At 42.2% G+C, this 959,886-nt stretch overlaps 43 protein-coding genes and 2 long non-coding RNA genes across 85 annotated transcripts in view; 20 read left to right on the plus strand and 25 right to left on the minus strand.

Annotated features, from left to right (window-relative positions):
* Positions 1-1,225: 1,225 nt before the first annotated feature.
* On the minus strand, positions 1,226-19,363 carry cep43 (centrosomal protein 43). 3 transcript variants are annotated; one of them, XM_057822941.1, is made up of 13 exons: positions 19,143-19,363; positions 17,025-17,078; positions 16,906-16,960; positions 16,748-16,836; positions 16,556-16,681; positions 16,439-16,474; positions 13,469-13,623; positions 13,281-13,399; positions 10,838-10,903; positions 10,732-10,771; positions 10,580-10,667; positions 10,388-10,509; positions 1,226-3,333 (listed from the first exon to the last, which is right to left on the minus strand). In XM_057822941.1, the coding sequence occupies exons 1-13, from the start codon at positions 19,224-19,226 to the stop codon at positions 3,327-3,329; spliced, it is 1,041 nt and encodes a 346-aa protein (XP_057678924.1). In that variant the 5' UTR covers positions 19,227-19,363; the 3' UTR covers positions 1,226-3,326. The 3 variants fall into 3 exon arrangements, with proteins under 3 accessions (XP_057678924.1, XP_057678925.1, XP_057678922.1); XM_057822939.1 differs by lacking the exon at positions 1,226-3,333 and adding an exon at positions 7,180-7,449; XM_057822942.1 differs by lacking the exons at positions 1,226-3,333; positions 16,439-16,474 and adding an exon at positions 7,179-7,449.
* A 3,580-nt stretch (positions 19,364-22,943) lies between these two features.
* Positions 22,944-52,508, plus strand: LOC130907819 (arf-GAP with SH3 domain, ANK repeat and PH domain-containing protein 2-like). 2 transcript variants are annotated; one of them, XM_057823291.1, is made up of 26 exons: positions 22,944-23,273; positions 29,816-29,888; positions 32,565-32,710; positions 32,772-32,846; positions 34,693-34,742; positions 34,805-34,934; positions 34,992-35,077; positions 35,233-35,308; positions 35,405-35,491; positions 35,555-35,658; positions 35,727-35,796; positions 35,969-36,056; positions 39,506-39,554; positions 39,629-39,792; positions 39,862-39,995; positions 40,057-40,151; positions 40,349-40,538; positions 40,602-40,687; positions 40,745-40,860; positions 40,933-41,000; positions 45,435-45,542; positions 45,604-45,898; positions 46,555-46,702; positions 51,579-51,690; positions 51,764-51,883; positions 51,954-52,507. In XM_057823291.1, the coding sequence occupies exons 1-26, from the start codon at positions 22,962-22,964 to the stop codon at positions 52,026-52,028; spliced, it is 3,057 nt and encodes a 1,018-aa protein (XP_057679274.1). In that variant the 5' UTR covers positions 22,944-22,961; the 3' UTR covers positions 52,029-52,507. The 2 variants fall into 2 exon arrangements, with proteins under 2 accessions (XP_057679274.1, XP_057679273.1); XM_057823290.1 differs by having other exon boundaries at positions 35,405-35,658; positions 51,954-52,508.
* Positions 52,509-53,205: 697 nt separating this feature from the next.
* Positions 53,206-54,400, plus strand: LOC130907579 (transcription factor SOX-12-like). Its single transcript, XM_057822836.1, has one exon. The coding sequence runs from the start codon at positions 53,221-53,223 to the stop codon at positions 54,196-54,198; it is 978 nt and encodes a 325-aa protein (XP_057678819.1). The 5' UTR covers positions 53,206-53,220; the 3' UTR covers positions 54,199-54,400.
* kidins220b (kinase D-interacting substrate 220b) lies at positions 54,394-88,780 on the minus strand. 4 transcript variants are annotated; one of them, XM_057822832.1, is made up of 28 exons: positions 88,613-88,780; positions 86,587-86,742; positions 86,323-86,421; positions 84,799-84,897; positions 84,629-84,727; positions 84,443-84,541; positions 84,214-84,312; positions 83,958-84,155; positions 83,782-83,880; positions 83,630-83,728; positions 83,473-83,571; positions 80,268-80,445; positions 79,045-79,209; positions 78,714-78,893; positions 78,486-78,651; positions 75,962-76,113; positions 75,606-75,895; positions 73,624-73,764; positions 71,730-72,050; positions 71,520-71,664; positions 71,229-71,391; positions 70,989-71,167; positions 65,893-66,119; positions 65,664-65,783; positions 63,042-63,179; positions 62,878-62,976; positions 62,604-62,810; positions 54,394-58,999 (listed from the first exon to the last, which is right to left on the minus strand). In XM_057822832.1, exons 2-28 carry the CDS (start codon positions 86,716-86,718, stop codon positions 58,169-58,171), a joined length of 4,824 nt encoding a protein of 1,607 aa, XP_057678815.1. In that variant the 5' UTR covers positions 86,719-86,742; positions 88,613-88,780; the 3' UTR covers positions 54,394-58,168. The 4 variants fall into 4 exon arrangements, with proteins under 4 accessions (XP_057678815.1, XP_057678814.1, XP_057678817.1 ...); XM_057822831.1 differs by having other exon boundaries at positions 84,443-84,544; XM_057822834.1 differs by lacking the exon at positions 65,664-65,783.
* Positions 88,781-89,019: 239 nt separating this feature from the next.
* On the plus strand, positions 89,020-99,655 carry LOC130907578 (leukocyte elastase inhibitor-like). The gene is made up of 7 exons (XM_057822835.1): positions 89,020-89,038; positions 92,001-92,134; positions 94,983-95,281; positions 96,538-96,813; positions 96,878-97,151; positions 97,263-97,410; positions 97,467-99,655. Exons 3-7 carry the CDS (start codon positions 95,005-95,007, stop codon positions 97,644-97,646), a joined length of 1,155 nt encoding a protein of 384 aa, XP_057678818.1. The 5' UTR covers positions 89,020-89,038; positions 92,001-92,134; positions 94,983-95,004; the 3' UTR covers positions 97,647-99,655.
* A 2,596-nt stretch (positions 99,656-102,251) lies between these two features.
* On the plus strand, positions 102,252-113,008 carry LOC130907824 (ankyrin repeat and SOCS box protein 2-like). Its single transcript, XM_057823297.1, has 10 exons — positions 102,252-102,347; positions 102,428-102,679; positions 104,096-104,206; positions 104,292-104,461; positions 104,521-104,676; positions 104,750-104,995; positions 106,742-106,913; positions 107,267-107,852; positions 108,854-109,007; positions 111,991-113,008. The coding sequence occupies exons 2-10, from the start codon at positions 102,465-102,467 to the stop codon at positions 112,125-112,127; spliced, it is 1,947 nt and encodes a 648-aa protein (XP_057679280.1). The 5' UTR covers positions 102,252-102,347; positions 102,428-102,464; the 3' UTR covers positions 112,128-113,008.
* On the minus strand, positions 112,069-122,884 carry xrcc3 (X-ray repair complementing defective repair in Chinese hamster cells 3). Of its 2 annotated transcripts, XM_057823298.1 has the most exons (7): positions 122,528-122,884; positions 118,549-118,686; positions 116,542-116,733; positions 116,325-116,479; positions 116,054-116,266; positions 115,863-115,900; positions 112,069-113,301 (listed from the first exon to the last, which is right to left on the minus strand). In XM_057823298.1, the coding sequence occupies exons 1-7, from the start codon at positions 122,583-122,585 to the stop codon at positions 113,082-113,084; spliced, it is 1,014 nt and encodes a 337-aa protein (XP_057679281.1). In that variant the 5' UTR covers positions 122,586-122,884; the 3' UTR covers positions 112,069-113,081. The 2 variants fall into 2 exon arrangements, with proteins under 2 accessions (XP_057679281.1, XP_057679282.1); XM_057823299.1 differs by lacking the exon at positions 118,549-118,686.
* On the plus strand, positions 122,742-148,707 carry brf1b (BRF1 RNA polymerase III transcription initiation factor subunit b). Its single transcript, XM_057823295.1, has 18 exons — positions 122,742-123,072; positions 126,975-127,199; positions 136,754-136,834; positions 136,911-137,084; positions 137,163-137,194; positions 137,256-137,328; positions 137,411-137,560; positions 137,644-137,737; positions 141,161-141,287; positions 141,356-141,395; positions 141,735-141,830; positions 141,899-142,168; positions 142,256-142,323; positions 142,397-142,478; positions 142,534-142,586; positions 142,648-142,913; positions 143,572-143,753; positions 147,685-148,707. Exons 2-18 carry the CDS (start codon positions 127,016-127,018, stop codon positions 147,723-147,725), a joined length of 2,013 nt encoding a protein of 670 aa, XP_057679278.1. The 5' UTR covers positions 122,742-123,072; positions 126,975-127,015; the 3' UTR covers positions 147,726-148,707.
* A 1,243-nt stretch (positions 148,708-149,950) lies between these two features.
* vipas39 (VPS33B interacting protein, apical-basolateral polarity regulator, spe-39 homolog) lies at positions 149,951-161,562 on the plus strand. The gene is made up of 18 exons (XM_057823661.1): positions 149,951-150,272; positions 152,388-152,490; positions 152,563-152,673; positions 152,735-152,773; positions 155,709-155,773; positions 155,833-155,889; positions 155,963-156,055; positions 156,124-156,157; positions 156,214-156,316; positions 156,375-156,402; positions 156,461-156,534; positions 156,621-156,696; positions 156,769-156,903; positions 160,658-160,699; positions 160,767-160,943; positions 161,014-161,103; positions 161,166-161,270; positions 161,335-161,562. Exons 1-18 carry the CDS (start codon positions 150,189-150,191, stop codon positions 161,353-161,355), a joined length of 1,437 nt encoding a protein of 478 aa, XP_057679644.1. The 5' UTR covers positions 149,951-150,188; the 3' UTR covers positions 161,356-161,562.
* A 3,055-nt stretch (positions 161,563-164,617) lies between these two features.
* On the minus strand, positions 164,618-188,277 carry LOC130907840 (putative E3 ubiquitin-protein ligase UBR7). 5 transcript variants are annotated; one of them, XM_057823321.1, is made up of 13 exons: positions 188,140-188,277; positions 182,494-182,572; positions 179,662-179,808; positions 173,042-173,211; positions 172,844-172,977; positions 169,596-169,656; positions 169,407-169,502; positions 169,293-169,346; positions 165,595-165,700; positions 165,345-165,535; positions 165,115-165,280; positions 164,988-165,049; positions 164,618-164,796 (listed from the first exon to the last, which is right to left on the minus strand). In XM_057823321.1, the coding sequence occupies exons 4-13, from the start codon at positions 173,156-173,158 to the stop codon at positions 164,695-164,697; spliced, it is 1,089 nt and encodes a 362-aa protein (XP_057679304.1). In that variant the 5' UTR covers positions 173,159-173,211; positions 179,662-179,808; positions 182,494-182,572; positions 188,140-188,277; the 3' UTR covers positions 164,618-164,694. The 5 variants fall into 5 exon arrangements, with proteins under 5 accessions (XP_057679304.1, XP_057679305.1, XP_057679303.1 ...); XM_057823322.1 differs by lacking the exon at positions 188,140-188,277 and adding an exon at positions 187,242-187,335; XM_057823320.1 differs by lacking the exons at positions 179,662-179,808; positions 182,494-182,572; positions 188,140-188,277 and adding exons at positions 174,312-174,401; positions 174,542-174,697.
* Positions 174,732-175,696, plus strand: si:dkeyp-55f12.3 (uncharacterized protein LOC568418 homolog). The gene is made up of 2 exons (XM_057823327.1): positions 174,732-175,112; positions 175,516-175,696. Exons 1-2 carry the CDS (start codon positions 174,917-174,919, stop codon positions 175,614-175,616), a joined length of 297 nt encoding a protein of 98 aa, XP_057679310.1. The 5' UTR covers positions 174,732-174,916; the 3' UTR covers positions 175,617-175,696.
* On the plus strand, positions 179,572-181,943 carry LOC130907967 (claudin-20-like). Its single transcript, XM_057823532.1, has 2 exons — positions 179,572-179,814; positions 181,252-181,943. The coding sequence occupies exon 2, from the start codon at positions 181,260-181,262 to the stop codon at positions 181,941-181,943; it is 684 nt and encodes a 227-aa protein (XP_057679515.1). The 5' UTR covers positions 179,572-179,814; positions 181,252-181,259.
* Positions 188,278-188,361: 84 nt separating the features above from the next.
* LOC130907842 (ribonucleoside-diphosphate reductase subunit M2-like) lies at positions 188,362-190,814 on the plus strand. Of its 2 annotated transcripts, XM_057823324.1 has the most exons (10): positions 188,362-188,592; positions 188,675-188,743; positions 189,044-189,193; positions 189,263-189,379; positions 189,442-189,575; positions 189,637-189,731; positions 189,796-189,929; positions 189,991-190,095; positions 190,160-190,273; positions 190,504-190,814. In XM_057823324.1, the coding sequence occupies exons 1-10, from the start codon at positions 188,503-188,505 to the stop codon at positions 190,654-190,656; spliced, it is 1,161 nt and encodes a 386-aa protein (XP_057679307.1). In that variant the 5' UTR covers positions 188,362-188,502; the 3' UTR covers positions 190,657-190,814. The 2 variants fall into 2 exon arrangements, with proteins under 2 accessions (XP_057679307.1, XP_057679308.1); XM_057823325.1 differs by lacking the exons at positions 188,362-188,592; positions 188,675-188,743 and adding an exon at positions 188,758-188,807.
* Positions 190,710-197,634, minus strand: LOC130907843 (galectin-8-like). Its single transcript, XM_057823326.1, has 7 exons — positions 197,554-197,634; positions 193,655-193,743; positions 193,385-193,592; positions 193,125-193,322; positions 192,826-192,914; positions 192,587-192,752; positions 190,710-190,985 (listed from the first exon to the last, which is right to left on the minus strand). Exons 1-7 carry the CDS (start codon positions 197,590-197,592, stop codon positions 190,836-190,838), a joined length of 939 nt encoding a protein of 312 aa, XP_057679309.1. The 5' UTR covers positions 197,593-197,634; the 3' UTR covers positions 190,710-190,835.
* A 1,182-nt stretch (positions 197,635-198,816) lies between these two features.
* Positions 198,817-203,182, minus strand: LOC130907604 (ribonucleoside-diphosphate reductase subunit M2-like). Its single transcript, XM_057822894.1, has 10 exons — positions 202,965-203,182; positions 202,772-202,840; positions 202,290-202,439; positions 202,100-202,216; positions 201,904-202,037; positions 201,744-201,838; positions 199,711-199,844; positions 199,545-199,649; positions 199,362-199,475; positions 198,817-199,131 (listed from the first exon to the last, which is right to left on the minus strand). Exons 1-10 carry the CDS (start codon positions 203,052-203,054, stop codon positions 198,979-198,981), a joined length of 1,161 nt encoding a protein of 386 aa, XP_057678877.1. The 5' UTR covers positions 203,055-203,182; the 3' UTR covers positions 198,817-198,978.
* Positions 199,163-201,485, plus strand: LOC130907605 (uncharacterized). The gene is made up of 3 exons (XR_009061504.1): positions 199,163-200,096; positions 200,529-200,765; positions 200,837-201,485. It is a non-coding gene; the product is annotated as an uncharacterized LOC130907605 (long non-coding RNA).
* Positions 203,183-210,910: 7,728 nt separating the features above from the next.
* Positions 210,911-220,075, minus strand: LOC130907962 (Krueppel-like factor 11). Its single transcript, XM_057823523.1, has 4 exons — positions 219,945-220,075; positions 218,286-218,447; positions 217,939-218,191; positions 210,911-215,621 (listed from the first exon to the last, which is right to left on the minus strand). Exons 1-4 carry the CDS (start codon positions 219,960-219,962, stop codon positions 215,380-215,382), a joined length of 675 nt encoding a protein of 224 aa, XP_057679506.1. The 5' UTR covers positions 219,963-220,075; the 3' UTR covers positions 210,911-215,379.
* taf1b (TATA box binding protein (Tbp)-associated factor, RNA polymerase I, B) lies at positions 219,991-238,805 on the minus strand. Of its 2 annotated transcripts, XR_009061559.1 has the most exons (14): positions 238,684-238,805; positions 236,521-236,619; positions 233,491-233,578; positions 233,228-233,415; positions 229,878-229,959; positions 229,564-229,726; positions 229,402-229,501; positions 229,191-229,338; positions 228,498-228,645; positions 225,605-225,733; positions 224,739-224,806; positions 224,439-224,670; positions 223,984-224,246; positions 219,991-220,281 (listed from the first exon to the last, which is right to left on the minus strand). XR_009061559.1 is itself a non-coding variant. In XM_057823522.1 (13 exons), the coding sequence occupies exons 1-13, from the start codon at positions 238,693-238,695 to the stop codon at positions 224,048-224,050; spliced, it is 1,656 nt and encodes a 551-aa protein (XP_057679505.1). In that variant the 5' UTR covers positions 238,696-238,805; the 3' UTR covers positions 221,310-224,047. The 2 variants fall into 2 exon arrangements, 1 of the variants encoding a protein (XP_057679505.1); XM_057823522.1 differs by lacking the exon at positions 219,991-220,281 and having other exon boundaries at positions 221,310-224,246.
* Positions 238,806-241,310: 2,505 nt separating this feature from the next.
* adam17b (ADAM metallopeptidase domain 17b) lies at positions 241,311-253,880 on the plus strand. The gene is made up of 17 exons (XM_057822859.1): positions 241,311-241,530; positions 245,767-245,896; positions 245,961-246,091; positions 246,615-246,703; positions 246,777-246,945; positions 247,027-247,157; positions 247,225-247,311; positions 247,372-247,482; positions 247,542-247,772; positions 247,844-247,996; positions 251,623-251,822; positions 251,891-251,994; positions 252,060-252,194; positions 252,263-252,393; positions 252,461-252,628; positions 252,708-252,764; positions 252,826-253,880. Exons 1-17 carry the CDS (start codon positions 241,458-241,460, stop codon positions 253,069-253,071), a joined length of 2,346 nt encoding a protein of 781 aa, XP_057678842.1. The 5' UTR covers positions 241,311-241,457; the 3' UTR covers positions 253,072-253,880.
* A 1,909-nt stretch (positions 253,881-255,789) lies between these two features.
* Positions 255,790-272,221, minus strand: cpsf3 (cleavage and polyadenylation specific factor 3). The gene is made up of 18 exons (XM_057823683.1): positions 272,025-272,221; positions 270,955-271,018; positions 269,557-269,654; positions 269,352-269,480; positions 264,388-264,565; positions 264,230-264,319; positions 264,008-264,158; positions 261,723-261,898; positions 261,511-261,669; positions 261,294-261,440; positions 259,210-259,362; positions 259,038-259,146; positions 258,876-258,974; positions 258,717-258,811; positions 258,562-258,649; positions 258,427-258,493; positions 256,164-256,260; positions 255,790-256,068 (listed from the first exon to the last, which is right to left on the minus strand). Exons 1-18 carry the CDS (start codon positions 272,093-272,095, stop codon positions 255,979-255,981), a joined length of 2,061 nt encoding a protein of 686 aa, XP_057679666.1. The 5' UTR covers positions 272,096-272,221; the 3' UTR covers positions 255,790-255,978.
* Positions 272,222-275,814: 3,593 nt separating this feature from the next.
* On the minus strand, positions 275,815-309,854 carry cdc42bpb (CDC42 binding protein kinase beta (DMPK-like)). 4 transcript variants are annotated; one of them, XM_057823204.1, is made up of 37 exons: positions 308,631-309,854; positions 304,708-304,799; positions 300,968-301,051; positions 300,799-300,894; positions 300,579-300,727; positions 296,769-296,862; positions 296,504-296,704; positions 294,871-295,119; positions 293,486-293,675; positions 293,273-293,371; positions 293,069-293,202; positions 292,748-292,990; positions 292,576-292,686; positions 292,293-292,516; positions 292,130-292,235; positions 291,937-292,061; positions 291,772-291,877; positions 291,555-291,703; positions 291,371-291,468; positions 291,232-291,311; positions 290,961-291,029; positions 290,827-290,892; positions 290,663-290,768; positions 290,464-290,600; positions 290,022-290,161; positions 285,383-285,464; positions 285,111-285,324; positions 282,254-282,316; positions 281,949-282,190; positions 281,532-281,886; positions 281,362-281,459; positions 281,215-281,299; positions 281,037-281,154; positions 280,845-280,962; positions 280,480-280,704; positions 276,469-276,577; positions 275,815-276,399 (listed from the first exon to the last, which is right to left on the minus strand). In XM_057823204.1, the coding sequence occupies exons 1-37, from the start codon at positions 308,812-308,814 to the stop codon at positions 276,278-276,280; spliced, it is 5,163 nt and encodes a 1,720-aa protein (XP_057679187.1). In that variant the 5' UTR covers positions 308,815-309,854; the 3' UTR covers positions 275,815-276,277. The 4 variants fall into 4 exon arrangements, with proteins under 4 accessions (XP_057679187.1, XP_057679185.1, XP_057679188.1 ...); XM_057823202.1 differs by having other exon boundaries at positions 276,466-276,577; XM_057823205.1 differs by lacking the exon at positions 280,480-280,704 and having other exon boundaries at positions 276,466-276,577; positions 308,631-309,853.
* Positions 309,855-310,857: 1,003 nt separating this feature from the next.
* LOC130907751 (creatine kinase B-type) lies at positions 310,858-331,825 on the plus strand. 2 transcript variants are annotated; one of them, XM_057823170.1, is made up of 8 exons: positions 310,858-311,020; positions 318,563-318,771; positions 318,924-319,078; positions 330,406-330,538; positions 330,613-330,784; positions 330,862-330,985; positions 331,057-331,246; positions 331,319-331,825. In XM_057823170.1, the coding sequence occupies exons 1-8, from the start codon at positions 310,893-310,895 to the stop codon at positions 331,495-331,497; spliced, it is 1,290 nt and encodes a 429-aa protein (XP_057679153.1). In that variant the 5' UTR covers positions 310,858-310,892; the 3' UTR covers positions 331,498-331,825. The 2 variants fall into 2 exon arrangements, with proteins under 2 accessions (XP_057679153.1, XP_057679154.1); XM_057823171.1 differs by having other exon boundaries at positions 310,868-311,020; positions 318,566-318,771.
* Positions 331,826-333,448: 1,623 nt separating this feature from the next.
* Positions 333,449-341,862, minus strand: LOC130907752 (tumor necrosis factor alpha-induced protein 2-like). The gene is made up of 13 exons (XM_057823172.1): positions 341,831-341,862; positions 339,710-339,816; positions 339,241-339,638; positions 338,960-339,171; positions 338,785-338,899; positions 338,603-338,725; positions 338,350-338,447; positions 335,424-335,516; positions 335,208-335,337; positions 335,021-335,149; positions 334,796-334,945; positions 334,593-334,717; positions 333,449-334,257 (listed from the first exon to the last, which is right to left on the minus strand). Exons 2-13 carry the CDS (start codon positions 339,807-339,809, stop codon positions 334,128-334,130), a joined length of 1,803 nt encoding a protein of 600 aa, XP_057679155.1. The 5' UTR covers positions 339,810-339,816; positions 341,831-341,862; the 3' UTR covers positions 333,449-334,127.
* Positions 341,863-343,323: 1,461 nt separating this feature from the next.
* On the minus strand, positions 343,324-358,228 carry cep170bb (centrosomal protein 170Bb). The gene is made up of 18 exons (XM_057823685.1): positions 357,114-358,228; positions 356,806-356,930; positions 356,645-356,734; positions 356,499-356,579; positions 352,509-352,565; positions 352,340-352,439; positions 352,146-352,262; positions 351,567-352,031; positions 350,674-351,503; positions 350,445-350,612; positions 350,290-350,371; positions 348,852-350,192; positions 346,611-346,824; positions 344,996-345,140; positions 344,379-344,458; positions 344,222-344,309; positions 343,774-343,825; positions 343,324-343,677 (listed from the first exon to the last, which is right to left on the minus strand). The coding sequence occupies exons 2-18, from the start codon at positions 356,908-356,910 to the stop codon at positions 343,556-343,558; spliced, it is 4,137 nt and encodes a 1,378-aa protein (XP_057679668.1). The 5' UTR covers positions 356,911-356,930; positions 357,114-358,228; the 3' UTR covers positions 343,324-343,555.
* Positions 358,229-359,973: 1,745 nt separating this feature from the next.
* On the minus strand, positions 359,974-379,730 carry LOC130907973 (pleckstrin homology domain-containing family G member 3-like). 3 transcript variants are annotated; one of them, XM_057823539.1, is made up of 17 exons: positions 379,635-379,730; positions 374,816-374,951; positions 372,921-373,021; positions 372,786-372,855; positions 372,671-372,717; positions 372,444-372,594; positions 372,248-372,379; positions 368,657-368,839; positions 368,495-368,587; positions 368,340-368,426; positions 366,571-366,598; positions 366,386-366,472; positions 366,278-366,310; positions 366,179-366,204; positions 363,714-363,803; positions 361,224-362,220; positions 359,974-360,836 (listed from the first exon to the last, which is right to left on the minus strand). In XM_057823539.1, exons 2-17 carry the CDS (start codon positions 374,900-374,902, stop codon positions 360,166-360,168), a joined length of 2,883 nt encoding a protein of 960 aa, XP_057679522.1. In that variant the 5' UTR covers positions 374,903-374,951; positions 379,635-379,730; the 3' UTR covers positions 359,974-360,165. The 3 variants fall into 3 exon arrangements, with proteins under 3 accessions (XP_057679522.1, XP_057679523.1, XP_057679524.1); XM_057823540.1 differs by having other exon boundaries at positions 374,816-375,113; positions 379,635-379,699; XM_057823541.1 differs by lacking the exon at positions 379,635-379,730 and having other exon boundaries at positions 366,179-366,201; positions 374,816-375,441.
* A 1,892-nt stretch (positions 379,731-381,622) lies between these two features.
* LOC130907708 (kunitz-type protease inhibitor 1-like) lies at positions 381,623-388,754 on the minus strand. The gene is made up of 10 exons (XM_057823100.1): positions 387,917-388,754; positions 385,442-385,602; positions 385,236-385,377; positions 385,004-385,174; positions 384,891-384,932; positions 384,689-384,817; positions 384,567-384,617; positions 384,266-384,436; positions 382,175-382,243; positions 381,623-382,113 (listed from the first exon to the last, which is right to left on the minus strand). Exons 1-10 carry the CDS (start codon positions 388,263-388,265, stop codon positions 381,935-381,937), a joined length of 1,464 nt encoding a protein of 487 aa, XP_057679083.1. The 5' UTR covers positions 388,266-388,754; the 3' UTR covers positions 381,623-381,934.
* A 2,137-nt stretch (positions 388,755-390,891) lies between these two features.
* On the minus strand, positions 390,892-438,350 carry adgrg6 (adhesion G protein-coupled receptor G6). 4 transcript variants are annotated; one of them, XM_057822709.1, is made up of 30 exons: positions 437,512-438,350; positions 436,848-436,921; positions 428,411-428,758; positions 427,296-427,438; positions 426,847-427,126; positions 426,459-426,632; positions 423,585-423,653; positions 423,381-423,443; positions 419,006-419,206; positions 418,639-418,727; positions 418,501-418,553; positions 418,409-418,432; positions 418,185-418,336; positions 415,874-415,985; positions 413,845-413,933; positions 413,718-413,782; positions 413,510-413,646; positions 409,733-409,898; positions 406,566-406,697; positions 404,319-404,435; positions 404,192-404,237; positions 404,021-404,127; positions 402,070-402,197; positions 401,719-401,987; positions 401,542-401,644; positions 396,837-396,987; positions 396,642-396,774; positions 396,456-396,557; positions 393,328-393,471; positions 390,897-391,523 (listed from the first exon to the last, which is right to left on the minus strand). In XM_057822709.1, coding segments are annotated over exons 1-30 (3,774 nt in total). In that variant the 5' UTR covers positions 437,514-438,350; the 3' UTR covers positions 390,897-391,422. The 4 variants fall into 4 exon arrangements, with proteins under 4 accessions (XP_057678691.1, XP_057678692.1, XP_057678693.1 ...); XM_057822710.1 differs by lacking the exon at positions 419,006-419,206 and having other exon boundaries at positions 390,898-391,523; XM_057822711.1 differs by lacking the exons at positions 419,006-419,206; positions 423,381-423,443 and having other exon boundaries at positions 390,899-391,523.
* Positions 438,351-440,087: 1,737 nt separating this feature from the next.
* vta1 (vesicle (multivesicular body) trafficking 1) lies at positions 440,088-464,963 on the minus strand. Of its 2 annotated transcripts, XM_057822714.1 has the most exons (9): positions 464,908-464,963; positions 459,264-459,425; positions 455,417-455,511; positions 450,757-450,884; positions 450,181-450,256; positions 446,599-446,716; positions 442,872-443,063; positions 442,695-442,805; positions 440,088-440,619 (listed from the first exon to the last, which is right to left on the minus strand). In XM_057822714.1, the coding sequence occupies exons 2-9, from the start codon at positions 459,352-459,354 to the stop codon at positions 440,474-440,476; spliced, it is 957 nt and encodes a 318-aa protein (XP_057678697.1). In that variant the 5' UTR covers positions 459,355-459,425; positions 464,908-464,963; the 3' UTR covers positions 440,088-440,473. The 2 variants fall into 2 exon arrangements, with proteins under 2 accessions (XP_057678697.1, XP_057678695.1); XM_057822712.1 differs by lacking the exon at positions 464,908-464,963 and having other exon boundaries at positions 459,264-459,442.
* Positions 464,964-468,235: 3,272 nt separating this feature from the next.
* On the minus strand, positions 468,236-479,073 carry gje1a (gap junction protein epsilon 1a). Of its 2 annotated transcripts, none has more exons than XM_057823128.1 (4): positions 478,748-479,073; positions 477,581-477,763; positions 477,322-477,519; positions 468,236-469,436 (listed from the first exon to the last, which is right to left on the minus strand). In XM_057823128.1, the coding sequence occupies exons 2-4, from the start codon at positions 477,704-477,706 to the stop codon at positions 469,239-469,241; spliced, it is 522 nt and encodes a 173-aa protein (XP_057679111.1). In that variant the 5' UTR covers positions 477,707-477,763; positions 478,748-479,073; the 3' UTR covers positions 468,236-469,238. The 2 variants fall into 2 exon arrangements, with proteins under 2 accessions (XP_057679111.1, XP_057679110.1); XM_057823127.1 differs by having other exon boundaries at positions 478,744-479,073.
* A 1,285-nt stretch (positions 479,074-480,358) lies between these two features.
* LOC130907857 (beta-taxilin-like) lies at positions 480,359-517,802 on the plus strand. Of its 5 annotated transcripts, none has more exons than XM_057823346.1 (12): positions 503,142-506,120; positions 506,584-506,781; positions 510,942-511,060; positions 511,143-511,188; positions 511,271-511,356; positions 511,420-511,548; positions 511,619-511,813; positions 511,876-511,995; positions 512,062-512,136; positions 512,749-512,841; positions 514,605-514,700; positions 514,769-517,802. In XM_057823346.1, the coding sequence occupies exons 2-12, from the start codon at positions 506,682-506,684 to the stop codon at positions 515,519-515,521; spliced, it is 1,812 nt and encodes a 603-aa protein (XP_057679329.1). In that variant the 5' UTR covers positions 503,142-506,120; positions 506,584-506,681; the 3' UTR covers positions 515,522-517,802. The 5 variants fall into 5 exon arrangements, 2 of the variants coding, with proteins under 2 accessions (XP_057679329.1, XP_057679330.1); XM_057823347.1 differs by lacking the exon at positions 512,062-512,136 and adding an exon at positions 512,172-512,246; XR_009061537.1 differs by lacking the exons at positions 511,271-511,356; positions 511,420-511,548; positions 511,619-511,813; ... (3 more) ...; positions 514,605-514,700; positions 514,769-517,802 and adding exons at positions 480,359-484,750; positions 484,845-485,460; positions 493,425-493,566; positions 493,669-493,884; positions 499,829-500,067 and having other exon boundaries at positions 502,948-506,120.
* Positions 517,803-522,739: 4,937 nt separating this feature from the next.
* slc35d3 (solute carrier family 35 member D3) lies at positions 522,740-533,412 on the minus strand. The gene is made up of 4 exons (XM_057823535.1): positions 532,968-533,412; positions 527,944-528,154; positions 524,567-524,724; positions 522,740-524,507 (listed from the first exon to the last, which is right to left on the minus strand). Exons 1-4 carry the CDS (start codon positions 533,190-533,192, stop codon positions 523,863-523,865), a joined length of 1,239 nt encoding a protein of 412 aa, XP_057679518.1. The 5' UTR covers positions 533,193-533,412; the 3' UTR covers positions 522,740-523,862.
* Positions 533,413-533,559: 147 nt separating this feature from the next.
* Positions 533,560-558,914, minus strand: pex7 (peroxisomal biogenesis factor 7). The gene is made up of 11 exons (XM_057823536.1): positions 558,801-558,914; positions 556,375-556,505; positions 551,701-551,758; positions 551,475-551,628; positions 551,335-551,412; positions 551,162-551,270; positions 546,765-546,871; positions 546,505-546,618; positions 546,372-546,427; positions 539,231-539,330; positions 533,560-534,080 (listed from the first exon to the last, which is right to left on the minus strand). The coding sequence occupies exons 2-11, from the start codon at positions 556,490-556,492 to the stop codon at positions 533,991-533,993; spliced, it is 984 nt and encodes a 327-aa protein (XP_057679519.1). The 5' UTR covers positions 556,493-556,505; positions 558,801-558,914; the 3' UTR covers positions 533,560-533,990.
* Positions 558,915-560,043: 1,129 nt separating this feature from the next.
* Positions 560,044-579,394, minus strand: bub1 (BUB1 mitotic checkpoint serine/threonine kinase). Its single transcript, XM_057822062.1, has 22 exons — positions 579,209-579,394; positions 575,544-575,603; positions 575,319-575,457; positions 569,937-570,133; positions 569,811-569,857; positions 569,685-569,749; positions 569,565-569,608; positions 569,213-569,391; positions 569,065-569,144; positions 568,931-569,006; positions 568,753-568,860; positions 567,217-567,318; positions 566,073-566,136; positions 564,715-564,875; positions 564,566-564,626; positions 564,174-564,481; positions 564,003-564,103; positions 563,784-563,945; positions 563,569-563,726; positions 563,333-563,510; positions 563,126-563,232; positions 560,044-560,948 (listed from the first exon to the last, which is right to left on the minus strand). Exons 1-22 carry the CDS (start codon positions 579,235-579,237, stop codon positions 560,747-560,749), a joined length of 2,628 nt encoding a protein of 875 aa, XP_057678045.1. The 5' UTR covers positions 579,238-579,394; the 3' UTR covers positions 560,044-560,746.
* Positions 579,395-582,283: 2,889 nt separating this feature from the next.
* On the plus strand, positions 582,284-597,786 carry LOC130907512 (heterogeneous nuclear ribonucleoprotein Q-like). Its single transcript, XM_057822683.1, has 10 exons — positions 582,284-582,458; positions 587,451-587,613; positions 588,649-588,767; positions 588,841-589,062; positions 589,125-589,301; positions 593,394-593,529; positions 593,601-593,806; positions 593,859-594,008; positions 596,640-596,758; positions 596,831-597,786. Exons 2-10 carry the CDS (start codon positions 587,463-587,465, stop codon positions 597,420-597,422), a joined length of 1,872 nt encoding a protein of 623 aa, XP_057678666.1. The 5' UTR covers positions 582,284-582,458; positions 587,451-587,462; the 3' UTR covers positions 597,423-597,786.
* Positions 597,787-597,934: 148 nt separating this feature from the next.
* On the plus strand, positions 597,935-621,313 carry LOC130907511 (sorting nexin-14-like). Its single transcript, XM_057822682.1, has 27 exons — positions 597,935-599,215; positions 601,326-601,446; positions 601,524-601,591; positions 601,654-601,732; positions 601,795-601,838; positions 601,905-601,992; positions 602,055-602,139; positions 602,209-602,365; positions 604,011-604,086; positions 604,158-604,202; positions 605,865-605,945; positions 606,012-606,126; positions 606,191-606,346; positions 606,412-606,536; positions 606,598-606,656; positions 606,722-606,848; positions 611,383-611,569; positions 611,666-611,749; positions 611,806-611,906; positions 611,975-612,086; positions 612,171-612,211; positions 612,272-612,391; positions 612,455-612,575; positions 612,650-612,814; positions 619,446-619,541; positions 619,600-619,691; positions 619,756-621,313. The coding sequence occupies exons 1-27, from the start codon at positions 599,079-599,081 to the stop codon at positions 619,810-619,812; spliced, it is 2,739 nt and encodes a 912-aa protein (XP_057678665.1). The 5' UTR covers positions 597,935-599,078; the 3' UTR covers positions 619,813-621,313.
* On the minus strand, positions 620,145-624,136 carry LOC130907513 (uncharacterized). Its single transcript, XM_057822684.1, has 4 exons — positions 623,855-624,136; positions 623,065-623,570; positions 622,881-623,006; positions 620,145-622,805 (listed from the first exon to the last, which is right to left on the minus strand). The coding sequence occupies exons 1-4, from the start codon at positions 623,880-623,882 to the stop codon at positions 622,572-622,574; spliced, it is 894 nt and encodes a 297-aa protein (XP_057678667.1). The 5' UTR covers positions 623,883-624,136; the 3' UTR covers positions 620,145-622,571.
* Positions 624,137-628,225: 4,089 nt separating this feature from the next.
* On the plus strand, positions 628,226-646,317 carry LOC130907215 (interphotoreceptor matrix proteoglycan 1-like). 5 transcript variants are annotated; one of them, XM_057822029.1, is made up of 17 exons: positions 628,226-628,350; positions 628,902-629,114; positions 629,186-629,352; positions 633,023-633,060; positions 633,166-633,206; positions 633,291-633,385; positions 633,484-633,633; positions 635,419-635,477; positions 635,545-635,565; positions 635,637-635,818; positions 635,898-635,950; positions 636,022-637,942; positions 639,484-639,974; positions 642,766-642,985; positions 643,045-643,246; positions 645,009-645,075; positions 645,158-646,317. In XM_057822029.1, exons 1-16 carry the CDS (start codon positions 628,302-628,304, stop codon positions 645,040-645,042), a joined length of 3,936 nt encoding a protein of 1,311 aa, XP_057678012.1. In that variant the 5' UTR covers positions 628,226-628,301; the 3' UTR covers positions 645,043-645,075; positions 645,158-646,317. The 5 variants fall into 5 exon arrangements, with proteins under 5 accessions (XP_057678012.1, XP_057678011.1, XP_057678013.1 ...); XM_057822028.1 differs by having other exon boundaries at positions 645,009-646,317; XM_057822030.1 differs by having other exon boundaries at positions 639,487-639,974; positions 645,009-646,317.
* A 3,325-nt stretch (positions 646,318-649,642) lies between these two features.
* Positions 649,643-681,894, minus strand: LOC130907718 (unconventional myosin-VI-like). Of its 7 annotated transcripts, none has more exons than XM_057823115.1 (36): positions 681,695-681,894; positions 677,669-677,792; positions 675,464-675,533; positions 675,331-675,404; positions 675,124-675,253; positions 674,959-675,064; positions 674,840-674,895; positions 674,665-674,762; positions 674,426-674,590; positions 674,277-674,357; positions 674,003-674,183; positions 673,679-673,823; positions 673,454-673,611; positions 673,303-673,394; positions 671,205-671,277; positions 671,001-671,128; positions 670,845-670,940; positions 670,604-670,774; positions 670,343-670,381; positions 670,167-670,260; positions 669,980-670,110; positions 665,915-665,992; positions 665,708-665,837; positions 663,542-663,632; positions 663,235-663,385; positions 661,513-661,721; positions 661,376-661,454; positions 661,140-661,300; positions 661,023-661,061; positions 660,892-660,927; positions 660,677-660,715; positions 660,278-660,387; positions 657,733-657,864; positions 657,538-657,570; positions 654,081-654,314; positions 649,643-650,418 (listed from the first exon to the last, which is right to left on the minus strand). In XM_057823115.1, the coding sequence occupies exons 2-36, from the start codon at positions 677,783-677,785 to the stop codon at positions 650,219-650,221; spliced, it is 3,927 nt and encodes a 1,308-aa protein (XP_057679098.1). In that variant the 5' UTR covers positions 677,786-677,792; positions 681,695-681,894; the 3' UTR covers positions 649,643-650,218. The 7 variants fall into 7 exon arrangements, with proteins under 7 accessions (XP_057679098.1, XP_057679099.1, XP_057679100.1 ...); XM_057823116.1 differs by lacking the exon at positions 681,695-681,894 and adding an exon at positions 681,285-681,432; XM_057823117.1 differs by lacking the exon at positions 681,695-681,894 and adding an exon at positions 678,301-678,372.
* Positions 681,895-683,144: 1,250 nt separating this feature from the next.
* On the minus strand, positions 683,145-709,329 carry senp6a (SUMO specific peptidase 6a). The gene is made up of 23 exons (XM_057823358.1): positions 709,161-709,329; positions 705,924-706,008; positions 705,789-705,852; positions 704,189-704,277; positions 703,935-704,066; positions 703,799-703,872; positions 703,679-703,725; positions 699,836-700,100; positions 699,558-699,763; positions 692,698-692,829; positions 692,580-692,613; positions 692,331-692,519; positions 692,075-692,268; positions 691,841-691,977; positions 689,862-689,978; positions 689,669-689,794; positions 689,494-689,586; positions 689,315-689,430; positions 689,164-689,237; positions 689,013-689,104; positions 688,889-688,957; positions 685,202-685,352; positions 683,145-685,129 (listed from the first exon to the last, which is right to left on the minus strand). Exons 1-23 carry the CDS (start codon positions 709,189-709,191, stop codon positions 684,932-684,934), a joined length of 2,715 nt encoding a protein of 904 aa, XP_057679341.1. The 5' UTR covers positions 709,192-709,329; the 3' UTR covers positions 683,145-684,931.
* Positions 708,829-717,009, plus strand: LOC130907869 (uncharacterized). Its single transcript, XR_009061540.1, has 3 exons — positions 708,829-708,969; positions 716,661-716,765; positions 716,847-717,009. It is a non-coding gene; the product is annotated as an uncharacterized LOC130907869 (long non-coding RNA).
* Positions 711,308-720,452, minus strand: LOC130907867 (uncharacterized). The gene is made up of 12 exons (XM_057823359.1): positions 720,377-720,452; positions 720,026-720,084; positions 719,679-719,839; positions 716,853-716,994; positions 716,715-716,781; positions 715,195-715,270; positions 714,991-715,107; positions 714,778-714,872; positions 714,562-714,714; positions 714,363-714,499; positions 712,353-712,523; positions 711,308-711,808 (listed from the first exon to the last, which is right to left on the minus strand). Exons 1-12 carry the CDS (start codon positions 720,383-720,385, stop codon positions 711,706-711,708), a joined length of 1,290 nt encoding a protein of 429 aa, XP_057679342.1. The 5' UTR covers positions 720,386-720,452; the 3' UTR covers positions 711,308-711,705.
* Positions 720,453-721,035: 583 nt separating this feature from the next.
* psmb6 (proteasome 20S subunit beta 6) lies at positions 721,036-727,915 on the plus strand. The gene is made up of 7 exons (XM_057822858.1): positions 721,036-721,199; positions 726,938-727,005; positions 727,078-727,143; positions 727,216-727,281; positions 727,346-727,475; positions 727,537-727,681; positions 727,747-727,915. The coding sequence occupies exons 1-7, from the start codon at positions 721,101-721,103 to the stop codon at positions 727,872-727,874; spliced, it is 702 nt and encodes a 233-aa protein (XP_057678841.1). The 5' UTR covers positions 721,036-721,100; the 3' UTR covers positions 727,875-727,915.
* Positions 727,916-736,019: 8,104 nt separating this feature from the next.
* On the plus strand, positions 736,020-740,688 carry LOC130907609 (mitoregulin-like). The gene is made up of 2 exons (XM_057822901.1): positions 736,020-736,246; positions 737,715-740,688. The coding sequence occupies exon 1, from the start codon at positions 736,073-736,075 to the stop codon at positions 736,241-736,243; it is 171 nt and encodes a 56-aa protein (XP_057678884.1). The 5' UTR covers positions 736,020-736,072; the 3' UTR covers positions 736,244-736,246; positions 737,715-740,688.
* Positions 740,689-808,216: 67,528 nt separating this feature from the next.
* On the plus strand, positions 808,217-857,883 carry lratd1 (LRAT domain containing 1). Of its 3 annotated transcripts, none has more exons than XM_057822899.1 (2): positions 808,217-808,441; positions 853,662-857,883. In XM_057822899.1, exon 2 carries the CDS (start codon positions 853,699-853,701, stop codon positions 854,509-854,511), a length of 813 nt encoding a protein of 270 aa, XP_057678882.1. In that variant the 5' UTR covers positions 808,217-808,441; positions 853,662-853,698; the 3' UTR covers positions 854,512-857,883. The 3 variants fall into 3 exon arrangements, with proteins under 3 accessions (XP_057678882.1, XP_057678883.1, XP_057678881.1); XM_057822900.1 differs by lacking the exon at positions 808,217-808,441 and adding an exon at positions 829,310-829,506; XM_057822898.1 differs by lacking the exon at positions 808,217-808,441 and adding an exon at positions 853,374-853,522.
* Positions 857,884-899,323: 41,440 nt separating this feature from the next.
* nbas (NBAS subunit of NRZ tethering complex) overlaps positions 899,324-959,886 on the minus strand; it is a 173,348-nt gene continuing 112,785 nt past the window's right edge. Inside the window, exons 41-51 of the mRNA XM_057822401.1 lie at positions 958,105-958,215; positions 951,783-952,036; positions 945,664-946,004; positions 941,135-941,341; positions 938,866-939,068; positions 938,709-938,798; positions 938,463-938,646; positions 926,164-926,303; positions 919,028-919,175; positions 912,569-912,694; positions 899,324-903,116 (exon numbers count right to left, since the gene is read on the minus strand). Coding sequence (XP_057678384.1) covers positions 902,850-903,116; positions 912,569-912,694; positions 919,028-919,175; positions 926,164-926,303; positions 938,463-938,646; positions 938,709-938,798; positions 938,866-939,068; positions 941,135-941,341; positions 945,664-946,004; positions 951,783-952,036; positions 958,105-958,215 — 2,071 coding nt within the window. The 3' untranslated portion in view covers positions 899,324-902,849. The remainder of the gene's footprint in view (positions 903,117-912,568; positions 912,695-919,027; positions 919,176-926,163; positions 926,304-938,462; positions 938,647-938,708; positions 938,799-938,865; positions 939,069-941,134; positions 941,342-945,663; positions 946,005-951,782; positions 952,037-958,104; positions 958,216-959,886) is intronic.

A 959,886-nucleotide genomic window follows, 5' to 3' on the forward strand; every position in this document is an offset into this window, starting at 1 on the left:
TGAAGGGAATACCATCTTTTCTCGTGTTTACCGATATACTGTTTGTATTACTCTAACACTTAAAATAATCAATCAGGGAATAGTATCTTTTCTCATATTTACTGTTTGTATTACTCTAACCCACCCAATACGAAATAAATAGCACTTATACCATAGTTTAAGGAAAAAAAGAATATAGGGCATAAGAGATACATGACGCCTTCTTATCACAGAAGCCCAACGTATGCATCATGCAACTAAATGACTGAGCAAGATTGACGCTGACACGTCTGCACTACCAACTCTCGCAGTCAGTTCTCCCGGACAGTCCAGAACAAATGGCGGGACGCCCTGTCCCAACACTGTGAACACCGGAGAACGCCCGATATCCAACTGATAACACGAATGATAAGACTTCAAGAGACCCTTTGACGCTGAGGTGCCAAAATCCACAACCCTCGTTGCCCTGACAACAGTAACTCCCAAATCCTCCTGTCCAATCCACAAACAGACAATAATCCTAAGCAATGCCCAAACACACCATTCTTCCTGCCCACAGCCCGCCCCGCGAAAGCCTACAAAAGACAAATGTTTAACTAAGCATTGTCACTTTTTTTTTCTTTCTCCTAAACATTTCATTGACTTGTGATATGGTGACCTTGGATCCTCGCCTGGGTCCCTCTGTACTGTATGATCGCTGTCGACCTGATTAATTGTCAACTTGTGCTTCGATGCCTTTTTCCAGATTTCAAAATGGAGTCAGTACAAGGAGTTAAGACTAAGGTGAACGTGCGGAGTTTGGCCTTTTGGCCGGGTTGTTGAAGTCTCGCCAGCCCGGGTCGCTGGACCTGCGCCAGCGCGGGTGCGTTGGTTCAGCTGGCGTGATTCCGGCAGTCTGGCTAAAAGGTCAGATTGCTTCAACTGCCATTTAGAGGTGCAACAATTAATCGACAACTAATCGAAAAGCAAATTGATCGACAACAATTTGGACAACCAATTAATCGTTTAGGACCTTCTTCAACTTAAACTTGTGTAAATTCTTGAAATTATAACATATATAACTAGGGCTGTAGGCATCAATTATTTTAGTAGTCGATTAATCGATGTATTGGCCCGAATATAAGACGAGCCCTCTTTTTCAAGACTCAAGTTTGAAAAAAATACTTTTTCAACACCAAATTAATTTTTCTACAGAAAATAATTACAGTACATCTGAAACAAATGATTATAACAATATATTTGAGAGAAAAAGCATGTTATTTTGCCTCTTTCAAATCTTAATATCTGAACATTTAAATATGTAAAGTGCAATCACGTTCGTAAATGAATGGTTTCTGGTTTTTGAAATGTAAATAAACCAAACAACAAAACTGCAATACCTGCATTAACCATCAAAGTGAAGTATAACTGTAACTAGTCTTAAACAAATCTGAATAAGGAAAAACATTGCAATAAAATAATGCCAACTGGTTAAACTTGAGAGTAGCTGAGATTTGTCATGACAGAACATCGCTTCAATGATAATCTGGCGCCATCTAGCGTCGTGAATGGGTATCATGTCTAGACTCATGTCTAATATAAGATGACCCCCGCTTTTTCAGTCTTTTTTCAATGCAAAAAACAGCATCTTATATTCGGGCCAATACGGTATTTAGTTCCAATAATCGAGTAATCGGATAAGGGGGGGAAAAAAAATTAAAATCAAAATCCCTCAGCTGATCCTCAAACGGTATAAAAATAAATGAGGATCTAAGTACAACCAAAGAACAATTGGCTAACTTACAAAGCAAAAGTCTGCTGGTTTAATTGCTATAAATTGCTAACTTTTTTTTTTTTTTTTTTTAAACAAGGCTCTAAACACATATTCCCACAAAAAAAAAAAAACACTACATATACCCATGAACTAAATTACGAATGCATTAAAAAAAAAAACTTAGCTTATGTTTTACTTAACAGGGAGCTGCTGGACTCAGCCATGTGAAATGAGTTGTTATATTCACTGTTGCCACTAGAGGGCAGTGTATCCACCCAAATCAATAAAACTAAATGCAAAACCTTTGAAAAAAAAAAAAACATTACAACGCCACTTTAAATTAAACAAATACTCAAAGCAGCAAAATTGAATTTGAATCTTTTTTCAGATCGAATTACTCGAGTAATCGTTTCATGCGCTATATATAACTACTCAGTTGTAAATATAATATTTTTTCATGATATTTTTGTTAAATAAAAGTAGGACATGAACAAAAAATCTGCTGAAAACAACAATTCACTTTTTTGCCAATTTCAGATATCTGTCTAAACTAGCTTCTTAATAAAGCTGCAACAACTAATGGATTCATGAATTAGTTGCCAAAGAATTTGAAGGAAATGGTCATCCATTTTGTCTTCGTTGCTACCTACAAGTTGCTGGAAACAACTTCATTAATTTATTGTGAAGATCATTGAAAGAAGTGACATTTATCAGATTAGGAAAATAATCGTTAGTTGCAGCCCTACTGCCATTGAAATCCATTTCAACATTGAGTGATCGTGTTTCACTGTCACCGACAGCGATTGGACGGTGGACTGGCAGCAATCACAGTCAAAATGGATAGGATGTCTATTGCCGTCAGTGACAATGAGCTTTTAAAAAATATATGAAACGTTGAAAATAAAATACAGCTATAAATCAGATAAAATCCCTAAATAAAAAATCACAATTGTATACAATAGAATTTTTTAACAAGAAATGAGGTATATTTTAGTATTTTAAAATTTGAATGTATTTTTTTTCCTCTTTAAATTAGGATTTTCCCCAATTATAATGATATTTTTCAATTTAAATTTTCAAAAGAGTTTGTATTTATTATGAATACTTTTATGTACTCATGTATTCCACCAATGATTTTTTTCAATTCAGGGGGTTCATTGTGCTTTTTTATCAAATGATTTTATAATGCCTTCTTTACTGTTATCAAATATGTTCATGTCATTCGTGGCTATAGAAATAAACATTCAAAAATAAACTTGACATGAATCAAGACAAGGTTTATTTTCCATGTTACAAAGCATTGACATACAATTCCAATATTTTGCTTTCACTTACAAAAGGAACACAATAAAAAAAGCCCGACTGTGATTGGACACCAACCCCCGTGGGACATCCCGCCCCTCTGGCGCCTGACCTTTTTTTTTGATTGACCTTTGACCTACCTCCACATACACACGCACACCCAGCTCTAGAATGAGGTCAGGTGACATTCTTTGACGGCAAGTAGCGCCGTTGAAGGGGTACTGGCGGTCATGGAATGCGGGCAAACGGGCGGGGCATTTCCTGTCACCTGATGTCTGCCACTGACAGGAAGTCAAGTCCTTTCAAATAAAAAAAAAATAAAAAAAAGTGGGCTTCCAGTTGATTTGATACATTACGCTAGAATAATGGCGTTTAGGGTAGATTGTGTTTAACCATTTGAGGCGATGGCAGCATATGAGAATATGGCGGAAAACACTCAGGTGACCTGAAGCTCCGCTCTGAGAACCCTAATTTGGCCAAATTTCAAAATTGTCCGATATGTATGTGCGATACATAATTGGAAAGCTTAAAATCTCAATTTTCTGGGGAAAGGAAAATTTTGAACAGGAGCGCATTTTTAAAGAATTTTTTTTTTTTTTTTTCTAAATTAAACAGTGAAACCCTAACTGAAGGTGAGAGCACGCGAGAGCAGAATTAAAGACGCCATGATTTTAACGAGATATCATTGCGTAATTACCTCTTTTCGATCCAATTAATGACTAAGCTAAAAATGAGAGACATTTTGAATAATAAATACGATTACTTACCTTTTTTTAATGGCTAGGTTGAAACAAAAGCGATTGCGCGACATCTGTAAATGGGGGTTTCCAGGGTAAAACGGACAAATTAAAAATAGTTCGGGGGCTTAATGAGCCATGAATCTGCTATGGCAGCATATAGACATATTGTTCTATCAAATACGGCAGTTGTTTTGGCTTAAAATACAACAGTTTCTCTGCAAGAGGAGTGCAAGAGCAAAAACTGCTTTTTCAGTCTTGTCTGTGTTTTCCGCCATATACAGGGGGTTGGACATTATAACGGAAAGACCTAAAAAAAATCAACAAAAAGTAATTGAATATGGTGTAGGCACAGTGGGGCAAATAAGTATTTAGTCAACCTCTAATTGTGCAAGTTCTCCCACTTGAAAATATTAGAGATGCCTGTAATTGTCAACATGGGTAAAACCTCAACCATGAGACAGAATGTGGAAAAAAAAACAAAATCACATTGTTTGATTTTTAAAGAATTTCTTTGCAAATCATGGTGGAAAATAAGTATTTGGTCATTATCTCAATACTTTGTTATGTACCATTTGTTGGCAATAACAGAGGCCAAATTTTTTCTGTAACTCTTCACAAGCTTTTCACACATTGTTGCTGGTATTTTGGCCCATTCCTCCATGCAGATCTCCTCTAGAGCAGTGATGTTTTGGGGCTATCGTTGGGCAACACGGACTTTCAACTCCCTCCTCACCCCGTGGCGTCAAAATGATAACAGGAACGGTGAGCAAAAATCCCAGAACCACACGGAGGGACCTAGTGAATGACCTACAGAGAGCTGGGACCACAGTAACAAAGGCTACTATCAGTAACAAAAATGCACCGCCAGGGACTCAAATCCTGCACTGCCAGACGTGTCCCCCTGCTGAAGAAAGTACACGTCCAGGCCCGTCTGCGGTTCGCTAGAGAGCATTTTGATGATCCAGAAGAGGACTGGGAGAATGTGTTATGGTCAGATGAAACCAAAATAGAACTTTTTGGTAGAAACACGGGTTCTCTTGTTTGGAGGAAAAAGAATACTGAATTGCACCATACCCACTGTGAAGCATAGGGGTGGAAACATCATGCTTTGGGGCTGTTTTTCTGCAAAGGACTAGGACAACTGATCTGTGTAAAGGAAAGAATGAATGGGGCCATGCTTCGTGAGATTTTGAGTGAAAATCTCCTTCCGTCAGCAAGGGCATTGAAGATGAGACGGGGCTGGGTCTTTCAGCATGACAATGATCCGAAACACATGGCCAGGGCAACAAAGGAGTGGCTTTGTAAGAAGCATTTCAAAGTCCTAGCCAGTCTTTAGATCGCAACCCCAGAGAAAATCTGTGGAGGGAGTTGAAAGTCCGTGTTGCCCGACGACAGCCCCAAAACATCACTGCTCTAGAGGAGATCTGCATGGAGGAATGGCCAAAATACCAGCAAAAGTATGTGAAAAGCTTGTGAAGACTTACAGAAAACGTTTGGCCGCTGTTAATGCCAACAAAGGGTACATAACAAAGTATTGAGATGAACTTTTGGTATTGACCAAATACTTATTTTCCACCATGATTTGCAAATAAATTATTTAAAAATCAAACAATGTGATTTTTGGTTTTTTTCCACATTCTGTCTCTCATGGTTGAGGTTTACCCATGTTGACAATTACAGGCCTCTCTTGTATTTTCAAGTGGGAGAACTTGCACAATTTGTGGTTGACTAAATACTTATTTGCCCCACTGTAGCACCAGTAAACTTCCAAATACTGTATAATCTAACTTTAGTGCAGTAAAGGTAATATCAAAAAACAAAAAAAAACAATAATCGGACGCCCCCCCACCCCCCAAAAAAAAAAAAAAAAAAAGGTTTCCTTTTTGGGAGGTCGAGCGAAAGAGAAAAAGCAGCAGAGCAAGATAGTCCGGTTGGAAGCCGACGAGCGAGCGCCACCGGTCGTACAGCTTGCGTCCATATAAAAGAGGCTGGATTGCAAGCGGCAGTGTGCCGTTCGGCACATGGGACGACCCTCCCTGGTCCAGTGGTTCTCGACACTTCAACAGTAGTGAGGCTCGTTTGTGAAATGTTTAGGACCACTTGATCCGGGATGGGAACTTTTCTACGGCAGATTTTGTGAGTAGACACCACTCTTCCAAAGCAAGAAATGGAGATCTTGACTTTATAATATTTTACTCTCACTTGGGGGCGGGCCGGGGGGAGTTAACTTTTTATGTCATTTTGTTGCATTATTTTTACCATGAAAGCTTCTTTGTTGTTTTTACTAATTTTGTACCTGTGGATGAGCATGAAAATATCTTTGTTTGAAATGTATTTCATGTTACGTTTAGAATGAATGTATCTTTTTACAAATCAAAATCACATTTCAGTGCCGACGACAGCGATTAAAGTCTAATCCATTTGAGAGGATCGGACGTCTATCGCCGTCACCGAAAGAATTCCGATCATGTTAAGTGCTTTTGGTTAACCTTGCGTCCCTGTTTTCTTGTGAAGAAAAAAAAAAATTTTCTGATGTTATATCATTAAAATCTTTTTTTTTTTTTAACATTTATTCACGAGCTTTTTATCTGGATGTGTCAGAGTTCATATCTTCAGATCGACTACAGGAATTCCGTTGAGGCCGGGGGGCGACTAAAAGAGCCAGTGCTCTGTTTGTCCTGAAGGGGGCCCTGCGGGAACGTTGCCGCAGTGTCAAGTGGAGAACGGTGTCGCGATACGGCCGGAGGTGGGTCGAGTAGCCAAAATTTTGACTCGAGTAAGGTTCATTCAAAATAATAATATTCAAGTCATCCAAAAAAGTGTACTCAAATATATGCAAAAAAGTATTTGGTGAAACGAATACACAAGTTGTGAGTAACTGCACACGATGTTTAAAAAAAAAAAAAAAAAAAAAAAATCAAACAATGGTATTTTTTTCTTAGCATAAAGTTGTCTATACAAACTGTCATTATTTTACTTTGAAGAAGGTGACTAACCCACTACATAACCACATCAAAGCAACAATAGGTAACTTTTGAACTCTCATTGAATATTTTCATAACACTTGTTATGATTAGAGGTGCAACAATTAATCAATTGATCAAAAACTAATCGATTAGCAAATTAATCGACAACTATTTTGATAAATCGTTTAGGACCTTTTTCACGGGAAACTTGTCTAAATTCTTGAAATTATAACATGTATATGGCAGAAAACATAGTCAAGACTGAAAAAGCAGTTTCTGCTCTTGCACTCCTCTTTAAAAGAAACTGCTGTATTTTAAGCCAAAAGAAATGTGTTTGATAGAACAATATGTCTATATGCTGCCATAGCAGGTTGATGGCGCATTTAGCCCCAGAAATATTTTTAATTTGTCTGTTTTACCCTGGAAACCCCCGTTTACAGACGTCGCGCAACCACTTTTGTTTCAACCCAGCCATAAAACGAAGGTAATTAATTATATTTATGATTCAAAAACCTAACTTCACTGTTTTCTGAGAGAATCTCAGATCCATGCGGGCCCCAGTAGGTCTCCCTCAATATTTGTGGCGACTGTGGTGTAATTTAATGGAAGATTCATCTGAAAAATCCACCTTTTGCCGAAAAACAGTGAAGTTTGGTGGAGGCAAAATCATCGTCTGGGGTTACATCCAGTATGGGGGTGTGCGAGAGATCTGCAGGGTGGAAGGCAACATAAATAGTCTGAAATATCAACAAATCTCAGCTGCCTCTTACATTCCTAACCCTTAAAAAGGGACAAATATACGTATATAATGGTACCTGTTGACTTCTGTCGGAGCTTTGACTGTAAAATCCCGTTTGGTTTCGCATCGTTGCGCTGCCGATGATTGTAAACTTTTATAGCAAAGTTTGATTTTTGCCTCAGCTAGCTATCAGTAAGCTAAACGCTAGGCATTATGGGAAACGTAGTTTTCAACTGCTACGTTTGGAGACATGCTGGTTGAATAGTTTTTTTAGTTTATTTCAGTTATTGTTTGTGTGCAATCTAATTCGTACAATTCGTCAAGGACAATTGTGGTGATAGTAATTTATAAAAATGTTTAGTTGGCACATAGCCTAATGTGTGTATGTGTATTGACTGGACTGCATTTCCATGGGTCTGCATTCTACATATATATATATTATCATTATTTTTTTTTTTTTCCCCCAAACTGCATTTTTCCACCCAGAGTGAGAGGGCACATTTTGAATATATTAAAGCTATATAGGCATCTTTGAGTGAACTTCGAGTAAAATTCAAGTATCCTGAGGCCGGGTTGAGTGTCCTCTTTTTTGGAAATCAAAGTATGGTCACCCTAATATATCTTATATATATAAAAAGTAGGGGTGTCAAACGATTAAAATTTTTAATCGAGTTAATTACAGCTTAAAAATTAATTAAACGTAATTAATCGCAATTCAAACCATCTCTAAAGTATACCATATTTTTCTGTAAATTATTGTTGGAATGCAAAGATAGGAAACAAGACGGATATATACATACAACACTGTACATAAGTGCTGTATTTGTTTATTATAACAATAAATCCACAAATGGCATTATTAACATTCTTTCTGTTTAAGTGATCCATGGATAGTAAGACTTGTAGTTCATAAAAGAAATGTTATAGTTACAAATTATAGTAATTTTATATTAAAACCCCTCTTCATATTTTGGTTTTAATAAAATTTGTACAATTTTCAATCAAAAATAGAGTTAATATAATAAGAATAAAAATAACAGGCGGTGTTTTACTATCACCTACATTATAATTTGCCTATCACCATGCCATGTTATTGAGATCAACGTTACCCCGCACTCGTTCCAATAATAGCGCCAACCGTGTTGTTTATCTGAGGGTGATGGTGGATCTACGAGTCCGGTTTATCCATGCTAAGGCTAATGCACCTGCCAGTGCCCCATTGAACATGGCTAACTCTTGAGTTAAAACTACGAAATTCACATTCATTCGAAAGGCAAACCGTGCAGAAATACATTATTTCATCTAACACATTTTAATTGGAGAAATTGGCAACTTACTTTGAAATGTTAAGCAGGTCCACTACCTTCGCATGACCCATAAACTGCGACCCAAAGTATCTGGATGCAACTTGGTTGCCGATCCTATACCTCACATGCTGGTCCAACTGTTTGGACTTGGTGGTCTTGTTGAGGCTTTCGTCAAACATAACAACGAAGCCATCTGAGCACTTCCTTACGTTAGCACACAGTACTGTGCGATTGCCTGCTGTTGTGATATTGATGCTAATGATGCTAACAGCGCGCACGCCCGAGGTGCATTATGATTTGTAGTGCAGTGCATCGTAAAAATTCTACACGTCATCTTCGTTATGGATTAAAAAAAAAAAAAAAAAAAAAACTTTGTCACGGATATAATTTAGGTTGCACTGAGATGTTCTTCAAAATTAATACCACGGTGAAAAAATTCCAGACTTACGACAGCTAATTTAATACTTTTAATACCTTTAATAATGAAAAACTAAATTCAATGCTTTTTTTAAATACTTTTAATTACCCGCGGGTACCCTGGCCATAAGCTGTGTTCATGTTGAAGCTGAATGTGCTAATAAAGAAATAAAGAAACAAAGTGCCGGCACGTTGCGTGTGGTATACCTTTGTTAAGAAAAAGCCCAAAACAAGACATCTTTCTCCAGGGCCGGCCCTGGCCATTTGGGGGCCCTAAGCAAAATAATGCCAAGGGGCCCATATTTTTGGCACACCATTTTGTCACAGTGTACTGTGAAACTCATACATGCAATCCAACCCATACGTCTATATTTTGTATATTAATTAGATTTTGTTGCACTGCATACTTCAAACTTCTCACCCCAAATGATTGTCAGTACTTACAGTAGATAGAGCCAAGCCTTTTTTTAAAAGAGGGAAAAGAAAGAAGTATTTTTTAAGCTTGGCATTAAGTATCAAAACTCACAAAAGTCAAATAAAGCAAACTGTAGTAAACAAAATAGAATATAAATTACACAATTCCCAGATTGGGGGCCTCCTAGTGGTCAGGGGCCCTAAGCAGGTGCATAGTCTGTGTATAGGCTGAGCCGGCCCTGCCTTTCTCTGCCTCTTAGCTCTCATTGTAATCTGTTTGTGGCAATTCATGAGCGGGTCATTCCGCGCATGCGTTAAATATTTTAACGTGATTAATTGAAAAAATTAATTACCGCCCGTTAACGCGTTAAATTTGACAGCCCTAATTTCAAGTACATTTTTTGTTCAATTTTCACACAACTTTCTGTAGGCGACAAAACTTGTCTTGCCAAAATTGGACCTTTATGTCTTCGTTAAATGATAATCAGTGAAACAAATATATTTTTGTACATTCAACATCATTTGGGAGGGTCTCAGCTTTCATATGAGCCATTTCTGAAACCAATGGAATCATTCAAAGTCAGGTTATTAGCAATTGTTTCTACAAAATGGATTAGCAACGAGACTTTTGTCGGGGACTGTAGTATTGGTATCATTACAACACTACTTCTAGTGACTGTGAATTGGAATATAGACTTTTTTTTGGGATCAATCATCTTCTAAAATAAAATCACTTTTCCTGCAGTGCTGGAAAAAAAAAAGTTGCCTACTCATTGCGTGCAAGGGAAGAAGAGGGAGCGGCGTATGGCGGCGAGGTCACTTCCTCCATGTAGTTTGCACCATGTAGTCCGACACTGGGCTGCGAGACGCTCACGTCCAACGTGTCCTCCAGCTACACGCACACGCGGGGCTTTTCAAGTCTACATTACTGGCGGCGGCTCATTGACACACTGAAAGCTAACCTTGTCGCTGCATTCGGGTCCACCGATGGAGCCCTCCTCAAATTCCTCGCTGACGCTCGCCCCGCTCTTGTACAAGTTCGAGGGGTGGCTAAAAAGACCCTCCCGGTTAGCGTCGCCCCTCAGAGTTGGGCCGAAGGAGTCGTCCGGCATACCTGTTGAAGTCGTCGTCGTAGTCTTCGTCGTCATCGACGTCTGCGCGGACACGGGGCATGGTTAGCGGCAAACGTTAGCTCGCGGCGGGCGACGGCCGGGGCCTACCTAAATGGAGCGAGCCGCCGCTCAGGAGCTCCGACTCTCGGGACGCTTTCTCCCTCGAGGTCGACCCTGCGGGCAGGCGGACGTTTGCGTAAGAGCGTGGTTAAAATGAACCCTAATGAACTTGAGGTGAGTCTTAAAAAAATATGGTTACAAAAATGTTGACAACATTGTTGTTTTCGTCAATGATAATGAAAATATTTCATCTATGAACAACTTTTTCATAACGATGACGTGCTAAAAACGTGTCTCGGGAGACAAAAACATAACGAGACCAATGGTCCGCTTGCAAGCGAAAAGAGACCACTTCTCCAAGTCTCGGACCAGTTGTTTGGTCCGCACCAGAGTTCGTTGATTTGAATTCACACCGCGACATTCAAACACATTTTCCCACTAAAAACAGCTAAATACATCTACTGTATAAACTAGATTACAAATACAAAAAAAAAAACGTAAATATTAGCTCAAACAAAAACTTAGCTTACGTTGGTCTTAACAGGGAGCAGCTGGATTCAGCGATGTTAAACGAGTTATGTCATATTCACTGTTCCCACTAGAGGGCAGTGTATCCACCTAAATCAACAAAACTAAATGCAAACACTTTCAAAACAAATCTTTACAACGCCACTCAAATTAAACAAATCCTTAAAGCAGCAAATTTTGATTCAAATAAAATTTATCCAATTTTTGGGTATAATTCTATTTTTTTCTTTTTATGGGATTTGATTGGCACACCGCAAATATCGAAACGACCGGAATTTTCCGGCGACGCAGCGACTTTTTCGAATGACCCACTAATTTTTTTCCGTACAGTACACAATTGCAAATGAGGGCTACGCACGTCCTTGCCATTGACGGCCATGTATGTCGATTCTATTGACGCCAATGTACTTGGGATCCATTGACGCATATGTAAGTCGATGCCATTGACGTCCAAATTTCCCATTTATTACCAATGTACCAAGTACATTGCATTGAGGCATATTTATCGCTATTGTATGTATGATGTCCAAATTTCCCCATTCATTTTCAATGGCAAAAAAACAAATATCCCCAAATCATCAGGAAATGTCCAGATATCAATAGGAAGTGTCCCCCAAATGTCCCCAAATGACCTAATACGTCTAGGAAGCGCCCCCCCCCAAATGACCTGATATGACCAGGACACACGCCCCAAATGTCCCCAAATGACCTGATATGACGAGGACGTGTCCCCCGAATGTCACCAAATGACCTGATATGACCAGAACACGCCCCCCAAATGTCCCCAAATGACCTGATCTGACCAGGACACCCCCCCCAAATGACCTGAAAAGACCAGGACACGCCGCCCAAATGTCCCCAGATGACCTGATCTGACCAGGACACGCCCCCCAAATGACCTGATATGACCAGGACACACGCCCCAAATGTCCCCAAATGACCTGATATGACGAGGACGTGTCCCCCGAATGTCACCAAATGACCTGATATGACCAGGACACGCCCCCCAAATGACCTGATATAACTAGGACACATGCCCCAAATGTCCCCAAATGACCCGACATGACGAGGAGGTATCCCCCGAATGTCCCCAAAATGACCTGATATGACCAGAACACGCCCCCCAAATGACCTGATATGACCAGGACACCCCCCAAATGACCTGACATGACCAGGACGTGTGCCCTAAATGTCCTCAAATGACATGATATGCCCAGGACACGCCCCCCCAACTGTCCCCAAATGACCTGACGTGACCAGGACGTGTCCCCCAAATGTCTCCAAATGACCTGATATGACCAGGACGTGTGCCCCAAACGTCCTCAAATGACATGATATGCCCTGGACACGCCCCCCCCAAATATCCCCAAATGACCTGACAAGACCAGGACGTGTCCCCCACATGTCCCTAAATGACCTGATATGACCAGGACGTGTGCCCCAAATGGTCTCAAATGACCTGATATGCCCAGGACATGCCCCCTCCCCCCCCCCCAAATGACCTGATATGACCAGGACGTGTCTCCAAATGTTCCTAAATCACCTGATATGACCAGGACACGCCCCCCAAATGTCCCCAAACCAACCTGGGCGGGGCTAAGATCTGTATCTCCAAACAGCAAAGCCCCAGAGTAATTTCTCCAGAAATTGCAGTTTCTAGTTTTGTTATCGAATTACTCGAGTTGATCGATTAATCATTGTGGCACTATGTATTATCGTCACAAAGTCCTTGTAGATGCTACAATATGTGCTCGTCTGTCAATGTTCAATCCAAATTGTTGGAAACCTTTATGTATTGTTGGACGAAAACCTTTGAATTTTACAATACGAAAAAAACACTTTGACTAATCGTCGACTAAAACTAGACAAACACATTTTGAAATGACTAAAATACGGCTATTTTCGTCCAAAGGACTAGGACGGAAATTAAAAGGGCTGCCAAACACAACACCGGATGTCCTACCCGCCTGACTGTGGCTCCTTCCCGAGACTTCTCCTCCTCCGACTTCTTCTCCCTCCGCCTTCGAGGCCGCGTCCAACCGTGACCCTGCCGGACTCGGTCCGCTACGGCGAGCAGCCAGCCTGCAACGGTGACATTGCGGATTCCGGCGTACCCGACGTACCCGACGAGCCCGGTCGCGGCGTTCTTACGATCCGTAAGTCTTTTGAGGCTGAGGCGGCGGGTCCTCGAAAAAGGAGTCGTACTCGACCTCCCGCAGTTCCGGTTCGGCGTAGGGAAGAGGGGACCCCGGCTCCTTGTCGAAGGCGCACGTCTGCCGGTCGGGCTCTGCGGCCGCTGCCGGGTCCTGCGACATTTTAAATGCTTCTGATTAGGGCTGCCACAAAACACTATCATAATAGTCACCGATTAATTACATTTCATCGGCTCACGAATAAATCACGTTCATATTTTAGCTGGATATAGCCATTGCAAACAAAACTATTTGCGAAGAAAAGGTGGACCTTTTATGGAATCTGAAACAGTTTTTCCCCCTTTTAAACAAAAAAATATATATATATTTTTTTTTCTGTTTGTACGAACATATGGTATGTAGGCATTTTGTAGACTATTGATGATGTTGTCAATGATTCTTTTGTTTTGTATTGTCTGTGTGTTCAATAAAAACAAAGTTCCAAAAATATAAAAGAGTTAAAAAGAGTACAGTCCCTGACAAAAGTCTTGTGGCTTATCCATTTTGTAGAAACAATTGCTAACAAACCTGACTTTTAATTATTCAATTGGTTTCAGAAATGGCTCATATGAAAGCTAAGACCCTCCCAAATGATGCTGAATGTACAAAAATAGATTTGTTTCACTGAAAAAGGATTGATCATTTAATGAAGACATAAAGGTCCAATTTTGGCAAGACAACAGTTTTGTCGCTACAGAAAGTAGTGTGAAAATTGAACAAAAAACGTACTTCAAATACAAAAATATCTTACATAACATAAGCGAATCAAGTAGTGGTGCTGTGAGATCCAAATTTAATATTTTGTATGACTTCCATGGGCTTCGGCAAGGATTCATACAAAGAAAGCAGTCTCGCATGCCTCCCAGAGTTCATCAACATTCTTGGGTTTCGTCTTCCATGCTTCCTCTTTCATCCTGTTCATGTCTTGTGACTGGGCTGGCCAGTCCTGGGGGATCTTGATCTTCTTTGCGTGACATGAACAGGATGAAAGAGGAAGCATGGAAGACGAAAGCCAAGAACGTTGATGAACTCTGGGGGGCGCGCAAGACTGCTTTCTTTGATGTTCTTGATGACTTCATCAATAAATTGTATGAATCCTTGCCGAAGCCCATGGAAGTCATACAAAATATTATATTTGGATCTCACAACACCACTACTTCATTCGCTTATGTTATGTAACATATTTTTGTATTTGAAGTACATTTTTTGTTCCATTTTCACACTACTTTCTGTAGGCGACAAAGCTTTTGTATTACCAAAATTTGACCTTTATGCTTTCATTAAATAATGAATCTTTTTTCAGTGATATTTTTGTACATTCAACATCATTTTGGAGGGTCTTAGCTTTCATATGAGCCATTTCTGAAACCAATTGAGTCAGGTTATTGGCAATTGTTTCTACAAAATGGATAAGCGACAAGACCTTTGTCAGGGACTGTATAGTTTTTCCTTTGTTTTTCCATTAGAAATACAGTGGTACCTCTACATACGATCGCTTCGACACACCAACTTTTCGACATCCGACGTAAAATTTGACTCGCCATTTGTTTCTACATCCGACGACATGCTCGAAATACGACAACAATGGCAGCACCGCAGACGAATGCACGGCGGATTTTCTTGTGTGACAAATCAACACTGGTTTCAGAAAAGGTTGGTACAGGTGGTGAAACAAGGAAAAAGTTGACGCTTACCTTCTAAATGAAGATGCAAATGACAGAAAAATATGAGCGTAGGATGGGCATCCGTGAAATGGCTCAACAATACATCTCCACGGTCCTCCTCCGAACATCGTTCGCCAGTCTTTATAAGTTAAGCTGACAATTCTTATTGTGGTAACATCTCCAGAGAAATCGCCAACTTCACCACGTTTTTATCATTTATTTCACAACTTATTCAAAACAAAAACACCTTCTGTCTGCCGCAATTGACGGTGTTCTCAAGAAAACATTCAAAGTGAAAGTGAAACTCAAGCTCACTGGTCTGTCTCTGGCACGTCAGCCCCGCGGTGCGTTCAGGGTCAGCAAAAAACGTCCGCCACATTAGAACCCGATTCGTTACATTAATACAGGAATTATTATTATTATTATTATTATTATTATTCCGATTTTGATTTATAATTTATTTGTTTTGCTATGTGTAATTGCCATTTGTAATAGTACCAGCAGTATTTTTTAAGGATTTAGTGAAAGTTTTTGGGCTGTGGAACGAATTAATGGAATTATAATGTATTCCTATGGGAAAATCCTGCTCGACATATGACCATTTCGACTTACAAACAAGGTCCTGGAACAGATTAACTTTGTATGTAGAGGTACCACTGTATGAAAAAAACAATATTTGAAAGAATTTTTAAAAACTAAGAATATTTATGGTTTTATTCTTTCTTTCAAGTGAAGACAAAAAAAACATTCTTACGCAGCTCAAAAAAATAAAAAAATTTAAAATAGGGGCGTAGGTTTGCATAGGGATGGTAGACACATAACACTAGCAACCTTCCAGGATGCTTAAATTGGTTAATAACATGACCCCCCCACACTCACACGCAGCCAGCCCCAACACAGAAATACAACATGTCGACAACAGGCCGCGTTCTCCACCCACTTTGAAGAAGAGAGATATGAGAAGTTCTGTTTTAGCCAGCTGCAGCCAGTGTAAGTCATGTAAAAAGATGTCAATGTTGTGGAGGTGGGGGGAAACACACCACTAATTTTGCTACTGAAAGTCTGACCGGCATCACAGTTATGGAGGTAGAGTTGTGTCTTTATTATTCAATCAATAAAAAAAATTTTAAAAGTCACTTAAATAAAAAAATTTAAAAAAAAAAAAAAAACATTTGAAAACTATTTTTCTTTGATTGAAGTAGTTTTTTTTATTGAAACAACTTTTTTGATTGAAGTAATGTAGTTTTGCTTTTGGGCTCACATACCTTGTGGACGTCGAGCCCATTCTCCTCCGGCGGCCCCTAAAAGACAAAAAGCGCATTCGTAACTATGAACCGGCATTCGCGGTGACGTAAAGAGAGCGGAGAAAGCATCATGGGCACCTCGACGACCTGCCGTCGTCCTCTTCGGATGAACTCCAGCAGCACGGGCGAGTTTGCATTAAGCTCCGCCTCGGAAAGGCCCAGCTCGCCGCACAGCAGTCGCCGACCGTCCAGACCGCTCGGGTGCTAACGTCAAAGACCGACGCGTCACGTCTGGCGGCGGCGTACCCTCGCGTCACGACGCCGTCTTACCGCGTTGATCTCCGGCTGAAAGACGGCGAGGCTGAAGTCCAGGTGAAAGACGCGCATGAAGTCCACGATGAGACCGGCCACCAGACGACCTGCGCACACGCACGCACGCCATCGGGTCAAACGGGCGGTCGCAGATGACGCCCGAGTTTGTGACCGACCTTCTTTGGTGCTGAGACATTTCTTGAGATGGTCGTTGACCAGCGGGGTCTTATTCTGAGGACGCAAAAGCGGCAAAAACGTGAGACGAGACAAGATGATCGCCAGACTCCAGCCTCACCTCCAGTCGGTCCTGCTCCTCCAAGGCCAGAAACACGGCGGCCCTCATTTCTGCCTGCAGAAAAACAAACAAATACCTTCAGTCAATTGCTGCCAGCCTCACCTTTTCAAATGAATTGGACATCTAGTGCTAGTGAGTTCTAGTAAGTTCTGCTAAGTTTAAAAATAATCTTCCTCTGGTTCAAACACACTCTCCCACCAATGAGTTCATCACGAGTAGCGATTATTTTTATAATCGATTAATTAACCAATTAATTAAACGATTAATCAGAAAAATGTTACTTTTTTCAATTGCCTTCACAGTTTAACCCTTTAACACCGAACGTGTCGGCAGCGACGCGTTTACGCATGTCGTCTTTGAAGCTTCGTAACGCTGTAATTACGTCACCCACGTGCCGCTAGTTGGTCTCATTTGAAAGTGCGGAAGTTGATGTCCACACCAGTTTTTATTTGAAGTCAATCGGCCAAGAAAAACGGGAGATAATGTCATTTGCGTTTTATAGTTTTATTGCACTCATAAATATGCATTAAAACGCTGCATGTACCATGTATCTATCTCCATATTTCCATGATTTCTGGTCCTTTTTCAAAACCGAAAGCAACACAAAAGACTAAATATCACCAAGATCCGTTGTGATGTCAAGAAGGACGAACCGAATGTGAACATTTTTAATAAATTGCCGAGCTCGGCGCCAACTAAGGAAAAGGAGGCATGAACACCGGTTGGATTGCGCGAGCGACTTTGAAACGTGCAGAATGAATCGAAAACTAAATTTAGCGCAAGCTAATGCATTTTTTCATTAACTCAAGGAATAGGATGAGCTGTATTTGTCGTTGTTTTCGCCGTCTCGGCGAGTAGAAGTGACAGCAGCGCTCAAATGGCACAAGAGTAGGCTGTGTGACGTTGTATGTGACGCAGCTCAGTGACCTGTTCAAAAACAAACTTTATTGAGTGCGAAGAAAAAAAGGAAAAAAAAAACTTTATCGGGTCGCATGCCTGAAAAAATTGAATTGAACTGAACTACTTGTCAATATTTTGAAAATACTTTTTTTTCCCAATGTCATATTTTTTCCTTCCCTATGAATCTTTTACATTTTTATAAAGATGTGTGTTTGAGAAGCTTGATTGCATGTACGTATACTTTAGATAAGGTGATGGGTATAATACCTAACTTCACAAAGAGATATCCTCCAAACCCTTTTTGTGTTAGATGATATATATATATATAATTTTTTTCTCACTATTTTGCACTGTATATAACCTGTTTTGACCATAGTATGTGTAAAGGCCAAAAACGCCTATGACCATACCCGCTGTTTGTGTTGAATAGTCAAACATAAAACTATTCAATGTTATTTTTTTCTATTAGATTTTTATCCTAACAAGTTGAATAAATAATATCAAGCTTCAAAACGGTTGGTTGAGCATGTTTGGTTGTCAATGGGACACCAACATTACAAATTTTGAAAAAATATTTTGGGATTTTTTTTTGTCTTTTGGGGTCCAAAATGTGGATTATAATTGGCCAGTGAAGAAAACAACAGTTTGGACATGAAGTTCAAGATGTCCTGAAAAAAGGGACCCAACGTGGCCATTGTGAACATTTTTTTCTTTGAAATATAAAGGCAAAATCAAATGAATGCAAATTCGGCCAAAATAGGCTTAGGTGTTAAAGGGTTAACTTAAGATGTTTTAGGCATAATTTAAGTCACAATAAAGACAAAATAAAATTTCAAAGCACACTCTCTAATATGAAAATTTGCAAAATGGAGTTTGTGTTGGGACTCTAAACTGTTATATAATGGGTTTATGTGTGTGGTGGCTTTATAAAGAAATTTACTATCAATTTTACTATTTAACAACAACTTAAGCGCTAATATGCTTCTCCAAAGCACAATACAAACTGACGCTTAGGACACTGATAAGCCTAATTTAGCAGAATCTTTCAGCTAACGTACATAGATAAACAAAGCTAATATCATTTGTAGAAAGTCTGGTTTGGAGGTTAGTTGCGACTACTTGGAGTTGTGTGGTTTTCATCGCTTTCCATCCAACTTTAGCTTCGCGTGCTAACAGCCGGCGGACAAATGAAGGCGAAGAAAAAGCAACTTTTCGCACCTTTAGCTTGTTTAGAACTCCGTTGTTCTCCAGGTTCTGGATGACAAGATCCCTGAGTTCCGTGTCATCATCTGCAGCAGACATTTTGCTTCATGGAGTGGAGAAAAAGTTGTTAGCTGTTAGCAATTAGTTCCGATGAAAACAAACGCCAGTTTTCTTCGACGGCCTTAAATTAGGGTTTTTGCTCTCTTCCGCCACCCGTCGGCGATGTTGAGACAAGTCCTGGGTTAGCTGCGTACGGTCAACTTTTATTCATGTATTTTTAAATGCGGCAAAAATAAACAATAAAACGAATTTGGACTCGTTTTTGATTTCCAAAACTACAAGGTAAAACGAATGGCCGAAATGTAAACGGACCACCCAAATGGTGAAATTCTTTTTTTTATTTTAATGGCGTTTCTTCGGTGCACCGAACAGCCCAAACCGTTAGGGCCGGCCCAGGCCATTTGGGGGCCCTAAGCAAAATAATGCCAAGGGGCCCATATTTTTGGCCAACCATTTCGTCACAGTGTACTGTGAAAGTCATACATGGAATCCAACCCATACGTCCATATTTTGTATATTAATCATATTTTGTTGCACTGCATACTTCAAACTTCTCACCCTAAATGACATGTAATGACAAGAAAATGGATGTTTGCATAGATAAACGGCAATGCGTGCCACAACGGCAATGCGTGCCACATTATTCACCATGCTCTACTAACAACGTATAAAATGAGGTTACCAGATTAGGGGCCCCCTAGTGGTCAGGGGCCTTAAGCAACTGCATAGTCTGTGTATAGGCTGGGCCGCGCTTGCGTTTGACCGACCGTCACCGTTCAAATGTCAACATGACCGGAATTTTCATGGGACGCGGGGAATTTTTCGAATGACCTCTCATAAATTTTCCATTCGCCCGTAAACGTGGATTTAAAAAAAAAAATCAAAATGTATCTAGTCCTACAATTTTGGCCAAATTGCAAAATTTTACACATAAAAAAATCCAGGACGGTAAGGGACATAACAGTTGTATATAGAATTAGACAAAAACTTACGGTTCCCCATAATTCACCAAAAACTGTCCCATTCATTTCAAATGGGATGCCATTGACGGTCGTATACGTCCAAATTTCCCATTCATTTTTAATGGCAGGAAAACATTGGTCCATTTGCTTTTTGACCATTTATCATGACAGCCCATTGTCATTAAATTGATGGCCAAGTAAATCGATGCCATTGACAGCCATGCACGTCCATTCCGCTGACGGTCATGTACGTCCAATTTTCCCCTTCATTTTCAATGGCAGAAAAACCTGTGTGGTTGTGTTTTTAACCAAAACTTACCATTACAGCCCACTGACATTGAAATGTCCCCAAATCAACAGGACGTGTCCCCAAAATGTCCCCAAATCAACAGGAACAGACCCGTTAGATATGTATCTACCACAGCAAAGCCCCATCATAATTTCTCCAGAAATGGCTATTTCTAGTTATTTCGTATCATTTCCGTAAAACTCAAGTAGATCAGTGTTTCTTCCACTTTGTACACTCCTGGCCAAAAGTATTGGCACCTCAGCAGGGCCGGCCCGGCCTATACGCAGACTATGCAGCTGCTTAAGGGCCCCTGACCACTAGGGGGCCCCCAATCTGGCAATTGTTTTATTTTTATTCTATTTTGTTTACTACAGTTTGCTTTATTTGAGTTTTGATACTTGATTACAAGCTTAAAAAAATAAAAATTCTTCCTTAACTTCTTTCTTTCCACTTTTAGAAAAAGGTTTCGCGCTATCTACTGTAACTACTGACAATCATTTGGGGTGAGAAGTTTGGGGGTGAGAAGTTTGAAGTGTGCAGTGCAACAAAATCGGATTAATATACAAAATATGGACGTATGGGTTGTATTGCATGTATGGGTTTCACAGTACACTGTGACGAAATGGTGGGCCAAAAATATGTGCCCCTTGGCATTATTTTGCTTAGGGCCCCCAAATGGCCTGGGCTGGCCCTGCACCTCAGCAATTCTGTCAGATAATGCTCAATTTCTCCCACAAAATAATTGCAATTACAAATGCTTTGGCAGTAATGTCTTCATGGATTTTGCTTACAATTAAAAACACGAAAGAGAATGAAATTTTTTTTAAAAACATTATCATTTTACACAAAACTCCAAAAATGGGGCAGACAAAAGTATTGGTACCCTCAGCCTAATACTTTGTAGCAGAACTTTCAGACAAAATAACTGCGAACAACCGCTTCCTGTATTCATCCATGAGTTTCTTACAATGCTCTGCTGGAATTTTAGACCATTTTTCTTTGGCCAACTGCTCCAGGTCTCTGAGATTTTCAGATCTCTCCACAGGTGTTCTATGGTATTCAGGTTTGGCCACTTTAGAAGTCTCCGGTGCTTTCTCTCAAACCATTTTCTAGTGCTTTTTGAAGTGTGTTTTCGGTCATTGTCCTGCTGAAAGACCCATGACCCCTTAGGAAGACCCAGCTTTCTCACACTGAGCCCTACATTATGCTGCAAAATTTGTTGGTTGTCTTCAGACTTCATAACGCCATGCAAACAGTCAAGCAGGCCAGTGCCAGGGGCAGCAAAGCAACCCCAAAACTTCAGGGGATCGTGTTCTTTTCTGTGAAGACCTCGTTTTTTTCCCCCCTGTAAACTCTATGTTTATGCCTTTTCCCAAAAAGCTCTACTTTTGTCTCATCGGACCATAGGACATTCTTCTAAAACGTTTTTGGCTTTCTCAGGTAAGTTTTGGAAAACTCCAGCCTGGCTTTTTTATGTCTCTGGGTCAGAAGTGGGGTCTTCCTGGGTATCCTACCATAGAGTCTCTTTTCATGGAGATGCCGACGGATAGTACGGGTTTACACTGTTGTACCCTCGGACAGCAGGACAGCTTGAACTTGTTAGTCGAGGTTCTTCATCCATCTTTATTTCTGTCCACAGGTTAGCCACAGTGCCATGGGCTTTACACTTATTGATGACACTGTGCACGGTAGACACAGGAACATTCAGGTCGTTAGAGATGGACTTGTAGCCTTGAGATTGCCCATCCTTACACATAACTTTGCTTCTGAAGTCCTCAGACAGTTCTTTGGTCTTCTTTCTTTTCTCCATGCTCAATGTGGTACACACAAGGACACAGGACAGAGGTTGAGTCAACTTTAATCCATTTTAACTGACTGCAGGTGTGATTTAGTAATTGCCACCACCTGTTAGGCCACAGGTAAGTAACAGGTGTTGTTAATTACACAAATTAGAGAAGCATCTCATGATTTTTCAAAGGGTGCCAATACTTTTGTTCGGCAATTTTTGGAGTTTTGTGTAAAATGACAATGATTGATTTTCTCTTTTGTGTTTTTTCATTGCGGGAAAAAAATCAATGAAGATATTTCTACCAATGCATTTGTAATTGCAATCATTTTCTGGGAGAAATTGAGCTTTATCTGAAAGAATTGCAGGGGTGCCAATACTTTTGGCCAGCAGTGTATTTAAGACGTGAAAACATGGCACTGTTCTATTCTTTTTTTTTTCATAACATTTTAACTTTCTGTAAATTTCGGTAAATCTTTACTTTACTTACATTCTAACGAAATATCCTTGGGATGTGAATGATCAGTGCCATCGGCCGCGAGACGCATCCAATCCATTTGGATGCAAAGCTACCACAAATACATTCTGATCCGTCCGTTACCATCGTTAGTTTGGACGCACAGGTATTTTCAAATCCAGCTGGTGGCGCTAAAGTCATTTTCCAAAACCGCCAATCAACCACACGGAAAAAGAAGAAGAAGAAAGAAAAGAAGAAGTGTGGAAACAAGTGGAAGTAGATGTGTGACAAGTGCAAAGGGTTGAGACGTCTCGCCCGCGGCACGCAGAAAAAAAATTGGACTGAAATTCAGTGTCTGGCGCGCGCGTGTCAGGTGTCAACCAGGTGCGGCCGAGGCCCCGCCCCACACCTGAGGACGCAGGCCCGCGTGAGTCACATCTCCTGGCTTCCGGGTTGGGTTAGCGCCATGGCGGAGGTCCTGAGCGTCCCGGAGTTCATCCGCGAGTGCAACGACGACTATGCGGCGCCCACCACCTCCAGCTTCTCCTCGCGCATGACGCATTGCAGGAACAGCGTGGCCGCCCTGGAGGAGGTAACTCGGACCGGAACCGGGACGCTCTTTGTGTACTGTAGACATAGGGTGTTTACCCTTGAGCAAGGCACAGATGTGTCAAATTAGCTCGCGGTCAAGACTTCTTGCCATTAACTCTTTCAGGGACAGTGGACCAGAGGTGGGTAGAGTAGCCAAAAATTGTACTCAAGTAAAAGTAGTCATCCAAGAAACGTACTTGGGGTGGCGTGGCTCAGTGGTAGAGTAGTTGTCCCCCAACCCAGAGGTTGTGGAAACGATTCTCTGCCCTGATGAACTCGCCTAAATATCCTTCAGCAAGATACTGAACCCCACATTGCTCCTGGTACTGCATGACCAGTTGGTAGATGGCAATGTAGTGTAAGGCGCTTTGAGCACCTTGAAAGGTGGAAAAGCGCTATACAAATATAACACCATTTACCATTTCAAAAAAGTATTTGGTGAAAAAAATGCTCAAGTCACGTGTAACATTGTGAGTAACTGCTTATAATATATATATATTTTTTAAAACCATGGTAGTTTTTTTCATTGCACAAAGTTATTTATAATGTACTATAACATATTAACCCTTTCACACCAAACGTGTCGGCAGCGACGCGTTTACGCTAGGGTTGTTCCGATCATGTTTTTTTGCTCCCGATCCGATCCCGATCGTTTTCGTTTGAGTATCCGCCGATCCCGATATTTCCCGATCCAATTGCTTTTTTTTTGCTCCTGATTCAATTCCAATCATTCCCGATAAATTTTCCCGATCATATACATTTTGGCAATGCATTAAGAAAAAAATGAATAAAACTCGGACGAATATATACATTCAACATACAATACATAAGTACTGTATTTATTATGTCAATAAATCCTCAAGATGGCATTTTCATTATTAACATTCTTTCTGTGAGAGGGGTCCACGGATAGAAAGACTTGTAATTCTTAAAGGATAAACGTGACTTTGTATATTGTGACTAAATATTGCCATCTAGTGTATTTGTTGAGCTTTCAGTAAATGATACTGTAGCCATTTAACTTTTCTGCCCAAATGCATGATGGGAAGTGCAACCATGACTGTGCGTAGTGGCACCAATTGATATATCTTCTCTGCGTTGGGAAATAACACAGGGTGTTAAGAAAAAGATCAACTACTACCTTTCTTCCCCACGTTGCTTCCCACGATATTACTAATTGTTGAGAGAGGGATTGTAAGGCTTTAGCCAATTAAACATGGGCTCCAAAGACTGCCAAAATCCACTCTACTCATTTTATGCTGCCTTTTAGCTCTATATATAGGCAAAACGGCGCCATTATAGATTGCACGCGACAATGCGTGGGTGGGTCATGCAGCGCATGCGTTTCAATATTTTGATTTTTTTTTTTTTTTAAATTACCGCCGTTAACGCGATAAATTTGATACCCCTACTTTAAGCCAAAACTTAAGACTCTGAATGAGTGAAAGACATTTTGTCTGTAACGTTACATACAATTAGAAAACGATTTAATTAAAAAAAATATATATATATATTAACAAAAGGCATGTCAGATATTTTTCTGCCGATTCCGAAACTTTGAAAATGACGTGATCGGACCCGATCGATCGGCATCCCGATCGAATGGACATCTTTAGTTCATATCGTCTTTGAAGCTTCGTCACGTTGTAATTACGTCACCCACGTGCCGCTGGTTGCTCTCATTTGAAAGTGCGGATGTTGATGTCCACACCTATTTTTATTTGAAGTCAATCTACCCAGAAAAACGGGAGATAATGTCATTTGAGTTTTATAGTTGTATTGCACTCATAAGTATGCATTAAAATGCTGCATGGACCATGTATCTATCTCCATATTTCCATCATTTCTTGTCCTTTTTCAAAACCGAAAGCAGCACAAAAGACTACATATCCCAAGAGCCGTTGTGATGTCAAGGAGGACGAACCGAATGTGATCATTTTTAATAAATTTCTGAGCGAGGCGCCAACTAATGAAAGGGAGGCATGCGAAGCAAGCAATGGCCGGTTGGTTTGAGTGAGCGACTTTGAAATGTGCAGAATGAATCTAAATCTACATTTAGCACAAGCTAATGCATTATTTCACTAACTCAAGGAAGAAGATGAGCTGTATTTGTCGTTGTTTTCTTTGGATGAGTCTGCGTCTTGGCGAGTAGAAGTAACAGCAGCGCGCAAACGGCGAAATAGTGGGCTGTGGGACGTTGTGTGTGACGCACCTCGGTGACCTGTTCAAGATTATTGGGTCGCATGCCTGAAAAATTTGAATTGAACTAAACTACTTGACAAGTAAATACTTTTTTTCAATGCTATATATATATTTTTTTCTTCACTATAATCTTTTCAATTTTTATGTAGATATGTGTTCGAGAAGCTTGATTGCATGTACGTGTATATACTTTTGATAAGGTGATGGGTACAACACCTAATTTCACAAAGAGATATCCTCCAAACCCTTTTTGTGTTAGATGATATATATAATTTTTTCTCACTATTTTGCACTGTATATAACCTGTTTTGACCATAGTATGTGTAAAGGCCAAAAACGCCTGTGACCATACCTGCTGTTTGTGTTGAATTCTCAAACATAAAACTATTCAATCTCATTTTTTTCAATTGAATGTTTATCCTAACAAGTTGAATAAATATTATCAAGCTTCAAAACGGTTGGTTGAGCATGTTTGGTTGTCAATGGGACATCAACATTACAAATTTTGAAAAAAGATTTTGGGATTTTTTTGGTCTTTTTGGGTCCAAAATGTGGAGTATAATTGGTAAAAAAATCAACAGAACTAAAGCATCATTCGTCTAAAGAGCATGAGTGCCCTCTAGTGGAGAAAGTAGTTACTAGTTTGAATGGTTCCTTCATAGTTCCTATTACGAAATTAAAAGGATCATAGCTCCGGTTTTCCATGGTTAATTAGTGCCAAATAAAAACTGGGACAGAGGTTAAAATCTGCGCTTTCATGTCATGTTGAGGGCGGCCCCCTATGTCAAATACTTCATTTTTTATACAGTAGTGCTTTAAAGACGCCAAGTGATTGAACAGGCCAGCGTAATAATAGAACGGCAAGCTTGAGTCTGATTGGTATAATGGAGTCACGTGATTATTGTTGCCAAGTCTCATTCATGAAACTGGTAACGCTACAGTTAGCGTGGCTGGCAACATTAAAAGTGAAATTATTACATCAATTACTACTTTAAAAAAAAAAATCATTTTGCTATTTAAATCACTTATTCCCTCCGACCCAAATGGATAATTTTATTAATTAACCCTTTCACTTACAAATTACTGCGACTGACTGGAAACTGGTTCAGGGTGTACCCTGCCTCCTGCCCGTTGTTCGCTAGGATAAGCTCTAGCACCCCCTGCGACCCTCGTCAGGATAAGCGGTTCAGAAGATGAATGAATAAATTTACAACATTTTTTTTTTCTTATTGAACTCATTAGCTGCCATTGACATCTCTAGACCAGTGTTTTTCAACAGATGTACCATGGAACATTAGTATTCCATGAGAGATCATCAGGTGTGCCGCGAGAAATTATCCAATATTGCATTTTTTTTTAAATAAATAATTTATAACAATATTAGGGTGGCCCCTAGCAGTATTTCAAAGGACACTCAGCCTCAGGTGCAGGTGAGCGAGGTATTGCTCATGTCGCATTCAAGAACTGTTCGGATTTCCAGCCCTCAGCCACCTTGCCGTCCACAACAATTTGTTGGAATAAGGATTGACGGTCGTATGGATACAATGGAAAGGATACATTCGTGTACATTGACACTTGACAGGTCTAATCAAATGATGTACAGTAGACGTGCTGGGGTCCACATTGTCGCGGACAGCAAGGTGGCTGATGTCTACAATTCCGAGGAGTTCTTCAACACAAGACGGGCAATTACCACGCTCGCCCGCACGCAACCAAGAATGAATGTGACGCACACAGAAGTCGTGGTGGTACAGTCATGGATAAATGTTTAAAAAGGACAACTTTGAAATCTAAACTGAGCCCCTGGACAAGATTCTAACCCAGATGAAGGCCCGAGTAGGAGTCCTGCTTAATTTAAAAAAAAAAAAAAAAAGTGAAGCCTGAGAGCTCAAACATAGACTTCATAATGTATTGACGGGACTTGGGGCGTGGGGCCGATAAATAGGGGGGCTCCCCGAGTGGAATCACAGACAAAGAACTTTTTTCGTTGAAAATTCTTGTGAATAAATGCTTAAATCCCAGATTTTTTTATAGTAGATATGGACGTAAAACAGTCTTGATTCTTGGTTAAAATAATTTTAAAAAAAAAACGGGCAGTTAGCATTTATTTTACGTAAATATGTCGAAAGTGGTATTTGGTATGTACAAAAACTGATTTTGCCAGATGCCATTTTTTTGCCATCTGGCAAAATGTATTTTGGCATGTGGGATTTTTTTTGGGGTATGTGGCAACATAGATTTCGCCATGTGGCATTGTTTTGCCATGTGGTAAAATGTAATTAGGCATGTGGCATTTTTTTGGCATGTGAGGTTTTTTTTTTTCGTGCCTGGCAAAATGGATTTTGGTATGTGGAATTTTTTGGTATGTGGAAAAATGGATTTTGGTATGTGGCATTTTTTTGCCATGTGGCATTTTTCTGGTATGCGGCAAAATTGATTTTGCCATGTGGCATTTTTTTGCCATGTGGTAAAATGTATTTAGGCATGAGGCATTTTTTTGGCATGTGGGATTTTTTTTTTCGTGCGTGGCAAAATGGATTTTGGTATGTGGAATTTTTTGGTATGTTGAAAAATGGATTTTGGTATGTGGCATTTTTTGCCATGTGGCATTTTTCTAGTATGTGGCAAAATTGATTTTGCCATGTAGCATTTTTTGCCTTGTGGCAAAATGTATTTTGGTATGTGGCACAGTTTTTGCCATGTGGCAAAATGTATTTTGGCATGTGGGATCTTTTTTTTTTAGCATGTGGCATTTTTTTGGGATGTGGCACTTTTTTGCCATGTGGCATTTTTTTGGTATGTGGCAAAATTGATTTTGCCATGTGGCAAAATATATTTTGGCATGTGGCTTTTTTTTTCGTGTGGCAAAATGGATTTTGGTTTGTGGCATATTTTTTTGGAATGTGGCAATATGGATTTTGTTATGTGGATTTTTTTGGTATGTGGAAAAATGGAATTTGGTATGTAGCATTTTTTTGGGGGGGGTATATTGCATTTTTGCAGGCCATGCACATCCATGCCATTGACAGCTAGCCACGTCCAAATTTTCCATTCATCTTAAATGGCATAAAACGTGTGGCTGTGAATTTTGACCATACAATTACCATTACAGAGCATTGACATTCAACTGGCACCCAAAAAACTGCCACATGCCAAAATATATTTTGCCATATGGCAAAAAAATGCTACATGGCAAAATCAATTTCGCTACATACCAAATACCACTTTTCGTAAATATGTCGAAGTACAATGCTAGTCTTATAGTAAATGTAGCTAGCGGCCACCTGATGTAAACTGATTTTTCGGTGAAAATACTTGTGAATAAATGCTTAAATCCCCGAACTATTTATAGATATGGACGTGAAACATTTTCGATTCTTGATTAAAAGCAAAAAAAAAAAAAAAAAACGGCAGTTAGCATATATATTGCATACGTATTGCAAACAATGACGCCAATGCAGTAGCGGCTAATTTCTCCCATTGTTTTTTTTCACAACGTTTCAAAATACATGAATGGTACGAAAAATATAATGACCTTGAATCCTCGAACAAATCACACCTGAGACAATCCTTCCTGTTTGTATGCGGTACAGCTTTCGTACTTTTTCAACAGAAATCCGCCGTTAGAGCGCTGCGTGCGTGTTTGTGAATAGCTCCTCTTGATGTGGGCGGCCCCCTACTTGAATGTGAGGCGCAGTGCATGACCGATCTGACCCGTCAATACATTATGAAGTCTATTAAAAATCTTATATGTATCTCTTTCCAATACTGTTAAATCGAAATTAATACATTGAACACACCGATTTTTTGGGATGATTTGTTTTAATGTAAGTAAGCTCTGCCTTTACTTTGTGGATTTTCGATTTTTGCGGGGGTGTGCGGTCCTCATTATCCGCGAAAAATGAGGGATCACTGTATAGACATCGCCAGTTTTTTTTTTTTTTGAATGAGTAAAAATAGTCACTTGCTCTACAAAAGGTTAAAGGTCAATATTTGAATAGGTGTCCACTCTAATAACCATTTTCCCTGAAAGAGTTCAAATCATTGATGTATATTTTTTTGAACTGTGAAATACGTGCGGCAACACGAATACTACAATTAGATGTCAAACGAGGGCTGCAAATTGGAGACCCCTGTCTTACATGACTGTAACAATAACATTTAAGAAAAAAAAAAAATCACAATTGGTGGATGAAAGGCTTCATGTCCACGTTGACAGGAAGTGACACGTGATGGCCGCTACGGTACATGACAAGGGGAAGTTGGACTTCCCTCTTCTGCTTCTCACTTTGTGACTTTTGCAATTTGAGCATTCATGCTGTGCGTGTGTGTGTGTTTCAGGTTCTGGATGTGGAGCGCTCGGTTCTATCCAAGCTGAAGAAGGCGCTCAAGTCTGTCTACGCGTCGGGCCTAAGTGAGAGTCTTGCCTCTGGTTGTCGTAACAACAACACCCAGATGCGCCGGCTCATTACTCTCTAATACGCAATTACACTTAACTCATTGGCAGCGATAAATCCCCGTCGCTCGCTCAGCTCACAAACACTTGCTGTCACACGCACGGCCGCCTGGGTGTCGGCCCGGCAGACCCGCATTCCGGCTCGTGCCCCGACACGCCGACCGACCGACCGACCGCCGGGGAACAAATCTTCACACTAGTTTCAAATACTCATGTCAAGATTAGGGCTGTCAAACGATTAAAAATTTTAATCGAGTTAATTACAAGTTAAAAATGAATTAATCGTAATTAATCGCAATTCAAACCATGTATAAAATATGCCATAGTTTTCTGTAAATTATTGTTGGAATAGAAAGATAAGACACAAGAGGGATATATACATTCAACATACGGTACATAAGTACTGTATTTGTTTATTATAACAATAAATCAACAAGATGGCATTAACATTATTAACATTCTCCTAAAGCGATCCATGGATAGAAAGACTTATAGTTCTTAAAAGATAAATGTTAGTACAAGTTATAGAAATTTTATATTAAAACCCCCTCTTAATGTTTTTGTTTTATTAAAATTTGTAAAATTTTCAATCAAAAAATAAAATAGTAGCTCGCCATTGTTGATGTCAATAATTAGACCATGCTCACTCATGGTACTAACGCATAAAATCAGTTGGACCCAAGCGCCAGCAGAGGCCGCCAAACACCAAAAATCAAGTAACAAGCGGAGATTACATTGTACTGTCATTTTAATCTGTTTGAGCGGGGCATGTGCGTTAATTGTGTCAAACATTTTAATGTGATTAATTTAAAGAATTAATTACCGCCCGTTAACGCGATAATTTTGACAGCCCTAGTCAAGATACAAAAATCAACTTGATAGTCATACTTCATACTTCCATAAATAATAACATTTACGAAACCACGTACATAAAAAAACTTTTTTTTTTTCATTAACTCTTTAATTCCCTCAAATGAACCCAAAATGAAATTCCCTCAAATGAACCCAAAATGAACAGGAAGCTACCCAAAATATACTGAAACTGACCCAGCAATGCTTTAAAATCATCAGAAAGTCACTTCAAATCAACAGGAAGTGACCAAAAGACAGGAACTGACCTCAGAATGCCCCAAAATGTACCGGAAGTTACCCAGAATCAACAGCAAGCGACCTCTAAGTGCTCTAAAATCAGCAGCAAGTGTCCCAAAATCAGCAAGAAGTGACCAGACATGCTTATTTTCCATTAATATTAGTCAGGCTATGCCATTGACGGCTCTGCACAAATTTCTGTGTTAGTCAGCTTTCTTTCTGCGCTGATGAATCTTGGGTACGCGGTCGCTACGCTCATGGGTGGACCGCCAGGTTATTTCACGAGCCTCGTCAACAATTACAGGAAAGTCGGTCAAAAAATTTGGACGTGCATCACCTTATTTGGGTGCCAGTTGAATGTCAATGTTTTGTAATGCTAAGTGTATGGTCAAAAATGGCAGTCACACATGTTTTTCTGCCATTGCATATGAATGGAAAATCATAGCCTTATTTGGTTGCCAGTTGAATGTCAATGCGCTGTATTGGTTAAAAAAAAAATCACAGCCACACGTTTTTCTGCCATTTAATATGAAGGGAAAATTCGGACGTGGATAGCCGTCAATGGCATAACCTGACTTGGGTGCCAGTTTAATGTCACTGCACTGTAATGTAAAGTGTATGGTCAAAAATCGCAGCTACACATGTTTTTCTGCCATTTAAGATGGATGGAAAATTTGGACGTGCGTAGCCGTCAATGGCATGAGCGTGCATGGCCTGCAAAACTGCCATGTACCCCCCAAAAATGGCACCCCGCCCCAAAAAAATGCGACAAACCAAAATCCATTTTGCCACATACACATAAAAAAATGCCACATGGCAAAAAAATGGCACATGGAAAAAAAATGGCACATGGCAAAATCAATTTTGCCACATGACAAAATAATGCCATATGGCAAAATCCATTTTGCTACATGGCAAAAAAAATGCCACATGGCAAAATCGATTTTGCCACATGGCAAAGAAAAATGCCACACGGCAAAATCCATTTTGCCACATGGCAAAAAAATGTCACATGGCAAAGGAAAAATGCCACGTGGCAAAAAAAATGCCACATGGCAAAATCCATTTTGCCACATGGCAAAAAATGCCCCATGGCATAATCAATTTTGCCACATGGCAAAAAAATGCCATATGGCAAAATCCATTTTGCCACATGGCAAAAAAAAAAAAGTCACATGGCAAAATCCATTTTGCCACATGCCAAAATTGGCAAGTCCCAATTTTGGTTCTCAGCCCTGCTGCAAACTCGGCAAAAACTGACCAAAGAACAGAAAGTGAAGTGCCCAGTAAATAATTGTAAAATTCACAAGAAAGTAACCCAAAACCAACAGGTAGTGATCTAAAATCAACAGAAAGTGGCCCAAAATCAACAGGACGTGACCTGTAAGTACCCTAAGATGAATAAGGAAGTGACCCAAGATGAACTGATTTGCTGCCATTGACAACAATAGACATCCAATTCATTGAACCGTGCTCATGTTGAAGTGCCATTGTTCCATTTCGGTCCGGATACTTTTGATAAGCCTAGCTTGCCACACGTTGCAGCCCACGTGGAGCACGAGGACCAGTACGTGTCGGCCATGGAGAAGTTGGGCGACACGTGCGCTTGCGGGGAGGACGCCGCGGTGGGCGCCGCCTTCCTCAAGTTTGCCGTTTTCAGCAAAGAGCTGACGGCGCTCTTCAAGAACCTGGTGAGCTTAACCCAAACAAGCTAGCGTGTTAGCCTGCCTGATGTCACTTCATGTTTAATAGGTCCAAAATATGAACAACATCATCTCTTTCCCGCTGGAATCGCTGCTCAAGGGAGACCTGCGCGGCGTCAAAGGGGTGCGTACATGCGTCCTTCCATGTCATTATACAGTATGTTAATTTTCTAGGAGGGGAATTTGTAGAGAGCCAACATGGGCAACATGTCTGCGGTTTGTAAAATACTTTCAAATCGCGGACATGTTGGCTGTGTGTCAGTAGTGTTTGCGTGTTGCTCCTCGCCATGTTTTGATGACGCCATCACAAAAGGACTAAAGTTCTTCACACAATTCAGCGGTAAACTTTCGGTCTTTAAAAGCAAATACCAAAAATGCATTTTTAACTAGAAACTGCAATTTTTGGAGAAATTATTCTGGAGCTTTGCTGCGTGGAGATACAGATGTTAGCCCCGCACATGTTGGTTTGGGGACATTTCGGGGACGATATCAGGTCACTTCCTGTTGATTTGGGAACATTTGGGGAACACGTCCTCGTCATATCAGGTCATTTGAGGACATTTGAGGGGCGTGTCCTGTCATATCTGGTCATTTGAGGACATTTGCGGGGCATGTCCTGGTCATATCAGGTCATTTCAGAAGCGTGCCCTGGTCATATTAGATCATTTGGGGACATATGGGGGCGTGTCCTGGTGACATCAGGTCATTTGGGGACATTTGGGGTGCGTGTCCTGGTCATATCAGGTCATTTTGGGGACATCTGGGGTGCGTGTACTGGTCATATCCGGTCATTTTGGAATATTTGGCGGGCATGTCCTGGTCATATCGGGTGATTTGGGAACATTTGGGGGGCGGGTCCTGGTCACATTAGGTCATTTGGGGACATTTCGGAAACATGTCCTGGTCATATCAGGTTATTTGGAGACATTTGGGGGCGTCTCCTGATCACATCAGGTCATTTGGGGGATATTTTGGAAACATGTCCTGGTCATATCAGGTCATTTGGGGGGCGGGTCTTGGTCATATCAGGTCATTTGGGGACATCTGGGTTGCGTGTTCTGGTCATATCCGGTCATTTTGGGATATTTGGCGGGCATGTCCTGGTCATATCGGGTGATTTGGGAACATTTGGGGGGCGGGTCCTGGTCACATTAGGTCATTTGGGGACATTTCGGAAACATGTCCTGGTTATATCAGGTCATTTGGAGACATTTGGGGGGCGTCTCCTGATCACATCAGGTCATTTGGGGGATATTTTGGAAACATGTCCTGGTCATATCAGGTCATTTGGGGACATTTGGGGGGCGGATCTTGGTCATTTGGGGACATTTTGGGGGCATGTCCTGGTCGTATCAGGTCATTTGGGAGTGGCGTGTCCTTGTCATATCGGGTCATTTGGGGACATTTGAGGGGCATGTCCTGGTGACATCAGGTCATTTGGGGACATTTGGGGGGGCGTGTCCTGGTCATATTAGGTCATTTGGGGACATTTGGGGGGCGTGTCCTGGTGACATCAGGTCATTTGGGGACATTTGGGGGGGGTGTCCTGGCCACATCAAGTCATTTGGGGGCATTTGAGGGGGGGGTGTCTTGGTCACATTAAGTCATTTGGGGGGACATTTTGGAAACGTGCTGGTCATATCAGGTCATTTAGGGACCTTTTGGGGACGTGTCCTGGTCATATAAAATCATTTGGGGACATTGGGGGGCGTGTCCTGTTCGTATCAGGTCATTTGGGGGCGGGTCCTGGTCATATCAGGTCATTTGGGAACATTTGGGGGGGGGCGTGTCCTGGTCACATCAGGTCATTTAGGGACATTTCGGAAACATGTCCTGGTCATATCAGGTCATTTGGAGACATTTGGGTGGGGCGTGTCCTTGTCATATTAGGTCATTTGGGGGGGGGGGGCGTGTCCAAGTCATATCAAGTTTACCTATTTTTGGTCACATCCCTTGTGCCACCCTTTCAGGACCTGAAGAAGCCGTTCGACAAGTCCTGGAAGGATTACGAGACCAAACTGTGAGGACCGCTTTCCGCTCCCTGCGTGCGCTCTTTATCGTGAAAGTACGCTTCGCCGACAGCTCCAAGCTGGAAAAGGAGAAGCGCGAGCACGCCAAGCAGCACGGCATGATCCGGACCGAGTTCAGCGGCGGGGAGATCGCCGAGGAGATGGAGAAGGAACGTCGCGCCTTCCAGCTCAACATGTGCGAGGTGGGTGGATCGTCGCCGGGCGCTCGCAACGACCGACTGACTTCTTTCCCTTTTCAGTACTTGCTCAAGGTCAACGACATCAAGGTCAAGAAGGGCGTGGAATTCCTGCACAACCTCATCAAGTATTTCCACGCGCAGTGCAAGTACGACCAAGTTAAGACGTCCAATTGTAGAATTGTGGTGGCAGTTACAAAATCAAATAGCCTCTTTAAACCAAGGAGTTTATCACGAATAGACGTTCAATCCACTTGAAGTCTTACACATACGTATATTCTTTCTGGCTCACACACGCGTTCAGTTTCTTTCAGGACGGACTGACGGCCGTGGAGAGTCTGAAACCGTCGGTGGAGAAAATGGCGGCCGAGCTCGCCGCGGTGAGGTTGCCGACCGGCCAACTCGAACCTTTGACGAAAGCTAAGACTGCTGTTTTTTTTTCCTTTGTCGCTTGTTTTACGTATTTGCGCGTGTAGATCAAGCAGTCTCAGGACAGCGAGAGAAAACAGCTGACCCAGCTCCGCGACGTCCTCAAGTCGTCGTTGCAGTCGGAGGGGAAAGAGGTCAGGCGGACGGGAACCGGCGTTCGGGGGCGCGTCGCTAACCCCGTGGCCTTCGTTCGACAGGAGGCGCCGGCCAAGCCCAAGCAAGGATATAGCTTGCACCAGCTGCAGGGCAACAAGGCGCACGGCACCGAACGCTCCGGCGTTTTGTCCAAGCGGAGCGAGGGGTGAGCGGGCGGCGCTGCCGACCGTCGTCGAGGCGGCGCTAACGTTAAGCACGCTTCTTGTGGCGCAGGCTGAGGAAGGTTTGGCAGAAGAGGAAGTGCTCGGTCAAGAACGGCTTCCTGAGCATCTGCCACGCCACGGTAAGCCCCGCCCCCAATGGCCCATTTATCCTCGGAAATGAATTTATCACTAGTAGATGTCCAACCCATTTAAAGTGGGAGGTGTCGCTGTCAACCCTTCAACTTGTAATGGATTGGACTTTCTAGCGACGTCAATGGCAGCCAATGAGAAAATCAAAATTTTCATTTTCAGGCCAATCGAGCACCAGCCAAACTCAACCTGCTGACGTGCCAAGTCAAGAAGGACGCCGACGACAAAAGGAACTTTGACCTCTTCTCACGTAAGAAAGCCCGTCAGAATGCCATGTGAACTTTGACGGCAATAGATGTCCAATCCATTTGAAATTAGGACTGCCGCAATTAGGGCTGCAGCTATCGATTATTTTAGTAGTCGATTAATAGATGAACTATTTAATTCGAATAATCGAGTAATTAGAAAAGGAACATAAAAAAATTTAAATACCTGAGTTGAGCCTCCAACGGTATAAAAAATAATAAATCAGGATCTAAGTACAACAAAAGAAAAATTGGCTAACTTACATAGCAAAGGTCCGCTAGCTTAAATGCTATAAAATGCTTAAAAAAAAAAAAATTTTTTTTTTTTTTACAATGCTCTTAACCAGTGTTGTTAATCTTACTGAAAAAAAGTAATTAAGTATGGTTACAAATTACTTCTCCCAAAAAGTAATTGCGTTAGTAACTCAATTACCTGAATGTAAGAGTAATTAGTTACTTGGCAAAGTAATTGGTGATAATTACTTTTTTTTTTTTTTTCCTAAAAAAAAAAAAAAAAAACATTGGCCACACTATGTGAAGTTTTTTGTGAAGGTTTTTGGTACAATTGGCCCGAGCCCAATTCTTTACCCTAATTTACTCTTTACCCTGAATCAACTGTTAAAAGTTGTTAAAATTGCTCCCATTATTGCAATAGTTCCCTTCTCTCTACTCTCGACATATGAAAGTTTTAAAACTGTTTCATCATTTAAAAATAGATTCAAGTCAAGATTTTGCCGATTTAGAAGTATTTTAGATAAAAAGTTACTTAGGTTGGCTAGGAAGGTTCTCTACAACAGAACCGTCCTAAAAAGTCTACTGCTTTAAGATGGCGGCTGTCTAGTAACGCATTTAGTGCCATGTCTGTCATTTTGCATCTAGTTATATCTATATACAGTACATGTGATATCTACCATGTCTACCATATCTACCGTAACATGCGGGCGTAGTTTGTAGGCTATCGGCTACAACATGTATTATTGGAGCTACCTAGAATCGCGTTTGCTCGGCGTCACAACTTTCTTGCCTCCTCCCCACTCCTGCTCTGCTCTGCTCTGTCGTCTCGGTGAGTCCGTCTCCCTCTGACTTTTCGACCAATATAGTAACTCATGCCTTTCCGTCCTCAGTAACGGTAACGGCCTTGCCAAGATGAGAAAAGTAATTAATTAGATTACCCACTACTGAAAAAAATAACGCCGTTAGTAACGCAGTTATATTGTAACGCCGTTATTAACAACACTGCTCTGAACAAATGGTTCAAACGCATATTCCTACAAAAAATGGCTGAATATACCTATAAACAAAATTATGAATGCATTAAAAAAAAAAAAAAACATTAGCTCAAACATGAACTCAGCTTATGTTGGTCTTAACAGGGAGTGCCGAGTGTTCAAATTTTCAGCCGTGGAATCTTTTGTTATCAGGCATTTCTTGTGGCAAAACAGGATTTGTTCTGGACTGTCCAGAAGAGCTGATTGCGGGATTTGGTGGTGCAGACGTGGACTTGGAGATGTCTTGCCCATCACCTGCTTGTCAGCATCAATCTCGCTCAGTCAGCTGCAAGTCCGTAATATCAAATATATTTTCCTTGTTTTTCATAAACTATGATATAAAGGCTTTTTATTTTCTATTGAGTGTGTTAGAGTAATACAAACAGTCAAACGGTAAATATGGAGAAGGATGGTATTCCCTTCAAAACTAAATAACGGATGCATGAACAAACATAATTAGTTCAAACAAAAATATACCTTATGTTGATCAGGGAGCAGCTGGATTTTTAACCATGGCAAATGAGTTGTCATATTCACTGTTGCCACTAGAGGGCAGTGCATCCACCCAAATCAATCAAATTGACACCATTACACCGCCACTTTAATTAAACGAATACTCGAAGCAGCAAAATTTAATTCAAAGCTTTTTTAAATCTAATTACTCGAGTTAACTGATCAATAGTTGCAGCTCTAGCCGCAATATATCTTCGTCTTCTTTTTTATTTAAAAAGAAAAAAAAAAAAGAAACTTTTTTCTTTTTTTTTCTGTCTTTCATGTGAATAAATTGTTTGAATTCAAACTAAAAAATGTATTTTTTCACTTGCTGTAATTGTATAATTTTAAATTATAATGATTAATATATTAAAGTAACAACAGTAAATACTCCACCTAATTAATTTGTCAGTCCTCATTTTTGAATTGATAAAAACTACAGGAAATACAGTGGAGCAAATAAGTGTTTATTCAACCACCAATATGTAAATTTACATTAAATCACAAAAGTCCGCTAGCTTAAATGCTACTAATGCTAAAATAAACTAAAATAAAATGAAATCAGTATCATCTTCAATAACAGCAATTCAAATTTGCGTTCACAAGTAGCTGCAGTCCGCGCATTCACCTTAGTCTTAACCCCTTGTACTGACTCCATTTCGAAAGCTGGAAAAAGGCTTCGAAGCACAAGTTGACAATTTATTCAAGTCGACAGCGATCGTACAGGACAGAGGGACCCAGGCCAGGATCCAAGGTCACCATATCACCAGTCAACAAAGGGTTCCCGAGAAATAAATGACCATGCTTATTGCTTAGTTAAATATTCCGTTTTTTTAAGGCTTTCGCGGGGCAAGCCGTGGGCATGAAGAAGGGTGCATTTAGGCATTGTTTAGGATTATTGTGGATTGGATAGGAGGATTCGGGAGTTGATGTTGTCAGGGCAACGAGGGTTGTGGATTTTGCCACCTCAGCATCAAAGGGGCACTTGGAGTCTTATCATTCGTATTATCAGTTGGATATCGGGCATTCTCCGGTGTTCCTTGTGTTGAGACAGGACGTCCCGCCATTTGTTCTGGACTGTCCGAAAGAACTGACGTAGAGACGTGAGCTTGTCGATATCTTGCCTATCACCTGGTAGTCAGCGTCAATCTTGCTCAGTCAGCTGCATGACGCACACGTTGTGATTCAGTGATAAGAAGGCGTCATGTATCTCTTATGCCCTATAGTCGGCTTGTTTTTCTTAAACTATGGTATAAGTGCTATTCATTTTGTATTAAGTGTGTTAGAATAATGCAAACAGTTAGACTGTGCCTACGAGAAAAGGTACTCCTCCACAAGCAACAAACGTGCGCGCAGGCTGTCACTCGGCTGCTCTGCGTGTGCGTGTGTGGGGTGGGCGGGCACGTCTGTACACGTGCTAGCTTCCTGCGCCAAAATAAAAGCATGCATAACTAAACAAAAGTCAAAAATATATTTTTTTAAAAACGGCGAGACGCAGGCGTCGGTAATTCGAAATCGCATAAGTCGGGTCCATCGTAACCTTTGGACTACCCGTAATGTGATTTATATACTGTATGAATCAATTAACAGGGTCGTGTCAAAAAGTCAGTGATGATTAGTCGACAATTAAAACAATTATTTTTCTATCGACGTCAACGGCAGCCCTCAACTGTTGTCTCTACGATTTCCCGCAGATGATCGGACGTACCACTTCCAGGCCGAGGACGAGACGGACTGTCAAATGTAAGCCAACGGCAGCCGGCCCGTCGGGGTCGCTTCGGTTCTCACCGACTGACCGCGGTCGGTGTGGTTCGCAGTTGGGTGTGGGTTCTTCAGAACAGCAAAGAAGAGGCGCTGAACAAAGCCTTCCGGGGCGACCAGGACGAAGGCGACAACATCGTGCAGGAGCTCACCGGGCAAATCGTCGCCGAGGTCAAGAAGATGGCCGGCAACCAAGTCTGCTGCGACTGCGGCGCTCCGGGTGAGTGAGCTGTGCCCGTCCGACGGCGCCCGCCCACTCGCCTGGCTAACCCGCGTTCGGCCGGCGCAGGTCCCTCGTGGCTGTCCACTAACCTGGGCGTGCTGATCTGCATCGAGTGCTCGGGGATCCACCGGGAAATCGGGGTGCACTACTCCCGGATCCAGAGCCTGGACCTGGATGTGCTGGGAACCTCCGAGTTGCTGGTGAGCGTGGCGGGAAGCCAGCACTGGCACAACCGACCGACTAATGACGCTCTACTTTCAGCTGGCCAAGAACATAGGGAACGCCGCTTTCAATCAGATCATGGAGGCGGAGCTTTCTGCGGGAGGCGTGGCTAAGCCTCAGCCCACTAGTGACATGTGAGTACAGATACTTGAAAATAGGGGTGCTTTGGTCACTTCCTATTCATTTTGGGCTCACTTGCTTGCTATCTCATTGAAGTTCGTTCACTCGATGCCAGCCCTCCCGCTTCCAAAGGATTGGACGTCTTGTGGCATCCATGAGTGTTAGGGAGTATTGACAAAAGAGCAATGAGAGATACGATGTGTGTGTGTAGGCAGAGCAGGAAGGACTACATCACGCGCAAGTACGTGGACAAGGCGCTCGTCCACCGCGACTGCACCGACGGCGCCGCCCGCCTGCAGGAGCTCTACCGGGCGGTGCGCAACCGCGACATCCTGGCCCTGCTTCAAGTCTACGGCGAGGGGGCGGACCTCACCGAGGCCTGCCCGCAGCCCAACCAACACGTACGAGCTAATCCCATCCCCCGTTCCTTCCTCCGTGCCGTTTGACGTCGGCGTTTCCTTCAGGAACCGGACGAAACGGTCCTGCATCTCGCCGTCCGCATGGTGGACAGGAACTCTCTGCACATCGTGGACTTCCTGGCGCAGAACAGGTAACGTCCGCCGACGTCAATATGTCCGATCGGCCGTCGTAAAGCGTGCGCCCGTAGCGCCAACCTGGACGCGCGGACGTCTCGGGGGAGCACGGCGCTGCATTACTGCTGCTTGACGGACAACGCCGAGTGTCTCAAGCTTTTGCTGAGAGGAAAAGCTTCCGTGGCCATCGGTAAGTCGTCCGCCGCCGCACGTCAGCCCTAGCTTGGCTCGCGTCAACATTTGCGGGCTCTCTCGCTCGCAGCCGATGACTCCGGAGAGACGCCGCTGGACGTGGCCCGACGACTCGGACACGCTCAGTGTGAAAACCTGGTGAGATTCCGGCTCACGTTTGCTTGACATTTTCCAAAGGTGTCCAGCTATTAGAGGAGTTCCAAAAAATCGATTATTACATGCATCGCAATTTGACACGTGACAATTCCATTACGATTCATAAAGGTTAAAAAACGATGGATTTTCCCTCATAACTTTATGACAGCCACTCGTAGCGGAACAAAATTCAAGTGCCGCACGGACACCGTTAACAGATGCATGCACAACGTTATGATGGATGCTCCTGGCTCCTGGGAGAGAGATTTACTACTTTTTAAAAGACTGGAAAATAAATTTGTGTATGAGACAGGCAGACACAGAAATTGTGCTCAACTTTCGTGCTCAAGTTATTTTTTAGAGCGAGAAGGGAGGAGAGATAGTTCGTTGAACCTTGTCTTGTAGATTTCCAGCAGTAGTTTTAAGGAATTTCAATTGAAAAATGTCCTGAGTGTGTTGCTAAGACCTGTATGCGTCTATAAGAGGTGAGTACACGAACCCTCTTGTACTGTTTAGTCTTTATTGTTGTTGTTTTTGAGATGTTAATAGTTAGCGCCGAGTGCTAAGCAAATGAGCTAATTCGCTAACGTGTATTTCATATTGCAGAACGTGTAAAACCATGATTAAGTACAGCGAGAACACTACAAACATGCGAAATAGTACAGAAATCTGTTGTTGCAAGTGCTGCCTGAGAGCCGACAGGCGTGTGTGAGCGTGGGCGGGCAGGGAGAGAAGAAAGTGCGCGCGATGTACTAAGTGTGTTTGTGGCACTAAAAGTGATCAAGAGCAGTTGTGATTTCCACCTGTCACTCCAAGAGTTACACAAGGGAGGCAACACTGTGAAAACTAAGTATATTGCAGGGGTCATGAGTCATTAAATAGCAACATAAGAGCATGTTCAAGACTTTTTTTTATTGTGGATGCTGACAGGGGGACTTGCTTTATTTTTTGAGAGAGCTCTTCTTTTTGCTTTCCATGAAGCAAAGTTTCAGCAACTGCACTCATACAATCTTTGACAATCGGTGCGTCACTGAAAGACTTTTTGTTTTGACCCAATATCCACGCTATTCTGAGGGAGCATTCATTTGCGCATTGCTGTGCAGTGAATAAATGAACTATGAGCCTTGAGGTGCGATGATATTGAGCCCTTAATTCCGCTACACTCTGTTTTCTGCATCAATCTTGCGTAGTTTTGAGCACGCCATTTACCGTACCTTTTCGCCTCTTCCTCCAACTTCATTCGGCTCAGTTTTTGGCCGTCACTCCGCGGAGGCTGGAAAGCGAGTGTGAAAATAACTTTCACATGCTTCACTCCCATTGGCTGGCTCACGCGCGTCACCGCAAAGGTTTTTGTTTGTTGGCCACCTCCGCTCTGCAAACCCGCAGACAAAAATGATTTTTGTTGTTGCAACGTGTATTAGTCACGACAGCTTGAGATCCGGTCCAGACGGCTTGGGGGTCCGGAACCGGACCGAGGTCCGCGGATCTGTGACCTCTGGTATATTGGGTGAAAGAAGTCTTATATCTAAAGACACTTTGTTTATTTCCAGAAAATGTGAAATTTATTCCACCAGTGTACATTTTATTGCATTGTTGAGAGAAATAAGTACTCCCTTTAAAATGGTTAATGTTTTTGCACTTTCTTGTAAAAAATATATAAAAAAGCAGCTGAAGGGCAGCTTTTTGTTGTATGGGCATGTTTCCATCGTTCCCGTTGAATCATAAGGATATTTTAAATAAATAATGAACATAAATTTGTTTGGCTACTTTATTAATCAGTAATGTACAAAGCATCGATGATCGTGATAACAGTTATCATCGTCAATACCGTGATCATCGTTCCAAAATCAAATGGTAGCACCCTGAATCGTAATCGAATCGAATCGTGGGGTGCCTAAGATGGCACACCCCTACCAGCTATGCGACACTGAAACAAGCTTCGTACAAAACACCAATATCACTATCGCCGATACGATGCTAAAATGACGTCGTTGGAAAGACCGGGAAATAACCTGCCGATGTTCCGCAACATGTACTTTTTGAGATCTGGTTTCCAACTGCCGGTTGCCCTACCCAAAATGGCCAACGGCTATATATGCTGCTATAAAAATTGAGCACTTGTTGTCCTTCCAAAGAGGCATTTGACGTCCAATCATCGTTCTGCTGTGAGTCACTAGTTGCCCCTACCAACATGGCGCCCCTGAGGTGGCGTTCCCATCAAAGTCAATGAAGTCATAACGAGTGTTGTCACGGATTACTTTAAAAAGTAATTTAATTACTGATGACTGATTTCACTTAAAAAAAGTAATCTAGTTACTTTAGTGATTACTTTATTATCAAAGTAACTAAGTTACTATAAAGTAACTTATCAGTTACTTTTTAACATTTTTTTTCCTTTTGCTGCCTCAACATAAAAATAACTGAAAAATGTCATCGCGTGTAATTGAGTTTTTCACATAAGGCTTAATCGTTGAGTTAGCGGGGGTTTAATTAGTCGACCTTGAAAGGTGGAAAAGCGCTATACAAGTATAACACCATTTACCATTTACCAGCCATTCCGGAGCCCTAAAACTAACAAATAACTGACAAATTGCACAAAATTTGTTTAAATCAACTCCAACGACTAATTAAACCCCCGCTAACTCCAAGATAAAGCATAATGTAAAAAAATTCTTAACTTCCCCTTTGAAATAAAGACCTAGCCGTTAAAATGTTGTCTATAAAAGTTGTAAAGCAATAAAACAACAAAAATTAATGAAATGAACAAAAATCCTACAACGTACAGTTTTCATAATGGGGGCAAAATCATTTTTCGAACAGATCATGTGACTAGCACCTTGGAAACTTTGCTTTGCTTAGCCAAAACTACACCAGAGGAGGCAAGATGGATATTTAGAATTTCTTTAAACCAAAGCTTTCAAACGCTGCCAACAACAACTTGAACAGTTGATTGAACTCGAACAGTGTCAAGATGTGTATATAAATATATATACAGTATTGGCCAAAAGTTTGGAGACACCTCAAAGGTGGATACTTTGAAGAATGTAGAACACAAAACCTGTTTTCAGTTATTTCACTTTTTTTTTGCCATTCCGCATGTTTGTTCATAGTTTTGATGTCTTCAGTGAGAATATATAAAATGCAAAAATCATGACGTGTGTCCAAACTTTTGACTTTTGTTTCAGTCTTTAACATGCTTTTCCCCCAGTCCCTCAAATGTAAAACTTCGCCTATGATTACAAACTCTAAGTATAAAATGTACATAATTACACATATTTTAAAGGCTGGTTACAAACTGTAGAAGCGCAGGCTGTCTCGTTACCTGTCGGCTTTGAGTTTTTTGGTGTTGTGCTGTAATTCCGAGTGCTTCCTTGTTGAATTGGAGGTCGAGTTTTTAGCGGTCGACAGTCTTCCTGAGCCTGCGCAGAGTTTGCAACGCACGGAGATATTTTTTGTCATCTTTACTGGACGGATATGTGAAGTAAAGGCTGTATCTCCAGTGAGCAAATGCAGCCGCCTGTTGTATCTCTCCGGCTCCTTTACTGTTAGCATCCTGATAGGTAGCCACTAGCCAGGCTATGTTGTTGACCGCCGTGGCAGACGGCGCGCGCACAGGTAGGATGGTAATAATACACGTGATCCGTTTCTCCCCCCCCCCCCCCCCCCCCCCCCCCCCGATGAGAAAACGTGAGATGTGATGTCACTCCCAAACTCAAGCGCAGTATTTTCTTTTCAAATGCTCTTCGTACATGACTACAATATTCTTCATTCTACATACAGTATGAGGCACCGAGGAAACTAACTTTAATCAGATTACCGGCTTGGAAAAATGAACGCGTTGGATTGCTCGTTACTGAAAGAAAGTAATCAGATTACAGTAACTCGTTACTGACAACACTGGTCATGACTAGCTTAAATCTCAACCGAGATGACTTGGTCAGTGTTAAAGCATCTGCAATTTACTCAGTAGCTGCCAATAGCGGTGCTCGACGTCCAATCCATTTGAAGCGGAATTGGACACCTACCAAGTGATAAATTCACAACAGAAGAATGATTGTATGTATATCATCATCTCGAGAATGGCAACAAGTGCTACTTTTTATATGGCGAGGTGTGTAGTTGGCGGCCATCTTGGGTAGGTCGACTGGCAGTTGAGGAATAGATCTGGACATGCACTTTTTTCACAGCATTGGCAGGTTCTCATCCCGATGATGTCATTTTAGTGTTGTATACTAGTATCTATGCAACACTACCTATTTGAAATCTATGAGCTTTTGCACACATGTTCATTTGCTGCCACCCTCCCACTTCAAGTGGATTGGGCGCCTACTAGCGATGAACTTGAATTCACAGAAGCATGATTGGACACCACAAAAAAGTGGCCTTTAAATCGCTCGAAAAGGACGCTAAACTGGAACTGTGCTCCGTGCGTTTCAGCTGACTCAGGCTCAATCTGGGAAGTTCAACACTCACGTGCACGTGGAGTACGAGTGGCGTCTCCGTAACGACGACCTGGACGAAAGCGAGGACGAGTTGGAGGACAAGGTGAGGCGAGACCTAGGCTGAAGCCAAGAGAGGGTGGACACCCGTCTTTTTGCCCCCATAGCCCATTCCGTCCCGCCGCGAAGAGCGCGACCGTCCCGTGAGTTGCTTCGTGGGCGCTCCGTCACCGCCCGCCCGGCACCGCGGGCAGATTCCCAGCATGATGATCAGCAACGAGACGTACGGCGCCATACTGGAGCGGCGCTTGCCGCCCGGTCCCGATCCCCCGCTGCCTCCCAGGGGCCCGGCCAGAGGGCGGTGCAACAAGCCGGTCGCCATTGAAACCGTAGGAAGACAGAGGTCATCGTCAGACCCACTGACCCTAAACGACGCCGCGGACAGAAACACTTCCGTGTACGGTGAGTGTCGCGCCCATACGGCTTTGCTAAGATTTGAACACGCCGATGCTGCGCAATATGAGATTTAGTTTTAGACTGTAGGTTCGCCCTACCTAAGACGGCCGCCAGCGACCACTATGCCGTAAAGAAAAGAGCGTTATGACAGACGTCCAATCATCCGTCTTCGGTGAACTTCAATGAGGTCATCACTAGTCCACGTCCATTTGAAGCGTGAGGGTGGCAGCGAATTAAAGTTTGCTCATCCGCTGCCAACCCTCCTATTTTAAAATGATTGGACATCTAGCGGCGTCAATAGCAGATGGTGTGACATTGATGATATAGTCTTTTAAAGTAAGATAGTTATAACTTCATTTCAATGCCAATGATTTGAATGGGAACGTTGCCTCAGGGCGGCCATGTTGGTAGGGGCGATAAAAGGCCTTTTCGTGCTTCTGCCTGCTATTCAAATGAGTTTATCACTCGTAGACGTCGATAAGCAGTGTCTGACCGAGCCGGCAAGCTGAGAGCAATGATTTTACATTCAAGTATGCGGCCATTTAGTATTAAAAGAAAGAGGTATAGTTAAAAAAAATAAAAGGTTAGTACAGACTATGTTGCTATCTGTGACTGTCGCTTCCTGTAAATTAGTGAGACTTTCTTGCCGTGACTGCCCTCAGTTCTCCCCGTGGCTCCTCCGCCCCCTCCGGCCAATCACAGGGCCCGGACCGCCCCCTCTCATCCGCCGCCTCTGCCACCGGGTCCTCCTCCTCAACATAAAGCACCTCCCTCAGGCCCCAGACCACCAGGGCCCAAATCGCCTAGCGGGTAAGCATCACTCCATTCTTAATAGAGGTGTAACAATTAATCGACAAATATTTGTATAACCAATTAATCATACCGGACTTTCTTCACGTTAAACTTGTCTAAATTCTTGAAATTTATATATATATATTAGGGGTGTCAAAATTATCGCGTTAACGGGCGGTAATTAATTTTTTAAAAATTAATCACGTTAAAATATTTGACGCAATTAACGCACATGTCCCGCTCAGACAGTATTCTGCCTTTTGGTAAGTTTTACAGCAAGGCTTTTTGTGCTGTCTAACAGCAAACTCTTGTGGTCGCTTTGCGACATGGTTTATTGTTTTCTTGCCAGTTCAATATGGCTGCACGACGTCTCGGGCTGATGCCTACGTTGTAATGTTGTGCTTATATGATCCTTGGACAAGATTTGTCCGTAAGTATGGTTGTTGTAACGAATGTACATATTATGTTAGTAAGCGAAATGTTATATTTTTTGTATGAGACGCTTTTTGTTTATGTTGAGTGAACCTGTATAGCGTGCTAAGCTAACGTTGTTGCTAATGCAATGCTTGTGTACTTTTTTTTTGTAGTTTCACAGCGGTCTAAAGAGAACAATGGTTTGAGGCCATTTTATTAATAAATCAGATGAAAAAGGAAGAAGTCTGATTATTAAGGCGTCGTTCACTAGCTGTCTAGCTTTGGAAAAAGTGGACGCTTCGGAGGGAGGATAGCATAGACAGATTTAAATGACAGTAGAGTGAAATGCCCACTACAGTCCTTATATACCGTATGTTGAATGTATATATCCATCTTGTGTCTTATCTTTCCATTCCAACAATTTATTTTACAGAATATATATAATTTACAGAAAAATATGGCATATTTTATTGATGGTTTGAATTGCAATTAATTGCGATTAATTACGATTAATTAATTTTTAAGCTGTAATTAACTCGATTAAAAATTTTAATCGTTTGACAGCCCTCATGTATATATAACTTCTCTGTTGAAAATACGATCAGATTATATTTTTAAATCAAAGTAGCACATGAAAAAAAAATTTGTGTTTACTTCGGAAAACAACAATTCACATTTTTGCCAACTTTCAGACATCTTTTTATGTAAACTAGCTTCTTAATGAGGCTGCAAAAACTAATCGATTAATAAATTGCCAAAGAATTTGATCATGAATTTTTGCCGGCAGCTATGAGCAGTCCCGTTTGGGTCCTTGTTTGCGTGTCATGTGAGGCTGTGTGCATGCGTGCCAGTGATTAGAGCAAGAGAGAGAGAGAGTTCACTGCTACACTTCAGTTGAGTTGCTGAATTAATATTATCACGAAATATCGACAGTTAGATTGTCTTTTATGTTGTTAGATCGTGAAGCCAATTGCACTCTTTGTTGATAAGACATTACTAATTTTCTCGGAGCACTAAGCTAGTTAGCAATTATGCTAATAGTTTCCTAAGCGTCTGTATTGGTTTTGAGAAGCATATTGGTGCTTGAGTTATTGCTAGATAGTAAAGTTGAAAGTAAATTGAAAGTGAATTTCTTTTTTTAAAGAAACCACACACATACACTTGAGTATTCGATTAGAAAAAAAGATTTGAATTAAATTTTGCTGCTTTGAGTATTTGTTTAATTAATGTGGCGTTGGTTTATTTTTGAAAGTGTTTGCATTTAGTTTTATTGATTTGGGTGGATACACTGCCCTCTTGTCTGCCTCATTTCACATGGCTGAATCCAGCTGCTCCATGTTAAGACCAACATAAGCAGAGTTTTTGTTTGAGCTAATGTTTTTTTTAATGCATTCATAATTTAGTTTATAGGTATATTTTGCCATTTTTTGTGGGAATGTTTCTGAACCATTTGTTAAGAGCAATGTTATTTAAAAAAAAAAAAAACGCTTTATAGAATTTAAGCTGGCGGACTTTTGCTATGCAAGTTAGCCAGTTGTGCTTTTGTTGTCCATAGATCCTTATTTATTTATTTATTTTTATACTGTTTGAGGCTCAGCTCAGGTATTTTTATTTTTCATGTGCCTTATCCAATTACTCGATTATTCGAACTAACTAGTTCAGCGATTAATCGAATACTAAAATAATGGATAACTGCAGCCCTAGTTACTTCCTATTGATTTTGGCGTATTTTATGGGTCACTTCCTGTTCATTTTGTGTTACAGACCTGGGAATCACCCAAATGAATAGGCAGTGACTCAAACTCAACAGGAAATGACCTTTAAATGCCCCGAAAATTGGACAGAATGACTGTGAATGCTCTGGTTTCGAATGAACGAACGTTCCCAGTCTAAATGGATTGTGTGTCGAGCACCGTCAAGGCAGCCTGAGCTTTATCTGAGACACTATTATGGTGGAAGATTTTGGTAGCTTTGGTAGTTTTTTTTTTTTTTTTTTTTAGACATTTGTCACACCCCTAGTTTTTCTTGGTCACACCATGGCTTCTTATATGAAGTTAATGTATCGCCGCTAATTGAAATCAACTTGTCTGAACTGGTTGGCACGAGAGCTGGGAATCTTTGGGCACCTAACGATTCGATTACGATTCAGAGGCTCCGATTCGATTATAAAATGATTATTGATGCACCCCCCTCCTTTTTTTTTTTTAAATGTTTTTTTACATTAGTTCCAAAATTGTTCAAAAATCCTCTCAGGCTGAACCAAACTACTATTTCAGTATCAAGTTAAAATATAACAGTAAACAGATATACAAACATAACAGTAAATTAAAAAAAAAACTCCAGTCCCCATTCTGTATCAGCAGCTTTAAAGAGCATACGACATGAGAAAAAAAGTCTTAAATGGCATTATTATGTGAATTAGAATCATATTTTGAGACTATTCGACTATATACAACAATTTAGCAAAGTGCAGATGACGAGAAATTAAGTTTTTTAATCTGTTTGTTAGCCACGCCTACCATTATAGGGCTTTAGCGTCCCCAACAGGTGGATGACGTCAGCGGTAGACTGGGCTCATCGGTTTTACTATTCAGCCCATTGAGGGGGAATTATTCAGAGCGAGGAAAACGCGACGAAGAGAGCCGCAAAACGTCATTGTTTCAGTCTCTCTACTCCAATACTTTTACAGGATATTCTTTTTATCCAAGTATTTTTCCCCAATAGCTATATAAATGGCTTGAGAAGAACCAGTCAGCCCGTCGAGGGGGAACTATTCACAACGAGGAAAATGCGACGAAGAGAGCTGCAAAATGTCATTGTTTCTGTCTCTTTACTTCAATATTTTTACAAGATGTTCTTTTTATCCAAGCATTTTCCCCAATTGCTAAATAAACGGCATGGTCATGACAAATAAGTCTTGTGCTAAATGGAATATGAAATAATAAAAATACATTTATTCAAGACGACATGGCAAAATGACTCCATAATGGTCAAAACTTTCGACTTCACCTTTACTGTCGCACCTCCCGAACGATATTTTATGACACCTAAATCGGACATATGTCATTTCCCTTCCCCGGCTTCGGAGAATGTAAACAACCCAAAAGGCGTGACAGCTAGCCGACATGCTAACCCGAACCGAGTGATGTTTCAAAGTCTTCGAAGCGGAAAATCACACATAACTCGCCTGGATTATTTGACACGACGACTGGGTTGTCGATTGTCTTCGCGGATCGGTAAACCGCCCGGCGGAGAGCAATTTACAGTTCGTTCCCCGGAGGAGGGCGGCTGCAGTTGTTGTGCAGCTAACGTGCTGCTAATGTGCATGAGGAGAGCTTTTTACATGCCTATCAATGATCAAACGTAAGTAGTCCTTTATTTAAAGAAAGTTTGTAGTGTTTACTTTGTAATAGCTGTATTAATATTTGACATAATACTAAACAAGATGTTTACTCACTTCCTCGTAAGTCCAATGGTCCCACAGTAAATATCCACGGTGAATGGGAACCTTTTGAAACTCCAAAAAGGCGCATACGCCTCTCCCTCATACAGAATGATTTTTCTGCAGCCGTTTGGCTGGCGTGATGCGAAAAATAAACGTATTCATCCGCAAAATCAGCTGAATCCTTCGTCCTCATACACAACAGTACACTGTAGCATGAAGAGGACGTCTTCTACCGTACACGTCACAGCGCCCTCCTCCTCAATGCGAGACTGAAGCCGGAAGTCACTCATTTTCATGGCGCGGGATTCAAAAAACTAAATAAATATAGCGATGGCTTCCACACACATCCAAGCGGTCCATATCATTCAGGAGCATAAAATACCGCGTGTATTATGAAATAAACATGCTTTTTCGTGTCACATGCACTTTAAACTACATTCAATTAATTTAATGTTGTGAATGAACTGTTACAGTTGTTAAAATTGCTCCCGTTATTCCATAATTTCCCTTCTGTCTACTTTTGTCAAAGTTCTAAAACAATTTCATCATTTAAAGATACATTCAAGACAACATTCTGCCGATTTAGGAGTATTTTAGATAAAAAGTTAATTAGGTTCGCTACAACAGAGCCTTCTAGAGAGGTCTACTGCTTTAAGATGGCGGCTGTTTACTTACGCCGGAAAGTGTCATTTCACATCTCTGTTCAATAATACATGTTCTAACACCGACGTCGTCTGTCATTTTGCATCTTGCTCTACATATATATGATATCTACTGTAGCCGTATGTTTGTAGCGGCTGTCAGCCGCAGTCAGGTATGACTGTTTTTTTATCTAGCGGCATGAGTTGAACATGATATTTACTCTTGGTCCGTTCCTCATTGCGTGAATCGTTCTCGAATCTTCCACGGCCGAATCGCGACTAATCTAAGAATCAGAAATTTCGCACGCCTCTAGTTGGCACTGGTTCTAAACTAGTAAACATTTTACTGGCGCGGTCTGAACTGCGTTGCGAGTGTAATTTGTGCTGATTCCAGATCGGACAGACGAGCCCCGCAGAGATCATCACTAAGAACAGACAGACGAGGTCCCGTCCGGTCCCCTGAAACCTTGGAGCCTCCGACGCCCAAACCGAGAACCGCCTTCAGCGTAAGTTTTACGAACCTTTTCAATTTCCTCTAGACACTCGGGAGTAAAATAAGCTATTGTGTCCCGCACACAGGCGTCCAGGCCCAAACGAGTGCGGGCCATCTACAGATGCTCCGCCGACAACCCCGACGAGCTGACGTTCGAGGAAGGCGAGGTCATTGTGGTGGAGGGCGAGGAGGACAGCGAGTGGTGGGTGAGTGAGCGCTTTAGTTTGCCGGGAAACGACGCAACGCCATTTGACTGGTCGCCATGCTCTGCTTCAGGTGGGCCACGTGGAGGCCGAACCCGCCCGGCGAGGAGTCTTTCCGGTCACCTTCGTACATTTCATCACCGAATGACGTCGCCTTCTGCGTCTTGGTCAACAGGCGCTCGCTTCACTCATCGACGGCGCTAGATGTGCAATCCATTTTGACTGGGAGAAGGGCGAATGACGGTTTGTTCACTGGCCCCTCACATTCTAAATGGATTAGACGTCTAAAGCAGTCATTGGCGGCCAAAGTTAAATGCTTTGTTTCCCATGATGTGTTAGCATTAAAGGCTAAACTAGAGCATGTAACAGTTTTAATAATACACAACATGTACTCTCTTAATATTTTGTGAAACCAACCTGAACTAGGAGTGGCTTTAAACTTGCCGAAGCGTCTTTTAAATCAATTATTCAGCAAAACCAATTGACTCCCATGTCATTATTTGGATGTAAGACATCTGTAATCTGTAAATCAAGATGGTTCTCCCAAAGGTTTCTCATTCATCTACTGTATGACTGTATAGCAAAATGACTGTGATATAGGGATATACAAATAAAATTGAATTGAATGTGAAAGCGCATGCCCATTCAAGTCTATTTTCTACTTGGAATTTATTTTGAAACCTGAGTTTTTACCTTTCAAAATGGCAACGAACGAACGAGGAGTTGTGAATGGAAATAACCATTTTTCCCCCCCGACGGTTCATTTTCAATTTCCCAGTTATTTGGACACCCACTTTTCTCCATTTATGGGTGAAACGATATTAGTAGTGCTAATTTATTGAAAATAACAAAAACTTACCATTTGCCTTTTGATGCACCCTCTTCTTGTTGTAGATGAATAGGTCTAAAACAATTTTCCAAACACAACAAACCAAAATAAAGTCCGTGTCTGTCATGTTTTTTGCTACTTTAGCAAAAAAAAAAAAAAAAGCACATGACCAGGATGTGCTCGTAATTACCAATTAGCAAGTGGTAAAGGATCATCTTTCCCAGAGCATGCGAAGGGAACATTACCTAAGAGGACATTACTTTTGTTAGTAAATATATATATATATATATATATATATACATTATTTTTTTTTCAAAAATCGAAACGTTACCTATTTTGAATGAAAACATTTTTGTGTGCATTCTTGATTCAAATGCTTTAAAAACTTTTAAAAGAGGCTGGAAAAAGGGTGGGCGGGCCCTAAGCTACGATTGGCTGTGAAAGCGATAAAGGCGGGAAGAAAAGCAACGTGTTTCTGAGCTGCGATTGGCCGAGTTGTCTTAAAGGCGGGATGGTGTTCGGAAAGCCGAGTGGCGATTGGCCGAAGCGTCTGCGAGGCCGGCGGTCGGCAAGAAAGGCGGTCTACGATTGGCCGACGGCAGCACGGACGCCGGTTACCGCTTCGTTTAACAAAGAGGCCGGTCGTTTCTTCGGCGGCGACTCTCCACAAGCTCTTCGCTTCTCCATTCGACACGTCGAAAGGAGCCGTGTCGGCCGGCCGCTCGATAGGCCAGCAAAGAGGAGAATTACGGGGGCTAGCATGGTCCAACGGCGGCGGCAACAACAGCAGAGACGGCAGCATGGCGGCAAAGAGGCGCCTTCGTCGGTGGCGGCTCACATCAAACGGCCCATGAACGCCTTCATGGTTTGGTCCAAAATGGAGCGCAGGAAGATCATGGAGCAGTCGCCTGAAGTGCACAACGCCGAGATTTCCAAGCGGCTGGGCAAACGCTGGAAGTCTTTGGACAAATCCGAGAAGGTTCCGTTCGTTCGCGAGGCCGAGCGGCTCCGCCTACAGCACATGGCCGACCACCCTGACTACAAGTACCGACCCAAGAAGAAGGGCAAGACGGCCCACACTAGCGTCCGAGGAGGCGCCAAGCAGCAGCGAGCTCGGCCCGAGCCGGGAGGCCGCTTCGTGCTCAAGCGGGACTTTAGTGACTCGGAAGATGAAGAGGAACCCGCACAGGATTCGACCTGGCTCCTCTTCCAGAACACTACGCGCCAGCTGTCCGCCGGAACCTTCTTTCTGGACACGTCTTCTTCGTCGTCGTCGTGCTGCGGGGACGAGCGGGACCTAGAGCCGCTCAGCCCCCCCGCCTCAGAACCGGTCAACATCAGCTTCTCTCTAGTCGACAAGGATTTGGATAAGGACCCGAGCGCCTTCGAGCGGGGCCACGGCTCCCACTTTGACTTCCCGGACTACTTCACGCCCGAACTCAGCCGAATGATAACCGGGGACTTCTCGGACCTTGTGTTCACCTTCTGAACCGGGCCGGGACTTTGTTGTTCCTGAAGCGACCCCTACCAACTGTTTTTGTATGGTTTTTCTTCACGCACTCGTTGCGGTTTGCTGTAGAAGTGCGTGAATGTTTTGAGTTGGTCACGTTACAGCATTAGAGTTCTGCTTCCTGTTTTGTCAAATTTGAAAGGAAACGTTAGACAAATGGCCAATAAATAAGGATGCGACACCATCTGGTTTTTATTTCCATACGGTCACATGGTCATGCAGTTTACACGTCATCACGACAGCTTGACGTCACTGGGGTTTAGCACGACATTGATACGTCACAAGGGGCGGGGCATCAATCACTACCGTTGGTCTACAATTTTTTTTGCCAATACATTTGCACTAAACACGAAAGGAGGTGGTCTCGGTGCTTTTTTTTTTTTTTAAACACTTGCATGCAAAGCGGTATTTTGAAATTTCAAAATAAAAGCGAGCTATGGAAAGCACAAGTCTTAAAAGTTTTAGACGTTTTTTCCAGAACATTTTCAATATTTTTTAAACACTTGCATGCAAAGCAATATTTTGGAATTTCAAAATAAAAGCAAGCTATTGAAAGTACAACTCTTGACATCTAACATCGTTTGGCCTTTGCCACTGATTCTTTTTTTCTTTTCGTGAAAGTCGAACCTTTTCGACTTTTGACAATGAAGAAAATTCTAGTTGCCGTCGCTTGGGGGCGCCCTACTCAAAACAACACCGAGCACAAATCGCACAACGCGGTTTTACTTGACGTCTAACCATGCAAACATTTACGACGAGAAAGCTTGCACAGTGGTACCTCTACATTAGTGCTGCAATGATTAATCGATTAACTCGAGTATTCGATTAGAAAAAATTTAAATTTTGCTGCCTCGAGTATTCGTTTAAAGTGGTGTTGTAATGGTTTGTTTTTTGCATTTGGTTTTATTGATTTGGGTGGATACATTGCCCTCTAGTCTGTCTCATTTCACATGGCTGAATCCAGCTGCTCCCTGTAAAGACCAACATAAGTTTTTGTTTGAGCTAATGTTTTTTTTTTTAATGCATTCGTCATTTAGTTTAAAGGTATATTTAGCTGTTCTTTGTGGGAATATGTGTTTAAACTATTTGTTAAGAGCATTGTAAAACACGTTGGCATTTTATAGCAATTAAACTAGCGACTCCTGTTAGCCAATTGTTCTTTTGTTGCACATATATCTTCATTCTTTTTTTTTTTTTTTTTTATACCGTTTGAATTTTTTATGTTCCTTATCCGATTATTTGATTATTATTCGAACTAACTAGGTCATCGATTAATTGACTACTTAAATAATCGATAGCTGCAGGCCTACTCAACATACGAAGTTAAATCGTTCCAGGACCTTGTTTGTATGTCAACGGGCATATGTCGAGCAGGATTTTCCCATAGGAATACATTATAATGCAATTAATTCGTTCCACAGCCCAAAAACCTCCATTAAATCCTTAATAAATACTGCTGGTACTACTACAAATAGCAATTAAACATAGCAAAACAAATAAATTATTATAAATTGGAATAATATAATGATAATAATTATTCCTGTAAATAATGTAATGAATCGGGATTTTAATGTGGCGGACACTTTTTGCCGTACCTGAACGCACCGCGGACCGTGAAGCTGTATTGTTGAGCCAGTTCACGGATGCGCACCCCACGCTCATATTTTTCTATAATTTGCATCTTCATTTCAAAGGTAAGCATCGCTTTTTTCCTTGTTTCACCAACTGTACCAACTTTTTTGAAACCTGTGTTGATTTCTGACAAGAAAATCTGCCGTGCGTTCGTTTGCGGTGCTGTCATGTCGCCGTATTTCCAGCATGTCGTCGGATGTAGAAACATTGCGAGTCAAATTTTACGTCGGATGTCGAAAATATTGTGTCGGAGCGATTGTATGTCGAGGTACCACTGTATTTCAAATTAGAGAAAGTCCGTTGGAATTGGGGTGACGGAATTTCACAAATGCGCCATTTTTAACTCCTTATTCAGGGGCGTCTAACTCATTTTTGTCACAATGTGTTTTTAAATCAATTGGCTGCCATTGACAGCGCGAGGTGTTCAGTGGTTCATTTTGTAACGTTCGCGCATTTATTTTTCATTTGCATCTTACAATTTTCAAAAAGAAAGGGGAATCTGTAAACAATTATCATTTTTGAGAAGAAATACTCTTGATTTACGCAAAATGGAAATCTGACTAATTTTAGTGAAGAACGTGAAGTTGATGCACCTATGTGAAAGACAAATTTATATAAAAATGTCAATCGTTTGGGCTTGTGTAACGTGGAAAAAAGTTTCGTTTGTGCTACTACCATTTAAGATATTTTACAATTCTTTTATTGGTCAATCTGAGGTCAACCAGCTCCCCATTTTGATTAAAAATGGTGTCAATTGTTTATGCTGTGAAAAGTTTCGTTTGCTATCGTTTTTGAGGGATTCATTTTGAGTGATGACGTCAATCGTAGCCCCTCCGTCGCTGCTGGTGTTGGGGAGAAAGAAAAAGTTATGGTAGATTATTTTTGTCAAAAATAAAAATGGGGAAAAAAACCTACAATGAAACAATAGCACATTTAACATTGGAGATTAAATGTATATGTTGAAAACGTTTTTGTTTGTCAATAACATGGTCGCCAACTGACACCTTGCCTGCTACCAGGTCAAGTTGAGTAAGGCGCTATTGGAACGGAAAAGTTAACTGTTGACAGAAGTGGCGTTAACATGGCGCAAAAAACGATTTTCTTCTTTACAAAAAGTGAAAAATGCTGTCTTTGTAGTGACCTAGTAGTAGTACGTAAACTATCCAGCATGCGTGTGTACTGCCATTGTGCCCGCCCAAGAAAACACGCAAGCAGGACAAATTTGGACCAAAACGGCTGTTTTTGGATGGTAAAAACTAAAAAAGATCCTCAGCACCCCCTGCTGTGAGTGACTTCCAGCACCCCTGCCCATTTGGGTCCATTTTGCAAGAAGTCAGGGGCTGCGAGTCTCAATAGCTCAAAAACAATAACAGCAAAAACGAAGCATAAATCCATTAGCCATTTTTAATCAAAATGGGGGGCTGGTTGACCTCATATTGACCTATAAAAGAATTGTAACGATTGACATAATTTTTATATAGTTTGCGTCTGATGGAGGGCCAACTTCACGCAGGTGGTCGATGCACATGGACTTCTGCAGGCCACACAAAATGTGGCAGGCCGCCAGTTTGACACCCATACATTAACCGAGTTTTTATCTGGTGTAAAATTCAGTGAAATTGGAAATGCCCATTTTTTCAGCAGGGCCGAGAACGAAAAGTGGTATTTGGTATGTGACAAAATGGGATTTTGCCATGTGGCATTTGTTTGCCATGTGAAAAAATGAATTTTGATGTCTGGCATTTTTTTGGGGTATATGGCATTTTGGCAGGTCATGCACATCCATGCCAAAAAATGTCACATGGCAAAATCAATTTTGCCATATGGCAAAAAAAATGCCAAATGGCAAAAAAATGCCACGTGGCAAAATCATTTTTGCCACATGGCAAAAAAAATGTCACATGGCAAAATCATTTTTGCCACATGGCAAGAAAATGCTATATAGCAAAAATAAAATGCCACATGGCAAAATCTCATTTTGCCACATGGCAAGAAAATGCCACATGGCCAAAAAAAAAAAAAAAAAAAGCCACATGGCAAAATCCATTTTGGCACATGGCAAAAAAAAAAGCCACATGGCAAAAAAAAAATGCCACATGGCAAAATCTTTTTTGCCATATAGCAAAAAAAAAATGCCACATGGCAAAATCCATTTTGGCACATGGCAAAAAAATGCCACATGGCAAAATGGATTTTGGTAAATACCACTTTTGGTTCTGGCTGTCTCTCCATTTTTTTGTCAATTGCAATTTTTCGCAGCGTGGAACGTTCCGAACTGGGAAATTTTTCCGACCTTGATCGGGAGCGGCGCCGTCAGTCACAGGATGCTCTCGCGCTCGTCTCCGAAGGCGACGGCGTCGGCCGTCAGGGAGCAGACCTCTGGGGGGTCTCCCGGTTTCAGGCCCCTCTTCAAGTGGACCACGCGCACGTTCTCGTTGTCGGGGCCCGGACGGGTTGCGGGCGGGACGTCGTCGGAGGTGCGCCCGCCCTGCCGGACATTGTTGTTGACGGCGGTGACGATGCCGGGCGCGCGGTTGAGGTTCCAGGCCTCGTCGGGGCTGCAGATGGACATGCGGGTCTCGTCGGCTGGGGCGGGAGGACCCCGCCGGAGGGAGTCGGACCGCGACGGCTCGGCCTCCTCGTCCTGCAGCGAGTGGTTGGGCGAGCTCTCGTTGGAGCGCACGCCCGAGTCGGACGAGTCCTTCTTGTCCAGCGTGGCGTCCGACAGGTAGTCCTTGCCCTTCAGCGGCAGCGAGCGCACGCCCGATTTGGCCTCCTCGGAGTCTTCGTCGTCGTCGGTCAGCTTCTGGTAGCGAGGGCCGCCCGGGAAGAGGCCGCCTCGTTCGGCCGACGTCTTTCGGGCCGGCGGGGACCGAGACGCCTTCTCGTCTTCTTCCCGGATGGGGCCCAGCGCTTCGTCGTCCGTCGCCTTGCCGCCCCGCTTGCGCCCGTCTTGCTCGGCGCCGTCCGAGTGTCCGTGCTGCGGCCGGAGCGCTTTATCGCCGCCCTCCAGTTGGGCCATCTGCGATATGTACTCCTGGTAGGCGCAGCGGTACTCGGCCTGCTGTTTGTCCGTCAGTTTGGCGATGTCATTGCTGGACTCCTGCGAGTTGAGGCTGCTGACGCTGCCGGCGCGCCGGGGGCCGCCCTGCCAGCAGAAAGACAAAACGCGTGGTCACGCAAGGGACTGAAAAGACACCCCGTTTTAGACGTTAACCAGGGTTCCCGTGTGCTCTAAACTACCAATTGACTGTTTGTATTACTCTAACACACTTAACATAATCATTCAGGGAATAGTAACTTTTCTCATATTTACTCTTTGACTGTTTGTATTACTCTAACACACCCTATATAAAATAAATAGCACTCATACCATAGTTCAAGGAAAACAAGCAAAATATATTTGCCATAAGGCATAAGAGATACATGACGCCTTCTTGTCACGGAAGCCCGACATGTGCGTCATGCAACTGACTGAGCAAGATTGACGCTGACAAGCCAACGTCTGAACCACCAATTCTCGCAATCAGTTCTCCCGGACAGCCCAGAACAAATGGCGGGACGTCCCAACACAAGGAACACCGGAGAACATCCGATATCCAAATGGGAACATGACTAATAAGACAATTGACGCTGAGGTGGCAAAATCCACAACCCTTGTTGCCCTGATAACAGTAACCCCCGAATGCTCCTGTCCAATCCACAAACAGAACCAAGACTAATTTCGTCTAGTTTTAGTCAACATTTAATACAAATGTTTTCGTCTGTAAAATGAAATGAAAAAAAAATAAAATATACACACCAGGACCCCACAAACTGTATGTAAAAAAAAAAAAAAAATTGTCAGAGTTTAAAAGGAAGCTCACTGTTAGCAATAACCTGATGCTAACGCGAATGCTATGCTAAAGTTACATTTCATGTGTGATGATCACTCACCACAGAGTTTAAGAGGACGCTCGCCGTTAGCAATAGCCTGATGCTAACGTGAACGTGAATGCTGTTACATGAGTTACATTTAGTGTGTGATGTTCACTCAGCATAGACCTTTAAAAGCTCTCTTCTTCCCAAGAAAAGACCAATCTTAGCGTGTCTATCTCAAAACAGGCAATGGGAAGACTGGAGAGGACACTAGTGGGTGAATTGGGGGGTGCAGCACGTCACATGAGTGACACAACCAGACACACATTGTGAACAGTGTTGTTAATAACGGCGTTACAATATAACGGCGTTATTTTTTTCAGTAGTGGGTAATCTAATTAATTACTTTTCTCATCTTGGCAACGCCGTTACCGTTACTGAGGACGGAAAGGCATGAGTTACTATATTGGCCGAAAAGTCAGAGGGAGACGGACTCACCGAGACGACAGAGCAGAGCAGGAGTGGGGAGGAGGCAAGAAAGTCGTGACGCCGAGCAAACGCGATGCTAGGTAGCTCCAATAATACATGTTGTAGCCGATAGCCTACAAACTACACCCGCATGTTATGGTAGATATGGTAGACATGGTAGATATCACATGTACTGTATATAGATATAACTAGATGCAAAATGACAGACATGGCACTAAATGCGTTACTAGACAGCCGCCATCTTAAAGCAGTAGACTTTTTAGGACGGCTCTGTTGTAGAGAACCTTCCTCGCGAACCTAAGTAACTTTTTATCTAAAATACTTCTAAATTGGCAAAATCTTGACTTGAATCTATCTTTAAATGATGAAACAGTTTTAAAACTTTCATGTCGAAAGTAGAGAGAAGGGAACTAATGCAATAATGGGAGCAATTTTAACAACTTTTAACAGCTGATTCAGGGTAAAGGGTTAAGAATTGGGCTCGGGCCAATTGTACCAAAAACCTTCACAAAAAACTTGTGGCCAATGTTTTTTTTTTTTTTTTTTTTTTTTTTTTTGAGGGAAAAAAAAAAAAAAATTATCACCAATTACTTTGCCAAGTAACTAATTACTCTTACATTCAGGTAGGCATGTGCTGGTATGAGATTTTGACGGTACGATAACCGTGAGCAAAAATACCGCGGTTTCACGGTATTGCAATTATAGCTCCAAAATTTTGAGATGTATGGGTTTTAAAAAAAAAAAAAAAAAGAAAAAAAAAAAAACTTTTTTCCATTGAACAGGATTTTTTTTCAGAACATATTTGCAAATTGGAACATGAATATAATGTGAAAATAAATAAACAAATATTTCATATAAATTAAAATAAAAAGATCCTAGACTATACCCACAGCCAGAGCTCAAGTTGCTCAATATTAGAGCAAGAACAAAATAACTGCTATAAAAAAGTAAAAATTCTAAATAAAATTAAAAATATATACTGTATGACTTTTTTTGAGGGGGGGAAGCTCAAGTGAAGTTTCGCCATTTTCAGCCAGTGTCAACTCTAGTCTACATAATGTCATGCCTTTGTGTTAAAAAGAACAAAGAATTCATAAGTTAATAAGTTAGTTAAAAATGTATAAGTTAGTTTTATAAGTTAGTTAAAATGTAAATACTGTTGAGGAAAGGTTTCATCCACAAAGAAAAAGTGAGGAGTGAGACCTCTTTTCGCAATTAGCGATCTTTGACGCGATCCCCCCCCCCCCCCTTCATTCAAGCTTGTTTCTCACTCAGCGGCTGTGAGACATAAAACCTCGCCGAAGCTGCTCTCCCACTTTAGCCTAGGCTAACATTCGTCTTTGTAAGTTTTAGTTAGTTTGTATATTGAATTTGAAAGGAAAATGTGTGTTTTGTTTTTGGCGAACTTTTTCATGGTGCTACTGCTATCCTGTTGAACCTACTCACACGTGGAAAAATACAGTTGTACAACGTTTTAAATATATTCATTTGTATATTTCACCACGATTTGAGAGCTCAATAAATTGAAGAAAAGTACGCCTTGTGTTTGGAGGGTTCGTTTTTGGGTTTGCTGGCTGTTTAGCAGAATAGCGTCACTGACACTCACGGCAACAAACGGGAAGGGTGAGCGCTGCCGCACCAAGCCACTTCGGCTGCGTTTTGGCACATGAAAAATAGCGAACACCGTACTAAGGTATGACGAAAAATTTTAGTGGTTTTGAAACCGCGACTTTTTCACACCACGGTAAACCGTGAAACCGGTAACCGGCACATGTCTACATTCAGGTAATTGAGTTACTAATGCAATTACTTTTTGGGAGAAGTAATTTGTAACTATAATTAATTACTTTTTTTCAGTAAGATTAACAACACTGATTGTGAACATGTGACAACAACTATGGCATATTTTCGTCTCGTTAGACGAAAACTGGCATTCGTGTCGTTATGTTTTAGTCTCCCAAAAATCGTTTTTAGTTCGTTATCGTCTCGTCATTGTCATGAAAAAATTGTTCGTCGACGTAATAATTTCATTTTAGTCGTCGTTGACAAAAATAACACTTCTTTTAACTCATTTAAAATTTGCCATCCCGGTCCAAATGGATTGGACGTCTATTGCAGCCAGTGGCAGTTAAAGACTTAAATAGGGACGTTTTCACTGTTATTTAAAAAATTTTAGATGTCCTATTTATTTAACGATGACTGGCTGTGAATGCTTGTGTTTGAGTGCTATTGGCGGAACTTTAGTTCATTGGACACTCCCAGTCGAAATGGATTGGACGTCTAACAATGAGTGCCCTGTAACTCTGTAAGGGTTAAAAAAAACATAATTTGTGCTCGAAATAGTTACATTTGTCTCAAATAGCCACGAGAACCCTGGTCAGTGTGAGCTAGGAGGATTTCCTTACCGTCCAGGGGGCGGCGGTGCGCTTAAGCGGCGGCACCGTCTCATCCAGGCCCGTGCCGCTGAGGTCATCGAAGCTCAGAGTGAAGCTGTACATCGGGGACGTGTCGTCGGCCCGCGGCGGCCCCGAAGCCCGTCGGCCGGACTCGCCTCCTTCGTCGGCGGTCTCCTCGTACAGCGTCTGGCTCTCCGTCTGCCGCATTTCCATCACCTGCCCAGAAAGGAAGTCAGTGACAACGCACGCGGCTAGCCGGACGAGCGGGGCGAGGTGCGCTCACGCTAGCTCGGAAGAGCTGCCAGTCTCCAAAGTTCATGTTCATCTCCTTCTTCAGCTCGTCCAGGTTGCACTGCGATAGGACTCGGCCGTTCACGTTGGCCTGAAAAGTTGCAAAGTTGTCAAAACGGACGTCGGGGTGAGGAGGCGCAGCATCGCGTCGCTCACCTTCCTAATGGTCGCCGTGTACGCAGCCAACATGGTGCGGTCAATGCCCTGGATTTGACCCACGCGCTCGCACACGCCGTCCGTTGTCATGGCGCTCAGTACGGTGGGCGGGGTCCCCGAAACCACGGAGGCGGAGCCCTGAGAGCGACGTGACCATTAGTTAGCGGTCTTTTCTAAAGGTATTTGACAGCTAACGTTTAAGTGCCTATGACACCAAAAAGCATGTTTATTTCATATTTCACGCGGTATTTTATGCTCCTGAATGAAATGGACCGCTTGGATGTGTGTGGAAGTGATCGATTTACACATTCAATTTTTTGAATCCCGCGCCATGAAAATGAGTGACTTCCTGGATTGACTAAGAATGCGAATGTGACGTCAGCCGAGTAACCATCTCACAATACAGCCATTACTATATAACATGCAGAACGACTGCGGATTCATCTGATTTTGTGGATTAATTCGTTTATTTTTCGCATCACGCCAGCAAAATGTGCTGCAGGGATTTGTTGCTGCACCGGGGAGGGCGTGTGAGCCTTTTTGGGTTTCAAAAAGTTCCCATTCACCCTCGAAGAATGGTCAAAACAAGTCCGACAAATGTGGGACCATTGGACTTACGAGGAACTGAGTAAACATCGTGTTTTGTATTATGTCAAATACTGGGATCATGCCACACATTTTAATACAGAGGTGTTCTGTCAAATTTTGCAACCCATCAGAAATCGCAACTTTGTGTTAAAAATGGACGCGAATAAACCGATTACCGCGGAAACACTACAAACTTTCTTAAAATTAAGCACTATTTACTTACGTTTGATCATGGACGGACATGTAGAAAAGTTCTCCTCAGACACATCCTGCCATGTTAGCTGCACAACAACTGCACGCCGCTCTCTCACTGTTTACGTCTTCGCGTGTCGTTAAACATTAATTTGAAATGTCACTACGTTCAGGTTAGCGTGTCGGCTAGCTGTCACGGCTCCTGGTTTGTTTACGCTCTCCGAAGCCAGGGCAGGGAAATGGCAAAAGCCGGACTAACTCCAGTGACATAAAGGTGCAAGAAGTCGACAGTTTTGACCATTATGGAGTAATTTTGCCCTGTCGTAATGAATACATGCATTTTGAATATTTCATATCTTCCATTTAGCACAAGACTGTTATTTGTCACGACCATGCCATTTATTTAACAATTGGGGAAAAATATTTGGATAAAAAGAATATCCTGTAAAAACATTGGAGTAGAGAGATTGAAACAATGACATTTTGCGGCTCTCTTCGTCGCATTTTCCTCGTTCTGAATAATTCCCCCTCAATGGGCTGAATTCTAAATCAGATGAAACCATGACCCTGCCGACGTCATCCTCCAGCTGGGTACGCTCGAGCGCTATAATGAAAGGTGTGGCTAAACAGTAGATTAAAAGACTAATTTCTCGTCATCTGCGCTTTGCCAAATTCTTGTATATAGTCGAATCGTCTCAAAATATGATTCTAATTCACATGATAATGCTATTTAAGACTTTTTTATCCTGTCATAGGCACTTTAACTCTTCCATTGACAAAGAAAAGGGATGTCCCGATCGCATATTTTTTCACCCGTGTCCAGGTCACATGATTTTGAGAATCTGCCGATACCGAGTCCCAATCCCACACTGAAAATCAGCCCGAGGGACATCCCTGACAAAGATAGCATCCATTCTAGGGCTGCAGCTATCGATTATTTCAGTAGTCGATTAATTGAGGAACTAGTTAGTTTGAATAATTGAGTAATCGGATAAGGAACATGAAAAATCAAAATACCTGAGCTGAGCCTCAAACAGTATAAAAAATAAATAAGGATCTATGCACAACAAAAGAACAGTTGGCTAACTTACATTGCAAAAGTTTGCTAGCTTAAATGCTATTAAAACGTTAACTTTGTTTTTTTTTCCCCAAAAATGCTCTTAACAAATGGTTCGGACACATATTCCCACAAATAACGGCTGACTATACCGCTAGATTAAATCACGAATGCATTAAAAACATTAGCTAAAACAAAAACTTAACTTATGTTGGTCTTAACATGGAGCAGCTGGATTCTGCCATGTGAAATGAGGCAGACTAGAGGGCAGTGTATCCACCCAAATCAGTAAAACTAAATGCAAACACTTTCAAAATAAACCATTACAACGCCATTTTAATTAAACCAATCCTTGAAGCAGCAACATTTATTTCTTATCTTTTCTTCTAATCGAATACTGGAGTTAATCGATTAATCGTTGCGGCACTAGTTCATTCATCCCTCTGTTATGGGTATCACTCATTGAAATTGACATCAGAAGGATGATGGGTTGTCTATCGTCATCTTGGGAAGAGGTGAAAAGCGCTCCTTTATTCACCTCTGGTGGCCATCTCGGGTAGGGCGATCTCAGTGCAGCCTCGGGACGTTATTTCTCGCTACTCGCTGATACCAATGATGTTATTTTGGTGTTAGTATCAATCGGTGCGACACTATAATAAACTCTCCCCTTCATTATTTTTGCCCTGATTGCAGCATTCACGTTTCAACATTTACCATCCTACAAGAGCCTTTTGGTGTCGGCATGACGGGACAAGAGCGACCGCGCCTAATGTGGCGGTACTCACTCTTCGGTGTGCGGCGCTTCTAACGAGCGTGCAAGGATGGAAGTGTGATGGGTAGACTGCCGCCGGCGCGCGTAGCGGCTGGTGAAGGTGGTGGTGGTGGTAGTGAGGGGGGAAATATGGCTGAGGTAGAAAACAAAAATACAGTCAACAATGCAAATGAAACACCGACTATGGATGGGAAGCGAAAAATTGGCCGAGCGGACAGGAGCGGACGGCGAAGCGGACTCACCCTGTTGTAGAAGGGGTGTCGAGGTCCGGACATGCCGCTGTAGTACCCGCTGTGAGGCGGCGAGACCACACCCCCCGGCGGGGGGTCGAAGGGTCCGCCGAAGGAGGTCGACGGCGAGCACGCCGACGACACCTGACTGTACGCGGACACGGGGCGGGGCCGGCCCTCCCGCGTGATCGGGTAGACCGCCTCGCCCAGTCCCACTTGCTCGCGGGCCGCGCGGACGTCTGCCAAAAGATTCACACACAGAAGGAAGAATGACAACACAGGCGCCAAAGTACATTGCTGGCCAAAAGTATTGGCACCCCTGCAATTCTGTCAGATAATGCTTAATTTCTCTCAGAAAATGACTGCAATTACAAATGCTTTGGTAGTAATATCTTCATTTCAAACACAACAACAACTTCAAACACAGAAGAGAATGAAAAAAAAAATCATGATCGTTTTACACAAAACTCGAAAAATGGGTCAGACAAAAGTATTGGCACCCTCAGCCTAATACTTGGTAGCACAACCTTCACACAAAATAACTGCGAACAACCGCTTCCGGTATCCATCAATGAGTTTCTTACAATGCTCTGCTGGAATTTTACACCAATTTTCTTTGGCCAACTGCTCCAAGATTCTAGGATTTGAAGGGTGCCATTTTCAGATCTTTCCACAGGTATTCTATGGGATTTCAGGTCGAGACTCACTTTAGAAGTCTCCTGTGCTTTCTCTCAAACCATTTTCTAGTGCTTTTTGAAGTGTGTTTTGGGTCATTGTCCAGGTGGGCCCTGCAAAATTCGTTGGTAGTCTTCAGACTTCATTATTCCATGCACACGGTCAAGCAGTCCAGTGCCAGAGGTAGCCAAGCAACCCCAAAACATCAGGGAAGCTTCGCTATGTTTGACTGTGGGGACCGTGTTTTTTTTCTTTGGATGCCTTGGTTTTCTTCCTGTAAACTCTATGTTGATGCCTTTTCCCAAAAAAGCTCTACTTTTGTCTCATCTGATCAGAGAACATTCTTCCAAATCGTTCTCAGGTACAGTGCCTTGCAAAAGTATTCGGCCCCCTTGAATCTTGCAACCTTTCGCCACATTTCAGGCTTCAAACATAAAGATATGAAATTTAATTTTTTTGTCAAGAATCAACAACAAGTGGGACACAATCGTGAAGTGGAACAACATTTATTGGATAATTTCAACTTTTTTAACAAATAAAAAACTGAAAAGTGGGGCGTGCAATATTATTCGGCCCCTTTACTTTCAGTGCAGCAAACTCACTCCAGAAGTTCAGTGAGGATCGCTGAATGATCCAATGTTGTCCTAAATGACCGATGATGATAAATAGAATCCACCTGTGTGTAATCAAGTCTCCGTATAAATGCACCTGCTCTGTGATAGTCTCAGGGTTCTGTTTAAAGTGCAGAGAGCATTATGAAAACCAAGGAACACACCAGGCAGGTCCGAGATACTGTTGTGGAGAAGTTTAAAGCCGGATTTGGATACAAAAAGATTTCCCAAGCTTTAAACATCTCAAGGAGCACTGTGCAAGCCATCATATTGAAATGGAAGGAGCATCAGACCACTGCAAATCTACCAAGACCCGGCCGTCCTTCCAAACTTTCTTCTCAAACAAGGAGAAAACTGATCAGAGATGCAGCTAAGAGGCCCATGATCACTCTGGATGAACTGCAGAGATCTACAGCTGAGGTGGGAGAGTCTGTTCATAGCCTGCACAAATCTGGCCTTTATGGAAGAGTGGCAAGAAGAAAGCCATTTCTCAAAGATATCCATAAAAAGTCTCGTTTAAAGTTTGCCACGAGACACACCAAACATGTGGAAGAAGGTGCTCTGGTCAGATGAAACCAAAATTGAACTTTTTGGCCACAATGCAAAACGATACGTTTGGCGTAAAAGCAACACAGCTCATCACCCTGAACACACCATTCCCACTGTCAAACATGGTGGTGGCAGCATCATGGTTTGGGCCTGCTTTTCTTCAGCTGGGACAGGGAAGATGGTTAAAATTGACGGGAAGATGGATGCAGCCACATACAGGAACATTCTGGAAAAAAACCCGTTGGTATCTGCACAAGACCTGAGACTGGGACGGAGATTTATCGTCCAACAGGACAATGATCCAAAACATAAAGCCAAATCTACAATGGAATGGTTCAAAAATAAACGTATCCAGGTGTTAGAATGGCCAAGTCAAAGTCCAGACCTGAATCCAATGGAGAATCTGTGGAAAGAGCTGAAGACTGCTGTTCACAAACACTCTCCATCCAACCTCACTGAGCTCGAGCTGTTTTGCAAGGAAGAATGGGCAAGAATGTCAGTCTCTCGATGTGCAAAACTGATAGAAACATACCCCAAGCGACTTGCCGCTGTAATTGGAGCAAAAGGTGGCGCTACAAAGTATTAACGCAAGGGGGCCGAATAATATTGCACGCCCCACTTTTCAGTTTTTTATTTGTTAAAAAAGTTTACATTATCCAATAAATTTTGTTCCACTTCACGATTGTGTCCCACTTGTTGTTGATTCTTGACAAAAAATTAAAATTTTATATCTTTATGTTTGAAGCCTGAAATGTGGCGAAAGGTTGCAAGGTTCAAGGGGGCCGAATACTTTTGCAAGGCACTGTAAGTTTTGTGTAACGTATGATGTGCTACCATCTCCCGTAAACCTGCAACAATGGTTTGGAAAGGACCCAGCATGCCTCCTGTGTGCGACCCCAGCAACACTCAAGCACCCGATTCAATGCAACGAACAGCCCGGTCGCACGGCTGGGGCACCGGTGGAAGACGACCGAATGGATGCCAGGCGGCGGACGACCCAGCAGAACAACCGGTAGAACGCCCGGGATGCCAAGCGTTGGATGACCGAGCAGAACGACCAGGACCACCAGTGCAGCGGATGATGCCGTTGAGTCCGTGCTGCTCGCGAGCAGAGCCCGCAGAGACTCAAAAAAACATTCATCTTTATGAGACAGGCAGCAATGAGGGAAAAGTTTATCCGGCTGTCGCGGCCACAACAGCGTCATCTCTCAGTTAGTTATGGGTAAATAAATTGTTACTTTGCTATCAAAAGCTCTATTTGTCTTGTTGTTTATATTATTTTGTAAAAGGGAAAATTATTCAGATGTTTGGGATGTCACTAAAGCAAAAAATAGCTGTGTTAAAGTCAAAGTTATGTTTGAAATGTATACTTTCACAAAAAGCTCAATTTCTCTGTGTTTTCATCAGAAATTGAAAAATTACTCAAACTAAGCTATGTTCTAATGCTGATTTCTAACGAATGGAAAAAGATATGAACTAACTTTTTTTTCCTGCTGAAAGAAGAGAGTCTAATCTTTCTTTTGGTGGGCTCGATGTTTATATAGCAGCAGAACAGAATTTTCTGTGGGCCTTGCAAAATCAGTCAAAATCCAGTAAAATGGCCGGGAGCGAAGGGCCTTGCTACGGTGAAAATGGCTGGGATTGAATGAGTTAATACACTTATTGCATATTGCAACAGGCTTATGTCAAAATAAACGCTCGTGATTTTGTATCCACAGTAGGGATGGGAATTGATAAGATTTTTACGATTCCGATTCCATTATCGATATTGCTTAACGATTCGATTCTTTATCGATTCTCTTATCGATTCTAATTTGGACTAATGGACTGTATGAGGTTCTGGGTTCAATATGTTTTATGGTTCATTCGCCTCGCGGTGTCGTTTAGAACACAAGGAGCGGAGAGTGGAGTTGCACAACTATATACAGGCAAAGGCACTTGATATGAGAATCACTCAATGAGCAGGTGGGAGCATGCGTGGAAAGACGTTGATGTATTTGCATGTGAGTGAAAGACTGGAATGTGTGGATATACTAGTATGTGTGGTTCTGAAAGGAAAGAAAATTAGTGCTGATGCAATAAACAATGCAAATTGACTGTAAAGCAGTTAATAACACACATACATGACTCGCAGTGTAATGAACACAAAGGGGGCGGCGGGCGAGTGCGCGCGCACAAGCCGGAAGCACGCTGCATGCACGTTCGGTCATCTTGGCCATAAAAGTGGCGAAAACGAAGCACTGTACACTCATATGGATGTATAACATCATCTTAAGATGCTAATCTAACACATTCCCTCTTAACACAAATGTGCAACGCGAATGTAATGTAAACAACGCTCTCGTCCACGCAGCGAGGACGAGCGGAGCAACCAACCGACAGTAAAAACACGAAACGGTCACGCTGATAGCGGCTCTAATTCATCATAAGAACTTTATGACATGAAGAGGAAATACTTACATTCGTTCATGGACTCACAAAAATTCATAATTCCACTAACAGGTGGCAGTCTGCTCGAATTGCGCACCTTACACCTATTTTCGGTCCCAGAATACGCTGCGCGCGTGACGTAGGACAATAACAGAAAACTGACTGGCTGCTATTGGAACAAACGCATGCCCATGAAATCTTTCTAATAGGAGTATTAAAATTGCTGATAAAATCGTTTAGGATTATTTTAGATGCATATATGTTATATTTTTCTTATAGAGTATTCGACGAGGACTACGATGGACCCATTAAAACTTTTTGGGAAAAATCACAATTTCTTTAAGTAGTCTCATGAATAATGACTTGGCCTGTGAATACCACTGCATTACTACTCGGCGACACCTCCTGGTACTCTAGGTAGGTGGTTACAATGTGAGTATTCATGTTGTGGCACTTGCTTGCTTTTCAGTGTGTATCATGTGCCAATTCCGTGACATTGATTGTACTGTTAGGAATCTATAAGAGCATTGTTAAATAATCTGCCAAACGATTCTATGGAATTGATACACGTGGAACCGGTTCTCTATAAGAATCAATTCCCATTCCTAATGCACAGTATGAATGCGTTACCACAATCCCCGTCAGGGGGCAGTATTGCCCCCCCTGGCGGGCCACTTTTGGCCCATGGGCCTTGTATTTGACGCTAAAGGTCTAATTGACAACTTATCCAAATGGAATGACATTGTGCAAAGCCTCTCTTTTGAGACTCATATCTGCCATTGACAGCGCTAGGTGTCCAATCCCTTTTGACAAAGACGAAAGATGAAAGGACGCGGCTCTCACCAGCTATGATTTCCCGCAGTTTGGGGTCCAGGTTGACGGTGCAAGGCAGGAAAGTGCGAATGTCCCTGGCGGTCAAGACGGGCGCGCGCGACGACAGGAAGACTTCGAAGGCGCGCACGTCGCCGTCGATCTCCAGCAGAGGTTCCACGTCTTTGGTGCTCGGGATGCTCGCCAGCACCCTGGACCCGGAAGGCGAACGTCAGCCCGAATGCGGGCGAGCGCGCGGGTGACGGGTCTCACCTTTCGTATACGTGTTTGAGCGTGGCCTGGTCAGGAACACCTTCGCTTTCCTCCAGGTAGAGGATCAGCCAGGACGTGCGGTACGGCCACTGTTCCGTCAGGTTGATCCACGACGCCAGGCGGTCCCAATTGAATGAGATCTGATTGGCTCGCAGCAGACGACCTGTTTTGGACACAACCAAAAAAAAAAAAAAAAAAAAAAAGCTCACTTTGATCCATTTTGTCAAACGTTTACCCACTCTTTGATGTGCAATCATCCTTCTGCTGTAAATTTAAATGACGGCGACCGACCCGTGACCGAGACGATGTTGAGGAGTCTCCTCATGCTCTGCGGGCTGATGTCGGCGAACCAGTCTTCGGCCACCATCAGCTTGGTCAAATCGAACGACATCTGACGGGTCGCTGAGCGCTGGACTTGGCGTCGCCGGTACGTGTCCTGTGGATGCCAAAAAGCCATCATTTTCCCAGCCGGTTTTGCATTTTGGCTCGCCAGCGACATACTCGGCGGTTGAGCGTGCTCTTGCTGCCCAATTTGGTGAGTTCTCCCAAGCTGTGCTGCGACAACTTCCTGTCCAGTTCCTCGTGCCACCCCTCGGCGTCACCGTTGGCGGGCGCGCCGGCGGAAGCGCCCATTTTCCTGGCGCAGGACAGACCTCTGCTGTTGAGGAAGACGGGCAAGTGGACGATGTTCCTCATGTAGTCGTGGCCGTTGACAAAGTCGCGCAGGACGCTGTTGAGGTTCTGGTTGATGGCCTTGATGATAATGTGTGGGTCGCTGGCGAAGATGGCGATGAAGGGACCTTTGGAGAACAGGACGCGCACCTGCCGGAGCACCCGCCAGGTGAATATTCATGAAAAATGATCTGAACCTCTTGGAATTTCTCACATTTCTGCAAAAAATAACCTTCAAATGTGATCTGATCTTTGTCAAAATCACACAGATGAAAACACAGTGTCTGCTTTAACTAAAACCACCCAAACATTTAGAGGTTTTCATATTTTAATGAGGATAGTATGCAAACAATGACAGAAGAGGGAAAATAATTAAGTGAACCATCACATTTAATATTTTGTGGACCCCCCATTTGGCAGCAGTAACTTCAACCAGACGCTTTCTGTAGCTGCAGATCAGTCAGGCACATCGATCAGGACTCATCTTGGCCCATTCTTCTCAACAAAACTGCTCTAGTTCAGTCAGATGTCTGCAATGAATTGCTGACTTTAGGTCATGCCACAGCATCTCAATGGGGTTGAAGTCTGGATTTTGACTGGCCACTCCAGAACATGTCTTTTGTTCTTCTGAAGTTGATTTACTTCTGTGTTTTGGATCATTGTCTTGTTGCAGCATCCATCCTCTTTTTAGCTTCAACTGTCTGTCAGACAACCTCGGCTTTTCCTGAAAAACTTTTGAATTCATTCTTCCATTAATGATTGCAAGTAGTCCAGGCCCTGAGTCAGCAAAACAGCCCCAAATCGTGATGCTCCCCCACCATGCTTCACGGTGGAGATGACGTGTTGATGTTGGTAAGCTGTTCCATTTTTCCTCCACACATGAAATTGTGTGTTACTCCCAAACAATTCAACTTTGCTTTCATCAATCCACAAAATAACTTCTGTGGAGTCTCCAAGTGCCTATTTGCAAACATTAAACGAGCAACAATGTTTTTTTTTTTAGACAGCAGTGGCTTCCTCCATGGAGTCCTCCCATCAACACCATTCTTGGCTATAGTTTTACACATAGTTGAGATATTGGACTGTGCCAGTGGTTTCTGTAATTCCTTAGCAGATACTCTAGTGTTCTTTTTTACCTCTCAGAATATTCTGTGCTGAACTCTTGGTGCCACTCTTTGATGGACGGCCACTCCTTGGGAGAGAAGCAACAGTGCCAAACTCTCTCCATTTGTAGACAACTTCTCTGACGATTGATGAATGTCCAGACTTTTAGAGATGGTTTCGTATCCTTTCCCAGCTTTATACAAATCAACAACCCTTGATCGTAGGTCTTCAGAAAAATATTTTGACCGAGCCATGATGCACATCAGAGATCAAACAATGCTTCTAATCAAGACATTTCTTACTAGGTTTGTGTTTTATAGTGGGCAGGGCAGCTTTAAACCACTCGTTGATTGACTTCAATTGTTTGGTAAAAATTGGTTTCAATTGCTCTTTAAGTCTCCTTAGGCAGAGGGTTCACTTACTTATTTTTTCTCCCTTCTGTCATTGTTTGCATGATATCCTCATTAAAACATGAAAACATAGAAATGTATGGGTGTTTTTTGTTAAAGCAGACACTGTATTTTCATCTGTGTGATTCTGACAAAGATCAGATCACATTTGATGGTGATTCTATACAGAAATATAGGGTTAGGGTTTGCTAACCCTTGAGCGTTCTCACCGTATCCAGCATCTGCAGTACTTTATCTTGCTCACACGAGTCCAAGCTGTCGATGACCACAGCCAAGCGGGTCTGCTGTTGAGTGAAGCCGTCAATGGTCTTGGCCATCTTGGCCATTAGCTCCACTTCGCTCTTCAGAACCTGAAACAAACGCCCGCTTCAGTCTTTATCGGGGAAGTGAGTTATTCATAGTTTTGTGCTGATACTCCCGATTCCGCTAACTGTAGCGAGTTTTTCCTGTGGTTTTGAGAAAATATTTACAATTTACAGTGGGGCAAACAAGTATTTAGTCAACCACTAATTGTGCAAGTTCTCCCACTTGAAAGTATTAGAGAGGCCTGTAATTGTCAACATGGGTAAACCTCAACCATGAGCGACAGAATGTGGAAAAATAAAAACAGACAATTACATTTTTTGATTTTTAAAGAATTTATTTGCAAATCATGGTGGAAAATAAGTATTTGGTCAATACCAAAAGTTAATCTCAGTACTTTGGTATGTACCCTTTGTTGGCAATAACGGAGGCCAAACATTTTCTGTAACTCTTCACAAGCTTTTCACACACTGTTGCTGGTATTTTGGCCCATTTCTCTATGCAGATCTCCTCTAGAGCAGTGATGTTTTGGGGCCGTCGTTGGGCAACATGGACTTTCAACTCCCTCTGTCGATTTTCTATGGGGTTGAGACCTGGAGAGTGGCTAGGCCACTCAAGGACCTTGAAATGCTTCTTACGAAGCCACTCCTTTGTTGCCCTGGCTGTGTGTTTGGGATCATTGTCATGCTGAAAGACCCAGCCACGTCTCATCTTCAATGCCATTGTTGATGGAAGGAGATTTTCACTCAAAATCTCTCGATACATGGCCCCATTCATTCTTTCCTTTACACAGATCAGTCGTCCTGGTCAGCCCCAAATCATGATGTTTCATACCCCCTGCTTCACAGAGGGTATGGTGCAATTCAGTATTCTTTATCCTCCAAACAAGGGAACCTGTGTTTCTACCTAAAAGTTATATTTTGGTTTCATCTGACCATAACACATTCTCCCAATCCTCTTCTGAATCATTCAAATGCTCTCTAGCGAACCGCAGACGGGCCTGGATGTGTACTTTCTACATCAGGGGGACACGTCTGGCAGTGCAGGATTTGTGAGTCCCTGGCGGCGCATTGTGTTACTGATAGTAGCCTTTGTTACTTTGGTCCCAGCTCTCTGTAGGTCATTCACTAGGTCGTCCCGTGTGGTTCTGGGATTTTTGCTCCCTGTTCTTGTTGTCATTTTGACGCCACGGGGTGAGGAAGGAGTTGAAAGTCCATGTTGCCCAACGACAGCCCCAAAACATCACTGCTCTAGAGGAGATCTGCATGGAGGAATGGGCCAAAATACCAGCAACGGTGTATGAAAAGGTTGTGAAGAGTTACAGAAAACGTTTGGCCTCCGTTATTGCCAACAAAGGGTACATCTCAAAGTATTGAGATGAACTTTTGGTATAGACCAAATACTTATTTTCCACCATGATTTGCAAATAAATTCTTTAAAAATTAAACAATGTGATTTTCTTTCCACATTCTGTCTCTCATGGTTGAGGTTTACCCATGTTGACAATTACAGGCCTCTCTAATACTTTCAAGTGGGAGAACTTGCACAATTAGTGGTTGACTAAATACTTGTTTGCCCCACTGTATTACTTGCATACTCACTTGACTGTTGTTGACCCTTCTGTTTTACATTTCCTAATATGGATTCCGCAACTCATTAAATGTTCTTATTCGAACTAACTAACTAATAGATTAATCGACTACTAAAATAATTGATAGCTGCAGCCCTACTCTAGACATCCAATCCATTTTATGTATGAGGGTTGGCCGCGAATGAACGCTCCCTCTCATTTCAAACGGATCGGGGCGTTTTTTAGTGAGTACTGATCCGTATTGTATTAGTAATCAAAAAAGAAAATGAAAATAAAAAAAGCAGCTCTTCCGCCGACCTTCATGAAGCCTTCGCTCTTGAGCTTGTGCATCTTGTTGGCGGCGCCGTGCAGCCGCTTCCTCTGCGAGTTGAGCACCGAGTCGGACACCCGCCACCAGGTGCGGCAGTTGAGCAGGAGGGCTGCGCCCACCACGCCGCCCAGCGCCATCAGGACGCCGTCCACCGTGGGGTTGTCGCCGCCCGGCCCGAAGACGGCCATCAGCGCCAGGCCGCTCGCCAGGCAGGCCGACACCAGCGCGAAGAGCGCGAAGGACGGGACGCAGCACGTCTTCTTCCACTTGCTCTTTCCTGCGCGCAAAGCAAAGCGAGCGCTCGCGGCGGGTTTTTGGCATCCCTCACCCCGGGCGGACGTACCTTGCGTCTCGTCCGTTTTGAAGACCCTGAAGAGCCGAGTGGCGAGGAAGCCGAACTCCCTCTCGCAGGCGTCAGACAGCGTGGCGATCATTTCCGCCATGGATGTCTCGCCGCCCACGCTCGACAGTCGGTTGTAATCTGTGAACAGAAACCTGCCGCGCCATGACGGCGCGCTTTCAATGACATCTGATAAAAAGATCTGTTGAAAACTAGAGGCTATCGATAGCATTTTCTGGCTTTCGACAGGAGCGGTTTTGGCCGATAACAATAATTTTCCCTAAATTACTGCATGTTGAGCTATAATTGCAAATGTAAGTCATCACTATCATAGCTTGGTCGTACACTGCTTCAAATGGATTGGACGTGTCACAGACTTCATTACCTATTGACGTGACATTTCGTCATTGCGCAATGCCTTACCGTAGGGGGCTGAGCTTCATTTAGAAATAGCCAGCCAAAGACGGCAGACACTCATGTCAGATTTTAGCTTGGATTTTGGAAGAACTACGAAAGCTGTAGCACATACAAACAGGAAGGATTGTTTTAGGAGTGATTTGTTCGAGGATTCAAATATTATATTTTTCGTACCATGCATGCATTTTGAAACGTTGTGAAAAAAATCAATGGGAGAATGCGAACTGCTAAGGCATTGGCGTCATTCTTCGACATGAATACGTAAAATAGATGTGTAACTGTCCGCTATTTTGCTCTTTAAACAAAGAATGGAGACAGTTTTACGTCCATATCTCCAAAGAATTCAGTGATTTAAGTAGTGCTGCAACGATTAACTCGAGTACTCTATTAGAAAAAAATATTCAAATTAAATTTTGTTGCCTCGAGTATTCGTTTAATTAAAGTGGCGTTGTAATGGTTTATTTTGAAAGTGTTTGCATTTAGTTTTATTGATTAGGGTGGATACACTGCCCTCTGGTCTGTCTCTTTTCACATGGCTGAATCCAACTGCTCCCTGTTAAGACCAACGTAAGTTAAGTTTTTGTTTGAGCTAATGTTTTTTAATGCATTCATAATTTAGTTTATAGTTATATTTAGCCGCTTTTTTGTGGGAATATGTGTCTGAACCATTTGTTTAGAGCATTGTAAAAAAAAAAAACTTTAGCATTTTGTAGCATTTAAGCTAGCAGACTTTTTCTATGTAAGTTAGCCAATTGTTCTTTTGTTTTACATAGAGCCTCATTTTTTAAAATAAACTTATACCGTTTGAGGCTCAGCTCCGTTATTTTAATTTTTCATGTTCCTGATCCGATTACTCGATTATTCGAACTAACTAGTCCATCGATTAATCGACTACTAAAATATTCGATAGCTGCAGCCCTGGATTTAAGCATTTATTCACAAGAATTTTGAATGGAAAAGCCATTGTGGCAGCCCCCTTATAATAACAAGGAGCTAACAGACTAGCATCATTCTTCGAGAGATTTAAGTAAATTCAAACTGCCTGTTTTTTTTTTTTTTTTTTTGCTTTTAACCGAGAATCGAGACTGTTTTACGTGAATATAAAGAATTCAGGGATTTAAGCATTTATTCACAAGAATTTCAATGTGAAAAGCTCTTTGCTGTGGACTTGTTGTAAAGGTGGCGCCACAGTGAACTTAAAGATGAGCCACATACTTACGTAAAATAAATACAGTACAAGTACAAGTCGAGGAAGCTGACCGGCAAACACAAGGCATAGTCCAATATTCATTTATGTGCAATGTTCTATGTGTAATACTTACTCATCTACAATATCCAAAGCCTTAACTGTCAAACTGCTGCTACTTCACTCCAATTATTTGCACTGCCTGAACATAGGGCTATCTCATTCGCATTTCATATTTGTTTATTTAGATTTTATACTTTCAAATCACTTTTAAGATTTTAACTTATCATGCACTGCAAAGGGAAATGCTCCACAATTTCATTGTACAACTGTATAATGACAATAAAGGGCTATTCTATTCTATAAAAAGTTGTGATCTAGAATTTATTAGTAATCTATTCATATATTATAATTTATTCTACATGCTTTCCTCAAGTATTAAGTTTCTGATGTGAAAATTGATTTATTAGCTGTTGAAAAAATTCAGTAAATAAAAGAAAAATAAGTTGGTATTTTGGTCAATAACTTATATGATATGTTAAATATTGCTATTGATCCTCAAAATATAGGTGATTATCTCTGCATTTGGTGATTTTTGTGCATCTAGTTTAAAATCTGATAAGTTTATAGCCATTTTAAGTTTTGCAATACTTAAATAAAAAATAATTAATCAGGATTTTATGAGGGAACGACTTTGAATTGTTGGATGCCGCTGCTCACGGAGACTCATGTATGGCTAAGGTAGGTGCCTGTTTTGGTTCTAGGTCGGTAGCAACTTTGGTTTTGAAAATATTTGAAGTTTTTGAAAATAGGCCTCCTGCGGATCGGCCCCATTTCCTGTGTCATGTCAATAGGTTATAAAGTCTATGCCCTACTATAAAGTGATTTATATAAACTGATGCCCGTCATGGGGAGGGCGAGTACCTGACGGGCAGCGCCCGCGCGCTCTGCTCCGGAAGCTCCGGCGGGTTGACGAAGACGAGCTTAAGGAGGAGCTCCAGGTAGCCCAGGTGACGAGCCAGCCGGTTGCTGAGGATCCAGGCCCAGTTCCAGTTGTCCCCCTCCCGCCGGCCCCCGAAGTACACCACCACTGCGAACGGCGGGCGTTACGGGATAAATCACGACCCCCACCCCCTTTCCGTCGACGCTCACCGAAGAAGACGTAGAGCAGCGCCAGCAGGCTGAGCGAGACGGCGGCGGCCAGCTTGGGGTCCAACGCCGCACCCAGCGCCAGCGCCACCGTGCCGCATGCCAGCAACGACAAGATGGCTGCCAGCCACGACAAACCCAGGAGCGGCTCCATCTGTTGCCCCGCGAATGTCTTCATCTCGTCTGAATGTCAAAAATTGTTAAAAATTCACTTCATTTGAACTGGAAATATGATTTTTTTTTTTTTTTTTTTTTTTTTACTTCCGTCCATCCATGTTCAACCTAAAAATACGATCTTTCTTTATCCACATATGGTGATAGCGGGCACGCTCACCCTCAAGCTTCTTGAGCAGGAAGGACTTTCCGCTGCCCCACTGCGCGTAGAGACCCACGCAGATGGGGGGCCGCATGGTGGGCTCGCTGAGGATGTCGGCCAAGGCCGAGCTATACAGGTCGTAGCCCAGCATGTCGCCGTCTGACTCTGTGGGTGACAGGTGACCTGCGGGAGGGAGGAAAGGTTAGCCATAGGGTTGTTCCGATCATGTTTTTTTGCTCCCAATCCGATCCCGATCGTTTTAGTTTGAGTATCTGCCGATCCCCATATTTCCCGATCCGATTGCTTTTTTTCCCCTCCCGATTCAATTCCAATCATTCCCGATCATATACATTTTGGCAATGCATTAAGAAAAAAATGAATAAAACTCGGACGAATATATACATTCAACATACAGTACATAAGTACTGTATTTGTTTATTATGACAATTAATCCTCAAGATGGCATTTACATTATTAACATTCTTTCTGTGAGAGGGATCCACGGATAGAAAGACTTGTAATTCTTAAGGGATAAATGTGACTTTGTATATTGTGACTAAATATTGCCATCTACTGTATTTGTTGAGCTTTCAGTAAATGATGCTGTAGCCATGTCCAAATGCATGATGGGAAGTGCAACCATGACTGTGCGTATTGGCACCAATTGATATATCTTCTCTGTGTTGGGAAATAACATAGAGCGTTGAGAAAAAGATCAATTACTAGCTTTCTTCCCCACATTGCTTCAAGTGATATTTCTAATCATAGGGAGAGGGATTGTAAGGCTTTAGCCAATTAAAAAAAGGCTCCCAAAATTCACTCTACTCATTTTACACTGCCTTTTATCTCTATATATAGGCAAAACGGCGCCATTATAGATTGCACGCGACAATGCGTGAGTGGGTCGTGCAGCGCATGCATTAATTGCGTTAAATATTTTAACGTGATACATTTTTTTAAAAATGAATTACCGCCATTATCGGGATAAATTTGATAACCCTACCTTAAGCCTAAACTAAAGACTCTGGATGAGTGTAACATATTATGTCTGTAACGTCAAATACAATTAGAAAACAATTTAATTAAAAAATATATATGTATATACATTAAAAAAAGGCATGTCCGATATTTTTTTGCCGATTCCAATACTTTGAAAATGATGTGATCGGACCCGATCGACATCTCTAGTTAGCCACTAAGCAAAGGAGCCATCGTCAGCAGGCGGGCAAACGCTCACGTACGCGCGCCAAAGATCTGCGTGAGGATGCTCTTCTGGTGGCTGCAGTCGATGTTGTAGGGCGTCTCGCCCGCCTTGTTGGGCCGATAAAGCAGGCGGCCGTCTTTGGGGTTCCTCAGGAGCAGCTCGGCCAATCGCCGGCTCCGCCCCCGGATGGCGATGTGCAGTGGCGTGTCTCCTCTCTGGCCAAATCAAAACAGGCACTGTTGTCACAATGCTAACATTTACCGATACTCCAAAAAAACGGGCTTGATAGCATTACATCAATAAAATTAAATGTTAAAACTCTTTCAGTGGCGGTCATTATTTTTTACAACAACAAAACAATTACTCAAAAATCAACAGGAAATGTGACCACAGAATTTCCCAAAATGTACATGGAAGTGACGCGTGAGTACCTAAAATGAAATTATTACAATTCATTGAATCTGGCCGTGAATGCTCATCTTTCAGTGCCATTGACGGCACCAGACGTCCAATTCATTTTGACCGGGAGGGGCAAACGAACGACTTTTGACCTACCAGACATAATGAATTGGACGTTTAGTGCTGTCAATGGCAGGGTTAACAAAGAAAAATGCATCGAATTTCCCACATGACAACAATTTTCTGGTGACCAAAACTACCTCAGTGAAGTTAGCCCCCGCCAATCAGACAAAAATTTACATAAAAATGATGTCAATCATATGTGCTGCTTTCATTTTTAAGATATTTACAATCTATTATTGGTCAATCTGAGGTCAATCAGCCCCCTATTTTTATCTTTAAAAAATGGCGTCAATCGTTTATGCTTCGTTTGTGCTGTCTTAAATTTTGTTTGTGCAGCTATCGTCTGGTAAGATTTTTTTTTTTTTTAACAATAGAACATACATACGGCAAATAACAACCATACAGAAAAAATAGTTCACATAGAACATAACTTTATCAACATTTTTTCTTTCACATATTAAGACATTCAAAAATAAAAATAAATTGAAAAATAAATTAAATTTTTAAAAAAAGGGGAAAAAAACACGTTATATGCTAAACAATTTTTCATGAGCTTCAAGAACAGACTTGCATTTATTGTTTTGTATCAAATTAAGTGATGTGAAATATAATTTAAATTCAACCAAAAATAATTTAAAATTGGAATTTTATCATTTGATAGACATTGAGATATTAATTTCAAGTGATGACATCACTCGAGCTTTTACGTGTCCTACTCCCGCGGCTATAGGAGCGTACCAACTCTTCTAATAATAGAGGGGTGTCCCAACAACTAGCGCAAACGTAGCACAAATTGCACCCCTTCGGATCCATTTTGCAGTAACTAGGGGCTTGGGATATAAATTTCGAGTGATGACGGGACTCGAAACCCCCCATTTACAGCAAAATGGACCCAAACGGATGCCATTCGTTTATGCTACGTTTCTGCTGTAAAAAACACCGTCACACGCAGATTTTCCGTAATTCCTGCGGCTAAACGAGCATACTAACTCTCTTAATAACAGAGGGTTGACCCAACAACTAACGCAGACGTAGCACAAACAAATGTTCCCCCTTCGGATCGATTTTGCAGTAAATGAGGGGCTAGAGATATTAATTTCGAGTGATGATGTGACCGCAGCCAAATATTTCCTACAAAATGGACCCAAACGTGTGCCATTCGTCTGTGCTACATTTGCGCTTGTTGTTCAGACACCCCTGTTATTGAGAGAGTTGGTACGCTCCTTCAGCCGCGATGGAGGGGCTGTGATTGACTTCATCACTCAAAATTAACATCTCAATATTAGGGCTGTCAAAATTATCGCGTTAACAGGCGGTAATTAATTTTTTAAATTAATCACGGTAAAATTAGGGCTGTCAAACGATTAAAATTTTTAATCGAGTTAATTACAGCTTCAAAATTAATTAATCGCAATTCAAACCATCTATAAAATTTGCCATATTTTTCTGTAAATTATTGTTGGAATGGAAAGATAAGACACGAGACGGATATATACATTCAACATACGGTACATAAGTACTGTATTTGTTTATTATAATAATAAATCAACAAGATGGCATTAACATTATCAACATTCTCTTAAAGTCATCCATGGATAGAAAGACTTGTAGTTCTTAATAGATAAATATTAGCACAAGTTATAGAAATCTTATATTAAAGCCCCTCTTAATGTTTTCGTTTTATTAAAATTTGTAAAATTTTCAATCAAAAACTAAACTAGTAGCTCGCTATTGTTGATGTCAATAATTACACCATGCTCACTCATGGTACTAACCCATAAAATGAGTTGGACCCAAGCGCCAGCAGAGGGCGCCAAACACCAAAAAAACAAGTAACAAGTGGACATTACACTGCACTATCATTTTAATATGTTTGAGTGGGGCATCTGTTTTGTCGCCCTCTGCTGGCGCTTAGGTGCGACTGATTTTATGGGTTTCAGCACCATGAGCATTATCGACATCAACAATGGCGAGCTACTAGTTCATTTTTTGTTTGAAAATTTTACAAATTTTATTAAAACAAAAACATTAAGAGGGGTTTTAATATAAAATTTCTATAACTTGTACTAACATTTATCTTTTAAGAACTACAAGTCTTTCTATCCATGGATGACTTTAAGAGAATGTTGATAATGTTAATGCCATCTTGTTGATTTATTGTTATAATAAACAAATACAGTACTTATGTACCGTATGTTGAATGTATATATCCGTCTTGTGTCAAATCTTTCCATTCCAACAATAATTTACAGAAAAATATGGCATATTTTATAGATGGTTTGAATTGCGATTAATTACGATTAATTAATTTTTCAGCTGTGATTAACTCGATTAAAAATTTTAAGCGTTTGACAGCCCTACTCAATCTATAAAACGATAGCAGCACAAACGTAGCATAAACTCATTTCTGTTCCATTTTTGCAATAAATGAGTGGCTGTGTGACGTAATCACTCAAAATGATAGCTGCACAAACAAAACGTTTTACAGCACAAACGATTGAGACCATTTTTAATCAAAATGGGGGGCTTGTTGACCTCAGATTGACCTCTAAAAGAATTGTAAATATATTAAAAAGGATAGCAGCACAAAGGTAGCACAATCGAATGACATCATATTCATTTAAATGTGCGTCTGATGGGGGAATGAATTCTTTTGATGTCAAATATCGACACTTCAATTTCGATACGTTTGACGAGCCAATGTCCGACCGTTTCCCGACCTTGTCGACGGCCGACACTTTGGCGCCCTTGTCCAGCAGCATCTCCACGATTTCGATGCTCCTCATCTTGGTGGCTTTGATCAGAGGCGTCTCGCCGTCCTGAAACAGACTTTGTCAACTTTCCGTCGAGCCCGGCGGATTGGCTGACGCGTCTCACCTTGGTGCACGTCTCTGTGTCGGGGTTACACTGCAGGATGTCGCGCACCGTGGAGGCGTTGCCTTTCTCCACCGCCCAGTACAGCGCCGTCTTGCTCTCCTAAAGACACAGTCGTCATCGTCGAAAGTTGGCCGAGCTCGCTCGTCACTCACCTGTCCTCTAATGTCGATGTCGGCGTACTTGTGCAGCAGCGCTCTGACGATCTCCACGTGACCGCCCCTCACCGCCCCGATCAAGACCGTGTCGCCGCTCTGCGGGCGCCGTCGGACAGGTGAGTTCAGGCGGGTCGGTCCGGGGAGGCGACCCTGCTGCGCGAGGTAGCGCTCACCCTGTCGGGAATGTTGACGTAGGTCCCGGCGTCCAGGAGGTCCTGCACGATTTCAGTGTAGCCTTCCTTGGCGGCGATCATCAGCGCCGTGTTGCCGTCTTTGTCTGTCATGTTGACGTTGGGGTTCCTCTTGAGGAGTTCCTTCACCACCTCGGTGAAGCCGCCCTTCACCGCCACGATCAGCGCCGTCATGGAGTTCTGCCGGTAGGCGGGGGCGTCAGCCGCTCGCTCAGTCGTCAGCCGAGCTCGTGCTTACCGCTCCATCCTGGTCCACGTCGGCGCCGTTCTCCAGAAGGTGCATAACGCAATCCAAGTGGCCTTTTCTCGCCGCCCAGATCAGAGACGTCGTCCCGTACTGACAACAATCAAACGTATTTCAAGTCGGGAAAATAAAATATTTCGCTCTTTTTCTGTTGAGTTTTGTCACTGCAGGTCATCGTGAAATCTACACACAGAGCGACACGGCGTTTGCGCGGCTTTGTCACCTTATCAGAACAGTTGACTTTGGCGCCGCCGTCCAACAAGAGCTTCACCACCTCGGCGTGTCCTCGTCCAGACGCCCAGATAATGGGGTACACGCTGTACTGCTGAGGGCCAGGGGGAAGAAAGGGAGGGAGAGGTCACGTCGACGATCTCGCGACGGCGACCGATGTCCGTTCCCTGATCCGTACCTGACCGGTGGTGTTGGGGTTGGCGCCGTGCTCCAGCAAAACCCTGGCCACTTCCACGCGACCCTTGTACGAAGCCCACATGAGCGCCGTCCAGCCTCCCTGACGGGCAAAAGGCACGTCAGAGCCTCACTCCGCAGGCGACACGAGCGGGCGGGGCGACTGAGACGTACCACGTCGCGGTGCTCGATGTAGGCGCTGTTCTCCAGAAGCTCCTTCACCACCTCCACGTGACCTTCTTTAGCGGCCGAGATCAGCGCCGACCAGCAGTCCTGACCGGAACGAGCAATTTAACGTTCATGCAGTACTGTATATTACAAAAGCATAAATACATTAAAAAAAGAACAAAATGTTGAAAATTGACTTGAAAAATAACAATAAAAATGGGAAAATCCGGAAAAAAATAAATATACAGTTAGCCCGCGGGTTACGAACAAGTTCTGTTCCTACACTGGCAACGTAACTCGAATTTCCGTAAGTCGGAATTGACCCTTTAATTACCCCTACAAAATACCTACCCAAAAAGTCCAAAAGTACAGGTCGTCCACGAGTTACGACGGACCCGACTTACGCAATTTTGACTTTACGAAGCCTGCGTCTCGTCATTTCTTTTTTTTTTTAAATCGTCCTGCTCAGCTGCTTGACACAGAGAATGGAGATCTGAGTGTCCGATTGATCTGAACACTTTTAATATATCACATAGGAGTATGACATACATCCAATGTGATCATTCAACATACCTCGTTTATTAGGAGAAAGCAGCGAACAGGAAGGGGTTATGGAGGAACAAAAGAAAAGAGGGAGAAAGAGAAAAAGTACAAACAGCGACAAGAAATACATTAATCGCCTGCTATTAATATGTTGGAGCTATCATTAGCTAGTTGTATTTCCAGTTGACACCATGTGTGGGGCCTGATAACCAAGGAAGGAGGGGGGGTCTGAGAGATAAGTGATTGAAAGGGTTAAGTGTACCTAAATCATCCGTGTGGTCTAGAACCCAGTATTTGTGTGAATCCCTTGGGAGTGTGAGTATGTTGGCATCCTATTCTATGCTGTCTCTTCGCTAATCCTGACACCGAGGTTTCCTACTTGAGTGTGCCTAATTTCACCTAGTCATGCATGAGTCCCATCTAACATGTGATCGTCCCGCAGGCGATTGGAGATGCTGCGTGGGCCAGTGCAGGCCATCCCTCCTCCCTCAGCCCAGCAATGTGGCCATCGCCACCACCCAGGGATCCAGGGTGGGCCCTCGGGCCCCATCAACCAGGGCCGGCCCAGGCCATTTGTGGGCCCTAAGCAAAAGAATGCAAAGGGGCCCATATTTTTGGCCCACCATTTGTCACAGTGTACTGTGAAACCCATACATGCAATCCAAGCCATACGTCCATATTTTGTATATTAACTCATTCACTCGCAGCCATTTTCACCGGAGCAAGGCCCTTCGCTCCCGGCCATTTTAACCGATTTTGCAAGGCCCACAGAATTTTTTTTTTTTTAAAGTTTCATTTTTTGATTTTTCTACATATATATGGTATGTTTGTACCATGATTGGCTGGCAACCAGTTCAGAGTTTACCTCGCCCACCGTTAGCTGGTATAGGCTCCGGCACCCCCACGACTTTTGTGAGAATCTTTTGTATTAACACTACTCGTATATTCCTCTCAATAAGGTTAACGCGCCGCCGGTGTTTCACTCACCACGTCATCGAGGTTGACATTAGCGCCGCGCCGGATGAGCTCCTGTACGATGTCCAAGCTGCCCTGCTCGGCCGCCAGCATCAGAGGCGTCTGCCCGTTCTAGTTGGCAAAAAAAACACTTTAACCCTACTAATCTGATCACATTCAATAATTCAACAAATCAAGCTAAACTATATCACAATGTTTTTACATTCGACACACATTGAAATCGAATTTATCACATCAAAATGTCAACTTAGTAGGGTCAGCTCGGCGGTAGCGTACGTCGCTGCGTCCGTCCACTTCCTTGAAGCGGTCCAGGTGGTCTCTGAGCGCGGTCAGGTTCTCGTCCTCCACGTGGCCAAAGAGCTTCTGGATGGCCAAAGTGGTCATCTTGATGGATGTGGTGGTATCCATGATGGCGGCTTATCACTGCGCCCTCTGCGGGCAGACAAGCAAAACGCGGCGTCAACCGTCAACCTGAACCTACAGGTGCACAATAATTATCGGACCGATAATAAGAATTATGACATCATCCCAATAAATCCGATAACATTATTAATAGCCCAGTTAATATACAGTATAATATTTTTGGCACGGTGTTGGTGGATTGGGATGTGTTTGTTCGTTTCGACACCTGTTTTGCCAGTATGCAAAGTTTTGTTACTGTTCTAGAGGCCGTATTTTTCCATCACTGAGTGATGAACATTACTATGGCAACTGGCAAATGTTTGTATTTTACAGTGTTATGTTTACAAGTAATTGAGAGGCATTTTGGTTATTGATAGGCTTGCTGTCCTATAATTGCCAGGTTAAGAAAGTTGTTTCTGACCATGACCACAAGTCTCCTCTCCTGTTGCACCAAATGTTTTATCAGCTGACAAAGCACCATTCGGTTTGTTTTAGTTCCGTGCTCATTGTTCAGGGGAACACATCTTCAATGATACTGACTGATTGATTGTGATTGACTCAAATTTATTTGAAAATATAAACTTGGGCACTTTATTTGAAGTCAGAACTGTTCTTGTCTTTGTTTTGTTCATTATAATAAAGTTCATGTAATCATTTAAAATCTGGTTAGGTCAAAGTCAAACCTATGCTGAATCCACCACTAGTATTTTTGACCTCCAGGTGTTCAAAAACTCAGGTAAATGTACATTGAAAAATTATATTTATATTGTCGGTTATCGTGTCGGTCTTGGTTTAGAAAAATGGATATCGTGCACTGGACGAACCAGGGGGTATCATCACGAGAGAGTTTCCCACCTAACCCTAAGTGATGATGAAGACAAATGTATCACTATTTACTTAAAAAATAATATTTTATTACAGCTTCCTGACTCAACTGTACTCTATACCTGTATCGATAATCACATTTGTTGGGAACTAATTTATTAATTGATTTTAATCCATTCGTTGTTGCGGCCTTATTAAGCTAGTTTAGACTGCAAGATGTCTGAAAATTGGCCAAAATGTGAATTGTTATTTTCCAACTTAAAATCAGATTTTCGCTCATGACCTAATTTGATCTGATCATATTTACAACTGAAAAGTTATATGTATAATTTATATGTATGTTATAATTAACTTTACGGTAAATAGGGTCCTAAACAATTACTTGGTTATCAAAATAGTTGTCGAATAAATTAATTTCCTAATGGATTAGTTGTCGAATTGTTGCACCTCTAAACTTTTACATATACCCGAAATAAAAAACGGGTCAATTCTGACAACAACACAATACAAGGGCTACACTCTTTCTCATCTGCCAGCAGGGGGCGTGTGAGTGCTGCCGTCATGCACCCGTTTTCCCGCCGCCGGGGAGCAAAATCTGATAGAACACCTAATCCCGGCCACATCTTTTTTTTCCCGTGTTCTTTTTTTTTTTTTTTTTTTTAAGGGGGGGTATCAAATGGATATTAATCAATGTCATCGATGTACGTTTGGTTTTGAACGACTGTCATCTTGTTACCATGGCAACAGCGCTATCATGTCAACGTCATCGCCATGTCAAGTGTTCAATGGTCATGATAAGGAGCGAAATGTTAACAGCTTTCAGCGAGGAATTAGCTATATTTTTTGCGTCGTCGTCAAGTGACAGCTGGAAGGTTATTATCAACCTTCGAGGTGTCACTACATGACATTGGAAAAGGACGACAGTAACGTTTGCACATTTGAGCATATTAACAAAGCTGCAACATCGCAGTCTAGCTATTTTAAAGCCCGTTTTAGAGGGTAACGAAGGGGTTTTGGCGGGTGAAAGCGTTCACGGATGCTAGCCGCCCGTTCGGAGGCCACGACAAACGTTTACCGGGAGAATGACGTCCTTGGCTTCCGGGAGTTTCGAGGTTGAGGGCTTTTGACGTGTTTTCGTCGGACGTCAGTCGCAGCTCGTTCTTCATCCGCAAACAACAGCAGAAGCAGCCATTTTGATGAAGACCCTAAGCCGCCCGCCGCATGTCAAAAGCGGCGTCGTAAACGCGCGCGTATTTCCGCTGAAGCCTGACAAAATAAGAGCGCGCGAGGCTATTCGGCGATCAGAAATGTTTCCATAGAAATATTTTCCTTAGTATTTTAATATCTCATACGGTTTTTTATAAGCCGGTCTCTATTGGGAACGTATTTTGATGATCTTGTGCTCCCTGGTCGCGGAACGTTTGACTTTGATAGGGCGTTACGGTGTTTTTTTCAAAGTATCATCATACACTTGACTAAAGACGCCAACGATGGAATGCAGGTGAAGACTAGAAAGCTTAATTCCCTCTGTCAGAGTCGGAGTAATAACGGTCCACGCTACTTTCGTCTGCTTTGATTTGGTTATGTTAGATTAGCCAAATATGCTAAACAAAACGTTCTCAAATCAACTTTGAACATTTGACGAGTTTGACGTGTCTTTATGGCCAACCTTTGCTCAGGATTTTCAGGGCATGTCAAGTGAAAAATCTCTCGTTTGGTGGAAAAAAAAACATGTTATGTTAGCTACTATTCTTCTTGTATGTTGCAAACAAATTCAGTTGTATTAGGCCTGACATGACAACTTTTTGGGTGCTGATCTCAGTTTGTTTGTTTTTTCCCCCTCCTAATTATGTTATTACAACATGCGCACAACTGATGTTGCCCCGTAGCGATTTATAAACATTTTTTTTCTATTCTGACACCCAGCTGTGTGGTATTGGCCAATTCCGATATGGTACTGATACCACAAAAAAAGGAATATATATGTATACCGTAATTTTTGGACTATAAGGCGCACCTGACTATAAGCCGCCACCCACCATTTGACATGAAGACGGCATTTGTTCATAGATAAGCCACACTGGACTGTGTCCTCAAAGTATTATGGGATATTTACACCATGGGCATACACTGCTGGCCAAAAGTATTGGAACCCCTTCAATTCTGTCAGATAATGCTCAATTTCTCCCAGAGAATGATTGCAATTACAAATGCTTTGATAGTAATCGATTCAATTATTTTGCTTGCAATGAAAAAACACAAAAGAGAATGAAAAAAAAATATCATTATCATTTTACACAAAACTCCAAAAATGGGCAGGACAAAAGTATTGGCACCCTCAGCCTGATACTTGGTAGCAAAACCGTTAGACAAAATAACTGCGAACAACCGCTTCCGGTATCCATCAATGAGATTCTTACAATCCTCTCCTGGAATTTTCGACCATTCTTCTTTGGCCAACTGCTCCAGGTCTCTGAGATTTGAAGGCTGCCATTTTCAGATCTCTCCAAAGGTGTTCTACGGGATTCAGGTCTGGCCACTTTAGAAGTCTCCAGTGCTTTTTCTCAAACCATTTTCTAGTGTGTTTTGGGTCATTGTCCTGGTGGAAGACCCATGACCTCTGAGGGAGACCCAGTTTTCTCACACTTGGCCCTACATTATGCTGCAAATTTTGTTGGTAGTCTTCATAATGCCATGCACACGGTCAAGCAGTCCAGTGCCAGAAGTAGCAAAGCAACCCCAAAACATCAGGGGACCTCCAACATGTTTGACTGTGGGGACCGTGTTCTTTTCTTTGAAGGCGTGTTTTTCTTCCCTGTAAACTCTATGTTGAAGCCTTTTCCCAGAAAGCTAGACTTTTGTCTCATCTGACCAGAGAAAATTCTTCCAAAACATTTTCTCAGGTAAGTTTTGTCAAACTCCAGCCTGGCTTTATTTTATCTCTGGGTCAGAGGTGGGGTCTTCTTAGGTATCCTACCATTGAGTCCCTTTTCATTCAGACGCCGACTGATAGTACGGGTTGACACTGTTGTACCTTCGGACTGCTAGCCGAGGTTCTTTATCCTCCATCCGCACAATCTTTCATTGAAATCTCTTGTCAATTTTTCTTTTCAGTCCACATGTAGGGAGGTTAGCCACAGAGCCGTGGGCTTTACACTTATTGATGACACTGCGCACGGTAGACACAGGAACATTCAGGTCTTTGGAGATGGACTTTGTAGTCTTGAGATTGCCCATGCTTCCTCTCAATTTTGCTTCTCAAGTCCTCAGACCGTTCTTTGGTCTTTCTTTTCTCCATGCTCAAGGACACAGGACAGAAATTGAGTCAACTTTAATCCATTTTAACTGGATGCAATTGTGATTTAGGTTTTGCCACCTCCTGTTATGTGCCACAGGTAAGTAACAGGTTCTGTTATTTACACAAATTAGAGTAGCATCCCGTGATTTTTCAAAGGGTGCGAATATTTTTGTCCGGCCCATTTTTGGAGTTTTGTGCAAAATGATCTTTTTTTTTTTTTTTCCCCATTCTCTTTTGTGTTTTTTTCATTGCAAGCAAAATAAATGAAGATATTACTACCGAAGCTTTTGTAATTGCATTCATTTCATGGGAGAAATTGAGTGCTATCTGGCAGAATTCCAGGGGTGCTAATACTTTTTGCCAGCACTGTACGCCCTTGATTTACACAAAAAGATATTAACCGATAACACTTTATTTGACTGTGGCATCATAAGACCAAATGAACGACCATGAATTGCTTCAAGAAGCTTCATTTGGCCATCACTGCTCCCTTGGGGAAGACAGTCAACCTCTGCTGCCACCTGCTGTCAACACTGTTGTCATCCAGCATGCCTCTTAGCATGCATTGCAGCGCTACAGATGTAAATAACAATCCAAATGTATGTTCTGTGCTAATTATTTCTTTAGTTACTGTTCCAGTTGTTTCATTAATTTCTAATTATGGTATTTGGTAACACTTTATTTGACAGTGGCGCCATAAGACCATCATAATAATGACATGACACTGCCATGAGCATTAATAAATGCTTATGACGGATATCATTTTGTGTCATCCGGCAAATAATCTTACTTTTGAATGGATGTAAAAGATCCGAGCTAGGTATAAAGAGACAGTCAACCCCTTCTGCTACCTATTGTCAAGACTTTTGTTGTCCAACATGCCTCCTAGCATGCATTGCAGCACTACAGATGTAAATAAAAATCGAAATTAATGTTCTGTGCGAATTATTTCTACAAACCAGCACAAATGATTGACACCATTTTTAATCAAAATGAGCGACTGGCTGACCTGATCTACAAGATCTGTACATTTTTTTCCAGTACAAACGAGCACAAACGGATCATTTTTCTATAAATTTGCATCTGATGTGGCGCCAACTTTAGCGAGGTTCCATTTGGATGAAATCAACTCAACTCCTTGTATTAATGTGCTCTTATTTTGGAGAACCCACAGGAAACAGGCGACTATTTCCGGCCGGCGGGGGCTCGCTTGATGATGATACGCAGTTTGTACTGAACAAGCGGACAAACAAACACTGAAAGACTGCCAGCCGACGACGCAGAAGAAGCGTTTCGCAGGTGCGTTGTGTTGTTTCTGATTTGCTTAACGGTAGCTGGAAGAAAGGATTATTACTCAAACTGTCCAACGATGGCTTGATCAATCTGGTCCGTTCTAATTACGTCATCGATTTTACGCACACAACGACGCCCCGACCATTGCAGCGCGGTGATGTCACTACAATCGAACAATTTATCGAACGTGACAATCGCCGCGCATCGGGGCGATCCGCTCAGTGGGGAACGTCTGCTAACGGTTTGATGACATCATCCGAAATACAAAATATGGGCAGGGTCATCTTTCCTGCCACTGTAATAATACCTTAGATTTTAATATTAGGGCCACACAAAGAAAGAAAAAACATGGAGTCCTAATATTACCAGATTCAAATCATCACGCTGCAATAAAGTCGTAATATTATACATTACGAGATTAAAGCCGTCATAGGTCACTTTTAGTACTCTGATTTGTGAAATATGGTATCTCGTAACATGACCTCAAGTTATGCAATGTAATATTATGACACGAGCATCCTTACATCAAGTAACATCAAGTCAACTAGCTATCGATTATTTAAGTAACCGATTATCTATCAATTAGTTAGTTCGAATAATCTGATTAGGAACATTTAATGCGAATGCGAATAAATTTTAGGAGATGTTAAACAAAGACTTGCTCTGATTGCATTTTTAAAAGAGCATTAAATGCGAATGCAAATAAACTTCCCAAGTGTTTTTTTTTTTCAAACTACAGAGAGTTGCACTTTCATTTCACAAGCGCAATAATTAAACTACTTTACCTGATTTTCGCCTCAAATGGTATAAAAAAGATCATGAATGAGGATGCAAGTACAACACAAGAACTATTGGCTAACTTGCATAGCAAAAATCCGCTAACTTAAATGCTATAAAATGATGGATGGATGGATGCATTTTGAAACGTGAAAAAATCAAGCATCGTACTTTGACATATTTATGTAGAATAAATGCTGCCAGTTTTTGTTGTTGTTGCTTTTAACCAAGAATCGAGACTGTTTCACGTCCGTATCGATAAAGATTTCAGGGATTTATTCACAAGAATTTTCAACGGAAAAAAGCTCTTTGTTTACATATGGCGGCCGCTAGTTTGCTCACTGACTAGCATCATAGTTCGCAATATTTACGTAAAATAAATGCTAACTGCACATTTTTTTGCTTTTAACAAAGAATCGACAGTTTTACGTCCACATCTATAAAGAATTCTGGGATTTAAGCATTTATTCACAAGAATTTTCAACAAAAAAAGCTCTTTGTTTACATATGGCGGCCGCTAATTTCCTTACTGACTAGCATCATAGTTTGCAATAATTATGTAAAATAAATGCTAACTGTCCGTTTTTTGTTTTGTTTTGCTTTTAACCAACAATCGAGACTGTTTTAGGTCCATATCTAAAAAGAATTCTGGGATTTAAGCATTTATTCACAAGAATTTTCAACGGAAAAAGCTCTTTGTCTGTGTTTCCACTCGGTCAGCTTTAACGGAGAAAGGGCCCGTATGAATCGGCCCATTCACAGACATTTTGAAGTCTGTGATAGATAGATATATAGATATATAGATAGATAGATATTTTTTTACAATGATCTTAACAAATCGTTTACCCACAAATTACCACAAAAACATGCTAAATATACATCCAAACAAAATTACGAATGCAAAAAACAATCACATTAGCTCAAACAAAAACTTCCTTTGTGTTGGTCTTAACAGGGAGCAGCTGGATTCAGCCGTATTAAATAAATTGTCATATTCACTGTTGCCACTCAAGGACAGTGTATCTACACAAACCAATAAAACTAAACGCAAACACTTTCAAAACAAACCCCTATGACAAACCATTACAACGCCACTCTGATTAAACCAGGGGTGCCCAATCCCAGTCCTCGAGAGCCCCTATCCAGCTTGTTTTCCATGTCTCCCTCCTCTAACACACCTGATACAACTAATCAGGATCGTTATCAGGCTGCTGCAGAGCTTGCTGATGAGCTGATCATTTGATTCAGGTGTGTTAAAGGAGGGAGACACGGAAAACAAGATGGATAAGGGCTCTCGAGGACTGGGATTGGGCAGCCCTGGATTAAACGAATCATCAAAGAAGTATAATTTGATTCGATGATTTTTTTTCTAATCGAATTACCGTATTGGCCCGAATATAAAACGGTGTTTTTTGCATTGAAATTAGACTGAAAAAGAGGGGGTCGTCTTATATTCACGATCTAGACGTTATACCCATTCATGACACTAGATGGCGCCCGATATCATTGAAGCGATGTTCTTTCATGACAGATCTCAGCTACTCTCAAGTTTAACATGTTTGCATTATTTTATTGCAATGTTTGTTCCTTATTCAGATTTGTTTCAAGACTACAGTTACACTTCACTTTGATGGTTAATCCAGTTATTGCACTTTTGTTGTTTTATCACAATAGATTGGTTTATTTACATTTCAAAAACCAGAAGCCAGTCATTTACGAATGTGATTGCACTTTAGTTTACATATTTAAATGTTCAGATATTAAGATTTGAATGAGGCAAAATAACATGCTTTTTCTCTCAAATATATTGTTATAATCATTGGTTTTGTATGTACTGTAATTATTTTCTGTATAAAAATGAATTTGGGCTTCAAAAAGTCTTTTTTCAAACTTACGCCAATACGGTACTCAAGTTAATCGATTAATCATTGCAGCTTACAATGTTATCTGATTGGCTGCCATTGACGGCGCTAGACGCCCAATCCATTTTTTTATTTGACGTCTAGCGCCGTCAAAGGCGCTGAAAGATGAGCATTCGCCGGCGGACCTCCAAGAATTTTTTTTTTTTATGTTGCAGTTGGAGTTTCCTGTCCACCAAGATGTCCGCTGTCCCCTGGGCCACCCTGTTGGTCCTGGGCCTGGGCCTCACCATCCCGCCCGTCAACGGGGCCGATCGGGAAATGATCGACAGGAACTCGGACTTTTCCACGCGCTTATTTCGGACGCTGGCGAGCCGCACCGACGACAATGTAGTCCTGGCTACGACCGCGGTGTCGCGCGGCATGGCGGCGCTGCTCGCAGGCACCGTCGGCACCACGCGGGACCAGCTGCAAGCGGTGCTCAGACTGGCCGGATTGGACCCTGAAAACATCACGGGTAGGTCTCGCTAAGATGATGCTGCGCAATTTCTACTCTTTGAGATTGACATTCCAAATGCTGGTTGACCTACCCAAGATGGCTGCCGGCTACACAAAGTGGCAGTGGTAACAAGAGTTTATTGACGGTAAGAGGTCGTGGCAGATAGTGTCCGAAGAATCCGGTGGGCAGTTTGGTGATAGAACAGGTAAACGGCAAGGCAGGCATTCTGGCAGGCAAGCAGTACAGGAGCTGGGAGAAAAGCAAAAATGAGCTCAGTATCAAGATTACAAGATTCTTTGTTAGCTGAAAGCTGGACTCACAAACTTGTGTAGTTGAGTTGTTGATCTGCCGTGATGTGAGGCCAAGGACCGGTCAAATTCTGCTTCTGGTCAGATTTTGTTTTGTTACAGAGCCGGTTGTAGGAGCGATCCTGACATCGCACATGCAGCCAGTTCCAGATCATCAACATTCGTATATGAACGCAGGCGATCCAAGCGAAGGGTGCCGAGATATTGACCCACGTCAACCTATTGTCAGAGACCCATTTTGTTATTTCTCCATTCTCAGCGATCTCATGTATTTTTTGTTTTATTGATATAAATCTGGCCCAGATTGTCTAACATGTTGCCATATCCAGGCCATACACTAATATGGTTTCTGCGACTTTGGACCAGTTCTGGGCCAAACTGTTTGCGGATCCCTTAAGTGAATTTGGCCCATTGTTCAAAAAGACTGTCCGTTTTATGAAATTGAGCCGAAATTTGCAGTACATCTGGCCCATGTCTGCTCCAGTTATATTTTGCCATCTGGGTAACGTTAAAGCTTGATTGAACAACTTGTTTAATAGTCAAGCAGTGACTTCAAAACCCGATTATGACTTTGAAGTACTTACCATAAAAATTTGCCGTCCGCCTAGATGTTGTGTCCTGACTCCTGCGTGTTCTCCTGTTTAGTGTCGTAGTGCGGATGCCCGCCTTCAGGGTGCGCACTGCTGTGATGTCACACCTCGTTTGTTTAAATTTGTTTTTGAGCGCGTCTGGTCTGCACAGTCCGCCCCGGAACAGTCCGTAAACTATCATTTGGACTGTCAGATTGATGATTTTGACCGCATCTGACGCACTGACGTTCAGCGTGATTGCTACATGAATCTGGCGAGTTGAGGCTAGTCATCTATCTGGGACATGAGTCGTTACTTGTAATTTCTGTAAACATTTATTTTTTTTGGGTTGTAAAATTGATGCACTCGGATAAATTTTGCATCCCTCCCCATGCAGACCCGCTGTCGGTGATGGGAGCCGGCGCCCTGAACCTGAAGCAAGGCGTGGCCTTCTTCAGCACCGCAGACACACAGGTGTCGGCTAAATATGCGGCCGATCTTCAGAGCAAATACGAGGGTGATGTCAAGACCCTGGACATGAGTGCGCCGCAGGACGCCGTCGACGCCGTCAACGCCTGGGTCCGCCAGCAGATCGGCGATCAGGCGCGGGACCAGCTGACCGCGCTGGACCCCCAGACGCGGCTGCTCCTGGCGACCGCGGCTTTCTACCGAGGTTAGCGCCGACCCGCTTGGGCACCCGTGTTTTCATTTCAAGGTTTCTGTCGTCCGTCCGTCAGGTCGCTTCAGGTTGGCGTTCAACGCCAGCGTCACTCAAGACGAGCGCTTCTACGTGGACAAGTACCACGTAGTGACGGCGCCCATGATGTACCGAGCCGACAAGTACTTCCTGGCGTACGACCGCGCGCTTAAAACGGGCGTGCTCAAACTGCCCATGACGGACGGGGCGGCCATGTTGGTGGTGCTGCCCGATGACAACGTGGACATCGGCAGCGTGGAAGAAGAAGTCAACACGGAAAAGATCCGCGCATGGATCGGGCAGCTCAAGAAGACGTCAGTTACCGCTTTAAATTGTCGTTTCAGTCCAAATGGATTGGACGTCTATTGCTGTCAATGGCAGAGAATTGAAGGTTTTCTTTTTTTTTTTTGTTTCGGTCCAAACAGGAAGCTGGAGGTGCAGTTGCCGCGATTTACGTTTGAGGCTTCCTACTCTCTGGGTGACGTCCTGAAAACGCTGGGTGCCGTCCAAGTCTTCCAGGATGACGCCGACCTCGGCAACATGGGCGCCGCTCAGGGCTCCAAAGTGTGGCAGGTGAGCAAAACGGATCCTGCCCGTCGCGGCCTGGCACTGACCCTGTCCGTCCACAGGTTCTTCACAAAGCCGCGGTGTCGATGGACGAGAGTGGCGGAGGTGACGGCCCGGCCGGCGGCTTCTCCGGCCCTCAGCCTCGACTGACCGTCAACCGGCCGTTCCTCTTTGTGGTTTACCACGAGAGCAGCGGCGGCCTGCTCCTCATGGGACGGCTTCGCGACCCCACCAAGACTTAATGTCCTGCCCGCCCGTCAACCGCCAAGATCCAATACATGCAATCGGACAGCGTGAAATCCTCGGGCAAAACGTCCAATCCATTTGAAGTTTCTCACTTTAAATGGATTGAACGTCTCAGAAGGACGCCTATCGTTGTCAGTGGCACTGAAAGAGCGACCACACAAGTTAAAGTCAAGTTGCCTCCGTTCAACCTTCGCGGTTACCGAGAAATCAGCCACTATTTAGCCAATGCACTACCTAAAGTAACCTGAAGGGCGGCGCCATATGCATCTGTGCCAGCTTGGACATAGTAACCACTTTAATAGTAACGCCTACTGTAGCTGTTATATGTGAAGCCTTGTGCACGGTCGCTATTGTTAAACGTTTCTGATGTTTTGGCTCTCACTTTTTAACCTCTTCTAAAATGTACACGAACATGGATGCTAACAAGTCAATAAAGTTACAGAAGTTGAACAAGAAAAAGGTGGGCTCCACATTTTCAATCTGGGGGAAAATGGCGCATGTACAGTCTCGTTGTCCGGACTCTCCGGATTAGAGTTGTCCGCTAATGACTTTTTAACCGATATCCCAATATTTTCCATTGTTTTTTGCAACACACCAAATTCAGTAAATGACCAATCACTCCCTGATCCAAGTTTCAGTCTTTTTTCATATTTGGCATGTATGAGAGGTATCCCAGCCTGAACACGACTGCATTGAAATATTACCTGTTAGTTCTGGCACCCCTTGCTGGGAAATGGAAATGCCCTTTTTTATTAGACAGGCTTCTCTTCCTTTCATTGAAGCAGAGGGGTCTAAACAGGAAAGTGAAAATAACCGTCCCCACTTTGTCTCACCACAAATTTAAAAAATGTATAACTTGGCAGATGTACAACATCAGTGCCTAACTTCCCATTGAAGGAATCTGACCTTTTAGCCAGATTGCCAGAATCATGCCAGCCGAACCACCGGACCTGCGCTGGCGCAGCTCCAACATCCCGGGCCGGCGAAACCCGACATTCCGGCCAAAAGGCCAAACTCTGCGCGTTCACCTCAGTCGTAACCCCTTGTACTGACTCCATTTTGAAAGCTGGAAAAAGGCTTCGAAGCACAAGTTGACCATTTACTCAGGTCCACAGCGATCAAATGGCAAGGTGAAACAGACTCAGGCGAGGAGGCAGACTTGTTCCAAGGTCACCATATGACAAGTCAACAAAAGGTTCCCGAGAAAAAATGACAACAATTAGTTAAACATTCAGTCTTTTTTAAGGCTCTCGCGGGGCGGGCTGTGGGCAGAAGAAGGGTGTGCTTGGGCGTTGTTAAGGATTGTTGTCTGTTTGTGGATTGGACAGGAGGATTCGGGAGTTACTATTGTCAGGGCAACGAGGGTTGTGGATTTTGCCGCCACAGCATCAACGGTGATCTTGGAGTCTTATTAGTAGGGTTGGGCATCGTTTGAAATTTAACGATTCCGGTTCCAATTCCGATTCCACTTTTCGATTCCGGTTCCGAACGATTCCCGATTCCGATTCTTTTAAGAGGCAGGGTCATACAAAAAAAATTCAGGGCCCAAAAAATAGCATAGTTTATATTAGTCTTCACATCTCGACGTTTTTTTTAAATTAAATGAACTTCCCACAGGGCTAAGTATAACTTGTATATAAATATCAGTCTTTAAACTCGAGCAATTTTTTCCGCTCGGTGGTCAGGGCATCGAAACAAGGAATCTAAATTTTAAAATTCGAACAATTCCGGAGGCAGCAGAGTGTTAGAACCGGTTCCCATCGATGCCCGATGCCCAACTCTACTTATCAGTCATGTTGGATATCGGGCGTTCTCCGGAGTTCCTTGTGTTGGGTCAGGACGTCCCGCAATTTTTCTGGACTGTCCGGGAAAACTGAGTACGGTAGTTGGTGGTGCAGACGTGGACTTGTAGATGTCTTGCCTCGTCAATCAATATTGGTAAGTCCGTTGCATGACTCACGCTTTGGGCTTCCGTGATAAAGAAGGCGTGAATCTCTTTATGCCCTATGTCAAATGTTTTCTGCTTGTTTTCCTTAAACTATGATGTAAATGTTATTATGCTGCCACTGTCAAATAAAGTGTTAAAAAATACCATAACTAGCAATTAATGAGACAACCAGAACAGTAACTGAAGAAATAATTAGCACAGAACATGAACTTTGATTGTTATTTACACCTGTAGCGCTGCAATGCATGCTAGGAGGCATGTTGGACGACAACAGTGTTGACAGCAGGTGGCAGCAGAGGTTTACTGTCTACCCCAAGGGCGCAGTGATGGCCAAATGAAGCAATGAAGCTTTGCTTTGGTTCAACACTTCATTGTGGTTCATTTGGTTTTATGACATTCTTACAATGCCGCTGTTAAATAAAGCATTACTAGTTAATATATTTTGGTGTAAATATCCCATAATACAGTGAGGACGGCTGCTGCGTACAGTTCAGCGTGGCTTATCTTTGAACAAATGCCGTTTTCGTGTCAAATTTGGTGGGTGGCAGCTTATAGTCAGGTGCTCCTTATAGCTTCGAAAATTACGGTAGTTACAAGTTACATTTTAAAGAGCATACGACATGAGAAAAAAAGTCTTAAATAGCATTATTATGTGAATTGGAATCATATTTTGAGACGATTCGACTATATACAACAATTTAGCAAATCGCAGATGACGAGAAATTAGTCTTTTAATCTGCCGGTTAGCCACGCCTACCATTATAGGGCTCTGGCGTCCCCAACAGGTGGATGACGTCAGTGGGAGACCGGGCTCATCGGTTTTACTATTCAGCCCATTGAGGGGGAATTATTCAGAACGAGGAAAACGCGACGAAGAGAGCTGCAAAATGTCATTGTTTCTGTCTCTTTACTTTGATATTTTTACAGGATATTCTTTTTATCCAAGTATTTTCCCCAATTGCTAAATAAATGGCATGGTCATGACAAATAACAGTCTTGTGCTAAATGGAATATGAAATCATAAAAATGCAATTATTCAGGACGACATGACTCCATAATGGTCAAAACTGTCGACTTCACCTTTACTGTCGCATCCCCCGAACGATATTTTATGACACCTAAACCGAACATATGTCATTTCCCTTCCCCGGCTTCGGAGAATGTAAACAAACCAAGAGGCGTGACAGCTAGACGACACGCTAACCCGAACCGAGTGATGTTTCAAAGTCTTCGGAGCGGAAAATCACACATAACTAGCCCGGATTATTTGACACGACGACTGGGTTGTCGATTGTCTTCGCGGATCAGCAAACCGCTCGGCAGAGAGCAATTTACAGTTCTTTCCCCGGAGGAGGGCAGCTGCAGTTGTTGTGCAGCTAACGTGCTTGAGGAGAGCTTCTTATATGCCTATCAATGATCAAACGTAAGTAGTCCTTTATTTAAAGAAACTTTGTAATGTTTACTTTGTAATCGCTGTATTAATATTTGACATAATACTAAAGTTTACTCACTTCCTCGTAAGTCCAGTGGTCCCACAGTAGTAGGGCTTGTTTTGGCCGATATCGACGGTGAATGGGAACCTTTTGAAACTCCAAAAAGGCGCACACGCCTCTCCCTCATAAAGCAAGATTTTTCTGCAGCCGTTTGGCTGGCGTGATGCGAAAAATAAACTTATTAATCCGCAAAATCAGCTGAATCCTTCGTCCTCATACACAACAGTACACTGTATAGTGAAGAGGACGTCGTCTACCGTACACGTCGCAGCGCCCTCCTCCTCAATGCAAGACCGAAGCCGGAAGTCACTCATTTTCCTGGTGCGGGGTTCAAAAAACTAAATCAATATAGCGATCGCTTCCACACACATCCAAGCGGTCCATATCATTCAGGAGCATAAAATATCGCGTGTGTTATGAAATAAACATGGTTTTTCGTGTCACATGCACTTTAAGGCCCATGTCCACAAGTCTCCATCAGTTGACATGGCAACCCTTTGTTCGCCATTAAAAGGAAGTAGATTTCTTCAGAGACTTAGGAAGCATATACAAGTAGATCCACGAAATTTGGCACACTCGGTCGAAGTGGCTCAATTAGAAGAATCATTTAGGTTCAGAATAAAGGTGTGGCTGCACAGCTCAGTAGCACCTCCTTTTTTCGTAGGACCCTCTTCAATAGGGTTTTTTTCACTGAGGGGTGTTAATGTAGTTCTCATCTCAAGATATACAAAAACATCTCTGTCAGCCATGCCCACAACACAAGAGATTCTACAAAAAAAAGGGGGCGAGTTTTGAGCTCGTAAATTTCTCATGAGAGGGGGACGATCTGCCACCACCCTGAGCTGCGTAACGTCCGAGTTCAGTTAAGTAAACCTCATTGGCAAATGAGCTGATTTGATACCAACACATACTAGTCCAAATGGATTTGATGTCTTTCGCCTTCAATGGCAGCTGATAAGTTCATTTATGACATCAAATAAAAGCCATGTTCCCCGAGTTTGAGTTTTGTAAGTGATAAAAATGCTGAGTAGTCAAACAAAAAACAGCTGTTTTGAAAGCAACTCTATGGACAACTAGCCATGACAGTGAAATGTCTCATTTTCGGTGTTTTCTGACGACACTCTTTCTAAATGTCGAATGTTGTTGAAGCGGGGCCAAAGGTCACGTGGCGTAAGCTGAGAGGCAGCGGCTAAAAAAAGAAAGGAGCCGCTCGCTAGCAGTCACACACCGAGCTCGTCGCCACGTCGGACGCATGGGTGAGAACTGTTCTGTTTTTGTGTGTTCCCTTTTTTTAGAGCCTTAGAACAAGCAAAATTTTATGCGTTTTGTCCTAAAGACGTTTGAAAGACTTGTCTTCGCCATCTCGGCACAACATGGCAAACACGCCGGAATTGGACGATTATTCGGCATACGCTAGCCTGACCGACGAGGAGCTGCTCCAGCTCGCTGTAGAGCGCAGTCTGGCGGAGGCCTGCCTCCGGCCCCTCGCGCGGGCTCCTGACCCCAAGGTCGACAAAAGTCAACAAGTTGAGCAAGGCCCCGCCCACTACAGCTCGCCCAACCCACCTGCACCAAAGCCTCCTGACCTGTAGGTACCCACGCAAAAACACGCACTCATTAAAACAGATAGATAGAATTGCAAGAGTTCTGAATTTGGGTGATTTCGACGGCAATACGCGTCCATTTCATTTGGACTGGGAGGGGCTGGCGGTAGGGTTTTCAACAGTCCTTGGGCGGGACTGTTGGCAACCGTATCTGGCGGTGATCTTTGGAACAAGTACCAGAATGATGCCTTACTAGTACCTGTGCTAGTATGTCATCATAGGGAGTACTAAAAAATAATGACGCTGCAAAGTAAGAGATCGTTTCCAACCGCTGGTCAACCTACCCAAGATGGCCACCAGTTACGCAAGCCGACATCTGGATGCGGTCTGCAAAATGCGGGCGTGTCTGGGAATGGGGGGCGTCTAGGAATGCGGAGGTCGCGGGTCATGCGTCACCAGCGCGTGGTCTATAGATAAACTTATTCATAACCATAACCCCAACCACGATCCGTCAGCGCTAGCTAGCGGAGGCTAATTAGCTAATGATTTTTAAGCAAAAGAACAGAAACGTCCCCCAATTCCAGACCGTTTGTTTTCTGAAATTTCCAGGTTCGCGGTGAATCAGTAACAGGCACACTTTTGCTCAATAGACGATGTTTATTGATTAGAAAATGCAGAATAATTAAGATTTATTGATTACAGTCACACAAAAGCAAGCAAACAGATATTAAAAACAAGCAAACAAATGGTAACGTGATGCTAGATCTGAGTTTGTCAATCTCAGAATCCCTGCGTTACGTTACAGCACAACTAGTTGTCTCTTAGAAATGAAAATCGCTTACCGTGACAAACAAGTGGGAAGCCAACAACACTCTTAATCCGTACTTAATCCACCAGCGGACTTCGCGGGCCGCCCGGAAATGTCCGGTTTTGTAAGGACGCACCCCTCAGGAGCAGAAGTTCGAAAAGAGTTTCCGGGCGACCAGTGAAGTCCGCTGGTGGATTAAGTACGGATCGCCCAGCTTTTGTCCTTTTGACGCTTTGCTGGAGTGTTGTTGGCTTCCCACTCGTTTGTCACGGTAAGCGATTTTCATTTCTAAGGGACAACTAGTTGTGCTGTAACGTAACGCGGGGATTCTGAGATTGACAAAGTCAAATCTAGCATCACGTTACCATTTGTTTGCTAGTTTTTGATAAGTTTGCTTGCCTTTGTGGGATTGTAATCAATAAATCTAATTTATTCTGCATTTTCTAATCAATAAACATTGTCTATTGAGCAAAAGTGTGCCTGTTACTGATTAACCGCGAACCTGGAAATTTCGGAAAACACCGTTTCACGAGCCGCAGATGGATAGATGGATACGATTACAAATTGAAGTGGCGGGGCGAGGCGTCCGACGGGTCGCTCGGAAGAGTCCGCCCGCCTCTAATCGGCCACCCGCCCGCCGTGTGAGTTGCAGAGGGACTTTCGAAGGCACCGTCAGCCGCTTCACCACAGGCGCCGGGATGAAGATGTTGGCTTATCGCAAATTGGACGGCACCTTGGTCCACGTGGTGCCGGAACCTGAGGAGTACGTCTACTCCTCCGCCTTAACCTTTGCGCCATCGCGAGGTCAGGGTCGCATCACGTGCGCGTCGGTTTGCTGTGTCGCCTAGGGAGGAGGAGCCCATATTCCGAGCGATCCGGGCGGGCGACACGGTACGTTTGAAGGCGCTGATCACGGCCTCCGGAGGAAACCCGATGCTGCCCGCCAAGCCCGGCTGGCTCGCCATTCATCAGGCGGCGTGGCTGAACCGGGAGGCCTGCCTCAGAGTCCTCCTGACGGGTAAGTCCACAGTCGACGAGAGGAGCGCATCCGAAAGTTCCAATGCTGAAATCGCACAGCCCAGCCGGGGATGGTGAACGAGCGCAGCGAGCGCGGCGAGACCCCGCTGCTGGTGGCCGTCAGCGGAGAGCACTCGGGCTGTGCCGGACTCCTGTTGGAAAACGGCGCCGACCCCAACGTGGCCGACCGAGAGCACGAGACGCCTCTGTACAAAGGTAGCGAAGGCCGATCAGAGCCACGTCCCGCTCACGGCTGAGTCGCCCGCCGGTGCGCCGTCTTCCCCCGCAGCTTGCGAGAAGGACAACCCAGCGCTGGTGGCGCTCCTGCTCAATCACGGCGCGGCGGTGGACGCGAAGTGCTTCCAGGGTTGGACGGCCCTGCACGAGGCGGCGTGCCGCGACAACGTGGAGATCTGCCAGATGCTCCTGAAGGCCGGGGGAAAGCACAGCCCCAGGGACAACTACGGCATCACGCCCTTGTTCACCGCCGCGCAGGGCGGACGGCTGGCTTCTCTTCGCCTCCTGGTCAAACACGGTAAGCGGTTGCCACGACCTCCAGAGAAGGGTCTGTCTGCGGCCCACCAGACAGGGTGTTGTCCTCGCGTGGCAGTGTTGTTTTTGGCAGCCCTTTATAATTTTCGTCCTAGTGTTTTGGACGACAACACTTATTGGTCTTAGTCATATTTTAGTCCTCTCAAAATGTGTTTGTTTTCGTCTAGTTTTTGTTGACTAAAACGCAAGACTAATTTTGTCTAGTTTTAGTCGACGTTCAATAACAATGTTTTCATCTGTGAAATGAAAAAAAATTATTAAACCCACCAGGACGCCACGAACTGTATGTAGAAAAAGTTGTCAGAGTTTAAGAGGACGCTCGCTGTTAGCATTAGCCTAACTCTAACGTGAATGCTATGTTAACGCGACGAGTTACATTCAGTGTGTGATGATCACTTAGCACAGAGTTTAAGAGGACGTGCACCATTAGCAATAGCCTGATGCTAACACGAACGTAAACGCTAAGCTAACGCACTAGTTACGTGTAGTGTGTGAAGATCACTCAGCTCAGAGAGTTTAAGAGGACACTCGCCGTTAGCAATAGCCTGATGCTAACATGAATGTTATGCTAACGCTACGAGTAACATTCAGAGTCTGATGATCACTCAGCACAGAGAGTTTAAGAGGACGCTCGCCGTTAGCAATAGCCTGATGGTAACGTGAATGCTATGCTAACGCTATGAGTTATATTTAGTGTGTGATGATCACTCAGCACAAAGAATTTAAGAGGACGCTCGCTGTTAGCATTAGCCTGACGCTAACGTGAATGCTATGGTAACGCTACTAGTTACATTCAGTGTGTGATGATCACTCAGCACAGAGAGTTTAAGACATAGGTGTCCAAACCTCTCCTCAAGGGCCGCTGTGGGTCCTGGTTTTTGTTCCTACCAATCGAGCACAGAGAGTTTAACCAATGAAGTTTGTGCTAAAACAAGCAGCACCTGACTGCAATCAACTGATTAAACTTGTGAGACACCAGATTGGTGAAAGGTTGTCCTCATGATGGGTTTGAACAAAAACCCGCACCCACTGCGGCCCTATGTGGAAAGGTTTGGACACCACTGGTTTAAGAGGACGCTCGCCATTAGCAATAGCCTGATGCTAACGTGAATGCTATGCTATCGCTACGAGTTACATTGAGTGTGTGATGATCACTCAGCACAGACCTTTCAAGGCTCAAGCAACATTGCATATTCTCTCTTCTTGCAAAGAAAAGAAGACAAATCTTAGCGTGTGTATCTCAAAACAGGCAATGGGAAGACTGGAGAGGACACTAGCGGCACGTCACGTGAGTGACACAACCAGACACACATTGTGAACATGTGACAAAAACTATGGCGTATTTTTGTCTTGTTCCCGTCTCGCCAGACGAAAACTGGAATTCGTGTTATGTTTTAGCCTCCCAAGACACGTTTTTAGTTCGTTATCGTTTCGACATCGTCATGTGAAAATTGTTCGTTGATGAAATATTTTCGTTATACTCATCGTTGACGAAAACAACACTAACCCTAAACCCTAATCCTAACCCTGTCAGTAAACCGTAACCTAAATCGCGCCACGCCCTAACCTCAACAGCACCCCAATTGAAAGACACGTCCCTGCCCTAACCTTGACGGCACTCCATCTTGCAAGACACACCCTCGTACTGCGGGCCGCAGACAGGTACAATTGGATCCCTGCCGTCTCTCTGCTTTAGGTACGCTTTGACATCCTTTTGACCCCGCCACAGGCGCGGACATTAACAGCCAAGCTGAGGACGGAGCTGCGCCGCTTCACGAAGCGGCTAAAAACGGCCACGCCGACATCGTGGAGTTTCTCCTTTCCCAGAAAGCGGACGCCAACATCGCGGGAAAAGCGGGACTGTTGCCGCTTCACATCGCCGCACGTAAAGGAAGCGAAACGTAAGCGCCGATGTGACGGTCCGCGCAGAACGGGCGGAGGTGTCCAAACTTTGCTGTCCAGACAATCAAATGGTAGTTTAACATTACTTGGGAAAGGAAGAGGCAACAACTGCACTTGCTTAACGCTAATGCTAAATTTGTTTCAAGTTCTTTGAAGGAGATCAGAGTGTCAAAACTAAAACTATCACATCAGATTAGGGTTACAGATACAGCGCTAAAATGGATCTGGATCAGAGTACCAAGAAAAACCAATATCTTTGCAATATGTACTCTTCGAGAATAGAGAAAAATACTACGAGTGCAATGTTAGCTTTCAATTGGCTGCTAAGAAACCGCGGTTTGGACATCCCCAGCATCGTGTCCATGTTGATCCCGGCCACCTCCAAGGCCAGAGTCCGGCGCACCGGCATCAGCCCGCTGCACGTGGCCGCCGAGCACAACCGCGACGAAGTCCTGGAGCTCCTGATCCGGGCCGGTTTCGACGTCAACGCCCGGCTGTCCGAAGAGCGCTCCCGACTGTACGAGGACCGGCGCGGCACGGCGCTTTACCTGGCCGTGGACAACTACAACGTGGACAACGTACGCTCTTTGCTGGAAGCCGGCGCCGATCCCAACCTGGACGTCTTCGGGCCGCTGCTGGTGGCGGCGAGGCAAGGATGCGCGGAGAACGTGGCGCTGCTGGTGGAGCACGGCGCCGACGTCAACGCCCGTATAGCCACCCGCCCCACTGACTTCCCCGCTGTCTTTTTGTTCACCATGAAGTATCTCCCCATGTTCAAGTACCTGCTGGACAACGGCGGCGACGCGCTCTCCTGCTTCCGTTGCGCGTACGGGAGCGGGCCCCACCCGCCGCTCCAAACCGGGAGGTCACACCCGGGTCACCTGGGCTACCCTGAAACGCGGCGGCCGCTTGGTGGCGGCGGTGCGCGAAGCGTTCAGGTGAGTCCTGCGCCAAAACTTTAGAAGTGGGATGTCAGCCAGATTTTGCCACCAAAATTTGACAAATAGGGAGGGGCTAAGAACGTTCACTGGTCCCTCCCATGCAATCCAAATGGATGCATGGCAGCCAGTGAGTTAAGAACATAAGTGGGTAGTAACACGTTACACACGCTTGATCATTTTTTGAAAAAAATCAGCCATACTTTTTACTTTTACTTGAGTATATTTGTGAAGAAACACTACTCTTATTCCGCTACTTTGGACTACACTAGTCGTTACATTTTTCCTGTTTATTCTATATATTAGATGCCAATAGTAGCATTACCAGTTTCACCAATGAGATGTCGCAACAATAATCACATGACTATTATACTAATCAGACTCAAGCTTGCCGTTCTATGATCACGCCGGCCTGTTCAATCACACAGTGTCTGTAAAGCACCATAAAAAAGAAAAATTTGACATAGAGTGCTGCCCTCAAAATGATTTCAAAGAGCAGATTTTAACCTCTCTCCTTGTTTTTCTTTGGCACCGATTGACCACAGAAAACCGGGGATGTGATCCTTTTAAATTCCTAATATGAAATTTGAAGGAACAATTCACTACTCAACAATTCAAACTAGGAAGTATTTTCTCTGCTGGAGGACACCCATGCTAATTGGACGAATTATGCTACAGTTCTACTGATTTTGTTGTTGTTGTATTTCTATGACTTAATGTGATTATGTAATAGGTAATTATGTCTGTATAATGATAGATAACTTTTGTGCTGAGAGAAAAAAAAAATCAAACCTCGTAAGCAGTTACTGACAATGTTACTCATGACTTAATTTTCACCAAGTACTTTTGTAGTTTTTGGATTACTTTTACTTTAGTAATATTATTTTGAAGTAACGCTAGTCTTACTGGACTACATTTTTCTCTGGTTAAAAAGGAGTGACCCGAAAGTGAGAGACATATTTTCCACGCAGTTACAAAGTATTTCTCCTTTCTCGGGGCAGTTCTGCGAGGTGATCTCGGCCCCCAGCATCAGCCGCTGGGCGGGGCCCATCTTGGACGTGCTGCTGGACTACGTGGGTCACGTGAAGCTCTGCTCGCGACTGGTGGAACACTTGGACAGTTACGACGACTGGAGCGTTATCAAAGAAAAAGCCGGTGAGTGCTCCTATTTGAAATTTTTACTATCTATTCATGTTTGAAAACATGCTTTTAAAAAAAGATCTTTAAATATTTTTGATTAAAAAAAAAACAGTAAATATTGTTTTTATTTATTTTTCTATTTTAAAATAACACTAAATATGATTTTCTAAAAAAAAAAAATTTAACTTATTTTTTAAGGTCAAAATAAAAGAATTAAAAAAAAAACAACAATAAACTATTATTTCAATTTTTAACTATTAATTTTTTAGATTAAAAAAATCAAAAAGGGGGAAAATAGTAAATACCATTTTTTACTTATTTTTAAACTTGAATTAGAAAACTCTGTTTTAAAATCAAAATAGGAAAAATACTTTTAATATTTTAAAAATATATTTTTAAAAATATGTTATTAAATTTACTATTATTTGAGTAACAACCAAAAGGAAAAGTATTCCCTTTGTTATTGTTCTTTTAAAAATGTTGAATTTTTTATTTTATTAAAATCAATGAAAAATCCATCAAATATTCCATAATGTAATATTCGATGAGTTGACTTATAGGAGGAAAATGTACATACATAAAAGCGTTAGAAGGCATAGAAAAGTGGAAAATAGAATTTCAAAATCGTGACCACAAACCCAACTTTTTGGGAAACAAAAGTGTTTTTATATGTCAATGCGACGACCAAACTAGGAAATACCACTTAGGACAGTGGTTCTTAACCTCGCCAAAGGTACCGAACCCCACAGGTTTCACAGGTGCATTCACCGAACCCTTCAGAATTTCACGATAAAGCCATTTTTTTCTTTACAAATTCAAAATCTAGCAAGCTAACATCCAAGTGAATTCCTTTCTTCCAGATTTCTAATTTACTACAAATAATTTTGCCTTTTGCCGTTGTTTTCACATTGGTAAAATAAATAAAACTCATTTCATTTGACACTGTTCCTTTTCTTTTCATGTCTAGATTCTCATATTATTGTTGCACTCTTGCATCACAAAATACCGTAATTTTTGGAGAATAAACCGCTACTTTTTCCCTTCATTTTGAATCCTATGACTTATAGTCCAGTGCGGCTTATTTGTTGATTTATTTGTGTTAATAGGTAACACTTTATTTGACAGCGGCGTCATAAGACTGTCACAATTATGACATGACACCATCATAGGCATTACTGAATGCTTATGACAGATGTCATTAAGTGACAACCGGCAAATTATGTCACGAACTCCATTTATTTCCAGCTTGGATCTTTTACATCCATTTAAAAGTGAGATAATTTGCCAATTAACACTAAATGACATCTGTTATAGGCATTCATTAATGCTCATGACAGTGTCATGTCATAATTATGACAGTCGTATGGCGCCACTGTCGTATAAAGTGTTACTAAATACCATAACTAGCAATTAATGAAACAACTGGAACAGTAACTGAAGCAATACAGTGGAGCAAATAAGTATTTAGTCATCCACTAATTGTGCTAGTTCTCACTTGAAAATATTGTAATTGTCAACATGGGTAAACCTCAACCATGAGAGACAGAATGTGGGGAAAAAAAAAAACAGAAAATCACATTGTTTGATTTTTAAAGAATTTATTTGCAACTCATGGTGGAAAATAAGTATTTGGTCAATACCAAAAGTTCATTTCAATACTTTGTTATGTACCCTTTGTTGACAATAACGGAGGCCAAACGTTTTCTGTAACTCTTCACAAGCTTTTCACACACTGTTGCTGGTATTTTGGCCCATTCTTCCATGCAGATCTCCTCTAAGAGCAGTGATGTTTTGGGGCTGTCGTTGGGCAACACGGACTTTCAACTCCCTCCGCAGATTTTCTATGGGGTCGAGACCTGGAGACTGGCTACGCCACTTCAGGACCTTGAAATGCTTCTTACGAAGCCACTCCTTTGTTGTCCCGGCTGTGTGTTTGGGATCATTGTCATGCTGAAAGACCCAGCCACGTCTCATCTTCAATGCCCTTGCTGACGGAAGGAGATTTTCGCTTAAAATCTCACGATACATCGCCCCATTCATTCTTTCCTTTACACAGATCAGTCGTCCTTGTCCCTTTGCAGAAAAACAGCCCCAAAGCATGATGTTTCCACCCCCATGCTTCACAGTGAGTATGGTGTTCTTCGGTTGCAATTCAGTATTCTTTCTCCTCCAAACACGAGAACCTGTGTTTCTACCAAAAATTTATATTTTGGTTTCATCTGACCATAACACATTCTCCCAGTCCTCTTCTGGATCATCCAAATGCTCTCTAGCGAACCGAAGACAGGCCCGGATGTGTACTTTCTTAGCAGGGGGACACGTCTGGCCGTGCAGGATTTGAGTCCCTGGCGGCGCATTGTATTACTGATAGTAGCCTTTGTTGCTGTGGTCTCAGGTCATTCACTGGGTCCCCCCGTGTGGTTCAGGGATTTTTGTTATCATTTTGACACCAAGGGGTGAGGAGGGAGTTGAAAGTCCGTGTTGCCCAACGAGAGCCCCAAAACATCACCGCTCTGGAGGAGATCTGCATGGAGGAATGGGCCAAAATACCAGCAACAGTGTGTGATAAGCTTGTGAAGAGTTACAGAAAACGTTCGGCCTCCGTTATTGCCAACAAAGAGTACATAACAAAGTATTGAGATGAACTTTTGGTATGACCAAATACTTATTTTCCACCATGATTTGCAAATAAATTCTTTATAAATCAAACAATGTGATTTTCTGGGTTTTTTCCCCACATTCTGTCTCTCATGGTTGAGGTTTACCCATGTTGACAATTACAGGCCTCTTATATTTTCAAATGGGAGAACTTGCACAAATAGTGGTTGACTAAATACTTGTTTGCCCCACTGTATATGAAAGTCTAATGTTTATCAGCACATTACAGAAAATAATGAACGTTATCACAATATTCTAGTATGTTGTAAACATGGTGTAATCTGCGATTATCAGAATCTTGTTTTGACTTTTGGCTTCTCCGTTTTCTATTTCTACGCAGCTCTGCCGAGGCGGCTGCTGCAGCTGTGCCGCGTGCGCGTGGTGCAGCTGGCGGGCCGGCACCGCTTGAAGAGCTTGCCGCTTCCCGGAACGCTCATCCGATTCCTGCTGCACCGGGAAGCTTCCGTCACCTTGTGAACGCACGCGACGCAAAACAGGCTTTAGTCAACGTGTTTGCGGCCCAAAAACTAACTTGCAAAACGCCGTGTGTTTAGCGAGTCGATCGGGCGCCGGCCCGACTCCTCGTATTCGGGACTCCTAGGTCCCGGTACGCCGCCCTCCGGTCCAGATCCGGAGGAATTAGGAGTGCGTGAGAGGAACGTCCTCCAAATTGGAATGGCCTTTTCGCAAGCTTGTGACGGAACTGGCCTCTGAGTGGGACAAAACATAGCTACTGTGTTCAAGAAGGGTCAGTTTAGCGCTCAAAGAGTTACGGCTAGCCTCGGCCACAGCAGTCACCAACTTTGAATGTAAAAATTTGACTCAAGGAATGAGTAAATACAACGTAGATGACCTTCAAATTTAAGTCGAAAAAGAAGAATCGAGTCAGATTTCATCGCACCGCAAAGTCCAGGGAATTCTTTTCTTTTCATGGAACTTTATTGGGCTAAAGCAGGGTTTCAGCCAGCGCTTTATAAACCTGGAAGACCTCCCGCTAATCTTTTTTTACATGGCTAATAAGAGTGCTACAAAAGAAAGTATCCATATTTTAACCAGCCCTTGCAAGAGGGTTGAAAGTGCAACGGTGACATCTTGTGGTTGATACGTAAACAAACCTGTCCTTGCTCTCTGCTATTGCACTGAATTGCATTGTATTTTTGTTTTCAAGACTTTTTGTAAGACTGTTTAAGTATTGTTAACTCATTGGCAGCCAATAAAGGTCCCATTCAACCCTCCCGCTTCAAACGATTTGGACATCTCGCAGCGTCAACAGCAGCTGATGAGTTAAAAAAATAAAATTCATTTAAATTGGTGCGCTCTCCTTACTATGAGTTTATCACTTGTGGACGCCTGACAGACGTGCCGACCCTTCAAGTCCAAATGGATTGGACATCTATTGCTGTCCAGGGCAAATGTAAAAGTCCGGGCGGGTCAGTCGTCGCCCTCCAGTCCTCGGACGCCCTCCTTCCACACGGCGGCGTGGCGTCCCGCTCGGGGCAGGTGAGGCGCGAAGACCACCTCCAGCCTCCGGAGGGCGCTGTCGCGGCCGCCCCGGCTCACCGTCCGACCCAGGCGTCGCAACATCAGCCGAACAGTCACTTGGTTGGCCCAGGCCAAGCCCAGCGCCGGGCACACGTCGGACCAAGAAGGACTGAAAGACAGAGGGAAGGGAGACGAGCAAAGCTCTAAACTTTTTCGACCAATCGTGAACCTCGTTAACTTTCGAAATTAGTTTATTATTAGTCGATGCCAAATCCACGTCAAACGGATTGGACGTCTAACGCTGTTTACGGCAGACAAAGAGTGAATGGAAGATTCTTTGACATTGTTAAAAATAATCGGTTGAGGAAGTTAGATGTCCATGCGCTGACTTTGATGGGAATGTGGCCTCTGGGCGGCCATATTGGTAGGGTCAATAAAAGCTGTTTTCAGGCTGCCGTCAATTGAAACGAGTTTTCAGACGTCCAGGAAGGCGGTAGCAAATGCACATTGGTTCATTCTGTGCCAAATCTCCCACTAAAACTGGTTTGGACATCTAGTGTTGTCCATACCAAAAAGTAAATGGCAGATGTTTTAACATTGCCAAAATAATCGGCTGCGAAAGTTAGTTGAGAATTTGTATGTCAATGAGTTGAATTTGATGGGAATGTGGCCTCAGGACGGCCATATTGGTGGGGGCAATGAAAGCTTTTTTCAGGCTTCTGCTGTCAATTAAAACAAGTTTATTACTTGTAAAGGTCTTGGAGAGTGGCAGCGAATTGGTTCATTTGCTGCCAACACTCCCACTTCTAATAGATTGGACGTCTAGCGCCGTCAATGGCAAAAAGTAAATTGCAGATGCTTTTACATTTCTAAAACTAATCGAGTGAGATAGTTAGTTGTGAATTTAAATGTCAATACGTTGACTTTGATGGGAATGAGGCCTCAGGGCGGCCATATTGGTCAGGGCAATGAAAGCTCTTTTCATGCTTCTGCCAACAACTAAAACAAATCTATTACTTGTAAACGTCCTGGTAGGTGGCAACGATTTGGTTCGTTTGCTGCCAACCCTCCCTCTTCAAATGAATTGGACATCTAGCGCAATGTTGTTTTTGGCAGCCCTTTTAATTTTCGTCTTAGTCTTTTAGATGAAAATACTTAATGGTTTTAGTCATATTTTTGTCATTTCTAAATGTGTTCGTCTTCGCACGTCACATGAGTGACACACTACGATGTGTGCTAACTACACATACGATATGAAAATGTCACACATTGGAACTTATGACGGAAACTATGGCCAATTTTCACCTCATTCTTGTCTGGTCAGACAAAAACTGGCATTCGTCTCGTTATGTTTTAGTCTCCCAAGACACGTTTTTTAGCTTGTCATTAGAGGTGTGTTAAATTTCCGATTCTTAGATTATTCGCGATTCGGCCGTGGAAGATTCGAGAACGATTCACAAACATCCAAATTCCGATTATTGAAATATGCCAAGTAAAGCGGAAGTACAACACACTCAGCGCGCCGCGCGGTCTTCACGACGCAATGAGGAACGGAGCAAGAGTAGCTAAACATCATGCTTCTCATTACCCGGCCCCTCGGGTAATGCCAATGCTCAACTCACGGCTCTAGCTCAACTCATGCCACGAGATAAAAAAACCCAACAACATATCTGACTGCTGCCGACAGCTGCTACAAAGTACGTCCATATAATTTTACGGTAGATGTATAGGACTAGATGCAATATAAACTCGGTGGCGTTAGCAGCATATCTACAGAAAGCTAGATGCGGGCGTTAGTAAACGTCCGCCATCTTAAAACAGTAAACTTCCCTGCAAGGCTGTTGTAGCGAACCTTCCAAGCGAACCTAATTAACTTTTTTATCTAAAACACTCCTAAATCGGTAAAATATTGACTTGAATCTATCTTTAAAATAGTTTTAAAACTTTCACATGTCAAAAGTAGACAAAAGGGAAATTATGGAATAACGGGAGCAATTTTAACAACTTTAACGGTTGATTCTCAACATTAAATTAATTGAATGTAGTTTAAAGCTGCTGATACAGAATGGGAATTTGAGTATTGTTTTTAACTGTTAACTTGATACTGAAATAGTCGTTTATTTAACCCTTTTTTTTTAGTTTTTGTAACTAATGTACAAAACATTAAAAGCAGCTAATAGCGCGGGGGGGGGGGTCATCAATAATCGATTTATAATCGAATCGTAGCCTCTGAATCGTAATTGAATCGTTAGGTGCCCAAAGATTCCCACCTCTAGTGGCAGTTAGTGTTCGTTTGCTGCCAACCCTCCCACTTCAAATGAATTGGACATCTAGCGCAATGTTGCTTTTGGCAGCCCTTTTAATTTTCGTCTTAGTCTTTTAGACGAAAATACTTATTGGTCTTAGTCATATTTTTGTCATTTCTAAATGTGTTCGTCTTCGCACGTCACATGAGTGACACACTACGATGCGTGCTAACTACACATACGATATGAAAATGTCACACATTGTGAACCTATGACGGAAAATATGGCCAATTTTCACCTCATTCTCGTCTGGTCAGACAAAAACTGGCATTCGTCTCGTTATGTTTTAGTCTCCCAAGACACGTTTTTTAGCTTGTCATCGTCATTAAAAAAATGTGTTTGTCGACAAAATATTTTCGTTATCGTTGATGAAAACACTGTTGTAGCGCCGTCAATGGCAGACGATACGTAAAAGTGACTTTACCCCGAATATTCTTGGGAGCCGCTGAAGATGTCGGTCACCTGCAACACACACATTCATAACTTTAGGTGTCAAACTGGTGTCCTTTTGTGTGGCCCGCCAAAGTTAAGTGCAAAGACTATCACTCCAATCAAATATTTGTCATACTCACTGAAAGAATATATCTGGGTTTTGGATTGAAAAATGCACGTTACCTGGTTGATGCAGAGCACGGCAGGATTATATTGCTGACAAAGGTGGCGCAGGGTGGCCGAGAGCGCCATCAGCTCCTTGCTCCTCTCCTGCCAATCGGCCGGCCCCAACTCAGAGCGGAAGAGCGACGCCACCGAGTCGATGGCCACGAAGCGGACCAAGCCGCGGGCCAGCAAGAGCGCCACGCGTCGCCTCAGGCACTGCTGCAGCGACGCCTGAGGACGCGTGACCTTTAGACCGTCGTCAAGATCCGGAACGGGAATTGGCGCTCACCAGATCGGGGGCGTGCTCCACGTAAACGCGGTCGCCGAAGCCCGGGCCGGACGTCACGTCCGCGGGGAGGTCGGGGCGAAGCCGCGGCTGTTCGCCGATCAGCTGCCGCAGACGTTTGCCTGGAAATGCGTCCTCTGTGCACACGAAGACGGCGCCTACGCACGAACAGATGTTAGCCAGGTGGCCGGCCGGTTTAAACGGGAATCCGTCAACCCACCTGAGTCCAGACCCCCGTGGCGGGCCGGGTACTGCACCGAGAGGCAGAGCTGCAGAGCCAGCTGGGTCTTCCCCACGCCGCTCTCTCCGGACAGCTCGGTCACGGCCCCTACGGGAAGACCGCCCCTCATCAGCCTGTCCAACAGGGGGCAGCCCAAGCTAAGGGTCACGCCGGTCTCCTCCGCCTTCAAAACTGTACGCAAAAACCCAACGCTCGCTCAGGTTAGCTGCTAGCCAAGCCTGGCATCAAATCCAGTATCGCACTGACACCGATTTTTTGTGCTATCAGCCCATTCAGATAATGTACTGAAGGAATCTGAGCTCTTAGCCAGTTTGCCGGAATCACGCCAGCCGACCGCCAGACACGCACTGACACAGCTCCAGCGACCATGGCCGGCGAGACTCCAAAAACCCGGCCAAAAGGCCAAACTCCACACGTTCACCTTAGTCTTAACTCCTTGTACTGAGTCAATTTTGAAAGCTGGAAAAATGCTTCGAAGCGAAAGTTGACAATTATTGAGTTAATTATCGAGAGTTGATTGAATATTTGCTTGTGCTCATATATACTTAATACATATTCTTTTAATTGATATAACCAGTAAATGATTATTGCTTGCTATAATAGGTTGTAGTATAATGTTATAAAGGGTTAAAGAGGGTCGGGGTGACAACTGCCTTGCTTCATGGCCACAACATTGCGTAACTAGACCTTCTGGGACATCTTCAGCATCTTACGTCTAGACTTTCGAGGACATCTTCCATTCGAGGACATCTTCGATGGCCGCAGCGTTGCATAACTGAAGTGTCTGGGTCATTCTGACCACTTTATCTAAATGCCCTTGCTTACACACGTGTATTTAGTTAGTTCCGCCTACATGCTCACACATAGCCAATCAAAATCACATGGGTGTCTCCAGCTTGCTTTCCCCCTCCCTTTAGGGCGGCACCTTTCTGTGTTAGGACAAGCCCCTAATAAAAGAAAGAGTAAGGAGTTTAGTTTAAGATCAATTTTGGTGACTAAACAGCGTAATCTAGCATTTCACTGTCTAGTCCCTCCTTGCTCTCCTTGGCCAAGAAAACTGAGTGTCTTTTCTCCTTATTTTTGGGTAATTTTACAAATGTCTACCTAAGGATCTACTTTTGAACTTGACCACAATGTATTCAGGTCAACAGCGACCAAACAGCACAGAGGGACCCAGGCGAGGATTCAGGGTCACCATATCACAAGTCAACAAAAGGTTCCTGACAAAAATGACGACGATTAGTTAAACATTCAGTCTTTTGAAGGCTCTTGCAGGCCGGGCCATGGGCAGGAAGAAGGGTGTGTTTGGGATTATTGTCCGTTTGTGGATTGGACAGGAGGATTCGGGAGCTCCTGTTCTCAGGGCAACGAGAGTTGTGGATTTTTCCACCTCAGCGTCAAAGGGGCACTTGGAGTGTTGTCAGTCATGTTATCAGTTGGATATCAGACGTTCTCCGGTGTTCCTTGTGTTGGGACAGGGCATCCCGCCATTTGTTCTGGACTGTCCGGGAGAACTGATTGCGAGAGTTGGTGGTGCAGACGTGGGCTTGTCAGCGTCAGTCTTGCTCAGTCAGTTGCATGACGCACATGTTGGGCTTCCGTGATAAGAAGGCGTCATGTATCTCTTATGCCCTATATTCTGCTTGTTTTCCTTAAACTATGGTATAATTGCTATTTATTTTGTATTGGATGCATTAGAGTAATACAAACAGTTAAACAGTAAATACGAGAAACGATACTATTCCCTGATTGATTATATTAAGTGTGTTAGAATAATGCAAACAGCATTCGCTGCCACCCTCCCGCTTCAAAGGGATTGGGTGTCTACTAGTTATAAACCCCTTGTGGTGGGAAGGTGCATCTTAATCGACCAGAGGAAGAACGAATTTGAATTTTTTAACTCACTTACTGCCATTGACGGCGCTAGACGTCCAATCCAGTTGAAGTGGCAATGCTAATGAACGTGCAAAACAAGTGAAAAGTGACCTGGCAGCGGGCGGCGGGGCCGGCAGTGCAGGGCGGCGGCCGTCAGGAGGTGCCGCACATCGCCGGCCGACAAGGAAGTCAACCTCTGCAGGTCCGGAGCTGACACGCGCAAGACGTCTCGCACCGAACGAATGCCAGCTGCGTCAATAAAGAGCAGAGAAATTTGACACTTTGTTGTAATTCCTCAGCTACACACTGATCTGTTTGAATTGGGAGGGGTTAGCAGCTGACACAAATCACCACCAGAGGGCGCTTTTTCCATGATGCTTTGATTCATTTAAACATTTTGAAAAGCAAAATTGCAAAATTGATGAAGAAATTTAAAAACATAAATATTCTGATATTTATCGAACTCCTCAGACTAGCAGCCTGACCAAACTCCATTGAGAAATGATACCAATACATTAGAGCTGAAACGAATAGTTGAGTAACTCGAGTTTAAAATTTGATCAGAGTAATTTTATTTGCCTCGAGGAATCGTTTAATTTTGCCAGCTCTAAGCATCACATTTTGCCAGGACTACTTTTAATGCGCGACAACGCACTGACGTCACGTCTGTAGAGGATGATGCAATAAAACCTGATTGCAGCCGACAGCCGCTACAAACTATGCCAACGTTTAACTTTAAAATGACAGCCTTTATGAAAATTCTGATTGGCAATGAATAATTATTATAATACTATTATATATAGTACTACAGTATACTATAATATTAATGCTAGGTATTTTTAGAATTGTTTTGAATCAAGTTGGAAAGGTGAAGTCAGTGTTCTGAATCTGTTTACATTCCATTCTTTTGCACAAGTTAATTCTATCAGCATTTGAACTCATTGTTTATTTGTGATTTATTATTTTTATTTATCTGTTTTTTGTACTTTAATAAAGAATTTAAGTGTTCCAAAATGTTTTTGTGAATTGATAAGTGTCAACAAAAATTTCATTGCTAAATTAGTTAAAAAATTGTTTTTAAATTATAAGATTAGTCGACTAATCGTAAAAATAGTTGGCTGACTAATCGGGAGAAAATTAGTCGTTTGGGACAGCCCTACTGGGAATCTTTGGACAACTAACAATTCGATTACGATTCAGAGGCTCCGATTCGATTATAAAACGATTATTGATGCACCCCCCTCCTTTTTTTTTTTTTTTTTTTAAAATGTTTTGTACATTAGTTCCAAAATTGTTCAAAAATCCTCTCAGGCTAAACCAAACTACTATTTCAGTATTAAGTTAACATATAACAGTAAACAAATATACAAAAATAATAGTAAATTAAAAAAACTCCAGTCCCCATTCTGAATCAGCAGCTTTAAACTACATTCAATTAATTTATGCTGTGAATCAACTGTTACAATTGTTAAAATTGCTCCCGTTATTCCATAATTTCCCTTCTGTCTACTTTTGTCAAAGTTTTAAAACTATTTCATACTTTAAAGATAGATTCAGGACAAGATTCTGCCGATTTAGAAGTATTTTAGATTAAAAAGTTAATTAGGTTCGCTACAACAGAGCCTTCTAGAGAGGTTTACTGCTTTAAGATGGTGGCTGTTTACTTACGCCGGAAAGTCTCTCATTTCGCATCTCTGTTCAATAATACATGTTCTAACACCGACGTCGTCTGTCATTTTGCATCTAGTTCTACATATATATGATATCTACTGTAGCCGTATGTTTGTAGCAACTAGCAACTGGGCGTTGTTTGTAGCGGCTGTCGGCCGTAGTCGGGTATGATTGTTTTTTTTATCTAGCGGCATGAGTTGAACATGATATTTACTCTCGGTCCGTTCCTCATTGCGTCCCAATGACCGCGCTGACTGTGTTTTACTTCCGCTTTACCTGGTATAATTCGATAATCGGAATTTGGATTTTTGTGAATCGTTCTCGAATCTTCCACGCCCGAATCACGAATAATCTAAACATCGGAAATTTCGCACGCCTCAACATAGGACCATCATAACTGTGACACGACACTGCCGTGCGCATTAATAAATGCTTATGACAGATATCATTTTGTGTCATCCGGCAAATTATCATACTTCGAATGGATGTAAAAAAGCCGAGCTGGACATAAATGGGAGTTAGTGACAAAATTTGCCAGATGACACTTAATGACATCTGGCATATGCATTCATTAATGCCCATGATAGTGTCATGTCATAATTATGACGGTCTTATGGCAGTGTTATGACGCCGGTGTCAAAAAGTTTGACCAATTAACCCAATAAATCAACAAATAGGCCGCACAGGACAATAAACCGGAGCATTCAAAATGAGGGAAAAAAAGTACCGGCTTATAGACCCTACTCTCCGACGTCACAGAATGACCTGTCGCTGTATCCGGCCGCCATATTGTCCGTCTCTGTTTAACCCTATTCTCAATGGTTTCAATTAGTCGTTCAGTTTATAGAGCAATTCATGGAAGCCCCGGTGCTTTCAGACGCTGTAAACTCATTGGATGCGTTGCATAAAAGGCGTTATGTGGAAAAGCTTCAGTCTATCCATTTGCCAGATCCATATTTGATGCCTAAATCGATATTTTTCGACCCGCTGTCTTCACCCTCTCTGCCTGACATCTGCTACCCTGATATCTACAGCGATGTTTTCCACAGAAACTCAGCCTATTCTCACGAAACTTTGAAAAACTTTTAAGAGCAGCACTCTACGCAACATTAACCTGTGTGATTTCTAAAATGGCGACAATCAAAAAAAAAAAAAAAAAAGTTGACTGCGATGGCCAACGCTTCAAGGATAGGTGGATATTGGACTATTTCTTCAATAAAACACGCAACAACTGTGTCTGCCTCATTTGCAAAGAGACGGTCGCTGTTTTCGAAGAGTTCGATGTGACGCGATAATACGCAGCGAGAAATTATAGCAACTTGAAGCTAGTTTAATTTCACAGCAGCAGTATTTCGCAAGAGCCCGAGTGTCGAAAGAGAACGCCACAAAGACGAGACTGTTGAAATTATGAATTAAAAAAAATAATAAAGCAAATGTGACACACAGAAGGGCTTGCTAAAATTTGTTTAAATATATTGTTCGATGTAAATCAGCCAAGGTAGCTCCCTGCATTTTTACCACACCAAATCTGGCCCCCTTTGCAAAAAGTTTGGACACCCCTGTTTAACTGATGATCCGTAGACGAGGCCAGCTTCTTTCACTTGGTACCAGCCAAATATTATTCAAAATGTAATGATGGTGGAAGAAATAAGCATCTTGAATTTGAAACTGTATGTTGTCGGCGATTAGCCCCGCAATGATCTTAATTATGGTTGTCAGCCCAAAACCCTCTAAATATATATTAAATGCATCTTACCAGATATAAAATGACTACTACATAATCCGTGGTAATCGTTTGGAGCCCAGTTTTCTCGTCGAATTGCGGCAGTCCATCTCGCTCTCCTCTCCGGGTCTCTCGGAATACGGTAGAACTTCAAGTTTCTCCGTCTATCTTCTCTGTTATTGCAACCGACCGCCACACACGCCTTCACCATTTTGATTATTAATGTTAACGAGCAGAAAAACACGCCATAATAGGAGGAATTTACGTCGCGGTAATGCGTCAAAACGACGAGTAGACGGACAATATGGCAAGGAGGCGTGGTTGTGACGTCATGTGAGTAGGGTCTATAGTCCGAAAATTACAGTAAATCGATTTTTGCGCTTAGGGTCCCCAATGACCGTGAAAAACGAGGGATCACTGTAAGATAATAGCCGTTCGAAAAGTATGAATGTTATTGAGTTTCCTTAGTTTGAGGAATGTAACAGTTATGATGTTCACAACGTAAAAATTGCGATTAAATAAAGCAATTTTGGTTCACCTATCACTGTCAATGGCAGTCAATGAGTTAATAACAACAAACTTGTGATTTAGTTCATTAATTTATCCTGTTTTGGTAGTTGTCATGTTTTCGTCATAATGTGTTTTCGCTAGCCTTGCTTTCCATCCCTGCTACGATTGTTGTTTTAATGTGAGCACCTTTGTTGAGGGCGCCGATGATCCTCGGGTGAAGGTCTAGCTGCCGCAAAGAGAACATCTCGTCCAACTTCACAAATCGCTGATGCTTTTTGCAGCTCTTCCACAATCTCAAATTTGTCGGCTCTCGCCAATTTGCCCGCGCGACGACTTCGTCATCAGTCTGCGCCAGTTGGAACGTTCCATTTGGGTCTACGAGTTGTGTCGCGGGAAACCGTTCGGATTAAACTTCGTTTACCAGCGATATTTCATTATCATAATAATTTCATAGTTTGACGAAAAGTTCAGGCGAACTGCAAAGTGGCGACTTGTTGTTTCCTTTTCAAACGCCATGAAGGCGGGGAGCTATTGCGTCATCTAAAGGCGACTCAGGAAGGCCAAAACAGCGAAACATTTATCGCCTTTCTCTTTCACAAGTCAATAAATATTCAGTAAGGAAATGAAAATCGTCGCCTCGTGAAATTTTTTTTTATGCCTGGAATGATGAAGAAGCACACGCGAGAAGTTTCCTGAACGACAAAATCGACTCTTGTTATTGTTTTACCTTTGTGAGTCTTCCTTTTCTTTGTTGGAGTCTTAATAAGACAGGAATATTATTAATATTAACTTCTTAAACTCATATGACACTTGAGGTGTTCATGGCTGTGTGGAGGAACCATGTTTGTATCACATAGTTACGTCCGCAGCAAATGTCTTAGCACTTTAGCTCAGTGTGGAAGGTGTCGTATTTTATGAGCGTTAGAACCAAGGTTCGAATCCATCAGATAAGTCAGAGTTTACTTCTTGTATCAGTCGTTTTAGTTGAAGAACGTGGCCTCTGCGTCATTCTTTTTGTGTACATGTTTAATTTAATATATATATTCCCCGTAATGTTCTCACTTGGTTCCACGTTTAGCGTATTGCTGCGGCAGGTTTGTTGAAAGAGCTCACGTAATAAGGAAACGCATTAAATTTTTTAAAACAGAAATACTCTGGTTATAGCCTCCAGTAATTCTTATTTTCATAATATTTAAATTAACTACAGTGTTTGCCAAAAGTATTGGCACCCCTGCATTTTTTCCCGATAATGCTCAATTTCTCCCAGAAAATGATTGCAATTACAAATGCTTTCGTAGTAATATCTTCATTTATTTTGTTTGCAATTTAAAAAACACACACACAACAGAGAATGGAAAAAAATGAAATCATGATCATTTTACACAAAAATCCAAAAAAGGGCCGGACAAAAGTATTGACACCCTCAGCCTAATACTTTAGACCAGACATGTCCAAAGTCCGGCCCGGGGGCCAAATGCAGCCCGTGGTCAAATTTCATCCGGCCCCCAGCCTCTGTCATAAAATCATTAACATCTGGCCTGCACACAGACTTAATATATTGGTCAGCAGTACTGCTACCAGCATATGAGGTAGCTTACACACTAAATGCTTCTCCTCATTTACCCACTAAAAGGCAGCAGCACTCTAAGCAACATTACCTCATGTGACCCTTTAGTCCCAATTTTCTAAAATGGCAACAGTCAAAAAAAAAAAAAAAAAAAACTTGACTGCTTCAAGGATAGTTGGAAATTGGACTACTTCTTCACCAAAATGCGCAACTACTGTGTCTGCCTCCTTTGCAAAGAGACGTTCGCTGTTTTTAAAGAGTTCAACGTGAGGCTATACTACCAAACAAGACACGCTGACATGTACGACAAGATTTCAGGGAAGATACTTAGCAAGAAATTGAAGCAACTTGAAGCTAGTTTAATTTTACAGCAGCAGTATTTCGCAAGAGGCCAAGAGTCAAAAGAGAACGCCACAAAAGCTAGTTGCGAGATTGTTGAAATGATTAATTTTTAAATAAATCGGTGCTGCAGCTATCGATTATTTTAGTAGTTGATTAATCGATGAACTAGTTAGTTCGAATAATTGAGTAATCTGATAAGCAACATGAAAAATTAAAATACCTGAGTTGAACCTCAAAAGGAATAAAAAATAAGGATCAACAAAAGAAAAATGGCTAACTTACATAGCAAAAGTCTGCTTGCTTAAATGTTATAAAACGCTAACGCTTTTTTTGTTACAATGCTCTTGACAAATAGTTCAGACACATATTCCCACAAAAAAAAAAAAAAAACTGCTAAATATACCAACAAACTAAATAATTACGAATGCATTAAAAAAAAAAAAACGTTAGCTCAAACAAAAACTTGGCTTATGTTGGTCTTAACATGGAGCAGCTGGATTCAGCCATGTGAAACGAGGCAGACTAGAGGGCAGTGTATCACTTTAATTAAACGAGTACTCAAAGCGGCAAAATTTAATTCAAATCTTTTTTCTTTAATCGAATACTTGAGTTAATCGATTAATCGTTTCAGCACTAAAAAATATAAAAAAATAAAACAAATGTGACATACAGAATGGCTTGCTAAAATTTGCTTAAATATATTGTTCTACGTTAAGTCAGCCAAGGTCGGCCCCCCACATTTTTACCACACCAAATCTGGCCCCCTTTGCAAAAAGTTTGGACACCCCGCTTTAGACAAAATAACTGCGAACAACCGCTTCCGGTATCCATCAATGAGTTTCTTACAATGCTCTGCTGGAATTTTATACAATTCTTCTTTGGCCAACTGCTCCAGGTCTCTGAGATTTGAAGGGTGCCATTTTCAGATCTCTCCACAGGTGTTCTAAGGGGTTCAGGTCTGGACTCATTGCTGGCCAGTGTCCAGTGCTTTCACTCAAACAATTTTCTTGTGCTTTTTGAATCTGAGGGAGACCCAGCTTTATCACACTGGGCCCTACATTATGCTGCAAAATTTGTTGGTAGTCTTCAGATTAGGGCTGCAGCTATCGAATATTTTAGTAGTCGATTAATCGATGGACTAGTTAGTTCGAATAATCGAGTAATCGGATAAGGAACATGAAAAATTCAAATACATGAGCTGAGCCTCAAACGTTATCATTTGTTTTAAAATGATCTATGTACAAGAAAAAAACAATTGGCTAACTTACATAGAAAAAGTTTGCTAGCATAAATGCTATAAAATGCTAAAGCTTTTTTACAATGCTATTAACAAATTTTTCAGACACATATTCCCAGAAAAAAACGGTTCAATATACCTATAAACTAAATTACGAATCCAATAAAAAAACATTAGCACAAACAAAAACTTACTTTGGTCTTAACAGGGAGCAGTTGGCTCATTTGTTCAGCCATGTGAAAAGAGGCAGACCAGAGGGCAGTGTATCCACCCTAATTAATAAAACTGAATGCAAACACTTTCAAAATAAGCCATTACGACGCCACTTTAATTAAAGGAATACTCGAAGCAACAAAATTTAATTCAAATATTTTTTTCTAATCGAATACTCAAGTTAAATCGATTAATCGTTGCAGCACTACTTCAGACTTCATAATGCCATGCACATGGTCAAGCAGTCCAGTGCCAGAGGCATCAAAGCAACCCCAAAACATCAGGGAACCTCCGACATGTTTGACTGTGGGGACCGTGTTCTTTTCTTTGAAGGCCTTGTTTTTTTCCCCTGTAAAATCTATGCTGACGCCTTCTCCTAAAAAGCTCTACATTTGTCTCATCTGACCAAAGAACATTCTTCCAAAACGTTTTGGGTTTTCTCAGGTGGGTTCTGGCAAACTCCAGCCTGGCTTTTTTATGTCTTTGAGTCAGAAGTGGGGTCTTCCTGGGTATCCTACCACAGAGTCCCTTTTTATTCAGAAGCCAACGGATAGTACGGGTTGAGACTGTCATACCATTGGACTGCAGGACAGCTATGAACTTTTTTGAATGTTAGTCGAGGTTTTTTATCCACCATTCGCACAAACTTTCGTTGAAATCTCTCATTTTTTCTTTTCCGTCCACATCTAGGGAGGTTGGCCACAGTGCGGTGGGCTTTACACTTATTGAATGACACTTCGTATGGTAGACACAGGAACATTTAGGTTTTTGGAGATGGACTTGTAGCCTTGAGATTGCCCGTTTCTCACAATTTTGCTTCTTAAGTCCTCAGATAATTCTTTGGTCTTTTCTCAATGCTCAATGTGGTACACACAAGGACACAGGTTGAGTCAACTTTAATCCATTTTAGCTGGTTGCAAGTGTGATTGTTATTGCCACCACCCTAATGTGCCACAGGTAAGTAAGTAACAGGTGCTATTACACAAATTAGAGAAGCATCACGATTTTTCAAAGGGTGCCAATACTTTTGTCCGGCCCATTTTTAGAGTTTTGTGTAAAATGATTTTCCCTCCATTCTCTTGTTTTTTTCATTGCAAGCAAAATAAATGAAGATATTACTACCAAAGCATTTGTGATTGCAACCAAGCACTGTATAGATGTCAAATTCATTTAAACTGGGTTGTACAGCTCATGTTTCAGTGCCATTGACATCAGCCGTCCAATCCATTCACCCAGTTTAAATGCATTGGGCGTCCGTCAATGTCTCTTTGCAGGCGGTTCCACTCGTGTCATTGTGACCTCCGGCCTCGGCACCATGAGCTCCAGGCTGTGCAAGACGTGCGGGGGATCAGACATCGATGTGGACCAGGCTCGGGGAAGTGCAGTGTGCACCGGCTGCGGTTCGGTCCTGGAGGACAACATCATCGTCTCCGAGGTCCAGTTTGTGGAAGGAAGCGGAGGCGTGTCCTCCGCCGTAGGACAGTTTGTGTCCACCGATGGTGAGCAAACATCTTCCAATCTCAAAATCCAACTGACCAAATGCTACTATTCATCTCTCGCTGTCGATAAAATCTCACTAAAATTCAGCATTAATTGCAGTGATTGATTTAAAAGACCTGTTTACTGAAGGAATCTGACCTAGTCAAACCGCCAGAATCGCATCAGCCGAACTACCAGACCTGTGCTGGCGCAGCTCCAACGGCCCGGGCCAGCGGGAGTCCTGCAATCCGGCCAAAAAGCCAAACTCCGCGCGTTCACCTTAGTCTTAACCCTTTGTACTGACTATTTTGAAAAGGTTTAAAGACTCACCGAAAACAAGTTTATCTATTCAGGTAGACAGCGATCAAAACGGCAAGGCGAAAAACACTCAGGCAATGAGGCAAGCTAGTTCCCAGGTCACCATATGAGTCAACAAAAGGTTCCCGATAAAATGGTTAAACATCTTTTGAAGGCTCTCGCAGGGCGGGCTGAGAGCAGGAAGGGTGTGTTTGGGATTATAGTCTATGGATTGGACAGGAGGATTCTGGAGTAGGGCTGCAGCTATTGAATATCTTAGTCGAATTATCGATGGACTAGTTCGAATAATCGGATAAGGAACATGACAAACTCAAATACATGAACTGAGCCTCAAACTTTTTATATGAGGATCTACGTACAAGAAAACAATTGGCTAACTTACATAGAAAAAGTTCGCTAGCTTAAATGCTATAAAAAGTTTTAGTGCTCTTAATTTTACATATTCCCACAAAAAACGGCCCAATATACCTATAAACTAAATTATGAATGCAAAAACATTAGCTCAAAAACTTTGCTTACTTTGGTCTTAACAGGGAGCAGTTGGCTCATTTGTTCAGCCATAAGAAAAGAGGCAGACCAGAGGGCAGCGTATCTACCTTAATAAATGCATTTTCAAAACAAACCATTACAACGCCACTTTAAATGAATACTCGAACAAAATTTGAATATTTTCTAAATCGAATACTCGAGTTAAATCGATTAATCGTTGCAGTACTATTCTGGAGTTACTGTTCAGGCATACGAGTTGTGGATTTTCCACCATCGAAGGGGCTCTTGGAGTCTTGTCGTGTGATCAGTTGGATATTAGAGTTCTCCGGTGCGCCTTGTGTTGGGACAGCGTCCTGGCATTTGTTCTGGACTGTCCGGGAGAACTGATTGAGAGAGTTGGTGCATCAATCTTGCTCATGACGCACACGCCGGGCTTCCATGATAAGGCGTGCATCTTATGCCCTGTATTTTACTTGTTTTCCTTAAACTATGGTATAAGTGCTATATTACGTGTGTTAGAGTAATATAAACAGTAAATATGATAAACTAACATTCCCTGATTATATTAAGTGTGTTGGATTAATGCAAATTACTGCAGTAATGCCTACAAGAAAAGGTACCATCTTCATTACACACACAAAAAAAAAAAAAAAAATGACACTTATAATGAAGCACAAGTTTTTATTTTGTCCGGAAAACCAGAAAATGACATTCAAGAGTTGCTAGCTAAAGACAATTTGGTGCTTCCCGCAAGTTGAAATCCTTCCATCGCTCTGATGATGCCTTGGTGAATACTACCACCGTACTGAGCAGACAGTTTGTGACATTTGGATTCACCAGAGGTGGTCCGACCGGCACTGTTTCCACCTGTACCTCTTTGAGAAATGATTGATCCCACGTTCACTTCAGGGGTGTCCATCCCATTCGTGTAGCGAGTAATTCCAGGGTCTTTGTGGTTGGCACCTTTGGGAGAAGACCCACCGTCGGACATTCTCACAGGTTCTGCTGGCAAGAATCCTCCGAGACCGGGTCTGTTCATACTTTGAGACGTTCCTGCCCAGAGGACGAAAGGGTCAATTCACAATTTATTAAGGTGGCCAAGCCAACCGAACACTGCTGGATTTTTGTCATTGTTTGGAAGTGTTAACATTGCTAGCTTGAGATTTCATACCTGCCATTTGGAAGTCGTTCCTCAATGCTGAAAAGGTTTTCCCTTGGCTCTCGGCAAAATGCGGGCGCTTTCTTTGTCGGTCAAATGGGCCTGAACCTTCAGCTGCTGAACCAGAGCTCTGTGAATGAACTTTCTGGCTGGGATTTGGCAAGTTTACTCTTCTGTGAGGTTTAACTCTGATATTTTGAACTCTTGTGTTAGCATTGGACAGTGGATTTTGGCTGGATTCTGCAGGGATTTGGGCCACCGGGATCCTTAGAGGAGAAATTTGAACGTCGCCAGGTCTTTGGTCTGTGTCGAACGGAACCTCTGGTGCCTCTGAGAAACTGGGTTCTTCCTCAAAACTCCACCGAGGTCCATTTGGCTTAAGTAGATCATTTTGGCTTAGAGGATACCAGTTCCGCACAGGAGTCCGGGCTTCCTTGTCGGCCCTCGAGTCGTCGTAAAAACCGTTTGCGACGCGCGTCTCCGAGTAATCATTTTTCCATGGAAATCCATCCCCCAGTTGGCTTTGAGCAGAGGATGTAGACTTACTAGAAGAGCTTGGAATATTCTCATCAATCTTTGGAGAGTTGACATGTGGCTGCTTTGGTACTCCCGGTTTTGTAGTGACACGGCTCGGACCCTGCTCGGGATCAAGTTTTGCCTTTCCTCGAGCTTGCTTGCTTTCATTTCTGGACAACTGCTCTATGCAGTCACGCGCAGGCTGCAAATTCTTTGGATCTGTGGGAAAGGGGAAAGTTGTCAGTGCCCAAAAATGTATGCACAACAGAAATACCCACCCGTCAAGTGTCCAAAGACTTCAATTGAGCCGACTCCAGTAGTTTCAGATCTGGAGATCCGATCCGCTGACACTCTGGTGATTTCACTGAGTTGATAGTAGCACCTAACAGTTAACCTAGGAAGAGAAAAAGATTAGTTTGATTTCCAGATTAGTGAAAGCACTACCACACCGTCTTCCTTTACTTAAACTGAGAATCTCTAGAAATGAAGTTGGGTCCATCCGCAATGAGCTGTCTGTCATGAAGGATCTCATTCTCATAAACCACGTAGTCTCCGACCTGGTTAACAAGACATATCGTGGTTGATTCGATATGACTAGCTGAGTACGCTCGTCTCCCTTAAGTCACTTGAAAGCTATACCGTGGCCCTGGTCCCGCAAGAGTCCAACTTGAACTCGAAAAGGACTCTAGTGGCATCTGTCTGTTTGGGTCTACAGGTGGGATCCAGAAGGCTGGTTCTTTCAGGCTGCACCGTGGGCCAGGTCCAAGCCGGTCTGGTCACCACAGTTACGGTGCCGTCCGCAGAACAGACTGACGCCACAAGACCAGATGTTTGCTCGGTTCAGCAAAATGTGGTTGGATTGTGCAACGTACCTATCATCTCTTCGGTTTTAAAGAGGCAGTGTTTTGTTGTGGAGGTCTGAACCTCCAAACTTCTGGCATCGCGGAGAAGCAGCTTAAACGTCCCATAGAAGTCTGATAGGTTAATATCCTGAAACGAGAAAAGTCCAAATGTTCAGACATTTCCGAGAGTTATTGCTGTTGTAGCTCATGGACTCACTTCGTAGGTGTATCCTATGGACAAGACTGGAACTTCCAAGATTATATTTTGACTGTCGTTAAGGAGTTTGTAGCCTCTTTTGACTGCCAGTTGTGGCGTGAGGGGCTCATGGTCAACGCCAACCTCCCACAGTGACTGGGCGCCAGGGGGAATAACTACACTGAAATGGATTCCTCTATCCATACACTGAGCTGTGATCTTGGGTGGAACTTTAGAAGATATATACAGTATTAAGGCAGAATTTTTCAGGGATGTCAACATTTAGACCTGATGCTACACGTACTGAAGACTTCCGCTGTGACAACGGTGTAATGGTAGTAGGATTCCGTCTGAGGCATGATCGTCAACGTGAAGTTGACATCAATCGAGTATTGGACCACTCCTTCCCCCATGTACTGTTGGAAGACATTTTCAGCCCATTGCGTTGCATGACGATACCTAAAGAATCAGGCACTAGAAGTTACCTTCCTCCGAACGACAGGCTCTGAAAATGGCAGTTGGATTATGTAAGCTTGGCTGCCATTAAGGTGGACGACGGGAGTGACAGTGAAGCCATCTCTAGGTTCTGTCAGCAGCTGCTTGTTAACGTGGATTTCCTCTAAAATGACATCACTAGGAATGTTTCCCAGGTAGATGCTGAATACCTCATCGTCAGTGTTCGTTTCTATAGGAAAACAAATATTAATTTGGCAACTGAAGACTTCTACAAGTTGTTGTACTAGTCCAGGGACTTGATCATGAAGAACCATTCGTCTCTGGACTCCAAACAAATGTGGCGGGAGACGTACGGTTGACGGTGAAGGGTTTCTGGCAGAGCAGTGGCGTTTGGAGCACCCTGACAATTCGAACTTTTGTTTCCACACTGCTACCGTCTGGATACTCCGCCATGAAGTGGTGCTCGTAAAGCAGAGAAATGGCAAATGTCTCCTTGTACACGTTGTTTGCCACCAAACTCTGAAACAAGACGACAAATGGTATACAAGTTCCTTGTCTGAGAGATCAACTTACCCTTCTGTGGCCACCCTCTGCACCAAAGGGAACGGAGATTTGGACCAAGCGTTCTCTCTGGACAAGATTGAAACCGCTAGCAGCGGCCCTCTGTATATCCAGCATCACACCTTCCACTTCCAGACTATGCTGCAGACTTTTGAAGACAGCTCCCTCTTCAAGGAGAGGCCTCAGCACTCGGGGGACTTCCCAGATCAAATGGGCCCCATCATAGGAACCCGAATCTGAAACGTGACACGCACGACTCCTTATTCCGTAGAGCGAGCGGACTTTGCTGCCGATTAGGATATTACATACTGACTGTGCAGGCCACAGACATGTCAATCATCACCAATGACAGCTGCTGCTTGTAGAACAGAAACACGCCGACGACTACTATGGGGACATCATCCACCTGAGGATTCAAAGCAAGGAATACTAGTGAGACTCTGGAAGGTTTTAGAGCCCGAACAGTTCAACTGAGCTTCTACACCGCCTCCATTTTCCCCTCGCTCGACACTATGTGACAAGGTACCTACTTGGATCATCTGCGCTTCCGCAGCTTTGTATGGAACTCTAAGCACCGCCCTCTCTGCAGTCAGGGTCAGACCATAACCTCGGCTTTCCGCCTCCGTAATCGACATTGGGGTCAGATGTCCGTCACGCTGTCGAAACATCAGCCGAGAAGCCGAGCTTGCAGTCTCCAGAGCCTGAAGCGTACAGAGTCAATTTGCGTGCCTGGAAAAGTTAATTTGAATCGGGTTTACCTGGGCGAGGGCGGCTTGTCCCGCCTCTCCGGCCGGCCCCGGCTGAGCGGTGCACGAAGCTTTCCGCCCTACGTTCACCTAGACGACATCACGCCCGCAAGTTGAACCTCCGGGCTTTGACGAGCGCACCTTCTTACCTCCATGTAGTCCTCCTCGCAGACAATCTCTCTGCGAATCCAGTTGAGACCGGAACACTCGGCAGAAACCATCTGGCGCGTCCACTCGGAATCGCCGTCGCTCACCATCACGTTAAATTGGAATGTGAACACCTGGTCGTCCTTAAAACGAAAATGCAAAACTGGATGTAACGGCAAAGCACGAATCCAGATACAGATTTGGAATGACTACCTGGATGCTGGTGAAGCAGGAATAGTACGAAGCTCTGAAGACTGTGAAACCATCAGTCTTGAAGGCGCTGACAGTGTAGCCGCAGCGCGAGGCCACCGCGGCGCTGATGGCGTGGGCACCGTCGGGATCTAGCGGAGTTGGCGAGATGAGTCTTTGCACCGCTACAAAGCGCTCAATCAGTCAACTGACCTACAGCCTCGAACCGGACAGTCTCTTTGGAGAGTACGTGAATCCACAGGTAACGATCCCGACAGGCCCACTCCACTAGGGAAAGTGGCAAAATAAGCGGTGTCATATTGATTGAATAGACTAAGAAACTGGTTTACCTTCTGCCATTCCATGAGTCCAGCTGACAAAAGCCAAAAAGCTGAGACTGAAAACAAAAGCAGGCAGTTGAATTCACGTCAATTCAAGAATCTTTTCTTACAAACTCACCCAACGAAGACAGCGGGCGCCCCCATCTTCAAAGTGAACTCAACTGCCGTTGAGTCAAACGTTTGACCTGTGCGGCCAGGTGCTTTAATGAGCAGGTTGCCCTGGTAACGAGCGAGGCGGCCACACCTGGGACTGATTGTTTAGGCAGGCAGCCAAAATCCAATTTGTAGCCCATCCGGAGTGAAACCGGATGGCTTTTTTTGTGGTCTGAACAGTCCCAAAGCACAGAAATCAGATTTTTGCAAGACTGATTGAAACCACATTCGGGAGGTCAGTCTGAACAACTTTTGATTTTTACTGTCACTTTACTCTGGATATCGCCTTCGTTGCCACAGCAACCAGGTCAGGGACGGATGGTAACCTCTGGGTAGCTCGCGATACGATACAAGGCTCATGCTAAAGATGATCTCATGATATTGCGATACAACGATTAGCGATACATGGGTCAGGAAATCATTCTACAGTATACAATCTATTGGAATTTTGGGTTAGTGAACACGTAGTGACCTCGGAATGTCCACAAATGAATAGGAAGTGACTCCAAATTACTGGGGCACGATAATTATCGGTCCGATAATTATTGGTCCGATAATAGGAATTATGACGTCATCCCGATAAATCCAATAACATTATTAACACTATAAAATCCAGCAGGCCGACTTGGCCTTTCCCAAGACAATCACTCCTAATATTCCCTAGCAATGGCCGATTTGGCCTCTCCTCCGTGACTCATGTGATAGTTTGTGTCAGTTCAAGTCAAGCTACATTTATTTACAAAGTTTGACACTTTTTACTCATTTTTTAAATTCACTTCTCCTATACTCCACACATAACGACAGAAAGAATGGCCCAAATGTGTACATTGTTTTGAAGAAGAAAAAAAAGCGTTTTAGAACTGCAATTTGAGTGTAAAGCAGGAATTGTGTCTATAGTTTAGAAGGACTGAATCAGGGGCATGGAGAATGGATTGTGGTCATTGTGTCTGAAGTTAATGTTTGTCTAGTGGTTGCATTTCCATATGAACGGCTGTTGTCTGTCCGACAACGACTTGCTAATTCAAAAGCACTAGGGTCATTTTTGCCACCTCTGGGTTTTCCGGGGGAGAGGCCGTATTGGCCATTGTTTTGGACTAGTAGGAGTACCAGAATTCTCTGGGACTTGTAGTGTTAATAGGACAGATGATATGTATTGTGCTGGCTTTAGAGTTTACAGTGACTTTGCACACTAGTATAGGAAAGCAGTAGACCATTTGCGGGGCATTGCTCCCACCTGCTGGTCAGAATAATTCATTGCATCTATTTTTTTGTCACAGTAGTTTTCTTCACATTACAAGCTCATTCACATACTCATTGCGGTGTCTAGCGGTGTCGCATTGACAATCGTGAATGCTTTCTGTTACGTTTCCGCCTTGGAAAAATGTCTAAGTATTTTAGATGTACTATAACATAGGCTATGGACACCATGTTTACTTCTGTAGTGAAGGGTCAAATGTACACAACTTAATAAGTTGTTGTGTTATAAAAGCCAGCCAGTGCTTTAGTAGCTCAAGCTAGTGTGCTATGCTATACATATAATAGTTGTGTATATAAGTGTATTGTGCAGTTTGTTGTATATTGAGTATTGAATATGTGTATTTTTCTGTTGTACTTTCACATTACTAAGACGAGTGTCTTCCCATAAAAGCAAGAAAAGACCAAGCCTTGTGGTTTATGGAAGTGCATTCATTTTTAGCTGGCTGTTGGGCAGTGCAGAAGTGAAACGCACGGTTTTGTTCATGTCGTTATCAAAAATCTGGTGAGATCAAAGGCAAATCTATGTTGAATCCGCCACTAGTTTTTTTTTTTTTTTTTTTTTTAAACCTCCAGGTGTTCAGAAACTTAGGTTATACATTTAAAAATATATATATTTATTATCGGTTATTGATATCGGTATCGGCTTTGAGGAGCAGGAAGTTATCGGTATCGGTTTCAAAAAATGGATATCGTGCACCCCTACTCCAAATCCACATGAAGTGACTTGTAAATGCCCCCTGAACCTGGAAGACTGGATATGAATGCTGTTTCAATGCCATTGACGGCACTTGTCGTCCAATCTGTCTTTGACCTTCCCTGTCAAAATAGATTGGACGTGTAGCGCCGTCAATGGCAGCCAATAAGCTAACACAGACACTAGTCTAATGGAAGCACCCTGTTGGTTCTTTTTTTTTTTTTTTGAACAGTGGTATCTTTTTAAATCAATATGTCAATTATTGGCACGAGCATATCGATAACCTTTTGGGATACAAAAGTATTGTGATTAGGGCTGTCAAACGATTAAAATTTTTAATCGAGTTAATTACTGCTTAAAAATTAATTAATCGTAATTAATCGCAATTCAAACATCTATAAAATATGCCATATTTTTCAGTAAATTATTGTTGAAATGGAAAGATAAGACACAAGATGGATATATACATTCAACATACGGTACATAAGGACTGTATTTGTTTATTATAACAAAAAATCAACAAGCTGCCATTAACATTATTAACATTCTGTTAAAGCGATCCATGGATAGAAAGACTTGTAGTTCTTAAAAGATAAATGTTAGTACAAGTTATATAAATTTTATTTTAAAACCCCTGTTAATGTTTTAGTTTTAATAAAATTTGTAAAATTTTCAATCAAAAAATAAACTACCGTAGTAGCCCACCATTGTTGATGTCAATAATTACTTACACAATGCTCATGGGTGCTGAAGCCTATAAAACAGGGGTGGGCAAACCGGTCCTCGAGGGCCGCAGTGGGTCCTGGTCTTTGTTCCAACTGACCCAGCACAGATAGTTTAACCAATGAGGTTTCAGCAGAGATGAGAAGCACCTGACTGCAATCGACTGATTGCAGGTGTAAAATAGCAGATTGGTGAAAAGGTGTCCTCTTAATGGGTTGCAACAAAAACCCGCACCCGCTGCAGCCCTTTGTGGAATAGTTTGCCCACCCCTGCAATAAAATCAGTTGCACCCAAGCGCCAGCAGAGGGCGGCAAAACTCCACAAAACACAATTAACATGTGGGCATTTCTCTGTACTGTCATTTAAATCTTGCGGGGCATGTGCGTTAATTGCGTCAAATATTTTAACGTGATTAATTTAAAAATTTAATTACCGCCCGTTAACGCAATCATTTTGACAGCCCTAATCGCGATACATCACCATTTCGATATATATTGTCACACCCCGACTGTCAGGTGTGTCACTAATGTGGCCCAGTCTGAACAGGCCAAGGTCTGATTTGGACACTTGACCGTTGGTTCTGTACATGGTTTTGACTCCCTGGGGCAAGTGTTGGTTTAGAAGATGGGGTATAATAGCAACATAGATGGAGGTTAGTGTTGGTGCGCTGACACATCCCTGTTTGACTCCTGTGTCAACCCTGAAGGGTTCTGTTTCGTCTCCACTGCCACTGATTACTGTCACCGGTGTCACACTTTACCAACAACTACGCACGTGTCTTTCTCAGGTCCAGCCAAGACTCCTCTGCTCGGTACTGGTTTCCACACCAACGTAGGTAAAGAGTCGCGAGCGCAAACTCTGCAAAACGGTGAGTTTTATTCATTTCCCTTTGGATTTTTGATGTCACGACCTCTCACGTCGCCGGTCTCTCTCGGGCGGGTCAGGGAGACGTCAGATTCATCACCTGGGCAACCAGCTGCAGCTCAATCAGCACTGCCTGGACACGGCCTTCAACTTCTTCAAGATGGTGGTCAGCAGACATCTGACGCGCGGGCGCAAAACGGAGCACGTCATCGCCGCCTGCCTCTACCTGGTGTGTCGCACCGAGGGAACGCCACGTATCCGTTCCGTCCCGTGTTTTTAAGATGCCGCCGTTCTGTTTGGGCTATGATGTTTCTTAAACCGAGGCCAATCAGATATGTTGCTGGATCTCAGCGACCTCCTGCAGGTAAAAGAGTTGAAAATGAACGTGAAGCGGACTTTGCTTTAATCAGTCGTGATGCCTTTAGGTAAACGTTTACATCCTGGGAAAAACCTTCTTGCTGCTGGCACGTGAACTCTGCATCAACGCTCCCGCCATCGGTGAGAACTTGTTTAATAAAAGCACGCGGTTTACTTTAGCGACGGGTTTGCGGTCTAAACAGTGACGTTTTGCGCCGCTTAGATCCGTGTATGCTGATACCTCGCTTCGCTCACATGTTGGAGTTTGGGGCGAAGACTCACGACGTTAGCATGACAGCTCTTCGTCTTGTTCAGAGGATGAAGAGGGACTGGATGCACACGGGCCGCCGTCCCTCGGGGCTGTGCGGCGCCGGTACGAAGGTGTCCCGTCTCTTGCCAAATGTGAGCCGGCGGGGAAAAATAGCAGCGTGTGGCGTGGGTTCTGTTTGTCCTCAGCACTCCTGGTGGCGGCCCGCATGCACAAGTTCCGGCGGACGGTGAAGGACGTGATCGGGGTGGTCAAAGTGTGCCAGGCCACGCTGAGGAAGAGGTGATGTACCAGGCCAGGCCGCACCTTTTTTTTTTCTCAACTAGTCCTGTTCTTTCAGTTTGACACAGAGAATGGGAATCTGAGTGTCCTATTGGTCTGAACAGTTTTAATGTATCACAAACAACAACAAGAAATACAATAAACGCCTACACTAACTATGAATAGGGTTGGGCATGGAGAATCGAGCATTGATGGGAACCGGTTCTAACACTTCGATGCTCCCGGAATCGTTCGAATTTTTAAATTTCGATTCCTTGTTTCGATGCGCTGACCGCCAAGCGGAAAAAAAATTCAAAAGTTCAAAGACTGATATTTATATACAAGTTAAAATTAGCCCTGTAAGAAGTTCATTTAATTAAAAAAATCGTCGAGAAGTTAAGATTTTAATATAAACTATGCAATTTTTTTACCCTGCCTCTTGAAAGAATCGAAATCGAGAATTGTTTGGAACCGGAATCGAAATGTGGAGTCGGAAACGGAATCGCTAAGTTTCAAACGATGCCCAACCCTAACTATGAATAGAGCTATCGTTAGCTAATTGTATTTCCGGTGGACACCATGTGGGGGGCCTGATGACCGAGGAGAAAGAAGGGGGGGGTCAGAAAGAGATGTTTTAGGTTGGGTTGAGCGTTAACAAATCAGCAGTGTGAGGTGTAGAACCCAGTATTATGTGAATTAATTGTAAGTGTGGATATGTTGACATCCTATTTTATGCTACCTGATCGCTAATCCTGGCACCGATAGTTTCTCTACTTAAGTGTTGAAGGAAACTGAACTTTTTAGCCAAACTGCCGGAATCACGCCAGCCGGACCGCCGGACCCGCGCTGGCGCAGCTCCAACAACTCGGGCCGGCGGGAACCCGACATCTGAGCCAAAAGGCCAAACTCCGTGTGTCCACCTTAGTCTTAACCCTTTGTACTGACTTAATTTTAAAAGCAGGAAAAAGGCTTCGAAGCACAAGTTGACAATTTATTCAGGTCGACAGCTATCAAACGGCAAGGCGAAACAGACTCAGGCGGGGAGGCAAGGTCACCCTATCACATGTCAACATAAGGTTCCCGAGAAAAATGACAATGCTTAGTTAACATTCAATCTTTTGAAGGCTCTCGGTGAGCGGGCTGTGGGCAGAAAAAAGGGTGTGTTTAGGCGTTGTTTAGGATTATTGTCTGTTTGTGGATTGGACTGGAGGATTCGGGAGTGACTGCTGTCAGGGCAACGAAGGTTGAGGATTTTTCCACCACAGCGTCAAAGGGGCTCTTAGTCAGTTGTGTTATCAGTTGGATATCGGGTGTTGTCCAGTGTTCCTTTTGTTGGGACAGGGCGGGCTGCCATTTGTTCTGGACTGTCCGGGAGAACTGATTGCGAGAGTTGATGGTGCAGACGTGGGCTTATCAGCGTCAATTTTGCTCAATCATTTGCATGACGTACACGTTGGGGTTCCGTGATAACAAAGTGTCATGTATCTCTTATGCCATATATTCTGCTTGTTTTCCTTAAACTATGGTATAAGTCGCTTTATACTTTCTATTGGGCGTGTTAGAGTATTACAAACAGTCGATCAATAAATACGAGAAAAGGTACTATCTCCTCAGTGTGTCTAATTGCACTCAGTCATGCGTTAATCCAATTAGATGTGTGATAGTCCTGCAGACAAGTAGAAATGCTGTGCAGCGGCTGCCCCAGGGCCATGGCCCCTTACCAGCCAATAAGGGGGAGTGAGCTAGCATGGCCCATCCCTCCTCCCAGCTCCAGCAAGGGGGCCCCCGCCATCCCCCCGGGAGCCAGGGTGGTCCCCCGAACCGTCCGCGCCACCATTAACCGGCCTTCAGGAAAGGGATGATGGATCAAGGAACTGGCCCACACGTAAATTTGCCCACCCAGCCCACCAACTACCGCCGCAACGCCCTGTTGGAATTTAGTCCCCCCGGCCAAAGCTGCATGGGAACGGCGGCAACCGAACGGAACTGGTGCTCCGCTGTTTACTGCCCCCGCGAGCCAAACCGGGAGGAAACAAAACTCCGCATGTTCTCTTCTTATTTTAACCCCTTGTACTGACTCCATGTTTCAAAAGTTTGAAGAAGACTCGCCGAAAACAGGTTGACAATTTATTTGTCGACAATGGTCAAAAACAAGGCAAAAACAGACGACTGAGGGACCATTCTGGATCCAAAGCAAGGGTACATAGAAAATGTTTCCGAGCAGCAAATCTGTGTTATCTCAGTGTCCAGTGTTTTTAAGTCCGTGATGTAGGAAGTCGGCCCGAAGGTGTGGCTGCGTGTTGTCCCGGGACCATCCCTCTGGGGTCGGTTTTAGGCGGTTAGATTCGTCCGTGGACGGGATGTGGTTGCCACAGCGACCGATGCTGGTCTTTGACGTCCCAAGCGCCTGCTATCAACTTTGATATCCGGGCTGGCTCTACTTGTTGTCGGACAAAGAGCGCTTTGTCCTTGCAGAACTGATTTGCAAGTTTTGGTGCGTCAATCTTGCTCGTGGCGCACACGTTGGGCTTCTATGATAAGATGGCGTGTATTTATTCTGCTTCTTTTCATTAAACTATGGTGTGCTGTCTATTCTACACTAGATGTGTCAGAGCAGTACAGTCCCACAGTAAATATGAGAAATGATACTATTCCCTGATTAATTGTATTCCGTCTGTTCGAGCAATGCAAACAGTTAGACGGTGCCTACGAGAAACGGTACCATTTTTTCCATTTCCCCCTCAGGCGCCCCGATAAGGTGATTCACTTTACTGTGTCAAGGCCACTGAGTGAAGTCTGCCTAAACTATAGTTAAATGAATGTGTTAGACTAATGCAAACAATTATGTGGTGTGTGCGAGAACGGTACCTTTTCCCTTCACCGGCACACCGCGGGACCCACCGGCACTCAGCCCATGGAGGTACTCAGGTAGAGAAGAGAGGGGAAGGTGGAAGCAGGAGAGTCCCCGAGCCCCCCTGCAACTGGTGGTCCAGGCGAAGAGGAGGCCCCACCCTGGGAGCCACGCAATAAAGAAAAGTGTGGGACCCACCTACCTCCCTATTAAAGTGCCTGCCAGGTCCCCGAGTGGCAGCCATTACCCAGCACCATAATGGGATTGTGTGGGGAGGGTAGTGCAGTCTATGCATTAAAATAGGAGAGCCCGGTTGAGGGCAGTGGGACCGCGGCATGGAAGTTCTTCCCAGCTGCACATCCCACTGCCCTTTGTCAAGGCCCCCACCCCACCCACACACACAAGTGGAGTATAATGTATGTGATTTGTTAAAAGAGGTGTGGTAATGGCGGGGCCGGCGACGGGTAGGCAACTATCACGTCACCCGCCCAGCCAACTGGTCCCAACCGCCCCACATCCTCAGTGTATGATGCATTAAAATCAAGGGGACTGGCTGGGCCGCCCCTTTTGATACGTCTCTCCTGGTCCGGCAGGCTGACGGAGTTTGAGGACACGCCCACTAGCCAATTGACCATCGATGAGTTCATGAAGGTGGATCTGGAGGAGGAATGCGACCCGCCATCTTTTACCGCCTCTCAGCACAAAAGCAAGATGCAGCAGGTACGTCCGCCCACCTTCCGTGGGCCCCGCTTAGCCTTCCTCGCCAGTGATCTGGATTTTCTCCGCAGCTGGAGCGAGAGCTGAGCAAGAAGTTGAACGAGGTGGAAGGTAGGGGAGCATTACACAAATCCGCACAAATTTATCGCCTGTTGACAATACACCGTCGACACAACGATGACCTGTCAGGCAAATTTAAGGCATCCCACAGTTGTTTCCGCACGTAGCCCTTAGCTTGAGCTAACAATAAATTTTAGGAGGAAAAAATGCATACAACTAATTCGAAAAGGTACCTAAGTGAACTGAGCCGAAACGCTTCAACCGTGAACCATTACTCCTTTACGGGATACGTGTCATACGTTGACGTCTATAGCACGATACGCATTGTCATTCGTCGTTACGTTGTCGGCAATAGCGGAAGGTCAAACACTTTGAGTGTCCTTTCCTCAGGGGAGATCAGCTGCTACCAAGACCAGATCGAGAACGAGCTGGAGAAGAGCCGACCCAAACTGCGAGGAATATACGCCGCGTACGTGCACAAAACAGGTCGGCCATCTTCTCCCGAGTCGGCTTTTCCGCCGCGGGGCACATGTACCAGCGTGTTTTCTTTGTAGAACCTCGAGACGCGGAAATCCAGCCGGACGAAGACCGCGACCTCCAAAGCGCAAGTCGTCACCTGGCGCAGAGCTTCCTGAGCCAGGTGATACAAGAGGAAGCGGAGCGAGGCCAGAAAGACAGCAACGTTGTGGGGATGGAGCCCGAGGAGTCGGGCGAGGGGCAAGCTCCTCGCCGACCCTCCGTCGCCGCTATTCTGGAGAGCTCCGCCGCTGCCTCAGACCTCCAACAAAGCTTCCGGATCTTTGGCGAGGACCGAAACGAGTCAGGTGAGCCGAACGCCGGAAACGGAAGGAAGGTAGTTCGCGGCTGCGTCGCGCACGGTCCGTTTAGCTCCTTCTCGCCGTTGAGGACAGACGCAGAGAAGAATTCGGAGGGCGGCGACCTGGATCTGGACGGTATCGATGAACTGGAGATAGATAAGGTGAGTTGATCCACAAATCGATTAACGGTGCAGGATTTCCCGCTTTCGCCTCATTTAACGTGTGATCCTTCAGTACATCCTGAACGACAAAGAAGTCGAAGTCAAGACCCTGATGTGGATGGAGCAGAACCAGGAATACCTTCAAGAGCAGAAAGGTTCTTTGACGACGTTCGACCAAAGACGACTTGTGACTGACGGATTGTTTTTCAGAGAAAGAAGAACGAATCAAAAAGGAAAAGGAGAAGGGGACCTACAAAGAGAAGGTTTGTCCACTGCCGAAAAGTCTAATTCTTAACCGTGAACTGACGCCTCATCTTTCGGCAGCCCAAAAAAACCAAAAAGAAGAAGAAGAAAGAGAGCATGCAGGCGTCCACGGCGGGCGAGGCCATCAAAAAGATGTTGGCCAAGAAGAAGATCTCTGCTAAGATCAACTACGACGTCCTCAAAGACCTGAATGAAGGCGAGGTGAGCGCCGGTCCCCAAAAGCCAGAGAGCCAACCTGACGTTAGACCCGTGAGAAAAAGACGGCGCCGCAACAAGGCGCTCAGCACCACCGACTTGGCCGCCAGCGCAACCGTCATGGGGGAGAGGTGACTTTAGTTTTTGTTTTTTATCGACACGAAGTATTATTATTATTATCATGAGCCTACTGTTGGAATCTAACCTTTTAGCCAGATTGCCGGAATAACGCCAGCCGAATAGCTGGAACCACGCTCGCGCAACTCCAACGACCCGGGCCGGCAGCATTCCGACAACCTAGCCAAAAAGCCAAACTCTGCACGTTCACCTTAGTTTTAACCCCTTGTACTGACTCCATTTTAAAAGCTGGAAAAAGGCTTCGAAACACAAGTTGACAATTTATTCCAAGTCGAAAGCAATCATACAGCAAGGCAAAACATCAAAGAGACCCAGGCGAGGAGGGCTGCATCCAGAGTCAACATATCACAAAAGATTCCTGAGAAAAAGCTGTGCTAGCTAAAGAATTCAGGCTTTTGAAGGCTCTTGTAAGTTAGTCCGGGAGAAGGGTGTATTTGGATGTTGTTTAGGGTAATTTTCAGTTTTAGGTTGGCCTGATGAGTCCGTGCTTTACTGTTGCCAAGGCAACCATAGACTCCGATGCAGCCCACCACCACAGCTTCAAAAAATCCTAGGGGAAGCCATGAGCCTTATATGTTATCTATTCATGAGTTTTGTGCCTTTATTCACAGGAGGGTGCTGTCTCTCTGTTTTTTTTTTTTTTCTGGGCAGACTTGGTCCGCTCTTCTCGGAAGCACCCAAGAAGACAATCCCGTCCCAGGTCAGCGTGGCGGCAGAACCGGAGCGGACGTCCGGCAACGTGGAGAAGGAGGATGAGGAGAAGGACGAAGATGAGGAGGAGGAGGAAGAGGAAGAGCAAGAGGAGTGCGTCAGCGCTCTTCAGCTGGTGGAACGTGCGTTCACGTTTTCTTTGGCAGACAGAATTCTTCTATCTAATTATTGTTGTCACTATCCTAACATTTTCACGACAATTTCCAAAATATAAAACTCATTTTCGATACTACATAAATAACAAAAGCCAAACTGACTCGCAGCATGCGTCCAATCATCCTTGTGCTGTGAATTGTAATGAGTTTGTCGCTAGCAGACTTCCAATCCATTTGAAACGAACCATAAACCGCTTCAAACAGATCGGATGTCTCGCGCCGTCAATGGTAGATGGAAATGCAAAAATATCCTCCGGGACCATTTCTATTAGAGGTGCAACAAAAAATCGATTCATCGACAACTAATCGATTAGCAAATTAATCGACAACTATTTTGATAACGAATGCCTCTTGACATTATAACAAATATAACTTCTCAATTCAATATTAACAGATTCCTTTATTTTTGCTAAGTCAAAGTAGCACATCAAAAAAATCTGGTTTTACTTTGGAAAACAACAATTCACATTTTACCAATTTTCAGACATCTTACGATCTAAGCTAGCTTCTTAATGAGGCTGCAACAACATATTGATTAAAATCGAATAATAAATTAGTTGCCAACAAATTTGATCATTGATCTTTGCCGGCAGCTATGAGCAGTCCCGTTTGGGTCCTTGTTTGTGTGGCATGCGTGGCTGTGCGCGCACGTGCCAGTGGCTAGAGCAAGAGAGAGAGAGTTCACTGCTACACTCAGGTTGGGTCGCTGAATCAATAACATTACGAAATGTCGAGAGTGAGAATGTCTTTTGTGTTGTTAGATCCAGTGTGAGTAAATGAAGCCAATTGTTTGTATTCTTCGTCGATGAGACGTTACTACTTAACACGGAGGGCTAAGCTAGTTAGAAATGATGCATCGAGCATCAATGGTAATTGGTTCTAACACTCTGATGCTCCCTGAACCGTTTGAATTTTTAAATTTCGATTCCGCGTTTCGATGACCTGACCGCCAAGCAGAAAAAAATTGCTCAAGTTCAAAGACTGATATTTATATACAAGTTAAATAGCCATTATAAACTACGCCATTTTTTTTACACACAAACAGGACTGCCCATACACTGCTGGCCAAAAGTTTTGGTCCCCCTGCAGTTCTGTCAGATAATGCGCAATTTCTCCCGGAAAATGATTGCAATTTTAACAAATGCTTTGGTAGGAATATCTTCATTGATTTTGGTGGCAAAGAAACAACACAAAAGAGAATGGGAAAAAAAATCCTTATCATTTTACACAAAACTCCAAAAATGGGCCGGACAAAAGTATCGACACCCTTTGAAAAATCATGTGATGCTTCTCTAATTTGTATAATTAACAGCACCTGTTACTCACCTGTGGCACATTACAGGTGGTGGCAATCACTAAATCACACTTGCAGCCAGTTAAAATGGATTAAAGTTGACTCAGCCTCTGTCCTTGTGTATACCACATTGAGCATTGAGAAAAAAAAAAAGGCCAAAGAACTGTCTGAGGACTTTAGAAGCAAAATTGTGAGGAAGCATGGGTAATCTCAAGGCGACAAGTCCATCTGTAAAAACCTGAATGCTCCTGTGTCTACCGTGCACAGTGTCATCAATAAGTGTAAAGCCCACGGCACTGTGGCTAACCTCCCTAGATTTGGACGGAAAAGTAAAATTGACGAGAGATTGTGCGGATGGTGGATAAAGAATCTTGACTAACATCCAAACAAGTTCAAGCTGTCCCGCAGTCTGAGGGTGCAACTGTGTCAACCCGTGCTATCCGTCGGCGTCTGAATGAAAAGGGACCCTATGGTATGATACCCAGGAAGACCCCACTTCTGACCCAGAGACATAAAAAAAGCCAGGCTGAAGTTTGCCAAAACTTACCTGAGAACGCCAAAAATGTTTTGGAAGAATGTTCTCTGGTCAGATGAGACAAAAGTAGAGCATTTTGGGAAAAGGCATTAACATAGAGTTTACAGGGGAAAAAATGAGGCCCTCAAAGAAAAGAACACGGTCCCCACAGTCAAACATGGCGGAGGTTCCCTGATGTTTTGGGGTTGCTTCGCTGCCTATGGCACTGGACTGCTTGACCGTGTGTATGGCATTATGAAGTCTGAAGCATAATGTAGGGCCCAGTGTGAAAAAGTTGGGTCTCCTTCAGAGGTTATAGGTCTTCCAACAGGACAATGACACAAAATCACTAGAAAATGGTTTGAGAGAAAGCACTGGAGACTTCTAAAGTGAGTCCAGACCTGAATCCCAAACCCTTCAAATCTCGGAGACCTGGAGCAGTTGGCCAAAGAAGAATGGTCTGAAATTCCAGCAGAGCAATGTAAGAAACTCATTCATGGTTGTTCGCAGTTATTTTGGCTAAAGGTTGTGCTACCAAGTATTAGGCTGAGAGTGCCAATACTTTTGTCCGACTTTTGTATAAAAATCATAATGATTTTTAATTTTTTTCATTTTCTTTTGTGTTTTTTCATTGCAAGCAAAATAAATGGTAAATGGTGTTATACTTATATAGCGCTTTTCCACCTTTTCAAGGCGCTCAAAGCGCTTTACACTATCTCGCCATTCACCTACTGGTGACGCAGCACCAGGAGCAACGTGGGGTTCAGTATCTTGCTCAAGGATACTTTGAAGATATTACTACCAAAGCATTAACTGCAATCATTTTCTGGGAGAAATTGAGCATTATCTGACAGAATTGCAGGGGTGCCAATACTTTTGGCCAGCACTGAATAAACCTATTCATATTAAAGCTTAGAGTCCCAACACAAACTCCTATTAAAAAACTAAATTGTCATAAAAGAGAGTGTGCTTTAAGAATGGATTTTGTCTTCAATGTTACTGAAAACATGCCTCAAGTTACACTGTGAAGGTAATTGAAAAAAAGTGAAATTTACCTAATTAATCGTTGAATTATTTGGCCAATTAATCTATTATAAAAAATAATCATTAGTTGCAGCCAGGGGTGAAAGTGGCTAAAATTTCTTGCCGGAACTCCCCGACGTGAAGGTGGCCACGAAGCCAGAAATGTTAATTGCCATTAGCCGCAAGGCAAAGGCCTGGAGCGAATCCAGTAAAGCTGAGCAAGTTGTCACCTGTCGGCAACAGCAAATGTACAGCTTCCGCTAAAACGAAATATTGGCATAATTTTCATTTGGACTGGAGAGCGTATATATAGTCATTTCGTTTATATCGGACATTATTACCAAGTAGTATGCCAATCAGAAAAAGGTTTGGCGCCATCTGCTGTAAGTACTGACAATCATTTGGGGAGAGAAGTTTGAAGTATGCAGTGCAACAAAATCTGATTAATATACAAAATACGGATTTATGGGTTGGATTGCATGTATGGGTTTCACAGTACGCTGTGATGAAATGGTGGGCCAAAAATTCTGGGCCCCTTGGCATTATTTTGCTTAGGGCCTCCAAACGGCCTGGGCCGGCACTGCTCATCATCGTCAGACTCCCATAACTGGAGCAGCTGGGGAAACCTCCATGCCGTCTGTGGAATAGAATAAATAATAAATATTGCTGGAAACGTATTACGCTACACAAGCACTTTATTATGCTTGTTGTTACTTGTGTATGTAAATCTGATGTTGGTAGATGGTTTCGTTCTCATAGATGAAATGCATGTGTGGCAGCTTAGCATTTTTTTAAATTTAAAATTTTGTTTTTACATAGTGTTTTGACAGTTGCCGTCGTGTACCGGAACAGCATTCCAGCCCTGAATCTTATACCGGAACAGCATTCCGGCCCTGAATCTCATACCGGAACTGCGTTCCTGACCGTTCTGGCCCACTTTCACCCCTGGTTGCAGCCCTAATTTCTATCAAACCAAATTTACCCCATGACAACAAAGAAATACAAGCGTATCGATCCGTTTTAGTACCGATACTTTGACGTCGATTGACCTCTTTTCTGATTTTCAGGTTTTTCCAGCAACATGGAGGAAGACCAGGAGATCTTTTAGCCGCAGTCTGTCATTGGAACTGTTGAAGAAAAGTAGTCGTATGAAGAACTGCCAAAGACGACTTCCGTTTCTCAGGTTCTTTTATTCTCTTGTGTGGACAAAAACTGACGACACACAATTCTGGAGTACTAAAGAAAACATCGAGTGTACATTTATTGAGGAAAGAAGCTGGCTAGCCAGGACATTCCACCGATGCGTCTCGAGCAGAAGTGTCCCGACCTTGGAAATCCTACCATTTATATTTAAGTAGCAAACAGTGAAGAAATCCAGAGGGCAACCTCGTGCCACCTCATAGATAAGACAGTGAACAGACATATCGGGCTTAATTCAGGGAGACGAGAACTCCCTGCATGGCGTTGAGCAGCACAAAGAGGTACTATGAGCAGATGTTCGGCCAGTTGATAAAACACACTGTTGTGAGGAACAAAGAATTACTATGTGAGTATGGGAAAAGATTTTTTGGCTAGTTAGATATATGGTTATATGAGTAAATGGAAATATATGTGTACACTATTTCAGACGTTTTGTAGAGATGATGTGGCCCCTCCCCTTTTTCGTCCCTGTCATTTGCTAGAAGTTGATGGTCATTTCTTTGGAGAAAGCAACCAATTGAGGGAATAGCTACTTCATCTATGAATATTCAGAATGTTTTGTAACATACTCTCTACTTTGTTATTTTTCAATATTTTTTAATATTTATTTTGCGGAGGGGTGTATAATTGTATTAAAATGATTCATTCACTTTGGCTTCTCGCTCTTTTTTTTGCTTCCCTTGAGTTTTGGATGGGTGTGGCATTCAACAATTGGAGGCCCCGCCCCACATCATTGAAAACACAACTAGTCATACTCGGAATAGGCCTGACCGTAGCTATCATATGCCTAAAATCAGCTCTAAATAGCGTACCGCACGAATGCTATTTTTAGACCGTGACGTCGCCATCGTAACGCGGAAGTGGGACATTATACACACGCTCTTCCATACAATCCATTATATTTCTGCTTGTTTTCTTTCAAAAATAAACATGCCGATCTAACTCTGCTGATATGGAACTTGTAGAACCAACTCTAGACATTACGACATATGAGGGATGTTTTCTTCAAACGTTTCCCGAAAACAAAAACTTGGAGGAAAAAATGTGACGAATGGATCAATTTGCGCGGTGGACCAAGAGACCAGTTTCCAGCAAGGTGAAGCCATTCACATGTCATATGCAGTAAACATTTTGTTGGGGGCCATGGCCATTTTGATATTTTTACTTACTTTTTAGCGTGGCGTTTTGCCGTGCTGCTTCTGTCTGACATTGAATGACCTGAAAAAAATGAAAATGGTATCAGACTGCCACTGTTACCTTTTCTGTTGTAGAAAAAATAACTTTAGTAAGGGGGAAGTGTAAATAAATTATAAAATTAAGATTTTTTTATTAATGAAAAAAATTAAAAGTATTCGCTGGCTGTCATCGAGTAGCATTTGCGATCGCTACACAAAAATAGCAACGTAAATTGTCCCCAAGAACGGTCAGAGACGTAAGACAACCAGAGGATATAATATATAAGAAAGACAGGGCATACAGTGGTAAAGGATAGATTGTTGAAAGAGGAGAAACATGCTAAGCTTAGGTTGGCTCGGCTCTTTTTCAGCCCTCGACACTCAAGCCATTTTTTTAACCGAACATTTGTATGTTCTTCCACATCTTTACCAGTGAATTTGGCACCAGGGACATCATTTTCAGACAGAATTGGTAGATTTAGCTCAGTGAACATCTTGTTTGTACACTATTTCCATTCATTTACTATTGGGGACAAACAGGAGGTTGACCCGCCTAGCCACAATTGCTAAAGGCATGAATTTTAATGAGCAAAAGTGACGTGCTGCTTGCGGTACGCCATTGCTGGGTGTCAATGGAGTATCAAGCATCTTGGTTTATCATAAACGTAAAAAAATGCAGTCATTGTGTTGCATACTTCCAAAAAATAACATTTTTAACGTCCAGCCTATATTATAAGTTAACCATGTTGCCGCGTTATTTTTTTAATTATCATTATTTTTTAAATGAATAAGCATTTGTAAATTCGTCAAGAATTAAGCTATTATTTTAGTGGAGGGGAAAACTCCGACGCAACATGGCCGCCAGATAATGACACCAATAGCTTATGTTCCTGACGACAGCGAGCGGAATCTTGACAGAATCAGCCTGCTGTACTCCGTTTCCCAGCGGCCTCTGCGCGCGTCTTCATTTTTTTCTCATCCCGGAAGCGTAGCGGTTCCTTGTTCTTGTCGCTCTTCCAACACATTGGTACCTCAGACTGGCCCTGGTTTCCTCTTCTATTTTGGAGTTGAGTCTCAACTCCAAAATAGAACATTTTGAACATTCTCTCAACTGAAGGAGGAAGACGTGACGTCGCTGCTAGCGTGCTAAGCGTTTAGCCTTGTTTACTCATTTGGTTTCGCCTCGGAAGAGAGAGATGATGAAGAGTCGCTCAGATGAGGAGGACTACTGGAACACCAACAAGTTTCAAGCTTTCACCTTCGACGATGAAGACGACGAGGTGAGATTGACCAACCTGAATTATTTCTCTCTCCCCTCACCTGTCAATCATAGCAATAACAAGGCATCTCACCTTCACAAATGCTTGATTTTTCTTTGGTGCAGCTAAACGACTGCCTGCCACATTTTGAGCAACAAAACACTGCAATTCCTGATATTTATGTATTATAAAGTGCAATAACATGGCCTCATCCAAAGCTCCCTACTTCTTTCGTTGGTTACTATTGAAAGCGACAAGTGATAAACTCATTTCAACTGATGACAGAAGCGTGAAGACTTGCTATCGTTGCCCCTACCAACATGGCCGCCATTCGACGAAATTCCCATTAAAGTTAATGCATTGACATTCAAATCAAGACATCACTAGCTTATAAAAGATTTGATCAGTGTCAAAGCATCAGGTATTGGCTGTCCTTGACAGCATTAACGCAAAAAGACATTAATTCACTGCCAGCTTCCAGTTAATTGGACGTCTACTAGCATTAAGCTCAGTGGTTACATCTTGGCCAAACGACAACACATATTAGCGACTTTGTCGTGTTTTTTTCAGCCAGTCACTTAAAGGGTATGTAACGGCAAAGGGGGTGTGAGACATCAATAGAACCGTTATGTGCCAAGATAACAAATATTGATAAAGTTAACAAAAAAATCAATCACATTAATGAGCAATTATCAAAAATAGATCGAAAATGACAAATATTTCTGAAAGTGTTCCGGAAACAGCCGAATGGGGCGGGGACGTCACGACAAGTGAATGAAAGACGAGGCTGAGCCAGGTGCCATTGTTTTTTATCGACGAGAGAGTAGCGCTCGGGTTTGTTTGACCAAAACATCACTAGAATGGTTCAAAACTGCTGTGGTATGTGGTGTACAAATAGCTATTTATCGGAATATACTATCCATGAGTTCCTGAACGCGAAAAAAAAAAGCTGGACTACGCAGACAATGGGTACAGTTCGTCCGTGCAAAGAGGGCTAATTTTCTTGACACAGCCTCTGGCACGGTTTTCTATGGTGCGCATTTTCCACCTGAAAGCTTCTCGAACTATGGACAAGTGAAATTGGGTTTTGCTAAAAGATTGCTGCTCAAAGGAGATGCGGTGCCTACCATACACGCGCAGGCACCTAAATGTCCCAAGATATCAAGAAAGAGGACGATGACTGGCAAAGGAGGCTAAGGCTAAGCAAAGGAGGGGAGCAGCCAAGCTCGAAATGGTCAGAGTGAGTCCTCTTTTATAAACAAAAAAATATCACGCATTGGATACAGGACTGGACACATGTATAAATTATCGCTCGTAAAATATATAGAACAAATCCTCTGATCCCATTCATATTTGTGTCTGTTGGCAGAGCGAAAAGCTATGATAGCGCAATAAATGATAATTATTATTCTATGCATGACTTTATTTTGCAGTCACGGTGTATCAGCTTCACAAAAAGAAATCATTGGTGTTTCCCACACGATCTGCTGCCGATGTTTCATCAGTGTCATTGCTCCCCTCAATGACCGTTTCATTACGCTGCATTGGCGTTCGTTTAGGCTCAAATTGGTAACCTAAAACACCGATTAAAGCTTTGTAACTCTCCTCGTCACCATTAGATGAACATTCATTACGTCCTTCTACGTCTGATTCGTCGCTGAAACTAGAAACGAAATTGTCTGCCATCATCGCCGCCATTCAGTATTAAAGCACTGAGCCTTTTTCTTGTTGAAGAAACAATTCTGAATTCTCTTTTATTGACAACGAGGGGTGTTTCTTCATGAGGGAATCTGGAATGGATGAACACAATGCATCAGCATAAACAGCTGAAAACACCCCTAATTCTCCCCTCACTAGAAGGAATTATATTGATGCAGACAGGCGCTGCCCTCCTAGTGGCCGGTGGCACTCTCTTCACTTGAAATGACGTCACACACACAATCTGCCAGATCTTGGGCGCCGGTCGTTTTAGCTTGACAATCGAGCCAAATTTCTCTCATTTTCTTGTGTGTAATTACACGAAGTGGCATGATATGAATACAAAAGGCATGCGTTTATGGATAAATGATGGAATATTAACATTTTCCCGGGGCATGACATATTCTTTAAAAGAATCCATTGTTCCGTGTTTCTCAGCTGAAGGAATCCAAAGCGGCCGTGTCCAGCCTGCCGCAGCTGGCGGCCGACGACGACGACGATGACATGGAGAAAGTCAGCTGGAGCGGCGAGCCCATCGGAAGTGAGAGCGCCACGCCCTCTTTTGCCCACATACGCCACATGTCTGCCTCTATCTGTTTTTCTCTCTACACAGGCATCTCATGGTCCGTACGGGAAACGGCGACGTCCCGCGTCGGGGCCTCGCGCGTCCCCGCCGAGCCCGCCAGGGTCAACTCGAGCTATTCGCTGGGGTCCCTCTTCAAAGGTCAGACGAACGGTCGCCGTTCGGTGGTCACGAAGTCACGCGGTTGTCTTTGTATCATCAGCCGGACGGAGAAACTCCAATGTGGCCACGTTCGTCGAAGGTGAGGAGAAATTGCCATTTGTGGGAATGATTTGTTCTCCGATGGCTCGCTTTCTGGAGATTATTGCTCACTTGCTATTCTGGGGCATTTTGGGGTCACTTCTATTGGTGTGCGAAACTTCCGATTCTTAGATTATTCGCGATCCGGCCGTGGAAGATTCGAGAATGATTCACAAACATCCAAATTCCGATTATTGTATTGAAATATGCCAAGTAAAGCGGAAGTACAACACACTCAGCGCGCCCCGCGGTCTTCGGGACGCAATGAGGAAGAACGGAGCGAGAGTAGCTAAACATCATGCTTCTCATTACCCGGCCCCTCGGGTAATGCCAATGCTCAACTCACGGCTCTAGCTCGACTCATGCCACGAGATAAAAAAACACAACAACATACCTGACTGCGGCCGAAAAGCTACTACAAAGTACATCCACATGTTACGGTAGATATCATTCATATAGGACTAGATGCAATATAGATTTGGTAGCGTTAGGAGCACATCTACAAAAAGCTAGATACGGACGTTAGTAAACGGCCGCCATCTTAAAGCAGTACACTTCCCTGCAAGGCTGTTGTAGCGAACCTTCCTAGCGAACCTAATTAACTTTTTATCGAAAATACTCCTAAATCGGTAAAATATTGACTTGAATCCATCCTTAAAATAGTTTTAAAACTTTCACATGTCGAAAGTAGACAAAAGGGAAATTATGGAATAACGGGAGCAATTTTAACAACTTTAACGGTTGATTCACAACATTAAATGAATTGAATGTAGTTTAAAGCTGCTGATACAGAATGGGGACTGGAGTTTTTTTATTTACTGTTATTTTTGTATATTTGTTTATTGTTATATGTTAACTTGATACTGAAATAGTAGTTTGGTTTAGCCTGAGAGTATTTTTGAACAATTTTGGAACTAATGTATAAAACATTTAAAAAAATAAAAATATTTTTTTTTTAAAAAAAAAAGGAGGGGGGTGCATCAGTAATTGTTTTATAATCGAATCGGAGCCTCTGAATCGTAATCGAATCATTAGGTGCCCAAAGATTCCCAGTTCTAGTCACTTCCTTGTTCACGCATTGACGGCATGAGGCATCTGAACCTAGGGCTGCACGATATTTGCAAAAAAATGACATTGCGACTTTTTGGGGGTTTGCGATATATGTTGCGATATTAACACTAGAAGAATTTTCAGCAAATGACTCACCATGACCACTTCATACACGAATGAGTTGCGTTCCTACATTGGCGACGTAACCCAAATTTGCGTGTAAGTTGGATAAACTCGTTAAGTACCCCTACAAAATAATTATCCAAAAAGTCCAAAAGCATTGTATTTGGTTCAATGATTGATACACTGCTCTCTGGTGGCAGCGTTGGGTCTAACTGGACTGTATGACTGATGAGCAGACTTGTCTGACATGGATAAAGGACAGCTGCGCTATGTTTTGGCCCATATAAGCCTGTAAGTTGTTTCGGCTAATACATGTCCGTGTATGCATTTGTAATTAAGTTTAAAGCTACAGTTTTTGGAGTTACATGTGAGCGATTTGCAATGAGAATTGTAAATACGCTAGCATTCGTAGCATTTAAGCTAGCGGACTTTTGTAATTTCATCTACTAAATTTACATGTTGATCAGACTAGATGGACGTTTGAACACCAATTGTTTTGTGTCAAGTGTTTTATTGTTAACTAGAGACTGTGATTTCTGGAGAAATTACCCTGGGTTTTTGCTGTGTGGAAATGCAAATCTTAGCCCCGCCCAGGTTGGTTTGGGACATTGTGGGGGGCGTGGCCTGGTTATATCAGGTCATATGAGGACATTTGTGGGTGTGGCCTGGTTATATCAGGTCATTTGGGGACATTTGGGAGGCGCGGCCTGGTCATATCAGGTTATTTGGGGACATTTGGGGGGCGTGTCCTAGTCATATCTTGTCATTTCCTGTTGATTTGGGGACGCTTGTTTTTTTTGCCATTGAAAATGAATGGGTAATTTGGACGTCCATGGCCGTCAAACTTATTGACTTACAATTGCGTCAATGGAATCCAAGTACATTGGCATCAATAGAAATTGACAAACCTGGCCGTCAATGGCATTAAACAAATTAAACGCCATTAAAAATGAATGGGAAATTTGGACGGCCGTGGCAGTCAATGGCATCGACATCCATATGCGACAAGGGAATCCAAGTACATTGGCATCAATAGAATTGACATACATGGCCATCAATTGCGTCTGTTTAAATTGGCCCAATGCAATGTTAACGTCATTATAATTGAATGGGAAATTTGGACGTCCATAGCCGTCAATGGCATCGACTTACTTATGCGTCAATGGAATCCAAGTACATTGGCATCAATAGATTCGACATACATGGCGGTCAAATGGCATCAATGCAATGTAAATTCCATTGGCAGTGAATGGGAAATTTGAACATTGAATTTCTTTAAAAATAAATGGGATAGTTTTTGGCAAATTTCCGGGGAAGCGTAAATTTTTTCCCAAAACTTTTGTGCCCCTCACTGTCCCGGAATTTTTGATGTCCAAATTATATAATTTGGTCAAAAATTGTAGGACAAGATACATTTTGAAAAAAAATAAATAAATAAATTCTCGAAAAATCAGCATTTCTGGGCGAACGCAAAATTTTTCGTGGCTGTTCGAAAGATTCCCTGTGTCGTGTGAAAATTCCAGTCGTTTGAATATTTGAACGGTGCCGATCGGTCAAACTGTTCGAGCTGTGCGAAAACCAAAATAAACAAAAGTGACTAATGATTCAACGATTAATTGATTTAAAAAAAAAAAAAAAAAAGCTAGAAGTCAAATTTTGCTGCTTCGAGGATTTGTTTCATTGGAGTGACGTTGTAATGGTTTGTTTTGAAAGTGTTGCGCCATTTCTCCACAAATGGCATTTTCATATTTTTGTTTTGGCAGGGTCCAGCGAGTCGTCGGGCAGAACGCCGGCTCCGGAAATCAGGCGCACCAAAAGTGAAAAGCTGGTACGTCGTCCGCCGCCTCGCTACCCCGCGATGTTGACGTCGTCCTGCTTTGTCGGCAGGATTTCGGCGGCGATCGCTCCCCTCGCGAGGTCGTCGACAGGATGCGGCAAGGGAAGGTGCGTGCATCCGTCCGTCAGCCGGCTGGCCGGCCGGCATCGGTTTTTCCTCACGTGAGCGTGCGCGTTTCAGGCCGTGTCTCTGGAGCCTTTCCGTTGCTTACGAGCGAAAATGGATCTTCTGGATTCGGCCGTCGACGCTCACGACGGCAACGTCGTCACAGCGGTAACCTCGGACGTCTGGGAGTTTTTCGTTTTTGTTCTTAGTTACTGACCTCTAAGGTTTCTTCGCAGGTTTTAATTTTTCTGAAGAAAAGCTTGAGTCGAGGTGAGTCGAGGTTCGGACGCCGAAACCAGTTTTTTTCCGACGACGAGATGTTTCAGAGGTTCTGTTCGGGGAGCTGGCGTCGCGTCGGACGGCGCTGATGCATTTTGTCAACTACTTGAGCGAAAGCGGGCAACGCCAACTGTTGCTGGAACTCTACAGGTGCGCACGTCGCCGCCCTCTAGTGGACATTTTCCTCACACGTGTCCTTTTTTTTAAGGGCTCTGGGACGTCAGGAAGACGCGGCGGTAAGTGGAGCGCGCGGCGGCCGCCGGCTCACGTGACTCGTTGTCTCTATGGCGACAGCTGCTTCAGTACAAAGAGCACCTCGGCATCGCCGGTGAAAAGGAGAGGCGGGACTTTCTCAACGGCTGCCTCAGGTGATTGACGGCTGAGCCTCTTGGCTTGTTGTTTCTGTTGAAACTCAAGAAAAATAGCTTTGACACCAGGGCGCCTTCCTTCTTAGTCTGCAGTTTTCTCCGGAAGACCGGGCCCAGGTCCAGGATCAGGTCTCCCTGCTGGAGCGACAGATGCTCATTGAGGTACCGACCGGCCGGCGACTCAAGCGACCCCTTTCTTTTTGGTCCTCTGTGGTGACGCCCGTTTTTCGCCAGGCGGAGGACCGGGAGGCCGAACGAGGCGGGAAGGCGGAGATCTTCCACAAGTTTCCCCGGAAAGCTTCCGTCCTCCACATGCCGCTGGTCACCACCCTCTACTACTGCTGCTTCTACCACTACGACCGACCCGAGGTCAGTCGCTAGCAGTGTTGTTAATAACGGCGTTAGAATGTAACGGCGTTACTTTTTTCAGTGATGAATAATCTAATTAATTACTTTTCTCATCTTGGCAACGGCGTTACCGTTACTGAGGCGGGAAAGGCGTGCGTTACTAAGTTGGTTGAATAAAAAAAGTCAGAGAGACGGCCTCACGGAGACGAGAGAGCAGAGGTGGAGTGGGGATGACGCCGTTGCAAACGCGATGCTAGGTGGCTCCAATAATACCTGACTGTAGCCATAGCCTACAAACTACGCCCACATAATACGGTAGATATCACATATTATAGAACTAGATGCAAATGACAGACACGGCTGCATTGGCAACATGTTTTAAGGACTACATGCATTAGTAAACAGCCGCCATCTTAAAGCAGTAGACCTCTCAGGAAGAATGTAGAGATCCTTCCTAGCGAACCTAAGTACTTTTTTTTTATCTAAAATGCTTCTAAATTGGCAAAATCTTGACTTAAATCTATCTTTAAATGATGAAACAGTTTTTTAAACTTACACTAGGTTGAAAGTAGACAGAAGGGAACCAATGCAATAACGGGAGTAATTTTCACAACTGTAACGGTTGATTCACAACTTTAAATGACTGCCACACATAGCAAAGGTTTCTATCTAGTTATCGCAATATCCTTGTGTCTAGTTAAGTGGAGGCTAAAGAATTGGGCTAGGGCCAATTGTCCCCAAACCCTTTAACCCATAAGGCTTTTTTTTTTTTGAGAAATAAAAAACATGAAAATGATCACTAGTTACTTTGCCAAGTAACTAATTACTCTTACATTCAGGTAACTGAGTAACGCAATTACTTTTTGGGAGGAGTAATTTGTAACTGTAATTAATGACTTTTTAAAGTAAAATTAACAACGCTGGGCAAAAGTATTGGCACCCCTGCAATTCTGTCAGATAATGCTCAATTTCTCCCAGAAAATGATTGCTATTACAAATGCTTTGCTTCATTTATTTTGCTTGCAATGAAAAAACACAAAACTGAATGGGAAAAAAATGAAATAAAAATCATTATGATTTTACACAAAAAAAGTATTGGCACCCTCGGCCTAATACTTGCGAACAACAATCAATGAGTTTCTTACAATTTTAGACCATTCTTCTTTGGCCAACTGCTCCAGGTCTCTGACATTTGAAGATCTCTCCACGGGTGTTCTATGGGATTCGGGTCTGGCCACTTTAGAAGACTCCAGTGCTGTCTCTCAAAGCATTTTCTAGAGCTTTTGGGTCATTGTCCTGCTGGAAGACCCATTACCTCTGAGGCAGACTCAGTTTTCTCACACTGGGCCCCACATTATGCCGCAAAATTTGTTCGTAGTCTTCTGACTTCATAATGCCATGCACACGGTCAAGCAGTCCAGTGCTAGAGATAGCAAAGCAACCCCAAAACATCAGGGAACCTCTGCCATGTTTGACTGTGGGGACCGTGGTCTTTTCTTTGAAGGCCTCGTTTTTTTCTGTTGATGCCTTTTCCCAGAAAGCTCTACTTTTGTCTTATCTGACCAGAAAACATTTTTGGCTTTCTTAGGTAAGTTTTGGCAAACTCCAGCCTGGCTTTTTTATGTCTCTGGGTCAGAAGTGGGGTCTTCCAGGGTATCCTACCATAGAATCCCTTTTCATTCATACGCCGACGGATAGTACGGGTTGACAGTTGTACCCTCCAACCGTGGGACAGCTTGAACTTGTTTGGATGTTAGTCGAGATTCTCTATCCACCAACCGCACAATCTTCCGTTGAAATCCCTCGTCAATTTTTCTTTTCCATCCCCATCTAGGGAGGTCAGCCACAGTACCATTGGCTTTACACTTATTGATGACACTGCGCACGGTAGACACATTCATGTCTTTGGAGATGGACTTGTAGCCTTGAGATTGCCCACGCTTCCTCACAATTTGGCTTCTCAAGTCCTCAGACAGTTCTTTGTTCTTTTTAGGGCTGCAGCTATCGATTATTTTAGTAGTCGATTAATCAATGAACCAGTTCGAATAATCGAGTAATCGGATAAGGAACATGAAAAAGTAAAATGCCTAAACTGAGCCTCAAACGGTATAAAATAAATAAATAAATGAGGATCTACGTACAACAAAAGAACAATTGGCTAATTTACAAAGCAAATGTCCGCTAGCTTAAATGCTATAAAATGCTAACATTTTTTTCCAATGCTTTTAACAAATGGTTCGGACTCATATTCCCACAAAAAATGGCTTAATATACATATAAACTAAATTACAAATGCGATAAAAAAACATTAGCCCAAACAAAAACTTAGCTTACGTTGATCTTAACAGGGGGCAGCTGGATTCAGCCATATGAAATGAGGCAGACCAGAGGGCAATGTATCCACCCTATTCAATAAACTAATGTTAACTTTAAAAAAACAACAACATTACAACGCTACACAATTAAACGAATACTCGAGGCAACAAAATTTAATTGGAATATTTTTTTCTAATCGAATACTCGAGTTAATCGATTAATCGTTGCAGCACTAGTTCTTTTCTCGATGGTACACACAAGGACAGAGGTTGAGTCAACTTGAATCCATTTTAACTGGCTGCAAGTGTGACTTAGTTAATGCCACCACCTGTTATGTGCCACAGGGAACTAACAGGTCATGTTAATGACACAAATTAGAGAAGCATCACATGATTTTTCAAAGGGTGCCAATACTTTTGACATTTTTTTTTCTTATGGGCAAAGCGCTGATATAAATTGTCAATGACTCATTTATTTTCTTTGAACAAACTAAACAACCAAATCGAATAGGGTGAGGAGGACGGTAGTGACACTGTTTACTTTATCAAACAGTTGTTCATGAATACAAGAAGACTCCAGTTTCAAAGCACCCTCTCTTGTATGGCAATTTACAGTGTGTGGAGACCCAAAGCTGTTAAATGAATGTGGTGTATTTTAGGGCTGCAGCTATCGATTATTTTTAGTAGTTGATTAATCGATGAACTAGTTTGTCGAATAATCGAGTAATCGGATAAGGAACATGAAAAATTAAAATACCTCAGCTGAGCCTCAAACGGTATAAAAAAAAAAAATAAGGATCTATGTACCACAAAAGAACAATTGGCTAACTTACATAGCAAAAGTCCGCTAGCTTAAAGGCTATAAAACGCTAACTTAAATTATTATTTTTTACAATACTCTTAACAAATGATTCGGACACATATTCCCACAAAAATGGCTAAATATACCCATAAACTAAATTACGAATGCATTCAAAAAAAAAAATTAGCTCAAACAAAAACTTGGCTTATGTTGGTCTTAACATAGAGCAGCTGGATTCAGCCATGTGAAATGAGGCAGACTAGAGGGCAGTGTATCCACTCACATCAATAAAACTGAATGCAAACACTTTCAAACTAAACCATTACAACGCCACAATAATTAAACGAATAGTCGAAGCAACAAAATTTAATTCGAATCTTTTTTTCTAATCGAATACTCGAGTTAATCGATGAATCGTTGCAGCACTAGTGTATTTATAATTAGAAATGAGACTTTGCTAATATGCTTCTCGCAAAGACAACACAAACGGACACTTTAAGACACTGATTGCTACCTAGCTTGTAACTTCTACACGTAGTAGAAGTAGAGATCTAGCTAACTGAAAGCGCACGTAAGCATTAGGGTGTCAAATTCGCCTCTTTCGCAGGGGTAGGATATTTTGGCAGGACTCCGTTTGACGCCAAGGCTCTGTCCGCAGGGGAGCTTCAGCGCGCCGGCGGATATCCGGCGGAGCTTCAAGGTGAGCGCCGCTCGTCGGAGAGAGCACCAGTCGACGGTCTGACCTACGGCCGCCCCTCGCTCGTCAGATTTCGGACAAGCAGTTCTTGAAAACGACGCTGAGCGCCCGGGCCAAGCGCAAATCGTGGAGCGACGTGGACGCGCTCTTCACCAGCCGCAGCTGGCTGGGCTTCACCCGCAAGAAGTCGCCGCTGTCTTTCCGAAAGGTGGTGGACATCCTGCACAGAAACTCGGCCCCCGCGAACGTGAGTCGGGCGGGCCGGACTCCTTCCTGACTGCGGTCCAAAAAAAATGGCCCCTTTAATGCGCCGATAGGTTCTGCAGGATTACGTGAGCCTGGTGGAGGACGCCGACGCTAGGATGGCGCTGGCCCACAAGCACAAGTGTCACGAGCTCGTCATCAACGTGAGCGTCCTCGACCGCCGCCCCGACCACACCTCTGACCTCACTCTCTCCCCTCCCGTCAGACGTACCGAGACCTTAAAGAGCGACGGCTGTTGCTGGCGTACCGAGCCAAGGTGGAGGCGGGGTCGGCGGAGGAGAGGAAGATCGACGAGCTGCTCAACAACACGGTGAGAATGAGGAAGAGGAGATGAGTTCGCCTCGTCAACTCTCCGATCGCTTTTTCTCTTTCAGCAAATCCGATGGAAGAATTGACTGGGGATGGTCCTTTCCCAATCCATGTGTTCAAAGTCGTCCCGATCTTCTAACAAAACAAAACTTTTTGGCTTTTCTTCTTCCCTCAATAAAGATTCCTTAAAAAGAAATTTCATAGTAAAGCTGTTTCCTCTCTCAAAAAACAACCATGTATGGTAACTCTATTATATATTTTTTTAATATATATAGAAAAAACAGCTGTATAGTAAAGCTATTTCTTAAACCCATCGAAGGCTTGTTTTAAAGGCTATTCATAAGGCTTTAAAAAAAAAAAAAAAAAGACCATGAATAGTAAGGAAAAAATGTATATAGTAAGGCTTCTTCCTCCCAGAAAACCTGTAAAGACTTTTTTAAACCCATATAAAGGCTTTTCTTAGTAAGGCTTTCTCTTAGGATAAAGACTATGGTAAAACTTTTTTTTTTTTTAACCCATCTTTGGCTTTAAGACTGTAATAAGGCTTTTAAAAAGAACACATGACCATGGATAGTAAGGCTTTTAATCTGAAAAAATAATGTAAGGCTTTTAATAAAATTGACCATGTATAGCAAGGCTTCTTCCTCCCAGAATTTTTTTTTTTTTTTTTTTAACCTTTAGCTTCTAAAACAAAACAAAAAAATCGACCATGTATAGTAAGGCTTTTTCCTCAGAAAAACAACTATCTATTGTAAAGATTTTTTAAAACCCATATAAAGGCTTTTTTTCTTACTAAGGCTTTCTTTTTATCTTAAAAAAGACTGGTAAAGTTATTTTTTTTTACCCGTCTATGGCTGTTTTTAAGACTGTAATAAGGCTTTTAAAAAGAAGACAAATGACCATGTATAGTAAGGCTTTTTTTTTTTATCTTAAAAAATAATGTATAGTAAGGCTTTTGAAAAAAAATGACCATGTATAGTAAGGCTTCTTCCTCCCAGAAAAACCTGTAGTTTTTTTTTTTTTTTTTTTAAATGACTGTAAATTAGGCTTCTAAAAAGAAAAAAATTCGCCCATGTATAGTAAAGCTTTTTCCTCACAAAAACAACCATCTATTGTCAAGATTTTTTAAAACCCATATAAAGGCTTTTCTTAGTAAGGTTTTCTTTTTATCTTAAGACTATGGTAAAGCTTTTTTTTTTTTAAACCCATCTATGGCTTTTTAAGACTGTAATAAGACTTTTAAAAAGAAAACAAATGACCATGGATAGTAAGGCTTTTTTTTTTTTAAATCTTAAAAAATAATGTATAGTAAGGCTTTAAAAAAAATGACCATGTATAGTAAGGCTTCTTCCTCCCAGAAAAAAAAAAAAAAAAACTGCAAAGGTTTTTTTTTTAACCCATCTAAGGCTTTTTTAAAAACGACAGGCTTCTAAAACGAAAAAAAAGTCACCATGTATAGTAAGACTTCTTCCTCCCAGAAAAAAACCTGTACAGCTTTTTTAAAAATGACTGTAAATTAGGCTTCTAAAACGGAAAAAAAAAAAAAAAACAAAACCCAACCATGTATAGTAAAGCTTTCTCCTCAGAAAAACAACCATCTATTGTAAAGATTTTGTAAAACCCATATAAAGGCTTTTAATTAGTAAGGCTTTCTTTTTATCTTAAGACTACGGTAACACTTTTTTTTTTTTTTTTTTAAACCATCTATGGCTTTTTAAGACTGCAATAAGGCTTTTAAAAAGAAAAATGACCATGTACAGTAGGGATTTTTGGGAAAAAAATAGTTGGGCTTTTTAAAAAAATTAACCATGTATTTTAAGGCTTTTTCCTCTCAGAAAAACCATGTAAGTTTTTTTTTTTTTTTTTTTTTTAACTCACCTAAGGCTTTCAAGACTATGTATAAAAAGGCTTTTTAAAAATAAATGACCATGTATTTAAGAATTTTTATTTGAAAAAAAAAAAAGACTATAGTCTTAAGACTATAATAAGGCTTATAAAATAAAAAGACCATGTTTTTTTTCCTCCCCCCCAAAAAAAGGCTATAGTAAGGCTTTTTTTTAAAAAAAAAAAACATGTATTGTAAAGCTTTTTCCTCTCAGAAAAACAACCATGTATAATTTTTTAACCATCTAAGGCTTTTTTTCTTAAAAACTTATAAGGCTTTTGAAAAAAAAATGACCACAAATATTAACATAAAGAAAGGCTTTTTTAATCTTTACCCTGTATGGTAGGGCTTTTAAAAATAGACTAATGAATAGTAAGGCTTTTTTCCTTTCAGAAAAACAACCATGTATGTCAAAAAAAAAAAAAAAAAGCTTTAACTCACCTAAGGCTTTCAAGACTATGTATAATAAGACTTTTTAAAAATAAATGACCATGTATCATAAGAATTTTAATTTAAAAAAAAAAAAAAAAAACTATAGTAAGGCTCCAAGACTATAGTAAGGATTTTTTTCTCAGAAAAAAACATGTAAAGGTTTTATTTAAGACTATAATAAGGCTTATAAAATAAAAAGAGCACTACAAAAACTATAGTAAGGCTTTTTTAAAAAAAACAACAACCATGTATTGTAAAGCTTTTTCCTCTTAGAAAAACCACCATGTAGTTTTTTCTTTAACCATCTAAGGCTTTTTGTTTTCTTAAAAAACTTATAAGGCTTTTGAAAGAAAAAAAATGAGCACGTATAGTAAGGCTTTTTAAAAATCTTTAGACTGTATAGTAAGACTTTTTTATCTTAAAAGAGATGATGACTGTGTAGGCAAAAAAAAAGTTTTTAAAAACAGGCCTTTTCCTCGCAAGTTTTCTGAACCACATGATTTGAAAAAATAAACGTATAGTAATGCGTATCTTAAAAAAAACTATCGAATCATTTTCCTCAGAAAAACCATTTATGGGAAAGCTTTTTTCTTAAACAACCATGTATAGTAAAACTTTTTTAAAGTCTTTTCTTAAAACCATATTAAAAAAAAAAACAACTAAGGCTTGAAGACTATATTCAGGCTTTTACCTCTCAGAAAAACAACCATGTATTGTAAAGTTTTTTTTCTAAACCATCTATGGCTGTAAAATGTATATTAAGGCTTTAAAAAAGAAAAATTACCACGTATAGTAACCCTTTTTCTTTACAAGTTTTTTTTTAAACCATTCAAGGCTACAAAAAAATTGTAAGGTGTTTTTCTCTTTCACCCCCCCAACCATGTATACTAAGGTCACTTAACATAAAAACCTTTTCAAGGTAAGCCACACCCTTAAAAACAACTATGTATAGTAAAGTTTTTCTACATGCAAAGCTTTACATTTTCCCTTCGAAAGAAAAATGGGAATGTCAGGCAAAAAAAACAAAACACTGGCTATCATTGACCACTTTTATTTTGAAAAAATTAAAACAGGTGTAAAAAAGACAAAGCGGAAGCCGAGTCCACCGTCAGACGCAGTGGAAGCGGCCGTCCGCTCGCCCGTCCACTTGCCGCCGTTTGCGACTTTGCTGCCGCTCGAAAAAGTCCCGGATGTCGGCCGAGGTCACCACCTGAAGTGTGCGTGCCAAAAAAATAGTGCCCATTAACCCATCAAAATGAGTCTATCGTGAGGCGACGTCCAATCTATTTAAAGTGCGAAGAAAGAGCGTCCCACTTCAAACGGGTTGACCGGTGATCAACGGCGAGACGTTACGTTTGCCCGGCTAAAAATGTCTAATCTGCGTGCAAACGGGACGCATACCTTTCCTTCGGCGGCAAATCTTTGCAGAAAGTCCTTCAGCTCACTCTTCATGTCATTGTAACCTGAAAGGGAAGCGGCGTCAGGTTAGCGGCGTTGAGTCGCCGCCACGTTGCTGCAACGGCCTGACCGTGAATGATCTCCAGCTGCCGCACGCGGTCCAGGTTGTTCAACGCCGACATGAGCGGGTCGCGCGCGGGCGCGTCCTCTTCCTCGCGCTCCCCTTTCTTCTCGTACGCCAGCACCGTGTCCGACTCGTCCGGCAGGAAGGAGAGCCCCGCCTCTGACAGTCGACCCTGCGGGTACGATCGCACGTGTCAGGAGACTTGCCCGTTGTGGACGTGAACGCACTCCTCGCACCTGACACACGAGGCAACGGCACAGCCTGGAGCGCCACCCCGAAGGCCAGAAGACGGCCCCGGACGGGACCCGCCGCGCGCCGCCGAGCTCCTTCAGGCGGCAAGCCGGCGCCTCGTCCTCAGTGCGGCTCCGTTTGCGGCCGGGCTCCGCGTCGTCGTCCGGAACGGCGCCGGCCCCGGACTCCGCGGGCACTTGGGGAGCGGCCGGGTGAGATAGGCGCCCGGCAGGGTTCGGGCAGGCGTGCGTTTACCTGCCAGGTGAGCGGCGTAGATCCACAAGAAGTCATTTGCGTTCATGCACGACTCGCAGATCATCTCCTGCAGCTCCACGCTGTCGGGGACCGCACCGCCCAGATGCTGTGCGACCAGTCGGCAAGCCGCCAGAAGGGGGCAATAGAATGAATTTTAAAAAATAATAATAATATTGACATTACACAGTGAATGCTTGTTTCTTTGCCATTAACTGTGAGATATACTATTTCTTCCTGTCCATTGTACCCAAAGAGTTAACAGTAAAAAAAAAAAAAAAAAAAAAACTTTTTTTTTGAATAATTAACGGGAAAAAAAAGTGTTTGAAAAATAAAAGCAAATATTTTTTTAAATTTCTTCAATTGTGAAGGGAAAAGGTACCGTTCTCGCACACACCATTATTAATGTTTGCATTAGTCTAACACATTCATCTAACTATAGTTTAGGCAGACTTCACTCAGTGCCCTTGACACTGTAAAGTTAATCACCTTATCGGGGCTCCTGAGGGGGAAAAGGAAAAATGGTACCATTTCTCATAGGCACAGTCTAACTGTTTGCATTACTCGAACACACGTAATATAATTAACCAGGGAATAATATCATTTCTCATATTTACTGTAGGACTCCACCTAATATAAAATAAATAGCACACCATAGTTTAATGAAAAGCAGCATAGATACACAACGCCATCTTATCATAGAAGCCCAACATATGCATCACGGGCAAGATTGACGCACCAAAACTTGCAAATCAGTGCTGCAAGGACAAAGCGCTCTTTGTTCTAAAAGAAGTAGAGCCAGCCCGGATAACAAAGTTGATAGCGGGCGCTTGTGACATCAAGACCAGCGTCGGTCGCTGAGGCAACCACATCCCATCCACGCACGGACCTAAACAGCCCGAAACAGGCCAGAGAGGGATGATCCCAAAGCAACTCCCGGACAGACCTTCGGCCGGCCAATTGACTTAAAAAACAATGGACACTAAGATAAGACAGATTTTGTTGCCCGGAAACATTTGCTATGTAGCCTTGCTTTGGATTCAGCAGTTTTTGCCTTGTTTTTGACCATTGTCGACGAATAAATTGTTAACCTGTTTTCGGTGAGTCTTCTTCAAACTTTTGAAACATGGAGTCAGTACAAAGGGTTAAAAAAAGAAGAGAACGCGCGAAGTTCCGCCTTCCCGGTTGGCGCACGCGAGGCAGCATCGGCTTAGCGGCACTTGTTTTGGCTGTTGCTGTTTCCGTGCGGTTTGACTAGGGAGGCGAATTTTAACAATTGTAAATGGGGTCTATTTGGCCCTTTTTCTTAGTCACCCTTCATAGCATAGTTATGAACAGTTGTTACTTTAAAAATTCTAGGCTACTTGTAATTTGGTAGGCATGTCTGCCAAGAGCAGACCCACAAAAAAGTCCCGAGAAGCCATGCCTGAAAACACGTGGAAAGCCTGCCATCATAAGCCCTGATTCTTGGTCATCCTTCATAGCTTAGCAATGAATTATTGTTGTTTAAAAAAAAAAAAAAAATCAGCCCCCTAAAAGGATTTGACTGGGCAAATTATAATTTGGTGGACTTGTCTATCAAGAATGGAACTACGAAAAAAGTCTCTCCAAGCCATGCCTGAAAACAAGCAAAGTCTGCCGTCTAGTGTTCAAACAGACAATTTAGCTTGTATTCTTCATTTTTTAATTTAAAAATTAGAATGATTACTTTGAGAAGTTTCAAAAATATTTTTTCTAGGGCCGTCAAACGATTAAAATTTTTAATCGAGTTAATTACAGCTTAAGAATGAATTAATCGTAATTAATCGCAATTCAAACCATCTATAAAATGTGCCATATTTTTCTGTAAATTATTGTTGGAATTGAAAGATAAGACAAGATGGATATATACATTCAACATACGGTACATAAGTACTGTATTTCTTTATTATAACAATAAATCAACAAGATGGCATTAACATTCTGTTAAAGCAATCCATGGATAGAAAGACTTGTAGTTCTTAAAAGATAAATGTTAGTACAAGTTATAGAAATTTTATATTAAAACCTCTCTTAATGTTTTCGTTTCAATAAAATTTGTAAAATTTTCAATCAAAAAATAAACTAGTAGCCCGCCATTGTTGATGTCAATCATTACACAATGCTCATGGATGCTTAAGCCCATAAAATCAGTCGCACCCAAGCACCAGCAGAGGGCGACAAAACTCCCCAAAAAACAAGTAATATGTTGGCATAGCACTGTGCTGTCATTCCGGGCATGTGTGTTAATTGCGTCAAATATTTTAACGTGATTAATTTAAAAAATTAATTACCGCCCGTTAACGCGATAATTTTGACTGCCCTAATTTTTTCTTATATCTGAAGGAGATAGTACCTTTTCTCATAGGCACTGTCTAACTGTTTGCATGATTCTAACACACTTAATATAATCAATCAGGGAATAGTATCATTTCTTGTATTTACCGTTTGACTGTTTGTATTAGTCTAACACACCCAATATAAAATAAATAGCACTTATACCATAGTTTAAGGAAAACAAGCAGAATATGGGACTAAAGATTGACACTGACAAGCCCACTTCTGCACCACCAACTCTCAGTCTCAACAATACAGTTCTCCTTCAACTTCGAAGCCTTTTTATAGCTTTCAAAATGGAATCAGTACAAGGGATTAAGACTAAGGTGAATGCGCGAAGTTTGGGCTTTTGGCCGATTTGTCGGGATCTCGCCGGCCCGGGTCGCTGGAGCTGCGCCAGCACAGTTCAGCTGGCGAGATTCCAGGAATCTGGTTAAAGTCAGATTCCTTCGAATCGATTAATATATTTTTTTATATCACAAAGAGAATGCTCATATTGCTAAGCCATTGACTCCAATAGACGTCCAATCTCATGCCGTCCTAAGAGCTAACAGTAAATATTTTTTCTGTATCAATAACAAAAAACTATTCTCTTATACTTTTTATAAAAAAGATTTTTTTTTAAATTATTTTTTTTTTTTTTTTTTAAACAGTTTTCTAATTTAAAAATTTTGAATGAATATGATTACTTTGGAACACAACTGCATATACAGTGATCCCTCATTTTTCAAGATTAACAGGGACTCCACCTAGAGGAAAAGCTTACTTTTTTTGGGTGGGGTCAATGTAATTATTCAGAGCTTATCTACATTTTAAAAAATTAAAATATTTATTTTTGTATGTGTTCAACGTTTTTATTTAGATTTAAGAGCATTGGAAAGAGATACATATAAAAATGCCCCCCCCCCCAAAGTCTCCTTATAATGAAAAAAAAAAAAAAAAAAAACCTTACATTTATATTTTAAGAAATGTTTTTAAAGCACTGCAAATGTAATAATTATGATATAAAGGATATATATATAAACAATAACAATGATATTTACACGTATACATGCATTATCTTAAAATGATTTTAATAAAATACTGTATTACATTTTCTTTTTTTTTTTAAATGAAAAAAATCCACCATGGACTGAGGGTACAAAGTTTGAAACGCGATATACCGTGGGATCTCTATTTTGAATTTAAAAAAGGGCAAAAAAATTCAACAAATACTTTTAAATGATTTTCTCATTTATAATAAAAAAAAAACAAAACAATAAGAATAGCCGTTAAACATTGACAATCTATAAATGAACAGGTCGTCTGCTATTTACGGAATAATAATATGAATTTTGGACGCTCACCCGACCGTGCAGCCAGTCTTCACACAACACACACTGAATCATTTGGTCTTCCACCTGGGAAAAAAAAAAAAAGTTGACTTTCGCTTTACCCTCCGAAGCCCGTCGGAACCTCACCTGATCTTCCGGGTCAGGATACGGCCGACGGCAAGTGCAGTATTCTCCGAAGAAGTTGTGGCTGTATTTGTTCAGCTCGTTGACGTCGTCTTTGTCCTAGCGCATGCAAAAAAAAAAAAAAAAAAAAAAAAAAAACAGGTAGAGATTCAAGGATTCAAAATCCCAAAAAGTGTACAACTGGCAACTCACGTCAAAGAGTTGACATCGCACATCCCCGAACTTGCCGTTGCCGCAGTCGCAGCGGAAGTTCCTGAACAAAAAAAGAGGCGCGTTCGGTCACGGCTAGTGTCGCACCAATACGGCGTTAAAATTATGTCCCTGGTACAGGTGAGTGCTAAGAAATAACATGCCGATGCCGCTGAGTATATGTACTTTAGGAGATCAAGTTTCCAAATGCCAGTCACCCTATCCAAGATGGCCGTATGCTACAAAAAGGTGCACTTTGTCACCTTTCCCAAGCTTGGCTATTCTCAAGCTAGGCATTGAAGCGACAGGATACAACAGTGTACCCCTCCTTTTTTTTGTTGAAATTAGGGCTGTCAAACGATTAAAATTTTTAATCGAGTTAATTACAGCTTAAAAATTAATTAATCGCAATTCAAACCATCTATAAAATATGCCATATTTTTCTGTAAATTATTGTTGGAATGGAAAGATAAGACACAAGACTGATATATACATTCAACATACAGTACATAAGTACTGTATTTGTTTATTATAACAATAAATCAACAAGATGGCATTAACATTATTAACATTCTCTTGAAGCGATCCATGGATGGAAATATATATTATAGAAATGTTATATTAAAACTAGGGCTGTCAAAATTATCGCGTTAACGCGCGGTATTTAATTTTTTAAATTAATCACGTTAAAATATTTGACGCAATTAACGCACATGTCCCGCTCAGAAAGTATTCTGCTTTTTGGTAAGTTTTACAGCAATGCTTTTTGTGCTGTCCAACAGCGAACTCTTGTGGTCGCTTTGCGACATGGTTTATTGCTTTCTTGCCAGTTCAATATGGCTACATGACGTCTCGGGCTGATAATGTTGTGCTTATATGATCCTTGGACAAGATTTGTCCGTAAGTATGGTTGTTGTAAAGAATGTACATATTATGTTAGTAAGCGAAATGTTATATTTTTTGTATGAGACGCTTTTTGTTTATGTTTAGTGAACCTGTATAGCGTGCTAAGCTAACGTTGTTGCTAATGCAATGCTTGTGTACTTTTTGTAGTTTTATGACGGTCTAAAGAGGACAATGGTTTGAGGCCATTTTATTAATAAATCAGATGAAAAAGGAAGAAGTCTAATTATTAAGGCGTCGTTCACTAGCTGTCTAGCTTTGGAAAAGGTAGACGCTTCGGAGTGAGGACAGCACAGACAGATTTAAATGACAGTAGAGTGAAATGCCCACTACAGTCTTTATGTACCGTATGTTAAATGTATATATCCATCTTGTGTCTTATTTTTACATTCCAACAATTTATTTTACAGAATATATATATAATTTACAGAAAAATATGGCATATTTTATAGATGGTTTGAATTGCGATTAATTACAATTAATTTTTAAGCTGTGATTAACTCGATTAAAAATTTTAATCGTTTGACAGCCCTAATTAAAACCCCTCTTAATGTTTTCGTTTTAATAAAATTTGTACAACTTTCAATCAAAAAATAAACTAGTAAAAATACTACTAAAATCAGTCGCACCCAAGCACTAGCAGAGGTTGACAAAAATCCAAAAAAACACAAGAAACAAGTTGGCATTGCACTGTGCTGTCATTTTAATCTGTTTGAGCGGGGCATGTGCGTTAATTGCGTCAAATATTTTAACATGATTAATTTAAAAAATTAATTACCGCCCGTTAACGCGATAATTTTGACAGCCCACGTTGAAATAAGTCAATGTTTTGGCCACTCTGGTGCACTTTTTTTTTGACATAGTGTCGCGTTCCCCGATTGCATAACAAGTGTCTGAAATTTTAAAAAAACTCACGACCCCTCCCCCTCCCACACACACAAATTTTGCCCTCAGATCTACACAATTCACGTAGGTCACCCTTTTTTACTTCAAAACGGCGAATTTCGCCGAAAGTTGAAGAGATTTTCATGCCCGTCGAAAGCGCGGATTTTAATCTTCCTCCCAGTTTTTATTTGGCACCGATTGACCACGAAAATCCGGAGATATGATCCTTTTAATTTCATAAAGGAACTGCGATGGAACTATTCAACTATTCAAACTAGGAACTATTTTCTCCACTAGAGGGTACTCATGCTCTTTGGACAAATGATGTTTCCTTTCTGCAGATTTTTTTTCTCTTGCCAGAATTCAATGATTTCTTTAGGGCTGTCAAGGGCTGTTATCGCATTAACTGGCGGTAATTGATTTTTTAAATTAATCGCGTTGAAATATTTGACGCAATTAACGCACATGCACCGCTAAAACAGATTAAAATGCACAGTGCAATGCCCACTTGTTACTTGTGCTTTTTTGAAGTTTTGTCGCCCTCTGCTGGCGCTTGGGTGCAACTGATTTTATGGGCTTCAGCACCCATGAGCATTGTGTAATTAATATTGACATCAACAATGGCAGGCTACTAATTTATTGATTGAAAATTTTACAAATTTTAATAAATGAAAACATTAAGAGGGGTTTTAATATAAAATTTCTATAACTTGTACTATCATTTATCTTTTAAGAACTACAAGTCTTTCTATCCATGGATCACTTTAACAGAATGTTAATGCCATCTTGTTGATTTATTGTTATAATAAACAAATACAGTACTTATGTACCGTATGTTGAATGTATATATCCATCTTGTGTCTTATCTTTCCAGTCCAACAATAATTAACAGAAAAATATGGCATATTTTATCGATGGTTTGAATTGCGATTAATTAATTTTTAAGCTGTAATTAACTCGATTAAACATTTTAATCACTTGACAGCCCCAATTTTTTTTTGCAATTCTTTGGCTTAATCCGGTTATGTCATAGGTTATAGTAGAGTATAATAATAACAGTTCATATAAATAACTTTGTGCTGAGAAAAAAAATACCAGTTAAGCTAGTTAAGACTTGATTTGACAGTCAAAGCATAGACTTTAATGGGAACGTAGCCTCAGGGTGGCCATGTTGGTAGGGGCAACAATGAAAGTCCTTTCCACACTTTTGCCCTCGACTGAAATTAAGTTTAGCACTAGAAGACGTCGGATCCGTTTGAATTGGAAGGCTGGTGGCAAATGTTCGTGTGCCATGAACGGCACTAGACGTTCAATCTAGTAGCGAGTTAAGCAGTGTCGGAATGCGCAAGCCATCATAAAAATTACAGTCATTTAGTACTAAATACGAGTGAAAAAAAATCCTCAAGTGTGATGATACCACATATCAGGAACCAAAAAATGGTGCGCCATCGGAAGTCGGTCACCTCTTGGTGTAGAGCTCAAACAGGTCGTGACCTTCGTGACACTTGTAGGAACAGGCCAAACACACGCCGGCCGCCTGGCCTCCTTTGGGGGTGCACGTGTTGCAGGCGTACAAGGCCTGCCGCTTGACGTAGCCCTGTGGCGTCAACAAACAACGATCAACGAACGAGCGAGCGAACCGGGCAGATCGGCGTCGGCACCTGAGGATAGGAGCAGCGCTCGGCGTCGCTTCCGGCCAGCACGGCCGAAGCTTCTTCTTCCAGCTCTTTGTCCTCCTCCAGGACGTCCACCAAAGACACTGTCTGCTCCTCGGACATCTCGCTCGCCGATTTTATCAATGGACAAAAAACGGGCCTTTTGGGCAGGAGCGCTGCATTTCACAAAGGAGGGAAGTGCACCATTTGGATGAAATGTGTAGTCACTCACAGTGTTGCCAGATTGGAAGGGTCTTTTTTCAAAGAGAACAATGGATGGATCAAATCTGGGTTATTTTTGACAAAATTTGGTACTGTTTTGAATAGTTTAACAGTTGAACTGGTATGTGTAAAGCCTTGAAGTTGAGTTACATTGCTTTCTTACAGCAACATCTTATTGTAGCAGGCATTTTAGCGCCTCCCAGTGTGTGGTGCCGTGAACTGCAATAAAATGCACTTTCATTTAAAAATTTCGATTTAAATAATAATCAATCGAAAAATGACATATTTAAATGTTATTTAGGGGGAGGATTTCGTCTTTTTTTTTTTTTTGGGGGGGGGGGTCATTTTCTTGTAATTTTTTTTAGTAATGGTGCATAATCTAGTTTGTATTGATAAAATCCCTCGTGCTTTTGAGACCAATCTCAATAGAAATAGTTTACCCAGAATGCACGTCGAATTAGCGCTAAAAACATAGTCAAAGATATACTTCGACAATGATTTCTATTAACAAACACGTGTAATAATGAATATATGCACCCCAGATTATTGTATTTATTGAACTGACTATAATACAATCATTTACTACATCTCCCATGCTTATCAGCGAAACGGCATGCTTCTTTCATCTCTGTCTCGCACTAATTATATATTTTTTGTGTGTGGTTATAATATCAAGACAGATTGTGTTATAGAAGGAAAGCAACTCATCTTGAATGGGAGCTTGCGTTTTTTTTGTCTTGGGCTTTCTCATTTGGCATCACTGCTCACTCATATTTATCTTTCATACATTTCAACGGGCTTTGATTTAGGTCCATTGACGGGGCTAAACGTCCAAGTTGAAAAGGCAAGGAAACACGATCGTTCACGTCGACCGGACGTCTATCGCCGTCCCGAAAAACACAAACCCACAATTTCAGCTATTTGCGATTGCACGCCACAGACTAAAAGAGCAAACTTTTGCGCAGCTAGTTAGCTAGCTTCCCGGTGAACGATCGGACTACTTGTTAAAATGGCAGCTAGAGACTACTTTTACCGATGTTAAAAAGCTGCTTACCGATGGTCACCCAGTGGGGGCAAACAGAGGGCACTCTAATCGCTCATCATCCGTCCAGCAGCTTTGCAGTTGGCGCACGATCAGATGTTGCTGTTCGTTATCACCACAGATACACATCACACAGAAAATAATAGATATCTTATTAAGCAGCGGGCGGGACGTGTTAGCTAGCTCTCCTTAGCTTATATACGCGAATTTAAGCGACCGAATAAAGAAAGGGTTACACTTACATTCGCCTTTTTCATTCATTTGACGCTGGCGCCAAACACTAGCTTGAAAAGACCTTTAAAAATTAAATACGTATAATGATATTTATCACGAGCTGACTCCCAACTGGTGATTGGGAGCGGCGTCTACGTCTTATATATCTATGTAAAAAGCGAGTTCCCACGACAACATCCGATTTACTTCCGCCATTGCAGGTGTTGGCGGTAAAGGATAAAGAGTCTTTGTCGGTGACAAAAATATTTTAACCTTAAATATTTTAATTGGAATTTGCATTTAATAAATCAGAGAAGCGACGCGAGTGAGTTTTTTTTTTTTTACTTAGCGGAATATTAGTAGCCTACACAGTGACGTTGACGTCACATGTAAGCCTGGGTAAGATGGCGGCCGCGGCAATTTTAGCAGAGCTCAAATTCCCGGACGGACGCGCTCAAAAAGTCCAAACAGTCAATGTTCCGGTGGAGGGGACGCTCCCGTCTTTAATGGAAGGTCTTCACAAAGTGAGCGAGAAGGTCTCGCTCCTTCTTAACGAGCTAGTGGCAATGGAAAGGCTCGCCGGAGATGGCGGCGAGCTCGGTGAGCAAAAACCAAGCGTCGAGTCGAGACAAGTTCTCCCCCCACGTGTAATTAGAATATTTAGGGGTATTCCTCTAATTAAAACAAGTTATGTTACAATGTGTTTATTCTGAATAAAGAAGGGCATGAGTATTCTGTGAACACACTTTTATTTTGTAACGCAATGTTTTGTTTATATTGAACACATGGCACTCTAGGTATCATTCAACAAAATGACCTACTGGTCAACAAAGTAATGCAACAGAAAACAAGAAATCAACAGACTTTTCATAGGACATTCCAAAGAAAATAAACTAATCGCTTTCTTATTCATTATCCTAATTTGCAAAAGAGTAACAAGTCATTCATTCTTCCAGTGGATTAGACATAGCTTTGTTGAATAGTTGTTGTGTTTGTGCCACAGATGACGAAGAAGATGGAGAAGACGATGCCGACAGCAGTGACGGCGAGACAGAAGAGCAAGTCCACCAGTTACCGCCGCCTGTTAAAAAAGCCAAAACGTGAAAGTCCAGTGCCCAATCATTCTTTTTGCTTTTTGTATCTATTTTCTAGCTAATAAATTACCACGCTTCAACATCTTCCCCTTCATTTCGTTGATATTGTAATGTACGAAAAGTAGCGCCGGATTCCAAGAACCAGAGTTCTTACTTTGAGCATCGGTGTTGTTTTTGGCAGCGCTTTTAATTTTAGTCTTAGTATTTTACACAAAAATACTTATTAGTCTTAGTTATGTTTCAGTCATTTCCAAATGTGTATGTCTTCGTCTAGTTTTAGTCGACAGTTACTCAAAATTTTTTCGTCTGTAAAATTCAAAAGTCTTAGTTCAAAAATACAGAAAGGTTTCCAACAATTTCGAATGAACATAGACGAGCACAGTGTCTACAAGGACAACACTAACTTTGTGATGATAATACACACTCAGCAGAAAAAGCAGTACATTTTATTTCAGTTAAACCCACCTAGATGCCACAAAGTGTCATTTCTTAAAAATTGTACCTTAAATTTTGTGTAAAGTGACAGATAATGGTCATGTAAATGTGAATCATGTTGGAGGTGTTGCCTGCATGTCAGCTGTCTTCTCAAAGCCGCGGCCGTATTTTCGGTAGCTGAAATACTCCCATACTAGCGACTTTTTTTTTTTTTGGGAGGGGGGGTCAGGTGTGTTTAGGGGGACCGTAGGGGGAGGTGCTGGCGCTCCAAGCCATTTCTTGCTGGATTTTTAGGACGTAAATAGCTAATACCGATACCGTGCTACGGTATGACGAAAAATCTCTGTGGTTTTGAAACCGGTAACTGGAATATGCCTTATTAGGGGTGTGGCAAAATATCGAACTGATGATATATCGTGATACCTTGTATCCCAAAAGGTTATCGATATGCTCATGCCAAGAATAGAGATATCGTTCTAAAAAGGTGTCAATGTTTGGAAAAAAAAAAGGAACCAACAAGTTGTTATCACCACCATAATACAACCCTAGCAAAAAGTATGCAGTCAGCAGTCTCGGACGAGCACTCACTTAGACATTTTAATCCTGTAGAACAAACTCGATAAAAATTTGGATGTCTTCTTCAGGCAATCATCTTTGTAATCTTAAATGGCCCAAAATTACCTAATTGCCTGGCATTGACTGCCACTGACATCCACAGACGTTCAATCCGTTTCAAGTGGATTGGACATCTACTAGTGATAAACTAATTCCAATTCAAACTAGAAGCTTGTTTTTCCGTTAATTAGTTGTTTGCAGAATATCCTAGAATGATTTCCTGAACAATCGATAATCGTTGTATCGCCATATCGTCAGATCATCATTATCGTGAGCTTTGTATTGCAAATCGTATCGTGAGGTACCAATAAGTTCCCACTCCATCTTATCATCATGAAAAAAATTTTGGCGACGAAACATTTTCATTATCGGCATTGTTGACGAAAACCACAATGTTCATCACACACTCATTTTGGCTCCGTTCATACTACCAAGATGGAGTGATTGCATTGGTGCTCTTCCATGAGTCCATATTATTTTTTCGTGTCACTTCCTTGTAAACACATTGGCTGCCATTGATGGTGCTAGACGTCCAATCCATTTGGACCGGGAGGGGCCAACGAACATCAAGTGCCGTCGATGGCACTCCCAACATGAGTCTGGCCCACAACAGATCTAATTGCCATACAGTGGTATGAAAAAGTATCTAAAGCTTTCGGTAATTCTCACATTTCTGCACAAAAGCACCATCAAATGTGATCTGATGTTTGTCAAAATCCCACAGATGAAAATACAGTGTCTGCTTTAACTAAAACCACCCAAACATTTATAGGCGTTCGTATTTTAACGAGGACAGAATGCAATGACAGAAGGGAGAAAAATAAGTGAACCCTCTGCCCAAGGAGACTTAAAGAGTAATTGAAACCAATTTTTACCAAACATTTTAAGTCAGGTGTGTGCCCAATCCCTTATGAGTGGTTTAAAGCCACCCTACCCACAATAAAACACACACCCGGTAAGAATTGTCTTGATGAGAAGCATTGTCTGATGTGCATCATAGCTCGGTCAAAAGTGCTGTCTGAAGACCTGCGATCAAGGATTTTTGATTTGTATAAAGCTGGGAATGGATACAAAACCTTCTTTAAAAGTCTGGATGTTCATCAATTGGCAGTCATAGAAGTGGTCTACAAATGGAGAGAATTTTGCACTGTTGTATCTCTCCCAAGGAGTGTCCGTCCACCAAGGATGACGCCAAGAGTTCAGCGCAGAATACTCAGATAGGTAAAAAAAAAAAAACTAACGTGTCTGCTAAAGACTTACAGAAATCACTGGCACAGTCCAATATCTCAGTGCATACATCAATTACATGTAAAACTATGGCCAAGAATGGTGTTCATGGAAGGACTCATGGAAGAATCCACTGCTGTCTCGAAAAAACATTGTTTCTTGTTTAATGTTCGCAAAAAGGCACATGGACACTCCACAGAAGTTTTGGCCAAATACTTTGTGGACTGATGAAAGCAAAGTTGAATTGTTTGGGAGTAACACATACTGTCATGTGTGGAGGAAAAAATGGAACAGCTCACCAACATCAACACCTCATCCCGACCGTGAAGCATGGTGGAGCGAGCATCATGATTTGGGGCTGTTTTGCTACCTCAGGGCCTGGATAACTTGCAATCATTAATGGAAGAATGAATTTATCAGGATGTTTTGCAGGAAAACCTGAGGCAGTCTGTCAGACAGTTGAAGCTAAAAAGACATTGGATACTGCAACAAAACAATGATCCAAAACACAGAGGTAAATCATCTCCAGAATGGTTTCAGAAGAACAAAATACATGTTCTGGAGGGGCCAAGTCAAAGTCCAGACTTGAACCCCATTGAGATCCAGTGGCATGACCCAAAGATTCATGCCAGACATCCCAGGAATCTGACTGAACTACATCTGTTTTGTGGAGAAGAAAGGGGCCAAGATTAGTCCTGATGATGTGCCAGACTAATCAGCAGCTACAGGAAGCGTCTGGTTAAGTTATTGCTGCCCAAGGGGTGGGGGCACAAAATATTAAATGTGATGGTTCACTTACTTATTTTTCCGCCTTTTGTCATTGTTTGCATACTATCCTCATTAAAATATGAAAACCTATAAATATTTGGGTGGTTTTTGTTCAAGCAGACACTTTTTTCATCTGTGTGATTTTGAGAAAGGTCAGATCACATTTGAAGGTGATTTTATGCAGAAATGTGAGAAATTCCAAAAGCTTCAGATACTTTTTCATACCACTGTAAATGTGGCCCGCCAGCCAGAATGAGTTTCACACCCCTGCTCTAGTCCATTTGGACCGGGAGAACGAGCAGCCGTCGGAAAGTGATTGCGTTGATGCCGCCGCTCGAGTGTAATTGTCCTCATGCAACAAAGCATGACGGACATAGATTAGCTCGCGTGTGTCTGCCGCTATCATTGGTGCCAGACGGTTAAACCATTATGGACTGATGCTGATAATGATGTTGGGGTCAAAGGTCAAGCGCGCCTTTCAATGAAGCTAATGGCCTTGATAAAGACATCCCCAACGCAATCAAAGTGAGGTTTTGTGTAAAAACAAAAATCTAACCAAAAAAATCCATTAAATGTGCCAAACTGGTCAATAAAATTGTAGGTGTAAAATATTTTTTGAGGGGAAAAATACCCACCCCCATCCCCCCAAAAATCTAAACTTTAAAAAATCTGCAAATATTAAGACACTTAGGAGAGCAAGCAATTCATCGGTGATGTTTGCTTAGACATCAAATTCCCTTTTTTAGCAGCAACTTGTCTATTATGTCGGCGATTTGGTGGCTAACGATCCTCGACGTCGGTACGTCGGCGCAGTTTCGTGCTCCGACCCTCGAAAGGGCCCCGCCTCCGGGGGGGCGGCGTCCCGGCAGCGTGACGTGACTGCGGCGAGCGTGGAGGCCGACCACCTCATAAAACCCAAAAGCGCCCCGCTTGGTGCAGGGGTTTTTTGGCGAGCGGCGGGGCACGCTGCCTGATTTTGCTGTAATAACGGGTTAGAGGGGGGACGGTACCTTATCAGCATGTCGCAGAGGCCCGCCTGATTTTGATGGAACAAAGACGGCGGCGTTATCGGCTCATGACAGGCGCCGCTTTTTCGTCAGAAAGCAGCTATCGGGAAAACTCTTCCAATGGGGCTCCGGATGGCGTCTGGCGGTGACCTTCAGGTGAGACCGCAAAGTCTTAAGGATGGAAGCGGTGGACATACTCACACTAACATTTTCAACTGTATATCAATTCTGCGTACATTTTTTTTTAAAAAAGCAAAACTGAAATGTGATGAACTCTTTCAGTGCCATTGACAACTCTTAAAAACTAAATTAAAATGAGTTGATGACGGGCAGACATCCAATACATTTGAAGCGATGAACGTTTGTTCAGATGATTTTACAATCAAAATAGACTTTTTTGAAGTTATCTTAATATTACGTCAATGAGGGAACTACTTCTCTTCAGCGGAAGATTTGAAAGCTTTCGTCACCCTGAACAAAATGGCCTTAGGGCAGCCATCTTAGTAGGGGCGAGATTCCCATTAAAGGAGTCTGATCTTCTAGTGAGACCGCCGGACCCGCGCTGGCGCAGCTCCAACGACCCGGGCCGGCGAGACCCCGAGAATCCAGCCAGAAGTCTTACCCCTTTGCACTGACTCCATTTCGAAAGGTTTAAAGAAGGTTCACCGAGAACAAGTTGACAATTAATTCGGGTCGACAGCGATCAAACAGAGAGGTGAACCAGACTCAGGCGAGGAGGCAAGGTCACCATATCACACGTCAACAAAAGGTTCCCGAGAAAAATGACCACGATTAGTTAAACTTGCAGTCTTTTGAAGGCTCTCAATGGGCGGACAGTGGGCAGGAAGAAGGGTGTGTCTGGGCGTTGTTTAAGATTATTGTCTGTTTGTGGATTGGACAGAAGGATTCGGGAGTTAGTGTTGTCAGGGCAACGAGGGTTGTGGATTTTGCCACCTCAGTGTCAAAGGGGCTCTTGGAGTCTTGTCAGTGGTGTTATCAGTTGGATATCGGGCGTTCTCGGTATTCCTTGTGTTGGGACAGGGCATCCCGCCATTTGTTCTGGACTGTACGGGAGAACTGATTGCGAGTCAGTTGCATGACGCACACGTTGGACTTCCGTGATAAGAAAGTGTCATGTATCTTTTATGCCCTATATTCTGCTTGTTTTCTTTAAATGATGGTATACAAACAGTCGATCGGTGAATACGAGAAAGGATACTATTCTCGGCTGGCCTGGGAACGCCTTGGAATCCCGCCGGAAGAGCTGGCTGAAGTGGCTGGGGAGAGGGAAGTCTGGGCTTCCCTGCTAAAGCTGCTGCCCCCGCAACCCGACCCCGGACTAAGCGGAAGATAATTGATGGATGGATGGGTGGATAATATTCCCTGATTGATTATATTAACTGTGTTTGACTAATGCAAACAGTTAGACGGTGCCTAAGAGAAAAGGTACTATATCTTTCACCATCAAAGTCCTAACTAGCTTATTTCTCAACCAATCTAAGCATCTGCTATCTTCTGGCATTGACGGTATTAGACATCAACATCCAACTTTGCGGCGTTCTCTTGACACGGTCTTCCACTTCATCTCCGCAGGAAGGGTGATGGCGTCGGGGGTCGCGCAGATCTCGGCCTTGGCCCTGGCGCTTCTCGGCACGGCGGGGGCGTCGCTGGCCACGCTCCTGCCCAACTGGCAGGTCAGCATGAGGGTGTGGTCCAGCATGGTGGCCCCCGTATGGCACACGCGGGGGCTGTGGATGGACTGCGTGTGGTACGGCGGCGGGGTCTTCAGCTGCGGTGCCGACAAGTCTGCGTCGACGCCGCCCGCCTACAGGCAGGCCACACGAGCCGCCATGGTCCTGTCCTGCGCAGCGGGGGCCTTGGGACTGTGCCTGACCTCACTAGGGCTCCGCTGTACCCGTTGGGGCGGCGACTGGCGCTCCAAGGGACGGGCAGCCGCAGCGGCGGGGGCCTGCTTTGTCTCGGCCGGCGCCCTGTCCTTGGGACCCGCTTTCCAGTTCGCCTGGGAGGCGCCGACTGTCAATGAATACCGGCCCGGCGGGGCACTCTGCGTTGCCTTCGTCTCCGCCGGGTTCCTCCTGGCGGCCGGCGTCATCTTCTGTCTGTCCCGTTCGTCCGTATCGCCGGACCTGCCGACGCCCACGGACCCAGATAGATACGCACCGCCCCGGGAAGACCGTCGCCCCCCGAGGGCCGGAGGCGAGCGTCGTCCGGCGGAGCCCACTGAGAACGTGAAAGACAGTTACGTCCTACAGGAATACGTCTGACTTTTCATCCCTCGACAGCTGACGAGGTATTCCGACGCTAGTTCCGAGCAGTCCCGATCCGGGGAGCACTCTCTCAGACTCCGCTTCATCTTTTCCCATCAACCCGGGAGGACGCCGGTGCGGCGCGGCGCGGCGCAGCGTGGAGGACAATCATCACGCTCTTAGCTTTCCATTATCTCCTCAACACGCCTCGGTGCACACGTTCACACAGCTGCTGCTGCTGCAGCCGGTGAAGTCAATGAATGTCAAGTGGCAGAGAATGGTCACATTTCGGTGCCAATGACGGCAATGGACGTCCAATTAATAGGGAGATTTTTTTCCTGGTCTGCCAGAAATGCACATTCGGAGCTAAACTACTTGGGACAATTGCAAAAAAAAAAAAAGTATTATGCAAATGATGCACGTATTTTTGGACCTTTGTGTAAGAACTTCAAATGATCTCGACCCAAAGGATTATTATTTCGGTTATTTGACATTCTAGCAATACGAGAGCTAGCAACAACACGCGTGGGCTTTTCACCTTTTTGCTTGTATGACATGAAAGAAATACCTCATTTGACGTCTGCCGTCTTCTTATTGCGCTGCCACCTTCTTGCCACACACATTCTTGTCACACCGCCCCCTACGGGCTGAAACACATCACAACAAGAATTAAAATAATATCAAGACTGTTATATTGAACTGTTCAATTAAGTGACATGAATAATTCATCTTCTCAGGCCCGGATCTAGGTTTACCCACCAGAGTGGGCACTAAGAAAACTTGAGGGGGCACCCCCAATGCAGGCTTTTTCTTTAACCCTCTGCATTTCTCCAGGCTTGGGACCAGCGCAAGTAGGACACTGGCTTGTGTCCCGTTGAGGCTGCATTAATTTTTGGGGGGTTTGTTTTTTGTTTTTTTTCCATTTATCTATCTACTTATTCTCACTGTCGGCGTGATGTCACGATGACGTCATCTCGCATAGCAACGTGTCGCCATTTTGAGATGGGGGCACACACAGGTAAACATCCGTAAACAAACGTCTGAAATTCATATATTTCAGCTGTGTTTTGCGTCTTTTTTTCATTAAAAACGTCTTAAACATGACTTATTATCACGAGTCACTGCTGACAGACGCGAGGAGGCGATACAACTTAAAACTAGGCCTGCAAGCAGGACTGAACGGGCCCTCGCAATCTAGCGCAACTCGGACGTCATGCAACTCGGACAGTGTGCAGGTCAGGGTGGTGGCAGATCGTCCTCTCTAATCATCTCATTAGAACCTAACATGCGCGAAAGTTGCGTCTTTACATTCACACACCTAAGAGATAAAACCCCCTATTGGACAGAGGACTACAAAAAAGGAGCGAATAAAGGGTCATCACAGCAACAGACAGAGACATGTGGACATGGGCCGTAAAATAAGTATTTTAAAAGGTCTTGAAACTACAATGACCAACCTGAAAAGAACTGGACATATATTTTAAAAAATGAGTGACTTTCTATTGCCACTAGTTGGCGCTGTAGGGTTGATGCAAATGACCCCTACAGGACCCTTCAAACTATGACTCAACAAGCACGGAATGTTTGGCGCAGATATGTTGTAGAAGTTATGACTGTTCAAAACTTGTGGTGAGACGAAATGGCTTCAGTCATTTTTACTTCTCCTGTTGGACCCTTCTGCTTCAACCAAACCGCAGTATTTTTCATCAGGCACCTGAACACATGTCTTAAGGCTCCCCTGATGCAGGTTTGAGGTGAATAGATTTTTTTTCCTTGGAGGAGGAGCCTGTTTCGTAAAAAAGGCATTTCCTGTTCTCACTAGGGGGCGCTAGGCCTAATGGGTAATATTTCAATGCAGTCGTGTTCAGGCTGGGATACCGCATATACATGGCAGATATGAAAAAGATTGAAAGTTGTGTCAAGGAATTATTAGCCATTTACTGAATTCGGTGTTTTGCCGAAAAAATGGCCGACTTTGGCACCACGCCCAGGTCAGACCCGTGAATGAAAACACACCATTTTTAGAAACTTAAGATCTCATATGTCTCCTGAACAGTCTCACCAATTTTGAAGATGATCCAACTAACTCCCTCGGCGAAAAGGTCTCAAATGTGCACCCTGTAAATCGATAAAAATTTCATATTCGATCCAAAATAACCGATTTCCTGTTGGGTTTGGAATATGGGTGCCAATGCTTTTTTGAAGCGGTTTTAGACAAGGTATAGACTCCCCAAATTTCATTGCTCTACGCTGACAAACCCTAATGTTATAGGCCAATTTTAAAATTTCAAGGGGGCGCCACTGAGCCATTTTGTTACATTTTTTTGCAACGTTGTTAAATTATCGAAATTTACAATTTTCCGCACGTATGTGCAAATTTTGGTGACTTTTCGCGCATGTTCAGGCCTCCAAATTGGCCGTTTTCATTTGCCCTGAAAAAAAAATAAAAATAATCCTTTGCAAAACAATAGGGCCTTCGCACGCCTAGTGCTCGGGCCCTAATTAGCGTGTATTGGCCTGCAAATCTGCCCATACAAAGTCGCAGCTGATAGCTGGATAAACAATCCAAAGGAATTGCCTGCAGTGGAGTTCGGTAACATCTACAACTACCTCATAAAATCACCCAGTAAGTTGACCTTTACCAATTACGTGGAATATGTACTGTGAGGAACTAGGAAAACTGGTAGTATATACGGAGTGATCATTTCTGCCGTAACCGGTAATTCGCCTCCAAGCGTTATTTAGCTGTGAACACGTCACGGCAAAATAACCAATTGCCACCAGGCCAATAATATACCGATTGACCGATCAGAGCAGTTCATAGCAAAAGAAAAATAACGCTTTGCAAGTTGTCAGTTACGGTAATAATAAAAATGCTTAGTCTATTGAATCCTAGCAGCTAATTGGGGCAAGAAAAATCGATTAAAGTTTACTCACCAGTAATAAAACGTCAGCTGCAAACGTACAGTTGTGGTCAAAGGTTTACATACACATGTGAAGAACATAATGTCATGGCTCTCTTGAGTTTCCAGTTATTTCTACCACTCTGATTTTTCTCCGATAGAGTGATTGTAACAGATACTTCTTTGTCACAAAAAACATTCATAAAGTTTGGTTCTTTTTTATGACTTTATTATGGGTTAACAGAAAAAGTGATCAAATCTGCTGGGTCAAAAATATACATACAGCAACACGAATGAGCAATTTCTTGTGAGTGATTATTGACTTGAACAATCATTGACTTGAACAAGTCAGGAAAGTCACTTGGAGCCATTTCAAAGCAGCTGCAGGTCCCTAGAGCAACAGTGCAAACAATTGTTTGTAAGTATAAAGTGCATGGCACGGTTTTGTCACTGCCACGATCAGGAAGAAAACGCAAGCTATCACCTGCTGCTGAGAGAAAAGTGGTCAGGAGGGTGAAGTTTCAACCGAGAATCACCAAAAAGCAGATCTGCCAAGAATTAGAAGCTGCTGGAACCCAGGTGTCAGTGTCCTCAGTCAAGCGTGTTTTGCATCTCCATGGACTGAGAGGCTGCCGTGCAAGAAGGAAGCCCTTGCTCCAAAAGCGGCACCTTAAGGCTCGACTGAAGTTTGCTGCTGATCACGTGGACAAAGATAAGACCTTCTGGAGGAAAGTTCTGTGGTCAGAAGAAACAAAAATCGAGCTGTTTGGCCACAATGCCCAGCAATATGTTTGGAGGAGAAAAGGTGAGGCCTTTAACCCCAAGTACACCATGCCTACCGTCAAGCACGGTGGTGGTAGTATTATGCTGTGGGGCTGTTTTGCTACCAATGGAACTGGTGCTTTACAGAGAGTAAACGGGATAATGAAGAAGGAGGATTACCTTCAAATTCTTCAAGATAACCTAAAGTCATCAGCCCGAAGATTGGGTCTTGGGCGCATTTGGGTGTCCGAACAGGACAATGACCCCAAACACACATCAAAAGTGGTAATGGAATGGCTAAATCAGGCTAGATTCAAGGTTTTCGAATGGCCTTCCCAAAGTCCTGACTCAAACCCCATTGAGAACTTGTGGACAATGCTGAAGAAACAAGTCCATGTCAGAAAGCCATCAAATGTAACTGAACTGCACCAATTCTGTCAAGAGGAGTGGTCAAAGATTCAACCAGAAGCTTGTGGATGGCTACCAAAAGCGCCTAATTGAAGTGAAAATGGCCAAGGGACATGTTACCAAATATTAGCGCTGCTGTATGTATATTTTTGACCCAGCAGATTTGATCACTTTTTTCTGTTCACCCATAATAAAGTCATAAAAGAACCAAACTTCATGAAAGTTTTTTTGTGACAAAGAAGTATCTGTTCCAATCACTTTATCAGAGAAAAATCAGAGTTGTAGAAATAACAGGAAACTCAAGAGAGCCATGACATTATGTTCTTCACAAGTGTATGTCAACTTTTGACCACAACTGTAAATGTGCCTGGATTTAGGTTCCCACCGTCTTCTTTTACTGTTCCTCAATTAATTGCTTTCAGACATTTGCTTGTCCTTTTCTTCTCACGAGGAAGAATAAAGAACTTCAAATGCGGCTCCGAACTCTTCCTTGTGTTCCAAACCTCAACATGGCAACTTTTAGTCATTCTGATGGAAAAAAAGACCGCAAATAAGACAAAAGTTCAATGCGTTTGTACTTCAATAAAGGACAGAGCAACTGCTTGTGACTCGTGTTTTGCCCCCATTTCAATATGGCGACGCTTTGTTGTGGCTGGTGACATCATTAATGCCTGGATGTCCGACTGCGAGAATGTGTCTGGAGAAGAGAGACGAAGCGCGCGGATAACAAATGAGGTTGGAAAAACAGCTTGTTTTGGTGATTGCTTGTTCGGCGTGGTTGCGGCCAACAGTAACCGTTAATCCTGCAATAAAAAAGTAGGTGAGACCAACTCTCCGTGCGTTCTCTATATCCAGTGCGATGCTAAATAGAGACCGTGCCGTCACGATAGTCGTGGCTATGAACACCTTTCTCGTATCAACGACTCTACAGACGTGGCTATGTCTAAGCAGGTTTATTAACACTCAAAAGGGTGAAACTAAAGAAAACAGACAAAACAACACAATCAAATTATGCACAATATATGAAATCGCATATGTACTGCCCTATCTGTAGCAAACTGCATATGAAAATATGAATAAACAATTAGCAGGGCGCCCGAGACGCCATTTTGCCGACCCTCTAACTCGTGGGTAATTAGCATATCACAAGTTTCATGCTAAGTAAATCTGTCTCACTTTTTTAGCACTGAAGTACACACAATTCACATATTTACGTTTTTAAACACATTTAAACAATACATACCGGCGATGCAACCTCAAATTCAAGGCAAAGTGGTCACAGAGATGGTGCGAACTGACTGCGGCCGTCGTCGTGTGATTCCCAACTGAACAACTACTGAACATCCGTGTGACAGTTTCTTTCAAATAAAGTGCACATGGGATGCAGTAAATTAAGGCGTCCACTAGATGATGCTAATAAGACGTAAAAGCAATAAAACTCAGGTATTCAATCACAAAACCCATCAATCTTTTATGCATAACAGAACACCGACATTTTGATTGGGTGGGCACGACTCACATCTAGGTGGGCCGTGCCCACCCTGGCCCCCCCATAGATCCGGCCCCGCATCTTCTTGATAACAAAAAGAAAAAAACTGCTTTTTTGTCCAGGGCAAAAGGACAGATACCTGAGCACCATCTAGTGGCGGGCAGCGTGTGAGCACGCGCCTAGTGTCAACGAGAGCAGAAATAAATCAGAAGTGTTATGGCAAATTTGACTGATATGTTGATTGAAGAGGGAAAATGTTGTCGCCAAAAAGTAACGGGGTAAGAGTAGCGCTTCTTCAAAAATCTACTCAAAGTAAAAAGTAAGGCTTAATAAAAAGAAAGTACATTTTTCTCAAAAAGTTACTCATGAAACGAATTACTACCCACATCTGCATACAGTCAGTTTGTCACGCATGAAACCAAAGTTTACGAATACTTTTGTTTAAACGTACGTGTATGTCAAATTTAACGAAATAAAGTCATGTGCTCGTAGTTAACATTGTATTGTTGATCAACTAAAATAATAATAACAGGAATTAATACTAATAGTATTCCAGTACCCTTTATCCTGCTCATTTGGCTTGTACCTTATTTATGCTAAGCTATGTTTAGCTCTCTTACTAAGACATGTTTGCGTTTGCGTTCAAACTTACAGTGGAAGGAAGACTCTAGATGGAATTGAGAGTTAAGTCTCTCGTTGTGGCCTTAGAATGGTTGCCAATTGTCTGTTATGAAACAACATCTGGGGCAGTTTTGTAAGACTTTTTGTTCTTTCTTCAAATTTGCGCGGAAACAGCTGAGGGACGTCCAGAAGTAAACTGCGCTCTGATTGGTCCGTCGATGGCGTCACAGTATGAGCTGCCCTCCTATTGGTTTGCACGTTTTGCGGCGCCAACCATTCAACAAAAAGCCGAGCGAGCAACTGGTGACAGTTTAGTCAGTCCTACGCTCGCTTTTCTTGACGCTCAGCTCGACTTTAGTTTTTTTTTTTTTAATTACCTCTTTGAAGTGTCGAAATGCAGTCCACTCGCGCGCCACTTTCTGCTTACAACGAAAACAAGCTGAACGCCGACGTCAACAAGATGTCGCTGGGCAAAGAAAACACGGTGAGCGCCGAAAAGCTACTTGCTTCAAAAAGAGCTTTCGGGCCGTTCTAATCGCGGATTCAATGTTGTTTTTGCTTCGCAGCCCCCGAGCCTGAATTCCTCGCGAATCCTGGCGTCCAAAACCGCGCGCAAAATCTTCTCCGAGTCGCCGGTAAGTGACGTCAAAGGTCAACAAAATGAGCGGCGGGTTTTGTTCACAGACACATCAGCGACAGGTGTTTGTCGTTGTCAATCGTTTTACATGTTAAAAGTTGTGAATATTGATGTGTGCGTTGGTGGTGTTACTTGCTGTAAACTATAACTATGAACAGTTTTGATTCGATATAACATTGTAATCACAATTGTGAAGAGACCATACGAGTTGGCGGCCATATTGGTGGGGGCGACGTTCCATGAATGGGTGGACTTATAGCTAAAATGTAAGTTGACCTGATTTGTGTGTACGTTTCAGCTCAAAGGTGCCAAGAAGAACGTCGGAGGTGAGGAGGCGGAGCCTTTGCTGAAGGACAACCCCCGCCGCTTTGTCATTTTCCCCATCCAATACCATGACATCTGGCGCATGTACAAGAAGGCTGAGGCGTCTTTCTGGACAGCTGAGGAGGTTGGCATGCCAGCGAGCGTCTGCTGGCCGTCCATCTTTTATCTAAGGTCTTTGTGTGCTCACGCATAGGTGGACCTGTCCAAGGACACACAGCACTGGGAACTTCTGAAAGAAGACGAGAGGTTTTTCATCTCGCACGTGTTGGCCTTCTTCGCGGCCAGCGACGGCATCGTCAACGAGAACTTGGTGAGCTCGCTCAGAGTCTGCTCGCCGGAATTCCCGCTCAATTTCCGCTATGTGTCCGTCAGGTGGAGCGCTTCACGCAGGAGGTCCAGGTGACGGAGGCGCGCTGTTTCTACGGCTTCCAGATCGCCATGGAGAACATCCACTCGGAGATGTACAGCCTCCTCATCGACACCTACATCAAGGACCCCAAAGAGAGGTGAGCCGATGTCAAAGATAATGACGACGACGGAGTTCTGACGTTTGATTGACCCGTGCAGAGAATACTTGTTCAACGCCATCGAGACCATGCCGTGCGTCAAAAAGAAGGCCGACTGGGCGCTCCACTGGATCGGCAACAAGAACGCCACCTACGGTGAGGAGTACGCACGTGCCTCAGTCTCGCCCGACGACCGTTTGGTTGACGTTTGTCTCTCCAGGTGAGCGTGTGGTTGCCTTCGCCGCCGTGGAGGGCATCTTCTTCTCAGGGTCCTTCGCCGCCATCTTCTGGTTGAAAAAACGCGGCCTCATGCCCGGACTCACCTTCTCCAACGAGCTCATCAGCAGAGACGAGGTAGATCACCAAGCGCTTTGTCCCCGCCTTGGACGGCCTTTGACACACCGTGCGCTTTCAGGGTCTCCACTGCGACTTTGCTTGCCTGATGTTCAAGCACCTGGTCAACAAGCCGTCCGCCGACACGGTGACGTCCATCATCAAAAACGCGGTGGCCATCGAGCAGGTGAGTCCTGCCTCGTTCGTCGGCATCGGGCCGTCCTTCTGATAGCTGTTCATTTGTCTTTCAGGAGTTCTTGACGCAAGCGCTGCCCGTCAAGCTGATCGGGATGAACTGTGAGCTGATGAAGCGCTACATCGAGTTCGTGGCCGATCGCCTGATGATGGAGCTCGGCTTCGCTAAGGTAAGCTTAGGCAGGGCCTGATGCGACCGCGATGATGAAACGCGCAGGGGTACGGACCTCGGCCGAAGATGGGGGCCGAGCGCTACCGCCGACGTCTCGTTGCTGGGCGCGTAGCCCGGTGTCGAGCGGGTGGTGGCGCGATATGAACGCACGACTGAGCGGTCGCAGGGCTCCGCCGCGGAACATCCAGGCAATTGTTCAGTCTCACCTATGACTGTGCGTTTGCGCAGCTCTTCAATGTGGAGAACCCCTTCGACTTCATGGAGAACATCTCGCTGGAAGGCAAAACAAACTTCTTTGAGAAGCGCGTGGGCGAGTACCAGAGGATGGGCGTCATGGCCACTGGCGCCGACCATGCGTTCACACTGGACGCCGACTTCTGAACAATCTGGAGATACCTCATGTTCGGTCAAGGACTAGACCAAGGACATTTTTTTTCAAGGATTTTTTTTTATTGTAAATATATATTTTTTGATGTATAAAAGGTGTTGATGTATTTAAATTTTGGTCATATTTCACAATTAAAATTGTTGTAGAGGAAGTGCGTTTTTCCGTGACAACGTCACATGAGACAGACATCCGTCAGCGACAGGTCGCCCGTCACGCGCACCCCAGTGATGCTTCGCAAGTCCCGCACGCGGTATTTGTAATCCAGCCGGTGGACGCCATTGACAGCCACGCGAAAACGATCGGCTTCGCAGCGAATGATCACCTGGACGAGAACAAGATGGCGGTCAAAAATCAGTTGGAAAATGAAATGGGGAGGGGGGAATATATCAGCTTAATTTTTTAATTTTTTTTATTATTATGTTTTTTCACTTTTTACGTAAAATAAAATCTTGCATTTAGGGCTGCAGCTATCGATTAAAGTAACTAATTTATTCTAACATGTTCCCACAAAAAAAGGCTAAATGTACCTAAAAACTACATTTCGAATGCATAAACAATCATATTAGCTCGAACAAAAAGTTATGTTGGTCTTAACAGAGTAAGTAGCTGGATCCAGCTATGTTAGATAAGGTATGTCATATTCACTGTTGCCACTAGAGGGCAGTGTTTCCACCCAAATCAATAAACCTAAACGCTTTCAAAACCATTACAACTAAAATCCTCGAAGCTGCAAAATAGGATTCAAGCCTTCTAATCGAATTATTCGAGTTCATCGATTAATCGTTGCATTAATTTTGTAATTTTCAAAATATTTGCCTATTTTGATTTTTTTTTTTTTTTTTTAAAGGGAGAAAACATGTACACTGCTGGCCAAAAGAATTGGCACCCCTGCAATTCTGTCAGATAATGCTCAATTTCTCCCAGAAAATGATTGCAATTACAAAGGCTTTGGTAGTAATATCTTCATTCATTTTGCTTGCAATGAAAAAAAAACAAGAGAATGGGGAAAATTTTTAAATCATCATTTTACACAAAACTAAAAAAATATGGGCCAGACAAAAGTATTGGCACCCTTTGAAAAATCATGTAATGCTTCTTTAATTTGTGTAATTAACCCTTAAATACCTGCAATCATCAGAGAATCCCAAAATTTGAAAAATAAGGTCCTAATGAAACCTTTTTTTTCCAAATTTGTAAAAAAAAAAAAGTCAAAATAAATGTAATAAGCGCTGTAATATCTATAACCCTTGCAAAATCCTGTTTTGTTTTCCTCATGGATCCTGCAGATGCACATGCTGACTTGCAAACATTTTTTTTTCCACTCTGTGGCCATCCCTCCCAGTTCAAATGGATTGGACGTCTACTAGTGATCAACTCATTCCAATTCACAGAAGTTTGATTTTCTGTTTATTAGTTGTTTGTAGAATATCCTAGAATGATTTCCTGACCAATGTATCGATAATCATTGTATCGCCATATCGTCAGGTCATCGTTATCGTCATCGTGAGCTTTGTATCGCAAATCGTATCTTATCGTGAGGTAACAAGAGATTCCCACTCTTATTAAGAGGGGTTTTGATATAAAATTTCTAAAACTTGTACTAACATTTATCTTTTAAGAACTACAAGTCTTTCGATCCATGGATCGTTTTAAGAGAATGTTAATAATGTTAATGTTGATTTATTGTTATAGTAAACTAATACAGTACTTATGTACCGTATGTTGAATGTATATATCCGTCGTGTCTTATCTTTCCATTCTAACAATAATTTACAGAAAAATATGGCATATTTTATAGATGGTTTGAATTGTGATTAATTAATTTTTAAGCTGTAATTAACTCAATTAAAAATTTTAATCGTTTGACAACCCCTAATAATTTTACATGACATTAATTACAAAAAATCATTGGCGATAACTGACCTCAAAGTAGAGGCCTGGCCCAAAAGGGAAGTGCTCTCCTTGTCGCTCCTCGTCACCCCAGGAACCGGACAGGAAGGAGTTCAGCACCATCACCTTGCTTTTGAAGCGAGGGTTGAAATGCAGCGCCGTGCCACTGCCGCCGTCCAACAGCAGGTTGGCGGCAAAACTGCAACGCAAAAGACAACGGCGTCTTGTTGAGGCAACAGTTCGCTCCGCACGAGGCGAAGGCGGTCCGCTACCTCTCCGCCTCCTGATGGGCTTGTCCTCTGATGACCACGGCGACATTGGGGCGGAGGCCGCCGATCAGCTCGCCTCGGAATCCGCCGCGCTGCAAACAAAAAGAGGGGGATTTGAGATATTGACTAATGTGAATGGTCAACTTCATTCAGCGCCAGTGAAACCGCTCGACGTCAGAGTCAAAAGGAATTGGACGTCTAGCGTCATCGATGGCGGGCGACGAGTTAACGGGGAAGTGAGTGAAAATATACAGGAAGTCACCCGAAGGGAATGTCGTTTTCTCATCCAAAAATGGAGTCACCTGATCTGCCGACATGACGAGCGGGCGCAACTCCTTCTCGCTCCGTTCGTCCGTCGGCAAAAGCGCCGGGACGCTCGCGGCCGACGGCAGAACGGCCACGGCGTGGATCTGGACCTTCCCCGAAATGGCCAGCGTATCGGCGCGCTCCAACGGCAGCCGATGTTTGTACTCCAACAGGTGAGCGCCGTTGAGCGCCACCTGCGGGGGACGGAGGGCGTTACTCTCAGTCAATTTTGAACGCCGCCGACGTTCACCCTCACCTTGAAGCGGTCGCTAAAGACAAGGATGACCAGCTCGAAGTCGGCGTTGCCGGCGAAGGGCATGCGTTGGAGGATCTCCTCTTGACCCCAGCGACCTTCTTGCAGCGTGTTACACACCACGTGACCTTTCTTCACACGCGGGTTGAAGTGGAAAAGCACGTCGGCGCGCGGCGACACGCTGCTGCCACACGTCAGGTCCACCTGGAACCTGTCCGCATCCGGTCACCCAGCGGAACCGGAACGTCGGTATACGGCGACCCCTAATCTGACCTGTCGGCGCCGGAAGGCAGCCGGCCTTCCACGAGGATGGTCTCGCCGGGAAGAAGTCCGCCTCGGATGGTCCACGAGAAGGGAACCGCCTGAGGAGAAGCAAGGAGATTTGTTTTAACACATTTGTTTGACGATCCATCACAACAGAACAAGCTAGCCTCGCATAGCCGAGCCTATTGTTAGCTTTTTGCCATGTTTGTCAATCTGTTGGTCAAAGTTGAATCGTTTACAGACCTAAAAAAAACCCAAAAACATTCATTCATTTACTGCAAACCCTCCCACTTCAAATGGATTGGACTTCCAGCACAGCCAGTGGCAGCTAATGAGATCACATTCTCTGAACAAGATGATAAAAACATTTCAATTGACAGCACAAGGAGGTGATGAGACAAACGTACAGTGGGGCAAACAAGTATTTAGTCAACCACCAATTGTGCAAGTTCTCCTACTTGAAAAGATTAGAGAGGCCTGTAATTATCAACATGGGTAAACCTCAACCATGAGAGAGAGAATGTGGAAAAAAAAACAGAAAATCCCATTGTTTGATTTTTAAAGAATTTATTTCCAAATTAGAGTGGAAAATAAGTATTTGGTCACCTACAAACAAGCAAGATTTCTGGCTGTCAAAGAGGTCCAACAAGGCTCCACTCGTTGCCTGTATTAATGGCACCTGTTTTAACTTGTTAATTCTCGTTATAAAAGACGCCTGTCCACAACTTCAGTCAGTCACACTCCAAACTCCACTACGGCCACGACCAAAGAGCTGTCGAAGGACACCAGAGAGAAAATTGTAGACCTGCACCAGGCTGGGAAGACTGAATCTGCAATGGGTAAAACGCTTGGTGTAAAGCAGGGGTGTCCAAACTTTTTGCAAAGGGGGCCAGATTTGGTGTGGTAAAAATGTGGGGGGCCGACCTTGGCTGACGTCCTTAGAACAATATATTTAGGCAAATTTTAGCAAGCCATTTTGTGTGTCACATTTGCTTTATTATTTTTCTAAATAATTTCAACAATCTCGCAACTAGCCTGTGTGGCGTTCTCTTTCGACTCTCGGGCTCTTGCGAGCAAACTTTAAGTTGCTTCAGTTTCTCTTCCCTGTAATCTTGTCGTACATGTCAGTGTGTCTTGTTTGGTAAAATTGCCTCACATTGAACTCTTTAAAAAACAGCGACTGTCTCTTTGCAAATGAGGCAGACACAGTTGTTGCGTATTTTAGTAACGAACTAGTCAACTTTCCACCTATCCTTGTAGCGTCGGCCAACGCAGTCAACTTTTTTTTTTTTTTGTTGATTATCACCATTTTAGAAAATTGTAAGTAAAGGGTCACAAGGGGTTGCGTGTAAGCTACTTCATATGCTGGTAGCAGTGCTGCTGACCAATTCATTAAGTCTGTGTGCGGGCCAGACGTTATTGAATTTATGACAGAGGCTGGGGGCCGGATGAAATTTGACCACGGGCCGCATTTGGCCCCCGGGCCGGACTTTGGACATGTCTGGTGTAAAGAAATCAACTGTGGGAGCAATTATTAGAAAATGTAAGACATACAAGACCACTGATAATCTCCCTCCAGCTGGGGCTCCATGCAAGATCTCACCCCGTGGCGTCAACAAGATAACAAGAACGGTGAGCAAAAATCCCAGAACCTCACGGGGGGACCTAGTGAATGACCTACAGAGAGCTGGGACCATAGTAACAAAGGCTAGTATCAGTAACACAATGCCCCGCCAGGGACTCAAATCCTACACTGCCAGACGTGTCCCCCTGCTGAGGCCAGTACACGTCCAGGCCCATCTGCAGTTCGCTAGAGAGCATTTTGATGATCCAGAAGAGAACTGGGAGAATGTGTTATGGTCAGATGAAACCAAAATAGAACTTTTTGCTAGAAACACAGGTTCTCGTGTTTGGAGGAAAAAGAATACTGAATTGCATCCGAAGAACACCATACCCGCTGTGAAGCATGGGGGTGGAAACATCATGCCTTAGGGCTGTTTTTCTGCAAAGGGACCAGGACGACTGATCCGTGTAAAGGAAAGAATGAATGGGGCCATGTATGGAAAGATTTAGATTGAAAATCTCCTTCCGTCAGCAAGGGCATTGAAGATGAGACGTGGCTGGGTCTTTTGGCATGACAATGATCCAAAACACACAGCCAGGGCAACAAAGGAGTGGCTTCGTAAGAAGCTTTTCAAGGTCCTGGAGTGGCCCAGCCAGTCTCCAGATCTCAACCCCATAGAAAATCTGTGGAGGGTGCTGAAAAAAAAAAGCAATCAGATCGGGAAATATCAGGATCGGCAGATACTCAAACTAAAACGATCGGGATCGGATCGGGAGCAAAAAAACATGATCGGAACAACCCTAGTCAACATTGTTCACATCCTTAAGTTTGCTCACATATCTGTCCTTCGCCGTGGTAACAAGTTTGTCTCTATATCGAACTGGCAAGTTTTTCTTACTTTTTCCCCATCTTTGGCACTCGTAGTTGAACTGTATTTGCCGTTTTAAGTTTAAATGTCCTGTGATGCAGACGTGCTTCCAATATGGCTGCGTTGTCGCAAATCTCGCATGATCCCGTGTTGCTGTGACGTAAACGCTCGAGCCTAATAGGGGACAAACGTTGGCGTGTCCTCCCTTAGCAACAGTAGCTAACGTCGTGAATATTAATGAGCGGAAGTGACGTGTTGCTTGCGGTACGCCATTGAACGGGAAAGTGATTCCAGGGTGGTTTTCATCTACGAGACTCGCCCGAAAACACTCATAAGACTGAATCAGTGGACTGAAGAAATAAATGATTACATCGGTGGAAACGGATGACAAAAGCACCATATTAGACTTGTAGTTGTAAGCACTCCACGGTTATGACAGTTGCTGTCATATTGTCGGAATCAAAGCACAGTATACCGGAACTGCGTTCCTGACCTGAATCTTATACCAGACATGCGTTCCTAACCGTTCTGGCCCATTTTCACCCCTGGTGGGATCACAATAAAAAGTGGCAGAATAACGCAGTTCATTCACATTGTTATACATTAGATAGTGGCATACGTTTATTTAGAATAGATACAAATACGACACAACCACCCCCAAGAAATTATACGTATAAAATATTTCACAAACCTTTCCTTACTTTTATTCGGCTCAATTATTTCCATCTTATGATTTTGAAAACCCTTATAGTATGCAATAAACAATACCCCTGTTCCCAAGCACTGTGCTTACTGTACTATTTGCAAAAAACTAACTATACAGAGTTACTCCCCGACATCTAGGACGAGCCACTAACAAAATTAGCACTGTCGTGTATTACAAATACTGCTTTGAACACGTCTTCACAGGCAAAGCAATGACACGGGCTTAAAAAGGTCAACTTTAACTGTGTAAACCACACTTAATGACGACACGATCTCACAGTTGAAATAGACATCCACTTAATTCTAATGAAGATATGTGGCTTCTGAGGCAATTTGACAACTTTAGTTTTAAAAAGAAACATGCACTGTTTATCCAGTAGATGGAGCTCTTGCAGCCTCGGTTTTTCCATCCCTACTCGTGTGTGTTAATCTGACGTTCGTCGATTGTTTTCTCCTTGGAGATGATGCGAGGACTCTTGGCCTGGCTTTTTTTTTTTCTAACAAAACAAGGGAGTTTGATAATAGTCTTAATATTTTGGTAATCGAAGCACCGTACAGGATCGTTCCTGTCCTGAATCTTTTACCGTTGGGGGCGTACCGGCCCACTTTCACACCTGCACTTAAAACTATCCCATTGTTTTCCCTTCCATGTAGCGAAACTAGTGTTTTTTTTTTTTTTTTAAACATGGCGTCGAATATGTTCAAACAGACTTAAAGGCTGCTTCGGCTTGGTTACATGTAATTAGTACACGAGAAAAAGCGCAAACTCACCGGCTTGACAAACGTTTGTCTACTTTGACAAGTGGACATTTTCTTTCTCGCGACGAAGTAACTTCCTACTTCCGGGTACACCACGTGATTTGAGGAGCGCATGAACTGGCTATCACGTGACGTCAGGGATTTGTCTGCTTGTCGCTAGTCTTTCTACTTGAATTCCCCTTCTATTTTGAAAGTGTATCGTCTATTGTGCGTGATTTTATTACCTGTATCCGTTCATTTCATTAAACAACTCTTGTTCCATTTTCACTTCACAAGTGGCAGCCTAAATTCAATTTTTACCCTCCACAAAATGGCCCAAACTCCCAAAAAACATGGCACGAGCAGTGTTGTTAATAACGGCGTTATTTTCTTCAGTAGTGAGTAATCTAATTAATTACTTTTCTCATCTTGGCAACGCCGTTACCGTTACTGAGGCGGAAAAGGCGTGCGTTACTATGTCGGACTCACGGAGACGAGAGAGCAGCACAGGAGTGGGGAAGAGGCAAGGGAGGGTGACGCCGTTGCAAACGCGACGCGACTATGCGAGGTGACTCCAGTAATACCTGACTGTAGCCGATAGCCTACAAACTACGCCTACATGATGCTTCGGTAGATATCACATATATACAGAACTAGATGCAAATGAAAGACACAGCTGCATTAGCAACATATATAATAAAGAACAAGATGTGTAAGTAAACAGCCGCCATCTTAAAGCAGTAGACCTCTCAGGAAGGCTATGTTGTGGAGAACCTTCGTAGCGAACGTAGGTACCTTTTTATCTAAAATGCTCCTAAATCGGCAAAATCTTGACTTAAATCTATCTTAAAATGATGAAATCGTTTTAAAACTTACACATGTCGAAAGTAGACAGAAGGGAACTAATGCAATAGCGGGAGCAATTTTAACAACTTTAACGGTTAATTCACAACAATAAATGACTTCCTCACATAGTAAAGGTTACTATCTAGTTATCGCAATATCCGCAATAGCCCTGTGTCTACTTATATTTAGGGTAAAGAATTGGGCTAGGGCCAATTGTCCCATAAAAAAAAAAAAACTTTAGTCTTCACATTGTGTGACCAGTTTATATATTTTTTTTTGGGGGGGGAGAAAAAAACATGAAAATTATCACCAGTTACTTTGCCAAGTAACTAATTACGCTTACATTCAGGTAACTGAGTTACTAACGCAATTACTTTTTGGGAGAAGTAATTTGTAACTAATTAATTACCTTTTGAAATAAGATTAACAACACTGGGCACGAGTTTGTCAAATGTGAAATCACATTTCCAGGACTGCTAAAACGGAGACTTTAATTCTCACACAAATGTACAAAGAGCAACCTTAAAAGAATTAATTTAAATAAACTGTACAAACAAGTTTTGTGCGTCCCAAAATGTGTAAACGATGACGTGCGCGTTATCTCCGGCCCGTTCAGAAGTCCGCGTCCAGCGTGAAGGCGCTGTCGGCGCCGGCGGCCATGACGCCCATCCTCTGGTACTCGCCCACGCGCTTCTCAAAGAAGTTGGTCTTGCCCTCCAGCGAGATGTTCTCCATGAAGTCGAAGGGGTTCTCCACATTGAAGAGCTGCGCAAACGCACCGGCGTAAGTGAGACGGAACAATCGCCTCGACGTTTGGCGGCGAAACCCTGCGACCGCTCAGTCGTGCGTTCATATCGCGCCACCGCCTGCCCGCCGCCTGGCCACACGCCCGGCGGCGAGACTTCTGCGGCGACGCTCGGCCCCCATCTTTGGCCGAGGTCCGTACCCCTGCGCGTTTCATCATTGCGGTCGCGTTAGGCCCTGCTCCAGCTTACCTTGGCGAAGCCGAGCTCCATCATCAGACGGTCGGCCACGAACTCGATGTAGCGCTTCATCAGCTCGCAGTTCATCCCGATCAGCTTGACGGGCAGCGCTTGCGTCAAGAACTCCTGAAAGACAAATGAACAGCCATCAGAGGGACAGCCCAATGCAGAGGTCGGGGAACGCCTGGGACTCACCTGCTCTATGGCCACCGCGTTTTTGATGATGGACGTCACCGTTTCGGCAGACGGCTTGTTGACCAGGTGCTTGAACATCAGACACGCAAAGTCACAGTGGAGACCCTGAAAGCACACGGCGTGTCAAAGGCCGGCCAAGGCTGGGACAAAGCACTCGGCGGCCTACCTCGTCTCTGCTGATGAGTTCATTGGAGAAGGTGAGTCCGGGCATCAGGCCGCGCTTTTTCAGCCAGAAGATGGCGGCAAACGATCCGGAGAAGAAGATGCCCTCCACCGCAGCGAAAGCCACCACTCGCTCACCTGTTAAGATGGGTGTCAACCAAACGGTTGTCGGGTGCAACGAGGGCCATAGACTTCCAAACGTATTGACCTGACACTTTGTCATTCTCTGTGTCACGCTTTCTCGTAGAGGGCTGGACCAAAGTCCGCCTCATATAGTAGGAGACGGACACTGACAGCACAGCCCAAGCCGGATTTGTGAAAAAGTACAAAAGCTGTACCGCCTACAAAAATGAAGGATTGTCTCAGGAGGGATTTGTTCGAGAATTCAAGGTAATTATTATATTTTTTGTACCATGCATGCATTTTTAAATGTGAAAAAAAAAAAAAAAAACAATGGGAGAAATTAGCTGCGACTGTATTGGCATCATAGTTTGCCATATTTACGCAAAATTAAGTTTTTTTTTTGCTTCTAACCAAGAATCGAGACGGTTTTACGTCCACATCTATAAAGAATTCAGGGATTTAAGCATGTATTCACAAAAAAATTCACCAGAAAAGCTGTTTACGTCAGGCAGCCGCTAGCTACATTCACTAACAGACTAGCATTGTACTTTGACATATTTACGTAAAATAAACGCTACCTGCACGTTTTTTTTCTTTTAACCAAAAATCAAGACTGTTTTACGTCCATATCTATAAAGAATTGTTTTACTGTTGTTTCGCGTTTTATTTAATGTAATATTTCAATCTAATATCTTTCAGTGAAACACAATGGGGAAGAAGTGTTGGGTTGTGGGCTGCAAGACCACCTTGGGGACCCCGATCACCCTCCACAAATTCTGATCCTTAAGGGCAAAAGCTGGTCCTACACAAACCCCTACGCCGACAGCAACAAGCAGATTTTCATCTACTTTGACCCCGTGCACCTTTGGAAGAACATCTACAGCAGCTTCCACAACAACGGCTGTATTGGTGCTGCCCAGGTGTCCTGGGGCTGAAGTAAGTGGCCAGCAATATTCACTTTATAAGAAAGATGAATCAAAACACCCTTAAAACAAAACATGTTTTAGGAGCCTGAGAGGATGAGGTTGGCCCGATTCTCGAGCCGGGAGGTGCTGGCCAGGAGGGAGATCTACAAGTCTGTCAAGCCTGGCTACAAGTTGACCCAGAAGATGCTGGCGCGCTCTTCGATCGAAAAGCAGAGGGTCAGGCTTATGATGGCGATCTTCAACCCCAACACATTTTCCGGGCTGAAGCTCCTCACCATGACGACGGGCAAGGAGAAACACAGGGACACACAGGTCTGACATCCTGGAGATGTTCCAGAGGACAAGGGAGAGCTGAAGACGGGCCGGGCGGTCCTCAAGCAGCCACATGGCATCCTTCGGAATGTCGCTGTGGGACACGCTAATGCGCAGGAAGCTCAAGACCACCTGCTGGACTTCCTGGCAGTCCCTCTTCAACTGTTTTGGTGCCAACTTTTCCAAGGATATGACTTCAGTAGCGAGGAAGAACAAGGCCTTGGAGTGGCCTGCCAGCAGCTAAAGGAGCAGTCGAGGAAGGCAGAAAGGAGACAGCGAGGAACATGGCCTTTTGGGCAAAAACTTATATGTTAAATATTGCTATTGATCCTGAAAGTATAAGTGATTATCTCTGCATTTGGTGATTTTTGTGTATCCAGTGTAAAATCTGAGAATTTTATAGCCGTTTTAAGTTTTGTTATACTTACATTAAAAAAATTATTAATAGGAATTTTATCAAGGGAACGACTTTGAATTTTTTTTAGGCCACTGCTCACGGAGACTCATATATGGCTAAGGTAGGTGCCTGTTTTGGTTTTAGGTCGGTAGCAGCTTTGGTTTTGAAAATATTACAATTTGAAGTTTTTGAAAATGAGCCCCCAACGGATCGGCCCTGTGTCCCGTGTCATGTCAATATATCATGAAATCTATGCGGGGGCACATGCGCACTCCTTACCGTAGGTGGCGTTCTTGTTGCCGATCCAGTGGAGCGCCCAGTCGGCCTTCTTCTTGACGCACGGCATGGTCTCGATGGCGTTGAACAGGTATTCCCTGCGTGGGTCGGTCAATCGAGCGTCAAAACACCGCGGCCGCCATTATCTTTGACATCGGCTCACCTCTCTTTGGGGTCCTTGATGTAGGTGTCAATGAGGAGGCTGTACATCTCCGAGTGGATGTTCTCCATAGCGATCTGGAAGCCGTAGAAACAGCGCGCCTCCGTCACCTGGACCTCCTGCGTGAAGCGCTCCACCTGAAGAACACGTCACGGAAAGTGAGCGGGAAATCCGGCGAGGTGACTCCGAGCGAGCTCACCAAGTTCTCGTTGACGATCCCGTCACTGGCCGCGAAGAAAGCCAACACGTGCGAGATGAAAAACCTCTCGTCTTCCTTCAGAAGTTCCCAGTGCTGAATGTCCTTGGACAGGTCCACCTACGCGCAAGCACATAAAGACGTTAGACGGAAGTTGGACAGACGGCTGTCCGGCGCTCGCTCGGACACCGACCTCCTCGGCGGTCCAGAAAGACGCCTCGGCCTTCTTGTACATGCGCCAGATGTCGTGGTATTGGATGGGGAAAATGACAAAGCGGCGGGGGTTGTCCTTCAGCAGAGGCTCCGCCTCATCACCTCCGACGCTCTTCTTGGCGCCTTTGAGCTGAAACGTGCACACAAAGCAGGTCAACTTATTTTTAGTTACTTACAACTTCATTTGGAATGGGAGCGTCGCCCCCACCAATATGGCCGCCACTTAGCCACGCTAAGACAGCCTGTTACACTCGTCACATTGTTTGTGCTACTGTGCTAATGAATGCGCATCGTTACAGCACAACTATACAATCGCTGACATCATTATTAAAGGCTAATGTTAAATGTAGTACGCATTTATCGCGGCTTTATCAAGTTAAAATAAGACCAAAAAAACGCTTGTCACTTTAGTGAATGAGTCTGCTAACAATCAAAATTTGGCTAACCTATGACGTCACTTACCGGCGTCTCGGCGAAGATTTTGCGCGCGGTTTTGGACGCCAAGATGCGCGCCGTGTTCATGCTTGGAGGCTACGAAACAAAAAGAAAATTTCAAGGCACACTCACAACTGTATGAAGGCCATTTGGGAAGCTAGTCGCGTTTTCTTCTTCTCGGCGTAAACCCGGCAACGGCTAGTTACTTGTCGGCGCTCACCGTGTTTTCTTTGTCCAGCGACATTTTGTTGAGGTCAGCGTTTAGCTTATTCTCCTTCAAGGGGGAAAGAGGCGCACGAATTGACTGCATTTTCACAGTTGAAATAAATTTAAAAGAAAAAAAGGTAAGAGAGAGCACAATGCAGACTGAGCGTCGATAATGAGTGTTGCCGCTTGCTAGCTGTGCTTTTTGTTGAAACGTTGGCGCCGGAAACAGCGCGAACCAATAGGAGGGCAGCTCCTCCTGTCTCTGACGAGTGACGCCAAAGAATGACCAATCAGAGCGCTGTTGACTCCTGGGCACCACCCAGCCGGTCTCGCGGCAAATTTGAACAAACAAAAAAAAAAAGTGTTACAAAACTGCGTCAGAAATGTTGTTTCAAAACCCTTGCCGGTCATTTCAAGTCCATACATGGCACGGAAGATAATTGATATAAAAAATATTGGAAGGACCAAACAAAAATAAATGAGACCAATGATTATTACGATCGAGATCGTTATTAGTAATGCATTTCTGCTTTTGGCCACATGATGTCTGTCTTTAGTTCTCCCCCCAGCCACTCGGTCAAACCCCATTCAGATGCATTACGTAATGCTTTTTATCGGCAAAGGGCGAGAACGAAAAGTGGTATTTGTTTTTTCATGTGGCAAAATGGATTTTGCTATGTGGCAATTTTTTGTTATGTGGATTTTTTTTGCCATGTGGCAAAATTGATTTTACATGTGGCATTTTTTTTTGTAAGTGGCATTTTTTGGGGTGTATGGTATTTTTGCAGGTCATGCACGTCCAAGCCATTGACGGCTATGCATGTCCAAATTTTCCATACATATTAAATGGCAGAAAAAACATGTGTGGCTGTGATTTTTGACCATTGACTAAAATACATAGTCAAAAATGGCAGAAAAAACATGTGTGGCTGTGATTTTTGACCATTGACTAAAATACATAGTCAAAAATCACAGCCACACATTTTTTTCTGCCATTTAAAATGAATGGAAAATTTGGACGTGCATAGCCATCAATGGCATAGCCTTACCTGGGTGCCAGTTGAATGTCAATGAGCTCTAATGGTAAGTGTATATTCAAAAATCACAGCCACACATGTTTTTTTTTACAGCAGTTATGTAACATATTTTTGTATTTGAAGTACCTTTTTTGTTCAATTTTCACACTACTTTCCGTACGGGACAAAACTTTTGTCTAACCAAAGTTTGACTTTTATGTCTTCATTAAATGATAAATCTTTTTTTCAGTGAAACAAATATATTTTTTGTACATTCATCATTTGGGAAGGTCTTAGCTTTCATATGAGCCATTTCTGAAACCAATTGAATAATTAAAAGTCAGGTTATTAGCAATTATTTCCACAAAATGGATAAGCGTTACAAGACTTATGTCAGGGACTATAGATGGGACCATTTCGTCTCAACAAAACAAGCTCAGGCCTCCCACTGATTCAACGGGTGAGTTACATTTTCCCTGCACTTAACACTATGGCGCTAAAAACAAAGGTTATTTTATATTTGCTGTATTTTTCTGCCACACATTGGTGGTGTTCTGACAAATTTTCCATGCGCTCAACGTTAAAAATGGTCCAGAAGAACGCTCCAGCCGGTCGCCTTCGCTGATCCACGGCCCGTGGCGTAGAGCCACTCCACTTCGATTAGTAGGACCTCGGGAGGTCTCAAAAATGTTCTCTGCAATTCCATTCTCCTGCTCTGGCAGGGTTAGGGTTAGGGTTTAGACGGTATAGGCGGACCAGAAATGCCTAAAAAAAAAAAAAAAAAAAAAAAAACAAGTGGTCAGACGAGAATTACAAGCGAAACGAGACGTCGATGTCTTACCGGATTTTCATAAAAGATTTGTCTAAACAGAAGGTCCTCTGTGTGGACTTCTCGAGCGGCAGTCTCTCCGAAAGCCGTGTGGACTCGCTGAGTTGGACTCGGTGGAGGGGGGGGGGGTGTCGAAAAGCAGCAAAATAGCCAACCTAGCGTCGTCGAACTTGTACCAGTCGTTATCCTCCAGGCTCCAGCAGTATGCCAAATAATGTTTGTTCGGCGTTTCCCCGTGCTTCACCATGCCGTACAGGTCATATATATCACGTGTTCTGTAAAGGGTGAATGATCAGGAAGAAGTCTAATGAACATTTATTTTCAGACTGTGAAAAATTTACCACCTATATACCAGCGCCCATTGTGAAGGTTCTGGCAGTATGCCACATACAGTGCATTGCAAAAGTATTCGGCTCCCTTGAATCTTCCAACCTTTCGCCACATTTCAGGCTTCAAACATAAAGATATGAAATTTAATTTTTTTTTGTCAAGAATCAACAACAAGTGGAACACAATCGTGAAATGGAACAACATTTATTGGATAATTTCAACTTTTTTAACAAATAAAAAACTGAAAAGTGGGGCGTGCAATATTATTCGGCCCCTTTACTTTCAGTGCAGCAAACTCACTCCAGAAGTTCAGTGAGGATCTCTGAATGATCCAATGTTGTCCTAAATGACCGATGATGATAAATAGAATCCACCTGTGTGTAATCAAGTCTCTGTATAAATGCACCTGCTCTGTGATAGTCTCAGGGTTCTGTTTAAAGTGCAGAGAGCATTATGAAAACCAAGGAACACACCAGGCAGGTCCGAGATACTGTTGTGGAGAAGTTTAAAGCCGGATTTGGATACAAAAAGATTTCCCAACCTTTAAACATCTCAAGGAGCACTGTGCAAGCCATCATATTGAAATGGAAGGAGCATCAGACCACTGCAAATCTACCAAGACCCGGCCGTCCTTCCAAACTTTCTTCTCAAACAAGGAGAAAACTGATCAGAGATGCAGCCAAGAGGCCCATGATCAATCTGGATGAACTGCAGAGATCTACAGCTGAGGTGGGAGAGTCTGTCCATAGGACAACAATGAGTCCTACACTGCACAAATCTGGCCTTTATGGAAGAATGGCAAGAAGAAAGCCATTTCTCAAAGATATCCATAAAATGTCTTGTTTAAAGTTTGCCACAAGCCACCTGGGAGACACACCAAACATGTGGAAGAAGGTGCTCTGGTCAGATGAAACCAAAATTCAACTTTTTGGCCACAATGCAAAACGATATGTTTGGCGTAAAAGCAACACAGCTCATCACCCTGAACACACCATCCCCACTGTTAAACATGGTGGTGGCAGCATTATGGTTTGGGCCTGCTTTTCTTCAGCAGGGACAGGGAAGATGGTTAAAATTGACGGGAAGATGGATGCAGCCAAATACAGGAACATTCTGGAAGAAAACCTGTTGGTATCTGCACAAGACCGGAGACTGGGCCGGAGATTTATCTTCCAACAGGACAATGATCCAAAACATAAAGCCAAATCTACAATGGAATGGTTCAAAAATAAATGTATCCAGGTGTTAGAATGGCCAAGTCAAAGTCCAGACCTGAATCCAATCGAGAATCTGTGGAAAGAGCTGAAGACTGCTGTTCAAAAACACTCTCCATCCAACATCACTGAGCTCGAGCTGTTTTGCAAGGAAGAATGGGCAAGAATGTCAGTCTTCTGATGTGCAAAACTGATAGAAACATACCCCAAGCGACTTGCAGCTGAAATTGGAGCAAAAGGTGGTGCTACAAAGTATTAACGCAAGGGGGCCGAATAATATTGCACGCCCCACTTTTCAGTTTTTTATTTGTTAAAAAAGTAAAAATTATCCAATAAATGTTGTTCCACTTCACGATTGTGTCCCACTTGTTGTTGATTCTTGACAAAAAAATTAAAATTTTATATCTTTATGTTTGAAGCCTGAAATGTGGCGAAAGGTTGCAAGATTCAAGGGGGCCGAATACTTTTGCAAGGCACTGTATATATATATATATATATATATATTAGGGCTGTCAAAATGATCGCGTTAACGGGCGTTAATTTTTTTTTTTTAATTAATCACGTTAAAATATTTGACGCAATTAACGCAGATTACCCGCTCAAACAGATTTAAATGAGGGTACAGTGAAACACCACTTGTTAATTGTGTTTTATGGAGTTTTGCCGCCCTCTGCTGGCGCTTGGTTACAACTGATTTTATAGGCTTCAGCCACCCATCAGCATTGTGTAAGTAATTATTGACATCAACAATGGCGGGCTACTAGTTTATTTTTTGATTGAAAATTTTACAAATTTCATTAAAACGAAAACATTAAGAGGGGTTTTGATATAAAATTTCTATAAATTTTACTAAAATTTTTCTTTTAAGACCTACAAGTCTTTCTATCCATGGATCGCTTTAACAGAATGTTAATAATGTTAATGTCATCTTGTTGATTTATTGTTATAATAAACAAATACAGTACTTATGTACCGTATGTTGAATGTATATATCCATCTTGTCTTTTCTTTCCATTCCAAAAATAATTTACAGAAAAATATGGCATATTTTATTGATGGTTTGGATTGCGATTAATTGCGATTAATTACGATTAATTAATTTTTAAGCTGTAATTAACTCGATTAAAAACTTTAATCATTTGACAGCTCTAATATATATATAAAATATGAACTTCCGGTATCGATATTGGATCGGGATCGCAATATTTGGCCTTGGTATTACTTGGTATCGGATCGAATCCAAAATCACTTGTATCGCCCACCACTAGAGGGCACTGTATGTAGCATTTAGCTTTTGGCTTTGTCTTTTAGTACAGTGGGAGACGAGGAAAGACCAGTCTGTCTACTTTGTCTAAAAATGTTCACAGCGGACAGCAGGAATTATTTTTTTCAGCGAGTGCCAAATATTGCCAGCAATCCTCCCGCTTTGTCAGTGTTACATCAGTAAACCAGCGAGCACGGTTAGCATCATATAAGGTGGCATACCGGGTTGCTCAGTGTAAAATAACCCCACACCATAGCAAAGGAGCTGATACTGCCTGCAGCAAAAATAAAAACTGTCCCTTTGCCCACTGCCATGTCGTTTTTGTTCCATTAATTTTTGTTTTTTCGGTCTAATTGTTTGACATATTGTCTTCATGCTTGATGTTGCTAATCAATTTAAATGTATTGTCATTTATTGATTTCATTAAACAGTCAAAAAATGTATCGAGTGTATTTTTACAGAATGATGTTTTTTAAAATACACTTTATTGGAGGTTGATCTATATTACTTTTCTCTTTAATATCAAAAATTAGAGCTGTCAAACGATCAAAATTTTTAAACGAGTTAATTACAGATTAAAATTTAATCGTAATTAATCGCAATTCAAACCATCTATCAAATATGCCATATTTTTCTGTAAAATATTGTTGGAATGGAAAGATAAGAGACAAGATGGATACATATATTCAACATACGACACATAAATACTGTATTTGTTTATTATAACAATAAATCAACAAGTTGGCATTAACATTATTAACATTCTGTTAAAGTGATCCATGGATAGAAAGCCTTGTAGTTCTTAAAAGATAAATTTTAGCACAAGTTATAGAAATTTTATACTAAAACCCCTCTTAATATTTTTGTTTTAATAAAATTTGTAAAATTTTCAATCAAAAAATAAACTAGTAGCCCGCCATTGTTGATGTCAATCATTACACAATGCTCATGGGTGCTGAAGCCCATAAAATCAGTCGCACCCAGGCGCCAGCAGAGGGCGACAAAACACAAAAAAACACAAGTAACAAAAGGACATGACACTGTCATTTTAATCTGTTTGAGCGGGGCATGTGCGTTAATTGCGTCAAATATTTTAACGTGATTAATTTTTTTAAATTGCCGCCCGTTAAAGCAATAATTTTGACAGCCCTAAAAATAACACAATGTTATGCAGAGTACTTATAATAATAAGAATTTTATATACAAATGATACTACAGTATTTATAGTGGTGGCAGAGAGTTGGGGGGGGCACGGAACGTTTACGTCTTCCTGCGGGGGCGTGACAGAAAATAATTGAGAAGCACTGCCTTAAGTCTTTCTGATAGTTTTCCCTTGACCTTTTTACTGCAGTAATATCATGAAAACCTGAAATTATGGCTCTTAGTTTTGGTGTGCCACCCCAAGATTTTAAGTGGCCCCATCTGGCCACCCCTATATGAAAAATTTCTGGAGGCGCCACTGCCTGCCTGCCGATTTTGGTGCATTTTGAAGCATTCTAAGGGGGTCAAATGGAGCTCAAAGATGCTGAGGAACAAAGAATAACTATAATAATAATAATAATAAAACCGAGGAATCACAATAGGTTACCTAAAAAAATACATTGTCACATGCATGTCCATACTGTTCAGTTATGGATGTGTTCTAAGTCAAATAAAATCAAATCAACTAGTATATTTTAGACCAAATCACAACAACAGTTATCTCAAGGAGAAAACAAAACATGTTTTTAAGGTGCAATAGCTCTACTCTGGATTTCGACCTACTTGAGCATTGTAACTTTTTTTTTTTTTTTGGTATGTATTCAAGTAACGAAATGTATTTTGACATATGGCATTTTTTTGGGTATGTGGCAAAATGGATGTTGCCATGTGAATTTTTTTTTGCCATGTGGCAAAATTGATTTTGCCATGTGGCATTATTTTTGCCATGTGGCTTTTTTTTTTTTTTTTTTGCCATGTGGCGTTTTTTTTTTCCATGTGGCGAAATGCATTTTGACATGAGGCTTTTTTTTTGCCATGTGGCAAAATGGATTTTGCCATGTGGCATTTTTTTGCCATGTGGCGAAATGTATTTTGACATGAGGCATTTTTTTTGCCATGTGGCAAAATCGATTTTGCCATGTGACATTTTGCCATGTAACGAAATGTATTTTGACATGTGGCATTTTTTTGGTTATGTGGCAAAATCGATTTTGCCATGTGACATTTTATTTTGCCATGTGGCAAAATTGATTTTGCCATGTGGCATTATTTTTGCCATCTGGCTTTTTTTTTTTTTTGCCATGTGGCATTTTTTTGCCATGTGGCGAAATGTATTTTGACATGAGGCATTTTTTTTGCCATGTGAAATTTTTTTTTTGCCAAGTGGCGAAACATATTTTGACATGTGGCGAAATGTATTTTGACATGTGGCAAAATGGATTTTGCCATGTCGCGAAATGTGTATTGACATGTAGCAAAATGGATTTTGCCGTGTCGCGAAATGTATTTTGACATGTGGCAAAATGGATTTTGCCATGTGGCATTTTTTTTGCCATGTGGCGAAATATATTTTGACATGAGGCTTTTTTTTTGCCATGTGGCAAAATCGATTTTGGCATGTGACATTTTTTTGCCATGTAGCGAAATGTATTTCCACATGTGGCATTTTTTTTTGGGTATGTGGCAAAATTGATTTTGCCATGTGGCATTTTTTTCGGTATGTGGCAAAATGGATTTTGCCATGAGACCTTTTTTATGCCATGTGGCAAAAGTGATTTTGCCATCTGGCTTGACAAGAGGCTTTTTTTTTGCCATGTGGCAAAATCGATTTTGCCATGTGGCTTTTTTTTTTTTGCCATGTGGCGAAACGTATTTTGACATGTGGCATTTTTTTGGGTATGTGGCAAAATTTATTTTGCCATGTGGCATTTTTTTCGGTATGTGGCAAAATGGATTTTGCCATGAGACCTTTTTTATGCCCTGTGGCAAAAGTGATTTTGCCATGTGGCATTATTTTTGCCATCTGGCTTGACAAGAGGCTTTTTTTTGCCATGTGGCAAAATCGATTTTGCCATGTGGCTTTTTTTTTTTGCCATGTGGCGAAACGTATTTTGACATGTGGCATTTTTTTGGGTATGTGGCAAAATTTATTTTGCCATGTGGCATTTTTTTCGGTATGTGGCAAAATAGATTTTGCCATGAGACCTTTTTTATGCCATGTGGCAAAAGTGATTTTGCCATGTGGCATTATTTTTGCCATCTGGCTTAACAAGAGGCTTTTTTTTTTGCCATGTGGCTTTTTTTTTTGCCATGTGGCAAAACGTATTTTGACATGTGGCATTTTTTTGGGTATGTGGCAAAATTTATTTTGCCATGTTGCATTTTTTTTTCTGGTATGTGGCATTTTTTGGGGTGTATGGCATTTTTGCAGGCCATGCACATCCATTCCATTGACGGCTATGCACGTCCAAATTTTCCATTCATATTAAATGGCAGAAAAACATGGGTGGCTGTGGTTTTTGACCACTGACGGAAGATAAGTGTTTAGTCAAAAATCGCTGCCACACGTTTTTCTGATATTTAAAATGAATGGAAAATTTGGAACAAAACATTTGGGTTTCCAGTGGCCGTGTGAAGGATGTATAGTAAGAAGGTAATGAATACAGTTGTAGCTAAACAAAAGCATATGACGGTTAGCAACCTATGGCCTGGTGTGGCTAAACCCCCCCCACCGGAACTCAGGTGGGGGTAGGGGGGGTGTCACACCAGTGAGTGATAGCCTGACCAATGATTATTCTGCATATTCTGTTCTTATGAAAATATTTTATAAAGGTTGAAAAGTTACCTAGTGTTGCTTTAAATCATAATGCTAAATTATCAACTCGAGTTTTCATCTTTTTTTTATTGTTTTCTTTTTTTTTTTAACAAATACGAACATCTGATGATGAAAAGAAATGCTTCCTTACACGAACAGTCACATGAGGTATTTTGTTCCAGGCTACATCGTTTTAAAAATATTACAAAGTAGTAGTAGGTAGTATCAGAGTGAGAATATCAATAATTGTCACAGAACAGTAGATGTGCGATGACCATTAAGAACGAGCACGACACTTCAACCATAGACTTCATAATTACTTGACTGGACACATTAGGTATTGATGAGTAATTTGTTGGAGGATTCAAGGTCATTATTATATTTTTCGTACCATGCATGCATTTTGAAACGTGATGAAAAAAAATCAATGGGAGAAATTAGCCGCTACGGCATTGGCATCATAGTTTGCAATAAAAAAATGCTTACTGCACTTTTGTTTGTTTTTTGCTTTAAACCAAGAATCGAGACTGTTTTACGTCCATATCTATAAAGAATTAAGTGATTTAAGCATTGATTCACAAGAATTTTCAACGGGAAAAGCTCTTTACACATGGGCTAATTTTCGTAACTGACTAGCCTTATAATTGGCAATATTTACGCAAAATAAATGCGACCTGCACGTTTTTTTTTTTTTTGCTTTTAACGTAAGAATCGAAAATGTTTTTCGTCCAGATCTATAAAGAATTCAGGGATTTAAGCATTTATTCACAAAAATTTTCAACGGAAAACGCTCATTGTTTTGCTACGGCAGCCATGTTGGATTTTGTATCACTAAATTTTATTTTAGACATTTCTGCGTCCATATTAAAAACAATCAGCTTTTACGTGTTTTACTTTATGTAACTTTACAATCTAATTACTTTGTTTTTATAGCCAATTTAAGTTTTGTGATACATACCGTAAATTTCGGACTGTAAGCCGCTACTTTTTTTCTTCATTTTGAATCCTGTGCCTTATAGTCCAGTATGCTTATTTGTTGATTTATTTGGGTTAATAGGCAACACATCCCTCCTAGAATGCATTGCACCACTAATTATTTATTCAGTTCGCTACTGTTCCAGTTGTTTCATTAATTGCTTATTATAGTATTTACTAACACTTTATTTGACAGCGGCGTCATAGGACATAAGGTATTACTGAATACTTACGACAGATGTGATTATCATCCGGCAAATTATGTTACTAAGTCCATTTATGTCCAGCTCGGATCTTTTACATCCATTCAAAAGTGAGATCATTAGCCGGATGACACTAAATGACATCTGTTATAAGCATTCATTAATGCTCATGACAGTGTCATGTCATAATTATGATTGTCTAATGACAGTCTTAAGGCACCACTGTCAAATAAAGTGTTACCAACTACAATAACTAGCAATGAATGAAATAACTGGAACAGTAACTGAAGACATAATTAGCGCAGAACATGAATTTTGATTGTTATTTACAGTTCCCTCCATAATTATTGGCACCCCTAAATATTTTTTTTTCAATTCAAATAATATAGGACCTTAATGGAAAAAAAGAGAAAAATCCAACCTTCAATACAAGTGCATTCATTCAGTGGGGGGAAAAATCCCACGTAAGGAAAAAATTATTTGACATCAAATAATGTGTGTCACAATTATTAGCACCCCTGGTGTTAATACTTTGTACAACCCCCTTTTGCCAACAAAACAAGGTCTGGGGACTGAGATGGCCATGGGAGGAGCTTGATTTTGTGTCTGGTGAACCAAAAATATACACGGTCCCAGGCTTCAACTGGGACCGTGTGCTTTGGTCAGATGAGACCAAGGGGCCGTTTACATGGTGACGCTCGGAGAATACGAACAATTTCAAATTTGCATTTGCGTCTCCATTTGAACAATGTCGCAATTCCGCATGAAAACGATGTAATATTCATGCCAGGCGCTCGGGGGCAGTGCAGATTTACTGGGCGACAGAGAATGATGCACTTTGAGCCCACCAAGCTCCCTCAGCCCGGAAAAAAATATGCCCGCCCACTCGAAGCAATGTCATTTTTCTTTTGTTCAAAAAGGCACAAAAATTGAAACGTTCAACATATTTAATTTTAAAATATTATTAAAACAGTAAATTAAAGCCGACATTGCGCCATATTTGCTGTTTTTAATGTTTAGTAGCACCGCTGCGCACGCCCAATGTGACGTGTACGAGTGCTGACGTTAACAGCGCAATCTCGCGCCGCAGGAGCCTTTGAAATGCATGCCGAGGAAGCTCCCCTCAATTGGATTCTTCCACTTTGGAGGCAGGATTCAGAATTTTTCGTCTTCGCCGACACCATATGCACACGAGGCGAGTCCGCAACTCAGTCATTGCGTCTTTGTGTCGCAGAGTCGCCATGTAAACTGCCCCAAGATTGAGCTTTTTGCCATGTGACATTTTTTTTGCCATGTGGCAAAATCAATTTTGCCATGTGACATTTTTTTTGCCATGTAACGAAATGTATTTTGACATGTGGCATTTTTTTAGTTATGTGGCAAAATGGATTTTGCCATGTGACATTTTTTTTTTGCCATATGGCAAAATTGATTTTGCCATGTGGCATTATTTTTGCCATCTGGCATTTATATTTTTTTCACCATCTGGCATTTTTTTTTTGCCATGTGGCGAAATGTATTTTGACATGTGGCATTTTTTGGTATGTGGCAAAATGGATTTTGTCATGTGACTTTTTTTTTGCCATGTAGCATTTTTTGCCAGGTAGCAAAATTGATTTTGCCATGTGGCATTATTTTTGCCATCTGGCATTTTTTTTTTGCCATGTGGCATTTTTTTTGCCATGTGGCATTTTGTTTTGTCAAGTGGCGAAATGTATTTTGCCATGTGGCATTTTTTTTGCCATGTCGCGAAATGTATTTTGACATGTGGCAAAATGGATTTTGCCATGTGGCATTTTTTTTGCCATGTGGTGAAGGTTGGATTTTTCTCTTTTTTTCCATTAAGGTCCCATATTATTTGAATTTTAAAAAAATTATTAGAAGCTAAAAAACACATCTTTTTCAGGGGTGCCAATAATTATGGAGGGCACTGTACATCTGCAACGCTGCAATGCATGCTAAGAGGCATGTTGGACAACAACAGTGTTGACAGCAGGTGGTTGACTGTCTCCCCCAAAGGAGCAGTGATGGCCAAATGAAGCTTCTTGAAGCAATGAAGCCCATTTAGTTCAAAGCTTCATGGCGTTTTGGTTGTATGGCAGTCGAATGATGCCGCTGTCAAATAAAGTGTTACCGGTTAATGTCTTTTGGTGTAAACATCCCATAATACACTGAAAACAGCTGAGACTTATAGTTTGGTGCGGTTTAGCTATGAGCAAATGCTGTTTTCTTGCCACATTTGGCGAGTGGCGGCTTATAGTGCAAAATTACGGTATATAAAAAATCATGAATCGGGATTTTATAAGGAACAACTTTGAATTTTTTTATGCTGCTGCTCATGGAGACTCATATGTGGCTAAGGTAGGTCCCTGTTTTGGTTTTAGGTCGGTAGCAGCTTTGGTTTTGAAAATATTTGTAGTATTTGAAATTGGCCCAGTATGGATCAGCCCTGTGTCATGTCAATAGGTTATGAAGTCTATGCTTCAACTTTGGTCCACGAATGCAACGTGAGATCATTCATACAGGAACAGAGAAGAGTACAAAAAAAGATTTTGACATTTCAAATATTTCTATTTCCTGAGCGAGACGTCGTTTTGGTAGCGGTCACGCTAACTTTAGCTTCTCAACCTAATTCTGATTTGTGAACACGGGGCTTCAAGTTAGCGCGACGCTAACACCGCCGTGCGGTCTTGAGGTCACAGTTCAAAAACCGGAATGAGCATTTGGAATAGAAAAGAGGCGGAGCCAGTTACAGTTCAGCATGCGGGAAGCTCCTCCCATTCGCCCGACCAGGAGGCGACTCATTTGTTTGCGGTGACCACGAGGGCGACCACTCCCGAGTCTCGAGGGGCGGCGGAGGCGGGCCTTTTGGCGTGTCTGCGAGTGTGTTTGGTCAGGTGGTCGCTGCGCATGAAGCGTCGCGCGCACACGCCGCACGCAAACTTCTTCTCGCCCGTGTGCGTGCGACGGTGACGGGAAAGTTCGTCAGAGCGGGCGAATTTTTTCTCGCAGCCTTCCCAGCGACAGCCGAAGGGCTTCTCGCCTGCGGAATAAAAAACGTAGACTTTTAATCGACCGGGGTTTTTGTGACATACCGTATTGGCCCGAATATAAGATGGTGTTTTTTGCATTGAAATAAGTCTGAAAAAGAGGGGGTCGTCTTATATTCGCGGTCTAGAAATCACACCTATTCAAAACGCTAGATGGCGCCAGATATCATTGAAGCGATGTTCTGTCATGACAGATCTTAGCTACTCTCAAGTTTAACCAGTTTGCAATATTTTCCTTATTCCGATTTGTTTCAAGACTACAGTTACAGTTAGACTTCACTTTGATGGTTAATGCAGTTATTGCAATTTTGTTGTTTGGTTTATTTACATTTCAAAAACCAGAAGCCATTCATTTACGAATGTGATTGCACTTTAGTTTACATATTTAAATGCTCAGATATTAAGATTTGAAGGCAAAATAACATACTTTTTCTCTCAAATATATTGTTATAATCTTTTTCAGATGTACTGTAATTATTTTCTGTATAAAAATTAATTTGGTGTTCAAAAAGTCTTTTTTCAAACTTGAGTCTTGAAAAAGAGGGGGTCGTCTTATAATCAGGGCCGTCTTATATTCGGGCTAAGACGGACGGTATTTATGTCACACTGCTGTTGCCATAGTTGTGCGCCCCATGTTGTTTTGGTATACGGTAAAAAGAAACCTAAGTGATGAGTCGTGTGCACATGTGATGAGAAGCACACTGAATAAAGAAGTGTTGTTCCACTCAAGTCTCGGCCTGAAAAGTACTGTATTGGCCCGTATATAAGACGGGCCTGATTATAAGACGACCCCCTCTTTTTCAAGACTCAATTTATATAACAAAAAAGAATTACAGTACATCCGAAACAAATGATTATAACAATATACTTGAGAGAAAAAGCATGTTATTTTGCCTCATTCAAATCTTAATATCTGAACATTTAAATATGTAAACTAAAGTGCAATCACATTCGTAAATGAATGGCTTCTGGTTTTTGAAATGTAAATAAACTAGGGCTGTCAAACGATTAAAATTTTTAATTATAATTTATAATTTAGTTAATTACAGCTTAAAAATGAATTAATCGTAATTAATCGCAATTCAAACCATCTCTAAAATATGCCATATTTTTCTGTAAATTATTGTTGGAATGGAAAGATAAGACACAAGACGGATATATACATACAACATACTGTACATAAGTGCTGTATTTGTTTATTATACATATATATATATATATATTATTATTATAATATATATTATATTGTACAATTTTCAATCAAAAGTAGAGTTAATATAATAATAAGAAGAATAAAAATAACAATAAGAAGAATTAAGTAAACAAACTCTGAGTAATGCCAGTTCACTTTGCATTGTTGTTTAGCTGTGTGAGAATAGGGCCTCATTACTACAGACTGAAGTGCTTTTCTTTTTGTGAACATTATTTTTTTTGAGAGATAGCAATATTATTTTTGTTGTGCTTTCACCAAATGATACTTCTGTTTGTTGAGAAGGAGTTGCAGAAGCTTATGTCAATAAATGGCGCAGCCCAAAGAACGCCTGTGTCCACTCGCCTTTATAACAGATATACTGTATCTCTGTGCATATCTTACCCAAAATACAACAACGAGACACATAATTGCCACTAAAAGAAAGCAAACTTACCGAAATATGTGTGGAGCACAAAGCAACAGCATAAACGTCTCACAACTAATATTTCTCCCACTATTAGAAGGAATAACATTAGTATGGAACGGTCCTGTGCTGCCCCCAAGCGCCCGGTGGCATTCTCTTCACTCTTAATGTCCATAAACGGCGTCATTGAAATCTGTTTGAGGCAATGCGACAGCTGCTCATTCAGTGCATGCGTTAATTGCGTCAAATATTTTAACGTAATTTAAAAAATTAATTAACACCCGTTAACGCAATATTTTTGACAGCCCATAATAAAACAAACAACTATATTGCAATAACTGCATGAACCATCAAAGTGAAGTCTAACTGTAACTGTAGTCTTGAAACAAATCTGAATAAGGAAAAAAATTGCCATAAAATAATGCAAACTGGTTAATCTTGAGAGTAGCTGAGATCTGTCATGACGGAACATCGCTTCAATGATATCTGGCGCCATCAAGCGTCGTGAATGGGTCTAATGTCTAGACCGCGAATATAAGACGACCCCCGGTTTTTCTATCTTATTTCAATGCAAAAAAACACTCTTACATTCGGGCCAATACGGTACTTAGATTGTTGAACAGTTTTCTGGCGCTGATATTTGTCAGGGTTAGCGCCGTCGATTCGCTAGTCCAACGCATGCGACGTGACCTACCCGTGTGTGTGCGCAGGTGCGCTTTCAGGTGAGAGCTCTTGAAGTAAGTTTTCTCGCAGCCGGCAAAGCGGCACACGTAGTTGCGTCGTCGCGACCGGTCCCGGCCGCCCGAAGCCAAGTAGAGGGGAGACGGCGCCAGTTGCACTAGCTTGGCGCCGCCCGCCGTCATCAGCGGAAGCACCAGCACCAGTGGCGGAAAACAGGGAGGGGGCGAGGAAGACGGGGCTTCGGGACTCTGAGGCGGAGTCATGCACTGTCGGAGCAGAATTGCAATTCATTTTTAGCGATGTCGCGTCACTGTGGGGAAAAAAACAAACAAACAAACAAAAAAACAGTCAGGCGTTTACCAGTGTCGATGAAGCCGTCGTCTCATTGGTCGAAAAGGCGGCATCCGAGTGCGGGGCGGCAGAGTCGCAAGAGTCGGAGGAGGGCGTCGGCGAGCGGGGCGTTGGGGACCTTTGACCCCAGACGCTCATGCTAACCAGCGCCTCGGCCGCCTCCAAATCCACCTGCGGGTCGGAGGCCTGGTTAAAGGTTACATCCCGGGGAAATCGCTGACGCGCGAAGCGTTTGGTCATTCAATGTCGGACCTCCCTCCCACTACAAACGCATTGGACATCCATTGCTGTCGATGGCAGACGAGTTTCAAAAAGTCAAATTTGTTCTTCCTCTGGCCAAGATGCAATTCATCGCTAGTAGAGGTACATTTAAAGTGGGAGGCTAGCAGCGAGCAACATTAAATGCTATGATCAGCAAATTTCTGGTCACAAACAAATGCTATGACTGAAGGATGGAAATATCATGTCTGGTGAACGAATATGACCTTTTAGCCAGGTTGCCGGAATCACGCCAGCCAAACCGCCGGATCTATGCTGGCGCAGCTCCAACAACACCGGCGGGCAAAATTCCGACAACCCGGCCAAAAGACCAAACTCCGAGGGTTCACCTTAGTCTTAACCCCTTGTACCGACTCCATTTTGAAAGCTGGAAGAAGGCCTCGAAACGCAAGTTGACAATTTATTCAGCGATTAAACGGCAAGGCAAAACAGTGACAGACCCAGGCGAGGAGGAGACTCAGGGTCACCATATCACAAGTCAACAAAAGGTTCCCGAGAAAAATGACCGTGATTAGTTAAACACACAGTCTTTTTGAAGGCTCTCGCGGGGTGGGCCGTGGGCAGCAAGAAGGGTGTGTTTGGGTCTTCTTCTGTTGCAGATTTGGGTGGTAAGGCTATGTTGAAGTAATTAAAAATAGAAATGAATAAAAATGGAAATAAATGCTGAAATATATATTGGAATAAACAAATAAATGTTGAAATAGAAATGGAATGAAACTAATTAAACAAAAATTGAAATATAATTCGAAATAAATAAAACCTGAATATTAAAATGAATAAATATTGAAATAGAAGCATTTCAATTACACATTTAATAGTTTTAATTTTTGCCTCGTGGCCCTCCTGAAGTATCATCATCATCATTAAAGAAAATGTCACAGATTGAGCATGATGACTAAAGAAATGCGCAGCAACAACAACACAAAAAAGGACAAAAGATCTAGCCCATTTTCGTTCGTAAGAGGACTTCAGTTAGACTTTCTGAGAAGAATTGATTTGACTTGCGGCAGGGCAATTGACAGTCGATGTATTTGAAACATCCGTTGAGTTTACGGACGTCTGGATAAACCGTGCTAAAGACAAAGGTAGTAACGCGCAAGTGGTCATGGGTCCCTGAGTGACATTCGAACTCAAAACCTCTCCATCCATCACGGGTAGAAAACACTTTTAAAATGACGTCAACGAATAGTGAGCGTCGTGCAAAAATGAAGCGTCGACTCGCTGCGGCTGATGAGAAGGATGACGCCTTTGTGGAGGAGGATGCTCGCCGTATCCTCGGACGATCCGAGCGGGGTGACCCGAGTTGAACCCGCGTGCGCCCCGCCCCTCCTCACCTCGCCGAGAGCGAGATGGCAACAAAGCACGTTTCGGTCGCTCCGGTCCACTCACCTGGCGGGAAGGCAGCATGACGGGCGGAGAGCGTCGCGGTGGTCCGGGAAAACAAAAGCTCGGGTTCGGCACTTCGGTTCGGGCCGGGGGACGGCGGGCAGGAAGACGACGGGGAGGAGAGAGTGGGTTCCGAGTGTCCAATCGGCTGCAAAGGTGTAGCTGGCCTCGGCCAATCGGCGGCGGGGACGGGCGCGGTCACCGGCGGGCCGAGGCGCCATTGGCCGACCAGCGTCGGGGGACGTCGGGGGCGACGAGTCAGCCGTGTCACGGTGCACTCCGTGAACTCAGTCAACCCGCACACGTGTGAGGACACCACACAAAGACGCACCTCCGTTACCTACACAAAGACGCGTACAGTAAAATACCATTCACATGGATTGGACGTCTAGAAGTGATCAAGTCAGGGGTGAAAGTGGCTAGAATTTCTTGCTGGAACTCCCCGACATGAAGGTCGCAACGGAACCAGAAATTTTATCTATTTATTTTTCATTCAAAATTGTATTTTTTTCAATGATTTGCAAAATAAAAGTTAAAAAAACAGTGTGGTGCAGAAACCCATAAAATCAGTCGCACCTAAGCGCCAGCAGAGGGCGAAAAAACACCAAAAAACACAAGTAACAACTGGACATTACACTGTGCTGTCATTTTAATCTGTTTGAGCGGGGCATGTGCGTTAAATGCGTCAAATATTTTAACGGGACGTATATATGTATATTAGGGCTGTCAAACGATGAAAATTTTTAATCGAGTTAATTGCAGCTTAAAAATTAATTGATTGTAATTAATCGCAATTCAAACCATCTATAAAATATGCTAGATAAGACACGACGGGTATGTAGATTCAACATACGGTACATAAGTACTGTATTTGTTTATTATAACAATAAATCAACAAGATGGCATTAACATTATTAACATTCTGTTTAAGTGATCCATGGATAGAAAGACTTGTCGTTCTTAAAAGATAAATCTTAGTGCAAGTTATTGAAATTTTATATTAAAACCCCTCCTAAAATTTTCGTTTTAATAAAATTTGTAAAATTTTCAATCAAAAAATTAACCAGTAGCCCACCATTGTTGATGTCAATAATTACACAACGCTCGTGTGGTGCTGAAACCCATAAAATCAGTCACGCCCAAGCACCAGGGCAAAAAAAAAAAAAAAAACACCAAAAAACCCAAGTAACAAGTGGACATTACACTGTGCTGTCATTTTAATCTGTTTGAGCATGGCATGTGCGTTAAATGCGTCAAATATTTTAACTATATATATATATATATATATATATATATATATATATATATATATATATATATATATATATTAGGGCTGTCAAACGATGAAAATTTTTAATCGAGTTAATTACAGCTTAAAAATTAATCGTAATTAATCGCAATTCAAACCATCTATAAAATATGCTAGATAAGACAAGACGGGTATATAGATTCAACATACGGTACATAAGTACTGTATTTGTTTATTATAACAATAAATCAACAAGATGGCATTAACATTATTAACATTCTGTTTAAGTGATCCATGGATAGAAAGACTTGTCGTTCTTAAAAGATAAATGTTAGTGCAAGTTATTGAAATTTTATATTAAAACCCCTCTTAAAATTTTCATTTTAATAAACTTTGTAAAATTTTCAATCAAAAATAGTTTCACCATTGTTGATGTCATAATTACACAACGCTCGTGTGGTGCTGAAACCCATAAAATCAGTCGCACCCAAGCACCAGTAGAGGGCAAAAAAACACCCAAAAACCCAAGTAACAAGTGGACATTACGCTGTGCTGTCATTTTAATCTGTTTGAGCGCGGCATGTGCGTTAAATACGTCAAATATTTTACCGGGATGTATATATGTATATTAGTGCTGTCAAACGATGAAAATTTTTAATCGCGTTAATTACAGCTTAAAAATTAATTGATTGTAATTAATCGCAATTCAAACCATCTATAAAATATGCTAGATAAGACAAGACGGGTATATAGATTCAACATACGGTACATAAATACTGTATTTGTTTATTATAACAAATCAACAAGATGGCATTAACATTATTAACATTCTGTTAAAGTGATCCATGGATAGAAAATTTTCGTTTTAAAAAAATTTGTAAAATTTTCAATAAAAAAATTAACTAGCAGCTCGCCATTGTTGAAGTCAATATTAATTACACAACGCTCGTGTGGTGCTGAAACAATTAAGCGATAGTTATGGGGTGGATAACTGTGACTTATTTACAGACACCATTTTTTTCATTGTGACATAATTTGTTTAAAAGGTTAAAATCTGCGAGTGAATAATTTTTTAAAGTCGTTTTTTTTTTTTTAAATGAAATATTAGACATCAATTAATGATTCTAAGCTAAAATGACAGACATTTTGAATAATAAATATAATTAATTACCTTCGTTTTATGGCTGGGTTGAAACAAAAGCGGTTGCACGACGTCTGTAAACGGGGGTTTTCCAGGGTAAAACTGACAAATTAAAAATTTGGGGGCTTCACGCGCCATGAATCTGCTATGGCAGCATATAGACATATTGTTCTATCAAACACAACAGTTATTTTAGCTTAAAATACAGCTGTTTATTTTAAAGAGGGGTACAAGAGCAGAATCTACTTTTGTCTGTGTTTTCTGCCATATATACAGTGTTGGGCACGTTACTTTAAAAAAGTAATTAGTTACTCACTACTTCTTCCAAAAAGTAACTGCGTTAGTAACTGAATTACTCTATAGTAACTATTTCCGTTATTTTAAAAAGAAGTTGTTGTATGTCAAAGAATTTGAAATTTTCTGAGCAATATTCGAGTCAGTAGAATAGAGAAGAACAGACCGGTAGTTGCAGTAGTATGCAGTGTTGGGAATAACGGCGTTATAAATAACGCCATTACATAACGTAACATAACAAACATAACTTGTTTATATGTGAATTGTCTCGCCCTATGTTTGCATATGTGTATTTGTGCTTAATAATTCTTTTTTTTTTTTTTTTTAAACTTCAGAGACGGTGTTTTCACACACAAACCGGAACAGCGTGTGTGGCAAACACGCAAAACAAATGCAGAGGGATATGATGGCAGAGCATTCAGACGAAAAAATGTCCTTTACGTGGTAGAGATATAGACACTATTTCAAGTTGGTCGAAATGAAAGGAAAGAACATGCATGTAAAGTGTCATTTATGTCCCGGGGCAAAGCTTTTGTCGACATCTGTGGTAAGCAATTCAAATCTGTTTATTTTTGTTGCACTTCAAGTGTAGGATAAATCTGTTGCTGGTGAGGTGCAATAAATATTACAAGGTTCTATAAAGGGCCTTCGGAAGCGAAACAGCCCCACAGCATCACTGACCCACCCCCATATTTCACAGTGGGTATGAGGTGCTTTTCAGCATGCGCATCTTTCGTGGCACGCCAGACCCACTTAGACCGTTTGTTGCCAAAAAGCTCAATCTTGGTCTCATCTGACCAAAGCACACGGTGCCAGGCTTCAACTCACTTCCAAAGGCCCTGGGAACCTTGTTAGGGTGCATGGCATCATGAATGCTTTGAAATACCAGGACATTTTTAAATCAAAATCTGTTGCCCTCTGCCCGAAAGCTGAAGATTGGTCGTCACTGGGTCTTTCTGCCAGACGATGACCCTAAACATATGGGCAAATCTACACAGAAATGGTTCACCAGACACAAAATCAAGCTCCTCCCATGGCCATCTCAGTCCCCAGACCTTGTTTTGTTGGCAAAAAGGGGTTGTACAAAGTATTAACACCAGGGGTGCTAATAATTGTGACACACATTATTTGATGTCAAATCATTTTTTCTTTATGTGGGATTTTTTTCCCCACTGAATGAATGCACTTGCATTGAAGGTTGGATTTTTCTCTTTTTTCCATTAAGGTCCCATATTATTTGAATTTTTAAAAAAAATATTAGAAGCTAAAAAACAAATCTTTTTCAGGGGTGCCAATAATTATGGCGGGCACTGTAGATGGATATTATCCACTACCTGACAAGTCTAAAAGCAGCTCACCAGATGGCAAAAACAGGTAGCGTGCTCGTGGCACTTGATGGTGCTCTGGGAGTCACACTCCAAACTAAAGGCCTTCTTTGGACTTTTTCCTTTGACTTATAACATGACCCGCAAGGACGCGCTTCTCCATGCTCAGGACTTCCCGGTACAGCCGAGCGGGGCTTGCTCTCAACATGAAGGCGAAAAGGTCCACCACCCACACGAAGGAGCGCGGCAGTGTGGGCTCTGTCTCCGCGTAGTGACTGCTGCAAATCCTGGAAACGCTAAGAAAAAAAAAAAAAAAAGTTGGATTAGCTGAGCTCTTTGCACCATGAAAAAAAAAAAAGTTCACCATCTTCAATGTCCTTTTCACAAAAAAAAAAACAACAACATTCGACTCCAAAGTCTCAAAAATAAAAGGTTTTTAAATGTAATTCTTTAGATTTGTGATGCAGCGTGGAGGTCAGCGGGCTTACCGGGGGTTGCAAGATTTGAGGGGCGGATGCCAGTACGCGGCGTTGACAGGGGTCAGCATTTCCCCTTCGGACCGGACGGCGCCGGCCAATGTGGACCGGCGCAAGTTGGGCCCGTCGGCGCCTGGCTCTTCCCCCCAGAGGAATGTGAAGGTGGAAGGCGGCGCGGAGGGGCCGCGCGACGCGGGACGTGACCGCAATTGCTCAAAACACGACTTCAGATGCTCGGCGTTTCCTGGGAAAACGCGCGTACGTGAGGTTACGAACGTCTTTGTTCACTTTGTCTTTGGCGCGTCGTCTTACTTTGCCTTTTGACGGCCTTGCTTTCCACCTTCTTGTTCGAGTAAAGGAGCGTGGACTTCCACCGCTTCCTGTCGGAGGCCGGCAAAATTTTTGCGGTTTTGAAACGGTGACGTTTTCATACCACAGTAAATTAGGGCTGCAGCTATCGATTATTTCAGTAGTCGATTAATCAATGAAGCAGTTAGTTCAAATAATCGAGTAATCGGATACGGAACATGAACAATTTAAAATACCAAAATACCTGAGCTGAGCCTCAAACGGTATAAAAAAATTTAAAAAAAAGATCTATGTACAACAACAGAACAATTGGCTAACTTACATAGCAAAAGTCTGTTAGCTTCATTGCTATAAAATGCTAACTTTTTTTTTTTTACAATGCTCTTAAATGGTTCAGACCCGTATTTCCACAAAAAAACGGCTAAATATGCCTATAAACTAAATTATGAATGCATAAAAAACATTAGCTCAAACAACAACTTAGCTAACGTTGGTCTTAATGAGGCAGACCAGAGAGCAGTGCATCCACCCTAATCAATAAAACTAAATGTAAACACTTTCAAAATAAACCATTACAACGCTTCTTTAATCAAATGAATACTCGGAGCAATAACATTTTATTCTAATATTTTTTTCTTATCGAATACTCGAGTTAATTGATTAATCGTTGCAGCACTACAGTAAACCTTGTAACCGGCACATGCCTAGTGATGACGATTAAAAGAGCCATAATACGAGGTCCAAGTTAGTTTATGTCGAGATGACCCAAGTTTGCTGTCTGGTAAAAATAAAGTCAAATCAAACATCAAACTCTAACATTTCATTTTTTCTCTAAAAGTTACATTTACTTGAGTAATGACATCTCTCACCTGGCGATGCGGTCCTCTCGCATCAGCTCCGCTCGCAACTTGGCGGCGTGCAGCAGACGGTACCACCTCCTCAAGCTGAAGGCGCTCCCCGTCTGCGGCGGTGACGCAGTGGCGGCATTGGATAAGTCCCTAAAGTTAAAAATAAAGTGGCAAGGGCAGCGGAAATAGCAGGTAATGTCAAAAACTAAACAGCTAATACAGTATATTCATAAAATGTCATTTTGTTTTATCCATTTTTTTTGGTATGGCTCCAAAAAGGAATTTGTTGACTACTAGTTTTGAAAGCATTATTTCTAGGTTAAGGGGCAGATCTACAGTGGTATGAAAAAGTATCTGAACCTTTGAGAATTTCTCAGATATCTGGATAAAATCATCAAATGTGATCTGATCTTTTTCAAAATCACACAGATATAAAACCAGCATCTGTTTAAATATGAAAATATATTTTTTAGGGCTGTCAAAATTATCACGTTAACGGGCGGTAATTAATTTTTTAAATTAATCACATTAAAATATTTGACGCAATTAACGCACATGCCCCGCTCAAACAGATTAAAATGACAGAACAGTGCAATTCCAACTTGTTACTTGTGTTTTTTGGAGTTTTGTCGCCCTCTGCTGGCGCTTGGGTGCGACTGATTTTATGGGCTTAAGCACCCATGAGCATTGTGTAATTATTGACATCAACAATGGCGGGCTACTATTTTATTTTTTGATTGAAAATTTTACAAATTTTATTAAAACAAAAACATTAAGAGGGGTTTCAATATAAAATTTCTATAACTTGTACTAACATTGATCTTTTAAAAACTACAAGTCTTTCTATCCATGGATTGCTTTAAAATAATGTTAATAATGTTAATGCCATCTTGTTGATTTACTGTTATAATATAAATATAAAATTAATATAAAATTAATATATAAAATACAGTACTGTGCAAAAGTTTTAGGCAGGACAACTGCCTAAAACTTTTGCACAGTACTGTATATTTTTATTATATTATGCATATACAGGATATACTGTATGTATATATTTTCCCCAAGTGGAAGCTTCCATGATCCTAATAAATGTAATAATTAAAAAAAATATATACAGTACTGTGCAAAAGTTTTAGGCAGGTGTCCTGCCTAAAACTTTTGCACAGTACTGTATATATATATAATATTAATAGAAAAAACAAATACAGTACGTATGTACGTATGTTGAATGTATATATCCATCTTGTGTCTTATCTTTCCATTCCAACAATAAATTACGGAAAAATATGGCATATTTTATAGATGGTTTGAATGGCGATTAATTATGACTAATTAATTTCTTAAGCTGTAATTAACTCGATTAAAAATTTTAATCGTTTGACAGCCCTATTTTTTTCATATTTTAATGAGGATAGTATGTAAACAATGACAGAAGGGGGAAAGTAAGTAAGTGAACCATCACATTTAATATTTTGTGCCCCCGCCTTTGTCAGCAATAACTTCAACCAGACGCTTCCTGGAGCTGCATATCAGTCTGGCACATCGATCAGGACAAATCTTGGCCCATTCTTCTCTACAAAACTGCTGTAGTTCAGTCAGGTTCCTGGGATGTCTTGAATGAATTGCTGTCTTTAGGTCATGCCACAAGATCTCAATGGGGTTCAAATCTGGACCTTGATTTGGCCACTCCAGAACGTGTATTTTGTTCTTCTGAAACCATTCTGAAGTTGATTTACTTCTGTGTTTTGGATCATTGTCTTGTTACAGCATCCATCCTATTTTTAGCTTCAATTGTTTGACAGACGGCCTCAGGCTTTCCTGCAAAACTTTTGAATTCAGTATTCCACTCATGATAGCAAGTTGTCCAGGCCCTGAGGAAGCAAAACAGCCCCAAATCATGATAATCCCTCCACCATGGTTCACAGTGAGAATGAGGTGTTGATGTTGGTGAGATGTTCCATTTTTGCTCCAGACGTGACGTTGTGTGTTACTCCCAAACAATTGAAATATTTTGCCACAACTTCCGTGGAGTGTCCAAGTGCCTTTTTGCAAACATTAAATGAGCAACAATGTCTTTTTAGGCAGCAGTGGCTTCCTCCGTGGAGTCCACCCATGAACACCATTCTTGGGCATAGGTTTACATATAGTTGATGTGTGCACAGAGATATTGGACTGTGCCAGTGATTTCTGTAAGTCTTTAGCAGACACTCTAGGGTTCTTTTTTACCTCTCTGAGTATTCTGCATCATCTTTGGTGGACAGCCACTCCTTGGGAGAGAAGCAACAGTGCCAAACTCTCTCCATTTGTAGACAACTTCTTTGACTGTCGATTGATGAACATCCAGACTTTTAGAGATGGTTTTGTATTCTTTCCCAGCTTTAAACAAATCAACAATCCTTGATCACAGGTCTTCAGAAAGCTCTTTTGACCGAGCCACGATGCACATCAGACAATGCTTCTCATCAAGACATTTCTTACCAGGTGTGTTTTTTATAGTGGGGAGGGCAGCTTTAAGCTACTCATCAGTGATTGGGCACACACCTGACTTTAATTGTTTCGTAAAAATTTCAATTGCTGTTTAAGTCTCCTTAGTCAGAGCGTTCACTTATTTTTTCCGCCTTCTGTCATTGTTTGCATGCTATCCTCATCAAAATATGAAAACCTATAAATGTTTGGGTGGTTTTAGTTCAAGCAGACACTGTATTTTCATCTGTGTGATTTTGACAAAGATCAGATCACGTTTGATGGTGAGTTCATTCAGAAATGTGAGAAATTCTTTTTCATACCACTGTAAGACAAATCTGCTCTCTTTCATCCATTGTAAACATTGTGTCCCTTTCTTATTAAAAGAGTCAAAGTAAAAATGATATGAAATGTGTGGCTTCTTGCTACATTGGCGTGCACGAGGGCTCACCATTCCGTATGGTCGTCCAGGCCAAAGAAGAGCTTGAGGGCGAGCACCACCAGGGCAGCGGCCCGTAGGTCGTACTCGGGCAGATTGGGGCCGACGGAGGGTTCGCCCACGCGATCCAGCAACGCACACACCCACGGGTGGAGATCGTCTACCGGGGATAGACGACCGATCATCCTTTTGCACGTGAAATGACGTGCGACTCTACTTTGGTGCGATTTATCATTTTTAAAAATACGGTATTTTCTGGCCCGTAACTTTTAAAGCAATGGCCATCTTGTTTGTTCATCTGTCACATTTTCTTTTGTCCATTTAATTTGTTGACATTACCTCAGATTGTGTGCAAGGTTCTGCATTTTGTTAACTTAATTTTGTGCAGTGTTCCTTATATTTGTGAAATGCTGTGCAGTAGTTAATCACCATGCGTGAATCTTTGTTCTGACATTAGAGATTGGCTAAAGCAGTATCTGATTTTGTCAACTTGGACTTGGTGGCAATAATAAAACTTCCAAGTTTGAAAGAATTATCGTGATAATAATAATTGATATCGACTGGTAAGAACATTTTCGAAAACTTCCGATGTCTAGCGCTGTCAACGGCGGGCAAGAAGTTAACTCGCCTCAATTACAGTAGCGAGTATTAAAGGACGCCTGTAGCGCCAGATTCCTCTCAGATAGCAGGCTAGCATGAACTTACCCGGCAGGTTGGCGTCGGCCAGATACCGCAAGGCAAGCATTTCGGGGTGCAGCGGGTCCTGGCGGCGGACCGGAGGAAAGGCGGGAAGTCGCAGAAAGCGCTGGAGAGTCCGGGCCTCCCGGTGCAGCTCGCCGTGCCTCGGTACGCTCTGGCGGGTGACGCGTGTCAGCACACCGGAAAACCACGCGGAGGCGCAAAAGAGGCTTCTGACCTGCGGGGCAAAGATGCCCACTTTGGTGGCGTCCAGCTTCATCTCCTCGGGAAGAACCCGGTAGGCGTCCAAGTACGGGATGTATCCGTCGTCTGCTAACCTGAGGGCAAAAGATTTAATGAATCTGACGGAGTTCTGCGAGGGCCGTGCCTCGCGGCTCACCCGATCAGGTCGCCGAGCGTCAGCGCCTGGCGACTCCACACTAGCGCCAAGTGGATCAGAGCCAGCGTCCTTCTCATGCTCATGCCGTCGCCGACGGCCACGCGGCCGGTACACGGCCCCGCGGAGACGTCCCGGGAATCGGAGGACCAATCGCCGCGGCTGTCTGCGGGATCAAAGGTCATACAATAAGCCGGACTACACGACAGAACCTGATGTTCATGTCATTTTCCGGAAGCGTCCATCGTCATCAATGGCACTGAAAGAGTTCAAATACGCGCGTGTAGTAGTATTTGTCAAAAATGTGGAGCGCCGACCTGACTGGGACACGTTGTCCGTCTCGCTGGTAGACGGGAAGGACGACCCGACGTCACTTTCCCAGTCCGAATCCGCAGCTTTCTGACGACCATGGAAAATTTTTTTTTAAAAAAACATAACAATCCACATCAAAGTTCAGACACTACAATACAGTATTAAATAAACATACTCATTTGTTACCAGAAATAGGAGAAATTTCATTTTGCACCACCACTTTCGGGTCACTTCTTAGACATTTGGGGCATTCCGAGTTCACTCCCGGTTGATCTCAGGTCACCGTAGTTTTGGGGCACTTGTAGATCACTTTGCTAATTTTGATCGCCGCGAAGTGTGAGTGATGACGTCAATCACAGCCACTCTGTCGCAACTGATGAAGCGTACCAACTCTCTCAATAACAGTTAAGAGCATTGTATTAAAAATAAATAAATCAATTACAGCTTTTATAGCATTTAAGCTAGCTGACTATTGCTGCACAAGTTAGCCGATTGTTCATTTGTTGTACTTTGTTGTTATTCATCAATTGTTTTATAACGTTTGGGGAATGAAAGTGCAATTCTGCATCATTTTAAAAAAACACTTGGAAATTTTATTTTCTATTCACATTTAATGCTCATTTGAAAGTGCAATCTCAGCAAGCCTTTGTTTTACATCTCCGGAATTTGATTCTGCAACGCATTAAAATGTTCCTTATCCCATTACTTGATTATTCAAACTAACTAACTGATAGATCAATCCATTATTTGAATAATCGATAGCTGCAGCCCTAATTATGATGCAGAGACAATAATCATTCTTATTAAATATTTCCTCATATAATTAACGGCTTACAATAAGATATGCTTTGGTGATTGCTTACAAATATGAATATAGAAATATGCTGATGTTATATGTTCCGGTAGGGCAGTCCCAAACAACTAATTTTCTCCCGATTAGTCAGCCGACTATTGTTACGATTAGTAGACTAATACTAATACTAACTTAGCGATGAAATTTTTGTCGACGCTTATTACTTCACAAAAACATTTTGGAACACTTAAATTCTTTATTAAAGTACAAATAAAGATGTAAATAACAATAATTAATCACACAAACAATGAGGTCAAATGTTGATAGCGTTTATTACTGCAAATGAATGAAATGAAACAGATTCAGAACACTGACTTCGCCTTTCCAACATTATTCAAAACAATTCAAAAAAAAAAATCTAGCATTATTATGATAGTGTACTACTATATATAATAATATTACAATAATTAAAATATTAATTGCCAATCATATTTTTCAAAATGGGTCATTTTAAAGCTATTCTTAATGTAGAATTTGAATTCTGTAGTATTATAGTATTTACATATTATAGTATTTATTCTGAAGTATGTGGGATTAAGTCCAGAAATCGTTATTTATATGAACATGACATGCTTTTATTTTGAAATGTACACCAGAAGTACGTTCGCTACACCGCTAACAGCTTCACACTCCGCGAAAAAAGCACTTTGCTTGTGGTGTCACTAGACTTTTTTTTTTGCAAATGCTGTTAACCAGCGATTTTTAATGTTTGAAGTGTCACCTTTTAACCGCAAGTTTGCGTTTTGGTGAAGACTGCGAATGTTTTATCGCAGGCTAAAATAGGTTGTCTTTTTTTCCCCATTAGTCTCAATGTAGCAATGCTAACGTTTAGTGTTTAATATACATGTGTTTCCTTATTTTGTATGTCTGCACTGTAATTCTACTGTGTATTGATTACCAATAAACATCTGTGAAATGAACTGGAGTCTCATATGTCCTCTACACGCACACACAAATGTACGCATGCACACAGTCGGTAATAAAACACAGACATGAAAATTATTGCCCTCATTTTTATTTACCCTGTCGACAAATGGACTCATTGCATATCGCGACAGGATGAGCAACTTCAATAAAACATGTCGTTAGTAGTTAGATGGAATTACGATCCCACCCCTCCCTTAAAAATTTTCTCCTCGGATCTACACAATTTACGTAGGTCACCATTTTTGACTTCAAGACGGCAAATTTCGCCGAAAGGTGAGTGATTTTCATGCCTGACAAAGCTGAAAATCAATTTTAAAGCAATAAAACTGGCCACTGGAGGGCGTTAGCGCATTTGGTAAGACCAGCAACCCGATTCAACGGCAATGAACGGCCAAGCCGCAAGGCCGGGCGCCGGCGGAAGATGACCGAATGGATGCCAGGCGGGCAGACGACCGAGCAGAACAACCGGTAGGACGCCCGGGATGCCAGGCGCTGGACGACCGAGCAGAACGACCGGGACCACTGGTGCAGCGGATGATGCCTTTGAGTCCGTGCTGCTCGCGAGCAGAGCCCGCAGAGACTCAAAAAAGTTCATCTTTATGAGACAGACGGCGATAAGGGAAAAGTTTAACCGGCTGTCACGGCCAGATCAGCGTCATCTTTCAGTTGGTAATGTGTAAATAAATTGTTACTTTGCTGTCAAAAGCTCTATTTGTCTTGTTGTTTATCTTATTTTGTAATAGGAAAACATTATTCAGATGTTTGGGAAGTAACTAAAGCAAAAAATAGCTGTGTATAAGTCAAAGTTATGTTTGAAATGTATGCTTTCACAAAAAGCTAAAATTCATCAGAAACTGGAAAATTGCTCAAACCCATTTTCTAATGCTGATTTGTAAAGAATGGAAAAAGATATGAACTAACTTTTTTTCTGCTGAAAGAAGAGAGTCTAATCTTTCTTTTGGTGGGTTCCATGTTTATATACCAATAGAACAGAATTTTCTGTGGGCCTTGCAAAATCAGTCAAAATCCAGTAAAACGGCCAGGAGCGAAGGGCTTTGCTCCGGTGAAAATGGCTGTGAGTGAATGAGTTCATCTGTTGCTAAATGCATATTGCTAAATGTTGTCACACGCGCACTAATACCACATACAGTATAACAAAACAAGTCCAAGGGGTGTCGCCAGCTTGTTTCCCCAATTTCCTTTTAGGGCAAGACACCCATCTGTTGCTAGGGCCATCCCGAATAAAAAGAAAGGAGATGGAAGGCCTTGGTTAAAACGATGTTCAGGGACTGTATTGTGTAGTTGTGTTGTGTAGTTCCGTTTTGTTCTCCTTGCAAGTTTCTCAAAAAAGCTGTATGGCTTCTCTCCTTATTTTGAGTAATGTTATTAATGTCCTCCTTAGGATTGACATTTGAGCTTGACAGTAAAAATTCATGAAAAAATTTATTGATGCAGTCTCAAAAATGGAATCAAGTATTTTTTGAGAGTATCAATATCAAGTTGAATATTTTTGTACGGTGACAACGGTACACCAAATTACAGAAGCCGCTACGCCGCGAGTTTCGAGAGCCTCACCGCTTGAGATGGGCCCTTCTCGGCGAGGGTGCCGTGCGCCTCCCGCCGGGTCCTCAGGTAGCGTCGCCACAGGGGCCACAAGACCTGGTCCTTAAAGGCCGGTGCCACGCCCAGCCGGACCAACGCCGCCGCTTGCTCGCTCAGGATGAACTGGAAGCCTTCGCACGCCGCCCAGCGGTATCCGCGCTCTGCGGGGAAGAATAAAACAAAGTGACAAAAGCGAAGAGAGCACGAGAGGACGACGGCAAGGACGAGCGAGCAACCTCGCCTCTCGACCCTCTGTTCTCGGCCGAGTGTGGTGACGCGCGACGATCCCGCTGTGTACGGCTGCTCCTCCACCTCTCGGGTTCTCTGAACACAAAAAAAAAAAAAAATTCAAAAGTTCATATCGCCTGCCAGGCCTCGCCGCTTCTGTCAAGTTCAAATATCAATCCTTAGGTAGACATTTATAATATTACCAAAAATAAGGAGAGAAGGCACTCAATTTAGTGAAAAGCTTGCAAGGAGAAGGAGGAAGCTATACAATGGACTACAAAATACAGCTTCCGCAATCGTTCTAACCAGCCCCTCCTTTACCTCGCTTTTTATTTGGGATGGCCCTAGCAAAAGACGGGTGTCTTGCCCTAAAAGGGAAAATGGCTAGGTGTGTGCGTGTAGGTGGAATTATGTACATATGTGTCAGCTCATTTCAGCAAAGCGGCATCTTCTGACCTTGACCAGGTGAGACAAAACATTCTTTCTTTGTGAACAATAATAATAAGCAAAAGCATTTCTTCATTGCGGGCAGCAATTGATAAAAGCAATTATATAATAACAACTTAATAATGATCTCATCAAATACATTTCGTGAAGGCATTTGGTAAGCAATAAAATGCAACAATAGGATTCCTTAAATGTACTAAAGTTGACCTGTGGAACCTAGGCCGGTTTAAACCAGTCAGAATGACAAGGCAGTATTATCAAGAGCTAAACATGTCTATAGTTATCAATTCCAAAAATGTCTCTGACTGCAATCAATCATGGAACATCCTATTATCGCAATCAATACTTTATTATGAGCCTTCATTGGTAAAAGCAAATGTTAATAAACGTTAATTGTTAATGTTAATAAATAAACATTTAATAATTATCTTATCAGCTTCAACAGATTAGACGCCTGTTGCCATCAAGAGTCGCTCCAACCCCTTCTTTTGAATTCATTAGAAATGTTGAAATGGATCAAAAATTTGTTATATATTTTAAATTTGGAAAAAATATTTTTTAATTCAAATGATAAAATGTAAGTAACTAAATGCAGTTTTTATTTTACTTTTTTGTCTTTTTTATTTACTCGAGAGAACTTCAATACTAAATAAGACAATTTTTAGTGTTTTTTTCCCTCTTTTGTTGATTTCATTCCTATTTTTAAAAAATGAATGAATAAGACAGCATTTTCTATTAAGACTTTAGCTGCCATGAACCAACGTGATTGCGGATCACGAGCGATACACTCATTGGAATGAACCAGCGTACAGTGGGGCAAATAAGTATTTAGTCAACCACTAATTGTGCAAGTTCTCCCACTTGAAAATATTAGAGAGGCCTGTAATTGTCAACATGGGTAAACCTCAACCATGAGAGACAGAATGTGAAAAAAAAAAAAACAGAAAATCACATTGTTTGATTTTTAAAGAATTTATTTGCAAATCATTGTGGAAAATAAGTATTTGCTCAATACCAAAAGTTCATCTCAGTACTTTGTTATGTACCCTTTGTTGGTAATAATGGAGGCCAAACTTTTTCTGTAACTCTTCACAAGCATTTCACACACTGTTGCTGGTATTTTGGCCCATTCCTCCATGCAGATCTCCTCTAGAGCAGTGATGTTTTGGGGCTGTCAATGGGCAACACGGACTTTCAACTCCCTCCGAAGATTTTCTATGGGGTTGAGATCTGGAGACTGGCTAGGCCACTCCAGGACATTGAAATGCTTCTTACGAAGCCACTCCTTTGTTGCCCCGGCTGTGTGTTTGGGATCATTTTCATGCTGAAAGACCCAGCCACGTCTCATCTTCAATGCCCTTGCTGATGGAAGGAGATTTTCACTCAAAATCTCTTGATACATGGCCCCGTTCATTCTTTCCTCTACACAGATCAGTCGTCCTGGTCCATTTGCAGAAAAACAGCCCCAAAGCATAATGTTTTCACCCCCATACTTCACAGTGGGAATGGTGTTCTTCGGATGCAATTCAGTATTGTTTCTCCTCCAAACACGAGAACCTGTGTCTCTACCAAAAAAGTTCTATTTTGGTTTCATCTGACCATAACACATTCTCCCAGTCCTCTTCTGGATCATCCAAATGCTCTCTAGCGAACCGCAGACGGGCCTGGACGTGTACTTTCGTCGGCAGGGGGACATGTCTGGCAGTGCAGGATTGGAGTCCCTGGCGGCAGATTGTGTTACTGATAGTAGCCTTTGTTACTGTGGTCCCAGCTCTCTGTAGGTCATTCACAAGGTCCCTCCATGTGGTTCTGCGATTTTTGCTCACCGTTCTTGTTATCATTTTGACGCCACGGGGAGATATCTTGCATGGAGCCCCAGATCGAGGGAGATTATCAGTGGTCTTGTATGTCTTCCATTTTCCAATACTTGCTCCCACAGTTGATTTCTTTACACCAAGCGTTTTACCTACTGCAGATTCAGTCTTCCCAGCCTGATGCAGGTCTACAATTTTGTCTCTGGTGTCCTTCGACAGCTCTTTGGTCTTGGCCATAGTTGAGTTTGAAGTGTGACTGACTGAGGTTGTGGACAGATGTCCTGTATACCAATAATGAGTCAAAACAGGTGCCATTAATACAGGTAATGAGTGGAGCCTCGTTAGAAGAAGTTAGACCTCTTTGACAGCCAGAAATCTTGCTTGTTTGTAGGTGACCGAATACTTATTTTCCACTCTAATTTGGAAATAAATTCTTTAAAAATCTAACAATGTGATTTTCTGGGGTTTTTTTCTCCACATTCTGTCTCTCATGGTTGAGGTTTACCCATGTTGACAATTACAGGCCTCTTTAATCTTTTCAAGTAGGAGAACTTGCACAACTGGTGGTTGACTAAATACTTATATGCCCCACTGTATATTCGCTGCCAACCGCCAAGTTTAAATGGATTGGACGCCTACTAGGAACAAACTCATTGATGGGAGGGATGAAAGTAGGGTCTTGATCGTAGGAAAAACACATTTAATAACAGGGACTACAGCATGTAAACCTTACTTTATACGAGTTTGTTAAAATGGTGACATTTTAAAGCTACTCACTTCAATAACATTGTGACAGGTGGTACAGAAAAAGCGTCCCTCGTCTGAGATACTCCAGTGTACAGACCCACACTGCAAACACGGCTCCCGGTAGTCGTCCTGAAATCAAATGACATGATGAGACTTTTTCTTTTTTTTAATTTACGAGGACAACATTACAACTCATTGTAAAATATTCCAGAATTAGCTAAAAGGCTTGGCTTTCACCCAGCGTTGTTTTTGACAGCCCTTTTAATCTTTGTCTCAGTCTTTTGGACGATAATACTGATTAGTCATATTTTATTCATTTCAAAATGTGTTTGTCCTCGTCGATTTTTTTTTTTGACGAAAACTAAAGACTAATTTCGTCTAGTTTAAGTTTACCTAATATTTGTATCTGTAAAATTCGAAAGTTTCACTCCAAGAATAATAAAAAAGTTTTCCAACAATTTCGAATGAATACTGACAGTCGAGCTCATATTGTAGCATCTATAAATCTACCATGTGACAATACACACTCAGCAGAAAAACAGTACACTATTTTCAATTATTATACCCACCTGGACACCACGAACTGTATGTGAAAAAATAAAAATAAAAAAATAAAAAAGTTGTCCAAGCGTTTAAGCTCGCTGTTAGCAATAGCCTAATGCTGACGTGAATGCTAAGCTAACCCTATGACTTATATTTAGTGTGCGCTGATTACTCAGAGTAGACCTTTGAAGGCTACAGCAACATTGCATCTTCTCTCTTGCCAAGATAAGATGACAAATCTTACCATGTGTCTCAAATCAACCGATGGAGAGACTGGAGAACACACTAGTGGGTGAATTGGGGGGGCGGAGCACGACACGTGAGTGACACAACCAGACACTGCTAAAATGCAGGCTAACAACACATAAAATGTCACACGTTGTGAACATGTGACGGAAATTATGCCGCATTTTCGTCTCGTTCTCGTCTCGTCAGACGAAAACTGGCATTCATGTCATTGTGTTTTAGTCCGCTAAGACCCGTTTTTAGCTTGTTATAGTCTCGCCACATCATAAAAAAAATTGTTCGTCGACGAAATATTTTCGTTATAGTCATTGTTGATGAAAACAACACTGCTTTCAACTAGGGGTGCACGATATCCATTTTTTGAAACCGATACAGATATCGATAACTTCCTGCTCCTCAAGGCCGATACCGATACGATAACCGATAATATATATATAATTTTTCAATCTATATTCACCTGAGTTTTTGAACACCTGTAGGTAAAAAATACTAGTGGTTGATTCAGCTTAGATTTGCCTTTGACCGAACCAGAATTTTCGTGATGACATGAACATTATTACAATGAACAAAACAAAGACAGTAACAAAACTTTGCATACTGAAAAAATAGGAGTGGAAACATACGCACAAATCCCAATCCGACACCGTGCCAAAAATATTATCAATAGGGCCGATAATCCATTGTTATCGGATTTATTGGGATGACGTCATAACTCCTATTATCGGACCAATACTGATCGTGCACCTCTACTTTCAACCATGCATCCTGGAAATAGTAAAATATTTTCATGAAGAATATTTACATGATAAAAAGCTTAGTAGAGCAAAATTGCAAAGAAAAAAAATGAGGACAAAAACACTTGCAAGCTATGGGAAAGCTCATTTCGAAGGAGCCAACATTTTTACTAGATTTAAATAACTTCAATAAACTGCAAGTGGTGATTTCTCCGATTGCTGTGGGAATACTACTGCTCACTTTTGAGGTTTTAACAGAGAAAGCCGATTTACTGAATTCAGATTTTCGTCATGAAATCACAGTCACCTCGAGACGTTCCTCGTTTAGTGACTGGTCTTATGTATGTATGTATCGAATAGTTATTTATGGGGTGGAGGAGCCAGACTTTCAAGGATTTTATACTCGCTTCAAACTTCCACAGTAGCACCCCATTAAGAAAAGTGGTAAGTACTTGTCTAAAATACTGCTTTTAATGGACATTCAATGATTCAAATTTATTCATTTATTCAACATTCAAATGATACTTTGCCAACGGATCGGCTATTATAATGTTGACCGCCGTCACTAATGAGCATAATAATGACGTTAGCAGAGGTAGGTTAGCAAATTAGCTAGCTAGCTAACTGCGACGAAAAACGTGAAAATAAGATAAAACAAGAGACAGCATACCACTTCCTCCATTTGGTCACCTCCAAAAGTCTTAAAAATTCCAAAAATGTAGTTGACGACTTGGACCTTATCACGTGCACGACCACCGGTGGTTGTTGACACATTTTCTTCTTCTTTTTGTAACTTTTTGCAACTGAACGTTAAATGCTGCCATCTAAAGGCAACAACAAAAACTGCGGCATTTGCGTGACGTTTCATGGCAGTGAAATTTTCTCACAAAATATTTTTTTTAAAATAAATTGGTGTTTCAAAATGTGATGTTTAGAAAAAAATACATATGAGTAAATTGTAATCTCCTAAAGCCGACAATGAGTTTTGCAGCTGTTGGATGAGCTCAGTATTATAAATAGACACTCATTTTGATTGACAGGACACGTTCTTGGCAATTAGATCTGCAGTTTTTTTTGGCCCCTAGCCATAAACGAATTTTAAGGGGGGGCAGGCCCCCCTGGTGGCCGAAAAGTGTCATTGCATATAATTGACTTTCCTATATATATATATATATAAGTTGTAAAGCAAAAAAACTGCTACGAAAATGGATGAAATGAACAAAAACATATATTTTCATAATGGGTCAAAATTAATTTTAGAACAGATCATGTGACTCGCGCCTTAGACGGTCATTTGCTTTGCATAGAATTTAAAAAAAAATGAAAAAAAAAATGAGGGGAGGGCAATTTTATTTTTCAAATGATTTTTTTCTTGGATTTAAAGTATTTTTTTTGATTGAAGCAATTTTTGGGGGGATTGAATGATTTAGACACAAATGTCCTACCCATAATATGGCCCAAACACAAAAAGGATTGCTTCGATCATAGAAAACTTTTGCGATGAAAAATGAAGTGTTCAAATGCAAATTTTTCAATCTCGAATATTTTTTCGAATTCTAAACCATTTTCTATGATCTGAAAATATATTTTTTGAAGACACTTATTTTTTGATTGAATAATAAAGACAAAAATGTCCTAGCCAAAATGTGGCCCAAACACAAATAAAAAAAAAAAAAAAAAAAAAAAAAAAAAAAAAAAGAAATCAAAGAAAAATAGCTTTCACATGCATTTTTGAATTTCATATATCAAATTTATTTATTTATTTACAACTACACAAATTTATTTTGCATTCAAACACATTTTTTTTTGACTGAAGTGACTTTTTTTGGTTGAAAATATATATTTTGATTGAAGCAACTTTTTTTATTGAAGCAACTTTTTTTTTTTGATTGAATACTAAAGACACATATCTACCTCCATATGGCTCCGCCCAGGGGGTACAATTTTTGACTGGGGTAACTACATTGGCACGACACTGGCGGGTGTACCATATTCAATGGATGAGGATCTTGGCGAAAAGTACTGCCTAAGCAGCCTGATTTAGAATTCCCCTCAAGAATAATGTGAAACAGAAAACACTCAACTTGTCAACTTCTTATTATAAATATTCTTGTAAGTTAATTTGATTGCTGACACTACGTTTCGGGGTCATCAACATGTTGTGCCCCCCCTGCCCCAAAAGTCCGCCTATGCCCCTAGCTGGCTACCATTGACGGCAAAGGACGTCCAATCCATTTTGACTTGGAGGGGTCTATCAACGTCAATGGAAGCCAACGAGTTCATTTTGTCATATTAGTCCTCTGCCGCTTCCTGTTAATTGCTTTTAGCGCTACTATTTGAGTAGTCGATGAATATATCAACTAGCTAGTTTGAATAATCGAGTCATCGGATTAGGAACATTTGGTTTAGGAACAAGGCTTGCTAAAATTGCACTTTCAAAAGGGCATTAAATGCAAATACAAAATAAAATTCACCGACTGTTTCGTCAAACTATACAGAACTGCACCTTCATTTAAGAATAAATTCAAATACCTGACCTTAGCTTCAAACGGCTTAAAAAATAAATATCTAAGTACAACAAAAAAACAATCGGTTAACTTGCAGAGTAAAAGTCTACTAGCTTAAATGCTATATAATGCTAACGTTGTTTTACAATGCTCTTAACAAATCGTTTAAACACATATTCCCACAAAAAAAAAAAAAAAAAAAACGGCTAAATATACTTACAAACTAAATTACGAATGAATTAGCAACATATTAGCTCAAACACAAACTTACCTTATGTTGGTCTTAACAGGGAGAAGGTGGATTCAGCCATGTGAAGTGAGTTATGTCATATTAACTGTTGCCACGAAATAACAGTATATCCACCCAAATCAATAAACTAAATGCAAACACTTTCATAACAAACCATTACAACACCACTAATTAAACGAATACTCAAAGCAGCAAAATTTGATTTGAAACTTTTTTCTAATCGAATGATTCGAGTTAATCGAATAATCGTTGCGGCACTAATTGTTCTTGGGTCACTTCCTTGTCTGCCGTCTAGTAATCCATTTTGACTGTTGAGAAAAACGGCGAATGAACCAAAAGTAGTCCTGATATCAAAACCACTCAAAAACTGGCTATAAAAAAATAGCTATCAAAACTACCTACTAACTAAGCGAATCGACGAGCAAATTAATATTTCTGGCGAGATTGAATCAAAGACGAAGTGGGAAAAAAAAAAACCTTTGTTGTGAAGGCGCATCCGATCACTTCCGCTTTGACTGCTAACTTGACAGTTCGCTCAGCTCTTCCTGGTTTTGTCAACTTGACTTTTTTTCCTTTTCTGACAAGAGTTGAACTTAACCAGATCTGCGAAGCCTTTTTTTTTCAAACCTTAAAATGCCAACTGCCGCCTCAAGTGTTTTATGACGGAAGCCAAAGAAAGACATCAACATGTTGCTACTGTTTTGTTTGTTGGTTATCACGCCGAATGAAGCGTCGACGCACTCGCGAGACCCGCAACTCTGTAAGTCAGATACACTACATAGAAGAACCGCTGAGTAAATCGGAATAAACTTACTGGCACGCACTTATTACCCCCGATGACTGGAATTGACGACGATAAACGTCCACTCCATTTGAACAACGAGACGCTGGCAGCGTTTGAAGATCAAATAAATCAGAATCTAGTGGTGTCAAATCCACGGCCTGCGGGCTAGAAACTGCCAGCCAGGGGTTGCAATCTGGCCCCCTGTTGGGGTTGTTTTGCTTGAAAGGCACCTTTCACAGCGCTGGCCAAAAGTGTTGGCACCCCTACAATTCTGTCGGATAATGCTCAATTTCTTCCAGAAAATGATTGCAATTACAAATGGTGGGTAGGAATATCTTCATTGATTTTGCTTGCAATGAAAAAACACAAAAGGGAATGGAAAAAAAAAACAACTAAATCATTATCAGTTTACAAAAAACTTAAAATGGGCCAGACAAAAGTATTGGCACCCTCAGCCTAATACTTGGGAGCACAACATTTAGACAAAATAACTGAACAACTGCTTCTGGTATCCATCAATGAGTTTCTTACAATGCTCTGCTGGAATTTTAGACCATGCTTCTTTGGCCAACTGCTCCAGGTCTCTGAGATTTGAAGGGTGCGATTTTCAGAACTCTCCACAGGATTCAGGTCTGGACTCATTGCTGTCCACTTTAGAAGTCTCCGGTGCCTTCTCTCAAACCACTTTTTACTGCTTTTTTAAGTATGTTTTGGGTTATTGTCCTACTGGAAGACCCATGACCTCAGAGGGAGGCCCAGCTTTCTCACACTGGGCCCTGCAAAATTTGTTGGTAGTCTTTAGACTTCATAATGTCATGCACACAGTCAAGCAGTCCAGTGCCAGAGGCAGCAAAGCCACCCCAAAACATCACAACATGTAGTGTCAGAAAATTGGGTCTGCGTCAGAGGTCATGGGTGATCCAACAGGACGATGACCCAAAAACATAAGCGGATTTTAAGGGGAAGCAGCCCCCCCTCCCCCGGTGGACGAAAAGTGTCATTGCATGTAATTGACTTTCATATATATATATGTATATATAAGTTGTAAAGCAATAAAACTGCAACAAAAATGAATGAAATGAACAAAAAATATTTTTTTATAATGGGTCAAAATTATTTTTCAAACAGATCATGTGTTTAGCAACTTAGACAGAAAAAAATGTGTATATATATTTTCAGATTTTTTTTTTCTTTGATTGAAAATATATATTTTTTGATTTAAGCAACTTTTTGGGGGATTAAATGATTTAGACACAAATGTCCTACCCATAATATGGCCCAAACACAAAAAGGATTGCTTCAATCAAAGAAAACTTTTTCAATGAAAAATTAAGTGTTCAAACGCAAATTGTTCAATCTCAAATATTTTTTCGCATTCAAAAAATTTTACCATCATCGAATTTTTTCTTTTTTTGACTGAAGTGATTTTTCTTTTTGAAAATATATATTTTTTTGAAGCAACTTATTTTTTGATGGAATAATGACAAAAATGTCGTAGCAAAAATGTGGCCCAAACACAAATCAACATTACTTCCATCAAAAAAAAAAAAAAAAGCTTTCACATGCATTTTTTTTAAATTTCAAATTTATTTTTGCATTCAAACATTTTTTTTTTTTTTTGATTGAAGCGACTTTTTTGGGTTGAAATTATATATTTTGATTGAAGCAACTTTTTTTTTGTTTGAATAATAAAGACTAGGGCTGTCAAACAATTAAAATTTTTAATCAAGTTAATTACTGCTTGAAAATTAATTAATCGCAATTCAAACCATCTCTAAAATATGCCATATTTTTCTGTAAATTATTTTTGGAATGGAAAGCTAAGACAAGATGTATATATACATTCAACATACGGTACATAAGTACTGTATTAGTTTATTATAACAATAAATCAACAAGATGGCATTAACATTATTAACATTTTGTTAAAGTGATCCATGGATAGAAAGACTTTTAGTTCTTAAAAGATAAATGTTAGTGCAAGTTATAGAAATTTTATATCAAAACCCCTCTAAATGTTTTGTTTTAATAAAACTTGTAAAATTTTCAATCAAAAAATAAACTAGTAGCCCCCCCATTGTTGATGTCAATAATTACACAATGCCCATGGATGGTGCTGAAAGCCATAAAATCAGTCGCACCCAAGCGCCAGCAGAGGGCGACATATCTCCAAAAAACACAAGTAACATGTTGGCATTGCACTGTGCTGTCATTTTAATCTGTTTGAGCAGGGCATGAGCGTTAATTGCGTCAAATATTTTAACGTGATTAGGGCTGCAGCTATCGAATATTTTAGTAATCGAGTAATCGACTGAAAATTCTATCGATTAATCGAGTAATCGGATTTTTAGGTGAAGAGCAATTATAAATATACATGAGAAAACAAGACATTTCATCTAATCTTGAACCATTTTCAGTCAATCAATGTCTTTATTTTCGATGTATATTGTTGAAAACAGCCAACAATTGCATCTCAGATGTAACTAGAATTGAAAAAAAAAGACTAATTCACTGCTTTCACTCAAAAAAACCTTTAGACCTTATTAAATTTATATATATATAAATATACACACCTAAAAATGCCTTTACGCTTGATAACACACATCACTTAAAAGTTAGGATTTTTCCCCACGTGTTTAAATTGAATTTCTATTTTTGTCAAGCCATTTTTAAGTTGTAGTTAAGTTTTAAATTAGTCTAAACTGTAAGTCCTGATAGGATTTTGAGTTTTTGCAGTGTTCAAAATAAATGTATGATACAGGCTGTATGGAGCACATTAGGGACCAGTGCTACTTGGTGTTTTATCCAGCTAAAATTGATAGTTAGCATTATTAAGTTTTTATTTTACACCCTCATCACTCCACAATGCTATGTTATGTTAAACCCTGTATGTAAGACACGTTAGCCACGCATCGACAGTGGTCATAATTAATAGAAACCCAGCCCTCCGCAGGGCTAACGTTACGTGAGCTAGTAGCGACAGTAACGTCAATCTTATTTATTAGCGCTTAGCGCTCTTTATTAGCACTTAGCGCTCTACTGCTTTAAGATGGCGGCTGTTTACTAACGCTGCCCAGACGCGGCAGAGTCTGTCATGCGCATCTAGTACAACATACATGTGATCTCTATGAGACGCATCAGACGCTACCTGCTACCAACATAGCATCGTGCGGGCTAGTATTTAGCAACGTCGGCGTCGTTTGTAGCGGCTGTCGGCTGCAGTAAGTTTTTTTTTTTTTTTTCCTCCTCTCCGCACGTGACATCAGCGCGTTGTCCCGCATTAAAAGTAGTCCGAGCAAAACGTGATGCTTAGAGCTGTCAAAATAAACGATTACTCGAGGTGAATAAAATTACTCAGATCACTTTTTAAACTCGAGTTACTCGAGTTGCTCGAGTATTCATTTCAGCTCTAAACGTGATTAATTAAAAAATAATAATAATTACCGCCTGTAAACACGATAATTTTGACAGCCCTAATAAGGACACAAATCTACTTCCATATGACTCCACCCAGGGGATACAATTTTTGACTGGGGTAACTACATTGGCATGACACCGGCGGGCGTACCATTTTCAATGGATGACAATCTTGGCGAAAAGTATAGCTGTCCTAAGCACCCTGATTTACAATTCCCCTTAAGAATGATGGGAAACAAAAAAACACATTGTCAACTTATTGTAAATATTCTTGCAAGTTAATTTTACTGCTGACACTGCGTTTCGGGGTCATCAACATGTTGTGCCCCCCCGGCCCAAAAGTCAAACTCTGCCTATGCCCAAAACATACCTCAAATAGCACCAAGAAATTGTTGGAGACAAAGCGCTGGAGAATTCTGAGGTGGCCATCGATGTGTCTGGATCGAGAGATCTCAAAACTGCTGTTGCAAGAAGGCACCCTTCAAATTTGAGAGACCTAGAAGAGTTCGCAAAAGAACAGTGGTCCAAAATTCCATCGGAGAGCATGAAAAGTGCATGAAAGTTGTTGATGATTATAGAAGCGATTGCTTTCTCATTTCTCTGAGGAAAAAAATCCAGGGGTGCCAATAATTTCGTCCATGACTATGTGTTTGAACAGAGCATTGTGAAAAGAAAAAGTTAGCATTTTATAGCATTTAAGTTAGCGGACTTTTGCTATTTGTTAGCCAATTGTTCTTTTGTTGTACCGCACTTGATTTGAGCGCCTTTTTCCTTCCGGCGCGGAATTTTTTTCAGCGTCCGTGAGCGAGGTGTTGGACGACTTCGAGGTGCTGGCGCCGTCCAGCTTACGCACGCATTCGATCCGTCGCCGAGACCTGCTCAGCACTCACGTGGAGAAAGAGATCAGCTTCCACGCGCTGCAAAGGTCAGCCTTCCGTTCGTCTGTCCGTCGGTCGATCCGCGACTCACGGCGACGACATCGTCCACAGACACTTCCGTCTCTACCTGAGGACCAACGAGCACATCTTTACCCGAGACTTTTCCGCCTGGGCCGTGGACCGGGACGGCGAGCGAGAGCTGCGCGTAGACCGCCACGCTTTCTTCACCGGACACGTTATCGGTGACTCCCCTGCTCGCATGGGCGGCCCAGGCCATTTGGGGGCCCTAAGCAAAATAATGCCAAGGGGCCCATATTTTTGGCCCGCCATTTCGTCACAGTGTACTGCGAAACCCATACATGCAATCCAACCCATATGTCCATATTTTGTATATTAATCATATTTTGTTGCACTGCATATTTCAAACTTCTCACCCCAAATGATTGTCAGAACTTACAGTAGATAGCGCCAAACCTTTTTCTAAAAGAGGAAAGAAAGAAGTTAAGGAAGGACTTTTATTTTTTTAAGCTTGTAATCAAGTATCAAAACAAAAAAAAAAAAGTAAAATAAAGCAAACTGTAGTAAACAAAATAGAATATAAATGAAACAATTACCAAATTGGGGGCCTCCTAGTGGTCAGGGGCCTTAAGCAGCTGCATAGTCTGCGTATAGGCTGGGCTGGCCCTGCCTGCTCGCGATGTATTAGGTCAACCTCCGGACGCGGCGTGATCTCCTCAGTTTCTGACAGTTTTTGCATCCCGGCAGGTGAAGAGAACTCTCGAGTTCAAGCGCACATGAAGGACGGCGACTTCTCTGCCCGCATTCTCACACAGGATGGCGAATATACTATCGAGGCGAGAGCGCGGTCGATTCGTATCCCCGATCTGGGGGACTCTGAGACCGACCGTTTGCTTCTTGCTCTTTCAGCCTCTTTGGAGGTTCACCACGCCCTCCGACGACCGTCTGCTGGCGTATCGCTCGGACCGCGTCCGAAACCCAGACCGATCGCGGCGGCCCTCCGTCTGCGGGTACGTGGACGGCGACCCTGGCCGCCTGCTACCCGATGGGGCGGCCGGCGCCGCCGAGGACGACGAAGGTATGATTTCGACCCCTACCGGTCTTTGCGCCGCTTCCCGTTCGCGTGGCTGACTTCTGGTCGTGGCGGCGTACGCGCCAGAGTGCACGTGGCGCGCTCGACGCGATGCGAATTCGCACAGTAAGAACACGTGCCCTCTGCTGTTGGTGGCCGACCATCGCTTCTTCACGTACATGGGACGCCGCGACGAGAGCACCACCCTAAACTACCTTGTGAGGCGCGAGTACTCGCCGGCCGACGCATTTTTGTGGGAGTGCTACCGTGGCGGTCTCTGCGCAGATCGAGCTGATAGACCGTGTAGACGACATCTATAGAAACACGTCGTGGGACGACGACTTCTCGGGCTACGGCGTCCAAATCCAACAGGTTTGCAGCGGCCCGCCGCCGCGCCTCGGTTGTCCGCTTTGACGTATGTTCTTGCGGCAGATCATCGTGGAGAAGACGCCGACCCCGGTGTCGCCGGGAAACGTTCACTTCAACATGCTTGGAAGTCCCGTGGAGGGTCGAGACGTGTGGGACGTCAAAAGGCTCTTGGAGGTAACCTGCGCGCGTGTCCGAGAGCGCCGACGTGACGGCTGACTTCCCGCGTCTGGTAGCAATTCAGCCTGGACGTGTCGGAGAAGGCGGCCAACGTTTGCCTGGCACACTTGTTCACCTACCAGGACTTTGCCGAGGGCACCCTAGGACTAGCGTACGTGGCGCCGGTCAAGGGCGACATCCCAGGTGGGCTCTGCTCCAAAGGTGGCCCTGGGGTCGACCGCCGGGTGGTGTACCTCAACACCGGACTTACCAGCACCAAAAACTACGGCAAGACCATCCTGACCAAGGTCGGTCAGTCGGCCGAGGACTTGCACCGAAGCGCGAGCCTAACCTGTTGCCTGACTTTATGTCCCCGCAGGAAGCCGACTTGGTGACGACGCACGAGCTAGGGCACAACTTCGGAGCGGAGCACGACCCCGACAACGTCCCCAACTGCGCCCCCCGAGAGGACCAAGGAGGGAAGTACGTCATGTACCCCATTGCAGTTAGCGGAGACCACCTCAACAACAAGGTGGGTTCCTTTGACAGTGCAGGCCCACTTTACTTGGAGTTGTCTGAGTCCCTGCAGTGGTATGAAAAAGTATTTGAACCTTTTGGAATTTCTCTGGGGACAATTAGGGGGCGTGTCCTGGTCATATCAGGTTATTTGGGGACATTTGGGGGACTTGTTCTGGTCATATCAGGTCATTTGGGGGCGTGTCCTGGTCATATTAAGACATTTGGGGACAGTTAAGGGGCGTGTTCTGGTCATTTGGGGACAATTTGGGGGGCATGTCCTGGTCATACAGGGGGGCGTGTCCTGATCATATCAGATCCTTTGGGGACAGTTGGGGGGCGTGTCCTGGTTATGGAAGGAATGGAAGGTAATGATATAGCGCATTTATCGACATTGTTACAATGCCCAAAGAGCTTTTACATTAGCACACATTTACCCTTTCACTTACACATTCACACACCAATGGTGCTGCTGCCATGCAAGGCGATGCCAACCAAATTAGGGGCAAATTAGGGGTCAGTGGCAAGGGCACTTCGACAGTGGGCAGTCGTAGCCGGGAATCGAACCGCTGACTTAGGACAACTCCAGCTACCAACTCCGCCACGGCCGCCCGCACGGTCATACGGAGGATTCCACGGAGGAAGCCACTGCTGTCTAAAAAAAAAAAAAAACATTGTTGCTCGTTTAATGTTCACATAAAGGAACTTGGACACACCACAGAAGTTTTGGCAAAATATTTTTTGGACTGATGAAACCAAAGTTGAATTGTTTGGGAGTAACACAAAAATGTCACGTCTGGAGCAAAAATGGAACAGCTCACCAACATCAACACCTCATCCCCACTGTGAAGCATGGTGGAGGGATTATCATGATGTGGGGCTGCTTTGCTGCCTCAGGGCCTGGACAACTTGCTATTCTGAATGGAAGAATGAATTGAAAAGTTTTGCAGGATGTTTTGCAGGAAAACCTGAGTTGAAGCTCAAAAGAGGATGGATACTGCAACAAGACAATGATCCAAAACACAGAAGTAAATCAACTTCAGAATGGTTTCAGAAGAACAAAATACACGTTCTGGAGTGGCCAAGTGAAAATCCAGACTTCAACCCCATTGAGATTCTGTGGCATGACCTAAAGATAGCGATTCATGCCAGCCATCCCAAGAATCTGACTGAATTACAGCAGTTTTGTGGAGGTTAGGGTCCTGATCTATGTGCCAGACTGATCTGCAGCTACAAGAAACGTCTGGTTGAAGTTATTGTTGCCAAAGTGGGGACCACAAAATAATAAATGTGATGGTTCACTTACCTATTTTCCCCCTTTCTGTCATTGTCTGCATATGATCCTCATTAAAATATGAAAACCTATAAATGTTTGGGTGGTTTTAGTTAAAGCACGCACTGTTTTTTACATCTGTGTGATTTTGACAAAGATCAGCTCGCATTTGATGGTGATTTTATGCAGAAATTGAGACATTCCAAAAGGTTCAGATACTTTTTCATACCACTGCACATCGAGTCCGGTTCTTGTCCAAGTTCCCAAATTTGAAATATTATGCTAGTCCAACTCCCAAGTATGGGTTTGAAGTTGTAATTTAAGTAGGGCTGTCAAACGATTAAAATTTTTAATCGAGTTAATTACAGCTTAAAGATTAATTAATCGTAATTATCGCAATTAATCGCAATTCAAACCATCTGTAAAATAGGCCATATTTTTCTGTAAATTGTTGGAATGGAAAGATAAGACACAAGATGGATATATACATTCAACATGCGTTACATAAGGACTGTATTTGTTTATTATAACAATAAATCAACAAGATGGCATGAACATTATTAACATTCTGTTAAAGCGATCCATGGATAGAAAGACTTGTAGTTCTTAAAAGATAAATGTTAGTACAAGTTATAGAAATTTTATAATACAGCCCCTCTCAATGTTTTCGTTTTAATAACATTTGTAAAATTTTCAATCAAAAAATAAACTAGTAGCCCGCCATTGTTGATGTCAATAATTACACAATGCTCATGGGTGCTGAAGCCTATAAAATCAGTCGCACCCAAGCGCCAGCAGAGGGCAGCAAAACTCCATAAAACACAACTAACAAGTGGGCAGTTCACTGTACTGTCATTTAAATCTGTCTGAGCGGGGCATGTGCGTTAATTGCGTCAAATATTTTTACGTGATTAATTTTAAAAATTACCGCCCGTTAACGTGATAATTTTGACAGCCCTAAATTTAAGTTTTGGTCTCAAACCAAAAGGATAGGAAAATGTCAGAAAGGGCAGGACGAGCTCACAAGCAATGTTAGTGACATGTCATGGGGAAGGCAGCGTTGGCCTATTAACTAGGGCTGTCAAACGATTAAAATTTTTAATCGAGTTAATCACAGCTTTAAAATAAATTAATCGTAATTAATTGCAATTCAAACCATCGATAAAATATGCCATATTTTTCTGTAAATTATTGTTGGAATGGAAAGATAAGACGGATATATACATTCAACATACTGTACATAAGAACTGTATTTGTTTATTATAACAATAAATCAACAAGATGGCATTAAAATTAACATTGTTAAAGCAATCCATGGACAGAAAGACTTGTAGTTCTTAAAAGATAAATGTTAGTACAAGTTATAGAAATTTTATATTAAAACCCCTCTTAATGTTTTCGTTTTAATAAAATTTGTAAAATTTTCTATCAAAAAATAAACAAGTAGGTCGCCATTGTTGATGTCAATAATTACACAATTCTCATGGTCATAAAATCAGTCGCACCCAAGTAGGGTTGTCCCGATCTGATATTTGGATCGGATTGACCGCCGATATGTGCAAAAAAATGCGCATCGGTATCGGATCGGCTGACACGGAAAAAATTCCGATCCAGACTCCTGATCCACTTTTTTTTTTTAGTTTTCCAGTGCACCGATTTACATAACCCATTCCAGTTTTTGCTTTGGTTTCCCTAAAATCCAGTCCGCATTTTATGGCACACCTTCATTTTTTTTATGCTTTGGTACAGTTGTTCAAGAGCAGAGAACTGATGCGGAGTTAATAGTTCATTTTCCACGGAGGTTGTGCGTTTTGCTTTTTTAAGACAGTTTACAATATTATTTGCACGTTTTACTGACATAATATGCCATTTCTGTTTGTTATTTATAATGTTTATCACTGAATAAACAGGTCAGTTTCTTGTTACCAACCACTGTGTTATTCAAATTCACTTAATTCAGGTGGCTAGTTGTTATCAAGAGTACTAAAACCCTTTTCAACATGAGTCTGACAACTAAGTAAGTAGGCTAAATAATTTTAAACTTTAATACTGTACATGCTCGGATAGGCCGGTATCGGTATCGGCCAGTATCAGTATCGGATCGGAAGTGCAAAACAATATCGGTATCGAAAACCTGGATCGGGACATCCCTACACCCAAGCGCCGGCAGAGGGCGACAAAACTCCAAAAAATACAAGTAACAAGTGCACATGAACCTGTGCTGTCATTTTAATCTATTTGAGCGGGGCATGTGCGTTCATTGCGTCAAATATTTTAACGCGATTAATTTTAAAAAATGAATGACCGCCCGTTAACGCGATAATTTTGACTGCCCTACTCTTAACTGAAGCGAGTTTTCGCACTCGCAGGTGTTCTCCAAGTGCTCCAAGCGTTCCATCGTCAAGCGCCTGCGCTCCAAGGCCACGTCGTGCTTCAAGGAACGGACGGTCAACGTTTGCGGAAATTCTCGGGTTGAACCCGGAGAGGAGTGCGACCCTGGCCTGCTGCACTTGACCTCTGACCCCTGTTGCACTGCCAAGTGCCGCCTCAAGGAGGGAGCGCGATGCAGGTCTGAGACCTTTTCGCCATTTTGAGTAGAAACGTTTGCTCAATCATGTAAGCTCGCATTGCTCACAGTGACAGGAACAGCCCGTGCTGCAGGAAGTGCCAGCTGGAGACGGCGGGAAAAGTTTGCCAGGAGCCCATCGACGCCACGTGCAAGGGACGTTCGTACTGCACGGGTCAGCTGCCGGTCACGCGTTGGACTCTTTGTGTTTTTTTTCGTTTGAAATCACGTCTGTCTTAGGCGAAAGCGAAGACTGTCCGCCTCCTGAAAATGCTCTGGACCACACGCCGTGTTTGGACAGCGGCGAGTGTCAAAATGGCTCGTGCGTTCCTTTCTGTCTGGCCGTCCTGAAGCTGGAGCCTTGTGCCTGCAACGGTAGGGCCCGCCGGAGTCCTCCCGAATCTTCCGGCGGCAATGGCACGCCCGTCATCTTTTCCTTCCAGAAACGGACGCCTCCTGTCAGGTGTGCTGTCGCAGCGAGAGCGGCGTGTGCGCTCCCTACCGTGACGCGGAAGGTCACTTCCTCTTTCTGCGCAAAGGCAAACCCTGTACGGTGGGCTTCTGCGACGGCGCGGTAAGACGTTTGCCGAGTGCAATCGCGTTCGGCGGGTACATAACGTGCGCTGACCGGCCTTCTTCAGGGCAAGTGCATGAAGCAGGTGCAGGACGTGGTGGAGCGACTGTGGGACTTTATCGACAAGTTGGACATCAACACGTTCGCCACCTTCCTGGCCGACAACTTGGTCGGCTCCGTCGTGGCCTTCTCGCTGCTTTTCTGGATCCCCTTAAGTGTACTGGTACACTGCGTGGTATGCGGACCCCGCCGCCTGTCATCAGGTCAACCGCCAGTTTGACGAGTTGTGGGGTTGTTGTTTTTTTACGCTTTAGGACAAAAAGGTGGACCGCCAATATGAGCAGACCACCAAGTCTCTCTTCTTTCCAAGCGTAAGTCCGCCCCTTTCCATCATTGGTCCGTGTCCCGACCCGCCACATCTTTTGCCCTCAGAACGCGGAACTCATGAGCAGCCCGGAGACCGCTTCAGTGCGAATACTCAAAGTGCCCGACATGCGCTTTCGGGCGTCCGGGCCCCCGGAGAGCGCCGGCGTGGACGAAGCGGCGCTGCAGGCGGCGTTCGGGCGTCCGCAGAGATCGGTTGCGCGTTCCTTCGAGGACCTGACGGAGCAAAACTTGGCGGCAGTGCCGAAACTGAGACGTCAGCAACGTGTCGACGGCGAAGAAACTCTGTGCTGATCATGCCGTGGCATTCAAAACTTTGTCGGACGATCGGAGTCCGGGTTTGCACGCGACTAAGACTCGATTTGACCTTCGAGTCTAGCGGCGATGGCCAAAGCGCCAGTTGATCTGGAGGTACGCAACTGAGGACGTGTCCAGAAATCTTTGCAAATGCTTCCCTGACTTGCTCTACTGTCCTTGACAAAAGTCTTGTCGCTTATCCATTTTGTAGAAACAATTTGGAATTTTTTATTGTCATCATCATCGGTATCATTGACAATTACAAAATGTGATATGATTTGCCCAAAGGAACCGAAGAAGACGACAAAGGCGGACGGGATGAAGCATATCCTTATCAGTTTCCCGTCCCCCATACAACTAAAGACGCACATTCAGGCATGGAACATACATCAAAACTGTAAAATAACACAGTCAACAATCTGGGTTTAGTAACTCAGCGTCCAGTCAAGCAGTTCAATTAATTTCAGGGCGTACAGCTTCGTCATGTCCCTGACATTTTTGCATCCGTTCGCTGTGGAACATTTTGTTGTGGCTATGTATGTGGCGTGTTATCATAGCTGGTGTGAGTAGCTGCTAATAACCTGACTTTTAATGATTTAATTGGTTTCAGAAATGGCTCATATGAAAGCTAAGGCCCTCCCAAATGATGTTGAATCTACAAAAATAGATTTGTTTCACTGATTATCATTTGACAAAGACATAAAGGTCAAATTTTGGCAAGACAAAAGTTTTGTTGCCTACAGAAAGTAGTCTGAAAATTGAACAAAAAAAAAAGTACTTCAAATACAAAAATATGTTACATAACATAAGCCAATCAAGTAGTGATGCTGTGAGATCCAAATTTAATATTTTGTATGACTTCCATGTGGTTCGGCAAAGATTCATACAATTTACTGATGAAGTCATCAGAAACATAAAAGAAAGCAGTATTGCCTGCCTCCCAGAGTTCATCCACATTCTTTGGTTTCGTCTTCCATGCTTCCTCTTTCATCCTGTTCATGTCTGGTGACTGGGCTGGCCAGTCCTGGAGGATCTTGATCTTCTTTGCCTTGAGGAACTTTGAGGTAGAGATTGAAGTATGCGATGGAGCACCATCCTGCTGCAGAATTTGTCCCTTTTCATGGTTAGGAATGGAAGAGGCAGCTAAGATTTGTTGATATTTCAGACTATCTCTCAGGGTGCAGACAATTGAAAAACTGTGGCATTTGCCAAGGCCCACAGCTTGTCAAAAGAATGGATGCTGGAAAAGTGGCAAAAGGTGGATTTTTCAGATGAATCTTCCATTGAATTACACCACAGTCGCCACAAATATTGCAGGAGACTAGGGCTGCAGCTATCGATTATTTTAGTTGTCGATTAATCGAGTAATCGGATAAGGAACATGACAAATTATAATACACCTAAGCCTCAAACGATATTAAAAAAAAAAAAAAGAGGATCTATGTACAACAAAACAATTGGCTAACTTACATAGCAAAAGTCTGCTAGCTTAAATGCTATAGAATGCTTTTTAAAAAAAAAATTTTATACAATGTTCAAACATATTCCCACAAAAAAACGGCTAAATATATCTACAAACGAAATTACAAATGCATTAAAAAACATTAGCTCAAACAAAAACTTAACATCTGGTGTTCTTAACAGGGAGCAGTTGGATTCAGCCATGTGAAATGAGGCAGACCAGAGAGCAGTGTATCCACCCTAATCAATAAAACTAAATGCAAAGACTTTCAAGATAAACCATTACAACGCCACTTTAATTAATTAAATTAATCAAACGAATACTCGAAGCAATTTAATTCGAATATTTTTTTCTAATAGAATACTCAAGTTAATCGATTAATCGTTGCAGGACTACAGGAGACCTACTGGAGCCCACATGGATCCGAGATTCACTCAGAAAACAGTGAAGTTTGGTGGTGGCAAAATCATGGTCTGGGGTTACATCCAGTATTGGGGGTGTGCGGGAGGGTGGAAGGCAACATAAATAGTCTGAAATATCAACAAATCTTAGCTGCCTCTTCCAATCCTAACCATAAAAAGGGACAAATTCTGCAGCAGGATGGTGCTCCATCGCATACTTCAATCTCTCCCTCAAAGTTCCTCAAGGCAAAGAAGATCAAGATCCTCCAGGACTGGCCAGCCCAGTCACCAGACATGAACATGGTGAAAAAGGAAGCATGGAAGACGAAAGCCAAGAATGTTGATGAACTCTGGGAGGCATGCAAGACTGCTTTCTTTGATGTTTCTGATGGCTTCATCAATAAATCGTATGAATCCTTGCCGAACCGCATAGATGCAGTCCTTCAAGCCCATTAAAGTGATACAAAATATTAAATTTGGATCTCACAGCACCACTATTTAATTCGCTTATGTTATGCAACATGTTTTTGTATTTGAAGTACATTTTTTGTTCAATTTTTTGTTCAATTTTCACACTACTTACTAAAATTGGACCTTTATGTCTTCATTAAATGATAATCTTTTTTCAGTGATACAAATATATTTTTGTACATTCAACATCATTTGGGAGGGTCTTAGCTTTCATTCGAGTCATTTCTGAAACCAATTGAATCATTAAAAGTCAGGTTATTAGCAATTGTTTCTACAAAATGGATAAGCGACAAGATTTTTGTCAGGGACTGTACATTTTGTACAAAGGGAGGTCCCTGCTTTGGATAGTTAAAGGAATAATAAAAGAGGTGGCTGAACGACTCTTGCTCGTGATTCTGGGTAGGCTTCTTGTCTGGGAGCAGCACGTGGGTACACTGAAAGACTCAAACCGACAGGACAGTCCACTGTTACGCTAATACAAGACCGAGTCTCTCCATTGATTTTCCCCAGGTTTATTTTAAGAAAGAAAATGTAAAAGAATCCAAACTTGAGTGTCAGCCTCTCTCCCGATCAGCAGACGGGGTTGAGAGCTTCGTACAGCCGATGCACGGCAACCTCCAGCATGTCCTTCAGAGACTCGTCCTCGACGCACGTCACCTCCTGCAGGTGGAAGAATCACATTACCGGGGTATGTCTAGCGGCGATGACGTCGCGCGTGGCCGCAGAATGGGCCGGGGACAATTTTGGATACTTACGCGAGTCTCGGGGTCCACGTGAGCCGAAGCGCCGTCCACGTTGACCGTCACTTTGTCGCCGTCTTTGAATTGGACGCAGTCCTCCCCGAACATGTCACTACACACAGATAGCAGATTAAAAATCTGATGTTCAGATCCTAGGACAGTGGTTCTTAACTCATTTGCTCCCAAAAACGTATAAATAAGTTTTATTTTTAATAGCTTCAGTGTCCCAAAGACTGTAATTACTTTTACTTTTTTGTTTTCGCAAGAGACATCTCTAGGTTCTGATGCAACTTAGCTCCAAAGCACAATGCTGGAAATCCATTTTAAAGCAATAAAACTGGCCACTGGAGGGCAATAGCGCATTTGGTAAAACCCGCAACCCGATTCAACCGAATGAACGGCCGCGGCGCCGGCAGAAGACGACCGAATGGACGTCCAGATCGCCAGGCGTGGGAAGCCCGAGCAGGACGACCGGGAGGACATCCGGGACGCCAGGCGACGAACGACCAAGTGCGACGACCAGCAGGATGCCAGGTGGCGGACGACCGAGCAGAACAATCATGGAGGACGTCCGGGATGCCAGGCATTGGACGACCGAGCGGAACGATCGGGATCTCCAGTGTTGCGGATGATGTTGTTGAGTCTGTATTGCTCGTTAAGTAGAGTTCGCTTTGCCGTGTTCGGCCACTAGTGTCTCGTAACTCAGCCGGAAACACGCAAAACAGCGTCATCTCTCAGTTCAATAGTTTAGTTCTGTGTAAATAAATTGTTACTTTGCTATCAAAAGCTCCATTTGTCTTGTTTTTTTTATGTTATTTTGTAGAAGGAAAACATTCAGATGTTTGGGATGTCACAAGAGCAAAAAATAACTTAAAGTCAATGTTTGAAATATATGCTTTTACAAAAAGGTCAATTTCTCTTTTTTTTTTTCATCAGAAATTGAAAAATTGCTCAAACTAAGCTATTTTCTAATGCTGATTTCTAAAGAATGGAAAAAGATATGAACTATTTTTTTCCCGCTGAAATAAGAGAGTCTAATCTTTCTTTTGGTGGGTTCCATGTTTACAGTGCCCTCCATAATTATTGGCACCCCTGGTTAAGATGTGTTTTTTAGCTTCTAATATATTTTTTTAATTCAAATAATATGGAACCTTAATAGAAAAAAAAAAGAGAAAAACCAAACCTTCAATACAAGTGCATTTATTCCGTGGGGAAAAATCCCACATAAAGAAATAATTATTTGACATCAAATAATGTGTGTCACAATTATTAGCACCCCTGGTGTTAATACTTTGTACAACCCCCTTTTGCCAACATAACAAGGTCTGGGGACTGAGATGGCCATGGGAGGAGCTTGATTTTGTGTCTGGTGAACCATTTCTGTGTAGATTTGGCCATATGTTTACGGTCATTGTCTTGCTGAAAGAGCCAGTGACGAACCATCTTCAGCTTTCGGGCAACAGATTTTGATTTAAAATGTTCTGGTATTTCAAAGCATTCATGATGCTCAGGGTTCCCAGGGCCTTTGGAAGCAAAACAGCCCCATAGCATCACTGACCCACCCCCATTCTTCAGTGGGTATGAGGTGCTTTTCAGCATGCGCATCTTTCACGGTCCCAGGCTTCAACTGGGTCCGTGTGCTTTGGTCAGATGAGACCAAGATTGAGCTTTTTGGCAACAAACACTCTAAGTGGGTCTGGCGTGCCACGAAAGTTATACCCACGTTATACCCATTCACGACGCTAGATGGCGCCAGATATCATTGAAGCGATGTTCTGTCCTGACAGATCTCAGCTACTCCCAAGTTTAACCAGTTTGCATTATTTCATTGCAATGTTTTTCCTTATTCAGATTTATTTCAAGACTACAGTCACAGTTAGACTTCACTTCGATGGTTAATGCAGTTATTGCAATTTTGTTGTTTTATCACAATAGATTGGTTTATTTACATTTCAAAAACCAGAAGCCATTCATTTACGAATGTTATTGCACTTTAGTTTACATACTTAAATGTACAGATATTAAGATTTGAATGAGGCAAAATCACATGCATTTTCTCTCAAATATTTTGTTATAACCATTTGTTTCAGATGTACTGTTATTATTTTCTGTATAAAAATGAATTTGGTGTTCAAAAAGTCTTTTTTAATCAGGGCCGTCTTATATTCGGGCCAATACAGTACATATTACTAAAGGTTCAAACCAAAGTTAGGAAGTATACTAGAACTTGGGACTAAAACCAGGCCGAGCTCTCAAGCTAAAACAGGTCTGTACTCACTGCAGCATAAGTTCCAGTCTTTCCACAAAGACTTCCTGGTCAAACGTTTCGGGCCGCGCCTCCAGGACTGAAAACAGAGTTGGAGGTGAAAGATCAAGCGCGGTAAGGTGATCACCCGCTTTCCCCTTCACTGACTCTTCTGAGCGTTGGGATTGGACTGGACCTCCAGAACCACCGTGGTCACCACGTCGGCGTACATGTCGTTCAAAGGGTTGGCCAGCCACTGAGCGGAGAACACAAAACGTTTCAACGGGGCCGGCGCCTCTTCGTCGTCGTCGCGGAAATCCCACCTCCAGCGTGACCATGCCGGATTCGTAGACTAGAGTGACACTCTTGAAAATCCGCACGGTGATCTTCTCGGCGGGCTCCACTTGCTCCACGTCGCCTGAACGCGTCGACGACACGGGTGAGGAAAGCGGGCTTCGCGTGAGCGGACGCGTCGGCGTTACCTGTCAGGCATCGGAGTTGGCTGACCAGCAGCGAGATGGGTCCCGTGTACGGGATGGCCTGCGTCTGCGTGATGGTGCCCACGCTCAGATCGGTGTACTCTGAAGGAAATCACGGTAGTTCAACTTCGCTGCGCTTCCCCTGCACGTGTGCACGCGTGATACCTGATAGGTCCGAAGGCGTGAGGATGTGATAGTTGAAGTTTTTCTTAACCAGGATACCAGACACCCTCTGGCCTTGCGTGCACGCCTTATCCGCCAGCGAGCCCATCACCTGCGGTGGGGCACGGAAAGAGTTATCGGCGCCAGTTGGACCGTGCCGAACCAAACGACGTACCTTTGCCAGCTTCTCCCCTCGAAAGTTGAGCGTGACCACCTCCGTGTTTCTGGGGTTGTGCACTTCAATGTGGACCTGCTCGTTGTCTTCGTACTCGCGGATCAGCGCCGCCTTCAGTCGCGCCATCTCGTTCTGCTCGCCGTGGACCAGGATCTGAGAAGGACCGGAGAGGGAGGAAAGGTGGGTTAACAATTAACTCGAGTAATTTGATTAGAAAAAAAAAAGCTTCGAGGATTCGTTTCATTGGATTGGCGTTTTAATGTTTGTTTTTTTGAAAGTGCATTGAGTTTTATTGATTTGGATGGGTACACTGCGCTCTAGTGGCAACAGTCAATATGGCAACTCATCTAACATGGCTGGATCCAGCTGCTCCCTGTTAAGACCAACATCTTTGTTTATGCATTTGTAATTTAAATTTGTATATTTAGCAGTTTTTTTTGTGGGATATGTTCTTGAGCATCCGCGACCCTCGTGTGGAAGAAGCGGCATGGAAAATGAATGAATGAATGAATGAATGTTCTTGAGCAATTTGTTAAGAGCATTGCAAGAAAAAAAAAAAAAACATTAGCATGATATAGCTTTTAAGCTAGCTGACTTTTGCTATGCAAGGTAGAAAATTGTTCTTTTGTTGTACTTAGATGGTTTGTTTTGGAAGTGCACGCATTTATTTTTATTGATTTGGATGTTTACACTGTACTCGAGTGGAAACAGTGAATATGACATTACTCGTCTAACATGGCTTGATCCAGCTGCTCTCGGTTAAGACCAACATAAGTTTTTGTTTGCGTTAATATAATTGTTTATGAATTTGTAATTTAGAAGTATATTTAGCAGTTATTTTGTGGGAATATGTTTTTGAGGAATTTGTAAGAGCATTGCAAAAATAATAATAATAATAATAACATTAGCATGATATAGCATTTAAACTAGCTGACTTTTGCTATGTAAGGTAGAAAATTGTTCTTTTGTTGTACTTAGATGGTTTGTTTTGAAAGTGTACACATTTATTTTTATTGATTTGGCTGTTTACACTGTACTCGAGTGGAAACAGTGAATATGACATTACTCATCTAACATGGCTTGATCCAGCTGCTCTCTGTTAAGACCAACTTAAGTTTTTGTTTGCATTAGTATAATTGCTTATGAATTTGTAATTTAGAAGTATATTTAGCAGTTATTTGTGGGATATGTTTTTGAGGAATTTGTTAAGAGCATTGTAAAAATTAAAATCATTAGCATTGTACAGAATTTAAGCTAGCGGACTTTTGCTATGCAAGGTAGAAAATTGTTCTTTTGTTGTACTTAGATGGTTTGTTTTGAAAGGGCATGCATTTAGTTTTATTGATTTGGGTGGGTACACTGTACTCGAGTGGAAACCGTGAATATGACATTACTCATCTAACATGGCTGGATTCATCTGCTCCCTGCTAAGACCAACACAAGTTTTTGTTTGCGCGAATATGATTGTTAGTTTGGAAGTATATTTACAATATTTTTTTGTGGGAATATGTGTTTGAACCATTTGTTGAAAAACAGCGTTAGCATTTTATAGCATGTAAGCTAGTGGACTTTTGCCATGCAAATTAGCCAATTGTTCTTTTGTCGTACTTTGATTTTTGATTATTATTTAATTTTTTTACACCATTTGAGGCTAAACTCGGGTTTATTTTGAAATTATCTTGTAAAATGAAAGTGAAATACTGCATAGTTTGAAAAAACACATTTTGTATTCCCATTTAATGCACTTTTGAAAGTGCTTTCTTCGCAAACCTGTTTTACATCTTCTAAAATTGATTCTGCAACGCATTAAATGTTCCTAATCCGCTCATTCGAACTAACTAGTTGATTAATTGATTACTGAAATAATCGATAGCTGCAGCTCTAGAAACTTGTGTAGCTAGGATACTCCCAATTACACTAAAAGAGGAAAGTGTAACTGCAGTACGCTTAGAATTGGTTGGGATTAAAAATGGGCGCGTGCTAGCTTGCCAGAAGGCAATACTCGAATGTGCTCCTTTGCCAGTTTCAGGTGTTCGACCCTAACAGAGGGAGAGCGGTCCGGTCCGGGGCGGGGCGGGGCTCACCACGTGCGGAGGCTTGAGCGCTCGGATGAACTCGCTGGTCTGCCGGTAGTCTGTGTGCGCCGAGAAGGAGATGTAGTCCACGGACATCTTCAAAGGAAGCTTTTGACCCGACATGGTGCTGATCTCTTCCGGCTCCGTCATGATGTGCTGAAAAGTAAGGCCGGTTGACTTTGGCGCATCCCGTTTTCTTCACCCCCACCCAAATAGGTTGTCAGACCTTGGCGAGGGTTCCCTCCACGCAGTATCCGGCGATGATGACGCCGTTGCGCTTGTCGGTGCACCAGCTCTCGAACAGCTCTCGCGACAAACCGCTCTGCATCATGCCGGGGGACGCCATCACCACGCTCGGCCCGATGTCGTCAAAATGGTCCATGCTCTGCGGAGGCCGGCGTTAGCGCTAGCGTCGGCAGAGGACGACGAGCCGAGTACCTTGAGGTTGCTGATGTGTTTGAAGACGAAGGGGTTGTTGACGTTGATGGCCTTGCGGATCTTGTCGTTCATGGCGTTGATGTACGTCTGGTAGACGGCCATGCACTTGCGGGCCAGCGACGACGCATAGTAGATGGGGATGTCGTGAAGCTCCGGGTGGTTCTGCCAGTACTCGTCTGTGACACGTGCAAATATACTAATGCATTAGTATCGTAGACGTTCCCGGTCCAAACGGATTGGACGTCTTGCACAGTCAATGGCAGGTAAACTAATGTTTGACTTATCAGCAATTTAAAAGATAGTCAATCGACTGCTTGTTGATCGCAAAATGGTTTAGCCTCATTTTTGAACCTCTTAATTTTTTTTTCTTTGTTTTAAAGCCCTGATCTAGAAGTTAAGGCATCTACAGTCTAATCTACAGTGGGACAATTAAGTATTTAGTCAACCACCAATTGTGCAAGTTCTCCTACTTGAAAAGATTTCAGAGGCCTGTAATTGTCAACATGGGTAAACCTCAACCATGAGAGACAAAATGTGGGGAAAAAAAAAAAGAAAATCACATTGATTGAATTTTAAAGAATTTATTTCCAAATTAGAGTGGAAAATAAGTATTTGGTCACCTACAAACAGGCAAGATTTCTGGCTGTCAAAGAGGTCTAACTTCTAACAAGGCTCCACTGTATTAATGGCACCTGTTTTAACTCATTATCGGTATAAAAGACACCTGTCCACAACCTCAGTCAGTCACACTCCAAACTCCACTATGGCCAAGACCCAAGAGCTGTCGAAGGACACCAGAGAATACACTGTAGACCTGCACCAGGCTGAGAAGACTGAATCTGCAATAGGTAAAACGCTTGGTGTAAAGAAATCAACTGTGGGAGCAATTATTAGAAAATGGAAGACATACAAGACCACTGATAATCTCCCTTGATCTGGGGCTCCATGCAAGATCTCACGCCGTGGCGCCAAAATGATAACAACAACAGTGAGCAAAAATCCCAGAACCACACGGGGGGACCTAGTGATGACTTACAGAGACCTGGGACCACAGTAACAAAGGCCACTATCAGTAACACAATGCGCCGCCAGGGACTCAAATCCTGCACTGCCAGACGTGTCCCCCTGCTGTAGTCAGTACACGTCCAGGCCTGTCTGCGGTTCGCTAAAGAGCATTTGGATGATCCAGAAGAGGACTGGGAGAATGTGTTATGGTCAGATGAAACCAAAATAGAACTTTTTGGTAGAAACACAGGTTCTCGTGTTTGAAAGAGAAAGAATACTGAATTGCAGCCGAAGAACACCATACCCACTGTGAAGCATGGGGGTGGAAACATCATGCTTTGGAGCTGTTTTTCTGCACAGGGACCAAGACGACTGATCTGTGTAAAGGAAAGAATGAATGGGGCCATGTATCGAGAGATTTTGGATGAAAATCTCCTCGCGTCAGCAAGGGCATGGAAGATGAGACCTGGCTGGGTCTTTCAGCATGACAATGATCCCAAATACACAGCCGGGGCAACATAGGAGTGGCTGCGTAAGAAGCATTTCAAGGTCCTGGAGTGGCCTAGCCAGTGTCTAGACCTCAACCCCACAGAAAATCTGCAGAGGGAGTTGAAAGTTCGCGTTGCCCTACGACAGCTCCAAAACATCACTTCTCTAGAGGAGATCTGCATGGAGGAATGGGCCAAAATACCAGCAACAGTGTGTCAAAAGCTTGTGAAGAGTGACAAAAAATTTGGCCTCCGTTATTGCCAACAAAGGGTACATAACAAAGTATTGAGATGAACTTTTGGTATTGACCAAATACTTATTTTCCACCATGGTTTGGAAATTCTTTAAAAATCAAACAATGTGATTTTCTGGGGTTTTTTCCACATTCTGTCTCTCATGGTTGAGGTTTACCAATGTTGACAATTACAGGCCTCTCTAATATATTCAAGTGGGAGAACTTGCACAATTAGTGGTTGACTAAATACTTATTTGCCCCACTGTACATTTCAGGAACCAATAGCATTTGGCAAGTAATAAAATACAACAATATGGTTTCTTAAATGTCCCAGACAGTTTGGTTACCCAATGTCTGTGGCTTGTCCTCAAAGTTGACCTGTGGAACCAAGGCCGGTTTAAAAGGTCAGAATGACAAAGCAGTTTTATCAAGAACTAAACATGTCTATAGTTATCAATCGCAATTAGTGGTTGACTAAATACTTATTTTCCCCACTGTATATATTTTGATTACAGCAACTTCTCATTTGATTGACCGCGTGCGCTCGCAAACCCACCCAGGATGAGCAGGAGCTCCTGCGCTCGTCCCAGCGCGAAGACGGGAATCAAACAGCGTCCCTCCCGGTTGACGATGTCGTGGACCGTGTTGCAGAAGCGCGCCTCGCGCTCTTCGCGCTTCTCGTGGATGTGCGTCCCGTACGTCGACTCCTAACACATGCGGGCGACACGTTAGCAGGACGGCTTACGAGACGCCAATGCTCGCAAACACAAGCGCCGACCGTTATGAGGATGTCGGGTTTGACGCTAGGGATCTCGGCCGCCATCAAGTGGCGGTCCTCCTGACGCGAGAAGTCGCCTGTGTACAACAACTGGACAAGCGCACGTTTAAGTTCAGTTTGGCTCCCGGCGGGACGCGACGAGGCGGGATGGAGCTTACCTTGACTCCGGCGATCTCGATCATGAACATGGCGGCGCCTAGCACGTGTCCGGCGTGGTAGCACCAGAACTTGACGCCGGCTACTTCCTTGACCTCGTGGAAGTTGATGGTCTCGATCTTCTCCATGCTCTCCTCCAAGTCGGTCTCGGTGTACAGCATTTCGTCGGCTGAGATGTTGCTAACGGTGGGCGTCATAACGTGATGTTTTTTTGGTCAACCGGCAGCATTGACATTCAAATTAAGTAATCACTCGCTTATTTCTCAAGCTATTTTTTAAAAGATTTGATCAATGAACAAGCATCTTCTATAGTGCTGGCCAAAAGTATTGGCACCCCTGCAATTGTGTCACATAATGCTCAATTTCTCCCAGAAAATGATTGCAATTACAAATCCTTTGGTAGTAATATCTTCATTTATTTTGCTTGCAATGAAAAAAAACAAATGAGAATGAAAAAAAATTAAATCATAATCATTTTACCCAAAATGGGCCGGACAAAAGTATTGGCACCCTTTGAAAAATCACGTGATGCTTCTCTAATTTGTGTCATTAACAGTACCCGTTACTTATTTGTGGCACATAACAGGTGGTGGCAATAACTAAATCACACCTGCACCCAGTTAAAATGGATTAAAGTTGACTCAACCTCTGTCCTGTGTCCTTGTGTGTACCACATTGAGCATGGAGAAAAGAAAGAAGAACTGTCTGAGGACTTGAGAAGCAAAATTGTGAGGAAGCATGGGCAATCTCAAGGCTACAAGTCCATCTCCAAAGACCTGAATGTTCCTGTGTCTACCGTGCGCAGTGTCATCAATAAGTGTAAAGGCACAGTGACTACCTGACAAAGCCAAAAACATTTTGGAAGAATGTTCTCTCGTCAGATGAGACAAAAGTAAAGCTTTTTGGGAAGAGGCATCAACATGGAGTTTACAGGGACAAAAAAACGAGGCCTTCAAAGATAAGAACACGGTCCCCACAGTCAAACATGGCGGAGGTTCCCTGATGTTTTGGGGTTGCTTTGCTGCCTCTGGCACTGGACTGCTTGACCGTAATGAAGTCTGAAGCCTACCAAGAAATTTTGCAGCATAATGTAGGGCCCAGTGTGAGAAAGCTGGGTGTCTCTCAGAGGTCATGGGTCTTCCAGCAGGACAATGACCCAAAACAGACTTCAAAAAGCACTAGAAAATGGTTAGAGCGAAAGCACTGGAGACTTCTAAAGTGGCCAGACCTGAATCCCATAGAACACCTGTGGAGAGATCTGAAAATGGCACCCTTCAAATCTCCTGGAGACCTGGAGCAGTTGCTCAAAGAAGAATGGTCTAAAATTCCAGCAGAGCACTGTAAGATGGATACCGGAAGCGGTTGTTCGCAGTTATTTTGTGTAATGGTTACGCTACCAAGTATTAAGCTGAGGGTGCCAATAATTTTGTCTGACCCATTTTTTGAGTTTTGTGTAAAGTGCTAATAATTAGATTTTTTTTTTCATTCATTCATTCATTGCCCATGCTTCCTCACAAGTCCTCAGACAGATCTTTGGCTTTCTTTTCACCATGCTCAATGTGGTACACACAAGGACACAGGACAGAGGTTGAGTCAACTTTAATCCATTTTACCTGGCTGCAAGTGTGATTTCGTTTTTGCCACCATCTGTTATGTGCCACAGGTAAGTAACAGGTACTGTTAATAACTAGGTGTAACGGTACATGTATTTGTATTGAACCGTTTCGGTATGTGGCGCTCGGTTCGGAACGGAGGCGTACGGAACGAGTTTCTGACGTAGTGTAACCCTTACTTTTTGAGGCTATGAGTCCATCAGGTTACAGTTTCTTTGTAGGGATTATATTTACTACGTCTTCTGTACTATGAGGACCAACACGGTAGGACAGTATAACCCAGAAACGTCAACGGCGCGACAACGTGGCTGCTGCGAGAACGCAGCGTAACGTGGGCATTAAAGTCAATCAGCTAATGCACACCAGTCGCAGTGCAGCCGCGTGTTAGACGCGTTCCAGAAGCGGCTCAACGCGACGCGCGCGAAAAGAACGGCAGAGTTTATTATTTGACGCGAGACGCGACCCTCCTGTGTCAATACTACTACCGGTAGCTATGATCGGGCGGTGCGGAAGTCACTCGTGTTAAAATACGGTGGATCCGGTCGATTTTAAAACTAATATGCAATCGTAACCCACTTTTTGAGTCCATCAGATCTCTTGAGTGGTAGATCGGGCACAGTTGACTTGTCTTTGTTGATTTATTGCTGTCTTCTCTGCTATAATAATAACCAACACGGCCCCGTGTTCAATACAAAACCCTCCTACCACAACAAAACAAGTAGGAACTAATATTCACATAACATAAAATATACAATATAAATGAATACTACATCACATTTGTAAAATTTAAACACATAATAAAATAAATAATAGCCCATTTAAATAATATAAATTGGAAATGAGCTGAAACACCTGTAGTTAAATAATAAGAATAATACGCACATCCTGCTTACACAATTAAATTGATTAATTTCTCTGTGGCGCTTTAACTTGAGAAAATCCACCAATAAAGCTTTTGAAAACCGTTCATAAGGAGAAAAAAAAATCATTAAGGCATTTCATTTGTAAAATACATGTTAAAATCTTTGTCATTGGGATTGCTTTTCTCTTTAGCACAGGACTTTTTTTTTCTTCTTCCTTTCAGAAATAAAGCAGACCAATACGCGGGGTCTGAAAGGCAAATTGTTGTTGGATTATCTTTAAATACCCGCTACTTTTTGAGGAGAATTCAAGCTTTTTATAGGCTAATGTTCCTATTCTTGAAAGCACAAACGTGTGCAATAAACAACTAGCACATTTATATTTTGCATTTTGTTTTCTTACTGTACCGAAAATGAACCGAACCGTGACCTCAAAACCGAGGTACAGTTGTGGTCAAAAGTTTACATACACTTGTGAAGAACATAATGTCATGGCTCTCTTGTGTTTCCAGTTATTTCTACAACTCAGATTTTTCTCCGATAGAGTGATTGGAACAGATACTTCTTTGTCACAAAAAACTTTCATGAAGTTTGGTTCTTTTATGACTTTATTATGGGTGAACAGAAAAAAGTGATCAAATCTTCTGGGTCAAAAATATACATACATGGATCTGAAAATGCGAATCATTGCCTTGAACAAGTCAGGAAAGTCACTTGGAGCCATTTCAAAGCAGCTGCAGGTCCCACGAGCAACAGTGCAAACAATTGTTTGTAAGAATAAAGTGCATGGCACGGTTTTGTCACTGCCACGATCAGGAAGAAAACGCAAGCTATCACCTGCTGCTGAGAGAAAATTGGTCAGGAGGGTGAAGATTCGACCGAGAATCACCAAAAAGCAGATCTGCCAAGAATTAGAAGCTGCTGGAAGTGTCCACAGTCAAGCGTGTTTTGCATCTCCATGGACTGAGAGGCTGCCGTGCAAGAAGGAAGCCCTTGCTCCAAAAGCGGCACCTTAAGGCTCGACTGAAGTTTGCTGCTGATCACGTGGACAAAGATAAGACCTTCTGGAGGAAAGTTCTGTGGTCAGACGAAACAAAAATCCAGCTGTTTGGCCACAATGCCCAGCAATATGTTTGGGGGAGAAAAGGTGAGGCCTTTAACCCCAAGTACACCATGCCTACCGTCAAATACGGTGGTGGTAGTATTATGCTGTGGGGCTGTTTTGCTGCCAATGGAACTGGTGCTTTACAGGGAGTAAATGGGAAAATGAAGAAGGATGATTACCTTCAAATTCTTCAAGATAACCTAAAGTCATCAGCCCGAAGGTTGGGTCTTGGGCGCAGTTGGGTGTTCCAACAGGACAATGACCCCAGACACACATCAAAAGTGGTAATGGAATGGCTAAATCAGGCTAGAATTAAGGTTTTCGAATGGCCTTCCCAAAGTCCCATTGAGAACTTGTGGACAATGCTGAAGAAACAAGTCCATGTCAGAAAGCCGTCAAATTTAACTGAACTGCACCAATTCTGTCAAGAGGAGTGGTCAAAGATTCAACCAGAAGCTTGTGGATGGCTACCAAAAGCGCCTAAGTGAAGTGGAAATGGCCAAGGGACATGTTACCAAATATTAGCGCTGCTGTATGTATATTTTTGACCCAGCAGATTTGATCACTTTTTTCTGTTCACCCATAATAAAGTCATAAAAGAACCAAACTTCATGAATGGTTTTTGTGACAAAGAAGTATCTGTTCCAACCACTCTATCAGAGAAAAATCAGAGTTGTAGAAATAACTGGAAACTCAAGAGAGCCATGACGTTATGTTCTTCACAAGGGTATGTAAACTTTTGACCACAACTGTACATACCGAACCGAGATTTTTGTGTACCGTTACACCCCTATTAATTACACAAATTAGAGAAGCGTCAGGTGATTTTTCAAAGGGTGCCAATGCTTTTGTCCGGCACATTTTTGGAGTTTTGTGTAAAATAAAATGATAATGATTTCTTTTATTTATTTTTTTCATTCTCTTTTGTGTTTTTTCATTGCAAGCAAAATCAATGAAGACATTACTACCAAAGCATTGGTAATTGAAATCATTTTCCTGAGAAATTGTGCATTATCTGACAGAATTGCAGGGGTGTCAATACTTTTGGCCAGCACTGTATCAGTCGACTTTTAGCATTGACATTCAAATCAAGTTATCACTAGCTTATTTCTCAACCTCTTTTATTTATTTATTTTTTTTTAAAGTTTTGATCAATGAACAAGCAACTGCTATTTGCCCATCGACAGCGCTCCATCCCACCAATTTAGCAGCGAATGAACATTGTTCGTTCAGTGATAAACTCATTTCCTTTCAGAAAAGAACTTATCAGACTAAGTAAAACTACTAAAACTAAGTACAATAAAGCCTAAAATGACAAGCCAACGAGTAAAAGAAGGGTGCTACTGCAACTCTTACAATTTGTAGCTGCTAGCAATTTTAGAACCCACCTGACTTTAACGTAGTCCGACAGCAGCCAGCGGTAGATGGCCTTGGTGGCGTGCGTCATGAAGGTACGGCCCTTGAAGGTGGTCTTCTGCAGGAACCAGGGTAGTGCGCCGCAGTGATCCAGGTGGAAACTAGGAACCGCACGGAGAAAACATGTCACCGGCACGCCGGTTCAAAAACGGCGAGTCGCGAACGACGACGACCGACTGGCTGATGAGAAGCAGGTCAATCTCGGCCGGGTCGATCAGGTCGATGTAAGGCAGCGCGTCCATGCCCTCCAGGCCTGGGTGAATACCGCAGTCCAGCTGTGGTACAAAGCATGAGGATGCCATTGCCAGTAGGTGTGTGCCAGCTTAGGCACCCCGCGAATTGATTTGATTACGATTCAGGGGGCCACGATTCAATTTTTGAATGATGATGATCACGGTATTGATGATAATCGCGGTTATACGATTATCGCTGTACCGTACATTACTGATATATAAAATATATATATAAAATTATAAAATAGCCAAACAAATTTATGTCCATTATTTATTTAAAATATCCTTATGATCAACAGGAATGATGGAAATATGCCCATACAACAAAAAGCTGCTTATTTATTTATTTATTTTCTGCAAAAAGTGCAAAAACATGAACCATTTTAAAGGGAGTACTTATTTTTCTCAACAATACAATCAAATTTACACTGTTGGAATGAATTCCACATTTTCTGGACACAAACAAATTGTCTTTAGAAATAAGACTTCTTTTAAACAATATACTTTGTTTTCACAGTGTTACCTCCCTTGTGTAACAGGTGGAAATCACAACCGCTCTTGATCACTTTTAACTTGTGGCGCTTATTGCCGAGCACATAAAAAAACAACACCGCCACACACACTAATTACAACGCGCGCACTTTCTTCTCTCCCTGCCCGCCCACGCGCCTGTCGGCTCCCAGGCAGCACTTGCAACAACAGACTCTGTACTATTTCGCATGTTTGTAGTGTTACCGCTCTACTTAATCATGGTTTTACATGTTTTGCATATGAAATACACGTCAGCCGATTAGCCCACTAGCTTAGCGCTCGGCGCTATCTATTAACATCTAAAAAACAACAACAATAAAGCCTAAACAGTACAAGAGGGCTTGTGTACTCACCTCTTATAGACGCACACGGGTCTTAGTAACACACTCAGGACATTTTTCAATTGAAATGCCTTAAAGCTACTGCTGTGCTGGACATCTGAAAGACAAGAAGCAACGAACTATCTCTCTTCCCCTATCGCTCGAAAAACTAACTTGCGCCTGCCTGTCTCATACACATATTTATTTTCCAGTCTTTTAAAAAGAAGTAAATCTCTCTCCCAGTAACCGGGAGCATCCATCATAACATTGTGCGTGCGTCCGCTAACGGTGTCCGGGCAGCAGACGTGTCTTGAATTTTGTTCCGCTACGAGCGGCTGTCATAAAGTTATGAGTGAAAATCATCGTTTTTGAACCTTTATGAATCGCAATCGAATCGTCGCGTGTCAAATCACGATGCATGTAATAATTGATTTTTTGGAGCTCCTTTAGTTGCTAGCTTGAAAACAACAACGTCGCCAAGTGCTGCTTACCATGATCTTTCGGCCTTTGAACTCCAGGATGATGCAGGACCTTCCCACCTCTTGGCCAGCTCCGCTGCACACAAAGTATAGCATTTAGTCATGACAGACACGTATTGCTGCCACAACCGAAGAATCCAATCTCACGTTGTTGCGTTAAACAAAATTTATGTGACAGAGAAAAAAAACTGAGGTCAATCTCGGCGATGAGCCGTGAATTGTTTAATATCTCAAACATGGTGGGGATGCAAACTGACAGTAGTTTTGCAGATAGCTAACAGTCATTCAAAAATAGTTCAACGTTTATAGTTTTCAAGCAGTTTGTTACAATCCAGTTGAGGCAAACATTAAAAAAAAAAAAAAAGAAAATGACACATACTGTGCATTAAAATAAAAAACACATTTTTTTTTCATTTTGTTTGTAAAAGGAAAAGCAACAGAAATCTGTAAAATCTCTTCGTATTGTACGTCGAAAGAATATGCTTTTCAATAAAAAACGGTCAATCTAAAAAAAATATATAATAAAACACAAAATACATTTAGTTTTTCATACACTGGCTATCTTAAATGTTGATTGACAATCACGTAATAACAAAAACAACAACAAAAAGTTCAATTTGCCTTGTTTATCCCTCAGAACAATTTGTTTAAAACTAGCAAAACTAAAAGGCAAGCTTTAAAAAATGGTGAAAAGAATCGAGGACGTTCGATATGAAAAATAAAAATGTTATCGCCCAACATCACTCGATTAATTCTCTTGTTTTTACATAATTCGTTCAACAAAATAAATGACCCCATTTTAAACAAGAAAAGGCATAAAAATCCCTCATCCACTAGTGATTGTTGCAAAGTTGGCCTCATTTTGCGAGCATATTACAAATGTTTAATTAGCTATGCAAGTGTTCGGTTGATCTCGTCTAGTAAAATGAATAAAATCGTCTATTGATCGCACAGCATCAGAATCCAGTCAGGGTGAGGGTTTAGATTAGAAAGAATGATTGAAGAACTAATTGCCATTTATAAAGAGGTAGAGCAGTTTGGCGGGTGTTGAAGACAAAAGGAAAAGTTCTCCAAGTACTCACAGAGGACGAATTAGCAGCTGGTCACTTTCCTCCGCGGGCACCGCCGCCTCAGATTTACGTTTGCTTGTCATATTTCAGTCTGAAAAGGCGTCAAACGCCCGAGAAATGTTTCAAAACCACAATGTGGACAGCGGCGTTGGAGTTCTGAACGAGTTTGTGGTGTTACTTCCGCATTTTTCTTCGTCGTTGCAGCTGCCGGAACGTACTTGGCGCGTTACCTTTGCTTGATCGCCACCTGTCGGCCACTACACTACACTAGAATACTTTTTTTTTTTTTTAAACTGAAGTCACGGTACTAGTGATCCTTGCTTTTCGCGGTTAATGGGGAGCAGAACCCGAAAAGCCGCGAAGTAGCGCCCCGCCCTAATTGATTTTTTTTTAGATTTTTTTTTTTTTTTTTTTTTTTAATGTTCAATGTATTTATTGAGATTTAGCATGGGATACATATATGACATGCTTTTCCACTTTTCCCCCAAACGCCGATTAAAAAAAACTTTTGTACATGTACACACACACACACACATATATAATAGTCCTTCTAAAAAAATGCATATTGTGATAAAGTTCATTATTTTCTGTAATGTACCGATAAACATTAGACTTTCATATATTTTAGATTCATTACACACAACTGAAGTAGTTCAAGCAGGGCCGGCCCAGGCCATTTGGGGGCCCTAAGCAAAATAATGCAAAAGGGCCCATATTTTTGGCCTACCATTTCATTACAGTGTACTGTGAAACCCATATGTGCAATCCAAGCCATACGTCCATATTTTGTATATTAATCAGATTTTGTCGCACTGCATACTTCAAACTTCTCGCCCCAAATGATTGTCAGTACTTACAGTAGATAGCTTTTTCTAAAAGAGGACAGAAAGAAGTTAAGTAAGAACTTTTTTTTTTTTTTTTTAAGCTTGTAAGCAAGTCTCAAAACTCACAAAAGTCAAATAAGGCAAACTGTAGTAAACAAAATAGAATACAAATTAAACAATTGCCAGATTGGGGGCCCCCTGGTGGTCAGGGGCCCTAAGCAGCTGCATAGTCTGCGTATAGGCTGGGCCGGCCCTGAGTTCAAGCCTTATATTGTTTTAATATTGAGGATTTTGGCAAAAAAGTCAAGAAAAAAACAAAAATCCCTAGCTCAAAAAAAATGAGCATATCATGAAAAGGTACTCTAAACAAGCTACTAACCTAATCATCTGAATCAACGAATGAACTCAAAACCCCTGCGAAAGATTCCTGAGGCTTTTCAAAATGTCCAGCCTGGTTCATGACTCAAAACCACAATCATGGGCAAGACTGCCGACCTGACTGCTGTCCAGAAGGCCATCATTGACACCCTCAAGCAAGAGGCTAAGACACAGAAAGAAATTTCTGAGCAAATAGGCTGTTCCTAGAGTGCTGTATCAGGGCACCTCTGTGGGAAGGAAAAAATGTGGCAGGAAACGCTGCACAATCAGAAGAGGTGACCGCACCCTGAGAAAGATTGTGGAGAAGGGACGATTCCAGACCTTGGGGGACCTGCAGAAACAGTGGACTGAGTTTGGACTAGAAACATCCAGAGCCACCGTGTACAGGCGTGTCCTGGAAATGGCAGAAGCGCCTGACCTGGGCTACAGAGAAGCAGCACTGGACTGTTGCTCAGTGGTCCAAAGTACTTTTTTCGATGAAAGCAAATTTTGCATGTCATTCGGAAATCAAGGTGCCAGAGTTTGGAGGAAGACAGGGGAGAAGGAAATGCCAAACTTTCTCAAGTCTAGTGTCAACTACCCACACTCAGTGATGGTCTGGGGTGCCATGTCAGCTGCTGGTGTTGGTCTACTGTATTTTATCCAGGGCAGGGGCAATGCAGCTAGCTATCAGGAGATTTTGGAGCACTTCATGCTTCCATCTGCTGAAAAGCTTTATGGAGATGAAGCACGACCTGGCACCTGCTCACAGTGCCAAAACCACAGGTAAATGGTTTACTGACCATGGCAATACTGTGCTCAATTGGCCTGCCAACTCTCCTGACCTGAACCCCATAGAGAATCTGTGGGATAGTGTGAAGAGGAAATTGAGAGACACCAGACCCAACACTGTGGATGAGCTTAAGGCCGCTATCCAAGCATCCTGGGCCTCCACTTTTTTGTATTGAAAACACTTTTTTGTATTGGTCGGATGAAATATGCTAATTTTTTTAGATGGGGATTTTCTTGACTTTTTTGCCAAAATCATCAATATTAAAACAATAAAAGGCTTGAACTATTTCAGTTGTGTGTAATGAATATAAAATAAATGAAAGTCTAATGTTTATCAGTACATTACAGAAAATAATGAACTTTATCACAATATGCTAATTATTTTAGAAGAACTAGTATATGTGCACACATATACATATATGGCGGAAAACTCAGGAAGTTCCGCTCTGAGACCCCAATCTGCCCAATTTTCAAAATTGTCAGATATGCAGGTGTGAGTCATTATTGGAAAGCTTAAAATCTCAATTTTCTGGGGGAAGAAAAATTTTGAACAGGAGGGCATTTAAAAAAAAAAAAAGTTTTTTAAACAGCAAAACCCTATCTGGAGGTGAGAGCACGCGAGAGCAGAATTACAGACGCCATGACTTTAACGAGATATTATTGCGTACTTACCTTGTTTCGATCCAAAACTCCATGTAGTGTGTATCACTGAGTGTCAAGACACAGCTGTGAATGGCCACAGCTGGATTTTTGGGGGATTTTATGGGTGAAACATGGTCATATAACAAGGGTTGCGATGCAGAAATCGCAGACATCAAGGAGTGGTCGAGATTTTCTTTTTCATATATTTACCCTTTCAAACATTTTTTTACTTCAAATTTTCTTGACAGTAATGCGACAGTAACAAAAAAAATACAATTAAGCGATAGTCATGAGGTAGATATCCGTGACTTATTAACAAAGACTATTTTTTTGTGATGTAATTTAAAAATTTTAAATATGCGAGTGAATAATTTTTTTAAAGTCGTATTTTTTTAATATTAGACATCAATGAATGATTCTGAACTAAAAACATTTCGAATAAAATAATTACTTAGCTTCTTTTTATGGCTGGGTTGAAACAAAAGCGGTTGCGCGACATCTGTGAACAGGGGTCTCCAGGGTAAAACAGACAAATTAAAAATAGTTTAGGGGCTTAATGTACCATGGAAATGCTATGGCAGCATATAGACATATTGTTCTATCAAACACAACAGTTCTTTTGGCTTAAAATAGTTTATTTTAAAGAAGGGTGCAAGAGCAGAAACGGCTTTTTCAGCCTTGTCTGTGTTTTCTGCCATATAGCCATTCATTGCAAGCAAAATAAATATATTAATACCAAAGCATTTGTAATTGCAATCATTTTCTGGGAGAAATTGAGCATAATCTGTCAGAATTGCTACCTAGTGAGTACAAAATATATGTAGCGTATAGAAATGTGCTTGTTAGAAAATGTTCAAGAAGCGCAGCATGAGGATATTTTGCCCCAAATAAATTTGTCACCCCTTCCAGTAGAAGGTGCCCTAGACAACTGCATGGCTTGCCTATGCCCAGGGCCAGCCCTGTCTACAGTATCTTGGATGCATTTATTAAATTTAAACTTTTGTTGATTTGGTTTTCAGTGGTGTTGACAATACCCATTTGGACCGAATGTCTAAATAAATTGGACCTAACCTCAAAGCCGATTTAACAGGTTATTGATGTGATAGCATGTTTATCCATTTTTAGCACAACTCTGGCACGACTGGCACCTTAAAATAAAATTCAAATGTCTTCAATCAAACCACTCGTAGCGTCAGTAGATACTTTTATTGTTTGTCCTCATTACAAAGTTTCCTGGTGATTCTGGCAAAAAAAAAAAAAAAAAAAAAAAAAAGGGAAACAGTAGTGTTGACCCGACCCCTGGAGGTCAAAAGTTAAGAGCAAGAGCAATGACAACAATGTGCAACTCAGATACAGTAGTGTTTTTTTTTTTTCCATTTTCCTTGTCAAACGGGAAGTGATTCGATAAGTACAAATTAGCGGTCGACCCCCGGTCAAAAGGGGCGGAGCCCGCCGTAGCGACATGAGGCTTAAAAGCGAAATAAAAGCAGGAAGTTCACTCACACCGCCGCAATAAAAGGAGAATAAAACGGAAAACGCGGCAGGTGGCGAACGGCCTCGCCGGAGAGCGCGCGTCTTTCCTTTCGTAGGGTGCAAAGCGAGGCGGAGGCTGGGGCGGGGCCGGAGCGGACGCCGGCCAGCCCGCAAAATTCAATCGGCGGAGGCGTCGGAGGAGAGATCCACGCAATATTCGCCGCCGGGCGCAGCCTCTCGCTCGGCCTCGTGCTCCGCCTCCTGGGCGCCGCCCGCCGGCGAAGCTCCGCCCCCAAAGTCTAGGGACAAATGGCAAAAACAAAGACGGCGTCACTCGTTTGTCCGCTCGCCGGCAAGCAAAATGCTACCTGAGGTGGTGCGGGTCATGTGCGTTTTGCTGCGCTGATGGCGGGAGATGCCGGACAGGGGGCGGGGCCTCTCTTTCACCGCGTCCTCTTGAGACGATGACAAAACCCCCTGCGCACAAACGCACAGGTCAAGTGACCATGACACGGCACTTTTCACATTCTTTTCAAACTTTTTCGTCGGGACAGAAAATATCAGGGGAAACTAATTTTTTTATCCCTGAACCATTTTTTGAAAAACCATTTTAAACTGAAAGTGCAGAAAATAGACATTTTCCAAAGTAAAAGCAGGTGTCTTATTTTGAAAGATTTCCTGGTGACGGGCTCCTAACATTTTCCACCAAAGGATTATTTGTAATCGAAATTGATTTGATCGCGGATTAATGAACAAACAACAATGTTTGTCCCCCTAAATCATTGAATGCCATTGACAGCAATAGACGTCAAATCTGTTTGAACTTGCAGTTAAATTATATATATACATTAGGGCTGTCAAAATAATCGCGTTAATGGACAGTAATTAATTTTGTTTAATAAATCACGTTAAAATTAGGGCTGTCAAACAATTTAAAAAATTTAATGGAGTTAATTACATCTTAAAAATTAATTAATCGTAATTAATCGCAATTCAAACTATCTATAAACTACAAACTATCTATAAAATATGCCATATATTTCTGTAAATTATTGTTGGAATGGAAAGATAAGACACAAGACGGATATATACATTCAACATACTGTACATAAGGACTGTATTTGTTTATTATAACAATAAATCAACAAGATGGCATAAATATTATTAACATTCTGTTAAAGCGATCCATGGAAAGACTTGTAGTTCTTAAAAGATAAATGTTAGTACAAGTTATAGAAATTTTATATTAAAACCCCTCTTAATGTTTTCGTTTTAATAAAATTTCTAAAATTTTCAGTCAAAAAATGAACTAGTAGCTCGCCATTGTTGATGTCAATAATTACACCATGCTCACTCATGGTGCTGAAAGCCTTAAAATCAGTTGGACCCAAGCGCCAGCAGAGGGCGCCAAACACCAACAAACAAGTACAAAGCGGACATGACACTGTACAGTCATTTTAATCTGCTTGAGCGGGGCATGTGCGTTAATTGCGTCAAATATTTTAACGTGATTAATTAAAAAAAATTAATTACCGCCCGTTAACGTGATAATTTTGACAGCCTTAGTTAAAATATTTAATATGTATTTGATTAGAAAAAAAGATTTGAATTAAATTTTGCTGCTTCGAGTATTCGTTTAATTAAAGTGGTGTTTTAAAGGTTTATTTTGAAAGTGTTTGCATTTAATTTTATTCATTTTGGGTGGATACACAGCCCTCTAGTCTGCCTCATTTCACATGGCTGAATCCAGCTGCTCCATGTTAAGACTAACATAAGCCAAGTTTTTGTTTGAGCTATTGTTTTTTTGTTTTGTTTTGTGCATTGATCATTTAGTTTATACGGATGTTTATTTATTTTTTTTTTTGTGGGAATATGTGTCTGAACCATTTGTTAAGAGCATTATTGAAAAAAAAAAAATGGTAGCGTTTTTTTTAGCATTTAAGCTAGCAGACTTTTGCTATGTAAGTTAGCCAATTCTTCTTTTGTTGTACATAGATCCTTATTTAATTATTTACTTACTTTTGTATACCGTTTGAGGCTCAGCTCAGATATTTAAATTTTTCATGTTCCTCATCCGATTACTCGATTATTCGAACTAACTAGTCCATCGATTAATCGACTACTAAAATAATCGATAGCTGCAGCTATCATGTCCTAACCCTATATACATATATACGCACACTAATAAACAATACCCTTTGTTTATTTTCTTTTAATTAAAAAAATGTTTTTTTGTAATTGAAAAGAGATCAAGAACATCTTTTCCAAAAAAAAAAAAAAAAAAAAAAAAAAAAAAAAAAAAAAAAAAAGTTTACCAATACTATTAATTTTGAGAAAAATAAAAAAAATTAAAAAATAATAACCCAGTACTGTATTTTTTGAACTATAAATCACAGTTTTTTTTTCATAGTTTGGCTGACTTAGTTTAGCGACTAACACATTATTATATCAATGAACGTTCTTTTCACTTTTAACCACAAGAGGGCGCTCATGGCCTGTGTTTCAACATTGGCGATAATTCATACCAGATTGGATTCAGTGATTTGGAGTGACAGTGATTATTTGGTAAACTTGTTAGCATGTCCTTTACACTATAGCAGTGTTGTTTTTGTCAAGAATGAGGATAACGAAAATATTTCGTGGACCAACAATTTTTTCTCCAACCATCCATCCATTATCTTCCGCTTATTCCGGGGTCGGGTCGCGGGGGCAGCAGCTTCAGCAGGGAAGCCCAAACTTCCCTCTCCCCAGCCACTTCAGCCAGGTCCTCCGGCGGGATTCCAAGACGTTCCCAGGCCAGCCGAGCGACATAGTCTCTCCAGCGTGTCCTGGGTCGACCCCGGGGCCTCCCGCCGGTGGGACATGCCCGGAACACCTCTCCAGGGAGGCGTCCAGGAGGCATCCGAACCAGATGCCCGAGCCACCTCAACTGGCTCCTCTCAACGCGGAGGAGTAGCGGCTCGACACCAAGCCCCTCCCGGATGTCCGAGCTTCTCACCCGATCTCTAAGGGAGAGCCCGGACACCCTGCGGAGGAAACTCATTTCGGCCGCTTGTATCCGGGATCTTGTTCTTTCGGTCACGACCCACAGCTCGTGACCATAGGTGAGGGTAGGAACGTAGATCGACCGGTAAATCGAGAGCTTCGCCTTTTGGCTCAGCTCCTTCTTCACCACAATGGACCGGTGCAGAGTCCGCATCACTGCAGACGCTGCACCGATCCGCCTGTCAATCTCCCGCTCCCTCCTACCCTCACTCGTGAACAAGACCCCAAGATACTTAAACTCCTCCACTTGGGGCAGGATCTGCTCCCCGACCCGGAGAGGGCATGCCACCCTTTTCCGGCTGAGGACCATGGTCTCTGATTTGGAGGTGCTGATCTTCATCCCAACCGCTTCACACTCGGCTGCAAACCGCCCCAGTGAGAGTTGGAGGTCACGGCTTGATGAAGCCAACAGCACCACATCATCTGCAAAAAGCAGAGATGAGATGCTGAGGCCACCAAACCGGACCCCCTCAACGCTTCGGCTGCGCCTAGAAATTCTGTCCATTAAATTATGAACAGAATCGGTGACAAAGGGCAGCCTTGGCGGAGTCCAATCCTCACTGGGAACGAATTCGACTTACTGCCGGCAATGCGGACCAGACTCTGACACTGGTCGTACAGGGACCGAACAGCCCTTACCAAGGGGCTCGGTACCCCGTGGAGCTGGTCCACTGTTCCACGGCCGGGACGAAAACCACACTGCTCCTCCTGAATCCGAGATTCGACTTCCCGACGGACCCTCCTCTCCAGCACCCCTGAATAGACTTTACCGGGGAGGCTGAGGAGTGTGATCCCTCTATAATTGGAGCACACCCTCCGGTCCCCCTTTTTAAAAAGGGGGACCACCACCCCGGTCTGCCAATCCAGAGGCACTGTCCCCGATGTCCACGCGATGTTGTAGAGGCGTGTCAGCCATGACAGCCCTACAATTTTTTCTAGGGCTGTCAAAATTATCGCGTTAACGGGCGGTAATTTTTAATCGTTTGACCGCCCTACTTTATAGTCGTCGTTGACGAAAACAACACTAATGTACTGCTTTTCCTGATGAGTGTGTATTACCATCAGTAAGTTGGCATTGCCCTTGAAGACGCTACAATACGTGCCGGTCTGTCTGTGTTCATTCTAAATTGTGAGAAACGTTTATTTATTTTTGGACTTAAAGTTTTGAATTTCACAGACAAAAACGTTTCGAGTTGGGCTGGGGGAACGGCGATGTTTATGTGTTATTGAGTTTCCAAAAGCAAAAAAGCGACAGACATGATCACAATCATTACAGAAAGGAGGGGGGATGCCATGCTTGCGTGCAGGGTGGAGCGGGCGGGGGTCATCGTTACCCTTCCCACAGAGGAGATGGAGGGAGAGGAAGAGGAGGAGGAAGAAGGCTGCAGGAGGCTCTGCTGGGAGGAGGAGAAGGCCGAGTCTTTCAGCAAGAAGACGCCGGCCGACGACGACGTCATGTGATACACGTGCTCAAAGTTGGAGGGCGAGGAGATGAGGGTGTGACGAAAGTACGACGACGAAGGGGAGGGAGACGGGGAGGGGGGGGCCACGTCACCGACCTGAAAGGCACGGGGGGGAGAGGGACAGAGGAGAGGAAAGGAGGAACGCGGTCAGTCTAAGGAGGAACGGGAAGGAGTACCGCATGCAGATGGGCGCGTGCAAAGGGAGGGACTTATTAGGGAGGGGTGGAGCCACTCACCAGGGGGAGGTCCATGAGAACTTGCATGCCGTCCCCCGGGCCCATGTGGGCCACGTGGTTAAAGTTGGTGGGGTTGGAGATCATCTTGGACCGCAGTTCGGGATCTCTCAGCATCTCCCTGAAAGGACAAGCATGGGATTGAGCGGGGAGCCGGCCAAGCCGAGCTGACTCTCGCTCGCTCGCTCGCTCCACCTCCGCTGCTGAAGTCGCTCTTCGTCGGAAACTTTAAAGAGGAACTTCCTCTTGCTGCGGGTGCGAACCATCAGCTTCCTGCTGTGGTCCGACATCTCCGGGATGGTCAGGTCCCCCTCTGCGAGATAAAAGTTGAGGGCCGCGTCGTACCTAACGGAAGGACGAACGACGGCCTTACCCGACGAGGTGTTGCTAAAGTAAATGAGGCGCGGCGCTTCCGAGCTCAGCAGGTTGAGCGTCCCCTCCGCGTTCAGAGGTCTGATCTGAGGAAGGGAAGACGTCTGAGGTCGGTTCGGGATCTCGCTCGGGTCGCCTTCCTCCTTACCTTGCGTAGGGAGATGGTCTGCACCCACTCGGCCGTCTGGATATCGAAGACGTCCACGCCGTATTCGCTGTAGACGGTCAGGTGCGAGGTGTTGGAACCTAGGAAGGACACCAAATATTTATGGCGTTATATTTGTTCTACAGTTGACAGCAGGAGGATCGTCGACTTACTGCACGCCAGCGGCGTGGCGGGCCACATGAGCTCCTGCGTGCGCGAGCGGCGTCCCTGCCCGTCCACGAAGACGCCCAGCTGGCTGAAGCAGAGCAGCACCTCGTCGGATCCGGCCTCGGCGGCGTGCAGGGCGTCCAGGGGCTGCTGAGCCAGGAAGGCCAAGGACGGGTCGGCCGGACTGACCAGGCCCACGGGCGACGATTCGCCTTGCAGGGCCAGCAGCGCGAAGCCCGATGGGTATCCCACGCAGAGGCGCTCGCGAAGCATCCCCAGCCACTGCACCGTCCCCGGGGCCTGCACCTCCCACAGACGCTTGTGGTGGGGTTTGGCCGCCGTGATCTCGAAGCAAAGCACCTGACGGCGAAGACGACGTCGGTCAGCGCGACGGAGGGAGAGCGAGCGCGGCGACCGCCCACCTGCCGCTTGACGCCCGCCAGCAGGCAGGCGGGTCCGCCGGGCCGCAGAAAGCCGGCGGTCAGAGCTTGGCAGCCTTTGGTCTCGCTCAGTTTGACGTCGAAAGCCGCGTCGCTGCCGTCCAGCAGGCCCCACGGGTGAAGGTGCACCGTGCGGTTTCGCCCGCACAGCAGCGCCAAAATCTTCTGCTTGGGCAACAGCTCCATTTGGTAGACTTTCTTACTGTCCGCCGCCCGCACGATCACTTGGGAGAAAAAAAAAGTAGTCAAAGCGCCGCTCGGTCAACAGAAAACCGCTCACTACTCACCGTCTCGGGTCACCTCCACCACAAAGAGTCCGTCTTCGGTCCCCAGGGCGATCCGCTCCCGGTCTGCCGACAGACAGATGACAAAGTCTTAAACGACGGCGACGCAGCGCAGCCGCGGTGGTACCTTGACTCTAGTACTGCAGCTATCGATGATTTGAATTAGGGCTGCAGCTATGGATTATTTTAGTAGTCGATTAATCGATGAACTAGTTATTTCGAATAATCGAGTAATCGGATAAGGAATATGAAAAATTAAAATACCTGGGATAAGCCTCAACCGGTATAAAAAAATAAATAAATGAGGATCTATGTACAACAAAAGAACAATTGGCAACATAGCAAAAGTCCGCTAGCTTAAATGCTATAAAATACTGATGTTTTTTTTTTTGTTTTTGACAATGCTCCTAACAAATGGTTAGGACTCATATTCCCACAAAAAATGACTAAATATACTTATAAACTAAATTACGAATGCATTAAAAAACATGAGCCCAAACAAAAAATTAGCTTACGTTAGTCTTAACAGGTAGCAGTTGGATTCAGCCATGTAAAATGAGGCAGACCAGAGGGCAGTGTTCCCACCCTAATCTATAAAACTATATGTAAACACTTTAAAAAAAAAAAAAAAAACATTACAATGCCACTTTAATTCAACGAATACTCGAAGCAACAAAATTCGAATATTTTTTTCTTATCGAATACTCGAGTTAATCGATTAATCGTTGCAGCACTCATTTGAATATCCTATTAATCTATTAATTTGTTCAAATAATCGAGTAATCAGATTACAAACACTTCATGCCTTGCAAAATAAATTTCAGGTGAAACATTACACTTTCAAAAGAGCATTAATTGAAAAGTGAATACAAAATTCTTGAGTGTTTTTTCAAACTATGCAGAATAGCGTACTGCACGAATGGTATTTTTAGACCATGACGTCACCATCATAACGTGGAATTGGGTCAACGTGGACACGCCCTCGCATACGATCCATGTTATTACTGCTTGTTTTCTGCCGATAATCTTTCAAAAAAGAACATGCCGAGGAAACACTGCTGCTATGGAACTTAGCACTTAAACAATACTAGACATTACGACATAAAGTGCTGGCCAAAAGTATTGGTACCCCTGCAATTGTGTCAGATAATGCTCAATTTCTCCCAGAAAATGATTGCAATTACAAATGCTTTGGTAGTAATATCTTCATTTATTTTGCTTGTAATGAAAAAACACAACCGAGAATGGAGAAAAAATTTATCATTTTACACCTGACTCCGAAAATGGGCCAGACAAAAGTATTGGCACCCTTGAAAAATCATGGGATGCTTCTCTAATTTGTGTAATTAACAGCGCCTGTAACTTACCTGTGGTAAATAACAGGTGGTGGCAATAATTAAATGACACTTGCAGCCAATTTAAATGGATTTAAGTTGACTCAATCCCTGTCCTGTGTTCTTGTGTGTACCACATTGAGCATGGAGAAAGGAAAGAAGACCAAATAACTGTCTGAGGACTTGAGAAGCAAAATTGTGAGGAAGCGCGGGCAATCTCGAGGCAACAAGTCCATCTCCAAAGACCAGAATGTTCCTGTGTCTACCATGCGCAGTGTTATCAAGAAGCGTAAAGCCCACAGCGCTGCGGCTAACCTCCTTAGACGTGGACGGCAAAGAAAAATTGAACAGAGATTTCAACGAAAGATTGTGCGTATGGTGGATAAAGAACCTCGACTAACATCCAAACAAGTTCAAGCTGTCCCGCAGTCCGAGGGAACAACAGTGTCAAGCCGTACTACAAGTATCCGTCCCCGTCTGAATGAAAAGGGACTCTATGGTAGGATACCCTGGAAAACCCCACCTCTGACCCAGAGATATAAAAAAGCCAGGCTGGAGTTTGCCAAAACTTACCTGAAAAAGCCAAAAATGTTTTGGAAGAATCTTCTCTGGTCAGATGAGACAAAAATAGAGCTTTTTTTGGAAAAGGCATCAACATAGAGTTTGCAGGGGAAAAAATGAGGCCTTCGAAGAAAAGAACACGGTTCCCACAGTCAAACATGGCGGAGGTTCCCTGATGTTTTGGGGTTGCTTTGCTGCCTCTGACACTGGACTGCTTGACTGTGTGCATGGCATTATGAAGTCTGAAGACTACCAACAAATTTTGCAGGGCCCAGTGTGAGAAAGCTGGGTCTTCCAAAAGCACTAGAAAATGGTTTGAGAGAAAGCACTGGAGACTTCTATGGTGGCCAGACCTGAATCCCATAGAATACCTGTGGGGAGATCTGAAAATGGCACCTTTCAAATCTCAAAGACCTGGAGCAGTAGGCCAAAGAAGAATGGTCTAAAATTCCAGCAGAGCATTTGAAGAAAGTCATTGATGGATACCCGAAGCCGGTGTTCGCAGTTATTTTGTCTAAAGGTTGTGCTACCAAGTATTACACTGAGGGTGCCAATACTTTTGTCTGGCCCATTTTTTGTCAAATGATAATGGTTTAATTTTTTTTTTCATTCTCGTTTGTGTTTTTTCATTGCAAGCAAAATAAATGAAGATATTACTACAAAAGCATTTGTAACTGCAATCATTTTTTGGGAGAAATTGAGCATTATCTGACACAATTTTAGGGGTGCCAATTCTTTTGGCCAGCTGTGTACATAGACGTAGCCCTAGTTCAGTTCATTTTGAATGGCAGGGCAACGTTCACTCGCCCCCTCCTGGTCAAAACGGGTCGGATGTCAAGTGCCGTCGACCGATGAGTTAGCTAGCTTGCACCGTTGACTGACGAGTTAGCCGTTTTTTTTTTTTTTTGCAGCACGGGTCGAGGCACCACCAAAAATAAAAAATGGCGGTGAGCAGACGGACGTACCGATGACTGCTCCGGACAGCGTGGTCTTGATGATGGGTAGCGAGGCGTCGTAGGCCTCGTGCAAGACGTGGACCTGCTGGTTCTTGAGCGAGTTCTTGGCCATGATGCTCTGGAGACCTTCCAGGATGCGCACCCACTTCCTCTTTTCCGCTTCGCTCTCAGCCAGAACCAAGAGAGACACGCAACACAGCGAGCTCAGTTGCGACGACGTCACCTGAAGGAAAAGCGTGTCAGCCCCGCGCTCCTTTTGGACAACCAGTGGGGAGTCCTACCCGGAAGATGCAGGGAACGTCCTTCCTGTTGGCGTGGATGACGTCCGAGGCCAAGACGGAGCTGACCGAGAACTCCTCGTCCCTGCAAACGGGTGACGGCGTGTCACTCGGGCTATCATAGCGGGTCGGTCGGCCGACGGCTTTTCGGGGTCTGCCGTCTTAGGCACCCCACGATTCGATTCGATTACGATTCAGGGTGCTACGATTCGATTTTTGAACGATGATCGCGGTATCGACGATGATTGTGTTGTTAATAACGGCGTTAGACTATAACGGCGTTACTAACGCCGTTTTTTTTTTTCAGTCGTGAGTAATCTAATTAATTACTTTTCTCATTTTGGCAACGCCGTTACCGTTACTGAGGATGGAAAGGCGTGCGTTATTATTGGTTACTATATTGGTTGAATGACACGAGCAAAGTCTGAAGGAGAAGGACTCACCGAGACGACAGAGCAAAAAAGTTGTGACGCTGAGAAAAACGCGATGCTAGGTGGCTCCAATAATACCTGACTGTAGCTGATAGCCTACAAACTACGCCCACATGATATGGTAGATACGGTAGACATAGTAGATATCACATATATATAAAACTAGATGCGAAATGACAGACACGGCAGCGTTAGCAACATGTACAGTATAGGAACAGGATGCGTTAGTAAATAGCCGCCATCTTAAAGCAGTAGACTTTTTAGGAAGGCTCTGTTCTAGAGAACCTTCCTTGCAAACCTAAGTAACTTTTTATCTAAAATACTCCTAAATCGGCAAAATCTTGACTTGAATCTATCTTTAAATGATGAAACAGTTTTAAAACTTCCACATGTCAAAAGTAGACAGAAGGGAACTAATGCAATAATGGGAGCAATATTAACAACTTTTAACGGCCGATTCAGGGTAAAGGGTAGATTAGGGTAAAAGAATTGGGCTAGGGCCAATTGTCCCAAAAACCTTTTAAATTTCACATAGTGTTACCAATTTTTTTTTTTTTTTGAGGAAAAAAAAAAACAACAAAAGAAAATTATCACCAGTTACTTTGCCAAGTAACTAATTACTCTTACATTCAGGTAACTGAGTAACTAACGCAATTACTTTTTGGGAGAAGTAATTTGCAATTATAATTAATTACTTTTTAAAAGTAAGATTAACAACACTGATCATAGTTATCGCGATGATCGCGGTTATCACGATTATCGATGCATCGTACAGTACTGATTTATGAAGTAGCCGAACAAATTTATGTCTATTATTTATTTAAAATATCCTTAGGATTCAACAGGAACGATGGAAACATGCCATACAACAAAAAGCTGCCCTTAAGCTGCTTTTTTATTTATTTACAAAAAGTGCAAAAACATTAACCATTTTAAAGGCAGTACAGTGGTACCTCTACATACGAAGTTAATCCGTTCCAGGACCTTGTTTGTAAGTCGAAATGGTTGTATGTCGAGCAGGATTTTCCCATAGGAATACATTATAATTCCATTAATTCGTTCCACAGCCCAAAAACCTGCACTAAATCCTTAAAAAATACTGCTGGTACTATTACAAATGGCAATTACATATAGCAAAACAAATAAATAATAAATAAAAATCGGATTAATAATATAATACTGTAATAATAAGAATTCCTGTAATAGTGTAACGAAACGGGTTCTAATAAGGCGGACGTTTTTTTCTGTACCTGAAGGCACCGCGGGGCTGACGTGACAAAGAGGGAGGGGAGCGGGTGAAAGTTTACTTTCGCTTTCAATGCTTTCTTGAGAACATCGTCAATTGCGGCAGACAGCAGGCGTTTTGTGTTGAATAAGTTGTGAAAGAAATGATCAAAACGTGGCGAAGCTGGCGATTTTCTCTGGAGATGTTACCACAATAAGAATTGTCAGCTTAACTTATAAAGACTGGCATGATGGTCGATGGTCGGAGGAGGACCGTGGAGATGTATTGTTGAGCCATTTCACGGATGCCCACCTCATATTATTGCTCATATTTTTCTGTCATTTGCATCTTCACTTAAAAGGTAAGCGTCAACTTTTTCCTTGTTTCACCACCTGTACCAACCTTTTCTGAAACCTGTGTTGATTTGTCACACAAGAAAATCCGCCGTGCATTCGTCTGTGGTGCTGCCATTGTCGTCGTATTTCGAGCATGTCGTCGGATGTAGAAACAAATGGCGAGTCAAATTTTACGTCGGATGTCGAAAAGTTCGTGTGTCAAAGCGATCGTATGTAGAGGTACCACTGTATTATTTCTCTCAACAATACAATAAAATTTACACTGGAGGAATGAATTCCACATTTTCTACACACAAACAAAATTTCTTTAGAAATAAAACTTCTTTTAACCAATATACTTTGTTTTCACAGTGTTACCTCCCTTGTGTAACCCTTAGAGTGACAGGTGTAAATCACAACTGCTCTTGATCACTTTTAACTTGTGGCGTTTATTGCCAAGCACATAAAAAGTCCGGCAGCCTCTAACATCGCCACGCACACATTCATTACAGCGCGCGCACTCTTCTCTCCCTGCCCGCCCACACACCTGTCGGCTCCCGGGCAGCACTTGCAACAACAGATTTCTGTACTATTTCGCATGTTTGTCGTATTACCGCTGTACTTAATCATGGTTTTACATGTTCTGCATATGAAATACAGGTTCGCGAATTAGCTCATTAGCTTAGCGCTCGCCGCTAACTAACATCCCGAAAACAACAACAATAAAGGCTAAGCAGAACAATAGGGTTCGTGTTGAAGGAAAAAGGTACCGTCTCGCACACACCATATAATTGTTTGCATTAGTCTAACACATTCATCTAACTATTGTTTAAGCAGACTCCACTACATGCCCTTTGACACAGTAAGGTGAATGACCTTATCCGGGCTAATGAGGGAGAGATGAGAAAAATTTAGCTTAGTGTGTTTCTCATTTTTCCTACCTAAAGATTAACTTTATTTTTATTTATGGGGCAATTTTAACTGAATGTATGTCTCATTTTTCCTAGCGACAGGACTAACTTGATTGGTAGCCTGTCTAATTGATCATGAAAAATCGGTCTCAATGCACCTGTACAAAGAGGTCACTGTGAGCTGATGCCTATAGCCACGGGACCAAAGACAACCAAGGATTAACCCTTTGAGGCGGTAGCATATTGTTTTAAAGAGTATTTAACAGGAGTCCTGAGGGGGACTTGCAAATTTCGCACATCCCTGTTTAAACTGTTCATCAATTGCTACATTTCTTCCACCACTTGCTAAAGCTAAGTTCTAAGGCCACATCCATGTTTTTACGATCCCGTCGGGGCTCGTGAGGGGGATTGAAGGAAAAAGTTACTGTCATCGCACACACCATATAATTGTTTGTATTAGTCTAACACATTCATCTAACTATTGTACTCCACTACATGCCCTTTGACACAGTAAGGTGAATCACCTTATCCGGGCTAATGAGGGGGAGATGAGAAAAATGGTACAGTTTCTCGTCGGCACAGTCTAACTGTTTGCATTACTCTAACACACGTAATCTAATTAATCAGGAAATAGTATTATTTTCATATTTACGGTAGGACTGCACTACTAATATCAAATAAATAGCACACCATAGTTTAATGAGAAGAAATAGAAGAGATACACAATGCCGTCTTATCACAGAAGCCCAACGCGTGCGTCACGAACAAGATTGACGCCCCAACTCTTGCAATCAGCTCTCCCAGCAAACTCCAAGGACAAAGCGCTTTGTCCTAAAACAAGTACAAGCCAGCCCGGACAACAAAGTTGATAGCGGGCGTCCCATCCTCGCACGAACCTAAGCCGCCCAAAACCAGCCACAGAGGGGAAGACCCATAAGCAACGCCCAGACACACCTACCGACACACCTTCAGCACGGCCAGCTTCGGCCACGGACTTTAAAAAGACTGGACACTGAGATAACACAGATTTTTGCTGCTCGGAAACATGTAGCCTTGTTTTGGATCCAGAATTGTCCCTCTGTCGTCTGTTTTTTGCCTTGTTTTTGACCATTGTCGACGACTAAATTGTTAACCTGCTTTCGGCGAGTCTTTTTCAAACTTTTGGAACATGGAGTCAGTACAAAGGGTTAATATCAGAGGTGGACGCGCGAAGTTCAGCCTTCCCGGTTGGCGCACGGGGGCAGCATCGGCAGAGCGGCACTTTGTTCGGCAGTCGCTGTTCCCGTGCCCCTTGGCCGGGGGGGCGAATTTCAACAGTGTACTCACCTCTTAAAGACGCACACAGGTCTTAGCAACACACTCAGGACATTTTTTAATTGAAATGCCTTAAAACTACTGCTTGACATCTGAAAGACAAGAGCAACGAACTATCTCTCTTCCCCGCTCGCTCTAAAAACTAACTTGCGCACAAAAGCCAGCCTGTCTCATACACAAATTCATTTTCCAGTCTTTTGAAAAGAAGTAAATCTCTCTCCCAGTAACTGGCAGCATCCATCATAACGTTGTGCGTGAGTCCGTTAACGGTGACCGGGTGGCAGACGTGTCTTGAATTTCGTTCCGCTACGAGCGGTTGTCATAAAGTTAGGAGTGAAAATCATCGTTTTGAACCTTTTTGAATCGTAATCGAATTGTCACGTGTCGAATCGCGATGCATGTAATAATCAATTTTTTCAGCTTTACCTGAGATCCAGCACCAGGCTGGCCACAACCCCGGGTTGGGTGGTCTTGCCTTCGGGGACGTCGTAAAGAAAAAGTTTGCAGTCGGACACCACGGCGAAGGCTCGCTGCCAACCTTTCTTCACGCCGCTGGGCTTAGGAATCTGAGCAAAGTGAAAAATCGTCACAGCCTCGCCAGGGTACGTTCGCGGAGGTGATGACGTTTTGGGGTCACGAGTTCAAAGGTCACAAATTCACGGAGGTCTTGATGAGGTTAAATTCGCAGGGTAGGCGATACCGAGACAGGTCAAAGGTCAGAAATATGGTGATGCTTTGAAATTGGGCGCTTAGGCAGAAGTTCGCTCTGTCAGACCGCTCTCGTTTCAGATTTCTAGAACTGGCGGCAGCGCGATGAAATCAAGAAGTTAGCATCAGCGGGAATAGCGGCGCGAGGCGGGCGGCGTACCCTGACGTATCCTTTGTAGGCGGTCCCGATGCCCCTCTGGACGTCGATGCCCTGCGGTCGTTTGGCCTGCTCGGCCGGGATGGGGCACACCAGGGGGGCGTGCTCCTTGCAGCCCACGTGGCAGATGAAGGAGCAAACTACGGCGACGAGCGGCAGTTGAGCGACTCGCGGGTAGGCTGGCGAACGGGCGGGGCCTTACCTTCGCAGGCGTAGCCCTGTCGCATCAGCCCCACCATGAGAGACGTGCAGTGGGTGCACTGCGTGGGACTGGAGAAGGTCTTGATACTCAGCTGGTGCGCTTTGGGCTGCAAAGGCGTCACGTCACAACGGTCGCTCGCTAGAAAAGACAGCGCCTTTACGTACCTTGGGCGCGCTCCCAGAGTAACTTTGGTAGCTTGGGGAAGGGCTCACCGCCACGGACTTCAAATCCTGAAGGTCGACGGAGTGACATGACGAGACGTTCCTCGTCAGCGACGGTTCAGTGACTCGAGACTTACCTCGTTGTCCGAAGCTGACGAAGGGGGATTGCTTTGGGATCTGGTGGGGGCGGTGTCCATATCCACGTTCTGCGGTGGAGACACTTTCTCAATTTCATTTCTGACATCGGCAAAAATTGCGCCGCCGATGGACCGCAATGAAAAGCGGGAGGTACGATTGTCATCTAGGGGGCGTCTCGATACAAAAAGGATCGATAGATAATGGCCCACGCTAGTTTCAATACAATCGGTTCACGAAGGACTAGGAGTAGGAGTTGGAGTTAAGACTCACTCTGAAGGTAAGGTCGGGCGCCAACGGAGACGTGTTAAAGTATTCAAAGATGGCGTCCTGGAAGTCCGGTAGGTTCAGCGCTGCAAAGACAAGGTCAAAGGTTAAAGTAGAGCGCGAGGAGTCGGCCGGACTCCCTCACCTTTGTCCGCTCGCGAACGGCCGTCCTCCATTTCCTTCTTCAGATACTCGATCTGCGACGCCATCTCGCTGCTTCGCTCCTCAGAGTCCTTCAGTTTACTGCGCCGGGACGGGAAGGAGTAAAGCAGACGTCAGTCAACGGGCCGGCATCCGTCGGTTGAGTCGCGGGACCGACAGGCGCCCACCTCTCCAGGGACATGTTAGCGGCTTTGATCTTGCGCAGCTCTTGGTGGGCCATCTGCTTGGCTCGGATCTCGGCGTCCAGAGCCGACTGAAGCTCCAGACGGGCCGACATGTCCAACTTCTGACTGCGACGCACCTTCCACAAGGGGTCCTGGCAGGCGGACAGACGGTTACGCGTCGGACGGCTAGCTAACAGCTAACCGAGTCTCACCGCCTTACCAGAGTTCTGCTGCCCAGGTTGGAGCTGCGCAGCGTCTCCAACTCCTCCGTCATCTTTGTAGCCAAGGCTTGAAGGTAACCGCGAGCGTCTTTCTCGTCGCTAACCCTAAAAGCGTACACGTGTCCGGTAAGACAGCGCAGGCGACACCTGGGCGTATCACTCACCATTGAATGATCTCGGCGATCTGAGCCTCCCAGTGAGCCACGCTCTCCTTCTTGGACGACGCGTCTTGGAGGTCGTCTTCCAGCTGCCGATTCTGAGCGGTCAGCTTGTCCACGAAGGAGCACAACTGGCGGAGGAAACACGAGAAGCGTTACAAAGGCACCAAAAGAGTCTCAGCCGCGACCAATCGTCCACCTTGTCGGTTTCGGTGACGAGTTTTCGGTTTTCTTCCATCAGGAGGTTCTTCTCCCGTTCTTGTTTTTCCTTCATGACGGCCATGGCGTCGTCCATCTCCGCTTGTCTGCGGGGAAGAAACGTCAAAACCTGCCGGATCGTCCGGCCGGAGAAAGGGACCGACCTTTCCCGCTTGTCCTTTTCCAGCTTTTCCTTAAGCTGCACGATCTCCTTGTTGGCGGCAAACTGCAAACCCTCCGAGTCACGCAGGTCTTTGCGCAACTTCTTCATCTCAGAGTCCTTCTTCAGCAACTCCTCTTCGTAGAACAGCACCTTCTTGTCGAGTTCGGCCGAAAGCCGAGACGGCTCTTGCCGAGACTCGGGCCCCTCCGCCGCCGCTCCTCGTCCCTATGGGGGTCGAGAGCGTTAAGCGCCAAGACAGACGCTGGCCCGCGGCGACCTCTTACCTTGAGGCGTTGGAGCTCGGCCTCCAGCTGTTTGGCATAAACCTCGCTGCGCTCCTTCAGCTTCTTCTCCTTGGAGGCTTCTGCCGTGGCTTCGTCCAACTGAGCCTCCAGCTGAGGAGAAAAGCACATAAACATCAGATTGTTCTCATTCCCTTCCTGCGCGATCGCCCACCTCCTTGCGGTTCCTCTCGGTCTTGCGGACGTCCTGCTTCATGACCTCCATTTTCTGAAGGAGGGTATCCGCCTCCTCCTCTTTGTCCCGAAGCTGTCGAGAGAGGCGCTGCTTGGAGGAGCGCAGCTCAGCCGTCCTTTCCGAAAGCTCCGAGAACTCCTGGAGGGCCAGCCGTCTCTGGGAATGAGCCTCCTTCAGTTCTTTGGACTGAGATCTCAGGCGCTCCAGGGCCTCCTGCATTTGCTGCGCACAGGACCGGGACAGGCGTCGCGTCAGCTCACTCTTCAGTTTCAAACGGCCGCTTCCGATCGGTCGGCTCACCTTGTGGGCGTCTTCCTTCTCCTGTCTGAGAGTCTTGACCTGCCTGTCCAGGTTCTTCAGCTTGGAGGTGGAACTGTCAATGTCCTGCCTCAGGGTGACCGCCTCCTCCAGCTGGTGCTCCAGCCTATCAGAGTCTAGCAGAGAAGACATAGGGAGTCGTGGGCGAGGAGTTCGTCATGCGGAAAAAAAGTAACGGCCACTCACCTGCCAGCTTCTTCTTCAACCGCTCGATCTCCTCATTCAGTTTCTTGATCTCTTTGTCTCGAGTCAATGTTCCTCCGGTAGACGGAGCCTGTGTTGACTCTGCACTCAGAGACGTGAACAAAAAAAGCAGGTCAAATTTACATGCCACACTCCACGCTAACGCTACAATTTGATGTAGCATACAGGAAACATGGCGAGGAACGGGCGTATCACCTTGCAGTTTGCGGTCGAGTTCCTGCTTTTCCTGCTCCAGACTCCGGATCCTCCTCTGGAAGGACTCCACGTCGCCCGCCTCTTCGCCGCCACCGCGGTCCGAGAAGCGGCTGCCGGTGGTGTAGGTGAAGCCCACGAAGGGGAGGTGTTGCCCCGTGAAGCCGGAATGGGACATCGGCGGGGTGACATCCTGCCAAAGTTAATGTTAATGAATTAATTCACGCGCTCGTTACATCTACATTGGATTACTGTAACTCCCTACTTGCAGCTTGTCCTAAAAGTTCTCTAAAAGGTCTTCAGCTAGTCCAAAACGCAGCAGCAAGACTTTTAACAGGAACTAATAGAAGAGAGCTGTAACTCCAGGCCCTTCACTGGCTTCCAGTCGAGTTTAGAATTAAATTTAAAATCCTCCTTCTTACATTTAAGACCTTTAATAGGTTGGCGCCAGCTTATCTCACCGATGCTCTGGTTCGATATCGCCCCAACAGAACACTCCGCTCTCAGAATGCAGGTCTACTGGTAGTTCCCAGGGTTTCTAAAAGTACTGTCGGAGCTAGAGCCTTTAGCCACCAAACCCCTGTTTTACTGAATCAGCTTCCAACTAATATTAAAGAAGCCGAGACAGTCTGCACATTTAAGATTAAAAAGGTTCTTATTCGACAAAGCTTATGGTCAGGCTAGTTGAAGTCAGATTAGAGTCACAGTTCAGTCTAAGCTGCACTAGAAGCTATCATGCTGGGGGAAGTACAACCACTGAGTTCTATCTCCTTTTTGTCACTCTACCTACCACTTGTCTTACTTTATTTCTATTTTCCAATGTTAATATCTAGTTAACTAGTCGCTTCATCACTAGTCACCCGGTGTCCCCTTTTGGGAGGGGCTATTTTTCAGCTGCAGCCTCCTGACTATCCGGACCCCTGGCTGGATGGACGTCCTCGTTGCCACCCCCGTCTCATCTGGCTAAATGGACCTCTTCTTGTCCCTTTACTGCATCTTTACAGACTGTAACCCCGTCTGCTAATTCCCATTATCAGTCCTGGTGCATCCTGTCTATCCGTCCTGGGAGTGGGTCTTTCCTGACTGTGGTACTCCCCAAGATTTCTCGTTTTCTCCCAAAGAGCTTGGAGTTTGGGGAGTTTTTTCCTTGCCGACATGGAGGGTCCAAGGATGGGGGATGCCCAGGACTTGAACTTTATTTATTCATCTTCATTTACTTCATTTGCTGTTTTTGACTGTGTATCATATTGCCTCTGCAAAGCCCTTTGAGACAACCTTGTTGTGATTTAGGGCTATACAAATGAAACTGAATTGAATTGAATCAAAGTTTACTCAAAGTTCAACTTCCAGGAGACGGGACGCGACAGGACAGGACCGCGACCGCTTACCGGGTTCTTGAGGACGTCGTCGTCCACGTCAAAGTTGGACGTGTCGGTGGGCGAAGACACTTCGGGGATGTAGGGCGCCTCGGCCGAACGGATGTTGTCCCAGTCGATGCCGCTGAAGAAGGGGTGCGTCTTGAAGTCGGAGATCCCGTTGGATCCCAGCCGGCGCTCGCGCGAGCACAGAAGCCTCCCGATCAAGTCCTTGGCCGAATCCGACACGTCGCTCACGTCTGCCGGGAACTGGAATCGCTCCTGAAGCCAGGAAAAGCAGAGACAAAGACGCTCGCCAAAACAATAGAAACACTTCAGCATTTCATTGCCATCGACAGTGAAGGGAATAGTATCTTTTCTCGTATTTACTGTTTAACTGCTTGCATAACTCTAACACATCCAATATAAAATAAATAGTATTTATATCACAGTTTAAGGAAAACAAGCAGAATGAATTTGACATAGGGCATAAGAGATACATGACGCCTTCTTATCATGGAAGCCCAACGCGTGCGTCATGCAACTGACTAAGCAAGATTGACGCTGATGAGGCAAGACATCTACAAGACCACGGCTGCACCACCAACTCCCGCAATCACTTCTTCCGGACAGTCCAGAACAAATGGCGGGACGGTCTGTTCTGTACTACCACAACACCCGATAACAAAAAGAACTCTAATTTTGTTAGCTCTGTGCACAGTGAAGCATGGTGGAGGGAGCATCATGATTTGGGGCTGTTTAGCAACTTCAGGGCCTGGACAACTTGCAATCATTAATGGAAGAATGAATTTAAAAGTTTATCAGGAAGTTTTGCAGGAAAACCTAAGGCCGTCTGTCAGACAGTTGAAGCTAAAAAGGTTTGACTGTTTGTATTACTCTAACACACCCAATATGAAATAAATCGTATTTATATCATAGTTTAAGGAATACAAGCAGAATAAATTTGACATAGGGCATAAGAGATACATGACGCCTTCTTATCATGGAAGCGTGCGTCATGCAACTGACTGAGCAAGATTGACGCTGACGAGGCAAGACATCTACAAGACCACGTCTGCACCACCAACTCCCGCATTCACTTCTTCCGGACAGGCCAGAACAAATGGCGGGATGGTCTGTTCTGTACTACCACAACAACCCAATAACAAAAAGAACTCTAAGTTTGTTAGCTCTGTGCACAGTGAAGCATGGTGGAGGGAGCATCATGATTTGGCATTAGCATTTTCTAGCATTTAAGCTAGCAGACCTTTGCTATGTAAGTTAGCCTATTGTTCTTAGATCCTCGATTATTTATTTTGCTACTAAAATAATCGATAGCTGCAGCCCTAGATATTATGCTAACTTAATGAATTGAATGGCCTCAAAATGAACAGGAAATGACCCCAACATGCAACGAAATGTACAGTTAGTTCCCCAAATCAAGAGGAAGTGACCCGCCGGTACCCTAAAATGAACAAGTGCCATGTCAACCCTCGGTCATCGAGAAGGCCGTAAATTTGTATTAGCGCAGCATCATAATCCTTAGCTAGCGCCCTGTCTTTCGCAGACGACTCCAAACGGAGGTCGCCGAGGGAACGCGCTTCCGATTTAGAAAAGAGGACACGAGGAAGGAAGGAAGCGGGACGAGCGCCCGGGGATGACCGACCTCGTGGTTCATGATCTTTGCGTAGGTTTCCACCAGAGACTCCGCGTAGAAGGGCGTCTCTCCGTACAGCATCTCGTAGACGCACACGCCCAGAGACCACCAGTCGCACTCGGGACCGTAGCGGCCCATGCCGTCCTCCATGGCCTGCAGGATCTCTGGGGAAATGTAGTCCGGCGTGCCCACCGCCACCGAAGACTGCACCTGCGCCGCCCAGGCAAACGGAGCTCGCGCCTGGCTCAAAACGACGTGTCGCGCCATTGCTTACCGTGCCGTCGTCCAACATACGCAGACAGGAGCCAAAGTCGGCCAGGCGAATGTGGCCGTTGACGTCCAGCAGGACGTTGTCGGGTTTAATGTCTCTGTGGGACAGATTTAAAAGGAAACGCCGGTTTGAATGCTATTGGAAAGTTTGAACTACCATTGACAACAATAGTGCTGCAACGATTAATCGATTAACTCTAGTAAGTCGATTAGAAAAATGCTTCAAATCAAATTTTACTGCTTTGAGGATTTGTTTAATTAAAGTGGCGTTGTAATTGTTTTTTTTGAAAGTGTTTGCATGTAGTTTTATTGATTTGTTTGGATACACCGCCCTCTAGTGGCAACAGTGCATATGACATCACTCATTTCACATGGCTGAATCCAGCTGCTCCCTGTTAAGACCTACTTAACCCAATATTGCCAAATGAATATTTGATACACCTAAAATTTCATAATTTTGAGACTAATTTAGAAATTTGACATTTCTTTTTGAAAAAAAATGATGGATGCAAGTCAACACATGCATCTGCAGGTTCCTTGAGAAAAAAAAACAGGATTAAGCAAGAGTTATAGATATCAGAGCGCTTATTACACATATTCATTTTGACTTTTCTTTTTACAAATTTGAAAAAAAGGTTTCATTAGGACCTTATTTTTCAAATTTTGGGATTCTCTGATAATTGCTTCATGTTACAGGTATTTAAGGGATAAGGTAAGTTTTTGTTTAAGCTAATGTTTCTTTACGCATTTGTAATTTATTTTAAAGGCGTATTTAGACTTTTTTCGTCGGAATTTGAGTTTGAACCATTTGTTAAGAGCATTGTAAAAAAAAAAAATCTTAGCATTTTGTAGCAACGCCCCCTAGTGGCTACAGTCAAAATGACATAACATTTCACATGGCTGAATCCAGCTGCTCCCTGGTCAGACCAACATTTTCTAAGTTTTTGTTTGAGCTGATGTTTTTTTTATGCATTCGTAATTTAGTTCATAGGTATATTCAGTCTTTTTTTTTTTTGTGGGAATATGTGTTTGAACCATTTGTTAAGAGCATTGTCGAAAAAAAAAAAAGTTAGCATTTTACAGCAGGTTAGCTAGTAGGCTTTTGCTATGTAAGTTAGCCAATTGTTCTTTGGCTGTACTTAGATCCTCGTTTTTTTTTTTAATAGAATTTGAGGCTTAGCTCAGGTATTTTAAATTCATACGTTCCTTATCCGATAACTTAATTATGTGAACTACTTCATTGATTAATCGACTACTAAAACAATCGATAGCTGCAGCCCTAGCTAAGACCAACACAAGGTTGTAAGTTTTTGTTTGAGCTAATATGATTGTTTATAGGTATATTCAGTCGTTTTTTGTGGGAATATGTGTTTAAATCATTTAAAAGCATCGTTAAAAAAAAAGTTAACTTTTCATAGCATGTAAGCTAGCGGGCTTTTGCAATGTAAGTTAGCCAATTGTTCTTTTGATGTACTTAGATCCTCATTTATTTTTTAATTCCGTTTGAGGCTCAGCTCAACTATTTTAATTTTCTACTTTCCTTATCCGATTACTCGATTACTCGAATTAGTTCATCGATTAATCGACCACTTAAACAATCGATAGCTGAAGCCCTAGCCAAGACCAACACAAGGTTGTAAGTTTTTGTTTAAGCTAATATGATTGTTTATGGATTCGTAATTTAGTTTAGAGGTATATTTAGCAGTTTTTTGTAGGAATATGTGTTTGATGTTAGCATTTGTTAAGAACATTGAAAAAAAAAGTTATCTTTGCTATACAAGTTAACCAATTGTTCTTTTGTTGTATTTAAATCCTCATTTATTTATTTTTCTATACCGTTTGAGGCTCAGCTCAGGTATTTTATTATTTTCCTTATCCGATTACTCGATTATTCGAATTAGTTCATCTATTAATTGACTACAAAAATAATCGATAGCTGCAGCCCTAGCCAAAACAAACATAAGGTTGTAAGCTTTTCTTTGCCCTAATATGACTGTTTATGCATTCATAATTTAGTTTAGAGGTATACTTAGTCGTTTTTTGTGGGAATATGTGTTTAAACCATTTAAAAGCATCGTTAAAAAAGAAAAAAAAGTTAGCATTTCATAGCATGTAAGCAAGCTTGGCATGTAAATTAGCGAATTGTTCTACTTAGATCTTTTATTTTTTTATACCGTTTGAGGCTCAGCTCAGGTATTTTAATTTTTTATGTTCCTTATCTGATTACTCGATTATTCGAACTAGTTCATCGATTAATCGACGACTAAAATAATCGATAGCCAAGACCAACACAAGGTCGTAAGTTTTTGTTTGAGCTAATATAATTGTTTATGCATTCGGAATTTAGTTTAGAGCAGTACTTCTCAAATGGTGGGGCCAGGGGGGCGCAGAGCGATGCCAGGGGTGGCGCGAGTGACCTCGGGGAACATGCTTTTTTTTTTTTTTTTTTTGGCCGTACTAGAATAAAGTGTACTTGCACATCCACTCCGTGGGTGGCAGTGGCGCTCTCATTTTCAAAGTGCGTGCAGTATTTTTGAAGGTAAGCAAGAGCACACGGAAGAGACTCATGTAGGGCTGGACTCACGCTGCGACCCACTGTCTTCTCCGGTTCTCACGTGTCCGGCCGAGAAGTGCCGTTTTCGGCTTGGGATCGTCACGACCACCGCCCTCACCTACGGTTCTCCCTCGGCCGCCGAGAATGCGCTTTTTTCGGGCCGTTTGCCTTTTGGCTTTGACTTTTAATATAGTGGGAAATGAGGAAAGACCACTGTTTGCTGAGTCTAAAAATGATTATAGCGGAGAGTCTGAAGCCAAATCAGTTAAGACGCCACTTAAAGACATTAGAACTCAATCTCATTGATAAGCCGCTTGATTGTTTTTCAGCGAAAACGTGCCGAATATTCCCAATTGTCACAATCGTCCCGCTTTGTCAGTGTTATATCAGTAAACCAGTGATCACTGTGGTGAATCGGCGAAAATAAAAACTTTCCTTCTGTCCAAAGACACTTTTTTCCCCCTTCTATTCAGTTTTGTTTTTTTCGGTCAAATTTTTTTGGCATGTTGTCTTGAAGAGTAAATGTTTCTAATCAATGTGAATTTGTTATTATTTACTGATTTTATTACATTTTATTTTTCAGTATCAAATGGTCAAAAATGTACCTTGAGTGTATTTTTACAGTTTGGATGTGACTTTTTTATTTATTTATTTTTTTTTTTTACTTCAGGCAAATTGATACGCGTTAAGTCTTTTCTGTTACAAGCAAAACAATGTTAATAAAGTTATATTTTATTATAAGTTGATCTATGTTACTTTTTTCTTTAATAGAAAAAAAGGACACAATGTTAGGCTGAGGCGTACTTATAATAGTACTGTTTACAGTGGCGGCAGAGAGTTTGGGGGGGGGCGCGAAACATTTACGTCTTCCTTGGGGGGGCGTAACAGAAAATAATTGAGAAGCACTGGTTTAGAGGTATATTTAGCACGTTTTGTGAGATTATGTTTTTGGACTATTTGTTAAGGGTATTGTTTAAAAATTAAAAAAAATAGCTAAAAGATGAAAAAAGTTTCTTTTATAGCATTTAAGAAATCAATGTAACTAAATGCACTTTCAAAACAAACCATGACAATGTCACTCTAAATAAACGAATCCTCGAAGCAGCAAAATTTGATTCGAAGTTTTTTTCTAATTGAATTACTCGAGTCAATCGATTAAACCTGCGCCCCCGCATCTAATCCACTCGGATGAACGTCCGTCCCCAGCCCTGACCCTTGATAGGACGGCTATCGCCATCGACGGTGGCCATTAGGTCTCACCTGTGAATGTAGCGCTGCCGGTGGATCGAGTGCACGGCCAGCACCATTTCGGCCACGTAGAACTTGGCCATGTCTTCCGGCAGACGGTCCCCAAATTTACTGAGCAGCGTCAACAGGTCCCCGCCTACGTAGTAGTCCATCACCAGGTACTGCGGGCGGGGGCGACGGAGCTCAATACCAGCACGATTCCAGTTTCTTCACGAGACTGCCGACTACTCACCAGGTAGTTTTCGTCTTGAAAAGCAAAGTGCAGCGTGGTGATCCACTGGCTGTCTCCTCTCACGAGCACGTCGCGCTCCTCGCGAAAGCACGCCGTCTGTTAAAAAAAAAGTATTAAAGCGCGGTCACGACCGTGACGGACATCCGCCCGCCTGTCATTCGCTTTTTACCTCAGCTCGCTTCAACATGTCCCACTTATTGAGGATCTTCATGGCGTAAACCCTCTCCGTTTGCTTCATCTTCACCACGGCGACCTTAGACAAAAACATCAACATTGGCTAATCTGTTGACAATTTGCCATACAAGGCTCATGATAACGACGATCTCGAAATAAGGCGGTATGCAGTCCCTGACAAAAGTCTTGTCGCTTATCCATTTTGTAGAAACAACTGCTAATAACCTGACTTTTAATTATTCAATTGGTTACAGAAATGGCTCATATGAACGCTAAGACCCTCCCAAATGATGTTGAATGAACAAAATTATATTTGTTTCACTGAAAAGAGATTCATCATTTCATGAAGGCATAAAGGTACAATTTTGGCAAGACAAAAGTTGTGTTGCCTACAGAAAGTAGTGTGAAAATTGAACAAAAAATGTACTTCAAATACAAAAATATGTTACATAACATAAGCGAATTAAGTAGTGGTGCTGTGAGATCCAAATTTAATATTTTGTATGACTTCTATCGGCAAGGATTCATACAATTTAATGATGAAGTCATCAGGAACATCAAAGAAAGCAGTCTTGCATGTCTCCCAGAGTTCATCATCATTCTTGGGTTTCGTCTTCCATGCTTCCTCTTTCATCGTGTTCATGTCTGGTGACTGGGCTGGCCAGTCCTGGAGGATCTTCATCTTCTTTGCCTTGAGGAACTTTGAGGTAGAGATTGAAGTATGCGATGGAGCACCATCCTGCTGCAGAATTTGTCAAGATTTGTTGATATTTCAGATAGCGCTTATTTTACATGTATTGACCAAGTACAATGCTGCTATGTTAGCGAATTAGGCTAGCGGCCGGCAGGCGTAACAGGAGCTTTTCAGGCGAAAAATCTTGTGAATAAATGCTTAAACCCCCAAATTCTTCATAGATATGGACGTAAAACAGTCTCGATTCTTAGTTAAATGCAAAGAAACCGTGCAGCAAGCGTTTATTTTACGTATATTGTCGAAGTACAATGCTACTCTGTAAGCAAATGAGGCTAGCGGCAGGAACATCAAAGAAAGCAGTCTTGCATGCCTCCCAGAGTTCATCAACATTCTTGGGTTTCTCTTTCATCCTACCCCAGACATGCTCAATGATCTTCATGTCTGGTGACTGGGCTGGCCAGTCCTGGAGGATCTTGATCTTCTTTGCCTTGAGGAACGTTGAGGTAGAGATTGAAGTATGCGATGGAGCACCATCCTGCTGCAGAATTTGTCCCTTTTTATGGTTAGGAATGGAAGAGGCATCTAAGACTTATTGTTATTTCAGACTATTTATATTGCCTTCCACCCTGCAGATCTCTCGCACATCCCTGTATTGGATGTAACCCCAGACCATGATTTTGCCACCACCAAACTTCACTGTTTTGTGGCAAAAGGTGGATTTTTCTGATGAATCTTATATTGAATTACACCACAGTCGCCTCAAATATTGCAGGAGACTTACTGGAGCCCACATGGTGGTTGCAAAATCATGGTCTGGAGTTACATCCAGTATGGGGGCGTGCGAGAGATCTGCAGGGTGAAAGGTAACATAAATAGTCTAAAATATCAACAAATCTTAGCTGCCTCTTCCATTCCTAACCATGAAAAGGGACAAATTCTGCAGCAGGATGGTGCTCCATCGCATACTTCAAAGTTCCTCAAGGCAAAGAAGATCAAGATCCTCCAGGACTGGCCAGCCCAGTCACCAGACATGAACAGGATGAAAGAGGAAGCATGGAAGACGAAACCCAAGAATGTTGATGAATTCTGGGAGGCATGCAAAACTGCTTTCTTTGATGTTCCTGATGACTTCACCAATAAATTGTATGAATCCTTGCCGAAGCCCATGGAAGTCAAATAAAATATTATGTTATGTAACTTTTTTTTGTATTTAAAGTACATTTTTTGTTCAATTTTCACACTACTTTCTGTAGTCGACAAAACTTTTGTCTTGCCAAAATTTGACCTTTATGTCTTCATTAAATAATAAATCTTTTTTCAGTGAAACAAATATATTTTTGGACATTCAACATCATTTGGGAGGCTCTTAGCTTTCATATGAGCCATTTCTGAAACCAACTGAATAATTAAAAGTCAGGTTATTAGTACTGGTGCACGATAATTATTGGTCCGATAATTATCGGTCCGATGATAGGCATTATGACGTCATCCCGATAAATCAAATAACATTATTAATAGGACCGATAATATGTACTGTGCTGGCTTTACAGTTTACACACTAGTATGGCAAAGCAGTTGACCTTTTGTGGGGCATTGCTCCCACCTGCTGGTCAGAATAATTCGCTGCATCTATTTTTTGTCACACAAGCTCATTCACATACACATTGCGGTGTCTAGCGGTAGCATTGACAATCGTGAATGCTTTCTGTTACGTTTCCGCCTCGGAAATATATGTCTAAGTATTTTATGTTTGCTATAACATATGGATGCGCAACATATGTTTACTTCTGTGGTGAAGGGTCATATGTACAGAACTTAATAAGTTGTTGTGTTATAGAAGCCAGCCAATGCTTTAGTCGCTCAAGCTAGTGTGCTATGCTATACTATAATAGTTGTGTATATAAGTGTATTGTGCAGTTTGTTGTATATTGAGTATTGAGTATGTGTATTTTTCTGTTGTACTTTCACAATATTAAGACGAGTGTCTTCCCATAAAAGCAAGAAAGGACCAAGCCTTGTGGTTAATGGAAGTGCATTAATTTTTAGCTGGCTATCGGGCAGTACAGAAGTGAAACGCACTGTTTTTGTTCATGTCATTATGAAAAATCTGGTGAGATCAAAGGCAAATCTTTGTTGAATCCACCATTAGTTTTTTTGGTTTTTTTAAACCTCCAGGTGTGATAAAACTCAGGTTATACATTTAAAAAATTATATATTTATTATCGGTTATCGGTATGGGCTTTGAGGAGCAGGAAGTTATCGATATTGGTATCGGTTTCAAAAAATGGATATCATGCACCCCTAGTTATTAGCAATTGTTTCTACAAAATGGATAAGCGACAAGACTTTTGTCAGGAACGGTATATAGTCGAACCGTCTCAAAATATGATTCGAATTCACATAATAATGCTATTTAAGACTTTTTTTATCCTGTCGTACGCACTTTAAATGAGGCATCGAAAATGAATTGAGAATCATGGCCATTAGAAATGAATGGGAATGATTTTGGCGAATTTTGGAAAAATTTTAGAAAAATTTAAATGGATGTTTTAGAGCGTGTTTGATGCATTAGGCAATTTTCCAGCTTTTTTTTCTTAAAAAAAAAAAAAAAAAAACACATTTTAGAATGATTTCCTCCAAATACAACTCACAAATCTGGTCAAATTCCTCCAAAAACCTTTTTTAAGACACACCTCCGCTACACGCGATGGGCGTTACTTGCGCCCGCGCGGGATTGCCCGGGCAGCGAGGCGTGTCGGGGACGCGCCCGCCAGTAGGTATGCGTCTGAAGCACGATCGTCATTCGGCTCTGCCGCGATTGCGCAATAGGAAAGCCGCCGTCGTCGCTCGCTCTGTTTGTTTGCGGAATGTCGGGCGGATCCGTCCGATCGGGAGCGCCCAGAAACAATACAGGAATGCGGGTCGGCCGGCGGAGTTCGACAGGAAGCCGGGAGCCGCAAACAGGAAATGCGGGAAAAGGCTCGCCTCCGCGCAGGAAGCCGGCCGACCGAGGGGGAAGAAGAGAGAAGACTGACACTTACCTCGCCGAAAGCTCCGCGTCCGATCACCTTCAACATCTCAAAGTCATCCCGGTGCAGTCGTAGCTCTTTGACGGCCGAGGTGAAGGGTTTCACTGCGCGCACACAAAAAAACCCACAAATGATTAACTCTAATCATCCTGATGCTTTGAGTTTTGATCAGGGGTGTCCAAAACCCTAACCTTTTTTATATACAGTGGTATGAAAAAGTCAGTGGGGAGAACAAGTATTTGATACACTGCCAATGGGAAAACCCTGCCAATGGGTTTTCCCATTGGCAGTGTACCAAGTACTTGTATCTACCTCATAACTATCGCTTAATTGTATTTTTTTTTTGTTACTTTCGCATTTTCTCCGATATGTTAGAAGATAAATAATCGATCCAAATAAAGATAAATTGAAAAAAACAACAACAAAAAAACGTTTAAAAGGGTAAATATATGAAAAAGACAATCTCGACCAGTCCTTAATGTTTGCGATTTCTGCATCGTGACCCTTGTTATATGACCATGTTTCACCCATAGAATCCCCCAAAAATCCAGCTGTGGCCATTCACAGCTGTGGCTTGACACTCAGTGATAGATGGAGTTTTTGGATCGAAACAAGGTAAGTACGCGATAATATCTCGTTAAAGTCATGTCGTCTTTAATTCTGCTCTTACCTCCAGATGGGGCAGAGCATTATCAGGCTTATCATTCCTTCATTTTATTTTTTTTATGACTGTGGTCAAGCCCACCTCCAGCGTAAAAGCATATTTCAAGCTAGGCGCTAACGCTAATGCGTCCTGCCTGCCGCTCTATCTCCTTGCTGACGTAATTGCTGCATAAATTCCGATTTGGGAGACTTGACAGTTCAGACCGACGCCACATTCTGGAAAAATGTGGCCCAGATTGGATTTAAAATGGGCCACTTCAATGCGACTTGTCCCGTCCGGACCGTCAACGTAATGCCTCGAGTTGGAAAAACACGAAAAAATCAGATTTGTGCATTAAGACCTGCGGTCTGAACTAGGGCTGCAGCTATCGAATATTTTAGTTGTCGATTAATCAATGGACTAGTTAGTTCGAATCGGATAGTAATCGGATAAGGAACATGAAAAATTACCTGAGCTGAGCCTCAAACGGTATAATTTTATTTTATTTTTTTAAAAGAGGATTTATGTACAGCAAAAGAACAATTGGATAACTTACATAGAAAAAGTGAGCTAGCTTAAATACTATGAAATGCTAGTTGTTGTTTTTTTAACACAATGCCCATAACAAATGGTTCAGACACATATTCCAACAAAAAAATGGCTAAATATACCTATAAACTACATTATGATTGCATTAATAAACATTAACTCAGACAAAAACTTAGGTTAAATTGGTCTTAACAGGGAGCGGTTGGATTAAGCCATGTGAAAAGAGGCAGACCAGAGGGCAGTTTATCCACTCTAATCAATAAAACTAAATGCAAACACTTTCAAAATAAACCATTACAACGCAAATTTAATTAAACGAATACTCGAAGCAACAAAATTTAATCCGAATATTTTTTCCTAATCGAATACTCGAGTTAATCGATTAATCGTTGCAGCACTAGTCTGAAGTGAACCTAGCCGTAGAGAGAGCCCCTTCAGTACGCACATATCACTGGAATCGAGTCCGCGTTTTTTCCTGTGACTTCGCAGTCGGTACTGGCAGCGTGTGTGTATTTCTGACGCACACAGAGCAGAGCGCAAAAAAATGGATGAAGGATGGACATAAGAAGGTTTTCAAGAAAGTGAATATTTATCACTGCTGATAGAAACAGTTTGTTAGCTCTAGCCCCCAAGCTAAGAGCAGAAAGTCCCATGTAATTTATAAACCAAATGTTCTGTGACTTGCACACTACCGACAATCTCTGCACACGTCTTACCTTTGTATTTTTGTGGTCAAGTTACATCCCAGCTCTAAAATTACGCTAGCTGCCGCTAGCTAGTTAGTCTGAAATGCATTGAGAAAGTTCTGGTTGTTTATAGTTTAGTGTACACTCTTTTAGTGCTGCAACGATTAATCGATTAACTCGAGGATTCGATTAGAAAAAAATATTCGAATGAAATTTTATTGCTTCGAGTATTCGTTTGATGAAAGTGGCGTTGTAATGGTTTATTTTGAAAGTGTTTGCATTTAGTTTTATTGATTAGGGTGGATACACTGCTCTCTGGTCTGCCTCATTTCACATGACTAAATCCAACTGCTCCCTGTTAAGACCAACATAAGCTAAGTTGTTGTTTGAGCTCATGTTTTTTATGCATTCATAATTTAGTTTATAGGCATATTTAGCCGTTTTTGTGGGAATACGTGTCTGAACTTAGCATTTTATAGCAATGAAGCTAGCAGACATAGATCCTCATTTTATTTATTTATTTTTTTTAATACCGTTTGAGGCTCAGCTCAGGTATTTTAAATTTTTCATGTTCCCCTTATCCGATTACTCGATTATTCGAACTAACTACTTCATCGATTAATCGACTACTGAAATAATCAATAGCTGCAGCCCTACACTCTTTTACCACTATGTTTGGGGTGATTTCCTTCTGGAGCATCAGCTGTGTTTCTCACTTTAGCATAGATGATTCAGATTCGGATTCAGAGATTAGTACAGGAGCTGAGCTCATTCACGTATGATTATTATCAATGGATAGTCATTAGATACACTAATAATAGTCACTCCACCACCTTTATTGGCCTGTAGGAGTCAGAGCAGAGGAGGAAAAAGTGAGAGGGGAGAGAGCTCAACTCGAACTGTGAGTAGGAGAGTAATGATTAGAAAGGGGAGAAAGCCAAGATTATATATAGCATACATACACAATAGGAGTGGGAAAATCTTGGTACCTCATGATACGATACGATTTGTGATACAAAGTTCACGATAATGATGATCTGACGATATGGCGATACGACATTTATCGATGCATTGGTCAGGAAATCGTTCTAGGATATTCTACAAACAACTAATAAACAGAAACACAAGCTTTTGCTGTGAATTGGTATGAGTTTATCACTAGTAGACGTCCAATCCACTTGAACTGGGAGGGTGGCAGCCATCCCTCCCACTTCAAACGGATTGAACGTCTATGGCCCGTAGTGGCAGCCAATGAGGTACTTTTGGGCCATTTACCTGTTGATTTTCAGTTACTTCCTTTTGATTTTGGGGTATTTTATGGGCCTCTTCCAGTTTATTTTGAGTTACAGAACAGGAAATAACCTGAGAATCATCCAAATGAATAGGCAGTGACTCAACCTCAACAGAAAATGACCTGTAAATGCCCTAAAATGAACAGCAAGTGACCTGTAAATGCCCTGAAAATCGGACAGAATGACTGAATGCTCTGGTTTCGAATGAACGAACGTTCTGAGTCCAAATGGATTGGGCGTTGAGTTAAGTGAGACACTATTATGGTGGAAGATTTTGGTAGCAGCTTGTTGATTCATTTTTATTCCTTTTTTTAAGACATTGACACCTTTTCACAACGATATCTCGATTCACGGCAGGTCATATCGATAACCTTTTGGGATACAAAGTACCACGATATATCACCATTTCCATATTTTGTCACACCACTAATACACAATGTGTGTATATATAGCTATTAATGTTTTGTGCTTGTACACAACTTTCACTTACACCCTGTGCATCTCCAGGGGGCTAAGCCCCGCCTTTTTAAAAACTAGTGCCGCCCCTGGATTGGACCTCTAGCGCCGTTAATGGGGTGTTTTGAATACCAATGCTAACTACTACAACACATACCTTCTGAATTCTATACACAGAGGCACGGCAAGGCAGTTCGTACCCCATAGGAGCTTTTTGAACTACGTTTGAAGCTGAAATTGTTGCGATGGCCACGCCCAAAAGTCGGTACGGAGCCCCCCGAAGGTAAAAGGCTCGGTCGGGGTTCTTACCCCAGTCCAGGAAGTCGGTGACGTGCTTCTCCCTCTTGAGCGGACAGTTGGAGCACTCGCTGTGCACGCAGAGGAGGAGGTCGAGGAGCGTCTCGACGCTCAGGCAACCCGCCGGTGACCGCTCCAGCAGAATCTCCTCCAGGCGCTTCAGGCGCTCCGTCGCCGCCGACGATGACGACGACATGCTCGCTCGCTCGCTCCGGCCTGGCAGGCTCCAAAGCTAAAGCTTCCACGATAAGCTCCGTTAGCTCGTTAGCTCCGAGCCAACATTCCCGACCCCGTTTCGAAGATCGTCCGGCCTGTTTGAGTTCGCACAACGTTAATCCCGAGCAAATATCGCCTTTTTCGTCCGGGGCTCTCGCCGCCAGTCGACGACGTCGAGTCCGAGTCTTGCGTCCGTCCGTCCGTCTGTCCTCACGACGTTAGCGTGCGGCGCGGTGCCGCCGCCGTTCCATGCTAGCCTAGCAGCTCCTGCTAGCGAACAGACCGACGGACGACTTGTCGGCCGCCCCCGGGGACGATTACGGTGCGTTTTTGTCCGAGCGGTTTTGACGAGACGACCGCTTCGCGTCAATCCAGGTCGCCTCCCTCGACTAGCAGTCTCGCACTGGTCGCCGCGTCCGTCCAGCCGCACTCGGCAGCGCTTCCGCTGAGGCGGGCGGGCGAGCGGCCACGCTTTCAAAACAAGAGGCTCTCACATACAGACGGTCGCCAGCGCCGTCGGCAAAGGGCCGGCCGTCGGTTTCGTCGCGTCCTTCCGACGCTCGGCGTCATCCGACGTCCAGTTTTTGGCGAAGGCGCCTCTCGGAACCGTGCGGAGAGGCCGAAGAAAGACTTTTGTTTTGAAAATAGAAATCCAAATCCCCGGAAGTCGTCCTTTTCCTTTCCGTCCGCGTCGCTGGCGATGGAGCAGAATTGTCACGGGCCCCGCCTTCCCTGCCGGAAACGCTACGGAGACGTGACGTCACGTCATGATTCTTCGGGAGCCAGGAGGAGACTGGAACGTGACGTGGACGCGGCGTGACGTCATCAGAGCCGACGCCTGACAACAAACAGCTTTCGACAACAATCACAAAGGCCCGTCGCGGTGCATTCTGGGAAAGGAGGGAGCGGGCTAAAGACAAAGACGTCTTTGAATTGGCTGTCAATGATTGTTTCAGTGCCATTGACGGCGCTAGACGTCCGTCGTTCCAGTACTGCAGTTATTCAAAATAAAAGCCCTAAATTCAAAAACTGTTTTCAAAATAAAAGCTCCGAATTCATCCGACGCCATCTCTTACACACACACGCGTGTTCTCTTGTACTTAGTGGCCTTTCCAGAAGCAGCCAATCACTGAGCAGATGGTTGTCACGGTAACAATCACATGCTCCTATCTGTCCCAGATTACCCCCCCCCACCCCCCTTCCCTTTTAATCCCACCCTCTTGTCCCTTCATTGCTTCGTTCTATCTTCTCTATGTTTTTCCTTCTTTAACTCAATGGATGCCATGGACGGCAATAGACGTCCAACACATTTGAAATGGAATGGGTCGGCAGCCGTCCAATCCTGCCTGTTGTCATAAAAGCGTCCGATCCATTTTAAACGGGAGGGTGCTATAGTGAAAAATTGGACGTCTATAGCCGTCAATGGCAGACATGAGTCAACCGATCATCTTCAGGGGGGGCGGAACTTGTCCTGCCGTTGAATCAACGTTATTGTGTGACTGTGTATTGGTTGTCGTGGCGACCGAGATGAAATGGGGTCACGCCGCTCCTGGCTTCGTGTCCCACAATGCACCTGTGTCAGCTGCATGCTTACATAACTGTCGGGCGACCAATCAGAGGCAAGGAGATGCGAAATGCATCTTCATCATTGTACAAACTTCATCTCGATGATCTTCCTCGGAAGGAGATTAGCTTTGTGTGCCCAAACGGCCTATTAGCAGCGGGAGGCAGGGAAACCGGATTACGCAACGGGAGCGTGCACACGCACGCACGCTCCTTTTGTCGCCACTTGCTTGAGATTCACAAGGCCTCCTCAGACGGCTGAAAGGTGAAAGGTCACCCATTGAGCAAGTCATCAGTGTTTTTGAGAGGGCGGGGAAGAATAAACGAGGGTTGCATTTAGGGCGTCCCCCCGAAAAATGGAGCACGAAAGCATGATTGCTGCACATCATGGACCTTTGCAGGTGAAAAGCGAGGCGGTTCCGAGTTCTTTTCGGCTCCTCGGTGCGCACGCCAAGTGACATGTCACGTGACAGCGGCAACCTCCAGTCCAATGGAATGAATGGACTGGAAATAGGAGCCAATGGGGTGCGAGGGGTGGCTATAAAAAGCTGGACGCGCTCTAATCCGCCGCAGCAGAACCGGACCACTTTCCTTCACAGAGCATCGCCGGAGCGGAACCGCAGGTAAGGCAGTCTAAATTCCCGACCCGCCTATACATGCGCGTCCGTGCAGTCGATGGAAAACACCGAGGCGAGCGGACGACGGACGGAATGCACGCGTCGAGTCACGTCACCTCACGTCACATCACGTCATTGCTTCGGGGTGTGTGTATGGGGGGCGTCGGAACAAAGGCCCCTTGTTGTTTTTCTCGCCATTTTCAGCGATTGCGCCTTTCTTTGCATCCCCTCGACGCTGCGCGCGCGCGCGCGTGCAGGTGTTGCGCAATCAGCGGCTCGTCAACAGGCGCAAATTGGCGCAGCCCGCTTAATCGTCTTTTCACGCGCCAGCTCATCGCATCGCGTGACGATGCGGCTGCACGTGAGAAGGTCAGAGGTAAAGGTGAAGGTAGAGCGTCCGTGCGCGCTGCGTCACTGCGGAGGACCTCGGATCGGCGTGACCTTCACGCAACCCACCCATCGTTGATCAATGGCGCACCCAAATTTGGGCCTCGCAATCGTATTGATGATTGACTGCAAAAACTGTAAACAACATACAAGGAAAATGTAGCCCAAAAAATAAAAACAATTGTGAACTCATTGCCTTGAGTGACAGCGACATGACACAAACAAGAAAACATTTCTAAAAATGCCGTTTTGACTTGGACCGATTGGACGTCTATAGCTGTCAATGGCAGCTCAATGGCTCATCATAACGAATCCATAACTACTTTTGCTGCTCCCAAATGTCAATATTTTCCCATTTCTGTCACAGTTCACTAAAGCAGCCTTTCAAAATAAGACATCTGCTATTACATTGGAAAACAACAACTCAATGTTCAGCTATACAAGGTCATCCTCATCACTTTTTGAAATGGTAATCAAAAATGGCTGCCATAGACGTCCAATTCGTTTGAATTGGGGGTGGTTTGGCAGGGCCGAGGCCTTCTACTTCAAATGGTTTGGAAGGTTACTAGTGGTAAGCTAATTTGCATCTTAGCCAGAGGAAGAACAAATGTGACAGGGCTCAATCCGTTCAGATGGATTGGACGTCCATCGCTGTCAATGGCAGGCAATTTGGATATCAATGATTCAACAAATGAATCCATAACTATTTATGTTGCCCCGAATGTCAATATCTTCCCATTTCCACAAAAGCAGACTTTCAAAATAAGACATATACTTTGGAAAACAACAATCAACTCAATATTCTGCAATACGAGCCAGATCATCCTCATCACTTTTTGAAATAACAAAAAAGTAAGAAATCAAATGAACGTGATGGCTGCAGTTGACGGCAATAGACGTCCAATTCATTAGAATTGGGGGTATTTGGCAGGTGTTCGACTTCAAATGGATTGGACAGCTACTCGCGGTAAGCTAATTTGCATCTTAGCCAGAGGAAAAACAAATTTGACGGCGCTCAATCCGTTCAAATGGATCGGACGTCTATCGCTGACAATGGCAGCCACAGCAGACTTTCAAAATAAGACATCTGGTTTAAATTTGAAAAACGTCAATCGACCCAATGTTCTGCTTGATATGAGCAAGATCATCCTCATCACTTTTTGAAATGGTAACCAAAAATTTTAAGCAAATGAACTCTGCCATTGGCTGCGATAGACGTCCAATTCATTTGAATTGGGCGGAGGGTTGGCAGGTCAACCCTTCCACTTCAAATGGATTGGACAGATCCTCGGGGTAAGCTAATTTGCATCTTAGCCAGAGGAAAACAAATTTGAAGGTGCTCCAAGCATTTAAATGGATTGGACGTCCGTCGCTGTCAATGGCAGCCAAAGCAGACTTTCAAAATAAGACATCTGCTTTTACTTTGGAAAACAACAATCAACCTAATGTTCTGCCAGAAACAAGGAAGGTCATCCTCTTCACTTTTTCAATTAGTAACTAAAAATTTTAAGCATCCGCGACCCTCATGAGGAAAAGCGGCATGGAAAATGAATGAATGAAATTTTAAGCAAATGAACTCAGTGGTTGCCATTGACAGTGACAGACGTCCAATTCATTTGAAGTGGGGGGGGGGGGGGGGGGTTTGGCAGGGCTGACCCTTCCACTTCAAATGGATTGGATGGCTCCCCGCGGTAAGCTAATTTGCATCTTAGCCAGAGGAAGGACAAATTTGACGGCGCTCAATCCATGCAAATGGATTGGACGTCTCTCGCTGTCAATGGCGGCCAAAGCAGACTTTCACAATAAGAACAAATTTGACGGCACTCAAGCCTTTCAGATGGATTGGACGTCAATCATTGTCAATGGCACCGAAAACAGACTTTCAAAATAAGACATCTGCTTTTACTTTGGAAAACAACAATGAACCCAATGTTCTGGGCAAGATCATCCTCATAACTTTTTGACATGGTAACGGAAAATTTGAAGCAAATGAACTTGGTGGCTGCCATCGACAGCAATAGACGTCCAATTGTTGGTGGGGTTTGGGATTGGACGGCAACTCGCGGTAAGCTAATTTGCATTTTAGCCAGAGGAAGAACAAATTTGACAGCGCTCAATCCATTCAAATGAATTGGACATCTGTTGCTGTCAATGGCAGCCAAAGCAGACTTTTAAAATAAGACATCTGCTTTTACTTTGGAAAATGTCAATCAACCCAATGTTCTGTTATACGAGCCAGATCATCCTCATCACTTTTTGAAATAATAACAAAACATTTAAGCAAATGAACTTAGTGACTGCCATTGACGGCAACAGACGTCCAATTCATTCCACTTCAAATAGATTGGACGGATACTTGTGGTAAGCGAATTTACATCTTAGCCAGAGAAAGAACAAATTGGACGTCGTTCGACATCCAATCCATTTGAAGTGGGAATGAATAATTCAAGTCATTTTAGTGTTGCAATGATTAATCGAGTAACTCAAGTAATTCGATTAGAAAAAGAATTTTGCATTTAGGCTAGCGGTCTTTTGCTATGTAAGTTAGCCAAAGTGGTGTTGTAATGGTTTGTTTTGAAAGTGTTTGCATTTAGTTTGACTGATTTGAGTGGATACACCGACCTCTAGTGGTTACAGTGAATATGACATAACTCATTTAACATGGTTGAATCCAGTTGCTCCCTGTTAAGACCAACATTAGAAAATTTTTGCTTGAGCTAATGTTTATTAATGCATTCGTAATTTAGTTTATAAGTATATTGAGCCGTTTTTTGTTTTTGTTTTTTTTTTTTGTGGGAATATGCGTTCGAACAGTTTGTTGTGAAAAAAATTATAATAATAAAAAAAAACATAGAATTTTATAGCATTTAAGCTAGTGGACTTTGCTATATAAGTTTGCCAAAGGGGTGTTGTAATGGTTTGTTTTGTAAGTGTGTGCATTTAGATTTATTGATTTGGGTGGATACACTTCCCTCTAGTGGCAGCAGTGAATACGACTCAACTCATTTCACATGGCTGAATCCAGCTACCCTGTTAAGAGCAACATAAGTTTTTGTTTGAGCTAATATTTTTCATGCACTCGTAATTTAGTTTAAATGTACATTTAACCGTTTTTGGGGGGGTATGTGTGTTTGAACAATTTCTTTAGAAATTTAAGCTAGCAGACTTTTGCTATGTAAGTTAGCTTCTGAAAGTGTAATCTTAGCAAGCATTTATTTTACAACTCTTAAAATGTATTCTGCAACTCATTAAACGTTCCTAATCCGATGACTCGATTATTCGAACTAACTAGTTGATAATTCAAATACTGAAATAATCGATAGCTGCAGCCCTAAGCACTAACATTATTAAGTCAATGTAAGTCTGAACATAATGAAAGTAATTTACCCATTTTCAGTTGCTGCATGCACCAGTCCATTTTTTTCCCCTCAAACGCACGTTTGATTGGCTGACGACTAGAACAAAAAAAAACACGCACAGAAATACATGTCAACATGCTGCCTCCTCCACCCCCTATTAGAAATTTTTTGGGCGCAGCCGCAGCAGCAGCTACTGTAAGTAGACGTCAATGTTGTGGAGGTGGGGAACACGCCACTAATTTTGCTACTGAAAGTCCAACCTGCATTGCAGTTAGCATAACATTAAACTGTGAACTTGCTAACCTGCAAAACAGTCCTCCTGTACTGTATGTGTCTTCTACCGTTAACGTTAATTCAACTGTGCATTTATTCATTGATTAAAATATATTTATTTTGTCCATCATTCATTTAAAAAATAATTTTATTTGCAGCCTATGCAGACATTTCTTTAACCCCCGTGCCCACCCACCCCCAAAAAAAAAACACAAACAAACACAACCACTAATTTTCTTCATGTGAAGAAAGGGGGATTCCCCCATTTTCTCCCTTGAAAATAACAATGTTAACTTTTTTTTATCATTTTTACATAGGCAACACATCAGCATATTTGTGAGAAATGTAGCACTGACCCCCATTCACCCAATCTGTTTGGTTTTATTAATATCCCGTTCCTAGCAAAAAAGTGTATATGCAGGTTATGCTGTTGTAGCGTCCCTACCAAAGTTGAGACCAAACCAAGGGCGTAGGTTTGCATAGGGACGGTAGGGACATAACTCTAGCGACTTTTCGGGATGCTGAAATTGTCCCCACCAACTTTTAGGCAACTTTTTTTGCATTATAAAATGGCTTCAGTTATATAGCCTCCTCCGCCCCCTTTGAAGAGGAGGGATATTAGGAGATTTTTTTTTTTCGGCCAGCAGCCACTGTAAATAATGTAAAAAGATGTCAATGTTGTGGAGGTGGGGAACACGCCACTAATTTTGCTACTGAAAGTCCGACCTGCATCAGAGTTAGCGTAACATTAAACTGTGTGAACTTGCTAACCTGTAAAACTTGAGTAGAAAGCTGCTTAGAGAGTTGTCTTCCTGTATGCTTTCTACTGTTTATCTTAATTCAACTGTGCATTTTGTGCATTTATTCATTAATTAAAATGTATTTATTCGCTACATCAGGGGTCCCCAAACTACGGCCCGCGGGCCGAATACAGCCCGCCTCCACATTTGGTCCAGCCCCTTGGGAAAAAAAAATATTTTTTTTTTTCCTCAATAGTGTTATTTATTTCCTGGCTTTTTTTCTGTGAAGAACCCAGAGAGGGTTATTTGGTTATTATCGATTTAATTAATAGTGTTATTATTATATTAGATTATTAATAGTGTTATTATTATATTATATTATATTATATTATATTATATTATATTATATTATATTATATTATATTATATTATATTATATTAGGGCTGTCAAGTGATTAAAAATTTTAATCGAATTAATCACAGCTTAAAAATGAATTAATCGTAATTAATCGCAATTCAAACCATCTATAAAATATGCCATATTTTTCTGTAAATTATTGTTGGAATGGAAAGATAAGACAGAAGACGTATATATATATTCAACATACAGTACATAAGCACTGTATTTGTTTATTATAACAATAAATCAACCAGATAGCAATAACATTATTAACTGTTAAAGCGATCCATGGATTGAAAGACTTGTAGTTCTTAAAAGATAAATGTTAGTACAAGTTATAGAAATTGTATATTAAAACCCCTCTTAATGTTTTCATTTTAATAAAATTTGTAAAACTTTCAATCAAAAAAGAAACTAGTAGCTCGCCATTTTTTATGTCAATAATTACACAATGGTGCTGAAACCCATAAAATCAGTCGCACCCAAGCGCCAGCAGAGGGCGACAAAACACCCAAAAACACAAGTAACAAGTGCACATGACACTGTGCTGTCATTTTAATCTGTTTGAGCGGGGCATGTGCGTTAAATGCGTCAAATATTTTAATGTGATTATTTTATAAAAATAATTACCGCCCGTTAACACGATAATTTTGACAGCCCTATATATTGTATCATATTGTTATTATTATTATTTTTTTTTTTTTTACTTTTGTTCCGTGAAGAATCCAGAAAGGGTTATTTGATTGTGGCTTCCTGAAAAACAATAAATTTTTACATTTAGGCACTCCTGCAATCGTCACACCTTTTCTGTTGCAAACTGACCCCAGCCCCTCATCAGAGAAGGGAAAAGTTATGTGGCCCTCACCGGAAAAAGTTTGGGGACCCCTGGTCTACATCATTTAAAAAATATATATTTTTAGTTGCAGTCCATGCATATTTTAACTCCACCCTCACCCCCCAAAAAACACAAAAGCACAACCACTCTAAATTTCCTTAATATGAAGCAAGCATTTTGAAAAATGACTTTCCCCTCGATGAAAATAATTCAAACTTTTTTTCATTTTTATGTCGGAACTATTACCCAATCTGTTTGGTCTTTTTAATGTCCCGTCCCCAGCAAAAAGTGTACACATAGGCGGAGATTGACTTTTTGGGCGGGTGTTGATGACCCCGAAATGCAGTGTCAGCAAAGCAATAAAATTAACTTACACGAATATTTATAATAAGTTGACAATGAGTGTTTTTTGTTTCCCATCATTCTTGAGGGGAATTCTAAATCAGGCTGCTTAGGCAATACTTTTTGCCAAGATCGTCATCCATTGAATCCACGCCGGTGTCGTGCCAATGTAGTTACCACCACCAAAAATTGTATCCCCTGAGCGGAGCCATATGGAGGTAGATTGGTGTCTTTATTATTCAATCCAAAAAAGTTGCTTCAATCAAAATATATATTTTCAACAACAAAAAAATGCTTCAATAAAAAAAAAAAAAAAAAAGTGTTTAAATGTAAAAATAAACCTGAAACTAAAAAAAAAAATGCATGTGAAAGCTATTTTTTTTTTTCTATTTTATTTATTTTATTTTATTTTTTTAATTGAAGCAACTTTTTTGATTGAAGTAATGTTGATTTGTGTTTAGGCCACATTTTGGCTAGGACATTTTTGTCTTTATTATTCAATCAAAAATTAAGTTTCTTATAAAAATGATATATGTTATAAAAGAAAAATCACTTCAACCAAAAAATGAAAAATTTCAATCATAGAAAACGTTTTTGAGTGCGAAAAAATATTTGAGATTGAAAAATTTGCATTTGAACACTTAATTTTTCATTGAAAAAGTTTTCTTTGGTTGAAGCAATCCTTTTTGTGTTTGGGAAATATTAAGGGTAGGACATTTGTGTCTAAATCATTCAATCCCCCAAAAATTTGCCTCGGTAAAAAAAAATATTTTCAATCAAAGAAAAAAATCATTTGAAAAATAAAATTGGCCTCCTCTGATATTTTTTTAAATGAAAATGATATGCAAAGCAAATGACCGTCTTAAGGTGCTAGTCACACGATCTGTTCAAAAAATAATTTTGACCCATTATGATAATATTTTTTTTTGTTCATTTCATTAATTTTTGTTGCAGTTTTATTGCTTTACATTTTTTATACATATAGGAAAGTCACTTAACTGCAATGACACTTTTCGACCCCCCCTTAAAATCCGCTTATGAGTGTACATGCAGGTTATAGCGTCCCTACCAATGTTGAGACCAAACCTACGCCCTTGTATCATGGAAAACACTACATCTGGAGCGGGAGGGTCGGCGGCCGGGCCCTCCCGATCCAGACGGGTTTAGACGTCAACGGCAAAACGACTGACTGGCCCGTGTCCTTCCGCGCAGCAGCAGTCCAGTCACCATGCCGTTCGGAAACACGCACAACAAGCTGAAGATGAACTACTCGGCCGAGCAGGAGTTCCCGGACCTGAGCCAGCACAACAACCACATGGCCAAGGTCCTGACGCCCGAAATGTACGCCCAACTGCGGGACAAGGAGACGCCCAGCGGCTTCACCTTGGACGACGTCATCCAGACCGGCGTGGACAATCCAGGTAAAAGCGACGGTCGGCCCGATTAGAAACTTTAATTGGATCGGCGGCTTTATCGACGCTTTCCGCCTCTTAATTGGACTCCGGCTGATCTGCTCGGAAATAAAGCGCTATTTGTCGCTGTGGTTGTTTGCCACGATGTTTGGGTCGCTCAGGTCATCCCTTCATCATGACGGTGGGATGCGTGGCGGGAGACGAGGAGACCTACGAGGTCTTCCGGGACCTGATGGACCCCATCATCGAAGACCGCCACGGGGGCTACAAACCGGATGACAAGCACAAAACCGACCTGGACCCGGAGAATTTGCAGGTAAACTAGCGCCGCAACGATTAATCGATAAGAAAAAAAGCTTCGACGAAAATTTTGCTACTTCGATGATTCGTTTAATTAGAGTGGCGTTGTCATGATTTGTTTTGAAAGTGTTACATTTAGTTTTATTGATTTGGGGGGATACACTGCCCTCTAGTGGCAACAGCAAATATGACATAACTCGTCTAACATGGCCAAATCCGGCTGCTCCTTGTTAAGACCAACATCAGGTTGTAAGTTTTTGTTTGAGCTAGTATGTTTCTTTATTCATTCTAGAGGTGCACGATAATTATCGGTCCGATAATAGGAATTATGACGTCATCCTAATAAATCCGATAAAATAATTTATTATTGGTAGGGTTGTTCCGATCATGTTTTTTTGCTCCCGATCCGATCCCGATCATTTTAGTTTGAGTATCTGCCGATCCCGATATTTCCCGATCCGATTGCTTTTTTTTTTGCTCCCAATTCAATTCCAATCATTCCTGATAATTTTTCCCTATCATATACATTTTGGCAATGCATTAAGAAAAAAATGAATAAAACTCAGACGAATATATACATTCAAAATACAGTACAGAAGCACTGTATTTGTTTATTATGACAATAAATCCTCAAAATGGCATTTACATTATTAACATTCTTTCTTTGAGAGGGATCCACGGACTAAATATTGCCATCTAATGTATTTATTGAGCTTTCAGTAAATGATACTGCCATTTAACTTCTGCCCAAATGCATGATGGGAAGTGCAACCATGACTGTGCAACGTGGTACCAATTGATATATCTTCTCTGCGTTGGGAAATAAAATAGGGTGTTAAGAAAAAGATCAACTACTACCTTTCGCCCCCACATTGCTTCCCACGATTATTCTAATGGTTGGGAGAGGGATTGCAAGGCTTTAGTCTTTAAAAAAAAAAAATCTCTCTACTCATTTTACGCTGCCTTTTAGTTCTATATACTGTATGGGTAAAATGGCGCCATTATAGATTGAACGCGACAATGCGTGAGTGGGTCGTGCAGCGCATGCGTTAATTGCGTTAAATATTGTAACGTGATAAATGTAATAAATATTAATTCTCGCCGTTAACGCGATAAATTTGATAACCCTACCTTAAGCTTAAACTAAAGACTCTGGAAGAGTGTAACACATTATGTCTGTAACGTTAAATACGATTAGAAAACGATTTAATTAAAATATATATATATATATATATATATATTTAAAAAAACGCATGTCCGATATTTTTTTGCCGATTCCGATACTTTGAAAATGACGTGATCGGACCCGATCGATTGGCACATCTCTAATTATTGGCCCTATTAATAATATTTTTGGCACGGTGTCGGATTGGGATTTGTGCGTTTGTTTACACTCCTGTTTTTCCAGTATGCAAAGTTTTGTTACTGTCTTTGTTTTGTTCATTATAATAATGTTTGTGTCATCATGAAAATTCTGGTTCGGTCAAAGGCAAATCTAAGCTGAATCCACCACTAGTATTTTTGACCTACAGGTGTTCAAAAACTCAGGTGAATATACATTGAAAAATTATATATATATTATCGGTTATCGTATTGGTATCGGCCTCGAGGAGCAGGAAGTTATTGATATCGGTATCGGTTTCAAAAAATGGATATCGTGCACCCCTAATTCATTCATAATTTAGTTTAGAGGTATATTTAGGATTTTGTTTGCGGTAATATGTGTAGGAATCATTTGTTCAGAGCAATGTAACAAAAAAATTTTTGTATAGCATTTAAGCTAACTTTTGCTCCGTAAATTAGCCAATTCTTCTTTTTTTGTACTTCAGTCCTCATTTATTCATGTACTATATACAGTCCCTCACAAAAGTCTTGTCGCTTATCCATTTTGGAGAAACAATTGCTAATAACCTGACTTTTAATTATTCATTTGGTGTCAGAAATGGCTCATATGAAAGCTAAGACCCTCCCAAATAATGATGAATGTACAGAAATATATTTGTTTCACTGAAAAAATATTTATCATTTAATGAAGACATACGCCAAGGTCAAATTTTGGCAAGACGAAAGTTTTGTCGCCTACAGAAAGTAGTGTGAAAATTGAACAAAAATGTACTTCTGTACTACTAGATCCAAATTTGATATTTTGTATAACTTCCATGGGCTTCGGCAAGGATTCATACAATTTATTGATGAAGTCATCAGGAACATCAAAGAAAGCAGTCTTGCATGCCTCCCACAGTTCATCAACGTTCTTGGGTTTCGTCTTCCATGCTTCCTGTTCTATCCTGTTCATGTCTGGTGACTGGGCTGGCCAGTCCTGGAGGATCTTGATCTTCTTTGCCTTGAGGAACTTTGAGGTAGAGATTAAAGTATGCGATGGAGACCATCATGCTGCAGAATTTGTCCCTTTTTATGGTTAGGAATGTAAGAGGCAGCTAAGATTTCAGACTATTTATGTTTCCTTCCACCCTGCAGATCTCTCGCACACCCCATACTGGATGTAACCCCAGACCATAATTTTGCCACCACCAAACTTCACTGTTTTCTGAGTGAATCTCGGATCCATGCGGGCTCCAGTAGGTCTCTTGCAATATTTGCGGTGACTGTGGTGTAATTCAATGGAAGATTCATCTGAAAAATCCACCATTTGCCACTTTTCCAGCGTCCATCCTTTTGACAGGCTGTGGGCCTTGGCAAATGCCACACGGTTTTTTAATTGTCTGCACCCTGAGAGGTAAATAGTCTGAAATATCGACAAATGTTAGCTGACTCTTACATTCCTAACCATAAAAAGGGACAAATTCTGCAGCAGGATGGTGCTCCATCGCATACTTTAATCTCTGCCTCAAAGTTCCTCCAAGATCCTCCAGGACTGGCCAGCCCAGTCACCAGACATGAACATCATTGAGCATGTCTGGGGCAGGATGAAAAAAGAAGCATGGAAGACGAAACCCAAGAATGTTGATGAACTCTGGGAGGCATGGAAGACTGCTTTCTTTGATGTTCCTGATGACATCATCAATAAATTGTATGAATCCTTGCAGAAGCCGATGGAAGTCATACAAAATATTCAATTTGGATCTCACAGCACCACTACTTAATTCGCTTATGTTATATAACATATTTTTGTATTTGAAGTACATTTTTTTTGTTCAATTTTCACACTACTTTCTGTAGGCGACAAAACTTTTGTGTTGCCAAAATTTGACCTTCATGTCTTCATTAAATGATCAATCTTTTTTAAGTGAAACAAGTATATTTTTGTACATTCAACATCCTTTGGGAGGGTTTTAGCTTTCATATGAGCCATTTGAAGAGTAGTGGAGTAAAAAGTACAAGTTCATATTGAAGGAATCTGAACTTTTAGCCAGATTGCCGGAATCATGCCAGCCGAACCGCCGGACCCGCCCTGACGAAACTTCAACAACCCGGCCAAAAGGCCGAACTCCACGCGTTCACCTTAGTCTTAACCCCTTGTACTGATTCCATTTTGAAAGCTGGAAAAAGGCTTCAATACACAAGTTGACAATTTATTCAGGTCGACAGCGATCAAAAGGCAGGGCAAAAAGGCAACAGACCCAGGCGAGGAGGCAGACTGGTTCCAGGGTCGCCATATCAGTAGTCAACAAAAGATTACCGAGAAAAAATGACAACGATTAGTTAAACATTGTCTTTTTGAAGGCTCCGAGGGTGGGCAGTGGGCAGGAAGAAGGGTGTGTTTGGGTCTTTTGCTGTTGCAGATTTGGGGGGGGTGGGTCAAGTTCGTGTGTCACCTTTGCTGGGTCATGGTTAATGAGGCAACTGAGGTGGGAGGTTCGGTGCGCCTCACTGTCTGAGAGGTGCTGAGCTAACAAACTTTTACCCCTTTCCCACTGGCCAAAATACCCGTGTCAACCCGCTAACAATCGGCTTTTGGCGGCAGTTGGAAAGGTGCAACAACCCGCCTCGACCCGGTCAATCAACCCGCCAAGCAACCCGCATTAAAATGACCTCGGCTCTGATCGCCATCCAGTGTGAAAGCAAAACCTCGGGTCAACAGTCAACACCCTAATCTACGTGGTGACGTAGGCTAGTATGTGCGTCATACCAAAAAACAAAAACCATGTGCTCTAGCCCGGATCCACATACGGCGAACAGTTGGTGTAGCAGCGTTAGCAATAGCCATAACAGATTAAACAAAGGCTCTTCTCCTCCTTCTGTGACGTACAGGACTCTTTTCAATTTCAAACCAAAATTTACGTTGCCTCAGCACAAGCACAGTGTTGATCCTTTGCTGCATTTCGACCATTTTGCGGGCAGTAAAAAGCATGAAAACAGAGAACACAAACTGAAAGGAGGCTTCCATGTTGCTTTGCATTGTTAACTTCCTTGAACTGAATGAATTCGGTCGCAGTTGTCGAAGCGCATCTTAGCGTGGTGACGTCACGCACCTTACGCACGGCTGAGGAGGGGTAGGGGTTAGACGGGTGAAAAAAAAAAAAAAAAGACACGGCTTTTTTCGTCAATGGGAAAGGTGCCAAATGCCAATTGCTAGTGGGACGCATCGGCTTGGAAAAACGCACGTTGACCCACTAGTTTCAGTGGGAAAGGGGTATTAGTTTTTTTTTTTTTTTTTTTTTTTGTTATCGGATGTTGTGGTCGTACAGGTCATCCCGCCATTTGTTCTGGACTGTCCTGAAGAGCTGATTGCGGGGTTTGATGTTGCAGACGTGGGCTTGTTGATGTATTGCCTCGTCAGTGTGAATCTTGCTCAGTCAGCTACATGATGCAAGCGTCGGGCTGCCGTGGTCAGAAGGCGCCATGTATCTCTTATGCTCTATGTCAAATATATTCTGCTTGGTTTCCGTGAACTAGGATATAAATGCTATTTATTTTATATGGGGTACGTTAGAGTAATACAGTCAAACAGTAATTACGAGAAAAGATACTATTCCTTCAATATTTGTACTCGAGTACAGATAAACAAAAATGCACTTAAGAACACCACTACTGGGTGGCAGCGAATGTTCATTCGCTGTCAACTCTTCAACCTGAAATGGATTGGACATCTAGTGTCATCAATGAGTTACGTGGTGTCAGACAAAATCGTAATGACAAAAAACTGGTATCGGTACAGTTTCGGCATCGGCCGACACCACACAGTTTAGTTAAAACCTGGTCATTGTGTGTTAAAATTAGGGCTGTCAAACGATTACATTTTTTTAATCGAGTTAAGTACAGCTTAAAAATGAATTAATCGTAATTAATCGCAATTCAAACCATCTCTAAAATATGCCATATTTTTCTGTAAATTATTGTTGGAATGGAAAGATAAGTATGGAGATAGAATAGTGCCAAAAGAAGTGAGGTTGTAAAATGAAAATTCTTCCTGTAAAATGACCATTTTTAACTAAAAAACACTTGTATTACCGACTTTTTCCTTTTGTAATAAACATGAAAAAAACACAATGTAAAAAATACATTATACAAGTGTTTTTTTTCCAATTACAAGTGATTTTTTTTGTTCTACGGGTGTTTTTTCTTAGCTACAGGTTAAAAAGTTTTGTCTCACCCTTGTCGCGTTTTATGAGACAAAAAAAATACTCGTAACCTAGTTTTAAAATAAAAACATACCTGTAAAATGACTCATCTTAACTAAAAAACACTTGTATTTTAACTAAAAAAACACTTGTATTTCCAAATTTTTTCGTTGTGAAATAAACATGAAAAAACAATATTATAAAATTTCTTCAAGTGTTTTTTTTCCTCATTTACAAGTGATTTTTTTTGTTCTACGGGTGTTTTTTCTTAGCTACAGGTTAAAAAGTTTTGTCTCACCCTTGTCGCGTTTTATGAGACAAAAAAAATACTTGTAACCTAGTTTTAAAATAAAAACATACCTGTAAAATGACTCATCTTAACTAAAAAACACTTGTATTTTAACTAAAAAAACACTTGTATTTCCAAATTTTTCGTTGTGAAATAAACATGAAAAAACAATATTAAAAAATTTCTTCAAGTGTTTTTTTCCCCCATTTACAAGTGATTTTTTTATTTTTCTACAGGTGTTTTTTTCTTTGCTACAGGTGAAAAAGTTTCGTCTCACCCCTTGTGGCGTTTTCTGAGACAAAAGTCACTTGTAACCAAAGATGAAAAAATCTACTTGTACATCGAAATAATATGTTGTAAAACACAAAAATATCATTCCAAGTCGTGGTCAAAAGAAGACGTTAGTTAAGAAAGAACACAATCTAGTGAATAGTTCTTCGGGTGTTTTATCTTTAATAATCTACAAGTGTTTTCTGAGCATGTACAACTAAATTTCGGCCCAAGCATGTGATGTGAGGCAAAATTCAGACCAATCGGAACGGCGATTGTTCAGGAGGAGGGCGGGACACACCATTGCCGACCTGCTCCTTCTTGCTTTATTCATCACGGCAGAGTACGACAGAAATGGCAGAGCACGCTCAGGTAAGAAGTTCCGTGGAATTAATGTTTTCTCATGAATGTCATTCAGTTAAAGATTTATCAAGCGTATAATTGGCTCGTCGTCGATTTTCGTGCCTTTCTTAGGAAGGCGAAATTCACTTGATGTTGACACGAATTATGATTATATACGCTTGATAAATCTTTAACTGAATGACATTCATGAGAAAACATTAATTCCACGGAACTTCTTACCTGAGCGTGCTCTGCCATTTCTGTCGTACTCTGCCGTGATGAATAAAGCAAGAAGGAGCAGGTCGGCAATGGTGTGTCCCGCCCTCCTCCTGAACAATAGTGTTGTATCGGTCGCGAACGATTCGTTCTTTTTGAACGAATTGTTTGGGTGAACGAGACCGAACTAATCACCATCTGCACTGATTCGTTCTATGAAGTTGGTGCTTGTTCACTGCGTGGGAGGGCGTTGAGCAAGCGACAGCGTCTTCTGACATCGCACACGACCAATCAGACGCCAGCCTCATCGCGGGCAGGGGAGGGACCGGAAACAGAATCAGGGCGTATGTCACTCACTTCCACGTGTGGCCAATAAGCAGCCAGCGTGCAGGCAAGGGGGCAAGACTGAGTTTTGTCACTTCCCGTTCAGTGACTCGGTCCTCCGGTTCCTGACCTAGCTTGCTGCTAACGTGACTTTCCAGTAATGACTATGCGGTGAACGAATCAAAAAATGAAAGGAAAGGACTTTGTCACATATTTGTTAACGTGGAGCCTATCAAATGCAGCTCAAAAAGACAAAAACACCACACAAATCTAGCGAGCATGGTTTAGTGTACTACTTTTCTCAACAGACTCGGGACTACCTATTACGACATACTATCAAATTTACAGTAATTTAAAACACGGGTAGCTACGAGGCAAGCAAAAGCTGAGCTGCGGTCGCGTGACAGCAATGAAGGGGGCAAAGAACTGTCACTATATGGAGGCTTCATGGCAGCGATATTTACCTCATATGTGCACAGAAAAAAAGAATAGTATGATCACCATAATACTGATTTGCAATGAAACGGTATATACATGTCCATTTTTTCCAAGTGTTTTATTATTTTTTTTCCCGTGTCAGGTGTTGGTTGGTTTGACAAATTATGTCAATCCGTCCATCATGTGCTACTCAAGCGCCCCACAACAACGCACATGGACACGGGAGATGTCGCAATATGTCTACATTTTTCTTAACAGACTAATGAGAGTAGAAAGGCGATATCGTAAAGAGCAAACAATTATTTCTCGTCAGCATTTGACGATCTGAGATGCGGGGACGACAGGGGAGCTGACCGGATTATTTTATTTATTAATACCAGTGCAAAACGTCAATACGATCACCATAATACTGATTTGCAATGAAACTGTATATACATGTCATTTTTTCCCGAGTGTTTTATTTTTTTTTCCCGTGTCAGGTGTTGGTTGGTTTGACAAATTATGTCAATCCGTCCATCATGCACTACTCAAGCGCCCCAAAACAACGCACGCGGACACGGGAGATGTCGCAATATGTCTACATTTTTCTTAACAGACTAATAAGGGTAGAAAGGCGACATCGTAAAGAGCAAACAGCCATTTCTCGTCAGCATTTGACGATCTGAGATGCGGGGACGACAGGGGAGCTGACCGGATTATTTTATTTATTAATACCAGTGCAAAAATTCAATACGATCATCTTAATACTGATTTGCAATTAAACTGTCAAATATCAAAATGCAGTATTGTCTTTATTTCAGAGCAGCACATTCGAAAACTAGCTATTTACACTTATAGTTTTAACAATAGTGACTAAAAATAATAGTGATGAGCATGAAAACAAAAATACAACAGAGCGAGAGGTAAATATGATGTGTTGGTCGTTCCATTTAGAAATTAAACTTTCGATGTATTTTTATTTTCGTGACAGCAAGCATGCTGCGTTGGCTGATAGCAGGCTAGCAGCAGCATTGTATATGTGATCGAGAACATGCTAAAGAAAGTCCGTGCGCCCCCGACCCCAAACCCCCACTCCTCCCACAAAAGGAAAATGTTTAACCGTGTCCTAAATCGAAATGCAAGCACGAGCCATGATTTTGAGCCCATAGAACTAGGACAGACGACGCGAAAGTTCTCCCTCGCTTTTGCAGCAGCGGGAGGGAGGGAGACGAGGCTGTCTGTGAAAGCAGAATGATATTGCCTGTCACTCATTATTGAAACTACGACGAGTGGTCAATGTGCAAGAGAGGGAGGGACCAAGCAATGTCACTTCCCGTTCAGTTATACTGCGAAGCGGTCTTTGGTGATTCGTTCGGTAACGTCACTTCCCGTTCAGTAACCGAACGATTCATTTGGACGGGGAGGGAGATGAGGGGGGCGAACGATTCGTTGAACGATTCGTTTGAACGAATCTTTTTACTGAACGATCCGGAATGGATTCGTTTACTCAAGTGAACGACAGATCCCGTCACTACTGAACAATCGCCGTTCCGATTGGTCTGAATTTTGCCTCACATCACATGCTTGGGCCGAAATTTAGTTGTACATGCTCAGAAAACACTTGTAGATTATTAAAGATAAAACACCCGAAGAACTATTCACTAGATTGTGTTCTTTCTTAACTAACGTCTTCTTTTGACCACGACTTGGAATGATATTTTTGTGTTTTACAACATATTATTTCGATGTACAAGTAGATTTTTTCATCTTTGGTTACAAGTGACTTTTGTCTCAGAAAACGCCACAAGGGGTGAGACGAAACTTTTTCACCTGTAGCAAAGAAAAAAACACCTGTAGAAAAATAAAAAAATCACTTGTAAATGGGGGAAAAAAACACTTGAAGAAATTTTTTAATATTGTTTTTTCATGTTTATTTCACAACGAAAAATTTGGAAATACAAGTGTTTTTTTAGTTAAAATACAAGTGTTTTTTAGTTAAGATGAGTCATTTTACAGGTATGTTTTTATTTTAAAACTAGGTTACAAGTATTTTTTTTGTCTCATAAAACGCGACAAGGGTGAGACAAAACTTTTTAACCTGTAGCTAAGAAAAAACACCCGTAGAACAAAAAAAATCACTTGTAAATGAGGAAAAAAAACACTTGAAGAAATTTTATAATATTGTTTTTTCATGTTTATTTCACAACGAAAAAATTTGGAAATACAAGTGTTTTTTTAGTTAAAATACAAGTGTTTTTTAGTTAAGATGAGTCATTTTACAGGTATGTTTTTATTTTAAAACTAGGTTACGAGTATTTTTTTTGTCTCATAAAACGCGACAAGGGTGAGACAAAACTTTTTAACCTGTAGCTAAGAAAAAACACCCGTAGAACAAAAAAAATCACTTGTAATTGGAAAAAAAACACTTGTATAATGTATTTTTTACATTGTGTTTTTTTCATGTTTATTACAAAAGGAAAAAGTCGGTAATACAAGTGTTTTTTAGTTAAAAATGGTCATTTTACAGGAAGAATTTTCATTTTACAACCTCACTTCTTTTGGCACTATTCTATCTCCATAATAAGACACAAGACTGATATATACATTCAACATACGGTACATAAGTACTGTATTAGTTTATTATAACAATAAATCAACATTAACATGATTAACATGCTGTTTAAGCGATCCATGGATAGAAAGACTTGTAGTTCTTAAAAGATAAATATTAGTACAAGTTATAAAAAATTTATATTAAAACCCCTCTTAATGTTTTTGTTTTATTAAAATTTGTAAAATTTTCAATCAAAAAATAAACTAGTAGCTCGCCATTGTTGATGTCAATAATTACACCATGCTCACTCATGGTACTAACCCTTAAAATTAGTTGGACCCAAGCGCCAGCAGAGGGCGCCAAACACCAAAAAACAAGTAACAAGCGGACATTACACTCTGCTGTCATTTTAATCTGTTTGAGCAGGGCATGTGCATTAATTGTGTCAAATATTTTAACGTGATTAATTTTAAAAATTAATTACCACCCGTTAATGCGATCATTTTGACAGCCCTAGTTGAAATAAAACCTCAAGTAACAAGCGGACATTACACTCTGCTGTCATTTTAATCTGTTTGAGCGGGGCCTATGCGTTAATTGCATCAAATATTTTAACGTGATTAATTTTTTAAAAATAATTACCGTCCGCTAACGCGATAATTTTGACAGCCCTACTAATTACACAGTGCTCAGACTGCTTAAACCCATAAAATTAGTCGCACCCAAGTGCCAGCAGAGGGCGAAAAAACACCAAAAAACACAGGTAACAAGTGCACATGACACTGTGCTGTCATTTTAATCTGTTTGAGCGGGGCCTATGCGTTAATTGCATCAAATATTTTAACGTGATTAATTAAAAAAAAATAATTACCGTCCGCTAACGCGATAATTTTGACAGCACTAGTTAAAATAAAACCTCAAGTGGTCCAAGAGTTTCATTTTTAGAGTCCTGGGATGCAGTCTCAGCCAAGCCTGAAAGGAGAAGAAGAAATTAGGCTATTTGTCTGGATCCGTGGACGGATTCTGGAATTGGGCGTTGGGCGTAGGGTTCAGAGAAACTTGTTCCAAATCCGCCAAGGTGGCCAGGGAAAGTGAAATGAACTTGTCCCACCTGTTCTGTGATGTTGCGCTCGAGAACACGTGAGCCCAGACTCACCAGAGACCGTACCTTGACGAGACAAGACCGAGACTGTCGAAAAGAGCCGTCTTGAGTCTTACGAGGCTTGCCTGACGCATCCGACATCTTCGTGGAGACTCTGAGAATAGAATGAGGACTGGGTTTCTTTGGGGCTGGGGAAAGGACGCCAGCGAGTGGTTGGTAGAAGCTCAAATTCATCACGAAATAATAATCGGTATCGATTTCCCTCTGGCGTCACTTGTAGCTAATGACTGATTTGGTCCGGTTTCAGGGCGGAGACGATCTGGATCCCAACTACGTTCTGAGCTCTCGGGTCCGGACCGGCCGGAGCATCCGCGGCTTCTGCTTGCCGCCTCACTGCAGCCGCGGAGAACGCCGCGCCATCGAGGACCTCTCCATCCAAAGTAGTTTCCTTCCGTCTGGGCGTCTGTTCGTTCGTCCTGGTACAAGATGGAAACTCACGCGTTCGACTTTGCAGGTTTGGACGCCCTGGAAGGAGATCTGAAAGGTCGCTACTACGCCCTGAAGAACATGACAGAGGAGGAACAGCAGCAGCTGATCGACGACCACTTCCTGTTCGACAAGCCCGTCTCGCCGCTGCTGCTGGCGTCCGGCATGGCTCGCGATTGGCCCGACGGTCGAGGGATCTGGTCAGAATTTGTTTTTAGAGCAAGCATGGCGGATATGCTGTGCCTCGCCACCATGTGACCGTGGTGTCTGCTCGCAGGCACAACGACAACAAGACCTTCTTAGTCTGGGTCAATGAGGAAGACCACCTGCGCGTCATCAGCATGCAGAAAGGCGGCAACATGAGGGAGGTCTTCAACCGATTCTGCACTGGACTCACCAAGGTTAGTGGCTCTGGCTGATTAACCGGCGCTTGTCGAGGTCTAATGCCTCCGTCCGGGTCCCTCGGGTGCAGATCGAGTCCCTGTTTAAGGAGCGGGGACATGAGTTTATGTGGAACGAGCACCTGGGCTACGTCCTCACCTGCCCCTCCAACCTGGGGACCGGCCTGCGCGCCGGCGTCCACGTCAAACTTCCCAACCTCAGCAAGCACGAGCTCTTTGGGGAAGTCCTCAAACGTCTCAGGCTGCAGAAGAGAGGCACAGGTAGGAAGCAACTTTGACGAGGGCAAACCGGGCGGGGACTATGACGCGTTCCTTCTCCGGTCATCTCGGCAGGGGGCGTGGACACAGCCGCGGTTGGCGGCGTCTTCGACATCTCCAACGCCGACCGCCTAGGCTTCTCCGAAGTGGAGCTGGTCCAGATGGTGGTCGACGGCGTCAACCTTCTGGTGGACATGGAGAAGCGCCTGGAGTCCGGCGACGCCATCGACGACCTGATGCCCGAGCAGAAGTGAAGCGTCCGTCCGACGGCCCCCGCGTAATCTCTCGCACCCGTAACTGCGCCGCCCGCCCGCCCGCCCGCCCCTCGAAGCCTCCACGCCCTCACTATAAGCAGAAGCTGTCTTACGGGATGTTAGCGAGCCACGTAGATGTCCGACACCTCCTGGGTTTTCTAGTTCCTTGTTTGGAGCGGCTGAAACATCCCATAATATGAATATTAACGATGATAATAAAGTCTGTGAAACACCTCCAAGTCTTTATTACATAATTTGCTTACTTACACCTCAATCCATAATACTAAATGTCTTCAACTGCAAGATCATTTAAATAAATACACTGCAATGGATCACCTTTTTTTCCCATTTTTGAGGATGGTCTAACTGCGGCTTTCGAGACGAAACAAGAAGGGGGCGTGTCTGGAGATGGCAGGTGCTCTATAGTTGACCCTATCTGTCAAGTTCAAAAATAGACCCTTAGGTAGACATTTGTAAAATTACCCCAAAATAAGGAGAGAAGACATTGTTTTCTTGGCCAAGGAGAGCAAAGAGGGACTAAGACAGAGGAATGCTAGATAACGCTGTCTAGTCAACAAAATTGATCTAAGGAAAAACCTTCCTTGCTCTTTTTATTTGGGGGTTTGTCCTAACACAGAAAGGGTGCCGCCCTGAAGGGAAGGGGAAGCAAGCTGGAGACACCCATGTGATTCTGGTTGGCTATGTGTGAGCATGTAGGTGGAACTAACTAAATACACGTGTGTAAGCAAGGGCACAGGTAAAGAGGTCAAAATGACCCAGACACTTCAGTTATGCAACGCTGCGGCCATGGAAGATATCCTCGAATGGAAAATTGTTCTCCAAAGTCTAGACGAAAGTCTAGACGTCAGGTGCTGAAGACGTCCCGGAAGGTCTAGTTACGCAATGATGCGGCCATGAAGCAAGGCAATTGTCATCCCGACCCTTTTTAACACTTTGTAACACTTAAACATTATACCTAGTATAGCAAGCAATAATCATTAACTGGTTATATTAAATAAGAAAAAACATGGCAATATGTATTACGTAAGGTATATATGAGCACAAGCAAATATTCAATCAATCAAGCAAATATTCAATCAACCCTCGATAAATACAACTCAACCACGCCCCCATCAACACTAGCTAGCAAGAGCGAGCTAGGCCAATGATTTTTAAGCACAAAATATTTGGGAATACGCTTACGTCACAACCTATGTGCATTATCTTTTTTTTTTTGTGACATATTTTAGGAATATTGTTAGCGATTTGTTATCACGTACGGCCAAACGCACCCGTTTTGTCTCACCTCGCAAGCCGCCATCGGATACGATTGTCTTTTTTGGAAAACTGAATCAATAGCAGCCTGGCAGCAACAGTGATAGAGTGGTAGGTCGGTCCCACACTTTTCTATATGGTGTGGCTCCCAGGGCGTGGCCTCATATTTGCCTGGGCTGGTAGTTGCGAGGGGGTCGGGGGGGTTGGGTGTCCTTCCCCACTCTTTTCTACTTGGGTATCCTCCTTGGGCCCTGGTGCGGGTTGCTGACTGAGTGCCGTGGGTTGGCGGGGTGTCCTTGTGGGCCCCACGGTGTCCAGTGTCATTCGGGGGTTGCGTTGGCGGGTGGTGGGCCGAGTGGGCGGGTGTTGGCGTGTCCCCTCATCCCTTCCCTGAAGTCCGGTTAATGGGGGCGTGGATGGTCCAGAGCAGGGGTGTCCAACCGAGTCCTCAGGGCCTGCTCTGGGTCCTGGTTTTTGTTCCCGCCGATCCAGCACAGACAGTTGAACTGATGAGGCTTCCGCTAAAACACAGGTGTCAAACCGATTCCAGAAAGGGCCAAGTGGGTGCTGGATTTTGTTCCAACCGATACCGTGCAGAGAGTTTAACCAATGAACTTCCTACTGAAACAAGCAGCACCTGACAAAGTTTAACTGATTACACATGTAAAAGATCTGATTGGTGAAAAGGTGTCCTCTTCATTGGTTGGAAAGTAAACCTGCACCCACTTGGCCCTTTCTGGAATCGGTTTGACACCTGTGCGCTAAAACAAGCCACACCTGACTACAATCAACTGATTGCACTTGTAAAACACCAGATTGGTGAAAAGGTGTCGTCATCTTGTTTGGTTGGAATGAAATCCTGCACCCACAGCGGGCCTTTGTGGAATAGGTTGGAGACCCCTGGTCCAGAGGACCACCCTGGGTCCCCGGGGCATGGCAGCGGCCGCTTTGCTGGATCTGTGGGATATGGGACAGGCTGTGCTGGCTCACCCCCCCATTAGCTGGGTAGGGGACGTGGCCCTGGTGCAGCATTTCCACTTGTCTGCAGGACTATCACATGTTTAATAGGTTTCACTGGGTGCAATTAGACACACTCAAGTAGAGAGAATGTCGATCCCAGGATTTGCGATTAGGCAGCATAGGATAGGATATCAACATATCCCCACGTACAAGTGATTCACATACACCTCACATTGCTCATTTGTGTTGCTTAATCACCTCTGTTTGACCCCCACATGGTGTCCACGGGAAATACAATTAGCTAACAATAGCACCACTACATTCATAGATAGTGTGGGTGTGTCAAAGCAGCTGAACAGGACAGGTTTTAAAAGAAAAAAACAAAAGGATAACGATCAATAATTTCCAGAGAGTCTGCTCCTCAGCCACTGCCTAGCTTTCGGCCCGAAGAAGAGCGTCAGCTTCCGATCAGTGGGGGTAAGCACCTCCTCCGCTCCGCCCACAATAGTTGACGATGCCGGGTCACTAATGGGAATGTGCGTGTGTTGGTAATGTTTGTGTGGTCATTGCATTGGTTCTATTAGATCAGGGGTAGCCAACGTCGGTCCTTGAGGGCCCCTATCCAGCTTGTTTTCCATGTCTCCCTCCTCCAACACACCTGACTCAAATAATCAGGATCGTTATCAGGCTCCTGCAGAGCTTACTGGTGAGCTAATCATTTGATTCAGGTGTTTTAAAGGAGGGAGACATGGAAAACAAGCTGGATAGGGGCCCTTGAGGACCAGAGTTGGCTACCCCTATATTAAATAAAGGTTGTTTTTGTCACTGCATTGTTGCGGTGACAAAAAACAAATCCACACCTGAGTTTACATCTGAAGTCCAGGAATTTTCTGGCGAAGGCCAGCATGTCCTTTCGAATGCTTCCCAGATGAGGCGCTTCGACGTTGACCGGCATCTGACCGAAGCATCGACTTTCATCGCAGCCCTGCCCTCGCACCGCGTCACACTTTGATTAGATTCTTAAAGTTCTGGGTGAACGCGTGGAGTTAGGACGGCGCCTCACCGCCACGCGGAAGAAGTCGTCCATCTTGCGAGCGTCGTCCAACATCCGACGGGCGGCGGCCGCCCAATCCTGCTCGCCCTTCAGCCGGCTTTTTGTCATCCTCCTGGCGTACTCCACCTCCAACTCCCGCCGGAACGTCCGCGTTAAGCTCTGCGCAGAAAGATAACCGCGTGCGCAAGTGAGAAGGACAACCGTTTTGGTGCTAGACAGACAGGTGAGACAGACCTGTTTGCAGGAAGCTTTGAGGTGAGTCAGCTGCTGGTCCAAGACGTGAAACAAAACCTCCAGCAGAGAGTCCATGACGGGAAGCGAGCCGTCGCACCACCCTGGCGTCCACAGTTGCCTGTAATACACCTATGCTAGGGTGTTAGCTTTTGTGCCGGCGTTCGAGTGGACGTGCCGGCGTTCCTACCTTGAGGTGTTCGTGGATGGGACGGGTGAACGCGACCGAAACAAAGTCCCGTAGCTCATCCAAAATGGCTTCACAGCGACCACTCTCTTGACTTCCCGGTTGATCTTCTGCTCGCCTTCCAACATAATCTCTGCAGACGTTACAAGTCATCCTTCAGTCCGGTTGTGTCTCCACTTCCGTGTAAAAAGAGAGAACGATCGCAGGTCGATTGGTCACCTGAGTTGTTCCTGGCAAGCCAAGTGAGCTTTCATCCATGTGGTCGCGTGCTCGTCATTTCCCTGCGACAACTTTTCCAGGCTCTTCTTGTAACTGAAATGCAGGCCAGATATGTTATTACTAGGGCTGTCAAACGATTAAAATTTTTAATCGAGTTAATTACAGCTTAAAAATTAATTAATCTTAATTAATCGCAATTCAAACCATCTATAAAATATGCCATATTTTTCTGTGAATTATATATGTATTCTGTAAAATAAATTGTTGGAATGGAAAGATAAGACACAAGATGGATATATACATTCAACATACGGTACATAAGGACTGTAGTGGGCATTTCACTCTACTGTCATTTAAATCTGTTTATGCTGTCCTCACTCCGAAGCGTCTACTTTTTCCAAAGCTAGACAGTTAGTGAACGACGCCTTAATAGTCAGACTTCTTCCTTTTTCATCTGATTTATTAATAAAATGGCCTCAAAACCATTGTCCTCTTTAGACCGTTGTAAAACTACAAAAAAAAAAGTACACAAGCATTGCATTAGCAACAACGTTAGCTTAGCACGCTATACAGGTTCACTAAACATAAACAAAAAGCGTCTCATACAAAAAATATAACATTTCGCTTATTAAAATAATATGTACATTCTTTACAACAACCGTACTTACGGACAAATCTTGTCCAAGGATCATATAAGCACAACAGAGACGTCGTGCAGCCATATTGAACTGGCCAGAAAACAATAAACCATGTCGCAAAGCGACCACAAGAGTTCAGCAAAAAAAGCCTTCCTTTAAAACTTACCAAAAGGCAGAATACTGTCTGAGCGGGACACGTGCGTTAATTGCGTCAAATATTTTAACGTGATTCATTAAAAAAATTAATTACCGCGCATTAACGCGTTAATTTTGACAGCCCTAGTTATTACGTGTTGGGTTGCGTGCGTCCAAATGTAATGGGTGCACGCAGGTCCGTTGCATAGGAAACCCTTGTCCCGATGCCTTTATGAGCGTGCGCTAGAGCTGCTAGCTTAAGCTTTTAGTCTAGCGGTTAGCGCGCTCTTCCGTTGAGCGACGCAATTTTGAGTCCTGACCTGGACAAGGGGGACTGATTGCATCGTGCACTGCGGTTATATGCACTCAAGCGACATCGCATCAGTCGTCACGAGTGTTGCCTGTAGGGCTGCCAACAGTCCTGGATTGCGCGGGACGGCGGTACCAGTCAAAACTTCCAAAATTCAGGGTTATCCCGCGCAAACTCGGGACTGTTGGCAACACAGCATGCCATATACAGTGGGGCAAATAACTATTTAGTCAACCACTAATTGTGCAAGTTCTCCCACTTGAAAACATTACAGAGGCCTGTAATTGACAACATGGGTAAACATCAACCATGAGAGACAGAATGTGGAAAAAAAAAACTGAAAATCACTTTGTTTGATTTTTAAGGAATTTATTTGCAAATTATAGTGGAAAATAAGTATTTGGTCAATACCAAAAGTTCATCTCAATACTTTGTTATGTACCCTTTGTTGGCAATAACGGAGGCCAAACGTTTTCTGGAACTCTTCACAAGCTTTTCACACTCTGTTGCTGGTATTTTGGCCCATTCCTCCATGCAGATCTCCTCTAGAGCAGTGATGTTTTGGGGCAACAAGGACTTTCAACTCCCTCCACAGATTTTCTATGGGGTTGAGATCTGGAGACTGGCTAGGCCACTCCAGGACCTTGAAATGCTTCTTACGAAGCCACTCCTTTGTTGCCCCGGCTGTGTGTTTGGGATCATTGTCATGCTGAAAGACCCAGCCATGTCTCATCTTCAGTGCCCTTGCTGATGGAAAGAGAATTTCACTCAAAATCTCTCGATCCATGGCCCCATTCATTCTTTCCTTTACACAGATCAGTCGTCCTGGTCCCTTTGCAGAAAAACAGCCCCAAAGCATGATGTTTCCACCCCTATGCTTCACAGTGGGTATGGTGTTCTTCAGATGCAATTCAGTATTCTTTCTCCTCCAAACATGAGAACCTGTGTTTCTACCAAAAAGTTCTATTTTGGTTTCATCTGACCATAACACATTCTCCCAGTCCTCTTCTGGATCATCCAAATGCTCTCTACCGAACCGCAGACGGGGCCGGACGTGTACTTTATTCAGCAGGGGGACACGTCTGTCAGTGCAGGATTTGAGTCCCTGGCGGCGCATTGTGTTACTGATAGTAGCCTTTGTTACTGTGGTCCCAGCTCTCTGTAGGTCATTCACTAGGTCCCCCTGTGTGGTTCTGGGATTTTTGCTCACCGTTCTTGTTATCATTTTGACGCCACGGGGTGAGATCTTGCATGGAGCCCCAGATCGAGTGAGATTATCAGTGGTCTTGCATGTCTTCCATTTTCTAATAATTGCTCCCACAGTTGATTTCTTTACACCAAGCGTTTTACCTATTGCAGATTCAGTCTTCCCAGCCTGGTGCTGGTCTACAATTTTGTCTCTGGTGTCCTTCGACAGCTCTTTGGTCTTGGCCATAGTGGAGTTTGGAGTGTGACTGACTGAGATTGTGGACAGGTGTCTTTTATACCGATATTGAGTTAAAACAGGTGTCAATAATACAGGTAATGAGTGGAGCCTCGTTAGACCTCGTTAGAAGAAGTTAGACCTCTTTGACAGCCAGAAATCTTGCTTGTTTGTTGTCGACCAAATACTTATTTTCCACTCTTAATTAGGAAATAAATTCTTTAAAAATCAAACAATGTGATTTTCTGTTTTTTTTTTTCCACATTCTGTCTCTCATTGTTGAGGTTTACCAATGTTGACGATTACATTCATTCATTCATTCATTTTCCATGCCACTTTTTTACAGGCCTCTGTAATCTTTTCAAGTAGGAGAACTTGCACAATTGGTGGTTGACTAAATACTTATTTGCCCCACTGTACCTGAGGAGGAAGTTCTCCAGGTGAGCTGCAATCCAGCGAGAATCAGTTCTGTCGCCACCGCTGAAGTAGTCGGAGTCGGCGAGGGATCCGTCGATCACCTGGCGAGACATCAAAGACGTCCGTTTGGAAACTGACAGATTCTGTAACGTTGAGATCGGTATCGAAACTCAACAAATCTAGTGGCTGGATTTGTTGCGTTTCAGCACTGGTCTCAACGGCACAGAAAGCCGCAAGTGCTGGATTCCTTAGCCACCTGAATGACGTCGACAGCTAGCGGACAGAAGAAGAAGTCGTCGATGACTTCCGGCATTTTACCGCCGCTCCAGTTTTCCTCTTCCCGCTGCAGGACTTTATGCAGCCACGAACAGAGGCGCTCCTGGTAAAGACAAAAAGGCTAAGTCGTAGTCCGACCGTGCCAGTGTTTTTGTTCCCGACCTCCTTGTTTTTGGCGACCCGTTCCTCTAGCTGCCGCACCTGCTCCCTTGGGAGCAGAGCGCCCAGACAGTCGCTCTTCAACTTGCCACGCAGCTCCTCATGTTTCAGGATTTCCCTGCGACCGACGCACGTGTCACGTGATCTGTCGGCTTCGTCGGCTATCGCGTGACCTCACCGCGGGTAGAACGTGTTGACCCAAAAGAGCAGGTAGGCGCATTCGTCGACGTCCGGGCCGGCTTGGACGGCGTCGCTCAATCGGGCCGCGAACGATTGATGACACAAACCGGCGTAGATGTTGAGCACGTCCAAGTCGGGGTCGTAACAGGGCTGCAGCGTACGCGCACACCTCAGCAGGTCCTCCTTCACGCGCTTGCCCGCCCCGCATACCTGCCCAAGAACATTGTGACCTCTGACCTTCGGGAGGCCAGACTGATGGTTTTCGGGGTGCGGACCGACCTGTCTCTTGAGGGGTGTGGAGAGGCCTCCGGCTCCGTCTCGGTCGGCGTCTCGTGCAGCCTCCGCTAGCCTGAACTCGGCCACGTCGGCGAGCAGCGCGTTGTGAGCGCCCAGACATTTGAGGGGCCTCCACCGGCAGCCGCCGCCCTCCCGGTGCCGGTCCAGGGTCTCCTGCTGCCGCAAGACGGCCACGGCGCTCGCCAGGTCGGCGTCCGGATCGCCGGCGAAGCTCCGACGGACCGTCGTCAGGATCTGCAGCTTGAGGAGCTCCAGATCTCGGCAAAGCAGGTCCTCGCCTTCCTGGTCGGGCTGGACCCGACTCAAAAGTTCCTCCTCCCGGACCGACAACCTCCTGCCGGCTTCCTCCGGCGAGTCGCTACGGTCTGAATCCGCCTCCTCTGAAAAGAGCAAAGACTTCCCGTCCTTTCCCGACCAACTCTCTTCTGCGAGTGGATGATCTGCTTCTGACCTGTTTTTGGGTCTTGCTGCCTGAGTTTTTTCCCGAATCTTCCTGTCAACTTGACCCAGGTCCTGCTCCCTTCTTCTGCTTTCTCTCCCATCTTGAACATCTCAATACTACGGAGCCCCCCGGGTGCCAGGGTAGAAAAAAAATAAAAAATCATAGCTAATCTGTACCCACAGTTTACTAATCTGTACCCACAGTTTAGCAATGACCCGGAAACTGTAGTCACCAATGTTTGGCGGGGACTCCAAACGCCGAGGGACCGACCGAGCAAGCACCTGCACCTTTTGCCCTCGGCGGACAAAGGGGTTTTAAAAGGTAACTATTGCACATTTTCTTTGGTAGTCGTCTACATTTTCAGGTGTCATCAATCAATATGGCATGTAGCCGCTAATGCGGCTACTAAAAATAGCTAACTGACAAATGAACACTACTTGAATTAAGCACACACGGACACGACAGCAGCACAGAAAATGTGCAAACACAACATGCCATATTGATTGATGACACCTGAAAGACGCCTACCAAAGAAAACGTGCAATAGTTACCTTTTAAAACCCCTTTGTTCGCCGAGGGCAAATGGTGCAGATGCTTGCTCGGTCGGTCCCTCGGCGTTTGGAGTCCCCACCAAACATTGGTGACTGCTGTTTCCGGGTCATTGCTAATCTGTGGGTACAGATTAGTAAACTGTGGGTCCAGTTTAGTAAACTGTGGGTACAGTTTAGCAATCTGCGGGTACCGTTTAGTAATCTGCGGGTACAGTTTAGTAAAATGTGGGTACAGTTTAGTAATCTGTGGGTACAGATTAGCTATGATTTTTTTCTTTTTTCTATCCTGGCACCCGGGGGGCTCCGTACAATACGATTGATTATGCAGACAACATTATTAACAAGACTGTCAGGGTTTGAATATTAACGATTGTTTTTTTGTCTAAAATTGCTGGGTCCACTGGTTGTACTTTTTTGTGGGAGGGGGGCTCCAGACCTCAAAATCTAAAATTGCTACTCTTCTGTTATTTATGTTTTATTTATTCACGTGACACACATACATACTTGCACAGTATAATGAACACAAAGGTGAGGGGGAGCGAGTGCGCGCTGGGTGCACATGCAGTCGGTCATCTTGACCATAAAAGTGGCGAAAACTAAGCACTTTACATTGACTCATAAGTACTTACATTCATTCATGGACTCACTCAGAATACTCTCTGCTCAAAATGCGCACCTTACGCCTATTCTCGCTCCCAGAATACGCAGCGCTTGTGACGTAGGACAATAACAGGACAGGTTGCTGTTGATGGGAACGTACGCATACCCAAGGAACCTAGCTAAAAGGAGTATTAAAATTGCTAATAAAATCGTTTAGGGTTATTTCAGACGCATATGTTTTTCTAATAGAGTATTCGACGAGGAATACGATAGAGCCATTAATAGACTTTTTTTTTTTTTTTTTTGAAAAATCTCCATTTCTTTAAGTAGTCCGATGAATAATGAGTGAGCCTGTGAAAATTAACATAAAACAACTCGGCAAGGACTGTCCAGAGAGTACTTGGTGAGTCACTCTTTAAACAATCATTTGGTACTAATAGCTGATTGGACTTTCTTAAACATGTATAATCTATGTGACATGGTTAGTGCTGATTGGGATTGATAACAGAATAGTTAGATCATCTGCCAAATGATTCCATAGTATTGAAAAACTTCCTATACTTGTCGCTGCGACAGTGCAATAAAGCTGCGTGTGCTAAATCTGTTGGCCCTCTGGGGGCCCCTGCTGGCTGAGGGCCCTAGGCAATTGCCTGGTTTGCCTAAAGGGACGCGACGCCTCTGCTTACGGGTTTACTTTTCATTTTACATTTTATACGAAGATGCGACTTGGTAAATGTCCGTGTCATCGCCGTGCCAGTCGACTCGGGAAATTGCTTTCTCACATAAGGGCTATGTGTTTAAATCCCGGGATTTAAACGGCCTTCGGGTGTGAAAGGGGCTTTTGAATGGTGGAAACTGACCTCTAGTGTCAATTCAGTCTTTTTCGCTGTTGAAAAACAGGGTTTTCATCCACGATTTGTCAGAGAAAAGCTGTTCAATTTGAAAACATGGCAACACGGTGGAAAAAAGAGAAACTTACGTCAAGATGCCGCTGCCGCTTGATCTACTTCTTCCTTCGTATGTCTCTTTTGGAATAAAAGAGGTAGGTGGGACCTGCCTGCCATCAGGAGGAATCACGTAACTGAAACATGAGCCTCAAAACCAAAACAACCGGACACCACAAAAGATCTCGCACACACCTTTTGTATTTTCTACTTCTGGACTAGCCCCTCCCTAAAAACTTTTCAGGCTGCTGACAGTCCTCAAACATCCATTCGAAGCGGGAGGCACTGTTTGTTCATTTGCCACCAGCCCTCCCACTTTAAATGGATTGGACATCGACTGGTAATAAACTCATTTAGAGAGTTTTCAAGAGCCACGCGATGGGATGCCGTCACATAGACTTCATAATGTACTGACGGGGCACGGGGCGCGGGATCGATAAATAGGGAGCCTGCATGGTTGGCGAGGCCGTCAAAGCTAACCAAGTGGAATCACAGACAAAGAGCTTTTTCGTTGAAAATTCTTGTGAATAAGTGCTTAAATCCCCGAATTCTTTACAGATATGGACGTAAAACAGTCTCGATTCTTGGTTAAAAGCACAAAAAAAAACAAAAAAAAACGTGCAGTTAGCGTTTATGTAAATATGTCGAAGTACAATGCTAGTATGTCAGTGAATGTAGCTTGCGGCCACCTGACGTCAACAGAGCTTTTCCAGTGAAAATTCTTGTGAATAAATGCTTAAATCCCCGAATTCTTTATAGATATGGACGAAAAAGTCTCAATTCTTGGTTATAAGCAAAAAACGTGCAGTTATTATTTAGTTTACGTAAATATGTCGAAGTATTATGCTAATCTGTTAGTGAATGTAGCTAGCGGCCGTCTGATGTAAACAGAGCATTTCCGTTGAAAATTCTTGTGAATAAATGCTCAAATCCCTGAATTCCTAATAATATGAACGTAAAACAGTCTCGATTCTTGGTTATAAGCAAAAAAAAAAAAACCAAACCAAAACAAAAAAACGTACAGTTAGCGTTTATTTTATGTAAATATGTCGAAGTACAATGCTAGTCTGTTAGTGAATGTAGCTAGCAGCCGCCTGATGTAAAAAGAGCATTTCCGTTGAAAATTCTTGCGAATAAATTCTTAAATCCCCGAATTCTTTATAGATATGGACCTAAAACAGTTTGAATTCTTGGTTAAGAGCAAAAAAATATATTGAATAATGTAAATATTGCCAACTATGATGCCAATGCAGTAGCGGCTAATTTCTCCCATTGATTTTTTTCACATTTAAAAAATGCATGCATGGTACGAAAAATATAATAATTACCTTGAATCCTCGAACAAATCACTCCTGAGACAACTACGTGCGTGTTTGTTCGTAGCTCCTCTTGACGTGGGCGGCCCCCTACATGAATGCGAGGCGCAGTGCATGGCCGATCTGAGCCATCAATACATTATGAAGTCAATGACCGTCAAGAGCCGAAAGAGTTAAAAGATGGCATTTCTGTTTTTTCAAGAAGACTTTTTATTTCGCTTGAATGACATCGATGAACATTCATTTCGTTTTCTGGCGACACGCTAACTGCGATGACAGGACGCCGGGAGGGCAGCCCAGGACGACAACACAAACACCAAACGTGGAAGCGTCGATCGATCGGTTCGGCACAATAAACACATTCGATGAACGTCGGCGGAGGGGTGCGCCGGAGCTCAACGGCGACGTCCTCTGGCTACTTTTCTATTAGGAAGAGCTCCGGCGTCAGGGCACGTGACGGCGAGTTTTGGGAGAGACGCCATTTTGTTTCTTCTCCTTGGAGGAGGTCCGAAGACCAGGGGCTGGGGCTTGCGGGTTCCCGGCGGGATCCACTACCCGGTTGATGACTGCGCACAAACACGGCGACCAGTCAAGGAACGGACAAAGGCGGACCTCGCTTTTTAACTTCTAAACATTTTTGAACTCATAGTTTGTGACTTTACCTTCCAGCTGCTTTTGGACTCGGCGAAGTTCCGCCACAATGGACGTGATCTCCTGCAACGAGACGGCGCCGTGAGCGACTACAATTTCTTTTCAATTGTATTTGTCGCCGGCTCGCGAAACTGAAGCGTCGCTGACTTTTCTTCTTTAGTTTCTTGTGCTTGTAAATCAAGACGGGCTGACAAGCTCGCTTCCGCGAAATCCTCATGCATCAAAATCATTGGCCTACTAGCTGGGTTCCGCTAGCAGTAGCGTTGCCGGCAGTTCCGGATTGGGCGGGACAACCCGGAATTTAGGAAGTCCGGCACAATCCGGGACTGTTGGCAACCCGAGCTAGCAGACGTTTGTCGACAGCAGTCCGCTTGAAGTTCGCTTGACGAATAAGGTTAGCGATAGACCAGAGACGCCATCGTCTCGCGAGTTGTCGTTACGCAAGCACAGCACGCCGACCTTATTAGACGTCCCCGTCGGCTGGGTGTCCGTCTTGATCTTCTTGTCGATCTCCTCCCACGCTTCCGCTTTGTTGTGGAACAGCATCCTGGTCCGAAACACATTTGGAGCATTTTACACACACAGAAAAAAGAAGACTTGGCTAGGCTTGACTCACTTGAGTTTGGCGGCCAGCTGCTCCGTATTGTCCCGGATGGCGTGCGACAGGTGACGCAGCGGACTCAACAGCTGGGTGTCCTGCAATTTAGCGCCAAGTTAGGACTTTGGGCACTTTCACATTTGACCAAGAGGACCAGGGTCCGGTTGGAGAGCAACCACGCGACAACACTTACAAATGACTTGTTGAAAAGGTTCAGTATTCACACTGCGCCAATCAAACTTTCAGAGTAGCATCACGTGGACGAAAGGCCCACTTATTGATTTGGACAAATTTAGAAGGAGTGTAGCGTGTCAGAGCAGCTGCACATAATATAGCATAAGTGCACCCTGGTCCGCTTGCATTCACAAGCGAAGCAGGATGCGCTCAAAACGGACCGAGACCCACGATTGGACCACAGTTCATTTGTTTGGTCTGAACTACAGTTCCAATGCAAGTTTATTTACAAAACAAAGCAAACTATCTGAGAAAAAGAACTATGGTCCATTTCAAACGGACCAAACAGTGCCAATGTGAAAGCGCCCTTTATGACTACCCGGTAGACTTCCAATCCATTTGAAGAGGGAGGCTAGCGGCGAATGACCTTTCGTTCACGCGCGTTGCGGTTGAAGGCCTACCTCTTCGCTGGCAGACATGGCTGAGGCCGACGTGTCCGGCGCGGAACCGGGTGCGGCGTCGGCGGCCGGGCAGTCCCCGTCTCCGGCCACGTCATGGATTTCTCTGGCTAAGATGGCCAAGTCTTTGGCCAAGTCGTGACTCAGCCTGCCCGAAACAGAACAATCCAAATTCATTACGGCGGTATGGCTTTTTTTTGTTGTTGTAACCCTTACTTCCTGATTATTTAGGCCAGGGGTGTCAAACCCATTTTTCTGGGCGGGACACATTCGTGGTATTTAGATCTCACATGAGCTGGACTTAACAAGTTAACTCACTGGTTGCCATTGACGCCCTTAGACGTCCAATCCCTATAGAACAGTGGTCTCCAAACTATTCCACATAGGGCCGCAGTGGGTGCAGGATTTCACACCAACAAAACAAGACCACATCTTTTCACCAATCTGGTGTTTTATAAGTGTAATCAGTTGATTGGAGTCAGGTGCTGCTTGTTTTAGTAGAAACCTCATTGGTTAAAAGATCTGTGCTTGATCGGTATGAACAAAAACCAGGACCCACAGCGGTCCTCGAGGACCGGTCTGGAGACCCCTGCTGTAGTCCAAGAGTGGGCAAATGAACCAGTGTGACCGCAGACATAAAAGTGCACGCATTCGATGACACAAGTCCATCCTTCCAGCCATTATCTAACTCTTAATCCAGAGTTAGGTAAAGGGGGCAGCAGCTTCTCTGGTTGGAACTCAAGGTGCTCCCAGGCCAGCCAAAAGACATAGTCTCTCAAGCGTGTCCTGGGTCATCCCCGGGGCCTCCCGCCAGTGGGATGTGCCCGGAACACCTCTACAGGGAGGTGTCCGAACCAAATCCCCGAGACACCTCAGCTGGCTCCTCTCAACGCGGAGGAGTAGCTGCTCAATGGAGAGTCCCTCCTGGATGACTGAGCTTCTTACCCTATCTCTAAGGGAGAACCCGGAGACCCAGTGGATCATTTCGACCAACAGCTCCCCATATCCAAGCTCTTGTTCTTCCGGTCACGACCCACAGCTCGTGACTATGGGTGAGGGTAGGAACCTAGATCAACTGGTTAATTGAAAGCTTTGCCTTTTGGCTCAGCTCCTTCCTAACCGCAACGGACCGGTACAGAGTCCGTATCACTGCACACGCTGCACCGATCCGCCTGTTGATCTCCAGTTCCTTCCTGCCCTCACTCGTGAACTAGCCCCCAAGAAACTTGAACTCCTCTACTTGGGGAAGAATCTCATCCCCTACCCGGAGAGGGCACGCCACCCTTTTCCGACTGAGGACCATGGTCTCGGACTTAGAGGTGAACCACTTCACACTCGGCTGTGAACCGCTGATCAGCTACTTCTTAACCACAACAGACCGGTACAGAGTCCATATCACAGCAGACGCTGCACCGATCCGCCTATTGATCACCCACTCCCTAGGGTTAGGGGTTTAGGTTACACAAGTCAAGTGCCAATGTCAAAATAAAAGCACATGATTCTGTACATACAGTATGAATGAGCAACAACGTGGGATGTATGTTTGACACCCCTGCTTTAGACGAAAGGACACTACGGTCAACCCGAGGATGAACCTCAAAAGGAAGGATCACCATACTTTGCGATCTCGGCACTGTGCGTGGACCAGTTCTGGTAAGGGTCGCTGCGGTCGTCGTCTTCCTCAGTCTCCGCGGAGACGGATTTGGAGCGGCCGGCGGGCGTCCCATCGCTCCGAAGGGTCCCAGCCGAGCGTTTGGCTTTGGCGACGTCACTTTTGTAGTCTTCGTCAGATGAAGAGGAAAAATTGGAGTTCTTGCGCTTGGGATGGATGCCTGGAAATATTAGATTCATTGATTAAAGGGCAGGAGATAGTACCTTAGTCGTAGGCACCGTCTAACTGTTTGCATTATTCTAACACACTTAAGACAATCAATCAGGGAATAGTATCGTTTCTCGTACAGTATTTACTGTTTCACTGTTTGTATTACTATAACACACCCAATATAGAATTAATAGCACTTATACCATAGTTTAAGGAAAACAAGCAGAATATAGGGCATAAGAGATACATGCCACCTTCTTATCAGAGAAGCCCAAAGTGTGCGTCATGGAACTGACTGAGCAAGATTGACGCTGAGAAGCCCACGTCTGCACCACCAACTCTCGCAATCAGTTCTCCCGGACAGTCCAGAACAAATGGCTGGACACCCTGTCCCAACACAAGGAACACTGGAGAACGCCCGAAATCTAACTGATAACACAAATGATAAGACTCCAAGAGCCCCTTTGACGCGGAGGTGGCAAAATCCACAACCATGATTGCCCTGACAACAGTAACTCCCTGTCCAATCCACAAACTGACAATAATCCTAAACAACGCCCAAACACACCCTTCTTCCTCCCATGGCCCGCCCCGCGACAGCCTTCAGAAAGACTGAATGTTTAACTAATCTTTGTCATTTTTTCTCGGGAACCTTTTGTTGACTTGTGATATGGTGACCTTGAATCCTCGCCTGGGTCCCTCTGTGCTGTATGATCATTGTCGACCTGAATAAATTGTCAACTTGTTGCCTGGCATGGCCAGACTGTTCTCCCTGAATTTTTCAAACACTGTGAGAATAGTCTGGGACCCAGCCCATTTACCGCCTCTCGAGCAAGCACAAAATCAACCGTCCATTCAGATTCGTTTATTTGCGTGACGTGTTCTTAACAAGCAACGTCACTCTTACGCGTAGAAAGTCGTCTCTACAACCAATCGATCCACGGTAAAATCAGTTTTAAATGACCAAAAACACATCGACACAAGCCACTGACAACAGTCTCTCGCGCTAGCCATGTTGAATAAACTCTACTCGTATGTTTACTTCCGCTCAAGTCCCTCGTCGCTTTACTATCGTCACGTTCGCCCGTTGCTGATTGGTCCACTCTGCTGTCTGTTTACTGTGGCTTGCTCCGCCCTGGAAATTTTATCCACTGAATGGTGGCCAGACTCAATAAGTGAATCTGGTGTACCAGGCTAGTCAACTTGTGCTTCTGTAACCGGCTTGAAATGCGCTGCACCCCGACGCGATCCGACCAGGCTGGGATGCGAACCTACGCCGTGATCCACATCAACAGTGCAGGGACGCTAACCACTGCGCCAATAAAGCTCGAGCTAACGGCTGCGCTGTCAGCTTTATTGCCTTCCCTACTCGAAGGCATCGGAGGGAAGGTTTTCCACTCACCAGCGTGTACCCGTCACACTCACCCCCGAAAACCTTCGCCGATACGGGTCCTGGCACCAATGTAACCAGCTTCAAACGCACCGCACCCCGACGCAATCCGCTCCCACCTCTTTGACCAGGCTGGGATGCGAACCAACGCCACGGTGCACGATGCGCTCCACATCAACAGTTAGCAGGGACGCTAACCACTGCGCCAACAAAGCTCGAGTCGTTAGCGTCTCTACTTGAAGGCATGGGAGGGAAGGTTTTCCACGCACCGCCTCACACACGCGGACCTGCGTGTACCTGTCACACTTCGATGCATTTTTTGCAGCTTTCAAGATGGAGTCAGTACAAGGGGTTAAGACTAAGGTGAATGCGCGGAGTTTGGCCTTTTGGCCGGGTCGTTGGGGCTTCGGCTGCGCGAGTCCAGCGGTTCAGCTGGCGTGATTACGGCAAACTGGCTAAAGGGTCAGATTCCTTCGAAAGGGACAGACGACCGCGGAGACAAACATCTTCCGATTGTGCAAACGCATCTTTTACAATTTACTAAGATTACAGCGAGGCCTATACTCAGTAGATAAACACATGTCGCTAACTGAAATCGCTGCACTTGTTTCGGTTCAGGCAGGCTCGACGGCGTGACATTCACTCACCGCTGTTTGGGTACTTGGCTCGGCTGAGCGCGTTCTTCCCCGCAGCTCTGCTGGCGGCCGCTCGGGCCTCGTCGGCTGAAGACTTTTTGCGATCGGGGAAGGCGCCGCGGCTGGCGGAAGATGTGGCGTCGTCGCCGGAGGCTGCCAAAGAACCAGTCCTCCTCCTCGGCAGCGCCAAGATGTCCAGCCTGGACAGTTTCTTGGTCTCTTTGGAGGCTGCGGCGTGGTCCGAACTTTGGGAGGCCCGGTCGGTCTCTGCGCCTTCGTTATCCGAGGCTTCTCCCAGACGCGCTCGTCGCAGCATGGACGCTCGGGTGGGGCGCGGCGCGGACAAGCTGTTGGAGCGAGTCAGAACCTGCGCCTCGGCCGTCTTGACGCGCTCCTCTTTTTGAAGCCGGGAGCCGGGCTTTTTACCCGACCGGCTTTCGGAGGACGCGTCCATAGAGGCGCGGCCAACACCGCGACGCGTCTGAACGCGCTCGTCGGCGGGAGTCCGCTTTCGCCGTTTCTCCGAAAGTCGCTCGCGGGCCGAGGGCTGCCGTCCCTTCTGCCGAGCCGAGGGGCTCTCGTCCTTCCGGAGTGCGCCGTCGGGCCCTTTCTTAGCCACGGAGGCATTTTTGCCGCTCACCTGACTGACTGTGCTGGCCGTGTCCACGTCCGACTCTCCGGATAGCGAGTCGTCAACGTGGCCGCCTTTCTCGGCGCCGGGAGCCGGGTACCCCGGCGCCCGTTCTGCGGAAATTTGAGGAAGCTTCTCGACTCGGACGTTGTCACTCGGCCCCGCTTTGGTGAAACTTTCTCGCCGTATGAGGGACGAGGCGTCTTTGTCCCGCGAGGTTCGGAGGTCCGGCGCCGAGCTGTTGGCTTTAATGCCACCCTTTCGCGGCTCGCGGGCGCCGAGCTGGCGGATCAGGACGGCGGTCGGCGGAGTTTTGGCCCGAAATTCAGGCCGGCTTGAGTCTGCTTTGGTTGGATTTTCTTCAGAACCGATGTAGAAAATGGCGGATTTGCAAGAGGAGGACAATTTCTCCGGACCCTCGGAAGGAGCCAAAGTTTTCAAAGCGGCCCGACGGTTCTTTAAAACGGGCCCGTCTTCTGAGCGGCTGGCGTCACTCAGACTGTCTGGCTCCAGTTCATCCTGAACTGTCAAGCACCGCGCGGACTCCCGTCGGCGTGGCGGGGCACCGTCCGAACGGTCTTCCCGGCATACGAGGAGGGCACCGTCCGGCTTTTCGGGGGGCACCTGAGGCAGGAGCCTTCTGGTTCTGGAGCCGTGGCCGGACTCTGACTCCGAGAGGTCGTGGCCGTGACCTTCGCTCGGCCGTACCGGCACCTGCGAGTCTACAAAGATGGAAGCATGAACGTGTTGACCGTCGTGCTAAATTGCAATTGCTAATAATGTTTCATTTCTGCCTTTCCTTGATGCTGACGCACTAACCTTCTTGTGTCGGAGTGGCACCACAACTATCTGCTAGACTGGCCCAACGGGAAACCCACTTTGGTCCTTCCGGACCTGGAGGCTGAAGTGAGGAGAACAAGGTTATCTACATGCCACGCGCGCTACCGATTAGCGCATAGGCTACCACCATTTACCTGTATGGAGCTGGTCGCGGGTACGCCACCACTGGCTAGACTAAAGTCGTGCAACATCGCGCAACAGCTAGCGACATCGGCACGTTCGTCCCGGCCTTCGTCGATCACGGGTCTGGGGGTCCCCGGACTCTGCCCGCCGTACTCCGGAGAGTCCAGGACTCCGAAGACCTGCCCGAGACGCCGACAGGTCGTGATTAATGTCGGGGAATTAGTCGCAGAAGGCGCTCACCTGGTCGATCATGTTGCGAGCGTCTTCCACTTCCCGGTCGTGAGCCTCGGTGTCAATGGTGTAAGTGCCGGCCTCGCTCACGCTGTCGTCCTCCTCGTTCCTCGACGGCTTCTGACGACCTTCGGGTTCTCCTCCGGGAAAGCTCAGGGGCGGTAAGGCGGGGGGTGCGGTCACGGGCGGGGTGGAAGGTTGCGGCGGCGAAGGAGGAGGCCGCACCATCACCGGCGGTGCCGACGCCGGCGGAGACGACATCCGCTCCCTGGTAGGCAACGAGTCCGGACTAGAATCTTTTAAGAATTCCACGGCAAACTCCCGAGCCAGTTTGGATTCCTTCCCGACGCTGCCGTAAGGACGGACCGAGATGGCCGAAGTGGAGCGAGAGGTCTCCGCGTCCGCGTGTTCCCGCTTCAGGGAAGCGGATCTCTGAGGGGCCCCGCCGCCGCCGGGACCTTTGAGCGGCACCGTCACCTGCTGGGTGGGAGCTACGTGGCCGTGAACGGACGCCGGTCGCTCGCCGCCTCTGCGCGGCTTGGTCTTGAGGGCGGAATACGAATCGGCGTGGGCTGGGTTGTGAGTGAACGACTGCGAGCGCTTCTTGCGAGGGTTGTCGTCAAAAAACTCGATGACGAAGGCTCGCTGGCTCAGGCGCTCGGAAGGAACCCGCTCGGGCGACGGGTCCGCGACGGGGGACGGTGCCCGAGGGGGGCTCCGGCACGGTTCGGGTTCCGGGGCCGCCGGCGAGGTCGCCTCGGGACGGCGGGATTTACTCCTCCCGCTTTTCAGCGTGGGATCCTCGGAGTCGCTTTGGGTTCCGTCGTCGTGGTGATGACCTGCAAACAGAAAGCGCGGTTAACCGCCGACTCGGGAGGAGAATAGCGCTAACCCTCGGTCACCTTTCGACGACTTGACGTTAATGGCGAGGTCGCTCTTTGTGCTGTAAACGTCGTCGCAGACGGGGCGCATCCTCATCACGCCCAGGTCACCGCGAACCAACCAATCGGCCACTTTGCTCTGTGAAGACATCGCGGGCGCGGCCTTGACAGGGGGTGCCGTCTTCCCGTGGCGGGAGGAGAATTTGGTCACGTGGTCTTTGATTTTGATCTTGCCCGGTGCGCATTCGTCAAACTCAATGGTGAAGGAGGCGTGGCTCTGGATGGCGGGCGGGGTCTCGCCGGGGGTGGGGGGCGTGTCCTTAGTGGGGATCTCTTGTAGCTCCGCCTCCACGGCCTCAGGGAGTCGCGAGTCCTTGGTGGGAATCTCAAAGTAGTCGGCCTCGCGTCTGTACGCCGGGAATACGCTCTTGTTTCGGGGACCGGAGAGACATTCGGGGAAATCGGTATCCGATTCTTTCTGCGCTTCTGAGGAAAAAAACAAGTTGGCCTTGGATTTTTTTGGGGCCACCGTCTCTTTGGGTCGCGGTTCAGTCCTGTTTGTTCAACAGCGAGTGGGCTCTTGTCGTTAGGAGACCTTACCCGTACGAGGCTCTTCTTTCTGAGGCTCATCTCGGCCGGCCGTCCGACTGCCGCAATCCTCCTCTCCCCACCAAGACGGCTGGCCGTACAGCGGAGTGGGCCGTGGAACCGGAACATCTTGGACCGGGCGAAAGGGCCTCATGACCCGTGACGACCAAAATTCCCCACGTTGCGCCCGCTCTCTGGTTACATACCTTGTATCGTAATCTTGTTAACGGTGTTCTTCTCGAGCTCATCCTTCTTCGTCTGAGATGGCTTCAAGCTGATCTGCAACTGACTGGTGTACTTCTCGTGCTGCAACGACAGGGGGTGCTCACGCTCAGTATATACGAACGACGTTTGCATCTCTGTTGCCGCGCTGACCTTGAGTGCCTCTTCGGGGACTTTATGTTGACTCTTCTCCAGAACGTAGACGTGCGAATGTGCGAGTGAGTTAAGGGAAACCAAAGAGCAGAGTTCTCTGTAGAACATTTAAAGGTGCTTTTTTGTTTTTCAAGGGTTGCGCTAGACATTTTCGTTGTCTGTCATTTTGACTGACAGGGTCATAAAAATCCGGTCATAGTCTATTTTTACCCGTCACTTAAATTTTTAAAATGATAATGATGACATATTCAATAGTATTTAGTATTCATTCATTTTTAATTAATATTGTAACGCTTGCTTGGCGGCGAAAAATTAGACACGTAAGTCGTGGTATTTTTCTCCCTTTTTACTCTGCTTACCGCCAACAACTCCGCCCCCAAAGAAAAAGAGGCAACAATATAGACCCCAATCACCAACGTCACACAATGATCTTAATTTTAATGTTTATATGGTTTAACGATAGCACTCTCACTACATACATACGTGTATGTTGTCGGCGATTAGCCTAGCAATGATCTTAATTGTGGTTGTCAGCCCAAAATCTTCTAAATATATATTAAATGCATCTTACCAGATATAAAAAGACTACTACATAGTCTGTGGTGATCGTTTGGTGCCCAAATTTCTTGTCGAATTACAGCAGTCCATCTCGCTCTCCTCTTCGGGTCTCTCAGAATACGGTAGAACTTCAAGTCTCTCCGTCTATCTTCTCTGTTACTGCAACCAACCGCCACACACGCCTTCACCATTTTGATTATTAATATTAACGAGCAGAAAAACACGCCGTTATAGACCCTACCCACGTGACGTCACAACTCCTTCCTCCTGACTGGTGCCGCCCAATTGTCCGTCAACACATCATGTTTACCTATTACGGCTACGTACATTCCTCCTATTTACGACGTGTTTTTCTGCTCGTTAACATTAATAATCAAAATGGTGAAGGCGTGTGTGGCGGTCGGTTGCAATAACAGAGAAGATAGACGGAGAGACTTGAAGTTCTACCGGATTCCGAGAGACCCGGAGAGAAGAGAGCGAGATGGGCTGCTGCAATTCGACGAGAAAACTGGGCTCCAAACGATTACCACAGATTATGTAGTAGTCATTTTATATCTGGTAAGATGCATTTAATATATATTTAGAGGGTTTTGGGCTGACAACCACAAATAAGATCATTGCTAGGCTAATCGCCGACAACATACACGTATGTATGTAGTGAGAGTGCTATCGCTAAACCATATAAACATTAAAACCCCTAACTCCATTGACAAACGACATGAAATACATTAGACTTGACAGTGGATGTTAGCAATAACAAAAGATTTTGAATTGAAAATTTCGTAACTCACCTTTCCAAGCACAAGATAGATTCCTGCCGAATTTTCGTGGACGAGGACCTGTTTCACCCAACCGGCAACGAAGTATTTATAAGCCTCCAAGCTCTTAAAGTTTTTCAAACTTTTGTGAGAATAGGCTGATTTTGTGTGGACAAGATAGTTGTACAGTTCAGGGTAGCTAGCAGATGTCAGGCAAATACGGCGGAGACAGCGGGTCGAAAAACATCGATTTAGGCATCAAATATGGATCTGGCGAATGGATAAACTGAAGCTTTTCCACATAACGCCTTTTATGCAACGCATCAAGTGAGTTTACGGCATCCGAAAGCACCGGGTCTTCCATGAAATGCATTATAAATTGCTCGATCAATTGAGACCATTGATAATACAGACACAAAATGACGGACAAGTGGGCGGAACCATACAGCGAGCACGTGATTTTGTGACGTCGGTGGGTAGGGTCTATAGGAGGCATGTACGTAACGGTAATGTGTAAACATGACGAGCTGACACACAATATGGCGGCTCCGGTCAGGGGGGCGGAGTTGTGACGTCATGTGATTGGGGTCTATACACAGGTGGCAATCTTGTCCATCAATTGGATGACGCGCTGGCACACCGGGTGCACCAATAAGAACCTCGCGTTGATGTGTCAATCACGGTGCCGCCGCCAGACCCCGGTGACGCTACAATATTCTGACAGAAGAGCCAACGACGTCATGCATTAAGAGAGACAATAGCTAATTAATATGCTAACTCGCCACCCTGTGGTCTGGGGTGTGAATTGCAACCTGTCAAAATGACGGACGGACTTCAGTTTTTTCCGTTACCATTTTAAAATACCGGTCAACGACGGAAAATATCCGGTTAACGCGACCCCTGGGTGTACGTCACTTCCCCCTTTCCCCATTCATTATAAAGATGGACGTCGATGTGAATGCTTTCGTGCGAATTCTGCAAAGATGGCAGAGCAACAAGAGGGACAAAAAGTTTGGTTTGAGGAGAAAAAAAAGGGAGGCTACCAAGATGTAGAGAATAATAATTGGCCTGGCTCTCACTCAGTGGAATGATGCCCCGCCCCTCCACCGGACACATCAGTGCCTAGCCACACTCAGCAACACAGTTGCCAACAGTCATATGTAATGCCATACTCAATACGTCATGGAAAAACGCAGTCTTAAAGAGCATACGACATGAGAAAAAAAGTGTTAAATAGCATTATTATGTGAATTAGAATCATATTTTGAGACAATTCGACTATATACAACAATGTAGCAAAGCGCAGATGACGAGAAATTGTTCTTTTAATCTGCCGGTTAGCCACGCCTCCCACTATAGGGCTCTAGCATCCCCAACAGGTGGATGACGTCAGCGGGAGACTGGGCTCATCGGATTTACTATTCAGCCCATTGAGGGGGAATTATTCAGAACGAGCAAAACGCGACAAAGGGAGCTGCAAAATGTCATTGTTTGTCTCTTTACTTCAATATTTTTACAGGATATTGTTTTTTATCCAAGCATTTTCCCCAACTGCTAAATAAATGGCATGGTCATGACAAATAACAGTCTTGTGCTAAATGGAATATGAAATCATGAAAATGCACTTATTCAGGACGACATGGCAAAATGACTCCATAATGGTCAAAACTGTCGACTTCACCTTTACTGTCGCACTTCCCGAGCGATATTTCATGACACCTAAATCGGACATATGTCATTTCCCTTCCCCAGCTTCGGAGAATGTAAACAAACCAAGCGGCGTGACAGCTAGCCGACACGCTAACCCGAACCGAGTGATGTTTCAAAGTCTTCGAAGCGGAAAATCACACATAACTAGCCCGGATTATTTGACATGACGACTGGGTTGTCGATTGTCTTCGCGGACCGGTACACCGCCTGGCGGAGAGCAATTTACAATTAGTTCCCCAGAGGAGGGCTGCTGGAGTTGTTGTGCAGCTAACATGCAGCTAATGTGCATGAGGTGAGCTTTTTACATGCCTATCAATGATCAAATGTAACTGGTCCTTTATTTAAGAAAGTTTGTAGTGTTTACTTTGTAATCGCTGTATTGGTATTTGACATAATACAAAACAAGATGTTTACTCACTTCCTCGTAAGTCCAATGGTCCCACAGTAGTCAGGCTTGTTTTGGCCAATATCCACAGTAAATGGGAACCTTTTGAAACTCCAAAAAGGCGCACATGCTTCTCCCTCATACAGCAAGATTTTTCTGCAGCCGTTTGGCTGGCGTGATGCGAAAAATAAACGTATTAATCTGCAAAATCAGCTGAATCCTTAGTCCTCATACACAACAGTACGGCTGGAAAGTGAAGAGGACGCCTTCAACCGTACACGTCACAGCGCCCTCCCCTCAATGCAAGACCGAAGCCGGAAGTCACTCATTTTCATGGCGCGGGCTTAAAAAAAACTAAATAAATATAGCGATCGCTTCCACACATATCCAAGCGGTCCATATCATTCAGGAGCATAAAATAGCGCGTGTATTATGAAATAAACATGCTTTTTCGTGTCACATGCACTTTAAAAGCAAAACACTACCACTTTTGTCCACCGGCGTCACTAAAATTGACCACAACGGAAAAGTTACCTAGTGTTGCTTTGAATCTGGCAAAACACGCCATTGGCAAAGGATATCATATCCGAAGCGGAGGATGTCGGAGACTTTGAGCGTCATGTACGTCTGGTCGGGAATCCTCAGGTCGTTGACGAACGTCTGCCACGAAATACAAGATGTCACGGACGAGGGTGAAGGGTTACCTCTCGTCCGGTCCGACTCACCCCATTTAAACTGCCCAAGTCTTTGACCAGGTGTTGGTCGGTGGTGGCGTTGTAGTTGATGACGGCGTGCTGCTTGTCCACGCTGCGAGACTGCGTGCCGGCCATTGTATTCATCATCATCATCATCGACATCACGAAACATGGAGGGCGCGGCGACTCACCTGTAGCATCAGCTCGCAGTCCTCGCGGCCCACAAAGATCATCTCCTTGGGCAGGCGGTGACGTGTGCCCGAGCCACTCACCAGGAACCATGACGTCACGCTCATTTTGTCAGACGCCAAGCATTCTATGCCGGGAGGAGAGCATCATCATTGCTGGGAGCCACACCCAGGGAGCAGGAGGAGGATGTGGGCTTTTTTTGCGTAAAACTGGTCCGAACCCAAACCAAAGCCGAGCCCAACAGGCAGCTGACAGGTCGGGCCGAACGGGGCCCCTCCTCCACGCCCCTCCCCTCCACGGTCGCTCTCACCTCAGATCCGCGGGATGCTGAACAGGACCGAAGCCTCGGCAGGTCTCGTGTCTCCTCTTCCGGTGGAGAAAGGATGATGACGATGACGTGGCGGCGGCACCTGCTGCCGCCACCGAGCAGCAGCAGGAGAAAAAGCAAAAAGAAGAGCAGCGAGCAGACGCCACCCGTCTCGCTGCGTCAAGGCGCAGCGCCTTCGTCACACGCGGGAGCAAACACCCGCTCGCCTTCACAATAAAAGACGCCGGACCTTTTCGCCATCATTAGAAAGAACGAAAAGCATAAAAAATACCTCAAGTCAATCTGATGAGGTCCATTTGACGACGATGAAATAAAAACCAACTTCCCTCTTGTCCGCGTAGAAGTCTTTACCGACAGTCGAGTTTTCGTGATGAAAGTGCTCGGGTTTCCGGCGCATCTCTCTCAGCTTTGCTCGTCACCTGCTGCAACACGCGCGCGCGCGACGTTTTCTCGCTGACGTCCACCCCGACGCCTGGTGGCCTGTTAGCGGCCAGATGCTAACGAGACGCTCACGTGACTGTTTTGGCAGCGCGTCATTGCACACAGGTGGAGAAAAATCAGTGGTTTATTTGTCCAATAAATATGGAGGTTACAATCTGATGACATCATTCAGTTGTGCGGTATTGCAACAAAATCAGAACAGTAGAAAAATATTCATTTGCATGAGAAAATCAAATAGACGTTAGCTTTAATGGAAGTTTTTTTTTTCTGACAGGGATGCTTCGTCAGCTATCGCCTGACAAGTTTAACGGGAAAGGTGTTGACTCAGCTCATCCCTCGCGGTATACAACTCCTAGCAAAAAGTATAGAATCACCAGTCTCATGATACGAGCACTCACTCAGACATATTATCATGTAAAACAAACTCAGATAAAAAGCTTGACAAAACAATGAATTAGTTCAAAAGTGCAACTCTTTAGCATTCAGAAACACTAAAAGAAATGAATAAAAAAACATTGTGGTGATCAGTAAATATTACTTTTATAGAGCATATGTAAGGAAAATATATATGGAATCACTCCATTCTGAGGAAAAAAAATATGGAATCATGAGAAACAAACAAAGAAATAACAATCAAAACACATCTTCTAGTATTTAGTAGCACCACCTCTGGCTTTTATGACAGCTTGCAGTCTCTGAGGCATGGACTTGAGTATTCTTCATCAATTTGGTGCCAACTCTCTTTGATTGCAGTTGCCAGATCATTGCAGGTTGGCGCCTTGCTGTGGACCTTTTTTTTTTTCAATTTCCAACACAGGTTTTCAATAGGGTTGAGATCTGGGCTATTTGCAGGCCATGATATTGACTGGATGAGTCTTTCTCCAAGGAATGCTTTAACAGTTTTATGCATTGTCATCTTGGAAAATGACATATTTTCAATTGAAGGGATAAGAAAGCTGTCTAAAATTTCAACGTAAACCTGTGCATTTATTGAAGATTTAACCACAGTGCCTTTGCCTGACATGCAGCCCCATATTATCAAGGACTGAGGGAATTTTGATGTTTTCTTCAGGCAGTCATCTTTGTAAACCTCACTGGAACAGCACCAAACCAAAGTTCCAGCATCATCACCTTGTCCAATGCAGATTCTGGACAGGACTGGCTGTTCTAGTGAGATTTACAAAGATGTATCTCACTGGAACAGCACCAAACCAAAGTTCCAGCATCATCACCTTGTCAAGAATGTGCATTGGACAAGATGATGAGGTTGGAACTTTGGTTTGGTGCTGTTCCAGTGAGATTGAGTGCTGGAACAGCCCTTGTCAAGAATGTGCATTGGACAAGGTGATGATGTTGGAACTTTGGTTCTTTCAAACCAAAGTTCCAGCATCATCACCATGTCAAGAATCTGCATTGGACAAGATGACGATGTTGGAACTTTGGTTTGGTGCTGTTCCAGTGAGATTGAGTGCTGAACAGCCCTTGTCAAGAATGTGCATTGGACAAGGTGATGATGCTGGAACTTTGGTTTGGTGCTGTTCCAGTGAGATTTACAAAGATGACTGCCTGAAGAAAACAAAGTTCCAGCATCATCACCTTGTCAATAATCTGCATTGGACAAGGTGATGAAAAGTTCCAGCATCATCACCTTGTCAAGAATGTGCATTGGACAAGGTGATGATTCTGGAACTTTTGCTTGGTGCTGTTCCAGTGAGATTTACAAAGATGACTGCCTGAAGAAAACAAAGTTCCAGCATCATCGCCTTGTCAAGAATCTGCATTGGACAAGGTGATGATGCAGGAACTTTGTTTTGATGCTGTTCCAGTGAGATTCATCTTTGTGAATCTCAAAGTCATCAAACTTTGGTTTGGTGCTGTTCCAGCGAGATTCATCTTTGTAAATCTCACTGGAACAGCACCAAACCAAAGTTCCAGCATCATCACCTTGTCCTCTTGTCCTCTTTACAAGGTGATGATGCTGGAACTTTGGTTTGGTGCTGTTCCAGTGAGATTTACAAAGATGACTGCCTGAAGAAAACATCAAAATTCCCTCCGTCCTTGATGATATGGGGTTGCTTGTCAGGCAAAGGCACTGGGGAGATCAAAGAGTTGGCACCAAATTGATGAAGAATACTCATCAAGTCCATGCCTCAGAGACTGCAAGCTGTCACAAAAGCCAGAGGTGGTGATTCTAAATACTAGAGATGTGTTTTGATTGTTATTTCTTTCTTTGTTTCTCATGATTCCATATATTTGTCCTCAGAATGGAGTGATTGTATATTTATTTCCCTGCACTTGCTCTATAAAATTAACATTTACTGATCACAATGTTTTTCATTTCTTTTAGTGTTTCTGAATGCCAAAGAGCTGCACTTTTGAACTAATTCATTATTTTTTTCAAACTTTTTATCTGAGTTTGTTCTACAAGATAAAATGTCTGAGTGAGTTCTCGTCCGACACTGGTGATTCCATACTTTTTGCTAAGGGTTGTATTTTCATCCATTTGAACATATCGCACCAGTACGCTGAGCGTACTAACTAAAGTCTCAGATCGCGTGGTCTTCAACACGACAACCATAGTGGGCTCAGATTTTCAGGAGTTGAGCTTCTGGAACTTTTCTCGAAGGTTTTTCACAAGGTTGCTGTCGACGTATTGGCTGTCCGCTGAATTTTCTGTGGAGGAAGTCTGCAGCAGCGCCGTCTTCGCCCCGTCTCGCCGCTTGGCAGCCCGTCTTCTGAGTTGGTACTCGTCCGACTCCTGGTAAGCGCGACAGCGATCCGCCACGGCCAATAGGGAGATCTTCTCCCGACTGGTCGGGGAGCGGATCTCCACGTACGCCTCCGCGTCGTCGGGATCGGTGCCCGTTGCCCCCTCCAGTTCCGCTGTCGTCCTAAGGGAGAGCTCTTTCGGCGGTCCCCGGTTGTCGACGTCCTCGGGACGCTCGCTCGGTTCCTGCCGAGTTTTACGCTTGATGGCCCCGCTGCGCCCGGGGTCTAAAGATCGTGCTCTGTGGAGCCCCTTGTGGGATTTCAGGTGGGCGGAGTTCCAGGTGGCGTGGGAGCGGCGAGGCGGGGCATCGCTTGAAGAACGTCGCCTCTGTGATGCCGACTCTGGGACGATACGACTTTGGTCGGCCTCGGAATATTTGGACCGAAGTTCTCGCACGTCGGGCCAGTCGAAGCCCTCGGCGGACCTGGGAGCACCAGATGTGGGCTCCGGACTCAGCGACGGTGCCCGATCCCCTACCACGGTCGGGCTGGGTCCTGCCAAACAGTTAGAAGCGTCACTCATTGGATGAAAATCAACAACGCTAAAAGACAACTAAGTAGGACGGTTTTTGCCATTCCCTAAAATGTCAATGACTAATGACAGGGGTCTGCAACCCTGTTCCTCAAAAGCTGCTATCCAGCTTGTTTTCCATGTCACCCTCCTTTAACATACCTGAATCCAAATATCAGCTCATCAGCAAGCTCTGCAGTAGCCTGATAACGATCCTGATTATTTGATTCAGGTGTGTCAAAGGAAGGAAAACAAGCCGGATGGCGGCTCTCGAGGACCAGGGTTGCAGACCCCTGACTTTTGGGTTAGGGAAGTCTCCCCAACAGGAGTAGCAAGAAAAAAACACGAGCTTGTAGGGGAGCATCTCTTACCATTTCCTGGACATTCTTCCGGCACACGAGCCAACATCTTCTTGCCGGTAAGACTCAGTGTCCTTCCGTCCGGCGCTTTATCGCTTTTGAGGCGCTGGCTGTACCTTCGAGCAAGATGGCGGACCTTGCCGTCTGCTGCGTCAGCCTCCTCGTGCGGTCCAGGAGGAAGGCTTGCGTCCTGGGTTCTTCGTTTGAAGGTGTTTTCCCTTGGCCGGCGCGCCCCCTCTTCTTCCGGTCTTCCGTCTGCCACCTCGGAAAGCTGCCGCTCCATCACCTGCCAGACTTTGAGCATATCGCCGGAAGGTCTGAACTCCTCGTCCTCCGCCGCACCGGAGAAGCCTCCCGCGAACGTCGCCGAATCTTTCCTGTCGGCATGAGCTACCGTTCCGTTGTCAGAAAGGTCTCCAGAGACCGCGCGGCCTTTCGAATTTGCCGGCGGCCAGCGCGACTCCGCGACAGGGGGCCCGTCGAGGCGGCCGACCGAGGTTTTGACCAGGCCCGCCGGGATGTACGTCAAACTCTCCCGGCGCCGGAGGCCGAAGCCGGCGTCTCGATTCTCCGCGTTCTCGTAGTAATTCTTGATTTTCCCGATGAGAAGGCGGTCCCGGCCCGACAGGCGGGAGTCTCGTCTTCGCGCGATGCCTCCTTCTCGGTCGAAGCCGTCGTCGAACGCGCGATCCCAGCCCGGAGAAGACGGCGCTCCACCGCCGAAACTGAGACGGTGGCGGACGGCCGAGTTCGGAGAAAAGAGGACGTCGTCCCGGGGAGGAGCGCCCGGCTTGACGCCGCTAAAGTGCCGAGCGATGGCGCCCGCTTTATCCAGGACGGACGAAGGCAAGATGCTCTTGTCGGCTTCCTTCTCATCGTCCTCGTCGGAGGAAGATTCCGCGCCGCTTCCGGCTTTGGACTGCAGGCCTTCGGTTCGCGTCGGTTCGGGTTCATCTCGCTCTGGCGTCGGAGGATACTCTGAAGCCGAAACTTGGTCTTCTGTGGACATCTGCAAAGGAGAAATGGATGGAGAAGCCTAAAGCGACAGGAGTAAGACTCTCCCATTTCCAAAGTGTGACAAAAGTTCTGACATGACATTTGACGGTTTAAGACACGGGTGTCTAAACTTTTTGCAAAGGGGGCCAGATTTGGTGTAGTAAAAATGTGGGGGGCCGACCTTCACTGACATCCTTTGCGTAGACAATGTATTTAAGCAAATTTTAGCAAGACATTCTATGCGTCACATTTGTTTTAATATTTTTTTTAGGGCTGTCAAACGATTAAAATTTTTAATCGAGTTAATTACAGCTTAAAAATGAATTAATCTTAATTAATCGCAATTTAAACCATCTATAAAATATGCCATGTTTTTCTGTAAATTATTGTTGGAATGGAAAGATAAGACACGAGACGGATATATACATTCAACATAGGGTACATAAGTACTGTATTTGTTTATTATAACAATAAATCAACAAGATGGCATGAACATTATTTACATTCTGTTAAAGCGATCCATGGATAGAAAGACTTGTAGTTCTTAAAAGATAAATGTAAGTACAAGTTATAGAAATTTTATATTAAAACCCCTCTTAATGTTTTCGTTTTAATAAAATTTGTAAAATTTTCAATCAAAAATTAAACTAGTAGCCCGCCATTGTTGATGTCAATAATTACACAATGCTCATGGGTGCTTAAACCCATAAAATCAGTCGCACCCAAGCGCCAGCAGAGGGCTACAAAACTCCAAAAAAACACAAGTAGCAAGTGGAAATTGCACTGTGCTGACATTTTAATCTGTTTGAGCGGGGCATGTGCGTTAATTGCGTCAAATATTTTAACGTGATTCATTTAAAAAATTAATTACTGCCCGTTAACGCAATAGTTTTGACAGCCCTAATTTCTTTTAATTATTAATTTTAACTAGCCTCTGTGTCGTTCTCTTTCGACTCTCGAGCTCTCGCGAAATACTGCTGCTGTGAAATGATGCTAGTTTCAGGTTGCTTCAATTTCTCGCTGCTTATCTTCCCTATAATCTTGTCGTACATGTCAGCGTGTCATGTTTGGTAATATCGCCTCACATTGAACTCTTTAAAAACAGCGACTGTCTCTTTGCAAATGAGGCACACACAGTTGCGTATTTTAGTGAGGTAGTCGTCCAATTTTCACCTATCCTTGAAGTGTCCGCCGTCGCAGTCAACTTTTTTTGAGTGTTGCCATTTTAGAAAATTGAAAGTAAAGGGTCACACGGGGTAATGTTGCTTAGAGTGCTGCTGCCTTTTAGTGGGTAAATGAGGAGCAGCATTTAGTGTGTAAGCTCCTTCATATGCTGGTAACAGTACTGCTGACCAATTTATTAAGTTTGTGTGCGGGGCAGACGTTATTGATTTTATGACAGAGGCTGGGGGCCGGATTAAATTTGACCACGGGCCGCATTTTGCCCCCGGGCCGGACTTTGGACATGCCTGGTTTAAGACCTTTGACTTCTGGGGCAGAACAGACCTGCTCAGAAGGTGCCACCAGCTCCTCCTCTTCACCGAGACCACCTTCTTCATTGGAACCATTGAAGGAAAGGCGACTTCTCTCCGTCTCCTTCAAAAAGTCACACGAGTCAACCCTGAACGTCTCATCGTATCATCCTTTTTTTGTTGTACTTGTATTATACACTTGTATTTTATGCGTCAGTGATAAGAGAATTATTACCGTATTGGCCCGAATATAAGACTGTGTTATTTGCATTGAAATAAGACTGAAAAAGTAGGGGTCGTCTTGTATTCGCGGTCCAGACATTACCCATTCACGACACTAGATGGCGCCAGATATCATTGAAGTGATGTTCTGTCATGAAAGATCTCAGCTACTCTCAAGTTTAACCAGTTTACATTATTTTACTGCAATGTTTTTCCTTATTCAGATTTGTTTCAAGACTACAGTTACAGTTGCACCTCACTTTGATGGTTAATGCAGTTATTGCAATTTTGTTGTTTTATCACAATAAAATTGTTTATTTACATTTCTAAAACCAGAAGCCGTTCATTTACGAATGTGATTGCACTTTAGTTTACATAAGGTTCAGATATTAAAATTTGAATGAGGAAAAATAACATGCTCTTTCTCTCAAAAATATTGTTATAATCATTTGTCTCGGATGTACTGTAATCATTTTCTGTATAAAAAATAATTTGGTGTTCAAAAAGTCTGCTTTCAAACTTGAGTCTTGAAAAAGAGGGGGTCGTCTTATTATCAGTGCCATCTTATATTCGGGCCAATACGGTAAATGGTTATTAAATATTTGCTTTTACCAATGAAGGCTCATTATAAAGTACCGATTGCTATAATAGGATGTTCCATAATTGATTGCAGTAAGTGACATTTTTGGAATTGGTAACTATAGACATGTGTAGGTCTTGATAATACTGCCTTGTCATTATGACCGGTTTAAACCGGCCTAGGTTCCACAGGTCAACTTCAATACATTTAAGGAATCATATTGTTGCGTTTTATTATCTGGTCTTTGCCTTTTTGGCAAAGCCAGATAATGTTTTTCTGCACCTTTATTATTTATTATTTATTATTATTATTATTAATCATCTTAGTCTGCGCGTTTTTTTGGCGCGCCACACAGCCCGTACCGCTGCACCGTTTAGGTATCGACACGTCCGGAATTTTCATGTGACTGTGGCTTTTTGTCAAACGGCCCCGAAAAATCTTCCGTTTTCACGTAAACGCCGATTTTCCGATTTAAATTTTTTTTTTCAACGCTACCTGTCCTACAATTTTTGACCAAATCACATAATTTGGACATCAAAAATTCCAGGACGGTGAGGGGCATAAAGATTGTATACAAAGTTTGGAAAAAATTTTACAGTTCCCCGGGAATTTGCCAAAAACTTTCCCATTCATTTTTAATGGGGAATGTCCCATTCAATTTTAATGGGATTTCCAATAGAATCTACATTGCATTGTTGCCATTGACGGCCATGTATGTCAAATCTATTGATGCTAATGGACTTGAATTCTATCAACGCCTATGTAACTCAATGCCATTGACGGCCATGGACGTCCAAAATGTTTCCCATTTATTTTCAATGGGAAAAACAAAAAAAATTCCTAAATCAACAGGAAATGACCAGATATCAATAGGGCGTGTCCCCCAAACTTCCCCGATTTCACTGACGCTTTTGAAGGGTGCTGCCATTGACGGCCATAAACGTCCAAATTTCCCATTAATTTCTAATGGCATTTACTTTGTTTAATGCCATTGACGGGCATGTTTGTCCATTCTATTGATAGCCCTTGGCGGGGGTAAGATCTGTATCTCCACACGGCAAAGACCAGAAGTAATTTCTCCAGAAATTGCAGTTTCTAGTTACTTACCAAATGCTATTGCTTGATGAAATGTATCTGATGAGATAATTATTAAGTTGTTATTATATATTTGCTTTTATCAATGGCTACCCACAATGAAGTAAGGCTTTTGCTCATTATTATTGTTCACAAAAAAAGAATGTTTTGTCTTGCCTGGTCAAGGTCAGAAGAGGCCGCTTTGCTTTGCGGAAATGTGCTAACACATATTTATATAATTCCACCGACATGAACCCACATAGCCAAACAATGACAAGAGGTATCGCCAGGTTGCTTCCCCTTTTAGGGCAAGACACCCGTCTGTTGCTAGGGTCATCCCAAATAAAAAGCGAGGTGGTAGGAGGGGCTGGTTAGAACAATTGCGGAAGCTGTATTTTGTAGCTTCCTCCTTCTCCTTGCAAGCTTTTCAACTAAACTGAGTTCCTTCTCTCCTTTATTTGGGTAATATTACAAATGTCTACCTAAGGATTCGTATTTGAACATGACAGTCAGCTTCTGCCGAGTTCCATTCTGAGGTTCTGATGACATCTTGGTCTACAGCTACCTCTTCAAAAAAATCTACTCGTACTTTTTTGTGCGGTCATCTTTTACTGGCAACTCACCTCGGACAGCAGGCCCACTCGTCCTGCTGACAACGAGACCATAAAGACAAGGGTGACTCAATCGGTAAGCATGAAGTCACGGATAAAGGGTCGCTTTACCTGGAATGCCGGGCTCTGGTTCCCGGTTGACTTCTGAAGCACAAACAAGCGCAAGGTCACTCTGTGTATCGTGCCAGCATTCAACGTGCATCGGTATGTGGTGTTCACCTGCTGAGCGTCGCCGAGGGAACTCATCCGATGAGGTGGACTCCGCTTTCTTGAGCCGTTCGGGGCAGTGGCGATACCTGCGAGGATCTACGGGGGGCGACACATTCAACTTCTCGGAAAGCGGGGCGCAAAATGGCCGAAATAGCAACGAGGTCACGTAAGTATCTGTTAATGTAAGTGCTTACATCGTGAGTTCATGATGGCGTCCTTGGCCTGGAACGCACAACAGGAGAGACACGTTTTTTTACGACACGTTTTCTTGAAAACCCCTAGCAAAAAGTATGGAATCACTAGTCTTTCAGACATTTTATCATGTAGAAAAAACTCAGATAAAAAGCTTGAAAAAAATAATGAATTAGTTCAAAAGTGCAACTCTTTAGCCTTCAGGAACACTAAAAAATGAATTAAAAACATTGTGGTGGTCAGTAAATGTTACTTTTATAGACCAAGTGTAGGGAAATATATATGGAATCACTCCATTCTGAGGAAAAAAATCACAGAATCATGAGAAACAAACAAAGAAATAATAATCAAAACACATCTCTAGTATTTAGTAGCACCACCTCTGGCTTTTATGACAGCTTGCAGTCTCTGAGGCATGGACTTGATGAGTATTCTTTAACAATTTACTCTCTTTGATTGCAGTTGCCAGATCATCCTTGCTTGTCGGAGCCTTGCTTTGGGCCATTTTCTTTTTAAATTTCCACCACAGGTTTTCAATAGGGTTTAGATATGGGCTATTTGCAGGCCTTGGCATTGTCTGGATGAGTGTTTCTCCGAGGAACGCTTCAGCCGTTTTAGCTCTGTGGCATGATGCATTGTCATCTTGTAAAATGACAAACATATTTTTAATTGAAGGGATAAGAAAGCTGTCTAAAATTTCAATGTAAACTTGTGCATTTATTGAAGATTTAACCACAGTGCCTTTGCCTGACATGCAGCCCCATATCATCAAGGACTGAGGGAATTTTGATGTTTTCTTCAGGCAGTCATCTGTGTAAATCTCACTGGAACAGCACCAAATAAAAGTTCCAGCATCATCACCTTGTCCAAAGCAGATTCTTGACTCTGGACAAGATCTGCATTGTCCAATGCAGATTCTTGACTCTTGACAAGGTGATGATGCTGGAACTTTTGTTTGGTGCTGTTCCAGTGAGATTTACAAAGATGACTGCCTGAAAAAAACATCCAAATTCCCTCAGTTCTTGATGATATGGGGTTGCATGTCAGGCAAAGGCACTGGGGAGATGGCTGTGGTTAAATCTTCAATAAATGCAATCAATAAAAGTTTACATTGAAATTTTAGACAGGTTTCTTATCCCTTTAATTGAAAATATGTCATTTTCCAAGATGACAATGCATCATGCCACAGAGCTTAAACGGTTAAAGCATTCATTGGAGAAAGACTCATCCAGTCAATGTCATGGCCTGCAAATAGCCCAGATCTCAACCCTATTGAAAACCTGTGGTGGAAATTGAAAAGAAATATGGTCCACAGGCCTGCAAGGATGATCTGGCAACTGCATTCAAAGAGAGTTGGCACCAAATTGATGAAGAATACTCATCAAGTCCATGCCTCAGAGACTCCAAGCTGTCATAAAAGCCAGAGGTGGTGCTACTAAATACTAGAGATGTGTTTTGATTGTTATTTCTTTGTTTGTTTCTCATGATTCCATATATTTTTTCCTCAGAATGGAGTGATTCCATATATATTTTCCTTACATATGCTCGATAAAAGTAACATTTACTGACCACCACAATGTTTTTTATTCATTTCTTTTAGTGTTTCTGAACGCTAAAGAGTTTCACTTTTGAACTAATTCATTATTTTTTTTCAAGCTTTTGTTCTACATGATAAAATGTCTGAGACTGGTGATTCCATACTTTTTGCTAGGGTTTGTATGATTGAGATGTTGACCCATATTTTTAGAAGCGTTTAGATCTAGTGTCTGACCTTCTGCGGGATGATGGCGTGGTGGTTTTCCAGAATGACTCGTTTGATATGCTGGGCCCATGTGGTCTTCTCTTCCGCCGACTTGGCCTAAATAAAGATGGGCACAGGGCGATCAGGCCTCCGCCCGGAGAGCTCTACCCTCCCCACACACCGACCTGCACGGTGTGCGGCTGCTTGGGTCGCTTGTAGTGGGTCACGCTGAAGCTCAAACTGTCTTTGGTGCTCTCGATCAGCATCAAGGCGGAGCACTGGAGAAACGGCGGCGAGCGTTAGCGTCGGGCCCGCCGGTTCGGAGCCGGGTTGCGGCGATAGCTCACGGAAATGTGCGTCTTGTAGACGTAGTGTTCACCACGTCGTTTGGTGATGAGCAGCACACGTTCCAGCAGGAAGAGCGTACGCTGGTTTTTGGCGCGGTGCACCTTGAAGGTTCCCTCCAAGACCAGCTCGCCGTACGTGGTCAGGTCCGGACCTTTCCAGTTTAGGAGCAGCGACTGCACCTCCTGCGACGAGAGGTCAAATTGCCCAAGGAAGGTCAGGACTAACTCCGAGTCATGCGTGATTAACTCTTTATAGGCCACTCATAGAACACAATGTCATTGGGCTCTCACAGACCGATTATAATCGCAAACTATATTTCAGAGTATTATTCTGGAGCATTTCCACAATGTATTTCTGTTTTTATTCATCTTAAATAGGGATGTAAAATAGTGCTGAAACTATTAATCGATTCAATCCAGTAATTTGATAAGGAAAAAAATATTAGCTTTAGCTGCTTCAATGATTTGTTTAATTAAAAAACTAGCGTTGTTCGTTTTGAAAGTGTTGCATTTAGTTTTAATGATTTGGAAGGATACACTGCCCTCTGGTGGCAACAGTAAATATGACAACTCGTTTCATACGGCTGAATTCAAAGTAAGGCTGTTCGTTTTTGTTTGAGGTGATATCAGGGCCGGCCCAGCCTATACGCAGACTATGCAGCTGCATAGGGCCCCTGACCACTAGGGGGCCCCAATCTGGCAATTGTTTTTAATTTATATTCTATTTTGTTTACTACTGTTTGCTTTATTTGACTTTTGTGAGTTTTGATACTTCATTAAAAGCTTAAAAAAATAAAAGTTCTTCCTTAAGTTCTTTCTTTCTTGTTTTAGAAAACGGTTTGGCTCTATCTACTGTAAGTACTGACAATCATTTGGGGTGAAAGGTTTGAAGTATGCAGTGCAACAAAACCTGATTAATATACAAAATATGGACGTATGGGTTGGATTGCATGTATGGGTTTCACAGTACCCTGTGACGAAATGGTGAGCCAAAAATATGGGCCCCTTGGCATTATTTTGCTTAGGGCCCCAAAATGGCCTGGGCCAGCCCTGGGTGATATGTTTGTGTATGCATAGTTTAAAGGTAGTTTTAGCAGTTTTTTTGTGGAAATATATGTTTGAACGATTTATTAAAAGATTTGTAAAAAAAATAAGTACAATTTTATAGCATTTGAGAAAATAAGTACAATTTTATAGCATTTGAGCTAGCGGACTTTTGCTATGCAAGTTCGATTACCTCAATCTGCTAAATTTACATATCAATTCGACTAAATAGACTTTTAAACTCCTATTGTTTTGTGTTTTATTGTTGAAATGCGTGCTCATCGTTGTACATGAGTTTGTGTTACAGCTTTACGACTTTAAGAAGGAGGTCAAGTTAGGTTCAAAATAGGGCTACAGCTAGTGCTTCAACGATTAATCGATTAACTCGAGTATTCGATGAGAAAAAAAATATTCAAATTAAATTTTGTTCCTTCGAGTGTTCGTTTAATTAAAGTGGCGTTGTAATGGTTTGTTTTGAAAGTGTTTGCATTTAGTTTTATTGTTGAGGGTGGATACAGTGCCCTCTGGTCTGCCTGTTTTCACATGACTGAATCCAACTGCTCCCTGTTAAGACCAATGTAAGCTAAGTTTTTGTTTGAGCTAATGTTTAATACATTCTTAATTTAGTTTTTAGGTATATTTAGCCATTTTTTTGTGAGAATATGTGTAAATGTGAGTATATTATTTATTGTTTTCAACTGATAACTTGATACTGAAATAGTCGTTTATTTAAAGTGCCTGTGACACGATAAAGCATGTTTATTTTATAATACACGCGGTATTTTATGCTCCTGAATGATATGGACCGCTTGGATGTGTGTGGAAGCCATCGCTATATTTATTTAGTTTTTTGAATCCCGCGCCAGGAAAATGAGTGACTTCCGGCTTCGGTCTTGCATTGAGGAGGAGGGCGCTGTGACGTGTACGGTAGAAGACGTCCTCTTCACTATACAGTGTACTGTTGTGTATGAGGACGAATGATTCAGCTCATTTTGTGGATTAATACGTTTATTTTTCGCATCACGCCAGCCAAACGGCTGCAGAAAAATCATTCTGTATGAGGGAGAGGCGTATGCGCCTTTTTGGAGTTTCAAAAGGTTCCCATTCACCGTGGATATTTACTGTGGCACCATTGGACTTACGAGGAAGTGAGTAAACATCTTGTTTTGTCTTATGTCAAATACGAATACAGCGACTACAAAGTAAACACTACAAACTTTCTTTAAATAAAGGACTACTTACGTTTGATCATTGATAGGCATGTAAAAAGCTCTACTCACGCACATTAGCAGCACGTTAGCTGCACAACAACTGCAGCCACCCTCCTCCGGGGAACGAACTGTAAATTGCTCTCCGCCGGGCAGTTTGCCGATCCGCGAAGACAATCGACAACCCAGTCGTCATGTCAATAAATCCAGGCTTGTTATGTGTGATTTTCCGCTTCAAAGACTTTGAAACATCACTCTGTTAGGGTTAGCGTGTCGGCTAGCTGTCACGCCTCTTGGTTTGTTTACATTCTCCGAAGCCGGGGAAGGGAAATGACATATGTCCGATTTAGGTGTCATGAAATATCGCTCGGGAGGTGCGACAGTAAAGGTGAAGTCGACAGTTTTGACCATTATGGAGTAATTTTGCCATGTCGTCCTGAATAAATGCATTTTTATTATTTCATACTCCATTTAGCACAAGACTGTTATTTGTCATGACCATGCCATTTATTTAGCAAATGGGGAAAATACTTGGATAAAAAGAATATCCTGTAAAAATATTGAAGTAAAGAGACAGAAACAATGACATTTTGCAGCTCTCTTCATTGCGTTTTCCTCGTTGTGAATAGTTCCCCCTCGATGGGCTGACTGGTCCTTCTCAAGCCATTTATATAGCTATTGGGGAAAAATACTTGGATAAAAAGAATATCCTGTAAAAATATTGAAGTAAAGAGACAGAAACAATGACATTTTGCGGCTCTCTTCGTCGCGTTTTCCTTGTTCTGAATAATTCCCCCTCAATGGGCTGAATAGTAAAACCGATGAGCACAGTCTACCGCTGACGTCATCCACCTGTTGGGGACGCTAAAGCCCTATAATGGTAGGCGTGGCAAACCGGCAGATTAAAAGACTAATTTCTCGTCATCTGTGCTTTGCTAAATTGTGGTACATAGTCGAATCATCTCAAAATATGATTCTGATTCACATAATAATGCCATTTAAGACTTTTTTTCTCCTGTCGTATGCTCTTTAAGCCTGCGAGGTTTTTTTTTTTTTTAGTTTTTGTAACTAATGTACAAAACATTAAACGCCGCTACTAGCGGGGGGGGCATCAATAATCGATTTATAATCGAAACGTAGCCTCTGAATCGTAATCGAATCGTTAGGTGTCCAAAGATTCCCACCTCTAGTCAGTTGCTAACCAACCCTAACCCCCCTGTGTAATCACCAAACACAAAAAGCGGCCGGACCGGAACGGCAACTTAACAGTTGACACGCAAACCCGCAGGTAGGCAAACCTGGAGTTCACGTCCCGCCGGCGCGGGGATTTTGGTCTCACCTGCAGTCTGACGGCGTGCTCGTGTTTGCGCTTCATGTCGTTGATGTACCAGGCCACGGCCGTCATGGTGCAGATGGCCTCCTCCACCACCTCGTAGCCTTCCTCCTCGGGGTCAAAGTGTTTGGCGATTTCCTGTCAAAATGGGCAAGCGTTGGCCTTCCGCACTTTGTTTTCTAGGGCGTGTGTGTGACGTCACCTGAAGCAAAAGGTGGTACTTGAGGATCCTCTGGACGGGTTTCAGCAGGTAGGAACCCAACGGCAGCGGGCGCTCGGAGGCGGCCTGCCGCTCCCGGAAAAACACGGCCAGACTTTTGTCCTGCATGCAGTCGGTCAGCGCCGCCACCGAGCTGAAATGAGCGCGCGACAGGGGTCATAGGTCAGAGGCGGGACGCGGATCGAAGCGTGAGTAGATGGAGATCTCACTTGGGGTAGTTGGTGCAGTACTGCGTGTAGATCTCAAAATACTCGCTCTGGAAGGAACCGGAGCGCGGGCATGAGTGCGACGCTTTGCCGGTCGGGTATTACGTCGCTCGCTCACCTTGCTCACGAAGCACCGTGCCACCGCCACGGCGTCCTGCCGGCAAAGGTCCAGGTCCTGAAGCAGCTCGCTGGTTGAAGACAAGCGAAAAGGCGTCGGACGGAGATGCCGACGCGACCGGCTTCGTCTGCTCACCTGTTGAACTCGTAAATGTCCTCGATGTTCCCGAAGAGGAAGCACACCTGCTCCGGTCGGACGCTCGGCTCCGCCCGCTCGATGATATGGGCCAGGTAGTCCTGCGCGGTAGGGGTGTGACAAAATATCGAAATGGTGATATATCGTGATGCTTTGTATCACAAAAGGTTATCGATATGCTCCCACAAGAATCGAGATTTCATTTTAAAACAGGAACCAACAAGTTGCTACCAAAAATCTTCCAGAATCTTCCACCATAATAGTGTCTCAGTTAACTCTAAGGCTTCCTTTATGGTGCTCGACACCCAATCCATTTAGACTGGGAACTAGAGTTGTTCCGATCATGTTTTTTTGCTTCCGATCCGATCCCGATGATCGTTTTAGTTTGAGTATCTGCCGATCCCGATATTTCCCGATCGCTTTTTTTTTTTTGCCCCCGATTCAATTCCAATCATTCCCGATAATTTTTCCCGATCATATACATTTTGGCAATGCATTAAGAAAAAAATGAAAAAATCTCGGACGAATATATACATTCAACATACAGTACATAAGTACTGTATTTGTTTATTATGACGATAAATCCTCAAGATAGCATTTACATTATTAACATTCTGTCTGTGAGAGGGATCCACGGATAGAAAGACTTGTCATTCTTAAAGGATAAATGTGACTTTGTATATTTTGACTAAATATTGCCATCTAGTGTATTTGTTGAGCTTTCAGTAAATGGTACTGTAGCCATTTAACTGTTCTGCCCAAATGTATGATGGGAAGTGCAACCATGACCGTGCGTAGTGGCACCAATTGATATATCTTCTCTGCTTGGGAAGAAACAAAGGGTGTTAAGGAAAAGATCAGCCACTACCGTTCTTCCCCACATTGCTTCCCACGATATTTCTAATTGTCGGATTTTAAGGCTTTAGCTAATTACAAAAGAGGCTCTAAAGACTGCCAAAATTCTCTCTACTCATTTTACGCTGCCTGGTAGCACTATATATAGGTAAAACGGCGGCAGTATAGATTGAACGCGACAATGCGTGAGAGGGTCGTGCAGCGCATGCGTTAATTGCATGAAACATTTTAACGTGATTAATTTTTAAAAAATTAATTACCGCCGTTTACGCGATAAATTTGATAGCCCTACTTTAAGCCAACACTAAAGACTCTGGATGAATGTAAGACATTTTGTCTGTAACGTTAAATACAATTAGAAAACGATTTAATTAAAAAATATTTTAAAAGGGCATGTCCGATATTTTTTTGCCAATTCCGATACTTTGAAAATGACGTGATCGGAAATCTTTACTGGGAACGTTCGTTCATTCGAAACTAGAGCATTCACAGTCATTCTGTCAGATTTTCAGGGAATTTACAGTCACTTGCTGTTCATTTTAGGGCATTTCCATGTCATTTCCTGTTGAGTTTGAGTTACTGCCTATTCATTTGGGTGATTCCCAGGTCTGTAACACAAAATGAACTGGAAGTGACCCATAAAATACCCCAAAATCAACAGGAAGTAACTGAAAATCAACAGGTAAATGACCTTTAATGGCCCAAAATGACCTCATTGCCTGGCATTGGCTGCTATTGACGGCCATAGACGTTCAATCCGTTTGAAGTGGGAGGGATGGCTGCGAATGAACGAATGTTCATTCGCTGCCACCCTCCCAGTTCAAATGGATTGGACGTCTACTCCTGATAAACTCATTCCAATTCACAGCAGAAGCTTGTTTTTCTGTTTATTAGTTGTTTTTAGAATATCCTAGAATGATTACCTGACCAACGTATCGATAATCGTTGTATCGCCATATCGTCAGATCATCGTTATCGTGAGCTTTGTATCGCAAACCGTATCGTGAGGTACCAAGCGGTTCGGCGCCCGAGCCTCTCACCTCCACGATCATCCGCAGGTCCCTGACGTACGTCCTTTCGGTCTCGATGATCTCCGAGACCACTCGGTCCAGGTACGTCGGCGCCATGACGGAGGTCGGGGAGTCGCCGGGGCCCCGCGCCGGGAGGCGGACCTCTCTGCGGGAGGGCGACAAACGCGATCGTGACTCCCGGCCACCGGGGGCGACGACGCGTCCCCGGAGAAAGGAGCTTTGCGCGACGTAACCCGCTTAGCGTCGGCCGGTTTCCATGGCTATTAAGAGTCGGCTTGTGTGAGCTCCTGAGATTAGCTCCCGCTGACTGACAGACAATCGGAACAAACGCCACAAGATGAAAATAAATCAATTAAAAAACCAAAGAACAACAACAACCCTCAATTAACAAGAATTTTTTCTCCCCAAATTATTTACGACAGCTTCTATCTATCTTCTATCCTTCCGACATTTGGATGTGGAGGAGGGGGCGTGGCAAAAGACGCATGCCCTCGGGACAGACAAAGAGTGAAGAGGAGCGTCTCGCTGATGTTCTTTTTCTTTGCTTTCTTACCTTCCGGGCGGGTGGCGACGGCGAAACGGACGGTGCGGCCGGCCGACGTCGCTAATCCAATTAGAAGCTGACTTTGTTTTGTGACGCCACCTACTGGATGGATGCTTCCTGTCAACTCTGCTATGAGCCGCATCATTTTGTATTGCCCCTCAGCTAGGGCTGCAGCTATCAGTTATTTCAGAAGTCGATTAATAGATGAGCTAGTTAGTTTGAATAATCGAGTCATCAAATAAGGAACATTGAAAATTAAAATACCTGAGCTGAGACTCAAACGGTATAAAAAATAAAACATGAGGATACAAGTACCACATAAGAACAATTGGATAACTTGTATATCAAAAAGTCTGCTTGCTTAAATGCTATAAAATGCTAACTTTTTTTTTTTTACTATGCTCTTAACAAATGGTTCAAACACATATTCCTACAAAAAACGGCTAAAGATACCTAGAAGTTAAATTACAAATGCATTAAAAAAAAACAAAAAACTGTGGCTCAAACAAAAACTTAGCTTATGTTGGTCTTAACAGGGAGCAGCTGGATTCAGCCATGTGAAATGAGCTATGTTATAGTCGCTGTTGCCACTAGAGGGCACCCAAATCAATTAAAAACTAAATGCAAACGCTTTCAAAACAAACCATTACAACACCACTTTGGCTCATAGCAAAAGTCCGCTAGCTTAAATGCTATAAAATGCTATATATCTTTTTTTTTTACTTTGCTCTTAACAAATGGTTCAAACACATATCACCCCCCCCCCCCAAAAAAAAACGGCAAAATATATCTAGAAATTAAATTACAAATGCAGTAAAAAAAAACAGTGGCTCAAACAAAAACTTAGCTTATGTTGGTCTTAACAGGGAGCAGCTGGATTCAGCCATGTGAAATGAGTTATGTTATAGTCACTGTTGCCACTAGAGGGCACCCAAATCAATTAAAAACTAAATGCAAACACTTTCAAAACAAACCATTACAACACCACTTTGGCTAACTTACATAGCAAATGTCCACTAGCTTAAATGCTATAAAATGCTAAAGTTTTTATTTTATTTGATTCTTTTTTATACTATGGTCTTAACGAATGGTTCAAACACATATTCCCACAAAAAAAAACCTTATCTTATGTTGGTCTTAACAGGGAGCAGCTAGATTCAGCCATGTGAAATTCCATATTCACTGTTGCCACTAGTGGGCAGTGTATCCACCCAAATTAATAAAATTAAATACAAACGCTTTCAAAACAAACCATTACAACACATTAAACGAATACTCGAAGCAGCAAAATTTGTTTTGAATCTTTTTTTCTTACCAAATTACTCGAGTTAATTAATCGTTGCAGCACTACCCTCAGACCATAACAGAGGTGTCAATAGGTGGGGCTTTGCAAGACAAATGCATTGAGATTGTATTCAGAATTTGGAAAAAAATGACAGGTCCCTGGAAATTTGCCCCTAAATTTCCCATTCATTTTTAATGGGATGCCACGTCCAAATTTCCCATTCACTTCTAATGGAATTTACATTGCATTGATGCCATTAACGGCCATGTATGTCGAATATATTATATTGATTCCAAAGTACTTGACTCCAGTGACGCATATGTAAGTCGATGCCATTGACGGCCATGGACGTCCAAATTTCCCACGCATTTCCAATGTCATTCACATTGCATTGATGTCATTGACGGCCACGTATTTGAGGGCTATGCGCGTTAATACCATTGACAGCCATGTATGTCGACTCTATTGATGCCAATATACTCAGATTCCATTGACGCATGTGTAAGTCGATGCCATTGACCGCCATGGACGTCCAAATTGCCCATACATTTCCAATGCCATTTAATTTGATTAATCCCATTGACGGTCATGTATGTCGATTCCTTTGATGCCAATGTACTTGGATTCCATTGACGCATATGTTAGTCGATGCCACTGACGGTCATGGACGTCCAAATTTTTCCCCATTCATTTTCAGTGGCAAAAAAAGCTAATGTCCCCAAATCAACAGGAAGTGGCCTGATATCAACAGGACGTGTCCCCCAAATGTCCCCAAATCAACAGGAAGTGGCCTGATATCAACAGGACGTGTCCCCCAAATGTCCCCAAATCAACAGGAAGTGGCCTGATATCAACAGGAAGTGTCCCCGAAATGTCGCCAAATTAACAGGAAGTGACCTGATATCAACATGACGTGTCCCCCAAATGGATATCAAAATGACATGTCCCCCAAATGTCCCTAAATTACCAGAAAGTGACCTGACATCAACAGAACGTGTCCCCCGAAATATCCCCAAATCAACCTGAAGTCGCCTGATAACAACAGGATGTGTCCCCGAAATGTCCCCAAATTAACAGGAAAAGACCTGATAGCAAGAGGACGTGACCCCAAAATGGATATCATCAGGAAATATCCCCCAAATGTCCCTAACAGGAAGTGACCTGATAACAAAAGGAAATGTCACCCTATTGTCCCTAAATTAACAGGACGTGACCTGATATGACCAGGACATGTCCCCCAAAAGGATATCAACTGCACATGTCCCCAAATGTCCCTAACAGGAGGTGACCTGATATGACCAGGACATGTCCCCCAAAAGGATATCAACTGCACGTCCCCAAAAGTCCCTAACAGGAGGTGACCTGATATCAACATGAAGTGTCCCCGAAATGTCCCCAAATTAACAGGAAAAGACCTGATAGCAAGAGGACGTGACCCCAAAATGGATATCAACAGGACATATCCCCCAAATGTCCCTAACAGGAAGTGACCTGATATCAAGAGAACATGTCCCCCAATTGTCCCTAAATTAACAGAAGTGACCTGACATCAACAGGACGTGTCCCCGAAATGTCCCCAAATCAACATGAAGTGGCCTGATATCAACAGGGTGTGTCTCTGAAATGTCCCCAAATTAACAGGAAGTTGCCTGATATGACCAGGACGTGTCCCCCAAAAAAGATATCAACAGGATGTGTCCCTGAAATGTCCCCAAATTAACAGGAAGTGGCCTGATATCAACAGGGCGTGACCCCAAAATGGATACCAAAAGGACATGTCTTCCAAATGTCCCTAAAACAACAAGAAGTGACCTGATATCAATAGAAAGTGTCCCTGAAATGTCTCCAAATGAATAGGAAGTGACCTCATATAAACAGGACAAGTCCCCTAAAGGTCCCTAATAGAAAGTGGCCTGATATCAACAGGAAGTGTCTCTGAAATGTCCCCAAATTAACAGGAAGTTGCCTGATATGACCAGGACGTGTCCCCCAAAAAAGATATCAACAGGACGTGTCCCTGAAATGTCCCCAAATTAACAGGAAATGGCCTGATATCAACAGGACGTAACCCCAAAATGGATACCAACAGGACATGTCTTCCAAATGTCCCTAAAACAACAAGAAGTGGCCTGATATCAATAGAAAGTGTCCCTGAAATGTCTCCGAATTAATAGGAAGTGACCTCATATAACAGGCCAAGTCCCCTAAAGGTCCCTAATAGAAAGTGACCTGCTATCAAAATGACATGTCCCCCTAATGTCCCTAAATTAACAGGAAGTTGCCTGATGTGACCAGGACGTGTCCCCCCAATAAGATATCAACAAGACATGTCCCCTAATCAACAAGAAGTGACCTAATATCAAAAGGACGTGTCCCTGAAATATCCCCAAATCAACAGGAAGTGACCTGATAGATCTGTATCTAGTATAACAAAATTCCATCGTAATTTCTCCAGAAATTGCAGTGTCTAGTCTGGCTCAACTAGTTGACAGTCGACATGTCATCACAAACGTTCGGAAAGTATTTCACAAAGGTTGAAAAGTTCCCTAGTGTTGCTTTAAGTGTGACGTTCCGTGCCTCGTGCATTTGCCAAAATCAACAACTTGAGCTTGGAAGAGCTTGATGTTGGATTTGACGCACCACGACATGCGCTCGCACGACCACCGGATGAAGGTTGCCATGGTGAGGAGTCCCTCAGGCCGGAAACGCACGCAAAGGGGCTCTAATTAGACTCGTCATCGAGCGGAATGACGAAGGTAGTTTGCTGACGTCACACCTCCAAAAGTCGGATTCCTTGACCTTTGTGACCTTTCGCCTTCTGCAGCCACTTTTGACTTTGCCATAATCGGAGCAAACCGAGCCCCTCGTAAAGTGAGAGGACTTGAAATTTGGTCGACTTCCGCGTTGACGGACAGGAAACCGGCCAACGCTCGTTCACTCGTCAACTTTGGCAACTCGAAAGTAAAGCGCGGGCGGGACCGAGTGAGTGAATGACTCACCCGGCTGACGGCTGGTGACCGGCGACGGCAGAAGCTACGGACCAAGTTGCGCCGACTCCAACTTGAGCTGTTCGCGTCGTCGACTTGAAGCGCCGCCGCCCCTGCGCATGCGCATCGTTCAAAAGTCAACAAATCAAAGATAACGCTCCCGATCGAATGCAGTGTACACGCTTTCCTGCAGAGGACGCCAAAGATACATTTAGTTCGAGCGCTTCTTTACAAATCTGACGTGAACTTCCGCTCTGAGACCCCCAATTTGGCCAAATTTCTAAATTATCCAATATGCATGTGATACATCATTGGCAAGCTTCAAATCTCAATTTTCTGGGGGAATTTTTATTTTTGAACAGGAGGGCATTTAAAAAAATAAAAGTGAACAGCAAAACCCTAGCTGGAGGTGAGTATACGCGAGACCATAATTACGGACGCCATGATTTTAACGAGATATTAACGTGTACGTACCTCTTTTCCATCCAAAAACTCCATGTAGCATGTATCACCGAGTGTCAACACACAGCTGTGAATGGCAACAGCCGGATTTTTGGGGGATTTTAGGGGTGAAACATGGTAATATAACAAGGGTCGCTATGCAGAAATCGCAGACATCAAGGAGTGGTCAAGATGGTCATTTTCATATATTTACCCTTTCAAAAATTTTTTTTCTTTTTAAATTTTTGTTTGGATCGATTACTTATCATCTAAAATATTGGGGGGGAAAGCGAAAGTAACAAAAAAAAATACAATTAAGCGATAGTTATCAGGTAGATACCCGTGACTTTTTTACAGACGCTAATTTTTTCATTGAGATGATTTGTTTAAAAGTTTAAATTATGCGAGTGAATAATTATTTAAGTAGCAGCCATGTACCCAGTGCCTTTGCCTGACATGCAGCCCCATATCATCAAGCACCGAGGGAACTTTTGATGTTTTCTTCAGTCAGTCGTCTTTGTAAATCTCACTGAAACAGCACCCAACCAAAGTTCCAGCATCATCACCTTGACTCATTGGACACCTTGTCCAATGCAGATTCTTCACTCTTGACAAGGTTATGATGCTGGAACTTTGGTTTGGTGCTGTTCCAGTGCGATTTACAAAGATTACCGTTAGTCGTAGCAACACAAAAATACCACCATCGGATGCGGGGGTATATACTTTTGTTTGAAATCAGTAGTCAGATTGGTCCCACGACCCACCAAATTTAAATTATTCCGGAAAAAAAAAAACAAAAAAAAACACTGATTGGTGGACTATCGACCGAAATGAGTATTAAAATTACTAATATAATTGTTTAGGATTATTTTAGATGCATATCCTGTATGTTATATTTTTGTTATAGAGTATTCAACGAAGAATACGATAAACCCACTTTTTTGGAAAAAAATCATTTAAGTAGTCTCATGAATTCATTACTCACTCATTGCTAAAGCAGATTAACCTCAGTGAAGGGTACTTTTTCGAATAATCACGTACACTTACTTGTTGAATCGATTATGCGTAAAATGCATAGGGCAATTACATGACGTAATTCGTGCTGGTCGGAATCTATAAGAGAATCGTTAGATAAACTGCCAAACGATTCCATGGAATTGAAACACACAGAACCGATTTGCTATTGGAACCGGTTCTCGATTCTTATCCCTAATGACTATTACAAGTAGATGTCCAACCCTGTTTGGAGAAGAAGGGTTGCAGAGGATGTTAATTCATTAGCTGCGAGTCCTCATACTTCATCTATGGACAGCTCGGTCAATGGCAGACACTGGGCCAAACTACTTCTTCTCGATGCCCAAAACGATGCAGACAATGGATCATCTACTTATTTGCTATTCTTCAACTTCCTTCATGTGATAATCAGGAAAAGGACTGATTCTCTTGCTAGAAAGCTTCAAAACCTGAAGATAGACACGCTAAATAACTGTTAGCTGTAGGCTAATTGAAAGTTGCTTTTGGGAGATGAATATACCTGGAAAGAGATTTTAACCAAAAAGTGTTTCAGATTTATTTTTGCTTGAAATGTAATAGGGGGAAAACAGTACAGATATCAATTTTTGGCATCAGGACAAATTCAAATGTTTGATGGCTATGATTGGATTTTTCTGATCTTGGCTCGAGCACAGTAAAATCACAATGACTACAAAGTGACATTTTGGCAGCTATCCGGATCCGCGAGCAGACACGGTTGAAAGTTCGGCCGACGCGGATCGGGTTTTTCCTGGGACGGCGGCGAGCCAGCAGTTTTCGGTGGAGGAAAAGGAAACTTTATTTTCAAAAACAAAATGCAAGAAAAGGTCCTACGGGTCTCATAAAGGTTTGGTGGTACTGTTGTACACCAAGGTATCCTGTTCCGACGTGACCTGGCGGGCCGCTCGGGCTTCGGCCGCCTCGCGCTTCTTCTTCCGGTTCTTCAGAAAGCAGTAGCCCAGAACGGCGAGGGCGGCCGCGATGGCCACGGCCAGAATCACCGCCACCGCCGCCGTTCCTGACGACGCAGAAGCCGGGTCACTTCCCGTCCCGAGTCCCTTCCCAAAGTTCGCGCTTACCCGAGCCGCTTTCCTCGTCTCGTCTCTCCTCGAAGCGTTCGAAGGGCCCTCGGGCGAACACATCCCGCTCTGTGCCGATTGGAAATGACGTCAGTTGGTGCAGTGGGGCAAATAAGTAGTCAACCACCAATTGTGCAAGTTCTCCGACTTGAAAATATTAGAGAGGCCTGTAATTGTCAACATGGGTAAACCTCAAGCATGAGAGACAGAATGGGGAGAAAAATTAACAGAAAATCACATTGTTTGATTTTTAAATAATTTATTTCCAAATTAGAGTGGAAAATAAGTATTTGGTCACCTACAAACAATCAAGATTTCTGGTTGTCAAAGAGGTCTAACTTCTTCTAACGAGGTCTAATGAGGCTCCACTTGCCACCTGTAATAATGGCACCAGTTTTAACTCATTATCGGTATAAAAGACACCTGTCCACAACCTCAGTCAGTCACACTCCAAACTCCACTATGGCCAAGACCAAAGAGATGTCGAAGGACACCAGAGACAAAATTGTAGACCTGCACCAGGCTGGGAAGATTGTATCTGCAATAGGTAAAATGCTTGGTGTAAAGAAATCAACTGTGGGAGCAATTATTAGAAAATGGAAGACATTAGCCTGGTACTCCAGACTCACCGCTGTTCCAGCTATTGAGTCTGGCCACCATTAAGCGGATAAAATTTCCAGGGCGGAGCAAGCCACAGCAAACAGACAGCGGAGTGGACAAATCAGCGACTGGCGGGACGAGGGACTTGCGCGCGGAAATAAACATATGAGAGAGCGGAGTTTATTTAACATGGCTAGCGCGAGACAGACTGTTGTCAATGACTTGTGTCGATGTGTTTTTGGTCATTTAAAACTGATTTTACCGTGGATTGGAACATATTCTCGGCTCTCCTGTTCACCATCTGTGTTGTTGTGGAGACGACTTCCGATGCGGAAGAGTGATGTTGCTCGTTAAGAACACGTCACGCAAATAAACGAATCTGATTTGTTGATTGATTTTGTACTTGCTCGAGAGGCCGTTAATGGGCTGGGTCCCAGACTATACTCTCAGTGTTTGAAAAACACAGAGAAAACAGTCTGGCTGTGCCAGGCACGGAAGACATACAAGACCACTGATAATCTCCCTCAATCTGGGGCTCCATGCAAGACCCCGTGGCGTCAAAGGGACTCGAATCCTGCACTGCCAGACGTGTCCCCCTGCTGAAGCCAGTACACGTCCAGGCCCGTCTGCGGTTCACTAGAGAGCATTTGGATGATCCAGAAAAGGACTGGGAGAATGTGTTATGGTCAGATGTAACCAAAATAGAACTTTTTGGTAGAAACACAGGTTCTCGTGTTTGGAGGAGAAAGAATACTGAATTGCATCCGAAGAACACCATACCCACTCTGAAGCATGGGGGTGGAAACATCATGCTTTGGAGCTGTTTTTCTGCAAAAGGACCAGGACGACTGATCTGTGTAAAGGAAAGAATGAATGGGGCCATGTATGGAAAGATTTAGATTAAAAAAAAAAAAAAACTTCCGTCAGCAAGGGCATTGGAGATGAGATGTGGCTGAGTCTTTCAGCATGACAATGATCCCAAACACACAGCCAGGGCAACAAAGGAGTGGCTTCATAAGAAGCACTTCAAGGTCCTGGAGTGGCCTAGCCAGTCTCCAGATCTCAACCCCATAAAAAAATCTTTGGCGGGAGTTGAAAGTCCGTGTTGCCCAATGACAGCCCCAAAACATCACTGCTCTAGAGGAGATCTGCATGGAGAAATGGGCCAAAATACCAGTGGGAAAAGCTTGTGAAGAGTTACAGAAAATGTTTGGCCTCTGTTATTGCCAACAAAGGGTACATCACAAAGTATTGAGATGAACTTTTGGTATTGACCAAATACTTATTTTCCACCATGATTTGCAAATAAATTCTTTAATTCTTTTTTTTTTTTTTCCCGACATTCTGTCTCTCATGGTTGAGGTTTAACCATGTTGACAATTACAGGCCTCTCTAATATTTTCAAGTGGGAGAACTTGCACAATCAGCGGTTGACTAAATACTTGTTTGCCCCACTGTAGGTCTGTTTGGCACGCGTGCTACCTCACGTACCCGTGACGCCGTGGCAGGCGGCGTCGCATTGCGTCTCCTCGGCAAAGTTGTTGTCGTTCCCGTAGCAGCCGCCGTACGTGAAGCGCCGGCAACGCGTCTCGAGCGGGTCGTAGTACCAGCGCGCGTGGCTTGCCCGGCAAGGGCCCGTCTGGGGGGGCTCGGCACAGCGGGCTGAGGGGGACGCGGGGTTAGCTCGCGACACGTACCAATCTGAACTTCCTAAATTCCGGGTTGTCCCGCGCAATCCGGGACTGTTGGTAACCTGACAATCCGTGGCCCAAAGGCGCTCGCCCGCCCTCACCTTTTCTCTGGTCGACATCCAGATCCAGAAGACGGGAGAAGGTCCGATTGACTGCCGAAGATCACCATGTTACACGACACGCATCTCTATAAAGCGTACGCGAGAGACGCCGTGAGTGTTACGTCTAGTGCAGTGCTCCTCATCGGTGCGGTCGGCACACTGCGCCACGCCGTCGCATTCCAGACTTCTGTCCAGGCAGCAGTCGCCGTCGCAACTCAGCTGACTGGCACCGCAAGCAAAGCCGCACACCTCTGAAATTAGACGCGCGAACAGTGGCTGACACGACACGACGCGGAGACGTCAAGAGGCTCGGGCGGGACTTACTGCCTGCTGGAAGGGCGACGCGCTGGAGTTCCGACGATATCGCTGCGGAACGAGAACAAAAAATATCAGGTGAGTGTGAGAGTGTTTGTACGCATGCCGATAGCCTAGCCTACGCGTGACTCCGTCGCAGGCCCGCTCGCACTCCTTCTCTGACAGGAAGTTGTTGAGATTTCCTTTACATCCTCCGAAGACGAATTGCCTACATCGCTGCAAGTCGGCGTCGTAATGCCAGCGCGGGAAGGCGGCGCGGCAGGGCCCAGTCTTGGCCTCGGACAAGCAGTAACCTGAAAATAGCAGTGTCGTCTTTGGATTTCGTCCGTCAAGGTCGGCGACTTTGGAACTTACGTGCGGACTCGTGGCCGTCCAGGACCAGAACTTGGACGTCAGCGGCATGTGAACGCCTGTTGGAGTCAGTGACGGTGAGGCGGAAGAGGTACCGTCCTGCCTCCAGGTTTGACAGTAGCACCTGGTCGGACAGCGGCGTCTTCTGCAAATGACCGCGATGAGTTTGTATTTTGGCGGACAAGAAAACGCGCGTGTGGGCAGGTCACCTCCATGACGACGTTGGCGTTCCCGCTTTGTAGCGTCCAATTGTAGTCAGTGATAGAGGCGTCGCCGAGTGCCAAACTCTGGATACCGTTGAGCGTCACCGTGGCTCCGGGTCGCACCACCTGGTCCCGACCCGGCACGGCGATGGGCGGCGCCGGCTCGTCTGAGGAGGGACACTTTTGCTCCTCAATTTAGGTCTCCGCCCATTTAACTCATTAACTGCCATTGATGGCAATAGACTGGGTCTATTGGCATCAATGGCAGCTAAACCAGTAAATATGATCTTTTTTTCTTTTTTTTTTTAAATGTCTAGGGCTGCAGCTATCGATTATTTCAGTAGTTCGAATACAGTAGTTAATTCAAGTCATCGAGTATTTGGATAAAAAACATAAAAAATTCAAATACCTGAACTTGTCCTCAAATGGTATAAAAAATAAATGAGGATCTAGGTACAACAAAAGAACAATTAGCGTACTTACGTAGCAAAAGTCCACTAGCCTAAATGCTATAAAATCCTAACATTAAAAAAATGCTCTAAAGTGAAAAAAACTATAAACTAAATTACAAATGCATAATTCGCTCAAACAAAAGCTTATGTTGGTTTTAATAGGGAGCAGCTAGATTCAGCCATGTGAAATTAGTTATTTCTTATTCACTTTTTCCACTAGAGGGCCACGTATCCACCCAAATTAAAAAAAAAAAAAAAAAAAAAAAAAACTAAATACAAACACTTTCTTTTCACTGCAAACCCTTTTTTTAAAATGCTCTTGAATGGCTCAAACACATATTCCCACAAAAAAGGTTAAATATACCTTCAAATTTAATTACAAATGCATTAAAAAAAACATTAGCTCAAACAAAAACTTAGCTTATGTTGGTCTTAACAGGGAGCAGCTGGATTCAGTCATATGAAATGAGTTATGTCATTTTCGCTGTTGCCACTAGAGGGCAGTGTACCCACCCAAATCAACAAAACTAAATGCAAACACTTTCAAAACTAACCATTACACCACCACTTTGGCTAATTAACATAGCAAAAGTTTGCTAGCTTGAATGCTTTATAAGGCTAACTTTTTTTCTTACCATGCTCTCAAAAGGTTTAAACACATATTCCCATGAAAAAAGCTTTGATATACCCCTAAATTAAATTACAAATGCATAAAAAAAACACACAAAAAAAAACACATTAGCTTATGTTGGTCTTAACAGGGAGCAACTGGATACAGCCACGTGAAATGAGTTATATCATATTCACTGTTGCCACTATAGGGCAGTGTATCCACCCAAATCAACAAAACTAAATGCAAATACTTTCAAAACAAACCATTATACCACCACTTTGGCCAATTTACATAACAAAAGTCCGCTAGCTTAAATGCTTTAAAAATGGTAATTTTTTTTTAATGCTCTTAAATGGTTCAAATACATTCCCACATAAAAGGTTAAATATACCAATAAATTAAATTACAAATGCATTAAAAAAACATTAGCTCAAATAAAAACTTAGCTTTTGTTGGTCTTAATAGGGAGCAGCTAGATTCAGCCATGTGAAATGCGTTATTTCATATTCGCTTTTGCCACAGAGGGCAGTGTATCCATCCAAATCATTAAAACTATATGCAAACACTTTCAAAACAAACCCTTACAACACCACTTTGGCTAATTTACATAGCAAAAGTCTGCTAGCCTAAATGCTATAAAATGCTAACTTTTTTTTCTTCTTTTTTACAATGCAATTAAAAAATGGTTCGAACACATATTCCCACAAAAAACGGCTAAATATACCTCTCAACTAAATTACGAATGCATTAAAAATAACATTAGCTCAAACAAAAACTTAACTTATGTTGGTCTTAACAGGGAGCAGCTGGATTCAGCCACGTGAAATGAGTTATATCATATTCACCGTTGCCACTAGAGGGCAGTGTATCCGCCCAAATCAATAAAACTAAATGCAAAGACTTTCAAAATAAACCATTACAAGGCCACTTTAATTAAACGAATACTCAAAGCAGCAAAATTGAATTCAAATCATTTTGCTTCTCGAATTACTCGACTTAATTTATTTATCGTTGCAGCACTAGAAAATTTTGTTTGATAACAAAAGAAAAAAAGCTGTAAATATTCTCTTCGTTTTTTAAATGCTTAGAACACCAAAAGAAGCACACTTTTTTGGGGGGGAAATTTGACTTTTTAAATAAAAAAAAAAAGTAGGCTACAGCTAAGTAGTCTTTAGCGTCTATTGACGGCAAAAGACGTCCAATTGAAGCAGTTTTTTTTAAAAATATTGTATGTTGCTTGTATTTTATTCTTGATTAAAAAACATATATATATATATATATATATTTTTTTTTAAAAAGCTGCCATTGACAGGGCCAGACGTCATTTTTGGACTGGAAGTACTCTTCCCTTTCCAAATGGATTGGACGTCTAACGCCGTCAATTGCCAGTGATAAGAACGTTGTGCTTGTTGTCACCTTTTTCCGGCGGTCCTTCCAAATACTTCCGATACTGTTCCTCCCGGACGTCAATTCGGAACTGGGGTCTGCGGAGGAAGCGGCACACGAACCTGCCCCTGTGCTCGCAGTCGATGAGCGCGCACGTCAGGTTGCCGTCCGTCTGCGCGACGTCGCATCGCGGGAGCGCGCCGCATGCAGCCCGGCAGTCGCTCTCTTGCACGACGTCCAACAGGGCCGCGCCTGCCTGGACCGCGTCCTCCAGGTCCACGGCGAAGTCTTGCCGGCCGGACCGGTAACTGTCCGCGTCCCCGGCGCGGGGACGAGCCAGGAGCGAGAAGAGGAGGAGGAAGAAGATGCGCGGCGACATGTTCTGCGAAAAATCTCAGCTTTTTGTCACCTGCGTGCGTTTGAAAACAGGAAGAGAAAGGAGCCGCGCCCCGCCCGCCTTGCTGACGTCACGCAGGTGATTCACCACCGCACCACTGGTCGCGCCCTTTTTTTTTTTTTTTTCCCCCCTCATTCAATTTGTGACAGAGAAAACAAAGGAGTGGCGATTGAGGGGAGGCAAGTGGAGCAGTTCAATCCTTAGTGGCCGAAAAATCTCATTGCACGTAATCGATTTTCCTATATATGAATTTCAAATGAAGACCTATGTGATTAACTCTATCCCCAGTGGAATATTAGAATTAATGAAAGAATGAGAAATCTGTCCCTTACTTAAATGATATAGATCTTTTAGGCAAAAAAAAAAACAAAAAAAGTTCAAACAAACATAAAGGGAATCTCTTTATAGAAATAGAAAAATTGTACCTCGCGGGAAATTCTTCTGGAATGCGCAGTTTGATCATATTAAATAGAGAGAGGCGGGGCTTGTTCCTTTTAAACCAGGGGTGCCCAAGTCCGGTCCTCGAGAGCCCTTATCCAGCTTGTTTTCCATGTTTCCCTCCGCCAACACACCTGAATCAAATAATCAGGATCATTATCAGGCTCCTGCAGCGCTTGCTGATCATTTAATTCAGGTGTGTTAAAGGAAAGAGACATGGAAAACAAGCTGGATATAGGAGCTCTCGAGGACCGGACTTGGGCACCCCTGTTTTAAACTGTTTGTTTCTAACAAAGTAAGGGAATTGCATTTAAAAGATTTTACATAAAATATACCCAACTAATGTGTACTAGTCCCGTTTTAAGGATGTTGACGACAAATGCACATTTTGTAAGAGTGAGCCTGAAAATATACCTCATTTGTTTTATGGTTGCCCCATTAGTGCGAAGTATTGGACTGATCTTCAAAAATATATTGTATTTCATACCAGACAAAAGGTTGGATTAATCGGAAAAACAATTATTACCATATTTTAATCCAAAGATAAAAATATACAGTATATACAATATTAAATCTTTATACAGTTCCTGACAAAAGTCTTGTCACTTATCCATTTTGTAGGAACAATTGCTAACAACCTGACTTTTAATGATTCAATTGGTTTCAGAAAAGGCTCATATGAAAGCTAAGACCCTCTCAAATGATGTTAAATGTACAAAAATATATTTGTTTCACTGAAAAAAGATTTATCATTTAATGAAGACATAAAGGTCAAATTTTGGCAAGACAAAAGTTTTGTCGCCCACAGAAAGTAGAGTGAAAATTGAACAAAAAGTGTACTTCAAATACAAAAATATGTTACATAACATAAGCCAATTAAATAGTGGTGCTGGGAGATGCAAATTTAATATTTTGTATGACTTCCATGGGCTTGAAGGATTGTCCCCATGCTGTTCGGCAAGGATTCATACAATTTATTGATGAGGTCATCAGGAACATCAAAGACAGCAGTCTTGCATGCCTCCCAGAGTTTATCAACATTCTTGGGTTTCGTCTTCCATGCTTCCTCTTTCATCCTGTTCATGTCTGGTGACTGGGCTGGCCAGTCCTGGAGGATCTTTATCTTATTTGCCTTGAGAAACTTTAAGGTAGAGATTGAAGTATGCAACGGAGCACTATCCTGGTGCAGAATTTGTCCCTTTTTATGCTTAGGAATGTAAGAGGCAGCTAAGATTTGTTGTTATTCCAGACTATTTATGTTGCCTTCCACCCTGCAGATCTCTCGCACACCCCCATACTGGATGTAACCCCAGACCATGATTTTTCCACCAGCAAACTTCACTGTTTTGTGGCAAAAGGTGGATTTTTCAGATGAAACTTCCATTGAATTACACCACAGTCGCCGCATATATTGCAGGAGAGCTACTGGAGCCCGCGTGGATCCAAGATTCACTCAGAAAAGAGTCTAATGGCTCCACTGTTAAATAAAGTGTTCCCAAATACCATAACTAGCAATCAATGAAATAACTAGAACAGTAACTGAATAAATAATTAGCACAGAACATGAATTTTGATTGTAATTTACATCTTTAGCGCTGCAGTGCATGCTAGGAGCTATGTTGGACAACAAGTGTTGAAAGCAGGTGGTAGAAGAGGTCGACTTTCTCCCCCAAGGGATCAGTGATCGCCAATTGAAGCATCTTGAAGCAATGAAGCTTTGCAACCAGTTGGTTCAAATCTTCATGGGGTTCATTTGGTCTTATTATGCCGCTGTCAAATTGCTCCTGGTTAATATCTTTTGGTGTAAATATCCCATGATACAGTGAAAACAACTGCGGCTTATATTCCAGTGCGGCTTATCTATGAACAAATGTGGTTTTCGTTTAAAATTTGGTGGGGGCGCGGCTTAATAGTCAGGTGTGCCTTATAGTCTGAAAATTAGGGTGAATTTGAAATCCGGAAGAAATTTGAACAGGAATTCACTTAGATACTAGCTTGCTAAGTTTTGAATTCGTGAAAAAATTGCTTTATTATGAAATTCTGAAGGGTTGGGGGAATGTACCTGTGAAACTCGTGGGGTTCGGTACCTTTAGCAATGTTAAGAACCGCTGATCTAACTATACATTTCAAGAAATTCATGATTAAACCTACTCTGGGGAAAAACTACAAACAGGCAAGGTAGATCATGGTGCAAAAAATAGTGAATAAAAAAAATATATTTCCTTTTGTTATATGGGTTTTATTCTGTTCGCATAGTCAGCCAAGAAACATGAAAATAAATGCTTTGTTTTACAGATTATATCGAAAGCACACGCAGTTGGATGTTAAAATGTCAGCAATGACAAGTTGTGCGCTTAAAGTTGTAGAAATCCAGTTTGAACATGATTAGAGCTCACTCGGAGCCAGGGAGGTCTTTCTCGCGCGGTAGACAGACCGCATGCGTCCGTGCGTGGGTTTTGACGGTGGTCAGATGCCAGAGTTAGATGCAAAAAATGTCTCTTTCTTCCTCCCGGCCTTGCTTTTTCGAGCAGGAATGTCAAGCGGCGGAGCACGCCGGTCGCCGTCGGATCAGCGGGCGAGCGGCCCGCACAGGGTGGCCATTCCTGAAGAATCTGCGGCACGTGATGTCGCTCGCTATTTATTCGGGCAGCAACCTACGGATGGAGGGGCGCGGCTCGAGGGGATTTAGGGCGAAGCTCTTTTAGGAGCCGTCGGAGCGTGCCGAGCAGTAACCTTTGACCTTGTCGATCATCTGGCCGACGGGAAGGACTGATGAGGAGATGGGCTCCGCCTTTGTTTTTTCTGCTGACACAAAGAAGATCAATTTGTTCAACTCTCAACCAGAAGTTTAAGTGTTGGTCATCCCTTCGTATTTTGCCTTACAGGAAGCATGCAGTGTTGCAAACTTTACAAAGCAACAAATGACCATCATTTTTTTGTATTGCCGTCTACTATATTCATAGACTTCATTACCTATTGACATGACACAAGGCCGATTCGTAGGGGGCCAATTTTCAAAAACTTCAAATATTTTCAAAACCAAAGCTGCTACCGACCTAAAACCAAAACAGGCACTTACCTTAGACATATATCAGTCTCCGTGAGCAGCGGCATCCAAAAATTCAAAGTTGTTCCCTTATAAAATCGCATTTCTCTATAGCAGTACAACACAATTTAAAATTGCTATAAAAGTCTCAGATTTGACACTAGATGCACAAAAATCACCAAATGCAGAGATAATCATCTATATTTTCAGGATCAATAGCAATATTTAACATGTCATATAGGTTTTTTACCAAAATAGCAACTTCTTTTTTTTTTTTTTAATTGACTGCAAGTTTTCAACAGGTAATAAATCACTCCATTTAACATCAGAAACGTAATACTTGAGGAAAACATAAAGAATCAATTAAAAATAATGTGTAAATAGATTATTCATAAATTCTATATACAATCACAGCTTATTATAGAATAGAATAGCCCTTCATAATCATTATACACGATATACTGTTAGCAAACGAGGCTAGCGGCCGCCTGACGTAAACGGAGCTTTTCTGGCGAAAATTCTTGTGAATAAATGCTTAAATCCCCAAATTCTTCATAGATATGGACGCAATACAGTCTCAATTTTTGGTTAAAAGCAAAGAAACTGTGCAGTTAGCGTTTATTTTACGTATATTGTCGGAGTACAATACTACTCTATTAGTGAATGAGGCTAGCGGCCGCTTGGCGTAAACGGAGCTTTTCTGGTGAAAATTCTTGTGAATAAGTGCTTAAATCCCCGAATTCTTCATAGATATGGATGTAAAACAGTCTCGATTTTTGGTGAAAAGCAAAGAAACGGTGCAGTTAGCGTTTATTTTACGTATATTGTCGGAGTACAATGCTGCTCTGTTAGCGAATGAGGCTGGCGGCCGCCTGGTGTAAACAAAGCTTTTCTGGCAAAAATTCTTGTTAATAAATGCTTAAATCCCCGAATTCTTCATAGATATGCACGTAAAACAGTCTAGATTATTGGTTAAAGGAAGAAAAACATGCAGGTAGCATTTATCTGGTGTAAATATTGCCAACTATGAGGCTAGTCAGTTCCAAAAATTAGCCGCCTCCATGTGTAAACAAAGATGAAAATTCCTGCGAATAAATGCTTCAATCACGCATGCATGGTACGAAAAATATAATATTTACCTTGAATCCTCGAACAAATCACTCCTGAGACAATCCTTCCTGTATGTATGCAGTACAGCTTTCGTAGTTTTTCAAAAATCCAAGCCTAAATCAGACACGAGCGTGTCGTCTTCCGCTATTACTAAATGAAGCTCGGCCCCCTCTGATAAGGCGTTACGCAAAGAATGACTAAGTGTCACGTCAATAGGTAATGAAGTCTATGCTATATTGTATTTCATCTCAATTTAGTCCATTAAACTACATGCAAATAGCCAATTATGAATATTAAACGTTGACGTCATCTCGCTACTTTCCCTGCTGGGTAGTTGGCAACACAGCCATCTTGGCCACTTACTCACGCACACCGTTAGCCCATTACCAGATTTTTGGAGCCCAAAACCTAGTCAATCTCGACGTGGTGTTATCACACACACGCTCGCACCTGTGTTGATGAAAGGTGTGAGGGTGATTTTGGCCTTGGCTGTCCAGTTGGCGGCGCTGGAGGCAAAAGAGCCCGATGACGAGGACTGCCCGGCCTGCTCCGAGGTGGCTTTCTTGGTATTGTTGCTCACTGTTTTGCTCCAATCTGCAGCAAAGTTAGCTCACGTGACTGCTAACTCGCCGACATGTTGGTCATTCGTCTACATCCTCATCAGCATGTGGGTATAATTCCCTCCCAAATTTGAAAACCAATTTGGGCCAGATTTCCAGTTTTTGTTTTAGGGTGTTTCGGTGAGCTGGAATTTAAAGGAGCTCACTCGACTTCGGTGCAGTAGCGTTAGGGCTGGGCGATATGGAGCAAAAGCCATATCCCGATATATTTAGGCTGAATATAGGCTACATAGTGGAAATTTTTCATTTATTGAAACTGCGTAGTTCAGTGATAAGTGGCAAAACCAATTCAGGTTGTCCCTGGGTTATGACTGACTCGACGCGATTTCAACTTTACAACATCAGAGTCTTGTCTGCCATTTTGTCTTGTCTTTTTTTTTTTTTTTTTTTAAGTCATACAAACAATAGCTTATTGTACCTCACAGTATCTTATTTTTTTACTTTACTAATATGATGCGTTCTGTCCTCAGTAAAAATGAACTTGCTCAGCTTTACGGACAATTGTGCTTTTTAAAGCTTTTGACTTTCTTTACTTTTGACAATTTGTAAAGCTGTAACACACATATCTACACTTATGTTCAAAACGGCACACACTTCAACAGTAAATTCAATAGTCACTGAAAAAAAACCAAAAAAAAAAAAAACAACATTTTTTTTCTACATACTAAAATGTACTCATACAGTACAACCCCTAGCAAAAAGTATGGAATCACCAGTCTCGGACAAGCACTCACTCAGACATTTTATCATGTAGAACAGGGGTCCCCAAACTTTTTCCTGTTGGGGGCCACATAACTTTTCCCTTCTCTGATGAGGAGCCGGGTCAGTTTGGAGCAGAAAAAGTGTGACGATTGCAGGAGTGCGTAAATGTAAAAATGTATTGTTTTTCAGAAAGCCACAATCAAATAACCCTTTCTGAATTCATCACAGAACAAAAGTAAATAATAATATAATATGACATAATACAATATATAGGGCTGTCAAAATGATCGCGTTAACGGGCGGTAATTAATTTTTTAAATTAATCACGTTAAAATATTTGACGCAATTAACGCACATACCCCGCTCAAACAGATTAAAATGACAGCAGTGTAATGTCCGCTTGTTACTTGTTTTTGGTGTTTGGCGCCCTCTGCTGGTGGTTGGGTCCAAATGATTTTATGGTTTTAAGCACAATGAGTGAGCATGGTGTAATTATTGACATCAACAATGGCGAGCTACTAGTTTATTTCTTGTTTGAAAATTTTACAAATTTTATTAAGACGAAAACATTAAAAGGGGTTTTAATATACAATTTCTATAACTTGTACTAACATTTAAGAACTACAAGTCTTTCTATCCATGGATCGCTTAAACAGCATGTTAATCATGTTAATGCCATCTTGTTGATTTATTGTTATAATAAACAAATACAGTACTTATGTACAGTATGTTGAATGTATATATACGTTTTGTGTCCTATCTTTCCATTCCAACAATAATTTACAGAAAAATATGACCTATTTTAGAGATGGTTTGAATTGCGATTAATTTTTAAGCTGTGATTAACTTGATTAAAAATGTTAATCATTTGACAGCCCAAAATATAATATAATATAATATAATATAATATAATATAATATAATATAATAATAACACTATTAATTAAACAGATAATAACCAAATAACCATCTCTGGGTTCTTCACAGAAAAAAGCCAGGAAATAAATGACACTATTGGAGAAAAAAAAAATTGTTCAGGGGGCCGGACCATATGTGGAGGCGGGCCTTTCCCGGCCCACGGGCCGTAGTTTAGGGACCCCAATGTAGAACAAACGATAAAAAGCAGATAAAAAGCTTGAATAAATATTGAATTAATTAAAAAACGCAACTCTTTAGCATTCAGAAACACTACAAAAATGAATAAAAAAAACATTGTGGTGGTCAGTAAATGTTACTTTTATAGAGCAAGTGTCAAGAGTCAAGAATCTGCATTGGACAAGGTGATGATGCTGGAACTTTTGTTTGGTGCCGTTCCAGTGAGATTTACAAAGATGACTGCCTGAAGAAGACATCAAAATTCCCTCAGTCCTTGATGCTGCATGTCAGGCAAAGGCACTGTGGTTAAATCTTCAATAAATGCACAAGTTTACGTTGATTTTAGACAGCTTTCTTATCCCTTTAAATGAAAATATGTTTGTCATTTTCCAAGATGACAATGCATCATGTAACGGAGCAAAAACTGTTAAAGCATTCCTTGGAGAAAGACTCATCCAGTCAATGTCATGGCCTGCAAAACCCAGATCTCAACCCTATTGATAACCTGTGGTGGAAATTGAAAAAAAAAAAAAGGTCCACAGCAAGGCTCCAACGTGCTGGCAACTGCAATCAAATAGAGTTGGCACCAAATTGATGAAGAATACTCATCAAGTCCATGCCTCAGAGAATGCAAGCCAGAGGTGGTGCTACTAAATACTAGAGATGTGTTTTGATTGTTATTTCTTTGTTTGTTTCTCATGATTCCATATATTTTTTCCTCAGAATGGAGTGATTCCATATATATTTTCCTTACATATGCTCGATAAAAGTAACATTTACTGACCACCACAATGTTTTTTATTCATTTCTTTCACCGTTTCTGAACGCTAAAGAGTTGCACTTTTGAACTAATTCATTATTTTTTTTTTTATCTGAGTTTGTTCTACATGATAAAATGTCTGAGTGAGTGCTCATCCGACACTGGTGATTACATACTTTTTGCTAAGGGTTGTATGTATACGTGCGTGCCAAATTTGAAATTAAAGCTATATAAGGTGCTTGTTTGAACCGTATCGGTATAACTCTGATCTCGATATATCGTCCAGCCCCTAGTAGCGTGTTGTCGGACATCACGCCGCCAAGCCGGTGATCGCAATGGATTCTAAACTGATGAGGAGACGGGCGACGATGTTCTGCGCGCAATGAATTTCTCGCAGATTACCCGAGTTGTCGGAGAGTCTGAAGCGAGCGCAGCAAAGCGTGCGTCTCCACTGCTTCTGAACGTTCTCTTTGAGGGCGCAGTGGAAGAGGAAGATGAAAAGTCCTGCCAAGAAACACACAGTGAGTCGCACTCATCACCGTAGCGACCAGTGTTCAGTTAATGAAAGTATTTCGGCGCCGCCGTCACCTTGCAACGAGTTGAAGATGGCGAAGAGATAAACAAAGACGAGGCTGACCGGCCCCCAGGCGAAGAAGGCGAAGGCCCAAGTCATCCCGAGCAGGAAAGTAAGGCTGACCGCGCTGCGAAGGTTGCGCAACACCTGGGCAGAAGTGCGAGCGAGTGACGTACACTCGGTGAGTTACTAGGGACGGCTACCAGTACCTCCTCTTTTAGCGTGCGGCTTCCTCGTTTGCCGTTGCGTCCGCAGATCTGCAGCATGACCACCACAAACATTGCCACGTTGAGCAGAAAGATGAGGCAGAAGTAGGCCACGCAGGCCACGTAGAACACCACGGCGTTTCGGATCCAGCAGCTGAGGGAGAATCACACATATGTTTGCTTAGCGACTGAGAGCACAGGGAGGACCGTCCCATATCAATGTGTCTCATTGGCGTCGCTGCGTGGAGTACAATTCTTGCACATCAACCCTTCACTGGGTCCATTAGAATTCATCATGAAATCTTTACAGATCCCTCCATCAACAGCGTAGGGTTGTTCTGATCATGTTTTTTTGCTCCCGATCCGATCGTTTTAGTTTGAGTATCTGCCAATCCCGATATATTTATAATTTTTCCCGATCATATACATTTTGGCAAAGCACTAAGAAAAAAATGAATAAAACTCGGACGAATATATACATTCAACATACACTACATAAGTACTGTATTTGTTTATTATGACAATAAATCCTAAAGATGGCATTTACATTATTAACATTCTTTCTGTGAGAGGGTGGACAGTACAAGGAAAAATGTGACTTTGTATATTGTGACTAAATATTGCCATCTAGTGTATTTGTTGAGCTTTCAGTAAATGATACTGAAGCCATGCCCAAATGCATGATGGGAAGTGGAACCATGACTGTGCGTAGTGCTACCAATTGATATATCTTGTCTGCATTGGGAAATAACTTAAGGTGTTAAGAAAAAGATCAATTGCTACCTTGCTTCCCCACATTGCTTCCCATGATATTTCTAATCTTAGGGAGAGAGATTGTAAGGCTTTAGCCAATTTAAAAAAAGGCCCCAAAGGCTGCCAAAATTCACTCTACTCATTATCCGCTGCCTTTTGTCTCTCTATATAGACAAAACGGCGCCATTACAGACTGAGCGCGACAATGCGTGAGTGGGTCGTGCAGCGCATGCAATAATTGCGTGAAATATTTTAACGTGATACATTTTTTAAAACTTAATTACCGCCGTTTTGGGGATAAATTTGATAACCCTACCTTTAGCCTAAACCAGGGGTGTCCAAACTTTTTGCAAAGGGGGCCAGATTTAGTGTGGTAAAAATTTGGGGGGCCGACCTTGGCTTACGTCCTTTACGTAGAACGATATATTTAAGCAAATTTTAGCAAGCCATTCTGTGTGTCACATTTGCTTTATCATTATTTTTAATTAATAATTTCAACAATCTCGCAACTACCTTTTGTGTCGTTCTCCTTCAACTTTCGGGCTCTTGCGAAAAACTGCTGCTGTAAAATTAAACTAACTTCAAGTTGCTTCAATTTCTCGCTACGCATCTTCCATGTAATCTTGTTGTACACGTCAGCGTGTCTTGTTTGGTAATATCGACTCACATTGAACTCTTTAAAAACAGTGACTGTCTCTTTGTAAATGAGGCAGACAAAGTTGTTGCGTATTTTACTGAAAAAAATTGTCCAATTTCCACCTATTCTTGATGGGTCAGCCGTTGCAGGCAACTTTCTTTTTTTTTTGTTGATTGTCGCCATTTTAGAAAATTGGGAGTAAAGGGTCACACGGGGTAATGTTGCTTAGAGTACTGCTGCCTTTTAGTGGGTAAGGGAGGAGCAGCATTTAAGGTGTAAGCTACTTCACATGCTGGTAGCAGTACTGCTGACCAATTTATTAAGTCTGTATGCGGGCCAGACGTTATTGATTTTATGACAGCGGTTTGGGGCCGGATGAAATTTGATCACGGGCCGCATTTGGCCCCCGGGCCGGACTTTGGACATGTCTGGCCTAAACTAAAGACTCTGGATGAGTGTAACATTTTATGTTTGTAACGTTAAATACAATTAGAAAATGATTTAATCAAAAAAAAAAAAAAAATTAAAAAAAAGGCATGGCCAATATTTTTTTGCCGATTCCGATACTTTGAAAATGACGTGATCGGACCCGATCAATCGGCATCTCTAATTGGAACCAAACAATCAATCTCATTAGACCATAGGACACGGTTCCAGTAATCCAAGTGCTTTGTTGACATGTCTTCAGCAAACTGTTTTGCAGGCTTTCTTGTGTACTGTCTTAAAAAGAGGGTTCCTCCTGGGGTGACAGCCATGCACACCAATTGGATATAGAGCGCGGCGTATGGTCTGAGCATGAACAGGCTAACGCCCCACCTCTTAAATCTCTGCAGCAATGCTGACAGCGCTCCTGCGACAATCTTTCAAAGAAACCATTTGGATGTGACGCTCAGCACGTGCGCTCAGCTTCTTTGGACGACCGACCCGAGGCCTGTTCTGAGCGGACCCTGCTTTTTAAAACGCTGGATGATCTAAGTCACTGTGCTGAAGCTCAGTTTCAGGGTGTTGGCAATGTTCTTGTAGCCTTGGCCATCTTCATGTAGCGAAACAATACGTATTTTAAGATCCTCAGAGTTATTTGCCATGTGGTGCCATGTTGGAACTTTCAGTCACCAGTATGAGAGAGTGTGAGAGCTGCACTACAAATTTGAACACACCTGCTCCCTATGCACCCCTGGGCCTAGTAGTATTGAGTCTAGGGATGTCCCGATACCAAAATTATGAGTTCGATACCGATACCTGACTAAATACCTCGATACCCGATACTAAACGATACCACGCAAAAAACCTAAAACATCAGGGAAAAAATACTGGAATAGAGAGGACAAAACTTGGAACTGAAAACTTCTTTTATTGAAGTTCACTCTGGTAGTAACATTTTTATTTTGAACAATGTTAAACTGTCACATCTCCAGTGTGACATCAGACCGCTAAATGGTGCTATTATCCTGGTTCCTACTTTTTTAGTTGTACTGAAAATGCTATAGGCAAATCTTAGATCACCTCATAAAAGTAACAATAACTGTGTTCCAAAGTAAACTGTTCAAAGTTATAAACAACAACTGCTATGTTTTTTTTTTAAATAAAAATACTCTCTGTACTTGCAGCTCCTGAACTTTATGTAAAAATAAATAAAAATGTCTTCACAATTCACACATCAATAGAATGAACTGTACAAACTTGTTTTAAATAAAAAAATATTTTCACACAGCTATTTTTTTTTAACAAAAAATAAAAGTACTGTACTTGGCTGCAGCTCCTGAGCTTTAGGTTCAACAAAAAAAAAAAAGTGTTCACAAGAGATTAGAAAGGATGGGAGAGAGGGACAGAGAGAGGAGGAGGGGAGAGAGGAGGGGGAGAGAGGGACAGAGAGCACACACACACACACACACACACACACACACACACACACACACACACACACACACACACACTACAGTTAATGTTTAGGCTACTAAAGTAGACTGGCTTGGGACTGGCAGTATAGTGGTGGTTTATGATGTGTGTATTTTTTTCTAAACATTTAGGCGTTTTTGCCAATGAATTAGTATAACATTAATATAATTTGATTATTGAAAATATTAGGATGTTCATCAGAGTAGCCTACTGCATACCAAACGCTATGGCAAATGAGGGCCATAAATCTTTTACATGGCATGCAGTATTCTGATGTTGGCTAAACTTTTTGATCTTTGATAGGCTACTTTACTTGACTCATATGCTCCTTGGTGGAGATTCCGTGTTCTGTGAGCACATTGCGTTTATTGCCTCGTGTTTCACTGACACACGAGTAGGCTATTGTGGGACAAATACTCGTTGGGACTTATTTGAAGGCATGTTGTGTGTTGTTATCGTTCACATTCGCTACCTGTCGTTCTTTGAATTCTTGGTACAAATCGGGATGGTTGTCCGCAAGATGTTTTGCCAAGTTGGATGTGTTGGAACCTTTCGCTTGTGTGGCGTTATGGCATCTTTTACACACGGGCTTTGATGTGTCCGCCGCGTTTCCTTCTTCGTCGGCACGGTAAGCGAAGTACCTCCATATTTCGCTTCGTGCGTCTTCTTTCTCAACGAGCCTTGGCTGGTTTTGCAGCCCGCTAGTTGTAGGCTGCGGCTCTGTAGGAGCTGCCGTCATTTTTCCTCGTATCTTTCCCCGAGCTGAACTGTTGCTATGAGCTGCTGCTTTGCTGTGAGGGGCGAGGGGAGGGGTGGGGTAAGTCGGTCCGCCCACACAGGAGCAGAGCACAGTCAGAGCGAGTGAGTGCAGCGCTGCTGCTGCCTGCTGCACAGCACACACACAACATTCTCCGACGCTCGAAACACATGACATTTTTTTGTCAGTACTAAAATGAGGTAATATAGTACCGTTTTTTGAAAGCAAGTACCGCAATACTATACTGATACCGGTATATCGTACAACAGTAATTGAGTCACATGAAATTTTGGAGGGAAAATGACAAGCAGTACTCAATTTGGACATTTAGGGATGTAGTTTCTAAGGGGTGTACTCACTTTTTTTGCCAGGGGTTTAGATATTAATGGCTATATTTTGAGGGGAAAATAAATGAACTCTGTTATATAAGCTGTACACAGACTACTTATCATTGTGTCAAAGTGTCATTTTATCAGTGTTGTCCCATGAAAAGATATATTAAATATCTGCAGAAATGCGAGTGTGGCGCACCGAAGAAATCCCATTACAAAAAAAAGAAAAAGAAGAAAATAACCCTATCGACCCAGATAACGAGAGCCCAAAGCATTTATTAACTGACCGACGGCTAATGATCAAGACATCAGCGTGTCCATCCGTCTACTTACAAATGTGATGATCCTTCACCAAAGGTTCCGCCGCCATACTCCTGGGGTCCGTAGGAGCGTTTATCCACCGCCAGGACCGAGACCACCAACACGGCGGGAATGCCTGCGAGCACGAATAAAAAGCCTGCGTCCTGGTGATCTTACTAGTGATGATAGAAGTACAAAAGACAGACGTACCCCAGCCCAGGAGGCAAAACTTAAGGATGTATCTGCGCACGTAAGTGTTGAAGACTTTGACCAGCGCGATGTACATGTGCACCGACTCCAGGCCCATCCACGTGAACGAGGTCAGCAGAAAGTAATGCAGCAGGGCGGCCGCCACGATGCACGGGGCTTCGCCACGGTGCCGCGACAACCAGCCGTTGAGCAGGAAGCTCAGGTTGAGGAGCAGTAGCGACGCGCTCAAATTCATCAGGATTTTAGACGGGTAATCTCGACGCAACTTCCTGCAAAAAAGACGCCGGTCTCCGGTTTAAAGAGGCTGAAGGACGAACTTCCCGCGGAGGCGGGCATGGCTCCGCGACTTACTCAAAGGCGACGTACGTGAGCAGCGTGGCGGCCGAAAAGACGGCCGACACGCCGCAGCCGATGAACGTGATGAAGGTCAGGATGCGGTTGTTACGCCGATCGATGTGCGGCGACACTCCGGAAATATCCTGAAGGTGAAAAGACAAATTAGCGAGCGTCCGGCTATTGTCCACTAAGCGACCGTATGCTCATAGGCTGAGTTTGACTTTTGGGGCAGGGGGGCACAACATGCTGATGACCCCGAAACGCAGTGTCAGCAATAAAATGAACTTACAAGAATATTTATAATACTAAGTTGACAATGAGCATTTTTTGTCTTCCATCATACTTGAGGTGAATTCTAAATCAGGCTGCTTAGGCAATAATTTTCGCCAAGATGGTCATCCATTGTGTCGTGCCAATGTAGTTACCCCAGTCAAAAATTGTGTCCCTGGGCGGAGCCATATGCAGGTAGATTTGTGTCTTTATTAAAAGTTGCTTCAATAGAATATCAAAATATATATTGTCAACCCCCCCCAAAAAATCGCTTAAATAAAAAAAAATGTTTGAATGTAAAACTAAATTTTAAACTGAAAAAAACTATTAAAAAAAAAAAAATTTATGTGAAAGCTATTTTTCTTTGATTTTTTTTTTTTTTGGGGGGGGGGGGTTGAAGTTACGTGTTTATTTTATTAAAGTTGATTTGTGTTTGGCCACATTTTGCCTAGGACATTTTTGTCTTTATTATTCAATCAAAAAATAAGTTACTTCAAAAAATATATATTTTCAAAAATAAAATCACTTCAATCCAAAAAAAAAAAAAAAAAATTAATCATGGAAAAAGTTTTTGAATGCGAAAAAATTAGGGCTGTCAAAATTATCGCGTTAACGGGCGGTAATTAATTTTTTAAATTAATCACGTTAAAATATTTGACGAAATTAACGTACATGCCCCGCTCAAACAGACTAAAATGACAGTACAGTGTAATGTCCGCTTGTTACTTGTTTTTTGGTGTTTGGTGCCCTTTGCTGGCGTTTGGGTGCAACCGATTTTATGGGTTAGTACCATGAGTGAGCATGGTGTAATTTTTGAGATCAACAATGGCGAGCTACTAGTTTATTTTTTGATTGAAAATTTTACAAATTTTAATAAAACGAAAACATTAAGAAGGGTTTTAATATAAAATTTCTCTAACTTGTACTAACATTTATCTTTTAAGAACTACAAGTCTTTCTATCCATGGATCTCTTTAACAGAATGTTAATGTTAATGCCATCTTGTTGATTTATTGTTATAATAAACAAATACAGTACTTATGTACCGTATGTTGAATGTATATATCCGTCTTGTGTCTTATCTTTCCATTCCAACAATAATTTAAGGAAAAATATGGCATATTTTATAGATGGTTTGAATTGCGATTAATTAATTTTTAAGCTGTAATTAACTCGATTAAAAATTTTAATCGTTTGACAGCCCTAGAAAAAATATTTGAGATTGAAAAATTTGCATTTGAACACTTCATTGAAAAAGTTTTGATTGAAGCAATGCTTTTTGTGTTTGGGCCATATTATGGGTAGGACATTTGTGTCTAAATCATTTAGTCCCAAAAAATTTGCCTATTTATTTTTCAGGCCACGTCAATAAAGAATAAAAATAATTTTAAAAATAAAATTACCCTCCCCTATTTTTTTTTGTTGAAAATTTTATGCAAAGCAAATGCCCGTCTAAGTTGCTAGTCACATGACTTGTTCGAAAAATAATTTTGACCCATTCTAAAAATACATTTTTTGTTCATTTCATTCATTTGTGTTGCAGTTTTATTGCTTTACAACATTTATATATATATAGAGAGAGAGAGAGAGAGAGAGAGAGAGAGAGAGGAAAGTCAATTACATGCAATGACACTTTTCGGCCGCCAGGGGGGCCCGGCCCTGGCCCCCCTTAAAATCCACTTATGTGTATGCTCACCATGAGGACGGCAAAGTGCGTCAGGTGGTCGCACAGGCAAACCGTTCTGTTGATGCCAGATTCCTTGGACGCGCGGCAACCTGCGCCATTCCAGCCTCCGGAGCCACCTGGTGGACAAGGTTATCACGCTGCGGTCTAACACCAGTCACATCATTATAATAGTCTTCATACCGTTCATGCTGAAGTCCCAGAAGACGCAGACTGGACTGAGGATGGTCTGAAAGGAGAACATCATGTCACAACACGTGTCAAAATGTGCAAGCAGCTCAGAGGGTAGACCGAAAGAGGAGAATCTGACTTGAGGTGACAGATGAGCGATGTGAATCTCCACAGGATCCCTCAGGTTTCTGATGCTGCGGTTTCCTACGCTGCTCGCCACCACGTAGCTGACCAGCGCCCGTCCGTCCTGCTCCATCTGGTGGCAAAAGAACTGACACACTAAACTCACGTCTAACCATAGACTTCATAACCTAATGACATGACACGGGGCCTATTCGTAGGGGGGCGATTTTCAAAAACTTTAAATATTTTCAAAACCAACGCTTCTCCCGACCTAAAACCAAAACAGGCACCTACCTTAGCCATATATGAGTCTCCATGAGTAGTCATTCCCCTATAAAATCCCGATTAATTTTTTTAATAATGGTATACCACAACTTAAAATGGCTATAAAAAGTAGTAAACTAGATGCACAAAAATCCTCAAATGCACATATAATCACCTATATTTTCAGGATCAATAGCAATATTTAACATATCATCCAAGTTTTTGACCAAAACAGCAACTTCATTTTTTTTTTTTTATTTACTGCAAGTTTTCAACAGCAAATAAATCCCTCAATTTAACATCAGAAACTTAATACTTGAGAAAAACATGCAGAATATCATAAATAATATTATAAATCAATATATAATATATATGTAACCCCTGTGTCAGCGCCGCCCCGCGTTCCGCTCCCACCTCTGACTAGGCCGGGACGCGAACCCGCGCGCCAACGACGCTTCCACTCGGCAGGCAAGATCGGTAACCACTACACCAATAAGCTCGAGCCAACGGCACAGCCGCTAGCGATCTTACATGAAGGAATCGGCGGGGAGGTTTCCACGCTCCACATGGACCTGCGTGCACCCGTTACATATATAAAAAAATTTATTCACATATTATACATAATACGTGAATAGATTATTAATAAATTCTATATACAATCACAAGTTATTATAGAATAGAATAGCCCTTTATAATCATTTTACACTATATACTGTTAGCGAATGAGGCTAGCAGCCCCAACAGAGGCCGTAAACAGAGCTTTTCTGGCGAAAATTCTTGTGAATGAATGCTTAAATCCCCAAATTCTTCATAGATATGGACGTAAAACAGTCTCAATTCTTTGTTAAAAGCAAAGAAACCGTGCAGTTCACTTTTATTTTACATATAATGTCAAAGTACCATGCTACTCTGTTAGCGAATGAGGCTAGTAGCCGCCTGGTGTAAACAGAGTTTTCCTAGCAAAAATTTTCGTGAATAAATGCTTAAACACCTGAATTCTTTATAGATATAGACGTAAAACACTCTCGATTCTTGGATGAAAAGCAAAGAAACCGTGCAGTTAGTGTTTATTTCACGTATATTGTCGGAGTACAACGCTACTCTGTTAGCGAATGAGGCTAGCGGCCGCCTGACGTAAACAGAGCTTTTCTAGTGAAAATACTTGTAAATGAATGCATAACTCCTCAAATTTTTCATAGAAATGGACTTAAAACAGTCTCTATTCTGGGTTAAAAGCAAAGAAACCGTGCAGTTAGCGTTTTACATATATTGTTATAGTACAATGCTACTCTGTTAGCGAACGAGGCTAGCAGCCGCCTGATGTAAACGGAGCTTTTCTAGCGAAAATTCTCGTGAATAAATGCTTAAATCCCTGAAATTTTCATAGATATGGACGTAAAACAGTCTTGATTCTTGGTTAAAAGCAAAAAAACGTGCAGGTAGCATTTATTTGGCATAAATGTTGCCAACTACAAGGCTAGTCAGTTTAGAAAATTAGCCGCCTCGATGTGTAAACAAAGAAGAAAATTCCTGCGAATAAATGCTTCAATCACGCATGCATGGTACGAAAAATATAATATTTACCGTGAATCCTCGAGCAAATCACTCCTCAGACAACCCTTCCTGTTTGTATGCAGTACAGCTTTCGTAGTTCTTAAAAAATCCAAGCTTAAATACGACATGAGCGTGTGCAGTCTTCGGCTATTACTAAATGAAGCTCGGCCCCTTCTGACAAGGTGTTACGCAAAGAATGACTAAGTGTCACGTCAATAGGTAATGAAGTCTATGGACTAACATTGTAAAGTGCATAGCAAAGAAAATGTTTAATTAGCGAATCCTAAAATACTGAAAAGACTATTTCAATTGGTATACAGTAGCTAAGTACGGTAATTTACCAACTTTGTGAAAGACATGACATCATGTCAGGCACAAACGACAGACAAACCTGAAGCACGTGATAGACATGAGTGACAGACACAGATGAGGGATGAAGTGTGACCTGAAAGAGACTGGCAGTGCCGAAGAACATAAAGTTGATGCGTGTCGGCGGCGAGTCCTCCGACCCCAACGGCAGCGAGGGCGGGAGCGTGATCCGTGCCAGCGAATTCCTTCGTTCTGATTTGAAGTCAATCTGACAGGGCGGTTCGGTGAAAAAACAAACAAACAACAAATTGTCAAAATATGATGTTAAGCATTGGCAGGGAACATTAAAGTACCAGAAGGGTTAGAGAAGCACCCCTGGAGATTATGAAAGGCAATTTTCTTAAAAAGTGCAAGGTCTAAAATAGGCCTACAACAAAGCCACGAGAGTGCCACCTGTTGTAATGGGTGTGCAATTGTTAGAGTTGTCCCAAACGATTAAGCTATCGACTATGTTTACGATTCTCTTCGATTCGTAGCATTTCAGCTAGCTACTTTTGTCAGGCAAATTAGGCTAATTTAAACTACTAAATTCACATATTGATCAGGCTACATGGACGTTTGAACACCAATTATTTTGTGCCAAGTGTTTTATTGTTAAAATGCATATGGTTGTGAACGTACCTAAGTGTACATATGTGTGTTATAGCGTAACAAATTGTCAAAATTGAAGGAAGTAAAAAACATCAAAAATCAAAATTGCCTTGTTTGCTGTCTGTTAAGCTGAACAACGACTGGAGAAGAAATGGCGGCCGAGATTCCAGCGTCATAAAGTTGAAATCGCTTAAGTCGAGACTGTATTACGTCCATATCTATAAAGAATTCGGGGATTTAAGAATTTCTTCACAAGAATTTTCAACGGAAAAGCTTTGTTTACATCAGGCGGCCGCTAGCTACATTTACAAACAGACTAGCATTGTACTTCAACATATTTACGTAAAATTAATGCTACCTGCATGTTTTTGTTTTTCCTTGTAAACAAGATCAAGACCATTTTGCGTCCTTATTTATAAAAAATTCGGGGATTTAATCATTCATTCACAAAAATTTTCACCGGAAAATCTCTGTTTACATCAGGTGGTCGCTAGTTACATTCACTCACAGACTAGCATTGTACTTCAACATATTTACGTTAAATAAATGCTACCTGCATGTTTTTTTTGTTTTTTTTTGGTTTTTTTGCTTTAAAACAAGAATTGAGACTGTTTTACGTCCATATCTATAAAGAATTCGGGGATTTAATCATTTATTCACAAGAATTTTCACTGGAAAAGCTCTGTTTACATCAGGCAGTCGCTAGCTACATTTACAAACAGACTAGCATTGTACTGCGACATATTTACGCAAAATATATGCTACCTGCATGGTTTTTTTTTTGCTTGTAACCAAGAATCAAGACCGTTTTGAGTCCTTATCTATAAAGAATTCAGGGATTTAAGCATTTATTCACAAGCATTTTCACTGGAAAAGCTCTGTTTACATCAGGCGACCGCTAGCTACATTCACTAAAAGACTAGCATTGTACTTCAACATATTTACGTGAAATAAATGCTAACTGCATTTTTTTTTTGCTTGTAACCAAGAATAAAGACTGTTTTACATCCTTATCTATAAAGAATTTGTGGATTTAACAATTTATTTACAAGAATTTTCACCGAAAAAGCTCTGTTTACATCAGGCGGCCGCTAGCTACATTGACTAACAGACTAGCATTGTATTTTGATATTTTTACGTACAATAAATGCTAACTGCACGTTTTTTCTTTGTTTTTTTTTTGCTTTTAAACAAGAATCGAGACTGTTTTACATCCATATCTATAAAGAATTCGGGGATTTAAGCATTTATTCACAAGCATTTTCACCGGAAAAGCGCTGTTTACATCAGGCGGCCGCTAGCTACATTTACTAACAGACTCACATTGTACTTCAACATATTTACGTAAAATATATGCTAACTGCACGTTTTTTTTTTCGGTTTAAACTAAGAATTAAGACTGTTTTACGTCGATATCTATAAAGAATTCAGAGATTTAAGCATTTATTCACAAGAATTTTCACCGGAAAAGCTCCGTTTACATCAGGCGGCGGCTAGCTACATTTACAGACAGACTGGCATTGTACTTTGACATATTTACGAAAAATAAATGCTAACTGCACGTTTTTTTTTTTTGCTTTTAACCAAAAATCGAGACTGTTTTATGTCCATATCTATAAAGAATTCGGGGATTTAAGCATTTATTGACAAGCATTTTCACCGGAAAAGCGCTGTTTACATCAGGTGGCCGCTAGCTACATTTACTAACAGACTAGCATTGTACTTCGACATATTTACGTAAAATAAATGCTACCTGCATGTTTTTTTTTGCTTGTAACCAATAATCAAGACCATTTTGCGTCCTTATCTATAAAGAATTCAGGGATTTAATCATTTATTCACAAAAATTTTCACCGGAAAAGCTCTGTTTACATCAGGTGGTCGCTAGTTACATTCACTAACAGACTTGCATTGTACTTCAACATATTTATGAAAAATAAAGGCTAACAACCCGTTTTTTGCTTTTTTTTTTTTTTTTTTTGCTTTAAACCAAGAATCGAGACTGTTTTACATCCATATCTATAAAGAATTCAGGGATTTAAGCATTTATTCACATGAATTTTCAACGAAAATAGCTCTTTGTCTGTGATTCCACTCAGTCAGCTTTGACGGCCTCACCAACAATGCAAGCCCCCTATTTATCGGCCCCGCGCCCCATCAATATATTATAAAATCTATGCTACAAGATACGTTTAGAGTGTAAGGATCACTCAGTAAACACCTTAAAAGGCTAAAGCAACATTGCATATTCTCTCATGCAAAATAAAAATTAGACAATATTTACAAAACAAGCAAGCCTGAAGCTTTTTAGTAGTAACCTGCCTTCAAGCTGCTGCGGGGTCTTACCGTCAGTCTGTAGCGGCCTCAGTTGCCCTAACAGATGCCTGATTTTTCAGCTTTTTATACTTGTTAATCGGCCAATTTTGGAAAAAGTCCCTATATCAGCCGGGCGACAAATCGGTTGACCTCTACTTATTATAGTACCATGGAATTAGGTAAAGTGCCCGCCAATGGTTAGGGTATTACCTGAACGATTAGAAAACAACCTGAGGGAGGAGCATGAAAACCTCTGCAGTTAAGACGACTACCTGGGAGTTGGCAAAATTTCTGAACTCTCAATCGCCCGAGAGACGGTCAAGAATATCTAACTACCTGTGGGTCAGTGGAATTTGTCGGGATAAAAGCGCTGAAGGACGTCCCGTTGAAGACGGACGCGTTGAAGGCCGACACCCCCAAAGCCAGACGTTTGGACCTAATGGTGACGCTGGAACCTTCAAACTGCAACTTGCCCAAAAGATGATCCACCGCCTTCAACGCCCTGTCAACAAGTCAACATGCTCATGGAAGAGGAAGAAGATCCTGAATTGATTATACAACCCATAGCAAAAAGAATGGAATCACCTTTCTCGGACAAGCACTCACTCAGACATTTTTTTATGTAGAACAAACTCAGATAAAAAGCTTGAAAAACTCATGAACTATCAAAAGTGCAACTCCCTGGCATTCAGAAACACTAAAATGAATAAAAAAACATTGTGGTGGTCAGTAAATGTTACTTTTATACAGCAAGTGCAGGGAAATAAATTTAGAATCACTCCAATCTGAGGGAAAATATATGGAATCACTCCATTTTGAGTTGAAAATACAAACACACCCAGTTAATTTCCTTTCCTTAATTGGACCACTGCCTCAGATTAGATCTGCTCGTTAGTCAGCAGTTGAAAACTGTGCAGTTATCACACCTTGGAGGGCTGCTGGATTCACAAGAATCATGGCTCCAACAAGAGATATGTCTCTTGAGACCAAGGAGAGGATTATCAAACTTCTTGAAGAAGGTAATACTACACTTATGGTTGCCAAAGATGTGGGCTGTTCACAGTCAGCTGTATCAAAAATCTGGACTAAGTACAAACAGCATGGCAAGGTTGTTAAAGTTAAGCGTACTGGTAGACCGAGGAAGACATCCAAACGTCATGACAAACAACAAAAGGCCATATGTTTTGAAAACTGAAGATGTACAACAAGACAAATGAAGACGAAGTGGGAGGAAGCTGGAGTCAAGGTAAAATCGCCTGAAGGAAATGGGGATTTTCATACAGGAAAGCATCATTGACACTTAACTAATTTGCTCCCAAAAACGTATAAATACTAGGGCTGTCAAAATTATCGCGTTAACGGGCGGTAATTAATTTTTTAAATGAATCACGTTAAAATATTTGACGCAATTAACGCACATGCCCCGCTCAAACAGATTAAAATGACAGCACAGTGCAATGCCAACTTGTTACTTGTGTTTTTTGGAGTTTTGTCGCCCTCTGCTGGCGCTTGGGTGCGACTGATTTTATGGGCTTCAGCACCCATGAGCATTGTGTAATTATTGACATCAATAATGGCGGGCTACTAGTTTATTTTTTGATTGGAAAATTTTACAAATTTTATTCAAATGAAAACATTAAGAGGGGTTTTAATATAAAATTTCTACAACTTGTACTAACATTTATCTTTTAAGAACTACAAGTCTTTCTATCCATGGATCGCTTTAACAGTTAATACTGTTATTGCTATTTGTTGATTTATTGTTATAATAAACAAATACAGTACTTATGTACCGTATGTTGAATGTATATATCCATCTTGTGTCTTATCTTTCCATTCCAACAATAATTTAAGGAAAAATATGGCATATTTTATAGATGGTTTGAATTGCAATTAATTACGATGAATTCATTTTTAAGCTGTGATTAACTCGATTAAAAATTTTAATCGTTTTGACAGCCCAAATAAATACGTTCTATTTTTAATTGTTTCAGTGTCCCAAAGATGTATTTATATGTCTTTTACGTTTTTTTTCCCATAAGAGACATCTCTGGGTTCTGATTCAACTTAGCTCCAAAGCACACCTCTGGAAATCCATTTTAAAGCAATAAGACTGGCCACTGGAGGGCAGTAGCGCATTTGGTAAGACCCTCATCCCCGATTCAACGGAACGAACGAACGGCCGGCCGGGCCGCACGGTCGGGGCGTTGGCGGAAGACGACCGAATGGACTTCTAGGATGCCAGGCAGCGGACAACCGAGCAGAACAACCGGGAGGACACCCGGGATGCCAGGCGCTTGACGACCGAGCAGAACGACCGGGACCACCGGTGCAGCGGACGATGCCGTTGAGTCTGCTGCTCGCCGAGCAAAGACAGGCGGCGATGAGGGAAAAGTTTACCCCAGGTGTCGCTGCCACAACAGCGTCATCTCTCAGTTAGTTATGTGTAAATCAATTGTTACTTTGCTGTCAAAACCTCTATTAGTCTTGTTCTTTATCTTATTTTGTAAAAGGAAAACATTATTCAGATGTTTGGGATGCCATTAAAGCAAAAAACAGCTGTGTTAAAGTCAAAGTTATGTTTGAAATGTATGCTTTTACAAAAAGCTCAATTTCTCTGCGTTTTCATCAGAAATTGGAAAATTACTAAAACTAAGCTATGTTCTAATGCTGGTTTCTAAAGAATGGAAAAAACTTTTTTCCTGCTGAAAGAAGAGGGTAATCTTTCTTTTGGTGGGTTCCATGTTTATATAACAATCAAGCAGAATTTTCTGTGGGCCTTGCAAAATCAGTCAAAATCCAGTAAAACGGCCGGGAACGAAGGGGGTTGCATCGGTGAAAATGGCTGGGAGTGAATGAGTTAAACAGAAAAGAACAAGATTGCAATGGGAACGAGAGGCAATCATGGACTGTGAATGACTGAATGAAGGTTATTTTCTGTGATGAGTCAAGAATCTCCATTGGACAAGCTGATGATGCTGGTGCCGTTCCAGTGAGATTTACAAAGAAAATATAAATATCCCTCAGTCCTTGATGATATGGGGCTGCATGTCAGGCAAAGGCACTGGGGACATGGCTGTGGTTAATCTTCAAAAAATGCACAAGTTTACACAGATTTTAGACAGCTTTCTTATCCCTTCAACTGAAAATATGTTATTTTCCAAGATGATAATGCATCATGCCAGAGAGCTAAAACTGTTCAAGCATTCCTTGGAGAAAGACTCTTCCAGTCAATGTCATGGCCTGCATATAGCCCAGATCTCAGCCCTATTGAAAACCTGTGGTGGAAATTGAAAAAAAAAAAAGGTCCACAGCAAGGCTCGACCTGCAAGGATGATCTGGCAACTGCAATCAAAATTGAGTTGGCACCAAATTGATGACGAATACTCCTCAAGTCCATGCCTCAGAGACTGCAAGCTGTCATAAAACTCAGAGGTGATGCTACTCAATACTAGAGATGTGTTTGATTGGTATGTCTTTGTTTGTTTCTCATGATTGCATATTTTGTTCCTCAGAATGGAGTCATTCCATATGTATGGTATTTCCCTGCACTTGCTCTATAAAAGTAACATTTACTGACCACCACAACGTTTTTTATTCATTTCTTTTAGTGTTTCTGAATGCCAAAAAGTTGCACTTTTGAACTAAGTCATTATTTTTTCAAGCTTTTTATCGGAGTTTGTTGTACATGATAAAATGTCTGAGTGAGTGCTCGTCCGAGACTGGCGATTCCATACTTTAGCCAGGGATTGTATCACAGTCCGCCTCGGCAAATTTATCGTCATTTATCGTTATCAAGGTAAATCTGCTAGATTTACCGTGACACGTAAATATCACCCAGCCCTAAGTCTGATCATAATGAAAATATTTCACAAAATAAGGTTAGGGTCAATTCTATCCTTACAACATATGGGAAGACAATCTAAATGACCTGTATAACTGAAGTCGTAATATAAAGGTGGGGACAATTTGAGCGTCCTAAAAACCTAGTGTTATGTCCCTATGAAACACCCTTGGTGATAAATACGCATTCATGTGGATTTTTATTTATCAGAGTAAGATGACCGAAAACACGTTTTCAATCGTGACACCAAATTATGCAGCTGTGGCTACCTGTCTGAGGCGTGAGCGAGAGCGCTGTGGGGGCTGCTCATCACGTTGGAGATGACGGCGACCACGGCGGATGCCAAGCTGGTGTTAATGTTGGCCACGTCTACAATCTGCTGCACTTTGCCCACCACTTTGGACACCTGACAGTAAATTACAGCAATCGTCGGTGCCGGCGAGTGTCAGTACCGATTAGGCGAGGAGGCCGACTCACCTCCTCCCGGGACAACTGATTGTCGGCGATGGCGGCCAGTTGCGCGGCCACCTCTGCTGCGTTCTCTACATGAAAGATAACCATTAGCGGTGGGGCACGTCTGATGAGCGTCCTGGGGGGGTCCTACCTGCTGACACTTGGATGGCGTCGATGTCGGTGCAGTTGCTGAAGTCGGCGGGTGACCAGACCGATGAAAAGTTGCTAAGGTTTATTAAGCTGAGAAGGTAGGAAGAGAAAGACTCATAGTGACAAGAGGAACACTGTACATTCGATAAGTGATGTTTTTACTTGGTCTTGAATCAGTAATTGTGTACTTTTGGATAGTATTTTCTACCGATGTACCAGTGTTGTTTTCGTCAACGATGAATATAACGAATATTTTGTCAATGAACAATTCTTTTCATGACCATGACGAGACAACGAGCTAAAATCATATCTTGGGAGCAAGGCCGGCCCAGCCTATACGCAGACTATGCAGCTGCTTAGGGCCCCTGACCACTGGCGGGCCCCCAATCTGGTAACCTCATTTTATACGTTGTTAATAGAGGGAGTGACGTTGAACCTGCTTTGTGATGATTGGTGCTCAAACTTGCTTGGAAAATAGATGCACGAATATGTCGAAGAGAATTTATCCTTCTTGAGCAGAGAAACTAAAAATCAGATTAATATACAAAACATGGACGTAGGGGTTGGATTGCATGTATCGGTTTCACAGTACACTGTGATGAAATGTTGGGCCAAAAATATGGGGCCCCTTGGCATTATTTTGCTTAGGGCCCCCAATTGGTCTGGGCCGGCACTGCTTGGGAGACTAAAACTTAATGACAATAATGCTATTTTTCGTCTAACGAGACAAGAACGACACTAAAATGCGCCATAGTTTTCGTCGCGTGTTCACAATGTGTGACATTTTATGTGTCGTTAGCCTGCCTGGTTGTGTCACTCATGTGACGTGATGCGACCCCCCCCCCCCCAACTCACCCACTATTCTAGTGTCCTCTCCAGTCTCCCCAATGCTTGTGTTTAGACACACACGGTAAGATTAGTCTTCTTATCTCGGTAACAGAGAATATACAATCTTGTTTTAGCCTAGTAAGGTCCGTGCTGAGTGCTAAATGTAACTTGTAGCGTTAGCATAGCGTTCACATTAGCATTACGCTATTGCTAACGGCGACAGTTTGTGGAATCCAGGCGGGCATAACTAATTGAAAATCATGTAGCCTATTGTTTTCCTGCTGAGTGTTATTATCACATGATAGATTTGTAGATGCTACAATATCTGCTCGTCTGTCAATGTTCATTGACCTTATGTTACTTATATTTGGAGTAGTGCTGTCAAAAGATTAAAATTTTTAATCGAGTTAATTACAGCTTAAAAATTAATTAATCGTAATTAATCACAATTAAAACCATCTATAAAATATGTCATATTTTTCTGTAAATTATTGTTGGAATGGAAAGATAAGACACTAGATGGATATATACATTCAACATACGGTACATACGTAAGTAATGTATTTGTTTATTTTAACAATAAATCAACAAGATGGCATTAACAGTATTAAAGCGATCCATGGATAGAAAGACTTGTAGTTCTTAAAAGATAAATGTTAGTACAAGTGATAGAAATTATATATGAAAAACCCCTCTTAATGTTTTCGTTTTAATAAAATTTGTAAAATTTTCTATCAAAAAATAAACTAGTAGCCTGCCATTATTGATGTCAATAATTACCCAATGCTCATGGGTGCTGAAGCCCATAAAATCAGTCGCACCCAAGCGCCAGTAGAGGGCGACAAAACTCCCAAAAAAACACGTAACAAGTGGACATTGCACTGTGCTGTCATTTTAATCTGTTTGAGCGGGGCATGTGCGTTAATTGCGTCAAATATTTGAACGTGATTAATTAAAACAATTAATTACCGCCCGTTAACCCGATCATTTTGACAGCCCTAATTTGGAATGAAACTTTTGAATTTTAAAGACGAAAACTAAAACTAGATGAAGACAAACACATTTTGAAATGACTAAAATATGACTGAGACTAATAAGTATTATCGTCCAAAAGACGAAAACTAAGACGAAAATTAAAATGGCTGCCAAAAACAACACTGCAACAACAAATACAAATACAGACTGTAAATTGACATTGTTACCAGCTGCGGGTGGCACTCTGTTCCTTGTTGGGGAAGCAAGGCAGAAAGTGGGACGTACTGGGCCGACTCTCAGGCCAGCGGTAGTGAATGGTGTCGTCTTCTGGACAGTTCTCTGGCGAGGAGTAAATCGAGAACAACGAAAATTCTGTCATTCGGGATTTTTTAAAAAGTATGTGCATACCACTACAGAAGGATAGTGAAGAAAACAACTAGAAACACAAGAAGAAATTAATAAAAAGCATTGTGGTGGCCAGTAGATGTTAGTTTTATAGAGCAAGTGCAGGGAAATAAATATAGAATCACTCCATTCTGAGGAAAAATATATGGAATCGTTCCATTTTGAGTAGAAAAATACGGACATACCCAGTCAATTTCCTTTCCCTAATTAGGCCCCTGCCTCAGATTAGAGCTGCTCGTTAGTCAGCAGTTAAAAAAGGTGCAGTTATCAAACCTTGGAGGGCTGCTGGACCAAGTGGATTCACAAGAATCATAGCTCCAACAAGAGAGATGTCTCTTGAGACCGAGGAGAGGGTTATCAAACTTCTCGGAGAAGGTAACACTACACATATGGTTGTCAAAGGTGTGGGCTGTTCACAGTCAGCTGTATCAAAAATCTGGACCAAGTACAAACAACATGGCAAGGTTGTATAAGTTAAGCGTACTGGTAGACATCCAAACGTCATGACAAACAACTAAAGGCCATATGTCTTGAAAACAGAAAATTTACAACAAGCCAAATGAAGAAGAAATGGGAGGAAGCTGGAGTCAAGGTATGTGACAGAACTGTGCAAAATCACCATCTTTCTTAAATATGTTAATGAAATCATTTTCCAAGATGACAATGCATCATGCCACAGAGCTAAAACTGTGAAAGCATTCCTTGGAGAAAGACCCATCCAGTCAATGTCATGGCCTACCCAGATCTCAACCCTACTGAAAATCTGTGGTGCAAAGTGAAAAAAATGGTTCACAGCAAGGCTCCGAACAGCAAGGATGATCTGGCAACTGCAATCAAAAAGAGTTGGCACCAAATTGATGAAGAATACTCATCAAGTCCATGCCTCAGAGGCTGCAAGCTGTCATAAAAGCCAGAGGTGGTGTAACTAAATACTAGAGATGTGTTTTGATTGTTATTTCATTGTTTGTTTCTCATGATTCCATATTTTTTCCTCAGAATGGAGTGATTTCTATATTTATTTCCCTGCACTTGCTCTATAAAAGTAACATTTACTGACCACCACAAAGTTTTTTATTCATATATTTTAGTGTTTCTGAATGCCAAGGTGTTGCACTTTTGAACTAAGTCATTTTTCCCCCAAGCTTTTCGTCTGAGTTTGTAAAACATAATAAAATGGCTGAGTCAGTGCTCGTCCGAGACTGGTGATTCCATACTTTTTACTAGGGGTTGTAATAGTTTTAAATGATTGTACGGCGACCTCGAGTGCCAGAAAGGAGCCTTCAAATGAAATGTATCATTATTATTATTATTAATATCCCGTAATTTCTGGACTATAAGGCGCACCTGACTATAAGCCGCCAGCCACCAAATTTGACATGAAAACGGCATTTGCTCATAGATAAGACGCACTGGACTATAAGCCGCAGTTGTCCTCATTGTATTATGGGATATTTACACCAAAAGATATTAACTGGTAACACTTCATTTGACAATTGTATCATAAGACTGTCATGAGACCAAATGAACCACCATTAAGCTTTGAACCAATTGGCTGCAAAGCCTTATTGTTTCTAAAAGCTTCATTTGGCCATCACTGCTCCCTTGGAGGAGACGGTCAACCTCTGCTGCCACCTGCTGTCAACACTGTTGTCATCCAACATTCCTCCTAGCATGCATTGCGGCGCTACAAATGTAAATAACAATCATGTTCTGTGCTAATTATTTCTTCAGTTAATGTTCCAGTTGTTTCATTAATTGCTAGTTATGGTATTTGCTAACATTTTCTTGGATAGTGGTGCCATAGTAGTGTCATAAGTCATAATTATTACATGACACTGTCATAAGCATTAATGAATGCTTATAATAGATGTTGGTTAGTGTCATCCAGCAAATTATCTCACTTTTGAATGGCCGTAAAAGATCTGAGCTGGACATAAATGGAGTTAGTGACATAATATGCCACATGACACATATTGACATCCGTCATAAGCATTCATTATTGCCCATGATAGTGTCATGTCATAATTATGATGTCCTTATGACAGTCTTATGATGCCGCTGTCAAATAAAGTGTTACCTATTAAGCCAAATAAATCAACAAATAATCCGGGTGTAATACGGTAGTGTCATTACCCAAGGGGCTGATGTGTAACGTGTGAGCGTGGACCTCCAGGCCGGCTCCGATGTGAGGGTCACCACCGTAGATCCTGTCCCGGACCGCTGCGGGGACATCAACGATGTTGTCGCTCGCATCGCCGTGGCGTAGCAGTGCGCGGCACAAAAAGCTGCGCGACAGCTCGAAGTGAACATCGTACGACGCAGCCATGAGTTCTAATCTGGCGGACGAGGGCTTTCACCTTGAGCGACCTTCGGGCCGGACGCTGCGGGAAGTGAAATGGCGAGCGTTAGCCTGACACGCCCATGTCAAATTCATTTCGTCTTGACTCACCTGAGCCGGTCCACGGAGGCGGTGCGAGTCCAGTTGTGGAAAGTCTCGTTCAGCTTAGGACGATAACACAAAGGCGGTAAAGTTAACGGGACGTTAGCCGCCGTCTAATCTTACGATTCAGGGAAAAGGCAACCCTACCCAATAGGTCACCGCTTCCTCAACGTCAGCTGGAGTTAGGGTGGAGCTCTGGTCGTGCACCTCCACGGCCAGTCTGTAGAACGTGGCCTCTGTGCACACAGTGGAAGAACATTTGATCTTCCTCGACACGTCTCATCTACAATTTCGCTAACATGAGTTAAGAGTTGCTGCTATGTTCTCTTTTGGCCACCCAAAAGGCGATAAGGGGTCACAGAAACAAACCAATCACCAGCCACCAGTAGCAGAAAAGCCCCACCCACTCTACCGATTGGCAACTTTCACAACAGTCGACAAACACCAATTAAATCATCAATGACAAGAGCTGAATTTTTGATTTTCGTGATTAGAATCGGTCACGTCGACCTACTGTCCCGCGTCCAATCGTGCTTGTGAGGACACACCCCCCAAAGCCCTGCAGCAATGTCGTTTATGGGATGGCGCACGTGGGTAGGCCAGGGGCTCGGTGGCAGGAGTGCAGAGGAGGAAGATCCGGTGTTTGTCAACCGACGTGAAGTCGAGTCTCTCTGAGGAGGCGTGGCCGACGTAAGAGCGGGAAAAACTGGAGAACCTGTGGCCGAGAGGCGTGTAGGGGGTGGAGTCAGAGCAGGGGTCGTCGGTCGATTAAGCGGAGGAGTCAAATGAGAGAGGGGTGGAGTCAAATTAGGAGGCGGCAACTGTAATTGAGAAAGGAGACTCAAATCAGGGAGCAGAGGGGTCACATGATGAGGAGAGGTATGAGGAGGTGGAGTGGTCACGTGACCAAGAGGTGACACACCAGGAAGGGGAAGACTCAGCAGAGGAGGAAGAGTCGGGGTAAAATGTGGAAGAACCGGGCGGCGGGAGGAGCCCGTAAAGTGTTTGTAGCCCGAAGTCCGCAGGTAGGACGCAGTGCGAAACTGAATGCTAGTTGTCCACAGTCCCGCGTCCCGTCCCGTGTCGGGTGAATCTTTCGTCCCGCCGCTCGTGGCATAAGAAAGCCAAGGGGAGCGAACTGTCGCCGCAGACGTCCCATCAAACCGTGGGGGGACAAACCCACTTTCAGGTGTGGGGAACGGAAAAGTTCCAAAGTTCCTGCTCGGCCGTGCCTGAGAAGCCTCGAAGATGCTGACGCGCGCCGGGGGTAAATTGGGCCAAACTAGGGAATGAAGAGTCGACATCGAAGGAGGAGCCGATGAGCTTCCGATCGCATCTTTCGGGTTCGAGACGTGGAGAATAGGTGTCGGCCGGCGCGGCGGAAATAAAGAGTTCTCAGAAGTCACAGGATCGGTCCAGCCGGGGGAGGTGCTCGTCACCCTCCAGACAGTAGATGTTCTGAAGTCCCCCGTTCCTGTTTTTGCTGCAACGCCGACGGAGTAAGCTTGTGGCTGGACAGGCTTGGCAATGAGCGTGGCAGAACTCGGCGGGAGTCCCGTAGCCTCTGGCTGGCGATGGCTCGGCCGGGAACCGCCTGGCCGGCGACCGCCCTGCGAGATGAGCGGGGTGGAGACCAATGCCAGGAAAGGCCTCCGCCCACCTGGCCGACGGGGAGGGGGTGGACCGAGCACTAAAGAGGGCGCGGCTTCAGATATTTGCGGAGCGGGTGGGTGCCTCAAAGGGGGAGGGCCCTGAGGAGGAACTTTCGGGGCTACGGAAGCAAAAACACCAACACGCATCCGCCGGCTCCGCAAATCGATGGAACTAGTCTTTGTGGACCGCGTGGGGACCTTTCCCAGAAAGGACGACGAACGGGGCAAGGAGACGGGCGGCCTGGGGGTCGGAGGTGCCGGCGTGACATTGTCGTCCGTGACCAGGTATACATGGGTCCTTGCAGGCGGTGGGGCCGCGTGCTCAGGTGGTAGATGGTGGCGTTCACTAACAGACTGGACGTGCTGCTGCGTAGACGCTGCCCCCAGGAAGCGGTGCCAGCCATGCACACGTGACAGGAAGTAAACAATAGCCATCATTAAAAACAGTCCCGGACTACAACCGTTATCAGTCCTATCATTGATCACGATTTCGTAAACATTGTAACGTGTTAGACAGCGAATCCCGCGATTGGTGAGGAACCTGTGTCGACCTTTTCCGCCAATGTAAAAATGGCTTGAGTAATTGATACGTAGATAGCAGCACGACACTACTTTGTCTAAATAATGCGTATTAACTCACTTCCTAATGAAGCACCTCAACTCACTGGAAATGGCTTCCTAAGCAAGATAATAATACTTGAGAAGGAAGCGAAGCAGAACATTAGCATGTTAGCATGGCTGTACGTAAGCAGGAAAAATAGAGTTGGCTTGCACACCCAGTTGGCTGGCGTAGTACGTGACTTTGCTGATTAGGAACTAGGTAACGCTAACGCAGCAGTACTAAGCACCGACAATCGAGGCGTTGTGCTAAGCCTGCCACCGTAAACCCTTCGCGGCTTTGCGGCGGGTTAACCCACCCGAGTTAGGAACTAGCTAATGCTAGCGCAGCAGTACTAAGCACTGGCAATAGTGACGTTGTGGTAAGCTAGCCACCGTGAACCCTTTATGCCCGCCCACCCGTAGAGCCGGGCGGCATATCAAAAACTTACTGTTACCGAAATTCTTCACGATGACCGACGTAATTTTGACCACGTCGGTAAATTCGGTAATTTAATGAAGCAAGAAAATATAGTCTTTTCATCCTGCTTTGAGTGTGTTGTTCGGCTATGTTCATTCCCCTTTAAGAAAGCAGTCAGTGTGCTTACGTATGAAGTCACTTGGTTATCAGGAACTCAAACAAACAGAAGCCCGGTAGGCTAACGCTAGTGGCTATCGCTATAAGCAAACGGAATGTCGGGCTTAAGGGAGCTTTGGCAAACTTTCACCCGACACGAAGTAGTCTCTTGGTGGCCTCTAAACGGGCTTTTAACCCACTCTACTCCATGGTTCTCATGATTTCAGGACTCAGGAGAGGGTGCTTTCTACTGGTAGCCAGGCCACAGGCTAACGCTAGCGGCTAACGCTATAAAATGATATTGATGGAGTCGGATAGCGGCTCTACGTTTGTCAAAACGGCTGAATTTAATGAATGGCTTGGGCACGGACTGCATCTAGCAATTAGTATGTCGCATTATTTTGTATCTGTGTGTGATTGGTTTTTGGAGTTTTTCCTTGCCGACATGGAGGGTCTAAGGATTGGAGATGCCCAGGACTTGAACTTTATTTATTCATTTTTGTTACTTCATTTGCTGTTTCTGATTGTGTGTCATACTGCCTCTGCAAAGCCCTTTGAGACAACCTTGTTGTGATTTAGGGCTATACAAATAAAATTGAATTAAATTGAATTTCTTTGATATCTTTTATGAGGGTAAATCATTCAGCATAAATTATAATGTAACAGTGAAGCCTATAATATGAGCGTTTAATGGCCACAGCTATTATTCTGTATGTGCTTGCTTCATTGTTTCATTACTGCCATGATAAAATCTTAAATGTGTCATTGGCAAAACAGCAATATAGCTTTAATGTGAGTGTGTGTCTGTGTGGGGGTGCATGTGTGCGTGCATGTATTAAAAAATGCTCTGAGGAAAACAAACCTGAAACCTTGAAGTAAACACTTGTGTTGAGTAATTATGTCACAGCAGCCATTACCAATAAATTGTCAGTTTGAAGTGTTTTGTTCAAACTATTAGTCATTTGTCTTACAATGACGCGTTTGCACAGTCACCGTATTGATTTTTATAATGTCGTACATTGTTCAAGTCATACAAGCTGTTATAAATGTTCATACTTGAATTCTTATGGTTTACAAGAATTTTTATATACTTAATGTTTAGACTGCATGGACAATTGTTTAAACATGTTCAATTGAAATCTGGTAAATAAATCACTGAGAAACAGCTGATTTGTATTTCATACATTGATTTAGATTTTCAAATTATATAACAGTCCGCTTGGGCAAATTTATCGTCATTTATCGTTATGGAGGTAAATCTGCTCCATTTACCGTGATACGTACTTAAGGCCATATTGCCCAGCCCTACCCACCCGGGTTAGAAAAGGTGCAGTTAGTGACGACTGCCAGCAGGGGGAGCTGCATTTGCTCAGTTGCACAAGAGGCAAACGGCCACACAAGTCAAAAGGAAACAGTCGGCACACAAACCTCTTGGTACATTACCTTAGGTTTCAGGCGGATGCGAGAGGAACTGAAAGCAGATCGTTTTCAAATGCCTGTGTTTGAGTGTGTGACAGAGAGTGTGTTTGTCTGTGTGTGTGTGTGTCCATGTGTTCTCCATTAGCAGCAGTCAGTGTTGTAAGAAACACACGCATGCATACATTGCCCAGGTGTGATCCATTACGGAGGTCAGAGCTCGTCTCAACTGAAAAAGGAACCCGACCCCAACCTCGGTCCTGCGTCTGCCGGCCAACCGAGGCTTACCGGGACACCGCCTGCCGGTACTGCTACTGGTCGTGGCGAGAGCTGCGGTACTGGTGGAGGTTATAAGCATGCGGGTGTGTGGTGAGGCTGTGAACGAAAAGACTGGGAAGGACAGCGAACAATAGGAAGTTGCACAAAACAGCAGGAAAGCGCTACGTCCATCGCGGGGATACAATGAGAAGATTTGAGACTGCACCCGCTATCAAAATGACATGTAGACTCCAGAGCAGAAAGAAAAGTTATGAGGGAAGACAAAAGGACAACCAGGAGAAGGAAGCCAAAGAAAGGTGATGTAGAGGAAGAGGCGGATCACAGCTGATGATGTGGCGTAGCTCTGAGTGAGTGCGTGAGTTACCTACCTTCTGCGTTTGTTGCATTAGTAGCATGGATGATGTTAGTGGCATCAGCGGGGGAGGAAGCGGCTGCGGGAACGAACGTGGCCAGGAGAGACAACACAAGGAGGGTGACCGTCATCACTTCATCTTCATGGCATGCACCCACCCGCATGCACAAAACACTCGCAGTATAGAGCGCACAGCACGAGTGAGGTCTTGCATTTCTACCTGGTGGACATTCCTGGTGAGCCCGGTCGCAGTTGGTGTGGAGCGGGTCGTCGCCTTGCGGGGTCGTACCTGAATGGCCAAATAAAGTTGTCACGCGACTCTGCCGACAGTCAGATACTCAGCACTTGCAACATGTACTCACTGCAATTAAAGTCTCCAACACCTCAAGCTAAGTCTTTTTTCCGCTAAGAAGCCAAGAGGAAGCTAAGGCTTCACTCCAGATTAAATATACAGTACCATATATATTGAAGGAATTCGGCCTCCCAGCCAAGCCGCCGGAACAGCGACAGCCGAACTAGAAGTCAGCCGGAAGGCCAAACTCCGCGCGTTCACTCTTGCGTTAACCCTTTGTACTGACTCCATTTTGAACGGTTTAAAGAAAGCTCACCCGGGAACAAGTTGAAATTTTATTCGTCGACCTTGATCAAAAAGCAAGGCAAAAACAGACGACGGCGAGGCACTGCTGGATCCAGGGTCAGCAAAACAACGGATACATCGAAATGTCCCCGGCAAGCGACAGTTGTTAGCTAAATGTTCAGTCTTTTGAGAGCTGCTGTGGAGTGGGCCGGGTGTTGTCTTGGGATCATCCTTCTGTGGCAGGTTTGGGCGATCAAGTTCGTGTGTCATCTTTCGTTGCTGGGTCATTGTTGCCACGGCAACTGACGCATGTCTTGACGTCTAAGGCGCCGAGCTATCAACTTGTTATCTTGGTAGGGCGAGTGTGTTCTGACCCCAGCGAAGAGTCGCTGATGTGTTCGCCTTACCTTAGCAGGCGAGGGGTGATAAGCTGGTCCACTCAAGGGTGTGTCCTGAGCCCTCTGCTTTACACCCTGTACACTCATGACTGCTCCGCCTCCTCTGCATCCAACCTCATCGTCAAGTTTGTCGACGACACCACAGTGCTCGGACTCATCTCCAACGACGATGAAACGGACTACAGAAGAGAGGTGCAACATCTGGAGTCATGGTGTCACAAAAACAACTTGGCTCTAAACACAAAGAAAACCAAGGAGGTCGTGGTGGATTTCCGTAAGGGGAGTCACATCATCCATCAGCCTCTTACTATCGGCAACGATGTGGTGGAGAGGGTGAGAAGCTTCAAATTCCTGGGGGTAACAGTGACTGAGGACCTGTCCTGGGGGGACCACATCTCCACAGCGGTGGGTAAGGCACAACAACGCCTCTATTACCTGAGGAAGCTGAAGAGCACTAACATCCCCAGACCACTGATGGTGAACTTTTACAACTGTGCCATCAGCAGTGTTCTGACATACGGATTTTTAGTGTGGTTTTCCAGCTGCACTAAGGCAGACCAGCAGGCGCTCCAGCGCGTGGTGAAAGCTGCCGGGAGAATCATAGGAATGACTCTCCCTGAGATCAGCACCATCTACTCCACTCGCTGTTTGAGAAGAGTGCACAACATCCTGCGAGACCAGCACCATCCTGCTCACAGTCTTTTCCACCTGCTGCCCTCAGGGAGAAGGTACAGGTCCATACAGGCCAGAACATCACGACTGTCCAACAGTCTGTACCCACAGGCTGTGAGGCTACTGAACTCTGCCCCTCTCCCCTCTCTGCCCCCCTCTTACAGACAATAATCCACATCCACCAACAGCAATAACTCTGAGCTGGTTTGCATTGTTGCAGTATGTCACTATCCACTATTTCCTCCTCCCTGACACTTACCCATTGGTTGACAACCAGTAGGCTGTACTTGATTATACTTGATTAACTTATCTGGGTTTTGCACTGATTTTTGCCTGTTTTCAACTGGTATATTTTTGCTCTGCACTTTAGCACTGACACGACCTCATGCTGCTGTTGAATCTTTGCTCTACATATGTCCAAAACTGTGTCAATGTTTACACTTGGTACTGATGGGTATTTATTTTATGGGTTTGCACTTTGCACTTTACCAACTTAGCTGTATGAGCTGGATGGATGCTCCAAACAAAGTTGCGTAGTGCTTTCTTTGTAACAATGACAATAAATATTCTGAATCTGAATCTTTATTGTGTCAAAGGGCATGGAGTACGTCTCCTTAAACTATGTTTAAATGCTTTACTATAATGCACTGACCAAGGTCAAAGTTTAGACTAGGCTTTGGACTGGTTTTCCTCCCATTGACATGCTTATGGGAGGAGAAACTGGTTTGCTCAGTGGAAGGTTGAGTTGAACTTGGTATGTGGAAGTATAACAGACCATCCATCCATCCATCCATCCGACACCATACAGATGGTTCTTTCGGTCACAACCAACAGCTTGTGACCATAGGTGCGGATAGAAACATAGATTGAACGATAAATGTTACAACATGAAAATAGTATGTGATGCGAGGATGCGACAATAAAATGAGAATATAGACATGAAAACGAAAACCAGCAACAGTTGAAATGAGTTTCCTTTCTTTTTTCCAACATAAAAATAATAAACAAAAGGCAAAATTATTTGTAGTACTGTAAAATTTGAAGGACTTTGAATGGGGATTCACTTAAATATTAGCTTGCTTGCTTAGCTATGTCGGTCTTGAATGAAAAAAATAGCTTTTTTACTAACTTTCGAAGGGATTGGTGAATGCACATGTAAAACTAATGGGATTCAGTAACTTAAGCAAGGTGAAGAACCATTGTGCTAGAGAGAAAACAGACAGTTAGAGGGTCAAGAGAAACAAGTGCGCAACCAAAGGGCGAAACAACAAAGACTAGACAGAAACAACACTGGAGAAACAAGGGACAAGAATATGCAGAGACAAAACTCCCACTGAATAAAGGTCAGACTAAAGAAGTCAACATACAGACGAAGGACCGAGCCCAAACGAGACAGACTAAATGACAAGAACGTGGCGGTTCGTTTCCAGTTGGCCGGGCCGCTCACCGCAGCTGAGGGCAGAGTCGGTCCGGGCCAGGGCGGGCGGTACATCCCAGAAGCCGTTGTCCCAGTCGATGACATTTCCCGCCGCGTGGCAGGTGAGCGCCTCTAGCTGCCGCACCGTCATGGCGTAGTTCCAAAGGCGGACGTTGTACACGTTACCCCGAAAGCCGCTAGGACCTGATGCGCACAACGGCGAACCTTAGAGTGCTAAGCGCCGTTCATTTAAAACAGATCTAAACCAAAATGAAGAAAACACTGTCGAGTACAAGATAGTTTCAATGTACACAGGTGGCAAATCTGTTTCGCCAGGATATTTCACTTTACGAATAACAGACCAAGCTAGCGACACATCCTAGCGTGGGCGAAGGCGCACTGACGCTGGCTTTCTCACCTCCGAGGCGAAAGGTGCCACCGCCCGATACGGAGAGGCCGGCTGAGTCCGAGCAGGTCTTGGTCCAATGGTCGCCCTTGAAGTAGATGCCCACGCGGCCGCCGGACGACGCCCACAGCAAGCACAAGCCGCTCATGGACGTGGTCCAGTCCGCCGGTGTGACGACAGAGTCCAGCGAGCAGGTGGCGCCCTCCAAAACCAGCCTGACGCGGCCGTTTTCCGCGCCTAGAGCCAACGCCGGATTCCCGTCCGCGTCGAGGTACGTGAAGATCCACTCCGCCTGGGCCAGAGCAGAGTTAAATTGGACAGACCGCGACAGGTTAGGGTGACGTTCACAAGTGTGAAAGTGTTTTCCTGCTCCTCGGCCGGCCGGAGCTAAATCGAGAAGGAAGTGGAAAATGCCAGACGTTTAGCTAATTTTGGAGAAGACGCATCACTCTAATACTCACCTGCTGCGGCGGCCCGCTGCGCTCCATCTCCAAGCAAAGAGTCAGGTGATGAAGCGTCGGCACGACGATGGAAGACGCTACTTGGGCCGCCGGAACGTTGTCGCCGACGATGCTCACCTTCTGATTTCTCAATGCCACGACGACTGCCAGGTCAGGATGGAGTGAGCCAGTGAGCAAACAAGTCGGGAGCAAAGAGAAACAAAGGAAATGAGGACTCCAACCAGGAAAGAAGCCAGATTACAAGTTAGGAAACAGAAAGCAAAGAAAAGCAGTCCTGCAAGCAGCACCGAACGGGCCCTCTCATTCCCCTCTTGTCATCTAATGAAAAATTAAAGTTTGGCACAGATATGTTGTATATCTGCCGAGTTATGACTGTTCAAAATTTGTGGTGAGACAAAATGGCGACGGTCATTTTCACTTTTCTATTTGGACCCTTCTGCTTGAACGAAACCTCAATATTTTTTATCAGGCACCTGAACGCGTCTTAAGGCTCCCCTGATGCAGATTCAGGGTCAATTGATTTTCACCCTCTGGAGGAGGAGCCTGTCTAGTAATAAAGGGCATTTCCTATTCCCAGCAGGGGGCGCCAGGCCTAATGTGTAATATTTCAATGCAGTCACAATCAGGCTCTCATACATGCCAGATATGTAAAACAATGAACCTTGGATCACGGAGTTATTAGACATTTAAGGCCACCTTTGCACCCCGTCCCAGTCACGCCTGTGATTGAAAACTCACCATTTTGATAACTTCCCATCTCATGTCTCATGAACAGTCTCACCAATTTTGATGAGGATCCAACTAACTCCCTAGGCGTCAATATCTAAAATGTACACCCTGTAAATCATTCAAAATTTCACATTCAATCCAAAATACTCCATTTCCTGTTAGGTTTGGGATAAGGGTCCAAGAGACTTTTTGGTGCAGTTTTGCACAAGGCTCTACGCTGAAAGAACCTAATAGGAGAGGTCTTTTTGAAAAATTTAAGGGGACGATGTTGAGCCATTTTGTTGCGATTTGCACCAAGCCGCATGTATTTGCAAATTTTGGCGAGTTTGGGAATTGAATGAATGAATCGGTCAAGATCGTCTGACGAGAGCTACGGCGGGACCTACCGTGTCTGAAGCTGATCTTGAAGCCTCGTTTCTGAACGCTGAAGTCAGAAGTGAAGCGGAGCTCCATGACGTTGCCGCTGGAGTTGAGCACCAGGCCCGCGGCAGTCAAACCACAGAACTTGACCTCCCCGCTCCCCGTGCCGACGACCAGACGGTCGTAGATGCACCCCGGCGCCTCCTCCAGCTCAAAGTCCTCGAAGGATATCTGCACCGCGAAGCCCGGCGGAGCCCGCAGGATCCAGCGGCAGCTGGCGGAGTTGCCGTAGTTTTGTGGGTAACACGGCGTCGTCAGAACGCCTTCCGGCTCCGTCGACTCGGACCCGCACTCGGACCGCTCGCACCCGAGAACTGTCGCGCACGGAAAGGAGCAGATGTGAAAATTGTCTTGCTGACAAAAAGGCCAACCAGGGTAGACAGCCAATGATCGGATCATTGATTGCCTGTGTGGACTGTATTCACTTATTGACAACAATCAAACTATCTAAATGCTAATGCACTAAAGTGCATGTGCTGGTTTAACTAGAAACTGCAATTTCTGGAGAAATTACTCTGGGTCTTTGCTGTGTGGAGATACATATCTTAGCCCTTGGTTTGGGGACATTTCGGGGACAATATCAGGTCACTTCCTGTTGACCTGGGAACATTTGGGGGCGTGGCCTGGTCACATGAGGTCATTTGGGGGCGTGGAATGGTCACATGAGGTCATTTGGGGACATTTGGGGGCGTGTCCTTGTCATATCAGGCCATTGGGGGGCGTGGCCTGGTGATATCAGGTCATTTGGGGACATTCGGGGGGCGTGGCCTGGTCATATCAGGTCATTTGGGGGCGTGGCCTTGTCATATCGGGACATTTTGGGGGCGTGTCCGATTGATATCTGGTCATTTCCTGTTGATTTGGGGACATTGGTTTTTTTTTTGCCATTGAAAATGGGGGAAAAATTTGGACATCCGTGGCCGTCAATGGCATTGACTTACGTAGGCATCAATGAAATCCAAGTACACTGGCATCAATAGAATGGACAAACATGCCCGTCAATGGCATTAAACAAAGTAAATGTAATTGGAGATGAATGGGAAATTTGGACGTCCATGGCCGTCAATGGCAGCGCCCTCCATAAGCGTCAATGGAATCGGGGACATTTAGGGGACACCTCCTATTGATATCTGGTCATTTCCTTTTGATTGGGATGGCGTGGCTCAGTGATAGAGTAGTTGTCCCCCAACCCAGAGGATGTGGGTTCGATTCTCTGCCCTGATGAACTCGCCTAAGTATCCTTGAGCAAGATACCGAACCCCACATTGCTCCTGGTGCTGCGTCACCAGTAGGTAGTGTAAAGCACTTTGAGTGCCTTGAAAGGTGGAAAAGCCCTATATAAGTATAACACCATTTATACCATGATTTGGGGGACTTTTGATTTTTTTTGCCATTGAAAATGAATGGGAAAAAATTTGGACGTCCATGGCCGTCAATGGTATCGACATCCATATGCGTCAATCGAATCCAAATACATTGGCATCAATAGAAATGACATACATGGCCGTCAGTGGCAACTGTCTAAATTGGCCTCAGTGCAATGTTATTGCCATTGGAAATGAATGAGAAATTTGGACGTCCATTGCCGTCAATGGCCATGGACGTCTTTTTTCAAAGACCCAAATAATAAGCTTTTTTGGGTGTCTCCTGTTGCTAAGGACAACTCTGCATCCCGCAGCGCGACAGCAACAACCTCATGACGTTATCGTGGACACAGGCGGATGGCGAGCGCACTGGCCGCGAGGGGGCTCGCTCACTGAAAAACACAAACAAAGGTTGCCGAGGCGCTTCAGGTTAGCGGCGCCGCTAGCTCCGCCGCACAAAGATCTTTTTGCGGCGAAGTAAACACGCACACGGCGGGCCTTTTGGTAAACATGTCAGCGAGCGAGCGGCTGCAAAAAGGAATGTGCGTGTGTCAGTCACAGTGACATCACTAGGCTGTCACAGGCGTGGTCCCAAAAATTGCAACATCCAGCTCTCTGGCCAGGGGGCGGGGCTTCATACTCCCCTAGGAGTGCCAGTGAGGAGAGCGATTGTGTGTTTGCGTGTGTCAATGTGGCCTATGTTCTTTCCACCAAACACACACACACACACATAAAATGCTGTGCGTGTGGGAAGGGGGGGGGGGGGGGGGGGGGTTGCGGTTTGGACCGCTGGGAACTTTACGAGTGTACTTGGCCGTAGGCTGCTGGAAGCGTATGGAAAATATATTACGCACACGTACACCGACACATGCACGCACGCGCTTAGTAGGTTTTTAGGGGATGTTCCTTTCCACCAGCAAGCAGATCAAAAATCATTAAAGGTGCTTGCTATCAACTTGCGGAAGCGGCTGACCAGAGAGGGCGCTAGGGTGCAAAATTAAAAATTCCCCTTTCAATAGCGGGATAACGACGGTACCGTTAACGGCAAGCGGGATGCATGATGCGTACAAATCCAGTGGCGTCAAATTTGGTACACACCTACGAGCGGAAGTCGAAGTATTAATGGAGAAAAAAGCTCAAAATGAGACAGCGCCACCCGGATGTTTGGTAAGCTGGAGAATAGTTGTACGATAATGACTTTTTAACCGATAATCGATAACCCAAGATTGTCCAAGCAAACCAATCAATCAAATCAAACCGAACCGAATATACAGTGGGGCAAATAAGTATTTAGTCAACCACTAATTGTGCAAGTTCTCCCACTTGAAAATATTAGACAGGCCTGTAATTGTCAACATGGGTAAACCTCAACCATGAGAGACAGAATGTGGAGAAAAAAAACAGAAAATCACATTGTTTGATTTTTAAAGAATTTATTTGCAAATCATGGTGGAAAATAAGTATTTGGTCAACACCAAAAGTTCATCTCAATACTTTGTTATGTACCCTTTGTTGGCAATAACGGAGGCCAAACGTTTTCTGTAACTCTTCACAAGCTTTTGACACACTGTTGCTGGTATTTTGGCCCATTCCTCCATGCAGATCTCCTCTAGAGCAGTGATGTTTTGGGGCTGTCGTTGGGCAACACGGACTTTCAACTCCCTCCACAGATTTTCTATGGGGTTGAGATCTGGAGACTGGCTAGGCCGCTCCAGGACCTTGAAATGCTTCTTACGAAGCCACTCCTTTGTTGCCCCGGCTGTGTGTTTGGGATCATTGTCATGCTGAAAGACCCAGCCACGTCTCATCTTCAATGCCCTTGCATATGAAAGGAGATTTTCACTCAAAATCTCTCGATACATGGCCCCATTCATTCTTTCCTTGACACAGATCAGTCGTCCTGGTCCCTTTGCAGAAAAACAGCCCCAAAGCATGATGTTTCCACCCCTATGCTTCACAGTGGGTATGGTGTTCTTCGGATGCAATTCAGTATTCTTTCTCCTCCAAACACGAGAACCTGTGTTTCTACCAAAAATTTCTATTTTGGTTTCATCTGATCATAACATATTCTCCCAGTCCTCTTCTGGATCATCCAAATGCTCTCTAGCGAACTGCAGACGGGCCCAGACGTGTACTTTCTTCAGCAGGGGGACACGTCTGGCAGTGCAGGATTGGAGTCCCTGGCGGCGCATTGTGTTATCTATAGTAGCCTTTGTTACTGTGGTCCCAGCTCTCTGTAGGTCATTCACTAGGTCCCCCTGCATGGTTCTTGGATTTTTGCTCACCGTTCTTGTAATCATTTTGACGCCACGGGGTGAGATCTTGCATGGAGCCCCAGATCGAGGGAGATTATCAGTGGTCTTTGTATGTCTTCCATTTTCTAATAATTGCTGCCACGGTTGATTTCTTTACACCAAGTGTTTTACCTATTGCAGATTCAGTCTTCCCAGCCTGGTGCTGGTCTACAATTTTGTCTCTGGTGTCCTTTGACAGCTCTTTGGTCTTGGCCATAGTGGAGTTTGGAGTGTGACTGAATGAGGTTGTGGACAGTTGTTTTTTATACCGATGAGTTAAAACAGGTGCCATTAATACAGGTAACGAGTGGAGCCTCGTTAGAAGAAGTTAGACCTCTTTGACAGCCAGAAATCTTGCTTGTTTTTAGGTGATCAAATACTTAATTTCCACTAATTTGGAAATAAATTCTTTAAAAATCAAACAATGTGATTTTCAGTTTTTTTTTCCCCACATTCTGTCTCTCATGGTTGAGGTTTACCAATGTGACAAGTACAGGCCTCTCTAATCTTTTCAAGTAGAATAATTTGCACAATTGGTGGTTGACTAAATACTTATTTGCCCCACTGTACATTCACTTTGAAGGCAACCTGCATACTGGCCTAAAACTGATCCTGAAAAAACGATGCCAATGGTGCATGGCGCGATCCGTCCCCCTCATCCAGGTCAGGACGCGACGGCACGACGCATCCAGCACGGCAGGCGAGCACACTAGCCACTAAGCCAAAAGCCCAGGCTAGCAGCTTTAGCTGCCAGCGCGCCCTCTTGAAGGTATCGGGAAGGAGGTTTCTATGCATCGGACACAACGGTTCCGTGTGCACCCGCTGCATGTCCAACCCACGTCAGCAGGGCGGCTGCGGTGGGCCCGGCACTAGGCATGTGCCGGTATGAGATTCGGACGGTATGATAACCTTAAGCCAAAATATCACGGTTTTCTGGTAAACGGTATAGCAATTACAGCTCTAAAATGTGTTACTTTGAGATATTTGGGGTTAAAAAAAATTGAAGGGGATTTTTATTTTTCAAAACATATTAGCAAATTGGAACATAAGTATAACGGTAAAATAAAAAATAAATAAATAACTGAAATACCGTATTGGCCCGAATATAAGACGGTGTTTTTTGCATTGAAATAAGACTGAAAAAGCGGGGGTGGTCTTATATTCGCGGTCTAGACATTATACCCATTCACGACACTAGATGGTGCCAGATCATTGAAGCGATGTTCTGTCATGACAGATCTCAGCTACTCTCAAGTTTAACCAGTTGGCATTATTTTATTGCAATGTTTTTCCTTATTCAGATTTGTTTCAAGACTTCACTTTGATGGTTAATGCAGTTATTGCAATTTTGTTGTTTTATCACAATAGATGGTTTATTTACATTTCAAAAACCAGAAGCCTTTCATTTACATATTTAAATGTTCAGATATTAAGATTTGAAAGCAAAATAACACGCTTTTTCTCTCAAATATATTGTTTTAATCATTTGTTTCAGACGTAATTATTTTCTGTATGAAAATTAGGGCTGTCAAAAGATTAAAATTTTTAATCGAGTTAATTACAGCTTAAAAATTAATTCATCGTAATTAATCGCAATTCAAACCATCAATAAAATATGCCATATTTTTCTGTAAATTATTGTTGGAATGGAAAGATAAGACACAAGATGGATATATACATTCAACATACGGAACATAAGTACTATATTTGTTTATTATAACAATAAATCAACAAGATGGCATTAACATTATTAACATTCTGTTAAGGCGATCCATGGATAGAAAGACTTGTAGTTCTTAAAAGATAAATGTTAGTACAAGTTATAGACATTTTATATTAAAACCCCTCTTAATGTTTTCGTTTTAATAAAATTTGTAAAATTTTCAATCAAAAAATAAACTAGTAGCCCGCCATTATTGATGTCAATAATTACACAATGCTCATGGGTGCTGAAGCCCATAAAATCAGTCACACCCAAGCGCCAGCAGAGGGCGACAAAACTCCAAAAAACAGAAGTAACAAGTGGACATTGCACTGTGCTGTCATTTTAATCTGTTTGAGCGGGGCATGTGCATTAATTGTGTCAAATATTTTAACGTGATTAATTAAAAAATGAATTACCGCCCGTTAACTCGATAATTTTGACAGCCCTAATAAAAATGAATTTGGTGTTCAAAAAGTCTTTTTTCAAACGAGTCTTGAAAAAGAGGGGGTCGTCTTATAATCAGGGCTGTCTTATATTCGGGCCAATACGGTATTCTAAATAAAATTCAATAAATGCTGTCCTTTAGGTGAGCCTAAACCCACAGCCACAGCTCAACATTATTTCCATCAGAACAAAATAATTGAATTATTTTCCATAAAAAGCTTGTTTGTATGACTCGTATCATGTTTACATTATACACACACTCCCTTTCTCAACACAGACGGTTGCTTTGAAAAAAAACACGTTTTACCACTGCTAGTTACACTACAAATGCTGGTGGGAAACGTTCATGACAGTGTTTACCAATCTTTAATTTTGTATACATGCGAAATTATATTAGAGGTATTGCTTCCTCGGCAGCCACCCTCCGCAAACATGTCGGTTAGCCCTCCTCCTCTAAGCCGCGGCTGTCTCTAACTTTTCTGTAGCCAAAGTATTCCCATGCCAGCGATTTCGTTTTCTTCGATGGGTGGAAAAAAATTCAGGAGTTTCACCTCCTCCAGCCATCGTGTAGTACAGCCGACTCACTGACACTTAGCAAGAACCGGTGGTGGCAGGTTGAGCCTTGCAGCTGCAAGCGGGGGATTTCTCCCTGCAATTTTGGGACATAAAAAATAGCTTATACTGTAGGGACAGTATGACAGAAAATCTTTGCGGTTTTGAAACCGTGACGTTTTCATACAACAGTCCACCTTGAAACTGGTAATCGGCACATGTCTAGTGCAGCAATGTGAGCGATCTCGGAGAAGCCAGCGAGCGCCCTTGGGAGAGTTCTCTTTTCTTGGTGGAGGTCCGCACGGGGGATTCAACTTTGTGGGATTAGTCCAGTGCCGCCCGGCAGTCGCAGGGTTCTCCCGGGTGCAGCTTTGCTTCTCGTTCGCAAGGAGGGTCGTCAACCCCGATAGGGACCCTGATGTCGGGTTTCGGCACCACCCGCCGGGCGCACTCCCCCGCCGTGGATCACCGTGACCGGCTTAGTGTTGGACACGAGGGCCCGGGGCAACTGTGGCAGACGGAGGCAGCGCGAGTTTCCGGGCGGCGGACCCGTCGCTTCTGCATCGTGCCGCGCACTCTACAGCGCCTCACTTCGCCGCTTCACACCGGGGCGGAAGAGTCGAGCCACTACTCCTCCCCATTGAGAGGAGAAAGTTGATATGACTCGGGCATCTGGTCCGGATGCCTCCTGGACACTTCCCTGTGGAGGTGTTCCATGCATGTCCCACCGGCGGGAGGCCCCGAGGATGACCCAGGAGTACAGTCCATCCTGCTGCAGAATTTGTCCCTTTTTATGGTTAGGAATGTAAGAGGCAGTTAATATTTCAGACTATTTATCTCTTAGGGTGCAGACAATTAAAAAAATGTGTGGCATTTGCCAAGGCCCACAGCCTGTCAAAAGGATGGATGCTGGAAAAGTGGATTTTTCAGATCAATCTTCCATTGAATTACACGACAGTCCCCACAAATATTGAAGGAGACCTACTGGAGCCCGCATGGATCCGAGATTCACTCAGAAAACAGTGAAGTTTGGTGGTGACAAAATCATGGTCTGGGGTTACATCCAGTATGGGGGTGTGTGAGAGATCTGCAGGGTGGAAGGCAACATAAATAGTCTGAAATATCAACAAATCTTAGCTGCCTCTTACATTCCTAACTATAAAAAGGGACAAATTCTGCAGCAGGATGGTGCTCCATCACATACTTTAATCTCCTCAAGGTAAAGAAGATTAAGATCCTCCAGGACTGGCCAGCCAAGTCACCAGACATGAACATCATTGAGGATGTCTGGGGTAGGATGAAAGAGGAAGCATGGAAGACGAAACCCAAGAATGTTGATGAACTCTGGGAGGCACGCAAGACTGCTTTCTTTGATGTTCCCGATGACTTCATCAATAAATTGTATGAATCCTTGCCGAAGCCCATGGAAGTCATACAAAATATTAAATTTGGATCTAACAGCACCACTACTTAATTCACTTATGTTATGTAACATATTTTTGTAGTTGAAGTACATTTTTTGTTCAATTTTCACACTACTTTTAGTAGGCGACAAAACTTTTGTCATGCGAAAATTTGACCTTTATGTCTTCATTAAATGATAATCAGTGAAACAAATATATTTTTGTACATTCAACGTCAATTTGGGAGGGTCTTAGCTTTCATATGAGCCATTTCTGAAACCAATTGAATAATTAAAAGTCAGGTTATTAGCATTTGTTTCTACAAAATGGATAAGCGACAAAACTTTTGTCAGGGACTGTATGTCTATCGGCTGGCTTGGGAACGCCTAGGGGTCCCGCCGGAGGAGGTGGTTGAAGTGGCTGGGGAGAGGGAAGTCAGGGTTTTCCTGCTAAAGTTGCTGCCTCCGCAACCCGACCCCAGATTAAGTGGTAGATCATAGCTGGATATTATACGATATAATTTTAAAATACTTTTATCAGTCGATATTATTGGCTAATATCGAGTACCCGGCACCAAACGCCGCCGCCCCCAAATGCACTGTGTCTATGTGTCCTGCTGTTTGTCAAGGTGAGGGTCCTACCGTGGAAACGAAGCCCCACCCACATCAGGATGACGGCGAGCCGTCCGACTTTGCCCGCCGTGCGCCGCGCCGCCCTGAGGACAGGTAGAGTCACGTTAGTCGCCGAACTCGCTTCGTCAATATTCATCACGCCGATAAGAATAGCGTCCAGTCGCCACCTTTGATGAATATTAACGATGTGACGCGCTCACGAGCCTCACACAAGAGTCTTCTTTGTCGAGTTGCCGCCCCCGCCCGTCATAGGAAGACATGATTGACAGCCGACCGCTACTCAACTGGAGTCGCAATATCTCAAATTTGCATTTGGAAATCGGTGACGTTGAAAAGCATTTGTGGTTGGAAGCTCATTTCGATTGATCAAAACGCAACTCAACGTCAACTTGGAAAGACCGCCATCAGTCTTCTTTCGAGATGCTTCTGAATTTTATACTGGCGACATTTGATGAGCTTAGATAAGGAGGGAAAAAAAGTGATGCTCATCTTTTGTCATCTGAAAATTTTTCATATGCAAATGATGAGCAATGTCAGCATATAGTCCAATTCAATTCAAGCAAAAACAAGAGCCGCACTCAAAAAAGGTCAAAGGAAGAACGGCAGCCAATCGGACGGCACGTCGACAAACTTTCCGACAAAGACGGCGAAGAAAGAGGAGCGACTGACTTACATGTTAGTGAAGCTTCCCGTCCCGCGTCGACATTTTGCCTTCTACTTGGCTTTTTCTTCTTTTCTTTTCCTCCAAAACTTTCTGCTCCACTCTCCAGCCCAAACCCAAGAGGGGTGCGTGCTCCACACACACACACACACACACACACGCGCACACTCACACAGAACAGAGCTGGGAAGATGGGGAAAAAGTGGGGAGGGGGCCGAGCGAAGGAGGAAGGGGCGGTCCCTGGGGCGCCTGTGGCTGTAAGGCGCACTGGATTGGCTGGCCATCGAAGCTTCGGTAAAGGGGAGTTGGCGCAACGCACACCTGCCGCGCAAATGGAGTCGAGCTCTTCGAGCGAAATGGTATCCTGTCAATTTAAGCTCCTCGTCGAATCGAGTGCCAAAGGGTGACTGAGCATCCGTGTGGCCACCACGCTTGCCGAAAGTCATCTCGGGTCAAATGCTTATCGATATGACAGCAAGGCCGAGAACCAAAAGTGGTATTTGCCATGTGGCAAAATGGATTTTGCTAAGTGGCATTTATTTTTGCCACACGGCAAAAAAATGCCACATTGGGAAAATCCCTTTTGCCACATGGCAAAAAAATTCCCACCTGGCAAAATCCATTTTGCCACATGGCAAAAAAAAAAAATGCCACATAGCAAAATCAAGTTTGCCACATGGCCAAAATACAAAAAAATGCCACATGGAAAAAAAAGAAAAAAAAAGAAAAAAAACAACCAAAAAACCACATAGCAAAAAAAATCTGCATGGCAAAAATGTGCCGTCCACATGGCAAATTCCATTTCGCCACATGGCAAAAAAGATGCCACACTGGCAAAAAAATGCCACATTGGCAAAATCCATTTTCCTACGTGGCAGAATCCATTTTGTCACATGGCAAAAAAAATGCCACATGGCAAAAAAAAAATCCCACATGGCAAAATCAATTTTGCCACATGGGGAAAAAATGCCACAATAAAAAAATGCCACATGGCAAATAAAAAAAATCCCACATGGCAAAAAAAATCCAACGTGGCAAAAGAAAAATCCAACATGGCAAAATCCATTTTGCCACATGGCAAAAAAATGCCACATTGGAAAAATCCATTTTGCCACGTGTCAAAATCCATTTTGCCACATTGGCAAAGTCCATTTTGCCACATGGCAAAGTCCATTTTGCCACATGGCAAAAAAAAATTCGCCTGGGAAAAATCAATTATTTCCACATGGCAAACAATGCCACATGGCAAAACAATGCCACATTGGCAAAGTCCATTTTGCCACATGGCAACAAAAAAAAAATCCCAAATGGCAAAATCAATTTTTGCCACATGGCAAAAAAAGCCACATTGGCATCATCCATTTTGCCACATGGCAAACACCATTTTTGTTCTCGCTGTCTCTCCGATATGAACTACCATTTTGACTGTGACGTTACTGTGAGTGAATACATGTAGTCCCCGGGTTACGAATGAGTTCCGTTCCTACGCTGGCGACGTAACCTGAATTTCCGCATATGTCGGAATTAACCCTTGAAGTACCCCAAAATGACTATCCAAAATGTCCAAAAGTACTGTATTTTGTTTAATGATGGAGGAGACACTGCCCTCTGGTGGCAGCATTGGGGCTGGCTGGACTGTCTCCTTACTCTCGTCTGACATGGATAAAGGACAGCTGCACACTGGTTTGGCCCACATAAGGCTGTAAGTTGTTCTAGCTAATATATGTTGGTGCATGCATTTGTAATGAAGTTTACACCTACAGTTTGTGGAGTTACGTGTGAGCGATATGCTATGAGAATTGTAAATACATTGGCATTCGTAACATTTAAGCTAGCAGACATTTGTTAGGCAAATAAGGCAAATTTAACTATTAAATTTACATACTGATCAGACTAGATGGGCGTTTGAACAATTGTTTTGTGTCAGCTGTTTTATTGTTAAAATGTGTGTTGTTTTGAACATAAGCGTACTGAACGATGACAGTACCTCTAAATCTCAAAATAACTATCCAAAAAGTCCAAAAGTATTGTATTTTGTTTATTGATGGAGGATACACTGCCCTGTGGTGGCAGCGTTGGGTCTGGCTGGATTATCGCCTTGAACGACTGAGGAGCAGACTTGTCCGACATGGATAAAGGACAGCCGTGCTCTGGTTTGGCCCGCATATGGCTGTAAGTTGTTTCAGCTAATATGTTTGTGTATGCATTTGAAATGAAGTTTACAGCTAGCTCGAGTTTGTGGAGTTTAGAGCTACAGTTTCTGGCGTAGCGCCTGAGCGATTTGCTATGAGAATTGTAAATACGCTCGTAGCATTTAAGCTAGCTGATTTCTATAAGGCAAATTAGGCTAATTTTATCTAATACATTTACATATTGATCGGACGAGATGGACCTTTGAACATTTCAGACATAAATCTTTTATAATGCATAAAAATGCATCCAAACATGTAACAAATACATGTTACAATTAGGGCGCTTTCACACTAGCACTGTTTGGTCCATTTTAAACGGACCAAAGTTCTTTTTCTCAGATAGTTGCTCCCTTGTTTGCCATTCAGGAATCCACACGAAAGCAAACGATTGAAGGAGATTTATTTGGGTTCATTGAAGAAAAACGTTCGCCAAAAAAGAAGATAGACAAAGAAAGAGTCACGACGTAAAAAGTGCTTAGCACGCTCGCTAACGTCGTCGTTGCGTCCGGGCAACGACGACGTACAGTACGCTCGGCGGAGAAGATCGGCCCGTCACCAGAAAAAGAAATGGCGGCCCCTGTGGGTGGGAAGCTCGTAACACTCCAGAAAAGAGAGGGAGGAAAAAAAAGGCAGCACACAGGCAGCCATTGTTACGCTCTCCGTCTTGACTCCTGGCGGCCAGCCGGCGTGCACGTTTGATAAGATGGCGCGGATAGACGCTCGGCCGGCTGCCGTCGGTGGTGAAGACAAAGGCTTCATTCTGTTTTTGGATGGAGGGGGCTTCATTCTTTCCCAGTAGTGAGCAGCGCGAGGGCCTTTTGGAGGTTGAGCACAGCCGTGGCGACGTCCTCGTACTGGAGGGCGCTCCCGGCGTACTTGCAGTATTTTTGCGCCCTGGTGAAATCCTCGGCCGAAAGCTGGACGTCACCTGCGTGGAGGGGGAGACACGGGCGCGGACCGATTCAGATGGGGCGGGCCTCGGGCAAATCCCAGCTTTTTCCGTGGCCCCAAATGAAGACGAACGGCCTACGGCGTGCTAAAATTCTTGTCAGTGTATGTTAGCGTGCGCGTGTTAACCTCTAGTTACCATAAGATTAGCGTTACAAGGCTCACGATAACAATTATCCCACAATATGGCGATATACACAGCTGGGCGAAAGTATCGGCACCCCTGCAATTATGTCAGATAATGCTCAATTTCTCCCAGAAAATTATTACCATTACAAATGCTTTGGTAGTAAAATCTTTTTTTAATTAATCACGTTAAAATATTTGACGCAATTAACACACATGCCCCGCTCAAACAGATTAAAATGACAGCACAGTGCAATGTCCACTTGTTACTTGTGTTTTTTGGAGTTTTGTCGCCCTCTGCTGGCGCTTAGGTGCGACTGACTTTATGGGCTTGAGCACCCATGAGCATTGTCTAATTATTGACATCAACAATGGCGGGCTACTAGTTTATTTTTTGATTGAAAATTTTACAAATCTTATTAAAACGAAAACATTAAGAGGGGTTTTAATATAAAAGTTCTATAACTTGTACTAACATTTATCTTTTAAGAACTACAAGTCTTTCTATCCATGAATCTCTTTAACAGAATGTTAATAATGTTAATGCCATCTTGTTGATTTATTTTTATAATAAACAAATGCAGTACTTATGTACGGTATGTTGAATGTACAATATCCATCTTGTGTCTTATCTTTCCAGTCCAACAATAATTTACAGAAAAATATGGCATATTTTAGAGATGGTTTGAATTGCCATGAATTACGATTAATTAATTTTTAAGCTGTAATTAACCTGATTAAAAATTGTAATCGTTTGACAGCCCTAGAAAAAACACAAAAGAGAATGAAAAAAAATTATAGTCACGGATATCTAACTCATAACTCGCTTAATTGTATTTTTTTTTTGTTACTGTCGCATTTTCTCCGATATGCTAGATGATAAATAATTGATCCAAATAAAGAAAAATTGGGGGGAAAAAAAAACGTTTAAAAGGGTAAATATAATGTATGAAAAAGAAAATCTCAACCACTCCTTCATGTCTGCGATTTCTGCATCGCGACACTTATTACCATGTTTAACCCATAAAATCCCCCCAAAATCCAGCTGTGGTCATGCACAGCTGTGTCTTGACACTCAGTGATACGTGCTACATAGAGTTTTTGGATCGAAACAAGGTAAGTACGCGATAATATCTCTTTAAAGTCATGGCGTCTTTAATTCTGCTTTTTCATGCTCTCACCTCCCGATAGGGTTTCGCTGTTTAATTATAATTTTTTTTTTTTTTTAAATGCCCTCCTGTTCAAAATTTTTCTTCCCCGAGAAAATTGAGATTTTAGGCTTTCCAATAATGTATCACACATGCATATCGGACAATTGTGAAAGTTGGCCAAATTGGAGGTCTCAGAGTGGGACATCAAGTCACCTGAGTGTATTCCGCCATACACATTAGCGGTGTGAAGATACACACAACTCACGGTTCAGTACACACCTCGGTACAGGGGTCACGGTTCAGTAGTGCAATCAGTTAATGTAAACATCTTTGATTTGAAAGATGTTATAGCAAAGTAATGTCAGTTACTTTGATGAGTAACTATATAGTCTTACAATGAGGTGGGTCACATCCTGTTGATTTTGGGTTAATGAACAGTAAGTAACCTGAGAATGTCCCCAAATACTTAGGAAGTGACACAAAATCAACAGGAGGTGACCTGTGAATGCCCTAAAATGAATATGAAGTGACCTATAATTGCCCCCAAAACCTATGTTGAGGTGAGCCTACCGTTAGCCGATTACGCTGTTAGTCATCGCCGCTAATCAATTATTGATGCGGGTGTCATGTTTGCAATTTTGTTCAGCTGGATTTTGTCTCGGGCAAGTGGGAATACGATATGTTTTGGCTTTTCAAATGGAGGCCCAAGCAGTTGCTTTTTGCAGAACACCGCTCTTTATACAAATACAAGTGAATATGAGGCGTGCAGTTTTCTGACCTTGCCGCTGGTCGCGGAGGAGGGCCGGGTCGAGGGCCGGGTTGACGGCAGCAGCGGCGGCGGCTTCCGTGGCGTGCGCATTCCTAGGCATCGGCACTGGCTTGACAGAGTCTGCGGTGTCATGCAAAACAGGCCGTCGGTCGTGATGCGTCACCGCAACGGCTACGGCTCGGTTACCTGCCGGCGTGTTAGCGGGGGCGTGTGCTCCCGGGGGGACGTGGACGTCGCTGAAGCCGGAGCGGGGCCCTGGCGGAGCGTCCTCGGCGAAGCCCGCGGCTGGCGGTTGGGCTTGGCCCGCGTCGGGGTCCCGAAAGGAATTCCCGCCCGCTCCACGGAAGGAGCCGAAGCCCGAGAAACCTTCGGCGCCATCTTGGCCAAACACACGGAGGGAGGGGTGGAAAATGACAGCAAACGATGAACACCTCACAGAGTAATGACATTGTAACATATTATACAGTATATACTGGTCCTTCTCAAAAAAATTAGCACACTGTGATAAAGTTCATTATTTTCTGTGATATACTGATAAATATGAGCCTTTCATATATTTTAGATTCATTACACACAACTCAAGTAGTCCAACCCTTTTATTGTTTTAATATTAATGATTTTGGCAAAAAAGTCAAGAAAACCCAAAAATCCCTATCTCAAAAAATTAGCATATCATGAAAAGGTACTCTAAAGAAGCTGCTAACCTAGTCATCTGAATCAACGAATTAATTTCCTGATTCCTGAGGCTTTTAAAAACTCCGGGCCTGGTTCATGACTCAAAACCGCAATAATGGGCAAGTCTGCCGACCTGACTGCTGTCCAGAAGGCCATCATTGACACCCTCAAGCAAGAGGCTAAGACACAGAAAGAAATTTCTGAGCGAATAGGCTGTTCCCAGAGTGCTGTATCAAGGCACCTCAGTGGGAAGTCTGTGGCAAGAAAAAAGTGTGGCAGGAAACGCTGCACAACCAGAAGAGGTGACCGCACCCTGAGAAAGATTGTGGAGAAGGGCCGATTCTAGACCTTGGGGGGCCTGCAGAAACAGTGGACCGAGTCTGGAGTAGAAACATCCAGAGCCAGCGTGCACAGGCGTGTGCTGGAAATGGGCTATAGGTGCTGCATTCCCCAGGTCAAGCCACTTTTGAACCTGCAACAGCAGCAGAAGCGCCTGACCTGGGCTACAGAGAAGTAGCACTGGACTGTTGCTCAGTGGTCCAAAGTACTTTTTTCAGATGAAAGCAAATTTTGCATGTCATTCAGAAATCAAGGTGCCAGAGTTTGGAGGGAGACTGGGGAGAAGGAAATGCCAAAATGCCTGAAGTCCAGTGTCAGCTACCCACAGTTAGTGATGGTCTGGGGTGCCATGTCAGCTGCTGGTCTACTGTTTTATCAAGGGCAGGGTCAATGCAGCTAGCTATCGGGAGACTTTGGAGCACTTCATGCTTCCATCTGCTGAAAAGCTTGATGGAGACGAAGATTTCATTTTTCAGTACGACCTGGCACCTGCTCACGGTGCCAAAACCACTGGTAAATGGTTTACTGACCATGGCATTACTCTGCTCAATTGGCCTGCCAACTCTCCTGACCTGAACCCCACAGAGAATATGTGGGATATTGTGAAGAGGAAGTTAAGAGACACCAGACCCAACACCGTGGATGAGCTTAAGGCCACTATCGTACCATCCTGGGCCTCCGTAACACCCCAGCGGTGCCACAGGCTGATTGCCTCCATGCCACGCCGCATTGAAGCAGTCATTTCTGCAAAAGGATTCCCGACCAAGTATTGAGTGCATAGCTGATATAATTAATTGAAGGTTGACTTTTTTGTAATAAAAAACACTTTTTGTATTGGTCGGATGAAATATGCTAATTTTTTTTAGATTAATTTTTTTCTTGACTTTTTGCCAAAATCATCAATATTAAAACAATAAAAGGCTGGAACTTCTTCAGTTGTGTGTAATGAATCTAAAATATATGAAAGTCTCATGTTTACCAGTATATAACAGAAAATAATGAACTTTATCACAATATGCAAATTTTTTGAGAAGGACTAGTCGTATATATTATGAGTGGGAACCTCTTACGATACATTACAAAGTTCACGGTAACAATAATCTCACTATAAGGCGATACAACCAAGGGCGTAGATTTGCATAAGGACAATACGAACATAACACTACCAACTTTTTAGGATGTTCAAATTGTCCCCAACAACTTTTAAGCAACCTCATTTGCATTATATAATGACTTCAGTTATATAGGTCATTTAGATTGTCTTCCCATTTGTTGTCAGGATAGAATTGTTAATTATTTTCATTATGTCCAGACTAAAACTGACCCCTTTTCACTTGCTGAATGTGCCAGTCCATTTGGTGGTGGCAATAACTAAATCACACTTGCAGCCAGTTAATATGGATTAAAGTTAACTCAATCTCTGTCCTGTGTCCTTGTGTGTACCACATTGAGAAAAGAAAGAAGACCAAAGAACTGTCTGAGGACTTGAGTAGCAAAATTGTAAGGAGGCATGGGCAAGCTCAAGGTAACAAGTCCATCTCCAAAGACCTGAATGTTCCTGTGTCTACCGTGTGTAGTGTCATCAATAAGTGCAAAGCCCATGGCACTGTGGGAACCTCCCTAGATGTGGACAGAAAAGAAAAATTGACGAGAAATTTCAACGAAAGATGTGCGGATGGTGGATAAAGAACCTCGACTAACATCCAAACAAGTTCAAGCTATCCCACAGTCCGAGGGTACAACGGTGTCAATCCGTACTATCCGTCGGCGTCTGAATGAAAAGGGACTCTGTACCAAGGAACACCCCACTTTTAATCCAGAGACATAAAAAAGCCAGGCTGCAGTTTGCTAAAACTTATCTGAGAAAGCCAAAAATGTGTTGGAAGAATGTTCTCTGGTCAGATGAGACAAAAGTAGAACTATAAGCGTTTACAGGAAGAAAACAAGGCCTTCAAAGAAAAAAACACGGTCCCCACAGTCAAACATGGTGGAGGTTCCCTGATTTTTGGGGTTCCTTTCTTGCCTCTGGCACTGGACTGCTTGAGCGTGTGCAAGGCATTATGAAGTCAGAAGACTACCAACAAATTTTGCAGGGCCCAGTGTGAGAAAGCTGGGTCTCCCTCAGAGGTTTTCAAGCAGGACAACGACCCAAAACACACTTCAAAAAGCACTAGAAAATGGTTTGAGAGAAAGCACTGGAGAGTGTCCAGCAATGGGTCCAGACCTGAATCCCATAGAACATCTGTGGAGAGATCTGAAAATGGCACCCTTCAAATCTCTGAGACCTGGAGCAGTTGGCCAAAGAAGAATGGTCAAAAATTCCAGCAGAGCATTGTAAGAAACTCATTGATGGATACAAAAGCGGTTGTGCTGCCAAGTATTCGGCTGAGGGTGTCAATACTTTTGTCCGGCCCATTTTTGGAGTTTTGTGTAAAATGAAAATGATATCAATGTTTTTCATTCTCTTTTGTGTTTTTTCACGGCAAGCAAAATAAATAAAGATATTACTACCAAAGCATTTGTAATCGCAATCAAGCATTAACTGACAGAATTGCAGGGGTGCCAATACTTTTGGCCAGCAGTGTAAGTTTTATGGTCCAAACAAAAAGACTAAAATTAAAAGGGCTGGCAAAACCAACACTGCAGCATACTCAGAGTACCAGAAGAGTAGATTCCTCCAGGAGCCGACATGTTAAAAATAATGGGGGATTAGTCGACTAAGAAAATAATGGTACGGCTTCTCTATCGCGGGCACACAACATTAGCGTTTTAAGTGCTGGGAACAAAAGTCCGCTTTCTCCATAATTCAATTCTCTTCCATAATGCACGGTTCCTCAGCTAATTGTCTTCGCTAGACTCTTGTGTGTGTATATGTGTGTGCCATATCAGCGCGCGCCACCTGCTTCCTGGTCCAGGTCCTCCATGCCGACGGGCCCGGACTGAGGCGTTTCGCCGCTCTTCAGACAGTTGTGGATGTATGTAGCCTTCCAGCGGGCGTACTTCCTGTGCTGGACGTTCTGCCGGGAACACCATCGCAAAAAAAAAAAAAAAAAAAAAAAAAAAAAAAAAGGCTTCATTAGAAAAATACCGAGGCCATGTTTTGAGAGTCAACACTGCCCACGTATTTGAGCATTATAAGAAGTCCTCAAAAGACGCAGGCACACTAGAGGTGTATATTATGATAAATTGACTCAAATTGACAGATTTTAAAGCGAACTGACATTTATTCAGATCGCGGATGAATGCTTTAGTTTAACATTGAAAGCTCTCAAGACCAAATCTTGGATTTCCTCTACGAAAGCGGACAGACATGTTATCTACGATAAGACAATGGCTAAATTCTGTTTGTACTTTGGAAGCCAGTGAATCACATTTTTTTTTGTTGATTGTTTTTGTGGACCGACGTTAGAGCCTGAACCAGTAACTGAATCATATACTGTCCCTGCCAAAAGTCTTGTCGCTTATCCATTTTGTAGAAACAATTGCTAATAACCTGACTTTTAATGATTCAATTGGTTTCAGAAATGGCTGATATGAAAGCTAAGACCCTCCCAAATGATGATGAATTTACAAAAATTTCACTGAAAAAAGATTTATCATTTAATGAAGACATCAAGGTCAAATTTTGGCAAGACAAAAGTTTGGTCACCAACAGAAAGTAGTGTGAAAACTGAACAAGAAATGTACTTAAAATACAAAAATATGTTATATAACATAAGCGAATGAAGTAGTGGTGCTGTGAGATCCAAATTGAATATTTTGTATGACTTCCATGGGCTTCGGCAAGGATTCATACAATTTATTGATGACGTCATCAGGAACATCAAATAAAGCAGTCTTGCATGCCTCCCGAGTTCATCAACATTCTTGAGTTTCGTCTTCCATGCTTCCTCTTTCATCCTACCCTAGACATGCTCAATGATGTTCATGTCTGGTGACTGGGCTGGCCAGTCCTGGAAGATCTTGATCTTTTTCCACTGCAGCAGAGCTCAACAAGACCTGGTCACCTGAAGTCCCTGTGTCAACCAGAACAGTATGTCGAATTCTGTCTAGAAATGGCCTCCATGGTCGAATCAGTGCCCAGAAACCAGCATTAAACAAAAGTCGATTTAAAAAACTGCGCGGCATTTGCCAAGGCCCACAACCTTTCAAAAGGATGGATGCTGGAAAAGTGGCAAAGGGTGGATTTTTCAGATGAATCTTCCATTGAATTACACCACAGTCGCCGCAAATATTGCAGGAGACCTACTGGAGCCCGCATGGATCCGAGATTCACTCAGAAAACAGTGAAGTTTGGTGGTGGCAAAATCATGGTCTGGGGTCACATCCAGTATGGGGGTGTGCGAGAGATCAACATAAATAGTCTGAAATATCAACAAATCTTAGCTGCCTCTTACATTTCTAACCATAAAAAGGGACAAATTCTGCAGCAGGATGGTGTTCTGTCACATACTACAATCTCTACCTCAAAGTTCCTCAAGGTAAAGAAGATCAAGATCCTCCAGGACTGGCCAGCCCGGTCACCACACATGAACAAGATGAAAGAGGAGGCATGGAAGACGAAACCCAATAATCTTGATGATCTCTAGGAGGCGTGCAAGATTGCTTTCTTTGATGACTTCATCAATAAATTGTATGAATCCTTGCCAAACCGCATGGATGCAGTCCTTCAAGCCCATGGAAGTCATACAAAATATTAAATTTGGATCTCACAGCACCACTACTTAATTGGCTTATGTTATGTAACATATTTTTGTATTTGAAGTACATTTTTTTGTTCAATTTCCACACTACTTTCTGTAGACGACAAAACTTTTGTCTTGCCAAAATTTGACCTTTATGTCTTCATTAAATGATAAATCTTTTTTCAGTGAAATTTTTGTACATTCAACATCATTTGGGAAGGTCTTAGCTTTCATATCAGCCATTTCTGAAACCAATTGAATCATTAAAAGTCAGGTTATTAGCAATTGTTTCTACAAAATGGATAAGCTACAAGACTTTTGTCAGGGACTGTATTATTCTGTCAAACACAACAGTTGTTTTGGCTTAAAATACAGCAGTTTATTTTAAAGAGGAGTGTAAGAGCAGAAACTGATTTTTTAAGTCTTGTTTTCGTTTTCCGCCATATTCATAAAAGTTTTTTAAAATTTATTTTCATTATTATTCTTTGGGGGAAAAAGTGAAAAAGTATGTCTTATATGTATCTCTTTCCAATGCTAAATTAAATAAATACATTGAACACACACAAAAAATATATATATCGCGGCAGGTTCTTGTCCCCATTAACCGCAAAAAACAAGGGATTACTCTTATGCATTTTCTGCACTGTTAATTGGAAGTAGTTTCCATTTTCAATGAAGCAATTCGAATTATCTTCTACCCTTGCCAAGTCAGGTGGTGTATGGATGGATTATTTCAATTAGTACTGCAACGATGAATCGATTATTGCTGCTTTGAGGATTAGTTTAATTCGAGCAGCATTGTAATGGTTTGTTTTGAAATCCTTTGCATTTAGTTTTATCCATTTGGGTGGATACACTGCCTTCTAGTGGCAACAGTCAATATGACATAACACATCTAAAATGGCTGAATCCAGCTGCTCCCTGTTAAGACCAACATAAGGTAAGTTTTCATTTGAGCTAATAAGTTTTTTTAAGCATTCGTAATTTGGTTTAGAGCTATATGAAGCAGTTTTTGTTAAGAGCACTGAAAAAAAAAAAGAGCATTTTATAGCTTTTAAACTAGTGGCCTATTGCTTTGCAAGTTGTCAATTGTTCTTTCGTTGTACTTAGATCTTCATTTATTTTTTTTCCACCGTTTGAGGCTAAGGTCAGGTATCTATTTTGAAATGAAAGTGCAATTCTGCATACTTTGAAGAAACACTTAGTACCTTGAATTTGTATTCGCATTTAATGCCCTTTAAAAGTGTACGGTAATCTTAGCAAGCCAAAATAAATATTATTGCAAGCTTAAACTTGTACATTTGTTTTACATAACCTAAAATGTATTCTGCAACACATTAAATGTTCATAATCCCATGACTCAATTATTCGAACTAACTGATCGATGATCGATTGCTTAAATAATCCATAGTTGCCGTTTTTTCTGGTGAGATCAGTCTTCTCTTTTTTTTGCCCTGTCCTAGTGCGACGGCAGACTAAAACCATCACGAGTACTGAGTCGCTTTATAAGGTAGCACATTTATAGCGTCTTTTGGACAAACTCTGTGTCAAAACAGTGTTATTTGCGAGCTTAGGGAAGTCATTAGCATGTCCGCCACATAATGGAGACGCCGATAAAAGATAAGCGGCTGGTTTTTTTGGGGAGAGAAACAATGCGGGCAGCTCCACGCCGAGGTCAAGTTTGATGCCGTTTGTTTAACTCTGGCGTTATGGCAATAATCGCTGAAACAACACGCAGCTTCTCAGGTCTTCCTTTGCGGCGCCCTTGACGGTTAAGAGCGGCGACGGTGCCTCACCTCGTCCGACAGCTCTCCGAAGACCGAGAGGACGTCCAGCAGGAGACTAGCCGTGTAGAAGGATTTGATCATGTTCCTGAACACAACAAGCACACAAAGTAGCAAGCGTTAGATGACGACGGCGCTCGTCATCAAGAAGGCCCCGCTTCAGTTCCCTTCAGATAAAAGAGCCTTCTCGACGGCGCTCGGATGAGCCGCGGCTAAGTCGCATTCGCTGGTATTTGGTGTCAAATCGGCCTTTGAGACCCTTGATATCTTCGAACTTCAATGACGGGGTTTGACTTTGGCCCAATTTCAAGCACGACTCAACTTGCCGGTTGACATTTTCACATCAAGCAGCCAGCTGGCATTCCATCTCCCTTCCAAGCAATTAAAAATGCCACCGTTTTACTGGTGGTCTACCACCCCAAATACGATATAACACCTGACTCTTCTCGTCAAGTGGCCAAAATCAATCTCATTTCGTAATACCTACGTTACTCCTTCTGGCTCCTTAGCCTAGAAGGCCCGTTTAAGCCGGACAGGGAAAATGGCGTGCGAGGGATTTTGGAACGGCGTCCCAGAGCTCAAACGTACTTGTGGAAGCGGCCCGCTCGGTCCTCGTTGTCAGCGTACAGGAACATCTTCAACGCGTAGTTCTCAATGTGCGCGTTGCCCACCACCTCCTGGCTGATGGACTCGTTGTCGCTCATCTCCGTCTTCATCTAAAACAATAAAGTCAGTTGGCTGGCAGCAGGCCATTACAAAGCCTTTTTCTAGGACAAACTTTACGCCGCTCTAAGCTCAATAGGACACCGCTTGGATTTCAGGCACCTCAACTTTAACCGATTATAAACCGGAGCGCTACGACTCAAATGGACAACAAATGCAAATCCCGCCGTCATAGCATAAGCGCTACCTGTTGCTTTTGGCCATTTTGAGCGGCTTTGGTCCATCGAGGGAACACCGGTGTTAGTACATAAACTGTTCAAGTGCACAAAGAGTTCTGTCTATCTGGTGCGCACCGGAAACTATCTAGTAAACATTCGCATTCTATAGTATTTAAGCTAGCGGACTTTTGCTATGCAAGTTAGCCAATTGCAAGAACAACAATTGGCTAACTTGCCAACTGGTCGTCCGCCACCTGGCATCCTGGATCTCCATTCGGTCGTCTTCCGCCGGCGCCCGCCCTGGCCGTTCGTTCCGTTGAATCGGGTTGCGGGTCTTACCAAATGTGCTACTGCCCTCCAGTGGCCGGTTTTATTGCTTTAAAATGGATTTTCAGCGTTGTGCGTTGGAGCTAAGTTGAATCAGAACCCAGAGAGGTCTCTTGTGAAAAAAAACGTAAAAGACACTGAAACAATTAACAACAGAACGTATTTATACGTTTTTGGGAGCAAATGAGTTAAAAGGGGAATGAGCTGGACTATAGCTGAATGAAATGTGTTCATTTACAAGTGCCTAGCTGAAAATGCTTATGAATTTTTTTGTTTTTTCCAAATCAAGTCATAAAAACATGTATCGGTAGCCACAGGATGCGTTCAAGTGGTCAGAACGAGTGCATTATAACTCCTCGGACAATGATATAGCGAAAATAGCATAATAGGATTTGTGCACTCAGTTTGCATAACTAAACCAGCCTCTCCCGGTGGACTCGGGGTTCAAGACGGGCTGGTAGCTTGTCAACTGCGAGGGAGAGGGAGGGAACCGACTAGCGGTGTGACGAAACACAAACTGAATAATCTTTTAGAGATACCATTTGTTGCGTAAAGATATTTCAGCGACAACAACGTCAAAATCGCATCGTCAATTGATAGCCGAGGACGTCGACGCCTCTGCGGCTTTCGCACCTTCTGACGCCGACGCGGCACAAAATAGAAATAATGAGGGCCTTCTCCGCAAACACATCAGACTAACGAAGTGTATTTTGACACTCAGGACAAGTGGACACATTTAGCGCGGCCGTGACGAGAGCGGCGCAGCTGGAGGACAAAGATGAAAGCGGCGGATGTGCCTTTCTCGCCGGGAGGGAGATGTTTCCATCCGGCGCACGTGTGACATTAATGAACAGCAGCTGCGTGTGTGTCGACTACAGCTCGGCACCGGCATTCGCTCGCGGCCTTCCGACGTCTTCTTAACACGGGCTAACGTCGTTCCTTCTAGGGTGGACATTTTAGACCCGCTCACAATGCCTAATCAGTATAAAGTTAGCCTTCCTCCTAAGTGCGCGAAACTACGTAACATCGATGTCAATAATGGACCGCCTTGGTAGGGAGCCCCCCACGGAGCAGATAGAGGCCCTCTTTTTCTCCCAACAGCCACTTTTTCAGTAATTGTCACATCGGTATCCCACGCTCGCCGCCGCTTCATGTTGCTTATGTGTCCCCAACAATAGTGCTGAAACGATTGAATCGAGTAATTCGATTAGAAAAAAAACCTTAGAATTACATTTTGCTCCTTCGATAATTCGTTTAATTAGTGGCGTTGTAATGGTTTGTTTTGAAGGTAGTTGAATTTCGTTTTATTGATTTGGGTGGATACACTGCCCTCTAGTGGCACCAGGGAATATGACATGCTTCATCCAACATGGCAGGATCCAGCTGCTTCCTGTTAAGACTAACATAAGGCTTTACGTTTTTATTTGAGCTAATGTTTGTATGTGTAATTTACAGTCCCTGACAAAAGTCTTGTCGCTTATCCATTTTGTAGAAACAGTCGCTAATAACATGACTTTTAATTATTTAATTGGTTTCAGAAATGGCTCATATGAAAGCTAAGACACTCCCAAATGATGTTGAATGTACAAAAATATATTTCTTTGACTAAAAAACGATTTATCCTTTAATGAAGACAGAAAGGTTAACTTTTGGCAGGACAAAAGTTTCGCCGCCTACAGAAAGTAGTGTGAAAATTGAACAAAAAAATGTACTTCAAATACAAAAATATGTTACATAACATAGGCGAATTAAGTAGTGGTGCTGTGAGATCCAAATTTAATATTTTGTATGACTTCCATGGGCTTCGGCAAGGATTCATACAATTTATTGATGACGTCATCAGGAACATCAAAGAAAGCAGTCTTGCACGCCTCCCAGAGTTTATCAACATTCTTGGGTTTCGTCTTCCATGCTTCCTCTTTCATCCTGTTCATGTCTGGTGACTGGGCTGGCCAGTCCTGGAGGATCTTGATCTTCTTTGCCTTGAGGAACTTAGAGGTAGAGATTGAAGTATGCGATGGAGCACCATCCTGCTGCAGAATTTGTCCCTTTTTATGGTTAGGAATGTAAGAGGCGGCTAAGTTTTGTTGATATTTCAGACTATTTATGTTGCCTTCTACCCTGCAGATCTCTCGTACACTCCCACACTGGATGTAACCCCAGTCTATGATTTTGCCACCACCAATCTCGGATCCATGCGGGCTCCAGTAGGTCTCCTGCAATATTTGCGGTGACTGTGGTGTAATTCAACTGAAGATTCATCTGAAAAATCCACCTTTTGCCACTTTTCCAGCATCCAACCTTTTGACAGGCTGTGGGCCTTGGCAAATGCCACACGGTTTTTTTAATTGGCTGCACCCTGAGAGATCTGCAGGATGAAATACCAACAAATCTTAGCTGCCTCTTACATTCCTAACCATAAGAAGGGATAAATTCTGCAGCAGCATGGTGCTCCATCGTATACTTCAATCAAGGTCCTCCAGGACTGGCCACCCCAGTCACCAGACATGAACATCATTGAGCATGTCTGGGGTAGGATGAAAGAGGAAGCATGGAAGACGAAACCCAAGAATGTGGATGAACTCTGGGAGGCATGCAAGACTGCTTTCTTTAATGTTCCTGATGACTTCATCAATAAATTGTATGAATCCTTGCCGAACCGCATGGAAGTCATACAAAATATTAAATTTGGATCTAACAGCTCCACTACTATGTTATGTAAGATATTTTTGTATTTGAAGTACAGTCATTTTCGTACTATAAGGCGCACCTGACTATAAGCCGCTCCCCACCAAATTTGGCACAAAAACGGCATTTGTACATACACAAGCCGCACTGGACTATTAGCCGCAGCTTTCCTCACTGTATTATGGGATATTTACACCAAAAGATATTAACCAGTAACACTATTAGACAGCGGCATCATACGGCTGTCATAAAACCAAATGAACCACCATGAAACTTTGAACCACTTGGCTGCAAAGCTTCATTGCTTCAAGAAGCTTCATTTGGCCATCACTGCTCCCTTGGGGGAGACGGTCAACGTCTGATGCCACCTGCTGTCAACACTGTTGTTGTCCAACATGCCTCCTAGCATGCATTGCAGTGCTACAGATGTAAATAACAATCAAAATTCGTGTTCTGTGCTAATTATGTCTTCAGTTACTGTTCCAGTTGTTTCATTAATTGCTAGTTATGGTATTTGCTAACAGTTTATTTGACAGTGACGCCATTAGACCATCATAATTATGACATGACACTGTCATGAGCATTAATGAACGCTTATAACAGATGCCATTTAGCGTTATCCGGCAAATTATCTCACTTTTGAACGGATGTAAAAGATCCAAGCTGGACATGAATGGAATTAGTGACATAATTTGGCGGATGACACTTGATGACATCTGTCATAAGCATTCAGTGATGTCCATGATTGTGCCATATGTCATAATTATACGATCTTATGACCATCTTATGACGCCGCTGTCAAATAAAGTGTTAACTATTAACCGACATAAATCAACAAATAAGCCGCACTTGACTGTAAGCCGCAGGATTCAAAATGAAGGAAAAAAGTAGCGGCTTATAGTCCGAAAATTACGGTACATTTTTTTGTTCAATTTTCACACTACTTTCTGTAGGCGACAAAACTTTTGTCTTGCCAAAATTTGACCTTTATGTCTTCATTAAATGATCATCTTTTTTCAGTTAAACAAATATATGTTTGTACATTCAACATAATTGGGTAGGGTCTTAGCTTTCATATGAGCCATTTCTGAAACCAACTGAATAATTAAAAGTCAGCTTATTAGCAATTGTTTCTATAAAATGGATACGCGACCAGATTTTGTCAGGGTCTGTAGTTTAGAGGCATATTTAGACGTTTATGTGTTTGAACGTTTTGTTAAGAGAATTGTGTATTTACATTTTTTTTTTTAAAATAAAAATTATAGTATTAGCTTTTACTTGGGGAATTCTAATATGAAACGTCTGCAACGGGAATTTAGAGATGGTGCGAGGCGAGGACAGGAGAGACTGACCGACTCGAGCTGATCCATCAGCTTGACCAGGAACTTGCGGCACTCAGGAGTTTTGCTGTCCAGCTTCATCCCTGTCTGCATGGCGTACAGGCGGCCTGCGACAAACACAAATGCGCTTAGGTCCAATCTTCCCTCATAGACTTCATAAAGATTGACGGGTCAGATTCGACCTTGAGTGCGCCACGCCTTCAAGTAGGGGGCCATCCCACAATCCGCTTCAGTTATTCGCAATCAGTCGCAGCGACACATGCTGCGATCCAACGGCGGATTTATGTTAAAAAAGTACCCAAGCAGTACCGCATACAAACAGGAAGGATTGTCTCAGGAGTGACTTGTTCGAGGATTCAACGTTATTATTGTATTTTTCGTACCATGCATGCATTTTAAAACGTGGTGAAAAAATTCAATGGGAGAAATTAGCCGCTAAAGGATTGGTATTATACTTCGCAATATTTGCGTAAAATTAATGCGAGCTGCACATCTTTTTTTTTTTTTTGCTTTTAACCAAGAATGGAGACTGTTTTACGTCCATATCTATAAAGAATTCAGGAATTTCAGCGTTTATTCACAAGAATTTTCAATGGAAAGAGCTCTTTGTTTTCATTTGGCAGCCGCTAGTTTCCTTATCAACTAGTTTGCAATTTTTACGTAACATAAATGCTACCTGTACTTTTTTTTTTTGCTTTAACCAAGAATCGAGACTGTTTTACATCCAGATCTATTAAGAGTTCAGGGATTTAAGCAATTATTCACAAGAATTTTCCACGGAAAAAGCTCTTTGTTTAAATATGGCGGCAGTCAATTTCCTCACTGACTCGCCTCAAAGTTCGCAATATTTACGTAAAATAAATGCTACCTGCACGTTTTTGTTTTGCTTTAACTAAGAATCGAGACTGTTTCACGCCCATTTCTATGAAGAATTCAGGGACTTCAGCATTTATTCACAAGAATTTTCAAGGGAAAGAGCTCTTTGTTTACATTTGGCGGCCGCTAATTTCCTTACCGACTAGTCTCATAGTTCGCAATATTTACTAGAGATGTCCCGATCTCGTCATTTTCAAAGTATCGGGATCGGCAAAAAAATATCGGACATGCCTTTTTTAATGTATATATATATATATTTAATTAAATCGTTTTCTAATTGTATTTAACGTTGCAGACAAAATGTCTTACACTCATCCAGTGTCTTTAGTTTCGGCTTAAAGTGGGACTGTCAAATTTATCGCATAAACGGCGGTAATAACATTAAAATATTTAACGCAATTAACGCATGCGCTGCACTACCCACTTACGTAATGTCGCGTTCAATCTATAATGGCACTGTATTACGTATTCATGGAACTAAAAGGCAACGTAAAATGAGTTGAGAGAATTTTGGCAGCCTTTGAAGCCTTTTTTTAATTGGCTAAAGCCTTACAATCCCTCTCTCAACGATCCCACGAGAAATATCGTGGGAAGCAATGTGGGGAAGAAAGGTAGTAGTTAAACTTTTTCTTAACACCCTATTTTATTTCTCAACACTGAGAAGATGTATCAATTGGTACCATTACGCACAGTCATGCATCATGCATCATGCATTTGGGCAGAAGTTAAATGGCTGAATTATCATTTACCGAAAGCTCGTAAAAATCCACTAGATTGCAATATTTAGTCACAATATACAAAGTCACATTTGTCCTTTGAGAATTACAAGTCTTTCTATCCGTGGATCCCTCTCACAGAAAGAATGTTAATAATGTGAATGCCATCTTGAGGATTTATTGTCATAATAAACAAATACAGTACTTATGTACTGTATGTTGAATGTATATATTCGTCCGAGTTTTATTCATTTTTTTCTTAATGCATTGCCAAAATGTATATGAGCGGGTAAAATTATCGGGAATGATTGGAATTGAATCGGGAGCACAAAAAAAAAGCAATCGGATCGGGAAATATCGGGATCGGCAGATACTTAAACTAAAACGATCGGGAACGGATCGGGAGCAAAAAAACATGATCGGAACAATCCTAATATTTACCTAACATAAATGCTACCTGCACATTTTTTTTTTTGCTTTTAACTAAGAATCGAGACTGTTTTACATCCATATCTATGAAGAGTTAAGGGATTTAAGCATTTATTCACAAGAATTTTCAACGGAAATAAGCTCTTTGTGTTTACCACTCGGTCAGCTTTGACTCTGGCTCTGTGCCCCGTGTCCCATCAATACATTATGAAGGCTATGTTTCCCTCTAAGCTGCGCGCGTGCACAATCGCGCACTGCTAGCACATACTCAGCGCACAAGAAAATGTATGCAGCGCACAAAATAAAATTCAACAGAAACGTATTGTAGCATCACTAGGACTACTGTCGGCACTGCAGTGATGTGTCAGCTCCTATTGGTGCGTTGGGTATGGCAACGTGACGCTCCCATTGGTGGGCTACTACACCAGGATTTTATATACGTAGCTGTGATGTGCATGACATAGGTAGGTACGGAGAAAAATAAAGAGTGAAAAGTGAGCTAGACTCCTGTGCTCATTTCCTGAAGCAACATATCGCTGCCAATTTTTGCAAGCGCTACAAGATTTGATTAATATCGAATTATAGAACTGATAATTAGACCAACAAAATTATTTGTTGTATCATTTTGCAAAGTAACTCAATGAGCAACAGGTGTCTTGCCAATAATACGATACAGTTCACTTCACTCGCGCTACGCAGACAATCGTAGTTGCGCATATGCCGTGCAGGTTAGCTAGCTAACAACAGTGCAGCGGAGTTAAGAGATGCAAATGCTAGCCCCTTATTATGGCGAAAGGAATAGGCAGTGATACGACACTCAGGAAGCCAACGAAAAAAAAATGTGGTTCTTTTAAGGTGGAATGGTTGTTGGAGTATGTAAATAGAAGAACAAGCAGTGAAACTGATTTTTTTCTGGGGGTCTGTTTTTAACCTGTGTAGCTGCTTAGACATAGAGAATAGGAATGTGAGAGTTTGATATACTCCCATTGTGGTTGTTCATAATGTTTTATTTATTAACTCACCCATGCCATAACTGGACCTTACCCAGGCCAAAGGAGGACTCTTCTAATGGTTAATTAAAGCAGGACCCTCACATATAACATAGTGCACATCACATGAACAACGGGATTTTTGTCTTTTTTATTTTAAGTTGGCCAAATCAATTATGTTAAAAGTAAACCAATTCAAACTGCTGCTGTAATTTCATTCCTTTAATAAACTAAGTAACTTGCTATAATCCAAGGTTTTGATCAGGCATGATACTGGCGTTTGGCCACAGCGTACGTATCTGATGTTGCTCACCGTGGTCTGCAGAGTGCTCAGAGAGCTTGTGTGTCTGCTCAGACACATGAAAATATTGAGGGAACATTGCTTAAAGTCACCTTCAAATTTTGAACAACATTTTAACTGTACTTTCTGTGAACAACAAATTAAAAAAAAACAACTGGTCATCTCATTTTTCAAAGTATGTACACGACAGTTTTTTACTTTTAGGACTGGATACCAGGTAGCATCGAAGGAAATTCCTCTCCACCGATGACATCATCGTCTTGACATGACAACAGAGTTGTCAGACAGGTTAGCTCAGGTTTCGAACTCGCTGAAAATGTGTCAATACAATTTAAGTCGAGTTTACCAAACAGCGGAGAAGGCATCTCACTGTTTGCACCATTTATTGATGTCATGTTTTGGCTTCAAGTGTTTGTAGAGCCCTTTTGGTGATTTAGCGCTATCTATATCAACATGACTAATCACGTGACAGAGTTGAAATGCTGCCCCCCCACACACACACACACAGGGAAAAGTTAGCTACTAGTCTAAGCTAGCGTTTCACTCACAGTAGTAAGCCACCACAGGGTCCCGCTTTTCGTGCTCCTGTGCGGTTCGCAGGTGGTGCTGGACGGCTCTGAGCTGGGCCGGTGCCGCCATTGTTGCTCCCCTTCCTCGTTTGTTGTTATTGAAACGCAGCAGCCGCGAGCGTTCCTGTCATTTCCGCGTGTCTATCCAATGAGAAGAATTTTGACGTCACACCGTCTCGGTTGATTGACCGCCACAGACAGAAAGAGAAGACGCGATTGGCTAGAGCGCTGCGGCGTTGGCGCGTTAAAGCGTCGGCCATATTGGATAGGGCAAGTTTCAGCTCAAAGGCGTTGTGTGACCTTTGTACTTGCTCATTTCTCAACCAATTTTCTTGTGGCTTTTGAGAGTTGTGAAGTACAGTACTCACTTTTTTTTTACTTAATTATTTTTTTGCAACTGTATCTTTACTTAAGTAAAAGTACAAGTATCTAAGAAAAAAAACAACTTAAGTATTTGCTTTAAAAATACTTTACAAGTATTTTCTCTTGATACAAAATTGTTATATACGTGAATGAATGAATGCTTTATTTGGACATGAGAAAAAATAAAATAACAGACAACAAAACAAACAAACAAAATAAAAAAATCAGACAGAACCAATAATATTCTCCAGATAACAGCTACAATAGTTAAAACAATAATAATGATAATAATAAACAAGATCAGAATTTAATTATTGTGTCCAAAAAGGAGTAGGATGAAGCATTTGCTTATTAAAACCTAGCCCCCATTTCTATTCCTTAATTATATCTGTCCGCTCTATGTAACTAGTCCTCATGTTAACAAAGAAATAAACTAGATAACGACTAACATAAGATGCAAGATACGCGTCTATATATATATATATATATATATATATACATACACACGCACACATATATATATTATATTATATTATATTATACAGTATATACCGGTATAGCCCCAAGGTTATGAACGAGTTCCATTCCTACACTGGCGACGTAACCCGAATTTCTGAGTATCTCGGAATAAACCCTTTAAGTATCCCTAAATCTCAAAATAACTATCTAAAAAGTCCAAAAGTAATTTGTTTAATGATGGCGGAAACACTGCCCTCTGGTGGCAGCATTGAGTCTGGCTGGACTGTCGCCTTATGACTGAGGAGCAGACTCTCGTCTGACATGGATAAAAGACAGCTGCGCTCTGGTTTGGCCCACATAAGGCTGTAAGTTGTTTCAGCTATTATATGTTCGTGTATGGTTTGTAATTAAGTTTAGAGTGACAGTTTGTGGAGTTATGTGTGAGCAATTTGCTATGAGAAATACGTTACCATTCGTAGCAATTAAGCTAGCGGACTTTCAAATTAAGCTAATTGATTCTACTCAATTTACCCATTGATCAGACGAAATGGACGTTTGAACACCAATTGTTTTGTGTCAAGTGTTTTATTGTTAAAATGAGTGTCATTTTGAAAGTACACTAAGTGTACATACGTATGTGTGTTACAGCTTTACAAATTGTCAAAAGTGAAGTAAAAAGCTTAAAAAAAACACAACTGCCTTGTTTGCTCTCTGTCAAGCTGAACTGTTTAGTGAGGCCAGAACACATCATATTAATAAAGTAAAAAATAAGATACCGTAAGGTACAATTACGTACTGTTGACGCGCCCCCCCCAAAAAAAATGACTGGAGACAAAATGGTGGACGAGACTCCAGCGTCGTAGTCGAACTCACGAAAGTCGAGCACATCGTGACCCGAGGACTACCTGTATATATATATTTCAATATACATACAGATCTGAGTCAATATTCAGAGAAAGAACCAGAAAATTCATTGACTGCTCAGTTTTATATAAACTGTGCAGAATGGGGAAAAAAACAACAAAAGCAATAAAATTGGCTGCACTGTACACATAAGCTAAACAAGCTCAAAAACTCCAAAACTTAAAGGCGGATTTCAAGCAACTATCAGGTGCATACCGCCACCTACTATCCAAGAGTGTACAGCACCCATCTGAATGCGCGCTGCTCTCACTGTTGGTTTTTATTGGTCAATATCTTGCACACTTGCCTAATCTTGCTTGTACTTGTGTTGCTGCCTCTAGTGGTCAGTTACGGTATCGTTGCACGGGGCTTATCGATTGCGCTGAAGGCATTTATAGGTTTTCATATTTTAATGAGGATAGCAGGCAAACAATGGCAGAAGGGGGAAAAATAAGTAAGTGAACCCTCTGCCTAAGGAGACTTAAAGAGCAATTGAAACCATTTTTTACCCAACAATTTAAATCAGTGTGCTGTGCCCAATCACTGATGAGTGTTTTAAAGCTGTCCTGGCCACTATAATACACACACCTGGTAAGAATTGTCTGGATGAGAAGCATTGTCTGATGTGCATCATGGCTCGGTCAAAAGAGCTGTCTGAAGACCTGCGATCGAGGATTGTTAATATGTATAAAGCTGGGAAAGGATATAAAACCATCTCTAAAGGTCTGAATGTTCATCAATCGACAGTCAGAGAAGTTGTCTATAAATGGAGAGAGTTTGGCACTGTTGCTTCTCTCCCAAGGAATTGCTGTCCACCAAAGATGGTGCCAAGAGTTCAGCGCAGACTACTCAGAAAGGTAAAAAAGAACCCTAGACAAAGGCACTCGGACACTCCACAGAAGTTTTGGCAAAATATTTTGTGGACTGACGAAACCAAAGTTAAATTGTTTGGGAGTAACACACAATGTCATGTGTGGAGGAAAATGGAAAAGAGCTCACCAACATCAACACTACATCCCTACCGTGAAGCATGGTGGGGGTAGCATCGTGATTTGGGGCTGTTTTGCTACCTCAGGGCATGGACATCTTGGAATCATTATGGATGAATGAATTCAAAAGGAAAACCAGAGGCCGTCTGTCAGGCAGTTAAAGCTAAAAAGAGGATGGATGCTGCAACAATGATCAAAAACACAGAAGTAAATCAATTTCAGAATGGTTTAAGAAGAACAAAATAGACGTTCTGGAGTGGCCAAGTCAAAGTCCAGACTTGAACCCCATTGAGATGCTGTGGCATGACCTAAAGACAGTGATTCATGCAGGACATCCCAGGAATCTGACTGAACTACAGCAGGTTTGTAGAGAAGAATGCGGGCCAAGAAAAATTAATTCACGCGTTCGTTACATCTAGATTGGATTACTCTAACTCCCTACTTGCAGCTTGTCCCAAAAGTTCTCTAAAAGGTCTTCAGCTAGTCCAGAACGAAGCAGCAAGACTTTTAACTGGAACTAATAGAAGAGAGCACATCACCCCTGTGCTCCAGGCCCTTCACTGGCTTCCAGTCGAGTTTAGAATTAAATTTAAAATCCTCCTTCTTACATTTAAGACCATTAACAGGTTGGGGCCATCTTATCTCACCGATGTTCTAGTTCCATACCTCCCCAACAGAACACTCCATTCTCAGAATGCAGGTCTACTGGTAGTTCCCAGAGTTTCTAAAAGTACAGTCGGAGCTAGAGCCTTTAGCCACCAAGCTTCTGTTTTATGGAATCAGCTTCCAGCTAGTGTTAAAAAAGCCAAGACAGTCTGTACATTTAAGATTAGACTAAAAACGTTCCTATTCGACAAAGCTTATAGTCAGGCTAGTTGAAATCGGACTAGACTCACGGTTCAGTCTCAGCTGCACTAGAAGCTATAACGCTGGGGGAAGTACAGCCACTGAGTCCTATCTCCTTTTTCTCACTCCACCTACCACTTTTCTTACTTTATTTCTCTTTTAGTTGACAAGTCTCTTCATCAGTAGTCACCCGGTGTCCCCTTCCCCTTCTCCCCTCTGGGGACGAGCTATTTTTCAGTGGCAGCCTCCTGACTATCCGGACCACTGGCTGGATGGATGTCCTCTTTGCAACCCCCGTCTCAACTGGCTAGATGGACCTCTCCTTGTTCCCTTACTCTATTGCATCTTTACAAACTGTAACTCCGTCTGCTAATTCCCAAAATTTTTAATTGTGTGTGTTAGGGGAGAGAGACGTGGAAAACACGACAGGAAAAGTGGCATCGAGGTCCGGATTTAGTGAACCCTGCTTTATACACATCATCAATCCTTGATTGCAGGTCTTCAGACAGCTCTTTTGACCGACCTTGAGGCATATCAGACAATGTTTCTCATCAAGACAATTCTTACCAGGTGTGTTTTTTTATAGTGGGCAGGACAGATTTAAAACACGAATCAATGATTGGGTGCACATCTGACTTAAATTGTTTGAAAAAAATTGGTTTCAATTGCTCTTTGTCTCCTTAGGCAGAGGGTTCACTTACTTATTTTTCCTCCTTCTGTCATTGTTTGCGTACTATCCTCAATAAAATACGAAAACCTATAAATGTTTGGGTGGTTTTAGTTAAAGCAGACAGTTTTTTTCATCTGTGTGATTTTGACAAAGGTCAGATTACATTTGGTGATTTTATGTAGAAATGTGAGAAATTCCAAAAGGTTCAGATATTTTTTTATACCTCTGTAAAAGTAAAAAGTAGCACTTCATATTTGTGCTTAGGGACAGTAACCAAGTGATTTTACTTCGTTACATTCCACCACTTGGTTTTTGAAACAGACACAAGACATCTGCATCAATTTTTGGTTAAAGAAGAAGAGCCTAAAAGATATTAGACAGGCAGCAAATGGTTTTTGCGTGTGACAGGGTCGTAATTGCTTGACGTACGCCGTGCAATTTACCTTCATCCTGGTTTTTTAACCACCAATTTTCCTGTCACGACACACTTTACATGCTATGTGGTCCTCCTGTGTCGCCAAGCAAAGCGGCCCAAAGAGCTTGCGTCTTTGCTACCGGGGTCCATATTAATTATTAAATCTGTGCCCTTATATTTCCCTCCAAAAAATATTAGAAAAAAGATTGCTGATACAAATTGAGACTTAAATGAAGTGACAGATTCTTTTTATTGAAGTTTTTCTCTTGTAAGATTTGCCTCTTTCTGTTGACAAACAATCAAACATTGACTACTTTGCACAAATCGAAGGATTTTAAACAAAAACAGACATCAACGGTAAAAAAAAAGAAAGTTGTGTTTTACAATCAAGCAATATAAGTAGGTGTTGGGTAGAAGTTCACAATGTGAAAAATGCAGATTTGAAATGTATGAAGTCAGTGAGTGATTCCACACGTTGAACGAATCGGGTTAGCCGTTAGCTACATTAGCGCCTTGTAGCCACAAGCCGGGGACTAGCCGCCGTCCAATTTAGCGTGTCAAAGCGCTCCGCCGCCGGGCTAGCCGCTCGCTACGGTAGCGCGTTGATTCGTACGTCCACGACGACTCGGTTGCTGAGGTAGTAGTCGCCGTGTTTGCGCGACTCGCTTGCTTCTTGTTACATTTCGACGGGCGGCCGGCAAGCCGCGACCTTGAGGTTTGATATCGGTGAAGCGAGGGCGGCGTTGTTTGCCGCCCGCCGGCGGCGCAAATTCTGTGACAAATGACCACAGATAATGGCTAATAGCTTAGCGGGTTTTTGTGTAGCCGCTACCCGTAATGAGAAAATGTCGTCGACCCGTCACGAGATTGAAAAAAAGCATTTTGTTGGTCGCTTTGGAGATTTGACGCAATTTGACGGCTCGGCGGCTTTTTTGGTGTCTCGTAATCGGGGAGCGGATCCTATGAGCGTCCACTTACACACACGTGAGAAACACAGCAGCACCTTGAAATCCTCTTTTAACACTAGAACTACCAAGGGTGGATCAGTGGATACAAATCACTTTTGTAACCAGAGAAGGATCATCTGACCCTAATCAGCATATCTTTTGTGAGCACTATGGTCCTCATTAGTCATTCCTGTTCACACTCACAAAACCACAGGGTTGGATTGCTCCAATTAGCATCTTGAGTGTTTGCAGGGTAGGGGTGCCTTGACTGATGGGGGAAGGGTAAACTGGTGTTATTCTAGCTGGCCTGTTGTCACTTTCAAGCCCAAAAGCCAGGTTGTGGTGAAAAAGCCACCATAAATTAGAGCAAACTACTGACAGAATGTGACTTTTCTTTTTAAGTGTTTACTTGTCCCTGTGAAAGATTCATGCTTATAAAAACACAATCATTAACTGCTGTGAGACTATACTATGCGTTTTTTATGCTTTCATGTGAGACTTTATCCATGTTCATGTGTTCCATGTATTCCTTTGAACATTCTACAATGAGTATCTGTTTGACTGCCTTATCTGATTTGACTCCCTCTTGTATCAGCCAAAGCTAGTTTCCAAGGTCTCAACTCGTCAACTCAGGATGTTTTTCAGTGGAAAATCACCAGAGTTGGGCAGTAATAACTTTCGCTTACCGTAATTTTCGCACTATAAGGCGCGCCTGATTATAAGCCGCTACCCACCAAATTTGGCACGAAAATGGCGTATGTTCATAGATAAGCTGCACTGGACTGTAAGCCGCAGCTGTCCTCGTTGTATTATGGGATACAGCACTTCTTTTGACAGCGGCATCATACGACTGTCATAAGACCAAATGAACCACCACCATAAAGCTTTACAGCCAATTGGTTCATTGCTTCAAGAAGCTTCATTTGGTCATCACTGCTCCCTTGGGGTAGATAGTCCACCTCTGCTGCCACCGGCTGTTAGCACTGTTGTCTTCCAACATTCCTCTTAGCATGCACTGCAGCGCTACAGATGTATATAACAATCAAAATTCATGTTCTGTGCTAATTATTTCTTCAATTACTGTTCCAGTTGTTTCATTATTTGCTAGTTATGGTATTTGGTAACACTTTATTTGACAGTGGCGCCATCAGACTGTCATTAGACAATCATAATTATGACATAACACTGTCATGAGCATTCATGAAGGCTTATAACAGATGTCATTTAGTGTTAACCGGCAAATTATCTCACTTTTGCATGGATGTAAAAGATCCAAGCTGGACATAAATGGTGTTAGCGACATAATTTGCTGGATGACACTTAATAACATAAGCATTCAGTAACGCCCATAACGCCCATGATAGAGTCATGTCATTAATATTACCGTCTTATGACAATGTTATGAAACCGCTGCCAAATAAAGTGTTACCTATTAACCCAAATAAATCAACAAATAGGCCGCACTGGACTATAAGCCGCAGGATTCAAAATGAAGGAAAAAAGTAGCAGCTTATAGTCCAAAAATTACGGTATGTTTTCATAGTAGATTTCGTTTCATAGTAAGCAACGCCCTTTCAACAAGCATATAAACCCTTGACTTGTGTATTTGCGTTGTACTCCTGGCTCCTGCGTGGTTACAGCTCCTGGCTGGATCACATTGATTGTACCCTTGATATATATCTTGTTTATTATAAAGTCCTCGAAGCAGGCAGTCCTTGGCTGAGTTTGATTCTTTCTTATTTGAGCTATTGATTGCTACTTGTCTTGGGGTTCAAAACTGAACTTCCCTGACAGTCCCTTCCCAGTTTTATCCTCTACCCTCTGTGTAAACCAAATGGAACATAATAGTCAGTTGTTGTTTTTTTAAACTTCATCCATTGAACTGTACTGTGGTCAGACTTACAGTACATCTCACATATACAGTGGGGCAAATAAGTATTTAGTCAACCACTAATTGTGCAAGTTCTCCCACTTGAAAATATTAGAGAGGCCTGTAATTGTCAACATGGTTAAACCTCAACCATGAGAGACAGAATGTGGAGAAAACCCCCCCCAGAAAATCACACTGTTTGATTTTTAAAGAATGTATTTGCAAATCATGGTAGAAAATAAGTATTTGGTCTATACCAAAAGTTAATCTCAATACTTTGTTATGTACCCTTTGTTGGCAATAACGGAGGCCATATGTTTTCTGTAACTCTTCACAAGCTCTTCACACACTGTTGCTGTTATTTTGGCCCATTCCTCCATCCAGATCTTCTCTAGAGCAGTGATGTTTTGGTGCTGTGGTTGGGCAACACGGACTTTCAACTCCCTCCTCACCCCATGGCGTCAAAATGATAACAAGAACGGGGAGCAAAAATCCCAGAAACACACGGGGGGACCTAGTGAATGACCTACAGAGAGCTGGGACCACAGTAACAAAGGCTAGTATCAGTAACACAATGCGCCGCCAGGGACTCAAATCCTGCACAGCCAGACGTGTCCCCCTGCTGAAGAAAGTACACATCCAGGCCAGTCTGCGGTTTGCTAGAGAGCATTTGGATGATCCAGAAGAGGACTGGGAGAATGTGCTATGGTCAGATGAAACCAAAATAGAACTTTTTGGTAGAAACACGGGTTCTCTTGTTTGGAGGAAAAAGAATACTGAATTGCACCATACCCACTGTGAAGCATGGAGGTGGAAACATCATGCTTTGGGGCTGTTTTTCTGCAAAGGGACCAGGACGACTGATCTGTGTAAAGGAAAGAATGAATGGGGCCATGTCTCGAGTGATTTTGAGTGAAAATCTCTTTCCATCAGCAAGGGCATTGAAGATGAGACGTGGCTGGGTCTTTCAGCATGACAATGATCCCAAACACAAAGCCAGGGCAACAAAGGAGTGGCTTCGTAAGAAGCACTTCAAGATCCTGGAGTGGCCTAGCCAGTCTCCAGATCTCAACCCCATAAAAAAATCTGTGGAGGGAGTTGAAAGTGCCCAACGACAGCCCCAAAACATCACTCCTCTAGAGGAGATCTCCATGGAGGAATGGGCCAAAATACCAGCAACAGTGTGTGAAAAGCTTGTGAAGAGTTACAGAAAACGTTTGGCCTCCGTTATTGGCAACAAAGGGTACATAACAAAGTATTGAGATGAACTTTTTGTATTGACCAAATACTTATTTTTCACCATGATTTCCAAATAAATTCTTTAAAAATCAAACAATGTGATTTTCTGTTTTTTTTTTCCACATTCTGTCTCTCATGGTTGAGGTTTACCCATGTTGACAATTACAGGCCTCTAATATTTTCAAGTGGGAGAACTTGCACAATTCATGGTTGACTAAATACTTATTTACCCCACTGTAATTTGCCGGATGACACTTAATGACATCGGTCATAAGCATTCATTAATGCCCAGACTGTGTCATAATTATGATGGTCTTATGACGTCACAGTCGAATAAAATGTTACCCATTAACACAAATAAATAAAAAAAATAAGCCGCATTGTACTATTAGCTGCAGGATTCAAAATGAGGGGAAAAAAGTAACGGCTTATAGTCCGGAAATTACGGTAGTCAGTTTGGTATTGGGGTCATTTGACGCCTTTCTGGTATTTCCCCCCAAAAAACGGTAGTTCCAGTGTTAAAAGCATTCAAAGTGATCCACTTTTGTCTGCTAATTGTACCTGAGATGAAAAACAGATGAAACCTTAACAACAAAAGTTGGATGGATGTCTGATTAAGAAAATAAAAACGGCGTTATGTGAAGCGTCATCAATCATCTTGGGAATGAGACCAAAAGCTTGTGAAATAGGGAAGTTTGATGCTGTTCAATGAAAATGACACGAGCTCAGACCACCTTTTACTTCATTCCTTGACATTGAGCTCTTTCTGAATATTTCCTTCCAAAAATGGAGCAATTTCTTGAAAGTAAACGAGGATTCCTGACAAACTGTTTTGAATTGGGAAGAATTGTCTACTAGAAATACTTGAAAGTCATCAGTTCTTTGTTTTTGAGACATATCCTTTTGGATGTAGAGTAGGTGACCCACCCGCCTTCACACACGCACGCACTCACACACACGCACGCACACGCAGTCGCAAGGAAGGATACTCCTGCAGTCCGGGTCCAAGAGGCCTCCTTAGGACGAGGCCCACACGCGACGTCCCGACGACGCGTCCTTTTCGTCCTCCCGGCGGCCCCGTGGGACGACGACCTCCCTCGGGGAAAGCCGGACTATTTGGGACCGGCACGCGGCGGGCCGGTAGCGCGGGTTTCCCGTTTTTCACGAGTCCAGCGGTCGCTAACCACGAGGCCGACGAGAGAGCGAGACGCGGGGACGCGGCGGCGGTGGCTACGCTTTGCGCGCCGAAGCGGTCATTGGTTGTTGAGATAGCCCAGCCGCCTGCAGAGGATTTCGAAGATCTCGGCGATGCAGAGGAGGATGGTGATGACGGTGAAGGTGTACATGGCGCTCAGGAAAATGGTCTTCTCAAAGTGTTCGGGCACCATGCACTTGGTTACGTTGAAGGTCTTTTCCAGGGCGCTGGCGTCGCACATGTAGAGCGGGTGTACCTGAAACACACAAACCAGAGGAAAAAGTAGTGCTTTGCTGCCATCTCTTTGCATATTTTTTTTCAACGAACAATATTGAAGTCGAGAGTAGGGATGTCCCGATCAAATATTTTTGCACCCGAGTCCGACTCACCTGAATTTGATAGTCTGCCAATACAGAGTCCCGATCCGATTCAGAAAAAAAAACTTCCTAAGCTAGTGCTAGTCAATGGTGCCTGCTTAGCATGCTAATAAAAAACGATATTAACAAACTAACAGTGGTATGAAAAAGTGTCTGAACGTTTTGGAATTTCTCACATTTCTGCATGAAATCACCGTCAAATGTGATCTGATCTTTGTCAAAATCCCACAGATGAAAATACAGTGTCTGCTTTAACTGAAACTACCCAAACATTTATAGGTTTTTATCTTTTAATGAGGATAGCATGCTAACAGTGACAGAAGGGGGAAAAAATAACTAACGCCTCTGCCTAAGGAGAAAAGCAAAGAGCAATTGAAACCAATTTTTCAGCAGGGCCAAGAACGAAAAGTGGTATTTGCCATGTGGCAAAATGGATTTTCCCGTGTGTCATTTTTTTTTTTTTTTGCCATGTGGCAAAGTGAATCTTGCCATGTGGCAAAATTGATTTTGCCATGTGGCATTTTTTTTTGCCATATGGCAAAATTGACCTCGCCATGTGCCATTTTTTTTTTTTTTGCCATGAGGCAAAATTGATTTTGCCATGTGGCAAAACGTATTTTGACATGTTGCATTTTTTTTTTGCATGTAGCAAAATAGATTTTGGTTTGTGGCATTTTTATTTTTTTGGTATGTGGCAAAATGTATTCCACATGCGTGTGGAAGCATGCGTTTCGCCGCGTAGTAAGGAATGGCTGAACACCTGTGGTCGCGCTTTTGTGCGCGTTATTTTTTTAGAGCAAGAGGGGAAGAGAGATAGTTCGTTGCTCCTTGTCATTTAGATGTTCAGCAGTAGTTTTAAGGCATTTCAATTGAAAAATGTCCTGAGTGTGTTGCTAAGACCCGTGTGCATCTAAAAGAGGTGAGTACACGAACTCTTGTACTGTTTAGCCCTTATTGTTGTTGTTTTTGAGATGTTAATAGTTAGCGCCGAGCGCTAAGCTAATTAGCTAACGTGTATTTCATAAGCAGAACTTGTAAAACCACGATTAAGTACAGCGGTAACGCTACAAACATGTGAAATAGTACATAATTATGTGAAAACAAAGTATATTGGTTAAAAGAAGTCTTATTTCTATAGACACTTTGTTTCCAGAAAATGTGGAATTCATTCCACCTGTGTAAATGTTATTGTATTGTTGAGAGAAATAAGTACTCCCTTTAAAATGGGTAATGTTTTTGCACTTTCTTGTAAAAAATAAATAAATAAAAAAGCAGCTTGAGGGCAGCTTTTTGTTGTATGGGCATGTTTCCATCGTTCCTGTTGAATCATTGGGATATTTTAAATAAATAATGGACATAAATTTGTTTGGCTACTGTTTTAAGTAGTAATGTACGATGCACAGATAATCGTGATAATCGCGATCCTCGTCAATACCGCGATCATTGTTTAATAATCGGATCGCAGCAACCTGAATCGAAATCGATTCGAATCGTGGGGTGCCTAAGATGGCACACCCCTACTTTCAATATGTTCAGACTTACATTGACCCCCTTTTGACTTGCTAAATGGGCAAGTCCATTTTTTCCCCCTCAAACGCAAGTTTGATTGGCTAACGACCCCCCCCCCCCCCACACACACACACACAAGCATTCACAGCCGGTGTTCTGTCACATTTTTCACCAATTATTTATCATTTTGCTACCGAAGCTTTTGTGGTGGTGAATAAGTACTCTTTTACATTCAGTTGGACTCTCAATGTTATCCAAAGGTGCTAAATAAACAAGTTACATCTAGAACTGAAACGAATACTCGAGGAACTCGAGTAACGCGAGTTTAAAAACTGATCCGAGTAATTTTATTCACCTCGAGGAATCGTTTAATTTTGCCAGCTCTAAACATCATGTTTTGCCCGGACTACTTTTAATGCAGGACAACGCGCTGATGTCACGTGCGTAGAGGAAGAAGCAATAAAAAAATATAAAAAAAACTTTCTGCAGCCGACAGCCGCTACAAATTACGCCGTTGTTGCTAAAAACTAGCCCGCAGAATGCTACGGTGGTAGCAGTTAGAATCTGATGCGTCTCATAGATAACACATATATGTTGAACTAGATGCGAAATGACAGAGTCAGCGTTGTTAGTAAACAACCGCCATCTTAAAGCAGTACACTTCTCAGCGCTAATAGATAAGATTAACGTTACTGTCACTCGCGCACGTAACGTTAGCCCTGTGGAGGGCTAGGTTTCTATTAATTAAGACCACTGTCAATGCGTGGCTAATGTGTCTTACATACAGGCTTTATTTAATCTGTGAAAACTTAGCGCTGGAGAGTGATGAGGGTGTAAAATGAAAATATGATAAAGCTAACTGTCAATTTTAACTCAGTCGTCATTGCTGGATAAAACACCAAGTAGCACTGGTCCCTAATGTGCTCCAATACAGCAGGTATCATACTGTAACGTTGACAAAGAGTCACCCGCTTTGTTAGGTTGCAATTATTTCTTTTTTGGGAACTTGTGGAACGACAACAACAACAGAAAGGCACGTCTCTCGCTCACCCGCACCTCCCTCACACCCGCATGTCACGCGTTGCATTCAGGAACGCATGCAAATATCCCCGCCATATTATAACCAGATATGTTACAATACGTTTGTTTTGAACACTGCAAAAACTCACAATCCTATCAGGACTTACAGTTTAGACTAACTTAAAACTTAACTAGAATTTAAAAATGGCTTGACCCAAATGCAAATTCAATTGAAACACGTGGGAAAAACGCCTAACTTTTAAGTGATGTGTGTTGTCAAGCGTAATGGCATTTTCAGGTAAGAAGTAGGTAGGTAGGTCGAAAGGTATATATGGCGGAAAACACTCAGGTGACTTCAAGTTCTGCTCTGAGAACCCCAATTTAGCCAACTTTCAAAATTGTCCGATATGCATGTGTGATACATCATTGGAAAGCTTAAAATTTCAATTTTCTGGGGGAAGAAAAACTTTGAGCAGGAGGGCATTTAAAAAAAAATAATAATAATAATTTAAACAGCAAAACCCTATCTGGAGGTGAGAGCACGTGAGAACAGAATTACAGACGCCATGACTTTAACGAGATATTATCGCGTACTTACTCTGTTTTGATCCAAAAATTCCATGTAGCATGTATCACTGAGTGTCAAGACACAGCTGTGAATGGCCACAACTGGATTTTTTGGGGACTTTATGGGTGAAACATGGTAATATAACAAGGGTCGCGATGCAGAAATCGCAGACATCAAGGAATGGTCGAGATTTTCTTTTTCATATATTTACCCTTTTAAACATTTTTTTTCCCCAACTTTTTTTGATCAATTATTTATCATCTAACATATCGGAGAAAATGCCACAGTAACAAAAACATACAATTAATCGATAGTTATGAGGTAGATATCTGTGACTTTTTTTACAGACGCCATTTTTATCATTCTGACATAATTTGTTTAAAAGTTAAAAATATGTAATTTTTTTAAGTGTTTTTTTTTTTTTTTAAACAAAATATGAGACATCAATGAAGGATTCTAAGCTAAAAACGACAGACATTTTGAATAATAAATATAATTAATTACCTTCGTTTTATGGCTGGGTTGAAACAAAAGCGGTTGCGCGATGTCTGTAAACGGGGGTTTTCGGGGTAAAACGGACAAATTAAAAATAGTTCGGGGGCTTGATGCACCATGAATCTGCTATGGCAGCATATAGACATATTGTTCTATCAAACACAACAATTGTTTTGGCTTAAAATACAGCAGTTTCTTTTAAAGAGGCGTGCAAGAGCAGAAACTGCTTTTTCAGTCTTGTCTGTGTTTTCCGCCATATTATATATAAATATATAAGATCTAAAAGTTTTGGGAGTGAAAGCAGATAATTTGTCTTTTATTCTAGTCTAGTAATTGTTGGCTGTTTTCAACAATGTACATCGAAAATAAAGACATTGATTGACTGAAAATGGTTCAATATTAGATGAAATGTCTTGTTTTCTCATGTATATTTATAATTGCTATAATTGTTTTATCCGATTACTCGATGAATCGATAAGATTTTCAGTCGATTACTTGATTACTAAGACTTATTTTAAGCAAAAAGTTTGTATATTTTTTATTCAAGAATAGATATTGTTGAAAACATTATTTGAAAGCATTTTTTTCTTTATTTAAGTGAAAAATGACCACTTTTAGATATATAAATACTAGAGGTGGGAATCTTTGGGCACCTAATGATTCGATTACGATTACAATTCAGAGGCTACGATTCGATTATAAATCGATTATTGAAAACCAAAACCAACCAAAAAAAACAGCAGGCTTAAATAAACGACTATTTCGGTATCAAGTTAACGATTAAAAACAATAAATAATATACTCAAATCCCCATTCTGTATCAGCAGCTTTAAATTACATTCAATTAATGTTGTCACTCAACCGTTAAAGTTGTGAAAATTGCTCGTTATTCCATAATTTCCCTTCTGTCTACTTTCGACATGTGAAAGTTTTAAGACTGTTTTGAAGATGGATTCAAGTCAAGATTTTGCCGATTTAGGAGTATTTTAGATAAAAAGTTAATTAGGTTCACTTGGAAGGTTCACTACAACAGCTTTGCAGGGAAGTCTACTGCTTTAAGATGGCGGCCGTTTACTAACGCACGCATCTAGCTTCCTCTACATGTGCTGCGATCGCCACGAGTCTATTTTGCATCTAGTCCTATATAAATATGATATCTACCTTAACATTATGTATTGTGGACGTACTTTGTAGCAGCTTTCAGCGGCAGTCAGGTATGTTGTTGTTTTTTTTATCTCGCGGCATGAGTTGAGCTAGAGCCGTGAGTTGAGCATTGGCATTACCCGAGGGGCCGGGTAATGAGAAGCATGATGTTTAGCTCCTCTCGCGCCGTTCCTCATTGCGTCCCGAAGACCGCGCGGCGCGCTGAGTGTGTTTTACTTCCGCTTTACTTGACATATTTCAATAATCGGAATTTGGATGTTTTTGAATCGTTCTCGAATCTTCCACGGCCGAATCGCAAATAATCTAAGAATCGGAAATTTCGCACACCTCTAATAAATACTGTAGTAATATTTACTTAAAGTGGAAGAATCTGATGCATTAATCTATTAACTAGCCTTTAACACTCAAAACAAGATTGAGAAAATTATTCGACTAGATTTAAGAAAAATGATCAGATTAAGACGTTGTACTATAAATTTGCAGTGTGAAAGTAAGTATAAATCAATAAAGAGCTATTTTGTATTAAACATTTAGCCTATCAATTAATTGGGTCCATATTGGTAAGAAATGTATCCCTGACCCCCTTTCACCCAATCTGTTTAGTTTTATTAATATCCCGTCCCCAGCAAAAAGTGTACATACAGGTTTTGTTGTTAAATCGTCCCTACCAATGGCGTACCGTACGCAGACTATTTTTAGACCGTGACGTCGCATCGTAAAGCGGAAGTAAAGCCGAAGTGGGACATTATAGACCCGCCCTCGCATAGACCCAACGTAATTAGTGCTACTTTTCTCTGGTAATCTTTCAAAAACGAACATGCCGATCACGCATTGCTTTTTTGAAACTTGTAGAAACGACTCTAGACATTACGACACATGAAGGATGTTTTCTTCATACGTTTCCGGAAACCAAAAACTCTGGAGGAAAAAATGTGAAGACCGAATCAACTTGTGCGGACTTTAACACCAGCTCGGCGAATCCATTCACGTTTCATATGCAGTAAACATTATGTTGGGTTGGCATGGTCTTTCAGAGGACAAAGAGGTAAGCCATTTTTATATTTTTAACGTATTTTTGTAGCGTAACATTGTGCCGTACTGCTTCTGTCTGACAATGAATGACCTGAAAAGAATTACAATGGTATCTGACTGCCACTGTTACCGTTTCTGTTATATATATTAAAAAAAAAAAAAACTTTAGTAAGGGGGAAGTGTAAATAAATTATAGGATTAAGATGTGTTATCAATGAAAAAATAAAAAGTGTTCGTTGGCTGTCACTGAGTAGCATTTGCGATCGCTATACAAAGCTAACTAAATTACCCCCAAGAACGGCAAGAGACGTAGGACAACCAGAGGATATATAAGAAAGACAGGGCTGATGGTAAAGGATAGCTTGTTGAAACAGGAGAATGTCATTGTTAGTCGCGTCGATAAAAAAAGCTAAAGCTATGCTTAGGTCGGCTCGTTTTTTTCGTCCTTTTCAGCCTTAGACACTAAAGCCATCTCTTTAACTGAACATTTTTATGTTCTTGCACATCTTTGCCAGTCACTTCGGCATCAGGCACATCATTTTCGGAGCGAATTGGTAGGTTTAGCTCTGTAAACATCTCCTTCGTACACGATTTCCATTCATTTCCTATTAGGGACAAACGGTGGCTTGTCCCTACTTAGCAACAGTAGCTAATGTCATGAATATTAATGAGCGGAAGTGACGTGTTGCTTGCGGTACGCCATTTTGAGACCAAACCTACGCCCTTGTTTGTCACACCCCTAGTCATCAATTCGTGCATATTAGAGGTGCACGGTCCGATAATAGGAATTATGACGTCATCCCAATAAATCCAATAACATTATATATTATTGGGCCTATCGATATTCATTTTTGCACGGTGTCGGTGGATTGGGATGTGTGCGTTTGAGTTGTTTCATGGACCAAGACCACAAAAGTCTCCTCTCCTCTTGCACCTAATGTTTAATCTGCTGACAAAGCACAATACCTTTTGGGTTTATATTTGTTTTAGGTCTGCGCTTATTGTTCAGGGGAACATATCATCAATAATATTTACTAATTGATGGTGATTGGCTCAAATTTTATTTATTTGAAAAAATAAATTTGAAGTCAAAACTGTTCTTGTCTTTGTTTTTTCATTATAATAATGTTCATGTCATCATGAAAATTCTGGTTAGGTTAAAGGCAACTCTATGCTGAGTCCAACAGTAGTATTTTTGGCCTACACGTGTTCAAAAAAACCCATGTGAATATACATTTAAAAATTATATATATATTATCGGTTATCGTATCGGTATCGGCTTTGAGGAGCAGGAAGTTATCGATATCGGTATCTGTTTCAAAAAATGGATATCGTGCACCCCTAGTGCATATGTTGTTGTTTATTAGCATGCTAAGCAGGCACCATTGACTCGCGCTAGCTTAGCCACTCTGGAGTCCTGAAACCGGCAAATAACGAACAAACTGCACAGAATTTGCTGAAATTCACTCCGCTGACTAATCAAACCCCCGCAAAATTGAAGATTAAGCTTTATGTTAAAATTCTCAAATTCATTTATAGGAAAGACAATTACATGCGTTTACATTTTTAGGCCACCGGGGGGCACGAGTGTTTGACAGATTTGTGCCTTTGATCGTAGAGCTACCAAGCTTTTCTGGCAAAATCAAAGCTACAAACCTGTCAATCATCGTTAACTTTAAGTACCAAACGCAAGCTAAACAGTTTGAACGAGCATGAAGCAGAAAAAGACGGCGCGATCGGTCCAATTTCCGATCACGTGATTGGATCGGGACATCCCTAGCCGAGGGCTTTGATCATCGCCAAAATAATGCTTTGGTGCCATCGGGTGACACTTCCCTATCTACCGTCGAACGGGATCGTCTTCTTATCGTCCTTTCAGGTGTGGACTAAAAATGAGTTACGGGAGATGATAGTCGCCGAGTGAGCCCAAGCCCGAACGTGAGAGGAGCGACGCCGGGATTGGAAAACGATCAGACCTGGAAGCCAAAGAGGTGACTCTGCAGCCAGAAGGCGATGACTTCCAAAATGATTCGCAAGAGAACGGAGATAATGTAGAAGACGGTATAGATGGGTCGCTCCAGGATCTCCTCCTGGTCGATGTTCTTGCAGGCCGCGTAGAGGTGAAAGACGGCGCCCGGGACCAGCACTGTCACCAGCTGCAGCGCCCAGAACACCTGAAAGCACATCTCGGGCTGATTTCCGGTCTGGCCGAGGGTCGACGACAGCGGCGGCTACCTGAGGGGTTATGGGTCGGAACTGGTTGTAGCAGTACAAGTTGAGCTCTCTGCGATCGGGGTCGCAGCTGAAGTGCAGCGCTTCATTCCCGTACACGGCGAAGCCCAGAACTCCCAGGAAGAACATCCGCACCGAGCCAAAGAACAAGGTGTGGAACTGGCCGATGACGGTCGGAGGCCTGAGCTGGAGCGCGCGCGCACAAACACACACAAACACGAGTCAGGCGGCGCTGCCGACCGACACGCGGGCAGATAGGGACAGGCGGACAGACAGACAGGCAGGCAGGCAGGCAGGCAGGCAGGCGAGCAGGTGCACAGATGGAGGTGGAGGCCATGTGAATGCTTCTTTTGTCAGCACTGAGGCCCTCAGCTGAAGGCTGAAAGCCTTTCAGCGTGCCACAAAAAGCCTCCATCCACTCCCCGCGCACCCAAACAATCCGCTCAGCCTTCATCCTCCCGTTTGTTTTCTTGTTTTCAACTCTAACTTGAAGTGCCGCTCTCCCCGAGCGGAAGGCGCCGGCGCCACTTACGCATCCCTCGTAGAAGTTCTTGATGTAGTTTAAGGACATGTTTGGGCCGTCGCTCTGCGTCCGGGGCGCTTGTGGGCCCGCCCGCCCGCCCGCATGCGCGCGCGGCCCCGCCCGACGACACGACCGCCCTCCGCTCGTCCCCAAAGCCCGTGTCAATGCATATTTTTTGCCCTTTTATCTTCGCATCAATTGACTCGCTCAGTAGACACAGAGAGGCCAACAAAGGCCCCGCGGGCAGGCCGGCTCGGCCGCTCCCTGCGTTCTAATCCCCGCGGGACTCTGTCAGCGAAAAACACGACCTCCGACGGTCGGCCCGGCCGCCCGCGAACACGCTACAAAGACACAAAGCTGGCCTTTTCGGGCCCGGGCGACGTCTCGCCGTGGCGCCCCTTATCCCTCTCGTGTCCCGGCCTCGCCGTGCGCGCGACCGCCTGTCCGTGCCGCGTTTAAAATCGCGAGTCGGAGGATAGAATTGTGAGAAGAAAAGACAAAAGTCAGAAAGTGATGACAACACACCCTGCACTGCAAATACTTCTGGAAGAGCATTGAGGAAGGAAGCCGCCGGCGTCCCCGACGCCAGACAAAGACCGAGCAAAAGTACGTTTAGCGGCAAAGAAAAGTCAAGTCCACACACCAACCGTAATCCTGGCGGCGTGTTGTTCATTCCCCCCTCTTTTTTCCACTCGCCGGTCCTAAAGGCGGGCGCGGCGGTCCCGGGACACCGCGAAGCCCACGGTCAATTGGCGCGCCGTGTCCGGGCCGCTTCCTGCCGACCCTTTCACAATCTGCCGGTTGCCTCGGGCAAAACGCCCACCTGGTTAGCTTTGGTCGACACCTACCGTGGCGCTCTTACTTTGACGGTGCCGACATATGGTTTCCTGCGCAAATCACTCGCGCCGCGGCGACTGACAAAGCCCTTTCGTGTTATCACGTGACCGCGTGGATGGACTCGAGCGGCACTCCCTTCCAGAGTCTTTCTGGTCAACGTGCTGTCAGGAGCTAACCCGTCCCGATATGATGAGAGACTCGAGTTTAACCTGGCAGATTGTTTGCGTTCCAAACTTCTGGCGCTCCCATTAAGCCTGAATGGTCCTAGAATTCCAAGTCAACCTAATGTTCCCTTCAAGTTTTCCCTTTGGCAGGGGGCTACGGTTTCTAGAAAAACAAGCAAAGCGTCAACTGGAGCAAAGCAGAGAAGGGGCTCGCCGGACAATGTGGCAAACTCAGAGTTCTTTTCAATTCTAGGACCTTCTCCATTAACAACGGATCCATTCCCTCTGGAGCCTTTGGTAACTTGGAGATTGGAGCTCCGCCCTGAGAGCAAGAGCGACTTTGCCGGGGCGTGGGAATAGGAGTGGGGGGAAGTTGGGGCTGCGATCTCGTGTCGCCCCGCAGGGGCTCCTTGGCATTTTTCTGCTTCTGTTTGCCCCTCTCTTCTCTGCCTGGGTATCCGCCCTGTGCTTCGGCGCGGGTCGCTAGCTCCATGCCGGTGTGTCGGCTGGATGTCGCCTGCTCTGCCATGCCCTGTCCTGCCCCGGGCTTGGTGAGCCGTTGGGGGTCCGGGTGTTGGTGGTGCGTCCCCTCTTCCCATCCCTGAAGGCCGGCTGATGGGGGCACGGATGGCCCAGGGGTCCACCCTGGATCCCTGGTGGTGGCGATGGCTCCCTTACTGTAGCCTGGAACTCCAGACTTACCGCTATTCCAGCTATAGAGTCTGGGACCCAGCTCCTTATTGGCCTCTCGAGCCCGAACGAAATTGTCCGTGCGATCAGATTGATTTATTTGCGTGATGTGTTCTCAACTCATTCACTCCGAGCCATTTTCACTGGAGCAAGGCAGTTCGCTCCCGGCCGTTTTTCTGGATTTTGACTGACTTTGCAAGGCCCACAGAAAATTCCGTTCTATTGCTATATAAACATGGAACCCACCAAATGAAAGATTAGACTGTCTTCTTTCAGCAGAAAAAAAAAGTTAGTTCATATCTTTTTCCATTCTTTAGAAATCAGCATTAGAAAATTAGTTTGAGCAATTTTCCAATTTATGATGTAAAAAAAAAACAGAGAAATTGAGCTTTTTGTAAAAGCATACATTTCAAACATAACTTTGATTTTAACTAGAGCTGAAACGAATACTCCAGTAACTCGAGTTTAAAAACTGATCCGAGTAATTTTATTCACCTCGAGGAAATTTTGCGAGCTCTAAGCATCACGTTTTGCCCGGACTATTTTTAATGCGGGACAACGCGCTGATGTCACGTGCGTAGAGGAAGAAGCAATGAAAAAAATATTTAAAATCTTTCTGCAGCCGACAGCCGCTACAAACTATGCCGTCGTTGCTAAAAACTAGCCCGCATGATGCGGTGTTAGCAGGTAGCATCTGATGTGTCTCACAGATATCACATTTATGTTGAACTAGATGCGAAATGACAGAGTCAGCGGTGTTAGTAAACAGCCGCCATCTTAAAGCAGTACACTTCTCAGCGCTAATAAGATTAACGTTACTGTCACTCGCTCACGTACGTAACGTTAGCCCGGCGGAGGGCTAGGTTTCAATTAAGACCACTGTCGATGCGTGGCTAACGTGTCTTACATACAGGCTTTATTTAATCTGTGAAACATAGCGCTGTAGAGTGGTGAGGGTGTAAAATGAAAATATGATAAAGCTAACTGTCAATTTTAGCTCAGTCGTCATTGCTGGATAAAACACCAAGTAGCACTGGTCCCTAATGTGCTTCGATACAGCAGGTATCATACTGTAACGTTGACAAAGAGTCACCCGATTTGTTAGGTTGCAATTATTTCTTTTTTGGGAACTTGTGGAACGACAACAACAACAGGAAGGCACGTCTCTCGCTCTCCCGCACCTCCCTCACACCCGCACATCACGCGGTGCATTCAGGAACGCATGCAAATATCCCCGCCATATTATAACCTGATATGTTACAATACATTTATCTTGAACACTGCAAAAACTCAAAATCCTATCAGGACTTACAGTTTAGACTAATTTAAAACTTAACTAGAACTTAAAAATGGCTTGACACAAATGGAAATTCAATTGAAACACGTGGGAAAAACACCTAACTTTTAAATGATGTGTGTTATCAAGCGTAATGGCATTTTTAGGTCAGAAATATATATATATATTTTTTATAAGATCTAAAAGTTTTGGGAGTGAAAGCAGTGAATTGGTCTTTTTTTTTAATTCTATTGACATCTGAGAGGCAATTGTTGGCGGTTTTCAACAACGTACATCGAAAATAAAGACATTGATTGACTGAAAATGGTTCAATATTAGATGAAATGTCTTGTTTTCTCATGTATATTTATAATTTTTCTTTACCTAAAAAATGTTTCATCCGATTACTCGATTAATTGAGAGGATTTTCAGTCGATTACTCGATTACTAAAATATTCGATAGCTGCAGCCCTAATTTTAACACAGCTATATTTCGCTTTTGTGACAGCCCAAACATCTGAATAATGTTTTCGTTCTACAAAATAACAAACAGCAAGACAAATAGAGCTTTTGATTGCAAAGTAACAATTTTATTTACACATAACTAAACTATTGAACTGTTGAACTATTTGCGCACATAACAATGGGGAAGGCTCTCAGCTGCTCCCGGTTGAATGAGAGGGCTCCCAGTAATCTGATGAGTCCGGATCAAGATCGGTCTCACTTTTTTCATCATCTTCATCGTTGGTTTCAACCTCAGGCTTAGGAGTAACGCAACGTGAGCTCCGCAGAACGCGTGTGGAACCTGACGCTGTTGTGGCCATCTCACAGGCGGGGTAAACTTCTCTCTCATCACCGTCTGTCTTATCAAGATAGATTTTTTAAAAATCCTTTTTTGACGATGGTTTCGTTTTCTTTTCAAAACACTCCTCCAGTGTCGTTTGCCTTTTTTTCCCAATCGTTCTCCACATTTTTCTCGCGTCTTCAAGATCCCTCCAACTTCCGTTTCCTGATTATTTTTCTTCACTTCCTTTCTGGGCCCGAGATGAGCTCTCACAAAATGCGCTACTGCCCTCCAGTGGCCAGTTTTATTGCTTTAAAATGGGTTTTGAGCTTTGTGCATTGCAGTTTAGGTGCGTCACAACCTAGAGATGCCTCTTGTAAAAAAAAAACAAAAAAAACACACAAAAAAAACAACGTAATAGACGTTTTTGGGACACTGAAACAATTAAAAATAGAACATATTTATACGTTTTTGGGAGCAAATTAGTTAATGAGCAAAGTCACTGTACGCGTCAGAAGTTGTCTCCACAAGAACAGAGATATCATAGGAGGGAGCCGAGAATATGTTCTTCTCCACGGCAAATTCAGTTTTGAATGACCAAAAACACATTAAGTCCCTAAAACCAACAGTCTATCTCGCGCTGGCCATGTTGAATAAACTTCTCAGTTCTCTGCTCTCCTTGTATGTTTACGTACTTGCGCTAGAGTTTCTTTTTGCTTTACCAACATCACTTCCGCCCATCGCTGATTGGTCCACTCCGCTGTCTGTTTGCTGTGGCTTGCTCCGCCCTGGGAATTTGATCTGCGGAACAATCGCCAGACTCAATAGCTGGAACAGCGGTGAATCTGGAGTTCCAGGCTACCCTTGCGGGGCTAGATTCGCTGCGGGACTATCACGTTAGATGGGACTCACGCATGACTAGGTGAAATTAAACACACTCAAGTAGGAAACCTCGGTTTCAGGATTAGCTATGACACAGCATAGAATAGGATGCCAACATACTCACACTCGCAAGGGATTCACACAAATACTGGGTTCTAGACCACATGGCTGGTTTAGGTACACTTCAACCTTCCCAATCACTTATCTCTCAGACACCACCACCCGCTTTCCTTGGTTATCAGGCCCCCCACATGGTGTCAACCAGAAATACAACTAGCTAACTATAGCGCCTACATATACATAGTTTGAGTAGGCGTTTAATGTATTTCTTGTTGTTGTTTGTGCTTTTTCTGTCTCTCTCTCCCTCTTTTCTTTTGTTCCCTCATAACCCCTTCCTGTTCGCCGCTTTCTCCTAATAAACTAGGTACGTTGAATGATCACAATGGAAGTAACTCGTACTCCCACACGAGGGCCGAGAACGAAAATCGGTATTTGCCATGTGGCAAAATCGACTTTGCCATGTGGCATTTTTTTTGTCATGTGGCAAAACAATTTTGACACATGGCAAAAAAATGCCACATGGCAAAACCAATTTTGCCACATGGCAAAAAAATTCCACATGGCAAAGAAAAAAATGCCACAAACCAAAATCCATTTGGTCATATAATAAAAAATGCCACATGTCAAAATACAATTTGCTGAATGGCAAAAAAAAATGCCACATGGCAAAAACAATTTTGCCACATGGCAAAAAAATTCCACATAGCAAAGCAAAAATGCCAGATGGCAAAATCAATTTTGCCACATAGCAAAAAAATGCCACATGGCAAAAACAATTTTGCCACATCGCAAAAAAAATCCACATGGCAAAGAAAACATGCCGGATGGCAAAAACAATTTGTGGCAAAGAAAAAATGCCACCTACAAAAAAAAAAAAAAAATTGCCATACAACAATTAAAAAAAAGGCCACATGGCAAAAAACATGCCACATGGCTAAACCAATTTTGCCACATGGCATAAAAATTCCACATGGCAAAACCAATTTTGCCACATGGCAAAAAAAAAAAATTCCACATGGCAAAGAAAAAATTGCCACATACAACAAAAAATATGCCACAAACCAAAATCCGTTTTGCCATATAACAATAAAAAAAATGCCACCTGTCAAAAGACAATTTGCCACATGGAAAAGAAATGTCACATGTCAAAATACATTTTGCCTCATGGCAAAAAAAATTCCAGATGGCAAAATTAATTTTGCCACTTGGCTAAAAAAATGCCACATGGTAAAACCAATTTTGCCACATGGCAAAAAAAATCCACATGGCAAAGACAAAAATGCTACATACAAAATTTTTTTTTTAAAATATGCCACAAACCAAAATCTATTTTGCCATATAACAATAAAAAAATGACACATGGCAAAAAAAAAAATAAAACGCCACATGACAAAAACAATTTTGCCACATGGCATAAAAATTACACATGGCAAAACCAATTTTGCCACATGGCGAAAAAATTACACATGGCAAAACCAATTTTGCCACATTAGCAAAAAAATGACACATGCCAAAGAAAAAAATGACACATACCAAAAAAAAATATGCCACAAACCAAAAACAATTTGCCATATAACAATAAAAAATGCCACCTGTCAAAATACAATTTGCCACATGGCAAAAAAAATGCTACATGGCAAAATGATTTTGCCACATGACAAATACCACTTTTGGTTCCCGCTGTCTCTCTACTCCCATGTAATACATTAAAACTGTCCAGATCAATTGAACACTCAGATCTCCATTCTCTGTGTCCAGCAGCTGACCAGAACAGGTTAAAATAAATAATAATAATAATAATTAAAAAAAGAGTGACTTTGTCAGGAGTAACCAAGAATCCAAGCAATGACCCTGCACTCCCAGAACGACTCGCAACCGCCCCAAGCTTTTATTACTCATCACTTGGATGATGGTGGCTTCTGATGATGGATAACTCAAATTTGCTATCTCCGAATAGGTCAGTATCACATAAGACTGATCAAAACAGGGATGCTTTCAGCCCAAATGACTGATGACAGACGATGTCATGACCTGTTGATGCATCATTTCAGTAGCAGAAGATGGAGTAAGGAGGATGATGATGGGAGTTGTCTGATGAAGATGCTAAAGCAGCTTCTCTCTCTCTTTCTCTCCGTCTGCCTGCGCGCTGACAAACTGGAGCCATAAAAGGCATCTTCCCAGATTGGTGCGTCTTCCTCCTCCGGCGAGCCGCTTTTACGCACAAATCTCCACGCAGGCGCGCTCTCTAATTCTCTCTCCGGTCCGGATGGACGAGGACGTTCTTTGGCAGCTCAGCGCAAACTTGAGCGAGGAGCCCGGCGGAGGACGCCTGCCCGCCACCTCCGAGGAGTGGACGGTGGACGCGGCGGTGCGCGGCGTCATGATCGTTTCGTACTCGCTGATCGTGTTGGTGGGCGTGCTGGGCAACGGCGCGCTGGTGAAGATCTTGGTGAGCTCCGGCGCCGTGCGGAGCGTCCCCAACATTTTGATCAGCAGCCTGGCAGCGGGCGACCTCCTGCTGCTGGTCACCTGCGTGCCGCTGGACGCCTTTCGCTTCTTTTCCGAAGACTGGCTGCTAGGGGAGACGGTGTGCAAGCTTCTGCCCGCCGTGCAGCTCACCTCCGTCGGCGTCTCCGTCTTCACGCTCACCGCCCTCAGCGCCGACAGGTAAACGCACCGGGTTTGTGCCACGTACCTCTCGTAGTGATGCTTTTTTTCCCCACTAGTAAATGGATAGGTTGTGAGAGTTCTTCGCCATATTCGTGTTGACCACGTGACAGCTACCCGCTCCTCCGATATCGGCCGGTTTGTCCGGGGGTAATTCTCCAGCTGCTTCCCCGGCAAACATGCTCTCCTTCCCGCAGCAGGGGAAGAGCTGTAACTTGCTCGCCGCCGGGCGGGTTGCCGATCGGCGAAGACAATCGACAACCCTGCCGCTGTGTGACATTATCTTGAGTAGTTTTGAGTAATTTTTCGCTTCGAAAGCTGAGATTAGACTTTGAAACATCACTCGGTTCGGGTAAGCATGTCGGCTAGCTCTCACGCCTCTTGGTTTGTTTTAGGGTTGGGAATCCCTGTCATGAAGCCGATTCAATATGTATCTAGATACACAGGTTACGATTCGATTCAGAAACGATACATTTTTATGGCCGAGCGATTCGATACAGTTTAAGAACGATACGGTTCGATACAGAGTGAAAACGATACGATAGTAAACATTTGTTGTGTGTGTTCGTACAGTATTTTAAACATATAAAAAAGACCACATTTCTAATAGCAAAATTAAACAACAAAACTTCATACCAATGTTATGTTTTATTTTTTTACGGAAAATAAATTAAAGCTTACTATATGACCGTCATTTTGTTGGATGGGATTGATAATAAAACTCCAGTGACAGACAACAATAAGGTGCAGTTATTCAATTACTGTATTTCCTGGTGTTTTGAACACAAGAAGTAAGTAATTTAAGTGCAAACTTTGAACGTAAACATCTTACAAACAAAAAATATTAATTATATGCAGCAGCTCTAGAAAAAAAGAATTAAACCTGCAACGTTATCATAAATAAATAATAAATTATGCTTTAACACTGGTATAATTGGGGGAATAAAAATATGGCATTTTAGACAGGCAGGTCAATAATCATTACTTTAACCTTATACACAGCAAAGTCTTTACTAATGCCTGTGTTTCCACATTTTTTACTCCTCATCACTGTCCATATCTTTTTTGAAGGGCAGATTTTTTCTTGAGGAAGATCAACTAATCCACATGTTCATGTTTAAGAAGACTGCGTTTCGTGGGGAAAAAAAATCTCCAGAGGGTCGTGCTGCCCTTTCCACCATTGTAGTGGGTTATTTTTCAGGTTTAAAAACTCACGATCTCTGTACTGATCCACACTTCACACTACCTCTGTCCCACGCGAACAGATCTGGCTGCCTTCCTCACTTCAAAGTCCGACTTTTGTTTTCCTGGGTGCGTTGAAAATCAATTGCTGCACGTCGCTGGCGTCGGTGCTCAAACGGTCAATTGTTTTAGTATGTTGCTTCGTTGCCACTACTAGTTTCGTTTTGGGCTGTGAAGAAAACGCTACGGAGCGTGCGTTATAGTGATTTTGTTTGCTCTCGCGTTGTTATGACACGCCCGTGACGATCGGAAAATGACGGCGACTAGTAGCGGTTCTTCTGAGGCAACCACGACCGTGAGTTGTGCTTGTCCATATTATATCATGCGTGCGGGCTCAATCTAAGTGCGCTGTGTGGTGAATGACACAAGCGCAGCATGTGAAGTAAAAGCTAAATTATTATCCCATTAAGCAATGCATTGAACTAGGCATTAGAATCCGATTTTTGTGCTCGCGATAGCCGAATTCTCTACTCTCTACTATCGGTTCATTGAATATTTCATGTGTAATTACAGTCGAATGGTAACTTTACTATCGATACAGCTGTATCTCTCACCTGTAAAACCGGATATCCGGTCGTATCGGTTTATCGTTCTCAAGCTTAGTTTGTTTACATTCTCCGAAGCCAGGGCAGGGAAATGACAAAAGCCCGACTAACTACGGTGGCATAAAATATCGTTCGGGAGGTGCGACAGCAAAGGTAAAGTCGACAGTTTTGACCATTATGGAGTCATTTTGCCATGTCGTTCTGAATAAATGCACTTTTTATTATTTGATATTCCATTTAGCACAAGACAGTTATTTGTCATGACCATACCATTTATTTAGCTATTGGGGAAAAATACTTGGATAAAAAGAATATCCTGTAAAAATATTGCCTCAAAATCGTCTCAAAATATGATTCTAATTCACATAATAATGCTATTCAAGACTTTTTTTCTCCTGTGATACGCACTTCAAGCTTTGCTCGGGTTTTGATTCAGTGTCTTCTATTGAGTTTGAAGACTGTCGCCACAATCCCCTCGGCGAGGCAATTCATTGAGATTTCATTGCCAAGTGTCAATCATCCGGTCTCCCGGAAGAAATGCTGACCTTTGTCGGCTTGAGATGTGATTGCCCGTTACGTGGTCGACGGGTGACGCGCGGAACCCGCCCGTAATTAACCATTAAGCCAATAATGGGCCCGAAGGCGGATGTCAGATGCCCTCCGAGCGGGAAGAGCAGAAAAAGACGCCGCGCGTAAAGTGATTCGTGGAATGACAGACACAAAATAATAGAGGCGCTCCTCCGCAGACTAGAGTTAAGGCCTTCCAGAAGGCTTTCGCCCTTTCTCTCACGTTTGACGATGACGAACGACACTTTACTGAGCTGTCACACTGGGATGACACAACCGCCGACGTGTCAAGAGTGCCACCGGCGGGCGTCAAGAGGTGTCAAGAACACATACTGGCTTCATTTAAGTGACTTGAGTCCAGGGGTCGCGTTAACCAAATATTTTCCGTCGTTCACCGTTTTTTTTAAAACGGTGACAGAAAAAACTGAAGTCCATCTGTCATTTTGACAGGTTGCAATTCACACTCCAGACCACAGGGTGGCGACTGAGCATATTAATTAGCTATTGTCTCTCTTGATGCATGACGTCGTTTGCCTTACTCTGAAAAATGTCAAGGCAACTGAGTGTCCGAAGTTTCTTCAGAAAACCCCAAAACGACGATGGTGTTGATAAAAGAGGTGAAAAAACAGGGACTGCACAAGCGGGCACGCAATTCAAGTCCATGCGCACCAGGAGGAAGGTGTAAGACTCCGTTCAGGCCACAGCAGGTGAACTGTTAATTTCATTGTTACATATGGTAGGCTACCTACCTACTAGGCATGTGCCGGTATGAGATTTTGACGGTACGATAACCGTGAGCAAAAATACCGCGGTTTCACGATATCACGGTATTGCAATTATAGCTACAAAATGTGTTATTTTGAGATGTATGGGTTAAAAAAATAACTTTTTTCCATTGAACAGGATTTTTTTTTTGTTTTTCAGAACATAGTTGCAAATTGGAACATGAATATATTGTTAAAATAAATACATTATCAATAAAAAAACAACATTTTAAATAAAATTAAAATATAACTAATAGACTATACCCACAGCCACAGCTCAAGTTGCTTAAGATTAGAGCAAGAACAAAATAATTTCTGTAAAAAAGTAAAAACACTTCTGAATAAAATTTTTTAAAAATGTATACTGCATGACTTTTTTTTTTTTTTTTTTTGAGGGTGGAAAATCTCAAGTGAAGTTTTGCCATTTTCAGCCACTGTGTCAAATCTGGTCATGCCTTTGTGTTAAAAAGAACAAAGAATTCATAAGTTAATAAGTTAGTTAAAAATGTACAAGTTAGTATAAGTTAGTTAAAAATGTAAAAGTTATAATGTAAATATTGTTGTGGAAAGGTTTCATCTAAAAAAAAAAACATTGGGAGTGAGACCTCTTCTTGAGCTAACAAACGTGGATTTGTGCTTAGGGCAAGATCATCTTTCGTCAATTAACGATCTTTGATGCTATGCCTTTTTCCCCCCTTCATTCAAGCAAATCAAGCTTGTTTTCTCACTCTGCGGCTGTAACACTCGACGAAGTTGCTCTTCCAGCTAAGCCTAGGCTAACATTCATCTTTGTAAGCTTTTAGTTCGTGCGTATATCGAATTTGAAAGGAAAATGTGTGTTTTGTTTTTAGCGAACTTTTCCATGGTGCTAATCTGTTGAAGCTACTCACGTCTCACACATGGCAAAATACAATTGTACAACGTTTTAAATGTATTTATTTTGTATATTACACTTACCACGATTTGAGAGCTCAATAAATTGAAGAAAAGAACGACTTATGATTGGAGTATTTGTTTTTGGGTTTGCTTGCTGTTTAGCGTCACTTTCACACAGAAACAAACGGGAGGGGGTGAGCGCTGCCGTGCCACGCCACTTCTGGCTGCATTTTTGACACATGAAAAATGGCGAATACCGCACCGGTCTGACGGAAAATTTTAGTGGTTTTGAAACCGCAACGTTTTCACACCGCGGTAAACCGTGAAACCGGTAACCGGCGCATGCCTACTACCTACTGGGGCCACAGTCAGCTGTTTTTGTCACTGCGGAGAAAAAGTTACATATTCATCTGCTTGATGTGTGATGGCACGGTGTGGATTCTCTGTTAAGCTTGTTCGGACAGAATATTAATTTAAAATGAATGAAAACTAAATACTATTAAATATGTTGAAGCGGTATGCAATGTTAAGAGTCTTCTTGTTAGCTTGAATTGGTGTGTCCACCCCCCTGACGGGAACGCATATTTATAACGCTTTATTGAGCGTTTAGTTGATTGATTGTTTATTAATTTTATTATTGAGCGCCCACACGTCACTCGTACAGCTTTTTCTTATCAATCGATGGACATGGAAACGATTTTTTTGTACCGTGAATAGGCCTATATGTATTTTTTTTTTACTCTGCTTGAACTAATAAATGTCATACCTGTGCGATTGTCATTGACATATGGTCGTGAAAACCTGTAGACTAATATATTTCTGTTCAAAGATGGTTATGTGGCCCAGTCCACGATTTGTTACTAAAATAAAGTACTAGTATTTTGTCTAATTTATTTATTTAAAACTGATTTTACAGTCGTAAATCCATTACTGTAATGCGTCCATGAAAACATTTGATGTTTTCACCTCAATAAAGTGTTATAAATAAGCGTTCCCGTCAGGGGGGGACATTTCACGCGGGGCGGCTATTTTTCGGCACAACACCGGAACGCGCGCGGCTCTTAAGTGTCTCTGTCACGTGACTGTGTCGTAGCCGGTAACACGCTCGGCCAAATGGACACACAAGTACGGAAGGTGAATTATGCCAAACAAAGGGTCATTATCATCATTTTAAAAATTTAAGTGACGGGTAAAAATAGATTATGACCGGATTTTTATGACCCTGTCAGTCAAAATGACAGACAACGAAAAAGTCTAGCGTAACCTCTGCTTGAGTCATAGACTTCATAATACTTGACAGGACACGGGAAACAGGGTCGACTCGTAGGGGGGCCCGTGCGCGTTCATCACAGAGATCATCCTCTGGAACGTCTCCTGAACGTCAGTTCTGGAGCCGGCGACCTTGTAGGGGTTGACGACCGCCATGATGAGCCCGACGCTCTGCTTCTCGATCAAATAGGGCGCCAGCACCTTCTGGGTCAACTTGTAGCCTGCTTTGACGGACATGTAGTTCTCCCAGCTGGCCAGCGCCTTCAGCCTCAAGAAATCGGGCCGTCCTCAATTTAGGAGTGGGAACCTCTTGGTAGCTCACGATACGATACGATTTGCGATACAAAGCTCACGATAACGATCTGACGATATGGCGATACAACGATTATCGATACATTGGTCAGGAAATCATTGTGTGATATTTTACAAACAACTAATGAACAGAAAAAACAAGCTTCTGCTGTGAATTGGAATGAGTTTATCACTAGTAGACGTCCAATCCATTTGAATTGGGAGGGTGGCAGCGAATGAACATTCGTTCATTCGCTGCCAACCCTCCCACTTCAAACGGATTGAACGTCTATGGCCGTCAGTGGCAGCCAATGCCTGGCAATGAGGTCATTTTGGGCCATTTAAGGTCATTTACCTGTTGATTTTCAGTTACTTCCTGTTGATTTTGGGGTATTTTATGGGTCCCTTCCTAATTATTTTGAGTTACAGAACAGGAAATGACATGAATCACCCAAATGAATAGGCAGTGACTCAAACTCAACAGGAAATGACCTGTAAATTGGACAGAATGACAGTGAATGCTCTGGTTTATAATGAACGAATGTTCCCAGTCTAAATGGATTGGGCGTCGTGCACCGTCAATGCAGCCTTAGAGTTAACTGAGACACCATTATGGTGAAAGATTTTGGTAGCAACTTGTTGGTTCCTTTTTATTTTTTTTTTTTAGGCATTGACACCTTTTTAAAACGATATCTCAATTCTTGGTAGGAGCATACCGATAACCTTATGGGATACAAAGTACCATTTCGATATTTTGTCACACCCCTAGTCCTCATCCTCTCAGGCGCCTACAAAACATGTTTTAGAAAGATAGGCATTTTCATTCATCCGTTTGATAAAGTGAATAATGCTGCGCACTTACTTCAGCCCCAGGACACCTGGGCAGCACCATACAGCCGTTGTTGTGGAAACTGCTGTAGATGTTCTTCCAAAGGTGCACGGGGTCAGAGTAGTCAAAAATCTGCTTGTTGCCGACGGTGTAGGACCATGATGAAAGTTATGAGATTAAAATGTTACATAAAATAAAACACATAAAAGCCGATTGGTGGTTTTTAATATGGATGCAGAAATGTCTAAAATAAAATTTAGAGATACAAAATCCATCATGGCCGCCGTAGCGAAACAAAGAGCTTTTTCCGTTGAACATTCTTGTGAATAAATGCTAAAATTCCTAAATTCTTTATAGATGTGGATGTAAAACAGTCTCAATTCTTGGTTAAAAGCAAAAAAAAAAAAAAAAAACGTGCAGGTAGCATTTATTTCGCGTAAATATTGCGAACAATGAGGGTATTCAGTTACGAAAATTAGCTGCCTCCATGTGTAAACAAAGAAGAAAATCTCGTTAATAAACGCTTGAAACACTGAATTCTTTATATATACGGGCGTAAAACAGTCTCGATTCTTGGTTAAAAGCAAAAAAACGGGCAGTTTGAATTTACTTAAATCTGTTGAAGAATGATGCTAGTCTATTAGCTTCGTTATAAGGGGGGTGCCACAATGGCTTTTTCCGTTCAAAATTCTTGTGAATAAATGCTTAAATCACTCAATTCTTTATAGATATGGACGTAAAACAGTCTTCATTCTTGGTTCAAAGCAAAAACCGGGCAGTTGGCAGTTATTTTACATAAATTTGTCGAAGAATGATGCCAATGCCGTGGCGTCTTCCATTGATTTTTTTCACCACGTTTTAAAATGCATGCATTGTACGAAAAATATGAATAATTACCTTGAATCCTTGAACAAATCACTCCCGAGACAATCCTTGTTGTTAGTATGCGGTCCAGATTTTGTACTTTTTGAATGTAATTCCGGCTTTGTGTTCAAAAGCATGTGTGAGAGTCGTTCCCACAGACTTCCACCGGCGGGGCACAGAGAATACCTAATGTCACCTGTCAAGTATTATATAGTCTATGCTTGAGTCTTTTTTAACCTACTTTTGATCCGCTTCTGTTTCAACTTTATATAAAGTTTTGAGTAGCTGTCGTTCATAGAGAAATAAAAATTCCACAGGGAGCGATCGGGATGAAAACGAATCCTTAGATCGATGTCACGTTACACAACAGTCATTCCGGCCTTACTGCTTTACACTCTGCACAATTTGATGCGGGTTTGCGCAGATGGGTTTCAATTTCTTCCGGCGGTAACGGCGTCATCCGGGAAGTCATTTCGTTAATGAGCTCATCGAGTCCCCGTAAAGTTCCCCCGGGGGCCCGGAGCCCGAGAAGATCTCTCCCCGGTTGTCGAGGAAACCGAAACATCGTAAGGTGCGACCTTTGAGTCGGGAGTAAGCTAAGCGCCGTCACGCCAACGCCATGTTCCTCTATTATTCTGTGGGCCAAAGTAGAGAGAGGTCGCTCAAATGAACATGCAGGTGAGTGAACATTCTTGGCTTTGTACGTGTGCGTGGCAGGTACAAGGCCATCGTGAAGCCGATGGACATCCAGGCATCCGGCGCGCTGGCGCGGACGTGCGTGAAGGCCGCCGCCATCTGGCTGCTGTCCATCACGCTGGCCGTCCCCGAGGCCGTCTTCTCCCAGGTGGTCTCCATGCAGGTAACGCGCAGCCATTTGCGTTCCGTTTAGTCGTGGACTCCCTCTGTCTGTTTCTCCAGTTTGAAACTTGGGTCGGGTTGCGCACTCTCCTTCTGTTCTCAGGGTCAGAGAGGCGTGGAGAACGTGACTTTCCTCAACTGCGTGCCGTACCCTCTGTCCGACCAGACGCACCCCAAGGTCCACGCCGTCCTGCTCTTCCTGGTCTACTTCCTATTCCCGCTGGCCGTCATTTCGGTCTACTACTACCACATCGCGCGCACCCTCATGCGCAGTGCGCGCGACATGCCGGGCGAGCTCAGCGAGCACACCAAGAAACAGGTCAGACCGTATTGCGCAGTGCCACACGCACTATATTCAAAAGTTGATGACTCGCGGCCATCTATGCTGTAAATACAGTGGGGCAGTATTTAGTCAACCACCAATTGTGCAAGTTCTCCTACTTGAAAAGATTAGAGAGGCCTGTAGTTGTCAACGTGGGTAAACCTCAACCATGAGAGACAGAATGTGAAAAAAAAAACTGAAAATCACATTGTTTGATTTTTAAAGAATTTATTTCCAAATTACAGTGGAAAAATAAGTATTTGGTCACCTACAAAGAAGCAAGATTTCTCACTGTAAAAGAGTCTAACTTCTTCTAACGAGGTCTAACGAGGCTCCACTCGTTACCTGTATTAATGGCACCTGATTTAACTTTAAAAGACACCCGTCCACAACTTCAGTCAGTCACACTCCAAACTCCACTATGGCCAAGACGAAAGAGCAGTCAAAGGACACCAGAGACGAAATTGTAGACCTGCACCAGGCTGGGAAGACTGAATCTCCAATAGGTAAAACGTTTGGTGTAAAGAAATCAACTGTGGGAGCAATTATTAGAAAATGGAAGACATACAAGACATCTCCCTCGATCTGGGGGCTCCATGCAAGATCTCACCCAGTTGCGTCAAAATGATAACAAGAACGGTGAGCAAAAATCCCAGAACCACCTAGTGAATGACCACAGTTACAAAGGCTACTATCAATAACACAATGCGCTGCCAGCGACTCAAATCCTGCACTGCTGGAAGTGTCCCCTGCTGAAGAAAGTACACGTCCAGGCCCGTCTGCGGTTCACTAGGGAGCATTTGGATGTGTTACGTTTTGTGTTGGTTTCCTCCCAGTGTGACTTGTCCCTGTGATTGCCCATTGATTTCACCTGTTGTGCCTCCTAGTGTGTCCTCCAATCTGCATCCTCCTGTGCTCACCTGTTCCTCGTTGTGTCGTTACCCCTCGTCTAAGCCTGAACGATTTATCGTTTAAACATCGCCATCGCGATGTGCGTGTGCGCAATAGTCCCATCGCAAGCACGTGCGATAGTTTTTCTTCTTTTTTTGATCCACATACGCCTCACTTTCTGGTCTGCGCACAGCCTCCTACCCTCCCTCTCCCAGCCTTTTGATCCTCTCAGCCACTGGCACAAAGATGGCTTTGATCTGGCCAAAGAAGCAGACTTCACACAGGCATCTGTCAATCATCGTTTAACTTGTTAAACAGTTGCAAGGAAGCCGCGCTGGAATGAATGTGTGTACTGTGGGGACGTTGGAGACATTTAAATGCCAGAAGTGATCATGAGGAGTTTGAAATTTCTACATGTCACTTCAACGGTCACAGCTAAAGTAGATAAACAGAAGCATTTAATAAAGCCAAGCATTTCTCTGCTACAGTACTTTATTCTTGTTCAAAAATGATTTGGTTGGACAGTTATGTTTAAAACATCATAATTATGACATTTGAAGGGCTTAAAAACCATTTATTTATATACATTTTTTAAATCACTTTGGGGGGAAAGTGAGAAAAAAACATGTCTTATATGTATCTCCAATGCTAAATCTCTATAAATACATTGGGCACAAAAATCACACAAAAAAAAAAAACAAACAAAAAAAGTGGGGGAGGTGCGCTACTTCGCGGTTTTTCACTTATCGCGGCGGGTCTGGTCCCCATTAACCGCGAAAAACAAGGGATTACTGTACACTGTGGTGATGGTGAGTCATCTAGTCTTTCCAAACAGCTATTTAAGTCATCTTGTGAAAATTTCTTGAAAAAAATATATATAAATTTTTTTAATATCGCAATATAATATCGCAATATATCGCAAACCCCCAAAAAATCGCAGCAATAGTTTTTTCCAATATCGTTCAGGCCTACCCTCGTCTCTCTGTGTATATAAGCTCCCGGTTTCTTTTCACTCCTTGTTGCGTCATTGTCTATGTCAACGTCTCTTTCAAGTCCTGTCCAAGCCCTCGTGTACCAGTCCCTCCGTTTAAGTAAGTTTTGGTTTGAACATTGCCTTTTTGATCCCCAGTCCTTTTGGTTGTACTTTGTGCTTTTGGTTAGTTGTTATTAAAACGTGTTTTGAGTTCACCGCCACCTGCCTTGCTGCTTTTTGTTTCCCTGCAATTGGGTCCACACCACCTGCCTGCCCGCGTTTTCCTTGACAGGATGATCCAGAAGAGGACTGGAAGAATGGTCAGATGAAACCAAAATAGAACCTTTTGGTAGAAACACAGGTTCTCGTTTGAAGGAGAAAGAATACTGAATTGCATCCGAAGAACACCATACCCACTGTGAAGCATGGGGGTGTAAATATCATGCTTTGGGGGCTGTTTTTCTGCAAAGGGACCAGGACGACTGATCTGTGTAAAGGAACGAATGAATGGGGCCATGTATCGAGAGATTTTGAGTGAAAATCTCCTTCCGTCAGCAAGGGCATTGAAGATGAGACGTGGCTGGGTCTTTCAGCATGACAATGATCCCAAACATACAGCAGGGGCAAAAAAGGAGTGGCTTCGTAAGAAGCATTTCAAGGTCCTGGAGTGGCCTAGCCAGTCTCCAGATCTCAACCCCATAGAAAATCTGTGGAGGGAGCTGAAAGTCAGTTGCCCAACGACAGCCCCAAAACATCATTGCTCTAGAGGAGATCTGCATGGAGGAATGGGCCAAAATACCAGCAACAGTGTGTGAAAAGCTTGTGAAGAGTTATAAAAAACGTTTGGCCTCCGTTATTGCCAACAAAGGGTACATAACAAAGTATTGAGATGAACTTTTGGTATTGACAAAATACTTATTTTCCACCATGATTTGCAAATAAATTCTTTAAAAATCAAACAATGTGATTTTCTGGGGTTTTTTTGTCCACATTGTGCCTCTCATGGTTGAGGTTTACCCATGTTGACAATCACAGGCCTTTCTAATATTTTCAAGTGGGAGAACTTGCACAATTAGTGGTTGACTAAATACTTATGTGCCCCACTGTATGCAATGTTGTTTTAACTTTAAAGGTCTGTCTTGACTGAACATCACACACTAAATGTAACTTGTAGCGTTAGCATAGCATTCGCCTTAGCATTATGCTAATGCTAACACTGAGCGTCCTCTTGAACTCTCAAATTTTTTACGTGCAGTTTGTGGCGTCCAGGTGGGTGTAATTAATTGATAATTATGTATTGTTTTCCTGCTGAGTGTATATCGTAGATTTGGGATTCTGTACTCCTACTTGTCTGGCCTTTGCCAATCACTCCAAGAAAGTCTAAGAGCTTCCGCACCTTTCGACAGTGAGCCCAGTTTAGCCCCGTGCCAGAAAACAGGCTGCAAGCATTTGGACGGACCGACTCTGTTGACCAGGGGTCCCAAACTTTTTCCTGTGAGGGCCACATAACCCTTCCCTTCTCTGATGAGGGGCCGGGGTCAGTTTGTAACAGAAAAAGTGTGACGATTGCAGGAGTGCCTAAATGTAAAAATGTATTGTTTTTCAGAAAGCCACAATCAAATACCCCTTTCTGGAAAATAATATAATTAGGGCTGTCAAAATTATCGCGTCAACGGGCGGTAATTTTCTTTTAAATTAATCACATTAAAATATTTGACGCAATTAAAGCACATGCCCCGCTCAAACAGATTAAAGAGACAGTACAGTGTAATGCCCGCTTGTTACTTGTTTTTTGGTGCCCTCTGCTGGCGCTTTGGTCCAACTGATTTTATGGGTTTGTACCATGAGTGAGCATGGTGTAATTATTGACATCAACAAAGGCGAGCTACTTGTTTATTTTTTGATTGAAAATTTTACAAATTTTAATAAAACGAAAACAGTAAGAGGGGTTTTAATATAAAATTTCTATAACTTGTACTAACATTTATCTTTTAAGAACTACAAGTCTTTCTATCCATGGATCACTTTAAGATAATGTTATGTTGTTATGTTATGTATGTTAATGTTAATGCCATCTTGTTGATTTATTGTTATAATGAACATATACAGTACTAACGACCGTATGTTGAATGTATAAATCCGTCTTGTGTCTTATGTTTCCATTCCAACAATAATTTACAGAAAAATATGGCATATTTTATAGATGGTTTGAGTTGCGATTAATTACAATTAATTAATTTTTAAGCTTTAATTAGCTCAATTAAAATTTTTAATCATTTGACAGCCCTAAATATAATATAATAATAAATAATAATAACACCATTAATTAAATAGATAATAACCAAATAACTAGAGCTGGGAATCTTTGGGCACCTAACGATTCGATTACGATTACGATTCAGAGGCTCCGATTCGATTATAAAACGATTATTGATGCACCCCCCTCTTTTTTTTTTTTTTAATGTTTTGTACATTAGTTCCAAAATTGTTCAAAAATACTCTTAGGCTAAACCAAACTACTATTTCAGTATCAAGTTAACATATAGCAGTAAAAAAATACACAAAAATAACAGTAAATAAAAAACTCCAGTCCCCATTCTATATCAGCAGTTTTAACTTCATTCAATTAATTTAATGTTGTGAATCAACCGTTAAAGTTGTTAAAATTGCTCCCGTTATTCCTTCATTTCCCTTTTGTCTACTTTCTACATGTGAAAGTTTTAAAACTATTTTAAAGATAGATTCAAGTCAATATTTTACCGATTTAGGAGTATTTTAGATAAAAAGTTAATTAGGTTCGCTTGGAAGGTTCGCTTCAACAGCCTTGCAGGGAAGTGTACTGCTTTAAGATGGCGGCCGTTTACCATGCCCACATCTAGCGTTTTGTAGATGTGCTGCTAACGCTATCGAATCTATATTGCATCTAGTTCTATATAAATGATATCTACCGTAACATTATGTGGATGTACTTTGTAGCAGCTTTTCGGCCGCAGTCAGGTATGTTGTTGTGTTTTTTTAATCTCGTGGCATGAGTTGAGCTAGAGCTGTGAGTTGAGCATTGGCATTACTCGAGGGGCCGGGTAATGAGAACCATGATGTTTAGCTACTCTCGCTCCGTTCCTCATTGACCGCGCGGCGCGTTGAGTGTGTTGTACTTCCGCTTTACTTGGCCTATTTCAATAATCGGAATTTGGATGTTTGTGAATCGTTCTCGAATCTTCCACGGCCGAATCGCGAATAATCTAAGAATCGGAAATTTTGCACACCTCTACAAATAACCCTCTCTAGGTTCTTCACAGAAAAAAGCCAGGAAATAAATAACACAATTTTTTTTTTTGTTCAGGGGGCCGGACCAAATGTGGCTGCGGGCTGTGTTTGGCCCGCGGGCCGTAGTTTGGGGACCCCTGCTGTTGACTAACGTCTCCGCACGCACTTTGGAATTCACCAACCTGTTCTCGCGCACATACAGTATATGCAACTGTATAGCTGCACACATGTTCAAGTGTTGTCCAAGGCGATGGCAAGGCGAAGGAGGCGAGCGGTGCGGGAATATTCATGACGCGGCGACCTTTGCCGCTCATCTTTATATTCCTCAAGCTTCTGGCGTGACACCGGAAACTTGCTCTCGGCAAACGGCTGGCGAGGAGCGGCTTTCTCCTTCCAACAAACGCACGTCAAATCATCAATTCAGTCGTACAAAGTTTCCGCCGGACACCGGTGAAACATAAAGGCCCCCATCTTAGTACGTTGGTCTCCGCGGCAACCATTAATGTTGACAAAAAAGACATCAGTTGCGCCGATTGACAAAAAGAAAGGGGTGCGAAGGCAAGAGGAGATTGCTTCGATATTTTTGCGGATCAGCTGTCATTGACGCTACAAGACATTTTTGACAAAAACGGCTGATCAAATGCTCGCCGACTCTGGAAATATGGAGTCGGACGTTGAAAAAGCCAACGCGGAAACGCCATAGCCGAGAACTGAAAGCCAAAAGCGGAAATCTCCATTTTGAGAGGGAAGTCGAAATCTAGTCAAGTCGTTTTTAGCGCACTCGCGGCTAACTGGACTCTACCTCTGCAGATGGAGACGAGGAAACGTCTGGCCAAGATCGTGCTGGTGTTCGTGGCCGTCTTCGCCACCTGCTGGCTCCCCAACCACATGGTCTACTTGTACCGCTCCTTCAGTTACCAGCAGACGGACTTGTCGCTAGCGCACCTGTTGCTGACGCTGCTAGCTCGAGTCCTCAGCTTCTCGTCGTCCTGCGTCAACCCGTTGGCGCTCTACCTGCTCAGCGACAGCTTCCGACGCCACTTCAACAGGTTGTCGCCACGCCTTTGTGACTAGCCGCACATATACAACCCCTAGCAAAAAGTATGGAATCACCAGTCTCGGGCAAGCACTCACTCAGACATTTTATTATGTAGAACAAACGCCGATAAAAAGCTTGAAAAAAATAATGAATTAGCTCAAAAGTGCAACTCTTTAGCATTCAGAAACACTAAAAGAAATGAAGAAAAAACATTGTGGTGGTTAGTAAATGTTACTTTTACAAAGCAAGTGCAGGGAAATAAATATAGAATCACTCCATTCTGAGGAAAAATATGTGGAATCATTAGAAACAAACAAAGAAATAACAATCAAAACACATCTCTAGTATTTCGTTGCACCATCTCTGGCTTTTATGACAGCTGCAGTCTCTGAGGCATGGACTTGATGACTATTCTTCATCAATTTGGTGCCAACTCTCTTAGATTGCAGTTGCCAGATCATCCTTGCAGGTTGGAGCCTTGCTTTGGACCTTTTTTTTTTTCACTTTCCACCACAGGTTTTCAATACAGTTGAGATCTGGGCTATTTGCAGGCCATGGCATTGACTGGATGAGTCTTTCTCCAAAGAATGCTTTAACAGTTTTAACTCTGTGGTATGATGCATTGTCCTCTCGGAAAATGACAAATATATTTTTAATTGAAGGGTTAAGAAAGCTGTCTAAAATTTCAATGTCAACTTGTGCATTTATTGAAGATTTAACCACAGCCATCTCCCCAGTGCCTTTGCCTGACATGTAGCCCCATATCATCAAGGACTGAGGGAATTTTGATGTTTTCTTCAGGCGGTAATCTTTGTAAATTCACTGGAACAGCACCAAACCAAAGTTCCAGCATTATCACCTTGTCAAGAGTCAAGAATCTGCATTGGACAAGGTGTCAAGAGTCAAGAATCTGCACTGGACAAGGTAATGATGCTGGAACTTTGGTTTGGTGCTCTTCCAGTGAGATTTACAAAGTTGACTGCCTGAAGAAATCATCAAAATTCCCTCAGTCCTTGATGTCCTTTTCTTCTTTGTAAATCTCACTGGAACGACACCAAACAAAAGTTCCAGCATCATCACCTTGTCCAATGCAGATTCTTGACTCATCACTGAAAAAAAGTTGAAGGGATAAGAAAGCTGTCTAAAATTTCAATGTAAACGTGTGCATTTATTGAAGATATAACCACATCCATCTCCCCAGAGTCTTTGCCTGACATGCAGCCCCATAGCATCAAGGACTGAGGGAATTTTGATGTTTTCTTCAGGCAGGTAAATCTCACTGGAACGGCACCAAACAAAAGTTCCAGCATCTTCACCTTTTCCAATGCAGATTCTTGACTCATCACTGAAAATAACCTTCATTCACAGTCTATGACTGTCTCTCCTTAGCCCATTGCAGTCTTGTTCTTTTCTGTTTAAGTGTCAATGATGGTTTCCTTTTAGCGTTCCTGTATGAAAATCCCATTTCCTTTTGGCGATTTTGCACAGTTCTGTCACATATCTTGACTCCAGCTTCCTCTCATTTCTTCTTCATTTGTCTTGTTGTACAGCTTGTTTTCAAGACATATGGCCTTTAGTTGTTTGTCATGACGTTTGGATGTCTACCAGTACACTTGACTTTAACAACCTTGCCATGATGTTTGTACTTGGTCCAAATTTTTGATACAGCTGACTGGGAATAGCCCACATCTTTAGCAACCATACGTGTAGCGTTACCTTCTTCTAGAAGTTTGAGAATCTTCTCCTTGGTCTCAAGAAACATCTTTCTTGTTGGAGCCATGATTCTTGTGAATCCAGCAGCCCTCCAATGTGTGATAACTGCACTGTTTTTAACTGCTGACTAACGAGCAGATCTAATCCGAGGCAATTAAGGAAAGGAAATTGACTGGGTGTGTCTGTATTTTCTACTCAAAATGGAGTGATTCCATATTTATTTATTCAGAATGGAGTAATTCTTTAGTTCCCTTCACTTGCTCTATAAAAGTAACTAGGGCTGAAGCTATCGAATATTTTAGTAGTCGATTAATCGATGAACTAGTTAGTTCGAATAATCGAGTAATCGGATTAGGAACATGTAAAATTCAAATACATGAGCTGAGCCTCAAACGGTATATATATTTTTTTCTTTTTAAATGAGGCTCTATGTACTAGAAAAAAACAATTGGCTAACTTACATAGAAAAAGTTTGCTAGCTTAAGTGCTGTAAAATGCTAAAGTTTTTCGTTTTACAATGCTCTTAACAAATTTTTCAGACACATATTCCCACAAAAACGGTTGAATATACCTATAAACTAAATTATGAATGCATTAAAAAACATTAGCTCAAACAAAAACTTAGCTTACTTTGGTCTTAACAGGGAGCAGTTGGATGTGAAAAGAGGCAGTCCAGAGGGCAGTGTATCCACGCCACTTTAATTTAACAAATACTCGAAGCAACAAAATTTAATTTGAATATTTTTTTCTAATCGAATACTCGAGTTAAATCGATTAATCGTTGCAGCACTAAAAGTAACATTTACTGACCACCACAATGTTTTTGATTCATTTCTTTGAGTGTTTCTGAATGCCAAGGAGTTGCACTTTTCAACTAATTCATTATTTTTACAAGGATTTTATCTGAGTTTATTCTACATGATAAAATGTCTGAGTGAGTGCTTGTCCAAGACTGCTGATTCCTTTCCTTACTTTTTGCTAGGGGTTGTAGTAGGGTTGCCAACTATCCCGGATTGAGTGGGACTTCCTGGAAGTTCTGATTGGTATTGCTAACGGGACTGTTGGCAACCCTAACGTAGAGTCAACAAACACGTGAACTCACAGGCGTGCAATTTGCTCGCCAGCCACCGGGTGAAGTGATTGCGCTAACGCCACTTTGCGCATGTGTCTTTATCAGCCAGATGCGATGCGGCGGCGGCGGCGTGAGTCACGAGCGTCGGGCGAGCTACCTGCACAGCACCTCGCACATACGTTTGACCTCCATCAAAAAGGCCGCACCAACAAGCGGCAGCGGCAACCGCCAGGAAGTTTGACCCAACTGACGGGACACGTCGACGCTGAGGACCATGAGGTCACGTGACTCTTTTAAATTTGTGCAGTTGAGCAAATTTTACTTTACCGACTGATGAATTTGAAAATAAGCATTGATTTCGTGACCATTTCTCCTGTCAGCCATGCATAAACTTCATAATGTTTTGACGGGTCTGATTGGTCACGCACTGCGCCTCGCATTCAAGTAGGGGGCCGCCCACATCCAGAGGAGCTATTCACAAACACGCACGCAGCGATCTGATGCCAGATTTCTGTTGGAAAAGTACGAAAGCTGTACCGCATACAAACAGGAAGGATTGTCTCAGGAGTGATTTATTTGAGGATTCAAGGCAATTATTATATTTTTCGTACCTTGCATGCATTTTGAAACGTTGTGAAAAAAAATCAATGGGAGAAATTAGCTGCAACTGGATTGGCATCATCGTTCAGAATATTTATGTTAAAAAAATGCTAACTGCACAGGGTTTTTTTGCTTTCAACCAAGACTCGAGACTGTTTTACATCCGTATCTATAAAGAATTCGGGGATTTAAGCATTTATTCACAAGAATTTTCACTGGAAAAGCTCTGTTTACATCAGGCGTCCGCTAGCTACATTCACTAACAGACTAGCATTGTACTTCGACATAGTTACGTAAAATGAATGCTAACTGCACTTTTTTTTTGTTTTTTGTTTTTTTTTTGCTTTTAACCAAGAATGGAGACTGTTTTACGTCCATATCTATAAAGAATTCAGGGATTTAAGCATTAATTTACAAGAATTTTCACTGGAAAAGCTGTTTACATCAGGCAGCCGCTAGCTCCATTCACTAACAGGCTAGCATTGTACTTCGACATATTTACGTAAAATAAATGCTAACTGCACATTTTTTTGCTTTTGACCAAGACTCGAGACTGTTCTACGTCCACATCTATAAAGAATTCGGGGATTTAAGCGTTTATTCACAAGAATTTACACAAGAAAAGCTGTTTACTTCGGGTGGCCGCTAGCTACATTCACGAACAGACCAGCATTGTACTTCGACATACTGACGTAAAATAAATGCTAACTGCACGCTTTTTTTTTGTTGCTTTCAACCAAGAATCGAGTCTGTTTTACATCCATATAAAAGTTCTTTTTACATCAGGCGGCCGCTAGCTACATTCACGAACAGACTAGGATTGTACTTTGACATATTTACGTAAAAGAAATGGTAACCACACGGCTTTTTTGCTTTTAACCAAGAATCGAGACTGTTGTCCGTCCATATATATAAAGAATACGGGGATTTAGGCATTTATTCACAAGAATTTTCACCGCTAATAGTTCTGTTTACATCAGGCGGCCGCTAGCTAAATTCACTAACAGACGAACAATGTACTTCGACATATTTGCAGTATGTTAAATGAATGTTAACTGCACATTTTTTATGCTTTCAACCAAGAATTGAGACTATTTTACGTCCATATCTATAAAGAATTCGGGGATTTAAGCATTTATTCACAAGAATTTTCACCGGAATAGCTCTGTTTACATCAGGCGGCCGCAAGCTACATTCACTAACAGACTAGCATTGTACTTTGACATATTTACGTAAAATAAATGCTAACTGCACGGTTTTTTTTTTTTTTTTTTTTTTTTACTTTCAACCAAGAATCCAGACTGTTTTACATCCATATCTATAAGGAATTCAGGGATTTAAGCATTTATTCACAAGAATTTTCAACGAAAAAAGCTCTTTGTCTGTGATTCCACTCTGTCAGCTTTGACGGCCTCCTCATCAACAATGCAGGCCCCATATTTATCGGCCCCGTGTCCCATCAATACGTTATGAAGTCTATGAGCCATCTTTGTTTAGTGATGTCATCGTGACGTTTCAACTGTAATAAAAGCGCACAAACTGTTTGCGTGTGTTTGCTATACTGTACTACTAAATTAGCTTGCCCAGCAAGGGATGAGGAAGTGGCATCCAACTGGGGCGTTTCCTTGTGGACACGAACGCACCCGTCAGTGCATTAGCAAGCAAGGATCCACTTCTCACATACACTTTTTCATCAGCTCAGAAAAGGAACAGCAATCGCCACCGACCGATTGCTTGTTTTGCGCTCCGATTTGAAGCTTAATGGTGCCTCGGTCTTGGTGTCTCACCCTAATTGACGACAGAAGCCGCGGGCCGCGTCGGATGTGACTCACGCGTGCTCAAGTGGAACGCAGAGCAATCGGCGTTGGCCCGACGTCCCCGTGCTGCCGTCGGCGTGGCCTTCATCGGCGGGATTATCGTCACTACGGTTGTTGCAGGAGGCCGTGGCCTGCCGTTGACCTGAAAATGAGTCCCGATAGGTCGGTCGTCACCTCGCGAGTCACCCGTTGCCGTATGAACCGGAAGTTTCTCCAATGGCGTTTGGAGCTCATCCATAATTGCAAGTTTAGGTGCGTGCGTGTGTTGCAACCCTTGATCAGAGTGTTTCAAGTCTCTGGAGGCTTTTATCATGAAGAGAGCAGCTCGCACCCCCTCCACACATACACGTATGTACATTGAACAAGTGCTCGTGACTGTGAAAATCAATTCGTTTTCAATTAACAGGACGCTTTGGAGTCATTTAGCTTAGCGCTAGAAGCTAACAGGCATAAAAGGAAGCGGATATTTGTGTCACCCAATTATAGACTAAATACAGGGCTGGCCAAAAGTATTGGCACCCCTGCAATTCTGTCAGATGATGCTCAATTTCTCCCAGGAAAATTACAAATGCTATGGTAGTCATATCTTTATTTATTTTGCTTGCAATTAAAAAACACAAAAGCGAATGGAAGAAAAAAATAAATCAATTGAATCGATGAGGGCAGCTGCAGCGATCATGCTAACGGGAAGGACCGAGTGCAGCAGGAAGAAGGCAGAAGCTAGCCAGGTTCACGGACAGCCAACCAAGCTGGGGCAGGAGGCTGCTACCGTGGCAGCAGCTGGTCAGTGGGGTCCGGCTACAGCGGCAGCATTCAGCCAAGTGGACCACCGACAGCCGGAGCACCTTATGGGAAATTCAGGTTGGGCTGCACAATTTTAAAGGCGGTGGGAACTATGGGGCCAGAGAACACGGAGGGCATGAACCTTGCAAAAGAATGTGTTATTTACTGTTACCTCTGATTTTTTTAAAAATGTTTTACAAGTTAGACCTGTTACAGAAAGTAATTGCTGTGTACTGTAAGTCCCACCTGTAGTTATGTAGGCAATTGCCCGTGCTGTGCAGAGTATAGCCTAAATAATTGTAAATTGCTCTCATAACATCTATACCATGTATATTATCTGAAATTGAGGCTTCTCAGTCCCACAGCATGGCAAGTGGGCGTTTGCGTGTTGTTTTCAGCACCATTTTCTGCGTATGTTCCGGGACTTGTGCCCGTCTCGTCATCCTTGCACTGTTATATGTACTTTGCGTTCCGGCACCTTATGATTTACAAATTAAGCATTGCCCATCGGGCACCTCTTTCCCGTCAACTTCATCACCAGGGGGATGGGACTACGCCGCCGAGCGGTCGCGGCAAAATCGTCGAGATAAATGAAGTGCCCTGACGTCTTTTCTGACCTTCGGCCTGCAACCGCTGGGAATGTGGGAGGGGCCGGTCAACTTATTTGGAGGGTTCAGCTGTTGTCCTCGTCTTCATCTCGGTCACTCTCCCTACCGCTCGCTTCGACTGTGCTCACTGGGTAAGTTGGCAAAAAACTCACACTTATACAGTATATGTTTGCATATGTACATGCGTAGAAAGACATACGGTATCTCTGTACGTGTGAATTAATATACACAGTGTTGAGTCAGATTCCCACATGATTGTGATTCATTTTTCTCAGAACGTGGTGTGTTTACAGTGACAAAAAAAGGATTCATTTCAATTCTAATCCAAATTGAAGAAATTTGGAAAGTTTCTTAAAATGGTTGAATGTATTATACCGCAGCTGTTCAGTCACCGCACAAAAAAAGGGACACAACACAACATACCGGGAATGCCAAAATAGGTATACACAAGTAGGACAATTTTTATTTTGAAAGAATCATTTTTGTCGTAACGTGTACCCACTTTTGTGCCCGTTGCACTTATTTGTGCGTCCTGCACGTGCGGCGTTCAAGCAGCCGCAGCTGTCGCGTTGGATCAACAAGTTCCTAATTTAGATCGGCACTTGCCCGCCGCTGCCACCATTTTGGCTCTTCTTTAATGGTTTAGCATGTTTACATCGGGCAAAAAGTATTGGCACCCCTGCAATTCTATCAGATAATGCTCAATTTCTCTGAGAAAATGATTGCAATTACAAATGCTTTGTTAGTAACATCTTTATTTATTTAGCTTGCAATGAAAAAACACAAAAGAGAATGGAAAAAAAATTAAATCATTATCATTTTACAAAAAAACAAAAATGGGCCGGACAAAAGTACTGGATCCCTTTGAAAAATCATGGGATGCTTCTCTAATTTGTGTAATTACTAGGGCTGTCAAACGATTAAAATTTTTAATCGAGTTAATCAAAGTTTAAAAATTAATCGCAATTAATCGCAATTCAAACCATCTCTAAAATAAGCCATATTTTTCTATAAATTATTGTTGGAATGGAAAGATAAGACACAATACAGATCTATACATACAACATACTGTACATAAGTACTGTATTTGTTTATTATAACAATAAATCCACAAATGGCATTATTGACATTCTTTCTGTTAAAGGGATCCATGGATGGAAAGACTTGTAGTTCTTAAAAGATAAATGTTATAGTTACAAGTTGTAGTAATTTTATATTAAAACTAGGGCTGTCAAACGTTTAAAATTTTTAATCGAGTTAATTAGGGCTTAAAAATTAATTAATCGTAATTAATCGCAATTCAAATCATCGATAAAATATGCCATATTTTTCTGTAAATTAGTGTTGGAATGAAAAGATGAGACACAACACGGATATATACATTCAACATACGGTACATAAGTACTGTATTTGTTTATTATAACAATCAACAAGATGGTTTTAACATTATTAACATTCTCTTAAAGCGATCCATGGATAGAAAGGCTTGTAGTTCTTAAAAGATAAATGTTAGTACAAGTTATAGAAATTTTATATTAAAACCCCTCTTAATGTTTTCGTTTTATTAAAATTTGTAAAATTTTTAATCAAGAAATAAAGTAGTAGCTCGCCATTGTTGATGTCATTACACCATGCTCACTCCCCAAACCCTTAAAATCATTTGGACCCAAGCGCCAGCCAGAAGGTGCCAAACAACAAAAAAACAAGTAACAAGCGGACTGCTGTCATTTTAATCTGAGCGGGGCATGTGCGTTAATTGCGTCAAATATTTTAACGTGATTAATTTAAAAAATTAATTACCGCCCGTTAACGTGACAATTTTGACAGCCCTAATTAAAACCCCTCTTCTTGTTTTCATTTTAATAAAATTTGTAAAATTTTCAATCAAAAGTAGAGTTAATATAATAATAATAAGAATAAAACTAACAATAATAAGAATAGAGTGACCAAAGTCTGAGTAAGTTTTATGTGTATTTTGCATAGCTATTTTGATTGGGAATGCCAGTTCACTTTGCATTGTTGTTTAACTGTGTGAGAATAGGGCCTTGTTACTACAGACTGAAGTGCTTTTCTTTTTGTGGACTTTTTTTTTTTTTTGAGCGATAGGAATATTATTTTTGTTGTGCTTTCACTAAATGATACTTATGTTTGTTGTGAAGGAGATGCCGAAGCTTATGCCAATAAACGGTGTGGTCCAATGAACGCCTGTGTCCAATCGCCTTTATAACATTCATATCTCTGTACATATCTTACCTAAAATACAACAAGAGACAGAGAATTGCCACTAAAAGAAAGAAAACTTACAGAAATATGTGTGGAGCACCAATAGCACAATGCAACAGCATAAACGTCTCACAACTACTAATTCTCCCACTATTAGAAGGATTAACATTAGTATGGAACGGCGCTCCCGCAAGCGGCCGATGGCATTCTCTTCACTCTTAATGTGCATAAACGGTGTCATTGTAATCTGTTTGAGGCAATGCGTGAGCGGGTCTCTCAGTGCATGCGTTAATTGCGTCAAATATTTTAACGTGATTAATGAAAACAAATTAATTACCGCCCGTTAACGCGATAAACTTGACAGCCCTAGTAATTACCAGCACCTGTGGCAAATAACAGGTGGCGTCAATAACTAAATCACACTTGCAGCCATTAAAAATGGATTAAAGTCGACTCAACCTCTATCCTGTGTCCTTGTGTGGACCACAATGAGCATGGAGAAAAGAAAGAAGACCAAAGAAATGTCTGAGGACTTGAGAAGCAAAATTGTGAGGAAGCGTGAGCAATCTCGAGGCTACAAGTTCATCTCCAAAGACCTGAATGTTCCTGTGTCTACCGTGCGCAATAAAGCCCATGGCACTGCGTCTAACCTCCCTAGATGTGGACGGAAAAGAAAAATTGCCGAGAGATTTCAACGAAAGATTGTGCGGAGGGTGGATAAAGAACCTCGACTAACATCCAAACAAGTTCAAGTTGTCCCGCGGTCCAAGGGAACAACAGTGTCAAGCTGTACTATCCATCGGCATCTGAATGAAAAGGGACTCTATGGTAGGATACCCAAGAACACCCCACTTATGACCCAAGACATAAAAAAGCAAGGCTGGAGTTTGCCAAAACATACCTGAGAAAGCCAAAAACTTTTTGAAAGAATGTTTTATAGTCAGATGAGATCAAACTTGAGCTTTTTGGGAAACGGCATCAACATAGAGTTTACAGGGGGGAAAAAACGAGGCCTTCAAAGAAAAGAACACGGTCCCCACAGTCAAACATGGTGGAGGTTCCCTGATGTTTTGGGGTTGCTTTGCTACCTCTGGCACTGGACTGCTTGACCGTGTGCATGGCATTATGAAGTCTGAAGACTACCAACAAATTTTGGGCCCGGTGTGAGAAAGCTGGGTCTCCCTCAGAGGTCTTCCAGCAGGACAATGACCCAAAACACACTTCAAAAACAACTAGAAAATGGTTTGAAAGAAAGCACCAGAGACTTCAAAAGTGGCCAGACCTGAATCCAATAGAACACCTGTGGAGAGATCTGAAAATGGCACCCTTCAAATCTCAGAGACCTGGAGCAGTTGGCCAAAGAAGAATGGTCTAAAATTCCAGCAGAGCATTGGAAGAAATGTATTGATGGATACCGGAAGCGGTTGTTCGCAGTTATTTTGTCTAAAGGTTGTGTTCCCAAGTGTTTGGCTGAGGGTGCCAATACTTTTGTCCGGCCCATTTTTGGACGTTTGTGTAAAATGATAATGATTTCATATTTTTTTTCATTCTCTTTTGTGTTTTTCCAATCAACAAGCAATCAACTGTAATCATTTTCTAGGAGAAATTAAGCATTATCTGAAAGAATTGCAGGGGTGCCAACACTTTTGGCCATCATTGTAGAAATGATCTTAAAGAGAGAAAAAGAAATAACCGGATAATGAAACATCTTAGGGCTGCAGCTATCGATTATTTTAGTTGTCGATTAACCGATGAACTACTTAGTTCGAATAATCGAGTAATCGGATAAGGAACATTAGAAAAGTAAAATACCTGAGCTGAGCCTCAAACGGTATAGAAAAATAAATAAATGAGGATCTATGTGCAACAAAAGAACAACTGGCTAACTTACATAACAAAAGTCCGCTAGCTTAAATGCTAAAAAATGCTAGCTCAGCTCAAGAAATTTAATATTTCATGTTCCTTATCCGATTACTCGATTATTCGAACTAATGGTTTAGCGATTAATCGACTACTAAAATAATCGATAGCTGCAGCCCTACTCGAGTTAATCGATTAGTTGTTGCAGCACTAAAACATATAGCAAGGATGGAGACGTCGACCCGATGGCTGGACGAGACGACGGCCGACGACCCGATGGACGAGTTTAGCAGGAGGCTGAGCGACATCGTCGGCGGTGACGCTCTGGTCAGCTGCCGTCGGCCGATATAGCGTCCGTACTGCGGCACCACGTGAATTCAAGTTTCGCCGTATTGTGTCACTCTTGCAGGCGGAGGTAGACGCGCAAGACGACTTCGCCGCCGGCATCCAGTCAGGTGCGGCCGGAGATTCGACTGCGAGTCGTCGACAACATCGACTCTTTAGTTCTTGGTCGGTCATTCGCTCTTGTTATCCTAGAGGTTTGTTGCGTCGCGGACAGCCTGAGCGCTTTATCGTCTCCGGAGGAAAAACTCCAGCGCCTGATGAAGGAGCACGCCGAGCTGGTGAGTTTAGCGGACACCTCGATTCTCTGACAAACCTTGACTCACGTCCGTGCACGCACGTAGCTGCTGCGCGAGCGTGGCGAGCAGCGGCTGATCCGGGACCTTCGTGACAACGTTTGCGTCATGCGGGCCAAGCGGACCCAATTGGAGACTTTGTGCAAAGAGGTCCAAGATCACTACGGTGCACTCCGGGTAGGTCGCGAGCCCTAAACCTAACCCGTTTGACGTCGGCGAGCTAACGCCACGAGTGCGGCCGGAACAGGAGGAGGCGCTGCGGCGCATCCGCCAGGACGAGGAGAAGCGCACGGAGATGGCCAATCGCTTCCAGACGTCGCTGACGGAAATCCAGGAGCAGATCGAGCATCACAGTGCCAGAAATCAAAAACTGTGCGAGGACAACGCCAAGTTGAGCGACAAACTGCACTCGCTGCTGGAACAGTGTCAGCGCCGGGAGGAGGTAGGGAACGTCCCGCGTCCCGACCGAATTGACGAAAACCGACGAATACTCTGTGCGCGCAGAGCTTGGAGAAGATCAACAGTCACCGCGACCTTCAGCAGCAGCTAACTTCGGCCAAGTTGGATCAAGCCAACGCGTTGCTGGCGGAGGCGCAGCAGAAGCACCAGCGCGAGAAGGAATACGTGAGTCCCATCTCACCTCGCCGCCGCTTTGCGCATTTGTGAGTTTGCGCCTAACCCGCGCTGCAGCTTCTGGCCGAGGCGGTGGACAAAACCCGGAAGTGCTTCGCCATGAAGGAGGAGGAGCTGAGCATGAAGAAGAAGGTAAATGGCCTCACCCGTATGTTCTCTTTCGTCAGCTGCTGCACGAGGCGGCTGAGTGGAAGATACAGACGCAAACGCTGCGCCAACACGCCGCCGTTACGCACGCGCAGGTGATTACGCACGCAGACCGACCGACCGAGCGCGGGAGCTCGGTCTGGCCGCGCTGAGCTAAATCTTTCTTTAGCCGGTGTCACGAATAATAAGTTGGATTTGGTGACAGTTTAATTAGTCAGTGTAGTTGATTTCAAAAAAATTCAGAGCAGTTTGTCAGTTATTTGTTAGTTTCAGGGCTCTTGGTGAAACGTATTGCCTAAGCAGCCAGATTTAGAATTCCCCTCAAGAATGATGGGAAACAAAAAAACTCTCATTGTCAACTTATTATTATAAATATTCTTGTAAGTTAATTTTATAGCTGACACTGCGTTTCGAGGTCATCAACATGTTGTGCCCCCCTCTACCCCAAAAGTCAAACTCTGCCTATGCGTTCCCGTAATCTCCACCGCCTCCAAATGTCACCTGCTGGAATTCCACCGAGTTTTGCGCTCACTTTCGAGTGTCGATGACATTTCTTTTGTCTGCCTCTGACCGCATGGTGATTTTGTCACCCCGCAGCTGGCGCTCTACTCCAAAAAGTTTGACGAGTTCCAGTCGACGTTGGCCAAGAGCAACGAAATCTACGCACGCTTCAAGAACGAGATGGAAAACGTACGAACGTGACCTCTTGTTTTTGTGTCGGCCGATCAAAGTTTAAGCAGACAAAATATTTTCTGTAGTCGGTCGCTGTACCTAGAAAATACAGTGACGGCATCATGCTATTGGGTATACAGTGGGGCAAATAAGTATTTAGTCAACCACCAATTGTGCAAGTTCTCCTACTTGAAAAGATTAGAGAGGCCTGTAATTGTCAACATGGGTAAACCTCAACCATGAGAGACAGAATGTGGAAAAAAAACAAAATCACATTGTTTGATATTTAAAGAATGTATTTCCAAATTAGAGTGGAAAATAAGTATTTGGTCACCTACAAACAAGATTTCTGGCTGTCAAAAAAGTCTAACTTCTTCTAACGAGGCTTCACTCGTTACCTGTATTAATGGCACCTGTTTTAACTCATTATCAGTATAAAAGACACCTGTCCACAACTTCAGTCAGTCACACTCCAAACTCCACTATGGCCAAGACCAAAGAGCTGTCAAAGGACATACCAAAAACAAAATTCTAGACCTGAATCTTGCTGGGAAGACTGAATCTGCAATAGGTAAAACGCTTGGTGTAAAGAAATCAACTGTGGGAGCAATTATTAGAAAATGGAAGACATATCCCGTGGTGTCAAAACGATAATAAGAACGGTGAGCAAAAATCCCAGAACCACAAGGGGGGCCTAGTGAATGACCTACAGAGAGCTGGGACCACAGTAACAAAGGCTACTATCAATAACACAATGCGCCGGCAGGGACTCAAATCCTGCACTGCCAGACGTGTCCCCCTGCTAAAGCCAGTACACGTCCGGGCCCGTCTGCGGTGTGCTAGAGAGCATTTGGATGATCCAGAAGAGGACTGTGAGAATGTGTTATGGTCAGATGAAACCAAAATAGAACTTTTTGGTAGAAACACAGGTTCTCATGTTTGGAGGAGAAAAAATACTGAATTCCATCCAAAGAAAACCATAGCCACTGTGAAGCATGGGGCTGGAAACATCATGCTTTGGGGCCGTTTTTTTTGCAAAGGGACCAGGACGACTGATCTGTGTAAAGGAACGAATGAATGGGGTCATGTATCCAGAGATTTTGAGTGAAAATCTCCTTCCATCAGCAAGGGCATTGAAGATGAGATGTGGCTGGGTCTTTCGGCATGACAATGATCCCAAACACACAGCCAGGGCAACAAAGGAGTGACTTCGTAAGAAGCATTTCAAGGTCCTGGAGTGTCCTAGCCAGTCTCCGGATCTCAACCCCATAGAAAATCTGTGGAGGGAGTTGAAAGTCCGCGTTGCCCAATGACTGCCCCAAAACATCACTGCTCTAGAGAAGATCTGCACGGAGGAATGGGCCAAAATACCAGCAACAGTGTGTGAAAAGCTTGTGAAGAGTTACAGAAAATGTTTGGCCTCCTTTATTGCCAACAAAGGCTACATAACAAAGTATTGAGATGAACTTTTGGTATTGACCAAATACATATTTTCCACCATGGTTTGCAAATAAATTCTTTAAAAATCAAACAATGTGATTTTCTGTTTTTTTTCCCCACATTCTGTCTCTCATGGTTGAGGTTTACCCATGTTGACAATTACAGGCCTCTCCAATATTTTCAAGTGGGAGAACTTGCACATTTACTGGTTGACTAAATACTTATTTGCCCCACTGTACTTGTGGAGTGTCGAAATGTCTCGTCGTCCGTTCGTTCACATCGCGCGACTCCTTCGGTAGACGTCGTCCGTTTGACACCGCTTCTTTCCGTTTTTCCGTCAGATGTCCGAGAAGATGAAGAAGTTGGAGAAGGAGTCAAACGTTTGGAAACAGAGGTTCGAGAATTGCAACAAAGCTTTGACCGACTTGCTGGAGGAGGTGAGTCACACGCCACGGTTACTTACCCGCTCTACCACTGCCGCGCTAATGCCATTCCTTCCCCGCAGAGGAGCGAGAAGGGCAAAGAGTACGAGGTTTTCGTCCTGACTATCCACAAGCTGGAGAAGTTGTGTCGAGCGCTTCAGGACGAGAGGAAAGTCCTGTACGCTAAAATCAAAGACGTCCGCCGGGCCAACGCCGAGACCTCGCCCGGGACGGCCGACGTGCAGGAAGAGCGCCGAGACGTGCCGGACTCCGAAGACGACGTCGCGACGGAAGAGATGCGGCGTCTGAGGGCCGAGCAAGTCAAACTGCAGGAGTTCGCCGACTCCCTGACGGTGTCTTGCGCCACCGAACGGGAAGTAGACCCAGAACACTTGGACGAAGACCTCGTCGCGGCCGCCTTCCGACACTTTGACAAAACTCTCCGTCCGTCGCCACGAATACCGGAAGCGGAGGTGGAAGCGGAACCGGAAGCGGAGGTGGAAGCAGAACCGAAAGCACAAGTAGAAAAAGAAACGGAATCAAAGTCAGAGGTCAAACCAACAGCAGAAGTCAAACCAGAAATACACTGCAAAGCAGAAACGGAAACAAAACCGGGAGACTCAGAAGAAGTCAAAGCGGAACCTGACCTAGAAGTAGAAGCAGAAGCCGAACCCGTGGCAAAAACAAAAGTCGAGGCAGACTCAGCGGAGGTCAACGCCACGCCAGATGAGCTCCAACGGGCATCCGGGCCCGAATCGGCGCCTCCGCCCCTCGGAACCCACAAGAAGGAATCCAGGAAGAACAAGAAAAGGAAGAACGGGAACAGGAACCTGTGAGCAAGCAAGTAAGCAGATGCCGCGTGGCCGAATGGCCGCCGCCCTACAGAACGAGCGAAGACTGCTTCAACGCTCGACATGCCCCATAGGTTTCTGAGTGCAAAGTCATTCAAAACAGTCCTCTCAATAAAATATTTGATCTCTGTGGACAAAAGCAAATTTTCCTTCAAAGGAGCATTGGCCAGTCCGTGGTCTGATCGCCAGTTTGAGGCTTCCGGTGTTGTTTTTTGCAGCCCGTTTAAGTATTAAGCTTCTTTCAGACATACACTGAACTACAGTTCCTGCCAAAAGTCTTGTCGCTTAGAAACAATTGCTAATAACCTGACTTTTAATGAGTCAATTAGTTTCAGAAAAGGCTCATATGAAACCTAAAACCCTCCCAAATTACGTTGAATGTACGAAAATATATTTGTTTCACTGAAAAACGGGGGTGAAAGTGGGCCAGAACGGTCAGGAACGCAGTTCCAGTATAAGATTCAAGGCCGGAATGCTAACGCTATGTAAAAAAAAAAATGCTAAGCTGCCACACATGCATTTTATCTCCAAGAAGAAAACAATCTACCAACATAAAATTTACATACACAAGTGTTAACAACAAGCATAATAAAGTGCTTGTGTACCGTAATCCGTTTCCACCAGCATAGGTGGTTAGCTCTGATTGGTTCAAATGTGCATGTTTTCTGGAACAGCAAAAAAAAAAAAAAGTGACAAAAAAGGGCAATGCAACAGTAAATGGATCAAATCTTTAAGAGCAACGAAAGAGTTGAGGAGGCTTATTTATCATATTTAGTTTTATTTGCTCTGATGGGGAGGTTCAGAACATCTTAGCTCTGCACTTTGGACTTATATTTGTTCATTTATGTTAGGCTACTTATTCGTTTCCTTCATCAAGCATCAAGTCGATGCCATTGACAGCCATTGACGTCCAAAATTTTTCCCATTCATTTTCAATGGGGAAAAAACAAAATGTCCCCAAATCAACAGAAAATGACCAGAAATCAATAAGACGTGTCCCCCAAACTTCCACTGCTTCCATTGATGCTTATAGAGGGTGCTGCCATTGACCGACATGGACGTCCAATTTTTCCATTCATTTCCAATGGCATTTTTTCTTTTTAATGCCGTTGACGGGCATGTTTGTCCATTCTATGGATGCCAATGCACTTGGATGCCATTGACGGCTAGGAACGTCCAAAATTTTTCCCATTCATTTTCAATGGCAAAAAAAACAATGTCCCCAAATCAACAGGAAATAACCAGATATCAATAGGACACGCCCCCAAATGACCTGATATGATCAGGCCACGCCCCCCAAATGTTCCCAAATGTCCTTATATGATCAGGCCACGTCCCCTAAATAGTCCCAAATGACCTGATATGAATGGGCCACGCCTCCAAAATGTTCCCAAATGACCTGATATCATTATCCCAGGCCCCATAAATGTCCCCAAATAGACAGGAAGTGACCTAATATTGTCCCCGAATTTTCCCCAAACCAACCTAGGCTGGGGCTAAGATCTGTATCTCCACATGGCAAAGACCAGAAGTAATTTCTCCCGAAATTGCAGTTTCTAGTATTTTGTATGACTTCCATGGGCTTCAGCAAGGATTCATACAATGTATTGATGAAGTCATCAGGAACATCAAAGAAAGCAGTCTTGCATGCCTACCAGAGTTCATCAACATTCTTGGGTTTCGTCTTCCATGCTTCCTCTTTCATCCTGTTCATGTCTGGTGACTGGGCTGGCCAGTCCTGGAGGATCTTGATCTTCTTTGCCTTGAGGAACTTTGAGGTAGAGATTGAAGTATGTGATGGAGCACCATTCTGCTGCAGAATTTGTCCCTTTTTATGGTTAGGAATGGAAGAGGCAGCTCAAATGTGTTGATATTTCAGACTATTTATCTCTCAGGGTGCAGACAATTAAGAAACTGTGGCATATGCCAAGGCCCACAGCCTGTCAAAAGGATGGACGCTGAAAAAGTGGTATAAGGTGAATTTTTCAGATGAATCTTCCATTGAATTACACTACAGTCGCCGCAAATATTGCAGGAGACCTACTGGAGCCCGGATGGATCCGAGATTCACTCAGAAAACAGTGAAGTTTGGTAGTGGAAAAATCATGGTCTGGGGTTACATCCAGTATGGGGGGGTGCGATATCTGCAGGTTGGAAGGCAACATAAATAGTCTGAAATAATTTAAGTCTACTTAGGGAGAGAGTTCACTTATTTATTTTCCCCACTTCTGTCATTGTTTGCATACTATCCTCATTAAAATATGTAAACCTATAAATGTTTGGGTGGTTTTAGTAAAAGCAGACACTGTTATTTCATCTGTGTGATTTTGACAAAGATCAGCTCATATTTGCTAGTGATTTTATGCAGAAATGTGAGAAATTCCAAAAGGTTCGGATATTTTTTCATACCACTGTATGGTTAAATCCCGAGGATTTAAACTGGTATAACCCTTATGTCAGAAAGCAATTTCCTGTGTCGCCTGACACAGACATTAACCGTGTCGCGTCCTAGTACACCAAAACAATATTGGAAAAAACTATCATGACGATTTTTGGGGCGGTTTGCGATATATTGCAATATTATATTTAGTGTTGGGCATCGATGTGATCCGGGACTAACGCTCCGGCTCTCCCGGAACCGTTGGATTTTTTTTCAATTTCGATTCCAAGTTTTGATGCCCTAACCTCCGAAAAAATAGCTGCCGAACACCAAGAAGAAGCCACACGAAGACTAGCTCCGTTTTGAGCAAATCATATGAAGTGGCTACTTTTAGCTTAGCTCAAAAACGTGTTGCTTCGCTTTACATAAATGACAACAAAGTAAGCGAATAAACACACCAAAATGATATCAGACCCTCTGTTAAAACTTGCAAACCTACCGATTTTGTTTTATCGAGGGTTCCCAACGATGTGTAGTGCAGAGGAGGTGTGTAGCGTCTGTACACTTCAAGGATTCTTTTCCAAGTTCCAACTGATGTTCTTTTTACCTGCTGCTACCAGTAAGTCACCACTAGGGGAAGCCAAGCGCACATAGCAAAACCAAAGAAAAACTGTAGTCTCCAGTTACAATAGTGACATGTTGTGACTCTCAGGTCACACTCAGGTGACTTGAAGTTCATTGGAAAGATTAAAATCTCAATCTTCCGGGGGGAGAAAATTTTTGAAAAGGAGGGCATTTAAAAAAATAAAAAATTAAACAGCGAAACCCTATCTGGAGGTGAGAGCATGAAAGAGCAGAATTAAAGACGCCATGACTTTAACGCGATATTTTCGCGTACTTACCTTTTTTCGATCCCAAAACACAGCTGGATTTTGGGGGATTTTATGGGTGAAACATGGTCATATAACAAGGGTCGCAATACAGAAAATGCAGACATCAAGGAGTGGTCGAGATTTTCATTTTCATATATTTACCCTTTTAAACGTTTTTTCCCCAGGTTTTCTTTGTTTGGATCGATTATTTATCATCTAACATATCGGAGAAAATGCGACAGTAACAAAAAAAAAAATACAATAAAGCGATAGTTATGAGGTAGATATCCGTGACTTTTTTACAGACACCATTTTTTCATTGTGACGTCATTTGTTTAAAAGTTTAAAATATGCAAGTAAATTATTTTTTTAAAGTCTGTTGTTTTTTAACTAAATATTAGACATCAATTAATGACATTTGGAATAATAAATATAATTACTGAGCTTCTTTTTATGGCTGGGTTGGAACAAAAGCGGTTGCGGGGATTTCCAGGGTAAAACGGACAAATCAAAAATAGTTCGGGGCCCTAACGGGCTATGAATCTGCTAAGGCAGCATATAGACATATTGTTCTATCAAACACGACAGTTCTTTTGGCTTAAAACACAGCACTTTATTTTAAAGAGAAATGCAAGAGCAGAAACTGCTTTTTCAGTCTTGTCTGTGTTTTTCGCCATATCTACAGTGGGGCAAATAAGTAGTCAACCACCAATTGTGCAAGTTCTCCTACTTGAAAAGATTAGAGAGGCCTGTAATTGTCAACATGGGTAAACCTCAACCACGAGAGACAGAATGTGGGGAAAAAAACAAAAAAATCACATTGTTCGATTTTTAAAGAATTTATTTCCAAATTACAGTGGAAAATAAGTATTTGGTCACCTACAAACAAGCAAGATTTCTGGCTGTTAAAGAGTACTAACTTCTTCTAACAAGGTCTTACGAGATCTAACGAGGCTCCACTCGTTACCTGTATTAATGGCACCTGTTTTAACTCATTATCGGTATAAAAGACACCTGTCCACAAGCTCAGTCAGCCACACTCCAAACTCCACTATGGCCAAGACCAAAGAGCTGCCAAAGGACACCAGAGACAAAATTGTAGACCTGCACCAGGCTGGGAAGACTGAATCTGCAATAGGTAAAATGCTTGGTGTAAAGAAATCAACCGTGGGAGCAATTATTAGAAAATGGAAGACATACAAGACCACTGATAATCTCCCTCGATCTGGGGCTCCATGCAAGATCTCACCCAGTCACGTCAAAATGATAACAAGAACAGTGAGCAAAAATCCCAGAACCACACGGGGGGACCTAGTGAATGACCTACAGAGAGCTGGGACCACAGTAACAAAGGTAACACAATGCGCCGCCAGGGACTCAAATCCTGCACTGCCAAAAGTGTCCCCCTGCTGAAGAAAGTACACGTCCAGGTCCATCTGCGGTTCGGTAGAAAGTATTTGGGTGATCCAGAAGAGGACTGGGAGAATGTGTTATGGTCGGATGAAACAAAAATAGAACTTTTTGGTTGAAACACAGGTTTCTCGTGTTTGGAGGAGAAAGAATACTGAATTGCATCCGAAGAACACCATACCCACTGTGAAGCATGGGGGTGGAAACATCATGCTTTGGGGCTGTTTTTCTGCAAAGGGACCAGGACGACTGATCTGTGTAAAGGAAAGAATGAATGGGGCCATGTATCCAGAGATTTTGAGTGAAAATCTCCTTCCATCAGAAGATGAGACGTGGCTGGGTCTTTCAGCATGACAATGATCCCAAACACACAGCCGGGGCAACAAAGGAGGGGCTTCGTAAGAAGCATTTCAAGGTCCTGGAGTGGCCTCGCCAGTCTCCAGATCTCAACCCCATAGAAAATCTGTGGAGGAAGTTGAAAGTCCGTGTTGCCCAACGACAGCCCCAAAGCATCACTGCTCTAGAGGAGATCTGCATGGAGGAATGGGCCAAAATACCAGCAACGGTGTGTGAAAAGCTTGTGAAGAGTTACAGAAAACGTTTGGCCTCCGTTATTGCCAACAAAGGGTTCATAACAAACAGGGCCGGCCCAGCCTATACGCAGACTATGCAGCTGCTTAGGGCCCCTGACCACTAGGGGGCCCCCAATCTGGCAATTGTTTAATTTATATTCTATTTTGTTTACTGCAGTTTGCTTTATTTGACTTTTGTCAGTTTTGATACTTGATTGCAAGCTTAAAAAAATAAAAGTTCTTCTTTAATTTTGTTCTTTTCCTCTTTTAGAAAAAGGTTTGGCGCTATGTACTGTAAGTACTGACAATTATTTGGGGTGAGAAGTTTGAAGAATGCAGTGCAACAAAATCTGACTAATATACAAAATATGGACGCATGGGTTGGATTGCATGTATTGGTTTCACAGTACACTGTGATGAAATAGTGGGCCAAAAATATGGGCCCCTTGGCATTATTTTGCTCAGGGCCCCTAATAACAAAGTATTGAGATGAACTTTTGGTATAGACCCTACTCACATGACGTCACAGCCACGCCCCCGCGCCATGTTGTCCGTATACTCGTCATGTTAATGCATTAGCGCTTCGTAAATTCCTCCTATTATGGCGTGTTTTTCTGCTCGTTAACATTAATAATCAAAATGGTGAAGTCGTGTGTGGCGGTCGGTTGCAAAAACAGAGAAGATAGACGGAGAGACTTGAATTTTTACCGTAATCTGAGAGACCCGAAGAGGAGACCGAGATTGACTGCTGCAATTCGACGAGAAAACTGGGCTCCAAACGACTACCACAGATTATGTAGTAGTCATTTTATATCTGGTAAGATGCATTTAATAAATATTTAGAGGGTTTTGGGCTGACAACCACAATTAAGATCATTGCTAGGCTAATCGCCGACAACATACACTCAGACGTTGTGAATGAACTACCTGAAAATATATAAGGGGATAATCAGACAGTTGTCATACAATTAATTTACAATTTCACTATGGAGGTCAAAAGCCAAAAAATAAATTCAACTAGGGACAATCTGGAGTAGTGCTATCGCACTTCATATTTATTACTTAAGTTATTATATATGTATGTAGTGAGAGTGCTATCGCTAAACCATATAAACATTAAAAGCCCTAGCTCCATTGACAAATGATATGAAATACATTAGACTTGACAGTGGATGTTAGCAAGAACAAAAGATTTTGAATTGAAAATTTCGTAACTCACCTTCCGAGCACAAGATTCCTGCCGAATTTTCGTGGACGAGGACCTGTTTCACCCAACCAGCAACGTAGCATTTATAAGCCTCCAAGCTCTTAAAGTTTTTCAAACTTTCGTGAGAATAGGCTGATTTTGTGTGGACAAGATAGTTGTAAATATCAGGATAGCAGATGTCAGGCAAAGACGGCGAACCAGCGGGTCGAAAAACATCGATTTAGGCATCAAATACGGATCTGGCGAATGGATAAACGGAAGCTTTTCCACGTAACGCCTTTTATGCAACGCATCCAATGAGTTTACAGCGTCAGATAACACCGGGGCTTCCATGAATTGCTCTATAACTTGCTCGACTAATTGAAAACAATGAGAATAGGTCTAAAAAATAGGTACAATATGGCGGCCGGAAACAGCGACACGCCCATTTTGTGACGTAGGTGAGTAGGGTCTATAGATCAAATACTTATTTTCCACTGTAATTTGGAAATAATTTCTTTTAAAATCAAACAATGTGATTTTCTGGGGGGTTTTCCACATTCTGTCTCATGGTTCAGGTTTATCCATGTTGACAATTACAGGCCTCTCTAATCTTTTCAAGAAGGAGAACTTGCACTATTGGTGGTTGACTAAATACTTATTTGCCCCACTGTAAGTACTTTTTTTAGCACCCTTGGATAACATTGAGAGTCCAACTCAATATAAAAGAGGGCTTTTTCACCACCACAAAAGCTTTGGGAGCAAAATTTTATAAGGGTGCAAAATTTGAAAGACCGCTGGTCTGTGAAAAAAGACCCAAATCACACCGGTCCGTGGTGCAAAAGTGGTTGGAGACCCCTGCTCTAAAAGATAGTCGACCGGCCCTCTGAAGAGAAACGGTTGACGACAATCAGCTCCTCCCTTCAAGGCAGAGCAAACAAAGAAATGAGCGGTCCCAGTCAGATTGCACAAATTGCAAATCTCGTCCTGACAAACCCAGTTGGAGTCCAACCGACCGAGAACAACTGCAGCTAATTTTGAGACTTGTCGGTCATCCGGTTGGCGTCATTTGGAAAATTGCTGACACTTTTTCCCCAGCAGCCAGAACATTGCGCGCCAGTGTCGGAAAGATGGAAAGAACAGGTCGCCGCCATCACAGCAATCACGCCATTACCTGAACGCGCGCTCGCAAGTGGAAAAAACCGAGCCATTTGTGACCACGTGTCAGTTTTTTCACAGCTTCCTTTTTCCTCCTCTTGATCTTGTCACACACAAACAACATTCAGCTCCACGACGACAGCGAATCACACGTTGCCATTTTTAATGAACATTTCTCGAACGGCAGGCATCATGCTGACAGCGTTCGGTCCGGAGCAAAACACAATTAGCTCGTTAGCGCCCACGTGCGTCGCGACAATGTTCTTTGATTTGCGTGCGTCCGGCACGCTCGCTCGCGCCCACGCATGCGTACGGTTGTTCATGCGTCGGAGACACACATGCACCCCGGGCCCCTTTTCTGACCGCTCGCCCGACTCGAAGCGTTAAATGATCTTGGGGGAAAAAATCAATAGTAATCATAGCTTCTTATTTCCTTTTTTGAAAGTGACGCCGGCAGCGTGGGGGGGCTCCCATCTTTCTGGGACTCCGACGTCGTCGCCCATTAGCGCTAACGGGAAGCAACGGCGGCTCGAGGGCATTGACGCCAACGTGGCGCCGCCGCTTTCTGTTAGCGTCAAAATAAACGTGGCGGAAACCAAGCAACTGGAACGGCGTCCGTGAGAAAACGGGTCGGACCATTTCGCGAGTAGCTTAGCGTTGCATGCTGTTCGTCAAAAGAAGTGTTTTTTTTTCACCAGATCGGACAATTTCATTTTTGGTAGTCCTTTTTTTTTTTTTTGTTGGTACGTCAAGGGCTCGGCTGCTCCATGTTGTGGATGAGCGGGTCGCCCTTCGCCGAGCACAGCTGCCTGACAGAGCGCCACACGCCCAGAAAGTCGCCCGACGCCCGCCCCAAAGGCGCGGCGTCCTCGCGTGGCCGTTCCTTTTGCTTCTCCGCCACGTTCTCGTTCGTCACGGTGAAGGCGGGCGTGCCTCCCACATCGTCCGCGTTCTCCGCCGGGGCGTCGACGGGGCGCGGCTCACCGGAAGTCAGGGCATCGAGGGCGCGCGACTCACCGGAGGGAGCCGCGTCTTTGGCGCCGCCCTCCAGGCGGTCGTAGGAACTCCTCTTCTTAATCTCAAAATACTTGACCACGCAGTAGGTGACGGAGCCCACCGTGTTAACCACCACGCCGCCGACGAATAGCGCGGTGGGCGCCACGTCGTCGAAGGCCAGCATGCCCACCGTGATGGTGACCACGCTCTTGACCACGCCCACGAAGCTGGTGGTGACGGCAGAGTTGAGGTAAGTGCAGTGGAAAGTGGTGAAGTTCATGGCGCAGCCGAGGACCACGCTGCACAGGAAGAGCGACGCCACGCGGATGTCGCTCCAGCCTGGGTACGACCACATGTACACGGCGTCCGACGAGATCACGGCGCACACCAGCAGGACCTGACGGAAAACGGGAAGTCAGCAGCGGGAAAACAAGCGAGGAAGGAGAGGCGCCTTACCGGAGTGGCCATGATGGCGATGGCGTACTGCGCCGTGAGCGCTCCGTGCTCGCTGTCGGCGCCGGTCTTCTGGATGAGGACTAGATTGGAGGCGTGGACGATGACGGTCAGGACGCCCGTCACGTAACCGAAGGGGTCGCCGCCCAGGTCACCCGCACCTGCGGAGGGAGTGCGCAGACAAGGAGTTAGGTAGCGCCGATGGATGATTTGACAATTGTATTGAGCTCATTTTGCTTACACTTATAGATTAGTCAAAACTTTTCTTTTATCCCAGACAATAGTACTCTTCCAGGATTCTGGTCTAGGTAGTAGAGAGCATTTACACCCCCTCGTCCTTGTTGATGGTCCTCGGGCCCCATCATCAGTCCATCATGCGGTTTTCCCTTTTGCGGTGATCGTCGATGGCTGACTTGTGATGTTCCTGTTGTGCTTGTTCTTTTATTGCCCTTGTTTGTCTCATTTTCACATTCCTTTTTGTGTTGTGTTTTTCTTGTAATAAGCTCCTCCCCGTCTCCCCGATGTATGATTTATTACATGATTTGCATGGAATTTCATATATGGAGCTGTGTAAGATATGCTTGATTGTATGACCATTATACTGTGCGGGTTATATAAGTTTGCTCTCCCAAGCTATTATGAAGAATACAGTTTTAGCCCATAATCATGTGCTTACATTTTTATTACCGGCAATTGCTCACATTCTGCTGATCAATAGATACACACACATACTGTATGTTGATTCATCACACAACGTCTCAGTACTTTTCCACCAAGCTACTTGGAGTGCAAATGTGTGTTCAAAACAAAGTTATCTTGTTCGCTCAAGAGTGTGACTGTTAATTTAATCAAGAGTGTGACTGCTAAATCAATGACTAGAATAAGGAACTTGCCCGATCGAAACTGTCACATTGGACAACAGTGTTGTAACTATATCCTGCCCAGCAACAAGCCCTCAATAAAAGTCAGCAGCGCGGGGAGCTATGAGAGAAACCTCGGTGAGATTCTGATTTGGCACGTTGCGCTATCCGACTCTCCCCAAAACTGTAGTCTGGTAAAAGTCTACTCTCTGTCTCCTGCCTCCTCGTGTCCTGCCTTTGTCACTTCGCTCTGGGTCAACAGCTAAATTGAAGAAGGTGTTTTAGACCCAACAAGTTGCATTTGTTTTCTGGGTGGATTTTGTCCTTTGGATGGAGCGATACAGTTGTGGTCAAAAGTTGACATACACCTGTGAAGAACATAATGTCATGGCTCTCTTGGATTACCAGTTATTTCTACAACTCTGATTTTTCTCCGATAGAGTGATTGGAACAGATACTTCTTTGTCACAAAAAACATTCATGAAGTTTGGTTCTTTTATGACTTTATTATGGGTGAACAGAAAAAGTGATCAAATCTGCTGGGTCAAAAATATACATACAGCAAAACGAATTAGCAATTTCTTGTGAGTGATTATTGACTTGAACAAGTCAGGAAAGTCACTTGGAGCCATTTCAAAGCAGCTGCAGGTCCCAAGAGCAACAGTGCAAACAATTGTTTGTTAGCACAAAGTGCATGGCACTGTTTTGTCACTGCCACGATCAGGTAGAAAAGGCAAGCTATCACCTGCTGCTGAGAGAAAATTGGTCTGGAGGGTGAAGATTCGACCGAGAATCACCAAAAAGCAGATCTGCCAAGGATTAGAAGCTGCTGGAACACAGGTGTCAGTGTCCACAGTCAAGCGTGTTTTGCAACTCCATGGACTGAGAGGCTGCCGTGCAAAAAGGAAGCCCTTGCTCCAAAAGTGGCACCTTAAGGCTCGACTGAAGTTTGCTGCTGATCACGTGGACAAAGATAAGACCTTCTGGAGGAAAGTTCTGTGGTCAGACGAAACAAAAATCCAGCTGTTTGGCCACAATGCCCAGCAATATGTTTGGAGGAGAAAAGGTGAGGCCTTTAACCCCAAGTACACCATGCCTACCGTCAAGCACGGTGGTGGTAGTATTATGCTGTGGGGCTGTTTTGCTTCCAATGGAACTGGTGCTTTACAGAGTGTTCCAACAGGACAATGACCCCAAACACACATCAAAAGTGGTGATGGAATGGCTAAATCAGGCTAGAATTAAGGTTTTCGAATGGCCTTCCCAAAACCCCATTGAGAACTTGTGGACAATGCTGAAGAAACAAGTCCATGTCAGAAAGCCATCAAATTTAACTGAACTGCACCAATTCTGTCAAGAGGAGTGGTCAAAGATTCAACCAGAAGCTTGCCAGAAGCTTGCCTAATTGAAGTGAAAATGGCCAAGGGACATGTTAGCAAATATTAGCGCTGCTGTATGTATATTTTTGACCCAGCAGATTTGATCACTTTTTTCTGTTCACCCATAATAAAGTCATAAGAGAACCTAACTTCATGAAAGTTTTTTGTGACAAAGAAGTATCTGTTCCAATCACTCTATCGGAGAAAAATCAGAGTTGTAGAAATAACTGGAAACTCAAGAGAGCCATGACATTATGTTCTTCACAAGTGTATGTCAACTTTTGACCACAACTGTATCTGGCGGAGTGTTCTGTGTGGTTTGACCGGTGTGTTTATGTTGTATTTTTTCATGACCCTTTGGATACGTTCCGTGACTCCCCTCACTCACGTACGGCAATGTCACCATATCTCTGCGTTCTTGTTTTTTTTGGTTTTTATTTTCCCCCCTGTGTTGTGTTGTTCTTGTTTTTGACCAGTCCTGCACCTTTTGCTATTGCTCATTGTGGATACTGACACCTTTTTAATGCATGTTGTATATGTTTTTCTCTCTGTTTTTTGTATTCCAGGTCCGTTATTGCCATACGTTCATGCAGTGTTCTGACTACTGACAGTTTGTGGCTAGTAGGGTGTTCCGATGTCCATAGGAGGTATTGGTCGGTGTGTGTGGGTTTCCTGTGTACTTTGTTTGAATGTTGCTGTTGTCTGTGTGATGTATGTCTATGTCCAATCACAACAAGAACATCACAAATCAGCCATCACCGATCACTGCAAAAGGGAAAACCACATCATGGAGTGGGAAAAGGCCAGAGTCATCCGTATCGAGGAAGCCATTGAGATCTGCAAGCAGGGCCCGAGGACCATCAACAGGGACAAGGGGGCGTACGTGCTCTCTTCGACCTGGAACGGCATCCTGGAAGAGTGAATGGTCAGCAGAGGGCGTGACTCGACTGTCAATCTGACAGGTGAGTCATGCGTTCATCCATCAACTGATACTGAAGACGCGTCACACCAACACCAGTGACCCTCTGATGAAGGTGGAAGTGTTTGCCAAAACATGTCAGGTAATTAAATCACCTGCTATTGTCTGGGATAAAAGAAAGGTTTTGACTAATAGGATGATTTGACAGTCGGCCGTGCTTACCGGCGAGCGCGGCGCCCCCGGTGGTGATGGCCACGGCGGCCAGCACGCCGGGCGAGGGCACGCCGTTGCGCAGGACGCAAACCCCGATGGTCAGTGTGAAGAAGGGCAGACAGCGCTTGAAGACCACATACATGGGCAGGCTGAGGCCGCGCAGCGACCACAGCGTCAGCGTCGACTGTAGCGTGGACAGGATGCACACTGGCGCAAATTCCTGTCGGCCACAAAAGCAAATCAGCCGGCCGTGACCGACAATGGAAAAATCTGCTAACGCGGGCGGAAATGAAGCCCGTCTGAGTCGCGTCGAATCATTCGGTAACGAACGCGTAGACTTGACCGATGAATCGAGCGGGACGAGGCAAGGTGCGACTTCTTCGACCGCAACGGTCCCGGAGGCGCATGTCAAATTTTATATTGCCCTTTGAAGGGGACAGTTACCTTTCTCGCAGACACCGTATAACTGTATGCGCTAAAGACCAAATGTGAAGTAATTTCATAAAATGCCAAATAAGGTCACAATTAAAGTACTTAAACATATGTTGTATATTTGACAAAATAATCGCCTTTCCGAAGTTCGAGCCTGAAAGGGGACGAACCCGGAAGTGATACGTCACACCGGGAACAGCGATGGCAGCTCCATACATACGGCCGCCATACAAAGCCCTTCAAACAATGATTCAAACAGCGATATAAGCGATAGATCAAGCGCAAGGGAAGAGATCCAAGTTTTTGAAGAGTTGGAGGAAGAGGAGGTGGTTGTACGTATATTTTATGTTGGACCGTACATGTATTAGCCAGACGCTAATCAGGATGCAAACAATGTGCCCAGACTACCTGACATGGAATGGAGACAAGACCCATCGAGATTACAAGATTGGTAAGATATAGGCTGTTATTATTTTCACGATTTGAAACATGTCACGTAAATAAACCACCTACTATTGCCTGGGATAAAAGAAAAGTTTTGAAGAATCCCCGATTGTGTTGTGGAATGAACGGTGGAGGCTAGCGACGTTAGCTTTTGTTTGCCTGACGTGTTTCGGCGAACACTTCCACTTTCGGACGGGAGCGGGGGTGTTCACCAAAGCATGTCAGGTAAATAATCCACCTACCTATTGCCTGGGATAAAAGAAACGTTTTGACGAATTTATAAGTGTAGGCAAATTGAATTTAATACAACTATGATCGGGGATTGCCACGAGTTTGCTTCTGCTGTTTATTCCACAACACGAACAGTTGGCAGCTCTGCTTTGACAAAGTCATCAGTCATCTATCCAAAAATCACACTTTTTGCAAATCCTTGTCCATAAGCAGACCAGTTGAGGAAGCAGGCATCTTCGAAGTGTTTGAGAACACTACTCGATGATGGCGTGAAATTCATTCCTTTCGTGCGGACGAAAGATGTCCATTTACGTGCCCTGCTATCCTTTTGCCACTCATACAACTTTTCTTTAAATTGAAAACAATACATCGCCACACACCGCCGTGGCATCTTACCGAGAAACAATGCAACAATACTGTTCTATGGCGGATTCCCTCGCAGTTCTCGGTGTGACGTCATTTCCGAAGACTGTCGAAGAAAAGCATTTTTGTTGTCAAGGACGTTGCTATGGGTTAAACAAAGAATCTGGAAGGGTTGCGTTAAAAAAAATAAGGAAAATATGCTTCTAATTGTTGATATTATTCAAAAACATGGTTGGCCAACCTTACTTCACATTTGGTCTTTAAGGACGAGTCATGCATCCGCGTCAGACCTGCGCCGTCAAGGAAGACTCGATTTACGACCCTGCGTCGTAGCCTCTCTGGGTCCTTCTGTTTCTTTCTGACTTTGCGTCAAAGCGTGTGACGTGATGGAAATGGACTGTGATTGACTGTTGTTTCCGGTCCAGCGTGAAATCACCGCCATTCTCAAACATTATTTTTCTACACGCAAAAATGGACCAAGCCGACGAGAGTATCAACGAAGCGCAAGTACGACAACTTCTACAATGTCTCATCAAGACATTATGAAGATTGCCAAATGGCAAGCAATTCGTGGGAGGAGATTGCTGGAAATACGGGGCTGGAGGTCAGCCAGCGATTGAATTAAAAAAAAATGGAAGACCCACCGAGACGTGTGTGTTCGGAATCCAGTGGCCACACGAAGCGGTGACCCAGTCGGCCAGAAACTGCCAGCTTTTTATCACTTTATGTCGTATTTTTGGTTGGTGCACTTCATCATTTATTGTGTATATACACTCACCGGCCGCTTTATTAGGTACACATGTCCAACTGCTCGTTTAACACTTAATTTCTAATCAGCCAATCACATGGCGGCAACTCTGCATTTAGGCATGTAGACATGGTTATACACAATCTCCTGCAGTTCAAACCGAGCATCAGTATGGGGAAGAAAGGTGACTTTGAACGTGGCGTGGTTGTTGGTGCCAAAAGGGCTGGTCTGAGTATTTCAGAAACTGCTGATCTACTGGGATTTTCACGCACAACCATCTCTATGGTTTACAGAGAATGGTCCGAAAAAGAAAAAATATCCAGTGAGCGGCAGTTCTTTGGGCGGAAATGCCTTGTTGATGCCAGATGTCAGAGGAGAATGGCCAGACTGGTTCGAGCTGATAGAAAGGCAACAGTGCCTCAAATAACCGCCCGTTACAACCAAAGTAGGCAGAAGAACATCTCTGAACGCACAGTACTTCGAACTTTGAGGCAGATGGGCTACAGCGGCAGAAGACCACGCCGGGTGCTACTCCTTTCAGCTAAGAACAGGAAACTGAGGCTACAATTTGCACCAGCTCATCAAAATTTGACAATAGAAGATTGGAAAAGCGTTGCCTGGTCTGATGAGTCTCGATTTCTGCTGCGTCATTCGGATGGGAGGGTCAGAATTTGGCGTCAACGACATGAAAGCATGGATCCATCCTGCCTTGTATCAACAGTTCAGGCTGGTAGTGGTGGTGTAATGGTGTGGGAATATTTTCTTGGCACTCCCTTGGTACCAATTGAGCATCGTTGGAACGCCACAGCCTACCTGAGTATTGTTGCTGACAATGTACCCAACTTCTGATGGCTACTTTCAGCAGGATAATGCGCCATGTCATAAAGCTGGAATCATCTCAGACTGGTTTCTTGAACATGACAATGAGTTCACTGTACTCAAATGGCCTCTACAGTCACCAGATCTCAGTCAAATAGAGCATCTTTGGGATGTGGTGGAACGGGAGATTGGCATCATGGATGTGCAGCCGACAAATCTGCACCAACTGTGTGATGCCATCATGACAATATGGACCAAACTCTCTGAGGAATGCTTCCAGCACCTTGTTGAATCTATGGCACGAAGAACTGAGGCAGTTCTGATGGCAAAAGGGGGTCCAACCCGTTACTAGCATGGTCTACCTGATGAAGTGGCCGGTGAGTGTAGAAATTGTGCTATTTTGACGATGAAGCCGACCAAAATGGACCAATTTAATTTCTTCATTTAAATATTGACCTGTAGTGGAAAGAAATGGGCACCAGATTGCACAGGTGGATCGTAACGCGTTACTCCGTTACATTTACTTGAGTAACTTTTTGCAAAAAAAATACTTTTTAGAGTAGTTTTACCACACAATACTTTTGACTTTTGAGTATATTTGTGAAAACTAGATGAAGTTGTGCTGAGAAAAAAAATCTAGGCCCACCATTATTATTGTTTTTTTTTAATCAGACATTGTAAGCGGTTGCTCACAGTGTTACTAATTACTTGAGTATTCTTTACAACGATGTTTTTTTATTTTACTTGAGTAAATTTTGGGATGACTAAGTAGTAGTAACAGTCCTCTTACTTAAATTTTTGGCTACTTTTGTGTATCTATACCCACCTCTGCCGAGTTGACTCCTCTGAGCGCATGCACGTCAACGTCCACGCATGCGCCCAGCCAGGCACTCCTGGCAGCTGCACTTTGTTGCTTCTTTGCATTTGCCCTTCACGTCATTTCAGTAAAGTGGATGTTATGCGTCAAGTATAGCCAATCTTAAACAACCTTGTCCATTTTTTTTAACATGGCTGCTCGGTGGAAAAGGCTGCTGCATGGGGGGTCGTTTTTGCAGAGAGTAAGCAGCAGCAGCAGCAGCATCTGATTTGCATACGCCAAAGCATGGATTAGTTAGTCACGCCTGGATTAGTTACTCACGCCGACACATGTATTTAAAGTAGGGCTGTCAAAATTATTGCGTTAACGGGCGTGAATGAATTTTAAAAAATTAATCACGTTAAAATATTTGACGCAATTAAAGCACATGCTCCGCTCAAACAGATTAAAATGACAGTAGTGTCATGTCCATTTGTTTCTTGGTTTTTTTTCGCCCTCTGCTGGCACTAGGGTGCGACTGATTTAATGGGTTTTTCATTACCCTGAGCATTGTGTAATTATTGACATCAACAATGGCAAGCTACTAGTTTATTTTTTGATTAAAAATGTTACAAATTTTAATAAAACAAAAACATTGAGGGGTTTTGATATAAAATTTCTTTAACTTGTACTGACATTTATCTTTTAAGAACTACAAGTCTTTCTATCCCTGGATCGCTTTAAGAGAATGTTAATAATGTTAATGCCATCTTGTTGATTTATTGTTATAATAAACAAATACAGTACTTATGTACCGTATGTTGAATGTATATATCCGTCTTATCTTTCCATTCCAACAATAATTTACAGAAAAATATGGCATTTCATAGATGGTTTGAATTGCAATTACGATTACTTAATTTTTAAGCTGTAATTAACTCGATTAAAAATTTGAATCGTTTGACAGCCTTAATTTAAAGTGATGAAAACCACGACATTCATTGGCGTGCGCACGCGCTGCCAAATTGGCGGTCACCGTGACCGGATGATCAATGAATCCCCGTTTCGGGTCGTTCGAGTGAACGGAATTGAAGTTGCGCCAAAACTTGGTCATGGAACAAATTTGACGCACGCGGTGACGCGCCTGAGGAGACGAGCGCTCCCTCGCTCGCTCCCTCCATTATCATCAATCGGGCTTACCTTGGCAAGGTTGAGGCTGAAAGCGGGCACGTCGACCCTGCCGAGCCTGCGAAGGATCTCCAAGCCGAGCGCGGCGGCGGCGCACGTGCACAGCTGGAGCAAGGTGAGGAAGCGAAAGTGCAGGCTGCTGATCAGGAACTTGAGCAGGATGTTCAGGCTCCCCGAAAAGACGCCGTGCGCCACCGCCACCAGGATGCCGGGCGCGCGCCCGCGCATCGCCTCCATCGTCCGAGCGAGCGGATTGCAGCCGCCGAGCGACTAGAGAGAAACGGACGAATGGAGGCGAGCGAGGGCTCGCCTCGATCGGCGCCACTCGGGGGAGGACCTTTCCCACTCCGCCGCGCACAAGCGCACGCGCAAGCGCACTTGACGTGTGGAAGGAAGAATGTTGCGAAGGGGCTTCCAATCCAGATTAAGGTGCCCACACTTCAAATAATCCCCTTTTCGTGCGCATCTGCACCATTTCTTTCAGCCGCCCACGCATGCACTCACAGGTTCGTCTTGAGTGTGAATAGGAGGAAGTCCCAGGAAGATGAGTGTGCCGCAGGGGATGGGAAAGGAGGGGGCGTGACCCCTTATACAAACAGCCGTGAAAAGTCCTTTCCTTTTAATTGAAACTTTTCATCAGAAAATCACTTTGAGGTCGAACGCGGGGAGCGGGAACGGGATTACCCTTCCAATTAACCCGGCCAGAAGATTAGCACGCGGAGGAGGGGGTCTATTGTGGCTCGAAGATTAGCAGACGTTCATTTTACCAGCAACATCAAACACTTCATTAAGGCGTTGACACACGCACGATGAGCAAACACACACATACACGCGTTTCAACATTCATTAACAAGAACACTTATGTGAACACACTGTACAGCAGCATGTTGAACTCGTCCATGGTTTGTGCTCAGCGAGCTCACGATTTAGGTTTTTGCGTAGCGTCTATTGAGCTAGAAGCCAAAAAACACCGTCCGGCATCTTTCCCGCCAGACGCTCGTGACAGTGACCCATTTTCGACACGAGGGGCTACCGTCAGGTCGGCCGCGACCCCTCCACGTCACGGGCGGACAAACAAGATGGCGTGTAGATCTTCACCGTCTCGTCCCACGAACAGTCCAATACCTAAAACGCAGAAAATTGCACGCGTCACTATGATCCAAGTCACAACCCGTTGTCTGCAAGTCGAGTCGAGTCACGAGGTTATGTCGAGTCAAGTCGAGTCATGGGGTTACGTCAAGTCAGGTCACAAGGTTATGTCGAGTCGAGTCACGAGTGTTATGTCGTGTCAAGTCACGAGGATATGTCGAGTTGAGTCTTGAGGTTAAGTTGAGTCTCATCGAGGAAAGTCACGAGGTTATGTCGAGTTTAGCCAAGTTGAGTCACAAGGTTGTCGAGTCACGAGGTTATGTCGAGTCGAGTCACGAGGTCAAGTCAAGTCACAAGGTTTGGTGAGTCAAATTGAGTCACGAGGTTATGTCAAGTTGAGTCACGAGTTTATGTCGAGTCACATCGAGTAAAGTCACGAGGTTATGTCGAGTTTAGCCAAGTTGAGTCACAAGGTTGTCGAGTCACGAGGTTATGTGGAGTCAAGTCACGAGGTCATGTCGAGTCGAGTCTTGAGGTCAAGTCACGAGGTTTTGTTGAGTCAAATTGAGTCGAGTCACAAGGATATGTCAGGTCGGGTCACAAGGTTATGTCAAGTGAAGCCGAGTCGAGTCACGAGGTTATGTCAAGTCGAGTCACGAGGATATGTCGAGTCGAGTCACGAGGATATGTCGAGTCGAGTAATGAGGTTACGTCGAGTCAAGCCGAGTCGAGTCACAGGGTCGAGTCAAGTCACGAGGTTATGTCGAGTCACATCGAGTAGTCACAAGGTTATGTCGAGTTTAGCCATGTTGAGTCACAAGGTTGTCGATTCACGAGGTTATGTGGAGTCAAGTCACGAGGTCAAGTCGAGTCGAGTCACAAGGATATATCGGGTCGAGTCACAAGGTCATGTCGAGTGAAGCCGAGTCGAGTCACGAGGTTATGTCGAGTCGAGTCACGGGGATATGTGGAGTCGAGTCACAAGGATATGTCGAGTAGAGTCATGAGGTTACGTCGAGTCAAGCCGAGTCGAGTCACACGGTCGAGTCGAGTCACGAGGTTATGTCAAGTCACAAGGTTATGTCGAGTCAAGTCACGAGGTTATGTCGAGTCACATTGAGTAAAGTCACGAGGTTATGTCGAGTTTAGCCAAGTTGAGTCACAAGGTTGTCGAGTCACGAGGTTGTGTGGCGTCAAGTCACGAGGTCATGTCGAGTCGAGTCACGAGGTTATATCGAGTCGAATCACGAGGTCAAGTCGAGTCAAGTCAGAGGTTTTGTCGAGTCGAGTCTAGTCACAAGGATATGTCAGGTCGAGTCACAAGGTTATGTCGAGTGAAGCCGAGTCGAGTCACGAGGTTATGTTGAGTCAAGCCGAGTCAAGTCACAGGGTCAAGTCAAGTCACGAGGTTATGTCGAGTCACATCGAGTAAAGTCATGAGGTTATGTCGAGTTGAGCCAAGTTGAGTCACGAGGTTGTCGAGTCACGAGGTTATGTGGAGTCGAGTCACGAGGTCATGTGGAGTCGAGTCACAAGGTCAAGTTGAGTCAAGCCACGAGGTTGTGTTGAGTCGAGTTGAGTCATGAGGTTATGTCGAGTCACATCGAGTAAAGTCATGAGGTTATGTCGAGTCAAGCCTCGAGGGTACGTCAGGTCGAGTCACGAGATTATGTCAAGTCAAGACAAGTCGTGAGGTTCTGTCGAGTCGAGTCACAAAGTTATGTCGAGTGGAGTTTTAAGGTTATATCCAGTCTAGTCACAAGGTTATGTGGGGTCAAGTCTCAAGGTTATGTCAAGTTGAGCCAAGTCAAGTCACAAGCTTATGTTAAGTCGAGTTGAATCATGTCGAGTCGAGTCATGTTGAGTCGAGTCTCGAGGTTATGTCAAGCTGAGCCGAGTCAGGTCAAGTCGAGTTGAGTCATGTCGAGTCTAGTCTCAAGGTTATGTCAAACTGAGCCGAGTCGAGTCACGAAGTCATGTCGAGTCAATCCTTGAGGTTATGTCGAGTCATGTCAAGTCGATCCTCGGGGTTATGTCGAGTCTCGAGGTTGTAAAGACGAGTCATGATTTTTGATTGCAATGATGTTCATATGAGGAAGTGGCGAGAGCGGCCAAGGCGACCGAGCGGATCGCTGGCAGGTGGGAACCAATCTACAATCCAAGTTTTTCCCGAGTCAGCTTGACGAGTTTCGATTTACTGCCTCACAAGTCGAGTCGAGTCTCGGATCCTCCCAGCCTCAGTGAGTCAAGTCCAATTTTGAGATGTTGTTTTTTTAAGTCCGAGTCGAGTTGCGGGTCACCAAATTTCTGACTCAAGTCGACTCGAGTCCGAGTCCCTGTGAATCGTGTCCAATTGTTTGCTAAAAAGGCAAGGGTCAGAGTGCACATGTGGGCCGTCGCGCCGTGCTTCTCTACAACGTGCGGTCAAACACTCGTGTGCGGCCTGCCACACAAAGACGCATTCAACCGCAGTCGAGAGTTTCTTTTCCTACAAGAGAGAGCTGTGAAGTCATCTGAGATTTATCACCTCACGCACACACGGTCTGCAAAATGTGGCCGGCCATAAAGAGGGGAATCCATCACACGCGCGGTTGAGTCCGGATAGGAGCGAGCGGACACTCTAAGCGCCGCTTGCACGTGCGACCGCGCAATCATTAGCTTGCTCAGCAACTTACTTTTATTCACATTTGCCTTGGGAGGAAAATCTTAGCGTACTATAGAATACGAGCATTCAGAGTAGAGATCGACGATGTGTTTTTTTTCAGGATCGATACCGATTATTAGTATTCAGAGGGGCCGATAACCGATTTTTGGAGCCGATATTACTTTTCAGTACAAGTGTAAAAACTGGCGTTAAAAAATTTCGAATCATGCAAATGCTAAAAAACAAGGGGTGGTGTGGTTAAGTGGTAGACTAGTCTTTCCCCAACCCAGAGGTTGTGGGTTCGATTTTCCGCCCTGATGACCTCGTCTAAGTATCCTTGAGCAAGATACTAAACCCCATGTTGCTTCTGGTGCTGCATCACCAGTAGGTAGATGAGGCTATTGTGGGGGGTGCTTTGAGGGCCTTATAAGGTCAAAAAGCGCAATACAAGTGAAACTCTATTTACCATTACTATTTAACAAATTAGAGAACGGTGTGAATTTATTAATTTAGCAAATGTAAAGTCTTTAAGCCATGCAGTTGCCTCCTGGTTTGCTGCATAATCCTCCTTCCAGTTTTTGAAGGGGGCAAGCCTCTATGATGTGTTCCATTGTTTGCTCCTCTCCACATGCGCACAGTGGGCTAGGGCTGCTGCCCCATCTGTGGAGGCTGGCCAAGCAGGGGCAATGTTCAGTCCTGAAGCGATTGAGTGTACACCACTGTCTACGTGGGACTTTGGTACCCGGGACCCGTTGGTTGGGATTTGTCACCAGGTGTTTGTTTGGGACTTCCTTGGACTTCCACTCCTCTTGCCAAACTGTCAGCTGGCGGAAGGTTTTTCCAAATCGGCCATCTGGATGGCAGTCGAGCAGTGGGTGAGTTGTAGATGTCTGCATGGATTGGTCGGTGAGGAGAGTCTTTGGCTTTTTGAAGCATCCTTTGAGTTAGTGCTACTCGTCGGATGTGTTGCGAGGTTATGTTTGACAGTACAGAAAGCCAGGGGAGTGGTGTTTAGCAGATTATCCCGGTTATGGTTCTCATGGTTGTGTTGAGCTGGGTGTCTACGTAGGATGACCTGGACCAGACATGTGTACAGTATTCTGCTACAGATTATGAAAGGGCCAGTGCTGAGGGTGGCGAAGCTCCCGATTTACCAGTCGATCTACGTTCCTACCCTCACCTATGGTCACGAGCTGTGGGTCGTGACCGAAAGAACAAGATCCCGGATCCAAGGGGCCGAAATGAGTTTCCTCCGCAGGGTGTCCGGGCTCTCCCTTAGAGATAGGGTGAGAAGCTCGGTCATCCGGGAGGGGCTTGGTGTCGAGCCGCTACTCCTCCGCGTTGAGAGGAGCCAGTTGAGGTGGCTCGGGCATCTGGTTCGGATGCCTCCTGGACGCCTCCCTGGGGAGGTGTTCCGGGCATGTCCCACCGGCAGGAGGCCCCGGGGTCGACCCAGGACACGCTGGAGACACTATGTCACTTGGCTGGCCTGGGAACGCCTTGGAATCCCGCCTGAGGAGCTGGCTGAAGTGGCTGGGGAGAGGGAAGTCTGGGCTTCCCTGCTAAAGCTGCTGCCCCCGCGACCCGACCCCGGACTAAGCGGAAGATAATGGATGGATGGATGGATGGACAGTGCTGAGGTGCTCAGGGTGGAGGTTGCTGCCCCCCGCTTTGCACCAGCGAGCTTGCCTAACAGGTTTTTGTCGTGACTTCACCTTAGCAGCTGTCCCCTGAAGGATAGGGTCCTGTCAAGGGTAACTCCAAGGTAGGTTAACCTTGAGTCCTCTCAAAAGGATGTTTAGTTCTCTGGCAGATTTTACAATGAGGAGATGGAATACACTGGAGATGGTCTTTGCTGGGCTAGGCTCCAGGTTTTGCAGAACGGGGTGAATACTAATGCAGATTCAGATTCAGATTCAGATTCAGAGGTGTTAGGTTTTGTGTTGGTTCCCTCCTAGTGTGTTCCTTTGATTGTCCATTGATTTCACCTATTGTACCTGCTCCTAGTGTATCCGCCAACCTGCATCCTTCTGTGTCACCCATCTGTTCCTCGTTGTCTCGTTACCCCTTGTCTCTGTGTGTATATAAACTCCAAGTTTCTGTTCACTCCTTGTTGCGTCATTGTCAATGTCAATTTCAAGTCCTGTCCAAGCCCTCGTTTACCAGTCCCTCCGATTAAGTAAGTTTTTTTTGAACATTGCCTTTTTGATCCCGCGTCCTTTTGGTTGTACTTTGTGTTTTTGTTAGTAATTATTAAAATGTTTTTTGAGTTCACCGCCACCTGCCTTGCTGCGTTTGTTTCCCTGCATTTGGGTCCACACCACCTGCCTGCCCGAATTCCTGACGCCAGGAGAGAGAAGCATGGCTGCATCTGAGCCGAAATAACTCAGTTTTAAATTGATATTTTCGTATCGGCTGGTCGGATTAAAATAAAAAAAGCCGATACACGTCAAATTTTCAAATATCGTCGCCAATAATCGGTCTATCTCTAGGTTAGATATTGCTAGTTGATTTTGACGGCGCTGTTACAATGCAGACTTACCTGGCCGGGCACGTGCAGGTTGAAGTCCAAGCCGCACACAAATTCCGAGTGATGCGTCACTGTCTCCAGTAAAGGAAGGTTCCTCTTGCGCTCCCAAAACCTCAAATGACAAACATTAGCGTTCTGTTAATTTGTGCTAAATAGGAGCACGTGGCGTCCCGTAATTTCCAGACATTTTAAGGCTCTGCCCATCAGCAGACGTCTCGCAAAATGACGTGTTCTACCGCAACCTTCACACTTGTGTCGAATCATTTTCGCAATCAAACATTCTGCCATGAATTCATTCACAGACACATTTCGGTGACACTTGGCGGGAATCCTCCTGTGGTTGGTCGTGTGTGTGTGTAATGGAGGCCGCTGGCGGTCAGTGTTCCCTCTCGCCGTGATTTAATCACATTTGCAAAGTGGATGAATCTAAAGGGAGGGAGGCTTTGCTGCGTCAGGCTTTTCACCGCACACACACACTGCACACATTCAGCAGAAATAGTCGAGAAAGGCTTTCAATTAGCCTGATTGGTCGGTCAAATTTTACGGGCCGGAGCGGACGAGCCAACTTTTACGGCTCGGCTCGGCCCGGCCCGCCGTTCAACCTGCGACATGCTCGTTGAAACACAACATCATAGGCCTTGTTAATACTAGCACAAAAAAATCTGATTTCTAGCCCATCCAGATTGAAACCAAATGGCTCTTTTGTAGTCTGAACAGCAGCAAAGCAAAGAAATGGAATTTTTGACAGATGTATTGAAACCAAATAGGGAGGATATTTTCATATCCAATGCGTCAACCAACACGCTTCTCAGTCGGAACAGCTCAAATTGGATTTGACTGTCCGTGACGTCACTCTATGTTGGGTGAAACCTTTGTTACCACCAGTGTTGTTAATCTTACTTTAAAAAAGTAATTAATTACAGTTAAAAATGACTTCTCCCAAAAAGTAATTGCGTTAGTAACTCAGTTACCTGAATGTAAAAGTAATTAGTTACTTGGCAAAGTAACTGGTGATAATTTTTTTTTTCTCAAAACAGTTCACACAATGCGAAGTTTAAAGGGCAATTGGCCCTAGCCCAATTCTTTACCCTAAACTTTACTAGACACTGGGGTATTGCGGATATTGCGATAACAGTTAGTAACCTTTGCTATGTGTGGAAGTCATTTAATGTTGTGAATCAACCGTTGTTAAAATTGCTACCGTTTTTGCATTAGTTCCCTTCTGTCTACTTTCAACATGTGTAAGTTTTAAAACAGTTTCATCATTTAAAGATAGATTTGAGTCAAGATTTTGCCGATTTAGGAGCATTTTAGATAAAAGGTTACTTAGGTTCGCTAGGAAGGTTCTCTACAACAGAGCTTTCCAAAGAGGTCTACTGCTTTAAGATGGCGACTGTGTACTGACGCATCTAGTTCTTTAGATATGTTGCTAATGCCACTGTGTCTGTCATATTGCATCTAGTTCTACAATATATGATTTCTACCGTAGCATTATGTGGGCGTAGTTTGTCGGCGCTCGGCTACAGTCAGGTATTATTGGAGCCACTGTTTTCCGAAATTTCCAGGTTCGCGGTGAATCGGTAACAGGCACACTTTTGCTCAATAGACAATGTTTATTGATTAGAAAATGCAGAATGAATGAGATTTATTGATTACAATCCCACAAGAGCAAGCAACAAGCATAACAAGGGTAACGGTGACGCTAGATTTGAGTTTGTCAATCCCAGAATCCTCGCGCTACGTTACAGCACAACCAGGTGTTCCTTGGCAATGAAAATCGCTTACCGTGACAAATGAGCGGGAGCCAACGCTCCGGTTAGGTGGCGAAGGAACAAAGCCAGGCGATCCGTACGTGACCCGCGGGCAGACTTCCTTCGCCGCCTTACCGGAGTGTGTTGGCTCCCCGCTCATTTGTCACGGTAAGCGATTTTCATTGCTAGGGGACTTTTTGTTTTGCTGTAATGATAACGCAGGGATTCTGGGGTTGACAAACTCAAATCTAGCGTCATCCTTGACATTTGTTATGCTTGCTTTTGCATTTATTCTGCATTTTGTAATCAATAAACATTGTCTATTGAGCAAAAGTGTGCCTGTTACTAATTCACCGCGAACATGGAAATTTCGGAAAACAGCCACCTAGCATCGCGTTTGCAACGGCGTCCCCACTCCTGCTCTGCTCTCCCGTCTCCGTGAGGCCGTCTCTCTCAGACTTGTCTCGCGTCAACCAACATAGTAACGCAAAGTAATGCACGCCTTTCCCGGCTCAGTAACAGTAACGGCGTTGCCAAGATGAGAAAAGTAATTAATTAAGATTACCCACTACTGAAAAAAATAACGCCGTTAGTAACGCCGTTATATTCTAACGCCGTTATTAACAACACTGGTTACCACAGCAACCTGCCAAGTGTGTCAATAACGTGGCTCAGTCTGATCTGAATAGGGCACTTGCTAAAATCTAGTGTGAATAATCAGCCCTGGAAATCAGATTTGAGGAGTAATCCCTTTGGAATCAGATATGCCTGAACGCAGCCTTAGTGTGGTTCAGGTGCAGCTCTCGGGCTGACAGGAGGGCTCTGGAAAGTGTCGGGATATCAGCGCAGAGCATCGGAGTAGTGCAGCTGTCATCTCTGCCAGACACCTACAACCGTAGGGCAACAAGCATTGACTGTGAGAGTTCACACTCCGGACACAGCTTGTTCTTTCTCTTGCTTTCAGGGCAGAAGTACAGGTCCATCAAACCAGTACTTCCAAGATTTATGAACACATTTTTCCTCAGTGCAAATAGGAACATAGAGTGTATCACAAAAGAGAGTACACCCCTCGTATTTCTGCAGTTATTTAAGTGAATGCTGTGAAATTTATCTCGTTAACGAGCGGTAATTAATTTTTCAAATTAATCACGTTAAAATATTTGACACAATTAACGTATGCATGGAATGACCCGTTCATGCGTTGACTCAAACAGTTTACAATGACGCCGTTTTAGCACATTGAGAACGAAAAGGCAGAGAAATGCGAGTGGACACAAGCGTATACCATTTGCAGCCACCATTGACAGTCATGGTTGCCCAACTTCCCATCATGCATTTGGGCGGAAGAGTCAAGTCGCTACAGTATCATTTAGTGAAAGCACAACAAAAATAATATTCCTATCCCTCACAGGAGACGATCTTTTTCATAACACGCTTAATTGAACACAACGCAGAACATACTGCATACCATTTGCAGCCACCACTGACAGTCATGGTTGCCCAACTTCCCATCATGCGTTTGAGCAGAACAGTTAAGTCGCTACTAGGCATGTGCCGGTATGAGATTTTGACGGTACGATAACCTTGAACAAAAATACCGCGGTTTCACGGTATCACGGTATTGGAATTATAGCTCCAAAATGTGTTATTTTGAGATGTATGAGTTAAAAAAAATAACTTTTTTCCCCTTGAACAGGATTTTTTTTTTTTTTTTTCAGAACATAGTTGCAAATTGGAAGATGAATATATTGCTAAATTAAATGAATTATCAATTAAAAAAAACAAATATTTTTAATAAAATTAAAGTATAACTTATAGACTATACCCACAGCCACAGCTCAAGTTGCTCAAGATTAGAGCAAGTACAAAATAATTTCTATAAAAAAGTAAAAACACTTCTGAATCTTTTTTTTTTTCAAATTTAAACTGAATGACTCTTTTTGTTTGAGTGCGGAAAAGCTCAAGTGAAGTTTCGCCATTTACAGCCACTGTGTCAACTCTAGTCTACATGATGTCATGCTTTTGTGTTAAAAAGAACATAAAGAATTCATAGGTTAATTAGTTAGTTAAAATGTAAATATTGTTGTGGAAAGGTTTCATCTAAAAATTAAAAAAACAATTTTGGCTCCTCCCGGTTGACTCATGAATCGGTCTCAGCGGAGCACCAGCGGAGGCCGAATTCCTTCAGCTGGTGACCCCGACGTCCGTCACCTACAGTGAAACGCATTTGCTAGCCGTGCTGGACACGTCGTCCGGCGCGGGTGCAAGTCCTGACCTGGACAAGCAGGGACAGATCGCGTCGAGCAGTGTGGCTCCTTGCAGACCGGAGTGAACAACCCTTACCAAGGGGCTCGGTACCCTGTATTTCTGAAACACCCCACACCTGACTCGGCGAGGGACATTGTCGAATGCCTTCTTCAAATCCACAAAACACATGTAGAACGGTTAGTCGAACTCCCACGCACCCTCGAGGACTTGGAGGACCACTGTTCCACAGTCGGGACGAAAACCACACTTCTCCTCCTGAATCCGAGATTCAACTCCCCGACGGACACTCCTCTCCAGCACCCCTTTATCAGGGAGGTTGAGGAGTGTGATCTGCCCCTCTCTCCCCACCTCATTCGGTGGAACACACCCTCCGGTCCCCCTTCTTAAAATGGGGAACACCATCCTGGTCTGCCAATCCAGAGGCACTGTCCCCGATGTCCACTCGAAGTTGTAGAGGCGTGTTTAGGTGTTGCAACATATTTGTGGTCGATCCACTTGGGGGGGGGGGGGGGTTCCCGTTTGTTTGCTCATCGCACCCGGGCCCTATTCACATTTGTTCCGCCTCAAATTTATTATTTTCCGCCTCTATTGTTGCCCTCTGCCATCTACATGCATACACTTACGGGCTTCCTTTAAATCCATTTGATAATTTACTGGCCCTACACTTGTGTAACTTATCACTTTTGTTTTCAAATCTGGTTGTACATGGCGTACGATGACAATAAAGGTATTCAATTCAAAAGCGCTCCTTCCCGAGTCTTTCGGGGTTCGGCGAGACCCAACTTTGTTTGCGCGCGACAAACAGCGTGAGCACAAAGAGTCCATTGTGCTCCGTTTCCACGGTAACTCCTCGCTCGCCTCCCATTGTCGCCTTTGTGCCACAAGTGTGTTCACCTGTCCGTCGGCTTTGTGCGTCACGCCGCGCGCTGTTTGCACGCCGACGGCCGGGCCGACGGGAACTCTCCGAGCTTTGGGAAGTCAACTTTGCTCACAGGTGTCAATGGCTGCATTTGCGCAGGGCAAAGCAAAAGGAGCTCCTATCCGTAACCCAAACAACATGGAGTGATCTGGCAAACTCTGTCTGCCTGAGGCCACGTTTACACGACGATCATGCAAAAGTGCCCTTTTGCCATTATTTTAATTAAGCGTTTACACAACCATTATACGGAATATATGTACAGTATAATATCGGTTTTAGCCAGAAGGGGGCATTGTCCACACACAAAGCCTGGTGTAATCACCCAACCAATTTGCTGGAAAGTTTCAAGGATTCAGGAAGTGTCACCTGGGTGTGGGGGGAGGGGCAACTGACACCCTAAAAGATAGGCTTGCCACCCCAGTTGGCAACGATGAAAACTTAAATTTGACATTTACTGCCATAAATGAAGCAGTGATGTCCATGAGAATCCTTATAATAATATTATTTAGGTCTGTCAAACGATTAAAATTTTTTAATCGAGTTAATCACAGCTTGAAAATTAATTAATTGTAATTAATTGCAATTCAAACCATCGATTAAATATGCCATATTTTTCTGTAAATTATTGTGGGAATGGAAACATAAGACACAAGACGGACATAAACATTCAACATACTGTACATAAGTACTGTATTAGTTTATTATAACAATAAATCCACAAGATGGCATTAACATTATTAACATTTATGTGTATTTTGCATAGCTATTTGATTGGGAATGCCAGTTCTCTCTGCATTGAGCGCTTTTCTTTTTGTGAACTTTTTTTTTTTTGAGAGATCGGAATATTATTTTTGTAGTGCCTTCACTAAATGATACTGTAGCGACTTAACTGTTCGGCCAAAATGCACGATGGGAAGTTGGGCAATCATGATTGTCAGTGGTGGCTGCAAATGGTATACAGTATGTTCTGTGTTGTGTTCAACTAGGCGTGTTAAGAAAAAGAACGTCTCCTGCTCCGCCCAAACGCATGATGGGTAGTTGGGCAACCATGACTGTCAGCAGTGGCTGCAAATGGTATACAGTATGTTCTGCGTTGTGTTCAACTAGGCGTGTTAAGAAAAAATAGGTCTCCTGCTCCGCCCAAATGCATGATGGTAATTTGACCAACGCAACCGTGACTGACCAATGACAGCCTGTGTCCACTAGCATTTCTCTGCCTTTTCGGTCTCAATGTGCTAAAGCGTCATTGTAAATTGTTTGAGGCAACTCATGAACGGGTCATTCCGTCCATGCGTTAACTGCATCAAATATTTTAACGTGATTAATTTAAAAAATTAAATACCGCCCGTTAACGCGATAAACTTGACAGCCCTAATAATATTAAAAAATATGGTATGAAGCTTCTTCTAGGAAGCCTCTTCTGGAGACCGTACGCAAGAAAGCCCACAAACAGTTTGCTAAAGACATGTCAACAAAGCACATGGATTACTGGAACCATGTCCTATGGTCTGATAAGACGGGCGGGCTTTTCCTGTGTACCCTCTTCAGAAGAGGCTTCCTCCTGGGGCAGCCATGAACACCAATTTGATGTAGAGTGCAGCGTATAGTCTGAGCACTAACAGGCTGACCCCCCAGTTCTTCAATCTGTGCAGCGATGCTGACAGCACTCCTGTAATGAGTCACATGACATTTTGGAGGGAAAATGACAAGCAGTACTCAATTTGGACATTTAGGGATGTCGTTTCAAAGGGGTGCACTCACTTTTGTTGCCAGGGGTTTAGATATTAATGGCTATATTTTGAGTTATTTTGAGGGGAAAATTAATTAACTGTATTATACAAGCTGCACAGACTACTTTTTATTGTGTCAAAGTGTCATTTTGTTAGTGTTGTCCCATGACCGATATACCTAAATATCTGCAGAAATGCGAGGGGTGTACTCACTTTTGTGATACACTGTATATAGGAAACAATTCATTGAGATTTTATAAGGGAACGACTTTGAATTTTTTGATGCCGCTGCTCATGGAGACTCATACAGTATATGGCGAAGGTAGGTTCCTGTTTTGGTTTAAGGTCGGTAGCAGCTTTGGTTCGGAAAATATTGGAAGTTTTTCAAAATAGGCCCCCTACGAATAGGTAATGAAGTCAATGGACTTTTCCTATTTGGAGGCCGAGGCCTTCTAAATAAGTCATTTGGGATTTTCCCGCCTTACCTGACAGTTAAGTCGTACGAGCAGGAAGCCAAGATGTCGCTGCTGAACGGAGAAAACTACAAACACAACCACGTGTTAACGCATACAAAAAGACACCCGAGGACGAGGAATTTGCTCAAACGGCGGAACATACCTTCACCCGTCGGACCGCGTAGGCGTGGCCTCTCAGTTGATTGACGGGCTGTCTGGGGTTCCTCAAATCCCAAACGCAAACGGTGCCGTCCACCGAGCCCGTCGCTAGGATATTCTGACACAGGGGATTCACACTTAACGGGGGTAGCGCTTCACCCCGACCGCTAAACTTCCAAATTTGTGCCAAACTAGGCTATTAGCCTGTGCGTTTTCTGCCCGACGACAGCGAGGCGTACGCCCCGGCTTACTGCAAAGAGTCACCTGATCGTATTTGCACCAATCGCAGCTCAGGACTTCGGCACGGTGGGCCGGGACGACCGATCGACAGGCGCCGGCCTTGGTGTCCCAAACACGGAGCGTCCCGTCACCTGAGCGAGAGAACGTTTCGCAGATTTGGTTAAGAGGATTACATTTAGTCGTTGCAACGCAGCTACTTTGATTTTATTCTCACTTGTCAAGCTTTGTCACTTTGCACCTACTGAGTCTTGACGACGGAAAATCATGCTAATTCTTCCAGCAATTGCCGCGCTTTCTACCATCTCAGCGAACCTCTTTTCGTCAAGCGCTCGACGCCGTCAAAAGTCGGGATGGCCTTTTTCTCGCATATCCTTCTCCGAACGAGAAGGCGTCGGCGGCCCACGGTTCCTTTGACATTTAGACGTTCCGCTTTTTCAAGCGCAGGAACGAGCGTCTTCTGATCCTACGCGTGCAGACGGGCTCGTCCGTGCACGTTGGCTGCTCGGTGACCTTTTGCGTGAGAGTGATTGTGCGGGTGTGTGCAGCGTGACAATTTGAGCTAGCTGACATTTTAGCCACATGCGAGGCTCGAGGGAAACTGCGCACACTAATCGCACGCGCAAATTCAACTGAAATGAATGAATGAATGGATCAGGGGAGTTCCTGATCATCTAAATCAGGGGTCCCCAACCTTTTTTGCACCACGGACCAATGTGATTTGAGTCTTTTTTTTGTTGTTTTGTTTTGTCAAATTTTGCACCCTTAAAAAATTTTGCTCCAAAGCTTTTGTGGCAGTGAAAAAGCCCTCATTTATATTCAGTTGGACGCTCAATGTTATCCAACAGTGCTAAAAAAAATAGTTACATCATAAACATACACGTGCAACACGAAAATGCCGTAAATTAATGCTTAACGACACGGCGAAGTCGGCGTGCAGTTGTTGTGTGCAGCTAACATGGCAGGATGTGTCTGAGGAGAACTTTTCTGCATGTCCGTCCATGATCAAACGGAAGTTATTATTCCTTTCTTTAAAGAATGTTTGTCGTGTTTACTTTGGAATTGCTGCATTCACTGCCATTTTTAACGTTACGCGCAAACAAAATTTGTCAGAACACCGGCAATGTGCGGCAGAAAAATACAGCATATATAAAATAACATTTGTTTTTAGCCCCATCGTGTTAAGTGCAGGGAAAATATAACTCACCTGATGAATCAGTGGGAGGCTAGGGCTGTCAAACGATTAAAAATTTTAATCGAGTTAATTACAGCTTAAAAATTAATTAATTGTAATTAATCGCAATTCAAACCATCAATAAAATATGCCATATTTTTCTGTAAATTATTGTTGGAATGGAAAGATAAGACACAAGATGGATATATACATTCAACATATGGTACATATGTATTTGTTTATTATAACAATAAATCAACAAGATGGCATTAACATTATTAACATTCTGTTAAAGCCATCCATGGATAGAGAGACTTGTAGTTCTTAAAAATGTTAGTACATGTTATAGAAATTTTATATTAAAACCCCACTTAATGTTTTCGTTTTAATAAAATTTGTAAAATTTTCATTCAAAAAATAAATTAGTAGCCCGCCATTGTTGATGTCAATAATTACACAATGCTCATGGGTGCTTAAGCCCATAAAATCAGTCGCACCCAAGCGCCAGCAGAGGGCGACAAAACTCCAAGAAACACAAGTAACAAGTTGGCATTGCACTGTGCTGTCATTTTAATCTGTTTGAGCGGGGCATGTGCATTAATTGCGTCAAATATTTTAACGTGATTAATTTAAAAAATTAATTACCGCCCGTTAATGTGATAATTTTGACAGCCCTATGTGACGCATGAGGTTATTTCGTTTAGGCGAGATGGTCCCATCTAAGTGAGATGGGAAAGTGAGAGAAGCCCACTTCACAAAGATACGATGTTGGAAATCGTAGCACGGTTTTCAGTGCTCTCGTAGCGATGTCACAATATTCCGGAATGACTTTAATCCAGAATCTCGGAGAGCTGTTATCTCAAATGTACGTTTTAGGTCGCCATCATTTGCGCTCTCTGTAAGCTAATCCTCCTGTTGCAGACATGCTCGAATCACTCGGTTTATTCACAAACAGGTCACGAATCCAATCCTTCGCAGTTCGTGGGTCTTTAGTGATTGGGAAGTAGCGTAGATTTTGTTTACTTTAAGGTTGCAGGCTCATCTTTTGGCTCGTAAGTAGGCATGTGCCAATTACCGGTTTCAAAGTTTACCGTGTTATGAAAATGTCACGGTTTCAAAACCACTAAAATTTTCCGTCCTATCGCAGTAAGGTATTTGCTATTTTATACATCCCAAAAATGCAGCGAAAATCCCTGGCTTGGAGCAGCAGCACTCAGCCCTCATCCTCCGGTTGGTGCTCTGTCCTGTGTCTGTCGGTGAAACTTCACCTGAGCTTTTTCCCCCTCAAAAAAGACAAAGTCGCTAGTATGGGAGTACTCCGGCTAGCGAAAAGAGACTGCTGCGGCTCAGAGGAGGAAGGACAGATGACGTGGTCGCCGGGAAGCAACACCTCCAACATGATTTTACATTTACGTGACCATCATCTGTCAGTTTGCACAAAATTTAATGTAAGTTTCCCACCAGCTATGAGAAGTTCACTCCAGCGTGTTTAGTGTGTCTAAAAAAATACTATAGCATAAGCTTGTTAACGAGGCAGAAAACGTGGCTAGTGGCTAGTTAGCATGCCAAGACGGCTAACTAGTTTCCTCTCTACCCTTAGCCTACTTTTGTAAAGTCTTCCGTAGTGATGCAATGATTACTCGATTAACTCCAGTAATTCGATTAGGAAAAAGATTTGCATTCAATTTTACTGCTTCGAGAATTCATTCAATTAAAGTGGCGTTGTAATGGTTTGGTTTGAAATGTTTGCATTTAGTTTGATGGATTTGGGTTGATACACTGCCCTATAGTGGCAGATGTGAATATGACATAACTCATTTCACATGGCTGAATTCAGCTGCTCCCTGTTAAGATCAACATAAGGTTAGTTTTCGTTTGAACTTTGAACTAATGTTTTTTTATTTTATTTTTTTAATGCATTCCTAATTTAGTTTATAGGTATATTTTGCCATTTGCCACGTTATTATCGAGGACAAGCGGAAAACACAGACAAGACTGAAAAAGCAGTTTCTGCTCTTGCACCCCTCTTTAAAATTATCTGCTGTATTTTATGCCAAAAGAACTGTTGTGTTTGATAGAACAATATGTCTATATGCTGCCATAGCAGATTCATTCTGCAATAAGCCCCTGAACTATTTTTAATTTGTCCGTCTTACCCCGGAAACCACTGTTTACAGATGTCACGCAACCGCTTTTGTTTCAACCTAGCCATAAAAAGAAGGGAAGTAATCGTATTTATTATTCGAAATGTCTGTCATGTTTAGCTTAGAATCATTAATTGATGTCTAATGTTTAGTTAAAAAAAAAAAAAAAAAAAAACTTTAAAAAATTATTCACTCACATATTTTAAACAAATTACGTCATAATGAAAGAATTGGCATCTGTAAAAAGGTCACGGATGTCTACCTCATAACTATCGCTTAATTGTATTTTTTTCGCTACTGTCGCATTTCTCCAATATTTTAGATGATAAATAAATAATCGCCCCATGCAACCTTTTTTTTCAAATTTGTAAAAAGAAAAGTCAAAATGAATATGTGTAATAAGCGCTCTAATATCTATAACATTTGCTAAACCCAGTTTTTTTTTTTCTAATGGAACCTGCAGATGCATGTGTTGACTTGCGTCCATCATTTTTTTTTTCCCAAAAAGAAATGTCAAAATTCTGAATTAGTCTCAAAATCATGAAATTTTAGGTGTATCAAATGTGATACATTTGGCAACAAAGGGTTAAAAGGGTAAATATATGAAAAAGAACACCTCGACCACTCCTTGATGTCTGTGATTTCTGCATCGCGACCCTTGTTATATGACCATGTTTCACCCATAAAATCCCCCAAAAATCCAGCTGCGGTCATTCACAGCTGTGACTCGACACTCGGTGATACATGCTAGATAGAGTTTTTGGATCGAAACGATGAAACGATGTGATGTAAAGCACTTGGAATTGCCTTGTGTTGAATTGTGCTATATAAATAAATTTGCCTTGCCTTGCCTTCGTTCTGGTGTTTGAGTAGAGTAAAAATCAGTGCAGATTTTTTTTTTTTGCCTGTCTGAAGGGGTTAAGTCATGTTTTTGCACCTGTATCTGTACTTTTACTTAAGTAAAGAAAAGTGAGTACTTCATCAGCCACTGTCGACTCGTTAGGAAGTGCCGATCACCTGCTCGTCAAGACATGTCAATACGAGCGGGAGATCGGCGCCCCCTTGCGGTGACAGTGCGCGCGGATATCCCGTCATCGGCGAGACACCTGAGGTTGAAGCGAAGCACGCCGGGATGTGAGGGGACCAAACTGTGCTGTAGATGACCCCTTGGTGACCCACGAGCGTGCATAAGGATCGGCCGAGAAAGGGGTCCCACTGTGGAGGAGGTCAAAGGTCAGAGCGGGGAAACTGAGAAAGTAAGACGGCGGCTAACACGCACCACTTTGGCCGTGCGGTCCCAGGAACCCGATACTATGGCGTCCTCGCCTCTGGTCTGGCTCCAGTCCACCGAGTACACCTGCGAGAAGTTACGTTAACGTGCCGGCGGTCAGGCATGAGCGAGCTCCGCCCCCTCCCGACCTCTTGTGTGTGTTCCTTGTTGACCCGCAAGGGGGCGGCGTCGGGCCGTCGCATGTCCCACAGTTGCAGAGTGCCGTCGCCGCCGGCCGCCACCAGCACATTCTCGTCGATTTCGCTCCAGGACAAGTCGAACACGCCGTCGCTCCACTCCCATCTGCCGCGGACCAAAAAACGCAAATCGAGTCTCGGCGCTGTAGCCGCGCCGCCTGCCGCAGCCCTTGTTTACCTTCTAACAAGGTGGACGCCGTCAGGCGCGTCTTCCAGCACCAAGAGTGAGCCGCTACCTAGCCGGCAGAGATGTCACCGTGATTAGCCGGGTTAGTGCTAAACTAGGGTGACCAAACGTCCTCTTTTGCCCGGACATGTCCACCTTTCACGTCGTGTCCTCGTCATCCGGCCGGGTTTTATAAATTCATGAAAATGTCCGGTTTTTATGATTTTTCACGAGACCAATTTGAAGACAATATCTCCAGCCGCTGGGGGGCAGCGCTTGCCTGCGTTGTAGTGGCTCCTACTAGTAGGAGCGGGAGGAGTACAGTTCACCCCTTGTATTATGGGGCATTACCGCCATCTACTGGGTTGACGGTTTGGCAACAGAAGAGGCAGTTACAGACTACAATGGAGGAAGTCGGCGTGATGTCACAATGACGTCACCTCGCTTAGCAACCTGTCGCCTTTTTGTGAAAGGAGAACGCACAGCTAAACATTCCATAGACAAACGTCTAAAATTCATATATTTTAGGCAGAGGTTGCGCTAGACTTTTTCGTTGTCTGTCATTTTGACTGACAGTGTCATAACAATCCGGTCATGATCTATTTTTACCCGTCACCAGGGCCGGCCCAGCCTATACGCAGACTATGCAGCTGCTTGGGGCCCCTGACCACTAGGGGGCCCCCAATCTGGCAATTGTTTATTATTATATATGTTTATTTATTAATTTATATTCTATTTTGTTTCCTACAGTTTGCTTTATTTGACTTTTGTGAGTTTTGATACTTAATTTCAAGCTTAAAAAATAAAAGTTCTTCCTTAACTTCTTTTCCTCTTTTAGAAAAAGGTTTGGCGCTATCTACTGTAACTACTGACAATCATTTGGGGTGAAAAGTCTGAAGTATGCAGTGCAACAAAATCTGAAAAATATCCAAAAAATGGACGTATGGGTTGGATTGCATGTATGGGTTTCACAGTACACTGTGACAAAATGGTGTGCCAAAAATATGGGCCCCTTGGCATTATTTTGCTTAGGGCCCCCAAATGGCCTGGGCCGGCCCTGCCCGTCACTTACATTTTTAAAATGATAATAATGACATATTCAATAGTATTTAGTTTTCATTCATTTTTAATTAATATTCTGTCCGAACAAGCTTAACAAGAGGCAAACAGACAGCGGAGTGCACCAATCAGCGACGGGCAGACGTGCCGTTAGCAAAGCGACGAGGACAGGACGAGGGACTTGCGCGCGGAAGTAAACATACGAGGAGAACGGAGTTTATTCAACATGGCTAGCGCGAGACAGACTGTTGTCAATGTCTCGTGTCAATGTGTTTTAGCTCATTTAAAACTGAATTTACCGCGGATTGGAACATATTCTCGGCTCTCCCGTTCGCCATCCGTGTTGTTGTAGAGACGACTTTCGGCGCGCAAGAGTGACGTTGCTCGTGACGAACACGTCACGCAAATAAACAAATCTGATTTGTCGATTGATTTTGTACCTACTCGAGAGGCTGTGTCCCAGACTTTTCTCTCAGTGTTTGAAAAATACAGGGAGAACAGTCTGGCCGTGCCAGGCAAACACTCAGTTGCCTTGACATTTTTCCGAGTAAGGCCAACGACGTCACGCATCAAGAGAGACAATAGCTAATTAATATGCTCACTCGCCACCCTGTGGTCTGGGGTGTGAATTGCAACTTGTCAAAATGACGGATGGACTTCAGTTTTTTCCGTCACCGTTTTAAAAAACCGGTCAACGACGGAAAATATTCGGTTAACGCGACCCCTGATTTTAGGTGTGTTTTGCGTATTTTTTCCTAAAAACGTCTTAAACGTGGCTTACTATTATCACGAGTCACTGCCGACAAAGCAACTAATTGTGACTGGTCTTTTGCCCCATTTTCAATATGGCGACGCTTTGTTGTCGCTGGTGACATCATTAAATGCCCGGATGTCCGACCTCTATAAGGAGTTTATCGTGCTCCGTACACCTTTCTGTAAGTTTATCTTCTGTTAATGTGGCTCATGGGTCTTCTGTTATATATTATACAATATATGGGTTCAAAGAGATGCAGTATGTTGTATTAGTCTTGTATTAATTGTTCTGCGTTCATGTATTTGGTTTAATGTTAGTATTATAGTTTAAGTAAGAGCGCCTCCCCAGTTGTTAAGAGTTTTTTACGATAAATACGTATATAATGGCAACTTTTGACTTCTGTCGGAGCTTTGTACTGGCGTGATCTGTAAAATCCCGTTTGATGTCAAATCGCTGCGCTACCGATGATTGTAAACTTGGATAGCAAAGTTTGATTTTGCCTCGTCTCCCGGTACTCGCTAATAGGGTAGCTATCAGTGAGCTAAGCCGCGCTAGGCATTATGGGAAACGTAGTTTTGAACTGCTGCGTTTGGAAACATGCTGGGTGAACAGTTTGTCGGTTTATTTTGGTTATTGTTTGCTTGTAATCTCGAACATTGAATGAGAATATAAATTGAGTGGGAATAACAATTTCTCAACGACAATTGTGGTGATTAGAGATGTCCCGATCGATCGGCATCCCGATCGATCAGGTCCGATCACGTCATTTTCAAAGTATCGGAATTGGCAAAAAAATACCTTTTTTTAATACATATATATTTTTTAATTAAATCGTTTTCTAATTGTATTTAACGTTACAGACATAATATGTTACACTCATCCAGAGTCTTTAGTTTAGGCTTAAGGTCGGGTTATCAAATTTATCCCGATAACGGCGGTGATTAATTTGTAAAAAATGTATCACGTTAAATATTTAACGCAATTAATGCATGCGTTGCACGACCCACTCACGCATTGTCGCGCTCAATCTGTAATGGCGCCGTTTTACCTATATAAGGATATAAAAGGCAGCGTAAAATGAGTAGAGTGAATTTTGGCAGCCTTTGGAGCCTTTTTTTAATTGGATAAAGCCTTACAATCACTCTCCCTACAATTAGAAATCTCATGGGAAGCAAGGTAGCAATTGATCTTTATCGTAACACCTTATGTTATTTCCCAACGCAGAGAAGATATATCAATTGGTAGCACAACGCACAGTCATGGTTCCACTTCCCATCATGCATTTGAGTTGAATGGCTGCAGTATCATTTACTGAAAGCTCAACAAATACACTAGATGGCAATATTTAGTCACAATATACAAAGCCACAAGTCTTTCTATCCTTGAACCCCTTTTACAGAAAGAATGTTAATAATGTAAATGCCATCTTGAGGACTTATTGTCATAATAAACAAATACAGTACTTATGTACTGTATGTTGAATGTATATATTCATTTTTTTCTTAACGCATTGCCAAAATGTATATGATCGGGAAAAATTATCGGGAATGATTGAAATTGAATCGGGAGCAAAAAAAGCAATCGGATCAGGAAATATCGGGATCGGCAGATACTCAAACTAAAACGATCGGGATCGGATCGGGAGCAAAAAAACATGATCGGAACAACCCTATAGTATATAATCAGGGGTGCACATAAGTGGTCCGCATGCGCGCATGCGTACCGGACGTAGACAAACGCGCTGGCCCTCAACGGCTTCCATACGCTTTTGCGTACCGATGGCTGACCACTGTATTTGCGGCGGACAGGAGAAAATAACTTCTCAAAATGTCGAAGAGGCAGGCCACACTGAGTAATTACTTCCGTGTTCCCCCACCCCCGTCAAAAGACAGACAGACGACAGAGACGTCACCGGAGCTACCGAAAAAAAGGACTTTTGCTGAAAAGTGGCGACATGAGGTACCATGGCTAGAAGCAAATGATGCTCGCACGGAAATGTGGTACAAAATGTGCCGTGAGAATCCCAATGTCGCCGATAAGAGCAGCGCATTTTATGTAGGGTCAAAGAATTTCAGCCATCCAAACTTTGAAAAGCACGAAAAAAACAGAGAGCATGTGGCAATTAAGCAAACTATTGATATCAAACAGGACCCCACTCACCATATGGACAAGTGGGGGAATAAAGGTAATGGACAGCGACATGCACTGACAAACGTGTTTTTGCTCGCATTTTACAAAGCTAAACATGCACGTTCAATGAGGTCTTATGAGGAGGATTTCCCACTTTTAAAAAGGCTTAGAGTTAATGTGGGAGCCGCATAATGCCCTTTATTTTGAATTGGTGCTTTTTATTTCTTTACATTTCATTTCAAAGTAATGGCAATTTTGTTCTGCCAGTTGATGTTAATCAAGCATCAATTGTTAATATAATTAATTAAAGTTAATTGGCTCTAAGTAAAGCTTGTCATAAATTTATCGCATCAGGCGGGTCGGCTCTCAAGCTCAATGAGGACCAAGTCGCATCTCCAGGTCCTCCTCTGAGAACCTGGGCAAAAAAATTATGTGCACCCCTGTATATAATATATACTATATGGCTTTTTTTTTTTTTTTTTTTTTATAAAACTGAATTTTTCTGTCCAGACTGAGGAGGCACACTTTAAATATATTAAAGTGATATAGGCCTCTTTGAGTGAACTGCGAGTAAAATTCAAGTATCTCGAGGCCGGGCCGAATGTCCTCTTTTTTTGGAAATCAAAATATGGTCACTCTAGGCTAAACTGCGACATAAAGGCCGGTGTGATGACGAACGCGATCTTGCGTGACAAAACGCATCCGGGCTGAAGGCGGTTTAAGCGTGCGGCGGCGGCCACCACCTGCTATGCCGTAGTGCTGAGAGGCGGCGCACGCCAGTCTGCGCGGGAGGAACGGCGACGCTTTCACCGCGTAGCCGTGAAGAGCCCGGCAGCGGTAAACCTTGGTCGCGGTCGTCATCCTGACCGCGTTGCTGAGAAACACACACACACAAAAACCATCAGTATGTTTCAATGACATCAAGCGTGTAGGTTTGGTCTCAACATTGGTAGGAACGGTATAACAGCATACCTGCGTGTACAATTTTTTGGAGACGAGACAATAATAAGGAGAGACAGCAAGAACTAAAAGTGGTATTTTCCATGTGGCAAAAATGATTTTGCCACGTGGCATTCTTTTTTTGCCATGTGGCAAAATTGATTTAGATTTTTTTGCCATGTGGCTTTTTTTTTTTTTTGCCATGTGGCATGGAATTTTTACATGAGGCATTTTTTTTGGTAAGTGGAAAAATGGATTTGGATTTTGGAAAATTTGGACGTGCATAGACGTCAATGGCATTGCCTGACTTGGTTGCCAGTTGAATGTCAATGCGCAGTAATGCTAAGTGCATGGTCAAAAATCACAGCCACCCGTTTTTCTGCCCTTTAAAATGAATGGAAAATTTGGACGTGCATAGTCGTCAATGGCATGGAAGTGCATGGCCTTCAAAACTGCCATATGCCCCCCAAAAATGCCACATAACCACCCAAAAAAATGTGACAAACTAAAATCCATTTTGCCACACGGCAAAAAAAATGCTACATGGCAAAATCCGTTTTGCCACATGGCAAAATCAATTTTGCCACATACCAAAAAAAATGCTACATTGCAAAAAAAATGACACATGGCAAAACTCTTTTTTGCCACATGGCAAATGCCACTTAATAATAATAAGGAAAACCTGAGGCCGGCTGTCAGACAGTTGAAGCTAAAAAGAGGATGGATGCTGCAACAAGGCAATGATCCAAAACACAGAAGTAAATCAACTTCAGAATGGTTTCAGAAGAACAAAATACACATTCTGGAATGGCCAAGTCAAAGTCCAGACTTGAACCCCATTGAGATGCTGCTATAGACAGCGATTCATGCCAGACATCCCAGAAATCTGACTGAACTACAGCAGTTTTGTAGAGAAGAATGGGCCAGGATTAGTCCTGATCGATGTGCCAGACTGATCTGCAGCTACAGGAAGCGTCTGGTTGAAGTTATTGCTGCCAAAGGGGGGTGAGGGGGGCACAAAATATTAAATGTGATGGTTCACTTACTTGTTTTTCCCCCTTCAGTCAATGTTTGCATACTATCCTCATTAAAATATGAAAAACTGTAAATTTTAGGGTGGTTTTAGTTAAAGCAGACACTTTTTTTTCCAATCTGTGTGATTTTGACAAAGATCAGCTCACATTTGATGGTGATTTTTATGCAAAAATGTGAGAAATTCCTAAAGGTTCAGATGCTTTTTCATACCACTGTAGATGAAGTTGTGCTGAGAGAAAAATATACCATGTTTTTTTTTTTTTTTTTTTTTTTTTGGGGGGGGGGGGGGTCTGACAATGTAAGCAGTTACTCACAATGTTACCCATTACTTGAGTATTCTTTTCAAGCAAAACTTTTTGACTTGTACCTGAATAATTTTTTTGGATGACTACTTTTACTTTTGAGTAATATCATTTTAAGGTAACGCTACTCTGAGTAAAATTTTGGGCTACTACCCATCTCTAATTAAGTGTCATCCGGCAAATGATAGCACTATTACCATTTAGGTCCAATCCGTATCTTTTACATCTATTCAAAAGGGTCATCATTTGCTTGTTAACACTTCATGAGATGTGTCATAAGCATTCATTCATGCTCATGACATTATGTCATAATTATGACGGTCTTCTGAAGCCACTGTCAAATAGTATTGTTCAAACCAGAGTAAGAGGACCGTAAACGTAAACAACGTGAGAATTCATTAACAGAGTATGAAACATGCAATTTGTGGCAGCCCTAGTCTATAAATTGATTTGTTTCGACATACGAGCGAACCGAGCAACTTGTTTTTGGCTTCCTTGTGAACGAATTATTCCTACTCTGCGTTTGTATGGATTAAGCCTTTACTAATCGACTAAAAATGTTTCTAACGTTCATAAACTTGCCGCTTTTAGGGTTTCAAAACCACTACTGTGCCGGAATGTCAATGGAGACTTGGACATTTGCACACGATCGACGTTTGTTAAACTGGACGGTACTAGTTTGTGTCCATCCTCGACTTGCCGTCGGCTCAGTTTTGTTGCGGTTTCCGACAGTTTTCATGAGTTTGAAAAAGTCTAATTTGAAGTTTATCACTTTCTAGGGAAAATGTGCTGTTATTGACTCGATTTGTCACTTTATTGTGTAGATGCAGGCGCTGGCAACGACCTAAATAGGGACGTTTATCCCCCTGAAAAATTGTTATTTCCGGGTTTACCTTCTTCGTAGTCGCTGTTGTCTTCTTCGTGGAACTGTTCTGCTGTTCGCTCGCGTCTTCCCTCTGCTGGGCAGGCGACCTTTTGAAACAACCGCATAGGTATTTGAACTAGGAGTGACGTCCTCACTTAGGCGGCCATCTTAAGACAGAACGAGTTGCGCCTCTCGACCTTCAAGTCATCAGAGCTAGTACTTGGAAAATGGAAATAACCTAGAAATTGTTGCGTTTTCAACCGATTTTCAAACATTTTTAGTAGGGCTGTCAAACGATTAAAATTTTTAATCGAGTTAATCACAGCTTAAAAATTAATTAATCGTAATTAATCGCAATTCAAACCATCTCTAAAATATGTCATATTTTTCTGTAAATTATTGTTGGAATGGAAAGATAAGACACAAGACGAATATATACATTCAACATACAGTACATAGGTACTGTATTTGTTTATTATAACAAGTCAACAAGATGGCATTAACATTATTAACATTCTGTTAAAGTGATCCATGGATAGAAAGATGTGTAGTTCTTCAAAGATAAATGTTAGTACTAGTTATAGATATTTTATATTAAAACCCCTCTTGATGTTTTCGTTTAAATAAAATTTGTAAAATTTTCAATCAAAAAATAAACTAGTAGCTCGCCGTTGTTGATGTCAATAATTACACAATTCTCACGGTCATTAAAACAGTCGCACCCAAGCGCCAGCAGAGGGCGACAAAACTCCAAAAAACACAAGTAACAAGTGCACATGACCCTATGCTGTCATTTTAATCTATTTGAGCGTGGCATGTGCGTTAATTGCGTCAAATATTTTAACGTGATTTATTAAAGTGATTAATTAAAAAATTAATTACCGCCCGTTAATACGATCATTTTGATAGCCCTAATTTTTAGTTTTTAACGTCATTTACCGCATTCTTGTTCGAATTTATTCCAACATCTAGTTTGAGTTAAAGTCACGTTAGTATGTGTCATGAATATCCATGAGTCATACATTTGAAATTATAAACAGGAAATGTAATTAAAAAAAAAAAATGTTAATGCAAAATAAGTGGAGAAGAAAAATACAGCAAGTTTTTTTTTTTTTTTTAAGGGTCTATCAGCAAATTCAAGTTCCTCAACAATCCTACAGTTTCAAAGCATTTTTTAGTAGTTTGTTATAAATGAAAGCGTCTTTAAATCAACATTCAGCTGGGGAAAGGAAACAAATAATCTGGAGATGCAAGTATTCTGTCTCAAGATGGCCGTCGTTTAAAAACTACGCCTACTTCTGCCTTAAACCATTTCACCTCAAGATATTTATGACAGGAAGAGGCTGTTGATTAAATGTTTGCACTCATGCAAGTTTGGATAGTGGAAATACAAGGCAGGATTTAGGATTGATTGATTTATTGGCTTCAAATTTGTTAGCATACACAACTAAAGATTGCTTTTAAACGTTACGGTCATTGCACTGCTAATGCCACAACATTGTCACATGCATCTAAGTACTGTAACATGCTCTTAGATAATCAGTCTCAATCTGGGTACCGCATATGCAATATTTGCACTCTTGGTTCAATATCTATGAAGTCATTTGCCATTTGCCTCCTTGTTTGAGTATTGTATTTTGTCATATATGCACCGTTACATTTGCAGCACATCACCACTTGCGGTTCACTTTCCTCCCAATTTGTGTACAACTTTATATCAGCCTTATTGTACTTTTGCTTTAATGTGGTGTAATTTATGGCGAAGCTTTAAGTCACGTTGTACGCCATACAATGACAAATGCTTTCCATTCTATTCTAAATCAAGGAAATACGAATTTGCCATTATGAAAAACATTCGAACAGTTTTTATTAACAAATTTTTTTTCTGCGAACAGTTAAAAACAAACAAACATTTGGCAACAGGCGGGGGATGAACGTCATAACAAAACTCTCAAATTGCCGCCATCTCTTGCGTCACCGTCGGCCTGCCTTGGAGCTCTCCAACAGGAGGACCAGTAGGCGGCTCTTGAGTGAGGCCATCTTTCCGGAGTAGTCCCGCCGCAAGACGTCGGTCAGACGACGGCGCAGGTCGGCCAGCATCTCAGGCGCCGGGTGGCAGGCGTCCACGTTCAGCAAGGTCCGGAAAAAGTGCCGCCACGTGTCGGCGTGAGGGTTCCTGAGGAGACAAGTTGAGTGACCGTGGATCAAAGTGTTCGTGTTCATGACGGACTCTTGAGGAAACGAAAGCGACGAATGCTCAAACTCCAATCTCTCAGCCTAATCCTTCAAAAAATGTTCAAACACTTGATGCGAAATTCAAGTATTTTTCAAACCACGACATTAAAATCCAAGCATCGGTACTGAAGGAGAGGCACCGTCTAACTGTTTGCATTATTCTAACACACTTAATATAATCAATCAGGGAACAGTATCGTTTCTCATATTTACTGTTTGTATTACTCTAACACACCCAATATAAAATAAATACCACTTATATCATAGTTTAAGGAAAACAAGCAGAATATATTTGACACAGGGCATAAGAGATACATGACGCCTTCTTATCACAGAAGCCCAACGTGTGCGTCATGCAACTAACTGAGCAAGATTGACGCTGACGAGCCCACGTCTGCACCACCAACTCTCGCAATCAGTTCTCCCGGACAGTCCAGAACAAATGGCGGGACTTCCCTGTCCCAACACAAGGAACACCGGAGAACGCCCGATTTCCAACTGATAACATGACTGATAAGACTCCAAGAGCCCCTTTGACGCTGAGGTGGCAAAATCCACAACCCTTGTTGGCCGGACAACAATAACTCCCGAATCCTCCTGTCCAATCCACAAACAGACAATAATCCTAAACAACGCCCAAACACACCCTTCTTCCCACAGCTCGCCCCGCCTTCAAAAAGACAATGCTTAACTAAATCGTTGTCATTTTTCTCAGGAACCTTTTGTTGACTTGTGATATGGTGACTTTGGATCCTCGCCTCGGTCCCTCTGTACTGTATGATTGGTGTCGACTCAGAATAAATTGTCAACTTGTGCTTCGAAGCCTTTTCCAGCTTTCAAAATGGAGTCAGTACAAGGGGCAGGCATGAAAATGAGTCAGAGGTTAAAAAGGTGAGGAGGAAATATGTTCTGGTACACTGTACAACTATTGTCCCAAACGACTCATTTTCTCCCGATTAGTCAGCAGACTATTTTTACGATTAGTCGACTTTTTTTTTTTTTTTTTTTTTTACTAATTTAGCAATGACATTTTTGATGAAGCTTATTAATTCACAAAAACATTTTGGAACACATAAATTCTTTATTAATTCCCAAATAAACAAAAATAAATACAAACATTAAATCACAAATGAGGTCAAATGCTGATAGCATTAACTAGTGCAAAAATGTTGAACGTAAACAAATTCAGAACACAGACTTCGCCTTTCCAACATGATTCAAAACAATTGACAAAAAAAAAAAATCTAGCATTAATATTATAGTATACTACTACATATAATAGTTTTATAATCATTGCCAATTAGATTTTTCATAAAGGGTGTCGTTTTAAAGCTATTGTTAGTGCAGAATCTGAATTCTGAAGTATACGGGATTAACTCCAGAAATTGTTATTTATATGATGAACATGACGTGCTTTTATTTTGAAATGTTCACCGGAAGTACGTTTGCTAAACCGCTAACAGTTAGCTTTACACTCTGCAAAAAAAAAAAAAAAAGCTTTTTTTTTGCATGTGGTGACAGTAATCAATTTTTTTTCATTTTCAAATGCTGTTAACCAGCGATTTTTCATGTTTAAAGTGTCACGTTCTAACCGCAAGTTTGCGTTTTGGAGAAGACTGCCAATGATTTACAGCAGGCTAAAGAAGATGATCTTTTTTCGCCATTAGCCTCAATGCAGCAATGCTAACATTTACAGTGTTTATTATACATGTGTTTCCTTATTTTGTACGTTTGAACTTTAATTCTATGGCGTGTTGATGACCAATAAACCTCTGTGAAATGAACTTGAGTCTCATATGCCATCAAAACGTACAAATTTAAACGCAACCGTGAAAATTACCACCCTCATTTTTATTGATCGTGCGACAAATGGACTCATTGCATATCGCAACAGGCTTAGCAACTTCAATAAAACATGTCGTTAGTTAGATGGACTTACAAATTGGGTGACGGCGCTTTAGGTGATCATTCACGGCTGATGTGCAGCCAAGCTTGGCATTGAAGAGACAACAATGTACCCTTCTTTGTCAATGTTTTGGCCGCTTTCATACCAAGCAGCTGACATTAAAAAAACTCTCCCGAAACAGGTGTCAAGTCAAGCGACGTCGGGTAGATTACCTTCGAAAGCTGGCGCGGGGCATCCACATTCCGTCCTCCTCCGCCAGCTGCATGTACATTCCGAAGAGCAGGACGTGAGCTGTCGCCGCTACGCCAAACATATCCGTCTGCAAACGGGCACGTTGAAACGTTAGCGTCGCGGTTGCTCAGTGCCGAACCGAAGCGCGGCTGCTTTTCGCGTTTGGTGAGGTGGTGATTGCGACCCACCTGGTAGTTCCAGGGCTTCCCGCTGAGCATCTGGGGGCACTGGAAGCCGGACGTCAAGCACTTGGCGGTGAAGGCCGCGCCTTCCGGGAAAAGAGTCATGTCGAGGCTTTGGCCGAAGTCCACCAGGACCAGGCCGTGTTCCAAGTTCTCTGGATCTAAGTCGTCGTTCTCGGCGAACCTGGGCCGCGCACGGAGAACTTTAGAGGAGCACGCCGGCCGGGCCGAAAGTCCCTTACCTCTGTCCCAACATAAAGTTGTCCGGCTTGATGTCGGCGTGGATTACGCGCGCGGCGTGAAGTTCTTCCAGCATTCGCAGGATACAGACGGTGAAGTACATGACCAGAGGCTGAGGCATGACTTTGTCGCCCAGATTTTTGTAAAGGTTGACCGTGTTCTAAGGGGAAAACACAGGCGTGATACGGGCAAAACTCCCAACGGCCGGGTGACGTACCAGCAGGGTGCCGTAGCCGTGCAGCTCGGCCAGCAGGACGCTGCCGTCGGTGAAGACGTGAGCAGAGTGGACGCGGCCAAACAGGTGACGGACGTGCGGTCCCAGGCGACGGTCCAGCTGCGCATTGATGTAAAACTCCCACGGATTGGCCGGCTTCTGCACCTGTGGGCGGGGTAACCGTCTCTCTCTGGACTAATCCAAGGGCGCCGGCCGCCTTACCTTGAGCACCAACTTGTCGGAGCCGGTGGGGTCGCTAGCCTGGTAGACTGTGGCGAAAGCCCCCTGGCCAAGAATGCGGTCCACTCGCAAAGATGCGTTTCCTGCCGTAGAGGGAAGAGGGCGGTCACGCCTCGCCGCTGGAGGCTCGCGGTTTAATTTTTTTGTCCTCACCCATGCTGACTGTCATCTTAGGGGCGATGTTGGGGAGGCAGCACCGCCAGCTGATGTATTGCGGGTGCGAGCTGAGGGGCGGGCTCATCTCGGACAGGAAGCGGGAGATGAGCTCGTCGTTCCAAGGGTCGGCCAGAACGGGTTCCCGCGGGGTGTCCTCCAGGATGGCGAAAGGCTCTTCGGCGGTGGTGGCTCCCTGCGTCCGTTCCCCGAAGGACAAGGCGGCCGGTTGCGGGGCGGTGACGGACTCTTGCGCCGCCCCGCAGGCGGGAAGCTTTTCATCGGGCGGGCTCTGCTCCAAGATGGGACTGAAAAAAAACCCCCTTCAAACTCAAAAAACCATTGTCAACCGCTAGGGGGAGTTTGCTAGTGCCGCTTCATAGGTCGTTTACCTGAGCTTCTGCAAACGTCTGACGAAGGTGTTTTCGTCCCCGTCTACGCACGTCCCGCTCGCTAAAAACGCAAAGATGCCGTCGCTCCTTCATTTTCACTTCCCAAGAATCTGAGAGAAAAGCTAGTAGGACGGACGGGAAAGTCTTACCTGCGACGTGGTAAGCGGTTCTTTGCGCAAAGGGCGTGGACACGCAGTGCGCCGCCGTGGCAAAGTCGGCCGTGTCTTCGGGACACGCCGCCAGCCGGCCGTCGCACCGCGCCGACAGGGCTCCTGCTTCTGCCGCTCTGCTCGTGCGGGAATTAGTGACGCTGCGCGTAACCACAAAACAACAGCAAAAATCGGACCCGACTGCACCAAAATATCATAGATATGTCGAAATTGGCTCAATTTAACACAGAAAAAAACAGCCAGGGGCTCGGTGTCACAGGAAACCCCAGGTTTTTTGGGGCAGAGGGTTGAAAAGGTGCCCTCTCACGACTCAGACTATCATGGGTGGAAGGCAACATAAATAGTCTGAAATATCAACAAATCTTAGCTGCCTCTTGCATTCCTAACCATAAAATGGTGCTCCACCACATACTTCAATCTCTACCTCAAAGTTCCTCAAGGCAAAGAAGATTAAGATCCTCCAGGACTGGCCAGCCCAGTCACCAGACATGAACAGGATGAAAGAGGAAGCATGGAAGACGAAACCCAAGAATGTCTCTGGGATGCATGCAAGACTGCTTTCTTTGATGTTCCTGATGACTTGTATGAATCATTGCCGAACCGCATGGATGCATTCCTTCAAGCCCATGGAAGTCATACAAAATATTACATTTGGATCTCACAGCACCACTACTAAGTAATGTAACATATTTTTGTATTTGAAGTACATTTTTGTTCAATTTTCACACAACTTTCTGTAGGCGACAAAACTTTTGTCTTGCCAAAATTTGACCTTTATGTCTTCATTAAATCTTCTTTCAGTGAAACAAATATATTTTTGTACATTCATCATCATTTGGGAGAGTCTTAGCTTTCATATGAGCCATTTCTGAAACCAATTGAATAATTAAAAGTCAGGTTATTAGCAATTGTTTCTACAAAATGGATAAGCGACAAGACTTTTGTCAGGGACTGTAAACAGGCTCAAGTTTCACACCGAGTAATTATAAGTATTAAGAAATTATTTTATTACCTTAAATATAATGTACAGAAAGTAATCTTGGAATATTTTTGGTTTGTGGTGTGCCGCGAGATTTTTTCTAATGTAAAAACATGCCGTGACTCAGAAAAGGTTGAAAAGCACTGCTCTAGAGTAAGGTTTGAATATTTTATCTCCAAGTTTTGTTATATTTGCATAAAAAAAATAATTAATCTGGATATTATTAGGGAATGTCTCCTAGCTCGCAACTTTGATTTTGAAAATATTTGAATTTTAAGCTTTTGAAAATAGGTCCCCCATGGATCAGCCCTAAGCCCCATGTCCCGTCAACTAATAGTGAAGTCTGTGCATGACTGACCTGACATCATCCTGGTAAATGGTAAACGGCTCCGTGGAGGCGAAGCTGGCAGGCGGGGCGCTGTCTGGGAACCAGCGAGACATACCCAAAAGTTATTGCACATACAGTGTATCATAAAAGTGAGTACACCCCCACATTTCTGCAGATATTCATATCTTTTCATGAGACAACACTGACAAAATGACACTTTGACACAATGAAAAGTAGTCTGGGTGCAGCTTCTATCATAGAGTTAATTTATTTTCCCTTCAAAATAACTTAAAATATAGCCATTAATATCTAATCCCCTGGCAACAAAAGTGAGTACACCCCTTTGAAAAAAACGTACATCCCTAAATGTCCAAATTGAGTACTACTTGTCATTTTCCCTCCAAAATGTCATGTGACTCGTTACAGGAGTGCTGTCAGCGTTGCTGTAGAGATTGAAGAGGTGGGGGGTCAGCCTGTTATTGCTCAGACCATACGTCTCACTCTACAAATCAAATCAGAGTGCATGGCTGTCACCCCAGGAGGAAGCCTCTTCTGAAGACTGTACACAAGAAAGCCTGCAAACAGTTTGGTGAAGACATGTCAACAAAGCACATAGATTATTGGAAACATGTCCTGTGGTGTGATGAGACGGGCGCGCTTTCTTTCTCCTTGGGTGACAGCCATGCACACCAATTTGATGTAGAGTGCAGCGTATGGTCTGAGCACTAACAGGCTGACCCCCCCCCCCCCACCTCTTCAATCTCTGCAGCAATGCTGACAGCACTTCTGTAACGAGTCACATGACATTTTGGAGGGAAAATGACAAGCAGTACTCAATTTGAACGTTTAGGGATGTACGTTTTTTCAAAGAGGTGTACTCACTTTTGTTGCCAGGAGTTTAAATATTAATGGCTATATTTTGAGTTATTTTGAGGGGAAAATAAATGAACACGATTATATAAGCTGCACGCAGACTCCTTTTCATTTTGTCAAAGTGTCATTTTGTCAGTGTTGTCCCATGAAAAGATATAAATATCTGCAGAAATGTGAGGGGTGTACTCACTTTTGTGATACACTGTACATACATACATACATACAGTCTATACATCCGAGTTTTTATGTATAGTTGTGTTTTACAGAAAAGTGTGAACTGGAATTGGGGGTGGGGGCTTACGGTCATCACGGTCCGGCGGCTCTCCAGGTACAAAGAGTGCCGACCTGTCTCCGAAGGCGTCCCCACTCAGGGTGGGCGCTTGGAACATTCCCATGATCACATCTGGAACACGCACAACAGCTTGGTGATTGCCATTAAAGAGTTAAAAAAAATAAAATAAAATAAAATAATAATAATAATAATAAGGGTTGTTCCGATCATGTTTTTTTGCTCCCGATCCGATCCCGATCGTTTTAGTTTGAGTATCTGCCGATCCCGATATATCCCGATCCGATTGCTTTTTTTTGCTCCCGATTCAATTCCAATCATTCCCGATAATTTTTCCCGATCATATACATTTTGGCAATGCATTAAGAAAAAAATGAATAAAACTCGGGCGAATATATACATTCAACATACAGTACATAAGTACTGTATTTGTTTATTATGACAATAAATCCTCAAGATGGGATTTACATTATTAACATTCTTTCTGTGAGAGGGATCCACGGATAGAAAGACTTGTGGCTTTGTATATTGTGACTAAATATTGCCATCTAGTGTATTTGTTGAGCTTTCAGTAAATGATACTGAAGGCCATGCCCAAATGCATGATTGGAAGTGGAACCATGACTGTGCGTAGTGCTACCAATTCATATATCTTCTCTACGATGGGCTATAACATAATTAACACAATAAAATAAGGCTCCAAAGGCTGCCAAAATTCATTCTACTCATTTTACGCTGCCTTATAGTTCTCTATATAGGCAAAACGGCACCATTATAGATGGAGCACGACAATGCGTGAGTGGGTCATGCGGCGCATGCATTATTTCATTAAATATTTTAATGTGATACATTTTTTTAAAAATTACCACCGTTATTGGGATAAATTTGATAACCTTACCTTAATTTCAACAGCTCCCATATCAACATTACCAGGTCAGCCTACTTCCACCTCAGTAACATCTCTCATCCCCTTCCTTCACTCACGCCCGACACTCTCGTCTGCAGTCTAGTCACCTCCCAGATTAACTAATGTAACTCCTCTACAGTCTCCCAAATAAATCCCTCCCCAAACTGCAGCTCCTCCAAAACTCAGCACCATGCCTCATCACTCGAACCATTTACTGCAAAACTTCCTTTGTGCTACGTTTGCGCTAGATGTTGGGACGCCCCTCTGTTATTGAGAGAGTTGGTACGCTCCGTCAGCCACGACGGAAGTGCTGCGACTGACATCATCACTTGAAATTAACATCTCAAAATCTATAAAACGATAGTAGCACAAACAGAAATTTTTACAGCACAAACGATTGGCACCATTACATTTTGCAAAAAATGGTGGGCTGTGTGACGTCATCACTCGAAATTAATATCTCGAAAATGATAGCATAAACGATTGACATCATTTTTAATCAAAATAGGGGGGTGGTTGACCTCAGATTGACCTATAAAAGAACTGTAAAAATCTTAAAAACGAGAGCAGCACAAACGATTGACATCGTTCTTGAATAAATTTTATTTATAAATTTTATATAAATTATTCAACTCTCTTACCTAGCGCTTCGCGTGTGTTGACGGTGGGCGAAGGCGGTACGCGCGACGGCGTGACGTGCGCGCAGCTCATCGAATCCCGAGAATTGTCCGGCACGCTTCCCCGTGACGCTGGGACGCAAAAGACACATGAGGGAACGCTCTCCCAGCCGGCTGGGACTAAAATCTTCATGCCAGTCACCATCCGGGTCGTCCGCTTGCTCTTCTTCTTGCATGAAGGCGTCGCAGCCAACGGGCTGTCCCATAGGAATCGACATCTGATGGGGGAATAAAAGCTCAAGGAAAAGAAAAGTCGTTGGACGGTCGGTGTCTCACCTGCAGCGTCCTGTCCATGAGGTCCAGTTGGCGGCGCAGCCTGGCCACTGCCTCCCTGTCCTCCCTTACCGCGCGCTCCACTTTACGCGAGAGGGACACACGAGTAAGACATAATCCGGCCGGGCCGCCTTTCTCTACGTCCACTTACGTTGGAGCCGTTCCTCGGCCTCCCGCTTCTCTTTCCTCTTCAAAAAGTACATCCTGGCGCGCACTTCTTCAAAGCAGAGCTCGCTTTCCGAGCACTGCAGCTCGTGCTTGGAGTACATGGATATCAATTCGCGCTCGGGCTCGTCACGGGGCACAGGCCGCACTTCGGAGCGTGAAATTCTGGAGGACAAAGTTTGATCTGAGTTCAGTAACAAGCTCCATCTAGTGTTCAAACTGAGAGGTGCAAGAGAATAGGCTGAGTTGAAGCTTATTGCATAGCCCATATCCAATGATTTTAGAGCTAAAATGCTAACAAAAGAGCTGCTCGTTGACGTGCGGTCAGCGCGACTTACGTGCTGACGTAAAAGACGCCATTGGCCGGAAGTTCCGCCGCGATCTGAGAAGGAGCAAGTGAACAATTTTAGCCAGGGACGTTTCCGTCAACGCTGTTTCTTTCTAAAGTACAGGAGCACCTGCGAGGGAATGGCGGGCGCGCCTGCCGGTCGTGGGTCGCACTCGCCGGGCTGCCTGCCCATTCCTGCGCAAGAGAAACGTTAGCGGCGGGCATGGTGAGGAGAGGCGGTGACAGAGTGACCTACCACCTCCCGACGGCATCTCTCGGCTTCCGTTTCTGGCCTGAAACTGCCTGAAGAAGACGGAACGGGCGCAATTTCAAATCTCGGGGCAGACAGAGATAGACCGCGACGATGACGACGAAAGGTCACCTGTACTCCTGCATGAGGTTTTGGACAGGCTCTGCTCGGTTCTCCATGGCTTTGAGGTAAACTGCATCGGCTTCCTCCCTCATGGCTTTGCGCTCCAAGTGTTGCGCCCAGGATACGTAGAGAGCCGCCGTCCTGGTGCCCACGCCTTTGCTAAACACGTACTGGAGCAAGGCCTCGGGCTCCGAATAGTAAGTGGCCTGAAAAGGATAAAATTCTCCGGAACGTCGCCAAAGACATCATGAATAGACCCTACTCACATGACGTCACAACCACGCCCCCGCGCCATATTGTCCGTCAACTCGTCGTGTTGATGCATTACCGCTATGTAAATTCCTCCTATTATGGCGTGTTTTTCTGCTCGTTAACATTAATAATCAAAATGGTGAAGTCGTGTGTGGCGGTCGGTTGCAATAACAGAGAAGATAGACGGAGAGACTTGAAGTTCTACCGTATTCCGAGAGAACCGGAGAGGAGAGCGAGATGGACTGCTGCAATTCGACGAGAAAACTGGGCTCCAACCGATTACCACAGATTATGTAGTAATTTTATATCTGGTAAGATGCATTTAATATATATTTAGAGGATTTTGGGCTGACAACCACAGTTAAGATCGCTGCTAGGCTAATTGCCGACAACATACCGTTTCAAATTCAAGATGCTTATTTCTTCCACCATCTTTATTTTTTGAATAAACTGGTAACAAGTGAAAGAAGCTGGCCTCGTCTACGGATCATCGGTTAAACAGGGGTGTCCAAACTTTTTGCAAAGGGGAACAGATTTGGTGTGGTAAAAATGTGGGGGGCTACCTGGGCTGATTTACGTAGAACAATACATTTAAAGGAATTTTAGCAAGCCCTTCTGTGTGTCACATTTGCTTTATTATTATTATTTTTAATTCATAATTTCAACAATCTCGCCTTCGTGGCGTTCTCTTTCGACCCTCGGGCTCTTGCGAAATACTGCTGCTGTGAAATTAAATTCAAGTTGCTTTAATTTCTCGTTGCGTATCTTCCGCGACTGTCTCTTTGCAAATTAGGCAGACACAGTTGTGTATTTTATTGAAGAAATAGTCCAATATGCACCTATCCTTGACGCGTAGCAGTCAACTTTTTTTTTTATTGATTGTCGCCATTTTAGAAAATTGGAAGTAAAGGGTCACAAGGGGTAATGTTGCTTAGAGTGCTGCTCTTAAAGTGTTTCAAAGTTTCTTGAGAATAGGCTGAGTTTCTGTGGACAAGATAGTTGTAGATATCAGGGTAGCAGATGTCAGGCAGAGACGGCGAAGACCGGGTCGAAAAACATCGATTTAGGCATCAAATATGGATCTGGCGAATGGATAAACTGAAGCTTTTCCACATAACGCCTTTAATGCAACGCATCCAATAAGTTTACAGCGTCAGATAACACCGGGGCTTCCATGAATTGCTCTATAAATTGCCCGACTAATTGAAACCATTGAGAATAGGGCTAAACAATGACGGACAATATGGCGGCCGGATACAGCGACACGTCATTTTGTGACGTTGGTGAGTAGGGTCTACAGGGCTGCAGCTATCGATTGTTTAAATAATCGACTAATCTATAGTCTAAAAAAAAAAAAAAACTTATGTAACTCTTATGTTGGTCTTAACTGGGAGCCACTGGATCCGGCCATGTTAGCAGAGTTGTAATTAGATCTGAAACGAATACTCGAGTAACTCAAGTTTAAAAATTGACCCGAGTAATATTATTCGCCTCGAGGAATTGTTTAATTTTGCCAGCTTTGAATCTCATGACACTTTGTAATGACAATAAAGGTGTTCTATTCTATTCTATTGTATTCTATTCTATTCTCTCGTCAATTTTTCTTTTCTGTCCACATGTAGGGAGGTTAGCCGCAGTACCACGGGCTTTACATTTACTGATGGCACTGCGCACGGTAGACACAGGAACATTCAGGTCTTTGGAGATGGACTTGTAGCCTTGAGATTGCCTAACAATTTTGCTTCTCAAGTCATCAGACCGTTCTTTGGTCTTCTTTCTTTTTGCCATGCTCAATGTGGTACACACAAGGACACAGGACAGAAGTTGAGTCAACTTTAATCCATGTTAACTGGCTGCAAGTGTGGTTTAGTTATTCCCACCACCTGTTATGTGCCACAGGTAAGTAACAAGTGCTGTTAATTACACAAATCAGAGAAGCATCACATAATTTTTCAAAGGGTGCCAATACTTTTGTCTGCCCCATTTTTTGAGTTTTGTGCAAAATTGTAATGATCCCCCCCCCCATTCTCATTTGGGTTTTTTTTTTTCATTTCAAGTAAAATTAATGAAGATATTAAAACCAAAGCATTTGTAATTGCAATCAATTTCTGGGATAAATCGAGCAATTACACTACCGTTCAAACATTTGGGGTCCAAGCAACCCCAAACGTTTGAACCGTAGTGTACATAATAAAAAATCCCACATGGTAACTGTAGTGTACATAATGAAAAATCATATATGGTACACTACAGTTCAAATGTTTGGGGTCGCTTACCCCAAACTTTTGAACGGTAGTGCATGTGACACAATTGCATGGGTGCCAATACTTTTGGCCAGCACTGTATATGGAACTAAGTGCGAATGAGACTCGCCGGAGTTAGTAAACAGCCGCCATCTTAAAGCAGTAGACTTATCAGCACGAATAACTAGAGAAGTGGAGAGTTACTGTACCTTGTTAACGTAAGGTTAGCCCTTCAGAGGGCTAGGTTTCGATTAATTATGACTACTTTTGAAACGTGGCTAACGTGTCTTACATACAGGCTTTGTTTATCTGTAAAAACACAGCGCTGCGGAATGAGGAGGGTGTCACATACAACATAATGAAGCTAAGTAGCTCAGTAGTCTTAGCTGGATAAAACACAAAGTAACACTGGTGCCTAATGTGCTCCAATACAGCAGGTAACATACATTTATTTTGAACACTGCAAAAAGTGAAAATCCTATCAGACATACAAACTTAAAACTAGAACCTAAAAATCACTTGACACAAATGGAAATTCAATTGAAACACATGGGGAAAAAAAGCGTAATGACATTTTTAGGTAAGAAATAAGATTTTTTTTTAGTTCTTTGAGTGAAAGCCTTGTTTTTTTCCCCCCTAGTCACAACTGGGATGCAATTGTTAGCCGTTTTCAACAATGTACATAGCGACTGATTGTCTGAAAATGGTTCAATATTAGGTGAAATGTCCTGTTTTCTCATGTGTATTTATAATGGATCTTAAGCTAAAGAAAAATGTTTGATCCTATTACTCGATTAATCAATACAATTTTCAGTTGAATACTCAGTTATTAAAATATTCGATAGCTGTGGCCCTAGTTGTCATAGTCACTGCTCCCACTAGAGGGCAGTGTATCAACGCAAATCAATAAAACTAAATGCAAACACTTTAAAAACAAACCATTACAACACCACTGTAATTAACCCTTTAAGGTCTGGGCCTATTTTGTCTGATTTTGCATGCCTTTGAAGTTGCCTTTATATTTCAAAGACAGAATTGTTTACGATGGCCTGGTTTGGTCCCTTTTTTTGTGACACCTTGAACTTCATGTCCAAACTGTTGTTTCCTTCACTGACCAATTATAAATCATAATTTTGGGCCCAAAAAGACCAAAAATTCCAAAATCGTTTTGTCAAAATTTTTAATATTGATGTCCAATTGACAACCAAACATGCGTAACGAACCGTTTTGAAACTTTGTAATATTTATTCAACATGTTAGGATGAACATTCAACCAAAAAAATTTAGAATAAATAGTCTTTTATTTGACAATTCAACATAAACAACAGGTATAGCCATAGGCGTTTTTTGCATTTATACATGCTCTAGTCAAAACAGGTTATATACAGCAGACCAAACAGTGAAGAACAGTGAAAAAATATACCATCTAACACAAAAAGTGTTTAGAGGCCATCTCTTTATGAGTTTAGGTATTGCGGCCCATCACCTGATGAAAACTATGTACACACAATCAAGCTTCTTGAACACACATTTATATACACAAATTGAGAAGACTGATTGTGGGAAAAAAAATATATATATAACATTGGGGAAAAAAGTATTTTCAAAAATATTTACAATAAACAAGTTAAATTTTTTTCAGGCATGCCACTCCGAAAAGCAGTTTCGTCCTGGAATTAGACACAGGGCTACATCACAGCCCACACTTCCATGGGGTGTCGGTCCTCTTTCCACCCTTCCATTTTCATTTCACTTTACTTTCATTGTCACTATAAATGTACATGAAACAAAAGTCAGTATTTATGAAAATAATAAAGTATAAAATAAAAATATATACAGCAATAAATAATAATGGAAATCTATATGTATGACAATAGAAAGAATACCGTAGCTGAATATGTGCTACATCCCTAATCTTCATATAGAAAGAAGACCACAAATTATACTTTGATCTGATATGCACATTTTATTATTACATACACAAACACGCACTTATATTGCATCAAAATTAACTTTGTCTTGCAATATCAAAAGAAACTTTTACAGCATTAAAAAAAAAAAAAAAAAAAAAGTGAGTTGGCTTACCTCTGCTCGTCGATGGCGTCACCCACGTGTTCAAATCCGTCACTATCTTCACTCGAGGACTCTTCTGAAGAAGACGATGATGACGAATTTGGACCACCCTCTTCCTCAAGTTGATCAAAAAGCACAATTGCTTGCGCTAAATTTAGTTTTCCGTTCATCCTCAAAGTCACACAAAGTCGCTCGCCCGCTTGCTTGATTCAAACGGCCGTCGCTCGCCCGTCGCTGCGTCAGAACACTCCTGCCTCTTGTTCGGTGGAACCTCGCACGGCAGTTATATTTATAAAAAAAAAAAACGCATTTTGTGCTTCCACTGTGACTTCGAAAGGGTTCGTTTGATTTGTGTTTTTTTCATGGAGCTTCCGTTTTGAAAAAGGACAAGAAATTATGGAAATATAGACATAAACAAATGATCCATGCAGCGTTTTAATGTTTTTTTGAGAGGACAATAAAACTATAAAACTTAAATGACAATATCTCACGTTTTAGTTGGTCGATTGACTTCAAATAACAACGAGAGTAAACCGCAACTTCCGCACTTTAAAACGAGACCAACCAACGGCATGAGGGTGACGTAATTAAAACGCGAGGGTGCTTCAAAGACGACGTGCGCTGAGGACGCGCCGGCGCGTCCTTCGACTCTCAAGGGTTAAACAAATCCTCAAAGCAGCAAAATTTGATTTGAATCTTTTTTTTCCCCTAAACGAATTACTCGAGTTAATCGATGAATCGTTGCAGCACTAATCACAACAACCTTCCTCCTCCTCAAATGGCCCATGCTGAGATTGAATAAATTTTGAGGACTCGCACTTACGCATATGATGCAGAGGCGGACAAAACGAACGTCGTTGGCATATCGCTCCGCCCCCAGAAAGTTCTGAACCAGTCTCTCCAGCACCGTCGACATTCCGTCGCCGCCGGGAGGTAAACTCTGATCCAAGTACTCCACGAACCTGCCGAGAAAATGCAATTGATCATGTGGCGCCCACCCGCTGCGTTTGCCGTAAAAGCAAAGGAGCGCAGAATAGCGGCCACCGACCTAATCCAGACGTCCAGCGGGTCGTCTCCGGCGTAGGAGGTGAAGCTGCTCTCAAAGGCTCTGCTCAGGGGACATTTACAACGTGACTTTTTCGGATCGGTCCGCGAAACTGAAAACTCTGCTCGAGTCGTCCCGGATTGCCTGCTGGCGTTCTCCATTAATTTGACGCGTTTACAAATCTGCGACGATACCTCGGACAGATGACGGCTATGCTCTAGAACAGGGGTGTCTGGACTAATCCAATTTTATCAATGGAGCCATTTTAGTTTTGAATCTCACTGGCACTGTGCATTTTTGTGAATTGTTGGTTTCAGTAGTGTAAATACAATAAACCGGGTCACCAACTTCAACCCTGGAGGGCAAGCAGTCTGTTGTCCAGACATGCTGATGAGTTGAGGTGGAGTGTTTGAGGAGACATGGAAAACCGACTGCACTGTCATGATAATCTGTTGGGCAGTAATACATTTATTCGTTTTCGTGTCGCTTATTCACCGGGAAGCAACCGGCAGGATGATCAACAATCTGGACATCTGCTTTTACGTGACAAAAATAAGACGTCTCGGTAGAGGCAAACGTTTTCGTGTGTTATGACGCACGGCCCCAGGATATCAGCAAAAATTAATCAAACTGCTGTTTCACTGTATACTCATAGACTTCATAACCTATTGACATGACACAGGAAACGGGGCCGATTTGTAGGGGGCCCATTTTCAAAAACTTCAAATATTTTCAAAACAAAAGCTGCTACCGACCTAAAACCAAAACAGGCACCTACCTTAGCCATATATGAGTGTCCATGAGCAGCGGCATCCGAAAATTCAAAGCCATTCCCTAACAAAATCCTGAGTAATTATTTTTTTATACAAGTATAACATAACTTAAAATAGCTATAAATGTCTCGGATTTTACACTAGATGCACAAAAATCGCCAAATGCAGAGCTAATCACCTATATTTTCAGGATCAATAGCAATATTTAACATATCATATAAGTTTTTGACCAAAATAGCAACTACATTTTTTCAACGTTTCAAGTTTTCAACGGCTAATAAATCACTCAATTTAACATTAGAAACTTAATACTTGAGGAAAACATGCAGAATCAATTATAAATAGTATGTAAATAGATTATTAATAAATTCAAGATAAATCAATATAGAATAGCCCTTTATAATCATTATACACTATATACTGTTAGTGAATGAGGCTAGCGGCCGTCTGATGTAAACAGAGCTTTTCTGGCGAAAATTATTGTGAATAAATGCTTAAATCCCCGAATTCTTCACAGATATGGACGCAAAACAGTCTCGATTCTTGGTTAAAAGTAAAAAAAAAACGTGCAGTTAGCGTTTATTTTACGTATATTGTCGAGGTACAATGCTACTCTGTTAGCTAACGAAGCTAGCGGCCACCTGGTGTAAACAGAGCTTTTCAAATTATTGTGAATAAATGCTTAAATCCCCGAATTCTTCATAGATATGGACGTAAAACAGTCTCGATTCTTGGTTAAAAGTAAACTATGAGGCTAGTCAGTTGCAAAAATTAGCTGCCTCCATGTGTAAACAAACAGGAAAATTCCTGCGAATAAATGCTTCAATCACGCATGCGTGCATGGTACGATAAATAAAATATTTACCTTGAATCCTCGAACAAAATCACTCCTGAGACAATCATTCCTGTTTGTATGCGGTACAGCTTTCGTAGTTCTTCAAAAATCCAAGGTTAAATCCGACATTAGCGTGTGGCGTGCCGTCCTCGGCTATTACTAAATGAAGCTCTGCCCCCTTTAATAAGGCGTTACGCCAAGAATGACGAAGTGCCACGTCAATAGTAATGAAGTCTATGGTATACTCCAATCATATATTAAGCACACAGCAGCTCTGGATGCCAACTATCTCCATAATAATATTGGAATAAGTTGGATCACACAATAGATTACCATTAAGATGTGCAAACAGTTTTTGACATCAAATGCTCTCGTCACAAGCGAACTTGACACATGAACGCTACTCGACTCATTCGCGTCTTTTGCTTTTACTGTCCTTCAGATGTTCCACTCGGGTTCAAATTGGAAGGGCAGAACAGAGGACACGTTAATGTAGTTAAAGAGTGACAAGGTGGATTCCGGCAGCGTGGCCATGTGACGTCAACAACAATGGCGACCTACTAGTTAAAATAATTTTACAAATTTTATTAAAACAAAAACATTAAGAGCGGTTTTAATATCAAATTATTATAACTCGTACTAAAATTTATATTTTAAGAACTTCATGTCTTTCTGTGGTCCCCTTTAACTAATCTTTAACACTCAAAACAAGATGGAGAAAATTATTTGACTAGATTTAAGAGAAATAATCTGATTAAGACGTTATAAATTTGCAGTGTACTAACAATTATTTTTGTTTTGACCCTTTTTGTACTTGCCATACTCCAGTACTTCTCAAATAGTGGAGTGGGCTACCCCAGGGGGGCGCAGAGTGATGCTGGGGGTGGCGCATGTGACCTTGGGTGACATAATTTTTCGCCGAATTAGAATAATGTGTAATTGCACATCTGCTGAGTGGGTGGCAGTGGCGGTCTTATTTTCAGCCTGTGCGCAGTATTTTTGAACCAAACAAGAGCACACAGCAAAGAGAACTGGAGATATGAAAAGTCAACACAAAGAAATATGACGAAGGTTACGTAGCATTTGGCTTTTGACTTTTAGTACAGTGGGAGACGAGGAAAGACCAGTCTGTTTACTTTGTCTAAAAATGTTCGCAGCGGACAGCAGGATTTTTTTTTTTTTTTTTTCCACCGAAAAGGTGCCAAATATTGCCAACAATCGTCCCGCTTTGTCAGTGTTACATCAGTAAACCAGCGAGAACTGTCAGCATGACATAAGGTGGCATACCAAGTTGCTCAATGCAAAATAACCCCACACCACAGCAAAGAAGCTGATAGTGCCTGCAGCAAAAATAGAAACCGTCTCTCTGTCCAATTACACTGTCGTTATTGTTCTATTCATTTTTGTTTTTTCAGTCTAATGGTTTGGCATATTGTCCTCTTGAGTTAATGTTGCTAATCAATTTGACTGTGATTATTATTTTTTTTCCCCCGGTATCAAACAGTCAAAAAATGTATCTTAAGTCTAATTTTACAGTATGGATGTGTTCTTTTTTTTTTTTTTTTAAACACTTTTTCTTCTTCTTTGATATTAAAAAGGACACAATGTTGTGCAGAGGTGTACTTTGAGAAGCACTGCCATACCCTATCATAATGAGGCGATGAAGTCAAGAACATTTAACTAAGGCAGCCACCTTCAATCAGCTATAGAGTTGTTATTTCATGGAATACTTAAGAAGGGTTTCAGTTCAGTGAATGGAATAAAAAGTTCTTTAAAGTGATGTATTACATGTTGCGTTTACAAATAAACAAACAAGGAATTTGGTCCGAAACACCTACCAAATTAAATCTGCAACAACACGTTTTCCTTGCTTCCTTTACACAAACTTGAAACAAAGTTCCAAAGTAGCGATTTTGATTAACTCTGGGAATGAGACAAATGTTTTGGGAGGAAAAAATGGTTCGTTGCTAAAAGCAGGAGAGAAAACCAAAACACAAACTACCGGGACAACAACAGCAGAGTTCTCCGGGCTAGCTAGCTAGCTAGATTATTTCACTTACTTTAGACAGGACTCCACATCCATTTCCATCTTGCGAGTTAAAACAAAAGCACTACATATAAAAAAAACAGACTACAAATGAAAGAAAAGACCCTATCTCTTTTCTCAGGATTGACGTCTAACTTTAAAATCCTTATCGAATGTTCGAAAACAAACAGACGAGATGCCGTTTCGTTTAAATATCGCGCTCAGCCAATAGCAAGGCGTGGATGTTGCGACGCAACCTTACTCGTTTTCTAGGAAAAATCACTTAGCGCACGTTGTCGCCGCCTTCTGGTTTACTCCAGTATTAATCACCTCCATCGTCCCTAAAAGAGATTTTTTTGATAAACCCGAAAAAAAGTCTCTTTTTATTAATTTGGAATTTGAATCTTTTTTTGTTAAATTAACAGTGGCGTGTTTTGGTTTTCCCTTAGGGTTAAATTGACGGTTTTTGTTGAACATTAAGTTAATGGCGTACCGCAAGCAACACGTCACTTTCGCTCATGAATATTCATGATGTTAGCAATTGTGGCTAGGCGGGTCAACCTCTCATTAGCCCCTAATAGTAAATGCATAGAAATGTTGTACGAACGAGATGTTTACTGAGCTAAACCTACCAATTTTGTCCGAAAATTATGTCCCTGGTGCCATATTCACTGGTAAAGATGTGGAAGAACATACAAATGTTCAGTTGAAGAGATGGCTTCAGTGTCGAGGGCTGAAAAAGACAAGACGACCTGATCCAGAGTTAGCTTTTTTATCGACACTTTTTTCTTGTGTGCATTGCCTTACGTCACTGACAATGACATTCTCCTGTTTCAACAATCTATCCTTTACCACCTAAACAATCTATCCTTTACCACCATATGCCCTGTCTGTCTTATATATTATATCCTCTGATTGTCTTACGTCTCTGACCAATTTTGGGGGCAATTTACATTGCTATTTTTGTGTAGCGATGGCAAATGCTACTCGGTGACAGCCAATGAACACTTTAAATTTTTTCATTAATAACAAGTCTTAATTCGATAATTTATTAACACTTCCCCCTTACTTTTTTACAACAGAAAAGGTATCAGATGCAGTCAGATACCATTTTAAGTTTTTTCAGGTCATTCATTGTCAGACAGAAGCAGCACGACAAAACGCCATGCTAAAAAATAAGTAAAAATATCAAATTGGCTTACCTCTTTGATCTCTGTTGGACCATGGCCCCCAACAAAAAGTTTGCTGCATAGGAAATGTTAATGGCTTCACCTTGCTGGCGTTAAACAGGTCTTTTAGACGTCCGGATAAGTCCAAGTCAAGATCCATTTTTCACATTTTTTCCTCCGGGTTTTTGGTTTCGGGAAACGTATGAAGAAAACATCCTTCATGTGTCGTAATGTCTAGAGTCATTTCTACAAGTTCCATAGCAGCAGTGTTTGATCGCCATGTTCTTTTTTGAAAGAGGAGGACCGCCGTGAGGACCCGCAGGGTCGTAAAATCATCAGTCAGTCAATAATCAATCTCCCTGTCACCTGCAGATGGATTAAACAACATTTTTGTTTCCAGCAGCTGTTTGAAGGATTAATAGTAATAAGGTAATGAATCCAGCTGTGGCTAAACAATAGCATATGACGATTAGCAACCGCGTGGCTTGGTGTGACCGAGCCAATGTTTATTCTGGATATCCTGGTAGCCCCCTTTTTTCCTCCTCAGGCAAAACTTTTTGTTTCTTTTGTTGCTGTGAGAGATTTTTTTTTTTTTTTTTTTGCAATATTCGTGCGAATGTGATCGCACCGAATTCCGCCTTTATGGGGAAAGGGGGAAGTCACTTCAAATGTGCTGACCGCTTTACTGCATACGTCACGTATGCAGTAAAGCGGTCAGCACATTTGTAGTTTTTTTTTTGTGTGGTAGGGTTCCTGCCACCCTCCTCAGAGTTAATTAGTGCCGGTGAAAGCGTTACAACCCCCTCAAGATTTTATAAAGCTTGAAAAGTTACCTAGTGTTGCTTTAACAGCATTGTAAAGAGAAACATGTTAGACATGTTTAAAAAAGTATGATTTAAAAAGTAGCATTAAAAAAAAACTCTTATATGTAAATGTATATTCTAATAAATTCTATTTTAGCACTGTTAATGTCATAATTGTGATATAAATAAGATATATCTAAAAACATTGAAATAGAACCATTTTAATGACATTTTTAAATTTTTATTTAATTGATTAATTTATTACCGGTTCAGGGTGTCCCCTGCCTACTGCCCGTAGTTAACTGGGATAGGCTCCAGCACCTCTGCGACCCTCGTGAGGAAAAAGCGGCATGGAAAATGAATGAATGAATGAATGATTGATTGATTTATTTCAATATTTATTTCAAAGTGTATTTATTTATTTTAATATTAATTTATTTATTCATTTCAATTTATATTCATTTATTTCAATTTTTATCTTTTTTCCACCCACTTTTATTTATTTATGTCAATTTGTATTTATTTCAATTTTATTCATCTATTTCAACTTTTATTTCATAATAAATGTTGAAATAAATAAAAAGTGAAAAACTAAATAAATGAAAATTGAAATATAAATCAATAGAAATATAAAATAAATATATATTGAAATAAATAAAAATTGAAAAAAATAATTACAAATTGAAATAAATAAGTATAAATTGAAATAAATAAATATAAATATAAATAAATAACTAAATAGTGAAATAAATAAATGTTAAAATAAATATGAAAATACAAGCATTTGAATCAATGACACTTTTAATTATTTATTTAACTGTGTATTTATTTATTTAATTTTTGCACTCCTGGTCATCCATACCCAGCTTCCAACTTAGGTAGGTGCCCGAAAGGCAGACAGAAAAAGCCCGAGGGCCGGATCTGACCCACTGGCGGGCTACTACAGGCCCGCAGGCCGTAGGTTTGACACCAGGTTACCGGTTTTTGTTGAAACAAAAATTATAATAAAGGTCCAAAAATAACGAGTCGTTGAAAAATATGGGCTAGGGCAGCAGAGAAGAGGAAGTAGACAAGGAATACTCATGAGGAAAATGCAAGCCGGAAATGGGAAGGGACTTCCGTCAGCAGCCCGTGGAAAACACTTGCAGAGACCCTGTCACTACTTGCCCTGCGCGGAGGCCATTTTTCGGCGTCAGATCAGTAAAGAAAGAAGCTGCAATTCGGCCGACCGGCACCAAATTTTCTTTTTTTACCATCTCTTTCTTTGGACTTCTCCTCCTTCCGGCGTATCCGCATCGCGTCGACGCCTCTGGTAGGTCCGCTTTTGTTTGCGGCGCGAAAGCCGCCTTGATGCTCGCCGCCGTCATCGGGTACGCTAAGATAGCATGTGGCGGCCGTTGCTAGCCGGCATTTTGGAGAGACACCAAAGCGGCGCGACGCGGCGAGGTCGGCCCGACCCTCTTTAGTCGTTTTATCGGTAAAGTTTCAAATCCCTCGCTCGCGTGTACACCAAATAGCTGGCGAAGGCTCTTAGAAATGGTCGCAGATCTTGTGCAAAGATGCTAAGATGCATTTTGGCTAGCAGAGGCGTGCGTGCATGGTGGACTACTAATCACAAATTGCGAGATCAAGGCAACCTTCCCCCAAAAAGGAGGTCACCAGCTGAGATCTGCCTTTTGAAGAACCGTACATGTGGCGTGAAAGGAAGGTTTGATTTTGTATTAAAAAATGCAAGGGCGTAGGTTTGGTCTCAACATTGGTAGGGACTATATAACAGCATAACCTGCATGTACGCTTTTTTTCTGGGGACGGGACATAAATAAGATCAAACAGATTATCGAACGAGGGTCAGGGCTACATTTCTCACGAATATGAACCTAATTAATGTGATAGGCTAAATGATCAATGCAAAGTAAATCTGTATTGACTTTACTTTTCATGTGTATTTGTCAACGTTCGATTCAAATATTTGCTTTCTAAAACTACGAAAGAAACATTAATTAAAAAAAAAAAAAAACTGATATCTGGGGGACAATGGAGGACCTTTAGACTCAATATATTGTAATATAAAGGTGATTTGGGGGAAAAAATTATGAATAAAAATCTGAGATATCCAAAGACCAATAAACATCTAAGGCATGCCAGACTACCCCAAGACTTGAACCAAATACTCATGAAATTCTGATGTGTGATTTCATTTCAGATTTTTTTCCCCGTGCCAGTTAATGTTCATGTCAGTGTCCCCTGAAGTTGACCGATTCTCCGATAACTCGGTGTTTTTTTTGTTTTGTTTTTTTTGTATAAATAAAGGGACTGGCACTCCGAAGCCACAGTGTTGCATTACCGTAATGCACATAATGCAATCCAAATGAGTGACCGCTAGCTTGACTTTGTTGTTTTTTGTGGGCACTGGCCTGACATCAGCTATGCAGGTTAGCAAGTTCAGACAGTTTAATGTTATGCTAAATCTGATGCTTATCGGACTTTCAGTAGCAAAATTAGTGCCGTTTCTACAGTGGCCGAGAGGTGTCAGGCGAAATGCAAAGTCCAAACACTTTGAAATAGAAAAAAACACAAACCCAAATTGCAGACGTTTTGCAAAAGAAAAAAGCACGAACCCCAATTGCCACAACACGACAGCAAATGGCTCGTAGCACGAATGCAAATTCCCACAACACTATTCCCAATTCCTAACGCGCGATTGCAAATTGGCGAAAGCACGAATCCCAACTCATAAAACGCGACAGCAAATAGCTCGGAGCACAACTCCAAAATCACGCAACACAACGGCAAGTGGATGACCCGGAAGTTAAAAAAAAAAAAAAAAAAAAAAAAAAAGACAACACTTTATGAAGTTGCCCGCCCCCCATCAGACGCAAATTTATATAATAATGATGTTAATCGTTTGTGCTGCAACGGTTTTGTAGAAACAGTATTATGCTTTTATTGAGATAGTAATTACGAGTGGGGACGTCACTCGTAGCTTTTTCTTGGCTTAGCTCCCGCGGCTAATGGAGCGTACCAACTCTCTCGATAACAGAGGGGTGTCCTAATGACTAGCACGATCATAACACAAATTCGGGTCCATTTTGCTGTAAATTGGGGGCTTGAGATACCAATTTCGAGTGCTGACATCCCTCTAAGCCCCTCATTTACTGAAAAATGGTTCCGAAGTGGTGCCATTCGTTTGTGTTACGTTCGTGCTAGCTAGTTTTTAGGACACCCCTGTTATCGAGAGAGTTGGTACGCTCCATTAGCCGCGGGAGCTAAGCTAAGAAAAAGCTACGAGTGACGTCCCCACTCGTAATTAATATCTCAATAAAAGCATAATACTGTTTCTACAAAACCGTTGCAGCACAAACGATTACCATCATTATTATATAAATTTGCGTCTGATGGGGGGGCGGGCAACTTCATAAAGTGTCGTCTTTTTTTTTTTTTTTTTAACTTCCGGGTCATCCACTTGCCGTTGTGTTGCGTGATTTTGGAGTTGTGCTCCGAGCTATTTGCTGTCGCGTTTTATGAGTTGGGATTCGTGCTTTTGCCAATTTGCAATCGCGCGTTAGGAATTGAGAATAGTGTTGTGGGAATTTGCATTCGTGCTACGAGCCATTTGCTGTCGTGTTGTGGCAATTGGGGTTCGTGCTTTTTTCTTTTGCAAAGCGTTTGCAATTTGGGTTTGTGTTTTTTTCTATTTGCAAAGTGTTTGGACTTTGCATTTCGCCTGACACCTCTCGGCCACCGTACGTTTCCCCCTAGCCTGGAACTCACCGCTGTTCCAGCGATATAATCTGGCGACCTTGCCACGAATCAAATTCTCAGGGCGGAGCAAACCACAGCAAACAGACAGCGGAGTGGACCAATCAGCAATGGACAGACGTGACGTTGGTAAAGCGACACCTCTAGCGCGGCACGAACGGAAAACGTAGAAATTTATTTAACATGGCTAGCGAGAGTCAGACTGTTGTCAATGACTTGTGTCGATGTGTCTTTGGTCATTTAAAACTGATTTTACCGCGGATTGGAACATATTCTTGGCTCTCCCGTTCGCCTTCTGTGTTGTTGTGGAGACAACTTGCGACGCGCAAGAGTGACGTTGCTCGTTAAGAACACGTCACATGATTTCATTCGGCTCGAGAGGCCATCAGCGAGGTGGGTCCCAGACTATTCTCACAGTGTTTGAAAAATACAGGGGGAACAGTCTGGCCGTGCCAGGCAAGTTTTCCCAAACCCCCACAACATTGGCGTCTTTTTACATTACTTACAGTGGCTGCTGCTGGCCGAAAATTTCACTTAATTCATTCCCTCCCAGCACTTTTCACCGGAGCAAGGCCCTTCGCTCCCGGCCGTTTTACTGGATTTTGACTGATTTTGCAAGGCCCACAGAAAATTCTGTTCTATTCCTATATAAACATGGAACCAACCAAAAGAAAGATTACTCTCTTCTTTCATCAGAAAAAAATAAGTTCAGATCTTTTTCCATTCTTTAGAAATCAGCATTAGAAAATAGCTTAGTTTGAGCAATTTTCCCATTTCTGATGAAAAAACAAAGAAATTGAGCTGTTTGTGAAAGCATACATTTCAAACATAACTTTGACTTTAACACAGCTATTTTTTGCTTTAGTTACATCCCAAACATCTGAATGTTTTCCTTTTACAAAATAACAGAAACAACGAGACTAATAGAGCTTTTTAATTGCAAAGTAACAATTTATTTACACATAACTAGGGCTGCAGCTATCGATTATGTTAGGAGTCGATTAATCGATGAACCATTAGTTCGAATAATCGAGTATTCGGATAAATAACATAAAAAATTACCTGAGCTGAGCTTCAAACGGAATGAAGAATAAATAAATGAGGATCTATGTACAACAAAATAACAATTGGCTAACTTACATAGCAAAGGTCTGCTAGTTTAAATGCAATAAAATGCTAACTTTTTTACAATGCTGTTAACAAATTGCTCAGACACATATTCACAGAAAAATAGGCTAAAAATACCTTTAAACTAGATAACGGATGCATTAAGAAAAACATTAGCTCAAACAAAAACATAGCTTATGTTGGTCTTAATAGGGAGCACCTGGAGTCAGCCATGTGAAATGAGGCAGACTCGAAGGCAGAGTATCCACCCAAATCAATAAAGCTAAATACAAACACTTTCAAAATAAACCATTACAACGCTACTTAAACGAATACTCGAAGCAGCAAAATTTAATTCGAATCTTTTTTTCTAATCGAATACTCGAGTTAATCGATTAATCGTTGCACCACTACACATAACTAACTAATAGTGTGCTATTATATTATATTATATATAGTGAGCTATTGTGGCCGAGACAGCCGGTTAAACTTTTCCCTCATCATTGCCTGTCTCAAAAAGAAGAATTTTTTTGAGTCTCTGCGGGCTCAGCTCGCGAGCAGCACAGGCTCAACGGCATCTAGTGGTCCCGGTCGTTCTGCTCGGTCGTCCAGCGCCTGGCATCCCCCGGCGTCCCACCGGTTGTTCTGCCCGGTTGTCCGCACCTGGCATCCATTCAGTCGTCTTCCGCCGGCACCCCGGCTTTGTGGCTTGGCCTCTCGTTGCCGTTGAATAGGGTTGCGGGTCTTACCAAATGCGCTACTGCTCTCCAGTGGCCAGTTTTATTGCTTTAAAATGGATTTTCAGCTTTGTGCTTTGGAGCTCAATTGAATCAGAACCCAGAGATGTCTTTTTTTTTGGGGGGGGGGGGGGGGGGGCGTAAAAGACGTATAAATATGTCTTTGGGCTACTGAAAGAATTAAAAATAGAACGTGTTTATACGTTTTTGGGAGCACATGAGTTAATAATGGGTCGATTCTCTCCTTACAACAGTAGCTGCTGGCCAAAAAATTCACTTAATAATGGGTCTATTCTCTCCTTACAACATATGCGAAGATTAAATTAACTATATAACTGAAATCATTATATAATGCAAATATGATTGCTTAAAAGTAGGTGGGGACAATTTCAGCATCCTGAAACGTTGGTAGTGTTGTGTCCCTACCATCACTATCCCCCTGTATTGTGTTGGGGTCAGAATTGTCCTGTTTTCAAATTTTCTTATGCAAAAATCAATGGTACTTTTGACATATTCAAACTTGAAACGGGTCAATCTTGACCCGAAAATATACTACAAAGGTTTAGTATTTTCAGGCCAAGTTAATTTACTGATCATACTTAATTCACTAGCAAGAATATGGGCTGATTCGCTTCCTAACACAAACGAGGGCTATGCAGACCTTGAAAAAAAAAAAGTCTGATTGCTCAGCGGTGTATCAGATTTGCAGGGACATGGCTACCGATCACGTCAACGGGAACGGGACGGAGGAACCCATGGACACGACGGCGGCGGCGGTCCAGCGTTCGGAACACTTTTCGGCCCTGTTGGAAGCAGAGTTGCCTCAGAAAGTGGCCGAGAAGCTGGACGAGCTCTACATCGCAGGTGATGACCGTAGAATGGCTCGGTTTCAAACGTTGTAACGCACTTAAAAGAGAAGCTCGAAGTGTACCGTGCTGATGAATAGGGTTGTTCCGATCATGTTTTTTTGCCCCCGATCCGATCGTTTGAGTTTGAGTATCTGCCGATCCCGAGATTTCCCAATCCGATTGCTTTTTTTTTTTTTTTTTTGCTCCCGATTCAATTCCAATCATTCCCGATAATTTTTCCTGATCATATACATTTTGGCAATGCATCAAGAAAAAAATGAATAAAACTCGGACGAATATATACATTCAACATACAGTACACAAGTACTGTATTTGTTTGTTATGACAATAAATCCTCAAGATGGCATTTACATTATTAACATTCTTTCTGTGAGAGGGATCCACGGATAGAAAGACATGTAATTCTTAAAGGATAAATGTGACTTTGTATATTGTGACTAAATATTGCCATCTAGTGTATTTGTTGAGCTTTCAGTAAATGATACTGTAGCCATGCCCAAATGCATGATGGGAAGTGCAACCATGACTGTGCGTAGTGGTACCAATTGATACATCTTCTCTGCGTTGGGAAATAACAGGGTGTAAGAAAAAGAACTACTACCTTTCTTCCTCACATTGCTTCCCACGACATTTCTAATTGTTGTGAGAAGGATTGTAAGGCTTTAGCCAATTAAAAAAAGGCATCAAAGGCTGCAAAAATTCTCTCTACTCATTTTACGTTGCCTGTTAGCTCTATGTATACGTACAACAGTGCCATTATAGATTGAATGCGACAACGCGTGAGTGGGTAGTGCAGTGCATGCTTTAATTGCGTTAAATATTTTAATGTTATAAATCTGATAGCCCTACTTTAAGCCAAAACTAAAGACTCCGGATGAGTGTAAGACATTTTGTCTGTAACGTTAAATACAATTAGAAAACGATTTAATTAAAAATAGATATTAAAAAAGGCATGTCCGATATTTTTATGCCGATTCGGATAGTTTGAAAATGACGTGATCGGACCCCTATTTGTTTTGTTTCCCTTCAGGTCTGATAGCGCACAGCGACCTGGACGAACGAGCCATCGAGGCTCTCAAGGAATTCAAGGAGGAGGGGGCCCTGCAGGTCCTGGTTCAGTTTAAAGACAGCGACCTGTCCCACGTTCAGGTAGCCCCCCTGAGCCGTCGCGTCGCGCTCAGACCTGGCCCGACGCCTCCTAACGTGGTCTTTTTCCACGCAGAACAAAAGTGCCTACCTTTGCGGCGTGATGAAGACTTACAGGCAACGTGAGAAACAAGGCTCCAAGGTGACGGATGCCACCAAAGGTCCCGACGAGGCCAAAATTAAAAAACTCTTGGACAGAACCAACTACACCCTAGACGTCACTACGGGCCAGCGCAAGTACGGCGGTCCCCCGCCCGAGTCGGTCTACACGGGGGTTCAACCCACCATGGGAACGGAGGTAGGTCGCTCCAGCCGTCCGTCTCCGTGGCCAGTCTTCAGCGGCGTCTCTCCCCTTGTCAGATATTTGTGGGCAAGATCCCCCGAGACCTGTTCGAAGATGAGCTGGTTCCTCTCTTTGAGAAAGCGGGGCCCATCTGGGACCTTCGCCTCATGATGGACCCTCTGAGCGGCTTGAACCGAGGCTACGCCTTTGTCACCTTTTGCACCCAGGAGTCTGCGCAGGAAGCCGTCAAACTGGTAAGAGGTTTGCGGTGACAGGCTTAGTACTGACTGTCCGGGCGGGAACTTCAAAATGGATGACCTTGACTTCAGACTTTTTCTTTTATCTCCTGTTGACTAGAGTTTAGGGCTGCAGCTATCGAATATTTTAGTAATCGAGTAATCGACTGAAAATTCTATCGATTAATCGAGTAATGGGATAAAACAAATATAATTTTAGGTGAAGAGCAATTATAAATACACATGAGAAAACAAGACATTTCATCTAATCTTGAACCATTTTCAGTCAATCAATGTCTTTATTTTCGATGTATATTGTTGAAAACAGCCAACAATTGCATCTCAAACTGTAACTAGAATTTTAAAAAAAGACTAATTCACTGCTTTCACTCAAAAAACTTTTAGATCTTATTAAAAAAAAAAAACAATATATATATATATATATATATATATATATATATATATATACGTAAATATATCTTACCTAAAAATGCCGTTACGCTCGATCACATCACTTAAAAGTTAGGATTGTTTCCCACGTGTTTCAATTGAATTTCTATTGGTGTCAAACCATTTTTAAGTTCTAGTTAAGTTTTAAGTTAGTCTAAACTGTAAGTCCTGATAGGATTTTGAGTTTTTGCAGCGTTCAAAATAAATGTATGATACAGGCTGTAATGGAGCACTTTAGGGACCAGTACTACTTGGTGTTTTATCCAGCAATGACTACTGAGCTAAAATTGATAGTTAGTAGAGCTGGGAATCTTTGGGCACCTAACGATTCGATTACGATTCAGAGGCTCCGATTCGATTATAAAACGATTATTGATGCACCCACCCTCCTTTTTTTTTTTTTTTTTTTAATAAATGTTTTGTACATTAGTTCCAAAATTGTTCAAAAATCCTCTCAGGTTAAACCAAACTACTATTTCAGTATCAAGTTAACATATAGCAGTAAACAAATATACAAAAATAACAGTAAATAAAAAACTCCAGTCCCCATTCTGTAACAGCAGCTTTAAACTACATTCAATTAATGTTGTGAATCAACTGTTAAAGTTGTTAAAATTGCTCCCGTTATTCCATAATTTCCCTTTTGTGTACTTTCAACATGTGAAAGTTTTAAAACTATTTTAAAGATGGATTCAAGTCAATATTTTACCGATTTAGGAGTATTTTAGATAAAAAGTTAATTAGGTTCGCTTGGAAGGTTCGCTACAACAGCCTTGCAGGGACGTGTACTGCTTTAAGATGGCGGCCGTTTACTAACGCCCGCATCTAGTTTTTTGTAGATGTGCTGCTCACGCTACCGAATCAACGGTGCATCTAGTCCTATATAAATGATATCTACCATTACATTACGTGGATGACGTACTTTATAGCAGCTTTTCGGCAGCAGTCAGGTATGTTGTTGTGTTTTTTTTTTTTATCTCGTGGCATGAGTTGAGCTAGAGCCGTGAGTTGAGCATTGGCATTACCCGAGGGGCCGGGTAATGAGAAGCATGATGTTTAGCTACTCTCGCTGCGTTCTTCCTCGTTGCGCCCCAAAGACCGCGCGGCGCGCTGAGTGTGTTGTACTTCCGCTTATTTGGCATATTTCAATAATCGGAATTTGGATGTTTGTGAATCGTTCTCGAATCTTCCACGGCCGAATCGCGAATAATCTGAGAATCGGAAATTTTGCACACCTTTGATAGTTAGCATTATTAAGTTTTTATTTTACACCCTCATCACTCCCCAACGCTATGTTATGTTAAAGCCTGTATGTAAGACACGTTAGCCACGGATCGACAGTGGTCATAATTAATAGAAACCTAGCCCTCCGCAGGGCTAACGTTACGTGAGCTAGTAGTGACAGTAACGTTAATCTTATTTATTAGCGCTTAGCGCTCTACTGCTTTAAGATGGCGGCTGTTTACTAACTCTGCCCAGACGCGGCCGAGTCTGTCATGGTGCATCTAGTTCAACATACCGTAATTTCCCGAATATAAGGCGCACCCGTGTATAATGCGCACCCCAAATTTACTTGTAAAATTTGGGGGAAATTATTGTACCCGTTTATAACGCGCACCCTAATTTTAGCACCAATAAATAGAAGAATACAAGAAAACAGAGCTCGTGTACAGATACAGAGATGTCATTTTACTGACTGGTGAAACACAGCACAAGCATAACACATTGGTAGTTCAAAACATTACCGTAAACTGACAATATTTACGGTAATAATATGATTTGACAACTTCTCCAACTTACCAGAATCTAGGAGAAAACAAAACGGATGTGACTTTTCTTTTAAAGGCTGCTGTATAACTTGTTCGTTTCCTCATGATGAATAAATGTTTCTTCCATGGATTGATACGGTAAAACTACTGAACTATTGTTATTTGGGTTTGAGTTTCCCGAGGGACCGATATAGTTGACGGACACAGGAAGTGTGTGTCCTTACATTTGTTATCCTCCGAATTGTGGAGCTGCAATAAACGTCGACTCAAATGAGTTCAAGAAACTAAATTCTGTGCTTTATGAAGAGTGAAAAAAGCAGAATTTAACACAGACGAAATCATTCGGCCGATTAGTGTGAAGTATTACCGAAACAAAATGGTGACGTCACGTACCGTAATGGTCGGCAACGGGTCGCCGCATACGTTTCTTCAACACAACGTGGCCGTGTCAATGAAAAAAATCGGTTTACATATATATGTGATACATATATATTTCTGTCTCCATCCATGTAGCCGTTTATAATGCGCACCATGAGTTTACAAGTTGATTTTGGGGGAAAAAAAGTGCGCGTTATATTCGGGAAATTACGGTACATGTGATCTCTATGAGACTCATCAGACGCTACCTGCTACCAACGTAGCATAGTGCGGGCTATGTCGCAAACGTCAGCGTCGTTTGAAGCGGCTGTCGGCTGCAGTAAGTTTTTTTTTTTTTTTGCTTCTTCCTCTACGCACGTAACATCAGCGCGTTGTCCCGCATTAAAAGTAGTCCGGGCAAAACGTGACGCTTAGAGCTGTCAAAATAAACGATTACTCGAGGTGAATAAAATTACTCTGATCAGTTTTTAAACTCGAGTTACTCGAGTTGTTCGAGTATTCGTTTCAGTTGTCCGATAATGACTTTTTGACTGATATGTCCATCTCTGATACCGATATAAAACTGATTCCGATATATGCGGTCTTGCACTTAACATGTCATTGCTAATTGTATTGTGATTAGTGCTGCAACGATTAATCGATTAACTCGAGTATTCGATTAGAAAAAAAAGATTCAAATGAAATTTTGCTGCCTCGAGGATTCATTTAGTTAAAGTGGGGTTGTAATGGTTTGTTTTTAAAGTGTTTGCATTGAGTTTTATTGATTTGGGCTGCTCCACTGCCCTCGAGTCTGCCTGATTTCAAATGGCTGAATCCAGCTGCCCCATGTTAAGTCCAACATTAAGCTAAGTTTTTGTTTGAACTAATGTTTTTTATTGCATTCATAATTTAGTTTATAGGTATATTTAGCCATTTTCTGTGGAAAAATGTCTGAACCATTTGTCAAGAGCATTGTACAAAAAAAAGTTAGCATTTTATAGCATTTAAGCTAGCAGACTTTTGCTGTGTAAATTAGCCAATTGTTCTTTTGTTGTACATAAATCTTATTTATTCCGTTTCAGGCATTTTTTTATGTTCCTTATCCGATTACTCGATTATTCGAACTAACTAGTTCATCGATTAATCGACTACTAAAATAATCGATAGCTGCAGGCCTAATTGTGATGCTTTAATAATGATACATATAACAACCTCAAGGTTTTCCAGATACAATAAACATGTGAAAGTTAAGATAATAACCTCAACTGAAATGTTTGAAAATAATGCCCCATGTGAAGAATATAAATTTAAATGAGCCAAAATGTCCATCGTTAAATAGGAATCAACCACAACTTGAAACTGCAATTTCTGCTGCACTGGTGCCCAAGGAAAGCAGCAGGAGGGAGGGTGAAAGGCTCTATGAGCATGATGCAGAAACATTTTTCTATTTAAAAAAACTATCATTTTCCTCTGATACTCTGAAAAATGGCTCGATTTTTGATCACGCGACATTAACGTTTGGCATCTTCCGCAGTGCAACGATTGGGAGATCCGTCCCGGCAAGCACATCGGCGTGTGCATATCGGTGGCCAACAACCGTCTGTTTGTGGGCTCCATCCCCAAAAGCAAAACCAAGGAGCAGATCGAAGAGGAGTTCTCCAAGGTCACAGGTCAGTGGTCGCGGGAGTCGTCGACCGGCCTTGGCTCCCTCCCCCTGACCGCTCGGCTTTCCCTCGATCAGAGGGACTGAAAGACGTCATCATCTACCATCAACCCGACGACAAGAAGAAGAACCGGGGCTTCTGCTTCTTGGAATACGAGGACCACAAAACGGCCGCCCAGGCGCGCCGCCGCCTGATGAGCGGCAAGGTGAAGGTGTGGAACAACCTGGTGACGGTGGAGTGGGCCGACCCCATCGAGGACCCGGACCCCGAAGTCATGGCGAAGGTAGCGAACGGCTCCTCGGCTCTTTGCGCCTTTTGACGTCGTCTCCTCGCAGGTCAAAGTATTGTTTGTGCGCAACCTGTCCAACGGCGTCACCGAGGAGATCCTGGAGACGTGTTTCAGCCAGTTCGGAAAAGTAGACAGAGTCAAGAAGCTCAAAGACTATGCTTTCGTTCACTTCGAAGAGCGCGCCGGCGCCGTCAAGGTACGGTTTTCTGTACACCAGAGCTGTCCCCACTAGTCGACGTCATCGGTGACGTAAATGCGTCAACGAGCATAACGTGCCGTCGGAAGCTAATGAAGGTTTAAAAAAATAAAAATCTATGAATAATAATAAAACATTGGCAGTCTTCTCCAAAACGCAAACTTAAATGGTGACACTTCAAACATGAAAAATCGCTGGTTAACACCATTTGCAAACGAAAAAAATACTGACACCACATGCAAAGACGAAGTTTTTTTTTTTTTTTTTTTTGGGTGGAATGTTAAGCTTACGGTTAGTGGTTTAGCGAACATACTTCCGGTGAACATTTCAAAATAAAAGCACGTCATGTTCGTCATATAAATAACGATTATCTGGAGTTACTCCCACGTACTTCAGAATTCAGATTTTACACTAAGAATAGCTTTAAAATGACACCCTTTATGAAAAATCTGATTGGCAGTGAGTAATTTTTATAATACTATTATACAGTGCCCTCCATAATTATTGGCACCCCTGAAAAAGATGTTTTTTAGCTTCTAATATACAGTGATACCTCAGCTCACGAACGCTTAAGCTCACGAACTTTTTGCCTCAAGAACATTAAATTCGCGAGCATATAGTCTCTGCTGACGAACTAGTTTTCGGCGGACGAACCAAACCACGCGGTCGAACAGCGCCACGGTGGCGGCCACGAGAAGCTGACGCACGCTCACGGCGTCCCAGTTCGTCCCCTCCCTTTCTTTGAGTGCGGACATGGTTTGTGTTTGATAGACATTTTGGACCATATTGAGTGTACTTTTGCTATTATGGGACCGAAAAAGACCCCACCACAGGCTACTGTTAAGCCTAAGAAGACATGAAAGAAAATAAGGTATATTTTTGTGTAGTTTTAAGGCTTATTTAGTAGAAAATTACGTTTTATGGGGACCTGGGAACGGATTATTCTCATTTAAATAAATGTTCGGAAGACGAACTTTTCGCCTTACACACACTTTCTGGGAACCAATTATGTTCGTGAGCTGAGGTATCACTGTATATTTCAAATAATATGGGACCTTAATGGAAAAAAAGAGAAAAATCCAACCTTTAATACAAGTGCATTCATTCAGTGGGGAAAAAATCCCACATAAAGAAAAACTGATTTGACATCAAAAAATGTGTGTCACAATTATTGGCACCCCTGGTTTTAATACTTTGTACAACCCCCTTTTGCAACAAAACAAGGTCTGGGGACTGAGATGGCCATGGGAGGAGCTTGATTTTGTGTCTGGTGAACCATTTCTGTGTAGATTTGGCCATATGTTTAGGGTCATTGTTAACCCTAAGCGATGTTCTGTCATGACAGATCTCAGCTACTCTCAAGTTTAACCAGTTTGCATTATTTTATTGCAATGTTTTTCCTTATTCAGGTTTGTTTTAAGGCTACAGTTATTGCAATTTTATTGTTTTATCACAACAGATTGGTTTTAGGGCTGTCAAACGATTAAAATTTTTAGTCGAGTTATTTACAGCTTAAAAATTAATTGTAATTAATCGCAATTCAAACCATCTATAAAATATGCCATATTTTTCTGTAAATTATTTTTTAAAATCAAAATCTATTTTTCGCAATAGTAGTGCATTGGTTTCCAGTTCAAAAAAAAAACAACACAAAATGGAATGAAAAATGGGACTGACATCCAACACACACACAATAGAAAAATAATAATAAATAAAAATAAATAAATAAAAAACCAAAAAATGAACCATAAAATTAATCCCCGTCATTGCCAGTGAGCTTCATGACCTTCTGTAAATTGTTGGAATGGAAAGATAAGACACAAGACAGATATATACATTCAACATACGGCTCATAAGTACTGTATTTGTTTATTATAACAATAAATCAACAAGATGGCATTATCATTATTAACATTCTCTTAAAGCGATCCATGGATAGAAAGACTTGTAGTTCTTAAAAGATAAATGTTAGTGCAAGTTATAGAAATTTTATATTAAAACCCCTCTTCATGTTTACGTTTTATTAAAATTTGTAAAATTTTCAATCAAAAAATAAACTAGTAGCTCGCCATTGTTGATGTCAATAATTACACCATGCTCACTCATTGTGCTGAAGCCCATGAAATCATTTGGGCCCAAGCGCCAGCAGAGGGCGCCAAACACCAAAAAACAAGTAACAAGCGGACATTACACTGCTGTCATTTTAATCTGTTTGAGGGGGCATGTGTGTTAATTGCGTCAAATATTTTAACGTGATTAATTAAAAAAAAGTAATTACCGCCCGTTAACGCGATAATTTTGACAGGCCTAAATTTGGTTTATTTCAAAAACCAGAAGCCATTCATTTACGAATGTGATTGCACTTTAGTTTACATATTTAAATGTTCTGATTAAGATTTGAATGAGGCAAAATAACATGCTTTTTCTCTCAAACATATTGTTATAATAATTTGTTTCAGATGTACTGTAAATATTTCCCGTATAAAAATTAATTTGGTGTTCAAAAAGTCTTTTTTTCCAAAGTTGAGTCTTGAAAAAGAATGTGTCGTCTTATTATCAGGGCTGTCTTATATTTGGGCCAATACGGTAGTAATTTGGGACAGTCCGACTGTACGTGTGCGCTGTGTTCAGGCGTTGGCCGAGATGAACGGAAAGGAGTTGGAGGGCGAGCCCGTGGAAATCGTCTTCGCCAAGCCGCCGGATCAGAAAAGGAAGGAACGCAAGCAGCGGCACATGACTAAGACGCAAATGTAAACACCCGCCGCGCCGCATTCGCACCGATTGTTTGTCCGTTCGGCTTGATTGTTTTTGTCTGTTCTCAGGTACGACGACTATTACTATTACTCGCCCCAGCAGCAGTCGGCGCCTCCCGGTAGGGGGAGGGGCGGCGGGCGGCGCGGCTACTCTTACGCGCCGGATTATTACGGCTACGAGGATTACTACGACTACTACGGCTACGACTACCAAAACTACCGCGGCGGCTACGAGGACCCGTACTACGGCTACGAAGATTTCCAGGGCCCCGCCCAGGGACGCGGCACCGCCCGGGGTCGCGGCGGTCAGGCCGGCCCCGCCCGTGGCCGGGGCGGCTTCGGCGGGCGTGGCGGCTCGGCGCCGACAGGGCAGCTCCGCGGAGGGCGTGGCGCCAGAGGAGGCTCGGCGCCGCCGCGGGGCGGCCGAGGAGGGGTACGTGGCGCGCGGGGCTTCCGCGGTGCAAACGTAGGAGGAGCGAAGCGCAAAGCCGACGGGTACAGCCAACCCGATTCCAAGCGGCGCCAGCCCAATAATCAGAACTGGGGCTCCCAGCCTATCGCTCAGCAGCCGCTCCAAGGCGCCGACCACTCTAACTATTCCGGCTACAAATCCGACAACCAGGAATTTTATCAGGATTCTTTCGGGCAGCAGTGGAAGTAAACCACGGCTGGGCTGGGCTGGGCTCGGCTCGCAGCGCCTCCTTAGAGACTTATTGGCTCCAAATTGGTGACATCTGGCAAGAGATCTTTTTGTACATATTTCTAATATTCCACAGTAGTCGGGCGGCTCCGCTCCTTTTTTTTAATGTTTCGTTTTAGCTTCTCGGTTTGGTTCCTATCGTTTGTCTGAATTTTGAACCCCTCTGCTTGCCATGTTTTACTGATGAAAGCAATTTGTACTGTCACTAAGTCATACGTGTCTTGTTATTGGAAGAAAAGAAAAAAAGGTCCGTCAGGGTCCTAAGTTTTGGCTTGTAACGATTCTTTGCTGTTTGTCTGCTTGAATAAACGCGCACACAACCAACCGAGCGGCCTGGTCTTGCCAAAATTCTCTTCAAATTGTCCGCCAAATCCCCCTCAGGTGCTCATCGACATTGCGTCCGTCCGTCCGTCGCTTCCAAAATGCATGCGTGTGACTGCAAATGTGATCTGTCTTTTTGTCTAATTGCGTCCTTCTGTCACGACTAGCAGGGGGAAGGCGTCCGGGACGCTCCCGACACGTCGCCCTGACCGGCGCGCAAAGGTCGCACGGCTCCTAATGCCCGGGAGGGAGCGACCTCGCCTCCGAGGACGAACGGACGGATGCCTGGCCGGCCGACGGGAATCGAGACTCCGCGTCAGGCTGCGTCCTCCGGATGATGTCGATGACGACGACGACTCTTACGTGACTGTCTAATCACCAGCATTTTTCTACTTTGGAACTCCTGCCATTGATGTTGCTAAACGTCCAATCCATTTAAGTTTAAATGGATTGGACGTCTTACTAGTGACAAACTCATTGTTAAGAATGTGCATCTTGGCCAGTGGAACTTTTTTAGGCTGCCATAGATGGTATGAGACGTCTAATCAAATTTGAAGTGGGACAATTGGCAGTGAATCAACATTTTTGCTGTCAGTCCTCCCACTTAAAATTGGACATCTGTGATTTGGAGTGCTAATGAAGTTTTTAAGAGCGATGTGACTGGTGCTGACATTGGTGGGGGAAAAAAATCCAGATTGTACAAAATGCTTTGGATTTCTTTGTTTGCAAGTGAAGTATTTTGTATTGTACACTGACTTATTTTTCTAATAAACTTGGGAAAGTTTATTACCCTTTACCAAGAAAGGAGGAACGTGGGTAAAGCTAACTTTTGGGGGACCCTATAGTTCCGTGTGAAACATTTTCTAGTGTCGTGTGAAAATTTTGTATGGAAGTATAAAAACATGACGTCAGGTGTTGGGATAGTCGTGTGAAATTTTTTTCAGTGTCGTGTGAAAATTTTTGGAAGTAGGAAGCATGACAACAGAGACCACTAAAGTATGCTTTACCTCAAAAAGTTCATCCCGTTGATTTTAAGTGTCACCTATGGGTTGCCATGTTTTTGTTTGGAAAAAAAAAAAAGACATATTTTGAAACGGCGTTCCAGCGGAAGCCGGAAGAGTGGAATCGGATTAAGCTGGCAAAACAAACCTTACGAACAATTCCGTCTTGTGTCACTCGTTCGTCGACTTTCGTCATGTTTCGGTGACGCTAACGATGGCCGTGTTTCCGGTTTTGTCGTGAGCAAAGCCGACAGACGGCGGAAAGTTAGCCTGCTTTGGAATTTCGGCGGCCAAGATGGAAGGCGGCGGCGTCTCGGCTTTATGGCGAAGAACCGGGCTGCCAGCGCTTTGCTTTCGGGCTCGTCAGTATCCGCTCATCTGCTGCCTGCTCGCCGCCATGTTGGCCGCCTCCGTCCTGCTCCTGCTCAACAGGTCAGCGCCGTCTCGGTTCGAGTGGATGAGACGTACTTCGCCGTCAATGGCAGCTTCAGTGAAAGTTTTGTTGACGTGTTCTCTTAGTGGCGCCTTTTCATATGGGTCACTTCAAATCTTAGAGCGGTACACCAAAATTAAAGCCGTCATTTCAAGTTTTTATTGTGTTGTAGTAAAAAAGGCTAGTAGAAAACTATCAAAGACAAAGCCTACTGATAAATTTTGGTTAATTGTGTTATATTTCATCTGACTAATGATATCACGTGAATAGAAATGCATAAGTGATGCTACAACAATCGAATGCCCGGCCAGTAGGATGGACAACAAATTTATAAGCCCGGCCACCCCTTGGTGGCGCCATTGCTCTTAGTTTGGTATAACTGTACTCAAAGGAGAAGTTCAGAATTTTTGACATTTGGTTCAATTAGTCGGTGGAGTTGATCTCATCAAATTCCGTGCAGTTTATTAGTTATTTGCCTGGATGGGTAGAGTAGCCAAAATTGTACTCAAGTAAGAGTAGCGTTACTTCAAAATGATATCGCTAATGTATAAGTAGTCATCCAAGTAATTTGCTCAAGTACAAGTAAAAAAATATATGAAAAAAAATCAAGTAACATTGTGAGTAACTGCTTACAATGTTTGTTTTTTTTCTCAGCACAAAGTTATCTGTATACGCCATTTTTTGTTTAACTTTGTTTTTAGTTAACAAAACATTAGAACACAAGAACACAAAACAATCCTCGACAACGTCATCAATATTATACATAAGACATATATACATCAGGACAAACATATTAGACCTGGTCAGTGAAAAGCAGATACATTTGCATATGACACATAAATACAGCATGTTCTGGGTTTCTCTTCAAGAAGATAAGTACTCTTCAATAGGCCTCCATCTTTTGGTGTAAAGAAATCAACTGTCGGAGCAATTATTAGAAAATGGAAGACATACAAGACCACTGATAATCTCCCTTGATCGGGGGCTCCATGCAAGATCTCACCCCGTGGCGTCAAAATGATAAGAACGGTGAGTAAAAATCCCAGAACCACACAGAGGGACCTAGTGAATGACCTACAGAGAGCTGGGACCACAGTAACAAAGGCTACTATCAGTAACACAATGCCCCGCCAGGGACTCAAATCCTGCACTGCCAGACCTGTCCCCCTGCTGAAGCCAGTACACGTCCAGGCCCGTCTGCGGTTCGCTAGAGAGCATTTGGAGGATCCAGAAGAGGACTGGGAGAATGTGTTATGGTCAGATGAAACCAAAATAGAACTTTTTGGTAGAAACACAGGTTCTCGTGTTTGGAGGAGAAAGAATACTGAATTGCATCCGAAGAACACCATACCCACTATGAAGCATGGGGGTGGAAGCATCATGCTTTGGGGCTGTTTTTCTGCAAAGGGACCAGGACGACTGATCTGTGTAAAGGAACGAATGAATGGGGCCATGTATCGAGAGATTTTGATCGAAAATCTCCTTCCGTCAGCAAGGGCATTGAAGATGAGACGTGGCTGGGTCTTTCACCATGACAATGATCCCAAACACATAGCCAGGGCAACAAAAGAGTGGCTTCATAAGAAGCATTTCAAGGTCCTGGAGTGGCCTAGCCAGTCTCCAGATCTCAACCCCATAGAAAATCTGGAGGGAGCCGAAAGTTCGTGTTGCTCTACGACAGCCCCAAAACATCACTGCTCTAGAGGAGATCTGCATGGAGGAATTGGCCAAAATACCAGCAACAGTGTGTGAAAAGCTTGTGAAGAGTTACAGAAAACGTTTGGCCTCCGTTATTGCCAACAAAGGGTACATAACAGAGTGTTGAGATGAACTTTTGGTATTGACCAAATACTTATTTTCCACCATGATTTGCAAATAAATTCTTTAAAAATCAAACAATGTGATTTTCTGGGTTTTTTGTCCACATTGTGCCTCTCATGGTTGAGGTTTACCCATGTTGACAATTACAGGCCTCTCTAATATTTTCAAGTGGGAGAACTTGCACAATTAGTGGTTGACTAAATACTTATTTGCCCCACTGTATTTTAGAAACCAATCATCAATTTTTGGATTGTGAATTGTTGAGGAAGCAGATGATGTGATTTGCAGGTACATCCACGTCCTGATGGGGTTGTGGTCCTTGGCGGCGGGCGCGCTCACCTTTTACTGGACTCTGGAACCAGACTCGCTGCTGCCCAACGTCTTGTTCGCTACTCAGTCTCCAAGCAAAGTGAGTCTACCAGAGACGTTGACCCCGGGCTGAGCGTGTTGTTGATCGCGACCTGACCGCATGACATCTCGTGACAGGGGCAGGAGTTGTTTTCTTTGGGTGGCAGCTGCGCCGTCTGCGGGAAGGTCAAGTGCAAGCGCCATCGGTACATTCGCGGTCGGCATCCGTTTCATTGAACAAGTCTTAAGTTGTGTTTACTTTGTCCAGTCCGACATTGCTGCTGGAGAACTTCCAGCCGTGGTTGGGACTTCATGTTCACTCCAAGGTGGACGCTGCCATTGCAGAGGTATGCGCTCGACCGTCCTGGAATTTGTGCGCCTTCATCAGGAGCTCCCTTTTTGCCCGAAGGTGTTCGAGCTAGTCCTGGAGAACTTTGTGTATCCGTGGTACCGGTGAGTCGCTCGTCATTCTTCGTCGTCCTCGGTCTCTCCGGTCGACGTGACCCTCCGACTCCTCAGGGACATCACGGACGACGAGGCGTGCGTGGACCAACTCCGTTTGAGTTTCCGCTACATGGCGTCCGCGTTGGTGCGCCGGGCTCAGAAGGTGTCGCCGCCGGCCGTCCCTGTATCTGTTTCCCGGTGAGTGATGGCTGAATCTGTCTCCAGGTGGACCTCCCCGGCGCTTTCGCGGGTCGCGTGATGAAAGCCGCCGTCAAGCACGTGGAGGTTCTCGCCAGGGCTCGCGCTCGAGGTGAGAAGCTTTCCGCCGCCGTCGCTCACGTTTTTAACGAGGGCCAGATTGAGGCCCCGATACGGTCAGTCTGCCCAGGTGTGACGCTGCAGCAGGCGGCTCTGGAGGAATACGGCGCCGACCTCCACGTGGCCACGCGTTGCCGGCGGGACGAGCTGCTCTACCTCCGCAAACTCAGCGAGATGCTCTTCCCATACTTGATGCCCCCGAAAGCTACGGAGTGCAGGTACCGCAGCTCACGTACGGGTCACTAAGGTTCTTAAGATAAAATGGTATGAAAAAGTATTTGAACCTTTTGGAATTTCTCACATTTCTGCATAAAATCACCATCAAATGTGATTTGATCTTTGTCAAAATCACACAGATGAAAATACAGTGTCTGCTTTAACTAAAACCACCCAAACGTTTATAGGTTTTCATATTTTTATGAGGATAGCATGCAAACAATGACAGAAGGGGGAAAAATAAGTAAGAGAACCCTATGCCTCAGGAGACTTAAAGAGCAATTGAAACCAATTTTTACCTAACAATTTAAGTCAGGTGTGTGCCCAATCACTGATGAGTGGTTTAAAGCTTCCCTACCCACTATAAAACGCACACCTAGTCTTTATGAGAAGCACTGTCTAATGTGCATCATGGCTCGGTCAAAAGAACTGTTTGAAGACCTGCGATCAAGGATTGTTGATTTGTATAAAGCTGGGAAAGGATACAAAACCATTTCTAAAAGTCTGGATGTTCATCCATCGACAGTCAGAGAAGTTGTCTAGAAATCGAGACAGTTTGACACTGTTGATTTTCTCCCAATGAGTGGCCGTCCACCAAAGATGACACCAAGAGTTCAGTGCAGAATACTCAGAGAGCTAAAAAAGAACCCTCCAGTGCCTGCTAAGGACTTACAGAAATAACTGACACAGTTAAATATCTCTGTGCACACATCAACTATGGCCAAGAATGGTGTTCATGGCAGAAAGCCACTGCTGTCTAAAAAAACATTGTTGCTTGTTTATGTTGCAAAAAGGTACTTGGACAGAAGTTTTGGCAAAATATTTTCTGGACTGATGAAACCAAAGTTGAATTGTTTGGGAGTAATGCACAACGTCATGTGTGGAGGGAAAAATGGAACAGCTCACTAACATCAACACCTCATCTTCACCGTGAAGCATGTTGGAGGGAGTGTCATGATTTGGGGCTGTTTTGCTGCCTCAGGGCTTGGACAACTTGAAATCATTAATGGAAGAATGAATTTAAAAGTTTATCAGGATGTTTTGCCGGAAAACCTTTGGCGATCTGTCAGATAGTTGAAGCTAAAAAGAGGATGGATGCTGCTACAAACACTGAAGTAAATCAACTTCAGAATGGTTTCAGAAGAACAAAATACACGTTCTGGAGTGGCCAAGTCAAAGTACAGACTTGAACCCCATTGAGATGCTGTGGCATGATCTAAAGACAGCGATTCATGCCAGACATCCCAGGAATCTGTCTGAACTACAGCAGTTTTGTAGAAAAGAATGGGCTGAGATTAGTCCTGATCTGACACTGCAGGACGCGTCTGGTTGAAGTTAATGCTGCCAAAGGAGTGTGAGGGGGGCACAAAATATGAAATGTGACGGTTTACTTACTTATTTATTTTTCCCCCTTCTGTCATTGTATGCATGCTATCCTCATTAAAATATGAAAAGCTATAAATGTTTGGGTGGTTATAGTCAAAGCAGACACTTTTTTTTCATCTGTGTGATTTTGACAAAGATGTACGAAATTCCAAAAGGTTTAGATACTTTTTCATACCACTGTATAAGCTAGTAATAAGCATCTGGGGCAAAAACGGTTCGATTGTCTCCAAGCGCAAGGTCACGAGCGTGTGTTGCGCGCAGGTCGCTGGCGCTGCTACTACGGGAGGTGATGTCTGGTTCCGTCATGCTGCCCGCCATGGACTTCGCGGCCGACCCAGTGAGTCCGGTACCAGTCAGCTGACTGTGTCCGACTTATTGAAGCCAATAAAACCCATATTGCTATTTCAGGACACTGTCAACTTGATGGTGTTGAAGTTTGTCGACAACACCCCGGTAAGTTTAAGCCAGTGCTTCTCATTTATTTTCTGTTACGCCCCCCCCCCCCCCCCCCAAGGAAGACGTAAATGTTTCGTGCCCCCCCAAAACTCTCTGCCGCCACTGTAAATAGTATCATTTGTCTGTAATATTTCTATTATAACTACGCCTCTGCCTAACATTGTGTCCTTTTTTTTATTAAAGAAAATAAAAGTAACATAGATCAACTTATAATAAAGTATAATTTTATTAACATTGTTTTGTTTGTAACAGAAAAGACTTAAAGCGCATCAATTTGCCTGAATTAAAAAAAAGTCACATCCAAACTGTAAAAATACAGTGCCCTCCATAATTATTGGCACCCCTGGTTAAGATGTGTTCTTTAGCTTCTAATAATTTTTTTTATTCAAATAATATGGGACCTTAATGGAAAAAAAGAGAAAAATCCAACCTTCAATACAAGTGCATTTATTCAGTGGGGAAAAAATCCCACATAAAGAAATAATTATTTGACATCAAATAATGTGTGTCATAATTATTAGCACCCCTGGTGTTAATATTTTGTACAACCCCCTTTGGCCAACAAAACAGCACCTAATCTTCTCCTATAATGTTTCACAAGCCTGATTTTGTGTCTGGTGAACCATTTCTGTGTAGATTTGGCCATATATTTAGGTTGTCTTGCTGAAAGACCCAGTGACGACCCATCTTAAGCTTTCGGGCAGAGGGCAACGGATTTTGATCTAAAATGTCCTGGTATTTCAAAGCATTCATGATGCCATGCACCCTAACAAGATTCCCAGGGCCTTTGGAAGCGAAACAGTCGTACACTCTTTTATTATTTCTCCATCAGAGCTTCTTATGTTTGGCCAACAGCCATGACACTGAGTGAGCACTCTGTTGCAATTTATTGTTGTGTTGCAGATTTAACAATAACCTTCCTTGACTCTTGATATCACTGCTTCGTCCTGTTAATTTCTTGCCTTCTCCGTTCTGATTTAGAAGGAAACTTCAAAAGAGCTGTGCTCTTTAACATAATGGCATTTCACATTTTCCCTTTTTATCAGAGCAGCTATCTTGAAGCATATTAAGCACATAGGTTTGGTATTTGCATTTGGTAATATGGACGCATATTTGTTAGTCTATTCCTCATTGAAACGGCGAGTTTCATTGTCCACTTTTCTTCTCTTGGTCAACTTCAGAATGCAATTTTGTTAGTTTCGGTCTTCTACTGGTAGCATGTAACAGATTGCAAAGTGCCGGGTGCGACTCGTCTTTCACACAGCTGCAATCCGTCCACTCAAGCTAGCTAGCAGCATGCAGGCTCTCTCAGCCAATCATCGTTGTCTTAGAGATGACAACAGAAGTGGGAACATGGATGATATTTGACTATAAATGAAACAGAATTTAGCGATAGATCTGCGATTCATACAAATAATATATGTTAAAAATTTGTTTTGTTTTTTTCTTTGAAAAGTGTCGTTTGCTCTGGGTCCGCCGAGAGGCGTGCCACGGTCCGGTCGTGGATCGCGGTCTGCTAATTGAGGACCCCGGATCTAGGCGCTATCCCGGAACTAATGCTAGTTCCGGCTCGGTGGAAAAGGACCATTAGGGTCTCACTTTAAACGAAAACAGTGGCGAGTTTTGAGAGATGCGAGACTAACGCGTTTGTGTTCACAGCCCGAAGCCGCCACCGAAGCGCCATCCGCCTGTGTTCCTTTCCTGCACAAATACGCAGACCGCAGCGGCGACAAGCCCTCCGTGAGTACTCGCCGGCCGACTTCTGTCGGCGCGAGACTGAAACGCCGGCCGCGTTTCGGCCCGCAGGTTCTCAAGTTGGAGCTGAAGGAGATCCGAGAGCAGCAGGACCTTCTGTTCCGCTTCATCAACTTCCTGAAGCAGGAGGGCGCCGTGCACGTGCTTCAGTTCTGCCTGGCCGCGGGTAAGTAAGGCCGCCCCTCGACGTCGAGCCTCGCCACGCCGACACGACGCTCATTCTCCTCCAGAGGAGCTCAACGACAAGATCTTGAGGCCGGAGCTGTGCGACTCGGAGCTGCGGCGTCTGCATGGCGAGGTGGCGCACATCTACCGGACGTACTGCGCGGACGACAGCGTGGACAAGATCAATTTAGACGGCTCCATTGTCGAAGATATCAGAAACGGTAAACCTGACGGGCGATTGGTTCCAACCGCTCGGAAATGATACGAGCCTTTCCTTCGCCGTCAGTTGCCTTGGGCCCGTACCAGGCGGTGATCAAGCTGCAGACGTCCCGCTGCCTTTTCGAAGCCTACGAGCATGTCCTGTCTCTCCTGGAGAATGTCTTTACGCCCATGTTCTGCCACAGCGACGAGGTGAGGCGCCGCCTCGTCTTCACCGGTCCCAACCAGAAGCTGACCCGGCGGGCACGCTCAGTATTTCAGACACCTGCTGAAAGGAGCCGAGTCGCCGTCCAGGAGTTCGCGCTCGGGCAGGTGGGTCGCCGTCTCCTATAGCGGTCCGCGGGGGTATCTTCAACCCGCGCATTCGCCACCCCCAGGAACACCTCCAAGCGCGGCGAGTCCTTTCGGATCGGTAGGATCGGCAGTAAAATCAAAGGCGTGTTCAGGAACGCCACCGTGGACGGCGCCGTCCTGCCGCCCGGCGTCACCACCGACGATGACGCGGTGAGCTGTTTGGGTTTTTTCTGCTTACTTTTAAAACATTTGATTATTTTTAAAAGAAAGTCATTTTTAGTTAGAATTTACTGTCATACTTTTAAAAAATTTGATTATTTTTAAAAGAAAGTCATTTTTAGTTAGAATTTACTGTCATACTTTTAAAAAATTTGATTATTTTTAAAAGAAAGTCATTTTTAGTTAGAATTTACAGTCATGTGAAAAAAAAATAAGACACCCCATTAATTCAGTTCTCTATCAACAAATGTTCACAAATCAATGATCTTGTTTTCTTCACCTCTAGAAAAGAATGTGATATAATTGCAGGTAAACAACAAAAATGAACATTGTTTTACTCATGAAACCAAATATATCAACAAAAATGCATATTCTAACTGAGGAAAAAGTTAGGATACCCTACCATTGAATAGCTAGTCTTACCCCCTTTGGCTGAAATAACTTCAGTGAGACACTTTTTGTAGCCATCTACCAGTCTTTGACATCAGTCTGAAGAAAGTTTGCCCCACTCCTCTATGCAGAATACATTCAACAGTGAGATGTTTGAGGGGTTTCTTACATGTACAGCCAGTTTCAAGTCACCCCACAGCATCTCAATGAGATCAAGAGCTTTGCTTTGACTCTGCCATTCCAGGACTTTATTCCTTTTCAGCCAGTCCTTGGTGGATGTTTTGAGTCATCGTCATTTTGCAGGGCCCAGTTTCCCTTCAGCTTTAATGGTTTTTTCACGGATGTTCCTCAAGCACCCTCTGATACACGATAGAATTTATGGTGGATTCTATGATGGTGAGCTGGCCAGGTCATGCTGTAGCAAAGCATCCCCAAACCATGACACTTCCACCTCCACACTTCACAGTTGGTGTGAGGTTCTTTTCCTGGAATGCTGTATTATGTTTTCACCAATTGTCCTCTTTTCTGGTGTCCAAATAATTCCATTTTAGATTCATCTATCCAAAGAACATTATTCCAGAAGTCCCAGTCTTTGTCTACATTCACTCTGGCAAACTTCAGTCTGGACTTCATGTTCTTCTTGGAGAGCAAAGGTTTTCTCCCATGAAGGTTAAACTTGTAAAGGGTCTTTTTTGATTGTAGAGGCATGCACTTTCACATCAACAGTAGCAAGAGTGATGGCATTTTAGGGTTTTTGGAGACTTCTTTAAAGTGCCTGTGACACGAAAAAGCATGTTTATTTCATAATACACGCGGTATTTTATGCCCCTGAATGATATGGACCGCTTGGATGTGTGTGGAAGCGATCGCTATATTTATTTAGTTTTTTGAATCCCGCGCCATGAAAATGAGTGACTTCCGGCTTCGGTCTTGCATTGAGGAGGAGGGCGCTGTGACGTGTACGGTAGAAGACGTTCTCTTCACTATACTGTGTACTGTTGTGTATGAGGACGAAGGATTCAGCTGATTTTGTGGATTAATACTTTTATTTTTTGCATCACGCCAGCCAAACGGCTGCAGAAAAATCATTCTGTATGCGGGAGAGGCGTATGCGCCTTTTTGGAGTTTCAAAAGGTTCCCATTCACCGTGGATATTTACTGTGGGACCATTGGACTTACAAGGAAGTGAGTAAACATCTTGTTTTGTATTATGTCAAATACGAATACAGTGATTACAAAGTAAACACAATAAAATTCCTTTAAATAAAGGACTACTTACGTTTGATCATTGATAGGCATGTAAAAAGCTATCCTCATGCTCATTAGCAGTTAGCTGTTAGCGCGTTAGCTACACAACAACTCCAGCCACCCTCCTCCAGGGAACGAACTGTAAATTGCTCTCCGCCGGGCGGTTTGCCGATCCGCAAAGAAACTCGACAACCGGGTCGTCATGTCAAATAATCCAGGCTAGTTATGTGTGATTTTCCACTTCGAAGACTTTGAAACATCCCTCGGTTCGGGTTAGCATGTCGGCTAGCTGTCACTCCTTCTGGTCTGTTTACATTCTCCGAAGCCGGGGAAGGGAAATTACATATGTCCGATTTAGGTGTCATAAAATATCGTTCGGGAGGTGTGACAGTAAAGGTGAAGTCGACTGTTTTGACTATTATGGAGTAATTTTGCCATTTCGTCTTGAATAAATGGATTTTTATTATTTTATATTCCATTTAGCACAAGATTGTTATTTGTCATGACCATGCCATTTATTTAGCAATTGGGGAAAGTACTTGGGTAAAAAGAATATCCTGTAAAAATATTGAAGTAAAGAGACAGAAACAATGACATTTTGCCGCTCTCTTCGTCGCGTTTTCCTCATTGTGAATAGTTCCCCCTCGACGGGCTGACTGGTCCTTCTCAAGCCATTTATATAGCTATTGGGGAAAAATACTTGGATAAAAAGAATATCCTGTAAAAATATTGGGAGTAGAGAGACTGAAACAATGACATTTTGCAGCTCTCTTCGTCCCGTTTTCCTCGTTCTGAATAATTTCCCCTCAATGGGCTGAATAGTAAAATCGATGAGCCAAGTCTACCGCTGACGTCATCCACCTGTTGGGGACGCTAAAGCCCTATAATGGTAGGCGTGGCTAACCGGCAGATTAAAAGACTAATTTCTCGTCATCTGCGCTTTGCTAAATTGTTGTATATAGTCGAATCGTCTCAAAATATGATTCTAATTCACATAATAATGCCATTTAAGACTTTTTTTCTGGTGTCATATGCTCTTTAAGCATCTGTTCTTAGGGTGAACTTGCTTGGACAGCCTGATCTGAGCATGTTAGCAGTTGTTTTGAATGTCCTCCACTTGCGGACTATTTTCTGGACAGTGGAATGGATGATTTTATATTCTTTTGAAATCCCTTACCAGACTCATAAGCGTCTAAAATCTTCTATCTGAAGGCCTCAGACAGCTCCTTTGTTCTCACCATTGTGTTTTCTCTTACTTCAACAGTCAGTCACTGTTGAAAGTATTCTGCGTTGAGGAGTGGGCAAACTTTCTTCAGACCAATGTCAAAGATTGGTAGATGGCTACAAAAAGCGTCTCACTGAAGTTATTTCAGCCAAAGGTGGTAACACTAGCTATTAACTCATTCACTCCAAGCCATTTTCACCGGTGCAACCCCCTTCGCTCCCGGCCGTTTTACTGGATTTTGACTGATTTTGCAAGGCCCACAGAAAGTTCTGTTCTATTGCTATATAAACATGGAACCCACCAAAAGAAAGAATAGACTCTCTTCTTTCAGCAGAAAAAAAAGTTAATCTTTTTCTATTCTTTAGAAATCAGCATTAGAAAATAGCGTAGTTTGAGCAATTTCTGATGAAAAAACAGAGAAATTGAGCTTTTTGTGAAAGCATATATTTCAAACATAATTTTGACTTTAACACAGCTATTTTTGCTTTAGTTTCATCCCAAACATCTGAATAATGTTTTCCTTTTACAAAATAACAACAAGCAAATAGAGCTTTTGATAGCAAAGTAACAATTTATTTACACATAACTAACTGAGAGATGACGCTGTTGTGGCCGCGGCAAACTTTTCCCTCATCGCCGCCTGTCTCATAAAGATGGATTTTTTAAAAGTCTCTGCGGGGTCTGCTCGGCGAGCAGCACAGACTCAACGGCATGGTCCGCTGCACTGGTGGTCCCGGTCATTCTGCTTGGTCGTCCAGCACCTGGCATCCCTGGCGTCCTCTAGGTTGTTCTGCCCGTTTGTCCGCCGCCTGGCATCCTACACGCCATTCGGTTGTCTTCCGCCGGCGCCCCGGCCGTTCATTGCCGTTAAATCGGGTTGCGGGCCTTACCAAATGCGCCACTTCCCTCCAGCGGCCAGTTTTATTGCTTCTAAAATGGATTTTCAGCTTTGTGCTTTGGAGCTAAATTGAATCAGAACCCAGAGATGTCTCTTGTAAAAAAAAGACGTATAAATACATCTTTGGGACACTGACACAATTAAAAATAGAACGTATTTATACGTTTTTGGGAGCAAACGAGTTAAGTGGTAGGGTTTCCTAACTTTTTCCTCAGTTAGAATATGCATTTTTGTTGATATATTTGGTTTCATGAGTAAAACAATGTTCATTTTTGTTGTTTACCTGCAATTATATCATATTCTTTTCCAGAGATGAAGAAAAACGAGATCAGACATTGATATGTGAACATTTTTTGATTAATAACTGAATATATAATGGGGTGTCCTAATTTTTTCCACACGAGTGTCGTCGTACCTCCAAATCAGAAATATGCAGTTCACAGCACCACGCACTTGGTGGCGCTAAAATGCCAGCTATAATTAGAGCAAAGAAGATACTACAATAGGAAATCAATGTAGCTCAACTTCAAGGTGTAACCAAACAAGTTGAACTGTTAAAACCAATCGAAACGGTTTTAAATGTTGTCAAAATTTGATCAACCCGCCCAATGCATTTTTCTTGCGCTCCGAGTCTTTGAAAATAGCCCAATTAAATCTGGCAACGCAGCGGCCGGACACCCTGGAGGGTTTTGGCCCCACCGCTTGACTCCCGCTTGGGGATTCGTCCGCTTAGTGGCTCACGTGATGCGCCACATCTGTTTCAGGTGGAAGAGGCCACGGCGGTAACCGAGGACGCGGCGCCCGCCGCTCCCGTCTCCACGGGGGGCGGCCTAAGGAAGCTGTCTGCCTGGACCGTCACCATTCCGTACGTGGATTTGGACGACGACGACACCAAGAGGGAGAGGATTCCTGTCTTCTGCATCGATGTGGAGCGTAAAGACAGAAAGGAAGGCAAGCGCGCCGAATATGCCGCTTAAAAAAAAAGAAAAAACGATATCGAATGACAAGGAAACTAAGCCATTCTTTAAAATGTCGCTTCTTTCACAGTGGGACACGATCCCGACAGGTGGTCGGTCCACAGAAGATACCTGGAGTTCTACGTGCTGGAGTCCAAGCTGACCGAGTTTCACGGTAAGGGCTCGCTCGGTTTCCCGTCGGAACTGGCGGTAAAGTTGCCACATTGGCAGGCGCTTTCGCCGACACGCAGCTGCCCCCCAAACGCATCCTCGGCCCCAAGAACCACGAGTTTCTTACCTCCAAGAGGGAAGACTTTGAGGGCTACTTACAGGTGAGGCGACCGATCTATCGATTGATCGGCCAAGGCGATGACCGATCGACACCTTTTTTGGAGTGCAGAAGCTCCTGCGCTATCCGGAGCTGAGCAACAGTCAGCTGCTGGCCGACTTCCTGTCCCCTCACAGCGAGGAGTCGCAGTTTGCGGACAGGATACTTCCCGACGTCAACTTGGGTACGGGCGGTACCGTCGGATTTCGGCTCTCCCATTGCTTGCTCTTAAATGGAACTTTAAAGAAAATCTTTGTCCCCCCTGCAGGCAAAATTTTCAAGTCTGTTCCAGGGAAGTTGATGAAGGAGGTTGGTGTCATTTTTCCCCACGGGAACACTCGGCTAGCTAAACATGACTGCTTTTTCCAGAAAGGTCAGAATCTGGAGCCCTTTCTCCAGTCCTTTTTCAACTCCTGTGAGTCTCCCAAAGCCAAACCCGGGCGGGGGGATCTGACGGCGGTCAGCTCCGGCGCCCGCACCGACAAACGGGTAAGGACGCTCGTTTTCATTTGGTCGAGGCTGCCGGCTCATCTTCCTCGTTTTGCCGCGCAGCTCCTCAACAGAATCTTCGGGGACGGCAGCGTTGACGAGGCGGCCCTCGCCCAGAGACCGGACCGCCACGCGGAGGAGCCGGTCGGCGTGGAAGGCGCGTACGACCACGTGACGCACGTGGGTAAGCCTCAAAGGGCCCCGCTCCCACTAACGTGGAACACACACGCAACAACTAACCCTAAACCCTAACCCTAGGACGACTGGTGTTCGGCGCGCCGCATTGGTTGCATCGCTTCTTGTCGGCCGGCAGGATCCTCCTGAAGGATACCTTTGACGCCTACGTGGAGCAGTACCTGCGCAACAAGCTGGACGCCGTCCTGCAGGAGCACCGCCTCGTCTCGCTCATCACCCAGCTACGAGGTCTCTAAACAAACCACTCACAGGGGTCGACAATATAAGTAGCCCAGTGGCACGGACGTACTTTTAAAACCTTCAGGGCCACCGGAATGTTCCAACCACTCAACCACAGAAAATAATTACAGTACATCCGAAACAAATGATTATAACAATATTAGAGCTGAAACGAATACTCGAGCAACTCGAGTAACTCGAGTTGAAAAACTGATCCGAGTAATTTTATTCACCTCGAGTAATCGTTTATTTTGACACCTCTAAGCATCATGTTTTGCTCGGACTACTACTAATGCGGGACAACGCACTGATGTCACGTGCGCAGAGGACGAAGCAAAAAAATAAAACTTACATCAGCCGACGGCCACTACAAACGACGCCGACGTTGCTAAATACTAGCCCGCACGATGCTACGTTGACAGCAGGTAGCGTCTGATGAGTCTCATAGAGATCACATGTATGTTGGACTAGATGCAAAATGACAGACTCGGCTGCGTCTGTGCAGTGTTGTAAACAGCTGCCATCTTAAAGCAGTAGAGCGCTTAGCGCTAATAAATAAGATTAACGTTACTTTCACAAGCTCACGTAACGTTAGCCCTGCGGAGGGCTAGGTTTCTATTAATTATGACCACTGTCGATGCGTGGCTAACGTGTCTTACGTACAGGCTTTAACATAACATAGCGTTGTGGAGTGATGAGGGTGTAAAATAAAAACTCAATCATGCTAACTATAAATTTTAGCTCAGTAGTCATTGCTGGATAAAACACCAAGTAGCACTGGTCCCTAATATGCTCCAATGCAGCATGTACCATACATTTATTTTGAACACTGCAAAAACTCAAAATCCTATCAGGACTTACAGTTTAGACTAACTTAAAACTTAAATAGAACTTAAAAATGGCTTGACACAAATAGAAATTCAATTGAAACACGTGGGAAAAAATCCTAACTTTTAAGTGATGTGTGTTATCAAGCGTAACGGCATTTTTAGGTATATATATAAATTTTTAATAAGATCTAAAGGTTTTTTGAGTGAAAGCATTGAATTAGTCATTTTTTTTATTCTGGTTACATCTAAGATGCAATTGTTGGCTGTTTTCAACAATATACATCGAAAATAAAGACATTGATTGACTGAAAATGGTTCAAGATTAGATGAAATGTCTTGTTTTCTCATGTATATTTATAATTGCTCTTCACCTAAAAATATATTTGTTTTATCCGATTACTCTATTAATCGATAGAATTTTCAGTCGATTACTCGATTACTAAAATATTCGATAGCTGCAGCCCTAAACAATATATTTGAGAGAAAAAGCATGTTATTTTGCCTCATTCAAATCTCAATATCTGAACATTTAAATATATAAACTAAAGTGCAATCACATTCGTAGAATGGCTTCTGGTTTTTGAAATGTAAATAAACCAAACAACAACAAAATTGCAATAACTGCATTAACCATCAAAGTGAAGTTTAACTGTAACTGTAGTCTTGAAACAAATCTGAATAAGGAAAAACATTGCAATAAAATAATGCAAACTGGTTAAACTAAAAAGAGTAGTTGGGATCTGTCATGACAGAACATCGCTTCAATGATATCTGGCGCCATCTAGCGTCGTGAATGGGTATTATGTCTAGACTGCAAATATAAGACCCCCCCCTCTTTTTCAGTGTTATTTCAATGCAAAAAACAGTCTTATATTCGGGCCGATACGGTAATTAACTTTTTATCTAAAATACTCTTAAACCGGCAAATCTTGACTTGAATCTATTTTTAAATGATGAAACAGTTTTAAAACTCACATGTCGAAAGTAGACAGAGGGGAAATTATGGAATAACGGGAGCCACTTTAACGGTTGATTCACATCATTAAATTAATTGAATGTAGTTTAAGGCTGCTGATACAGAATGGGGACTTGAGTAATTTATTTACGGTTTTTAACTGTTAACTTGATACTGAAATTAGGGCTGTCAAAATTATCGCAATAACGGGCGGTAGTTAATTTTTTAATCACGTTAAAATATTTGACGCAATTAACTAGTGGTGCACGATAATTATTGGTCTGATAATTAGCGGTCCGATAATAGGAATTATGACATCATCCCTATAAATCCAATAACATTTATAATAGGACCGATAATATGTACTGTTCTGGCTTTACAGTTTACACACTTGTATGGGAAATCAGTTGACCATTTGCGGGCCACTGCTCCCACCTGCTGGTCAGAATAATTCACTGCATCCATTTTTTGTTACAGTAGTTTGGTTCAATCACTAACACATTGCGGTGTATAGCGGTATGGAGGTAGATTTGTGTCTTTATTATTCAATCAAAAAAAAAGTTGCTTCAATCAAATAAAAAAATGCTTCAATCAAAATATATATTTCCAATCGAAGAAAACGTCTCTTCAATCAAAAAAATGTGTTTGAATGCAAAAATAAATTTGAAACTCAAAAAAATATATTTGAAAACTATTTTTCTTTGATTGAAATTTTTTTTTTTTTTGATTTAAGTCAAGTTTTTTTTGATTGAAACACCATTTTTGATTGAAGTCATGTAATCTTGCGTTGGGACCACATTTTGGCTAGGACATTTGTGTCTTTATTATTCAATCAAAAATTAAGTTGCTTCAAACAAAAAATATATATTTTCAAAAGAAAAATCACTTCAATCAAAAATTTTAAAAATATTCAATTGTAGAAAAAAAGGTTTGAATGTGAAAAAATATTTGAGACTCAGAAATTCGCATTTGAACACTTTATTTTTCATTCAAACTGTTTTCTTTGATTGAAGCAATCCTTTTTGTGTTTGAACCATATAAGGGGTAGGACATTTGTGTCAAAATCATTCAATCGCAATAAAAGTTGCTTTAATCAAAAAATGATTTTTAATCAAAGAAAAAAATCATTTGCAAAAATATATTTTTTTTGAAAATATTTTTTTAAATTTGAAATATATATTTTTTTTTATTGAAGTGTCACTTTTTTTGAAAAGCAAAAAGTTTTAAACTCTTTTTTTTTCAAAGTGGAAAAAGTTTTGAACACACTTTTTTTTTTTTGAAGTGGGAAAAGTTTTGAAGGCACTTTTTTTCGATTGGATCATTTTGACACAAAGATTAAACTTCAACGCTAGTTCCGGTGTGTTTGAGTGGCAGTTGATTGGGCCAATGGCATAAAAGTATGAAGCAAGAATAATGGCCATTGGCCACCAGGTCTCCATCCAGCCATCGGAGTCTCCTGGAGTCCAAGCCGATTATAGGGCACTGGTACGGGGGTGTAACATCGGCATTTCACCGGAGTACCCGCAACGGCACACTGGTCGGACCCCGATATCACTCCCCAGGCGCGGTGGCCGGCTGTCGAGTGGACGGTCCGCGAATGACACGACACTCATTCAAAGTTGAAGTGATGGGGCTCCAGGCGTGGACGCCGGCGACTCGCCGGTAGTCCACTCTCTTACTGGGCAGGCTAGTGTCGGGCCACTCGCCGACCACTCTTGTACCGGCGCGTCGCGGACACTCCGGTTGGAACCGATTGCCAACCGTCACGTCAGGGCAGCGGGTGAAGTTCGCCGTGTTGAATCACATTAAGCAGCAGGGCACCATACTCCGGTGAAATGCCAATGTTACACCCTCGTACCAGTACCCTATAATCGGCTTGGACTCCAGGAGACTCCGATGGCTGGATGGAGACCTGGTGGCCAATGGCCATTATTCTTGCTTCATACTTTTATGCCATTGGCCCAATCAGCCGCCACTCAAACACACCGGAACTAGCGTTGAAGTCGAATCTTTGTGTCAAAATGATTCAATCGAAAAAAAGTGCCTTCAAAACTTTTCCCACTTCAAAAAAAAAGTGTGTTCAAAACTTTTCCCACTTTGAAAAAAAAAAAAAAGAGTTTAAAACTTTTTGCTTTTCAAAAAAGTGATACTTCAATAAAAAATATATATATTTCAAATAAAAAATATATATTTTAGAAAAATATATATTTTTGCAAATGATTTTTTTCTTTGATTAAAAATAGTTTTTTGATTAAAGCAACTTTTATTGCGATTGAATGATTTTGACACAAATGTCCTAACCCTAATATGGCTTGAACACAAAAAGGATTGCTTCAATCAAAGAAAACGGTTTGAATGAAAAATAAAGTGTTCAAATGCGAATTTCTGAGTCTCAAATATTTTTTCACATTCAAACCTTTTTTTCTACGATTGAATTTTTAAAAATTTTGGATTGAAGTGATTTTTCTTTTGAAAATATTTTTTTTTTGTTTGAAGCGACTTAATTTTTGATTGAATAATAAAGACACAAATGTCCTAGCAAAAATGTGGTACAAACGCAAAATGACATGACTTCAATCAAAAATGGTGTTTCAATAAAAAAAAAACTTGACTTAAATCAAAAAAAAAAATTTCAATCAAAGAAAAATAGTTTTCAAATATTTTTTTTTGAGTTTCAAATTTATTTTTGCATTCAAACACATTTTTTTTTTATTGAAGAGATGTTTTCTTTGATTGAAAATATATATTTTGATTGAAGCAACTTTTTATTTGATTGAAGCAACTTTTTTTTTGATTGAATAATAAAGACACAAATCTACCTCCATATAGCGGTAGCATTGACAGTCGTGAATGCTTTCTGTTACGTTTCCACCTCGGAAATATATGTAAGTATTTTTTGTTTACTATAACATATGGATGTGCAATATATGTTTACTTCTGTGGTGAAGGGTCATATGTACAGAACTTCATGAGTTGTGTTATAGAAACCGGCCAATGCTTTAGTAGCTCAAGCTAGTGTGCTATGCTATACATATATTAATTGTGTATATGTGTATTGTGCAGTTTGTTGTATATTGAGTATTGAATATGTGTATTTTTCTGTTGTACTTTCACAATATTAAGACAAGTGTCTTCCCATAAAATCAAGAAAAGACCAAGCCTTGTGGTTTATGGAAGTGCATTCCTTCTTAGCTGGCTGTCGGGCAGTGCAGAAGTGAAACGCACTGTTTTGTTCATGTCCTTATGAAAAATCTGATGATATCAAAGGCAAATCTATGTTGAATCCACCACTATTTTTTTTAAACCTCCACATGTTCAAAAACTCAGGTTATACATTTAAAAAATTATACATTTATTATCGGTTATCGATATCGGCTTTGAGGAGCAGGAAGTTATTGATATCAGTTTCAAAAAATGGATATCGTGCACCCCTACAATTAACGCACATGCCCCACTCAAACAGATGAAAATGACAGCACAGTGTTATGTCCACTTGGTACTTGTTTTTTGTTGCCCTCTGCTGGCGCTTGGGCGCGACTGATTTTATGCGCTTAAGCACTATGAGCATTTTGTAATTATTAGGGCTGTCAAACGATTAAAATTTTTGATCGAGTTAATCACAGCTTAAAAATTAATCGCAATTCAAACCATCTCTAAAATATGCCATATTTTTCTGTATTGTTGGAATGGAAAGATAATACACAAGACAGACAAACATTCAACATACTGTACATAAGTAATGTATTTGTTTATTATAACAAATCAAGATGGCGTTAACATTATTAACATTGTGTTAAAGCAATCCATGGATAGAAAGACTTGTAGTTCTTAAAAGATAAATGCTAGTACAAGTCATAGAAATTTTATATTAAAACCCCTCTTAATGTTTTCGTTTTAATACAATTTGTAAAATTTTCAGTCAAAAAATAAACTAGTAGCTCGCCATTGTGAATGTCAATACACAATGCTCATGGTGCTGAAACCCATAAAATCAGTAGCACCGAAGCGCCAGCAGAGGGTGACAAAACACCAAAAAACACAAGTAACAAGTGGACATGTCAGTGTGCTGTCATTTTAATCTGTTTGAGCGGGGCATGTGCGTTAATGGCGTCAAATATTTTAACGCGATTAATTTTAAAAATTAATTACCACCCGTTAACGCGATAATTTGACAGCCCTAGTAATTATTGACAACAATGACGAGCAACTAGTTTATTTTTTGATTGAAAATTTTACAAATTTTATCAAAACGAAAACATTGAGGGGTTTTAATATAAAATTTCTATAACTTGTACTAACATTTATCTTTTAAGAACTACAAGTCCTTCTATCCACGGATCGCTTTAACAGAATGTTAATAATGTTAATGCCATCTTGTTGATTTATTGTTATAATAAACACAGTACTTATGTACTGTATGTTGAATGTATATATCCGTCTTATCTTTCCATTCCAACAATAATTTACAGAAAATTATGGCATATTTTATAGATGGTTTGAATTGCGATTAATTACGATTAATTTTGAAGCTGTCATTAACTCGATTAAAAATTTTACTCGTTTGACAGCCCTAACTTAAATATTAGTTTGGTTTAGCCTGAGAGGATTTTTGAACAATTAAAAGCCGGGAGGGAGGGGGATTAACATCAATAATCGAATCGGAGCTTCTGAATCGTAATCGAATTGTTAGGTGCCCAAAGATTCCCACCTCTAGTTTTAACCACTATCTCCGAACAAATTCCAATATTTAGGAACATCACTTTCACGTGGGAAAACAATTGAATACCGCGTGATTGCACGCACGCCATTTGTCGCCGCGGTTTGGCCGATTCACCAAGGTTTTGTGTTCCCGCAGACGCCATCTTCTACGAAAGCGCGGAGGAGCGCAGCGCGGTGGCCAAGAAGGCACGGGCCGAGCTGACTTTGGAGGAGATGACGGCGTATCTGCCCGGTGAGTTTCCCGGCAACGGCGAACGGCGCGCAGAGCTGATGGTTTTGCTTGTCGTCAGACGTGGTGGGCGTGTTCGTGGGCGAGGAGGCCAAATGCGAGGGCGTCAGGCTCCTCTTTGAGGGTCTTCAGCAGCCGCTCCTCAACAAGCAGGTGAGAAACCAGTGCAGGCAAATCCCACGCCACGCCGCCTCACTTCTGCTTTCGGTGTGTTCAGATGTCCTACGTGTTGCTGGACCTGGCCGTGCTGGAGATCTTCCCTGAACTGCGTTAATAAAGACTCTCACCAAGGCTGCCGTCAGAAAAAGCATTTCCGTGCACATCGTTCGGACCAAATCAGTAGCGCGGGAAGTGGGGTGCTGCAGGATGTTAAACCGAGGCTTATTGGACCTTTTAGTTTTCAAATGTGCTCATGTGTCATTGCGCCGTCTAGCTGCAGGGATTTGTATTACAATACATGGGCGCTTTTATTTCCAATACAAAAACTCCAACACACACTGTAGGTGAAATAGAAAGCTGTCTTTATAGTACCCTAGTAGAAGTGCTTGCCAAAAGTATTGGCACCCCTGCAATTCTGTCAGATAATGCTAATTTTCTCCCAGAAAATGATTGCATTTACAAATGCTTTAGTAGTAATATCTTCATTTATTTTGCTTGCAGTGAAAAAACCCAAAAGAGAATGTCTTCATTGGCCAACTGCTCCAGGTCTTTGAGATTTGAAGGGTGCCATTTTCAGATCTCTCCACTGGTGTTCTATGAGATTTAAGTCTGGACACATTGCTGGCTACTTTAGAAGTCTCCAGTGCTTTCTATCAAGCAATTTTCTAGTGCGTTTTGAAGTGTATTTTGGGTCATTGTCCTGCTGGAAGACCCATGACCTCTAAGGGAGACACAGCTTTCTCACACTGGGCCCTGCAAAATTTGTTGGTAGTCTTCAGACTTCATAATGCCATGCACACAGTCAAGCAGTCCAGTGCCAGAGTTAGCAAAGCAACCCCAAAACATCAGGGAACCTCCACTATGTTTGACTGTGTGGACCGTGTTCTTTTCTTTGAAGGCCTCGGATTTTCCCTGTAAACTCCATGTTGATGCCTTTTCCCAAAAACCTCTACTTTTGTCTCATCTGACCAGAGAACATTCATCCAAAACATTTTTGGCTTTCTCAGGTAAGTTTTAGCAAAACTGGCTTTTGTATGTCTCTGGGTCAGAAGTGGGGTCTTCCTGGGTATCCTACTGTCAAGTTCAAATATGAATCCTTAGGTAGACATTTATAATATTACCCAAAATAAGAACGCACTCAATTTAGTTGAAAAGCTTGCAAGGAGAAGGAGGAAGCTATACAATGGATTACAAAATACAGCTTCCGCAATCGTTCTAACCAGCCCCCCTCCACCTCGCTTATTATTTGGGATAGCCCTAGCAACAGACAGGTGTCTTGCCCTAAAAGGGGAAGTGGAAGCAAGCTAGTGACACCCCTTGTAATTGTTTGGCTATGTGTGTGCATGTAGGTGGAATTATATACATGTGTGTCAGCACATTTCAGAAAAGCAAAGCTGCATCTTTTGGCTCTGTCCTTGAACAAGAGGCCTCTTCAAGTCTTCAAAACATTCCTTCTTTGTAAGCAACAATAAGCAGAAGCATTTCTTCATTGCGAGCAGCAATTGATTTCAGCAAATATATAAGAATTATCTCCTGAAATACATTTCATGAAGCAACAGCATTTGGCAAGGAATAAAATGCAAAAATACGATTTCCTAAATGTTCTAGTTTGGTTACCCAATGTCTGTGGCTTGTCCTCAAAGTTGACCTGTGGAACCTAGGCCGGTTTAAATCGGTCAGAATGACAAGGCAGTATTATCAAGAGCTAAACATGTCTATAGTTATCAATTCCAAAAATGTCTCTTACTGTATTATAGCAATCAATACTTTATTGTGAGCCTTCATTGGTAAAAGCAAATATTTAATAATTATGTTATTGCCTACCATAGAGTCCCTTTTCATTCAGACGCCGACGGATAGTACGGCTTGATACTGTTGTACCCTCGGACTGCGGGACAGCTTGAATTTGTTTGGCTGTTAGTCGTGGTTCTTTATCCACCATCCAAACGATCTTTTGTTGAAATCTTGTCAATTTTTCTTTTACATTCACATCGAAGGAGGTTAGCCACAGTGTCGTGGGCTTTACAATTATTGATGACACTGCACACGGTAGACACAGGAACATTCAGGTCTTTGGAGCTGGACTTGTAGCCTTGAGATTGCCCATGTTTCGTCACAATTTTGCTTCTAAACTCAGACAGTTATTTGATCTTTTTTCTTTTCTCCATGCTCAGTGTGGTACAAACAAGGACACAGGACAGAGGTTGAGTCAGCTTTAATCCATTTTAACTGGCTGCAAGTTAGTTATTGTCATTACCTATTATGTGCCACTGTTAAATAACAGGTGCTGTTAATTATACAAATTAGAGAAGCATCATGTAATTTTTCAAAGGGTGCCAATACTTTTGTCCGGCCCATTTTTGGAGTCTTGTGTAAAATGATTCTGATTTCATTGTTTTTCCATTCTCTTTTGTGTTTTTTTTTTTTTTTCGTTGCAAGCAAAATAAATGAAGATATTTCCACCAAAGGATTTGTAATTGCAATCATTTTGTGGGAGAAATTGAGCAATGTCTGACAGAATTGCAGCGGTGCCAATACTTTTGGCCAGCACTGTACGTCAACGATCCGGCATGCGTGTTTACTGCCATTGTGCACGCCTTGTATGAAGAAAATGTACGAGCATGTCAAATCTGGACAGAAACGGCCGTTTTTGGAAACTAAAAACGATCTTCAGCACCACCTTCTGTGCATAACTTCCAGCGCCCATGGACCAAATGGATGTTCGCTTCTGAACAAGATACTTTTTATTTCAAAATTCAATGCTATATTTGAGTTTTTTTTAATAGGCAGAATCAAGATTTGGTCTGCATGGAAATATTATAGTAAATATTATAGTCTACTTGTTGTCATGTGATCTATCAACACGTTTGGCTTTCACGTGTCGGACGGCCAAAGGTCTGTGACCATTCTCCACACGGCGACGGCCAAAAGCGGAAATTCCTGCCACAGCGCCAACATTTGTCGCTCCAGTTGCCGCAGCGTCTGTTCTAACCTGACGCGGTGTCGCCGCGCCACCGGCGCGTCTTTCGGCAGCTCCTCCGCGATCGTCAGCAGGCGCCACGCCATGTGGTACTCATCCGCGGGAAAATCGGCCACTCCGGTGTTTTCCTGTGCGCCCGGCCCACAAATGTTTGTTTTATGTTCTCTCATTTTGTAGCAGAAAATACGCGGGTCGTCCATTACCTGGACGGCGTGGCACAATCGCTCGGCCAGCTCGCTGGCCTCGGACAGAACGGCGACGAACAGGAAGGAGTTTGCCGCGCGGCTGCGCCCTAACACCACCAAGCACTCCGACAACAGATCTGCCGTCTGGAAGGAGAGGCTCGTCTTCATCGCGGCGGCCGGATCCGGTCGCGTTTTGACTCACGGGGTGCCGCGGGCCGGCGCGTCGCAGTGCGGCGATCAGATCCGTCAGCGAGGCCTCCAGGCCTTCCGCGTTGCCGGAGGAGAGGTCGGCGGCGCGAGAGCACGCCTCTAGCGCGAGCTGGCCCGCTCCGGCGGGAAGCCGGCATTCGCGGGTGGCCTCGGCCAGGGCGTCCGTGAGACCGCGCAGGGCATCCGGCAAAACGTCCCCGGGCCACGGCGCGTCCATTCGCTGGAGGGCGCACAGCAAGTGCGGAAATCTCTCGGCGGGAGGCGGAACGGGCCCGAGGAGTTCCGTTGGGACGTTGTGACCTGATGTACTAGTATTTTCGCCGACCGTTACCGGAAGACAGTGAGCACCTCCGGCTTCCTTCGCTCGGCTTGCAGTACGCTCTCGCTGTTTCAACTTCGCAGCCAAAGATTGGACGTGTTGCCGGATGCAGACACCAGCCGGCCGGCTCCTGATCACCGACACTGCCACCGCCACGGTCAATTTGGCCAAAAAAAACTCTGACACACCGTAAAAATGAAAGGGGTAGAAGCAGTAACGAGCAAGTCACAAAGGCAATTGTTTTACTTGATAACTAATTACACACACCTGCTATAATATCAAAAATACTTACAACTTTACTGAAAGCAACACTGTATTGATGTGTTGTATAAAAAGTAAAAAACAAGCATGGACTTTGCATTTAGGCTAAATGTGGTTAAAGCATCAAAATTATTATTCATTGGCAAGTTGACCTTTGAAACGGTCCAAAATGGAATGTTTTTGTCTAAGAGTTTGAAATTACCTTCATGGCATCTTTTGCTGCTCTCCATTCAACGAGCTAACGATGCTAATTCTGGTAGTTAACCCACATTGAAAGACGTCTTTTTCCCCTCCACAGTGGTGGTCAAATATTTACTACGGTTTTTTGTTCAAAAGAAGTGGAGCTTCTCATAACTTTTTTATGGGCGTCTCGTGAAAACGAAACAAATGCGCTTCACTCGTTGACTGCAATTAAGTTTCCATGATGAAACAGGCGGCAACGACGCAGTTGACTGACGTCACGTCATCGACCGCCATTTTGACCGCTTTTTTTTCTTCAAATCTCATGGGTAACTTTATTCAATACGAAAACAAGCAGGTGTTAGCTTTCTGTAACCCATTATAAAAACTTGTATTTGACACTTCATATCTTTAACCTTTTATAAATGTTTTTGGTCGTAAAAAAAATAAAATAGGAATTATTATTGTAGTCATCCTTCACTTATCCCTGTTAACGTGGACCAGAACCCACCAAAGTAAAAAAAAAAACCGCAAAATAGCGTTAGCCCCCTCCCTGATATTTATGACATTTTTTTGTGCATATATATTATCAAAAAGTGTATATAAAACGCTATAAATGCATGTTATCCTTAGAACATTATAGTTTGAAACTATAAAACCAGTATTAATCATATAATTAAAATGTATTAGGCGGAAAACACTCAGGTGACTTGAAGTTCCGCTCTGAGACCCCCAATTTGGCCAAATTTCAAAATTGTCCGATATGCATGTGTGACACATCATTGGAAAGCTTAAAATATCAATTTTCTGGGGGAAGAAATTTTTTCAACAGGTGGGAATGTAAAAAAAAAAAAACAGCAAAACCCTAACTGGAGGTGAGAGCATGAGATAGCACAATTAAAGACGCCATGATTTTAACGAGATATTATCTCATACTTACCTTGTTTCGATCCCAAAACTCCATGTAACGTATCACCGAGTGACAACGCACAGATGTGAATGGCCACAGCCAGATTTTTGGGGGATTTTATGGGTGAAACATGGTAATATAACAAAGGTCGCGATGCAGAAATCGCATACATCAAGTCGCGATGTTCTTTTTCATATATTTACCCTTTTAAACGCTTTTTTCCCCCCAAAATTTTCTTTGTTTGGATCGATTATTTATCATCTACAATATTGGGGAAACTGCAACAGTAACTAAAAAATACAATTAAGTGATAGTTATGAGGTAGATATCCGTGACCTATTTACAGACACCATTTTTTTTCATCGTGATGTCATTTGTTTAAAAGTTTAAAATATGCAAATCATTTTTTAAAGTCATTTTTTTAAACGAAATAGTAGACATCAATTAATTATTCAAAGCTAAAAATTACAGAAATTTTGAATAATAAATATAATTCTTTTTACGGCTGCGTTGAAACAAAAGCGATTGCGCAACGTCTGTAAACAAGGGTTTCCAGGGTAAGACGGACAAATTAAAAATAGTCCGGGGGTTTAATACGCCATGAATCTGTTATGGCAGCATATAGACATATTGTTCTATCAAACACAACAATTGTTTTGGCTTAAAATACAGCACTTTATTTTGAAGAGGGGTGCAAGAGCAGAAACTGCTTTTTACGGTCTTGTCTGTGTTTTCCGCCATAAATTAATGTACAAATAATATTAACATGTACTGCACATTCATTCCCTCAAAATTTGTATTTTTTTTTTGTAAATAAGCTCTGCCTCTACTTTGCAGATTTTCACTTTTCACGGAGGGAGGGGGGGGGGAATGAATGAAATATTTATTATCATCATCGGTATAATTGACAATCATTGACAATTACAAAATGTGATATGATTTGCCCGAAGGAAGAAAGAACCGAAGAAAAGACAAAGGCAGACGGGAGGAAGCATAAGCTTATCATTTTCCCGTCCCCCCCCCATACAGCTAAAGAAGCACAATCAGACATGGTACAGGTACATACATCACATGGCCACAAACTTTACAATAATACAATCAGCAATCTGGTTTTACAATAAATATAGTATAAAATAGTATTGTATAGTATAGTATATAACTATATACTATAGTAGTGTAGTATATACAGTAATATAGTATAAATAAAGTGTACATAATTGTACTCCTATTCTTATAATAACGATTAAAGAATCATGAATTGTGCACAAAAGGGTTAAACCACTACCAAAACACACAGCATAAAAGGACAGATAATACATTAACGCTTCTTATTAGCTCTGTGATTTACGTGCTAACATTACGAGCGCCAAAAAAAAAGGCCGTTGGTCAACTTCAGAAGAGCCAGAGAAAACAGAAGATGGCTTCCCCCGACTCGTAATTGCACCTTTCGTCATCTGGCGGGTGCTTCAAAGTGACCAAAATGGCTCTGATCTGAGCCTCTCCGCTATCGTACCGCGGAGCACTTCATTAAACAGAGTGACAAGCAAGTTAAAAAAATAGGCCGTTCGATGATGTTGTTGTTGTAGAGGAAGGCGCTCGATCCAGACGTCAGCTTAAACACAGAGAAAATTAACAGGATTATCAGTGGCGTCTGGATTTGATCGGGGCGTAAACACACGGACGGCACCAAAATAGCCCCAGATTCAAATAGAACCTTTTCCAAAACAACTTGGCGTGTCTGTGTACACCTACTACTACTAGTACTACTAGAAGCGAACTCTACAATGGCCTGACAAAAATGACTCCTACCATAAATGATTGCAATTTCAAATGCTTTGGTTTTAATATCTTGAAAAAACACAAAAGAAAATGGAGAAAAAAAAATTCATTTTACACATGACTCCAAAAATGGGCCGGACAAAAGTACTGGCACCCTTCGAAATGCTTCTCTAATGTGTGTAATTACCAGCACCTGTTACTTACCAGTGGCGCATAACAGGTGGTGACAATAACTAAATCACACTTGCAGCCAGTTAAAATGGATTAAAGTTGACCCAAGCTCTGTCCTGAGTCCTTGTATGTACCACATTGAGCATGGAAAAAAGAAAGAAGACCAGAGAACTGTCTGAGGACTTGAGAAACAAAATTGTGAGGAAGCATGGACAATCTCAAGGCTACAAGTCCATCTCCAAAGACCTGAATGTTTCTCTGTCTACCGTGCGCAGGGTCATCAATAAGTGTAAAGCCCACAGCACTGTGGCTACCCTCCCTAGATGTGGACGGAAAAGAAAAATTGACGAAAGATTGAGGGGATGGTGGATAAAGAAACTCGACTAACATCCAAACAAGTTCAAGCTGTCCCACAGTCCGAGGGTACAACAGTGTCAACCTGTGCTATCCGTTGGTCTGAATGAAAAGGGACTCTATGGTAGGATACCCAGGAAGACCCCACTTCTGACCCAGAGACATAAAAAAGCCATGCTGAAGTTCACCAAAACTTACCTGAGAAAGCCAAAAACGTTTTGGGAGAATGTTCTCTGATCAGATGAGACAAAAGTAAGTCTTTTTGGGAAAAGGCATCATCATAGAGTTACAGGGAAAAAAAACGAGGCCTTCAAAGAAAACACGGTCCCCTCAGTCAAACATGGTGGAGGTTCCCTGATGTTTTGGGGTTGCTATGCTGCCTCTGGCACTGGACTGCTTGACCATGTGCATGGCATTATGAACTCTGAAGACTACTAACATATTTTGCAGCATATTGTAGGGCCCGGTGTGAGAAACCTGGGTCTCCCTCAGAGGTCATGGGTCTTGACCCAAAACACACACTAGAAAATGGCTTGAGGGAAAGCACAGGAGACTTCTATAGTGGCCAGCAATGAGTCCAGATCTAAATATCACAGAACACCTGTGGCGAGATATGAAAATGGCACCCTTCAAATATCAGAGACCTGGAGCAGTTGGTCAAAGAAGACATTCTCTTTTGTGTTTTTTCACTGCAAGCAAAATAAATGAAGCTATTACTACGAAAGCATTTGTAAATTCAATCATTTTCTGGGAGGAATTGAGCATTACCTGACAGAATTGCAAGAGTGCCAATACTTTTGGCCAACACTGTATGTCGCTGGGATCATGGGACATCTGATCAAGGTCGGTCTGGTTCTGAGGAATTCTAAACTGGACAGCAGCAGCGATTCCGAGGCAAACTCAGCTAAAGTATTACCACGATACCGTGGCGTTTTGGGGAGGGGGTCGATGCAGTTATTGTCATCTAACCGGCCGGGGGTCCAGCTGGTGCTTGTGCCGCTGCGGTGGGTGAAATCCCGTAACAGGATGAAGGCGGTGAGCTGCGATGCTAAATCGGGATTATGTCTGAGCGGCAGATAAACAGATTATTCCCAAAACAGAGTCTACTTTTTAAGACGGCGGTTGTCCCAGCGTTGCTTTGGGCGGAGCCAGCGCCACTTTCCCCGCAGCGCCGGCCCATCCCGCACTTCCTCGGGACCACGGACGGCCGCTGCCGCCAAGCTCAGCGCCTTGGTATCTGACCATTTTTGTCGCCATGCTGGGGGTCTTGGGACTGCTGCTGCTCTTGGCCTGGCGGGTCCAAGGTGAGTCCGCTTCTTTGCCAGGAACCGCCGAGAGTACCACTCAAAGACTTTTCGGTTTCAGAAAGCTCATTAGGATTGCGTAAAACTGGCTCACGCGAGTACCGCCACAATGTTGCTGGTAAAACGTACTTGGACGACCTTCTTCGCCGCAGATTTCTTCTCAGGCAGGCGGTCCTCGAGGATCGTTTGGATTTATTCTAGGAAGCCCCCATATCCCATAAAGAGTGTGAAGTGTGGGTTGAGTGACTCCCACCGCAAAGTGCCTAGAGAGAACAACTACGAAAAACTCCCTGTGCTTGTGGAGCAAATACACCAACCCTTTGAATTTTTAACTCGGTCGCAGACAATAAAGCTCACAAAGTTTGCGTATTTTCTTTTTGGAAAATGTTCTAAATCTTCCTGAAAAAGTGAACTAAAATGAGGCCAGTGTCGAGTCTTAAGACAAGCGATAACCATCAGTGTAGGAATGATTGATCTGTTCCAGGAATAACAACTTCTCACTTTGACAGAGAGATGGCTTTACTAAAAGCACGTATGGTTTTCCAAAACAGGCAGGAGCGCCTTGCTGGACTGGAACCCGACGGTCTTGCCGTCCGCCCCTCTGCCATCGTTCCCCAAATCGGCGCCCTCCGGAGATTGGACGTCGGAGCTCGGCAGGCGCCGGACCAAGAGGTCGGTTTTCCTGCATTCTGGTGTGAGGATTTGCCCTCAGGAGAGCGTGGGAGAGGTTCTGGCCAGTCACCGGGCGTACTACCAGCTCCGAGGTGCGCCCGCCCGATCCTCATTGTACCGTCCTTGTCACGGTGACGCCTTTTTTGGTTTTCTGGCTTTCCAGTGTGCCAGGAGGCCGTGTGGGAGGCTTACAGGATCTTCTTAGACCGGATTCCCGGGACCGGCGAATATCAGCGATGGGTTCAGACGTGTCAGCGCGAGTCGCTCCGCATCTCCGACATAGCCAGAAATTTCAGCGACTCTGAGGAGCACCTGGATATGATCCACTGGGTAAGGACCGGTTGATGTTGAAATAAAGGAGATGCTTTCAAAAGTGCGAGGCGAGCTCTCGTTCGAGATACACACCAAAAGATGGGCTAACGTTATACAATGCAAGGGCGTAGATTTGCATAGGGACGGTAAGGACATAACACTATCAGCTTTTCAGGATGCTCAAATTATCCCCACCAACTTTCAAGCCACCTTATTTGCATTATACAGTATAATGACCTCAGTTATACTAAATAGGTAAATTAGATTGTCTTCCAATATGTTGTAAAGTTAGCATAGACCCCACCATTACTAAGTGAAAGATTTTCATTATGTTCTGACTTACATTTATCCCTTTTCACTTGCTTAATGTGCCGGTCCATTTTTTCCACCTTCAAACGCACATTTGATCAGCTGATGACTTGACCCCCGTGACACAGACACACACTCGCACAGTTCCGACAGATTCATGTTGACAACATGCCGCCTCCTCCAAAAAGGAGGAACATTCGGGTTTTTTTTCACCTTCAGCAGCCAGTAAGTAGTTCAAAAAGACACCAATGTTGTGGAGGTGGGGGAAACACCACTCATTTTGCGACTGAAAGTCCGACCTGCATCAGATTTTGCATAATGTTAAACTGTGTGAACTTGCTAACCTGCAAAACTGCTGCCGTCAGGGCAGCCACTACAAGGAACAACCAAGTCAAGCTAGCCGTCCTTCATTTGGATTGTTGTTTGCATAATGTGCATTACGGTAATGCAACGCGGTGGCTTCAGAGTGCAAGTCCATCCATCCATCCGTCATCTGCTGCTTAATCCGGGGTCGGGTCGCGGGGGCAGCAGCTTTAGCAGGGAAGCCCAGACTTCCTTCGCCCCAGCCACTTCAACTAGCTCCTCTGACGGGATCCCAAGGCATTCCCAGGCCAGGACATGCCCGGAACACCCCTACAGGGAGATGTCCAGGAGGCATCCCAACCAGATGCCCGAGTCACCTCAACTGGCTCCTCTCACCGTGGAGGAGTAGCGGCTGGACACAGAGTCCCTCCCGGATGACCGAGCTTCTCACCCCATCTCTAAGGGAGAGCCCGGACACCCTGCGGAGGAAACTCATTTCGGCCCCTTGTATCCGGGATCTTGTTCTTTCGGTCATGACCATAGGTCAGGGTAGGAACGTAGATCAACTGGTAAATCGAGAGCTTCTCCTTTTGTCTCAGCTCCTTCTTCGCCGCAATGGACTGGTGCAGAGTCCGCATCACTGCAGATGCTGCACCGATCCGCCTGTCACACTCTCCTACCCTCACTCGTGAGCAAGACCCGAAGATACGTGAACTCCTCTACTTGGGGCAGGATCTCATCTCCGACCCAGAGAGGGCATGCCACCCTTTTCCGGCTGAGGACCATTGTCTCGGATTTGGAGTGTGTGCGTGAAAGGGTAAATGTGTGCTGATGTAAAGCGCTTTGGGCATTGTAACAATGTAGATAAAGCGGTATATAAGTACTCTCCATAGATAAGCCACACTGGACTAGAAGCTGCAGCTGTCCTCACTGTATCATGGGATATTTACACCAAAAGATATGAACCGAAAACACTTTTTTTGGCAGTGGCGTCATAAGACTGTCATAAGACCAAATGAACCACCATGAAGCGTTGAAGCAATTGGCTGCAAAGCTTCATTGCCTCAAGATGTCAGGAAAACGCGAGCAGGCCGGTGGTGTGGACCCAAATGCAGGAAAACAATCATGCAAGGCAGGTGGCAGAGAACTCAAAAAATGTTTTAATAATAACTAAGGACTGGGGATCAAAAAGGCAATGTTCTAACCAAAACTTACTTAATCGGAGGGACTGGTACACGCGGGCTTGGGCAGGACTTGAAATTGACATTGACAATGACGCAACAAGGGGTGAAAAGAAACCAGGAGCTTATATACACACGCAGACAAGGGGTAACGACACAACGAGGAACAGGTGAGCACAGGAGGATGCAGGTGGAAGACACACTAGGAGCAGGTACAACAGGTGAAATCAATGGGCAATCACAGGGACAAGTCACACTAGGAGAACCAACACAAAACCTAACACAAGAAGCTTCATTTGGCCATCAGTGCCAGTCCCTTGGGGGAGAGTCAACCTCTGCTGCCACCAGCTGTTAACACGGTTGTCATCCAACATGCCTCCTAGCATGCATTGCAGCAAAACAGATGTAAATAATCAAAATTCATGTTCTTTGCTAATTATTTCTTCAGTTACTGTTCCAGTTGTTTCATTAACTCCTAGTCAGGGTATTACACTTTATTTGACAGCGGCGCCATAAGACTGTCATAAGACAGAATTATGACATGACACTGTCATGAGCATTAATGAATGCTTATAGCACCTTTTATTTAATATCATCTGGCAAATGATCTCACTTTAGAATTGATTTAAAAGATCCGAGCTGAACCTAAATGGAGTTAGTGCCATAATTTGCCAGATGACACCTAATGACATCTGACATAAGCATTCAGTAACGCCCATGATCGTGTCATGTCATACTTATGACAGTCTTATGACAGTCTTGTGAAATCCATGGGCAATCACAGGGGCAAGTCGCACTAGGAGAACCAACACAAAACCTAACACAAGAAGCTTCATTTGGCCATCAGTGCCAGTCCCTTGGGGGAGAGTCAACCTCTGCTGCCACCAGCTGTTAACACGGTTGTCATCCAACATGCCTCCTAGCATGCATTGCAGCAAAACAGATGTAAATAATCAAAATTCATGTTCTTTGCTAATTATTTCTTCAGTTACTGTTCCAGTTGTTTCATTAACTCCTAGTCAGGGTATTACACTTTATTTGACAGCGGCGCCATAAGACTGTCATAAGACAGAATTATGACATGACACTGTCATGAGCATTAATGAATGCTTATAGCACCTTTTATTTAATATCATCTGGCAAATGATCTCACTTTAGAATTGATTTAAAAGATCTGAGCTGAACCTAAATGGAGTTAGTGCCATAATTTGCCAGATGACACCTAATGACACCTGACATAAGCATTCATTAACGCCCATGATCGTGTCATGTCATATTTATGACAGTCTTATGATGCTACTGCCAAATAAACTGTTACCTATTAACCCAAATAAATCAACAAATAAGCTGCACTGGACTATAAGGCACAGGATTTCAAATGAAGGAAAAAAATGGCGGCTTATAGTCCAAAATCTACAGTGAGAAAAAAAATTCTAACGCGAATGTTGTATCACCTGAACCAATACACATAAACGTTGGTCAATAAGATTTATTTTGCATTGATCATTTAGCCCATCAACTAATTAGGTTCATATTCATGAGAAACGTAGCCCGTCCCATCCCCAGCCAAAAGTGTGCATGCAGGTTATGCTGTTATGTCGTCCCTAACAATGTTGAGAGCAAACCTACGCCCTTGCTACGATGCAAAAAAAAACATCTCAAATCTCTCAAATGTCTTTAAAAGCGTTGGCTTGTCAGCGCAAGATTAAAGAAGTTTGCTTAATGAAAACGTAAGCTAAGCGTAAGCAGTCGTCAGCGCTAAGGCTTAGTTGGCATGTGAGTAGAAAGTTGATTGCGGTAATCCTTATTTAACGACTCTGGCGTGGCAACATTGGCAAAGCGGACACTTTGTATTTGGCTTCTTTGACGCTGTCATTTTGTGTATTCGTGTGCAGAGGATGAAGCGCCTCCGGAACGAGAGGCCGCCATCACGGTAAGCACTTTTCTCTATCCAAAATCAACCACGTGATTTCGGTCGGTGTCGTCCTCATCTACAGTATTTCTGGCCTGAAATGCACCTGCTTGTGTTCTTGCGCAGAGGTTTTCCGACTCCCGGTCCCGTCGCTCCCGAAACACCAGGTAGGAATATTCTTCCTGTCGGTTCCTACAACCTGCAATTCCAATAAACGCGCCAGTTCTGACACAAGGGCCTTCTATTGTAAGTTCCAGAGGTTGTGACCGTCGCAGTCCTCCTTAGTCAGTCCACTTCTTCGCCGGGCTCCGTCCCTGATCAGCAGTCCACGGAGGTGGTCGAGACGGTAGGAGCGGAAACTATTCGTATTTGGAGTCCAACGAATATAGGGAACAGAAACACAATCGATGAAAAAGAAAACTGACGTCATATTTTTCTACGAAGGACTCGGACATTCCTAACGTCGTCCCCGAGAGTCCGGCGGAGCAGAAGGTGGAGTTCAGCATTGATCTGGTGGATCCGGGCTATCGAGAACTGTTAGACGACCCGGACTCTCCCCAGTACGTGGACCTGGCTCACCACCTGCGGGACCAGGTGGGTCTCGTCGTAGATACGTTTAAGATCGAGTCTACGTGTTCTCCCCGTTTCGCTCAATGACCTTTTGAGCTTTCGTTAGCAGCGCAAGCTTGTCGTTGACGCACAGCATACAGTCCCTGACAAAAGTATTGTCTCTTATCCATTTTGTAGGAACAATTGCTAATAACCTGACTTTTAAATATTCAATTGGTTTCAGAAATGAAAGCTAAGACCCTCCCAAATGATGTTGAATGTACAAAAATATATTTGTTTCACTGAAAAAAGATTTATCATATGTTTCATAACATAGGCGAATTAAGTAGTGGTGCTGTCAGATCCAAATGGAATATTTTGTATGACTTCCATGGGCTCTGGCAAGGATTCATACAATTTATTCATGAAGTCATAAGGAACATCAAAGAAAGTTGTCTTGCATGCCTCCCAGAGTTCATCAACATTCTTGGGTTTCGACTTCCATGCTTCCCCTTTCATCCTACCCATGTCTGGTGACTGGGCTGGCCAGTCCTGGAGGATCTTAATCTTCTTTGCCCTGAGGAACTTTGAAGTATGCGATGGAGCACCATCCTGCAGCAGAATTTTTCCCTTTTTATGGTTAGGAATGTAAGATTTGTTGATATTTCTGACTATTTATCTCTCAGGGTGCTGACAATGAAAAAACCGTCTGGCATTTGCCAAGGCCCACAGCCTGTCAAAAGGATGGATGCTGGAAAAGTGGCAAAAGGTGGATTTTTCCGATGAATCTTCCATTGAATTACACCACAGTCGCTGCAAATATTGCAGGAGACCTACTGGAGCCTGCATGGATCCGAGGTTCACTCAGAAAACAGTGAAGTTTGGTGGTGGCTAAATCATGATCTGCAGGGTGGAAGGCAACATAAATAGTCTGAAATATCAACAAATCTTAGCCGCCTCTTACATTCCTAACCATAATAAGGGACAAATTCTGCAACAGGATGGTGCTCCATCGCATACTTCAATCTCTACCTCAAAGTTCCTCAAGGCAAAGAAGATCAAGATCCTCCAGGACTGGCCAGACCAGTCACCAGACATGAACAGGATAGAATAGGATGCATGGAAGACGAAACCCAAGAACGTTGATGAACTCTGGGAGTCATGCAAGACTGCTTACTTTGATGTTCCTGATGACTTCATCAATAAATTGTATGAATCCTTGCCGAACCGCATGGATGCAGTCCTTTAAGCCCATAGAAGTCATACAAAATATTAATATTGGATCTCACAGCACCACTACTAATTCGCGTATGTTATGTAACATATTTTTGTATTTGAAGTACATTTTTCGTTCAATTTTCACACTACTTTCTGTAGGCGACAAAACTTGTCTTGCCAAAATTGGACCTTTATGTCTTCCTGAAATGATAAATCTTTTTTCAGTGAAACAAATATATTTTTGTACATTCAACATCATTTTAGGAGGGTCTTAGCTTTCATTTCTGAAACCAATTGAATAATTAAAAGTCAGGTTATTAGCAATTGTTTCTACAAAATGGATAAACGACAAGACTTTGGTCAAGGACTGTACATGTTTTGCCCTATGTTGTCCTCTTGCCGGGAGTGGCATAAGGTGCCTCTGCCGCGGGATGTTACCTTGATTACGTTCCAAAGACGATTACATCACAGCAGATTCCGGCTGACCAAAGATAGAAAGCCATCCGCCGCCATTCACACCCTGCCACATATTGGCGCCGTGCCACGTGATTAGGGAAGGCGCAGAGGACCTCGGAAGACGTTCGACCTTTGATTCTGGCGTTTCTTCCGCAGATGCAGCATGTTTTCGACAAACTTCCAGGATTTATAAGCATCCGGGTACAGCGGATCAGGTAGCACCGCCTGCCACCAATGCTAAAATGTCAATGACAATTGAATGTATTTCTCCTTCTTTGTAAGCGAGACGCAGGACGCTGACAGGTAATTGGTTTCTCGCCGGTTTGTCCTGCGATTTGCCTGTTGCTGAAGTACGCCCTCCGCTTCGCTTTCAGTGCCGGCGGAATCACGGTCCACTACTCCCTGGTTTTTGAAAGCGAGGCAGCGTCGGCGGTGGCTGACGCGGCTCCGACGGCGGCGGCGCTCGCAGAGTCGAAATTGAAGGAGATGGTGAGAAAAGCGCTGCGCGAGGAGGCGTCCCTTCCGGTCGATCTGGAATCCTTGACGTTTGACCCTGGTACGGCATTGCAGTCGGTAAAGTAAATATGCGTCAAGAGGGGATTGAAGTCACGTGGCAATTTCTCGTTTCTTGGCAGAAGAGATCCTACGGTCACCGACAGAGGCCTCCTCCCTGGAAGCTGGCACGGAGGTAATCAGATAAGCGAAGGAAGGAATGCCCGAGAGGCGGCCTCCGATGATCTCCGTCTTGTCACTTCTCAGGCCGGCCAACCCGACTCCCACAATGAATTTGAAGTGTTCATAGACGACCCCGAGGTGGAGAAAGTTCACGCGGTGTTGCCCCTGCCTCCCTCGGAGAAGGAGAACGCGCTGGTGACACTATTGGATCCCTCCGACGAGGACGAGCAGGACCTGAGGTTTGAACCGGATGGACTGGAGTCATCCAGTGAAGAAGAAGAGTTGATCATTTCCCATAAAATCGAGACCTTCCATCACACTGAAACTGGAGAACTCGTCCGGGACTACGCACAGAGTTCTTCGACGGTATCTGAACTGGACGAGCACATTTCAATGACTCCGTCTCCCGCTGACGACAGGGAACTTTTGGACCAGATGTCTCCCGAGCCCACAGACATCTCCACAAAACCTGGTTCTCTCACAGACTCTGAGGTTAACGCCCCTACGGAGGACAGTTTAGTAGTAGAGGCCGACTTCACGACACCGTTGAGGGAGTTAGAAACAGAGCTTTCTCAAGAGGTATTAGAGCAGACAACTGACGCTTACGAAAGTGTCGATACACCCGATGAAGAAATAGCGGGAGAAGGAGAAGATGCGCTGGCGGTTACCGAACTGGCAGACTCAACGGAGGACATTTTCCCGCCTCAGGGCTTGGAACTAGAAGAAAATCCTGGACCCGTGCTTGAACAAAACACAAAGACAGGAGAGACACAGGATGATACGGAAAGCCTTTCTGAAGCAGATCAAGAACATGAAAACACTGTACTTGAAGACTTAGAAGAAACAAAACCTACTCTTCTTGAAGAACCATTGATTGTTATTTCAGAGGATAATGTATTTGATGTTCCAGAAGAAGAACAAAACGTTCCCGCAGAAACAATTCCAGAAGAACTCTTGCCAGAACTTGTCGAGGAAACGAATGTTCAAGAGGAAACGTTACCAGGTATTTCAGTGGAGGACGTGGAAACCACAGATGTTTCATGGGAACTTTCCACGACAACGGTCGCTACTCCAAAACCAGATGAAGAAGAGCTTGTTGGGATTTCAAAGGATTCATTCATAGATTCAGAGGAAGAACTTGTTGAAGCTCCTCCGACAGAAACAGAGACTCACGTAGGGGAGGAGAATCCAACCGGAAACCAGGAAGTCACCGAATCGCAAACACCTGCGGCGGGAGTATGGGAACACAGTGAAGGGGCGCTAGCAGAAACCGAAGAGAAGACGGGAGATGTTTCCCGGTCAGAGGGAGAAGAAGAAATCGAATCGGAGGGTGTGCCAGAAACAAATGGAGACGTTCCGCTTGATGCTGCAGAACCAGAAGAACAAGCAATTGATATTCACCGACCAAACGCAGAGGATACACTGGAGACCATACAACCACCTCTGGAGCACAGCGGCACCGTTTCACCGCAAGCCGAGTCCATTAAGATTTTAGTCCCGTTTGATGCGGAAGAGGGAGGAAATACCGCAGAGGTCCTTCAACCTGTTGAACCGGGTTTTGGACCTCCAGAGGAAGAAGAAAATACCGCTGAGGTCCTTCAACCTTTTGAACCGGTTCTCGGACCTCCGGAGGAAGAAGAAGAAAATACCGCTGAGGTCCTTCAACCTGTTGAACCGGGTTTTGGACCTCCAGAGGAAGAAGAAAATACCGCTGTAGTCCTTCAGCCTTTTGAACCGGTTCTCGGACCTCCGGAGGAAGAAGAAGAAAATACCGCTGAGGTCCTTCAACCTGTTGAACCAGTTCTCAGACCTCCAGAGGAAGAAGAACATACCGCTGAGGTCCTTCAACCTTTTGAACCAGTTCTCGGACCTCCGGAGGAAGATGGTTCGCCCCTTATCACGGTATCAGAAGATCCCAGTTATCCCATCGTTGAAAATTTGCCCTCTCAGGAGGAGGAGGAGGAGGAGCGGCACATCAATGGTCCAGAATTTACCGAGTCAGAAGGTGAGTGGCACGACGGGGTTGTTGGTTTTCCGGCAACTTTTTTTTTTTTTCTTGACTGTTGTAAATGACGGGGTATAAAATATAAGGCTCGTGGGCCGTAAGCGCCCCCCCCCGGGGTTGTTCTGCCTGACAGGCCCATTGCAGCTCATTCATACCGTATGTACAGAATCACATGCTCTTATTTTGACAAGCATCGTAAAACCAGAGATTTTTGATTTGTGCGGTCGAATGTGTAGGGTCTCTTCAAGTTTCAACAAGCCACATTTAAGAGTTTTTTAAAAGACCATATTGAATACTGTTTTACACCCATTTCACATCTATGCCAGCAAAAAAAACCATAATAGACTTAAAGGAAAATGACCAGGCAGCACAAGTAGTTCCGCTTTGTAGTAGCTAAAGCTGCTAGCCTGGGCTTTTGGCTTAGTGTGTAGCGTGCTCGCCTGCTGTGCTGGAAGAGTCCTGACCTGGACAAGGACAACGGATTGCGTTGTGAGGCGCAGCTCTATGCAGATCGGTTACACTAGTTCTAAATAAAAGTAATGTTGTACTGTTCTTGATTTAGGTGAAAAATGACCAACTTTTAGATGTATGGGCTCAATATGAACAAATAGTAATATTTACTGAAATTGGAAGAATCTGATGCATTAATCTGTTAACTAGCCTTTAACACTAAAACAAGATGGAGGCAATTATTTGACTAGATTTAACAAAAAATGATCAGATTAAGACGTTATAAATTTGCAATGTGAAAATTAGTACAGGTCAATACAGATTTACGTTGCATTAATCATTTAGCCTGTCAATTAATTCGGTTCACATTGGTGAGAAATGTAGCCCTGACCCCCGTTCGCCCAATATGTTTGGTCTTATTAATGTCCCGTCCCCAGCAAAAAGTGTACATACAGGTTATGCTGTTATATGGTCCTTACCAATATTGAGATCAAACCTACGCCTTTGGCTGCAAGCAGGGCCGGCCCAGCCTATACGCAGACTATGCAGCTACTTAGGGCCCCTGACCACTAGGGGGCCCAGATAGGGGGCAATCTGGCAATTGTTTTATTTATATTCTATTTCGTTTACTACAGTTTGCTTTGACTTTTGTGAGTTTTGATACGTGATTATAAGCTTAAAAAAATAAACGTTCTTCCTTAACTTCTTTCCTCTTTTAGAAAAAGGTTTGGCGTTATCTACTGTAAGTACTGACAATCATATGGGGTGAGAAGTTTGAAGAATGCAGTGCAACAAAATCTGATTAATATACAAAATATGGACATATAGGTTGGATTGCATGTATGGGTTTCACAGTACACTGTGACGAAATGGTGGGCCAAAAATATGGGCCCCTTGGCATTATTTTGCTTAGGGCCCCCAAATGGCCTGGGCCGGCCCTGGCTGCAAGTAACCTAAAATTACAAGGAAATGACCCAAAATAAACATTTTGGCTTCCATTGACAACAATAGATGTCCAATTCACTTCAATTGGAAAGAATAGCTGTGAATGTTCATATGCTACCAAAATGACTTTGAAATCCCTGCTTTAGAAGACGCCGCTCCTCCGGATGAGGCCGGCAAAGCAGATTCCACTGTCCAAAGCGAAGACGGTGAGAGGGGGACCCCGACGACTTCGGCGGCCGCCGGCCCGACTGTAGACTCGGGACTTTTCCAGGTGGCGGAACCTCGCGAGCAAAGCGCGACGTCAGTCGTCATCATCGAAGAGGAAATGAAAGAGGAATTATGGACAAGTGAACCGGTTGTCGGCGAGCCGGTCAGAGACTTGGCGGAGGAGCTGGACGGGATCCGCCCGCTAAACGCCGACCCGTCGGAAGACGGGAGCGGCTTTTGGGTGTCGGAAAGTGTCACCGTCCCGCCCGCCGTGACGTACCTGACCACGCCCGACATGACCACGGCCGTCCAGGGCCGGGAGCTGGTGGTCTTCTTTAGCCTGCGCGTCACCAACTTTGACTTTTCGGAGGATCTCTTCAACAAGACGTCGCCCGAGTACAAGTCCTTGGAGAACACCTTCCTTAATGTGGTGAGTGTACTAGCGCATGTCAGTCCATTCCAGTGGCGCCACCAGGGGGTGGCCACGGCCACCCCTATACAGTGCCTTGCAAAAGTATTCGGCCCCCTTGAACCTTGCAACCTTTCGCCACATTTCAGGCTTCAAACATAAAGATATAAAATTTTCATTTTTTGTCAAGAATCAACAACAAGTGGGACACAATTGTGAAGTGGAACAAAATTTATTGGATAATTTAAACTTTTTTTAACAAATAAAAAACTGGAAAATGGGGCGTGCAATATTATTCGGCCCCCTTGCGTTAATACTTTGTAGCGCCACCTTTTGCTCCAATTACAGCTGCAAGTCGCTTGGGGTATGTTTCTATCAGTTTTGCACATCGAGAGACTGACATTCTTGCCCATTCTTCCTTGCAAAACAGCTCGAGCTCAGTGAGGTTGGATGGAGAGTGTTTGTGAACAGCAGTCTTCAGCTCTTTCCACAGATTCTCCATTGGATTCAGGTTTGGACTTTGACTTGGCCATTCTAACACCTGGATACGTTTATTTTTGAACCATTCCATTGTAGATTTGGCTTTATGTTTAGGATCATTGTCCTGTTGGAAGATAAATCTCCGTCCCGGTCTCAGGTCTCGTGCAGATACCAACAGGTTTTCTTCCAGAATGTTCCTGTATTTGGCTGCATCCATCTTCCCGTCAATTTTAACCATCTTCCCTGTCTCTGCTGAAGAAAAGCAGGCCCAAACCATGATGCTGCCACCACCATGTTTGACAGTGGGGATGGTGCGTTCAGGGTGATGAGCTGTGTTGCTTTTACGCCAAACATATCGTTTTGCATTGTGGCCAAAAAGTTCAATTTTGGTTTCATCTGACCAGAGCACCTTCTTCCACATGTTTGGTGTGTCTCCCTGGTGGCTTGTGGCAAACTTTAAACGAGACTTTTTATGGATATCTTTGAGAAATGGCTTTCTTCTTGCCACTCTTCCATAAAGGCCAGATTTGTGCACTGTACGACTGATTGTTGTCCTATGGACAGACTCTCCCACCTCAGCTGTAGATCTCTGCAGTTCATCCAGAGTGATCATGGGCCTCTTGGCTGCATCTCTGATCAGTTTTCTCCTTGTTTGAGAAGAAAGTTTGGAAGGACGGCCGGGTCTTGGTAGATTTGCAGTGGTCTGATGCTCCTTCCATTTCAATATGATGGCTTGCACAGTGCTCCTTGAGATGTTTAAACCTTGGGAAATCTTTTTGTATCCAAATCCGGCTTTAAACTTCTCCACAACAGTATCTCGGACCTGCCTGGTGTGTTCCTTGGTTTTCATAATGCTCTCTGCACTTTAAACAGAACCCTGAGACTATCACAGAGCAGGTGCATTTATACGGAGACTTGATTACACACAGGTGGATTCTATTTATCATCATCGGTCATTTAGGACAACATTGGATCATTCAGAGATCCTCACTGAACTTCTGATTGTGTCCCACTTGTTGTTGATTCTTGACAAAAAAATTAAATTTCATATCTTTATGTTTGAAGCCTGAAATGTGCCGAAAGGTTGCAAGATTCAAGGGGGCCGAATACTTTTGCAAGGCACTGTAAATAGGTTGGCCACCCCACTTGCCGGTATATCGTTAGATTGTTGTATTATCAGTTATGCATTTCATCCCAAATGAATGCATTTATTTTGTTTTGTTAAATGTAGGGCTGTCAAATTTATCGCGTTAACGGGCGGTAATTAATTTTTTAAAATTAATCACGTGAAAATATTTAGCGCAATTGATGCATTTGCGGTACTACTCATTCACGCATTGCCGCAAACAGCCTACAATGGCGCCGTTTTACTTATATACAGCGATAAGATGTGGTGTCAAGTGAGTGGAGTAGATACAAGCATTCATTGGCAAAAGCTTTGTCATCCCTCCCACAGCAACTATAAACATTGTGGGAAGCGACATGGGGAAGAATGACAGGAGTCGATCTTTTTCTTAATACCCTGTAGTGTACCCAGCACAGAGAAAGTATAGCATTTGCAGCCACCACACACAGTCATTGTTGCACCACTCCCCATCATGCATTTGAGCAGAACAGTTAAGTCGCTACAGTATCATTTACTGAAAGCTCAACAAATACACTAGATGGCAATATTTAGTCACAATATACAAACTCACATTTATCCTTTAAGAATTACAAGTCTTTCTATCCGTGGATCCCTTTCACAGAAAGAATGTTAATAATGTTAATGCCATCTTGTGAATTTATTATTATAATAAACAAATATAGTACTTATGTACAGTATGTTGAATGTATATACAGTATCGATCTTGTCTTATCTTTCCATTCCAACAATAATTTACAGAAAAATATGGCATATTTTAGAGATGGTTTGAATTGTGATTAATTACGATTAATTAATTTTTAAGCTGTGATTAGCTCGATTAAAAACTGTAATCGTTTGACAGCCTTAGTTAAATGTACACCTTATAACACGATAAAACAGAATTGTTGTGGAACTCAAAATGTTGACTGGACAGTTATGGACTGTGCACATAAAATCATTAGTAACATCAAATATTACACATTACACCAAAGTATATCAGTAGCCTTGTCCTTCTGATAGTTTTCCCCTGACCTTTTTACTGCAATAATATAATGAAAACCTGAAATTATGGCTTTTAGTTTTGGTGTGCCACCCCAAGATTTTAGGTGGCCCCATCTGGCCACCCCTATGAAAAATTTCTGGAGGCGCCACTGGTCCATTCACATGCGGAAAGACTCACGTTCATCTTTTTATCCCTCCCGACAGCTGCTGCCGTACTTGCAGGCCAACCTGACGGGCTTCCGCAACTTGGAGATCCTCAACTTCCGAAAAGGCAGCGTGGTGGTGAACAGCAGGATGAAGTTGGCCAAGTCGGTGCCGTACAACATCACCGAGGCGGTCCAGTGCGTCCTGCGTGATTTCTGCTCCACGGCCGCCGCGCACCTGCACATCGATATCGACAGCCGCTCGCTGGACGTCGAGCCAGGTGAGATGACGCTCCGACCGCCCTTGTCATCTTCCGAGTTAACCACGCCGTCCCCGTAGCGGATCGCGCCGACCCCTGCAAGTTTCTGAGCTGCGGAAGCGGTTCCCGTTGCGTCCTGGAGCCCGGCGGCTCGGCGCGGTGCCGATGCGAGCCCGGCTTCCTTTCTGTCGAGGGTCTACCGTGCCGGAGCGTCTGCGAGCTGGAGCCCAGACGATGCGACGGCGAGTGTCGGGTGGAACCCGGACGAGGTGCCGTCTGCAGGTGACGCTAATTTTAAGCCTCTTCCTGCTGCTTTGTACAACCCCTACCAAAAATCATGGAATCACCAGTCTCGGACGAGCACTCGCTCAGACATTTTATCATGTAGAACAAACTCGGATAAAAAGCTTGAAAAAATAATGAATTACTTCAAAAGTGCAACTCTTTAGCATTCAGAAACACTAAAAGAAATGAATAAAAAACATTGTGGTGATCAGTAAATGTTACTTATATAGAGCAAGTGCAGGGAAATATATGGAATCATGAGAAACAAACAAAGAAATAACAATCAAATCAATCAAAAGTATTTAGTTGCACCACCTCTGACTTTTATGACAGCTTGCATGGACTTGAGTGACCAACCGTATTCATCATCACTTTGGTGCCAACTCTCTTTGATTGCAGTTGCCTGATCATCCTTGCAGGTCGGAGTCTTGCTGTGGACCATTTTTTTTAAATTTCCACCACAGGTTTTCAATAGGGTTGAGATCTGGGCTATTTTCAGGCCATGACACTGACTGAATTAGTCTTTCTCCAAGGAATGCTTTAACAGTTTCAGCTCTGTGGCATGATGCATTGTCATCTTGGAAAATGATAAACATATTTTTAATTGAAGGAATAAGAAAGCTGTCAAAAATTTCAATGTAAACTTGTGCATTTATTGAAGATCTAACCACAGTGCGTTTGCCTGACATGCAGCCCCATATCATATCAAGGACTGAGGGAATTTTGATGTTTTCTTCCGGCAGTCATCTTTGTAAATCTCACTGGAACTGCACCAAACAAAAGTTCCAGCATCCTCAATAGAGGTTCTTGACTCATCATTGAAAATAACCCTTCATCCAGTCATTCACAGTCCATGATTGCCTCTCCTTAGCCCTTTGCGGTCTTGTTCCATTCTGTTGAAGTGTCAATGATGATTTCCTTTTTGGCTTTCCTGTATGAAAATCCCATTTCCTTTAGGCGATTTTGCACAGCTCTGTCACATACTTTGACTCCATCTTCCTCCCATTTCTTTTTCAGTTGTTGTACATCTTCTGTTTTCAAGACATATGGCCTTTAGTTGTTTGTCATGACGTTTGGATGTCTACCAGTACGCTTTACTTTAACAACCTTGCCATGCTGTTTGTACTTGGTCCAGATTTTTGATACAGTTGACTGTTAACAGCCCACATCTTTGGCAACCATATGTGTAGCGTTACCTTCTTCAAGAAGTTTGAGAATCGTCTCCTTGGTCTCAAAAAACATCTTTCTTGTTGGAGCCATGATTCTTGTGAATCCAGCAGCCCTCCAAGGTGTGATAACTGCACTGTATTTAACTGATGACCAACGAGCAGATCTAATTGGAGGCAGGGGCCCAATTAAGGAAAGGAAATTGACTGGGTGTGTGTGTATTTTCGACTCAAAATGGAGTGATTCCAATTTTTTTTTTCTTCAGAATGAATTCTATATTTTTTTTTCCTGCACTTGCTCTATAAAAGTAACATGTACTGACCACCACAATGTTTTTTATTCATTTCTTTGAGTGTTTCTGAATGCCAAGGAGTTGCACTTTTGAACTAATTCATTATGTTTACAAGCTTTTTATCAGAGTTTGTCCTACATAATAAAATGTCTGAGTGAGTGCTCGTCCGAGACTGGTGATTCCACTTTTTGCTAGGGGTTGCATTAGCGATAGTCAAAGCATTTTTACTATGAAATAAGCAAGTCTAGCTTTTAACAATCAAATTGTCGTGTCCAATTTTTCTTTTGACTTCACGTGTAGGACGAGAGGCGGCGAGCGCCAGCTGGCGGCCTGAAAGCGAGTGCGAGCCCTGAACCCGTGACAGCAGGTGATTTTCACGCCTGCCCTGTTCTCCAGTAACGTCGGTCGGCATCTCAGCAATTCAAGATGGAACCTTGTATCCCTCACAGACTCCCGGACCGGCGGTTTGGTCGTTCAGATTGTTCACGGGGACTCTCAACCCTCGTCTCTCCGTCCCCACCCAAATGGACGATTGTGAAAATGTCGCTATAAAGAAAAGCGCTAGTCGGGCACCCGCCTTCTTCATCCCAGACGCAAAAATGAGGACGTGACGCTTTGTAGTCTTGCTGCTTTTTGGCAGTTGTATTTCAAGTTTTCCATTTGACAAAACTAAATGTGTCCATCTTTTAGTCTTCTTGCTTTGCTCTGTGTTCAAAGAGAACACTTGCTCACAATTCAAAGACACGACTTGATGCAACCTCGCCAGCTTATGTTAACAGCGCTAGGCGTCTCGAATTTTGACTTGCCACGCCCAGTCAAGTAGGACTGGACATCTAGCGTTCAAATGGACTTGATATCTGTCCACTGCAGAGTTATTGACATGTTGAAAGACAGTCGACAAGAATGACTTTTTCACAGGATCCATCAAAAACAGGCAAAAACTTGTATTTTTGGGCAGAAGGGAAAAAGGACAGACACAAAAAAACATTCCCGGATGTCGTTTAGACGGAAACGGCGTTTTGGGGGGCTGAAAAGGCAAAAATCTGAAAACGTTAATGATTGAAATTTGAGTCTGGACGAGTGGGTCTTAACCTGGGTTCTATCAAACCCCAGGGGTTCGAGGAGTAAGTCTAAGGGGTTCAGCAAAGGTAAAGAAATGCAGAGCCCTGTTTTGAGAGACATAGAGAACCAAAAGTGGTATTTACCATGTGGCCAAAAAACTTTTGCCATGTGCCATTTTTTTTTTGCCATGTGCCAAAATGGATTTTGATTTTGGAAAATTTGGACGTGCATAGCTGTCAGTGGCATAGCCTGACTTGGTTGCCAGTTGAATATCAATGCGCTGTAATGTAAAGTGTATGGTCAAAAATCACAGCCACACGTGTTTTTCTGCCATTTAAAATGAATGGAAAATTTGGACGTGGTGGAAAAGCGCTATATAAGTATAACACCATTTACCATAGTCGTCAAAGGCATGACCTTTAATACCTTCAAAACTGCCATATACCACCAAAAGTGCCACATACCCCCCCATCAAAATGCAACAAAGCAAAATCCATTTTGCCACATACCCCCCCAAAAAATGCCACGTACCCCCCCCAAAATGAAATGTGACAAACCAAAATCCATTTTGCCATATGGCAAAAAAAAAAAAAAAAGCCAAATGGCAAAATCCGTTTTGCCACATGGCAATAAATTAATGCCACATGGCAAAATCAGTTTTGCCACATGGCAAAAAAATGCCACATGGCAAAATCCATTTTGCCACATGGCAAATACCACTTTTGGTTCTCAGTCACGACTCCTCTCAGGAACTAGAGAGCAAGAACCAAAAGTGGTATTTGCCATGTGGCAAAATGGATTTTGCCATGTGGCATTTTTCGTTGCCATGTGGCAAAATGGATTTGGATTTTGGAAAATTTGGACATGCATACCCATCAATGGCATAGCCTGACTTGGTGGCCAGTTGAATGTCAATGCGCTATAATGCTAAGTGTATGGTCAAAAATCAATCCATTTTGCCACATACCCCCTCAAAAAAATGCCACGTACCCACCACAAAAATGCGACAAACCAAAATCCATTTTGCCACATGGAGAAAAAAAAAAAAAAAGCCTAGTGGTATTCGCCATGTGGCAAAATGGATTTTCGAAAATTTGGACTTGCATAGCCGTCAATGGCATGGACGTGCATGTCATTCATACCCTAACCCATAAAAATGCGACAAACCAAAATCCATTTGGCCACATACCCCCCCCCAAAAAAAATGCCACGTACCCCCCCCCACCCACACACAAAAATAAAATGCGACAAACCAAAATCCATTTTGCCATATGGCAACAACAAAAAGCCAAATGGCAAAATCCGTTTTGCCACATGGCAATAAATTAATGCCACATGGCAAAATCCATTTTGCCATATGGCAAAAAAAAAGAAAAAAAAAAAAGCCACATGGCAAAATCCATTTTGCCACCGGTCCGTTGTAGTGAAGAAGGAGCTGAGCCAAAAGGTAATGCTCTCGATTTACCAGTTGATCTACGTTCCTACCCTCACCTATGGTCACCAGCTGTGGGTCGTGACCGAAAGAACAAGATCGCGTATACAAGCAGCCGAAATTAGTTTCCTCCTCAGGGTGTCCAGGCTCTCCCTTAGAGATAAATAGAAGCTCGGTCATCCAAGAGGGACTCAGGGTCGAGCCGCTACTCCTCCGCGTTGACAGGAGCCAGCTGAGGTGGCTCGGGCATATGGTTCGGATGCCTCCCCGGAGAGGTGTTCCGGGCATGTCCCACTGGCAGGAAGCCAGTCTCTGCTGACATTTCTGACTGTCTCTCTGCTGGCTTGGGAATGCCTTGGGATCCCGCCGGAGAAGTTGGTTGATGTGGCTGGAAGTCTGGGCTTCCTTGCTAAAATTGCTGCCCCCATAACCATAACCCAACCCCGGATTAAGCGGTAGATAATGGATGGCTGGACCTTACACGGCTGTTGTCATAATGTGTTTGTTGCTATTGGTTGAACAAATATGGTATTGCCAAAGTCAAATGTGATCTTTAACGTGCATTTACCCAAGGTCAGGCACATTATGTTTCAGTTGCGTTCAGTGTTGTTAATAACAGCGTTAGAATATAACGGCGTTATTTTTTTCAGTAATGAGTAATCTAATTAATTACTTTTCTTGGCAACGCCGTTACCGTTACTGAGGCGGGAAAGGCGTGCGTTACTATGCGTTACTAAGTTGGTTGAATCAAAAAAAGTCAGAGACGGACTCACGGAGACGAGAGAGTAGAGCAGGAGTGGGGAAGACGCCGTTGCAAACGCGATGCTAGGTGGCTCCAATAATACCTGACTGTAGCCATAGCCTACAAACTACGCCCACATGATACGGTAGATATCATATATTATAGAACTAGATGCAAATGACAGACACGGCTGCATTGGCAACATGTTTTAAGGGCTACATGCGTTAGTAAACAGCTGCCATCTTAAAGCAGTAGAGCTCTCAGGAAAGCTCTGATGTAGAGATCCTTCCTAGCGAACCTAAGTACCTTTTTTTTTTTTTTTTTTTAAATCTAAAATGCTCCTAAATCGGCAAAATCTTGATTTAAATCGATCTTTAAATGATGGAACAGTTTTAAAACTTACACATGTTGAAAGTAGACAGAAGGGAACTAATGCAATAACGGGAGCAATTTTAACAACTTTAACGGTTGATTCACAACTTTAAATGACTTCCACACATAGCAAAGGTTACTATCTAGTTATCGCAATACCCTTGTGTCTAGTTAAGTGGAGGGTAAAGAATTGGGCTGGGGCCAATTGTCCCAAAAACCCTTTAAACTTCATATTGTGTGACCCTTTTTTTTTTTTTTTTTTTTTTGAGAAACCCCCCCCCCCCCCCCCCAAAAAAAAAAACATGAAAATTATCACTAGATACTTTGCCAAGTAACTAATTACTCTTACATTCAGGTAACTGAGTTACTAACGCAATGACTTTTTGGGAGAAGTAATTTGTAACTAATTAATTACTTTTTTAAAGTAAAAATTAACAACACTGGTTGTGTTAGTCAGGGCCGACCCAGGCCATTTGGGGGCCCTAAGCAAAATAATGCAAAGGGGCCCTTATTTTTGGCCCACCATTTCGTCACGGTGTACTGTGAAACCCATACATGCAATCCAACCCATAAGTCCATATATTTTGTTGCACTGCATACTTCAAATTTCTCACCCCAAATGATTGTCAGTACTTACAGTAGATAGCGCCAAACCTTTTTCTAAAAGGAAAGTTAAGAACTTTTTTTAAAGCTTGTAATCAAGTATCAAAACTCACAAAAGTCAAATAAAGCAAACTGTAGTAAACAAAATAGAATATAAATTAAACAATTGCCAGATTGGGGGCCCCCTAGCGGTCAGGGGCCCTAAGCAGCTGCATAGTCTGCTGGGCCGGCCCTGGTGTTAGTTCATCTAAAGAATGAGAAGTGCAGAAGTTGTCATGTTAACTTCAGCAGATGTGGTTAAACAGTCCGGACTAAATTTCCATCACACGTTCCATCCCGCTTGAGTTTTGCTAAATCACGCCATAAGTTCAATAAAAATAGCCCAAATGACAATGTTCTGTCCTTTTGAGAAATTAGCCCAAATTTGATGCATGTTTCTCCCATCTGGCAGGCGAGAATCTGCTCAATCTGACCAAACTGTAGACTGTCTTGTCTCGCTATTTCTCCCGTACTCCGGAATAGAAACACAGGGGTTCCAGGCAGGAATCAAGTTTTGCCGGTGCTGCCACATACACACTGGGGGTACATACTTTGAGTTTTGTGCATTTTTGCTAGTCCCCCACACAAAAAAAGCAAGCACACAATGCCCTTTCTGTTTTTTTTTCTTGAGACCGTTTCCATCTAAACGTGGGTTCCATCAAAGAAGCGTGGACAACTTGAGTCAGGTGACACACGAGTGCGTTTATTGACAGTTGAGGTGACGTCCGGAGAGAACAAACGCGGTTTGTGGCCGGCGTGACGTTTCGAGTACGCTAAAAGGCATCGGGGTCTAGCGGGAGTTCGGAACCGCCGGTTTGCGGCTTCACCTAACTTCTAACCCTCCAAAAGCGGTAGAAAAACAAGATCCGGCGCTCGTCCGGATGGCTTACGAGGTCACCCGACGGAATCATCAGAGTTTGATTGGTCAATCGATGACGTCGATCTCGCATCGGGCGGCTTAGCTAGCTGCTACGGTCGCGGCGCCGCCGTTAGCTTGTGGCTAACCTCGCCCGGGAATGCATAGCGGCGACAAAATAGGTCGACGTCGTCGTTATTGGTCATTAATTCACATTTGCAGGCGTGATCATCAAACAATTACTGAGCCTCCGCGCAAAATTAGTCGCAAACGACGAAAAGGAGAAAAAGTCACAAAGTTAGAAGGTTTCACCTGAAGTTTCCGAGCACGTGAGCGAGTCCCAAAAGACTTAAGGCCTCGGCGCGGGAAAAAAAAAGGGAGGCCCAAAGGAGCCGGCCGCCATCTCACTTGAAGGCAGCCTGCAGCATGGCGGTGGCGTAGGTAGGCCGCGCCTGCCGGTTCTGGATGGCGCTGCGCAGGTAGTGGACGCCGCCGCAGCGCTCCCATATCTCCTCGAACTGGCGGGGTAGGATCTCTGCCCCCCTCTTGCGCGAGAGGCCCGTCTCGTCCAGACTCAGCTCACACATCTCCATGTCGTCTTTGCCTGCGGGCGAAGAACGGCCCGTCGCGGTTATGGACGGCTTAGGCCGTAGTTACCATCATTAAAGGCGTATTCACACCAGGAAAGGCCATAGTTGGCTTTCCTTGGTTTGCACCAAATCACGTTTTTTTTACGCGGTTCCGGCAAGCGAGCCAGGATTTGACAACAAACCTACGCAAGTGCAAACATTGTTCAATCATTGGACAAAACCATCTGGGTGGGGTAATGCCACATTTGTGGGAAACTTGGAGCATCAGAGGCCACATTCTTCAACTCCTCATAGCTCATATTAGCTGACGCACTGCTAACCACGGACCGTGATGCTAACCAAACATTTCCTTGCTACGGAAGCCAGTTACGTGCAAAAAGGTCCAATGGGGCAAATAAGTATTTAGTCAACCACTAATTGTGCAAGTTCTCCCACTTGAAAATATTAGAGAGGCCTGTAATTGTTAACATGGGTAAACATCAACCATGAGAGACATTATGTGGAAAAAACCCTGAAAATCACAAAGTTTGATTTTTAAAGAATTTATTTGCAAACCATGGTGGAAAATAAGTATTTGGTCAATACCAAAAGTTCATCTCAATACTCTGTTATGTACCCTTTGTTGGCAATTACGGAGGCCAAACGTTTTCTGTAACTCTTCACAAGCTTTTCACACACCGTTGCTGGTATTTTGGCTCATTCCTCCATGCAGATCCCCTCTAGAGCAGTGATGTTTTGGGGCTGTCGTTGGGCAACACCCTCCACAGATTTTCTATGGGGTTGAGATCTAGAGACTGGCTAGGCCACTCCAGGACCTTGAAATGCTTCTTACGAAGCCAGTCCTTTGTTGCCCTGGCTGTGTGTTTTGAAACATTGTCATGCTGAAAGACCCAGCCATGTCGTATCTTCAATGCCCTTGCTGATGGAAGGCGATTTTTGCTCAAAATCTCTCGATACACGGCCCCATTCATTCTTTCCTTTACACAGATCAGTCGTCCTGGTCCCTTTGCAGAAAAACAGCCCCAAAGCATGAGGTTTCCACCCCCATGCTTCACAGTGTGTATGGTGTTCTTGGGGTGCAATTCAGTATTCTTTCTCCTCCAAACACGAGAATCTGTGTTTCTACCAAAAAGTTCTATTTTGGTTTCATCTGACCATAACACATTCTCCCAGTCCTCTTCTGGATCATTCAAATGCTCTCTAGTGAACCGCAGACGAGCCTGAACGTGTACCGGCTTCAGCTGGGGGACACGTCTGGCAGTGCAGGATTTGAGTCCCTGGCGGCGCATTCACCAGGTACCCACGTGTGGTTCTGGGATTTTTGCTCACCGTTCTTCTTATTTTGACGCCATGGGGTGAGAACTTGCATGGAGCTCCAGATCAAGGGGGATTTTCTGTGGTCTTGTATGTCTTCCATTTTCTAATAATTGCTCCCACAGTTGATTTCTTTACACCAAGCGTTTTACCTATTGCAGATTCAGTCTTCCCAGCCTGGTGCAGGTCTACAATTTTCTCTGGTGTCCTTCGACAGCTCTTTGGTCTTGGTCATAGTGGAGTTTGGCGTGTGACTGACTGAGGTTGTGGACAGGTGTCTTTTATACCGATAATGAGTTAAAACAGGTGCCATTAATACAGGTAACGAGTGGAGCCTCTTGTAAAAAGAAGTTAGACCTCTGACAGCCAGAAATCTTGCTTGGTTGTAGGTGACCAAATACTCATTTTCCACTCTAATTTGGAATTCTTTAAAAATCAAACAATGTTGATTTTCAGTTTTTTTTCCCCACATTCCGTCTCTCATAGTTAAGGTTTACCCATGTTGACAATTACAGGGTCCTCTCTAATCTTTTCAAGTAGGAGAACTTCCACAATTGGAGGTTGATTAAATACTTATTTGCCCCACTGTACATGATTTTCAGCTACGTTCCGGACCACAGTGCGGTACTTTTTAGAGGTCGACCGATATGGGAGTTTCGAATGCCAATAGCGATATCTAAAAAACATTTTGTAAGTCGATATACTGTTTTTAATAGGCATGTATATTATGAAAAGCAAATTAAAAAAAATACTTCAACGGCCTCAAATTGACAATGAGGACCTGATACTTAAAGCAACACTATGTAACTTTTCAGTTTTGGTTGATTTTAGTGACGCCGGTGGACAAAAGCGGTAGTGTTTTGCCTTAAGGAAGACTGCATTTCCCATGAGGACCAGTGCACACCTGCAGTGTCGTAAAATCATCAATCAAAAATCTATCTCTATGGAGGTAGATTTGTGTCTTTATTACTCAACCCCAAAAAAATAAATAAGTCGCTTCAAAAAAAAAAAAAAAAAAATTCAAATTAAATAAAAAATTGTTCAAATGCAGAAATAACTTTGAAGCGAAAAAATGCATTTGAAAACTTTTTCTTTGAATTTTTTTTTTTTGATTGAAACAACTTTTTTGATTGAAGTAATGTTTTGCGTTTGGGCCACATTTTTGCTAGGACATTTGTGTCTTTATTATTCAATCAAAAAATAAGTTGCTTCAAACAAAACAAAAATATCTTCAATACAAACAAAAATATCTTGCCACTGGCAAAGCCACTCTTGTCACTCAAACAGGTCCGACCAATAGCACGAAGTGAACATTTGTGTCAAAGTGATTCAATCAAAAAAAAGGTAGTTCAAATCTTTTTGCACTTCAAAAAAATTGACACATCAATAATAAAAAATAAATAAATTTCAAATAAAAATAATATTCCCCCCTCCCCAAATAATTTTTTTTAGGGGAGGACAATTTTATTTCAGCAAATGTTTTTTTCTTTGATTGAAAATGATTTTTTTTTTTTTTTTGGGTTGTAGCAACTTTTTTTGGGGATAGACACAAATGTGACCCGAACACAAAAGGATTGCTTCAATCAAACAAAAACATTTTCAATTAATATGAAAAAATTAAGTGTTCAAATGGCAATTTTTGAGTCTCAAATATTTTTTCGCATTCCAAAACATGTTTTCTATGATTGAATTTTTTTGATTGAAGTGTTTTTCCTTTAAAAATATTTTTTTGTTTGGAGCCAAACAATTCAATTTTTGATTGAATAATAGCCACAAATGCCCTAGCCAAAAAGCGGCAGAAACCCAAACAACATTACTTCAATAAAAAAAAAAACTTCCCAAAAAAAAAATTATTTTTTTTTTTAAATAGAAAAATTGTTTTCAAATGCATTTTTTTGAGTTTCAAATTTATTTTTGCATTCAAACATTTTTTTAAATTTAAGTGACTTTTCTTTTGATTGAATAATAAAGACACAAATCTACCTCCATAAATCTGCTGGTCGCCTGCAGATGGATTAAACAACGATTCTGTTTCCAGAGGATGTGTGAAAGATGAATAATTATAGGGAAAGGAATCCACGAAACAATAGTTGTAATAGTGTGGCTTGGAAGCAAATTGAGACCACCTCTCTGGCGTTTAGTCCGTTCTCTGATTTGTATTCACACCAGCTCAAAAGGTGCACACCACAAACTTTTATGGACTAAACAGGACGGGTGGGAATACGCCCTTTAAAAAAAAAAAAAATCACCGGCAGACAAACAGATGAAAAACAGTTTTGAACACGTGCGGGTTTTACCGGTGGAATGACTCGACGTAATCCAGGTGATGAAAAACAATTTACTAGTCTCCTACAAATCTTACCGGCCACCAGGAGGACGGGGTGTTTGTCGGGGTGCAGCTCCATCTGCCGGGCGATCCAGGGCCCGTCGAAGTGGGCGTACCACCAGCCTTTCTTCTTGGCCGCTGCCACCGCCGCCGCCGGTTCCTTGTACTGCTCGCCCGGACGGATAAACGGAATGCGGAAGAAGCGCTGCTGCCGGTTCAGAGACACCTCGTAATGGCGCGCCGGCACTGTCGGCACAGTCTTCTGTTGGGCTGCGCGAGAGAGGAAGGTTTCAGAAACAGAACTCCCAAAAAGTGGACCCAAGTTACGATTTCTTTTTCAACAACGTCGTTCCGCCCCTCGGCAACGATATTCAGGCTTTACTATTTTAGGAAGGATTATACAACCCTCAGCAAAAAGTATGGATTCACCAGTCTCGTACAAGCACTCACTCAAGACATTTTATCGTGTAGAACAAACTCTGATAAAAAGCTTGAAAAAATTTGGAATTACCGTAATTTCCCGAATATAAGGCGCACCCGTGTATAACGCGCACCCCAGCTTTACCTGTAAAATCTAGGGAAAATTCTTGTACCCATGTATAAAGCGCACCCTCATTTTAACACCTATAAATATGTGTCTCGTGTCTCGAACTTTTATAAAGTATGCGGTTGCAGCATTTTTTAATCCTTTTGTGAAATATTAAAAAAAAAAAAAAAAAAAAAAAAGAATATTAATTTTCTGTGGTAAAATTGCTCACAGTATACGATAACAATTTTCACAAAGGAAGGAGTTGTAGCAAGTTTTAACAGAATTTACCAGCGGAACTAATGTTGGCAAGTTGTGTAGTTCCCGCGGGGGAAAGTTAAGGGAACAGCCGGAAGTAAACAAATGTCCTGCGATTTGCGTGCTAGACGCACGTTGTTCCTTTGTGAGTTTCAATGTAAATAAAACAAAGTGGCTTGGCTCAGCGGATCGACAATCTTCTTCAGACTCCTGTCCTAGCTCGCCACACGGTCAACATTTATACGAAACGGATCGCCGTATACTTTCTCTTCGAGACAACATCGCCGTGTGCCGGCCAGCATGTTGCAAAGCAAAGGTTACAAAAATGTACCGGTAAATAATAAACGAATAGTACAAAATAAAAAAAAAATTATTAGATGTGAAAAATATCATGAAAACAATTATTTACCACATGAAACTTGATTATTATAAGTTATAACACTGTCGTTCGGATTAGGTAATATTGTGCTGGTCCATGGTTACAATTGAACATGAATCATGATGAATTTTTTCTGTCTCCGTGCCTGTACCCGTGAATAACGCGCACCCATGATTTTACGAGTAAATTTTTGGGGAAAAAAAAAGCGCGTTTTATTCGGGAAATTACGGTAGTTCAAAAGTGCAACTCTTTAGCAATCAGAAACACTACAAGAAATGAATATAAAACATTAGGTGGTCAGTAAATGTTACTTTATAGAGCAAGTGCAGGGAAATATAGAATCACTCCATTCTGAGGAAAAATACATGGAATCATGAGAAACAAACAAAGAAATAACAATCAAAACATCTCTAGTATTTAGTAGCACCGTCTCTGGCTTTTATGACAGCTTGCAGTCTCTGAGGCATGGACTTGAGTATTCTTCATCAATTTGGTGCCAACTCTCTTTGATTGCAGTTGCCAGATCATCCTTGGAGGTCAGAGCCTTGCTGTGGACCATTTTTTTCCCAATTTCCACCATACGTTTTCAATAGGGTTGATATAGGGGCTATTTGCAGGCCATGACATTGACTGGATGTGTTTCTCCAAGGAATGCTTTAACAGTTTTAGCTCTGTGGCATGATCCATAGTTATCTTGGAAAATGACAAACATATTTTCAATTGAAGGGTGAAGAAAGCTGTCTAAAATTATAATATAAACTTGTAAATTTATTGAAGATTTAACCACAGCCATCTCCCCAATGCCTTTGCCTGACATGCAGCCCCATATCATCAAGGACTGAGGGAATTTGGATGGTTTCTTCAGGCAGTCATCTTTGTAAATCTCACTGGAACAGCACCAAACAAAAGTCCCAGCATCATCACCTTGTCCAATGCAGATTTTTGACTCTTGACAAGGTGATGATGTCCAATGCAGATTCTTGACTCTTGACAAGGTGATGATGCTGGAACTTTTGTTTGGTGCTGTTCCAGTGAGATTTACAAAAATGACGGCCCGAAGAAAACATCAAAATTCCCTCAGTCCTTGATGATATGGGGTTGCATGTCAGGCAAAGAAGCTGTGGTTAAATCTTCTATAAATGCACAACTTTAGATTGACATTTTAGACAGCTTTCTTATCCCTTCAATTGAAAATATGTTTGTCATATTCCATGATGACAATGCATCATGCCACAGAGCTAAAACTGTTAAAGTATTCCTTGGAGAAAGACTCATCCAGTCAATGTCGTGGCCTGCAAATAGCCCAGATCTCAACCCTATTGAAAACCTATGGTGGAAATTGATAAAAATGTTCCACAGCAAGGCTCTGACCTACAAGGATGATCTGGCAACTGCATTCAAAAGAGAATTGGCACCAAATTGATGGAAAATACTCATCAAGTCCATGCCTCAGAGACTGCAAGCTGTCATAAAAGCCAGAGGTGGTGCTACTAAATACTAGAGATGTATTTTGAATGTTATTTCTATGTTTTTTTCTAATGATTCCATATTATTTCCTCAGAATGGAGTGAATCCATATATTTCTCTGCACTTCCTCTATAAAAGTAACATTTACTGACCACCACAGTGTTTTTTTTTTAAAATTAATTTCTTTTAGTGTTTCTGAATGCTACAGAGTTGCACTTTTGAACTAATTCATTATGTTTTCAAGCTTTTTATCCGAGTTTGTTCTACATGATAAAATGTCTGAGTGAGTGCTCATCAGACTGGTGATTCTATACTTTTTGCTAGGGGTTGTAAATCAATTTGCGGCAAAGACGGCGGCCAAGCAGATCTTTTCTCCAAAATCATGTAATCTACTGCCATCTAAAGGTAATCACCAGCTTGGTTTGGAGCAGAGCAGCTGCACGTCATCTCATTGAGGGAGGAACTCAAAGTTGGGAAAGGGTAACTTGCAATGGAGGGAGGGAATGCGAGCCACACCACGACAACAAAAATAGGAAAAAGATCAAATAAAGAAAAAAAGAAGCTGTTGTTGTCGCGTGACTTGGGTCAACTGATGGGTCCCACCTGAAAATTCAGGAAGCTGAAGGACATGACGTTTGAACAAAATAAGTCAAAGCATCATGTCAACAATGCCTGTTGCTTCGTGATGCTTTCTACATTGTTCCCGCGCACTTATGTCAGCCCAAGCAGAATGCTATGAAACCTTCACCTTCTCCTAAAATATATCCCTGCGGCAAAGTGGGAGGAGCCACCACGGGAGGGGTCAGTGTGGGGGTAGGGGTGCGGTTAGTAGAGCTATGTGCTAAAAGCTAAAGCAAACTTACACTTGGGGACTCTTATCACAGAGGGGGTGCCACCTGGAAGGAAATTTGCCGTTACACACAAAAAGCTCGGACACGCCGCCAAATAAATACGACGGCACATCCGTGCGGAAAAAAAAAAAGAGTGTGCGCCGCTGTTTAGTTCCGGTAGTTGCTGTCAAATTAAGAGCTCGGCTTCCAGGAGACGTGCAGACATACCGTAGTCGGTGACCGACTTGGGTGCCCTCTGCTCCATGTCGGCGTTCCTTTTTTTGTTCTTGGACTTCCAGGCGTGGTAAACCTTCAGCCGGCGGTGGAACTCCTCACGGCACGCCGCCAGCAGCTCGATGTCTATGGTGGAAAACACTCAAGTGACTTGAAGTTCCGCTATGAGACCTCCCATTTGGGCAACTTTCAAAATTGTCCGATATGCTTGTGTGATACATCAGTAGAAGGCTTAAAATGTCAATTTTCTGGGGGAAGAAAGATTTTGAATAGGTGGGCATTTTCAAAAAAAAAAAAAAAATTTAAACAGCAAAACCCTATCTGGACACGAGAGCAGAATTTAAGACGCCATGACTTTAACGAGATATTATCGCGTACTTACCTTGTTTCGATCCAAAAACTCCATGTAGCATGTATCACTGAGTGTCAAGACACAGCAGTGAATGGCCACAGTTGGATTTTTGGGGGATTTTATGGGTGAAACATGGTCATGTAACAAAAGTCGCGATGGAGAAATCGCAGACATCAAGGAGTGGTCGAGATATTATTTTTCATATGTTTACCATTTTAAACGTTTTTCAATTTTTCTTTGTTTGGATCGATTATCATCTGACATATCGAAGAAAATGCGACAGTAGCAAAAAAAAATACAATCAAGCGATAGTTATGAGGTAGATATTCGTGACTTTTCTACAGACACCAAGTTGAAAATATGCGAGTGAATAAATTTCTGAAGTTGTTGTTGTTGTTTTTTTTAAATGAAATATTTACACATAAATTAATGATTCTAAGCCAAAAATGACATTTTGAATAATATAAATTAATTACCTACAGTGGGGCAAATAAGTATTTAGTCAACCACTAATTGTGCAAGTTTTCCCACTTGAAAATATTAAAGAGGCCTGTAAACCTCAACCATGAGAGACAGAATGTGTGGAAAAAAAAAACAAAAAAAAAAAACAGAAAATCACATTGTTTGATTTTTAAAGAATTTACTTCCAAATCAATCAGGCAACGCAGACTTTCAACTCCGTCCACAGATTTTCTATGGGGTTGAGATCTGGAGACTGGCGAGGCCACTCCAGGACCTTGAAATGCTTCTTACGAAGCCACTCCTTTGTTGCCCTGGATGTGTGTTTGGGATCATTGTCATGCTGAAAGACCGAGCCACACCTCATCTTCAATGCCCTTGCTGACGGAAGGAGATTTTCTCTCAAAATCTCTCGATACATGGCCCCTTTACACAGATCAGTCATTCTGGTCCCTTTGCAGAAAAACAGCCCCAAAGCATGATGTTTCCACCCACCATGCTTCACAGTGGGTATGGTGTTCTTCGGCTGCAATTCAGTATTCTTTCTCCTCAAAACACAAGGACCTGTGTTTCTACTAAAAGTTCCATTTTGGTTTTATCTGACCATAACACATTCTCGCAGCCCTCTTCTGGATCATCCAAATGCTCTCTAGCGAACCGCAGACGGGCCTGGACGTGTACTGGCTTCAGCAGGGGGACACGTCTGGCAGTGCAGGATTTGAGTCCCTGGCGGCGCATTGTGTTATTCATAGTAGCTTTTGTTACTGTTGTCCCAGCTCTCTGTATGTCATTCACTAGGTCCCCTCCGTGTGGTTCTGGGATTTTTGCTCACCGTTCATGCTATCATTTTGACACCACGGGGTGAGATTTTGTATGGAGCCCCAGATCGAGGGAGATTATCAGTGGTCTTGTATGTCTTCCATTTTCTAATAATTGCTCCCACAGTTGATTTCTTTACACCAAGCGTTTTACCTATTGCAGATTCAGTCTTCCCAGCAAGATTCAGGTCTAGAATTTTGTTTTTGGTATGTCCTTTGACAGCTCTTTGGTCTTGGCCATAGTGGATTGTGACTGACTGAGCTTGTGGACAGGTGTCTTTTATACTGATAATGAGTTAAAACAGGTGCCATTAATACAGGTAACGAGTGGAGCCTGGTTAGACCTCGTTAGAAGAAGTTAGACCTTTTTGACTGCCAGAAATCTTGCTTGTTTGTAGGTGACCAAATACTTATTTTCCACTCTAATTTGGAAAGAAATTCTTTAAATATCAAACAATGTGATTTTGTTTTTTTTCCACATTCTGTCTCTCATGGTTGAGGTTTACCCATGTTGACAATTACAGGCCTCTCTAATCTTTTCAAGAAGGAGAACTTGCACAATTGGTGGTTGACTAAATACTTATTTGCCCCACTGTATGTTTTATGGCTTGCTTGAAACAAAAGCGGTTGCGCGACGTCTGTAAACGGGGCTTTCCAGGGTAAAACGAATAAACAAAAATAGTTCGGGGGCTTAATGTGCCATGAATCTGCTATGGCAGCATATAGACGTATTGTTCTTTCAAACACAACAGTTTTTTGGCTTAAAATACAGCAGTTTATTTTAAAGAGGGTTGCAAGAGCAGAAACTGCTTTTTCAGCCTTGTCTGTGTTTTCCGCCCTACGTTAGCGAACACATGCAACTCTCAAAAAGATCTCTCTGGACAGAGGGCGGGCGGAGGTCGCGTCTCACCGCAGGAGGTGTTGATGGCATCTCGGAGTTCGGCGTACTTCCACTTGCTGAGCTGGTATTTGCTGCTGGCGGTGGCGGCGGCGGCTTTGCCGGCCTGCACTTGAGGACCTCTGCCGACCGACACACAGGAAAGAGAGAGAGAAGTCGGCAAAGAACCAAAGACTAAAGACGGTTAGCGCTGAGTATAAGCCGCTAGAGGACAAGAGGAGGTTGAGAGGACAGGAAGTAAGTTGCCCCGACCAGGAAGTGATTTAACACGTGTCGTCCACCTTTTGCGATCGAGTGCATTTCAAGAAAAAAAAAAGCATCTACGGCGGCGGTCGATTGCCGGGCAAATCATGAAAATGTCCCTCGCGGGTGATTAGAAAAGAACGACGTGCCCGTCGATAGGAAACGCACCTCGCCAAAAGCTCGCTCATTTCCTTGGCCATCTCCTCCCTACAATGTTGTCATGGTCATCATTAAGGTCATACCGCAAAATGGCCGCCCGACGACGGCGCTGCCCCGACATACGAGTCCAATTCCTTCCCCTCGCCCTCCCATATTGAAAGAATCCGTTCCCGTCTCGTATATCTCGAGGCAGCGCCGCGTCGTACCCCGACGGCGTTACCTACATGCTTAAACTGGAGCCTTTGGAGGCGGCAGTAGTGCTGAAAAGACAAAACGACAACCGAGATATCGACCCGGGCGCGCGAGGGTTAAAAGAACAGAGGGAGTCGTGAAGGTCAAAGTTCAAAGGTCTTACGCTGCTCGCTCGGGCGACGACGGAAGCGACGACTCGGCGCTGCCGGGAGGAGAACAAGCACACGTTAATGAAAAAAGCCGGGCGGGCGCGGGCTACTTCCCGTAGCGAGGCGCTAACCTGCGGAGGGCGGCGTCGCTCTGCGATTCGTCGGTGACCAGTTCCGCTTCGCTCTGCGCGATCCTCAGCGCCAATTCGCGGTCGCGACGCTCCTGCTCCAACACCGCCTGACGGGAAAGTTCCTCCTCGCGTTCTGCCGCCAGCTGACGTTCCATCTCCGCCTACGCGCAAAACACCACGGTGAATCGGAAGGACGCCCGTCGGCCAGGCTAGCGTCATCCGAAATGAAAAGTTACCTGCAGCTTCATTTCCTCCTCCTCTCTTCTCTTCCTCTCCTCCTCTTCCTGCTTCCTCTTGATCTCCATCTCGGCTTTCCTGGAAGGAAACGCCACGCTCACTCTCTACGGGGGCGCTGACCTCGGCGCGGACTTACACGCGTCTCTCTTCTTCCTCCTGTCGGCGGCGGCGCTCTTCCTCCTCCCTCCTCTGCTTTTCCTTCTCCATCTCCTCCTGGATGCGACGGAGACGCTCGCGCTCCTCCTCCTCCTTCTTCTTGTTCTGCATGTCGGTCAGCAGCCGCTCCGAGCGCACCACCAGCGCGCCGTATTCGCCCTCGATCTCCAGGCGCCGCATGGTTGTGCCCTGGGCGCGCAAAAAAAATCCAAAGAAACCAAAAGTGCTATTTTCCATGTGGCAAAATGGATTTTACCAGGTGGCATTTTTTTTGCCACGTGGCAAAATTGATTTTGCCATGTATTATTTTTTTTGCCACGTGGCAAAATGGGTTTAGACATGTGGCGTTTTTTTTTTTTTTTGCCATGTGGCAAATTGATCTTTCCATGTATTTTTTTTTTTTTTTTTGCCACGTGGCAAAATGGATTTAGACATGTGGCATTTTTTTGCCATGTGGCATTTTTTTTGCCATGTGACAAAATTGATTTTGCCATGTGCCATTTCTTTTGGCCATGTGGATAAATGGATTTTGCCATGTGCCATTTTTTTGCCATGTGGGATTTTGACATATGGCATTTGTTTTTGCCCATTTTTTTTTTTTGCCATGTGGCATTTTTTTCCCATGTGGCAAAATTGATTTTGCCATGTGGCATTTTTTTTTTTTGCTATATGGTAAAACTGATTTTGACCTGCGGCATTTTTTTGCAATGTGGCAAAATAGATTTTGACATATGGCGTTTATTTTTGCCGTGTGGAATTTTTTTGGGCCATGTGGCAAAATGGATTTTGACATGTGGCATTTTTTTTTTGCCATGTGGCAAAATGGATTTTGTTTTGTTGGATTTTTGGGGGGTATGTGGCATTTTTAGGGGAGTATATGGCAGTTTTGGAGGCCATGCACGTCCATGCCATTGACGGCTATGCACGTCTAAATTTTCCATTCATTTTAAATGGCAGAAAAACGTGTGAATGTCAATTTTCTGTAATGCGAAGTGTATGTAAAATCAGAGCCACAAGTTTTTCTGCCATTTAAAATGAATGTTAAATTTGGACGTGCATAGCCGTCAATGGCATAGCCTGACTTGGGTTCCAGTTGAATGTCCATGCGCTGTAATGTAAAGTGTATGGTCAAAAATCACAGCCACACATGTTTTTCTCCCATTTAAAATGAATGGAAAATGTGGACGTGCATAGCCTGCAAAACTACCACACACCCCAAAAAAAAAAAACAACAACAAAATCGCCCCCACCCCAAAAAAAATGCCACAAACCAAAATCCATTTTGCCACATACCAAAAGAGCCTCATGTCAAAATCCATTTTGCCACATGGCAAAAAAATGCCACATACCAAAATCAATTTTGCCACATGGCAAAAAAAATGCCACATGGCAAAATCAATTTTGCCACATGGCAAAAAAATGTCACATGGCAAAATCAATTTTGCCACATGGCAAAAAAAAATGTCACATGGCAAAATCAATTTTGCCACATGGCAAAAAAAATGTCACATGGCAAAATCAATTTTGCCACATGGCAAGAAAATGCTACATGGCAAAATCAATTTTGCCACATGGCAAAAACAATTTTGCCACATGGCAAAAAAAAATGCCACATGGCAAATACCACTCTTGGTTCTAGCCGTCTCTCAAAAAATCTTAGCTGACGTCACTGCCGTCGCCCACCCGTATCTTGGGAACCTACCTTGATTTTGACTTCCAAAGCGTGAATGGCGGCGTCCAGCTGTTCAACCTGGGCGCTCATCTCCTCCTTGCCTTCCTTGAGTCCCGCCACCACTTCGTTGAAGAGCTCCGTTCTCTTCTTCAGCTGCCGCACCTTCACCAGGCCGTCGATTCTGAAAATAAAAGTCAGTTTGGGTTGAAGTCGGAGGAAACGGTAGACCGTGAAGAGGGAGAAGTTGCTCATGGACAAATGCAAAAAGCTACTTGTTGAAGAACGGCGCAAAGAAATATTCGAGAAGAAGATCTGGTCGGATGAAGAGGCCACCCACCGAGGTTTGTGCTTCCTCTTGCATAGCCACATGCGCACAGTCTTCTGCATGACCACGCACGCGGCGCGCCGGTACAGCAGCTTGTTCTTCACTGCGCACAAACATACGGCGACAAACGTCAAGGACATGCTTCCCCATAATGATTAGCGTGCTAGCGCTAGAATTCTTCATGACAAATACTGAGAAGGAATTCAACAAACGGGACGAAGAAGCGGACAAGTGAAGAGGTGATATGAGAAGACGCCAAAAATTTGGAGGTTGAACGACAAGCCAAATGAGGAAGAGTACAGGGTTGAGAAGGAATTGTGGCCGAGGTTCTAGGTCTTACTTATCGTACTTCCGTGTGTTGCTAAGGTAGGAGCGGGCAAAGTAATCCACAAAGGGCTGCAGTGGGTGCAGATTTTAGTTCAAACCCATTCGGAGTGTTGGAATTTGACCCTTTGGCCAGATTGCCGGAATCACGCCAGCCAAACCGATCAGAACTACAACAGCCCGGCCAAAAGGCCAAACTCTGCGCTTTCACCTTAGTTTTAACTCCTTGAACTGACTCCATTTTAAAAGCTAGAAGAAGGCTTCAAAACACAAGTTGACAATTTGTCGTGAAGGGAATAGTTACCTTTCTCGCAGACACTGTATAACTGTTTGCATTAGTCTAACACATTCATTATAGTAAAGCATTTAACCATAGTTTAGGCAGACTTCACTCCATGCCTTTTGACACAGTAAAGTGGACTAGCTTATCAGCAGTCGCCTGACAAGTGAAGAAAAAACGTTATCATTTCTCCAGTCAGTCAGGACGCTCCCGCCCTACCAAGACAACAACTTGATAGCGATGAGTCTTAGACGTGAAGACATGCCTCAGTTGCCGTGGCAACCATGTCCCAGCCACGAAGGATGACGCACGAACTTGAACGCCCAAACCTGCCACAGAGGGATGATCCCAAGACAACACCCAGGCATGCCTTAAGCCCGGCCCACTCCACCGCAGCTTTCAAAAGACTGAACATTTTACGCTTGCTTCTCGGGACATTCCGATGTATCTGTTGTTTTGCGGACCTTAGATCTAACATTGCCTCTCTGTTGTCCGCTTTGCCTCGTTTTTTGACCATTGTCGACGAATAAATTGTCAAGACGTTTTCAGTGAGCCATCTTTTAACAGTTCAAAATGGAGTCAGTACAAAGGGTTAACGTTGGAGTGAACGCGCGGGATTTGGTCTCGCCGGCCGACTTGCTGGAGCGGCGCCAATGGGACGCCATTTGGTTCGGCTGTCGCTGTTCCGAATTCCTTCAGTCGACAGCAAGGCAAAAACGGCAAACAGACCCAGACGAAGAGGAAGGCTGGATCCAGGGTCACCATATCACGGGTCAACAAAAGTGTCCAGAGAAAAAAAGAAACGCTAGCTAAAGAATTTAGTCTTTTGTGGGGCGGGCTGTGGGCCAGAAGAAGGGTGTGTCTGGGCATTGTTTAGGGTTATTGTCAGTTGTAGATGGGTGTTACTGTCGTCAGGGCGACGGGAGTTGAGGATTTTACCAGACTCAGCGCCATGTCAGTGCTGAGTGTCAACTTCCCAGTCGTGGGTTCCTCTGTCATTAGATGTTCCTTGTGGAAGGAGAGGATTTCCTTTCATTGTTCTTGACTGTCCATTGTTAGTTACGTGAAGATGGTGGGATTTGGTGATCCAGACATGGGCTTGTAGATGTCTTGGCCATCCCCTGCTTGTCTCGCTGAGTAAGCTCCATGACGTGCGAGTAGGGCTTCAGTAGTCAGCAGGCATCCTGTATCTGTTATGCGCTTATCTGCCCGTTGTCTTCTTCCAATCACTGCAAGTCCAACTACTCAATCTTCAAATTTATTCTACTTGTTTTCTTAAATTATGATTTAAATGCTATTTATTTTATATTGGTTGTGTTAGAGTAATACAAAAAATAAATATGGAAAAGGGTACTATTCCCTTCAAGACGACACCTTTTCACCAATCTGGTGTTTTACAAGTGTCAGTGTCAGTTGACTGCAGTTATGTTCTTCTTGTTTCTGATGAAACCTCATTAGTGAAACTGTCAGTGCTAGATCAGTTGGAACAAAGACCGGGACCCACTGCTGCCCTCGAGGACCGGTTTGCCCACCCCTGTGCTAGGACAATATGAAGCGCCAACGCACGCACTTACACTTGATGACGGACAGCGCGCACCACTGGACCTTCTTCCAGCGGCTGTGAATGATCCACGTGTTGACGCGTTGCACCAGTTCCGCCAGGTGCTCTGGGTCCGACTTCATGATCTGGTCAAACTCGGCAAACTAAAAAAACGAAGCCGGAGGAAATGTGAGCATGATTAAAAAAAGACTGTCGACCTGTTGGGCGGGCAGGCGCCGACCTTCCCGGGTCGGAAGAACACTCGAGTCAGTCCGAACTTGTAGTCTTTCTCATTCAGGCCCAAAGCCTTGAACAAGGCCTGTAGGGAAAAAAAAAAAAAAAGAGGGTGAACGGATTAGACAGCGTGCTTTTGACTTGAAACCAATTGCTGATGACAAAAGCCGATTTTGTAGGCTGATATAATTTTTTTTTTTAAAGGAAACACTTATTAAATGCATATGGCGGAAAAAACAGACAAGACTGAAAAAGCAGTTTCTGCTCTTGCACTCCTTTTTAAAAGAAACTGCTGCATTTTAATCCAAAACAACTGTTGTGTTAAATAGAACAATATGTCTATATGCTGCCATAGCAGATTCATGGCGCATTAAGCCCCCGAACTAGTTTTAATTTGTCCGTTTTACCCTTACCGCTTTTGTTTCAACCCATCCATAAAACAAAGGTAAATAATTATTATTCAAAATGTCTGTCATTTTTAGTTTAGAATCATTAATTAATATCTAATATTTCGTTTAAATAAAAAACGACTATAAACAATAGGGTGGCCCTTATTTTCGAAAGTTTGAAAATTCAGTCTCCAAACCCGGATTCTTGTTCCACTCCATGAGAAAACCACGCGAGTAATTTTTTAAAAAAAATCGAATAATATTTACCCGGTGCTCAACGACCTTAAAGTTTTACTATATAAGATCATTTTCACGCTCAACGATACAGGGGCTTTGTCGGTGACAAATGCCGCGGCTCTGTTCTCAGATGCTCTCGTTGGTGGACTATGGACCAAGGACTGTGTGTGGCAACTCTCGTCTAGTGCTCCTTTTCCTCTGTCTAGCATTTGTCTAGTGCTTGGCAGTACTTTTTCAACGTGTTTGCATGTTTCTGGAGTGAGTTCTGATTGGAGGCGTCGACGTCCGCGGCAAGAGTCCAGTTGGAGGATTCGTCCTCAACCTCCTCTAGCACCAGCGCCGAAGAAAGCCCCACACGTGGTATCTCCCCAGTCCCACCCAAACGGCCTCGAGCGAACCTCAACATCGTCACCCCGGACGTGGCGGCCTCTTTGGATCGCGTCAACGTGAGCGACCGTGGCCCAGTGTTCGTCCTCACCGAGACAGCCCGTGCCCTGGGGCACGACACAGTTGAGTACAACATCAACAGGACATCGATCCAAAGCCAGCGCCGTCGTCACCGCGAGCAACTGGCCTCCGCCCTCAAGGAGAAGCTGCGAGTAGAAGGCCCCTTGGTAGTCCACTGGGACGGGAAGCTGATGCCGGATCTCACCAGCAACGCCCACGTCGACCGCCTGCCCATCTTCGTGTCTGGGGGAGGGGAGGTTCAGCTGCTGCAGGTGGCGAAGCTTCCCAGTGGAAGAGGGGCGAATGCAGCGAAGGCCGTCGTGGAGGCGTTGGAGAAGTGGAGCGTCGCTGACCGGGTCGTGGGGATGTCCTTTGACACCACCGCCGCCAACACGGGTCGCCACACCGGGGCGTGTACCCTGATTGAGCGGCAGCTGAAGAGCGACCTCCTCTACCTCGCCTGCCGGCATCACATTCTCGAGCTCGTGATCGAGGCGGTCTTCACGTCGGTGATGGGGCCAACTACAGGGCCTGCTGTCCTGCTGTTCAAGCGTTTCCAGGAGAGGTGGCCCTTCATCAACCAAGGCGAGTTCCAGCCGATCGAGGATGGAGCAGGAGAGGTCGACATCGAGTGGTTCCTTCAGGCCCTGAAAGAGCGGACAGACCTTCGGGACGACTACCGGGAACTTCTGGAACTAACCGTCATCTTTCTCGGCGGCGTACCTCCCCGCGGAATCCGCTTCCGTGCCCCTGGCCCCATGCACCACGCTCGGTGGATGAGCAAAGTGCTGTACTCGCTCAAGGTGTGGCTGTTCAGGGGACAGTTCAAACTGACGCCGAAGGAGGAGCGCGGACTGTTGAGGGTGGCCATGTTCTCCGCCCGCCTCTACAGCAAAGCCTGGACGCAAGCCCCACTTGCTGTCGCGGCTCCGCTCAACGATCTTCAGCTGCTTCAGGCACTGGACGGGTACGAGGACGCGGAGGTCTCCAAGGCCGCGACAAACAAGCTCCTCGGCCACCTCTGGTACCTCTCGGAAGAGCTGGTAGCCCTGGCGTTCTTCGACGACCGGGTTTCATCAGAAACAAAGAAGAAGATGGTAGCGGCGATTGAGGAGAAGGATGGCAACGACACAGCCCAGAAGCGAGTGACCATTCCCGCTTCAGCGATCAGCGGCTGCAGCCTTGAGGACTTCGTGACCTCCAATACGTCCTCGTTCTTCGACAAGATGTCCATTGACAAGGGATTCCTGGCGTTGGAACCGGCAGACTGGAAGAAGGATGAGGCGTACGGCAAGGCGTGCAAAGCGCTGGGGAAGCTGTCGGTCACCAATGACCACGCGGAACGAGGCGTCGCCCTGATTCAGGAATATAACCGGCTCCTGACGAAGGACGAAGAACAACTGCAGTTCCTCGTCCAGGTCGTCGCGGACCATCGGCGCCAGTTCCCGGACACCAGGAAGGGAACGCTTGCACGGACCGGGCGACAATGAGTGGCTAGCAGCCACATAACCCCCGCCAGGAGAGGAAAGCGGCTAATACTCCCACGAGAGCAACGTGGGAGGGGGACCCGGAGTGCTTGTGACTAGCGTTCGCTGAGTAAAATTTCAGAGTCGTTGAGCACCGGTTAAATATATTCCGATTTCAATGAAACTTTGCACAGCACGTTTCTGGGTCAAAAGGAACAAGAATCCGGGTTTGGAGCATAGACATTATTCGTTTGAAATTTAACCCCCCTACAGAGGGCCACCCTAATAAACAATTATTCACTTGTATATTTTAAACTTTTAAACAAATGACGACACGATGAAAAAAATGGTGTCTGTAAAAAAGTCACGGATATCTGCCTCATAACTATCACTTAAATGTATTTTTTGTTACTGTCGCATTTTCTCCAATATGTTAGGTTATACATATCGATCCAGATAAAGAAGAAAAAAAAAACAAACAAAAAAAACCCCTTTCAAATGGTAAACATATGAAAAAGAAAATCTAGACCGCTCATTGATGTTTGTGATTCCTGCACCACGACCCTCGTTATATTACCATGTTTCACCCATAAAATCCCCCAAAAATCCAGCTGTAGCCATTCACAGCTGTGTCTTGATACTTAGTGATACATTCTACATGGAGTTTTTGGATCGAAACGAGGTAAGTACGCGATAATATCTCGTTTAAGTCATGTCGTCTGTAATTCTGATTCTGATTTTGCCATGTGGCATTTTTTATTTTTGCCATGTGGCAAAATGGATTTTGCCATGAGGCACTTTTTTTTTTTGCCATGTGACATTTGTTTTTACCATGTGGCAAAATTGATTTTGCCATGTGGCACTTTTTTGCCATGTGGCAAAATGGATTTTGCAATGTGGCATTTCTTTGCAATGTGGCATTTTTTTCGCCATGTGGCAAAATGGCTTTTGCCAGGGGGCACTTTTGCCATGTGGCAAAATTGATTTTGCCATGTGGCAAAATGGATAGTGCCATGTGGCATTTTTTTGCCATGTGGCAAAATTGATTTTCCCATGTGGCACTTTTTTCCCATGTGGCACTTTTTTTTGCCATGTGGCAAAATTGATTTTACCATTTGGCATTTTCTTTGCAATGTGGCAAAATGGATTTTGCAATGTGGCATTTTTTTGCCATGTGGCATTTTTTTTGCCATGTGGCAAAACTGATTTTTACCATGTGGCAAAATGGATTTTGCAATGTGGCATTTTTTTGCCATGAGGCAAAATTGATTTTGCCATGTAGCATTTTTTTGCCATGTGGCAAAATTGATTTTACCATGTGGCATTTTTTTGCCATGTGGCAAAATGGATTTTGCAATGTGGCATTTTTTTTTGCCATGTGGCATATCCATATATCGACCTATCAAGAAAGACAATATATCGTTTGACCTTTAAAATAATCACCTAAACCGTGAACATAATTTATCCTATTGCTGTACAAGGGCTATATATCGGCCGGCCGATATAGACTTTCCAAATTGGTGATGGACTAACCTTGCAGAAGAGGCGTGGGTCCAGCCGTGCCAGCTTGGGCGGCATGTACTTCTTGTACATGTTGTAGAGTTCGTGGAAAGGAGCCCTGGAGGGGAAGCCGCCTTGCATCAGGTCCAGCACCGACACCATACCTGCTCGACAAGGACGGTCAGGGTTTGGAAAGCGCTCCCGAGACGGGACCGCCCACCTGAGCACTGGAGCTGCGACAGGATCTGCGCCCCTTCAAATTGGTGGCTGACCATCTTCAAGTTGGGTTTGATACAGCGGATAAAACTGGAACCCTGATCCGGAAAGACGGACCGTCAGGTTGCGCCTGCCCAGCCACGGCCGGCGCTTCATTTGAGACTTAAAAAAGCTACTGACCGTACTGCGCAGTTTTTCCAGTAGAATATTCAGCTGAGTCTACGGGAAAAAAATCAACACAGGACTTCAGCGGTGTAGAACTCTCGTGGAATTCGATTCGCTGTTTTTTTTGTCTTCTCTGCTAGCTGGTTAAAGGGGAACCTCGCGACTTCAGAGGACTAATACTTCAAATAACTATTTGTGGGATCACATCAACTCATGCTCGGCTTTCCCCAGCCGCTACCGTGACGGGCTTAGCTTGTTCTTGCGGAAGCGCGTCACCTTAAACTTGTTTCCCACGCTGATGAATCCCAACTTTCCGGCCCTCTGCTTGCCATCATTGGCATTGTTGGCGTTGTCGAAGAGTTCTCGGATGAATCGATCGCTGGACTCGCTGAGCAGGCATTCTAGCGACGTGTGCAGGGCGTCGTTGTTCTTCTCCACGAACTTGTTCTGAGGCGGAAAATGTCAATAAAGGGCCGGCCGGGTGCCCAGTTCTCTCTCTCGCCGCATCGCAACTCACCGTCTCGTAGCAAACGGCTCCCGCAAAATGCCTGATGATGAAACCTTCGTCGTCCCTCACATTTCTGTGGACAGCCAGCTTGGACTTTCTCGGTATCTGGCAGAAACACACATCAACCAAAAGTCCAAAGTTTCAACAGGAAAGTCTCTGCCTCACAGTCAAGCGGAAGTGGTTCTTGTGTTTGTTGTGGACCGTGTCCGTAAAGTGCTGGTCGCTGGGTTGAGGTAGTCTGTTTTCCTCGTCCAGGATGTCCAGGATTCCTAGCACCTTGGCCTCCACCAGGTCTGCAGAACCGAGCAGAAGCACACGTGTCTCTAAGCAAGTCTGGGACCGGAGTCTCGAGGGTTAAGCGGTTCCTACCGATGCAGTCCTGGTTGTCCACGTAGTGAACCTCGTTGACACCCAGCCCCTCCCTCTGGTACAGTTCTTGTTCCTGGGGATACAAACCGGAAGCAGCTTAGCTTCAACTAGAGCATTGGGGTTAAAAAACCAACCTCTGACTAGTTGTTAAATTCCGCCGATGTCGCGGGCGAGGCAGGTTCATTGATTGAACCCGCCTGAAGGGAATAGCCTCCTTCCCCATATTTACTGTTTGACTGTTTGTATTACTCGAACACACAAATCATAGTGTAACAAAACAATATCCAGTATTTGATAGTATGAGTAGTTGGACTTGGAGTGATTGGAATTTGCAGCACCAGGACAACGGGCAGATAAGGGCATAACTTATACAGGATGCCTGCTGACTACGGAAGCCCAACGTACATGTCATGCAGCTGACTGAGCGAGATGGAGACTGACGGAGCAACACAAGCAGGAGATGGCCAAGAAATCTACCAGCCCACGTCTGGACCACCAAATCCCGCCATCAGCTCTTCTGGGGGCCAACAATGGACAGTCCAGAACAATGGCGGGACATCTTGTCTTGCCACAAGGAACGCTTGATAACAATAAGACTCCACGGCTGAGAATTTGAACACACAGCGCTCCTTTTGCGCTGAGGCTAATTTACAACTCTGGATGCCTTGGCAACAGTGACTCACGGACTCATCTGCCCAACCTGCAACAGAAAATTAACCTAAACCACACCCAAACACACCCTTCTCCCAGACCACAGCTCGCCTCACCAGTCTTCAAAAGACTGAATTCTTTAGCTAGCGCCGTCTTTTTCTCGGGAACATTTTTGTGTACTTGTTGTTTGTCCACCCCGGAGCCAGCTTTCCTCCTCGTCTGGGTCTGTTTGCCGTTTTGCCTTGCTGTATGATTGCTATCGACTTGAAATAAATTGTCAACTTGTGTTTTGAAGCCTTTTTCCGGCTTTTAAAATGGAGTCAATACATGGAATTAAAACTAAGGTGAACGCGCGGAGTTTGACCTCTTGGCCTTGTTGTCAGGGTTCCGCGACCCTGGTCGTAACCCTTTAATGCATGTAATATGAAATAATTTGAAAAATATGGTCTTAATAAAATCTTTTTTTCAAATTTGTGAAAAGGACAAAAAAAATATTAGGGCTGTCAAACGATTAAAATTTTTGATCAAGTTAATTACAGCTTAAAAATTAATTAATTGTAATTAATCGCAATTCAAACCACCTCTAAAATATGCCATATTTTTCTGTAAATTGTTGTTGGAATGGAAAGATAAGACACAAGATGGATACAGTATATACATTCAACATACGGTACATAAGTACTGTATTTGTTTATTATAACAATAAATCGACAAGCTGGCATTAACATTATTAACATTCTGTTAAAGCGATCCATGGATAGAAAGACTTGTAGTTCTTCAAAGATAAATATTAGTACAAGTTATAGAAATTTTATATTAAAACCCCTCTTAATGTTTTCGTTTTATTAAAATTTGTAAAATTCTCAATCAAAAAAAAAACTAGTAGCTCGCCATTGTTGATGTCAATAATTACACCATGCTCACTCATTGTGCTTAAAACCATAAAATCATTTGGACCCAAGCGCCAGCAGAGGGCGCCAAACACCAAAAAACAAGTAACAAGCGGACATTACACTGCTGTCATTTTAATCTGTTTGAGCGGGGCATGTGCGTTAATTGCGTCAAATATTTTAACGTGATTAATTAAAAAATTAACGCCCGTTGACGCGATAATTTTGACAGCCCTAGTAATAACCGCTGTGATATCTATAACCCTTGCTAAATCCGGTTTCTATTTTTCATGGATCCTGCAGATGCATGAGCTGACTTGCATCCATTTTTTTTTTTTTTTTTTTTTGAGGAAAGATATTTCAAAATTCTGAATTGGTCTCAAAATCGTGAAATTCTAAGGGTATCAAATGTAATACATTTGCAAGAAAGGGTTATATTGCGCAAGCGCAGCTCGGTTGGCGTGATTCCGGCAATCTGGCTAAAGGTTAAATTCCAACACGCCAGAGGTAAATTTGACCTTTCAAACAGAAAATGACGATAACGACAAAAGTCTGACCTCTTTGAGGATGCGCTCGTTGAAGAACTGCTGCAGCTTCTCATTGCAGTAGTTGATGCAGAACTGCTCGAAGCTGTTGTGTTCAAAGTATTCTGTGGGGAACAGGAAGCGGTCAACGGCGGGACGGTAGCACAGATGTCGTTCGGCGTACCGAAGCCGGCGATGTCCAGGACGCCGATGAAGTTAGCGGACGACTGGAAAGGGAAGCACTGGTTGACTCTGGTGACCACGTGGTCGAAGAGACGGCTGTAAACGGCCTTAGCCAATGCGTCACGAGCGTTGTTGGCCTGCTCCACTTTCAGAGGAACCCTTGACAGGCGCAGATGATAAGTGTCTGTCGATGACCACCCCCATCCATGGGGTGGAGGCAACCTACTTGATAATTGTTCCTTTGGTCCCCCCCGCTGTGGTGAGCATGACCCTGGATGTGAGGCTTCCTTGCAGGTCTAGCTGGTCCAGACCCAAAAGCTCGGCACAGTTTTGCAGGGTTTGACTGGACTGCTTCTTGATGCTGCAGCCGCCTGAGAGCCACCACAATTTCAGAGGACCAAAAAACAAAACCACCAATCCGCTAGCACCGGGCTACTTCATTTCGGGTTCAGTAGCAGCACTTAGTCATCGACGCGGGCCTTAGCTCCAACGGGATGTACCGCCAATGCTAGGTGCGCCAGCGGGCTAGCCGATGAGGACTAGCGCTCACCTGAGGTGCTTCCCGCCTCCTCGAAGTCCACGTTGCCCAGGTGCATGACGCCGGCGACCACGCGGAACAAGTCCAGCTTCTCCGTGTCGTCCAGGCCGATCTTCTTCATGGCCACCAGCATGCGCTGGAAGTCGGCGTGGTCGTCTAGCAGCGGGTCCTTCAGCGGGCCCGCCTTCACGTGCTGCCAGAGCGCAACGCAAACGGGTCAGTGGAGCAATTTGGACTCATGATTCGCAAAGACCGGCGCAACAACGACAAATAGACGAGACGCTACCTCTGAGCTCTTGCGGTTTTCCAAGATCTGCTTGTCCGTCTCCTTAGACGCAAAGAAGCGAGTGCATCCTCTGTTCAGGTACTGAAACACAAACACGCCCGCACGCTTAGGACGCGGCCCGGTACACGTCACGTCACGTCAGCGCCTACCCGGAACGTGTCCGGAGAGCCGAGGTGGAACTTGAGTCGGATGTCGTCGGGTGCGCCGGCGCAGAGACGGTAGAAAATGTGGTAGTTCCTCTCCTCGCGGCTCTGACGGCAGATGCGAGACTTCTCCAGGAGGTAGTGCGACACGAAGCCCCCCACCACCGCGTTCTGAAGACGTACGCGCCAGCTAAGTCAGCCCTCTACTATCTACGAATGTTCAGCGTAAATGGTAACATGAATACCTTTTCATTGAAGTGTATTTCCACAAACTTGCCAAAGCGACTGCTGTTGTTGTTGCGGACGGTCTTGGCGTTTCCGAAGGCCTCCAATAAGGGGTTAGCTGCTCATGAGAAACGTAAACGGCGCGATAAATTGACGTGGACCTGAAACGAGAGACGAACGACGGCACCGGCGTACCTTCCACGATCCTCTCGTCGATGTCCTGACCCGTCCCGTACGACGAAGTCAGGTACCTGGCGCCGGAACGAGAATGCTCAACGCCTATGCTGGTTTTCGCCGGCTGCCCGCTGACTCACCTGAGCACAAACTTGGTGTTCTCCGTCTTTCCGGCGCCGGATTCGCCAGAGACGATGATGGACTGACTCATCTTCAGAACCTTCATGTCCCTGTAAGCCTTGTCGGCTGCGCGGGCACAACGACGTCAGCGACCGGCGAGACTTTGGCGAAAGCGCATCACTCACCGATAGCGTAGACGTGCGGCGGGAGCGTCCCCAGCGAGCGGCCGCGGTATTGCTCGATGGTCTGAGGCGAGTAAAGTTTAGGGATGTCGTAGTACGGGTTGACGGCGATGAGGATGTTGGCCACGAATGTCTGAAAGAGTTTCAAACCAGCGGCGTCAGGAAATCCCTCCTCGTGGCAGGCGACGAGGAGTGCGAGCGATAACTCACGTAGATTTTGTCTTTGCTGTATCTGACGCGTACGTTGTTGAGCAGCGTGGCTTCGTTGAGGTACATCAGCGAACCTGGACAAAGGGACGCACCGTTAGCGACCGCGTTTGTCAGCGAGCGGACGGAGACTCACAGTTGTCCTCCACGTGTTTGTCCACGTCGTCCTCGGCGGGAAACACTTGACTGACGGCGGCCACGAACGTCTGCAAAGGGAAAGTGTCAACGGTAGTGCTGCAACGATTAATTTGATTTTTAAAAAATATTCAAATTTGCTTTGTCATGGTTTGTTTTGACAGTGTTTGCGTTTAGTTTTATTGATTTTCGGTCGATACACTGCCCTCAAGTGGCAATAGTGACTATGACAACTCATTTCACATGGCTGAATCCAGCTGGTCCCTGTTAAGACCAACAAAAGCTAAGTTTTTGTTTGAGCTAATCATTTTTTTAATGTATTCGTAATTTACTTTATAGGTATATTTAGACGTTTTTTTGTGGGAATATGTGTTTGAACCATTTAAGAGCATCCTAAAAAAAAATTTAGCATTTAAGCTAGTGGACTTTTGCTATGTAAGTTAGCCAAAGTGGGGTTGTAACGGTTTGCTTTGAAAGTGTTTGCATTTAGTTTTATTGATTTGGGTGGATACACTGCCCTCAAGTGACAACAGTAAATATGACATAACTCATTTCACATGGCTGAATCCAGCTGCTCCATGTTAAGGCCAAGATAAGCTAATGTTTTTTTATGCATTTGTAATTTAATTTATAGGTATATTTAGCCTTTTTGTGGGAATGTCTTTGAACCATTTGTTAAGAGCACTGTTAGAAAAAAAAAAAGTTTTTAAGTTAGCGAACTTTTGCCATGTAAGTTAGCCAAAGTGGTGTTGTAATAGTTTGTTTTGAAAGTGTTTGCATTTAGTTTTATTGATGATTTGGATGGATACACTGCCCTCTAGTTGCAACAGCTGAATCCAGCTACTCCCACTTAAGACCAACATAAGCTAAGTTTTTGTTTGAGCTAATGTTTTTTAATGCATTCGTAATTTACTTTATAGGTATATTTAGCCGTTTTTTTGTGTGGGAATATGTGTTTGAACCATTAAGGAGCATTCTAAAAAAAAAAAAAAAAAAAAAAAAAAAAAAGGTAATAATTTTTAGTATTTAAGCTCGCGGACTTTTGCTATGTAAGTTAGCCAAAGTGGGGTTGTAACGGTTTGCTTTGAAAGTGTTTGCATTTGGTTTTATTGATTTGGGTGGATACACAACCCTCTAGTGGCAACAGTGAATATGACATAACTCTTTTCTCATGGCTGAATCCAGCTGCTCCCTGTTAAGCAAAGTTTTTGTTTGAGCTAATGTTTTTTTAATGCATTCGTAATTTAATTTTGTAGGTATATTTAATCTTTTTTGTTGGAATATGTGTTTGAACCATTTGCCAAGACCATTGTAAAAAAAAAAAAAAAAAAGTTTGCATTTTATAGTATTTAAGCTAGCAGACTTATGCTATGTAAGTTAGCCAAAGTGGTGTTGTAACAGTTTGTTTTGAAAGCATTTGCATAGTTTTATTGATCTGGGTGGATACACAGCCCTCTAGTGGCAACAACCACTGACATAACTCATTTCATAAGGCTGAATCCGGCTGCTCCTTGTTAAGACCAACATGAGCTAACTTTTTTTTTTGAGCTAATGTTTTTTTTTAATGCATTCATAATTGATAGGTATATTTAACCTTTTTTTGGGAATGTGTGTTTGAACCATTTAAGAGCATTGTTAATAAAAAAAAAAAAAAGTTAGCATTTTATAGCCTTTAAGCTAGCGGACTTTTGGTATGTAAGTTTACCAAAGTGGTGTTGTAACGTTTTGTTTCGAAAGTCTTTGCATTTAGTTTTATTGATCTGGGTGGATACACTGCCCACTCGTGGCAATAGTGAATATGACATAACTCATTTCACATGGCAAAATTCAGTTGCTCCCTGTAAAGACCAATATAAGCTAATGTTTTTTTTGTGCATTTGTAATTTATAGGTACAGTATATTTAGCCTTTTTGAGAGAATATGTGTTTGAACCATTTGTTAAGAGCATTATTAATAATAAAAAAAAAAAGTTAGCATTTTATAGCATTTAAGCTAGCGGACTTTTGGTATGCAAGTTTGCCACTTTTGTTGTACCTGGATCCTCAATTAATTTTTAAATTTTTTTATGTTCCTTATTCGATTACTCGATTATTCAAACTAACTAGTTCATCGATTAATAAATCGACTATTAAAATATTCGATAGCTGCAGTCCTAGTCAACGGGCGACGGTCGGGATCGAAATTGGGAACGGAGCCCGACTCTGACCTTGGCGTCCCGCTGGAGAGGCCGGACGGTGAGGCTGTCGGCGCCGATGTCCACGATGGTGCCCAGCTGGAAGCCGTCGGCCGGGTGCGGCGCCCACACGGGTTTGCCGTCCTCCATGTCGAGTCTGCCGGAAAACCGCCACAACATCAGCATCCTTTCGCTGTGAATATAAACGACTCGGTTGCTAGTAAAACATACAAGATGTTACCACGGAATGCCAGAAAACTCATTGGCTGTCATTGATGGTGCTAGATGTCTAATTCATTTTGGGTGGGAGGAGCAAAGTAACGTCCGTTCATTGGCCCCTCCCCTTCAAAAACACCTGAATGTCAATGAATGAATTGAACATCTATCTTTTTTTTGTTTACAAGAATGTTGTGATATATTTCCGTAGACGCCCTGACTGCAAAAGACACGTGACGTCAGCCATTTTGTCGTTTCTGCGACCTTTGACCCGAACTCATGTTTCTTATCTTTACGGGCCGCGTGACCGCACATCGGCTCGTTTCCTCTTCCGTCTCCAAAGTGTGATGCCCGCCGTCGGCGTGCCGTAAAGCGCGTTGAACATTGACAGACCCCGGAGCGCGTCTGTCGTAAACGTCAATTATCTGCCGAGCTAGAGGGCGTCGCACCTTGGTCCTTCTGACGCGGTCGGTCGTGTGACATCTCAGTTCGTCGGTTCATCAACTTAGGAAGTCAAATTTATTACTTTGACTTTGACAAAAATGGTCCTGGTCTTTGTTCCAATGGATCCAGCACAGACAGTTCAACCAATGAGGTTTCTGCTAAAGCTAGCAGCACCTGACTGCAATTAACTGATTACACTTGTAATTGGTGAAAATGTATTCATCTCGTTTAGTTGGGATGAAATCCAGCACCCACTGGGGCACTTTGAGGAACAGTTTAACCCCCCTGGCCTAGAATTTTTGATGTCATGCGCGTGTATTCTTAGTCCTTCGTACCTTACCTGTGCCATATTTAGTCAGGATGTCCCCATCGGGATTGTGGCTGCTATAGTCCGCCAATCCATTTGGATGTGCACCCCCCCAACCTTAATTTCTGAGGTATCGAATCGGCACTTGGTGTCCTGAAAATCCAGTGACTCGGACTCGCATGCACATACTAGGGATGGGAACCTCTCGATACCTCACAATACGATACGCGGTACAAGGCTCATGATAACGATGATCTCACGCTATGACGGTTGTCGATACATTGGTGAGGAAATCATTCTATAAAATAACTTATAAAGAGAAAAACAAGCTATCTTCATCCTTCTGTTGTAAGTTTAGTAAAAGTCTAGTAGACGTCCAATCCGTTTGAACTGGGAGGGTGGCAGCAAATGAGCCCCTCCCACTTCTATGGCCGTCAGTAGCAGCCAATACCAGGCAACGAGGTCACTTTGGGCCATTTCAGGTCATCATCTGTTGATTTTCAGCCACTCCCTGCTGATTTTTGAGCATTTTACAGGTCATTTCCTGTTGCTTTTGGGGCATTTTACAGGTCACTTCCTGTCAACAAAATCAACAACAAAATAAAAACAAGTGACTGAAAATCAACAGAAAGGGACCTGAAAATGCCCCCGAACATAGACTTCGTATTGGTATTGACGGGTCAGATCAGTAATGCACTGCGCCTCACATTCAAGTAGGGGGCCGCCCACATCAAGAGCTATTCACAAACACACGCACGCATCGATCTAATGCCGGATTTCTGTTGAAAAAGTACAAAAGCTGTACTGCATACAAACAGGAAGGATTGTCTCAGGATTGAGAGAATTTCAAGGTATTTATTATATCTTTTGTACCATGCATGCATTTTGAAACGTGAAAAAAAACAATGGGAGAAATTAGCTGCTACAGCATTGGGATCATAGTTCGCAATATTTACGTAAAATAAATGCTAACTGCAGGTTTTTTTTTTTTTTTTTTTGTGCTGCTTTTAACCAAGAATCGAGAAAGCTTTATGTCCACATATATATATATAGAATTCCTGGATTTAAGCATTTATTCACAAAAACTTTCACCGGAAAAGCTCTGTTTTCATCAAGCGGCCGCGAGCTACATTCACTAACCGGCTAGCATTGTATTTCGACATATTTACGTAAAATATATGCTAACTGCCCGGCTTTTTTACTTTTAACCAAGAACCAAGACTGTTTTATGTCCATATCTATAAAGAATTCTTGGATTTAAGCATTTATTCACAAGAATTTTCACCGGAAATGCTCTGTTTACATCAGGCGGCCGCTAGCTACATTCACTAACAGACTGGCATTGTACTTCAACATATTTACGTAAAATAAATGCTAACTCCCCCGTTTTTGTTGGTGTTGTTGCTTTTAACCAAGAATCGAGACTGTTTTACATCCATATCTATAAAGAATTCATGGATTTAAGCATTTATTCACATGAATTTTCACCAGAAAAGCTCTGTTTACATCAGGTGGCCGCTAGCTACATTTACTAACAAACTAGCATTGTACTTTGGCGTATTTACGTAAAATAAATGCTAACTACACCGTTTTTTTGCTTTTAACCAAGAATCGAGACTGTTTTACATCCATATCGATAAAGAAATTGTGGATTTAAACATTTATTCACAATAATTTTCACCGGAAAAGCTCTGTTAACATCAGGCGGCCGCTAGCTACATTCACTAACAGACTAGCATTGTGCTTCAACATATTTACCTAAAATAAATGCTAACTGCACTGTTTTTTTTGCTTTTAACCAATAATCAAGATTGTTTTCCGTCCATATCTATAAAGAATTCTGAGATTTAAGCATTTATTCATAAGAATTTTCACCGAAAAAAAAAGCTCTTTGCCTGAGTGTCTACTCGGTCAGCTTTGACGGCATCGCCAGCAATGCAGACCCCCTATTTATCAGCCTCGCGCCCCATGTCCTGTCACTATATTATGAAGTCTATGCTCCTATTTAAAGGAAGGAACTAAAAATCAACCAGAACTGACCCTGAAAGTGCCACCAAATTGAAGGAAGGAACCGGAACTCAATAAGAAGTGACCTGAAAATGCCCCAAAATTAAATGAAGTGACCGAAAATTAACAGGAAGTGACCTGATAAGACTCAAAATGAAAAGAAATGCCCAAAAATCAACAGAAAGTGACCTGAAAGTGCCCCCAAATTATAGAAAGGAACCGAAACTCAAAAGGAAGTGACCCGAAAACGCCCCAAAATTAAAGTACGTGACCTGTTCTGTAACTCAAATTCATAAGGAAGTGACCAGTCACCTGTAAATGCCCAGAAAATTGGAAAGTTACTGCGAATGCTCTGGTTTCCAAAGAACGTTCTTTCGAACATAGCATGAGCATATCTATAACCTTTTAGGATGCTAAGTATCACAATTTCGATCTTTTCTCGCACCCCTAGCACATACTGTGGGGGACATCCCTCATTTGAATGATTTTCGTAGGCTGCAGATCACGCGAGATGCCAACGCACAGCTGAGAAGAAAAAGGCTAATGACTTCTTAACTGGCAAACGTTGGGGAGAAAGTTTGCACTTGACCGAGTTTGCCATGAAATCACAAGTTTACAAACCGTGTCCCGATGACGGCTAATTTAACCTAACCCCTGAAAGAAAACTCGTTCTACCTTTCCAACGAAAAGAGGCCGGCTGGAGACAAAGTGGGCGTTTGAGCCGAGAGGTTCGGCGTCCGCGAGTTGACGCTCTTTCAATGGAACGCCGTCACCGATATTCACACGGCACTCGTAGACGTCTGAACGTTTGTCCCGATCGACAGGTAGCTTTTGAACACGAATGTCAATCATGGGCGTGCTTTTCAATGCGCTCTTGGTATGTAGCGACTCGAACAATGTCGGCTTTGTTACGAGCGAGACAATTGAACGTGAGCCATAATGGCAGCAGTGTTAGAACGAGACCCAGAAGACGAAGGAATCGGTCCGGGACACCTCGTACGCATCCCTTCGCCTCGCCACCGTTGTCTTCGTCGTCGACCGCGGTCGGTCGTTATGCTAGCAACGTCGCTCGCCGCTTCGTTTACCTTCGGGTGGCCGGCGGGCCGCGTCGAGTCGAACCCGAAACGTCCTGGTGCCGAACCGGGAGCGGAGCGAAGCGCCGGAGGTCCTCTCCTTCCTTTGCTTTCCTTGTCTTTGCTCGGCCAAAGTGCGCAGCGCGGCCGCCCGCCCTCGTCGCCTCCGAGTCCCGCAGCGAGCCTGGGAAAGTGACGCGTGACGTCACGGGCCGGGAACAGCCTGCGTTGCGCTTCTCTACCTCTGGGAGGCGTTGTCCGTCCAACCGACTTCCGAGTTGTTAGCATGTCATTACATTGGAAAGCCATGTTCCATGTTCTAGAAGGACTTGAGCAGATTTAATATTTGTCATCCCTTCCAGGACTTTATTTTTAAATATTACAATGTTTTATTATTATTTTTAGAAACTATATTCAAGATGATGTGTACATTATAATTGTATTAGTCACCCTAGCTAAATGTTACTGTATCTCCACAAATGTAAATAACAAATAATGAAAGAAACTCGTTCAAAATAACAATGGTGATAGAGCAGTACTTGAAGTACCTGTAAAATAAATTGATGATCAAGCAACAATTGTTCATTTTAGGGGGGTACATATTTTGGCAGAGGCAGTAAACAGTCTGAAATATTTTTTATCCCCCCCTATCTTTTTCTATGATAAAAGAAACGTTCAAAATAACAATGGGGATATAGAATTAGAAGGAATACCTGTAAAATAAATTATTTGATGATCAAACTTCAATTGTTCATTTGGGGGGGTACAATTTTTGGCAGAGGTGGTAAACAGTCTGAAATCATTAGAAAAAGAGATGAGGGATACTATGATAAAAGAAACTTGTTCAAATAACAATGACAATAGTAACAGAAGTGCCTGTGAAATAAATTGAGGATCAAGCTTCAATTGTTCATTTTAGAGGGGGGGGGGGGGGGGGTGTTCAAATTTTGGCAGAGGTGGTAACAGTCTGAAATCATTAGAAAAAGATGGTTGGGATACTATGATAAAAGAAACTTGTTCAAATAACAATGACAGTAGTAACAGAAGTACCTATGAAATAATTTGATGATCAAGCTTCAATTGTTCATTTTAGGGAGAGGGGGGTACAAATTTTGGCAGACGTGGCAAACGGTCTGAAATAATTTGTGTTCTCCCATGTGTTTGTCTAGAAAAAAAATTTGCTCATAATAACAATGGTGATGGAGTAGTGACTGAAGTACTTGTAAAATATATTGATGGTCGGGCTTCATCTGTCCATTTAAGGAAGTTGGATACAAATTCTGGCAGCACAATGTCCAGTTTGAAATAACAGAGCACACCACCCCACATGTTCACATTAATTATGAGTTATGTCAACTTAATTGAAGCCAGAAAAGAACCACAGTAAAATATTTTGGACAAAATTTATTAAACTTCATACAGGATTTGAATTACAGTAATAACAGTTATAGGTCCTCCTACGAGTAAAACAGTAAAACATAGCCTTTTTTTACTTTCAGTACGTATGTTACACGACAGAAAAAAGTACTATTTGATGGATGGACCAGGTTTTAAAACCTTGTAGCTATCTACATCACCAAAATACGGATATCAGTCCAGCGCAGTGGCTCCACCTTCCCTGCAAGGCCGGCCCAGCCTATACGCAAACTATGCAGCTGCTTAGGGCCCCTGACCACGAACAGCCCCCAATTTGGCAACCTCATTTTATACGTTGTTAATAGAGCATCGTGAATAATGTGTCGCGCATTGCCGTTTATCGGTGCAAACATCCATTTTCTTGTCATTACAGTCTGGCAACCTGGGGAGTGACGTTGAACCTGCTTTGCAATGATTGGTGCTCAAACTTGCTTGGAAAATAGATGCACGGATATGTCGAAGAGAATTCATGCTCCTGGAGCAGAGAAACGAAAAATCTGATTAATATACAAAATATGGACGTATGGGTTGGATTGCATGTATGGGTTTCACAGTACACTGTGAGGAAAAATATGGGCCCCTTGGCATGATTTTGCTTAGGGCTCCCAAATGGCCTAGGCCTGCTTCCCTGAATGCATCCGCACTCCCGCGACCAGGTGATACAATTTTTGACAGGGGGAACTACATTGGCGCGATACCGGAAAACCGAGAGCAGGGAGTTGACACAGGAACAGCGCCAAGCAAAGTTAACTTGGCTCCGTCGTTCAGCATGATGTCCATTAGCTGTCATTATGCGCTTGCCAAACCCATTGATGTCCAGTAACCGGAGGAGGAAGGTCCCATACACCCTCAGTAGGTGGTCCTTCAGCGCGTCATACTTATTCCTGGTGTTGCAACATCTCAGGATGCCCATCATATGAGCATACCTTTCACTGCAGGACATGCGCGGTCTGGCAGAACACCTGCGACGCTGTCCAATGCTGCGACGACATGCCAGAATTTCTTCTCTGTCGTCGTCTTCAATGCGGCAAAGACCGACCGGCGCCTCGGCCTGACCAAACCACGTTTCAGGTGTCAACTCCCAGAACTCCGGCGTTCACCGCCATCATGTTCAATGTGGTCCTGGAGACTGCAGGTCCACTGTCAGGGTCACCAGTCTGGTGCCAGGAAGGAGGAGTCGGAGGCCAAAACTTGAGAACATTTATTCGTCTCACAACGGAACATGAGGCACATGGAAGCATCTAGAGGGTGTGTCCGCCTCGAATGGGGGAACACCCTCTAACACGGAACAAACACACACACACACACACGTTCCTCTAAGTCATTTATGTGTAATGCAACATGTTCAAAATGCATTTTTGTTCATTTGCTGTTTAATTTTGGACAGATTTGTACATTGTAATCTTCTGCGACGGTAACGTCGTCACAACGGAAATATTTTTCCCTCATTCATTTATCGAACTTGAGCAATCTGATGTCAAGTGTAAACACATCATACTTCCATTGTGTTTGTCTCCATCTTCTAACTTCTGTGCCCGGGTAACCAACGTTCGTCCTCACCTTCCTCGCCGGATAAAACGGCGTGGGGTCTCTGACAAGTCATCTGGTTCAGCTAGCTCCTCGGTAGGCAGCGGGGAACACTGCCACCGTGTCATTTGTGAGTGCAGGTGACTCATTTGCCTCGAACCCCTGAAGTTCTTCCATACGCGACACATTTCTCAAAATAAAAGTCTTGAATCCAAACCTTATGTTGAGGTCTTTCTTTTACTGAAAACGTGTCATTATTCGTACAAATTGCTCGGGAAGCAGAATCGGCAAACGGCTGACAACGGTTCAGGGGTCGAGCGGCGGAGGGTCGGCGCCGGACGCCTCCTGGACCTCGGGCAAGGCCTCGGCCCCCTCCCGGCGGGCTTCCTGCTGGTCTCGGATGCGCAGGATCAAGCTAGCAATCTCCTGACGTTTGCTCTTCATCCTCTGCTGAGGGAACCACTCGGTCAGGTTGACGGGCGGCTGGAAGTTGCTGATGGGGTTCTGCGGAAATACTTTTGGTTAAGTTGACACCCAAGAAAACACTATGAGGATAAATGTCCTGGACAGGCTGACCTCAAAGAAGCTCTCCACGTACTGCAGGACGTAGATTCCGCAGTCGCTGAAGTTGTCCTGCTGAGGCACGCGAGGACTGGAGCCCTTCATGACATTTTTGCCAAAGCTGCGCTTACTGCCTTTGCGCACTTCCCACTCCACTTCCAGGTACCTAAGAAAAATGGGACATCATGCTTCAAAAGGACTAGCGACCTCTCGGCTTTAAGGCTGATTTACAGTCATGTGAAAAAATTAAAATCAGAGCTGGGCTCTCCTATCTCTGGGGTCGAAGCCACTGAGGTGGTCGGAAAACTCTTCTGTGGCAAGGCCTCAGGGGTCGATGAGATGTTGTGGGGCTGTCGTGGCTGACACCCCTCTACAACATCGCTTTGACATCGGGGACAGTGTCTCTGGATTGGGTGGTGGTCCCCCTTTTTAAGAAGGGGGACTGGAGGGTGTGTTCCAATTATAGAGGGATCACACTCCTCAGCCTCCCCGGTAAAGTCTATTCACTGGTGCTGGAGAGGAGGGTCCATCGGGAAGTGGAATCTCGGATTCAGAAGGAGCAGTGTGGTTTTCGTCCCGGCTGTGGAATAATGGACCAGCTCTACACCCTTGGCAGGGTTCTCGAGGGTGCATGGGAGTTCGCCCAACCGGTCTACATGTGTTTTGTAGATTTGGAGAAGGCGTTCGACCGTGTGCCTGGGAGTGTCCTAGGGGGGGTGCTCCAGGAGTACGGGGTACCGAGCCCCTTGGTAAGGGCTGCTGTTCGGTCCATGTACGACCAGTGTCAGCGTTTGGTCCGCATTGCGGACAGTAAGTCGAATTCGTTCTCAGTGAGGGTTGGACTCCGCCAAGGCTGCCCTTTGTCACAGATTCTGTTCAAAACTTTTATGGACAGAATTTCTAGGTGCAACCGAAGCATTGAGGGGGTGCGGTTTGGTGGCCTCAGCATTACATCTATGCTTTTTGCAGATGAGGTGGTGCTGTTGGCTTCATCAATCCGTGACCTCCAACTGTCACTGGAGCGGTTCGCAGCCGAGTGTGAAGTGGTCGGGATGAGGGTCAGCACCTCCAAATCCGAGACCGTGGTGGTCTTAAGTCGGAAAAGGGTGGCTTGCCCTCTTCGGGTTGGGGATGAGATCCTGCCCCAAGTGGAGGAGTTCAAGTATCTCGGGGTCTTGCTCACAAGTGAGGGTAGGAGGGAGCGGGAGATCGACAAGGGGATCGGTGCAGCGTCTGCAGTGATGTGGACTCTGCACAGGTCCGTCGCAGTGAAGGAGCAGAGCCGAAAGGACGCTCCCAATTTACCAGTCGATCTACGTTCCTACCCTCACCTATGGTCACAAGCTGTGGGTCGTGACCACAAAGGACAAGATCCCGGATACAAGCGGCCGAAATGAGGTTCCTCTGCAGGGTGTCCGGGGTCTCCCTTTGAGGTAGGGTGAGAAGCTCGGTCATTCATAAGGGACTCTGTGTCGAGGCGCTACTCCTCCGCGTTGAGAGGAGCCAGCTGAGGTGGCTCGGACATCTGGTTCGGATGCCTCCTGGACGCCTCCCTGGAGAGTTGTGCAGGGCATGTACAACAGGCAGGAGGCCCCGGGGACGACCCAGGACACGCTGGAGAGTGTCTCTCAGCTGTCCTGGGAATGCCTAGGGATCCTGCCAGAGGAGCTGGTTGAAGTGGCTGGGGAGAGGAAAATCTGGGCTTCCCTGCTAAAGCTGCTGCTCCCGCGACCCGACCCCGGATTAAGCGGCAGATGATGGATGGATGAAAAAATTAGGACACCCCAACCAAATATAGCAACAAAAGGCATATTCTAACTGAGGAAAAAGTTAGGACACTCGCCTAATAGCTAGTGTGACCCCCTTAAATTCTGTGAATACCCACCATCAGTCCTGGTGCATCTACAGCCTGTCCGTCCAGGCAGAGGATCTCTCCTGACTGTGGTTCTCCCCAAGGGTTTTCATTTTTCCCCAAAGGGTTTTTGGAGTTTTTCCTTGCAGACATGGAGGGTCTAAGGATGGGGGAGGCCCAGGACATGAACTTTATTAATTCATCTACCGTTTCTGACTGTGTATCATATTGCCTCTGCAAAGCCCTTTGAGACAACCTTCTTGTAATATAGGGCTATACAAATAAAATTGAATTCAATTGAGTTGCTTTTTGTAGCCACTACCAGTCTTTGACATCGGTCTGAAGAAAGTTTGCCCCACTCCTCAACGCAGAATACTTTCAGCTGTGAGATGTTTGAGGGGTTTCTTACATCCAAAGCCCATTTGAAGTCGCCACACAGCATCTCAATTGGATAAAGATCTGGGCTTTGACTCGGCCATTCCAGGACTCATTTCTTTCTTTTCACCCAGTCCTTGGTGGATGTTTTAGGTCAATTGTCATGTTGCAGGGTCCAGTTTCCCTTCATCTTTAATTTTTTTCCCACAGATGTTCCTCAAGCACCCTCTAATACACGATAGAATTCATGGTGGATTCTACGATGGTGAGCTGGCAAGGTCCTGCTGCAGCAAAGCATCCCCAAACCATTACACATCCACCTCCATGCTTCACAGTTGGTATGATGTTCTTTTCCTGGAACGCTGTATTGGGTTTACGCCAAACATGTCCTTTGTTCTGGTGTCCAAATAATTCCATTTTAGATTCATCTGTCCAATGAACATTATTCCAGAAGTCCTGGTCTTTGTCTACATTCACTCTTGGAAACTTCAGTCTGGCCTTCATGTTCTTCTTGCAGAGCAAAGCTTTCCTCCCATGAAGGTTTAACTTGTCAAGTCTCTTTCTGATTGTAGAGGCATGCACTTTTACATCAACAGCAGCAAGAGCCTGCTGAAGGTCCCGTGATGACGTTTTAGGGTTTTTGGAGACTTCTTTTAGCATCTTGTGGTCAACTCTCTGGGTGAACTTGCTTGGACGGCCAGACCTGGGCATGTTGGCAGTTGTTTTGAATGTCCTCCACTTGGAGACTATTTTCCAGACATTGGAATGGCTGATTATATATTCCTTGGAAATTCCTGACCAGACCCATAAGAGTCTACAATCTTCTTTCTGAAAGCCTCACACAGCTCCTTTGATCTCACCAAGGTGTTTTCTCTCACTTCAACCGTCAGCCACTGTTGAAAGTATTCTGCGTTGAGGAGCGGGGCAACTTTCTTCAGACTGATGTCAACGACGAGTAGATGGCTACGAAAAGCATCTTACTGGTTATTCCAGCCAAAGGGGATAACACTAGCAAACTAGCTAGGTGTCCTCACTTTTTCATCAGAATATGCATTTTTGTTGATATATTTGGTTTAATGAGTAAAACAATGTTATTTTTGTGTTGTTTACCTGCAATTAAATCCCTTTCCCAGAGAAAAGAAAAACAAGATCAGACATTGATATGTGAAGTTTTCTTCATAACGAACTGAATATTTATAGGGTGTCCTCATTTTTTTTCACATGACTGTAAGCTTCTGTTTTTGTCAACATTGATTAGCTGCAGCTGCAAATACCCTCATTCCATCTCCGTTGCCATTGAGGAAAACTACAGGAATTTGACAAGTTCCCCCAAAACTGTGCAAATATAAAGTCGCACCCCTCTAGTGGCTTGGGGGAGAATTACAGAGCAACGACTTCCCTTGACGCAGAACTTCGAATGATAAATGACGGGTCTACGCCGTCAGAGGAATGCAGACGCATTATTTAGGCCTTACTCTCTCAGCGTCTTGACCACTGTTGACCTGGTGGGACCGCGCAGGGAGTCCATGATGAGGATGCACGACCTAAGGATGACGAGTACGGTCAGAGCGGGTCGCCGTGCTCCCGCCGCCCGCTTACCTTTTGCAGCGGTCGACTTCGCCGGCGTCGGAGGCCGGGGCCGAGTCGGAGGCGTCCTCTGCCGGCAGAGCGCCGTCGTCGCTGCCTTCGTCCTGCGCAGTCGCGAGGTTAATGCCGAGTCGTTCCGGCAAAGAGCGGCGAGCGCCGGTACCTGACAGGAGCTCCGCTCGTCCGACATCTGGTCGTAGTCGTTCGCGTAACACACGCTGATTCTGTGCAACTCGCCTAGGAGACAAACGCGAGGTCGTTAGCAATGACCTTTCGGTAAACGGTTCCTGAAATCAAAAGTAGGCGCAACTGACCGGCGTAGCGCGGTTCGGAGGGCCGCTCGGTAGGATCGGGCCGGGGTCCCTCCGGCAGTTCCTCCGAAGGGGGGTCGGCGCCGGGGAAGCAGATCACCGCCAGGTACCAGTGCGCCCTGTTGGAGACGAGACGTCAGGTCGGCGAGGGCCGTCCCCCTATCGCTCCGCCCATGACTCACGATTCGTTGATGGGAACGAAGACAAAGTCCTTTTCGAAGAGATCCACGTGCCGCGTCCACGTCTTGACCCTGTTGTGCTTGCGTTTGGGGATCCTGCGTAGGGAAAGCGGTACCGGGCGGTCACAAAAATACTTTTTCCTCCAACCTTTTCCCGGAGACGGCGGACGACACCGACGGGAGATTGGTGTTCCTGTCGGGGGCGCTGCCCTTCTCCCTTTGGGTGAGCCGCCGGTAGAAGAAGGAGCTGAAGACGTGGATTCTTTGGGAATCTTCTTTCTTCAGTTTCTCCAAAACTAAATATCTGGACACACAGGTCATCGTGAAGGAGCCACCATTTCTTAGAGAAAAAGGGAAGCAAGGTGTCTCACTTTAAATAAAAATCGATGATAACGTCATTAAGGAATTCTCCCTCGTTAAGGCAGTGGAGGTCTTCGTTGGTGACCGAAATGCCCCCTTTGGCCGGAGGAGGGGGGTAAACCATCAGCCTGGAAGAGAAATGACGAGTAGGGCTGCAGCAATCAATTATTTGAATAATCTGGTAAGGAACATAAAAAATTAAAATACCTGAGCTGAGCCTCAAACGGAATTAAAAAAATAATTTAAAAAATGAGCACAACAAAAAACAATTGGCTGACTTACATGGCAAAAGTCCGCTAGCTTAAATGCTATAAAATGCTCCTTTTTTATTTTTTTTTACACAATGCTTTTTAAATGGTTCAAACATATATTGGACAAAAAAACTGCTAAATATACCTATAAACTGTATTACGAATGCATTAAAAAAACATTAGCTCACACAAAAACTTCAGCCGTGTGAAATGTCATATACACTGTTGCCACTAGAGGGGAGTGTATCCACCCAAATCCACAAAACTAAATGCAAACACTTTCAAAACAAACCATTACAACATCACTTTGGCCAACTTACATAGCAAAAGTCGCTAGCTTAAATGGTATAAATTGCTAACTCTTTTTTTACACAATGCTCTTAAATGGTTTAAACACATATTCCCACAAAAAAGGCTAAATGTAACTATAATTTTTTTAGCTCAAACAAAGAGTTCACTTATATGTTGGTCTAAACAGGGAGCAGTTGGATTCAGCCATGTGAAATGAGTTATGGCTTATTCACTGTTGCCTATAGAGGGCAGTGTATCCACCCAAATCAATAAAACTTAATGCACTCTAAAAACAAACCATTACATCACTTTGGCTAACTTGCATAGCAAAAGTCCGCTAGTTTAAATGCTATAAAATGCTAACTTCTTATTTTTTACACACAATGCTCTTAAATGGTTCAAACATATTCCCACAAAAAAAGGCTAAATATACAAAACATTAGCTCAAACAAAAACTTCTTATGTTGGTCTAAACAGGGAGCAGTTGGATTCAGCCATGTGAAATGAGTTATGTCTTATTCACTGTTGCCTATAAAGGGCAGTGTATCCACCCAAATCAATAAAACAATGCAAACACTTTAGAAACAAACCATTACAACATCACTTTGGCTAACTTGCATAGCCAAAGTCCGCTAGCTTAAATGCTATAAAATGCCAACTTTTGATTTTTCCCATACAAAGTTCTTAAATGATTCAAAAACATTCCCACAAAAAAGGTTAAATATACCTATATATTAAATTATGAATACATTAAGAAAAAAAAAAAAAAAAAAACAGCTCAAAATTTCACTTATGTTGTTCTAAACAGGGAGCAGCTTGATTCAGCGATTAAGCCATAAGAAGTGAGTTATGTCATATTCACTGCTGCCACTAGAGGGCAGTGTATCCACACAATCAAACTAAATGCAAACACTTCCAAAACAAACCATTTCAACACCACTTCGGCTAACTTACATAGCAAAAGTCCTCTAGCGCAAATGCCATAAAATGCTAACTTTTTTTTTTTTTAACAATGCTCCTAAATGGTTCAAACACATAATCCCACAAAAAAAAATATACCTATAAATAAAAATACGAACGCATTAAAAAAAAAAAAACATTAGCTTGAACAAAAACAAATGCTTCAAATACATATTCCCATAAAAAAGGCTAAATATAGCTATACATTAAACTAGAAATGCATAAAAAAAATTAGCTTTTGTTTGTCTTAACGGGGCGCAGCTGGATTCAGCTATGTGAAATATGTCATATTCACTGTTGCCACTAGAGGGCAGTGTATTCACCCAAATCAATAATACTTTCAAAACAAACCATTACAACGCCACTTTAATTAAATGGATACTCTTAAAATCTTTTTTCTAATCGAATTACTTATTCGATTAATTGTTGCAGAAGTGAAGATAAGTGAGCGTGAGGCGCCAGTCGGGGAAGCGGTCGGTCACACTTACTTGACTGGCGGGCCCGAGAAGGTGGGCTGCAGGTCGGCCACTTCTATGTTCTCCTGCTCAAAAAAAGTGGCTGCGATGGCAGCGCTGAAGCTCCTGGTGACGGGCAAACACCGAGACGGGGTGGTGACGCCCTTTAGCTGCGTGCGAGCACACACACACAAAATGAAAAACACCGTACTCCTTTTCGGAACGCGAGTATTTTCACAACGCAGAGTACGCTAATCTTTGCGGCACCTTATCTTGCTTCTGCTTGGTGGCCTTGTTGAAGTTAACCAGGCGGATGTTGGCCTCTTCGAAGGGCAACTTGGAGGGAAAGTCGTCCAAGTCGTTGTTGTGCCCGATTTCGAACAAGATGTCCTCCAGGATCATCTGCTCCTTCATGTCCAGACCGTCGGCGAATATCAACACGATGTACTTCTCGTCCGATTCTGAGCACATGTACACGTAAGCGACCGGTGCGGCGCTCCCCGAAAGCGCCGACGCTACTCACGTTGACCCTGGCAGTCGTACCACTGGCCGCCGACGTCCGGCGTCATGTTGAGCTGCGCGCGCAGTCGGACGCACTCGTCGGGCGTGGTCTGGAAGAAGAGGACGGGCAGCTTGCGGACACTGCACCACTCGCAGCGGACCAGCTCCGAAGCCCGCAGGAGCACCTTCTCCGACGTGTTGGGCTCCGGCCCTGCCGATGCGTGAGTGTCAGAAGCGCGGGCCGCGCCGCTACGGTCGGCGGGTGACTCACCTTCCGTCTCCAGTTGGATGTGCTCCACGGAAAACTGGAGGGGCGATTTAAAAAGAAACAAGCCAGAGGATGAAGCGAGGAAGACGCAGAGCGTGTGCCGCACGGCCCAGAAACTCACCACCACCGGCTTGGTCACCATCCGCCGCAGCGTTCCCACGCGGATGCTCCGGCATTGCAGGATGATGCTGCCGCACTTCGCGGGCTCCCCTTTGAAACGCTTATTTTGAGGAGAACTCGGCCGCAGTCCCAACTAAAGCGGGTTCCGGAAAATGAAGATCCGTTAGCGCCGCCACCGCGGCAATATCAGGGTTTCAAAGTCTGCCGATGCGATGCCGGACCACAACTTTTAAAAGGAACCACGGATAAAAAGACGTAGTTCTGATGGGGAAAATATTATGTGACCCAAAGTGAATTAGCACATTATGCCTCATGAAATTCAATTCAACCCGGGTCAAAGGGCGGAATGATGGGGGGAAAATATTACATTATGCCTTTGTGATGTATGATTGCTTCTGTGACTTAGATTGTAACAACTTCTATTGTTTTTTACCTTGAGTTACATAGTTAGGAAGGAATCTCACGAGATAACTTGTTTTTGTGCACTCATAATATTTACCGTGGGAACACAACATCTGCTACCGGACGGCGCAACCTGGGAACCACGCAAAGAAAAGCCCCTTTTTCGAGGGGCTGAACCAAAAGTAGCTTTGTCGTTGGACAGGGCCGCGCCGCCTGGGAGCGGAGGTTGGCCGTGTCCGCCCCCGTGTGGCGCGTTCCTACAAAAACCGGGCATTTCCAGGTGACCAGTGAAGTCCGCCAGCGGGTCACGTACGGATCGCCTGGCTTTGTTCCTTCGCCGCCTTACCGGAGTGTGTTGGCTTCCCGCTCATTTGTCACGGTAAGCTATTTTCATTGCTAAGGGACATTTCGTTTTGCTGTAACGGTAACGCGGGGATTCTGGGGTTGACAAACTCAAATCTAGCGTCATCGTTGACATTTGTTGATACTTGTTTGCTTGCTCTTGTGGGATTGTAATCAATAAATCTCATTTATTCTGCATTTTCTAATCAATAAACATTGTCTATTTTGCAAAAAAGTGCCTGTGACTGATTCACCGCGAACCTGGAAATTTGGGAAAATAAGTTCTTAAAAGATGTTAGTACAAGTACCGTATTGGCCCGAATATAAGACAGCACTGATTATAAGACGATCCCCTCTTTTACAAGACTCAAGTTTGAAAAAAAGACTTTTTTAACACCAAATTAATTACATCTGAAACAAATGATTATAACAATATATTTGAGAGAAAAAACATGTTATTTTGCCTCATTCAAATCTTAATATCTGAACATTTAAATATGTAAACTAAAGTGCAATCACATTCGTAAATGAATGGCTTCTGGTTTTTGAAATGTAAATAAACCAATCTACAAAAAAATTGCACTAACTGGATTAACCATCAAAGTGAAGTCTAACTGTAACTGTAGTCTTGAAACAAATCTGAATAAGGAAAAACAATGCAATAAAATAATGCAAACTGGTTAAACTTGAGAGTAGCTGAGATCTGTCATGACAAAACATTACTCCTCAAGTTCAGCATTCGCTTCAATGATATCTGGCGCCATCTAGCGTCGTGAATGGGTATAATGTCTAGACCCCAAATTAGGCCTGCAGCTATCGATTATTTTTAGTAGTCGATTAATCGATGAACTAGTTAGTTCGAATAATCGAGTAAGGAACATAAAAAATTAAAATACCTGACCCTCAAATGGTATTAAAAAAATAAATAAATGAGGATATATGTACAGTAAAAGAACAATTGGCTAACTTACATAGTTAAAGTCCACTAGTTTAAATTCTATAAAATGCAGTTTTTTTTTTGTTTTTTTTTAACAAAGCTCTTAATTAGGGCTGTCAAAATTATTGCGTTAACGGCAGGTAATTTTTAAAATTAATCACGTTAAAACATTTGACGCAATTAACGCACATGCCCCGCACAAACAGATTAAAATGACAGCACAGTGCCATTGGCCACTTGTTACTTGTGTTTTTGGAGTTTTGACGCCCTCTGCTGGCGCTTGGGTTCGACTGATTTTATGGGTTTAAGCATTGTGTAATTTTTGACATCAACAATGGCGAGCTACTAGTTTATTTTTTGATTGAAAATTTGACAAATCTTATTAAAACGAAAACATTAAGAGGGGTTTCAATATAAAATTTCTATAATTGTACTAACATTTATCTTTTAAGAACAAGTTTTTCTAACCATGGATCGCTTTAACAGAATGTTAATAATGTTAATGCCATCTTGTTGATTTGTTATAATAAACATATACACTACTTATGTACAGTACGTTGAATGTATATATGCGTGTATTGTATTTCCATTCCAACAATAATTTAGAGAAAAATATGGCATATTTTATAGATGGTTTGAATTGATTAATTATGATTAATTTTTAAGCTGTAATTAACTCGATTAAAAATTTTAATCGTTTGACAGCCCTACTCTTAATAGTTAAAACACATACCCCCACAAAAAAATGGCTAAATATACCTTTAAATTACGAATGCATTAAAAAAACATTAGCACAAACAAAAACTTAGCTTATGTTGGTCTTAACAGGGAGCAGCTGGATTCAGCCATGTGAAATAAGGCAGATTAGAGGGCAGTGTATCCACCCAAATCAGTGAAACAAAACAAACCATTACAATGCCACTTTAATTAAACGAATACTCGATGCAGGAAAATTAATTTTTTTCTTCTTCTTCTAATCGAATACTAGAGTTAATCGATTAATTGTTGCAGCACTACCCTGAATATAAGACGACTCCCACTTTTCCAGTCTTATTTCAATGCAAAAAACACCGTCTTATATTCGGGGCAATACGGTAATAATAATTTGATGGGCGGTGACGTCACAGGGTCACATACTTCTATGTTAGTGATTTAAATACACCACAAGGTGTCAATGGAGAGTTTTACATTACAAAGACATCAAGCCAATGAGTGCGTTTTGTCCCTTGACTGACGCCGTAGCTGTTTTTTTAAGACTGGGTCTATTGTGATTCATGTTCGAGTGTTGTCTTCACAAGACTCCTGAAAATTGGTCCCAGCGTCATAGTTTGTGTATTGTGACTAAATATAGCCATCCAGTGTATTTGTTGAGCTAAATGAGTTGCTAAATTCTTTAAATATAGTTTGACCAAAGTCTGATTAAGTTTTATGTGTATTTTGCGCATCTATTTTGATTGTGAATGCCAGTTCTCTTTGCATTGTTGTGTTACTTGTGTGAGAATAGGGCCTCGGTAATACAGCTTGAAGCACTTTTGTTCTTGGTGACATTTTTTGAGAGATATAAGTTTTGTAGTATTTCCACTATGTGATACTTAATTACTTTTGTGTGTTGTGAAAGAGTTGCCGAAGCTTATGCCAATAAACGGGGCAGTCCGAGCTTCGAATCTGAATGCCTGTGTCCACTCTGTTTTCTCTCTCCCACTGTGGATTAAAGAAACTACAGCGTCAGTCAAGGGAAAAAACGCACTCATTGGCTTGATCCCTAATTAATGCAAAACTCGCCATTGACACCTTGTGGCGTATTTAAATCACTACTTTACATGATTAAAGAGTGACGTTTTTTTTAAGTGACAGGTGGAATTATGGCAGCGTGGCCCTGTGATGTCAACAACAATGGCGACCTACTAGCTAAAATAATTTTACAAATTGTGTAAAAACAAAAACATCAAGAGGGGTTTCAATATAAAATGATAATAACTTGTACTAACATTTATGTTTTAAGAACTACAAGTCTTTCTATCCGTGGATCCCTTTAAGAGTGAAACTAAAGGCGTTCATTCAATTTTTCCCGACGACGAGCTAAAAAGGTGTCTTGGGAAACGAAAACATAACGAGATGAATGCCAATTTTGGTCCGACAAGACGAAAATATTCTCAATGCTTGACATTCTTGTTGCACGTGTAGTACGTCAGCCTGCATCGTTGCGGTGTTTGGGTCGTGTCACTCATGTGACGTGTCCTGTTTAGGATGCTAGGCTGCGATCCAGGCTTGTCCGTTTTGAAATACACCGTAAGATTTGTTTTCTTATCTTGGAAAGACAGAATATCCAATGTTGCTTTAGCCTTTAAAGGTGTATGCTGAGCAGTGTTGTTAATCTTACTGTAAAAAAGTAATTAATTATAGTTACAAATTACTTCTTCCAAAAAGTAATTGCGTTAGTAACTCAATTACCTGAATGTAAGAGTAATTAGTTACTTGGCAAAGTAATTGGTGATAATTATTATTATTATTATTTTTTCCCTCAAAAAAAAAAAAAAAAAAAAAAATATATATATATATTTTTGGCCACACTATGTGAAGTTTTTTGTGGAGGTTTTTGGTACAATTGGCCCGAGCCCAATTCTTTACCCTAATTTACCCTTTACCCTGAATCAACTGTTAAAAGTTGTTAAAATTGCTCCCATTATTGCATTAGTTCCCTTCTCTCTACTTTCGACATATGAAAGTTTTAAAACTGTTTCATCATTTAAAGATAGATTCAAGTCAAGATTTTGCCGATTTAGAAGTATTTTAGATAAAAAGTTACTTAGGTTCGCTAGGAAGGTTCTCTACAACAGAGCCGTCCTAAAAAGCCTACTGCTTGAAGATGGCGGCTGTCTACTAACGCATTTAGTGTCATGTCTGTCATTTTGCATCTAGTTATATCTATGTACAGTACATGCGATATCTACCATGTCTACCATATCTACCATAACATGCGGGCGTAGTTTGAAGGCTATCGGGTACAACATGTATTACTGGAGCTACCTAGCATCGCGTTTGCTCGGCGTCACAACTTTCTTGCCTCCTCCCCGCTCCTGCTCTGCTCTGTCGTCTCGGTGAGTCAGTCTCCCTCAGACTTTTCGACCAATATAGTAACGCATAGTAACGCATGCCTTTCCGTCCTCAGTAACGGTAACGGCGTTGCCAAGATGAGAAAAGTAATTAATTAGATTACCCACTACTGAAAAAAATAACGCCGTTAGTAACGCCGTTATATTGTAACGCCGTTATTAACAACACTGATGCTGAGTGATCATCATAAACGAAATGGAACTCTAAACGTTAGCATTAGCTTGGTGAGCGTCCTCAAACTGAGAATTTGTTCTTTATATAAAATTAATGGCGTCCAGGTCGATTTATTCATTAAAAAATAATAGACAGTGGGACATCGACGTACAGTGGTATGAAAAGTATCAACCGTTTGGAATTAGTCACATTTCTGCTTAAAATCACCATCAAATGTGATCTGATCTTTGTCAAAATCACACAGATGAAAAATCTGAACGAAAACCAACCAAACATTTCATTTTTAATGAGGATAGTATGCAAACAATGACAGAAGGGGGAAAATAAGTAAGTGATACATCACATTTAGTAATTTTGTGGCCCCCCTTTGGCAGAAATAACTTCAACCAGACGCTTCCTGTAGCTACAGAACAGTCTGGCACGTCGATCAGGATTAATCTTGGCCCATTCTTCTCTACATAACTGCTGTAGTTCAGTCAGATTCCTGGGATGTCTGTCATGAATCGCTGTCTTAAGGTCATGCTACAGTATCTCAATGAGGTTCAAGGCTGGGCTTTGACTTGGCCACTCCAGAACATGTATTTTGTTCTTCTGAAACAATTCTGAAGTGGATTTACTTCTGTGTTTTTGGATCATTGTCTTGTTGCAGCATCCATCCTCTTTTTAGATTCAACTGTCTGACAGACGGCTTCAGGCTTTCCTGCATAACTTTAGAATATATTCTTCCATTAATGATTGCAAGTTGTCCAGGCCTTGAGGTAACAAAACATGATGCTCCTTCCACCATGCTTCATGGTGGGGATGAGGTGTTGATGTTGGTGAGCTGTTCCATTTTTCCTCCACACATGACGTTGTGTGTTACACCCAAACAATTCAACTTTGGTATCATCAGTCCACAAAATATTTTGCCAAAACTTCTGTGGAGTGCCCAAGTGCCTTTTTGCAAACATTGAATGAGCAACAATGTTTTTTTTTTATTTTTTATTTTTATTAGATAACAGTGGATTCCTCCATGGAGTTCTCCCATGAACACCATTCTTGGCCATAGTTTAACATATAGTTGAGGCAGTGGACTATGCTAGTGATTTCTGTAAGTCTTCAACAGACGCTATGGTTCTTTTTTTACCTCTCCAAGTATTCTGCGCTGAAGTCTTGGCGTCAACTTTGATGGACGGCCACTCCTTGGGAGAAAAGCGACAGTGCCAAACTCTCTCCATTTCTAGACAACTTCTCTGACTGTCGATTGATGAACACCCAGACTTTCAGAGATGGTTTTGTAACCTTTCCCAGCTTTATACAAAACAATCCTTGATCTCGGGTCTTCAGACAGCTCTTTTGACCGAGCCATGATGCACATCAGACAATGCTTCTCATCAAGACAATTCTTACCAGGTGTGCGTTTTATAGTGGGCTGGGCAGCTTTAAACCACTCATCGGTGGTTGGGCACAGACCTGACTTAAATTGTTTGGTAAAAATTGGTTTCAATTGCTCTTTTAGTCTCCTTAGGCAGCGAGTTCACTTTTTCTCCCCCGTCTGTCATTGCTTGCATACTGTCATTAAAATATGAAAACCTATGAATGTTTGAGAGGTTTTAGATAAAGCGGTCACTATTTTTATCTGTGTGATTTTGACAAAGATCAGATCACATTTGATTAAAATTTTATGCAGAAATGAGAGAAATTCCAAAAGGTTCAGATACTTTTTCCATCCAATAGAATAAGACGAAAACCAAAAGGGCCACACTGGTGGGACATCTAGGTTGGTATCCACAAGAACAACCACAGCCTGAGTAGTAGAGATATGAAATAATAGGTAGCAAAATGCAGTTCAAGTTTGAGAGCGCCGCCCAGTTGTGTTCGTCGCACGTCAGTGAAAAAGAAAGAAAAGGCACCTGGTCCTTCATCCGGTTCCGCCGCGGTATGACCATCCGCAGATCCACGTCCTCAAAGTAGGCGGCGCTCATGTCTCCGCCGCTTTTCGCCTCTGCTCCGCCGCCGCAGGGTGCCGGCGACGAATGCGCCGAGTCGGCGGGCCGAGGCGAGACGTTGTCCGGTCGCCCGGCGCCGTCGTCGGCTTCGTCGTCGCTGGACAGGACGACTAGTGGAAAAACAAGGTGCAGCGGTGGACGACGGCTTTCTCTCCCCGTCCGACCGACGGCCGAAGACTCACTGGGGCGGTCGATTCGGGGCGCCGTCTTCGCCCTGCCTCTGGGTAACTCGCGGGCACCGCGGCAGCGGGACGCGCTAGCCGGCGGGGGAGATCGTCGGCGGTCGCCCAGCGGCGCTTCCGGGCGGTCCGGCGACACCGGTCGAAGAGGGGCGCGGGGCGACGGTGACGGCAGACATGCCGGACTGTTGCCGCAGTGGCGGCAGCGGCTGCTGTCCTCGCACGGCTTTCTGCACTTGCCGCAAAGCGTCTGGTAGACGGCCGCACTCTGAGCGCCGCCCAAAAGGAGATTTGTTTTGTGTGAGGGCTGCAGCTATCGAATATTTTAGTAATCGACTGAAAATTCTATCGATTAATCGGATAAAACATTTTTTAGGTAAAGAGCAATTATACACGTAGATGAGACAACAAGACATTTAATGTAATATTGAACCATTTTCAGTCATTTAATGTTTTTATTTTCGATGTACATTGTTGAAAACAGCCAACAACTGCATCTCAAATGTGACCCAAAAAAAAAAAAAAAAAGACTAAATCACTTTCATTTGAAAAACTTTTAGATCTTATTAAAAAAAAAATATATATATATATATATATATATATTAGGGCTGTCAAAATGATCAAAAAAAAAAAAAAAAAAAAAAAAATGGATGCAAGTCAACTCATGCATCTGCAGGATCCATGAAAAAAAGAAACCGGATTTAGCAAGGATTATAGATATCACAGCGCTTATTACTAGGGCTGTTAAAATTATCGCATTAACGGGCGTTAATTAATTTTTTTTATTAATCACGTTAAAATATTTGAAGCAATTAACGCACATGTCCCGCTCAAACAGATTAAAATGACAGCAGTGTAATGTCCGCTTGTTACTTGTTTTTTGTTGTTTGGCGCCCTCTGCTGGCGCTTGGGTCCAAATGATTTTATGGGTTTGGGGAGTGAGCATGGTGTAATGACATTCACAATGGCGAGCTACTAGTTTATTTTTTGATTGAAAATTTTACAAATTTTAATAAAACGAAAACATTAAGAGGGGTTTTAATACAAAATTTCTATAACTTGTACTAACATTTATCTTTTAAGAACTACAAGTTTTTCTATCCATGGATCGCTTTAAGAGAATATTAATAATGTTAATGCCATCTTGATTTATTGTTATAATAAACAAATACAGTACTTATATAACGTATGTTGAATGTATATATCTGTCTTGTGTCTTATCTTTTCATTCCAACAATAATATAATGAAAAATATGGCATATTTAATAGCTGGTTTGAATTGCGATTAATTACAATTAATTAATTTTTAAACTGTAATTAACTCGATTAAAAATTTTAATCGTTTGACAGCCCTAATAGATATATTTCTTACCGAAAAATGTAATTACGCTTGATAACACACATGACTTAAAAGTTAGGTGTTTTTCCCCACGTGTTTCAACTGAATTTCCACTTGTGTCAAGCTATAAGTTCTAGTTAAGTTTTAAGTTAGTCTAAACCAGAGGTTGCGCTAGACTTTTTCGTTGTCTGTCATTTTGACTGACAGGGTCATAAAAATCTGGTCATAATCTATTTTTACCCGTCACTTAAATTTTTAAAATGTTAATAATGACATATTCAATAGTATTTCGTTTTCATTCATCTTTAATTAATATTCTGTCCGAACAAGCTTAACAGAGAATCCACACCGCGCCATCACACATCAAGCAGCTGTGCGTTATTAGCGCCTAGCTTGCCTTGAACACGGCTTTTTAGGAAGGGTCGGACTTGACAAGTCATTAAAAAAATAAAAATAGGTTTGAGGATAAGCCTGAGAATGATCGGTTTTCTCTCTGCTCCATATAAGCAATATTTCAACATTGAGAGTCGGGGCAAACTGCTCGTATGTGTGTGAGAGATGCACGAACAGTGCGTGCATGCTATCGATCCATATACTTTGAATATAAACCTGTACAGAGATTATTTATGCCTGTTATTTGTGTCCTCTCTTTAATAAGCAAAATATGATATCCCTGGAAAGACGGATGACAGCCAGCATGTGTGATTGTATGGTCATTTGTTTTGATGCTTCTGCGCATGCGGGTCGTCTTGCTCAGCGCATGTCGGACTGCGAATTAGTGCGCATGCGTAATACTTGAATGGTCTCAATGGACAAAGGCAGTCTGAACGGGCACGCTTTTCAAAAAACCAGATATGACACAAAATAGGATTCGTGCATTAAGACCTGTAGTATGAACGTAGCCATAGGCTTGTTGCTGTTAAAAAGTGGACACAAATAACAGGCATATATAATCCCCGTTTAAGCTTATATTCAAAGTATATGGATCAATAGCATGCACGCACTGTTCGTGCATGTCACACACACATACGACTCTCGGCCATGTAAGCAATGTTGAAATATTGCTTATATGGAGCAGAGAGAAAACCAATCATTCTCAGGCTTATCCTCAAACCTATTTTTATTTTTTTATGACTGTTGTCAAGTCCGACCCTTCCTAAAAAGCCGTGTTCAAGGCAAGCTAGGCGCTAATAACGCACAGCTGCATCGCTACCGTAGCTACCGTACCGTCTCTCGCTTTTTGATGACGTAATTGCTGCATTAAATCCGATTTGCGAGACAGGACAGTACAGACCGCCGCGACAGTCTGGAAAAATGTGGCCCAGATCGGATTTAGACCACATACGAAAGTGACCCAGATCGGATTTGAAATGCGACTTGTCACGTTCAGACCGTCAAGTTAATGCCTCACTCGAGTCGGAAAAACACAAAAAAATCGGATTCGTGCATTAAGACCTGTAGTATGAACGTAGCCTTAGTTCGGACGCTCAGTTGCCTTGACATTTTTCCGAGTAAGGCCAACGACGTCATGCATCAAGAGAGACAATAGCTAATTAATATGCTCACTCGTACTCCGTGGTCTGGGGTGTGAATTGCAACCTGTCAAAATGACAGATGGACTTCAGTTTTTTCCGTCACCGTTTTAAAAAACCGGTCAACGACGGAAAATATTCAGTTAACGCGACCCCTGGTCTAAACTGTAAGTCCTGATAGGATTTTGAGTTTTTGCGGTGTTCAAATAAATGCTGTGCTATATTGGAGCACATTAGGCACCAATGCAACTTGGTGTTTTATCCAGCAATGACTACTTAGCTAAAACTGACAGTTAGCATTATTATGTTTTTATTTTACACCCTAATCACTTTACAGCGCTATTTTCACAGATTAAATAAAGCCTGTATGTAAGAGTTAGCCACGCATCGACAGTGGGCATAATGAACAGAAACCTAGCCCTCCGCAGGGAAAACGTTACGTGAGCGAGTGAAAGCAACATTAATCTTATTTATGAGCGCCGAGAAGTGTAGTGCTTTAAGATGGCGGCTGTTTTATTAACGCCGCAGAGTCTGTCATTTCGCATCTAGTCCTACGTACATGTGATATCTATGACACGCATCAGACGCTACCTGCTAGGCTGCTACCACCGTAGCAACATGCGGGCGTAGTTTTTAGCAACGTCGGCGCAGTTTGTAACGGCTGTCGGCTGCAGTAAGGTATTTTTTTATTGCGTCCTCCTGTACGCACGCGACGTCAGCGCGTTGTCCCGCATTAAAAGTAGTCCGGGCAAAACGTGATGCTTAGTGCTGGCAAAATTAAACGATTCCTCGAGGTGAATAAAATGACTTGGATCAGATTTTAAACTCGAGTATTCGTTTCAGCTCTACTTTGAGTCAACTCGATCATCGCTCGAGGACACCCGATCTGTTTGAAACGGGAGTGTGGCGGCGAACCGATGTTCCTTCCTTCGCCGCCGACCCTCCCACTTCAAACGTCGACGGTGGCCGACTCACCTCCGGCGATCTCCTCTTTTGACTGACCAGGCGTTTGATGCGGTCGCCTGAAAGCACACGAGCTACACTTAATACGCAGGCTACGCTCAGCTTCGGTTCACAACTGGTAGAGCAACAAACCTGGCGAATCAGGACAAGTGAGCACAATGTTGTCTACTTCCGCCGCCTCCCCGACGTCGCCTGTCGAGTCGTCCCTGCGGAGTGCGTACAAAGCGTCAATCTAGCGCACGCCGGCTAGATTTTGTGACCGGCTCACCTTTGGACGGGCTTCCCCAGGGCGGAGGCCATCTGCGCGTGCTGAAAATGGCGACCCTGCAGCACTAATCCTTGCGAAGGGGCGTGGTTGACCATCGGGTAGTTACCGGCACCGGCCGGGGATGACGTTAGGCTGTGAAAAAGCAAACCTGGGCCGTGACCTCCCTCATTTTTTTCCCCTGGGACTTTCAAAGTACTTTAGGACAGCGGGCTTTTGAAAGTAAAAAAAAAAAAATCCTCAATCGTGTGGCATACTTGAGCTTTTTGGGCCTGGCAAGACCATAGAAGCGCTTTTCGTACGTCCTCAGGGGGTCGGCAGAGATGAAAGGCCTCAAAGGTGGAGACTGTGTGCACAAAGTTAGCAGAAGTAAGCTAATGCTAACCAAGCTAATGCGAGAGACACCTTTCAGTGCCAAACTCTACAAATGAGTATCACTTGTAACTAGGTGTGTGCCATCTTAGGCACCCCACGATTCGATTCGATTACGATTCAGGGTGCTACGATTCGATTTTTGAACGATGATCACGGTATTGACGATGATCGCGGCTATCGCGATTATCACGATTATCGATGCATCGTACATTACTGATTAATAAAGTAGCCAAACAAATTTATGTCCATTATTTATTTAAAATATCCTTATGATTTAACAGGAACGATGGAAACATGCCCATACAACAAAAAAGCTGCCCCTAGGCTGCTTTTTTTTATGTACATATTTTTTACAAGTAAGTGCAAAAACATTAACCATTTTCTCAACATCACAATACAATAAAATTTACACTGGTGGAATGAATTCCACATTTTTTGGACACAAACAAAGTGTCTTTAGAAATAAGACTTCTTTTAACCAATGTACTTTGTTTTCAGGGTTTCCTCCCTTGTGTAACTCTTGGAGTGACAGGTGGAAATAACAACTGCTCTTGATCACTTTGAACTTGTGGCGTTTATTGCCGAGCACACACACACACACACTTTCTTCTCTCCCTGCCCGCCCACGCGCACACACGCCTGTCGGCTTCAAGGCAGCACTTGCAACAACAGGTTTCTGTACTATTTCACATGTTTGTAGTGTTACCTACTTAATCATGGTTTTAGAAGTTCTGCGTATGAAATACACGTTAGCTAATTAGCTTAGCGCTCGGCGCTAACTATTAAAATCTCAAAAACAACAATAAAGGCTAAACAGTACAAGAGGGTTCATGTACTCACCTCTTATAGACACACACAGGTCTTAGCAACACACTCAGGACATTTTTCAATTGAAATGCCTTAAAACTACTGCTGGACATCTGAAAGACAAGGAGCAACGAACTATCTCTCTTCCTTTCTCGCTCTAAAAAAATAAGCTGCGCGGCAGTCGTGCTTCGGTGCCCGCCTGACTCATACACAAATTTATTTTCGAGTCTTCTGAAAAGGAGTACATCTCTCGCTCAGTGGCCGTGCGTGCGTCGGTTAAAGGTGTCTGGACGGCAAACGTGTCTTGAATTTCGTTCCGCTACGAGCGGCTGTCATAAAGTTATGAGTGAAAATCATTGTTTTTGAACCTTTATGAATCGTAATCGAATTGTCACGTGTCGGATCGCAATGCATGTAATAATCGATTTTTTTGGAACTCCTCTATTCCCTATGCAAACCTACTCCCTTGCTTGTAACAGCCCATCCAACTTCAAATACATTGGATTTCTATTGTCTAGAGCCATAAAATTGGGTTATGGATGAGAGGTTATCAGTGATTGGGGTGGTCGACTCATTCCCGATTCCCTAACTCGGAGAGTCGAATTGAACGAGTTTTCTCTCTTGTAAAGTCGCAGTGAATGATGAGATGGAATCAAGTCTCTGATGAATGTTTACCTTGTTTCCGTGCGAGGACGGAGACTCCAGCTTGTCGGTACCTGGCGAAGTCGTCACGGCGGAGCTAAGAATTAAAGCGGCGTGTCTGTCAAGGTTTCAAAAAGCGCAATGGAAGGAACGGTGGGTGACGCTTACCGATGGTCCTCCTCATTTTCTCGTGCAGAGAAACTCCATTTGTGTTTGTAGCCGCCGTCCGGACGAGCCTCCGATCTTTCCAGAGCTTTCGTTCAGAACGAAAACAAACAAAAACAGTTGACTCATGTCCCGCATCTCAGGACCACCTATTTAACCGTATTCTCTGGACTATAAATCGCACAAGCCAAGAGGTTCCCACTCCTCATACAACCCCTAGCAAAAAGTATGGAATCACCAGTCTCGGACAAGCACTCACTCAGACATTTTATCATTTGGCACAAACTCCGACAAAAAGCTTGAAAAAATAATGAATTAGTTCAAAAGTGCAAATCCTTAGCATTCAGAAACACTAAAAGAAATGAATTAAAAAAAACATTGTGGTGGTCAGTACGTGTTACTTTTATAGAGCAAGTGCAGGAAAATAAATAAGGACTCACTCCATTCTGAGGACAAATATATGGAATCACTCCATTTTGAGTAGAAAACAGACACACCCAGTCAATTTCCTTTCCTTAATTGCCTCAGATCTGCTCGTTAGTCAGCAGGTAAAAACAATGCAGTTCTCACACCTTGGAGGGCTGCTGGACCAAGTGGATTAACAAGAATCGTGGCTCCAACAAGAAAGATGTGTCTTGAGACCAAGGAGAGGATTATCAAACTTCTTGAAGGTAACGCTACACATATGGTTGCCAAAGATGTGGGCTGTTCACAGTCAGCTGTATTAAAAATCTGGACCAAGTACAAACAGCATAGCAAGGCTGTTAAAGTTAAGCGTACTGGTAGACCGAGGAAGACATCCAAACGTCATGACAAACAGCTGAAGGCCATATATCTTGAAAACAGAAGATGTACAACAAGACAAATGAAGAAATGGGAGGAAGGTGGAGTCAAGGTACAGTGCCCTCCATAATTATTGGCACCCCTGGTTAAGATGGGGATGGGTCAGTGATGCTGTTTGGCTTCCAAAGGCCCTGGGAACCTTGTTAGGGTGCATGGCATCATGAATGCTTTGAAATACCAGGACATTTTAAATCAAAATATGTTGCCCTCTGCCCGAAAACTGCAGATGGGTCATCACTGGGTCTTTCAGCAAGACAATGACCCTAAACATATGGCCAAATCTACACAGAAATGGTTCACCAGACACAAAATCAAGCTCCTCCCTTGGCCATCTCAGTCCCCAGACCTAAACCCCATTGAAAACCTGTGGGGTGAGCTGAAGAGGAGAGTACAGAGGAGAGGACCCAGGTCTCTGGATGATTTAGAGCAGGGGTTCCCAACCTATTCCACTAAGGCACACTGTGGGTGCAGGATTTCATTCTTACCAAACAAGATGACAACACTTTTTCCCCAATCTGGTGTTTTACAAGTGCAATCAGTTGATTGCAGTCAGGTGTGGCTTGTTTTAGCAGAAGCCTCATTGGTTCAACTGTCTCTGCTGGATCGGCTGGAACAAAAACCAGGACCCACAGTGTGCCTTGAGGACTGGGTTGAAAACCCCTGATTTAGAGAGATTCTGCATTCTTTTCCCATCTTGTGAAACATAATAGGAGAAGATTAGGTGCTGTTTTGTTGGCAAAAGAGGGTTATACAAAGTATTAACACCAGGGGTGCTAATAATTGTGAAACACATTATTTGATGTCAAATAATTATTTCTTTATGTGGGATTTTTTTCCCCACTGAATAAATGCACTTGTATTGAAGGTTGGATTTTTCTCTTTTTTCCCCCATTAAGGTCCCATATTATTTAGAAAAAAAATATCAGAAGCTAAAAAACACATCTTAACCAGGGATGCCAATAATTATGGAGGGCACTGTATATGACAGAACTGTGCAAAATCGCTTAAAGGAACTGGGATTTTCAAACAGGAAAGCTTAAAGGAAACCATCATTGACACTTAAACAGAAAAGAACAAGACTGCAATGGGCTAAGGAGAGACAATCATCGACTGTGAAAGACTGGATCAAGGTTATTTTCGGTGACGAGTTAAGAATCTGCATTGGACAAGGTGATAATGCTGGACCTTTTGTTTGGTGCCGTTCCAGTGAGATTTACAAAGATGACTGCCTGAAGAAAACATCAAAATTCCCTTAGTCCTTGATGATACGGGGCTGCATGTAGGCAAAGGCACTGGGGAGATGGCTGTGGTTGACTCTTCAATAAATGCACAAGTTTACATTGAAATTACGGACAGCTTTCTTATCACTTCAATTGAAAATATGTTTGTGATTTTCCAAGATGACAATGCATCATGCCACAGAGCTAAAACTGTTAAAGCATTCCTCGGAGAAAGACTCATCTGGTCAATGTCAAGGCCTGCAAATAGCCCAGATCTCAACCCTATTGAAAACCGGTGGTGGAAATTGAAAAGAAATGGTCCACTGCAAGGCTCCGACCTGCAAGGATGATCTGGCAACTGCAATCAAAGAGAGTGGGCACCAAATTGATGAAGAATACTCATCAAGTCCATGCCTCAAAGACTGCAAGCTGTCATAAAAGCCAGAGGTGGTGCAACCAAATACTAGAGATGTGTTTTGATTGTTATTTGTTTGTTTCTCATGATTCCATATATTTGTCCTCAGAATGGAGTGATTCTATATTTACTTCCCAGCACTTGCTCTATAAAAGTAACATTTACTGACCACAACGTTTTTCTTTTAGTGTTTCTGAATGCCAGGAGTTGCACTTTTGAACTAACTATTTTTTCACGCTTTTTATCCGCGTTTGTTCTACGTAATGAAATGTCTGAATGCTCGTTCTGAATGCTAGGGTTATAATGCCAGCCAATCCGTGAACCCCTTGCTAAATAAAAACATCAGTTTCATAGGATGACAAGGTGAAACGCTACAAGCAACTCCAATAACTTGTTTATGTTGACAACATTCTAAACTAGCTTAGGTAGGGGTACACTTTGGCGCTAATTAGCCCCCTTCATTGCAGATGGAGCGAGTCCCTCTCGGAGATGTAGCCTACTAATCATCTCTGGAGACAAGAGCACGACTGCACAGGCCCAAAGGAGGCGAGGCCCGGTCCTATCGTTGAAGGTAAAAGCCATCTAGCTTCCACTGCTAGCTGGCACATAACAGGACCAGGGCGAAGCTAGCCCGTTTGGTCTTCTCCGGGCCGAAGCAGTCGGCTTCTCATGACAGCAATGCTAATGTTGCTCCCGCATTTTGCTAAGCCCAAAGCTTTGTCCTGACAAAATAACGAGCTAACATGAACCGCTAGGCCTTACCGTGTAACAACTGGCCTGTGTTGTTGGCCATCTTTAGTCCATCTTCGTCTTTTTTACGATTGCGTTTCTTCTCCTCGGAGCAGCTGGGACGCCATCTACCAAGTAAGTGGTATAAATGCTAGCGTCGACGGAAACGGAGACTTTGCTTCCACAATAAAAGTACGGTGGCGTTTTGGGTCCTCGATGCCGAGAGCCGTCATGTTTTTTTCCCCAAAATTTTTTACGTGTCTTATTAATGCAAATCAAATTATATTATAGCTTGTGGAATGATTTGACCTTCTTTCGGATGAGCAGAGCTGTCGACTTTAAACGTGGACGACAGACGGACGTCAATTTCCTGCTCTTGCTTAAACGTCGTGAAACTTGACGTTCGTCATAGCGCTTGTTGTTAGCGGGTTAGTTTCATTGAGAACGCCAAATAAAATGTTAAATTTAAAAGTGACTAAAAAGCAAAAATGGTTAAAACGGTCTCCTACTGTAAAAAATAAAAGAAATCTTTCATTGAGAACGCTAGTCTCCATTTCCCTTGTTAATATTGAGACATTATGTTCTTTCTGTGCAAATGGAGAGGAAACTATTTCCCATTTGTTTTGGGAATGTACTTACACCCAGATCTTTCGGGTTGACCTGAACAATTATATTAATTCCAAAGTTGTGCCATCATTGAAAATTGTTCTTAGACATATTTTGTTTGGCCTATCCAACGTTGAAGAACCAGAAATGGATTAAAGATATGTTGTAAATCTTATTTTAATGTTGGCAAAATTTCACATTCACTGTGTAAAATATGCTAATCAAAGACCAAATGTTCATGTTTTTGGGAAAATGTTTTCTTTAGATTTGGACGATTTAAGTTCCTCTTTGAACCCCAAAGCTATAAGGACCAAAAGACTTTGCAAACAGTATGGCTTAAAAATGACCACGACCATTTTATTTATTATTTTGTTGTTGTTGTAAATCTGTTGATTGTATGTGAATTGTTCGCCCATTAATTGTAGTTGTTTTTGTGTAAATAAAGTAAAAAAAAAAATTATAATAGTTTTTCCCCGGTTATTGACTGGCAGGAAATGCCATTGACAGCGTTGGTTTCGGGCCACTTCCTGTTGATTTTGGGGCTTTTTTTTTTTTTTTTTTTTTTTAAAAGAAATAAGATCAATAAAATTTAAATGAATAAAAACAAATACACTGCAGTTATAACCCACAATAATACTTGATTGAAAAAAAAAAAAAAAAGACCTTTAAAGCAACACTTGGTAACTTTTCAACCTTTATCAAATATTTCCAAAACATTTATGGAAACATTTAAAGGGGCTCTGTATCGCTTTCATTGCCATTAGTTAACTTTGTTTTCAGTGAAAAACAAACAAACAAAAAATCTAGACATGTGCCGACTACTTTGCGGCATATGTGACTTCCCCCTTTTTCCCATTCATTATAAAGATTGAAGTAGATGTGTACGCTTTCCTGTTAATTCTGCAAAGATGGCAGTGCAACAAAAGACAAAGTCATGTCTGAGGAGAAAAAAAAAAAAAAAAAAAAAAAAACAGGCCACCAGGATATACAGAATAAACATTGGGCAGGCTTTCACTTACTGGTGTCACGCCCACACGCCTCAACCAAACACGTCAGCGCTGACGAGTTTAGGTGGGGTGTTTATCCACACTAAGCCACACGGTTGCTAACAGTCATATGCTATCGTTTAGCCACAACTGGATTCATTACCTTATTACTATTCATCCTTCACACAACCGCAGGATTCAGAAGTGTTGTTTAATCCATCTGCAGGCAACCGGAAGATTGATTTTTGGTTGATGATTTTACGACACTGGGGGTGTGCTTTTTGTCCACCAGCATCGCAAAGATTGACCAAAACTAAAGTTACCAAGTGCTGCTTCAAACTCATTGCCCACCATTGATGACACGAGAGTAGACCTGCGATCCATTTGGATGTTCATTAGCCCCTCCCAGTTTCAATGAATTGGACGTCTAGCACCGTCAATGGCACTGAAAGATAAGCATTTGGAGCCAATCCTCTCAGTTTCAATGAAATAGATGTCTGTTGTTGTAAATGAATTAATGGTAAATATTCCAATTTAAAATGTTTGCTTTTGTTAATTACAAAAGGGAAGAAACAGCATTCGTTTCATTTTTTTAATGCTAATGTTTTCAACAAAAAGGAAAAAAAAAAAGTGAACAAGCGTGGTTTACCGCCGCAGACATTATCCCCAGTGTCCGTCGAGACCCAAGTGCTGAAAATCCAACTGAGAACGTAATCTCCGAACGCGTGTTCCTGCTGTCTTTTTCGCGTCACTTCCCAGCAAAAATTCCAAATTTTAGTCTTCTTCAAAAGGTCAGTCCAATTCCTCCGAGATGGCCATCTTTTTGGAAAATGGCCGCCCTTCTCGGAGGGTCTCGGTGGATGTCTGGTACGAGTCGTGGAGAAATGGGAATTGAATGCTAAGAATGTGCGTGAAAATGGAACGGACACTGGTTATACGTAAACGAGAAAATAGTGGTCATGATTGAATAGAGGAGTCTGAGCAAATTATCCACAGAGTGCGGCGAAGGTTTCCCACTGTTCGCATGTCCACGAATCCACATTGAGCAAGGAGCGGAACGCGTCACCCCACGGGCCTCCTGTCAAAGCCCTGCAAACACAAACATGGTCGCCACTGCTTTGATGCTTTTACGACACTGTGCACTGGTCCAAATGAGAAACGCAGCGTGTGTCCACCGGCGGCGTTAAAAATCAACCAACACTGAAAAGTTACCTATTGTTGCTTTAAAGTGCATGTGACACGAAAAAGCATGTTTATTTCATAATACACGTGGTATTTTATGCTCCTGAATGATATGGACCGCTTGGATGTGTGTGGAAGCGATCGCTATATTTATTTAGTGTTTGAATCCCGCGCCATGAAAATGAGTGACTTCCGCATTCGGTCTTGCATTGAGGAGGAGGAACACAACATGCCCCACAAAAGTTACCTAGGTGAATTCTGTTATAATGTAGTGGTCACTACAACATCCTCAAATAAGTACGTAGTAACTGTAAATTGAAAGGAGATACCAAAAGTGTTCAAATTGGAACGCACACAGACCTTTGCGCCCCCGAAGTCACGCGTGACGAGAGAATAACGAGCGTCGAGCCCGATCCCAGAGATGAAGCGTGTTCCAGTGGATGCGCGTTACCTCGGTCCAGAGCTATCCGCCGTCCGGCGCTCGACAGCTGCCGTCTTGTACTCGGTTAGCAGGAGATGCAGCCTTTGGGCCACGTCCGGGGAGTCCGCCTGATCCTCCCGCGCGTCCGTCGCTGCCGCGCGCCATTCCAGAGGAAATAGCCAATCGGAGCCCGCTCCCATGCTGAAATGAAAAGGCGTGACACGAGGGGAAGACCAGAGCCTCCAAATCAGAGACCACGGTCCTCAGTCGGAAAAGGGTGGAGTGCCCTCTCCGGGTCGGGGATGAGATCCTGCCCCAAGAAGAGGAGTTCAAGTATCTTGGGGTCTTGTTCACGAGTGAGGGTAGTAGGGAGCGAGAGATCGACAAGCCGATCGGTGCGGCATCTGCAGCAATGCGGACACTGCACCGGTCCATAGCGGTGAAGAAGGAGCTGAGCCGAAAGGCAAAGCTCTCAATTTACCAGCCGATCTACGTTCCTACTCTCACCTATGGTCACGAGCTGTGGGTCGTGACCGAAAGAACAAGATCCCGGATACAAGCGGCCGAAATGAGTTTCCGGGGTGCCCGGGCTCTCCCTTGTAGATAGGGTGAGAAGCTCGGTCATCCGGGATGGACTCTGCGTTGAGCCGCTAATCCTTCATGTTGAGAAAAATTAATTCACGCGTTTGTTACATCTAGAACGGATTACTGTAATTCCTTACTTACAGCTTGTCCTAAAAGTTCCCTAAAAGCTAGTCCAGAACGCAGCAGCAAGAGTTTTAACAGGAACTAATAGAAGAAGGCACATCACCCCTGTGCTCCAATCCCTTCACTGGCTTCCAGTCGAGTTTAGAATTAAATTTAAAATCCTCCTTCTTACATTTAAGACCATTAATGATATGGGGAAATCTTATCTCACATATGCTCTGGTTCCATACCGTCCCAACAGAACACTTCGTTCTCAGAATGCAGGTCTACTGGTAGTTCCCAGGGTCTCTAAAAGTACAGTAGGAGATAGAGCCTTTAGTTACCAAGCTCTTGTCTTATGGAATCAGCTTCCAGCTGATATTAAAAAGGCTGACACAGTCTATACATTTAAGATTAGACTAAAAACGTTCCTATTTGACAAAGCTTATGGTCAGGCAAGTTGAAAACTGCCCTTGGAGCTATAATGCCGGGGGAAGTACAGCCACTGAGTCCTATCTCCTATGTTACACTCTACCTACCACTTGCCTTTACCTTGTTTCTCTTTTCTAATTCTAATATCTAGTTGACTAGTCTCTTCATCACTAGTCCCCCGGTGTCCCCTTTCCCCCCTCCCCTCTGGGGGAGGGGCTATTTTTTCAGCTGCAGCCGCCTGACTATCCTGACGCCTGGCTGGATGGACGTCCTCGTTGCCCCCACTCTCATCTGGCTAGATGGACACCCTCATGTTCCCTCACCCCATTGCATCTCTACAAACTGGAACTCCTTCTGCTAATATCCATCAACAGTCCTGGTGCATCTATAGCCTGTCAGTCCTGGGAGTGGATCTCTCCTGACTGTGGTTCTCCCCAAGGTTTTTTTCCCACTGGGTTTTTGGAGTTTTTCCTTGCCGCCATGGAGGGTCTAAGGATGGGGGATGCCCAGGACATGAACTCATCTCATTCATTTACTGTATCTGACTGTATCAAATTGAGTCTGTAAAGCCCTCTGAGACAACCTTGTTGTGATATAGGGCGAAACAAATAAAATTGATTTAAATTGAGAGGAGGCAGCTCAGGTGGCTCAGGCATCTGGTTCGGATGCCTCCCGGACGCCTCCCCGGAGAGGTATTCCAGGCATGTCCCACCGACCCAGGACACGCTGGAGGGACTAGGTCTCTCGGCTGGCCTGGGAAAGCCTTGGGATCCCGCCGGAGGAGCTGGTTGAAGTGGTTGGGGAGAGGGAAGTCTGGGCTTCCCTGTTAAAGCTGTTGCCCCCGCGACCCGACCTCGGAGCAAGCGGAAGACGATGGATGGATGGCGAGGGGAGGGAGCCCTGCCTCCAAACTGGACTCACGTGTGACACGAGATGAGAGAGTCCGGCCGTAGGTCCGCAGGCTCTGCGCCGCAGGCGCGCATCGCCTCCATCAGCCTCAGCAGGGAAGGCGCCAAGGCCGGCAACGAGTCCTCACTCAGCAGGCGCTCCGAAAACTCCTGCGGGAACACATACGTCACGGTGCCGCCTGACAAACGCGCCCTGACAAGAGGTCACCAACTGAGAAAATGTGTGAGGGCGGGGTTTCGTAGACGGTGACGCAGCCGTCCCGAAATTGAAAACGTTGGACCCGCGGCGAGTCTGCGCCAGCCGGCCAAGTATCGGTCAGACGACCGAACGCGTCAAAATCCCTCGAGACCTGGCAGCGATCCACCTGAAGGACACAGGTGTGTCACGAGGGTGGCGGCTTACGGGTAGCTAGCGGCGTCGTCGTCACCTTGATGATGACGGAGCATTGGCCTCGCGAGCCCTCGTAGGCCAGCACGCCACTTTCCGCCAGAAGGCGCCGCGACGTCTGGTAGCGCTTGCCGCCTGCCCCGGAGGAAAGGGAAAAAAAAAAAAAAAAAAAAAAAAAAAAAAAAATCACAACTTCGGTGGAGTTCATCATCATCATCACTCGCCACACGAAACGTGACGATCAGTCACGCACCGAGACACACGACGTAGTCTTCCTGCACGTCCGGAAGAGGCTCTTCAAACTCCACGCCGGAAGGCAGGTCGCAAGACATCACGTCCCGCCGGTGCGGATTAGTGCCATCCCCTTTCGCTACACAGATAGCGTAGCGTCACTTGTCGCCAAACTCGTACTACTTTTGATTAAATGTCTTTTTTTTTTGGGACGTCGATGTCTTACAGCGAGTCTCTGGGACGACCTCCGCCACGGAAGTGAACACCTGGTCTCGTGTTTGATCCGGACCGCCGTTGCTACGCTGTCAAAGTAGACCAAGACATTTGGACTACAGATATCTCGATCAAATATTGTTGGCTAAGCTCTTGCACGATGTTATATTAGCTTTAGCTCCCTGTAACAGCCTATAGGCAGTGTTTACATCTGCATTTGTTGCAATAAATATGCAGAATGAAGGGAAAAGTATCTTTTCTAGTATTTACTGTTTGTATTACTTTAAAACACCCAATATAAAATAAATAGCACTCATACTATAGTTTAAGGAAAACAAGCAGAACATATTTGCCATAGGGCATAAGAGATACATGACGCCTTCTTATCACGGAAGCCCAACGTGTGCGTCATGCAACTGACGGAGCAAGATTGACGATGACATCTACAAGCTTACGTCTGCACCATAGACTCCCGCAATCACTTCTCCCAGACAGTTCAGAACAAATGGCGGGACGTCTTGTCCCAACACAAGGAACACCGGAGAACGCCCGATATCAAACTGATAACCCGACTGCAAAGACTCCAAGAGCCCTTTTGACGCTGAGATGGCCACATCCACAACCCTCGTTGCCCTGACCATAGTAACTACCGAATCCTGCTGTCCAATCCACAAACTGACAATAATCCTAAAGAACGCCCAAGCACACCCTTCTTCTGCCCACAGCCCGCCCATTGAGAGCCTTCAAAAAGACTGAATGCTTCACTAATCGTTGTCATTTTTCTCGGGAAGCTTTTGTTGACTTGTGATATGGTGACCTTGGAACGAGTCTGCCTCCTCACCTGAGTCTGTTCACCTTTCCGTTTGATTGCTGTCAACCTGAATAAGTTGTCAACTTGTGCTTCGAAGCCTTTTTCCAGCTTTTAACCCCTTCTTGCCAAATGTATCACATTTGATACTTAGAATTTCATGATTTTGAGACTAATTCAGAATTTTGAAATCTCTTTCCTCAAAAAATAAATAATGGATGCAAGTCAACTCATGCATCTGCATGTTCCATGAGAAAAAAAAAACAGGATTTAGCAAGCGTTATAGATATTAGAGCGCTTATTACACATATTTTTTTCCCTTTTTTACAAATGTGAAAAAAAGGTTTCATTAAGACCTTATTTTTCAAATTTTATGATTCTCGGACAATTGTTTCATTTTGAAAGCATTAAAGTGTTAAAATGGAGTCAGTACAAGGGGTTAAGACTAAGGTGAACGCACGGAGTTTGGCTTTTTGGCCAGGTTGTCTGAGTCTTGCCGGCACGGGTGATTGGATCTGCGGAGGCGCGGGTTCGACTGGCTTGATTCCAGCAATCTGGCTGAAAGGTCAGATTCCTTCAAGAACAACATTTTTTTTTTTTGTGTGTGTGTGTCCCTTTTGGCAATTTTTTTGCACCTCCGCTTACGACCCACCAATCCAATTTCCAATCAGGTTCACCCCTAATTTGGACTACGGTTCATCAATCATCCTCCATCCGAGACCCACCTGAGACAGACCAGCAGTGTCTGGGAGACGAGCGGTCTTGTTGGCGCCGAGGTCCGCCTCAGACATCCTGTTGGATCGGAATTTAAATGGAGTCGTGAGGAGACGCGTTCCCACACTTTGGTTGTCGTACAGGCTTACCCGGAATACGGCGGCAGCGAAGAAGGTTCCTCAGAGACGCTGCGGGTAGCGTCGTAACGTGCGGACTGCCGCATCAGGCTGCTCCTGTGCGCCACCTGCAGCTCCAACTGCATCTTCTCTTCACACAGACGCAGACATTCCTCTAAAGCGAGATAAAAGCACGGTCAGTGGCAGAGAATGAGTTAAGTTAGCACAATATCAGTATTATCTGGGACTCTTTGGAAAAAAACCCAGATAGTGTTATTGGGTTTTTTTCTGAATGGGATTTCTTCGGCGAGCCGCAAAGCCTGAACCGTTTGACCGATCGGCACCGTTCAAATATCGAAAACGACTGGAATTTTCACGCGACGCAGGGAATTTTTCAAACGACCCCGAAAAATTTTCCGTTCGCCCGTAAATGCCGATTTTTCCCAGGTTGAAAAAAAAAAAAGGTCAAAATGTAGTCCAACAATTTTTGACCAAATCACATAATTTTTATGTTCCGGGATGGTGAGGACATAAAAGTTGTATACAGAATTTGGAAAAAATTTACGGTTCCCCGGACATTTGCCAAAAACATTCCCATTCATTTTTAATGGGATGCAATGTTGGTTCAAATTTCCCATTCACTTCCAATGGAATTTCCAATGGAATTTACAGTGCATTAATGCCATTGACAGCCATGTATGTTGAATCTACCGATGCCAATGTACTTGGATTCTATTGACATATGTAAGTCGATGCCATTGACGTCCAAATTTCCCATTCATTTTCAATGGCAAAAACATTCATGTCCCCAAATCAACAGGGAATGACCAGATACTAGGGGCGTAACGGTACATAAAAATCTCGGTTCGGTACGTACTTCGGTTTTGAGGTCACGTTTCGGTTCATTTTCGGTATAGTAAGAATGCAAAATATAAATGTGCTAGTTGTTTATTACACACCTTTGTGCTTTCAACAATAGGAACATTAGCCTATACAAAGCTCGAATTCTGCTCAAAAAGTAGCGGGTATTTAAAGATAATCCAACAACAATTTGCCTTTCAGACACCGCGTATTGGTCAGCTTTCTTTCTGAAAGAAAAGAAAAAAGAAGTCCTGTGCTAAAGAGAAAAGCAATCCCAATGACAAAGATTTTTTACAAATGAAATGCCTCAATGAATCTTTTTTTTTCTTATGAACGGTTTTCAAAAGCTTTATTGGTGGATTTTCTCAAGTTAAAGCGCCACACAGAAATTCATAAATTTAATTGTGTAAGCAGGATCTGTGTATTATTATTATTTAATTACAGGTGTTTTAGGTAATTCAATTTATTTTATTTAAATGGGCTATTATTTATTTTATTATGTGTTTATATTTTACAAATGTGATGTAGTATTCATTTATATTGTATATTTTATGTTGTATAACTTTAGTTCCTATGTGAATATTAGTTCCTACTTGTTTTGTTGTGGTAAGAGGGTTTTGTATTGAACACGGGGCCGTGTTCAATTCAATTCTATTGGTTAATATGATAGCAGAGAAGGCAACAGTAAATTAACAAAGTCAACTGTGCCCTGATCTACCACTCGAGAGATCTGATGGACTAAAAAAGTGGGTTACGATTGCATATTAGTTTGAAAATCGACCGGATCCACCGTATTTTTACACGAGTGACTTCCGGTCTGCCCGATCCTAGCTACCGGTAGTAGTATTGACGCAGGAGGGTCGCGTCTCGCGTCAAATAATAAACTCTGCCGTTCTTTTTGCGTGCATTGTGTTGAGCCGCTTCTGGGACGCGTCTAACACTGGCCGCACTGCGACTGGTATGCATTGGCTGATTGACTTTATTTCGCTGCGTTCTCGCGGCGGCCACGTTGTTGCGCCGTTGACGTTTCTGGGTTATACTGTTCTACCGTGTTGGTCCTCATTATTGTAGAGAAGACACAGAAAATATAATCCACACAAACAAACTGTAACCCGATTGACTCACAGCCTCGAAAAGTAAGGGTTACATTACGTCAGAAACTCGTTCAGTACGCCTCCATTCCGAACCGAGCACCAAGTACCGAAACGGTTCAATACAAATACATGTACCGTTACACCCTTACCAGATATCAATAGCACGTGTCCCCCAAATGTCCCAGATTCCACTGACGCATATGGAATTCTATGCTATTGACGGCCATGGAAGTCCAACTTTCCCCATTGATTTTCAATTGCATTCACTTTAATGCCATTGACGGCCATGTTTGTCGATTCTATTGATGCCAATATAGTTGGATTCCATTGACGCAACTGTAAGTCGATGCCATTGACGACCATGGACGTCCAAATTACCCATTCATTTTCAATGGCAAAAAACAAATGTGCACATTTTTCTTTTTTGTCCAGCAGTGTTTTACAGTTACAAAATGTACTGTCAATAGTTATTGTTTGCACCTTAATGACAGATCTTGTCAATTATTTTGTGTACATGTGTAAACATTGTACCTGCATTTTTTTTGGTATTATTAGTTTAAGTATATGTTTTGTTAATTTATTTTTATTTAATCAGACTGTGCATTGTATTTTTATTTGCTCAAACGAAAACCACCTTTACCACCTTCGACCTGCCTTGTACTTCACCGACATTAACAAATGGACCCATTCTTGTATGAAAAAAATAACTGTGGACCTTCAAGATTTGCCCTGCTCTGGTCATCTTCAGACCGATTGGTGGTACTACTTTGGCATATGGACTAGCGAATCACCGTAAACTGGGCGCCATCTGCCGGCCAAAATTTGCATTACAGGAACAACTCTAGTGATGGCGATATAAAGTTTTGTCGTCGATCATATCGTACAGCACTGGGAGCGCATTTACCGTGCAATTGCTTCTTTCGTTTGTCGAGAAATTCTTTAGCTCGAACCTCTTCGAAGCATAGCTCGACGCCGTCTTCGTTCAGCAGGTCTCGGCGGTACCGGTGATGGATCGGGACCCCGCCCACTTTTTCGGACTCCTCCGCCAAACCGGCTGCACTCAGGCTGCGACAGATTGAGTAAAACGAGTCGTGTAAAATCAAAATAATAATAGTTGGGGTATTGTGCTGCACACTTTTTTAGCAAGACGTCTAGAAAATGAAAAGCTAGGAGGGGAAAATGGCTGTCCTGGTAACTAGCTTAGGGTGACTCAAGTTCATTGACAAAGAAGTGAACAGTTGAGAGGCTTACTTTTCCGATGTGTCCAGTTTCTCTGGCTGCGGCGGGTCGGCAGCCATCGGCATCGCGGCCTGAAAATCACAAAGCAAACATGTCATCTGTCGCTCATTTCTATTTAAAGTAGGGTTCATTTGACACAACCCATTTTCTCTGTAGAAATAAGTTAGAAGACAACAAAATTCTGCATTTTACAAGTTTTTGTTGTTGTATATTTCTGTCGTTTTTCGAAATCAAATCCTGACGAAAATCTTGTGCATTACACCGGTTGTGCCAACGCGATAAAAGTCGGAATTTCAAGAGAATTAAGTTGAACCGATCGTGCTTCGAATAAAAAGTTATATGTAAAAGAAAGACGCCTTTTACCTTTGACATTTTTTGAAAGACAATTCGAAATCTTCGCGGGCTTCTTCTCGTTTTTCCTCTTCTAAATAAGGCTGAGTTGAAGGTCATTTATGCTCTCTACTGCCACTGCTGGGCAAAAAAAATAAATAAATAAAAAAAACCTAAATACAATCTGCATGTATTTATTGAAATATATATGGGTTAGGGTTAATTATGAAATATATAAAATACAATTAATGAAAAGAAACACGTAAATTATCTTGTACCATCTTATTTCTGCAAATATTTTATTGTGTTTATGAGATTCCAACGACGTCGGTATGCCTGTGCGAAAGTATTACGTGAACGAAATAAGTGTATCACAATACACACGTTCTTACAAAATTCCGTTTATAACACAGTGAGGTTATAATCACCATTTTTGTGCTGTAACAAATCCTACACTCGTATAATAAGTTTTCTTTTTTTACAGGCAACTATTTCGTTTCCACATGAGATAAGCGTGAGGCGTCTGTGAATATGCCAATACAAAATAGTCTAAAAGATCCCAAAACAAAACTGACCAAAGTTAGTCAGTGGCTATACACGTGAACCAAATTATACACAGAAATAATGCTTGTACGTGAGTGAAGTTTTTAAAATTGTAACTCGTAAACATGGAATTAGCCATTGTTGTAACAAATGCAAACAGGCAGGTAGCTAGCTATCTTCCTTCGTGTAGTTCGAATGAAGAGTGAAGATAAAGATGGCGGCAGCATCAGTTGCGATGCGGCGTTTCGAGCCCAACTTTTCCGCACAAAATCAACAAATGCCGGACTGGACCGACAAAGAACTCAGCACCGGGGTAAGTAGCTCTTGCGGCTACCTTCTCAAGTCAAACTCATCCCGTTTAGCTCAAGGAATTATTAATATAGAACACCGGCCGGATGAGACAGCAAATCTATAGCAGCTAAAGATGCTAACAATGCTACAAGCAGTCATACCAGAAGGAAAATACTAATGAGCATTACAGTCAGCAAGTGACCTGTGAAAGCCCCCCCCCCCCAAAAAGACTGAAATTTAGCTCATTCACTGCCGTTCAGAGCTATCGACATCTAAAACGGCCAGCATTGAATGGTCATGTCTCAGTGCAATTGAATGGCAGTTTATGAAAAACCGCTGAAGTCAAAATTCAATATGGTGGTAAGGTTGTTCGTGTAATTCCTTAGTTCGAGGCTTCCAAGTGGTAATATGACAAAGTTAGGCTTTGCTCAGTGTAAAAACGCCGCTTTAGTACAAAAACCCCCACATGTATTTCAACGGGGCCATTTTTCCATGATTTTCAATGGAACCAAAAATATTTTCAAAATATATCTAGTCATCTAGTATATCTAGTCTAGACATTTAATGCGTTGCAAAATAATTTCAGGAGATGTAAAACTGAAAAACAAGTGTGTGTGCTTGCATTAACATTTATGTTGACCTACACAAAATAACATTAAATGTTAAGGGTCTAAGGATGGGGGATGCCCAGGACTTAATTCATCCGCTGTTTCTGACCGTGTATCCTATTGCCTCTGCAAAGCCCTTTGAGACAACCTGGTTTTGATATAGGGCTATACAAATAAAATTGAATTGAAACACATATTCCCACAAAAAAGTCTAAATATGCCTCTAAACTAATTTACAAATGCAAAAACAAACATATTAAGCCAAACAAAAACTCTCATGTTGGCCAGAACAGGGAGCAGCTGGATTCAGCCTAGACGAGTTATTCACTGTTGCCACCAGAGGACAGTGTTTCCCGTCAAGTTCAAATACGAATCCTTAGGTAGACATTTATAATATTACCGAAAAAAAGGAAATAAGGCAGTTATTTAGTTTGAAAGCTTGCAAGGAGAAAGAGGGGGAAACTATCTACAGTGCCTTGCAAAAGTATTCGGCCCCCTTGAATCTTGCAACCTTTCGCCACATTTCAGGCTTCAAACACAAAGATATGAAATTTAATTTTTTTGTCAAGAATCAACAACAAGTGGGACACAATCGTGAAGTGGAACAACATTTATTAGATAATTTAAACTTTTTTAACAAATAAAAAACTGAAAAGTGGGGCGTGCAATATTATTCGGCCCCTTTACTTTCAGTGCAGCAAACTCACTCCAGAAGTTCAGTGAGGATCTCTGAATGATCCAATGTTGTCCTAAATGACCGATGATGATAAATAGAATCCAGCTGTGTGTAATCAAGTCTCCGTATAAATGCACCTGCTCTGTGATAGTCTCAGGGTTCTGTTTAAAGTGCAGAGAGCATTATGAAAACCAAGGAACACTCCAGGCAGGTCTGCGATACTGTTGTGGAGAAGTTTAAAGCCGGATTTGGATACAAAAAGATTTCCCAAGCTTTAAACATCTCAAGGAGCACTGTGCAAGCCATCATATTGAAATGGAAGCATCAGACCACTGCAAATCTACCAAGACCCGGCCGTCCTTCCAAACTTTCTTCTCAAACAAGGAGAAAACTGATCAGAGATGCAGCCAAGAGGCCCATGATCACTCTGGATGAACTGCAGAGATCTACAGCTGAGGTGGGAGAGTCTGTCCATAGGACAACAATCAGTCGTACACTGCAGAAATCTGCCCTTTATGGAAGAGTGGCAAGAAGAAAGCCATTTCTCAAAGATATCCATAAAAAGTCTCGTTTAAAGTTTGCCACAAGCCACCTGGGAGACACACCAAACATGTGGAAGAAGGTGCTCTGGTCAGATGAAACCAAAATTGAACTTTTTGGCCACAATGCAAAACGATATGTTTGGCGTAAAAGCAACACAGCTCATCACCCTGAACACACCATCCCCACTGTCAAACATGGTGGTGGCAGCATCATGGTTTGGGCCTGCTTTTCTTCAGCAGGGACAGGGAAGATGGTCAAAATTGACGGGAAGATGGATGTAGCCAAATACAGGAACATTCTGGTAGAAAACCTGTTGGTATCTGCACAAGACCTGAGACTGGGACGGAGATTTATCTTCCAACAGGACAATGATCCAAAACATAAAGCCAAATCTACAATGGAATGGTTAAAAAATAAACGTATCCAGGTGTTAGAATGGTCAAGTCAAAGTCCAAACCTGAATCCAATGGAGAATCTGTGGAAAGAGCTGAAGACTGCTGTTCACAAACACTCTCCATCCAACCTCACTGAGCTCGAGCTGTTTTGCAAGGAAGAATGGGCAAGAATGTCAGTCTCTCGATGTGCAAAACTGATAGAAACATACCCCAAGCGACTTGCAGCTGTAATTGGAGCAAAAGGTGGCGCTACAAAGTATTAACGCAAGGGGGCCGAATAATATTGCACGCCCCACTTTTCAGTTTTTTATTTGTTAAAAAAGTTTAAATTATCCAATAAATTTTGTTCCACTTCACGATTGTGTCCCACTTGTTGTTGATTCTTGACAAAAAATTAAAATTTTATATTTTTATGTTTGAAGCCTGAAATGTGGCGAAAGGTTGCAAGGTTCAAGGGGGCCGAATACTTTTGCAAGGCACTGTAGCTTCTGCATTCGTTCTAACTAGCACTTCCTTCACCTCGCTTTTTATTTGGGATTGCCCTAGCAACATATGGTGTCTTGCCATAATAAAGGGAAAGCAAGCTGGCGACTCCCCTTGTATTTGTTTGGCTATGTGTGTGCATGTAGGTGGAATTAAATACATGTGTGTCCGTACATTTCAGCAAAGCAAAGCGGCATCTTTGCCTCTGTCCTTGAAAAGGCAAGAAGGCCTCTTCTAGGTTTCTTCAAGACAAAATATTATTTCTTTGTGAACAATAATAATAGGCAAAAGCATTTCTTTATTGCGAGCAGCAATTGATAGAGCAAATATATAATAACAACTTAATAATTATCTAATCAAATACATTTCATGAAGCAATAGCATTTGGCAGGTAGTAAAATGCAACAATAATATTTCTTAAATGTCCCAATTTTAGTTGATCAATGTCTGTAGCTTGTATTGAAGTTTACCTGTTGAACCTAGGCTGGTTTAAACTAGTCAGAATGACAAGGCAGTTCTATCAAGAGCTAAACATGTCTATAGTTATCACTCAAAAAAGTGTACTGCAATCACTCATGGAACATACTATTATAGCAATCAATGCTTTGTTGTGAGTCTTCATTGGTAAAAGCAAATATTTAATAACCATTTAATAATGCTTATCATTTCCTCCCAAACCAATAAAACTAAATGCAAAACTTTCAAAACAAACCATTAGGGCTGCAGCTATCGAATATTTTAGTAATTTAGCAATCGACTGAAAATTCTATCGATTAATCGGATAGAACTTTTTTTTTTTTAGGTAAAGAGCAATTATAAATATAGATGAGAAAACAAGACATTTCATCTAATATTGAACAATTTTCAGTCAATCAATGACTTTATTTTCGATGTACATTGTTGAAAACAGCCGACAATTGCGTCTCAAATGTGATTTAAAAAAAAAAAAAAAGACTAATTCACTGCTTTCACTCCAAAAACTTTTAGATCTTGTAAAAAAAAAATATATTTCTTACCTAAAAATGTAATTACACTTGATAACACACATCACTTAAAGGTGTTTTTCCTACGTGTTTCAATTGAATTTCCACTTGTGTCAAGCTATAAGTTCTAGTTAAGTTTTAAGTTATTCTAAACTGTAAGTCATGATAGGATTTTGAGTTTTTGCAGTGTTCAAAATAAATGTTGTGCTGTATTGGAGCACATTTGGCACCAGTGCTACTTGGTGTTTTATCCAGCAATGACTACTGAGCTCAAATACACAGTTAGCATTACTAAGTTTTTATTTAACACCCTAATCACTCTACAGCACTGTTTTCACAGATTAAATAAAGCCTGTATGTAAGAGTTAGCTACGCATCGACAGTAGTCATAATGAATAGAAACCTAGCCCTGCGCAGGGATAACGTTACGTTAGCAAGTGACAGTAACGTTAATCTTATTTATGAGCGCTGAGAAGTATACCGCTTTAAGATGGCGGCTGTTTCATTTATGCCGCCGAGTCGGTCATTTCACATCTAGTTCTACGTACATGTGATATCTATGACACGCATACAGACGCTACCTGCTACCACGTAGCAACATGAAAGCGTAGTTTTTAGCAATGTTGGCGCAGTTTGGTATTTTTTTATTGCTTCTTCCTCGACGCACATGACGTCAGCGCTAGAGCTGGGAATCTTTGGGCACCTAACGATTCGATTACGATTACGATTCAGAGGCTACGATTCGATTATAAAACGATTATTGATGCACCCCCCTCCTTTTTTTTCTCTTTTTTTTTTTTTTGTTAATGTTTTGTACATTAGTTCCAAAATTGTTCAAAAATACTCTCAGGCTAAACCACACTACTATTTCTGTATCAAGTTAACATATAGCAGTAAACAAATATACAAAAATAACATTAAATAAAAAACTCCAGTCCCCTATTCTGTATCAGCAGCTTTAAACTACATTAAATTAATTTAATGTTGTGAATCAACCGTTAAATTTGTTAAAATTGCTCCCGTTATTCCATAATTTCCCTTTTGTCTACTTTCGACATGTGAAAGTTTTAAAACTATTTTAAAGATAGATTCAAGTCAATATTTTACCGATTTAGGAGTATTTTAGATAAAAAGTTAATTAGGTTTGCTTGGAAGGTTCGCTACAACAGCCTTGCAGGGAAGTGTACTGCTTTTAGATGGCGGCCGTTTATAACGCCCGCATCTAGCTTTTTGTAGATGTGCTGCTAACACTACCAAATCTAATATTGCATCTAGTCCTATATAAATGATATCCACCGTAACATTATATGGATGTACTTTGTAGCAGCTTTTCGGCAGCAGTCAGGTATGTTGTTGTGTTTTTTTTATCTCGTTGCATGAGTTGAGCTAGAGCCGTGAGTTGAGCATTAGCATTACCCGAGGGGCCGGGTAATGGGAAGCATGACGTTTAGCTGCTCTCGCTTCGTTCCTCATTGACCTCGCGGCGCGCTGAGAGTGTTGTACTTCCGCTTTACTTGGCATATTTCAATAATCGGAATTTGGATGTTCGTGAATCGTTCTCGAATCTTCCATGGCCGAATCGTGAATAATCTAAGAATCAGAAATTTTGCACACCTCTAGTCAGCGCGTTGTCCCGCATTAAAAGTAGTCTAAAACATAATGCTTAGAGCTGGCAAAATTAAACGATTCCTCGAGGTGAATAAAATTACTCGGATCAATTTTTAAACTCGAGTTGCTCGAGTATTCGTTTCAGCTCTACAAACCATTAGAATGCCGCTCTAATTAAACAAATCATCAAAGCACCAAAATTTAAGGCGAAGCTTTTTTCTAAGCGAATTAATCGTTCCCGCATTAATCACAGCAAAGCTATAATCGCAAATTCTCTGGAAATGGACTTTTGTAGCTTTTAAAGCAACTCCTGGTTTGTCCATCACTCTCCATGGTAGCCAATGACTTGGTGGATAAAGAATTTCATGACCATTTAAAAAAAAAAAAAAAAAATTGGCCAAGTCTGTTGGAAACGCGCATGGAATTTGTCTGTTTTAAATGATGGACTGCCCGTTTCACGGCAGACAACCATCATGGCAGTGGAGTACGACGGCGGCGTGGTCATCGGTGCAGATTCTCGTACCACCACTGGGTGACTGTCGATCTCGTCGCCAAGGTCAGCGTGAATGGCTGCCAATAATAATAAATTGATGTTGTTTGTCAGAGCTTACATCGCCAACAGAGTGACAGACAAACTGACGCCCATCCACGAGCGCATCTTCTGCTGCAGGTGAGAGAACGCCACGCCGCCTTCTATTCGTCCTCTTTCCATCTTTCGCTCACGCGTCTTCCGACATCGCAGATCGGGATCGGCCGCCGACACTCAGGCCATCGCCGACGTGGTCACCTACCAGCTGGGTTTTCACAGGTAGGAAACTTTAGCGTCTTTGATGCTGACAGCCGCAAAAAAAACCCAAACTTTTCACCCCCAGCATTGAACTGGACGAGCCCCCGTTAGTGGAGACGGCCGCAAATCTGTTCCGGGCTAGCTGCTACCGCTACCGAGAGGAGCTGACCGCCGGGATCATCGTGGCGGGTTGGGACCGCAGGAAGGGCGGACAGGTAACGGCATTTCTTAACGCCGGCCGTCCGCGCGAGGACTCACGCGGCCGTTCCGGCGTAGGTGTACTGCGTTCCCGTCGGCGGAATGCTGGCGAGACAGCCCGTGTCGGTCGGCGGCAGCGGCAGCACTTACATTTACGGCTTCATGGACTCCAACTACAAAGCGGGGCTGAACCGGGAACAGTGTTTGGAGCTGACGGCCGCAGGTGAGACCGAGCGACCCGACGCAAAGAAAGCGATCGCTAACGAGATCGTAACTCTTTTTCGGCAGCGTTGTCGCTGGCCATGGAACGAGACGGCTCCAGCGGCGGCGTGGTCCGATTGGCCAGCATTTCCGAGGAGGGCGTGGAGAGGCGTGTTATCCTGGGAAACCAGCTTCCCAAGTTTTCCACACACTGAACACATACACACACACATTTGTCAATAAAAAGTCCAGTTGAGTTTTCCCTTGCTTTGTGACGTTCCCAAATAAACGGCCGAGCTGTGCTTCTCAAACTTTTCCTGCTTTTGACTTTGGACGTGAACTGTCAGGAAGTCGGTGGAGGCTCAGTCAATGTTCTTTACTTCAGTGTTTTTCAACCTTTTCAGAGTCAGGGCACATTTTTACATTGGAAAAAATCTCGGAGCACACCACAAACCAAAAATGCTCCAAAATGACTTCCTGTATACCAGGGGTGTCCAAACTTTTTGCAAAGGGGGCCAGATTTGGTGCGGTAAAAATGTGGGGGGCCGACCTTGGCTGACTTCCTTTACGTAGACCAATATATTTAAGCAAATTTTAGCAAGCCATTCTGTGTGTCACATTTGCTTTATTATTTTTTTAAATTAATAATTTCAACAATCTCGCAACTAGCCTTGTGGCATACTCTTTCGAATTTTGGGCTCTTGCGAAATACTGCTGCTGTTAAATTAAACTAGCTTCAAGTTGCTTCAATTTCTCGCTACGTATCTTCCCTGTAATCTTGTTGTACATGTCAGCGTGTCTTGTTTCGTAATATCGCCTCACACTGAACTCTTTAAAAGCAGCAAATAAGGCAGACACAGTTGTTGCGTATTTTAGAGAAATGGTCCAATTTCCACCTATCCTTGAAGCGTCGGCCGTCGCGGTCAACTTTTTTTTATTGATTGTCGCCATTTTAGAAAATTGGGAGTAAAGCCTTTTAGTGGGTAAATGAGGAGCAGCTTTTAGTGTGTAAGCTACTTTATATGCTGGTAGCAGTACTGCTGACCAATTTATTTAGTATCAGGAAATAAAACACCCAGAGTATTCTATTCAAATGACAGTCACAAGGAGAAAAACCTCCCACCTCATCAGGGATAAAACCATTTGCAGGCAGAAACCACTCGAGTCTCAAGGTTTTAACGTGCACACTGGGTTTCGGCAGATGAGAAGCTAGGCCTCGCAAAAGTCTTCCCACCTGTCGAAGCGCGCCCAGCCTTTTTATTTACAAAGTCACATGGTCAGAAACATGTCATAACAGTGGGTATGTGGTGCGCAATCATTGGTTAGGTCAGAGTGAGTGAGCACTAACTGCTTCTCCTCCTCAAAACTGGATGCTTACTGTGAAACAGAAGTGAAACTTATTACAGGTCGACTTGGGAATTTTCCACAGACCTTGGGAACTTAGCTGTAGCTGGGATGAAAGGGAGTGAAGATTAGATGAGAGTCCACAGAAACTAGAATCTCAAGCATATTGCTTCACAGGAGTTAATAATTGCGTTTTATAAGCATGAATAAAATATACAGTATTCTTTCAAGTTAAGTCTGTGTGCGGGCCAGACGTTATTGATTTTATGACAGAGGCTGGGGGCCGGATGACATCTGTCCACGGGCCGCATTTGGCCCCCGGGCCGGACTTTGGACATGTCTGCTGTATACAGTATATTTAATTTTAAAATAATTTCTCAATATTTATACATACTCAGTGTGAAAGATGAGCCTGTTTCCCTACTCACGTGACGTCACAGCCACGCCCCCGCGCCATGTTGTCCGGATACTCGTCATGTTAATGCATTAGCGCTTCGTAAATTCCTCCTATTATGGCGTGTTTTTCTGCTCGTTAACATTAATAATCAAAATGGTGAAGTCGTGTGTGGCGGTCGGTTGCAAAAACAGAGAAGATAGACGGAGAGACTTGAATTTTTACCGTATTCCGAAGAGGAGACCGAGATTGACTGCTGCAATTCGACGAGAAAACTGGGCTCCAAACGACTACCACAGATTACGTAGTAGTCATTTTATATCTGGTAAGATGCATTTAATATATATTTAGAGGGTTTTGGGCTGACAACCACAATTAAGATCATTGCTAGGCTAATCGCCGACAACATACACTCAGACGTTGTGAATGAACTACCTGAAAATATATAATTATAAGGGGATAATCAGACAGTTGTCATACAATTAATTTACAATTTCACTATTGAGGTCAAAAGCCAAAAAATAAATTCAACTAGGGACAATCTGGAGTAGTGCTATCGCACTTCATATTTATTACGTATTATATATGTATATAGTGAGAGTGCTATCGCTAAACCATATAAACATTAAAAGCCCTAGCTCCATTGACAAATGATATGAAATACATTAGACTTGACAGTGGATGTCAGCAAGAACAAAAGATTTTGAATTGAAAATTTCGTAACTCACCTTCCGAGCACAAGATTCCTGCCGAATTTTCGTGTACGAGGACCTGTTTCACCCAACCAGCAACGTAGCATTTATAAGCCTCCAAGCTCTTAAAGTTTTTCAAACTTTCGTGAGAATAGGCTGATTTTGTGTGGACAAGATAGTTGTAAATATCAGGATAGCAGATGTCAGGCGAAGCCAGCGGGTCGAAAAACATCGATTTAGGCATCAAATACGGATCTGGCGAATGGATAAACTGAAGCTTTTCCACGTAACGCCTTTTATGCAACGGATCCAATGAGTTTACAGCGTCAGATAACACCGGGGCTTCCATGAATTGCTCTATAACTTGCTCGACTAATTGAAAACAATGAGAATAGGTCTGAAAAAGAGGTACAATTTGGCGGCCGGAAACAGCGACACGCCCATTTTGTGACGTAGGTGAGTAGGGTCTTTAGATGAACACAAAGCCGATATCCTAGCAGGAGTCATCGTCAACAGTTCTCAGTCTCTGTTATTATTTTTCATTGCAGTTAGACTTGAAAGCTCAGAATGATCAGACAGGGGACTTAAGCAATGTCTAACCGCATTAGGGCCGAGCATCGCGCTGACAATAGCTTTGCAGGCAGGTAGCATTAAGGTCTCTGCCACAATATGGGACTTTTTGGATTTAGCAACACAGGGTTACAGGCTTTGAGGGCTTTCTCATTTACCTGTGTAGTTTTTCTCAAAAAAGTGGCCTGTTCTTCTGTGTTTTCACGAAGGCGAACAAAATAGTCCATTGATTAGTTTTGAAGTGATGGGTGTTACGTTTGGAGATGACGTTTAGGTTAGCTGCTCGTGTCGTATTCAAGGACTGCTCGGATTTCTAGCCGTCAGCCATTTTACTGTCCTCGACAATATGTGGGAATAAAACACTGGGAGGATTGACAGTCGTCCCTAGAGCTGGAAATCTTTGGGCACCTAACGATTCGATTACGATTCAGAGGCTCTGATTCGACTAATAAACGATAATTGATGCCCCACCCCTCCTTTTTTTTTTTTTTTTTTTAATGTTTTGTACATTAGTTCCAAAATTGTTCAAAAATCCTCTCAGGCTAAACCAAACTACTATTTCAGTATCAAGTTAGCATATAACAGTAAACAAATATACAAAAATAACAGTAAATAAAAAACTCCAGTCCCCATTCTGTATCAGGAGCTTTAAACTATTCAATTCATTTAATGTTGTGAATCAACTGTTAGTTGTTAAAATTGCTCCCGTTATTCCATAATTTCCCTTCTGTCTACTTTTGTCAAAGTTTTAAAACTATTTCATCATTTAAAGATAGATTCAAGACAAGATTATTCCGATTTAGGAGTATTTTAGCTAAAAAGTTAATTAGGTTCGCTACAACAGAGCCTCCTAGAGAGGTCTACTGCTTTAAGATGGCGGCTGTTTACTTACGCCGGAAAGTCTGTCATTTCGCATCTCTGTTCAATAATACATGTTCTAACACCGACGTCTGTCATTTTGCATCTAGTTCTACATATATGTGATATCTACTGTAGCCGTATGTTTGTAGCAACTGGGCGTTGTTTGTAGCAGCTGTCAGCCGCAGTCAGGTATGATTGTTTTTTTATCTAGCGGCATGAGTTGAACATGATATTTACTCTCGGTCCGTTCCTCATTGCGTCCCAAAGACCGCGCTGACTGTGTTTTACTTCCGCTTTACCTGGTATAATGCAATAATCGGAATTTGAATATTTGTGAATCGTTCTCGAATCTTCCACGGCCGAATCGCGAATAATCAAAGAATCGGAAATTTCGCACACCTCCAGTCGTCACATATGGATAAGGTAGAAAGGACATTTTTGTGTATATTGACTTTTGACAAGTCTAATCAAATGATGTGCTGTGGTCCACATTGTCACAAACAGCAAGGTTGCTGATGGCTAGAAATCCGAGCAGTTATCAAATGTGAAATGAGCAATACTTTGCACATCTGGACACGACTGCAACTTTCTATCTAATCCTTCGATCAATAAAGGTCTTCTCATCTTCCTACTGCAACTCGGCCCGTCGAATTAAAAAAAAAAAAAAAAAACTACATAGGATAATTTCTCGCAGCACACCTGACGATCTCTCACGGCACACTAGTGTGCTGCGGCACGCTGCTTGAAAAAAAGTGCTTTACTATACTACCACAACTTGTACTCTATGAATAACTACAACCGTATTTTTCGGACCATAAGTCGTTTTTTTTCATAGTTTGGTTGGGGTTACGACTTATATCATTCAGGCTTACTCCAGAGTATATCGTTTAAACATCGCCATCGCGATGTGTGCGTGCGCGATAGTCCCATCGCAAGGATGTGCGAGTTTTTTTTTTTTTTTTTTTTTAAATCCACATACGCCCTGCTTTCTGCTCTGCACAGAGCCTCACACGCTCTTTGAACTTCAGTCACTGCAGCACTTGCTTATTAAAGTTAACGATGCTGGTATCTTTGATCTTGCCAAAGAAGCGGACATCACAGCGCAGCAGCTGTCAATCATCGTTTAACTTGTAAAACAGTTTCTGCAAGGAAGCCGCTTTGGAATGAATGTGTGTGCATGTGTGGAGACGTTTGAGACATATAAATTAAATGCCAGAAGTGATCATGAGGAGTTTGTAATTTCTACATGTCCAACAAGAGTCACAGCTAAGGTAGATAAACAGAATTATTTAATAAAGCCAAGCAATTTTCGACTACAGTACTTTTTTTTCAAAAATGATTTGGTTGGACAGTTATGTTTAAAACTGATCATAATATAACATAACATTTGAAGTGCTTAAAACCATTTGTGTCCTGCCTAAAACTTTTGCACAGTACTGTATTATATATATATATATTTTTTTAAATTCTGCTTTGGGGTAAAGGTGAGAAAAAAAAACATGTCTTATATGTATCTTTCCAATGCTAAATCTGAATAAATACATTGAGCACACACACACACAAAAATAAAAATTTGGGGGGGAGGGGTGTGCAACTTTGCGGTTTTTCACTTATCGCAGCGGGTTCTGGTCCCCATTAACTGCGAAAAACAAGGGATCACTGTACACTGGTCATTGAGAGTCATCCAAAGTCTTTCCAAACAGCTATTCAAGTCATCTAGTGAAAATTTCTTATATATATATATATACTGTATATATATATATATATATATATTTTTTTTTTTATTTTATTTTTTTTTAATATCGCAACCCCTCAAAAAATCGCAGCAATAGTTCTTTCCAATATCGTTCAGGCCTACTCTGGAGCGACTTATGTGGGAAATTATTAACACAATATATCATTTCACATGTTATTTTGGTGTTTTGGAGTGACACTGATGGTTTGGTAAATTTGTTAGCATGTTCTTTATGCTGTAGTTATTTGAATAACATAATAGCTATGTTACGTTAACATACCGGCCACGTTCGTATTTTAATTTCAAATTGCCTTTTAAGATGACATCTGTTCTATGTGTTGGATTTTATCAAGTCAATTTCTCCCAAAAATGCAACTTATACTCCAGTGCGAATTATATATGGCGGAAAACACTCAGGTGACTTGAAGTTCCGCTCTGAGAATTTGGCCAAACTCAAAATTGTCCTATATGTATGTGTGATAAATCATTGGAAAGCTTAAAATCCCCATTTTCTGGGGGAAGAAAAATTTTGAACAAGAGGGCATTTTTAAACAAAAAAAACGTAAATGGAGGTGAGAGCACGCAAGAGCAGAATTACAGAAGCCATGACTTTAACGAGATATTATGGCGTACTTACCTCGTTTCGATCCAAAAACTCCATGTAGCATGTATCACTGAGTGTCAAGACACAGCTGTGAATGGCCACAGCTGGATTTTTTGGGAGTTTTATGGGTGAAACATATTCATATCACAAGGGTCGCGATGCAGAAATCGCAGACATCAAGGAGTGGTCGATATTTTCTTTTTCATATATTTACCTTTATAAAGTGAAATATTGTTCTATGAAACAACAGTTCTTTTGGCTTAGTTTATTTTAAAGAGGGGTGCAAGAGCAGAAACTGCTTTTTCAGCCTTGTCAGTGTTTTCCGCCATGTTTTTTTCCTCTTCGTTGAGCATTTTATGGCTGGTGCGACTTATACTCAGGTACGACTTATAGTCCGAAAAATACGGTATGTTGACAGCCCTAAATAACACTATTAATTAAATAGATAATAACCAAATAACCCTCTCTGAGTTCTTCACAGAAAAAGACCAGGAAATAAATAACACTGTTGAGAAAAAACAACAACAAAATGCTCTCTGGTATTGTTCAGGGGTCGGACCAAATGTGGAGGCGGGTCGTAACCGGCCCGCGTGCCGTAGTTTGGGGACCCCTGGTATAATGGATCCCTACGGGAGTGTCGCAACCCTCTTTATATGGCCCTGGTGTGTTGTAACAAGTGTTAAAAAAACAAACAAATATTCGTCACGTGACCAGTAATTGAATGTGACCAGTAATTTATTTATTCATTTATTTATTTCTTTCTATTTTATTTATTTATTTTCCCTTCAGGCATGACAAATCTAAACAAACATACAGCATTTATATGTGTTTACAAATAATTCAACCCGAAAAGAAAAGGGCTGACGGGAGAAGCCGAAGCTTATTGAAACCCGTCCCCAGTATAGACCCTACCCACCGACGTCACAAAACCACGTGCTCGCTGTATGGTTCCGCCCACTTGTCCGTCATTTTGTCTCTGTATTAGCATTGGTTTCAATTGATCGAGGAATTTAAAATGCATTTCATGGAAGACCCGGTGCTTTCTGATGCCGTAAACTCACTGGATGTGTTGCATAAAAGGCGTTATGTGGAAAAGCTTCGTTCTATACAGTCGCCAGATCCATATTTGATGCCCAAATCGATGTTTTTCGACCCACTGTCTTCGCCCTGTCTGCCTGACATCTGCTACGCTGATATTTACAATTATCTTGTCCACACAAAATCAGCCTATTCTCACGAAAATTTGAAAAACTTCAAGAGATTGGAGGCTTATAAATACTTCGTTGCTGGTTGGGTGAAACAGGTCCTCGTCCACGAAAATTCGGCAGGAATCTATCTTGTGCTTGGAAAGGTGAGTTACGAAATTTTCAATTCAAAATCTTTTGTTATTGCTAACATCCACTGTCAAGTCTAATGTATTTCATGTCGTTTGTCAATGGAGTTAAGGCTTTTAATGTTTATATGGTTTAGCGATAGCCCTCTCACTACATACATACGTGTATGTTGTCGGTGATTAGCCTAGCAATGATCTTAATTGTGGTTATTTGTCAGCCCAAAACCCTCTAAGTATATCTTAAATGCATCTTACCGGATATAAAATGACTACTACATAGTCTGTGGTGATTTCTTGGTGCCCAGTTTTCACGTCGAATTGCAGCCGTCCATTTCGCTCTCCTCTTTGGATCCCTCGGAATACGGTAAAACTTCAAGTCTCTCCTTCCATCTTCTCTGTTAGTGCAACCAACAGCCACACACGCCTTCACCATTTTGATTATTAATGTTAAGGAGCAGAAAAACACGCCGTAAATAGGAGGAATGTACGTAGCCGTAACAGGTTAACACTATGTTTTGACGGACAATTGGGCGGTACCATTCAGGAGAGCGGAGTTGTGACGTCACGTGGGTAAGGTCTATACCATAAAGGACGCAGAAAATAACATCAAATTTTTGACATTCAGATTTCGTAATGATCACAAGTTTTATGTCATTTAGCCAAGTTCAAAATCTGAAAACAAACTTGAAATCCGCTATGTGGGATTTAAAAAAAAAAAAAAAAGCACTATAAATGGTTTAACTTAAAAAAAATAAAATAAAATAAAAAGCTTCAAGACGCGTACAGTAATGCGCGCGCTTCCGCATTTGGAGGAACGGAAATCTCGCGAGACCTGTAGCTGTCACTTGTCTTCCTGGTTGTCGGCCGGCTTGGAGCGAACATGGCAGACTTTTCCGAGAGGTCAGTGCAGGCGGCCGTCGTGGTGTCCTTCCTGGCGGGTTTTGCAGCCGGCTGGCAGGCAAACCGAATGCGACGGAGATTTCTCGACTGGCGAAAGAAGAGGCTACAAGACAAACTGACGGAGACGCAGAAGAAACTCGACTTATCCTGAAAGGTAACTAGTGCGTGGACGACCTTAGCGCCAAAATAGCTCATCGAGTTTCATCCAGCCTGTCAGATACATGGAATGAATTAAATGTAAGACCTATTTTACAAAATAATGACCTTGGTCAAAAGTTTCGAGACTTTTTAACTGAATGGTGTAAAGTCTCAAAACTTAAGACAGCTGTCATGTTTGTGTTTTGACTCCTTTATTTAAAAAAATAAAAGACTAATTAATATATCAAGACATTTTTACATACGTTAAAACGACCGGTAATAGTAAGGAATTTTAGTGCGAATGTTTTTGTTCCTTCGTATTTATAACTGGTCGTTTTTAATGTGTGTAAAAACTGCCTTACTATAATTGGTCTTTTATTTTTTTAAAATAAAGGAGTCAAAATACAAACATGCCAGCTGTCTAGGGTTTTGAGATTTTTCCCCATTAAATTTAACGAGAGTCTCAAAACTTTTGAGAAACGTCCTTATTTTGTAAAATAGCTGTTAAAAAAAACACCCTTTTTTTCCGGACAGCTTGCTAAACTTGGTCGTGTTTTTTTTGTTTGTTTGTTTGTTTTGACTAGGGCTGTGAAACGATTAAAATTTTTAATCAAGTTAATTACAGCTTAAAAATTAATCGTAATTAATCGCAATTCAAACCATATATAAAATATGCCATATTTTTCTGTAAATTATATTTGGAATGGAAAGATAAGACACAAGACGAATATATACAATCAACATACGGTACATAAGAACTGTATTTGTTTATTATAACAATAAATTGACAAGATGGCATTAACATTATTAACATTCTCTGAGAGCAATCCATGGATAGAAAGACTTGTCGTTCTTAAAAGATAAATTTTAGTACAAGTTATAGAAATTTTATATTAAAACCCCTCTTAATGTTTTAGTTTTATTAAAATTTGCTAAATTTTCAGTCAAAAAAATATCCCAGTAGCTCGCCATTGTTGATGTCAATAATTACACCATGCTCACTCATGGTACTAACCCATAAAATCAGTTGGACCCCAAGGCCAGCAGAGGGCGCCAAACACCAAAAAACAAGTAACAAGCGGACATTACACTGTACTGTCATTTTAGTCTGTTTGAGCGAGGCATGTGCGTTGATTGCGTCAAATATTTTAACGTGATGAATTAAAAAAATGAATTACCGCCCGTTAACGCGTTAATTTTGACAGCCCTAGTTTTGACATGTTTGAGGCAAAAAAAAACCCAACCTAACTATGCATTGTCTTTTTTTTGTTTGGTTTTGCACCAAATACTGTAAAACAACAGTATTATACAGTCACACGTTTTTGTTTAAAAAAAATTTTTTTTTTACATGAATTTGACCAAAACATCTTGATGTATTTACTTTTTTAATCCCTTAACCTTTAGAGCAAGGTAAACATTAGGGACACTTTTCCAACAAATTGACGCCCGAAAATCTGTATAATTGGAGCAATTCTGTTTTTCAGGTTGACTGTGTGCAGCTTTCCAAAAATGGAAAGGCGGACTGGTCCTCATTTGCCGGCGTAAAAGGAAGAACAAGAAAGTTCACATTTCAATCGTGGACACACTCATTCCAATCGTCTGAACTGCAAATATGGATGGACAAGACTAGCACGGAAACTCATCCCTCAAAACAACAATTGTCCATTATTCATGGTCATTTCTGTTTTTGTTTCCTATACATGTTCATTTTTTGAGTAAAAAAATGTTTTGCTATCCAGGTTCATTTTTTTGAGGGAGAGAAAAAAACAGCAGTTCCTACCCCTTATGGTCCTCCACTGTGAAGGTCAAAGTTGAGCTTCCCCGCTACGTGCTGAATGGAGGCACTCAAGACGCTATGGATAAAAGCGGCACTCTGAAGCAGACAAGTGGCGTTCGGCTAAAAGCGCTCCCTCCCGTGCGCCGCTACTTTTCATTTAGCCCATAAAAGCTTTCGCTGCAGCTTTATTCGGCCGCCACCAAGGCAGATTGGGTCTTTTTCCATATATGTTCACTGCAATGATAGTGATAGACAGTGGCACGGAGAGTGGGGTGTTGAGGGTGCTGCAGCACCCCGTTGTGTTGGGGAGGGGTAAGAAGTGTTTTGGTAGATTATTTTTTTGTTGTTAAAAATAAATCGATAAAACAATAGCATATTTATCTTTTGGGGATTAAATGTATATGGCAGAAAACACTAAGGCGACTTGAAGTTCCGCTCTGAGACCCCCAGTTCGGCCAAATTTTGAAAATTGTCCCATATGCATGTGTGCTACGTCATTGGAAAGCTTAAAATATCAATTTTTCTGTGGGAAGAAAAATTTTGAACAGGAGGGCATTTTTAAACAGCAAAACCCTAACTGGAGGTGAGAGCACGCGAGAGCGTAATTAAAGACTCCATGATTTTAACGAGATATTATCGCGTACTTACCTCTTTTCGATCCAAAAACTCATGTAGCATGTATCACCGAGTTTAAAGACACAGCTGTGAATGGCCACAAACAGATTTTTGGGGGATTTTATGGGTGAAACACGGTAATATAACAAGGGTCGCGATGCAGAAATCGCAGACATCAAGGAGGGGTCCAGATTTTGTTTTTCAAGTATTTACCTTTTTAAGCATTTTTTTCTCAATTTTTCTTTGTTTGGATTGATTATTATTCATCTCAAATATCGGGGGAATGCGACAGTAACAAAAAAATACAATTAAGCAATAGTTATGAGGTAGATATCCATGACTTATTTACAAACACTATTTTTTTCATTGTGACAAAATTATTTTAAAATTTAAAAGTGTCTTTTTAACTAAATATTAGACATCAATGATTCTAAGCTAAAACTGACATTTTGAAAAATATAATTCTTTTTCTGGCTGGGTTCAAACAAAAGTGGTTACGCTTTGTCTGTAAACGGGGGTCTCCAGAGTAAAACTGACTAATTAAAAATAGTTTGGGGACTTAATGCACCATGAATCTGCTTTGGCAGCATATAAACATATTATTTTAGCTTAAAATACAGCAGTTCATCTTAAAGAGGGGTGCAAAAGCAGAAAACTGCTTTTTCAGACTTGTTTTTTCCGCTGTTAACTCATTTGCTCCCAAAAAGATATAAATACGTTCTATTTTTTAATTGTTTCAGTGTCCCAAAAACTTATTTATACGTCTTTTATGTTTTTTTAACAAGAGACATCTAAGCTCTGATTCAACTTAGCTCCAAAGCACAAAGCTGAAAACCCAGTTTAAAGCAATAAAACTGGGCTCTGGAGGGCAGTAGCGCATTTGGTAAGACACCCAACCCGATTCGCCGGAACGAACGGCCGGCGAAAGACGACTGAATGGGTGTCCAGGATGCCAGGTGGCAGACGACCGAGCAGGACAACCGGGAGGACGCCCAGGATGCCAGGCGCTGGACGACCGAGCAGAAAGATCGGGACCACTAGTGCAGGGGACGATGCCGTTAAGTCCGTGCTGGAAAGACAAAAAAAAAATCCATCTTTATGAGACTTTTTTTTTACATTTTCATTGCCTCCAAAATACTTTTTCCATGTTTTTCCCCTCTCATACTTTGTAACATTGTGTTTTCTTGTGGTAGCTTTAAAGCAGAGTGTTGATCTGTTGGCCGCATTGGTCACGTAGCGTATTTAAACCGTCCTTATTTGATATAACTACAATATTTTCTGAAGGCATTTTTTTTTGTACATTCTGCCTGCATGCATCTAAACAAATTAAAAGCGCACGGTAGTACTTTGGGTGTGAAATTCGCCTCTTGTAGGACATTTTGGCAGAACACCGGTTAATATCTTTTGGCGTAAATATCCCAGAATACAGTAAAGACAGTTGCGGCTTATAGTCCAGTGCAGTTTATCGATGAACAAATGCCGTTTTCGTGTTAAATTTGGTGGGTGACGGCTTATAGTCCGAAAATTACAGTAATTTTTTGCCCATATATCTGTACTTTTACAAAAGTAAAAAAAAAAAAAAAAAAAAAAAAAAGAGTGAGTACTTCATCCACCACTGTTTGGACGAGAAACATTTACTATTCACCATTGGAGCAGAATTGCAGTGAGGCCATTTTGACACTGGGTGGCAATGTTTGCACGTGTGAAAACGTTCACAGACTGCAGCTACTCATTCAAATACTTTACGCTTATTTTACGGTCCCTGACAAAAGTCTTGTCGCTTATCCATTTTGTAGAAACAATTGCTAGTAACCTGACTTTTAATGATTCAATTGCTTTCAGAAATGGCTCATATGAAAGCTAAGACCCCCCCAAATGATGTTGAATGCACAAAAATATATTTGTTTCACTGAAAAAAGATTTATTATTTAATGAATACCGAAAGGTCAAATTTTGGCAAGGCAAAAGTTTTGTCGGCTATAGAATGTAGTGTGAAAATTGAACAAAAAATGTACTTCAAATACAAAAATATGTTACATACCATAAGCGAATGAAGTAGTGGTGCTGTGAGATCCAAATTGAATATTTTGTATGACTTCCACGGGCTTCGGCAAGGATTCTTACAATTTATTGATGAAGTCATCAGGAACATCAAAGAAAGCATCTTGCATGCTTCCCAGAGTTCATTGACATTCTTGGGTTTCGTCTACCATGCTTCCTCTTTCATCCTACCCCAGACATGCTCAATGATGTTCATGTCTGGTGACTGGGCTGGCCAGTCCTGGAGGATATTGATCTTCTTTGCCTTGAGGAACTTTGAGGTAGAGATTGAAGAATGCGATGGAGCACCATCCTGCTGCAGAATTTGTCCCTTTTTATGGTTAGGAATGTAAGAGGCAGCTAAGATTTGTTGATATTTCAGACTATTTACATTGCCCTCCACCTTGCAGATCTCTCAGGGTGCAGACAATTAAAAAACCGTGTGGCATTTGCCAAGGTCCACAGCCTGTCAAAAAGATGGACGTTGGAAAAGTGGCAAAAGGTGGATTTTTCAAATGAATCTTCCATTGAATTACACCACAGTCGCCGCAAATATTTGCAGGAGACCTACTGGAGCCCGCATGGATCCAAGATTCACTCAGATCAGTGAAGTTTGGTGGTGGCAAAATCATGGTCTGGGGTTACATCCAATATGGGGGTGTGCGAGAGATCTGCAGGGTGGAAGGCAACATAAACAGTCTGAAATATCAACAAATTTTAGCTGCCTCTTACATTCCTAACCATAAAAAGCGACACATTCTGCAGGAGGATGGCGCTCCATCGCATACTTTAATCAAAATCCTCCAGGACTGGCCAGCCCAGTCACCAGACATGAACAGGATGAAAGAGGAAGCATGGAAGACGAAACCCAAGAATGTTGCTGAACTCTGGGAGGCATGCGAGACCGCTTTCTTTGATGTTCCTGATGACTTCATAAATAAATTGTAGGGATCCTTGCCAAACCGCATGGATGCGGTCCTTCAAGCCCATGGAAGTCATACAAAATATTCAATTTGGATCTCACAGCACCACTACTTAATTCGCTGACCGTATTTTTCGAACCATAAGTCGCACCAGCCATAAAATGCCCAACGAAGAGGAAAAAAAACATATATAAGTCGCACTGGAGTATAAGTCGCATTTTGGGGGGAAATTTTGAATGAATTAATGAAAATCCAACACATAGAACAGATATGTCATCTTGAAAGGCAATAAAAAAATACAATAGAGAACAACATGCTGAGTAAGTGTACAGTATGATAATGTTATATGATGCATGAACAACGAAATGCAAACGTGGCCGATATGTTCATGTAACATAGCTATTAAGAGTTATTCAGATAACTATAGCATAAAGTACATGCTAACAAGTTTAACAAACCATCAATGTTACTCCAAAACACCAAAATAGCATGTGAAATGATATAATAATGTGTTAATAATTTCACACTTAAGTCGCTCCTGAGTATAAATCACACCCCCAGCCAAACTATTAAAAAAAACTGACTTATAGTCTGAAAAATACGGTATGTTACGCAACATATTTTTGTATTTGAAGTACATTTTTTGTTCAATTTTCACACTTCCTTTTGTAGGCGACAAAACTTTTGTCTTGCCAAAATTTGACCTTTATGTCTTCATTAAATGATAAGTATTTTTTCAGTGAAAATTTTGTACATTCAACATCATTTGGGAGGGTCTTAGCTTTCATATGAGCCATTTCTGAAACCAATTGAATCAATCAAAGTCAGGTTATTAGCAATTGTTTCTACAAAATGGATAAGCGACAAGACTTTTGTCAGGGACTGTATTATCAACTTGCTTTCTTCATGTTTCTGCCTCCACTAGTTCTAAGTGACAACGTCGGACACTTTAAAAGCAAATTATTTTGTTTTGCTGATCAAAATTTTCATCATCAGCCACATTTCAATAAGATGAAACCAAGTTAAAATGACTTACAGTATTATAATCAACAAGAGAGTTGACTTATTCTTACCTATATATTTTTTAAAAATAATAAATTTTCACTGTATTTACACTTAGCTTTCGAAATTGGACACCTTTTCATGCGGTTACCCATATTCTTCCACTTATCCAATCTGAAAATATTTTTAACAAATAATTTTAGGGCTGTCAAAATTATCTCGTTAACGGGTGGCAATTAATTTTTTAAATTAATCACGTTAAAATATTTGACGCAATTAACGCACATGCCCCGCTCAAACAGATTAAAATGACAGCACAGTGCAATGCCAACTTGTGTTTTTTGGAGTTTTGTCGCCCTCTGCTGGCGCTTGAGTGCGACTGATTATGGGTTTAAGCATTGTGTAATTATTTTACAAATTTTATTAAAACGAACACATTAAGAGGGGTTTTAATATAACATTTCTATAACTTGCACGAACATTTATCTTTTAAGAACTACAAGTCTTTCTATCCATGGATCGCTTTAAGAGAATGTTAATAATGTTAATGCCATCTTGTTGATTTATTGTTATAATAAACATATACAGTACTTATGTACCGTATGTTGAATGTATGTATCCATCTTGTGTCTTATCTTTCCATTCCAACAATAATTTACAGAAAAATATGTCATATTTTATAGATAGTTTGAATTGCAAATAATTATGATTAATTACGATTAATTAATTCTTAAGCTGTAATTAACTCGATTAAAAATTTTAATCGTTTGACAGCCCTAAATAATTTATTTGTATTTTTAAACATTGTTGTTAATGCATTTTCAAAAGAGAAACGCTTATGGTCGTCGACAGTGGCCAACGCGTTAATATTCCTTCGGCGGGGTCCAAATTTGCCAATTATTGCATTTTTGAAGAAGTTTGCGTGATGAATAATCACCGCGGGCTTCGGGAATTAACCTTTTAATGCGTCTCGCCTCATAAACACACTCATTGTGCAAAATGCTGGAGTATTGGAATAATAAGAAGTCTGCGTCATTGTAATTCAGATGGATGGAGTGAAAATGAGATTTTTTTTTCACTCAGCAATCTGCTACTCGTGCTTGAAAGGCAAAAGGAATTTACGGCGGCGACTTGCGTCTTCGTGATGTCGCATCGTTGACCTCAGAGAAATCATACTTTTTTTCCCTTTTTATAAATGGAAAATATACCATTTTTAAGCAGTTCTGAATGCTTGTACTCGCAAGAATTATTTATCCATTATAATTATTTAGTATCATGTATTTAGTTTAGATCGAGAAAAAGAAGCCTAACTATTCATGGTCGTTTTTTAAAGAAAAAAAAAAGCTTTACTATACATGGATGTTTTTCTATACATGATGTGTTGCTTTAAAAAAAAAACAAACATACTAAACATGGTCGTTTTTTTTTTTTGCAAGAAAAAAAGCCATTCTATACATTGTCGTTTTTTTCAAGAAAAAAAAAAGCCATACTATACATGGTCATATAAAAAATACTAGATACATGGTCGTTTTTTTTTTTTAAGAAAAAAAAGCCATTCTATACATGGTGTTTTTTTAAGAAAAAAAAATGCCATACTACACATGGTCGTTTTTTTAAAGAAAAAAAGCCTTACTATACATGGTCGCTTTTTTGTGTGTTTTTTTAAGAAAAAAAAAAGCCATACTATACATGGTCGTTTTTTTGAGAAAAAAGCCTTACTATACATGTTTTTTTCAAGAATTTTTTTTTACCACCATACTATATATGGTTGTTTTTTTAAGAAAAAAAAAAAGCCATAATATACCCACTTGGTTGTTTTCTTAGGAAAAAAAGTCATACTATACATGGTCGTTTTTTTTGACGAAAAAAAAGCCTTACCACCATACTATATACAGTCCTTTTTTAAGAAAAAAATGACATACTACACATGGTCGTTTTTTTTAAGAAAAAAAGCTTTACTATACATTGTCGTATTTAAAAAAAAAAAAAGCCATACTATACGTGGTCGTTTTTTTTTTTTTTTTAGGAAAAAAAGCCTTACTATACAAGGTTGTTTTTTTTTTGTGTTTTTTTTTGAGGAAAAAAATCCTTACTATACATGGTTGTTTTTTCAAGAAAAAAAACCCTTACCACCATTCTATATACGGTCGATCTTTGAAGAAAAAAAATGAAATACTATTCATGGTCGTTTTTTAAAGAAAAAAAAAAGCTTTACTATACATGGATGTTTTTTTAAGAAAAAAGAAGCCATGCTAGGTCGTTTCTTTTTAAGAAAAAAAAAAAGCCTTACTCTTCATGGTCGTTTTTTTTAAGAGAAAAAAGCCTTATTATACATAGTTGCTTTAAAAAAAAAGAAACATACTAAACATGGTCGTTTTTTTTTTTTTGCATGAAAAAAAAGCAGTTCTATACATTGTCGTTTTTTTCAAGAAATAAAAAGCCATACTATACATGGTCATATAAAAAAAACATTAGATACATGGTCGTTTTTTTTTTTAAAGAAAAAAAAAGCCATTCTATACATGGTGTTTTTTTAAGAAAAAAAAAAGCCATACTACACATGGTCGTTTTTTTGAAGAAAAAAAGCCTTACTATACATTGTCGTATTTTTTTTTTTTTAAGAAAAAAAAAAAGCCATACTATACCTGGTCGTTTTTTTTGAGAAAAAAGCCTTACTATACATGGTCGTTTTTTTTTTTTTTTTAGGAAAAAAATCCTTACTATACATGTTTTTTTCAAGAATTTTTTTTTACCACCATATTATATATGGTTGTTTATTAATATACCCACTTGGTTGTTTTCGTAGCAAAAAAAGTCATCCTATACATGGTCGCTTTTTTTGACAAAAAAAAAGCCTTACCACCATACTACATACAGTCGGTTTTTTAAGAAAAAAAATGACATACTATACGTGGTAGTTTTTTTTTTTTTTTTTTGAGGAAAAAAATCCTTACTATACATGGTTGTTTTTTCAAGAAAAAAAAAACCTTACCATCATACTATATACGGTCGGTTTTTGAAGAAAAAAAATGAGATACTATACATGGTTGTTTTTTAAAGAAAAAAATAGCCGTGATATACATGGCTGTATTTTAAAGAAAAAAAGCCATACTATACATGGTTGTTTTTTTAAGAAAACATGGTCGTTTGAAGAAAAAAAAGCCATACTATACATGGAAGTTTTTTTTCTTTTTAAAGAAAAAAAGCCATAATATACTGTACATGGCCATCTTTGCAAGAAAGAAACGCCATGCTATATATAGTCGTCTTTTTTTTTAAGAAAAAAAAAAGCCATAACATAAATGTTTATTTTTTTAAGAAAAAAAACAACTATACATGGTCATTTTTGTGACAAAAAAAGCCATACTATACATGGTCTTTTTTTTTTTCAAGAAAAAAAGCCTCACTATAGATGGTCGTCTTTTTTTTCAAGAAAAAAGCCATACTTGTTTTTTTGGTTGTTTTTTTTTTTTTTTTTTTTTTTTTTTTTTTAAAAAAAGCCATTTTATACGTGGTCGTTTTCTTAGGTAAAAAAAAAACACCTTGCTATCCATGGTTGTTTTTTTGAGGAAAAAAAATCCTTACTATACATGGCTGTTTTTCAAGAAAAAAAAGCCTTACCACCATACTATATATGGTTGTTTTTTTAAGAAAAAAAAAAGCCATAATATACCTACATGGTTGTTTTCTTAGGAAAAAAAGGCCATACTATATATGGTCGTTTTTTTTTTTTTTTTTTTTAAAAGCCATACTATACATGTTCATTTTTTAAAGAAAAAAAACTACTATACATGGTCGTTTTTTTAAGAAATAAAAAAGCCTGATTATAAATGGTCGTTTTTTGGGGGGTAAAAAAAGCCACAATATACTGTACATGGTCATTTTTTGCAAGAAAGAAACGCCATTGTTAGGTTTTGTGTTGGTTTCTCCTAGTGTGACTTGTCCCTGTGATTACCCATTGCTCTCACCTGTGTGTGTTTTCCCAGTGTATCCTGCAATCTGCATCCACCTGTGTTACCCAGCTGTTCCTCGTCTCGTTACCCCTTGTCTGTGTATATAATGACCCAGTTTCTTGTCACTCCTTGTTGCGTCATTGTCTATGTCAATGTTCGTGTCTACATCAACGTCAAGTCAAGCCCCGTCCAAGTCCTCGTGTACCCGTCCCTTCACTTAAGTAAGTTTTGTTTGAACATTGCCTTTTGAGCCCTAGCCCTTTTGTTTGTACTTTGTGATTTTGTTAGTTATCATTAAAAGTTTTTTTTTGAGTTCACTGCCACCTGCCTCGCTGCATTTTTTGTTTCCCTGCATTTGGGTCCATACAACCTGCCTGCCCGCTCATTCCTGACAGCCATGCTATATATGGTCGTCTTTTTTTAAGAAAAAAAAAAGCCTTAATATACATGGTCATTTTTTCAAGAAAAGACAAGCTTTGCTATATATGGTAGTTTTTTTTTTTTTTTAGAAAAAAAAGACATACTATACATCGTCGTTTTTTAAGAGAAATAAACCACACTATATATGGTCCTTTTTTTAAGGAAAAAAGTCATACTATACATGTTCATTTTTTAAAAGAAAAAAACTACTATACATGGTCGTTTTTTTAAGAAAACATGGTCATTTGAGAAAAAAAGCCATACTATATATGGAAGCTTTTTTCTTAAAGACAAAAAGCAATAATATACTGTACATGGCCATTTTTCAAGACAGAATCTCCATGCTATGTATGGTCGTCTTTTATTAAGAAAAAAAAAAAAAGCCTTAGTATACATGGTCATTTTTTCAAGAAAAGAAAAGCTTTGCTATATATGGTAGTTTTTTTTGGGGGGGAAAAAAAGACATACTATACATCGTCGTTTTTTAAGAGAAAAAAGCCACACTATACACGCTATATAATGACGCCACTGGTTTAGATCTGGGCATGTTGTCATTAAAAATGATGATAATAACAATGTAATAACTCATGTATTAATATTTTATTGTTTTTTTCCGCTGTGGCGATCCCTGAAGGAAAAAGCTGAAAGAAAAAGAAGAATTAGACTTTTAAATACTCGTTTATTTGATAATGATTATTCGTACAGATTTTTATTTCATCCCCCCCCGGGGAGGGTTTAGATCAGGGGATGACATTAATTACTGAATGATCGCTGCCAGCTACCACCATAGGACGTCTATCACTGTCAACGGAAAAGGGTGGAGGCAATTGTGTGAGAGTGACATTAATTATTTGCGCGGCAATTTTGGGGCGCGGCGTGAAGCGACATTATGAGAGATCCTCTCATAAAGAAGTGCTGTTTATTCTGATTGTAATTGCTGTGGCTCTTAACGTTATTGCGACCATTTACTTTGGGGATGCACGCTGACTGCGCCCGCTGTGTGTTAGCGACCTGCTTTCAGGAGAATTTAGGAGCATTTTGCACAAAAGCCAATGTGCCGGAGAGAACGAAAACAGACTCTTTTTTTTCAGGGTTACTTAAAACTCTGTCGTCATAGAAAGTTTGGGATAAAACCTTGAGGACAAGGACAAGTTTGTTTTAGGAAAACCTTTTTCTTTTTAGGGATGGGTTCTTGAGACTTTATTGTCAGTCTAGTCATGATAGACATGCTTGCCAAATTTTAGGTTTCTACGTGAAACAGGATTTAGGGACTGAATTTTTGTGCGCAGGGAGGACTCGTGAAAATGTCCATAACAAGTCTAAAGTGGGGACTTCAAACCACAACGCTAGACTTCTAGCGTTTTATCAGGCATGGGTTCTTGAGACTTTTTAGTGGGTTTACTGATAATAGACTTCCATGCCAAATTTTAGTTTTTTAAGTGAAACAGGATTTAGGGGCTGATTTTTTTTTATGTGTGGCGAGGACTTGCGAAAATGTCCATAACAAGTCTGAAGTTGGCGCTTCAAACCATAACGCTAGACTTCTCGTGTTTTTTCAGGCATGGGTTCTTAAGACTTTTTCGTGGCTCTACTCATTACAGACCTGCCTGCCAAATTTAGGTTTCTAACTGAAACAGGATTCAGTGGCTGATTTTTTGGGGGTAGCGAAGACTTGTGAAAATGTCCATAAATTGTCGAAAGTGGGTGCGTGAAACCACAACAATAGACTTCTCGTGTTTTTTCGGGCATGGGTTTTTGAGACTTTTTTGTGGGTTTACTCATTATGTACTTGCCTTCCAAATTTAAGTTTTCTAAGGGAAACAGGATTTAGGGGCTGATTTTTTTTCTGTGTGGCGAAGAGTTATGAAAATATCCATAGCAAGTCTAAAGCGGGGACTTCAAACCAAAACGCTAGACTTCTCGTGTTTTTTCAGGGGTGAGTTCTTGAGACATTTTTGTGGGTCTACTCATTATAGACCTGCCTGCCAAATTTTAGGTTTCTAATTGAAACAGGATTCAGGGGCTGATTTTTTTGGGTGTAGCGAAGACTTGTGAAAATGTCCATAAATTGTCGAAAGTGGGTGCTTGAAACCACAACAATAGACTTCTCGTGTTTTTTCGGGCATGGGTTTTTGAGACTTTTTTATGGGTCTACTCATTATAGACCAGCCTGCCAAATTTAAAGTTTCTAAGTGAAATAGGATTGAGTTGCTGATTTTTTTGTGTGTGGCGAGGACAATCTCCATAACAAGACTAAAGTGGCGCTTCAAGCCACAATGCTAGACTTCTCGTCTTTTTTGAGGCATGAATTCTCGGAACTTTTTTGTGGGTTTACTCATTATAGACTAGCCTGCCAAATTTTAGGTTGGTAATTGAAACAGGGTTTAGGGGCTGAATTTCTTTGGTGTAGCGAAGACTAGTGAAAATGTCCATAGCAAGTCTAAAGTAGGTGCTTCAAATCACAACACTAGACTTCTCGTGTTTTTTCCAGCATGGGTTTTTGAGACTTTTTTGTGGGTTTACTCATTATGTACTTGCCTGCCAAATTTAGGGTTCCTAAGTGAAACAGGATTTAGGGGCTGATTTTTTTTTTAAGTGGCAAGGACTTGTGAAAATGTCCATAACAACTCTAAAGTGGGCGCTTGAACCCTCAACGCTAGACTTCTCGTGTTTTTTTGGCCATGGGTTCTTAAGACTTTTTTTGTGGGTTTACTCATTATAGACTTGCCAGCCAAATTTTAGGTTTCTAAGTGAAACTGGATTTAGGGGCTGATCTTTTTTTCAGTGTTGCGATGACTTATGAAAATGTCCATAGCAAGTCTAAAGTAGGGACTTCAAACCAAAACGCTAGTTCTCGTGTTTTTTCGGGCAAGGGCATTTTCGGGACTTTTTTGTGGGATTACTCATTATATACTTGCCTGCCAAATTTAAGGTTTCTAAGTGAAACATGATTTAGGGGCTGATTTTTTTGTGTAGTGAAGACTTGTGAAAATGTCCATAAATAGTATAAAGTGAGTACTTGAAACCACAACACTAGACTTGTTGTGTTTTTCCTGGCATGGGTTTTTGAGACTTTTTTGTGGGCCTACTCATTATAGACCTGCCTGCCAAATTTAAAGTTTTTAAGTGAAACAGGATTGAGGGGCTGATTTTTTCACTGAAGTGAAGGCTTGTGTAAATGTCCATAACAAGTCTAAATTTGGGACTTCAAACCCCAACGCTAGACTTCTCGTGTTTTTTCGGGTATGGGTTCTTGAGTTTTTTGTGGCTCTACTCATTGTAGACCTGCCTGCCAAATTTTAGATTTCTAAGTGAAACAGGATTTAGGGGCTGATCTTTTGAGTGTATCGAGGACTTGTGAAAATGTCCATAACAAGTCTAAAGTGGGTGCTTCAAACCACAACGCTAAAGTTCTCGTGTTTTTTTCTGGCATGGTTTTTTGAGACTTTTTTGTGGGTCTACTCATTATAGACCTGCCCACCAAATTTTAGGTTTCTAAGTGAAAGAGGATTTAGGGGCTGATTTTTTTTTTGTGTGGCAAAGACTTATGAGAATGTCCATAACAAGTCCAAAGTAGATACTTCAAACCACAATGCTAGACTTCTCGTGTTTTTTTAGCGGTGAATTCTTGAGACTTTTTTGAGGGTCTACTCATTATAGACATGCCTGCCGAATTTAAGGTTTCTAAGTGAAAGAGGATTTAGGGTCTGATTTTTTTTTGTGTGGCAAAGACTTATGAAAATGTCCATAACAAGTCTAAAGTGGGGACTTCAAACCACAACGCTAGACTTCTCGTGTTTTTTCAGGTGTGAGTTCTTGAGACTTTTTTGTGGGTCTACTCATTATAGACTTGCCTGCAAAATTTAAAGTTTCTAAGTGAAACAGGATTTAGAGGCTGATTTTTTTGGTGTCGCAAAGACTTGTGCAAATGTCAATACCAAGTCTAAATTTGGGACCTCAAACCACAAAGCTAGACTTTTCGTGTTTTATCAGGCATGAGTTTTTGAGACTTTTTTTGTGGGTCTACTCATAATAGACCTGCCTGCCAAATTTTAGGTTTCTAAGTGAAACAGGATTTAGAGGCTGATTTTTTGGTATAGCAAAGACTTGTGAAAATTTTCATATATTGTCTAAGGTGGGTGCTTCAAACCACAACGTTATACTTCTCGTGTTTTTTTGGGCATGGGTTCTTGAGACTTTTTTGTGGGTCTACTCATGATAGACCTGCCTGCCAAATTTAAAGTTTCTGAGTAAAACAGGATTTAGGGGCTGATTTTTTTTGTGTGGCGAGGACTCGTGAAAATATCCACAACAACTGTGAAGTGGGCGCTTCAAACCACAACGCTAGAATTCTCGTGTTTTTTCGGGCATGGGTTTTTGAGACTTTTTTTTCCCTACTCATTATACTGTAGAACCGCCTGCCAAATTTAAAGTTTTTAAGTGAAACAGGATTTAGGAGCTTTTTTTTTTTTTGTGGCGAGGACTCGTGAAAATGTCCATAACAAGTCTAAAGTGGGCGCTTCAAACCAAAATGGAAGACCTTTTTTTCGCCATGGGTTTTTGAGACTTTTTGGTGGGTCGACATATAATAGACATACCTAAATTTATGCTGCTCAAGGAAACTGGTTAAAGGGGATGAATTCTATTTAAAGGGAACCTTAAACTGACGCAAAATAACCATCATATGGCTGCTTCAAAGCACAATGGCGAACATCCTGTGTCTTTTCGGGCATGGTTTCTTGAGACTTTTTTGTGGGTCTACTCATGCTGGATATATCTATCAAACTTTATGTTGCCCAGAAAAACTGGTGCAAAGGGCTGAATTTTCTTCAAAAGAATACTCAAAATCTCCCAAAATGGACATCAAGTGGCTGCTTTAAATCACAATGGCGGACTTTCTGTGTCTTTTCGTAGATGGCTTCTTGAGACTTTTTTGTGGGTCGACTTATGATAGACACGTCTACCAAATTTTATGTTGCCCAGGAAAACTGGCTCGAGGGGCTGAATTTTCTTTGACAGGAGTCTCAAGTTCTCCAAAATGACCACCAAGCGGCCACTTTAAAGTACAACAGCAAAGTTCCTATGTCTTTCGTGGCATCGCTTCTGGAGACGTTTTTATGATTCTACTCATGATGGACACCTCTGTCAAGTTTCCCATTGCTAAGTGAAACGAGCATCCGGGGCGGAATTTTCCAAAGAAAGGACGGGGTCAGGAAAGGCAAAGGCCGTAAAGTGTCCTCTTATTTGTCCCATAAAGAAAGCAAGAAGGTTTTAGCCTCTAACAACAGTACTGAAAAGGCTCACTTGGCTTTTTATTGGTCTCCTTTGATCTCGGGCTTCTCTTTGCTTCAACTTTCATCTCCCGCCGATGCACTTCCACCTGGACGCACACAAAAACAAGAGGATGAGAGGAGGCGGCTCGGGGCTTAGCGACACGAGAACGGACGACGCTATCGCCTGCGCAACAGCTGCCGGCTCTAGACTGCTTGATGAAAGGCCGCTTACTCGGACGCTATATCATTAGTTTCCTTCTGCCGCTGCTTTGATATGACACGTACCACAATAGCGCACTCGGGAGGGGGGCGTCCGGAGCTCTCTGGCTGCCCGGATAACAAAATGAAGACAAACGAGGACGGCCGCGAGACGCCGAAGAGTTGGCGCGGTTTGGTATTGTGAAGTGGTGAAATAACTATGCTGCTTGACCAAACTCGATTGGTAAAAAAAGCCAATTTAAGACTCGATACTAGTGTTATTATTATTCTCCCGATTAGTCTCAGACTAATCATGAACTAACTACTGTAATTTTCGGACTATAAATCGCTACTTTTTTCCCCTCATTTTGAATCCTGCGGGTTATAGTCCAGTGCGGCTTATTTGCTAATTTATTTGGGTTATTAGGTAACGCTTTATTTGACAGTGGAGTCATAAGACTTTCATAAGACCGTCATAATTATGATATCTCGAACACAGTGTGGTATTCAAGGTATCGCTCTTGAATGGTTTAAGTCGTACCTAAATGAGCGGAGTTTTTCTGTGAAAATGGGCAATTTTATCTCCAAAAAGGCATCGCTTCCACATGGATCCGTCCTAGGCCCTCTTTTATTCTCACTTTATTTATTACCTCTAGGTTCTGTTTTTAGGAAACATGGTGTTTTATTTCATTTGTATGCTGATGACTGTCAGATCTATTTTCCAATGGCACAAAATGGCACGTTCTGTCAACTCATTGAATGCCTCAACGACATAAAGTCGTGGCTTTCGCTCAATTTTTCAAGTTTGAATGACAGCAAGACGGAAGTCATGGTGTTCAGACCAAGTAGCCAGGCCTCCCTGAATGTTGACCTCTGTTCATTGTCTCCATTTCTTAAGAACTGTGTCAAAAATCTAGGGGTCCAATTTGATTCTGATTTTAAATTTGAGAAGCAGTTTTCTTGCGTTGTACGTGACTGTTTTTATCAGCTTCGCCAGATTGCTAAGGTGAAATCAATTGTTTGACGCTCTGATTTGGAGAAATTAAACCATGCTTTTGTCATAACTCGGCTGGATTATGGTAATTCTTTGTATGCAGGCGTCAGTCAGGCTGCACTGGCCTGTCTACAACTTGTGCAAAACTCTGCTGCTCGACTCCTAACTAAAACCCGCAGGCGCGAACATATCACCCCGATTTTAGTATCTCTTCACTGGCTCCCAGTACATTACCGAATACGTTTTAAGATATTATTATTTGTTTTTAAATGTTTGAATAATCTTGCGCCACCATATCTGTCAGAACTGCTTCAGCCTCACAGTCCAACGAGAACCCTCAGATCAGCTGACCACCTGCTTCTAGAAGTCCCAAGATCAAGGCTGAAGTTTAGGGGTGACCGGGCATTTGCAGTGATGGCGCCCAGGCTGTGGAACCAATTACCACTCACTATTAGACAGGCCCCTTCACTTACGGATTTTAAATCACGCCATAAAACATTTTATTTTTCTTCAGCTTTTAATGTGCAATGACTGTTTATTTTATTGTCGTGTTTGTTTTATCTTTGAAAGTTAACTTATTTTGTTGTTTTATGGTATGTAAAGCACTTTGGTCTCCTTGGCGGATTTTTTAAATGTGCTATACAAATAAAGTTGATTGATTGATTGATTGATGATATGACACTATCATGGGCATGACTGAATGCATTTGACACAGATATCATTAAGTGTCATCTGGCAAATTATGTCACTAACTCCATTTACTTCCGGATTGGATCTTTGACATCCATTCAAAAGTGAGATAATTTGCCGGAAGACAGTCAGTAACTGCTATGTCATGTCAAAATTATGATTTTCTTATGACAGTCTTCTAGCGCCACTGTCAAATTAAGTGTTACCAAATACCTTAACTCGCAATTAATGAAACAACTGGAACAGTAACTGAAGAAACATTTAGCACAGAACTGGAATTTTGTTATTTACATCTATAGCACTGCAATGCATGCTAGGAGGCATGTTGGATGACAACAGTGTTGACAGTTGGTGACAGCAGAGGTTGACAGTGATGGTCAAATGAAGCTTCTTGGGGCAATGAAGCTTTGCAGCCAATTGGTTCAAAGCTTCACTCCAGATAAAGACGCGTCACACCAACACTAGTGACTCGCTGATGAAAGCGGAAGTGCTCACCGAAACATGTCAGGTAATTAAACCCACTACAACTTTGTTTGGGATAAAAGAAAAATTTGACTAATTTATCAATACTGATGCTATTGATTGCTATTTGTTTATATCACCAAAATGTATAGAATCAATCGGTATGAATGAATTTGTGGGATATATCGTCTAACAATTTTGTGTATGTGCTCATCATCATTTCCAGCTGTTTTACAAGCATTTATTTGCTACTGCGGCCCCTGTAATTTGTAACAAGATGTGTTATTTGCTCACTTATTTGCTCACAGCAAGGATAAATCAGCAAGGAGGAATGAGTGAGGTAAGCTAGGTAACCCACCGAGGAAAGACAAACTTCACACACCCACACACGACGTGGGCCGCCCAGGACACAAATGCCAAGGCCATTTTTTGTTTCCAGTCCACCCCTGTTCATAACAGAGGTGCAAGCTCGGCTTTAAAAAAGATGCACACAGCAGTGAAGCCATCCATCCACAAACAATGTGGTGAAATGGCAAGAACTGCTACGGTACACTAGCTGCAGACGTTAGCGCGTCCATTTAGCTCTATTCATAATGAGCTCATGTCTACATATTATTACGTCAGCATAAAGTGCTGGGATTATCAAACGTAATTACACCCATGCGCCAGCAGGGGGTGGTCAAAAACATCAGAAACACAGGCTACCCGATAATATCGGACAACCCTACTTCATACCAACACATACAGTGGGGCAAATAAGTATTTAGTCAACCATCAATTGTGCAAGTTCTCCTACTTGAAAAGATTAGAGAGGCCTGTAATTGTCAACATGGGTAAACCTCAACCATTAGAGACAGGATGCGGAAAAAAACAACATCACATTGTTTGATTTTTAAAGATTTCCAAATTAGAGTGGAAAATAAGTTTTTGGTCACCTACAAACAAGCAAGATTTCTGGCTGTCAAAGAGGTCTAACTTCTTCTAACGAGGTCTAACGAGGCTCCACTCGTTACCTGTATTAATGGCACCTGTTTTAACTCATTATCGGTATAAAAGACACATGTCCACAATCTCAGTCAGTCACACTCCAAACTCCACCATGGCCAAGACCAAAGAGCTGTCGAAGGACACCAGAGACAAAATTGTAGACCTGTGCCAGGCTGGGAAAACTGAATCCGCAATAGGTAAAATGCTTGGTGTAAAGAAATCAACTGTGGGAGCAATTATTAGAAAATGGAAGACATACAAGACCACTGATAAGCTCCCTCGATCTGGGGCTCCATGCAAGATCCCAGCCTGTGGCGTCAAAATAATAACAAGAACGGTGAGCAAAAATCCCAGAATCACACGAGGGGGACCTAGTGAATGACGTACAGAGAGCTGGGACCACAGTAACAAAGGCTACTATCAGTAACACATTGCGCCGCCAGGGACTCGAATCCTGCACTGCCAGATGTGTCCACCTGCTGAAGCCAGTACACATCCAAGCCCGTCTGCGGTTCGCTAGAGAGCATTTGGATGATCCAGAAGAAGCATTTCAAGGTCCTGAAGTGGCCTAGCCAGTCTCCAAATCTCAACCCCATAGAAAATCTGTGGAGGGAGTTGAAAGTCCGTGTTGCCCAACGACAGCTCCAAAACATCACTGCTCTAGAAGAGATCTGCATGAAGGAATGGGCCAAAATACCAGCAACAGTGTGTGAAAAGCTTGTGAAGAGTTACAAAAAATTTTTGGCGTTTGGTTATTGCCAACAAAGGGTACATAACAAAGAATTGAGATGAACTTTTGGTATTGACCAAATATTTATTTTCCACCATGATTTGCAAATAAATTCTTTAAAAAAATCAAGCAACGTGATTTTCTGTTTTTTTTTTCCACATTCTCAATTAGAGGCCTCTGTAATACTTTCAAGTGGGAGAACTTGCACAATTAGTGGTTGACTAAATTCTTCTTTGCCCCACTGTACTTGTTCAAATAGATAGGAAGTCTATCGCCGTCAATGGCAGCCAATAAATAATAAATAAAAATAATAGCCAATAAGCTTTTGTATAAAAGCATTTAAGCTGATCCATCCTTAGTTTGAGTATTGTAAGTGTTAATATGCAGAATCTATGTCCTCAAAGTGGTTCCTATATCAGCATCACTGGCAACCAATGTGTTGATTTCCAATTTGTTTTTATTTTGTTCTTTCAAATAAAATATATATAAACAAAATTATTCTCTGATCTCTGATTTAAATTTCGCCGGAAAACACGAGGATGTCCTTTTCTCACGGAGCACGAGATAAACGCGATCATTGGTTCACCCCCCGCAGGCGGAACGGAAGAGCGCGTCTGATCTTTGGTGGCGCTCACTGATACGCGCGTCAGATGATTTAAAAAAAAAAAAACAGATTTATGATTTCCCTCTTATCATGCGAATTTCACTTAAGCGGGATTACGACCCCCCTCCCCTTCTCTATTTTCTTTGAAAAGTGTTTGCGAGGAAGTCGCAGACGCGTTCGGGGCTCATGAATAAGTGATGGTTGTTTAGAGTAGCGTTACGTCGCTGCAATATTTATCGCGCGCGGACCGATTCGGCGGACTGCGACGCGCCCGCGGGGGAAATTTTCCGGCCGCGTTGCAATATTTAGCCGGCCGCGATGGATGGATTTGATAAGGCGGCGCAAACACAAAAGCAAGGAGGGATCATAATCGCAATATGGGCTAACTTGGACGTTTATCCCCGTCAAAAGTGCCGCCTTAACCTAACTTTAGGCCCCCTGGGATAAGAAGACAAGCTAGGCAACCCCCTCTGATGGGCCCCTCGAGACAACAGGTTGGCCCTTCTCCATCGTAGGCCAGTGTATCACAAAAGTGAGTACACCCCTCGCATTTCTGCAGATATTTAACTATATCGTTTAATGGGACAACACTGACAAAATGACACTTTAACACAGTGAAAAGTAGTCTGTGTGCAGCTTATATAATAGAGTTCATTTATTTCCCCCTCAAAATAACTCAAATATAGCCATTAATATCTAAACCCCTGGCAACAAAAGTGAGTACACCCCTTAGTGAAAGTTATCAATATTAACAACTGTCAATATTTTGTGTGGCCACCACTATATTCCAGAACTGCCTTTACTCCCCTGGCCATGGAGATGATGAGAGCTTCACAGGTTGCCACTGGAATGCTCTTCCACTCCTCCATGACGACGGTGCGGAGCTGCCGGATATTTGAGACTTTGCGCACCTACACCTTCCCCTTGAGGATCCCCCAAAGATGTTCTATTGGGTTCAAGTCTGGAGACATGCTAGGCAAGTCCATCACTTTTACCCTTAGCCTCTTCAGTAAAGCAGTGGTCATCTTGGAGGCCATTGTCATGCTGGAACACTGCCCTGCAACCCAGTTTCTGGAGGGAGGGGATCATGCTCTGCTGCAGTATTTCACAGTACGTTTCACTCAATGGAATGTAACTCTCCAACACCTGCAGCACTCATGCAGCCTCAGACCATGACATTCCCACCACCTTTCTTAACTGTAGGCATGACACACTTATCTTTGTACTCCTCACCTGGTTGCCGCCACACACGTTTGAGACCATCGGAACCAAACAAATTAATCTTCGACTCATCAGATCATAGGATACGGTTCCAGTAATCCATGTGCTTTGTTGACACGTCTTCAGAAAAGGCTTCCTCCTGGGGTGACAGCCATGCACACCAATTTGATGTAGAGTGCGGCGTATGGTCTGAGCACTAACAGGCTGACCCCCCCACCACCTCTTCAATCTCTGCAGCAATGCCGACAGCACTCCTGTAACGAGGGAAAATGACAAGCAGTACTCAATTTGGACATTTAGGGATGTACGTAGTTTCTAAGGGGTGTACTCACTTTTGTTGCCAGGGGATTAGATATTAATGGCTATATTTTGAGTTATTTTGAGAGGAAAATAAATGAACTCTATTATACAAGCTGCACACAGACTACTTTTCATTGTGTCAAAGTGTCATTTTGTCAGTGTAGTCCCATGAAAAAAATATACTTAAATATCTGCAGAAATGTGAGGGGTGTACTCACTTTTGTGATAGACTGTATGCTGCCTTCACATCCTCCGGGAAAGATGATAATTACCACTTGCTAACTGGCCCCATAATTTCTGGACTATAAAGCGCACCTGATTATAAGCCACACCGCCCAAATTTCACAAAAGCATTCATATAAATCTGCATATTTGCCCTACCTGACTATAAGCTGCAGGAGTGCATATCCTAACATTGGATATTTACATAGATTTTACACAGAAATATTTGTTTAAAAATACATTACCAGATAAACATGCATCAATATCATTGACTCGTGTTCTCTGAATGCTCCGAAACAAATTTTAAAAAACAGGTCACAATATACGCAAAGATATATAATCCAATCAGCAGTGTTGTTTTTGGCAGCCCTTTAAATTTTCGTCTTGGTCTTAAGTCTTTTGGACAATAATTTCAAATGAGAGGACTGGTATGGAGTGATCATGTTTCAGTGCCATTGACGGGGGTAGACGTCCAATCCAATTTGACTGGGAGGCTGGCAGTGATCGAATCTGGTAAAGGCTTAAAGTGCCTGGGACACGAAAAAGCATTTTTATTTCATAATACACGTGGTATTTTATGCTCCTGAATGAAATGGACCGCTTGGATGTGTGTGGAAGAGATCGCTATATTTATTTAGTTTTTTTAATCCCGCGCCATGAAAATGAGTGACTTCCGGCTTCGGTCTTGCATTGAGGAGGAGGGCGCTGTGACGTGTACGGAGGAAGGAGTCCTCTTCACTATACAGCCATACTGTTGTATAAGAAGGACTAAGGATTCAGCTGATTTTGGGGATTAATACGTTTATTTTTCGCATCACGCCAGCCAATCGGCTGCAGAAAAATCTTGTTGAATGAGGGAGAGGCGTGTGCGCCTTTTTGGGGTTTCAGAAGGTTCCCATTCACCGGTGGATATTGGCCAAAACAAGCCCTACTACTGTGGGACCATGGGACTTACGAGGAAGTGAGTAAACATCGTGTTTTGTATTATGTCAAATACTGGGATCATTTTAATATGTAGGTGGCTTGCATTTTGTGGCTGACATGCTCCTTGCCCCTCGGCCGACGACCGGCGGCTTGTCGCACATCCCTCCCACCGGGAGAGCATTATACTAGTCTCTTGGATGTTGCCTGCTACGGCGGGCGACCCTGCCCTGCCCTGGGCTTGGTGGGGAGCTGGGGGCCCCGTGGCGTGCTGTGTCGGCTGGGGGGCTGTGGTGGCGGCTTGTGGCCCGGGTGGGCTGACGGATCTGGGGACGGGCATGGGGTTGGTGGTGCATCCCCTCTTGCCATCCCCAAGGGCCGGTAGATGGGCGCGCGGGTGGCCCGGGGGACCACTCTGGATTCTGGGGGGCTCCTTTGCTGTGCTGCGGGAGGAAGGATGGGCTTCTCTGCCCCCCCTCCCCCGGGACCGCCCTCCCTCTCCGGGCTGGCTGGGTGGGGGCCGTGGCCCTGTGTCGGCGCCCGTGTGGCATCTCCGCTCGTCTGTGTGGCTGCTGCGTGCCCGGCGGGGCTCACGTGTGGCTGGATGTTATTGGGCGCGCTCGGGCGGGGGGGTCCCGTGCTGGGATTGGCGATGGCGTAAGGTCGGTCGTCAACGGGCTTACACTCACAAGGGATTCACACAGAGATGATTTGTGTACACTCTATCCCTTTCTATCACTTAGCTTATAGACTCCCCCACCTTCTTCCCAGTCTTTCCCTGGTCAACAGGCCCCCCACATGGTGTCAACCGGAAATACATTTAGCTGACGATAGCACCAACATATTGGTAGTTAGTGTAGTTAGGTGTTCAGTGTATTTCTTGTTGTTTGTGTTTCTTCTCTTTCTTTTCTTGTGTTTCTTTTCTTCTGTTCCCCCATAACCCCTTCCTGTTCGCTGTTTTGTCATAATAAATGAGGTATGTTGAATGATCACAAAGGGAGTATGTCAGACTCTCAATGTGAAACATTAAAACTGTTCAGACTATCCAGGCACTTAGACTTCCATTCTCCATGTCAAGCAGCTGAACAGGACAGGTTAAAAAAAAAATAAAAAAATACTCGGCTCTTTCCCCTCTTCATGTGCCCGGCGTTCTGTCAAATTTTCCGACCGATCAGAAATTGCAACTTTGTGTTAAAAATAGCCGCGAATACAGCGATTACAAACTTTTTTTAAATAAAGGACTACTTACGTTTGATCATGGACTAGCATGTAAATGTTCAGCGGTCATTGTCCAGCTGCTTCACGGCAAGCTCTCCTGTCCATAGTAGCAGGGGAACGAGCTGTGAATTGCTCTCTGCCGGGCGGTTTGCCGATCGGCGAACACAATCGACAACCCAGTCGTCATGTGAAATGTTCCGGGCTAGTTATGTGTGATTTTCCGCTTCGAAGACTTTGAAACATCGCTCGGTTCGGGTTAGCGTGTCGGCTAGCTGTCACGCCTCTTGGTTTGTTTACATTCTCCGAAGCCGGGGAAGGGAAAGGACATAAGCCCGATTTAGGTGGCATAAAATATTGTTCGGGAGGTGCGAAAGTAAAGGTGAAGTCGACGGTTTTGACCATTATGGAGTCATTTTGCCATTTCGTCCTGAATAAATGCATTTTTATTATTTCATATTCCATTTAGCACAAGACTGTTATTTGTCATGACCATGCCATTTATTTAGCTATTGGGGAAAAATACTTGAATAAAAAAAATAATATCCTGTAAAAATATTGGAGTAGAGAGACTGAAACAATGACATTTTGGGGCTCTCTTCGTCGCGTTTTACACATTGTAAATAATTCCCCCTGAATGGGCTGCATACTAAATCAGATGAAATCATGACTCCGCTGACGTCATCCACCTGTTGGGGACGCTAGAGCCCTATAATAGTAGGCGTGACTAAAAGACTTAGGGGCAGTTTACATGGCGACTCTGCAACACAAAAACACAATGACTGAGTAGCGGACTTGCCTCATGTGCATATGGTGTCGACGAATACGAAAAATTCTGAATCTTGCCTCCAAAGTGGAACAATCCGATTGCCGGGGATTGAGGGGGGCTTCCTCAGCATGCATATCAAAGGCTCCCACGGCGCGAGACCGCGCCGTTAACGTCAGCACTCGTACACGTCACATTGGGCGTGCGCAGTGGCGCTACTAAACATTAAAAACAGCAAATATGGCGGAATGTCGGCTTTAATTTACTGTTTTAATAATATTTTTAAATTAAATATGTTGAATGTTTCAATTTTTGTGCCTTTTTGAACAAAAGAAAAATGCCATTACTTCGAGTTGGCGGGCATATTTTTTTCCGGGCTGAGGGAGCTTGGTGGGGTCAAAGTGCATCATTCTCTGTCGCCCTGTAAATCTGCACTGCCCCCTAGGGCCTGGCATGAATACTACATCGTTTTCATGCGGAATTGCGACATTGTTGAAATGGAGACGCAAATGCAAATTTGAAATTTTTCGTATTCTCCGAGCGTCACCATGTAAACGGCCCCTAATTTCTCGTCATCTGCGCTTTGCTAAATTGTTGTATATAGTCGAATCGTCTCAAAATATGATTGTAATTCACCTAATAATCCTATTTAAGACTTTTATTTTTCTCCTGTTGTACGCACTTTAAATACATGCCTGCTCGACGGACGCAAACGCTTCCCGTTTCAGACGAGGAGCCATTTTTCGTGTGACACTTTGAAATGGAAATGGTGTTAGTGGATGTGCTGCCAGGTGTGCTGACACTGTGAAGGATAGTGGGCGGGCGGGAATATCATGAATATACCGTACGGCGCTAATCACGAGCCACTTAAGTGTCACTCTATACAGGCAGAATGTTTGAACAAGGCTTTCCATTTAAGCCACTCCAGAAAAGAGCTTAAGGCACTCTGGCATCCGTGTTGTTGTTGTCCTGTGATCCTAAAGAGGCGACTTGTGCTATTTGACAAGCCGCTGCAGGCATCTGATAGCAACACGAGCAGCAATTAGAATTAGCCCAAAAAAGAAATGAGCGCAGCGCGACGACGACACTAAAGGGAAGAGGGGGATGGGGGGTGGGAGGGGAATATCCGTGCCAGTTTAAATGCTGCCTTATTGAGTCACTCATTTTTTTCCCTTAGTCATTTCATTGCTCGATGCCTGAATTTACCTTGATATACTAGTCCTTCTCAAAAAATCAGCATACTGTGATAAAGTTCATTATTTTCTGTAATGTACTGATAAACATTAGACTTTTATATATTTTAGATTCATTACACACAACTGAAGTAGTTCAAGCATTTTATTGTTTTAATATTGATGATTTTGGCGAAAAAGTCAAGAAAAACCATAAAATCCCTATCTCAAAAAATGAGCATATTTCACCCGACCAATACAAAAAAGTGTTTTTCAATACAAAAAAAGTCAACTTTCAAGTAATTATATCAGCTACTGTATGTACTCAGTACTTGGTCGGGAATCCTTTTGCAGAAATGACTGCTTCGATGCAGCGTGGCATGGAGGCAATCAGCATGTGGCACTGCTGAGGCCCAGGATGCTTGGATTCTCGCAGTTGGACATCCGGGCATTAATGGCGTCACCAGCCACAACAAAGCGTCGCCATATTGAAATGGGGGCAAAACACGGGTCACAAGCAATTGCTCTGTCGTGCATTGCAGTACAAACGCATTGAATTTTTGTCTTATTTACGGTCTTTTTTTCCGTCGGCATGACTACAAGTTGCCGTGTTGCGGGTTGTAACACAAGGAAGAGTTCGGAGCCGCATTTGAAGAGTTTCATTCATTCTCATGAGAAGAAAAGGACAAGCAATTGGCTGAAAGCAAACAATCGAGGAACAGTAAAAGAAGACGGTTCCGTGGACCATTCTCGCCAGTGGGAACCTAAATCCAGGCATATTTACATTAGCAGCCGACATTTTATTACTGGTGAGTAAACTTTAATCGATTTTTTAATGCCCCAATTAGGATTCAATAGACTAGGCAGTGGTTATTATTACCGTAACCGGCAACTCGCAAAGCGTTATTTTTCTTTTGCCGTGAACTGCTCTGATTAGTCAATCGGTATATTATTGGCCTGGTAGGAATGGGTTATTTTGCCGTGTCGTGTTCACGGCTAAATAACGCTTGGAGGCGAATTACCGGTTACGGCAGAAATAATCACTCCATATATACTACCAGTTTTCTTAGTTCCACACAGTACATATTCCACGGAATTGATAAAGGTCAACTTACTGGGTGACTTTATGAGGTAGTTGTAGATGTTTCAGAACTCCACTGCAGGCCATTCCTTTGGATTGTTTATCCAGCTATCAGCTGCGACTTTGTATGGGCAGATTTGCAGGCCAATACACGCAAATTTGAAGTTGTATCGCCTCCTCGCGTCTGTCGGCAGTGACTCGTGATAATAATAAATCATGTTTAAGACGTTTTTATGAAAAAAAAAGACAAAACACAGCTGAAATTATGAATTTCAGACAACGTTTGTCTACGGATGTTTACCTGTGCGTGCCCCCCTCTCAAAATGGCGACACGTTTCTATGCGAGATGACGTCATCGTGACATCACGCCGACTGTGAGAATAGCGGCCTTAAGCTCATCCACAGTGTTGGGTCTGGTGTCTCTCAACTTCCTCTTCACAATATCCCACAGATTCTCTATGGGGTTTAGGTCAGGAGAGTTGGCAGGCCAATTGAGCACAGTAATGCCATGGTCAGTACACCATTTACCAGTGGTTTTGGCACGGTGAGCAGGTGCCAGGTCGTGCTTAATCTCCATAAAGCTTTTCAGCAGATGGAAGCATGAAGTGCTCCAAAATCTTCTGATAGCTAGCTGTATTGACCCTGCCCTTGATAAAACACAGTAGACCAGACATGTCCAAAATCCGGCCCAGGAGCCAAATGCGGCCCTAGGTCAAATTTCATCCGGCCCCCAGCCTCTGTCATAAAATCAACAACGTCTGGCCTGCATACAGACTTAATAAATTGGTCAACAGTACTAATACCAGCATATGAAGTAGCGTACACACTAAATTTACCCACTAAAAGTCAGCAGCACTCCAAGCAACATTACCCCTTGTCACCCTTTACTTCCAATTTTCTAAAATGGCGACAATCAACAAAAAAAACAACAACTGAGCAACAACTGTGTCTGCCTCATTTGCAAAGAGACAGTCGCTGTTTTTAAGGAGTTTGATGTGAGGCGATATTACCAAACAAGACGCTGACATGTACGACTAGATTACAGGCAACTTGAAACTCGTTTAATTTCACACCAGCATTATTTCGCAAGAGCCCGAGAGTCGAAAAAGAACGCCACAAAGGCTAGTTGTGAGATTGTTGAAATTATGAATTAAAAAAATAATAAAGCAATTGTGACACACAGAATGGCTTTCTAAAATTTGCTTAAATATATTGTTCTACGTAAAGGACATCAGCCAAGGTCGGCCCCCCACATTTTTACCACACCAAATCTGGCCCCCTTTGCAAAAAATTTGGGCACCAGGGACCGACACCAGAAGCTGACATGGCACCCCAGACCATCACTGCCTGTGGGTACTTGACATTTTGGCATTTCCTTCTCCCCAGTCTTCCTCCAAACTCTGGCACCTTGATTTCCGAATGACATGCAAAATTTGCTTTTATCTGAAAAAAGTACTTTGGACCACTGAGCAAAAGTCCAGTGTTACTTCTCTGTAGCCCAGGTCAGGCGCTTCTGACATTTCCAGCACACGCCTGTGCACGGTGGCTCTGGATGTTTCTACTCCAGACTCAGTCCACTGTTTCTACAGGTCTGGAATCGGCCCTTCTCCACAATCTTTCTCAGGGAGCGGTCCCCTCTTCTGATTGTGCAGCGTTTCCTGCCACACTTTTTCCTTCCCACTGAGGTGCCTTGATACAGCACCCTGGGAACAGCCTATTCACTCAGAAATTTCTTTCTGTGTCTTACCCTCTTGCTCGAGGGTGTCAATGATGGCATTCTGGACAGCAGTCAGGTCGTCAGTCTTGCCCATTATTGCGGTTTTGTGTCATGAACCAGGCTAGGAGTTTTTAAAAGCCTTAGGAATCTTTCGCAGGGGTTTTAAGTAAATTCGTTGATTCAGATGATTAGGTTAGTAGCTTCTTTGAGTACCTCTTCTTGATATGCACATTTTTTGAGATCGGGATTGAATTTTTTTCTGGATTTTTTTGCAAAATCATCAATATTAAAACAATAAAAGGCTTGAATTACTTCAGTTGTGTGTAATGAATCTAAACTATACGAAAGTCTAATTTTTATCAGTGCATGACAGAAAATAATGAACTTTATCACAATATGCTAATTTTTTTAGAAGGACTAGTACATGAAAAAACAATGCAGATACACACTTCCACCAATTAGTTCATCACTAGTAGACGTCCAATCCATTTGAAATGGGAGGCTGGCAATGTTGCCAACCCTCCCATTTCAAATAGATTAGATATCTGGCGCTGTCAGCTGCAGCCAATGCATTAAATTATTTGAGTGCCCTATAAAGAGTTAACTTGAATTTACAGTAAAAACATCCAACTCCACATGTCGCTCTTGCCTAAAGTGCGGCGGGATTGTCGCGTGGCGCACGGGAGGCCTTATCGGCGCCGTTCAGAGAAGCAGATAGCGCTCGCAGCCGCAATCAAAAGATCCGTGACGCACACCGACAGGTCTGGCTCGCGCGGCACTAGAAAGCATCTGTGGACGCCAGGCAGGAGAGGCATTTCATGCTGTCAAAAGTGGGATGGGATTTTCATTGTCAAACCTATCCTCCCTATGTCTGGGGAGGGCTTATACTGTATGATAAGCCATTTCTGTAGAGTTGTTCAAGTTTCATTTTTTTGGGTGGGTTTATACAATTCACAGTGGATGCTAACCAGGGGTTAATTTGAGCCAGATCTTGCCGGAACAAGATCCAGCACCTCTTGATTTTGGCCTCCCTGTGTTCCGGGACTTATTTGGGCAGATTCGGCACCTCTCGTACGTATAAAAAAATAATAACATATAAAGAAGGAGATGAGTTGTTGATGGCTTTCTCCACTTTATTGTAGCAACAATAATAAAACAATAAACTAAATAATAGCGGACTGCTGCCACATTCCACCGTGAACTTTAGCTTCTCGCTCGTCTCCCCCTCGCTTCCTACTATTCACAGCTCTCCAATCCCAGCGTCTCTTAAACAGATTGTGCATAGTCTCAAGTTTTGAGCTTTTTCTTGACAAAGGTATCGAACACACGGCGTGCTGACAACTTTGTTTCTTTATTAACTCATGGAGCTAACAGTACGAACACAGCTTGGGGCTCTTGGTAGGCTGTGCTTCTCTATCGCACTCCCACATCACGTGACCAAAACAACAGTAACGGTGCGTGCACTTCAGGGTGCCTCGGAAAACATTATATCAGAATATTACACATAGTTACGGACATTACCGTATAAAATAAAATAATAATATGCATAAATTCATTTACACAACAAAAGTCGAAAAGACAAAAAAAAAGAAAAGAAAAAAAAAACTTGAAATTTGCGGCATCTGGGGAGCAAAAAGCCAGGATCAAACGGTATTTCAACATGCCGAAAAGACAGCTGCATTTACGGTCTTTTTTTTCAAAAAGAAGGAAGACTGTTCAAAACAAGGCAGAAAAGCACATAGAAAAGAAAGAAAAAAAGAAAAGTCCCACAGCATGACAAGTGGGCATTTGCCTTTTGTTTTCAGCACCATTTTCTGCATACGTTCCGGGACCTGTCCCCGTGCCGTCATCCCTGCGCTGTCATTTGTACTTTGCGTTCCGGCACCTTATGATTTACAAATTAAGCACCAATGCTAACGCATTCTCTTTTTGATATTCGCATTTTTTAGGGAGACCGGTCCTGTGCGTGTCAATCATTTGGAGATTTTCTTGCTAGTCACAACTTTCTGTGGCTTTTCAGCATGGCTCCCTGATACTTTTTTGTGGGTTTGCAGGTGATAGACATGTCCACGAAGTTTTATGTCACTAAGTGAAAAATGCCTTGCAGGAGTTGAATTTTATGGCCACTTCACACCAACGTGGCAGACCCCCTGTAGCTTTTCGGGCATGGCTTTTTGAAACTTTTTTTTATGGATCTGCTCATAATAGACCTGTCTTTGAAATTTCATTTTGCCAAGTACACCGAGTTCCAGGGCTGAATTTTCTTCAAAGGTCTCCTGGAAATGTCCAAAATGACCATGATAGGGCGCTTCAAACCAAAATGTCTGACTTCCTGTGTCTTGTGGACCCTGGTTTCTTGAGGCTTTTTGGTGAGTCTACTCACGATAAACATGTCTATAAAATTGCATGTTGCTAACTAGAAGGAGTTTTAGGGGCTGAATTTTCTTTGACAATCGGAAATGTCCAAAATGACCCAGAATTGGCCGCTTAAAAATGGCCGACTTCCTATGCCTTTTCGGGGATTACTTAATGAGACTTTTTGGTGCGTCTACTCATGAAAAACATGTTTATTAAATTTCATGTCGCTAAGTGGAGCGAGTTTCAGGGGCTAAATTTTCTTTGAAAGACTACTGGAAATGTCCCAAATGACCCCGAAATGGCAGCTACAAACCAAAATGGCTGACTTCTTGTGCCTTTTCGGGGATTACTTTTGAGACTTTTTGGTGCGTCTACTGGGCCCAACATGTTGACGACCCCGAAACGCAGTGTCAGCAATAAAATTAACTTACAAGAATATTTATAACAATAAGTTGACAATGAGCGTTTTTTGTTTCCCATCATTCTTGAGGGGAATTCTAAAACAGGCTGCTTAGGCAATACTTTTTGCCAAGATCGTCATCCACTGAATATGGTACATACGCCGGTGTCGTGCCGATGTAGTTACCCCAGTCAAAAATTGTATCCCCTGGGTGGAGCCATATGGAGGTAGATTTGTGTCTTTATTATTCAATCAAAAAAAGTTGCTTCAAGAAAAAAGTTGCTGCAATCAAAATATATATTTTTAACCGAAAAAATTGTTGCTTCTATAAAAAAACAAAATGTGTTTGAATGCAAAAATACACTTGAACCTAAAAAAAAAATGCATGTGAAAGCTATTTTTCTTTGATTGATTTGTTTTTTTTTTTGTGTTTTTTTTTTTTTTTAATTGAAGTCTTTTTTTTTTTTTTTTTTTAATTGAAGCAACTTTTTTGATTGAACTAATGTTGATTTGTGTTAGGGCCACATTTTGGCTAGGACATTTTTGTCTCTATTATTCAATCAAAAAATAAGTTGCTTCAAAAAAAATATATAGATTTTCAAAAAGAAAATCACTTATTTCAAAATTTCAATCAAAAAAAAGTTTTTAAATGTGTAAAAACATTTAACATTGAAAATTTTGCATTTGAACACTTTTTAAAAAGTTTTCTTTGATTGAAATAATCCTTTTTGTGTTTGGGGCATCTTATGTTAGGACATGTGTGTCTAAATCATTCAATCCCCAAAAAAGTTGCTTCAATCCAAAAAATATTTTCAATCAAAGAAAAAAAATCTTTTTGAAAAAAAGTATTTTTCTTTCTAATATATCTTTCTTGTGGCTGAGTGGTTAGCACGTCTGCCTCACAGTTCTGAGATCAAGGGTTCAATCCCGGGCTTCGGCCTTCCTGTGTGGAGTTTGCATGTTCTCCCCGTGCCTGTGTGGGTTTCCTCCGGGAACTCCGGTTTCCTCCCACATCCCAAAAACATGCATGGTAGGCTGATTGAACACTCTAAATTGTCCGTAGGTATGAGTGTGTGCGTGAATGGTTGTATGTCTCCTTGTGCCCTGCGATTGGCTGGCAACCAGTTCAGGGTGTCCCCTGCCTACTTCCCGTAGTTGGCTGGGATAGGCTCCAGCACCTCCGCGACCCTCGTGAGGAATAGCGGCATGGAAAATGAATGAATGAATATATCTTTCTTTAATTATTGCAAATGACCGTCTAAGATGCTCAAAAAATAATTTGGACCCATTATAAAAAAAAAATATTTTTTTGTTCATTTCATTCATTTTTATTGCTTTACAACTTTTATATATATAGGAGAGTGAATTACATGCAATGACACTTTTCGGCCACCGGGGGGGCTAGCCCCTGGCCCCACCTTAAAATCCGCTTATGGTCTACTCATGATAAATATGTCTACTGAATTTCATGTTGCTAAGTGGAGTTTCAGGGGCTGAATTTACTTTGAAAAACTACTGAAATTGTCAAGAAATGACCCCTAAATAGCCACCACAAACCAAAATGGCTGACTTCCTGTGCCTTTTTGGGGATTATTTTATGAGACTTTTTGGTGCGTCTACTCATGATAAACATGTCTATTAAATTTCATGTTGCTCAGTGTAACCAATTTCAGGGGCTGAATTTACTTAGACTAGTGGAAATGTCAAGAAACAACCCCTAAATAGCCACTAAAAACCAAATTGCCTTACTTTCTGTAATTTTTCGGGGATTTATAAGACTTTTTGGTGCGTCTACTCATGATAAACACATCTATTAAATTTCATGTTGCTCAGTGAAACCAGTTTCAGGGGCTGAATTTACTTTGAAAGACTACTGGAATTGCCAAGAAATGACCCCTTAAATCAGACATGTCCAAAGTCCGGCCCGGGGTCCAAATGCGGCCCGTGGTCAAATTTCATCTGGCCCCAAACCGCTGTCATAAAATCAATAACGTCTGGCCCGCACACAGACTTAATAAATTGGTCAGCTGTACTGTTACCAGCATATCAAGTAGCTTACACACTAAATACTGCTTTTCATACACCCACTAAAAGGCAGCAGCACTCTAAGCAACATTACCCCGTGTTACCCTTTACTCCCAATTTTCTAAAATGGCGACAATCAACAAAAAAAAAAAAAAAACAAAGTTGACTGTGACGGCCAAAGCTTCAAGGACAGGTGGAATTTGGACTATTTCTTTACTAAAATACGCAACAACTGTGTCTGCGTCATTTGCAAAGAAACAGTCGCTGTTTTTAAAGAGTTCAATGAGAGGCGATATTACCAAACAAGACACGCTGACATGCACGACAAGATTACAGGGAAGATACGTAGCGAGAAATTGAAGCGACTTAAAGCTAGTTTAAGTTTACAGCAGCAGTATTTCACAAGAGCCAGAGAGTCGAAAGAGAACGCCACAAAGGCTAGTTGCGAGATTGTTGAAATAATTAATTAAAAAAAAAATAATGCAGCAAATGTGACACACAGAATGGCTTGCTAAAATTTGCTTAAATATATTGTTCTACGTAAAAGATGTCAGCCAAGGTTGGCCCCCCACATTTTTACCACACCAAATCTGGCCCCCTTTGCAAAAGGTTTGGACACCCATGCCTTAAATGGTCACCCACAAACCAAAATGGCTGACTTCCTGTGCCCTTTCAGGCATTGCTCTTTGAGACTTTTTGGTGCGTCTAGTCATGATGAATATGTCTATCAAATTTTATGTTGCTAAGTGTAACCAATTTCAGGTGCTGAATTTACTTTGATAGACTACTGGAAAAGCCAAGAAATAACCCCTAAATAGCCACCACAAACCAAAATGGCTGACTTCCTTTGCCTTTTCAGGCATTGCTCTTTGAGACTTTTTGGTACGTCTACTCATGATAAACATGTCTATCAAATTTCATGTTGCGAAGTGAAACACGTTTAGGGGGCTGAATTTTCCGACGTTCCAACCCCGGGACTGAAAGCGCACATTTGATTGAAGGTTAATGAAGCGCTACTATGTCAGCTCTCAGTCACTATTATGCCGCCCTTCACGTGTAAGCAGATGAGCGTCATTAAAGCAGCCTTGCCACCTAATGACCGGCGACTCATTAAAAACGCGGCCTAATCGACAAGTGTGACGGGCGGCTAACGTTTTCAAACGTTTACGCTTTTGACACGGGGCCATCTTTTCTCCTCTGGCGCTGTGAATTCATCATCATCATCATCATCATCATGCTACGTTTTCACAGGACGGCTTATTGGTTTCCATTACGCTCACATGCACGGCGGATTTATGCTGATGCTTTTTCTCGTACAAATCAATTCCCCGCCTGCAAAATGCAGAGACTTTACAGAGAAACAACCTTGTGTTTATATTGCAGTCAATGAGTTAACATAGACACTATTCTCATGGAAAATTTTGGTCTAACGGAAGCTTTATTGGGGTGGCAAGCTTTTGGTTCCTTTGTCAATCAATATATCGATTCTTGGTGGGAGCATGTCGATAACCTATTAGGTTACAAAGTATCAATATATCACCTTATTGATTGAATGTCACACCCCTCTAATAGCACAGATTTTTAAGTCCAAATTCATTTTGTTTCGGTGCATTCAATTTTCAAAACCGCATCATTTTGATTTATCGAAGCCGCCGTAGTTTCCTCTGCATGTCCGCTTCCCCCCTCGAGAGCGCGCCGTCTCAAACAACAAGAACAACAATTTTTGCCCAGGCAAGTTTGGACATAAATTGCATAACGCCATGAGCAAGTGTATTATCTCATGCTGTACTTAAAGTAATGTCGAACACTGCTGGCCAAAAGTATTGGCACCCTTTGAAAAATCATATGATGCTTCTCTCATTTGTGTAATTAACAGCACCTGTGACTTACCTGTGGCACATAACAGGTGGTGGCAATAACTAAATCACACTTGCAGCCAGTTAAAATGGATTAAAGTTGACTCAACCTCTCTCCTGTGTCCTTATGTGTACTACATTAAGCATACAGAAAAGATAGAAGACCAAAGAATTGTCTCAGGACTTGAGGAGCAAAATTGTGAGGAAGCATGGACTATCTCCAGGCTACAAGCCCATCCCCAAAGACCTGAATGTTCCTGTCTCTACCGTGTGCAGTGTCATCAATCAGTGTAAAGCCCGTGGCGCTGTAGCTAACCTCCCAAGATGTGGACGGAGAAGAAAAATTGACAAGAGATTTCAACGTAACATTGTGCGGATGGTGGATAAAGAACCTCGACTAACATCCAAACAAGTTCAAGCTGTCCCGCAGTTCGAGGGTACAACACTGTCAACCCGTACTGTCCGTCGGCGTCTGAATGAAAAGGGACTCTATGGTAGGATACCCAGGAAGACCCCACTTCTGACCCAGAGACATACAAAAGCCAGGTTGGAGTTTGCCAAAACTTACCTGAGAGAGCCAAAAACGTTTTGAAGAAGAATGTTCTCTGGTCAGATGAGACAAAAGTAGAGCTTTTTGGGAAAACGCATCAATATAGAGTTTACAGGAAAAAAACTAGGCTTTCAAAGAAAAGAACACGGTCCCCACAGTCAAACATGGCGAAGGTTTCCTAATGTTTTGGGGTTGCTTTGCTCCCTCTGGCACTGGACTGCTTGACGAAGTGCATGGCATTATGAAGTCTGAAGACGACCAACAAATTTTGCAGCATAATGTAGAGCCCACTGTGAGAAAGCTGGGTCTCCCTCAGAGGTCGTGGGTCTTCCAGCAGGACGATGACCCAAAACACACCTCAAAAAGCACTAGAAAATGGTTTGAGAGAAAGTACTGGAGAATTACGAAGTGGCCAGACCTGAATAACATAGAACACCTGTGGAAAGATCTGAAAATGGCACCCTTCAACTCTCAGAGACCTGGAGCAGTTGGCCAAAGAAGAATGGTCTAAAATTCCAGCAGACCATTGTAGGAAGCTCGTTGATGGGTACCGGAAGCGGTTGTCTGCAGTTATTTTGTTTAAAGGTTGTGCTACCAAGTATTAGGCTGAGGTGCCAATACTTTTGTCCGGCCCATTTTTGGAGTTTTGTGTAAAATGATTTCATTTTTTTTTTTCTTTCTCTTTTGTGTTTTTTCATCGCACTTTTGGCCAGCACTGTATGTGTTTCAATGAAGAAAAAAAACTTTTTATAGCATTTTATAGCATTTAAGCTAGCGGACTTTTGCTATGCAAGTTAGCCAATTTTTCTTTTGTTGTACTTAGAGCCTCATTTACTTTAGAAATTCTTTTACACCGTTTGAGGCTAAGCTCAGGTATTTTCATTTCTTTTCAAATGCATTCATTGTCTGTATCGTATGAAGAAACACTCAGGAATTTTAGTTTGTATTCGCATTGAATGCGCTTTTGAAAGTAATCTAAGCAAGACAAAATAAATATTACTGCAAGCTTAAACACTTATTTGGTTTAAATATCCTAAAATGTATTCTGTCACGCATTCAATGCTTGTAAACCGATTACTCGATGATTTGAACTAACTGAACGATTGATTAATCGGTTACTTAGTGTAAATAATCGATAGCTGGAGCCCTAGAAAGATAGCAGAGCACGCACTCGAGCATATAAATCACAGTGCTATGATTTTTATGCTGCTAATGTCAGAATAAAAGCATGTGATTTTGTATGTATGCCTGTCAGGCAGAACAACCCCACCAGGGGGTTGGATTGGACCACCTGGCAGGCCATACATTTGACAACCCTGTTATCTGACTCACAGGAAGCCAGTTTCCCTGTATTTGTAAGGGCTTCCTGATTGATTTTTTGTTAAGACCTGTAAATAGGCCGTTGCAGTAACCCAATCTACTAAAACTGATTGCAGGGCTTTTCTCTTTTTGGACTGAAAACACACACATGGCTGTCGGTCAAGCGGATAAGAACGAGTCCTCGTCTTCACTTTGAGTCCTAATGAATAAAAAGCAAAGCCGGTCGGAGTGCGTCAAAGTTCCCTCGCTTGAACCCTAATTGTTTGTTTTTGTTTTGGCAGCAAGGCCAATATGCCGAGTGTCCGCTTTGGAACGGGGCGGGGGGGCATGGGGCACTGAATTGGGAAATCAATCAGTCATTAGAAAGCACCTTCACTTCCATTATGGCTTTTGCCGTCCACAAAATGTTTCTTTTCAACCAAGCAAGACAAAAGTGATCAATCAGACTTTCGGATAGTGCAGGCAACCGTTTAAAAGCCTTTTTGACTGATTTTTCAACATTCAGCGTACTAGTATTTATGGAGCCTCCAGTGGTGGATGAAGTAACTCACTTTTTTTTTTTTTTTTTTACTTAGTGTATCACAAAAGTGAGTACACCCCTCGCATTTCTGCACATATTTAAGTACAGTGGGGCAAATACGTATTTAGTCAACCACTAATTGTGCAAGTTCTCCCACTTGAAAATATTAGAGAGGCCTGTAATTGTCAACATGGGTAAACCTCAACCATGAGAGACAGAATGAGGGAAAAAATTGATTTTTAAAGAATTTATTTGCAAATCGTGGTGGAAAATAAGTATTTGGTCTATACCAAAAGTTCATCTCAATACTTTGTTATGTACCCTTTGTTGGCAATAACGGAGGCCAAACGTTTTCTGTAACTCTTCACAAGCTTTTCACACACAGTTGCTGGTATTTTGGCCCATTCCTCCATGCAGCTCTCCTCTAGAGCAGTGATGTTTTGGGGCTGTCGTTGGGCAATTCCATTTTGAGAGCCAAAATGATTATTAGAAAGACTACAAAACACAATTTGAAAAAAATATAAATTTTAAATAAGCATATAAATAGAATACCGTTTCTATCCTCGCTACTCATGACAGCGGGAGAAAAAAAAACAGACGGTATGAGGAAAACGAGGCTAGTTTCAAAGTTTTCTCTTGCAAACTCCATTGTTTACTAGCTATTATTCTTTCCCCTAAAACTCCCTAATACTGGAGTTGCTCCACTACAAGAAGTCGTAACCTCTTCCTGCACTGTCTGTGGTTTCATGAGAAAAGCTGAAAGAAGCACTAGTAGGATTAGCACAGCAGTGGAGTGGAGATTAAGGCCCAAACACACACACAGTCTGATAGAAAACCAGCTTTTCTCCTTCAAGCGAGTATTTTTTGCCCAGTTGTCAGGGCCTGTTTCACTCTCTTAACTTTGTGCCTAGACTAATTTGCTCCTGTACGACCCCGGCGATAGAGGTCCAATCGGTTTTGACCCCGAGGTTTGAAAGTGATTGATCACAGGGCTCCAGCCTAACATATTTTACTAGGAGCATAGTGCCCCCTGATTTAAAATTTTAGAGGCACAAGCAGAAGATTCAAGGGCGCACACTGTAAATTGACATGCAAAGGTTTCCTCCAATTTTCACTATTGGTAACTTTTTAGTTTTTGTTGATTTTAGCGAAGCCAGTGGACAAAAGCGGTAGTGTTTTGCCTTAAAGAGACTGCGTTTCCCATGAGGACCAGCGCACACCCGCACAGTGTCGTAACATCATCAATCAATCAAAAATCAATGTCCCGGTCGCCTGCAGATAGATTAAATAATATTTCTGTTTACAGCAGCTGTGTGAAGGATGAATAGTAATAAGGTAATGAATCCAGTTGTGGTTAAACAATCAAATACTATGGTTAGCAACCGTGTGGCTTAGTGTGGCTAACCCCCTCCACCCGAATCACCTGGCCAACCCGGAAATTGACATCCACACGCTACACTTCGTCGAAACACAGGAGCGTATCATTTTAGCAGTATGCGACCAGCACATACTTTATGATACCTCTCGGCATGATTTTCGGAACATAAATAAAAAAGCGCTCAGAAAAGCAACAGGGCCAAGAACGAAAAGTTGTTTTTGGTATGTGGCAAAATTGATTTTGCCATGTGGCATTTTTCTTGCCATGTGGCAAAATGGATTTTGCTATGAGGCTTTTTTTTGCGATGTGGCATTTTTTTTGCCATGAAGCAAAATTAATTTTGCCCTGTGGCATTTTTTTTGCCATGTAGCAAAACTAACTTTGCCCTGTGGCATTTTTTGCCATGTGGTAATGGCTGTAATGGTAAGTGTATAGTCAAAAATCACAGCCACACGTTTTTCTGACATCTAAAATGAATGGAAAAATTTGGACGTGCATGGCCTGCTAAAATGCCATATATCAAAAAAAAAATGCCACACATACCAACATTTATTTTGCCACATACCAAAAAAAAAAAAAAAAGCCACACGGCAAAATCCATTTTGCCACATGCCAAAACATTTGCCACATGGCAAAAAAGCCACATGGCAAAATCCATTTTGCCGCAAGGCAAAAAAAAAAAAAAAAAAAAAATGCCACTTGGCAAAATCAATTTTGCCACAGGGCAAAAAAAAAATCCACATTGCAAAAAAAAATGCCACATGACAAAATCCATTTTGCCTCATGGCAAAAAAATGAAACATGGCAAAATCAATTTTGCCACATGCCAAAAATTTTGCCACACGGCAAAAAATGCTATATGGCAAAATCCATTTTGCCGCATGGCAAAAACAATGTCCCATGGCCAAAAAAAAAAAATCCACATAGCAAAATCTATTTTGCCACATGGCAAAAAAAAAAAAAAAATGCCACATGGCAAAAAAATGCCACATGGCAAAATCCATTTTGCCACATGGCCAAATTAATTTTGCCACATGGCAAAATTTATTTTGCCACATGGCAAAGAAAAGGCACATGGCAAAATCCATTTTACCACATGGCAAAAAAAATGCCACATGGCAAAATCCATTTTGCCACATGGCAAGAACAATGCCACATGGCAAACTCCATTTTGCTACATGGCAAATACCACTTTTGGTTCTCTCTGTATCTTCACTAAAACAGCTTTCAAAATGGAGTCAGTACAAGGGGTTAAGACTAGACGGCGTTTGGCCTTTTGGCCAGGTTGTGAGATTTTCACAAGCCCGCATCGTTGGAGCTGCGCCAGCCTGGGTCCTGCGGTTCAGCTGCAGTGATTCCGGCAATCTGGCCAAAAGGTCAGATTCCTTCATCGTCCAACATGCCTCCTAGCATGCATTGCATCGCTAGAGATGTAAATTACAATCAAATTTCATGTTCTGTGCTAATTATTTCTTCAGTTACTGTTCTAGTTGTTTCATAAAAATTGCTAGTCATGGTATTTGGTAACACTTTATTGACATACGACTGTCATAAAACCATCATAACTATGACATGACACTGCCATAAGGATTAATGAATGTTTATGACAGATGTGATTTTGTGTCATCCGGCAAATTATCTCACTTTTGAATGGATGTAAAAGATCAGAGCTGGGCATAAATGGAGTTAGTGACATAAATAGACTAAATGACAACCGTCATAAGCATTCATTATTGTTTCATAATTATGATGGTCTTACAGCAATCTTATTACGTTGCTGTCAAATAAAGTATTACCTATTAACCCAAATAAATGAACAAATAAGCCAAACTGGACTATAAACCGCATGATTCAAAATGAGGGAAAAGTGGCGGCTTACAGTCCAAAAAGGATATATATTCAAGTATGTAGTTATTTCATATTAAAAGAAAAAAACAACAACTATATTTTCACATGCTATCTGTATAGCCTCAGCATCGTGAGCCCCACCAAAAATATCGGCAGAACACTCATTTCTGTCTTGTTTGCGCTTTCTTTTGTGCCGCTGCTCCATACTTCACCCACGCGCACCATCACGGGTCGCGTGCCTCAAGGCGAGTGACGCCACGCATCAGCGGAGACACTGAACCCCCCCCCCCCCCCCCCCAAAAAAAGATGAGATTTAGCCAGTTTTTTTGCTCCCCGCGGTAGCAAAAGAATATGTCAAACCTATGTCTCGGCTCGGAAACACTTGAATGCCTTTTCCCTAAAGCGCCGTCATTCACGGTGTCGCACAGATTGTCTCGTTTGAGGGGAGGCATTATTCATGTCGCCGAGATGGGAACATTGGATTCATGTTTAATGGAACATGAAAACGAGGCAACGGGGAGATAAGTACAAACACCGATAAAGGGAGTTTACCGCTGAGTCGCGTTTTTACGGCTCGGACGGAACTCACTTGTGTACATTTGGAGGAACATACAACAAGAGCCGCGGTTATGAATATGAACAGATCTTTGTCATCAAGGTTTGCAGCCGTATCTCCCGCTTCAAATGGATTGGACGTCTAGCGCCGTCGATGGCAGGCAATGAGAAAATAGCAACTGCTCTGACATTGATGAAAAATCGGTTGAGAGAATAAACTACTTATGACTTTATTTGAATGTCAATTCATTGAAATCGATGGGAATGTTGCCCCTACCAACATGGCTACCGTGGGGCCATTTTGGTAGGGGCGATGAAAGGTATTTTCATTCTATTCACCATCAAATGATCTGTTCGAAAAATGATTTTGACCTATTATAAAAATATTTTTGTTCATTTCATTCATTTTTGTTGTTTTATTGCTTTACAACTTTTACACACAATATTTTACAGGAAAATTCTTAATTTTAAAATCATATAGATAAAAGTCAATTACATGCAATGACACTTTTCGGCCCCCTTTAGACTCCGTGTATGGCTAAAACGCGTCGTCGCTCATCAATTGTCTCGGCGTTCCAATAAGCCCTTCCAAGGAATATGGAGTCACGCGTACGCGAGCGTAAAATCAAAGGCAAAGGCTACGATTTATAAACGAGCGGGCTGAAGGCGATATCTGCGTGAAATATCGGTCCAACGAGACCGGCGCAAAGGATAAATATGCGGCCTGTCCTGCTTTTGTGAGATTAGCTGTGAAGCGATTGCCGCTGTCCACCGTATCAGCGTATCTTATTATATTAGCTTGTACATCACTGATACGGTGGTGTCGGAACGCCGGGTTGTCGAGCCATACTGCAAACAAGTCAAGTAAGAACAGACTTCATCATTTCTCTTAGTGTTGCAACGATACCAATGACGTCATCTGCTGGGCCGACTGAGCCGACGGTCTAAGGTGGGCTAATGCTGCCTTCATGTACATAGTGTCGTAATTATGTTAAATACTGCTTGTCCAGTTGAAAATTGCAAGTCATCCCGTGAACTGGGATTTTATGCTGCCTACTGAAGGGAATAGTATCTTTTCTCGTATTTACCGATCGACTGTTTGTATTACTCTAACACACTTAATATAATCAATCAGGGAATAGTATCTTTTCTCGTATTTACTGTTTGACTGTATTACACTAACACACCCAATATAAACTAAATAGCACTTATACTATAGTTTAATGAAAACAAGCAGAATATAGGGTATAAGAGATACATGACGCCTTCTTATCACGGACGCCCAACGTGTGCGTCATGCAGCTGACTGAGCAAGATTGACGCTGACTACCAGGTGATAGGGGTTGTAGATGTCTTGCCTAGCAAAAAGTATATAATCACCAGTCTCGGACGACTACTCACTCAAACATTTTATGATGTAGAAGAAACTCAGATAAAAAGCTTGAAAAAAAATAAAGAATTAGTTCAAAAGTGCAACTCTTTAGCATTCAGAAACACTGAAAGAAATGAATAAAAAAAACATTGTGGTGGTCAGTAAATGTTACTTTATAGAGCAAGAGCGGGGAAATATATATGGAATCACACCATTCTGAGGAAAAAAATACGGAATCATGAGAATGCAGATTCTTGACTCTTGACAAGGTGATGATGATGCTGGAACTTTGGTTTGGTGCTGCTCCAGTGAGATTTACAAAGATGACTGCCTGAAGAAAACATCAAAATTCCCTCAGTCCTTGATGATATGGGGCTGCATGTCAGGCAAAGGCACTGTGGTTAAATCTTCAATAAATGCTTAAGTTTACATTGAAATTTTAGACAGCCTTCTCATCCCTTCAATTGAAAATGTGTTTGTCATTTTCCATGATGACAATGCATCATGCCACAGAGCTAAAACTGTTAAAGCATTCCTTGGAGAAAGACTCATCTAGTCAATGTCATGGCCTGATAATAGCCCAGATCTCAACCCTTATTGAAAACCTGTGGTGGAAATTGAAAAAAAATGGTTCACAGCAAGGGTCTGACCTACAAGGATGATCTGGCAACTGCATTCAAAAGAGAATTGGCACCAAATTGATGAAGAATACTCATCAAGTCCATGCCTCAGAGACTGCAAGCTGTCATAAAAGCCAAAAGTGGTGCTACTAAATACTAGAGATGTGTTTTGATTGTTATTTCTTTGTTTGTTTCTCATGATTCCATATTTTTCTTCAATATGGAGTGATTCCATAAACATCTCCCTGCACTTGCTCGATAAAAGCAACATCTACTGACCACCACAATGTTTTTTATTCATTTCTTTTAGTGTTTCTGAATGCTAAAGAGTTGCACTTTTGTACTATTTTATTATTTTTTTCAAGCTTTTATCTTAGTTTGTTCTTCATGATAAAATGTCTGAGTGAGTGCTGTTCCGAAACTGGTGATTCTATATTTTTTGCTAGAGGTTGTACAAGCCCATGTCTTCACGTCAGTTCTTCCGGACAATCCAGAACAAATGCCGGGACGTCCTGTCCCAACACAAGGAACACCGGAGAACGCCCGATATCCAACTGATAACATAACTGATAAGACTCCACGAGCCCCTTTGATGCTGAGGGGGGCAAAATCTCCCACTGCGGTTGCCCCAGTAATGGTGATGCACAAACTAAACATCCAAACTGCGATAGAAGATTGTCCTAAACACACCCTTCTTCCTGCCCACAGCCCGCCCCGCGAGAGCCTTCAAAAGACTAACTAAGCATTATCGTTTTTTCTCGGGAACTAGGGGTGCACGATATCCATTTTTTGAAACCGATACCGATAACTTCCTGCTCCTCAAAGCTGATACCGATATCGATAACCGATATTAAATATATAATTTTTAAATGTATAACCTGAGTTTTTGAATACCTGGAGGTATAAAAAATAAAATAAAAAACTAGTGGTGGATTGAACATAGATTTGCCTTTGATCTCACCAGATTTTTCATAATGACATGAACAAAACAGTGCGTTTCATTTCTGCACTGCCTGACAGCCAGCTAAGAATGAATGCACTTCCATAAACCACAAGGCTTGGTCTTTTCTTGCTTTTATGGGAAGACACTCGTCTTAATATTGTGAAAGTACAAAAGAATAATACACATATTCAATACTCAATATACAACAAACTGCACAATACACATATATATACACAACTATTATATGTATAGCATAGCACACTAGCTTGAGCTAAGCATTGGCCGGCTTCTATAACACAACTTATGAAGTTTTGTACATATGACCCTTCACCACAGAAGTAAACATATATTGCACATCCATATGTTATAGTAAACATAAAATACATATATTTCCGAGGCGGAAACGTAACAGAAAGCATTCACGACTGTCAATGCTACCGCTAGACACCGCAATGTGTAAGTGATTGAACCAAACTAGTGACACAAAAAATAGATGCAGTGAATTATTCTGACCAGCAGGTGGGAGCAATGCCCCGCAAATGGTCAAATGATTTCCCATACTAGTGTTTAAAGTGTAAAGCCAGAACAGTACATATTATCGGTCCTATTATAAATGTTATTGGATTTATCGGGATGATGTCATAATTCCTAATATCGGACCGATAATTATCGGATCAATAATTATCGTGCACCAGTATCGGGAACCTTTTGTTGACTTGTGATATGGTGACCTTGGATCCTCGCCTGGGTCCCTCTTTGCTGTATGATTGCTGTTGACCTGAATAAATGATAAACTTGTGCTTCGAAAGCCTTTTGCCAGCTTTCAAAATGGAATCAGTACAAGGGGCTAAGACTAAGGTGAACACGCGGAGTTTGGCCTTTTGGCCGGGTTGTCGGGTTTTCGGCGGCAGTCTGGCTAAGAGGTCAGATTCCTTCTCTACACATGCCCTGGGGATGATGATCCTTACCACTTGCTAATTGGTAATTACTAGGGTTGTTCCGATCATGTTTTTTTGCTCCCGATCTGATCCCGATCGTTTTCGTTTGAGTATCTGCCGATCCCGATACTTCCCGATCCGATTGCATTTTTTTTGTTCCCGATCCCGATTCAATTCCAATCAGTCTGGATAATTTTTCCCGATCATATACATTTTGGCAATGCATTAAGAAAAAAATGAATGAAACTCGAATATATACATTCAACATACAGTACATAAGTTCTGTATTTGTTTATTATAACAATAAATCCTCAAGATGGCATTTACATTATTAACATTCTTTCTGTGAGCGGGATCCACGGATAGAAAGACTTGTAATTCTTAAAGGATAAATGTGACTTTGTATATTGTGACTAAATATTGCCATCTAGTGTATTTGTTGAGCTTTCCAGTAAATGATACTGTAGACATTTAACTTCTGCCCAAATGCATGATGGGAAGCGCAACCATGACTGTGCGTAGTGGTACCAATTGATATATCTTCTCTGCGTTGGGAAATAACAAATGGTGTTAAGAAAAAGATTAACTACTACCTTACTTCCCCACATTGCTTCCCACGATATTTCTAATCATTGAGAGAGGAATTGTAAAGCTTTAGCCAATTAAAAAGTCTCCAAAGGCTGCCAAAATTTACTCTACTCGTTTTACGCTGCCTTTTAGCTCTATATATAGGTATAACGGCGCCATTAAAGATTGAACACCACAATGCGTGAGTGGGTCATGCAGCGCATTTTAACGTGATAAATTTGAAAAAAATTAATTACCGCCGTTAACGCGATAAATTTGATAACCCTACTTTAAGCCTAAACTAAAGACTCTGGCTGAGTGTAACACATTATGTCTCTAACGTTAAATACAATTAGAAAACGATTCAATTAAAAAAAAAAAAAAGAATAAATAAATATAATAATATATATATATATATATAAAAAAGACATGTCCGATATTTTTTTGCCGATTCCGATACTTTGAAAATGACGTGATCCGACATCTCTAGTAATTACGAGTCGTCCTGTTCAAGGGCTTTTATTGTTCTTGGTTTCTTCCGAAATCAAGGAATAAGGGTTTTCATGCCCGACAACCAGATCAGCATTTTATTTAAAAATGTTAAAGGCCTGCAACATGAAGCAATTATCAGAGAACCCCCGGGTGTGTACGTGAAGCATTCTTAATCATGTCCATGTCGACATCAATGAAACAATCTCATCTCACCTGTTCTTTATTTAGACATCTTCTACGTTCATAAAAACGCTTCCGGTAGTCGAGGCGTTTCGTAGCTGGCGTCCCCTGAAATTAGAAATGGAGAGTCAACGCGGAGGTCAAAGTTGAGGCGCCTTTATTGGCTTCGCGCAGAGGCCGGAGCGCTCATATTTGTCCAATAACTCGGGGTGAGAGGAAAGCGGCTGACCTCGCTTACCAAAGCCGCTGGGTAAACGAGGGGCTGATGTTTGGTTATACGCTGACAGCCCTCACAGTTCAAACGGATTGGCCGCCTTATCGTCGCCACTGACATCGACGTTGATCATCTTTTAAAACTCGGTCAAGAAATAAGCTAGTTATGACTTCATTTGAATGTTAATACATTGATGTTGACAGGAACGTCGCCCCTACCAACATGGCCGCTGTGAGGTCATTTTGCTCGTAGCGATGAGAGGTGTTTTTATTCTTCTGCCATGAATTGAAATGGGTTTATCGCTAGTAGACGCTACTAGCTTATTTTTTGATTGGAAATTTTACAAATTTTATTAAAACTAAAACATTAAGAGGGGTTTTAATATAAAATTTCTATAACTTGTACTAACACTTTTAAGAACTACAAGTCTTTCTATCCATGGATCGCTTTAACCGAATGTTAATAATGTTAATGCCATCTTGTTGATTTATTGCTATAATAAACAAATACAGTCCCTATGTACCGTATGTTGAATGTATATATCCATCTTGTGTCTCATCTTTCCATTCCAACAATAATTTACAGAAAAATACGGCATATTTTATAGATGGTTTGAATTGCGATTAATTGCGATTAATTACGATTAATTAATTTTTAAGCTGTAATTAACTCAATTAAATATTTTAATCGTTTGACAGCCCTAGTTTTAATAAAGTTTGTAAAATTATTTTAAGTGATAGGTCGCCATTCTTGTTACGTCGCAGTGCGTGACGTCACCGGACCCGCTGCCGAAATTCCAGCGTGTCACTCGTTAGCTTTCCAAACATCTCGTCAGTTCTACTCTTCCTATTTGAACCAGATCTGAAAAGTGAAGAGCAGGACAGCACTGTCGGTCGTTCACAAGACGAGCTGCAGGGGAGAATGCGTGCAGCAAATACCTGATAAGACAAAAGTTGCGCAAAACTGATGCACTCGCTGGAAGTGAGTCTCAATGGCAACAGAGCGAGAGAGAGCTGTTGGAAACTCCGGTTGGAGCGAGAGTATGCTGTTGGGAACTCCGGTTTTATTAGCAGATATTCAAGGTAAGCATATTGCGTTTTCAAACTTATCCCAATATAATTATGTAGATTGTTAGCATCCAGAGCTGCCCTGTGCTTACAGTACAGGCCAAAGAGCACACCTTGTGTAATCCATGTCTTGTACACTGTAACGCGTGGTAGCTAGGATACGTGTGTAAAAGTACCAAACAGGGGAGAAGCTTCCACTTATGCACATTTATTCACAAAAAATATTTCCACCTTGACCACTCTTCACTCGGGAGCTCAGCAGTACGCAAACACGCGTTCACTGACGAACTCCCAACATTGTTGTAAGGTCCACGTCAGAGTCACTGTTGTCACTGTAGCGTGCCATAGCGCTTTAATTATTTAGTATGATTTGGGGACTCCCACAAAGAATAGTCAACAAAAAAGATCGCAATAGTAATCCAAATCTGTGTTTTTTACTCACTCGATCCAGGAATTAGACCGATCCCATGGCAATGTTGCAGCCGCGATCAGGCCGTCGATTCCACGAAATAGACTGATCCGAAAAGCCGCTGTGGGACCGACGAATCAAAATAATGGACAGATCCGAAACCAACATTTCATACGCAGTGGGACCGTCGATTCCAGAAAATAGACTGATCCCTTACTTGACTGAGGATCCAGGAAAACTGTTCGGGCGCCACTTGTAACGCGTGGTGGGAAGGATACGTGCATACAGGGACCAAAAAGGGGGAGAAGCTTCCACTTACGCACATTTTTTCACTAAAAATAATAATTCCACCTTGACCACTCACTTCACTCCCCTTGTTTCCATTTGACTGGAAATTGCATCCAAAAACAGCACATGGTGGCATTTTACTTCCCGAGTTTAGGCAGCAATAAGCAATTGTTAAACACGCTACACATTTGGAAGGATCCCAATGACGTCATCACTGCGAGCCCGCAAACCATAGCGCCAACTAACTGTCAAAATATGTACTAAATAGAGATCACGTCATTTTCAAAGTATTGGAATCGGCAAAAAAATATCGGCTATGCCTTTTTTTTTATATATACTGTATATATATTTTAAGTAAATCGTTTTCAAATTGTATTTAACGTTACAGACATAATATGTTTCACTCTTCCAGAGTCTTCAGTTTAGGCTTAAGGTAGGGTTATCAAATTTATCCTAATAACGGCGGTATTTACGTTTTTAAAAAATGTATCACGTTAAAATATTATATAACGCAATTAATGCATGCGCTGCACGACCCTCTCACGCACTGTCGCGCTCACTCTGTAATGGCGCCATTTTACCTATAGAGAGATAAAAGGCAGCGTATAATGAGTGAAATTTGGCAGCATTAGGAGCCTTTTTTTAATTGGCTAAAGCCTTACAACCCCTCTCCCTACAATTAGAATTATCATGGAGAGCAATGCAGGGAAGCAAGGTAGCAGTTGATCTTTTTCTTAACACCTTATTTTATTTCCCAATGCAGAGAAGATATATCAATTGGTAGCACTACGCACAGTCATGGTTCCACTTCCCATCATGCATTTGGGCATGACTACAGTATCATTTACTGAAAGCTCAACAAATACACTAGATGGCAATATTTAGTCACAATATACAAACTCACAAGTCTTTCTATCCGTGGATCCCTCACACAGAAAGAATGTTAATAATGTAAATGCCATCTTGAGGATTTATTGTCATAATAAACAAATACAGTACTTATGTACTGTAAGTTGAATGTATGTATTCGTCCGAGTGTTATTCATGTTTTTCTTAATGCATTGCCAAAATGTATATGATCAAGAAAAATGATCAGGAATGATTGGAATTGAAACGTGAGCAAAAAAAAGCAATCGGATCGGGAAATATCGGGATCGGGAGATACTGAAACAAACGATTGGGATCGGATCGGGAGCAAAAAAACATGATCGGAACAACCCTAGTACTAAATATTATAAAATATTGCCATTGATTTAAAATTTTATGTGTTTCTAACAACATATTTTAGTACAAGACAACAATTGTGGTTCATTAGAGACTACATGTATTTAAGTTAGAGGATCACTTTAAGCTCCTGCGGAGAATTGAAATGGGTTTATTCCTAGTAGACGTCCAATCCATTCAAAGCGGGCAACGAATCGCTGCCAACCCTCCCGTTTCAAATGGATTGGACATTTTAAATCTTTTTCTAAATTTGCTGAAGGAATAAGATAGTTATGAGTTATGATGTCAATGCACTGACTTTGATGGGAACGTTGCTTCAGGGTGGCCATGTTGGTAAGAGCAATGAAAGGTCTTATCACGCTCTTTCCTTAAATTGAAATGGGTTTATCGCTAGTAGATGTCCAATTCATTAGAAGTGGTAGGGTTAGCAGCGAATGAACATATGGATTGGACATCAACAATCTTTAAAAAAAAAAAAAATTGTTTGAGGATAAGATAGTTATGAGTTGATTATGATGTCAGTGCATTGACTTTGATGGGAATGTTGCCTCAGGGCGGCCATGTTGGTAGCGGCAATGATAGGTCTTTTCATGCTTCTGCCGTGAAATGGGTTTATTGCCAGTAGAAGTCCAAACCATTTGAAGTGGGAGGGTTGGCAGCAAATGAACAAACTGATTGGACAGTTATAATCTTTTAAAAAAAACCAGTTAATTAATAAGGGATTTATAAGTTAATTTTGTTGTCAGTGCACTGACTTTGATGGGAATGTCGCCTCAGGGCGGCCATGTTGGTAGGGGCAATGAAAGGTCTTTTTATGTTTCTGCAGTGAATTGAAATGGGTTTGTCGCTAGTAGGTGTCCAATGGTTTGGACATTTTTAATCTTTTAAAAAACTGGTTAAGGAATAATACAGTTAAGAGTTATGATGTCAATGCATTGACTTTGATGGAAACGTTGCTTCAGGGCGGCCATGTTGGTAAGGGCAAAGAAAGGTCTTTTTATGCTTCTGCCGTGAATTGAAATGAGTTTATCGCTAGTAGGCGTCCAATCCATTTGAAGTGGGGGAGTTGGCAGCGAATGCACAAATAGATTGGACATTTTATAATCTTAAAAAAAAAACAGTTCAGTAATAAGGGATTTATGACTTAATTTTGTTGTCACTGCATTGACTTTGAGGGGAACGTCGCCTCAGGGTGGCCATGTTGGTAGGGGCAATGAAAATTCATTTTATGCTTCTGCCGTGAATTGAAATCCACCTGAAGGTCAAAAGGTCAACATCCAGCACTGTGAATGACAGACAATGAGTGAAACAGTCTCTGACTCAGCCATGATAACAATGATTTTAGCATCAAAGCATTAGCATTAAAATAATTTCAAAACATTTTTAAAACTTGGCGTCAGAATTGGTATCGGAGCAACACTAGTTGAAATATATGAGTGTTATTTGTCATAAAAAATCTTGGGCCTAATTGGACGTCTATCGCCGACCGGTGTCGCAGTGTGGCTGAATTTGTCGGTTTGCATACGGCGCGCTCTCAGATGAATAATGGATAATAGCAGGCGCCCCAGAGGAAATGAAAGTTTAATGTTTACTGTATCTTATTAATCTCCTCCTCTTCGACCGACTTGCCGAGGAGTCGCCCACGCTGAGCGAATCAATTACAAGCGCGGAGAATGCGAAACATATTGCTGCCGAAACACTGTGTCATCATTAAAATACACCAGAGTGACACAGCATGCGCTTTCAGTCAAGCGCAGCGTATCGGCGCCAATGACAGCGACACGCGCCCAATTTTCATCATTTCGGGCAAAATAAATGAACCGGACTTAAGTTTCGACAACTTTTGGAAATGCTTGGCGTAACTGGTCATAACTGGAAAATGTAATTTGGGGGGGGAAATTGTGACTGTAACTTTGCTGTGCAACATTGAGTTGAGTTCCTGTGGATTTTGCGCCTTTTCGGGGTCACTTAGATAATGATTATTTACAGGGCCTTGGCGACGAGCTACAGGTTACGCGGAGGACACGTGAATAACAACGATGCGCGCGGAACTGCTTGAGACTTTGAATGCCCAAGGCGGAAGGGGAAATCATTTTTAATAAATGAGAGTGACTGGAGGGTGCTCGGCGATAACAAGCGAAGAACACAAGCAGCCTTAAGAGATAGATGGAAGGAAGGATGACAGACGAGTGGATGCTAATTCCCATTTCTTTAAAGCGCAAGTCAAGAACACGTTATTAGCTCCTGGGCTCGCTTAGCTACCTGCTAATGGATTTATGGCGATTTATATTGCATTCAGCGCTATTGTAGATGCTAAACGTCCAAACATGTGGTGTTCAGTCATTCTTCTATGAGTGAGTTCAGCATGAGTAGACATCCAATCCATTTAAAGCAGGAGGGTGGCAGCCGACCCTCCCGCTTTAAATGAATTGGACGTCTAATGCTGTCAAGTGCAAACTCTGAGATCATAAATATATAGAAAATTCAACTGAAAAAAGGTTACAAATTTGTAAAACTAAAAAAAAAAAAAATTGAAATGTATATTTTCAAAATTAAAAAAAAAAGTAATGTATAAATAATTCCTTTTTCTTTAACAAACACTCTTATTTAAAAATTTTTTTTTTTTAAATTTTCTATTTTCAATTTACCTTCTCTTAGGTCCTATATAGATTTTTTTTTTTTTTTTTTTTAATTTTGTGAATTTTTAAAATCTTTAATAGTCTTGATTTCTTACCACTTCTTTATATTCTTTTTTACATTTCAATTTAGGATTTTTCCATAAACATACTGTACATACAGTGCTGACCAAAAGTATTGCAATTCTGTCAGTTAATGTTCAAATTTGCCCAGAAAATGATTGCAGTTACATATGCTTTGTAGAGGTGGGAATCTTTGGGCACCTAACGATTCGATTATAATTACGATTCAGAGGCTTCGATTCGATTATAAAACAATTATTGATGCACCCCCCTCCTTTTTTTTTTAAAATTTTTTATTTTTTTAAATAAATGTTTTGAACATTAGTTCCAAAATTGTTCAAAAATGCTCTCATGCTAAACCAAACTACTATTTCAGTATCAAGTTAACATATAACAGTAAACAAATATACAAAAATAACAGTAAATAAAAAACTCCAGTCCCCATTCAGTATCAGCAGCTTTAAACTACATTCAATTAATGTTGTAAATCAACTGTTACAGTTGTTAAAATTGCTCCCATTATTCCATAATTTCCTGTTGAGTTAATTATCGAGGGTTGATTGAATATTTGCTTGATTGATTGAATATTTGCTTGTGCTCATACATACCTAATACATACATAATACATATTGCCATATTTTTTCTTATTGATATAACCTGTAAATGATTATTGCCTGCTATACTAGGTTGTAGTATAATGTTTAAGTGTTACAAAGAGTAAAGAGGGTCGGGATGACAACTGCCTTGCTTCATGGCCGCATCATTGCGTAACTAGACCTTCCGGGACATCTTCAGCACCTGACGTCTAGACTTTTGTCTAGACTTTCGAGGACATCTTCCATTCGATGACATCTTCCATGGCCGCAGCGTTGCATAACTGAAGTGTGTCATTCTGACCACTTTATCTAAGTGCCTTTGCTTACACACGTGTATTTAGTTAGTTCCACCTACATGCTCACACATAGCCAATCAAAATCACATGAGTGTCTCCAGCTTGCTTTCCCCCTCCCTTTAGGGCGGCACCCTTCTGTGTTAGGACAAACCCCTAATAAAAAGAGCAAGGAGGTTTTTTTCCTTAGATCAATTTTGGTGACTATACAGCGTAATCTAGCATTTCTCGGTCTAGTCCCTCCTTGCTCTCCTTGGCCAAGAAAACTGAGTGTCTTCTCTCCTTATTTTTGGGTAATTTTACAAATGTCTACCTAACGGTCTATTTTTGAACTTGACATTTCCCTTATGTCTACTTTTGTCAAAGTTTTAACACTATTTCATCATTTAAAGATAGATTCAAGACAAGATTCTGCCAATTTAGGAGTATTTTAGATAAAAAGTTAAAAGTTAATTAGGTTTGCTACAACAGTCTTCTAGAGAGGTCTACTGCTTTAAGATGGCGGCTGACGCCGGAAAGTGTGCCATTTCGCATCTCTGTTCAATAATACATGCTCTAACACCAACGTCGTCTGTCATTTTGCATCTAGTTCTACATATATATGTTATCTACTGTGGCCATATGTTTGTAGCAACTAGCAACTGGGCGTTGTTTGTAGTGGCTGTCGGCCGCAGTCAGGAATGATTATTTTTTTATCTGGCGGCATGAGTTGGACATGATATTTACTCTCGGTCCGTTCCTCATTGCGTCCCAAAGACCGCGCTGTGTTTTACTTCCGCTTTACCTGGTATAATTCAATAATCGGAATTTGGATATTTGGGAATCGTTCTCGAATCTTCCACGGCCGAATTGCGAATAATCTAAGAATCGGAAATTTCGCACGCCTCTAATGCTTTGGTAGTAATATCTTCATTTATTTTGCTTGCAATGAAAAAACACAAAAGAGAATGGAAAAAAAAAATCATTTTACACAAAATTCCAAAAATGGGCTAGACAAAAGTATTAGCACCCTAAGTCTAATACTTGGTAGCACAACCCTTAGACCAGTGGTCTCCAAACTATTCCACATAGGGCCGCAGTGGGTGCAGGATTTCACTCCAACAAAACAAGGCCGCATCTTTTGACCAATCTGGTGTGTAATCAGTTGATTGCAGTCAGGTGCTGCTTGTTTTAGTAGAAACCTCATTGGTTAAAAGGGCTGTGCTTAATCAGTATGAACAAAAACCAGGACCCACAGCGGCCCTCAAGGACCAGTTTGGAGACCCTGCTTTAGACAAAATAACTGCGAATAACTGCGAACAACTGCTTCCGGTATCCATCAATGAGTTTCTTACAATGCTCTGCTGGAATTTTAGACCATTCTTCTTTGGCCAACTGCTCCAGGTCTCAGATTTGAAGGGTGCCATTTTCAGATCTCTCCATAGGTGTTCTATAGGATTCAGGTCTGGATTCATTGCTGGCCACTTTAAAAGTCTCCAGTGCTTTCCCTCAAACCTTTCTGAAGTGTGTTTTGGGTCATTGTCCTGCTGGAAGACCTATGACCTCTGAGGGAGACCCAGCTTTCTCATACTAGGTCCTACATTATGCTGCAAAAGTTGTTGATAGTCTTCAGACTTCATAATGCCATGCACACAGTCAAGCAGTCCAGTGCCAGACGTAGCAAAGCAACCACAAAACATCAGGAAACCTCTGCCATGTTTGACTGCTGGGACATTATTCTTTTCTTTGAAGGCCTCGTTATTTTTCCTCTAAACTCTATATTGATCCAAAAAGCTCTACTTTTGTCTCATCTGACCAAAGAACACAGTTCCAAAACGTTTTTGGCTTTCTCAGGTATGTTTTGGCAAACTCAAGCCTGGCTTTTTTATGTCTCTGGGACAGAAGTAGGGTCTCCCTGCGTATCGAGTCCCTTTTCATTCAGACGCCGACGGATAGTACGGGTTAACACTGTTGTACCTTCGGACTGCGGAACAGCTTGAACTTGTTTGGATGTTAGCCGAAATTCTTTATCCACCATCCGCGCAGTCTTTCATTGAAATCCCTCGTCAATTTTTCTTTTTAGTCCACATCTAGGGAGGTTAGCCACAGTGCCGTGGGCTTTACACTTATTGATGACACTGCGCACGGTAGACACAGGAACATTCAGGTCTTTGGATATGGACTTGTAGCCTTGACGTTACCCATGTTCCCTCGCAATTTTGCTTCTCAGTTCTTTGGTCTTCTTTCTTTTCTCCATGCTCAATGTGGTGCACCCAAGACACAGGACAGAGGTTGAGTCAACTTTAATCCATTTTAACTGGCTGCAAGTGTGATTTAGTGTTTGCCACCACCTGTTATGTGCCACAGGTAAGTAACTTACACAAATTAGAGAATCATCACATGCTTTTTCAAAGGTATTGACCTTTGTCCAGCCCATTTTGGGGAGTTTTGTGTAAAATGATAATGATCTTTTTTCCCTATTCTTGTTTGTGTTTTTTCCATTGCAAGCTAAATAAATGAACATATTACTCCCAAAGCATTTGTAATTGCAATCATGTTCTGGGAGAAATGAGCATTATCTGACAGAATTGCAGGGGTGCCAATACTTTTGGCCAGCACTGTATGTTGTCCCCCAATGGTTTTGGATGTACAGTATATGTGTTAACTTTAAATTGAGGCATCATAGCATTAATTTAAGAAAAAAAGGGGTGGGGTATTTATTTTAAATTTGTTTAAAAGAAAAAAAACAGCAGTTTTATATCCTTATTATTAGGAAATGTATTGCTGCCACAACCCAATTTTTAAAAAAAAAGTCCTGATAGTATCACGTTTTATACACAGCGGATCGAACGATTGTGCCAAACCTTCCCATCTAAATGGATTGGGCGTCTATCAACATCAACGGCAGCCAATGAGTTCTTAGATCAGCGCTGGTGGATGAAGAAATCCCTGTTAACGTACGGCTCCTGGGTGCAGTCAAGTCACACCTTCTTATTGTCGAGATAAAGAAATGTAGAGTTGACAGGGAGAGAAAGGAGGGCCGGGTTATTCCGGTGAAGCTTTAATCCTCGTTTTAATTTCCAGCGACGCCACCTCCGTCACCTCCTCGTCGCTTATCTCGCCGCATCCGCTTTGCAATCTTCACCATCTTCTCACCTTGCTCTGCCATGCACCTATTTCAACCTTTTTTCTCACTTCCTTCCTCTTTCTCCAGGAGGTTGTGCTTTAACTAGGAAGTGCACTTTTACTGACAGAGCATCTTGAATAGTGGCAAGTAGAAAGTTTACGTTCTAGTTTTAGTTTCAAAGTAAAAATAAGGAGGCGGGGGGCAAGATATATATTTTTTTTGTTTGAGCATTTCTGTGGCTATGTTGTGATGTTTCAATAAAAAAACCTAAATACAATAGTTTTTTCCATTTTTGTTTTCAAATTTAATATGTATTTTTTGTATGTTTTTGTTTGTTTTTTAGAGAAATTAAATACAAATCTTTTTTTTTTAGGGATTTTTTTAAAGATAAAAAAATCAAAAATGAAAACAGCATATTTACAGTTTTTTTCTTATAGATTTCCAATTTTGTTGCTTTTTACCTAAAATTTAAATCTAATTTAATTTTTAAATAAATGAAATTAGAATAGCTACCATTTTATTTCCTTTTGATTCACAAATAAATGTATATTTATTATTTTATATTATTTATATTACTGATTTATTTTTTTGGTTTACAAGTACATTTGTAGTTTTTTGTTTAAAATATTATACATTAGAAATGATATTTACACAAAAAATATAGTTTTAAAAATAAAAATTTTTACTGTAAAAAAAGTCAAATTAAAAAATTAAAAATATTTACTCTGAAAAATTGAAATAAAAAAATACAAATTTGGCCTTTTTTTAATAAAGCAAATTTGAATATTGTGAGTTTTTTTCTTCTTCCTTTTTTGGATTTTTTTTTTTAGATAAAAAAAACTAATAAAAATTAAAATATAATAAAATAAAATATTTAGTTTTTTTTCCAAATGTATTTTTTATTATATTTAACTAAAATTATTTTTAAAAATAAATTAAATCAAAATATCTGTTTTATTTCCTTTTGATTTATAAATTTACATTTACTGTTTCATTTCTTTTTGGTTTACAAATATTTCACATTTAAATATATCTTAAATACATCTTTTAAATATATAAGAACATCATCAGTTTAAAAAAAATTTTTTTTTTTTTTACCTTTCGGGATTTTTAGATTAAAAAATGTAAAAAGGCCATATTTACCTGAATTTATTTTTGATGCTTTTTTTAGCTCAAATTTTATTTGCAAATAGATAAAATAATATATCTAACGTTTTATTTCCTTCTGATTTAGTGACAAATGTTTATTCAGTTTTCATTTTTTCTTCAAAAGCTTTTATAAATAAAAGATAGTCAAGAAAACAATTTAAAAAATGAATATTTTTATCATTAAAAAATGAATAAAACCAAAACACATATTTACGCTTCAAAATTGAAATCAAAAATACAAATAAATAAGAATATTGACTATTAAGCTGCTCAAAAAAGAGCTTTTGCACCCTTTTCAGGTCAACAATTTCACTAAATGACTCATTGAAGATCAAAATATTCATCAATTAATAACTGATGAGCATCCAACAAGTAGAAAAACGACACTGCCAAGATATACAAGTCTGTTGCATGAAATTCATTTGAGGCATATTTGCATGAAAGCAATTATCTGGAGGTTATTCCCTAAAGCATTTTGGCGAGTGTGAACGCGCAGGAATCGTGAGTGGCACCCGTTCTTAAATAAAATCACCCTTGCAGCACCGCGCCGCTTCTGCTAAAAAAAAAGAAAGAAAAAAAAAAGGAAAACAAGCCGCATACCGAGAGGATGATACTGCGGCCGACTTGTCTTTTTAAGTTATTTATGGAGTCTGTCTGCATGTGAGTAGGCTATAGTGCTACAGGAGTTCATGTGTTGATGCCACAACAAACTGTGCGCTCGTCGCACTCTTTAGCAGTTGCGCGAGGCAGGAAATATGTTGTGCATCCGAAAAAAGAAAACCGTGCAAAAAGAGCACACCTGACTAGAAGTGGCAACAAATTAAAAATTGAATGTGGGAAAATCTGAAAAAAAAAAGTAACATGCAGTCGTTCTAAAATGAACGTGGAGCTAACAAGAGTCATGGCTAACCCTTGATGCCCACATTTACATCAAAAAGCATTGCGTGGGCAAACAAAAATACTAGTCCTTCTCAAAAAATTAGCCTATTGTGATAAAGTTCATTATTTTCTGTAACGTACTGATAAACATTAGACTTTCATATACAGTGCCTTGCAAAAGTATTCGGCCCCCTTGAACCTTGCAACCTTTCGCCACATTTCAGGCTTCAAACAAAGATATAAAATTTTAATTTTTTGTCAAGAATCAACAACAAGTGGGACACAATCGTGAAGTGGAACAAAATTTATTGGATAATTTAAACTTTTTTAACAAATAAAAAACTGAAAAGTGGGGCGTGCAATATTATTCGGCCCCCTTGCGTTAATACTTTGTAGCGCCACCTTTTGCTCCAATTACAGCTGCAAGTCGCTTGGAGTATGTTTCTATCAGTTTTGCACATCGAGAGACTGACATTCTTGCCCATTCTTCCTTGCAAAACAGCTCGAGCTCAGTGAGGTTGGATGGAGAGTGTTTGTGAACAGCAGTCTTCAGCTCTTTCCACAGATTCTCCATTGGATTCAGGTCTGGACTTTGACTTGGCCATTCTAACACCTGGATACGTTTATTTTTGAACCATTCCATTGTAGATTTGGCTTTATGTTTTGGATCATTGTCCTGTTGGAAGATAAATCCCCGTCCCAGTCTCAGGTCTTGTGCAGATACCAACAGGTTTTCTTCCAGAATGTTCCTGTATTTGGCTGCATCCATCTTCCCGTCAATTTTAACCATCTTCCCTGTCCCTACTGAAGAAAAGCAGGCCCAAACCATGATGCTGCCACCACCATGTTTGACAGTGGGGATGGTGTGTTCAGGGTGATGAGCTGTGTTGCTTTTACGCCAAACATATCGTTTTGCATTGTGGCCAAAAAGTTCAATTTTGGTTTCATCTGACCAGAGCACCTTCTTCCACATGTTTGGTGTGTCTCCCAGGTGGCTTGTGGCAAACTTTAAACGAGACTTTTTATGGATATCTTTGAAAAATGGCTTTCTTCTTGCCACTCTTCCATAAAGGCCAGATTTGTGCAGTGTACGACTGATTGTTGTCCTATGGACAGACTCTCCCACCTCAACTGTAGATCTCTGCAGTTCATCCAGAGTGATCATTGGCCTCTTGGCTGCATCTCTGATCAGTTTTCTCCTTGTTTGAGAAGAAGGTTTGGAAGGACGGCCGGGTCTTGGTAGATTTGCAGTGGTCTGATGCTCCTTCCATTTCAATATGATGGCTTGCACAGTGCTCCTTGAGATGTTTAAAGCTTGGGAAATCTTTTTGTATCCAAATCCGGCTTTAAACTTCTCCACAACAGTATCTCGGACCTGCCTGGTGTGTTTCTTGGTTTTCATAATGCTCTCTGCACTTTAAACAGAACCCTGAGACTATCACAGAGCAGGTGCATTTATACGGAGACTTGATTACACACAGGTGGATTCTATTTATCATCATCGGTCATTTAGGACAACATTGGATCATTCAGAGATCCTCACTGAACTTCTGGAGTGAGTTTGCTGCACTGAAAGTAAAGGGGCCGAATAATATTGCACGCCCCACTTTTCAGTTTTTTTTTTTGTTAAAAAAGTTTAAATTATCCAATAAATGTTGTTCCACTTCACGATTGTGTCCCACTTGTTGATTCTTGACAAAAAAATTAAATTTCATATCTTTATGTTTGAAGCCTGAAATGTGGCGAAAGGTTGCAAGATTCAAGGGGGCCGAATACTTTTGCAAGGCACTGTATTTTAGATTCATTACACACAACTGAAGTAGTTCAAGTCTTTTATTGATTTAATATTGATGATTTTGGCAAAAAAAAAAAAAAATCTAAAATCCCTATCTCAAAAAATGAGCATATGTCATCTGACTAATACAAAAAAAGTCAACCTTCAATTAATTATATCAGCTATGCACTCAATACTTGGTCGGGAATCCTTTTGCAGAAAGACTGCTTCAATGCGGCGTGGAATGGAGGCAATCAGCCTGTGGCACTGCTGAGTTGTTATGGAGGCTTCAATAGCGGCCTTAAAGAGCATACGACAGGAGAAAAAAAGTCATAAATAGCATTATTATGTGAATTAGAATCATATTTTGAGACGATTCGACTTTATACAACAATTTAGCAAAGTGCAGATGATGAGAAATTAGTCTTTTAATCTGCCGGTTAGCCACGCCTACCATTATAGGGCTCAAGCGTCCCCAACAGGTGGATGACGTCAGCGGGAGACTGGGCTCATCGGTTTTACTATACAGCCCATTGAGGGGGAATTATTCACAACGAGGAAAACGCGATGAAGAGAGCTGCAAAATGTCATTGTTTCTGTCTCTTTACTTCAATATTTTTACAGGATATTCTTTTTATCCAAGTATTTTCCCCAACTGCTAAATAAATGGCATAGTCATGACAAATAACAGTCTTGTGCTAAATGGAATATGAAATAATAAAAATGCACTTATTCAGGACGACATGGCAAAATGACCCCATAATGGTCAAAACTGTGGACTTCACCTTTACGGTCGCACCTCCCGAACGATATTTTATGACACCTAAATCGGACATATGTCATTTCCCTTCCCCGGCTTCGGAGAATGTAAACAAACCAAGAGGCGTGACAGCTAGCCGACAGGCTAACCCGAACCGAGTGATGTTTCAAAGTCTCCGAAGCGGAAAATCACACATAACTAGCCCGGATTATTTGACATGACGACTGGCTTGTCGATTGTCTTCCCGGATCGGCAAACCGCAAGAGCAATTTACAGCTCGTTCCCCGGAGGAGGACGGCTGCAGTTGTTGTGCAGCTAACGTGCAGCTAATGTGCATGAGGAGAGCTTTTTACATGCCTATCAATGATCAAACGTAAGTAGTCCTTTATTTAAATAAAGTTTGTAGTCTTTACTTTGTAATCGCTGTATTCGTATATGACATAATACAAAACAAGATGTTTACTCACTTCCTCGTAAGTCCAATTGTCCCACAGTAGTCGGGCTTGTTTGGGCCAATATCCACGGTGAATGGGAACCTTTTGAAACTCCAAAAAGGCGCACACGACTCTCCCTCATACAGCAAGATTTTTCTGCAGCCGTTTGGCTGGCGTGATGCGAAAAATAAACGTATTAATCCGAAAAATCAGCTGAATCCTTACTCCTCATACACAACAGTAGGGTGTACAGTGAAGAGGAGTCCTTCTCCCGTACACGTCACAGCGCCCTCCTCCTCAACGGAAGACCGAAGCCGAAAGTCACTCATTTTCATGGCACGGGATTCAAAAAACTAAATAAATATAGCGATCGCTTCCACACACATCCAAGCGGTCCGTATCATTCAGAAGCATAAAATAGCACGTGTATTATGAAATAAACATGCTTTTTCGTGTCACATGCACTTTAAGCTCATCCACAGTGTTGGGTCTGGTGTCTCTTGACTTCCTCTTCACAATATCCCACAGATTCTCCATGGGGTTCAGGTCAGGAGAGTTGGCAGGCCCATTGAGCACAGTAATGCCACGGTCAGTAAACCATTTACTAGTGGTTTTGGCACTGTGAGCAGGTGCCATGTCGTGCTGAAAAATGAAATCTATGTCTCCAGAAAGCTTTCCGGCAGATGGAAGCATGAAGTGCTCCAAAATCTCCTAATAGCTAGCTGCACTGACCCTGCCCTTGATAAAACACAGTAGACCAACACCAGCAGCTGACATGGCACCCAAGACCATCACTGACTGTGGGTACTTCACACTGGACTTCAGGCATTTTGGCATTTTCTTCTCCCCAGTCTTCCTCCAAACTCTGGCACCTTGATTACTGAATGACATGCAAAATTTAATTTCATCTGAAAAATGTACTTTTAAAAAATGTGCTTTGGACCACAGACCAACAGTCCAGTGCTGCTTCTCTGTAGCCCAGGTCAGGCGCTTCTGACATTTCCAGCACATGCCTGTGCACGGTGGCGCTGGATGTTTCTACTCCAGACTCAGTCCACTGTTTCTGCAGGTCCCCCAAGGTCTGGAATCGGCGCTTCTCCACAATCTTTCTCAGGGTGCGATCACCTCTTCTGGTTGTGCAGCGTTTCCTGCCACACTTTTTCCTTCACACTGAGGTGCCTTGATACAGCACTCTGGGAACAGCCTATTCGCTCAGAAATTTCTTTCTGTGTCTTAGCCTCTTGCTCGAGGGTGTCAATGATGGCCTTAAGGACAGCAGTCAGGTCGGCAGTCTTGCCCATGATTCCGGTTTTGAGTCATGAACCAGGCTGGAAGTTTTGAAAAGCCTCAGGAATCTTTCGCAGGGGTTTTGAGTTCATTTGTTGATTTGGATGATTAGGTTAGTACAGTACTACTCAAATAGTGGGGGGGCGCAGAGCGATCCCAGGGGGGCGCATGTGACCTTGGGGAACATGCTTTTTTTTGTTTTTTTGCCGTACTGGAATAAAGTGTACTTGCACATCCACTCAGTAGGTGGCAGTGGCGCTCTCATTTTCAGAGTGCGCGCAGTATTTTTGAACTAAGGAAGAGCACTCAGCACACACAGAAAACAGATATGAAGAGCAGTGTGCTGCCGCCGTTTTCGAAAGCAGTTTTCCGACCGGACTCACTCACGCAGCGACCCACTGTCTTGTTCGGTTCTCACGTCGCCGCCCGAGAAGTGCCATTTTCGGCTTCGGATCGTCACGACGAGCGCCCTCACCTACAGTTCTACCTCGGCCGCCGAGAATGCGCTTTTTTCGTGCTGTTTGCCTTTTAGCTTTGACTTTTAATATAGTGGGTGATGAGGAAAGACCACTGTGTCTAAAAATAATTATAGCGGACAGCCAGAAGCCAAATCAATTAAGACGCCACTTAAAGACATTAGACCCCAATCTCATTGATAAGCCGCTTGATTGTTTTTCAGTGAAAACGTGCCGAATATTGCCAACAATTGTCCTGCTTTGTCAGTGTTATATCAATAATCCAGTGAGCATTGCTCATTGCAAAATAACTCCACACCATTGCAAAGGAGGTAAATACTGTGAGCAGCAAAAATAAAAACTGTCCTGTCCAAGTACACTCTTTTTTTTTCTTTTATTCAGTTTTGTTTTTTCGGTCAATTTTTTTGGCATATTGTCCTCATGAGTGAATGTTTCTAATCAATTTTAATTTGTTATTGCTTACTGATTTTATTACATTTTATTTTTCTGTATCAAATGGTAAAAAATGTACCTTGAGTGTATTTTTTTCAGTTTGGATGTGACTTTTTTTTAAAAAATTCAGGCAAATTGATGCACGTCAAGTCTTCTCTGTTACAAACAAAACAATGTTAATAAAGTTATACTTTAAGTTGATCTATGTTACTTTTTTTCTTTATTAGGAAAAAAAAAAGGACACAATGTTAGGCAGATGCGTATTTATAATAGTAATTTTATAGACAAATGATACTATTTACAGTGGCGGCAGAGAGTTTGGGGGGGCGCGAAACATTTACGGCTTCCTTGGGGGGGGCGTGACAGAAAATAATTGAGAAGCACTGGGTTAGTAGCTTCTTTAGAGTACCTTTTCATGATATGCTAAGTTTTTGAAATAGGGATTTTTGGTTTTTCTTTTTTTTTTTGTGCCAAATTCATCAATATTAAAACAATAAAAGGCTTGAACTACTTCAGTTGTGTGTAATGAATCAGAAATATATGAAAGTAATGTAAATCAGTACACACCAGAAAATAATGAACTTTATCACAAGATGCAAATTTTTTGAGAAAGACCAGTACATAATTACGTAAAGTGAAAAATACAAGTAAAAATGGGAAGATCCTTATATTATTATTTTTATTTCTTATTTTTTTTCTTTTAAATCTTAGGTTTCCTTTTTTAATTTGAACATTTTCTCATTCTTATCTGGATTTTTCAATTTAAACGTGTATATATTGAAAATGTTTGTGTTTAAAAATGTATTAATAAATTCCTCATTTCCCCATAAATACATTTTTATTTAGAAAAAATGTTTTTTTGTTTTTGTTTTTAATTTTTCTAATGCTAGTCTTTCCCCATTTTTCTGCTTAAAGTCGTCTTGAAAAAAAATGTTTAAAATTTATTCATAGCTTCTTTTCAATTTTCTTGAAATTTTGGATTTGCTCATTTTTAACTTCATTTTTCAATTTAAATTGACGTGTTTAGTTATCAATACATTTCAATTTGTGTTCAAGAATTTACCAATAAATTCCTCCCTTAAACGGACTCCTTTCGCTTCGAAAAATTCTTGAATTTTTAAAAATGTTTGTTTCTTAAAAGCTGTCTTGATTTAATGTTTTTTTTAAAGGAATTTTTCATATTTTCTTTTTAATGTTTTTTTTTTAATTAAGGATTTTCCAAAGCCGAAAGGAAAAGAAAAAACTATTTGTAATGTTTTTTTTTTTGTTTTTGTTTTTTTTCAAGTGATTATTTACATGCATACTTCTATAGTCAATGTATCCAATCCTTTTTTTTTTTTTGGGACATTTGATACATATAAATTCAAGCATCAATTAACCAACTATCAAAATAATATGTAAGTTCTAGGGCTGTCAAAATTATCGCGTTAACGGGCGGTAATTAATTTTTTAAAATTAATCACGTTAAAATATTTGACGCAATTAACGCACATGCCCCGCTCAAACAGATTGAAATGACAGCAGTGTAATGTCCACTTGTTACTTATTTTTTGGGTGTTCTGCGCCCTCTGCTGGCGCTTGGGCCCAAATGATTTTACGGGATTCAGCACAATGAGTGAGCATGGTGTAATTATTGACATCAACAATGGCGAGCTACTAGTTTATTTTTTGATTGAAAATTTTACAAATTTTAATAAAACGAAAACATTAAGAGGGGTTTTAATACAACATTTCTATAACTTGTACTAACATTTATCTTTTAAGAACTACAAGTCTTTCTATCCATGGATCACTTTAAGAGAATGTTAATAATGTTAATGCCATCTGGTTGATTAATTGTCATAATAAACAAATACAGTGCTTATGTACCGTATGTTGAATGTATATATATCCGTCTTGTGTCTTATCTTTCCATTTCAACGATAATTTATAGAAAAATATGGCATATTTTATAGCTGGTTTGAATTGCGATTAATTACGATGAATTAATTTTTAAGCTGTAATTAACTCGCTTAAAATTTTTCATCGTTTGACAGCCCTAGTTTTAATACAAAATTTCTATAAGATGTACTAACATTTATCTTTTAAGAACTCTTGAAAAAGTCTTTCTATCCATGGATCGCTTTAACAGAATGTTAATAATGTTAAGGCCATCTTGTTGATTTATTGTTGTAATAAACAAATACAGTACTTGTGTACCGTATGTTGAATGTATATATCCGTCTTGTGTCTTTCCATTTCAACAGTAATTTACAGAAAAATATGGCATATTTTATACATGGTTTGAATTGCGATCAATTACTATTAATTAATTTTTAAGCTGTAATTAAATCGATTAAAAATTTTAAACGTTGACAGCCCTAGTAAGTTCTTAATGTGTCTAGTGCCTCGGGAGACCAGCAAAAAACAATAACAATAAAAAAATTTAAAAAATGTAAAAATGCAGTCCTAACGTCAGCATGGTGGAGATTAAAAGCACAGGATCACATGATTTTGGTCCTTGGGGATTTGATTTGTTGCTGCTTTGATTTTGCTTTGCTGTCACTGTGCTTTTGCTCTTTCAAGTTTTGATTGACTGTTGTTTGTATATGCCTTTTAATGAAAAAAAAAAATAAAATAAGAAAAACGAGCGAGCTGGAGAGCCTCTCAAGGGGTTTGCGCATGTGAAGATTATTGATTGTGTGTCTTTTTCATCTGTTCTATTTCGTCGCTAGGGATTGGTGAGAAACTCGCCGCTGCTTTGGATCCTGTGAACAAGCTTTTGCTGCCATTCATGACGACGGACGTCCAAACGGATGATCCGCACGTTTGATTTTCATACTTGGAACTTTCAACTGCTGTTTTGGTGCGCAACTAGGCTTCCACGTTGGATCGACTCATCGGAGACCACAATATATTGACAACGACATTATTATTCGATGAATTGTTTAGTAATATTGATGATCCTGCCAGCCTCTTAATTTATCAGCATATCACAAACATATCATGCAAGTTTGATCATTCTAGAGCAGTAGTTGTTCATTTTTTTGTACTCTGACTAAATCTAGGCAAAGCGGTGTTTTAGACCAGGTTTTGGACTGATTTGCCCTCAATTTAAAGGCTTTATTCCGTTTCTTTCAAATGCTAGCCCTCTATATAATGGTAGGAGAAATCTGTTTGCTCAGTGGAAGGTTGACAGGAATTTGGTAGGGGGATGTATAACAGACCTACGGACAGCGTGGACTGCGTGGATAATAAAAAAAATAAAACAAACAAACAAACAAAAAAAAACTATTGTGTTATTTTATGCCATGAAGTGCATGCCACAAGTATTGGCACCAGTGCTGCAACGATAAATCGATTAACTCGAGTATTCAATTAGAAAAAAGATTCGAATTAAATTTTGCTGCTTCGAGGATTCGTTTAATTAAAGTGGCATTATAATGGTTTATTTTGAAAGTGTTTGCGTTTAGTTTTACTGATTTGGGTCAATACACTGCCTCATTTCCCAAGGCTGAATCTAACTGCTCCCTGTTAAGAACAACATAAGTTTTAGTTTGAGCTAGTGTTTGTTTTGAATTCATTCGTAATTTAGTTTATTGGTATATTTAGTCATTTTTTGTGGGAATATGTGTCTGAACCATTTGTTAAGAGCATTGTTAAAGAAACGTTAGCATTTTATAGCATTTAAGCTCGCTGACTTTTGCTATGCAAGTTAGCCAATTGTTATTTTGTTGTACATAGATCGTCTTTTTTATTTTTATTTTTTTTTTAATATCGTTTGAGGCTCAGCTCGGGTATTTTAATTTTTCATGTTCCTTATCCGATTACTCGATTAATCGAACTAACTACTTCATCGATTATTCGACGACTAAAATAATCGATAGCTGCAGCCCTAATTGGCACCCCTGCAATTCTGTCAGATAATTCTCAATTTCTCCCAGAAAATGATTGTAATTACAAATGCTTTGGTAGTAATATCTGCATTTATTTTGCTCGCAATGGAAAAACACAATAGAGAATGCAAAAAAAAAAAAAAAAAAAAAATCATTTCACACAAAATTCCAAAAGTAGGCCGGACAAAAGTATTGGCACCCTTCGAAAAATCATGTGATGCTTCTCTCATTTGTGTAATTAACAGCAACTGTTACTTACCTGTTGCACATAACAGGTGGTGGCAATCACTAAATCACACTTGCAGCCGGTTAAAATGGATTTAAGTTGACTCAACCTGTGTCCTTGTGTATACCACATTGAACATGGAGAAAAGAAAGAAGACCAAAGAACTGTCTGAGGACTTGAGAAGCAAAATTTTGAGGAAGCATGGGCAATCCCAAGGCTTAAAGTCCATTTCCAAGGACCTGAATGTTACTGTGTCCACCATGCGCAGTGTCATCAATAAGTGTAAAGCCCACGTCACTGTGGTTAACCTGCATAGATGTGGACGGAAACAAAAAATTGATGAGAGATTTCAACAAAAGATTGCGCGGATGGTGGATAAAGAACCTCGACTAACATCGAGACAATTTCAAGCTGTCCCGCAGTCCGAGGGTACAACAGTGTACACCCGCATTATCAGTCGGTGTCTGAATGAAAAGGGAACCAATAGTAGGACACCCAAGAAGACCCCACTTCTGACCCAGAGACATAAAAAAGACAGGCTGGTGTTTGACAAAACCTACCTGAGAAAGCCAAAAACGTTTTGGAAGAATGTTCTCTGGTCAGATGAGACAAAGGTAGAGCTTTTTGGGAAAAGACATCAACATAGAGTTTACAGGGGAAAAAAAGAGGCCTTCAAAGAAAACAACATGGTCCCCACAGTCAAACATGGCGGAGGTTCACTGATGTTTTGTGGTTGCTTTGCTTCCTCTGGCACTGGACTACTTGACCGTGCGCATAATGCAGGGCCCAGTGTGAGAAAGCTGGGTCTCCCTCAAAGGTTTTCCAGCAGGACAATGACCCAAAATCACTAGCAAATGGTTTGAGAGAAAGCACTGGAGACCTCTAAAGTGGCCAGACCTGAATCCCATAGAACAGGGGTCTCCAACCCAGTCCTCAAGGCCCACTGTGGGTCCTGGTTTTTGTTCCAGCCGATCCAGCAGAGACAGTTGAACCAATGAGGCTTCTGCTAAAACAAGCCACACCTGACTGCAATCAACTGATTGCACTTGTAAAACACCAGATTGGGGAAAAAGTGTTGTCATCTTGTTTGGTAGGAATGAAATCCTGCACCCACAGTGGGCCTTTGTAGAATAGGTTGGGGACCCCTGCCATAGAACACCTTGTATGGATGTTAGTCGAGGTTCTTTATCCACCATCCGCTCAATCTTTCGTCAATTTTTCTTTCCCGTCCACATCTAGGGAGGTAAGCCACAGTGTCGCGGGCTTTACACTTATTGATGACACTGTGCACGGTAGACACAGGAACATTCAGGTCTTTGGAGATGGACTTGTAGCCTTGAGATTGCCCATGCTTCCTCACAATTTTGCTTCTCAAGTCCTCAGACAGTCCTTTGGTCTTCTTTTCTCCATGCTCAATGTGGTAAACATAAGGACACAGGACAGAGGTCCAGTCAACTTTAATCCATTTTAACTGGCTGCAAGTGTGATTTAGTTATTGCCACCACCTGTTATGTGCCACATGCAAGTAACAGGTGCTGTTAATTACAAAAATTAGAGAAGCATCACATGATTTTTCAAAGGGTGCCAATACTTTTGTCCCTCTACTTTTGGAATTTTGTGTAAAATGATAATGATTTAATTTGTTTTTCATTCTCTTTTGTATTTTTTCATGGCAAACAAAATAAATGAAGATATTACTACCAAAGCGTTTGTAACTGCAATAATTTTCTGGGAGAAATTGACCATTATCTGACAGAATTTTGGCCAGCAGTGTAGGCATGAAAACTAAAAAGGAACAGTGTGAAATAAATTGAGTTTAACTTCATTTACCAACGTGAAAATCAACAGCAAAAGGCAATGAAAAGAAATGTGAACAGGAATTCACTTAGATGTTAGCTAGCTAGGTTTTGATTTTTTTTTTTTTTTTTTTTTTTTTTTTAAATGGCTTTATTTTGAAATTCCAAAGGGTTCGGTATATGCATGAAACTCGTGGGGTTCGGTACCTTTAGCAAGGTTAAGAACCACTGTTCAAGAGTGATCTTAAACACAAATATCCAGTATTTCTGATCTCTGTGACCTTTAGCTGAGCACTATTCATTGTTATACCTTGTTTTTGGTTCAAAATGAGATGTCAAAACTCTTCTGGAATTTTCCACTGTGTCAGCGACGGAAAGAGGACAAAAACCCCCCGAAAGTACACAGAGGCTCTCATTCTCCCCTCTGTGCGCTGCTGTTCCTGTTCCTTGGTGTGTAAGTAACAACCAATGGGCCTTTGGTGGACTTGGACGTAATTACCGCTAATCGCGCTGGCATTTACGGCTTGATAAAAGCCTTTGCGTGAGCCGCTGAAAAAACTAATCTGGTGAACCCGGCACGAAAGCCGGCGACTGGGATATCGGCGCGTCAAAAGCCACGCCCACTTTGTATTGACGTGAGTAAATTAGAAAGATGCAATTTTTAGAGAAATTGCATGAGGATGCTTTGCTCTGCCTGTCGCTAACTTCCCAATTCCATTTGGCATTGACGGATATGGGCGTCTTTGCCATTGACGAATACGGGCACCCTTGCCATTGATGGACACAGGCGTCCGGCGTTGATGGTTGCAGGCGCCCTTGCCATTGACGGATACGGACGTCCTCGGCATGGACGGATACGGACGTCCTTGGCATGAACGGTTACAGTTGTCCTTGGCATTCACAGACACGTCCGTCCTTGGCATTCACAGACACGTCCGTCCTTGGCATTGAATGACACGTCCGTCCTTGGCATTGACTGACACGGACGTCCTGGCGTTGACGGATACGGACGTCCTTGGCGTGGAGGGATACCGACGTCCTTGGCGTGGAGGGATACCGACGTCCTTGGCGTGGACGGATACCGACATCCTTGGCGTGGACGGACACGAGTGTCCTTTGCATTGAATGACACGTCCATCCTTGGCATATACTGACATGGACGTCCTTGGCGTGGACGGATACCCACGTCCTTGGCGTGGACGGATACCAACGTCCTTGGCGTGGACGGATACCGACGTCCTTGGCGTGGATGGACACGGGCGTCCTTGGCGTGGACGGACACGGGCGTCCTTGGCATTGACTGACACGGGCGTCCTTGGCATTGACGGACACGGACGTCATTGGCATTGAGTGACACGTCCGTCCTTGGCGTTGAGTGACACGTTCGTCCTTGGCGGACGTCCTGGCGTTGACGGTTACGAAAGTCCTTGGTATTGACTGACACGGGCGTCCTTGGCATTGACTGACACGTCCGTCCTTGGCATTGACGGACACGGACGTCCTTGGCATTGACGATCACGGACGTCCTTGGCATTGACGGACACGGACGTCCTTGGCATTGACGGACACGGACGTCCTTGACATTGACGGACACGGACGTCCTTGACATTGACGATCACGGACGTCCTTGGCATTGACGATCACGTCCGTGCTTGGCATTGACGGACACGTCCGTGCTTGGCATTGACGGACACGTCCATGCTTGGCATTGACTGACACGTCCATGCTTGGCATTGACTGACACGTCCGTCCTTGGCGTTGACTGTCACGGACGTCCTTGGCATGGACGGATACGGACGTCCATGGCATGAACAGTTACGGACGTCCTTGGCATTGATGGTTACAGGCGTCCTCGGCATTGACTGACACGGACGTCCTTGGCATTGATGGTTACAGGCGTTCTTGGCATTGACAGACACGGACGTCCTTGGCATGGACAGATACGGACGTTCTTGGCATGGACGGTTACCGACATCCTTGGCATTGACGGATACGGACGTCTCTGGCATCGACGGATACACGGTAAAAAAACGCAAAAAACAAAACGGCACAAAACCACAATACAACAAAACACTGAAAAAACAAAAAATGCGAAAACCGTAAAAAGTAAAAAACTGCGATAAACAGCAAAAAACGCAAAAACGAAAACCCACAATTTTTTAAAATTAAAAAACACCAAAAAGTGATCAACAGCTAAATCCGTGAAATACACCCCCCTCTAAAAAATGCGAAAAATGGTTAAATTTGTCAAATATTAGCCCTTTTCCCCCATAAACTGCACATTCTTTTAGACTTCTGAACGATTTGAATTTCAGAAAAAAGGTGGCTATTGACGCTCGATCTGTCAAAAGTCGTGCATGTACAAGAGCAAATGAGAAGATGGGCTATCTCTTCCTATTCCAAAATATTTATACGCGTCGTATATCTCAGCACAAATCCAATAACGGCGCCGGCTTTTTGCTTCTTTGCCGGCACGGGTGTGAAATTGGGTTTTTGACGAAATCTCCTTCTAACCGGCGCGAAATGGGTCGCGCGGAAGGCACGAGGGGAGATGCAAAAATAGGGGGAATTTAAGAGCGATAAATAATAAAATAGGCCGACTTCAAAAGAAGCCGAGACGAGACAAACTCCTTTTTGAGGAGGATTAAACGGCCATTAAGCGCCGCCGTATCAAAAATGATCACAGGATTGAGATGCTGGAATTCTTGCACTTTTCCAGCTAAGAAATCACTTTTATGACAAATATCCATAAAGAGCAGTCCGATTGGACAAGATTTTGATAACATCAAAATTTGCATGCAAAAGAAAAAAAAAATGTTCCAAAAGTATTAATATTGCTGTGCGCACCTCATCAACCCATTTCAAAGTGATATCAAACATCCACGCAATGTGTTCAATTCCCCCCCACCCAAAAAAAAAAAATCTGAGAATATTTATATATAGTACTGTATACCGTAATTGTGGGACTATAAACCGCTACTTTCTTCCCTTTTGAATCCTCCGTTTTATTGTCCAGTGCGGCTTATTTGTTGATTTATTTGGGTTAATAGGTCACACGTCATTGACAGCGGTGTCATAAGACTACCATAAGACAGTCATAATTAAAACACCATCATGGCCATTAATGAATGCTTCTAACAGATGTCATGAAGTGTCATCCGGCAAATTACGTTACGAACTCCATTTATGTCCAGCTCAGATCTTTTACATCCATTCAAAAGTATTCATTAATGCTCTTGGCAGTGTCATGTCATAATTATGATGGTCTTTTGAGAGTCTTATGGCGCCACTGTCAAATAAAATGTTACCAAATACCATAACTAGAAATTAATGACACAAATGGAACAGTTAACTGAAGAAATAATTTTCACAGAACATGAATTTTGATTGTTATTTAAATCTGTAGCGCTGCAATGCATGCTAGGAGGCATGTTAGACAACAACAGTGTTGACAGCAGGTGGCAGCAGAGGTTGAGTGTTTCCCACAAGTGGTTCAATTGGTCTTATGACAGTCTTAAGATGCTGCTGTCAAATAAAGTGCTACCGGTTAATATCTTTTAGTGTAACTATCCCATAATACAATGAGGACAGCTGCGGCTTATAGTCCAGTGCGGCTTATCTACGAATCATTGCTGTTTTCGTGTCAAATTCGGTGGGTGATGGCTTGTAGTCAGGTGCGCTTTATAGTCTGAAAATTACATTAGATTATTATTATATTTACCATTATTTCAAAAGACAAGATTAATTAATTTACAGTGGTTTTAAAATTTTAAATATATATAATTAAAGGTAAATAAAAATGATTTTTTGTATTGTTTTTCTTAAAGTATTTTTTAGAGAATTTTTTTTTAGTTTTTCCATTTTTGTTTTTCCTAATTAAATACCTGTAAATAAAATAGAAAATATTCACCGTTTTTCTTTGTTTCCATTTGAAATTAGGGCTGTCAAACGATTAAAATCTTTAATCGAGTTAATTAATCGCAATTCAAACCATCTATAAAATAGGCCATATTTTTCTGTAAATTATTGTTGGAATGAAAGACACAAGACGGATATATACATTCAACATACGGTACATATGTACTGTATTTGTTTATTATAACAATTAATCAACAAGATGGCATTAACATTATTAACATTCTCTTAAAGCGATCCATGGATAGAGAGACCTGTAGTTCTTAAAAGAAATGTTAGCACAAGTTATAGAAATTTTATATTAAAACCCCTCTTAATGTTTTCGTTTTATCAAAAATTTCAATAAAAATAAACTAGTAGCTCGCCATTGTTGATGTCAATAATTACACCATGCTCACTCATGGTACTAACCCATAAAATCAGTTGGACCCAAGCGCCAGCAGAGGGCGCCAAACACCAAAAAACAAGTAACAAGCGGACATTACACTGTACTGTCATTTTAATCTGTTTGAGCGGGGCATATGCGTTAATTGCGTCAAATATTTTACCGTGATTAGTTAAAAAAATTAATTACCACCCGTTAACGTGATAATTTTGACAGCCCTATTTAAATTCTTTTTTTTTTTAATTTTATCTTTGAAATCTATTTTCCCCTGCTTTTGATTTCTTTAAACATGAATACAAAAAACCTGAAGTAAATAAAATATTTAATGTTTTTCCTTTGTCATGTTTTTATTTAAATATATAAAAAAATACAAAATGTTCATATTCGTTTTCTTCAAATAACAAAGAAAAGGTACTATTTTCTTTAATGTTTTAATTTGAAAATTTGTTTAAAAAAAAAAAAAAAAATTTAAAATTGGTATTGACAGCATTAGACGTTTATTTCATTTTCTAAGAATGAATGCTCACATTTCAGTGCCATTGACTGTACTGGATGTGCAATCCTGGCCCTGGGAGGGATGGCAGCAATATAAGTCCATTAAAAAAATGGCCAACGTTCATTTACTGTACATTGAGGTTTTTTTTTTTTTTTTTTTTTAAATCTCCCAGCTGCTTTTCAACACTTTAGCTGACTCCTGCAGAGGCGCTTTGATGAGATTGCAATGCCATCCGACCGGCCCGAGTGGGCGGCGGGCGCGTTAATGACTGCGGCGTTCAGAAATGACCGGCTCCGTTGCCGCGCGTGATCAACTTAAAGCATGTAACGGCGCTCACCGATCCGCCCTTGAATGTATCAAATGGTGGCTTTGCACAACATGTGCTTTTAACTACAATTCAAATCATTGACTAAAATAGTCATGGACTTCATGAAAACCTAATTATTACAAGATTGTATTAAAAATATATATATACAGTATATGGCAGAAAACACAGATAAGGCTGAAAAAGCAGTTTCTGCTTTTGCACCCCTATTTCAAACAAACTGCTGTATTTTAAGCCAAAAGAATTGTTGTGTTTGATAGAATATGTCTATATGCTGCCATAGCAGATTCATGGCGCATGAAGCCCCCGAACTATTTTTAATTTGTCCATTTTACCCTGAAAACCCCTGTTTACAGACGTTGCGTCACCGCTTTTGTTTAAACCAAGCCATAAAACGAAGGTATATTTATTACTCAAAATGTCTGTTGTTTTTAGCTTCGAATCATTAATTGATGTCTTATACTGCGTTTAAAAAAAAAAAAAAAAAAGACTTTAAAAAAATTATTCACTCACATATTTTAAACTTTTAAACAAATTATGTCACAATGAAAAAAATGGTGTCTGTAAAAAAGTCACGGATATCTACCTCATAGCTATTGCTTAATTGTATTTTTTTTGTTATTCTCGCATTTTCTCTGATATGTTAGATTATAAATAATCGATCAAAACAAAGAAAAAGAATGTTTAAAACATATGAAAAAGAACATCTCGACCACTCATTAATGTCTGCGATTTCTGCATTGCGACCCTTGTTATATTGCCATGTTTCACCCATAAAATCCCCCAAAAATCCAGCTGTGGCCATTCACAGCTGTGTCTTGACACTCAGCAATAAATGCTACATGGAGTTTTCGGATCAAAACAAGCGAAGTAGGCAATAATATCTCGTTAAAGTCATGGCGTCTGTAATTCTGCTCTCGCGTGCTCTCACCTCCAGATAGGGTTTTGCTGTTTAAAACAAAAAAAAAAAACAAAAAAAAAAACAAAAAAAAACAAAAAAAAAAAACAAAAAAAAAAGCCCTCCTGTTCAAAATTTTTCTTCCCCCAGAAAATTTGGATTTTAAGCTTTCCAATGATGTATCACACGTGCATATCGGACAATTTCGAAATTTGGACAAATTGGGGGTCTCAGAGGTGGAACTTCAAGTCAACCTAAGTGTTTTCTGACATATGTATATACACACACAGTATATCTCAACATAATTCAAATGGAGATTTTCCACAGTTTGGTCTCAGAAAGCTGCAATTTTTCTTTATAAAGAACCTAGTCTGTGACATGATGTTAATATTAAATTACACTGCTGGCCAAAAGTATTGGCACCCCTGCAATTCTGTCAGATAGTGCTCGATTTTTTACCAGAAAATTATTGCAATTACAAATAATTTGGTAGTAATACCTTCATTTATTTTGCTTGCAATGAAAAAACAAAAGATAATGAAAAGGCAGTGGCGCCACCAGGGGACCCCTATAAATTTGTGGGCCACCCCACTGGCCACCCCGCCGCAGGACCCAAAATGAGGGAAAAAAGTAGCGGCTTGTAGTCCGGAAATTACGTCTCGTGAGATTCCCTCCTAACTATGGGACTCAAGGTGAAAAACAATAGAAGTCGTTACAATCTAGGTCACAGAAGCAATAATACATTACAAAGGCATAATGTGCTAATGTTAAGGCATCACGTAATATTTCACCCATCAGATGTATATTAAAATTGAAGTAAATGTAAACATTTTTTATTTTTTATAACAAAGATATAAGTAACATACATTCAGGAAAATAAGTACAAATGACTTAAATTATGCAGAATGAAATGGAATATATTTTTAAGATTGCGCAAACATTGACTTTTTTAAATCATAAGGAAATGAATAAGTAGCCTAACATAAATGAATATAGGTCAAAAGTGCACATTGACAGCTAAGATGTTCTGAACTTCCCCATCAGAGCAAAAAAAACTAAATATGATAAATATGCCTCCTCAACTCTTTCGTTGCTTTTAAAGATTTGATCCATTTTATATTGCATTGCCCTTTTTTTGTCGCATCAATTCAACCTTTTTTTTTTTTTTTTTTTTGCTGTTCCAGAAAACATGCACATTTGAACCAATCAGAGCTAACTATCTCTGCTGATCACATGTCAGTATGTCAGCCAATTGAACAGATAAATGAGTCCAGGCGTTTTGCATTGCTGTGTGCATTCGCACATGGACGTGACTCATCATTGTCAGACTCTGATAACTGCAGCAGCTGGGGAACCCTCCATGCCGTCCGTGGAATAAAATAAATAATAAATATTGGTGGAGTACACAAGCACTTTATTATGATTATTGTTAACCGGGGCCGGATGTATGGGGGGGCCAGGGTGGGCACGGCCCACCCAGACGTGAGTCGTGCCCACCCAATCAAAATGTCGGGAATATCTATTGTAGCGTCGCACTGGATATAGAGAACGCATGGAGAGTTGGTCTCACCTACTTTTTTATTGCAGGATTAAGGGTTACTTGGCCGCAACCACGCCGAACAAGCAATCACCAAAACAAGTTGTTTTTCCAACCTCGTTTGTTATCCGCGCGCTTCCTCTCTCTCCTTCAGACAGTAGATAGATGAATGAAAAACAAAAAACAAACAAACAAACAAAAAAACCCCAAATAAACCCCCCCAAAATTAATGCAGCCTCAACGGGACACAAGGGACTTGCGCCGGTGTTGTGCCGAAAAATAGCCGCCCCGTGTGAAATGTCCCCCCTGACGGGAACGCTTATTTATAACGCTTTATTGAGCGCTTATTTTATTTATTTGTTTATTTATTTTATTATTGAGCGCTCACACGTCACTCGTACAAACAGCTTTTTCTTACCAATCGATGGACATGGAAACGATTTTCTTGTACCGTGAATATGTATTATTTTACTCTGCTTGAACTAATAAATGCCATACCTGTGTGATTGTCATTGGGATATGGTCGTGAAAACCTGTAGACTAAGACATTTCTGTTCAAAGATGGTTATGTGTCCCAGTCCACGATGTGTTACTAAAATACAGTATGAGTATTTTGTGTAATTTATTTTTTTAAAACTGATGTTACAGTCTTAAATCCATTACTGTAATGCGTCCATGAAAACATTGATGTTTTCACCTCAATAAAGCGTTATAAATAAACGCTCCCGTTAGGCCTGTCGCCATAACAAATTTTAGTGTGCGATAATTATTCTCATAAATTATTGCGATATGCGATATTATTGCACCCCCCCCCCAATTTTTTTTAACCAATTTACAATAACACAGTGCGAATACAGTATATATTAATAGATGAAGTACACCCATTTAAACACGATAAATATTTACTCTTAAATTCAAATATACTTTTTAAGAAATCACAACTAAAAACAAAAGACCCTGCCTCTTCAGTAAAAAACAACAATATTGATACCGCACAGAAACACAGAATAAATAAAATGTGTTTAAAAAATAAATAAATAAATAAATAAATAAATTGCACTTAATAACTTAAGCATTTAGGAAAATGAAAACTTTTCCCGTCATAGCTTCTGCAATGGTGTTCCATAGGGATGCAACGATACAGTTAAGTCACGGTTCGGTACGAATTTTGATACGGGGGACACGATTTTCGATCCGATTCAATTAATTTAATGCTCTGTATAAAAAAAAAAAAAAAAAAAAAAAAACAATTGTATTTTTTGTTTCATTTTTTGTGTTTGGTTTTTTTTTTGCTAACGAGCAAAAATTAAATTGCCATCTTATAAACATGCATTTTAGTGCATAATATTTACGTGCTTACTTCTTACTGATATGAAAAAAATTTGTATAAAAGTGCTGAGAACAATCTTTACTGTTTGTAAAGTGAGGCAGGGCACACCGTTGATTGCTACAGCTCTCTTAGCAGCTAGGTTTACTACATGAGCAAGACATCCTATTTATGGTCCGAATCCATCTGTGTCACTTACTGAATTAACAATATTTGCAACATTATCTATAGTCACTGGTATGGATTGATTTGGCCTTCTTAACCTCATGTGACAAATGACAGTTTAGAATTCATCGATGTAGTATATAGACTACATGTCCCATAATCACTCTGGGCTCACGTAGCCAATGGCATGGGACGTAGCACATCTAGTTTGCCATTTCATGATATCTAGTGTGTGCGCGCAACCGCGCATTAAAAAAGTTAGCAAGCGCCGCTGAAGTCACGTCTGCTCATTACTACACAACACCAGCATATGACGGCTTTCATAAACAGGACGAGTTTGAAGCACAGCGCTCTTAATTTCATTCAGCTGTTCGTTGTCAAAGTGAGGTTATTCGTAGCAGCCAAGTCGGTAACAATGTTTTGGCGGACTTCGTTGTAAATATCCAGCATTGTGCCGAAAAATAGCCGCCCCGCGTGAAATGTTACTCCTGACGGGAGCGCCCACACGTCAACAACACCGGCGCGCCATAGATGGTCCACAGTCACTCCGGAGCACTGACGCGGCCGGTATACGTCGAACAATAGGATATAATGGGAACGATTGGCTCCGGCGCTAGTTTTTGCCGGACCTGGAACGAAGATGCATTTTGCGCAATTGGTAACGAACTTTTAACAGCACGTCTGCCGCACGCGCGCACACACGTGCACGCGAGGCGATAAATCGCAGGGGAAAAATTACCGCCTTCATATTTATATATCGCGCGATAAATGGAATTATTGCATATTGCGACAGGCTTAGTTCCCGTCAGGGGGGACATTTCACGCGGGGTGGCTATTTTTCGGCTCAACACCAGTCCCAAGCCCGGAGAAATGCAGACGGTAAAAAAAAGCCTGCATTGGGGGTGCCCCTCAAGATTTCTTAGTGCCCACTCTGGTGGGTAAACCTAGATCCGGGCCTGTTAACACTTGTGTATGTAAATCTGATGTTGGTAGATTGTTTTCTTCTTGGAGATAAAATGCATGTGTGGCAGCTAGCATTTTGTTTTTTTTTTAAACATAGCATTAGCATTCCGGCCCTGAATCTTATACCGGAACTGCGTTCCTGACCGTTCTGGCCCACTTTCACCCCTGGCCACAGGTAAGTAACATGTGCTGTTAATTACACAAATTAGAGAATCATCACGTGATTTTTCAAAGGGTGCCAATACTTTTGTCCAGCCAATTTTCAGAGTTTTGTGTAAAATGATAATGATTTATTTTTTTTCCCATTCACTTTTGTGTTTTTTCATTGCAAGCAAAATATATCAAGATATTACTACCAAAGCATTTTCTGGGAGAAACTGAGCATTATCTGGTAGATTTTTAGGGGTGCCAATACTTTTAGCCAGCACTGTAAAGAAGAAGTAACCCAATACACTAGTTGTCACAGCAAAGCTACAGTCGGAATTTCTCACAGTCTACTTTGTTGTTTTTCTCAATTTAATTTTCTCCATTTATATTATTTCCATGTACTTGCTTTCAGATGTACATTTGTTCAATGCAAATGCAGACATCAAGGTCTTAAAAGACAACATACTGGTAATTGCGAATAATTGCCGTCAAAGTCGTCCGGCCTGGCTTCGCCGAAGGTCAAGCGCATCTATATGCAAATAGACGCCGTTCGCCGAGTGCAATTTCACCTTTTTGCCTTTTCTGTTTGACGAGTCGGGAGGTTGTCCTCGTCACTTGGCGAGGCCCTTTCACGCCGTCGTCATTACTCACAGTCGCCGCTGCACTTTTCAGCTGTTGACTGCGCGCCGCTGGACCCAGAAAGAGAAAAATGTGAGCACCAGTCAGGCAAGAAATAGCTTCCAGTTGTCAAAAACCACGCCGGTGTTTCTTTGCGTTGACTCTGTGGCTGCCATCGACGAGGATAGATGTCCAATCATTTTTTAATACCTAACCATACGATATAAGGCTCACGATATGGCGATACAACAATTATCGATACATGGCTCATGAAATCATTCTACAACATTTTACTATTGTTGAAATTCGCCTCCCCAGTCAAGCCGCACGGAAACAGCGACAGCCAAACAAAGTGCCGCTCTGCAGATGCTGCCTCGCGCGCGCCAACTGGGAAGGCAGAATTTTGCGCGTTCATCTCTGATATTAACCCTTTGTACTGACTCCATGTTCCAAAAGTTTGAAAAAGACTCGCCGAAAGCAGGTTGACAATTTATTCGTCGACCATGGTCAAAACAAGGCAAAAACAGACGACGGAGGGACCATTCTGGATCCAAAGCAAGGCTACATAGAAAATATTTCCGAGCAGCAAATCTGTGTTATCTCAGTGTCCAGTGTTTTTTAAGTCCGTGGTGTAGGAGGGCCGGGCCGAAGGTGTGAATGCGTGTTGTTTCAGGACCATCCCTCTGTGGTTTTGGTTCGTGCGCGGATGGGACGTGGTTACCACAGCGACCGACGCTGGTCTTGACGTCCCATGCGCCCGCTATCAACTTTGTTATCCGGGCTGGCGCTACTTGTTTTAGGACAAAGCGCGCTGGTCTTTGTCCTTGTTCGTTGTCGGGAGAACTGAATGCAAGAGTTGGTGCGTCAATCTTACTCGTCACGCACACGTTGGGCTTCTGTGATAAGACGGCGTTGTGTATCTATTCTGTTTCTTTAAACTATGGAGTGCTATTTATTTTACATTAAGTGTGTTAGAGTAGTGCAGTCCTACAGTAAATATGAGAAATGATACTAATCCCTGGTTAATTATATTACCTGTGTTCGAGTAATGCAAACAGTTAGACGGTGCCTACGAGAAATGGTACCATTTTTCCTTTTCTCCCTCAGGAGCCCCGATAAGGTGATTAAATTTACTATGTCAAGGGCACTGAGTGAAGTCTGCCTAAACTATAGTTAGATGAATGTTTTAGACTAATGCAAACAATAATATGGTGTGTGCAAAACGGTACCTTTTCCCTTCACTATGCAAGTAATAAACAGAAAAAAAAAAGTTCTTTTTACTCTTCTGCTGTGAATTGAATTGAGTTTACCACTAGCAAACGTCCAATTCGTTTGAACTGGGAGGGTGGCAGCGAATGAACGAAAGGTTTCGAAACACAAGTTGACAATTTATTCTCAGTCGACAGCAATCGTACAGCTCAGAGGGACCCAGGCGAGGATTCAGGGTCACCATATCACAAGTGTACAAAAGGTTCCTGAGGAAAAAAAAGACAATGCTTGGTTAAACATTCAGTCTTTTGAAGGCTCTCGTGGGGCGGGCTGTGGGCAGGAAGAGGGTTGTGTTTAGGTGTTGTTTAGGATTATTGTCTGTTTGTGGATTGGACAGGAGGATTCGGGAGTTACTGTTGTCAGGTCAACGAGGGTTGTGAATTTTGCCACCTCAGTGTCAAAGGGGCTATTGGAATCTTATCAGTTGCGCTATCAGTTGGATATCTGGCGTTCTCCGGTGTTCCTTGTGTTTGGACAGGGCGTCCCGCCATTTGTTCTGGACTGTCCAGGAGAACTGATTGCGAGAGTTGGTAGGCTTGTCAGTGTCAATCTTGCTCAGTCAGTTGCATGACGCACACGTTTGGCTTCCGTGATAAGAAGGCGTCGTGTATCTTTTATGCCCAAAATTCAGCTTGTTTTCCTTAACCTGTGGTATAAGTGCCATTTATTTTATATTGGGTGTGTTTGAGTAATACAAACAGTCAAACAGTAAATACGAGAAACGATAATATTCCCTGACTGATTATATTAAAGTGTGTTAGAATAATGCAAACAGTTTAACGGTGCCTGCGAAAAAAGGTACCATCTCCTCCAGATAATAAAGCAATTTTTTTCAAATTAAAAACCAGTACATCTAAGCTAGCAAGCTAATAATTTAGCAAATTCCCGTTCAAAATTCTTCTCATTTTGACTGCATGTTTTATAAACAGTTCAAAATTATAGACCAAGCTGCCCATTGGTCTGCTGTATTCCCTCATACCATGTGAGAGTTAACTTTCCACTGAGCAAACCAGTTCCACCTCCCATTAGTTCAAGGACTAGCAGTTAAAAGACATTGGGAGCAAACCAGTTTAAAACGAGATCTAAAAAGGCACTTTGCCTAGATTTAATCAGCCTACGAAAATATGCATTTTTTTTACCTTCACCGAATCCTTTAGACTTACTCATCGAACCCCTGGGGTTCGATCGAACTGATCGAACCCGAGTTAAGAACCACTACAAGTACTAAAACTGCGCCTTATATATGAGAACAGTTTTAAAATAGGCCATTAATTGAAGGTGCACCTTATACTCCAATGCGCCTTACAGTGCGGATTACCCCCAAAATACAATGACATACACCAGAATGCCTTACAGTATTATTTCCCGTGTTGTTTTCGCCCCATAGCTTTTTAAAAAAAGTGAATTCCCACGAAAGCGACGGGATGAGTAAAGTGGAAAAAAAACTGAACATGGAAGGAATTCCACCACGTGGAGAAGCTCACCGAAAAGGCCCAGATTGAAGAAGTCGAGGCTGCGGAAAATTGCGCCCCCACCCACCTCTCATTCAAAGCGCAGGCGTGACATCCGGAGATTATTGACTGGAAATTTCCGCCGGGCTCCAGCAGACGAGCACAAGGGGAAGGCGGGCGAGAGGGCGAGAGGTGGAGCGCGCCTGCCAGTGTCGGTGCCGCCAGGCTGAAAAAGAGAAAGAGTGAGAGATGAGGCAACATTTGCTCAAGATTCAGGAGGAGGAGGAGGAGGAGGTGAGAGCAAGTCAAGGGCAAACCGCCAGACTAACACGGTGGCCATCACTTCTTTGTTAACTCATCGGCTGCCATTGACAGCGCTAGCTGTCCAACCCATTTTGGCTGGGAGAGGTGAATGAACTAACAGTCAACAGTCTTCCCCGTCAAAATGGATTGGATGTATACCGCCGTCAATGGCACTGAGAGATAAAATTTCAAAACCACTCCCCTTCCATTTAAAATGAATTGGATGTCTTTCCTTGTCTGTTCTTTTCCAATTTCAATACTGTATTTTCTGCACGATAAGGCGCACCTAAAAACCTTCAATTTTCTCAAAACCAGACATGTTTTTTCCCCCTTTTCCCCAAAAGTACCATTAAAAGAAAACAAAAAAAAACTATATTTTTATAAATGGTTTTTAAACACTTTAAATGTAACTAGAAACTGCAATTTCGGGAGAAATTACACCTGGGTCTTTCCTCTGTGGGGATACAGATCTTAGCCCCACTCAGGTGTAGCAATACAATGGACAATAATGCCAGTCAATGGCATTAAAAAAAGTAAACGCCATTAGAAATGAATGGGAAAATTGGACGTCCATGTCCGTCAATGGCAGCACCCTCCATAAGCGTCAATGGAATTGGGGACATTTGGGGGACACGTCCTATTGATATCTGGTCATTTTCTGTTGATTTAGGGGAGAAAAAAAAAATTCCCATTGAAAATGAATGGGAAAAAATTTGGACGTCCATGGAAGTCAATGGCAGCACCCCCTATAAGCGTCAATGGAGTTGGGGACGTTTGGGGGACACGTCCTATTGATATCTGGTCATTTTCTGTTGATTTGAGGAAATTTAGTTTTTTCCCCATTGAAAATGAATGGGAAAATTTTTGGATGTCCATGGCCGTCAGTGGCATCGACATCCATATAGTCAATTGAATCCAAGTACATTGGCATCAACAGATTCGACATTCATGGCCGTCAATGGCATCAATGCAATGTAAATTCCATTGGAAATCCAATTGGAAGTGAATTGGAAATTCTCCCATTAGAAATGAATGGGAGAGTTTTTGGCAAATTACCGGGGAACCGTAAATTTTTGCCAAATTCTGTATACAACTTTTATGCCCCTCACCGTCGCGGAATTTTTGATGCCCAAATTATGCGATTTGGTAAAAAATTGTAGGACAAGTAGCGTTTTGAACCCTTTTTTTTTTTTTTCGGAAATTTGCCGTTTACAGGCGAACGGAAAATTTTTCGGGGCCGTTTGAAAAGTGTGTGTTCTTACGTTTGTTATGGTCCGAGTTGCGGAGCTGCAATAAACGTTGACTCAAAGGAGTTCAAGAAACTAAATTCTGTGCTTTATGAAGAGTGAAAAAAGCTGAATTTAACACAGACGAAATCATTCGGCTGATTAGAGTGAAGTATTACCGAAACAAAATGGTGACGTCACGTACCGTAATGGTCGGCAACGGGTCGCCGCATACGTTTCTTCAACACAACGTGGCCGTGTCAATTAAAAAAAAAAAAAAAAAAAAGCGGTTTATAGATATTTGTAATACAGTGGGGAGAACATGTATTTGATACACTGCCGTTTTAGCTGGTTTTCCCACTTGCAAGCCATGTAGAGGTCTGTAATTTGTACCATAAGTTCTCTTCAACTGTGAGGGACGGAATCGAATACAAAAATCCAGAAAATCACATTGTATAATTTTTAAATAATAAATTTGTATTTAACTGCATGAAATAAGTATTTGATACACTACCAACTAGTAAATATTTCGGCTCTTAGTTCTTTTTTAAGAACCCCTCCTGTTCTCCACTCATTACTGGAAGTAACTTCACCTGTTTGAACTTGTTACCTGTATAAAAGACACCTGTTCACGTGCTAAAACAAACAAACTCCAACCTCTCCACAATGGCCAAGACCAAAGAGCGGTGTAAGGACATCAGGGATAAAATAATAGACCTGCACAAGACTGGGATGGGCCACAGGAAAATAAGCAAGCAGCTTGGTGAGAAGGTAGCAACTGTTGGAGCGATTATTAGAAAATGGAAGAAGTTCAAGTGGACGGTCAATCTGCCTCGTTCTGGGGCTCCATGCAAGATCTCACCTCATGGGGCATCACTGATCATGAGGAAGGTGAGGGGTCAGCCCAGAACTACACGGCAGGACCTGGTCAATGACCTGATGAGAGCTGGAACCACAGTCTCGGAGAAAACCATCGGACACACATTACGCCGTCATGGATTAAAATCCTACAAGGTCCCGCTGCTGAAGCCAGTGCATGTCCAGACACGTCTGAAGTTTGCCACTGACCGTCTGGATGATCCAGAGGAGCAATGGGAGAAGGTCATGTGGTCGGATGAGACCAAAATGGAACTTTTTGGTCTAAACTCGGCTCATCGTGTTTGGAGGAAAAAGAAGGATGAGTACAACCCCAAGAACACCATCCCAACCGTGAAACATGGAGGAGGAAACATCATTTTTAGGGGCTGCTTCTCCGCCAAGGGTACAGGACGACTGCACCATATTGAGGGGAGGATGGATGGGGCTATGTATCGCCAGATCTTGGCTGACAACCTCCTTCCTTCAGTGAGAGCCCTGAAGATGGGTCGTGGCTGGGTCTTCCAGCATGACAACGACTCAAAGCACACAGCCAAGGCAACTAAAGAGTGGCTCCGTAAGAAGCATCTTAAGGTCCTGGAGTGGCCTAGCCAGTCACCAGATCTGAACCCGATAGAAAATTTATGGTGGGAGTTGAAAGTCCGTGTTGCCCGGCAGCAGCCCCGAAACCTGAAGGCTCTGGAGAAGATCTGTATGGAGGAGTGGGCCAAAATCCCTGCTGCAGTGTGTGCAAACCTTGTCAAGGACTACAGGAAACGTTTGGTATCTGTAGTAGCAAACAAAGGTTTCTGTACCAAATATTAAGTTGGATTTTTGTGATGTATCAAATACTTATTTTATGCAATTAAATGCAAATTTATTATTTAAAAATCATACAACGTTATTTTCTGGTTTTTGTATTAGATTCCGTCCCTCACAGTTGAAGAGAACTTATGAAACAAATTACAGACCTCTACATGCTTTGCAAGTGGGAAAACCAGCAAAATCAGCAGTGTATCAAATACTTGTTCTCCCCACTGTATATGTATATATATATATATATATATATATATATATGTCTGTCTCCATCCATGTACCCGTTTATAGTGCGCACCATGATTTTACAAGTTGATTTTGGGGAAAAAAGTGCGTGTTATATTCGGGAAATTACGGTATATAAGCTGCACACAGACTACTTTTCATTGTGTCAAAGTCTCATGTTGTCAGTGTTGTCCCATGAAAAGATGTACTTAAATATCTGCATAAATGCCAGGGGTGTACTGACTTGTGTGCATAAATGCCAGGGGTGTACTGACTTTTGTGATACACTTTATATATCATCATTTTTGGGGGTTGCTCATAGCTACACTTTCGCCTAAGTCACCTAGTCAACCCTGTTGGAAGAGAAAACCCACTCGCCAAAGTGTTCATTTCCTTATTTCCCGTCTCGCTGCGCCTGTTAATTGAGCTGTGCCGGTGTCACAAAGCCAGTAAATATTGGCCTTATGTGACCGCTATAAATCACAGCTTGTGTACTTTATAAAAAAAAAAAAAAAAAAAACAGGGCTATTGACTAACGCTCAGCGCCACGGCTTGAGAGAGCCATTTTATTCCATCGAATGTTCGCCGTCACCTTATCGACGTTCTGTCTGGCCTGCAATCTTAACTGACACTGGTTATTTCCAAAGTTTCCTCTCCGAGATACACAAAGGACCACGTGACGGCCATTTATTTATTTTTTTCAACGCAGTCAGTACTTGGCAAGCGGAATGAAAACATCGCCGGACAAAGCCGGCGAGACTCTCCGCTTTGATTTTTCCAATCAGGAGGGGGAAAAAAACAACAACACACAAAAAAAGCAACAAAAAACAGCTGCTGTGCTGATTACGCCGAAGTGAAATGTCTCCAATCTTGAAGAGAAGGAAAAAAAAAGCTTTGTTGGGTTTAATTGCCGTCGCTGTCATCAATGAGGGAAGAATGAGTAAGCTGATAAATGGAGACTCCATTCAAACAAGATGTTAAACACGTTACGCCACAAAAGAGCATTTCTGTTGTCGCGGGTTTTCTTTCTCCTATAACACCTCCCAGTCAACAAGGATTGGACGACTATTGCCGTCAATGACTCTGAAACATGAACATTCGCAGGAAGGCCACACTTGTTAAAATGAAGTGGATATCTATCTTTTCTCTTTTTTATTACATAAAGAAAAGGAAAAACAGCAAACAAACAGTAAATTTTCTTTTTTATTCTTACAGTGGTATGAAAAAGTTTCTGAACCTTTAGGAATTTCTCACATTTCTACATAAAATCACCAAATGTAATCTGACCTCTCAAAATCACACAGATGAAAAAACAGTTTACCTAAAACCACCCAAATATGTATAGGTTTTCATATTCTAATGAGGATAGTATGCAAACAATGACAGAAGGAGGAAAAATAGGTAAGTGAACTATCACATTTAATAATTTTGTGACCTCCCCCCCCATTTGGCACCAATAACTTCAACCAGACGCTTCCTGTAGCTGCAGATCAGTCTGGCACATCAATCTGGACTAATCTTGGCCCATTTTTCTCTACAAAACTGCTGTAGTTCAATCAGATTCTTGGGATGGCTGGCATGAATTTCTGTCTTTATGTCATGCCACAGCATCTCAATGGGGTTCAAGTCCAGACTTTGACTTGGCCACTCCAGAATGTGTATATTGTTCTTCTGAAACCATTCTGAAGTTGATTTACTTCTGTGTTTTGGATCATTGTCTTGTTGCAGGATCCATCCTCTTTTTAGCTTCAACTGTCTGACAGACGGCCTCAGGTTTTCCTGCAAAACTTTTGAATTCATTCTTCCATTAACGGTTGCAAGTTGTCCAGGCCCTGAGTAAGCAAAACAGCCCCAAATCATGATGCTACCGCCACCACGCTTCACGGTGGGGATGAGGTGTTGATGTTGGTGAGCTGTTTCATTTTTCCTCCACACATGACAGCCTCTGTTACTCCCCAAAAACTCAACTTTGGTTACATCAGTCCACAAAATATTTTGCCAAAACTTCTGTGGAGTGTCCAAGTGCCTTTTTGCGAACATTAAACTAGCAAAAAATGTTTTTTGTTGTTGTTTTTTTTAAGACAGCAGTGGCTTCCTCCGTGGAGTCCTTCTAAGAACATCACTCTTGGCCATAGTTTTACATAAAGTTGATGTGTGCACAGAGATATTGGACTGTGCCAGTGATTTCTGTAAGTCTTTAGCAGACACTTTAAGGTCCTTTTTTGCCTCTCTGAATATTCTGCGCTGAACTCATGATGTCATCGTTGGTGGACGGCCACTCTTTAGAAGAGAAGCAACAGTGCCAAACTCTCTCCATTTGTAGACAACTTCTCTGACTGTTGACTGACGAACATCCAGACTTTTAGAGATGATTTTGTATCCTTTCCCAGCTTTATACAAATCAACAAATCTTGATCGCAGGTCTTCAGACAGCTCTTTTGACTGAGCCTTGATGCACATCAGACAATGCTTCTCATCAAGACATTTCTTACCAGGTGTGTGTTTTACAGTGGGCAGGGCAGATTTGAACCACTCATCAGTGATTCGGCACACACCTGACTTAAATTGTTTGGTAAAAATTTGTTTCAAATGCTCTTTAAGTCTCCTTAGGCAGAGGGTTATTTCCAGGGCCGGAGTGGGACTCATTTTCGGCCCTGGAATTTCATGCCTCAGACCGGCCCACTCATTTAAAATTATGTCATTATGCATACACGTGTTAAGTTCAGTGTTCTCTAAAGCCGTGTACTGTAATTCTGTGTATTCCAATTCAGTGCAGGTAATGGTTGTTTAACAAGGTGGCTCTATTTTAACAAGTGCAACACAACATATTTTGAACAAATTTAAAAATGGATTTAAAAAAAAAAACTATATTAAATGATACATTTGAAAAATAAATTAGGCCAGTCAAACGATTAAAAATTTTGATCAAGTTAATTACAGCTTAAAAATTAATCGTAATTAATCGCAATTCAAACCATCTATAAAATATGCCATATTTTTCTGTAAATTATTGTTGGAATGGAAAGATAAGACACAAGATGGATATAAACATTCAACATAAGGTACATAAGGACTGTATTTGTTTATTATAACAATAAATCAACAAGATGGCATTAACATTATGAACATTCTGTTAAAGCCATCCATGGATAGAAAGACTTGTAGTTCTTAAAAGATAAATGTTAGTACAAGTTATAGAAATTTTATATTAAAACCCCTCTTAATGTTTTCGTTTTAATAAAATTTGTAAAATTTTCAATCAAAAAATAAACTAGTAGCCCGCCATTGTTGATGTCAATAATTACTTACACAATGCTCATGGGTGCTGAATCCTATAAAATCAGTCACACCCAAGCGCCAGCAGAGGGCGGCAAAACTCCATAAAACACAATTAACAAGTGGGCATGTCATTGTACTGTCATTTAAATCTGTCTGAGCAGGGCATGTGCGTTAATTGCGTCAAATATTTTAACGTGATTCATTAAAAAAATTAATTACCGCCCGTTAACCCAATAATTTTGACAGCCCTAAAATAAATGAATCAATAAGACCTTTTCTGCAACATCAAATATTAACAAAATGAGTGCTTACAGATAAAACAAACATAGCAACATAACAATGTGAAAAATAAAGAATACGTATTGCACATTGTAACAACTTCTAATGATACTATTATCCATTTTCCATTTCCACTTTAAAAACGCCACGTAAATGATTACATTAATTCTAATGTTAACTCGCTGAACGACATGGCAATCCTACCTTCCAGCTCTGCACCTGTGGTGTGTTCATTATGGCTAATGCTTGCTGCTACATATCCCTTGTGAGGTGCTACAAGAAGCCAAAGTTTCCACAATTACATATTGTCGTATCACACGGTGCAAGTTGCATTTTATTCGCCATCTGGCCTTACCACTTTCGTTGTAATCCTCTGTAGTTTGAGGCAGCAAGGTCGTTGCATGAAAAAAAACAGCTATTTTTGCGCATTTTGCCGATTCTTTCACGAGTGCTTTTCTCTTTTTAATTCTTATTTTTCAGCGCCACCCTTGCTCTTTTTATCCATCCGAGCACCGAATTAGCAGCTAATTTGGCTCAATACAGACTACAATTAGGGGGCGGAGCTGCATGCTGTATTTTTCGTCTGCTCACGTGAGGATGAGTCTGGAAAAAAAAAATAGTTTTTTTTTTTTTTTTTAAGACGGCCCACAGGGACAGCGGTAACAGAATGTAAGTTATACTCAGTGACACTGTCACAAATAAATACCAAACAAAAAATGATAACAGTGTAATTTTTTTTTTTTTTTTTTTTTTTAATAAAACCCGGACCGGCCCATCTGGCCGGCCGGCCCTTCTGGAATCGTCCAGAAGCTCCCGATTAGTCACTCCGGGCCTGGTTATTTCCCAATCCAACTTTCTATAGGGAACCTCGGACTTAAAGACTTGTAGGCTCTAATAAGCCACAATTGTTCTCTTTTACTAAAATATGTTATTAGAAACATATTTTTGCCATCGATTTAAAAATCTGTCATATTTTACTTTTGACGGAGGGCGCGATGTTTTACGGGCGCATAGTATGCTGGGGGGGATGACGCGGTTGGACTGGACTGGGAGAACAGCTGTGCTAGCTAGTATGCGAAGCTAGTATGACGACTGGCATGATTTTGTCACATTCTGCTCTTGGTCAAATTGTTTTGTTCCAGAGATGTGGGATAAGTTCCCAACATCGTACCTGCATCCAATTCCAGCTCATCAGCAGTGTCTTTAAACCGATCCTAAGCGGCTTGCCAAGATATTGACTTGCTGTCATTTGACAGTTTGTACAGTCCCTGACAAAAGTCTTGTCGCTTATCCATTTTGTAGAAACAATTGCTAATAACCTGACTTTTAATGATTCAATTGGTTTCAGAAATGGCACATATGAAAGCTAAGACCCTCCCAAATTATGTTGAATGTACAAAAATAGATTTTTTTCACTGAAAAAAGATTTATCATTTAATGAAGAAGGTCAAATTTTGGCAAGACAAAAGTTTAGTCGCCAACAGAAGGTGTGAAAATTGAACAAGAAAAATGTACTTCAAACACAAAAATATGTTACATAACATAAACGAATTAAGTAGTGGTGCTGTGAGATCCAAATTTAATATTTTGTATGACTTCCATGGGCTTGAAGGACTGCATCCATGTGGTTCGGCAAGGATTCATACATTTGATGAAGTCATCGGGAACATCAAAGAAGCAGTCTTGCATGCCTCCCAGAGTTCATCAACATTTTTGGGTTTCGTCTTCCATGCTTCCCCTTTCATCCTGTTCATGTCTGGTGACTAGGGATGGGAATTGATAGGATTTTTACGATTCCGATTCCATTATCGATATTGCTTAACGATTCGATTCTTTATCGATTCTCTTATCGATTCTAATTTGGGGAAAAAGAACAAACGTTTTGATTGGCATCGAGTTTGTTTAATCAGAAGTCACAACCTTACAAACTCACAACGAGATCAAAAGAGGCCCAAAGCCTCAATGTTAACTGTGGCAATAAGTGGCAAATACACAAGAATGTGTAACATTTTACTGAAACATTTATCTAATAGAAATAAAAAATATTGGTATATATATATATATATAGGCAGATAGGTTTTTGTTCTGCCTTTGGCAATATGTGTTAAAGCAGGGGTCCCCAAACTTTTTCCTGTGAGGGCCACATAACTTTTCCCTTCTCTGATGAGGGGCCGGGGTCAGTTTGTTACAGAAAAAGTGTGACGATTGCAGAAGTGCATAAATGTAAAAAATTATTGTTTTTCAGAAAGCCACAATCAAATAACCCTTTCTGGATTCTTTATAATAATAATAATAATAATAATAATAATTAATAATAAAAACACTATTAATCAAATAGATAATAACCAAATAACCCTCTCTGAATTCTTCAAGGAAAAGGCCAGAAAATAAATAACACGATTGAGAAAAAAAAAAAAAAAAAAAAAATTCAAAATGGCCGGACCAAATGTGGAGGCGGGCCATATTTGGGCCGCGGGCCGCAGTTTGAGGACCACTGGAGCGCGCATACACCCAAAGAAGAAATGGCGCATCCAAGTGAGTGAGAGAGGGAAACACTTCTACGAGCCTACGTTCTTTGTTAATGTTAATATCTACAGAGGCAACGCCTGTATGTATCATCTTTTGTGTTGTTGTTGTTGTGTTTCCACTCGCGATCGGACACTTAAGTCCAGTTGTGTAGTGGTTTGAACGATGTGCTAATGCTAGCGAACGAATGCTAATCATACTGTTATTAGCAGCTAATCATCGCTGATTTACTTTGATGCAAACCTGTTTGTTATTGGGGACGAAATTGATTTGTTTCATTTCTATTCTTAGTTTCACTCTTCAAGTGATGGTTGAATAAAGTCAGCAAATTATACCAACGTCTTCTGCATCGTCATTTGGGAGTTTAGCTAACTGTATAGCCGGGACTTTGTACTGTGAAGACACACTTTCAAGCGTTTGAACCTACGTGCTGTCATTGTTATGTTTATGGCTGCAATGCTCGTGCTTACCCGTCGTAACCTTTCATTTTCACACTCTTTCCTGGTGAAGTGTAGTCAAACTTTGGAGCGAGTGGTTCTTGGCGCCATGCTAGTTTGATGCATTTGGACAACAAGACAGTCACGACGCAATATGCGTCTTCAGGACTCGTTAAAGGGATCGTTAAGGCTTTTTCATTGTGATGTCGAGGCCTTGAAACACTCGGAACCGGTTCCGAATTGGAATCGGATTTCGATTCCCATCCCTACTGGTGACTGGGCTGGCCAGTCCTGGAGAATCTTGATCTTCTTTGCCTTGAGAACTTTGAGGTAGAGATTGAAGTATGCGATTGAGCACCATCCTGCTGCAGAATTTGTCCCTTTTTATGATTCAGAATGTAAGAGGCTAATAAGATTTGTTGATATTTCAGACTATCTATCTCTCAGGGTGCAGACAATTAAAAAAACGCGTAGCATTTGCCAAGGCCCACAACCTGTTAAAAGGATGGACGCTGGAAAAGCGGCAAAAGGTGAATTTTTCAGATGAATCTTCCATTGATTTACACCACAGTCGCCACAAATATTGCAGGAGACCTACTGGAGCCCGCATGGATCAGAGATTCACTCAGAAAACAGTGAACTTTGATGGTGGTAAAATCATGGTCTGGGGTTACAGCCAGTATGAGGTGTGCGAAAGATTTGCAGGGTGGAAGGCAACATAAATAGTCTGATTAGTCATTGTCATTTTCTTTCTCTCTTTTCACGATTGCGTGTTTTTTCGTGTGTTCAATTCACACATTTACACAATCCCTATGTTCGTGTTGTCCGGGCCCTGTTCACATTTGTTCGACCACTGCGTCCTATCCATTTGAATTAGGAGTTTATGAAATCCAGTTAGTTTACTAGTTGACGTTTTTAAATTGTTTTGAATGAGTGGGGGGGTGATGGTTGGGCTGCCATTGACCATGATAGATGTCCAATCCATTTAGGTTTTCACAATGTAGGTATTTCACAATTTTTTTTTTTTAGACAGCAGTCAGATCATCTCAGTCCAAACGGATTTGACGTTTAGCCCCGTCAATGGAACCAATGCCCCTCCCAGTCCAAATCATCTTTATTCGTCAATGGCGGCGAATGAGTTAACAGTGTTTTATTCCCCGTGAGCTGTCACACTGCTCTTTCCGTGTGGCCCCGTCCCCCGCGTGACTAGCCTTCCTAATCTGCCATCAAACAAGCCGCCGCGGACCTTTGCCTCCCTTGACGGCGGCCCGCTCCTCATTAGTCGCCCCGTGTGACAACACGCGTGATATAGAGGCTGGAAATGGGCGCTTTGTCGCAGTTGTGTTCATATCACGCGCACAAAGCACACCGTGATGAATTAACAGGGCAGGAATGACCGGCTCTCCTTTGTGTCGGAGTGGCAATTTCTTGTCCGCGCTCCCTTAGGGACAGTCTAATAAAAGCCCCCTTTCAGCCTTGCGGAGATAGCGAATTTATGAGGCCTCAGCTGTCCGGCTCATGTTCATAAACGCAATTTATTTAGTCGGCGTGCCTCGCGTTTAACGTCAATGAGGCGACATCTGTTTTGACCCGATAGTAGGAAGTCATCCAACAACTAATGCATTTTTCCCCTCCAAACAAAGGAAATGTATTACATTAAGTGCTGCTGATTTATTCTCTCGCTATGCCAGCTGTTGCCACTTAGCGCTATGCAGCTGCAGCGTTTATGATAGAGCACATTGGGAAAAAAAATGGTTGAAATTAGCGTTGCTAGTATCACTGCCGATACGGCAACAAAATGATGTAATCGGTATTAGGGACTAGTTTGAAAGAACATGCCGATGTGGTGCAACATGTACTTCCAGATTTAGTTTCCCCAGTCGCCCTACCCAAGATGGCTGCCAGCTACGTACACTGACTTAAAAATGGGTTTTTAAGACTAGTTTGCGATACAGTGCTGGCCAAAAGTATTGACACTCCTGCAATTCTGTCAGATAATACTCAATTTCTCCCAGAAAATGATTGCAATTACAAGTGCTTTGGAAGTAATATCTACATTTATTTTGCTTGCAATGAAAAAAAAAAAAAGAATGGAAAAAAATTAAATCATTATCATTTTACACAAAACTCCAAAAATAGTATTGATCTCTTGCCTCCAGTCTTCATTTAACAGTCCAGCCTAGCCGTCTCACCTGAATTGAAAACGAACATGCGGCGGACCTGAAAGACTACCTCCAACACACCATTTGAAAAATCATGTGACACTTCTCTAATTTGTGTCATTAACAGCACCTGTTACTTACCTGTGGAACATAACAGATGGTGGCAATAACTAAATCACAGTTGCAGCTAGTTAAAATGGATTAAAGTTGACTCAACCTATGTTCTGTTTCCTTGTGTGTACCACATTGAGCATTGAGAAGAGAAAGAGGACCAATGAACTGTCTAAGGACTTGAGAAGCAAAATTGTGAGGAAGCATGGGCAATCTCAAGACTACAAGTCCATCTCCAAAGACATGAATGTTCCTGTGTCTACTGTGCGCAGTATCATCAATAAGTGTAAAGCCCATGGCACTGTGGCTAACCTCCCTAGATGTGGACGGAAAAGAAAAATTACTGAGAGATTTCAACAAAAGATTGTGCAGATGGTAAATGGTGTTATACTTATATAGCGCTTTTCCACCTTTCAAGGCGAGAGTACAACAGTGTCAACCTGTACTATCTGTTGGCATCTGAATGAAAAGGGACTCTATGGTAGGATACCCAGGAAGACCCCACTTCTGACCCAGAGACATAAAAAAGCCAGGCTGGAGTTTGCCAAAACTTAACTGAGAAAGCCAAAAATGTTTTGGAAGAATGTTCTCTGGTCAGATGAGACAAAAGTAGAGCTTTTTGGGAAAAATTATCAACATAGGAGTTTACAGGGGAAAAAAACAAGGCCTTCAAAGAAAAGAACATGGTCCCCACAAAAATCCGTCAAAAATGGCGGAGGTTCCCTGATGTTTTGGGGTTGCTTTGCTGCCTCTGGCACTGGACTGCTTGACCGTGTGCGTGGCATTATGAAGTATTAAGATTACCAAGAAATTTTGCAGCATAATGTAGGGCCCAGTCTGAGAAAGCTGGGTCTGCCTCAGAGGTCACGGGTCTTCCAGCAGGACAATGACCCAAAACACACTTCGAAAAGCACTAGAAAATGGTTTGAGAGAAGAAAGCACTGGAGACTTCTAAAGTGGCCACACCTGAATCTCATAGAACACCTGTGGAGAGATCTGAAAATGGCACCCTTCAAATCTCAGAGACCTGGAGCAGTTGGCCAAAGAAGAATGGCCTAAAATTCCGGCAGAGCATTGTAGGAAACTCATTGATGGATACCAGAAACGGTTGTTCGTAGTTATTTGGTCTAAAGGTTGTGCTACCAAGTATTGGGATGAGGGTGCCAATACTTTTGTCCGGCCCATTTTTGGAGTTTTGTGTAAAATGATAATAATTTAAATTTTTTTCCATTCTCTTTGTGTATTTTCATTGCAAGCAAAATAAATGAAGATATTACTACCAAAGCATTTGTAATTGCAATCATTTTTTTGGGAGAAATTGAGCATTATCCGACACAATTGCAGGAGTGCCAATACTTTTGGCCAGGACTGTAGTTGTTGAGACGCCCCTCTGTTATTGAGAGAGTTGGTACGCTTGGTCAGCCGCGACGGGTATGCTGCGATTGACGTCATCACTCGAAATTAATATCTCAATATCTATAAAACGATAGCAGCACAAACGTAGCACAAACGATTGAAACAATTTTTAATCAAAATGAGGGGCAGGTTGACCTCAAATTGTTGTATAAAAGATTTGTTAATAGCTCAAAAACGAAAGCAGCACAAACGAGCACAAACACAGACAAATGACAATTTTTCTATAAATTTGCGTCTGACGGGGGGCCACCTTCACGGAGTTTGTTATCTAGCATGTGTTCCAGTTGGATGCCTGCCTGCCTGTGTTTAGAGACCCTCATTCTGTCTCTTTAGGGTCCTCTGGTGCACAATGAAGAGTAAGTGTTTCCATAGGGGGACGCCAGGTTGCCGGGTTTCTACACTCAACAATTAAAATGCTTCGTTAATCCTTAACATTGTCTCCTCCTTCAGCCTCTGTTATGCATGATGCTTTTAGTGGGGATGGTTGCGAAAGTGGCAGAAATTCACAGTGGGAAAGCAAGATAAATGTAAAAAAAAAAAAAATGGCAAAAGAAAAAAAATAGACAATATTAATATGTTATACATACAGCACGTTTTATGTTACACAACATTGCAACACAGGCGGAAAAAGAAAGCAAGCCCGTTGACGGGGGGGGGCAACCAGGTATGTTGTCCTGGGCCTGAAACGCAACTGAAAAGAAAGTGCGCCTGACTTGACCACGGAATTAGAAAACAGTCACTTCAGATAGCAAACAGACAATAACAGGGATAGGGATTGTGTAAAAGGGATTATTGAACACACAAAAAAACACGCGATAGCCAAAAAGACACAAAAAGGACCCATGACAGTAGGTCGGGATCAATAGAAAAAAAAAAAAGACCCGGGGAAAACCGCGATGAGGCAGGCAAACAAAAAAAAAACAGGGCAATGATGCAACGAGCAATGAAGGCATATGGAAACTGTCACAATGGCACCATGTCAATATCTCGGCAAGTTGCCTAGGATCGGTTTATAGACACTGCTGATGAGCTGTAGTCATTGGGAACCCATCCCACATTTCTGTAACAAAACAATCTGACCAGCAGCAGAATGTGACAAAAATCATGCCAGTCGTCATACTAACTTCGCTTGCTGGCTCGCACAGCCACACCACGTCATCACCCCTCAGCGTACATTGTGCACCTAAAACATGGCACCCTCGGTAGGTCAAACCATGTACTATATGCTATAGATTTTTATATCAATAATATGAGTGTTTCTAATAACTAATATTAGTAAAAAAGAACAATTGTGGGTGATTAGGGCCTACAAGTCTTTAAGTCCGAGGTTCCCTTTACTACATGGTCAAGGTATTGGATTGGGACTCGGTATCGGTAGATCCTCCATATCAGGTGATTCGGGTCCAACAATACGACATCCCTAAAATATACTGTACACAAAGTATGCACACATGTTAATGATAAAGTGATAAACTACCGTATTTTTCACACTAATAAGTCGCAGTTTTTTTTTTTTTTTCTCTCCATAGTTTGGCTGGGGGTGCGACTTATACTCAGGAGCGACTTGTGTTTGAAATTATTAACACATTATGATATCATTTCACATGTTATTTTGGCGTTTTGGAGTGACACTGAAGGTTTGGTAAACTTGTTAGCATGTTCTTTATGCTATAGTTATCTGAATAACTTAATAGCTATGGCCACGTTCGCGTTCTGCCTTTGGCAATGTGTGTTCAATTGTATAATGGACTTTTTTATATTGAAATGCATGCTTTTAGTTTGTGGCGCTTTCACGCCCACGTGAGGGCGCACTTGCACTTGGTTACGTGAAGAAGAGCGCTCACACACCAGAAGAAGACCGACAGCTACGTAGCTCTGGCTGAGTGGGCGAGTTAGCGAGAGAAAAACACGGCTGCGAACCTACGTTCATTGTTTATGCTTGTAAAATATCTCTACAGAGGCAACACCTGTGTGTATCCTCTTTTCTGTTGTGTGTTTTCCACCCGCGATCCGTTCCTTTATTCCTTTATTCCTTTATTGTCATTGCAAGCAGAGCAAACAACGAAATTGGAAAGCTACTCCGTGGGACTATAAACCACAAGACTATAAAATAACACACAACTAAAACATCACTGAATAAAAGACAAGAATAAATTATTGTGCAAAAGTCGCTACATAGCAGCATCATGAGGAATTAGTGCTGTTCAGTATTAAGGACGCGGATGGCCCTAGGGAAAAAACTATCTCTGAGTCTAGTTGTACGTGACCTCATCGCCCTATATCTCCTGCCAGAGGGCAACAGTTCAAACAGGTGATGGGCAGTATGGGAAGAGTCTTTAATAATGTTCCTAGCTCTTTTAAGGTGTCGCGCAGCAGCAATGTCCTCCAGAGGTGGCAGAGAGGAGCCAATAATTTTCTCCGCTGCTTTCACCACCCTCTGCAGTGATTTTTTTGTCCGCTACCGAGCAGGTTCCATACCACGTTGGGATGCAGTAGGTGAGGATGGACTCAATAGCTGCTCGGTAGAAGGCAGTCATTAGTTCCTTGCCCGTGTTGTTCCTTCTGAGGCCCCTCAGAAAGTGGAGTCTCTGGCGAGCTTTCCTCACTTTGGCCGAGGAGTTAGCTGACCAGCAGAGGTCATCAGATAGGTGTACGCCGAGGAATTTAAAGGTCTTTACACGCTCCACACGCACTCCGTTTACCCAGAGAGGTGCCGGTTCCAAGGCAGGCACCTTTCTGTAGTCCACTATTAATTCCTTGGTCTTGGTGGAATTCAGAAACAAGTTGTTCTCCGAGCACCACGCTGACAGTCGCTGTACCTCATCTCTGTAGGCGGTTTCGTCTCCTCCGGAGATGAGGCCTGCATTGTTAACGCAGAACTGGATGTATGATAACCAGTGTTGTTAATCTTACTGAAAAAAAGTAATTAATTATAGTTCCAAATTACTTCTCCCAAAAAGTAATTGCGTTAGTAACTCAATTACTTGAATGTAAGAGTAATTAGTTACTTGGCAAAGTAATTGGTGATAATTACTTTTTTTTTTTTCCCTCAAAAAAAAAACACACAAAAAAAAAAAAAAAACATTGGCCACACTATGTGAAGTTTTTTGTGAAGGTTTTTGGTACAATTGGCCCGAGCCCAATTCTTTACCCTAATTTACCCTTTACCCTGAATCAACTGTTAAAAGTTGTTAAAATTGCTCCCATTATTGCATTTGTTCCCTTCTCTCTACTTTCGACATATGAAAGTTTTAAAACTGTTTCATCATTTAAAGATAGATTCAAGTCAAGATTTTGCCGATTTAGAAGTATTTTAGATAAAAAGTTACTTAGATTCGCTAGGAAGGTTCTCTACAACAGAGCCATCCTAAAAAGTCTACTGCTTTAAGATGGCGGCTGTCTACTAACGCATTTAGTGCCATGCAGTGTTGTTAATTTTACTTTAAAAAAGTAATTAATTACAGTTACAAATTACTTCTCCCAAAAAGTAATTGCTTTAGTAACTCAGTTACCTGAATGTAAGAGTAATTAGTTACTTGGCAAAGTAACTAGTGATTTTTTTTTTTTTCTCCCAAAAAAAAAAAAAAAAACAGGTCACACAATGTGAAGCTTAAAGGGCTTGGGGGACAATTGGCCCAAGCCCAATTCTTTACCCTCCACTTAACTAGACACAAGGGTATTGCGATAACTAGCTAGTAACCTTTGCTATGTGTGGAAGTCATTTAAAGTTGTGAATCAATAGTTAAAGTTGTTAAAATTTCTCCCGTTATTGCATTAGTTCCCTTCTGTCTACTTTAAACATGTGTAAGTTTTAAAATTGTTTCATCATTTAAAGATAGATTTAAGTTAAGATTTTGCCGATTTAGGAGCATTTTAGATGAAAAAAAAAATGACTTAGGTTCGCTAGGAAGGATCTCTACATCAGGGCCTTCCTGAGAGGTCTACTGCTTTAAGATGGCGGCTGTTTACAAACGCATGTAGTCCTTAAAACATGTTGGCAATGCAGCAGTGTCTGTCATATGCATCTAAATCTATAATATGATATCTACCGTGTCATGTGGGCGTAGTTTGTCGGCTATGGCTGCAGTCAGGTATTATTGGAGCCATCTAGCATCGCGGTTGCAACGGCGTCTTCCCCACTCCTGCTCTGCTCTCGTCCCCGTGAGTCCGTTTCTCTCAGACTTTTTTTTATTCAACCAACTTAGTAACGCATAGTAACGCACGCCTTTCCCGCCTCAGTAACGGTAACGGCGTTGCCAAGATGAGAAAAGTAATTAATTAGATTACTCATTACTGAAAAAAATAACGCCGTTAGTAACGCCGTTATATTGTAACGCCGTTATTAACAACACTGATGATAACACAGTCTCAGTATATTCTTCCAGGTCCAACACTTAGAGCTAATGCTAGCGAACGCATGCTAACCGTTTGTGTCATGTCATTGCTGTAAAAGCACTAGAGCTGTCCTGACTAGTCGACATAGTCGACGTCATCGATGACGTAAATCCGTTGACGAGCACAACACCCCGTCGACGGCTAATGAAGGTTTAAAGCATGTTGTTCTCTATTGTAATTTTATTAGGGCTGTCAAACGATTAAAATTTTTAATCGAGTTAATTACAGCTTAAAAATTAATTAATCGTAATTAATCGCAATTAATCGCAATTCAAACCATCTATAAAATATGCCATATTTTTCTGTAAATTATATATATATTCTGTAAAATAAATTGTTGGAATGGAAAGATAAGACACAAGATGGATATATACATTCAACATACGGTACATAAGGACTGTAGTGGGCATTTCACTCTACTGTCATTGAAATCTGTCTATGCTGTCCTCACTCCGAAGCGTCTACTTTTTCCAAAGCTAGACAGCTAGTGAACGACGCCTTAATAATTAGACTTCTTCCTTTTTCATCTGATTTATTAATAAAATGGCCTCAAACCACTGTCCTCTTTAGACCGTCGTAAAACTACAAAATAAAAGTACACAAGCATTGCATTAGCAACAACGTTAGCTTAGCACGCTATACAGGTTCACTAAACATAAACAAAAAGCGTCTCATACAAAAAATATAACATTTCGCTTACTAACATAATATGTACATTCTTTACAACAACCATACTTACGGACAAATCTTGTCCAAGGATCATATAAGCACAACATTATCAGCCCGAGACGTCGTGCAGCCATAATGAAGAAAGAAAAGAAGAAAATAATAAACCATGTCGCAAAGCGACCACAAGAGTTCGCTGTTGGACAGCGCAAAAAGCCTTGCTGTAAAACTTACCAAAAGGCAAAATACTTTCTGAGCGGGACATGTGCGTTAATTGCGTCAAATATTTTAACGTGATTAATAAAAAAAATTAATTACCACGCGTTAACGCTATAATTTTGACAGCCCTAATTTTTATATTAAGTTGCCTTTCAAGATGACATGTCTGTTCTATGTGTTGGATTTTATCAAGTAAATTTCCCCAAAAAATGCGACTTATACTCCTGTTCGACTTGTTAATGTTTTTTTTCTCTTCGCTGGGCATTTTATGGCTGGTGCGACTTATACTCAGGCTCGACTTGTAATCCGAAAAATATGGTAATCGAAATTCACATCAGGTGGATAATTGGACACCACACAATTGGACGTCTATAATCTTTTTTTTTTTTTTTAGCATCGGTGTGTGTAGCTGGCGGCCATCTTGGGTAAGGGGACTGGAAACTAGATCTCTAAAAGTAGTTAAAGTGTCGGCTATTTAATCAGTGGCTGCCAATGACGGTGCGAGACGCCTACTGGTGATAAACTCATTGAAATTCACAGCAGAATGATGATTGCACCAAGCAGCTGTCATCAATTCATTTTTTTTCCGGACATTTCCATCAATTTTCCTCAAGTTGCCAGCAAGCGAGCGACGCATATGGCCCAGCCCGTGTCCGAGGTCGCGTTCCACGTCATTCACGCCAAGGCGTCGGGACAATTTGTCCTCGACATTTGGACGTCGACCTCGACGCGACCTCTCTCCATTCGGGCCGGGCAATAACACACACGGTCTGGCGGCGCTGCTGATGTCGGCACATTTGCGCTTTGGGAGCCGAGTTGCTTCACTGGCACTGATTAGCGCTTTTATCCTTCACTCCCCGCCGGCGTCGGCTCGCATACCAATAGGCTCGGCCCCGGCCGGGTTTGGCCACGGCGCGGCCGCCCGGTCCGATACGTGCTGCTGAGCAAATGGAAGGAGGGCGGCGGGGGTGCCAATATGCACGGGGTTATCGCTCAAGTAGAGACAATTACAGCTTTCGTCTTCATTTGGAAAGCCGTGCTGCCGGCTCGTTGGCCCAGATTTGTAATCGTGGCGTCCTTGTGACATTCACACGGCTTGAAATGACCAACGTGAACACTAGGGGTGCCACCAATCTTTACTTTCATTACGGAGGCCGAGAAGTGTCAGGCGAAATGCAAAGTCCAAACGCTTTGCAAATAGAAAAAAAGCACAAACCCCAATTGCAAATGCTTTGCAAAAGAAGAAAAGCATGAATACAAACTACCACAACATGATCCCGAATTCCTGAAGCGCGATTGCAAATTGGCAAAAGCACGAACCCCAATTGCCACAACATGACAGCAAATGGCTCGCACCACGAATGCAAAAGCCTGGACGTCGACGGCAGCCGAATAACAGGAAATTTTTTTGAACGACATATGGCAACTGCCTGTAAACAACTCTGCGGGAACGGCCACACTCGGCACGTCGGCTACAAGTAGCGAGACGGAGAGGAAGTTGGCATTCAAGGGCACGTCGGCGGCTTTCTGACGTGCCCTCCTGAATGAGTCAGAGTCTGAGGAGTGCTGATAAGAGCCCACCGACACGCAGATGGGAGCCTGCGACCGCACACGCTCAAAACAGTGCTTCTGAAAAATAGGATTTGCAAAAAAATAAAAAATAAAGAAAAATCCGATTTATGAACACGTACGTTAATAAGAGGCGGTCAGCCCAGCTGAATTCTCCATTTGCGCCGAATGAGATACTTGCTGTTTCGCGGGGGGACACTTTGCCAAATCAATTCCACGCGTTGGCCGAAAGAAAATGTTGCCACGTTGAGACGTTTTTCCAATTTCCTGACCGCTCCACCCGCCAGGCTTCCTTCTGGGACGCCTCCAGACTAGGGTTGTCCTGATGACAAATTTTTGCAACTGAGTTAAGAGTCAAGATGATTTTCAGGATCTGCCGACAGTGTTTTAAAGTGCCTGTTACACCAAAAAGCATGTTTATTTCATAATACACGCGGTATTTTATGCTCCTGAATGATATGGATCGCTTGGATGTGTGTGGAAGCCATCGCTGTATTTATTTAGTTTTTTGAATCCCGCGCCATGAAAATGAGTGACTTCCGGCTTTGGTCTTGCATTGAGGAGGACGGCGCTGTGACGTGTACGAGAGAAGGAGTCCTCTTCACTAAACAGCAGTACTGTTGTGTATGAGGACTAAGGATTCACTTGATTTTGCGGACTAATACGTTTATTTTCGCATCACGCCAGCCAGACGGCTGCAGAAAAATCTTGCTGTATGTGGGAGAGGCGTGTGCGCCTTTTTGGAGTTTCAAAAGGGTCCCATTCACCGTGGCCAAAACAAGCCCCGCTACTGTGGGACCATTGGACTTACCAGGAAGTTAGTAAACATTGTGTTCTGTATTATGTCAAATACTGGGATCATTTTAATATGTAGGTGGCTTGCATTTTGTGGCTGACATGCATGCGGGGCGGCTATTTTTCGGCACAACACCGGTGGCTTGTCGCACATCCACACGCCGGGAGAGCAATATATTCGGCTTATCGCGCTCATGTGCCCGGTGTTCTGTCAAATTTTCCGACCGATCAGAAATTGCAACTTTGAGTTAAAAGTAGCCGCGAATACAGCGATTACAAAGTAAACACTACAAACTTTCTTTAAATTAAGGACTATTTACTTACGTTTGATCATTGATAGGCATGTAAAAAGCTCTCCTCATGCACATTAGCTGCACGTTAGCTGGACAACAACTGCAGCCGCCCTCCTCCAGAGAACGATCTGTACATTGCTTTCCGGTGAAGACAATCGACAACCCAGTCGTCATGTCAAAACATCCGGGCTAGTTATGTGTGATTTTCCGCTTCAAAGACTTTGAAACATCACTCGGTTCGGGTTAGTATGTCGGCTAGCTGTCACGTCTCTTGGCTTATTTACATTCTCCCAAGCTGGGGAAGGAAAATGACATTAGCCCGATTTAGGTGTCATAAAATATCGTTCGGGAGGTGCGACAGTAAAGGTGAAGTTGACAGTTTTGACCATTATGGAGTAATTTTGCCATGTCGTCCTGAATAGGTGCATTTTTATTATTTCATATTCCATTTAGCACAAGACTGTTATTTGTCATGACCATGCCATTTATTTAGCAGTTACTTGGATAAAAAGAATATCCTGTAAAAATATTGGAATAGAGAGACTGAAACAATGACATTTTGCGGCTCTCTTTGTAGTGTTTTCCTCGTTCTGAATAATTTCCCCTCAACGAGCTGACTGGTCTTTCTTAAGCCATTTATTTAGCTACTGGGGAAAAATACTTGGATAAAAAGAATATCCTGTAAAAATATTGGAGTAGAGAAACTGAAACAGTGACATTTTGCGGCACTCTTCGTCGCGTTTTCCTCGTTCTGCATAATTCCCCCTCAATGGGCTGAATAGTAAAACCGACGAGTCCATTCTCCCCCTGACGTCATCCACTTGTTGGGGACGCTAGAGCCCTACAACGGTAGGCGTGGCTAACCGGCAGATTAAAAGATTAATTTCTAGTCATCTGCGCTTTGCTAAATTGTTGTATATAGTCTAATCGTCTCAAAATATGATTCTAATTCACATAATAATGCTATTTAAGACTTTTTTTTCTCCTGTCCTATGCTCTTTAAGGAGGAGAAACATTATAATTAGCGCTATACGAAAACTTTCCATCGACATTATCGCTGTAAATAGACCTGTTCCTACAATGCACATTTTGGCCAGCGGATGGCGCCCAATTTGCATTGACTTGCTACATCGATGGGATTTCATATCCCAAAGTGGTACCACTAACCGGTCTCAAGATCCCTATTGACAACAAATTGGCTCCCCCTTTCAACAGTGTGTGAGTAATGCATGCAAGACAAATGAAAATGTAGCAATACATACAATGGTACCTCGACTTATGAATTTGGTTCTAGCAGTAAATTCTTAATTTGAAAAATCTGTAAGTAGAGACACGTTTAATCTAGTGCTGTCAAAGATTAAACTTTTTAATCGAGTTAATCACAGCTTAAAAATGAATTAATGGTAATTAATTGCAATTCAAACCATCTCTAAAATATGCCATATTTTTCGGTAAATTATTGTTGGAATGGAAAGATAAGACACAAGACAGATATACATAACATATACATTAACATTCTGTTAAAGTGATCCATGGATAGAAAGACTTGTCGTTCTTAAAAGAGAAATGTTAGTACAAGTTATAGAAATTTTATATTAAAACCCCTCTTAATGTTTTGGTTTTAATAACATATGTAAAATTTTCTATCAAAAAATAAACTCGTAGCTCGCCATTGTTGATGTCAATAATTACACAGTTCTCTTGGTGGTGAAAGCCTGAAACCCATCAAATCAGTCGCACCCAAGCGCCAGCAGAGGGCAGCAAAATACAACAAGTGGACATGATACTGTGCTGTCATTTTAATCTGTTTGAGCTGGGCATGTGCGTTAATTGCGTCAAATATTTTAACGTGATTAATTTTAAAAATTTATTACCGCCCGTTAACGCAATAATTTTGACAGCCCTAATTAAAACCCATCTTAATGTTTTCGTTTTAATAAAATTTGTAAAATTTTCAATCAAAAAAAATAGTAGCTTGCCATTGTTGACGTTGCCGAGCGGTAACGTCACGTGGGCTCCCTGCCGTTCTTCCACAGTGTGTTTAACTACGTAAGGTAGTGATTGAACTACACAAGTTGTCAATGGCGAGTTTTAAATTACTTAGAAATCAAGCCAATGAGTGTGTTTTGTTCCTCGACTGACGCCGTAGTTCCCCGTTTACTGGTTTATCCATTGTACTTCACGGTCATTTGAGTGCTGGCTTCACAACGTACGAGACCTCTGATAGTTTGTATGTTGTGACTAAATATTGCCATCCAGTGTATTTGTTGAGCTAAACGAGAGATAAACAAAATGTTTGAATTAGGGCTGTCAAAATTATCGGGTTAATGGGCAGTAATTAATTTTTTAAATTAATCACGTTAAAATATTTGACGCAATTAACGCACATGCCCCGCTCAAACAGATTAAAATGACAGTGTCATGTCCATTTGTTACTTGTGTTTTTTCGCCCTCTGCTAGCGCTTGGGTGCGACTGATTTTATGGGGTTAAGAACCATTCATGAGCATTGTGTAATTATTGACATCAACAATGGCGAGCTACTAGTTGATTTTTTGTTTGAAAATTTTACAAATTTTATTCAAACGAAAACATTAAGAGGGGTTTTAATATAAAATTTCTATAACTTGTACTAACATTTATCTTTTAAGAACTACAAGTCTTTCCGTCCATGGATCGCTTTAACAGAATGTTGATAATGTTAATGCCATCTTGTTGATTTATTGTTATGATAAACAAATACAGTACTTATGTACAGTATGTTGAATGTATATATCAGTCTTGTGTCTTATCTTTCCATTCCAACAATAATTTACAGAAAAATATGGCATATTTTATAGATGGTTTGAATTGTGATTAATTTTTAAGCTGTGATTAACTATCAAAAATTTTAATCGTTTGACAGCCCTAGTTTGAATAGAGTTTGACCAAAGTCTGAGTAAGTTTTATGTGTATTTGGATAGCCATTTTGATTGGGAATGCCAGTTCTCTTTGCATTTTTGTTTAACTGTGTAAGAATAGGGCCTCATTAGTACAGATTGAAGTGCTTTTCTTTTTGTGAACATTTTTTTTTGAGAGATAGGAATATTATCTTTTTTGTTGTCCTACTTACTACCATCCTACTTACCACGCGTTACAAGTTGCAGTAGGAAATGAGGAGTAGGTAGAACCTTGCGGTCGTGTGCAAATGAGCAATGTATTGCTCGTGTCTCAATCAAGAACTGCTCAGATTTGTAGCCATCAGCTACCTTGCTGTCCGCGAAAATGTGGACACCAGCACGTCTACTGTACATCATTTGATTAGAGTCGTCAAGCAGAGGTTGTGCTAGACTTTTTCGTTGTCTGTCATTTTGACTGACAGGGTCATAAAAATCCGGTCATAATCTATTTTTACCCGTCACTTAAATTTTTAAAATGATGATAATGACATTGTGGTGACCCTTTGTTTGGCATAATTTACCTTCCGTACTTGTGTGTCCATTTGGCCGAGCGCGTTACCGGTGTAGGTTCAAGCGTCTACACCGGCTACGACAGTCACGTGACAGAGACACTTAAGAGCCGCGCGCGTTCCGGCTTGAATAGAGAGTTCACAGAGAGCAGGAGAGCTACAGCGACTGGACACAGCAATTGAAGCTAACAATTGGGGCTACATAAATTTAATGGATGGAAATCCTGCCCAAAACGTACAGTTGTGGTCAAAAGTTTACATACACTTGTGAATAACAATGTCATGGCTCTCTTGAGTTTCCAGTTATTTCTACAACTCAGATTTTTCTCTGATAGAATGATTGGAACAGATACTTCTTTGTCACAAAAACATTCATGAAGTTTGGTTCTTTTATGACTTTATTATGGGTGAACAGAAAAAAAGTGATCAAATCTGCTGGGTCAAAAATATACATACAGTAGCGCTAATATTTGGTAACATGTCCCTTGGCCATTTTCACTTCAATTAGGCGCTTTTGGTAGCCATCCACAAGCTTTTGGTTGAATCTTTGACCACTCCTCTTGACAGAATTGGTGCAGTTCAGTTAAATTTGATGGCTTTCTGACATGGACTTGTTTCTTCAGCATTGTCCACAAGTTCTCAATGGGGTTTAAGTCAGGCCATTCGAAAACCTTAATTCTAGTCTGATTTAACCATTCCATTACCACTTTTGATGTGTGTTTGGGGTCATTGTCCTGTTGGAACACCCAACTGCGCCCAAGACCCAATCTTCGGGCTGATGACGTTAGGTTATCTTGAAGAATTTGAAGGTAATCCTCCTTCTTCATTATCCCATTTACTCTCTGTAAAGCACCAGTTCCACTGGCAGCAAAACAGCCCCACAGCATAATACTACCACCACCGTGCTTGACGGTAGGCATGGTGTACTTGGGGTTAAAGGCCTCACCTTTTCTCCTCCAAACATATTGCTGGGCATTGTGGCCAACAAGCTCGATTTTTGTTTCGTCTAAGCACAGAACTTTCCTCCAGAAGGTCTTATCTTTGTCCATGTGATCAGCAGCAAACTTCAGTCGAGCCTTAAGGTGCCGCTTTTGGAACAAGGGCTTCCTTCTTGCACGGCAGCCTCTCAGTCCATGGAGATGCAAAACACGCTTGACTGTGGACACTGACACCTGTGTTCCAGCAGCTTCTAATTCTTGGCAGATCTGCTTTTTGGTGATTCTCGGTTGAATCTTCACCCTCCTGACCAATTTTCTCTCAGCAGCAGGTGATAGCTTGCGTTTTCTTCCTGATCGTGGCAGTGACAAAACAGTGCCATGCACTTTATACTTACAAACAATTGTTTGCACTGTTGCTCTTGGGACCTGCAGCTGCTTTGAAATGGCTCCAAGTGACTTTCCTGACTTGTTCAAGTCAATGATTCGCTTTTTCAGATCCATGTTAAAGCAGGGCGGTAAACCGAAAATTTACCGTCACAGAAATTCTTCACAATGACCGACGTAATTTTGACCATGTCGGTAAATTCGGTAATTTAATAAAACAAGAAAATATAGTCTTTTTATCCCGCTTTGACGCCGTGTTGTTTGGCTATGTTCATTCCCCTTTAAGAAAGCAGACAGTGTGCTTACGTATGGAGTCATGTGGTTTTCAGGAAGCCAATCAAACAGAAGCCCGGTAGGCTAACACTAGCAGCTAACGCTACAAGTAAACGGGATGGAGTCAGGCTTAAGTTAGCTTCGCCAGACTTTCACCCGACATAAAGTAAACTCTTGGCGGGTCCCAGACGGGCTTTCACCCGCTGTCCTCCCTGGTTCTAAATATAGTCTTTTTATCCTGCTTTGACCCTGTGTTGTTCGGCTATGTTCATTCCCCTTTAAGAAAGCAGACAGTGTGCTTACGTATGGAGTCACGTGGTTTTCAGGAAGCCAATCAAACAGAAGCCCGGTAGGCTAACGCTAGCAGCTAACACTACAAGTAAACGGGATGGAGTCTGGCTTAAATTAGCTTCGCCAAACTTTCACCCGAAATAAAGGAAACTCTTGGCGGGTTCCAGACGGGCTTTCACCTGCTGTCCTCCCTGGTTCTCACGATATCAGGAGAGGATGCTTTCTTCTGGTAGCCATGCCACAGGCTAACGCTAGCGGCTAACAAGGGCTACAAATGAACGTGAAAGAGTCGGACAGTGGCTCTAACCTTGTCGAAACGGCTGAAATTAATGAGTGGACTGGGCACAGCTATTTTTCTGTATGTGTTTGCTTTATTCTGCTATCATAAAACCTTAAATGTTTCATTGGCATCAGAGCAATACAGCTTTAATCTGGTTGTGTCTGTGTGTGGGTGCATGTATTAAAAAATGTTTTGGAAAAATAAATAAATAAATAAACTGAAACCTTGACATTAACTCTTGTGTTGAATAATTATGTCACAGCAGCCATTACCAATAAGTTGTCTGAAGTGTACTGTTAAAGCTGCAAGTCATTTGTGTTAGAATGACATGTTTGCACAGTCGTCATATTGATTTTTATAATGTTGTACATTTTTCAAGTCAAACAAGCTGTTATAAATGTTCACACTAGAATTCTTATTGTTTACAAGATTTTTTTTAATACTTAATGTTTAGACTGCATGTGCAATTGTTAAATTGAAAGCTGGTTTAATAAATTTAACGAGAAATGGTTAATTTGTATTCCATGCATTGATTCAAATTTTCAAATTGTATAACAGTCTGCTTGGGCGAATTTATCGTCATTTATCGTTATCGAGGTAAATCTGCTCAATTTATCGCGATACGTACTTAAGGCCATATCGCCCAGCCCTAATCCATGTATGTATATTTTTGACCCAGCAGATTTGATCACTTTTTCTGTTCACCCATAATAAAGTCATAAAAGAACCAAACTTCATGAATGTTTTTAGTGACAAAGAAGTATCTGTTCCAATCACTCTATCGGAGAAAAATCAGAGTTGTAGAAATAACTGGAAACTCAAGAGAGCCATGACATTATGTTCTTCACAAGTGTATGTAAACTTTTGACCACAACTGTATTTGTGTTCCTCCAATGAGTTATTTTTTTCCAATGTAAAAACGTGCCGTGACACAGAAAAGGTTGAAAAACACTGCACTAGACTATAAGCCGCAGGTGTTTACATATTATGGAAACCTTCAAACCAAAAGACATGCAAAGTGGGTGAAAAAAGTAGCGTCGAAAATGACTGTATACTAAAATTGTACACCCTATAGATGCAGGCAAGCGCTCTCAGATGTAAGTGTAAAACCGCGAAAAGGGCCTCGAGAGCTGAGAGGATGCTTTTGTCCTGTTTCAGTGTGTAGTTGTGCATGTGTACAGTAATACCTCACCTCACAAACAGCCCCCCTCCTCGCCGCCCGCCACCGCTGGAAACAAAGAGCATGGACTGTTACACGCAGAGCCGCTATCCTGCGCCATCTGGGAAAGGATAGAGAAAATGAACACATTAGACATGTGGAGGTGAAGAGAGAAAAGGGGGGGGAAAAAACCGTCATGATAGCGATCCACTGCGGGCAGCTCGCATGAAAACGAGCCACGGATGACACGAGCGGGCCGGCGTTTATCTGCCGCCTGTGTTGCGTTATGCATTATGCATGCCGGAGGAGAGAGCGGCGCCGCTCTCAAATTTGATGGCGCTTTCACTCGGGGCTGACGCAACATCCGCCACGGTGAAAATATTACACATTTTGGAATCAGCTCCCTTGGGGAGGGCTTTGTCGACACTAGTGCCAATTCACTTACTGCGACGCCCATAGACGTCCAATCCATTCGGAGGCACCCGCCCCTTAGGGCGACGCCGCACACTGACAGATGAAGGAAAACAAAAGGTGTGCAAGGCTGTCGTTATTCGGAAAGTGAGGCGTGAGGAGACGGAAGGCGCAGTTCTCGCCTGAGGCTTTAACATTTGCCACCTGCACAATTGCTTAAAAACAAAGATGATGTCAATTGAGGGAAATGGTTACTAAACTGAGGGAACAAAATGTTAAACTGAGGGATCAGATTATTAAATTTAGGGACTATATTGCTAAATTGTGAGCACAAATGAATAAATTGATAGTATAGATTACTAAATGGAGGATGTGGATTACTTACAGTGGTATGAAAAAGTATCTGAACCTTTTGGAATTTCTCACATTTCTGCATAAAATCACCATCAAATGTGATCAAAGCTTTGTCAAAATCACACAGATGAAAAAAAACTCTGCTTTAACTGAAACCACCCAAACATTCATAGGTTTCCATGTTTTAATGAGAACAGTATGCAAATAATAACAGAAAGGGGAAAAATAAGTAAGCGAACTATCATATTTAATAGAGATGTCCCGATCGATCGGGAGGGTCCGATCACGTCATTTTCAAAGTATCGGAATCGGCAAAAAAATATCGGCCATGCCTTTTTTTAATATATATATATTTTTTAAATTAAATCGTTTTCTAATTGTATTTAACGTTACAGACATAATATGTTACACTCGTCCAGAGTCTTTAGTTTAGGCTTAAGGTAGGGTTATCAAATTTATCCCGATAATGGCGGTAATAAGTTTTTTAAAAAATGTATCACGTTAAATTATTTAACGCAGATAATGCATGCATTGCACGACCCTCTCACGCATTGTCGCACTCAAACTGGTGCCATTTTACCTATATAGAGAGATAAAAGGCAGCGTAAAATGAGTAGAGTGAATTTTGGCAGCCTTTGGAGGCTTATTTTAATTGGCTAAAGCCTTACAAACCCTCTCCCTACGATTAGAAATATCATGGGAAGCATTGTGGGGAAGCAAGGTAGCAATTGATCTTTTTCTTAACACCTTATTTTATTTCCCAACGCAGAGAAGATATATCAATTGGTAGCACTACGCACAGTCATGGTTCCACTTCCCATCATGCATTAGGGCATGGCTACAGTATCATTTACTGAAAGCTCAACAAATACACTAGATAGCAATATTTAGTCACAATATACAAAGTCTTCCTATCCGTGGATCCCTCTCACAGAAAGAATGTTAATAATGTAAATGCCATCTTGAGGATTTATTGTCATAATAAACAAATACTGTATGTTGAATGTATATATTCATCCGAGTTGTATTCATTTTTTTCTTAATGCATTGCCAAAATGTATATGATCGGGAAAAATTATCGGGACTGATTGGAATTGAATCGGGAGCAAAAAAAAAACAATCGGATCGGGAAATATCGGGATCGGCAGATACTCAAACCAAAACGATCGGGATTGGATCGGGAGCAAAAAAAAACATGCTCAGAACAACCCTAATATTTAACTCATTTGCTCCTGAAAACGTATAAATACTAGGTAGTGAGGTGTGAGGAGAGGGAAGGCGCAGTTCTCGCCTGAGGCTTTAACATTTGCCACCTGCACAATTGCCTAAAAACAAAGATGATGTCAATTGAGGGAAATGGTTACTAAACTGAGGGATCAGATTATTGAATTTAGGGAATATATTGCTAAATTGTGAGCACAGATGAATAAATTGATGGTATAGATTACTAAATAGAGGATGTAGATTACTTACAGTGGTATGAAAAAGTATCTGAACCTTTTGGAATTTCTCACATTTCTGCATAAAATCACCATTAAATGTGATCAAAGCTTTGTCAAAATCACACAGATGAAAAAAAAACTCTGCTTTAACTGAAACCACCCAAACATTCATAGGTTTTCATATTTTAATGAGAATAGTATGCAAATTAGGGTTGTTCCGATCATGTTTTTTTGCTCCCGATCCGATCCCGATCGTTTTAGTTTGAGTACCTGCCGATCCCGATATTTCCCGATCCGATTGCTTTTTTTTGCTCCCGATTCAATTCCAATCATTCCCGATAATTTTTCCCGATCATATACAGTACATTTTGGCAATGCATTAAGAAAAAAATGAATAAAACTCTGACAAATATATACATTCAACATACAGTACATAAGTACTGTATTTGTTTATTATGACAATAAATCCTCAAGATGGCATTTACATTATTAACTTTCTTTCTGTGAGAGGGATCCACGGATAGAAAGACTTGTAATTCTTAAAAGGATAAATGTGACTTTGTATATTGTGACTAAATATTGCCATCTAGTGTATTTGTTGAGCTTTCAGTAAATGATACTGTAGCCATTTAACTGTTCTGCCCAAATGTATGATGGGAAGTGCAACCATCGCTGTACGTTGTGGCACCAATTGATATATCTTCTCTGCGTTGGCCAATAACATAGGGTGTTAAGAAAAAGATCAACTACTACCTTTCTTCCCCACATTGCTTCCCACGATATTTCTAATTGTTGAGAGAGGGATAGTAAGGCTTTAGCCAATTAAAAAAAAGCTCCAAAGGCTGCCAAAATTCACTCTACTCATTTTACGCTGCCTTTTAGCTCTATATATAGGTAAAACGGCACCATTACAGATTGAGCGCGACAATGCGTGAGTGGGTCGTACAGCGCATGCATTAATCGCGTTAAATATTATAACGTGATTAATTTTTTAAAAATTCATTAACGCCGTTATCAGGATAAATTTGATAACCCTACCTTAAGCTTAAAGACTCTGGATGAGTGTAACATATTATGTCTGTAACGTTAAATACAATTAGAAAACGATTTAATTGATTAAAAAAAAAAAAATATATATATATATGTATAGATATATATTAAAAAAGAAGGCATGGCCGATATTTTTTGCCGATTCCGATACTTTGAAAATGACGTGATCGGACCCGATTGATCGGGACGCCGATCGATCGGGACATCTCTATAGCAAATAATGACAGAAAGGGGAAAGATAAGTAAGTGAACCATTATATTTAACTCATTTGCTCCCGAAAACGTATAAATACTAGGGCTGTCAAAATATCGTGTTAACGGGCGGTAATTAATTTTTTAAATTAATCACGTTTAAATATTTGACGCAATTAACGCACATGCCTCGCTCAGATTAAAATGACAGAACAGGTTCATGTGCACTTGTTACTTGTGTTTTGTCACCCTCTGCTGGCGCTTGGGTGCGACTGATTTTATGACCATGAGAATTGTGTAATTATTGACATCGACAATGGCGACCTACTAGTTTATTTTTTGTTTGAAAATTTTACAAATTTCATTAAAACCAAAACATTAGGAGGGGTTTTAATATATAATTTCTATAACTTGTACTAACATTTATCTTTTAAGAACTAGTCTTTCTATCCATGGATCGCTTTAACAGAATGTTAATGCCATCTTGTTGATTTATTGTTATAATAAACAAATACAGTGCTTATGTACCGTATGTTGAATGTATATCTCCATCTTGTCTTATCTTTCCATTCCAACAATAATTTACAAAAAAATATGGCATATTTTATAGATGGTTTGAATTGCGATTAATTACGATCAATTAATTTTTAAGCTGTAATTACCTCAATTAAAAAAATGTAATTGTTTGACAGCCCCATTTTATATACTTAATGTTTAGACTGCATGTACAATTGTTAAATATGTTAAATTGAAAGTTGGTAAATAAATCAACGGCAAACAGTTTATTAGTATTTCATGCATTGATTCAGATTTTCAAATTATATAACAGTCTGCTTGGGCCAATTTACCGTCTTTTATTGTTATCGAGGTAAATCTGCTCAATTTACCGTGATACGTACTTAAGGCCATATCGCCCAGCTCTAATGTGAAGCACTGTACCTTAACGTTTTTGACTAGACCTTTTTCAAGCAACACATTTGGCTAAATTAACACAGGCTTTTATAAAAGAAAGACTCGATTCCCATTTTGCCTCATAAAAAAGTTTGAACTCGTTTTCATTCTTTAGATATGAGCAGTTTAACAATCAGCATTGTTTATTGGTCTTTAGCAGTGAATGAGCAGTTTAACAAACAGCATTGTTTATTGGTCTTTAGTAGTGAATGAGTTCGATATAAACTTACCAAAACAACGTAACGTAAACTGTACCGAGAGAACACGAAGGAGCATGGACAAGAAAGTAGCAGGATGATAGCAACGCCAACGTCAACAAATGGCAAGCACTGAAAGAAAACCATAAACACATAGAAGAACACCTGGACATGATGAGTAAAAGAGAGATGGTGATTGGCTAAAGGACAGGTGCAAAGGTAGGAAGTAAAACACATCAAGAAACAAAAAAAAAAGTTATGAATATTGTAATAAATATTGTTTTTACTTGACTTCCTCCTTTGCTATCGACTTGCTGGACCTATAAAAGGTATGATAGCATGACAAAAAAACAAAAACAAACGAACAAAACACTGTAAAAACTAGCATAGCGGTCCCGCTCGTCTCCTATTGGACGCGGCTATAGCATGGCGCTTCCCAGCTAGTCTCTCCATTGGCCGGCCGGCCAAGAACACCGAGCGGAGGGGGCGGGACTACAGCGGGCACTTTAAATGCGGCGGACGCTTGAGGAGCCGAAGTGTCGCTTGGGCAGGCGCGAGACAGACCCGGACGCAGAGGCGACAAAAGTGCAAAGAGGAGCGAGAAAGCGCCTCGGGACGCGCTCATGGAAGTCAAGGATATTTAAGCACCTGCCTGGGGGGCGCACAGGTATTCTCCTTTGGGGTTGCGTCAAAGAAGCGCACGTTGTCGGTCCGTCGCTCATCACGGGCGTCTTTGTTGACGCAGGGTCCGCGCGTGTTTTTTCCCCCCTCTCTTTTCAGTGACGCCTGTGTTTCTCCCCTCTCAGACACCGCAGTCCATGCCTCTGCCTTGCCGGGTCCTTGATGGGAAACCAACTGGACCGGATCACCCACCTCAACTACAGCGAGCTGCCCACGGGGGATCCGTCCGGGCTGGAGAAGGACGAGCTGCGCGTCGGCGTCGCCTACTTCTTCTCCGACGAGGAGGAGGAGGCGGGGGACGAACGCACGCCGTCCGACTGCGGCTTCGGCAAGGAGCTGAGCCCGGCCGACGAGGAGGAGCCGGAGCCGGAGGAGGACGGCAACGGCGGTGGGGGATTCTCCCTGAGCGAGGTGGAGTACTCGGCTTTCCGCGCGCAGGAGTGCATCTTCTCCAAGCTGCGAGAGAACCAGGACCTGGACGTGTACGCGGCCAGCACTTTGCTGGGCGTCTGCAAGCCGGGCGACCTGCTGGAGCTGGTGGCCGCCGCGCAACCGCCGCACTGGGCCGTGTGCGAGCGCGACGGCCGGGTCATCCACCTGCACAAGGGCGAGATCCGGCGGGACGGCCTGCTTGAGGCGTGCAACGGACGCCGCGGGAGGATCGCCAACAGCCGCTACCGCTACCGACCGCTGCCCGCCGACCTGGTGGTGCAGAACGCCGCGGGCCACGTGGGCCTGCGGAGCGACGAGATCTGCTGGAGCGACTCGGAAAGTTTCGCCGCCTGGTGCCGCTTCGGCAAGCGGGAGTTCAAGGCGGGCGGCGAGGCGCACTCGGCCGAGCAGCAGTACGTCCTCAAGGTGCGCCTGGCCGGGCGCGGCGTGCACACGCTCGGCTTTCGCAGCTTGGAGGACATGATCCGCGAGAGGCGACGGATGGACGCCAGCGGGATTCTCCGAGAACTCTCCAAGGACTGACGGATCGGACCCGACCCGACCGGAACGGACCGGGGATTCCCTTTCATAACTGCGCGCGGACCTGTTGGCTTTGGACCACGCCGCGATGCGTTCAAAGACCGCCGTGGAGACGAGACGACCCCCACCTTAACTCGTTCGCGGCCATTGACAAGGCGTTCAGTTTGAACCGGGAGAGAAGGATCATATTCCGTTGACGGCGACGGACGTCCAATTTGAACCGGGAGAGTAAAGGATCCTATTCCAGTGCCATTAACGGCTATGGATGTCCAATTTGAATGAGCACATTCTTGTGCCATTGACTGTGACAGACGTCTTTTTTTGACTGGCTTTGGACCTCACCGCGATGTGTTTAAAGACCTCGGACGTGCTGTGGAATGTGGAACCGTGGAAACAAAACAACCCCCACCTTAACTCGCTCGCTGCCATTGACGGTAATAGACGTCGAATTTGAAACGGGAGTAAAAATATCGTGTTCCAGTGCCAGTGACGTCAAAAGATGTAATGAGTATCTTCCAGTGCCATTGACGAGGACTGACGTCCAATTGGAACTGGGAAAGAGAAGAATCGTGCTCCAGTCCTACTGATGGAAATAGGCGTCCATTTTGAAACGTGAGCATAAATGAGCATATTCCAGTGCCATTGACGGAGGTGGACGTCCAATTTGAACAAGGGGAGAAAGATCCAGTGCCACTGGTCCAATTTGAAATTGCGTTGTTCTTGTACCATGTCTAATTCAAGAGTAAAGGATAAAATGCCGGTGCCATTGACGGCTAGGGATGTCCAATTTGAACTGGGATTGCACAAGAATCATATGCCAGCGCCATTGACAGGGTTAGAAGTCCAATTTGAACTGGGAGAGAAGGATCACGTTCCAGTGCCACTGACGTCGGAAAACGTCCAGATTCTTTTAAACTGTGAGGACTGGCTGTGAAGTTTCACTGCCATTGACGGCGCTAGCTAGAACATCTAGGAACGTCAATGGCAGCCAACGAGGAGAGTGACTGAGTGCCATGTAAGGAACGATCGCTGCTAGCCCCTCTCCGAGTCCAAGTGGATTGGACGTCTATCCCAGTCAATAGCAGTGAATGAGCTAAAAAAGCCACCCCCTCTCATGACTTATTTTTGCCTTGATTTCCCCCTGGATGCTGGATTTTTCGGAATACAACTGCGCCCCCCTATTTTTTTAGCTTTAAGACTTCCTCTCACGGTCACACATAAGCTGCCTAAAAACAGAGAAAAAAAGAAGCGCCACTTCTCGCCATATAACGACAACATACCGCAACGGATGTGTGTAAAAACAAAATGTATTTCTTTATTTTTGTATTTGCGTTGAGTGGATTTTCGAGCCCCTGATCTTTTTTTTTCTTTTGGTTGAAATAAATGGAGGTTGAAATATGAAAACAAGTCCAGCAGGTGTTATTAGGTTTGCACACAAACACGCTAGCGCGATTACTCACCGTATGAATTATTAATATCTGGCTGACCTGCCCGGGGCGTGATAGGCTTCATATATCTTTGCATATTTGAGAGGAAACAGTCATTTACATGGGAGGAATCCAAGTGGAATTTATGCGGGTGTAGCGTTGGGGTTTTTTCATTAAAGATGATGAGCGTCATGTTGTTTCCAGGGGATGAAGGTAATCTTGTTTAATGCTCGCATGGCTTGACGGCGGGTGAATGCGCATGGAAGGTTTTGCTGTGCTATTGTGGGGGTGTCGGGTTTGAATCTGGAGTCGTTTGAAAAAATGATTAGTTTTGATGGTACCGTAACGTTCTACTTTTTTCCCTCATTTTGAATCCTGCAACTTAATTCTTGATTTATTTGAGTTAAGAGGTAACATTTTATTCGACATAAGACCAAATGAACCAACATTAAGCTTTGAACCAATTAGCAACAAAGCTTAATTGCTTTAAGAAGCTTCATTTAGCTATCACTGCGCCCTTGGGGGAGACAGTCAACCTCTGCTGCCACCTGCTGTCAACAATGTTGTCGTCCAACATGCGTCCTAGCATGCATTGCAGTGCTACAGATGTAAATATCAATCAAAATTCATGTTCTGTGCTAATTATTTCTTCAGTTACTGTTCCAGTTTCATTAATTGCTAGTTATGGTATTTGGTAACACTTTGACAGTGGCACTATTAGATTGTCATAAGACCATCATAATTATGACATGCCTCGTCCTGCAACAATTAATCGATTAACTGGAGTAATTCGATTAGAAAAAAGATTAGAATTAAAATTTGCTGCTTCGAGTATTCGTTTAATTAAAGTGGCGTTGTAATGGTTTGTTTTGAAAATGTTTGCATTTAGTTTGATTGATTTGGGTGGATACACTGCCCTCTAGTGGCAACAGTTACCATGACATAACTCATTTCACATAGCTGAATCCAGCTGCTCCCTGTTAAGACCAACACTAGCTAAGTTTTTGTTTGAGCTATTTTTTTTTAATGCATTCGTAATTTAGCCGTTTTTTTGTCAAAATATGTGTTTGGACCATTTGTTATGAGCATTGTAAAAACAAAAAAGTGTTAGCATTTTATATAATTTAAGCTAGCAGACTTTTGCTATGTAAGTAAGCCGATTGTTCTTTTGTTGCACTTAGATCCCCATTTATTTTTTTTATACCGTTTGAGGCTCAGCTCAGGTATTTTAATTTTTAATGTTTCTTATCTGACAACTACAGTTGTTCATCGATTAATCGACTACTAAAATACCCCATAGCTGCAGCCCTATAAGACTGTCATAAAACCAAATGAACCACCATGAAGCTTTGAGCCAATTGTCAGCAAAGCTTCATTGCTTTAAGAAGCTTCATTGGCCATCACTTCTTTCTTGGGGGAGACAGTCAACCTCTGCTGCCACCAGCTATCAACATTGTTGTCATCCAACATGCCTTCTGGCATGCATCGCAGCGCTACAGATGTAAATAACAATCATAATTCATGTTCTGTGCTAATTATTTCTTCAGTTACTGTTTCAGTTGTTTCATTAATTGCTAGCTATGATATTTGGAAACAGAATATTTGACAGTGGCATTATAACACCATCGTAATTATGACATGAATAGTGCTGCAACGATTAATCGGTTAATTCAATTCGATTAGAAAAGAATTAAATTTTGCTGCTTCGAGTATTCGTTTAATTAAAGTGGCGTTGTAATGGTTTGTTTTGAAAGTGTTTGCATTTAGTTTGATTGATTTGGGTGGCTACACTACCTTCTAGTGGCAACAGTGAATATGCCATAACTCGTCTAACATGGCTGAATCCAGCTGCTCCCTGTTAAGACCAACCTAAGCTAAGTATTTGTTTGAGCTAATGTTTTTTTAATGCATTCGTAATTTACTGTATAGGTCTATTTAGCCGTTTGGTTGCGGGAATATGTGTTTGAAGCATTTGTTAAGAACATTGTAAAAAAAAATAAATAAATAAAAAAGTTTGCATTTTATAGCATCTATGCTAGTGGACTTTTGGTATGTAAGTTAGCCAATTGTTCTTTTCTAGATCCTTATTTATTTTTTAATATCGTTTGAGGCTCAGCTCAGGTATTTTAGTTTTTAATGTTCCTTATCAGATTACTCGAATGTTCAAACTAACTACAGTAGTTCATCGAATAATCGACTACTAAAATACTCGATAGCTGCAGCCCTATAAGACTGTCATAAGACCAATCGAACCACCATGAAGCTTTAAACCAATTGGCAGCAAAACTTCATTGCTTTAAGAAGCTTCATTTGGCCATCACTGCTCCCTTGGGGCAACCTCTGCTGCCACCTGCTGTCAACACTGTTGTCATCCAACATGCCTCCTGGCATGCATTTTAGCGCTAACGATGTAAATAACAATTCAAATTCATATTCTGTGCTAATTGTTTCTTCAGTTACTGTTTCTGTTGTTTCATTAATTGCTAGTTATGGTATTTGGTAACATTTTATTGCACAGTGGCTGTCACAAAACCATCATAATTATGACACAACACTGACATGAGCATAATGAATGCTTATGACAGATGTCATTTTGTGTCATCCGGCAAAGTATCTAATTTCTAAATAGATGTTAAAGATCTGAGCAGGACATAAATGGAGTTAGTGAAATATTTTGCCAGATAACAATTAATGACAGGTGTCATAAGCTTAATGCCCATGATCATGTCATGTCATAATTATGATGGTCTTAAAGTGCCACTGTCAAATAAAATGTTACCGAATACCATAACTAGCAATTAATGAAACAACTGGAACAGTAACTGAAGAAATAATTAGCAAAGAATATGAATTTGAATTGTTATTTACATCGTTAGCGCTGCAATGCATGCCAGGAGGCATGTTGGACAGTGTTGACAACAGGGGGCAGCAAAGGTTGACTGTCTCCAAGGGTTTAGGGTTTGCAGCCCAAGCCTATTGCTTCAAAGCTTTATGGCGGTTCATTTGGTCTTATGGCAGTCTTCTAGGGCAGCAGCTATCAATTATTTTAGGAGTCGATTAATCGATGAACTACCGTAGTTAGTTCGAAGAATCGGATAACTCTAGTATTTTGAATATCTTTTTTATTATGAAATGAATAAATGAATTTTACGGCTCATTTCATGTTGATTTGGGGCATTTCTGGGTGACCTCCTGTTTATTCTGGTCAATTCCGGGTCACATCCTGTTGATTTTTGGGGCATTTCTAGGTGACTTACTGTTGATTTTGGGATTGGTTTGGATCACTTCCTGTTGACTTTGTGGCATTTCTTGGTCACACCCTGTTGATTTTGGGGTCATTGCTGGGTGACTGCCTGTTGATTTTTTAGCCATCTTGTTTAATGTAAGTCACTTCCCATGGATCTTTTTGGTATTTCTGTCACTTCCTATTGATTGAATGATTTCTGGGTCACTTCCTGTGAATTTTGGGACATTGCTGTGTCATTTCATGTCGGTATGACTTTCACAGTTGAACCGCGCGTAGTTGCCGGTCCCTTCCTGCTCATTTTGTGTCACTACTGTTGATTTTGGGACATTTCCCGTTTATTTGTTGAATTTAAATGGAGTAAAACAAAAAGCCCTGGTTACTTCATGGTATTTTAATACTATAAAGGGTTAACGTGGCGCGAACATACGCGCGAGTGGGCTCGTCGAAGCGCGCCAAACAACAAGCTTGAAGATGAAGTGTCGTTTCGCCTCGGCCATATGTCGCCTACATGTTTATTCATGATGTTCTGCCTCATTTCTTTATTTCATTTTTTGATGCCACGAGCTGAATGTAAACACTGTTACCAAGGCAACCAAGGCCGCCATCGGAGCGCACGATACCATCTTTTGGCTGCCGATGCAATACGTGGTTGTCTGGGATTTAGGGCTGCAGTTATCGAGTATTTTAGTAGTCGATTAATAAATCAACTAGTTAGTTCGAAAACCCGAGTAATAGGATTAGTAGCATTTAATGCATTGTGGAATATATTTTAGGAGATGTAAAATGTTTCTTCAAACTATGCAGAATTGCACTTTCATTTAAAAATGAAACACATGAGCTTAGCCTCAAATGGTAGAAAAATAAATAAATAAATGAGGATCTAAGTACAGCAAAAGAACAATTAGGTAACTTGCATAGCAAAAGTCAGCTAGCTTAAATATAAAATGCTAACATGTTTTTTTTTTTTTACACTGCTCTTAACAAACTCATATTCCCAGAAAAAACTGTTAAAAATATCTCTAAACTAAATTACGAATGCATAAACAAATGCAACTGATGTTGGTCTTAACAGGGAGCTGCTGGATTCAGCCATGTTACATGAGTTATGTCATATTCGCCGTTTCCACTAGAGGGCAGTGTATCCATCCAAATCAATCAAACTAAATGCAAACACTTTCAAAACAAACCATTACAACGCCACTCTAACTAAACGAATACTTGAAGCAGGAAAATTGGATTTGGAAGTTTTTTTCTAATCGAATTACTTGAGTTAATGGATTGATCGTTGTAACACTAGTGGTATCGGCCAAGGCTTTAAAAAAATTTTTAATGAATTAACATTAGAATGAAGACATAACCATCTTAAAATGATTTTTTTTTAAACATTATCTTTCCATTTCAAAGTATCAGCTATTTACTTCAGGGGTCCCCAAACCTTTTCCTGTGAGTACCACATAACTTTTCCCTTCTCTGATGAGGGGCCGGGTCAGTTTGTAACAGAAAAAGTGTGACGATTCCAGGAGTGCCTGAATGTAAAAATGTATTGTTTTTCAGAAAGCCACAATCAAATAACCCTTTCTGGATTCTTCACGGAACAAGAGTAAATAAAATAAAAATAATATTAATATAATTTAATATAATTAGGGCTGTCAAAATTATCGCGTTAACGGGCGGTAATTTTTAAAATTAATCACGTTAAAATATTTGACGCATTCAACGCACATGCCCCGCTAAAACAGATTAAAAGCACAGTGTCATGTCCATTTGTTACTTGTGTTTTTTGGTGTTTTGTCGCCCTCTGCTGGTTCTTGGGTGCGACTGATTTTATGGGTTTCAGCACCATGAGCATTGTGTAATTATTGTCATCAACAATGGCGAGCAACTAGTTTTTTTTTTGTTTGAAATTTTTACAAATTTTATTAAAACGAAAACATTAAGAGGGGTTTTAATATAACATTTCTATAACTTGTACTAACATTTATCTTTTAAGAACTACAAGTCTTTCTATCCATGGATCGCTTTAACAGAATGTTAATAATGTTAATGCAATCTTGTTGATTTATTGTTATAATAAACAAATACAGTACTTGTGTACAGTATGTTGAATGTATATATCCGTCTTGTGTCTTAGCTTTCCATTCCAACAATAATTTACAGAAAAATATGGCATATATTATAGATGGTTTGAATTGCGATTAATTACGATTAAAACATTTAATCATTTGACAGCCCTAAATAAATATAATATAATATAATATAACACTATTGATTAAATAGGTAATAACCAAATAACCCTCTGTGGGTTCTTCACAGACAAAAGCCAGGAAATAAATAACACTATTCAAAAAAAAAAAACACCCAAAAAAATTGTTCAGGGGGCCGGACCAAATATGGAGGCGGGCCACCGTAGTTTGGGGACCCCTGATTTACTTAGTGGCTGTCATTGACGGCGCTAGACGTCCAATCCATTTGAAATAGGAGGGATGGCACCATTCTCCCACTTCAAATGCATTGGACGTGTACTAGTGATAAACCTCAATTTATAGCAGAAGGATGATTGGACGCCACAAGATTGGACATCTATCATCGTCTTGGGAAGGGCGACAAGTTCTCGTTTTTGTATAGCGGCGTGCATAGTCGGCAGCCATCTTGGTTAGTTTGGAAACCAGATCTCGAAGAGCAGCATATTGTAAGTATGATATTTTAGTTCCGTATCGGTACCGATACTTGTTTCGATGGAACACTAATATACATTTAAATTGCAAATATTAGCTAAACGCGGCTCTTCAATTGGGAAGCGCAGATAGCCGCTGACTCGCAGTTGTCGGGCGAGTCCGGACAAATGGGATCTGCGTCAAGCTCAGCGGGCTCTGAGGGAATGTTCCCGGGTGGGTAGAACAAGACGGAGTATCTTGTCCGCCTCTAATCGTGACAACGCGTCCCGGCGGACGCCGGCGGGGTCCTTGTCTTCTTTCTCCCCACTACAATGGGGACAAGGAGATGTGGTTGTAAATGAGATGATGAATGGCTTAGGTTGTTCATGTCATGTGACATGTCATGTGATGGCTTCAAAGACGCCGATTCCTTTCTTCGAGTTAGCACATTCGCTGCAGTCGACAGCGCTATTTTTAAACATTTTCTAATGATTACGATATACGTATATAATTTTTTCCCCACATTTTGGAAAATGGGAACAAAAAACTAAATATAATTTATTAAAAAATAAATAAATAAATAAATAAATAATTTGAAAATATAAGTACTATATATAAAAAGGAAGAGGTGACTAAATGCATAGGTCATGAGGTCAAAGGTCACAGAGCCAACTTGAATTTGGCTGTATGGTTGCGTTCAATATAATTCGAAGGAAAAAAGGGATTATCAAATTTTTAGGATAGGTTTGTAATATGAAATGAAAGCGGTTGTTACATTTTGGGGTTATGAGGGCAAAGGTCAAAGGGCCAAATTGAGTTTGTATACTTGTTTAAGATAACTCAAGAATGAATTAAGCCATTATCAAACTTGCAGGATATTTGGTAACATTTTGGGGTTCATGAGGTCAAAGGGCAAGATTGAATTCGTATGTTTAGTGTTCAAGATAACATATGAACAAAAAAGTGGTTATTATCAAACTTGCAGAAAATGTAATATGAAATTGACATGATAAATTTGGTGGTCTTGAGGTCAAAGGTCAAAATTGAGTTTGTATACATGTTTAAGATAACTCAAGAACAAATTAAGGCATTATCAAACTTGCAGGATACCTCTGTAACATTTTGGGGTGATGAGGTCAAAGGTCACAGGGCAAGACTGAATTTGTATGTTTGTGTTCAAGACAACTCATGAAAAAAAGATGATTATCATACTCGATATGCTTGTAATATGAAACGGACGACATGATTAAATTTTGGGGCCATGAGCTCAAAGGTCACAGAGCCGAACTGAATTTGGCTGGTTGTGTTCAAGATAATTAAGGAAGGAAAAAGGATTGGATTATCAAATGAGTTAGGATATGTTTGTACTATAAAACGGTAGAGGTGATTAGATTTCGGGGTCACAAGGTCAAAGGTCACAGGCCCAAACTGAATTTGGCTGGTTGTGTTCAAGACAATTAGGGATGAAAAAAGAGATTGGATTATCAAATGAGTTAGGATATGTTTGTAATATATAACTGAAGAGGTGATTAAATTTTGGGGTCATGAGGGAAAAGGTCAAAGGGCCAAATTGAGTTTGTATAATTTTTTAAGATAGCTCAAGAACGAATTAAGCCAATATCAAACTTGCAGGATAGATTTGTAACATTTTGGGGTTTATGAGGTCAGAGGGCAAGATTGAATTAGTATGTTTGGTGTTCAAGATGAAACATGAACAAAAAAGGGATTATTATCAAACTTGCAGAAAATGTAATATGAAACTGACGACATGATAAATTTGGGGGTCTTGAAGTCAAAGGTCAAAATTGAGTTTGTATACGTGTTTAAGATAACTCAAGAACAAACTAAAGCATTATCAAACTTGCAGGATATGTTTGTAACATTTTGGGGTCATGGGGTCAAAGGGCAAGATTGAATTTGTATGTTTGTGTTCATGACAATCCTTTTATTCATTCATAAGTTATTGTTAAATTTGCAGAAAATGTAACATGAAACTGAGGACATGATAAATTTTGGGGTCTTGAGGTCAAAGGTCAAAATTGAGTTCGTATACGTTTTTAAGATAACTCAAGAACGAATTAAGGCATTATCAAATTTGCACGATATGTTGTAACATTTTGGGGTCATGAGGTCAAAGGGCAAGATTGAATGGGTATGTTTGTGTTCAAGGTAACTTGAATAAAAGGATTATTATTAAACTTGCAGAATATGTCATATGAAACAGACAGCGTGATAAATTTTGGGGTATTGAGGTCAAAGGTCAATTTGAAGTTTTTAAGTGTTCTAGATAACTCATGAATGAATAAAGTGAAATTTTCAGAATGTTATTGTGATATCAAACGGAAGAGGTGATTAAATTTCAGGGTCATGAGGTCAAAGTTGAATTAGGTTTCTTAGGCGGAGATTTTCTCTCTCAAAATGCCTGATTAGGTCTTGGTCTGAAATGCCAAAAGCCATGGTATTTTCCTATTTTCTTGTGTTCTTGAGCACAACACTCATAAATTGCCACCCCTGCCCCCACCTCAGCATGACAGTTAAGCCCGGGGCTGAGATATTTTATGGCTTGGTCCTTCCTTACCCATGTTGTGAGCGAGATGGAGCTTGGCGGGAGCCGTTGTAAATATGCAAGGCCACGCCGCGGGGATGAGCCGCGTGCTCATAAGCCGGGCTCTGAAGGAGCCATCCGGGCCGCGACACGGACTGTCAAATGCGGATTTTTTTCCTCTTTACATTACAACTTTCCCGGCGACCGCTCGGCGTCCTTAGGAGAACTTGCGCGGCGAGGTAAATATCAAGGATCATGATTAAACCGTCAAGACGAGATGCTTGCGTGACATTTCGCCAGCGGGTTTAGGAAAGGTTTAAAAAGTTATTTTCTGTAAGCATTTTTACTCCTGTGCCATTGACGATGATAGACGTCCAATTGTGTGGAGTCCAGGCATTCTTCTGTAGATGTTAAATCCATTTGAACTGGGAGGCTGGCAGCGAATGAACGTTCGTTCATTCGCTGCCAGCGCTCCCAGTTCAAATGGATTGGACGTCCAGTATCGTTAATAGCAGTCGAGTGGAAGCTAGGTTACTTGTTGGCAGACATTGACGGATATAGATGTCTGTTTATCGTTGTCAATGGGTGTAAACGAATGTTTGGCTAAATAGTAGGGCTGTCAAACGATTAAAAATTTTAATCGAGTTAATTACAGCTTAAAAATTAATGAATCGTAATTAATCGCAATTCAAACCATCTATAAAATATGGCATATTTGTCTGTAAATTATTGTTGGAATGGAAAGATAAGACACGAGATGGATATATACATTCAACATACAGTACATAAGTACTGTATTTGTTTATTATAACAATAAATCAACAAGATGGCATTAACATTATTAACATTCTGTTAAAGTGATCCATGGACAGAAAGACTTGTAGTTCTTAAAAGATAAATGTTAGTACAAGTTATAGAAATTTTATATTAAAACCCCTCTTAATGTTTTCGTTTTATTAAAATTTGTTAACTTTTCAATCAAAAAATAAACTAGTAGCTCGCCATTGTTGATGTCAATAATTACACCATGCTCACTCATGGTACTAACTAAAGATGTTCCGATCGATTGGCCGATCGATCGGGTCTGATCACGTCATTTTCAAAGTATCGGAATCGGCAAAAAAATATCGGACATGCCTTTTTTAAATATATATATATATATATATATTTTTTTTAATTAAATCGTTTTCTAATTGTATTAAACGTTACAGACAAAATGTCTTACACTCATCCAGAGTCTTTAGTTTTGGCTTAAAGTAGGGCTATCAAATTTATCGCGTTAACGGCAGTAATTAAATTTTTTTCAATTAATCACGTTATAATATTTAACACTATTAATGCATGCGCTGCACGACCTACTCACGCATTGTCGCGTTCAATCTATAATGGCGCCGTTTTACCTATAAATAGAGCTAAAAGGCAGCGTAAAATGAGAAGAGGGAATTTTGGCAGTCTTAGGAGCTTTTTTTTAATTGGCTAAAACCTTACTATCCCTCTCTCAACAATTAGAAATATCGTGGGAAGCAATGTGGGGAAGAAAGGTAGTAGTTGATCTTTTTCTTAACACCCTATGTTATTGCCCAACGCAGAGAAGATATATCAATTGGTGCCACTACGCATAGTCATGGTTGCACTTCCCATCATGCATTTGGGCAGAACAGTTAAATGGCTATAGTATCATTTACTGAAAGCTCAACAAATACACTAGATGGCAATATTTAGTCACAATATACAAGGTCACATTTATCCTTTAAGAATTACAAGTCTTTCTATCCGTGGATCCCTCTCACAGAAATAATGTAAATGCCATCTCGAGGATTTATTGTCATAATAAACAAAAACAGTACGTATGTTGAATGTATATATTCGTCCGAGTTTTATTCATTTTTTTCTTAATGCATTGCCAAAATGTATATGATCGGGAAAAATTATCGGGAATGATTGGAATTGAATAGGGAGCAAAAAAAAAAAAAAGCAATCGGATCGGGAAATATCGGGATCGGCAGATACTCAAACTAAAACGATCGGGATCGGATCGGGAGCAAAAAAAACATGATCGGAACAACCCTAGTACTAACCCATAAAATCAGTTGGACCCAAGCGCCAGCAGAGGGCGGCAAACACCAAAAAATAAGTAACAAGCGGACATTACACTGTATAGTACATTTTAATCTGTTTGAGCGTCACATGTGCGTTAATTGCGTCAAATATTTTAACGTGATTAATTTAAAAAGTTAATTACCGCACGTTAACGCGATTATTTTGACAGCCCTACTATATATACATCAACAAGTTCCTCTATTTTCTTCTATTTGTTTTGAGTTTTTTAAAACTCTTATTTTAGATTTTTCTTTTTGTAATTTTTAAATTTTAAATACGTGCACTGCCAACCCTCCCACTTCAACTAGATAGCGGTTAATGGCTGCAAATGAGTAACTATTGATCCAAACAAAACCTCCAAACAAACAAACAAACAAGCGATACACTGCTGATCTCATTGAGCGGCCATTCATAATGATTCATAATGATGCGCAGGTTGATGTGTATTGACAATGCGACCGCGCTTGTGTAATTGCCACCAGTGTGTTTGTGCAACAAGCTCGACCGTAAAGCGGCGCGCGTGCCAGAAAGGAGAAAGGCATAATCCGACGGTAATGGAACATGAAGCCGAGCAGAAAATTGCAGAAAAAAAAAGACAGAAAATGACTCCGAGGACAGCTGGCGGCTGTGATGGAATAAAAAAGACCGACGCGTACAGTACGCTGTAAAGAGTAACATGTCGATGCTAGGGCTCATCTCATCGACTCTGGAATGAATCGGCCATATTTTGATCGTCGATAAATTCTTTAGTGCTGGGATGTCAAATGTGCCTGCGGGCAGGGAGCAGCACGCTATAGCCCCTTCATATTGTACACAGGGTTCGTACACCTTTTCGTGTCCAAATTCAATCACTTTTTAAGGACTTTCAAGATCAATTTTCCGGTACATTTTAAACAATATCCCAATGTTGTTGTTTTTTTGCTTTCACAATGAAGCCGTAATAAAATATGGTATCTTTCCACAAGTACGCAAACATCTTCCAAAATGTTCTACGTAGGGCTGCAGCTATCGAACATTTTAGTAGTCGATTAATCGATGGACTAGTTCGTTACAATAGTCGAGTAATCGGATAAGGAACATGGAAAATTTAAAATACCTGAGCTGAAACGGTATATATATATTTTTTTTTTAAAAATGAGGATCAATGTACAACAAAAGAGCAATTAATTGGACAATTGACAAGAACAATTGGCTAATTTACATAGAAAAAGTCCACTAGCTTAAATGCTATAAAATGCTAAAGTTTTTTTTTTTTTTTTACAATGCTTTCAACAAATGGTTCAGACACATATTCCCACAAAAAATGGCTAAAAATACCTATAAACGAAATTCTGAATGCATTAAAAAACATTAGCTCAAACAAAAAGCTTACGTTGGTCTTAACAGGGAGCAGTTGGATTCAGCCGTGTGAAAAGATGCAGACCAAAGGGCAGTGTATCCACCCTAATCAATAAAACTAAATCCCATCACTTTCAAAATAAATCATTACAGCGCCACTTTCATTAAGCGAATACTCAAAGCAACAAAATTTAATTCAAATATTTTTTTCAATCGAACACTCGAGTTAATCGATTAATCATTGCAGCACTAGTTCTATGGCCCAGGAGGCTCCGAAAATTTTGTTTGAAGGGCAGTCAGGGTGCTGAAAAGGCACTGAGAACCTAACAGTTCCAAGCATTTTCAAGGACCTGACACAAAATTCAAGTATTGTTTACACCTTGAAAACATAACAGTAAAATTCAAGCATTTTCAAGGACCTGTACTAAGCCTGTGTATGGAAAATCGATTGGACGTCTAGCACAGTCAATGGCAGCCAACGTGTTAACAACAGTGGTGGATTAAGTAGTCACTTTTTAATTAAGTAAAAGTACAATACAAGGGCAGAAAAATTACTGAAGTAAAAGAACAAGTACCTAAGAAAAAAATACTCAAGTACAAAAGTAATTGCTTTAAAATATACTTCAGAAGTAAAAAGTAAAAGTATTTTCTCCAGATGCAAATATGTGCAAACATGAAATTTGTCATACCCTCGGACCTTAGGTCGCTGGGCTGGTCCGAATCCGGCTCGAAGGACCATTAAAATATCAAGTTCAACCCAAAGTGCTTAGGCTGACATTGATAAACATTAACTAAAATAAGGAGTGAAGGCATTCAATCTTTGGTGAAACTTGCAAGGAGAACAGGAGAAACCATACAATGCAATACTAGACACTTTTTTTATTAAGTAAAAGAACAATAAAGGGTCAGAAAAATTACTGAAGTAAAAGTACAAGTATCTAAGAAAAAAATACTCAAGTACAAAAGTAATTGCTTTAAAATTTACTTCAGAAGTAAAAAGTAAAACTATTTTCTCCAGATGCAAAAATGTGCAAACATGAAATTCATCATATCCTCGGACCTTAGGTTGCTGGGCTGGTCCGAATCCGGCTCGAAGGACCATCAAAATGCCAAGTTCAAGCACAAATGCTAAGGCTGACATTTATCAACATTAACTAAAATAAGGAATGAAGGCATTCAATCTTTGGTGAAACTTGCAAGGAGAACAAACGGGAACTATACAATGCAATACTAGACTACACTATACAGTTTACAAGATCGTTCCAAACCTATACCTCTTGTGACCTTTCTTTTTATTTGGGATGGACCTAGCAATAGATGGGTGTCTTGCCCAAAAAGGAAATTGGGGAAGCAAGCTGGCAACACCCCATGAACTTGTTTGTCTGTATGTAAACTGCTGGCCAAAAATATTGGCACCCCTGCAATTTTGTCAGATGAAATGCTCTATTTCACCCAGAAAATGATTGCAATTACAAATGCTTCGGTAGTGATATCTTCATTTATTTTGCTTGCAATGAAAAAACACAAAAGAGAAAGAAAAAAAATGAAATCATTTTACACAAAACTCCAAAAATGAGCCGGACAAAAGTATTGGCACCCTCAGCCTAATTCTTGGTAGCACAACCTTTAGACAAAATAACTGCGAACAACCGCTTCCGGTATCTATCCATGAGTTTCTTACAATGCTCTGCTGGAATTTTAGACCATTCTTCTTTGGCCATCTGCCCCAGGTCTCTGAGATTTGAAGGGTGCCATTTTCAGATCTCTCCACAGGTGTTCTATGGGATTCACTCACTTTAGAAGTCTCCAGTGCTTTCTCTAAAACCATTTTCTAGTGCTTTTTGGTCATTGTCCTGCTGGAAGACCCATGACCTATGAAGGAGACCCAGTTTTCTAACACTGGGCCCTACATTATGCTGCCAAATTTGTTGGTAGTTTTCAGACTTCATAATGCCATGCACACGGTCAAGCAGTCCACTGCCAGAGGCAGGAAAGCAATCCCAAAATATCAGGGAACCTCCGCCATGTTTGACTGTGGGGACCGTGTTTTTTCTTTGAAGGCCTTGTTTTTTTCCCCAAAAAGCTCTACTTTTGTCTCATCTAACCAGAGAACATTCTTCCAAAACGTTTTTGGCTTTTTCAGATAGGTTTTGGTAAACTCCAACCTGGCTTTTGTATGTCTCTGGGTCAGAAGTGGGGTCTTCCTGGGTATCCTACCATAGAGTTCCTTTTCAATCAGACGCTGACGGATAGTACGGGTTGACACTTGTACCCTCGGACTTCGGGACAGCTTGAACGCTTTTGGATGTAAGTTCTCCCACTTGAAAATATTAGAGAGGCCTTTAATTGTCAACATGGGTAAACCTCAACCATGAGAGACATAATGCGGAAAAAAAAAAAATAAAAATCACATTGTTTGATTTTTAAAGAATTTATTTGCAAATCATGGTGGAAAATAAGTATTTGGTCAATACCAAAAGTTCATCTCAATACTTTGTTATGTACCCTTTGTTGGCAATAACGGAGGCGAAACGTTTTCTGTAACTCTTCACAAGCTTTTCACACACTGTTGCTGGTATTTTGACCCATTCCTCCATGCAGATCTCCTCTAGAGCAGTGATGTTTTGGGGCTGTTGTTGGGTAACACTGACTTTCAACTCCCTCCACTGATTTTCTATGGGGTTGAGCGCTGGAGACTGGCTAGGCCACCCCAGGACCTTGAAATGCTTCTTACGAAGCCACTCCTTTGTTGCCCTGGCTGTGTGTTTGGGATTAATTGTCATGCTGAAAGACCCAGCCATGTCTCATCTTCAATGCCCTTGCTGACGGAAGGAGATTTTTACTCAAAATCTCTCGATACATGGCCCCATTCAGTCTTTCCTTTACGCAGATCAGTCGTCCTGGTTCCTATGCAGAAAAAAGGCCCCAAAGCATGATGTTTCCACCCCCATGCTTCACAGTGGGTATGGTGTTCTTCGGATGCAATTCAGTATTCTTTCTCCTCCAAATATGAGAACCTGTGTTTCTACCAAAAAGTTCTTTTTTGGTTTCATCTGACCATAACACATTCTTCCAGTCCTCTTCTGGATCCAAATGCTCTATAGCGAACCGCAGACGGGCCTGGATGTGTACTTTCTTCAGCTGGGGGACACGTCTGGCAGTGCAGGATTTGAGTCCCTGGCGGCGCATTGTGTTATTGATGGTAGCCTTTGTTACCGTGGTCCCAGCTCTGTAGGTCATTCACTGGGTCCCCCCGTGTGGTTCTGGGATTTTTGCTCACCGTTCTTGTTATCATTTTGACGCCACGGAGTGAGGAGGGAGTTGAAAGTCCGTGTTGCCCAAGGACAGCCCCAAAACATCACTGCTCTGGAGGAGATCTGCATGAAGGAATGGGCCAAAATACCAGCAACAGTGTGTGAAAAGCTTGTGAAGAGTTACAGAAAACATTTGGCTTCCGTTATTGCTAACAAAGGGTACATAACAAAGTATTGAGATGAACTTTTGGTATTGACCAAATACTTATTTTCCACCATGATTTGCAAATAAATTCTTTAAAAATCAAACAATGTGATTTTCTGTTTTTTTTCCCACATTATGTCCCTCATGGCTGAGGTTTACCCATGTTGACAATTACAGGGCTCTCTAATATTTTCAAGTGGGAGAACTTGCACAATTAGTTGTTGACTAAATACTTTTTAGACCCACTGTAGATGAATTTAAATACATGTGTGTCAAAACATTTCCTGTAGCAGTGTATTTAGCAAAGAATTAAACTGTTTGCGGATTGTCCTTAAGGTTTGGCTGTGGAACGAAAACTGGTTTGAACCAGTGTAAATGACAAGGCAGTTTTATTAAAAACAAAACAGTCTACCTATATTTGTCTGGCAATCAATCACTAAAACATTTCTTTTTTTCAATCAACCATCAACAACTCAAGTTTGATGATAATAAGGGACAAAGCGTGCCCTTGAAAGCGCAATAAGGGACGCGTACTTTTGTTTCAGTTTTTCAAGAGACAGTTGGCAACCTTATGTTGAGCCAAAATGAACAGGAAGCGACCAAGGAATGTTTAACGAATGCCACCATGACACAAAATGGCCGTTCCGATGGGCTGACAGCCCACTTTTTGCATCTACTTGTAAATACATGCCATATCTACGTTTGTAACCCACACCCAAGCTTGTTTTCTATTCAATTAAATTCCATGTTGGTAGTAAGAAGACTTCTTCTTCTTCTGTTGCGTCAGCCGACATCCAACCTTACGTTAGTCCTCCAGTAATGAAGGACTCCGCCGCCGGGCCCGACGCGGTCCGAGGCTCACGCAATCGCCGCGCAAACCTTCACAAACGTAACATTTTGACTTGAAAACGGAGCGCCTGCCAGCAATTATCAAATGCTAATGGGGGAGCGTTCAGGGACGCTATGCCGACGCGCGCTTATTTATTTATTGAGGCTTATTTTGTTGACGCTGCGAGCGACGCGTGTTACCCCCGCGGCGGCCTTAATCAAGGATCAGGTTTTGGACAAAACTCAACAGCGGTTTAATTGCTATCGGGTCCAGGGTCGTCAAAAGGGATGGCGGGGGGGCGTTCGGGAAACGCGAACGGCGCGTCGCCGAGGTGCAATTAACGGAATGGGGAGCTTGTAAGCGTTGTCAGATGTGAGCGTGGGCTCGCTCGCTGCTTGTCTCTTCTTGGAAGCACGCTTTCAGCTTGCCGTCATTTCAAGGTAGGGTATGATTTTTTTTTTTTTTGAATCATTCCTTTATAGTGCACTTAGCATAATAGTACAAATTTTAAAAAAGTGCTTTTGGGGAACATTAAAAATGGATTTCTCATGGAAATGCCTTTTGAATGTCCAAGTATTGACTCATCGGCTGCCATCGACGGTGATGGACGTCTAATCCATTTGAACTGAGAGGGTTGGCAGCGATTATTCGCTCTTGAATAATTAGATAATCGATTAATTTGTCCATTAGATTTTTTGATTATTTGGTGAAAATGAAAAAAAAAACAAAATCGGAACAGGATCAAGAGAACAATGACTAGCTAGGTATCAAAATAGCTGTCGAATTATTAAATAAACAGTTATTGTGTCGATATTTTCCAATCAATCGATGAATTCGGGAAAAAAATGGCGTCCCATCATGTAGGATTGATATTTTCGATTAATGGGAAAAATTGAAAAAAAAAAAAAAGGTATTCAGTCACGGAGGCTTGACAATGTCTCCGAACAATGATTTGATTATCAAAACAGCTGTCGAATCGTTAATCGATTATGCGATGATGATATTTTCTGATAAATCGATGAAATTGGGAGTAAAAAATGGGGTGCCGTCATGTAGTATTGACAATGTCTCCAAAATTGAACTATCAAAATAGCTGTTGAATCATTTGAATATCGATTAGAGATGTCCGATCACGTCATTTTCAAAGGATCGGAATTGGCAAAAAAATATCGGCCATGCCTATTTTTAATATATATATATATATATATATATATATATATATTTTTTTTAATTAAATCGTTTTCTAATTGTATTTAACGTTACAGACATAATATGTTACACTCATCCAGAGTCTTTAGTTTAGGCTTAAGGTAGGGTTATCAAATTTATCCCGATAACAGCGGTAATTAATTTTTTAAAAAAATGTATCACGTTAACATATTTAACGCAATTAATGCATGCGCTGCACAACCTACTCACGCATTGTTGCGCTCAATCTGTAATGGCACCGTTTTATCTATATAGAGAGATAAAAAGCAGCGTAAAATGAGTAGAGCGAATTTTGGCAGCCTTTGGAGCCTTTTTTTTAATTGGCTAAAGCCTTACAATCCCTCTCCCTACGATTAGCAATATCATGGGAAGCAAGGTGGGGAAGCAAGGTAGCAATTGATCTTTTTCTTAACACCTTATGTTATTTCCCAGTGCAGAGAAGATATATCAATATGTAGCACTACGCACAGTCATGGTTCCACTTCCCATCATGCATTGGGGCATGGCTACAGTATCATTTACTGAAAGCTCAACAAATACACTAGATGGCAATATTTAGTCACAATATACAAAGTCACAAGTATTTCTATCCGTGGATCCCTCTCACAGAAAGAATGTTAATAATGTAAATCTTGAGGATTTATTGTCATAATAAACAAATACAGTACTGTATATTGAATGTACTGTATGTTGAATGTATATATTCGTCCAAGTTTTATTAATTTTTTTCTTAATGCATTGCCAAAATGTATATGATCAGGAAAAATGATTGGTATTGAATTGGGAGCAAAAAAAAAAAAGCAATCGGATCAGGAAATATCGGGATCAGCAGATACTCAAACTAAAACGATCGGGATCGGATCGGGAGCAAAAAAACATGATCAGAACAACCCTAATATCGATTAATGTGTCTGTTATATTTTCCGATTAATCGATGAAAATGGGGGGAAAATGGTGTCCCATTATGTAGGATTGACAATGTCTCCAAAATTGAACTCAACTTTTCAAAATAGCTGTTGAATTATTAGAAAATCGATTAGTTTGTCGATTATATTTTCCGATTCATCTATAAAATTAGGGAAAAACTGGTGTCCCATTGTGTAGGCTTGACAATGTCTCCAAAATTAAACTCAACTATCAAAATAGCTGTTGAATTATTAGAAAATCGATTAATGTGTCTGTTATATTTTCCGATTAATCGATGAAATTGGGTTGGGGAAATGGTGTCCCATTATGTAGGATTAACAATGTCTCCGAAATTGAACTCAACTATCAAAATAGCTGTTGAATCGTTAGAAAATCGATTAGTGTGTATTATATTTTCCGATTAATCGATGAAATTGGGGGGGGGGGGGGGGGGGGTCGTGTCCCATTATGTAGGATTGACAATGTCTCCAAAATTGAACTCAAATTTTCAAAATAGCTGTTCAATCATTGGATAATCAATTAGTTTGTCGATTATATTTTCCGATTAATCGATAAAATTAGGAAAATAATGGTGTCCCATTTTGTAGGATTGACAATGTCTTCAAAATTAAACTCAACTATCAAAATAGCTGTTGAATCATTAAAAAATCAATTAGTGTGTATTATATTTTCCAATTAATCGATGAAATTGGGTTGGGAAAATGGTGTCCCATTATGTAGGATTGACAATGTCACTGAAATTGAACTCAACTATCAAAATAGCTGTTGAATCATTAGAATATCGATTAATGTGTCTAATACATTTTCCGATTAATCGATGAAATTCGGGGGGAAATGGTGTCCCATTATGTAGGATTGACAATGTCTGCAAAGTTGAACTCAACTTTTCAAAATGGCTGTTCAATCATTGGATCATCAATTACTTTGGCGATTATATGTTCCGATTAATATATAAAATTAGGAAAATAATGCTGTCCCATTGTGTAGGATTGACAATGTTTCCAAAATTGAACTCAACTATCAAAATAGCTGTTGAATCATTAGAAAATCGTTTAGTGTGTATTATATTTTCCCATTAATCGATGAAATTGGGGGGGAAAATGGTGTCCCATTATGTATGATTGACAATGTCTCTGAAATTGAACTCAACTTTTCAAAATAGCTGTTCAATCATTGAATCATCAACTAGTTTGTCGATTATATTTTCCGATTAATCGATAAAATTAGGAAAATAATGGTGTCCCATAATGTAGGATTGATAATATCTTCAAAATTGAACTCAACTTTTCAAAATAGCTGTTCCGTCATTGGATCATCATTTAGTTTTTGATTATATTTTTCAATAAATGGAAAAAAAAAATACAATTACGTAGGATTGACAATGTCTCTGAACAATGACTCGACTATCAACATAGCTGTTGAATCACTGGATAATCAATTAGTTTGTCGATGAATATTTTTCGATTCATGAAAAAAATTGAAAAACAAAAAGGTCTTCAATCATGTAGGATTAACAATGTCTCCGAACAATGACTCGAATATCGAAAGAGCTGTCGAATCATTAGATAATCGACTAGTGTGTTGATTATATTTTACGATTAATTGATGAAATTGGGGGGGGGAATGGTGCCCCATCATGTAGGGTTGACAATGTCTCCAAAATTGAACTAAACTATCAAAATAGCTCTTTAATCATTGGATAATCAATTGGATAATCGATATTTTTCGATTAATGGAAAAAATTGAAAAACAAAAGGTATTATTCATGTAGGATTGACAATGTCTCCGAACAATAACTCGACTGTCAAAAGAGCTGTCGAATCATTACCAAATCGACTAGTGTGCTGATATTTTCCGATTAATTGATTAAACTGGGGGGAAAAAATTATGTCCCATTATGTAGGGTTGACAATGTCTCCAAAATTGAAGTCAACTGTCAAAATAGCTGTTCAATCATTAGATCATCAATTAGTTTGTCGATTAAATCTTCCGATTAATATATAAAATTAGGAAAATAATGCTGTCCCATTGTGTAGGATTGACAACATCTCCAAAATTAAACTCAACTATCAAAATAGCTGTTGAATCATTAGAAAATCAATTAGTGTGTATTATATTTTCCGATTAATCGATGAAATTGGGGGGGAAAATGGTGTCCCATTATGTAGGATTGACAATGTCTCTGAAATTGAACTCAACTTTTCAAAATAGCTGTTCAATCATTGGATAATCAATTAGTTTGTCGATTATATTTTCCGATTAATTGATGAAATTGGGGGGGGGGGGGGTGCCCCATTATGTAGGGTTGACAATGTCTCCAAAATTGAACTCAACTTTTCAAAATAGCTGCTTAATCATTGGATAATCAACTAGTTTGTTGATTATATTTTCCGATTAATCGATAAAATTAGGAAAATAATGGTGTCCCTTTAAGTAGGATTGACAATGTCTCCAAAATTGAACTCAACCATCGAAATATCTCTTTAATCATTGGATAATCAATTAGTTGGTCGATGATATTTTCCGATTAGTTGATGAAATTGGGGGGGGAAATTATGTCCCATTATGTAGAACTGACATTGTCTCCAAAATTGAACTCAAATGTCAAAATAGCTGTTCAATCATTAGATCATCAATTAGTTTGACGTTCAAATTTTTCGATTAAAGGAAAAAATTGGGGTAGGGGGAATGGTATTCAATCACATAGGATTGACAATGTCTCCGAACAATGATTCGACTATCAAAAGAACTGTTGAATCATTAGATAATCAATTAATGTGTCGATATTTTCCGATTAATCGATGAAATTGGGGGGGGAAACGGTGTCCCATTATGTAGGATTGACAATGTCTCCAAAATTGAACTCAAATTTTCAAAATAGCTGTTCAATCATTGGATCATCAATTAGTTTGTCGATTACATTTTTCTATTAATGGAAAAAATGATTAAAAAAGGAACAATGACATGATTATCAAAAGAGCTGTTGAATCCTTAGAAAATTGATTGGTGTCTCGATATTTTCCGATTAATCGATGAAATTAGGGGAGCGGGGGGGGGTCCCATTATGTAGGATTGACAATGTCTCCATGTGTTGAACCCAACTTTTCAAAATAGCTGTTCAATCGTAGATCATCAATTAGTTTGTCAATTATATTTTCCAATTAATGGGGAAAAAAAGTATTCAATTACGTATTGCATCATTTAGATAAACAATTAGAATCGATGAAATTGAAAAAAAAAATGTATCCAATCACGTAGGGTTGACAATGTCTATAAAAGATGATTCGACTATTAAATCACTACATAATCAATTAGTTTGTCGATGAAAATGGAGGGGAAAAAACATTCTGTGTTCACTGAATAACCACGGAGTCAAATCGTCAAACCTAAGCATTTCTCGAAGGCAAGCGGGTCTGGAAATGACGTCGGTGTGTAATTGCCACTCGCCGTGGATGACATTTGCGGAGGCGCGCGGTCGGAGGACGAGCGCGAGAACGGTGTGTCACGCCAACCCCTTTAATGGCTTCTCTTTGTGCGCCTTAAAAGCCGTTTGACATTTCCCATCAGGACGGCGGCCGCTTTGGCTTTTCTCCCCCCGCGCGCTTACGTGCCTTCCCAAACTTCAAAAACATTACTTTGGCTTTTACACGCCACAGGCTGACTTCAAACTGCTCAAAGTGAAAGAAGCTCTGTTTTTGAATTGCTGGAAAATTGCACCGAGATGCCATTTTGTTTCCAACTGACACGCTAATATGTCTAAAACCATCAAATCCAATATCAAAATCCTTATTGATTAACTTCTTAATCTACGGTCAATGCGACATTAAGATACAGTTGATCTGATATCAATTTATAGCCAATTTTGATGAATCTACAGTCGATCTAAAATTAAATACAGTCAATTACAGATTAATCTTGAAACATGCGAGATTAATCTACGGTCGATCTGAAATTAACAAACGGGCAATTTAAAATGAACCTAAAGCTGGTCTGTGATCAATATCAGGCAAAAACCAGATTAATTCACAGTCAATCCGAGATTGATTTAACACAGATTAATCTACAGTCAGTGTGAATTTTAACAAAGGGCAAATTGGGATGAACCTACAGCACGTCTGCCATTAATGTACGGAAAAACTAGATTAATCCACCACAGTTGATCCGAGATTAACTTGCTGCTATACAAAGATTAATCTACAGTCGATTTGAATTTTAACAAACGGGCAGTTTGGGATTGACATACAGCACGGTCTTGCGATGAATCCACAGCAAAAACGCATTTAATCCACAGTTGATCTGAGATTGATTTATTGCTACACACAGATTAATCTACAGTAGATTTGGATTTTAACAAACAGGCAATTTGAGATTAAAAAACAGCAAGGTCTGCGATTAATCTACAGCAAAAACGAGATTAATCCATAGTTGATCTGAGATTAATTTGCTGCTAAATCTAAAATCGGTTTAAATTTTACCGAACGGACAATTTGAGATGAACCTACAGCAGGTCTGCGATTAATGTACGGCAAAAACTAGATTAATCCACCACAGTTGATCCGAGATTAATTTGCTGCTATACAAAGATTAATCTACAGTCGATTTGAATTTTAACAAACGGGCAGTTTGAGATTAACATACAGCATGGTCTTGCGATGAATCTACTGCAAAAACTAATTTAATCCACAGTTGATCTGATATTGATTTATTGTTAAACACAGATTAATCTACAGTAGATTTGAATTTTAACAAACGGGCAATTTGAGATTAAAAAACAGCAAGGTCTGCGATTAACCTACAGCAAAAACGAGATTAATCCATAGTTGATCTGTGATTTACTTGCTGCTGAATCTAAAATCGGTTTAAATTTTAACGAACGGACAATTTGAGATGAACCTACAGCAGGTCTGCGATCAATATCAGGCAAAAACGAGATTAATTCACAGTCAATCCGAGATTGATTTACTGCTTAACATAAGATTGCTCTACAGTCAGTGTGAATTTTAACAAATGGACAAATTGGGATGAACCTACAGCACGTCTGCGATTAATCTACGGCAAAAACGAGATTAATCCACCACAGTTGATCTGAGATTAATTTGCTGCTATACAAAGATTAATCTACAGTCGATTTGAATTTTAATAAACGGGCGGTTTGGGATTAACATACAGCATGGTTTTGCGATTAATATACGGCAAAAACTAGTTCAATCCACAATTGATCTGAGATTGATTTATTGCTAAACACAGATTAATCTACAGTAGATTTGAATTTTAGCAAACGGGCAATTTGAGATTAAAAAACAGCAAGATCTGCGAAAAATCTATGGCAAAAATGAGATTAATCCTCAATCGATCCGAGATTGATTTACTACTAAACACAGATTAATCTACAGTCGGTGTGAATTTTAACTAACGGGCAAATTGGGATGAACCTACTGGACATCTGCGATTAATCTATGACATAAACAAGATTGATCCACAGTCGTTCCAAGATTGATTTATTGCTAAACACAGATTAATCCACAGTATATTTAAACTTTAACCAACGGGCAAATTGAGATGAAAAAAAAGCAAGGTCTGCGATTAATCTACATCAAAAACGAGATTAATCCATAGTTGATCTGAAATTAATTTGCTGCTAAACACAGATTAATCTAAAATCAGTTTGAATTTTAACGAACGGGCAATTTCAGATGAATCTACAGCAGGTCGACGTGTCTCGCCGTCAACAGGAGTAATCAGATTACATTCCCGCGGCACCAGTGTCGGCTGCGAACGCTATGCTTTAAAAACTTTTAAGGGAAGCGAGAGTGGATATAAAAGCCAAGAGAAGGTCACAACATGTTCATTGTTGACTAAATGGATCAGGTGGCGTCGGCTGTTTTTTTTTTTTTCTTCCCAATATGCGCGTCCCCTCCCCCGCCCGGCAAGGCCTTTTAGCCAGCGCGGGCCATCGATCGGCTGCAGACGCACATTTAAACATTGATTTGTGGCTTCTGTGACTTTTGGCCAGCGAGGATGATTAACCGAGGTCTCGTGGCGGTGGCCTCCAGGGTTTTTTTTTTTTTTTTAAACAGTATATGAGATAGAATGGAATATCTGCAGCACACAATGTAGCTGAAGTGCTGGCCAAAAGTATTGGCACTAGGGTTGTTCCGATCATGTTTTTTTGCTCCCGATCCGATCCCGATCGTTTTAGTTTGAGTATCCGCCGATCCCGATATTTCCCGATCCGATTGCTTTTTTTTTGCTCCCGATTCAATTCCAATCATTCCCGATAATTTTTCCCGATCATATACATTTTGGCATTGCATTAAGAAAAAAATGAATAAAACTCGGACGAATATATACATTCAACATACAGTACATAAGTATTGTATTTGCTTATTATGACAATAAATCCTCAAGATGGCATTTACATTATTAACATTCTTTCTGTGAGAGGGATCCACGGATAGAAAGACTTGTGACTTTGAATATTGTGACTAAATATTGCCATCTAGTGTATTTGTTGAGCTTTCAGTAAATGATACTGTAGGCCATGCCCAAATGCATGATGGGAAGTGGAACCATGACTGTGCGTAGTGCTACCAATTGATATAGCTTCTCTGCGTTGGGAAATAACATAAGGTGTTAAGAAAAAGATCAATTGCTACTTTGCTTCCCCACATTGCTTCCCATGATATTTCTAATCGTAGGGAGAGGGATTGTAAGGCTTTAGCCAATTAAAAAAAGGCTCCAATGGCTGCCAAAATTCACTCTACTCACTTTACGCTGCCTTTTATCTCTCTATATAGGTAAAACTGCGCCATTACAGATTGAGCGCGACATTGCGTGAGTGGGTCGTGCAGCACATGCATTAATTGCGTTAAATAATTTAACGTGATACATTTTTTAAAAAACTAATTACCGCCGTTATTGGGATAAATTTGATAACGACTCTGGATAAGTGTAACATATTATGTCTGCAACGTTAAATACAATTAGGAAACGATTTAATAATAAAAAATATATATATATTAAAAAAAGGCATGGCCGATATTTTTTTGCCGATTCCGATACTTTGAAAATGACGTGATCGGACGTGATCATCTCTAATTGGCACCCTTGCAATTCTGTCAGATAATGCTCAATTTCTCCCAGAAAAAGATTGCAATTACAAATATTTTGGTAGTAATATCTTCATTTATTTAGCTTGCAATGAAAAAAACACAAATAGAAATGGAAAAAAAAGAAAATGATTATCATTTTACACAAAACTCCATAAATGGGCCGGACAAAAGTATTGGCACCCTTTGAAAAATCACGTGATGCTTCCCTAATTGGTGTAATTAACAGCTCCTGTTACTCACCTGTGGCACCTGGCAGGTGGTGGCAGTAACTAAATCACACTTGCAGCCAGTTAAAATGGATTAAAGTTGACTCAACCTCTGTTCTGTGTCCTTGTGTGTACCACATTGAGCATGGAGAAAAGAAAGAAGACGGAAGAACTGTCTGAGGACTTGAGAAGCAAAATTGCCTCAGCCTAATACTTGGTAGCACAACCGTTAGACAAAATGACTGCGAACATTCGCTTCTGATATCCATCAATAAGTTTCTTACAATGCTCTGCTGGAATTTTAGACCATTCTTCTTTGGCCAAGTGCTCCAGGTCTCTGAGATTTGAAGGGTGCTATTTTCAGATCTCTCCACAGGTCTTCTATGGGATTCATTGCTGGCCACTTTAGAAGTCGCCAATGCTTTCCCTCAAACCATTTTCTAGTGCTTTGTGAAGTGTGTTTTGGGTCATAGTCCTGCTGGAAGACCCATGACCTCTGAGGGAGACCCAGCTTTCTCACACTGGGCCCGAATTTATGCTGCAAAATTTGTTGGTAGTCTTCAGACTTCATAATGCCATGCACACGGTCAAGCAGTCCAGTGCCAGAGGAAGCAAAGCAACCCCAAAACATCAGGGAACCTCCGCCATGTTTGACTGTGGGGACCGTGTTTTCTTTTCTTTGAAGGCCTCGTTTTTTTCCTGTAAACTATATGTATGTTGATGCCTTCTCCCAAAAAGCTCTACTTTTGTCTCATATGACCAGAGAACATTCTTCCAAAACGTTTTTGGCTTTCTCAGGTAAGTTTTGGCAAACTCCAGCCTGGCTTTTTTATGTCTCTGGGTCAGAAGTGGGGTCTTCCTGGGTATCCTACCATAGAGTCCCTTTTCATTCAGACGCCGACATATAGTTCGGGTTGACACTGTTGTACCTTCAGACTGCGGGAGAGCTTGAACTTGTTTGGATGTTGGTCGAGGTTCTTTATTCACCATCCGCACAATCTTCCGTTGAAATCTCTCGTCAAGTTTTCTTTTCCGTTTACATCTAGGGAGGTTAGCCACATTGCCATGGGCTTTGCACTGATTGATGACACTGCGCACAGTGGACACAGTAACATTCAGGTCTTTGGAGATGGACTTGTAGCCTTGAGATGGCCCATGCTTTCTCACAATTTTGCTTCTCAAGTCCTCAGACAGTTCTTGGGTCTTCTTTCTTTTCTCCATGCTCAATGTGGTACACACAAGGACACAGGACAGAGGTTGAGTCAACTTTAATGCATTTTAACTGGCTGCAAGTGGGATTTAGTTACTGCCACCACCTGTTATGTTCCAAAGGGAAGTAACAGGTGCTGTTAATTATATAAATTAGAGAAGCATCACATGATTTTTCAAAGGGTGCCAATACTTTTGTCTGACCCATTTTTGGAGTTTTCTGTAAAATGATTATGATTTCATTATTTGTTTCCATTCTCTTTTGTGTTTTTTCATTGCAAGCAAAATCAATGAAGCTATTACTACCAAAGCATTTGTAATTGCAATCATTTTCTGGGAGAAATTGAGCATTATCTGACAGAATTGCAGGGGTGCCAATACTTTTGGCCAGCACTGTAAATATTTCAAGATGGAAGAAATAGCTTCAAATTTGCCAACTCAGAATTCTGTTTAAACAATTCCTCGGACAAACGCAAACTCCTTTTGGTTGTGAGGGCTAGGCTAGTTTATTTTTAGCCAAATAAGGCTGATAATAATGATAATTCGCCCCTCCTAGTCAAAATGGATTGGACGTGGAGTGCCGTCAATGGCACTGGAAGTCCAGTCCTTCCTGTAAGAGTGAATTGGACGTATATCCTTGTCAATAGCAGATAATTAGTTTGTGTTACTTCCCTGTCATTTACAGGTCACTTCCTGTAAATTTTGGATGATTACTGTTGATTTTGGGGCATTTCTAGGTGACTTCCTTGTTAACTCATTGGCTGTCATTGACGGTGATAGACGTGGGAACGATGGCAGCTTCAAATGGACTGGACGTCTATTCATGATAGACTAATTGAAATTCTCAGCAGAAGCATGATTGGACGCCACACGTCTATTTGAAAGAGTGTTTATTATTTTTTTCCGGCGAATACTTGGACGGCCGAGCGTCTCGAATGGGAGTGATTTGTACGCCGGTCACGCCTGGGCTCTGAACTCTAATCATGTTCCCCCTCCAAACACAACAGACGGAATAACTGCAATACGCTGAATTAATTTCAGGGCCGTGTATTAATCAAAGATAAGCGTCGCCTCCCGTGTTGACTCTTGTTGGCTGTTTGGAGTCTTCTGCTCTTTCACGTCCTTCAAATGGAACCCAACCGCGCATATAAAACTAGGAAACGCCATTTGTGGGGAAATTTGCTCTCGCTTGGCTCACTTTCGGTCACTTCCTTTTTATGTAGGAGCTTTTTCCAGGTCACATTCTTGTTAATTCATAGGCTGCCATTGACACCACTAGCCGTCCAATCCATTTTTACTGGCGGATAAACATTCACATCATAGATCAAGATAATAGATGGATCAATCTTAGACTAAGTGTAATCGCAGAGCCATTGTTGATCAATTAATCATGCAGCGACTGTAAATCAATCTGAGATTGCCATGTGTGTATTTAATTTTACAAAAACAAAATTTAAAAATCCCCAAAAATTTTTTTTTAAATTATCGATATAATTAAATAATATCTAGATAACAAATTATATATAATTAATCTGTTTTTTTAATTGAAATATATATATATATATATTTAAATTATAAATATAATTAATAATATTTTGAAATAATAAAAAAATATAAAAATGAAATAAATTAAAATATGAATATATAATATATATTTTTAAAATTATTTTATATTTTCATTTTATATATATATATAAAATGAAAATATAGAATAATTTAAAAAATATAAGAACATTAAAAAAATAAGATATATACTATAAAAATGTATATAGATATAATAGTTTAAAACAAAAAATATATCAATATAAAAATGAATTTTTAAAAATATATAAAAAATAATAAAATATCAAATATATATTATATACGTCAAATGAAAATATAAAATTAAAATAAAAAAAATAATACTGTTAAAATTATATAACGAATTAATAAATAATAGTTTAAAATAATTTTAAAAATATATAATTTAAAAATGAAAAAACAAAAAAAAATATATATATATATATATATAAATTACAAAACATAAGAGTGTAATCGCAGAAGCATTGTAGTTTAATCCCAGACTGTCAAGTGTGTATTAAAAAAAAAAAAAAAAAAAAATCTCCAAATTTTTTTTATTCATTATTTTTTACGGATTACCATTAAAATTCCAATTATTTTATAGATTCAGAGAATTAAGAAAAAAATCATAAAATTAAAAAAAATAATACAAATATTAAAAAAAAAAAAAAATTCTATATTGGGGTGTCAGTTTTAATAATAATATAAAAGAAAAAACATTTTAAAAATTCCCCCAAATGATTTTTAAAAATGTATTTTTTCCCAAATTTTTTTATGAATTTGCTATATGTTCTCGTATTTCTTATTAGTTGAGTCTATGGCTGTCAACGGCAGCTAATAAATTCAGAGCGTTTTCCTCCGACGTCTCGTCGCCGATGGCCCTGTCTGTCGGCGCCACTTAATTAGCACTGAGGGCTAAATTAAAGAGGATAATGCGTGTCGGATTGTGCACTTGATCACGCCTGAGAGTCCGGCTCATTGGAAGCAGACATCTGATCCGATACCGCTCGGCGTGATCAATCACCGGGGGGCTAATGGATGCTTAGGAATCGATCACATCTCTTTTGGCAGTCCACCCGTCCATTTTCATCTCGATACGAGGCTTCCATTTAGAGGTGCTATCAAATGGTCAAAACATGGAAATGAATATTATTTATGACATGCAGAAAACAAATTTGGCAGCATTTTTCTCACTATTAGTGTCTTGTTAAACTCATGGAAAACTTTTTACATGCAGTTTGTGGCGTCGATTTGCTCTTGTCCTGCTGAGTGTGTACTACCATCATAAAGATGTTGATGTCCTTGTACTGTAGACTCCACAATTATATGCTCGTCTGTCAATGTTCATTCGAAATTGTTGGAAACCTTTTATTTATTATTGGACTAAAACTTTTGAAGTTTAGAGACCAGTGTTGTTTTTGGCAGCCATTTTAATTTTAGTCAGTCTCAGTCTTTTGGACGAAAATACTTATTAGTCTTAGTCATATTTTAGTCATTTCAAAATGTGTTAGTTTTAGTCTAGTTTTAGTCAACGAATATTCATACAAGTTTTAGTCGACGAAAACTCAACAAAATTTAGACTATTATTGGTTGACGGATACACAGTTTTAGTTTAAAAAAAAAAAAAAAAAAAAAAAAGGTTTTCAACTATTTCAGATGAACATTGACAGTCAAGTAAGCACTTATCACAGTGGGGAGAACAAGTATTTGATACACTGCCGATTTTGCTGGTTTTCCCACTTGCAAGCCATGTAGAGTTCTGTAATTTGTATCATAAGTTCTCTTCAACTGTGAGGGACAGAATCTAATACACAAATCCAGAAAATCACATTGTATAATTTTTAAATAATAAATTTGTATTTAACTGCATGAAATAAGTATTTGATACATTACCAACTAGTAAATATTTCAGCTCTTAGTTCTTTTTTAACAACCCCTCCTGTTCTCCACTCATTACCGGAAGTAACTGCACCTGTTTGGACTTGTTACCTGTATAAAAGACACCTGTTCACATGCTCAAACAAACAAACTCCAACCTCTCCATAATGGCCAAGACCAAAGAGGGGTGTAAGGACATCAGGGATAAAATAATAGACCTGCACAAGGTTGGGATGGGCTACAGGAAAATAAGCAAGCAGCTTGGTAAGAAGGTAACAACTGTTGGAGCGATTATTAGAAAATGGAAGAAGTTCAAGTTGACGTCAATCTGCCTCGTTCTGGGGCTCCATGCAATATCTCACCTTGTGGGGCATCACTGATCATGAGGAAGGTGAGGGATCAGCCTAGAACTACACGGCAGGACCTGGTCAATGACCTGAAGAGAGCTGGAACCACAGTCTCGAAGAAAACCATCGGAAACACATTACGCCGTCATGGATTAAAATCCTACAAGATCCCGCTGCTGAAGCCAGTGCATGTCCAGACACGTCTGAAGTTTGCCACTGACCATGTGGATGATCCAGAGGAGCAATGGGAGAAGGTCATGTGGTCAGATGAGACCAAAATGGAACATTTTGGTCTAAACTCGGCTCGTCGTGTTTGGAGGAAAAAGAAGGATGAGTACAACCCCAAGAACATCATCCCAACCGTGAAACATGGAGGATGAAACATCATTTTTTTGGGGCTGCTTCTCCGCCAAGGGTACAGGACGACTGCACCGTATTGAGGGGAGGATGGGTGGGGCTATGTATCGCCAGATCTTGGCTGACAACCTCCTTCCTTCAGTGAGAGCCCTGAAGATGGGTCGTGGCTGGGTCTTCCAGCATGACAACGACCCAAAGCACACAGCCAAGGCAACTAAAGAGTGGCTCCGTAAGAAGCATCTTAAGGTCCTGGAGTGGCCTAGCCAGTCACCAGATCTGAACCCAATAGAAAATCTATGGAGGGAGCCGAAAGTCCGTGTTGCCCGGCAGCAGCCCCGAAACCTGAAGGCTCTGGAGAAGATCTGCATGGAGGAGTGGACCAAAATCCCTGCTGCAGTGTGTGCAAACCTTGTCAAGCACAACAGGAAACGTTTGGTATCTGTAATAGCAAACAAAGGTTTCTGTACCGAATATTAAGTTCGATTTTTGTGATGTATCAAATTAAAGTTGCACCGATACCGATACCAGTATCGGCAGGGGGCGCCGATCCGGCCCGAATTGGTGGTATCGGTGTCGACGAGTACCAACATTTAGGGCGCCGATACCATCTACTGGCGTCACTTGAGCACAAATGAACGGTCTTCCCCACGTGAGCTAACTTCCCAAAACCCGATGCATGACATCTGTATGTTTTTGTCTCAAATTTACCAAACGAAAATATCATCTTCGTCTTCAATATTCAGGATGTTCACTACAATGCATATCCGCGATGTTACGCTGCTTTTCTAACATGGCATTCACAAACGATTAGCATGCGTAAGCTAACGCCCGCTCTTCGAACGCCGATGGGATCAGAAAGGTTAAGACCGTTAGAGACTAAGCAAACTCATGGTTTCTTGATGAACAATGAGTGGCAAATTAAGAGCGCCGTACTTCAAACTCGTCCTGTTTATGAAAGTCGATTGTCATATGCTGGTGCTGTGCAGTAATGAGCAGAAGTGACTTTTGTGGGCAGAAAACACTCAAGCGGCGCAGCGCGCACACTAGATATCATCAGATAGCAACCTAGATGTCCTATGTTAGATCCCATGCTAACTCTCGCGCGCACACACTAGATATCATCAAATAGCAACCTAGATGTGCTACATTAGATCTCATGCCATTAGCTGCTTGAGCCCAGAGTGACGCCATATTGTCCAATGATGAATTAGAAACCGCCATGACTGAATGGAAGTTAAGCAGGCCAAATCAATCCATACCAGTGACTATAGATATTGCAGCAAATACTGTTAATTCAGCACATGTTACAGATGGACTCGGACCACAAATAGGATGTTTTGCTTAATGGTAAATATAGCTGCTAAGAGAGCTGCAGCAATCAACAGTGTGCCCCACTTTACAGTAAACAGTAAAGATTGTTCTCAGCACTTATATACAAAATTTCTTCAGATCAGTAAGAAGTGGGCACATAAATATTATGCACTAAAATGCTTGTTTATATGATGGCACTGTTATTTTTGCTTGTTACAAAAAAAAAAAAATAATAATAATAATCATAATAACAGTTGTATTTTCTGTTTCAGAGCATTAAATGTATTGAATTGTATCGAAAATCGTACCGAACCGTGACTTAACTGTATCGTTGCATCCCTTATATATATATATATATATATATATTTTTTTTTTTTTTGTTGCAAACAGTGGTATCGGAATGGTATCGGTATCGGCCGATACTGCACAGCCAGGTATCGGTATCGGGCCCAAAAAATGGTATTGGTGCAACACTATATCAAATACTTATTTCATGCAATTAAATGCAAATGTATTATTTAAAAATCATACGTGATTTTTTTGTTTTTTTGCATTAGATTCCGTTCCCTCACAGTTGAAGAGAACTTATGATACAAATTACAGACCTCTACATGCTTTGCAAGTGGGAAAACCAGCAAAATCGGCAGTGTATCAAATACTTGTTCTCCCCACTGTATTCCTGCTGTGCACGGAGGTACAAGTCATATGTAGCTATCTATCAAATGTCATTGTGTTTTTTTTTTTTTTATTTTGGAAAATGTTAGCTCGCCCCAAAAAGCGTAATGACTTGAAAGATGCTTAAACGTTGTTGAAGCAATCCAACAAAAATATCGGAACGGGCAAAGCACATAATGCTCTTTAATTGAATGCGGGTGGAATTTTTTCCTGGAGGGATTGTAACTATGCAGTCCGTCAAAACACAGCCAGTTTAGCTAGCGCTCTCATTAGCACACGACAAAACCCTCGATAACAACTACAGCAAAAATGCGTTTCGTCCAATAAGGATGAATCAACGCGAGCGTAATTAGTCGCCGGAGTGCTGCATTAATCTGCTTGATCTAATTTGCTTTCAAAGCTAATCAGCACCTTGTTACGCTCGCGCACTTTGCATTTGGAAAAACAAAGTGGGATGCTCTTTGTCTGGATGGGAGGTTAACAAGCTTTGATTGGTCGTCTCTCCTCTCGAAGGAGTTTACTCATTGATTGACAAGTGAAATGAGATTTGCCATAAAGTGGATGCCAATCACGCCAGGTTAGCTGCTGTGGAAATTTACATCGTTGGCCGCCATTGACGGCACTAGACGTCCAGGCCGGTGCCGTCAATATAAAAACATTCCGAATTCTGAATTGGGAATGAATAGCTTCAATAATTAGTGTCCTTATTCAAATGTTTATTCGCACCTCCCAGTCCAAATGGATTGGACGCCAAAGACAAAAAATAGAATATTTATTGTTATGTTTAAAAAATTTGAAACAGACAAAAAGGGGGGAAAACCCAGTAAATGTGTATTTATTATTGTTCATTTATTTTGAATTAAATATTTTCTTCATGGTTTTAATTTTTCAAAATTTATATGAACAAAAATTTTAAAAGAAAAAAGGGCAGAAAATGAATTTAATTTTCAAAATGTTTATTTTTATGGAAAAAAAATTATGGAGAATTTTTTTTTTTAATTTTCAAAATATTTACCATTACACACACAAAAAAAGAAAACCCCTTCTAAATAAAATAGAATGGACATCCATGAGTTAACAGTAAATATTCAATTTGTTCCTCAAATTTCTGAAAAAACAAAACAAAACAAACACAAAAAAAAAAACGTACTTTTTTACCAATTTTAATTTTTTAAAGACAAATGGGGAAAAAAACAAATGCTTTTATTAAAAATAAATTAATAACAGTATTTTCTTTGTGGTTTTAATTTTTCAAAATGATTGCAATTACCATACACCGCCTTCTGTTTTATCCAAATTATTAATTTTATAACAAGTATTCCTTAGTTTAACATCCATACATCGATTTAGTATACATATCTAAATATATATTTATCAAAGAAAAGTTAACAAGAGAGACGTCCGGCCCGAACCGACCGTACATAATTGAGATTTTGACTTTTTGCTGGTGCACGAAGAGGGAGGCTAATAGAGAGAGAGGATGCTGTGGTCAATTATTATTATTACTTTAATTTCATGAAAGTTGCACTGTTTGGCCTTTCTGAGGTTTAAAAAAGTTTATTGAAATTGAAATCTATTTTCACTTTCTTACTGTTGGGCTAGTATTATACATGTTTTAATTTCACAAATTTAGCACTATTTTGGCCTATCTATTATCTAGTCTACTTCATTTCACATGGCTGAATCCACCTGCTCCCTGTTAAGACCAGCTTAAGTTTTTGTTTGACCTAATGATTTTTCTGAATGCAGTCGTAATATAGTTTAAAGGTATATTTAGCCATTTTTTGTGTCTGAGCCATTTGTTAAGAGCATTGTAAAAAAGCGTTAGCATTTTATAGCATTTAAGCTAGCGGACTTTTGCTATGTAAGTTAGCCAATTGTTCTTTTTTTGTACATAGATCCTCTTTTTTTATATATAGTGTGAGGATCTGCTCAGGTATTTTAATTTTTTTGTGTTCCTTATCCGATTACTCGATTATTCGAACTAAATAGTTCATCAATTAATCGACTACTAAAATAATCGATAGCCCTATTTCGAATGAACAAACGTTCCCAGTCTAAATGGATTGGGCGTCGGGCACCGTCAATGGCAGCCTTAGAGTTACCTGAGACACTATTATGGTGGAAGACTTTGGTAGCAACTTGTTGGTCCCTTTACATTGCAACCTCTTCAAAACGATATCACGATTCTTTGCAGGACCATATCGATAACCTTTTGGGATACAAAGTATCACGATATATCACCATTTCGATATTTTGTCACCAGTGTTGGGAGTAACGACGTTATAAATAACTCTGTTACGTAACGGCGTTACTTTTTCAGTAACGGGGTAATCTAACTAATGACTTTTTCCGCCGTTACAACGCCGTTACCGTTACTGACGGTCAAAATCGGTGCGTTACTTAGTCTGAATAAATTGAAGAAACTACCAGCCGTGTCGAGTCGACTCTCTGCTCTGTTGATTTGTCATCCAAGACTTGGGGTGCGTTCAGGTTCGAGAATAGCGCACGTACTTCTGACTTCAAGCTGTTTGTCCCTGCTCATTCAATCAGACAATGCTTTCCAAAGTTTGGTAACGTTCCTGTGTTTGCTACACTTGATGCTAGCCTCGTTCCCATCTCCCACTGTCGGCCAGCAATAATTCTGCTTCCATCTTGAGGACGGCAGACGCTTTGAAGGTGACGTGAATTGTCGGGAAACTAGCCTACTTGAATGCAGCCCCTCGAAAGATGCGATGGAAGTGATTGTGATTGGCTGAGGGTTAGGGGCAGTTTACACGGGGACTCTCCGAGAAGACGAAAAATTTCACATTAGCATCAATATGGTTCCATGTTTCCGTTTCCATTCGAACGATGTCGCAATTCCGCGTGAAAACGATGTAGTATTAATGCCGGGCCCTAGTGGGCAGTGTAGTTTTACAAGGGGGCAGCCAATGACGCACTTCCTTGACAACAACCTCCACAGACCGGAAACAGCATATCCGCACACTGATAGCCATGGCGATCACTGCCACGCGTTTTTTGGTTTGGATGGATGAGGAAGTAGAACTTTTACTACGCGCAACGTTGGATTATAAAGCTGCCTCAAAAGGTCAAACAACGTAAACATTTGGCGCACTACACAAAGGACAAGCCAAAGGTCCGCCATGTTTGTTGTTGTGAATGTTTAGTAGCTGAGACTGCGCATGCCCAAAGTGACGTACGGGTGCGGGAGCGAGTGCCTACGTCATCGAAGCGAAGGCGGTTTTCATTCATATGAACGCGCTGCGACCCTCGAAATCGGATTCTTCCACTTTGGAAGCAGGATTCAGAATTTTTCGTCTTCGCCGACACCATTTGCACGCGAGGCGAGTCCGCAACTCAGTCATTGCGTCTTTGTGTCGCAGAGTCTCCATGTAAACTGCCCCTTAGAGTCATGTGTCGTGGTAAGCCAATCAGAGCCGGTGATTTCACAAGAAAACCGGAACAGCGCGTGCGGCAAACACACACACACGCAAAACAGATGCACAGAGTCGGAATGGCAGAGCATTCAGAAGAAAAAGTGTCCTTTAAGAGGTGGAGATATAGACACTATTTCAAGTTTGTCGAAATTAAAGGAAAGAACCTGCATGTAATGTGTAATTTATGTCCCGGGGCAAAGCTTTTGTCGACATCTGTGGTAAGCAAATCAAATCTGCTGAAGCACCTAACAAGTTAACTACCTGTCTGTTCTTCTCTATTTCACCGACTCGAATACTGCTCAGAAAATTTGAAATTCTTTGACATACAACAAGTTCTTTTTAAAGTAACGGAGTTACTTTCCCTGGTAACTAGTTACTTTTACCATAGAGTAATTCAGTTACTGTTACTTTTTGGAAGAAGTAGTGAGTAATGTAACTAATTACTTTTTTAAAGTAACGTGCCCAACACTGTTTGTCACACCCCTAATTCAGACCTTATTTTTCAAATTTTGGGATTCTCTGAAAATTGCTTCATATTGCAGGCCTTTATGGTTTAATGTGTAATTTTTCACCAAAAGTGTAATGAATGCAAATTGATTTTGTATCTTGAACTGGGAGTGGCTTCTGAAGACTTTAGAAATGAATGGAGGTTTTCATTTTTTAATTTTAATTAATGGAGCCCCCTGAATTTTAGAGGAGATGGTAATTTTTGTAAGAGTAAAAACATAAACCTGCGTCATGGAACTTTTTTTTTTTTTACACCACGTCGGAATGCTGTGAATCGGATGTAAAAGGCGCAAATGACTTGTCGTCATCGCATCTACAAACGTGATCCCTGGTTGCCGTGGCGACACCTAAACATTAGCCACCTTATTGCAAAGCGCGGGCGCTTTCCGGGCGGCTCGCCGTAACGACGCTAGGCCATCTGTGGTTACCGTGGCAACAAACTAGCGCGTATTGACCATGTTCCAAGCGTGCGCGCTCTTGTTTTGATCACGCGTACGATTTCCCTCGCTCGGATTTCGCTTTGTGCTTTTACTTATTAGCGCTTTTGGCGTGCTTGTCAACAGGCACTTCAGCATCCGCGCACGTGCAGCCTCACTCATTTCTAATTAGCTTCAAAGCCCTGACGTCTGCTTTCAACACTGTTCCGGCAACACCACAAAGCAGACAATATATATATAAATAGATTTATAATTGGCTGCCAAGGACGGAACTAGATGTCCAATCCATTTTGACTGAAAGAGGACGGCAGCGATCATAAACTGTCACCATCAATGTGAAACAGCATTTTAAAATGTGATTTATTTTTTTAACCTGTCCTGTTCAGCTGCTTAACACAGAGAATGGAGATCTGAGTGTCCGATTGATCTGAGCAGTTTTAATGTATCAAATGAAAGGATTGCAATTACAAATGCTTTGGTAGTCATATCTTCATTGATTTTGCTTGCAATGAAAAAAAAAAAAGAATGAAAAAAAAAAACATTAAATCCTTATCATTTGACACAAAACTCCAAAAATGGGCCGGACAAAAGTATTGGCACCCTCAGTCTAAAACTTTGTAGCACAACCTTTAGACAAAATAACTGCGAATAAACGTTTCCAGAATCCATCAATGAGTTTCTTACAATGCTCTGCTGGAATTTTAGACCATTTTTCTTTGGCCAACTGCTCCAGGTCTCTGAGATTTTCAGATCTCTCCACAGGTGTTCTATGGGATTCACGTCTTCAGACTTCATAATGGCATGCACACGGTCAAGCAGTCCAGTGCTAGAGGTAGCAAAGCAACCCCAAAACATCAGGGAATCTCCGCCATGTTTGACTGTGGGGACAGTGTTCTTTACTTTGAAAGCCTCGTTTTTTTCCCGTTAACTCTATGTTGATTCTTTTTCCCCAAATCTACTTTTGTCTCATCTGACCAGAGAACATTCTTCCAAAACGATTTTGGCTTTCTCAGGTAAGCTTTGGCAAACTTCAGCCTGACTTTTTTATGTCTCTGGGGCAGAAGTGGGGTCTTCCTTGGTATCCTACCATAGAGTCCCTTTTCATTCAGATGCCGACGGATAGTACGGGTTGACATTGTTGTACCCTCAGACTGCGGGACAGCTTGAACTTGTTTAGATGTTCGTCGAGGTTCTTTACCAACCATCAGCACAATCTGTCATTTAAATCTTTCGTCAATTTTTCTTTTCCGTCCACATCTAGGGAGGTTGGCCACAGTGCTGTGGGTTTTACACTTATTGATGACACTGCGCATGGTAGACACAGGAATATTCAGGTCTTTGGAGATGGACTTGTAGCCTTGAGATTGTCCATGCTTCCTCAAAATTTTGCTTCTCAAGTCCTCAGACAGTTCTTTGGTCTTCTTTCTTTTCTCCATGCTCAATGTGGTACACAAAAGGACACAGGTTGTCAACTTTAATCCATTTTAACTGGCTGCAAGTGTGATTTAGTTATTGCCACCACCTGTTATGTGCCACAAGTAAGTAACAGGTGCTGTTAATTACACAAATTAGAGCGGCATCACACGATTTTTCAAAGGGCGTCAATACTTTTGTCCGGCCCATTTTTGGAGTTTTGTGTAAAATGATCGATTTTTTTCCATTCTCTTTTGTGTGTTTTCATTGCAAGCAAAATACATGACGATATTACTACCAAAGCATTTGTAATTGCGATCATTTTCTGGGAGAAAACGAGCATTATCTGACAGAATTGCAGGGGTGCCAATACTTTTGGCCAGCAATGTATGGCTGTAATACACATCCGTACACGATCGCCAAATATGTTTTTATTCTGTATATAATCTACCCCTGTGTAACAAAATAGCTCATATGATAAATGATCCAAAAAAAAAAAAAAAAAAGCACTTTTACAACATGAATGAACAGCTTGATTAGCAGCCATCATCAATGTGAAAGTGGAATAATATCTCCTGTAATTATGAGTAGCTCTCTGAAAAGAACTTAAATATGTATTTAAAAAAAAAAAAAAGCCTGAATTATCTGATGTGTATTTTATATTCCGCAGACCTTCCCCACCAAGGACGAGCTTGTAGATTCCTTTTTTTTTAATGACTGCAAGCAAAGTCGAAATAAAGCGCACACGAGCCGTTAAGAGACTCCTTTTTTCATGTTCTTGTGATATAATAGGACAATCAAGTTTTAAAACAAGAGCAGAAAATATATACACAGGCGGAGTTCAGCTTTTAAAACCAGGATATAAATGACATTTTTTTTGCCGGAAAGAAAATGAGATTTGCCATAAAGCTGGTGTGAATAATGCAGGCGCGGCTGCCGTGCAATTTCAACTCATTGACAAAGCAGTTTTTTTTAACACACCAACTTTGGCATTTTAACACTTAAAACAACACTAGGTAACTTTTCAACCGGTCCAAAATATGTTCATCAATATTTTCATTACATTTGTGATGTCGACTGACAACTAGTTGAATGACACCTCTTTTATATCTTGAGGGGGTCTGTATCGCTTTCACTGGCACTAATTAACTTTGAGGAGGGTGGCAGGAACCCTGCCACATAAAAAAAATAAATAAAAACTACAAATGGGCTGACTGCTTTATGGCATAGGTCACTTCACCCAAGTCGATGCAAAGATGGCAGAGCAACAAAAGAAAAAAAAGGGAGGCTAACACGATATTAAAGAATAAACACTGGCCCGGCTTTCACTCGCTGGTGTGACGACCAGCCCCCCGCCCCAACCGAACTTGTTAACACTGAGGAGTTCAGGTGGGGTGGGGGTTAACTGTCATATGGTATTGTTTAGCCACAACTGGATTCATTACCTTATTACTAGGGCTGTCAAAATTATCGCGTTAACGGGCGGTAATTAATTCTTTTAATTAATCACGTTAAAATATTTGACGCAATTAACGCACATGCCCCCCCTCAAACAGATTAAAATGACAACACAGTGTAATGCCAACTTGTTACTTATGTTTTTTGGAGTTTTGCTGCCCTCTACTGGCGCTTGGGTGCGACTGATTTTATGGGCTTAAGCACCCATGAGCATTGTGTAATTATTGACATCAACAATGGCGGGCTACTAGTTTATTTTTTGATTGAAAATTTTACAAATTTTATTAAAACGAAAACATTAAGAGGGGTTTTAATATAAAATTTCTATAACTTGTACTAACATTTATCTTTTAAGAACTACAAGTCTTTCTATCCATGGATCGCTTTAACAGAATGTTAATAATGTTAATGCCATCTTGTTGATTTATTGTTATGATAAACGAATACAGTACTTATGTACCGTATGTTGAACGTATGTATCCATCTTGTGTCTTATCTTTCCATTCCAACAATAATTTACAGAAAAATATGGCATATTTTATAGATGGTTTGAATTGCGATTAATTACGATCAATTTTTAAGCTGTAATTAACTCAAATAAAAATTTTAATCGTTTGACAGCCCTACTTATTATTATTCATCCTTCACAAAGCCGCTGGAAACAGAAATGTCATTTAATCTACAGTGTATCACAAAAGTGAGTACACCTCTGGCATTTCTGCAGATATTTCAGTATATCTTTTCATGGGACCACACTGACAAAATAACACTTTGACACAATGAAAAGTAGTCTGAGTGTAGCTTATATAATAGAGTTCATTTATTTTCCCCTCAAAATATAGCCATTAATATGTAAACGCATGGCAATAAAGGTGAGTACACCTCTTAGAAACTACATCCCTAAATGTCCAAATTGAGTACTGCTTGTCATTTTCCCTCCAAAATGTCATGTGACTCGTTACAGGAGTGCTGTCAGCATTGCTGCAGAGATTGAAGAGGTGGGGGGGCTCAGCCTGTTGGGGCTCAGACCATACTTCAAATTGGTGTGCATGGCTGTCACCCCAGGAGGAAGCCTCTTCTGATGCTTAAATCCCGTAATTCCTTGTAGATATGGACGCAAAACAGTCTCGATTCTTGGTTAAAAAGCAAAAAAACGGGCAGTTAGCAGTTGTTGTTTTTTACGTAAATATGTCAAATGTGCTGATGGTGTACTAACTGTGGTCGCCTCCTTCGTAACACAAAGAGCTTTTCGCGTTGAAAATTCTTGTGAATGAATGCTTAAATCCCTGAATTCCTTGTAGATATGGACGCAAAACAGTCTCGATTCTTGGTTAAAAGCATGAAACCGGGCAGTTAGCAGTTTTTTACATAAACAATGCGAAGTATAATGCCAATGCTGTAGCCCCTATTTTCTCCCATTGTTTTTTTTTCACAATGTTTCAAAATGCATGCATGGTACGAAAAATATAATGATTACCTTGAATCCATGAACAAATCACTCCTGAGGTAATCCTTCCTGTTTGTATGCGGTACAGCTTTTGTACTTTTTCAAAAATCCAAGCTTGGGCTCGCAGCGTGTTCTGTCTTCGACTATTACCAAATAAAGTGGACTTTGGTACAGCCCCCTACGGGAAGGCGTGATGCATAGAATGACAAAGTGTCAGGTCATTAGAGTTTTAAAGTCTATGGTTCAACTTAGCCGCGGAAACAGTGACAGCCGAACCAAATGGTGTTCCGCTGGCACCGCTCCCGCAAGTCGGCCGGCAGGGCCAATCCCACGCGTTCACTCCGGTGTAAACCCTTTGTATAGACTTCATTTTGAACGGTTTAAAGAAGGCTCACTGAAAACAGGTTGACAATTTATTCGTCGACAATGGTCAAAAACAAGGCAAAAACAGACGGAGAGACAATGCTGGATCCAGAGTTGGCAAAACAACGGCTACATAGAAATGTCCCCGAGAAGCGACAGTTGTTATCTAAATGTTCAGTCTTTTGAAAGCTGGGTGTTGTCTTGGGATCCTCCCTCTGTGACAGGTTTGGATGGTCAAGTTCGTGCGTCGCGCTATCAACATGTTGTTGCCTCATGTTTTCCGAAATTTCCGGGTTTGCAGTGAGTCAGCAACGGGAACACTTTTGCCAAATATACGATGTTTATTGATTAGAAATTGCAAATAAATTAAGTTTATTGATTACAATCCCACAAGAGCAAGCAAACACACATCAAAACAAGAACAAGTGGTAACGACGTTAGATCTAGTTTGTCAATCCCACAATCCCCGCGTTACCGTTATCGCACAACAAACTTTTCCTTAACAATGAAAATCGCTTACCGTTGACAAATGAGCGGGGAGCCAACGCTCCGGCAAAGCGGCAAAGGAACAAAGCCAAGCGACCCGTACGTAATCCTCTGGCAGACTTCGGGGGGTTGGGGAATCTGCCACTCTCATAGGCACGTCTGACGTGGGTGGCCACTCCTCGCCCCCACGAAAACGATCCAACCGAACTCGTGAGACCCCCCACGCCCCAAAGGGTATGAGATTCCCCTCCAGTTGAGGCTCCCAGGGGTTAAAGTGGAATGTTTATTTAAGTTATCTCTTGAGATTCCCTCCTAACTATGGAACCCAAGCACGTACTATGTTGCAAAACAAGTTATCTCATGAGTTTCCCTCCTAACTATGGAACCCAAGGTGAAAAACAATGTCACAGAGGCAATCATACATCACAAAGGCATAATGTGCTAATGTTAAGGCATCACATAATGTTTTCTCCCTTCACCTCAGTAGGGCAAAAGTGCCCTGACCCACTGAAGAGCCGTTGATGTCCTTTCCTTCATTTTATCAGGCGAGAGCTGATCGGGTGATTTACTTTACTGTGTCAAAGGGCATGGAGTGAAGTCTGCCTAAACTATGGTTACATGTTTTACTAGAATGAATGTTTTAGACTAATGCAAACAATTATATGTTGTGAGCGAGAAAGGTAACTATTCCCTTCACTTCTTAAAATGTTATATTTAGCACGTGAACCTTACCATTTTGAAAATCATTTCAGATTTCATTCGATCGCTGCCAGTCCAGGATTGGACGTCTATCACTGTCAATGCCACGGAAACAACAAATAATTAAGCAAGCCATTTAAAATCTGGACGTGGTGGTGGTGGGGGGGGGGGGGGAGAACAAATCAAACTAACTGCCGGTTGTTTGGGTCAGAAGAAGGCTGTAATTATGTCAGCACCATGTTAGCGTTGAGGCTAATTACATCCTTGAGCGCATTCATCATGACAACAGGCATTCATTAGTGATACCAGTTGCTGACATGTTAACCGGGCCGCCCGCCCGCCTGCCTGCCAGGAAAAACAAATTGAGCGAAACCCACGTTAAAAAAGGTCAAGATATTCAAATAAAGTTGATTTGTTTATTTTTATTGATAGCAGCTGTGGTAAGGGTGAGAGAATGACATTATACAATGCTAATAAAAGTCCGTTTTCATAAGGATTTAAAACCGTTTTGGACAAAATGAAACTATGTGAAGGTTCTCTAAACTGCATATTTATAGTATTCATATAGTACATGCATTATAATATGTATAGACATTAGAGCTGCCATGATTAAATCGATGATCAAATAAATTGAAATTTGATTTGTTTGAGATTGTTGACCTGAAAATAATTTTGAAACTATTTTCAGATGTAAACTGCTGGCCAAAAGTATTGGCACACCGAAAAAATGCTCCATTTCTCCAAGAAAATGATTGCAATTACAAACGCTTTGGTAGTAATATCTTATTTTGCTTGCTATGAAAAAAAAAAAACCAAAAGAGAATGGAAAAAACATTAAATCATTATCATTTTAGACAAAACTTAAAAAATGAGCCGGACAAAAGTATTGGTAGCAGTCCAGTGCCAGAGGCAGCAAAGCAACCCCAAAACATCAGGGAACCTCCGCTATCTTTGACTGTGAGGACTGTGTTCTTTTCTTTGAAGGCCTCGTTTTTTTCCTGTAAACTCTATGTTGATGCCTTTTCCCAAAAAGCTCTACTTTTATCTCATCTGACCAGAGAACATTCTTCCAAAACGTTTTTTGGCTTCCTCAGGTAAGTTTTGGCAAACTCCAGCCCGGCTTTTTTACGTCTCTGGGTCAGAAGTGGGGTCTTCCTGGGTAGAGTCCCCTTTCATTCAGACGCTGACCAATAGTACAAGTTGACACTGTTGAACGTTCGGACTGCAGGACAGCTTGAACTTGTTTGGATATTAGTCGAGATTCTTTATCCACCATCTGCAGTCTTTTGTTGAAATCTCTCGTCAATTTTTCTTTTCCGTCCACATCTAGGGAGGTTAGCCACAGTGCCGTGGGCTTTAAACTTATTGATGACACTGCGCACGGTAGACACCGGAACATTCAGGTCTTTGAAGATGGACTCGTAGCTTTGAGATTGCCCACGCTTCCTCACATGTTTGCTTCTCCAGTCCTCAGACAGTTCTTTGGTCTTCATCCTTTTCTCCATGCTCAATGTGGTACACACAAGGACACAGGACAGAGGTTGAGTCACTGTCAATCCATTTTAACTGGCTGCAAGTGTGGTTTAGTTATTGCCACCACCTGTTATGTGTCACAGGTAAGTAATAGTTGCTGTTAAATACACAAATTAGAGAAGCATCACATGATTCTTCAAAGGGTGCCAATACTTTTGTCAGGCCCATTTTTGGAGTTTTGCGTAAAATGATAATAATTTTTTTCCCCATTCTCTATTGTGTTTTTTCATTGCAAGCAAAATAAACGAAGTTATTACAACCAAAGCATTTGTAATTGCAAACATTTTATGGGAGAAATTGAGCATTATCTGACAGAATTGCAGAGGTGCCAATAATTTTGGCCAGCACTGTATGTAGAATGAAGAATATTGTAGTCATGTACGAAGAGCATTTTGAATAGAAAATGTTAGAATGGTTCCAACTACGCATTCGTTTCCATGGTAACCGCTCATAGTTACTTCCTGTATTGGCGTATGGAGCGCAGGGGCACATTTGAGCCAAGTACAGCCACCTGTTGAGATGTGCGAGGGAACGTTGAGCTGTGTGCGTCCATGAATGAACGTGAGTATTTTTCCTTCTTTCTGGAGGGTTCCGGCGATAGGTTGGAGTGGCTACATGCACGGCCTTTCGTAGCTTTGCCGTCACAAAGACGGGCAGTCATGGCTCCAAGTTGGTAAGCGTTATTTACATCATATTCATGTTGCACATTTATGTCGTGAGGTGACGTGTTCATTTAGCATCTTTGGGATGTGTTGTCCGATTGAGTATAAAGTGCTTAGTTGCCGCCATGTTTTGTGGCCAAATTGACCGCTTGTGTGCACGGCGTACTTCCGGGTTGTGCGTGCCCGCCCCCACCTTTGTGTTCTTTGCAATTCATTTGTGTATTGTTGATTATTTTGCAGTCAATTTGCATTGTTTTACATTGGCAATGATATGCTGTTAGCCCTAAACCCTAACCCGAAGTTCAGAAATTTTGACATTAGGTTTAATCTCGAGTTAGCGGGGGTTTAACTAGTCGGTGAAGTTGATTTTAACAAATTTCCATGCAGTTTGTCAGTTATTTGTTAGTTTCAGGGCTCCGGAGCGGCTAAGCTACCGCGAGTCTTATGATGGTTGAAATCAACTGTTTTACTAATTAAAAACCTCACTAACTCGAAGATTAAACTTTATGTGAAAACGTCTGACCTTTCCCTTTAAATTCAACCACTGTAAAGTCAATAACATGTCGGGTTGGGCATCGTTTGAAATTGAACGATTCCGGTTCCGATTCCACGTTTCGATTCCGGTTCCGAACGGTTCTCCTTTAAGAGGCAGGGTCAAAAGAAAAAATGCAGGGTAAAAAAAAGTTGCACAGTTTATATTAAAGTCTTAAGTTTTCGATGATTTTTTTACATTAAATGAACTTCTCACAGGGTTCATTTTAACTTGTATATAAATATCAGTCTTTGAACTACAGCAATTTTTTTCCACTCGGCATCAGGGCGCATTGAAACAAGGAATCGAAATTTTAAAAATTGAACGATTCCGGGAGCATCGGAGTGTTAGAACCGGTTCCCATCGATGCTCGATACCCAACCCTAATTACAAGCGATGACATTTTTCTGTTGTCGTTCTTATGTTGAGGCAGCTAGGGGAGAAAAATTGGTAAAAAGAAACCGATTATCAACATGCCCCCCACTCCCTGATTTACGGGTCACTTAATGTTGATTTTCAGGGCATGTCTGGGTCACTTCCTTTGCATTTTGGGATGTTCCAGGGTCAATTTGAGCAAATTTTAGATAATTTCCGAATGATTTGAGGGCATTTACGGGCCACTTACGGTTCAGTGGTCACTTTCTGTTGGTTTTGGTTTGTTTTCTGATGATTTTCAAAACAAAATAATACCACCCAATGGAGATGAGCTTTTTTTGGCAGGTTGGGTTGGGTGAATAATTTACAAGAAAGATATTTCCTGGCAGCCCTAATAGACGGTACATACCGTTTTTGTATATTTATGAGATTTTATCACAATAATAATAATACATCATAGTTTTGTCTGTATTCTGTATTTGATTTGGTCCTTTTGTTCTCAAAATGATAGGTTTTCCCTCTTTTATTTTGTAGCATGATTTGAGTCAAAAACATTGAATAAGATAAACATGACATGTTTACGGCATTTTGTCCACACCTCACAGCCACTTTTTGAGGACAGCGAGGGCGGAGTTGAAGGTGAAGCCAGCCGAGTGGGTGCCACGGCGGGCCAGCAGCAGGGTGCCGGCCTCCGCTCCGTGGCCGGCCGCCAGCAGCCCAGCGGCCGCCGCCTCCATGTCGGCGTCCTGGCGGGCCAGCAGGTGGGCGCGCAGCGGCGGGTAGGCGGCCGACGAAGCGCAGCCCACCAGGAGGCCGGCGTCCAGCAGCAGTGAGAGCAGTTCGTCGTCGCACGACCGCGCCGTCTCCTGCAAAGGAACAAAAGGAATGGTCAAAAGAGGCAACTCAGCAGTCTCAAAATACTCCAGACCAGACGCGTCTTTAGGGCTGCTGCCACTAACTCAATTCTGCCATTGACAACGCTAGTGTATTTCATTCATTAATTCGCTGACACCCTCCAATTTCAAATGGATTGAACGTCTACTATTGATAAACTAATGGCAGAAGCGTGAAAAGACCCAAATAAAATGGCCTCGGGGTGGCGGCCATGTTGGTAGGGGCAACATTCCCATCAAAGTCAATGCTTTGACATTAATATGAAGTCATAACTAGCTTAAATCCATTTGTATAAGATTATTTTTTTTTCAATGTCAAAGCATCTGCTTTGTTCTCAGTGACTGCCATTGACGGCGCTAGACGTCTAATCCATTTGAAGCGAAAGGGGTTGGCATCGAATGACCATCCAACTTCAAATGGCTCGGACGGTTATTGTGACAAATGTCCGGAGCAAGAAAAAAAAACCTTACTAAGATGGCTTTAGGGCTGCCATGTTGGTAGGAGCAACATTCCAATCAAAGTCAATGCATTGACATTCAAATGAAGTCATAATTTGCCCAAAAACAAATTTTTAAAAGATTTTTTTGATGGATGTCAACGCATCTGCTTTTTACTCAGTGACTGCCATTGATGAAAGTAGAGATCCAATCCATTTGAAGTGGGAGGGTTGGGAGGATTTTGCCATGTGGCATTTTTTTGCCATGTGGCAAAATATATTTTGCCATGGCAAAATCCATTTTACCACATGGCAAAAAAAATGTCACATGGCAAATTCTAATTTGTCACATGGCAAAAACATGCCACATGGCAAAATCCATTTTACCACATGGCAAAAAAATGCCACATGGCAAATTCTAGTTTGTCACATGGCAAAAAAATGCCACATGGCAAAAAACAAATGCCACGTGGCAAAATCAATTTTGCCACATGACAAAAAAAAAAATGCCACATGGCAAAATCCACTTTGCCACATTGCAAAAAAATGCCACATGGCAATATGCATTTTACCACATGACAAAAAATGCTACATGGTAAAAGGCATTTTGCCACATGACAACAAAATGCCACATGGCAAAATCCATTTTATCACATGGCAAAAAAATGCCAAATGGCAAATTCTAGTTTGTCACATGGCAAAAAAATGCCACATGGCAAAAAACAAATGCCACGTGGCAAAATCAATTTTGCCACATGACGAAAAAAATGCCACATGGCTAAAACAAAAAAAATACCACATGGTAAAATCCACTTTGCCACATTGCAAAAAAATGCCACATGGCAATATGCATTTTACCACATGACAAAAAATGCTACATGGTAAAAGGCATTTTGCCACATGACAACAAAATGCCACATGGCAAAATTCATTTTGCTACATGACAAAAAAATGCCACATGGAAAAATCCATTTGCCACATGGCAAAATCTATTTTGCCACATGGCCCAAAAAAATGCCAGATGGCAAAATGCATTTTGCCAAATGACAAAAATAAATGTCACATGGCAAAACAAAAAAACGCCACATGGCAAAATCCACTTTGCCACATTGCAAAAATATGCCACATGGCAAAATGCATTTTACCACATGACAAACAAACGCCACAAGGAAAAATCAATTTTGCCACATGGCAAAAAAAACAACAACCCCGCATGGCAAAATCCATTTTGCCACATGGCAAATACAGCTTTTGGTTCTCGGCCCTGCTGATCAATTTCAAGCGGAAGGGTTGGCAGCGAATGACCCTCCCTTTTCAAATGGATTGGACGTCTACTAGTGAAGAACTCAATTCCTGGCAGAAGCATGAAAAAAAACCATTTCATTGCCTTTACTAACATGGCTTTCCGACGGCCATGTTGGTAGGGGTTATTAAGTCAATGAACTGACGTTAACATGAATTCATAACCAGTTTGGACACATTTTTGAAAGATTATTTGATCAATGTCAAAGCATCTGCTTTTTACTCCATGACTACCATTGACGGCGTTAGACGTCCAATCTATATCAAGTGGGATGGTTAGCACCCAATGAACGAACATTCACCCGCCGCCACGAGTTAAGGCCCAATTGTTCATGAGCAGGCAGGAAAACGAGTGCAGGGAGTGCCGGCGAGTCGACACGGACACCGCATGTATAATTGAGCGGGCCCGAAATACCTCGACGGGGACGCCGGCGCCGAACTTAAAGGCGAAAACGCGTCCGATGACGAGCAGGTGAGAGGCCTCGGGGGTTGGGTCGCACGGGGCGGGCTCGGCCGCTCCCGACCGACCTCGACGGCGAGCAGCCGAGCGGAAGAGGCCACGAAAACAATCGTTTGTGCCTGCCTGAACACGTGTTTGCGGATTTGCTACAAGTGGCCGCGCAAGCGCCGGCTTAGGAAAAACACGCTGGCGCGCGTCCGTCCCACCGGGGGGGACGTAGACTAGAATTCACAACACGGCTCACTGTTTTATTCACACGCCGTTGAGAACGGAGAGGCCGACCCTGACGTGAATAGTAAACACGGAGCCGCCGGGGATCTTCACGCCTCGGCTGCCGGTGACGGCGGGTGATAGACGAGCGAACCAGGGTTGCTTTAAAAGAGCCACAAGAAATTTGGACCGCGATTAATCGCGTTCTAGATTATAATGAATTCAAAATTGGCACACTTCTATTCTAAATGTGCTGCCGTAATCATGAAATAATATATACAAACTCATTGGCTGCCATTGACGGCGATAGACGTCCAATCCATTCGAAATGGGAGGGCTAGTAGTGATCATTCGATGTCTGAATTGACTCAATTTATGTGAATTTTTTTCTCCTGAATATTTTGCGACAAATGTATTCAGGCCGCAGAATTTTTGCAAGGCTTTTTTTTTGCCGACAATTTTTTTTGCAAATGAATTTTTGAGATGGAATTTTTGCAACACAACTTTTTGTAGCAGAATTTTTTTTTTTTTGGGGTGGGGGGCATTGAATCTTTGCTATTAATTTTTTGCGAATACATTTTTTTCGCCATTTTTTTTTGTGTGACTGAATTTGTGCAGCAAGATTTTTTGTACCCGCAATTTTTTTTTTCCGACTGAATATTTAATTTTTTGCGACTACATTCTTTTTGTGCCTGATTTTTTTTTTTTTTTTTTTTTTTGGGGGCAACTGAATCTTTGCAATTATTTTTTGCAAATACATTTTTTTTGCAAATTTTTATTTGCGACTGAAATTTTACAACAAGATATTTTTGGTACCTACAAATTTTTGGAATATTTAATTTTTTGCGACAATCTTTTTTGTGCCTAACTTTTTTTTTGCGACTGAATCTTGCAATTAAGTTTGTGTGATTTAAAAAAAAAATTTTTTTTTAACAACTGAATTTTGCAACTAATTTTTTGCGAATGCATTCGTTTTTGCCTAATTATAATTTTTTTTTTTGACAGAATTTTTGTAAAAGTTTTTGTGACTGAACTTTTTTTTTGTCATTGAATTTTCGCAACAACATTTTTTTGGGAGCAAATTCTTTTATCGAATGAATTTTTGCACTTTTTTTTGCGACTACATTCTTTTATGCTTAATTTTTTTTTTTTTGGGCGACTGAATATTATTAGTATTAATTTTTTTTTTTTTTGCAAAAAACAAATTTCCCAAATCTTTTTGAGCCATTCAAAAATATTTTCTTTAGTTTTGATTTTTTTTTCTTGTATATATATATTTTTACATTAGTAAATGAATAAATCTTTTGAAAAAGTAAAGATACTCCATTTCAATTTGTAAAATTATTATTTATTTATATTCTGATTATGGAATAAAATATTTATTTATATAATAAAAATGATTTAACAAAAATACAAGTGTTCTCTTGTCTAGTTTGTAATGTATTGATTCATTAATAAAAAAAAAAAAAGAAAATATTTTCTAATTTCTGTAGTCCTTGATAAAGACAGACTGATTCATCTGGTATTGAATCAAAATGAGAAAAATCTGCCTAAGTAGTTCCATAATATCATCTATTTTGTATATTGCCGAGAGTAATTTAAATGTAAATGATATTTATACATGAGCAGATGAGTCCACTAATCACAAAATAATCAGTGATCAGTCGATGAAAATAATGGTTGGTGCCGCCCTATCACTAAAACATGAAAACCGCTTCTTCTCAGGCTATTCCAGTTTGCTGCGTGCATGCGCGAGGGAAAAGATGGAAGATTTGAAGCCTGAAGACGGTGAGATTGACAGGCCAAGTGGAAATAGATGTGACAGAGCTGCGTGGAAATGGAGACCGGGGAAGGAGGGGAGCCGGGGGGGCGCCGATATCAGAGGAGAGCCTGAAATTTCTACCGTCCTTTGTACGACATGACGGCCTGTCACTTTTTTTTTTCTTCCCAAGGCTCAGCGATGGGGAGCGACTTCCAAACCGACAAGCAGACTTTGGCATGCGATTGAGCCGTGAAAGGTCGGTCCCGATTGGCTTGTGATCATAGGCGGCACGTTGCGCTGTAATGTAAAGTGTTTGGTCAAAAATCAGAGCCACAGGATTTTCTCCCATTTAAAATGAATGGAAAATTTGGACTTGCATAGCCGTCAATAGCGTGGATGTGCATGGGCTGCAAAAATGCCATATACCCAGAAAAAAAATGCCACATACCAAAAAACGCCACATGTAAAAATACGTTTTGCCACATGGCAAAAAACGCCTAATGGCAAAATCCAATTTGCCACGTCAAAAAATGCCACATGGCAAAATCAATTTTGCCATATGTCATAAAAATGCCACATGGCAAAATCCATTTTGCCACATATCAAAAAAATGCAACAAGGCAAAATCCACTTTGCTACATGGCAAAAAAAGTGCAACATGGCAAAATCAATTTTGCCACATGGCAAAAAAAATACCACATGGCAAATGCCACTTTTGGTTCTCGGCCATACTGGAAAAAAAAGAACCCAAATGTCAAAAAATATTTTGTCACATGGCAAAACGGATTTTGCCAAATGGCAAACAATTGCCACATGGTCACAAAAAAAAAAATGCAACATGGCAAATTTTGCCACATGGCAAATGCCACTTTTTGGTTTTCGGCCATGCTGGGGGAAAAATGCCAAATGTCAAATTCCATTTTGCCTCATGGCAAAACAAATGCCACATGGCAAAATCAATTTTGCCAGGCATAAAAATGCCACAGGGCAAAATCAGTTTCGCCACATGGCAAAAAAAATCCCACATGGCAAAATCCATTTTGCCACATGGCAAAAAAAATCCAAATGGCAAAATTCATTTTGCCACATGGCAAAATCCATTTTGCCAAATGGCAAAAAAATGCCATATGGCAAAATCCATTTTCCCCATGGCAAATGCCACTTTTGGTTCTTGTTGAATAAAAAAAGCCAAATGTCGAAATACATTTTGCCACGTGGCAAAATCCATTTTTCCACATGGCAAAAAAATGCCACATGGCAAAATCCATTTTGCCACGTGGTTGGTTCTCGGCCATGCTGGGGAAAAAAAATGCCAAATGTCAAATTCCATTTTGCCTCAGGGCAAAACAAATTCCACATGGCAAAATCCATTTTGCCACATGGCAAAAAAAATCCAAATGGCAAAATTCATTTTGCCACATGGCAAAATCCATTTTGCCAAATGGCAAAAAAATGCCACATGGCAAAATCCATTTTCCCCATGGCAAATGCCACTTTTGGTTCTTGTTGAATAAAAAAAGCCAAATGTCGAAATACATTTTGCCATGTGGCAAAATCCATTTTTCCACATGGCAAAAAAATGCCACATGGCAAAATCCATTTTGCCTCATGGCAAAAAAATACCACATGGGAAAATCCATTTTGCCACATGTCAAAAAAATGCCACATGGCAAAATCCATTTTGCCACGTGGTTGGTTCTCGGCCATGCTGGGGAAAAAAAATGCCAAATGTCAAATTCAATTTTGCCTCAGGGCAAAACAAATTCCACATGGCAAAATCAATTTTGCCAGGCAAAAAAATGCCACAGGGCAAAATCAGTTTCACCACAAGGCAAAAAAAATGCTACATGGCAAAATCCATTTTCCCACATTGCAAAACCCATTTTGCCGCATGGCAAATGCCACTTTTGGTTCTTGCTAGAAAAAAAAAGCCAAATGTCGAAATACATTTTGCCATGTGGCAAAATCTATTTTTCCACATGGCAAAAAAAAATGCAACATGGCAAAATACATTTTGCCTCGTGGCAAATGCCATTTTTGGTTCTCGGCCATGCTGGGAAAAAAATGCCAAATGTCAAATTCCATTTTGCCTCAGGGCAAAAAAATGCTTGCCAGGCAAAAAAATGCCACGGGGCATATTCAGTTTTGCCACATGGCAAAAAAAAAAGCCACACGGCAAAACCCATTTTGCCACATGGCAAATGCCACTTTTGCTTCTTGCTGAAAAAAAAAGCCATGTGGCAAAATAAATTTTGCCAAATGGCAAAAGAAATGCCTCATGGCAAAAAAATACCACATGGCAAAATCCATTTAGCCACATACCAAATACCATTTTGTTCTCGGCCCTACTGCAAAATTGTTTTGAATGAAAAAAACCTATATCGAGTGGACGCTTATTTTCGTTAATGGCTGCTAATTTATAAAATTACAACATTAAAGTCATTACAACGTTAGAAAGGCTGTTGATGCGTTTCACTTTTGCTGCCATTGACAATAATAGACGCCCAATCCATTTGGACTGGGAGCGCTACCAACGATTAAATGACTAAATTTTCCCATTAGGAAAGAGTGTGTTGGCACAAGCTAATTATAGGATGGAGTCTATTCTATTGGAGGCAAGCAAAGGATGTATTGTGACGGGACTGTGGAAGCGTCTACCTGAGCGGCATTCACGCACTTGACACCGATGCTTTAGTTTAGTGTGTTAGATAAGCAGCTCATCAGCATAACCTCAGCGGGCCACTCGCCTCTTTCCTCATCTGATAAACGAGCACTCCAGCTTCCTTTTGTGCACCCGTCTGATAAAAGCAAGGTGAAAGATTGCCCTTCAAGGTGCCGATCGGTGCATCTTATCCGAAGGACAATCATTTTAATGATCGCTGGTCGACGTTCAAACCATTTGAAGTGAGAGGGGTGGCAGCCAGCCCAATGCTTTTTGATATACGTTTGTTAAATTGAAATACAAGCGGTTAAAATGATAAAAAGACGGCAGGTGTATGCATTATCCATCCGGCGGTAATTCCAATCCGGCTCTTCCGCCGGGAGACGGACGCCGACGAGAAACGAGAGGCGGCGGAACGCCAAACGAGCGTGTGAAATATTGACCGGCGAGCGCGGGCGGGCGGCACTTAGCGCCGAAACCAGGCGGCGAACACAACCTGAGCTTGTGTGTCAGCGCGCGTGACAGCCGAGAGGTAATAACAAAAGCGAGGGAAGGTTGTTGACATCTCGTGCGGCCGGTTTGATGTTTCTCTCGCTCCACCTGCGCCGGATACAAGCAGGGACAGAAAATACTCGGCCCGAGCCCAAATGAGGAGGAGTTTAAAAAAAAAAACTAGCATGCTTTTACAGACTGAAGGATGTCCTCTACTGTGTAACTTGTAACCTACAGGCAACAATAAGTCCACAGTGCAATCTACTAGCTAACTCAAAAGCGACAGGCAACAAGTACGCAATGAATTAAACAGCCCTGACAAACACCCACACATCCAAAAAAAAAAAAAAAAAAACAGGCTCCGAGAATCGATAGATACAAGCCCCTGCTACACAGCTACGAAAAAGTATCTGAACCTTTGAAATGGTCAAAATCACACAGATGAAAAAGACTGCTTAAACTAAAACCACCCAAACATTCACAGGTTTTCATATTTTAATGAGGATAGTATGCAAACAATGACAGTAGTGGGAAAAATAAGTAAGTGAACCATCACATTTAATATTTGGTGGCCTCCCCTTTGGCAGCAATAACTTCAACCAGACGCTTCCTGTAGCTGCAGATCAGTTTGGCACATCGATCAGGACTAATCTTGGCCCATTATTTTCCACAAAACTGCTGTAGTTCAGTCAGATTCGTGGGATGTCTGGCATGAATCGCTGTCTTTAGATCATGCCACAGCATCTCAATGAGGTTCAAGTCTGGACTTTAACTTGGCCACTCCAGAACGTGTATTTTGTTCTTCTGAAGTTGATTTACTTCTGTGTTTTAGATCATTGTCTTGTTGCAGCATCCATCCTCTTTTTAGCTTCAACTGTCTGACAGACGGCCTCAGGTTTTCCTGCAAATCTTTTGAATTCATTCTTCCATTAATGATTGCAAGTTGTCCAGGCCCTGAGACAGAAAAACAGCCCCAAATCATGATGCTCCTCCACCATGCGTCACGGTGGGGATGATGTGTTGATGTTGGTAAGCTGTTCCATTTTTCCTCCACACATGACGTTGTGTGTTACTCCCAAACAATCCAACTTTGGTTTCATCAGTAATGTCTGTGGAGTGTCCAAATGCCTTTTTGCGAACATTAACCGAGCAATCATGTTTTTTTTTTTTAGACTGCAGTGGCTTCCCCCGTGGAGTCCTCCCATGAACACCATTCTTGGCCGTAGTTGATGTGTGCAGAGCTATTGGACTGTGCCAGTAATTTCTGTAAGTCTTTAGCTTACACTCCAGGGTTCTTTTTGACCTCTCTGACTATTCTGCGCTGAACTCTTGGCGTCATCTTTGGTGGACGGCCATTCCTTGGGAGAGAAGCAACAGTGCCAAACTCTCTCCATTTGTAGACAACTTCTCTGACTGTCGATTGATGAACATCCATGGTTTTGTATGCTTTCCCAGCTTTATACAAATCAACAATCCTTGATCACAGGTCTTCAGACAGCTCTTTTGACTGAGCTATGATCAGATAATGCTTCTCATCAAGACATTTCTTACCAGGTGTGTGTTTTATCGTGGGCAGGGCAGCTTCAAACCACTCATCAGTGATTGAGCACACACCTGACTTAAATTTTTTTTCCCTAAAAAATGGTTTCAATTGCTTTTTAAATCCCCTTAGGCTTGCATGCTATCTTCATTAAAATATGAAAACCTTTAAATGTTTGGTGGTTTTAGCCAAAGCAGACACTGTATTTTCATCGGTGTGATTTTGACAAAGATCAGACCACATTTGATGGTGAATTTTTGCAGAAATGTGAGAAATTCCAAAAGGTTCAGATTCTTTTTCATACCACTGTATCAAGTTTCAAGACGATTGGTTGATGAATGATAGAGTAGGACTTCATAGTTAGCATACACAAGAACAACAAGTTCTAGAAAAATCCAGAAACTTCCTAAAATAATCAGAGAATGTAAAAAATTTATAAACAGATAGTCCCTAGATTATGAACAAATGGCAGCCAATAGAATTACAAGAAAATGCCCTAAAAAAAAGTGCCATTTACAGCCGTAGTGAAATCTGTCGTTATGGTGTTCAGCGCTACTCACCGCGGTCATGGCATTGACTTGGTCCAGCGTCAGATGTAGAAGCTCGGCGTCGCCGCTCTCCGCCATCAGTTTAAGCGCGGGCTGCTGGAAGTCGGGGCACAGCAGCTCGGCCACGCTCCGGACGCACTGTTGGAAAGACCAGTAGGTTGTATGTGTTCTGCTTTAACTCTACAAGTCCCAGTGATTACGTTTCAGTGGAAGTTTCAGAGGTGACAGTTTATTTGAACGATCAAGTATCAGCAGGGGCAGATCTAGAAAAATATTGATGGCGGGGTGGAAGGGGGCAGGATTTTTATAAGGGTGGTAAATATTTCTTGACGATATGATACATCATGGATTTTTTGGACAATGGTACGATATTCTGCAATGATTCGAGGGCCTTCGATCGACTGAATACAAAATTATGAAGATATTTCAACACAATCCGTTCCAAATTACCTAAATCGATAAAAAAATTGCAATCAGCTTTGATGTGTAGGGCAATTTTGTTGATGAAACATCAGATTGTTTGATTTCGCAGCAGAATGGTGAAAATATCTTTCATTGCCCCTACCAACATGGCCGCCCTGTGGCGACATTCCCAACAAAGTCAATGAACTGACATGAAAATGAAGTCATTACAAGCTTATTTCTCAACTGAGTTCTAAAAGATTATTTTATCAATATCAAAGCATCTGCTACACTGCCGGCCAAAAGTATTGGCAACCCTGCAATTCTGTCAGATAATGCTCAATTTCTCCCAGAAAATGATTACAATAACAAATGCTTTGGTAGCAATATCTTGATTTATTTTGTTTGAAATGAAAAAAAAACACGAGAGAATGAAAAAAATTAAATCATTATCATTTTACACAAAACTCCCAAAAAATGGGCCGGACAAAAGTATATACCCTACCCACCGACGTCACAAAATCACGTGACCCGCCATCTTGGCCGTCTGTCTGTGGCTATATTACCATTAGTGTCAATGGAACGAGCAAATTAAAATGCATTTTATGGAAGACCCAGTGCTTTCCGACGCCGTAAACTCACTGGATGTTTTACACAAAAGGCGTTATGTGGAAAAGCTTCGTTTTATACAGTCGCCGGATCCATATTTGATGCCTAAATCGCTATTTTTCGACACGTTCTCTTCGCCGTCTCTGCCTGACATCTGCTATCCAGATATCTATCACTACCTAATCCACACAAAGTCGGCATATTCTCACGAAAGTTTAAAAAACTTTAAGAGCTTGGAGGCTTATAAATACTTTGTTGCTGGTTGGGTGAAAGAAGTCCTCGTCCGCGAAAATTCGGCAGGAATCCATCTTGTGCTCGGGAAGGTGAGTTACGACATTTTCAATTCAAAATCTTTTATTCTCGCTAACATCCACTGTCAAGTCTAATTTATTTCATGTCGTTTGTCAATGCAGTTAGGGGTTTTTATGTTTATATGGTTTAGCGATAGTACTAACTACATACATACGTATATGTTGTCGGCGATTAGCCTCGCAGTGATCTTAATTGTGGTTATTTGTCAGCCCCAAACCCTCTAAGTATATCTTAAATGCATCTTACCTGATATAAAATGACTACTACATAGTCGGTGGTGATTTTTTGGTGCCCAGTTTTGGCGTCGAATAGCAGCCGTCCACATTGCTCTCCTCTCGGGATCTTTCGGAATACGGTAAAACTTTATGTCTTTCCGTCCACCTTCTCTGTTAGTGCAACCAACAGCCACACATGCCTTCACCATTTTGTTTAATCGCCGTTAAGTAGCAGAAAAACGCCGTAAATAGGAGGAATGTATGTAGCCTCAATGGGGAAAAACGATGTGTTGCCGGCCAACATGGTGCGGGGGCGTGGTTTAGGGCTGTGTGTGACGTCACGTGGGTAGGGTCTATAGGCAACCTCAGCCTAATACTTGGTAGCACAATCTTTAGACAAAATAACTGCGAAAAACCACTTCCGGTATCCATCAATGAGTTTCTTACAATGCTCTGCTGGAATTGTAGATCATTCTTCTTTGGCCAACAGCTCCAAGTCTCAGAGATTTGAAGAGTGCCATTTTCAGTTTTCTTTCCACAGGTGTTCTATGGGATTCAGGTCTGGACTTATTGCTGGCCACTCTCCAGTGCTTTCTCTCAAACCATTTTCTAGTGCTTTTTGAAGTGTGTTTTGGGTCATTGTCCTACTGGAAGACCCGTGACCTCTGAGGGAGATCCAGCTTTCTTACACTGGGCCGTACATTGTTCTGCAAAATTTATTGGTCGTCTTCAGACTTCATAATGCCATGCACACGGTTAAGCAGTCCAGTCCCAGAGGCAGCAAAGCAACCCCAAAACAACAGGGAACCTCCGCCATGTTTGAATGTGAGGACCGTGTTCTTTTCTTTGAAGGCCTCGTTTTTCCCCCCTGTAAACTCTATGTTGATGCCTTTTCCCAAAAAGCTCTACTTTTGTCTCATCTGACCAGAGAACATTCTTCCAAAATGTTTTTGCCTTTTTCAGGTAAGTTTTGATAAACTCCAGCCTGGCTTTTTTATGTCCATGCAGTCCTACCATACAGTCCCTTTTCATTCAGACGCCGACAGATACTACGGGTTGACACTGTTCTACCCTCGGACTGCGGGACAGCTTGAACTTGTTTGGATGTTAGTCGTTATTCTTTATCAACCAGCTGCACAATCTTACGTTGAAATCTCTCGTCAATTTTTTTTCCCCGTCCACATCTCAGGAGGTTAGCCACAGTGCCGTGGGCTTTACACTTATTGATGACATTGCGCACGGTAGACACAGGAACATTCAGGTCTTTGGAGATGGACTTGTAGCCTTGACATTGCCCATGCTTCCTCACAATTTTGCATCTCAAGTCCTCAGACAGTTCTTTGGTCTTCTTTATTTTCTCCATGCTCAATGTGGTACACACCAGGACACAGGACAGAGTTGGAGTCAACTTTAATCCATTTTAACTGGCTGCAAGTGTGATTTAGTGATTGCCACCACCTGTTATGTGCCAAAGGTAAGTAACAGGTGCTGTAAATTACACAAATTAGAGAAGCACCACATGATTTTTCAAAGGGTGCCAATACTTTTGTCCGGCCCATTTTTGGAGATTTGTGTAAAATTAAAATGATTTCATTTTCCCCCTCCATTTTCTTTTGTGTTTTTTCATTGCAAGCAAAATAAATGACGATACAACTACCAAAGCATCATTGCAATCACTTTCTTGGAGTAATTGAGCATTATCTGACAGTCTTGCGGAGGTGCCATTACTTTTGGCCATCAGTGTAAGTACTTTTGTTTGGACTTGACCCCCACTGGGGCCCTTTGGCCTTTTTAAACATTCAATTTCTTACAGTCAGTACTACGCAATGACGCGACCTTATTTTAATGCTATATCAGTCACGATACTAGCAACGCTAATTTCAACCATTCCCCCCCCCCAATAAACTCAATAATAAGAGGCAAAAATCTCAGTAATATTTAACCAATTTGAAAGCATTTGCTATTTACTGTGGCTGCCACCGACAGCTTGAGCCGTCCAATCCGCATCCATTCTCTCCTACTCAAATGGAATGGACATCTACTAGTAATAAACTCATTTCATTTCACTGAAAGAGTTCATGAGCCTTTCTAATACAAGCAAAGTCTCCAACTACCCTCCAAGTGCCATTAAGATAGCACTTTAATTATATTCCCTGGTTGAAATCATCTAATAACGAGCGCGGGTTGTAAAAGAAAACTCGACAAATCTAATGAAAAGAGCGGTAAACGAAAAAAAAAAAAGCGTAAGAATAGCCAGCGAGGTGCATAATACCTTTAAGAAGGTCTCCGAGCACAGCGTGTGCCGCCACCGCCGCCGCCGCTCATAATATATCGCTATTACAATGTAATCTGACTCCTCGGCCGCGCCGCCTTCATTGTGCCGCGTTCAAATTAAAGCAGGAGGGAGTAAAACAACCCCCCTTTACAGGCTCTTCCAAGGCTAATTCCACACAGCCGCTCAGCAGACGCTCGCCCGCCCGTCGGAGATGAATAGCATTAGCGCTAAACTAATATCACAGTCGGTTGGCGGCGGCGGCGGCAGCCCTCGAATAGCATGCGACGCCAGTAGCGGGAGGTCAGCGGCGCGCACGTGAGGTCGCGGGAGAAGGAAGTCGCACGCCTCGGAGATTACCAATGCTGAATATAAAGATTGGACACACTTGACGAAGAGTGGATTTACCAACGTACGACGGAGTGTTGCAGTTAATCATATTAGGGCTTTTGCTATTAACCGACTATCAAATGAAATAGTTGATTATTTAGAACAGGGGTGTCAAACTCATTTTGGTCTGCAGTCCACATGTATGTCAATAACGTACCGCACCAATGCTATTTTTAGAAAATGGAAAAGGAAGACATACAAGACCACTGATAGTCTCCCTCGATCTGGGGCTCCATGCAAGATCTCACCCCGTGGCATCAAAATGAGAACAAGAACGGTGAGCAAAAATCCCAGAACCACACCGGGGGACCTAGAGAATGACCTATGGAGAGCTGGGACCTCAGTAACACAATGGGAGACTCAAATCCTGCACTGCCAGACGTATCCCCCTGCTGAAGAAAGCACACTAGAGAGCATTTGGAAGATTCAGAAGAGAACTGGGAGAATGTGTTATGGTCAGATGAACTGAAAATAGAACTTTTTGGTAGAAACACAGAAACACAGTTTGAAGGCGAAAGAATACTGAATTGCACCATACCCACTGTGAAGCATGGGGGTGGAAACATCATGCTTTGGGGCTGTTTTTCTGCAAAGGGACCAGGACGACTGATCTGTGCAAACGGAAGAATGAATGGGGCCATGTATCGAGAGATTTTGAGTGAAAATCTCCTTCCGTCAGCAAGGGCATTGAAGATGAGACGTGGCTGGGTCTTTCAGCATGACAATGATCCCAAACACACAGCCATGGCAACAAAGGAGTGGCTTCGTGAGAAGCATTTCAAGGTCCTGCAGTGCCCTAGCCAGTCTCCAGATCTCAACCCCATAGAAAATCTGTGGAGGGAGTTGAAAGTCCATGTTGCCCAACGACAGCCCCAAAACATCACTGCTCTAGAGGAGATCTGCATGGAGGAATGGGCCAAAATACCATCAACAGTGTGTGAAAAGCTTGTGAAGAGTTACAGAAAACGTTTGGCGTTTGGTTATTCCCAACAAAGGGTACATAACAAAGAATTAAGATAAACTTTTGGTATTGACCAAATACTTATTTTCCACCATGATTTGCAAATAAATTCTTTAAAACTCAAACAATCTGATTTTGTTTTTTTTTTTCCACATTCTGTCTCTCATGGTTGAGGTTATTATAGGCCTCTCGAATAATTTCAAGTGAGCGAACTTGCGCAATTAGTGGTTGACTAAATACTTATTTGCCCCACTGTATCTGACTGCCACTGTTACCTTTTCTGTGGTGAAAAAAACAACAACTTTAGTAAGAGGGAAGTGTGAATAAATTATAGAATTAGGATTTGTTATTAATGAAAAAATTTAAAGTGTTCGTTGGCTGTCACTGAGTAGCATTTGCGATCGCTACACAAAACTAACAACATAAACTAGAAACTGCAATTTCGGGAGAAATTACACCTGGGTCTTTCCTCTGTGGAGATACAGATCTTAGCCCCACTCAGGTCTATCAAAAGAATGGACAATAATGCCAGTCAATGGCATTAAACAAAGTAAACGCCATTAGAAATGATTAGGAGAATTGGACGTCCATGTCCGTCAATGGCAGAACCCTCCATAAGCGTCAATGCAATCGGGGACATTTGGGGTACACGTCCTCTTGCTATCTGGTCGTTTCCTGTTGATTTGGGGATATTGTTTTTTTGCCATTGAAAATGAATACGAAAAAAATTGGGATGTCCACGAACGTCATTGGTATCAACTTACACAGGTGTCAATGGAATCTAAGTACATTGGCATCAATAAACTGAAAAAAACATGCTGAAATGCCATTGGAAATGAATGGGAAGTTTGGACGTCCATGGACGTCAATGGCATCACCCTTCATAAGCGTCAATGCAATCGGGGACATTTGGGGTACACGTCCTATTGATATTTGGTAATTTCCTGTTGATTTGGCGACACATTTTTTTTGCCATTGAAAATGAATGGGAAAAAATTTGGACGTTCATCGATGTCAATGGAATCTAAGTACACTGGCATCAATAAAATGAAAAAACATAATTAAATGCCATTAGAAATGAATGGGAAATTTGGACGTCCATGGCCGTCAATGGCATCACCCTCCATAAGCGTCAAAGGATTTGGGGAAGTTTGGGGGACACGTCCTATTGATATCTAGTCATTTTCTGTTGATTTGGGGCTAAAAATAAATATAGAATGTGGTTAATATTTTCTGATTTCTGTAGTCCTTAATGAAAGCAGAGCAACAAGCAGCCAACCCAAACAAATCCTGCATTCTTAGTAGTTTACCTGCGGCGGGAGCTTGTGCTTGGTGCCGTACAGACTCCGCACCATGCTCAGCACCTGCTGACCCAGGTCCACCTCCACGTCAGGCCTCCGACAGCGGGTCAGCATAGCCGAAGTCAGCAGAACCCAAGGGTTCTGCTCCGCCGCCGCCCTGGAAACAGGAAGTCGTCATCAAGCGCGTTTTATAATGCGCAGCACTCGACCTAACGACCTATTGAATTTTGCCCACGTCTGACCACCACCAGGGTGCAACTTTCACAGGTTCGATTCATCCTCTTTAGACGCTCCAACACGCTCTCTTCCTCCGCTAAGCCGACCGATCGTGTTCGCCCGGGCCGCTCGATTGGCGTTCAAAAAAACATGACCTCCAAGGATATTAAGTAGGGTTGTTCCGATCGTGTTTTTTTTGCTCCCGATCCCATCCCGATCGTTTTAGTTTGAGTAACTGCCGATCCCGATATTTCCCGATCCGATTGCTTTTTTTTTTTTTGCCCCCGATTCAATTCCAATCATTCCCGATAATTTTTCCCGATCATATACATTTTGGCAATGCATTAAGAAAAAATGAATATATACATTCAACATACAGTACATAAGTACTGTATTTGTTTATTATGACAATAAATCCTTAAGATGGCATTTACATTATTAACATTCTTTCTGTGAGAGGGATCCACGGATAGAAAGACTTGTAATTCTTAAAGGATGAATGTGACTTTGTATATTGTGACTAAATATTGCCATCTAGTGTATTTGTTGAGCTACCAGTAAATGATACTGTAGCCATGCCCAAATGCATGATGGGAAGTGCAACGATGACTGTGCGTAGTGGTACCAATTGATATATCTTCTCTGCGTTGGGAAATAACAGGGTGTTAAGAAAAAGATCAATTACTACCCTTCTTCCCCACATTGCTTCCCACGATATTTGTAATCGTAGGGAGAGGGATTGAAAGGCTTTAGCCAATTAAAATAAGGTTCCAAAGGCTGCCAAAATTCACTCTACTCATTTAACGCTGCTTTTTAGCTCTATATATAGGTAAAACGGCGCCATTACAGATTGAACGTGACAATGCGTGAGTGGGTCGTGCAGCGCATGCGTTAATTGTGTTAAATATTTTAACGTGATAAATTAAAAAAAAATAAATAAATCACTATTAAATCACTAGTAGACGTCCAATTCATTTGAAGTGGGAGGGTGGCAGCGAATGAAGATTCGTTCATTCGCTGCCATCCTTCCCACTTCAAACGGATTGAACGTCTATGGCCGTCAGTGGCAGTCAATTAGGTAATTTTGGACCATTTCAGGTCTCACTGGAACAGCACCAAACAAAAGTTCCAGAATCATCACCTTGTCAAGAGTCAAGAATCTGCATTGGATATTAAGATTTTAAAAAAATGTCAATATAAGCATAAACGGACCGATACTATACTGAATAGGAGTGGGAACCTCTTGGTACCTCACAATACGATACGATTTGCGATACAAAGCTCACGATAACGATGATCTGACGACATGGCGATACAACGATTATCGATACATTGGTCAGGAACTCATTCTAGGATGTTCTACAAACAACTAATTAACAGAAAAACGAGTTTCTAGTGTGAATTGTAATTAGTTTATCACTAGTAGACGTCCAATCCATTCAAACTGGGAGGGTGGCAGCGAATAAACATCCCTCCCACTTCAAATGGATTGAACGTGTATGGCCCTCAGTGGCAGTCAATGCAAGGCAATTAAGTAATTTTGGGCCATTTAAGGTCTCACTGGAACAGCACCAAACAAAAGTTCCAGCATCATCACCTAGTCAAGAGTCAAAAATCTGCATTGGACTTGGATTGGATTCACCTTGTCAAGAGTCAAGAATCTGAATTGGACAAGATGATTATGCTGGAACCTTTGTTTGGTGCTGTTCCAGTGAGACCTTAAATGGCCCAAAATTACCTAATTGCCTTGCATTGACTGACACGAACAGCTATAGACGTTCAATCCGTTTGAAGTGAGAGGGATGGCACGCTGCCACCCTTCCAGTTCAAATGGATTGGATGTCTACTAGTGATAAACTAATTCCAATTCACACTAGAAACTCATTTTTCCAAACAAAAGTTTCAGCATCATCACCTTGTCCAATGCAGATTCTTGACTCTTGACAAGGTGATGATGCTAGAACTTTTGTTTGGTGCCGTTCCAGTGAGATTTACAGATGATTACAAGATGATCGCCTGAAGAAGACATCAAAATTCCCTCAGTTCTTGATAATATGGGGCTGCATGTTAGGCAAAGACACTGGGGAGATGGCTATGGTTAAGTCTTCAATAAATGCACACATCTACATTGAAATTTTAGACAGCTCTCTTATCCCTTCAATTCATTTTCCAAGATGACAATGCATCATGCCACAGAGCTAAAACTTTTAAAGCATTCCTTGGAGAAAAACTCATCCAGTCAATGTCATGGCCTGCAAATAGCCCAGATCTCAACCCTATTGAAAACCTGTGGTGGAAATTGAAAAAAATGGTCCACAGCCCCGCAAGGGTGATCTGGCAACTGCATTCAAAGAGAGTTGGCACCAAATTGATGAAGAATACTCATCAAGTCCATGCCTCAGAGACTGCAAGCCGTCATAAAAGCCAGAGGAGGTGCTACTAAATACTACAGATGTATTTTGAATGTTATTTCTATGTTTGTTTCTCATGATTCCATATTTTTTCCTCAGAATGGAGTGATTCCGTATATTTCCCTGCACTTCCTCTATAAAAGTAACATTTACTGACCACCACAATGGTTTTATTCATTTCTTTTAGTATTTCTGAATGTTAAAGAGTTGCACTTTTGAACTAATTCATTATTTTTTTCAAGCTTTTTATCCAAGTTTGTTCTACATGATAAAATGTCTGCGTGAGTGCTCGTCCAAGACTGGTGATTGCATACTTTTTGCTAGGGGTTGTATTATGGTGGAAGATTTTGATAAGTATCACGAAATCTCACCATTTCGATATTTTGTCACATCCCTAATACCGATGGGGGATTAAAATGGATTAGACGTCTCGTTCCGTCAGTGGCAGACGATAGGCGCTTTTGAATTGTAGGAACCATCTACACTGCTATAACCAGGGGTGAAAGTGAGAAGATGTCAACCGATACCACACAGAAATTGGTATCGGGAGCCAAAAACTGGTACTGGTGCTACACAGATCTCGACTGAAGAGTCGACAGTTGATTAAAAAATGCCAAGGGAGCATCCTGAGGCGCTACGAGCAAATAAGCTCAACGCGCCGGCATCTCAGCCAGGATTAAGAGCTGAGTCACGAGTGGAGAAGAGCTCCGCCGCGGGACTTCGGCGCCTCGTGAAAATGCGTCAAAGTGAACGTTGAAAAATCCTCACACAAACATTACCTTGCCGAAATGTAACGGAAAAGCAGGAGGAGCACTTTAAGTATCTCTAACAAGCTCATTTGATGTATTTTTTTGCTCAGAGAAATAAAACCGGCGTTCATTTTCATCTTCATTTTCTAGTCAGGAAGTCCATTCCGCATAGATTTTAGTCTTCCACAGGGCCGTATTGAACATCAATAACCAACACGCGAGCTTGTGTTATTGAGCGCAACTCAGCGCTAATTCTCATCAAGGTTTGTTTTTTTATCGGAGCCAGAGGGATAAACGTGATCTGCCCGGTCGGAGAGGGACGTCGTTACGGAAGCGGTGTTAATGCGACGCCACGATTCCGAGACACGCCGAGGCTAGCTTCGAGCGGCTAGCCGTTTCTTCTTCCTGTCTTCGACGAGGGCGAATGTGTTTTTCCTCGCAGCTGCTGCTTGCTGTTATCTTCGTCAGTCAGTCTGTCTGCTTTTTTTTTTACCTCTGTGGATCACCTGCGCTGGTCTCTCATACAAAAATGGATCTGATTAGTTGGTCTATCAGCGCAATGGCGTACCCCACGCATGCTATTTTTAGACCGTGCGTGACGTCTTGTGTGGCCGGTTTTGACCGGTTAGGTTCGTGCGTCATCCTTCGTGGCTGGGACGTGGTTGCCACAGTGACCGACGCTGGTCTTGACGTCCCAAGCGCCCGCTATTAACTTGTTATCCGGGCTGGGCAAGGGCTACTTGTTTTGGGACAGAGCGCCCTGCTCTTTGTCCTTGGAGTGGCCAGGAGAACTGATTGCGAGAGTTTGTGACGCACACGTAGGGCTTCTGTGATAAGATGGCGTTGTGTATCTATTCTGCTTTTTATTAAACTATGGTGTGCTATTTATTTTATATTAGGTGTGTTAGAGTAGTACAAACAATCCTACAATCAGTGTTGTCAGTAATGCATTAGTAATGGATGTGTTGTAGGTCCAATTGAGTGTAAAGTGCTTAGTTGCTGCCATGTTTTGTGGCCAAATTGACCGCGTGTGTGTTGAGAGGAGTACTTCCGGGTTGTTAATGTGCACGGCTGCACGCGCATCCGCGCCCGCCACCACCTTTGTGTTTATTGCACTGTACAATCCACTTGTGTGTTGATGATTATTGTGCCGTCAGTTTGCATTGTTTTACATTGGCACTGATATGCTGTTAACCATAACCCGAAATTCAGAAGTTTTGACACTAGGCTTAATTTTACAGTTAGCGGGGTTTAATTGGTCGGTGGAGTTGATTTCAACAAATTCCAAGTAGACAGATATGTCAGATATTTGTTAGTTTCAGGGCTCCGGAGTGGCTGAGCTAGCGCGAAATTCTGATATTCCCCTTTAAATTCAATCATTGGAAAGTCAATTACATGTGATGACATTTTTCTGTTGTCATTCTTATGTTGAGGCGGCAAAGAGAGAAAAATGGGTAAAAAGTAACTGATAGATTACTTTTAAAGTAACTTAGTTACTTTGATAATGAAGTAATCAGTAAAGTAACTAGATTACTTTTTTGAGGCGTAATCAGTAATTAAATTACTTTTTCAAGTAATCTGTGACAACACCCTACAGTACATATGAGAAACGATACTATTCCCTGATTGATTATATTAAGTGTGTTAGAGTAATGCAAACAGTTATATGGTGTGTGCGAGAATTTTTATGTTCTTCCACATCTTTGCAAGTGAACTTGGCACCAGGGACATAATTTTCGGAGAGAACTGGTATGTTTAGCTCTGTAAACATTTCCTTCGTACACGATTTCCATTCATTTCCTACTGGGGACAAACGGTGGCGTGTCCTCTCTTAGCAACAGTAGCTAACATCATGAATATTAATGAGCGGAAGTGACGTGTTGCTTGCGGTACGCCATTGACAAGATTTTCTCAACAAGACACGGTGCTCCAGGAGCGCCGTTTTGCCCAGAGGGAACCTTCGCCGCTGGTCCGTGGAAGATATCGAGGATATTTCGCTGTTTGGCGTGACGGTCGTGGGGTTCCTTCTGCTCGGCTTAGGAGGTGCCTTGCTCTAACCGGAAAGTTTCCAAGACAGAAACTTTGGTTATGGCGCGGCTCAGTGGTAGAGTAGTTGTCCCCCAACCCAGAGGTTGTGGGTTCGATTCTCTACCCTGATGAACTCGCCTATGTATGCTTGAGCAAGATACTGAACCCCACATTGATATTGGTGCTGCGTCACCAGTAGGTGGATGGTGATGTAGTGTAAAGCGCTTTGAGCACCTTGAAAAGGTGGAAAAGCGCTTTCCAAGTATAACACCATTTACCAAGACTGCAGCTTTCAAGGAAATCAACAAATTCACCACGGATCAAACGGTGCGATTCAAAGGCATTGGAAGATCGCGTCGAGGCTCGGACCGAAAACTGGCTCCGTGGACTAAGGGTTCGGTCCGAGGAAGGATGGAGAAAAGTGGATACTATCTTGCATCAGGTGACGGAACCGTCGGGGCAGACCGCGACTAATGGCAATGACTTAAGGGATCTGAGATCTCACCTATGCCATGAGGAGCGCGAATTTGACTGATGACCAACAGTATTTGGGCATGTTAAATTACTTATTCGGCTTAATTTGATTGTAATTTTCCGTTCCTTTCCCGAACACCCTTACAGTGCCCTGCATAATTATTGGCACCCCTGGTTAAGTGTTTTTTAGCTTCTAATATTTTTTTTTAATTCAAATAATATGGGACCTTAATGGAAAAAAAGAAAAAAATCCAACCTTCAATACAAGTGCATTTATTCAGTGGGAGGAAAAAATCCCACATAAAGAAATAATTATTTGACATCAAATTATGTGTGTCACAATTATTAGCACCCCTGGTGTTAATAATTTGTACAACCCCCTTTTGCCAACAAAACAGCACCTAATCTTCTCCTATAATGTTTCACAAGCTTGATTTTGTGTCTGGTGAACCATTTCTGTGTAGATTTGGCCACATGTTTAGGGTCATTGTCTTGCTGAAAGACCCAGTGACGACCCATCTTCAGCTTTCGGGCAGAGGGCAAAAGATTTTGATTTAAAATGTCCTGGTATTTCAAAGCATTCATGGTGCCATGCACCCTTACAAGGTTCCCAGGGCCTTTGGAAGCGAAACAGCCCCACAGCATCACTGACCCACGCCCATACTTCACAGTGGGTATGAGGTGCTTTTCAGCATGCGCATCTTTCGTGGCACGCCAGACCCACTTAGAGTGTTTGTTGCCAAAAAGCTCAATCTTGATCTCATTTGAACTCATATTTGTCCCAGGCTTCAACTGGGACCGTGTGCTTTGGTCAGATGAGACCAAGATTGAGCTCGCAGATGTTCCTATCTTTTGTCCCCGAGGCTGGTCGCAGGGCTCTGCGACTCTTATTTTATCTACGGACACGTACAAATACTGATACACTTGTGCACTCATACACAACCTCCCCCCTCTCCAATCCGCCCCTGCCTTTTCTTGCTATCAACCCCCCCCCCTCCAGCCATGACTGGTAGGTTTCCTTTTTTTTTGTACAAAAAAAATCCCTGTACGTGACCTGTGCGTCGTGTCATAGCCCTGCTATGTTTTATAATATATGTGTGTTTACGTGTAGCTTGCTCTGTAATTTCTGGAGAGAAAAGTGGCAGCGCGGAGCAAAGTCTGCAGCGGCCCGATCCTCACTCATCAAAAGGAATTTCGTTGCATATGTTGTCATCTTGTGAGAGCCGGTTTCAATAACCAATAAAATCTCTGAATTCTGAACACTTACGACTCTTGTTGCGTCATGGGCGGCCACGCTTGCAGGAGCAACACCAGGGTTTGGAAGTCGTCCCACTGCCGCGCCGCCTCCAAGAGATCCAGGAAGAGGCGGTAGCGCTTCTCCTCGTCCTCCACGTCCTCCATTTGCACCTGGCGGGGAAGGACATAAGGTCAAGCAAAGTTGTCCAAGATGTGGACGTCCACCAAAAGGGAAACCACCATTCTTACAGGAAAATAACACTAACTTTTCTTCCAAAACTTAAAAGTCAAGGTAGTTACTGTATTTATTTGATCAAATGTTGAAAAAGTCTTTTTCCTTGGTTTGTATAAAGAAACATCCTTCATTGTTCCTATGAAAACATAATGCTGAGGTAGAGCAAGGGACCAAAACACAACCAGAAAAAAAAGCCTATGAGTCACCACCATTGTGTTTAGCGCACTATTGCCTTGGCTCTTCCATCACAATCATCCAAGAAAACCCCACAAAGCAACGCTATTGATTTCAAAATGATAGCGCCAACTCAAAAGTACTTGCGGTCGATGGGACCTGAAAATCATCCAAATGCTTAAAATTGACTTTCTGTGCTGGTAATGGTTATGTGACCTGACAACTAAATGATGATCAAATTTCTATTAACACACTGGCTGACATTGACGGCGCTAGCCGTTTGATCGATTTTAACCGGGGGAGGTGAATGAACCAATGTGCCCTACCCAAAATAGCCACTAACAAAGCATGTCGCCATAAAAAAAGTAGAGCTTCCCAAGATGATGATAGACATCCAGTCATCCTTCTAGTGTAGTTTTCAAAGAGTTTATCACGAGTAGGCTTGGAATCCATTTGAAGCAGTAAGGGCAAATGTACCCTACCCAAGATGGCCGCCAGCTGCACACTACGGTGTAAAAAAACGAGTGCTTCCCATGATGGTGATAAGACATCCAGCCATCTTTCTGATGTGAATTTCAATTAATTATCACTAGTAAAAATCCAATCCATCTGAAGCGGCAGGGGCAAATGAATTAATGTTCCCTACCAAAGATGGCTGGCAGCTACACACTTTACTGTCAAAAAAAGGACTCTTTCCAAGATGATGATAGACATCCATTCATCCTCCTCGTGCGATTTTCAATGAGTTTATCACTAGTAAACATCTAATCCTTTTGACGCGGGAGGGGCAATTGAACCAATATGTCCAACCCAAGATGGTCGCCAGCTACATACTTCACTGTCAAAAAAAAGGGCTTTCCAAGATGATGATAGACATCCATTCACCCTCCTTGTGTGATTTTCAATGAGTTTATCACAAGTAAACATCTAATCCATTTGACGCGGGAGGGGCAAATGAATCAATGTGCCCTACCCAAGATGGCCGCCAGCTACACACTTCTCCGTAAAAAAAACAAGCACTTCCCAAGATGATGACAGACATCCATTCATCCTTCTGATGTGGATTTCAATGAGTTTATCACGAGTAGATGACCAATCCATTTGAAGCAGAAGGTGCAAATGAACCAATGCACCCTACCCAAGATGGCTGCCAGCAAAACACATCGCTGTAAGAAAATGCCGCTCTCCAAGATGATGACAGACGTCCAAACATCCTTCTGATGTGAATTTCAATTAGCTTATTACGAGCAGACATCCAATTCAATTTAAGCGGCAGGGGCAAATTAACCAATATGCCCCACCCAAGATGGCAGTCAGCTACACACTTCCCCGCAAAAAAACAAGCCCTTCCAAAGATGATGATAGACATAGATTCATCCTTCTGATGTGAATTTCAATGAGTTTATCACTAGTAGACGATCAATCCATTTGGAGCAGACGGTGCAAATGAACCAATGTGCCCTACCCAAGATGGCTGCCAGCTACACACATCACTGGAAAAAAAGGCGTTTTCCAAGATGATGATAAACGTCCAATCATCCCTCTGATGTGTATTTCAATTAGTTTATCACTAGTAGACATACAATTTATTTGAAGCGGGAGTGTGGCATCATATGAACTCTCCTACTTCAAATGGATTGGACGTCTATCACCGTCAGGAAGTCCAATCCATTTGAAGTGGGGGTTCTTCCGGACAGTCCAGAACAAATGGCGAGACGTCCAGTCCCAACACAAAGGAACACCGAAGAACGCCCGATATCCAACTGATAACACGACTGATAAGACTCCAAGAGCCCCCTTGACGCTGAGGCAGGCAAAATCTCCCACTGTGGTTGCCCCAGTAACGGTGACTCAGCAACTGTGACGCACGAACTAAACAGCCCAAACTGCGATAGAATATAATCCAGAACACACTATTCATAGAGCCTTCAAAAGACATTGTTTAACTAAGCATTGTCATTTTTCCTCGGGAACCTTTTGTTGACTTGTAATATGGTGACCTTGGAACGAGTCTGCCCCCTTGCCTGAGTACGTTTCTGTTTCGCTTGTCGACCTGAATAAATTGTCCACTTGTGCCTCGAAGTCATTTTGCAGCTTTCAAAATGGAGTCAGTACAAGGGGTTAAGACTAAGGTGAACGCATAGAGTTTGGCCTTTTGGCCAGGTTGTTGATGTTGCGCGGGATTCCAGCAGTCTGGCCAAAAGGTAAGATTCATTCATGACATCATTTTAATGCCAAAGCATTGACTTTGATGGGACCGTGGCCTCAGGGCGGCCATGTTGGTAGGGGCGATGAAAGGCCTTTCCATGCGTCTGCCGTCAATTGAAATGAGTTTATCACTAGTAGATGTCCAATCCGTTTGAAGTGGTAGGTTGGCAGCGAATGATTCATTCGCTTCATATGGATTGGACGTCTATTGTCGTCAATGGCATACACCAGGTAACTACCAGATTCTTTGACATTGATAAAATAATCTTCGGTTGAGAAATAAGATAGATGTGACATTTTAATGCCCAGGCATTGACTTTGATGGGAACGTGGCTTCAGGGCGGCCATGTTGGTAGGGGCGATGAAAGGTCTTTTCATGCTTCTGCTGTCAATTGAAATAACTCATCACTATTAGATGTCCAATTCGTCTGAAGTGAGAGGGTTGGAAGCAAATGAACGTTCGCCAACCCTCCCACTTCAAACAGATTGGATGTCTACTACTGATAAACTCCTTTAAATTGACGGCAGAAGCATGAAAAGACCTTTCATCGCCCCTACCAACATGGTAGGGTTCAAAATAGGGGCATCCATTTCCAATGGCTTTTTAGGTCTTCCCGCGTAAATCTGTCCTCGACACGGACTCGTAAACGACACACGCCGACGGTCACGCGTGATCCATTTTTCCATTTTCCCCAAACGGAGACAAAGCTCTCCTACGCTAAATGAGTGGTATTAAAAGAGCGGGGCCAGACTGAGGAGGCGTTAATTATCCATTAAAGCAGCGTGTGGTCCGGCGTAACACCATTAGCAATGAATGAAGCGCGCCACATTTTCCCCCTTCAGCGCTAAGTAAAGATAAATGATCGGACACTTCAAGAAAGGGGAGCACTTTTTACTAATAAACTCCTTGATAAATGGACCTCGCTATCCATTTCCCTGCCCGGGATTAGCGCTTCAAACGCATTCAAAATCTTTCATGCGAAACATTTTTTTTTTTTTTTAGCAAAACTAGATAAAGTAATTTCTGGATAAAATTGATCGGGGATACTGTGCTCTACGTGTGTCACTTCCTATAGGTTTTGGCCCACTTCCTGTTCATTTTAAGGCATTTTCAGGTCACTTTCTCATTAATTCATTAGCTGCCATTGAGGGCGCTAGATGTGAGCGTTCTGGATTAGCTGCAGCATCCTGATTGATTTTTTGTGAACCCTTTAAAGGGATCCTCGATCTTAAATGTAATTCTTAAAAGCTAAATGTTAGTATGAGTTATAATAATTTGATATTAAAACCCCTCTTAATGTTTTTGTTTTAATACAATTTGTAAAATTATTTTAACTGATAGGTCTCCATTCTTGTTGACGTCTTAGTCCAGCGTGTCACTCGTTAGCTACCCCAACACGTCGCTGCTTCTGCCGTTCCAATTTGAACAAGATCGCAAGACCAAAGCAGGAAAAACTTGATGAGACAAGAGTTGGGCAAAACTGGCGGTGTACTCGCGGCAAGTGCGTCTCAATGACAACGGAGCGAGAGAGTGTATGCTGTCGAAAACTCAGGTTTTTGTTAGCAGATCTTCAAGGTGAGCTTTTGTGTTATCAAACTTATTCCAATACAATTATGTAGATTGTTAGCATCCATAGCTGTCGTGTGCTTTACATATAGTAGAGGCCAAAAGTTTGAACACACCTTGTCATTCGTGCATTTTTATTTCCACGACTATTGACATTATAAATTCTCGCTGAAGGTAATAAAACAATGAATGCACACATGTAATAGTCAGGATTGGAATTGTGTTGTGGCTGTCCTCATTAAATTCGTCATCTGGATCCAGTGTTCTCCAAATCTTGTACATCCAACTCACGTTTAGCTACATAAGGGTGGTCCATATTAAGTGCTCGGCACGCATCAGCTGTCCACTGTATCGCTGCATCGGACGTTTCTGGATCAGTTTGAGCGGCAGCATCACTCATATTAGGTGAATACTGAACAGACACACTTACTGCCTGATGAACTGACAGTAGAGATGAATTAGCTTCTTCTGTGACTAGCGGTACGCCCGAAGGTTCACCTACCGCTGTAGCGACAGGAGCGGCTTGCCTGCTTAAGAGAGCGGCCAGCAGTCTGTCTTTGGCGCGTTTCACTTGTTGAGGCTTCTTGTGAGGGAAAATACCGTATTTTTTGGACTATAAGTTGCACCTGAGTATAACTCGCACCTGCCATAAAATGCCCAACGAAGAGGAAAAAAACAAATTTAAGAAAGGCAATTTAATACAAAAATACAACATGCAGAATAAGTGGTCAGTATGATGTTACATGATGCATGAACAACGAAATGCGAATATACTGTCCTCACCAGGACGCTACGGCTCGGTCCTGCTATACAGCGAGCTAAACTCCCAAATGACGATGATGGACGTCCGTATAATTTGCTGAATCAATTTCGTCCTCGATACCAAACAGGTTCGCATGAATGTAAATAAATGATCATTACAGCAATGACACAAACTGTTAGCATGCATTCGCTAGCATTAGCACATCGTTAAAAAAAAACCACACAACTGGCTCTAAGTGTCCGATCGCGGGTAGAAAACACACAACAACAACAACGTGTTCATTCACGGCCGACCGCATTGAAGAGACAGGGCACAACAGTGTACCCTCCTTTGTTTAGTTGAAATAAGTAAATGTTTTGGCGACTCCGGTGCGCTTTTTTGGCTTTGTGCCGCTATCCCCACTTGCATACCAAGCGTCCGACATTTAACCCCCACTCCTAAACCTTCTCCTCGGATCTACACAATTCACGTAGGTCACCCTTTTTGAATGTGTGTGGAAACGATCGATATATTTATTCAATTTTTTGAATCCCGCGCTACAAAAATGAGAGACTTCCGGCCACGGTCTCGGATTGAGGAAGAAGGCGAATGTGACGTCAGCGGACTAATCAGTTTCACAATACAACCATTAGTCGGGGTAGTTTTGTGTGATTTTTCGTTTTGGAAAGGCGAGGAAAAGCTTGGAAAAGCCGCTCGGTTTGGATAAGCATGTCGCCTAGCTTTCACGCCTCCTGTTTTGATTACGCTCTTTCCTCGGTCTCCAAAGCCGGGGCAAGGAAATGACAAAAGGCGGACTAACTACAGTGGCATAAAATACCGTTATCCAACCAACCATCTGACCAACATCCATTCAACCATTCATCCGACATCTCAGATGCAGCCATTCATTTGACATCCATCTGATGTCCAACATCCAACTGACCTTCCGTCTGACTTCTGAAATCCGTTCAACCATTCATTCAACATCAACTGACCATCCGTCCGACATTAGACATCCCACCATTCATCTGACATACATCTGACAAAACAACCATCCAACTGACTGACCAACCGACCATCCAGCTGACATCCAACTGACCATCCATTTGTCAACTAACATTCAAGCGACCATCCAACCATCTGTCCAGCTTTCCATTCATCCAACTAACCATCTGACCAACATCCATTTAACCATTCATCCGACATCTGGAATCCAGCCATTCATCTGACCATCCATCCAACGTCTGACATCCAAGTGACCTTCCGTCTGACTTCTGAAATCCGTTCGACCATTCATTCAACATCAGACCGACCGTCCATCTGACATCCAACCATACATCTGACATCCATCCGACCAAACAACCATCTGACTGACTGACAAACCGAACATCCACCCGACATCCAACTGACCATCCAGCCGAGATCAAACTGACCGACCATCTTTCAATCCATCCGATTCATAACTCCGCCCACTTACTCCATTGATGTTCAGTGATGACAATCCAGGTATTTCATGATACAGGCATCTCGCAATCTGAGTATATCACTTTTTTTAATTTGGTTGCCATTGAAGGCGCTTGACGTCCAATCCATTTTGACAGCGATCGGCGAATATTAAACGTTCCTTGTCCCACCTCCCAGTCAAAATGAACTGGACTTTTCGCACCATCAATGGCACTGAAAGATGACAATCCGCAACAAGGTCAAATTTTTAACAACGACCACAACCAAATAATCGGCCAGTTCTGCGCAATCGGTAGCGAGTGATTACACGTTGGGCTGACGCCCGGTCGCTAGATGCGTTCCATTTCTCCTTGACCTTTTTGTGGCTGATGGAATATTCATGGGAGCCCATCCCCCCCTCCGCCCTGAGAACGCCGCATGCATGATTAAGGACAGGTTGGACTCCTGCCGCAAATGGGTTTGATATTAAAATATACAGTTGGTGCGTGCGCGTGTGTTTAATATTGATATTTTGGGGCTGAGCTTTCATGTCAAGATGGCTTCGCGTGTACCAGCTGTTATTTTCCCGTCTGTTCCCCTTTTGCTTAAAACTGGACGTTCTTGTCAATGTTATCCACCATAAAGCTAATTGATTTTGACAGTCAAAACATTGTTGATTCTCCATGCCATTTTGAGCAATGTGATATTTTTTCCCCCCTGAAAAAACTTGACGCACACAGTGCCGAAATCTGTATCGTGAGCCAAAAACCGGCATCGTTGCAACACTAGCCTGGCTCGGAAAAGTTATGAAAACGCCTAGTATGTCTTGTTTAAATGCATACTAATGCTCTCAAAGTGCTGAGACGTGAAAACTAAAATAAGATTCCGCGTCTGCTGCCCTTTAAATTTTTTTTTTCTTAGTCCGAGCACTAATTTGGAGGGTACCCCGAGGATGCGCAGCATTGTGCGATGTTAAACGAGCAACCTGGGATGAAAGCGCGCATGCTAATGAGGCGGCTGCGAATATGAAATAAAAAAAACAACAACACATTTTTAGTGTTCGGGGAGGAGTAGAGACTAATGGAAAAGATGCTCCGTTTAGAAGAATTAATGATAGCTATCTACGAACGATGCTTTGGTTTCATTAGTAGGGATGCCACAAAGTATTATTTTCTCAGTCAATGAATTAACGCTTGATATTTGCAATACGTCGACTAATCGGTTCAGAAATACTTGACAGACTGGACTACATATAACCAGAATTAAGGGGGCTTCAGTCGAAACAAGACATGGAAAAGCTTATTTTTAGCAGGTTGTGTTATTGCAGTGGCGTGTATATACAGGTCTTAACCCTTTAAGGTCAGTGGACGTGCCGGCACGTCCTGTGCGCACGCCGTCTTACAATTCTCTTAACTTGGGCTGCAACTAACGATTATTTTTATCATCGATTAATTGGGCGATTAATCAAACGATTAATCGCTTCATCGGGTAAACGTCACTTTTTTTCAAATACCTTCACAATATAACTTGACGTTGTTTTAGGCATGTTGTGAGTAACAATGAAGACAAAATGGATGACTATTTCCTTTAAAAATATTTTATGGCAGCTTCCTGCCTGTGACACCTTAGAAATAATCTTAAATAGCATTATTATGTGAATTAAAATCATATTTTGAGACAATTCGACGATATAATGCAATTTGGCAAAGCGCAGATGACGAGAAATGAGTCTTTTAATCTGCCGTTTAGACCCGCCTGTCATTATAACGCTCTAGCGTCCCCAGCTGGAGGATGACGTGGGCAGGGTCACAATTTCAGCTGATTTAGAATTCAGCCCATTGAGGGGGAAGATTCAGAACGAGGAACATGTGACAGAGAGCAGCAAAATGTCATTGTCAATGTCATAAAACGTTTTAATCTCTCTATTCCAAAATTTTTACAGGATATTCTTTTTATCGAAGTATTTTTCTCCAATTGCTAAATCAGTTGTATGGTCATGACAAATAACCGTCTTGTGCTAAATGTAATATGAAATATTAAAAAGGCATTTATTCAGTACGACAGGGCTAAATTACTGCATAATGGTCAAAACTGCCGACTTCTTAAACCTCCCAAACGGAATGGAAAGCCGGACAGATGGTTGGATGTCAGTTGGACGGTCGGTTGAACATCAGCTGACGAATGGAGGGTCAGTTGGGATGTAAGCTGGATGGTCGGTTGGTCAGTCGGTTGGATGGTTGTTTGGCCAGATGAATGTCCGATGAATGGGGGGGGATGTCTGATGTCGGATGGATGGTCAGTTGGATGTTGGCTGGATAGTTGGTTGGTCAGTCAGTTGGATGGTTGTTTGGCTGGTAGAATGTCCAATGAATGGTGGGATGTCTGATGTCGTGTCAGACGGATGGTCAGTCGGATGGATGGTCGGATGCTGTACGTATGGTCAGTCAGATGTTGGGTTGATGTCGGTTGGATGGGGGATGGTCAGATGGTTGGTTGGATGAAATGAAAGCCGGACGGGTGGTCGGATGTCAGTTGTCGGATGGATGGTTGGTAAGTCAGTTGGATGGTTGTTTGGTCGGATGGCTGTCCGATGGATGGCGGGATGTCAGATGGAATGTCAATCAAATTTTGGATGGATGGTCAGACATCAGATGAATGGTCTGATCTCAGATGTCAGATTCATGTTTGAATGGATGTTGGGTCAGATGGTTGGTTGGATGAATGGAAAACCGGACAGCTGGTCAGAAGTCAGATGTCGGATGGATGTTCGGAGGGATGTTGGTCAGATGGTTGCATGAATTGACAGCCGGACAGATGGTTGGATGTCAGTTGGACGGTCGGTTGAACATCAGCTGACGAATGGAGGGTCAGTTGGGATGTCACCTGGATGGTGGGTTGGTCACTCGGTTGGATGGTTGTCCAGATGAATGTCCGATGAATGGGGGGATGTCTGATGTCGGATGGATGCTCAGTCGGATGTCGGATGGATGGTCGGATGCTGTACGTATGGTCAGTCAGATGTTGGGTTGACTGGTAGAATGTCCGATGAATGGTGGGATGTCTGATGTCGTGTCAGACGGATGCTCAGTCGGATGTCGGATGGATGGTCGGATGCTGTACGTATGGTCAGTCAGATGTTGGGTTGATGTCAGTTGGTTGGATGGGGGATGGTCAGATGGTTGGTTGGATGAATGGAAAGTCGTACGGGTGGTCGGATGTCAGTTGTCGAATGGATGGTTGGTAAGTCAGTTGGATGGTTGTTTGGTCGGATGGCTGTCCGATGGGTGGCGGGATATCAGACAGAATGTCAATCAAATTTTGGATGGATGGTCGGATATCAGATGAATGGTCTGATCTCAGATGTCAGATTCATCTTTGAATGGCTGTGGGTTAGATGCTTGGTTGGATGAATGGAAAACCGGACAGCTGGTCAGAAGTCAGATGTCGGATGGATGTTCGGAGGGATGTTGGTCAGATGGTTGCATGAATAGACAGCCGGACAGATGGTCGGATGTCAGTTGGATGGGCCGCTGGATGGATGGTCATTCGGAAAGATGGTTGTGAATGTTCATCTTTCAGTACCATTGGTGGTGCTAGACGTCCAATTCATTTTGAGATGCCTTTGTCATGAACTACCTGGATGGTGATGACGGAACATCAATTTAGTTGGTGGGCAGATTAATGGATAGTAAGGATGGATGATTGGTTTGATGTCGGATAGATGGCCTGTCAGTCATTCAGTCAGTCGGATGGTTGGTTGGTCGGATGGATGTCATATGTTGCGTGGATGGTCGATGGATGATGTCAGATGGATGGCTGAATGTCGGCTGGTTGGTCGAACGGATGGCAGACAAATGGTTGGATGGATGTTGGTCAAATGGTTGGTTTGATAACGGGAAAGCCGGACAAATGGTCGGATGTAAGTTGGATGGTCCGTAAGATGTCGGATGGATGGTCGATCGGATGACAGGTGGTCAGATAGTGGGATGGTCGGTTGGAAGTAGGATAGATGGATGATTGGATGGACATCAGTTGGATGGTCCGATGTCAGACAGATGGTTAGATGGTCTGAGTACACGGTTGAATATCTACATAGATGGATGGAAGCCGATCGACTCCTTAAACGTCTGTTAAGCTAATCACAATCACTTCGCCAAACACATTTTGCACTGTCATCTACATGTTTATCAACGAGTGAACCAGACAAGCCCCTCCCCTCAAAACTAATCCCGCCGTTCATTCTCCAGTTTACCTTCCGCTCTCATTTTATTGCACTGCCTCCTCCCCCTCTTCCCGTTGTTTATTTGGCAGAGTGAATCATCCACGTCGGGATGACGAGCCGCTGTCTCTCCGGGCTATGAGCCTTTCAAAAAAATAAATCAAGCGTGGGCCGCAGAAGGCCCCCGCAGGACGGCGGCTAAAAATAAGCCAAAGGAGCGTCACTTTCGGGACCGCCGTCACGACGGCAACCTGTGACCGGTCGCTGGCACGCCATTGATTATTCATCTCGGCGGGAAGGAGACGCTCAGTTCCTTCTTACGTAACCTGCCGGCACGGATGTCGTTGAAGCGCAACAATGCCTCGACTTAGGAGTTGCGGGCAAAATCTACTCTTATACCAAATCATTGTCATTAAAATGTGCTATTAACCCATGAAGGGGATAGTTACCTTTCTCGCAGACACCGTATAACTGTTTTAGGGCTGCAGCTATCGAATATTTTAGTAGTCGATTAATCGATGGACTACGAATAAGGAACATGAAAAATTAAAATACCTGAGCTGAGACTCAAACAGTATAAATTTTTAAAAATCAGGATCTATGTTAAACAAAAGAACAATTGGCTAACTTACATAGAAAAAGTCCACTAGCTTAAATGCTATAAAATGCTAAAGTTTTTTTTAACAATGCGCTAAACAAATGGTTCAGACACATATTAGCACAAAAAATGGCTAACTATACCGATAAACTAAATTATGAATGCATTAAAAAACATTAGCTCAAACAAAAACTTAGCTTACGTTGGTCTTAACAGGGAGCAGTTGGATTCAGCCATGTGAAAGGAGGCAGACCGGAGGGCAGCGTATCCACCCTAATCAATAAAACTAAATGCAAACACTTACAAAATAAACCATTGCAACGTCACTTCAATCAAACGAATACTTGAGGCAACAAAATTTAATTTGAATATTTTTTTCTCATCGAATACGCGAGTTAATCGATTAATCGCTGCAGCACTAAACTGTTTGTAACAGATTCATTATAGCAAAACATTTAACCATAATTTAAGGAGACGTTACGTCATGCCCTTTGACACAGTAAAGTGGACAACTTATCAGCTCTCGTCTGATAAGCAATGGAAAAGACGCCAGCATCTCTACAATGGGGTCAGGACACCCCCGCCTTACCAAGGCAACAAGTTGATAGCTCGGGGCCTTAGACGTCAAGGCATGCTGAACCCCCACCTCAGTTGCTGTGGCAACCACGACCCAGCCACGAAAGATGACACACGAACTTGACCGGCCACACCTGCCACAGAAGGATGATCCCATGACAACACCCAGGCACGCCTTCTGCCTGGCCCACTCCACCGCAGCTTTAAAAAGACTGAAAATTTAGCGAACAACTGTCGCTTCTTGGGAACATTCCGATGTATGCGTTGTTTTGCGGACCCTGGATCCAGTATTGCCTCTCCGTCGTCTGTTTTTGCCTTGCTTTTTGATCACTATCGACGAATAAATTCCCGGTGAGCTTTCTTTAAACCTTTCAAAATGGAGTCAGTACAAAAGGTTAACACTGGAGTGAACGCGTGGAGTTTGGCCTTCCGGCCAACTTGCTAGTGCTGCACCAGCGGGACGCCTTCTGGTTCGGCTGTCGCTGTTCCTTCACCCATTAAGGTCGTCAATTTGATGGAATTTGTGCGGTGCGACTCGATCTGCACTATAGTGCGGAATTGACGGTACCTCCGTGTGTTTGAGGACGGCTTGCGTCCTGTAGAGCAGCAGGAGTCGAACGTCGGCGTCGCGCACGCTAAAGTTGCTCTCGAGGATCTGCAGCACGGCCACGCGAGAACGTACCGGCAGCGACGAGTCGCCGCAGAACGGTCGCAGCCACTCCATCAGGTCGTCGGGGCTCGCCATTCTGTCCCTGGAAGAGTAGCAACATTAATTATCGGGATTCGCTGTATTTGTGTAAACGTGCGCGCGTACCCTGCCTGGACGGCGTCCTGGACTGCTGCGGCGATGGCCTCGAGCACGCCGAGGGCCGAACAGTGCTCGGTAGGGACGTCGGGGTCGCCGCTGGAAGGGAACGAGAACGTTTCAGCGCTCGACGGCGACGGACGATGGTGTTGTATTAGCGTGCTACCTGAGCTCGGCGAGCGCCAAGTCCACGGCCTCCCGCAGCACGCTTTTGACGCAGAGGTCGTGGGGTCCGGCGGCGACGCTCAGGAGCTGGCGGATGTTCTGGAGAGGCTGACCGTCGGTCGCCATGGCGACCGCTAACCGGCGAATGGAGGACTTTTCGGAACGGGAAAGATCGTATAGTCGAGCGTAGCCTCGCAACTGCTCCTGAAACAAAAAAGGAGGGGATGTTGTACTAGTTCTGACTTTATTTACTGTAAAGCTAATTGACTTATTATTACTTTCATGTGATGCTGTGGTCGTTCATTAAAGAGGGAAATTGATATAGGCTAGGACGGATAATGGCTCTAAACATTGAATTAGTTAGACTACACGGCATGTCAGCTACACTAATGTACCTCTTCTCCGTATAAGTTCTTGCACGGAGTAGCTAGCCGGCTAATATTACCAGCCGCTTAATATAGACGAGTGTCTCCGTATAACAATCGGATACAAAGGAAGTGATGCCATAGAGTCGTAGTAGATACAACCCCCTAGCAAAAAGTATGGAATCACCAGTCTCTGATGAGCACTCACTCAGACAAACTCAGATAAAAAACTTGAAAAAATATTGAATTAGTTCAAAACTGCAACTCTTTAGCATTCAGAAACACTAAGAGAAATGAGTAAAAAAACATTGTGGTGTACAGTAAATGTTACTTTTATAGAGCAAGTGCAGGAAAATATATATGGAATCATGAGAAACAAACAAAGAAATAACAATCAAAACACATATCTAGTATTTAGTGGCACCCCTTCTGGCTTTTATGACAGCTTGCAGTCTCTGAGGCATGGACTTGAGTATTCTTCATCAATTTGGTGCCAACTCTCTTTGATTGCAGTTGCCAGATCATTGCAGGTTGGCGCCTTGCTGTGGACCTTTTTTTTTTTTTCAATTTCCAACACAGGTTTTCAATAGGGTTGTGATCTGGGCTATTTGCAGGCCATGGCATTGACTGGATGAGTCTTTCTACAAGGAATGCTTCAACAGTTTTAGCTTTGTGGCATGATGCATTGTGGGGAAATGATTTCATTATCCCCGAACATATTTTCAATTGAAGGGATAAGAAAGCTGTCTAAAATTTCAATGTAAACTTGTGCATTTATTGAAGATTTAACCACAGCCATCTCTCCGGTGACTTTGCCTGACATGCGGCCCCATATCATCAAGGACTGAGGGACTTTGGATGTTTTCTTCAGACAGTCATCTTTGTAAACCTCACTGGAACGGCACCAAACAAAAGTTCCAGCATTCTCACCTTATCCAATGCAGATTTGTAACTCATCACTGGAAATAACCTTCATCCAGTCATTCACAGTCCATGATTGCCTTCTCCTTAGCCCAATGCGGTCTTGTTCTTTTTTTTTGTTGAAGTGTCAATGATGGTTTCCTTTTAGCTTTCCTGTATGAAAATCCCATTTCCTTTAGGCAATCTTGCACAGTTCAGTCACATACCTTGACTCCAGCTTCCCTCCATTTCTTCATTTGTCTTGTTGTACATCTTCTGTTTTCAAGACATATGGCCTTTAGTTGTACGTCATGACATTTGGATGTCTACCAGTACACTTAACTTTAACAACTTTGCCATGCTGTTTGTACTTGGTCCAGATTTTTGGTCCAGTTGACTGTGAACAGCCACATCTTTGGCAATCATACGTGTAGCGTCACCTTCTTTAAGAAGTTTGATAATCCTCTCCTTGGTCTCCAGAGACATCTCTCTCGTTGGAGCAACGATTCTTGTGAATCCACTTGGTCCAGCAGCCCTCCAAGGTGTGATAACTGCACTGTTTTTAACTGCAGACTAACGGGCAGATCTAATCTGAGGCAGGGGGCCAATTAAGGAAAGGAAATTGACTGGGTGTGTCTGTATTTTCGACTCAAAATGGAGTGATTCCAATTTTTTTTTTCTTCAGAATGAATTCCATATTTTTTTCTTCAGAATGGAGTGATTCTATATTTATTTCCCTGCACTTGCTCTATAAAAGTAATATTTGCTGACCAACACAATGTTTTCTTACTAATTTCTTTTCGTGTTTCTGAATGCTAAAGAGTAGCACTTTTGAACTAATTCATTATTTTTACAAGCTTTTTATCTCAGTTTGATCTACATGATAAAATGTCTGAGTGAGTACTTGTCCGAGACTGGTGATTCCATACTTTTTGCTAGGGGCTGTAGTAGTAATACAGACAAGTGAGCAGCTGTAAGCAAATCTTCACGGTGGACGGTGTCTACCTGCTCGCTTTCTCGCAGCGACGCAATGAAGGCATGGCTCAGCGTTTCCAAGTGAGCCTGCGATTGCTGCAGGTGGGCCAAGGCCTCGTCCCAAGTCACGTCGCCGGCTTCCGCCCCTCCCCCTCCTCGCTTCTTGCTCTTCTCGGCCAGCTGCCGCAGCGCTCTGCTGGCCCGACGCAGCAACTCGGAGCGCGCTTCGATGCTCAGCTGGAGACAAAGGACACAGTTCCATAGTCAAAGATTATGCGCGTTAAACACCCTGTAAAACCTTTAGATTGCAGTCATTTAAATACTGTGAATTAAAAAAGGGGGAACAAAATCAGCTTTAGATGGATTTATCTGTCTAGAAAATGCCCCAAAATCAACAGGGAGTGACCCAGAAATGCTCCAAAATCAACAAGTACCTAAAATTAACAGGGACTATCCAAAATAAAGAGGAGGTCCGAAAGAAAGGACCCAAAATCCATAGAGACATGAAAGGAAATGCCGAAATTTACGAGAAGTGACCCAAATGAAACGGGAAATCAGCCAGACATGATAAAAAAATCAACAACAATCAGCAGGAAGTTACCTAAAATCAACAGAAATTGACCTAAAGTCAACAGTCAGGAAGTAACCAAAAGAAATCAAACAGAAATCGAGAGGAAGTGACCCAGATCTGTCCCCTAATCAATAAGAAGTGATATGAATGGAAAATACCGAAAAAATTCAGGGGAAGTGACCGTCCCGTCCCGTCCGTCTCGTCCAAATTTAACAGGAAATCACCCGAAGACCATCAAAAATCAACAAGTAATGACCCAAAATCAACATGAACTGACCCAGAAATGCCCCGAAAATAAACAGGAAGTGACCAAAATAAAGAGGTAGTTCCACAGAAAGGACATAAAAAAAACAATCAATGAAAAATTGCAAAGGAAGTCACACAGAAATGATCGAAAATCAACAAAATCAACCAAAAGAGCCCAAAAATTTCTCCAGAAATTGCATTTTAACATATTCTTCATTTATAATATTATCATTATATATCATTTAAGCTAGCGGACTTTTCCTATGCAAGTTAGCCAATTGTTGTAAACATTAAAATTATATAGCATTTAAGCTAGCGGACTTTTGTTATACGAGTTAGCCAATTGTTATAAACATTAGCATTATATAGCATTCCAGCTAGCGGACTTTTGTTATGCAAGTAAACCAATTGTTATAAACATTAGCATTATATAGCATTCAAGGTAGCGGACTTTTACTACGCAAGTTAGCCAATTGTTGTAAACATTACCATTATGTAGCATTCAAGCTAGCAGACTTTTGTTATGCAAGTTAACCAATTGTTAAAAATGTTAGCATTATATAGCATTCCAGCTAGCGGACTTTTGTTATGCGAGTTAACCAATTGTTATAAACATTAGCATTATATAGCATTCAAGCTAGCAGACTTTTGTTATGCAATTTAGCCAACTGTTATAAACATTAGCAGTATATAGCATTCAAGTTAGTGGACTTTTGCTATGCAAGTTAGCCAATTGTTGTAAATATTACCATTATAATTTTGTTACGCAAGTTAGCCAATTGTTGTAAACATTAGCATTACATATATAGCATTCAAGTAAGCTGACTTTTGTTAAGCAAGTTAGCCACTTGTTGTAAACATTAGCATTATATAGCATTCCAGCTAGCGGACTTTTGTTATGCAAGTAAAACAATTGTTATAAACATTAGCATTATATAGCATTCAAGGTAGCGGACTTTTACTACGCAAGTTAGCCAATTGTTGTAAACATTACCATTATGTAGCATTCAAGCTAGCAGACTTTTGTTATGCAAGTTAACCAATTGTTAAAAAAGTTAGCATTATATAGCATTCCAGCTAGCGGACTTTTGTTATGCGAGTTAACCAATTGTTATAAACATTAGCATTATATAGCATTCAAGCTAGCAGACTTTTGTTATGCAATTTAGCCAATTGTTATAAACATTAGCAGTATATAGCACTCAAGCTAGTGGACTTTTGCTATGCAAGTTAGCCAATTGTTGTAAATATTACCATTATAATTTTGTTACGCAAGTTAGCCAATTGTTGTAAACATTAGCATTATATATATAGCATTCAAGCAAGCTGACTTTTGTTATGCAAGTTAGCCACTTGTTGTAAACATTAGCATTATATAGCATTTAAGCAAGCGGACTTTTGCTATGCAAGTTAGCCAATTGCAACAATGCAACAATTGGCAAACTTGCACAACAACAACAAAAAGCGCTAGCTTCAATGCTATATAATGCTAATTTTGACCAGATTGTTTCTGGTGCGCACCAGATAGTTTCTAGTGGCAATCTGGTTCAGATTGCTTAGACTTCTGTCGATATCCCTTTAAGGGCTCCGTAGTAATAACAATAATATTAAAGATAAGTATTAAATGATGAAAAATAGTCACTTGCCCTATATAGCGTTAACTCAAATCTCTTCCAGTCCAAAAGTGTCGAGAGGATGAGAACGTGATATATAGAAAGAGTACAAGGTTAAATATTAAACATGCGCTCCGTGAATCATCTGAAAACAAGAAGAAGTCGGCGTTTGCTGGCCATTTTCTGACAAAACACGATATGTACGAGGGTCCGACAGTGGTGAGCGATGGCCTCGCCCCATGGCCTTGTGGGAAAGCGGGCCATCCGTCATGTGTAGACGTAGGGGGGAGGAGGGCGAAGGGGAGACACACAGCCTAGTCAAGGTCTCAACCCTTCCCAGATGATGGATTGTTATTTGTTGCGTTCAATTCATGTTCAGTATTCACAGTCCGGGTATTTCGCAATTCAGAAATTGAATTCTTTTCTTGTATTTTTTGTGTTTTTCTGCCATTGACTTCAGTAGAAGTCCAATCCATTTGAAGTGGGTGGAGCTAAAATATTTTAATATATATTCCTTTTATTATTTCTTTTAATTTTACATAAATATCTGAATATTAACTATGTACAATATTACTACTATACTATTACTATTCACTGCCAATGACTGCGATAGACGTCAAGTCCATTTGAAGTGGGTGGAGCCAAAATTCAGCAAGTAAAAAGTAACAGTGGAATGAATAAATCAGAGTATTTACTATTCAGCGATTCGCCTCCATCGACAGTGATAGACGCCCAATCCGTTTGAAGTGGGAGGAGCTAAAAATATTTTGGATTAAAAAAAAAAAAAAAAGTTTTTAGTTACGCTTAAAAGGAAGTGGGAGGAGCTAAAAGTCTTTTATTTTATTTTTGGTCACTCTTTTAAATACCGGATTTTTGCGCGACGGAGGGACTTTTCCGAACGACCCCGTCCCAAATTTTCCGTTTGCCCGTGAACCCATTTTTTGGGGAAAAAAATATATAACTATAATTTTTGATCAAATCGCATTAATACACATAAAAAATTCCAGGACGGTAAGGGGCATAAAAGTTGTAAGCAGAATTTGCCAAAAATTTACGGTTCCCTTAAAATTCGCCAAAAACCTTTCTAACGGGGATGCCATTGATGCCCATGTACGTCCAAAGTTCCCATTCTTTCTCAATGGCAGGAAAACATTGCTGGTTGTGATTTTTGACCGCTTAACATTACAGCCCATTGACATTCAACTGGGGTCCATGTAAGTAAGTGCCATTGACAGCCATGTACGTCCAAATTTCCCGTTCATTTTCAATGACAGAAAAACCTGTGTGGGTGTCATTTTTTACCAAAAACTTACCATGACAGCCCATTGGCATTCAACTAGCGCCCAAGTAAGTCGATGCCATTGACAGCAATGCACGTCCATGACATTGACGGCCATTTGCGTCCAAATTTCCCATTTATTTTTAAAGGCAGAAAACGTGTGGTTTTGAGTTTTGGCCATACACTTACCATTACAGTCCATTGACATTCAACTGGCGCCCAATTAAGTCGGTGCCATTGACAGCCATTCACGTCCATGACATTGACGGCCATGTACGTCCAAATTTCCCATTCATTTTCAATGGCAGAAAAACATGTATGGTTTTGATTTTTGACCACACACTTACCATTACTGCCCATTGACATTCAATTGGTGCCCAAGTAAGTCAATATCATTGACAGCCATGCATGTCCATTCCATTGACGGCCATGTATGTCCAAATTTCCCATTCATTTTCAATGGCAGAAAAAAATGTATGGTTTTGATTTTTGACCACACACTTACCATTACAGCCCACTGACATTCAACTGGCGCCCAAGTAAGCCGATGCCATTGACAGCCATGCATGTCCGTGCCATTGACGGCCATGTACGTCAAAATATCAAAAGGGAGTGACCTTATATCAACAGGAAGTGTCGCCGAAATGTCCCCAAATCAACAGAAAGTGACCGAATAGATCTGTATCTACCACAGCAAAGACCCATCCTAATTTCTCCAGAAATGGCCAATGGTTATTTAATCATTTATTTATTTCAAATCCATTAATTTTGTGTTTATCAACATTTTTTGAATAAAAAATGAAATAAGCACCAAAAATAATCCTTTCAAGCTATTTCCATGGACACTTACTTGCGCGACAGCCTCGGCGGAAAAGGTAACGTTGTCCAGGAAGTGAATGGCGTCCGCGGGTTGCAGCCTGTCCAGGTATTTGGCGCAGGTGTCGTAAGCGTGCAGGTAATCCTGGTCGTTACGCGGGGGTCTCTTCAGCAGCTGGGCGTCGCCCTTCCAGAACAACTTCTTCAACCAGGCGGCGTGCACGGCGCCGGCGGATAGCGTGGCGCTGTTGCCGCCGGGCCTGGGCAGCAAATTGGCCAATTTGGAGATGGACAGCACGTTCTGGCTGCTCAGAATAGGCTCCAGAGCGACGAGGGGCTCCTGGGAGTTGTCCGTCAGTTGGCGGTAGTTTAAGCCTGAGGGGGAAATCCACAGAAAATGTGATGCCTATTCAAAATGAAGGATTCATTAGAATGTAGCCGCTTAACCCCCTAGGGCACTCAAAGGTTAGGTTCATACCACAGGTCTTAATGCCCAAATCAGATTTTTCTTCATTTAAGTTTTTGGGCGTGCCCATTCAGAGTGCCTTTTTCCATTGAGCCCGTAAATGTAGCAAGCATGCGCACTAACTCGCAGTCCGACATGCGCTGAGAAAACTGACCCGCATGTGCAGAAGCATCAATGCAAATGACTACACATGTCGGCTCTACGTCATTCTAGGGCGATCATATTTTGATTTCCAAAAAGAGGAGGCAAATAACAGACATAAATAATTCCTGTTTAGTCTTATATTCAAAGTTTACTGTATTTTTCGGACTATAAGTCGCAGTTTTTTTTTTTCATAGTCTGGCTGGGGGTGCGACCTATACTCAGAAGCGACTTATGTGTGAAATTATTGACACATTATGATATCATTTCAGATGTTATTTTGGTATTTTGGAGTGACACTGATGGTTTGGTAAACTTGTTAGCATGTTGTTTATGCTATAGTTATCTAAATAGTTATGGCCACGTTCGCGTTCTGCCTTTGGCAATGTGTGTTCAATTGTATTATAGACTTTTTTTACATTGAAATGCATGCTTTTAGTTTGTGGCGATTTTACGCCAAAATGGGGCACTCGCACTTGTTCACGCAAAGAAGAACGCTCACACGCCAGAAGACGGACAGCTACGCAGCGTCTCTGAGCGAATGGGCGAGAGAGAGAGAGAAACTCGGCTGCAAATCTACGTTCATTGTTTATGCTTGTAAAATATCTCTACAGAGGCAAAGCCTGTGTGTATCATCTTTTCTGTTGTTGTCGCGTGTTTTCCACCCGCGATCGGACATTGAGAGCCATTTGTGTGGTTGTTTGAACGATGTGCTAATGCTAGCGAACGCATGCTAACCGTTTGTGTCATTGCTGTAATAGAACCTAATTATCGTATGCAAACCTGTTTGGTATCGAGGACGAAATTGATTCAGCAAATTATACGGATGTCCAGCATCGTCATTTGGGAGTTTAGCTTGCTGTATAGCCAGGACCGAGCCGTAGCGTCCTGGTGAGGACAGTAAATTTGCATTTCGTTGTTCATGCACTGTCATGCACTTATTCAGCATGTTGTTCTCTATTGTATTTTTATATTAAATTGCCTTTCAAGATGACATATCTGTTCTATGTGTTGGATTTTGTCAAGTAAATTTCCCTCAAAAATGTGACTTATACTCCGATGCGACTTATATGTTTTTTTCCTCTTCCACATATGAAAGTTACATAGGTCGGATTCGAAATTGCCCATTTTTATGCAACCTGTCCCATTCAGATCCTTAAGTTAATGCCTCACTCGAGTCGGAAAACACAAAAAAATCAGATTTGTGCATTAACACCAACATTATAAACCTAGCATTGGCTGCCATATTTCATATGCTGTCATATTTATTTAATTAAAAAATAAATAAATAAAAAATATATATATATATATTTAAATAATACATTTTAAAAACTTTTTCAAATTAAAAATATTTTAAATAAAAGAAAAAAAAAAATCCGCAGTTCTTATTCCCAATAAATTGAGTTTTTGAGACACCTGATTTACATTTTAAACAGAATTTGCAAGCATTAAAAATGCTGGGAAAAAATCCCCAACGATAGAGCGAAAGTAGCAAGCGTGCGTCTCTATATTTCACGCTTCACGCCAATCCATAACATGTCCGAAATCGTCACGTGACGCCTTCCAACACGCGTGTTCTCAGACAGACGCATTAATGTGTCTGAGCTTTAAATATTCAAGCGCCGTGGGATGCAGATGCGCACGTCAAAGCGTGACAAGCTCAGACAGACGCTCGTATCAACGCCCTCCCCTCCCATGCGCGCCTACTCGCACTCAACTGGTCCTTTGTAACACAGCGGGATGGAAATTGCGCTCATAAATGGCAAAAAATTGCAAAATGTGTCCTTTCTTGACAATCTGTGCTGGTTTCTATTCATATTTAATACAGAAGACCTCCTCCACGCGCGGGCTGCCGTGAGCACACAACTTAAACACCCTAGATGGGCTGCCTATGCATTTTTTATGTTGATGTTGTTGGAGTGCGAGCAATTCTGCCTGGCGACAAGCGGCCAATCCATTGTGAGATAAAAGCAGGAGCAATTATTGGTAACATTCATGAGAGTTTTGAAATAGATAAGAAACTATTCATTCAAAAAGTACAAAATATTTCATTAAAAAACATTTAAAAGATAAAAATGATGTTATAGCTTAAAAAAAAAATGGTGACAAAATAAATAAAAGTGGCGAATTAAATATAATAAATAACACATAATTCACTAGAACACAATCATCACAGCTTATGAAAATGTAAAAAATGTATGTAAATGTACTCAAACGTGGAAATAGTAATAAAAACAAAATACAATCATGAAATGATAAACATAAGAAATCCCCCCCCAAATCCTAAATTCCAATTTTAAAACCAATTCTGAAATTTAAATACCCAAATGAAAATTTTAAAAACAAATCTTACAATTTAAAACTTGACTTAATTCTTACTTACAGTGGTATGAAAAAGTATCTGAACCTTTTGGAATTTCTCACATTTCTGCATATAATCATCAAATGTGAGCTGATCTTTGTCAAAATCAAAAAAACTGTCTGCATTAACTAAAACCACCCAAACATTAATTTTCATATTCTAGTGAAGATAGTATGCAAACAATGACTGAAGAGAAAAATAAGTAACTGAACCATCACATTAGATATTTTGTGGCTCCCCTTTGGCAGTAATAACTTCAACCAGACGCTTCCTGTAGCTGCATATCAGTCTGGCACATCGATCAGAACGGATCTTGGCCCATTCTGCTCTCCAAAACTGCTGTAGTTCAGTCAGATTCCTGGAATGTCGGGTATAAATCGCTGTCTTAAGGGCATGCCAAAGCATCTGAATGGGGTTCAAGTCAGGACTTTAACATGGCTACTCCAGAACGTGTATTTTGTTATTCTGAAACCATTCCGAAGTTGATTTACTTCTGTGTTTTAGATCACTGTCTTGTTGCAGCATTCATTCTCTTTTTAGCTTCAACTGTCTGACAAACGGCCACAGGTTTTCCTGCAAAACTGTTGAATTCATTCTTCCATTAATGATTGCAAGTTGTCCAGGCCCCGAGGCAGTAAAACAGCCCCAAATCATGATGCTCCCTCCACCATGCTTCACGGTGGGCATGTTGGTGAACTGTTCCATTTTTCCTCCACACATGACGTTGTGTGTTACTCCCAAACAATTCAACTTTGGTTTCATCAATCCACAAAATATTTGGTCAAAACGTCTGTGGAGCGTCCAAGTGCCTATTTGCCAACATTAAACGAGCCACAATGTTTTTTTTCGACAGCAGTGGCTTCCTCCGTGGAATTTTCCCATGAACACCAAGCTTGGCCATAGTTTTACATACAGTTAATGTGTACACAGAGATATTGGACAGTGCCAGTGATTTCTGTCTATCGCAGACACTCTTGGGTGCTTTTTGACCTTTCTGAGTATTCTGCGCTGAACTCTTGGCGTCATCTTTGGTGGACGGCCACTCCTTGGGAGAGAAGCAACAGTGCCCAACTCTCTCCATTTGTAGACAACTTTCTCTGACTGTCGATTGATGAACATCCAGACTTTTAGAGATGGTTTTGTATCCTTCCTTAGCTTTTACAAATCAACAATCCTTGATCGCAGGTGTTCAGACAGAGCCACGATGTACATCAGACAATGCTTCTCATCAAGACAATTCTTACCAGGTGTGTGCTTTATAGTGGGCAGGGCAGGTTTAAACTAGGGCTGTCAAAATTATCGCGTTAACGGGCAGTAATTAATTTTTAAAAGTTAATCACGTTAAAATATTTGACGCAATTAACGCACATGCGCCGTTCAAACAGATTAAAATGACAGCACAGTGCAATGCCAACTTGTTACTTGTGTTTTTTTGAGTTTTGTCACCCTCTGCTGGCGCTTGGGTGCAACTGATTTTATAGGCTTCAGCACCCAAGAGCATTGTGTAAGTAATTATTGACATCAACAATGGCGGGCTACAAGTTTATTTTTTGATTGAAAATTTTACAAATTTTACTAAAACGAAAACATTAAGAGGGGTTTAAATATAAAATTTCTACAACTTGTACAAACATTTATCTTTTAAGAACTACAAGTCTTTCTATCCATGGATCGCTTTAAGAGAATGTTAATGCCATCTTGTTGATTTATTGTTATAATAAACAAATACAGTACTTATGTACCGTATGTTGAATCTATATATCCGTTTTGTGTCTTATCTTTCCATTCCAACAATAATTTACAGAAAAATATGGCATATTTTATAGATGGTTTGAATTGCGATCAATTACGATTAATTAATTTTTAAGCTGCAATTAACTCGATTAAAAATTTTAATCATTTGACACTCCTAGTTTAAACCACTCATCAATGATTGGGCACACATCTGAATTAAAATGTTTGGAAAAAAATGGGTTTCAACTACAAAGGGTTCACTTACATATTTTCCCCCCTTCTGTCTTTGTTTGTATGCTATCCACATTAAAATATGAAAACCTATAAATGTTTGGGTGGTTTTAGTTAAAGCAGACACTGTTTTTTCCATCTGTGTGATTTTGACAAAGATCAGATCACATTTGACGGAGATGTTTTGCAGAAATGTGAGAAATTCCAAAAGGTTCAGATACTTTTTAATCCACTGTTTGTGTGCTTATTAACGATTAAGTCTCGTGCTGCAACGATTAATCGATTATCTCGAGTAATTCGATTTGAAAATTTGCTGCTTCGAGTATTTGTTTAATTAAGAATGGCCTTGTAATGGTTTGTTTTGAAAGTGTTTGCATTTAGTTTGATTGATTTGGGTGGACAAACTGCCCTCTAGTGGCAATAGTGAATATTACACGACCCATTAAACATGGCGGGATCCAGCTACTCCCTTGTTAAGACCAACATAAGACAGTTTTTGTTTGAGCTAATATGTTTTTAGTGCATTTGTAATGTAGTTTATAGGTATATTTAGCAGTATTTTTTTTGGGGGGGGGTGGGGGGGGGTTGTGTTTGAACGATTTGTTAAGATAATCGTAAAAAAACAAAAAAGTTAGCATTTTATAGCATTTAAGCTAGAGGACTTTTGCCTAGTTCTTTTGTTGAACGTAGATCCTCATTTATTTATTCACTTATGTCATTTGAAGCTAAGCTCAGGTGTTTTTATTTATTTTTCAATGAAAGTTTGAAGATATACTCAAGGAATTTTGTTTTGTATTTAATTTTGTAAAAAATATTTGTTTTACCTCTCCTTAAATTGATTCTGCAACTTATTAAAAGTTCCTAATCCGATGACTCGATTATTCAAAGTACCTAGTTGATAGATTAATCGACTAATAAGATAATCGATAGCTTCATTCCTAATGAACTCTCATCAAAAAATCAAATAAGAAAAGGTAAACTCAAAAAAGAAAGAAAGCAGTGCTTCTCAAATGACGACTTGACATATTCATGAGCTAAATCTCAAGTACACAACACGCAGGCGGCTCGTGTCGAAAGCTAGCAGACGGAGCGAGTCAGGCGCGAAAACCCGGCTGACGCACTCCGACGACCTTTCCGCGAAGTCCTCTGAGATGGAAAATGTCCTCGGAGAGGACGACTACCGGCACCGAGAGGAAATAAAGACGCTACGGTAACTCACCGTGTGCCACTGCGCGGAGCTTCTTCAACAGTTTCACGTGGTTCTCCGGCGGGATGGCGCCGGCGGGCACGTACGGTCGGCAGCCGGCGCAGTCCAGCAAGGTGTAGTAGTACAGCAGGCGGTCCAGGTCGCCGCCCTCCACGCCTGGCAAAACGTACTTGCTCATGTGGCCGTAAAAGGCCTGCGGAACGCTCTTCAGAGAGGCGAACAGGCCCAGCGACTCGCTGCGGGATTCCATGTCCTTGCTGGACAAACTGACGACAAAAAATAGGGAAAGCGAAAAACTTAGTGCTGATTAACCTTCTGCTGTATGGAAAATAATTCAAGATTTGAGATACAAGCACAATACAATAACTTGGAGAGTATGGAGGAATACAGTTGTCGTGAACATGGGGCAAAATGCGTAATAACTGCATGTATGTTTTAATATACAGTGGGGCAAATAAGTATTTAGTCAACCCCTAATTGTGCAAGTTCTCCCACTTGAAAATATTAGAGAGGCTTGTAATTGTCAACATGGGTAAACCTCAACCATGAGAGAGAAAATGTGGGGAAAAAAACAGAAAATCACATTGTTTGATTTTTAACCCTTGAGAGTCGAAGGACGCGCCGGCGCGTCCTCAGCGCACGTCGTCTTTGAAGCGCCCTCACGTTTTAATTACGTCACCTACATGCCGTTGGTTGGTCTCGTTTTAAAGTGCGGAAGTTGCGGTTTACTCTCATTATTTGAAGTCAATCGACCAACTAGAATGTGAGATATTGTCATTTAAGTTTTATAGTTTTATTGTCCTCTCAAAAAAACATTAAAACGCTGCATGGATCATTTGTTTATGTCTATATTTCCATCATTTCTAGTCCTTTTTCAAAACGGAAGCTCCATGAAAAAAACACAAATCAAACGAACCCTTTCGAAGTCACAGTGGAAGCACAAAATGCGTTTTTTTTTAATTTTATTTTTTTTAATAAATATAACTGCCGTGCGAGGTTCTACCGAACGAGAGGGAGGAGTGTTCTGAAGCAGCGAGGTGGCGAGCGACGGCCGTTTGGATCGAGCAGCGACTTTGTGTGACTTTGACAATGAACGGAAAACTAAATTTAGCGCAAGCAATTGTGCTTTCTAATCAACTTGAGGAAGAGGATGGTCCAAATTCGTCATCGTCGTCTTCTTCGGAAGAGTCCTCGAGTGAAGATAGTGACGGATTTGAACACGTGGGTGACGCCATCGACTAGCAGAGGTAAGCCAACTCACTCTTTTTTTTCATGCTGAAAACGTTTCATTTGATATTGCAAGACAAAGTTAATTTTGATGCAATATAAGTGTGTGTTTGTGTATATAATAATAAAATGTGCATATCAGATCAAAGTCGTACGTGCACTGTGGGTATCCCAGGCAGGAATTTATCATTTGTGGTGTTCTTCTTTCTATATGAAGATTAGGGATGTAGCACATATTCAGCTATGGTATTCTTTCTATTGTCATACATATAGATTTCCATTATTATTTATTGCTGTATATATTTTTATTTTATACTTTATTATTTTCATAAATACTGACTTATTTTCATGTACATTTATAGTGACAATGAAAGTAAAGTGAAATGAAAATGGAAGGGTGGAAAGAGGACCGACACCCCATGGAAGTGTGAGCTGTGTGATGTAGCCGTGTCTAATGCCAGGACGAAACTGCTTTTCAGAGTGGCATGACTGAAAAAAATTAAACTTGTTTATTGTAAATATTTTTGAAAATGCTTTTTTCCCCCCAATGTTATATATATATTTTTCCCCCCACATCAGTCTTCTCAATTTGTGTATATAAATGTGTGTTCAAGAAGCTTGATTGTGTGTACATAGTTTTCATCAGGCGATGGGCCGCAATACCTAAACTCATAAAGAGATGGCCTCTAAACACTTTTTGTGTTAGATGGTATATATTTTTTCACTGTTCTTCACTGTTTGGTCTGCTGTATATAACCTGTTTTGACTAGAGCATGTATAAAGGCAAAAAACGCCTATGGCTATACCTGTTGTTTATGTTGAATTGTCAAATATAAGACTATTTATTCTAAATTTTTTTGGTTGAATGTTCATCCTAACATGTTGAATAAATATTACAAAGTTTCAAAACGGTTCGTTACGCATGTTTGGTTGTCAATTGGACATCAATATTAAAAATTTTGACAAAACGATTTTGGAATTTTTGGTCTTTTTGGGCACAAAATGATGATTTATAATTGGTCAGTGAAGGAAACAACAATTTGGACATGAAGTTCAAGGTGTCACAAAAAAAGGGACCAAACCAGGCCATCGTAAAAAATTCTTTCTTTGAAATATAAAGGCAACTTCAAAGGCATGCAAAATCAGACAAAATAGGCCCAGACCTTAAAGGGTTAAATATTTTTTTTGCAAATCATGGTGGAAAATAAGTATTTAGTCAATACCAAAAGTTCATCTTAATACTTTGTTATGTACCCTTTGTTGGCCATAACGGAGGCCAAACGTTTTCTGTAACTCTTCACAAGCTTTTCACACACTGTTGCTGGTATTTTGGCCCATTCCTCCATGCAGATCTCCTCTAGAGCAGTGATGTTTTGGGGCTGTCGTTGGGCAACACGGACTTTCAACTCCCTCCACAGATTTTCTATGGGGATGAGATCTGGAGAGTGGCTAGGCCACTGCAGGACGTTAAAATGCTCTTTACGAAGCCACTCCTTTGTTGCCCTGGCTGTGTGTTTGGGATCATTGTCATGCTGAAACGTCTCATCTTCAATGCCCTTGCTGATGGAAGGAGATTTTCACTCAAAATCTCTCGATACATGGCACCATTCATACTTTCCTTTACACAGATCAGTCGTCCTGGTCCCTTTGCAGAAAAACAGCCCCAAAGCATGATGTTTCCACCCCCATGCTTCACAGTGGGTATGGTGTTCTTCAGATGCAATTCAGTATTGTTTCTCCTCCAAACACGAGAACCTGTGTTTCTACCAAAAAGTTCTATTTTGGTTTCATCTGACCATAACACATTCTCCCAGTCCTCTTCTGGATCATCCAAATGCTCTCTAGCGAACCGCAGACAGGCCTGGACGTGTACTTTCTTCAGCAGGGGGACACGTCTGGCAGTGCAGGATTTGAGTCCCTGGCGGCGCATTGTGTTACCGATAGTAGCCTTTCTTACTGTGGTCCCATCTCTCTGTAGGTCATTCACTAGGTTCCCCCATGTGGTTCTGGGAGTTTTGCTCCCCGTTCTTGTTATCATTTTGACGCCACGGGGTGAGGAGGGAGTTGCAAGTCCGTGTTGCCCAACGACAGCCCAAAAACATCACCGCTCTAGAGGAGATCTGCATGGAGGAAAGGCCAAAATACCAGCAACAGTGTGTGAAAAGCTTGAGAAGAGTTACAGAAACGTTTGGCCTCCGTTATTGCCAACAAAGGGTTCATAACAAAGAATTGACAAAGAATTTTTTTTTTTGACCCTGCCTCTTAAAAGACTCGGAATCGAGAATCGTTCGGAACCGGAATCGGAACTGGAATCGTTCAATTTCAAACGTTGCCCAACCCTAGTGGTGACCTCAGAATTGCTGCAAAATAAACAAAAAGTGACCCAAAATGAACAGCAAGTGACCAAGAAATGCCTCAAATTCAACAAGAGGTGACCCAGAAAGGCCCAAATTCAACAGAAAGTGTCACATAAATGCCCCAATATCAAAAAAGAGTGACCCAGAAAGGCCTTAAAAATCAACAGGAGTGACCCAATGAAAACAGGATGTGGAGCAATATCAACGAGTAACAAAATCAACTGGAAGTGACCCAAAAAAATGCTACAAAAAGTCACCCATAATCCACATAAAGTGACCTAAAAACGCCTCAATATCAACACAGTACATAACAAAACCAACAAGTAGTGACCCAGAATTGCTATACAATCATCAACGAGACAAAAACTCCACAGGAAACGACCTACAAAGTAGCCGAGCAAGCATTCCCATGCAATTTCTCCAGAAATTATAAGAAACAACTAAAACACCCTTATTTCCGTTAAAATTCACACACACAGACGTTACGATTTAGCAAACGGCGCGTCGACCGTGGCCGTTTTGGACGCGGCAGAGCGGTCGTTTGAGCCACGTTCAAAAACCCAGAGCGTCCACTTGAAACAAACTGCAAAAACTAACGCCGTTCATTTGCATAAATGGCACGCGCACAAGCTCGGAATGAGAAAAAAGGATTCCCGCGGGACCGGAAAAAATGACGAGTTGTTAAATTTTTTTGCTTTTGTGGTCTTTTGTTGCCAAACATTGACTCTAAGTGGATGATTTGTCACAGCGGGAGTGTCAATTTGACTGCGTTTTGGTGCACTTTTTACCTTCCGCTCTTGCAATCGTTGTATTTCTTCTTTGCTTTCCGTATCAGAGAGCCAAAAATGTACGCAATTTCCTATTTACAATTTGCCTCCGTCCGCTCCTTTTGCATTATTACCAGCGGTCGGCCATGCGTTCAGTCAATATCCATAATGCACGTGCTCGGAGCCACGCGCGCCAAAACACACGTACGCAGACACTATCAGTAGTAATTCATCAGGAAATGGAATCCATAAAGCATTTTCTTATATCCTGACGCAACAGGGGCCTATATATCATTGAGGCACACAATATGCGGTGGCCGTATAAAACCAAATCACGGTGTCCTTGATGCAATAGCGAATACATGACATTTCAAAATAAAACACATTATGTGTCGACGTCAAAAGAATCTTGTAAATTCAGGCACCAAGGAGTTAAACATTTTACAACTAGACATAAAGCACTGTAGGAATACATAAGTACATGAAAGTAGTATTCATTAAAAGAAAAAAAAATAATATAAAAAATTAAATTGAAAAAAGTACAGATAAAATTAAAAAAATAAAAGGATAAAAATGATAAAGTTCAGGAAATAATAAAAAACATTAAAAAAACAATTATTCTATTTTGAAAATTAAAATAAAAGGAGAGATTAGTAATTATTATGATTTATTTTATTTATTATTCATTATTATAGAAAAAATATTTTAAAAAATCAAATTAAAAAATAATTGAATTCCTAAAACAGCATAAAAGGAGAACAATAATAAAATATTTTTTAAATTAAAAATAAACAATTAAAATTTAAAAAATGAGAATTATTATGTTTTTATTGTATTCATTATTCATTATTATAAAAAGTATTTTAAAAAGTACATTAAAAACATTTGAAAATATGTAAAATAGGAAAAAAGGAGAACAATCATTAAAAAATTGAAAAAATACAGCTAAAAATGCTCAGAAAAAAAAAAAAAAAATAACAGTATAGAAAATTAAAGATTTAAAAAATATATATTTTATTTTGAAAATTACAATAAAAGGAGAGATGATAAATTTTATTTTGTATTGTATTTATTATTCATTATTATGAAATATATTTAAAAATAACATTAAAAATATTTGAAAATTGGTAAAATAAAACATGGAGAACAATAATATAAAAAATTAAAAACAAATAAAATTACAAATATTAAGGAGGGATTGTTTATTTTTACTAAATATAGAATTATTTATCATTGTCTATTACTGTTTTGTTATTTTAAAAAAATTAACATTTTATTTTTGAAATTTACTAAACAAAGGTTTTTAAGCTACGGTAATTATTATCTATTATGTATTTTTATTATTATTTTGTTAAATTTTGAAAAATATTTTCTTTACATTTTTTTTTACATTTTTATTTGTAATTATTCTTGAACATATTGATAAAATAATGAAAATGAAAAAGTTAACTGAAAAATACAGCTAATCCTAACATTAAAGCAGAACAATAATGATTGAAATAAATACAAATGTTATTTTTAAAATTACAAAATAAAAAAGGAATTATGTATTTTTATTTGTTATTATTATTATTATTACATATATTTATTATCATTTGTATTATTTTATTTTAAAAATAATTTTATTTTTGAAAATTACAAAAGTAAACAGAAGAGGCTCATTATTTTGTATTAGTATGTATTTTTATCATTACTTTGTTATATTTAGACAAACATTTTCTTTAATTTTTTGATTATTTTTTTCAAGTTTTTTTTTCGTCTTTAATTTTTAATTTTTTTTTTTGTTCTATTTTTCAATTTCCTCTCTATTTTGACTAAGATCAATAGTTGTATGTACTTATGCATTCTGCTTTCAACTGCGGTTCACATAAAACTGAGGTAAGTGGAGGTCATTTGTGAGCGTGCGCCGACATCGGGGGCAAATCAGGTGAACAATTTGCAGGCGGCTGAACGAAAAGACAAAATGAAAAATGTGGCACGTACCCGCTGTCTGTGAAGAGGAACTCCAGATGAGTCATATGGACCTCCCACTGAGGAACACAGTAGCGCTTAGCCAACGACAGTGCGATGCCGTACACGGTGTCGTCCAGGGTCCTGAAAACACGAGGGAAGGGAAAATAATAGCTCATTAGCGCCGTGTTACACGCCCGCACACAAACGTCGACTAGCAAATGTTGACATGATTCATTACCATGGATTGCGTTTCCCTGCTAGTTGTATGTTCAAAGTATGTTTTTCGCTCGGCCGTTCATTTATCGGAATCAATTGACAATTTGCATTTGTTTGAATCATTTCTGAAGGTTACAAATGATAATAATAAAGCTTAGGTGTCAAACGCAAGGCCCGAGGGTGAGATCCGGCCCAGACATGTCATTTGGTGCAGCCCGTTAAATGACAATAAGGGGCTATTCTATTAAATATAATATATACACACACAGTTGTATGAAAAAGTATATGAACCTTTTTGAGTTTCTCACATTTCTGGATAAAATCACCATCAAATGTGATCTGATCTTTTGCATCCAAAGGGGGGGGGGGCACAATATTAAATGTGATGGTTCACTTATTTTTCCTCCCTTCTGTCATTGTTTGCATACTATCCTAAAATGTGAAAAATTTATGAAAGCATATACATAAAAATTAAAATTTGTAAAATATGAAAAGCAAAAAAAAAGTTTGGGTGTTTACAGTTAAAGCAGAAACTTTTTTCACCTGTGTGATTTTGACAAAGATCAGATCACATTTGATGGTGATTTTATGCAGAACTGAGAAATTCCAAAAGGTTCAGATACTTTTTCATACCACTGTATTTATACATTCATACAGATACACATCATATATACACAGTATATATATATATAAATATATATATATATATATACATATATACAGTGGGGAGAACAAGTATTTGATACTCTGCCAATGGGAAAACCCATTGGCAGTGTATCAAATACTCGTTCTCCCCACTGTATATTAGGACTGTCAAACGATCAAAATTTTTAATCAAGTTAATTACAGCTTAATAAAAATTAATTAATCGTAATTAATCGCAATTAATCGCAATTCAAACCATCATAAAATATGCCATATTTTTCTGTAAATTATTGTTGGAATGGAAAGATAAGACACAAGATGGATATATACATTCAACATACGGTACATAGGGACTGTATTTGTTTATTATAACTATAAATCAACAAGAAGGCATTAACATTATCAACATTCTGTTAAAGCGATCCATGGATAGAAAGACGTGTAGTTCTTAAAAGATAAATGTTAGTACAAGTTATAGAAATTTTATATTAAAATCCCTCTTAATTTTTTCCTTTTAATAAAATTTGTAAAAATTTCAATCAAAAAATAAACTAGTAGCCCGCCATTGTTGATGTCAATAATTACTTACACAATGCTCATGGGTGCTGAATCCTATAAAATCAGTCGCACCCAAGCGCTAGCAGAGGGCGGCAAAACTCCATAAAATACAATTAACATGTGGGAATTTCACTTTACTGTCATTTAAATCTGTCTGAGCAGGCCATGTGCGTTAATTGCGTCAAATGTTTTAACATGATTAATTTAAAAAATTAATTACCGCCCGTTAACGCGATAATTTTGACAGCCCTAATGTATATACACAGTGCATATATATATATACAATATACAGATCCCTCCATAATTATTGGCACCCCTGAAAAAGATGTGTTTTTTAGCTTCTAATATATTTTTTTAAGTCAAATAATATGGGACTTTAACCCATTTTATCCC

This window comes from Corythoichthys intestinalis, chromosome 19 (assembly GCF_030265065.1).
Source record: "Corythoichthys intestinalis isolate RoL2023-P3 chromosome 19, ASM3026506v1, whole genome shotgun sequence".
NCBI lineage: Eukaryota > Metazoa > Chordata > Actinopteri > Syngnathiformes > Syngnathidae > Corythoichthys > Corythoichthys intestinalis.

Bases quoted from the DNA above. Each gene is read 5' to 3' on its own strand.
- LOC130907579 (XM_057822836.1), top strand. From the start codon at position 53,221: ATGGTGTTCGGAAAGCCGAGTGGCGATTGGCCGAAGCGTCTGCGAGGC.
- pex7 (XM_057823536.1), bottom strand. From the start codon at position 556,492: ATGACGACCGCGACCAAGGTTTACCGCTGCCGGGCTCTTCACGGCTAC. The intron at 551,759-556,374 runs GTGGTGGCCGCC...TCTGCCGGCTAG, and splicing joins TCAGCACTACGGCATAGCAG to GTAGCGGCTCACTCTTGGTG. The intron at 551,413-551,474 runs GTCGGGAGGGGG...AACTTCTCGCAG, and splicing joins ACAAGGAACACACACAAGAG to GTGTACTCGGTGGACTGGAG.
- bub1 (XM_057822062.1), bottom strand. From the start codon at position 579,237: ATGGAAATGGATGTGGAGTCCTGTCTAAA. The intron at 569,007-569,064 runs GTGAGACACCGA...TTCCCCCATCAG, and splicing joins TCATGGACAGGACGCTGCAG to ATGTCGATTCCTATGGGACA. The intron at 564,627-564,714 runs GTAAGACTTTCC...TTGCGTTTTTAG, and splicing joins AACCGCTTACCACGTCGCAG to CGAGCGGGACGTGCGTAGAC.
- LOC130907843 (XM_057823326.1), bottom strand. From the start codon at position 197,592: ATGTCCACTTGTCAAAGTAGACAAACGTTTGTCAAGCCG. The intron at 193,744-197,553 runs GTGAGTTTGCGC...GCTTCTCCTCAG, and splicing joins GACAAACGTTTGTCAAGCCG to GCGGTTCCCTTCTCGTGGAC. The intron at 190,986-192,586 runs GTCAGTTATCGC...GTTCTCGTCCAG, and splicing joins GGCCAGGCCTCTACTTTGAG to GTGATCATTCGCTGCGAAGC.
- LOC130907511 (XM_057822682.1), top strand. From the start codon at position 599,079: ATGGAAGGCGGCGGCGTCTCGGCTTTATGGCGAAGAACCGGGCTGCCA. The intron at 601,447-601,523 runs GTGAGTCTACCA...ATCTCGTGACAG, and splicing joins CTACTCAGTCTCCAAGCAAA to GGGCAGGAGTTGTTTTCTTT. The intron at 612,392-612,454 runs GTAAGGACGCTC...TTTGCCGCGCAG, and splicing joins GCGCCCGCACCGACAAACGG to CTCCTCAACAGAATCTTCGG.
- LOC130907857 (XM_057823346.1), top strand. From the start codon at position 506,682: ATGTGGGAGGGGCCGGTCAACTTATTTGGAGGGTTCAGCTGTTGTCCT. The intron at 511,996-512,061 runs GTGAGTCCCATC...CCCGCGCTGCAG, and splicing joins ACCAGCGCGAGAAGGAATAC to CTTCTGGCCGAGGCGGTGGA. The intron at 514,701-514,768 runs GTGAGTCACACG...CCTTCCCCGCAG, and splicing joins TGACCGACTTGCTGGAGGAG to AGGAGCGAGAAGGGCAAAGA.
- LOC130907842 (XM_057823324.1), top strand. From the start codon at position 188,503: ATGCAGTCCACTCGCGCGCCACTTTCTGCTTACAACGAAAACAAGCTG. The intron at 188,593-188,674 runs GTGAGCGCCGAA...TTTGCTTCGCAG, and splicing joins CGCTGGGCAAAGAAAACACG to CCCCCGAGCCTGAATTCCTC. The intron at 189,194-189,262 runs GTTGGCATGCCA...GCTCACGCATAG, and splicing joins CTTTCTGGACAGCTGAGGAG to GTGGACCTGTCCAAGGACAC.
- vipas39 (XM_057823661.1), top strand. From the start codon at position 150,189: ATGATGAAGAGTCGCTCAGATGAGGAGGACTACTGGAACACCAACAAG. The intron at 156,317-156,374 runs GTGCGCACGTCG...CTTTTTTTTAAG, and splicing joins CTGTTGCTGGAACTCTACAG to GGCTCTGGGACGTCAGGAAG. The intron at 161,271-161,334 runs GTGAGAATGAGG...TTTCTCTTTCAG, and splicing joins ACGAGCTGCTCAACAACACG to CAAATCCGATGGAAGAATTG.
- adam17b (XM_057822859.1), top strand. From the start codon at position 241,458: ATGTTGCTACTGTTTTGTTTGTTGGTTATCACGCCGAATGAAGCGTCG. The intron at 246,704-246,776 runs GCGAGAGCGCGG...TTGCTCTTTCAG, and splicing joins ATGGCGAATATACTATCGAG to CCTCTTTGGAGGTTCACCAC. The intron at 252,195-252,262 runs GTAGGGCCCGCC...TTTTCCTTCCAG, and splicing joins GGAGCCTTGTGCCTGCAACG to AAACGGACGCCTCCTGTCAG.
- LOC130907867 (XM_057823359.1), bottom strand. The intron at 715,271-716,714 runs GTGGGTCTCGGA...CTACTTTGACAG, and splicing joins ACACTGCTGGTCTGTCTCAG to CGTAGCAACGGCGGTCCGGA. The intron at 714,500-714,561 runs GTTGGTGACCTC...GTGTTCCCGCAG, and splicing joins CGCCCTCACACATTTTCTCA to GAGTTTTCGGAGCGCCTGCT.
- cdc42bpb (XM_057823202.1), bottom strand. From the start codon at position 308,814: ATGTCGTCGTCATCGTCGGCGGCGACGGAGCGCCTGAAGCGCCTGGAG. The intron at 291,469-291,554 runs GTGGGCGCCTGT...GTCCCGGCGCAG, and splicing joins GCTAACATGTCCCTGGAGAG to TAAACTGAAGGACTCTGAGG. The intron at 291,312-291,370 runs GTGAGGGAGTCC...TTGTCTTTGCAG, and splicing joins CCGTTCGCGAGCGGACAAAG to CGCTGAACCTACCGGACTTC.
- xrcc3 (XM_057823298.1), bottom strand. From the start codon at position 122,585: ATGTTCTCTTTGCGGCAGCTAGACCTTCACCCGAGGATCATCGGCGCC. The intron at 116,734-118,548 runs GTCACTTTTCAC...TTTTGCGTACAG, and splicing joins GCCCCGCCGCCCGCTGCCAG to TTTTGAAGGCGGAGGAGACC. The intron at 113,302-115,862 runs GTAAAGTCACTT...TCTGTCTTTCAG, and splicing joins GGCTCCCAAGAATATTCGGG to TCCTTCTTGGTCCGACGTGT.
- lratd1 (XM_057822899.1), top strand. From the start codon at position 853,699: ATGGGAAACCAACTGGACCGGATCACCCACCTCAACTACAGCGAGCTG.
- cep43 (XM_057822939.1), bottom strand. From the start codon at position 19,226: ATGTCTGCTGCAGATGATGACACGGAACTCAGGGATCTTGTCATCCAG. The intron at 16,961-17,024 runs GTGAGGCTGGAG...TTGCGTCCTCAG, and splicing joins AGGAGCAGGACCGACTGGAG to AATAAGACCCCGCTGGTCAA. The intron at 10,772-10,837 runs GTAGGCCCCGGC...GTGTCCGCGCAG, and splicing joins CGGCGGCTCGCTCCATTTAG to ACGTCGATGACGACGAAGAC.
- LOC130907840 (XM_057823318.1), bottom strand. The intron at 172,978-173,041 runs GTGCCGACGCCG...TTGACGCCACAG, and splicing joins AGCGCTGCTCCTATCCTCAG to GGCTACGTCAAGCGGCAGGC. The intron at 165,281-165,344 runs GTGCGAGGAGTG...TCGTACCCGCAG, and splicing joins GCCGTTGCCTCGTGTGTCAG to GGTCGACTGTCAGAGGCGGG.
- brf1b (XM_057823295.1), top strand. From the start codon at position 127,016: ATGAGCTCCAGGCTGTGCAAGACGTGCGGGGGATCAGACATCGATGTG. The intron at 141,288-141,355 runs GTACGTCCGCCC...TTTTCTCCGCAG, and splicing joins ACAAAAGCAAGATGCAGCAG to CTGGAGCGAGAGCTGAGCAA. The intron at 141,396-141,734 runs GTAGGGGAGCAT...TCCTTTCCTCAG, and splicing joins GAAGTTGAACGAGGTGGAAG to GGGAGATCAGCTGCTACCAA.
- LOC130907973 (XM_057823539.1), bottom strand. From the start codon at position 374,902: ATGGCGCCGACGTACCTGGACCGAGTGGTCTCGGAGATCATCGAGACC. The intron at 366,311-366,385 runs GTGAACACCACA...TTTGTGCTTCAG, and splicing joins CCCTCGGCGACGCTCAGCAG to AAGTCAACCGGGAACCAGAG. The intron at 360,837-361,223 runs GTAAGAGATGCT...ACTGTTTGGCAG, and splicing joins GGAAGAATGTCCAGGAAATG to GACCCAGCCCGACCGTGGTA.
- LOC130907824 (XM_057823297.1), top strand. From the start codon at position 102,465: ATGGCAAACACGCCGGAATTGGACGATTATTCGGCATACGCTAGCCTG. The intron at 102,680-104,095 runs GTAGGTACCCAC...TGTGAGTTGCAG, and splicing joins GCACCAAAGCCTCCTGACCT to AGGGACTTTCGAAGGCACCG. The intron at 104,207-104,291 runs GTACGTCTACTC...TGTGTCGCCTAG, and splicing joins GTGGTGCCGGAACCTGAGGA to GGAGGAGGAGCCCATATTCC.
- LOC130907962 (XM_057823523.1), bottom strand. The intron at 218,192-218,285 runs GTAAACGCCTGA...CTGCTCCGACAG, and splicing joins CGACGGCTTCATCGACACTG to TGCATGACTCCGCCTCAGAG. The intron at 215,622-217,938 runs GTAGGTCACGTC...TTTATTCCGCAG, and splicing joins GCACCTGCGCACACACACGG to GCGAGAAGCCCTTCGGCTGT.
- LOC130907819 (XM_057823290.1), top strand. From the start codon at position 22,962: ATGTGTGACAAGTGCAAAGGGTTGAGACGTCTCGCCCGCGGCACGCAG. The intron at 36,057-39,505 runs GTAAGAAAGCCC...GATTTCCCGCAG, and splicing joins GAACTTTGACCTCTTCTCAC to ATGATCGGACGTACCACTTC. The intron at 45,543-45,603 runs GTGAGGCGAGAC...TTGCCCCCATAG, and splicing joins AGGACGAGTTGGAGGACAAG to CCCATTCCGTCCCGCCGCGA.
- LOC130907751 (XM_057823170.1), top strand. From the start codon at position 310,893: ATGAATGGACTGGAAATAGGAGCCAATGGGGTGCGAGGGGTGGCTATA. The intron at 330,539-330,612 runs GTAGTTTCCTTC...TCGACTTTGCAG, and splicing joins CGAGGACCTCTCCATCCAAA to GTTTGGACGCCCTGGAAGGA. The intron at 330,785-330,861 runs GTCAGAATTTGT...GTCTGCTCGCAG, and splicing joins CCCGACGGTCGAGGGATCTG to GCACAACGACAACAAGACCT.
- gje1a (XM_057823127.1), bottom strand. From the start codon at position 478,773: ATGAACAACACGCCGCCAGGATTACGGTTG. The intron at 477,764-478,743 runs GTGTGTGGACTT...CGCGCGCTCCAG, and splicing joins CGCCGCCAGGATTACGGTTG to CTCAGGCCTCCGACCGTCAT. The intron at 469,437-477,321 runs GTCTGATCGTTT...TGTGTGTTTCAG, and splicing joins GTCACCTCTTTGGCTTCCAG to GTACACCCGCTCTACATGTG.
- taf1b (XM_057823522.1), bottom strand. The intron at 233,579-236,520 runs GTGAGTAGCTTT...TTTTGTGTTCAG, and splicing joins CCTGTCACAATGTTATTGAA to AGAACCCGAGAGGTGGAGGA. The intron at 233,416-233,490 runs GTTGCTCGCTCG...TCTTCCCCGCAG, and splicing joins ACAGAGGGTCGAGAGGCGAG to AGCGCGGATACCGCTGGGCG.
- LOC130907604 (XM_057822894.1), bottom strand. From the start codon at position 203,054: ATGCAGTCAATTCGTGCGCCTCTTTCCCCCTTGAAGGAGAATAAGCTA. The intron at 201,839-201,903 runs GTGAGCCGATGT...CGACCCACGCAG, and splicing joins ATCAAGGACCCCAAAGAGAG to GGAATACCTGTTCAACGCCA. The intron at 199,650-199,710 runs GTAGGCCGCCGA...GTGTGCTTTCAG, and splicing joins AACTCATCAGCAGAGACGAG to GGTCTCCACTGTGACTTTGC.
- LOC130907718 (XM_057823115.1), bottom strand. From the start codon at position 677,785: ATGGAGGACGGCAAACCCGTGTGGGCGCCGCACCCGGCCGACGGCTTC. The intron at 673,824-674,002 runs GTGAGCGCTAGT...GGTGGCTCTCAG, and splicing joins GGAGGCGGGAAGCACCTCAG to GCGGCTGCAGCATCAAGAAG. The intron at 671,129-671,204 runs GTAGGAACCGCT...TCGGTTCTGCAG, and splicing joins GGACAACCAGGACTGCATCG to ACCTGGTGGAGGCCAAGGTG.
- LOC130907578 (XM_057822835.1), top strand. From the start codon at position 95,005: ATGTCCGCTGTCCCCTGGGCCACCCTGTTGGTCCTGGGCCTGGGCCTC. The intron at 95,282-96,537 runs GTAGGTCTCGCT...CTCCCCATGCAG, and splicing joins GGACCCTGAAAACATCACGG to ACCCGCTGTCGGTGATGGGA. The intron at 97,411-97,466 runs GTGAGCAAAACG...GTCCGTCCACAG, and splicing joins AGGGCTCCAAAGTGTGGCAG to GTTCTTCACAAAGCCGCGGT.
- cpsf3 (XM_057823683.1), bottom strand. From the start codon at position 272,095: ATGACAAGCAAACGTAAATCTGAGGCGGCGGTGCCCGCGGAGGAAAGT. The intron at 269,655-270,954 runs GTAAGCAGCACT...TTTGTACCACAG, and splicing joins TCAAAGGCCGAAAGATCATG to CTGGACTGCGGTATTCACCC. The intron at 258,650-258,716 runs GTGGGATTTCCG...TTCTCCGCTCAG, and splicing joins CCGGCATGGTCACGCTGGAG to TGGCTGGCCAACCCTTTGAA.
- senp6a (XM_057823358.1), bottom strand. From the start codon at position 709,191: ATGGCCAACAACACAGGCCAGTTGTTACACG. The intron at 699,764-699,835 runs GTGAGTCTTCGG...TTTTTCCACTAG, and splicing joins GCCCCGAATCGACCGCCCCA to TCGTCCTGTCCAGCGACGAC. The intron at 685,130-685,201 runs GTCAGCCTGTCC...GTATTTCCGCAG, and splicing joins ACGTGGAGAGCTTCTTTGAG to AACCCCATCAGCAACTTCCA.
- psmb6 (XM_057822858.1), top strand. From the start codon at position 721,101: ATGGCGGCAGCATCAGTTGCGATGCGGCGTTTCGAGCCCAACTTTTCC. The intron at 721,200-726,937 runs GTAAGTAGCTCT...GTTTCACGGCAG, and splicing joins ACAAAGAACTCAGCACCGGG to ACAACCATCATGGCAGTGGA. The intron at 727,144-727,215 runs GTGAGAGAACGC...CCGACATCGCAG, and splicing joins GAGCGCATCTTCTGCTGCAG to ATCGGGATCGGCCGCCGACA.
- slc35d3 (XM_057823535.1), bottom strand. From the start codon at position 533,192: ATGGAGGCGATGCGCGGGCGCGCGCCCGGCATCCTGGTGGCGGTGGCG. The intron at 528,155-532,967 runs GTAAGCCCGATT...TGTGGCCGACAG, and splicing joins TCAGCCTCAACCTTGCCAAG to GAATTTGCGCCAGTGTGCAT. The intron at 524,508-524,566 runs GTAAGGCGCCTC...GTTTTCCGTCAG, and splicing joins TCGCCATCATGGCCACTCCG to GTCCTGCTGGTGTGCGCCGT.
- LOC130907215 (XM_057822028.1), top strand. From the start codon at position 628,302: ATGCTGGGGGTCTTGGGACTGCTGCTGCTCTTGGCCTGGCGGGTCCAA. The intron at 629,353-633,022 runs GTAAGGACCGGT...ATTCGTGTGCAG, and splicing joins ACCTGGATATGATCCACTGG to AGGATGAAGCGCCTCCGGAA. The intron at 635,478-635,544 runs GTAGCACCGCCT...CTTCTTTGTAAG, and splicing joins ATCCGGGTACAGCGGATCAG to CGAGACGCAGGACGCTGACA.
- LOC130907967 (XM_057823532.1), top strand. From the start codon at position 181,260: ATGGCGTCGGGGGTCGCGCAGATCTCGGCCTTGGCCCTGGCGCTTCTC.
- LOC130907752 (XM_057823172.1), bottom strand. From the start codon at position 339,809: ATGTTCAAGATGGGAGAGAAAGCAGAAGAAGGGAGCAGGACCTGGGTC. The intron at 339,639-339,709 runs GTCAGAAGCAGA...TGCTCTTTTCAG, and splicing joins GCAGCAAGACCCAAAAACAG to AGGAGGCGGATTCAGACCGT. The intron at 338,448-338,602 runs GTGGCTAAGGAA...ATGTCTCGCCAG, and splicing joins TAGCTGTCGACGTCATTCAG to GTGATCGACGGATCCCTCGC.
- LOC130907513 (XM_057822684.1), bottom strand. From the start codon at position 623,882: ATGGAGAGCAGCAAAAGATGCCATGAAG. The intron at 623,571-623,854 runs GTAATTTCAAAC...ACGGTGTGTCAG, and splicing joins CAGCAAAAGATGCCATGAAG to AGTTTTTTTTGGCCAAATTG. The intron at 622,806-622,880 runs GTAATGGACGAC...CCGGGCGCACAG, and splicing joins GATTGTGCCACGCCGTCCAG to GAAAACACCGGAGTGGCCGA.
- LOC130907609 (XM_057822901.1), top strand. From the start codon at position 736,073: ATGGCAGACTTTTCCGAGAGGTCAGTGCAGGCGGCCGTCGTGGTGTCC.
- cep170bb (XM_057823685.1), bottom strand. From the start codon at position 356,910: ATGAGCGTGACGTCATGGTTCCTGGTGAGTGGCTCGGGCACACGTCAC. The intron at 356,735-356,805 runs GTGAGTCGCCGC...GCCGGCACGCAG, and splicing joins ACTGCGAGCTGATGCTACAG to TCTCGCAGCGTGGACAAGCA. The intron at 351,504-351,566 runs GTGACCGAGGGT...TTCTGTTTGCAG, and splicing joins TAACGTCAAGTCGTCGAAAG to GTCATCACCACGACGACGGA.
- adgrg6 (XM_057822708.1), bottom strand. From the start codon at position 420,581: ATGATGGCTATTGTTTACTTCCTGTCACGTGTGCATGGCTGGCACCGC. The intron at 396,775-396,836 runs GTACTGGTAGCC...ACTTCTGCCCAG, and splicing joins GCCGCACGCTAAAAGAGGAG to GTGTTGCGCAACCTTCGCAG. The intron at 391,524-393,327 runs GTGCGAGCGTGT...TTGTGTCAGCAG, and splicing joins CACACCTTTCATCAACACAG to AAAAAACAAAGGCGGAGCCC.
- LOC130907512 (XM_057822683.1), top strand. From the start codon at position 587,463: ATGGCTACCGATCACGTCAACGGGAACGGGACGGAGGAACCCATGGAC. The intron at 588,768-588,840 runs GTAGCCCCCCTG...TTTTCCACGCAG, and splicing joins GCGACCTGTCCCACGTTCAG to AACAAAAGTGCCTACCTTTG. The intron at 596,759-596,830 runs GTAAACACCCGC...GTCTGTTCTCAG, and splicing joins CACATGACTAAGACGCAAAT to GTACGACGACTATTACTATT.
- vta1 (XM_057822714.1), bottom strand. From the start codon at position 459,354: ATGGCGGCACCGGCCCAGCTCAGAGCCGTCCAGCACCACCTGCGAACC. The intron at 443,064-446,598 runs GTGGCGCGCGCT...TGTTTGGCCAAG, and splicing joins GGACCTGGACCAGGAAGCAG to ATGGCGCCGAAGGTTTCTCG. The intron at 442,806-442,871 runs GTAACCGAGCCG...ATGACACCGCAG, and splicing joins CCCCGCTAACACGCCGGCAG to ACTCTGTCAAGCCAGTGCCG.
- LOC130907708 (XM_057823100.1), bottom strand. From the start codon at position 388,265: ATGTCGCCGCGCATCTTCTTCCTCCTCCTCTTCTCGCTCCTGGCTCGT. The intron at 384,933-385,003 runs GTAGGCTAGGCT...CTCGTTCCGCAG, and splicing joins GGCCTGCGACGGAGTCACGC to CGATATCGTCGGAACTCCAG. The intron at 384,618-384,688 runs GTAACACTCACG...GATCTTCGGCAG, and splicing joins TGAGGAGCACTGCACTAGAC to TCAATCGGACCTTCTCCCGT.
- kidins220b (XM_057822831.1), bottom strand. From the start codon at position 86,718: ATGGATACCACCACATCCATCAAGATGACCACTTTGGCCATCCAGAAG. The intron at 71,665-71,729 runs GTATGTCGCTGG...TGGCATCCACAG, and splicing joins AGAGCACGCTCAACCGCCGA to GACACGTACCGGCGACGCCA. The intron at 71,168-71,228 runs GTGAGACCCGTC...TTCCGGGTCCAG, and splicing joins CTCAAACACGTATACGAAAG to GGTGCTGGCGAGCATCCCGA.
- si:dkeyp-55f12.3 (XM_057823327.1), top strand. From the start codon at position 174,917: ATGGCGGCCGCGGCAATTTTAGCAGAGCTCAAATTCCCGGACGGACGC. The intron at 175,113-175,515 runs GTGAGCAAAAAC...TTTGTGCCACAG, and splicing joins CGGAGATGGCGGCGAGCTCG to ATGACGAAGAAGATGGAGAA.